The following is a 1,153,433-nucleotide window of genomic DNA, read 5'->3' as shown; positions in this document are numbered from 1 at the left end:
ACAAAGGCATGCAGCTGGTGGTTTTTAAAAGTTTCAAGAGGAATGGCAGTTTTGGAGGAAGTTAAACAAGGAGTACTAAAATCTTCAGTGGCTGTGCCTGTAATTGCTATGCAAGACAAAACACGCACCTTCCCAGTAGCACGAAATCCAATTAATACAGTTCTGGGAAGACTCAGCGCTCTAGTTCTGATGAAGATTTAAAGGTGCAATGACAGATTGTAAGAGCTAGCTTGGCCTAACACCCCTAAAAGCCTTGTTAATACCAGCAAGATTTACTTAGCATGTGTCCAGCCGGTCAAGTTAAAGAGATAGTTCATCATCCCTAGTAACAGGAGCCCCTGGGCTTTGCATTGTATCACCAGATCAGTAGGAAGGAGGAAGGCACAGATACCTGGCAGGATAGCCCCATTCCAGTGAAGTTTAACATCCTAGCGTTATACGCTGAATAATCTCAGAAAAGCATCTCGCCACCATGCATCTATGAGCTGTTAGGGGATTGATGCATCACTGTCACCAGACTGCCCTGCTCAAAAACAGATCCAGCTGCTCCATTCTGTGGTGCCCTTTGCACTACGTTGCATTTACAAAAAAACAGTCACACCTGCCCCAGTATCCAAGCTTTCTGTCACCACCACAAAACACATTGTTCCACAACACACACGTATTTATTAAAAGGCACTCTGAGTTATCCTTAGCAATGATTACCATTAGTGAAATGCCCCCTGTTCACAATCAGCACTTTTCAAGGCCTTGTTATTTCTTACGAAACGTATTATCACACCAAAATCACCCTCTAATACTTTACAGTCCGAACTGTTGTGCAGTTTGGAAAGACAAGTACTCTAATGCTATTTAATTAATTTTTATAATATTCAACCTCTTGGAATCAAACATCCTATGGGGTTGTTGCACCAGCATCCCAACAGACTGTACAACAGAGAAGGGTGAGGAACATGGTGCAAAGCCAATCATACACATGCTACTTCCTTCTGAACAGAACCTATTGCTTTTTTCTCCACTGTGCAAGGTAAAAGTCCTGTGTTTGATGCGCAGCTGCTTAATCCAGAGGGAAAGGGGATAAGACACTGTTTGAAAGAACATGTAGCTCCAAAAACTAAAAATCTAGCTGAAGTTTGGCAAGTAAAGGAAGGTGTATATGTGTTGGGGAAACTTCGACCCCAGAAGGTGGTGGCAGATAATACGCTAACACAAAAGTTCAAGTTTTGCAGGATCATTTATCACCTGTGACAGTAGCTTGCATTAAGAAACGTTCAAACTGTGTAAAGCATCAGCACTACTTTCCTTCTGCAGAGGACGATGATACCTCTCTCTCTAGGAGTTTTATCAGTGGGTTTTCAATGTCCTACCTATCAAACTGTTGAACACAAACACATCTGAGAGAGGCTTAAAATAGTAATCCACAAAAGATACAGAGGAAGATACTGATTTGAATAAGCCAAGCATCTTCCTCCCCCTTCCTACTATCCATAGGTTTCCTCTTATTCAAATCTACTATGCCTGCAGACATTTCAGTTGAGAAATATCCTAAATTCACTGTGTGCCTGTAGAAACAGTCTAACAATTTTAAGAGAAATACTGAGGTAACCAGTCCCACTGCATGAATTTCAAAAGCCATCAATGTGGGAGGAAAGATGGCTTCTCATGGAAAGGGGAAGGAAGAGATGATGATCATAACTTAGACAATTTTGATTTTCTTGTTCACCACCAAAGCAGACCACAAACTTTCTGTCTTAGAACACTTAACAGAGGAAAGGAGACGGGCAATAGCACCTGTGAATAGGAAGCAAGAGAATTTCAGGGATATTGAACAGAGAGTAAACAGAGTTTAAGTAAAATGGTAGATCTGTTAGAAGAAAGGCAGTGATATAAGGTTTTGGAGAAAAACAAGCACAACCGTAATACATCTCTATTTTCAAGTGAAAATTTTTGCTTCCAATTCTAGTTTGGAAGCTGAAGTATTGTAGCTGAAAGCAGAAAAGCTGTTGTTTGGAAGTGCTGCTGCCTCGCCGAGGGAAACTGCAGTTTGGCTGCTCTGTATTTTCACTTCCTCCTGCAGACCAGAACTCAGGTGGACACCACCATCGATGACACCTCACAATTTCTCCTTATGCACAACCAAGAGAACAAAGGCATTCTTATGAGAGTCACCCAGCTCAGGAGCTCCAGCCATAACAGAGAAGAGAAAAATGAGTCCACTAAATGGAAATGCCTACAAAATATTACCAAACCTATTTTGTAAAGAGCAGTGATTAGTCAAGTCCCTTTAACTCACACAGAGACGTTTCTGCTGAAAGACATTCAGCTAGGCTCCCTGCTGAGCAACACGGGTCTCCCTGCACGCTCTCTCCTCCATGCTGTTCCACTCACTGCTTCATCAACTATATCCAGAGCAAAGGGAAACTGCATCCATTTGGCAAGATGCTGTCTCTGGGTCTGACAGATATAAGCCTTCCAGCAGAGGTCTTACCATCACAGAGACATATCTGCCAGCTCCAGCCATCTTGCAGAAGACACTAGTAGAGTACAGAATTATTTAATGAATCTCACTCCCAAACTTCAGCTTCGTGTGCGTCCTTTTCAAATCAACTAAATGGTTGTCTCTACAGCTACGCCATTTAGATGACATTGGAGCAACGACACAATCAACAGCTCAAGGGAGGTTTGAACAGTCTGAAAATGTAATTACTCCAAAACTGGGCAACAAACTGTACAAATTTCTTCCCCATCAGATCAGAAACAGCACTGCTTTCAGATTCAAGTGCAAAAGTAATTTTCTCAGCCTATCTTTCCCCCAGCAGCACACTAATGAAACTTCACAACTCCTAAGGGAACGACTGCAGCGCTGCTGGAAGATGCAGCTATAGGATGCATATACACGTGTCACAGCTTTAATTTGGCTAGCGCAGGCTGGGGGCTGTGAAGCTTCAACATAGCACTTTTTAAAACAGACCACTGGAGTCCAACTGGAGCCACAGATACTTATTCAGCACCTTGGAGACGGGACCATCACAACTGCCCTCAAGATCTAAGATGTTTAGAATAGAGCCAGTTGCAGGTATACTGCATATCTTCGATCTCACCTCTAAATACCACATTAAACATTGAAGAGGAATGACAGGCTAGCACTGCTCGGACACTAAGACATTTCAGCTTTGTAATGCACTTTGCCTTGACAGTTTTAGCCAGGGAAGGCTGCAGATAGGGAAACGATACTGCATACAAAGTGGTATTCATCTGTTGTAGAATTAGGGTCTATATAACTTCAAGTCATGCATTCTTAACACTGTCTGGCATTTGTTGTTATACTTTCCAAGGGCTTTTTAAATGGCTCCAAGAAACATTTATAGGGTGAAAAATAACCCAAGACCTGGACTCCCCAAGATATTTCAGCATTAATGGATTACAGAATTATCAAGGGAGGGCTAGAAATCATTCCTTAAATAGTCTCAAAGGTAATGAAATAAAACCCACTGAAAGACAAATAGGAACATGAAGGCCTGAATATTACTATTTCTGCTTTAATCGGGTTCCTGAGAGACCTAGATCCACTAATGCTAATTAGCAATAAACAATAATAACACTTACATGGATCTATTCAACTCTGGGATGTTATAGGCATTCATTTATGAGTGCATAGGAGACCAATGAGATAGGTACCACCAATATTGGCTAAAATTGGAACTTCTGTTCCGGGAGAAATGCTCACGGAGTGTAGTTTCTGTTCCAAACTGTAATAATTCTTCTAAAAATTTCATTTCACAGGCATTTTTAAACACACTTTGCTTCATTTTAATTGACAAATCATGAAAATAATTGATGTCAATATCAGGTCTGTTCCACAACTTTGCAGCTCTAAAAGCTGATCTTTTTCAAATATTTAAACTCCATTTTTCTTTCAAAATCTAGTTTCATCTAACTGACACATACCGCAAACTTGAATCCTGACAAAGCTGCTTTTTCTAGAAGAGAAATGTGTTGGTCCAAAAGAAACCGCTGCAGCAGGAAGGATCAGGATCCATGGACAGTTACTCATGTAGCGCCTCATTTTCCAAATAAAATACGTTCAGATATTATTCAGCTGCATTAATACCAAAAATGGAAAATTCAGACAGACTTCAGGAATTAGCAAGCATGAAAAAAGCCTTAGCTGTGTAGGGAACACAGGCAGCAGAGCGACATTCTAATTTTCAATAAACATAGCTGCCACAGGAGTTAAGTTTAATTTCAGCCATCCAGCTAAGCTAAAGGGCACTTCCATGTAACCCTTATCATGGGGAATTCTTTTTCTCCAAGCACTTGCCTAACATATGATTGTTTGGCAGTGATGAGCAGCAGGAACCATTCACTTCTCAGATGCTGATTCAAAAGTTATTAAACATACACACACACAAAAATTAGCCTGTCTTAATTATGTCTTTATCACATGCAATCACACAGGCTTGAACTTTCAGCTCAGCCACCTTGTGCATCAAAGTAAATGTAATCCTTCAGGCAAAATGTTTACCAAGTTGAATAACCCAGAGCAGTGGGAAACCAGTGTGACATGAAAAATTAAGAGCCTTGGTGTTTCTAAAAGCATTCCAAACAGTGGGGAAAAAGCAATCAAAATGCATTAGCAGAGGAGGGTATTCACACCTCCCCTCTACCCTTTTTCAAGCTATAAAAGCAAATGCCACATGAGTAAAGCAGATAAAGCTTGAATGGACAGGATTAATTAGAAAACAAAATAGCAATGGGGAAAAGCTGCTGTGCTTCCCCCCCCCCCTACAATTTTCAGTTCAATAAGTGGCCACTTATAAAACCCAAACAAAACACTCAAAAAATCCTAGCATGGGATGACATCTCCTTGTCTGTCTTTGAGTAATGAACCTATTTTCTTGTTCCTTGAAGATAAGGCAACTTTTGACTCTGAGAAATATAGGAGAAAGTTTTCTATTATAGGTATAGGTCAGCTAGAGAACAGAGGCAGAAAATTGCAATACAGCACCGATACAAAGTTGTGGAAGATAAGTTTTCCAGATGCGCTGCTATACTCTCTTCTTTTTTCAGTTTCTGGGATTTCAAGGGCAGGTACCAAGAGACAAGATGAGTCTCTGATGGGAGTTCATTCATCTCATAGATAAAGGGAATGGAACACTGTGGGGGGGGAGGTGGGAAGAAAGAAAAAAATTGAACTGAAACTTTTCTGTTCCAGTGCAGGGGTAAGTGAGGATGGGGAAGGAGCAGCCTGGCCAGGAGACACCAGGAGCTATTTGTTCAATCTAGTTAGTGTTAAACCTGGAACTTCAGATCATGGAGCTTGATGTTCCTCTGAAACCAATGGATACAGAGCAAATTTCTAAGCTTCCTCCCCCCCACCCCAAATTACTCTGATGTCAAAGCCAAAGAGGAACAATCTCTTTAGCTGGAATAAAGCCAACATTTCACCACTCTCTTCTCCCAGAAAGAAACAAGGAAACCTAAATCCCTCAAAGTGTTGGAAAGGAAATTGTCTTCATCTCCAGCTCCCCACATCCCCTCTTCGGAGTACTTTGTTGGGCTGCTGGAAATGTCTAGATCTGGGACACCAGTTCACAGGCATCTCCCACCTGGAGCAGGATGTAACAGGCCCTGATATAAGTCTGCTTACACAGAGAAGTGTCCCCTGCGGCACCATTAAAGCAGCAAACCCCCTCCCTTCAGAATACATCCAGCTCGACTGCCATGCAATATTTAAAATAAAGCACAGTAAACAAATACATATATACCTATAGAAAGGACATAAGTTCTTTTCCACATACGTGTGTGCATATACATACATAAACATACATGCAGAGAGATATTCTAAACTACCAGAACAAACTATGCCCTGTGTAATAATGCTGTCAACTGGAAGTGCTTTAAATCTTCTACAGGCAATCTCTCTTGCATCCTTACAGTTGTACTGGGGGGCGGGGGGGGGGGAATAAATCATCAAAATATGCAAGCACTGATGTGAAGAATTGAACTTTTTTTGCATTTTAAATATTAATGAAAAAAAAGCCACAACCCAAAAACTATTTCACCACATTTTCTGTGTTTTATAAAAACCTCTAGAACCAAATGATTGAGACAACCCTAATCAGAAAGAAAAATAAAACTTCCGAAATATTTGCAGCTCCCTTCTTTTTTAGATGGTTCAGATCACACATTGGGTTTCGGTTTGTTTGTTTTCTAAGACAGATGGTTGAGATGTTGTTTAGACACATTCTCCTGTCAATAATCATCCTCAGCCATACGCCATTGATGCAAGGACATGTAAACTTTCTGAAGTTAAACGACTTTAAATAATGACGATTGCTGTTTTGCCTCTTTCTATTCAGTTGGCTCTCGCATTTGACAATGACAGTATCATAGACGACTGGCTTCTTGTCATCTGAAGAGCCATACTAAGAAAATTCACCCTTTTCAGACTACATGGTACTTGTAGCTATGATGCAGGCTCATTTATATTCCTCCTGCTCCTTTCTTTGGATGTGGATGAAATACTGTTAGCCCTTAAGACCCATTTGTGAATCAAACAACAAAGGATTTAGTGATGCCCTTGATTTTCCTAAGCGATCAGACATAAGCACACACAACCCTCCCACCCATGTAAATTTAATTTTTTATATTCTTACTAGGACATGAGGTGCTGACATTTTCATAAAAGTTGTAAGATTAAATCCTCCCCTCCTCCTCAGAAACAAGGGAATAATTTACTGGTAGGGTAAGTGCTGCCCTCCATACTCATGTCAAGTACATTACTCCATGGTTGTTCCATTCAAGTATCTTATCAACGGTCAGGTTAGGAGTGACAAGATCTCACTATCACATACCTAAAGGTCTCTATCATCTCCAGTATTGTGCCCACGTTCTCCATCCTGCCAGGAGACTTTAAAACAATGTGTCAAATCACTAAGCTGTTTAAGCAACAGATGAATCAAGGATTTTATAACACAGAAAGCAAGACTGGGTGACACCAAACCAGAGTAAGAGAAGGCTTATTAGTACTGAGCTGAGGAGCCGTGCTACAGCATCTCTGTAGCACAAACATCATTCCAATGTGACAGGGTGACACGAGAGATGGGGAAGGATTCTTCAATGGTAGCAAAGAAAGGAAGAAAATTAAATTCCCTGTCACTCAGCTGTAAGTGGTCTAATGAAGTGACAAGCAGATTTCCCAAATTAAAAGAAATGCATGCCTCTGTCTAAATAAAGACCATTAGACTGAAACCTGAAAGAAGCTTGTGAGCACAAACTCTGAACTGGAATAATCACCTTTTCTAGCAAAAAACTTTTTCTAGCAAAAAACGTTGCCTTCCCCAGGTACCAAAAGGCCGTGTCTCAGCAGCAGAACTCTCCCAGCCCGAGGGCAAGAGCGGGTTCAGCAAAGGCTCATCCCGCAGCTGATACTGCGCTAGCTGGCTCAGCCCTGCTGGAGTGTCTCTGGGGAAAGAACACAGCTTCCTCGAGGACAATGCAAAACTACAGCTATAAACTCTCTCTCGTCTTGAATCAAGCTCCTCTTTTCCCAACAGAGAGCTTTTTCCTGGTGGAGAAACTCCAGTAGAACCTCTCTCAATTACTTCCTGAGTTATGGCAATTAGCACGAGTCCAGGACTGACAGCACTGGATCACTTCCAGCGTCCTCCAGTCAAGCAAATCCAGCCCTCTACACTTAATTAAACTGCAAGTAAAAGGCTAATAGTTTGTTTCATCACCAGAGTGCCCTAGCAGCCCAGAGTTTTGCTTCAAAATGACCTAGCCAGAAACCACAGGCATCCAACTGATCTGTTATTAGAAGTATTTATCACTAGCCAGATGTTTCAGGCACCAGTTCTCAGAAGTCTGCACGATGGGAAAATGAAATCTATAGCAACCTGCCAAGGGTTGGAGAGACCTTCAAAGCAGGACTGACTCCAGCTTGCAGAAATCTAATGCAATCACCATGCTTCTGTCCCTGCCCCTAAAAGGCACGCCTGGGTCCTTCCCCATCTGCACACACAGCAGTTATGCAGAGGACGTTCTCCACAACGCTACGGTTCATGGCTCGCTCACCCCTTTCTTTTTTGAACAGTATCATATGCTTAACCTCTAGCCTGACACGATCACTGGGGTACACTCTCAGTCTCCTTGACATGCTATTTATCCTTCACTTCTCCCCCGATGAAAATCAGGAAGGTCATATACAAATAGATAATATACATTATATCATGTAGAGCACGTAGCTAATTAGAAAATGTTTTAACTGACATGTTTGCAACATGCTTTTTCCCCTAAGAGTGGATGACACATCAGCCGTGCTTCTGAGCACATTCACTGACTGTTTTCCTATGGAGGCAGTTCTGAACTCAGAAACTGCCTGTGAAAGTTTCACTTCCTCCGGTTTGTCTTACTTTCCTTTCACTTAGGTACGCATCTGAATTTGCTCAGGAAGCCACGCGTGATTCTGGGAAGAGGCACCAAGGACAAGAGCGTTTGGGGAATTCATTTTAACATCAAGTGAGGGTGTCTTTTCATTAGTTATCTTCTTGGAACTAGTCACACATCAGCAGCTCATCCTCTGTATAAATGAAAACAAACTAAAGTCTCCGCTTGGATCGCTTTACAGTACGATTCCAGATAGGCAATGAATGCTCCAATTTTATTTACAGTGACAGATATTTCAAATGTTGATGGCTCTCAAAGGTACTTTGCATGGCAATTGCCCTTTTGTTTTTTAAGAAAAAAAAAGCAAAACTAACAAAGCAAGAAGTATCACTTTGGGCCACTTCTAATGCAGTGAATTACACAAGTCTGAATTAAGCTGGAACATATCCCATAAGGATGCATTAATTCCACACACTCCAAAACCACAATGTTGAACAGATTTATCAGGAACAGACGATTCAGATTGTAACAGAGTGATTTAAGATGGTGCACCAAAGGGGCACATATGCTGAGCCTCTCCTTAACTGGCCAATTTTTTTCAGCTGAGCTATCATTGACCCTATCATATTTCATTACTGCGGAAACCCTGCTTGGAAATAGCGTCTAAGGAGAATGCCCATTCCTGTGCCTCTGCTAAAGAATCTGTTACAAGTTTCCTTACAGCACAAGAGGATTTCAAGTATTGGGAATTTTTTTCTATAGTCCCCCCCACCATGATACACACAGAATTTAAGAAACACATTTTTTACATTTTGAGGTTGGGCAGGGAGCACCAACAAAAACCTTGGCACTATTTCCACAGAGTTAACCGTTTCCCTGATCTTCCTTCAGAGCTCAGGTAACACCCAAAAGGCTGAAGGCCTCCAGCAAATCCAGAAACCTTCAGAAAAATCTCAGTTTTCTCATCTACCTAGATAGCTCCAGGGCAACACTGTTAACAAGGCTAAATGGCTCTGAGTCATTTTAACCACAAGCCCTTGCACGTGGGCAGTTTCATCACGCCCATCATCAGGGTATTGTTTACATTTAACCTTAGCATTTGCCCTTTCTCAAAACTGAGATAGGTTAGAATGGACAGATTTGGCTTACTGTTCACAGCATTTATCGACCTGAAGAAGTTATTATGATAGACTGCAAGTCCACAAGGTCTCTTGCACTCCAGCTCTGATTTCCATAAAGCTATAGATTTTGTGATTACAGCAGCTCTGTCTAGGGGCACTTAGCTAACAGTTGCAACGAGCTGCCCAATTCAGCCCAGCTGAAAGCAGAGCCCCAGTGAGAAATCTTAGTCTACTGTCCGCTGTGAGCTATTGCTTATCATTTTGCCTTTGTAGAAACGCGGAGTATTTGACTATGCATACAGAGATGAGGTAACTTCATGTTGAAGACCTATAGCTTCAGCTACACAGCATCAACTAGCACCAAAGCTGGTATCTGGACTGTGCCACATAGATATAGCCCAAGTATTATAAGTATCAAGTATTTGCATCTCACAAGAGCACTCACAGGGTCCCCAGAGGACATCACTTTGCAGCTGATGTTACTGTTACTCCTCTGATCTAGACCAGATTGGCAGCCTACTGCAAAAGGAGCTTGAGCTATCCTCATGGCATTGCTGCTATTACCTCAGGAAAGCCCAGCCCTGTCGATAGTCATCATTCCTACACACCAGAGCAAGAAGGAAGCAGTCTCTTTTCTGCTTCCCATTGAGAAGGCCAGGTAAGAAAGCTCAGGTATAACAACAGGTCTTACAACCACGCTACAACCCATGTACACCCATTAAGCTTTGGTGGCAGAGCACCAAGCCATGCTTGGCATTCAAACCCCAAGCCCAGTACAGCATTCCCCAGGCCTAGAGCCTGGACGAGCCGTCCTTCATTTTGACACTCTTCCTTCAGCTTGCTTGAGATGAGCTCCTCAGTGCCATGCGGGCAGAACAACCCTGACATTGAGTTTTGCCTGAACACCTGTGTTGCTTAGTGGTGCTCAAGCCATTTTCATCAGTGCAGCTTCAAAGTACAGAAACACTTCAATCCAGGTGAAGTTGCAGCAAGGAAAATGATGATTAGTATCTATCAGTACTACAATAGTTCAAGTTAACAAAGAAAGAAGGCCCTGACACAATACTTCTGATAAGAGATTGTAGCTAGGTTGGTGACCAGGACTGTTGACCTTTAGCATTTCTACCTCTGTCAGCCAGCCTAAAATATAGCCACGCTGGGCATTCAGCGTCCACTTTCCTCTTCACATGGTGGCCCATAACTACAGAACTGGCTTATATTTCAGGACCAAGAATGGGCTTGAATGCCCCCAAACCATGTTTTTCTTTCTCTCTTTTAATGAGATCCATGGGTCTAGCAAGAGGTATTAGCCCCACCTAACACATTGATGAGATTTTCTCACACATAGTTACTTAGACAGATAAATCTCCATCCCCCCAAAAGGCTAAGGCACTGACGGGATGAAATGCTAGCCTATACCATGGTTGCCTTTCACAAGTATTTTAACTTGTGTCTGACATGGTATTTTTATTTGCTTGTGCAAAATACTATAAAACTAGATTGAATTTTCCTGAAAAAAAATCACAGAGACCAAAGTATTGCTGTGGAACATTTTTCCTGTGCCGATCAACCTGCACTGGAAGATTTTAAGGTTTCTGGTCACAAGGCTTTTTAAAAACCATCAACTATCCTCAGAGGAAAGACACAAATCTCTACTTTTATTTGCTAACTTGATTGGTGCTTTACTTTTCTTTCAAGATTCTGCTGAGTCTGCTTGGCTCCTGGCCAAGGGATGCATTTTGCCTCTCTATTTGCATCAAGTTAAGAATGACCATATTCAAGTTGATGGGGAACAGGCTGGTAGAGAAACAGAGACTATTAAGTAAGCCCATTTCCTTTGCAACAATCCCTTTTTCTCGAGCACTTTTAAAACTCTGGTTTTCAGTACCACTCCACGCTGACACAAACATTTTGCCTCTTGACCTTAAGCAGATCAGAGCTGTGTCAACACTAAGTGTCAAATTCAGATGGAGTAAATTGCTCTGAACCTCACCTTTCTTATAGCCTGCCCTTAAGCTGCCAATGCTTCGTATTCAGGAGAGATCACTACCCAGAGGGACCTGTGGCATTTAATGTGGATGAACTTTGCCCCAAAGGGCACCTGGACATTGCCAGTACCGTATTTGTTATCCACTCAGTGACATCCTTAATTAAGGCCAAGGGAAATCTTAATCCTGAACGAACGTGTCTGTTTTTTCAAAAAAAGACAATTATCTCCAAGCAGACAGTGTATCTGGGCAGGATACAAAAGTTTCTGTGCTTAACACAAAACCTTTGGTAGGAATGATGATAGTATTTCTCTGCTCCTAGGGCAACTAATTAGTGCTCAGAGCTGTTTTCAAACACCTTTCCCTAATGCTACAGGCCTCAGCTATTGCTTCAGGCTGAACTTCCCATAAGCCTAAAATCTGTAATGTCTGTTCCATAACTTAACAGAGCAAAATCTAAATCCCTTCTCAGAAGGAAAAAAAGCGGCCAAAACACAAAGGGACTTAATTAAGAAACAAGTCTTCCTTTATCAGTATTGCTATGAACATGTAAAACCCCACAGGGAGTTCCTAGTAGACAAAAGAGTCCCAGAAATTAGGGGATCTACCTTCTTACAAGGTTTGTGGTGGCTGCATTCTCATCAGAGCTGAACAGAAGCTGCTCTGAGCAACCAACACCCAGTCACATTGATGAAGACCAGGAGGAATCTTATGTGATCAGGCATGTCTTTAAAGAGAAAAATTCACATGCCTATCTTTTGATTTAAACCTTTTGTGGATCAGATCCAGTTTGGGGTCTGAGGTTTACTCACATTGGTCTTCAGAGCCAGATCTGCAGTTAATCCATTTACACAAGCTTGACCGACTGTCTTAATTACTCCAGTCTAAACAACTGGGAATAACATGTTCCAGATCCACAGTCACCGTCTTCACATTTGCTAGCCTAATACCTGGCCCGGCATTACGAGCCTAACAGAAGGCCATACTTCTTATGATTTCAGAGAAATTGGTCACAAACTCAAACTTGCGTACAAATGGTTGCAGGACAAGGCACAGAACTAGAAAAAAGAACAGCACTGCCCCAATACAGAAATCTTTCATTTGCATCCAGGAGCCACTCTAAAACAGGTGTTCTGCTGGGCTTCCCCACTGGATATGCAACTCACTAATTACCAGATTTGTCTCAGGACTACTGGCACTAATTAACACTGCAGTCTAATTAATCAGAAATTCAAATTCTACTGAAGAACTTTTACGCAGCTATTTCTGCTAGGCACAATGGAGGATTTTTTTGTTGTTGTTGGGTTTGGCTTTTTTGGTAGTTTATTTTGCTTTGAACTAGTAGCAAGATTAATAGTCTCGATATGAGTAGAACTGATCACTTCCTATTAAACAGCTTTTTGTCTTTTTGAATTTTTTTTTAAACTAACATTGTTCTTGCCAAACTCAAACACATAACCTTCCCCCTGCCTTGTATTTTATTCTCAAAACACAGTGTTTTTTTCACATGGCAGTAATCAATACCTTAACTGTTGTTTGCTATAGATCTTTCCATCTCTAGTCTATGAGCAGGTTGGGCTTAACCAAGGAATCATCGTGCCTCGAACTTTAAAGACTGAGATATCTACAATTCCCCCAGTGCCAGAACTAAACTCAGCCTGCCCACAAACGCACGTTAAACACAAATCACAATTGTATTCTCCAGTTTAGCTGAACTATAATTTCTTCAGGGACATGCATGTTTCTTTCACTACACTGATAGTGTTTCAAGGACAAACATGATGTTTGATCTGGCCTTGCAAGAGGCCAGGGCCAAGCACAGCCCCCAGATTTTTCAGGAGTCTGAAATACTCACAGCAAAGTGCAGATTCTTAGCGGCTCAGGCACCAGCTATGTATTATTGACACCAGACCACTGCTAACACTTTACATAAAATCCTTTCCCTCCCACACATTCTAAACAGATATTTAGCTTCCCAGTCACCATTTTCTCCCCCTTAAACATTTGAAACTCTGGTCTCCTGTGATGGTAAACAAGAGACAATCATGGGATACTGCATGGCCTCCTGCATCTCCCAGAACCTCTATTGAAACAATTAAGCAAAAGTGGAAACATCTATCCCCTCTAGAACATTCTCAAATTGCTCTCCAGACAATAATTATTTCAGCCACATGGGAGGGAAGCATCCAATTTTATTTTTACCAAAGCAATGATTTTTGGTAGATATGAATTAACATAAGTACTGGCTGCTCTAACTAAAAAAATAAACTAAACTGTGAAACACATAGCAGACCACAAACGCTACCTGCCTTTAAATAATCCTCTTTCCATACCATTATTCCTCTACATCTCTATGCAGGTTTGTCATAATCCTTAGCCCTACAATCTATTATTAAGGTGCTTCATTAGCTATTTGTACTCTGCATTGCTTAAATAATTCAAATGCAAGCAACTAGAACATTACACAAACCTACACTACAGAGGCTTACAGCAGACATGGCTTTAAGCAATTTCAGCACAGTTCGGTCACACAGTATTTCACCAGTCCAAGACAACCCTTCAGTCCCCATCCAGCAGGACTTCAAGCCTCTGGGAACATAGTACCCTACCTGATTTTATGAAACAGCAGGAGCAGGAGATCATGCCATCAGCGGCTAGTTTTGAAAAAGCGCATCGTATTCAGATCAGCTAAAATCCAGGTAAGCTCCAAGGTAAAAAGCAGTAAAAGAAACCCTCCCACTCTGGCTGTTCTGGAAGATCTGGTTCACTGAATGATTTAGCAGCTGAAGGCAATGAGAGCTACAGGTGCTCAGCACCTCTGAAATAGCACACCTGATGTGGCAAGCATGGTGGGGAGAGCAGAGCAGAGCTGCAAACTAGCACAAGCAGGGCTTAATCCTGATACTTTTCATGAGTCAAGATAAACAAAAGTTAACCCTTATCTTGCTGGCTTCTACGCGGGGTAACGTGGTAAGTCCTCACTAGCCGTACACTTAAGAAAACTTACCCTGACTTAAGAGATTAAAATCTAAATGCATCTAAACAGGCAAAAACTTCAGGAAGGAAGCTCTCTGTGCCTCGTGAGCATTGGGAGGCACAAACAGGAAACCTCACTGTGTTTGTGTCCCCCCCCACCTGCACTGAGAAATGCCAACCCCAGATAAGCTGCAGCAGTTGAACATCAGCAGTTCACCACATGCACATTAACCCAGATGCTTTTAAACTTGTCCAAGAGTAATTTAATGCAGGTCTTGTACCCCTCTGAAAGCCAAGGCATGTTTTCAGTCTCCCATTACACATCCATGCATCACTGCGTTTGTTTTCCAGAGTTTTTGTATGGAAGGAAGAGGGACTTTGCAATCATCCTGCTGATTATACCTACAGCTGGTGAAAATTAGGGAAAGCCAGATGGTGTCTCACCAATTGTTCTGCAGCTGGCCACAATGAAGGCAGCTGGGGAAGAACAAACACTCCCACCACACTCATCGCAGAGAACAGGACAAAAAAGAAAGGCATCTCCTCCTAGCAAAACTCTAATTAATTATTCAAAAAAATAGAGGGTTGAGGAAAATTGTTTCATGCAGCTGCCAGGGGAGAAAAAGGGAAAAAGGAAAAAACCCAAACCCAACCTAGAGGTTCAGCTGCATTGTCAAATCAGTGCAGCAAAACCTAAACTAATGTGGTTGATTCCCAAGGCATGGGAGCGAGGGACATCCTTTGCCTGCAGACGTGGTGGCCATGTGTGTTCCTTGTGATGGTTCACATTTACATCTGCAAGCTTGATTTCCTACCATCCTCTGAACTGCTAAGATTTTCCCCTCCCTAGGCAATGCACCATTAAGAACAGATGCAGCTCTAAGGCTCAGAGGCTGAACTATATATTTTTGAGCAAACACATGCTGGCTGGCAAAGAGAACCATTCATTAACACAAGAAGTGAGATGATATCATAGGCTACAATGGAACACTGCTCTTCTGAAGTGCTTACCTGAAACCCAAGCCTTTGATTTCATTTTACATGACGCATGCAGACCTGTCTTTGAATGTTACAGACACTGCAAGCTTCAGTCAGCCATCCTCCTTCCTGAACTAACCAAAAAAGGAATCTGTATCTAAAGCTTTCCATAATTCTCAAGCATCAGCTGACTATGAGGTAGGAACTGTCATTTTGATGATTTCACAGATGATTTGGAAAGGCAATTCCTTAAAGGGTCACTGACTTGTCTCTCTATGCCTTTAGCTTCATTGCATCCAAGGGCTCTTCAGTTGCTGAATCCATTCCCAGAGCACTTTCCATTACATCTCTCTAGCCAGTCTGTCTTTTAGCCTTGCAACCCTAAGCCGATAGTCCCATAGCCCTAGATAAATACTGCTTCCAGACTCTGAATCTACTTTTTCCAGAGCTGTGATAGCAGTGAGCACTCTAAAATGTCTACAACAGTTGTGCACATCTTATTATTCCACCTCCCCCACTTCAGCAGGTTCTCTTAAACTGCTCATGAACACTCAGGAGCATTTATACAGCTGCTGAACCTTCACTGTGCTCAGTGGGTCAAGTAATTGGTTGGGATCCATCACAAAAAGTGGGGAAAACCCCCCCAAGACATAATTTCAGTCTGCAGCAGGCTAAAAGCCACCAACATTCTGCCAGCATGACCATACAACACTGAATGACACCTCTTGTCTTTGTTAGAAATTGCAAAAGATTGCAAATGAAGCTGAAACGCTCATTTTCTCAAGAAGGAAAAACAGAGCAATCTCCAGAGATGTGGTGACAAACTATCACGGTTCATCCATCACTCCACATGATCAGGCTTTTGTTCTCTTCTGGCAGTCCATCTTTTCAATGTACTGATTTTTTTTTTGCAGCCAAGTACCATGCAGCACCGCTACAGAGCCTTGAAACAGCTTCTCCATTTCATCCCAGAGGCTTCACCGTTTAAATGACAAGGAAAGGGATTCTTACGCATGCAGTTTAGCCAGCTCTACCCTGTACAGCTAGCCAGCATGAGACTGAAGATATCATGATGACCAAAGTTCATGATGCTTCACAGATTGGCTTTTCAAGCAGGGGTAATCTCATTGCTTGTGCATCTGACCCCAGAAAGAGGGAACATACACAGTTTATTTAGGAAAGGCCAATGTGTTCACTGACACTGTAGCTACATAAGAGGCTTTTTAGTCCATAGCTTGGAGAATATTACCTCCCAACTCAGCCTAGCTTGACGTTAAAATCAGAGGTCCTGGTAGGCAAGTACCTAACAAGAATAGTACTTTGCCATTGAATAGTACATGATGAGGAAAATTTTCTACCAACAGCAGAAAAATTATTAGTTCCCCCCATGCTTGTCCACTATTAGGCACATCTGCTTTGAAGACAGATTTCTCCAGTATGTTAGGACAAGAGGACCATACATTAGTCTCCGTTTATTTAATAAGTTCAAACCTATAATGTGCTGAGTGTTTTCACTGAGTATCAAGTGTATAACTGTGTGGGCTTAGCTAGATGAGGAGAAAGAGAAATAGGTCAAACTTTTGTGCTTTAATAATATCATTTTTACTTTTTTTAATTGCTGAACTATATACCTCTGTAACGAACTTACAAGGACAAAAATATTGCCCCATGAACTTTTCCCTCTAAACTTACCATACTTGAATGTAGATGCCAGTAATGATCAAGAAAAAAATGGAGAGAGAGAGGTTTCATGCAAGAAACCTAAAACACTGTAAACTCATGTCTTTTTACAGATGATGATTCACTCATTAAATCTAGAAACATTTTCAGACACTAAAGTGGAATAACATATCTGTGTGGGTATGGGGTAACTGGAAGACTAAAGTGATGGATAATTTGAAATGTTAAGATACTATATTAAGAACACATATTTATGACCAGAGCTGAAAAGAGTTTCAAAATTTTCAAAAAATTTAATTACTATGTTTTGGCTGTATTTGATTTTCCTATAAATGCACTGTTTGGTAAGCTGAAGGGGGAATAAACCTACTTCCTAGCCAGCTCCCTTAGGACTGAAGTACAGTGCCCATACTCCTTCTCCCCAAGGGGATCCCCCCCAAGGCAGCCAGTATGCCTGTGTGCAGCTGATACCGTAACCACATGCTGCTGGCTCTTGCAGGCTTTAGCAACCCCTCATTACACACTGGAAAGGTAGGTATGTGCATCTATTGTGTACACGTAGAAAGATTTTTTTTTAAATATAGATATACATCTATCTAGCAATATATAAGTAAATAAATAAAGTACCAGAAAAGAAACCCAGACTAAACTGGGACTCCATTGCTGCTACTCTGGGCTCTGCTTTCAGCATATACCTACCACATCCCCAGGGCGCTCTCAGCCCACGCTATATCGTGCCATATCAACCAACTCCACATGGACCAGCTCCTCACCCGGTGCAAACAGGCACTGCTCCAATGACTTAATCAGAATTTTGCTAATTAACACCAGCACACGACTGATGGCTCTCTGCCTGAGGAGATGTGAACATTTTTCCTGCCTGCTGGCCTGTGAAAGCTTCTGCTAGCACGGGATGATCTTTTCTGATGTGGTAGAAAAACAGTTGTGTGTTGTGTTTCCATTTCTGGAAAGAACTTCAGTGACTGCTTGCTGCACCGACGAGACAGGCTGTAGCAGGCTGCGATCCTGTAAGACCCAGCGATGTCAAACAGGACACTGCGACCACACAGGTCAACTGGAAAAGTGTGCTTCTGACACACTGCCAGAGGAAACGAGCTCGCCTCATCAACGGCACATAGCTGTGCTGAGCCAAGCAGTCCCCCCATTGCAGTGAAAACCCAGCATATGTGCAAAGTAATTAACAGCTACCGTTTAACTCTGGAAACTAAATGAACAGGGACAGAGCTAGAGAACATTAGTGCCAAGAAACAATGGACCGGTTCTAATGAGGGACAAAGCGCAGCACTTCCCCGCTCACTCTGCACACTCAGGTCTCCGTACACACATGGCCACGCAGAATAAAATGTAACTCTCTCCTACCATCCTAGCAGTACTTCTTACTGATATTTGTGATAAAGAGCACCTATATTGTGCAACAGAGATGGAATCCAACCGCGCTACGCACAGACTGCCTCCAAAAGCATAACACACAAATACACCATAGCGACAGATGAAGCATTTGTTAGCGAGGCATGGCCAGGTTAAGTGATGTGACCAAGGTTATGCAGACAGCCAAAGGCCGCTGAGCATCTCTGTTACAGTCCCCTTTGTCTCCTACACTGGTAAACTCAGAATGCATTCCCAGATGGAGATAGACAATAAAAACAGAGTCAATACTGCCAGGGATCTTAGGCTTAACCAGAGTCACTCTTATTTGCATTGATACTAATGATAGCATGTAGAAAAGCTCATCCATTTTATTGAGTGAAAGTTTCATTAGCTATAAAGAAGCTGGACAATAATGGTCATGAAATTAATAGAATAAAAGCAGTACAGGATCATATAAAATTACAGACTGATTTCTCTCCAATAAAAGATGACATTCAGAGAATGGTAAAGGCACTTCCACTAATTAATTAAAGGTGTCTGGTCACATCTCTTTCAGATAGCCTCAAGTTTGTAGTTGCAACTATACTGGTGTTAAGAATTGAGGAAGTGGAAAACACAGCACAGTTCTTTTAGCTGACCTGGAAATACAGTGCTCCCATTCTCATCTTCAGTTGCTATTTCTTTCAATGCTGCCAAACGTTAAACAGACCCTAGAAGCAAAGAGCTCAGCAGTTAATGTGGTACAATTTATAGTAGGAGCTTCACCTATGTAAAATACAGCTCTGTGTCACAAACCTCAGTTGCATGGTTTCATACATAAGATGCAGAGGCTACGCCGACTCCCAAAGTTGTAACTCAGCAGAAGAGCTGGAGCAACAAGCATATTTTATTATGAGAGGCTGCAGGCTTATTTATTTATCCAGCTTGTGCACCAGGCAGATGCTAGAAAGAAGATGCAACCTTTCCCCCAGGCTCGCACACATGGGCAATTACGTGTCTGAACGCCTCCCTCCCAGAGCGAGCATGGAGTCTCGCTCTGAAGAACGGCAATTCAACGCTGCAGGAAGCCAGCACAAGCCAAGGAAGGATGCTGTGGGAATACAGGATAGCACGATGATTCTCAACCTTTTCCACTCATTCAACTGAGAACCAGTAGCAATCCAGCATTACATTTAATAACTTGATAAGGCTGGCAGCAAGAAGCCCTAAGCTAACAGGATATTAATCTTTCCATCTTTGGAGCACGCACAAAGTGCGAGAACAAATATGACCCAAAGGGGCATAAAAAGGACTCTGTTTTTTGCATTTGCTTTATGGGGAATCCCCTCAGAGCCTTTGATCCAGATGGAAACCAGCAGGGGCAACAGGGGATACAAAGGTATCTCTTAGCTACAGCTGCACACATACCTGACCTAAAGTCTTCAGGCACTGGGTTGGATGCTGTGATTTGTGCCAGGGACCACTTCAACTTACGCTGACTGCCATTACTCTCAAGGGGCCAGCCTGGAATCCAGGAGCGACTAGTGTTCGAGGGTATCAGCATGGGCAAGTATTAGGAGCTGCAGGTAGTTAGAGGGCACCTTAGGATTCCCTTATAGTGAACAAAAACTCAAATAATCATGCAAGCTGGTTTTATGGCAGCTCTGCAGAACAAACTGCACTTCAGGAAGACAGTTCGGGTACTTTCTTTCTGGAGCAAATGGTGGAGTTGCAGCAGGACCCTACAGAGACTATGAAGGGGACAGTAGGCAAGAGAGGTTGCCTTTTAAAGATCAGGCCACGCTCTGGCCACCTCCCCAACATGAATTGCAGAACTGCCTGCAGTGAGTTCTTCCTTGTTGCATGGCCATTTTCAAAATCATTAGCACGCATCATGACAATGTGACTTCAGCAAGGAGAAGGGCTGCCAATTAACGTGTCTTTACAGCAGTCTTTTCACCTCACTAGGACATTTTGCTTGTAGACTTAACTGTCCATTTGTGGCTTCCAGATGAAAGTTGTCAGCTGTGTAAATACTGTTGGCCCCACAGGAGTTGCGTCTCCAACACTTGTTCTAAATAGCACAGACGCTGGGAAATCTGACAGACAAACAAAATTCTTTGTAGGCTCCCTCTGAAGTGTTTCTGCAAATGATAGTCCAGAGCATCCTTCCAGGCTTTACATTTTTCTTCCTTCCTGCTCAGCAGCTGTGTCCCTACCTTCCTTCTAGTGCCAGCTCCTGGCATCAGGAAATGCCAGCCCCTGGAAATACACATCTTTGAACTCCACTACAGTTGGGGCAAAGTTTGATGTGATATGCAAAAATCTGAGTGCTTGGTTTTTGGTCTGGTTGCAGTTTAAATCTCATGAGCTGCAAGATCACCTGGGGGTTCTAAAACGACTTGCATACAGGTGAGAAAAAGGTTCGTTTAGTTTCTGGCAGTCTCTCATCGAGAGTTGGGTAGCTTCTGTGAAAGGCAGCCATTTGGTTTTGATTAATGAGAAAGGTTTGCTGAGCACAGATGGAACAAAACCAAAAACACTGCGAGGACAACTGCTGGGTTTACCCATATCCAACAGTCAAACACATAGCATACGAGGACAGGGAACTGGCCTCACAACAAGACATGGGCACATTTATGTATTCACATGAGACACGGTCCAAAAGGACTCGCCATCTGGAACCCAACTGCCATAGGCAAGCCCAATATCTAGAATGAAGTCACCATTATTATGGGAGGACTTTGTCTGTCATAGACCTGTTTTAATCAGGGTGGTGCTATGCCTGTGTCAGTTTATGCCGACTGTCATTAGTCCAAGCACACTACAATGGCACAGTCCGTTTGCAGAAATTCTTATTGGTGGTTCTGGAGCTACCTTGTCTTCGCTGTGCCCTACAGATGTGTGGTTACACTGGTTCCTCACCTTCCAGGTGTGCTGACACAGCAGGCCCTAATGAGCTCAGTGCTATTGGGGCCAGCTGGGCAAGGTAGCCCCTACTTACAGTTTTGGTTTATTAACTCAAGTGAGGCCCAGCTCTTCCCCCGCTGTTGGAGATATAGTCATGTATGGGCTTTAACTTCTGTATCAAGCACTGGCTTCCACTTAAGACAGAGATATACTGACAACAGCTAGACATATATTGAAATCAGGCTGGGTTTGAGGCTCTGAAGTGGCATCCTACCAATGCTTCCCCCCAGTCTCCCCACTTTCTCAGGTTTTCCAGTTCATTCTTCTTTTGCCTAAAAATTATTGTTTGCACATCCTTTTAAAAATCCACTCGATGTATTAGGTTTTCTATCTTCTTCCATCTCTGTTGCTTAGTTTCAGTTCATACACTCTTGTTTCTAACTTGCTCCCACACAGCTTCGGCTCCATCCACCTTCCCCATCCAGAATTTTACATATCAATCATGTCCTCTCTTAATCTCCTGTCTTCTAATAAATTCAAGCCTAATTTTCTTAACCTCTCCACATGGCTCTAAACCATCGAGACCTTTTATCCTACTAGTTACTCTCTCCTGCAACTTTTCTAATTCTTCAATATGCTTTTTGTAATAAGAACAAACCGCTAGAGGTAAAAGCCTCTTTTCTGGCAAGCGGAAAGAGATTTATTAGAAAGAACAGAAGAATGCTAATAGCAGCCCCATTTCGTCTCTGTGAGGACAGACACCCGTTTGCAGCCTGGGTAGATCCCTAAGAATCAATCCTGCAGCAGGGGTGAAATGGGAGCAGCTGATCTGTAGGGGATTCAGTCTGCTTCCTCATCTACTCACACTGCACTGACTGCAGCTGCTTCTCATCCAGGTAACAGAACAGTAAAAATCTGATGCCCACTTCAATGAGTTTAAAGGAATTTCAGCACTTTTGCACAGTGCAGGTACCTTATGGGCTGGGGCAGAACAAGTTCCTTTCAACAGTTTTACCAGTCTGCTTTGATCCTGACCTAGAGAGATGGGGTCAAGCATTTCATTTAAGAGCATGTCTATCGGCCTCCTCATCTATCTCCTGGCGGTACAATACCACTGCAAATTCACAAGGGAGCTCAATCTAAAGACAGAAAGGACCAGCATCTTTACATCCTGGCTGCCACCTGTAGAGCGGTCTAAAGGTTTACTCATCCCTAAAATAACTGCCCCGAGCAAAACCCCAGTGGACTCTCCTGGTGTAGTTACTGCAATGACACCATTAATGGGTGAAAAACAAAGCAGTTCACAGAAACTTCTTCGAGACTTGTTCAGACATCTTCAACCCACCAAGTTAAGAGAATGTGAAGGAGACGTAGAGCATTTTCCTCCTCATCTTCATTAACCCAGGGAACACATGCTGCAGTAACATGCTGCCAGTTGTCATCATATTCTGCCTGTGAATCCTCAAAGTAGGAGAAGCAGCAGTGTCTCTAGAGTAGAAACACCTCTAACCTCTAGAAACAAGTCTGCAACAAATCTCTGCATAACTTTGACTCTTCTGAATTACCAAAGCACTTAAGTTCAGCTCCCAATTCCCCATCTAATTCATAACTTGTAAAAGCCTGAAGTAGACCAGCAATGCTAAATTGTAACCAAACTCAGAATTCAAATCTGGATCTGAGCTTTGCCACTTTTGGTAGAAAAGTTTGGAGCAGTTTGAAGCTCTGTGAAAAACATTTGCAGCAACAGTAACCCATGCTGCAAAGCTATTTCTTTATTATTATATGGTGATGTTATAAACAGAGAAGATACAGTAATTACTTTAAGCCCTTAGAAGATTTTTTTTTTTTCTTTCATCCTTGCTTCCAACTGTTGCATGTTTGGTCTCAAAACTTCAGTCAGGCCTGCAAAAGATCATGAATTTTGCCTGGCACTTGTGCATTTGCCAAGTCAGCCACCGAATTCTGCCCCACTAGTAAAATGCCATTCAGTATAAGGGAAAATTGAGGTGAACGGAGCTCTGCCGAGAAAGACTCAAATTCATATTCCCACTTACAGAGAGCAGTATACAGTACACTACTAAAACTGGTGGGGCTCTAGGAATTGGAATGCTTGTTTTGTGGCTATCCAAAAGGTACTGATGGTTTATATGGAGTAAAGACAGTGCCCCAGTGGTGGGAGCTGCTTTCAGAGTCTTCCCCCTCTTCTGCTCACTAGCTCAGCAGGCCAGAGTGAGCAGACTACTGAGGCCAAGAGGAAAATTAACCCTGAAAATACAACCCTGCAGGAACATTTTGGGTTTTTTGGTTTGGTTTTTTTTTTTCCCATTTCGCCCACCCTTTTAAAAACCTTGGTGTTTCTTCTACCAAGCAATAAGCAGTCCCAACTGCATTTTCAGCAGCTTCCTTCAGTGAAGTACATTCCCTGGTAGAACACAAGGATGTGAAATGAAACATTAGGGATTCCTCCCAGAGTAATTGAACCCATTACATTTCATGAGATTTCTACATTTCATTTAGCCTGAAATAAAACAAAGATTGTGTGTCTTTCCTGAGTCTATCGAGTGAAAAACCAAATGTACCTTTAACAGAGCTGCAAAAATTAGTCTCTTCTTATGAAATCATACTTCACAAATTATAGCAGTGACACAAGTTAATTGCAGAGTTATCTGCAGGATGGTAGAGTTATCATGAGTCACTCTGTAATTAGGAACAGAGCATGATTTCTAACAGTTACCAAAGCTATCACATTGGAAGAAATTCTTACTGTGAAACGATGAGCAGTTGCCTGTTACACTCTAACGCGTTGCAGCCAGACCCCAATTACACTACTGCCATTAATATCTGCTCCAACAACACTAAGTAGAAGCCCCAGTTGCAGAGGCATTCACTGTGCTATGAAGATGGGCCCCGTTCAAAAACTTCATGGTGTGAAGAAGTATAGCCTGAAAGGTGACAGGCAGATATCGTCACTGACACAGCGAAGAGAGGAGTGAGCAGCACTTGGTAGCATAAACCCTGTTTACATTCAGGGTGAATAGCTAACCAGGGAGTACAGCACAAAATAACAGGATCCCATTGCCAAATACATCCCTCTCACACATCCTGATGATGCCCATGGTCGGCCATGTGGGAAAAATGAGAAAAGCAGCACAGATTTGAAGTCTGAGAAAGAACTTCAGCAGCAAGTTACTGGCTACAGGTAATGAGAGACCTGGTAAAGTTACAGCCATAGAAAAGGGGAGAACTGTGGCCTGGAAGATGATAAATGAAAAACAGAAAGCCACCAATGCCTTGAGAGCAAGAGGTGAAAAACTGGATAAGTAGGACGCAGATGCTGTGACAACTTTAGAGACAGGATAAGGAAGGAGAACAAAATAAGCACCGAGATTTTCTTTTCGCTAAAGGATTGGGACTCTGTGGAGGCTTCTCTGGACTTTCCTCCAGAGGAGGATCAGAAATTCACTGAAGCACCTATGCATTGAGAAGGGTTTGGATGATCGCTATTACTTCATGCTAGAAAAGAGGAATATGTATTGCCCAAGAATGCCAAGAAATTCACACTGCCCCACACATACCTCAAGTGCCAGGCTGCAACCATTATTATATAAACATGGAGAAAAGTAGAAATATTTAATCAGGTTTAATTGGGTGAACTTCTCTCAAGAAAAGTACCGGGGTATCTAACATCTGCTCAGTACAGTCCTACGATTTTTTCAGAACCTCTTAGTGCTTTCTGCCTGCAGTTTCTCTCGGGTAAGAGAGTAACTGCTGAGAAGAGGCCTGCATCAGTGTGGGGGTGCTAACAGTCCCTGGGAGATTTAATGCTGCATTTCAGTAACAGCCCACAAAGCATTCGATGAAACTTCCTCGTTAAGCTGCTTTACGATAAATCAGTGCTAAACTGTAATTGCAATTTGCTTTTCAAGAATACCCATTTCTCAGAAGTCTATAAAAGTTCAGTATGAACATCAGCTAAGCCAAATTTTGCACTTCAGCCCCTTTGTTTTTCGGATTTGAACTATCCCCAATTACCTTCCTTATATACCTCTGACATTCATGAGATCTATAGCCAATGTGTTCTGTGCCTGTTGGCAGGAGCACAGCATTATTCACACTACCAGATACCATTTTCTGTAATAACTCAGAGTGAGGGGAAGGTGCAAGCAAGGCAGCTCGACCTATCTGCAAAGAAAAATAATGTATTTTCCTCTTCTATGCTACAAAAAAAAAGTGTGCTTTTTCCCACTCACATCTAAAAAGGGAGCTTTGGGAGACAAAGGTCTCATTTTAAGCTCCGTACTCTCCAAGGGTACCGAGGACAATGTCAGAGGCATGAAGAGGAGAAGCGGGGGGGGGGAGAGAATAACGATAGCTGTTTCTGTCCAATTCTGTCATTTGCTATCACAGTCAGACATACCTCCCCCACGTTTCTGGGATCACATCTCATTAACCTGGGGTTCATGCATGCCTAAGGTAATCAGTGTTTTGCAGAGGGTCCACAGAGTACGCAGCACAGATTACCATTTTAAGAAAGGAGGCATTTGGAAGCCTGTTTCTGAAACAGACGCGAACAGTCTTTCCCAAGGCTCACAATGCGATGATGTCCTTGCATCTCCTTTTTCACCAAACTGATGCCCCCGGGAACAGTCTCCCAGTGGTACTGTCTGCAAAGCAGACCGGGCCAGATGCATCACTGATTCAGCCTCTTCTGCCAGGGAATCTACAAGACCCTGGTGGCAACGAGGGGTCATCAGCCCTTGGGACTAGTTTCATTAACGGCCAAATCTTGATATAGCTGCGCCAGTGCAAATCTCTGGGACGGACATCTGGGCCATCTACCCAGCATGCAAACAGGGAGTGCTGCCCTGGTGGAAACCTGCAGCTTACAAAAGGTAAGTGCAACTACACGGGTAGTTGAAAAATGAGAGCTGGATGGTAGATTCCCATTTTAGAAAAGACTCTCTGGGGAACACTTTAGTGGAAAAACCGTATGCCCTTCTTTCGTCAAATTCTTGCCACTCTTGAGTGTCAGAAAAGGGAGCTGCACAGGTTAGTACAATGTATAACTCTTGCACCAACAATATAGTATTTTAGAAATGTAAATATAGCTGCAGTGCATGTAAGGGATAAACAATGGGATAAAAAAGTGACCCTGAAAAAAAGGATGGTTAATTGGATCTGGATGGCATTTGCAGAGAGCAGCTGATCAACATGCCAGATAATCAACACAAGGTAAATTTCACCAGTCATTACTACACTCATTATCAGTAGCAATTTTCTCACTTTGGACAACGAAACTTTTGCCAGTGTCACCTTCCAATTCTACTGTACTTAGAGATTAGTTCTGTGAACTTCATGTTTTCAAAATACAAAACACATGCTTCATTCTTTTCCGTCCATTTTTTCCCTTCTCCATTTGTGCCTTAACAAACTTTGTAGGAAAAGAGCCTACTGATGCTTTAAGCTTATTCTCAGTGCACATCCAGTCAGTCCCTTTCTGCAGATATTTGTCATTTAAATAGGTATTCCTCATTTTCAAAGTTTAATTGTAAGAACTTTGCAGCAATAACAATTTTCAAGATACACGTATGCACAGAAAATGGACTGCTGCTATACTGCAAATACATTATAGTCAACCCAGTTAGCTGTTGCTAGAAAACCTTTATTTCTATCTTTATTAGCTCCACTATCTGCTTATAAAAGGAACAAACCAATTAATTCTACTTAGGAAAAAAAAAGGGGGGGAAGGTTTTCTCTTTTGGCACTGACTTTCTGATCACTAGAGAAGTAAGTGTTGCAGAAGTGATCCACGCTATGCTGAGTATTTTGATGTAATGGGCATCCTCTAATTTGTACTGCGGACAATTTCACCTCTAGGATGTTAAAAGCTAATGCAGAAGCTAGGATATCACAGAGGAGTTTAAGATCTGTTTAGGTTTTGTCTACCACAGCGGAGCAGCATTTTTCACTCATGCTCAATATTTGTCATCCATTAAACCCACTTAGGAGGTTAGTCCGGCAGTTCACAGAATGTCGCATCCCTGGGTGACTAGTAAAGCCAAGGAAATCGAACAGTGAATAGACTGCGTTGCCTCAAACAGCGCAGAAACACAAGTAATGATAAGTTACATCCATTTAAGTTTGCCCTCTGCAGTGCAATGTAAAATGGGAATGAGTGGTTTATGATGCAAGAATTGAAATGATGTATTTGTAGTTCCCCTGTAACAGCCCAAAGACGCTTTTACCTTTACTGAGGAATTATAATCCCCTCGCCTATCAATCTCAGGGCAGCTCATTGAGAATTCTCCCTTAGCATTTGGCCCTGTATTCAGCAAGACTGCATAAGCCAAACAGTGGGGAACATACTGCCAAGGGGGTAACAAATAGGCCATACTGTATTTTAATTATGGAGAAGAGAACAAGATATTCTGACCGATGATAGCAGTCTGCATTGATGGTTTCTTTGATGGAAGCCTGTCTTGCTGAATGAATTGTCTTTCAGTACAGCGAAAATAATGAGCTCCCTAGTGTAGGCTCAGCTATTTTTAAGAAACCATTTTCTTTCTGCTCCACAGTTACCAGCCAAACTACACCAATCCTTTCAAACATGGCTCAGGGTAAAAACGAAGAATAGCTGGAAATGCACGGCAGTCCAGCCTATCATTATGGATAACGAAACAAACTGTGCCGAGTAGCACTTAACCCTCTGATTTAGAAATCCCACAATTTGATCAACAAGGCCCTTTGCTGACTGTGTAGCCGCGCGGTCACAGGCAGCACAGATTCCAAATGCAGACAGGATTCACCCCCTGGCGTCATCTTCGTTAACAGTCAGATTCACCCAATCCTCTCCCCTGAATGTTGCCACCCTGAGCCGCTGCCATGGCACCTGGCTCTGTCAGGGCACCTTCAGCTGAGTCTTTATGCTTTAGATTTTTCTACTGGATTCCCAAATCCTGTCACCGCAGCTCAGCTCTCAGCCCCAGTTACAGCCTTCCCACAGCTTATTTAGGCCTGTCCTTCTCTCCAGGGACCATCAGACCCTTCTGGCTGCAACTCCTTTAGAAATACTTTACAAGGCGGCTCTCAACAGATCCTGTTTCCCCCAGTCTGTCTTAAACTGTGCAACAGGACATCAAGTATTTTATACGACACACAGCATCATGTATCCACAGCTACATTTCCCACAGATGCCAGTGTTAAGGAGATATAATTTCTGGTTACTTTTAGCTAGAGGATTGAGCATTTGTTGTCTTAAAAATCAGATTTCTCCATCGATAGGCCCAATATAACCCAGAGCAAAGGCAATTGTGTTGTACACTGGGGGAAAACAAACTAACGCCAATGCCAGGGCAAGTGTTTCTAAACAAGCAGCAAACTTATAAGCCGACAGGAGGAGAAATGATTAAGCACTGAAATGAATACTGACCATAATAAACCAGGCTAATAAAATGAACATCACATTCTAATTATGAGAAGGAAATAACTTCTAGTAAGTAATAGCATAGCCTTAATTAACCACTACAATGAAAATACAGTGGTAAATTAAAACAAAAGCAAAAATTGGAAATCAGAAGATAAGTAACATTTTCCTGGAGAAAATAGGAGGGTTTGCCCCCCATTCCACACCCTTAAATATAATGTACTCCCTAAAATTATTCCAAGTCTAATTCTCCTCTGGAATGAATCAGCATTGTTGCAGTAGCTTCAAAAGCAGAAGTACAAACCAGAGACCTGATGCTGAAACTTAAGGGGGGGCGGGGGGAGAAGGTCTTCTCTACTATCATTAATCTTTCATGAGCCATCTCCGATTCCTGCAAATTTATTCATTATTTGGAAGTATTTCCCAAACAGTCAGCATGAATCATTTCCAGACTTTGGGCAGTTCACTAAAACGTCCATTTCGGCAGCACGCAATTCAAGGTATGCAGTTTTGTAGCACATTTCTGCTTCACCACCGGAAATGTTTCAGCAGGGATATAATGTCAAGGAGACAGGCAGCGCACATCCAGCACAAGCTGCTGTATTTCAGGAAACGGAGAACATTCTTCGGGGAAACCAGACACAAAGATGAATTTCTTACACCCTGCAAGCATCCTCAAATATCATAAGCAAATTATTCATGAGCATAATTGAGAGGGATGTTGTGAATTCAGTTGCATCTTTCAGTCAAAGCTGGAACCCATTTTCAAAGTCCTGGCCTTAGTACATGAACGACTGAGTAAAGCTCATTAGCCTGAATTATAATAAAAGGTAAGATTAGGTTATAAAACTAATTCTTAATTAATTATAAATCTCTCTCACAATTCTCTATGTCTAATGTACACGAAGTCTAAAAAGAGATGGCCAAATAGCAGAGTAATCCTCTAAGAGTGACAGCCATGCTTGGACAACCAGTGTCCACCTGCGGGACAGCAGCTCCGCATCCCCCTGGGAGAGTAACTCCAGTTAAAGCCTGGAGGCAGAGCAGCAGTTCTCTCCTCCCCTGCACAGCTGCTCCGCTCCAGAAACCGGGAGGCCATAAAAGTTACCAGAATGAAACGTATTTCCCGTGAGTCAAAACTTAGTCATATATTTAAAAAAAACGGAAGGAGGAGACAGTGTACAAGCCTGCCTTCAACTGCCACTCACCAAAGATGTACGCATTTATTTATTTCAAGGAAAACCTCCTATAACCCTTGCCCTCTACAGATTATCCTATAGACCATATCTTTGAAATTGCTACTTGGCCTGAATCTTTCTAACCAAGTCAGCCTGAGGCACCTTTTACTGAAAATAATTAAAATTTGGACAAAGTACTAAATACCTCTAACAGAGGTATTAGGGAGCCTCAGCTCCATGTACTGGCATTCATAAACTACTGTAGCTTCAAGAGGAACATTGTTCCTTTAACCACAGCCAGTGCACCTCAGGAATCATGCTCATCCAGCTGCATTTTGGCACCAGAGCCTTCCCAAACAGTAGAGAAATCACCAGCATCTCTTTGCTGGTCAACATTTGGTCCAACCTCAGTTTGGATGGGAGGAAATTGGCATTTTACTGAGTAAACCTGTGAGGACACACTACATTACATGTGTCCTGTATTTCTTGTAAATAACCCTTCTCACTCACTTTGTGCAGGGGAAGAATTCCTTCACACACAAGAGAGACCGAAGCCCATGTGCAAACCCAGTGTTTACCTGAATTCTTTCACTCAGTTAAGACCATTCACCTTCCTGACAATCCAAGTCACTCAAGCTTGATGGATCGCAATCCCCACCATGGGCAGAATGGGATTTACCTCAAGTCCAACCACGACTCAAGCATGTCGAAGAACCGCCATAGGTCGCTGAGCGGTATTGACAGCTGAAGTCTCCGTGCCTGTCATTTCCGACACTTTGCGCAGACATCGGTCGGAGTTTGCAGCGTCTGACAGCTAGAGAATAACAACTGACCACACATGTCCCAGCACTGCAGGGGAGAGACTTTGACAAATCAGCCTGGACTGTCTCGAATTAGAGTGGACTGACTCTTTCTCTGTGATCCTGAGGACAACATAAGAAATCTGGGCTGTGCATCCTGAAATAGAATTGGAAGTAAATATGAAATGGGTTCCCAGGGGCCCAAGTAGTTTATGCACTCAGACTTAGCACTTTTTTCCAGCTGTCACTTCCAAACAGTGCCTGGCGCTGAGTGCAGATAAAAGTTGTTTCTTCAGTATCCAAAGATCCCTTGATTGCTGTTAAAGAGCCTGATCCAAAGCCTCCTCCCTGAAGGCCGGCGACTGCCATCCATTCGAGAACTTTACACCACTTCCAGAGCACCTGGGTGCCGGACTCCCCAGGGTCATTTCGGGGTCTGTCACAGAAAGGACTTAACAGAAAGGAGCTTCTCTTGGCACCAGTTAACTACTTCATGGGCACTCACGAGGCAGATCCCCCGTCTCCACCACAGCAGTGGATCGCAGTGCAGCAGCCCTGGGAGAAGGCCCTCCTCTTGCCCCTTCGCCTCCTTCACCACCTGCATGGACCCCATCCCTTCCCCTCACTAGCACCAGGGTCGCAGCGAGCCCTAGCTTCCCTTTAGAGAGCTGCCATGATTAGTGTGTTCAGAGGACAAAACTCCAACCCTAATTAATCACATGAATGCAAGTCTATAGAATTGCACTGGGTGCCCGTGCCCAGGCGCTGGTGGCAGGGGCTGCAGGGGCCTCTGTGAGGAGAGGCCGGGGCTGCCCCGCGCCAGACACAGCCGGTTCCAGCCGGTTCCTACAGCCCCACCGCAGGGCACAGCTGAGCCCCTCAGCGCGGCTGGTGGGGCCTCTGGGAAAGCACATTGAAGAAAGGGCAAAACCTGCACGGAGTGAGGAAAAAAGTGTGAGAAACAGCCCTGCGAGCACCCAGGTCAGGGCAGGGGGAGGAGGTGGAGGTGCTGCAGGCGCCGGGGCAGGGAGTCCCCTGCAGCCATGATGGGGAGACCACGGGGGAGCAGGGGAAGGGGGTGAGGATGAAGGAGCAGCGGAGAGGAGCTGTTAGGGGACGACCACAACCCCCTGTTCCCTGTCCCCCTGTGCTGCTGGGGGGCATAGAGGAGTTGGGAGGGGGAAGCAGAGGAGCTGGGAGTAAAGGAGTGAAGGTGAGCCTGGGAAAAGGGAGGGGTGGGGGGAAGGTGTTGTTTTAATTTATTTGTTTTCCACTATCCAAGCCTATTGTAATTGGCAATAAATTAATTTTCTCCAAGTCGAGTTTGTTTTGTCCATGATGGTAACTGTCTTTTGTCTCGACCCACGAGCTTTTTTTATCTTATTTTCTCCCCCTGCTGTCGTGCTGAGGGGGAGCGAGAGAACAGCTGAGTGGGCAGCTGGCAGCCAGCCGAGGTCAACCCACCACAAGAGTATATCAAAATCTACTGCTTATTCACATTTACTGCAGATACAGGATTTTAGATGATGAGGCTTTCTAAAATTGGGGAAAATAAGGGAGACAGTGGTAAAGCGCGCTGGAGAAATTTCCATCTTGAGAGCTCAAGATGCTTTACAGGGATCAAAGACCACATTATACCTCGCTTTGTGGGGGTCCTCAGGGCAAAAATGAGAACAAAATAACAGCATCCTTGACCCCATCCAGTCATCTTCGCAACATACACAGCTCTATTACTGGCCAAACATGAGGGTTGTGAACAATAAAATTTAACACATCTGGTATCTCCTTGACAGTCTTGCAGTGGGGAAATACAGTCCTAATATCTAGTTTCGGATCAGGCCTCCCTGGCATCCAGCTGTCAGGAAGCACAGTTAAAACACACTTGTTTGGAATGAAATTGTCCCCAGTTCAGTCTTCAGAAGCATTTCCAAACTTCCATTTTGTCAGAGTAAACCAGTTCTGTATGTGTTTGCAAAGCTTCAGCACTATGGAACGGAAAGTAGAGAGAAGAAAAATAAAAGCCGTACTATAAACCATATTAAAGAGGGAAAACTGCTTTGTGAAACAGAAGATTTTTTTTTTTTTAATGTTAGAACATCGTTTTAGGTGAAGAGCTACATTAATCTTACATAGAATGCATGATTAATGGAGGAGCTGATACTCCTGCTGGTCAGTGGGAACAGCAGAGGGACAAAGGTGTCTTTAGGCAACAGTGTTATCACCTGATATATGTACATTTTAGGTGCTGACAAATGAAGCTTAATGTTCCATAGGATATGAAAACGAATGAAGAAAGAGCTACACTAACTAAGGTCCAGCAACAAAGTGAGCGTGGAAGAAGCACAGACGTTGCTGGGCTAGAGAAAACAGCCTTTTAAAGGTAAATTGAAGTTTGGAGTAACAAAGTGTGGCTAGCACAGCTGTTGCTCAGTAAATTCATTGGCACAACTGACACCCAATGCATTATCATTAATAATGCGACCATGCCAATCTAGATGAAGAATCTGCTGAAATCAGATTGGGACCCTGAGCACTGAAGAGCTTGACACGGTGAAAGAGAGACCCAGGTAATGAGACACAGTTGCCTAGTGATCCTCTGCCAATGTCACGCTGGGAGACAGGAACATTGCTGCTATCAATAGAAAAACCTCACTTTAAGATATATACTGCCTGGCTCTGCCTGGGGATGTTCTGGTTTTGTTGTGCAGGATCCCATCCCTACTTTGATTTCTTCAGCCCTTGGCTGGGCTGAGACACAACACGATGAGAGAACTGCGGCCTGTAAGGGAGACAGGAGCACAAGGCCTTCAAAGTGCAGCTTCCACCCGGCTCTGCGGGAATGAGGTATTTCTGTTCAGGGTGATCAGGACTTCAGAAATATTTTCTTTCATTTTCCAAAAGGAAAAATTTTGCTTTTTAACTAAAGTGCTTTCAGTCTCCTCTATGGAGAGGAACAGCTGTGCTCAGACCTTTGCCTTTCTCTAGCCAAGGATTCCTATGACCCAGAGCTACAGCATCAAGGAAGCCACAGAAAGCTTTTGAAAGGTAATGCTGTACTTTCTGAGCCTTGCAACAGGCTGAGAAGGAGGCAGGTCACCTTTGCTATATCTATCACCAGTGAGAGCTATGTTCCTGGAAGGGAGGCAATTCTGCTGGCAATTGCAGACTCTTATGTCTGTGTATCTATTTCTAAAACAGCTACAATGCAGATGCCAGAACGACATTTGTTTGGAGCAGTCACCGTATTATAAAATTTGCTTTATTGATGGGAAAGCAACTCACACCCTAGCTGCATGCAATTTAGCTTGAAGACTTTCTCCTGTCACCGCTGGCCCCTGCATGCTGTTCTTTACCATCATATAACAGCAGCTGCCGACAGCGTTTGTTCCTACTGCTGCATGAGTTTAAAAGCAAAAGAGAACTGAGCCCATTAACTTGATTTTTTTCGTACTTACATCAATCTGATCCTGGCTCCCACCACACCTGTGGCACCATTCCCTTCAACCTCCAATCTGCAGGTGTAATTCCTATGGAGCTTTATCAATAGCTATTACCTTCCTTCTACAAGTTTCTAAGCCTCCAATTGACTTCTAGGCAACAGGATTCATCGCTATTTCTTGCCCTAATACAAAAAAATATTGCTCGTGTCACTTTGCAAATGCCTCAACTGGCCCTAGCTCCGCTCCTTCACTCTTCCTGAGCTGAATTGTTTAAAAGTTGTTGATTGTGACTATAGATCTCCTGGCACATGACCAAATTTGTTCTTTACAGTGTTAAAGCCTGTCCAGCTGCCAACCCCCCTTTCCACGTACACATAAATAAATGAGCTGTTATCACTGTATTGGGCGTTCCACACAGAGAAAACTGGAGCAGCTACAACTCACACTCCTTGATTTAATATGTATCAATGCCAACCAGTATCTAATGGACGTAATGATTGAGTACTGACAAGCATATTTTTCCAGCCCAGCTCTCCTTTGGCAATAATGCCTGACCAAGATTGATGACTCTAATACCAAAGCAGCAGTGTGTTTGTTTCTTCTATAGGCTTCATTTTTCAAATAGCCTCAGATTCCCCTTCCCTCCCCCAAAGAAAAAGGGAATGGAAAATGGTGATGATTACTGAGATACCTATATGGGTTCAGTTGCTGTTTCCTCAGGCCACCAAACCACAAAGGTCAGATTCACTAACGCACTAACTTGGTTTATTCTAGCATAACTCACGTGGGTTTATATCAGTATAAAACTGGTCTGTCACAGTGGCACATGCAGCTCCCTCGGTGAGAGATTCAGTTACCGGTGTGGACCGAAACCTGAGCGGGTCTGATCGGATCACAACAGGCACATTTCACTTATCAAGTGCCCACACAAGATTCAAGGCAGTTCTCAAGAATAAAAGAATTCAGCAGCACAAACAAAAAGAACAAGACTCCACATGCAAGGCATGGTTTCCCTTTTTACACTGTCTTTAGGAGTCAGCAGCAGATCCCAAGGACATCCGAGAACAGCAAGGAAGCACTGACATGCAAAGGTGAGCTAGGAGCCATTTTACCACAGGGAGCAAGACCACAGTGTATGTGACTCAAAAATAAGACAGTTAAAGTTTGTCTTGCCTAAGGAGAATCCACTGGGAGGCAAAGTACACTGCTGTGTGCTACAGATGCCAATTACCTAGAAAAAGAACAGAGGAAATGGGAGAAAGCTCTAAAATAGGAACCTGATGGTATATTTTGTTCTCCAAGGAGAAGCCTGGCAATGTTTGACAATGTTGATTTGTAGATCAACTCTCCTGTGTTTTTATGAAGAGCAGTACGGACCTGGCCTACTGCTTAGTTTTGTTGTTGTATCACTTAAATTTTTATATGCTTTTTACAAAGGAGTCGCCTGTATCTTGGGGTACATTTGAAAAATGAAGACACGGGTCTTGCTCCTTACTGGCATAGCAGACCCATACAAGAGCGATGTTCAAGGGTTGGACACAGGAATGTATCTGCTTTTCCTGAATCCTACCCGTGGCAGAAACTGCTTTCATGTCCCACTGGTGTAACAGAGTCACTGTGACCAATGTACACTGAACAAAAAACAACTACAAAAAAAAAGCAGGGGTCTGTCTTCCATGAGCCTCTGAACACTGCACAGCGAACGTGCACAGGCTCAGAAACCAGCTGCCTCTTTCTCAGCTCCAGTCAAGATGCAACACATACAGAGGCAGAATTTCTTGTGAGCCATAAGCAGAAATAGCCTCTCTTTAAAATTTCCTGAGTCCCATTTATACGAGATCTTGGAAAGCAGTAGTACTTGTACTTCAGAGCCAAAGACAAAAAGCAATTGTACAGATGAGTCCCCAGAGGGATCTTTGCTCATCCTTAGCCTAGAGAACTTCTTGCTAGTCTATTACACTGTTCCTAATTTGAAACAACGTGTGATATATAGGAAAGGTTAAATAGGACTGATCAGCAGTAGAAAGTGCATTTTACACTGAATTAGGTAAGGGTAAGCAGGAGCCAGAAGCTGTGTTATATAGTAGATCTATACTACAGTGATCCCATACTCTTCTTGCAAATCCTCTCCTGAATGAAGCATCGTCACACTTACACGCCTGAAAAAGCTCACAAAATATCACTACGGCACACATCTTCAAATAAAGATCCATTTTAGTTTTGAAGAGACAAGCAAGCGATTTCACTCATTCTTGATGACCTTGAGCCATGATTCTCAGCCATACATCCCTCATACCATTACCAACACTTTTCATTCAACCCACTGATTCTACCCTCTTTCTTTGCCTCGGTTTCCCCTCCAGTTCCACCAGTATTTGCTGAAAAGTCCTCGAACAGCTCACAATCCTGTAATCAAAGACTACAGATTAGACAAAGGCAAATTATAAAGTCTGGATTGAGTGCAAGGACATTTGGTAAATGCCATTTAGAAAACACAAAAGCCACAAAATAAACCCCAGACATTTATTGCTCTGAAGCACTCTTTGCTCTCAGCAATGCCTAAATCTAACTCATCTGCTTCTTATTTGCTTCTCACTTTATTGGGAGGTTTTTCTCAGAGCAGAGGTGCCTTTGAGCAAAGGTAGATCAACCAAGAACAAAGTCTTACTTGAGCAGAATCTGAGAGAGATTAAATGCTTGGGAAAGGGGGCAGCAAAGTAGGAGATGCACCATTAAAATGTAAATACACAGAGTACCTTGTACAGACTCTGGAAATAAAAACAGAGCAAGCTCTCACTGTGTTATTTAGTACTCTAGATGTCAGGGTACTCTAGTGAACGGTGACAGAAACAATACGATGGACATTATGTCCTCCACAGACACACATGCATACTTACATAACCACATTCGTACACGGATGAAACCTGAATTTTAAGGATTGAAACCAAATTAACAACTATATTAATAACGAGACTAAAGCGTCTTTGTAACTATGAATTTAAGTACTGGATCAAAAAACTCCTGTCCCAGAATCCACAGCATTTGCACCTAATGCTGAGGCTCAGGTACCTCTCCAAAAGTGTCATAAAAGTTAACATAGTTTTCTTTACTACGTTGCAGGATCGTTTTGAGTGGAATCAGTCTCATTTGCTGACATTTGTTTTAGGCCACTATTATTACTGTCAATACTCTCAGATGCTGTTCACAGCAAAGGATACAAGTAACTCCTGAAAACAGAAAGAGAGGGTAGTTTTCTTGTCTTTCAGCACAGCAAAGCAAAAGCTGGCCCAAGATTTCAAAAGAAGCAGACATTGATTTGAAGTTTTCTTTATTTCACCTTACTATCACAGGTACAAGTGTGCCCATGGCTCTGGTAAATCAGACTTTTGACTTTCTAGATTTCCGCTGCTTATTTTGACTCAATTCCCATGGCCTTTATAAGAAAAGAAAAGGAAAAAAAAGCAAGTTTTATTTTTTGCACACTAAAAATTGCATTGTCACTAGCTGCATTTTCTTTTTTGTTTTCTTGGGGTTTTTTGTTTACTCTCTTGAGTAGATAGATCACTTGTACCTGTAAGATTCTGGGTTTATTTCCAGCTTGGGACTGAAAAGGAGAAAAAAAAAAAAAAGCATTTCTTTCACATTGTCATAAAAGACATAGTCACAAAACACCACAGCTTCCAGAGTTTCATACACCATCAACTTCAGCTAATTCTTAATAATTCATGTGTCTAACATGCACCAAGGGCAGAAAAGGGATTAACCGCTTTAATAGGTCTACTTTTTAATTTGTAATCTGGATCAGACAAAACGTTGCCTGGAAGCGCTCCTTCTCCAGGTGCATCTAGAAATTTGTTGCTAGCAAAACATTACTGCCCACATTGTAAATAGCCCAACCCTGTAAGAATACAGATGCTTAGCATCTACAGTATTATTTGATAAAAATGTAATGGTACAAGAACATACAGAGACTCACAAGTCACTGAAGAGAGTGACTTGGATACAGTCCTGCAGTGCTCTGGTCAAAAGCAAGTGCATGAAAAGACTGGAGAAAGAACTGACATTTGTCAGCTTAGGTGGAAGCAAGGAATCAAAAGGACTAGAGAGCAGCACAATGCTCTCAGGGAGCAAACTGAAAACAGTTCTGGTATTCGAACAGTTTAATATTAAGCAGAGGCTGGACCACTACTGATATTTGCAATTCATTAGATACAAGTTTCCAAACAAACGTAGTCAAGAAATACAGTCAAAATAAAGAAAACTTGCTGCTTATCAAATGCATAAACATTCTTTACTTCAAGAATGCTTGACGCAAATTCAAGATGTGCTTTTCTCAGAGCAGTATGAAAGTCTCTAGTGTTTCTTGTCCTTCGACAATTTGGTTGGCACACACAACCCGATACATATCTGTATGGGTAATTCACAAGAGTAATTTTGCATCGTTACTGCTCCCATTTGCTTCTACAGCGGTAGCACTATGGTGGTGTTGAATGATAGAGACCCTGCACAGTCATACAGTGTGTAACACTTACCGAATCCCTCACAACCCAGTTATAACAGAAGAGGTTCAAAAGTTAGCATAAACAGAATCAAGGGTAAAGAGCCTCTACGAAAGACGTGCCAAGGGACATCACGCAGGTAGGTGGTAGTTATGGGGACATAGATCGCTGCCTCAAAATCAGTTGAACCCTCACTTTCTTTGAAAAATAAATATACATCAGCAAAACTCCAAACTCTGCTCAATCCAGTAAAATTATCAGTAATTGCCTTAAATCTTACAGATTTAAGTTACAGAAGTGGGTCTTGAAGATACAATTCTCATAAGATAAGACTTTTTCTCCTCAAAAAAATGTTTCATATTTAAAAATCATTTGCAAAATATGGGGGATAGAGTACAAATTCCAGGGTCCTAGACCTCCAGGTCCTGAGAGATGCCTTACTGTTAACTGGGTAAAACCACCTCTGCTATATCCTAATCCATCTCCAGTTTGGTTCAATAGACTTACTCTCTGTACAGTACGGCAGGTGGTGATATGTCATTGGGAACTGTAACTCACAGAATAACTGGCTGCTTTGAGGCCCTTTGAAGCGATGTTACTATTCTTGGGATATTTTCTAAAAGCCCTTGCTAAATGATCCACATCCTCTACTGCAGCTAAACAATAATTGATTTTTCTGTTCTTTCTAAGCACTGTCCCATTGCCAACACATATTTCTCATTTAAGTTCCTGGAGCATTTTGTTGCCTCTCCAGCTTAATCTCGCCTTTCCATAAACTTACGTTATGAGCCTCCCTCCCCATCTGTTTCCGTGAGATGTGTGTGCGTGTTCTGTATGTGTATCTCTATACATAGCTATTACCCAGACAGGTGTATGTTTGCCGACTGCACAGCATGTACGCGCAGCCTGTCAGGAGCTGCCGTGACAGTGCTGTAAAATGAGATTCTGAATCTGCTTCGCTGCTGATCCCGCTCCCCATTTAATATCAGTGACCATGATGAATCACGTTGGACATCCTGGCTTCTCCTTACTGAGTCATAGCCTGCAACGTAACAATTCTCCCTGGTGTTACACAGATTGTTTCGGGATTACGAGCTCTTTGTGTGCATTAAGACTCCATTTTTGGCCCATTACTATTCTGGATTTTATGCCCATAGTAAAGCAGATTGTTAGCATCACATCACTCTATCTGTTTGCCAATAACATGTAACAGCGAAATATTGAGTGAGGAATCTTATTGCACTGCCCAACCCTCCTGCTTAATATTAGTACCTCGGGGAGATACATCTTACACAATTAAATAAAGGTCAGTCCTAACTTGGTTTGGCCCTGAATAAAATGGATCCTCTACCTCTTCCAAGAAAAAAAAAAAATCATTAGTGTCCGTAACACTAATAAAGCGCCTCATATTGACGTGCCCCTGCGGCTGGCTGTGCCCTGGTTGTCAGCCTCTGAAACCAGCCCTACCACATCCTGCCATCCAGGCGTGGACATCAGCTCAGCAGCTGTATGAAGCCGCAGGAGCAAGATCTAGTTTCAAGGGCTGCTTCCTTATTGCAATAAGCACAGGATGCAAAACCACAGCTTATTTTAATGTTCTTGGGACGGCTTTGTGTACTTAGGTTAGCTGAAGAGAGTAGCAGCCAGATATCTTCTGCTCAAACCACTGGTCCCAGCAGGTGGTGTTGGCTGCTGGTAACCTGTCACATTATGTCTTCACAGCATTGTACTTGTCACTGTTTTGGCTAGGGTTTAAAGAGAACATACATAAGGCTCTTCTTTCACAGAAGCGTTGCGCATGATCACCCCAACACCACGAAGCAGGGTGCATGCACTGCATTCCCAGCTGCTTCGTTTTGCATGCATGCTAAGGGTTAAAACACAGCACCAGATTTTGTGTCTTTTTCTGCTGTTTGGTGATTTTTCATAACCGAGAACGTGTTTCTCTTCTTAGGTCCTCAGCTGGGAATTTCACCTCACTAAGCTCCCGCTATTGCAGGGACCCATGACCTTCAGCATGCCTTTGGGCCCCCCTGCTCTTTTCTTACAGCACAGCATAGCTGTAGCTTGTGATTTTTACTGCAGGTCTTAAATTTGTGCAGGGAAGTATTTTGTGTTTTATGACTACGTGAAGCCATGAAGGATGGATTCTTCCAGACACTGCATTTACCCCCACCCCAATCTCTTTCCAAACTTGTCTTTCCAGAAGTTGAAAGACTCTCAGTTGGAGTAAACAGCTGAAAAGCAAAAATACTCCTTCTGGGAGTTTGCAAACCAACATATTTTTCTAGGAAGCGAGCATTCCTCTCCCTGCAGATGAAACACTGCTCAGGATCACCCGCAAATAACACTTAATCATCAGAGAAACATGCATAGCAGCTCAAAAGAGTCCATGTCCTTTGAGGAGGGGTCAGGTTCCTACTTCACCAGCTCTAAGCACAGTAAGGTTAACCTGTCAGCGAACACACTACATCTTGACACTTTCCGACGAGTACTTGTAGAAAGGTCTCCTCCAGTACTGAGACCGGATCATTAAATACAGCATGGTGTTCAAGTGCTTGAGACCCTATTTAAGTTCAAGTATTCCATGCTTCGAAACACTGAATTTACCTGCCCTAGAAAGGGCAAGATCCAGTCTGCGCCTGGTACTCAAGGCAAGTGTTCTTAGGGAAGCATTTCTGGATCCACCTACACTCATCGATTTTTATTTATTTATTTTTAAGTCAACACTTACTGTAAAGAAAAGTAGAGAAAGAACTTGCAGCCAAAGTGCCTTTATTTTGCTATAAGACATGTTTTCCAGACACCTTGTGCTGTTGCTACAGCCAGCCACCTCAGGTGCCACCAGCCCGCGTGCCAGGCTGCCAGCCGGGCCACGTGTCCCCGAGAGGCAGGGGACGGCAGAAAGAAATGGGGGAACATCTCCTTTACTTACATCACCCAGACTGTAAAAACCAGGGCACAGATGGGAAAGGGAAGGAAGGCCACCAAACTAAAAGGTTTGCTTTGCTGTTGGTTTTTTTTCCTTCTTAAATTAAATAAAAAGTCTAAAGACTACAGCTTGCATAATTCAACATGTCTGTAAACATGGAACATGTATAATTGATGTTAAACAACATGCTAATCACCTCATAATGTGAATAGAGAGGCAACCTATCCTCAGTTTATGTCTAAGTAACAAGATGGAAGCCTGCTGAGCTCTTTATAATAGGTTTCCCCCCCGCCCTTACATTTGTGTCTCGGCATGATGGTAAGCCACAGCTTAGGCAGGAAACCTAATGTATTATTTATGCTAAGCTTTGAACTGAAATGTTTTTCTCTATTTTGTATAAATATATATATTACTCCTTCAAACACGGTGATTGATTCTGTGAGGTCACTGTAAGAATAAGTTCCCTACTACAGTTAAAAAGGGGACAGCCACGCAGCGAATGTCAGTAGCGGGTGAGACGCTTGTTTCTCAGTGCAGTGCAACAGACACAGTCCCAATCCTCTTCCCATTCCTGTAGCTGCTTTGGAAACTTCACAGAGGTCCAAAGAGTTATACAAGTGCCTACACCAGGGAGCACTGCAAGAGATGCCTGCATAGATGACCTGTGATCTTTTACCTCTGCCAATGTTAAGACATCACTGAATCCACTGGGGAGTAAAGTACTGCCAAGAGGATCCAGAGCTGTTACTACTTCTAAGACCAAAGTCCTGATTTACTGGTAACTGACATTGAGCTTTGCATGAAGCATGCCAAAGTAAACCATTTGGAAACAAACTCCAAAGTTATCCTCTGATGGAGACACAGATGTTCATGTGCAGAGGTCCTGATCCACAATCGATGCTGTTTGCAAATATAGATGCCATCAACAATGAGATAGAAGTACCTTTCCTCCAAGTATTCCCACTCAGAATGAAGGAAGTAGGCCTGTCTGCTCTCTCAGAAACTGAGGATTTCTATTCAGAGGAGAACAGAGGCATTATTAGGGAAATAAGAGAAAGCATGAAGGAAATAAAACCAACAGTAAAAATACATGGAGCAGGAATTGCAGAGGGAGAGCAACAGGCATGCCCTGCTCCAGGCAGCAAACAGCGGGCATTACAGGGAAGCCAGAAAACCATGAACACCAGGATGCTGAAAGCAGGGACAGAGCTCCTGTTGACTTCAGAAGGAATACGACTGAGCTTAGGAGCAAATTTAATATGAATTTTATCACATCATCTCCTCCCAAGATGATGTAGATGGGGGCTGAGTTGGACTAAGAGGTATTGCACAAAAACAAAGTAATGAATCCGCAAGTAGCTTCCATCTAGCTAACATAATACATATGACTTTTGCCTTGTCAGAGGTCTGGCTTTAATTAAAATCAATCTTAAATAATTTACATGACATTTCATTAAATGCATGCTGAGTTAGACCAGGGCACTACCAGTGCAATTTGATGTATCCAAGATATGAGCTGAGAAGCTAAGGTCGTAACAGTGCATTTCTGTTTCTTTCTCCTTTTTAGAATCTGCTGTTTTAAGATAAAACACCCAATAATTTTTAACCTTGCTCCAGGCAGACCAGCCCTCTCCCATGGAATATGTTAGCCAGATAATTAAAAGACCACAGATAGCCACAAACAGATGCGAGTCATTCTGTTTTAGTGCCAGAGCTGTTTCACCAGTGACACTTTAGAAATTTGACATGAGTTCCAGCATGCCCAAATTGTGCTCTCAGCTGAACAAGGGGTAAATATTTAATGCTGGAGGGGGAAAAAAAAAAAAAAAGACACAACAACATGGCAGAAAGAGAAACAAAGCTTGTATAAAATAAGAGAATTGAGTAAAAGGCCTAAAGGAGGCAGACAACATAGCTAGGACCAGCTGTACTGAAGAAAAAGTGGCTTTTCTGTCTCTGAAGGTATAGGCACCCCTTGAGGGTGATGGCCATACTGGCTGGAAGGGTTAATTGTGCAAACTAACTCCAGGCTCCTTCCCACTGCCTGCTCCACTCGTATCTGCTGGGGTGAATCCTCTTTAACTTGGTTCACTTGGACTTCAACATCTTAAGACCTTAAATATTGTGGGTTTACTAATTTGACTAATTTTGGTGGAGGTGGGCTCCAAAGCTCTTGCACAAGTCCTTGCACTGGCAGCTTGGAAGGATGTAACCACAACAGAAGGCGGGGAAAGAGCAGCAGAGGTAAGGGGAGAAGCGTCTGCGCTGAAGCATGAACTGTTCGCTGCCAGGGAAGAAAGAGCACACGGGACACTGAAACTCTGAGAGGCTGGGCCCTGGAGCTGCAAAGGGCTACAAAGCCAGCTTGGCTTGCTTAGGTACCTTTGTGCACAAAATGTCTCCCCAGAAGACGTGGGATAGATGCAGTAGCTCCAAATCACTTGGAGGAAAGGATATATCTCTGTCCACCATCAGTTTTCAGCTTCATACCTCAGCCCTTTCAAGGAGCAGAGCCATACTAGATACAAAGCCACCTTTGCATTCCCTTCCTATCTTATACCAAGGGCAGCCTTGAGAGACCAGTACCTCCAGCATGCCTAGATCAAAAACAGGTTTTGATCAGTTCAAGTTAATCCTCCTGTGGCAAAACATTAAATGATGAAGGAGGAAAAAAAAAAATCACAATCTTAAATAAGATTTGCAAAGTCAGGCTCCTATTAGAGAAATCTGCAAAACAAAAGGCTTTGAACTGCGGGGAATTCTCCTTGGCTCCTCCCTCAACCCTCTGGGAAGTAGGAAATGCTCCATTCCAGCACAAAACCCTGCCTTTACTCGCAGCCCACAGGGAAGCAGGGAAACTGTGATCAGGAAGAGCAGGGAAAGTATGGTGCTTTCTAGCTGCACAGCAAACCTTTTCTGTTTACAAGTCAATGACAGAGAGTGTGCACATGTGAGAAAGATGGATTACATAGAGGGAGATTGGTGTGACAATTACATTGCTGGGAATGAAATTCATCTCTAAGCCAGATGGAGTCGAGTTTGTTTACGAGTCTGAACTGTGATATCCACTCAGTCCATCTGGCTGACGCCGAAGGGAAGTCCTTTCAGCGGATACCCTGGAAATACTGTTTTGCTCGAGCTTGCATTTCATCAGTCCACGTTAATCAGTATGTTATCTAGACTAGTGGTGAGGATATCATGTAGAGAAAACACCAAGCTATGAAATTCAGCACTCTCTTCCTGATCAATACTAATAATTAAAAAAAAAAAAAATCTCTTGAGCAAACCCTGCCAAATTTCTGCAGCGGTATCCCTGCAAAGTCAAGCCCTGAATCTCATTTGTATAAAGGGTACTTTCCAGCCCTCTTACAACTTGCTGGTGCCTTATTGTGGCTGTAGGTTGTATTAACACACCAAAAGCCCTGTACCACTGCCAGGGGATTTAGAGATCTCAAGATCAACAGGAATGTTTTTCTGGACTACTATTTTTCCTGCAACAGTTGAGACATCCTGACTGTAACCACACTTATGTTCAAGAGGGAAGATACAGCATTGGACATTCTGCCACAAAGTGCTGAGAGCCTTTAGGAGACTGTTCTCATGGATACAGTTAACAAGTAGCCAAGTAGAAAAAAACCCAACAACTCCTTGCCATTGCAATGAGTTGCTGACATGCAATAATAAACCGGGGTGACGGAGGGCTCATAGTCACCGTGAAGAAAGAGCTATGTACTAAAAACCATCTACCTTTATCTTTAGTAAAAACATGCTGTGATACAAAGCACAAAGCTGAGACATCTGAGAAAATTCACTGCAATTTACATTCAACTCAGTTTGGCCACACAAACTTTTCAGCAGATTTCATATTTGGAAGGAAACACTTTAGCATGGTCAAACTCCTCAATCTGCTTACACAGTTTTGCCAGTGGAATAGAGTTTCACAAACTAGATCTAAGGAAGAAATTTTTTACGCTGAGGGTGGTGAGGCACTGGCACAGGTTGCCCAGAGAGGGATGCCCCATCCCTGGAAACATTCAAGGTGAGGTTGGACGGGGCTCTGAGCAACCTGATCTAGTTGAAGATGTCCCTGCCCACGGCAGGGGGGTTGGACTAGACAACCTTTAGAGGTCCCTTCCAATCCAAACTATTCTATGAATTCTATTAATTGTGCATAAGCCCACATACAACAGAGCTTGCTGAGACCCTACAAATGCTTCTGGGACAGCTGAACCTTTGCTGATGAATGGGGAAACAGGATCTTCCAGAATTAAAAGCCACACACTATACGACAGCTCGGTTGTATGGTCCAGACTCTGCCTGGGCTACCCCACTGCGTCCCTCTACAGATTCACTGGTGAGGGGCTTCATTTTGTCACAAACAACAAATAGGTTATACAACAAACAGGTTATATTGCTACTTGTTTTCCACTGGGAAACAGAGCATATCCCCAATTCTACAGTACCAAATAGGATTCTTGTTAGAGAACCTAAAAATCACAGTACAATTCCACAGAGATGCTTGAGAAATCCAAAAGGTTTTGATGCCGTTCACCAGGGAATGATAAGGAAACTCAAAGGAGACAGAGTTATGATTGTAGGCCCAACCTCTCAGTCTTCTGGGAAGCTCCGTTTGTTTGGGAGCTTTCAGAAAAGCACTCTTCTTTCAATGCAAATCTTCCTCCCACGACAAGTAAGTGAGCTTTGTTGCTACACTGGACAGCTGTGTGGAGAATTATTAAGGATTTTTGTTGCTTTTTTTTTTTTTTTTAAATCTAGGGAACCTAGAGGGTTACTAAAATTAGAATTCAAGCCAATAGTCCGTGAAGGCAGGGGAACAAGATCTTCCATAGTCACCTTTCTGATAACAGTCTGGAATGTGTCTCATACAAATCACAGTCTCTCCGCTGACTTCAAAGGAGCAACACAGAGGGAAGAGATAGCCCTCTGAATAAAGCAGCACCTTGTCAGCACAGTCTAGTTCTCCAATGGACCAGGTATAGTTTTTAGCTTTGTTCAGCAGGGAGCATTGCATGTTATTCCAAACAAGTTTTCATGGTTGAAACACCTGGTATAATTACTAATAATAAAACTCAGTGAAGGCACCCAAAATATATCCTCAGTGCTGGTGCCACAACTTTGTTAGCCTCATTTCTCTTAAGTGATGCAGGCTTAACATCCCAATTTAAATAGAATGAATGAACTGAAAACAAATACCCTTCTGTTTAATATTTGCTGTGAAGATTGCCTCTCATTTCAGAGGGGAAAATAAAAACAAAACAAGAAACTTAAGTAGGGTAAAAGTGACGATTATTGCTTTTAATTTAGCAGAGCCTGTTCTTCTCCACTGTGGGTGTAGCCAAGTTACTCCAGAGAACACCCAGTTTCGAGCAGAGCGAGTCTGTGGGACAGCACCGTCATCTAGTGGGCATCTGCAACTATAACATAGTTCTCCCCCCAAGCTCCTTCTGGTTTGGGCCCACACAAAGCGCTCCTCTGATTTGGTACCACACGCCTGGGAAACCAAGCTGAGAGTCCCCTCGGTGGAACCACATGAGAGCGCTACTCTTTGAGCTCCCTCATCACCTCCATCACCACCTAGGACAGAGCACGGTTCCCTCTGGACTTCCAGCCGTAAGTGGCCAGATTTTCAGGGACAGAGCTGCCCCTACAATACCCTCCTCTATTAAGTCTGAGATATTTCTGTTTGGCACTCAATAGAAAGACTCCTTTTCAGTAAGGAGTGAAGAGTTCAGGCTGGGAAACAATGGACATTCATACCTGGAGGCATTTCTCTGATTAAAGTTGGTGTACTGCACAAAGCTTTAGAGAACCCCAGTTAGTGCTACTGCCCTCTTCAAATTAAAGCTTCCTAATAAAGCCATAGCAAGAAACTTTTCTTAACGGTGACACTAATCCATCACTAAATTCTCTCTTGGGAGAAAACAGTAAAACCACCAAGCCTAGAAGGGTTGCAACCGCTCCTGAATCAGTGTTTAGGTTTGCATCAGATCTTATTCTGCACGTTCATCACTAAGTCCATCAGCTATTCTCCAACACGTATTCTTCCAAATCAACTCTCCTGCCTTCCTCCAATCCCCCTCCCTGTTCCTAGGACAATATTGTCACCTGTAAGCTGCTAAGCATTGGACCTTTCATCCAGAGGATGCTTAGCAGTGGGGCTGCCTCCCTTGTCTTTAGCTGAGGGAACCAAGAGCATCAAAGTAATGAATTTTTACTATAGTTTTACATTTTGTCCTTCTTCTGCAATCCCTCTGGGCAGCATTTGGAGCCTGGAAGAGGACAGAGCTAGGACTGGGAGTGTCGTATGGAAGTTACAACACTGATGAGTCTTTGATGCGCTGCATCAAGCTCCTGTTTAAAAGCTGAGTCTTTGCTGTCAAGACATCTGCCTTGTTTTGAGTTGTGGTGTTTTTCTTCTGTGTTCCCACTCATCTCATTTTTTTTAGCAGTCCCTCTTTCCTTTCAGTTTTATATCCTGATCAACAGAATATAACACAGTTTGCCCCTCCTCCAAAGATATTAACCCACTTCATTTGCTGCCTGCTGGGTAAAAAGATAAGGGCTCCGCTTGTATCAGTTTAAACTCTCCCTTAATAAAGAGAACCAGAGCACTTATGCCAGCAACTATTTACCTCATTATGTGGCATTATAGCCACATATGTGCTCCAAGTTTAAACCAAGTGACTAAAATCCATTTGCTGTTCTTTTCTCTAAGAGAGGGAGTACAATCAATTGCTAAGGAGATTCCAAATTCTTCATTCCCATCAGAGGAGGACAGAGCTATATTTACAAGCTCAACAGCATAAGAAAAAGTGGAATCTTAATTCCAAGGCAGACGTGTATAACACAAATTAAACAGCCAAGATTAACTGTGTCGCATTGGGATCATCAAGTTTGCTATAATGAATATATTATGTGATCCTCAGATCTTATGGGCCTTTAAGATGCAGGAAGGTCAAACACACTGTCACCGTCCTCAGAGCATTTGATGCTCCACTGTGCATAAAGAAGACTGGAACACTCTCAATCATCTTGAGCTGCATTTATAAACCCTGCCTTTTGAGGGCTACAGCGACTTATAAAATACCTCCAGGTCTGAATCAGCCAGATTTGTCAGCTGGCTGCCTCACTTTCGGATGACCCTGTGTATCAAATTGAGAGAAACTTCCCCACCCTCTCGAAGCAGGAAGATGCCATCACAAATACCAATTCTTACTTTATCCATCCTCTGAGTTCTACCTCTTGCCAAATAATTGATCCTCCTTACCCAAAGAGACGCACTGATGCCTTTAAAAAATGCTTTACCTAAACTTTCACCTTTCTAAGTTTCAAATGACTGAACACAGTCAGAGCAGGCTCGCTGTGAACCTGCAGAACGGGTGTTTTTCCACTCTTCCCACTGTGTAAGAGCTCTTCTGTCTCTTACTTTTTCTGCTCTCATCAGATAAATCTGGTGCTGGAAATCCCATAGACGTTGCCTTTAATTTTATTTTGACTTAAAGAAGCTAAAAGAAACACAAGTATTAGTTTAGCTTTGTGGTGTAGATGGCATTCATTTAGCCATAGAGCAAAAAGTATTTCTAAGCTTGTATGAGCTTTACTGAAACTAAAATTAAGTTGTGATCACTGAAACCAGCAACAGCAAAGCAAACCTGAAGAATAAGCATTCAGCTTGCAGTATTTTTTAAAAGGGTAGGTGGGAGGGACTCAAAATTAGGAGTTGGATCCCAAGCGTAAAAACAGCAGAGGAAAACCCTAATACTTTGCTTTAAAATAGTCTCACACAATATTATCCCACAAGTCTCCCTTGAAACCACTAGATGTCATTCTTGGACTTTCAGTCGAAGTAATTGTTTGGGTTTTTTTTTTCCCTCTAGCTGTTATGCCAGTTGCCACAAAGAATGAAAACCTTGCTGTCATTTTACATGTTAATTTAATATGATGGTGCCACAAGAATATATTGGGCTTAATGCTTATGGGAGAAGACACATGCCAAATTCCCCCCAGTATGAGATGGGAACTGGTCTGCTCATAATTCAGCTCAGTGCGTGATCTTCTTAAAAGGAACACCAGCTTCAAGAACTTCTTGTTTAAATATTGATCTTATCCTCAGCATATTTTAATCCCTCTAGAAACACTAGAAGAAAACAGTACCTTACTGTGTGATATTTTTTTTTTCATCTTCTGTTTGCCAAAGCTAGGGGTGTAAAATGAGAGGATGTTTCTGGAAGTCTTGTTATTTAAGGAAACTCTCTGATGGAGTCAGAGTGCACCACTAACCCTCACTGCAAAATCCTTAGAATTTCCCCTTGTGAAGAGGGAAGAGTACGAGGGGTGGAATCGAGAGGCATAAAGCAGCAGGGTGAAAGAGGAGCAGGAGCAAAGTGGGAACACAGCACAGCAAACGGACCAAGGCAGGACACCTCAAGGGAATTTGAGGAGAAAAAAAAGTTTTCAGATTGCCAGCACCAGGATATGACTCGTCAGGAAAGACATCTACATATGGCCATGGTGAACACAATGACAGAACTCGGGTGTATTCAAAAACAAAAAGCATTCTGGTGTCAGATCCAGACCTCGAGGATATAAAAGCTTAAAATACCAGACAGCATTATTCTGAATCCAGGGCTATAGGCAGCCCTTTCACACACACACGGGCTTATATGTTTTGCCATAAAGGTTACTTAGATGCTTGAGTAAATCCATCTGACCCTTTTTTCAAGGTTGATTAATCAACACACTGGATAAACATTCCCTTGCTAGCAGCAAGTGCACTTAGCCGCGGAGCGATGCGCCCTCTGAGCTGATCACAGCCAGGAAAGGTCACTGCTTCACAAGGCATGGCCTCACCTTGGTCCAGGCAGCGGCTTTGACATGACCAGATCTCAGCAAAGCACAGGTTTCAATCCTGGCAGGATTAACCCAGCTCCTCACCTTGCAATTTACCCGTGTTTAGGGAGGGGGCCAGGCAGAACTGCCCTTAAAACCAGCAGAAATATCTGCCAGCTCCTCAGGTTGGGGTCAGTTCCTCTGGGCCCCTTTTTCCTTTCTGCAGCCAAGCAGGAGTTCACTGATCACAGCCCTCACTGTTCCTCCGTGCATAACTTGGGGGGGGGCGGAATCAACGCGTGTTAAGACACACTGCCTTCCTCTCAAAGTGTGGAGGGAGGAAGATTCCCATTGCCAGAAGGACTTGAGGGTGCCTGTTCTCAGCAAAACAGCAGATGTGCTCCAGTCACCCGAAACCCATCACAACACCCCTTTCCTGTTCCACTTCCCACAAGATCTCTAGTGTTTAAGCACGTGGAAGTGATGATCTAAAGACCAATATTCACACTAAGAAAAAAAAAAAAGACTGAAAACATAAAAATTCTAATCTAGTCAGCAACCAAAAAAAAATAGCATCTCATACAACCAAAGCAACCTGATTGCAACAGACTCGCAAGAGAAAGCTGCACACAGTCTTTACACAGGGAGACAACTGGAGGGTAATAAACAGATCTAAAAAACGCAATCTGTTTGGAAAGAGTGTTTTGGGTTGTTGTTTTTTTTTTTTTTTTTTTTTTTTACGGAAGGAAAGATATGCGTAACATTGAATTGGAAATAATTCATCTAGCATCAGTGACAGGTCCCATGCTAGAAGCACCTTTTCTCCTGAGGCATCTTCAAAAGTGAAAAACTCTCTCATGCAGGGATTGTTTCATTTATTGCAAGCTACAACCATCAGGCACGGAGAGCCTGGTGACCACTGACCAGTAGCACCACACAAGAGTTCAAGATCCAGCTGAACAAAGATATTCTCCTGGACATGAAGGCACTGAACTTAAAAATAGCACATTCTGTAGCTGAAGAAGCTTCAGTGGTCCTTATGATGGACACATAGCTATAATTACAGCTAAGCAGCTGCTTGCTCTCAATTTTGACTCAGTCTTTTATATCATATGAAGTTGCTTCCTATATAAGCAATCAACTTGACAAACAACCCAGATGTTTTCTCCCTCTCCTGTATTGTAGCAGCTACATAAACTATGAAGTTCTTCAGCTTCAGCATTCCTTCTCCTGACCAAGAAATAGGACATCTGCAGTTGGAATTTGGGACGCAGTATTACATACCTCTCAGAGACTGGCAGCTTGTCCCAGTTCTGCTTTGGCGCTCTGAATACAAGGGGCAGAGCAGCCTCACCACCTGATTAAAGAAGCCTTGATTTACGCAGACAGTAGACTGGAGCTACAGTAAATAGATTTGTAACAACACAACCCGACCATGTTACAAGGGGTAACTGGGGATGAGTTCAGGGCAGGTGTTCTGCAGGATTTATAATCCACATCTGTATCATGCAGCAGCAGGCAGCTTATTTAAAAGGACAACAAGGCTGCGGACAGTGTCTGAACAGTCCTTCTTTCCTTTTTTTTTTTTTATTTATGTAGGGGGGAAGAAAATCCAGCCAGCATTTGCACTGAGCCAGTGGTCCCTCTGCACTTCTAACATGCTTAACATAGGGGAAAACATCTTAAGGGAGTTTGAAGTGGTAATGGGCCATGAAGCATACGGCAGTGTTGTGGCATCTCGAGAGCCATATGTACAGGCCTACAAACTGTCGGGATCTGATACACTACAGATAATATCCATGATAAATTATTCACTTAACCAAAAATTGTACATCAACCCTCAACAGCTGGTAAAAGCTGGATCCTTGCCCAGTACATTAAGGAAGTTTGCTTCCTCAAAGCTCTACTGTTCTTTAGGGGATTTGAATTATGCATGTTACCATGAAAGCTAATGCTGTACATATGCATTCAAAGTTATTATTAACCTCATCAGGCAGAGAAGGAGTAGAGAAGGCAGCTGTTTCTAGCTCATGTGCTTAGGATGTGGTGATGTTTTAAAGGACTTGCTGAGAGCAAGGATATAGGACAGTTTATTTTTCCCCCTCAGAGTAGCTTGACAGTAGCCAGTTCAGCCTGAAGGGTCTCCTTTGGGGTGGTCACTGACAGTGCTCAACCTCTTCTTCACTGTTTTTATACTAGAAGAACTAAAAGGTAACTTTTTTGTGACCTATGTTATAGCTGTACTGTGCCTTCCATTTAAGGATCTGAAAATGCTTCCAAAACGTAGTGGGGGGCAAGGCTGACCCAGCTCCCCAAGAGCAGAGCTGCTACATTTAGTGACAACAAACTCCACTGCAACTACTAGAGACCCTTGCTTGAAGGGTACGCCGCTGCAGGATTCGATCTGACATAAATCGACCTTACTGTCTTCGCTGGCAGCCACATTAGCGAGTAGGGAACTGGACCTCAAACCTTCAGTACGCAAAACCCGAGACGAAGCATTATAAAATTATGGTGCATCTTTGACAGCTGGAATGACTTGGGGGCAGATTTTGCACAACTGCAGAGCTCAACAGGTGTGAGGAAAGTGGAAGGGTATTCCACACACACCTAGTGACACCTAGGAGTGACAAAGTGAATGGGGCTGACGTAACAGTTCCTATGTCACCAGATCAGTACTACATTAGTGGCAGGAGACAGGAAAAAAATAGGAGAAATTAAAGCTGCTTAACCCCTCCCCTCCACCCCCAAAATTGTCCCTACTTCTCTCTTCCCCCCTCCTCTAAGACAGGTTGAAAGTTGAAATGGAACTGTTTTCTGTTCAGCGTCATACACAGCCAACACTCAGTCCAGGCAAGGTCAAGAATAAATAAAACTATAAGGCAGCTTTTTCTCCCCATTGCAATATCCAGTATTTTTCCCAGCCACTAGTCCACCAGCCCCCCCTTGCTCAGCCTCTCCCATCTGCTTTAGGGAATTGTCTCCTCATAACAATACCACAAATTTTCCCTCAAGAAATCAAATCCAGCAGGCTCCTACCTTTGACATTCACACTTGATATATCAATCCTGAGCTGAATTTATTATAGATGCAAAAACAATTTCAGTAGCTTCAAAAACCTCTCCTCGTCCACACCCTGAATTTCACTGGAGAAGCCTAACTTCCCATTAAAAAGGCTTTGATTTTACCTGCACAACTTTATGCTCTATCTTCAAATACTGCCTGCAGGACTGACATTTTTCTTCTTGATCCCAAACAGCAGGAGCATAGCTGTGGCACGCACTGCAGACGGAGTGCCTGGGACAGTAAAGGTAGCACCATTATTTCCTGCTTGGCATACACATGCTCTTGGCATTCATTTTCTGTAGCACCCCCAGTCGCTCATTTCTCTCCCTTTCAAATATTTTGCTCTGCCAAGAGATTCAAAGCTAGGCTATCTGGATGAATGACCAGCTGGTGCTATAGCACAGAGTATCACTGGCTAGAAATGGGTTTGGACAACAGTTCAGGGGCAGTTTACATCCCTCGGCCAAATTAGACAGGGGAGGCAGAGCAGACATCCTGCTGGGACCTGGAGTAAGGTTTTGCAGCATTAACTGGTCTATTCTAGCAGCTGCTAGATAGAGCAATAATCTTTGAACATGACTTGTTGGTCTCTTCTTCCAGAAGGACAAGCTAATTAAAAAGGGGTTACAGAGAGCTTATGTAGACTAAGGGGACACTTCTGAAAGGCATAAAGAACAGCTCAGCAGCCAGATCTCCCCAAAAGTCAGTGTGAATTAGGCAACTAACTCCCACTTGTCCTTTGAAAAGCTCTGCTTATAGCTTTTAAAGCTTGTCCCCTGGTTAAAAATAAATAAATAAACAAACCCCAATTTCTTCTAGCAAAGCTATGCATCACCTAATACAAATTTCTGATTGTTTAGAGGATGAGTGTGTAATCGCTGTACAGCAACTTTTGGTAGTGCTATTCCCTTATGCCATCCCTCAAACACACCCCAATGACCCCCACTCCATCTTTAGCAAAAGGCATTTAGTAAATAAGGCTAGCACGTGCTTGGGCCCTTGCTGCACACGCGAGCAGCGCTCACTGTCACTGTATGCGGAAACGCGACGATTAACTCAATGTGTCCCCAGGTTTCCTAGAGACACGAAAGGAAGCAAAGAGCACTGAAGCGAGAACAAGGCTCTGCTTGCTCACTCTCCTCCCCAAAGACCAAACGCCTTGGGAGGCCAAAACAGCACCTGTTGCAGAAGCAGCAGCTCGTTGCTGCAGGCTTTTCTCCTGGGAGACCCTGGGAGGAATTAGCAAGCCGCTGCAAAAGCCAACATCTCCTCTTGAATGTCAGTGTCATTTACACAGTAAATGTCACTTAAAGCTAACACTAGAAGGAGCTTGTTGGTATAATTCAGTAAGAAGTGGCAACAGCAGCTTAGCAGCTCTTTTCCCACATACATGTGTATACATAAAAATACATTTATCTAAAACCGGATTTAGACTCTGAAAGGTTTTCTAGTGATGGCATCAGAGTGCCAAGCTCGAGTTTACAGCAGTAAAATCTCCTACATGGTACAATCATGTGTCACAACCCAGACATTTTTTTAGACTCTGTTTCTAAAAACGCAAGCGGTTTACAGTCAGTATTGGCTAAATCTTCGGCAGCTCTGCTCAGATAAGGGGGCCAGCCCTGTCAGTGGTTCTTAGACTAGATAAACTTGTCCATCCATAACTGGACCGTGAATCGTTTGCACATTTTATACTAATCACTGAACAACAATTCAACTCAAATGACAACCAGTCACTGCTAGGCTGGATTTTAGCTGGGGGTTGGAAACAAGAGAACAGTTTCTCTCCAGCAGACTTCTGCTGTCTGGGCCAAGTGTCAGAGCTGCACCTCAGTATCTTAAACCAGCCGATAGCCTGATCCCAACACAGCAAATGTAGTTGATCTTGCAGAGATTCAGACAGACATTTGCGCTAGTGTTTCTGATAAAGGGAGGGAAGAGGAGGGAAACTCAGCATACAGATTTCATCCTTCCTGGCTCGCAAGCAGCGGAGGAGCTGCAGAGAGCACTGCTGCAGCTCATTTCCCCTCCAGATTAAGGTAAGGGAAGCTGGCACTGTGCCTGGGGAAGCCATTTCAGATGCTTACTGGGTTGACTCTGGCCACACACTTTCAGCCCTGAATAGACGATAAAGGTATTTGCAGCATTCCTTACAGAGAGACTCTGACATTTGTAATTAACGCATCCCGTGAGCCACTAAATCATGTACTGGCGTCTTTTAGGTACCCCCATCTCCTCTTAAACTCTTTCATGCAAGTTACCTGGGACCTGTAGAGCAAGCACAAGGGCAAGCTTGGGAAGCAAATACAGAAGAACTGTTCATCAGACAATAAGGTTTTGTAACCACACGTACATTTCATTGCTCTAACACAACCCACGTGCCTGACACATGCAAACAAAATGTCCACCTGTTGAATGGCATTACCAATGGTGATGTGCAGTATATTGTTATAATGTAAAACACAGATTGGAGTCTTCATTTTCTCCTTCCTTGACATAATGCAGCTGCACAGAATTGAGACATAGCATGAGAGCCTCATGAATCCAGAGCTAAGCTGTGGGAGACCAGAAGCAAATAAATATTTCAAAGTGTTAGCACTAATACGACAGCATAAATAAAACAAAAGTGTGAGGATAACAGCTCCAAATGCAATTTAGCTTTAGTCATCTGTGCCTTCAGAAATAGGAAGATGATTTATTTCAAGCCTGAATGACCTGAGAGGGAAGCAGTGGGGTTTTCTTGGGTTATTTATTTATTTTTAATCATTATCTTTGACCTTTTTGCAGGCAGCAAAGGGAGCAGAAGTGGTGGGTCACTGATACAGTATGTAGGTTAGCACTAGAAACATTTCTCAGTGGTCTGACAGATACCTGATGAAGTTAGCCAAGATGATCAGTTCAGTCCCCAAAGCCCCTTTTGCTAGAACTTGTTAACCATGTGCCGGTGCCGTGAGCCCACACCGTGGCCATAGCTGATGAAAGCTTTTACATTTAATAGCCTTCAATGGACATTTCTTCCTTAAATTCATCCAACTGCTTTTTGAGCCACAAAAATTCAACATCTACAACACCTTGTGGCAAGGCAGGCCACAGCTTGGCAGTGCACAGTGTGAGGGAGGATGTCCTGTTTGATTCAGATCTGCCATCTGATAGTTTCGTTTGATGCCCCTTAAGCCACATCCTGGAAGAGAAAATGCATGGTCGTTCACGATTCAGTTTTCCTGTTTCGCTCAGGATTTTACAGCCCTCGGTCATATCCTCTTCAGTTATCTCTTTCCCAGGAGGAGAGTCCTGGCCCTTTTCTAGATCTACTGAACCCTATTTGAGTCAGAGCAGGGCCCAAAACCAAACACACTTGTCCCGCAGCAGATGTCCCATGGATTCAAACAGTGGCGGAACAAGGCTAAGGCGTGTTGTAGACTAAAACGAACTGAACTGTTGGAGTGAGGAACACAACGCTTCAAGCAAAGACTTGCTAAAACAGTGCCCTAGATCTGACTCGCTCCAAGATCCAACCCCAGGTCAGAGGGCTTGGCAATTACAGGAGAGAAAAAGCCTCTTTAATGTATTCCTTATCTTGGGGCTTAGCTTAACCTGTTTTCTCATATTGCCCCAGTTCATACAGAATTAGGCAATATAAAGGTTATAAAGCCTTCATCAAGTATTAGTCCCTAATCTGAAGCACTGGAAAATAGTAATGAAACAAACATAAAACTCTGGAATTCACAAAATTTAAATTAGCACAAACTTAGACCTGCAAAACACTATAGAGTCAGCTCGTGAAGCAGAGCAGTTCAGGGTTTATTCACAGACGAGCATGCTGGGATTCCCAGTTACATACACAAATTCCCGTGCATCAGAGGAACGAGTGTGTGTTATATATAGCCTAGCCAAGTTTTCCACTAACTCTTTGGAGCCTAATGGTGCTTTCAGGCACCAGCAGCCCTCCCCAGCTGCAGAGGAACTGCTCCCATTTTCCACTGAGGTAGCTGGAATTTACCCACTCCGATTTCACACTGCAAGAGGCATGACCAGGGGCTGGCAAGTTGCCACCCTCTTTCAGACACAAATCTCACGGCACTGAGCCAAAGGCAAAGCTGCATTGGCACCTCCAGCTCTCCAAGGAGCAGAAGATAAGAGCATGGTGGGGGAAAAGGTAAAAGCCGCATAATGCTTCAGGTAGGAGGGAAGACAAGGGTTACGCACAGGCTGGCAAGTGAGTCATTTCCATTTAGCCAGCTGGAAAAATAGCGGCAAGTCAGTCAACACAAGCACCTTATCTCCGGCCTTAATTCCCATCATGGGCTCAAGCTTGCTCTGGGAGGAAGACCCCACTGGGGAATGCTGTACTTGGCACCGCAGCTGCTCTGGCAGCTACTTTTAGATGCTCTCTAATGTTAGAGTAGGAGGCAGATTTCAGGAAGAAGTGTGCTGATAATGATTTCCTCCTCCGAAATCTCTGCTTGACTTGGCAATCCTGCAGCAAACGCCTTAGTGAGAGCCAACCAGAAGGCCATCGCTTCTTCCACCTTCCTGCTTTGAGTGACTGGCAATACCACATCCAAACTCTAAATACCCCCTAGCCAAGAAAAGCAAAAAGAAATGGAACCAGTAACTGCCCTCCTAGAAGCGCAATATCTGGTTTGAGAGAGCGGCGCTCTCAGCCACAAAGGCAGCCTGCAGTTTTCCTTTGCACGAACACAAAGCGACAGCAGGTAGTTGACCATCTGCAGCAGGGCTGAAACACTAATTAAAGGAAACAAAGGGCCAAACGGCTGCCACGTGCACACAGATCAATCCATGCACGCCCAGCAGCTCCGATGGCACATGGCAAAGCCATGCTGACACCCGCCAGGTCATCAGGAAACCAGCCAGGAGGTAATGTTTTACTCCTTTAGCGCTGCTTCTCGAGAGCCATCCCAGAGGAAGCCAAACCGGAATGCAACATTTCCAGGTAGGGAAGGAAATGCCCTGTTGTGGTAAAGGCGGCGGCTTTTACTACCACTTTGCAACCTTCTTTTGTTAATACAACAACAAGCAGACTCAAGGCCTGATCCTCAGGCAGCTGTAAACCAGCCCAGCCCTGCTGATTTCACTGGACTGAAGCTGATACGCTTCAGTGGAGGACTAGATCCTCAGCATTACAGCGGCAGCCTAATTGAATCCAACCCATTTGACTCTGGGGCTGGATGCAGTAACACAACAAACATCCCTTGACTGCCGAGGGAGCGGAGTTAGGCCAAGGCTGGATGCTTCTGAAAATCCTACCCTGCAGCTATCGCAAGGGCTGGCTTCAGCGCAGGAATTTGAAAGCATAGCAAGGGTTAGAAATGTGACTCAGTAAAAATGATGGTCACATTCTCAGCTGGTATAATCTGGCATAACTCCACTGACTTCAAGTGGAGCAACAGCTATTTAGACCAGCTGACAATCTAATCAAATTACCCTGCTTTGGACTGAGAGAAGGTACACAGTTCTTAACCACAGAATGCAGCCACATTGATTAAGGCCATGTATGCACACGTAGGGGAAAAAAAAAGGAAACAGTCCAAAAGAAATTGTAAAATCTTTAGCAAGATTACTATCTAGTTCATATTGTCTTATTCAATTAAATGAAAAAGATGCTATAAAAGACTCATACTTGCCAAGGATTGTATTTTAAGCTCTTCCCCCTCCACCTCTGCTTGTGCCCCCTTCCCCAAAATACATCTTATCTCCTGTAAACATGTCCTACTTGCATATGCTTACATGGCACAAAGCAATGCCATAAAGAGAACTCAATTACACCCAGTTAAGGTTTAAATAGAGAAAGAGCTCCACCCAGGCAAACATACCAACCAAGACTAATTAGCCCTACCTGAACACTGTGCAAGTTCAGCTACGCTGCTTTTAGTATCCAAGCTGGATCATTTAAAACTAGCTAGAATTCCCCATGGCAATCTCTGCCTTATAGCCACGTCCTTAGCCCCCTTCATGAAGGTGCATAGAAAGTTACCTTTGATCTGAGAGTGGTCAACTTTTTTATAGTCTAGTGAGCTTTAGATTGCCTCACTTGCAACGTGTTTAGGTGGCCTGATTTTCAAAAGAGGGTCCCTATCACTTCTTGAATATGAGCCTTCTTCAAACTGTCTCAAACCCTCAGCAAACACTGAAAACGTAGACTTCCATTGTCCCAAAAGGCAGGGCTAAAAACTCTGCCTTCCAGCAGGAAGCTGGACAGCCCATCACTATGTTAACACGCTGCGTGACATTTCCTCATAGATTTTATGACCCTAAATGAGGTACTCCACAGTCCCACACTACCCAAGCAGTAGACTTTAACTGCCCTAGGCACAGAACAAATATACATAATAAACTTTGTCTTCACATATTTCCTTCAAAAGTACCAGTTATCTAGCTTCATCATAGTTTTATTTGCACACGCTCATTCCATCTCCAAAGCTGAAAAGTAACGAGGAATCAAAGGCAGATTCATTTCTTTAAGAGCTGTTCTTATACTTTACTTACACATGTTTTCTTGGTTGCTTCTTTAGGCCCAAGGCCTAAAAAGAGATGAGAAGGCTCCTTGGGAAAAGACTGCTGTTTGGTTCAATCTCTGTAAAGTGCCCATGGTTGGGATCATCACAACACAGAAGAATATTGAGTTTCCACTGAAAGCTGGCCATGCTCCCAGCAGAGGTTGGACCAGGTAAACTCCAAAGATCCCTTCCAACTTAAATTACTCTACAATTTCTTTACACCTGGGTGAAATTCAATCCACTGTAGTTAACAGTACAGAACTGCAGTAAGACTAAAAAAGTCTTTTTAAAGGGTACAACCTACCAATTTGGTTAACAGGACAATTAAAAAACCCAAAACCCACTAGATCAAATAACACTCAATAGCCAAAATTAGCTGCATTACAAATATTGTTTTATTCAGTGTCATGATTTATTGGTCTCCTCCCCCTCGAGAGCTTCTATTGACCTCAGGTTCACCTCAATGAATCTTGATTTTTGAATGAAAACAGCAGTCGATAATATTTACTTCCTATTGACTTCATCCTCAACAGCACAAGGAAAAGACTGAACTATTCTTGACCTCCCTGTCTCAGTTCTAATCACAGTAGTAAGATCCAAGGCACTGTCTCTGCAGATCAGAGAGAGAAGTAACACCCAACAACCACCCCACCATAAGGTGACGGACAACTCGCACATCCAGCAAGTTTATTTATGCAGGGAGGCAATGAGTTTCCTGAAATCTCATGGCCAGTTCTGTGTGACAAGAACTTCAGTTTAAAAGTTATCCTGCTCCTATTGCTAGTCATCTCTGAAATCTACCATCGGGGAGCAGCAGCTTCAAACCACGATATGAAGACTTGCTATGAGCATCTGGCAGTCAAATTTGCACTGCAGGAGTGATTCAATTGCATTCCAAGGTTACTGCTGTTTATTTACACCTTTCCTGATGATCCAGTGATTTTTAAATGGAAAAGCTTCCATTTGCTACTCCTCACCCACTAATCCTTCCATCATCAGTTTGACAGTCAGGTATCTTTCAGATGGCCAGTCACAGGTTAGCTTAACTGTGACTGGCAACAGGGAAACTCAAACTCTTCCCAGCACACCTAATGAAAAGCCCTTTCTGTTCTTTCAAGTGCTGAGTTTGTTTTCTGCCTGCAGGATCATCTGTAAACAGACTTCTTAGCCCCAGTTCAGACTTGACGGGTCCTAAAGAACACGTCAGAATCTCTTGCAAACTCACCCTTTGCATTTATCAGCAAGTTTCTTATCTACTAGTTGTGTTTTTATTCTTAAGTTTATTAGATTCCCTCCTTTAAATTCACCTTGTTCTTTCCCTGACAAATGCAATCATTGCATTGACTACAAGTCTTGCATTCAACACCCTCCTATATTCCCATAAACAGATGCCATATGTGTCCTGCCATGACATTTCAAGCAAGAGCTTGGTAAGGTAAGTCCAGGTGCATTCTCTACCCACCTCCTAATTCATGGCCTCTGTTCTCAGCCTCCCCAGCTCTCTTGCCATCTCATAAACCAGAGCTCCCAGACCACAGCACATCTTTGCTCAGCTTGCCTCTGGACCACCTGCTTGGGTTTCCTCTTCTGTCTCATCTGCCTCTGTAGAACTTTTTGTCTAAACATATTATTAGACTTTCTTCACAACCACACACACGAAACTAAGTTTATATCCCTCATTCTTGGTGCCTTTGCCTGCAGGCAAAGCAAATGTCGCTGTCAGGGAATGGGGGCAAGTCCCATGTGTCCAGCAAGGCATAGTTGTGACATCAGAAGTCAACCACTGGAGTCCAGCAGGCACTAGCTAAAATAGTCCAGTTGCCTACAGTTTTTTTCCCTTGGCACACTCAGGCTCAGGGAAGCAGTTCCAGGTTACCCCTCATTAGGCAGATGTTCTTAAATGATTTATGCTTCTATCAAGCTTGATATCCCCACAGAAGATTGTTAGTGAAAAGCTCTGGGTAATCATTTATAGTGGGATTTATGATGTTTAACTTAGTAACTCTCTGCAGGCCCTCCAACAGGAGGAAGGTGGGCTGTGGGCAGTAAAAGGTCAGTCCCAAAGGAAGCCAAATACGATGCTAAGAGGAAACGAGAATAGGGCTCTAAAGGGCTTTGTTCACATTAGAGGGGAAGCAGCAGAGACTTTAATCATCCCTGCCAAAGGCATGCACATGCAAGGAACAGAAGAACCAAGCAAATTTTTGCCTCAAATTGTCAAGGCTGGTGGTAAATGTGGTTTTAGACTGTTTTTTGGCTAAATCTTGCCCTCATTTCTTTCTCTGTTCATATTATTTAAGTTGCCTCAATTACAGTCCCGCATTAAGCAAGCGGCTAGTCACGCAAATGTTTTTTGTTGGTTGGGGTTTTTTTGTTTTGTTTTTTAAGTTGTTAATTTATTTTCAGGCCAAATAAAAACGTCCAAGCTAGAAAAACACCAAAATGCAGGGTAAATAGCGAGTAACAAATTGCACCAGACTTTGGCCCCCTCTTGCAGCACCAGCATACTCGGGGGGAAGAGCTGTTAAAGTCATTTGAGGTACATCTGCAAACCACCAGGACACTCTGGAATTAAATTTCAAGTTTTAGTCATCTTTGTACTTCCCTGTTTCTTCCAGGACTGGGAGGTAAAGTACTAGCATACACCCAAAAGGCCAGGAACATCACAAGAAAAGCTCGATAACTCCAGTAGCAGGAATTACTGACAGGCTCCTGGGAACGTTCTGAGTTTTCCTGCTCTGCGGTGCAGCCCCCACCTCAATGCTCAGATAATTCAGACGTTTGGATTTTACCTACCCAGGCTAATCTGAACGACCTGGAAGTGCCTGCTCCTGCAATCCAGGCATCTCACATTTATTATTCTGAGGCGTTTTAATCGTCTTTTCTCCATATTTCTGACCTAATGACTACCCAGTTCTGTCCCAGTGCACGATAAGACCAGCAGCTTACCATCATGGACAGCATCGCTGGACAGGCTGGGAACATGTACTAAAGAAAGCTGAATTATAGTTCATCTAAGGAAAGAGCATTATCCCGAAGTATCTCAGGGAAGGAAAAAGCAGCCCTGCATTCTCCTCCCCAATGTACCTGCAGAGATTCTGCGGTGCTCTGCTGAGCTCAGTTATCTGCATTCTGTCTCAGTTTCTTCACCTGTAAGAAGTGGTTTTATTTAAAAACCTGTTTCCAGAGCATGCTGTGAATGCCACTGGGGTAGTAGCTCTCACAAGACTAAGGAATTGACAAATCTCTTACTGGTTTTATGCAAAGTAGCCAAGAGATATGGGTCTTACGGTTCATCACACAGTAAGGGATGCTTTCCACCCCAGAGAGGCTGCACACAAAATAGCCTGGACAGTCCCACGACGGTGGGAGGAAACAGCAGATAAGCAAGCAGTGGCTCCAGAGAGCATGCACCCTGCTCAGCGCCTTCCCTCAGTGCAGACAGCACAGGCTCTGCGGTGAGGGCAGATCATTAACAGCGCTACAACTGGAAACCTGGCTTTTCCACAAAGTCTACAAATACCCTGAGAAAAACCTCGCTGCTTCCTTCCCACCCACTTCTCCCCCAGGCCAACTCCGCTGGAAAATCCCAGCCTCCCTCCTACACAGCAGAGAAGGGTTTTGACAGTTCCTGGAAGAAAATGTTTTAACCACACACTTGCACCTGCAGCGCCTGGCCCTGCATGTCACCGAGTTCAGAATTAAGTAGCACAGCTATTGTAAAAATGAGTTACAGCAAAAGCTCCTTCATCTCAGTCATCACAAGGGCTATATCCCCCTTCTGTTTTGGTACCAGATGGCTCAAGGTCTATTTTTCAACAAGTGCTGTCTGCTGTACTTGCTGACACAAAGCTCTTTGAGTTACAAGCCAAATCTCTTCCCTTAGTATCTTTTTCATCCTTCCCCCCCCCCTTTTGAGCTCACAAGTATGTCTTTTCTTAAGAAAAAGAAAAAAATCTATTATTCTTCAAAGGCCCAGTTGTGTCCTTCATTTACTGAAGTAGTCAAAGAATATTATGGGTCATTTTGTCACCATGGAAACCACAAATAGACCTTCAGGGTTTCGGAGAGGTGATATTATTTTGGAGAGGCCGTGTAGGGTTCTCTGACAGAAAATAATAGGGATGGCAAATCAAGGAGACCTTTTATATGGACTGTGTGAAATGCAAAGGGTATCAAACATCATTTCTCTGCCACCGAAAACTACTCCAGGCAGCAGTTTAATATGGTATCCTCTGACAGCTGAGCCCAAATGGAAAATTAATGAGGCAGCATGATATATGAGTCTTTTTAAATCTCATAACCAGCCTCCTTTATAGAATAAAAATGGCCAAATCAGTTTAATATTAGCAGAGAGGTTCTCTCTGTGTCTTTCTTCAGAGCCTTGTCAGTGCAGTGCTGAAGAGACAGTTTTGTTTTATTGACTGTGTAAGTCTAGCTGTTTTCAAGTTTGGATAGTCTAAATCAAAATAATTCTGAGCTTTATTGACTTATCAGAACACAGCAAAGATATGAAAGTCTAAGGAACACTTGGTGTCTCAGATGCGCCGTGTCCTGCCCTTTGGGACCAGCAGCACGGGAAGCAGCCCGAGGGGAGTCCTGGCTGCCACGCGCCAGCGGCCTGGGACAGCAGCCCCTTCTCTGCCTCCTGCCAGCATGGCTTTCCCAATCCCACCCACCAGAACACCGACACTTGTCATTTCTGTCATTTTAAGGTGTGCACGAAAAGAGGGACTTCTCCACAGCGACAGTGCTAGCTGCTATGAGAAAAAATAGCAATGCAGTCCAGGAAAATGCCCCAAATTGAATGTAACCCCCACTAGGTACAGTCCATGCCCATGCAGATGCCTCCTCTCTGAGATACTAGTGTGGAAAAGAGCCAACCTCATCCATTTAAAGCACAAACTCCCGGCCTGGGTACGTGATGCCTACCCCTACTGCTCCACCTTGGATGGAGTTCTTCATGCTACGGAAATCAAATAACTCCCTCCTCCACCAGCATTTCTGATTCTCACAGCCACGCAGGCCCTACCTGCACTGCAGGTCTGAGACCTCTTTAATCTTTTTTGTTAAGAACCAAACCACGCCATTCAGTATCAGACACATTTTAAAAGCTTAGCCTAGCACTGGCCTACCAAAATTCTTTGAGTGTTGCATTTGATAAGACTTGCTCTTTTGCAAGCAAAATTCTTAACTGCATAACTAACTAAAACCATACAATTCCCAGATGAGAAGACATTTCTATAGGCATGCTAGCAAACATACTCTCACAACCGAGGGCCAAGCTAAAGACCCACAGAAGTGAGAGCAATTACGAATGGAGCTTACACAAAAAGATGTCGTATCCTACCTGGTGTTGGATGAATTCTAAACCTACAGGGTATCCTGACGCTTCAAAGGTTGCTGCTACTCTGAGTCAGAACAAAAACTCAAAACCTCAAGTCATTCTGCAGAACTGAAATTTCAAAATGCTTCTGTTTAGAAACAAGCAGCCACTTTACTGAAACATTGAAAAAATAGCTCAAACAAAACAAAGGAGTCAAAACAAACATTCCTTTCCAAACTTTTCTGCCAAAACATCTTTGAAATAGACACCTTCCTGCAAAACACTTCAACTTCAGCAGAAAAAGAGCTTTCTTTGGAAAACTGCTTTATAAAAAATACTAACTCTGCTAACTTCCCCTGGGGAACGACTATAAGCAGATCCATAACATACAATCACCCACTGTGGTTCAAAAGTTGTGGCTTCCCTGTCAACCCCCAGCTGGAGCAGTATAATTATCTGGGCACCCTCAGCATCCAAGCCTCCAGTAAAACACAGTGCTCTAAAGACTGGAGCTTGGTAACATTCAAGCAGATGGATCAGCACAAGTTAGACAAACAGCACTTTGCTAAAATTAAACCCTCAAGAATAAAAGGAAAAAAAAGCATTCAACTTGCAGCAACAGAAGGAAATTGCTGTAGACTTCATTTTAGCTTCCCACCTTGTTAAGACACCCCCAACCCCTTTGAAATATGACATTGGCTAAGGTTCAAAACACACCGATGGCACTTTGCCTCTTACATTACACCTTACCCAGCTGTGGTAGCGCTGCGTATCTCTTACGAGGAACCACACTGCGAACAGACTTAGAGGAGCAGGAGGAACTTGGGCTCTCGCTGTCTCACCCGCACCCCTTCACCCCACTCAACTCCAACATGGACGTTTAGCTGTTTTCCTGATTTTTCGTGATTTCTACCCCACTGAACTCCATAACCAGAAGGGCCCAGGTAAGCACGTGCCAGAGCAGCAAGGCAGGGCAGCAGCACTAAGCAAGAACAAAAGGGTGGATCCCCTAAATAGCTGTTGGGCCACTGGAGGAGGAATTGGATGAAGCTGTGTGAAAAGGGGTGGGGAACAGAGCATCAGCCAAGCCTCAGTGGTTTCAAACGTGCCCCATTTGATATGTTTAAGAAGAATGATGAGGGGGAAACAGGGATATCAAATTAAAAAAAATAACTTTTCATTATTTCCCTCATTCTTCAGCCCTTTTTTAAACAGTGAATGTTTTATCTTTCAATAATGCTAAAAGCTTATACTGAAATTAGTGTTTGATACAAAACAGATTGAACCTAGCTCCTCCAGTGCTTTGTGGACCCTCCTGCGTGATTTCCACCTTTGCATATGCAGTTTCCTATCCTCGTTAAGGACGTGGCTGTGTGGCTGGGTGCTGTAAGGTTGCCAGAGTGGTGTGTGGAAATAGAAATACCCAGCAACGCAGCAGAGAGAGAGAAATGCTAATGGGAAGGTAAGACTGCTGCTGCACTAAAAATCAGAAACATTGGGATGCTTGGGAGATGAATTCCTGCATCTTTCCTGTGAGTTTAAATGAAGACCCTGATTGGTTTCATTTCTCTAATAAACAGCATGATAGTACCAATAAATGTATTTATTGGCTTAATAACATCTCCATTCCTATTTCTTCAAGAAGACTTGACTCAGTGGGTGGGAAGGAAGACAAGGAGGTCATTTAGTATTTCATGTGAAAATGAAGTTCATTGCCCAAAGCAAACAGTAAATGAGGAACAACGTGTACTTGTTTCCTTTATCACCTACTGGCGTGCTGGTTTTGCTCAAGCTGTAAATGCCAATGCTGCTTCAAGTCTTCCTGCTCCCTGCAATGTTGGCTGCGCTGCAGTGGCTGTAGATGGGCTGCACTAAGATTTTGCCTGCTTTAATCATCCCCCCATAAGCAGCACCGTATCCTAGGAGCAGGACGCTGCATGGCATGAAATACTGCTCAGCGTCAGCAAGAATATAGCAGCCCGGTATTTAAGTTCTTCCTCCACTAAGTACTTAGAGACCTTTTCTTCCCTAGGCTCCCTAAATGCTTTATAAACATTTATAACAGGCAGAGTGAAAAATCAATGCAGATACACTGCGGGGAGGAAGAGAGAGCGGGGAAAGAAAAGACAAACTCAATGAAAAATGAAATAGTGCCCATATGTTAGGTACCATCAGCCTTGCTGTTCCAGGGCTTTTTCCTTACTCCTCCCTATGCCAGGCTTTCTGTGCAGGAGGAAAAAAACAGACCTTTTGTAATGACCAACTGAAAGAAACAATGTGGTTTTAATAACGGGACTGTTTTTTCCCCCTCCCTTAAGCTAAGGTTAGGTTTGGAAACTCAAAGATGGTTTGAGAGTTCTGCAGATAACTTCATTCTGGAGCCCTGACCACCCTCACTGCAGTAATTAGTGCTTATGGCCGGGCCTGGAGCCCCAGGGCTGTCCCTCGGATCCACCACGATGTTTCGGTACATCCTGCGAGATTAACGTGAGCAGAGGTCTGTGAGAAAGCAGCGGATGAACGCCGGACCCTGAAAGCCCAGCTCACCGGCTCGATGGGACACGGTGCACGTGTGGCGCGGCTCAGCGCCGTCTCGTCTGTGGGCAGGCTCGTTTTCCCTGCCTGCATTTATCTGCCTGTGCAGGCAGGAGAAGGCAGCGCTGTGCGGCGCGGTGACGGACGGCGGCAGTGCGCCCCCGAGCATCGCCACCGGCGGGACCCTCCGGCTGGAAAGGGTGACAGAGCAACGGGAGAAGCAACTGTTTGGTGCAAACCATTTGCCCTTTCTGTTACATTTGTAAATCAGTACCATGCCCTTGGAAGGACTTAGGTTAAGGGGGAGAAGTCTACTGCCGGGTCACTGAAGAATTCAATTGCCTTGGTCAATCTTAAGTAGTAAGAATTAATGATCAAGCAGTGACAATTAATTTCACTGCTTAAGAAAGGCTTCCATATGTGGGGGTGCTTTCCCCGACCTCTAATCGGAAGCTCCAGTTACCGGTATTAGTGACTCCTCGTCAGACACCCACTTTACTTACTCCAGTTATTTCCCGAGAAGGGGATCCCTGCACAGGGCAACCTTTTGGCTGAGAAGCAGCTTTTCAAGGACATTATTTGTCCACCACAGAGTATTTCTCAGTGCGAGTTGAGACTACTGTTCTGATGCTGCAGGTGGGAGCATGGAAACACAGAGAGGCAAAATGACCCCCGGCTTGCACTGGGGGTCGGCGACAGGCCTGAGAATAGACCCCAAAAGGGCCGTATCCCTGTATCATATAAGCCGCTGAAAAGCAGGTCTAAGACGTGATGAAATCAGTAGGATTGTACAGACGTACAACTGAGATGAGGTCAGTTAGATCCCACTGCAGCCCTGTTCTGCCGCCTACGTCTCTCAGGTGAATTCAGAGACTTTTTTAAAACATCGTAAATTTAATAACTCAGCTATACTAAGCGCAGAACCTCTGCACAACCTAGGCAAGACACGCTCTTGCCCTGACTTAAGCTGCTGGGAGTTTTACAGCAGGATCAGCAGCAGACCCTGAAACAGCAACAATTTCGAGGAAAGTGCTCGGTGCACCTTGCCCAGGTGCTGTATTTTACGTAGCCTAATGCAAACACTGTTATCTCCCTTACTCTGGCAGACTACTAATAACAAGTTTATACAGTTCATCTTAAACAAATATTGGGAAAGTCAGTCCATACAAGGTCTTCTAAATTGCAAAGACGTCTGTGCAATTGCAATTGATGACACAGTGTTGAATTATACAAAGGAAGAGGTCAATGCCAGTAAGGCTATTTCTCCGAGCAGATTGCATGGAGGTCTCATTTAACACTGCCAACTCCGAACATGTGCACTGTATAAAGCAGAGCTTTTATTGTTCTGTCACAGGTCCCTAATTTGGCTCTAGGAGCCATCTGCTGATTTAATGGGGGATCTGGACTGTTAGGGGTTTTTTTTTCATTCTTATAAACACCTAAAGCTTAGGCATTTAGTAGAGAAAAATATTGCAGTGAGATAATCCTCTGTGCAGTAAACAAGGGGAGAAATAAATGCGTTCGGCTTTGTTTAATTTTGTCTCCTAAGCAACCAACATATTGGATATTGTCGGTAGCAAACCTTAAGTGTGTGAAAGTCATTAAAGCAGCCCTTCCAAGACTGCTGCAACCGTATTATTAGGAAATTTTAGATAAATTACACTGTCAAGACTGTTAAGTATCACCTTGTGCTTTTATCAGCCACTAATTAAGACTGAAACAGAATGTTAATGCCCATCTTACTTCAGCTAAACAAACATAGATAATACACACAACGCTACCTGTACATAGATGAGGCACAACAGCCCCTATACACACGTTCTTCCTATATTTTCCCATGCATGTCTATGTGATCATTAAAAGCCCACTGTTGCCAGAATAAGGAACCTTGAAAGGGCGTTTCACCTACTAAGCACCGCAGCCAAGGCTGGTGACATTTTCATCTATCTTCCAAGGCAACAATCTTAAGACTGTGCTTCCAGATGAGCACGACAGGAGAAGTGGGTTCAGCTGTTCACCAAGCCCCAGAGCTGGATCTCTCCACGCAGATGATCTACTAGTGTGATTTTTTTAAAAAACCTGAGCTGACACAAAGGGACGCTGGACCCAATTTGAACAGGAGCGGCAGAGCAAAACCAAGGATTGCACAGGTCCGCTCCGACAGCTCAGGCTTTGCAAACGCCAGGGATAACCCCCGTAAGGCGCCCCCCAACCCTCTCCTCCCTTCCTCACTCAGGTACATGGGCACACACATGCACTGCGCGGTCTGCAGCCCCAGCAGTTCTGCTCTGCATTGTTCAGTGCAAGCGTTTCTGGTAAGACGAATGCCTGCAGTGCACGCTGCGTAGCAACTGCTCCTCGTGAACCCGGGCAGTAACTCATGAAACAAAAGGTCTCCTCCTGCCGCCCGTCCTGTGGTGTCCAGCTGTGCCCGAGAAAGGAGTCAGCCAAGGAGCCCTGACCAAGAGGTCTGAAGCAAAAGTCTTTCCTATTCCCTGTGAGCTCCCACCCATTATCACAATGTAATCACAGGAGACTGTCACACCCCCGCTCCCCTAAATAATATTGGTTGCCCCCAGCTCAGTCTTTGTCGGCAACGATTTGCTTCTTTCACAGCAGCCATCTGCTTTTGCTTCAGAAGTTGGGTTGTGTTTGCGTGCTGTCAGCCTGAACCACGTGTCCTGCCCTTCGCAGCTGGACTTGCAGTATTAACGCTTCCACGTGCGATCAGTGCAGCACGGGTCTTCCTCACTTGCACCCCAGCTAACCAGGAAAGGGCAGTAAAACCCGTGTGAGAGAGCCAGGATTCAACCTCCTTAACTGTCTCTCCCACGCAGAAATAATGTCTTCAGCCACCACCGTTTCTCCTCCTTGCCTGCATATCGTCTTTGTAGGAATGGCTAAGAGCCCCCGGTTGGTCCCTAACGAAGTTGAGATGGAGTCACTCATTCACCGTCTGTCTGTGCTGCAGGTGGACATTAGCTTTCCAGCAGCAGTGTGGAGTGAAGACTTCATCGGATGCAATATTAACGCAGTGCCACTGAAATCAGCCCACCTGCACCGCGGCTCCAATTCAATCACATTCCCTCATTTATAAAGAGTCTTGAACAAACATTTTATGCAAAGGTCTCGGATTTCTCATTTCAAGGGCTGTGAATCTCACAGGCAATTCAGAGAGTACAGAAACGGGTTAGAGGTAATTACCTTTAACTGGGTTGCACCTCAATTCCCTTCCAAATCCAGGGCAAGGAAATGAGCTGGCAGCTGAGCGCTTCCCCAAGATATTTTGCACAAAATCAAGGGCAGTTTCAGTAGTCACATGTGTTGAAGCAAGGTAGTATGAATGACCACTGGACGTGACAGTTCACCTCGCCACCAGGATCTCTCCAAGATTTACTTCAGTAAACAGGTTTTACCCTTTATTCATCCAGTTGTTTGCAGGTCAAACATGTTTATCTGGGTTATTTCCTTGATTCAAGCTAATAGGTAGGAGCACAAATAAGCAAACAAATCCAAAAAAATTGGAGACCTAAAGCTAACATGTTTTTGTTATAGCAGTAAAGATGAGAGAGAAAACAATTTACCAATCAATTTACTGAGAAGCTACGGTACATCTCCTGCTACTTGCATAATTGAAAGTGCTTTGAAAATGGGTTTCCAGATTTCTCATTTGTGGTGTGTTATGAGCACATGTGGATTTAATATCATGGGTAAAATTGTTAATTAGACAAGAAAAAGTGTGCCTTGAGTTCATAATATCTTGTGATCCAGTATGATTCCTTCTCACTCTCAGTCCATGGTTCAGACAGAGAGACCTGAAGCATTTCTGGGGCTCAGGTGGGAAGAGGATCCATCTTACCCAGCACCTGAACGCATCCTAGTTCAAGGAAAAGGGGTTAAATTAGTGATGAATTACACCCTGAATGAAAGCAAACCTTTTCAGGTTCACTCAAATTTAAATGCTTCTAAGAAAACCTGAATTTCTCAATCGGACAGGTGTCCCACAAGATGGCTTGAACCTCTTGGATGTGACTGGGAAGATAGGATTTTCCCGACAGCTCTGTCCTGATCTTGGCCCAGCAACAAATGGATATAGTAGAAAATTAGCAGGTGACTGAAGGATAAAAAAAGCCCAAAGTAATTGTGCTCATCCCTACTCTAGAATGGAAAGTGTGCTCTTAAGATGTCGCTCAGGCGATGGCACAACTTTGCTCAGGGTGTTGCAGTTGTAGCCTCAGTATATTGGCCCATATAACACAACACCTCAGCAGCTGCTCCACAAGGAGCTGAGCTACCCCAGGAGCAGGGGAGGCAAGCTCTGGGAGACGGATAAAGCAGAGCAGACATCTACAGCCAACTGTCCCACTTGTGAGCACCCCCATTAGAGCCCTCCCTGCTCTGGAAGCGTGTCCAGTTTTCGGGGGAGGACGGCTCTCCACATGCTGGACGCAGAAGGCCGTCAGCAGCCGGCTGCCTTGAGGTCAGAGAACACAGCCTCTCCGCCGCAGTCATCTGGGGCAGCCACAGCCTTAATAATCATTAATTATCCTATAAGCCATCATTCAACGGAGCCAGCAGACCAGCAGCAGATCCCTGACTCCCAGAATATGACTGAAATATTGAGGCCAAAGAGTCATTGCTGCTTCTTTGTGCGATGGGAAAAGTCACCCCCTTAGCTCTGAGATAGACACAGCTTCGAGACAGGTCCGCACAGAAAATCCTAAAGTGCTTTTCCTTGTGGTGGTGTGGATTGTGAAGAACATGACCCGGAACAAAAAGAAAAAAGGTGGGCGAGGGGGCAAGACACTAACACTTCACAGGGGTGTAATTCTTGCCATTAGGAGACCTTAAGAAGAAAGCCAGAAGGAGAGGTGGGAAATCAGAGGAGAATCAAGCCTTAGCCCGGGAGTTGGGTCTGTAGGTATGCAGGGATAGACCAGAGAAAGCCTGATGCAAAACCTGGCACTGCATTCTGGCACTCTGATTGACCTCTTACAGGAGATAACTTAAGAGTCTCTCTGGTTTTGTTCTTTTAAATACACGTACAGTCTGCTCCAGCTGCTTGGCTCCGGTGCTAGCTCATGGTACCACGCCAGGCATATTTGGCTTTGATACAAAGTTGGCTTAGCCTTCAAATAAGCCACTGCTGTATTGTTGTTACGAAACAGGAGCTCTTGAGTGATTTCGCTGGAGAGGTCTCGGAGCCGCAATACCAGTCCGTGCTGGGGTGCAGCCGTGCTCTCAGGCTGAACGTGGCGCAGGAGCAGCAGCAGGCCGGCTGGAGGCAACAGACTGTCGAAGAAAAATCCTCCATTTTCAACATCTGACATTTATTCCTCAGTCTCACATGATTTGTGACACACTGAAAGCAAGCAGTGTTTGGACAATCTGTGTATCAAACGTGACAATCCGTTAGAGTTCGGGTTCGTTCCAATTTATTTCAGGATTTTTAGGATAAAACTGCCCAAACCTATGGCCGGTAACACTAAAACTGAGGTCTTTGATGAGCTTTACGCAGGAGCTCTGCTAATTCATTCACTCAGTTAAACTTGTGTCATCCTTCAAGGCCAAGATAGCAGTCAGGCTGAACAGAGTGATGGGAAGGTCTATCCTATTGCTACGGTTAAAGTTAGGATAGCCCAAGCACAGGACTTAGGTATTTGCATTGTCTCCGTGGTCCTCTCCCACTCTTGGTAGGATCACACCTTATGCATTCGTAGCACATCATCTCATTTCTGTTTGGTGTACACTAGATGTGAAACACGCTGTGAGCGCCAGTCAGCTGCAAGAAATCATCGGGCTTGGGCTCCCGAGAAAGCAAAGTCCCTCCTGGCATCCCAGCGTGGCAGGTCTCTGCTCTCCATTGCACAACACACCCCGGGGCATGCCCGCCGTGGGAGATGGGAACCTTGTGAGGTCTGACTGCAGGAGCACTGCTGGGGCAGGATACACCGGGAAAGCAGCAGCAGAACGGGATCAGGTTAGAAATACTTGCCAGAAGCCAGCAGAGTGGTCTTGCTTTCATCTGCTGACAGAAACTCTGACAACTGTGTATAATCTGCCTGATTTTCTGTAGTCCAAATAGTCTTAAAAATAGGAGTAGTTTAGCTTTTATGGGAGCTGGCCCTAGAGGAGAGAAAGCTTGCTAGACAAAACAGTGACCATGGAGGAAGACTCCCCACTCTCATTCTTCCCATCTCTTCAGCATAACAGATCCAGAAAAACAAGCAGATCCATCAGACCGTTCCCCTGATGGTGGGAAATGCAAGAGGGAGGAGAGAGGGAAAGGGCGAGAGAGAGCGTTCTATTTTTAAACACTTGAGAATGGCTCCAGAACTACAGAGAATGGCATGGAAAGCACTTGATAGAAAAAATCACCCAAGTACACATCCAAACTCCGACTGACTCCATCACGGGCTCTGCACTCGACCGGACTAGGCAGGGATGTTTTCCTTCCTTCTCGCTGGGCTGGCTCACATCCCCTGCCAGCACACAACTGAGGAAGGGACCGAGACCCGAGAGGAGGCTGCTGCACTGCCCGGCCTGGCTTCTGCTCCTCCCCGCCGTCTCACCTCTCTGTGCCCCGTACAGCCACGCACCTCTGTTTACCCCGGGTGCTTTCCCCTTCTCTCTCATTTTGCCTATGAGCCCTATGAACGTTGCCATTCCTGCTGCGGATTCCCAGCAAACTGCAGGGCAGAGCGAAAGAGGAGAGGGCTAAGGGGAAAGAGGTGTGTGACCAGCAGAAGCCTAGAAAGGATGGAGTCACACTGTTCTTCCGAACTGCAGAGGACTTGCTTGCTGGAAATCAAGGGTAAAATCCTGAGTGATGCCAAGGGTTTCCGCATTTTTATTCACTTCCCTATATTCCCAACATTACCACAACAGTCTAACAAAATTTAGGAGAAACTTATTTAAGATCTGAGAGTAGGCTTTTCGAATCATATTCTGGGATTTATGCAGGGTTGGGAGCTAAAAATTACGACTGAGTTATGGATTTCATCAAACAATATTCTATTAAAAATGAAAAATGAAATAACTATCCAGATGCTAATACAAAACAGGTGTTAGCTTTAAACATGATAGCATTTACTGTTTTAGCCACATTAATATTATGGTTAAGACATACTGTACTGATTACAGCTTTAATTTAATAAATGTCAGTGGTGCAGAGCATCATATCCTTTATTTACACATGGCATCCTTCCTCCGCAGAAGAAAGAAACCAGAAAAATAAAGGGACTTTTACCAAGTGAAGTTCACCTCAGATTAAAGAAAGCTCTGCGAGATTCAAGGTTTTAACAAAAAACGTGATACGCTGCTGAACTAGCGGCAAGACTGTATTGGGTTCAGTGGGAGTGCTGTGGGGCAGGAGGGCTGCAGTGACTGTCAGCATCTACATTCCCTTTCTCCATTTTTTTTCTCCTATTTTGGGAGGAACAGGGCAAGAATCATGTTCAAAGAAGAACCTAGTGTTTGTGGAACACAGCGCACCACCCACTTAGGTCAGGGGGAAAAGGCAAAGACAAAAAAATTTAAACAAAAAGGAATATGCTTTCACAAAAGGTGTCACAAAACCCTGATGCAGCGGATTTAAAAAAGCAAAGCCTCAAGAATCCTTGGAAGCTCTGGCAAACCTTAAAATAAAAAATTACAAGATAGAGGGGAAAAGAAAGAAAAAGAGAACACACAAATATTTAAAAGAAAAGCAGCCAAGTACTGCCAAGGCGTTAAGTTTAGTCCTCAGTAACTTTCTCTGTGCGTAATGCCCCCCCAGATAAAGCTGCCATTTGCTGACAGGCGCTGGATCCCCGCAGCAGACCACAACAACGAAATCAAGCTCACGTTCACTCCGGAGCTGCTCTGCAGGGTCAGCCAGCCGGCTACATTAGGAAGAGAGGAAAGGTTGATAGCCAGCCCTAATAGCATTTCGAAAGCAATGTTTGCACGAACCGTAAGAACAATAGCAATAACATTCTATTGTCTCAAGGTTTTAGAGCTACTAAGACTAATGAGTTCATTTATAGCCCTGATGGAAGTAATTAAATCTGAAAATCAAAGCACAACATTCTTGTTTAGTGCTCTTTGAAACCAATATTCTAATGGAATGCTATCAACAGCTAATTGAAGCACTAATCTTGCCCAGGGTTGGGCCCATTGCCCAGATGGCTAATATATCATTTTCTAGTCTGGCAAGCAACATATTGCACTGGCTGGATAAAGCTGCGATTAGATGTATCTATATGATGCAATGGAAGCATAAGAACTTTTCCAATCAATATTTTGATAAAATTGGCATTTAGTGTCAATCATTCCGTAAACTTCTTGCTGAAGTACAAGGACACGTCCTTGGCTTTGTAAATAAAAAATCTGCTGCCTTATGCAAATAAAAGTTCCTACCAACTGCATAGGAATGGTGATACAGAAACATTAGCAAGATAAATGCCCAGTGACTGGTATGAGGACAACTGGGAAGCTAAACAGTTTTATTTTCCTCCTATAGTTGAATAACTTGACAAATAAAGGTCACAATTTTCTGCCAAAACATGTCCTTTCTGCAAGTTTTTGCATATGGTATATTCTGTCAGAGGGAGGGGTGCAGGAGAGTGCAGTCATGTGTAAGATATATCTGACAGGGATGTCTGATCAGTTGTACAGACAGGAGGATTCTCGTCACTTAATATTCATTATAAGGTGCCTTCACCCTCTGTGCTTAGGAAACGATATTCTGTTGTTCTCAGAATTGGAGGTTAGAAGTATCAGGGACCATGTTACATGCAAGCAACATGACTAATGTGATTTCAAAGCAGCATATCAAATTGTAAACAATTTCTTCCCGGCAGGTTGTTAATTCCTTTTTTTACCTTAATAACGGGACAGTTGTTGGCATCTGCTTTAGATGTTCAGCAGCTTTGGCCTCTATTATCCCTTTTCCCACTGTCTGCACATGCAGGTGTTTTCATTCAGTTGTACAGCGTTTATTCAGCCAGACCCTCAGCTGGTGTAAATCAGCACAATTCTGCAAACATCAGCGGAGCAGTGCCAGCTCACACCAGCTTCAAACAGGCTTCTGAGCATTTGGTGCCCTTGGAAGCAGGGAGTCAATGAAACAAGATAACGGGAAGAACATCCTTAAGGTGTCCAGTGATCTGTGTCTGCACTCTCTGAAAATGAGGTCTGAACTTCAACCTTGAACCATGAATTAAGAACTACTTGCAGCACATGTTTTTTCTTGTCAAGCACTGCATGAACCCTGGAGCTTGTGGGCAGCACGGATGCTGTTATGCTTCTGTACTTGTGCACGCTGCTCACACAAGCGTTTGACACTGTACAACTGTCTGTGTAAGCACCCAGTCCTCTCTAGAAGGCATAAATAATCTCAAGAATATCCTGGTTTATTGATATTTTTCCAGCAGGCTGGTCAGACAGAGTATTTTAAAAGTTACAAATATTTTTAAATACTAAATGGGCTATGGCTTAATACCAGTAGAAGTCCAAACGCAGCATTATCTGGAGCCCTGGCAGGAGGCAGCAATTGCTGCCTATCGTGATACAACACTATCTTGCTTGAGAAGAAAAGGATCTTCACTGAGAAGTGGCAGAAGTGAGAGAACTAAACATCTATGTTCATCTACAACTTTTTTTTTTATATGTACATCAAATACTTCGTGTTTCTGGCCCTCTACCCTTAATACACATTTTGTGGCTCTACTTTCTAGAATATAAGCTTAACGCTTACTGTTAAGCATTATTAAGTATTTTCCTGAGGTGTCTAAGTTAGAAGTGTAATCATCCAAGACTCCCTCAAGGACAAGGAAAGAGAGAGGCAGTTTCCAAGGACTGTTCAGCCCACCTGAGATCTGAATTGCCCCTCTCTCTGCCTCTCTCTTTCCCTCCCCTGAGTCTAGGAGCAGACCAGGACAAGAGTTTCCCAACTTACGCATCACTAAGTAATTGTCCAAATTCTAGGTGAACTGGAAAATAAAGGTTAAATATGATTCTTGACCCTTAAAAACTCAAGAGCGAGCAGGTGAAAGAGTGAAGGCATGCTCAATGCACCAAAGGAAGCTTTTTTCCCCCCAGCATATCTCTCAGAATCAAGTAAACATACAGAAACAGCAGCAAATTACAACTTTGGCATTTTCCAACACCCCAGGCCAGATGCCCTGTAAATCTGGCATAATAGACCCAAAACAACATTGTCGGATGGCCAAAGGACTACTGGCTCTGCTTGTTCACTCTGTACCTGGGTACTTTCCACCACATGAGGGATCATCCAAACTGAAACTGCAGGCAAGGAAGAGTAAAGCTGGCATTAAATCCCCATCATGTGCTCCACTTTTTAAAAAGGAAATGAAATCACATGCCCACACTTGACTGGGGCAAGATGATCTGGCAGGGCACAGATCTGATATTAACAACTGTGGAACCACATTTTTCAGTGTAAAGGAAACCTGAGAACTAAGTTACAGGTTTAGCAGTCAGGGATGTGATCCCGCTTCTTCAAGAGCCCTACTAAAAAGAAACAGAGAGATTAACATCTCTGGTGGATTCAAGTTGCTGGGAAGCCTGCTTTAACAGGCGTAAAAACAACCCCATGAAGAGTTGTTTAAAATGTTTGGTTTACAATCCATTCCTTTCTATAGATCTAAGAGTGGATGCAGATGCAACAGGTACCCAACGTTGGCATCGTTCCCCAGAGCCTTTTGAAGATGTCAGAGATCCACTGGCTTTTAATGGCAAAGCATGTAATCGTTTCCACTCTATTCTGAAATGCTGTGTTACCAGGATACATTTCCTATCACTTTCTTGTTACCGTCTCCATTTAAGTTCTTAATTGGGCAGAACCATTTCACTCAAGCATGCAGAAGAAAACCCACACGCGTCATTTTTTAAAACAATAATTAAAAGACATGGCGAGCGATCCTTCAGCACAAGCTCAATACAAAAACATACTAAAGCCTGTCTTGAAATCTACCCAATGGGTCAAACTGCCAGATGAGGTGTGAGCAGGTCCCACGTTAGGAGCCAGCACACAGGCGCGAGAGTGTAGGGGAAGGTAAGGGTAGGGAAGGTGTTGCACCGCCACGCTGGTGAGGTGGGGATGTTAAGGACCTCGGTGATAGCTGTTAAGAATAATAAACTTGATCTTGTCAAAGGCCGTCATTATTGATAATAACAAAGTTCAACAGCATTATTATAGGATTTCACAACTGTTAACCTTTATTGCTGGAGGGCTAATTGTGACCTTCCTTGTGTCTCCTACACACCTAATTAGGTTTCCATTGTAAAGAGACAAAAGAGTGTTTGTATCAGTGGGGCATCTTTTTCTGCAGCTGAATGAATTCATGAAAGAGTGAGATTGTTAAGAGAGAGACAGGGAGGGGGATACAGAAAAAGGCAGGAGGCATTAATAGACTTTAGAATAAAATCCTGACAGATTCAAATTGATTCTGCTGCCTGAGAAAATTGAGTGCAGAGGGAATTAGATTTATGCACTGTTAAATGTAACTGCCTGGCAGTATCCATACAGAAAGCTGTTAAAATGGTAATCTTTAGAGATGTATGAAAATTGTGTGTGAATAGACCAATGAACCATCACTCGGAGCATGCCTCTTCTAGCCGAATAACACAAGACAGTATTATTATTATTAATAATGTATTACAAACACTATGCATTATGTATGTAATTTAATCACAGTATCTAAATGTATAAACAACAGCACAGGCACCCAGTAACTTTTTTGTGCCTGTGGTTATATATTAAGTTCTTCTCTTTTAGGACCCCCTGAGGAAATGGAGAGTGCTGCTGGCAGCCCCGTGCAGCTTGCTACCAGCTGAGCCAGGGTCCCTTGCACCCCGCATGGGAGAGCCTGGCTGGGGGCAAGGGGCTGTGACGGGCTGCTCGTGATGGGTGTCAATGGGTGTTCGGTCCTGCAGCGTATACTCACGGCAAGAAAGCAGCAGATGGCCTGAGAAGGGGCTCCTTTCAGACAGGCAGACTGGGCAGATGGGGGCAGACAGCCAAAATATCTCTGCTGGGATTTTTTTTGTTGTTATTTTAACCTTCTCAGCTAAAAATACCTGGTTGATAAACCTTCTAAAGGCTAATTCCCAGCAAGGGGCGTGGACAGCACTTCAAGTCAATGGGAGTTTTGAGCTACCATCGAGGAAGCTGGGAACAAGTTTCTAATAAGCATATCCATAGCTCAGACTGAGGGGAAAAATCAAGCTGGAAATAACTTCCTGATTCCCCCATTTAAATTCAGATCTGTCGTTCTTATGTCAGGCTTATCTCTGGCATCAAAGCAACTCAGAGTGAGACAATGTTACCACTGATGATGGGGACAATCACTGATTGATCTTTCAAGATCTGATTTAGATTAGATGCTGTTGTATGCTCTTTTTATAACTCTAATGGTTGTAACTTCGCTCTACCCGTATTTGGCAGTGCACTCTCCGTAGTAATTGAGCTATTTCAGAACAGAGCAAGTTGCTCTTTGGTTCTTGCTTCATCCCATCAAGTTCAGGGGGCTGTGAAAAGTTGTAAACCCAGAAATACTTCCAAGTGAGCCAGATAGCTACTTCCTTTGGACCTCTCTGGTGCCAAGCTCGAGCTCCTCACGTACTTTCTTCTATTGAGAAAATGTAATTTCTACACAGAACAATTAATTCACTAAAGCTTTGCAAAGAAGCATAGCCATTTCCCAGGTCCTACCCAATAAACCATCAGCTAGTACCCAGTGCAAGGGCCTGAACAAAGCCTCTCGCCTTCCCAGCCAACTCTCCTGTTTGCCAGCTGTGTGGTTATCTTGAAAGGTGCGCTTCATCTTCATGTTTCATGAACACTATTCCAGTTTTGTTCCAGTGCGAATACCAACAGAGTTAGGCGTGTGGAACTTCTGTTTTGCAGCCACCCTGATGATGGCACTAATGCACTAGTCAAGAAGTAAGACAGTATTCAATGCTCCAGCCTGGATGCTGTGTCCCTAATCCCTGCCTTGCATGTAGTAGCATGTTGCACTTAGCATTGAGAAGGAGTTATACGGCCAAATGGCTTCTCCAGATGATCTGGTTGGAGTCAGCAGGAATTCTCCTTACATATATCTATAGTTCACACTGCCACAGCAAAACACAGTAAACTGGCATTTGACTGAGGCACTGAGGGGAATCCTGGCACTTATCCATAGGGCCATCACATCCCACGTGCACCACACGCTTCCTCTGTGTTTTCCACTCTGTTTGGTGTTGGAGTATCTAACGTTCACCTCTATCCTAACTGTGCACAGGTACCAAGAAGTGCAGTATAAACACACATAAACAGAGCATTTGTTAAAACAACATGGACCAGCGAAGGGTGGTTCACTTGCCATGACCTCCCAGACTGCCTACCACCAACAGCACAGCGAAGCCACAGACGTACCCACTGCTGAAAAACAGTAACGTGGACAAAGTTTCAGCTAACATGAGATCATTTTCCCTCCCCGGTTGATTTAATTTTCTCTAGTTCTTATCTTCATTCTCTATGAGGCAGCACTGAAAATAACTTGCTCCACTTGCGACTGAGTCACCTAGAGCAGTTTTCTTCTGTGCCTTTGAAAAATAGGTGTAGCCCTGTGCATTTAGCTAGGAACATAATTCATGGATATCTTTCCAGCTGAGCTAAAACGTGATTAATCTGTGTTCAGTTCACGCAAACTAGTAGAGGATTAAATCTCCAGCAGATGGGTTTTTCATTCTACTATGTTTTAGTAAAGGACAAGCCTCTCTGGTTGCAGAGCGGTTACGATATTGGGAATTCCTTTTATGAGAGTTTTTGGAAGCTCTGAATGTAAAAATATCATAAAATCCACACATTTGTTGGATATGAACCGAGACGTATTAACTTCAAAAGGATGTTCCTTGTTTTAAACTATTTAAAGAGCTGGAACTAGTTAAAGCACTCGCTGATTACCTGGGAGAGCAAAGCACCAAAGCTGTGCAACAGCCTTCTTTTCTTGGAGAGTATTATTCTCCTAGGCTGGCCCAGCTCCTCATAAGGGAGTTTAAAATGTAGGAAGAGCCCTTGATCCTCCCATATTTGAATCCCATATATAATATAGGACTTCAAGAAAATCTAGTCAACACAGGCACATGCACCTCTGCTTTCGAATTCCCTGAATTTAGGTATTAATCCCAGGAAAGTCAGTGGGATTATTATCTATGATAGTTGTAAGCAAGTTCATATTTAGTCTTAGACACAAGAGGAACCAAAGAATACCAATTCTGGAGTATTAGCATTGCCAAAATTGACAGTGTAGGAGGGGCCTGTGTAATTTCATGTCTCATCTCTGAAAACCGCTGGCGTAAGGAACTGGACAGATGGAAGTAACAAACATTTAAAAACTAGGCAACCTGCAGAGAAAAGCCATTCCTGCCCAGCTCCCACCCTAACCCGCGGCTGGATTATGCCCTGAAGTAAGGCTGTTTACATCCTCCTCTGGGAGATAAGATACGTTATCTACCACATCTGGTTCCATTCCAGTAACTCCAGAGTCAACATACTCCATCACGCTTCCTGAAACTGCTAAGCGAGAGAAACAGGAGTAGACTATCCACACTTTGTCAGATAAGGAAAGAGCTTAATAAGCAAACAGAGAAAGAATTTTGTTTTCAAACATCTTGCAGAGAGCTTCTAAATGCATATTATAAACATAGAAAAATACCAAAACCTCTTATCGGTTTCTTACTTCAAAAGTATCCAAAATGCTTTCCTGGTGTAAAAAGCTGGACAAGCTGATAAAAGTCTGTCTTTTATGGGCTACAGACTTGACTAAAGATATATTTTCACGCGTATTTGTGGAATAACTTTCAGAAGAGCACAGAGAATTAGGGTCACAAGTACTCACCATTACTGGGATTTTCTGCATAGGGATTTTTTTACTCTTGCTGTGGACAGCTGTACGGTGTTCCCCACAACTGTCCCAGTTACACCTTGGGGGAGCACTAACCAGGTGCAGTGCAGGTCTGGATGATGGGTCTAGATATGCAAGTTCATTCTCTCGTTTCATTTGCAAATAAAAGGGAAAAAGTCCCCAAACTAACTGCATTAACAGCTTTTCAAATAATCAATAGCAGCAACATTTTAAATGTATTTCAGATCAGCTAACAGAAGCAATGCAGTGACTGCTCCACCCAGGCTAGCAGAGCAGCGGAATTTTTAAGGATAAACAGACAGTTTGAAGGCACAGCTGATAAATATCCTGGCCACACAGTAGGATTCAGTTTTGAAACCTAAATGCTCACAGCCAAAAAAAAACCCCAAACCAGACAACGGGAGAAGAAACTCAGATACACAAACGTGAACGGGAAGTAGATCCCAGAACTGAGGTTAAGACCAACACACCCACTAAAAGAAAAACGACCTCCACAAACAGGGTGACTGACTGCTCGCTCAGAGGCCAGCGTGCACTCATTTTCAGGTGAAAATGCCACTGTTCAGAATGGCCTAGAAAAGGAAAAAGGAGTCGAAACCAAGGTCAAAACATGACTATAAAGTCACAGTGCTGTGAAAGCTACCCAGTCTCTGGCTTACACGGTCCTACGCCAGCGCACAGGGCTGAGCATGGTACGACGTGGCAAACCACAGCACAAGAGCATCAGCCCTGTACATACCACGCCGATGCTCTCACCGGCGGCAAGGGCAGCCTCCCCAGACCTTCCCGAAGGCGGGCACAGCCAGATGAAAACAAGCCACAGAGGGGGGCCATTTTGCTTAGTGTTTCATTTTTGTTGAGCAGATGTTTTCTGGGCACCACAGACTCCTGCTTTAATTTGCCTTGTTAATAATATGGAGCAGAAAACCCTGATTAACAAAACAATTAACAAGCATTTGAAGTCTTTTTTTTTTGTTTGGTAGCATATTTCATTGTAGCAGATACTGTAGGTTGACTCTGAACTGGAGAAAAAATTGGGGTATGGTTGAAGCAATAGTATAGCTTGCTCAGCAAAGCTGGTGAAGGGCAGAGATAACTTTAGTCTTTGAGGAGACTCCAAGTCGTACTTAGAGATGTACACCTAAAGTGATCTACCCCCTCCAAAATTTGCTTTCTGCTTCCTCTTCCCAGTCCAACCCAAAGGACCCATGCTTTTAATGCCAGCTCTGCATGGCCCACACATCCAAAATGAACCCCAAACCCGTGCTCTGGCCCCAACAGGTCTCCCATCCAGCTGCTCCACAGCAGAGCTCACCCAGCAGGGCCATGGCCAGGGCTGCCCTCCTCAATCACCTCTTACAACCTACCTGCATGACCCCACGGGCTCTGCTGCTGCCCCATCCTGCAGGAGCACTAAGCTCGGTGCTCGGTCCTCATGCAGCATCCAGAGGGGCGCACAGCAGGACGAGGCCAGAGCTGCAAGCGCTGCCTTATGCAGGAAGAAGATTCGGTGCCAGGGGATGGGACAGAAGCAGCCTCCGTCCTTGCATTGCCACCGAGGCACCCAGCCGAGCCTCTCCCGCGGGGTGGGAAGCACCTGTGCACCATCTCACACACACCATGGCCCGAACCAGCATGCAAATAGCTCCTCAAAGCACCTGCCGTGATGCAGTTCAAGGTCACGAGAACCCAAGCAGACACTTAAGCTGCCTAAGAATATATGGGGAATAAACTTCCCTTCTCCCCTGCATGTCCCTCCTGGACTTCGGGGTCAGGAATTACCCAGCGCCGCCTGCTCATGACTTCCATAATCCCCACCTCAAATCAACAGGAAAAGCAAGTGCTCTGGGAATGTACTCAAACTGGTTTACTGCTTAAATAGGCGTATGCAATAATGTGTTGACAAAAACATACAGGGAAAATATTCTTCAGTATATTGCTCTGTGGAGATAAGTATGCTAGCAAAAGCAAGCGTTATGTTTTATTTACCAGGTCGGCTCATTTTCAGACTAGCTTTCTATAACAAAAGAGTTTAATAATATTGTTGAAGGCAAGAAAGATACCTATAAATAGGACAAAGACCTGTCCATGAAACTTTTACATGAAACTTTTAAGTGCAAGAGAAATAGCCTTAATGTATCGCACTTGGCAAATTCTTTATTGCATTTCTGCCTACACTAACTTAGTGTGAAAGTACGTAGCAGAATCAAGAAAAGATTTCTTCATGAGTTCACGACTCAGTTTTCTTAAGGCTTCTCTACCCCAAGGCATGGGTACTAGCCCCTGTATTACCCCTCTTGCTCTGCCCTGGGATTGAGGGAACGGGACAGTAACAGCACTGCTTACTAACACTGGCAGTTACCTGTTGACTCAGTTCCCATCCTCATCCAAGCACCTCTGCCTTCCCCTAGATCAGGGACAGCTGGACGCTCCAGCCAAGCAAAAGGCAATATTTTCTTCAAAGGAAAAAAAAACCAAACAACCCAGCTCACAGTTTTCTCTAGAAACATTCACTCCCACCGCAGTGACCAGCTGTAGGGCTCACCAAAGGTCTACCTCTGGATGAGGTTCCCAGCGGGTGGGGTTCCTGAAGGATGCAGCTGCCCTGTAGAAGTATAAAAGTCTCAAGCCCAAGCCATCCACTATTTCTGTATTTAGTCAAACCTTGGCCACACACAGGGACTCTTGAAATGAATGACCCATTCATTTCCCTTCATCTGTTCAGATGGCCGTTGCTGTATCTATTAACTGTCGAATCTCCAGTCTGTTGAAAATGCAATCCATCTTCCAAGACTTTAAAGATTTTATCTACGTGCCCTCTAAAAATATACTGCTACATGAAAACAAAAGGGATTTACTTCTGGGCAGTTCAAACGTTACATAGAGCCCATTAGGAATTTCAGGTGAAAAAATATTTTTTAATAAGAAATGGTAATTTTTACTACTAATTTCCATTTTAATAATTTTATTTATGTATATTACATATCAATTACCAAATATTGATAACAAGTATCATTGTTTTAATTACTTATGAGTAATAATTACTTTAAGCACGATACTGTAGATTGTAAAGCCCTTTGTCTCTCCTTCCTCTTCAATTCCTCCCTCTTTAAATCTTTGCAGCGCATGTAATAAAAAAGCAACGTGCCTAGCCTGAGATTGCTCAGAAAGAATCCAGAACTGCATTTCTATTACTGGCTGCTGTGCATGTTTATATGGACGTCTGAGAAAGATTATAAATATCTCTACCTTTTAGTCACTCGGCTTCCTAGAACTACACAGGAATATTTCTGGTTGGTGCCACCGCTCATCTGTCAAGCACCTCAGTCAGTGTCTTTACGGTGTGTGTGTCTCTAGTTCCACAGCTCTCATCTTCCCAGAGGCTTTATTTTCCTTTAGACATGCCCCTGGAGAAGGCAGTAGAAAATGTCACATATCCCAAATTGCTTTTACTACTCCACAGTCCTGTAGAAGACTGGAATTTGCAAAGGGAGCCTAAGGGAGTTCGGCACCCAAATCCCATTGATTTCAAATGGGTTTGGGACACCAGAATTCACAGCCTAAAGGAAGACTGCAGTGCTGCTGAATTCCCAAATATTTCAGAGCAGAGCCAATATTATTATCGTGTCAATTAATAACTAGCAAGGGGAAGGGCTGGGCAAAGCATGTTCTCAGCTGGAATTTAAAATACACGGGAAAGCCCTTTGCAGAGGGGCTGGGAGGGCTGTTCCAGGCAGGAGCAGCAGTGGGGGCAAAGGCTGTTACACTGCCGGGGATTTGCATGGGAACAGAGCAATCAGGAAAAGGCCAGGGAGGGAGAGTACATCCACCCGACCTATGGAGAAAAGACTTGCAATAGCTAACGTAAATCTTTATGATGACAGCTCAGATGAGAATTTCTCCTACCTCTCCCTCATTCATGATCTTATTTCACGATCAGAATTACAGGCTGTCACTACGCCCACAGTGTTTAAAAACCAGCTCATGCTTCAAGGAAAATCACTTCTACAGCAAGTACACAAACAGATGCTTCGGATCTCACGCAGCTGAGAAGAAGCAGGTGATGGTGATGGCTTTCTTAGTTCAAGAGGTGTTTGAATCTTGCGGCCAGAGAAGCAAACCCCTCAGGTGTCTCTCTGCAGCATCTTCCATACAGTTTTTCCTCTCAAAGATGACTTCATTTCACAAGTGCAAAATCACCTGATAGTTTTGATATCCTCGGTGTCTGAGGACTAAGCCGCCAATAGCCATTTCCTTTTGCAAGAAAAAAAAATCCAGCACCGCCGCCCATTTTAGCAACACAGCTTATGCTAACACCCACCCAGTTTTGTTTCTCCAGCTGTTCAGTTAGAGCAAAACCTCATTTGCAGCCCTGCTACTCAAACTCTCTATCCTGAACTTCCAACTCATCGCTTCCCGCTGTCACGGTCGGTGGGTATCACCTAAACACGGGCTTGCAGCTATAACAGCCCTAAACCCGAGAGCATCCGCCGCCAGCCTGGGTAATCCAGCTGGCTGCTACCCCGACACCCTCCTGCTTTCGTGGCTTGACAGAAACGTCTGGCTGGAAATCATCAGCCGCTGCTACACACCAGGGCCAGGCGGTGTTTACCTAATCTGCAGACCAGGCACATCCACTCAGGGTGAAAAAAGAAAATCACAGGCAATTTGTCAGAGCATTAGCTGATAATTCAGACAGAAACGTTAGATCTTGAGGCGCAGCTCCAGGCTGCAGGGGAAACGTTACCGACTCTGGCAGATCCCTGATGACACAACCCCTCCCTCTCCCAGGGGAAAGGCTGCATTTAGATACACTTAAATTTTCATTCAAATTCTAGATTAACACAGCAAGTGGACAGAAGGGAAAGAAAGGGAGAGAAGGTTAGTGCAGGAAGAGGGAGCTTGCATGGCTGGGGGTTGGCTTTTCATCCCTTGCATGGCTGGGGGTTGGCTTTTCATCCCTTGCATGGCTGGGGGTTGGCTTTTCATCCCACCTCTGTAATTGTGGCCTAATTATTTCCTTTAAAACTCATTGACTTCACCATGGTAATTATTACTCAAGCTTAGAAATAAATACTCCTTCTGCTCCGAGACAGCCATTCCTGCCTACTTAATACTACTTATTCACTGTAATAGCTGAGAGTCCAGATTTAGACAACACTGAATTCTTTTGAGACTTGATCAAATGTTTCACCGCTATCTTCCCATCACCTCTGGCTTCCCAGCCAGTTGCATTTGTTCATTGTCTCTCAGGCAGAGATTTTAAGCGCCTTCAGGTTATTTTTCTTCTTCTTATATGTATTCATAGCATCCTGTCCTGAGCCTTCAATGACAGCTGTTAAGTAGCAAATAATAGTAATAATTGGAGCATATCTAATTGGGCTGCAGTTTTCAAATTTGGGTGCCTAAGGAGGTGCATTATCATCGAGCGTGACTCTGCTCCTAATTCACTGGAGTTGCCTTGAAAAGATCTTCATTTTTGGAGAGGCTGAATAGTAACTTCAATAAACCTTGGGTCTGACACCTCCGAGCATCAGCATAACTTCTACCCATCTTTACATGTATATCCTCAATTAGATGGCTTTTTTGGACATCTGCATATGAAAATAGTGACTGTTTCTATCTGGAAATGACGTTCATGTGTTTCATTTCCCTTTATCTCTGTTTCCACACCATTCAGCACTAAACCTCAGTTCTGTGAATGCATTTAGTATTTCTCAGCTTTTGCTTAATGATGTACTTCGGCCAACAATTCCGCTGTGGGTGGCAACGTGTGATCCCAGATTCAGCTGCTCACGCATCCAGACATACTCCTCCAGTGGGCGAGTGAAACACAGCCCACGAACGGCATTCGCACATGCGGCTGGTGACTCGTTTGCTGACCACCGGCAGCAGCAGCAATGCCCCAGAGATCAGCCTGAGGGCTGAATTCAAATTCACCTCCAGGGAAGGCTTTTCTCCTGCTTTACCTCAAGATAGGGAGATGACTGCATAACTTCTAAATGCCTTCTCGGCTCTTCCAGATTGTACTGAAACCATCAGCTACTGCGTTCACAGGGAGTATGGTTGTATTGGTAGTCCTCACGGTGGCTTTTTCATGTGGCTTCTTCCTCAGAAATTCAGGACACTGGCAAATTTTTGTTCAACCCTAGGAGAAATCTCCTTGTTTGATTGTGGTTTTCTTAACTGGACATGACTTATAATGGGTTCTGGGTTTACAAAAGGTACCTTTTTCCACCATATCTTTGTGGCAAAAAAGCACCTTTCATTTGATTTTTCATCAGAACTGGGCAAAACTTTGCATACAATTTGTTTTTTTTAAACACATGGTTTGCCCCCCCAGTTTGTCAAAATTGAGCCTGGTTAACATCAACACTTTGCAAACTTTAGCATAACCTTAATGAGACGTGCTGCACAGTGGTTCTGATATCACTGAAAGCACCTACCCTTGCCCCACCTAACATTTCATCCCTTCCATTAGGCTATACTACCTTTCAGGCTGTATATTCCTTTCATTCCTGCCCAGGTATTTCCACTGATTTTGGGAATGCTGTGCATGGATTCAGCTAGGAGCTGCTTGACTTTTGGCAGGTGACAGACCCAGCTGCTCCGGTGGCTATTAGCGTGTTCAAAATGGCATAAAGACTCTGCTGAAGCAAGCACAAGTGCTCCCGAAGCATCATGTACCCAATGAATCAGGGCCACAACGAGCACGAGGGAAACAGAATCCCATTTAATCCTGGACACGTGCAATAATTTAAAGAAGACCCTCTTACATCCCAGCTAGCATACAGGATGCAGCTGTTAACTTTCAACATGCTAAAGGCCAAAGACAATGAAAAATCCAGACACCGTGGAGGTTAAATCAGTGCATCATTTGACAGGGAACTGTGAGCTATTAACCTTTCCACTGGCACTCGGAACGAAGAGCTGGAAGATAAACACATTGGGTAGGAAACAAATTGGTTCATTCGAACGCTATTAACGTGCATGCCCTTGGAGGCCACGTTTATGCTTTTGGAAAATTACACATTCATACATAATGAAGTGAGATATAGCTCACCGATTACCAACAGGGTGCAAAGCCCACAATAAGGATTTATGGCAGGTGCCTAATTCTCTAAACATTTGCAAATTAAGTATTTACAAGCGTAATGCTAGCTATTTTATTGCCAGTTTAAGTTACCGTCATTTGAGCTTTTTACTTTGCACTGAAACTGAGCTGAGCATTTAATATCCATGACGTGTAATTTATTCAAGTATAATTTGGTGATGTTATAGTGGGAATTAGGGCAACACCCAGAGACCCTAATTATGGCACAACTACACATAAACATAGGAAGAAATTCTCTGTCCTAAAGAACTTGTTCTCAACTGGTAGAATCAGATAAAGATTGCAATACACACTGCAGAGTGGGGAAACGTTGTGAAGAGAAATTAAACGACTTGCACAATGCCACATGAAATGTCTGTCATAGCTAGAAAAAAATCCCGGCCTCCTGCCCTACACATCTGGGGCATAAAAGTAGATTCTTTTACCTGCTCACAGATGATGGGCGACTCTCCCAGCCTGAAGACCCTGGGCCTCGGTGTTACTGAAGACAACCAGAAAGTACACCCCAACTACTGAAATAACTTGTTCGCTTGGGAAGCTGCCACAGCTTACAAGTGAGCAAATATAAAGATTTCAAGGAATACTGAATAGAGAGAGCACACATAAGAGGTGAAAGTATGGCTAAAAGAGAATATGCCAACTAAATATTCCTTTTGCAGCTATTTCCCATGGAACATTCAAGGAAAATACAGGGATTCGCTCTGCGGTGAGTTCATAAGAGAGATTTTGCACAGCAGCAAAGGGACCAGATTTCATGACCCAGGAGATGCTTTTCAGGCTAATGTTACTGTGAAAACACACTTTACAGTCTGTGTAAATGAACATAAGCATTTCTATAAGTCACACAAGCAATTTACACAACTTTTTTCCATAGAAAGACTGTTTTTCATACTGCACCATTTTGCTAAGCCATTGTGATGAGGAAGAGCTCCCATGACTTCTGCTGAAAGCCCACCCCTAGGTCTGAGGTGAAGGATCAACCCCAGACAACTCATAGCCCCTCCCTGCAGGTGGAACTGGGAGACCGTTAGGAACAGCCCAAAGCTAGAGAGATGTCACAGCCACCCGGGTGACCTGGCCTGGATGATGTACGATGATATTTGTACCCAGTACCCTCATTCATTCCTCACTAGTTGGTGGGGTTTATCTGGTTTAACCATTTCCCACACACCACACCGTGCGCAGATCAATGGGCGTACCTGGAGGAGCATCAGTTCATCCCCAAAGAGGAGCTGCCTGTGCTCAACCAAAACCCAACTCGATGTCTTTAATATTCCCCCTCTCCCGCCTCCTGCCGCAGCTGCTGCAGCCTGGCTGGACCACGGGAACGGGCTGTTTGCTTTGGAAGGCCCCCAGTTCCCCCCGCAGCTCCGTCTGCAGCCAAAGGAGAGCATGGACAGGCGGTTGAGTTTCAGCTGTGGAATAGCTTTAAAACTCAGCATGACTGACTCCCAGGAGGAGGACGGGATGAAATGATTCACACTGGTATTCTCCTTGCAGGTGGAGGGAGCACGTCTGTTTTTCTCAAAGGGAAGGAGCAGGGTCTCTCTCCCTGCCCGAGCGGCTGGTGACATATTCAACCTGTCAACCTCCTACTCTGGGTCGGCTGGTCAGCCCTCCGGCTAGGAGGTAAATAATTTCCCTGCCTCTCCCCTTCGTGTTCTGAGGAGCTAACAGTTTAGAAAGAGAGGAAGAGAAAAGATTAGTCATTCATTAAAAATGTGGCTTTGAACCAGGCCTAACGTGTTATTCCAGGACTCTCATAATGGAATGCGTAAAGGCCGGTGCTTTTTTGCTCTGCTGAGCATCCCTGGCGTAAGGAGCTATTGCTCTTCAGGAGATGTCTGCGTGTGCGACAGACACCACTGCGCATCCAGAGAAATGTTCTCCACTGTGGCATCTAATTCAGCCCCTCTGGTATAGGTCTTAGCAGGAACTACACACCATTAGGTACACGGAGAATGAAACCGCGGTGCATTTCTTGGATACTTAATTCCCCAGTTACGTTTCTCTCCTTAGCGAGGTCTCCACGTGCGCACAGCAGTTTCCCTGAAAATGAACACAGGTGCTGGGCTGAAGTAGGCTGCGTGAAGCCACTTCCTCAGGCAACATTTGGAGTACCTTACCTGATGTAAGCGCTCCCCCCAACTCCCATGCCAGTACCCACTGCTGCTGGATGCCAGCAGTATCCTAAGCAAATTAATTTAAGGGTCGTGACTTAAAGAAGCAGATCTTGAGATATGAAATCTCTCTTGGCCAAGTCACCTCTTAGTCCAAACCAAAATAGTAATTGCCTTTTGACATTGCCCAGACACATGCGAATGGAGCAGACTAGTCTTTGCTGCACATAAATACAGGTCCCGTGAATCAAGATAGAAAAATCTGACACCTTGCCTACCACAGATTTTTTAAAGATGAGGATCAACTAATCCAGATGAATTCATGCCATACCCTGGGAGCCACTAAACATATTAAGTATTTCTGGTCTGCTGGAAAGTGGATAAAATGACATCACTATGGGAAAACTGTTAATGCACAGTGGTTCAGGAAAAAGGAGAGGAGGGGAAAAAAACAGCTAGGACTGGAACAACTACCAAGTACTTAAGCTGTTTTCCAGCCAACGCTTATTGAGAATGTATTTTCAAGTGTAGCAAGGGATACTGTAAATAATTGGTGAGTAAGCCCTGATGCTAAGTGCTGCATATAGGTTTAGAACAATTGACATTTGCAGAGGTTAAAATGGACATTCTTCATCCATAAGATGCTACTTCTTTTTCTTCCGGAGATGCTGAATGAAACACCCGTAGCTACAATGACAGATTTAGAAGAGCTGTTAACACCAGAGCAGCATTTGAAAGCACCTATTTTCCTGCAAGAAGCTAAGTGGGGAAGCACACATAGGTCTCTAATTGTTTTCCTTAAACCAATAGTGCTGCCTTTCCATTCACTCTCATGAATTCCCCTCTCCTGGGAAAGACAGAAATAGAAAGGCAGGCAGAATTTTCAACGTTTTAGTTGAATTTGGTGACAAAGCAAACAGGTCAAGGCTGTGTGACTTTGAAAATCCCATCCTTTGTCTGGGGCTGAAGCAATGGCAGAAAAACAAGTGGAGAGATGGAAGACACAAAGTGCTGTTCCACTCTTCTGAGATCAAAACATATCTCCATCCACTAGCAGAAAGCTCATGGACTATTCTGTAAGCTTGGGATGGTAAAGAGCTTGAGTTTTAACTACAGTGTGCTATAAAAACACAGGGAATTCTCTTCTCTCCTCATTTTTTCCATTATTAACCCAGATTTTCATGGAACTTCAGCATGAATTCATGAAATCATCTCACTAAACAACAAAACATTGACCTGGGGGAAAAACTTAAGGTTAGAACTGTTAAGTGAAGTATGGGCCATGCATCAATAGAAGAGTTCTCACAGCTTGGCCAGGTCAGGTACGACAAAAATGAAGGATCCATTCCAGAAGTGCTGGTGACGGTGTTTATCTTCACTTTCAAGATATCTCTTTCATCCTCGCAGTGTTTGAGGATCTTCACAAACTGAGAACACACTGAAGTCAAAGACTTGGGTTTGGCATTATTTCAAACCACTTTTACTTGTTTTACTTTCAGGATAGATACAAGCCCAGATATCCAGCAGTACCCAACAATTTTGCATATTTTCAGTTGTAAAAAGCCTTATTTGTCAGAGACAGGGTGCTCAACACTTGTGACATCCAACCCTGATGAGATGATCAAGTTGGGCCACTGAAATCACTATTCCCTAATCATTTTTGAAAAGGGAAGGAAGATCTTACAGCCAGCACCATGCCGGCAAGTGGAGGAGGAAACTTCCTTCACGTATACAGCAAATACTTAAAACTGTACAGCATATTGATGGCTACACTCAGACATTTTTATTAAAGCTCTCCTCCCTTCAACTACGTGAGTGTGCAGTCATGGCTTATCACCTGTACAAATATTATTTCTGAATGTAGTTAAGCCTATGCTGGGACTCTCTTGAGAAATAAGCCTAGAGGAGCCAGTGATTTGTCATGCATGTCCTGGATGTGTTTATAGGGAGTCTATATGTGAAGGAAAAGTCATGAATAAGCACATGATTTTGCATAGATATATGAGAAGTTGTGGCCAGATACCCATAAAAACTACACAAGACCGGTGCAGACAAGCTGTGTAAAACTTCTGAGGAGGTAAGGATGTGATCTTGGAAAGACTGACAGAAAACTGTCACAGAAAGAACCTTTTCTCCTAAAATATGACTTATTTGAAGCTTGTGATCATTCTAACCTTCCAGACTAAAAAGATGAGAGCTTTGAGGCTGGCAGAAAACTTGGTCTACCCTGTATTTATTTTTATTCTTCACAATCCAAACCTTTGCCCACTAGGAAAGATACCTTTCTCAGAAGCAGGACAGATACGCTTATTCCCAGTCATGCTGTACTTGGACTTTTCTTGTGAATTTGTTAAAGAAACCTGCTTTTATTTTAAATTACAAAAGCAACCTGACTGGAGGAGGGACACTCACATCAGAGTGAGCGTGCATTGAGGTGATCCGACAGAAAGCACCCTAGGCTGGAGATGAAACAAATGGCACGTGGTGATCCATCCCCATGCGGTTCTGGACCACGATTTGTCTGTGGGCAATCACGCGAGAGAGGTTATTCCTCCTGTCCGCAGAGGGAGACAAATGCCTGTGAATCTCAAAAGCTGAAAACAAGCTTCCCGTGAGAGCAGAGGGAGAACGGAAGAGTCTTTACCCAAACATACAGCCGGGGAACGCCAGCTCCTGCCACAGCCTCGTGGGATTTCTCCCTTAGGAAGCAGTGCCCCAGTTCAAACCTGCTGATGGGAACCCAGCGCCAAGCTAAAGGTAGAACTGCCCAGGGGCCAGGACAGCACGTGGAGCCTAAGTGCCTCCTCATCATCATCTGAGATGAGGGCCCCCCCCCCATCACAACCCTGTCTGCTGGGCCTGCTGGCCTCGTTATCATCAAAGAAAAGCATTTGCTGAGATTTTCTGTCAAACTGTCAAGAACCAAAATCAGGATTGGCTCACGTACCACCTACAATCACTTGGCACCCCCTCCTTTGGCTGCTTCGTGTTTGCCCCCAACCAGCACACTTCAGCTCGGGATAAGGCTGTTGTTTTTAGTTGCCGTTTTTATTCTTTAGTTTAAAAGCAGCCGAAGGAGGAAGCAAAGTGCTGGTGCGTGCTTCCTCCCGCGCGCGCAGGCCACCAGCCCGGCCCCAGCATACCCGCTGCCACTCATCTGAAATGCCCCAACCGCGCCGTCTACAGCGACACGCTGAATTCAAACATGGACCCGTCAGGGTACAAGACAGCACTTAGGAGCGATGAAAGGCACTACTGACAAGTGGGAGCCCCCCTCCTCTCCACCGTGCACACTCCTTCCCTTCCAGCTGAAAAACAATGGGGGAAACCTGTACGAGCCTGAATGCAAAACAACCCCGCGCCTCTGAAACAAAGCCAGATGTGTTCGTGTGAAACAGAGACAGTTGTTAGCCCAAGCGAGGCTCATGACGGCGGAATTACATCTCTTAATTATTACCATCCTGGCTCCCCGAATGTTCGCATTTTTTCACAGTTACTAAATAAGTTAATCGCTTCATGAACAAGGAAATCTGCAGATGCCTTTGAGGCTTTGTTAACATAGTGCCTAAGCCAGCTTTACACTCTCTTCTAATCCTCTTTAAGACAGTATGAGGCAGTGAAGTAGCCTATAATCAGTTTTTAAGGTTATAGACAATATCCCCACTCAAGCTGGTTGCCTAGAGCAACAGTGCAGGAACTGAATACTAGCAATGAGATTGGATTACTTGCCTTGTCTATTCATCCATATATATTTATCCTCTGCTCTGCCTACAGCAGAAGCAGGGATTTTTGTAGCCTGTGCCATACACGTCCGGATGCAGAATTTATGTAAAATAATGCAGACAGGCCTCAAAAATTAATCTCTTTCCATTTCTGATTCTCTCCTTTCCTTCTCCACCTCAATACCTGAAAGTTCAAAACACTCCCAGAATTGAGATGGCTTGCACTGTCTCAGCAGCAATAACAGTCTTCCCACTGCTTCGCATCTACATGGAGGTGGAAAGCCCTCTTTTGTGAGTGCTGGCATCACCAGCAACATTTAGGCACCCTGAACCGCCTCCTGAGCTGGTGCACACTCACCAGCAGGCAGCAGGAGCTGCTATTTCACCTTCACTGAGGATCTGTCCCAGCCTGACCTACGGAAACCCCCAGCTACCGTTTGCATAAAGCAAATCGCTCTGTAGTTGAAATCCACTGGCGAGAGAACTCAGCCCGTGTCCCTGTTTCTCAGTTACAAGCATTCCAACTTCATCTTCTTTCCTTGAAAAGCTGGATTTTCCCTCTGGCCAAAAACCACTTCTCTTTTGTACTTTAAGCTTAGGCATAGTTTTAACCAGAGTCAGAACAACTTGCCTATCCATTCTCGTCTGCAGTGGCTCTTCAGATTGACCTGGTGTAAGCGGTGTTAAATCCAGGCTCTTCCTTAGAAAACAAGGCGATACAAAAGCCCCGTTACAGATGGAAGACTGATAGCAATGATGCTAAGGCTGCAGTCAGCAACTGCCCAGTTGTTACTGACAAACTTCAGAGCTGGCAGATGGACGAAGAGTAATTCAAGCAGCACCCTGAATGGAAACAGCCTGTGGGCTTCCCCACACCCACAAAAGGTACGATGCAGAGGTTTAGAGCAACCTACAAGAAGGTCAAATCAAGCTGCTGTGGATGGGCTTTCAGGAAGACCTACTCCTACTGCATGAATAAATTTCAGCGGGGTTTTGTTACTCCATCAGCCTCTCTGAAAATCCCAAAGTGCACAGGGAAAGTATATCCTAAGGTTGCCACACTTCTTATCTGAGTCTGCTTGGAGTTCACACCTTCTGTACCAAACTTAACCAGTCTCTCTTATGCATAGGCAAAAACACCTTCTTAGAGCTTTCTCTAAACTCAGCCAATATAGAAGCCTCAAAATCTGTCATTAACGGTAAATCCAAAAGGATCTTCACCTCTCACATTCCAAGACTTCCCTGGAGCTCGGCTGTGTTCAGTGGCCAAACCGACCTACAGAGCTGACCTCTGCTGTGCAGTGGACTTCATTTATCAGAGTAGCCTCTCAAAGAAAAAATAATTCACCCAATTTCCTTCCACAATTGGAGCATCACATCCTCACGCAGCCCCGTTACATGACAGCTATGTTTTATTACACATCAGCTCGCTGAGGCACTGGCGTTTCCAGCTCTTAAGCGAAGAGGGGCTGCGGGAAGGTAGGATGGAGGACCAGGTCTCAGGGGAACCACCACACATTTTTTAACGTAATCTGGGACACGTCACTTTGTAACTCAGTTCTTTACCAGTAAAATGGTGTATTCATTCAAGAAAAGAGATTAGAGGTTTGACAGATAATAAATTTGCTGAGAAACTAAGTTTTAAAGAAATCTAACTGAACGGCGGATGAACTTGGCAAATGGTTGTCACTGAAGCAAACAGGGTGAGGGGCAGGAAGGTTGCTGCTAGGAGGGAAACCTAAAAAAAAAAGTTCAAGATATTGCATTTCAGGACACTGTTAAAATGAAAGGCCTCATTTTGGGAAGGATGAAGTGTATCCCTTCCATATTTTCAAAAAGAAACTTTCTGGCTTTTCAGTTTGAAGTGTTTTGTTTTTTCTCACGTTAAAAGTCACCTAAATTAAGAGGAAAGAGGAAAAGCAGGAGTTAAATAACCCCAAATCAAAACAGAACGTTTCATTTTGGATCTAATCAGACATTTCAGGTTGACCCAAAATGAAAGTTTTGTGGTTTTCATTTCACTGAAGAAAATGAAAACAAAAATATCGGTCTCAAACTGACACGAACCGTTTCCCCCCACACCTCCTGCCTTGAAACCCGTCTTCGGTTTCTCGGCTAGCAGAAAAAAACAGTAATTTTCACATGTTATTGCTTGATTTCTTGCACCGTTCATCCAGCTGGTGACGTACAGCCTAAGCTGGCTGGGACCCTCTACCACGTGTCTGTAAAGTGCCTCCCACAGGGGGATCCTATGCCACGTACCGTCTCTGCTTTTCCCAAATCCTCAGAAAATTAGCATCTAATGATGGGAGACCCCCTCCTGCCCCAGGCCCCCGTGCCCCCCGCGGGGCTCCCCTGCAGATGGCACTGCGGGAGCGTCCGAGCCCCCCTGCAGCCTAGAGGAGCCTCCACATCCTCCGCTCCCTGTGTTATCCCCTGCACTCAAATCACTTCCTTGGCCTACTTTCTACGTGTTTGGGGTTTTTTTTCTCCCAGAGAAATTATTTATCGTAGGGATTGCCAGCGCTTAATAAACATCCCTCCAAGAATAAATTTGTTTATCTAAGGTATTTTATTATGCTGCCTCAGATAAAAGAGACGGGGGGGAAAGAAAACCTCCCCAGAATATTTTTGACTGTGCAAACAGTGGAAGAGCAGTGTCCTTGAGCACAATTTTCAAAGGGAAGATTTGTCAGAAGCCATTTCAGCTGTTAAGGAATGAGTTATCTTCCAAATGAACAAAAAGAGGTGGCGGCGTAGGCCTTGGCAATTGATCCAGTGTGACAGAGACAGATTGAGGAACCTCAAAGCATTTTGTTCCAGGGGCTGCGCTGGTTGTCCTCCTGTTTCACCTTCTGTTGTCACCCAGACTCGGTGGAGGGGGGAGGAAGGTGGAAGCATTTTAAATTCAGGTTGCACAGTTCGAGTAGCAACACAAGACAGCAGGTCATGGAAAATCAGGACTTCTGTCACTCAATCCCATGGCGGTTTCTGCCTCTGCCTCATCCCCCTCCTTTCGCTGGTGTAGGAGCCTATGTCTCTGTGCTGATGAGCAACGCACGAGCTAGCAGATCTGCTACACCAGTCAGGCTCCCCACGCCACAAAGTCATCGAGCAACACCAGCTGGGTCCCTGGCAAGAGCAGCCCTGGGCTGTGCGAGGAGATAATGCAGTGAAAGGAATGCTTATTAGAAGCAAGAAGCCTGGCAGTAGGATTTCTCATCCTAAATACAAGGTTTGCAGCAGTATAAATAATGCATGTCAATTGCCAGCATCCTGAAAATTAGCTAAAGTAGGTTAGGGAAAAAAAAAAAAGAAAAAAAAAAATCACACTCCAGTGCTCTCCATTCAAAAGGAGTTAGCTGCTCGTAATGGGCCAGGATGGAAAGAGGGGACAGTAATTAAAACCTCATCTTTTGTTGCATGAGACTGTGCTAGCAAGAGAGAATATTTTCCAAGTTGTTGGACCCAATCCTTTGGGTTCTTGTCCAAACTGCATGGCGTTGCCCTGCCTGTCCCATGTATGGCAAATCCTGTACCTTGGGTCAGAGCAGGTCACCCAAATGTGTGACTGGCTCTCCCTCCAAGAAGACACCTGGAAAACTGCTGCCGACAGCTCCCAGGGCTCCAGCGCCTGCTCAGGGAGGGGGCAGCGCTGGCCCATTTCCCTGAGGATCCACATCACTCCCAGCGGGCAAAGCCCTGCCTTGGGTGCTCAAACCACTCACAAGTCCCAGTTAGGGAGCAGGAGGTGGTCTTCCAAAGCTCTGAAAAGTCTTCCCTGAACTGGTGCTTTCAGCCTCCAGAGTTTTGAAAATTTGCCAGAACTGGCCACTTTTCCCCTCGGTAACTGAAGGAGGGGAGAGTCCTCGGCTGCTGCTCTCACCCATAGCAGCCCCACCTGGGGACCCCCGGCCCAATCCAGCATTGCACACCAAAGCCCTACAAAGCCAAAACCCAGGGTGCCAGCAGACATGCAGGGAAACTGCCCTTGCTGGGCTGGAAGGCCCAGCTGAAGCAGGACCTGGTAGGAGCAGTCCTGTGGGCACAGAGGAACACAGCTGGCAGCAGCACACCCACCACGGAAATGCAAAGGACAGGCATGAAACGCACCAAACGCTCACCATCTTTAGCGTTTTCAATCAATTTCATCTTTGTTTTGGGTGACAGGATTTGCCAGTGAAGTGTTCCATGCCCCGAACGTCGCTGCTAGGAGCCTACTTCACTTTCTGCATGTTGTTGCTCAAGTATAACCAACTGACAGCCTAAGCAAAAACAATTAAGATGGAGGCTTTTGAATTCCCTATCTTCATCCAATAGCAACCTGAGCACTGTAGATATAATCAGCGTACTGGAGGCCAGAGGCTCCCTCTGACTAGTCAAAAGCAATTTCATTACCAGCAGCAATTCAAGCAATGAGTCGTCCCCTTCAGATCTATCCAAATTCCAGCTCCCATTGAACTCCCCCCTCTCTCAGCTGCAGTCTTCTCCCTAATGTAATAATAATTCCACCAGCAATAAAACACAGCCACGCCGGTAGAATGCTTCCTTGCTAAAATGCCTCTGTGCAAACCAACGATGATCTCTGTGAAACTGTTACAGTAAAAAGAACATCCTAAAAAAAAAATTCTGAAAAACCTGCATCTTTTTCCATTTAGTTTTGATCCCAATGGCTGACTTCCAGCTCCTCTGTCTAAGTACATGGGCCTTTAGAAAACACTAGATATCATGAAAAAATGGTCCCCAAGGAAAGCTAAGCACTAAGCCAGTGATTGTCTCAAATAATCACCGTATGCATGAAAACATACATCTTTCTGCATATGGCACCAAACCTTTCACTCCTGCTGGACCACACATATGTCTTCACAGAAGTTTTCCAGGAACGAACACCCATCCAAACATGCAGGATACCACTGTCTGCTCCACCAGGCAAGAACATGTCTTCAACACAGCGGCTGGTAGATCTGTCAGCATTACAGGAATTAAAAGCTCTGACTCCATCGCAGCTGGGGCCTCCAGAGAGTAAAACTCCTTACAGCATGGGAAGCAATTTGACTCAGAAAATACAGAAACATCCCCATCTGGCTTCCTGTCTATCCTGACCCAAACTTTGGATGCCATTCAAAAACACATCAGGGATCCAGAAAACTGCTGGAGCTGCCTCTTTCACATTGAAACAAAGCATCGATTCAAAACATGGCACTTCCAGTGCAGATCCTGGGAAATAAAACATTTTCCGTGTTACTTCTAGAGGATAAAGTTCCATGAAAAACAAATGGGACCCAGGGAGCTTCTTATTTAAATGAGAAAACTATGTTTTTCCTCTTCAAAAACTGAATGATTCCGCATAAGAAAGGAGAGAAGATGTGTCACACCTTGTAGGCAAGGCAGAGTATCTTTCTCCCAAACTGAGTTATAACCACTTTGGCTTTTTCCCTGGCTGTAGGTGTTCACTAGATCCCAATCCTTTTTGCAGCCAGATTAAAAGTATTATGGTTGGGAAGCTCTTGTCAACTGGGTCACATCCTCTGTGGAGTTAGCCCATTCAGGCTGTACTTCGCTTGAAGACCAAGAAGCTCTTAATGAAGACTGCATAAAAATGGGGCAAAGCCCCTCCAGGTTTTGCTGTATGTTTCCAGCCAGAAAGGAGTGAATAAGTCATGGAGTCAGAGGACACACTCGATGCCAGAGTCAGGCAAGGGTTACGAACCACCTTTTATACATTTTTGAAGGATAGCTGGACCCTGGCGTTAACATAAGATAAATGTTAATGAATATGATCAACAGAACTACCCAGTCCATCAGCCACACCGAGTGTGCCAATGTAAGACACCACAGGCGCTGGTACAAACCAGCAGCAAAAATACTAACTAGAATACCAAAACCCCCTATGTATACAGCTAAAGAGAAGCACCTGATTCAGCTCTTCGACTGAATCAAGCCCCTAGCAAGGCGAAGGCATGTTTTAGGATGTATTTACTAACTTCCCTAGATACTTAGATTAGTCCTGAACGTGCTGCACTTCATACCCTTCAAGTAAGGCTGCACTTCATTTTGCATGGCTTACATCACGAGGCAGAGCTCCTGAACTAAAATTAAATCCACACAGAGTGCTTTGCAGTCTTCTCTCCTGGGGGGTTTCTGTTGGGATGGGGGCTTTGCCTGTGTCTCATTTTTGGATGGCACTCAGCATAGTGAAGCCTTTTTCCAAACTGGAGCTTTTCCTGCAGAGGAAAGCACCTGGATTGCATCTCAGGAGGCTGCATTCAGTTCCTGGTTATGTCAAGCCTCCCAAGTGGCCGTGAGTAATTGTATGTCTATGTTACTTCTCTGTAAAATAGCAATAATAATTCCTCTCGTGTCCTTTGCCCACTTCTGTTAAGACTGAGCTGTGCATGGCAAAAAGCATCTCCTGCAATGGGTAGCTACAGCATCTGGAATAATTCGCCTTCCCCACTTCTGTTGAGATGCTTTTAAGATAAAACTGAATCACAATAGCGTAACTGAGTTCATTTTCCACTTAGAAGAGAAGTCTCTCATCACAATGCGGTAAAGCTTTGTAATGAATGTGCTTCCTGTGCTATTTTATAAAAACAGTGTTCAGAGAAATTCATATCATGATAAATACACGTGTTAAAATGCCATTTATACATTACTTTGTGACACGTTCAAAAGCAGAGATTCTAGCATTGGGATCAGACACATTTCATAGCGTAGACTATATTTAATGGAGTTGTAATCAGAAGATAATTTTGCGGGATATAGAACAGAATATGGCTTACCTCCTACAGGTGAAGAAGAAACAAACCCAGCTTCGTTTGACTGTGCTCACCATTGCCAAACAGCCACTGTGAGCTGAGCAGGCTCTTCTGAGTTTTTTCCCTTATTTGCTTAGGGAGCCTGGTTTGAATTTTGGATTTACAGTGGTCAAGTGCAGATTTTTTTGCTTAAGCAGAACAAATAAAACAGTAATAAGAAAATTGCTCAGTTAGTAGAGTCTCACAATCAGCAGAGGTGTAGGATTGCTCCTCGTTCACTGCAGACCAGTTGCCTCACATGCCCTTACAGTGCTCTGTATTGAGTACAGTAATTACACCACTTCCTTCCCATCTGGGACTCAGGCCAAAGCCATTTTACCGAGTAACAATGCTTCCTCTGTTCGCCCTCTTCAGAACAGAAGAGTATCGTTTAGTTTAAGTGGGCTTCCAGCCAGAAGAAGGTCAATCATAACAAAGCACTGACATTAAGATAAAGGCTAAAACTATGCTTCATGAAAAGTATCCAACTCTTGACAGTTGGCGCTTGAGTGACAAGTTTGCACTGGGGGCGTTTCATGTACTTAGCTTCTGTAATTTGGGTAGCATTCGATTCCACATTTGTGTTTGTTTATTGCAAACCACAGAATCACCCTCCAGGTTTTCTCAATTTTCTCTTAAGGAAAATAAAATGTTCTATTGCAATTAAGTAAACAAAGTTGGTTTTAACATACACTTTAAAAAAACATTGGTTTTTAAGCCTGCCAGTGGCTCAGCTTGTTTACAGTTTGTGGTCTCAGGCATTTTCCCTGTGGTTCTCTATATGGTAATTTTGCTGCAGAAAATAGCTGGCGTTGTCTAGTCTCCTTTTTTGGTGACGTTTGCAAGGAAAGCTACCTCTAATAAAGCTGTAAGGGTGAGAATATCTTCCCAGCTATCACACACCTACAGATTAATACTGCTGCTTTTATTTCTATTTTTCTTCCCTAAAACACTCCCCTTGACATTTGGTCTAAACTACCCCTCCTGTTTCCCCTCTGTGCTTTGATACACACTACTTTCCTATCAGTTCTCCAACAAGTCTCTGATATCCAGCTAGTATCCTCTAGGGTACCTGTTTGAAGTTTTGCTGTGTCTCATCCTTCAGTCTCTCCATAACTGAGCATTTTTTGCTCTTTCAGTGTAGGATTAGATAACCCTTCTTGGTTAATTTTCCATCCACTGTAATATAATGGGTTTCTAATAGAGATCCAAGAGGGGAGGAGAGTTATGTGTTTAAGACCCTAGACTGGAGCTGGGGAGATTCATAGTCTCTACTTTCTCGTTTAACCTTATGCGTGTCACTCGACGACACCATGCTTCCATTCCTGCCTATAAAAGAGGACAATCCTTTCTTTTGTTCCACCTTTTTTTTTTTTTCTTTCTTTCTTGGCTATTTAGAAGGTAGGGGGTTATACAAAGCCCAGCACAGTGGAGCCCCAGGGTGATCTGGGGTTTCCAGCTGCTACTGTAATGAAACTAACACAGTCCATTCGCCTCTTGCATTCTTCCACTGATGTTATGTAGCAGTTATGCTTTCTGATAAACACTCTTGCAGACAGACGGAGCCTGTGTCAAGTTAAAATGTTCACGAAGAACGCCTTCACTGGTTACCATGTTGTCACTACCATCCTACTGCCAAAAGGGCTTATATTAAGAATGAGCACATATTTTTGAAAGATGAGAAGAAGATTTTGTGATACACAACATACTGGCCAAATATTTAATATATACCTCTGTCAGAAATTCCTCCATTGCCTCTCACATAATCCACATTTAAGTACTCCCTATGCGCTACATCGTCTGACTCATTTTTTCCTCCACAGACAGTAAAGGAAGAACTAACACTTCAACATTACAGTCGAAGACACACTGAGACCCAGACTGCTAAAAAGTTTAGGGGCAAAGTCCTGCTGATATCAACTGTCTTGCCCAAGAGCTGCAGCTAAGCAAGAAAATGAGAACAGCTCCCAGGAGTCCCCTGGACTCTCACTGCACGGACATCTCTCCTGCCCCTCGGCAGTTCTCTCCTGAAATATTTCAGGGCTTACTACTCAAACCAAAGGCGTCAAGGAGAGAGAGATACTGCTTCTCACTATGACAAGACAGGAGGAAACAAACAAACTTCCAGGCACCGAGTCTGTTCAGACCTGTCAGATAAATACATTTTTGTGAGCTTGTCAGATTTTGGTAACTGCTGTCAGCTGATTTAAGGCAGGACGGTATGTTTCCCCACAAACCTTACCTCTCTTATATCCTTAAACCACTGTACTAGTAATTCATTTTTAATAATTTATTCCTCCCCCTTCCCAGAAATCTAGAAATATATTAAAATATTCATTTAAAGTATGTATGTTGAGGAAGGAGGATGAACATGTGTGCACTAGGGACATCAGACAACACCGGGAACCGCAGTCTTGGGAGAAGAACTGCACTTTTCTGCCTTGCATCCGTCTCTCACCAGCCACATCATTATCATTAACAGCCATTGCACAGCCTGCTGCGCTGCCAGCATTCACTAGTGTCTGCTCACTTTCAAGCAGACACAAATCCTCATCACAGAAGTCACCCTCGTACTAACCGAAAGCCCTATTGACAGCATGTGCTACATGCAATCTGGAGAAATTAAATCACCCTTCATCTCTGCGTACGGGTCCTTCCAAAGGCTGGGCAGGAGAGCGTTAATGAGGGTGTACGTGCTGCCTTGGATAACTGCAGCTTGTGGCACGCTGCGTCTCGTCTGCTGGCTTTAGTCTCTAAGCTAGTTAAACTGGTTTCACTTGTCAGAACTAAAATTAACTCACACACACTCTCAACGTTATCTTAATTTGCTAAATTCTACAGTTCAACCTAGATTATCCAAACTTCAATTATCCAAAACTCCCTGGTATTCAAAACAGGGTCAAGTCTCTTGACATCTATTAAGTACATTGAAAATTCCCTCAGCTATCAGAGACCTCATTTATATGAACATATTCCATGTCCCCAATGGTTTTTATATAATTGAGGCTGAATGTCAGTAAAGTTTTGATTTGAGGATATTTTGACTGATAATTGAAATTTCCAGAGATAGCAATTATTTCACTTATATTATTTTTTGCCTCTTTTTTTTTTTCCCTGTCCTGAGAAATCTATTTTATTAAACGTTCGAATTCTGACTGAAAACGCCTTTTGACACCAGGCACTTCCAGACCTTCAACATCACCTGATTGCAACACACTGCACTGCAGGAGCTCCTCGAGGCCCTAAGCGAGCTGGGAGTGAAGCACAGAGGCAGACGGTGCCTCGAGGGGCTCCTCAAGTGCTCCTCCACCAGGCAGCGAGATGAGAGTTAGAGGTGGGCTCCGATCAATCACAAAATTTACAGTCATACTCAAGCTCAGCCTTAACTAGCTGACTGCACCTTGAAGCACACCTAGCAACTTTAGCCAAGCACCAGGGACATAGTTAAGGGCTCAAACGTAGGTTTGATAATTGAACCCCAACCCCTGGAATATTAGGCCAGTGCCTTGCCAAAGACCACGCTTCTCTATGCTTAACTGAGATGCTACCCAGCACGAGCGGAGGGTAACGGCCAACTCCTGTGTCACATTCTCTGCAAGAAGAGATTCCACGGATGCCAAAACAATGTTTCTGCAGCTAAATGTGGACAGAGTCCACCTCTGTGTTTTCAACCAGTGAGACAAATTTCACTGGATATATATCAAAATGTGTCCAAAGCTAAAATCAACAGCAAAAACAAAAAAAAATCAATTAATATGAAATTCAAATATTTATGAAATATGAGGCTTATATAAATACTGCAAGTCAACTACTTTGTATTACAACTTCTTAAAATTTACATTCCATACTTACTTAATTAAAATAAGACACATTGCAATCAGTATAGGTAATGCAAAGTGTACATTTTGCACAAAATTCAAATGTTTTCAGCTGTTTTAGCATTTCACTGTTGCAAACAATTTGCATAATGTATGAACTGGAGATACTGATGTGGCAAGTATGTCCCTGGCAGGACTCCTCTGTGAATGTGAATTTTGGAGCCACTAGCAATGAGCAGAGCATGTCATTCACTGAACCATCCTTGCTCCTCACGTGGGATGCCGTCAGGCCTGGAACGGATCTGCAGAGCTGTGAGTGAGCATGATGACAATGCTGGGGAAGGGTAACGTGCAGGTTTGGGGAACACCAGCTCTTCACCATTTCCTCACCTACATCCCTAGGAAGGAACGGGTACTATATGGATCTACCAGAATTAGAAAGGGCACTCTCTCTCAAACTGGCTCATGATTATGCAGGCAGATGTCTGTCTTCATATCACACAGTGTTTTTAGGTTTCCAAAGTTCCAAACACACCAGCTGTATATCTCTGAGTGAACAGAAAGGCAGTTTGACTTGTAACACACAATAATTACAAAGATCTCACACGTGGTACGATGCTGGCCTGTAACCATTCAAGGGATTAGGCTGTATCTCCCGTCATCACGCACAGAGTTTGAGCAAGCCCACTAGGTACACACCGCATGCGAGGAGGCTGAGGAGGATCACAACATTGCACAGGAGCTATAATGAAACACTTGAATACACTTTATAAACTATTTATATAAGGAAGCACAATCTAAAGCGCTCACAGATAATTAATGGCTGCACTAATAAATTCTTAGTCAAAGTTCCTAGACAGGTCACAAGGCAGAAGATTCAAGAGGTTGCTCATGAATATTCCTTTCCCCCTACCTGCAACACCTGCTCCTGATGCTTAGAGCACACGCATTGCCTTATCTGTAAACGTCAATAATACTTAATTGGTTATTACTCCTTCCTCACCGGAACCTTTAGGAGCGAGCTTAAGCATTTGGTGAGTGAAAGATTGCCATAATTATTGGGACGGAACTGTGCTCTGGAAACTGCTTTTTTTATTGCATGCTGTGTGCATGAAAAATATGTTCCACAGCAAACTGAACTATAGCTCCAAATACTAATTCATACGCTTAAACATATGCATCTGTGTACTATTTAACTAACTGCTAGCTTTAGCAGAAGCAACACAATATTAAGATACAAGAGCTGGTAAGAGAAGGTACTGGTATCTCAGCGTGAAATGATTTGATGTGCAGAGCACAGATTGGAGCTGATTGCACAATGTGACGCAATATGTCACCACCCTCTCATCCTGATGCTTGTTATTTGTTTGCCCTACATCCAGGTTGAGAAGGGATGCAAAGAGCAGAGAAGCAATGCCGTGCAATCCATGAACAGTCTGGGCTATCTTTCAGCTCACAGCAATTCCAGTTGATACGAATGTTAGTACACAATGACAACCACAAAAATGTCCTCATTAGCAGTGTCCTGGAAGATGGGTATTCTTTTTGCTTACAAAATCTTTGGTTAAAAATGGCTGTCTTGTCTAAGCAAAGAGCCTTGGGATAATAAATTTGCTTGCACTGCGGGAGGACAGCTCATCCTTCAGTATAAAAAAAAGAGAAGAACAAAATGTAGGGACGAGAAAGGAAGCAATAAAAGTAGAATATTAACAGCAACAATAAAAAACAGACAAGGAAGGCTGAAAAAGGTCTCATGAGGGGGACAGGCCCAGGAAGTTTTGGGAAGGAGAAAAAAGGACTGACTGCTCTTGTAACGGTCGGATCCCTCTTGAATGTTGAATCAACCAACATCAGAAGAGACAAACCATAATGCATCCTGCTTCCGGGGCTTAAGATAGATGCCTTTGAGCGTCTTCTGTAGATTTGTCTAATGACTGTATTTCTTATGCTTTAAATAAAACTAAGATACATTCAGAAATTCTGGGAAGGCCCATGAAAAGGATCCCAGAGCTACACTTGCAAATTTACTTCTTCAGAAGTATTTCAGGAGAAGGTGTGCGTTTTGGTGTTATCCTGAGGAGTCAAACCTCCATCTCTGGGAGGAGGAAACACCAGAAATGGAGTTCTTGTGAAGTTCTAGCAGCTGAGAATCCAGACATCTGCCTGCATCATGTACCCAAAGTCACAAATTTCCAAAAAGCAAGTGATACAGAGAAGAGAATTTTCCTAAATTTGCACATTTCAGACAACACAAGACACTCATTACTAACAGGGAAAAAAAAAGCCTTCTGGATTGTTTTCAAGACATGGTGTCAGTAGGGGAATCCCAATCTGTCCCTTTGAATTGGAAAATGCCCTTGCACTGAATAGCACTTGACTAGAGAAAGAATCACAGTAACAGATCCTGGCAGACAGCAAATCTGGTCTGGATACAAATGACACGGCAGGGTGGCTGGGGAGGAAGCGATACTTTCCTCTACCTTAGGTCAGTCTTCAGCACGTTACCCTGATAAAGCTAAAATATATCTTGAATTGCCTGCTTTCATAGGCTTTATCAAGCAAAGTTATTTTCTGCCGACCGGCAGCTGCACCAGCAGGAAGTGAGCAGCGCTCCTCGCCGGCCCCATGTGCATGCCTACAGTAACCACATTAACCGCAAAGCATGTTTTTATCTTGTTAAGCCGCTAAGCTCTGAAGTGTTCCGTTTAGTATGGTAATAACAAGGCTGAGTGATAAAGCTTTTAGTGGGTAGAGAAATACCAGCCAAGATCTCCTGTGAAGGGGACATGCAGTTTGTTTTCCTTACACAGATCCTTCTGGACATGCCAGCACAGAAATAAATCAAATTCCCTATGCTAGATAACACCCTGGCTATGAGACAGACCAACAAAAGCCAGGAATTCAGCATTAAAGAGACACTGTTAAGTAATTTAGGCCAAGAAGTTGACCTGTCAAACCTGATAAGGAATATCATCTAGATATTAACCAACCAATAAAATAAACCACACTATTTAGGTACTCGGATATTTTTAAATAAAATAAATTTAAATAATATTGTCAGTATCTGCAGAAAGAAGTTATTTTTTTCCTGTTTTGGTTCTGCATGAGTAGTCCCCTAATGAAAATAGGAGCAGTGAACGCACCCACCCAATGTTCTGCCCCCACCCTGCTCTCTGCCACACACACAAAACAGTCATTCTATCCACCCAAAATGCTCTCATCGTTCAAATTAGGAGACTGGTCAAGACCCTCTCACTAATGGTTTAGACCTGGAATGAGGGTCACGTGAGAGCGTTCAGGGCTTGAGTAACCTCAGTGGTGTCGCTGCCCTTCCCTGCGCTTGGGCAATCCACGTCAGTTCTCTGACCCTCGGCTCCTCCTGGCTCCCGAAGATTCACCTCCACTTTTCTTTTGTCTCCAACAATGCCGGAGCAGGTTGTTCTTCAGGATTCAGATCTTTCTGCTGGTCTCATCAACATAAACTGCTTTTCATTTTTTGAGCTCAGGCCTGACTGATTGGAAAGCCCCATTATAGATCAAAGGTGATGTTCATTTGCAACCCAATTTAAACTAATGGAAAGTTATTCAAGTATCTACAGATGAAAGAAACCAGACTTTAACCACTTAAATCGCTATCGCACCCCTCCACTTCAACCAGCCTGCTTCATCCCAAGGCAACTACCCTCAGACAGCTGTAGATTAGCGGTTCATTTTTCACCACCACACATTTGTGCTCTCTCTCCGAAAGGTAATTTCAAGTCTAACAGCCTGTGACCATGTCCTGCACTCACAGAGCAGTTTCAAACAAAGTTAAAAAGGACGATTTTCGTAGTGTTTCTTTGTTTCGATCACTTGCAATAGAAAATAAAGTTAACAAGGAAAAAAAAGCCCTCACAGAAAAGGTAGGGCTCTGGTTGCCAGCTCCTAATCCTTACAAACTATGCGATCAGTGCTCCTCCAGGCTGCTGCAAAACAGGATCCAAACCAGCCACGTGCATGAAAAGACAAAGCCCACCACCAGCCTGCTGTTAGTGATGCGATAGTGTGCGCAGTGCCTGCACCACGCAACGATCTCACAAATATTCCCCTTGGCAAAGGCCCTTTTATTTTGCACAGTGGAGATCTGAGGACCGTGATGGTCCCAAGAGATGCACAACCTTGCTTCAAATTCCTGCTGCAGATTGAGTAAGGAATAAGATCTTTAAGAGTAGAGCTCTTAGCACCTGGAATCAGCTCCAGGTAGTCTGTGTTTTGGTTCATTATTTTAACATCTCGCTATCTTGCCACAAACAGCAGCATCAGTTGCTAATTTGCAGATAACTGTTCCGGACACAGAAGCCAATGCCTTCCATCTCCAATATCATTGGCTTCTGCCTTTTAAGATAAGAGAAACTATTTTTTTTGTTTGTTTGTTTAATCACTGTGAAACAGTCTTTTGGAGACATAAATAACACCACTTCTGACTCGCCAACTTTCTGTCAATGCAGTTTTGCAGCAATGCACGTTTCCTCTGTACCGCTACTCCTGCAGAAAACAGAAGTTCAAATAACAAAACAGTGGGAATATCTTCAGATTTAAATTAAACATGTTCTCCTGCAGACAGCAGAGCTCTCATCAAGTATATGGCCTACTGCTTGCATGAACTTGCTTCCCAGAAGTTGAAGCTCTGCAATACCGGAGAGTGAGGCTTATAAATTCACTATTTGCATTCTTAGAGGCCGGGAACAAAGGAACTGAGATCTGATGTCAGTAACTACCCCTGTCCCCACAGACAGCATACACATATCTGCAGAATATTATTCATACAAACAGTTTGAGGTGCTTGGTGGAAAACTGGAGTTCACGTAGTAGGGGACCTAAGTGAAGAAAAGTAAGTCTCCCAGTATAGGCTTACTCATATATGTGCTTCTGCCTGATGCTTTTCCAGACTTTATAAAAAAAGGAGGTTTTACAGTCCTCAGCAGTCTGCCTGCCAAGACAATTCTGCCCATGCCTAGTGCTGCCTCTGAATGGCAGGGACAGAACAGGAGGAACAAAAAGGGAAAACGGAAAAGCATCAAGTAGATCACCAAAGCTAGGCTCCTGCTGCAAACACATGCCTTAAAATTGTCATGACTCTTCAAAGACTAGCAAATCTGGGGCACGCTCCAAACCGAATGCTCCAATGGTGGAGCAAGGCTTGGGGATGTCACCACTCTCCACCATGCCGGACCAAGGCTTTGGCTGCTTTGCAAATCAACAGGATGAAAACACTCAGAAGGGTCAAGTGCCTTCATCTTGTTTGTCAAGTGCCATAGGATCTTTGGCTGAAAGCAAAGGGTGGGATGCAAAGAACAAAAATAACAGAGAACAAACTAGTATTTTTTAATTTTTTTTTTAAGGATAATTGGGGCCCACAACCCCCTTCAGAAACCCATCAATACTGCCGCCCCTCGGAACTGTAGGCACTTGTCTGGGAGAGCAGCAGCTGGTGTCAAACTCACTAAGCTTGAATTATCACAGTCTGATCGGCAGATTAGGCTGGATAACAGCTCAAAGCCGTATTTGACTATTAGTGCTCACAGGGGGCTGCATCTCTCTAAACAGCTCCGTATGGCACGGCTGGTACCTTAGCTGCAGACAGCCGTGGATTAAACCCTGCAGAGTCCACTCAGCTACCTAGGAGATACTTTAATCTCTAAGAAAACTGACTAAGCATTTGGAGCGACCTCAAGAGAAGCCTGCGAGCTTGGGCTCTGCAAGGGGAGCTTTCAAGCCACCATCCAGAAGCAGACATGTGTTTCCATGTAGAAGCAGGCAGGTTCCATCCTGCTACAAGCCAGCTGAGGGAGGAAACAAATCTCCTCCATCTTACACAAGCACAAAGAGTTAAAGTGATTTCCAGCCTCCCCTTCCCAATTCCCCCTGCAGAAATAAAGAAAACCACCGATCAAAACACTAGCAATCCCCTGCTGCAGCAGCACTAAGCCACTTCTTTTGCACACAAGGAGTTAAGCGCGAACATGGCAGCCCACTGCAAATCACCCCACTGCAACTTCTTCAGCTGCACCAACGTGTAGATTTGCAGGAGCCTCAGCCCCTTCTTCACACTCACTAGTGCTCTTTTCAAACACCATTTAGCAAACTGTGCTGGTCTCCAGCTGCTCACCCAATAGACCTTCCAGCACCCTGTCTGACACCACACTCATTAATCAAGGTTGGTGCAGAGGCAAACACGTGGTGACCAAGTTCTGGACCACAGTCTCTTCCCTGATTCCCAGTGCCTGACATTTCTGGTAGTTTTGTCAACCAGCTCTCTTTGCATGTGGCTTTTTAATTTCATTCCCCACAAATATTTTTGTTTCCATTTCCTTACTATTCTTCTCCATCCAGTCAACTCCACATCACATATTTACTCTTTCTGACCTTGCCACCTTGCACCCTTTCTTCTCTACATTCTTCTAAGCGTATGCTCTTCCTGAGGCTGTATTTTAAAGAGCTGTGAGTTATTAAAAGTAACCCATGCTGAAGTTGCAGAGGAGTTTATTGGCATCATCTGGTGAGTAGCTGACAGCAGATGACACTCTGCAGGTCTCCAGCACAGTTCCACTCCCACCCCTGTCCAGACCAATACCTACCCCACGTAGGCTGGGAGAGCTTACAGAGCAAGGGAACGCATTCATCAGCTTGCAGAAACAGCAGCAACAGACACTCCTGTCTCACATTCCCCCTTCATAAATGGTAACTTGAAGCTTTCTGCCCATTTCTGAGGCAGTGACCAGTAACAACCTCTCCATTACCTGCAGTGGGTTTGGATAAGGACTGCTCTGAAATAACAACCAAAAAGTGAGTAAAGCCCCTGGGTGTATTATAAATTCTTAGACAAACAGTAACTTTACAAACAAACTGTACAAGAACATTTCGGCACCTGCAACCCATGAGGCAGATATTCCAGTATTCTCTTTTCCATAATATTTTAACTCCCATTTAAGCTCACTACAATGCCTTTCCCGACAACACAAAGCACGGAAACAAAGTAAATAAGCAGTCGAGTCAGTCAAGTCCCAATTCCCATACAGTCACCAGTTCCCTATCGTAACCTCAACTACCTCCCTCTCACCACCCACAGCCTATACCTCCCCACCCTCACCCCGAGGAGCCGGCACGCACGCTTCATTCCCCTCGCAATCCCTGCTTGTTACAGCTGCTTCGATGCGAAGGGGTTGATGTGGCTTTCTTCAATTAGGCTGTAGAAAATTAGGGTTGTCTCGTACAAGGGCGACACAGAACTAGGGTTACTGCTCAGGGTTCCCCTGATGGGGATCGGATTGGGTTGGATGTGGATCACTCTAAGAGCTTCAGGAAAACCTCCAGGTGCAGTATGTGAATTCCACCAGAAACTCCAGCCTGAAAGTAATCTTAAGCCTGTGACTTTGGCTTGGTCTTTTTGCAATGACTGGGCTGCTGCAATCCAGCGGCAGTCTGTAGGAGTTCAGCTGCTAACTCTTTTAAAAATATGAGTGTCTGGTGGGCATTGCTCTCATGGTTGAAACCTTGCACAAATCAAGCACTCGGCTAAACCTCAGGGGACTTGCACACTGCAGGGCACTGTGGATTCAAGAATGAAGACAGCAACAGAGAGTGGAGAGAAGGGAAGAGAGGAGGAGAAATTAAGATCTTGGGCATTAAGATTTGACTAACTGGATGAGACAGGATTATTAAAAAAGGGGGAATGGGAAGGGGGGGAGGCAGACAATTTTCCCTAACCTGCCCCATCCTGCCATTAACATTTAAATTAAAATGATGAATTACCGAAATAGCCACGGTCAAGGCCTCCGTATCCTCCCCCGTAGTAAGTACCATGATGCATTGTCATGTGCAAACAGCTCCTTCATGAGACACCAAAAGGCTCTTAATAATGGATATTACACTTCTGCAATGATCGCAGTGGAAAGCACCCAAAATTACCAGCTTTCTTTGCAGAGTAATTTGTTATTTTAATGCTGTCAACCTGCAGAAATAGATTTATTGTTATTAATAATAGTGATTTGCCACATTTTGCTAGTTAAATTACAGTGCTGTATAGTTAGTTCCACAATAAAGGACTGGAAGTGTGCCAGGAGATTACTCATAGCTCAGTGTAACAGCAGTTGGCACTGTTCCCATTAAGGCATTAAAATTTGAGTCAGAAACATAACAGATGCAAAACAAAACATGAGGTCGCTCGCGGGGATTATATAAAAACAATTAAAACAAATTAATTACCAGTTACGTTAGTGTTGCTCGGTGTACACGTAGAATGATTACAAATCCATGCAGAGGTCTTTTAAAGACCATAAAAGTCAATAAGGACCCCTGAGGGACTACGAAGGAACTTTTGGTTTCCAGCATAGCAGTGGGTTTAGGGAGATGAAATACGGGGAGGCACAGGCTGTGGGACTGGCCCAGCTTCCCAGGAGCAGAAGCAGCTTCTGGAGGCTCCCCAAGGAAAACAGGTACAGGGTTACGAGTGGAGAACAAGTCACAGCCCCTTGGTGCTACAGATGGTAGAGGAGCCCAGGCGCACGAGGCTATGAGCTCTTTGGGGCAGCCCTGCCAAAGCACCTCGACCCCAGCTCAGAAAAGCTGAGCTGGAGCCAGTGAGATAAACCGGGATCGAGGGGATGCTCAAGAGCACGCAGCAGGATAGGCTTCATATAAATGAGCAGTCTGTGGAAAGAGGCTGCATTGATTTTCTCCCCATCTTCCCCTAAGCAAGCCTGAAGGTTTCTGGTCCTTGTAGAAGACTCACTGGGAAGTTCTCTATGGAGAATCCCTGTGGGGAGTCCGCCCATCACTGTACTTGTTTTCCAGCCATATGTGCCTCTCTTTGCAAAAAAGGGAAATTGTTTTTAGTATGTTAATACTCTTCATCATTACCCTGCAGTCAGGGGCAGAAGTTGCAGTTTTCCGTAGAAGCAGGGATCAACCACTACTAAATACTGCTGAAGACCTTCTCTAAAGCCCTCCCTGTCCTCCTGCTACTTGAGAAATAAAACAGTAAGGGAACCCTGAAGGCCTGAACTTCTTATACCTGTGCAGCCCCACCAACTTCAATATTGTCGCTCCCGACAGTCACTCTCACTTTACTCCCTCCATACTGTCTCCCCACACCCCACCTTACCAGCAGGCCAGCACAGCAAGTGTCGGAGCTGTTTGGCCGTCCTTTACATCCTAAGCCTGTGACGTGGTTGTTATAATCCTTGTCTCCCTGAAATAAATGGGAAAAAAATTGCCTTTGAGTTTTCCGTTAATTCTTTAGTCCTTGGACAGTATGATCTCAAATCATGTCACCCCTCTCCATCCCAGCGGCACAGGTAGAACATGTGTTTTCTCAAAATTAACAATTTATCTGGCACCACAGATTTATTTGATGCGGTCTGACCAGCAAAGACATAATCATTTTGCCAAATTCTAGCAGCTGAGTTTGAATAAACTGTCTCTTAAAACTGAAGAGTGTTGAACATGGTGTATACTGCTGGTTTCTCAATAGGATCCTCAAACCATATGTCCGTCCGTATGGATGTGTGCCATGGTTTTTACCTATGGGATATCTAGTCTCCCTCTTCTTGAGAACATGGGGATTACCTGCTTTTTAATACATCCAAACCTAAGCTTTTCCTTTGGAACATTAACTGGTATTTTGTGACGATGTAAAACACAGCGTCACATCAGAAACGCCAGGCACACACAAACCAGAGAAAGCAGTAGAGAGGTACAGATTTCCTGAAGAGAATCAGGGCTCTCTGGAAACAAACATGCAGCAGCTGCAGCTTTCAATTATACCAAAGTTTCCAGAACTGAAAGAAGAGTCCTTGGGCAGCATATGAGGTGTTACCTTTCTATTTGATTGTTGTTTCTAGTTTTATATTACCAGGGAAAAGAAAAAGTGCATTGGTATTTTAGCATCTGACTAATGGTGTGAAAACATCATCTCACTATTACTCTCCGAGGGGTGATTTAGTTCGTACTCCATCCTTTGGAAAGAAACAGGTATGGAATAATCACACTGACTCTGCTTATTGTGCATGCATAATATCTAATATTAAAGAAATCGAATTCAGCCTCACTACAGGCCTCTCCCTCTGTCCCCCACGTTTGCACATTCAAACCATCATTTTTCTTATTAGTTCTTTGTTAAGCATCATTTCTATGCTTGATGCAGTGCAGGAGAGTACCCAGTCCCTGCCCTCAGGAGCACAGCTATCTCTTTTTTTCAAGAGACATAACAGCAGGCACCAAGCGTTCACGTGAGCGCTGATCCTGGGAGGCGGTCTAGCTGCACTGCCAGGCTTTAGGCCTAAAGCCACTTATAATCTCTTGAAGGGGGAATAACCTGATTTCTTTCCAACGCTCCACGTATTTGAATTAACCCGTAGAAACCTCTTTTTCTGAATTGTTTTAATTTGCACGAGTACTGGGAAGGAGGGAGAAAAAGAGGCGACATGCAACTCTAGGGCACACAGACCTCCAGGCGACGACAGACAGGTCAGCAAACATCCTCCACCACTGCTTACTGGAAATGCGCCCTTTTTCCCCAGATCACACCCCCAGGTGCAAACTAAGCAGCGAGGCAGGGAGAGACTGTATTTAGTAAGGGAAGAGGAAAGGTACGTTGCCACCTCCTGCAGGACATTCAGGAAGGGAGAGGAAGGGAGACCGGGAGTGGTGATTCTTCTCCCTCGTCTCTCCTTCACTGCGAGGAGGCTGCAGTCAGCAGCCAGCCTGTCTGTGCCAATTCCCCTGGTGGTAGAAGGACCCACAGGGAATAAACTGTGGCTTTAGCTACAGACCTTCCACTAACGTTTCACTATTTGACTTCGGAGCATTGACAGAGAGATCGGCAAAATATTTCTCATCAATAGAGAGCACTTTCCATCTTATTTAAACAGTTTTCTCCTAATAATTAGAAAGGCTGAACCAGTGTGGATGAAAGTAAGGCCTAACCAAGCGACTTGAGGCCTGCAATGGGAATAACGCACTTCCAGCAGGGATTGCAGTCCCTGCCCGTCAGGATGCATTAACGGGTGATACGAGAGGGGCTCAGGAGGAGTCACGGAGATTTATGTCCCTTCTTCTCACCTGAGTAGCACAGGGCAGCTTGTCACCCAGCCCCACTCCACACACAGCAGCCCAGCACCCTTCCCGGCCGGTGACATCCCTCTGCATCCAGCCTTTGCCCACGAAACACCAGCACACTGTAGCACCGTCGTACCCAAACCAAACAGAGCAAGCTGGCTGCCAGGAGCAGCCCCGGCAGGTCTTGAGTCAAGCCCGAGTGCTTTGCTCTGACTTACTTCTCCAGTAATAAGTAATACGCAGACTCTAACTCCACCCTCTTAAAAAGCAGATAGAAACAGTAAATATTGATGGGTATCGCCAGATGTCACTGTTGTACAAAGTCATCCACGTCGCATTTCTTGGAGAGCACACGGTAGACTTGTAAAGGCACCTTAGGCTTTTCCCCTCACCTGCCCCCTTGGCCTCTCCTTGCCCTCAGCAGTCCAAGAAAAGGTTCTAACAAGAGGAGCAGCAGCAAAGTTTGCTGTCTGGCATGGATGGTTTTAAAGCCAGTTTCTTAAAGCAGAGGCATGCTAGGCTGTGGTTTGGGGAAGGAACCACAGTGCACCACAACAGCTTTTGTTTCAGGTCTGATATGTTTATGTCGAGCTTTATTTTCTAGTTTTGTTCCAATACCTTTCTTTCTGCTGGAAGGCTAAATTGCAGGGCTGCAACCACTGCCATCAGCTAGCAAAGAGATAACAATAATTAATACTTGGTAATATTGAGCCTAGAATGTCTTTTGCATGATGCTGCCTTATTAGTTTCAGCAGGGATTCTCTGATATAATCAAACCCACGATTTTAGAGTTCATTTGCTTACAGTCTGTTTCATACAGATTTTTATGTACTTCTAAGATGGCTTGGATATGAGCAGTTGCTTTCCAATAATAAAGTATTGTTCCCTATCTGCAAGATATCTATTGGAAGAGCAGAGCAGTAGCTAGATGAGCTTAGCGTCGAACAAGATATGTACAGAGCAGCATCCTTTCAAAAGCTAATCTGTTGAGGAAATAATTTCAGCTAAGAAAATAAACATAACTGGCACGCCATCAGAGGAGCAGCACAATAATGTTGATCCGCTAAAGGAACACACTTGATGTTTTAAAACAAAACAGATCTGTGCAAGGAAGTGCTTGCTTAAAATACGTGTGTATTTTTATTCTTCAAGACACATTGAAAAACAAAAAGACGACAAAACATACACGCACATGAAGCCCTTCAGCCTGAGCATGCTGCTGCTGGTTTGTTATGTATCATTAGCTATTCCCAAGGTGACAAGTGTTATCTAAATGCGGTTTGTGCAGTAATCCAGAACCAATTATGTATAATAGTTCTTCAGCGAAGTACATTGAAAAAATAAAGAAAACACGCTGATTGACAAATACACTTCTCCGCATTCAGGTCCCGTGGTGGCACAGGCTCATCAGTTCCCTGCTCTCCCCCAGCTCATGAGCCGCAGCAGCCCGCGGCTTGTGCTGGCAGCAGGGGCGAGGAGCGGTGGCACCAAGGGGACCCAGCCCCCGAGGAGTGGGGGGACAGCAAGGTGTCACCCCCCCAGCCTGGTGGCAATCCCTCCCCAGCCCACCGAGGAACATACATGCTGGTGTCTTGCTGACGAGGGGGTGATGTTAGGAGAGACGGGGATAGCTGGTCCCCACTGGTGCCACGGAGGCACTGGCCAGAGAGACTAGTCAAGTTATTCCTAGGGCAAGCATTAATGGCGACTAGCCAGGCCTCTGCTTTTCACTGTCAAGGCATTTAAAAGACGGCTCTTTCTGCCACAAGTCCTGCTGGGAAATCGTCTGCAAAGTTCAACTTTGGCACCTTGTAGACCATACAGTAAGTACATTTGTGGTTAAAGGCAACTGCTAATGAACCTTCAGTCATTGTCAGCCTTCACTCTGGTACATCGGCTGCGCCTGGGCATGTACACGCTCCACGCTTCTCAGTAACAACAATTTTTACCAGTGTGAGGCTCATCCTCCTCGCCGCAGCTGGGCGATCAGGGATGCACACACCTATTTGCTCAGGCCACACCGCAGGTACCCCGGCAGCGGCTGGGTCCCACACCTTGCTCTGGCACAGGTCTGGCACCCGCGGTGGCACTGCCGCTGCCTGCTGCTGGCTCTGCGCGACCACGTCGACATGCAGCCAGCGATCAAGAGACGGGATTCGCTTAATCTGAAGATCACAGCACCTGAGCTGTGCTGGATTGATACCTTCAGTACTTACCGACATTAACATGAGCCGTCCCCTCTCCTCACAGCTGCGTTTTCACAACATTAGGCTATTTTACCCCACTCCTCATTTCACAAATGTAGAGCAATTTTTTATTACTCATCAGCTTCCAATTTGGCTCAGCTACACACAACCTCCATCCCTGTTTCATGCTGCCTTAAGCATAATGAATAAAGGAAAAATAAGGACCAGAAATGCATCAGCCTGAAGGGAGATAATCGTGGGATACTACAAGGATTTGTCTGTAGCCTAGTACAATTTAAATTATTTTTATTAACGTGCTGAAAGTAAAGCACAGAGCAAAAGGTACAGGAATTAAGTTCAGCTCATTCCAGAATGAAAAGTGTTGCAAAGAGAAATAAAAGAAAAATAACGGGCCTGGGGAAGTTCACAAAATATGGGCATGAAGTAGCAAAATTATATTCCAGCCAGAAAAATGCAGAGCTAATACATACTGCGGAGGCTGGAAAAATAAATCTCATGTACAACAGTTTGAGGAGAAGGAAGATGCTCGTGAGGCACGATAAGGGGAATGCTCTCGGCTGACAGCAAGCCTGTTTTCTCCAAGAGGCCAGCACAACACCGCTGCTAAGCTCTCTCCCTCTTCCCACTATCCACCCTGCTTTTCCAAGGGTCATACTGAGGGACACGAAGGTAGTTCAGACTTTTAACAAGAAAGCATAAGGCAAAGAGCTTTGGGAGAAAGACTCCTTGTTTCAGGATATAAACCAAGAGCAAACTACCTGAGGTTAGGTGGTAAGTAGCCTGCCGTCGGGCTGTAATTGCCTGCTGCAGGATTTCTGACATTTTCGTCTTATACAGCCGGTAGCACAGTGGGAGACAAAATATTGTATTCTGATCCAGTCCATGAGTAGACTTAATCTCTCATGCTCTCTCACCCTGCCATCCTTCAGTAGTATTTTCTAATAAAATGGAAGCACTTGTGCTCCAAATAACAAAAAACAATGCCTAGTTTTGAAAGTCTCAAGCCAAAGATCAGTAATGCCGGAGGTCGGGGTCAGCTACAGGAACTATCCCAAGGTCACCCAGGCAAGCCGGGGCCGAGTCAGCAAACCAACCCAGACCTCCTAAATCCCAGCCCCACCTGCCTGAACTTTTTAAAACTCTGCCTCAGTCTGACTTTTTAACAGTTCTCAAGGGCTCCCTGCAGGGCAAGTTTTGCTGGAACATTGGGCATCTGCCCCCTTTCCCTCCCTGGAGACCAGAACCCATACGAACCCCGCTGGCATGCGGGATGCTCAGGGCTGGTGGCACTGCAGCTGGATGCTCTTTCTCCAGAAGCATGTCTGTCACGCTCGCCTTGCTGCGTCCCTCCTGTCCCCACCTCTGTCCCTCTGTCCCCACCTCCAATCTGCTTCTTCCTCATACATCCTGCGTCACCAGACCCACACAGCACCTTTCCAGCTGCTCTCCTGGGAAATTATCGTCACCACCATCGCTAAACACAGGGGTGACCTCAGAGCCATCCTGCAGAGGCACCGGCAGATTCGTAACTTCAGGAGGAACCTACCAAGCATATCTCAGCCCAGCTGCCTCCCACTCCCACTGATTCACTGCCGGGAAGAAAAAAAATCACAGTGGCGGAATGGAGGAGAGCCCAAACCTGAAGAAGAACAGCCCTTCGCGTTTTGTCTTGTGCACGTTGCAATGCATCAGTCTGCAAAGGGCTGGGCTCACAATAGCCTCCATGCAAAGGGAAAAAAAAAAAGTGTGATGAGGTGTCGTGCATTAATTTGTAAGCCCTTTGTGGCTACTTCTCTGACTAAAGCAGCATGAATGGGTCTTAAGACTATGAGGTCCCAAAATACAGCAAACACCAAGCAGTGAAAGAGAATGCTGCATTTTCACTCTTTACACAGGCAGGGGCTCTTTTGAAAGGGTTAAAGTTAACTGTAGGGCCCTAAAGACAGAGAACTGGGTTTGCTCCCTCGTATCCATATGTTCAGCTCCAGAATTGTTAGTGAAAAGTGAATTCTAAAAAGCTGAGCAGAAATATGGGACATCACGCACAAAAGCTTAGCCATAACATGAAAATCGGTCCTATAGGAATCAACAGAAAAACCCGTTGGCTTTGAGAGGATGAGAAAATATGCTAGACTGCAAAAAATCCCCCCTCCCAGTCATTACCAGTTCACAGGCAGGTACAGGACTGACAGGATGAAGGCACCACATCCAAAAAACGTGAGACACTTTGCAGAGACTTCAAATCACTTCAACTCTCAGTAGGTCACAGTAGGAGCCTGAAGAATACCCCCAGACTTTCCCCCGGCTCAAAGACACCTTCTTTAGGGCAGCCGCTCGCACGCAGGTGCCCACCGGTGCTCCCACCCCCTGCTGAAGGCTCTCTCCAGCATCTGCTCTCCAGCACCGAGCACCAACACACCAGCACTGGCAGCAGGTTTGGCTCTGCAAGAGCACGGGCCGTTCCTGGCCAGCGGGGTTGGGGCAGACGGGTACGAGGCTGTTAGCTTGGGAGACACGGCAGGGAAATGTGCATATGGGACAGGGGTAGGAAGGGGAAAGAGAGGGAGAGGAAATGCCTTTCCTAAACACTTGCACACATGAGAACCACGCTCACCCGAAGCTGATCTTTGAAGTAATTTCCCCCCTGCAACTGCGCAGATTTTCTTTTGCTCTCAAAAGAGGCCGCTCGATGCCAGCACAGATGAGCAGCACAAGTTAGAAAAACACTAAACCAAGAGAACACAGCAGCTATGCTGCAGACTCCAGCTACACTGGAGGGTTCCTAACAACAAATGAGTATTACAGAGCTGGAGCAGCTGCTTGTCTTTGCTCCTGTGGCCTTAACCCCTGCAGAAGGTTGGGAGAGCAACTACAGCCTTTCAGAGCTGGTGGTTGGACCCTCCACTGACTGCCTGCTCCTGGCCCCCCACTCCCAATTCCTCCCCTGACATTGCAACCAAAACAGCCCCTCCAAAGGAAACCCCAGCCTCGCTATTCTTACGAGGCCCTGGGGACAGCTTGGCCTCGGAGAGAATAGCCAAGTGCTGTTGAACGGCTGGAGCACCGACACTGGATAAACGCTGTCACCAAGCCAACAGCAGAGTCATCGGGGGCTAAAGAGAGCAAATGTTTGTAATCAGAGCTGCTGCAAACTTACTGGTTCCTTGCTAAGTCCTAAGAAAAACAAGGAGATGAAAAGTTGGCTTCTGCTCTTTTTAGTAGGCACTGGAAATGCCTTGGCTCGGTGCGAACCGATGGTGTTTACATAGCCTCCCCATTGCCTCCTGCCTGCATTCGCTCTGTAAGCGGCTTCTGTTTACAAGCAGCAGGGAATGGGATCTCTGTCCATGAAAATGGATGATGTCAGGGTTAATTAATCCGACCTGAGGTGACACGGCCGGGAGCAGCCACTACGTCTCCCGGTAGGGAGAAGCTATATATAGTTCCGTGACACGATGAGACGTATCAATCATGGAGCAAAGAAAATAAAAAAGCACTTTGATTTAACAGCAAATTCTGCTTTGTGATCCCAGGAAGGCTGGCCAGCTGAAACGGTGCATGACAGTCGACTACTGTGCAAAATGTATTTTCAGATGTGGCATTTACTGGTAGCAATTTGCACCTTGAAAGAAGGGACTGTTAGAAGATGTGTGCATCCTTAACAGGGAAATTTCCTTATTAGTCTGGAAATCACAGCTGTGCAAAACACCCAGCAGCTTTGCTTCCTGAGGGTATGTGAACATCGCGTCCAGTTCAAGCTGCAGACTTTGTCTCCACCTAATTTCTCTTGCAAATCTGTCTGAGCCCAGAATGCAAAGCAAAATTCAGTCAAATACCAAGGTAAAGCCACGCAAATCCATGAATTCCACGTGGTTCTTAATGGGAAGCTATAAATCCACCTAGGGCTGCCCCCAAATGTCTCCCAAACCTTCAGGGGACTTTTCAGCTATTTATTTCTGGGATTTCAAACATAGGTCACAGCTGAGCTAAGGTGACACTCTCAGGGTACTGGGCTTGTTCCTGAGCAATTTTCAGAGCCGATGGGGAAAACCAAAAATCCTCTTTACACCCTCTTCCTTCTCACCAATTACCTCACCATAAATCCAACTCACTGATCAGTGCCTTCAGGGGCCATTTCAGGAACCAGCTGATGTTGTACAAAACAACAACTAGCAGAGGCTGAAATTTCCCTTTAACACAACACAATGTGATCATATATTAAAAAAAAAAAAAAAAAGAAAGAAAGAGAGAGAAAGGGCTGGCGGCAGCAGAAAAATAAAGCCTGGAGCAGCAGTGGCCACAGTGTAACACGGGGTACGTGGACATTAGCTTACCCTGCGTGCAGATCCTCTACAGCACCAGCACGCTGGCAGCCATTTGGCTCAGCTCTTACTGCGCCGGACAAGAGAAGTGGGAGTTCGGACGCAGTCTTTAGCCCCAAAACTGAGCAGAGCGCCAATGCGAGGTGCAGGAACAGATCGAGGAAAGAATGGATACTCAAAACCGAGGGGGTCCTCACAAGGCAGCAGCTTTGCTTTGGCTGCAGGTTGTTGCTGCTCTCTGGGAAGAGAGTTAGCAGCTCAGAGCAGCGTTTTGACAAGCAGCCCGTTGTGCTGATGTGGGATGCTTCTGCAGGGAGGCAGCTTGCCTGCATCACATCCAGGGCTAGTAGACACCTTAAATTCAGACAAATCCCACCAAGGAAACGCCTGCCCTCGTTGCTGGTTCCCCCTCCAATCAAGAAACCAGTCCCTATACCCTGAATTGCAGTCAGGATCGACAGCAGGTATGATTTTGTTTGCAGTGCCTGCAGGTGCTGGCTGACGGGCCGGGCTGCAGATGGCTGATGCCTTCCTGCAGCCTACGGAGCGCAGAGTGGATAATGATAAATGCTCCCTCTTGGCCTTCAAACAGATTAATCTATAAATATTGATAGCCCTGAAGATTTAAGTGCTCTGTTTATCCACGAAACAGGTGAAATCTTGGCAACAGCCAAGTATCTTCCTGGAAATGGCTCAGTTTTATGTGCTTTCCCAGCCTGGGGGAGAAGAAATCTGCAGCGTGGTGCATTACCGGGCTACCCAGAGATTGCGACCTAGCACTAACGCCGCTGCTGGCTGCTACAGCAAATCCAAAATGAACAGCCAATTTGTGTTACAACAAAACCAGAGCTGTGGGATGGGGGATTTTCCTGCCTCAGCTGAGGGACAAGAAGGAAAACTATAAAAAAAAAAATTAAAAAAATTCAACAACCCTCTGTCTCTGAAGTAAGGCTCAAGTGACTGAACACGGTAATGACATAGTGCAGGTGCAGCAGGGATTTGTCAATGACAAACATGTGCGAGAAAAGTGTATGTTTATCCTGCACGTACACTGTGAAAAATATAGCCCCCCATTGGTACCACGCCCGAGCGCAGCCCTGCTCAGCACAGCCCGTGGATTAGGCCAGGCTGACAGCTGGGTATTATTTATGGCAGCTTTTCCAACTAGGTAGACATTTACAAATCACAATAACTGTCATCTGTGTTGTCTGAATGCAATTTTTGGTGTGTTTTATCCTCTGCTTTCCCCCGCCTACTGTATTATTAACAGCCCTCGGCCTCTCCCTGCCAATCTCCGTCTCCCTGCGGATGTTTTTCCGGCACGCCACAGCCCCCCAAGCAAAGCCCCTCGCCCGGCAGATGGCACTCAGCAGCTCACGGGAAACCCACATGCTTCCAGAACTCCCTGCCCACCAAGCAATGATGGGGTAATTGAGATTTTGTTCTTGCTGACACCATCTCAGGGATGCTAAGCCCGAGAGCCCCCCAGGGCTATCCAGGGAAACCTGGGGTGCAGCTCCCCCCTGCCAGGAGGGCTGCTGGACATGGGTGGGTGCTGTGCCGTCACCCCAGCCCTTCCATGGAGCCCAGCCTGGGCTAGGGGAAGGACACAGCACCCGCTTTTCCAAAGTACATCAGCCCACGGCGTACAGCTGCAAGGAAGGGAAAAGTGGGGTGAATTTTGTACTGTCCTTCAAAAGCTGCTAAGGCAGCCAAGAGGGTAGGTGTCACTGCAGCTTAATTACTAGGAGGTTTGTGGGAACGGTCCCGCTCACGGCTGCCTGAGACTGCTTCTTCCCTCTGGGATGTTTTCCCTGCAAAACCAAGCATGGGGCAGGTCACGCTACACACCTGGAAAATGCCTGCAGGGAATGTGCCCCGGGAAAGTTCTTCCCCTGGGTTTTCTGTGCAGCCACACAGGAGCGAGACCCGGTGATAATGAAGCAAACTCCGCCTGCAGTTCTGCTTTCCCCCATGGCAGTTTCATTATGGGAATAAAAATAAATAAATAGATAAATAAATAAAAAAACATCCTCACCTCCACTCTCCAGAATAATAATCACCAAAAGGCTGCACAGAAAATTTATTTTTATCCCTTCACTGCAACAGGAACACGCATTTGTTTCCTAAAAATTCCAACTCTCGCATCATGACCCATGACCTGCCTGTAAGTGGTACCTGCCTCGAGCGGTGTGTGGTACAGAGGTACGTACAGCTGAGAAGCTGGCGGGGGGTTGGATTAACGAGGGCTTAAGGAGGCTGCAGCCCTCCCCATTAGCTCTCTATCATGTGCAATGAGAGCAGCCATCCTACTGTGCAGCCCTTCCCATTCCCATGGAAACCATTGGTGCATCCAGCCAGGAGTATAAATAAACCTCTCGTATGAACTTCATTCTCTGTGTTATTTTACAACCGTGATGTCTAACACCCTTATTCGGGGACACGGGCGCCTCTGTGTTTGCAGTGCACCAGCACAGTGCTCTTCCCCTTTGTACCTAAATACCAGCCAAGGGAGGACCCGCAGGCAGAGGCACGGGAGCCCAAGGAAGTGAGGGACCGTATCAGGGAACGTAACAAGACATGGTCAAACACCTCATCTAACAACCATGTAGAAAATATAGTCCTACCATCAATTTTAATTTTCCTGTGTGGATTTTTAAAGTGACAACAGAGAACAGTGCCGAAGAGACACCTAAAATGCATATAATTAAGGAGCCATGCAAAAAATAGCCCAGCATCTTCCATTCCTACTGTGCTCCCCACACTTTTGGTAGGGGAGCACAGGCTCACCTTGAACATTACGACTCATGTTAGATACTCAAGATGATCGGGAATATCTGCTCTGAACCCACCCACAATGCAAGACAGGCAAGACAGGGACCTTCGGGCAGTGAGTCCAGCACTCACCCGTAAAGCTCTAGCGCTCAGCGAGCAGTCTTAGTTTCATTTTAAGGGAGACTGGGATAACTTGCAGATGATTTAAAAAGGTCAAGTCCTGTGGGACACACAATACCCTTAACTCTAGTTGTAGTGGTCCATCTTTTATCTACACACATTATCTGCGTGCACACACACACACACACACCCTCTCCTGTCTTTCCATAATCATTTTCTCCGGGGAAGAGGGTCTGTCCAAACAATTTCCATGTTTGCTTTACAGAAAGGATTAGACATTGCACAGTATAAGATCACCTGCTGCTGCACATCAGGATAAAAATGGTAAGTGCTATCAGCTGCCACGCGGTACTTCTCATCCCAGACTCCAGCCCTTACACACAGGCAGAATTAAACATTAGAAGGAATGGCAGCAAAGAAAATGTCCAATCTTTCCAGGCTTTTTTTGCCAGGTCCCCAAAGCCTGCTGCCACCTCCACTTTATCAATTATTATTATTATTATCGCTAATAATTATCAAATTAAACTCCATGCAGAGGAACTTCTCCAATTTATTACAGCCAGAAATAGTAACAGCAAAAGCGTTGCCAGACCTAGATCAAACTCCTCGATGACTCTGTGAACCTGTGTACCAGTGGTGAGCTTCTGACAGCAAGGGAAAAAAACCTGCTCGACTTTGTTGGAGTAATTTTATTAACTCTGGCTGGTTCTCTTAGTTGACAAAGTGACAGGATCCTGGGGAAAATTTCTCTGTGTGTTTAGTACATCTTTGGCAGGTGTCAAGGTATATTCTCTGGCTTGTCACTCACCGTGCTGCCCTTTAGATAGTTATTATTTCATGTAATTATGATTATTACATGCTGAGATGCCACCCTTATGAATAGCCTCTGGTTGCTGTCACTCACTGCAATGTGATGCGGGAGGATGAGTGTCAGGAAGGAACTGCAGGGTATGAAATTGCCACATTTCTCTGTTTTAAAACAAATAGCCCCACGCTTTTGCTGGTCATCCCATTCCACTTACCGGGTGGCATGCTCAGGACAGAAACACTTGGGCAGCATGAACAGAAAATCATCTGTTATGAAGCACCCATGCCAGAGTCACACAGTAACAGCAGCCATAGCCCACCCACGAAATAATTGTGACACGAAGCCGCCAGGAGAAGGAGAAAGGATAATAACCCTTGAGCTGCACACCAGTGCCGTACTGTGAATTCTCTGTGGCATTTCTCTTTCAGAGATGCTTTCTCCTTAGCTGCTCAATTCAGAATAACTTCTGCATTTGCCCTGTGCCTAACCTCCGGGTGAGATGCAGTAGAGCATCCCAACTTCATCCATCCCAACTTCACACTTACCTGACAGCTGAGCTGCCTTTTGGAGGTGACCCACACTCCATTTCCTACAGAGTGGGCAAATTACACGGGATTTCACACCGCCTCCTCAAAACTCGTGTTCAGATAAAATCCTCAATTTTGCAAAGGTGGGGTTTCTACAGCAGACATACCAATAATTCCAGCTCTGGGACTATTTCACGCAAACCAAAGCATTTCACTTGGACTAAGTCAACTTTGACTCTTTCCCAAACTCTGCTGCAGACACTAATGGACCTTGGGCAAGTCATTTTGTACTTCTGTGGCCCTGTTGTAAAATGGAAGTCACGGTATTTTCTGAAAACTCTTTGGACCAAGCATTCCTTCATACAGCATGTCTGAAAAGTGCAGTACAAGAAGGCTACAATCTTGACTAAAGCCTTTTGGAGTAACCGCAATATTTAAAAAAAAAAAAAAAAAAAGCACTTTTTCAGTCGATTTCAGATACCTAACGCTTCGTACAGTACACAACTTCCACAGGGAGATACTCACAATTACAAATGGATCGATATTCATAAATCATCTCCCTACAGCAGCTGAACAAATCATTTGTAATGATTCATTTCCTTGATGAATTTCGCCTCTTTTTCTGTTTGCAAATTACGTGTGAACAGAGCGGATTTTCCAAATTGATTTTTTTCAAGCTGTTTTGCACCCCTTGTAATTTCTGAGAACAGCTTTAAGCCTTAAAAGAACGCCAGACCCAGTGTCCTTGCCTGCCCAGAGCTCACAGTCAAACCACAGCCATCATTAGCAGCAACCAACTCATTACAATCACGATTACCCTACTTGGTTTAATGGCACACATGAGCTGCTCAGCTGCTCGTGTTTCTTGCCAGGATGAGTACAGCAGTCAGCATCAAGTTTCTAGTGCAAATACTTAGAATATCTAAGTTTGTAGTCCTCTTGGAGATGAATTTGAACAAATACTTCCCTTCCCCAAAAACACTCCTGCCTGTAAACATGCTCGCTAAAGTATTCACAGAAAGCTAACACAAAAAGCACAAAGCAAAGGTAATACTGAAGCCGGACCTGCTGAAGCATTTGCTCAACTTAATACCTGGTCCAGCTCAGACACAATTCTCCCTGCTCAGCTCTTTTCCCGTACCTGGAGCCATGGATGGTAAACGAAGCATCCCAACTCATGGATGCTCCCCTCGATGCTCTGAGTCATCTCTGCGCATCGCTCCCTCCTCCCCAGCATGCAAAGCCATCGCTAGCCACAGCAAACTCAGAAAGGACAAAGAGGCATCTCTCAACGGTGCAGTTAAACATTTGCATCTCGTCCAGATTTATCGCCTGAGCAAGGCCTGCAACCTAAGACCCAAGGAGCGATCAACTAACAATAACACCATCGGCTACAATTCCAGACCAAAGTAGCACAGATATGTCTGCAGCACAGATATATCTGCAAGCGCAGAGCAGGGCGAGCTCCCTTTTGCATGGACACTCCGTGGAGCCCTTTTGGCCCTGCCTGCCCAGCTGGGACTGCAGCACGGGGCACATCTCCGACACTGGCTCCTGCCAGCCACCGCAGGGAAGAACCCCCGCAAAGGGACGATGGCGGTGCAGACACGGGCAGTCTGTGAGAGTTGACACCACTAATAAAATGAAGAGCTGCAGCGTAGAATTGCAGGCGGTGAGCCCAGACGATAAGACTCCCATCTTCCTTTTAGTGCCAGGAGCCATTTCCCCCCCCACTTAGTGAGCCCACCTCCCTTCCTCCAGAGCATCCTCAGGTTTATTTTAAGCCCTCTCCACCCCAGCCGTGCTGCTGGGGTTAGACGGCTCCCTCCGGCTCCGGGACCCACTCTCTGGCCAGCTCTGCACCTCCGCACTCGCCTCCCACATCTGTCAGGGATCCTGGTTCCGCTTCACTGGCACAGAGATCCACTCTGCTCCACAGGGGCAAGGCGGATTGATAATTAAATCTGCTATTGAGATATTCACATTCTGGTCCCTTGCCATTTAAGCAGACATAAAACATTTTATTATTCTGCTGATTTAGGAACCTGAATTTAAATAGTAGAGTATTAAAGCGATACTTAATTAGTTGACTGAATGTTCTCCCTTTTATCAGTGTTGACAGATCTTAATTATAGCATGAGCTGTGAAAGCTGATAGAACAGCTGATGGCAGCAGCACCACCAGGAATACTAAAGTGTGTCAGAATTACTTGTCTGTTTTCCCTCTTCCCTCTTGCTCTGTTCTTCAGGCATGCTCTGAAGTCCTTGGCAAATAAAGCCAATGCCGCAGCCAAGCCTGAGCAGTTTGGCATTTACTCTCAAGGACATGAGAAACTGCTCACCCTTGAGAGAGCCAGGAAAATCCACAGGCCCAGACTTTCAAAAAAAACCCCAAATGATGGGAAATTATCTCCCGGTTAATCATTTTTCTGTCCACTAATGAAGCAGACATGGGGATTACCATGGAACAAGAGTGCTGAAGTTACTTATTCACTTAAGCCCCGCTTTAAAATGCAATTTAGACATGTGGGAACAGTTGTCCCATTGAAACCTGACCTTAAGGTTTTCCGTTGCCATCATCCATGGCAAGTCCCTGCTCCAGTGACAGCAGGGGTGGCTCTGAGGACCGGCCATGCCAGGTAGATCAAGGTACCGCCTGGCTCCTATCACCTCAGCCAAAGCCAGTCCTTACCGCTTACCAGCACGGAGCCACCACGTTGGCACTGCGCCTTTTCAACGCCACCCAGAAGAGACTGACGGTTCAGTCCGCTTATTCACAGCCATGGGGTGTGCTCCTTCCTCCGCCGTGCCGCAGGGATGGATGCCTCTGGCAGGAGGCCTCTGCCGGGGTGAAATTACATCTCACAGTAGCACATCCTTCACCTTCCTGGGATAATAACAAATGTCCCACCTCCAGGGAAGGTGGCTGGCAGCAAGCGCGTCTTGAAGAACATATATTTTACCTGCCCCCTGCAGAGGCCAAGCCATTCCCTCTGAAGCAGTAGTATTTAACACCACTTTGCAGCAGCAGCAGTGACAAAACACAGCCCAGGCAAGAGGAGTGAAGAAGTGGTAACTTGGTTTTGGGCTATGAGCCCCTGAAGCTGGGCTAGTCACTTGTCCTTGATTCCCAACTCACCAGCCCATTTGCCCGAAACCCACCATCAAGCCTGGCCTAGGGCAACACCACTATCTGACTTTGATTTTATTTTCCTATCTATTTCTTTTAACATGTATTAGGAGATCTGCAGCTTTGTTTAGATCTTGGTGTCCCACAAGGCACTAGCAGAAAAACTCCACATCACCCAGGAAAGACGTTCAGTCCCATTCAGTACCCAAACACCCCAACTACAGCAAATACCCTCCCTTAACTACTCAGGCAGGGATGGGGAAGGACCACCATACTCCAGTCTCATTTCTGCAAGTCTGCTCCTTAGCAACTAGCATAATAGAGTCTGCTTACATTATGTTGTTTGCAGAAAAAAATTGCTATGAAAAATGTGAAGTAAACGAGGTAGAAGCAACATGTTGGAGCCAACTGTCTAATCAACTAAAGTTACAATCCTAAAACAGTCCCTAGACACCAGAAATACGGCATAGTTCTCCAAAGTGCTGAACGCTGACTACATTTCAACTCTGCATCCCCGCCCAGAATACTTAAGGATTATTAAATTACCCAGATCCAATTTTATTCTGGGAAAAAAATGTGGTAAAAATAGTGAATAAAATCAGTAATTTTCATCAGTTTGTGTATCCTGCCTTTAGCTCCTTCCTTTTAAGGCTGCAGAGGAAGACAAGTTTAAATCCCTATGGTACATTGATGCTTTCTAAGTTATTCCAGCATGAATGATCTCAACCTCAAGAATGATATGTGCAAACACTGCCAGAGTGGAGAAGACGGGCGTGGAAGAAGAAACCCTACGTTGTCACAATTCAGGCACGTGATGGGTTGCGACACCTTTTCTCCAAGTACCATCCATCTCTTGCAGATGTTCAGCACAGAGCCACGCTACCTCCTCGCTGAAGGAGCGTTTGATTTCCACGGCCAGTCACAGCTGGAAACAAGCCCTTTTTCTTCCCATTATTGGCTGAGGTAAAAAATTACTTTGCACTTAGTATGTGCATCACACTGGGCAGGCAGAGGATCGCTGCACTGGCTAAAGGCTCCTCGCTGCTACCCTACGTTGTGGCTGCTGCTCCTGTAAGTGCAGCCATGTCCCCGTGAGGACAGCAGGACACTTGTCCTCTCCCCGGTGATGGCCAACAGTCTCCAGGAGCTCAGCGGGGGATGCTGCACGCACTCTGGGCTCCAGGGGATGCACCATCAGCAGGTTCCCATAAACACCCATGTCCTTTACCAAAGTAACAGGGGATTATTTTACTCAGGCTGGCAAAGAGCTGAGGCACTATTATTTTAAGCGGCTACAGCAATCCAGCCATTCCTAAACCAGCCACCCAGACCACATCCCGGAAAGCAGAGACTGGGAAATCTGGAAATTAGCATTAGAAGGAGAAAAATGGGTGCAGAGTCCTTTCCATAAGACTGTTTTCCATTTAGCATTCGGCCTGAATAGGAACGCTAGTTCTTCCATTACTTGTGCCACAAGCCTGACAAAGCAACAAACACTGATTGCTCTTTGGTAACAGCTTTATAGCAGCCTAGCCAGGTGGTCGGTTTTGCAAGAGTAGATGTTCCTCAGACATGGCTTCTTACTGCCTTCTGCCTCCGATGGTGCTGGAAACCCAACTTCTTACCTTGCAGTATTTTCAGCATTTCTGCTGCTGGCTGGTTCCCAAATAAACTAGAAAATAATGGCTTAGAGGGGAAGGGAGATGTTTACTCAGCTTCTACTAATAGTCCCCAAAAGTTCAAGTGGCAGCTTTGACTTGAAGCCAAATGGTTTTTCCAGACCGGGCCTTCCTCCATCGAGGAGTCAAAGCTGGCCTTTGTTGTTTTCCTCCCCTGTGCCCACAGCTAATTCCAACCTCAGCTGGGGCTGGGAGAACACCACAATACAGTGAAACATCATGTGGAGTGGCTGATGCAGGCACGTGCTTTTCTTTCAAAGGCTCCTTCCCACCCTCCCTAAAACCCTTGCCACTAGTCCCTTTAGAAAACCTAGGAGTAGGATAGTGGGGAAAGGTTTTGTTCTTGCCAAGGTTTTTTTTTTCTTCTCCAGCATCGTCACATCTCATCACTCTGGCCTTTGTCTGGGCCAAAGGAGCACTGAAACCAAAGCAAGTTCACGAACTCCTGACAGCAGGTGCTGGCTCCCTTCAAAGCTTTTCCATCCAGATGAGCTGCGCCAAGAGCCCATTGTGGAGCACATTGTTACTGTCAGCAGCAGCAGATGTCAACAGCGGCGTGACAACAGCCGGCAAACTGACCGCTGTGCCGCCGCTCTGTCCAGCTTCCCAGAGCATGTGCTGTGCAGAGCAGCCATACTCGGCTCCCCCAGGAGCCCCACGTGCTGCCACTCGCTGCCCACCCAAAAAGCCCGCGCCCAGGCACTGAGGCCGTCCTCGCAGCCTCTGGTGTGCTCTGGCCTCGGTCCGGCGGTGCAAAGTGATGAGTCTCTTGGAATTAATTTAGTGGACTTTTTAAAAAAAAAAAAAACCCAAACATCCCGGTAACAATTCAGTCTGCAGCACGGTCCATGCTAGAGGAAGGATTACTCTGCAATGGCTGCTCCTGCCAAAAACCCAGCACCTGCCTGTACCCTGCCCGCTGGGGCAGGCAGCTCCCTGCACCACTCTACACGTAGCTCTACATAGCTCTACATGTGAGCAGGCACCACCGGGGCCGTCCCTGACCCCAGACCCATCCCTCCACTGCAAAGCAAGCGGCAGCTCTGCCGCCCCAGGGCCATCGCAGGGACAAAGCACGTGGCCCCGGGGAGGGTACCACCATCCACAGAGCACAACGCTCCCGATCATCACCCTGCTGCGTTCAGCAAGGCACACAGCCAGTCCTTGGACCTGACTTGCATCAGGCTGTTTTAGTTTAAAAGTTAATCTAGCCAGGAGCAGAATTACCCACGCTGCATCCCCCTGCCGCTGGCTCAGCTACAGCAGCAGGACCGGATCAGTGGGGCCCTCCTGGCTCCTGGCCTTGCCTTTATAAACACACTTAATGATCAGCAATGATGTCTTGGCGGCTTCACCCGCTTACACTAATGCCCATGTGCTAGAAGGGCATTTTGCCTGCTCGCAAACAAGCCAACCCCGTTTAACTGGGCAGAGATTTAAGAGAGGCAGCCTGCACGGTGCAGCCAAGTGCCAGGCAATCCTCTCCCCACAGCAGCCCGGCTCCCTGCTGCCACAAAGCTTCTTCACTTAACGAACCTGCCTCCCCCGAGGAGAGAAAGGCATCGAGGGGAGGGAGCATTTCTGGAGGTCCACTGATGCTGCTTCACAGCAGCCCTCTTCAACAGGCAAGGAGACACCTCACTGCCTCCCCTGCTCCTCCATGCAGCGACTGGGACACCGACTGACAGGGACAGGCAATGAGTTAATTTATCTAGTAGAGGGTTGCAGGGCTAAATGCCACAGTAGCATCCTGCCCAGACGATAAATCCACCCACGCTTGGATTCAACCCACCATGCAAAGTATCCAAAGCAAGAGGCAACAGGCAGGCAGCGAGGGAAGGGGTCTGCCTGCCCTCCAGCCCCCCCTCCACCAAGGATACCCCAACACTTAGGTGCTATTCTCCATCAGTTCCTCAGTGACCCCCAGACCGGTAAAAAGGCAGCAGGAGGCAGTTACACCTGGGCTGAGTGTGTTGGGACTGAGCTGTCACCAGTTTGCATTGCTGGCGTGGGATTTCTGTTTCACATCAGCCACCCCTCCATGGAGCCCCCGGTTTCACTCGCATGAGAGCAGCCTCTGACCTCCTGCCTGGAGGATGCTCAGTGAGCTCAGCTGCTACTCAAGGACTTCCCTTGAGCAATCCAGCCTTGTGCGCTTCGAAGGATAATGTCATTTTTCTCCGAGGTAACCCGTTACGCAGTCATACAAAGCAAATTCGGCATGCTACAGAAGAGCACGTTTCAGAGGTCCACACACCTGGGCAGCTGCCCACAGAGGGAGGAGAAGGAATTGTCTCAAAATTGGACTAACTGTGTTTGACAAGCCATCTCTCATCACTGACCTCAGCAAGCTTTTCTCCCACCATCAACATTTTTCTGCTGCTACGATTGCACTGAATGAGTGGTAGCTTCTTCCTGGTGTATATTGCCTTTCTCTGGCCACCATCCAGTGTTTGCCCCACGAGTTCCCTTTCTGTCTCCAAGAAGCTGTCACAGATGGAACCACAATAAATGTAATACACAGACCACAGCTTTCCGAAGAGTTGGCAGGCACAGCCAGCAATGATAAAAGATCAACGAGAATTTCAAGTGTTGTTTTAAATGCCTGCTAGGCTGCGAGCTCCCTACCTTTGATCACCGGTCACGCACAGCTTTTTTTTTTTTTAATTATTATTTAATTTACATGCACATGGTGGCCAAGAGGTTTAGGGTGCCACAGTGATGAGGGCACCAGAAACAAAAAGTGCTGCCCATGGAGTCTTTCCCTCAATGATGTACAGGCTGAACTGGAAATACAGAGCAGGCAGATCAATGAACAGGCATGGACTAAACAGACCCCTCCATGAACCCTAGAAAGAGAACCTCTACTGAACAAAAACCTCCATGCTATTGCACAGAAGAAATACCAACACCTCTTCCTCCAGATTTCTTTGCATCTAAGACAATATTTTTCTTCAATATCCATCAACAAGAAGGAGCTGCACCCAATTTTCTCAGCACACAGCCTGCAAGTGTGTCTGTTAGCGCAAAGGACTTCTCACCGTGTGCAAAACGGGCCAGATCCTTCCACTGCAGCACACCAGGCCCAGGCGAATGCCGACTGGTGCGGTGCTAGCCTGCCTTACACCAGCTGAGGCTGTGACCCCTTCTTTTCAATTGCAGCTGGCATTTCTCAGCCTCTCACTGGCATTGCTCTCGGTGAGCAGCGATAGCTTCTGCAACACTGACGTTATGGGAGCTCACTGTCAGAGGATGTAAACCAGTTTGCAGCCGGCTGTAATATCATTTCAGCAAGCAGCACAATAAATCATTGGCTGTAAATTAAGCATTTTGTTTACGCTCCACACAGCAAGGCTCTTCCCTGGATGCGAAGCCAGCATCAAAGAGCGCTGCCCTTGGATTTCATCGTATCCAGCCGCAACTGTGCCCAGAGGAGCCGCAGGGCACGTTGAGCTGGTGAGTGAGCTGTGCCACACCGCGAGGTATTGCGACATGGAGACACCCATTCAGGGGACTGCTCCATCCTGCTCTGCTCCTGCTCCAGGCAATTAGCAGTTTGCTGATGGCTCATGCATGTTTCAGCACTGCCTGCGCAGGCTGGAAGGCTCCCAGGGACAGCGAAAGGTCTGCCGCTTCCCTGCCTCTCTCCAGCTGCCCTTGGGAGGTGATACGAAAGCACGCAGGATCCCCGTGCATGCAGCAGCAGGGCAGGTAGGAGGAAGGGGAGAAGCTTCTGCCATCGAGTCCCACGCTCACTTGCTGTCACTGCTGAGGCTGCCACAGATGAGGCTCTCTTGCCACCACCATGGGACTAGTGCCCCCCGGCCTTGGCCCGTTCCCCAAAGAAACTCTTTTAGCCTCAGTTCAACCCACAGCGTAATGATGCTTCCCCTCGCTCCCACCCTCCCGCTGTGTGAGTGACAAGCCTTTTATTGGCACTTTTTTACCATTTCCTGGTAACGTGTATATGTCTCCCTTTTGGCACTTTACTGCAGAGGTGAGACTTCAACTCCTATAAACCACCAACACCAAGAAGTCGAACAAGTCCCTCTCCCCACATAAACAGCGCAGAATAAGCACAGCAGTAATTCACCGGTGCTTTCAGGGATTTCCCCCCCCGCCTTTTCCTTTCATTTGAGCTGCCCCTTTCACCATGCCTCCCAGTGCCCAGCTCCCCTGTCCCACTTGTGCTATCCGTGGCATTCGCTGGCAGGCGCTGGATTAAGGAAAAAGCACGTCAGGAGCTTTGCTGCAATTGTCTGTCTAGCAGTCCATCTCTACACAGTTTAACCATTATAATCCCTGCTTCTGAGTCAGATGTGGCTCCGGTCACACAGGAGACAGGTTTGAAAGATCTTACACAACTGCTTTAAGCTAGAGCTTTAATAGCACTTGGGTATCAGGGACCTCAGAGGGCCACGGTACGAGATGCTGCATTGACACAAACAGTGGTAACCCCAAAGATGCACTGTACAGGCGCACACAGGGACAGGCTGGGAGAGAAAAGAGAGGGACAAAAATGAGGAGGGGAAGCAATTTACGCAGCAAGTCAGGGGAACGACACCCCAGACACAACTCCGACAGCCTGGCCAAAAATCGGCGGGTTTCTCAGGCCCGGCAGAGAAGTGCCACATCCCGCTCTTCTCGTTGGGTGCATGAACAAAAATATGCCAAGCCAAAGCACCAGCGATCCTGGCGGCTACAGGCAGCAGATGAAACACTCACGTGCGGGCATGGCTGTACCTTATTGCCACAACAGGTTGTTGCCAGGAACAACAAATGGCGGTGGAAGGTCCGTCAGAGGCAGATGCTTTCTGCCTTGCCAGAGGCAAGAGCAGCTGCGCAGCCTCCTAGCAGGGTGCTGCGGACAATGGGAGTTAGCGTGGTGAAAGACTAAGTAACAACACCGGCATGACTCTGCCTCCTTCCCCCTCTGCAAAGGATCTTTCGGACATCGGCCCCGCAGGCAAAAGCCCTTCTGCTCCGTGGTTAACACTCAATGCTCATGAAAATCAGGCTGCTGTAGTTTTCCCACTGAACTGTGGGCTTATCTCTGGACAAGCAACCCTGAAAATACCAAGGTATGCGATTTGTTTTCCTGCACGTTGGTCCAGGAAGCATTACTTGTATCCTTCCCCAAACGTGACTTGAAGGTGACTGGAGCAAAGATAAATGTTATTTCCTAAATCACAGGCTAATGCACAGGCACACGGGGCTAAGCCAGCCGTTTAGATCTGCCTGTTTGACTGCGCTGCCTTGGTCCCCAGGCCTGCCTTCTGCCCAGGAGAGTGAATGATGATCGATGGCCAATTAAAAAGGAGATGGAGGAAATGAGATTAAGAGGTTTACTGGGCTGTCTACCTTGCCCAGTCTCTCGGAGGGCCCTTCTATTGTGGGGTTGCTGAAGGTTGAAGACCAACAGGTGCCGATCGCTACCACCACGGTGCACCGGCGGCAATATCGCACCAACCGAGACTCCCTGATTCCCATCCATGAGCTGATTTGCCCGACTGGAGAGCCAAGGAGTGATCAGCAAGACTCGCTCACCCTTTAACAGTCCCATATGGCCAGTGCGGAAGTCTAATGGAGAGTGGAGACTAACAGTAGACTATCGTGGCCTGAACGAAGGCACGCCGCCGCAGAGTGCTGCTGTGCCAGACATGCTGGAACTTCAATACGAACTGGAGTCCAAGGCAGCCAAGTGGTATGCCACAACTGATAGCGCTAAAGTGTTTTTCTCAATCCCTTTGGCAGCAGAGCGCAGGCCACAGTTTGCTTTCACTTGGAGGGGCGTCCAGTACACCTGGAACCGACTGCCCCAGGGGTGGAAACACAGCCCTACCATTTGCCATGGACTGATCCAGACTGCACTGGAGCAGGGTGAGGCTCTGGAACACCTGCAATACGTTAATGACATCATCATATGGGGTAACACAGCAGAACTAGTTTTTTGAGAAAGGGAAGGAAATAGTCCAAATCCTTCTGAAGGCCAGTTTTGCCATAAAACAAAGTCAAGTCAAGGGACCTGCACAGGAGATCCAGTTTTTAGGAATAAAATGGCAAGATGGACGTCGTCAGATCCCAATGGATGTGATCAACAAAATAACAGCCATGTCTCCACCAACTAGCAAAAAGGAAACACAAGCTTTCTTAGGCTTTGTGGGGTTTTGAAGAATGCATATTCCAAATTAGTCTGATCGTAAACCCTCTCTATCAAGTGACCCAGAAGAAGAACTATTTCAAATGGGGCCCTGAGCAACGACAAGCCTTTGAACAAATTAAACAGGAGACAGTTCATGCAGTAGCCCTGGGGCCAGTCCGGGCAGGACAAGATGTACAAAATGTGCTCTATACCACAGCCGGGGAGAACGGCCCTACCTGGAGCCTCTGGCAGGAAGCACCAGGGGAGACTCAAGGTCGACCCCCGGGGTTTTGGAGTCGGGGATACAGAGGATCCAAGACCCACTATACTCCAACTGAAAAAGAGATATTAGCAGCATATGAAGGGGTTCATCATTTCTATGGTGGCTATATGCCATAGTAACAGTACTACAATAAGAATCACCCAAATTAATGAAGAATGAACTTTGATGAAACCGAGCAGAGCGCAGCGATGATAGAACCGGACAAGTGCAGCGGTGATGGGACCAAAACTGGCTTCAGCATGCAACAATGCAACACCACACACCACCTCTCCTGCCCTGAAGGACTGTTATGACAGATGGAGCCCAAAGTCATGGACTAAATGAACTCAACGAATATTTTAGAGGGATGGCCCATAGACTAAGGGAATGATATCTGTGTGTATATATCAAAAGACAGGAAAAGGGGTGGTGATTAAAGGGAATGTATTGGAAAGTGTGGGACCTGGGCATGACGTAGATGGTATAGAATAAGGGTGGATACTGTCCTGGTTTCAGCTGGGATAGAGTTAATTTTCTTCCTAGTAGCTGGTACAGTGCTGTGTTTTGGATTTAGGATGAGAACAATGTTGATAACACACCGATGTTTCGGTTGTTGCTGAGCAGTGCTTACACTGGTCAAGGACTTTTCAGCTTCCCATGCTCTACCGACTGAGCAGGCTGGAGGTGCACAAGAAGCTGGGAGGGGGCACAGCCAGGACAGCTGACCCCAACTGGCCAAAGGGACATTCCATACCGTGGGACATCATGCTCAGTACAGAAACTGGGGAAAGCTGGCCGGGGGGGCCGCTGCTCGGGGACTGGCTGGGCATCGGTCGGCAGGTGGTGAGCAATTGCATTGGGCTTCACTTGCTTTGTATATTCTTTTATCATTATTATTATTTCCCTTCCTTTTCTGTCCTATTAAACTGTCTTTATCTCAACCCACAAATTTTACTTTTTTTTTTTCCCCGATTCTCTCCCCCATCCCACTGTGGGGAGGGGGGGAATGAGCGAACGGCTGTGTGGTGTTTAGCTGCCTGCCAGGTTAAACCACAACAGAGGTCTGCACACACTTGTTTCTTCTGAATACCCAGCCCTGTATCTGCTTGCAGTGCGCATTAGGATGGAAAGCCTGTAGAAGGAGTTGTTCCTCCTGCCTCTGACCAAAAGCTGGTCATCTCCCTCAAGAAACGGGCAAAACGCTGTTTGCTGATAACTCAGCCATGCAGTTCCTTCCCTATACTCAGGAGACAGCTGCATTTTAACAGCAAAGCAATCCCTGCACTTATTTGTAGTTAGCACAGTGGTTGCAGATCCTTTGGGACTGGGGACATCACTTACGTGAATGACAGCAATATTTCAGAGGATGACAGTGATAGCCAATACAGACTGTTGAGTTCCCCGTGAGGAAGTATTACGAAGCCCATAAAAGCTGCAAAGGACTTTGCAATTGCCATCAATTTAATGGAGAAGATGCTGTGGTGATGGGCAACAGGTAAAAACCTGAAAAGAGATTACCCAGCTGAGACACGAGGGAAATGGAGCATCTCAGCTAAAGACCACAAGAGGAAGGAAGCTAGCTGAGAACTGAACACTGATTCCTGCATATTGAATCATGGCCATAGGCAATAACATGATAAGATTTCGAAGGGAATTCATTCAATAACTTACTGTGAGGGCTTTCTGGGGGTTTTGTGGTGTGGTTTTTTCAGAGGTTTTGTTCTGGGGTTTTTTTTCTGTGGACTGTTGAAAATTGACTACTATATAATTATTTGTGAACACATCTTTTCCACATTTTCAGCCAGCTCCAGCTCTGAGGAGGTGAGAAAGCTATGTTTACTCTAGTTCAAGTGCTTTGACTCTCAGCAGAGTGAGTGTGAAACAAGTCCCCAAGCCTCCCAAAGGGAGTGCATGGACCACTCTGAACTCCTCAACCCCTCTGCAATATTAGCCCTCGATTGCTCCTTGCATCCCAGCCACAGCAGTACAGCTACGCTGCTTCACGCAGGCTCAGAAAATAGCTGGGAGCCTCTAAGCCTTTGCTCATATCTCAGATAACACTTTCATTTCAGAGTGAGGTGGGTACAGGTACCCTGGGATGAATTCAACTGTAAATATTCAGAGTGATTCATTGTTTGGCTTTTCTCTCCAATCTAAATAGTTGGAGCTGTCAAAATTGATCTGAGTTTTTACGGTACAATACTTTAGAGAGAGAACAAACCATGGATTAAATTTGCTGTTGTGGCCCAAAATAGCTTTCAAATATCAACACAGGCAAGATACACATAAAAGAGACTATTTCCTTGTGAAGCAAGGCAAGTCCTCACATCTCCATTTAACTGTCTGTCTTTCTCCCTCAAGGTACACAGCAGAAAACTGAACATTTGAGCTGCCTCCCTCTCCCCTTCCCCATCACCGGATTAACTGGGAGCCATGGAAAAATCTCTCTTGCTCATGAAAAGTCTCTGCTTAGGCCCAGTAAGCTGTCCAGGGTGGGAGCAGAGCTGAAAATAATGGCCCTTGCTTTCTTATTACATCATTAATGTAGCGCTTATCAGAACAAAAGATTATTTTTATTCGGTGCGTATAAATGCTATGACTTCTATTCCTGTACACTACACCCTCCCTGCCCCCAGTAAAGAATAAAAAGGAGTATGGATCATCCAGCTCTCACGTCCAGGGATGTTCATGGGTTTGCACACCCCTTTGCAAGCACACAGGCCTCCTTACGGTGTCAAGGACCCTCTTTCCCCTCTTCCAGTAAAAGGGCCTGACTCTGCTTCCCCCTCCATTGCAGGGAAGCTGCAGACACAAGAGACCAATGGCAGAGCAGCGATGAATATCCATAAGAAGGAAAAAATTAGCTGCTTACAAAAATAAAGAACAGATAAAATCTTATCTGGTAATTCCCAGATCCCCAGGATCTGAAGTGGTGAGTAGCCTCTAAATGATTTTCTTCTGAGGTTGCCACAACACCTCCAGTAGATGTATAAGGATACATGTATATTGGCCTGTCATGTTCTGATGGGATGTGTCATTCATCTCGGGGTTTAATCCTGAGACACTGCAGATGACAAAATGCTGCCCCATTGAGTCTGTCAGGGTGGCACCGATAACTTGGTTTTCACCACCTTTCTTTGGGGTAACCCGTTCTCCACGGATACCCGCTCCCAACAGATACTCCTCTGGCTGCAATTCTGCTGCAGGCAGCAGGCAGACAGGACACGTTTTGTCACTTAACGGCATGAAAGGAGCACAACGATAAAGAAAAGCCCTGTCCAGAGGGAAAATGTTCTAAAGTTAACAAGACAGAAGAAAACAATTTTTTCCAGCTGGAAAAAATCCACGGGTGCTTGTCACTAAAGCTTTCTAAATGTGAGCTACTGCTTAGGTGAGAAGCAGTCAAACATACCGGTGGGTACTAGTTGTAATTCAAGGCAGTCCGCATCCCACTATGAGCACAGAAACATTCCAATTACACTAAGTGCTAGAGGAAAAGATAACATTTTCTTTTGTTGGTTTCACTTAAAAAAACAGAACAAGGCAGTTTCTTGAAAGAAGGCCAGCTTTCACAGGAGGCACCTTCCAGCGTTTCATGCAAAAATTATCAAGCAAGCCACTGTGAGGCGGTGTTATACTGAAAAAGAAAAAAAGAAAAAAGCAGCATCGGTAGGTAAAATTTTGTGGAAAGGAGATTAAGAATTCCTCACACAAATATACCAGCAGCAGCAGCTCAGGGGTTGTGGGAAAGCAAAAAAGGACACAAGAAAAGAAAAAGCCAAAGAACGCTCTCAGTTTTTACAACTATTTTTCATTGTTCTGTTTGGACATGTCCTAGTAAAGCTTTTTTGTTGGTTGAGGACACGATGTAAAAGCCACCAAATGTGCAATTCAAAGACTTAGCTCAGTGTTGGAGTCGCAGACTCCACTGTGTGACTTATGTACTTGGTCAAAACAACCGAGCTTTTAAATCAGGTGAGCACGCAGTGCTCCTGCAAAGGTTCGGGGCAGAGGCCAAGGCACACTCCTTGGTTGGAAGATCAGCAACGATTGTTTCAAGATAAACAGATAAAGCAATCAATGTTCATTACAGATTAGAGATTTGAAATAAATTGGCCTTCACCCAAGACACAACCATATTGCGGGTCAGACCAAGAATTATCTGTGCAGCCAATGCGATCTACTAAATATTGGGCATGGGAGCAAGAGATGGAGCAGAAAACCTAGGTGACAACAGGAAAAACACTGGCCAAAGAAAGAGCTCTTTAGGCCAACTGTTGGCTGAAAGAGGCCTGGACCCGTGAGCAAGGAAACACCTTCCAGTTTGAAACTGTGGTGAAAGAAATGGGATTTGGTGCATCTCTGCTAAAGAACAAGCTGTGACAGTGACCCACCTCCATCTTCAGACTTCCTCCCAATGACCAGGATAAGCTCTAACTGAAAGAAATGCTATGAGAAGATGCTTGTTGCACTTCCATGGCCTTTGTATCCATGTGACAGTAACCCTGTGCCTCAGTTTCCCCTGCACAGGATGAGGCTACAGCCTTTGCTTTGCCCAGTTGTTCTCCGAGGCAAAAAATGCCTTTTACTGTGGGTTTTTGCACCGTGATGCACCGAGCAGGATAGGTGCTACAGTGACACAGTAAATCAAGAATACTGAGCAAACTCCCTGCCTTGAGGCTACAGTGCTTGTGACCACAGCCACATGGACACCATACTATGAAGAGGCGTTTCCAAGGGAGACACATTTATAAAAGAAACCTGGAGGCAGGAGGAAGGGGCTGCTTCCCAAAGCACCAGGCTACTCTCCAGAAGCCACATTGCGTCCCGCTGGACTCGCAGCGGCAGACAATTAATAATGTAGTGGCTGTCTGCTCCTGCGAGGGACCCGGGGGAGGCAGGCCAGCAGCTGCCTACTGCTCCATTATTGAACAGATCTGAGAACAAACGTAATCTGTTTTTCCATTTACTTTCCAGGGACTACTGCATGTTGTCTTTGTCTAGAAACTGTCTCCACTTTGCAAGCCTTCTTCCATCCATTTGCATATCCCCTATCAGTCTCTTGCTTCTGAGGGGCTCCTGACTTTATGGCACATCTCTAGATCTGAGACCTTCTAGCCAAGCCATGCTGCAAAATTACACCATGAATGTCCAAGAACTTGGAGAGGAGGACCCAGTTTCACAGGGTTCCTCTGCAGAGCAGGTGAAGAGGAGAGGAGTTGTAGGTGTAAATAATTGGAGATATAGTCTTACGTTCTTTAAATTAAAAATCAAACAACCCAAAAGACACAGATTTGGATTTATCACTGGACCACAGCCACCTCTCCTCACTATCAGTATCAACTGACAGAAGGTGCTCCCACACCACAGGATGCAGGCATGGCTCCAGTCAAACGGGGGCAGATCTGCCACTTTACTCGCTCCTGCTCTGTTTGCCTTACAGTAGCAATACCTGAGTCACCAAGGAAAGAGGGACATTTGCCTTTTACCCAAGACTACATGCTGTAGCAGAGGTTCTCTAACAACTCTCAGATCACAACTGCAAAGTAAACCCCATCTCTACATGTATCCAAGAGGGGTGAGTGGAAGACGATAATCTAATAGGATTCCTCTGAAGTGGCTCAGACCGTATCTCTAGCACTGAGAAGAACAAACATTTTCCCAGCAGATCATCTTCAGCTGGATCCTTATGGCTGTACCGCTAGCAGATCCACAGGGCAGTGCCACTCCTGCAGTTTATAAACAAGGTTGGTCAGAGCAAGGCTCAGATTTGTTATTGCACTAAGGACAGATGGATGATAAGGGTGACTAATCCCTGATCGCCATCCAAGAGGCTTTTCTGCAAGATCTGGAGCAGAAACGTGAAATTACCATTCCCCAGGCTATTTCTACACAGTTCCCATTTGCAACTGTCAGCAGGTGGCACGGGAAAGAGAATCTCATCTCTGCTGCCGGAGGCAAGGAGACCATGGACGACTCTTATGGATACAAGATTTTCTGAAAGCAATCTGTAACTTCTAGGTTCACCGTTTTTGTCTCAGTCCCCCCAGCGCTCAGTATACCTCTTCTACATGAAGAAACAGCTTAAAGCGTTGTCATGAGCTAATAGACAAGTCTTAATGGGTCTGCACGTCACTGCCCAACCTGCAGGCAAACGTTCCTCTGCATTACAGCAGGGCTATTAGAGGAAGAGACACCCTTTGGAGCATCAGCTGGCACTTCCAGCACCAGATAATGCTTTCCCTGCAGAGACATGAAAACTTAAGAGGAGAGGAGGAAGAAAAACAAGATGAGAAGAAAGAGAAGAAAAATAGACGGAGTGTGCCAGTGCTGCAAGATGTGCTGGCAAGTGGGCAGTCAGCTTCGCTCGAGAAAGGACGTGTTATCACAGGTTCAGGCCTCAAGAACTTAGCTGTTGTATCTGGTAAGCACACATTCACTTTCCTAAAGTTACGCAGCTTCTCTGTAATCACTGCTGGCTGCCAGTATTTCACTACGGAGTTAAGTCTCCATCTAAGGACGTGCTGCCCCATAACAGGACCCAGGCATTACGGTAAGGTGCTGTTACTTTCAGGCCTAACCTCAGAGCTGAAGGAGTCAGAAGAGCTTGTTTGCCAATGACACACCAGAGACCATTTACGAGTTACTCAAAGAGGCTTCATAAAGGCCAGGGCTGAGAACAAAAGCCCTTTTAGTACAAATCCGTGACAACGCTAACGTATATTAACCCACAGCACACAAACCCTTTAAACAGCATGAAGAAACCATTAAGCAAAACCCATCAAAAACATATAAAAACCATGCTTGCAGAGCAGGAAAGGGATGGGGGGAAATGTACAGTGCTTTCTGAATGTCTGGCTGGGGAGGAAATGTTTGCAGAAAGAATGCAAAGACCCCAAGGAATCCATTAAATTCAGCATCACCACGATGCATTGCTAGTGTGGAAGGCCTAATTACACTCTAATCATAGCCTCTAACCCGAAGTGCAGACCTGCTTCGCTGAGATTTGTACCTGGAGAGGATCTCCAGTACTTCTTTTCAGACATATTTGCCTGCTACAACCTCTTGCTCTAACACAAGAGAATATTTGATGTCCACGTGCAATGCACTGAACCAGAATGCACTCCCATCTCAGCATCTTGAAATAATTGAGAATCCTTGGAGCCAAACGCAGAAGTGGCTCAGCAGCCGTAAGGCAGTAGCACTTTGCTCCCATGCTGTGTGTTCATCTGAAGACCTCAAAGCTCTTTAAAAACATCACAGTGTCACAAGGACCTTGCTGGGGCCATTATTAAACTCATTTAGCTGATGGGTAGGCGGAGGCCCAGACAGGATGAACAATCCTTCCACTCAAGATCCATCGGCTCTCTAATGGCAGCCCAAAACAATCAACTCTTATTTTCCTTACTTATCCCAAACACTTTTCCGTTCCACTGGTAAGGCGAGGGGACATTATTGCAAACTTTTCCCTCTCCATCCTAATTCACTCTTCATCCCCATCTGCTTTGAGACAGCAGTAGCAAGAGAGTTACCATGGCTGCTTTTACCTCTGTGCTACTCAAACAAATGCAGTCACAACTGGAATACTCTACTCTCAATCTATAATTGTCATGGACAGAAGACCAGCCCGTAGTATAACAACAGGTTTTGGTAAGCAAGAGTGCTTGCCACACACCGAAGTTCTTGGCTAGCAAGGCTGGATACATAGAAGCAATGAAAAATTTGAGCCATCATTCTGCCAGATTAAGGACATTGATCAATAAAAATGCTATATTGAACAGCGTAATAGAGTTGTTAAAGATCATTGCTGCTTCTTTATCTAACAAGTCAGCTTTTGAAAAAATCCGTTTTATATGGAGCCTAAGAAGATATATAAACATTGGCTGAGATCACCAGCGGGTGTAAATTGATGTAGTTCCACAGATGGCAGTGGAATTGCCTTGATTTAAAATCAGCTTAGGACTTGAGCATGTAGTATTATGCAGTGGTAAATAATACCCGTAAAAATTAGGCGGAGGGTGAGGGGTCAGACCAGACTGAAGCTATTTGCTGTCTTTAGTCTCCATGCCACTTCATGTCATGGAAGTCTGCTTTCAGTATTGCCAAGATACTCAGGGTCACCTCTAGGGAGAGGTGGTACCACTGATCTGTGAGATCGTATCTCATGAATCAGGCTGTTTCCTTCAGACTGAAAACCAAGGATGACAGTAATGCAATTCATCAGTTCAGAAAGGATCCCCCACTCCTGTCCTGCTGAGCCAACCTTTCCCACCCATCACTGATACCACACATTTGGTCTATCCCATCACAGTATGCAATTTCAGAAGAGACAAGCAAAGATGGATGTGCTCTGGAGTATTTTATGACCTGTATTCATAAGCAAACATGGGACTTACGGTGGTAATTTCCAGGTTTTTACCCCCCCCCAAAAAAAAATGGTTTGGGGTATTCAAATAAACTGAGAACTGCCACCCAACTGCAGAAGTCCTATCCCAGTAGAATGTGCGTGGAAGGAGAGGGCCTGAGCACTTGCTTATGCTCAGTTTCTCATTATGAAAAGCACTAGTAGCCTGCGCCCAGTCTCACTGTTCTCCCAGTCCGGCTCAGCCCCTTGCTTTAGGAGAACGTCAGCGTGTGGGTTGCGATGTGAGGCTGACCCTCTGTGTCAGCCCTTCTGGCAGCTGCTCTGTCAGCAGCCAGCGTGGGAATAAAGGGGTCTCATCTGATCTCAGGACCTAAGTAGGGCCAGGTCCAGTCAGTACTTGGATAGGACACTGGCTGGGAACAGCAGGTGCTGTAGGCTTGGGACCTGATGGGATGCATCCACGAGTGCTGAGGGACCTGGGCGCTGTCACCGTGAGGCCACTCCATACCCTCTGAAAGGTCATGGCAATCAGGGGCGGTTCCTGAGGACTGGAAGAGACCAAACACCACTTACATCTTCAAGAATGGCAAGAAAGAGGATCCAGGGAAACACCTTGATCTCTGGGGAGGTGATGGAGCAAATAATCCTGGAAACCCTTTCCAAACACATGAAGGATTTTCTCTCCCTGTATCAACCTGATAGAAACAGTGGGGGTGCAAAAAGGAGGAAAATGCAGGCTTCTTGCTCTTGCCATAGCTACTGGTATAACCCCAACTGATTTGAATCAGAAGCCCTGCTCCAAAAAGGGCTTTATTCAAACAAACGTGGCCTCTGTTAGCAAAGAGAAGTAGGGTCTGCTTTCATGACCCTTCGTGCTTCCAGAATTCTCCTCCCTGACCCCAGGAAGACACCCCGAAGGAGGAAAAACCTTCACCAAGATAGCAGACCCCTCAGGGACCATGTGCTGGGGTGGACATGGGCGCAGGTTCAAAAAATCAGGGGTAGTTTGCAAAGGAAGCGCCTGCTACGCACACAGCAGTAGCGATCTGCAGAAGCCCTAATCTGATCAGCTCAGATTAAGCCCAGTGAGATCATTAATATTAGCAGGATTCCAAGGCATAATATCAAGCTGACTTCCCATGGGAATTACGACAACTCTGTCTTTGATATCTTCCCCTTAGGCTCAGGCACTGTATTTCAGCCGCCGCAAACAAACAAAACTGGAGAGAATATGATCAACACAACAAAAACAAGTTTAAGAAAAAGGAACAATTTCCTGCAAAAGTCCCCCATATGCTTTGCTTGGAAGTGGATTCTGAGGACATGAGTAATACCAATCCCAGAAGAATAAAAGAAAAGGCAATGCGACTGCAGCACAGAGGACAAAAGCATCTCCCATGAAACGCTGCGGGGAGGGGACCAACATCCCACACCGGAGCGCCCTGCATTTGCCAGCACGCTGCACGAATGCCAGCAGCTCTGCCCATGGGTAGCCGAGTCGGCACCACCCATCCAAGGCAGGTACTTTGGTACCAGCCCAGAGGTGAGGGTTGGAGCTCAGATTCCTGCCCCCAACCCTGGCCAACTAAGCTGTGCGTGCATGGCTGGTCAGCAGGCTCAGGAGCTAAAACTGCCCTCGTTGCCCCTTCAGGCACCACTGGCTCTCAGGTATTGCCCTATTTTAACCCCATGAGCCCCAGAGCTCAAAATAGGCTTTTTCATCTTCCAAAGGAGGAAAACACTTCACCGCAGAGGGCAACGGATTAGAGGGGGTTTTATCAGGGCCTCATCCTTTATACCAAAAAACAGGTAAGTGGAGAGAAAGAGGTCTCCCATCTTTCCTATCTGTTTACTTCTCTAACCACAGCAGACATGTTTTCAGACTCCCCTGTGGCCGGTGCCACTGAGCACGGCAGAGCAGACAAGCCGCACGCAGCCCTTTGCTGGCATCGTTTGCTGTGCTGCCTTCCAGATGCTTGGCAATCAGCAACTTCCCCAGCCCGTAAATCGCACAGGACTCAAAATGAAGTCTCCCGCCTCACTCCTGGTTTATTAACCCCATGAGGCATTAGGGGACATTTCAGAAGCAAAATGACAGATAAAGGGAAAGGTAATAAAGCAGAAGTGGCTCCCAGACAAACAAGCTTTACTCCCCACAAAGGTGCTTTTGGTCATATCTTTGAAACATTAATTCTAGCTATGGCTCTGCAACCTGCCTGCCTCATCTTCACCAGCTCTGCAGTAGAAATGCACTTAAGTTACCAGCAGCTGATGATTTTCTAAAGACCCTGGCATAACCGTGAGGGAACAAGCAGCAATGCACCGTGTTGTCTTCAGCCAGACATTTCAGGAGCATCTGTGCCTTGCCCACAAAACTCAACTCGTGTCTCTATGATCCAACACCTTTGAACACCTCTCCAGGTGCTGGGCTGTCAAAGGCGGCCCCTCTCCCTGACATTTAGGAGGAAAACCTCCAACAACTTCAAAGGCAGCAACCTTTTCACCTTATGTGAGCCCAGGTGCAAAACAAAGATGCTCATATCAGCTCATATCACTTGGCATAAAGGACAGCACATGGGAGGATCTTGTGTCACTTCTGTCTCATTCCAGCTATGGTCTCCAAGCAGAGAAAAGCACCGCGACACCAGACCGGGGCTCATCCACCTCCTTAGCATCAGAAGCCCCATCAGCACGACAATGACAAGGGATGTTACGGTGACCTGTATCACTAATAAGCTGCAAGGTCTCGGCATTTCTTCGCCTTGCTGCCTCTGTCTAGTGAGCGGCATCGCACTAATCTGCTTATTTCACCTCGCCTCTGCCTGAAGTTTCCTGTCAACAACAACAAAACCCATTCTGTGTATTAGGTACGCCTCCGATCGCAATCACCCAGCCCCGTGTTACATCCCGCTCCCTGGAGAAGAGAGCCTGCCGTGTTTTCCAATTCCATGCCCCAATCTCTTTAGACAGATTTCACAGTAATTGTAAAGCTGAACCGCCCAGATTGCATGCAGCGCCTTCGCTTCAATGTTTATCCAAGGTGCTGCAGATTTCCAGCTGCGATCTGTCAGCGATTATTTCCATACCCTTCACTTCACCCTTGTATGCAAGCATGTACCGAGGAGCGAGCAGTAATTAAAAGAATTGCGGTCTATTTAATTACCTTCTGACACGATAGCACAACAGCTGCCTTCAAAGCAGCACAACTCCCAGCAAATCGAATCCAACGGCAGCCGAGCAGCAGCGTGGGACCCGCATCGCGTTAGCGCAGGTTGCCTCTGTTTGCAGGAGGGGAAAAAAGCAGCAAGCTTCTCATTTCCAGTTAGGAAGGGAACGTGCCGCTTTCAGACCAAAACGTATCGCAGAAGCCAATGACATTTTAAAAAGGAAACTTTGAGTGTGGCCCTTAGGCTGTGGCGGCTTTTGGCCCGGGCAGGTTCAGCAGGGAGCAGGCTGGGGTTATTGCAGAAAGGAGGCGGGGGCTGCCCAAATCCACCCACACGAGCCAGAAAGACTTGGTTTCGCACAGATTCACAGTACCTCATTCCTCAAGCAGAGGAAAGGTCTCATCCCACACAACTTTCCCCTCACTCCTTAGCAGCGGTGCCTGCTTTTAAGAAGTTAATAGCAGTCTGGGAAAGCAATGGGGAGAGGGGGTAAAACCCGCAACTCCTGCAGCCCAGAGACCCTCAGAGGGTCTGGGGAAGGATCCAGACTGTTCACCCACAGTCTCTTTCATGGGAGAGATGAATTGTGAATGTCTACGACCACGCAACATCAGGCAAGGCACCTCAAAGCCCCACGGCATGAGTGGTCCCTAAAGGAAACTCCAGTGGCCTGCAAGTCCCAGTGTGAACTCATGCACTGGGATACTGAGACTGAGCAATTCCACCTCTGCCTGCTCCCAGCTTGCCATTGTGTCAGGATGTAATTGCTTCTCCTCGTCACCCTTTCACCCTGGATCCCATGGGCTGAGTCTATGTCAGTTTGTACTCGTCAAGGTCATGGTCCTGCAAAAGGCATCTTATTTTTATCTCCAGTTCAGGCAGAGGGCACAGAGCCATGGGGAAAGATGCCCCACTGCCCAGCAGGTGACTGCAACCCTCCTGCTGAAGGAGATGGCTTTTAGCAGATCTTCTTCCCTAACAAGTCTCACCTCTGAGCTGTGCCCTTGATCCTTTCATGCACCTTCTGCCTTAGGAGAAGACATAATTAGCTTCAGAGATCTTTGGAAATGAAGGAAGCCTGAGTGATGGCTCAAACACCCCTGTGCCAGGACCACCACGGCAGCTTCAAGCTCTTTCAGTCCTGCCTTTGGGGATGCTGGCTCCCCACACCAATCCGTTACAAACCTGCGGTGAAGAGACAGGATGTAGAACCCACAAACAGTTCCTCTGCAGAAAGGAAATTAAAACCAAGTAGAAAAATCCAACCACACGCTCTCGAGCTCATCAGGAGACGACCAGAAAGAAAGCAAGGAAGGGAGATCCTTCAAGATGACAGCAGAGTCCATGCCACCAGCCTGATTCGCACCAGCTCCAGAAGGAGCTGCAGGTGCAGAGCACCTCTGAAGACAACATGCTTTTAATTTTGTAAGTCACCTAGGAACTCAAAAATACAGGCCAGATGTTCCTTGAGAAAGACATGCTACCGTTTCCTCCTTAAACAGAAAGCCCTTCCAGAAATTGTCAGGATATTAAGAGAGTTTTTTTCATGACAAAAATTGACTTAGGTGAAAATCTCCTCCCCATAAACCATTCAATAAATTCTGTCCCCACTTCTTTTTTGTTTTTACTGGTGCAAAACAAGGGAAGAAGATGCCTGTCTTCTCCTAAGCTGTTTGCTGGATGTATTCAAAATACAGCATGTTCTGGGTGATTTTGGATGTAAGAATCGATGTCACGTCTCTGTTTTGCACAGGGCAGTTTCTCTCAGAACCCAGTGAGAATATTCACATTCAAGACTTGAAATTCATTCTCTGGAAAAGTCCTCCACGCTTTGTTTAAAATTCATTGTTTCTTGTAAACTCATTCGCTAGAATATTAATAGAAGGAAAAACATATAAAAGGAAGAAATGCAGCTGACAGGAATTTGGTTAAAAATTCAAACCAATGTTCACAGGACTTTTCAATTTCCCAGCTCTGGGTTGCATAATTTTCGATGCACAGGCCCTGAAACGGGCCTGAATTCTAATGCTATTTTGAAAAGAAAAGACATGATGAATGTTTTGGCAGATTCTTGAATTTCTTTTTAGCTCACTGTGAAGATATGATTGAAAACGCAAAGAGACATCATGGAAAAAAAAGAAAGGAGACAAAGGACAGAATGTTATGCAGGAGGAAAGAGCCTGCATAGGCAAAGAGGCCAAAAATTGTGTTTTTCTCAATACAAGTTTGGGTCCAAAGCAACCACAGTCAAGACCGAGCGGTGCACAAACCCATTTGCCTTTGGTGGTGCTCCACAGGGGTGAGGAGACTGCTGAAGGAGACAACTGATAAGAGCAGTGGCTTGGAAAACACCTGTGGGCTCCTCTCACGTAGCTATGATTTTCATTTGACTCCACACTGCAGGGGTGAACGCTGACTGTCCCAGTGACCAACCCGTTAAAGCATTCGGGTCCTGTAACTAACTTGCAAACCATTGTATGTATTTCCATTAGACAAAATAAATACTTATGATCTAGAGTAATATCATTCTAAGTTGCAGAATCGGTGGGGGAGGCGGGAGGGATAAATGTCTGAAGTAGTGATTAATGAGGAACTACCCTGTAATTACACAGATTACCAATACCCCATCAAAAGGCAGCAAAGCCACACTGAAGTAGCACCCAAACACTTCCAAAGGCATGAACTGTTTCATAGCCGGAGCTCTCCTTACCACAGACTCTGCAAGTAGCAGAAGACTTGGCCTCACAGCTGGCATCTGCTCTCTATCCACCCCCCGTTTCTCTCCAGCCATAATTGAGAAAATCACCAGCAATCAGAGGAAGTCAACTGCTCCCAGCCCATAATGAGACAGGGCTGGAACAGCTGTGGCACATCTTTTTACAATTATCCGTCCTCCACCTCTCTAACTAATAACAGTTTCATGAAGAATAAACCTTGCTACACCTGAAATACTTCAAAATAAAGGGACACCCTGGCTCTGCTTCATCGGTAGCAATGAGGGGACAGCACCAGAGCAAGCTGCCTTACTGGATCCGTTCAGCCACTGCTACCGGTGATAAAATACCACCTGTAAGAGGAGCTGAGATGTGAGCTGGCAGCACTGGTGCAGGGGAAAACATCACACACCTAGGGAGAAAAAAAATAGCATTTGAAGATGCAAAGGCAGCAAGGTAGGAGCAAAACAAGAAAGTATCTCAGCAATGCACCCTACTCTATAGGAGACATCACATTATCCTCCAGGACCTCCCTGAATTATTGCTTGAATTAAAGGGGGGGAGACGGGACATCTAAAGATATTAATAAGGACTGAAGTAAAACAAGCAGTGTACTAAAGCTATCTCAAGGCAATTTCATATGTAAGGAAGACAAACTGAAGGAAACCGGTTGCCAAAGGGAACCAAATGACAGTAGATAAAGTACTAGAAGGACTAACGGTGACCAAAAAACATAATGTGAACTGCAAACAGAGGCTTTAAAATAGTAGTTTCTCCCTTCTGTACTTTGTAACATGAATGCAGAGGCTTGATGTGACTGTGTCACGCCAAGTAAAGGAAAGATGGTGAGGGAGAGTGTCATGCGTTCCCCACACACACACACCAAGACCATATAAGACAACCTGAAAAAAAATACAGTAAACAACAGTAACTAAGAAAATAAATAGCAGGGGATATTTCACTCGGTCTTTATCCAAGGACAAGCAGTTAACCAAGATCACCGCAACTGTTTTGGGGCTGGAACATGACCCACAGCAATTAAGCTCACCAGTACAGGCCAGAGGAGCCAATATCCCTCACAGAAACTGCAGCTGCAATTTCAAATGAGCAGAGCACAACCAGCTGCACTGGAGTCTGGCTGCGACAGCTGCGTTTCAAGATTTCTTCAGACTTCCAACATCCTTTTAGCCACCTTTCATCTGCCATGCAAACCCCCTCCCAGAACTCAGCCCCTTGTGAGAACGCCAGGAAAAATGAACTGTCGAGCGTCGACTTAATGCGGGTAAAGAGTGGAGCCAAATTCAAGACCATCCTCCACGCAGGGCACGACCAGAGAGGAGCAGGTCAAGGGCATTTGGTGAGCTAGTCCAGCAGTGCTTCCCCCACTATGTAACAGAGCAAAACTGAGGATCGCTGCAGCCCTCGTCCTTCCTAGCTGTGGTCCCTCCTTACACGTGGGCTATGGCATCTCATAGCATCCATGTCCTGGCACTCCCCTCCCTTTTGGCAGCATAAGACGAGCACAAAGCAGCAGCAAGGAGGAGTTCATCCATAAAGCACTGGGCCACTCTGGTGGGCAGACGAGGCTGGGACAGCAGTGCCCAAGCACTCCTAATCCTCGGTGTTTACCACCAGTGGCTCAAAGTGAGACCTGGCATCATACCACGCTAGCAACGTACGGGTCATAACTCCAAAAGGAGGTCACAGCAGTGTAAAATACCACCCAGAGCAATGTTTGGTGTTGTTACTAAATTAGCCTTTCAGTGCCATCGCCATGGTACATGCCTGCGATACCCAGAAGTCCTCCCTGCTAGGCTGACAGCAGCATCGCTGCGTGGATGCCAGTGAAATCCTCCCACCAGAAATGGGATCTGAATCCGATCCAGCTCATTCACTCCCCCACCCCGGCCACATGCACACACTTCTGCAGAAGGCAAAATGCTCTGCACAGAAAACCCCAAAATTGCTTTGGTTGTGTGCTTGAAGGGAATTCTTTGCTGGTGAGAAGCATTCGCAGAGACCCTTCCCAGGATAAAAATTTGCCAGCACAAACTGCATGCTCCCCAGCTGCTAAAATCCCCATTGCCAAGCATGGTGCACCTCCGAGCTGCGCACAGACAGGACGGGCCCCTAGGTACGTGTCTGCATCAGCAGAGTGAAGTCTGTGTAAACCACAGAGCCATTATCAGGGGTAAAATTAGCTCCTGTTACTGACAGCATCTATCACTCATTCCTACTCTAATCTCTACCAGGGGAAGGATTTACAAGCAACAATGATGAAAGAGAAAAGGGAAGAGGGGGGGTGGGGGGTGGGGGAAATCAAAGCAATACAGAGGGGAGAAAAAAAATCAAAGCAAAGATAACAAAAGCATTTGTGAGGCTGGAAGAAACAAACTATATTATATTACAGGGACCGAGGGATCCTTATCATGCCCAGATAAGATTTTCATTCAACGTGTTGGGATTTTTTTTTTTTTTTTTTAACTGCTTAAGAAGATTCAAATACATTGCCAGGTACCTCCAGCTCTATAAGGGTTTTCTTTTAGCCATGCATCATTGCAGCAGCTTGCGTCAATAAAAATCCTAGGGAAACACATACAATGAGAAGCACATTAAAGGGACACAGATGTTGTAAGAATCTTACTGAACAGGTACAAGAAGTAAAGGTGGGAAAAAGATAAAGCTCAGATTTTATGTGGAAGGTATTCTTTAAGAGATTTATTAACCCTTTAAAAAGGGTTTATTAAAAACCTATTTATCGCAGAATAATCAGTTGTGATGAACCTAACCCATAGATCAATGGATAGTACACTATTAGATAGCATGTATTAGTAAATGACTACGTAATGCAGAAATTAATGAGCCATTATGAAAATGATTCTTAAAATAAGATATAACCAGGAGAAGAAAGCAAACCACCAACAGTGCTGCTTGTTAGCTCCCAAATAATCTTTGCTTTGCCCTTAATAAACCTCTTCGTTTCTTGGCAGAATTAATCACTGCAAATAAATGAAACTTCTGGATGTACTATTCACTGAGCAGCCTATGGGACAGACCTCTTTATTCCCTGAAAGCACACAGCTAATGCTAACTCCACTGGAGTCAGAGGTACCTCAGTCACCCGTACAAACATCGTTCAGAAGAACAGCGTGATTAAAATGTGCCTTTTATGCACAGGTCTCAGAACACCCAATCAATAATTATTAATGGATCCGTACAGCAATCCATTCACACAGCTACTGCCGAAATCATGCTGCCCCTTTCGCCATCGCTGCGCCAGAGGGAGAGCTAGCCCTGAACTTCCAACCTGACTTCACTTCACGTAGCCAGCTGGAGGTGTCAGGGGCCTGTCTGAACCAAATTATAAAGGAGAAGAAAAAAAACTAGAGTGAAGAGCCTGCCCTATCTTCAGAGCTTCACCATAGGCAAGTCTCCCATGAGGTTTCTCTAGCATTATAGGAGACTTCTGCCCCTGAGCACCCATTTGGATGGGAATGCCTGTCGGATACAGGCTAATGGGAGCTGGGAGGCAGAGAGCCCAGTGCTCACAAAACATACCCGCTGGAGCTGCTGCCATGCAGGGTCTCACGAAGAAAAGCAAAGAGAGAACACGGGGCTGTCTTCCCACCCAATCGTGTTCCCTTCACTCCTCTTCCTCCCCTCCTGGCAAAGGGAAGGCATCAGCATCTCTCTTGAAACTACATTGAAATGAATGTGAGGAAACTACCCGTTTGCTAAGAGAGGCTATATGTATGCGTATGTGTTTGGGGAAGTCTAATTTGCATTTCTGGGCCTCAGAGTGCCCCAAATAGAATTTACAGTGGGTTGTGAAGATTGCCATCCCAGCTAATCAAATATAATAAATAGCTCTGACTGAGCAGATGACTCTCCTACAGCACTGTGGTTATCAGAGGGATCGGTCTTAATTTGAGACTCCATTCATCAGCCCTGCTAACAGGATTGTGCAGAGAGTGATATTTGACAGAAGTGTTTTCGAAATTCCTAAATGGAGAGTGTGCATTGAGGGAGACAAGATGGATGTTTCCATTACGGTGACTGTGCAGGATGTCTCGCCGCCCCCCACTTCCCACCCAGCAACAAACGACTGACGGACACATGCTATTACGGTGAATATGGTGGCCACAGATTCCTTCTTGTTTTGTTTATCGAAAGAAAAATAATGAATTTATTCTAGGGATGAAGGGTGGCAGGAACCTGGCAGTAGCTTGTGCTCCCGGCTGTACATCACACTGACACGCAGCTCTGAAGTTCTACCTGGAGAAGGCGGTGAGGGCAGGAGCGCCCTGAGGGACACGTACACACTTGTGCAGGGAGTCAGCCATGAACTGCTGCAGCACCTTCCTGCAGCCCCGGGCAAAGGGGTTATTAAGGATTAAAGGCCAGAAAGGACCTCCTGATTTAGTGATCCACGTACCCTGCAGGCAGAAACATCATACAATCCTCTTCTCCAAGTTATCACATATCTCCTTAAAACCAGTTTGGTTTTTAGACCCCACCACTCTCACTGGGCACCCTCACGACTCCATGTTTTGTCTTGATCTTAACCTGCAAGAATGGTTCTTCCCCATGGACGTTTATCCTTCACCATATGTTCAAGGAGCAGCAGTAACCCCTCTCAACCCTTGCTTTGCTAGGCCGAACGTCCCAGTCTCTTTAACCTCCACTCATAACAAAAACCAAGTGACTTCTTTTTGCAGCGATGCCAAACTGAACTCGTCTTCCTTGGTCACCTGGGGCAACACCTTTGTACAGCAGCATTAACACATCTCTGCTTCTACTAGAAACACCATAGTGGATATATTTCAGATTTGCATCGGCATAACCCCCCCTTTGGTAACTCTTCCCTACACCTTGATAATCCCCACTTTCACGAGCGGCTGTGGCGGTGAAGAGAGGGATGCCGGTCTGATTTACACTGCAACAGGACTCGGGTTGCGTGGCAGACCACAACCATGGCGCAGCATGGTTTTTGGCACAAGTCCTGTTGCAGGTGGGTTTATCCCTTGCAAATGCCTGCCCTTCCCCACCTTCTCAGGAACCTCTAGACCACTGAAGCGCTCTCCAGTTTCTCTCCAATTCATAGGGACACAGGGCGATTCACTCATGCTTGGAAGAGCTGCGATGAAACAAGCAGTTGAACAGCGAGAGGTGGAACTGGCCCGCATTAACGCGGGCAGGTCAGACCTGTTTGCTTTGCGAAACCTCTCCCAGTGTAGGTTAAGCCTGTGATGAGGGGTTAATGAAAGACGTGTTAATTATCACCACCACCACCCTAGACCTGCACAGTTTATGAGATGTGGCTGAGAACAACTTTCAGCACAAAAATATGTTCTTCCGTTTCCTGGGAGGAGGATAATGAAAAGCCATTTTCTCCTGTCCATAGCACGGGCTGAGGGGCTGATCAGATACAGCAGATTGCTGAAGGGCGGCATGAGAAGCCCTACTCCTGGCCCGGCCGTGCAGCAGGCAGGTCCCCAGGTCCCCAGGGCACATTGGGAGCAGCGAGCACTCCTCCCTGCCGCAGCCTCCCCTCTGCTGCCTTGGACCCGGGGGGGGGGGGGGCTGTGAAGGTTGGTGGCTCCTGGCAAAGAACAGGGCAGAGGGGCAGAAAGGAGCAAGACAAAAAAAAACAGAGGGAGGAAGAAACAGGAACGAACAAGTTCTCTCAGACCCATCCATCCAGGCAGAACATTTTGCCCCAGATTTTGTAAACAACACAGTAGAAAATGGTAAATCATAAAAGTTAAAGCGATCCCCTGTATTCTTCCCACCTTCCTTTTCGTTCTCTTCATCTGGAGCCATTCCCTTTGGCAGAAACAAAGGGGACACGAAACATGCCGGAAAAGGCTTCTCAGCTCATGCCTGCTTATTCCAGCAAAGATCTTGAACAACCACAGGGCTGAGAGTTGCTGTCCCAGTGTGAAAGGAGAATCACTGTGAATCCTCTCCAGAGACAACCCCGTGCTCATGGGACAGAGGGGAGCAGGGACAGGTCAGCAAGGAACAGGGGAAGGAAAAAAGTCCTTAAAAACATAAAAGGGAAGAGGGAAGCTTATTCTGCAAGTCAAAAACAGTTTGGCATTTCCAAGTTAAATACAAGTGAAGCCTTTGTCCGCATGCTCCATTGTAACACTGTTGCTCTAAATCCCCTTTTATCCCTTTAATTATGCATGAAAAAACCACACGACCTCCCTGCTCGTACACTCAGCCGAGCAGTGGCTCACAGTGCGGAAGGCTCATTATACAGCTTTAGCGGGGCTGAGTGCTCTGAATTATTTAAATCTCCATTAAGCCTCCACTATGGCATATCTATGTGATAAACGGATCAGGTGCCGCTGGATTTCTCCCCTGGCCAACCCGCTCTCCCTTCTCCTTCCCCCTCCCTCTCCTTCCTCCTGCAAAACTCAGTAGGGAGGGAGATAATTGCCAAGAGGGAAAGGAGTTTGCACTCTTGCTACCAAGTGTTTCGTTGTCATTTAAAAAAGGCCAACTGAGCCAAGTAATAAAGACACTTAATCAGGATTAGCGCTAGAGGGCATGGTAAGGTGGTCAATGCATAACTTGTTTAATGGCCATTTTATTGTTTAAATTAAATAAAACTTAAATCATTATGTTTTACTTAAGCAGTGTGAATGCCCTGCCCCTGTTCCCACAGCACCACTGCAGAAGCACATAGAAAAAATGGTGTATTACCAGAGCCGGGGGGAGTTGCGATGATGGGGCTCAGTGTACCCAGCGTGGGGGGCGATCTATATTGTCCTCCCCGTCCTCTTTTCACATGCCTGCTGTTCTAAAGGCCAGTATCATAAGGAGAGCAATGGTCCAAGGAGAAGCTAGGAAAGGTGGACTGAGGAATCTCGGAGCACAAAGTGTGAGGGATTTGTGGAACAGCCTTCTGGCTCCAAAAAAGGGGGAAGAAAAAAAAAAAATAATCACAGTAAAACACAGCTTCCCTAGGAGCAAGGGAGGTCAGCCCAGATCAAGGAGAGGCCCTTAATCCCTGTGAAGCGAAGGGCAAGATCGGTTCTCCTTAGTGAAAGTTTCCTGCTGCCACAGACCTCTTTGAGCGCAAAGGTATGGGGGAGAGGGAGGCAAAAACTCTTCAGACTGCTATTCAAAACACCTCTTCATGGCATGGGCAGACCCACCAAACAGCACCCCAGGAAAAGCTCAGGTTAACGCTTTTGTTTTCCTTGGTTTCTTGCTGCCAGGGACAAGCAGGCACAGGTGATATCAAGTCTGGGCACCTAGCAGCCACAAAGTTTGGAAAAGAAGTAACGTAAGTCTCAAGTAGAAACATTTTCAGAATACTTTTGGGTTGGGGGAAAAATCCTTTTTAATGGAAAACACTGACAGCCCCTAATATACCTCCTTGCCCATCTCAACACCGGGAAAGAGGAAGGATGCCATGGTCCTTCCATCACATCCCATCACTGGGGACCAGGGCAAGTTGACGATGAGCTTGGTAACCACTGGCCTCGGTACCCCTGAGAGTTCATCACCACGGCACATTCAGCTCACCAAGAGCTGTGTAGCACCTATGCACCACCACAAGCCACAGGCACCTGTCACCTGAGGTACAAACAGCCGCACAAACACACCCCAGTAAAACCAACCTTCAGAGCAAGTCAGTCCACAAAGGTCGGTAAGGGAAGCAACATCCCCAAAATACAGTTATTACGTCAAATCCACAATTCCCTACCCCCCCAAAAAAAGTGAACAGGATTTAGCTCCTGTTCAACCACAAGTTTCCTGAGTGAACGTGAATAAGTCCCAGATCTCCACAGGCTTTGGCTCCTTGACTGCAAGATGGAGATAAGAGTCCATCTGTTACCCTTCACGGCTGCGGCAAGGCCGGAGCATCGCGAGGGGCTTTTGGAGGCCGAGATAAATGGCTAGCTCTCCCCACGGTCTCAGGAAGCGCTTGCTGAATGGGGCAGGAAGCAGGTGGAGACAAGGAGGTGCATTAAGTTATTTATTTGTGAAAGCAACTGGAAAATGTGCTGAGGAGGAAAGAAAAAGTCTTTGGTGTTAAAAATAACCTCTGCCAGAAAAAAAAAAAATAATTTAAAGGCCTCTTATTTTAAAAGTTTCTCTCCACATTTACTTGAGATAAATGGAGGCAGCACAGTGGCAGCATTTTCTTAAGACTTGAGAAATAGATGGCAGGACTCTAGAGACAGGTTTCGCTCATATATCATTCCCTTCCCCTCCCAGTCTCTGGGGGACACGTGTTGCTGTGACATCTTTTACTAAGATTTACAGAGCAGTCATCCTGTCAGGGATGTGAAGGCAGCCTTGCTGCCACAAAGCTGCTGTCAAGCCTGCACCACGTTCAGGAGGCAGCAGTTAACCTTGTTTTCAAGCCACGGTTTCTACCTAGAGAGGCAACAGAGACAAAGAAAAAGCCCAGTCTGCCCCACTTCAAGCTGCTTCTGCAAGGGAACTATTTGCTCTCTACTTACACCACCCGTTTTTAAAACCGGTATTTATTTTGCTGCTCTGGCAGTGCTTATCTCTTCAAGATGCAGGAGAAGCGATTAGAGCTGGGCGTCCTGTTCCCGGCTCCGCTCCTAGTTCCCTCTGTGTTACCTTTGGGGATGGCGGCGGGGGAAAGCCTGACCTCGTCTGCCTCAGTGGCAGCGCTGGGGTTGCCCTCACCCTCCCTCCATGCCTCAGTTTATCTCACTCTTGCCGACTCCCATCTGTATTTTTAAAAACAGCATGAGTCAAAGTCCTAAAATGTAAGGAACTGGCTTTAAATTCAGGCTGCATTTTAAAGAGGAAGGTGCCAATTTTTTTTTGTATGTGAAATCTCCAGCAACGACCTCTAGGTGTTGAGACTTTCTTTTAAAAGTCTGAGATTGATAGTAAATATACAATATTTACAAGCATGAATCATCCAGGTTTACACAACAATTGTCCCTTTTGCTGACAACTCTCAAACTAACTTAGCTTATATCAAGACAACCTTCCGCAGGCAAAAAACATAAGGCACTGCCTTCCATTAATAATAAAGACAGGATAATAATAATTAGGCCACCTCAGCCCCGGTGGCTGTCCGGACCAAAGCTCAGGGGCTCTGCCAAGGAGAGGGGCCACCTCGGCAGCCTCCCACCGCCCCATCCATCCTCCTGGGTAGCCAGCGTGCCCGTGCGCTGCTCCTAACTTCCAGCGACTGATCACACGCAAGCGCCTTGAGACGGATAACCAGAGAAACTTCAGTATTAAAAGAAAACCACTATCAGTTTCTAATGCAATTAACAGCCCCCTGCCAAGAGAGCCAATAAGAGCACTTCATCAGACCATTATAAGCCTGGAGGGTATAGAGAGGCTGCCACGGTAACTCCTTTAATTGCCCTTAATGTTTCATTAAGCACAATTACATTTAAACCTAAACTGTGCCATTTGTTGTGGTTTTAATTAGACAAAGGGCAAGATAAAAGGATTGGATTAACCCTCCTTTTCCCTCCCTCCCTTCTACCAGGGGCTGGCCACAGTCTGAAACTGGACTGAAACAGGGAGAAAAGCAAAGAGGATCAAAGCACGAAGCACCCCCACAGACCCACACGCACGGTGGAGAGCAGACGACTTCAAGGAGGGGAGAAGATGACACTGGACTTGAACTCATCAGGCTCTCCCTGATGGGGAAGGCAAAGCAGTGGACGTGCCCCTCTGCAGACCGCGCAGCCCCCCTCCTCCCTCCTGCCACCCGCCTGCCTGCGAGGGTGCAAGCCACTCCTGAGACCCGAGATCCCTCCCGGCTCTGCCAAGTTTTGTGCTGAAGTTAGAGATCAGCAGGTAATTTGCTTCGGTTAGTGCAGCTCAGGCCGGGCGCAGGGGCTCCCCGCTACAGCCGAACCCGAGCTGGTGCTGGGGCAGGGTGGAGGAGAGTCTCGGCGTGGGCGAGAGCTCCAGGTGGACTCTGGCCTGAAGGAAAGGCATCCTCTACTTCCATGACCGCATTGCTAAGAGCGAACAACACGCCTTGAGCTCATGTAGATCATATTTCCCCATTTTATCCGTTTGAAATAACTTCAGAAATTTCCCTTGTACATACCCCGGTTTACACCTTTTACACCCACTGACTAAAGTCTCCCCAAGATTACCAGCTTGTTTCCAGGACCTGCTCTGGTAGCCTTTGCAAGGGGAGCTGGCAGCACTCCTCTGCTCTGGGCCTTTCTTCCAAGTCCAGCGCTCGTTGCTACAGTTCCAGACTTTTTTTTTTTTTTAATACAATTCTGCAGCTTCCTTGGCACAATCAGTAATTCCCATGGCCACATAGCCACACTTGTTACTGATGCCTCTCCTCTGTTAGGCAGATGTGTCAGCCGGACACTTCTAGAGAGGCTACTCTGCTGGATGTACACTCAGTCCCATATGCTTGTAAAACCATTCTTGAAACATACACGAAAAAGCATGCAAACACTTATTTTAGCCTAATAAAAAGGAAAACCATTTTTTCCTTTACAGAATTTATTCAGTACTTGCTTAAATATTGCTTCTAAATTAGGTCTAAGGCTTAAATGCTGAAACTCTGCACCCATCTGATGTTGCATACAGCTTTGGCAAACCAGACTGTCTTCTCCATCTTTTCTGAGCTTTTCAGTGACTTAGAGGAAAAAGAAAAGCAGATTTAGCTGCAGTGCCACACACCCAAATCAGAATAAACTGCTGAAATGCTGCTCTGTTCAGAGATTTATGATACAATTAACATTTTTGTTGGTTTCTAATGACTTCTTTCTTCCTTTTTGAAGCTGACAAGAGAGTAGGAATAGCCACGGGGTATAATCAGACTGTCTGCAAGGTGGAAGGGAAATGAAGCAGAGCAGAAAGGGACCCTCTGAAGCAGGCGGGTATCATTATTATCTCTTTATGGGAGCGTTAGCACCATTGGAGGGCACTCAGGCACCACTGGAACAAGAGCAGCATAAGAACTTGAATAGAACCGAGGAGAAGATGAAAAGAATGAAACAGGCACTCGGTGACAGGCCTGAATAGTCTCCTTTGTGCCACAAGACTTACTGAGATTTCGCTATCGCTTGACAAGTGCCAAAACTCCACAAGTCTGATCCAAAGACTACATGTGTCAACAGGAAGCCTCCCATTAACTTCAGGGAAACTTAGCCCAAGCCAAGGTGTAATAGATCATGTGCCACCGTTACAGGGAAATAAGTGAAATCCATCTTAGAATTCTTGCTGCTAATTTTCAGTGATTTTTCACAATGTATCTCAGTGCCTACTCACACAATAAATCAATGCTTTTGCAGCGCTGCAAGTAAAATGAGGGGATGGGGCGGATGAGAAAGGTGGTAGAGAAAATGTGTGCCATTGCTGAGAAGGAAGTAATTGCAGCAAGAACAAGCTCCCCGTTGGCCCATTAACACAGCTAACTGTGCTGCAATGGTACATAGTGGCCTCACCAGCCGTAGAGACAAAAGCCTTATCATCTCCACTTGAGAGGGAACTGAGGCACAGACTAGGAGGTTAACCAACACTGCAGCAGGGCAAGAGCCGTACACACAAACTGGGTCAGCTCATATACAAAGCAGAGGTGGGAGACTTGGGATGGGAATCTGGCTTTGTAGAAAAAGCTACCAGTCTTACTAACCACTAGAAGAAAGAGCATCATTGCTCAGCATGGGGAAGAAATGCCACCAGAAGCAAAAGAGTTCAGGGTAGCCCAGGGAGGAAAAAGCTAGACTTCCACTCTGAGGCTGTGGACAGAGCGGAGCACATCGGCCGGGGCACCAGAGAGCTACGGGGTAGAAACACAGGACTTTGAAGCAGTCAAAAATGGCAGAGGAGGTTGCAAGCTGGCAACTCCCTGTTACTAGATGTGCGCTTCAGAGCTATTAAAAAAAAAAAAAGATTCACAGGGGAAACATATCTTAATGCGTCATTTACAATTTACTCCATCATTCTTTTAATTTTCTCTTTGCCCAGAAATAAAGCTGTAAGTGGTCCAGTTAAAGCAATCCTGCCTTTTCACCTCTCTGCAATCCCCGTGGCAGCTCCTTTCCTCTCTGCTGAGGTACAGAGAAAGGAACATCTCTTCTGACCATCGCCATGGCCAAGACAACCCAACATTGGCATGATGCTGTTGCATCCTACAGAAAAAAATGTAGGAGCAGGGGACTCCTCCATCAGTGGAGGCTGCCTGCCTGCAGTAAAGCTCCACCCGTTGCTGGGAAGGCATGTGCACATTGCTGCTTCAACCTCCAGGATTAAGGGGTGACCCTTAGGTTTGAGCTTTGGGGAGCAAAAGGGAGTGAGGGGCAGGGGGGTACAAGGGAGTGGGGAGAACAGCTGTTAAGCTCTTAGAGATAATAAATTGAATAGCTCTGAAATTGGACCCACAAGGATAAAAGTGGTTTTAGTGCCTATAAGACCGACTATAAACTCAATCTGTCAGACAGCAGCAGCTGTTAAAGATAATGGTCCTGGTAAATTTAACTTCCGAACTGCCACAAAGGGACTAGTGTGATGTTAAGTTTCTCCCTTCTTTGAAAAGGGGTGGGGAGGGGGAAAAAAAAAAAAAGCAGCATCAAAAAATGCAAGATCTTAAACTTGCATCTCCAGTCAGCTAATCAAAAAACCTGCTTTGAAGAGCAAGGATGGGCTGTGCCCCCATGGGGGAGAAGAGATCCTCCGGAGGCTTTTAGGCAGATGAATACCTCTGGGCTGCTTTGATAGGATTCCACAAATGATACCAAATATTTGCTAATCAGCCAAGGTCAGCAGGGAAAGAAATGACTCTCTGCTCCGAAGCCAGGCATCTCCTAATTATTTAAGTCCACGCTGTGACTTTATCATAAGCTCTAGGCAAAGAAAAGCGTCTAGCTGGACTACCTCCGAGCAGATGGTGACTCAGAAGCGTTCCCTTTCCCTCGGTCCTCCCTTGCCCTGGAAGTCCTTCATCCGCACCAGGCCCCTTTGGGACCGACAATCCTTCCCCCAGGAGCTGCCCGGCACGGGGTGCAGCAGGGCAGTGTGAGACCAGCCCCACCGAGGGAAGCCCAGTGCTGGCACAGCACGGGCAGGCAGCGCACGCTCCGGCTGCTCCTTGCCACGGGTGCACTTGCCAGCTCACAGCAAAGTGTTGCTGGTACCAAGTGTCCCACCAAAAACTCAGGGAATTTTATCATTGAAGCCAGCGGCGTCAGGGTCTGGCCCACAGAGACTGGATAGAAATCTCTAGACTGGCAGTGTGACTCTTCAAAACCTGTTTTCCCTGCCAAGCAGGTAATACAGCATGATTGAGAACGTGTCTTATACATACCGCTGTTCCAAATAAACTATTTGCAGCAAGTGGTTTTTAATATGACAATTAGAACTACTTACGCAATTTTGAAAAGGCAGCAGGGTTTGGCTACAAGAACAGAGGACAGTCCAGTTAACTTCACCTGACAAAGCAACTACTGCAACCACGTAACCATCAACTTTCTACAGAATAAAGCAAACAAGACCTGAACGATCCCGGTGAGAGGCGAGGAGGATGCTGGCCTCTCTGCACTGCCTCCTCATCCCTGCTCAGCTCCATACAACCACACCTCCAGCATGGTTTGCAGCATGCCCACCTCCCCAGCCCTTCCCAGGGCACACTGCAGGGACATGAACCTTTCCTTAGCACATATTCCCAATATCCTGCTTGCTTCAGGATCAGAGGAGGGTTTCATCTTGAGAGGATTTCTTCACAGCTCATTTTTCAGCTACCTGAGCAGTAATCTTGGACTCTTGCCACTCTGAGGGAAACCTATAGGTGACCATTACTGAGGAGACAGGGAAGAAGTGGTTCCTTTGGAAGTGTTTTTACCCCGATGGGGATAAGATTTCTCATGTGCTTAGCATAACATCTGCACCTTGATGGATTTGGGTTTCACTGGAGTGAAGGATATGGTGTCGAACACAGCAAAGCTTCCAATCAAGTCCTTGGGAGAGGACCATGCAACTACTCTGGAGCAATATCCTAGAATTACTTCCCGAGACAGGGATATTTTTCAAGGGATTGGAGGACCGACTCCTTTTGGATGCATTTCAGCAGTACTTATCGTTTCTAACCAGCAGTTAAAGAGTGCTGAAGGTCTCAAGTCAGAAGCAGAGCAATGTAAACTAGCTTTAAGCTACTTTGAGATTAAAACTCCTGATTTTCTTCAACACTATGGATAATTTATCATTGTTGTTATTACCCAGGGATGTAAGAAGAGTCCAATCAAACTTAAATACACAGAATATCCGGGGGGCATTTACAGATACACTAATGAAAGAAGAGAGCAACCCCAAACCCCAGTGTTCACACATCTCATTGCCACTGGAAATCCCTGATTCAAAAGCAGCTCCTCCAGCCTTTCTCTCATCAGTGGTGTGTAAGGACAGTACAGAACGGATGTAGGATTAATCCCTGTGAAATGATTTATCACTGCAACCATGTACAATACAGCTTCTGTCACGATTGTCCATTGCTTCCCAGCAATGAACCCGGGAACTTTATTCCCAGGAACATCCAAGTTTGCAACTGGAGTTCCCCTAAAGCAATTCCCCAGCCATCAGCAGCCCCACGCACATGGCACACACTGGAGATCTTCTCCCTCCCTCCACATTTCTTTGTGCTCTCAGAGGGGAAAAAAAAAGAAAAAAGGGGGGTTGAAAAAAAAAAAAAAAGCAGCCTCTGCAAGCCTCCGGGTTAAACTGTGACCTACTTCAATCCACACTGCTGTCCATTATTACCAATCCAATTATTCCAGACAGGTTAACTCAGCTTTAATTTATGTCAATCCAATTACCTTTTTTTTATTATTATTAAATAAAAAGATCACTTCATGCTTCAAATGATTTATGAATAGTGGGTCAGCATCCCAGGGAAAGGACTTAGGAACGCTCAAGGTCAAGGTTGGCCTCATGCAGGAAATCCCTCCCAGAGTTTGTGGGGAGAGCTTTACTCACCTCATCTCTCTTTTTTTTTTGTATTTTAATTGGATCTCTCACAGAAGAGCCTATGGCTTCCAGGACTCTGCTCAGTGAGCAGGAATGGTATTCTGATTGCAAATACGTTTCAGCTGAAGTAAGAGGCACTTAAATTAACTAGATCTCCTTGTCTGCTGCAGTATAATGGGACAGCTGAGCACAAAGCCTTCCCCTTCAGGGAAAAAAGGAATCCAGGATGGAGATTTTTCAAAGGCACAAAGGGGAGTCAGGTATCTAATTCCCACAAACTTGCACTCAATTCCCCTCTGTCAGCCGTCTCCAGAAGTCAACAGCAGGGGTGTTTTAAACAACCCTGTCACTACCTTCACTCCTACCTTCAGTCATTGCCAGGATTCTGGCAAGCTTCTCTGAGCAATCAACTGGCTTGTATTAGGGTGGTGTTAAAACATGCTCAGCAGCTCCTCCTCAGCTGGGTGCAAAGCCTCAGCCTCTCTGCCACCAGTGCCAGGACTGAGGCATCATGAGATGCTTTGTCTGCTTTCTTACACCTTTAGACCTGAGAGATATTCCACCTGCCTCCAAACAAGGACTCCAGATGACTCAGTTCAGCTCCCGCTTCTGCCACTAACCCACCCTATGACCCTGGCAAACTCCTTTTGACTTACGTGCCCCGAGTTCCTCCCCCACAGAGCCACCCACCCGCTCTGCCTCCTACCCACACGCAACTCAGGCCGGTCACTACAGACCCTGCCAGGGAGCAAATGAATTTGAGGCCAAACAGCCTTTTGACTGAGTATCTCCCTGGCTCCTAGACAGGCCGTGAGCAGAGATGGTTAAGTCTTTAACATGTTTTTTCTCAATTATTTTTCCCCAGCGTTTCTAATTAGGACCAAAAAAGTTTTGCTTCATTTTTTTTTTTTCCTGTCCAGCTAAACTTTCCAGCGGAGATCAGCTGGAATGACAGAGTCAGTTCTGCAGATAACTTGGATCCCAGACCATTTCCAAGGCTTTGAGTTAAAACCTTGAGAGGTACCTTGAAGATAAGGGACAGTTGCTGAAGTCAGTGAGACCCAGTTTCCCAAGCCAAATTCCAGCAGCCGGGAAGACACACTCTATATGGGATGGTGCTTCCAAGGAAGCCCTGGAGCAGAGCCCCGGGGGTTAAGGCCGCAGAGTCACAGGGAAGAGGATGTAAAGCCTAACTGCATCCAGATGGGGAAATAAAGGGAAGACAGATTTCAAGGATGAGCACTAAAATCACTTCCAAAAAAAAAAAAAATCTTCCTTTTGAAAGAAGAAAAGGGAAAAAGCATCTCAAATCAAGAGTGCAATTTTAACAGTCTCCTCAAAGTGCTTCCTTCACCTCCTTACCTGAGTGAACCAAGGATTACCTACATCTCAGTCTTAGCCAGATAGTTGGACAACAGGGCTATCCAAAACCATCTCTGTCAAGGACAACACAACAAATCCTCTGCCTGAAACGATGTCCAGACATCCAAACACTGAGTCACTTCAATATCCCAGCCAATGTGTCCGTAAGGGAGAAAAGCCAGCCAGCTAGGACACCCTGCAATGCCAGACACCCTCCTCGGGGCAGAGTCACCAAAGCAATGCCATTCAGAGTGAGGATCCCTTGATAAGAGGTGGGATGTTACCTCACCCTTTCTCAGTCTCTCTCTCTTGCCTTTTGATCCTCACGCTACCCAGTAACTCCAACAGCCTGGGCAGCATCTGTTCCCCATCCCTCCCACATTACCTTGGGAATGGGAATGTCCCCTTTTCCAAATACAGCTTTTTATCTAGTATCCTAAGAATAACTATCTGCGTGCACACATTACTTGTCGTTGACTAGATATTGCCATCCTACCCCAATTTTAGATGAGGACACAAGAACAGGTCAGTAGGCTACTAACAGGGTACTCAGTTCCCAAAGACACCACATTAAGTGGTGAAGGACTTTAGAATTTATTTAGTACAAAGTTAAACGCTGGATAAGGAAAGCACCAACATGCACAAGCCTATTACATTATTCCTTTCCTTATCCTCAGGCTGTGCCATTAGGAAAATACATGAGAAACTGGAATTTTGCTGTACGGCTACAATAGATGTCCATGCGCTTCTCTTGAGGATTTTTTGGATGCTGCTTTGTGGAATGCACAGCCCAAATTCATTATGTTCTGAAGCAGTTGTTGAGTTGTCTGAAAACAGACAAATGAAAACACAACACCAACCAAAAATAATAGCTTTTGCAAAGAGGCATTTTTGAAATTCAGGAAATGCATTACTAAAGCCAGAGAACTTAAAGCTCCCCTTCTGCATGCCACCAAAGCAATGGGGATGAGCTTCCTTAGAGAGGAAAAAAAAAAAACCCAAAAAACAAACACTCCCCCCCCCTCCCCCCAAAAAAACCCAAAAACCACCCACTAAAAAGAAAAGTCCAGGCCCACCAAGTGGTTTTGAAATTTCCATCCCAAACACCAAGATGACCCCTTGGGCTGGGACAGCATTGTTTCAATTAGTGCTGCTCTGCCCAGCCTAATTGTAAGAGTTGGAAACAGCCAACATTCCCGAAGGGCCGTGAGCTCTTTCCCCTATTGTTTTAGGCTCAGCATGGAGAGAGCAAGTGAAGGAGGAGTAACAGTGACAAACATGAGGGAAGCAGCTGTATTCACTTTCCCTAGGGCTATTTCTGCCAAGTCTTAAAAATATTACTGAGATCCTCCACCCTCCTCCCTCCACCCTCCTATCACAGACACCAGGTTTCTCCCAAGTTGTCTGTGACCTGGTACTGTATCTCCTAAATAGGACCCCTCCTTTGAGGACAAAATCTGGTAAAGGCAGGTGAAAGAAAAAGCCTCATAGCTCCTGCTGTGAGAAGGCTGCCTTTGGGTGAATACAGGGAAGAGTTTGCTGTCTGCAAACAAGGACTGAAAAGATTTGCAGTTCCAGCCTGAGTATGCGCTGAGGGGAACCAGTCCTTCAGAATCCCCTCTCTGCCCTTCACTTCGAAACCAGTCCCAGGCTCCAGCTCAGCATGTATTTTCATTTCACTCATGACACGTGCCAGTATTGGTTTTCTGCCCACCCTCTTCAAAGGCAAGAAAGAGAAGAGGAGACAAAAAAGAAAAAAGTGCAGCAAAAAATGATGCCACTCTCAAGAAATGGCACTTTAGGCAGTCCCCACTACATCAGTAGTGACAGTCAATAGCACCTCCAAGGACTTGCTTTCTTCAAGTCAATACTACATTCTGACAGCCAGTTTATTCCTGGGATCCATGAGCCTCTCTTCCAGATTCAATCTTGCTCAGACAATCATTCCTCTGAGGCTTTTATCCAGCTTACAGATAGTACAGCGATACAAGAGCCAAACAGTGAAGAAATCTTACTGCTGCTCTGCAGAAATGCACTTCTTTACTAAGTGGCTTTTCTTACCCGCCAGGGTCACCCATGGCACTAAGGAAGTCAGAGGTCATTAGAAATAAAGCAGAGATGCTTAAACAAATACCTCATCCTGGATTCCACATGGCTTAGGCTTCAGGTGATCCTCTCCTACAGCTTTCCCTCTTAAGAGATTTACCACTATACTGGCTTGCGTATACATCCACAAGAGAAAAGCGAGGCAGAGAACGTGACCTTCTAAGTAGAAACCACGATTTAAAGTCTGCAAAGCTCATTTCACCAACTTGGCTGCCTGAGCCAGAGCTGGGAGGGTACCCACCAACACCTACCACCAGTTTGTGTTTCAGCAAGGAAGGCTCCATCTTTGTTAAAGAAATGCCCACCTGTATCACTAAAACATCTTTAGCGGACAGTCCTTTTCCTCAGGCACCAAGGAATAAAAACACGGTCATCTTTAAAGTAGGCTTAGAGAAAAGAAAGCATGTACTAAAATAATTAAGTTCCATGCAGCAAGCCCCTGGCCTTCACCTGCAAAGACACAAGCATAATTGCAATATTAAACAGACACATGAAAAGCCTCCAGGACATAAACAGCTTCTACAGAGATCACCAGCAAGGTCTGTGCCTTGGTGAGAGCTGCCTTAGCAGCTTCCATAGCAAGAGGTAGATGCTTTGTGTTCATCTCCATCGCTGTTCCAATTTTACTCGCATCCTTGTATTTCAGGAAAGCCCATCTCTGCTACAAACCCTGCATAGAGCCTTGTTTCTAAGGCACATTCTGAAAGGACTTGTTCCTGCTGCTGCAGAAGTCTGTTTTTAATGTGCCTGCCTGTTGTGGGTTGCCAGGAGGAGCAGAGGGATTCCTTGCCAGCTGGTGAACAGCATGGGCAAAGAGGGAGAGTCACAGTAAATTAACCTGCTGCTCCCAGCTTTGGAAGACCACAGTGGGAACGTCATGCCACAGAGTTGCAGTAGTGTCCTTGGGGTGCTACTCCTTTCCTTTCTTATATGCCAAAAGCCTTTGATGAAATGAAAGCTGTCTATCAAAGAGCATCTCTCTCATCAGCTAAACTTAGCTCTGCTTTGTGCGTCACCATAGCCTTTGCCCTCCTCCCTGCACATCTGATCCCCGGAGTGAAGGAGTTAACATGCAGCTCACTTGTGCTACAGCAAAGCCACACAGCTGAAGATGTTCAGTGAGTAAATGAGGGCAAGCCTGGGAAACCACGAGATTTTTTCCAGCACCTTACACTTTATGCCTACCTCTGCAGCACCAGTAACAGAGCATTACACTCCTGAGGGCAAAACTTTCCAGTGTCACAGAAAGTTCACCATCTCAACCTGAGAATGTTAGACATGGTTGGTGACTAATGAGGCCCAGGGAGTTATGGATTACTGCTGTTTGTACAGCTTTATGGAGGAAGCTGTAAGAGTGCTCTGTAGATGAAATCAGTACATATTTGCACATTAATGTAATTTAACCTGAACTCATTCTATCTTTTAAACCTCTGGAGTGGCAGGGAAGACCCATGAGCAAACAGGCAAAGAATATCTTTATTATAGAAAGGCTAAGGTGACAGTCTGTAACATGTCAGACAACTAAGGCTAGCAGGAGGCTGTAGATCCAGGCGAGAACAAAGAAGGTTGCAGCAAAGAAATACCTCGAAGATATTCTCCACTACACACACAGAAAAGGATAATTTTGCCTGGCAAATGCACTTAAACCTACACACTCACAAATAACTTGTTTGCATGGCTGTACTCTTAGAAGAAGCTGCTTTACTGAAAACAGATGTTCACACAAAATCCCCAGAGGCTTCTGAAAAGCCCCTGCAGTTAGGAGCTGTATTTTGTATAAAATAATGCCAAGGACTGCTCAGTTCCCCACAGGGCAAGGTAACTCTTTTAGAGATTTTGTTACCTCAGCCCTCTTCTGCTTGTTCTGCTGATCCAGGACAAACTCACCTTGCTGGCCCAAAGCAATGATGACAGGTTGACTGTACTGCTTGGCGTTGTACCAGCTCAGCCTGTCCTTCCACAGATGGTGCAGAAGCGTAACAAGTCACCTCTGGTGCTCCAGCTAATTCAGCAAATATGAGTATAGACTGGGTGAGCTTGTAGCACACAGAGCCTCAAATACCAACTGTGGACCCACGCCCTCTCACAAAACCTCCATGGAGATGGCCCTTCAAGCGCAGTCCATTTGAGGCAGACCTGTATCTCCAGCCCAGCCACGGCCACCACGTAGCATAGACACACTCTGAGCTGGCTCACACACCGGCAGCAAGATGGGGCTCGGTAAGGGCTATCCATGCAATCCAGGCAGATGTTCCCAACCATGCTGAGCTCCTCGCTGCCATTGCTGGGCAGATCCCAACATCTGGGATCTGCAGGTCCCCACCCTGCTGCAATCACAGCCCTGACAGCATGACTCCAAGCCTAAGCCTGCCAGCTTTGCCCGGCTGGAGTTAAAGAAGGTCTTTAACAGTAATAATGAACATGGCAGTCCTAGGAAGGGACTGAATCAGAACAGGCTAAGTAGTGGCTAGAACTCGGTCAGACTGGATAAACTCATAACATAACCCACTTAGAAGCAAGCTGCCTCCTCAGCACATCCTTCTCAGCAAGAAGATGAGAGGGGAAGGGAAAAAAAAAAAGTATCCTGGGAAGTGATTAAGGACATTTTAAGCACACTGCTAAGAAAAGTGTCATGAGTTGTAGGATTTCCCATCACACCTTCAGGGTGAAGCTGCACCAGGCAGAATATAGAGCTCTCTCCTACACCCCTTTATTCTGCACGGCAGCCTGCGTGCAGGGAAAGCACTCCTCCAGCTCTCATTAACCACAGGACTGCTGTTACCCAGCCTTTTGACCAGAGCTACCCAAGTCAGGGAATCCAGACGCTAACTGGACCGCAAGTACATTTTGCCTGGACCCCACCAGACTCTCAGATGTGCAGCACATCCCACGTGCTTGTCATCCTGCGCTGCTCCCCTTGTCTCAGCCACAGTTCCCACCAGCTGAAGTACAGGACGGTGGCCCGCTGATCCGCCAAAGCGAGGGAAGCGCACTGCTTCCTACTGGCTTGACTGCAATCAAGTTACACAAGGAGCTTCAGTGAATATAAGCAGCCTCTGGTAAATACTGCACAGGCTTGTTTAGCCTGTGGCTCTTTACACGCACCCACCAGACTCTTTATATGTTCCAACAGAGTGTTTCTTATGGAGGACAGCGTTATGCAAGGCTGAGCAATGAAAGCAGAGATTGTTACCAGCTTTAACAGGCTTTGGATCATGCCAAGAACAAGTCCCACTCTGTTTTAGTTGCTTCAGTATGATAACCCACATCTTTTCTATAATAATCAGATGCTCCTACACTGCAGTCGGGAGCAGAAGACAAACGACTAGTAAACAGACGAGCAACAATCTCTTTAAAGAGCTGAGAGTACTGCCAAGAATATTTGTAATCTGATTTCATCCCTGCCTCTTCGCCTTCCCTGACCTGTCACTGGACCTCAGTGTGATCTACCCGGTGGTTTTCAGGCTGCGGTACACAGATTACTTCTGAGTGGACCAAGAAAAGCAAACTGATTGGCAGGCTGAGTTTCATTGCAGGCCTGCATCACTGGCCTACACCAACCCATTAGCTCATTTATGAAGGAGTTTCACTTTGTTACAGGTCACTGAAAAAAATTTAGTCTAGACGGCTGATGTATTTATTTTAGGAAACAAATCCGCTTAGACTATGACCTGAACATAAGTTCCCCACTATCTACAATGCCAAAGACATACTTGAGATTGAAACAAACTTCTAATCATTTTCTTTGATATAAAGAGACTTCTGTTGTTCAACAGACTGGTGGTGCGGTCCCTCCTGGGGGGGGGGGGGGGTGTCTATTTACCATTTGCTGTCTGCCACAGCAGAGATGAACTGTAAGAGCACAGTGCGCTCTGCTCTGTGCAGGAGAGCGAGAACTGCAGCCACTTGTCACCTCCTTCCCTGCTAGCTGCAATTCCAAAGTGACGCATGCAGCAGACTTTTCTGAAGCACGTAACCTAACACACATAAAAAACCAAAAAGCAATCCGTCTAAGCAAAGGGCTTGAACAGCATACCCCACTGGGGAAGAGAAACCCTAGGGTATCAGCTTGGGGAACCAGAATAAGTGCTAGCACAAAAGACTGACCCAGACAACATAATAGGTGTCACGCTACTATCCCACATGTCCACGAATGGCCACCAGGAACCCAGCTGCTATCTACACTCCTCCACTATGTCCAGCTTCACCATCTAGGTTTACAGGTGTCCAGCTTTAAGGGACGTAAGTTTCCAGGGGCATTTCCACTACCCCCACTGAAGTGACTCTGGTTCTGCAGCTGAATAAGGTCACCCCCACCCTAATTCAGGGCTCCAGGCTGCTGCTCTTGGCAAACTCTGTGCCAAATCAACCATTTCCTTTGATTTTTTTCCTAGGCTGACTTAGCTCTCTTTCAGAAATGGCCAATGGAAAAGAAAAGAAAAAAGTCACTGTCCCCAGATGCAGCCCCAGCCTGAGCAAGTGCTGTAACAAAGTGAGTGGCATGGTACAGCAGGTTGCCTCCTGCTCAGGTACTGCTATTAAAATGGGTATGGTCAGGGTGGGGAGGGAGGTCAACAAAACAGCCCCTGTAGTCGCGCCGGTTAGCTCATACTACAGCTCTCACGTGCAGCCCTGCAGCTACTGCACACTTTGCACCTGCACCAAGAGCCCCAAGGGTGCACAGCACAAGAAGGCCTGTGAGTCACAGGAGCCAACGGGGAGGAAAAGTAGGAGGCAGAAGGCAAAGGGTTCATTCACACCTTTCTGTTGGAAAATAATCACTGGCTTTAACAGCTTCCTGCAAAAGATGGGGAGGAAAAGGGAAATAATGACTCCTACACCTCAAAGGCTCTTTCTAATATCACTCCAAATGCAGCCACATCCACACGTTGATAAATACAGCAGCAACACACAATTTAAATACAATTAGAGGCGACTGCTCTCTCCCTAAGCACTACTCAGGAGTCAGACTGGGTGGTGGTATGCGGCTGTGCATGAACAATCCCCAACACACACATAGCGAAGCTCTAGTTTGACTCCAGTAAATTCTGGCGATAAATTCCTCTCCTCCTACCTCTGAGGAAGGAGATCAGACCAGCTGGGAGGGAATGCAAAGATCTATGCATTGCTCCAGGCCGGGAGGGATTAATTAATTAGGCAGCACTTATTACAGTGAAGCAAAACTTACTTCAACTTGGCCCAACTGTTTTAGGAATAAAGGGACAAGAAGATTGTGGGCAGGTTGCCACGACCACACAAAACAGCCAGTTTCAGAGGGACTCAGCACTAAGCCAGCCATGCAGCCACAAAAAGACTAAGCAAGAGCAAAGTCCCTGTCTCTGTGGGGTTCTGCTGTGGGGTTCGAGGTCCACAGGGAGGGATGGGCATGGCGTTTCCATCAACTGCCCCCCTATGGTCTTCCAACAGGACATGAAGTTGGGCTTTCTGCTCCTTCCCTGGCATGCAACTTGGAAATAAGTTCAAAGCAAACTTGTTTGATTCCTCCAAGTTGTCCCTCATGGGGCTGGAGTGAACGTTTCCATGGGCCTGGACTGACACTGCTCTTCTGTTTCGGGATTTCCTCTTTGCACATGGCAGTGAACAGGGAAATTTATAGCTCCAGATGAGGCAAACCAAAATGAAAAGATAGATTTTTTTTTTTTTAGTTAAATTAGAAGAAAAAAAAAAAAGAACGAACGAACTACCATGATGTACTCAGTTTTGGTCTTACTGGGGTTCTATCTTCAATTTCAGGAGGGATAAACTCACAAATGAAAAGACATAAAATTATAAATAGAGTCTGTGATCTGTGGCTCGTCCCTGAGTAGAAAACGGGACATTTCTTTCATTCCTACAGACTGGTGGATACTTTTGTCCCTTCTCTCTCCAGAAATGAGCAATCGTCCCACCCCTTGAGCACACAGACCTTACTGTTAAGAGGAGACAGAAAATGGTATAATCTTCACAGAGATGCAAGGGAATTGCCATGTTCAAAGAGATGCAACCACTCCAGGAGGAACACCAGAGAACCTTTACAAGAGGGGAGAGCTCAAAAGAGCAGAGGGCTGGATATCCTGCAGCACACACATTGCAGAAAAATCCCAGCCTTCAAAGCCGCATGGAGCCCTGTGACTAAGCACAAGCCTGCGAGCAGGTCCCAGCAATCGCCTCTCCAGGCCCTTAGGCTGCTTCAAATGCAGAGCAAGCACAAGGCACTGACAACACGAGTCTTTCCTCAAGCTTTCAACCAAACCCCACCGTTTCTTCAAGTTTCTGCTCCTCTACTCTCTGCTGGGGAGTTGTCTGCAGCCTCCCGAGATGGACATTCATGGCAGAGTGCACCCAAATACATCCACATACAGGACAGCTTCCTCCACACAGGCAAGGCAGAGAGACAAAAGTCAAAATGTTCCTACGGGTAGATTCCACCCCGACCCCCCAGCAAAGCTACCGGATCTTTTCCATGATGGTTTAATCTTTAATTCTGCTCACCACACTTTGTCCCACAGGTTAAAAACCAAAGGTGTTTATTAGCAGCCAGATGGTCAGACTCCATCATCATCACCTTCCCCTAGGTTTACATCTGTGAGCTTATTCTGTATTGAACGTTGGTGTTTCTTTTTCTTTTTTTTTTTTAAATCTACTTGTAAGGAAGCAAGAGACCACAACAATGCCCAATGGTTTTATTAAAGTATTAGAAAAACATAAGCAAGCTACATAATGAATTCATACCACAACACAATTCCAAGCTAGCAGTCACAGTACTTTACATTTAAATTGTTATTTGGCAAAGAAATCATCCCTTAGTCAACATAGCTCATCAAGTCGATCAGGCACAAAATGCCCCATAAAAATTAGCAGTTCCTCCTTCCCAGGAGCTTAGGAAAAAACCATCATCACACACTAAAGCAGACATTTCAAAAATCTGTTATATGTCAGTACAACATGTCCCTCATAATGAGGACAAGGGCATGCAGGACAGAGAGAGTCCCTGAACTTGTTGCTATGGCACATCACACTCTGGAGAGTCAGGACATGATTTTGGAGCCAGGGATGCGCAGTAGAAAGCAACCACCTTGCGAAAGGAAGATCTGTGTCTTCAGGTTGTGGGGCAACATTTCACCTGAAGTGGTCTACGTTCACTTAGGACTAGCATGAGAAAGGGTGTGTAAACTTTGAGTGAGGTGCCCCAGTGAAATACGAAGGACAGGCTCTGCAACATCAAGCAGAGTAAGTGCATGCAAATTAATAAAGGAAAGAAAGCTTGCAATAACCTTACCAACTAGTAAGACTCAGTGAAGATTAAGGTTTATCTAGTGCTTACTGGCCCAACAAGACCTATAGAAGAGTGAAAAATCTGATTTACTGAAGACACACCATGATCTCAGTGGCAGCACCATGACTGTCTTGCCCTGCACAGGATTCCTCTGCTCAGCCAGGGACCTTCTCTACAGGATGCGCAGTAAAACAGCTGCAACAAGTGACTCGATGCCTTCAGAGGGATAATATTCCTGACAGTAAAAATATGAAACCAGCACAGCGATTCATGCTCATTTACAAACAAGACACTGCACTAACTTATGCTCATTTGCACATGAAAATTACTTAAGCATTTACTGTATATTGGGGTGACCAGAACAGCTTTGGAGCTGCTGTTCGGTGGCCATCATACCGTACAATTAAATACATTTCATTACTCATTTCAGGAAAAGCATCCACAGTTGCAAGGGAGAGGCTGAAGCTGATGACAGGAGTGTTACATAAATGTTATTGATTTTGTTTCTCCAAACGCTCATGAAATAAGCCAGATAAACACGCCAACTGGTTTTGCTCAACAATGTAATGCATCATTCAGCCTTTCAGCAGAACACATCAAACATCAGCTGTGCATAGCATGTACACTTGATGCTGCCACAAAGGACCGAGGAAGGGGGAAGTGGTGATCAGATAAAGGGTGCACATTCACTCCTCCGGCAGCGATGCGGCAGCAGCTAAACTTCCCAGAGGCGGCAGAAATGTAGCAGTATTTCTCACATAGACCTTACATTTTAAAAATATATCTTAAATCTGCCTGTTTCTTAGCAGCATCTGGAATGGCACAGGGGTCCTGTTCATCAACACAGCAAGAAAAATCTCCACCCTAGCACTATAATCAAAAGTAGTCATGACAAAGGATGAAGGAGCAGATATCTTGTTCCCCCCACTTTACGGATGGGAAGTGAAGTGAAAGATCCAAATGCTCAATGTGGTCACACACACACACAAAAAAAACCTTAGCATTTTTTTGTTAGAGGCAGGAAAAACAATGCTGGGGAGGAAATATCACCAAAAAGCGCAGCAGATACTTATGGGCAGATCATCTGCAAGAGAGGGTGTTCCAAAAAACAAACCAACCCATGTGGCCAAGTATAGGGATAATGTTATCCTCGTTTCACCCACACCTTCTTTCCCAATATGTCTCCTTCTTCATCAGCTAGAGATCTGATAAAAAATTTACATAAAAAAAAGTAAAAATGATGTAACTCGCAATTCTCCCATCTGCTCAGTGCCTGTTAGCTCACAAACCATGAAGTGTTTTAACAGGCATGTCAAGGGCTGGATGGACATGAGAAAAAGCAACTACAAGGCCCAGTTTTGGTATGTAGACCCTCTTGGTGATGATGAAACCTGTTGCTACATGTAATCAGCTTTTAAAGCCTAATAGTTTACTTTTCTTTTTTGGACAGGGGGAGAAGAAGAGGGTTCTGAAGACATGAAATACTAACCGCTTTAATCTTTCAAGGGTTTGGGAACAGAGTGTGCTCTTTGATACATCTAGTTTCATAAATCTCGAAACACAAGGACAGAAAAATCAATGGTTAAGAGAGATTGATCACTCATCTGAATGGAAAGAAATGAGTCAGCTTGTATCCGATTTGCTGATGATGCCTAGGAAATCTGTCAAAATGCATTTTTTGGGAGGAATAATCCCTTTAACCAGGAGGGAGAAGCCACAAGTACCAAGGGGGTTAAAACTTGTTGGGGGAAGGTAAGAATTCCCAAAACATTTTAGGTGATTTTTTATTTTAACTCCGAAGCATTGTTCGTATCTCCACTCTTTCACTCCATTCAAAAAGGACAGGACGGCACAGACATGTTACAGCTTCACTGCTGGATCAACACATGCCAAATGGACCCCCTGTGGTTAACCAAAAAGGACACCCCTACATTTCAGCTGTTACTCAAGGTAAAACTCAGCATCAATAAACAAAAGGTCAGAACCAGCATCACGCTTTCAGATCTTAATTACAAGAGCTTCCTATCCAAGCCTTAGGGTGGGACATTCAAAAGCATTTAATTTGCTCCCATTAAAGTCAGATGCAATTTCATTCATGTATTCAGAGCGTTTAACACGGGAACAGACTGAGCCCTTGTCCTGCTCTGCGTGTGCTTAGCAGTTTTTGAAAAAACGCACTGGAAGACGCATGAAGTTCCCCAGGTCAAGCCAAGGGACCCAGCAAAGGAAGAAGGAAAATGCCACACAGAAGCTGGCCAGCCGTCTGCAGCACCCATCTGCGTGGGCAAGGGCTGGATGGCACGTCCTACAGCGCTGCCATCCAGCTACACAGCCCCAGCTGTTACCAGCCCATAGAGAAAGGGAACAGCAAATGCTTTGGCAAGTCACACTGAAACCATTTACATTCAGTCTCCTTCATGAACCACACGTAGCTCAAGCTTCCCCTCTAGTGACTCAGCTGCCTCACCCTCATGTATTTTTAGCATGCTTAGTTAAGATATTTCTGCTATTTCCTCACACCAGAATTTCACCTGTCGCATCTTGCAATCAATCTGGGTGGGGGTTTTTTCTCTCTCATTTTCCTCTCAATGCATTTTGTGGGCAAGTACCTACATAGGTGTCGGATGGGGGGCCACAAGGAGGGAGGAGAAGCAGGTGGTAAAGAACTGGAGATGCTTTTCCTTCTGTTTCTTCTGTGCTGGCAACAATTACTGAAATGCCACACCAAAGCCACCCTCTCTGAAAGACTTCAGCGGGTACAAACGCAGCAGCCCATCTGCTTAGCAACACATGGTGCCAGCAAACACTGTTTCCAAGCCCCAGGCTGAGGTTTGCAGATATGGCGAAGTCACATTGGGTTCCCAATCCCAAAGACAGGCATTCAGATAGGGGGTAGGGCAAGAGTGGCCTTCCCACAGCAGGCAGGTGCTATCAGCAGGACACACCTATCCTTCCCTTTTGGCAGCATCACACACCAATAACAACCTGCTTTACGATCTCGTATCTTCTGTAATGATATTCAGATGCACCCTCTTCCTCTGCTCCTTCAGTACAAGGATCCTCTGTGCAAGCACACCTTTCCTAGAGCACAGGAGGAACATCTCTAATCAGACACTAGCTTCTCCCTCCTCTCCTTCTCACTGGCCATCCAAAACATGTCTTCAAATTTTCCCAAATGCATTTTGACGCCCAACATGCTCTCCAAAAACAGCTCCATAAGAAATAAGCCTCTATGGCGTGAGCCACACCTTGCAAATGCCGCGTTGCTGGGGTGCTACCTGATTTCATGTTCTCTTCCTTCCCATCATCCAACGAGCCCCTTCACCTTTCTTAGTGTCAAGCCGTCCCCAAATGCTCAGTTCACAGCAGCTTTACGTCTTTTTCCTGCAGCTTCTTTCTTGTTCCGGGCCAGGTATGAGGCTCACTTGCATTGGCCCACACCAGTGCTCTGCCGGCCTGACACGCGCAGGGGAGTGCTGGTCATGGTCATGCGTGGGAAGATGATGGCTCTGCCGTGTCAGACAGCTGGGCACGAGCATGGAGGCTGCGCGGGGGGAGGCACAGCACAGGCTGACAGCACTACAGGGAAAGACGCGTCCAGTGGCTTTATGGGACCTGACTGCAGGATTTCTGATGCTTGTCATCCTTGCTGCCAGCAGCTGCAAGAATTTGCCGCATTAGCAAAACACAATGAAAGCTGCCCTGTGGGTCACCCTGCAGGTCAGGATATTGTAGCTGTCTTGCATAATGTGAGTCCAAGCACTCCAGGGAAACCTAGTAGAAGATCAGCTTTGTCTGAAGACGTGCCTTAGATAAAATCTCACCCTAGGAACAGGGTCTGAACACTTTGCTCAAAAATCTCCCCCAGGACAGATATCTTAGGTGCAGCCCAAACATAGTATCCCATAGCCCTGCTTTGGCCTGGGAAAATGCAGAACAAGTGAAGCTCTTGACCAAGAGAAATCCTGGGTTTTTTGACATTTCAAGTGCAGACAGGGATCAGTCCAAAAATCAGTGTAAGTAGATGCAACTGAAGTCAAAGGAGCTATGGCTGCTCCTGCCAACCCCAGGTTGCTCGGCATGGTGACAGAGTTCTGGCACTTGAAATTCTCTGTGGGTCAAGTGGGACTTCAAAGAGGTTTCTAAAAAAGGAGAGGGAGACACTTGGTAGAAAGTTAACCAAAAACCTGCAGCAAGCATTAGAAACTGGCACGAAAGGCCAGAGGAAGTCAAGAACAGGCAGAAAAAAGACAAAAGAGACAGAAATGCTTGAGTGATCATAAGGAAATGATGTTTTGTTATGTGATCCAAAGCCCTCTGCCATGGGTGCCATATAAATAATTATTAATTACATTGTTGATTATCTGTGTGAGCAATAGAGCTAATGAGCTGGTTCTTACAGGAGATAAATACAGCTTCTAAAGAGCAGGGCAGCCATTCTGCCAAAGGCAAGTAATTAGAAGCATTTCTTCTCTGCTGAAAGTTTGCTTTTTTTTTTTTAACCTGAGGACAACCAATACACACTGTAGATATTTGCTATTAAAAAAATATTAAAAAACCCACTCCCTTCACAGTCCCAGTAGACATAAACTGAATTTCCTTTAATGACTGGGCCCAATTAACTGGAACCTGGAGCTCCACTTTGTAAGCAGCAGGGTTCCTCTTTGGAGGCTTGGCCCAGATGGGCAGGAGACATCGAAAGGTTGAGGATTAAAGTTGCTTTGTTTCACTAAGCGTGTACACCATATTGCAGGACGGTTGGCATGGGAACACAGCTATGGAGAAGCCTGTAGTGCATTATAAACAGTCTCCATAAAATACAGAAGCAAATAACTGGGGAGATGAAGGGTAGACCCTTCACCTATCACTGGGAGAGCTCAGCAGACGGAGGAAGAAGGAGCAGCCCTTCCAATTCACAGTTCTTCATCCATGAAACGCCTGCTTCCAGGATTTTTGTTTTAACATTACTGTTTTAAGCCTTCAGCACACATGTATACTCAACCCATTTCGCCAGCCGGTGTCCGAACCATGGGGATCCAAAAAGAAGTTCCACTTTAGCTGCTATCATCATTTATAGCCTTGAATTGCAGTGCCTCTCAAGGTGCGGGTTAATCCCAGGACAGAATTTGAGAAGAGGGCTGCCCTGAAGGGGCAGGATTAGACGGTCACTATTACATGGGTTTCTTTGTGAGAGCCATCAGCAAAATCCTAAAACTACTTTCTGGCAGTGGATGTTCAGGCCCTGATCCAGCTAATTAAACACAAATAATTCCATTCTAGTCAGCAGAAGTGCTTGTGCCGGTTAAGGGGGTACATAAATACCTGTTTGGCTCAAATACCGAACGAGCAAAGCAAGAAACAGTATCAGTTAAGCTGCCTGAGCGGTGAATGCCATGCGACAGGTATGTACCCGCAGGTGCATATATATCAACTCATCCACTGTGGGATTTTATCTGGCCGGCTGGGCAAATACCCCATCAGTTACAGCACCTCACGCAACACCATCTAGCCATATGTTCACGAGGCGACGCAAGATGGCCCATTCAGAGGTGACGGACGGGACAACCACTGCCAGCCACCACATCTGCAAGCAGGGGGAACAGAGCGCGCTGACCCACTGATCTCAGCCCAGGTGCCCCGTAAGCAGGCTGGCATGCCTCAGACAACATCAAGCCCTCATTGCAGTTACCTCACCTTACCTTGCAGACCCACCAGCTGGAGACACCAGCCGTTTCCTCGGGGACTGCCCCCTAGCACCCCTCCATACCCCGTACCGAGACACACTGGTGTGAGCAGGGAGCACCTTACAGGCAAAGCGAGCGGCTTCGGCTTAGCCAGCGTTGCAACCTCCCTGCGAGCAACCACCCAAAACCGGAAAACCTGGAGACATTCAAGTGTTCGTGTTACGAACTGGAATTTAGGTCTGGGAATGATCTACAAACACGTCTGGCTGAGCAGCCAGCCTCCTCCTCCTCCCTGGGGGCTGCGAGAAGCCTCCTGGAAGGCAGTCATGTTTGCGCGGCAGGAGAGCAGGCAGAGCCCGGGCAGCCAGCACACCACGCTCACCCCAGCGCTGGAGACCCACGGACCGACCGCTTAAATTTCCAGCCAAATTTCTGTCCAAGTTTGCACATGACCCTAACGGGGCATTTGACTTACAGCTAAGGATTAGTACCTTAGTACTAAGCAAAAAAAGCTCTCCCAACTGCGATCTTCACTGATAAGCGGTGTTAACCCCCTTCAGTTCAAACCAGGCTGCGATTCATTCCCCCACACAACCCAAAAACCTGACGCTCATCCAGCCCTCCTAGTACATCTTTAATATAGTTGCATAATGACAACATTTTCTTATTTCACATGGAAAAGAGTTTGGCTATTTTACACGTTTAAAATGATCACTACGCAGTAAATATTAAAAATGGTGTTGTCCCAATAACTAGGAAAGTCACCCAGGTGCCATTTCGCTGGTGCAGGACAAATTCTCCACCCTATCTACCTTTCTAGCACAAAGCTAGTTTTCCTTTACTTTCCGGACATCTCTGAACATCTATTAATAAAAGGGAAAGGGTAGGTTTCCTCTACAGAAAAACACTCCTTTTTCTCAAAGTCATAGATATAAATTAAAAGTAGTTGGACCCCAAAGTCACTGAAGTATCCCCTGCCAACAAGTGCAGTAGCAAATCAGGAATAAAACTTATAACCCTGCTTCTGCATAAGAGGGGAAATGGGGGGGAAAGGAAGAAGAGGAAGATGATCAACAAACTTTGGAAACCTGCAACTTCTCTTCTAACACTTCGTTTTGCCTCTTCTTTTACAGCAAGATGATTTGCAGATGAAACACCACAAGCATCTTCTGGAAGTTCCTTTTTTTCTGATCTCATCCAAGGCCATTGTTCCAGCACGCTGACCTTCAATCTGTAGAAATTTCCTGATCCCAACTGAAGCACTAGATAAAACAAAACACTGACCCTGGGGATTTGCTCAAGAGACAGGAACGCAGAGAGTCAAGTATGAAAAGCTGGAATTTATGGGCTTGCTGGCAGTCTGGCTGCAGGATGGACACTGGTCTTCTGCAAGGGCTGGGAAAAGTCATTCTTTGTTACAAGCAAGACAGACCAGAACAGACAGGATCGCCTGTAGACCCAAAGCTATGAACTCTAAATACCATCCCTTTCCCCCCCCCCCAGCAAAAGCAGAGAGACATCTTATGCCAACCTACCCCGAAGGCCTTCTGATGCAGCTTTGTCCATGGTTTTGAGTGTGCAGTAAGGAATTAGTACATTTTTAGGCCTTCAGGGAACCTTTTTTTCTTAGTTTAAAGAAGAAAGTCCATGGTGCACTAAAATGGGAACTTTAAAAATGTACCTTTAAAAATTAGCACCCTGGGCACTGACTTACACAAGCTGCTTCACTCAGCCAGGCCATCCGCTGCTTTATTAGACATGACCCGGCGTGCCTTATGTATTCCCCTACATTTTAAAGGGGTCAGACAAGAGCTCCCAAACAGGCTTAGAGCTGCCAAAGAGACCTCACTTTTTCCTCCCTCTTTTGTTCTTCGGTAGCCATGTGCCGAGAGCAGGGCTCTGCATCCTGAGGTGATTGCACATTTCTCTAATGGATCCCCATGAATAGTAACTTAGCCCATTAATGACTTGATTTGAAGGAGGAGTTCACTGCAGGGGCCAGGAACCCAAAGACACACGCCTACGACTGAACAAATACGTCACCTCTGCGAGACTGCATCGTGTGTCCTGCTGGTGAAGGTCCCATTAAATCACCTTGGACTTCTGCTGCATGTTCTCCATCCCCACCGTTATGAAAGATATATGGGAACTGCTTTTGCCTTCACAGCTCCTTATTTGTGGAGGTCTGGTCTCATTCCTTACAGGCCTTTTCCATTTGGGACCGTCACGTTTGTTGTTCACATTAAGGGAGTTTGCGATTCTAGCACTAACTTTCACAGCGTTTGCATTATTTTGCAGCTCATTTGGATTGCGACTAGGGACTGCGGGTCCACCCTAAGGGTTGTTACCAGTCTGCAAATTCCCAGGACTACGGTGCTTGCTTGCCACTGCTGTCCACAAAGAGGGAATCGAGTCTGCAAACAGCTGCCCTGAGCTGCTAACTGAATATTTCCAGATGAACCCAGGAACGTACCTCCATGCTCCAGCACTGAGCGCTACCTTGTAAACAAATGCCCTTATATAGGTCTGTGTGGGCAAAGTTAATTATCTCCAAATAGCTTCCAGAAGCCTCAAATCAATTTATGAAAACAAAAATTAACTTTCCATATAAACATAATTACAGTGAGACAACAGTATCCAGCCTGGTGCTAGTGCTGTTTTTGGAAGCTGGGCAGAAAGCCAAATGAGTTCATTAGGCAGTGTAATTAATAATGGTTTTCCCCTGCTTTACGAAGCCATTTAGGGTCCTAAGAGACAAAGGTACTGGGGAAAAAACCCACAGCTGACAAGTTTTAAAAGGTGCTTCTGCAACAATGATTTATTTTACAGCCTCCATGTGAATATGTATCATTTAATGAACATAAAAAGAGCAGGGGAAAAAAAAAAATACTGCAGCAAGATCCATTCACTCTGCTCAAAAAGGTGCCTAGGAAGACTTTTCTTGAGACAGAACCACCAAGTTTCTCCTCAAGAAATGAGCATCACCCACTTTACAACACAAGAAGAATGAACATGGGGGAGGATCAAGCTAGCACCGCATAACCAGCTTCCCCTGTTCAGTCCCCCACCTCCATTATGCCATGAGCCTAGAACGGCACGAGATCTTCAAAACGCGAGAGGAGCCCACAAGCAAACACCATTTCATGGTTCTGATTCCAGCAAAACACTGAGAAGAAGTTTCTTTGGTTTTTAGGCAAATCTGATTATTTCCTATCAGCTCTGAATGTCATTCTCTTATTCTCAGGCTACAGACGGACATGCACTTTGCAAGCACCGATCACTTTGTCTCTCTAAGTGCTTACTGGCAATGTGCAATCTGAAATGGAGGTCTTCAATGTGTGAGAAACCCGCATCCATCATCCTCCGTCCCGCTGAGCCCAGAAAGCTTGTGTTGATGCTACCAAGAAAGTGCCAGTCAGTGTTGACAGATGCTGCACTGGATGACAAAGATCCAAGAGTACAAGAGTTGAGCCACATTTCACTGTGCAGTCATTTCTGTGGAAGCAGGAGGTCAGCACTGCACAAGTCACCAAACATCTACTTAACAGGACAAGTTAAAAGCAGGTAAAGACAGCACCCATCTCATCATCAATATCTAAATATCTAGACCTCTAACAGCACACCCTAAACGCTATTACCTTTCTCTACATTTCTCTGTGACAAGGGCTCCCTGGGAGCCTTGCACAGCTTGCAAACCAACGTCATGCAGCAACAAAGAGGTGCTGACTCAGCAGTTGTCAGGTCACCGGCTGCTGTGCTGCCGCCCATCTAGCAGCAACAAAGCCACACTAACCCACTCATACAAAGCAGCCGCAGGATCGCCGAGTAACCACTGTCACTTCCCACCTTCCGGCTACCCCTGGCACTCCTTCATCCCCCCAAGTCTTGACTGACGCAGCATGCATTATGTGGCTCTGAGCCACATAAAGGGAATATTTGGGTACGCGTGCCCTAAAGCCCAGGAGGTTGGCAAGCCCTGCCCTCTAACACCCCAACTCAGCTTCTTGCTCGGTTGCTCCACTTCACTATAGCAGAGGGAAAAAAAAACCCACTATGTATTGCCTGGTGGAATACACAAACCCACCGCTCAATCAAGCAGCCTGCCTCATAGCACACCGCAGCAGAGCGGTGTAATCTATTTATGAATGGCAGCGGAACCGCTAGATTGAATTACAAGGCAGGTATTCAATCAGGCAGGATGTGTAGCTGCTTTCTAACAGACTGGAGGATTAAGAGAGCGATAGAATACATGCTTTCCTTCCACATGACAGCATCTCCCTCTTCTCCCCTCCCCAATCAAGAAACTAGCAGAGGCTGTACTTAAAGAGAAGAGGATTTGCAGTGCTCAGGACCCACAAGAAGGATTAGAGAAAGGTTACAGAGAACGTGCGTACAAAGACAACTCTCCCGTATCATCCCCAGCAGAAGGATTATAAAACAACAGTCTGCGCAAGACAGGGCAAACACACCTGAGCTACCAGGAGGAGAACAGGGTGCAGCTGGAAGAGCTGGCAGCTGCTTAACGCCACGCAGCCAACAATTTGCACAGTGTCTAGTGTAAGATGACTGCAGCACCTGTTTTTAGCAGAGCTCGAAGACAGGCTTCACAATTTTTAAAAGGCCTGTGCAGTGTAGAGAATTGCAAGCAAGAGAGGCTGCAGTCAGCTATTTTTTTCATTCCAGTAACTCCCAAGGTTTATTATCTCCAAACTGCACTAAGTCCTGCACAAGCTGAAGACAGGAGGAGCCCCTGCTCAAAAGATCACATCACATGCAATGTCGAGGTTCCCACTTCACCCATTGCTACCATTCCTAGGGGCGTACGTTGTAGCAGAGCATGACAAGGAAATAAGGGAGCTTATTGCTTCAAGCCTAGAGAACCACAGTGCATAGATGCGAAAGTCATCTGATGGAAAAAGACTGCAGTCTAGTACAAGAAGACAGAGGACAGTGTTTCACATGATGTAGGAAAGAAATTCTGTCTGATGCAGCAGGATTACATCATGTCTGACGGCAGAGGCCCATTGTGCTCTCACTTGTAAAGCAGGATTACTGTATATCTGATCTGCAAGAAGGATTATTGTGTTTGAAGCAGGTCGAGTACAATCAGGATAAACTGAAAGGCAGTAATACGCTGGTGGAAGGTTTCACTGGATTTGTGACGGGGCAGATGGAGAGCAGCGTATCACAGGCATTAGCAACGATGCATCCACACATTGAGAGAACGCCCTGGACCTCCTGGAGATGATTTCAGCATGTGACACAGATCCACTTCACCGCCAGCCCCCAGCTCAGTTGACGGGTTACTGAACAAAACTTATTTCCGAGTTTGTAACAAAGGTCCATGCAGTTCTTGTAAAAAAAAAAAAAAAGCCAACCTCTCAATTGTCCTCTTGATTTCAGCCCTTTTCAGTCCCATCTGACCCAGCGCTTATTTTCAGCCCTTCCCTTTGTCATGGTTTAACCTCAGCCAGCAACTGAGCCCCACCCAGCCGCTCGCTCACTGCCCCCGCCCCGGTGGGATGGGGGAGAGAATGAGAAGAGTAAAAGTGAGAAAACTCGTGGGTTGAGATAAGAACAGTTTAATAATTGAAATAAAGTAAAATAGTAGTAATAATAATAGAAGAATAATATACAAAGCAGGTGATGCCCAATGCAATTGCTCACCACCCGCCAACCGATGCCCAGCCAGTCCCCGACCAGCGGCCCCCCCGGCCAACTCCCCCCAGTTTCTGTACTGAGCATGACGTCCCATGGTATGGAATGTCCCTTTGGCCAGTTTGGGTCAGCTGTCCTGGCTGTGCCCCCTCCCAGCTTCTTGTGCACCTCCAGCCTGCTCAGTCGGTAGAGCATGGGAAGCTGAAGAGTCCTTGACCAGTGTAAGCACTGCTCAGCAACAACTAAACCATCGGTGTGTTATCACATTATTCTCATGCTAAATCCAAAACACAGCACTGTACCAGCTGCTAGGAAGGAAATTAACTCTGCCCCAGCCCAGACCAGGAAACCCTTGCACATGCTTTCCTGTGCTTGAATGACCACCTCTTTTTATTTATAATTAAAATCTTAATTGAATTTGACAGTGATAAACATGCAATGTATGCTTTAATGTCTTACAGTATATTAACTCTGGGACATGTATCTATTGCATTCTCTGTTATCAATACTCCAATAAACTTCCCATTAAACCTTGTTATAAGAAAATTGAGTTTTCATTGAAATCTACATGACTGGACTAATACTGCAGGAATCTTATCAGGGAAGACAGCATAGCCATCCCAACACAACACAAGCCAGACAGCACTTCACACACAAGATATTGACTATAAATCGTTGCAACCGAACAGCAAGAGAAGACAAAGCATAGCTGCCTGTTGGGATCATGCAGGCCTTATTTTACTTTATGCTGGGTCATGCCGAGATTTGTCTTATAGAATTTTTTTTTTTTTTTAAAATACCATCCCATCAGCGGGGGAAAGCCCTATGTCTCACCACCTGACCTAAAGGTTTTGCATTAGATACCACTTTCAGCTGAGGAGTAAAGGCCATGGGGATTTGGTGAGACTCGTGCCACCTACAGAGTATGCAGCCTATAGACTGCCGATAACCCTCACAGCTCCTCACCTGAGCTACTAGGAGATTCGTACTCAGGTTTGGCACAAAGAGATACCTCCTGATTAATATTCCCCCACAAACACACATTTCATTCTTTCCTCTTTCTCACCAACTCCTCCTGCTAGAATCCATCCTTCAGAAAATAAAAAAAACTCTGCAGCAAAGCAAGCAGTTTGCTGCACTCTCAGTATTTGACAGAAGGGAGAACAGATTGGGACTCCATGAAGAGTGACTCATTATCAGCAAATAGTTTTAAGTGATGATTGTTTCATCACCACCCACCCAGCTCTCCCCTCTGTCTGCAGGCTAGCGCAAAAACTCACTGCAAGAGGATGACAAAAAAGAAAAATTAGGCAGACGACCTTACCTCTTGCTTCCTCTCCCAGGATCAAGAGCAGAACTGTCTAAAAAGGGAATGTGCAACAGGCTCCGAAAACCTTGGGTTACAGACTGGGGGCTTAAGGGTTTTCTTTTCTTCCAAAAGCAGTATGTAACATTGTCTCCCTTCATAACCTATCCAAGAAACTGCTGAAAAACGCTTTCAGATATCTGCCCTTCCCCTGTGCAAACATATGCTGAGCCTAACCCTTAGGGACACTAACACCCTTGCAGTCATTTAGCAGATAAGCCCTTGCTGTAGGATCAAAGCTCAGTTGCAACGTGCCAACTGATGTTGCTGTAAACGAGCATTAGCACATTTGGGATCCAGCAGGACTGGTGCCTGAAGGTGAAGAATCCCATACTTCCAGTCAAACACATCAAAACTCCATCAATAGCAGGGTACGGAAGGTTACGGCAGCAAAAATGAAACCCTTGCCGTATCACGTTGCTCTCAGCAACTGCTTCCAGCAGTGAGCTGCGTTTAGGAGAATAGCTGCAGAGCGAATCGAGAGAGAGAGAGAGAGAGAGAAAGAGGACAATCATCACACACACTCTACCTAGAGAGGATTTTTGAATCGAGATGGCTTGGGGACAACCATATGAGTAAAATGGAGTTGTCTTGCTCCAGGCCTGATGGCCTGGCTCGTCTTGTCGCAAGCAGGAGAAAAGGGAGAAGGCTGGAGGGAGGGAGAGAAGGCAAGAGAACGGGGCAGCCCCCCATGGCGTTGTCCTCCCACCCACACAGCAGCCTCTGAGCAGAGGCAGCAGGTTCACAGACCGGGCTTTCCAGGACCGTGACTTCTCTTGTCCAGCTCCCAATACAACAAAAAGCTGCTTCAAGTTCCCAAACACTCAAAAGGATCCTCTGCAGGGAAACCTGCTCAGTGAAGAGCTATTTCCACCACCTCCCCAATCCTTGCCACACAGAGAGGCACATGGGGAGTTCTGTTATCAAGAGATAATCACACCCCCCCGGGGCACTACCAAGCATAAAATGCAGCTGTGCCTCTGATCCTCTGGGTGCAGTTACCTCCTCACAGACCATGCCCCCACCTGCCCTAAAGCTGCCTTTAGTGCTGTTATGAAATTGTTTGTACCTCTACATTTCTGTAAATTATTGAGCAGTATTTGAAGCCCTGGAAGGCATTACTTCGCACATCCACTTTCCAGCAGAACATCCACTTATACCTGGATGTTCCAAGAACAAAAAAAATTGCCACAAAGTCTTAGAAAATTCCTTGCAATATTAAATGCAAACCCACACAGTGAAAAATGGCTCACAACTCCTATCATTTTAATATCCAGATGAGCTTGCAGGCATTTTGCATCTCAGCTACCAGCTTTGGTTGTATTTTGCGGGTTTCACATGGCTCCAAAGCTGGAGACAGCCATCATTGACTAGTTTGCCAAGCAGTGATACAAACTTAAAATATTCAACTGCTTTTTTGTTCTGAGGGCTACCAGCCTCATCTAGTTTGACCAGTGAGACTCACATCTTTTGCTTTCTTCCACGACTGAGGAATATAAAACCAGGTACGGTGGAAAGGAAGGATTTTGCATATAGTTTCTCCTGCAGAGTTTAGTGGGTAGGAAGACTCTAAAGCCAGATGGGTTTTTGAGATGATCCAGCTGTCCACTGTCAGGCAGCAGCAGATCAGGTGGTCGGTTCCCCGTCCCTCCATGACCTTCTTCAGGATTTGACCAGAAAAAACACACTGCCATGCTGGCACTTGCCACCACTTTGTCCAAACGGATTTTAGAGGAGAACTGAAGATTTAATGACTTTGTTATTAGCTCTCTGCCACTATCCCTTAAAACATCTCTACAACATGGAGGTAGGAAGCGAGGAGAGAGAAAAACTGCGGTCAAAGTGACGTGGCTGACCTCCCTGTCTGAGAGGTAGAGTCTGAAAGTCTCCATTATCCAACAACGCAGCCCTACAGGGTCATGCAAATCACCACACATGCCAAGGTCACCCTTAATCTCCATTAGCATTAGCCCTTGTTTATTTTCCAACCTTTACTCCCAGGAAGTTGAAAGCCCAAAGCAGAGCAAGAGATACAATTCCTTTACCCTGGACACTTACTGCGTTATTAAACATGGATTTAAACAAGGTTTTCTATCTGTATGCTAAAATGCCTCTTTATCCCCCCCCCCCCCCCCCCAAAAGACAACTTTGCCTGAAGGAAACCACTCTTTGTTTTGGCTTAACTGAACACCCATTAATTTTATAAGAACGGGCAGGGGGAAGGGCTTGTGTTTCCACAGATTTATAGCCTTTTCATGCCAACTGGGAAGGAAATTCTCACATGCTTGTGTAGCATCAGGCTTCTCCCACAAAGCTCATATTTACAGAAGAATGCAAAGTTCCCCAAGGGAGTCTAGGAGCTGATGAGACTATGAGGATCTGTTATTTATATTATAACAGTGCCCAAGATTTTTGGACATTGCTCACATTCAGGGGAAGACGCAGCCCCTCCCCAACAGGGTTCACGCTCCCAGCAAATTATTCACTTTCATGGAAATCAGCAGGAGTTTCATGTGTTTGTCTGGAACAGAGCTATTAGTTCACACAACCCAGAGGCAACCTGATGCCTATGTCTGGCCACTCCAGCAAACAATGAGCTACTCATTCAGATCATAGTTGCTGTGCCCAAACTTGCCAAACAAGACTGTGGTGGAGCAACAGAAGAGCCGTGCTGTGCCAGATGCACCAATATACCCTGGAAGCAACTCCACTGAAGTCACTGGAGCCGATTGTGAAATAAATTTCTGTGTAATCTGACTGATTTTACGAACTTGTTGAATTCCTGAGAGTACGCTGAACCAACCAGCTGCCAACAGAGCTGGTGTCATCACTTTTCCCTCAAGCCACAACTGATTCATCATAGTTAACGTAACCTGTTTTCCACTCGCATATGCTGGGGGCACAGAGCGAAGGAAGGCTGCAGCATGGTTTGCTCGAGAGCCAGAGAAAGCTTTTTTCATAAGAAATCCTTTACTGAAGGGAAATAAGTTGTTTCACACACCTGAAGGCACCCACTGCGCCTACAGAGCCTTCCAGAATGAAAAAGGTTTATATAGACCTTAACTTTCCTTTAATTCACTTTGGATTTGCCCAAAAGTGTCTGGTGCAGGTACCATGAAGCTTTCCAAAATGTCTACCTACAAAGAAGAAGGGGCGGGAGCACACAGACCATTCAGTCTAAGGAAAGGACCAGGGTGGGTGAGGAAAGAAGAGAAAGGCCCAGTAAGGGTCAAATGCATAACAACCAACTGCAGGCTGGAAAGTCCTTCTCCTATCTGCAACGCGTGCGCAGAACAGAGAAGTGATGGATTTACTATTACAGAAAGGAAAATGTGGATTAGAATTAAGAAAACCCTTCTTCCAGAAAGAACAAAATTTGTGAATAGGAGAGACCATTGCACCTCAGCTTTGGGGGTCTGCAAAGCATTGCTCAAGGGCACACGGCCCCACACAGACTGGGAAGAAGGACTAGACGGCTTCATGGGGTCCCTTCCATTCCTACAATCAACAGGGAACTCCTGAAAAAAAAGTAGTAAAGAAATTCAAAACATTTCCTGACAGTAGAGCTCTGGGCTAGGCACATGGGGAACGTCACCACTATACCCAAATCCCCCAAGCACATACCAGACAGGCTCCATCCGAATGATGGAGCTCCAAGAGGCAGCTGAAGCCCACTCCGGGGACCGGCAGAGCCTTCCCATCCTATCACCAGATTTGAGTACGCCTGTGTCATGAACACAGACCAAAGGCAGCAGAAACAACTGTATTTCCCAAATCTTGCCCAGGGCAACTCCACACACAAGGTTTAGCTAGAAGTGCTCTCGCTCCCAGAACAAATCTTCACACAGCTCAGGTTCTCCTGGAGGTGATCTGAGCATCCCTGCCCAGAGGGCAGCAGACGAGTGCCTACCAACTCCCTCTCCACATCAGTTTTAACTTTTTCTTATTACTTTTAACTTCTGATAGGAAGCAAAGCATGTTGTCATACAGAGGTTTGTAAGTGATGAACATTTGTCTTTCTGCCTACGGAAAGCTGCCAAATCATAAAGCTCCATCCTGTTTGTAAAGCAAGCCCTGGGGTATTATTTTTCCTAACGTCAATGATGTCACAGAAATACTACTTGAAAACAGAATCTAAAATTACACTCCTGAGTGCAACACATTCTGGAGTTTTCGTTGGCGCTGCTAAAATTGTTCTGTTGTGTTTTTCTGGCACAGGCCGTAGTCAGATAATTGCTTGGGGCTAATCTTGAGAAGGCAAAATATACACAACCAGCACAATTCCACTTCTGCTCCATCTTCTATGAAGAAACAAATATTCTCCACAGCGTGAAGTCGTGTTATCTTTGCCAGCAAACTCTACTAAATGGAGCAAAGTGAATTTGGGGAGTGGGGATAGAGAGTGCAATTTTGGCAGGGCCAAAAGCTTTTGTGAATTATTGAGTAGTCAAATTGTTACTTTTTTTCTTCCTAAAAGGGGGACGAGAGGCTATATCAAGAGGTCAAAGAGTTTTGTTTAGTCTGAAAGATTTCCGAACTGGTTTCTGCCCCCAGAAATACACGTGAATGAGGGAGAAAAGGGGACACCTAGGCTATTTACTCTGCTCTGCCTCCAAGCAGAATTTCCTAACTGTTCAGACAAGTTCAATCAGCCATTTAAAGACCTTTCCACCTCCTAAATTTACTGGGTTATAAGAGATTTGCTGCCCAGCATTATTCCACCCTATTTCTAGTAGTAGAAACTCAGTGCCAAGAGCGAGAGCACACGAAGCCATCGTGGTAAGGTGAATAAGCAGTGCCAAGTCCTGCTTTCAAGAATATGCTTGCAACACCACCAGCGTAATTGGGCCAGATATTGTGTAATTCATCCAGATATTCACTTTACCGTGTCTGGCAGAAAAAACCATCATTCCCAGAAGACTGGTGTTTTCACCCTGACTTTGCTGTTGAGTGAGCTACAGCAACTTGCTGTACCACCTGCGTGCGCCCAGATATTCCTTCAGATGAGTACCTTAGGATGTGTGGATGAACAGCCTTGCTTAAGCAAAGCAACATATGCAATTTGGTTCAATGTACTGTTTTCAAAAGTCTTGCAGAAGTTAATAAACCTTTAAAGGCTGCATAGGTAGCCTCCATCTGTGAAGAGACATTGTATGGGAAGAACAAAAATGTACATATGACCACCAAACCAAGATCTTGCAAGGGTCAATGAATTTGAGAACCAAAGCACCTAACCTGGACCACAGAAAGTCATCTGTAGCATTTAATCTGTCAAAATAATACAAGCTGAGACTGCTATAAGAAAGGACAACCTCCTGGACTTGGAGTGAGAAAACCAAAGAGTTTGGCAAAACCTGGCAGCTTAGACTGAACCAGTATTTCTGGTTGTACCTGGCAAAGTTCACATTCCTTTTTGAACAGAAAAGCAAAAGCCTGCAGAGGAGAAAAGTTGGGGAGAAATACAGAGGATGCCACCTCCCTTTGTGCTCAATATCACAAGATATTTCTAAATCAGTGTATTTAATATCAACAGTCATTTCAAACGTAGGATGCTAACTTGCTCCAACTTCTGTAACTAGGAATGCTGAACTAGCCTGAGAGTCCCAAACCTGAGCAGCCCATTTTACAGATGGTAGGCCAGTCTTCAGCATCAACAGAGCTTCCCACCTCCGCAGCTGTAGCAAGACACTCTGTTCCTCCATCCCGTATATATTAGCACAATAACTAACAAAATTCTATAGGGGGGAAACAGCTGGATGTAAAATCTGCTTATTTAGGTGGATTGCCAATGCTTCCAGTGAAACCATCCCATCCTCCAGCCCGCTAAGATTTCTAATTAGAGTATGAGGAAATTCAGCTTCGGCTGACAGCAAAATGCTTGAAATAGCCACAAGCCATGGTAATTTTGGATTCTGGTTTCTGTCATCCCCTGCAAAGCTGACACTACAGTATGCAATTTCTGCAAAGGAGAAAAGTCGAGTTTGTTCAAGATAAGGCCCTGACACGGTTTATTTATTTGCAATCTTTAGGGACTGTTTAGCAAGCTGTAGAAACAGGCAGAATAGAGAGTTATATGGATTTCAATGATTTAGTCCATCAAGGAGAATTTGCACACAAACCCATCTTCCCAGTGCAGCACTCTTCAGATAACACTAGTCAAGGCACAGCCGGGGGGGGGGGGGGAAGAAGTCTGCTTAGGGCCCAGTCAGTGAAAAAGCTGAAAGCTCTTTTTAACTGTAAGCACTGAACTAAAACCAACCAACCACAAAAAAAAAAAAAACACCAAGACCCACCAAAAAAGTCAGCTTCCTACCCATCAAGGAATGCTGTTATAATTTAACTCTGAGAAACGTTGCTTTTCTTTTGAGGGCCTTATGGCATTTTGTTTGCAAATATTCTAGTAGTGCAGTGATATATATTTCTCAGATGCCAATAACTGTTATTTAGGTTTCTCCTGAGCAACATCTCCATAAGCTGGGATCTTCCTTGGGAGCCACGACAGGTGACATCTCCTTCAAAGCAGTACAACTCAGTGGCTATTTCAGTGTCTCTCCAGAAAGGAAGAAAAAAAGAAAAAAAAAACCAAAACCTTAATGTGTTCCTTCCTCAGCAATTTATCTAAGGGGCCCAATGCCTCCAAGGCAGAGATTAGTATTTCAAATAAAGCCCACTGATGATCCTCACAGAGCTTCCCGAAAAGGCTGGGAGGAAAAAGATGCTCTGCGCTGATCTCGACCGCTGGATTCCTTCAAGGCAGATTGTTACACCATGAGGTAAGAAAACTCCAGCTAACAACAGGCCCTCTTGCTTTCTTATTTTCTTTGTCAGGCTTGGAAAAGCCCAAAACCAGCCACTCCTGCTTTATTTTGGCACCTTTGCTATTGATCCCAGCTGCAGCCAGATACCGCAGAGCTGCAGAAACATTAGAGAGAACTGCACCACACTTCATCAAAACTCAAACCCCAAATCTTCACAGTTTGGGCAAGTATTCAAGTCAGTTTTGTTTCATCTAAAGGTTGATTCTGATTAGAATAAACAGATATCTAAAAGAAGAAATATATGCACAGCCTGAGTGTGCAGATACTGAGGGAAAACAGACGTCAGGCTTCAACCATACACACTCAATCCCTTGTTTATTTTTGCCCAGCTTACCCTTCTGATCTCAGGTTGGGATAGGAACGCGATGCTGAAAATAAAAGCGAATACCTGGAGATCAGCCTCAGCACAGGAGCAGAAGTTTTAGGAGCCTCCCAGGAAAGCCAGCACTCGCATGCTTCGGATTCCCATCCTCCAGGTTCAGATCAGCTTCTGAATTTGATGCCAAACCAGAATCCCAGGCCTCCAGGGCTAGTTCAAGTCTACCTTATTATAATATAGCGCTTATCAGCTATATTCATACATGTAGTCACCTAGGAGCTGCTCTGGTGGCACTTGGTCAATAGCACTCAGGGTTGATGTTATTTAGGTTATCCCTGGAGTGGTAAATGGCATCAAACCAAAAGAAGGAGCGCCCATGAGTATGGAGTACATGCCTCCTTCTCCCAGCCTGCTAAAGGGTACAACCTGATCCCTGGCTAGCACGTGTTACTGTTGTTCCCTTGAAGCCAGGGCCAAGTACTCTGTTCAGCGCTGAGAACATACTTCCAGCAGCACAAACTGATAAACCCCGGGATGCTGCAGGTCTCACTTCCCTGCTCAGCCATGCACTCCCATGCACTGTACAAGAAAGGTTTCCAAAGAGGGGGCTGCAAACCTCGAGAGGCCACACATCCCATGTAGCACAGGTTGCAGAAGAGGAGCACACAGCAGTTTCACGGACGTGAAGCACCTGGAGCACTCCCTGTCCTCACTGGAAGGGATTTAAAGATCCTCAAAGGACATAAAAAAAGGTGAAGGGAATACGGTAGTGTGGAATACCCTCCTAATACAATGAAACTGAGAAAGTGAGCTGGGTGTCCCTGCACCAGCAGCTCACTAATATCTAAAAAGGGCAATGAGTGCCAAAAGTTGGCTCCCAAATTCCCTCAGGCCAGGGCTTATTACACAGAAAGCAAAGAAATTTTTTATTTTCTTTTTACTCTCACAGACACATTAAACGGCCATGCCTTTTGCCTGTGGGCTACGCTGATGAAAGAGCTGTGCCTTGCAAAGTGAACAAGCTGCCCCGAGGCTGACAGATGCAGGGAACAAGGCAGCTCAGGTTCATCCCGAGGGGGCTGGAGGACTTGGTACCCCAGCCATGGAGCAACCGCAGCCGAGGTCTCCAACTGCATTTACCACCAAAGACTGGACCAGCACTGCTTACCAGGGCAAGACACAGCTACGCGGCAATGCTGAGAGCCCTGTATCTTCCTCCCTTCGCCTCCCTCGCTTCCAAAGCGTGCGGTCAGCGTGGGTGTCATCTTCAGCTGCGTTGGGGTTTGGGTGTTTCAAAGAAGAAGGGAGGGGAGTGGGAAGAAGCCAGGAGGAGCCTTTTAAGTGCAGAAAATCCGCTATGGATGAAGTTGACACCTTCGCAAGGCTGGTGTGCGAGAGTCCAGCTTCAAAGCCAGGAAAGCTGGAGGCAGGAGTTCTCAGAGCGTCTCAGCCTGTCACGGGAAGCTCCCGTTATCTGCACATCACTGTGCCGCAGTCTCACATTCACATTTCCTCCAGCATTACAAGGAATTTCACTGCAGATGAGTGATGCTTTCAGAAAGACGGATGTGTGGGAAGGCTGCATAAACAACATCATGGCTCCACTAGCTAAGCCGTTGCTGTTCCAGGGGCACAGATTAAAGCAGCTCACAACCTTTACTCGTCCCTCACTCCCACAGGTAGCCAGAAGATGACAGACAGCAGGAAGGTCAGTGCTTTTGCCTTGTAGTCATATAAGACAAGTAACGGCAACAACCTACATGCCCAGCTGCAGCTGGTCAGGAAGTCTGACCACTTGTTTTTTTTCATTGCAGTGTCATTTTATAACAATCAAAACTTTGCCGAACAGTTTGAACAGGTACTAGAGTTGGCAAAACCAGAAACAGCCTGTTATCCTCCCATAGGGCAGCCTGCTTGTCTCACTTCTGCCAAAACACGGACTTGAACCCAATTCTCCTAAATCACTGGCAACTGCTGTACACACTATGCTATTCACACTAATTTAAAGTTCACACGGTCATATGGCTCACAGCGCTATCCTTATTTTGCAGATGAAAGCCAATAGTTAGAAAAAAGTGAGTTGTGTGAAGACCCACAACGGGGTGAAAACAAGAACCACCTCAGCCTTTCCATAAGCATCCTACCCCCTTGTCTCCATCGAGCCTTAGCCAGTTTCTCCAAGATGAGCACTGTGCTACAGCCACCAAGTCCTAGCTGAGAAAGTGAGGTAGGAATCGGTGGTCTCCAGGGCTTGCACAGCTGGAGCAGGAGAACTAGAAGTCACCATGTGAGGGCTGTAGCAGCAACCACCATCCCCTGCTGATTCACGTGGGTTACAGTCGCTTAACACCGTTTTCTCACTTGCGTCCCAGGGGAGTTTGGTCACAGTCAAGCAACAGCCCTGCTGACAACACAGGCTTGCATTGCGCAGGGAAGGTAGGGCAAACAACAGTGTTTGAATCCAACAGCTGTGTTTTAGCACTGCCCCGAGGCCCCATGTCATAGACAAGAGCCCTGTTAAGCCTCAGGCTGTACAAATACAAGGCAGACAGGTAGCTCCAGGCCCAGGACGCAGGTTATTTCAGTTAAAGATGAGGCAGCAGGGGAACAAAGTATGAAATGAAAGCGGGTACCGTAAAAGGAGCAATCCTAGGATACCAGCCACTTATTTGCAGATTGCATCAGCTCAAGAATAGGTTTAAATCTGAACTTTCACTAGTGTCAGAGATGCTGGCCTCTCTACATCCCTTGGAACAGCTCTAAGGTTTATGCAGCCATTCACTGAGCAAAAATAAACTTGAACAAAACACCCACTCCCTGCTCTAGCACTAAAGTAGCTGCAAGAGAGGGACCAGAAGTGCAGAGGCATGCAGGAAAGCTTCTCTCCTGGTTTTGGTTTTAAGGTAATATTGTGGACAAGAGAGGTGGTCCTGCAAGCATTTGTTGGATGACAACCCTGTGCCTGAAAACTGTTGAAGAATTAAACATGGCAAACAGCAGTGAAAGCTGCAGCTCTGACCAACAACAGGGAACAGCAGCATGTAGAAAAGGGGCGAGAAGGCAAGCAGTTTATGATAGATTGGAAAAAGGTGAGGCAATCAAAGTGACTACCAACTTTTTGCAACATCTGGACACGCATTTGCTGAATGCACTGGTGACTAGCGTGGAAATCCCAGGGAGATACAGGGAGCTGGAGCTGCGATGGAGCCGTGACGTCTGATCTGGGGTGACACCTGCCTCTGGCTAGAGCAGCAAGATTGTTTTTGCCACTACTGGAAAGAAGATTGCTGGAACAGTCAGGAACAGATCTGCTCAGGGAAGGAAAACAAGCGGCAGTGTGGAGAGAAAGCAATCAGGAATTCAGTATTATACAGAAGGATGAGGTACAAAATTAGACATGGCCTGAAGAAAGAGTAAAGAAAACTCTAGACTATGATCTTGGTGGGTTATACATACTGACTAAGGAAGGAGGGAAATAATTTGGGAAGAAAGGCCAAGGGTCTTTTGTTTATTATGCCGATATTCAAGTTGTGGTAAGAGCCATTTGGCATAGATACCCTCCTGAAGTGGGAAGATACAGCTTCAAAAACTGGAGACCACTTCCAGTAACACAACCTGCAAGGTGTGAAATCAAGAGAGAAGAAAGATGGGCACAAGCAGAGGCACAGAATGAGCAGGTCAGCTCAATTTGGGCTTAAACCGAATGACACTTTAGAAAGTCAAAATGAAACGTGTCTGTTTATTGGTAGATCTTTGAGCTAAATTTAAAATCAAGAACACTTGAAAATGAAACATTCTGCAGAGACGTGGTTATTTGTACAGCTTTGGTTAACACCCTTCCTGGCAGTGAAAGGCACTTTAATGTGGTAAAGGCAGTGCGAGAAGAACGTTGCTGTCTTCTCACCGTGTCTCACCCAGGTTAATCTCTGCAGATTTTTGCTCCGTGTGTCTCTGTGCAACCCCCATCCCTACAATCAGAGACCCTGGAAGGTTACCCAAGTACCAGAAGGTCTAAATCATCAGTTGCCAGCACTACGTTACATCCCAACCACCACCCAAAACAGAGCAACCAGAACAGCCTGCAAAGCATGGAGACAGTCTCAGAGCTCCTTCAGCATCACCCAAGCCTGAAGGAAAGGATGCCCCTTTCCAATAAATCCCAAGTCTGTCATTGCAGAGGGTCAAGACAGACCCCTAAGAGAGTCACAGGCTTCATGCTGTCACTCATATTAATGATGCAATGCTGTATTAATTGGAGTTTTCCTGAACAGCATGTGTAGTATCAGTGACACTCATAATTAAATAGGCAGGCAGCTTTTTTTTTTTTTAATGAGCAGAGAGTTAATTGAATTCTGGAGTCCCTGTGATCAGCTGTGAAATTTATACCTGCAATTTGTGCAGGCAGCAAGAACTAGAGCCTTTGGGGCCTTGTTATTCATCAAAAATAGGCTGATTTATTTGTGCCAAGTATCTCTGTAGGAGGCTCTTGGGCCCGATGTACAGTCACTTTCCTCCAATTAACCTCCCTGGCCTAGAGGGAAAAGAGAATTAGACATCTGTTAAAAGCACAAACCTAGTCTTGAGTAAGTAGGCAGATTTCAGTGGAAGCCAGCTCTCATCTGAGTTAACCTCTGGCCACCAGGAGTTGAGGAGTTCCCAGCATGAAATATGTCGAGAACAGCCGAGACAAACTACAGAGCTGAAGTTACTGACAGGTGATAGGAGGTGGAAGGACCTGGCATGAGTCGGCTGGACCAGTCTGCTTCAAAGAGAGCAGGCTTCCCACTGATCTTTTCTGTGAACATCTCTCATGTCTGTTTGAAGGCTTCTACTGCCATTAGTACCTTAACAACTGCTATCCCTCCAAACATCCGATTTTCCTTTCTCTTGGCTGGCCCCACGTATAGCCTCCACAGGCATACAACTAGTTTGCAAAACTGGTTCATCTTTGAGTATATGTTGCTTCTCATTTTCGTTTTGGCACCAGTAGTGGTTCGCTCGCTGCTATACCCTGTGACATACAGCTTATGCAGCCCAGAGACCTGTGTGCCGCTCAGTATTTGGAAAGTCAGTTTTACCTCCCAAGTACCAAATTCTGGGTTAACAGGTCACTTTGGATCCCAGCAGGGAGGGATGGAGGTCATGGATATAAACAGAATCAAAGGCGCTAAACCCTGCAAGCTTATCAGCATTCAAAGAGCCCCAGTATCCCACACCTGACAGGGCAGGGGGGTCCCTGGCTTAGGGGCCAGCTCCCAAAACCCCTCCTTTGGTTCACAAGTCCTACAGTGCAGGACGGTAATTCCTCTCCTCCCGTTTTCTCTCTCGTCTGTGCAAAATTCAGTTCCCAGGAGACTGGGCTTTGGTCAGCCACTTTTCACGCCACCTTTCTTTCAATGACTGCTCGATCTGGGCAAGTCTTTGTACAAGGACTGGAATTGGTTCACTTTTTTAGGTTCCTTAGGTTGGGGCTGAGCACAAAGCTGCTCAATGTGGTGAAAGCAGGCGTTGCTTAGTATGAATAGTTTGTACGTGCTTTCAGGAAACTTCCCAGCCACAGGCCACTTCGTGTCAGCATCTCAAGGACCAGGCAGAAGCTGAGCAGAGGTCTTGAGGACTGGACTGGAGCTGTGTTTCCATGCTGCATAAGGCCTTTTTTGGACCTCCTCGTAGGACTAATCATCGCTCAAGACCACCCATAAAACCTTACGGTAGAGCCAGGAACCAATAATATCCTTGCTCAATGGAGTTTCCAGTCCAAGGCTAACCCTGCCAACAACATGACAACATTGTTCTTCATCACGGAAGCACTGCACCAATGTGCACTGGCTAATCCCCCTCAAGTATGTGGGAAATAGTTTGGAGTTCTGCAGTTGGCTTTTATAAAAAACTTCTCTCAGAAATGGCTCCAAGGCATAGACAGATCTGCCACATGAACATTCTGGAGAGCCCACAATGTAACTAGTTTTGCATGGTGGAAGTATAGGCCAGCATTTGTTTAATAATATTTGCTTTTACAGAGAAAGTCTGAGATCAAAATGGCACCTGCTAGTCTCAAAAGTACACCAGAACAGCACAGCCAAGTTTACCACCCTGCTCTTGTCCAGAGTAGATTGCAGCATCAAGTTTTTGTCTTCACCATGCTGTTTATAGCTATGGGACCTGTGACTTTTGGTTGGGGTTCTTTTGTTTGTTTTAATGCTTGATTTCCTTTAAAAGGTTGGACTTTGGTTTGCAATTTATTTTGGCTGTCTTGGATATAAAGTTTACTCTGTCCACCATTCAGGAAAGCCCATTACATATCTAAGTCTGCTGGAAATCGTGGGTGGCCAACATGAAACCTATCTAGAACAGTTCTTCCCCCCCATCCAGTATCACTGGTTGTTTTTGGTAACAGTCATTCAGGGGGAAAGCAAACAAAACCCAAACACACAAACCACAACACATGCACCATACTGACAGCCCAATTAGCTGTTAAAAAAAAAAAACCTCTCTTTCCTCATGGCTAAATGCAGCCATTTAAAATGAGCAGTTGAGACTTGTTAATGACTCTTGTAAAGATCTTCAGTGATGCCCTATGACACAACATGACAAGAATCTATGTAAAACTGTATAGAAACTGGTTTCACAGGCAACCTGTTTCATAAACAGTTAGAAATTCCTTTTTGTATTTCAAATGGTATTTCTTCATAAATTAGCTCAAAGTCAAATGCAACTCAACCACCAAGCAGCTTAGGTGGTTGCTTACAAAAGAAGGCAATGGCAGGTACCTTTGCTCATTAAAGTAGACAACAGCCCAGGTCATTTTTACTGATCCAGGAAACTTCCCGTTGGCCTACTGCCATGTACACGCCAATCCTCAGAAGCACACAGCTTCACGTCCAGCCACCACCTATAGTGCATAATTTCACCAAGCGACAGAAATGCCACAGTGTATTCTCAGGAAGAGACATAATGAAAGTATAACTGCAGAGAAATACATGACAGGAGTCAAATGCTTAAGAGCACGAGGTTCAGAGGTCCACAGTTCGGTAAAATGAAACCCCATAGACAGCAACCTGCTACTGCCCAGACAGGGCTGCTAACCAGGAGGTTGGAACTAGAGCTTATCAAATAGCTCCTGCTACTTGCAGTGTATGCAAAGCTGCATCTTCGACTGGAGGCACTTAAGCACTATTTAAATGCACCTGCTTCAGGCAAGCGCCATTAGTAAACATGAGCTTTTTGCACAGGAGAACTGGATACCAGTTACCAGACTCTGCCAGCCAGGGAGAGGAACATGCCACCCGTGAGTCACCCTCCCGCCCTGAGCCAGCCAGCCGGCTGGGACAGCAAGCATCACTGCTGGCACACAGGGCTCTCCTGGACCTCTGCGGACAATAGGCTGGAATCAGTTTGGTCTTTGGAGCTGCCTTCCAGAAAGTCTCAGACAGCTCACGGACCACAGGCTAAATTCACAGATATGTTAGCTAGAGTCACTGCAGAGAAATCAGGGCGCAGCTGCAAGAAGGAGAGGGTTTTCAAAGCAGTTCACGACAGAGGATCCTCAGGAAGATTTTCACAGTTTAAAAGAAAAAAAAAAAAAAAGGTGCATATACACACCTACCTGTAAACACACAATGAAATCAGAACATTTACTATTAAGTTATTTATGCAACCTCTGTAGGTTTAGTCATAAACAAAAACATTGCATCCATCTGTCATGCTGGATCAGATAACTGATCCATCAAACCTAATAACTACTTCTGGAAAGCAGGCGAAAAACACACTTGCTTAATTATGCCTCTTAAAGACACAGCCTCTCTTCTTACTCTGTGGGCAGAGAGGAGCAACCAAAGGAGCAACCAAGGTCCAAAAGGTCTGCAAGATATCAAAGGTTTGCTTCAGGTCTCTCAAAAAATCTCAAGCAGCAAGAATTACAGAAGGATAAAACTCCCAGAGGCTCTCCTAGTGAACCGTCCAAAAGTCAGCCATCAAGAACTGACCCTAAAAAAAGAGGGTCATCTCCAATACAGTTCTCCGTTCATCATCCCAGCGTAACGACAGCGTAGCAAACCTCCGGCTCTCCCCGGAGCGCTGGCAGCACCAGCCCTGGCACCGCGGCCGCCCCAGGGCTCATCTCTCGCCCCGGCAGAAGGGAACCGAGCAGCCCGGCCCCCCGACATACCTCACATCGGGCCTCTGCACATCTTCAGCCCGGACGAAACCCCCGGCAGCTTCTTCTCCCGACGCCCGCTCGGCAGCCAGGAGCGGGCGGCTGCGGCTCCGGCCCCCCCCCGCCCCGCAGCACCTCTGTCCTCCCCCGGCTGCACCGCCAGCCCCCCGCAAGGCAAAGCAAAGCCCTAAATCTGCTTCTTCTAGGTATATATGCGCCTGCCAGGGAGGCAAGCTCCGAACGGCGCCGCGCGGCCCGGCCCAGCCCCGCAGCCCGGGCAGGGAGGGCGCCTGCCACAGGTGCCCGCAATGGGCTCGTCAGCCAGCGCTAACGGGGCTCGGGAAGGCAGGCGGGGGGGGGCTACCTGCCGGGCCAGCCGTGTGGAGGGGGGCAGGGGCGTGTTTCGCAGCCGGATGGGGGTAGGGAGCACCCCCAACCCCCTTGCAGACGGGGCACCCGTGCTGCGGGCGAGCTGGGGGGCGGGGGGGCTGAGCACCCACCGCGGGGGGGGGGGGGCCTCCAGCTGCAGGAGCACACGCACCCCCGGCCTGGCCGTGCCGGTGTCTTGCCCAACCGCCCAGCCCTGCTCGCAGCCTGCAGCAGCACCTGGCCCAGCCTTGTTTGCTGCCTACAGCAGCACCCCATGCCTGCTCGCACCCTGCAGCAGCACCCCCAGCCTGCTCGCACCCTGCAGCAGCTCCTCAGCCCGCCGTACCCGGCTCGCTTGCCACAAGAGGGGGACAGAGCACTGCACTGCGTGGCCCGGCCCCGCCGTGCATGGCAGCCAGCACACCCCTCCCTCCCCCCCGAGACGGTCCCCGCCGCCCCTCACCCGCTGGGGTCACCCGTACCAGGCAGGATGCTCCCAGGTCCCACGTTAGTTCACCCCCCCCCTCGCCTTCCCACCTCGGCCGGCCTCTCCGCTGTGACCCTGAGCCAGGGGGAGGACGGCATGAAAGCCACTGAAAGGCAGAGAGGAGGTTCCCCGTGCTCCCCGCTGTTCCCCACATGCTCGGGGGTGTTGGGTTAGGGTCCCTCTCCCCTCTGTTGGCGAGCTGCCTGCCAGCTGCCTGGGCTGCAGCGGGGTGGAAAAGCATGGTGTGGTCCCCCACACCACCCACTGCTGCCCCCCAATCGCAGCTTCTCGCTGCTGCGCCATGGCACGCTGCGGTTCTGCATCGCCATCTGATCAAACACCACAAATAAAGTTGTTTATTTAAAAGATATTTGAGCAGCTCTTTACCATAAGTGACAAATCATTATTTAATTCCTTTGGTACTCATGGAAATAACATCAATCAAAATGAATGCATCTGCTAGCTGAATATGAATGTAATCATCCATTAAAATGTTAACATTTATGAAAACTGTTTATTAAAATAAAGTGATAAGCATCTCATTGTGATTTGACAATCAGCTAATGTCCCCTTAAGGCAGAATTTGAACACTTGATGTTTGGAACCAGACAACACTTTAAATGCCCCATCAGTTTATAACTCCAGTTATTCTGAGACATGATTAAGCCTTTGCATTGCAGCCCTGGAAACGGATGTCCTTTTTTTATCCCTGTGCACATACATTGCGACGCGGGCCTTCCCCTCCGGCTGCATGTACAAAACCCAAATTCAGATAAACAGCCGAAGAGGTGAGTACATGGAGATAAACTGAAGTCAAAACTGGGTGGTTTTACCCTACCTGGTCTAGTAGGGCTCACGTGACAGCAAGAAGCGCTGGAGAGCAGCTTTCCTTCGGGCATGGTGGTACTGGGAGAGGCTGACAAAGGAGCATCCTTGCTACCCAACGGTCTGTGCCCAGGGAGACGCTGGTGGGACCGAGAAGCCGTCCATCTACCCAAGTGTGCACACAATATATGGCCCTGCAGACAGCACTCTGTTCTTGTCCTCGTGTACATCCCAGCTGGTACATCCACTTGGACATGCACGTTGGCATCCTTTACCTCAAACCCAACCCTTTGTCCTTTTCTAAGAAGGGAGAAGTTATACGTGTAACTAGATAACATTTTGCTGTAAAACAGCTGACAACTATAGGCAGGTTTCATTTTGAGTCATACTTTCGATTAAGCACGTATCGGGTCTGCTTCCTTGTGCATCAGCCTTAGCTCCCCAGGCAGCTTGCCGTGTGCCCAGACTGGCATGCAGGAACCGCACAGTGCATTCATGTGCACTGAGATTTTTGACCTTCCCTGTTCTGGTAACTCTTCAATTTAGATTCAAATATGATTGCGACAAATTCAGTTGGCATCTGTTTGCTACATCTAGCATTTCACCAGACAGCTCTGAGAGGATCCAGGCTCTGAGTTCCTACTATGTTTTAATCTCCAGACTTGAGCTAGCTCAGGCATATCTCCACAGAAATCTCATATATGCCACTGTCCTTTGACAGGTGCAGTTTTACCCTAAAGTACTATTATTTCCACTGCAATTAATAATGAATCATATGCATATGAATATGAAGCATACATCTTGCAACAATTTACTCAGGAACTAAACTGTTTCAGACACCCCTGAAATGGTTAAGCTTAGTCATAAAGTCCCATGTTAAAAGATCAAACTTCCAATACTGTATGGGAAGAAGGGAAATTTGTATCCTCATCTGTTTTAGTGCGTACTCTTTAAAAATCTTGAGGATTCTTAATACGTAAATAAGGACCTTCTTTACAAATTTCTGTGTTTCAGCTATTTCAGTCGAATTTAGTAAACAGTGGCTTCATAATTCCCAGTCAATTCAGCTATGAACCCCCAATCACCAGCGATTCATTACATATTAGCTTTAACAGCATAGATCCAAATTCCTTTGATAACCATGAAGAAATTGTGAGAGCTGTCTTTGTCCTGGAGAATTTCCACTATCATTCAGCATTAGTCAATCACTAATGGACATTAAAAAATAAAGAATTGCTGGAGACTGTAAAAAATACATCATTTCAACTTTCCCATGTGACTGAGGCCTGGAGAAATTGACTGGCATAGCTATAACAAAATAATTATCCTGTTATAGCTGTGCCTGTATAACTTCTCCACATGGACATTCTAGTCTAAAATTTAAGTGACTTCATTATGGAATAATTACTCAAGGACTTTAGTCCAGAATGAGGTTCTGCACAGGAGAGTTCTGCCAGTGTGGCTCTGGTGATTTAAATTCACCATACTAAGCAGGTGAATTTTGCTGTGCGGACTCTCGGGAGAGTCTGCCAGCAGTATTAAATAAGACATCCCAATTCGGTATTATCTGAAAATTGAACTTCTGCACTGTACAGGGCACAGCATCCTATTTTGCATGCACTCTCAAACAGGCAGAGCATTTGCCTCCCACGGAAATGTCCTCTCTCAGCTCGGAAGGAAGGACAGGCAGACATCTCTCCGTTGGGGGAAAAAGAAGTGGGATTTGGCATACCTAGGGTTGCATTTTTCAAATGCACTATCAATCAGTTCCATTTGCAAATATGAACTCTGGATGCCCAGCCTTCCCACCCACTTGCCTACATTTTTCGCTAGAAAAATACACCTCTGATGCCAAATTCGCTTTCCTTACTGGTGTTCCACTAATGGGCTTTCAGAAATATGCAGACCTCGCACGGGTTACAGCTGGCCTTTAAAAAATGCTGTGCTCTTAGCAGACGCTATCTATATGTGCTGTCAAAGCCTCTGCCTTCAGCAGGCCTCCTCTGACCAGCTGCTGGCTGCCAGCCTGATCTGGCTGAGTCACCCCGGCCACAAATGATTCATTAAAGCCACCGAGGATCATCACAAACCGCATTCTTTTAACGAGACTTCACACGCCTCCATTAACAAATGCAGTCACGATTTGGGACGTGGAGACACAGGGAGAACCTCAAACCTGGAATGCACAAGGGACTCATAACCTCCTCATCCTCCTCTTTGCATCGACTAGCTTCCAGACGGCACGGCGGGTGCTGACTACGCCAGAACGAGGAGCTGCATCTTGCCTGATCTCAGCAGCAGAAACAGCCCCGGTCTCTGCACAGAGGCCACCCGGGAACCTCGGGTGCTTCACGCACAGAGTCATTTACCACGTGTTTGAAACTGAACTCGTGGAAAGATCCTGTTCAGTCCCAAAACACAGCTGAGCTAACACACAGAAATCAAAGGAAACAAGCAGTCCTATTAACAGCAGAATCAGTGAAGCCTGGTTTGCTGCACATTTGTCTTTCAAAGTTGAGCTCCTCTGTGGATTCCCTCATGCCTAAAAGACTGAGTTTGTTTCTTTTTTTGATGGGCAAGGGTTTAACAGGGTCTCCTTTGCCTACACAATGAGGTATACTTTCTTAATTGTAAAACCTCCCCCCCTCCCCCCCCCCCATCAAATTTGCCTGAAATTAAACAATAAGCTGTATCTCTGTTGGAAAAAGTAAGCATTACCCATCGGTGAAGGCAAGCAGACTCAGAGAACGACAGCACAAGAATGGGCTTATCTATACAAGTTCAAGGCTTTTGACTCATGCAATTCCCGGATCAAAGACTTTCTGGGTACATGGGCAGCTGAATTATTGCAGACTGTTCCGGTACTTCCCCATCTGTGAGACAGGGATAGTATCACCCCACTCCACACCGATACTGTGAAATTTGAGTATAATAATCATAAAGGCATCTGCAGACCAGGATAGGTAATTTATGTTCAAATCAATTTTCAATGGTAGTAGATCTTCTCATTTTAGCTCCATTGGGGAGTGAAAAAAATACTCAGGGAAATGTATGTCTCCTTAACAAATTAAAGAAGTAAATAGCTCCACCTGTTTAGTGAGCAAAAATTAGAAAATGCCCAATTGCCCAAATTGGAGCAGGTGACCGCTGGTTTTGTTTGCCCTTCAATAACACACTGACACCTCTGTTGCTCTACAGAACAACTTCAGCTGTGAATGCCCTTCTCCTTCAGAGCCAAACCACTGCCCCATGTTTTCTCTGAAAGCACGGACTCTGGTACTCCAGATGAAGTCTATTTGGTGGGAAGAGCATGGCTGTGTGCTCTCCCAGGCATCCCTGTATGAGAGGGATGGCTTTTCAGTGAGCTGTGAACCACTCCACAGGACAGCTGGGGAGAGGATTGGGCTGGACAGAAGGGATGCACTGTTTTTCTGTGCAACTCCCGCCTTAGTCTGAAATCGAGGGAGTAGCCATACATGGAGCTTCCAATTTCTAAAGGGCTTTCTTGAAATTACTCCTATTTTCCCCAGAAGTTTTGACATTGCCCATTCTGGACTCCTACTCACACCATAACTGGGTTTTATTGTCATGGAAAAAAAGGCTTCTGCAGCATTAGAAAGCAAGGAAATACCGAACAGTTCATGCCTTGCAGCTAAGTGTGATCCAGGCTCTATCGCACTCAGAGGCAGGAGCCCAGCCGACGTCAGTGGGGCAAGGATTTAACTCCTGGAGGCTTGGTTTTTGTTTTGTGTTGGCGTTAAAGAGCCTGGGAACCCGTGCTCGATAAGGACAAGCAAGCCTAGCAGGGGCGACACAATGCTCTTCTCCCCTTTCAAATCTCAGGCACAGCCCAGACCACTGTGTGTCTGCCTGCGTCTGAATTATTTAACTGTCCAGCTGGTTAAAAATAGCACACCAGCAACTCCCTTTCCAGCCTTTGACTGTTAAACGGGCCGTCAGAGCCCAGCCAAGCGCTGAGGTCACGGCCCGGGCTGCACATGTGGACAGGGCAAGCTGGATGCCAGAGGGGGAGAGAAGCATGTCGCTGCAAAACCTAGTTCCAGCACGATGATATCAGCCTGCAAAAGAAAAGCAAGGCAAACTCGGAACATTATGAAGCTGCCAAAGAAAACACTGTCTTCACAATGAACAAAAGTCTGATTAATTATTAATTGCCTGCCAGCTAATTAGCATTCCCTTGGGCAGCTGTCTACAGAATGCCTTATATTTCCAACCCACCCTGGGCCAACATCGTCTATGCAAATGGCTCTGGATCAGAGTTAGCAACTGATTTGTTGCCTGAAACAAGTTGTTCCCCTCCCCTCTCCCCATCTCCTCCTGTCACCCCTCTTTTCTCCACCCAGGGACTTGAGCTCATTACAGTGTCAGCTAAGCAGAAAACATCCCCTGCTGATGAATCTCCTTCCCGTTCTGGCGCAGCCGGCGCTTTTCCGAGGAAGCCAGACACCTCCCAGCAGCCACCCCTGTGCGCAGCCCTCAGCCTGCGTAATGGGAGGACGACTGCAGTGCCCCAGCCCTGACAAAAGCCTTGTTTGGCTGCAGCGTGGCCAGAGAGGAGGGGGAGCAGCTCCGGGCTGCGAGGAGCTGATTAGCTGCAGAGGCAGGACCAAATCTTGGCTTTAGAACTGAAGGCAGCATTTAGGGAATTCGGCGTCAGCTAATGCTTGCGTTCAGCTCCTATTAACGTTAATGGGACTTACGCACATGCATCAAGGGCAAGCAGACCCCTTACGAGAGCAGAAGCATAAATTACAGCTAAGTACAGGCAGAGCAAGCCTTCAACTTGCTGTTTTACCATGCGAAGAAAGATGCACTTTCCATTTTAAGAACTTAGCAGCTCTAATTTTTTTTTTTTTTTAAATGGAACAAGCCAATGCAGTTGGTGAAGTACTGCAACAGAACATGAAATTACCTCAGTTTCAGCAAAGGCTATCCACAAACCTATGCAAACTAGGATACTAGTTTAGGATTACTACTATCTCCAAGGTGCACCTCTCCGGGACTTAAGCATGTATCATGCTGTCCCTGCAGTACAGGACAAATCCTGAAGAGGGTTTGCCATTTTCCCTGAGAACTTTACCCAGCCTCTGTATTTTACACCTAACACCTGAATGTACCTGTCACTCATATTCATTAGACGAAATGTGCTTGAGAGCTTAACAGGAAACCAGGCAAAGTTTACAAGGAAAGATGGTGAAGGAAACAAAGATCAACTACAGAGTGGTCTCAGGTGTCAAGTCTGACCATCAGCAACCAGGTGTACCAGAGAAGATGAGCTGACCTGGAATCCAGCGGCGGTAACGGACATCTCTCCAACAACTTCACCAGAGCTTAGACTGCTGCTCCAGCTCCAGAGATTTGAGGAAAGATCACTTCCCTTGCAGACAAGGCCAGGTGACGAAGGCTGCCATGGCAATCAGAGGAGCGCTCATTAACGGGAGCACAGGATCGTCAGGCCAGAGAGCAGTTTCCTGGTCTGTTTACACATTTTCTAGCACAAGGAGTTCTGCATCTAAGACTATGTGTCCTGGCTGTTACTGCAATATAAACATCATAAACGGACTGTTTTCCTACCCCAAAGCCAGAAGATAAGTGCTGATGCAGCAAGACGATTGAGATAAGAACAGTTGTTTTCAGAGTGAAGGGACATAATCTGTGGGAAGTTCTTTGTTTTTAGGCAAGGAACTTGATCTGCCAAGTAAAAAATAAAAATGCCCCAATTACCACAGTCAAAATCTTATTCTCATCCTACAGGTTTACAGTGCCTGCTGCCTAGCTCTAACACTCCACCGTGCCAAGAAGGCAGCACGTTAGTCAAGTATAAGACTTGTATAAGTTACATCTCTATAGATACGGGATATAACCCCTTGAAATATATAGGCACTGCAGAGGAGCAGAACATGGTTTTGTAGTACCCCTGTTAACAGTTCTGCAAAGAACCTGCAGCCACGATGCACAGCCAGATATTTTATTAGACTACATTTTCCTCGCGTACATGAGTCATATAAAGTACATAAACTCATGAAGTCTGACTAAGACTAGCATAAATCAGGGGTAACACCACTGAAGCCAATAGAGTTGCACTGGGGTGAAAGTGGCATAAATCAAAGGCTGATCAGGTACACATTTTCTTTAAGGTAGACAGACCATTAAGTGGCTTACATAGACTCCTTATCACATTACAGTTCTGTAAGGTAAATAACAGTCACCATGCACTGCATATAATGAATCGCAGCCTGCAACATACAGCAAATGGCCATTTTTCTCAGGGAAACTCTCAGCTCAGAGATCTGGGACCAAAAATAATGGGCAATATTCTCCAGCATTCATGTGTGACATTCCTATTAGTATTAACAGGAGGTATGTGCCCAAAGTCAGGATGTATTCATCAGCAATCTGAATTGGATATTACTGAGGCTCCCGATGAACGTTCCGGTTTCATCCCCAGCAATGATCCTCCTAGGGAGCAGCCACAGCTCTTTACTCACCTTTGCACAGCACTTGCACAGGAAAATATTTACTCAGTGGCAGGTAGAGCTGGAAGCAGAGGAAGCAGGGCAGTCTTGTATCGCTTACCTCTGAGCATCAACCCCCAAAGCAGCCTTGCTCAGCCTCACACCGATGGCCCAGCTCCGACCAGGGCTCCCTGGTGCATGCACTGAGCACCCGTTACAGGAGACGGCATCAGGACTCGAAGGCTGGATTGTAGCTGAAGCCTGAAGAAGGTAAGAGGAGAGAAGTGAGGTGACCACAGAGTCACAGGGCAGATCAGCAACAGAGCTAGTGAAGCCAAGTCTCTGACCTTACAGTCAAATATTCTGTTATATGCTACCACCTTCCTTCATTTACCCTGGAAGGCTGTAGTCTCTCACATTCCCATAAAGCTGAATCTATTGACTTCAGAGAAGTTTGCGCCAAGCTTATGTTGGAGAAGGTAAAAAAAGAAATCTGATCTCCAAAGTGCAACAGAAATATAATTTAGTAAACTTACTGATGAATTTTACAAGATAAATGCCCAACCTGCCTGTTTTCCTCCCAATAAAGCCTGCTTTCTGCCTATATACACGTATGTGTTTTACCATTCTCTGCCTCATTTTTGAATTACTGTTCAAAACAACTTGAATACAGAGCTAAAGCCGGTTTAACAGGCAACCAAACTGTAGCTAACACAGGCAGAACGTGCATGTGTACACAGATTTGTTAACAAGAACAAATTGCTTCCTGCCCTGAATTGCACCTAAGAAGAGTCATAAGCTCGTTCAAAACTAAATATACGCCACAGCATATGTGCTTGCTAAGAAGGTCATTAGAACATAGAGCTTGGGAAGAGTGGTGTGGCAGGAGAAAATAAATACAAAAATAAGATGCAATGGAATCTGCACAAGATAAAAGAAGTGAAAGACACAGGCGGCCAGGGATCACAGCTGCTTGAGATAATTCTTTAAAAAACAAATGGTACAGCTGCACGCCTTATCCTAAACCCCTGCCTCTGAAAGTATGAACCTTGGCAATGCTATTCCTGCCCTACCCAAGCATAAGGATCTGGCACTATAGAGTACCTTATGGAGAGCCAAAGGTGAGACTGACCATCCAGCCTAAAGCATTATGTCTTAAGGTTTTGGAGGTATTGGCTGTGCAATTTAAAAAGCTGTTTTTAGCAAAGACTTCCTTCACTGCAGTAATACAGAGTGCTTGCACGTCTAAACGCGAGGGCTTAATCCCAGAGTTACTGGCCTGTAGACAAAAGTGTCCGAGTACACTGTCCATACCTTTGACAAGCTGTAATTAGTACGGTAGAACAATGTAAATAGGACTCTAACTTAAAGATGACTGACAGTGATACAACAGAGGGGTCAGGGGGAGGCTAATCCAGAAATTCAGCGTGCACCCCCTTAAGCAAGGAATTTGAGTGCAACTAAAAATAGAAGGTGAGACTATCTGACAGCTAAATTGCCAGTGGTAGCTTAGCATGGATTCGGTTACATTGCTCAGCGACCCTCAGTGAATTAAATAGATTGAAATGCTAATGATAGAGTGAATTCCCAGTACAGAGGTAGAATAAAGTAGTCAGATTAGGTTTCAGACAAGGTGAGTTCAATGGCAACGATATCAGAGTTTGTTTAGATCAAGGTACAAAGGTAATTTTTCTAGATCAGGGTAGAGAGATGCTTCTTTAAAGCTTAGGGGCTCCCCCATGCTAAGTAACACTCCAAAAACAGCGTAGACCTGACAAGCTGTTTCAGTGACTATTATTTTATACGATTTCTATCAACATTGGAACATTTTTCACTGGTCTCAATATACTCTTAATGGCATTGTCATTTATCTCCTAATTAGTTAAATGCTGCTCTGATGACAGATGTGTAATGGTTCACCTGGGCTGTCACTCAGACTGTACTTATTTCTTCTCATCGGGTATTCTAACCAGTGTACAGCTTTAGTGAAACCACAACTGTAGCATTTATTCTCTTTGGTGTTTACGGGCTCACTTACACCACAGCATCACAGCTTCAAAAGCACGCAGAGGTTCATCCTCGCTGCTCCTCCTAAAGATCAGGAAGCAACATTGCCACAGAAAGGAGACACAGGCCTGATCAAATGTCTTACCTGCCATTGCACAGACCGAGCCCAGGCCACCTGCTTAACAAAATTTAAACCCTAGGCTAATGATAATGCAAAGCGATACCCACAAAGCACACACAAAAAGTAAGAACTGAGCCTGAAACTCCATCCAGGGTTCACCCATTTAAAACAACCCTGGAGGCTCCCCAGAGTGGGTGTATTACTACATAAATTCCAAGATCAATTTAGCCTTAAACAACTGATCCGTCCCTTCTCATCCAAGGTCACACAGCGAGTCTATGCCATTAGATTAAAAAAATCCTTGAAATAAGATGCACTATCCTAGCAGTAAGGGCAATTAAAGACCTTACTTGACAAGACAGGGGGCTCACCATCACTTGGAGCTTTAAAAATGAGATTAGGCATCTTTCTATAGGATGTGTTTCAACTCACTACCCTTGTAATATGGAATAGTTATTCTCATAGGAAAGTGACATTGCAACTTGTCATTCGACTATCAATCAGTAGTGTCATAATACTTCAGTGTCGGTTGTCTGCTTCCGTTACAATAAATAAATAAGAATTATGTATTCTAGTGAAGAAAAAGCAATGTAAGCCTAAGTAAGGTCGGAGGAGGCGTAACATGTCATGCCCATGGGAGTTTCTTTTGCTGTAGTGCTTATGAAGCTGTGAGCAGGAAATCCGAGCTCTCTGCCACCCATGTTTTTGGTCTAAGCACCAGACCTCACCATCTGGTCATTGGGTTAATTACTATATAAGAAAAAATACAAGAAAATAAGATTTTCCGGAGTGATAATTTGATTTAGGTTGCTCTGTTCCAGTGCTGAGATACAAAAAGGACTGCTTTTCAGATGGCAGCTGACTCTGCAGGAATCAGTCCCTCAGCCAGACAGGCTGCATTTCGAGCAGTCAACTTCTCAGACGCCACATACGGGATGGGACTCACTTCTGCCTTCCTCTTCACCGAAGTCAGTTCTTGGTTTAGTCTCAGTATTACTACAGGAAAAAGACCACACGGCCAGTATTTGGGAACTGCGCGAGACTGCTTTGATGACTGCCCATGAACCACCATCCTCAGCTTCGAAGGGTAACAAGAGTCTGGGGCCAATTCTCCCCTGTTCTACCAGTGAAAATCTGAGTAGCTGCAGTCACTCAAGCAGAGAGAGGTTGACAGCAGAGTCTCATTCCTTGCGGTTCCAGGCCTAAATGAGGTTCAGCAAGTGGAAATAATTCTTGAGAAGCAGAGCCCTCATGTGCTCCCTCCGTTCATAGTAACAGTCCACTTTATGCCAAGTGACTCATTACCATGAGTGAAGAGAACATGATTCAACCAGAAAAGTACATGTAATTTGCATAGATTATTTTCCCACTTGGTTTCCATGCTGTGGAGTAACAGGGACTGCCTTCAAGACAAAAAAAAAAAGGATAGTCCCATGAGTAATTCTTTGCTTAAGTATTAAGCGATAATAGATTGAAGAGATTTGGATATGGCAGCCTAGGAAAAAAAAAAAACCATATTGTGAAGAAGGAAGCCTTGTGTTCTAGTTATTTCTAGTGTTGTGGAAGTGAAATGAAACTAGTGTTTGGAGGGTGCTTCAAACACCACTTGTGAGGTAAGGAATAAATATTTCTTTGCAGCCCATGGAAGTCAGTGCTGGAAGGAAGAAAGAGGAGGCAGCCTCAGGCATGACTTGGTTGGATTTCAAGATTTGCTTTTTTCCCCCAGCTGGGTGCGGCTTGTGTTTTTGTTCAGTGGTGACACCACCCTCATCAGCCTCTGTGGAAGGACACACCACTACAGAGCTGGTGGCCCACTTCTGCAAAGGAGGCAGTCTCCTTCAGGCTTACTCCTTACTCTGGACACTGCAGCATTTCACAAGATGAAGCTCAAAGAGAGCTTTCAGCATTCATGTATCAGACCATTAACCTAAAATGAGGATGTGATTTCACTTATAACTCTGCACTGAGATGTAGTAACTGCAGTGGGTAGTTTATCATTTCTTTCGCTGAAGCACTTGCTGGCAGATAAGAATAAGCAACTGGTTCCAGTAAAGTCACAAGGGCAAACCCAAACTGCTTACTTTGTGCATAAATGGTTTGACGTGACAGGGCATGAGGGAAGCAGAAGATCTGTCAGGAAAAATAAACAGGAAAGAAAATATTACTTCAGAGTAACTCACACCAAGTAAATTGAGCTTTCTGAAGAAAGCAGGATGCAAACTATTGGGTTTCAAGAGCTTCATCCTGACTCCAGGCAATGTATGATGCTTCACTTGACAAACAAGCCAAGCTCGAGAAAAACAACTTTGCTAGAGTAACACAGCAAGGAGAGATGAGGGAGAACTGAAGTGACACATGGCTCACCAGATACAGGGCTTATTTTACTGTAAGAGAGCAGTCAGGCTTCGGGCAAGGCGGATAAGCATACAGACTTGAAACCCACAAAACCTTTCCCCACACTTTGAACCAACTGCAAAGTCAACAATGCTGTATTTTAAGAAGTGTGCAGAAGCAAAGTTGCACCTCCTTACAGCAGCACAAGGCAGACACGCAAATCAGCATCCAACTACAAACCCGCGGTGTTACTCAGCTTTCCATCCAAAGGCTTATGGCTCATGAAGTCTGCTCCCTTTGCCTTGCATTTCTTATCCTTCTGACCCAGTGGCTCAGAGGTGGTTACCTACCTAAAATTGTGCTGCTGCTGGCAGAGGAGGTTCACCTCTGCTCTCCTGAAGGATGGGATGTATCACTGCAGGGGTGAGTGAAATTACACCCTCCACAAGGCACTCCCCCCTAATATTCCAAGTCATTTTTCTTGAACTGCATGTAAGAAACCGTCTGGAAACTAAAGAGGAGGCAGGTAACAGGAGGGCACTGCAAAAAAGAATAGAATTCAGCAGTAACAGAGCAAAAGTTAAATCCCTGTGAAGTGTCTGAAAATCAGCTTCACATTTTGATCTGGTTCAAAGTAAGGATGCATCGCATTCCTAGGACAACCAGGACTCAGGAGAGGATAGCAAATACCAAAGACTTCTCCCAGCACAGGAGTATTCCCAGTTCCAGCAGCCCAGACAGTCTCAGAAATCCTACTATATTACCCTTCCCATTCTCACCACATAGTTCAAACTCCTTTACTTTCCCACAGCACTTTGGCTGTGCTCCAGCCACACTGGATGCGTTTGTTTGTAGACAAGGCCCTGCGAATCCACTCTCAGCAAGAAACATCACCCAGGACCTGAGCACAGACAGAAAGGGCCACAGCTGCTCGAGAACTTCCTTTTCAATGGAAAAGCGACGCCCATTCTGGGAGACCCTGCCGCAGGAGAGACCACACAGGTGACGAGACCATTGCTTCCAGCTGACAAGCAAAAGGGTGTGGGCTCTCCTTAGGAGTCGGCGGAGGTTCAACAGCTGTTTGGGGATCTGCTTCATTCTTGTTGCAGGCAAATTTCAGCAGACCCACTTCCAGAGCGTGGTTAGTAGCATGCAGTAAAACATCAAATGATCCACATCAGACGAAACAAACTGGTGGACATGGGTTATTTTAATGTGAAATAAGCTAACCTGCAACTAATTCCTGGTACAGGTAATCTCTGCTGCTACCACCTCTCCAGGATTTTGGGGACAGCAGGTCTATACCTAGCAATCTCCCCCCATGTCTTGACCTCCTTCGGCTTGTTCCACCTCCCACCCCAGTGAGATGGCCGATGCTCAGGGTCCACGTAGATGTTCTTGCCCTGGGAGTCCTTTAGCAGAAGGGGGATGAGACAGCTCTGTCCCATCTCTGTTGCAGAGGGGCCCTATGGGGCACCGTCAAACAGGTACATGGCATTTCCCACCCTACCAGCTCCTTGGCTTTCCCTAAGGAAACGGTTTGCTAGCTAATTTCTTTTTTTTTGTCCCTTTCAGAAGAGGGGGGGGAGGAGGGGAGGGGGAACCAGCAACAAGCCCTTGTAAGCACTAATACAGCCCTAAGGGCTTCTCCACATAGAGCTGATACAGCACTGCAACTCCTACAGGCTGCTATTGTGGTTTGTGTTTGCACTCTCTACTCTTTAATTACAGCTGTTGCTGACAACAGTTTACAAGACCACTTGCAACTCTGTCTTGGAAATCAATTCAGATGTCAACAGTTACATGGTGAATGGGCTTAAAGCAAATGGGTAAAGGCCATAAACTTGACACCAGAAAGTGTAAATCTCCAAAAAAGGAAGAGTTGCACTTCTCCAGGCATGTGACAGGGAGGCCCTGTGACCAGAGAAGTCATCAGGGGACACCAGCCTCTGGTCACCAAAGGGGTGCATATACAGTGGCATGTGTGCACCCAGCGGGTCAGTAGCTTTGTTTTCTTCTGCAACGATGACATGAACGCATAACATTAATAATAATCTGCTTCATAAATAGGACTAAACCCTCCAAACGACCAAAACTTTGGCTTCTCAGCACTTCCCAGGGTCTTTTGCCAGTGGGCCATGGTTACAAGTGACAGCAGCTGGAGAGTTCATTTCCAACTGAGACCTCCTTGGGCAGAGCTCCATGAGGAAACGGGAGTCAAACTGTACTAGGTGAGAGTTTACAAATGGGGAACCGAGGCACAGGAAGATTAATAATAATGATACTTAGCATTTCTTTATTGCTTTAAATGGTCCACACCCTTTACAGACGTTGGCCCTCACAATACCCTGGGGAGAGGTGACTGGCTATTATTATCCTGTTTTTCACAGATGGGGACAAAGAGGCTGAAATGTGGCGCTCCCCAGGCCAAATAGTTGACAACTGGTGAACAAAATTCTGTGCTTCAAGTCCAACTCAAGCGCTGCACATCCCTCACAAAAGGAAATATCGTAGTAATTCTGCTTCTGACCAACCTTGTCTTATCGCTCCTTATAGTTGCAGACATGCAGAGCATCCTTAGCCCCTTTGCAGAAACAGTTGGTTTGAGGCTGTCCTGGTGGCTTCACCCAGCAGGACCAGACTACTCCTTTCCTTCGGACAACCCTCTCCCCCAGCCCTGCCTGCCACCAGTGCTCCAAGTGTGCCTCCTTGTTAGGCTCACTCCTCTTACACATCTTACCGCACCATCGCTTTTATTGCTCCAGTGCTTCCCATAACAATCCCCTCCATTTCCCCTGCTGTTCCAGCTGAAGGAGGACCACACAGGGCTGGGAATTGGGCTGAGCAATGATTTTTAGGAGGATAAATAGAAAGAAGGGAAACAGCTACCAGGCAATGTTGACATAAGACTGAGTGGAAATTAAACAGTTTCTCACCAGCAGAGTGAGCTTCTGGAGCAGACCTGGGAGAGCAGGAGTGGGGGGTAAAAATCAAGGACAAAAAAACCCTCAGCCAGACGATGTCGTTTTAAGATGAACCCCTATGATAAATCTATAGGGTTGGCTGCCTGGGACGCATGGGATCAGACCTGCTGATGGAGGAGGTCTCTCCAGCCTGGTGCTCCCTCCAACTTCCTTGAAAGCACTGAGCTGTTCAGCTCACAGCTGCCAAGGTTCATTTCTTTAAAACCTTGGCTGCCAAACAAACAAAGCTGGGACACCAAAGTGGTAACCAAGAAAACTGCCTTGCAACACTCAGCTCCAGCTCAGTTCCCGGCACTTTGGGAATTTGTGTCTTTATTTCCTGAAGGAGTACTCCCTTCCCTCCTGTGGCAGGGGCGGCATTAGGACAGTCCCACCTTAACGAGACCCTGGGATGCTTTGCCGTAGCGCTGGCAGTCCCTCGCTCCAGTGGCACTCAGCCTGCCTCCCTCTGTCACACCCAACTGCTCCAATTCATTTGGCTCTGCTACTGAAATAAATTAATAGCCAAGGTTTCCTGTGGTCGGCATGCTCTGTGGATACGGATCATAGCCTTGTTTTGTCAAGCTTGTGAAGAAGGTTGTAACGACAGCAATGGGAGTTGGTGCGATTGAGTAAAATGTTGGGAATTTAAGTTCAAGAAGGCAGAAAATCTGCTGCCCTCCTTGCTTCCCCAGGGTGCAGACACTCCTCGTTCCCCCCAAAATCGGTGATGCGGTGGGCACGCTTCCAGCCAGAGGGGATGAAAGGGACAGGTCAGAGGCCAGGTCCTCCCTCCTGACCCATGGGGTGTCAGAGGCGGCTAAAACCCATCCATCAAATGTAAGTGCGTGCTTGGTTATCGCAGAGGGAGTGCTTGGGGCTTTGTCTCCATGAGAAGATTGCGTTGGTATCGTTCAGGGTATGAACACAGATTGCTGCAATCCCTTGGGGCCCTTCTTCGTTAGAAAAAGGTGAGTCCTTAATGGCCATTAGTTAACTCAAAGTAGGCTTTGCGGGAAATGTGTAGTTTTCACATGAATCAGTAGGTTATATTAAAGACCAGCTCTGCATATTTTATTTGCTGTATGATTCAGCAAAACTCAAGCATGCACTTAAGTTTAAACATGTGCTTAGAGCTCAGTGAAGTCAGTGGAAGGCTGCTAAAATGCTTCAGTGAATTGGAGCTTATTTAGACCGCGTGTGATTTAGGGATAGGCATCAGCCATCAAAAATTTCCAATACATTACCTCGTACTGCAGTACCTGAACATGTCCTCCTTTCCTTTTGGCTGGAAAACTGCTAGCACTATGAGAATAAATAAGTAAGACTCAAGCCTGTAGAAGATTCAAGTTTGGCTTGCTTAAAACTCAGCAGAGTTCTGTGGTCACAGTGCAGAGATGTGTGTTGTTTTCTGCAGGTCTAAGTCAGCCCCTCTGCAATAAGGACCGATACCCTAGTTTTCTGCTTTCCTGAAAGCTGTTGCACTAGCAGGCTGAACTGCTTTGTGCCAACAGGCTACAAGGCACTGCCCAGATATGTTGGAGAGCTTGGGAAACCACTGTGTGCTTTTGAAAAGCACTAGCAGCCTTGGAATGACAAGTTACTGCTGTAACTTGAGAAGAGCATCTCCCAATCATCTGTGCTTTTCTGCCTGGAATGTAGCAGGCACGAAGCATGAACCACAAAGAAGGCCATTTCCCATAGCTCTTTTCTCCTGCCATAAGAAGACAACATAGGAGGGTCCCAGCAGCAGTAAACACACCATCCTTCAAGCTGGGGCTGCCCTGCAGCCGGGGCAGCAGATGCAAGACTAAGGCTGTTCCCCATTCTCTCCTGCCCCACTGAGCCTTTGAAAGGGCTCCCCTTCCTCCATGCATGCAGTGTCGGCCACCAATGCCTAATGATTGCTCTGTAACCTTAAAATATGACAGCACTGTGCTGCACTTATGTGATCCTGTAATCTTATCTTCCTACAGATGCCCTTTTCATGCAGCTTAAATATTTTACAAATACATGTCTAAGTACAAATCTACCGCATTAACTCTGGTATAGAGGGTACTTATTTTCAGCTAGGTGGCTGGGATTCCTATAAGTATAATTTACCATGCAGTATGACAGAGCTGGGCTAGAATGCACAGCTTTTACTAGCTAAAATACAATAAAATATGCTACACCGTGTTTCACAGATGAATCACTTCTAAACCATGCCTTTAAGTATTGTCTGTCACTGCAGTTCCTTATTGTAATACTTCGTGAGAGCTAAAGAAGAAGAGAGAGAAATTGCCCTTTAAATCTCCACAATCCTACCATCCAGAAGAAATTAGGGACATTTGTTCTTAGAGTCAGATGGGTTATGTAAGAGAAAGCTATACGCAACAGGTTTTATTGGGGTGGAGGTGAGGGGAATGTGTTTTCACTTATTTATTTATATTATGTTTTTATTTTTTTTAATGTTTATGTTTTATTCGAAGAATGTTCAAGGACCGGCTCATGAACAAAACAACACCCAAACTCTGTAAAAAGCAGCTGTAGTCCAAAGAGTGCAGACATCTCAGCCCAAGCTGCCAGGCCACCGGGGTAGAGACCCCAGTAGAGCAGAACGTCCTGATAACTGCTTTAAATTAGCTCCCAAGAGGAGAGTCAACAGCATGTGGACAAAGCAGAGGAGTAGGTCAGGCGAATCATCAGCAGACAGTAAGATTTTCCCACGTTCAGTAGGTGCCGAATGTTCTATGCAGTCCTTGCTTCAAACGAGGACAGTACTGGAAAGAACTGCCTAGAGCACAAGTCCACAGCCATCACAGACAACTGAGGAGCAGACAGTTATTTGGGAAACAACCATACAAGATCCGTGCCAAAGGCCTTTGAACACTTCCCAATATCTAAAATCAAACTTAAGTATGAAAGACCCAAAGTTATAGAAAGAGAGCAGGAATGATCTCCAATGGGATGTCTAGAGTCTGGCCAAAGGCTTTATATAACTTACGTGACTGGAAGGCACGCGCTTCATTTCTGCTACTAAATGCATCTCCACCCGCCAGATCCCCAAGTTTTCCAGCATTCCCTGGCTTGCCTGCGAGGGCCCTGGAGCCAAGTGTCAGGTTATCCCCTGGGCTGCTGAGCCCTCGGAGCAGGGCTGCTGAAGTCCTTCACAGACCCAAGAGTTTTTCTGCAGATTGCAGCAGGTTGTTTCTAAGCCAAACTCCCCATGGGGTCCTCTCTCTTCTTTAAAGCTACCACCGAAATAATGTAGTAAAGGCAAAGCTGGAACAACAGGGCTGTCACGGCTGGTGGCCACAGCTGCGAGTTTGGGCCAGAACACATTGTTCTTCCTTCTGCAGATGCTTTCTGTTAATAAGACACTTACTACTGAGATATTTTCTTCTTTGGGGATCTACAGCACGAACCAAAACCAAGGTCAAAGAGAAAGTCCATTTTTTCATTTACCATTTTGGCAGGATAAACAAGAAACCAGGAATGCTTCAGTCCCATCTGACATGAATAAATAATACCGCTGTTATTCGCTGCCTGTCAAAAGTTTCATCAACACACAAGCTCAGGTTTAGAAAGATATCCAAAGGCCATTAAAGTGCTGCATGATAGAAGAAAACTTGACCTTCGGGGCAGAGCAGCTTGGCACAAGCGCAGGATCTATGCACGCCTGGTGCAAGGGTGTGCATATACAAACGGCCTGATCCCTGCAGGGACCGTCATTAGAGCTGCAAGCGCCAGCTTGCGTGTTAGAGCTCCACAGTCCCTTGCCCACTGAAGATACAATCCAGCGTGAATGTAACTCCAGCAAGTTTCTCCCCCTCCAACACACTGCAGAGAAGCCTCCTCTCCTAATTATCTGAAAGCAAGCATTGCAACTATTTCATCCTGAACCACAGCGTTCGGTTCAGGAGAAAAGCCACCGGATTGTGTCTCGCTGCCTTTTGTTCACATATATCTGAAAATCATGTAATCAGAGGAAAACACTGAGTACCAGCTCAGTGCCAGTTTTTTCTGCCACCTTCAAGGAAAAGTGTGTTTCAGGATCACTGGAGAACTTCTTCACACCCAGCACTGGTTCCAAGCTTGCATGCAGCTCTGTGTAGCTTGGTGCAGCTTCCCACTTCGCTCCACCCACAGAGTTTTGGTTTTCTGTCTCGGACTGCACAGCTGAGTGTGTCTCAGTACCAAAAACATTATTAAGTTAGTTGGACTAATGCCTTCCTGCACATTTTGTAAACAGCTTGAGACCACGGGGTTTCACTATGTCTCATGACTTCTCCAGAAGGAAGGTGAGTCAGAACTGGTCAGTGAAGAAAGCTGTTGCGTCTGGGACCCCCACTTCATTGGTTTCAGAAGCTGGAAGGTGTACATTATGCTTTGCATGCATTTTTAGTTCACTTTCTTTAGTCACCCCAGTGATCTGGGAAGGGGAGGCATGGGGAGGTGAGAATTTTTTCTTTTCTCTTTTTGACAAAATCAGAAAGACTCCAAACTCAGAACTACCAAGTCTCAGTTTTATGCGAGAACCTTTACAAAGCTGCCCTGAGCATTTGCATCCAGAATAACTCTGCCTCCAGAAGGCTGTAACTCCCACTTGCATCACCAAGTACCACTTCACCGTGTGCCCTGTGGTCCCTGCAGCCGCACCACCCTCCAACGCACGGTGCTCACGCCAGCGCCGGACGAAGCTGCTGGATTTGCCTGCCCCTCACTACCTCTCTGCCTGCATAAGCCACGCAGGAAGGCTGCGTGCATCTGAAGGCATGCAAATCTCTGCCCTATAAACCTGACTCTGCCCAGCCTCTCTCTTAGCCCCAGAGATTTATGTATCCCCACTGTTTTAAGTAAACTCTCTTCCAAGAGCATGACTGTAAAGGTAAGTTCAGGCATAAACCTGTGTAAATTATACAGTTTGAGTTCCCCAGGGATTAGCGTGGTTTCTGCAGTCTCTCTGCTACTCAAGCTCCCCCGTATGCTCCATAATCATTTCCAGCTTCCTTCATGCTGCCTGACTCAGGGCTATAACTCAGACTGTTGTCACCCTCTGTGCTCGAGAGGCCTCTTCGGTAGCTCCTCAGCTTGCCTGGGGACCAGCCTTCACGCAGAGCTCCACGTCCCCGGGCAGGAGGGACGAGGTGCCGGTGCCACGCGGGGCGGCTTGGTGCAGCGGTGCCCTCCGAGGTGCCAGGACAAGAGCTCTGCATGCAAGACCCCCAGAAACAGAAACCAGGAGACAGAGGTCAACCTGCTGCGACCTGCCTGAGATGAGACCTCCAACATAGCCCTAACAAGCCCCTCGTTTGCCAAGGCTTGCAGCGGGAGCAGTGCTACAGAAAACCTCCCTGCCCACAGACAGCTTAAGGGCCATCACAGAGGAAGAAAAAAACCAAACTGTCCTGGGCTGTTATGTACCTTGTACTGGAAAATATGTGCTAGTTTATTTGGGGACAACAGGCTGATAGCTCAGGAGACTCGCATGTTTTTTAAGACCATCTATTTTACACCTACCTTGTGAGACTGAGTAGCACTTGCCCTTGCAGCAAATGACTTCTATAAAGATCAGAAATGGACATTGCTTATTGCCTATTGATTTCATAAATGAAGAATGTGCACATGGCACGAGAACTGAGCGTTTGCACTACAAACACTTGTATAATTATGGGAGAAGTACACATTAATGAGGGACCGACTGTGTTTTCCTTAAGTGCAAAGTGTATTTAAAAGGAGAAGGCGGCTCCTAGGGCTTTTGAAGTCAGAAGCTGTTGAACAGCCAGCGGCTGGAAATTTAAAATTCCTTCACATCAGGGCTCTCGGATCTGTGATCAATAGGGATTAAGTCAGACAGGACTTTTCAAAGCCTCTAGCTTTATTAACAAATAGGAAACTGAAATACTGAGGCACTGCTGGAGACACCTGTGAGATCTCGGTGCCAGGAGAGGGATGAGGGGAGAGAGCGTTGCCTCTCCAGTGTTAAGGCAGCAACATGAGCATCGTACCAGGATGACTCAACTACAGCCACAGAAATGAAACCTAGATGCTAATTTCCCTTCCTTTGATGCTTGCCTGACTATCTCTGATAGCATGCCAGTCTGCAGAGGAGGTTTCCTGCCAAATTTCTATACACCCTACTCCTAAGTGTGCTATTGTGGTATGCGTTTCCCGTCAGGAGCTCTCCATTGCAACAGCGTGGCACTCGGTACGTGAAGGGTTGCTTCCTTGTCGATGACAGTATTTTTCTTCTTTGCGAAGAAGAGGCCGGCCGGGCACCCGGAAGGATGATGATCTCTGCTGCCCTGGGGAGAAGTTTCTGCAGGACACCAGAGCGCCCCAGGCAAGGGAGGCAGAGGCTGCTGAGAGCAGGCAGCCCGGCCTTGCCCACGATGGAGGGAAGCTCCCTGGCAGTTTGCTGCAGCTCAGATAGTCACCGAGTTAAAACCAGTTCTGGAAGCAAAGACGCACCTGCAGGCAGACAGAGGGCAGGGAGGGCAGGGGCAGCTACTTTGCATTTTCTCCATTTGCAAAGTTCAATGTCCCTGGGTTTATTCTAATAAAACCTGGTCCAATTGGGTTTTGTTTGTTTGTTTGTCTGAAGCTTAAAGCCTTTCAAGTCTTCTTTGGGGACCTCAACTGAAGATGGAGCGGGTCCTCTTCAAAGCTCTGTCTGAGTCAGAGTGCCATCACAGGGGACTTCTGCAGGCTCTTCCAGAGCTTTTTGCAGAGCTTGTTTCTGCTGTTACTTAAAGCCTTGAGGCCTTTGAGTTATAAGTGAAGCAGGTTTCCCTCTGCTACTCGTTTGTATCACAAAGCAAGTGGACTGATTTGTAAAAGGAGCTCTACGTGTTACGTGAAGGTCAGCTGCTCAGATTTCTGAACACTTGGACCCATCTGAGTGCTTGCAGATCTGCTTTTTCATGTTGTCTGGTCTTTAGACCACTATGCAAAATGGTTCATGAGGCTGCACAAGACATGGGTTTGCTTATGCACGTCAGCTCAGAATTTGGGCACACCATCTGCACTCAGTATGCTGCATTTTTTGTAGCAGCACCGCGTAACTTGAATGCTATTGGTGATACTCTACAGGCTGACCTCAAGGTTAGATTTGCTGTTCATATGGTGAACCTCAGCCACCTGAGGCATACATGCATGCTAGCAATAGCTGGGCAAGCTGGGCAATTAGCAAGAATTTTTTAAGTGAGGTTGAAGAGCTAGGTGCATCATAGAGAAGGTCAAGGACTGCAACCTCCAGGACAGGAGTAAAAGATGGGATGTGTGTAAATCACCTAGAGCCTCCAGGACCAGCTTTAACCTCTCCTCCACCACATTGTCTTAAAATCTGCTCGATCTGGCCACGATTCACTCACTGCCACTCTGCTTAAAACTCCCAGGCACACAGAAGAGCAGTCGGAGGGTTGTGCTCATCTGTGCCCGCTGGCAACCATCTCCAAAACATCAGTCGACAGCTGGAGCCTGCTCAGGTCAATGCATCTATTCCCCCTCTGTGTAACCTCGTACCGCACCTTGCCCTGCCCTGGAGCAGCGACAGGATCAGGGATTCCATCTCCATGCTCCCTGAGGACTGCTGTTAAGAAATGCCTGGTTAAGGGGTTACAAGACAGTCTTCATTTGCTCCTGTCACCTGAGGAGCACAAAAAGCAAAAGAGAACAATTGAGCCGAATACCTCTTTTTCTTTTTTTTTTTAAACCGAGGAAAGAGAAAAGAAATTAAGATTTTTTCCCTTTCCTGGCAGTTTTCCATTTGAGTATGGACTGAATAAAGTGTTAGGTCCTGGGCCCATAGAGGCAGCAATTCTATAAAAGAGGAGCAAAGATTAAGAGCTTTGCTCTGATCAGATGCAGAAATCAATTTCTTCTTGTAAGGTTCTTTTTATTTACCAATTTTTGCAGTTTTACTAGAGTTATAAATATGCTGCCTTTTGAGGAAAAAAATAGACTCCTGCAAAATTAAGAAATCCAGTCCCTTTCTTTTTATATCTAGCAGGTGCAAGCTACCAAAAGAGATTTCCATCTCAGCAGACACTGTATCCAACCACTGTGGTTTCATTTACAATATTTCCTGCATGAATGAGCTAAGCCCTGTTGTTGCCACGTCTTTGGATTTACGATGTGGTCAACAGTTTGTTATTTTCTTCTCTGCCTTCCAATTGCCTTTGTCTCGCTCGGGTGACGAGAGAGGCTGAGGTGAGTCATCTGGCCAGTGGAAACTGCTATGCATCTTAACCAAGTGGCAGCTTGAACCTCCGGGAACCCCAGTAGCATGTCTCAGCCAGAGATGCATTTTAATGACAAATCGCTGAGACGAACACGGCTCAGAGCCCGAGTCTGTTGTCCTCAGCACAACATCATCGCATTGACTAGCGGAGCAAAATGTTTTATGTTGCTGTGAAAGGAACCGACACGGCTGGAGATTTAATCATTTTGGATTCATCTTGGCATGACGCCACTAGCGCGTATAAATGGAGCATTTAATGTTTAATGTGCTGTTCTGACTGAGCTGTGACCTTCTTGCGCAATTGCATGTTGGGGATTTCCGATGCCGTGTCACTACAAGCAGCATCGCCACTTACACCATTTGAAGTGGGTGAAAACCACGCAGCCTGACACAGCAGCCTGCCCGTCCGAGGGTGTTCAGCGAGGGCCTGGGACCGGCCTGAGACCAGCGGGCTGGCTAGAGTGCTCCACTGGTGGCTTCTTGACACGGCAGCACATGGTTGTGGTGCACAACGTCACACTCCAGGATGTGATTTCACTTACCGCGTCAGTCTGCCAATTAAATAACTGCAGAAGTTCAGAAAGGACATCCCTCTGATAACGTGTCACTTGGTTTGGGGAAATACAACCTGGAAAATAAGGTAGCACCAACTGCAGGAGCCTACTCTTCCCCCACTTCACTCCAGGTCAGCTTTCCACAGCTGGAGACCAGAGTAAGAGGAGACTGGAAGTCCTGCATCCCTGTCAAAGCATCAGGAGACCTGGGTGAGGAGACCCGGATCTCTGCCTCACATTGTACAAAAGTAGAATAAGTACTAAAATATTATGGAAATCGAATCAAAAGGGGAAATGCTTATTTTGTGCATATATTTTTCTTCCATTTCTCTCCCCAGCCCAGCAAAATGACAGATGCCTACAACATGCAAGCTTCCCGAGGACGCCTTTATCAGCCAAAACAGGGACTGTTTGCAGCGTTCCTCTCTTTCCCTTGGCCACATCATTTTTATTGGCTTGCTCCGTTTCCACTGCCTGTGCTTCTCACTTCTCCACCAGACAAAACGAGCAACACACAGGCTAGGCACGAGAACGATGTTAAAGAGAAAGAAGTGAAAAGCACTTAATGCAAATTAACCTAGGATCAGATTGAGACTAGCCACTGCTCCCTACCTAATAACATATTGTTTTTTAAGAAGTATCTAACTGCTAAGAGGAAATTCCAAGTGCTGTTTGTACGTTGTCCTGACATGGGTCGGACAGAACACAAAGCAAACCCCCATATGCTCTGCCCCAAGGAGACTGCACTCCGATTTCCTCCTCTCCTGAGAATTAGGTATAATCTGTTGCCTGAGCATTTCAAATGCCAAACGTGGCAGGATTTGCTCTAGTCAAACTCAGCACTACTGTTGAGAAATCAGCTCTGAATCTGAGATACGTTCTTTTCTTTGAACATTTCCTCTCCATTGCCAAACCTTACACCGCTTTCTGTATCTGTTGAGTTTCTTGGTCGGGTTTCCTGGGACTGGAATGGACCTCAGGAAACTGCGTAGTTCATCCCCTTCCCCAGGGGAGGGCTGGGTAATGAAGTCATCCCTGACAAATGTTCACTGTTCTTAAAGACCTTCCCAAGGTGGAGGTCTTGTAGCCTCCTCAGGTGAGCCATTCGAGTGCTTCATAATTGGGGAAAACACATGACACCTTGGGAAAATCTCCACAGTATTACTTCAAACCCACTCTACCATCTGCTTCAGTTTTAGTAATGACATCTCTTAGCATCAGTGAAAATGTCTAACAGTATTTGCAGGACGATAGCACACACAGGCATCATTGCAGTGAGAAAGCTTCCAGGAACAAATGGATTTCAAGAGATTTGCTGAGCTTTAGTTATAAGGTTAACTCTGGATATAAGAAGAAAATACAGAGGGCGTGTAAGTTATCAAGAGAAGAGCTGGGTTAGACGAAGAGGTGTGGAATGGCATAAGAGCAGAGAAGATCTGTCCTGACAAGCATCATTATCCAGTGGGAGGTATGACCTTATGCTGGGCAGCTAATGCAGGCAAATGTCAACCTTTCTGGTCAGAGTATCAGGACAGGTCTTTCTACAAAGTAGGTGTCAGCCTGCTAGGAACCGGACAGGAATTGGCAACTCATATCAGAGCACTAAACACCATCAAATGAACGATGAGGACGTTCACTCGTTACTAACATGGGCTGATCTTGAGCCTACGTGATGGAAGGGAAAACACCTCTGAGTCATCCTGACTCTGTTTACTGTTAGCAATGAGTGCTGAGAATGGAGCAGCCTCCTGGAGTGCCTCCTGCCACAGAGCCACATACGAATGGGTGATACTTTGCGGAGCAAACAGAAAGGCTGGCTGCTGTGGCGAGGAGTTTCCTAGCGGGAAACAGCTCAGAGCAGAGCGAGGCTCTCTGTGGTTTCAGTTTGCATGTTCCACCAGCTTTCATCTCCAGCAAGTGCGCACGCGTGCCCGGTTCTCAGGAACATACATATTATGCTACATAATTTACCTTCTCTGGTAGGAAGTCCATCTGGGTTCCTCACTCAAGCACTCAGCCGAACTGCTCAGACAGGTTGTTGCACCTCATTCAACGGCTTCCAGTCCCAGCTGTTTCCCATGCTGAGAAAGGCAGTTGCTGCGTAACAACCTTTCTTGTTGCTCAGGTCTCCAGGGGAGAGGACTGTTTCTTCTTTCCTCCCGAGCCACTCACACAGCCCATGATCTGGTCCCATGTCCCTCAGCCCTCATCAGCTCTGGGTGCAAGGAGCCGAGCCTCACAAAGGTCAGAGCTGGACACACGGATCCAGGGCTCGATCTGACCAACTAAAGTCAAAGTCAATACCACTGAGGGGCAAGAGACCATAGGCATACCCATGTCCTACACAAGGATGTGGCTCACCAGCATTTGAAAGTATTCCCAGGTTCCAACATATTTTTTTTTAAAAAACATGTTTTTAAAAAGTCCTCTCACACAGAGAGGATTTTTTAATAAAATATTGTTTGAGAAAAGAATAAAGTTGGGGTTCTGCTGAGGCCAGATAGCCTAGATAACACTACTGAGAAATGAAACGGTGCTCAGCTAACCTGACTAATGGGCTTATCTGATGGTCTGTGGGTTTTCCTTTGTCTCCTAGCCAAAACTTGAGAAAACACCTGCAGCAAAAATCTTATCTTCACTCTTCAGTTTTCTTTTCTTCCCTCCTTCATCTCCTGCACCATGTGTTATGAATAGTTTCTTTCCCTCCTCCCACTATCCCATTTATCAGCACAGCACTGGTTTTGTTAAAATAATGCTACATTTCTAGGACTAGACTCCAAGCCTTGTTGGAAGGATGTGGAAGTCTTATACATTCCTTTTGTCCAACAAACAGCAATAAGATGGGAGTAAATCAGTGAAGGAGGTTCAGGTTAATACCCCTGACCTCCCAGCTGAGACCGTGTATCAACATGAGTCAGTTATGGCAGTTCATCTGAGCAGCGGTGACACTAAGCTGCTGTAAGTCCCTCTCGCTCAGGTGCCAGTGCCCACCCTAGCAGACACAACAGAGATGGAAAAAGGCAATAACCAAAGCCCAGGTGGGGACTCTGGCTGCTTACCAGCAGCTTAAGGAAATTTTGAGTAAATCAGAGCAGGTTGTGTTGGCCTAGGGAACATGAGGACACTCAAAATGTTTGCAGATGGCTCATGTGGAAGGACAAAGCAGTGCATGTACCTGGCTGCAGGGAAATCAGATCCCCAGCAGCATTTCACTGGAGAGGGGAAAGGAGGGATGCACAAGAGGACAAAGCAGAGCCCCAGGCCCAGCCGTAGGTTTGGAATAAAGGTGACTCCAGTCTGATGACCCCAAGAAGAGGGGAAAAGCAGGTACTTTGGACTCGTCCTTGATGTAACTGCAGCAGAAGCTACAGGGACAAAACGGCAGCTCAGTCACAGGCTAATTTATAATGGGAAGAGCAAGAAGTGGACAGAAGATGTCAGAAAGGTGTGCAGACAGAAGAGCAGCTGACTATGTATGCCCAGAAACATATCTGACATGGGATGCATCTCACTGTCCTTTAGAGACATCTCTCTGTTTCCCCCCGTGACTTTATAGTCACAGGAGAAAAGGAGGCCCATTTACAGAATGATTCATCTGACCTATTTTAGACATTTACTCTAGCATACAATGACTCATGTCCTTGGGGGTGCCCATTTCTTTCCTATAAACAAGAGTCTAGACAAGTAACTCAGATGTAGACATCCACAATTAGATGTCTACATTTGGACAGATGAATTCTGCCTCTAACGTTCAACCAGAAATCAACCTACAAGCTATGCCAAAGACAGGTCTGGTTGATAGCCACAGTAGGGAAGAGAAACAGGGTCATTTATTCTTTTTGATGGTGCGTAGCTCCCTGCACAAAACGCTTAAAGCACTAGCTAAAAGATTAACCATCCTGCGAATGGCTGTGACAGTACCGCTGGAACAGCAGCAGGGACCAGTAAAAGGAGATTCATTATTGCAACTATTTTCTGAACCTGCACCTGTGTCTAATTGACTGGTGTTAGATCCCTGTTCAATCAAAAGCATTTGGCAAAAGGAAGCACAAATCAAACCAGTTTGTCACGCAGTCTCCTCTCGGGGTGGGTCAGTAGTGGCATGGACGGGCGTCTGGCCATGGGCTTCCACTCTCCCAGACTTGAGAGGCCACAAGAAAAGCTGGTGCCAAGTCTCCTGCTAATCCCAAGGGTCCCATGTACTGCCAGCACAGCTGATGCTGTGTTTTCCAACATGGGGCTCTCGGGAGCCCCTTAGGACTCGGGTAACTGGCAGGATCTCAGGAGGCTTTAGGAGCCAATAATCTGGACAAAAAGCCAGGTCAGACCACTGGGAAGGCTTTTTGTTTTGACAATTTTAAAGTGTTTCTCATTTCAGCCTGTCAGTCTGATTTCCTATGGCTCATACATTCACACTGTCTGTGTCTCCCTCAACAACTTTGAACTCATTGAGCAATTTCAGCCAAATTTGACAGAGAGATAACAGCCTCAGAGACGATTCAGTTCCTCAAAGGTTTGCAAAAATAGACATCCACGTAAAGGAGTGAGAAATTACGAGTAACCTCAACTGAACAAAAGGCTGCAGCATGTCCTCAGCCTTGATTAGACACTGGAGAACCCACAAGGGAAAGAGCCATTGCAGATCCCTCAGACCCCAGCCCTGGGGACAGTTTTCCTGAACTCCCCAGCAACCCAGACGCACAACCCCAGAGCAAACCAGGCTCAGTTTAATCCAGCAGCCATAGAGACCCTGGGTTATTCTCTAAGTACTTTTGGTAACAATTAACTGAAGTTTCAATGCACAAAGTCATCTCAAATAAAAAAAAAAAAACCAAAAAAACACAGTTCTGTTTTAATGCTGCAACTGCAGTTTCAAATATGAAAATTCAGGATATTTATCTCACTGAACTGAGTTTTGGAAGGGAAAGGTAAGCATTTTCTGGTGTAAAGTATTTGATGGGAAGGTTCCGCAGCTCCTGCCATCACACCCCTCCGGGCAGCAGCTGCTGGAGCAGCATTTCCCAGGGAAGCACTATCCCGGGCTGAGCCTGCGCAGGGAGCACACTACAGTCCTCGCTGCTGGCGCTGGCAAGTCAATGTCCCTGCCCTAGGTGGGGATCCAGGAGCTGCTGGCTGTCCTTCCCACACCCCACTGAGCAGGGAAAGTTGGGGAGCTGTCACCTGGCTCCCGGTGCCACTGAGCTTCAGCTGTGCTTTGGGTCCCTCAGAGCTCTCCGTGTGCTCTGCCAACAGTTTGCAGCGACTGGAGGAGATGCCTTGCAGCTTGGCAGAGGCCCCAGGGGAGCCCTCTTGCTTCCCACTGATAAGGGGTGAGCAGACGGGAGGCTGCCGGCACCACAGCCACAAACTCAGGCAGGGGTCAGGGAGTCTTGCAGAGAGGAGAAGCTGGAAGGGGGATGCAGCTCTCAGTCAGGTTGGCACCACGGGGGTCAAGCTAATCGGGCTTATAGGGATGCTGTGGTTGTGGACGAAAAGGAAAAGCTCCATGTCAGCAGGGAACTTTGCACACGCTGGGCCAAATTCTCCGTGGCTCGCTCCCCAGTGAGAGCCGGGTGTCTAGCTGTAAGAGCAGCGCTGCTCCGGGAGCCTAGGGATGGAGTGAGCTGATGCTGAGTTACAGCTGGATGCCTCTCTTGCAGGGTGGCTGGGTGCCATTCCCTCTGCATGCCAAAGGGACTTGCCTGCAAGAAAAGGGCAGCTGAAGAGTGAATAAAAATGAAACCCTTTCTCAGCATCAAACAGAGCCATGGGCACTCCCAAGCCAAGGCTGAGAGGCAGCAAAAAAAAATATCTTTGTGTCTTCCCCTCCTGGCCCAAGTGGTGGGATTGGCACCAAGTCTGTCAGGCCAGCATCAGGGTTTCATTGTGGGGAAACACAATTTTATCAGCCTGTACAAAACCTCGCAACATCTGGGCACAGGAGAGGCAAGAGCTGTGAGAACGAGGACTGAGAGGCAGGAAATCTGCAGCATCGTCTGATTTATGTTGTCACCTCTCAACCCTCCCCTTTCCCTTCCCACACCACCCTAAGCTGTAGCACCTGCAAAAGCCCCTGAACAGCTCTGCTGTCCCGGAGGAAGCAGGCGCTATAAAATGGCAGGCACGGGGCTCCGGCTTCCTCGGTTGCTGCCCCTCGCCAGAGCGCAGCGGTCCAGCCCTGCACAGCCAGTGCCTGGGAAACTCCTCCGGTCTGCCCCTCCAGTGACCCCCAAGTGATGCATTTTTATTCCCTGTCTGACCTTATCACTCCCACAAGTGGCAGAAGCCGGAAAAGGCCAGAAATATATGCTTGCAGTGGGCTGCCACAGTTTTAGCAAAAAACAACATGGCATCAGAAGTAGGGGGCTGACTCCAAGGAAAGCAGCACATAAAAAGCTCCAGACATCCTGAAGTGCTCAGACGACGTGAAGGCAGGCTGTCGACCACCCTGAGAAAACACAGATAAGCCAAAAACCCCACATATTCCGCTTGCCAGAGCTCTGCGAGCTGGAGGAGAGCTCAGCTACTCTGCAGCCAGAGCTGCCTGGTTGCCAGACAAGACACTCCTTAACCAGCAGCCGGGGGAACAGCGGGGGGAGGGGAGATGCTCTTTCTGGGCATCACCTATGTCATTTAGATACACACCAATCACATAGACACCAAATTATTTTCAATACATGTGTTCTCCCCCCAGCACAGCTCCTCCTGCAGTTCAAGTTGCATGAGTGGTGCATCTTGCTACCTCATTTATTTTATATGAGCTCTGTGCTGCTATTACAGAAACAAACGTCTCTCCCTTTTACAGCCATAATGCTACTGGACAGGACCAAAACCCCAAAGAATACCAGGCTCTCACATCAGCTCTACAGCAATGCTGTTCCATCCAAAGTGACGGGGTACCAAAGATCACACCGCATTCAACCAAGCTCCTTCAGATGGCCACCCTCGGGCTCAGTGCTCCCTGCTACCCTCTGTTCCCAGATGGCATCACCATCTCTGATGAGACATCAGGGCTACAAAGCGTCCTCTAAAAACCATATGAGAAGTGGGCTTTGCTCAACCAGGGGAGCAGCAATGGAAGAACCTGCTGGTGGGGCGCAGAGCTCGCACGCGTGCACGTGTGGGAGACTCTGCGTTTACAACAGTGGCTTTTAATGGTTTCTTACACACTGTTCTGCTGATTGATAGCTTACCACGGAGCGGTTAACGCAGCAATATCGCAGCCCTATTTACAGACATCTCTGCACATTTACTTTGTCACAAGTAAACCCTGCACATGGCAATAAAGCTTCAGGTAATGACTTCTTCAGCACAAAGCCAGCAATTTCCTGTCAGCTTGGTTTACAAATGGCTAACTCTGGGGTTAATTTTCAACTGTGGCCCCAAAGATGGCTATGCAAAGTGAGGATGAGGGGAAGGAGAAACTCCAGGCTGCACCACTCTGACCTGTGGCATCCCTGCTCTGAAGGATGAAGACGATGGGGCAAATCCACCCCATGCTCCTGTGTCCTTGCCCACAGGCACATCCTTTTGTTCCCTTTCCACCAGCAGGAAAGTAAGTGAATGTCAACCCCAAGCCTCAGGCTAACTCCACACATTAATGTTTTTATGCATCCTTCTGAAAGCCAACTTTGCTGCTACGCAGCTGAGAAGACAGTGCCACAACACAAGGGGAGACGACAGTGGGTTTCTCCTCCAGAGGTCTTTCTGAGGGAAAGGCATGGAGCCAGGCATCTCAGCACACTTCCTACAGCATCATGCGGCAGCACCGGTGTGACCTGGGTGGGCACTGTAACCTGCACTCCTGCCGCTACCGGAGGCACTCCAGCTAGCAGCAGCTCCGCCAGCCCTGATGGCCATGCACGGGGGGGTATGGCATTACCAGCAGCAGAGCAGACCATCAGCCTGAACAAGCCTGCATGGGCTTCAACGCCCTTCTCTGGAGCATACGGAAACAGGGCAGTGAAGCTGTAAACCAGCGAGCTGGGCCACAGATAACCTGCACACACTCACTCCAGCCATCTCGCTCCCTGCATCAAGGAAAGCGAAGCGGGTATTATTGCTCTCTCCTGCATGCATCAACCTTCACGTGCTGAAACTAGGAGCTTAACATCTCCAGCCTCCTTCTATAATTAGTGCAGAGAGAGGATGCCTGAGAACAGGAGTCTATTTTGGGTGTAGTGAGTCACCTTCCAGGGACGCATATCTTTTTTTGCACTGACCATATAGAAAGGTCTGAAAGTAGATACCTAAAATAGATGGTATAAATATGCATTGAAAGCTTGGAGTACACTGCCCTTTAACTGGGTTATGACGGTCTTCCTTAACAAGGGTGTGAAAACACTTTGTCACACTGAAATCTAAACCGCTGCACCTAGGAGGGCTGTCAGCAGCCAATGCAGACACAGAGGGGACAAGATGATGCTGGTGGAGTTTTTGCAAACCATCTCGGTCCAACATCTTAATCCCACTGGAAAACAGCAAACTGCTCTGCCCTTGCCTTGGCATGGGCCTGTCCTGCTTTCCAGCACAATGAACCATGAGAAAACGGCATTGGCATCATTGAAAAGGAGGGAAAAGTAAATATAATTCCATCCGTGAAAAAAGGGCCAAAGGATCAAGGATTCCTCTTGGCTCGGTCTCCAAAAGGTAGGTCTGTATGTAACGTTTTCATTTTTGGCCGTGGCTAAAATGAGAAGAAACTAAAGATGGGAAAAGGCATCTTCTTGATGCAGTCCTGCATGTTTGTGGAGGACACGGCGTTAAGGGAAGGGCTGCAGTGAAGCTTCAGAGGTTTTCCATACTGCAACCCAAGGTTTGGGGGCTTCTCCTTTTCCCCTTATTTTCCTAGTTTTTCTTAATTTTTTCCACTGAACGACCCTCTGCTCTTTCACAACAATTTCAGAAACAAAATTTGCATTGTTTAGAAGAATCCCTTCTGTTTGCAAAAGCCTAATCCTTGGTTATTCTAATTGAGACCTTGCTTCCCATTGTTTCACTTCTGTCTAGAAACCCCTCAGTCTCCTGTTTCCATTGTGAGCTGTTGTATTTGTTCCCTTTTCCCCCTCTCTCCCCATTTATTCTACAGCAAGATCCCCCTTTACCCTCCCCAGCTTCCATGAATGTTTCCTCGGTCCCTTCTATAAGTTCAAATATTTAGAGAACAAACCACACTTCAGCTCTGCGTCTTCTTAAACAGCTCGCTGAATATGCTTCTTGCTATTTTTAAGAATCTGTTAGAATTAAACCCCAGTAAGAAATCTGCCACCATTGTGCGGGATAGCACATTAATCAAAGACACAGGCTTCTCCCCAGCTGCCTGGGCAAGGCCCAGCCTGGGATTGATAAATTGCACCTGGAGGTAACTAATAAATCTGAGAAGTCATTTGCTTTTTATGAACAGGAGCAGTGGGGATCCAGCTGCCGAAGGAATTTGGGTGGAAGGAGAGCGGTGCCTGGAGCTCCTGACATGTTTCCCTTCCTATTCCCCCGCTCCCTGTTGCACCTGATGTCCGCCCGCAGACCCGCCGCCAAGCAGAGCAGGACCTGCCATACTTGGATGGGAAATACTTAAATTAGTCTCTGGGGTTTTTTTGGAAAAGCATGGCAGGAGCACAGCCAGCGCATCCTTCTGCTGGTACAGAGCCAGCGGTGGTGGTGGCACAGCTGAGCACAGCTTCAGCCGCCCAGGCTGGCAGCACGGACGGAAGGACGCACTGGAGTTAAAGCACTGCCCCGTGACACAGCATCACTGCGGTCCTGCCAGGGGCTTTGCGAACTGGAGACGCTTTCTCCATCCACACCTGCCTGTGCTGGAGGAAGAATTTCACCATTCTCAGTCTCTGTGCAGAGGGGAAGCTCCTTGCGAGGGACAAGACTGGACTCAGACGTGGTGTCCTGGGACTCCCCAACTCCTTTCACCCAAATATCACTGCCTTCCCCCCCACCGGGGCCCTGAGCAACTGTCCCCACTCCCCACTGAGCATGGGCTCCAGAAGACAGAGACATCCCTCGTGCTACAGCTTCAACACCCAGCACTGAGGACCCTGCTTTCTATCAACATTGCCGTGATGCACGTATCAAATAGCCATCCCATGGGAAACGTTCTCTAACTGCTATCAAAATCAGCGCTTGAGTATTATCTCAGAAGTCTGGGAAACATATTCCTTACCTTCCTTGGTTGTAAATGTTTTTATAATGCCCACATCATAAAAATCTGCAAAAATAGGATACATCATTAATTACGCCTGTGGTCCTAGATGGTGCTGCAACTGATTCTGTTCAAAAGCATGGGGTCAAGAAAAAAAAAAACCCACATCTGCTGTAGTACTGCCCAAAATGTCATATCCTGTTTTCTCCAGATCACAAGCTCCCCACGGTAAGCAGCCTTTCATACCTATGCGTTTCACAAAGCTGAACACATAGTTGCTAGCAAACACACACCAACCACCTACACTTCAGATATTTGGAAGGGAGGATCAGAGACAGGACATGGTCACAGGAGAGACCAGGCAAGACATGGGTTAAAAGGTTTCCTCCCTCCCCTTTCCTTTCCATGTGAACATCATTAGGGCAGCCTGGAAGAGCTTTCCTGACCCAAGCAGCAGTGTCTCCAGAAAACCAGGAACATGCATGGGCAGTGTGGCTCCGCTCCTGAGTGCAGAAGGAGCAGTCTGCCGGCATCCGCTTGACCCATCACGGGAAACAAATGTTTTTCCCTGATACGGGGTGTATTAGGCATTAGAGCACAATTTAGACATTGAACTTCAAATCACAAAGCTGCATTAAAGCCTGTATTTCCCCACCAACCTTGCTGCAACAGAGGATCGGGAAACTCATTTGGAAATTCAGAAGTGGTTGGGGTTAAGCGCTCCACACCAAGAAAGAGGCAATTGTTATTCTGCTCCCGGCTTTGCTGGCCTTTCCCGAGGGTCTGATTCGTTGGATCACAAATAGGATCTCTGCTATCTAAATGTCCCTTTTTCAAAGCCAATCTCTCTCTGGGCAGGGAGGATGAAAAAGCCTCTTCTGCACCTGTCAGTGCCACGCCTGGAGGATAAATCTGTCCCCTCCCCTGGGGCATCGAGTACAGAGCTGTTTTAGGTGGTGTGACCCTGCCGTGCCTACCATTAGGTGCAGAGCATCCGGGCTAAAGCACCCACAGGGGACAAGCGCTTACTGTGATGGTTACGCTGATAGACACCAGTGAGACGGAGCATTTTGATCCCACTCGGGCACGGCTCAGGGCAGTGGTGGCAGGAGGAGTCCCGGGAGAGTTGCTGAAGCAGGGCCTCTGCTCTGACCGATGCGGCAATGCACCCCTCAATGCCGGGCGAAGCACTGCATGGCCAGGACATCCCCGTCCTCTCCCCTGCACAAGAAACCCACAGCGGTGCTACGCTGCCGATCACCCCAGCCTCCTGCTCTGAGGACGGCCACGGCACCGAGCAATACATCCCGCTCATCCAGAGTCGCACAGAGACACAGCAGATTGGGATGCCACATCCAGCGAGAGGTCTCATAGCACTCCTGGTCTGCCTCTGGTGTCCACAGCACGTTCATCATCATGGAACATCAACCCAAAAATCCACCCCCTTGCCCATAACCAGCAGCTGTGACATTTTTTCCCCTTTCGTAAACAGGGCTGCTCTGATATTTGTTCACAACATGGGCTGTGTATAGCATCAGACCGGGATTACTTACTGCCAATTACTACGTTAAAGTTCAAGTGGAACAATGTACTAATTGCCTTGTTATAGCTATTAAAGCTATGTTACGCAAGCAAGGCACTCTTAAGAGTATCTGCATGCTGTGTGGTGATACATGAGGTATAACATGATCTGCTAAGAAATAATTGCTGATACAGTCATAGCCTCTTTAATAATGTATAAATTATTATATTTATATATAATATAAAAATATAATAGTTGGTTTTTATATATATATATATATATATATATAAAGAGTAGAAATTTTCAAACTCAAGGTTTGCCAAGGGGATCTGCAAGCTACTGAAAGCAACTGGTCACTCACTGCCTAGCCACCAAAGCCAAAGCGCTTACACTGTACTGAGCAAACTCTTAAAAAACACCAAATACAGCAAGAAGTACCACTCCTACAAAGAAGGGGAGAGGAGGAGACATCTCCTCTCTTCCCAACAACATTACAACCGAGGGCTGCCCTACTGGCTGGCAACAGGCCAGCCCAGGCATTTCAGCGATCCCTGCCTTCCCAGGGTCCGATCCCTCACCGGAGGGTTTCGGACATATGTGTGTAAGGGAAGCCTGGTGAGATTTCATGCAACTCTAAACTCTCTCTTGCATCTTTGCAGGGAGCTAATTCACTGCCTCTTAGAGGGCTTACAAGCAGACAAATGTGTGAGCTGCTGGGGGGATTTGCAGCTGTGGGGGAGCGAGGTGACGTGAATGGCGCCATGGCTTTCTGCAGCCAGGGGAAGAAAATAGCCTGCTGCCTCCCCGCTTCCCACCATCATGACCAGAACGACCTCCTGGATCACCGTTAGATGCTTAGCTGGAGTCACCTCTGCTGTTCAGACATTGCATGAAGGTGTCAAACTATTAATAGGAGGTAACAAACTATTCCCTCATGGCAATGTTTATGAAGGGCAGGATGGAAGGACAGAATGAGATTAAAATCAACTTTAAAAGGCAGCTGTAGGGTTTTATCCTCAATCAGGTTCACTTACAAGCTCTCTTATAACTGCTTATAACATTTTTCTGCAGCTCCAGCTATACTCCTTGCATAATTCTTGTAGACCATCTTTTGTGGTAAGGCCATTCCCTGGCCAGATACATACAGAAGTGTTTTACAGCTGACATGAGTCCAGCTTCCAAAAAACACAGTTCAAACCATCAGAGTGGGGTCTGTGTCTAGAAAATGCCTCCCCAGTCTGGAGACTGTTTTGACCCAGAAACCTAAAGACCTGGAGCAAGATGGAGATGAAGTGAAGAGCATGAAGTTCCCAGCCCGACGAGTGGGTACCTCCATCTCCCGCGCTGTTCACCAGGTACCTCTGTCCCTTGCACAGCTCCCAGCTGGCAGGAGGCAGCTCTGCCTCTCCCAGTCCTCCCGGCGGGTCCAGATGTGCTAAAATCACCACAAGCCGTGGGTGCTGCTGCCCCGCTGGTCTCCAGGGGATGCTACATGGCCAGGGACGTTTCAGCCCCCTCCATGTATCAGCAGATACCTCACTCGCTATTATAGGACCAGAGCAAGGACAAAGATCTCAGTCTCTACTTCGTGAAAGATTCATTTACTGGTTCAGGTCGAGGACACCAGTTGAGCAAATGCTGTGGCAGCACCTTGCATTGTGGCTGGCTGAAAGCTTTTAGAGATTAAGGGAAACAACATGGAGAAAGAATCTGCTTTCTGTGCCAAAAAAGCACACAGCCTGAAGCTTTTTTCACTGTGCAGAGGATGAGGATTTGGGGGGGCCTATTCTAACACCCAGTAAAGTCAGTGGAAATATTTCTGATTATTTCAGTGGGCCCAGCTGAGGAAAGACTAGTGTTTAGAGAGTCGTTTAACCCTAAACTCAACTCCCTGAGAGCCAGTCTGGTCAGATTTCTACTTCTGTGTTTTTCTGGGGGATTGCTCGGGAAGAGGAGGCAGATAAGAGCTGGGTTTCAAACAATAATCATTGTTTTCTTTCTGACTATTTGAAACTGTAGCTTAATTCTATCGGTAACTCAGGCTGGTACAGCAGTGGTACCAGCTAGCACTGTGCAGGCTGGCTGGTCTCACCACTGAAGTGCAACCCTTTCAGTTTTTATAACGTCACATCAAAGGGAGGGCAGAACAATGAACTCATTTTGGCATAATCTTTAATAGGACATCTGAGAAAAAGAATGAGAAGAAAGTAGCATTTTACAGAGATGGTAATGAGAGATTCAATAATATTCTGGTCTAAATATGAACTCCTCTAAACTATTCAAGTTAAGCTCTGGTCCGGATACATTTTACAGAGACTGCACATCGTGCTAGACATAAATCACAACTGTAAATAGGCAACTTTTAACAAGGAAATAACAGTGCAAGCTAACCAAACAAACGGCTTCCGCACAACTTCAACCCCAGCTTTGTCTCTTGTTAACCATGGCCCAAGCCCTTCCTGGGTCTCCCTATAGCACATGGAGACCTCTAATGGCAGTATGACTTAGTGCACAGAAGCCCACGCCGGTGTGGCTGTTTGTAGGGCTGAAGCTGACTCCCCCCAAGCCCCAGTAAATCCGAGCTGATCTGGAGCAGGTGTTCCTGTGCGCGCTCAGAAAGGCAACAAACCCGCCCAGAGTCAACAGGACTCACGCTGGTACTTCTGCAGTCCAAGAGATTAAAGCAATATGCCAGCAGGCCTTTTATAACGCATCAGCGTGTGCTTTAAAGCCCCACAGGGGCACACTAACTCAATTACCACACGATGTGGACTCCTCACCAACCCATCCCCTAATAATGAACAGACCTGCAGGTTCCAAATCTTTAAGGGGAAGGAAAACACCACCAAATAGATTAGCTCCACAGTTGTGCTGTTAATTATGGGTCATTTAGTTCAGTTAATCAATAGGCAGACTTCTTTAACCGGCTAATTATGCCAAACTGCTTCCACAATGAGCAGGTTTGCTGCTAGTTGTTAACCATGAAGGGATAATATTTCACCGTAAAGATAAGCAGGGTCCCCATCCTCAGACAACTGCTTTGCAGCGCCTTGCGTTTGCATTGTCACTAGCTGCAATTTAACCCATTCCACACCAAACAGAGACTTACAGCTGGGACAAAAAGGAACGAGCTTCATTAGCCTCTTGGTGCTAAACCACCAGGGTAAATATCTGGCCATCTCCTTGAGTGAATCATTCAGATCATTCACTCTCCAAATCCCTCCTTGCCCAGGCTAAACAGGAGCTAAATGCTCTCTATGAAAACCAACCAGCTGAACTTCTTGGTGGTAGGCCAGATAAAACCAACCAGCCTGTGCCGCCTTTCAAGGCTAGGGATATAGTTCCCTCCTTTGTTTTGCCAGGCAGTTGCATGAGACAACATGTCCCAGCCAAGGCAGGAGTTTGGAGAGCCAAGCCATATCCTCCATTCGGACCCTCAAAGAGCAGATCAGCATGCGGAGGAGGAGGTCTAGGCTCTCGGTTTGATAAAAGGTCAAGACAACCTCTTGTTACTTGTAATTGTTTAGAAAAAAGAATGGATTTTGTTGCACACTTGAACTGATTAGTGGATCCAAGGCCCCTGTTGAGGTCATCAAATAGTTATTGCAATAGAGCAAGATAAGAGCTGAGTGATAGCAAAAGTTTGTAGCTGAATTTCCTGGATATTTGTTTTAACAGAACAAAGCAATCCCTGCTTGGGCTTTGCTAGCAAATTGCTTTAGCTGAAGAATAACAGCTTGCTGAGCAAGCCTCCTCAACAGAGCACCCTCAGAGAAGCTTCCTCTGACAAGTCGGGGTCTCCACTCACACTGATGGGGTTTCAGACTTCCCTCACCTGAAGGGCTCCACTCCCAGTCCCAAAGGATAACAGCACCACTGGCACATCAGCTCAGGGGCTGTCCTCGGTGCTTCCACTGACTTCTGAATGACTGTAATGCAAGTCACAGTTCCTGTCCTACTTGTATCCCCTGTTTTTATTTCCCCATCTTATTTCCCTTTTTTAATCCCCATCTACTGGCAAACCAGACTTTGGCTTTTGCTGCTCAAGAAAGTCCATTAATGGAGCATTACTGTAATAAAGAAATGCAAATACAAGCCTTGGCAGTAAGCATTTGCTAAAAATTTATCTCTGCGGAAAAGTCATACTGCTGTAACTACACCAGGATGACTAATATAGTTTGATGCTGTCATAAAAACACAACTAAAGACAACAAATAAGCTACACCAGTAGTATTAGCCATCTTTAACTAGAGGAAAGTTCAATGTGTCGATATGACCACTCAGAACTTCTGATTAAATCACTGCATGGGTAATTCAGCCCATTACACCAGTGCAAAACTTGCATGTTCCCCAAATCTTAATAAGAGAGGAAGCTTGAAATGCACTGCCTCAGGTGACGCAACAGCAGACGGCCCACAAGCTGTCTCTGCCACCTCTGTTCACACCTCTGATGACCTTTTTGGGACCATTTCACTGTATTCTCAACCACAACAGACCTCAATAGCTACAAGCAGGAAGTTTGTTGCAGGTAGAAGTTTTATCTTTGCTCCCCATCACCTTTTTGGCACATGGAGCTGTATTGTCTTAAAAAGAAGCAAGGTTTAACTTCAACATTTGTCTGCAATCAGCTCTTTCTAAAATATATTGTTGGAGCACAAGCTTTATATAAGCTTTTCGGTTTTAGATGCTATTTTCTAACCCCCTCACAAGTTTACTAAAACATCAAAAGGATTGCAGTGTTGACTAGAAAAAATGGAACACAGACTTACAAAAAAAAAAAAAAAAAGGGCTTTGCTGAATCACAAAATCTTAAAGAGGTGATAAGGTTTGTATCCTGAGGTGGCTTGTTAAACCAGCTGCAGCATTTTCTTGTTGGAAAACAAGGTGCTATGAGAAAGGGCTGCAGTCAGACTCCAGGGGAGTTTGGGCAGAACTGCAGGATCAGATTCCAGGCTAATTCCAGGTTTACTCTGGAAAAAGCGCTATTGAGATTTAAAACCACTCCTTGGTAGTACTATAAAACATCACACATTCCCACATGCAACTGATTTACTAGATTTCAATGCATCTGCCAGGAGCTGGAATTTCAACCTAGAAATTGGTAAACAGAAGCTTAATAATTTGTGTAAAAAAAACCAGAAAGACTGTTTTTACCCAGATCACTAGAAACCAATGGGATAAGGAGTATTCCTTTGGGACACGTGGTGCTAGATTGCAGATGTGATTCATAGAGACATTCAATCAGATGGCACATCAAAAGCAATGGTAAATTACATATCTTCAATAAAAAAAAAATTAAGTCATAGATACTCGGCCATGGAGGAAGGCAATTATACTTCAGCATTATTTGTTAAACAACAGGCACAAGATAATACATAGTGAATTTTTTGCGATAATAGCCATTGCTGGTCATTCATTTTGAAGAGAATAAATCTGTCACTTGAGTGAAAACAATTGACAGCACCATTTATTACCTTGGATGCTTCAGAATAACAGCACAATTTACATGTTGCCCTTTGGCACCGGGACTCTCAGCTTGCTTAGAAACAAAGCAAAAATATCTACAGACCTGGTAGCAAGGATTTAAGCAGCAGCTGACCTTACGTGGTATATTTAAACTTCTGTAACGGTGCACTCTTGCTCAGCCCCTGGTTATAGGAGAAATAGGTTCTTCTGGAGAATCCACAGCCTCGAGACTCTGAAACACAAAGGGTCACGCAGAGGTCTCTGTATCTGATAGTTCAGAGAGTAACATTTTAGCTCTGATCCTCTGAGATGTCTCCTGGGAATTAAAGATATTTGGTTTCCTTTCAGAGGCTTTAAAGGGCTGGGTCCATCAGAAAGAAGGAAATTTTCCCCTAGCTCATGAAGATAAATCTTTGTGCTAAATCTTAGCTTTCTTTTTCATATGAAGAAGGCCAGATCCTTGGTACATCTAAGCCATTTAGCCCACTGAAAAAGAAGCCAACAAAACCTATGGGAAACACTGTGTTACTAGAATAGAAAATATTCAGCCAAAAAATACTCCAAAAGTCCTAAAATGCTGCCCTTTATAGTAATATCTTTGCAGTATTAGCTGTTGGCTGGTGTTTCTTTTTAAGAAGGTTAATAGGTTTCCTGTGGCACCTGTTACAAATGCACGAGACACACTCAAATTTGGGATCGATTATAACAGAGAATTCTGCAGACAATTTTGGAATGGCATTTTAAAGAGGTATTTGGCTTCTTGAATCCAACAGAAATATTTAGGTTGAGAGCTATTATAAACCTCTATCAAGCACTTCTGTATACTTCAGTGGCAAAAAGCTGTCCAGAATAGATCAATTGGAAAATATCTCACACTCACCCTTATGGGATTAAACTGGGATTTCAGGTCTATAAATGGAGGCTCATCTCAGCCAGGCACTGGCGAGGCTTTCTCTCTGTGCAGGGAGGTCTCCACAACTCCAGCACACTGATGCAAGAGCCAAAATACACAGCTTTTCCCACCACGAAACCACTCAATTTAGCGATGTCCATTCCAGCTCCCGAAGGTTCATGCTGCTCTTCCCTTAGGCGATGGTTCCCCGCGTCTGCAGAAAGGGCAGGCCAACACCTTGTAACTCTCTCTCTCTCATTATACTTAAAATTTAGAGTGGGCTGCTATGTTTATTTTAATTTTCCCCCCGTTTGATAGCACACAGCAAGGTCAAGAGACTGGCCATTTACTAAGAAGCTCTATTATTCCCAAGCACTATTCTACACATTGTAAAATCCTAGGGAGATTAATGCAGCTGGTGGTAGCACTTACATTCTTAACACATAACTTGTGCCTTTGTGCCTCCTCCCGCAGCACCCTGGTCTTTGTAGAGCTACAAAGAAACTGTCACTCTGAAGTGTCCTATTCTCAGTATTGGGACATAGTTATAAGAAAGAAAATGAGATCTTGGGTTTCAGGTATCTTAACGGAAGATTTTAGCCCTTTGCTGTTACAGAACATTTGCAAAAGATCCAGGTTATATCTGGTTTCTCAGCCTTTTTTTTTCCTTCTTATTTTAATTCCTGGAGATGCTAACATATAATCAAAATGTCTTTTTTTCCTTTTTCTTTCTTTTTTTTATAGTTGTCACCAATCTGTAGTTATGTTGTCAAATAAACTGCTGATACAGGTGTATCATTTACTGTAATTTCTAGCAATGCTGAGAGGGGAGTTTCATTTTTTTTTCCTTTAAACACTGCAGTATAAAATTCCACCTGACTCACATGTCAGTTCAGAGCTCAAACACACCCTAATCTAAAACCTCCATTTGAATGAACTGAATGACCAAGAAAAACATCAGTAGGACCTGGACAGCCCAGAGCCATGAAACCCTCTGTCCGTAGCAGCAGACCAGAAACCTCTGACGAACCACAACCCCTTATTACAAACAGCAAACACCTGGAGGTTTAAACATCTCCCTCTGCAGTAAAGTCAAGAAAGACAGACTTTAGGTAGGGGTTATTTAACCATTCGTTCCAGTATTCAGAGGATAACGCTTCTCTTCAGAAGAGCCAGGGTAAGATACTGTAGATGGTTCTCGTTTTTACACTGCTCTTTGCAGACCGAAATGTGCAAATGTTTGGGAACTCCATGCGATGGGATTTTTGGTTTTCTTCGTTCCTCCAGGCCAAGAGTGTTTGTTCTCTGCCTCAGATCTGACACAGGGGTTCTGAAGAGGAATTATGCCTAGTCTGGGCATAGCTTTATAAGGTGGAAGCTAGATCTCCTCACATTTAGAGTTCTCTCAGCCAGGCCTAAAATCCTTTATCCTGTTCCCTTCCTTGTCTCTTGCTCCACATCTGCCGCCTTCTTAAAACAAACAAAATTTGGCAATGGATGAAGCAGCACAATACCAGTCTCGTGGGGCAAACAGAGGTCACATACCGTATCTCTGTCTATGGAGTCTAAAAGCAGAGTACTTAGTGTTATTAGCTTTTCTGCATGAGTGATCAATCCCAAATTGGACATACGGGTGCCGCGGACGGACTGATAAAAGTAGCATTTATTTTTTCTGAATGGGCTATTTACTACTTACTTGTGACTGCAATAGCAGACTGCGAGCTATGCTTCAGTGATATGCTGCTATCATGCCTTGTGATAAGGCTGAACCATTAGGCAGACAAATAATACATAAATAAATAAATAAACGGAAAAGCGCTTCTGTAAATGCTAGGGGAATACTTTAAGGCAAGCTGGACGTCTGCTTAGGGAGTTGACACCCCTAAATCGTGTCCTTGTTCCCAGGGCTATTCCTAATACTTCCCTGCAGGGATATCTGAAGATATCAAATAGGCTCCCACCTATTTTAGGTAGGTATTGTAGGGTACAGCTCTACCCACAAAGACTTCATCTAGAAGGCTTTACAACAGAAGGACCAAATGCTGCTTCCCTTTCTCAAACTCACTCAGAAATAGCAAAATGTCCAGTTCTTACACAGCTTTCCTTCACAGCCCTCGGTGAAGGATGATATCCTTTATTTTACAAGTGAGGAAACCAAGTCACAGTCACGCTGTGCCCAGCAGCACAGCCTGCGTTTCCCTACGTACCGCTGTGGGGCTTTGCGCACCAGCAGAATTTAAAAAAAAAAAAAAAAAAAAAGCCCCTCCAGATGAATCATATTAAAGCTCAGATGACCTTCACTGCAGTCTAAGAAACTCACTCTGACACTATCACCCACGCAGCCTGTAAGGCGATGGGAAATTATTGCCTGGCTTTGACATACCATCTTCTCAGGGCCTTTTGCTGTTCAGATCACCTTTCTTTGAATTTGAAAAGTTTCTGCTTCCTGTGGAGCAGGGCAGGTGCATACAGCGGGGGGACTTCTTACCAGCCCGGGGCCAAGCAGTTGTTCCTGAAGGTGACTACGAGGCCCATTGCGGCCCTTATTCGGTCTTCCCTATTCTAAAGTGTCTAGAAGGAACCGAAAGAAGTCATGGCCTGGGATCAGGGACACCAGAGCAGGGCACTGCCTCGAGTCCAGTCATGGCCTCTTGCAGCATGAGAGCACCACCCATTTCTTTAAAATACTCCCCGAGCTTCTTTTTTTTTGTTTCACTTCCCTTCTCTGCGCTACTCTTTGACACTGCAGACCTCATGTCAGGACTTTAAAACCTAGGAGCCGGCAGCCAGACAAGCTCGGGTCACTTCTCCCACACTCAGCCCAGCAGTGCAGGCACACGCGGGCGGCTGCCTGGCCCGAGGGCTTTTGCAGGAGCATCTGCTCCACCACAGCAGGTGAAGCACAGAACATCCTAAGTGGTCTGAAATTCACTGCTTTGCTGCTCCTCAGATAACTCCCTTTATAAGCAGTGCCCTTTTCACGTGGCAAGCCTGCTGACCTACACTAACACGTCTAAGCTACTCTGCTCCAGAAAGGTCTTTCCTCCACTTCCACTAGGAAACCATCCCACGGAGGCTGAGGGTCAGTGTCCCATCTGAGCACAGTGGGCATCAAAGGAGCAGCACAAGAGCCAGACCCTGTACAAAACGGGGCACAGAATTTCCCTTCACCAGGAGCCTCCGCTTAGATCATTTTAAACCCACTGTGAAATCACAGCCCAAGCTGAATACACCCCCTTTTAACACCAGGAGAATTTTTTTTTTCATTTGCAGATTAACTTGAAAAAAATCACTACTCAAAATGAGGAAAAATATTTCCTTTTCAGATGGCTTTATAAGTTGCTCCAAGTTGTTTGCAGCCCAGCAATTTGAAATGTCTGCTCTTGCAAAGCTGTCTACATTTTTTGGCACAGCTTAGTTTTTCCGCTGCAAATCCCATGCGATTAATCTGTTCTTCAGAAAGTGAACGGCAAACAAGGAAGCCCAGTTGCAACAGAAACCTATGGGAACCTTTTCATGATTTTTAATGGGAACTGAACGGAACCCTGGGTTAACTCAAGACATTGAAACAATCCCCAGCTTGAGACAGACACGGTAAATGCTTGGGACGCCAGACGTCAGGAATGGACCATAATGATCGACCTTTCGTATCCCCAGATAACGATACTCCCGGCTCTGGCTGACTGGCACGGCCGTTTGTAGGGCACGTATAAATGAGAGCCGTATCCGACAGACCAGGGTCTCAGGGGTTTGTGACAGTTAATTATTGTGGCTGCCCCTCAAGGCTGATCGATAAATGAATACAAACAGGGCATGCACGCACCAACCATATGCGCGATGCATCTTTTATGGGAGCCACAACTAACAGTGTGCCGGGGTCTGGCAGTTTGCTTAACACACCCCACACGCAGACCACCCACGCGCTGCAGCCCATTAGACTTGCACATGCCAACGAGGGTCGGCTCTGCACCAGGGGAGATTAGGAAATCTCCTCATGACCGCTTGTTCCTCCCAGCTTCATCCCTGACTGCAGAGACGGCATAAACTATAGGAGACAATGTCAAGAGAGAGAGTCTACCCAGGTCCCGGATAAATCACAGGAACGAGACACCTCACGGGTCACCTTGCTCAGCTCCCTCGAGGTCTGCAGCCTCCGCTACCACAAGACTTTCGCCTCACCGGTGCGACTGCCTCCAGCAGCCATCCTGCAAGAGCTTGTTAACAAAACAAGCCCATGAGCACTGCCGTTCTCCAAGCCAGACACTTGAATCATGAGATCATAAATAGGGCTGATCAAATCATAACTAACATGCCTGACAGCTTTCGCTGCTCGCTCTCCCTTTGTCTCACACAACGGGGAGAAAAGGGGACTTGGAGCTGAAACAAGAAGCCCACAACACATCGTCGCAGCCTCAGAGGTGTTACTGGGATTTGCTGGGCAGCAAGCATGCTTCTCCTAGTGCAGTATAAAAGAAGCTGGCTGCATCATGTCCTGCGTGCCCGAGCACTGCAGCAAGGGACCTGGTGCAGGCAACCTCCAGGCAGAGCAGGCAGGGGCCCAGCAGGAGCCCACATGGGAAGCGTGTGATGGAGGGAGGGGGGTGGGATGGTGCAGCACAACCCATGCTGGGCTCTTCAGCTGGGGGGTATGTGAGAATCATGGTGAAAGCATACTTTTTGGCTATAACCAGAAAGTGACAACCATAAGAAGTCAGAAAAATGAAGGCAACTGGTAAAAATCAGCAAGAATTAGGAAAATATGCTTCCTTTCTTCATCCATAAAACAAGGATAACAATATTTCCTTACCTGACAGGTAAAGCATTTCTGTGGGTCTTCAGTTGTTGGGTCAGGAGCATCCTCTGGGACTCAAGCACCAAGTCAATAGCCAGGGAAACAAAGGCTCTTGCCCCAAGGGGTAACAGGCAGGGCAGCTGCAGGGGCAGCCCCAGCCGTGGCCATCAGGCACCTCTATAGAGATGGGCCAGGGCTGGGACAGACCATCAGCCCACAGGTGGTGCCTGTCTCAGCGGGGCCAGTGGCCAGGCAGGGCCATGGCAGAGCTGGAGACACCCTGCAGCATCACTGGGGCAGGAGGATGGCCCCAAGCTGACCTGAAATGGGCTCCTGGAGCCCCAGGTGGGGCCCATCAGGGCCATCAAGGCTTATTAGTGCCCATCAGTCAGGTGCAGGTGAAGCTCTTACACAGTTATCTAAAAGCAACTACAGTGAAGCCAACACAACAGTGTAAGAGCCACCCCAGCCACAGCAGTCCCCATGCAAGACATGAGCCACCATGCCATGGGGCCACTTCTCCCATTTAGCATGTCCTATTGCACCCAGCCCAGGCTTCGATTCAAGGGGCAATCCAAAAATGCAAGTGGGTTTGTAATGCCGTGAGCAGTCTAACCAAAAGGAGGAGATGAACAGCTCTACTGCATCAGGTTATAAGAAACCGGCCCAAAACTGCTCATGAGGTTATTTTTACGAATAGCAAATTAATGATAGGTTTTTGGAAGGAAAATTGGTATGGGAGGAGATGGATTTTCCAAAATGTCAGAACATTTTGTTTCAACATTTTTCAAAATGAAAATGTTGACATTTTGCAAGAACAAAAAAAACTAATTTAGATTTTAGCAGAATGTTAAATGTGGATTCATCAATAGGAAAACTCAAGAAAATAATCCATTGTATGTCAAGCATTTTAGAACTTAGCTCAAAATTAATTTGGGGCTGGGTTTTGTTTCATTAATTGAACCCTTCTGGAAAGTACAGGTTTCAGCTGGTCTGAAGTGATACAACCTAGTTTACACATTCAGGCATTGAGATAGAAATTCTACACTCAAATTAAAGGAAAGTGGGAGAAGATAAACCAGCTTGAAAGAGCAGCACTTACTGAGACACGAGGAACAGGTTGGGAGAGGGAGTGAGATGTACAGGGCTGAACTCCTGTGCAGATCACAGGGGAGAATATTCTAAGCGAAGAAAATTATGTAGAAGTGCATAGACCCCACTGGAAAGGGATAGAGGATTTAGCGTTATAGGGGGAAAAGTGGGATGCAGAAGACGACAAGAGGCTTTGCAAACATGTCTTAATCCCCATGCATCCTCAGGCTAAGCCCAGCTTCAGAAGATATAAATGTTTAAATAAACATGAGTCAATTTATTATTCCTCTGTGTTTCAGATCTTCCTTACCTTCTGCCTGGCTCATTTACTGCAATTAAATGCTTGTAAACAGATTATAACCTGAAAGCTACATTTTCCTGGTAAGTGGTCACCTTAACCTCCTCTGCTTTGACCGCAGCTAATATTCCCCAGGTCGCACTATAATCACTGAGTAACGCGACCAAAGTGAATTGCTAGGTCGCTTAGTTCAACAAAACTATCTCCAGCATCCAAACCACATATGCGACTGTGCTTTGCTGATTACTGTGACAAGCACTGCTTACGCAGTCAGGAAAAAATTGGTAATGTCATAATTCTTAAAAATCTTAACAAAACTTGCCCTGAACACAGGACACACATGCTGCTCTATTAAACTAGTAAGTGCAATAATGAACTCTACACTCATCTAGTTTTGATTTCTTGTTGGTTGTGGCATTGTACACATTGCGAAACCAGCAAAGCGGAGCCTACTGTGAAACGGTGTAATTTTCTGGAAACCTAGGTAAGCTTCTCCAAGACATTCTAAGAACTGGGGTTTGCTCACCTTGTTTTTAACTCAGTCCAAAATAAGCTTCATGACAACCTATACAGGCAGGGGGGACCTGCACGAGCATCTAGAGGAACCATTAACAAGACTGACTTTTTTAATGCTTTGTTTTTAGGGGCAAGGTCTGAGCTGAAATACTACTGACAGGAACAAAGTTTATTGCGGCTTCTCAAATGGGAAGCAGGTTTTGAGGTGGTGTGGATGAGTGTAACTCCACTGAATCAAGTGGGGTTACCGGTTTATAGTAATTGGTAGTCTTAGTCTGTATTTTCTGTCCTCTTTGACACTGACTCTGTCAAACTGCATCGATTGTTTCTACCAGGAAAAAAAAAAAAAAATTAGGGGAGAATAAATGTTCCTTCCACATTTACATTAGAAGATTTTGCTCTCTCCTGAACAGGACCAAGCAGGCCATTTCTCTCCTTATTTATGTACCCCTCCTCTCCCTCCCAAAACCCACAAAATATCTCTGCAGAAATGAGTAAGAAATGTGAAGTTGCCATGAAAAAGAAATACATTGCCTAAACTGAGCTTGCAGCATGAGTTTCACAGCTATGTAGTGTGCCCTCATGGGTTGATCTCTCTACATCCCTTTGGAGAAGCAATCTGAAAATAAAGACCTGTGCGCTCCTGCAGGCCAACATGCCGTGCTTTCCTCGACTGCCTAAACCCTAGCAGCAGAGAGGAAAAAGGAGGCTATTGCATGCAAGTCACTACAGGAAGCCAGCTCTTTGTTTTTACATAATCATCTCTATTCTGAGCTTTATGAAAAGTTCGTAAAAGGGAAGGAACAGAAAGTCACAGTGACAATGCAACCAAAACTCAGAGATGCAGTACGGTACTTAGCAGTGTTTACCTGCTCCAGTAATTCTGATCCCAGGGCAGAGCGCTGAAGATTAGCTCCAGACCTCATTAGGCAGGATAGAATTATGTGGGTTAACAAAGTAATACTCTTGGCTTTCTTTTGCATTTTAAAAGTGGCTTGAGACCTATAAAATCCCTTTGAATTTTATTAAAAGTCTTCCGCAATCATTTTTCATCCTGCAGCCCAGTTGAGCTGAACTAATAAATTAGTATGTTATCTGTGTGGATATCCATTAGAGCTTCAAATTAGGATTATTAGAGCCAAAAAACTAACAATACAGCTGGGGAGGAAGCAAGCTGGTCCACCAAGCAACGGGCACCAAGGATAATGAATGAGGGACACACCTACCCCATGAGCCCACAGGAGACGGGCAGCACGAAGAAGAACATCTCCAGCTGCCAAAAGGGCAGGCTTTGGACACCCTGAGCAGGCAGCCAGAGGCAGGGAAAGCCAGGCCGGAGCCCGCTAGGTTTGAGTATGTATGAAAGCCCCAGTGAAGGCTCATCAGGCTTATCCCTACTGCGCAGTCCAGGTGAGTTTTTGCTCGTACTGAACCGGTACTGGTTGCCCACGTGCAAGTCCTGGCCACAGATGAACTCTGCTTTTCAATTGAGTTGTCTGCCTCAGCTCAAACCCTGCTAAATACGAGACAGCCGCAACACGAACATAAGTCGCACAACTTTTTAGTTGCTACAGCTCCAGGCAGCGTAGTGGCACACATGGTTTGAAGTTGGAGTGATGTATTCATACTTGGCATCAGCTTCCCCCAAGTCTTTTGCTTTTCTTCCTCACACACTTTGGAATTTCTGACCAAAACGTCAGTACAAGTAGAGTGTAATACTTTTTTTGCTGTTTTGCAAAGCTCACAAACAGGCAAACTTAAAAAATGAAGCCAGGGTGTAAAAAACAGGTGTAAGATGGAAAGCAGATGCTGGGAGATTGTTGTTTTAATGAGCTTCATCAGCAGTGCTCTTGGCCCGAGTGCTGTTTGTTCAGTGAAAGCTGGTAGGATGCTGGCTACACGTCTCGCTGTCCTGATCGGCGAACGGAGGAGGGCAGTGGGTGGCTGGATCTGAAACTCATTGGGGTAACTGAAGCACATTGCAAGGGCAGAGCTGCTGCAGCCCCCGAGCTCCCCACGCCGGTCCCGAGCGGAGAGCCAGGACTGTGCACCCAGCTGGGAGGCTCTGGCCACTGGGGAGCCGCACGCTGCTTCCCACTCCCCAAGGGTTCTGCAACAAGCCAAAGGACCTGGAGAGGCCGTAATGAAGAGGGGGTTAAAAGAGCTTTACACAAACACACACTGAGCCTTCAACAGGCCTGGCCACCAAACAGGACCAAACACCTCCTTCGAAGGGAAACCCACCACGCAAACTTGCTTCTATCTTCTTGTCCATGCTCCTCTACCCTGCCCTATCCCTGCAGGACTCATCTTTCTCCCTGCTTTCCTGCCTTCCCAGCCTCCTCCTTTTTCCTTTTCCCTACTGATTTGTTTCTGTCCCCTCTTGAAGGGGTATTTGGGTCACCGGTCGCCTATGTGAGCAGGAGCCTGAGGGCTAAGGCACCAAAACGGTCCAAAAGTATGTGCAGGCAGGGGAGTGCAAAGGTAGGTTAATTTACTTTCTCTTCAAGGTATTTTCCAAGGATTATTTTCAACCTCTCAACTTCTCTGATTCCCACGACCCTGTCTCCGAAAGGGCAGGCAGCCGGGCAGCCCAGGTGCATCCCGCAGGGTGCTGCGCAGCCAGCCGCTGCTCCGCAGTGAGCCGCCGGCATTTCGGCTTCCCTCAGAGCAAACTAACCACAAGGCAGGGATTTAAGGGAAATGTCATCACACGCTGCCTGGTTCACTGAACCACAGCAGCTTGGTCATGCTTCCCTGGACTCTTTTTCTTCACCTTAAACAAGACCCAGCTCCCTCTTCCAGGGCTCCAGCCACACCTGCATCAACACCACCCCGCCATTAGTGCAGACAGGGGTTGTTCTTCCCCAAAAGAAAAAAAGCTCCTGCCTGAGCTGAGCCTCATGATGCGCTACCCAAAGTGAATTTCAAGATACATTTCCAAGCTGCTGCTCTTCCCCTGGGGTCATACAGACACCATTTTAGTATGTCTTTATTTCCAGCCTTCCTCCTCTTCATCTAATTCCCTTTCGCCTCACACTCCTATCCTTTATTACTCTTCTTCTATTCTTTTCTAAGAGAAAAAATGTTTCTTTTTAGTCTCAATGTCTGTTCCTTTCCTCCTGTCATTCCCTTCATGTCTTATCCACAATGATATTTTTGTTCATGCAATAACTAGTTTGCTCTTTCTCCTCTTCCCGCTGGGCTACTTTGATCTACTGTTCCTATGTCTGTTTTACACGTTCCTTCTCCTCCCTCCAAAGACACATCAGTCTATTTCCCATCCCCTCCTCCTTACTCATCTCTCTCTTCCTGCTCTGATCTATTCTTGCTGCACCAAACTTGTTTCATGTGTAGACGGTTTTAAAACCTGCTCTGCTGCCCCGATAAGCATTGCAGTAAGTGCTGGAGAATACGGTCTGTCAATCTGGTCACCCTAAACCAACACAGGATGTCACTTTAACACCCTGCCTTAGCCATGCTTTATTAAGAAGAAGAACACCTGACTCCCAAAGGAAAACCTAAGCCAGGGAACACTTAGGACGATAATCCCTTGGTCACTTCAAGTTCAGCAGATCACGTTGCAGCACAAACCTGGAAGAGCCCCTGGGGACCCGTCCCAGTCACTGCCCAGATCTTCAGCAGGAAGGGTGCCAACCAACAGGAATGGCCTTTTCACTGTCTGTAATCAAGAAAATCCCCTGAAAATGAATAAAATTCACTTGCAGCTTCATAGGACTGTGGAGAGAGGATCTTTTAGAGCTGCGTACTCTTAGTTACAATAAATCACAGCAAGATTCGGTGTCAAGCAGCAGGGAGCCTGCTGGCCTCCCACAACGGGAAACCTGAGGGTGAAAATTACTCTTCCCCTCCACATGACAGCCATTTACTAACCTGTCCCTTGCCCTGAGAATCTGTAAGCAGGGAGAAACAAGAAAAGTCTAAAAATCATGCTTTGCCACCCTGTGCCAAACAAGACATTAGCGCTTTCTGCAATGTCTCCTCCTGATGAAACCTCACTTCTACCCAACCTGGCCACTTTGGGGAGAAAGCAGGTAAACAGCAGGAACAAACGGCATGGGAAGTGCTGTAGCATCCCCTTCTGAGACTGAATAACGTTTCCTCGGGGGCAGAAGCTGTGAAACAGCCTTTTGCAGCCTGAGCGTTTGGACACAGAGCACAAATGCCACTTGGTGCCCAGCAAGTGCCCCCTGGGCATTTGGGCAGGCTGCCAGGCTGCTTGCCCAGCTGTCTTGCCTCCGGGGTTTGATGAGGAGCACTTAATCTGAAGGTTACAACAGAGCATTTTGGCCACTTCAATTCATAAAGCATCATCCGATGATTTCATTAGTGCTGCAGAGCTGTGGGACTGGCACAAATGTTGGCATTCAGGCCCGGAAAGGAGAAAAGAGGCTTACTTCATTTTTGTTTGTTCCAAAGTGGAGAATATGGGAACAAAGTGATGTGCTTGTTGTGATAGGACTGGTTTATCAGCAAAGTGATTCCAAGTTAAAAGACCCAGTTGATAGCAAATGAAACATACTGTTCATTTACCAGAGCATTTGCAATGTCAGTCCCAGAAACCTGGTGTTGTTTTCTTTTACCTTACACAGCCATGTAAATCAGTCATTCCCAAGGTGATAACTGCAATGAGAGCCATGATAAGGCCAAGTTTTCCTCCCTGATCTCCAGGCCCTGAATCCTCCAGGCTCGCTAATGACAGCAACCTGCAAGTGGGCTCTGTGTGCGCTCAAGCACCCATGAAATAATAAGGTGGCCACAGCAATCCTTATGTCATTGCAAAGGTTGGGTGCAGGCTGCCCTTGGCATACCCCACATCCAAACCTGGTTTGTGTCGGGAGGGGGGGGGATAAGAAAATGAAGATGAAGCAAGTCTCAGCAATTGCTTCACACGTACACACACACACGGTGCGTTGTTCAATAGTAATGGTCTGAAACATTATACTTCCACAATGCTATAACAGCATCACTTAGAGTCATTACATGAGCATAATGCAGTTCAATTTGGCAGCGTGCGGTTTGCCTTGTTTTTTTTTTTTAGTACAGAAAGGAAGAACTAGAAGCCTTGTGAACTTTTGGTGAGCTCATCCTAAATAATTTCACTGAAATATAAATTACTATGCCGAAAGTCAGCTCAATCTCTGGGAAATTAAATTAGCCCATTTATTAAATATAGTTATTTCTATATACAGGGGAACAGTTCGAGTACCTGACAAGCATCTGTTGCTACTTTGACATCCAACTGCGCCTGCTGCAAGTGGGCACGGGTCTCCTGTGTCCTAGATGCCAACTCTATGGCCATGTCTCAAATGCTCTAGGGAATCTAAAATGTCACAAGACACCTACATTTGGGCACCTGATTCAGTCCCACATCACCCTGCAATAGCAGGTGATGTAACATGATAAACCTCAGCATGGAAAAATCTCTCCTCTGCACGATTCCCAGCCTGCCTCTGACCAGGAGCTCATCAAGACCTCACAAAATTACCTGCTGGTACCAAGCCAGTTGATTTAACTAGAAAGGCTTAATAAATATTGAACAGCCTATATACATATGGTGTAAATATAGCATACATTTGTGCCTCCCCTTTGAGGTTCTACTTACCAATAGTGACCAAATTCTGTCCTTGGAGGTATAGTGAAAACCTGTGGACTCAGATCAGACTACAGTCAAGGGCAGCATTTGTTCATAAATTGAAGTGACACAGGTTAATGGAGAAGAAAGATAATTTCATTATCTGAATCTGAACTATCTCATCATGTAAGAAAAACCTTAATGCGGTTCTGATGGCAAATATAAGTAGATACCTTAATAGCTATCATCACTGACTGAACCATATGAATACCTAACACAATTGTTAGGTATTGTTGTGCTAGAAAACAGCTTTTGACCTGCTGGTAACATTTCATTTTGAACTCAGCACTAGCCACAAAACCCAAATCTTTCGAACGTGGAAAGATGTATACACTGCACACGCAGTGAACTCCTAGCCTTGAGGCTGAATGTTGCCTTATTTGGTGAAAACTGATTAGATTTGTCAGGTGAATAAAATTCTTTATTAAATTTGCCTGGTTGAAAGTATGCCTGTGTATTTTAGTTTTTCATTAGAGCGCTGCTGAATTTGTCTGAAGTAGTTAAGAATATCGTAAGTGATACATCAGTAACAATTGGACCAAGCCGCAGCAGAAACTCCCCCAGGAGGACATGCTTTGCCTATGAAACTGAAGTCTAAATGCTGCTGGTTTCAATTTCTCCCTGCCAGAGGGGAGCAAAAGAGAAATTAGGCTAGGAAAATGTTTTTGGGTTTTTTTTTTTTTAAAGAAGAGAAAAGACGACCTCAAAACCACCTCTCCTCACTCACGCACACACAAACACTGCCAGGAGGGACAGCACAAATATTTCAGAACTAGCTGTGAAGTTCAGCAACAAGCGTTGGACCAGGGTGCTCAGCAGAACTGGCTGTTCACCCTCCCCTCTCCTCCTTCCCACCATCCTCTCCACACAGAACGCGTCCGACATCCTACGCCTGGGGAATTCATTTCAGTTGCCCGGGTCTGATTTCTAATTATGATGCAAGATGCACAGTGATAAATTTCCTATGGGATACTCATTATATAGAGCATATGAATGTGCTGTAATCAAGCGTATTTGTTGCTATGGAAAAACACAGCAAGCACGCAGAGCCTTCTGTGTGGCATCTTTAGTGTCCCTGCACTCGGAGTACTTGGATTCCTTGGCAGCACGAGGCATAGCAACATGTTATCTGGCACAAAACCCAAGGACGTTACAAGTTTCCACTGAAAAACTTGCGGGGCTCATTAGCCCATTGCATCTTCAAGGGGTGTTAGACAATGATTTTGCATTATTCCCTTTTAAAGCAAAGGGATCAAGGAAAAGTATCACGGGCAGCACGAGTCTGACAGTGTGACCTTTCCCTCCTCCTTCCTAAAACCTGTTGTCTCCCTCTCGCATATATGGGCCACATCCATTTTAGAAGGGGAAACAGGATTGCTGGACCATGTATTCAAACCTTTGCATGCCATGGTTAAACAGGGCTTTCCCTGTGCTCAGGTAAGGGGGTATTAGCCTGAACGCCACATCGGGCAATGCCCAGGTAGGACACGCTGCACTAAAAAAAAAAAAAGGAAAAAAGGAAAGAAAGTCACTATGCTTATTAATTAAATCCCCTGCTAATCCCTTCTGTGAGGAACTGGTGGAGGTGGGGAGGGTGCCAAAGCGCAGTCCTCTCTACACTACTGAATTAATGGATCTTGGTGGTGCACGGAAATGCTCAGACCATTTGTTTTATGCCTCCCTTATTTTAAAACACTTAACCCGTGGCCCAGGCCCACAGCACATTCCTCGGGGGCTCACGCAGTCTCCATAGAGAGGCAGGAACGGCAGCAAAGCCACCTCACTCCGTAGCCTGCTCCACCTGCTCCTCCAAAAAGGAGAGATGAGGAGATAACACTCACTTCCATCATCTTTAAATAACACCCAGTTCGGTATTTCTGGAGGCTTTGACCCAGAGACAGCTTTTTCTGACACCGTGCTTGAGGTGAGAAGGGAGATGGCGTAGCTGCGAAGAACTGCCGATTGCGTATTGATGGCTGGAGTATCGGCCACGTGAAAAGCCATCCGGGTGCTGAGCATCGCAGCTGCCACAATCTCGGTGGCAAAGCAGGCATTGTTAGCGGTGCGCTCCTTGTTCCTGTGAGAAAATTAGGTGCAGCTCTGGGAAATTCCTATACCTCCATTTGGGGCAGGTAAATTAGAATATATCGTCTGGAAATAAAGAGGGCCAGGCAGGCTTAAGCTGCCATAATAACCACCTCTGCTTAAACACTTAAATGTTAAATGCAGATACAATGATGAGTGGAGTGTTTTTTAATCCAAAACCTGAGTTTACCCATATTGTATTACAGCAGCACCCACATTTCTCTTCACTTCAGGCTGGAGATCTGATTTGTACTTGTTGGCTTAGCCCTGCTGTCCCTATGCAAAAAAAAAAAAATAAAGCTAGAATGAATTAATCTATATTCTTTTTTTAAAGTGGGCACCAGTCCGTTGGATCGAGTGGCACTAAGCAGGGCTGCCACTAACTATTTCTGTGATTTCTATCAAGACTAACAACTCTTACTTCAGTAGGAAGATTTGGAAAAACAGAAGCGTGTGTGTGTGAGAGGAAAGGTATTGAAGCCATCAGGCTCAGAGAGATGCTCTGCCTTCTGCACTTTCCTCTGTTCCCATTTCCTCACCTGAACTCCCCAGCAATAACACCGTGATACGAAATCCAAGGATGAGGCTGCCCAAGCCACGACAGCCACTTCTGTAAACAGCTGGAGCCAGACCCCACCAGCCTGTTACAGATTTCCACTCGTTCTTCCTTGAGATGAATCTATCCTTGCCTGAGTCCCCTGTATATAGGGGCCAAAATGCCTTCAGAGGGATCAGCCATGTGAAGGTGGCACCAAGAGCTGCAGCAAGCCGGGAGATGAAGGAGACATGTTCCTACGCACACGCTGGAGATGCGCTGGCCATGCGGCTGTCAACCTCACTGCTGGATTTGGCTGACTGAGCTGAGAAACCCTGTAATGTAGGAAATCCAAGCAAGTGAGCAAGGAACAAATGGAGACCTCCACATCTGCATGGCCCACACACAAGTTAACAAAAAGGGACAGTCTTTCCAGCAGTCCTCTGCTGGCATGGCCAACAACCCACCAGAGGGATGTGGGTCCTCCCAGATCCAGCAGGGTCGGTCCAGACCAGTGCTGCTGGTCGACTTTTGCTAGCCTGTGTGCAGTAAGTTGGGAGCAGGCCAGGTGTTATGGATAATACCATACAAACAGGTTTCCTCACAGTGCAAACCTCTCCTAGCAGCCTGAGAGAGAGGCTTGGCTTTGCTCAAAGTCTGGCTGCCCAGAGAGGAACGCACAGCCGATGAGGGGGACAGCCATTCGGGGAACCCTGTGGCATCACTGTCTTTCTTGTGCTTATTCTTGTTCAAGCATCTTGGGCTAGTCCATAAAATCAGATTAATACCACTGGTCCTATTGCTTTTGAAGACTGGCAGCTGGGGAGGAAAGACTAACAGGGTTCTTCCAAGTCACAAATGAGGTAGTGAAAAAGACGGAGCTCAGTTCAGGCTTGCCACCCCGTTGGGAGAGGTGGTGTTTCCTCCAGCCCATACACTCCTAACCACAGCCTCCCAACCCATCTTCTCCAGCACATGGGCAGAACCACTGCAATACCGTGCACGCAGAGAGCAAACTGAAGGTAAACAAGAACTTGTACTTGATTGCCACTTCCCATTAATCCTGAAGAGATTTTCACTCACCCAGAGAAGTTGTGTTTTATTTACCTGCTAGCTCCTCCAGTCTACAGTGCATTTTGGGGAGGCACCATTACCCATATTATTCGTACAGCTCGCACAATGCCATCCCAACAGCCTAGATGCTATAAAACATAAACCTACTAGCTTCATAAACATTTACCAACATCTCAGGCTCATAACTCCCCAGAACAAATGCACTGATGAAAACTAATGTCTCTACAAAGAGGTTGTGATATAAAACCAAGGTGACAACAGACCAGCCACTGCCACACTCCCAAGCCCCTGGCAAGCGGGCAGGTTAATGGTAAAGTGTTATTCATTGAACTTGAAGGAAAACCGTTCAAAACATTCTTGGTTTTGTTAGTGTAGCTTTTCACAATTCTTATAAACAAGAAATTTGACAAGAAATACACAATTTCTCAAGCAAAAACACACACACAAGAGTGAAATTCCCCTCCTACTTCAAGGGAAAAGTGTCTCATTCACTGATGCCAAATACTGATTTAAAACAGTGACAGATACAGACCACTAAAACTTCCCGTAATGAACTGTGGTTTTCAGCATTGGTAAGAAACCTCAAAACACAACAGGAAATGAGGCAAAGGTTTTGTTTTGTTTCCCCTGCTGTTGCTTATATAAAGGCGAAATCGTTATCATTTATTGCTAAATCCATAACTCAAAAAATATCTGATCTTCCCATTGCTCCCACTCCAGCACAAGCCCCTCCGCACTCCCATGCACATGCGTGTCTGGAGGAGCAGCACCGAAAGCAGCGCAGGTCTAGGTTATGCCGGGTGTAAGGGAAAGCAGAAGCTTGATTGCTGATTTAAGGTCTTTCAACTGCTGCTTTATTGGGGGGGGGGAGCAAAAACATTTTTCCTCTGTTGTATCTTGCCTGCAGCTCTGCCATGGTTACCACCAAGGGCTTTGGTTTTAATAAGTTTGGGGGGGCTTTTTTTTTTTTTTTGCTTTTTGACTCTCTGCTGAATTTATTTTTTTATCTCCCTACTGAAATGTTTGATAATCCTCTCTGGCTTTTCTTTCCTCAAGCAGAGGAAACTTTCACTTAGAAAGTTTTGGAGAGGTGATTTTTGTCTTGCCTTTTTCTGCACGTGCAGCCTCCTCACACTTCTCATCGCCCCCTTCCCATCCCAACAGCTTGATAATGAAATTGGGGCATAAAACAAATGTGATAAAGTATAGAGAGGTAAGAGCTTCTTAAAGCCATGCAGTCACAGGAGGGAGAGCAGGAGAGTGCAGCAGGTTGCTGTATTACTGCACCCATTTCATATGCTGGATAACTGAGCATCAATTCATAGAAGTGAAAAGAGCTACTGTGAGTTCTCTTATTTCTTGTCTGAGTGTGTCCATGGTGGCAGCAATTGGGACAGTACCAGTAAATACATACTGAAAAAAATACCCAAAAAGATGACCCTCATTTCTGCTTTTAACTTCTGGACTGTGCATCAAAATTTCCCTGACTTCAGTGCTTAAAATTGGTGACAATTTCATGATTCTTATAGAGTTCTTCAACTCCAAATCAAGGGTAAATACAAATATTTGAGGTTGTACTCCCAGTCTTGGGGACTGATCACACTTCTGGGCTACCTAAGCTTGCAATTCATGAAGTATAAAATATACTTTCCACAACAATTTGTGCCTAGAAACTACAGGCAGATCTGTTTTACAACTCCATGGAAATATTGCAGACAATATTTCCCCAACTGCATTCAAATTAGCTATGAATCTTAGCTATTAACTAAGGCAACATTAGCATACACGTAGCAGAGCAGCTATTGGCAGTACCAGTCTGCCTGTGTCACGCTGCACCTATTCTCGAAGGACAGCAAACACACAGGACCGGCTCTCTGAAGCGAGTGGGAGCGTTGCTATCCCATGAACAGGATTAAGCATAAGCAGTTGTAGACAGGGAAGGAAAAAAAAAGTTACCTTGGTTTTGAGGACAGAGTCCAAAGAAAGAGCAGTAAAGATCCCAGGGCTGTTTCACTTTGGTAACTCAGCCAGAAGGTGCCATAAATAAGGTCTGCAGGCCAGGATACATTTTGGAGGCATAAAGACAGTTTTCCCAGGGATAGAGATGGTAATCTCTGCTCAGCTGCAAAGGGCTGCAGCTGCTGAATAATTGCTTCAATTCCAGTGGTTTCAGAGACAGCTTATCAGCCTGTCCTGCCCTGCCCTTGGAGTGGGAGGTTAAGGTCCAGGGACAGAGACAAATCTAGAGGGACAAAGAAGTGATAAGTAGAAGGAAGAGGAAGTCCCCTGTTTGCTTCCCATTACACTTCTAGTTTAGAGAGATAAGGATCCTTTTCTTTTTGTCGGAGCAATAAAAGGGAAGTGGATTAGCTGTGTTGGCCGGGATTTTCCTCATGGACCCAGAAGGAGCAGGAAGCAGCGAGCTTGGGTTGTCTGACTCCCTCCCGATGTCCGACTACTGCTGTGACTTAATGATACCGACTGTCCTAGAGGTGAGCAAAGCCTCTTCCACATGGGGATTCACCCCAATGTAGCTACTCCCTATTTAAGGTGAAAAAAAATCATTGGTTTCTACCACTTTTGCCAGATCAGATGGGAATTTTTTAGCAAGAAGTAGCATAGATTTATTAGCTGGGGCACAGCAGTGAGCTGATGCCACCCTACAGCTTCCAGATAACAATAAAGCAATGCCCAGCAGTTCAGCACACAGGAGTTCAACTGTGTCTGTTCCAGCCTGAAAAAAAGACATCTTAAGAGCATTAAAAATAAAAATGAACAAAAATACACCTTTTAAACCTGCACCCAGCAGCAGTGAGACAGAGGGCAGGTAGGTGGGAAGAGGGAACCAAAACACTCCAATGAAATTTAACCTCCTTTTGTTTTCAGGAGGAAAATATACAGCAGTGTATTGTGCTAACACAGCACTACTGTGCTTAGAAAGTACCTTTGCAGTGGATTCTCCTCTCTCAGCAGCAGGACTGCACCCTGCTTCTTGGCCAAAAAGTTTTAGAGTGATGGGAGCCTCTTGCCTGCAGGGCACAGGGAGCAGGCAGCAGTCCCAGGGAGCAGGCAGCCCCACTGCCCTCGCCCTGGGACCTCCCACTTAGCTTCACCCCTGGGAAAAGCCCCACGGAGGGGCACGGCAGATACCTTAGAACAACATTTTTTAGTGGTTATCCATGGTTACACTCAATTTTGTCAGTGAGAACAGCACATAATGATGTCACTTCTTAAACCAGTTTAGCATAATTCTTAGGTGCCTTGATAAGTCTCATTGAACTCACAGGAAATTAAGCAGATGATTATCTAATCAAGAGCACAAACAGCAATAACTTCCCCTTATCTCCCCATCGGCCTAGGATCTCAAAGCAATTTACAGAATGAGTAAGTCAAGACATGTAGCTAATCGCCAAGGGATGGTAATGTGCCCATTTTACAGGTAGGGAAACTGAGGCACACAGTTTCCAGGCAAAGATAAGCATGCTTTCCCATTACACTGTCAACAGACTCATTGAAACCAAGGGGATGACTGTTGAAATGGGAGGATTTGTCTCATGAATGGAGGAAATAGAGATGGCCCCAGAAGTCTGCATCAAGTTACAGATGAAAGCACGGATCAGACAGGAAAAGACCTAAACAGCACCAGCTTCTGGGTGCAACGATGGGTCTGTCTCTTACAGGCACATACAGAAGGTCTCTCTCTCGATGAATAGGTACATACATATGTTCCTCTTTGAAATTCATTCTTACATTGCACTGTTGACTTACCGGCCCTCCACGGCAAGGGAGGGGTGATGGATTCACATTAATGTGCGTCCCGGGAAGCAAGCACTTCCCCAGGGGAGCAGCATGATTCATTTTTAATGATACTTCCCCGAGTCCGTAGGCCCCATAAGCCAAGAATTACAAGCCTTGAAAGTCATCATCACTGACTGAGCTGTTGTTGGTGAAGGAGGGTTTCCAGCCCAAGTGGGAGTCGTTACAGCAGAGGGATCATTTTAAACTAAGTGACAAGAATATATTAGGGGAAGGAAAATTACACTTTTCAACAACTGAAGAAAATAAAAAACCACTTCCTGCCAGAAATTCTGATTCAGAAACAAGACAAGAAGGCAAATTGCTTCCCCCTGTCTACACTACATGGAGCAAACCTACACACACAGGTCAGAGGCCTAGCAAGAGCCTGAGGCTAAACTAATTATTGCGATTTGCTCGTCTTTTGTAATTAATCTAGGAAAGGCTTAAGGCTGTTAGCAGCTTTAAAGAAGTAAATCTGAAGGACCAATTAATTAAAAACAGCAGTGCTTAATGAGGACCTTTTGGTTCTCTCACGTTGATTGTTATATTTGTTGAAAGTTAAGTTTCCGCTGTCTGTCAGATCTTGTCTGGTCTTGTAAAATAGATCTTCTTACTTGGTGCTTAACCACTTGACACTGGAACAAAAGCTTTCGATTACAAAGCAATTTGTTGGGATTATAATGGAATGAGCTACACCCACGCTCCCTGATTTAACAATCAATTTGAAGCAATGTTCAGTTCAACCAAGAAGCCTTAAGGACCCTGAAACTACAGTTTGGATCTTCTGGTTCCTCTCCTCCAGGCTGGACCCTACAGGTGTTAATCATAGAGGTAGGTTGAAGCATGAACCTCAAATCTTCTTTTGAAAAAAATACAGATGCACTTTTCCTTACTCAGTCTTGCCTTAAATTGGCAATTAAGCACCCATCTCTCTCCACACTTTCTGTGTAAGTATAAATCTAGTGCAGACCAGGAGAATCATGGCTTGCTTTAACCCAGAAGTGAAATTCAGCTAAGCACCAGAAATACAGTCATGGCTTTATCTTCTTACACCCAACATCACATAGCCAACAGTCAAACCATGTCCTGAAAGTGAGCTTGCACCCCTAGGTCTGCTGTTACTAACAGAGTTCTTCCTCTGATGTAAATGCAGTTGGGTGCCAGAGAAACAAAGATGATGTTACAGAGGTCACAGTCAGCAGCTGAGAGAAAGGGGCCAATTTTGTTTCTGCTACACTCTTGGACCTGGTACGTTTAGGACATCTTATGCAATTTTCTTATACATGTGGAAAAATGTTGATGCTTTAGTTTATTCAATCATGGGAACAAGTAATTCACCCCAAGAACACCTATTTTTTGTTTCTGTTAAGCTGGATCTACGAACTCAAGTCTTAACAGCAGAGCTCTGCCACGCGGGGAAACCTGGACCAACATGTTACCTAAAGAGCATCTACCCTGAGCATCTTACAGAGAACAACAATATTATTCACCAAGTGAATGAGGCATCTGTCATTGGCAAAGACCAGGACCCGCTGCCTATTTGCTGTCCTTATATAAGATATGCAAAAGTGTTCTGTGCTGGAAAAGAAAGACTAGGAAAGGAGTAAACAAGTATGAAAGGAATAAAGATCAGGTTACCAACTTAGCCCCAGAAACAGCCCTTTGAAAAAAAATTGGACTATTTTGCTTGGCAAGATAGAGGAAACATATCCATGCTATTCTCTTTCAGACACCTTCTCTGTCATCTGTCCCCACAGCTAGCATTTTTCACATGCAGCAAATTAATTTTACATTCTCAGCAGGCATCCCTTTTAGAGACCAGCCAACTTCCTGATATTTTGTGTTCAGTTTTTATATCAGCAGATCTATTTTAAATAAAAAGCTATGTGTTTTGTAAAACATGAGTGCCAGTAACACAGAGGAAGAATGTGACATTTTTCTCCCCAGGATATTTTGACTGACACATGAAAAAGTCTATAATCTTACATAGGCTCAAGCTGCTCATGTTGACATCCAAACATTTGGTGAAAGAGAGCTTGATTGCCCTCAATGAAAGGTGTAGGCTTCTGATTTAGTCTTTCCATCCCAGAAAAAAAAAAAAACAAACTGACCTGACCTCAAGCTCTTTCTCAAGATAATTTTATTCACCTGTCACAAATGCAGCAGGTGAATTGTCTTTCCACTACTTAACCAAGTCTCCACACAATATCTTGTTTATTTTCATCACATTCTCACACTACCAGCTGCTCATCTGAGCTGAGCCTGTCCCAAAAGCCATCTCAACTCATTGCTCAGCTTGGTGGAAATGCTCCCTAGCTTTTACAATTACTTGATCCTTAGCTCAATAGCCTCCATAAGAGCTCCATAGCTGTGATCCCTCACCACGCCTGGAGATCTACTGTCCTCCTGGAGAATCGGTCACCCCCTGCAGAAAGGAAGCATCTGACTAGTCTGTGGAAGTGAGAAAGCCTTCCCCATCCCACACAACCACTGTGCTGCCTCATCTCAACATTATTCAGCTTCAAAATCCTCCCAGACAGCAGCATGCAGTCTCCTTGGAGCCTGCTGTAAAATTAGTCAAACTCCAAACAAGAGCCAGAAGCAAAGCTTTAATAAATTTCTGGTATCCTTATGGTTCTGTACTTAAGTGAAAGCACTCCAACACCAAGACAAGAAACATCCCCTAAGGGATTTTCCCCAAACACCACAGTGGAAAATCCATGAGCTTGAGTCATTGTTTCAGACTGATTGTTTCATCAGTGATTGGGAGAAACAGAGGCTGAATTCACCCCACAGCACCCGCAGGGCATGGAAAACCTGCTGGAACTGGGTCTCACTGAGCAGAGACCCCCCCAAGAATCAGCTCTGCCTCCCAGCAATGTGCAAGTAGACATGTTATCAGTGTGAACAAGTAGCTCATCTTTCCAGGATTATGAATGAACACAGATTTTAAACTGACCCTTGTGTATACGTGTCAGCATTTATGACAAGTTTATGGCTGAGCCATATCAGCTCATAAGACAGGAATTAACACATGGAAGTGAAAGGGCTTATTTTTCAGTGCAGAGAGAGGTCATCTGTCCATGCTTCAGGCTAGGTTCACGTGGATTTAACCTTTGGGGTTGGGAAAGCTGATAGTTCACTGCTGCATTCATGGACTCTAAAAGTTGAATGCGTATCTGTGTCAGCAGGTGTTAATAGGCTCATACTTCTAAGCCAGATAGAAATTTGGGAAACATGGTGGAAGAGGGAGATTTGTTTCTGGTTCTTCCAGATCCACAGAAGTTTACTGAGGGAGCTGGTATGAGGAAAATGCACCTCTTCTGATTGGGGTGCAGGTACCCATCACCAGCTGGGGCTTAGATCCTGGGTTTGGACATGGGTAAGGCAATTTTGAAAAATCGGAAAACTGCAGAGCTAGAAGAGATTGCTACAGAGTCACAGCAGGGCTAGTGCTTGAAAGGACCAGAGCCCTAGGATTAAACTCTGAGCCTCTCATGGTCATGTAGCAGTGGTTAACCCTGGATTTTGATTTAGTTTATTGTAAGGAAAAAAAAAAAGGGGGGGGGCGGACAGTTCACTGCTGAGCTGTTGAGAAACAGGGCTAGCCTGAAGGATGAGGCTGGCAAAACCATACTGCTTATATTTAATGTTATTACAAGCACAAGTGGGCATCGCTGGACCCAGCCAGCCTCAGAGCTGCAAGGGGCTGGTGCTGGGAGGGGCTGGATGTTTATATGTGCTCTGGGACCTGCTTCTTGCAGAGTTCCTGGTTTGGGAAAGAAGATATTTACACACGAGCCTTCCCCTGCTTAACTCCATGCCCCCCAGCCCAGCCGGGCACTGCAGGTCTCGGCCTTGACCCATCTGGGCACCCATGGAACCATCCCCATGCCACAACCAGGGTCAGGCAGGGCCCCCAGAGCCGCCTTGCTCCAGACCATGTCTTTGTCAGCCCTCCCAGACAACAAGAGCAAATACAACCTGCCACGGAGCAGATAAATGAGCAGAGGTGGAGCCAACAATTTTCATCTGTTGATATTAAATAACGAAGCAGACTGAATGCCTCCGCCACAACACAAACAGGAGTTCCGCCCTGCGTTTTTGCTTCACTTTCCAAGGGAGACCAGGGTTTTTTCAGCTCAGAGGCATGAGGGGGAGTATGAGTTATTTAGCTGAGCACTAAAAATTAAAGTCACTTTAAGATATTTTTCCTCTTGGCATAAGGTTTCCCAGATCCCAGTTTCCAGCAGATCTCAGCTTGACGCTGTCAGCAGCTTTGCATACACACACACCAGCCTCAAAAGCCTGGGGAGAAACATTTTAGGCACCCGTGCCTGCTGAAGCCTGTCATGAGAGTAAAAGGGACTGCCTACACAGTGTGCAGCATTGACCTTGGCATTACATCCCACATGGCTCCCCATGGCTGTGACCACCACCAGCCCAGACATGGCTGCAGACCTCCAAGGACAATTTCAAGAGGGATGGGCTGAAGAACCATCACAGCAGCCTCTCCCTCATTAAAACAAACATGAGATCAGGAAGATCTCTGAAGCCAACCAATGGCTAACCTATCTTCTCTCTTTCAACAGTTCAAGCTGAAGATCCCAAACAAAGAAGTTCAACCACCACAGCACTTCGTACCACTACCATGATTGTTTCGCCTTCCGTTTTCTTGCAGTATAGGGAAAAAAGCAACGTTTCTAGGCACACGTGGATCCACAAAAATGTTTGGACACCTTGTCCCCATTTATTTCACCTGTGTAACCAAGAGCATTTAGGACTACAGTCACATGAACTCCTGGTGATAGCCATAACAGCCCCAGTTAGTTCCTGAGAGATGGTCCCCCCCTTGCAAGCAGGACCTGGGGAACCTCCTTGCCAGCCAGGGTGAGCCTGTACTTGATGCTCTGGATTATGCCTTTATTTACCTTTATAGCACCACAGGGCATCACATTGCCCAGGAATAATATGGTATTTTCTCCATGTCAGAGGCCTGATGCTCAGATCATTACTTAATAGCAGGCAGAGGGAGGAGAGAAGATAGCCCTAAAGAGAAATCCCTCCTCCCCTCAAAACTCAGCCTGGCCACTACCAATTTGTCTCCCCAACAGCTGTGCCAATGTTTTGTGTGTCCATGCAGTAAACTGGGTTATCAAACTGATCCATTTTAAACTGCGTATAGACAATTTTGCAACTTCCCAGGCATCAACGCAAGACAGGCAGAAGGCTGGCAAGTTGCTAATCACTCTGGCTAGATGGCTTAACAGCCCCTGTCCACAGTGACTGGGTAGAGAACAAAAGATCCTGGTCCAGCCACATTAATTTCTTATTTGTTTAGTTCAACTTGATAAAGACCATGGCAGCATCTGGCTGCTTTTAAACAGAGGGGGCAGAAGGGTATGAATATCTGATTAGTTGAGTATTATCCCTCTAGATCTGGACCTCAGCAACTCTCTAGGATTGCTATTTTTGCACATTCACTGCAGAGTGGGACCCTACTGGGAATGAGGGAATCCAGTGGTCACTGGAAACATCGATCTCAGACCCCCTGCAAATCACAAAGCAGAGAAAAAAAAAATTTCTAATGTTTGTTCTTCCCATAATTCAAAGTATATAAAAATCTAGTAAGATATTCAGGAAAGGAATATCTAAATGCTGTCTGTCTTGCACAGGACAAGAACACTTGCTTGGAAGCAATCAGAAGATGCTTGATAACATATTTGCAGCTATGTCACTAGTGACCTATCAGTCTCCTTACATATGAAGATAGATGTCAAGGCTGAGCCATTGTGTATTCTTGAGACACAAAGGAGAATACTTTGAAAAGTAGTCCCAGAGCGCTCCAGTCATCACCATGAGATGAAGCACAATAAGACATCTGAAAAGCTGTGGCAGTTATTTTATGTCTGATATGTGTTTTTGTGAATAGTAGCTTCAGTAATTTATGTTCTAGTCAAAAAGCTTTTTGTAGCCTTAATACACACAGTGGTTAACCCTTCTACTCCTCAGCTCAGGAATCTGTACAAGTCACTGAAGACAAAGCACTATCCTTGGCTCCATCTCCAGCGTCCTCTTCAGATCTACACACTAACATCCCTTATTTTCCATGCATGTAGACTAGCTGTATCCCTGAAGCACAGAAGATACTTCAGGATACTTCTTTCAGAATATCAACACCTGACCTCCTCTACCCTTCTGCAGCCTACCCCTCCCTCAACATCCTTCATTTTGTTCCTTTGGGGCTCCCTCCTCTCCTTCCTGAGGAATCCATCTTTTACCTTTGCCGCCTGTACAAACAATGCCATCCAACCCTTCCTGCAAAAGTTTTGCAAGGGATCAATTCTCTAAAGATCAATTCAACACAATTTCCAGTCTTTTTTGGGAAATACAGGTTTTGCAGAATGACCTCTACAAATCATTCCCAGGCACAAATACACCTAAGTTGTACCCAGCAGCATCTAACACTTTTTAGCTGGTGGGATCTCAGAAATATTTGCAGTAGTTTTGCACGTGAGTGCACATGCATAAAATGCAGGAGATGATTAAGAGAACAATATCATACAAAAAAAAAAGAACAGAGTGGATAATTCCTTATCACAATACCACCAGTAGGACAAGAATATTTAGTCTTATATTCTGGAAAACAAGAAAAACATCCTTGCCTTGTAAAGGATACTATCTCTTCTGCCTACACGCCTCTCTCCACCCTGAGCCTGCATTGGCCTGTGCCCGACTCTGCAGCCTTGAGACAGTCAACGAAACCCTCACAGACAGCTAATGCAGGGACACAAGATGCACTGAGATCCTCTAAGGTGTTCACATGTCAGTGGAAAAAAGTGATATAGTAACAAGTTTGTGCGATGTCTGCAGCTGCCTCTGTTGCATCGTGCTGCCACTGCATGTCACTGTTAAGACAGAACGGCAATAAATGACAGGGATTTTCGGGAAGGCTATAAATCTCTGGTGGAGGTGGACCCCACAATCCTCAAGAGCTGCCCCTGGTTGTACCTTAGGTCAGCCCCACTCTCCTAACGCAAGTACTGATTGAAGACCTGAGGCCTCATTAGCATTTGGGCTAAGCTGAAAGCAGCAACAGAATAAAAACACATGCTTGGAAGAGAGAAAAGGTGGGAAAATAGATACGAGAAAAAGGATGCCAGAGGGAAGGGCAAAGAGCAATGGTTAAAGATCACTGGCAAGCAGAGTCGAAGCTAAATCATTACCTCTGCCAGTGTCTGTCAGCAATGAGGTCCTTATGAATTTCATAGCAACATAACTATCTATTTCTCCGCTAACAAAAAAAATCTCAGTCTGCTCAAAATTAATAGCAGCTAAATAGGGACCAGTTCTTGCTATACCTTCCTGGTGTGTTGGCAGCCCATCAGAAGAGCAACTCTCTCAACAGCACTGTAATAGCACAACCTAAAAAAAGGCATTATCAGAATCATCCCTCTCTGCTCCTGCCCCTACAGCCACAGGAGACCCTTTGCTCCAGGGCAGGTCCTAGACCATCTTGTGGTTGGCCTTCTGTGTTGTCCTCATTTCTAATTTATGAGATCTGGGAGACTCATTTGAGATTAAACAAGGGACTAAAGATTAGGTGTTCTATAATTTAGTACTTCCTTTGCCTGCTTTATGTTTAGGAGCTTTTGGCAGAGAAAGTGAACAGCAGCAGCCAAGATGGGCTCTTTCTGTGAATCCACATGACCTAACCCAAAACAAGAGCATGTCACTTGACTCTAGTTAGCAAGCCGAACTTTTATCCAGAGTCCCCTTCCAAACACTACACTTGCATTCATTTTGCCATCAAGCCATGTGGTTGTTTAACTAGACTCATGGAAAACACATTAAAAAATAAACCATAGAGCAGATCCAGATGTTTTGAAATGCTAAACTTAGTGCCTCACACTCTTCCCTCCTCATCCAGCTTTAAAAAATTCCTAAAAAACTCAAAAGCATTCCTGAGCTGGTTTGTAATGAGCCATTACTTCATACTAAAAAGTATACTCTAACACAGACTTAAATAATCAATCTTTTAGCCATAAACACAATTACCAAAACACTTTGAAGGTTTGGATCAACTTCATGAAAGGATAAAAATTCTTTGGTCTCTTTCTTATTTTAAATAAGACTCTTGTTTCCAATAAAAGTTAGTTTTCACATTGAAAATATACACACAGAGGCAAGATGATATCCCTGAGTACCAATCTCAAGATGATGCAGTAGGCAAGGAAGGCTTGCAGGAAAGAAGGCAAAGGCACTTTGCACCTGATTTTCAAGGTGTTATGCACAAGGCAGGAGAAACCCAGCCTAACAGCACTGCCTTGCTCAAACCATGCAGTAAGCACAAGCACACTTGTCCCTCGCCAACTTAATTAGCACTCCTCATCATCCATCTTACTTACAGGCACAGTTTGGAGCTAGAAGGCTGTAGGGTACCACTAACACTGCTCTTCTCTTATTTGAAATCCCTGAAGACCTTGACCTCCCATGTAAATCTGCATTTCTTGAAACGCTTCTCTTTTTGAGAGCCTCACAGTTTCAAAAAGTTAGTGCATCAGACAGCCCTCACTCATTTGAAATCAAACAAAATTCCATGGCCCAAAAAAGAAGAGCCAAGAAGCTGCTGATAGAGCCATCTGCCCTGCCAGGCAGCCGGGGAGCCTACATGCACCAAACACGTGCATGGTTTCCTCATGACTTCTGCAGAAATATTCACGTGCTTCAGTTCCTTGAAAGAGAAGATGCAAAGAGTTTAACTACTAGCAGGACCAAGCCCTGCCATAATACCATGAAAATGGGAAGGAAGAAAGCAAACCTTTGCTAGTTCTACTCGGTTCTGGAGTCAGCTGCCATTTGCACATTACTCCTTCCTCCCACTCCTATGTTTTATTTCCAACGCAAAGATTTTTAACCTGATCTTGTTCCCTTGGGCTGGCCAGGAACCTCATCAATTCTCTCCCCATACCACAAGTCAGACTCATCGTTAAATAACTGCCAGGCCAGAATCAGTTACATCACTTTTCCCCCTTCTTTTCCAGGTATTGTCTAATAGTTCCCAAGCTTTCCCTCTATAATATAGCTTCCTATAGCTTTCAGGCAGTCTGAGAAACAATGGAGATCATGATTTATTTTTTATAATCCTAGACGCAGTAATTGAAGCCTTACATCCCTGAAAAGCAGTTGAGGGTTATTCACTGGATAAATGTGTCAAGTGCATTAATATATCCAGCCTTACGTTCAGCCATGAGAAGCTTTACTGGGAAACACATTAAGACTAAGTCACCAGGATGAGACAGTTGAGGCGATGGCCATCCTCTGTGTCCCTCAGGCCCAGTTTTCAGGCTTATTTATGCACAAATACCAAGAACGAACTAGTGAGTCAGCATGCTCAAGTGCTTTTGAGAATTCCCTTAAGGTACTCATCACCAGCTATAAGCACTTCACTACCTTTGAAGCCTTGACCCACAAGCTCTTCTTTACATACGGAGCACAGAAACCCCGTAAGCCACCTAAACTTCCTAGACAAGAAGGTGTTTCTAAACAATAAAATGGCCTCGCTTCACAATCATCCACTGAGAGACATTAAGATCTAGACTGACAGTAGTTCTTATGCTTCAAAAAGAAAGCAAAAAATTTTATTTTTCTAATAAAGCTTGCATCAAATTTGTCATTAAAATATTCCTAATATCACAAGTTTGGCCATGTCTGTGTATCCTCTCCGCATCTCTTCTCCCTCTCTTCCCCCAACCCATTCAGAGGTGCCACTTTATCCAGGCCAGTTTGTGGCCGGTGTAAGTCTTATATGCATCAGTGAAGATTTCTCCAATAGGTTCTACTTAACAAAAAAAAAGTGTCCCAGCCCACCTGCCAAAGCATTTCTTCATGATCTGGGCCTTTCAGACTTAACTACATGTTGCAGATCAGCTTTAAAATCAGCTCCAAAACATTTGGAAATTATTATAGTCCACTAGCTCTGTAATTATAAAAAGCTGAAATTACTTTGAAGCTTCAGTTAGAGAAGACTAATGCTGCAATTACTCAACAGAGCCATTTGCAACCTGATTATCGATGAGGGTCGTGCATTCATATCTGCATATAAACCTGAACCACTGAAGGGCTGGACACTACGAACCACGTACCTCCAGGTATCTCTTGTTAATATGCTGCCCCATAAAACAATCTTCTATAAACTAAGAAAATAATATATTACATGCTGGTTTAAGTGTTAGTTACAGTTTCCTTGTAAAGCAGCATATATAAGAGGGCACTGTGAAAAGCTGGTATGTTTTATAGAGGCAGCCAGCAAATTATGGCTCAGCTGTATGGAAATGATTAGCACCTGCCTATTGGTACAAAGCAGCGAAGTTTAGAAACCATGAGCTCAGCTTTTGGCAGAACGAAGAACCTGAAAGGTCTTAAGTATTCCTGGGCAATAAATCCAGTGATTACTGAGATTATATTAACTTAAATTAACTTCCATCATTTTTTTCTAGCAGCATAAACAATCCTACTTAGATCTTGCCGAGTCAGGCACAAGTCTTAAAGGTATTGCTTCTTGTGGATGGGAAAGATGAGTCACATAGAAAGACCTGACCGTATGACCCATACTCACATGAGTAGACCTTAAGTCCAATATACATGCTGAGTAATCAAAAACTGTCAAGATTTTAGAAGTATTTGTGATGAGAATAATTTCTTTGGTAAAAATCTATTTTTCATTAAAAATGGCAACTTTTCTCTCCAAATGTTTTTTAATGTATATACACACACAAAAGTAAATCCTCTCTGCCAGTAGAGAACAGCCTTTCAGCAATTTACTGACAAGCAAATATTTTTGCCAGACTTTCTAGCAAAATGAAAATACAGTTCAAAATAATTCCTATGTAAAAACAGCAGTTTGTTTTCTGGGGGGTTGTTTTTACTCTGTTGGACTCATTTTGATTACTATTATTTGTGTGGTGGAATGTAAAAAACCTAACTATGAGAGTAAAGATTGCAGAATTAAGGTCCCTTGAGTTATTCAGTCCCTTTCAGCAAAACACTCTACAATCAAGGGGGTATTTTTCCCCAAGAAAAATACTTGTGCAAGGGCCACTGCGAGCCCTGTTCATGAGGGCTGGTGCACGGCCACCTGGGTTGCACCCAGCCTATGTGGCATGCAGGAAGACTATTTACTAGGAAACCTGCTAGGTCATAATATTCATTTATCCTCCATTCACATATGGTATAATTTAGAAAAAACAGTTGCTGCTGTGGTAAAAGTGCTGGCTAGAAGCAGACAGGACCTTGGGCTGTAAAACCAGGCAGAACCACCAGTCTTCTCCCACAAACACACACACGTAGTGAGGAAGATGAAGGCGACTTCCCCATCCAGTCACTTCTTGCAGATTTGATTCCAGTTCTTCTTACAGATGTGCAGCCCTTTTTCATCAGTGAGGCTGCATGGGCAGGTCCTAAACTCTTGTGTATTGTTAATATTGACCGTCTTGGAGAGTGAATAATGTCATTCTTGTGCCTATCAGTGCCAGGGAGATGATGAGCTTAGTAGGAAGCAGAAGAAAACAGCAGGATAACAGACATCTCCATCTCCCACCGCCTGCAGGGAGCTGGAGGAAGACCTGGCATCAGCCTTGGAGCTGCTCACTGGGGCCGTTGATGCTCTTTGCACAGCTGAGCCCTTCGCAGCAGCGGCTGTTTGACTCCAGCCCCAGCCTCACCGAGCTCACACAGCACACGCAGGGTTCAGCACCCAACCAGTCCCCCAAACCTAATGCACTTCTGCGGCATTAAGCAACGCATCATGGCCCCAACACCATCGCAAACATCCCTTAACTAACACCTACCAATTCCTTCAGCTCAGAGGAGAGCTCAGGCAGGCAGGGCATTACTGCATGCCTTCAACCAGACTGATAAGGCATCACAGCAAACGCAAACTCAGCCTGTCAGCACTAGGAGAACCACTCAGATGTGTCACTTAAAACAGACTACCAGATTAATACAGGCTTGAAAAATAAACATTTTTTAGAAGATCTTGTGTGTGGAAAACACAGAAAAGGATGGGAACAAGAGAGGGTATGAAAATAAGCCAAAACCAGACAAACCCTGTTTGCTTGCCTTTGAAAAAAAACCCACACACAAACAAAATACCAAAACAAACACAAATTTGGATAGGGTCTTTTTGTTTTCTAGTAAGCTTTCAGAGATGTTCCTGATTTGACCCCACCTTTTTATACTGTCTGTGCATTTCAACATCAGTTACAAAACAACTGCACACTAAGAAAGTTCATTTAGCCTCATTTTACACTTAAAGAGAGGACTCTATGGGCTTGATCCATTTTAAGTCCATCCTCATCAAAAGGTTAGTACCCGCAACCAGACCTTACCCTTGCCTGACTTAGAGGAACTTTACTATCAGGTTAAATCAGATCCCCACATCCATCTAATCACAGACCCTGTTCCTGTCCTCGCGTGGCAAGATGTGCCTCAGAGGAAGAGTCGAGGACTCTGTTGGGGCAGAGGGAGAGGCAGCTGCCCTTGCTGAGACTCCTCTGGCAGCAAGACTACAGATCCAAAATCATTCAAGCTGTTCCAAATCTGAATAGCCTAAACTGCAGAGCCAGAGCATGACATTGTAAGGAAGGGACACGGTCCAACGCCCCTGCTCAGAGCAGCTCCGATAAGATCAGGCTGCTCAGGACCATGTCCAGGTAAGTGCTGAGCATCCCCGAGGATGGAGATCCCACATCCTCTCCGGGCCCCAGTTCCAGTGTTTGACCACCCTCATGGGGAAAAAAATTAACAAAATAGCAGGAGTTCTAATATCGTAAGGTCAGTAAAGGGATTTAACTGTTAATTTTTTATCAAATATGCAATCTGAAGAAGCAATGGTGTGATTGCATTACTGCCTGAACCCCCTGACCTCTGGTGAGCAGGGCTGCCAAGAACATGTGCACAAGAGGGGAAGAGAAACTATTTGGAGAACATCTTTGCTTGCTGCCCATTTGGTTGCTGAGGGGTAGGTTGTTCCTCTCCCTTCCCGTAGAAGCAAGCTGTTGTTTCACTCCTCCAATAAAGCTGTTGGTATGGTAAATCCAGCATTGAGATACAGAGAGTTCAACAGTGCAACAGTTCACCGAGCGAGCTGTGAAGCACGCCCGTCAGTGAAGACAGCTCCCGCAGAAGTGACTGCTCAACCCGTTTCTATTAAAAATATTCACAAGAGCTGCTCCCTCCCCATGCGGGTATTTAGAGGCTGCTTTCCTCCCCAGACAGAAGTGTTTTCCTCCCCATAGGTCAGAGCAGAGGAAAAAACTTGTAAGGTGGGAACTGCAGTTATTCCTGTTAACAGGCTTCTTACTGTAAGTTGAACCACACTGTTCCTCTCCGAGTATTTTATCTAGTCCTAGCAGTGGGGGAAATTGTCTCCTTCCTTTTGTCCTCCCACTTTGACTAGAAAAATGAAGTAACAGGGGGAGGTACCTCCCCAGCAGCAGCACAGCCACATCAGCTTGAACCAAGCCCCCAGGTTTAAGCCCAGTTTTATTAGAGAAATCAGATTTATGGGCTCAACAGACACTTGCGTGCCCGTATCTGCCTCTCTCCACACCCATGTCTGAGCACCCAGACAGGATGCCCAAGCACATCAGACATCAACCCCCAGCTCCAACAGGCCCCCAACGCTGCAAGTCATCACCCACCGCTCCTCGCATCCACCACCTCCTGTGGTTTTCCTCGTCTCTCTGCAGAGCAGTGCCCCTCACCGGGGCCATGAAGCTGCACCTCTGCCACCACATTTTCTCATCTCTATATAAAGGCGTGATCTCTCCCTCCCAAAGGTAACCATAAGACTGCAGTAATGCTTGAAAATGAAAAAGCCTATAAAAGTTACAATAATTAAAATTCCATTTTAATTCCTCTGCGCAGGGGAGGGAGAAGTCTCCGGCACGTATTTTCCCACTGCCACCACAGTTCATGCATTGTGTTATAAAATTTTTCAGTGCCATTTATTTTTATTTGGCCTGTGAAATACTTTGGGGAAGGCCTCCTCGTAAATGGCCCATAAAGTTTGACGGGAACTAAACCTCCCACTGTTTTTGTGACTAATATAAAAAAGAACCAAACTTAGTTGGCACCCTTAATGCATGTTTTATGGGAAAAGGAAGACTGTCCCTCTGTACAAGCAGCCGATTCCTGCGCAGACCAAGTTCAGTCCCGTAAGCGTCTTTTGTGGAGTTTTACAAGGTAAGGCTTTCCTTATAAAGTTCTGGCCTCACCACAAATCCACTTCCCTCTGGTCTCATCCATTAATAAGCACTTTCATTAAAATTCCACCTTCTAGAGAACCAGCCAAGCTAATTTAACAGGAAATTGACTTCCTCCGTCACCCTCGCGTCTTTGACTGCGGCGACACAAGCCAGCGTTGGCCAGAGACATCCTGCCCATTAGCATTTCTCCTTCGTGCACCCATTTGCAAAAGCCACACGGTTCCTTGCACTGTTTGGGGGAAGAGGAAATGGGAACGTCTCAGGAGAGTCACTTCGAAGATGCAGTTGCTTTCAGAGAAACACCTAGAAGTGATTAACCCGTTGCATCTTCTGCTATCACCAGCCTCCAAGGAAGCATGACATGGCCCCAGAAAAGCACGGGAATAATGATGGACCTCAAAAGGGCTGGGAGCAAATAGCGATGGCACTGGTCTGAGGGTTACTGGTCCAGTCAAACACACAGAAGATGGACAGCAAGAGGAGATCATCTTAAGAGAGATTAAGTAAGGGACAGGGTCACACAGACTGTGGCAGAGATCTGGCGCTCAGTCCACCGCATGCAGTCAGGGCATCACCCTCCTGGAGGTGTTAATCTATCACTAGCAAAAGATCAATCCTATAGCAATAAAGAAAAACCCCAACCTGATGACACAGACTATACTCCAGAAAATAAATTTCATCAGCACGCCAATATTTTATCAGCAGAGAAGGAGGCCGAGTTCATCAAATACATTATCTGCATTCTGTATATTGGCAAACTTAGAAGAATTAAAGAACTTTTTTGGCTTTATTGTAAAAATCCATTTTATCCTCTTGTGGCTTCCAAGACAAGCTTTCAGGTGGAAGGCCGTACGTAACAGCACCGTATTTAGAAATGAGAAACCAGAAAAGACAGTGACTCCATCTGTCCATAAAAAAGCATAGCATAAAAAATTCCATATGAATTTATTTTGCATTCTAGTGACGTACCTCTCTGCATTTCACAAGAAAATGTCCAGGGAAAATGACAGTTTTATTTTTAGCCTTTCTTTAATCTTTGTAGAGTATGGCAGCAGATTGCAACCCATCATGAGTGTCCCAAACTAGGCTGAGATATGCTACTGAAAAAGAATGGGTTTGGATTGACTGTCATACTGCAAAGATATGGAGATGTTCTTAACAACCAGCCCCACTCCAGCTATAAGAAATTTGATCATATGCATTTCATTCTCAGTGTCACATATAAGTGGGAGATACATTTGTCACTGGATAATACATTCAGAATTAACAAGAAGAACTTGTCAGGTTTTGGCTGCAACCACTGAAGCTAAAGCCTAGAGCGAAATAAACTGTCAGATCAGAGCTTTGTTAAAAGGATTAAACCCATTCTTAAGGGTGGAGCTGTAGAAAAGCTTTTAAGCTTTATACTTATACCTGAAAGGTTTTAAACTGGGATTCTAACAAAGACTGACACAAAACAAATTTTAAAAAACAACAGCTAATCTGGCCTCGCGAGCAGGACCATCTCCAGAATCAGCTGCGTTGTGAACCGGGTGCTGAGCAAGCGCTGCTGAGAAACCCTGGATCCATCAGGCGGTCACTAATTATTGGCCACATTTTTTGGCATCTGCTCAAGTTGCTGTAGAATCAGTAACTGGTTTATAAGTTAGTCTCATTACAGACCTACTACAGTAATTGATTTGCACAGTGGCCATGTGGTAACTCATAAAACTTTGCACAGGGGTCCCAATTCTGCAAATATTTCCTCCCGCACTTATGGGGAACAAAGCACCCTCTGGAAGTCAATGAGTTCAGCCGCGCTCCCAGCCTGCAAGCAAGCATTAGGAGGATCAGACCATTGCATTGCAGCCTTTATACCACAGAAAAAATGTTTTCCTACGTTCAATTAATTATAAAACTGCACTGCATGATACCCTTGTGAATGAAGTAGGTGTTACTGTACCACTCATTTTGCAGTTAGGGAAGCAGAGCTATGACTCAGAGGTGCAGTGAGCTGCTCAAGGTCACACAGTAGCTCAGTCATAAATAGCACCCAGCTGCCCCGCTCTTGCCCAACTCTGAGCTTTCTCACACTGCTTCAACAGTATTTTGGGAGCTTGACTTCATTTGAACCTACTCAGTGTCTGGCCTGTCCCACATCTGCTTCACCCACCCTTTCACCTAGCCTGCTCTGAACCATGGTTCCCTGCGGTTCATCGCTCTCCTGCCACCTCTTGGTCCTCAGCTGGTCAAGCCAGGCACAGGCATCTCCTTACCGGCACTGGGGCAAGGAAACACAGAGTAACGGGCACTGGGCGAGACGCAACAAGCAGCATAGCAATGCAAACATGGCGATGCAGAGCAAATAACACAAACTCTGCAGCAGGGAGGCTGACAGACACCAAAGCAGCCTGCGCTCATGGGTGACTGCTGCTTGCTGGGAAGAGGCTGTCAGGATCCCCTCACATGGGTCCAAAAAAAGTGCATCAAGAGGGGCGTCTGGAAGCAAATGAGCTGAGGAGGTACCTGCAAGTCAAAACATCCTTCTACAGCTCTAACAAAAAAACTCCTACCAAATCCAGTTGTCAGATGGAAGACTCCACTATCACATGTAACCTGGAGGCAAAAGCTTCATAGCACTTTGGTAACCCACAATCCTTCTACATCTATATCATCCATCAATAAAATACAAAGCTGGGTCATTCAAATGCCTTGCGAAGCCCAGGCACTCAGGTAAAGATTTTCAGCTAGCTGAGGGTCAGCTTTTCCTCACCTATTTGGGCTCGAGGCAAGATTTCTGGGCTCTGCAGTTGTGGGAGTTGAGCTTTACAGGACTGGACCCCAAGGAAGAAGAAAGCACCAGCTGCAGACCCTCTGGCTTTGCACAGACTACAATCCAAGGACAAAGAGCTGGAACAAGTCTGCATCACACAAGTCAGATGTTTTTCCAGAAGTGCCACAAAATGAATCCCGATAAGATTAAAGTTTAGTGATTCTGAGAGACATCAGATAGTGCAGCATCAATGGTCTGGGATCACAAGAGCTGAAGTCTAATCTCATTATGATATTGTTATAGTCATCTAGGAATATGAGCAAGTCTCTTAAATTCTCTGTGTCTCTCTGCCACACAATAGAATATGTCTCTGTTGACTTCATCTGTCCAAGTTATCAAGTCATCAGAGCACAGCCTGTTCCTCAGCAGTGCAACACCCCCCACAGCTGTAAAGCCCGTAGTAGATAGCCTCTGACAACAATCTCATATTTAATGCCGGTCTTTACGTAGTGCAGACATTACTAAATCATCTTAAGGAATATGTTGGGGTTTTTTTTAAAGCAAGGCATCCTTGTTTCATATTTGAAGTCAATTTTGGTCCAAAGAGGCTCATTTGCCCCACCTGGGAGGAAAGGCACTGTGTCATCGCGCCTTTCCTAGTGACCAGACCAGGCTATGAAGCATCAAGCCTCCCAACAACTTTAATCATTATGTATTGCAACTGTGGAGTATCACTCCTCATGTAAAGCTGTGCTGCTACCCCTCCTGCTTTGTACACCAACCTACTTGAGGGCTGGGGTGCTTTTTTTAATATTTGAACTCAATTGTGATAAGTACTGCACACTCACTGAAATATCAATATACCCCTGGTGACCATCCCTGCCAGGTAATTAGGTTTGTTGCTTTCAAAAAATGAAAGCAACTAAAATAAAAAAGTGTAATTATGGTTTGGAGAGCACTGGTCTCAATTTTTCTATTCTCAAAAGTCCTCTAGGGAAACAAAGAATGAGAGCTACTTATTGATTTCATCCTCCTGACGCTCACACACAAGACTTGCTGGAAAACAGGACCCCTTGCTAGAAATCACCACTGTCCTCAGCTCCCCCAGGGAAACAGGGAGGGGGAAGCAGAAGTGAAGGCACTTGAGTTTAAAAGGGAAAAAATAGAGATGGAAAAAAAAAAAAAGAGGGCAACAGTTTCAGCTTTCATTATAAGCACTGTTATATCAACAATGGCTGGGGAACAAAGGAAGCCATTTCCACTAGTTCCTGCTTCAATTAGTTATTTGAACTAGTGAAGATTGTGCCACTTTATCTCCCCCTTGTAACATAATCATTGTATTTTACATCTCATGAGAAAAAAGGCCTGCCAGAGGACATTATCTGGCTCTGGGTCATACATCACAGGAGATAACATCGTTATTCATGTCAAAAGGGATGATCAAGGTCTTCCTGTTTTATCAGCGATTAGCCAGGAAAGAAAAGCTGCTGCTGTTGCTGCTCTTGGCAGGTAGCCAGGCGCTGTATGAGTATTACCATAGCAGTGCAGCCGGCATCACTCACGGTGCAACTGTGCTGGGCTTTAGAGCCGCACAGAAACGGCTCTTTCAAAACCATTAAAATCCTGGCTGATAGGGAAGGCGCTGAGCTTTCATTAGCCAGCAGCAGCAGGAGATGGCCTCCTCGAAGAGACGGTCTGATCCTGCTCCCACCTGCAATACTTGTGCTCTGGCACACGCCACCATCTACCTCACTGGAGTTAAGACAGAGGGAAGCCGGCAGCCAAGCCGGGCTTTTAGCAACTTAGGATAGTCTGGAAGGCACCTAAGACCCTTGGGCTTGAGCCAGACTGCTCTCTTCACCCCCAAATGCCCTCATCTTGGCTGTTGCTGTCTCCCTTTCCTTCCATCTGCTGTTTGTACCATTCTTTCTCATTCTCCCCCCAGATGGCATTGCGTTAAAGCTGAGGCAGAGCTCAGCCTCCGGCTTTGCCGCTCACTGAATTACTCCACTTCCCAAGCACCTTCCCTTGAGCTCAGAGCTCTTCACTCCTGAATGCTTAGCATATTCCCAATTTAAACATCTCGAGCAGTTTGCCTACTATTGAGAGCAACAGTAAAACCTACCCACCTTATCTCAGCTACAAGCCCAAAGGGAGTTGGAATTCAGTGCCTTATGCCTCAAACGCTAACAAAAAGAAGAAAAAAAGCTGCTATTTGAAAAATATACCATGTTGAACTACAGAGGTACATTCCACAGTGGCTTCCTCAAGTGACTTAGCTTTATGTGCCTAATGCAAAGTTTATTGAACCAAGAAAGTCTTTCCACTCACTCATTGAGCTCCAGCACCGTATCCTTTGGTAGTAACACAGCATCATGGAAATTCAGTGCCCCAGATCACCAGGCAAGACTCAACTGAACAGGCTTTTACTGTCTTCTCCCACCCAATTGACAATAGAGAAGTCCAATCACCATTAGTACTGTTGTAAATCAAAGCACATAGAAGATCCTGTGCATGAGCTGGATAATTCATTTAAGACCAAATCTGTACAAGTTTTGAATGTTGCTAAAATGCAAAAATCAGCAGCGTGATTAACAAGCACAAAAGCACGTAAGAGATACACAGCCTCCTACTTTGGGGAAAAAACTTCCTTTGAGTGCACATTTTGGATAGATCCATTGTGTGGGTTTTATACCTCTCCCCAGATCATCTACCATTGGCCAGAGATGAGGAAAGACGGACAGGAATTGTTACATCAAAACACTCCAATAGCTATTCCAACTATTTCAACAACAGTTACTCCAGCTCAGAGCCTAACACGCAATTATGTTGTTGCAGCAGCCAGCCTGAAACTGGAAGAGTGTTAATAGCAAAAATAAAGTGTGAACCAAAACTTATTAAACCTTGCGATACGTTAAAAATAATAACAAAAGAAAACTGAGACCAAATGCCATTTCCTTTCAAAGGGAGATAAAATTAAAAATGACTCAGCAACTGTGAGTCAGGACAGGAAACTTATCACAGAGCCAGTGATTGTAGCTCCAGTGGAAATGGGCACGAGGGCTCCAAATTGCTGTCGCTGGTGTGTTCATCACCACCAACGCTGCCAAACATGATGCGTGACCTGTCTGCAGAGCCACGTAGGACAAGCTCACCATGAAGAGCTTGAGAAAGTCAGATGTTCCTCTAGACGAGTTATGAAAAGGAAACATAACTGCTCAAACAGACCACAAAAATAAGCCAGGCTAAGCCAGCACATCTGGGGCTCTTGCAGGTCACACAGTTAAACAGAAAAACAGCAAGAGTTTGGGGGTAGAGCTTTTTCAGAAGGGGTTGCACTGAGAGGCTGGGCAATGACCTGTTCCTGTCTCAGATGCTGATCTCAGAGCAGCGCTTTCCTCCTGCCCACCCACAAGGCTAAGATAATGATATAAAGCAACTGTCCCCAAGCAGCAGGCAAAGGATACCCTGAGCCTTCCAGTCCTTTTGAGTCTGGACACAAAAGGACTGTAACTGCAGGACTTCTTGTCTGACCAGCTGACGGCTGAGTGATCCCAGCTCTCTTTCAGCAGAGCCATGGCTTGGGACTGCCACAAAGCTCATGAAACCAGGGCTGGGAGCAGCACCCTGGCACCCACTGGAGCTTGGGGTACCCAGTGCAGCCCAGACCCAGACCCTCCTCCAGTGCCCCCTCCTGCTCCCCACAGCACCGAGTGCAAGAGGTCCTTACTGCCTCTGCAGTCTGGGGGCACTCCATGCCCAGGACCAGGGCAAATTTCCCTGGAGTTTTGAGCAAAAAAGGAGTTTTGCTCAAGCCTCAGCTGATGTCCAAGCTGCTCATTAGGCAAATCATGGGAAGCTGAGCTGTACAGAGGGAAGCTACCTCCAATGTCAATCATCAGGACTAAGTCAAGCTGACAGTTGGGCTTCCACCCACAGACATCCTGGGCAAAATACTCAGTCCTCATGATCTCCATTTACTAGAAATCATGGGATCCACACTGGGAAAGGCTGACAAGTAAACTCATGAGTGGTTAGCAAAGCCTGCACTGCTCTTCTGGAGAGGGAGCCAGGAGATCACTGTCTAGATAGAAGAATTCATAAAGTTTTACTACAGAGATCATATAAGCCCTGCAACCTTTAATAAAGCAATTGTAATTACAGAGGATTTTTTTTTTTTTTTAAATCAAACATATCATGTACTAGGTATATAAAAACACAGTTGCACAAGCTGCCAAAAAGGAATCAAGCAAAATATGTAACTCTCCCAGTAATTAACATTCATTAGGGTTAATTTGCATGTGATCCCTCATCAGATCTAGAAATGCCAACCCTGAAGAACTGCCCAGTTTGTCCTTTGGGCATACTAGCCTTGCTCATATCCTATCAAACCTTATATCCAAAGACCTCAAAACACCAGCAGGAAGGCAAGGTACTTGCCACCACAGGAGGATTCTTATCAAGCACGTAGCAAACCCCTTACAGAGCACAGCAGCAGAAGCTACAAAGCAAAACCCATATCTGAGCTCTATTAGTTAGTTAATATATCATGAGTGTATTCTAGTCTTTCTTTTCTCTTCAAAGGTGGTCCAGATCATCCCTCTGCTAGAGTCCTCCCAGGAAGCAAAGCCCCTCTTGCAGGATTTCCCCGCCGCCCCTTGAGCAGTTTCCCACGGCCCTCAGCCCTGCACGTCCCATCAGGAGCACCACTGCCCACAGAGCTCCAGCCCTGCAGATGGGGCCCACAGCCCCCCGTTAACTGGTTCAGCATGACTGCCGGGGCCTCTCCGGGAGCGAAGCCAGAAGCACTGGGCTGGATCCAACCTGGCAGGGCCAACCTGAGCACAGACCAGCCTCCGATCTGAGCTGGAAAGGTCTGTCACAGATAACTACTTCTACAACTGCCCTAGAAAAGCTTTTTGGGGTTGTGTAATGGATATTCAAATACCAGGGAGATGAAATCCATCTGCAAGGGTTTCTTGTGGAAGAATTGTGCACTGTAGAAACTGTACATACTGCTCCTAGCCAAAAGTGTTATTTTGCATGGGCTGCACCACATGGATATTTTTATTACTACACTTCATAAAATATTTCTGAAGTTTCCTGGAAGATACTGTTTCACATGCCACCAACCAACACAAAGCTTGCTCCAAGCAACTTCTGACACATATGCAGGGGAGGAGGAAAAAAAAAATCACCTAGAGCCTTTTCAAAAGCCATACCCTTCCATGCATTGCAGAGATAAGAACCATGACTTGCAATGGATGGGGCCATCACTGGAGTCCCACTCATGCAGAGCTTTCCCAGAAAACCACACACTCACTCCATCAGGGGTTTTCTTGGATCTCACAAACAGCGTAGGACAGTTTCCCACATAAGCTTCCAGATACACCCTGTCAACAACACGGTCCCCTCTGCTACCCGATAGCTCCCACCTATAGTCATTCTGCAATTGTCGTAGCCAAAGGGGAACCAGAAAGGACTCTCCAGGTGGAAAAAACATACCTCAGTGTGCTGGTCAAAGTCTTCATGGGTAATCAGCCCCCTCTACTCACACTCCTCCTCACCCTGTGATTTTTCACTTCTAGTCCTGCAACAACTGTACATCAACAGCACAGAAGAGATCCCCATTAACTGAGCCCCACACGTTTGTTTCAGCCCAGCCTGCTTGCATGGACATTGCTCACCAACATGGTTTCATATCCTGGATCTGCTCCACAACATCTCCAGCAATTGGTGTTTGTGTCCCAACTCCAGACCTGGAGCACCACCCCTCCACACCACACCAGCGCTGCGCGGGTCAGCAGCAATAGCGTTCGACCAGCAGCCTCAGCTGGTAGCGGAGGAAATGCACTTAAAAAAAGCAGTATTTTAAATAAATGCAGAGCGATACCTCTGCTCAGAAGTGCTGCTATTAGGCAGCAGCTTGAAGAAAAACAATGTCTGGTGAAAAAGCATTTTAAGTGGTGCTTGTTTATTCACTGATTTCTTAGGTGATTATCAGCTTGGCATGGGTTAGCAAGGCATATCAGAGCTCTGAAAAATGACTTTTAAGTCTCATACTGTGACAAAATAATAGCTGGCTAATAATGCAATGACTTTTAAACCACACTTAACAAGGGGATATTAATGAAGATATTCCCCAACTTCTAAATTACTGATATTGATTATGTCTGTGTAACAAGGATGGATAGGATTTCAATTCAAGAGTTAACCCAATTGCCAAAATAATTGATTGGAGATGAAAACACTTCCCCAGTTCAGTTACTTTTTGGTTCTTTAGAAATGCTGACTTTGAAATACTTTAACAGATTACTGAGATCTTAAAAGAGAACATCCCAAATTCCTCCTTCATGTTTCAGTGTAGTGGGTATTTCCTCAATGATTTCTTTGTAAATTTATTACAAGTCTCTCACACATAAAAGTATGGATCCGATATCTAAGTCTGAGAAGTTGTTAATTTTGTGAACCTTAATTGAAATTTTTACCACTAAAAATCTGAGGGGCTTCAGACAGGATCTAACTATGGAAAAAAAAAATAATCTACAATTACTGTATTTCCTTAGGAGCCAAAGGAAGACTACAAGAGACCAGTGTGAAAAGAAATAATCCTCGTAAGCATAGACATGCAAAACTTCTTTAGTCTGTTAATATATTATTATTTCATTTGAATCCTTATAGTGTCACAGAACAAATTACTGGGAGGACAGGGTCATTGTCCCATCGTTGCAGGATAGTGCTGCCAGCACAGTTAACTCCCTCACGGATCTGATTGCAGATACTAGAAGAGACGAGACTCACCCTTGCAAGTGTACAAATGGGGGGAAAAGAAAAAAGTGCTTATCCATGTCTGAAATAGAAGCACAGATTTATCAATCCCTTCTTCTAAGAATGCATTTGCCAGAGAGCCATAATGCCTCGAGATTAATTATTCCTAATAAAAATTATGGAGTATTATTAAGCAGTATTGATTCCCTGCTCAGTTGCCGTCCTAGCCTTATTTGTAGCTCCTGCCTCAGATGCCCTTGCCTTTTCCTTTGCTCTACTTTCACCTGGAGTTCATCCACAAAATAAAAGAGCCTACAAATACTTAGTTTCTAACTTCCTATTTTATCCAAGTTCCCTATAATAAAGCACTTGAAAATAGCATGCTCCAAAAATTAAGATCGCTTCCTTCTCTCCCTTTCCTGGTCTGACATGGGTGGTACAAGCCTCCAAAACTTTAATGTTTGTGAAAGCAGGGCCAGGAGCGACGGGAGCCACAACGGTGGCCGCAGGCAGCCCCGAAGCCCACAGGGTCTCCTGTGGGCTGCACGGAGGAGCCATGCAAAGTGCTGCCCTGGCCCCACTTCCCACGGGACAGGGGCTGCACCACCCTGCCAGGGCAGCCCCCTCCTTGCCTCCTGGCTCGGAGAGAGCATCCCTCAGCCCACGAGAGGCCTGGGACAGAGGAGGAACAGGCAGCTTTCCCGCAGGAGGCATTACAGCCCCAAATGACCTCTTCAAGCAGCTGCTGGATGGAGCAATTCAATGGCCACAACCTCACGGCCCCATTCAAAACTGGCCATAGCTTTCCACAGTTACATTCCTGCAAACCACAGGTTTTAGGAAGACTACCAAGAGCAGAAGCTCCATGACTTTCCATTTAGCACTAACCAGTTTGGGTTATACAGATTTTTTTTTTTTTTTTTGCTTTTTTTTTTTTAAAGTAGCCCCCCCAAAAGCTCTGCCAATATTTGGGGGAGGAGAGGATGTATCTTGGGGCGGGAGGTGTTTAAGACAAAAAATTTGTGGGGCTTTTTTTCTCAAGACTTTGCATATGCGATCAGTAGCCAGGGAATAATTTATCGACAAAATTTGTGGCAGATCAGACAAGGTGTTTGTGAGATATGGGACTTTGAAAAATGAAGTGCAATTCAGCCTTTGAAATATTCCTCTAACAATTTATCGTAGAGCCATATCTCAAAACCTACTTGGCCTAGAAACTTCAAGTTTGTTTTATTCAAGAGTCCTTGGCTAGATTCAGTGCACAGAAATACTTCAGATAAGGTCAGAGTCTTATTTACTATAGGCTTCCTCCCCCCAGTCTTTATTTTTTTCCTTCTTTAAGCCATCAAACATTCCTTCAGTCTGGAAAGAGACTGAAAGACAGGCTTTGCCAGGGTTAGTTGCTGCGTGGGGACATGGACACAGCAACATTAAGCTCAATTAGCTCGACTTCCAGACGATTAGTACTTGCTCCCCAGCTAGCTGCTGGGATCTGCACACACTGGTACTTGATTCACTCTCGCTGGAACAACACAGACACCAGTACAGACTGATTTTGTAAACTACGTAAGCCAGAAATCCCTCATATTCAGAGATTGCATACATCAGCCCAAGCAGCAGCCTCCCCGCACACCAATAGTGGAGGGGCTCTCCAGGACCACAACACAAGATTTGCCTAGAAATCTCATGCCATTACAAGGGCAAGAAGGAAACCCTTAGCTACAACATTTGTTATCAAGCTTTTCTACATGCATCACAGCTCAAGCACTCAAATCCAGCTTCATCTTGGAAGTATCCCAGATCTACACAGCAATACGTCTGCTGGAGCCAGCGTTTAGATATCTTTGCTAACTCAGATACTCTGGTTACATTCAGGGTATGTCTAGGTAGGAAAATTTATCAGCATAAACAAAGAGCATCAGCTCATCTTTACGATTACACAGTGGGACAGGTTTCACCCAGAGCAGGAGAGGAAGCTGGGAGTAGAGTTTCTAGAGTTTCATTTCATTGCAGCTATTTTTAGAAGAACAAAAATACAAAGCCTGCCACTGCTGAAAGCGTAACTTCATCCCAGCTTTATGGAAGTTAATTTAATTCATTACAGTCTTTTAGAAAAAAAAATAGAGAACTCGGAAGTTCTACAAATTTTCCTCATGGCATGACATCTCCACTTAGTTTCTAACATTTAGACAGACACCTTCTCTCAACTCACCTTTCTGATATCAGCACTGGTTTCTGGCAGATAAAAGGCACTCAAGCTCCTGGAGTCAGTGTACCAAAAGGAGAGGGACAACAGCCAGCCCCTTCTTGGTGCATCAGGGGACATCACCCAGCTTCCCCAGCCAATGCTTTGGCTGAGAGCCAAGGCTCCAGGAGCCAGAGCCCCAGCCCCAGGGACAGGGACCAAAACCTCCTCCCTGACCCTCTTTATCACCCCCTGCTTTATCACTCCCATAAGTAGTCCTCTGCCTGCCTCACCTGCCCCTCATCTGTATTTGCCCTGGACCAGCATTGGCTGTAAATTGCCATCCGTGGCAGATGGATTCAATTTCTTTTGACCTTACAATTTCAATAATCAGGTAGGCTTTTCACCTGTCAGCTACCTTGACAAGCAAATTGATGTTGCAAATAGGAAAAAAATAGCAAGGAGGAGGGGAAGAGAGTGGAAGGGGTGAGGAATGACAAGCCTTTTCCTATCTTGCCCCAGGTGAGTGTTGCAAATTGGCAGCAGCAGTAAGGGACTCACCCAGGGTTACCATGCAATAATTTGAGTATTAACAAGCATCCTTGCATTGTTTTAATCCATAATGTATAATTAACCCCTTGGAGCCAACAAGTCTGGCAGTGTCATTGTTAGGGCTGATGTAAAAGGCGGCGTGGCATGTTGCACTGGGAATTCCTAGCAGCCCACCATCAAAGGTTTAATCATATGCAATTTATGCCTTGACAGTTTATTATATATTGGAGCTTGCTGGAACCTCTCCTGTTATCATGCACCAACATGCAACAAATCTGTGTAATCTCCAGTTGAGTGCATTGTCTCACAAGTGCCCTTTCCCCATAGAAAAAAAGCAGTAACCAGATATTTTTAAACAGTCTAGACTGTAAATTGAATAGGTGGAGGCGGAGGCTGAGAATGAAAGATATGAATGCAGCTCCTTTAATATAGGACAGCACATATACATGACTTACTTTAACTCTTGCGGCTGTTTTGGAGCACCCAGAGGGAAGCCTAAATGGAGAGGTTTAACTTTTCTGGGCTCTAAAATGCTTCTGTTAAATATGTATATACTACTTTTCCCAGATGCTGTTTCTTAATACCCAATCTATGCATTGTGCCAGCAGGCAAACAGATTAGGTAACAACAGAGAAATATTTATTAAGATACATACTCCACAGCAGCAGGCTGTCCAAAGGAAACTGCTGGGACTCAGTTTTTATACCGATAGTGTCAGCTCCAAGAAATCTGAGCTCTGAGTCCCTCGGTGCTGACTGCTGCACATCTGCCCTGAGCGCATCCCCCAGCGCTTCCTCCCAGACTTCGATGTTTGGTGCTTTTGGCAGGACTTTGCTTTTGCTGGTTGGTTCATTGATGACTTTTTTTGCCTCCGCTGTGTGTTGAATGGGTACATATAAATTTCAGCTGGTCTGCAGACAGCAAAAGTAGCTTCTCTCCTGGCTCCAGCACTGGTTCTGCACAGGTCCATCCCCATGCACAAGACTGATGAGTTGAGCCTGGGGAAAGTCATGAGATTAGCCCAAACTTCTTCGTATTTGATGAAATAACAGATTCCAGCCATCTGGGGACATCACCCTCTGGCTCTTTTTTGCACTGGTGCTAGTGGTGTACCTTTAAAAGACAAGACAAAAAACCCAAAAAACCCCCAGGAGCCAAGATTCTCACATAATCAGCTAAGTCAAGAAGTTGGGATTTAAATATTGCAGGAAATCTCACGAAACTCGCAGGCTGGTTAGCAGCGAACTGGGGGAAACTGAAATATCTTTAGTTCCAAATCCAAAAGTTAATCACCCAAAGTACTTTATTGGTTTACAACAGTCTGCTGAGACACCTGCACCCAAGACAGCCCTGCCTGGACCACCATCTGATCCACAGAAAGCAGGCAGATGACAGGGAGGAAAAATGCAGTGTTACGTTACAGATGAGGAACAAGACAATTAAGTGACTGGCTTTAAATCACAGGCAATATATATTACAGAAATGGGGACTGAATTTAGGCCTTGTAAACTGCCATCCAAGATTATTGGCATAAAGCTGGCACTCAGTGCCAGAGAAAAGCACAGAAAAGTCACCCAGAAGTCACAGTGTTAGAAACGACAGGATGGCTCCCAGATAACACATGTAAATAGATCTTCACTGCAAAATGTAGCAGGATGGTTTTCACATTATCACTTTTCAAAGGTAAGGTCTCAGTACAGACAGGGATGCTTCCAAATCGAGAGGATTTACTGACACTTGTTCTGCAGCAAACACTAAGCGGGAGTATATCTTTGCTGTAGCGATGCGACTGGAGGAATGGGACTGTGTTATCTTCATTCAGGCCTTGGCGTGACATAGTAGCTCCTCCAGCAACGACTGCAAGAGATAGCGGGATTGCATGGCGTAACATCTGCTATGGGAAATATCTTCCCGGGGGATGACTCAGCTCTTCTGCTTTCCAATCTGCAGAGGAAAAAGGAAGAAATTTCAGATTAGCCCTTTTAAGGTTAATATGTGGCGAAACCACCGATCCACCGTGGACTACTTCCTATGATGTGCCTGTCCTGGGCAGGTTAAGGGGAATGCTCCTCTCTGGGTGCCCTTTAGTGTGGGTTGGACAAATGCCCATCAGGAAATGTCTGGGTATAAAATTACTCCTGTCTCAGAAGAGGGGGACAGGCTAAAGGACCTCTCCAGGCTTCCTCCAACCTCACTGTTCAACAAAGGGACCTTAATACAAAGATGACAGAACAAGGCCATCACAACAATTACAAAAGACCATTCTGAAAAAGGCAGCGACTGGCAAGAGACCACCCTGGGGGGTTGGGTACCAACTCTGATGATGGTTCATTTGGAATGGATGCTTTCTTCTTGACTTCTGTTCCTATTTAAAAATAGAAGAAAAATTCAGAGCTGGGCTAAACATGAGCTTCCCAAAGGTGAAGGTTTGCAAAGTACTTCTCCAACCTCTGTCACATCCCATCTGCAGGGCTGAGAGCAACTACCCCAGTGTGGGGAGCACTGAAGGGATCGTCCCTCAGACAAATCCTGAGGAGAAAGGGCTGCTGTGCCCTGCAGCCCCGCTGGATTTTTGGCAGCCAGAGTAAAGGTGTCTTGAAATTACGGAAAACCGTCAATAGTGTTGAATGCTTGTGGTAAAAAAAAAAGTTGCAAAGAATCCAGCCAAACAGGCATATTGCTCCATTCCCACTCAAAATCCATCTCACATATCCTTCCTATAAGGCTGTGCATCGTATCTTTAAATCTTGTATAACCACCTCCTTTCTTCCTGCAATATTGTGCTGTGGATGTCTGCGCCGTGTTACCAGGGCATTTTCCCTGGTGGGTGGGAATGAATTATGTATTCATTGCTCCACAATGCAAACTCTCACGGCAGAGGAAGCAGAGGTCATGGAGACATCATTTGCTGCTGCTAACCCTCGGCTATGCTTTCACACTGGAAGGTGGGGTTCGAGCAAATATCCTCGCTTCCCACCCCAACGCGCCCTCCCAGATGGATTTACATCAAAAAGCAAATGCAAGAGGCTAAACCGCTTGGTGTAATCAGGCAACAGCTGTAAAAGGAGAAGCTGCAGTGGGCTGCTGGCGAGAGCTGGAATGCCATTCATCTCAGCTGGGGCTGTAAGCAAAGCCAGCTGCTGCTTAGAGGTGGTCTGGAGGGTTTTGTGGGGACCAGCCCACCTCTCCAGCATTTTGTCCACCACAAGTTGGATTCCAGCCTCAGCTCCCGTCTTCTGCTCCACAGCCAAGTGTAAAATCCTTCGTACCCCTCCTAGGATGGTCAGAAAATGGGGGGAGCTGCCAAGAGGTGGTGAGGAGCTTGGCAGTGCAGCCATGCCCACGTCTCCTGCACCCTCATCCGCAGAACACCAATGACCTGCTCGCTGCAGGGGTGTCCTTCCCACCCCACCGAGACCATGGTGGCTCATCCCCAGGGTGGTGGAAAACACCAGGGTCTAGAAAACTCAGGTTCAGTACCAGAAGGACTGTCAGGCAAGGAGTTTTTCAATGACGGGTGAGTTTTCACCATAGCATTGTTGGTGTGAATAAAGGCAATTTAAGAACATGGCAATTGGTTCAGGCAACAAGCAGTTATTTTTCAGCGGGGTGTTCACTTGCTTTCCCTGTGATGTTAGGAATGGTCTATTTTCTGGCCCAATGTCTCCCTCACACTTTGCACTTCAATTCTCTTTCTAAACCTGGCAATTTAGGCTATTCCAGCAAAAGAAGCAAAGAAGAAACCTCAGCTCATCCCTGTCCTAGACGTAGTTAATTGCCTCTGAGAAGAGACAACTCCACCAAGAGACAAAAAGGCAGAGTCTATAAGCTAAAAGCCCTTATTCTGATTTTTGCAGACTTCTCACACATCCTTTTTCCACTCCTTTGAACAGCTACTGTCACATCAAAGTTCATAACATCAAAGTTCGTAACAGAGCTATCCACCCAGGAGCTAATAATTCACATATCTCACAACCAGGAAGTAACCTGGGCTTTAACCTCTCCATTCCAGGATCCATGTTAACAAACCACTCTTCCTGGATCGTTCCTTGTGTATCCAAGCCGTCTCCCTTTACTGCGAGAAAGGCTGTGGATAGTCGAAGAGGCGCAAAGAGGAAATAAGTCATTAAACTCAAAACATTCAAAAAACCCCCATATTCAGTTTAGGATAAGCAGAACTGTTGTAATCTCAATTGCTCTGGTTTCTGTTGCCAACCCTGCAGACACACACACCCAGAAATCAAACATTCCTCTGCACTTCAGAGGAGGGATTGTGACAGAGCAAAAGCAGGTTTTGTGGCTGTGTTTCACTATCTCCCCTTAAGCCTATTCTGTTGGCATCTATTAAGAAATCGCTGCACATTATTAAGATATCTCTTAATTAGCATTAGCTACATTACACTCCCATTTTTTCATAGGCAAAACAGATTTCCTTACAGCTGCATAATGTCAATAAGTGCTCTATGAGATGAACCTCAACCTCACATATGTTCAGCTTAGAAAGAAGTGTAGCTTAAATTTAAAGTGTCCATCATGCAGAAGGAGACCTTATACAGCGACTGTACTTTTCTATCATGTTCTGGCTGCTCACTAAACGTGAATGCAATGTACAGACCTTCAGCTGGGCAGAGCACCTCCTAGGAAAGGGTATGGAAGCTATTAAAGTTTAAAATGCAATCATGTGCGTGGAAGAGAGGTCATTCCTTCACACCGCTTTGAGTTCAAGCAAAAGAAGAAAAAGGGAAAGTATCTCAGCTGATTAGAATAGGTCAATGGAAAAGGAATAGAAAACCAGAGAGGCGGGGGAGAGATCCCAAAATAACTTAGACTGCAGTGAACGTCACTTGGTGTCCACACGATGCCCAGCACAAGGAGCCAGGCAACCCAAACGACACAGTGACCACTGCCACATCACTTACCCTCTCCCAGCCTCAGCTTACCCAGAGAAGCTGGGTGAAGCCAGGGCAGGGTTACACACCAGCTTTGCACAGGAGTAAGGTTTTCTTCATGACGGTTAGCATTTCGAGGTGAAAAATGCAAGATGAGAAGCAGCTCACATGCAAATAACCATCCACCGGTCAGGGGCCGACCTCTGTCCTTCCCCTGTGCCGAGGTGCCGGCACAGGGCAGGGATGCACAGGGACACAGAGTGGGAAATGCCTCTCCCACCTCCCACCCTTCCCACAGCCCGTCCCTGCTGCACACCCACCCCGAGCACGCCTGTCCCGTGCATGGCCCAGCGGGAGGAAAGGCTAAAACATGAGAGGGGTAGAGGTTACACTTGCGGGATATATATATTTTTAATTCTACAGTGCACTCAGCTGAATTATGTGTGTCCCTCACCAAAGGAGATAAAAGACAGGGGAGTGAAAGGACGAAATCGAACTCCCAGCTATTCCACGTGTGCAGCTCAGATGGAGCGGATCAGAAGAGGCAACCTGCTATATTAATACAAGCAAGACAAACAGTGAGAGAGGTGAGGGATAGCCTCACCCATCTCCCATCGCTCCCTTCCCCACCCTCCACATCCACAAAACTTTTCCACAAGGATAGGCAGGTTATTTTTTAACAGCAAAATGCCAAAGAAATGGGGGGAAATGGTGAACTGTGACTCTCCAGCAGCATAAAGGTCTACATGTATTTTTCATAAAATAATTCATTCTTAACCTGGGTGTCTGTCAAGTTCCAGTGTTGGTTGAGACTTGTAGAAGCAATAATTTATAAATTATGAACAGTAGCAAACAAACAGCTTTTTCAGCATCTGCCATTGCTTGTGAAAGAAATACATGCAAAGCCCCAGGAACCTTGAGGTGTCAACTGAAGAAACTTGCTAGTACGAGTTTCCCCATCAATCAGAGTGACCAGCACGTCTAACCACAGCTCAGAGTAGCAGAAAACAAATGCTTCCAACAAGCTGCTCTGTATTTGCTCTGGTGACTAACAGCTCGGGGGAAAAAAAAATTGCAAGCAATTTATGAGTGGAAAAAAAAGGTAACACTTGAATATTATTCATTGCAAATTATTCATGCTCTTTTTCATGCAAGTAGTCTGTCCATTCATCAAAATTTTTGCTCTATCCAGGGCTGGGAAACAAGCTGTTACTCATTTTTATTTTCTTGTATTGCACTCAAGGTATAAGGAAAGTCATGTTCTGCTGGTACACAGGCAAGGGGCAGAATTACAGAGAAGCAAAGCTGCAGGCAGCTCTCCTGGGGAAAGAGACAGCACTGGTGGGGGGTAAATTCACCGAGGAAGGGCTGTTGCCAACACAATGGGGAAAAGTGAGCCTTCAGATTCCACCCCTCCTTCAAACACTGTGACTTCTGAAATGTGGTCAATGGAAAGCAGGGTGCAGCGGTGGAACTCTGCCATCACCCGCAGCCCTCCAGCACCCCACACCAGCACAGAGGGTCCCAGCACCCCGGGGAGCCTCCTTGTGCCCATGGCTCAAAGGTTAAGGGCACGATGCCTCCCCCCTGCAATCCCTGGGCACTCAGCCCTGTCTTTGGGGAGGCAAGGCAGTGACATGGTGGAAAGAACTGAATTTTCCACTGGGTGGTGAAAAGCACCTTGGCCCCACTGTGTAAGAGGAGCGGTCGGTGGCGTGCGCAGAAGGCAGACACATGCACCTGCACACAGATTGAGTCATTGCGTGTGGCAGGTACCAGATGGGTCTTCGCATGCATAATTATCCAATCTGCATTTGTGATAATTGCCTGGGTGAATCCGGCACGCAGGCGGGTGTTATCCCGGGCTTGTTAGACTGCTGATATAAAAAAAAAAGAAGTCAGACTTGCTGATACATTCCTGTTTTGTTGTTTTTCCATTTCATTGATTAAAATGTGAGAGTGAATTTAGCTGTAATGAATGTCAAGGACTCTCTTGCTGGAGGTAAAACTAGCTCTGGAAACTTTCCGCGCTGGGCTGTGCCAAGGCAGAGCGTCCTGACTTGCCGGGCTCCCTGCCCCAGCCAGCGTTGCCAGCGGGGCAGGGCCCACGGCGACGAGGATGCTGGCTCCCCAGCACCGCCGGCATCCCGGCCAGGTTCATCCCCGTGTGCTTGGGCTGCTCACCGCAGGGGTGAAGTCAGGCAGCCCAACGGGAAAACAAGCCAACCCAGGCTTGCACGGAGGCGTCACAGAGAAATGCTGTGACCGTCGGTCTGCTCCCGGAGCGCCGACCCAGCACAACCCCGGCCCAGCCAGAGGCAGGCAGCTCCCGCTCTGCTCTTGCAGAGTGAAATGTTTACCTATAGCCCTGCCTTTCTGCAGCAGCTGGAAAGTAGGCTGAAATACAGGAAACATGACATCATTTGCCTTCTCCCAGCACAAGATAGATTAGCTCCTTTGTAAGGGGAAGCAGTGGTGAGAAACACACACCCCCAGCAGTAAATTCCACTATTACAGAAACACATTTATCGGGAGATAACAAAAGAAAGCTGCTTCTGCAGTGACTTTTTGGATAGAAAAAAGGAGACTTCTGTTTTATTCTTTTGAAGTAGATACTGTGTAGGAAATGGCTAGCTTTTTACAGCTGGCTGTGTTTTCAGCTATAGCTTCCCCCAAACCTGCTCCTGAAGCTATGTGCTATATGAGTCACTCCATCAAATAAAGAGCAATAATAAGTTATTGTGAGCACCAGGCTTTTAGATTTCTCAGTCTTCTCATCTGAAGAATAAAAATTACCCCCCTCCTGACTTCTTAACTTTGTTGGCCAAACTTTAAATCTGTGGCTGAAAACCAAGCAAAAGTACCGAGCATGCTACTGTAGTGCAACTGGTTTCATGTAGTTCAAAGTCAATGTTCCTGGGTTCATTTCCCAGCTCTACCACGGCCTTTTCTTTTCCTTTTTTTTATTAAACCTTCAGCAAGTCATTTGATGAGTTTCTTCTCTGTAAAACAAGCCTGTCCTGAAGGATACCAGAAGGTGCAGAAATTCATACGAGCAAATTGCTTTAAATCGTTCTTTGCTTGTACACAAAGCCAAATAAATGAATAATGAAATTAGTCACTTCTTCCTGAAGAGATTAAAATTTAAGGTAAATGTAACCCCCCCATGGCCCTCACATCCAGCAATTTTTTTAGGACAGAGCAGGAAGCTGGTCAGAGCGGGGCCTTTGAAAGGTCGGGTTGGCCACACCAAGGTGTTTCTGGTCAGCCTGGGTTAATTGGGTTGAGTTCACCATAGGAAGACATAACAGATTTTCTTCATTCAGGCTCTTGCTACGCTGGTTTCTGCATTTTCCTGTTTCTGATACCAAAATCTCCCATGTATCACCCAGCTCCATTCCTGCACCTCCGCTCCTCACTGGCTTGGATGGCTGGGGACAGGATGAAATGTCCCATCGGTGCCTCTGCAGAGAGGACGGGTAATTTTGGCTCTACTTCGGGTGGCGAGGGTGACCTTGTTTAGAATCTTAGAATCGTAGAATCATAGAATAGTTTGGGTTGGAAGGGACCTCTAAAGGCCATCTAGTCCAACCCCCCTGCCGTGGGCAGGGACATCTTCAACTAGATCAGGTTGCTCAGAGCCCCGTCCAACCTGGCCTGGAATTTTTCCAGGGAAGGGGCATGTTTGTCTGCAGTGGCTGATGTAGCTCCAAGCCTTGTGCTTCACACCCATGAAGAGAAAGGAAACCACCTCTCCCGGTGCCTCTGCCCACACCGCTAATTCCCACAGAGCTGGGGAGCCTGCCAGGAAGGAGTTTTTTCAAGAGAGCAGATCCTAGCGAGGTCTGATTTCTAGCTGGGAAATGCATTATGCATCTGGTACCTTGGGGAATCTGTGGAGAAGGCTGAGAGGCTGGCAGTGGGTAGCTATTAAATATATTGCAGCTATTATTATTATTACTGTCGAGAAGGCAGGCACTAGGATATCATTGAGGGAGGCTGAAGAGAAGAAATATAAGCAAAATACAAGCAGCACATAGGAAATTAAACCATCTTCAGAAAGTAACCCAGGGAAACACAAAACCAAAGTAAATCTAGCTGGAACAGGCAATTTTTCTGCAAACGTTTCCACAGTCACCCCATCACCTGCTCCTCAGCCACAATCAGAGCCCCATTTTGCACTAGAGTGGAGTGTTTAAACCTAGCAGAAATCCAGCAAAAGTAAAGGTTTTGTGCTCAGTGTGAGATTTTGCAGCCAAAAGAGCTCGTTGACTCCAGGGTTCCCTGGGTCAGAGATGTGCTTGTACAGATTTGGTTGGAGTTATTCTGGGAAGGATGTTGGCTTGTTCTCAGTGGCTGTGCTTGTGCAGCCATGCGTGTTCGGGAATACGCAGGACCATGACACCCTGAACCATGAACGTTGGTTCAAGGAGATCAGAGTTGCTATATCCCTGGCAGGGGATCCTACAACTGCAGTTCAGCAGAGGGAGGAGGTGGTCTGGGGGCAGGAGCAAGCAAACTGCAGAGCAGGCATTCGTTCCCTGGTTTTGGAAGCAATACTTCCTTAAATGCAGTATTTCCTTAGAAATAAGAATTAAGGCTATTCTAATAATATCCGTTTTAGAGTCAAAGGCTCCATCCAAAGCCCACTGAGGAGGAGTGAGAGATCCCCGGCGTGCCTGAGACTCAGCCCACAGTGCATGTTGCTTTCCTGATTTATTGGAGACAAGCTCCCACTCCCAGGGGATCCCCAGTAAAGAACAAACCAAATTAAGGCTGCTACCTTTGGAAATCAGATTTCAAGACAATTAACTACTGCAAAAAGATTATTGTTTGCATCACAGTCCCTAAAACTGCAAAATTTTGCCTGTTATTATTCTTCAGAGATGCTGCAGAAGTGCACATTTCTTTTAATACAAATAACCCTTTCCACCCATGAATATCTTTCTAGCTTTCAGACACCCCTCAGCTTTTCCTGTTAGTGTCCTAGATCTGCTACTGCTCTAAGAAAAACACACACCAGAAGAGCGCCCTTATTATCCCTACTTGTAAAGATTGTCATAGGAAAGTAGCTACCACATGACCTAAACACTGTACTTGATGGAAGTAAATCACTACATTCTCACTTAAAATATGATGGCATTCAGGGGCTCCTATCAAAATCTGGATCTCTCTGTGCATGGGGTGATGCAGACTTCCAGCACATAACCCCTGTACAAAAAGCAGAAGGAAATGGAATAAAGGTGTGTTGAAAGCACACCTTCATTCCATTTTGTTGAAAGAAGAAGAACTTCAGACATGTTCCCTCTAAGGAAATCTATGGGACTATTGTCACCATTTTCAAAAGAAGCAAGATCAGGCCTTTCACTGAACACAGCAAAACAGAAAGAAATACACTTTCCCTTCCCTGGAATACTGCATGCTGCTCGGCCAGCCTAGCTGCTCTGCAAAAGGCAGGCAAAACAGCTGCCAGCTGCGGCACGTTGGGACCACACCACAAAGGCCAATTACGCTGAGAAAATTCAGTGTAGGTGACTTTACAGCAGCCAGGCCCAGCTCAGGTGGTCAAACCTTTCTGGATACTTGGCAAAGCCTTTCCACAGGCCGGGGGGGTTCTGCGCCCTTCCCCTCTTGCCACGGCAGAGCTGAGGACAGATGTTTGCCACCCACCTCCCTCCTGCACTCCTAGGGACAAGGAGGTATATGGAGGCAAAGCTCTTCCCAGTGCTTCTTTTCTTTTTCAAAACTCTATTTCCCAGGGAATTCCAAAACAAAGTTGCATTTATTCCAAGTTAGTCTGGAAGTTTCCAAATGGAAATGACATTTATGCTGAAACACACGCCAGGCTCCAGTGCAGACCGGCCCTCAGCAGCTGGAAGCCTGGTGCTTCCTTTGCTGGAGCAGAGTGCAGGGCATCTTTTATTTCAAACAGCACATCACACTGGCAATCTTATATCTGCCACCTGCTATTATTTTTATGAGCTTTTGATGAATAAACCATTGCCTACTTTATCAGGTGTTTGCTTCCACAGGACAGTAATGTGTGCTTCTGCTGAAGCTACTCAGGGAGGTTAATGCACCGCATCCTACTGCAGAGAAAGGCAAAGTCCCGAAGCGCTCCAGACACAGCTTCCAGCATGCAAGAGATGCAGTAGCTCTCCATCTCCAAACTGCAAATACGCCTGTCCAGTGAAGTGTGCAGTGAGCAGGCAGCTGTAGGCTCTCTTCCAAAGGTGGCACTGCTGAGTAGACTTTCTGTCCACAGCAGAAGGGTCCCACTGGAAGCCCTCACACAGCTCTCCTCCACCCTCCCCATCACAATATTCATGTGCGTTCGGTCATCGAGGTGTTATCAAAGCTGGTGGTGAAGGGGCCTGCGAGCTCCACCATGGAACAGCTCCATCCCCTGCTAATGGCCCAGGCTGGCAGCAGGGCCCGTCCCAGGGAGAGCACGGCTCAAACCAGCCCCGCACCGATGGCCAGCTCCATCCCGGCCACCCTGCAGTTCCTCAGTGCTCCCACCAGCAGCTTTCCCAGCCCATCCCTTCATCAGCACTCCACGTGCTCAGCAACACAAATTAAACTTTCTTCCATCAGGCTTGTCTGGCCCCAGGCTTCGTTTGTGGGCAAGTCAAGGCTTGCGAAAGACACGACCTAATTGGCTGCAGGGCATTTGGTGCTGCCGTGTGGCTTGTTAAACCAGGCGGGGATTTCATCTTCCCTCCAACTTCCTTTGAAAAACCCAGCCCCGAGGTTTCTCTTTCCCTAGCTCGCACAAAGGGAAATTCGGGAGAGGATCTGAGGCAGTCAGATTTGCCTGCATGGGGTTTTAGAGACCTACCTAGTCTGTACAGCATCCTTCTCCCTATGGCACGGGGTGGAGTGACGTTCCACTTGGTCAAATGCTATTCCCCTCTTATCTTTTAATTTCCAGCCCTGCAAACAAGTACATCTGCCAGGCTGCATGTAAACAGAATAATGGGTTCTCTGGCCAGCAGGAAGGTATGACTCATTAATTGCTTTACACCACAGTATAGAAAGCCATCAGTGTCTGCTATGGCCAGTCTCCTTGTAGAAAAGACGTATTTGGATTGTATTTTTCAAAAGAAGCTTCTGTGTGCTCTGCCACTGTTTGCTATGCAAATTTTGGTGTTAATTGCACCAAAATGAGAAACATATTACTTAAATCAGTGCACTCTTCAGATGGGCATCAGTGCGTGTGTGTGATATTCTGCCAGATGTTATTTTATTACTGCAGTTTAATACCTAACCATCTGCTTCCTTCTTATTTTGCCATGGTTTGTATTCTCCCTGGGACCTCTTTTCTGTTACACTGGCTTTTATCATCTGCATTATGTATTAGTATGGCCAAGGCTAAAGGCTGGCAGTATCCTGAGCACAGTATTTGCACAGCGAAGCAAATGAGCAGCAGATCATTAAAGTAAGACCATGGAACTGATACTCCAATTGGACCAAAGAATGAAGTTGATGATAACAAAAAAAAGATAAAATCAGAGTTGAATGCTTGGGGATTAGCTATAGCGATCCCAACTGAGATAGAGCATGCTACACTCTTGCAAACACCTTGCAAGTTGCACCACCCTGTAGCTTAAAAAAACATGTTTTAAAGCCTGTGAGGGATGGACTGGACAAAATATATTTTATTCATTTATTTGAAATTAGTTTTTTTGCTCCTTTCTCTTTTCAGACTGCCCAGTGCTGCAAATGCCCAGACACAGACAAAAAGAAGAGACAGGAACAGGGATTTTAGCTTGACTTCCCCATTGCTCAGCACCGTGTTATCGATTTGAGCCCGGGCAACCTGGGGGCTCTGAGGTGCATCACAGCAGCAGCACTGCTGCTAACATAAGGACAAGTGGGAACGCAAGGCACTGGAAAATGGAAGAGAATCTATGAAGATGAACACTTCCACATTTCAGGAGGACAGTACTGCTAACAACAACTAGGAGAATGCAAAACCCCTTTGAACATTAACGTTCACAATGAACAACAATTAGAATTAAAGGATATTTGCCTTGGATGTACTCACTTATATCTGAACTGCTTCGCTTCCACCTCATAAACTAAATTCTTCACTGATTGAAAATAATGTATACAACGTCACATAGCCACTCTGCAGAGGTCTTTATCAAATCTCATTTTTGTCAAATAGGGCCATATTTCACTGCTTATGACGTTGGTTCTGAATATCTTCTTGGTATACTTTAGAAGGAGCTTCAGTGATTCTCCCCCGTACGGCCAGGGAAGGGAAGATGTTGAGCCAAGTAGTCACAGGGACATAAAAGTGAAAGCAGCAGTCAGAAAGAAAGAGAATCTCTTTCCTATTTCTCTTTCATTTTTTTAAGACAACTAGAGAATGTTTTTAATTTTTTCAGATCAATTTCACAGGGACATTTTCAAGGGTTTAATGGCTTACCAAAAGCCAGGAGTCCTAATTAGCAGTACAGGGGCTGGCCACTTTTCCCAGGCTCAGTCTAGGTCTCAGAGGCACTTCAGCATTCCTGCTCCCATGACAGAGTGAGATTGTTCAGACAATTCATTTTACCAACACTTAAAGCAATATTTTCAATAATTCTGCCTAGTTTGTTGCCATTTTATTGTCTAGTAAGAGACGAGGGATAAAAATGACCCGACCTTTTGTTAGTAAACTTCCACTAGGCCACACATAATATTACCTAGCACTTCATATCCTCAAAGCATCACACAAATACTAAGTAATGGATCCACATGGTAATTGTCCGGTACAATAAAGAGCAAAGAGCACAGCGTTTACTGTAAGTATCGGAAGCACAAGGTTTAGGCTTATCCACAGTATAAATCTCACTGGTTTGGGGGATTGTGTTACACCAGGATCGTGTCCCTGCCATGCTATCCCAGTTTGCCCAGTGGTGTTATAACTGTGCTGCAAACACAGCCCTGTAAAGGCCATAGAAGAAAACCAGTTGCATAACAGTAACCCATTTCTGGCTCCCTTTTGGTTAAGAATGAAATTAACTTTCAATTGATTAGGAATTAGAAGCATGACAGGGAATATAACCCAAATGCACTGCTGAACGGGCAACGGACCTGAGCAGCAGAAGCTCCTGCCTCCAACCTTTAAAGCTATTAACCCTGGCATGAATTTTTATTTAGTGTTAATTAGGGTACTGGCAGCAAAAATCAATTAATTAATCACATCTCAGGTCCACTGGAAAGCATAATGGAAATCAAAGAGAGCTAGATTATCCTGTACCCATGGAGGAAAGGCTGCTGCAACAGCTCTGGATGATGGCACCGCCTTTTTCTTTAAGTGTAAGGAAATAAGTGTTTAGACAAAAAAAAAAAAAAAAGAAATCTGAACAAGATCATTTCTCCTAGTTGGAAACGCCAAACCCGTCCTTGACTTGGCCCATCCGTCAGGACAATATCTATCCCTGGCTTCTGCTTTCATTTTTGCCTCTGGAGCTCTCTAATCCTGGGGGCTTCTTGCACCAGTCCTGCAAAGTTCACCCTCCTCCCGCCTGCTTACAAAGCACCATCCACAAACTACCCCGCAAGTTCGGGTTACAAGACCTCCGGAGAAGGTCCCCAAGGGAGATGTTTCTGCAGGACTCAAAAGGAGATGCCAGCACACGTTGCCATCTCCCTGGCCATATCCCTCCGGAGAACACACACATTTTACTATTTCATCTCTTTCAACAAAATTATGTATTGGGTTTGGGTTTGCTTTGTTTTTCAATGCCCAAGGTACAATTAGCTAACTAACGTTACTGACAGTGATTAGTGGGTGCTAATTACAATAGAATTTCTGTCAAATTACATGGTGCATAAATATCGCCTGACAAACTAGTTCAATTTTTAGAAAAGAGGGAGTGAGCTGAAGGGCTGGTAGTGCCTGCGCTGCTGGCAGGTGTCTTGCAGGCAGAGGCAGGGCAAAACGCAGCCGTCAATTAACACATCGCCCATCTTGTGCCGTATTTCAGGCAAACAGCTTCCACAGAAGAATTTTTATTTGGGCCGGACAATAACATTTGGCCTTTCTGGTTTTGAGATACAAAAACTAAGACATGAGCAAGCTCATGTGTTTGTGGCGGATGTCAGGAGCCTCCCAGCTCGAAAACCTCCCGCTGCTACAGCTTTTGTGACATGGAAAATGTTGAATTTCATTCCCCAGGATGTTTGAGAACAGCTGGTTAACAAGGTCTTGCGTGTCCTAATTCAAAGTACTTTGATGGAGTTAATCAAGAGATACTGCCACCCTAATTGTGTTCCCAGCCTGCCCAGGAGCGTGCCGGTGCCAGACCCGCTCGCTCGGTGAGTTCAGCGAAGGGGAGCATTGCTGCAAGCCTCCACCAGTGGCCCTATTCCTCAGCCCATTTATCAGTGCCACCGCGCAGAATAAATATTTATAAATGGTGTGTCAACTCTAATGTGATAAATTATCTCCAGTCATCACATTGATGGTTCAAGTTGTGTTAAGCCGGTTCTAAACATTTGGTTAAGAAAATGTCTGAGAGGGGAGTCGAAGGGGGAGAGAGAAGAAAAAAACCCACATGTGTGCCAAAAAGAGAAGGACAAAACATTTACCGGTTTGACTTTGCAGCATACTTCTTGCCCCGGGTTTGTGAAGTGCAAGTAACCTGCTGAAGTACATTAAAACTCTCTTGACTAACCCCAGTTTATTGTAAATATTACAGCAAATCCATTGTAAACAGCAGCAAGAGGCTTTTGGGAACCCATTAATCAAAATAAACTGCTCTGGAAAATGCCTCTGCTCAGCTTGTTTAACTGGCGCTGCAGCTCCATGCTGCATAGCTGATTTCAAAATATACAATTTATTGCCTTGGATGTCTTTGCTCAGAGCTAGATCTAAATTCCTCTGGGTACTTTAACATACAGTTAATCAAAGCACAATGCCACCCCTATCATATTTACAATCTGGCAGGCAATTAGTCAATAATAAAAAAAATGCATTGGAAAGACAAATGATATTACCGTGTATGTATCAATGGGCTTATAGGCTCAAAAGATTTATCAGTACCACTGGAGAGAATAAATATTTATAAATGGATGTGTCACTCATAAAGTGATAAACTATTTCCAGTCATCACATGAAGAATGCATATTTTCAAGTTGACATACTTTATTATCTACCTAATCATTTTTCAAAAGGTGTTTTTCACTTTATTAGCCATACTTAACAACTGGAGGAACTTATTATCATCATCACTGAATTGAGGTTGTACAGCAAAGCCCCACTCAGGATTTCCACTGCAGGTTGCACAAAGAGAATACAAGATTTTCTTTCTCCTTTGTTATCCTTTTGCCACAAATGAGTACTTAAATCCTGCAAAGCCTATTTCTGTGAGTAGAACCACTTAAAAAAAAAAGTTAAAAACATAACCTTCCCCTGAATAAAAATTTCAACATTCAGAATGTTTAAATTTCAAATGCCATTGATATACAGATATTTGAAACCCATCGGGACTCAAAACATGTTGATTGGTTCTACAACGGTTCCATACTGGGAGGGAGCAGGATTTGAAACATTGGAACAAACACAAAAAAATAATTTTTCCCTATGATTTTTTTGTCACCATCTCCAAAAATAGGAGCCCTGCTCATACCTAGTCCTGCTCCTTTAAATGAGTGACTTACAGAGTCAGAACTAAGTATGTGTTCTAAAACCTACCAATGTTTTGTATAAATATTTAAATAGGAGTGCTTTTTAGAAAAGTGGCTTGTGTTAGCAAAAGTGTGAATGAAGTTATATTTGTATAAAATGGTTACACTATAACTGTATTTGTGGAGAAGATTTAAATCGATATAACTGCATCCACACCTAGAACTGTTCACAGCAATAGCACAGAAAGGAGTAATTCTTTTCTGCTTACACCCTCACAAACAGATCATTAGCTAATGATTAACTCAGCCATATTTATTTACAGAACTTTGATTTTCATTTTTTGTTATTATATTTTATTTTATCGACTGAAAAGCTAAAGCGATACATTCTAAGTATCTATACAACTGTTTCAAGACCATTAGTGACCCAATAAGTAAGCTTTAGCTTAGAAGAAAAAAAAAAAACCAGGAACTAGGTCCTTGAATTAGTCTAGCGAGGCACCACAACACCATGAGGACAGATGTTTCCATGTTTGCATGTGCGCTCGGATGCTGTACCTCTGGGTTTCCCTGCCTCAGGGGATGGAGCTGTGCTTGGCTTGCACATTGAAGCTTGTGAGTAAGCAATGGAAACTGGATATTCTCCACATTTGCAAATCTACCATGCCAGTTAGACCTGATAAAATTTTAAATGCTCCCTTGAATGAAGTTTTTTTAAATGCTGCTGTTGTTATCCCGCTCATTTTACATTTGAGTTTGGCAGCGGATGCCATTAGTGAACATTCAGTGTCAACAGTGTCATGATGTTGCTCTTAGAGATGTGTCAAGTACCGTAGCGTGATCTTGTTGCATTTAAAATTAACCACAGTAGTAAGACTGTGCCAATTTCTTGCATTAGATCCAGAATGAAGCCAGCAAATGTGTCAGGTGCACAGAGCGTGTTTCAAGAATAAACAAGCAACAAAGGAAACTCCTTTCTTCTGCTACTTGTTTCTTTGTGCCACATCTTGTCACACAAATTAATTGTTAGGTAGAAAGCCTTTCTTCTACTCTGCTGTACTGAACAGCCTGCCTCAGTGAGGAGAAAGCAGAGATGGTAGCTAGCTAAATGGCCCTAGACCCCTGGGAATCCTGTAAGACAGCCACTTACAACCTGGTTTTAACTTGTTTCTCATTCATTATCCTTCAAAGAATTTAACTTTGGAGGCAGAACAGGAATTTAGATAAACCACACAGATTTGTTTACCTAGGAAAAGAAAAACAAAGTGTATTTTAGAAGTGTGTTGCCCAGGCCGTTAACGGATCTCAGTTTAAATGTGCTTTTTTTCCTGATGTAGTCACAGAGTTTTTATCTGCAAATCATTTCTCAGTCTAAATCTTCAGTTTCTTGGAAACCACATGACTGATGGTCCTCAATGCTTGAGCTCGAGATAATCTATTGCACTTTAGCTGCAGAGTTGCCCACTCAGCATTATGCATGGCTCCAGCTTGCACCACTTGTTTTACGAGGTATAATACCATCTTTACATCCTTCGTAGCTGAAGCTCTGACAATTTTTTTCCTCTATGATTCAGACCAGGGGAAAGTAATGCATTTGTTGAATTGAGAAACGCTCATGTTCAACTATTTTCATCTTGCTTATTCACATGAAAAGATTTAGGATAGAAACCCTGAAGTGCGTGTGCAGAACCAGGGTTGTGGCAGAGACCAGACGCATCAAAAACCAAGAGCAGTTTGCCCAGGGTCCCCCCCGGGGCCAGCGGCAGGACCAGTATGAAACCCAGAGCCACACCAGCCTTCACCCATGGCACCACCCAGGTTTTGATGGAGCGCTGGTTAGCTGCAGTTTCCATTGCAGCAGTTAAAAGGTCCCAAGCAAACATAACATTCGTCACAGACTTTTTTTTCAGTTTGCCTGTGTGTTTCTATCAAAACACTTTTATCAAAATCTGGGTCATGTGAATGTTCCTACACCCCGCTTGCTTCTCAGCAAGCAAACGATCTGCAAGCACCACGCTTTCCAGCTGCATGGCAGGTAGGAAGGTCCTCCACAGGGCCTTGTACGTGCATTGTGCCGGGGGGGACATGCCGCTGCCTCGCTTCTCGTCCAGCTTCAGTTCTCCACTGCTGCTGGTGCACCCATGTGTGCCTGCCCCAAGCAACTGTCCTGGGAATTGCTCTTCAGCAATGGCCATGCCAAACACCAGACCTGGCTCTTCTCCTCCCATACCATTCCATACACACTCTTCCTTGCATCACTGCTGGCTGAGACAACCAGCTGTGTGTCTGGGGGCACAGCTGACCCTGTGGATAACTGCTCAACCCCACCCTCACCATTGTCTGCCAAGCCTTCCTAAGCCCTCACACCCACAGTGACAAATGTCCCTGTGATCCTCAAAGACCAAGTGCTTTGATATCCTCTTACGAGCAGCAGCCCGAGCTCACAGCGGTGCTCCTCAAGCCAGCCAAGGTTTTTAACAGGATGAACACTGCTAAAACACCATCACACCAGACAAAACTCCTCGGGTCGGCGGGCTGGTGAAGCAACCCAGCAAAAAGAAGGGTCTCCACCAGCAGCATCGCTGCCCACAGCGCGGTCTTTCCCAAAAGACTTCAGTTTGTAACAAGGATGGTTTGGCAAGTCCAGCCACCTTAAAAACTTTTGGAAAAAACCCTCTGCTCTTGTTTCATAACAGAGTGCCAGAGACCAATGTCTTACGCAACCGGGGTGTCATTACATCATCGACTGGAAAAACTACCGGAGCGGGGTCAGCCCAGCCCTAGGGCCCTGCCCAAAGCCCTGCCCAGTTCCTGCAGTACCTGTCTGGGTGCGATGAAGGAGCTCACCCCGAGTTAAACCCCACTGCCTTCACCTGCGGCACACAGCTCTGACGGGCTCCCCACGTAGGACAGGCACCGCCGCGCGTGCCAGGGCCTGCCGGAGTGGGGCGGGGGGTGCCCGGGGCCAGGTCGGCCGTGCTCCACCTGTGCGAACAAGCCTTGTTTTATACAGCTGGGATGAGGCGCGGTCACTGTCTAACCCAACGGAGGTGTTTCCTAGGGATGAGAATTTTTTCAAGGGCTTGCAATAAAACAAACTGCTGGAGGCAAAATAACAAAACGGGGAGTCTGAGCTCTTCCAGTGGGTCATCTGAAATTAATTATTTGAAAATAGCAACCTTTCATCCAACTGCATCTCACCAAAACATTTCCAAGACAGATATCAAGCAACCTGCAACAATTCACCCAGGAACTTAGGTTAGAGCCAAAATTCCAGGAAAATCTGAGCACAGGGAATAGTGCCTGAGCTCATCCGTGGGAGAGGAGACAACTTACGCTGTGAAAGGTTATTCAGGATTTTAGTAACAGACAGGGAAATGATCTTTCAGGTTAAATATTTCTCGGCTGAAGATGGCTGTTGAATAAGCCAACGTCAAGACTCAGACGGACATTTGAAGGAGCTAATTCCTTACAGCAGTGTACTATGTAACCGTCATTTTACTTCTAGTAGTTGAGCAAAATTGCAAACAGCTAGTGGATTGTTGGAACATTTTAAAACATTTCTTTCAAGGTACTTTATTACTTTCTTAGAAATGAATACACATGCCACACATTCCCCCTTTTGCAGACACAGTGAACGTATATCCCAAGGACCATTTTTTAGTTGGCAAGTTTCTTATTCATCAAAGCAAAATCTCTGTTCTGATTTCTCTACAGCAGTGGGACTCAGTTTTATTTCTTTTTTTTTTTCCCTGCAGCCTGGTAGTCCCTCTTTGCCAGGTGAACAAGTGCCTTCGTATATCATAAAGGAGGAGAGGGTGATCACAGCACAGTTGTGTTATCATTGTGCTCACACTCCCTCCTGGGGCACAGCCCCTTGGTGGAGCATCCCGGCTCAGTGGGGAACTGACAGGCGTTTTCTAAAAGGTGAGTGGAAAAACCTGATTACTGTACGCATGAGGGATTTGTTTCAAACGCTGCTGTGAGGACGCCCCAGAGGTCCTAAAAGCTAAGGATAGATTTTGAAAACCGCGTTCTTGCATGTGGAGGGATGAACTGATGACTGCACCGTTCAATTCCCTATAGCAAAGGTCAGGAATAGAAAGGCAAAAATAAAAATCTCAGCTCACAAATTGTCTCCCCTTGTGAATGTCTTGCCATCAGTTAGCTCTTACTGCAACCAAATCTTCTGTCTGCCCTCAAATCCTTCCTGTCCCGCCCTTCATTTGTCTTTTCTGAGAACATAAACATCCTCTCCATCACACAAGGTCATCTCCATCCTCCAAACAGGCCTGGATCCATGCTCTGCTCAGCCTCCCCTAGAGCTGCACTGGTGCCAGGTAGCATCTTTTACCTCTCAGTCTGCAACACCTTAACTGCGGCAAACCGACAGTGAGCACCAGATGGAGACAACCAAAGAGAAGGTGAAGCAACTCTCCAAGGCGAAGGGCATGGAGTTAACTGCACACAGCTGCTGGAAACACTGCGACCAGTGGGAGATACGGTGCTGCACACCGTGCATTTTAACACACGGTTTAACTGAATTCATTATGAGAACGTTATGAACACCATACAATATTTTGCAGCTGTGGTTGTAACTGAGCTTCATCAAAAACCTGCAGTGGCTAGGAACAAGCAATAGCAATGGCACGTAACTTTTTCAAAGAATATAGTACAGTATATGGCTACAGGCAAGTACATGCAAAGTTAAGAATAAAGTCAGGGGCTTCGATTTTCTTAATTTAAAGGCAGTTTTGATCTATCAGAAGCAGAGACTCTTTTGACTATGGATAAAATAAAAAATATATATATAATAATTAGCAAATACAAGCACTGAAAGTGCTATTAAAGGTCAATGCTATTAATGTACCTATGGGTGCGTGTTACATCAGTGACAGTTCCCAGATTGAACACTTCCAGGATTTGATGTCTCCGCAGGGCCATACCACACTCAGTCCTTCTTGTCTTGTCTTCTCTCTTCTCCATCCTTTCCTCTGTTCTCAGAAAACGATTATATGCAGCATCAGAGATGTTGGAAACAAGGAGCGAGTCCTCACTGCCCAAGTGCTTTAGCGCAGGGGCGGCCGTTACCCTGGGATAACGGGGTCAATCCTTTATAAAGTGAACTTCATAAAATCATCATTCTGTCTGGAGTGACACAAAGACATTGCGACAGACCTGGTGCAGACTTGGTACAACATGTGACATATTTCCATAGATTTCGGTTAACTAAGGCCTTACTGAGTTCTGCATGCGTGTGCCCAGGCAGGGACCTTCTGGGGACTTGGGGGTCTGTCCCCCCGCTCGCAGGGACGAACACGTGGCAACTCCGGCTGAGTGCTAGAAGGGGCAGGTAGGTGAATGTGACAAGGTCCTTTACAGGGCAATGGCAATGCTTTCTCTTTTCAATCATACAGCAACTGTTTGTATTAACTTGATAATTAATATCTTGTATTTCCCCTCTTTTCTATGACATCAGTCTCTAGAGTCCTCCCCTACTTTATGCACATGGGCACACATGCACACACTCATCTACTTAAAAAAACCTCCTGTTTGATCCCCACCAGTTAAAAGGCATTACAGGCAGTGCCCAGAAGTCCTTTCTCTCTCTTTGTCCTACGATAAAACTTTGTTCAGCAAGCCAAAGGACACAAACCCTGAAATTTCAACTCAGCTGATTATCCCTCTTCCTTTACAGCCTTTTTCTTTTCCCTGTTTCAGAAGTGCAGTTGCTTGCAGCAGCTCTCTGCTGCCTCGCGTTAGGTGAGGGTCTCTTTAGGAGGTAACCATGGTCCCTTTAAACTGAGATCGGCCAGAACCTGAAAAAAAATCGGAGGTTTGGCAGGACTTAGATCTGAAGCTTTAGTATGAGACTCTCTGAAGACTGAGAAAAGGAAATTTCACAGAATGGGTGTTACAAAAAAGAAAAAAATCTGTAATCAGTCTAATTTGATGACCAATTTGTCGCAGCCATGCTCTCACCCTTGCTTTTGAAATGAATGTTCTTTGGAGACAAATGTCAGAGAGCCGGGCTGGAGTGTGAAATCCATCACAAGCACAGCCACCAGATGTGTTTGCTTTATGAACTTCGGATTTCCTGAACCTCGTGGTTAAAAAGCGTGTGTCTCTATTACTCAAGATCAGAAGCAGCAAATTCAGCGGCTAATGATCAAGCCATAGTTATTTCTTGAGAAGTTTCATCAGATGAGGTTATTCATCGTGGATTACATGCTCAATTCAAGCAGTTTGAAATTTTCCAACAATTATTTGGTTCACAGACTCACTACCTGGATGCAAAATAATCTAATATGGTTATCATTTTCAGGTGTAAATGTTCAGTAATGAACCCAAACTTGTCTTCTGTTAAAGTCTCACAGCCAAGCCTATAAGATGCATTAATCTCTAGAAACACAGACTTCCAATGCAAACTATGAAATTATCTGTTTGAGGCAAATCCTAAATCCCTAAGCCACACATGTGCATCAGAAAAGGCTTGATTTATATGGTTGTAAAACTCTTGCAGGAAGGATAGACTCTTTGACTTATAAAGAAAGCTGGAAAGAGGAAGCCTGCTTCATTTGCAAATTCAGTGTGCAAGATCGCGAGTGATGTTCTTAAATTCTGACTTCCCTGCGAAAAGATTTTTATCATCATCACACCAAGCGACATTACGTATGCGCCCTTATTTATAGAACTTGCTGGTATTTCCATCATACCAGAGTTTAAAATTAGTATTTTAGCTCATGCCACCTCTTGCTCGCACAGCATGCATGGGAGATGCCCGCTCTCCTGGGGGCTCACAGCCCCAAACAAAAAACAGGGGGTGAGCAGTGCCCCACAAAGAAACACTGACAAAGCTCGAGGTGACCACAGATGCCCTAAATCCCAGTTCAGTACCATGTTTGCAAACTTCATCTATCTAGTTATTTGTCTCAAGCACCCATTTTTACAGAAAGCAGGTTGGATCTGTGTAGGATAGGAATCTATAATTTTTTTTTTTACACACTTCACTCTAAAATCTCTCTGCTGGGGTCCAGACAAATGTGCTGAACCGCTCACCCACGCCTCCCTAATTTAGTTCCTTATGTCTGGGCGCGAGGCTCATGCAATGCATTTGTTTCACGTCCCCACATTTTGGGGCTGGGTACAGTTCTCCTGGCGGAGGACACGCTCTGGGGAGGAACCCGCTCAGCAGCACAAACACCACTGAACCAGACCTAGGCTGGGCACTGTGACCGGTGCCACGATGGTGCCCCCGGCCAGCTCCCCCTGGACAAGCCCCTGTGCCTTTCCACTTATCTCTTACCTCCTTTCCATCCTTGATAACCATTCCCGCTCCAAAAGGCAAGAAAAGCACGAGGGATGCTGCTCCTTTTACAGCTTATCTGAGAGCACAGCACAAAGGCAGGCCACGAATTTCCAAAGCAACCTCAGCGTAAATTGATGACCAGGCAATAAACCTGTCTTTAGATAAGTAGAACAGTTTGCATATGCTTTTGTGCGTGCACCTGCCTGTTCAGCTAGTCATCACTCATTTCACAGCTCATTTCGCTGACTGTGGTCTACAGGTTTTATCTTTTTAATTGGGCAAACAATACACACCTTGTCTTTGCACATAAAGTCCAGTGCTAACGTGCATGACTCCTGCGAGTTGGTGGTTTGCTTTTTTTCAGTCAGCTCTTAGTGAGGCTGTACACATTTAAGGTGGACCTGTGCTCTTTTTTGCCAGTTCCCTATCTGCAATGCAAATACACAAATTTCTGCATAGATTTTGATTCTGCCTAAGGTGAATCTTCAAGAGCCTACGTCAGTGTCCATTAAAGCCCAGGGGGAGAGTCCTTTTGATTTCAAATGGCTTTGGGACGGGGCCCAACAGCGCTAAAAAGAAAAGACAAGAAGCATGAGTCCCCCCTCACTCCCAAGCAAGGAGTCTAAAACAGATGAAGAGCAGCAGAAATTTAGCAGTTGCCCTACTTCATGTGGTTTCTCTGGGAAATGATTGGGGTTTTTTAAATACACAAGCAGTGCATTACACAGAGACAGGGTTTAGCATCTCCCAGCAGAGTTAATGTAGTTTATACCAGCCACAGTCTTAGCCTGAGGGAGAAGCTAATGCAAAGAGCAGATGAAACTGGCCCAGCAAAGCATGGTCCTCCAGCGGTTGTGTTCTCCCGTCTTCTTCTACACTTCGCATTGCTCACTGCTCTTAGGGTTTTAAATCCCATCCCACAGGGTCGGGCAGCAGGGCCCTGGCACGGGGACGCACACCGGCCCCACTCGCTCAGCCCGTGGCTGCAGGGGGATGCCAACGGCTGCACCACTGCCTGCCAACCGGCTCTGCAAAACCAAACTCTGATCTGGGGGTCCTGCTTGAGCTACCGAGACTCTGGCATCAGCACAAACCCAACCAGACCTCAACCGAGGCCACCGCGGAGAGGATGAGCACCTGTCCCTGCTGCAGCTCAGGCCAACACGGCAGGAGAGAACTGCTTGAAAAAGCATACCCACACACACTTTGCAGCATGATTAGTTTTTGGCGAAGACACACTGAATGTAGGGGGGGAAAAGTGCTGTCTTTGTTCTAGGATGCAAATGAGCATCTTTTTTAGAAGCTGAGAAAGAGCCCCAACTAACAAAAATTGCACATTGACTGAAATAAGCCAGGCTGCCTTTCAGATGTAGACTTCAGACAGAAAATGAAACATATCAAAGTGTCTGATTTGACGTGGCTTGCAGCTGCAAGGCAAAGCGACTGTCCCATTTTTTTCCCCCGAGGCAAACACTCAAGATTTTCTTGATCTTATCTTTGTCTTTCTATAAGTCTTTGAAAACCATCTGTAGAGATTCATAAAGGGTATTTGTGTTTTAAGTAAACTGCAGAAGTGATCTATACCGAACAGATGGAAACAAATCAAAAAGCTTAACGGGATGCAGAAAAACAGCAACACTTAGAAAAATACTAGATATGAATGAGTAGGCAGGTTGTCTCCCATTTGTATTACATTTGGTGTGGCATCTCTTTCCCCTAGCTCTCTCTGCAGCCCGCATGGTCCGCTCTCACTCACTGCTCTTCTCCTGTCCTCGTTCACGGGCTGCAAAATACTTCCCGGCTGCGTTTGCTCTTCTGGACGAGCATCCTTTCAATGGGAATTGTTCAGCTCCTTGGCAGAGCCCAAACACCCACCCGGAGCCCTTAACACAGCTCCCTCGGAAATAGATTGCATTTGACAGTGAAGGGCTCTGATTTTTCACAGCTTGCCAAAACATTTCTGAACAGATAAGGTGGGGGAGAAAAGTGCTACAAATCAATCTCCAGCGTGCTCCGGGATTGTGCGCTTGTTTGTTGTTCAGGGTGGTGTTTTTTTCTGACAGACGATTTCAAAGAAGCGCAAGGCTGCTTCCTCAGCACCAGCTTTTCATAGAAGACACAATAAGGTGCAAAATGATGTGTGTTACTGGAGTGAGTGGGCGTTAATGGGACTTCCTGAGTGTACTAACAAAACCAACAGAGAAAAGAGAAAAAAAACTTTACAAATTTTCCCCGGTGTTTCAGCTGCGGCCCTGCATGTTTTCCCCTCTCCCCATTAGTCAGAGCCCTGTGTGCCCATTTTGAGGAGGCTGCCATGGTACCGCTGGAGAGCATCTGCCCTAGTTCAGCCCAGTCATTGTAACCCTGAGCAAAAACCATGCTTGGCCACATCTTCACCGCAAAGACTGTATATCAGTGTAGCTCTTGCTCTGCAAAATTCCCAGCAGTGGGTCTGCAGAGGCTGGTCCCTGCTAACACGAAGTCTGGGCCGTATAATCCCCTCCATAAATTTATCAGCCTCCATCATAAAACCGCACAGGCTCCACAGATACACTCAGACACACTGTTGCTGCACAGCTTTTCATAACCTCACCCCTCCGATGGTTGCAATACCTGTTTTATTTCCAGCTTACATTTATTAATGGCCAGTTCCTACCTTTCTTTCCCCTCCTCTTTTTCTTTTCCTTTCTTTTCTCACCAGTCCCTAACAGGCCCAAGGCAAAGGTTAAGGTAAATCCCAGATGGGAGACCTGGGGACGGAGAGGACTGTTGGAGTGACATCAAAGCACTCCTCCTGCTTTGTTTCTGTAGGATGTTACATGACAGAAATGCAAGATAAATGTGTGTTTCTATTGAGCTACTTAATTTATTATGAAGTCAATACACAGGTTCTGCCTTATGCATCTCGGGAGGAGGGTGATCTTATCCTGCAGTCCCACCTCGTCCCCAGGACGGATGCTAAGGACAGTCCTGTCCCTTTAGACTCCAGGACCACACTTTGGTTGGGGTCCCCAGACACACAGAAAGGGCACAAGAAAGGACGTCTTCAAATGAAGAAATGACAGGGTATGCTCTGACCCCACATTGTCCTTCCCCCACCGAGATGAAACTCCAGCACTTATAAACTATGGGCTGAGCTCAGTGCAGACCCAGATGCGTTCCCGCTGCTGTCAAAGGGAATTCACCTTTGACCTTGCAAGAGCTGAGCAGGACAATGCCAAAAGCATCTGAAAACTCAGTTCCCCTCTCAATGCCAAGAGGCAGAGCCAGAGCAAATCCTTGACATCCTTCCTCTCCCTTGGCGTGGGGCTGGGGCCACAGGGCTCCAGCACGAGCAGACGTGGGGACGGAGTGATGCATGGGCAGCTGTGGTGGGAAAGGCCCTTCAGCTGACCATGTCTACCCACCAGCCTTCAGGGAAATCACCGTAGTGTGTTACACACTGTTTCTCACCAGCTCTCTTAGCCATCACCCAAGGAAATGAAACATTCCCACATATTTCTCTGCTCTTCCCAGAGGGGCTGGCTGCCCCCCGCTCGGCCGCACTGCCTTCTCCAGAAGGGAACAGGCAAAGACCAACATCCACCCTTGTCCATCAGGCCACACTCATGAGACCATGCGTGGATGACATCTGGGGCATTGTCAGGATGAATATATCCTTTTTCCCCCCGACCTGGAGCTTAGCCACCTCCAACCTCTGCCTCCTGAGCAAAGCATGAGCATCCCATGCTGCGGCCTCGATGGACCTTTGGTATTTGGATCCGTGTAAGTGCAGATTCCCCATTCTATCCACCTACCAGCCTAGAGAGAGTTGCACGCAAAAATAGAGGCAATACTGTGACTGATATTTTTAGAAAGGGAATGCATATGTAAATTATTCCCCTGAAAATGTCTCTGTGCGTCAGACTCTCCCCTGATTCAGAGAACGTCCCTTCTATCTTTTCCTCAAGTACATGCTGCGTACAGCGAAGCTTAACATCTCAGGGAATCTGGTGGCGGAGAAGGTTGCCGCAAAAGTGATTCATCTATCACATCTTTCACAGCTTCGGTAAACTGGAACAGTGCGAATTTCTCTGCCCCCAGTCTTGGCTGCTCAAGAGCTCCCCGACTTCTCTCCCATTCACAGCTTCATGCGCGCGCAGCGAAAAGCGAGGAGCGTTGCTGGTTTCCTCACCTCCATGTCCCCAGCCTCCTGCCGTATGCTTCCTGCTGAGGATGCCGTCAGAATCGAGACGGGCCCATCTGGTGGGAACGCTTCCCCGGTCGGCGGCTCAGAGGCTGCAGAACAATGTGGTTCTTCGCTGGCATGGTGGCAGGGTGGTGAGGAGCACTAGCAGCCCTCTGCACGCACAAGCCAGAGCAGCTCACGGGCAATTCCTGCATCGAGACCATCCCACCAGTAAGAGCTGAGCTTGCACCAGGGCTGCTCAGCCCCAGGCAGACCAGACATCCCACCCGTGCTCAGCACTGGGGAAACGGAGCCTCCCAAGAGGAGGCGGCACTCACAGCCACCCAAACACGCAGCCGTGTTCTTCCACCCCCCCACATTCACACCCTCCATCCATGTAACCTGCCCAAAACTCCTCAGGTCCTGGAGGCCACTCAGCAGCTAAGGCAGGGCAGGAATGCAGACACCAGCAGGCATCTCGCCAGTGCCCTGTGCTTTGGGAAGTAAACAGTACAGTCCCCGACATTATGTTCGATCACTGTCCAGAAGCTATTAGGAAGCTAATTAAAATGAATAGATCACTTAAGTATTCAGAGTTCATATCCTATTAATTCAACAGCGCAAGATACAGAGAGAAAGACAAAGGCTGAAGAAAAGGCCAAGGACGGTACAGCAATGTTCCTTGGTGTGGATTTTTCCCCCCCTTTCTTGTAATACAAAAGATAAGTCTGTCTCCTGGCTTATCTAGATACATTTGTAAAGATTAAAAACACACTTCTCTGCCTTTGCATTCTGCTGTAAATGATTAGCCCATGGTATCGTTCAGCAGGGCGCTCTGCCAGCCTTAAGGTTCTGATTTAAGCCACAAAGACAGGGCAATTCAGAGCGAAACCTGCTGGTGCCTGCACAGGACCAGCCAGGCAGGCAGGACCCTGCCGTTTCCCTGCCCTCGCAGGCAGATGGGGAGATGGTGTCGCGCATGAGCAGCGATACAGCCTCAGCTCTACAGGAAAGGTTGGCCCCAATTCCTGCACCAGGAGGGGGGAAAAAAGAACATTTTCCTGCTTACTGGCAATATTTGGGAATAGGGACAGCAGTAGCCAGGCAAGGGGGTAGCTCCCAGCTGGGCCAGCCCAGTGACCTTACCTCCAAGAGCCCGCTCGTGCAAGGCTGGCTACGAGATGGGAGCAGCAGTCTCCAAAGCCTTGGGCAGGACTCAAGGAGGTGCCCCCATGGAGAAACCCCTGTCCCCAAGCACATCCCGAAAACCCAGCTCGGCAGGAATGAGCAGGCTGCAAGAGAGGAGTCAGGTAGCTCAAAGGGTGGGAAATGGGATCACAACACCTTAAAAAACACACTGAAAAATAGTTGTTGGGTATCCTCGGGGACAGTCCTGCAGCCTGTAAGACTTGGATATTCCTCTGTTGCAAAGATCTGTTTGCAGTGGTTCAACACGAGGCCCAAAAGAAAAAAAATTCAAGAGCAGCTATGGTCCAGATCCCCACCTCTCGCTGAAGCGTTTATGCTGCTGTATCACTCAAGTCCCACGCGCCATATCTCTTTTTAAACCTGTCTCTCCCTGAAAATATTCCTGGGCCAGAGAAACTCAGCTATAGGTAACCTGCTGAAGAACATGTGTGCTTGTACCCCGAAAGCCTGTGGTCATAGTCCTATGTTTTGGAGCTCTTCAGCTTAAGAAAACCTAACCCAAGGAAATGCATTTCTTTGTCACATTCCAGACCAACACAAATTAATGTATCGGCATTAAAAGACCATGAAAAATGGGGTTAATTACAGAAACGATGACCTTTATATGCAGCAGCTCAGCCATGGGCCGCTATCATACATCATAATGTTAGGAAGAGCCACTTGCTGACACACAACAGCAAATAATAAATAATAAATAATAAATCCATCAACCTAAATTGAATCTTGTGTAATGTACGCCTGACAAACCATAGATTAATTTGCCTAATCCATCATTTGTTAATCCTTCATCCCCAAGAAATGCATGGAAGTGCTACAACCGCGACATCTGAGCCTATTCATACAGGCACGGTGACTCAGGTACAGTCATCCAGAAGTCCATCAACTGAGTGTCCCACCTTTAACAAATACTGCCAAAGAACACAGATTCCACATTTCAAAGGTGGATAACTGGAACATCAAAAGTTCTGGATTTATGAAGCCACAAAAATAACAATCGGGTCTTTATATCATCAGTAACTAAGACAACTATACTAAACTTAGTACATTGTTTGCACTATATAAATAATAAATGCTAATATTCAATGTTAAAGGAAACTGGAGCTGTAATCCATACTAGTAGGTTTATACAATGAAGCTCATTGTATAAAAGCTTGCACATTAGGGTGAGGCCCTTGATAAAAGGAGGAAATTAAGAGGATTTTTAGGTTTTAAATATATTTTACCCTGAGGCTCTTTAGGGTTTTACAGCTGAAGGAGAGGTAACACCGCAGACCTGGGGAGCTGTAGGTGGAGAAGATACAGCGGAGGTGCATGTGCCCACCTTACTAGAAGTACTGGAAATTGGCAACGTATTTATGTAGCCACTAAGTGCAAAATGGTCCCAGAAAAGAATAACCGCTGGAGATTAAGAACAATGAAAATCTCCAAAACTTTATGTGGTAACAGAAGCTGCTGCATCAAACTCAGTCATGTCCGATTCTGCCCCGAGACCTGGGAGGTGAAGGTGCAGACCAGCAACTGGTACCAAGGTCTTCAGCGGGAGAGCACCGGGGGAGCGGGCAGGAAGGAAAGCGCTCCCCAGGCACCCTTGTGACTCAGATCCACCCAACTTCCCAGGCTAGGGGGAAAATTTTGCACAGGATTTTTCAATATTAGAGAAACCCAGCAACTTTTCCCCAGTTCATACTGAGTGACAGGTTCCACAGTGGCAGCACCTAAAATACACACTTATTAAAACCATTATTAGACACAAGAAGTATGTCTACTCCTACACGAGAGCTGGAAATCTGTGTCTAGTTTTAAAGAGAAAGCCAAGAAGCAAACAATGGAAGTAATATTTTCCCTCCCCAAACAGATTACTGTAATGTTAAGATGTTTCCCGGTGCTATTGTCAAATCTAATTAATCTGTTCTTTGCAACAGCGCTTGTATTTGCTTTAATTGTCGAGTGACACCTTGAAGTGACAGTGCCAAACCTGCCCAAGAGCTGCAGTGGGACCCGCACAGCTCTTCTCCACTCAAAATTAAGCCCCCTCATGTTCACACTCAGCCGGTGCATCGCTGCTACTCGATCCTCACTGAGCAGATCGGTGCGAGTGTGCAGGGCTGCAGGGGCTGGTCCATCCTTTCCAGACACAGGGACAAAGGGCGTTGCACCACGAGGACGCCTGTTCTGGCATCAGCCCAACAAAAAAACCCTTGAAAAACGTTCCAGAGATGGCAGGAGCAGTGAGGACAGCAGGAGGGTCATGTTTTGCTGCTGTTCTTGGCAGCCGAGAACAGCAACTTGCATTGATCCTGCCCCATCCCAGAAGTCTCCGTCCCCAAGTACTGAATACAGTTTGAAGGAAAAGCTTTCAAATAAGCAAGGCAGGAGGGCTGGCTGGAGGACGGACACCACAGGCAATGTAAATCCAACCAAGATGGAACCTTTGCTACGTCTCAGCGAGAGGGCAATGCACTCCTAACAAAGTCTCTAGGGTAGAATTACAAAGTATTAACATGTTTGTGCATAATACATGCAGTAATGGCTAAAAGCTGGAAACCATGGGTTAATGGAAGAAACCACCACAGTCACCTGTGTCAAATACATATTTAATGCTCTCAGAGGACAACTGTGCCAACTGCTCAGCAGCCAGGAACTCTTTCTTAAGAGCTGCTGTCATAAGCTTGTGATCTAGTTCATAAATAATCATCAAATGAAGAGATATATGGATTTGCTGAACTAAAGCTTTCCTATCTCTCTTCTTCCTCCAGCTCCTCCTGGATGGGAGAGGGGGGCAGCGGGGATGGGGATGCATCAGAGCTGCAAGAGTTGGGCTGAGGTCACTGTGTGCAAGTTTAAGGGTACATCTCACTTTGTGAAGGGCAGTGTGGACAGCTGAACCTGACACATGGGTGCCCAGGGGACTGGGCTTGTGGGGGAGCCCAGGACCCTCCTTGGCACCCAGTGGCCATGCCCACATCTGGCACCCACCGCAGGCTGGGCTGCTCCCACCCCACACAGCTTCCTTCAGGTCCTGGCTTGTGCCAGGCTGGGAAAACAGGTCCTGAGGTGGTGATGGTTAAGTTATTATCTAGATACTAATCTCAAAAATCCCAGACCATTTTTTCCAGTTATCCCTTTACTCAGAAGAGTCAGACTGAATATGAACTGACACACTCAAGTGTTATATGATTATTGCTATATAAATAAATGTCATCACATTTAAATCACAATTTGATCTAACTTTGAGGTCAGCCCTGCTTTGAGCAGCAGGTTGGACTGTGTGAGCTCCAGAGGTCCCTTGCAACCTGAATTATTCTGTGATCCGGTGATTTTTCCTTGACAGAAATTTTGCACCTCTTTTAAACAGAAATAACTTACTGCAAGCCACAAGAAAAAAAAAGTTTAATAACAGGTACCTCCTGCTTTGAAGCTGCTTTGGATTCAAAGCTTTAGGGGAAGTAAATAAATTTAAAAGGGATTGCAGCCCTTAAAGGAGGGCACAGGATGCAATCCTGCAGCACTCTGCACAAGGCAGGCACCCGGTTCCAGTGCTGGCACAACTGCTTTCATACACATTGCTATTTGATTTTATAATGGCACCCAATTATCTTTCATAGCATGGAAGACACAGACTTAAAAAATGTGCTATGATACATTTTTTTCTTGTTGCTAAAGCCCAAATTTGCTTGTAGTGATTTGCAGGTTGCCCTCCTCTTCCTGGGAGCACCAGTCAGCTCCCAGCAGTGTATTTATATTATATTTATAAAAACCTGGGGCCAGATCATTATTGTGGTGCAGAGAGCCCCTTGCTAAGAGACCCCAAGAACTGTCCTTCTCTTGCCAAAATCAGGGGTGTCCCCGCACCCTGCCCAGCACCGGGTCCCCACAGCCCCATCTGCACCATGGCACGAAGCAACCCCAGCTGCTGCGAGGATCAAGTTGTTCTTGTGTCGGGCTTTGATGTTCCCAGGTGGAAGGAGCTTTAACGGTGCAGTGGAGTGTTGTTTTTACACAAGATTTATCAGTACAGTTAACATACCGCCACAGATCTGCTATTTGAGCATGCCCTGAATGTTAATAAGTGCACACAAGACAGGCTGCTACTGCAGGTACACGCTAACATTCACCTTCAAAGAGCTTTATAAACATTAGCTCGGTGGGTCTCACCTCTGTCTCCCGAAGGAGAGCTCAGCTCCGTTTCGCAGGGAAGGGAGGGAGGTGCAGAGGTCACAGACGAGCTTTGCAATGGGCTTGGGAGAGCAAGGATTCAAAAGAGATTTAAGTACCTTATTTTCATACAGACATTTATATAGGGCTTATACATTGTACTGCCTGGAGGAACCTCGTACTTCAGCATACGAGACTTTTGGTGGGTTAGGATATATTTTATCCCGAGCTGTGTAATTTCTCAATATCCAACAGGATGAGCTGCTCTGTAAAACAGAGTTCTCAAACAGAACCTTTGTTGAATTTTAACAGAGACACATCAATGAATCCGCACTGATATCCTAGGGAGATCAAACAGGAGACTAGAAAAAATACAGGAGAAAGCATCTGGGATCCTTTGGGGGAAAACTATCGAAGTATCAAAGGAAAATATAAAGCTTGATTGGGTATCAAGAGGTCATCCAGTCCAGTGTTTCTCAACCTTTAAAAATCACTTAACCCTTTCATTTAGAAGTCATAGACTACCTTGTGCACTGTTGGCACAACTGTCTTACTTGCAAACCTAACCAATATTTGGATCAATGCTGAAACATGTTTTTCTTCTCCTCCCATTTTCTTTTTTCAGTTCCTTCATGATTTATTTTTTCCTGGTTGTCTTACAAGCTGCCCTGTGGACACTCCTGGACCAGTTTCCCTGGCTCCTTAGCGAGGCCTCACCTTGCAAGATCACGGGTCCCATCAAAGCCATCCACAGCAGCCCAAGACAAAGCGCCGTTCCCTTCAGCGACCTCCCTGTCGCCTCCCTCCCTCCATCTGACAGCTCACCCAGCCGCCCGAGCTCAGGGCTCCTGTGGTTTTCCTGCCTCACCTTTGTGGTCGTTGCACATAGACATCCTCTGATGTTGCCTCATTATATGCTTTTAAAAATAGAGCATCCCTTAATATACCTCGTCAAAATATTCCCAGTTTCTTTCGAGCAAAGCTGGGATAAGTAAGTCTAACAAAAGCAAATGGGTCTTACTAGGTTTGCAAAGAAAGATTGCTCTGAGATACCAGAGTCATCCTCAAACCTCTGTGGACAGCATGTTTTACAGATCCAGCCGTGCTGTCGAACAGAAAAGCCCAGCAATTCAAATAAATACTATGCCTCTAATCCTTGTAGCTTGCTATCCTGCCCAAATTTGACTGTCTCCTGAGCTACCCTTTGCTGTAGGAAAGACTTATTACCAGGCATGGAGACAAGATAATTTGTGCAGCCTCTGTACAAGATCCTCCTGACCTCACCCAGAGCCAACCCCACCTGTCCTAAATCTCGGTCCGGGACTACGGGCACAAAGCCATCCACCCATCAGGATGCAGGTCTTCTGGGATAACACTAAGCGGATGTTTTTTCATATTCAGGCAGATGGAAGCGAGCATTTCCCACACCTTTCCCACACCTCCTCCCCAGAGCAAACCCAGCCCATCCAACTTCTTAACCACAGGAACAGTGAATCTGTGTGGCTTGTGTATGTTACTAATGCACCGAGGTCTGTTTTTTGTTTAAATAGCTGTGAAAAGCACTGTGTGTGTTTTACCCAGAGATATATTACACTTGATTAGGCGGTGCGCTGGAGCGCGAATGGTACAACAGGAGACGGACGTGCTTAACTAGCGGTTTCAGCCTGCGCTCCAGCATCGGGAGGTCAAGGGAAAGATTAACTATATCTGACTGCCGTGTCAAAACACTCAATTGGAGCATTTATAAACCCACAGAACTAGTTGCCTGAGTCGGCAGAGCAGATTTATTTCCCTCCACGTAGCTCCTGCAAAGCAAACCACGGCAGTTGCCAGGGCCAGGTTTGCTTTTGGCTCCTTCCAAAGGGCAGAGAGATCTGAAAGGTTCAGATAGAGGTGTGCAGGTTTCAAAGTCTGGCTCTTATCCTCAGCCAAAAAGTAAATCTGGGGGGAAAGATGGCGATTTTCAGTCGCCTCTGCTTATGGGTGACCCACAGCCAGGTAGACTTCAGTTCTGGAAGTAGCCTGTCTAAACGTTATTTTAATAGAGAAACAAAAATTCCTATTTCCCTGCTTTTCAACAGGTGTAACATACACATAGTAACTTCTGTTTCACACTCAAAACCCTTGTGAAAAAAAGTCCTACTTTTCACATTAGGGACATTTGATTTTTATTGTTCTATAGAATTTTAGAAACGTCATTCTGTATAAAACAAGTTGAAGGCAACCCCTGAAGAGAGGTCCCCAAAGGAGCCCTCCCATTATCAAAATCAGCATCCTTTCACGACACAATGTCTTAAATTCACAGTTAGATTTGGAACTGTACATACAGCTCTTGGGGTGCAAGTCTAGTCCTTTTCATCTCAGTATACATCTTGGACATGAGGAAAAATCTCTTTACTGAAAGAGTGGTGAAACATTGGAACAGGCTGCCCGGGGAAGTGGTGGAGTCACCATCCCTGGGGGTATTTAAAAGACGTGTAGATGAGGCGCTTAGGGACATGGTTTAGCGGGCATGGTGGTGTTGGGTCGACGGTTGGACTCGATCTTAGAGGTCTCTTCCAACCTTTATGATTCTATGATTCTGTGATTCCACTGAAACAGACTGAGCAATGCACGGTGTGAGCGTACGACTGCAGCGTGCAGCCACTGCTAATCAGAGTTCGGACAATTGGGACCACCTTTTTTTTAAAAAAAAAAAAACCACAACTTAGCTTCAGCTTTACAACATACATATGACTAAGGAAAAAGGCTTTGCTTCCCTTCTGCTTCCAAATTCAAGAATACTTTCTCAGCATCCAGACTCAATTCTATCCAACTTGTTGTCACCTCAGATTGCCCCCTTCTTCCATGTCAAACTCAGTGGCCACCATGTGATGTGCATTGACAGCTTATTCCTCCCTATTTCATCTATGGTTTCAGCATCAAGGTCAAGACCAGAGATGCCACTAGCATTTGAAGAAAAAGGTGCCAAACATCCAGGGTCAGCTTCCCGAGAACACGCATGTTCTGCACCAAACACATTGCAGGTACTTTAAGGAGCCACCGCTCCCCACACTCTGCAAAAGCAGCAACTTTTATGTATTTCAAGCCTGTAAAGAGCAACTTTGGGTCTAGGGGTAGGACCAGCGCATCCAAGAGGTACCAAACCTAGAAGAACTCATCCTGCAGACCCTCCTATGTGTTTCTTAGCCTACTCCAGGCCACGTGGACTCCTCAACTCAAACCAGCCGTTGTTCAAGGGTTCCTGATATACATCCTGCTACACAACGCAGATGTGCCCGTGTTGCCCTGGCAGAAGATGGCAGACAGGACTTCTCCACTCAAGTCACAGGAATGTTTCTGGGTTGAGACCGTCTGGATAAACCAGATGTTTCAGCACCCTGAGCTATGCTACGGGGGTGCAATTTTGTTTTTAAAACTGCATTTAGCAGCGTTCTGACTTGCAGGTTTCACTTTTTAATAGTAAACATATTTTGTAGGTGCCAGAGAATATTTCAAAGCATTTCAGTGGAGTCCTTTTACCTTCACAGCCTGGGGGCACATACGCTGAAACAACAGCTGAAATCCAATTACTGAGGAATATTCTCAAGTGCATTTCCATAGGTAATTTGTTAGTCTGTTGGAACATGCAAGGTGATTTTTCTCCACTTCTTGATGCTGTACCTCGGGCTCCTTGGTTGAAGATTTCTATCCAAACTGCATAGTAACTACCACTGAAAAGGAATCCACATGACTGCCGCCTTCTCTGGGGGAGCAACCTGCCAGCATCTTCCAAGACCCTGCCCTTACCTATGATTTGACAAAAAATTCATCAGCCAGCCACACTGCAATGCCTGCTGCCATCCAAGCTTCTCATTGCCCAATCAGTTTGATGCATAAAGACATAAAAAGCCTAAAAGTATTTTTCCTTCAGCATTCTATTTATTGATTTAGCAGAGAGCTGACATAGATGTACAGTTCTAGAGACAAGCCGTAAAGCAATCACTTCATCTGCTGTCACTCAAAATCGCACAAGCCGGCTGCTGCCATAAGGGGAGGAGTGGCCAACCCTGCTCATTTTGGGACTGTCAAACAACCCAGCCATGAGCTTTGTCCTCATTAGGGAGGTACCCCCAGACTGGCACCACATCCGTGCTGTATGTCATCACGGTACATCTAACGCTGTGCCCAGGAATCCCCCATGTGCTGGATACACACAGAGCCAGCGTGACGTCCTTCCCTCCCCCTTGCAGCTGAAGAGGAACCATGGCATGAACCAACCCAGGTGCCACCACCGCGATGCCCCCGCTTGGGTTGGCCTCGCTCCCCGTTGGTGGATACCTGCACCTTCAACCCAAGGTTACCTCCCAACCAAGTCAGTAATATATGACAGGTTCAAAGCATGGGCTGGCCTCCAAGGGAGGCAGCTTGAGAGCGCATCATCCACTCCATTCACAAGTCAGAATCATTACCACTGGTGAAATATCATTGGAAATGGGTCTATTTTCAGAAACAGGAGACAAAAATTAAATAGACAAAGTTTGGGTCAGAGCAACAAGGAACATAATCAGAAAAAAGCATAGATGAACTGCCTGTGAGTTCTACAGATAATTCAGGGCAAATTAAAGCATCTGAAATCCTACTGAGAGCCACTGATTTAGAATTATGAAGTTAACTTACAGCAATCATTTCCTATATGAAAGCAATTACGGGTGGGTTAAAAGCTTCTGTTATTATGGATTGTGTATGGCTGCCACAGAGGGTTCAATCTCCCAGGATGAAATTTTAGCCTTTGAGAAAAGCTACTACATCCTGTACGCCAGATCTTGTTCACCCCTCAGAAAGTCATTGAACATTATCCATTTTATTAACCAATGCAAATGCAGACAGCCAGGGAGAGGTAGATAGGGAACATCCTGCTCGCCAATAAAACACATGCACACAAATCACCATGGTTCACTTCCCAAAATAATCACCACAGGCTCAAACGCACAGCTGTGATGAATGGCAAATTTCCAAGTCTTAATGCATCAGAAAGCAGAACCGTTGTTTGAAGTGGTCATCTCTTGAAAGGAAGGGAAGAGTCAAGGGAAAGCTTGTGAGAAACCTGCAAGCGTGGGGCCATCCCCAGGAATAGCCTGGCGGTGCCTGCAGGAAGGCCACCAGCCATGGTGACAATGGCCTCCTCCATCTGCTGCCTTGCTGCTGCCGGGGCAGAGCCTCAAAAGCACATCCAACTGCAGCTCGCAGCGGGGTTGCCCCTGTGAAACAAGGTGATGGCAGAGAACAACAACCTGGCTCCTGGCTCATCCCCACCGGCGGGAGGAAAGGGGTCGCTTGGGGTCTGGTGGCACAGCCCCTACCAGGAGAGACAATCCACATCTTCTCCATTGCCCCTAGAGCTAGGAGCCAGCAGGTGCTGCCTGCCCTGCCTGCACCTAAGCCAGCCCCCGTCCTGCAGCAGGTTTGCATAGCAACAGCTTGCAAATGGAGCTGACGAAACCACTTACCAAAACAATCTATTATACTGAGCCTCTTCCTTCTCTTTATTCTTAATTGGGCTTTATTTCTTGTTTGGTGTTTTCTGTGCAGTTAAACGAGTTGACAGACCTTTTGTTTCTGGAATGAAAATGAGATTTTGACTGCGACGTGCATGGCAATGAGCTGAGCGCGCGAGGGTACCTCCATCATGCATCTTTCAGGCATGAGATTTGGAAGAGGGCAAAAAGGGAAACCTGCCCGAGACCTGGTGGAATCCAAACGTTCACACACAGGTGATCTGTCAGTAGGTGCAATAGCGTAGATTTTTGGATTTATCCTGCTGCAAAGGCTATGAGAGCAGGAGGGGTGTGAAGTGACAGCCAGCCTGGCCCCCATGCCAGCCCCTCTGGAGGCAGGGAGCAGCCTTGGGGCACCGCAGGCATCATTAGGCTAACGGGGCAGGGAGGCACTTGCTCCACAGGGGCCAGAAGGGACTCAATACAAGGCTCTGATGGCCAGCATGGATCCGTAATTGATGTTAGCTGTTATAATAAATGAAATTTAGTAGCTGAGCTCAGAGGGTTATAATAACGGCACTGAACTCAGCAGCATTGGAAAGGCAATGAGAAAGCAAGGCTTGCTGCATAATGCATGAGGGGGGAAACCCACGGTATTGACAGTAGGAGCTAAATGCTGGTTACAGAGAGGTTGAAGGCAAAGATCCTCATTGGATTCAGTGGAGCCTGAGTCCTAATGAGGAGACAGGGCAGCTCGTTCTCGTTACAGCAATCCTCCACTCCATCTTTCCTAATGGGACCCCGGATCCTGCTCCTCTTGCTCACCCTGAGGGCGAATGCAGAGATCTTTTGGCAGGAGGGCTATAAGCCTGCACACAAGGATCCCTCAAAGGTATTTCTGTGCCCTCCCCCTAATTTCATTAGTGCAAGAAAATCTCTAAACATGCTACGCACAGCCAGCAGCACTCCTGGCTAAATGAGGCTGATAGTCCTCGTGATTTCCCCAGGGCTGTGCAGAAAGTCTATGGCAAAGCACAGCTCCGGACACTGCCCGAACAACGTAACATCCTTCCTGCAGCCTTTGGACAACTTTAGGTGCTGGTTCCCTGCATGGGTTCCTGGCTCAAAGGTAAAGGTGGTAAGCAAGTGAAACACAAAGCTTTGCATTCCTAGAAATCCCCTGTTAAGCTAGATTTGGATTAAGGATTTCTCTATTCCCACCTCAGAAGCTCCATTCAAAGAGATATCTTTTTGGGGGGGAAAAAAAAAAATTGCAAAGCTGGCCATAAAAATTGATAAATGATCACTGGGAAGCAACAGGACAACAAACTCAATCCTTTTCCCTTTCTGCTCATCTTTTCTATGAAAGTTTTCCATGACATAGTCAACACAAGAAATTGCACCTATTTATCACTGTTGATCCAGCTTACTTCAGTAACAAACCACATTAAGTTAAAATCAATACCAGCCACTCTTAAACTGATTTAGGAGTGTCCACACAAAGGGGCTTGCACCAATTTAGACATATCTTGTTTGTAACCAATTTAGTTAAAACGTGATCTAGGGGCTGAGCTGCGCTCTGAACAGCCCAGACGCATTAATTCCCAGAGTTCAAAGGCATTAATTCCCAAGTCTCATCAATGGCTCTCAAGGGACAGGACACAAAAGGTTAAGTGTCACTGACCAACGTCCATCTTTCTTGGCAAAGCATACAGGTCTCCCTGGCTCCAAAAGCCAAAGAGCTGGGGAGAAAACCAAAAACCTTGGGGTTAATTTATTTCTGCAGCTCAAACTTTGCATAAAAAAAAAAAAAAAGACCAAACTGAAGATGCTGGAGACAACAGATCAGAAAGCTACGTTTTATTTCTCCCCCTGGAATATTTACTGCATGAGATACATGCATTGCAGGTAGCTTTGTCCACTATAAATCCACCAGTGCTGTGCTTTGCAGTTCATTTTGCAGCAACATCCAAGTGACCAAGGTTAGGAAACATAACACAAGAAAGAGTTTGAGAGTGCTGTATATCACAGTAGCTCGGCTGTGTTTGACACCTTTTGCCGGTTTAATATCTAAGGGTCTGTACATGTGCAGAAGAGGCTTGAGGTGAACACTGGAGAGGGGAGCACAAATTTCATCATACACCATGACATCATAGCATCACAGGCAACTCTTTGAGCCAGGCTATAAGTCTCCTTAACAAGGAAGGAAAAAGGATTCTTGCTTCAAAGGAGATGAGGTTTTAATGTTTAATCAAGTGCAAGCTCAGGGGTCTCCATCAGACATAAGCCCTGGCTGCCAGGGAAAGGCCACAAGAAAACATTTGGTGTTACTCTTCCTGGCCAAGGGGAGGGAGCCTGGGCCCTGTGAGGTCCTTCTGCTCTTGTGCCTCAGCCCCCAAAAAGTTGACACACCACAGGGAAATCAGTAAAGATTAGCTTAGGCTTGAGCTTCAGAGGGAAACTTTAACAAAAGTTTGCTCAGGACTTGAGGATTTTTGGAGCAAACAATGTTGGGCTGGAGCAATGCTGGTTCATCTCTGGCAAAGGAGAGAAGAGGAAAGCAGGTTCCCCCTCCCATGCTTATTTGCCATGATATGAGAAAAGTAAGAGGCCTGTTTGGAAAGGTCCAATGGTGACCAAGAAGTTAGTGATTTTAAGACACCATGAGGAAACAAAAAAAAAAAAAATTGAAAAAAGGACTCCCTTGAACTTTTAGCAAAAACACCTCACAATTTGCCTCTTCCAAGAGGCAGCAGGTAAAGCTCAGAGCTCATGTGCTGCTCTTCCCATGCCAGCTGATAGCGCAAGGCCCCTCTGTCTCCAAAGAGAGGGGAGGGATGAGCTGAGCACGTGAGGTCCCAGCACGCAAGGATTTCAAGAAATCCTTCAGGAAATAAAGACCAAGTCCCAACTTTATCTTCTTGCAATGAAGATGAACAAGAGACCTAGTTAAAAAAAACATAAAGCCCAAAAATATTGCCTTCAGGGTTCTTTTATACCTTGGAGAAAAATGTGAAATAGTACAGGGCCAGTATTGTTTGTTTTGTTTAAAAACAGACCTTTAAGTTTTAGTTGTCCCTGGGTTCATGGCGGTAACAGACATGGGGTGGTCTGCACAATGCTGTCGGTCCAGCAGAGGTAACCTGCTACCAAGTCCTTTGACCACGGGAGCCACACACCTCTAGTCTCTAATGCCTGTTAATTTATTTCTCCTCCTGCCTCCTTTCTCCTCACTCCTTCCCTGGAGCCACAGGCATCGTTTCCCAGCCTTATTCATTAGCTTGGGAGATCAGGATCAGCCAACCCACTAAAAACCCTCCGAAAGGCAGGAAACGCCACACTTCATTGCTGCTCATCCACCTACAAAATATGCATGTTCAGGCATATCTCACCTAAGCTGCTTTTAATCCTGCCATTCAGAAGTGGTTTGGGGTTTAAGTTTCAGGCTGTCATTCTGCTTTGTGATGTTCTGGATACCTGGAAATGATTTTGAAATCATTTTCCCTGCTGTTACCAGGTAATAATTTGTTTCACAGAAAGATTCAAGAGTCCTACTTACATTGCTGAATTAAACACAGGAATGTTGTGGAAACAGAATTAAACCTTTTTCCTTTTTTTTTTTCCTAAAGTTTATTTATTTATTTTACTTTAAAGCCTCAGGCACTTAGACTTAGCCTCCGTTGTTCTATGAAAATAGAAGGAATGGGTCTTTTCGCACAGTAAATAAATAAGGTAAAGAAAACATCACCTTCCACTCTTTGCTGCTGGGTACAGAGCACCCCTAAAGAGGGGCGAATCCTGCTGAGGTATCCTGCCCAGGGTCTCCAAGGGCAACAAGTGCTCTGGTCCCAGGAGCCAAGCAGGGTTTGGTACTTGCATCCCAAGCCCCAGGGCAAAGGAGTCCCCTCCTGCACGCTGTCTTATCTCCACATTAACTGCTTCAACCACCACTACTAAGTGCCGAAGCCCATCCTCACACTGGAAGCAAACACATTTGGGCAGAGTAGCCATCGCCTTTCCCCAGTGCTACACTGAAGCCCTTATTTAGCCGGCAAAACACGATCCCGCTCACTCCAGAGACTACAATGGAGCTGGAAGAGCTGGCATCTGTCATCAGGTTTAATACTCCAGTTGAAAGACCGAGCCAAGGCTTTGTGAGCCGTAACACGCGATGACAAATTTTGGATCAAGGACACTGACCACGTGGCTGTGATTACCATCAGGGGTTTATTGGCAGAGAAAGCCAGCACACAGCTCACACGGCCATTTAAGGCCTTCTCTGATGCAGAGAAGGAAAGAAAATCCCATCTGGTAGGTGCTCTGATGCAGGGAAACACAGATTAAGAGGCTTCCTCTAGTGAGCAACTCCTTTCCAAATCACCAAATCTAAACAAAAAAAAACCCCACACCCTTGTCAACACAAAGCCCGCATTTGTAGAAGCTTCCGCCACTCTGAAGAGCACCCTCACTACCAAATGCTAACGCCAACTGCACTGATGGTGGCAAGAGGGTGACATTTAGTCCAGTCTTTTCCATTTGAGCACATAAGTACATTTTTGCAGTGCCAAGCATACTTGCAACAGGAAGACTTAAAACCCAATTGCAAAATATGCTGCGTGCAGTCATAAGAAATTCACCTATTTTCACTGTCTAATCTAACACATGTGACAAGTCTCCTGCCGCCCCGCTGGACCCGCTCTGCGCTAATCTGGAAGAGCCCGGTACACTCTGCACAGGTCACTCTGTTTCTGCTTTCCTCAGAAGAGCAGCTGGAATGGGAAAAACCTGCAGCACTCCAAAACGCCTCCAAGTCCAGCATCTGACCCCCCCACCAGCCTTTGTGGTATTTACAGCCAGCCCTTAATTCAGTTTGGTTCTCAGAAAACGCCACAATCCAAGTCATTTTTGCATTATCCCAGCAAAAGTAATGACCAAAAAGAAGAGAGATTGGCGTTTGTGGTTTCAAAAGAAGTGCTTAAAGGCCTATCGACCACATCCTCACAATCCTTTCTGCTCCCCGTTTCTGATAGGAGTTAATATATTTAAACCTTCCTGCAGTCCCCTTACAGCAAAGTCTCACCCAAGGGCTCAGGCTGTGAAGGCCTGATATTATCAACGCTCTCCCAAGGCATCTCTTACACACAGCCCATGAAACTGCACTTACCTCTGGTCAGCCAGCCAGGAAGAATTTTAAGTCAAAGACTAAGAGAAGGCACACTGTCAGGTTAAGGCAGAAGGAGGGAAGAATACCCCCTTCTGCCGTGATTTTGCTGTGAGATTCAGGCTGACGGTGCAGAAGAGGCCACAAGAGAGGCGGAGGCTGTGCTTGTGGTCACAAGTCCCCCTGCCCACCATCCCCACTCTGCCCTGCACTCAATGCCTCACCTTGCTGAGCATCCTTGAAGACCATAACTGTCTACATCTGCCTTTAAATTCACGCTACACAAGGAGCCAGCAGCCTCGATCCCTCTCCCCACGTGTGCGTACCATCCAACAGGGCACCCAGGAGGAGCCTCCGTTAGCATGAGCTGCCAGCATCCACGGGATTGAACCCAAGAGGGCTGCGGTGGCAGACACCCCCATGCCAGACCTCCCGCCTCTCTCCTGCGCCGTGGTCATTTGCCAGCCCGGAGCACGGGGACGAGCCCAGACCACCGCTCTTCCACGTCAGCACCCCACCACGGGCAGCTCAGGCCGAGCCTTGGGACGGAAACCTCCCCAGACCTCGTGCTGCATCCATCCGTGGCCGTGAGTCAGCAGCAGAGGAAGGCAGCGATCAGCTGGAGGGCGCCTGCTGCTATTTGCAGCGCTGCCATTGATTCAGCATGAGAGATTAAGAAAGTGGCTTTACCACATCCTGGCAATACAGGGATTTAAAAAAAAAATTAAGAAAGAAAAGCGCCATTAACCAAGGTTTGTTTAATCAGGATTTGCAAAGCACAGAGACTCAGGCACCGTTAAGTGCAGACTAACATCATCACACGCTAATCACCAAGTGTCAAGATCTACAGAGCTGCCTATAGATACAAAGAGGTGCTTAGCCATACAAAAGCCCCCCAGCAGGCTAAGCACCTCATTTACACCTCCCCAAGCCGTTTCATTGCTCCTGAAGGTTCCTCTGTGCCCCTGGAGCTGAGCATGGGGGTTGGATTTACAACATGCGATGCCTCCAGATGAAAGGCCCGGGGGTTTGAACACACACGCAGGATGGGGGCTTCAGCTGAGCGATAGCCGACAGGATCAGGCCTCCATGGTCCAGGGGCATCTTTGGTTTCTCAAGCTGCTTCAGCTGCTGAAACGAAGCACCTTGCATTTGCACACCACGGGAAGTGGAGTTTCTCCAGCTGTCCTACCTCAAGACTAAATCCTATCTTCTCTTTTCCTTACCTTCGAAGCAATAAATGCAAGAGAGGATTTACTGCTTTTTAACAAGTGCCACAGAACATCCATTTCATTAATTTACATGGGGGGTGGGGGGGAGAAGATGCCAGTTCAATAAATTCTCCCAGACTATTGCTTTGAAACAAACAACTCTGCGGATTCAGGCTGTGGATGTCACAGCAGAGGCTTTTATCCAAATGAGCTATGCGTTCTCAACGGAATGACTAGAATGCTTCAAGAAAATAAGAAAAAAAAAAAGAGGGTGGAGACAAAGAAGCCGCTCTGTACAAAAGGCAGCGTATCACTGACACGTTGTTTGAACTCCCAGTGGTGTATTAAAAAAATAAAAATAAAACCCCTCTGAACCACAGCTGCATCCTTAGCTTGCGCTGCTCTGTTATTTTAGCTCGGAGGGAAAAATGACATTTGCTAATGCCTTTTTCTTCTCTCTCCCACCCTACCCAGAGAGGAAAAAGTGTTTGTTTTTCTTAGGCCCAGTGTTTACCGTGCGGATGGTGCAGCTCCACTCCCTTGGGACTGGAGAGAGAGGGGAGTGTTTGAAGAGGGGTGGCTTCAGGGCAGGATCCTTCCCATCTGATTTACTGGCGAGGCTGGAGCAAAGAAAAGGGATAGTCTTTCCCCCACCCCGAGCACAGCAGGGCTGCAGATGTGAACAGTGAATGCAAAATCCCGCCTGAGCCCACAGCATTTCTATGACAATAGAAAATAAATAGCTCCATATTTGTTTATTTAGTTAACTTAACTTCTGAGGGATTCATTTTGTGCTACTGAAGAAGAGGAAACGAGGATGAGATGAGGGCGACCAGGTGGCCCCACAGACCCCGCTGCTGCTGACACTGATCCTTGCCGCAAAGCTCAATGCTCTCCTGACTGCGTCACCCCGGGGAAACCTGCAGGGATGTGGTGCTGGCCCTTTGCAGAGCCACCTTGAGAGGACCAAACATGTCCCAGGTGTGATATCTCACAGGTGAAGTGCCCCAAGCCAAGGGGCAGGCAGTGCTCCTTGGCCCCCCACGTGCTCACAGGGGACCTGAGGTCCAGGGGTTGCTCCCAGCTCTGCCCTGTTTCATGACCGAAGACCGCCACACCAGTTATCACGCCTGCACAGCTATATGAGGTTGCATTGCTCAACAACTTGTCAGTGCACAGGGTGGTTGGGGGGTACCTAACACCGGTTACTCGGTACCCAGGGGCACCCCAACACTCATGCTGCTCCCTGCACGTCGCCACTGTAGCAAGGGTATCAGGGAAGGGTGGGCTGGGGATGGGATGCAGCCAGGATGGGAATGCAGGGTGGGATGGGGTATGCGACAGGTGCCCCTCGACATCGTGATGGGAACCCCTCTTCCCCACACAAACAGCTGCACAACGTCAGAAACTGTGGCACAAAGACACTAAAGGAGCAGAGGCAGAAGGATGGAGCAGTGAAACGTCAATCAAGGTTACCCAGTCAGTCTGTAGCAGAGCCAGGACAAGAAGTTTTATCTACTGGCACCTACTGTAATGCTGGTTTCCATTAGATTATGGCATAATGACTCGCCCTTTAATTACAGAAGCTTCGAGCTTCCCGGTTTCCATTTTGCCTTTCCATGTCATATCACTTCTCTTACAGAAAGCAAACCAGAGGCAGACAAATACCAACATGTGCAAACACATCCTCACCCTTGCCATCCTGAAGAACATATCAAACAAATCTGACATCAGTAGCTCAAGCACATATTGTTCTCTCTCCATGCTATTTTCAATGCATTTTATCAGGAGCAAACCTTTCATTTGCACACCTATCTGAGATACAAATCAAAGACTTCATCTTTCCTTCTGCTAAAAACAAACCAAGAACCACAGGGAAGGCAGCTGCCCCTAAGCTGGAGACGAGCAGACAGACTCACCTATGATCCAGGCCCATCTGGGGCTCGTTTCAGGATTACAACTCAAGTGGCAGAAAATCAATATCAGATTTCTTGAAGCTATCTAAACATCAGCAGCAGCAGGGCACAGTCCACACCCGAGGGATTCTGCGTTCCCATTCAGGCCCCGTGCCTCTTCCCACAGTTCTGCATGGCTTGTGGGCACAGGCAGCCACTGTCCTCAGCAACCTCTAAAGGCAAATATTGAAGGTAGAGCTTGCAGGCGTTTGTTTAAACAGTTGGCAAATACACAACTCATATCAGAAAGGGTTCAGTTTGATCTGTTTTGCCATCAGATAAGAGGGTTTTGCTAAAAAGTGGACAACATTTCCCCCCCCCCCAATAATTACTTTTTAAATTTTCCAGTTATAAGAAGAGAGAGGAACTATTCTTTTTATTTTTGAAGATATATTTTCTGATGATTTCCAGACTTGTTTTTAAAAATCTTCCCACAAATACCAACATTTCTGCTGCCTCCAATTTCTACTGTGCTCATCTCACAAATCTCAATTAGCCTCGGTCATCCTGGGAGGTAAAAACATATTAATAATCCTGCCTCAGATATGGATAGACAAAGCAGCGAGAGAACGAGGCCAACATCTCACACCGAGTGCCGAGGCACAGTTCCTCGTCAGCACAGCCTCATTTGGGGAGCGGGGAGCAGGGCTCCGCACCATCCCGGCGGCACGTCAGGAGCACACGGGAGCTGGTGGCAAAGCCAGTTCAACTGGAATATGGAGGCTAATTACACTGTAGTATCCTCACTGAAATATTTCTGCTCAACGAGATGCAACACCTAAACCACCAGATCAGTTTTTCCAGAAGTATTACAAGTTCTGAACACAAAATTGCTACACTTCAACCTTAAATTCAATCCTATTGATTTCTTTTCCCCCCCAACTTTTCCTATGCTCCGATATGGATCCCATCATCACTCCCTCATAACTTTTACTGGGCTGATCTACATGGGATCTGTAAGATAACAAACTGCTGTTATTCTGATTTCACAAGCAAGGACTGGAGCACAGACAAATTAATTTGGTTAGCTGCTATCACGCACATCTATGGCACGGCAAGGAGAGGGACACCCCAAGTCAGAGGCTCAACTTAACATCCGTTCAGCTGTTCTACAATTCCTCTGAGATATCAGCTGGGATTTGACCTTGTAGCTACTTGAGCAAAGATAGGGAGCTATAATACAACCTTCAGAGACAGTATTACATGGCTGCTTCCTATATCATGCAAAGATAATACTAACACATTTTTAAATTGTGCATTATTAAAGAAGGCAATGCAAGATTAAGGCTACTCATAGTTTCCCCGACAGAAATTTTCAGTCTTTTTACAGCAGCTTTGTCACAGAGTTTAAGGCTCACAGAATTACAGTTACTCGGCTTTATTCCCCCTCTGACCCTCTCAAAAGGCAATTTCCTAGGTTATAAAGCCACGTAAAATGTAATGCTTGTTACCTTACTCCTGTCTTCCTAGGAGCGTTAGCCCATGAAACACAACAGCAGATGATCTCCAAAGCCTCGTCCACAAGCAAGAGAGCTTGACTGTGACGGCTTACAGGCAACATCCTCCACGTCTCAGGGACTCACACCTGGGTAAGACATCACCACACAGCAGCACAGAAAGTCCACCCATCTACCTCCTACAGACCAGGCTGACAACTTCTTCTGCCACCTTAAATAGGAGATTACCGGCTTCTCTTCCACCCACCACAGCCTCCCATCCTTCCTCTCCTCCTTTGTTACAAATGAGAGACATCCCAGCCAATTAGCTAATAATTAAACCTAACTTCCAGGGCTCAGAAGCTTTTAGGGCACAAGTTCCCAAGCTAAGACTAAACCTCCTTCCAGCTAGTTTCCCACATGTTTCAGCATAGCATTTATTTTTGTCTCCAAGTGGCTCCGCCGCCCTTCTCACAGCTCCGGGGCGATGCGTGACGCAGGGGCTGCGATTTCCCCAGCCCAGTGCCCACCTCAGTTGCTGCTCTCCCTTTATCTCTCCCTGCTGCAATAGATAAACACCAACGCAAGGAACCAGAGTTCTTGGTCCCCTGCCAAAGTCCCTTCCTCTCTGCAAATTGCCGGAAGAAGGTTTGTGACACCAGCCTTTGCACTGCCTTTTTTTTTTCCTCCTTTTTTTTTCTTTCTTTTTTCCCTTTCTTTTTTCTTTCTTTTTTTTCTTTTTTCTTTTTTCCTTTCTTTTTTTTCTTTCTTTTTTTCCTTTCTTTTTTATTACTTTCTCTTTTTTTCCTTCCTTTTTTTTTTTCCTTTCTTTTTTTTTCCTTTCTTTTTTTCCTTTCTTTTTTTTGCAATCCTGTCCTGACTCCTGGAGTCCTCCCCTCATCCCCAGCTCAACCTTTTTGCAGCTCCCTGAGCCGTACTCCATCGCATCTGCTGCCTTTGCAGGCGCTCCCCTCTCACGGGGTGTGCGGTTTCCCTCACCTGCTTGTTTGACACGCTGTAAGCCTTCTGTTTGCTAAGCTTAGAGATTATTCTGCCAGCCAGGAAACCATGTGAGACTGGTGGCGAGACCCAAACTGAAAACAAAACTCGAGACAAAAGCATTCAAAGAGACTGCAAAACTGCTCAGATTAACAGCAGGCGACAAAGAGGCTTTTACAGGCAGGCCGGTAGCACACACTCTGCCTTCCCTTAGCTGTCACTGCAAAATTAATTTGCTGATCTCGGGTACCTAGGGAAAAAAAAAGAGCTTTATCCAAAGAGAAAATCCTACCAAAACTGGCCCTCGGCCGGGGCAGGACAGGGTGGGCTGGCAAAGCCAGAGCTGCTCTCCCCGCCAGCAGCTGCAGTGAGAAGCTGAGCCCCTGCTCCCCATCCTCCCCCTGCCCCAGGGATGCTCATTTTTATTTCTCCCTCTGGAGCAACACGTGGACTCATCATGACTTATATTAATTGCCTATGGAAGAAAATAAGTATTTCCCTTCTCTTTTTCCTCCAGCGCTCGGGTGGGATGGCGGCAAAGGCCACGGGGCTGATGTCCCCTTGGCAGCAGCAGGCGCCTGGGGAGGCGGTGGGAGCTCAGCCCAGCACATGCTGCGTGGGGTGGGACGGGTAATTCACTGTGGACGTCGGTCAGCAAGATGTGACCGCCTTGAGTTAAAAGCAGAAACATTTTAATAAGAAATGTGCCTCTGAGTCACGATGCTCCAGGGACCGGTGGTGTACTGCCTTATCCACCAGCCTTGCTCAGGGACTTTCTTAAAGTCAGGATCTGAGCTTAAAATTGCCCAGCTGTGAACAGAATAAACACTTGGTCATGTTTGCTCACTCGAGCTAAAGGTGAGTCACTCGTAATAACTTCCAGAGGGAAAATTATATGAGTAATACTTTGAGAAAAAAGGTATGAAAAATACAGAGAGGGAGATTTGCAATGTATTTAATAATCACGAGCCCTCACAGAATCATGATCCTCTCTGAGAGCCGTTCCTAACGCTCACCATCATTTGGTTGCACTGCTCGGGAGCGTGATAACCCTAAAATGGTCTGCAAATACATTTGTGTCGCTCAGCCCTATCTGTGTTTAGAGAGCGTCTTGGAGAACACATTAAACACTTCAGCTGCTAAAGCGAGTGTCAGCGCCGTCCCAAGAGCCTCTGAAGTAAATTATGTCGTTAACCACATCATGGGAATACTTGTATTAATCTCCCGGCTCTGTGCAAACCTGCTTTGCTACACCAGAGCCACAGGTGTCAAAGTCAGTGTGTTGGCACATTTTCAGCGGCTCACAGCAGCCAGTGCCAGCAGCGGGGAGAGCTGCGAGGCCGGACCCTGCTGCCGGCTCCCGCTGAGCTGCAAATGGAGGAGCAGGCGGGAGATCCTGGCCAGGGCTCCCCGCAGCCAGCGCTTGCCTCTCCGCCCACCAGCGTTTCCCCGGCCCCAGCAGGCTCTTGCGGCCACCACGCTTCCAGCCCGGCAAAGCAAAGCCAGTCCGGCACATCAGCCTGCGGCTGAGCCCCTGCCCTGTGTGATAACCTCAGACCAGGCAATCGGAGGGGGAGAAACGCCTGCTGCCAGGTTATTCCCCTGAGGCTTCACACAGGGGGAGTGCATGGAAACCCTCGGTCTTTTTTAAGGGAAAGACCCCCAAAAAGCTGTTTTTTTGCAGAGAAAGCAATGCCTCTGCTTGAGACACAAGCTTGCCGAGAGCCTAGCTTAGGGCACGGGCAGCATCTCCCCGCACAGCACCAGGCACCACTCACCCGCTCCCCACAGCAGCGCTGCCTTCGCCTCCCTGGCATCCAGGTTCACCAGTCTGCCTTTGCTGTTGCTGCCTGTACGTGCATCCAGACAGTACCAAGACCTGACTCTGCCAGGAGGGTTTGCATCGCTGGTGGCAGCAGAGATGTGCACAGGTGAAGTGGTGACATGCCCACAGCTATGCCTGGCAGCTCAGGGTCACGTCCGCACCGCACAGCTCCCCAGGTGCTAAGCTCAGCCCTGTGGGAGGCAACGCCTCAGCGCTAACAACTATTTTGACACACAGCACTAAACTAAGCCCAGTGAGGCAACGCTATCGCTGCCAAGAAGAAAAAAAAAAGGTTTCCATGGCTATCGTATCCCATCAGCTCTTCTAACCTCTTCAAATGTAAACGTTCCTTAGAAGGTTTATTGTCATTACTAATGTGTATAAAATGCAACCTTCTGTCCTATTCCTTGTTTCATACACCAGCCCACATTTTGTGCATTTTCTGCACAGATATGGAGGGATGTGCTGTACTTCCAGCAGGCACTCTGGGAAGTTTGACAAGGGCAGCAAGCTCTTGGTTTCCCTGGCCACCATCCCCAGGTTAATGTGTTTGCAAGACAAACTGTTGTCAGAAACGTGAGGGGCAGTCCCTAGGGATAACACTTTGGAAGTGAAGGAATTCACTCCTGGATGGATGAATAGAAAACAGGCTATAGATAACCTTGAGAGTGAACGGAGATCTGCAACATCTCTGAGAGCAAAACTGGGAGTTGGAGCCATGAGAAGACTGAGGGCAGGTGGAGTCATTTGTCTTGGTGAGCGGTGAAGCCTGGCTGCTGAGGCTGGGAGTCCTGGCTGCTCCTCTCGTGCAGTTCTCGCAGTATGCCATGACCTGGTCTTGAACATTGGCCAAATCTCTGGAGAAGCTCAAGCATCAGCTCTGCACATCAAGCCTTGAGCTTGCTGGCATGTTAAAGCATCGGGGGGGGGCTGAGAGAAGGCTGAGCTGCGGGCGCACATGTAGCAGAGCATCTCTCCAGCCCCATGGACAGAGATGCAGGTGCCCCAGCTGCGGTGCAGGCAGATCCCGGCGCACAGCCCTGTCCTGCTGCTGTGGGTATGGGCTGTGCATGGCAGAGCTAGGTGCTCCGCGCCGAGCCATCAGCTTTTCCTTGCTGCCCATGTTACTTTGCACCAGGAGCCCTGGGCAGCAGGACTCCTGACATGGCTGTAATGTAATTTTGCATGTGTTAATTTCATTTCTTGGCTTTGCTTAATATCAGTTATTATTCTGCTGAGATCGTAACCAGGAACGGGTGAAGCTGGTTCAGAGAAAATAGCCCAGCCCATGCCTTTCATTTCCCCTCTCCTCCCAGCTGCCGTGACCTTTGCCCATTATTAGAAACAAAATTGAAATAAGCCTTTTCTTTCTGAGGCTCTGAAATACTCAGCTCTGAGTCAAATTCATGGAACAAGGGAACTGATTCAGACGGCCACAAGCTATTGTTTCAGTTCCACCTTAAAGCAGTTCCAGCTCCGTCAGCTCTTTTCTTTCCTCCTTTTAAACACAGCTGGGAGCAGCCCAGTAAGAGCCCAGTTGACACTGGGGATGGAGGCTCTGGGCCGCCCCTGGCTCCTTCCAAAGCCCCCGCACCCCCAGGGAGCATCGTGGCAAGCAGCAGCACACATCTCCCACATCGTCCTGCCCAGGCAGGGGCTGCCTGTCATGCAGGGGACAGATCCTGTCCATCGCCACCTTGCTAGGAAACCAGCACCGCGCTATGGCAAATATTGGGTGGGTGGCTGCTGAGGCATGAGCTGGTCCTTTGGAGCAGAGGGAGATCACTTCATGGTTTTACTGGCTCACAAAAAAGCCAGCAGCTGGTACTTTATCCTTTGGAGAAGTGAGTAAGTCCCACTCGAAGGACTGCTCTGTACAGTCTTGCTCCACTGTAGCACACCTACTATTAGCCACCACCACGACACTCTGCTTGGACATCAGTGCAACCTGCGCAGCTCCCGGATGAAGTCTAATTGCATCAGCACAAGCATTTTTTCCAATCTTGCCATGTTTCTGAACCGCAGGTTTGTACTGGTACAGCGACCTCGGTGTAGCTACACCCATGCTCAATTCTCCAGAGTAGGTAAGCCAAGCCCCTAGGAAAAAGGCTATTATGGGTTCTCTGAGTCACCGTGTGCCTTCTCCAGTTGTACTTAAACCTGATACTGATCCATACTTTTGTTGAAAGCAGAAATTAAGCAGATGAACAAGTAGCTGGGAGGGCACTTTAAAGACTTTTTCATCAAAGGTGATTTCAAAATATTTTCCAACTCAGCATTCTTTACCATAAATACACCACCCAGGTTTCCAGGGGCCTTTCGGGTAAGAAGATCAGTGTTGTAAGGAAGCATCTCCTCTGCCAAAGTCCGACATTTGAGGAGCTCCTACTTGCAAAATAACACAGGCACCTGTTGTTTGTTTTGGCAATTCTGAAATCGCAATGTTCCCACAGACTCCACACACATGTACCAGCTCTGGGAGAGCTCTCGCTCTCAGTACTGGAAGAGATAGCGTTATTTAAATAAAAAAATCCTCAAGGTTTCTGAGTGGTTTAGCAAAGATTGCATGGAAAAATTACTGTGCAACTGTTAAATAGTTGAGATTCAGGCCCAAAGGCCAAGAAAGTTGTCTGTTCTTGTCTTCATTGGAAGGAAAGCGTGCTAACCACGACCGCAGCTGAGTACAGCTGCTGGTAACAGAAGCACTTCTTGACAAGGAAAGGTGGGATTTGCCTTTGGAGCACCCTTTGCCACCCAGTCCCATGGAATTCTCCCAACTAACCTGGGACCTATCCATCCCTTAGGTGTTTGTCAAGTTCTGACTTGAATGAGATGCAATTCATCTCCAGGCCATGATGGGCTCAAGTCTGAATGACAATCCAGATTTGGACATCCAAGGGTGAATTCAGAAAGCTGAGCAGTCCTGCCCGGCTCCGGCAATCCTGTCGGAGTGCCGGCAGGTACAGGGGCTCGGGGAGGCAGAGAAGCCTGCAAAGCCGAGCAGAAAACCCTAATGCAGACAAAGCTCACCCTGACTCTGGAGCACAGGCATACGATTTCTCTTCTTAGCATCTCCCGTGGGTCATAGTCTGAAGCCAGTAGGAGATGCACCCACACAACCTGCCGGCGAAACAGGTAAAATCCGGACGATACAAAGCAAGCTTTAAAACCACTAAGAGCTAGTGCTGGCACGCATGCAGGCAGGCTCGAAGGTGCGTTGGTGCAGGACCCCGGATTAGGGGCAGGCACAGGGACTCTCAGCACTGCACTAGGGAGGACGGGACAATGTCTGCAATGAGGCGTTCTATCCTCTTCCAGAAAAAAAACAAACCCACAGATGTTAACTGCAGAGTCGTGTGTGAAATAACAACAACCTGTTACCTTAACGCCCAGCTTCTTGCCTGAAACACATTTGTTTTGTACAGTGTTTATGCAGAAAATTTTTTCAGACACCCAAGACAGTTGTGATTACTCGCCTTAACGTTCAGCATTTATCCATATCTATCTCACGGTAGTTAACAGACGCAAGTCAGCCAGGCTTAGCAAATCTTTGCCCTTTTCTACATTATTGATCTGACATTTCCTCTGGAGTATTTCAACTGAGAATTAAATTAACGCCGTATCTATGGACATTACCTAGTTAAAACAGACCAGCTGCATAGACTGGCACACCCTTTGTTTAGTCAATCACAATCTTCCTTTTATTAATTCATGAAACCTTGTTGTTATTTCTTAAAAGTGGAAGATGCCATTAGTAATGCTAATGAAAACTACCAGACTCATTACGCCCAGCGCTCTCCAGACAACCCCGAAAGAGCGCTCTCCGTCCTACGGAGGCCTCGCTCTGCGATTCCCAGGCAATAATAACGTGTTGTTTGCTTTTCGTCAGACATGTTCTCGGGAGAAGATATGCCTAGCCATTAACTGTGTCGTGACCAGACGTACCAGCCTACTGCTGAATTTGGGGCATCTCCAGGGGTCCCCTGGAACAGCCCCTCGTTAGCGCTGGCACCAAGGAGAAGACAGCATGGGTGTGAAAGGCATCGTCTCAGCGCTTTCCCTCACTTCCCACGTTCTCTTTTCAAGCTTAAACTATCCAGTTATTTCCATGGTTAAATATTCATTTTCCCTTTTGCTTTTATGTCACAGAAATGCCATCGAAGGATCAGCAGGAAAAACAAATTACTTAGAAAAGACTGTTTGGCCTGAGGAAGGGGTGTCCTCAGCATAGACTCAACCGCCTTCACGGATTTACAGGGCTTTCTTTGGTATTTAATAAAGATTGCTGTTCTGACAATAAAGAGAAACATCTGCTGCCTTGTAAGTGTCTGGCCTGCTTTAACAGCCTTTATTTTTCCTTCTTAAGAGAACAGTTTGGATTGATTAAGACTCAAGCAAGTATTTTATACTTTGATACATCCCCAGCTTGTTGAAATCTTACCTGAAATCTTAAAAAAAAAAAACACCCTACCAAAAACAAAATACTACATTAAATGAAAGTCTGCACGACACGTGAAGGTCCAGAGACTTCAAAGAAGCACTTTCAAGACTGAAGACTGGATCTAAAGATCCTTATATTGCTCCAGCCACAAAGGAGGCCTTCAGATGGGGTCTGCACAACGTGCTGTGCTCAGCCTGGCGTTGCACTCACACAAAGCTCTGCTGCAGCCGAGGGGAGTCCCAGTTTGTACCCACACAAGCCTCATGAAGACTAAACTGGGGTGAGATCTCCAGGCTTTGACTCTGGCTGATCTTCTACCCAGCTGAAGAGCAAAGCATCCAAGAGCTACGTGCTGCCGGATGACTTAGAGATGTCATGGGAGAAACTGGGGATGCTCTAACCCCTGCAGAAATGGGTCTTCAGAGTGAAACAAGATGAGTTTTCAGTTTGAGAAATTATAGTAAATATAGAATAAAGAAAACAAATCTAAGCTGATGCTTTTTATCACATATAAATCTCTGAAAAGGAATCAGTGCAGACTTGTTGGCTCCAAGCATAAAATACCTGTAGGTAAATAAAAATCCTTATGCCACATGTATTGCCCTGGGTTATTCCTCCATGGAATACCTAAAAAAGGGTTTTGCTGTAAGATTTCACTTGCTTCTTTTAAACTCTTTCACTTTTCATTTGCAAAAAGGAAAGCTGCAATTGAAGATCATAAATGTTAATGTTGGTAAATGCACTGTGCTGGGCAAAGTCATGTAGTATTCAAGCAGATGATGGCTCTCTGTAAAAGTGTTTCAGTGGTGCAGATGAATCCCAGCGGAGGAGATCAGGCTTAGGGCAGGTTTGATGCTGGTACACGGTCCAGGTTGCTGCTCTGCGCCCCACCGGGACTAGTCATGGGGCAAGGGATTAAGCACACGCAGCAAGTGTGTGCAGCCTCTGAGCTGTAGTGAGAGACAGTCCTCATGTTAAAAACTCACCACCTGAATAGCCCTGCTCAGCAAAAAAATCTCCATTTCAGAGATAGGGAAATGATGTGCTACACTTCCTCGCACAGCTTAGCTGATGCAGTTTAGGAATAATCCGCCTTGCTTCTGCTATCAAACAAAAAAAAACCTTGCTTCTACTCACCCAAAGCTTCCAGCTGTGTCAAAGCAGGTGGTACATTTCGCAAATAGGCACTGGGGATTAGGCTGGGACCACTAAACTCCTTTCACTTGTAAGATAAGAGATAGTTAAAGCTCAGGTCTCCAGAGGTACGAGGCAGACGCATTCCCCCCACGCTGCCCAGCTACAGCCCCTCCAGCCCTCCATGTTGTGAAACCCCCGGGCAGACCCACTGCCTGGCACATCGCTCCCACCCACCACGGGCACCACCCTCACCCAAGCCCTCTACATTTTGCTTCCCCTGATGACTGTCCCCTGTGTTAGCACAGACATTTAATTCATTCTCATCCTATAGTTTAATTGCTGAAATCATGCTATAGCACTGGAAAAGGACACAAAACATACAAACCAAACCTCTGGAAATGTCACAACACCCAACCACAATCTACTTCTCTTTGCAAAGAAGAAATCACTCCAGGTCAGCTTCTGCACAGCCAGTTTATTCAGCCAAGAGAGTTGTTGGAGCAAGTAATTGAGGAATAATATGATAAAACTCAATATTAGCAATAACTGCCTTTACTGATGGGCCTTTGAATGAGACGTGCTCGGTGTGCTGCACGTGCCCCACTTGCTGTCATTTCTTGCTCTGAACAGATTTGCGGAAGATTTGAGCACTAATCTGTGCAATGTAACATTATCTACAGCATTTGTATTTGTATGCTGATCTTCTGGGGTTAGATGTAGGCTTTGGCTCCCAGGGGGACTCCCTAACACAATTTGATTGTGTCTGTTCCAAATAACTGCACGCTAGTTTTTACATGGAGAAAAGGTGTCGTTTTTCTTTTTAAAAATAATAATTAAAAAACCCAACTGATTTTTGGTGCCTGACACTGATGCTCACCCTGGATTTCAGAACTGCAAAGCAGCAAAGGCATCCACTGACTTTGCCAAAGGGCCTCATCCAGGTGCCCAAAACAAAGCACACAAAATCTCTGGTCACTGCTGTGAAAGCTGCTCGAGGGTGTCCATCCCGCAGCCCTTCTCCGGCGCAGCCAGGCTCCAGGCTGGGGGAAGCTGGCACGGCGCCACGTGAACTGCGAGCCACGCTCTGCGACCTGGCAGGCGGCACCTGCTCACATGAGCAGACTTCGTGATCAGGCCATAATTCACACACGGTTACGGAGACAGTCGAATTATGCTGAGCACAGAGCAGATCCTCAGCTGATGTAAATCAGTGAGGGTCCACAGAGCCCATTCATACACCAGCCCAAGATGAGATGTCTCTGAATCACCTTGCACTGAAAATGCAAGAAGCCAAGTGCAGACCTTAAACTGTTACCAATTAATGTTGTTTTTTTAATAGGCTCACAATGAAACGGTCCGTGTCAGGAGCGTTATCCTGAAAGGGAAGAGCACCTGCTACTCCTATGGTCACAGTCTCCCTTTTTCTTTATCTTGGGCTTCTGACTCCTTAATCTGTTGTGGAATGTCATTTAATTAAGCATTTTCAGGGTTCACTCTAGGCCGTGGGATTATGCTGTAAGCAGGCAACGCTGGCCTGAAGTTGCGATAATTAAGGCCACAAAGGACAGCTTGGCACATTGCCTAATCAGGGAGCCAACATAAATATGCCAGAGCTGGTACTAAATATTTCCATGGTAGAAGCATTCAGACTTACTAGATTGGGTTTCCCTTAATCATACAGGGAATAGAGAAATCAAAAAAAGTGTTAAAAAAAAACTTAAAAAGGAAATAAAAGAAAGATGTTAGAAACTTTCTTGACACTACAGCACCTGCCCAGGTTTATAACCTTTTAATAAGGGATTACTGAACACTAGAAGTAGGAAGAGCCGGCCAGCGTGCGGCACTGCTCTCTTCTGCGCCCCTACTCCAAACCCGACCTCAACCCTTGGACTTGTGACCTCTGCAAGGTCAAACCCTCTCACTAACAGGAATTAGTGCAGTTGTGCTGGCCCAACAGAGCTGCCATGATGCCCGTCGGCAGAGCTGCCAGCGTGCCACCAGGGCCAGCTGTGCCCGTCCCCACGTGCTCCGCGGCAGCTCGCCTTGACGTCCGCTCAGCTGAAGCGGAGTGTGGGCCAGGGCTGCAGCTGGTGAGCACTGGCGCCTTTCCACCAGCTCCACAAAGCAGTCGCTTCCTTCCAGCGCAGGGCGTCACGGCGAGCGGGGCAGCAGGCAGCTGGGTCCGTATAGCACACATTGGGCAACCTGGAGGAAGTAAAAGAAGAAACTGCCTCCCCAGGGTCCAGCTATGTTCACTTGTCACGTACCTCTGTGCAGTCATTTACTGCCCATCGATGTCTCTAGGAGGCCCAAGTGCACTCGTGGTTCACACGAAGCAAAACAACCTCCTCCTCCTCCCACACTGCAGATGCAGAGGTGTTTCTTGTATTCCTGCCTTTACTTCTTACCTTCAGCTCCAGCTGAGTTGCCCAGTCTGTTCCCTGGGCATCACCTCTTCTCCTAACTGTTCTCCATCCTCTCCTTCCCACTCCAGTCCTGCACTCCACACCATTAGATTGTGCAGATTCAGACAAATGCCTGTGGAAAAAGACAGAAAACCTCAGCACGAGACCACTGCCCGCCTGGCAAGTTTCCACGCTGGTGCTACCCAGTGGCCACCCACCACCCAGCGGTGATACCCATCCACTCCCAGCCTAGAGTTCATACATGGGCACCACCTTCAGGCATTTTCCCCTGCTCCCTACTCCTCCCATGGGATGGGAATTTACACAACGTGATGTTTCTCTTACCAATAATCCTGTCTGCTTTCCCAGTTTGCTTGGGCTTCTTACATGTTGACAGAAGTTTGCTGTATCCTTCAACATGCTTAAACAGATGGGTACAACCAGCTCAGCTACCTGCTTGAAAGTCTATATTGTGGTTATATTATGAATGCTTACAGAAATTTCTTTGAAAATTAACATCAGTGGGACACTGCAGTTTTGGTTTCAAGGTTTTCTATTGTTTCCAGTATTGCCAGACACAAGAAGATCATACAATACAACAACAGAGTTCAGGGCATTACAAAGGAAAAGAGGGAATGATGCATTCAATTAAACCAACGTGAACATGAAAGGAAGACAAAAAGGCTGGTTAAAAAAAAGAAGAGATACAAATAGGAAAGAGTTGTATATGCTAGGCATAATTTCAGGTAATAGTCTGCCCTGGTTGCTAAACTGCAAGTTTTATGGGACAGGGAGAAACTTGTGTGTCCCCTGATTGTACAGCACCGAGCACAAATAGGGCTCTGGTCTCTGTGATCAGATGCATCAGCAGATCGCACAGCTGCAATTCAAATGAAGACTTGCAGGAGCCAGGTCATTCTCCTCCTTTTATGTGCACCTGAGCAAAACGCAAAACAGACCTGAAATAAGCAATATTCTTCCTTTTTGTTTTCTGCCGAGCAGGCCACGGAGCCGATAGCTTCAGGGCAGCAAAAGCAGCGTTACTTCCCCCAGCGCCTCCTCATTAGAAACATCTCCTGAAACACGCTCGGTGTCATATCCATTTAGTGTCAGGTGACAGGCATTTTCTTCTGTAACATTCACTTTAACGGTGGTATTATTACTTTTACTTGAGTGCTTTGATTTAAGCCACAGGAGATGTCACAAAAATTAGTGTTTACAAAACTTAACACGAGGGGGCTGTCAGTACTTGCTTGAAGACAAGGATTTAGACGGTTGAGACCCCATTGCGGAGGTAGCAGACTAATTACAGGAGCCAGGGTACAGAAGGATTCCAGACCTAAGTGCCACCTCGAGCAGAAGTGAAATTAATGATGCTCAGAGTGCGTCTCAGAGGCACAGTGGACTGAACCCCCCCTTTTGGTTTTTTCCTTTGTTTTTTTTACACACAGTGCAAAAAGGAATTAAAAGAACAGAGCGAAAGAGTCCAGCTCAGCTTGGTAACTGCTCCATCTGCTTACAGCAACGTGCATCCTGACACTGCCTGTTAGATACATGAACACACTTAAACCGTAAGCATCTCTCAGCTAACCTTACTCATAAAATGGCACTAGAGTTACATGTTGCAAGGGAACAGATTCCAAGAGGGCTTGAATAAATAAATTGCCTGGCGATTCAAGGAGAAGATACAAATTCTTCTATGATCCAAGAATTCACTGATAGTACCTGTTAGTTGGGAGATTTTGTTTTCTAGCAGTTAGCTATCAGAGTGGAAGAAATCTGTTTTGCATTTGGGAAAGTGTGAAAAATAGATGTAATTGCTATGACTAATAGACAGCCAGGAGAAATACAAATTTTATAAGCATATAATATTCAAAATCCTTCAAAGTAGAAGTACAGAAGACATCAGTGTGCAGAGGAATGCAGAGTATCCCTTAGAAACGCGGCTCTCCTAAAAGGCCCTTCAGCAAAGCAAGGTATTCCCGTGTTCGCCATTAATGAACAAAAACGTGCCACTAAAACCACGCTAGCGTTAATTCCCCAGCAATAAGATGTTTTATAAAAGTGCAGACTTCTTTGTGAAATGAACACACCATCTCAGAGCCACCAGTGCAGCGGAAGGTCCCGTCAGAAATCTCCTCTCCAGCCTTTCATCATGATTCATTGCGCCATTCAGTGTAAATCACAAGCTACAAAATTGCATTATCAGTACAGTTCTTTTTAATCAATTCAAGGTACTGATGTTCAAATATCTCCTGCACTAAAAAGCAGACTTTTTTTTTTTTTTAAAGAAATCATTATAACGTTCTCATAATTGCTTATCTCTCAGAGGAAGATAACGCAGACACAGCTGCTATTTCAAAGGACATTTTGTACATGTAGCTCAGTCACATCTGAAATACAGCAGAGATTCTCCCTAATTCAGGAACGTATTTATCGCTGACTGTGTGGTGTGACAGCGCCGTGGCCTTAGTTACACTCACAGCAGAGGTATTTATACACTGTGATTTGCCTAAGGACTTCTTCCTCTGCTGGGCCCCGTTCAGCAAAACATTGCAATAGATGCTCGAGATCACGCTCAAGTGATTTATTGAAGAGGGCTGAGCGTCTCTATGCTGGCTTTGGGGAGCTGTTTTCCTCTAGATGTTCCTCCCCTTATTTCTCCCAGCCAGCCACGCAGAGCACCTCGTACCTGCCCCTCCAGCCACCTCTGCTCAGCGTGGGTGGGTTCAAACCTCGGCATGGCCCCCACGCTCGCCCTTCGAGCAGCAGGCCCGCCTAATAGAAAACCTCAGGAAAGTATCTGTGTGGTAGATAAGGTCACATAATGCTGCTGGGGTCAACAGCAATCTCTATCTGGATTTTAAAGAGGAAATATGACTTTGCCTTGAAATTGAATATCTCCCTTGTCCGCAGGTAAGTCAGCGCTTCCTTCTGCCTATAAAAGGGGATGTTGCTTCCCCACCCAACAAAGCCGTACCAGCAAGGCTACTTCTCTGGTGGTGCTCAAATACAAGTGGCCAGGACCAGGACAGCACCCACAAATAAATACACTAAGTCTTCTTATCAGTGGGATATTGACTCCCACAGGGTCCCCTAAGAGCATCTCTCCCATATTTACATCCCCTTTTTTTTCTGGGTGCCTGGCCCTGTCCTGCCTCTCAGCCCAGCAGGGAGGGGATGCTCTTCCAGGGGGCTGCACCCCTGCACACAGCAGCATCCCCAGAGAGGGTCCCCAGAGCATCTTCCTTCTCCCATCTCCCCAGGGAGCAGGCTAACTCCATATCAGTGCCCTTTGATGCAGCATCTGCTCTAGCGAGTACAGTCGGAGGCTCTATAAGATTGCAAAGCACGTTTCAATCAGCAATTAGAGACCCCGGGAGCCTTCCAGAAGCCAAGATTACCCACCACTTTGCAAGTAATTCATTGCCCTTAGTCTGATGTGACCTGAGATACAGATCTCCAGCTCCGCAGTACATGGGCACTGCCCGTGTGACCAAACCCTTCCTCCTGTCCTTTCCTGCCAGCAGGAACAGAGCTAAACACAGCCCAAGCACTAGGTTTGGGAATTCCCAAGACATGATGGACCATCAAGATCACCCGTCTTCCGTGTCGTACAGGCCATAGGGCTTCCAAACATTAACACCAGTGGAAAAGAGAGACATGTCTTAGGAAAACATACCTCCTGACATTACTATTGCTAGTACTGGAGTACCACTAGTGCTTGTGTTGTTCCAATGGTTAATTATCTTCACTTTTAAAAACGTGCACCCTTTTTCCCCTGACAGAAAGCTATGCCAACAAATTAGTCAAGCTAATCAGTGCCCTGACACACTACCTAACATCTAAGAACAGGAGAAAGAGATGAGATAAAATACATGGGTAATAATACAGGTTCTAGAAAGCTACAGATAAAAATACCCTGAAAACTAGGTTAAATTACCAGGAAGATAAAGCACATTAGAAAACAGGAGGGTATGAATCAATAATTTACATTTCAGAACAGTTACTCAGACATTTACAAGAGCTTTCAAACACCTGTCTCCCTCATCCCTCTCCAAAACGTGACCCTGACGATGATCCCCAGCAATTTCCTCAGAACTGAAGTAATTCTTACAACCGCTTGAAATTTTGCTATACGGGAACATGGCAAGTGAATGGAAAGAGAAAATATTGGGCGGAGGAGGGGATCTGGGATCTCACCTGATTGCAATTGTTCCCATCAACACAGCATAGTGATTTCCCACCACTTATAATTTAAATAAACACCTAATGCAGTTCTACTGCTAAACATTGTACTTAATAACACAAAGGCTCCCTGATGCCGTTAACACAGCTGGACTGCCAGCTCTGAAATGTCAGCCTTCTTCCCTACATTGCGAAAGCTCTACTGTTAATTTTGACATCTGGGTTTTAGTGAGATGTATTTCTTGCAGAGCAAATGTGCACTGACAAATCTGGGGCCCTCTGTGTATTTTGGTAAATTGCAATCCATTATGAATATATATCTTCCTATAATGAAATGTTAGCTTTCCAGTTGTAATGCAAGCTGTCCAAGTATCTGGTGGGAACATTTAATAACAATAATATTTTGCTGAGGATAACACAGCTACCTCATTTAGGTATTCCTAATACACTCTCCTGGATGAGTTTTCCCTCCCGATATATTAACAGTTTAATAGTAGACAGGTGAAAACTAGGTGATATTGAGACAAAAAACTGACCTGGCAGCTTAGAGTCTCTTTACAGAGGAAGCAGAATATTGACGTGCCTGCAGTGGTTCCCACTGGGATCTTGCTGACAGCAAACATCATGGATCAAGACAGTCCTAAGAGGATGCACAGCTCAATTACTGCACACTGCTCACCTCCGAGTGTGGTTTGAGGGCCTGGCCACATCTCCTGAGGATCTGGGGGCTGTGATGGGTGCATTGAGCATGTCCTTCCCACGGGGAAGTAAGCAAGCTGATGGAAAGCATTCACTGCACCTGCTTTCCAGCACTGCAAAGAGAAAGAATCCTCACTCTTTTAGAGGATAAACTTTTTTTTTCTCTGTTTAGCCCAAAAGATTCTGAACACAAAATTAGCAGATCCTGATGCAAAGGAACACGTCTGTCCCAGAGGAGATTTACTGAGCATGTGGGGTATGCTTGAGACAGGGATGCCACAGAACCACTGCACGCCCAATGCAGCACTGGCGAGCCTGGGTGCTCGCTGTGGCTCGGGACTGTGCCTTCACATGCTGCTGCCAAGCAATTCTGCACCAGCAGCTGAAGCACTGCTTGCAGTCAATGCAGGCAAAATACTCTGGGCTGCATTTAGGCTTGACCTAAACAGAGATCTACTTGCATCAGTTGGCTCAGTTTGACTTGGCCCTGGATATGTATCCCAGTAAATCATCCTCTGTCAACAGGACAATCTTCCAAAGGACTTAATGGCAGTCTGGTGGCACCCTCACTCCCTCCTGTTTCAGTGGGACTGGCTGCATTTTGCTGACCTAGATGAATATCTGGTGACAGGAATGATCAGCAATGCTTTGTTAAGACCGCATTGCTAAAGCACAAGTCTCCAACAAACAGCAAGTCGGCACAGAGCTGCCCTCCCCAGCTGGAAACGCTGCTCCAGTCCTTGCCCGCAGGTAGCCCGCAAAGGCAGTGCTTCCAGGCAGCAGGTGCCGAAAGTCCGGAGCGAGCATCTGACCTCTGCCTGCAGCCAGCACACCGGCAGGAGTTAGTCAAGAGCATGAGGTTGCAGTGGTACACTTCAGACCCGGATGAGAGATGATAAAAAACAGAATCGAGATCTATATAGTGCACAGACCCAGATACTTAAAATACTACGTTCAGGCAACGCTGGTCTCAGATGCGTACACACACCAGCCTGGGGCCAGGGAGAGGAGAGTGGACCTGGAGAGCACCCCGGAAAGTCCAGCTGACTCAGCTGTTCAACAAAGTTAGTCAGAAGCTTTCTGAGCACAAGCAAGTTTGCAAAGCAAAAAGCAAGCACCAGCACAGCAGATCCGGCTCTCAGCAGCAGGCTGGAAACCTGGCTGCCCCCTCTATTTAGCACCATGTTCTTGTGCTGTATTGCGAAGTTATTTAACTTAGCCCAAACCTTCAGGAATATCTGACTCTACCTGATATCAAGGATTCTGTCAGAAAGAAATAAAAAGGAGACAGCAGTTGAGTAAATCATGGCAAGTTATGACCAAAAAAATCCACAGTGAGGCCTAGACACCAGATAAACAGACCAGAGAGATATTTAGACACAAGCATAATTTGTAATCCCATTCATTTCACAAGAATTACTCTCTATTTGAAATTATATAAAATAAAAACAAATTACAGCATCTAGAAAGAGAACCTCAAAAAGTCATTATAACTTTTGATGCTGTTTATAACCAAGAAAAACGCACATACGTAGCAGGGAGAAGGCAACTCAGCAACGTGGGTGCTACAGTTACCTGGGATTTATGAGCAGGCTTGGTGTGGGGCAGAGGGGAGTTTCCCCCAAAGCTCTGCATGCAGACTGTATACAGCAGCTATGCAGAGTTTTACATGACAGGCTCAATGCAAATAAAATCACAGGTTCTCATTTCTTCCAAATTGCTCACCATGGTTTGCTCTAGCACATAAAATTCGGAGAGCTATCCAACATGTATCAAGACTCCGGATATTTAAATCTAGAAGGAATTAGGAGCTGGGCTTTTTCATCTCATATCGGTACCTCATCCAGCTACTGGAACAGTCCTGATCCTAGTTAAAAAGCAGTTTGCACCACCTGTTATTACCGTCAAATTTATTATTATACTATTTGGTCCTATTGTATTTTAAAGGGCTACTTCATAGGAGAGATGCAAAGCTCACAGTGGAAAGACTTAGCTGACATTAGGGATCTGTATCAGGCCCCTAGCAAGTGGAAGAGAATTAATATTAATTCTCAGCTTTCCTATTTGAGCATGATGTGCCCCCAGGCTTGCTGCTTGTCTTAGCAGAAGCACTATCTCCTGTTTAGGCATGACAATATTTGTCAAGTGTAATGCTCATTACCCTGCTGTGTGGTCAGGCTAGCAGTGTATAAACACTCGGAAAGATCAGGTAGGGACTAAAGGTCTGCTCTTTGTGGTCAATTACAGCCATCAACATTAATGATGCCACCATGGAGAGCTATGCAGGGAGAAGAGAGAGAAGTGCTTTTCCAAGGTTAGTCTTGACAACGTACCTTGGCTACAAGGAGCTGGCAATGAAAAATCTAGTGTGCACCTCCAGCCCTCGTCTAACCCTCTCAGTGATTTATTTCAAGAATAGTCTAGTGGCTTCTATTTTTTTTTTTTTTTTTAACACCTGAATAAAAGACAAGCTTTCTAACCTGAAGTGCATTCTCTTGTATTCTTCAGAATTCACGTTGTTGATGATACTTAAACCTGATGTTTAATCAAAGAGAGAAAAAGCAGCACAGGGGCTGATGAAAGTTTCCATTTCTGCCTTTGTTTTTGACTCTCTACATTTTCTCCCAAACCTTAGGATTTCCCAGCAAAACTGAGATTTTGACTCAATTTGCTTGGACAGAGTTCTTGCCCCACTTATGTGAACTGGGAAAAACAGTAAGGTTTATTTTCCCCCTTGAAAAATTTCATGGGGTTTGTGTGGCGCTTTTTTTTTAATTATTATTAAAATTGGGCTATAGGTTTGCAGATCTCTCAAAAAGAGAAGGATAAAAATTCACTTTAATTCTTACAAAAGCAGAAAGACTTGGCAATATTTAAAAATATTCACCAAAGGGGAAAAAAAAAATCACTATTGCAAAACTAACGATATGGATAATCATCCTCAACTGGCAACATCCCACTTACTACCAAAGGATGAGGACCACTTGTCAGCCCTCTGCTGCCAACCCATTGCAGGGTAGAGCTTCAGTGAAAGCATCATCAATGAAAGCAAAAATAGCATGAGCTTTTGAAATCCTTATATAGTTCCCCAAGCGTGCTGGAGCACTATAAATACAAACAAGCACGAGACAGCAATAGCATGTCCTGAAACCCCAGTGAAATTTGGCATATGCATAACTGTCTCGATGAAACCTGTCCATCGGCAACTAGGTAAGCATGATACTCCCAGTTAAAAAAATAAACCCGAAAATGCATGGTCCAGCCCTTCCCTAAGCAGGAAATTACTTAAGCACATGCTCAATTTTAAGCAGGACTTAAAAACATGTATTTAAGTTTAGGACAGGTTTAATGCTTTGCTGAAGGAGGAGTGCTTTGATCAGAAACATCATTTGTTTAACCTATGACCACTGATTTCAATTTAATTGACATCCATCATCTTCGCTAATGCAGTGTAATAGAGCGCTAATTTTGGGGTCCTGGCCATATTCCATTCATTTAATTGCATTTGTCGGCCTAAACAGAACCCTACATGTAAGGTTATTTATGTACCTGTCTTCAGAGCAGACTGCACAGCAAACAGTAGCATTCAATATTTGATGCGTTCTCTAAAAAAGAAAACCACATTTTCTGTAAGTGAGGTGTAGCTCAGTCAGTAATTCAAACTCTCAGCATCCATGAAATCCTGCAATCCATTTATGCCTGCTTTGTAGAACTGACGTTTGCTTGGTGGTCTAAAGCCTTTTATTTTTCTCTTTTCCTTTCCAGCGTGTGCTCTTGTACTTACCAGGGCACTTACAGTATTATTTAGGTTGCTGCCTGCAATATTTTCAAGCTACTAGAAGACAGTTTCTTAGACATTTTCATAATGTTTTGAAATGCTGATGAGGATTTAGCATTAAAATTAATGGCAGCCAGCCGTGGTCTTTCAGATGTGAAAGACTGTGCAGTATTTTCTGGGAAAAAAAGGGGGGGCGGGGGGAGAAGAATGGAGATATAAATAGCCAGTCTTGCTTTTCTCCAGGCAGGATCCTTTTAATCATGTAAAATAGATTTTAAAGATTAAAGACTCTAGGCTCTGTTCTGCCTTTGCTCATGTCTTGTATCACCAATTTTTTGTATATAATTTGAATGAAAAAGGACACACATGGTGTTTTCATTTGCATTACCCCAAACTGGAATTTCCCTTGAAGAACATAGCCCCTACCTCCTCTGCAGTGAGGAGAAAACTACCACACCTGGATGGAACAACACAAAACAGGAGAAAAACCAATTCCAAATCATTACCCTACTTCTTGGACCTGGAACCTCGTTTTTCTGAGATTCAATTTAGAGCTATGTCTTATAAGCTGAAAAGGAGACAGAAGAATTACTGGTCCAGCAGCTATATCTGTATATGTATGAGCTGCAGTCCCAGATTTCATTCAGACATCATACTGCACATGGAAAAACCTGCACTAATTGAAACAGGAGCATCAGCACTGGGAAAACTGGCTGCACCGGAGGGCGAGAGATCTCTCTGTCCTGGTCAGAAAGTTCAGTGATACCAGGGGTGTTCTGCAAGAACTGCCAAAGGTGGAGGGCAGAGAGGAAAGGCCCAGCTCCACAGAGAAAAGGTGAATCAAAGTTCTCCTGCAGGAACAACGTGGCCTGACAAAAAGCCAGAGGAGATGCTGGGAGGACAGAGTAGGCCAAAGAACTAAAAATCTCGGGCAGAATAGACTGCCCATGCCCATCAACAGTCCACTGACAGAGCTGGAACCAAGAGGTTTTCTTCTGCCACTGGCATGATAAACCCTGTTTTGCCACATCACTCCCTTTCACCAAGGCACACAACGCAATAGGAGTTGCATCTCAGCGCAGCTCAGTCTTCATTCTTAAATGTACCTTCCTAATGCAAGTTGTAATCAATTCCTCTTACACATTGACTAAAGCATCCCTTCTCCACCTTACACTCCTCAGACTTGCAGCTATAGTCCCACCTGGTTTCCAGTCGTGACTCTCTCCTGGAGCAGGAAGTCCCTCATCTCCTCCAAGATTCTGAGGCCAACAAAAATCAGTGCTGGAATGTATTGATTTTATTATTTGTACTTAGTTGTACTTCTCAAATGAAGTACAGGATATCTGGATAATTCTCCTTGATTACATTTATAAATACCCAGAGCATCCTAACTTTGTTCCATATGCTACAATATCAATGGCCTCATCAGCAAAGAGCATGCAGCCTTCCTTAAGGGACCACCAAAAGTCATCTGCTGTGAACAAGTATTCTTTCCATTAGATATTCTTTCATATTCATAAGCCAAAGAATAGAAAGAAAACAAAGGACACTGTTCATCAGATACAAACCAATAAATCTTTCTAATGACATCTGGAATTCACTTTGAAATCCTGGCCAAACCTGAGAGTTTTCTGGTGGGCTTCATCTCCATGGATTTGACGAGTAGAGTCCTGTATCCCACACAATTACTCTGCCATGCATGTGGCCTATGGGAAGAGAGAGAGAGACGTAAGAGCAGAAAAGCAGCATTTGAATGTGAGAAGCTGTCATCATTCTAAGCAGCGCCTTCTTGTTGGGACAGTATGGTTAGAGTGAAAATAAATGCGTGCAACTCTATTACAAGAAAATAAAACATGTCTGTAATTGCAGCAAAAGACTTTGATTAGACAGCCCTGGAAATGAAAGTTCACAAAGCACATACAGTGTGGGAAGTGTCAGCATAAACCTCCCACACGTGCCTCCACCAGTGTAACCGGGGGATAAGGGCAGCGTGTTCCCAGTCTCTCAGCCTGCTTCTGCCTCTCTGCTGAAAATGGCCACCAGTGTTTTCAATTAATTCCAGGTGGTTTTGTACCGCAGGCACTGATCCACTTGGAGGTGAACCAAAACCGCTCCCCTTGCTGCACAGATAGCACACACACTCCGCTCACTCCCAGCCTGCAGATCTGTTTCAAGGTCCTGACCCCAGTTTTTAAAGCTCTTAATAGGCGAGGGCCTAATGAACCTTGGAGACTGCTTCTTATTCCACAATCCAAAGCAACAGCTGTGATTGCTCTGGGTAAGGGGGGCTGAGCGAGCTCAGGGTGAAACCCTCCTTGCTTTCTGCATCCAAGCCTCCTGCCACCAAAGTCTCAGCCCTGCCTTCTAACAAAAGTAACATCCTCAGACCCTTACCTGCAGTCCTGCCACAGCCGCCTTCACTATTGCTGCTGCAGTATTCATTAAAAATTAGCACAAGATAAAGAAAAGCTGCATTTTAGAAAAAGTAAGACGTTTCTTCAGGTCTTTGCAGAAAACAGTCACGGTGAGACCATGTCCCCAAGAGCAAAGGGAGAGGGACACTTTTTCTTAAGTTACAGAAAAGTAGAGTTGGGAGAGAACTTGAGAGGTCAATAGCTCATCCCTGTTGGGCTATAGCAAGGGGAGCTCAGGTACCAGAGCCCTGACAGAGCAGCTCTGCAGTTAGTAGGACCCGTCCACTTTGCGTCCGGAGCAGCACAGCCAGAGTCCTCACAACATGACCCTTCCTAGCAAGTTTTGGGTGAGGCCATGGCAGATGAAAGCAAAGGCAGCACTGTTTGTGGAGAATCTTTATGCTTGGTTAGGACCAACACAACATGCAGCTGAAAGAAGAAATTCCCCATTACTGATGTATTAATGTTCCCTGGTTTGCTTATCAGCCTTTTCTCACTCTTCCACATGCAGCCTGTGCTTTTTCTGCTACACAACCATGAATAGAAATGCAGAATTAGCCTGCACCTCAACGCCAGTTTGAAAGCTTGTCTGTATCTCTCCATCCTCCTTGCCACACGCTACTTCATACTTTAATACCAACTTTAAAATAGATTAGAGGCTGATGAGCTGAAACAAATCCAGCTCATTACTCCTACAGCACTAGCACCACTCTCCCCATAGCCTTCCTTCTCCTTCACATCCATCCTCCCTTTGCCTCTGTCCTCATCACCTGCACTGTCTCTTCAGCATCAGTGTAAAGCACTTGCTCTGCCAGTGTGCTAAGCCACAGAAGGGTGCTTCGAGCAGGGACCTACACCTTCCAGTAACCCACCAAGCACAGCATATGCTGAAGCCCTTGTCTTGCCAAGCAACTCATCCCGCTGTTCCTAACCTTTGAACTTCAGCTGGTCACATTGGGTCCTTTTAGACAGCATGTTCATCTGCTTTCATATCCTGCTCTGTTTTGTAAGTGCAGGTTCCTTCAAAAGAATAAGCAGTAATTACTGCAGCCACACCTATACTGGAAATGCCTGTGCAATGATCTGTAGTTCATGCTCACAAAGAAAACAAAAGCTGTAAAAAAACAAGCATCCATTCACTTTGAACTTTGGTATCTGGTCCTTTTCTGCAGCAGGGACCTGATTCTTTGAAGCACTGAACTGCCATAGCCCCTGAGGGACCTGAGTTTCTTCTCACACATGCAAATATAAATCAGAAGTCGCTCTATTGAAGCCAAGTGAATTATGCAGGTGTAACCTCAATGTGACAGAGAGGGCTCATGGATATCAGAGACTGGAACAGGTGCCCTTTCATTTTTCACATGGTGATTTTTCATTTTCAGCCACTTGGTTTTGCACAGCTACGATAGCACATATACAGCTGTGATGCAATAGAACAGGATGGCTGATATTTAGGAGAAATCACACACTCAGATCAATGCACACTGCAGGTATTCAGCTGGAACCAAATGTGTTGGAAGCAATGTAAACCCCAGGGGGCTTGTTCGCTAATCAATAAACACAAGGAATATATGCCACTGAGTTGTTGCTGCAGTGTTAATTGTAGCTATACAGGATTTTTTTTTTTTGCATTGCTAAAGAAACAGACATCTTCAAGAACTATGGCTTTTACAAAACAGATATGATATGAAAAATACAATTCTATTCACATGTTTTCAACTTTAGGAAAACATATACGCTCATTAGAAGCTCTCAGTGATGCCTCATGGAGGAGAAAGGGAAGTTCGTAGTGCTTCCAGTTCCCTGGTTTACCACAAGTGACATTTAAGCAGTCACCTGGGGGAAAATCCCAATGGGACCACTGACAAAGCTTACCATTTGAAAAAGGTCAGACCTTCTATTCTTGCTCTGAATAGATGGTGCTGACCTTAAAAACCTCCCAGTCTCAGTCCCACTCCTCATAAGCATATGATGGAGCAGCCAGCTAGGGCAATTCTACCCAGGAGGAGATGCAGGGCATCATTGCTCTGCAGAATTTTCTTATTCCTTGTTTTCCTCTTGACAAATCACAGATAAATCAACTCATCTGCAAGCAGGTGCTCAGGAGTATCAGCAGCACAGGCACCAGCGTAGGAGCACCAGGCAGGGCACAGGCTGCAGTGGGCAAGAGAGTTGCCTCTCTCCAAGGTGACTCACTTGAAGACAGATGGCAAAAATGCAATAGCATTCAAAACCCTGGTGGACAGGGCATTCTGCATAAGTGTGATAGAAAAAAGGTGATTTGCAAAGACTAGCTTTAACCAAGGCAATTCAGAGCAGGAATTGCCATTTAGCAGCTCTGATTCAGCCTCTGGAAGAGCCTATTAGATACCAACACAACAGAAACTAGTCTTATTCAGCTGAAGTTAGCTTTGTGAGACCCCTCTCTTGTTCCATTGATTGAAGACCCCTCCTCACCCATCATTTATGTAGAGAAGCAAAGGGCAGGCAGATGGAGGAATAATTTTTCCACCCTGCAGATGGAAACTAAACCTCTGGTATCACCTTGAGCACAAGGTCAGGCAAGGATCTGATCACAGAAGTCAAACCCAGATTCATGAGGTTCTAGCTCAGGACCTTAATTGTGAGTTCATCCTTCTTCCTGATGTGATCCTCTTAGTCTGAACCTGTAAGTATTCAGTGCTACACATGCTAACTCCTCAACTTTACTGAGGACTGTCATCCTAGCACCAGGTTGTCAAAGTAAAACTAGCACCACGCCAGGTAGCTGGATGCAAGTATAGCTCCCTCCCCCTCATCAGTACAACTATCAGAGGCTGATCCTCCACACGGGCTTCAGAAGAGTAGACTTCCGACTGAGTCATCCCGTGGGATGAAACAGGACAGCCCACAGTGGTAATCCCAAATGCTGCAGTATGCTAGAAAATCAGTCCCTAACTGCTGCAGTCACGAAAATACAATAAACATGCCCTATGATTCCATTTTTAGTCGCTTTTCAATGCAGCACTGCAGTTTGTCAGTCTTTCTTGTCCCAGCTGGAATAGATGAATTGCTGATGCTTTTTAGGACCATTGGCAGATGAGCACAATAGAAACATTGCTCAGATATTGATGACTAATGCACACAGAACGTTTCCAAAAACTGCGTTGCCATCGTAGCTAAACAAAGTGTACTAAATGAACATTCACATGGAAGGAGAGGAGCTCATTTCCACATATTCAGCATTTAAATGAACCTATGGCACGACTGCAAAACTCAGCTGAAACCAAAAACTGGCCATGGTTCTCTTGAAAGTTTCATGGACCTCCATAACCCTAACTCAGGTTTCAGGTTGGCAGCAAAACCTGGAATATCTCACAGGGTTTGGGATTTCATTACAGAAATTTCTAGCAGCTACTAGGAGAGCTTCTCTTAGGTCACAGGCCTACAGGCCTCTAGATATCGTCCTCACTTTAAATTATCATTGCCTTGCTATAAAAGTAACATGTATTACTTGTAAGGCACAGTCCAGCATATTTCAAAGCTCACGGAAGTCTTTTACCAGCTCAAATGGATTAGATCACCTTCTTCATGGGAAACCTCCTAGACAGTTTTCCCTTTAGGACTGGGAGTAATCTGCTTGAGTACAGCACAAGCCAGGGCTAACCTGCAGAGGTAGAAAATGCTTGCAATGGCTGAAAATGCCCCTGCCAAAAGAATTGAAAGCACAGAAAAAAGAACCTCATTTAGATTGGAAAAAAAAAACAACAACAACCAACACATCTAACAGCAAGACAACGGAGCTAACAGACTAATAAAGCAAAAGGAAGAGCCCTCTGTCTGGACCAGAATTAAGTAGATGACTCATGAAGGAGTTCTGTTGCTGTCATCTCTGACTAAACCTTATACTGAAGTCCAGATACAAAATGATCTGACTCAATGGGGAGTTAGAGCAGTCGGAGGGAGTCAGCGCTCCCAACTCCAGTTCACAGCTCTCACAGTCATTTGAGCACTCCTACGCACGTGATCCATCCACTTGTAAAAATATAAGCAAAAATCAAAATTCTTTCCTGCTCTTAAACTTCCTATTATGACAATAACAAAACTTATAAATGCAAAAGCAGCACATGGACCATTTCAAGTCTGAGATACAGCGCTGCTTGTTTTGTAGCTGAAGTAAGTGTCTAAACGTCTGCTACTTCTTAGACACTTTGTGAGGATTGATGTTTTAATGCACTTAGAAATTGTCTTGAATACTTTTTCTAAACCCCTATTCAGGTTATAGTTTGTTCTTCAGATACAAATAGACAAACAGAGATCTGCATATCTCTGGCTGTGTATTTAATGGTATTAAATATCATCACCCTTAGAGCACCTTTTTGTTAGGATTTCAATCATCTTTACTCAGGTAAAACTTTTATTGACTCGCAGTGTGCTTTTTGCAATGCCATCAAACAATTAAGAACCCTAGATACTGACTCGTACTTCATAGATAAATACCTACCGTTCTTCTTCAAACAGGAATATCACCTCCGTGCTCCTGGTTATCGCAACTGCCAAAATCCAAACAGGGTGGATATATTTTAACAACCTAGCCTGACACACACTGTTTGAAAGCTCCCTTCCAACAGACTGAGCCCATATTCATGAAATTAGTGAGGGGGGGAGAGAGGAGAACAGGAAATGTTCTTGAAAATAGGAGAATAATAGAATGGTTTTGTACATCTCATGGATTTCTGTTTCATTAGATTAGGGAGCAGTGCCTTTAATGTAACTAACATGTGGCAACCACAGGGTAACCACAGTGAGTAAATCTGCCCTGCAGAAGGAAGTTAAAATGCAGCAGGTTTGCTTCAACTGCTAGGAAAGAATCAAAAAACCTTTTTAGTACTGGTTGCAACTGGGGGTGGAGGGGAGGAGAACTGAGAATACACTAATAGCGACAGCTGAAAACAGAAATATCTCCGCATTTGCGGGTGGGGGAATCAAACAGGTCCCAGTGTCCTGTCAATGCTCCTGCTCATGCTCCAGATTTGTTTTTGCTGAAAAAAAACCCAAAGCAATAGATCTGATTGTCTTCGCTCTTCAGGGAAAGGCTTGAGGTGGTCTTGAACAAGATAAATATATTTAATAACAGCAGTTAATCATAACATTTTCAGAGATGCACACATTTATGTGCAAAAACCATGCAAGCTAGAGGAATTGCAGTAAGGCTGTGTGGCTCAAATTACCCTATTGTTGGGAGATCACAGTCGGTTTCACTGTTCTCCTTCAATATTCCCATCAGGACTGCAGCTCCCTTGCTTTGTTCCCCAGACAGCCCAGCATTTAACAGATGTCCAAAGTAAATCATGATCATTTGGTAGGTTTGGGAAATAGCAGTTAGATGGAAAAATCAGTCTAATAAAACAATCAAAAAAGTACCAGCACATTACAGGCCATTTCAAAATAAATTAGGGTATCTTTTAAATCTCTACACAACAGTTCGTATTTTAAATCAAAAGACCATATGTCATTGACTTTCCCCTGAGTAATCTAAATGACAGGGCTCTCTGAGGTGCAGTAATAGGATGTAAGTGAAGAAGTGGGTATTATTTTAGCCGTGCTGTGATAATCTGAATGCATCACTGCCCAGCACCATAAACAGTGAAGTGAGAAGTATGAACAGCACTTTCAAAACCCCCATGCATTTGGGGATTGTAGGAGGGGGCAGGAGACCAGCTCTCCAGTGAGAGGGAATGTAAACATTTAAAGCAGAAACAACATCATATTGTTTAAAAACTAAAGAAGAGGAAAACTATAAAAGCTTGCTTTTCACCTCTCCAAGAAGGAAAAAAAGCAAGGCAGAAGTAATGTCAATAAATAACATTGCAAGCAGAGAGTGCAGTTCTTAATAATCAGCAGTATTTTAAAGATCTTCTTGAAGTTTTGCACTGAGACACTATAATTAAGGAAAGAAATCAGGGCTTACCAGTTACCGTCTGTCTGGAGCAGGGAGGGAGCCTGCTATAGGATCTCTTCCATGGAGTCATGCACACTGCAGAAGTATCAGGAAAAGAAAAAAGTAAAAAAGCCGTTACAGACAACAACAGCCACCCCTTAGGTCACACACTGTTTTCCTTCTCTTTTCCAGCCAGCCAGAAGGGTTTCCTTCATCTCCTTCTCCCCCAGAAGCGAGCCCTGGGGCACAGCCCCCTTCCTGCAGCGGGCTGCCTCGGAGAACGGCCACCCCTGGGATGGAGCCCGGCCACCTCTGCCCGGCATCCCACCACCCCACGTGGGGAGAGGGCTGCTCAAGACAACGCACAGAAGAGGCTTCATATTTAAATTATATCAGGAAGAGGAAACCAAGCCTTTAAACTGCTGCTCACACAGACTGGGGTGAACAATGCAACCAGCTGAGAGCAGGATTATTTAAAGGAAGACTCAGCTCAGTTCTGCGTTGTGCCTGAACTAATAAGGACAAATAAATTATTTTTAAAGCATGAAGACAGAGAAAAGGATCGTTGTATGTAATTATTTTTAAGGACTGTTTTAACATCCTTTTCAATGTGAACTGTGCAAGTCAATGCTACACAAACTGAGGAACCCACAGAGGTTCCTCCTTCTGGAAAAGGATTCTCGCACAGAGATTTGTTTCCCAGGAGATAGCTGTATCTGCTTACCTACCTGCATCCTCCACAGCCCACCTAGAACTGTGCAGGTACTGCCCAAATAGGGCACACAGCTCCCTCCTCCTCTTCTTGGTTTGCAAAAATATTCTGTGTGTTGGCCCACAGACAACTGGGATCAAGGAGCAGAAGAATCGCTGAACACGATGCAGAGGGAAGATATGTCTGTTCCTCTGCGCCAAACCTGGGAAAAAAAAAAAGGTGGCAATTGATAATCACATGCAACATAGTTTTTTCATTTTTAATTTACCCACCATGACAACTGGAAGTGCTTTCACAAAAACTGCACCAACAGCATGTTGTCTTATGCAAACTCCCTGTTTTTCTCCAAAATACCCCTTTTCTCCTCCTCACTTTAATCACAGTACAATGATCCAGTGTTGCAGCTTACATTTATTTGCAGGTCATTCCCATTTAGTTTCTTTTGTCTGTCATTTTTCTTATGCCTTCCACAGAGAAGGCAGACAACACTACATAGAACTTATATGCCAGCAGGACCCAAAGAAAAATTCAGGTACAGCTTCAGTGGGATTTATACCTGAACTGAAAAAAAAAAACCCCTTATAGACTGATTTGTGAGTTGCTCCCAAATTACTAAGGGTGATTGGATCTGAGAAACATAATAGCTTTGTACACCAAGCCAGTCCTCCTTTGACTCCAGATGCAAAATTACCATTTTTCTGCTGAAAGGGTGATTTCATGCCATAACTTGCATGACTAAGGTTTTCAGAGAAGACTTTTGTTTAGATAAGGACAAGAGATGCCCTGAGGCTTGTATTGTAATGTTATATGGATATATAGATAGAGAAAGAAATTTTTTGTTGAGCTGAGGGAGTGGTGTGATTTTTATCTGCATGATTACTTACTGACAGACACTGGGAACAGCGAGAGTCTTCTTGACCTTTTTTCACCCCTGCCTGGTTGCAAACTTAACAGCCAGCCTGCCTTTGCAGCACCTGGGTACCACGGGCAGCCCGAGCTGCAGCTGGTTTCTCTGTGTGCCCACCCTCATTCAGCTGGATACTGTGCTATCTTTAAAATAGAGCTGTTGTCCACTTGAAATCCAATCTACAGCTCTAGGAAAAAAAAAAATAATCTGGGACTGACAATGGTCCCAAAGGAAAATGGTCAACAGAAAAGCTTCTTCTGTGATGGTATTTTTAACAGCTCCTGGGATTTGCCCTCCACTTGCATTATTAAATAAGCTTGCCCTTGCATTGCTTTTGACATACTTTCAACCTCCAGCTAGAGTAATCTGCATTACAAAGCAACCTGCACAGCTCTGGGTACAACAGTGGTTGGATGGCCACCAGGAAAGCACTGTGCATGCTGATGCTCTCCCCTGTTTACCACTTCTACGGTGGGTACAGTCCCTTCATTAATGCACGACAAATAGTGGTTTGATAGCAAGCGGTGCTGCAGGGATATGATTAACTCTCCCAAGGCACTTCAGGAACGTTGCTGGAAACTTCATTGTGTGTCTTGTCTGAGGCTATTCACTATTATTCTTCTTGTCTTCTACTTGAGACAGTAGACAATCTTAGTTCAGATGACTAGATAGCTGTAAAACTCCGCATCTCAGCCTAAAAATTAAATTCTCAGCAATTTCTGAACTCAAGAGCAAGAAAGAAATTGGGTGGTTTTCATTCAGTACTGTCTAAAATAGACTCACTAAAAGGATAACTAATCACGATACCTATGCTAATCACGATAACTATGCTGCCTTTTCATCCACAGATCTCAAACCAATTCAGAAAATGAAAAGTTGTTCCCATTTTACAGACAAGAAAGGACAAATTAAGTAATTGACTTTCAAGGTACGACATATAACCTTCAATTTCTGGCTGAGGAAACCTGCAATAAGGCAACAGAGAAGGACCGTTGTGTAAAGGCCCTGACCTGCCTCCTCTTCTATAACCCACTCCCATCACCGCTGGAGCCAGCGTACTGACCCAGGACTGCAGTAGTTTGGTTACACAGATAAGCAGCAAATGGCTGGTCTCCAAGTTTGCAGCTCCACACATTTTCCGCCCCCTCCTTTAATTGATATGCCAAATCAGAAGCCTTGAGCTTGTCCTTAAACATAAGCATAATCTCAGGCTCAACCAACTGATTCTCCAAGCAGGAATATAAAGACAGACAAGTCAGCTACTTCAGTGAACCTGAGCCATGAACAAGTCGTGTAAATGGTACGATATTTCTCAATATTGACTGTCATACTTTGGTGATATATAATTTCATGGAATACTTTGTTTTGCCCATCCATCTAAGCTTCAAAAGACAAATTTAAGATTTCTTCTAGCCAGAAAAATATCAGTGAGTGCACATAAGTGCAATGACTGTAGTTGAAGTGACATAATTCAACGGTACCATTAAAACAAACAGCTGGTAGCTGGCAAAAAAAAAAATACCCTATTAATTCAAGTAAATCCTTATTCAGCTACAGGAAGGGAAATTATCTGCCTTGGATTTTACTCCACATTTCAAGATACCAAAACCATCCAAACAAGAACTGCTTGTGTACAGGGCAAAGTCTTTGTTTTGACTGGCACCCAGGAGGAATTATGACATACTATCATCAAAGCAAACTCTGCAGATTATGGGGTAAGCAAAACAAGTTTTCTCGGTTTTCCAAGTTTTCTCATCAAACAAATATCTTTGTAATTAAACAGGTAAAATATATAGGAGTTATAACTTTGGAACCAATATAGTAAATTGGTTAAAAAAAATTAACTATCATCCACACAGAAGATGTTTCCTGAGCATATGAAAAGCATATGCAATTTTATTATGTATATACTTTTAAATAAAAATAAAATATAAAATTAAATTTAAAAAATCTCATTTTGTGGACATGTATACACATAATAGAAGCACGTAACACATCCACATCACAGTCACATATGTGCACAAATGCACTGTTCTGTAGTGGAAGAACGCATTTCCTTTGCACATGTCTGTATAGGAAATATTAATCTGTCATAAGTCTCATTTTACCATTAACTCTCATATTTGTGCTTTGGAAGGAGGTGCAGGTCTGAACCTTCAAAAAGTTTGAGAACCAAGTTAAGACTATTAAAGGTTCATTTAGCCCTAACATTGCGTGGAAAACTTTGGGCTGATTTTTGGAGAGATGTTTCTTCAGGGGAAAAAAAGATGTCATGGCTATGTAGTTATTAAACACAGATATTAAAAGAATATCAATTTGAAATATTCCTCTAAGTGTCCTTAAAAACTTATAAAAACTTGGAAGATGCAACAAACCAATCTGAATCAGATACCACAAAATATATACTGGGCACACACACTGAAACTGAGGTCTTTGTGAAACTCACCATCTCTTTCCACAGCATAATATCATCCTGACAACATGACTAGGGCAGCCAGATACTGTCACTACCTCCAAATGAATAACGTTACAGGTAAGGACAAAGAGTTAAGATTTTTAGCCAAAATGCAAATAAGAAATTCCATATTTTCAAAAGTCTGGGTTTCATCAACTTTGACCTCAATTGGTTTCTTCCCTCTCAAACATTTGCTTTTCATAATCCCATTGTTCTAACAAAGCTCTTTTAAAGTCCTCTAATCGATGTGTATTTGTAAAGCCATACAGGTCCTTTGTCGAAGCTTCTATTCTAATCTGGGAACTTTAATTTTCGGAGAAGCTGATTCCTTAGTGGTGCGGAAGCATCAAGATGAAGGTTCAGTGAACTCAAGGTCAATAAGTCATGCATTTCTTTTGACTAGTATTTGTTCTTGACAAGCAAGCTGCTCACAAATCCCTTTTGCAATTTTAAGGCTCTGTGTAGCCTGCAGAGACAAAATTAGAATATAAACATCTACTCACTAGAGAAAACAAGGGAGTTATTGTCACTGTAAAGAAGGAGACATCTAAACCATACCCCCTCTGCATTAATGCCATTATTGTGCGCAGGCAAGCTGACAGTTATACCACTGAGTAAACTGCAGTTATCTAGTCAAATGATCATTTAATGTTCTTTATTTTACTTTTTCTAAACAAAATTGATTTCTTGCTATTTATGTTCAGGGTATTTCATTGTGCTGTGATTATAAACTAGACGGAATGCATTTCCACTGACTCCCTGCAAAGTATGTTTTACAATCCTTCCTGTTTGTACAATGCAAGATGCCTTTTTTAATTGCCAGCCTTTTTTTTTTTTTTAAGTCGGATGCATGCTTGTTTGTTTACTCAGAAGCTCTGAAAGAGCTAGGCTGGACTCCAGTCTTTAGACAAGCTACTATGAGATATGGAAGGAAATATGCCCAATAATGATGTTTGCTATGTAAATGACAAAACTGCCTACAGCCCATTAAACTTCATCAAGGCTTTGCAGACATTTGAAATTTAACTTGTAAGGACAATTCCTAGGGTGGGTTCTGGGTCATAATTGTCACTCGTGTCACATCAAGTGTCTTTTCTATGCTGTTGCATGATACAGCACCTGGAGGCCAGCAGCCAAGCCTGGAACACAAAGGCAGCCGGGATGGTTTCCAGCCTAAGTGGACAGTGAAGAACAGCACCGCTGGAGTCGACTGAGGTTGCACAGCAGGAGCACGAGGACTGAAACCCACATTTCCAGATCCTTTCTGCCACACGCCCAATTATCCCAGTATCTCTGCACTACTCTTCTAGTGCACAGAAATAACATGAGATGACAAGAGAGTGTGTGCTACAGCAAACGGAGTTTGAGCTGATAAAAAAGCAAGGCCAAACTCTGCAACCAGACAGCACTGCCGTGCGTGCGGCATAGGCATCGCGCTGAGTGAGGTCCTGGCCACCGCAGCCCCACCACAGACACCAGGACCAGCTCCTGCTGCTGTTAAGCAGCACCAGGAGAAACATCCATATTGCAGGAGTCAGCATGCAGCTTAGCAGGGGATTTTCAGGGGGTTTTGTGCAAATTACATCACCTTTGAGGAAAAGAAGTGATCCCTTACTTGAGAAAGTGCAAACTTTCCAGCTCTCCTCAAGTAGTGCTAATGTAATTAGTTTAACCACCCCCACACTGAGAGCCTTTTAAGGACAGACATTTAGGCACAGGTTTTGAAACACGTTCAACATCCTGTGATTTTTTTTTTTTTTCCTTTCTTCCCACATCTCAGTATGTAAAATCTTATTGCTGTGGAAATAAATGTGCGAAAAATCAATCAGGGACCTTTGCAAGCTATTAAAAACCTAACATAGCATTACAGGTTTACCACCAGCAGTTAAAAAGAGGCTCTCTATGAAACTGTGTGGGAAATATTCCACATGACACAAGGATTTTGACAGACATACAGAGAATTTTGAATAAACCAGCAACTATTTACCTAGAACACCACAGTCACTTTCACAAATACATAGTTCTATAAATATTATTTTACTGCTGATGTTTTACTATCCTTTCTTCGTAAAACCATGTCATATAGAAACATTTGTTTGGAGGGAGGGGTTGGACTTCATCATAAATATCAATTGTTAAAAGACAAAGGAAAATGTAGGGGTTTTGTTCCCACCCACTCTTAACTGCCTGTTTGCCTTGTCTGTGATACCATTCATTGCTTCTCAGATATAAAGAAATACCTTTCTCCTGCTGCCTGCTTTTATTCCACGTGTGCAGTGGGGGAACAGGTGAGGAGCCCTGGGTGCTGCGTGGTGCAGGCAGGAGGATACCCCTGTCCCAGCAGCTTCGCCACCCAACACAGCACTGCAAGCAGTGAGTAGCACGGCACGCAGGGGGTAAGAACAAGGTTCAGTGGAAGCTTTCAGTGGAAGCTTGGATTTCTGACTCTTCCTTATGCACCTGAACACCTTCACCCAGCTGTGGTCCCTGCCCTCCAAACGCTGTCCTGACCACCATACCCTGCTGTCTCTTCTCCATGCTTTCTGCAGGTATGTAGACTGAAAATACAACAAAGATGAGCCTTCGTGTTGCCCCCCTCCCTTGTGTGCAAGGGTTTGTCATCTGTTCCCCGAGAGACATATTTCAGGTTATGTTATGAAATGCTCAGGATCAACAGCACCAGCCATTCCCTTCTGATATCAACCCCTGAATTCTTAATGGCTCGCAAGGTTAAAATAACCCTCTTCCACTGGTGCTACGGTAGGCATTTGCAGATCTAGATACTGTTTAAGACTGTGGTGCTCGAATTAGATGCTAACCTTTGGTTAGGATTCATGTTTGAGGAGCCGTGGGTATTCTGGAGGCTATACTCCAGCATCGCTGTGTCTAACTTCCCACTCAAACGTAAGAGACTGCTGCACAATTGAGAGCAATTCAAGACCTCCTGAAAAAATGCTGCTGTCCAAACACCAAGGGACATTTGACAAAGAGCAATTCCTATGCCAGCATCTTACCCTGCCTTCAAAGCGCACAGGGATAAGTTTGGATTCCAATATTACCCTGTAGTACCATGAAGACTTAAAGACCTTTCCTACTTGACTCCACTGTGAAGACCTGCAGAAGGCATCCTTTTGTCCATCGTGGAGCTGGATGCACAGCAGATCCTGTATCAGAGATGTCCTGACCACCTCTAGCATCCCCCAGACCCTGAGACTCAGAGAAACACTCAGGAAAAGAGGGATCTTGGCAGCTAAAAACTTGACAAAGCCCCCCCTGCCCCCAGCTACAAGAAATTGTTTTCTTGGCTGCCATCTTAAAAGTCTTTTCCAACCTAAATGATTCCATGATTCTAAAAGTCATGAAATCTGCAGTGAATAGCATGGAACAGAGGTCACCAAAAATACAAGTCACTTCATCAGCACGAGTGTCAGCCCTTGCCTACAGTAAAAAGTAAGTAAGTTCATCACAGCTTAACTCAACAGGGACAAATCTACATTTGAAAGAATGAAAAGGGAATAAACTCACCTTAATGCGGTCTTGCAAAACCCTACTCTCATACTTCCCAGCTGCCCAGACCGGAGAGTGTTATGACACCTTTGCAGGACGCATTTAATCAGCAGCATGACCTGACCTGTTCTACAGGGAGAGCCCTTTATGTACACTTTCCAGCTCTGACCTGTGCTGCAGCATTGCAAGAGCTTACTCTGCCGTTACAGCACACTTTTCCGTCACAGAAGTGTATCCTGTGTGGCATGGGCCATTAGCTCTCTCCGAGCTCAGAGCAGCACTAGCTAACTCCAATCACCTCGGCCACGTTCCTCTTTTGGTTAGACAGAAGCGCACTAGCACTCTAAATAATGCCTTTCAAATTCCCAGCTATGCCTTTTTAATGGATCCTCCCTAAAACAACAACAGCTTCTAGAAACAGACTCTTTGCTGGTTAGATGCATTTCCCAGAATTCTCAAAGGCAAATAGCTGAAGAGGGGGTACGCCAGACGAGCACATTAAGCCCTGCGTGAATCTGTGCGTGCACTTTATTTTGCAGACAAGTCATTAGCAGAGCTATTTTCCAGTCGGATTAAGAGGAAAATCCAAGAGTTGTAAAGTTGAACTTGCAGGGCCTGATTCTCTGCTGGTTTGGAGAATTCTAGTGAAAATTTAAGGTAGAGCAAGCGTAAGACAATACTACATGAGAACCAACCTCACCAAAATCACCAGGACCTTGTCCATCAGCTTCAAAAGACCTAAAGGACATACTATACCATCTCATTTAGTGACCACGATAGTAGAGCTATTCCCAGGACAGGTCCAATTGCAAGTGACAACTATGGAGTTGTGAGAAAATGATTCGCCCAGGCTCTGGTTTGTTTTAAGGAGAAACCCTCACATCTCTCTTGGCCATAGCTCCACTTCTTCCAGGTTTGTGAGGAAGCTCACATCGCTGATGGCACCGAGCTCATGTAAGTGTCAGTTATTTTGGAGTCTCTCCAGAGGGAAATATTTTGACAGTCACATTCTGTTCATTATTCTTCCAAGAGAGGAAATACGCATGTCGTTATCTAAAGGAATACAGTCAGCCCACCATGCTCTTGCCTGACTGGCTTACTTATCTTGATAAATGCCAGCTAAGATCAGGACTTAGTGCCATTAGACGCGTCTAAAACATGAAGCTGTCATTACCGTGTCAGCACCAAGGATTGTTTCCAACCGTGATAATGGTGGGGCCACATTTTGAACAAAGACAGATTTTAGTCTGAAATGGCCTACCACACCAGCTGGTTCCCATTACAGCACAGAGACCTTTCGCTCATGATTATGAGGTTCGCCATTACTTTTTTTAATTGGAAACCAGAAATATCCTCCCCATCTATGACTCACATTGGACCTAGCAAACGCTTACCTCGTGGTTGGGGGCTGGCAGAGTTGAAGTCTGCAACAGTTCAAAGACCTATTTGATCCAAAGCCTGAAGAACACTTGGTTAAGCAAAGAGCTCCAGACTGCAACCAGCCCTGCCGCCCAGATCCCACGTCCTGGTCCTCCCACACTGCCAAAGCCCCGTCAGCAGCAGCATGTGCACCACGTAGGTAGAGTTAATGAAACACAATGTTGATGCAAGAACACATCTCCTCTGTACCACCTTTTTGACACTGGTCTTCAAAGCACAGGTTAGCTCTAAGGCAAGTCATTTCATACTAACAGGGAGACAAGAAGAACTCGAATTCATTCTGACCTGACTCAGCCCAACACTTAAGTAAAATCTTAAGTACTTCCCTATCCAGCAAAGCACTTAAGTATGTGGTTTAATTTATAAAAGGTAAGCAAATGTTTATGTGCTTTGGACTGTTGAACTGGCAACTACTATACCAACTGCTATATATGTATATATAATTATATATAGACAACTGTTAAAAATATATCTATAGCTGGTTTTAATCTCAGGTTTTAAGGATTCTCAGTGGGTTTATAGAAATTACATAGCCCTGCAAACAAGCATAATTACATACATCATTCAAGTTGCTTTCCATTTTTCCTAGTAGAGATCTGTCCACACAAGGCAGCAACCTGTGCTTCATTCCCCTAAGCCAGCACCTGAAGCCGCGTTGTGTTTCTGTTCCCATCAGACTGAGTGCAGATGTTTTCACATGAATACAGATTTATGACTTGCTACTTGAAAATGTGCAATGATGTCAAGTGTCCCACTGAGTTTTATTGAATTAGCTGTGGCAGTATCTACTACCCAGTGCTGTATGACCATTTCAGACTTTAATCCTGCCTAATCCTGTTCTACAGGGTTTATTTTTCCCCGCCATCCTCTTTGCCTGACAATTTTGGCATCTAAACCACACGCATTATCTTACTTATATAGAAATTTAAGATCAACTGGGCATCTTAAAGTTAGGATTTTGCTGACCACAGGGCTTGTCCAAGACCAAACAGTGCCTTGTATTCTCACCTCTGAGTTCTGTCCAATCTTGCCTCAAACCACTTAAGATTTGGTTGCACTGAAAGCTCCCCACATTTTGCTCAGTTTACACTTCAGTTGGTGGCATCTCTTATTTATGCTACATTGTAATGCAAATTGTTTGCAGCTATTCAGCATAACAATACAAAGATTTCAGAAGAAGCAGAAATCATGTGCCTTTTCATTTGATTTTTTTTTCCCCTATAGCAAAGCAACAAGAGTTAACTTACTGTCCCTAAAATAAAACCGGTTAGAAAAAAAATAATGTAAATCATTTCCTAGTAAATACATGCAGCATTAGAGGTAATTTGTTGAACCGTCTCATTGGCTCTACAGGGTTAACATCAGGTGGAAGCTTGCCTTTTGCTTGAATAGGAACCACCAGTTTTGGAGCAGGCAGCTGGGCATCCTCCTCGCCCCGTGGAAGGGAAGTGCTTTTTAGGTGCCCGGCCCCCACAGAGGCCACAAGCTTGTTGCAATTCTCTAATTGCCAAGTTTAACGTTTTTAAATGTTTTCCTCCCATAAAGAAGGCAATTATGCCTGTATTTCTCCTAAAATGGGGAGAGATGAACCCACAAAGAGCACAAGAGTTAAAGAGGAGACAGTAACACAGTCTTGTAAACAATTTCCAGTGGAGACACTGTGTTGCACACTACTAATACTCCAATCCCTAGAAAAACGACAGGGTTCTGAAAACAGTTTTGGGCACTGCAAGGTGATAATGAACTTCAGAGACAGCAAGGGCATCATTTGAAAAGCTAGACATATATCTTAAAGCTGTCTTCAGAGCAAGTAGAATTAAGCAAACCAAAGAGAAAGACAAATAACCACAGAGAACCAGCTCCTTGTTCGGAATATGGCAACTTACATTCCCAAGTGGACAGCAGTAAGAAAGGAAATTGTTAGTTACTATCCCAACAATGCCTGACAGTCCCTCGTCTAAGGAAAACGTGCAAAGGTATCTTAAGGACCAACCAGAAAGTTTCAAATGGAAAGTACCTGTGTCTGCATTTGGTAAGGGCTTCCTAAGCCACAAGGCTATCAGTCCAAGATTTTAGGCTAAAGCTTTCAAGGAGCCTGTAAGACAACTTGAATCCAACCTCCCCAGTGAAGGACAATAAGATCTGGTACTTCTCTTCTTTTGGCTCTGAAAACCATAGTGCTTCAGAGCCTTTCCATTAAGCTCAAAGGGTTCAAGAGATTCACTGAGAGTGGGTTTGGAGCACCCAGATAAGACTCTAGTCGCTAGGTAACCGCAAAGTTGTTCTCACACCTTCCAAGAAGTATTTGGAGCGAACCACAGGAGAGAGGAAGGATGGCCCACCGCCTTCGCTGCCAGCTGCAACAGGGGAAGTCAGAGTTCATTTCCCCGATCTGCTACCAGCTACAGGTCACGCTTCCTCCTTCTGCTTTGATATCTCATCTGTGCAGTTAGAGAGATTGTGCTTATAGTAATCCTTTACCTTCCAGACTACTTGTAATTAGCTACTGCGAGCTTCCCAGGCCCATAGAGGCTTTGAACTAGAAGTGATACAGGACATGATAGATCAGAACAGAATGGATTTTACCATTAAAGCAGCCGTGGATATCTTAGACAGGGGTTGAGTGCAGTTAACACACTTCAAAATCATTCCACTATCATGTGTTGTCACTATTCAACAACTAAAAAATATAGATACGTATTTTTATGCCTTGAACTTTCTTCTTTTGACAAAGCACTTTTGCTGAGAATTTTTGAAGGTTGCTACACTACTCTTACTTTGTTCAAGTGTCCCCTGTGACAACCATATCCTGGAGTGTATTAGAGTTTAAAAATAAAGCAGCAAGATAACCAGTGGCAGGATGACAGAGGAATTCAGAACTTTGAGACTCAAAAGAAAAAATATTTCTAATCTCTGCTGAAAATATAAGACAAAGTGGATAAAGCAGACAAGCACAAGGAGGCTGTTACAAACAGGAGAGGCTTTCCCGCTGGAAAGCGGGAAAGGAGGAAGGGGGGGAGAGCTTCTCACACTAGCAAGTGAGCTTGATAGCAAGAGGAGAGAGGGGTCACAGCAAGACAAGTATAGCAAGCAAGTAGAGCTCCAGAGGGATACAGTCTAGAAGACAGGTCAGGGCAAGTCTATGTCTATGCTTTGCTTTGTTCTTATTTTTGGCTTTCCACATACCTTCAAAAGGAGAGATTATCAGATAAGAATTGATGGGACACCATTAAGACAGAAGGTTTTTCCAGCTCTATTGTGTGCATGACATTCCTTCCCCTCTGGTCTCCAGAGATCTCATACATCTGGGGATGTAATTTGGAAAGCACGCACACAGAACTACACAGCGATGCTGCCTTTGGTTAGGAATTTGATCAAAGGTGCAATTTAAAGTGGGTGTTTAATGGCCTCGTAGTGTTTCTTTACCGTGGGATTGTACAGCCCAGCCTGGAACATAGCACATTTGTGCTATCAACAGGTGCTGGGAAGCATGCCAATGGCCAACGTCCCTCGTCTCACAAAAAGCTTCTGCCTTTCCTGATGGTGTCCATGCACACCAGGGTAAAGGAATTCTAGACCTTCACTGCTGTAAGGCAGGAGATTCAGCCACCTCAACTAAAGAACAATAATTGGTACCAGATGCTGATTTCCTGAGGGCTAATTCTACAAGAAGATAATATATTGGAAGCAAAAAAAGAGTCTGTATCATAGCAATGCCCTGGGAATTGAGGAGAGATGTAAATGGAAAGGCTGGTTTCCACTGCAGCAGTCAGAAGCACCATATTTCTAAAGGTCAGAAGAACCTGCATAATCAACATGGGGAAAAAAATGTTGGTGTGTAACGGTTGGAAAAAAGAATCAGCAACCATAGAGCTGTATAATAGTATCACCAGTAGTGCTGCCAAGGTGAAAGAGGACCTGATGTCGTTAGCTTGCTGAATGCGTATTAAGATACCAGCAGAAGAGATAGGTGGTGAAATAGGAGGGAACTATGGTTCCAAGACTTCAACTGCTCTTTTGCAGGAACCTACCAATTTCTCCCTTCTCTTTACTTTCTTTCCATTCACCTTCACACCAAATGATCTCCAACAGGTCCATTACGAAAGTATTTTCCAAGTTGCCCACCATATTCACTAAATTTTGACCATTTGTGCCTTGCATCAAAATTACTTTAGGCTGCTCAATTGTAAAGAAACTCAAGCCCTTACATTGCCACGTGGACTCAGGCAGACAGTACTGAAAAATTGCTCAGCACCCACTTTCTTGCAGAACTTCTCCAATTGACACACACATGATACCCAACTGCTCAGTACACATACTGCTTCCAACAACCCACACCAAGAGCCGCTTCCCTCTCAGCAGTAGGCCAAACAGAGGACACGGAAGAAAGCAGAAGCTATGACATGGCTAAACCTAGGGGGCATGGGAAGAAGCCTGGAACATGGCAGAGATATGCATAAAGGTGTCAGAAGTAGAGAGAAGTGACAGCAGGGATGTAGGGAAGATGGGAGAGCTGAGGATGCTGCAAAGGAAAAATCATAGGGAATACAAAAAGGCTGCCAAGATTGCTGCAGTGGAGGAGCACACGAGAGATTGGTCAAAACCCCATTGCTCGTGCAACAGCTCCTCTCTTATCGTTTAATATTCAGTGCTATTTTATAGCAGCAGGATATCCCTGACTCTTCCTCTGCTTTGGAATGTAAATAGCAGCTGTCTCTGTATTTTGTTGGTGCACAGGCATGCTGTAGGCATGCTCTGCCTGTGCTATCAGCAGGGCCTCTCAGGAGGCAGTCAGGAGAAAGCCTGGTTTGTTAATCTTGACAGGGCTTAGGAGAGAGATCAGATTTGAACAGTTCAGCATCAACAAGACTTGGATAATTCTAGACATACAGAGAAGAGCTTTAAGTACCTAAGGAACCCTCTTGGTGGTGATACTCAGCCGCTTACGGAGGTAGGCAGGAGCAGTGAGGATTATCCTTTTGGATTTAGGTGCCTAAATTCTTCCTCAAGTTCCTCCTTAGGCACCTATTCCTTTCTGTAAATCCAGCACTCAGAAAAATCACTGCCCCTTCTTTTCCCTATTCATGGAGCAATGCTTAAAAATACCTGACTATGCGAATAAATGCAGGCATCCTGGAGTCTCATTTGCTCTCCGTAGTCTCACAGCTGACTTCAGCGTTGTAGGGCAATATCCTAGAGAAACAGGTAACAGTGCAAGGAACCAACAGCTACAGCAGGAGAACTCAAAGCAAAAATAAAAAACAAACAAACAAACAAGGACTGATCTACTTCTGTCCTAGTGAAGTAAATCACATCATTGCTGCTGACCCTGGGATTACCTCTGGGTTCCCATCAAATTGACCACAAGCACACAATTGAGGTTCAGAGGGCTACTCATCATTTCTCCCTTTTTACTGTAATTTGGCCCCAAGAATCCCTCACAGCAACCTTTTCTAATATCTTCTCTCCTTTACTAATTATAAAGGAGTAGAAATATTAAGATCCCCTTGCTAGGAACCTGAGGATTCCTGCAGAGCTTGTTTCAATGTAAATCTCCTTAGTAACAAAGGAAACAGAGGGGGGAAAGAGAAAGAGAGGAGTCTGCACAGAATTTGCAGTCTGCCTTTCTAGGGGTGTTTGCTGCCATGCTGTTCCAGAGACGATTCAGCCTCTCCCCTGTCAGCACCCCTCACAGCTCCTAACTTCTGGTAAGGATCATCCAAGAGGAATGGTTTTTTTTCAAAGTTCTCAATGAGGTATCAGCTGTTCTTTAAAGAGATTATAGTAGGAGCATTCCTAGCGCATTGACTCCACTGTGCAGCCAGCCTTGCGATTAAATAGCTCAGCAAAGGTGGTTTCCAAGGATAAACTGTGCCAGGGATGACAACATTTCCTCACCAAAGAGGGGAGAATCTAATAAAAAATAAGGATAGAAGAAAACTGCTCTAGCTCTACAGCTATTATTAGTGTCTCAGAGCATTGTCACTGCTTTGCCTGTGCTGTCAGATGTCACTTTGCATCAGTTCTGGGCAATGCTCAGAAGAAAAATGGTGGAACTCATTTAATTCTGCAATGCATGACTGGGCTCCGGAGCAGGGCCACACAGAGGGTTAAGTGACCTCTAAATGCTGGTGGGAGCACTGCTCAAAAAGTTCAAGTGGGCTCTCCAATAATTTATGCAAACACCTTTTTGCATAGACTGGCAATTTATAGTAATTTATACCTTCTATCCAGCTGTTCTTGCAAAGCTTAAAACAAGTACTTACAAACGAGTTCCAGCACTCAGTTCTACTGTCCCCTAAAGCAGCTCCCTACTGAACTGGCAATCCAAATGGCGGGGGGGAAAGACAACTGAGGCAAGTAAATGACAGACAAATAATGGACACTGGTACTTTTGGGCACAAGCTGTGCAGTGCTTGGAACCCAAATCTGGGCCCATGAGCACTGTGCGTAACGCAGCAGCAAACCCAGTCAGCAACAGCACAGCTAAATCCCTACGCATACCTTCTCTGGCAATATGCTTTTCCATATTCCTTCTGCTTATTAGAGGATCACTCTTTCATCTGCACTTTTTTCCCCCGTTTGTTTTTCAGAGACAGTTTCTTAGGATAAAACTGAGCAACTTTGCCTCTTAATAAAGAATTCTGTACCCAACAGATGCTGACTATATTTTTTCCTGCTTTGAGGAGACACGTTATCAACATCCTTTGCACAAGGAATCCAGATCACTATATGCTCTTTTTTTACTGCTCAGGATGACTGAAGGGTTAAGTTCATTTTGCTGACCATGTGGCAGTTTACTTTGAACTATATGTATAAGCAAAGTTAATCAGAGCTGACGCGAGACCAACACTCATCCTATAGCATTCTCATTACACACTTTTAAAGGCCTGCCTTCACTCTGAACTGAAAGCCACATCCACACACAAAAAAACCCCCATAACTAGTTTTTCTTCTGATCTTAGTCACCTGCCAGCACACTTTGTTTGCTATAGAAGAACACAGTATTCTTTAACGGCTAGCTAAATGCAAGTTAAAATGGCAGCTTCAGGAAAAAGAAACAAAAAACCCCAGGTGTTAGTGATTTACCAAAGTGGACTGAAATCACACCTTAACATCCAAGCTGTAGACAGATCCTGTATTTCTGAGGTGAATTTTGGGAAGCCAGTTTAACTCCTCCTTTCAAAACATCTATTAGCTATTCAACACACTTGATGTGACTGGGAATAATGTCATGCTGATGGCTGCAAGATTTCAGCCAACTTGTAGATCAGAGTACCTGATGGATTACACTTCTAAGTACCTGCATAGCTCTGAAGCTCAAATTGACTGTCTGATAGTATTCTTTCTGTCCTACTGCATTGGAAAGCTTGGGTTTAAGGAAAACCTTTCATTATTTCGACCACAGTGTCCAAATCTCAGAACATAAAGAGCTCTTCATTGAGGAAAAAGGGATTTTTTTTTTTTTGGAAGACAACGAAAAACAGCTGTGTATACACACGTGCAGTGACATAACATCAGGAAAATCAGAGACAGACTAAAGTTATCTCTGTATACAGACACCCACCTGATTCGCTGGGAGAAGTTAATGCACTGGCATGAATTCTCTATGGTCACCCTAGAGGAGGAAGACAGCTGTGACAGTTGCTGGATGAAACAGAACCCACAGATCCCATTTCATCAAGGGCCCTGTCCTCTCCATCTGCAGGGCACTGCTCCATTACAAGTTTATTACTGGCCTTGTCCTGCTATTTTGAGAGTCAAAAGCTCCACTAAGCATCCTTTTTCTGCTAGACCAAGTCAGGAACAACCGCAGAACTACAGGAGGAAGAAAGAAAAATATTCTTAGGCACAAGTCTTTGAGCTGGTAAGTACCACTGGGGAACTCTTAGGTTAGAAAGCACAAACAAAATTGAATGATCATCCAAAGATTCAAGTGTGGAAGCATCTGAAGTCCAACGTTAGGACTAAATTCTTTGAGAGTCAGGCTCCTTTGTTTCCAAGGTCTGAATTTCTCCTATCTTTTTTAGCAGGGATGTTACTGGTAATGCTTTCCCCTTCCCCCAAGAAAAAGTAGTAATGCTTTCTTAATTTGTTTTCTCTTAGCTGTTGCCTTTGAGCTTTTCAGAGATACAGAACTGTAAGCAAAGTTTCACTGACTTCAAATCCTCTTCCTTTGGCTTAATCACAGCCAAGGCAGCTTGAGCCACAAGCACCCAAAAGCTACCTCAATCCCAAGTGTAAAAAAAAAAAAAAAGGTGAAGAAGTACATCAAGTGTATCAGAAGTCTGCCAGGCAGAAAGCAAATGGTTAAATTCATAGAGGTGGTTCCTGCTTACAGAATAGCTGCTCAGCCCCAGCTATTTCATTAGCATCACTCTAAAGGGTCCTAGGGACTTTCTTTTTGAGGTGTAGGCAATTCAGAGAGCTGAAAGATCACTGTAATTTGGCCTATGAAAAATGAGTAGGTGTTCACAGTTCATTTCCCAATAGGGAAAGTCATGCTCATCACAGAAACCATCACCATGCACAGAACTAATAGCCGCCCTGCTTGGCAGGCACACCCATGCACATTAAGGAAGCCTTGCCAGTGCACTAGCTTTTACCACGTATGAACAAGAGACTTTGGTTAGCAAAGCTGTCAATAAGGCATTTTTTTTTTTCCAGCACTACAATCAGGTGAAAAACTATAATGGTGTTATAAGCAAGTAAATACAAACAATGAAAAGTAGACTCCTGGAACCACAAAACAAATTAAAATCTATGAAGTATTCCAAAAGAAACCCCCTGCTCCCAGATGAACTGGAATGAAAACACACTGGAACCGCCATAAACACAGAGAGAAAAAATCAAGGATATGGGGAGAGGATGCAAGCAGCTAACAAAATGTTGACTAAACGGAATAAAACACGCTGCTGCTTATCTGAATGAGTAACATCAGCTGCGGTCAAAGGACAATGGCTGGATAGGACTTGATATTTTCCCATTCCTGCTGTAAGCAAAGGAGAGTGTGAACTTGGGAACAACAGAGCTCCAGCTCCTGGGATTCCAACAGTCAGCTATGAGCCTATGCAGAGACTCTGCCTTAAACCCGTGCAAAGTCTTAGAAAACCTCAGGGCCCCTCTAGAAGACCATTTAGCAACTGACCTCTGCTTGGATATTGCCAAAATAAACTGAAGTCAAAATTAGACATGGCTGAGTCCAATTTCACCTTGATTAGTATTTACATAACACACAGGGAAACGTGAGAAGAGCACATAAATAATGTACTGTTTGTTGCAGACCTCTCAGGAGGAGAGTTCTCAGCTATGGTATTGATCCTCATGCACACACCAGCTCACTGTGCAGAAAGCCCAAACCTTCTTTTCTTTATGCATGGAAGTAAACTTCCAGAAGCTGAGCCACAGGTTGGGTTGCAGAGTGCTGCTTTACTACACCAGTGGGTCTAGCAATCACAGAGTGGCATTCTGGATAAAAGCCTCATATGGAAAAAAACTAATGATGGGGAGTTTCCAGATCTGGTTAATTTAGAAGACATCCTTCATTTCCTTAACTTCTTTCCTTCTAGTGGACTGACATTTCGGACAAGACTCCCAGGAAATGTAAGCTTGGGAGAAGCTGGTTGTTGGATTTTGTTGGATTTTTCCTCCTGTTACAGTACCACCACTTATCCACCCAGTCTTAATACACGATGGGGGGACTCCAAAACAAAACTGTTACCTAGGAATGACTCAGTACCATGACTTGCTGAGGTGGCCTCACAATACAATATTACTCAACAGCCACAAGGAGTTTGTGCCACCTGTGAGAACGAAGTGAGAATAGTTTCTCTTCCCCATTCTCATTCTTTTCTTCTTGGAGGAAGGATTTAACTTCATGCCCAGTCCATGTGGGTGAAGGTGGAGGGCATCTGGACATTTCTTCTTTTCTACCTCTTTTGGTGAACATTGTTAGGAAAATAATTCCAAGACTTTCTTTGATTTGAAGAGACATTTCCACTTCTACTTAGCCTACTCTGGCCTTACTGGACTTTTTTTTTTTAAACAACCCACAACCCCCTACCACACTGCTCCCAAAAGCACCTCAGTCAAGCAATGGCTATATCTGATCCTAGTTTGCAACCTGCTAGGTCCTGGTAAGCCATCTGCAGACCTGCAACCCACTTGATGGAAAATGGTCAAGTGGCAGAACTAACGGGTGGTTGAACCTACAGTGTACTTCTGCTGGTTGACAGCCATAAAGCAAAGTAGCTGAGGATATTACAATTGGTAAGAGGCAAATCAAGCTTCAGATCTAAAGCACCCAACACAGCAAATATCCTCTGATAAGAGACTCGTACTGAGCTAGGAAGAGAGGTGCCTCAAAGATTCAGCATTACTATTTTCCTGATGCATCGATGTCTCATAAGTTTGCAGCAAATGAATGTAGTTCTCAAGCACACTGTTAGGAAAGATTGCTTAAAATTAATTAGCTTAGTAACAATGGCCTGTCATTATGCTACTAAGTCACCAGCATGAGCACATAAGTTACAGTGACAGCTCAGGGTATAAAATAAGTGCCTTTATATTGAAATTTGCAAAGTGCCTAGCAGTCAAATGCCAATCTATTCACTTCTGGTAATATTGCATAGTTTCTTCTTAATAGACTGTTCCAAACTCCCACACAAAGATATGACTTATTTTACTACAGAGAAGTCTTTCTACTCCATACACTGACCGTGCCCAAATTTAGGAAGCTTTTTAAAGTGTACAATTTGTACAGCGTTGATTCATTCAACGTCGAGTTGAATGTGAGATTTAGAACATGACATTAGAAAAAGCTGTAGGTAATGGAAAACAAAAAGTCTCTCTTGGGTGACTTACCTAGGGACGCATGATAAACCAAAGGTAAGGACTGAATTCTGAGGGGTAAGAACATCAGCAGTTCCCACATTCAGCACTTTACAAGATTTCCCCAGTAGAGAAGGAAATAGTTATTGCTATAATTATTTCATAGTTCCAGTCAACTGCATTCAGTTGTACTGTTATATTCCAATGGCAGGAAAATGGAATACAGTAAACTATAAATATCTGCCAGAATTCCTTTGAAAGGACAACAGTTAATTGCATAGCTTGATCTCCTGCCGTGCAGAGCTTGCATTTCAGGTTAGAAAGGTACAGATTGTTATTGATTTAATTCTCTTGAAACATGTGTGGTATAAAACTGTTCAAAAGACTTATGAGGGAGAAATATATGCTTCCAAAGGAAGTCCTATAGCACAAGATTGTGGCGGGCTACCTTCTTGTAAAATGCTTTCTGAAATTCAGTACGCCCCCTTCCAAAGGCCCTCACAGTCCCCTCACAAATCGAGGCTCCTTGCTTCCTTTGCAGAAGTGAAATTAAATCAGTGAATCAGATGAATAACAACAAAAGATTAGCAATAGTATGAGGCGCATGCAAAAAATAGTCCTCTGTGTTAAGAATAATTCAGTCCTTATTACACACTCGCTCTAACAGCAAGTGATCCATTTCAATCCTTCCTGTTTTCCTTCTATTTAGCTTCCAGTTCTACCTCTCTCTTTGCAAAATGATTCCAGGCAGTCAAGCCAACATTTTAACTATTATATTCTCCCAAATATCTTTGAACACACTTCTGATTTAACTCGTGTAAAGTTGGTCTGACCACCCAAAGACATCAGGACATACAACTGTGCAGTAATTTGTCAAGCCTTGTCCATTCTGGGAATAAATTCCACATTATAGCCATCGACAGCAGTGAGGGTGAAGCCCTGTTTAACACTTGTCCAGCTCACCTACTTTCCACGAAGGGTAACTTGACCCAGTATAAATTATGCATCATTGTGATTTTTCCAGTCTGCATTTGTGTTTAGCCTGCTGCTGGTACACAGAGTGCTAAAATCCCCAGCACAGAGAAGCCTTTATTAGCAAGTTATGTAGATACTAGTAAACTCCTTGCTCCCAGATACTGTAATTAAGACGACACATCTTCCTGATGGTTGCTTTAAAGAGACAAAATATTAATCGAGGAAATACTGCAGAAATGTTTTAGCACCTGTTTATCATAAGCAGCTGACCACATGTTAAGTTACATTTGCATGCCCTGCTGGCCTTTATTAGGAGAGCTCTGGAAGTTGTGGGTTGCCAGATATATCTTCTCCGAGTTAGTTTTTACTAGCTTTCACCCCAGTTTCCGGGCTTAGAACAGAAAAACGTATTTACAGCCTTGATTTTCAGGTTTCCCAGGGTGGGTGGTTTTTTTTGTTTGGTGTTTTTTTAAGGGAAGTTTTTTCTTTCAACTATTGATAATAGCTGATTGATAATATACACTGAGAGAATAAAATTAAAAACTGTATTACTTTAACAAACTTGAGAGTAAAATAAGCCCAACCTACAATGCACTTGGAAACAGAAGCAACTTCTATCCAAGGAAAATTACCAACACTTGCAATGGTTGCACTTAATAAAGCCGATTGAGAAGATTTCCACTTTTATTTACCCCTAAATACAATGTACCGCACGACACATTGAGCACTGAAGGTGGTGGCTATACACTAGCAACGTTCTAAAAGCAAGTAAAAGAATCATTAAATAGATCACTGAGCCCAACAGGATTTAGGCATACCTAGTCAAGCAAGACATAATATTAGCTACTGATCATTATGCTGCAGGGCCTGACAACAGACACGGCAGTTTTCAGACTTTACACATATGAAGCAAGAGGCAGCGCATACCCTGCAAGGCTTACAGCCTCCTGAAATCTGACCCATGCGTATGCAAATCCCCGGGTAGAGAGCATCAAACTTCATAAGGCTGCAGGCAGGAGTCAGAGCCTGCCCACATGGAACAAGTTCGACAGCTAGAATCGGAGGGAGATCAGACAGGCAACAATGCCGGCAACAACCTAGGTAGGAGAAGGGTGGGGAAAGTTTTACTGAGATGAAGTAGGCAAGAAAGAATCTCTGGAGGAGAAAAAAAAAGCTAAGAGAGAGATTTAAGATAACAGACAGTAACAGCAGACAGGATGCAAATGGGGAATTCTTCCGACAGATTTTTACCACACAGGAACTCAGGAAGCATTTGTGCTCACCATCACATAGGTGAGCAAGACAGCCTACTGAAGAAGTTACGGGAGAGGAACACTGGGTTTCTCTCTCTGTATCTCCATTTCCCCAGTTTAAAATAAGGATAAAGATAATAACTTCCTTTCCTAAAGCAAGAGCTAAACAGAGTACATGCAGTCAAATAAAATTAAGCTACTGTTATTAACTATCACCTTCTCTCATCCATGGTATCAGATGAAAAAGACACTTTTTCTGAAGAAAAAAAAGAGCATCATAAGAACTACCATTCACACTACTATTACCCATAAAAACATCAATATCTGACTATCACAGATAGACTTGAACTCTTTCTTTTTCTTACTAGAATTCCCTCCCCTCTCTTTTGCCCGCTCGGAACAGAGGCAGACAAATCCTTTCCTACACACTGGCTGCGCCATAGCTGAGGCTGTGAGCCGAGACCGGCTAAAACCCCAACCGTGCCGTGCTCCCCACACACCTGCCTGGCAGGAAGGCTGAACGCCCCAGAACTGCCACCGCTGGGCTGGGGGGGCTGCCCCCCCTGCCCCCTCCTTTATGCTGCTTTCTGAGGCCAGCAGAATCACCCTGATATCGGCATACGGAAGCGGTTAGTAAACGAGGGGAGGGTCAGATCTAGCCATCTACGCATCAATTGCAAGCGCACGCTTTCTCCCAAAGGCAAAAGAAAAAGCGTACTTGAACCCTTAAAGCAGATAGGCTGAAGCTGATTTATTGGGGTGATTTAGATCTGTTAAAACAAATTTAATTTTGAATACAATTTTATACCAATTAACAGAGTCTCACAAGTGTAGCCATTAAGGAATCTCTTTCCAAAACCAAAGCCAAATATTCAAGATTTATGAGACTGACTTGCCATATTGGAAGTAACTAATTATTCGTAATGATTCTTTGTACTCTGACAGTGATTATGTATTTTCAGTGCAAATGACCATGATGAAGAAAGTGACAAAGGCAGCCCATGTTTGTGGAAGCAGTTAAGGCTTGCTCGTTTCAGCAGAGTATTGGGGTAGCAGGGGGAGAAACAACAGAAAACAGCTAAGCCCAGTGATGCAAAAACCAGCTTATTTAACATCTTGTATGTTCTGGTGCATGTCAGAACTGCAATGAAAGCCTGTGGTCTCTGTTTATTCCTTAAGCAATTTTGTATTCAGTTTATTTATTCTGACCTTTTGGTTGTCCTTCTACCTTGGACATGACAGTCTTTAACAGAGCAAGGCCTCACAGATTCAGCTTGCACTGCTTGCAACAGATTGTGGAGTATGTTTAGGGTGAGAGGAACAACACAGATTTGGGGCCTGATTCTCATTTGCACTGAAGTTTCTTCAGCTTGCTCTGACGGCACAAGGCAGGGAAAGTATAATAGCAGCCCTGCTTCCAGGTCCACAGGACGAAGGAAAAGTCTCTGGATTGCTCTGCTCTGATTAAAGTCCCTGGGAATCTGAAAATGATAGTTAGCCAGGGACTGGGTGGATTTTCACTTTGCCTCAGGCTACAGAGAATACAAAAGCACTGCCTTTCTCCTCTTTTCATAACTTCCAGTCCTGCCCCAGACACAGGAATAGAGTAATTGAGAACAAAGTCCCCGTTCCAGTGAGGTGTTCCAGTGCCACCAAGGTTAATGTCCAGGGGCAGGCTCGTGGCGAGAGCAATGCCACGTTTACTGCTATGGTAGCTGCTGTTCTGATGCTGTGCTCACTCAAGCTACGAACAAGGGTCTAATTTCTGATCCTCAAAAAGCAAAGGCATAGCAAGTTGGTCATTAAAATCTGCAGCAGCATGCGTATGATTAAAATGTTAATGTCAATATTGTAATCAAGGTCTGACTCACGGGACAGCTGGTGAGAGACTTGATCTGTATTGCTTAGCCCCAGTCACCTGATGCAGACCAGGGTTACAAAAAGGTTGTGCCCCATCACATGGCAGGGATTGGCATTCACTGGCTCATGTGGCTAGCTGTAGGCTGGCTGCTGAAAAGGGAAAATCAGATCAAACACAGGCGCAACATTGGCAAGTTCAGCTACGCCTGCACTCCAGCAAGAGGAAAGCTTTTCTATACATTTTCCTGGTATGGTCTGAGCTGCAGCTCTGTTGCAAAGGTACTCGGGTGTCTCCCGTCCACCCACAGTGCCGCTGCCAGGTTGTCCTCCTTCCTCATCTCACTGGCCCATCTCTCTTGCTTCTCTGGGAATTTTCTGTGCTAGTTCCTGTCTAGTGGAGTTTTATCCATTTAAGCCTGTGGTAAATTTTGCCTGGTGTTGCCTTAGCGCCGAAAGAGCTATAGTCTGCAAAGCTTCTTTTCAGTAAATTCAGGATTAATGAAGGAGGCCTCTCTATTGTTGGAATGCCTAATACAATTATGAACCGAGTGAACGGACTAGGCAGCAGTGGAGGGCTCCCAGGTTCGTGACGGGAATTGTCTGTTTTAACATCCATCTGTTTTCATTCCCTCTGATCCATTATCATTCACCTAGAGTTGTAACATGATGAATATCATTGTGTGGAAAGCCATTTGATGCTGGGGGGAAAAAAAAACCACTGTAGGGCTGCCTTCTATTGAAAATGTGAAATTGCCTTGGTGGAAGGAAAGGCACGATTGATTCAGAGATGCTGTTTCAAACAGAGGCATCCTTTCACATGTGGACTGTTTGATTTTGTTAATTCCTTTGGATGACCCTTCTGCTGTGTCTTTCAACAAAAATATACATATATACAAAATCAGGGATAACTATGGATAATTATAGTGCTGCTGAATTTGTGGCGTTAATTGAAAAAAAATTGTATTCACAACTTTCCCCAGAAGGCACCTTCGGTTTACGTTCGCAGTGACATTAAACTCCTGTATGTAAACATGTAAGCGGGATGAGAATCTTGATGACCCTGCTGACAGGAAATAAAGAAAGGAACTTTACAGGCAATTTCCACTGTCCTTGTTGGTCAGCAAATTTGGAAGTGAATGAAAAAAAGAGAACCAGAAATGCATATTAATGATGGAGGACCTAAAGCACAATGGGTCTGAAATGAGCGCTACTGAGAGAAACTGTTATAAATTCCCCGGTTTATCTTTTTTTAACGGCTTACCCTTATGATGTACTTATAAGCAATATAAAATTTACCTTGTAAATTAAAGGACAGGCTCACAAATGTAAAAATAGCTTATTGAACTCAGTGTAAATGCTTTTTTCTAGAAAGTGACTCTTAAAATATTGGTAAAGCAAATACAGTTGTTAAGCTCAATCCATTTGTTTAACTGGGTGTATCTAAACTCCAAATCTTTCATTAATAACCATCCCCTGGATCTTGGTTATAGCTTTAAAATACCATACATCTAAAAAATTATAGTACTGTCCCTTAAAGAAACAGGAGGGGAGAAAACACCGCATTGGAAATCCACAGTCCAGCAAAACCCATGGCAGATAACTGCCTGACTCCTCACTAGCCTGTAATTACCCAAGGAAGCGGCTAGACTTAGCTATCTTCCTTGTTTAATTGGCACGCAAAAGATTATAGGATTTTATTAGGACACAAATGACACCGATACAAGTGTGACTGAGGCATGCAATGCATGAATGACTATTTGCATTAAGAGGCTTTGTACTACACATGGGATTTCTACCTTTGGTTTTAAATTGCTTAAATTTAAATGATGTTTCTATGCTCCATTTTAAAAGGGTGATATTTATTTTAGCTCCTGTTTAAGTAAGGTAGGGGAAAGCTGTTGCCAGACACCAGAAACCCTTCTAAAAGAGCCTGTCGGGGCCAGGTGGAAGGAGGCTAATTTTCAACTGCTCTGTTATTAGATCAGGAATATGAGAAAATCGAGGAAAGGTGGGCATTGCAGTCCCCATGTCAAAGCCTTTTGACGCGTGCATTAGATACCCAGCTACCAGCCTGCCACTGCTGGGGGCACCGGCCTGAGGAAGCCACCATCCCTGGGGACGACTGAACGGGAACGCAAGTTGGAGCAGGTGGGGGGAGACCTTTTTGGCTTCCCTTACTTCCGCGGCTCCTGCTAACACCGAATCTCTTTCATGCATTTTTTCCCCTGGTTATTTATGAAGCTCAGTGGACTTCTTTAGGTTTTATTTCACAACTTCCTTCTAACTTCTCTCACATCCAGAACCGGAGGCTACCCCCCAGGGAAAGTGAAAGCAGCCGAAGATGTAAGGAACGGAGCCAAGTCAGTCAAATGGAGCAAAGCCAGCCACACACAAGGAAGGGAGTACCCAGGGGTGATGGTAACGTGCGGTAATATCTGACTGCGTGCAATAAAAGATGATAACAGGAGGATTAGGTCCTGCTACCACTGCGATACGTGAGACAGCTGGTGTTCTGCGCGGGGCCCTGATCCAGGCACACCTCCCTCAGCGCTGTCCCTGGGGCTGGGCTGCGCACAGCTGCTTGGTTGGCCACCAAGCCGGTTCCCTTTCCAGGGAAGTGCCCAGGGACCAAGCCTTGGCCGAGGCGATCCTGGAGAGAGGAGAGGGCCCGAAACAGCAGGGAAACAAGAAGGGAACTGCAGCCTCCTCCTGCGTTGCAGAGCCCGAATGAAACTTCAGCAAGATGGACGGATGGGGAGCAGGGGGTAACGAACAGGAAGGGTCTCCTGCCTCCATCTCCATGACCCTTGGTCCCCTTGTGCTGCTCCATGTCCCACCTACAGCTCTGGCTGCCCAGCTCCTTTGCCCCTGGCCCCTCATCACCAGCTTGTCCCCTAACTTGTCCCTTGACCCCCAGATAGTTCCCTGGCTTATCCCTCGGCTCTTCCCACCTCCCTCAGCTCCTCCTGTGTCCCTCAGGTTGTCCTCAATCCCCAACTCATCCCTCAGCTTGTCCCTCGTCCCTCAGCTCATCGTTTAATCCCCAACTCATCCCTCGGGTCGTCCCTTGTCCCTGGCTCATCCTTTGACCCCCAGCCCGCCCCTCGGCTCATCCCTCGTCCCATCATTAACCCCCAACCCATCCCGCAGCTCGTCCCCAGCTCGTCCCTTGTCCCCAGCTCGCCCCCCGGCCAGCCCCTCTCGCCGCCCCGCGGGTCTGCCGGCGGTGCCACCCTCCATTTCCCGGGGGCTCAACCGGCCCGGTGAGGCGCGATCGGGGGAGGGGGGGGTCGCCGGGCCGCGGCAGGGAGAAGGTGCGGCAGCCGGGCCGGGGGGGAAACTTTTCCCGGCGGCGGGGGCGAGGGCGGGCCGCGGCGCCCTCCCCGCTCCCCGCTGAGGCGAGGCGAGGCGAAGCGCGGGGGGGGGGCGGTCGCGCGGCGGGGCGGGAAGGAGGAGGAGGAGGAGGAGGAGGAGGAGGAGGAGGAAGGGGGGGAGCCGGGGGCACGGCCGGGCCTGCGCCGGGGAATGACGCGCAGCTGGCAGCCCTGCTCATGCGCGGCCGGCCGGGCGGTGCTAGCGCCGCGTCCCAGCTCGGGGAGAATGGGGCGGCATCCGGGCAGCGCCGACTGAGCGGCTTCTGGGGGCCGGGGCTGCGCCGCGCCGCGGGCGGCCGGGCTGGGGCGGGCGGGCGAGCGCCATCCGGCAGCGGGCGGCGGCGGCGGGGGCGCCGCGCCGCGCCGGCGGGGGGCTGCGAGCCGCCGGCGGCGCCCGGCGAGGAGGGGTCGGCGGCGGCGGCGGCGGCGGGCGGCGGCGGCGGGCGGCGGCGGGGGCTGCCCAGGGATTGTCTCGCTCGCTCCGCGGCAAGAAAGTTGGGCGGCGAGCGCGGCGGCGGCGGCGGCCCCCCCGCCGCGGTGCGCGGCGGCCGGAGCGGGGCCCCGGAGCGGCGCTGCCCCCGGGGAGGGGGCGCCGCGCCTGGATTATCCCGAGCTGGGTCGAGCCTCCTGGATCTGCCTCTCTCTTCCGCGCCGAGTGAATCCGAGGTGTCCTCGTCCTGATCCAGATATATTCCCCCCCCCCTCTCTTTTTTTTTTCTCCCCTCCTCTTCCCGTCTCTGCTTTTTTTGGGGGGTGGGGGGGGCGGGGGGTGGAAATTTGTCAAGGTCATTCCGTGGATTTAATATTTTTTGTGTGTGTGTGCCGCTCGCCCCACCGCCACCGCCACCCAGCCTTGCTCTGTGGATTATCATCGCCCTGGATCCGAGGGTCTGAACAGCAGGATTTTTTTTGTTGTTGTTGATTTTTTTTTAATTATTATTCTTTTTTTTTTTTTTAAGGGCTCCGGGGTTTGGAGAGGGGAAGCCGTGAGTTGGAGGGGGGCGACTTTTATCCCCCCCCGCGCCCGGCCTTCTCCCTTTTTTTTTTTTATTTTTAATTATTTTTTATTATTATTATTTTTAAATTTTTTTGATTTGCTGCTTCTTCGGCAATGGATGGGAAAATCCGGCAGAGCCGGAGGTCGAGGTCGCAGCGGGACCGCGTGCGGCGGCGGGAGGCGGCGGCCCGCGACCCGCGGAACCAGAGCCCTTCCTCGGGCTCCGAGAAGGAGCCGAGCCCCGGCAAGGAGAACGGCGGCCAGAACTGCACCGCCCCGCGGGGCCCGCCGCCCGCCGCCCGCGCCGCCCGGCCCCCGCGCCGCCGCCGCCGCGAGTCCAGCTCCCAGGAGGAGGACCTGATCGATGGCTTCGCCATAGCCAGCTTCAACACCCTGGAAGCGCTGGAGGTAAGAGCGGAGGGGGCCGGGGGGGCTCTTCGCTCCTGCGGAGCGGGGGGGGGGGGGGCGGGGGAAGTGGAAGGTGGGGGGGGGGGGGGGGGAATTGAAAAAAAAAAAAATTGAAAAAGGAAGCGCGGCGCTTTCAGGCTGCTGAATTTTGCAAATAGCAATTAATGTGCATTAATCCTGGTGTCAGCCCGCAGGGATCTCGGGGCTGCGGTCAGGAGGGTGGCGAGCCAGCCCGGGTGCTCGCAGCCCCGCTGGCAACTTGCTGCACCACTCCCCCCCCCCCCATGCCCTTCCCCAGGCCTTCCCCAGCCCCCCTTCTCCCTCCGGCTCCGGCTGGTGTTAACTATCACTTAGGGCAAGTCAAATGTTTGTTTGGGGTTTTAATTGGCTGGCGGAGGGCTGCAAAATATTCCTGCCGTGTTGGGATGGTCCGGTATTGTTGTGAATGGTGGAGCTTCCCCCTCCCACCCTCCTTCCTTCCCCCCCCCCCCCCCGGGCTCGAGGAGTTTGTGTTTGCGTTGCCAAAATGTTACTTTATCTGTCTCCGGAGATTGTTAGCAAATGGCTAGTGTTTGACATTTTGTGGAAAAGAGATGTTTAAATGGATAATAATCCCTTGGTTGTAATTCCCATTTTTGAAGTAATTGAACAAATTCTTCATCTCTTGTTGACTGTACATATTTTTCTGGTGTTAATAGGCTGGCAAAAAATATTGCTTGTCTAACTTATTACAAACAATATTTGCTGAGCAAATACTGCCTGCCTTGTCTGAGCTAAGCTAAGCAGAACAGGAAATTTAATATTTTCAGAGGGGCATTGACAAACTAAGACTTTGGCTTTTGATTTTTGTTTTGTTTGTGTATGAGGGGAAGAAGTGAGTTGTCACGAGAAAGCACCTAACGAGTCGCTTGACGGGCGTAATAACTTGAATTCCCAGTAAATATGAGCCATCCTGGTGCCTTTGCCCACTTTCTTTGACACGCCGTGGTAAAAATGTGGGCAAAGTTTTGGGTGCTCTCCCAACTTCAGATTTCCTGTCACTTGTGTATCTATTAGCCCGTGTTAGAGTGACAAAGGGTTCTGTGCAGGCTAATGAATAATCTCAGATTTGCCCTGGGATCTCTAACATCTTTGGCTCAGACTTTGAGATCCCATTTTGTTTGTGGGCTTTGCTTCTCCCCAGCCCACCCCTCCTGCCACGCCGGCGTCTGGGCTCTGGTGGCATCGTGGCTATAGGGAGTTTTTTGCTCATAGAACCAACTTCTCAAAGTCCTAGAGATGGTCCTTGTGCTCCCACGGAGGTGTCAGCGGTGGCCTTGGCCATCTACCCTGGTGTCGGGGCGATGAAACCTTTGCTTGGGGAGCCTGGGCTTCTGCTCGGGAGGGATGTTTAGCCTAGCAGTCCCTGAGCAGCACCAGGTGTGTAGGTACCGGAGTGGGAAGATGATTTGTGTTAGCTTGGTGATGGCTATTCTTTGGTGGCACCATTTGAGGGGTGTTGTCCTAACAGGAAAGTCAACTACTTTGTCTACGCAGAACTGATAATGAGTGAGTGATCTGCTTTCGTGTGCCTCTGAAACAAGCCATAGACCTGTCTGTCTTCTCTTTTTTTTTTTTTTTTTTTTTTTTCCTTGGGCATGCTCTTAGTCAAATATGCATCAGCAGATAGGTCCAATTAAACCCCTGAGTCTCTACTGAGCTGTCAGCAAAGAAAGTAAAATTCATCTTCCTGCAGAAATTTTCTACCATGATGAGCATGTTATCAGGAATAGAATTCAAATGATAGTGCAGTCCCTCCAGGGCTGACGGGGAAAACTCCGGGCTTTTCAAACGGGATAAGCCTTATTATCAAATCAACCAAACCGTAACCTTGATAATAGGGCGCATGAGGATGGAAGGTGACCTTAAACTTCTGCCACTCCAAAGTACATCTGTCTGTGGAAGCACTTCTGTTTTTTCTTTAAAAAAAAAAAAAGTTATATACAAGTCTACAAAACTGCCCCCTCTCAAACTCTTGCAAAACACTCTAGTACCATCTGAAATTAATTGGTTTCTGCTGTACTTACCAGCACGTGAGAGAATGCGTGCACCTCAGCATCTCGGATGGTAGTTGGCACCTCGGAGGGAATAGCACGAGCAGAATTCACCTGTTTCTTTCAGGTGCTGAGCTAGGAGGTATGTTGTATTCGAGGTTCTCGGAGAGCCCTAATGATCGTATGCATTTCGTAAATCCCAGTAACACTAAAAAGGAGAAAATACTCTGCATTGTGTGGATTTTTCCATGCAGCACTGTCTTTGACCATGAGTGATGTCTGGTGGATTTGATGCAGCAGCAAGGGAAGGGGATTATTAAGGCAAAACTACTTTAAAGCAACATATGCCCATGTAAATGACTGAAACGGCAAGGTCATTTTGCATGGTGTGGAGCTGTGTTCTCTAGTGAACTGGACCGCAACAGGTGGTTTTCTTCTGCTTTGGAGGAGATTCGCTTTTCAGTGTGTTTTTGTTTTTTAAGAGTACTCAAAATCTGCTGTGATGATATTTTGAAAATAAATAAGAATTGAAGCCTTCCATGTTCCTGAGGGAGGAGAAAGAATAAAAGTCAGTATGCAGCCTAGAAACAATACTGAACTAAGAAAGTCTGTTTTATTTAGTTTCTAATCCTAAAAGGAGCTTTTGTTGCATATGTGGTAGTTTGTTGTGATCCTTTCTTGTGTTCTTCGAGGTTTGTTTGTCACTTGATGTTACAGTGAGCTGTGATTGTGTTTAATAGGCTAGCTGAGCTTTGGGCTTCCCCCTGGAAATTAAATTTCTCAATGGTTAGGCAGAACTTAGTGGTAGAAACATTTGGGAGAGGTAAGGTGGTTTTTTGTTTGTTTTTCTTTTTATCTCAAAATATTGTGAATTCCCCTTCCCCGCTGAAGCAAATTCTCACCACTGGTGTTCCTGTAAATAAAGGGTGCTTTATAGAATAAATATATTCTTCCTTCATGTTGACCTGGGGGTATGAGCAGTTAAGATTAATACTGAGGGATGGCTTTATGAAGTCTCCTTTAGCTCTTTGGTGTGAATTTTAAGCATTCTGGATTTTGATTTAACTTACGTGGCAATGTTTCCTTTGGCACCTGTCATCTGAAAATACTGCATCTTGTTTCTGTGATACTTACTTGTGACTTGACTTACGGATCCCCTATCCTACCATCTTTCAGATAGACAGAGTTGATTTTTTTATATATATATTTTTTAAATTAAGGAAAAAAGAAGAAAAAAGCCCACGGACAAACCAGCAGCAGCCTTTTTCTGTACATCAGAAGTTAAAACTTCCCCTTTCCCTTCCTTCCTCTGAATTTTCTTGTATAAATCCACCTCCAACTTGGGTTACGTGCAGCTGATGGGTGCGTAGTGGTGTTGGGTTTTGGGTTTTTTGTTTTTGTTTTTTTTTCTAATACCCAGCCACGGAACATGACTTTGGAGTTAACAACCTGGAAACTTAGTTTGCCCTGACCTGCTGGCTTGAGGTGGTCAGCGAGACGGGCGGCTACTGGAAAACCATCAGATGATGGTGCTGCCCAGGAGGTGGTTCCCGTGCCGGGGATCAGAAAAAGCTGGCGGGCTGAGAAGCGGGGGATTTCTCGCCGCCTTCCGAAATGAATGGTATGTATGTGAGCATGTGTGTATATTCATTATGTTCAGACGAAGCTGCTAATTATTCTTGAAGGTGATTGGTGAATCAGAGCGAGAGAATCTAAATGAGTGAGTCGGTAGTTGAGGGCTCTCTCTGATCATAGCTGTTCCTTTCAAGTATGAAAAACAGCGCTAAAAGGGAACTTCATCAGAATGTTAATGAATGCGATCTTTGAGAGCAATTGTTCTCCCAAAGTAGTTGTAAAGACAAGGGGTTGTGTTTTCTTTTTGGCTGTTGTTTATCATTTTTACAGATTCCAGCAAAGCTTTGGAACGCCGTATGGAAATTTTAACTTTCCTGGTGTGTGCACGCGTATGGGTTTTTTAGGAACGTTTAACCGATTTATAGAATCTTGTGGAGAATCCGCTCGCAAATGTGCGTGGAGCGACGCGTTGTGCAGAAGTAGATCCCCGAGCTGAAAAGAGGCAGACCTTGACTTCGTGCACGTCGTGTTGAAGTGGTGATGCTGCCCTTACAAGCGGAATTGGGGCCCAGCTGCATCTGGTCGCAGACCCGAGGGAGATTAATGCTTTGCCCACTCTTACTTTTGTTCGTATCCAGAGGTCTGGCAGTGCTAAATTGCAGTCCCTTCTCTGCTGTTTGCACTTGAGTGTAGCAGAGTTTAGAAAGCCTAATGGTGATAGTAGACTTCTGGACAGAATCCATAAGTTCTTCAGCTGTTATCTTGATAAGGCTGTTTTCACATGTGTGTTGTACACTGTGCTGTTACTGTTGCTCTGATCTCTCATTGATAAGAAAACCAGTGTATTTAACTGCAGCTTCCTGTTCCAAAGGTTTTGTGCTAGTTCCGCCGACATAGCTATGTAACTTCCCATTTATCGTCATATCACTGTATATGTACTTTGCAGCTTAGTTTTTTCCATAGTCTTATGTTTTAAAACAAGTTTCTAGATTTTAAAGTATTTTTCCCTTCTACTTAGTTGTCAAGTGATGGTGTATCAAGTTGGCATTTCTGATGGCTGGTTATTCCTTAAAAAAAGTGCTTTTAACCTCAGGAAAGCTAATGATTTTCTGGATGGTGCTCTAAAGGCTCTAAATGCCTTTTGGTTTTCCTGAAGGCTTGTTAGTCTCCATTGGTTTGTTCTCCTAGCTGTTGATTTTTTGCATCTTGTCCGAAGAGGGTACTTAAGGTAGTTTTGTTGTTGTTAAGGAATAAGAGGTGGTTAACGCAGAGCTCAAACAGAAGGTCGAGCTCTGGAAAGCCTGAAGTATCTGCTCAGTCAGGCCAGGAACCGAGGGGAGCTAGGCTTCCTGCAAACCACGGTCGGGTGGCGGATGGTGATGAGGAAGGATCCAGCTCTTTGTTGGAGATGGAGTTCTTTACCTTATCAGTAAAACCTGCCAGGATCGATGGGCGTATTGTGCACAGGAGAGCGAGCTGCACAGCGGGAGTGACTGTGTGCATGGCACGTACGGCCCCCGACCGGGACGATGCCTGCAGCCTAGGTCAGGGCACCCTTAGTGCATTTAACGTGGCTGCGATGGCATCGGAGAAGGGAAACGGCTTGCTTGCCTGAGGCGTGGCTGTGAAAATCCCAGGCGAGTTCAGGGGTCACCCTCCTCTCTACCTGAGATCCCATTTTTAGCTCAAACTGCACTCGACCCTGTCTGTGTTTTTTGAAAGACCTCTTCATATCTTACCAATTTTTCCAAAATAGTTTCCTGTAGCATAACTGCTCAGCCTTTCTTCAGGGGTCTGAAACCTGGGGTAGAACATGAGATATGAAGCTTGCTGAAATGTCAGGGGGACCAACCACCACAGAGAAATTCAGAAGATATATATTCAATTTTTTTTAATTATAATTTCATATTTAAGAAATATAAGGTACTCGATATTGCACAGGTAAGATTTTTTTGATAAAAGGGATATAATAATATTCATCCAAATAATAGATGATATAGGATCCAAATTAATGTTTGCTTGCAGTAGTGCATTTGACTTCTTGTCTAGTAAGTACTGAAAACTTTACTGTCCTCTCAGTATGCTAACGAGATGCACTTTTTATCGTTTATCTCAATTATTTCACAGAAGGAGACTGACTATCACAATGTTACTTTCTGGGAAAATAACAGTGAACGAGGGAGCCCGGCAGGATGAGATCAGCCTGGCGTATTTCACTTTGTTTCTTTGATAGATTCCTGCTTGCTCTGCAGAAGGGCTGATGTATCGCACAACTGTACCTCTTTAAAAATTCATATAGGTACAGAGATACAATACCCGGGCTGGAGACAGTTACACTGATAGAAAGGTTTTTGGGTGGTTTTTTCCTCCTGGTATCCTCCTGTTCTCCTGCTTTCTGTTTCTTGGCGTGAGGTGTTGAATTCTCCAGGCACAGCCCCTGCAGGCTGCTCCCACCTGCATCAGGCTTAACTAGACCTGGTGGGCTTTGCATGCGTGTAGATCCTAAACCGGCTGCACCTTGGCTGGGGAAAGTGCTACCCAGAGGTGGGTATTGCGGCTGGTCTCTGTCCTGGTGATACAGGTCATGGGGAGCATCGTGTAGTTTGTGGTGCTGCGGCAAGTACTTGAGAGCGAACGGTATCAGCAAAACTGAAACACTGTCCCCTGCTTGATGCAGTATTTTTTTAAAAATAAAGATTTGAAATACAGTGCGGAGGATGTGCATCTTGGTATCAGTTGTATGTGAACATCCAGCTGTAAGTGAGAACCATTTCCAATTCACTGCACTTTAATGCCTCCAGTTTATCACGGTAAAGGTATAAAAGAGTTTTATGTAGGTGAAGTGGCTCTTGCTGTTTAAATATCTTCTGGCTCTGCTGTGTTCAGCACAACGGGGACTGTGACCGCTCCAGCCGTGCTCCTCGCATAGACAAGAGAGTTGGAGCACTATTTTACCAGTCCTGTTCCATCTCCTTGAAAAATAGTCTCTTTTCCGAAACTAATGAACTATTAAGAATACTGTTCAGATGCTGAAAGGAGAATCAGTCTTCATGTTATTAATCCGAAATGTTTAAAATGGAGCAGAGGGTTAAACAGCTCCTGAGCCGCCTAGGCAAAACGTGACCTGCGTTTGGTTGTTGGTCCAGTTCCTCCAGTGCGAGGGATTGTGAAAGCTGGGCAGGTAAGAACTGCAGCGGCTGCAGGGCTCTCCCACCCTGTGCCCAGGCAGGCCAGCAGATGTGTCGAGCCCTAATGACAGGTGAATAGGTGCATGTTGATTTTTGTAGCTTAATTATTTGGCACTGAGTGACTGGATCCGAAGTTCAGAAATAGCAGGTGAAAAGGAGCACAGGGCACCTATGTACATAGCGCTTGCGTGGTCCAAGATGAATGGAGAGCGTTTCCTTTGTAGCTCTGTCAAGACAAAAAGGGACTAAACTTGAACAGAAGTTGCATCTGCAAGGTCAGTGGTTGGCATGGGTAAGGGGATTGAAGGGATCAAAATGATTTCCCTGCACTACTGGCTGCAAAACGTGGGCTTATGGCACTGTTCCTGTCTCTGCCTTTGCTCAGAGCAAAGCTTTTTTAATCTTATACTGGCTATGTATAGTTGTGCCACACAGACGTGGCAATTTGAAGTCAAATGTTCTATTTTGGGGACTGCCAGGCACTGTCGGCAGGGCAAGGGAGCTGCACTTGGGCTTCTCTCCCCTATCCAAAGCCTGCCTTGCTCTCTTCTAACCAGGTTGTGATAGAGAGGCATTCAGAAAAAAAAAAAATATATATGGTGCACTTGTGCCTGTAGTCTAAATGTGAAGTTTCTAGTGTTTGCAGTTGGCTATCGTCGCGTTATCTTGCCCTCCAACAGATGTTCTTTCTAGCTTTGTAAAAATATGACTGTCATTGTTTGGTGGGTTTTTTTTCCAATTTTAAATATAGATTGATTTACTCTGATGCTAGCGTATCCCTGATCTAGCCTGTACTTAGTGAGGAGATGCTTAGGTTAGGAGGAAGTGTGCAGCCCAAGTTGGGAAACAAATGATAATTTAGGGCTTCTGGCTATTCAGCGGGCTGTGGCGTGCTGACGGACACCAAGGTCATTTCTTTAACCCCTCCTGTGGGTTAGTGAGGCTGTAGTTTCTTTCCTGGTAGCTGTTATTTGTACAGAGGAGCTAAAACCCCAAAGAATTTTAAGGGAAGAAATGTCTCGAACCTTACAATGACTTCAAGTGCATCAGCTAATAAATGTATTATTGCTGTTGATTTTTTTGGTGGCTCATAAATGTCTCTTGCACTGCTGTCGAAGAGGATGTGCAGCCTCTTTATTCCACTTAGCCTGAGCACATACTTGCACTCAGGGGGAGCGGGACTCAAGATAGTATGCAGCTAAGAGATGTTTATGGAATCGGTCAAACTTGATATAAAATAATTATGGTGTTTTGACAGCTTGTTAATAACTTGCAACCATTGGAAGAAATGGAATTATGGTGTTCTTGGTCCTTGATGGAACCTTGGCATTTCTTTCAGATTGTAAAATTAAAGAAAAAATGTGAAAGCCATTAAAATAGTTGGACGTGGTGCTTGGGAAAAATGATGGGCCGCTTAATTGAAAAAATGCTTCATTCTGGTTGAAGTTCATTGCAGTTCAGTTCCGCCTGCTTCCCTGTATCCTGTATGGAGAAGGAAGAGGGCTGATGCCCCCAAACTCTGTCTGGGAGAGGGTTTTGGGTGTCACTTGGTTCTTCATCTTATCTGTGAATGAAGTGGAAGGAAATCCTAGCGAGCATTAGACATGAGAGAAAAGTCTTGTCACCTGTAATGACTAAAATCCCCTGAAGTGTTGCCAGCGTGTACTTTAGGAATCATATAATTATATGATTATTGAAAGAGACATGAAAGACCTCATGGCAAAAACCTTAGAAAGGGGGAGGGAGGGAATCCATATGCAAATGAAGATACACAGAATTTGCTGTCTCTTTTTTTTTTTTCTAGCTACTTTTCAGTCCAAAGCTCACTAATTGCTTTTATGGGGATTACTTAATAAAACTGGGGCATGCAAAGGAGGGAGAAATTGTTTATGCTGCGTCACAAGGCTGGCTTGCAGTCCTACGGAGTTGGAGTAAGAATGGATTTTTAAAAGTAAAACTGCAAAGTGGGTTTTCTGCTAACAGAAAATAGCTATTTGTTGTAATGTTATCCTACAATAAAAGTGTTTTGTGGTCTGGCGGTTAGCAGAGGGGTCCGGAAGTTGAGATAACGGGGTTTTCTTTCTGACTCTGCCACAAATTTCCTCTCTGAGCTCTGGGCAAGTCCTTTCGTCGCTGCCTGTGTCACCTCGGCAGCCGGTGCCATTGCTTGGGAGGCTGGATGGGAGGCTGGATTTGCCACTCAGGGAAACTCATGTCACCCCTCTGACTCGAGGGAACCGTCTCTCAACCCTGGTATGTGTAACTTGAAATGCACGCTGTGTTTGTGCAGGAGGTGATGGGAGAGCCTCATATGAAAGAGTTGCTCACACCATCGGTGCTTAGGAGCCACGGCAGTGTTCCCTGTTTTGCTGTGTGACGGGGTGGGGATGTGCTTGTCCATGGTCGGGTGCTTCCAGGGACAGGTTTTGCGTGGGTGTGAGCACAGCACGCTGCGATGCTCCTCATGGCTGCGTGCTGGATGTTATAATGGGGAGCAAGTACGTGCATCGGTGTCTTCTGGCCTCATTTGTCACTTCGGTAGCTTGCAGCCAAAGTCGAAATCTTCCTGTGTGAACCGCTAGTGAAATGTTTCCCCTCTGCCCCACCTCAGGTTCATGTATGATGTGTAAGCGTCTTCCACGTGGGGTGTACTGACCAGTGCAGTGCCCCACTGAGCGTGCTACGCTCTGGGTACCGCTGCAAGTGCAAATCTAGTATGAGGTTTTCCTGAGCTTTAGGTCTCTATCTCCTCTTAGAGTTAAAATACAGGCCTTGACTTAGGGCTTCTTAAGTTCTCCTAGGCTTCATTAGCCCTTACTGATGCTCTGGATTTATAATCTTGCTTCTCATGGAAGCTCTTGTTCATGCATTTACTAGGAAACTCTCCTGATGCAGAACAGACCCGTATCTCAAGAGAGGTTTTGTTGCAAGATAGGCAAAAACCTCCTTCCTTTTTTTTTCTCAGACTTATCTAAAGCACTAGGTGCATTAAAAAAAAAAAAACCACAGCTACCTGCCATACTGCTCTTAATGTTTAGTTACTGAATATTTTGCAAGATCTCTCCAGGAAAAAGGAATACCACTTACTCTGGTATTCTAGGTTGAAGCTAAACAGTACCAAGTTGTGATATGAGTTTGCTAATGTGATTTTTAGCTGAAAATGACAATGGTTTTCCAACCAGATGGATTCTATAACTCGCCTGCTATCAGCTCATCCATCAAACTCCGCAGATGTCTGTACGTTCATTATAATGTGCACATGGTAATGTTGTTGATGATATCAAACAAACTGATAACCCTATACAAGCCCTATTAACGCTCTCTGGGCAGCCCCCTGGTGTGTGTTTGGCGGTGAGGGGAGTGGTGGGGGGTTTTTTGTTTGCAGGCTGTCCCTGCAGGTACTAGGCGGGAGTTTGGAGTTGAGCTACTTTCTCAGACCCTTTCCATTGCTATGGAGATGGCTGCATCTGCAGGGTCGACATAACTTGTGTAGAGAGAACCATTTTGAGATGACTTTGATACAGGCGCTGACGTTTCTGATGCTGTTTGTATCAGGAAGAGGGTTAATGAAACAGAAATGAGAGCCTCTGGGCTGCACATGGTCTGTAACTTGATTTCGTACAGCTCATGGCTTTTCTTCCACATCATTGGATGACACTAAGTCACATAGGGTATGTGACTTAGAAATCAAAATTTTATCTGCATCTAGGCAAAAGTGCTTGCAGGGCTCGATCAGAAAAAGGTTCCCATGCTCGTTACGAAGTCGTCTGTACAAGTTTTAGGCTTTTTGCAAGAAAAGATGATCTTTTTAGCAGCTGTTGGATAGGAGGTTGTCTAGAGCCTCGTGTTGACACCAAACCCTATTGCCTCAGTTAGGAAATGAGCTTGTGTTTTGGCAGGTGTAGGAGATGCTATTTCCAAAACAGAGGTTATGAACTGCTGTAATGGGGGCCTGTGTAAACTAATGTAAACTCCCAGGTGATACCTCAGATAAACTATGTGTAGTTTGTTTTCTTGATAGGTTCCCAAGAATTATTTCTGAAGTTGGTCTTTTTTAAAAAAAACAAACTGTTTACACAAACTGTTTCCAGCCAGAGCATCTTTGGTTTCTTAGCTTCAGCCGTGTTGTGTCCTGAGAAATACATTAACGGGTTGTGAAGTCTCTGAGCGTATTGCCTGGTTTTCCTCCACCCAGGAGGAGCTCAGGGTTGTCATCGCTGGGCTTATGAAGTTCCTGGTCTCTAGGCACATATTGTTCTTGTGCTGCAGCCTCAAAGAAATAATCCAGAGAAAATTATTTCTCTTGATTATTGAAATCTGTTGCGTTGCTCGGATGAAGCAGGCACGTGTGGGTTTCCAGGGGAGGGTGTTCAAGCCTGCCTGTTGGACGGGAGAGAGGTCTTTGGTTTCCTGATCAGTGCTTCCTGGTCAAAATATATCAGTGGATTTTCTTTACCGCTGCCAAAATAAATGCTGCAGACAATCCAGGGCCGGGAATGTCATCATCATCGGGTTACTGAGTTTCTGCCTGAAGGTCAGCTAGCTGTGACTGTTACTACTGTTACAGCTGTTTGCTGATATGTTTGTGGTCTGCACTCATACACCAAGCCTGGTTGCATGTCTTCAGTGTAGTGCTTGGCATAAAGACAGTGGCTCAAACAGGGGCATGTTTTATGATACGTCTCTGTAACTTTGTTTGTAAGGTCGGTACAACCTGTAAGGATATATTAATTTGACCTCAAAAAGGACAGGATGTGAATTGCAGGTGTTTATATCTGTGTTAAGTACAATGTGCTATTCATCTAAAATCAGATTATTTGGTTTATTTAGTGGTTCATGTGTATTGCCAGAGAGATTGGTCCTTTCTTTTAACACTTATATAGCAATGGGCAGATTTTACTTCCACCGCTTACTGTGGTCGCTTGGAGATGAGATTTGTGCACTGTACCAGCAGGACCGAAAGACAACCCATTTGTGCATGGTGGTGTTGGGAAGCAAGCAAGTAACATCGAGTTACAATGAAATGGGTAAACCCAAACGTCTGTCTTGAACTTCAGCCCAGCTGAGTCCAGCTTTCAGGAAGTGTCAGATCCGGGTGGAATGGAAACAGGCAGCAAAAACTATCAGGAGGCTGCTGGTGGGCTGTGCTGCCGTGGGGCCGGGAGCCAGAGAGGTCTGGCTGTCCCCGCCGGCCATGCCACCTCGGGCTGGGTGAGCATCTGCTTCCCCGGTGTGCCCGTCCTCCGCAGCGGTGACAACGTGGCCAGCACCTGGGGACGGTCTTGTGAAGCGTGGCGAGATGCTGTAATGCGGGGCCTGCTCCAGCGTTAGGGCTAGTAAATGGGCAGCTTCTGGTGGTGTGTTTCCTGCAAGCAAATAAAGCTTGCCTTTATTTGGGGTATTTCTTGGTTTGATTTTTATGTCATTTTGATTTTCTGCTAATTACCGGTAGGTGAATTTTCAATGTTTCAGTGTGCTTACTTGAACAAAAAGGAGCAAGTACCAAGGAGGGGGAACAGATTTTTGTCTCAAGCAATAGATGAATTCTTTTTGTTCTTTTACATCTCTCTCCTTTTGTGCATGTGTGTGTTAGAATTCCCATTCCCTGTTTGTAAATGTTTAGCAGATGAAGTCACTGGTGTTTTTCCTACTGTTACCTTTGTGAGGTTCAGAACATAAGCAAAATGTGATTCTTCACTCGGTCTCTGCTGAATACTGTAGGAATAATGAGTCTGTGCCTAAAGCGTAAACCAGACACAAAAAGCATGCCAATAAGAATGCAGACCTGGGGGAAAAAAAATGCAAAGTGTAGCTTATTTTACCAATTTTACTGGAGCATCCTTGTACGTATTTTGGGGTTGGGAAGGGGTTAATCATGCTGTAAGACTGGCCTTTCTGATGCATGGAGCAGAATGTGAGTGTGGGGGTCTCCCTTCCCCGGTGGCAGAGAGATGCTCTGGGGAGAGTGGCGGCTTGTGGCGGTGCAGTTTAACCAGTGTGCTTCTGGAAGCAGGGCTGGAAGTGAAAAAGCATGGGGGGGGGGGGGGGGGGGGGGAACAGCTGGCTTTGTGTCTTCATGGTGATCAAGCCTTTTCGAAAAGAGTAAATGCTGGTGTCTTGCAACGTATTCCTGATGCTGGTGAAAGGAACAGAAATAGGCGGGAGGTTTTCCCCACGAGTGTATCGACATCCCGTTGCTTGTGCTTCCCAGGTAGCTGCCAAACTAGAAACATGCAAATGTCTTTTTCTGGGGGATGCAGATACCTTTCAAGAAAGCCAGAATTTGGGTCGCAGCTGAATTATAAGGTAAAACCTTTGCAGTGATGTACAGAATATTTTTTTTTTAGACTTTCTAGTTCTTCTAATACTACGTTGTCAAGCTTTAAGGCTGAATGAACTTTAAATTCTGTGTTTAACAGCATTTAATCTTTCTGTTTCCTATTTTGTTCAGCCTGAACAAAGAAATAGTGTTGTGTTCTCTTTAGACTATGGTCATTGAAATAGTTTGTTTCTATTTTTAAATAAAAAATGAGAATTTGGGTGCCTAGTTACTTAGTGCTACTCCTTTTAACGTTGAAAGTTTGTCCTTTGTCCCCACTCTTCTTAATGTAGATTTTCTAAACAGCATCTAAAAATGTGTGTCTAAAAGACCTAATTAGTGTTGATATTTCAGTATCTGGACTTTTTTTAATAGGGCACCTGGATATCAGCACTAAATGTGAAGAAAATTGAACCTATACCCAAAGTGAATGCATGTAATTTTAATTGGGGGTGGGGGAAGAAACAACCCTAAAACTTCAGACTGAATTATTGGTTGGTGCGGTGTTTGTCCTATGTTCCGTGCGCCCCATGGAGGGAAGGGGGAAAATGGTATTTAATTAGTGCTTAAGTAATAACTTACTCACTTAGCTTTATGGTTTTAGAAAAATCTGCCTAGGCAAACACATCCTGGCCGGGGCGGATATCTGTTTGGTCGATATTATTTTAAGTCCGATAAAGCATTGTTCACACCTTCTTGGAATGTAATACGGGAATAAACGGGAAACCCAATCTCCTTAGCACCGCGTGTCGCACAGACAGGCCGTGCTCTGATACAGGGATTTATTTCATGCATGGTAGCCTAGACACGAAACAAATGTGTAGAAAAGGGAATTATGTAAAATTGAAAGTGACAATTATGCAAACATTCCAGTTGAGGAAGAAGTACATTCTTCTCTCTTTCCATGTGCTCGGCTTCAGAGCTAACGAGCAGCCTGTTGGGGTTTTTGGTCTGTGTGTTTGTATCTGTCATATCTCTCTCATCTCATCTGCTTCTTGTTTCTTTTACTTTTTTTTTTCGGTTTGACCTTATTTTCCCTTTTGTTCCATGGAGTCATTCAATCTTTGTACTGCTCCGTTTGTTTACCTTGCCAGTTAGCACCCTTCCATTTAGGAGCCCAGGGCTGTGGTCCTCAGCCCCTTGCAGCGCAGCACCGTGTCCTTCGCTCTGCACCTGGGTACGGGAACACACTGACTGACGGGGTCCAAATCCCTTTATTCAAATTTTTTTTTTTTTTTTTTTTAAAAGGAGGGGAAGCTGGTGAGAGAAGGAACAAGCTGTGAAAATAGCTCTGTATTTAGACAGACACCCTTCCGCAAAGCTAAACGACTTGATCTTCCATGCTGCTGGGTAATTCCCACGCTTGCAGAAATAGGGAGGGGGAGCAGGGAGGTGGGTCTGTGACCACTTTAATCTGACATAAGTAAGTGTTTTTGCTGAAGGAGATGGTCCTTTCCTGCCCTGGCTGCTTGTCCCGATTACCTCCCTTGTGCCAGCGTTAGCTTTTATGCTGCCAGGAAAACTAATTCCCTGGTTCCCTGATCTGGCTCACTGCACGGTCACGCACATGCCCTTCTGGCACAGGGGAGGCAGGACGCGGGGGAGAGGGGGATGCAGAGCAGATGTGTATTGATTAAAGAAACCCTGCAAATATGGCCTGAGCCTTTGGAGCAGGATTATAGCTACATGTTCTTTCTGTGTTTTAGGCCATCTTCTAAGTTGGGGGTCCACTGAAATGGATGGTCTATAATGATGATGGTGCTGGAATGACTCTGGTCTCAGTTAAGCTTGTGAAGTTGGGATGATGTGGTCATATATGGGGTAGTGGGGAGTGGCTGAGGGTAGAAGGGATTACTTGGAAAGATAAAACCTCACTTGCAATTTAATTGCTCTGAAAACCCAGATTCTACCTTGTTTTCACTGATTAGTTTCCATGTGACAGGGAGAAAGAAGAGACGAGCTGTTGTTTGTGCTTGGTTGGGTGCTTGGAGTGGATGAGGTATCTAACCCGCTTGATGGCAGAAGGTTAAAAGTAGTGCAGTCTGTAAATGGTATTTGTAGCTCAGTTCACACATGAATTCCTTCTTTCAGCCTTCTGTTTTCTTTTTCTCCTATCTTTCTTTCTATACTGTATCCTGTGCACGTGTTGTATAAAGGAGAAGCCTGTATTGGATATTAAATCTAAGGAGTGGGGGAAGAAGCAGCTCTTCTCATCAGTGTCATTTTCCCTGCTGTAATCCCACAGAGGGATTGAAGAAAGTGTCGGGAGAATAAGATCAGTGTTTGAGCCCAGCTAAACGCTGGCTCTGCTGCAGAAAATGGTTTTAATGGAAGCTGGTTGTGTGGGGAGGGTGAGAAAATTGCATGTAAATTGTGCAAATTTCTAAATAAAAAAACATTTAATTGCATTAAAAGAGCGGGAGGGACCCTCTTGTGTGCACATTGAAGACTTCAGTGAGCATAAGTAACCTCTGTGGCACAGTAGTCATTGACCTTGTCAAATCATGCCATTGGAGGTCATGTGTGGTGAAGTGGGTTGCCACAGGGGCTTAGCACATCTGGGCAGAGGATTTTTACATCTGAGCGTGCGTGCCAAATCCCATCTCCAGCAGCGCATACGGATTCATCAGGAAACACAAGGAGAGAGAAGATGGGAAAGCACCTGCCAGAAATGCATGGGAGAAACCTGTCTGGAGCCAGGGGCTTTCTTGACCCCAGTTGCAGGAGAAGGGGCAGTTGGTTACGCCCTGGACTCCCAGCTCCAACGAGAAGATGGACTTAAATTTAACTGTAAGAAACCTGCAAGCTTCCCTTGGTAATCTCATAATTAGGTAGTTTTTGACACAGGACTGTCTTTTTTGCCTTGGTTTCCCCTTTAGTTTCATGTGTACAAACGTTCTTTTACATCCTGCCTATGGCTGTTGGTTTGGTATGAGCAGGTACAGCTTTGTGCCGGTGGGAGGCTGATTTGCTTATGCACTTTCTAAGTATTTTAGGCTGAAAATATGAATAGGGGATGACGTTTTGTTAAATCTTAGAAGATAAGAAATGAGATGACAGTGGTATATCAACTCCTGTGTAGGACCTAACACTTACTGTCTAGATTAATGAAGATATTAGGCCCATTTCACAGATGGGAATGCCTGAAGCAGAGGGAGAGCGAATAATTACTAGCAACTGATCCATTTACTCTGTGCCTAGAAGGGAGAATATTCAAGACTTTAACTTTGCTGCTTTATTGAAGTGTTTAACAGAAAGCTTGCTGGCAAGGTATCATTGAAGTTTAAGCATTTGAGTGTGAGGTTTTACACAGACCTGTTCTGCTTTGCCTCCTATATTCTTCTACAATTCTGCCTTAGTTGATTTAATTTCATATCCCATGAAGAAGGCATTAAAAGAAAATTATCAACACTTCCAGCAGAAAAATAGTTGGTATCTTAGTAGGTAAAAGTGGCGTTAAAGTTGAAGCTAGCTAGTCTTTGTGTTTGCCAATAAGGGAGATAATTTGTCACTGATTTCCATTGCCTCCTGGATGAGCGGAGAAATGACTAATGCTTTGCTCCTGCCTTAGTTGTGAGGACCTGGAATGAAGCTGGTTGTAGTTACTAAAAGACTAAATGATGATGAGTTTTTATACTTGTGCTAAATTTTTGCTAGGCAGGAAAACGTGAGAGTTCTGCAAAGTTAGGATTTTTAGAAAGTAGTGTGTGGGTAACACCAGGAAAATGATGCTGAAGGTCAGTTGTTGAAGGTACTCTGTTTAGGAGAGAGTACCTGTCCTGACGGACAGTCGGGCTCACAAGTGACACACACAGCAGAGATGCAACCCACGCTGGGATTTTCAGCACTGGTGGCTTCTAAGGCTTCGTCAGAGGATACACAGTTCTCTACAAAGTTGTGTTTAAGACTGCTGGTAATGGGTGCGTTTTTCGTAGTCACCTTTAGAAGTTGTCTCTTGACTTCCCACTGGGGACTGCGGGGCACAGATGAAAGTCTGGACTTGTGTCGCAGCAGTGGTGGAGCTCTGGATGGAGCCTGGGTTCTCCTGCTTCCCGCTTCGTTACAGTACTTACTGTACCATATTGCATCCGAAATACTAGGTTGGACTTGGAGAATTAAGTGGCGCAATTATGAAGTGGAGAAAAAAAACACTTATGTGGTGGCTGTGATAGATTAGTCATTTTGTACCTCTAAATAGCCAATTATTCCTCTGACTGGCTTTTACCTGACCAATTTGCATGTGCAGTCATGGTAACTGGTTTGCAGATTAGGCACAGAATTTCACGTGGATCTGATGTCGCATTTTGGTCTCGTACGTGTGGTGCTCCCTGGAAGCAAAATGCACGGATGAGCGTTTCTGTGTAACCGATTACCATTAGCTGCTTTGTATTTTTTCACTCTCAAAGCCTTTTCACACTCAAAGGAAACAAGATGGCTCACTCTTATTGTAGTCTTTTTTCTTTCTTTCTTTCTTCCTTTCTTTCTTTAATATCTGACAGGACGATGTAAAGTGCTCCGTCAAAGCTGCAGCACAGATTTCATTTGTATTGGCGTTCTCGGCTCTGTAGTTTGAGAACACATTGTTCGAGGGCTGGGAACTTGCTGGAGCTGCAGTGTATTTCAGACGAGATATGAAAGGGGAAAAAAAAAAGAGCTGGAGGAAAGAAGGAAAAATAAACTGAAGCAGCATGGAGTGACCAAGGGTGAAATCCTGCCTCGCTGAAGCCGGTGTCAAAACTCTCAGTCTTCCCTGGTGCCAAGTTTCCATGTCTGCTCTCTGATTTTGATCTTAACTCCACTGGTGTGCTGAAAATTAACAAATGGTAATAGATTTAACATTGTACACCTAGAGAGCTAAGTGAAATCTTAATTTGAAGAATATTAATTATCCAGGTAGCTGAATTTTGCTGGTAGGTTAAATATAAGCTCTGTTTTTGTCGGGGATTTGTGTCAATTTAGCGTGCTGTGGACTTCATAGAATCTCTGATATGAACAGTCTTTGAAGTGGAGAAATGGTCTAAAATATTTGCCAACAGCCAGCTAGCTTTTTAAAAGCTTCATGTGCTTCAAATAAGCAAGACCTTTTAAAAAACAAACAAAAACCAGTTTGCAAGTGCAAGAATAACAAGATACTTTTGAAAAAGTATTTTTTTTTTTTCATATGGGCTCCAGCAACTCAGCTGTAGTTACCTTGGTCTCCAGTGCTGCTAAAGACAAATTAAGTTAATAAAACAGTATCTCACAACATCATAGCAAATAAATTAGCTAATCTGTATGCAAGTTTCTTGCTACGCCAAACTTGAACTGCTTAAGCGTTTCCTCTTTTGATGAGAGGTAGAAGTTTTATAAATGTAACCTTTTCAAGGGTCTGTGAAACAACGCCTTGTCAAGCATTCAGCAGTCTTCTGCTGGATTCACGGAATAAAGATTGTAGGTTGAAGTATTTTAAGGAAATTATATATTTATTTTCTCATGACAACTTCATCTTAAACTGATAATAAATTTGTACATTAGAAGGTGGGTTCCAGGGAGGCGGTTGTATCCACCTGCCTTCGCATGGTGTTACCCAACTTCATTGGTAGCTGAAGGAGTTTCTTGTTTTGCATCATATACTAACAATATACTAGCTATAATAAAGTGTATGTGCATGCACATCCATGCACGAGCATATGTGTGTTCTCTCCTCCATGTACTTAAAATAGTTGGACCTGTCTTAGATATCTTGTAAACTCCTGTTTGTTCCTTTGCCTGTTCTTCTGGGACTGACCTCTGATGGCACTGTACATTTTTTTTTAACAGAGGAGCACCTGTGAAGTCTTCTGGTCTTGCATAAAACCTACTGTTCAAATAATTACAGGCGTACAAGCACCTAGTTTAAGTTGTCTGAGCTGTTTAAACTTGTGAGGCTTTTCATGTCCTGCTTATTGAACATCAGTGTGTAAGTTTAATAAAACTGGGTGTGAAATTTAATTTTTGCAAATATTTTCTCTGAAGTAGCTGCTTGAGAGCCCCTCCAAAGTACTTTCAGTGCGGGGGGGGGGGAGCCTGGAAAAATCAGAGTTGAAAATTGGGGCACACGTCACTTTTCCCCCTGTCTAGATAAGTTATTTAATCTCTGTCCCTCTGTTTCTTCTGTAAAACAAGGATAACTTATCTCACGGTACTTCTACTGCTTAGCAGTTGTAAACCCCGCATGCAGGATCTTTTTGATAGGAAGTACAGTAAGATTAAAGTACAGTGTTTTGTTCTGAAGAGTTTGAGGATGAAGTTTATAGGCAACCGTAAGCTGTGTGTTTGTTTATGATAAAATTGGGAGATGAAGTATAAAGGAACAGGCACTGGTACTGGCCGTGTAACTTGCAGCTTTACATTACAAACAGGCTCTTGTTTGTGGTGATAAAGGCAAGAAATCCAGTGTATTCTACTAGCTACAAATAGCTACATGGGGTAGAGCTTTTCACTCTGTAAAAATGAGCTTTTTCTCATTCTCAAATCAATCTCTCAGCTGCTCCTGTTAAAAGGGTCTTCTCTCCACCTGTTTAGTAGCAGTGAATTTTTGTTACTCTAAGGGTAAAAAGCATCTTTGCTGCTGAACATCCGTCGGCTGTTGCTGTTCTCTCCTCCCCCACCTTTTTCTATATTCTCAGGATTTAGTTTGTGAAATTCCCCCCCCCGCCCCGCAATCCTTTGGCTTAATCAGTTGGAAAGTGCAGACAGCAGCATAGCAAGGCAATAGGTTGCTCTTGATGGTCGTATTTTCCCCACTAACTGTTCCCTGCCTCTCCTTGGTTCTGTAAAATGCTTGTGAATTCATCCTTTCTCCCAAGCGTACATAGCTCTGGCGTGACTCGCTGATGCGGCCGGGATTGCTGAAGCATGTGAGAGCGCCTTGCAGAGCTGCCCAGAGCAGATTCCTTCCCGTGCATGCTGCCCTTGGGATTTCGGTGTCTCATCTTCCAGAGGTCTGCCAAGTGCAGTAGAAACCCTGCTGTACGTGCACAGGGGTTTACGTTTTTCCCCCACCCCCAGCTTTCCTGGATATTGTGTAAATATTGGGGGTGGTGGTGGTGAGGTTTGTGTGGATGCTGAAGAATTTTGGAGGGGGAAGTCAGCTTGGTAGCCTCAGGGTATGATTTTTATAACCGATAGCTGGAGATGTCTCTTCACTTATCTCTAATGGATCCACTGTCTTAAAGCTTTTTGGCGACAAGATTCAAAATTGATTTTTAATCTTCCATGAGGGGAAAGATATAAAACGAAAAGTTTCTCCTCCAGACTGTACACCTGGATATTTCTGGATGTGTATCTGTGGGTTGTTCTTCATTCCTAGACCCTTCCACAAACACAGCTCATCATCTGCTTGTGCCATGGATTGTTCCCTCGTGTGTTTGAGCCAGAAAATCTTAAAGGCTTTTCGTACCTGCTTAGGGGACTTGTTAATAATAGTGGGCTGCTGGGGACAGATGTCCTGGAAAGCTTTTCAATGGTGGATCAAAATTTTAAAAAACCCAACAAAACAAACAAACAAAACCCCAAACCCACCCAAGTTGCATAAGGCACATAATTAAGATTGTGAGCAGTTTGCTTCCCCAGAATTCAAACTGGTGCACCGTTTAACCCATGATGTGGGTTAAATGTGCATAGGAGAGATTGTGCTAATACAAGCCGTAGATCCTGGGAAACGAGCAAATTATAGTTTAGGCAGCCATGTGAAAGGCTACTTCAAAAAGAGCAGAGGGCCATATTACTAGGGCCGTAGCCGGAATGATCCGGAGAGTTATGCATGGAGGTACTACAATAACTGCTGTCAGGATTGGTCTGAGTCCCTCGAAATTCCTTGTATTAAAAAAAAAAAAAAAAAAAATTTACACACATAGCATGGTATTAACATGTTTGCGTCAAACCAGTGTGAGTCTGGGCTGGGGCACCGTCTCTAGACCCTGCTAGAGCACTCGATCGCTGCCTAAAGAGGGACTCTTGCAACAGCAGAGGAGCAGCAGGCAAAAATATTCCTTTGGGACTTCATTCCTATTATTTCACTGATACCTTTTTAATAAATCCCAACAAAGAGTGGCTGAGTGCCCAGCTATAGAGAAGCAGGCAGTGGTAAGCTGGTATGCAGGTCAGTCTGTGTGGGATGTATACGTGCTGTGTGTTGTTACTGGTCATTTTGTTCATCCTCTGCATGTTGTCGAATTCTCCGTCTCTGCTTTCCATGTACATCATAGATGGGGAAATTGCAGAGAGAGTTGCACAAAGCCGCCTTTCTTCTTCATTTCTGCTTAAATCTCACGTGACAGTTGGACAGAAGCTGTTTTCACTGCTTGAAGTGAGGGGGAGGTGAAATGGGTGGTGGATTTTTAAAGAAAACTTTATATACTTATTTTTCTGCATGCAGGCGGCTTGTGTTTGTGGTGGTGTGGGCAAGGAAGCACCTCATTATGCAATCTGTATCGGATCTATAGTGGAGAGAACTCCATTTCCTCCTGAGTACGGGTTTGTCCCCCTTGTCAAATGAGTTTGGATGCCCCTGTGAGTTTAAGCCTCTTCTGACGAAGGGGATTGATTCTGCCTTTCCTTCCCAACTGGTGGCTGCTGGGGGAGCTGGCTGCAACAGCAGCGCAGGGTGTATTTTGCCTTTTTATTTCTTACTTTTTTTTTTTTCCCTTTTCTTCCTCCCTGTGCCGCCCCCCCCCCCCTTAGTGGGACACAGGGCGGAGGGGTTTCTAAATCACATTAATTGCTTGTGACACCACTCTGGGCTCTCTCCAGAGCCGACGAGCCAGGGCCAGTCATCACCCCTCCAGCATGGCCAGACTGATCTGGGCTTGCGTTGCAGCCTGAACCATTTGCTTTCACGAGAATTAGAAAAAACCACAATTTAACTGACTGGGATTTCCTGGCTTGAATGCAGGGGGCTGCAGTCCTGCCTCCCCTGCACCGTCACCCCTCCTCAGCCGGGCGCAGGCATGGGGCGGCCAGGCAGAGCCTTGCCGCCGCAGCAGGTGGGTAACGCCGTCGAGCCGTGCCCCGGCCCGGGGTTTGCAGCTGCACGGTGCAGATTAGCGAACTGCAGGAAATGGCAGGGCTGCGCTTCCTCCATCTGCTGCTGCCTCCCCCCATCGCCCTCCCCATGGCGGGAGGCGCGTGCGGTGCTGCCGGGGGGGTCGGGGTGGGTGTGCCGGTGTACATGTGGACCCGCCACAGCTGAAACCAAAGGGCAGTGAGATGAATTACAGTAATTATTGGAAGACTAGAGAACTAGCCGTGCTTGTCCCCCCTACCCCATCACCTCCTTCACCCTGAGGTTGGTGGCTTGCGGGAGGAGGGCTGGCTCACGTCTGGTTCCCATCGGGCATCGCTCCCGCTGCCAGGGAGCAGGATGGAGATGAAGGAGCCTGAATAAAACATTCAGGCCGCAGGCTAAAAGCAGAAGTGGAGCTCATCCCCATGTGCTCGAGCTCCGAGGAAGCTCCTGGCCAGCCCTCCCGGCGGTAGCATGGCGCCTGCCATGCGCTGGGCCAGAGTCGTGCGAGGTGCGGCGAGGCAAGGAAAGGGCCGGTCGCCCGGCAGTCCTCCAGCCGCTGTCCCTCGGGCCAGGCTGTAGACAGCAGGTCTGTTTTCAACATGTTGTTTAGTGCTGGGTTTAAGTTGATCAACCCTCTGGCTGCGCGTCCCGATTTCTTGGTGTTGTGGCCACAAAGAAGTTTGAGCGCGAGAGGTTGGGGGCAGACGAGCACAGCGAGGGTGAGCTGGGGGCGCGCGGTTCTGGCCCTCCTGTTGCTGTTGCAGTGGCTGTAAAGGAATTAAACCTCAGGTTTGAGGTTTTGTTTTAAAATTACGTACTCTTCAGAACAGCAGTTAGGAGTGGGATACTGTACCATGTGGGGGAAGGAGAGGAGCAGTTGACACAGGTGTTTCACATCAGGTTGTCTTCAGTGTCATAGTCCTAGAGCTGCATGGTCTCTAACTGTAAATAATTTAAAAAAATAAAAATTTACTTCCTTGTTGATTTAGATCTCCATGTCCTGGGACTGTTGGGCACGTTCAGGTCTGAAACTGAGGTTTTAGTCTGTTGCAGAACCTTATTTTCTCTGTTGTTTCTGGCACTTCTTGCTTGTTGCCACCCCTGCCTCAGCTCTTTCCCTGGCTGCTGAACTCGTTCCACTGCTTTGCTCCCTCCGAAGGGTGTGGAGATGCACGGGCCGGGCTGCAGCTCGCTTAACGGGCTTTGGCTGAGCAGTGAGCCCAGCTTTGTGCGAAGGCTGTGAGCGGGTAATGTTACACCAGGCTGGCATTTGTGTCTGCTGGGTTCAACAGGACACACGGTGTACTGCTGGCTGTGGGGAACAGGCGGGAGAATGAGAGCCATTGTTTGCCAGGGGATAATGTCTGCACAGTGTGAAAGTCAGCTGGAGACTTGACACAACAGAATTGCAGTGTGCACATGCACGCGGTGCATGAAGCCCTCGGGACAGCCAGCGCTTCTGTTTGTGTGCCTGTCTTCTGGTGTGGTCCTCTTCCTTCAGGGTGGGGGTCAGACATGCTTCAGCAAGTCCAGGTCTATTCAGTTGAGTCGGCAAGTCTGACTACGTATGCAGAATCTAATACGATATTTAATAGGAAGGATGGATGATCAATTTTAGTTTGGTTTATTTTTAAGTTGCTTTCATGCATGCAGAGTAAACAACTTAAAAGAGGAGAAGGAACAAAGGTCATCTTGTACAGACACCAAAAAAGCATGGCAAAAATACAAATTGCACCGACTTTCTTTACCGTCTATGGCTTTATTGGACTAGAGAGGAAACGGGGACCTGAGGGAGGTATATTGGAGAGATGACCTCGTGGAGTCCAAGGGAAAAATAATTTGTCCAAAAGCTTACCGTTACTTATGAAAAGTTGTCACCTTCTTACCCCTCTCTTCATATCTTTCTCCTGTTGTTTTTTGCATCAATCGTGTAGATTTTTTTTTTCCCCTTTTCTTATTTTGCTGGCTGTAGGTACGTGGTGCTTTCTCGTCCATTCTCTCTCAATCCCGTTCTCTCTGGTCATTTAAAACCTCCTTTGGCAGGAAGGAGCATCGAGCAGTAGAGACACAGGCACATGTGAGTGAACAGCAGAACGGGATTTGTACGTTGTTACATGTTTTGAAAAATGGTGATCTATCCCCCGAAGAATTGAGCTCTCCAACCTGAATCTGGCAATCCCCCTAAATTGGACTCGGCTTTCTCTGGGAACTATAAAACCTGCAAATTTTCAAAACCTTTTGCTAATGGCTTACTGAGTGAAGATCAATAGAGATGCCGAGAGGAGCCAGGCCTGGAGAAAGAACATATAACGCAAGCTGCCTGATGAATTTGCTCTAGAGAATAAAAGCCTTCAGAGATGAGAACAGGGTATAAAATAAGGAGTTACAGACTTCCTATCCACTGAGTAGAAAATGTTAACTTCTTCAGTCTGGTAAAGGGTTTCCAGCATTAGTTTTGTAACAACATAGTATATTTAGTGTAAGAGGGAATAGTCAGAGTATGGACGAGGCCCTTGCCTGTTTCTCTGTCGCCCAAAGCCACCTTTATTTCTAATCTGTGTGTCAAGCAAGCGCTGGAAGGGAGATGTGTTGGTGTCAAAACTGGAGTATGTATCTGTTTCTAATCCTCAGATTAGGTTAATGATTTCCATTGTCAGTGCAGGAGTTCAAACAGTCCTGACTGTAAACAACAATAAGAAGCTGTTTTCTTCCCTTTTTGGCAGTTTCAGTCTGTATTTAAAAATACTATTTCTTCAGTAGAACTAGAGTCATCTGTTCTCTGAGTCATGTTTAACCATCTTTGCTGGGCAGCCGCATCTGGGATGGAACATGTCATGGGTGAACGGCTGGGTCCTGAAGCTGAAGATGGGTGGTGAACAAAGAAGCCATTAGAAGTGCGTGCTTGCTTCTCAGATGCTCCTAATTCAGAGGACTGCATCCTTCCCAAGCCAAGTGACTTATGTGCTCATGGCGTTATTTCAGTTTTGTTGCATTTTTCTTCTTGATGGCTCAGGTTAGAGAAAAGTCAGTTTTCCAAAAGAAAAGGACTTCACAGAGGCTGTTTTCTTGTACACTCTTCTCTTGCCACTATGCCCATGCCCAGATCATTGCTGGTGAAGAAGAAAAAACACGAGTTTTCCCAAATGGATTTTGGCTGAGAGACTGGAATTAATGTCTTCCCTCTGCTTAGAAAGATTTCTTAATCACAGGTGTCCAGAACTTCCAATTTATGTCCTGGTGGTACTTCTCCAGCAGCAAAGGTGTATGGTGGTGGCTGAGTAGATCCTGGAGTGATTACCTGGGCTTCCTGGAGGACTGTGTTTCCACTGAGAAGAAAAATGTTATCCTAAAATCTTGTTTTCATGTTTGTTCTCAAGCTACTTAACATGCATGGTTTATTTTTGGAGAAAACAATGTCAGCCAGATTTGTGCTAATTGTTGGCAACAGTACGTTAGCCCCTCAAATGCTGACAGGGAGACAATGTTTGGTGATTGCAGCCATGCAAAGCTAAAAATGACTTTAATTAAACAATCATGAAGTATACTTCGCAATGTAGGAGTTGAGCAGTGGGGTTTTTGCTTTGGAGTTTTATTTATGTAGTTTTTTCACTCAGCTGATTGCAGGTGTTGTGTGACAAATTGGATCTCGTTTGTGTTCTGCCTTTAATTATTATTCCTGAATATAAGAAAAAACCCAAAAATTATCATCTCTGAATTGGTGACAAGTTCCTCTCCTCATTCCTCCTCCCACTTTGCTAGCATTGTAGTTACTCTATACTTTAATTGCATTTATTTGTGGTTTTTGTTTTTTAATTTGCTGTAGTAGGGTTTTCTGGTGGCGTTTCTTTGGTTGCATTGTGACAGATCTTTTTTTTTTTTTTTTTTTTTTTTTTCTTCTTTGAATGTTTGAAGACCGCAGCTCACTTCATAGCGCTGAGCCTCAGCTGAGTGACAAACACTGATTTCCCCCCCCGCCCCTTGCTTTGTGTGTGAAAGCAGAGCGGGTTGGGTCGCAGCTTTCCTGCGGGCCAGCTTGTGGGGTGCAGCACAGATGGGTCCCTCACCTTCCTCATAAGCTGCCCTTCCTCTGTTGGGTCTGGGGGGGCCCTACAGGTACGTGGCCCCCAGCTGCAGGGACTTCAGTGAGTCCTGAGAGTGCACTTAACTTTTTTTTTTTTTTGATTGTGGGAAGGAGGAAGCAAAACCCATCGTTTGGACTCGTCCCTTGCTCATGGCAGAAGCTTTAGGGACGAAGATGTGGTTGATGCCCCACTGCTTTTTGTGTGTCACTAGTACCCTGGTGAGGTGCATGGGTCACTTTTCAAAGCCATCAGTAATAGTTTTCCTCCACAAACCTGAGCGAGACGACAAGCCAGCTGCGCAAGTCATTAGGGTGCTTTGAAGATGCTACGCTGTGTGGTAGCAGTACGAGTGGTAACTGTGCTGCGAACCAGCAAACCCATGAAATCAGCCTCTCTTCAGGCTGTGCTTGTAATGGCCTCGGGCTCCAGCTCCTTTCAAGATAGAAATCAGCCTCTTCTATCTTCTGCTACAACTGCAGAGATGTTAGTGGTGTGTCAGACATGCTGCAAAGAAAAAAGGTTTCTGGCTGCTGCCAGCCTGCCTGTAGCTCTGAGTGCCACCAGCTATTTGCTCTTTTTGTCCAGAATTGAACAGCATCGTGCATTTCTTGCCCCCAAAGTGTTTATTTTCCTGTATTTGCTTTGCCAGCAAAGGGTGACGAAGATGGCCAAACCCTTTAAGATGGGGAAACAGGAACAGAGAGGAGAAATGATGGATGGAGCAGGCTGGAAGGCTGTTTCTGGCTATTGCATCTATTTGCTGTAGTCTTTCGCTTCTGGACAAGTCGCCTGTAATTCACTGTACCATCACCCAGCTTTGACTTCCCTGTAGTGGTTTGTGGTCTTGGCTTTTCAGCTGCTGTGCGATGTCGTATGCAGTATGGCTCTCTTGCTGATTTCCTCTGCTCTTTTTACAAGTGAGATGGCTGCTCAGGTATATAGTAGCGTATATATCCTACATATAAATTGAGTAGCAGCCCCTCAGAAAAAGATATTCAGTGAGCACTGAATGGATGGATGTTTTGGCAAAGAAGGGGGGTTAAAACTGCCGTGGGATGCCTAGCTTCAGCAAAGGGGGTGCGTGTGTGATAGGTGGCCTTTTGATGGAGAAAATTAGAGCAGCTTGTCCTTTTTGGGCTGCAAAATCAGGAGCAGTGCAGCCTTGGTCGCCCTCACTTAAAGTGTTTAAGGTGATGTTAACACTCCTGGCTGAAAATTCAGTTTAACGTAGCTCTGAAAGGGTAAATCTGTGTGGAGGGCTGGGCTCTGTGGCTGTGGAAGTGTTAGGTGATATGTGTAAGACTGTCTTACAAAACTTGAAGGAGAATAAATTGGTATAACTGGAGGCCGATGAAGTGGAGGGTAATCATGATATTACTGATCATCGTGTCTGGCTAGTCTTGCATATGTACAATGGATTTATACCTTCTGAAATTTATTTTCTGTGTCTACATCTTTTTTCCTCCAATCAAAATATTTTCAGTGCTGCTTTTTTTTTCATCTTTTTTATTTATTTTTTACCTAATGTGTGACCCAATGAGCATCTTAAATATTGTTTCCCTGGCTCACAAGGAGTGTGGAGAATGCTCCGCTGAGCTGTGGGGTGGTGCGGAGGAGCTCCACAGTGTTTCGCACTGTCTCTATCTCGTGGATGTTCTGAAACCCCGAGAGCCTGGCTTGGCCTTTGGAGGAAGAGGAGCATTTGCTGTCTGAGGGGACACAAATAGTTGCTGTGCAGCCGCTGGAATTACCAACTGACTAATTTGGAAGTGTGCTTAGGCACCATGTGGTTTATTGTCAAGTTTCATTATAATTGTGCAAAATCTTAATAAGGAAGTTTGGAAAGGAAAAAAAAAACAAACACTCAAGAATTATAAATGTTCTCCAAAGTAATATTATTAAATTTATTTTTAATTTAATTTTTCTTTAAATCTGTATATGCTTGTAGAAGTTGATGCTTTTGGCTCTAGGGAGGTTCTTGTTAACAGCCCTGCGGTCCTGTTGATGGCAATTGTAGTAAATGAATTTTAATAAATACAAAATTATGATTCTGTTGCACTTCCCCATCCCTATTGAAATACAGCTGTGATTTGGCCTGAAACACACCTTTTTACTTTTGTTCTGTGTAATAACGAGGCTTATGGGGCTGTTTTTTTCTCTTTTTGTTTTCCTTGAGAAATCAGTTATATATTTTATGTGATGCCAGAGTAAACAGTGCATTCCAGAGCAAAGAACACAGCAGCTTGACTCTGATTCCAGTGTTGCATCTTGTCTACCTTAAATCTCTAGCCATTTGAAAACCACTTAGAATTAATTATCTAGGCTTTAAAGCTCCCCTTCTCTGGCTCCTGCCTACAGTAGCCAGCCACAGAAAAGAGGACTTGGATATAAATAAATGGTGTTGCATTGCATTCTTTGCTTTGAAGACATCTTTTTTCCCTTCATTTATAGCCTTTCAAGTGGAATTGCCTATTGAAATGTGACTATTGGTGTTGAATCAAGTGGCAGGGCTCCACGAGGCTTCAGAGTGCTGTGCAGCGACAGTGCAGAGGAAATTAGGTGTTTCAAAGAACGGAACAAATTAGAAGCCAGAGAGCGCTTCTTACGGCATATTAAAATAGCACAGTTTTAAAGGGCCTTTGAACTTACTTTTCAGTGGCTGGGTCAGAAACACGCTGTTTAGCTTGACAAACCGACTCTTTCCCCTTTTGTTTCTTTGCGTTGCTGGATTGAGGGGAAGCAAGAAAGGAGACTTTATATAAAAGCAAGCTGACCCAAAACCTTAACTCAGTTGGGTTTGCTGGGGTTTCTTAAATATTCTTTCGACGCTGTTAGCATTGGTCATATATTTGTTAATTATTGCTTTGCTGTGGTGGTTATTAAACCCTTTTGCCGGCCACAACTCAAAACACTTTGGTGCGTCCTGTTGGTTGCTGGAGTTTCTCCAGAAGGTAACTGTATTTGCGTAACACCTTTAGAGCATCTTCATCACATTTAACAGTTTGCAGTTCACATTATTGGTATAAGCTGTTTTTATTCATGAATGACGGCTAAGTTACCCCATTCTACCTCTGTCCACCGGTATCTATTTTTAATTTGAAAAGTGTAGAACAAGTGCTGTGTGAGGGGGAGGAGGAGTTAGTTCTCTGTCTTGCTTGTGCATGAAAATGTGCTAGAGAAAAAACAGCCCGGGAGAAGGGCTTGTTTGTAGCTGGAGGAGCTGGATGCGCTGGCTCCTCGTGCGGTGGATTGTGTAATAAATAAAAAGCCAACACCCCAAAAAAACCCATCAGTGCCTAATGAAGATGGGCAGCATGAATATTTTGGCCCATATTAAAATCAGCTGGCACCGATATTGCTTGTAAATAGATGATTCCGCAGTAAAAAGGCAAGAGCATCGAAGGGAGAGTAACAGTGCCAATGGCAGGGGAAATGCTTACAGCGGGATGTTGTTGTGTACCTGTTTTAACCCTTCTTATCCCTCCTCCCATCTTTCCACTGAAATGCCAAGAAGCCTGCTGTGGCCATCTTTCATCAAACAGCTTTTATTTTCATTCTTTACTGTGAGAAACTGCTCCAATTTTAGTAAGGCAGCGGGTAGAAACAAACTAAGGAACTACTTGGTTGGAGGAAACATAGCATATCCCGGTTAGCCAGAAGAGGCAAGAAGAAAAACATTGAGAGCGAACCCAAGCAAGCAGCCAGGAAAGCCGGCACTGTTTATTTTTGGCAGGAGCTGCTGAATGGAAGCTGCTTGTAGTTAATGCTGTCGGTGGCAAGACGCAGCCAGGGTCAGGTTACAGCTCTGATTCAGTGACCAGTAAATGGTTTTCCTCTTTCTCTCTCCTTGTTTTCTGCCCTTCTCCTCCTTTTGCGTAGACCTTTGGAGGACTTCTCTGTTCCTCCCTGGCCCTGGGTGCCCTAGGAGGAAGATGCTGGGGTGGTGAAATCGTTTCCAGCAAACCCAGCAGCTTAGTAGCTATTGCACGTTGCAGAGGGGTCCAGGTATGCTGTTGTACTGATCCTGACATGGAGAGAGCTGCTTGTACTTCAAAGCATTGCAGCAGCAAGCTTTACTGGGAGAGCCAGACTGGGCCAGTACAGCGAACTGGGCTGGTGCTGCTTTGGCAAAGGGGGCAGGAGCTGCTGAAATGGCTTCTAGCAGCAGCTTTATGGTGTTGGATGGCCACTGAGATCCAGAGTCTGTACATAGATCCAGGCCGGGCAGGTACGAAATCAGCATGCGTACAGTGTATTAAATAGATCATGTCTTGTAATGCCAGAGTTTGATCACAGCAATGTGTAGAAATGAAGGCTTTTGATATGACTTAAATACCCTGTTGAAAGATAAATAGAGGAATTCCTTAGAAAACAGTTGGGAGATGTGCTGGAAGATAGAAAATGCATTTGCAGGTGGGTGGAAAAAGAGCCTTTTCCTTTCCCTATGTGTGTCCTCCACCGCCAGTGTCTCTCACCCCTCTGCTCTCTGTGGCAGCTTGGTGGTCATTGCTTTCCATGGGGCAAAATTAAGCCAGGAAAGATGAAAGAGCTTTCGTTGCACGCCGGAGCTGGTGAGAGGGGTCTGGGAAGCTCCGACTTCCTTCTTTGCATCAGAAAGTGAGGGTTGGGATACCTTTACTGCACCAGGTATGATTTTTTTCCTATTTCTGCAGCTGGCCTGAATGCACTGTTTTCAGGCTGTGGTATTAAGCTCTTTTCCACCCAAGTTTGCAGTTGTCTTTCCATTTTTAAAGTGTGCCAGTGCAGAAGGAAGGGTATCCTGGGGTGTTTAGGGCACCATTACACCAGGAAAGGCTCTCAATGCTTTTACTGTAGTTGTTACAATTGGCCAAATCTTGAGTAGCCTTTTAAGAAGTGCAGCCAGAAGCATGTGCAAGTATAAATCCTAAAATAAGTAGTGAAGCTGTTGCATCTCATCACGTTGGGAGAACAGCTATTTTCTTGTGCAGCCGCCTGAAGATGGCTTTATTCTCGGTGGCAAAGGTTCACTTTCCAGGATGCTGAGTTTGGGGTTGCATGGGGGTCCCTTACCCCAGTTGCATGGAGGGGCATGTGTGGCTGGCCTGGCTGTGCGAGGGGGCCAGGTGAGCTTGTGGACCTTGCGAGCCTGGCCGGGTGAGGACTTGACACCGCGGTGTGTTGCTGTCACGCCAGAAGGACTTGACCTCCAGGACAAGGTCTCTAAACTTGCCACAGGATGCAGCAATTTCAAAGTCGCTTTTTGTTTGCTCTTCTCTGGAATCTTAAACGGAGAGAAAAGTCAAACTAAAAAAACAACTCAACCACAAAAAACAACCAATCCCCCTCCCAAACCCAAGCAAACAAAAAACCCCAGCCACACACAAACAGCAAAAAAAAACCCAAACATTTTTAAAACTAAGTTTTGTTATTGTCTCCCTCCCTCCAATTGCTCTGTTGCTTGTCTTCTTTCAAGGAGGAAAAAACCAAAACATAATTTGTCTACATTTGTAGATTATGGGAGGCTTACTCCTCTCAAAACAGAATATGGAGTAGAAGTTTAAATATAATTTTGCAAGGTAAATAGTTTCCCTTAGTCTTCCAGTGCAACCACTTTAAATACGTGTATTCCCCGTTTTGCGGTTCCTGGATTGAAGCAGCAGAGAAAAATCCCCCACCAGCTTCCACTGAAATGTGAGCAGAGATCTATTATCTAGCCCACAGTCTGGTGTTTTTATTAATACCTTTTGCTACAGTGTTACAGTTCATTAACACCAAGTTGGGAAGTTTTAAATCCAGCCAACAAATACTTGCTAATTAGAGTTAATGGATAGCTTGTTGCAGCTGTAATCTTCTGTTTTGCTTTAATGGCTTTAAAAAAAACCCCACATCTTAAGAAGTCGCTTTTTGTGTGGCAGAACTATTGGAAAATTGGTCATCTCCTGGCAGGGAATGTCCGTGTTATTTTTCTTTCTCCTCCCTACAAATCAATGATTATAACTAGTTTTCTCCTTATGGTTCCCTTTTTGGCAACTGCGCAAGAGTTCAGATATGAAATACAGCATTTACATTTCTGTATGAAAGTGCAAAATTGAGATGCATTGGCTGTAGGGCTGGAGAGCCCTGCTGCATTTTTCATATTCCCATTTAGTGAGAAGCAAAGATTAGCTGCAGCTCAGTCATCCTGCAACATTTCTGGAAGTAACTGAAAATCCATCTAATTGCTAAGCCAAAAACTAATAAAAAGCACATATGTATAACTCTCACAAAGGAAAGCAGCTGAAGATTGGAAGGCTATTGTAATCTTATCTCAGTGGGGAAAAAATTAAGGATTTATTTGGCTCAAGTTATTCTCTTTGTCTCCTTAGCTGTGTCTGATGAAAATCAATAATGACCATCTTCGTACAAAACCGGCGTTTGATTAAATTCTCTCCTTTTTCTCTTTGGGCGCTCACTTGCGTTGCTGGGACGGACTCTCGGTAGCTGGGATGGGTGAACTCCATCCGCCCGGCCGGCTGACAAGACCCTGGCATGTGGCGCTGAAGCTGAAATTTGAGAAGCGCTGCTCTTGGGGTTTTAGCAACCTGAAGGAAGCCGAGGTTTGCGTGGAGGGTGGCTGTGTGCTCGCCCCATACGGCGCTGCCAGAGGCGCTCCTTGTATGCCTGCCGGCTCACACCGGCAGAGCTGGGCTTTTGCTGCTATGGGTTACGCTCAACCCACCTTTTGTTATGGCTACTGAAAGGCTTAAGTTTTCCATAAAGGGACTGAGTTTTCCAAAATGCTTATATAGTGTCCACCTCGTATTAGTGCTGGGATAATAATGTGCCTTTTTCCTAAGATTAGGAACTCCGGCCTTTTGAATGATACCCTTTAAATACTGGAGGCTCTTGCATTTTGAGATCAACCTGAATTGACTACGGTCACACAGATGTTGATAGTTACACCTGTTTAACGCATACATTGCTGACTTAAACTGCTTTGGTTGTAAGCTAAGGGAAGGAAGGGTAGAGAGTAAATAAATATATTGGTATGTTTCCTTCCACACACATACCTGAGCCAGAGATGAGTTTCCAATAGCGGCAGCTCATTGAGTTGATTCACTTCATTCAAACGCATTGGCAGTGCCCCCCATAAACGGTGGGACTAAACACTAACTTGAGAATTTAAATATTGAAACAGTTGCTCTTTACTACTGGAAAAAATCTTGAATTATTTCCTTTTTAAAAGAAACATGTTGAAGCTCTGGATGGAAATGGTTGGTGTCTGTTTCTGGAAAAACCAACGTGCTGAGCAGTAACCAGCAGCTACATTTGTTCCTTTCAAAGCGTCTGCTGAAGAGCTGACCGGGAAGGAGTGTGCCGGAGACGCTTGTGCAAGGGAATCTGATGCTCCTAACTGGGCACACGAATATTCACGTACTTAAGAACTGAGTTTAAAGTTTAATAGGCAAGTGTAACTGTTGAGAAAGCAGATGTACTACTTCTAGTTCAGTCGTGCAGAGACTTCTCGCATGTTTACAGTTAAGGAAATGGGAAGTCCCATGGGAAGTTGGGGGAAGTACTTGGAAACGTGCTGTGGCTCTCTGCTGGATCAAGGCTAATGCCGTATTACTTTTTTTTTTTCCTTCTACTAATATTTTTGTTAGCCAAAAACCTAAAAATTGGATGAAAACTGTACAGCGGTGCTTCTGGTTGATTTCTTATTCACAAAGTCCTGGAGCGATTCCTAGCTTTTCTGGTAAGCTGTTGAAATGACTCTCATTTCACTGCTGCTAATAGAAACCTTGCTAGTGAGACAAAACAAGAATTTGCTTTACCCGGAGCTTGGATGGACCACCATGGTGTCCCTGCAACACCTGACCCCAAACCCTCATGGTGTAGCCCAGTTGCCTGTTCTCCCCACGCACGTGTTGTACTGGGTCTCATCTCTGCTTGTCTGCAGCTTCCATCTGAGCCGAGTCAGGAGTTACCCCCTCCTACTGCTTAAAGCCCATAGTGCAGGGCTCAGGAGGTGCCAGCTTTGAATGTGGGTTGCCTTTCTTTTTTAAAAAAATAAGTTGTTGATTTGCCATATATTGCATTTATTCTGTGAAGAGGAATAAACTGTGCTGCAATGTTATGTCCAGTAAATGAGCCTGTGTAATCTTTTTGTTCCCTTTAGTGAGCTTCACCCACTCTTTAGAGCAGATTGGAGATTGCCTAGCAAGGCTCGGAGAGGGTTTGTGCTGGCTGCTGCTCAAAGCACTTTTGGGCCTTTTGAAAGTGGAATTAAGACCTTAAGAAATGGTGTAGTTTGTTGGCAGAAAACACAGTGACGTACTGCCTTTTCTGCGAGCATCTTACCTCATTTCTTTAGCAGAGATTCCAGTTCTAGAGCAGTGGACCCTAATGAACTTGAGCTTTCTCCAGTTTCTTGGTTTTAGGGTTGCATGCTTGTAACTGTAGAGATGGAGATGTCTGACAGCTACTCTAGGAGCAAAACACTAACTTCATCATTGGGTGTTAATTCAAAACAGCGTGTATTGCACTGAAATATTGCTTTGTCTGAGTATTGCTTGGAGTCAAAAGTAGATTGAAAGTGAGCTATTAGAGCTGAAGTAAGTAGGAGCAGTTATTTTTCATTTGCAGCAGGTAAAATAGAGCTTCAACAACTCTTACTTAGTTTCTTGGGTTTTTGTTTTGGTTTTTGTGTGGGTTTTCTTTTGGTGGCAGTGGCACACGTTCTGGAGAAGCAATAGGGAGCATTAATAATTGAGGAACTTCCCCCGCTTTGCTTTCAACTAAGCTGTTTATGAAAGGCATTGTACTACACACGGATGATACAACGTGTTTGGGAAAACAGAGGCTGTTGAACTAAGGCAGAAAAGTGCAGCTATTATTTGAACTACTCGAGCACTGCCTCGCAGCTGTGACCAAGTCCAGGGCCTTGCTGTGCTTGCTTTGCTGTTGAAGACAGGGGACAACTTCTTCCCCAAGGAGCTTGCAGTCCACATGGGTAAGCTGGCGTTCCTGCCCTTGCTTCCAGAAGGAGAACAAAGGCATGGACTCGTTGAAGTAACTTGTCTGCCATTGCAGGTTCAACTTGGTGTAGTGATTTCCCTGCCCACCAACTCCATGGAGACTTCCCTGCACTAGAGGCGGCTCAGACTTTTGAATGTATTTTTTACCAATTGTGTTATTTTTGCAGCAAAATATTTTGGCGGAGGCTTAGTGGATGAGGATTGCCATGTACGTGACTCTCAGACTTGCTTTTGGAAGTGTGTCTGAGGTGGAAGGCAGTGAAACGTTTCTCGCAGCGAGGATTATTTCCCTCCCACCTGCCTTTGAATAGGTTGGGTTTGATGGCTGAGGAAATGACAGTCTGACTTGTCTGTAAGGTCAGTGGGATCCAAGCGCTTTCTGTTAAATCTCTGTTTCTAATATTTTCTGAAGTTCTTGAATTTAGTCCAACGCTCATTTCCTAGTTTGTCAGGAAATTGTTTTGCTGCTTTATTGAATGAACTGCAAAATAATCCCGAGGAGAGGAAAATGTCTTAAGGAGAGTCTCAGCAATGCTTTAGCTGCTGGTTCCCGGTAAAACTGCGTAGATCAAAGGTATCTATCCAGCTTTTTTACCCTTATTGCTTTCAGCAATGATATTAAATTGATTCTCAGGCAACTGGAAAATGCTGGGTTGAAGTTAATCGATAGATGCACAGCAATATCTCTCCATCCATACCAACAGGACCCTGGTTGGTGGAGGAGCTGCTTTAGGTCTGTCGAACTCTTGAGTGCAGCAGGGGAAAAACTGCTGTGAAGTTGTTCTTCCTCAGAGATTTGGCAGAAGGTTTATGAGCTGGGTTGATGATCTTTTCCTTCAGACTCCTGGGCTGTTGTTTTGATGTTGGGTTATGGCTGGTTTTGGTGTTGGCCTTTTGGAGCGTGCTTTCTTTTGGATGTGAGTCTGGCCTTCCACCTCTACGGCCAAAGAATGAAAAACAGCCCATAAGGAATTTCACATTTTACATCAGTGTAAATGACTTTTCATTTACACTATTGTGGAAACAAGATCTCTTAGTTTTCCTCTCCTTTCATGGGTCATACTTGGTATTTACTTTATTATGTGTTCTCTGATAGTGTCCCGCCCTCTTGCTGCATAACTTGTTTTCCTGGAGGCTGGACCTGCCTCTAGTTGAAAATATTGCCAAGCCAGAACTAAATAGCTGGCTCAGATGAACTGCTAGAAAATGTTTCTACTAAATCTGTGTAGGAGGATAGAAAGGGAGAGGCTGTATCCTGGCTGCAGAATAATGCAGAAATCATAAGATAAGTAACTTCCAGTAAGTAGTAAACTTTTTCACTAAGTTGATATTAAGAAATGTGAAAAAATGACAAAATAATAGTGCACTTTCAGTATTGTCCTCCTTCTCTGCACTGGCCAGGCTTCTGCTGTGCCTGCCAAAGCCCAAGCTTCATATAATAGATGCTTTCTTAAAATAAAGCTGTATTGAAAACCAGTGAGAGGCTTTAGTGATACTAAACCCCCCACCCAGATATGAAACGCTCAAAGGGGTTTTTGTTTTTTTTCCTGTTGTGGTAAAACTGTTAATGTGATTGGGGAAATTAGGGAAGGGGTTGGAACTTGAAAATTTGTTTTGGAAACAGCCAGACTTTTGATGTTTTATTGCTGAGGTGAAAGTGGTACTTGTGAAGTGCTGCTGAGGAGCCGGGTCCCGGTCCATCCCCTCCTGGGCTGTGTATGAGTCCAGAACAATACACGAGGCTGGTGCCAGCAGCCTTTGCCAGCAGCCTTTTAAGGGAAACCCTGGCTGAGGACAGCCCAGCCGTCCTGCACCAAAGCCCTTCCAAAGGGTTAAGTAGTGCCAATGTCTGATCCCAGCCACAAGCGGCTGTGTAAAAACCCAGCGTAATTTACCCAATTCCTGCTGCAGGGAGGCTTTTGTTTTTGATGTACGACTTGGTGGACGCATTGGGGAGGGTGTGAAATTCCCTCCTAGTTTTGGAGCGTGAGGGAATGAACTTTGCATCGAGGCTCGTGCAATAAAGCAAAGCCACCTTACTTCCCTGGAGCCAGAGGCAGTGGAAACAATCCTGAAATAGAAGCTCTAGGTGATTAGATAATATATTGTAAGAATTTTTGCCATAAACATAGCTCATCCTGGGCTTGTTGGTGCTTAGCATCCCCCTCCTCTCTGCGCCTCCCGCTTTCCCCTCTTGACTTGCAGCTCGTTGCAGGTCCGGATGGGAGCTGATACAGCGTGCCGGCATGGAGAGTCAGCAAAGCTGAACTCCCATCATCAGTGCGCTACCACGGGTGACGTTTGGAAGGAACACCTATGTGACAGTAAGGCGGCCCCTGATTCCATCCTGCTGTCAGCCTGAACGATGCAGGTCTCTGGGCAAATACATGGGGAGCGAGGTGTGGCTCAGCAGGAGAGCCCTGCTGCGTGTCCATACCAGACAGTCCTGCTTATGTTAAATGTTCCCGTTTCTAAAGCGCTACAGCAATCCAAAAGTGTGTGCGGTAGCTTTGCCTGTTGGTATTGCTCTAGGTAAGAGTTCTCTCTAGGCTTATCTCTATCCCCTCTAAGCAGGGACATGTCACTTCGGTCTGTGTCATTGAACCGCAGCATCTCATTTTATCCTGTTATACAGAGACTTAAGAAAGATACAGCCATCTGAGTGCTGCAGGAGTGCTGGGGCTGGACTTGAGTGGTGCTCCGGGAGGATCTGCCTGAGTCTCTGATGCGGATTTCTGGCATTTCTTTTCAGGCAAATCGGTTCCTGCTCCATCTGCTCACAGGCTTCTCTCTGAGCTGAGCCCCGGTGCTCACGCTCCATGAATAAAGAGCTGCTGTGTTGCTTCTGCGATCCTTAATGCAATGCTAGGAGCTGTCTGATTTGTCTTTTGCTCTTCAAATAATTCCTCAAACTTTAAGAAGTCTGAGTGCAAATTTCATGATGAAGGGACCTCATATGTTATGCAGAGCCCAGGCTGTTTTGCAGGAAGAGTTCATGCTTTAGCTTCTGCAAGATGTTGCAAAACAGAGGAAAGGGGGTGTGTGTACGTGTGTGTGTATATGTATATTTTTACGTATATATAGCTGTGTGTCTGGTGGAATGTGGATGTCCCAGGTGTCTCCCAGGTGCCTTGGGATGCTGCAGAATTCGCCACGGTCCGGTGCTGGCAAAGGTGCAGAAAGAGGTTTGTTAAGCTATGGCCTGAGCCGGTGTGCAGAGTGTCTCAGATTAGTGGGTCTGTGGGCCATGATCAAAAGAAACATTTTCTTTTCTCACCTTTTTTAACTCAGGTGAGCTGGGTTTCACGGAGACCTCTGGATTTTGGAGCTGACTTAGACATCTCTTTAATTGTGCAGGGCTTTGTATTCCCCTTGCTGCAAGGGGAAGGAAACCGCCATTATAAGGGTTAATTGTTTGATAGGGTTAATGGCTCTAACTATCTGCTCACTTGACCTGGTGGTCCGGGCAGCTGCCAGTCACAGTGTAAATGGACTTCTCACCTGCAAAGAGTCATCACATTAATTCTCACAGAAAATAAATGGATCCTGCCTCATTCTGCCCGGAATACGTGCTATTAGTTGATGAGGAAGGAGTTGTGCTGTTTCAACATTGGGCCCTTTCATCAGCCCAGGCATCACAAATTTTAATTCAACCTCCAAGGAATGTTGGAGGAATTTTGAAATCTTTTGTTACTGATACAAAGGCCAGAAAAATTTCAGTGAGAAGGCATGCTTGGTTGTCCTCCAACAACGAGACGTGCATTAGGTCCCGCTGTTGCTGCTTGCGGTCTGTAAACATCTATAGAAGGCAAGTTGAACTGTAATAAGAAGGAGCTAGGCTTTTCTACACATTCAATAAATACAAAATATGACTTCCTTCTCCTTTTTCTGTTCAGTGGCTTGGATATCCAGCTCATACATATTTGATGAAATTAAGTATATTTATTCTGAATAAGTATATCAGATTTTTTTTCTTTGCTTGAACTCTGTGGTAGGAAAGATGGGCACATATCCTAGTCACCTTTCTCTTCTTCCTGATGGGGAAAACAGTATGCTAACTAACCAAAGACAAAAATACTTTTTTCTCAGACTGACAAGCTAGATCAGCGCAGATAAAAATAATAATAAAAAAAAGTCCTACCGTTAGAATTACAGTGGAAGATCTGGCACAGTCCGAATTACAGCTTGCTTAGTAAAGGGCATTGCAGTGGGAGAGGCTTTAAAGATCAACTCCAGTTCCAGGTGAGAGATTTACCTTCTGGGTTTCCTTTGACCCGTGGAGCAGTTTATAATAGCGGATTTCCTTCATCTGACTTGCCCTCACTGTCCATGTGCTGTACAGTACGCTGCCGGATTGTAATTCTCTCGGTAATAAAATACTTTGTCATAGAAATCTTCACACAAGCACCGGTGCAACGCTGCTGTGGAGCTGGCAGATGTGGGCTATCATGACTGTTGACTTTTTTTTATTAGTGTTATCAGAAGGCTGAAAGGGAAAAGAACCACTAATACCTCTTGAAGCAATGGCCAAAACCCAAGGGAGCGAGACTAGAGGCACACACAAATGTCATAGTTAAATACTTAATAGGATTTGGGAGATTTTTTTTTTTTTTTCCTCCATATTGATTCTCTTAATTTTTCTGGGGTCTCTACAGAGCCGTGCCATTCTTCAGTGAAGTTAAAACCAATTAGGGCAGAAGTTCTGACTTAGACTTTGAATTTTCAAGTTTAAACTAAGTTACAGATAGCTTTCAAGGTCAATATGTGGTTGCATGCTATGAAATTTAATTGCTATTTTTCTTCCCTAAAGCATCGACATATTAGCAGGCAGCTCATCACTTGCATAGAATTCCCCTGGACATCATTAGATTTAACCTGGGATGCTTTATCTCTGAAGGACTTGTATTCAAATTTTAAAACGTTTTCTTTTTCTAGAATCCTACTTAATGTTTCCAAAGTAAAGTATGCACAATGAGAAGTAGAGGAGGAAGAGGGATTCAAGTGTGGGAGTGCATACACGTAATACTAAGCAGAAATGTTTTAGAAGGAAGGAGATTGGGGAGCTGAAATTAAAGCTTTTAAGAGAAAAACAAAGCAGAGAGTTTAAATGCATAAATATCGCCAAGTTAGAAGTAATTGTATGTTAAAATATTTTAATGTAAAATAACAGCATTGTCATTATTGTGCTTTATAGATGGACAAAATGTTTCGAGATCAGTCCCAAGCATATTAACAAATGTATAGAGAACAAGCAGCGTTTGTCCTCAAAAAAGCACGTTTTGGGGGATTCACCTAAAGGTAACATATGCAAAAAGCACTTGCCCTCTTCACAGATTGGGACTCTTTTTCAAGAGCATCATTTTTTGCACTGAGCATCTAAGCAAGACATTCCGGATTATTACTCACCTTATACTTAAGTCCAAGTTTTTCATAGCTAATGAGATTTTTCCAGAGTGGACAGTACCTGAGCAGTGCATTTAGTATAATAACATACAATAACAGAAGAATGATGTGTGAGCCAAATGTTATGTGATTCCTGTGCTGGACTCTGTCCTATTTATTCCTGGCAGGAGACCACATACCATAAGGGAGCAGTGATGCTTCCAGAAATCTGTGGCACGTGATGTGTTTTTCTTCGCTGAGGCACGAGGCGATGTGCCATGAAATGTCAGCTCTCTCCGTTTCATAAGCGAGTTTGTTCGTTCAAGGGAGACAGCAGCATTTGTAATTAGGCAGGTGAAATTGCTAGGAGGAGCATCCTGTGCCCCGTTCCAAATGCAGGTCAAGGTCTTGTGTGTGTAATCAAATACGTAACGTAATTTGTATTTACGTTATAAGTTAGACTGAGCAAAACCCTGGCCTCTAAGAAGCCAGAGAGCAGAGAGTTTTTATTTTCTTACATAGTCGAGCGAAAGGAACAATATCTCCTTTATGTTGATAGCCAGGATTAAATTATTCTTGGACTTATTATTAAATGAAGCATATGATTAAATATTGAAATGAAGACTTATTTTTCATATCTGCATTGTAATGAGGAAAAGAAAAAAAACAAAACCATACGGATGAGTCAGTTCCTGTATCCGAAGCAGTGGGGGAGAAGGGAGCTGTTTCCATACAGACGTTGAATCCGAGGTTTGGAGCCTGGTGTGGGGGAGATGGTTTACATGTGATGGCGGGGGGGGGGGTAGGTGCATTAGTTACTCCACATCACAGCTGTGTAGGTGGAACGATGCACCTTTTGTAGGTGCATCACGAAGACCATCGGTGCTTGGCATTATGCTCTAGAAACTGGTGCTTTTCTCAAAGGGATCCTGTCCTTGCAAGCGCCGAGAGATAATGATCTCCCAGAAGACCCAATTTCCTCCTGCTGACTTACGTACATGTATACCTCTTAAAGCAGATGCTGGCTCAAAACGTACCCCTAAGTGGATAAATAAATACAGTAATATTTTGTTGCTGTTGTGGTAGGTTGTAGAGATCCCAGTGAGGTTAGTGCTCTGCTAAATCCTGCTCGACAGGGTTGTGTTTTACTCGGCTGCCCCAACAGCTGTGTCCCAAGGGTCTGCAGAGCAAAGGCGATGGACAGAAAGGAAAGAAAGATTATTAACCCCGAACTGCAGGAGCTGTGCTTCAGTTTGCAGGTACAGTTTTCTAAAGCCATGTGAAAGGCTTCCCAGAGGTTTGAACCCATTCTCGTGTTTATGGCATGGTTCCGTGTGTGTGCACATAAACCAAGCAAAAACCCCCCCCACCAAATCTTGCAGCATATTTCTGCTTTTGGGTGGGAGTGAATGTACTTCTTTGCTTGCAGTTTATGGCGAGGAAGCTAAATTGGTAGAAGTATGCCTGAGAGAGAGACGTGATATTTCTAGAAAATTAAGAATATCATAAGGGATAGAGATTGGGAGGGCAAGTGAAATCGTCAGGCATGATTCTCGGTCTGTCTACATTTACTGTATGTAAATCAGTCTGATGGGGGAACTTGGAACCCAGGCTGACATACACACAAAAAAAATTTCTTATGGACACAAAGTGATGTTCTGGCAATTTGTGTACTACCAAACCTCTTTATAAAATTTGTTTGTTTCTGAGATAGTAGTTATACAAGAAAATAAAATGCAGTGAGGAGTGCTTTGGATGGCAGCTGTATTACGTTATCAGCGCTTCCTAATGGCAGTGGTCTGTCTTGCTTGGTTTAGTTTGGTTTCTGCATTTGCTTCTGTGATAAGGTGTTAAAGCAGAATGACCCTCTTTCCCTAAATGAAACTAGAAATTTTTAATTGATTTCCCTGACATGCCCACAGTTCTTGAGGAGTTTCCCTTGTGCAATTACTGGCCTTTTTCACATGACTGAAAAATAAGAATTTGAAGTGGCAGAAGAAATCTGCGGATCAGAAATTGTCTGATTTGAAATTCATGCTGTGTTACGTTAGGCGTGACAGCTTGCAGTGTAAGCTGAGTGAACAGAAAAACTTCGTATTGTTGCAATGTACCATTACCAACCTCCATCTCCGAAGGTGCGTCTCTCTTTGCCTTGCATCGCTCCCCGTTCCCAACAGCTGCGGTTAGAGGGGAGAGCGTGACAGAAACTTGGCCTTTTTTCCAAAGGTTAGAAAAGTCAAGCTCTCTTGACTCCAACCATAGCAAAGTGCATGAAAGTTTGCTTCTTACGAACAACATCCTCAGTGTTTCTATTTCTGCCAGATCTCAGAGGTGTGATTTTGGCTGCTGCAACCCCGTGATGGCCTGGTGGCTCAGAGCTTTTGATTTCACTCAGCCCATCGCTGTTGCCTCACATGCCTTAGTCCGCTCAGTCCTTCTGCAGTCTTCATACTTGTGCTCTTCCCTGAAACGGGGAGAAGGAACTTCCCAAATCATCGCAAGGATGATTTCAGTAATGAATGAAGCTGTATTAATGGCAAGAAAAACACAAGAGTTAGTAGCGCAGCAATACGTGTGTTTTATAAAGCTTCTTTTTGCAGCTATGAGGTATTAAAGCGTGCTGCTGCTCTTGCACAGTTTGCTTGTTTGGTAAACTTTCTAGCAGAGCTATTAGAAGTATTTAGTTTATTGCTGCATTGATGGTGCTATTAATAGTCTAACTTGGTAGGAATGAGTGGAAGTTGATGCAGAAGTACAGATAGGCCTTACCCAGGCTCCATTTTGTTATTTTTATTAGTGACAGATGTATTTTGTTGGCATGCTGTCCCACACAGCTGAATTGCATCAAACTCCTCATGCTCTTGGAACTATACTTTAAAAGAGGAAAAAAAAACTTTTAAGTAATCACACAAACAACCCAGTAGACTCAATCTAAAACGCAGCTCTACAGTCCGAACAATTTTTATCTCCAACTTGCTGAGCAGTGTTTATAAATCAGATTTCAATAAAGTTTGCAGTGTCAATAAACCTTACGAATGACTTGGCAGTCGGCTTTTGAACTGTCGGTGGGCAAAGTACGGACGCAGCCGTTCTTGCGTCACGAGCATTACCGAAATGTTCTATTAGACGGGTGTGTAGAGTTGCAGTTTTCTCTCTGTTTTCCTGTGCCTGGGACCTCTGAGTTTTTGTAGCTATCCGAGGACCATCGGCTGCTGTGTTGATTCACATCTTTAAATAAGGAGACTTGCCATGGGCTGATAGCGTCGATTCCAAACTGGCAACTAATGGAGCAGATCAAATACACCAGGGATGCTCCGGTCTTCCAGAAATTGAAGCTTTCGTTATAGAAATGTGGAAATGGGAGACTATTAATTTTGTTCTCTTGACAGTTGTTATTAAATCCTAGTTATTTCATGTGGTCTCAATTCTTTTCAATTTTGACATTTCAGTGCACAGGGGATCCATGCAAAAAAAGCCCAGTCACTCTAGAAGTTACTGACAGATCTGAAAACGTTTTAAGGGGGGAGACTTGGGTTTGTTTCTGCTGCATCTGATGCTAAAATGTCCATAATAAAACTACCATTAACAGCGCTGAAACATAGTCCTTTGCAGCTTGCCTGCAGACTCAGGCAGGCAGCATTGTGTTGTTTATACCTGAGCTTCCCCTTCTGAGGTTTTCATAACTGTAAGTAGAAGCAGAATGTTTTTGCTTGCGTGCTAGCAGCATTTCTAGGTGGAAAACAGCGTGAAAAGGAGACCTTTTATCCAAGTCCACAGTGGGGATTTCCTAAGCACGTGTAAGCCTGAGTTAGGAAACCATAAAGGGGAAGGTCTGGAAGATAAGATCATTTTGCTCCTATTAATGTTTAGAGGAGGCTTCCCAAGATGCTTGCAGCGAAGAGCATTATCGATTTTATTTTAAAGCTATGTCACATGTAACTTCATTGCTCAACTGAAAATCTCCCAGAGCTGAATCAAACTAAACTCAATTTTTTTTCTTCCTGTTTCTGCATTGCTGGTTTGATCCCTAGATATAGAAGATCAGCAGAAATCCCCCACCATTTAAAAGGATTAGAACTGGCTGGTGAGATTTTGGCTGTAGAATTAACTGGTGGGAGCGGTTTTACAGTAATAATGCACAGGTCAAACGCGTGGATGAGTTGCGTGTCTCTGTATCAAGCAGAAAGCAAGGTGCAGTAGTCCTTCAGCATGTTTCTGTAGCCTTGCCTGCTCAAAAAATGCTTTTATACTTTTTGTTGGGCTCCGCGTTTTTGTTTTTGTTTTTGTTAAACTTTCCTTCTCAAGTGACACTTGCATTTCAATTGCTCATATTGCCTTATACCTCCTTACTTACCTTTCTCAGTCCGAGCAGTCCCTTTCTTTCCAAGCGTAATTCCCCATCTGCTTTGCTGGTCGTCCCTCTGGTGTAGAACCTGTTCAGCTGGTGATAGTGATTAATGACTGCACCAAGCAGTCATTTTTTTTGTCACTCTTATTTTTTCTGGTACACGTGCACAAATTGAAAGGCTGAGGGGTCTGGCAGGCCTCACAACGGCAGCTTTTCACTTTGCTACATCGCCTGCCACGACTCTCATACTTGCAAAACTTCCCTGTATTTGTTGGAGCAATAACACGGTGCTTATCTGAAACGGTACGGTAACGCGGGAGGGAAGAGTTAGAGCTGTTCGGGTTGTGGGTGGCTCTGGTTAGCCAGGAAAGCAGAGGTGCTCAGTGCAGGGAGAAGGATCCCCACTGCTTATTCGTTCTTCTGAAAGTCTGTTTTCTGTGTGGCATTGCAGCTTTCCCCTTTCCCAGACAGTCAGCGGAAGGAGAGGTTCAAAATCTTGTGCTACTAGTTCCTGCTTTCAAAACTGGCTGAATCTGATTCCTTAGTCTTCGCCAGTAGGTTTGGGAAGTCAATGGGACTTCACCTGAGTACTCCTTATCCTGTTAAGTCTGGGACTTAAATTATTTTGTTAGAAATGGAAATGAACCTTCTGGGTTTGATTTATTTCCTAGAAGTTTATCTTTTTATTCTCAGCTAGTGTTCCCAGTGACTCTTTTGGTACCATCAGTAGACCTGACCTAACAGTTCCATTATATTAATCCAAGCTATTTTCGACATCGGTATTAAGCCAGGATTTTTAAGGAGAACATCAGTCAAACTGACTTTGGACAACCTTTGTCCTCCTATGACCGACTGACTCTAATCTTTGCTGTGAAGAAGCTTGTGACCACTTCAGTGGCTGATCTGTGAGTCTGTCCTGTGGTGGCATTATCTGCATCCATGTGTTGGCTGCTCACGACAGTAATTAACGTGTGTGCAGCATCTTTAATTTTGAAGGGCTACAAGGATACGTCTTCTGTAACACAGTTCTGGATGTCAGAGAAACCGCTGGGAACTGTCTAAGGGAAGCAAGAGAAAACTGAACTGGAATGAGTTTACCAAATTAAGTGTAGGCTTATGTCTCTGTGCAAGGGGTTAGAGACCTTCTTCTACAAGGGTGAGGGCACCTGTCTTTCTGTCCCTGCAGTTAGCATGGGAGCTCTTTGGAAAAAATTCACGTTGGGAACCCATCCAAATTTCTACCTTTCAGAAAGTATCTTGCAAAATTGGCTCCCGTTACTGTGTTCTGGGGTTGGCTTCTTGTTACTGTTGGAGAAGGGGGGGTTGGTTTGGTTTTTGGTTTGGGTTTTAATTGCTAGTCATCCGAAATAGGGCTCCAAACCTTCTCTGGCTTGGGTTAAAAAAGACCTGTCCTCAAAAGTGAATAATTTTCTGGCTTACTATATGTGTGAACCAGAAAGAGCTCTTCGCTCTCAGAAATCCAACAAGCCATCTGAAGAGTGAAGTTTCTGGTGAGTGGAGTGTCTGTCTCTTGATGTGTATATTGAGCCGAACCTAGAAGTGCAGCTTCTTCTGTGTAACGGCAGATCGATGTACACTGGTTTTGTCATAGGTGCTGCTGGATTTAGGGATTGGGGAGGGTACACGCATTTCATATGCAATACTAAATATCACTTCTGAAATAAGATACTGTGTAATTTGGGTTAATGTGTCCAGTTTCATAATTAATTTTAGGGAGAAAATCTTTCTAACAAAACACTGTTTTACACTTCAAGAATTATCCTGAAGTGACTGGATCAGCAGATTTTCATATCCAAAAATAAGAATAACTATGTGTCTTACCTGACTGCAACATTATTTTTCATTTTTAGAAATTGAGTGTATTGGCTAAGGCATGGAGCTTGGGAGCTCTGAATGCAGTTAGTGTTATCAGATTGTACAGATGTGAAACTGAGGCAAAAATTAAACAATTTGCCTGAGGTCAAATAAGAAATATGTGATAGTTACTGGTGTCTCCTTATTCTTTGCTTGCCTTGTCTGCTTAGAACTTGTCAGAAGCTATTTTTTTTTTCCTAACCTTTTTACAGCACCTAGCATTCTGATTTTGATTTAAGCCTTTAGCCTTTGATTTAAGAGTATAGGAGCTACTGTAACATGGTAATGCTGAGCCCTTGGAGTCTCTTGGCATATAATGATCATCATTTAGACAGAAGTAGCAAAAGGGTTGCAAATACTCTAATTCCTTTTCTCATGCTGTCTGCTGTCTTGCTAATAAATTCACAAAGCTTGTATGATTAAAAACTTGAGAACCTGGTGCACTCTATGCGCTTTAAGTAGAAGTGGTAGAAAACTTGGAAGCTTTCTTTGAAGGGCCATAAAAACCTGACAGTGGCTTTGAAAGCTGGTTGCCAGCAGCAGAGGACAAGCCCACGGTGCCGTTGTGGGGTTTGCTGCAGGGGCAGGATGTGGTTCTGTGCTGATCGTACCTGGCTGCTGCCTCTGCAACTCCAACCGTCGCGTTCAGATTTCTCAGTACAGTAAATGTCTTACTGAGTCAGAAGCATCTCCGTTTGACTGTGTATTTTTGCACAGTACTGCAGTGGGTCAATGACTGTGATGTGGTTGAGTTACTGAAGTGAACAAAAGAAGTGCTAGTAAAAATAAAGTGCTTTTCACCAGCGTCTAGTCCATGAAAGTGGTACGCTTGCATGGTGAGAGTCTGTGGTTAGTGGTTCCAGATTTAAAAACAGTTAATCCTTTGCCTCCGGATCCAAGGATGGCAATTCCATCTTCCCTCTGTAAACTGATGTGCTGCAGGAGTTGCACTCCTCCTCTGTTTGCTCTAACCACCAGCTGGTGGCTCAGGGCTCTCCATGCTGCAGTGCGGACTCAGTGTCGCTGAGGGATTGGGGGGGGGGGGGGGGGAATCTACATATTAAGTTTTAATGAAATGGGACCAGTGTTTCATTAGGAGCAATGGGTAGATGAAATCTTTGCTGTGGCTGGGCAGCCTGATCTCTGTCCAGAAGCTGGATGATGCAGTAGCCATGGGTGAGGTGATGGGGAAGGCTGGAGGCCACTGTAGTGTTCAGCGTTGGCCATCACCACTCAGTCAGTGAAAGCCATCACTGCCCTCCTCATTGAAGGAAATAGAAGTAAACCAGTGTCAGGCTGTCCCCAGCCCTCCAAATTTCACTGCATGGCTTTAACCACAGCGCTGTTGTCTCTGTTAATTGGGTCTACTCTTGATTTACTAAAAGAAATAAACGTAATTTTGGCTCCGAGTTGGTGCACAGCCTCCTGGCTGGGAAGAACTGTGCTGAGGAAATCCCCCGATAAACTCTGGCTTCTTGGCCGTTAACCTGAGCTGACTAATGCTGAATGAATCATCTCTGTACAGCAGCAGCCTGGGGAAAGGCTGCTCTTCCAGGGTTGATCCTTCAGTTTGTTTAGTAGCACAAAGTGCAGTGGCTGTGGCACGTACCTGGCTCGGGGTATGGTAGGGTGACTCTCCGTTAGGATGCGACACACTGTACTTAAAGGAACACGAGAGTCCAACTGTGAGTGCTGGTGCTTAGTCCTGCCCTGGATCTCAGGGAACCAGAAGACAAGTACCGTGATCTGCTGGAAGCTTGATTTTATTAAAGAGTAATCAGCAGCGGATATGTGAGCATAATTTACTGGGTATCAGAAGGTCTCTTTAACATTGCACTGAATTAGAAAAGAAAAACTGCTATGCATGGTTTTATTGTTTCTTTATGAAATACAGCTGTTGAATTTGTATTTTCCCTTATTATTCACTGTCCCCCAGCCATTCATCAGTGCAGCTCTCTGGAGTCATGATTGCTCCCCAGTCTCCAGTATTAAAAACCCATCAGAAGAGTCCAGTTGGAATTTTCCAAGCACGCATGGCATCTCAGCATCACAGTTCTCATTAATTTTTGTGACATTAAGGGTTGGGATCCCACAGGCAGTCTTTTGGAAATACTTAGTTTCCATGAAGAAAAAAGCAGTGAGGGAATTTTTGCCTCCAAACTCTTTTTTTTTTTCTTTTTTATTTCTTTTTTAAGTGAATGGAGGCAAGCACTTCTGTTCTGTTAGACCATTTGTGGAAGCTCCCCTCCAGCAGTAAATGGGACCTGGTGTTATGGTTGGGAGCCCGTAGCTGGCACACTGAATGCTCGAATTAAAGCAGCATCTCTGCAGGTACATATTTAAAACTAAAATATTACAGCAAGTTAAAACAACTTTGGCAGCATGTGCAAATTACTTGGCAAAAGTGTTAATTTCCTTGTTAAACGTCGTAGCAGAAAGGGCCTTTGATCCCAGCAGCCTGTTGGGAGCCCTTCCTAATTGTTATCAAACTATCCTGTAGCTTTAAACAGATAAGACCTAATTAGCTAAAGTGGTGTTGCATTTTTCAAAATAAAGAGTGCCCTCTCAATGTTAGGCACCTGTGTTTCTGCTCTTTCAGCTAGAATTACATATTTGGCGCTCTGCCCGACATATGATTTCAAGCGAGGGCTGGTATCCTGTGGCAGTCGGTGGCTTCCAGCAGCAGCGGAGAGGGGACTGTGGCTTGCATTTCCCCGGTGGCCCAAGCACAACGTACAAATGACCCCCTTCAGATGGGAGGCAGAATTTTAAACGTTTTTAATGACAGGAATATGAAGGGCTGATGTAAAATTTTCTCTCTCCCCCTTTTTTTTTTTTTTTTTTTTTTAATCCTTTGCACTGTGAAGAGGAAAAGGGGAAAATTGCATTGGAGTAAGGTCTGACTTCCTTGCCTCAGTGTAAAGAGTCTTCTCCACATCAAAAGACCACTTTAATGATTAATCTGAAATCTCCTTTACTACTCTTAACCTCAGGCTATTCGTGAGGCCACCACAGAGGAGGAGGAAGGAGAGAGATGTTGGAAATGTAATATTCTTCTGCCTCCTTCACCCATCTGCTTCCAATGGGAAAACTGAAGCAGTAAGGATTTGGTTCAACACCTGTTAGGTTACTCAAGGAAATACAAATACTTTACCAGATGTTTAAGAAGAAACATATGGCAGGCAGGGAAGGAGAAACTGTGCCAATTTGTCTGTTTAATCAATCAAACTTGTAACAATCAATGCTATTGTCCATGCCCTTAATAAATAATTGTTCCCATGAAATACCGTTTAATGCAATGTAGAACTGCACTAATTGCCCATTGCAGTGGGCAGGATGAAGGATGCAGCAGGTTCTCCCTCCTTCCCTTGCTGATGGTACAGAGCTTTTGAATTTTTCTCCCCCCGTGTTTTTAAGCCCCAAACAAAAAATCAGTTCTGGGAATAGATCGAAACAGGATTCATAACCACCTGCACAGTTTTCAGAGGTCACTTGAAATTTAGTTACAGTGGGTAGCAGGGAAAGTAAAGAGTATAGGTTTAGTTTTGCAAGGTATTTTGTGAAGGTGGATGTTGATTCCTTGAAGTTTTGAAGCTTAGGATCCTTCCTGATTTTTATATATAAAGCAAATAAAAAATACCAGTTTTGTTTTCACCACAGGCTACCACCATTTGCAATTTAACTAGAAAAAGAGTGTTGCTGTAAATCCAGAGGAGCTCCTCTAGTGGTGTGATTTGGGTGTAAAAGAGGATGGTTTTAAGTGGTTTCCTGGAGAAACACTTTACACCATCTCCCATCAAAGATGCTTTTAGTCCAAGCACCTTCAAGGATCGACCCCTGAGTGTTTCACCTGCCCACCGGTACACCAGCTGCATCCTTTGGACTTTGGCCATCAGTTAGAAGCAAATAAGCAAGTTGAGGATGCTTTCTTAGTCATACAAATGTGGAGCATGTTAGGATAAGCAACTTGTCATTAGAGGCAGGGCACAGTTCAGTTCCTGACGTTATCTCACAGTAGTACGCCTTCTGTCGCATCGTAATGATTAATCACAGCCTTGCACCATGTGTTACCAGGCAGCCTGCATTTGCTTAACAGTCAGTAACTACTATACATACTCTGCTGGCTTAATCCCTAGTGACTGTTTTCTAATGCTAACAGTGCTGAACAATGGGATATCATGACAGCTTGTGATTGATTTTTTTTTTTTTTTTTTTTTTCCCTCCTTTGCAAAGAATTGCGATTTTCCCTGTTCCAGATGCTTACTTAGCTACCTTTTACTATCGGTGGTTAAGCACTGCACTGGTTGCTGCCATTATCGAGTAACTTCTAACTCTTCTCTAATTCAGTGTTTGGCCAAGTTGAAAATAAGGGTATTTCCTTTCTGTAATTTCACTGTGTGCTTGTGAATTGGTCGGTAACTAAGTACTAGGTCAAGCAGGAGGGAGCACTTGGAGCTCAGGCTGCTCAGGTTTGCTTCAACTTCCCTGTACAGCTCATCCCTCTTCAGGCACTGGAAAGGGTGAGGGAGGCTGAAGGACCTTGTATCTTTAAAAAGCCTCCATTAACATCCTTGGATAACAGCTCTGCAGTCTTTTCTTCATTAAAATGCAGATGGAACTAGTTTTATTCTGTTTAGGAAACAAAAAAACAGTTGTCACAGTGAATATAGAGATTGTAAAAGGGGATTCAGGGTTTGTCTTGGTCTCCACCATGTGAGTTGGATAGGAGAGCTCTTCTCCATAGGATGTAGGAACAAAATTATTTTAAAAGGCACTAAAGTCAGCTAAAGACAATATTTTTCTTAATTCATACCTTTTTGCTGATGTTGTGCAAAGCATTACAGAAAAAGACTTGTTTAGACCCGGGTCAGTGTATACTTTAGCTGTCAAGCTCTTTGTGAACACAGCGATTATTGTTAAGTGAAGCATACGCTGATCCGGGTCTAAATGTTTTTCCTCTATTGCCTGACATTGCGTTAATTAAAACATCCCTTTGCTGTAGGAGCTGATGGTGGCAAGTGCCATCTTGTTTCCTTAGCGAAGCTCCGCTCAGGTTGGGCGCCGCTGCCAGCAAAGGGATGCGGAGGGTGTGCGGAGCCTGGGTCTCCCTTCCGCTGAACTGTCTTAACACTTCATGCCTTTGAGCGGAACTGAATTGTTAGTGGAGAAATTGGTTAAAAAACAGCTTTTGAGAAAAGGTGAAGTTTTTGGTGGAGTGCTCCAGTCTGAATGATTTAGGGCCATTTCTTCCCTACTCTCTGCAGCCACTGCTGTGGCTTGATTTTCTGGGATCAAAAGAAGCCAGGAGGTGAACGGAGAAAGGACTGTGTGGCCTCTCCTTTTTCCCCAGCGTCATATAATCTCCTTAATTTTCTTTGGATAAACCGATTCTCATTTCCTGGTATTTCCAGCCATCTCTTTTCGAACTACTGGAGGCATTATGTCCACTGAATTCCATTCTGGAATAATGAAATTTTGTTTTGCACTATGGGCTGAATTATGCCCCTGTAGAATTTTTAATTGTTCTTTTTTTTCCGACTTTCTGGGTGTCTGAAGTAGGCTTTCCTGCTTTAATCCAGATCACTGGGATTTGCTTATATATCAGATGCAAATCTCTTTGCATCCATAATCCTTCTTTATAAAATGTTGTTGACTTTTCTGTTGATTTTTTTTTTTTAAATTTTATGCCCTATCTCAATGGGTACACGTGTTCTGAGGTTTGAATTTTTGAAAAGTGCATCCCGAGTGAGTTATGAGACAGATCTGTGCTAATATGGCTTCACGGTTTGCTGCGAGGCTTGGAGGAGGATTGTGCTAAAATACGGTATCTACCCTGTCTAGGCTCCTGCATTTTCTCAGAGAAATAAGGATGAAAAGTTTGTCCCTGCTCTAAAGACCTTTTTGTTTGTTCACCAGACTTTATTTGAGACCTAGAAAGTGCTGTGATCTGAGATCATAAATACTTGCTTCTTTATTCACTTGTTGAAGAGAGTATAAGGTGTCTACGGTGCTCGAAAAGATGTTGAGGATGGGGGTAAGGAGGGGCTCAGCGCTGGAGCTGGCAGCTGAATCGTGGTTACTGCGGTAGCTTGCGCATCCCTTCCCTTGCTGGGTGGTCCCTTGTGTTTACGAGGCTTGACTGCAGATCCAGGGGGAGGAAGCAAAGTCGAGGCTGTGGCTTATTGGGCATAAATGGGATCCAAGGGTGTTGCATCTCAGCGTTTGCAAGGAGAGTACAATATGCCTCAAATCTATAAGGGTCGTAATGGAGAAAAGAGGAATTCTGTAATTGAAGTTATTCTGAAGACGGCTGGATTTAGAATAAGTGTATTAAGTAATGTGCAAGGCAGTGAAAAACATCACTTCCATAGTTGAAAGAAGAAGAGCAAAGATGAAGATGTCTCGGAGTCTGATTAATTTGTGATCTGATGCCTTGCTGCCCTTTGCTGCGGAGGGAAAAAAATCCCTGGGATGACTTATTAAATGATTAGTTTTATCTTTGTGTAGCTGGCTGATTGCAGTACAATAAGTAATTTTGTTGCTATTGCCGTTTAAAATTACGGTATGATCTAGAGTAGAACAGAAGTATAACAGAAATAGAGTAAAACTTGGTATTGGGTTTGCATGGCAAGGTTTTGGTACCACAGGGGCTATAGGGGTGGCTTTCTGTGAGAAGCTGCTAGAAGCTTCCCCTACGTCCGATAGAGCCAATGCCAGCCGGCTCCAAGACGGACCCGCCGCTGGCCAAGGCCGAGCCCATCAGTGACAGTGGTAGCGCTGCTGGGGTAACATATTTAAGAAGAGGGGGGCGAAAAAAAGAACAGCAGCAGCAGAGAGATGAGTGAGAATATGTGAGAGAAACATCTCTGCAGACACCAAGGTCAGCGAAGAAGGAGGGGGAGGAGGAGCTCCAGGCGCCGGAGCAGAGACTCCCCTGCAGCCCAATGTGAAGACCGTGGTGAGGCAGGCTGTCCCCCTGCAGCCCGTGGAGGTTAATGGTGGAGCAGATATCCACCTGCAGCCCGTGGAGGACCCCACACTGGAGCAGGTGGATGCCCGAAGGAGGCTGTGACCCCGTGGGAAGCCCACGCTGGAGCAGGCTCCTGGCAGGACCTGTGGCCCCGTGGAGAGAGGAGCCCACGCCAGAGCAGGTTTGCTGGCAGGACTTGTGACCCCGCAGGGGACCCACGCTGGAGCAGTCTGCACCCCGTGGGAAGGACCCACGCTGGAGCGGTCTGTTCCTGAAGGACTGCACCCCATGGAAGGGCCCACGCTGGAGCGGTCTGTTCCTGAAGGACTGCACCCCGTGGAAGGGCCCACGCTGGAGCGGTCTGTTCCTGAAGGACTGCACCCCGTGGAAGGGCCCACGCTGGAGCAGTCTGTTCCTGAAGGACTGCACCCCGTGGAAGGGCCCACGCTGGAGCAGTTTGTGAAGAACTGCAGCCTGTGGGAAGGACCCACGCTGGAGCAGTTCGTGGAGGACTGTCTCCTGTGGGAGGGACCCCATGCTGGAGCAGGGGAAGAGTGTGAGGCGTCCTCCCCTTGAGGAGGAAGGATCGGCAGAGGCAACGTGTGATGGACTGACCGCAACCCCCATTCTCTGTCCCCCTGCGCCGCTGGGACGAAACAGTAGAGAAAATCAGGAGTGAAGTTGAGCCCGGGAAAAGGGAGGGGTGGCGGGAAGGTGTTTTAAGATTTGGCTTTATTTCTCATTATCCTACTCTGGTTTGATTGGTAATAAATTAAACTAATTTCCCCAAGTCCAGTCTGTTTTGCCCATGACTGTAATTGGTGAGTGATCTCCCTGTCCTTATCTCGACCCACGAGCCTTTCGTTATATTTTTTTCTCTCCCCTGTCTGGAGTGATAGAGCGGCTTTGGTGGGACCCTGGCGTCCAGCCAGGGTCAACCCACCCCAAACTTAATAACAGCAAATGCCATGATTAGAGACTGAAAACAAAAAGAAACTGTGGGGAATTATTATACATGGGGAGACAAAAATGATGATTGTGGTAATTGATCAGGGGTGGCTAGTCCTCTGGGATGGCATGGGTATGGAAAAGACAGCAAATACTGCCAGGCAATGTCTCCACTGTGGCTGGGAGATCTCAGCTGGAACATTGTGCTCATCTTTGTCGTAAGTGTCAAAAAAAGTGACTATAGGAGTAGCCCCCCTGAAATGTGTGCAGGTAACAGGTGGTGGAGGTGGTACAGCAGCCTACCATGGTAATTCCGGAGTGCGGGGCAGAGAGGAGACACCATTGAGGGAGTAGATTTCCTGGGGCCAGAGATGAGCCTGAAGAACAGGCTACAGTCCATGAGTTAAGTTTTGGTTGGAAATTGGATGTTTTCATCTGAAGAGGAAAGTTGGGCAACAGCAACGTGATAGGAGCGATGGCAGCAATAAGCAGCTGGTTGAGCTGTGGAGGTGGATGTGGGTAAGGTGGTGTTGGGAGCCAGCTGGACCTGCTGGGAAGTGTGGTCTGGTATGTGCTCTGAGGGCAGGTGAGTGCCCTCCCTGCCTCATGGGTAAGGTGACACTGCGGCGGCGTGTTTGGCTCTTGGTGCAGGAGTGTGCTAGGTGGCAAGAGGAGGGCTCTCCCAGTTCTTTAAAGTTCAGTGAAATGCTTATTGCCGTCAGGTACCTTCTAGTGCTGCCTCCTGTCCTTCCTTGAAAGGTTTCCTTTAGGGTCCTTCAATCCTTTTCGCTGCCTTTTCATTAGGGTGTGTCAAAAATTATATTTTTTATTATTAAAGCATTTCTGGGGGCTGGGAGTGGCCCCCGATAAAAAAAAATCTTCCTGCTGCTATAGGAGAGTTTTGCTTTCTGCTTCAGTGCATCTCCACCTTTTGCTGGCCATTCCCTTGTGTTCTGGTGCAAATAGTGTAGTTCCTCTCAGTCTTTTAGAAGAGGTGACTTAATACCTTTGGTTTAAGAAAGCAAATCATGGGTTTCATGTCTTCCATGTGTAAAAATCCGTGTTGCAGACTGATTTGTTAGGACTAAGGAGGGACATCACTAGCATTTGTCGTAAGACATGCAGGCAGAAGTGGCTTGAAGCCGTTGTTCTTGCTTTGGTAACTGTCTGTGATTGTGTAGATGATACAGCACTAAATAATCCCTGGATTTGGGAAACTGAAGAGTCCCAGTTTCCCTAGCAACTGATCTTGAAAAGGTGGTGGAAAACAAATCTGCCCCCAAACCCCTATAGTTCCCTGGCCTGCCCGGAGCTGTGGATTAGGGGCAGAGGCACGTAGCCTGGCGGAGATGAAGCCTGTGGAGGTCGGTGGTTTCCCAGCTCGTGCTGCCGGAGACCTGCTGCAGCCTGGCAGAGGTGACGGGAGAGAAGTCACCCCTCTTTCTCTGTGTCCGGTGGCCTCCAAGTCAGGGTTTGGGGCGTAAGCAGACCCTTCTGCCAAAGGCAGCTGTCTCTGTGCAAAGAGGTTCCCTTCGCATCCAGGGTGAGCTGCAAGATGACCTTCTGTTAATCAAACAGTACTTGGGATTGGGTTCAGCATGGGACAGTCCCTCCCGTTCCGCTGTGATTATGAAGGTGCAGTTTGATTACTTTGTCTAATAATCTGCATTTAGTTACTCCTAAGGAAAAAAAGCTCTTCTAACCCCCAAGTATCAGTGATCCTCGTGACTGATTCTGTTTCTTGAAGTAGGTATAGCAATATGGAACAGATCTATCAACAACTGTGCTTAACAGCATCTTCTGTGTTTGGTGCTTTAATAATAGGAAAAGAAAGAAAAAAAAATTAATGTATTTTTGTCTTAACTAGAACGCACCTAATTAAAAACAAAAAAAAGACATCCAGATTGTAATAGCAAAATATGCTTTAATCACAGTGTGACCCTTTTATAATGGTTTTCCTGTTGTAAGTGTAATTGCTGATGCTTTGATACTTCCACCACTGTGGCTTACAAAAGTTGCAACATGCATATAGAAAGGATGTGTACTAAGTTTTGCAGTTTTAAAAACATCAAAGCAAACCTATGACATTGATTTTTATTTTTTTTGTTGTTCACCTGCATGTTCTTGCATCTGTAGGGAAAGCAGGTAGTGACTAACAGCTTGTGAATGCTTACGAGAGTGGTTTGGGGTTAGTCCAAGGTGAAAACACTAAGCAGTTACCCGAGATCTGTTATGTATTTACATGCAGCTGCTTAACTTTTAAGGCAGTCATTATAATATTTAAAAGCTAACTTTTGCTGTCACGTTGTTGTAGGACAATTTCCTTGTGTTGTGACAACAGCGGAAATGCTGACGTGGATTTCCATTGCTCGAGATCCTTCAACAGAGTTAGGGACTCCTGTGCCATTTCCCTCTGACAGGTAGTTTTATCTCCTTGAACCTTGTGGCGGTCCAGCCTTCCTTCCTTTACGTATGTCTTGCAAGATGCTGTGTGAATTGAAGGAGGTTTGGTGGTAATAAGCTGGCTAGGATTTTTTTTGCCCGGATGGTAGGGATTTCTCATAAATGTAATGAAAAGCTGCTCCTTGATGGCACTGCCCAAAAGCAACCCCAAACATAAAGCTTTGTAGCCCAGTAATGTGCTTGGGACAAGACAGCAGTATTTATCCCATCTCCTTGGTGAAGAGCTTAGATGATGCTGTTACTAATTCCTTTTCTAGAAAGTGCGACTCTTCCCGCATATTTATCCCTGTTTGCGTGAGGGAGCAGCTTCCCACCACCGGGGAGTTGCAGCGAGCCGGCTGTCAGTTTGCGAGGCAGACAATTGAATCAAGGCACTAAAACATGCCACTCCAAAGCTGTTTAAATCATTGTAATGCGAATTATGAATTTATTACAATACATATTACCTTAGAGGACAGAGAGGGAAGGGAGATCTGAAGGGGCTGTTTGTAAACATGTAAAACAATAAGCGTTTCCTGTGTCGCCACCGTGACAGGGAGCTCGCCTGCCGAAATAAAACCTAAATAAATGTGTACACAGGCAGCAGCTCACCTGGGGCCAGATGGCTCTCGGTGGGTCAGGTAACAGACTGCTTAACAAAAAAAAAAAAAACCCCAACAAACAACAACGGAAAACCCTCAGTAGATTTGAAGGTCATAGATTTTTATTTTTACATCCCATCCCCAATTTGTTCCTCAACGTTGGCCATCTCCCCCCCCCCCCCCCTGCATTTCTTCTCCCTTACAAACAGCCCGAGAACTGCTCATCTCTGGGTATGCCTGAGTTCCCACGGAGCTTTTGCAGCCAGGTATTGCAAAGTGAGTGGCAGGAGCGTGCCCGGGAAAGTGCTAAAACAGAGGGACGCCGAAGCCATGAGGCTGCGGGGTACACGCACGCAAGAGCGGCACTTGCTCAGTGCCTGCAAACCAAGCAGCGCTGAATTCAAAGTCCTGGCTCACTTTCTCCCCAGCTGTGTGTAGATGGTCTAAGCTTATCGGGATGCTGGCAGCCCCTGGCACCGTACATCTGCTTCTGCCGCATGAGCTGGTGCGCCGTCATTTTAGTGCTGGTTTGGGTAAGGTTTGGAAACCTTGGTGAGCTCAAGCCCCTCGCTGTGCCTCCAGGCTTAGCTGCAAGCGTGCGAGCGGCAGCTCACACTGCAGGTCTCTGTGAGTGCCCAGTTAGCCTGAACAGTGAATCTTTCTTCTGTGTTTTGGCTCTCCTCCTGCTGAGGGTAGCATGTCATGTAGCCCATGCAGCAGTGGGCATATAAAGTGGAGTGAGTTTTGCTAAGAGATTTCATGAAAAACATTGATAGGGCTTTCACTGGCCCAAATTGCTTCCCTATGAAAGGGATTTTTGGTGCCAGGAGAGACGATTACAACTGTGCACTCTGATGTTCTCCACCACGGGGCTGGTGGAGCTCAAATCCTAGTTCCTGCAGTGAGCCCTGTGTCCTGCCAAGGGAGCCAGATCTCTGAATGTCACAGTATGCTGTTTGTGGAGCAGAAGTACTGTGCTGTTGGAAGGCGTAACGTGTCCTGTGCTTTGGACAAGCTGCCACAAACAGAAGAGGCAGCTGAGGTTGGAAAACCACAAATTCACCAGGGCTTCCCAAGCGGGGAGAAGAGAAGCGCGCACCTCTCGGGGAGCATCACAAAAAGCGTGTGGATGCTCAGCATTTCCCTAAACAATGTTTTTGAGTGTATGTTGTGATTATTTTGGGTTTTTTCTTCGGTTTTTAGAAGCAATGCTGATCCTTGGTGTCTGACAGTGGTAGCCTCCACTGTGACTTCTCAGATCCTTTGAAAGGTGAAAAGTTAAACAGCTGCCTTCCCCACCTTCAGGTCTTCGCTCCAGCAGTGGGCTATCAGCTCAAAAGAAGATGGGCATCCCCCAGTGGTGCAGAGTCCTACTAGCCGCTCCATACAATTTATTGAAGAGCAGTGGTGGGATAATGAATTTTAGTCATTAACTGACCAGGAGAACATAACAAAGGAACCAGCAGCTTACGGAGGGATGGCTCCGTATCCCATAACGTTTGCAGTTTGAGAAGCAGCATGCTTCAAGTGAGCTCTGAAGGGGATGGCGCTGATTGATGCAGAGGTAATGATTTATAAAGTGGAGAACCTAAACTTAGTGCAGGCTCCACTGCCAGCATGCTGGCTGTCCTTAAAGGACTCCTGAATATGCTGCATTGCAAGACTGCAGCGATTTGGCTGCAAGCTATATTTAACCTATTTATTCTTTGTTGGTGTATAATGTGCAGTTCAGTGGAAAACTTGGTCTTTCCAAAAAGGAGATTTGAACTGGAGTCAAGACAGGGAAAACACCATCTGTCTAGAAAACATTTTTCTTAAGTGATTTGAAGGGGAAGACTGTATATGTAAGATATATGTGCATGTTGCTTGGTTTGCTGCTTGGGTCTTTTTGTTTAATTTTTTTTTTCTTCAGTGATCTTTCATCCTTTAGTTATTAAATTCTTTTAAAAATATGGACAGAAAAATGCACTTTGTAGTTCAGCTTTTTAGACCAACTGTTTAGTAAGAAAATGTAATTTTTTTCTACTTACAGTGAACAAATCCAGTGTTAGGGTAAAAATCAACTGTCTTTTGAGGAGGAGATTATTCATATTGGAAGCACCCTTAAATGTTGAACAAGGATTAGCCCTATTGTGTTAAGGAACAGAAAAGAGCAACAAATACTGTCTCTGTTTTAAAGTGCTTACAGTCTGGATTAAAGGTTTGCAAATTTAATTGGTCATCATGAGCAGTAACAGGCTCTCCCGTGACTCCCAGCAGTTCATGCATGCAAGAAATATTTGTGCTCTGCCTTGCCAAGGAATGTGTGCCATCACTTCGAAATTAGTTCAGGAATTACCTCTGGGAAGTGTCTGTAGCCCGGGATGTACTTCCCTGGGATTTCCTGCTTTTAAGAGACATAATCTGGCCGAATTGATCAGCCCCCAGCCTGTGGACTTGCTTCCCCCTCTTAGTCTGAGCGGGGCTCTGCGCTGACCTTTAGGGCACAATGAGAGGCTTTGTTGTGGAAGTTTTGATCCGGAAAGGGCTAAGTCCATGATTTTTCAGGTGAAGAAAGTTGGGGGGGAGGGCTTTCCTTGAAGGGCTTTTGGTTGATGAACTGTTGATATCAGTTGGGGAAAATGGATTCAAAAAGCGACACTGTGTGAATGAAGTAGGGATAGAGAGAAGGTGGCATCTTTTCATGCATTAGCTCTAGAAATAAAAAGATTTTAAATGCCACTTGATCTTAGAAATCAAATCTCAGTTATTGTCAGATTCTTGAGCGTTATTTGACTAATTGGGAGGCGCAATTGTGTGTAACTTTAATGACCCGTCGTGTTAACCCGACTGGACATGGTCCTGAGCAGCCTGCTCTGGCTGACCCTGCTTTGAGCGGGGTTTGGACTAGATGGTCTCCAGAGGTCCCATCCAACCTCTGCTCTTTGGTGATTAAAGCAGATACTCAGTGTTGGAAATGAAAGCCTGGTCACCTTTTCAAACAGGTAATACAGAAGATGTTCTGATGTTGGCTAGTGGGGAAAAGATAAATTCTGGTAGCTTTATTGCATATTGTATTTTCTAAGTTCATACAGTGTGCCTACATAATGATACAGGTATCTTAAAATACTGCTGTAAAAGGACTGTACAAATAAATTCTGTGTAGACCATACACGGAACAAAATTCCACCTATTCCTTATGAGTTTAAATAGGCAGAGAGTCTTTATGCAGATAACAATTTCTTAGATAACATTTTTTTTAGTTTTAATAATGTTTTATATGAAATATTGCTTTTTATGGCTATGCAGTATCTTTTTATTCTGTTTCTTGGGTGTCTGTTCATCTGTCTCCATAATTATATTTTACTTCCTGGAATTATGCAATCCATCAATGTCAGGAAGGGCAGGGGGGGTAGGGGTTGCTCTGAGACTCATCAGGCAAATGCAATGCATTTCTGGCAGTTAAAAATTCTGTCCTTACTAGAATTGAGAAATTTCTTCTCCCTACCCCTCCCCAACTTACATGTTTGTAAAAAACCCTCATAAAATGGAAATCTGAATTTCTTATCATGGTTTTATAAATTTAAAATTTAATTTAAAATAGCCTGTGGTGAATATTTTTAAATGAATTGTTCTTTGGCTTTGATACAGCATGCAGATGTCAAAGAGTCTGGCTGTAATGGTGTTTGATCGCTGCCTGGCTTTTCTTGCTCTGGAGGGTTTCTGTGGGAGAACTTGGGTCGTGCTTGGGGAACGTTACAGCAGCGCCGGCTGCAATGTGCTCGGGAAGCAATCGGCCCCTGAAATGCATGTGTGGATAAGTGCTGCAGGAAATGCCTCTCCGCTTGAAGAGGTGAAAAGCAGAAACCAGAGCATGGTACACTTTTTAAACAGCCCAAGTTGTACATGGTGGCTGTTAATGAGCAGCCAAAAAAAAAAAAAAAAAAAAAAAAAATCCAGAAAGATTTCTGAAGTTTCTTAAAAAAAAAAAAAAGTACCTTACTTAACATATACTAGGAAAGACTGAAGTAAACATTTTGGGGATTTAAAATGGAAAATGCAAGGGGCTGGAGTTTTGGGACGCACTTTGACATTTCATGGCTTGTATTCACCTCTGTTTTCTACTACAGTGAATCCGTATCCATATTGGCCTGGCAGGTGTTGGGAAAAGATGATGTAATTCGGTTTTGATGCAAAAGATGCTTTTTGGAAGTCAGTCTCAATGTAATGCTGCTATAGAACCACAATTCATTCAGGCAGTCTTACAAATATGTTATTGTGAGTATTAATCCACTACTGGAGAGCCAGGTGCCTGGCTTACCATGGAGCAGGCTAAGTCTTAGGAAGAACTATAAAAAGTCTTGTGGGGAAAAAAAAAAAGAAGCAAGGTCTTGACCTCACTTGGCACTTTGAGAAAGTCGTGGTGGTAAAGATGAGGAGCAGGAATGCTACGATGCTGGTTTTGGTATAAATCTGCTCTGATGAGCTGTAGTGCTTTTGAAGCCTATTTCAAGATCTGTAATCTAGATGAGGCAGTGTTTTACCCCGAAGAGTTCAGTGTTTTGGGAGTCTGATGCCTTTTTTTCTACTGAGGGGGGAAAAAACCCTGAATTTTTCATTTGTGGTGCAATGGTGGCTTTTTTCCCCACCTCTTTTTTTCACAGGGTGGTGAATATTGGGTAAGCAGGTGTTCTTCTCTGACTCTCCTTCAGCCTTTGCCACACACAGATATTCACACGTCAGATTGGATATCAGCATGAAGTGCAAATCTATGAATTATAGAGGCACGGTGATAAATGGGAGAGGCTGCAGGTGCGCTTCAGCGCTGAAGTCTATTAAATCCTTGTAGCTGAGGGTTTTCTCCTCTTCCCTTTTCTTCCTCAGCAGTTACACATAAAGGCCTTGGGCTTTGCTTCCACCTCCTTGAATTCTTCAGAGTGCACATCACAGTGTCTTTAAACAGTGTGAGACGAGTTGGGGAACTGAAGGCATTAGCGGAGCTCTGGGATTTATTGGCAGATTGACAACCTGATAGGCACGCTCCCTTTCTTCTGTTTGTCACTCTTTGATGCTTTCCTTTTCACTCTCCAAGGGGAGGGAGCGAGTCCCACTGTAACACTAAATGTCTTCAGCATTTGTACTCTGCAAAATGCTTTATCTTGGTTTAAGATTTTTTTTTTTAAACTCTGAAGTTCACCTTATCCTTAAAGGTGCATAATTTACCAGGCCTCTTGTGATAGCTTTGTGTCTTGCAGAGAAACTGAAATGGGAACTGAGCTCATTAAAACTAAATTAGTTTAAAAAAGAAAAAAAAGTTTCTCCTTCGTGGGAATGCTTGCAACTAATACGAAAGCCTAAAATGATGCTGCTTTGTTGGTGTGAGGATAGAAAATGAGGTGATATCTTGGGAAACTGAATCTCTCACCGTCTGTGTTGAGCGGTGCCTAGTTTCAGGCTGGATAGACTAGAGAGAGGTTGGTTATATGTGTAAGATTGAGACTTAAATCCAGTTTTCAGCTCTGATGTTTCACAGGTTATCGAAATCTCCCTGTGCGTCCCTTCCCAAGGTTTTCAACAGGAGTAACAAAAACTTTCTCTGCCACTTGCATCTGTTCTGCCTTTTTCATTTAAAAGATATTTAAATCCAGGAGTGCTATGCATATGTCTACATGTATGTTTTTACTGATTGCATCTACTCACTACTGCTGTGCAATTAGCCTCATAGCTGTGTCAAAGTTTTCATCCCTAAAATTGGGGCACGTACCAATCAGAGCAATTTATTTTAACCTATAAGACGACACAAAATGTTGACCCTGAGTATTAGTTTACTTTTTCTCCAGCTGTTGCCAGCCTTGACCTACCCCCACGCTGCAACAGAAAGCTGAGCAGCGCCAGGCAATATTGCTTACCCTGGATCCTCTGTGCGCAGCAGATAATGCCTCAAAGCTCCTTCCTCCTGTGCATTTAAAGTACACAGCTGTATTAGAAGATTAAGTTACTTTGAATGCGAACAGCTCCCCGTATTGTAACTCAGGCTGTTTTTCACTTTGTTCCACTTAAGATATTGCCAAGACTCGCTGTGACTTTTTTTCCCTATGAAGTAGTTTAAGAGCATGAAATTGTTCGGTGCTGGATAACAGCAATAGCCCCATGGTTACTGTATTATCTTTAACGTATTAGGCAATGCAATTTTTCTTGACATTTTGGAGTTCAGGTGAGTTGGTTTCTGTGGGTTTGTTTGTTGGGTTTTTGGGGGGGGGGTGGGTGTTGGAGGGTGTGTTATTTCTGCTGCTTATTTCTTTTTTTGTAGACCTTCCTTCCTGCCTAGCTTTGTACCTCACCAAACTGTCAGATGAGGAATGAATACATTTGGTAGAGAAATTAGACCATTAATTCCGCAAGATGTTTTTAGCGATATTTCAAGATCTCAATTTGATAGGAAGGACTGGTTAGAGAAGGAAACCATCTGATCGCTTCAGATTGAGCAATTAACTACTTAACAGCTGGAAAAAAGGTTGCAAGTGATGTGATTCTTCACACCAGCAGCACTTAGCTATTCCATCCACAGTTTTAAAATGCTTTGAACAGGAGATTAGTATCTTGCTCATTTTGCAGATGAGCAAACAGAAGTACAGAGGGGAGATGAATAGGCTCAAGCAGCAGGTCAACAGCAGAGCCGAAAGAATGAATCCTGGCTGTCTAAATCCGATCCGTTAAAGCCAAGGCAATAATGTTTCCCCTAGGATTATTTCATCTGCCAGTACTGACACGGCCAAAATTTTCAAGGGGGGGGTGGGGTGTGTCTGGTTTTTTAATCCCCCCCTCTTGATGTGTGGGTGTCTGTCAATGAGATCCTTGGAGAGAGAGAGTGTGTCCAACGCTTTCCAAAAACATGAGGCCTCCTGGTTCAGGCTAGAATGCAGCACGTGTCATCTTTGCAATACCTATTGCATTGTTTACAATAATAAATAGCAAAACCAAAATGCTTCCTTGCACGCTTTTTTTAAGAGAACTATTTCATTGAGCCTTGGACTTGGTGTGCCGATTGCCTTTTCCATACCCTTGATGATATTTTGCCGCAGGTCTAGAAAGGGGAGTAATGGGAGCGGGGCTCTATTGCTTTACAGATCGCGGAGGCAGCCAGTTGTGCATCCTGCACGGTGGTGAGAGCCAGGAAACTTCCCGTTCTCCTCCTGGCTCTCATGCTGCCTGTCCTTGGGCAGATCAGTTCGGTTTCCCCTGCCTCTGTACTCCCGGGGCTCTGATCTGATGTAGCTATTCCACGGCACTGACTCACTGTTAATCATGAACCTGCAGCTAATTTGGGGTTTGAGTTTGGCTATGGGAGTTCATCCAGGCTCTGCTTCTCACTCGAGAAGTCTTGCTGTTCCCCTTGCGCTGTTGTTCTTTAGCTGGGTTTAAAATATATATTGTTGCTGGCATTTGAATCCATATCTCCTCCCAACATATGCTATTGGCACAATACCAACAGATGCTGTTAAGCGGTATCAAATCTTAAAGTGCAGCTATATTCTGAAGTGCGACTCTGAAAATGGCACCGTAGGGTTCCTCCTGTGTGTCTCGGTGATTTACATATTAAGCTCTCTCTTAAAAAGTAAAAGATGTTGATTGTTTTTAACAGTCATCTTGACAAACTAAACCTGTAATTGGATTTCGTTTTAAGGGAAATGTCGGCAGGGCTGGAGTGCGTTTCTTGCTCCTATCCGTGCTCACAGCTCCTGTCCTCCCACCCTCTCGCTGTCTCAGCTATGCCGTATGGGAGCTCTCGGGGCTGGGAAGGGGGGCGTTTGTCAGTGCCATAGGATTCAGGCTTCTCTTGCAGGTTATAAATATTTCCATTTTGCTGTTTAATAACAAGTTGGTCATGCTCCATTTGAAACTCTTAAAAATGCGAAATCCATTTGGGGGGATAGAAATTTCAGAAATGTCAACAAACAATTAGCATTGTCAAGAGTGGGTTTTTTATTTAAAAAAAAAAAGTGAATGAACGCTGAGTTAATATTCTTCTTTCCCTCTTTCCATCCTTATTCTCCTTTTGTTTGTTTGAGATTAAATGATTATAAGCAAACTTACTGCACAACTGACTCTTTGCTTATTGTTCCTCCTCCTATGAAGTGTGGTGCCATCTGGCACATGGACAAGTGGGGAAGATCGATGGCTAACAAAGAGCACCATTCATTTTCTCTTACCAGATCTGGACAGAAAGCAAACATTTTTAATCAAATCTATATGTTTCTAAGGAATATTGGCTGCTGAAAATTTGCCAACAGCTGAATTTCTCCCCTTCCCTGCCCTGTGAGAATTATATCCTGCCAGGCTGATTCACAGACAGGACAGCATGGATGCTTTTCCTCTTGTGCATCATTTTCTTTTGTATTATTGAGAAAGCAGTAAGGTAAAGAGCTGTTGGTGCTGAGGAGAAGGAAAAGTGGGAATCGCTATGTGCTGTAGTGCAAATAATCTTAAAATGTAAGAGTATAGTTCTTTTAATGGCCTCGCAATGAATCATGCAAGACAGCTGTCTGAACAAAACACACAGTTGCTTTCAATGAAGCAACCAAAACATCAGTGGAAAGTTTGCCTGCAGTGGGTTTTCATTTTTCAGAGAAAAATGAATAATTTATGGATTGCCTCTACCATCCCATCTTCTCTCAGTAATTATGCAGTCACAGGATAATACAGGAATTTAGGATCCGTGGGTCAGAGCGGGAATTCAGCCGTGGTGCTGGGAGAGGGAGATTCAGCTTTTCCTGGGAGGGAGGGAGGGAAGGAGGAAGGGCTGACTCATGGTACGGAGCAGCTGAGCCACAGTGTGCCGTGGAAATCCAGACCTCTGGGGTTAGGGAGCCTGGGGGAGGTTCTGGGAAGTGGTTTGGCTTACCTGGAAGGGCAGGTCATCAACTGCACAGCTCAAGAAAGGAGGAGGTTAAGGAAGAAATGATGTACACTTTTAGAGTTCAAGGAATATTGTTTCTGATGTTTAAATATTACTGCAGGTGCTAGGTGGATGCTGGCCTTGCTTAGCTGTGTTTCTTCACTAGGCACACACAATGAGAGGAGCTTTTGCTTTATGCGAAGATTAAAAAAAAAAAAAAAAGACTTTGCTATTTGAATATTAAATTCAGATGCCTTTTATAATACCTATAAATTAATAGGATTTCATGCACAGCATTCAAAAGCATTGTAAAGAGGGTAGGGGATATGTAAAGATAAAATGGATTTTGTAGTGCTTTATAGCATGGAAAGAAAATGATTTTCGTTTTGATTTTTTTAATATATTTTTTCCCTTTGAAGTCTAATAAGGGAGTTAATTAGCTCTAAGCACCTGGATTTGAAGCTTTGAAAACGATCCTTTCATTGCAGTGTTACTGAATTTTCTGGAAAGTTGCATCCACAGGTACACAGCCTCGCCGTGGCGTACGCGGTCTTGTACAACGTACATGTGCGTGCATGTGGAGACAGAGGCTGTAGCTCAGACAGCGGGACTTGAAGAAGGACCTCTCTTTTATTTTAATATTGGAAGGTTCCTGCTGTAATAACACATAATGTCTCAGATAGGTCTCTCATGTCCTAGTTTCCAGGTTGGGAAGTCTTGGCAGTGCTTTCCCCTGCTAGTTCTCATCTGTGACTTGAGTAAATAGGTGATGATGCAATGTGGAAGTGCTGGCCCTGAAACTGCTGAATCAATGATCAGATCCTCTGGGTAGCAGGAATGTTTTCCTGGTGTTCACCCTGCAGCGAGAGCCCTGCTGCCTCCCCGCCAGAGGAGGATACCGATGTGACAATGCTTCGGATGGTGCTGATTTTAGTAAGAGTTTACTCCGTTTTGCGTGGTTATATTTTTCTTAAATGTCATCACTGCTTCGCTCCTCTGGATTGAACACAGAGTTATGGATACCTGGCTGTAGTGTGCCTAAGGGTTGATCACAGCTTTTTGAAGACGGTGCTAAAATTGCCCCGTCCCTTCTGCTTTGCTGCGGTGCTGGTAGGAGGCACAGCTCAAACCGTGCTGCAGGTCTGAGCCTGGGGTGGCCTGGGCCAGTGCTGGGGCTTGGAGCCGGGGTCCCCCGGCTGGGCGAGAGCATCTGCAGGGGCTCGGGTGGCTGTGCCGGAGGGGAGGAGAGACGGCTCTGCTGCATGGCGTTTGAAGGAGAAACAAAACCAACTGAGAGAAGGGAGTGACTGTGTTGACAGAGAAAGTTTCCAACTGTTATATTTATATAACAGTTCAGAGCCTAAATTGCTCTTGAAGCAGGCAGATTTATATCCCTTCCAAGCCTTGCTGTGTACTGTTCCCCTCTTCTTTTCTTCCTGCCACTATAAATCTGGATGCTCTTGTAAATCTGGATGCTCTTGTTGATATAAATAGTCTGTCTTTTAAAGAATTTTACTAACTTTGTGGGCACTGAATCAAGTCTCATGGGCTTTGCTTTGCATTGGGTGATTAAGTTTTTCCTTTATCAGTCTTTAATTTGCTGCCTTTTAAATATTTCCTTGTTCCTTTTTACATAATAGGAAAATGTCAAAAGAAAGTGTATTTCAGATATAGGGACATCTGGCATTTGTGTTTGGAAGAGAAAGCTTGTGTTTCTCTGCTTTTAAGATGGTTGGTAGAATGAAAGTGCCTCTGAAGAGAGCAGCATGGCCAGGAAAGGGTTTGTGGTGGAAATGTGCATATTCCCTTCTCACTTAAAACATGCTGATGCGGCCTCTTACCAGGACAAAAGCGAGAAGCAGTGGCAAAACTTGGAAGGCTTTATTTTTGCTCTTCTATGAATCTCCACGAAGGCTTTAATAAAGGAATCCAGTGATGCTGCTGAATGCCCCTAGTGCCCCTCTGGGGACGCCCCGAGCCATTCGGTCCCTCGGAGGGCGTAGAGTCCCCGCTCCCTGGGTCCGACAGTGCTGTGCCGGGCTGGGGACAGCCCCGACAAGTGCTCCTTGGGGCAACCCGCAGGACATTAGTTTGTTGAGGGGCTTGGTTTGATGTGTGGGAGCTGAAAACATTCGAGTATTAGTGCTGTGAAGAGAGGGCTCTTGTAATCTTCGTGCCCGACAGAAACCCGTGGGTGGGCTGGGGAACCGACACGAAGCTGCGCTTGGGGCTGGCTGCTGGGGTGTCCGTCCACCCTCTCCTGACTGGTGTTGGTGATGGTCTTCATGTCCTAAATGTGTACTTAATCGGCAGCGTGGCTAAGTGAGCTGATGTGCAGCCCGTAGAAGTGAAGGGGTGGCTTTCTATTGTCCTTGGTGGGTTGTGGATTGAGTCTCGGGAGAATAATAATATCATGGTTTACTTGGCAGTAACAATGCTAGCGGTGCTGTCTGACTGCAGACAATAAACTGAGCAAGTTATGGAAAACATGATAGCCCTCTCCTGAACAGGAGGAGAGTCACTCAGACGTGAAAGCAATCCATTTTGCATACTGTTTCTGTGGGAACTTTCAACAGGGTATTTTGACATATGGCTTCTATGTAGATGAAGTGCCAGACCTTAACTAGATGAAGATATAATGAAATTTTCAGCGAAATCACTCAGGGTGAAGTATGGAACCTTTTTTGAAAGTTCCCAGATACGTACCTGTCTGCACCTTTGAGGTGCAGAGATCTGGCACCAAGATGCTTGTTGCATGTGAGATGCATTAGCCAGGAATCATGAGTTTGCTGAAGTACATGGGGCTGGGCACCAGAAACCTCCTTGCTGCAAGATTCCCCCTTTAACAGTCTTGCTCTGAAGCTGGCGGTGTGGTTTGTCAGGTCTGGGGAGGGATGTTCTTTGTTTTTTAAGTTGTTTTATACAAACGACTGCACCTTTTCACTGTTATGGGTGCGCACTTGCTGATTAGACCTGCTGTCATCAGAAATCTCTGAGGATGGGTTGAGGAAATGCTCTGGCTTTGGTGCTGAGTTAATGAAGTGGACTCTGGAGCATCAGCATGCTTCCTGCAGAGGGATGGAAGCAGAGCAGCGTTTGAATATTCATACAGGTTTAGCTTCCAGCATAGCCCCTCCTTCCCCATACGATGGGGGAAGTCTCCTTCCTCTGTTCGCTGAATCTGCTTTTCCCTTGTAAATCTGGGGTAGCTTCGTGCAGGAATCAGAAAAGTGAGGGTCGTAGGGGAGAGAAGCAGCACTTAAATAATACAGATCTTGCTTAACCAGGACTGCTACATGTGAATAGCACGGATAACAACTGCTTTTATTGCACACCACAACATAGTCACCCTGGCATCTTGTTTTAATATCACTGATCAAATCTATTTGATATAGGAGAGGTTGAGTTTGTGACTGCTGACCTTTCCAGCACAGGCCAGCTGGCAGGGGAGACCTTAGACTCCCAGCACAGATATGCCAGGGTTGCTGAAGGAGTCAGGCACAGCGGAGAGGTTTCGGGGGCATGGAGGAGAAGGCAGGGAGTCAAGCCTTGTTTGCTTCATATCCTTTGACAGAATTGCATATTGATTCTTTAAAAGAAAAAGGAGGGGGGGACCAGAAGAAAATATTACTTGTTGCAGTGGGTTACAGCTAACCTGTGTTTTCCTGGATATTAGTGCAGCTCCCGAGGCAAATGACTGGGGAAGAGCAAGCACGGCTGAGCAAAAGACTGATTCTGTGCCACGGATGCAGGTCTTAACGTCGCCTCTTGTTCACTGTAATTCGATGTTAGTTAAACAGTTTGGAGTAGGACCAAAAATTCCCAAGTTGTCTGTCCTCTAATGGTCCATTGAACACCAGCCTTCAGAGGAGCCCCTCAAGAGCAGGCTGGGCTTGGTCTCTACTTGTAGCAAAGCGTGTGCAGTCAATGATTGCATGGAGCAGACGCCTGCAGCGTGGGAATGGGAGCTGCCTGAGCAGCCGTTTCCTGCAACTCAGGAGGCAACTGGTGGCAGGAGGATGAATGCAAATCCCCATCACCCAAGCCCTCGGATCACCCATTCTTCCTTCATGGGAGCAAGCCCCATGCCCAGTAACACAAAATTTTTAGGGGGAGCTCAAAACAGCGGATGAATCTCACTAAGCCTATAAAATTGTGGAAAGGGCATAATTTTCTTTATTTGAGCAGAAGTGCTTGATGTATTCAGCAAGAAGAGTTCTTGTGAGGCAGCAATCTTGGGACTTCGACGTAACTTAATGTTGGTCTCTGCACGAGACGTCGGCATGCAGGTGGTTGTTGCTGACTTACTGACTTGGTGTTTGTCCAACTAGCGTGAGCATTTGTAGTCCTGTTCATTTCATTCTTTTGTGGATGGCAATCTGAAATACATAGCTACTTTAAAAAAGGGGGGGGGGGGCAAAAAAAAGACCATTATGTTGCATGCTTATTTAAAATAAGGTGAGGAAGACTGAACAGAGATTAAGCCAGTGTTTTTAAACTGGAGGAGTGCAAATCCTCAAGGAACCCAGTGGTCTGATCCTCAGAGGTAATTAGTAGGTAGCCCTATTAATTTTAATGGCAGCTCTGAGCTGTTAAAGCCTGGCTATTGCCTCTATATTTTAAATATTATTAAATGCTACATACTTTAAGTACTTCATTGCTCTCATTTAAGAAAAAAGTCAGCTTGTTCATTGGGTGCCTCATTTAAAATTATTTTTATTTTTAGTGCCTGTTGGAAAATGGGTACGCTCTTCTGGGAGGAAAGTTGCTGTTAGGATAATTGCACTCCTGCGCTGCTCAGTGCTTCAGGGAAATCCCCTCAGTCTGTACTTGGTAAGAGGCACCAGGTGATGAAGATGTATGTTGATAATCCTTGGCTTTGAATGTTTCTCCAAAAACAAAGCTGTACCACAGCATAGCATTTGAGTGACGGATGCTGGAAGTGTCATGTGGTGCCACAAGAAGTCATTTGACACTGGAGCAGGGATAAGTGGTCCTGCCAAGTTTTAACAGCCTTTTATTTCTCTGGCTGGTAGGTCCAATTCTTGGGTGGCAGAGGGTGCTTTGAAAGAATCCCCCTCGGCATTTCTAAAAGCTCTCACGTGCTTGCGTGTCTTGTGTCTCATCTTACTCCCTTGCTCCCCCCAAGCAGGAGCCTGGGATCTAAATTAAGCTTGTGACACATGTTTAAAAAAAACCCTGGAAAATACGGTTGTTTTGAAGACCTGATTCTGTGTGGGGTTGTACCAGCAGCTGAAGAGGTCTGCATGCGGGGGTGACGATGACCTGTTGCAAGCGGTCATCGCAAGATGGTGTGGCTGACTGCCCTTGGGCTGCTGATGCACTGCACGGGGATGTAACCTCCATCTGAGTTTGGGAGTGGAAGTGAGGAGCATTTAACCTTTCCCTGGCACTCTGTGGCTTGCGAGGTGAGATGAGTTAGAAACCCCAAGTCATTCCTTAGTGATTTCTTTGAGGAGGCCCTGGCAGCCTGTCAGATCCCAAGGCTATTTGACATCCATGGTGCAACATTAATTGCTTTTCAAGTGGAGGAGATTAGAGTGTTTCCTAGGCTTTTATTTATTTTACTTCTTGTTTATTCTGGGTCGTGTTGTGAATGGAGCTACGTGGGGCCATGCCCTAGAAATGCCCGGCTGCTTTCCAGCTCGCCCCTGCATGCAGCCGGGTTGGCTTTGCCATGGGACCCTACGTGAGGAGCCGGTCAGTATTTGTAGGCATTTTTAGGGCGTGGGGTAGTCCCGAGCACTCCTGGTGTGATGCGGGTGAGAGATGTTTGAGAGCATTGCTGTGTTAAAGGCAGACGGGCATGGCATGAGTGAACGTCCTCACGGGAGGGAGGAAGAATGAATTGCAGTGGCAGCCTGCGTGGTGCCTGAAAATCTCTTGCGGAGGGAAGCAGCTCCGTTGCTGATCCTTTTGTACCCGCTTTGGATGTAAAATATGTTGGGCAACTTCTCCCTCTAGTACCAATGTCCTTCCACATCTCATTGTACCTGAATCTGTGTAAAGTGTTTCAAAACTTGCCTGTTGTTTCTGTATTGAAGGGTTGGAAGAGAAGGTAGTAAACCCAAGCCACTGCCATTTACCAAGCAACCTTATTCATCTGGCACTGAAACTTACTGCTGCTTGCAGTTGGCTGCCTTTACAAATGGCTGTTAAAACAAAAATTGAGCCATCTCGTATGTAGCTCTGGATATATATCTTCCTTTGCCTCCCACCCTTAGGAAGCAGGCTCCCAATGTAGTTTACATGTATTATGCCAGAAGGTTTTGTATTAACGTAAAACCCCACCCATGCTGTTATCTCTGAGGGATGCATTTTGAAGGTAGCTAATATTGGAACATCTTCACAGGCTCACAATGGGATGCAGAGTTACTCCAAGATGCTGCGCTCGGCATTTAGCTGGCATTCCACCGAACACGTTGATTTTAGTCCTGCAGATGTCTGTTGAGCTTTGTGAGAAGCTACCTTGCCATTGTATCAAGCACAGTGTAGAGGACAGATGTTTGATGAACGCGCTGAAATATTTAACTAGGATATTTTTCCCCCTGCAGCTGAGATTGCTTGTTGTGCCTATTAATCTTCTACAAGACTTGCATCTGCTCAGAGGTGGGTTGTTTCAGGCTTTGGATGAACTTTGTGCGTATGTGCATGGTTTGAAAGAGTGGTATAATGAACAAACATGATGTGTATATGTATAAATTGAATGCATAAAGCAGATGAATTAACCTCTCAGTTGCTGAAAGTATCTTCCAATAATAATAATAATAATAATAATAAAAAATAAAATACTATAATGCTCCTTCTCCTATGGGTGTTTACTCCTCTCTTTCAGAAGTGTCTTTACCCTCCAGTTTGTATTATTAAGATTTCAATTGGCATGTCCTTAAAGAGAGCTTGTCCTTTCATATGCACGGTTTTGTAAAGCCTGGATGCAGTATTGCTATTTAATGCAGAGCTTGTCTGTCCTGCTGTCCCTTTCCTCCTTGTCTCGCTATTAGCACATTTGATTAGATCTTACGGTGGGTGAAGCCCTTACTGGGTTAGTAGAAGGGAAGAGGAAAGGCTGAGAGGTAGTTAACCACTCCTCCCAAGTTAGCAGCTCTCTCAGTTATGAAGAATTTATTTTCAGCAAAGACAGTACCTTTCCGTAATGCTTAATTCTTCTGCATAAGCTTCTAATCAGAGCCATTTGTGTTTTCACTTCCTCTTGTTATAACAGTTACACTTTCACCATAGCTGGTGATTGAAACACCATAAAAGTCTTGGATAACACGGCAGATTGAAAAAGCAAAGAAACCGCATGCATGCAAAACTTTTTTTCCCCCAAAGGAGTAGCCTTGTTGGACAGTCTTTTACACACTGTGTTGCACTTGAGAAAAAAACACCCTCCCTAATACTTAATAAGGATTAATACTTGTAAAGTAATTAAAAAGCTCTCTGAAACACATTTTTTCCTTTGCTGTTGCTGACTTAATGGCCCATAGTTGTTTGGTTTTTTTCTAGTCTGTTCTAGCCTGCTTTTCTTTGAATGTTAGAATTCTGAGCTTAAAATCCAGTATTGTCTTTTAAATATCTCATGGATGTAATCCAGTTTTTGTTTTCTTTAAAATTAGTTGGCTTATGAATTCCTCTTTCCTTTTCTCCATGTGTTAACTGAATCGAAGTAAAATGGGAAATTGTCATATAGACCCATCTAACTTCCCCCTTCTCCAAATAGATGATAAGTTATTCACTCTCTATTTTTAGAAGTAAGAGTAACACCAGTTTGAAAATAATTTAGCACAGCCAGAGTTTTACTAACCACTTTGAGAACATTTCAGGGCAATCCCGTGAGGCGATGGTGTATGCTGATAATTATGCTTTAGCAGAACAGGCCTATTCTGTGAGCAACTCAGGCTCAGACACTTACATGCAGTCTGTGCTTAAGGTCTGGAATTAATTCAGTTTTAAGAATTAAGTTTTCTTCTTTGCGTATTCATATTTTATGTGCAAGGTTAACTTGCTTAGTCTGTAAAATTTGCTAGATATTTTCTGTTTGCGTGAACCTGCCTAGTTTGAATGATCTTGCTCATGTCAGAAAAAGTGACTACAAAGTCCCAGTGATGTCTTTTCTGAATAAATGTTCTCAGAAAATGTTCTCACTTAATTGTAATCAAAAATTAATTGTTCAGCTGTCTGTCTTTTTTTTTCATGCCTCACGTATTCTGCCCAGTAACATTCTTCTTACACATGATTCATTAGTCTTCAGATTGCTTAAAAATATCCTGGACAAGGAAGACGTATTAGCAAAGACGTAACTATATTCGCGGATGAAAATAATCTCTTCTCAAGTGTCTACATACGTGCCAAGATCACATCATGCATACAGAGAATAAATGAGTGGGCTTGTGAATGAACAGGCTTTTGAAGGGCTTCTCTTGTTAATCACTAGCAAAACTGGTCAGAGAGCTTACGGACTTTAAAGAAAAATCCATTAGATGTTGTTCAGAACTTTTATCGCCTTTCACTCATCGTCACGATGCTTTTTTAATATAAGAACTCCTTGGCATCCACCTGTTCCTCCTGTGAATTCTCTTTTTCTGGACCTCAAATCAGCTGCCTCAATGCACGTAATAGCTTGATAGTCTTAAATCTTGAAGGCTGCTCAAGTTAAGTAAAATATAGTAAACTCTTTGGGAGTATTTATAGAATTGCTACATTAATCTCGCCAGATAATTACAAATTTATTGTGGCCTGCTTACCTGACATACGCATCTCGCTCATGGCAGTGGTGTGGCTTGCTGTGTAAAAAAAAAAAAAAAAAAAAAAAAATCCACAGTAGGGAAATCGTGATTCTTATTTGAAGCATAATTGTTTCATTGTGATTTGCTGTGATTTTCTTGTTTTGCAAATCAGGCCCAGTTGAGGGAAACCATCCCGTGGAAAAGGGATGGGAAGGGAATCCCAGCAGAGATCCCGTGTGCGTGCTCCCAGCTGCTGCTGGGAGCTGGAGGGTTGGGGAGGCTGACTTAACAGCTCTCTTAATCTGCTTGGAATGACTTCTCTGCTAATGGTGTTTTGCTGTTTTTATGATGGATGAGCAAAATGTGGGGTCTTGAGTTGAGCTTAGGGATAGAAGAAGTGACAGAATTGACAGAATTTGTCTCAAATGGTGAGTGCGGTTGTGTGTACTCTTCATGCAGAATACCATGCAGCTTTAAATACAATCGTTCTGCTGTATCAAGGAAGGAGAAGAGGTGGAAAAAATCTTGGGGACCTGCAGTGTGACCTATTTATATGCGTTAGGTCTCCATCTGTTCTGCAAACGTTTAGGAGTGGGCGTGAGTCATGGCATTGCAGTCAGGAGGACCGGCTGTGCCTCAGGTGCGTGTGTGTCTGTGTGTGCAGGATTAGTCTTCAGTTGATGTGACTGGTCAATGGATCTCACTTTGGCAAAATAATAGTGCGTGTCAGGCTTTCCTTTTGGTTACCTTCATAGGTTATTATGTAGGACATCCAAACTGTCTTTCTAAATATGGTGAGATTTAGTACAGGAGTACTAAAGGAGTACAAGGAAATTAAAATGGAAAGCATAAGCAAGGCAGGCATTTATAAATGATTGAACTAAATTATACTCACTAGAATGAGCTGCAGCTGTGACAGCGATGTTTCTTTCTTTAGGTAAATAACATTACCCATCATTATTGCTAAAAGGCCATAATTCCATGTTAACATGCCTTATTGCAGCCTGATAAGTCATAGCCTAATCTCCATTACCAGACTGCCCATAAATATTAGAGATATGTGGTACAGGGAGGGTAAGGAATGAAATCTGGTTTTGATGCAGCAGTATTGGTGTTGGCTGGCCTCTGAGGGGACAGAGCTGAGTCACTTTAGATAAAGCAATTCCTGTAATGCGTATGATGACTTTTCATTTTTATTTAAGTATAAAGCTGTATTGTCACTTAATCACTTTTTTTAAAGAAAAAAAAAAAAAGTTGTTTGTTCCAAAAAGCCTTGATGACTTTTGCACGTGAGGAAATACAAACAAGTTTCAGCTTTAAGGTTGTGAGTGTGTTGTGGTGTTGTACCACAAATGCAATACCACTGTTGTTTTCACTTCAATAAGTTACTGCTTTTTGTGGACAATAAAACCACAGGCTGTTGAAATTATATGGTATAACAATGGAGTCAAATCCACATGCTCAAGTGATCCTGTGTGTTTTTGACATGTTATTAAATTGATGAGTAGGTAAAAGGTTGGATTTGGTTTTTTTTCCTTGCTGCTAGAGATTGAGAGAAAACAGAGAAATGCAAATCTTTCCAGTTAACTATTTCTGGAAGACATAATTGGCAATTTTATTTCTTCTTACCAAAGCAGTCAAGAATGTATTGCATCCTTTTGGATGGCGTGGAAGTAAATGACACTGTAGTTTCTTCAATTTGAACTTCCTAACTTTTGAATTCATGGTGAATTTCAACCACTGTTTGTTTTTTACAGAAACATTTAGACTGAAGTTGAAATCAATGGATTAGCTTTGTTTTGTGACCCTTTCAAAAACATCGCATGCCAAATCCGCTGAAATAATTTCCATTGAAAAGCTCGATGCATTTTTTTCCTCCCTATTCTACATGGCAGAATGTGCAAGAGCAGCGGTTTTAATATTTTAAAGTAACAGGAGTGGCAAAGGGAAGTTTGATACTGTTACGTGACTAACCACAGGTGACCGTCTTCCTAACTCTGCTGTCTGTTCCTTAAAATTGTAATAGAAAGAATTATAATAGAAGGAGCAGCACATAGATACCTGTCTTGGACAACCTCTTCCCTGCAAGCTGGAGGTGGAAAAGGGAGTGCTCTGGGATGTATCTAAAAGGTAGATAATTTTGGGCTCTAATGGAGCAAAAGCTGACCAATCGGAAAAATCCTGTCTGGGAGAAGGGGAAAGAAGAAACTTTAGACACAGGCGTGTGAGTAAATCAACGTGGAGCAAGTTAGGGCATGAACCTGTGATGACTAGCTGTGTACAGTGAACACAGGGAAGCCTGTCTGTCCATCTTCCTCAGCTGCGGAGATTGGTCAGTCTGGATTTGGGGAGGACATTCCCAGCAATGTAAGGATAGATATACTTGTGGTATTTTCCCTGGGAAAGCAGAAGTGTGCACAGCATTGTTCTGAAGACAACCATGGTTTTGCAGAGATAAAAGTAAAATTTATTTCCATCTCTGTTGTGTGTTTTCCTCTGATTCAGGTACAAATTTTGCTGTTTTTTCATTGTTCTCTGTTACCATTCTGTGCTTTCAAAGCTTGCTTTCCCTGCCTTGGATTTATTGAGGGAGCATGAGGGAAAAATGAAATGAAGCAATATATTTTGCTTGTCGTCATCTTGCTGTCAATTGAATCTTAGTGGTACCATTAGTCATTTTATGACACATTACCTTTCCTGGGTGAGTTTTGCTCCCCTCTCAGTGTGTTCGGCTGAATTTTCAAATGTGTTTTTGTGGGTTACCATACATCCTGAGACTGGAAAGTGTGCTTTTTATAAATTCAGTTACTTTTGGAGCTTTCAAACCTTTCCTCCCCCTGCCTCCATTCTATCAGCCTGTGTTTGTGAGAGCTCTCCAGGGCTGAAAGTGAGCTTTATCTTTGTTGACACAGTTGGTGTGCAGTGTGAGTGTGACAGCAACTGTGCACAGGTCTGGTGGAATGCAATTACAGAGCAACCACAGATCCCCAAAGAAAACCGTAATAGTGACAACGACCAAGGAATCTTTATTTCTGCAGAGCTCTGCACTGTAGGAGTGCATGTGACAATCCCAAAGCTTATTTTACTTACATGAACGTTCAGAACAGTTGGCTTTGTACATTTATCTTGGTAGCATCCAGTTCTGTTCCTAACCAAGATGATTACTGTCATAGATGCTTGGTAAAGCTACTGGTGAAGTCCAGGAGACTTCACGCCAGGCGGTTAGAGATAGAGATGGAGCTGAGCACAGTACAGTATGTGCTTTCCTACTCCTTCCTTGCAAACTCCAAGTGCAGTAGAATTTTATTCCCGAACTTTGTATCGTTTCTTAAGAGAAACTGAAGTTCCTCTTCTGTGTGTGGAAGCCGTGGAGTCCTTTGTGTGTGTGCATGAAGCTTATGATTCCTATTAATAACAATTGGTTTATAAAATGTGGTTACTGGAATTGGCAGGCACGTATTGGCGGCAAGGCAACGCAATAGTCAAGGAGATGAACGCAAGCAGCAGGCTGTTAATGCACCCCTACGGTATCCTTGTTTGTGCACTTTTAAATGGTTATCTTTGGACTATACTTGCATTAATTGCCTCTTGGGTTCAACTGCTAGAAATGTGAAGATCTTGATAGCAAATAACTGGCTGACTTGGTAGTTGTATTGGTTAAGTGTTAAAAATATTTTCAGTGAGAAAACTTTTAGCTGAAGACTACAATTACAGATCACAAACAGGTTCTAAAAGCTGACTCTGCTGGTTAGGGGACTGTTAAATATGTCCCTAATCATAACAGTTTGACTTTGAGCATTTCTTGTAGCGATCATTCATCTGCAGCTGAAGACTGAGAAATATCTGTGTAAAGCCTTTAGTAAATCACAACTAAAGGGCAGGCAGTGAAGAATTCAAGAGCAGAAAAAGAGAGCGTATGGGTCAAATGAACCGTATTTTTGCCCAAAGTGAAGCTGCAGGCCAGATTTGGGTTTTGGGGATTTTTTTTTGGGGGGTGGGGGGTGGGGGGGGTGTGTTTTTTGGTCCCCTCCACACATATATCCCACAGGCTTCTCTAGATCCTACCTTTCTTCAAAGTAAAACTTTGTTTCCCCCCACTACCCCCTGACTGTGAATCATACTGCTGTCTCCCTTGGCATAAACGCACAAACTGTCTCCACAAAGTGCAAGATCAGGCCAGTCCAGAAACTTAGGCTGTCAAGTCCAATTTAAAGGAAGAGGATTTTTATTTAGTTTGGTTTCTTCAAATGTGAACATCAGGAAGACAAGCCAATGGCATCTACCACATTATTGCTATGTTGTGTTTAGGGTTATAAAGCTTACTGTAACACTGACACAGACTGGCATCTGTTTTGTTTCAGCTTTAGTGATTGAAAATTACCAAAAAGCCTCGTACTACTGAGACTGAGTCAGATAATACAGGGGGGAAGGGTTAGCCAACAAGCCCACTCAACATGGGACTGTTACCCCTACTAAAATGTCTCTGTGGGTGACTTGGATGTTGGTAAGGAACTTGCATGTTGGTTTGGAGGAAAATTCTTTTGAATGTAGACAGTAATTTCATAATTAGCCCTTAAAATTACATGGTAGTGAAAACTCGAGAAACATTGAAGAACACAAACATTAAAGCATCTGTTTTATATTTTAGCTATTCTCGTCTTGATCCCTCTTGCTGCCCTCGAAAAAGGAAGTGAAGAAGATAGTGTGCTTTGAGTTAGTGTGAGGACTAGTTAGAAGGGTAAAGATGGTTAAAAACAGCTACTGAACTCGCCATAAGCACTGGCCGTGGGGATGCTCTGAAAGGACAGTGAATTATTTTTGCACAGTCAGAAGCATGTGTGCACTGAACTGGCAGATTTCATCCTCACTATGTTTAATATTCACTGATGTAAAGTTTAGTCCAGGTAACATCATTTTCAAACATCCCTTGACAGAAAGTGGTACTTGTACGGAGTACAGAACTTTCTATCTCTTAATCTCTTAGCATGAGCTTCCTGAGTTCAGGTAAGACTTCCAGTGAACAAATAATCACAGAATTCAAAATTTAAAAAAAAAAAAAGTCGTCTGAAGATTTGCTAAAAGGGATGTAAAACTGTTTCCACTGTTGATCTCCACTTAGATTTTTCATTTTCCTTGCAGTGAAAGCCTGTTGCTCAAAAAGAGACAGAAAGTGATGACACTGGAATAAACTGTTGTACCAAATTCCTAAAATTTAATCTTGGTTCCCCCTACCACCACCACCTTGTTTTACTTACTTAGAAGCTGATAGTTGTTTAAGGGTAAATCCATCTTTTGGCATTCCAGTTGCCTGAGTTGCACGTACACAGCTAGTTTAGGAACATGCGGAAATCCTTTTTTTCAAACATGGGCATTCTAAACCAGCTCAGTTCCTAATTATAAGGCCACTTAGGCTCAAACCATTTGAAGTGTTTTTTAGAGCTTGTCCACAGGAGACTGCACCTATTTACTATGTTACTCTAAAATCACACCTTTCTGTTTAAGTAGGTGGAACCACATGGCTGGATCAAGCCTTATAATTATCCTCCAGCTGTCAAGAATGTCTGTGTCTAGACTGAGTTACAGCCTGAAGCTCTGTAGACTGGAGCTGTTTGTGGCTTCGTTTCTGTCTCTGGTACTTTGGAAAAGGCTTCTCGTCATATAGACATATGAAGCATTTTCAGCATCCCCGTTGATAATTAACTAGGCTGACGAGTCACGGATCAACAAAATTCAGGAAAATCAATTTAGCAGTCTTTAACTTTGTATTGTAGAGAAGGAAGATATAACTTAAGTGCTTTTCTATAATAGTAGAGGTGTTTTTCAAGTTGTGTTGAAAAACATTTGCATTAATGTTTAGTCTAAACAGTGTTTAAGATATTTTCTATCTAGTTTCTTCTGCCTGTGTAGACTTTATTTTTAAATGTCAGTTCACTTTTCTGTAAAATTAAGTGTAAGGTGATGACTAACATCACAGCTTTACCCAACAACTCCTAGGGCCTTCATTCAAACAAAAAAAAAAGACTAGGTAGGAAAAAATCCTTTTGGGGAATGCATTTGTGAAAGACTTGTAGGATCAGCAAACGTGTTGTCTTCTGAATTGTAATTCTTCCATCAAATCCACGTGGGTTTCTTTTGTTTGTTTTTTTGCCTCTTGGGAGTGTCTGCGTAAGACTTGGAAGCCCAGATCTGCCCCAGCTCTAAAGGAAAGAATGGAGTCGCTTCCTTCCTTCCCGAATAGATACTACTTGCAGAGAACCCAGGGCCATTAAGTCCTCGTTCTGGAATACCTAATGAAGTAGGCAGTTTCTGGCACTGAAGAGAAAAATGCAAAATAGTACTTTTCCTTGGGTCTGTAGTGGCATGCACATGGTGATTATTCACGAGAGAGACAGAAGTGTTGAAAGTTAGCAGTGGAAGTTGAACCTCTGGCATGCAGATCCCACCTGGGGTTCGTGGTGCCAGCGATGGGCATGTCCTGAGCCCAGTAACACAGCAGAAAGCTGTTTGCTTGGTTTTGTATCCATTTTCTTTCTGCCTTTGACACGGGCTGTGTTACTTGCTGAATGTGCACTGAGGTGCTCTGGGTTTTGCTGTTTTGCTGCAAAGCTGGTCAGTATTGCGGAGGTGCAGCCAAAACAGCAGAAACTTGATGCAAGGTGCGCCAAGGCGCTGAGACTTACTGTGTTTAACACCTCGTCGAAAGAGCAGTGAGATCTTACAATTACGGATCTTGTCATCGTGGTACTTTCCTGTCTCTTGTCACCTTTATGTCTGTTCTACATACAGGAGTATTTTAAAGCTCTGAAACATTAACACTTATATAAGTATCTCTTGAAAACATAACAGCAAAATCATGCATTTGTGTATGACAGTTGAGCAAAACTAGGCTAGTGACATCTCCAGCCTAAATTTTTGTTCTTACAGACTTACTGTATTCTCTCAGTTCAGACAGCAGTTAAAATCCCCATGCTTTGCAGGAAGCTCTTTTATTTACTGGACTCTGCACCGTGCTACCTGCTGAACCGGTCGCTGGCTGCTGGGATGTTAACCCGTTGAATTTAGATAAAGTGGGGTATTTTCTGACTGCTGACGCTGTTCAAACCTCTCAAATCCACAAACTCCTCTAATGCTGCTTTCAGGGAAGAGAGTGTGGAGCAGACGTACCTCATCTTTTGCAGGGTGGTCTAGACTGTCATGGTGGTGTAGAAATAAAATGTATTAATAATAAATGTTCATAACACCACCATTATTATTAGTGTTATTTATTCACAGCTGCTTTGATCCTCCTCTCTTCAGTCTCAGCTGCAGTGCAAGGGGCACCATAAAACTTGTGATTTGAAGCCCTGGTGGGGAGGGGTGAGCAGGGGCAAGCAGGGGCAGAGGGAAGTTCCTCCATGCGGAACAAACACAGCACGTGAGGGTGATTTCTGCTGGGAAAAGGGCAAGGGAAGGGAATGGGAAAAAAAGATAAAATATCTCTGAGGCCAAGAGTGCCTCTTTGTTTAAACAAACTTTTGTAGTTTTTAAAAAAAAAAAAAAAAGTTGAAAGAGGGGAGGGTACGGTGAAGGGAGTTGGAGGGTGAAAGCGTGTATTCAGCAGCACAGGCATGAAGATCTGGCAGTCTAAGATGGGGTGGAATTGCTGTGCGTCCAGCCCAGGCAGCAAGGTGGAGGCTTCAAACTTAACCGGAGCCATTTAGCTGCTGTGGCAATACCTGATGCCTGCCTGGGAGAAAGCCTGGGTTTTCTGGTGCATCCCCTGTCTCCTGAGGGCTGCAAAGATCCCAGCTTGCATGTATGCCAGGGGGGTAAGCTCTTAAATGAGCTTGCAAATAGAAACTGTACCCCAGTTTCAGAGAGGCAGCAAGTGGGGAAAAAAACCTCTGCCTGAACTGCTGGTATGAGAGAGCTTTATTCCGGGCAGACTTTTTAAAATACATCTTTCCAATACATATTCCTAGCATTTATCACAGAGCATGCCCTGAGCCAAGTTATGATGTTTCTCAGGTTTTTGTTCCCAGGGCCAACCCACCCTCAATGTTCATTAGCAAATAAAAGCACCGCATGACCCACAGACTTGGCTAGCAGTACCCCAGCCATCTTGTTAGCATTTGAAGTAACAGTACAACTTGCATAGATTTCCCAAGCAAGCTCAGTAATTTTATGTTTGGAGAGTTTGAGCCAACTGGTCCTACTTCCAAGAGAAACACTGCATGTTCACCCACTTTACCTTTAAAACAAGAAAGAGGAAAAGGGTTCATAGGGCTTGTGTTTCGTAGTCTCTCCCATGGGGCTGCATAACTGCCCTCCTGAAATTTCTTTTACTATAGAATAGTGGCTTTCAACTTTTTTCTTCTTGAGTTCCCTTAAAAAAATAAAGTAAAAGGAAATTGCTGAGGTGCTAGTCCCAGTGGAGGGGATTTAACCTTGCTTGGTGATTGGCTTGTGTTGCTTGTAGTTACCTTTTGCAGACTCTTTTCAAAGTACTCAAAATACTACAAACTGAAAATCGGTGCTGTAGAAACTTAGATGACTGCTGCAATGACACAGCTTTCATACCCCCAGAAAGGGGTAGGCTGTCTCTACCATCTTTTCATCTGTCCCATCTTTGGATTTGTGGAAAGGCTGGGAGGGATCAGAGGGCTGCTGGTAGACTTTACCAGTTTGAAAAGGCTAAGGGGAAAGTGAAATGTGCTTGAAGCAACCTCTGGGGATATTGATGAATGAACATCTGGTAAAAATTAAGTATTACTTACTGCAATAAAAAAGCAAAATGCAAGGTGGCTAATAGCCAGGAGATGGCTCATGATACAGAGTGGATTACATTCTGCAAACTGCACAGAGGTGTCTCCTGCTGCCTCTACCTCGAGTCTTACAAGCCTATATACAGCACAGATAGTACCTACTGGCATTTCTCAGGCTTTCCCCAGCCCTATTTAAATAGCTCTTCTCTAGACCGTCAGGCATCTGCTTTCTAAAATCCTAACCAGTACTGTGAAGTGACTTGTGACTATGACAGATGATTCATAAACACATGTATTTTATTTAGGTGGTCAAATTGTGGTGCCTTTTAGGAAGCTGATCTTCATAGGAGGAATTTTCAGAGAATTGGGTCCCTGATTGTAAAAAGGGCCAAAGATAAGTTTTAAAACTGATGAAAATAGCCATCTGGTATTAAAATAGCTTTCTTCTTAAATGCTGCATCCTCACCTGATGGGTCCATTCAGTTTCTGGCTTTCAGTTTGTATGTATGAACTTTCTTGATGCTTTCTTTTGTATCTTGGCCAAATTTCTTTCAAATCATGATGAGTCTGTCTCTATTTTACTGGATTAAGGTAACAATTCTGTTTACAATGCAGTGAAGTTAATTGTTAAGGAACCAGAAGGTCTGGGTTTCTAAGGAACTTCAGAATTTTCTAAAGAGCTTAATAAAATAATTTTGGTAAATTGACAGTATTCTCTATTAAAACAAATTAGACAAATCATGTGTTCACTGCTGTCAAGTGTCAACAGTGGCTTGATTAATGCAAAGTAATGTTGTCTGGCAGATTGTTTGTAGCTGTCCATAAAATCTTGAATTTGAATGTGGGGTTGTACATTAATGAGCTAGGGAGCATTTTTCACTCTTGACGATGGTCCAGCTCCAGATTTTGACCGCTATTCAGAATTTGGAAAAGTGAAGGCTAAATGATTTGATTTGGATGTGCTGTCTTTGCAAGGGAGCAAACACTCTCTTCTTGCAAGTGCTTTTCAGCAAGGGGTTTTGCTTTGCCTGGTGTCTTTGGAGATGGCATATCATGCTTCAGCCCAGGGCTGATACACCACCACTGCCCTTTTGCCTAGCCAGTGCCCCACACTTCCAGCTCTGTCCCACCAGCCCTGTCCCACCACCAGTCCAGCAGACTGGTGTCTCAAAAAAGGTTATAAAAGTTCATACAAGCCTCTATTTCGTGATTATTCTTTTAAACTATAATGGTGCAACGCTGTTTTGATGGCAAAAACAAGCCACAAAAATGTGGCTTATGGGCATACTTTGAGCATTTAGCAACAACTTTTCATGTCTTTCATATACTTTTCTGTTTTCATTAAACTGCAGAGAATTATGCTTACTTTTAAGCAAGTGTAGAGTACCACAGAACATGATAAAATGTCTTCTTTGCATATAGTTATACAGTTGCATGACTGTGGTCAGATTTTGCACATATAGGTGCATTTTTTGTAGTTGATGAGAATTACTTCGCTGGGAGCTATTTCTACTGAACAATGGCCTTGGATATTTGGTATGTCATTCTGTGCTTATCAGAAGGACGTTCTGGTTCCTGTACAAGATGAGAGTTCTGCTTTATGTGAGCAATTTTATACGCTGTCACAGAGCAAGCAAGGTTCATTTGCAGTACTTGGTCACTGATGTACTTGAGCTGACTTCTACACACCTACCTGGGTAATTATTTGAAATAGTATTTAGTGCCCCAAGCATACGATGTGCTTGCCAAAACCAGGAAAAAGTATTTTCTCTGAAAAGCATCTTTCAGGTGCACTGTGTGTCAATCCCTATTTATTTCTAGTCTTTCTCACTTTCCAGCTGATCTTTGACCAATTTAAATAAATTGACCTTTGGGGTTTTAGAGTTAGGAAGGAATAAAGATGTGACTAAAATGTCATGAAAACTGCTGGGTTGACTCTAGGGATCTCTGCACCATGTTATCTTCCCTTTTATCTAAAACTCTGTTCTGATGTGCTTTGATCTTCGAGGATTTTTAAAACACGCTTTTTTTAATGTGCAAATGGCCACTAAAAAGTTGACAGATTCACAGCATGTGTGCTGTGTAAGGCTCTCTCAAAACTGCTTTTGATATGTGACTATATCCACAAAAAAAATCCTTGAGCCCCTAAGCAAGCTTACTTTGTATGATAATACCTGGGTCTTACACAGTGTGTTTTGTCTCTGGGTATTGAGGCTTTTTAAGGATTTGGTTTCATTTTCCTCATTTTACAGACAGGGGGAGGGAATGGGAACTGGGAAATAGTTGTTTGGGTGTGGGAGTGGGGAGAGAGAAAGAAGGAATAATTTTCATTTCCAGAAGGGCTGGGGAATGGAGGCACAAATAGTAACTGCCTTGCCTGAAAACCCAGTCTTGTACTCTATAGTATTGCATATGTTTTTTCTCCTGGGTATGCAGGCCTAGAGCTGATGGGTGTATGATGTCTGGTGTTTGGTTTACATGAACATTTATTTTTATTTTGCAAAGGTTTTTAGTATCTCACGAAGACATGTTTATTGTGCCTTAAAATCCAATTTTCCCTTGCGTGATTTTCAGCCTCTGGAGGACTTTTAATATCTCAGTCAAAACCAAAGCCTGGTCTTTCTGTTTGGCTCTGGCAGATGTTACAGAGGCTAAACAAAGGAAGAAAAAAAAAATCTGTGGAGCTTTTCTATTTATTTTTACTGCAGCCTTACTTGGGTTCTGGTGGAACAGGAGTATGGGGTAAGACTGCAGTGAATGCAGTACAAGTGGTGTTGGAGGAGAAACAGGAGAAGGGTGTTATCTCTTTCTGATTGCACATTTAGACTATGCATCCTAGTAGCTGAACATTTTTTTGTGCTTAACTAATATGTTGTAAAACAAGGCTAGCTGACATCAATATTCTAAGGAATCTTAACTGGAAATGGTCATGCAAATTACTTGGCACCTTTCAGTGACCAACAAAGCCGTTAGTTTCCTTGGAGAATATTGAGAGGAGCGTTAATTAAATCAACAAGAATGGAGAGGGAAATGAGTGGTAGATAAGCAGCTGTTCAGAGAGGAGAAGAAAAAAATTTCATCAAGCGGGAGACACAATTTGTGGGGAAGAGGGAGATCCTTTAACTACTTGGATGGTGGCATCCAGTAGTGAGAACGCCCTCCTCCCAGATCTTTCCAGCAGTCTCTGGAAAACCAGCCGAGGTCAAGGAAGCAAGCGCTGATCTTGGTGACCCTTCTCTGCTAATGCCTTCCCTCCCTGCCACCTCCTGAGAACTGGCACAGCTTTCCTGCACCAGCAGGAGCGTCTATCCTGCCATCTGTACTGCATGCAAAGAGGCAAAGGTGCCAAATTTCAGCCAGGGCCTGGTGAGAGACTTGTTCTGTTTGGGGTGGGAGACGGAGCAGAAATGGAGCTCCTTCCCACACACCTTCCAGCATGCTTTTCTGTACGTGGTGCTGCCTGCTCTTCTGGAGTGTGTCTGGGTGACGTGGAGTGAGGATAGCGCATGTAGCCTGGAGCCACTGCATGATTAGTGTGTGGGTCCCTTGGTTAATTTATCGAGTCAGGCAGAGCAGGGAACACAGCGAGGAGGCAGAGAAGAATCGTGATATAGTGAGGAGATCTACAGTCCTGATACGTTCTTCTTTTGCTCCCCTTCACCTGCTAGCGGTTGGCTCTGGTTTTTCCCAGTGCACTGCTCAGAGCTGCTATAAACTGCAATCAAACTTGATCTTGCCAAATGCAAGTTAAAATGTCAGAACTTTTCTCAAATGCTTTTTTTAAAACTACAAACTTCTAAGGCACTTTCCCCCCAGTATTTTCTCCTCTGTTCTTTCTTCTCCTGTGATTCATGAAGTGACCCTGTGCTCCTGTGCATGAAAAAAATGCAAGCATTATGTTCATAATGCGTAAGATCACACAGAGCTACTTTTTGCTGGCACATTTGTACAAGCTCCTATTCTGCATATTGGAATATTTTCATGCTGGCTTCCAAAATTCATGAGCAAGGGCAAGCTAGGTTTTTGTGTTGGACAGAAATCAAAGGATCTGGAAATGTAGCCAGTGACTGCAGAATAAAAGCAATTATCACATGCAACAGTATGTAAATGTGTTTATTAGGAATGTGCATGTCCCTTATTAGTGTGTATCTTAGTGCCACAGTATCTTTGATTCTGACAGTGGTCTTGTGAAACATAATAGTGCTGTTTTTCCCATTTTGCAAAGCTTCACCCTAAATAACTTCCCGTTCAAATTAATTCGCTTGGCCCCCCTTCAGACATACTATTATTTTCTTTTCTTACCAGCCATTAGTGATGTGGTTGACCTTGGTTTTCATATCCTGCAGGCCAGATCAACTACTTCCTGAAAAATATTTGACCAAGGGGAAATGCAAGGCAGACAGAGATTTCTGACATGTTCTGCTTTCTGCGCACAAGCTAGATGGTGATGAGGCAGGAGAAGCTTGTTGGAATAGCCTCAGAGGCAGCTGCAGCAGTGGGGATGATCAGGAAATTCTCTTTCAGTGCTGCCTCTATGTTTAAAAAACAAACACCTCCCACCCCACAAAAAAACCAAACAGAAACAAGATGGTGTGTATGTAGTGGGCAAGGGAGGTTTGCTAAACCTAGGTAAGAAACAAAATATAACTGGCAGTTGGTTAAAGACAGAGGTGGCGCGGTGCAGGGGTGCTCCATAGGAACATTTTCTGAAGCACTGGGAGAGCTTTTTGTTGTCATCTTTACCTTGAACCACATCTGTGCAACATCTGTTGTTTTAAAAGCACATACCTGTCATTAAGTATACATAATTAAACTTAATCTCATCTGAAACTCTTGTTTAATTTCTTATAATGACTGCACAGGCCAGTTTTCTCTTCTGTGGGGAAACTTTGTTTAGAAGTATGCTTACAGCAAGTGAGTCTGTCCTAAAATGTAAGAGCAGCAAAGCTTTTGGCCTTGAAAATAGGGTGAAGATTTCTGAAGAAACACCTTCCACTTGATATAACATGTTTCTGGCAGGAAAAATTTCTTCATGTCACGAAGTTTGTCTGATCCCATTCATGTAGCAGTACTTTAAAGTGAATTAAATGGAGCATCTCTCTTGCGTATTTGCTGCCAGAGCCCGTGCAAGGCGAGGGGTGCAGGTCAGCCTCTCTGTGCCTGTCTCCTGTGGCCACCGGACCGCTGCTGCTGAAATGCAGACGTAGCACAGCGTCTGCGAATTCGTCTCCTTTCCAACTTGTGAAAGCCGTCCTTAAGGCTGGAAACAGGAGTGCAAGTGAGCTCGAGCCAGGGTGGCTTTGGGAGAATGGGGAAAGTAAATAAAAAGTGCAGACCGCAGCTCAGGATATAAAAAACCCTTCCTTCCTGTAAGCAGCGGCACAGGGACGGGGATCGGTGCGGCGACCGGTGTTCACCCACTGGTGACTTTCCCAGCAGCTGTCATAATGTTATTCTTTTCAGCAGCCTCTTTTGTTTTTGTTAAGAAATTATTTCAAACATTTCAGCCCTGATCCTGTGAGAAGGAATTAAAAGTTTTGGCAGCTGGGCTTCATCCGCCCCTCCCTTCCCTCCCCCCGAAAATGCTCCTTGTGGAGCTTTGGCCTTAATTACTGTCCATAGCATCCCTGGGCGCGGGGCGGCTGGGGGCCTGAGCGACGCCTGGGTGAGTGGAAATGGCAATGCCCTGTGGTGAAGCAGCTGTAATAGACTTTCCTGCTGCGAGTGAGGGAGCCCTTAATGAGAACTGAAGACTTTTATTCTTGCTGTGGGATACGGTTCAAAAGCCGGCACGGGTTGTCGTGGAGTCTTGTGCTGGAGATGCGCCGGCACCGTGGTGGGTGCTGGGGAAGGGGAGGGAGGAGGGGGTACCCTGTCCCCTTGTCATTGCCCCTTTAGCTGTTTGTTGAAATGAGGAAAGGGTTAGTAGAAGGGCCCTGAAGACTTGGCTCACTGCGTGTTTTCTTCAGCGTTTGTGTCTGGCAGTGGTAGAAAGCCGTGCTGGTGCCCCGGTTAGCTCGGCCATGACAACCAGCTGTGCCAGCATGTTGAATGTGGTTGGAAAAGCCTGGGCTGAGCCCTCCTAGCCGGGCCTAGCCTGGTGGGTGCCGCTCACCAGAGAGGAGCTGAGGGCCAGCAGCCCCTCAGCCTGAGGAAACCTATCCCTGATGGGGTCCCTACAGCTCTGCATCATGTTCAGGCCAGGGAAAGAGGCCGAGGGCCCAGCCCGCCCTTCATTTCTCCCTGTTGGCAGCGGTGCCCTAGCTCAGCTCTGGAGGACGGCTCGCAGGTCCCCAACCCCAGCAAACAGGGCTTTGCTTCTGTGGCATTCCCTCCCTTCAGAGGTCCCGCTGCCAGCCTGCGTCTCTGGGCTGCTTTGTCCTGGAAATGCCATGAGTATGGGGTCCTCATATGCCGGGGGGCTGTGGCAAGCACGTGGGGAGAAGACCAGCGAGAGGTGAGTCGGAGCAGCGGCTGGGGTGAAATATGAAGTTTGTGAGGAAAAACTGTCAGGGTTGTGTTTGAGGATGAAACATGGAGCATGGATGTGCCTGCAGGAGGGGAGAAGAAGGAGCAGTGCTGAGAAATGAAGGCCTAAAAAAGTGGTGGGGTGCACATGGAAATGGGCAGGTGGAGGCAGGAGCATGAGGTAAAGCCCTTGAGCCAGCCAGGCAGGGTGCATCCCGGTGGCAGGCAAGCGCTGCCACAGAGCTGCCAAAACCACAGAGCTTCGCTGCCCCTTGCAGGGGCTCGGCAGGGCAATTTGTCTTAGAGTTGGTAGAGTCCCGTGTGGGTCTGGGGGAGGCCATGCTGCTCTGCAAAATGGAGTAGGTTTTGAACCATCTCTGTCGTACCTGCAGCAGCCGTCTGCGAGATGTCAGCTGCAGACCAAGGGTGCTAAGAAATTGTTGGTGAAAACGAAAGCACAATAAGGACACTCAAGTCAGCTGGTACAAAGTGGAAAAAATAAGAAAAGAGGGAAAAGAAACACAACCAAGAGAGGGAAGGTGTGTTGGTTCTGTTGTAGTGGTGCTGCTTCCACAGCATGTACGGGGAATGGATGCACTTCTGTGGCACTTGGGGATCCTCAGTCTCTGGAGATCTTTTTTCCTTTTATTTTTTCCCTCCAGTTAATTTCACACAAAAGGTCATGGCCTGATGTGGTCATGGCTGATTTGCAAATCCCTGCCCAGCCTTTCCCTGGTCAGGAGGGCTGTGGATCGTTCTGCTTTCAGGACTGTTTGCTCAGGGCCTCGGTTTGACTCCAGTCCACCTGTTTGTTATTCATACTGGCAAAAACTGTTCTCTGCACTTTTGCTTGAGTGATTTTTCTCGTTTTCTGAGTGATTTGCCTCTTTCCTGATATAATTTAGGCAAGGAAATGTAATCAATCAATCAATCAATCAGCATAGTAATTGCCTGTTTAACATGGCATTTAACAAGTCCTCTCTGGTGGAGGCAAAGATCAGAGGTCAGCACCCCCTGACTCCAGGGATCCACTCCCTGGGGGACACGTGGCTTTTTTTGGGGGGATACAGAGGGGAGAGCTGTGCGGTTTAACTTGTATTGCTTGTTGTACTGGTGTGGTGTCCTTGAGAACAATGGCAGTGATGTGACTTTGTGGGATCGTGGCTGGCTGCCTGGCTAGCACATCATCATAGGAAATATTTCCAGGAAAAATCATAGTGGGATCATGGTCAAATGATCTTTCAGGTTACTCAGAGATTTAAAGGTGATATTGCTCATCTTTGGCAATGTAGCATGGGGGATGTCATCCAGAACTTCAGCTGATAGAGAACAAGTTTCATAAACTCTTGAATATCTTACTGAAGAGGAGAACTAGTGCACTGAAATAAAGGGAAAGGATAGCTTGCCTGTAGGACACCTAGAAGTCAAGTAGTAACATCAGTTGGTAAGCAGACTGAATAGAAAGATTATTATTCCAGGTACAGTTATGCCTCTTGATACTATTTTCAAAGTCATTGACTTTACTTTGTCAGGTAGCAAGATCCTAGAGGGTTTTGATCAACCTACTTTTCTTGTCTATCTGCATAAGATCTGGCTGTCTGGCAGGTGTTTACAGCACTGTCCCAAAGTCTGTTTTCAAAAAGCAGTAGTCCAGATAAATGGCAGTTCCTGTGGAGAAGCCATTTCAAACCATTGGTCAGTGAACCACATAGTTCTGCTTCTGTAAAACCACTACTTCTGCTAGTTGCAATACTAGAAACATGTTAAAAATGTACGGCTTTGTCCCTTCCCCGCTTTTCCCTTGACAGCTGTTATGTGGTGATCCCAGACAGTTAACTTACACTGCCATTATCAGCAGGAGCTGGCTGGTTGTGTTCAGCAACCACCAAAACCTCATATGTTTTCCCAACAATTTGATTTCAGAAGTTCTCCCAACAACAAAGTAATAATAAAATATGAAATCAACAAACACTGCTTGAGGTCATGATAAAAAAATAAAATAATGAAAAGGTCAGTAAGTGGCATTAAAACATAAAATCTGAGAGCACATAAAAACAAACAAGTTTTTGGACAGAAAACATCAGTGGATTTGAGCACACCAGAAATCTGAGCTCCAGTCCAGATGCCTGCAGTTGACTGTGTCCAATTAAACAGGGGGCATGTCTCCTTGGTAAGCAGTTCTCAGTAATACCGGTATGAGCGGTTTTGTGTTTCTCATTCCCACACACGTGATGTGCTGTACCAGCATAAGGTTTCTAAGATGGCTGAGCTCTTCCACACCAGTGGAAGCTGTCTGGTTACCCTCCCCTTCACCAGTTCAGGCAATTGGTTGATCTTTGGGTGGCAGTGAGCTGTTTTGCGAAACCTCAGTGTCGGTTGTGCCAGCACAAGATAGCTTCCTCCCCCTCGATTTTTTTTTTTTTTTTTTTTTTTTTAAAATGTGAAATAAGGGTGTTAATTCCTTCTGCCATTCTCCATTTCCTGATCTGAATGGATGTTGAAATCGTTGTGCTGCCACAACTTGCAGCAGGGAGCATGCAGTGGCATGAGGCCGGGCATGGGGTGGGCAGTAGAGGAAAGAGAGAGCATGACAGGAACTGCTGTAAGCCACTGTTACTGCCAAACACATCACATCACCGAACCACAGCCTAAGTGCTACTGAAAGAGTCAATAAATATTCAACAGCAGAAATATGTCCATTGTGAATTAAATCAACAAGAAAATAGTTAATGCAGGTTTGGACATCCGGTAGGAAGGTGTCTGTAGCTTGCTGCAGAATTGCTTTTAACAATTGAATGTTTTTCTGCTTATTGTTCAGACTTCCAGTGGAAGTTTGATATTTTGTTTCTGAAACCTGTTTAAAGACAGTCTTTTGACTATTTAACACCTTAAAAAAAAAAAATATATATTTCCATTGCAGTCTAAACAGAGGAGATAAGCACATCTTAAACTATTGAGTGTCATTAAAAAGCAGCTGATGAGGATTTTACTGTGGGTCTTTGCATGTTGTTGTGGTCATTGTAGACTCTCTTTATTGGGTATAGGGGTATACATCATTAGGTAGTGTACAGAAACTAAGACAAGATATGGCTCTAGAAATTAGACTGAAATGCTGCATCTAAACCAGCCAAGAAGAAAAGGATAAACCTTGTCGGGTCCCTTTTTTGACGACCCTTTAGAGCCCTGGGTTACATAAGAAACGAGTTGCCAGGTTTCCTATCTTGCTGGCTCCTGGTCTGATCGAATAGGGCACTTGCTCTCTCCTGCCCATCTCCAAAGGCTCTCCATGAACACCAGATTGCAGAGCAGGTGCTATGTGATCCCTGCTCACACTCTCTAGCGAGGCAATGGAGTGCATTTGCTTGCGTTTTGCAGCGTTAGTTCATCTGTGTTATAATTTAAGTAGGTTGCTTCTTCTCTGAGGTTAAAAAAACTCCAAAAAATCAAAACCCCCACCCTGTGTCTTTATCTCTGCGATTTTCACTACTGTGAAGTAGTTGGCACCACGCTGCGTGGCAGTATGAAGCCATGCATTGCCAGAAGGCTGGCAGGTATTTTTAGCATAGCCTGTTTGGCAAGGAAAGAGAAAAGTGTCCCTCTTTCCTCCCTGAAAGGAACAAGGACTGCAGGCTATGGTGTGGTTGGATGGTGCTCAACTGTCGCTTTTTAAAGTCTTATTGGGATAACTGGTTGCCTTCACCTATTGTTTGTAAAGAAATTTTTAATGCATGGGTGCTCCAGTTGCCACAGCTGTCTTAGCTTTTGCCTTTCCCTGTCTGTCTCTCCCTATTTTTTCCTCTCTTTGTCTCAAATTAGTGCCACAATTAAAGTGTGAAGCCTGCTGGCAGCTAACTAGTAATTACTGTACAATGAAAGAGAGGAACATCTGTCAAAGCTAGGACAAGATAACAGCTGTAATTGATTGCCACATCATGGAGCTTGACCACCAGCAGATGGCTGGGGCCAGTTTTTAATAACCGATCACAGCAGTGGTCCCAGGGATTCAGTGTGACTCTTCTGAGGTGACTGTCTGTGAATTACACCTGTTCAGAAGCAGCCATGCAAAGCTCCATCCTTTTGCTTCCTTTATTTGATTTTACTTATTTATTTTTAAATCTACGCTCACCTCTGAAGCCGTACCACAGAGCAGCATATGCTGCTGCTCTTGCTAGGCAGGGAGTAGCAGGGAAGAGCGAGTGAGGCACTGGAGCTGCAAGCGATGGCTCAATGGGAATTGGCAACACTTGGTGCTCTGCGGTACAGGAAGCGCCTCCAGTCACTGAAGCACTTGCGAAGAAGCACAGGAGCAAGTTCAAATTCATTGCAAAACAGAGGGATCCCTTCAGAGGCAAGCTTTTAAAAAGCAAATGAAGGGGGAAGCCATTTACTGTAGAATATGGGGCTCCTGCATCAGAATTAAATCGCTCTGAGTACTTGCCCTGTGATTGTAGGGTTTGGTGTGTCATGTCCGCCCCCCCCCCCAGTTCACAGCTCCTGCTCTCAGCTCCTGTATTGTGTCTCGATGGCAGAATTGACAGGAAAAGGTCTGAGTTTATTACAGCATTGCAATTCATAAAACCTGCAGACTAAGACAAACTGAGGAACCGTCATTGTTTCCACTACAATGTGGGCCCTCTATTTGACTGCATTGTTAGAGTATGTTTGTGGCACATTCTCTCCTACACCAGAAATGTTGCTGAAGAGGTAGAGAATGAATAATCTGGAGAGAAGGTTATACCTTTTACCACACATAATAGCACTTGCTTTGTGGTAGCAATGAGATAAGGCCTGGGGAATCAGATCTGCCCTTATTCTGCAGTTTTCCTTTTCTAGTCACATGCAAATATACAGAAAGCACATGGGATTTTTCTTTTCCAGTGTCTCCAAACCCAAAGGAGTAAGTGTGTGTGGCAGGGGGGCTGGGGGAAATCTGTTGTTTTCCATAAGAAAGCAGAATGTCTCAATGTAAATGAATTGCAGAGACTGGATGTGAATCCCAAACTCTGCAGAGAGCCTGAATAGCTGCTGCCATTCAGCTCTCCTGGTGTTCAGTCATAGGGTTAATTGTTAAACAATTAGTGCTGCATTTCAAAGGCAATAAGACAAATTAGCTCAGGTATCTTGAGCAGTTTCACCTTGCGCACTACCCTCCTCCCATCCTTGCAGTGACTCAGTTGGACAGAGCTTCCTGGGTTATTGTGTAAAACAGCAGCTTGTTTTAAACAGTGCAATCTGTCATTAATTCAGTTAATAAATCACAGCATAAGAACAAGAGTCTTGCCAGATTAACATCTACAATCAATTGGGAATGACAACATTGGCTTTCATAGGCGAAGCTGATCGTTAAGTCCTGGAAAATTTATTACCTTACAAATCTCCTTATAAAAAGCATTGACTTGAAGCCTGTGTAGATTGTACTTATTATTATCAGATAGTCACAGTTTTTTGATGAAAGGTTAAATAACTACAGTTGTGCTCTGCATTTTCACTGAATTACAAAAAGCGATGGGCAATTTTCTAGGGTAGACTTGAAATTTTTGTGGAATGATCCTATTCAAGTATGCAGTTCTTGTGAATCACAATCCTCTTAGCATGACAATACCTATGTTAAATGTCAGAGGAGGCCAAAAACATCCTGCTAAGTGTTCAAACAAATCTTCATTTTTTGCTGGTGCAAACTGAAGTGAGATGTGTTATTTTTTTCCTTTGTCTGCAATGGGAGAATTCTGTTAGAGCTGTAACACCACCATTGTTGATGCTTTCATATCCTGTAATAAGAAAAGAAAGTCTGTGGAAGTTTCCTCTTAAGAAAAACATGTTATCTATGCAAAATAAAGCACAGTCCAAAGAACATACGGTACAGTGAGCCCTGGATCTGTTGTGTTAGTTTGGAGCTTTCTCCCTCTCTAAAATTGAGCAGCTGCTTAAGTGAGAACAGGGATTCTGCACCTTAAAGTATCAGTGTAATTTCTGTTCAAAATAACCAGAAGGTAACAGGACAGAGCGTACGTGATACTAGATTTTTGTGATGTGGAGAACATGTAGTCTTAAATTTAATTGAAAGTGTTACTGGATATTCCAGTGGCAGCTTACCCTGAATGAGACTGAACAGCTGAATCCTGGCGATAACTAGCAAAGTTTGTTGTTGATCTTTTTTTTTCTTTTTTTTTTTAGCTGGACTTTTAATAGTTGCAGCTTTTTTTAAAAATGTGCTGATGTACACATATGATCCTGGTAACTGGTCACTTAGCACCTGTTTAGGTATGTAGGAGTCATTTCCTACCTTGTGGACAGGGTGCTTCTCTGGGCTGGAGCGTTCGTGAAACGCAGGAGAACAGTTATCTAAAGGATCCTAACCTAAGTGTTGGTGTCTGTCTTAACCTGATTTGGGAAGACCCTTCTTTTTTTGGGGTTTGTTTTTTTTATATAGGTTGTCTCTTGCTGTATAACCACCCTATTTTTTAATAACAGAAGAGCTACAGACTAAGCTGGAAGCTTTGGTGCAAAGGCAGCAGACAGTGAATTAGACGCTCAGCGTTTTAGGTGCAGGATCTGGAGCCCAGCTTGGTGGAGGCTGAGGGCAGGAGAGGAGGTGATGTCAGCATCTGGGGCGCGTGCCAGTTTGGTGCCATTCATGCTGCACGCCGGTCTCCCAGACGTGCTGGCAGCGGTCTCCAGAGAGAGTGCAAGGAAGTGAAATGGAGGGGGAGGGCAGAGGATGTGGGGAAAATAGCTTTGAAAAAAGAGAAGAAGAGAGAGCAAATGCAGGAATCAATAAATGAAGAAGAGCCTTTATGTTGTGTGGACAGGGTACAGTACCAGCTGGGACTACCTGAAGCCCTTATGCAGCTTCAGAAATCAATTCCCCATCCCTTCACCCCTGTGCCTTGTTGGTGGCACCTCCGGGGTTAGTGTCCTTTGCATTTATATGCATTCCAGAGTGGTGGAGACAGCGGCAGCCAGCACACTTGACATGGAGAGCCCCCCTTTGTGCTCCTGACTCCCGCATGAGCAGCAGGTCAGCGAGTGAGCAGAGTTTGAATAAGCAGCCCTTGTGTCTTCACATGTCTCTCTGATCCCTTGAACAAAACCAGCATACGAAAGGCAGTAAGGCAATGTGAAGGCCTCCTAAATGTCACCGTAATGTCAGCAGCACTGGGAGCAGAGCAGCCTCCAAAGAGCAGAAAGCTTTGTAATATTTATAGAAACAGAATTTGTTAAAAATACATTTGCCTGTTACAGTTCAACCTTTTGGAGTCCTCACTCCTTTCAACTCTGGGAGTGGGTGGTGAGCTGAGAGTCTCTGCATGTGTTTCAGGTTGGGTTTAAGTTGTTGCAGTCAGTCTGGGATCCTAGCAAATGCTAGAAATCTGAGACTTTGGTAATTTTGTAGACCAGGGAGCAGGCATGGTCCTTCTACCGAAAGACCTGACAGTCTTTTGAAACGAGCCTTTGCTATCTTTCTCCATGTAAACATGAAGGGCCTCAGGACGCGTTTTGCATTTGCAAAACAAGGGTAAATGTGGTGCAAAGCAGATAGTGACTTGTCTCCTACCGTGTAACGAGCCAGCGGCAATACATGGGATACCTGGCACCCGGGCCTCTGTCCCTGGAAAACCCTGTTTTGTCTCTTGGTAGCTTGGACTCTGGAACTGACTGCTGAGAACAAAGCAGACCTGTCTGCTTGTTTTTGCAGAGCCTGCTGCCTTTAGCTGCACTATCATCATGGTATGTCTTGTCACCGTGATCACAGGCACGTAATGCTTTTACAGCATAACAAAATGGACCTGGAAAACAACCGGGAAATGGAGCGAGAGAATGCTGTGAAATTATTGTAGGTAAACCTGTCTCTTGCCCCATGTTGCGCAGGAATCCCCACGATGGCTCTGCTCTTCCACGCTACCCGTTAAACAGCAGTGGCGGCTGGCAGCAGACAGGCAGCGTCCCTGACCTAAACCGTCTGCAGTGTTTCCTGGCACAGCCCCAGCCCATTTGAACAACTGGGAGATCTGGTCCGTGTGTTGCGGGGAGCAACTTCTGCTGTTAGCACTGTTGAAAGCACTGCCACTTGAGGGCATCAGACCAGATCCTCACCCAGATCGGTCACCTGAAGTCACGGGCACCTATGCAACAAAAAAATTACTTCCTTTAGCAAGGAAGAATTGCTGTTTCTCTTCTTGGTTGTTTATTTTTTCCTTGCTCTTGATTTCTTGCCCTGTTCCTAAGGGTCAGTGCTTCTCCAGCTTAGGGGAGCACCCTTTTAACACGGTCAGTCAGCACCACATCCAGGACTGCTAAAAGACGAATTACTGCCTAACAAATGCTGTGAATCCCTCTCCTTTCCCTCCCCCTTCCCTGATTCCAGCTCTTAGTAGTTTAAATTCCTGATGCTTCTGGCGAGCCGGAGGCTGTAAGATACATTGATTTCTGATTTCCAGCTTGGTGCTACAGAAACCTGGGCTAGCTGTTCCCATTTACCTGAGCTTTGTTTCAGTGAGGTGGAAAAAATATCTCCAATCCTACCAAGTCTATGTTTGGGTTGATCAGGCAGCCGTTGTGTTTTAGAAAGTAATGTAAGGCTAGATATGACATACTCCATTGGGGGAGTAGGAAATCATTCTTTTGTTCTGTGTGTTTGACATTACACAACATTTCCTGGTACCAGATATGCTACTGTGCTGCCCACCTCTCACTGATGTCTTCTTGTGTGTAGCAGCATGCTGGTAGAGCAAAGCACTTATTGCCCCTACTTGCTCAAACCATATGTTTTGCAAAGGCGTTTTCTCCCTGCCTCCCCACTGTTCTGAGCAGGAAAGGTCCAACAGAACATGTAACAGCTCCTGCTTGTCTTCCTTCCCTGCATATTAAAGTCATTGAAAGAGACACCACTTTAATATAGTGGACTGAAAACTGCCAGAACTCAGACCTGAACCCTGTTCGTGCATTGCTATCGCAGCAGGCAAGCCCAAAATCTGGGGCAAGGCAGCTGGCCAAAGGTGGTAACCATGTGAGCTGTCCTGGGTCCCGGTTAAATCTGTTGTTATTTGTGGTTTAACACAGTAACATCTTTACATTCCTTGCCTCCTCTCACCATCACTGCTCACACAGGAGCTGAAAATCCAGCCGAATGAGCCTGGCTTTGTTTTAGTTGCTTGGGATGGCTGCAGAGTGAATGGATGGAGCAGTGCTGCTTAGTGGATTAATAGTGTTTCTCAGCAATTAGTGGGCACTTTGATTACAGTGCTTTTTTTTATAATGACCACTTGACTGCAGGTGGTGAAGGATGGCTTTAAAATGTCCTTTTAAAATTACTTTCAGACTCCACAGAGAAATATCAAATTGTACTTTTCTCCCTTCCAACAGAGCTCTAGCAGTGCTGTGTTACCTGCTTGTGGCATATAGAAATACGTGCACCTTTTTGATATGTCTCCTTCATCAGCTGCCTCTTGTACGTTTTTTCCCTGTGGGCAACTAAATTACTCTGGAGGGAGGAGGAGGAGGAAGATTAGTGAAATGAGTGTTTATCTGTCTTAATTAGTGCTCTGTTGACAGAAATTATTTTGAGTATTTGCTGCACAGTAGTTACTGTTCATGTAAATCTTCTTTTTTACTTGAATTGACATGTTTATTTCTTGCACTAAGTTATTGGTGTGACTTAGCACAGCTGGCTACTGACTCCTCTTTGCAACCAGACACTTGGTGATTTTTTTGGCCAATTGCTTGCCCTCCATTTGCCCGCAGGGTTCCCATAGGCAGTACTTATGGTGCAGACTGTGGCAGTTTGAAGCAGGGGAGCTGAGTTCACCTGTTTTTGGAGCACCACTGACCACTGAGAGGTTTGGAGCTGCGATGCAGCCCTTGATCATGAAGATAGTGTGACTGTACCCAGGGTGGCTGTAGGAGGCTTCAAACAAAGAAGGTGGCAGGACATGCTGTCTGCAGAACTAAACAAGGACACATTTTGTGTCAGGGCCTCAACCGTGTGTGTTATCAGAAGGTAGGAAAAAAATAGTGGGCAGAAGGGCTTGAATGCTGAGCGAAGGCAGTCCTTGTTCACTGGGGTTTTTTTGGAAGATTGCACTAGCTTGGTTCATTAATCCTCTGATACATGTGAGTTTTTTTAGCAAAAGCACAGCTATTCTGCAGCTTGGAGAGGAAGTAAAATATCTCATGGGGTTTGAAGGGATTTGTGGATTTGTTTGGATCTTGTACTGTGTAGAAACAATCCAGCTCTTCTAGCCCATAACTTTCTGGAACAGGTGCTCAAAAACTGCTGTGGAGTTAGGCAGGGTACTGACAATATGCTTCTCCAAAAGCAGTATGCATTAAGGTATGGTATGTATTGATGTCCAATGCTGAGCATGCTAGTGCTCATAAATATCTCCCCGTCACAAGCTAGAGAGAGCGTTCAGTGTAAAATCCTCTGCAAAAGCCCTTTTGTAGCATTGTGGTGGTATACAATTGTGCACTGAAGAAAATGGAAATTCATAACATGATGTGATGTTAATGTGTGAAGAGGTAATTTTTACCATACACTTAGGAGAAAAGGTGTCCACGTAGTGTCATCCTGGGTTTAAGTTGTCCTGGTCACTAGTGGCTGGTTTAATTTCAGGGCTTTATTTATCTGACTCTAAAGTGAAAATAACACGTGGCTATGGAGGTGGAAGGTTGCTGTCACTAATGCTTGCAGAGTGCCTTGAAATCCTTAAGTGGAGGATATTATAGTAGATGGTCTTCTAGGCTTTGTGGTATTGCACTAACAGCTTCTGATGACAATCCCTGTCTGTCCTGTTCCCTCCCATCTCCCCACTCTCTGCCTTGGGTTTTTAAAGAAATGTGGCAGGACCATTTCAATTTTGAACAGAACTTTTCAAATCCAGTGTGAAAAAATGCCTGCCTCTGTGGTTTACTGACTCCTTGGGTAATGTCCCTTTAAAGCAGCAGCTGCTGCCAAGGTCTGGACGCCGTGGTCACTAAATCATTTAGAGCTGTGCTGTAGCTGAGGGCTTCCAGCTTCTCCTTTTGTTACTGTCACACAGTGGGACCTGGAAGAGAGCCAGGGCTGCAGGCGCCTATTGTGCAGGAAAGCCTCACATCTGCAGTAGAAGACGAAAACTGGATGTCAGCTGCCTGAGCAAAACTTCTCAAAAGTGGTGTCGTAAGGCCCTGAAAAGGGGACTGGCAGATTTTTTTTGTTTTTCTTCTTGGTGCAGCCGGGCTGTTCCAGTGTGTTTTGAATCCTGATCTGTTTCTGTGTTTTTAAGCTCTACCTTTCATTTTGGTGGAGGGGATGGTGGTGGTAAGGGAAGCGTGGCCAGAATCTTTATAACTGTAATAGACTGCAACAAAAGGTCTATTCACTTCTTGATGAACCAGGGATTTACGTGCATTAGTCCCCACTCTGTACGGAGAGGGGAAGACTGTCCGATGAATGGAGAAAATTCCTCTATTCTCTGCACCCCTTGCGTCACCCCCCCTGCACCAGGTCAATCCATCGTATCTGACAGGGCTGTTTAGTAATTGGGAATCAGCAAACTCTGTGCTTGGGTTATGGGGGAATGAAGTGTTTGTGCTCTTGGCTTTCTTGAATGTTCACATGGAGCAGCAGGAGCTCTTTTATTTATTTTAGCTTTCTATTAATTTTAATTTTCAGTCCAAATGTGTGCAAACATAAATTAAGTAGGGATGGGTTTACATCACAGCCAAGATACTTGTTAAATGAAATTTGTGTATAATGTATATATAGAGTACAGAAATGGCATGCTTGTCTCATTAGTGCAATCAGATGTAATTGCTCTGAGTCCGAACATTTATGTTGTAGCAATGCCCGCAAGATTTTAAAAAAGGTCCACGCTGAATATGTGCAGCCTGTGTCAAGGACAATATTTGCAGTGGTAAAACAGTGCATGATAGCAGGGTGGAATAAGCAAAAGTGAATGAGTTTAAGAGCTCATTGAAACTCAGAAGTTTCAAACAGAGCTGTATTTTTTTCCTTGAGTCAAGAGAATATTTCCTACAATGTATTTCTCTACCCATCCCACCTCCCAGTACTTCCTCAAAGACACTGTTCCTGAGAGATCCTGAGGTCACATGTAATCCACTGAGTCAGTCTTCTCCGTGTAGTGAGTTGGCTGAACCCGTGCTCTGCGTTTCAGGGGGAGGATTGGACTGGAGCTCCCGCCAGTGGCTGCTTATCCAAAGCCATCGCAGGGCAGCATGGTTATGGTGGAGACTGAGCATGGGGGTTGGCCCGTTGTGGAGCTGCTTGTGGATCTCTGTGCCTTGAGCTCCTGATCAACATTTGAAATAGCTGAAGCTACTGAGGCAAAACATCTCGTGAATAGTGTGGAGGCCAAATTTGCTGTATTGCAGAGACTTTCTGACAGCATGTGTTGACTGGGGAGGATTATTCAGAATAGCAACGTATCTGCATTATATGTGGTGTAATACAGAGGAAAACACCAATTCTTGTGGCATCCAGCCCTTTCCTGTCAACTAGTGCTGAAGAGGTCTGACCCTTGGCATGTGCTGCAGTCCTTTTGTACTTGTAGAAGTCTGGTGGGGGAGGATAGGAAGGAGAAGTGCGGCTTTCCTTTAAAAACAAAGCAGAGGACAGGAAGGAACAGCTGGTCGGTAAGCAGCCTTCTACTGATGCAAATATATTTTCCATTAAGACACAATTGGGAACCATGTGCCCACACTGAGGGAAGAGCCAATGCTGTAGTGTACATGCTTTGCGGCTGGAAAAGTGTCTTTGTCCTGTTTCCATAGCACTCCACTTTGGGAGCTCCTTCATTCAGGCTCCTGCAAGCTTCCAAAATACAAATATATTTCTAGGGACATGGGAAAGGCTCAAGTTCTTCATTCCTACCAAAAGCAAGTTCTCTGAACCGTCTCCTTGGGCAGGCATAGAAAGAACCACATTTTTGTTTCTTCTTTTAACGTTTAAGCATGACCCTGTGCTACAGTTCATGAAGTCAAAGCTGTGAATCCCCACTCCCCTGAGGTTTTGTACTAGCTGTCTTCATCGCTGGGATAATATGCCAAGAAAACTCTCTGGATTTATGAAACCACAGCCTGACTGGATTATGCTAGCAGTATATTTGGAAATGCAATTGGTCTCTTGAAATTAAAAATAACAGTGCGCTATCTTTCATATGGCTCTCATACTGCTGATACAGCTAATGATTAGAGAAGATTTGGAAAGAGTTATAGCAAATCATAAAAATAAATCTGAACTGAGATAATAATTCAAGAGGAACCTTTGGTAAGTCTGGGCACATCATGTTTTCTTGATTAGAGGTCACTCAGCCTTCATACTTTCTTGCTATAGTCAGTTAATTCTGTACAGCCTGCATGTTAGTGTCCTGTATCCGGTCTAACCAAACTGAAGCTTTGTTTTTGAAGGGATTATGTTTAGCAGCACTCTGACAGTCTACTTTTATAGTTACTGACAGCTGTAGTTGAATTTTGGAAGGTGGATTAGTCCTCTTCCCTTCTTTATACCTTGCCTCAGGATAGCTCACCTGCAGTACAGATGGATATAGCTGTGTTAGGTATTGGCAGAGGCATCACAGAGGCACCACGGAATCCAGCACAACAGGCTGATTGCTTGGGCTCTAGTTAGTGTGATGGTATTTTGGTTGCAGACATGCTGCCATAGTGCCTAAAACACTAGACAGAAATCTGTTAGGGGAATGAGAAGATTGATGCTAAAATTTGGGATAGTCTACAGTGGGGTTTGATTTCTGAAAGAAACAGCCAAGTTTTGATCTTAAGGATCATCCTACTACTAACAATGCTTAAATGGGTCTTAATAGGCAGGAGCTTGAAACAGGAGCCCCCATGAATTACTGACGTGTTCGTCTTTGTAATCGCTGGCCACAGAAGGGCATGCGGGATGTGCGTGTTGGTGGTTAACAATGTGACGGTCCATAGCCAATACTGGCAGCCAGGGTCTTTAGATTATGCAAATGACCAATGCATTATTAGTGAGGCACTCTTCAATTTTTAATGTAGTACATGGAAGCATAGTGATATTACTGCCATTATTTAATTAGAAAGTTGTCTGGGTAACTATTGCAATCCTACTTTGAATTTTTGCATGTTAATAACTGCTTTATATGAAGTTGGGAGTGCCCGGTTTTAATAACATCAAATGTGTAAATACTGTTGTCTTCAGATTGCTAAGACCTCTTAGCAATAGTGAGGGGAGTGAAGCAGTCTGTATACAAATGTTTAAACTTCATTCTGACCTTGTAAATCCTGTTTTCTCCCCAAGTGCAAATCTGGTGCAATGCAAACAGCAGTGCTTCAAAAATAACCCTAATTAGCAATTAGCTGCAATAAATCAAGCTTGGATGGTGTGCTCAGTGCTGTTGAATTTGATACTGTATTATGGCACAAGTTGTGTAATAGACATTTAACTGTTTTAGCTTGTAGCGCTGCTTTTCTCACATTAAGTAAAATATCTAAATGTCATGTGAGTTTCAGGAGCAATTTAGTTGATCATATACACGCTTCTCGTTTAGTGGAGACATGCTTTCTGCATAAAGATAACAGATAGATAACTATGTGCTTCTTGAGGTACTGATGTCTTTATTCAGTATTAATAAATACAAAAATTCAGCCATTCTGGTTTCCTTCTGAAATGCATCAAGTTTAAATATAATGATTTCTGACACCGACCAGAAAAAGCGAGAGTCATTAGAGGGATCTGGGGGCTAATTGGGCTTATAAAAAGGCAAATGGAATTTTGATGATGTTCTAACCAGAATGATGAGAAGTGCATTTTTATGGCCCTGGATACATGAATTTTCTAAGGTCCTTTAGAAAGAACTGGAAAGCTATTCAGCATTTTATAACATGCCCCATGCTGTTCGTAAGTATTGGAGATGCGATTCTTTTCTGAAAACAGGAATCTGTGGTTTTGAAGCAAACCTTTAGTGGTTCTGGGTCTGCTGGTGGTCTCAAGTGTGGAAAGATGACAATGGTCACCACAGCAGCAGTGAAATGCCTCCTTAGCATGAGATTAAAAAAATGCTTTTAAATTTAACTTTTTTGTAAATTGCTTTTACTTTGCCATAGCAATGAAGGTTTAACGCACCTTTTTGTACAGCTGTAGGGCTCTGGCTGTGTGACTCCAGTGGTGCATGGGGTCTGTAAGGAACGGCAAAACTACTCCTGTCCCCCGAGCCCCTTGGGTAGGGGATTGCCCTACAGCTGTTGACTTCAAGAAGGCGACTGTGAGTCAGTCCACAATGGTACCGTGGAAGCTGAGTGACTAATGGATACTACACCAGCAGATTTTCATTCCTGTGATAGTAATTTAAGAGTGGAGCTCTTCTGCTTTCAGTGGTTTTTCTTTTGTTTTTGTTTTCTTCTGGCTAGTTTGGACGTTTATTGCACAAGTGAGTTATTATTTACTCACTTTGAATATGTCTTTGAAACTTTGTATCACTGTTAGATTGATGTTTTGATAATGCAAATTTGGATTTTTGGGGAGTTTGTCGTAGGTTTTGCCAAATTTAAAATGTCAGTATAATATCTAAAAAGTAAATACTGATGAATCAATGTCTTTTAAAGCCGTGATATTAATAAAACTTTATATTTGAGGTACATAGTATTTTACATAATGTTTTTGTTTTGTTCAGCGCCTCTTTAAGCGAGATAAATATTGCTATTAGGCATCTGGGTCAGGTGCTGAGAGTGGGACCCTTTTCCATTGATTCCCAATCTCATACCTCAGTTAAAAGATTACATTGACTGGATTTATCTTTATTTAAATTTGCTACAATGTGAGCAGTGTGGCCCGATGTTACATTCAGGGCCTCTAAAATGGCCATAATTCATCTTCTGACTTGGTCAGTGTGCTTTCTTTTGTTTTAAAAAAATCAATATTATATTATTGTGCAGGAAAAGATGACATTAGTCTCTCTTACACCTCAGTTTCTTTGAAAGAGAATGTAATTATTGGTACTAATTAAGATGGTGGATCCCTAATTTATCACTAGCTAAGTTCTCAGTGTAGTTTACCTAATTCCTTTCTTGATTTTTATCTATGCCTACAGAATAATAATGCTATTCTTATAGGTCACTCTTCAATTTATGGATGGCTTGTGCATTGCTGAAGTTGTATTGAGGCAAGAATTGTACTGTTGTGTAATGAAGGGGCAGAGAAAAGCAGGTGACCTGAGGTCTGATTTTGTTTGTAGTTGCAAGAACTCTTGGTGACTCTGTGTTCTAGTGGGTAAGGAAAAGCATTGAGTGTTGCATGATCAAGTAGCAAAACTGACGGTTTCTTTTTGTGACTTAATGAGCTTTGGGGGGTAGGAAAAAAATCAAGGTGCACTTGCAAGGAAGTCCAATAAAAGCTCTTAATTCTAGATGTACAGGTGGGAAGGTTCTTTTATGGGGTGAAATCCGTGAACTGGAAAAGCAGAACAACTTATAGGTGATGATTTAATCCATGTGCCAGAGAGACCGTGCATGGCTTTTAATTTGAAGTAAGTGCTTCCTCTGGGACTGTTTTTAAAGGTTGTTCTTATCATTCCTTATTGTTTCTGCTGAGCTTTCCTGTATGTCATCGCTCTGCTGAGGCCTGTTGCGACTTTGAGGGCAGGCAGCGGCTTTTAGTTCAAGCTGCTGTTGTGCTGGTTCAGGAGGTGTCTGTGGTACTGACTCCAACAGGGCTGCCTGCTTGGCAGGGCACCAAGGTTGCCTATGTGGGTTCCTACCCTCTGTTGTACTCTTCCATGTATTATAAGGTAGGTTCGACTGAATGCGTTAGTCAAATTATATTCTCTGGAATAACTGAGTTTTAGGATTTACACCAAACAAAGAGGGGTGTTGTCTTTCTCTGCATGTTTTAGGTGTTCTGTTAGCATGCTTTGAATTTGTATGCAAAGACCTTCTGAGTCTATTTTGAAGACAGGTAGTTTCACTTTGAACACTACTTTAAAGGATGCTGGCTCTTATTCAAGTAGTAAGTGAAATCCCTTAACAACTCGAAGCTTAACCTGGAATTTGTGTTGTCTTCTTCATAATCTTATTCCACTCATAACTGACTGCTACTTGTAGTAGCAAAGATGCTGATAGCGTTGTCAGCACCAGCTGTCCCTCTTTGCAGCCGTTTCTTGTACTGAATTATTTACTACTGGGATTTATGCTATGTATATAGTGTAAAAGTTTTATCACAGCAATTGTGCATGTAAACTAGTACTGGATACAGAGATGGTCTCCAAAGTGTTAGAAGAATGCTAAGGGGAAGGACTTTCAAGGCTCCAGATTTATTCATTCTTCCCTTTATCTGTAGTTTAACAAATAATCATTCTCCATAATTTGACACATTATATGGCTGAGTAATTATGTTCTAATTATGGAATCCCTTAATTGCAAAGTATAGTTTCACAAAAGGTTTGGGTCTTTTATTAACTGTAGGCACATTTCCATGGGATCTTTTTTCCAAATGAATATAAGGGTTCCCAGTACTGGAAAACTTTAGATTCATAATGTGTTTCTTATTGTTCAGACAGTGAAACAGGAATGAGAAATGAAGAGAAGAATGAAAGGATTGAAGGGCAGCTGTTAGCCAAAAATCTTAGGTTAGTGCTTTCACTGCAGCCAGCAAGGATCACACTACTTAAACTTTAGCTGAACTGAAAGGGAGGAGGGTATCTGACTCATAAAATTACAGTGTGATATACTGAAATGTAAGTAGGAGATTTAAGTAGTTTAATGTACCTGTGACTAGCATCTTTTTTGATGACTCTTTTCTGGATATCTTTCTTTAATTCAAGAAAGCACTAAAGTGCATCCATTAGGTGGCTGTTATAATAGTTTAGTACTTCTCCAAAGTGAAAGTCAGCAGATGACATTTTAAAAATAAAAAAATCCAATTTATCAAAGGCTTAAAATGCAGTGAGCGCAAACCCTAGCTAGGAGCGTCACTGAAAGCATGGTCACCGTGCCTCTTGGGTGGAGCTTCTGAAGTGCTTTTGTTGTAGGTTTAGGGCCCATTGTTCACTGATGCTTTCCTGGGTAAAGGCCTCATATTGTCTTACTGAATGTGCTCAATTACAGTTGCCTCCCTTATATTTGTACAGATTATTTCCAGTAATAATCTTGTTTGAATGTTCATTTAGGTGGCAATCTCGTTGTCTTTCCACTAGGCAGTTACTGGCTAGACTAAGAGTGCTTGAAGAAAACACTGATGTGCTAGTAAAGCCAAAGGTGCCTGGTGTGTTAGGTTATTTTTAAGGAGTTTGAAAATATTTGCAAATACACAAACCAGCAGTGTTATATGCTTTGCCAAAGCAAGCATTTGTTAGTTGCCAGCTATTCCCTGCTATATTAGAAATCTTCAGGGGAGAAATGCCTGCTCCTCTGTCGTCCTCAAAAAGGCTGGTCTAAGGGCTGTGTTACCTGATATTATCACAGATAATTTTCTTCTAAAATGGATTTCCTAAAGATGATGTGCCCCGATTTTATTGTAATGTTAACATCTTGCATCTATTAAGACCTGGACATGTTATGAGATGCTGGACACATTCCCAGCCATGTAATTTGATGCTGTTTTGTTTGACAAACAAGGGTACGTAGTTCGCAGTTGCCACAGTGCGAGTGGTAAGTGATAAATCACAGGTGTGGTGCTTAGCTGGGGACTGCTGAATTGTTGCCAGTAATCTTCAGAGTATGTGGAGGTGGTGGTGGAAGGCAGACTTTCAAACCTGTTTTGGGGGGCTATGGGATTTGGTGGGGGCAGGAAGGAAACAACAGAGGAAAAACCTTAGTGCCATTCCTGTGTGTGCATGTAGGGGGTGGAAAGCCAGTTGCATATTTTCACCTTTATGGGAGTTAGACTTTTTTGTTACGTAGGATAATACCACCTTTCATTTAGCTGTCTGGATAAATTTCTAAGAATTGCAGTGCCTTCAATTTTAGAGAGGGATGAAGGAGATTTGTTTTCTTGCACTTGAGCCATGCTAAATGGACATAAAAAATACAGCTTCTGTTGGTGCTTGGGACAAGGTGAGGGCAGGTATGTACACAGCCTTGCATGTGTACCTGCACAAACTCAGGATTTTTTCTAAGTATATTTGCCAGGGTAGTCTTTTAAAAAGAAGTGTGTAAGGATTTATTTATGCACTAGTCTTCAGGCAGAGGTACTCAGAGATTGGTGTGTCATCCTCCTACAGAGTCCATAAAGAAATAGCAGATCGTGGGTAATAAATATTCTTCTCTGCCGGAGGAGTTCAGAGGGGGAAAATGCATGATCTGATCCAGAGGCGGACTGTCCTTTAGTTATCAAAATTGATGTAGAGAGCTCTTTATGTAATGAAGTTGTCCAGTCTGGGTTTGGATGGTAGATATTATTTCTGTTTAAAGTTCTGTGGGAGGGGTGTCCTGAGGAAGAGTCTGTTACTGCCTTGGTTGTTAATGGGAATCGTGCTTCACTACCAGTGGGTAGAATTGGGCTCTTTGGAGACATCCTATTAAATGCTTTGGGGAATAGGTTGTACATGATGTGTTCATATCCTTAGTACAATTCCCTATCACCAATGCCATTAAGTGCACCATTACCAGCCATCTTACGTAAATGATTTTTCCAGTCTTTTCTCTTAGTTCAAAATACCCTTTTGGAGGGCTCTTGATTAGTTGAACTCAATTTGCTCAAAGGTTAGCATGTTAAATTGGTATTTGGTTTTCATTAACCTGTGCAGTAATATCTTGTCATTAGGAAAGGTGTTTTGCAGGGGCTCCAGCATCATTCATTTCTTGTAGCTAGGTGCTTTGCTTTTTCTTCTTTTCTATCCAATTCATGCTGTCAAGGATGCTGCCTTAAAAAACAACTTGTGCTTTGTATCACGTAAGAAAAAAAAAAAAAACTATGGCAGCATGTTAACCCAGAAGTGTACTGTGTAGCGGGTTCAGTTAGCAAGAGAATCTGTTTCATTCTGGAATTTTTTTAGTTAGTATTTAATTAGGTTTTGGCAAGGTGTTATCATTGTTACAGTTCCTTAAGAGAAGAGTATTTATTGTTTTGCTGACCAAGGCACAGTTGAGTGATCAAAAAGTAACACTATAAAGAAAGAAATCTGGGGAAACCAGTCATCTTTGCTGCTGTGGCAGACTTTCAAGAGACATAGACTAGAAAATCCAAAATACATATTTTTTTTCTCTTCTTAAATAATGACAGCTTGCACGTATATCTGCAGGAAGGAACGTAAAGGCACAGTTCTAAACGTATGGTTGCAGTAGACTTCCGAGTAATGCTTGGACTATCTATTACCCTGTAATTGCTACCTATCAAAAACGCATTGTATTAGTATAACTGATCATCTTAGGTGGTTCAGGCATCTCCTGCTCCTGTTCTGCCCAGTGCCTCATTTTGAAGTACAATCATGTTTCTTCCTCCTGATGCATCTCTCTCCTCCATACCAAATTGATAAAAGCAACATATTTGAACATAAATAAAATTAATGGAGCAATAAAACAAAAGAAATTGTATTCTACTAAATCCTCTGTTTGCTTTGCTTAAAAAACCAATACGTTACTCTAGGGATAAAGAAAAGCAGCACAAGACAAGCTTTGAATCAAGTGAATTTCTTATGTGCTTTCCATCTCAAAAGAGGGAAGCATTCATTGAAACGCTTGCTGTAAGAAAGCAAAACCAGCAAGTTAATTTTTAGTACCCAAGACTGACAGTAGGATATGGAGTGAGACTTTTTCCAATGCTGAATAGAAGTCAAAATTGTTGGAGAGGAAAGGTGGCAAATTCCTGTCTTCGTGGAAAATGTGAATAATACATTTTTTCTCTTGTAGGCTGGAAATTCAGCCTATTCATGATTTATTAATTTTATCAACTCACCAGTTCTGGCTGCAGAAACTGTCTTGAGTTTTGCATAATAAAAGTATGTAATATTTAAAGTATGATTTTTTTAAAATTATTTTTTAAATAATACTGCTTGTAGAAAGATGTGTGACAGTGGGCAACTTCCCTTCCCCCCTCCCCACCCCAGTAATTTCACAATTGCAATATGTACACATATCTAGAGTTGCAGCAGGAATCACATTTTAGCTGAAGTGCTGCAGGTTAGCATCATCTCTTAATGAAAACTGGTGACCAAACTGATTTCAGGGGTGGCCGTATGGCATTCTCTAAGGTCTTTTAGGTATGAGACTGTTCTTCCCTCTTACAGAATTTTTCTTATATGCTTGATGTCTTCAGATAACTCTTTCCTTCTGATCTGCCTGCAAAGACATTAATTGGAGGACTGTACTAAGATAGAGGGAGGGAATAAGGATTTTTCAGGGCTGAGAGAGGGCTCAGAGGGGTCATCCTGCTGTTCTCACCCACCTCTTGGGAGGCTACAGGCCAGGCAGACCCAGGTGTGTCCTGGAGGTGCGCAGTGAGAGGAAGTGAGGCCCATGCACTTCAAGTTTTAATCAGGGTAAGTTCTAATTTAATGCTGTAGGAGTCTGAATTTTCTGTGCAAAGCTTTGCTGTATTAAAAATTATAGAAACAATAGAAAAACTATAAAAAGCAAAACTCATTCTTACCTTACAAAAAAAACCCCCAGAAACAACCCAATCTATTATGCTTCATTAAACAGGGATTTAGAAATCCCTTTAATAATTTTTTTCAGTTCATTTACCAAATTTTTGTTGGGTTTTTTTTTTTTTAGGTTAAATTACACAAGTTTGTTATTACACTTGAATAATAGCAAAAGAAAGAAAAGAGAACCTGATTAAAATGTGAATTTCCTGGGGAATGTCACTTTAGCAAAAGAATCAACTTTTGTATTTTGAGGTGTCACAGTATTAGATGCACATGTGTTAGTGTCTAGGATATGAATGATGTATATTAGAATTTTGTTTATAAATAAAGTTAGGTTGGTTTGAAATGGAAAAAATATTGCTGAAGCTTGTGACATAACGTAGGTGAAGGTTTATGGCGTCTGTTTTTCCTTTTACTTTTTAACCTCATTTGTAATTGTTTGTTCTGCATTTGCCCTTTTCACTCCTAAGAGAGGTTTCACTTTTTCCATGCTAGTACTGGCACTGACAGTTCAAAATTTGTCTTCTGTGTTGCAGAGGCCTTGTGCTGTCTTCATTCAGCAGTTTTAGCCTTTCTGCTTAGGCTAGGTAAGCAGCTTGTTCCAGAAACACCAGCAGAAACACCAAAGATGAAGAGGATGCTCTTCCTCCCCCCCCCCCCCCCCCCCCCCGATGTGTGCTAATGAAGAACTTGGCAAATGCATCTAAACCAAAGCCCAGAAAAATATTGTCTTCACAAGCTGACTGTTGCTCTCTGGAATGAGCCCTAAGTGAAGCTCTGAGTTTCCTCAACCTTAATCAGTTTGAAGCAATATGTCATAAGTAATCGGGCTCAGCTTAGAAGAATTGCCTGGGATTGTTTCAGGCCAAACTATCAAGAGCGAAGAGTGGAGCAATAGCTTATTGAATCCAAAATCCGAGCTCACCTTTGATACATCTACATTCCAGTTTAAAGAGCTCTTAAAATCGCTTTCTTGTGTGCCTCTCAGCAGCACTGTGTGGGCAAATATATTCTTTTAAAGAGTTTGCTTAGGGATGTAAATATGTGCTTTTTATGAAAAAAGTATTTTTCAAAGTTGCGTGGCTCTGTCCCCTGTGTCGGAGGGCTGGTTGCAGAAGCCCAGACGGCTGCGTCATCCTGGCCACTTGGCAGAGAGCACGGCGGGGACCATCCTTGAATGGGGCTCCTGGCTTCTCCAGTAACCCAAATAGCAGCCGACTGAATGGGAGTCTTCAGGGAGGGGTGAGGGGAAATGTCATGTGGAAAACAATTTGCAGAGCAGACGCTATGCATCAGTTTTTCCTATTGTCACGCTCCAAATTCACTGGGTCTTTGGGTGTGTTTTTTGTTGTTTTTTTTCTTTTTAGCATTGCCTTTTGAGAACACAGGGCTTCCTCTGGCTGAGGACTGAAGCTAGGTCAACTTTAAAAAAAAAAATCAATTGCTAAATATTAGGCCAAATGATATTAATATGTGGTTTAGATGAATCTGTCTCGCCTGTGCAGCATGCAAGGCATCCTTGGTTAGCCATGTAAATAAGGCCTTTATTAGTGGGCTGGGTTCTGCTGTCTGCCCACCCAGCTCTCGGGTGCTGGAGCCTTTCGGGGAGCACTTGGCAGCTAATGCTGACTCTGGGTCGGGTGCGGCTCCCCTGCTTCCCCCCTAAACCGATGGGAAATGGGAGTAACTTCTGGGAGAGTAAAGGAGGGAGTGGGACATGCGGGTGTTGACAGCAAGCGGAGGGTGCAGGGCATAGGCTGGAGTTACACTGCATAAGCAAGACTTGACATGTATCTTAAAAATTTTAAAGTGCAGATTGTGATAGGGACTGCTTAGAATAAAGGGTTTGTGCCTTCACTCTTTAGCTTCACTTGGAGGAAGGTATACTAGCTCTTGTGTGCTTTCATTGGTTTTATTCTCCTTTAAACCACTTTTGGAAAGGCAGAATCAAAAACTAACGAGAGCAGCCAGGAAAATGAAGCAAAACAGTTGCAGGCGTAAGCTTTCAGCAGGAACAGCTGGCACAGACATGTGTCCAGGCAAGTGACATCTTGACTTGGAAAAGCACATGCGACTTCTGGTTGGGGTTGTGTCGGGATCCTGGGGCCAGTCCTGAAGTTTTGAACCCTGCAGAAGTTCCTCTAATGCAGAGAGCTGAGCTGGGCAGGATCATGTTCAAACAGCTCCGTCTACTTCTTTCCCCCAGGGCACTGTTTTCGTCCATCTCTTGTCCCTGAAAGGGAGAAACCTGATTTTTTTTCTTGCCTATTTGGAAGAAGAGGGAAGGACTGGGCTGTGTGGGAGAAGGCCAGGTCAGGAGAGAAGGGCTTGCTATGTGTCATGATAGAAAACAACAAAAGGAAACATATTCCCATTTCAGTGGCACTAGAGCTGTGTATCTGTAACTGAGCTCCTATGTCTGTCACCCCTAGTGATCGAAATTATTTCAGCCACTTGCTGCAGAGTGAATGAAAGTGGATTTTCCCTTTCCTGCATGTATTCAGTGCAGAGCTATGATTTTGTCATATTGGTGTACTTGATGGCATATCATTGTGCTGAATATGTGTGTAGGAATTAGCATATGAAGGTATGCCTTCAAATGTAAATGTGCTAGGGATACTTAACAGCATGTTTGCTTTTCGGCAATGAAATGTGATAAGAAAGAATTTAGATCTAGGGTTTTCAGAACAGTACCTACAAATGAGGCATATGAATATTTCTGAAAAGGAAGTTAGGTGCCTGATTCCTTTGGGCCTTGGCTGTAGATTAGTTATACGGCTTTAAGTATATTGGTGAATTTAGTGGTGTAAACTCCATGGGATCCATGTGTGAATTCGGTTGTGTATGTTGCAGTATCACTATAAAGCACCTTGTTACTCAGTGCTCAGTAATGTAAGTTTTACTAGAAAATTCTAGTATATTATTTACATATGTATATAATAGTATATCTATATATTATTAGACTTGCCAAAAGTGTGTACGCCAAACAGACTTCATTGAAAATTGGAGTTTAAAAAGTTGTAAAACCTGATCATTCATGTTTAAGACTTTCCAGTTTTGCATAGCTGTTTCATCCTCCTAAAACTGGTCTCTCAACCATCGCACCTTCCCAAGCCTTCTTGATCAAAGCTTGCTTCCTCCAAAGCACTGGTTTGTGTTTTTACCAGGCAGTGATGGGGATTCTTCTATGCAGCGCTGTCTAACGTCTGGAAGGAAGGTTCTAGCCTTTTTGGTCTAGAATCTGTGGATAATTATCAAGGGTCCATGAAAGTTGATTAAGAAAAGCAAGGTTGTGTGTGCTGTAGAGCAGTGGATGTATATGAAAATTCTTAAGGTGTCCACTGGAAAATTGGCAAGAGGTTGCAATTTGCAAAGACTGTAAATCATCACTTTATTAATCCATCGGGACCTTTATTTTTTGCAAGATTTCTGGGCAAAAGTAAAGGAATATGAAATAGGCTGTGTTAGGAACGAAACAATTCCCTCCCCTCACATGTGCGCTCTTATGAATTTAAACTGAACCCATAATGCCATTTGTATTTTATATATGTGTTCGTTTCTTTTATTCTTTTTATGTTGACCAAAAAAGAACCTTTCATGGGAGTTCAGAGAATTTATTTTAAATGATGTATTATTTACACAGTGGTAATGGCTCCTTTGTAAAGATGTCTTTTGAAACTTTTTAGCATGCATATTATCATTTAAATTCACATACAGAGACTATTTAAAACATGTATTACAGTGTACATATGTATTTAGGGGCTTGTGTATATTATTTCATCCTAATGGGTAATCCATTTTTTTCACTGTGTATTTAGGGACACTTGAATCCATGGGTTATTCAGCAGTTGAGCATGCACATTAGCTTTGCAGGCTGAAATTCAGATGAAAAGTTACTGTGTTTAAAAAGAAAAACACACCCAAAAAATGAGGAGTAAATTAGCTTGCCTTGCACTGGTCTTGGGCAGGTGGACCCTCTAAGAATCAGTCCATATATATTTTGTACCTACAGCTATTTCCTTGATGTCAGGAAAAAAAATGAAAGAAAAAACCAGTAAAAAGTAGCGCTCTTACTCCTCGCCCATGTTCTCTTTGCATTCCCTTCAGGTTCCAGACAAACAGCGAGGAACCTAGACGGGTTTAGTTTAAGAAAGAAGGTTTCTTTTAATTCTTGGCAGTAGCTCTGCCTACTAGGAAAGCAGAATAGCATTTTCTTTGTCAAAGCTGCTGTCATTTGAAGTAGTGGGAATTGGCAGGTTTGGAAAATGCTACTTTATGAAGACGTAATTTTCAGGCTTCAATCTGGTCAGCTTTTGGATGGAGGAATACCAATGACAGGCTTAGTTCTGATCTCATTTTGCATGTGTGTTTTCACTTAGACCAAGAAGAAACATGTTAAGGCTTGCTTGCCTTTTTTTTTTTTTTTTTTTTTTAAAAACAGCCTACAAAAACAGAACTGCTGTCTAGAAATAATAAAAATTCTGCATTTCTTTCCGTTTGCTTGTTTACTTCCACGAGTGCTAACATGAAAACAGAATCTTTCTCTCTGGAGAATTTGTCTGCTTCTGGGGCAGTCTTGAAACATAGATAACGATCAATGCTGCTTGTTCATCAAGGAACACAAAGCAGCAGCTTCCAGGTAATAGTGGGCTGATACCTTGTTCGTATTTAACAAAGAATATCTTCGTATTTGAGGTGGGTCAGGCTTCTAAAATAGAAACATACAGGCAGGGAAGCAGACTCCCGGCAGCTTGCAAGGCAGCTCTTTCCCTTGCTAAAACATCCTTTGCACAGAGGAGCAGTGTGTTCTCCTTGGGATACTGCCTCCCACCTGAGTAGCTGCTTGTTCTAGGCTTTCACTGGTTTTTTTTAAGGGTGCTAATCCATGACAGCTGCATCTGAATTCAGGACTGGAGTGGTGGCTGTAATCCACTCATTTTTCTTAAAAGAACTGTGACTATTTTTGCTCTGAAGTCCCTTCAAATATTGGGTGAGTGCGGGAATGGTACAAAAGCTGGTGAGCAGCTAAAAGAACTGGAATATAGAAATTATTTCTGCTCAGTTCTGGTAGTGGAACTGAAGTTTATAAGCTGTGTGCAGGTGCAAAGGAGCACCTTACAAGCATTGGACAGCAGCCTCTGTGCATCGCCTGCAATCCTCCTAAAAATCAACTCTTTGATATGCAAAAGGGAAACGGATTGGATTCAACCATCCCAGACAAGGCAGTTCAGGCAATGAAAGCTCAAGCAGAGAAAGCAAGCATGTCCTGAAGAATGAACCACTTGTACCAACTGAAGTCAAGCAAGCAGATGTCTTTCTGCTCACTTGTACTCCACAAATATGGTATTTGTTGCTGTATAAACAGCTATGCAAGCCAGTTTCTAGAGTATCTTTTCATCAAATAGCACAAAACTGTTAATCAGCACAATCTATTTCAAGGAGGAAGAGGACATGCAGCAGAAAAAAAGCAAACCAGTAGCTTTTACTAAGTCTGCAGACTTGGGACATGGCCTCAGCCAAAGTTTGTGTTGGCCCTCTGTAGATGGGGAATTGCAGTTGCTGCCACCTGAAACATTGGAACTTGCATCTGTGTCTTTTTTCTGGGGTTTTTGGGGTTGTTTTTTGCCTGGGATATTTTTTTGTTATCTTTCTGACTATGCAGTTTTCTAGTACTCAGGTGCACCCAGAATTTCTGCTGGTGGCAACAGAGGGACTGCTGTCACAGCAATATTTTTCAGCTCTAGGCTGATACTATTAATCCACTGTGAACCGTGGCTAGAACAGAACAGACCATCAGTCCTGCTGATAAGAGCAAATGCTATTCCCTTGGAGTCTCTCTTGCTGGAAGTAGCTGAGCTTAGTGAAGGGAAAACCCAAACTAAATGTCACTGTTCTGCTCTTTTGATTTTTGACATAAACACTCTAATTAACTTTTGATCACCATCAATTTTCATATGCCCGATTCCATGGAAATGTTAATGTAGGATAGCAAAGGCATAGACACTTATCAGCTCTCAACCAAGTAATGTATGGGTTTATGTCCTACAAAGTGCTTTAGGTTTTTGACACTGGTGTGTTATTTACCGTTTTCCCAAATATCTCATAAAGCAGCGGTGAGTGAAGAGGCAGTGCTATCAAAGCATAAAGTGTCAAGCATTTGACTGTTTTTAATGGGTCATTTTGATGGCTTTCTCCAAACCCCAGCTGTTCGGAATTAAATACTGTTAGGTAGATGTTTCAGAATTTGCCTTCTGCATGAGCAGAGGGAATTTTTCCACCCCCACTTTTCAGCCTACTATTACCACTACAAAAGGCTTGTCATCCTACACTTCTTAAGGAAGCCAGATTTTTGGCTTGGGTTCAAACATATGTTTCTCTGCTGCTGCCTGTGTGCTCTCTGGTCTGCCATTGGAAACCAGTTTCAACTGATGCTTTTCCCCAAATTTCCTTCCCCCACTCCTGAAATGTTGCAAGCATTTATGAAGTGTGACCGGTGGATTGACAAGAAAATTCGTATCTCCTCAGACCACTGAGCTCTTGTATTTTATGGCCACTTAATAGATTTGTCAATCTGTTTAAAAAAAAAAAAAAATCTATAGCAAAGTTATCCTAGACATCGGGAACCTGTACTAAAAAAGAAAGGCACTGGATTTATTAATAGCAGTATTATTATTATTATTTAAAGATTTAATGGAGAAATGATAGACTGTCCATTGGCTGCAGTGCATGAGTTTCAAGGACCTGAATTCCCGTGTTAGCAATTTGTTCGTGTTTGTGATGCTTTCTAGCCTGTGTGAATGTGACCTGCATCTAAACGAAAGCAGCTGGTGGAGGCATGAAGTGGAAAGCATGGTGTTTAAATGCATAAAGACTGGCTGCTCCAGTGGGCAGACAGGGTCCTGGGACCTTTGTGTTCTCAGCTTTTGGAAGTTTTAATAACCAATTTGGGGGAGTAGTTAAAGCAGCACACGCTTTGTCCTGTGAATTTGTAACTGTGCCGTGCTCAGATTCTTTCAGCCTGTAATGAAGTGTCAGTGAGAGGATGCTCAGTGGGGTTATTGGAGATGTGTTTTTAAAAAGTACCTCTATCTGGAGGAAAAAAAAAAGGAAAAAAAACCCCAAACTTTAACCACGGTCATGTGAGAGGAGGCTTAAACTTGGCAAACTCCCAAGTCAGCTAGCTGAGGCATGAGGGGCAGAGAGTAGTTAGTGCTTTGTATTTATCCAGTAAGGAAATATTAGAGGATTTAGCAGCTGCTTAGTTGTGTGAAGTCAAGGTTTATTATAAGGTTTGGGTAGTCCTCCTTTTTTTTTGATTTTGTTATAGGTAACTTTAAATGTTGCATTAAAGAAGAAAAAAGGCCACTCCAAAGTCCCAGTGCTCTATGGGTATTTTTCTTTCCCAAACTATCAACTTTTAGAATCTCTCTCCATGCAGGTCCTGCCTCTATAAATAAACCTGCTGCTTTTCCCTAGTAATCAATTATTGCAACTTGCGGTTGGTGCTGCTGGGGTTCTCACGCTGCCCATCAATCTCAAATTTGAGGTAGGGCTTTGCCCTGGCACTTCGCTGCCAGCCCTGTGAACCCGGCCCTTCAGGGCCACTGCAGGAAGGCTTTGTTGCTCTTGTTCCTTAGTGGTGATAAACTCCTCCACTGTGGATGCTGCGTTACAGTAATTGCAGAGGACTTGATCCATTGACTAAGCTCACAGTGACTTTACTGAGCCATTTCTCACCCTAATTTCTCTAGTCCTGAATCTGCACCTTTAAGTAAGAAGCAGCTATCAAACAAAAACATAAGTTCAAGAAAGAGTAAGTTATAACTTAGCAGTTTTAAATCTAGGTTGTCTCCCAAACTTGGAGAGTACAGACAGGTGTTTGGGTCACCCCTAGCAGTTTTTAGTGGATTTGTTCCAGCAATCGGAAGAACGTACCCCCTCCTGCTGTAGCACATACTTGCCAGACTGCAGAGTTCCCTGGAGCCTTCACCTTACCTGTTCTGGGCATCATCTCCAGGTGGATCACAGCTTAATCTTCCTGTAACAGCTGAAACAGCAGGAAGCATTTGTACCAAAATGAGGCATTTTGAAGTAGTTATTTATTCAGGGCTAAGGTTTCCACTATATACAATAGTGGATGTAGGTACATTGATACATTTCCGTAAGGCTTTAAAAAGGTTTTTGTAAGTAGATGTTGAACAAGAGTTGTGTGCTTTGTCAAAAGTATTTGAGAAATGTTGGAAGAAAACAATTAGATCAGGTTTGGTTTTCTGGTGGTTTTGGTTTTTTTGTTTTTGGGGTTTTTTTGGTTTTTTTTTTTTTTTTAAATTAGGGGATATGCTTTGTGTTGATTAGCAAGGTTTGTTCATAAACTGATACACTTCCGCAGTATCTGAAATTTTCGCAACAGAAAAAAGCTTCAGTTAGCTCTTTAGCTTTTCATTTAAGTAAACAATAGTGTGCATAGCCAAAAATTTTGCTAGCAGGCAAAAGTCTGTTTTTACTGATGCTGAGACAAACATTGTTAATTATATCAAAGAATCAACAGTGTACGTTTACTCCAAATCTCTGAGAGCTCTCAGACTGACTGGGGGGGCATTGTTTGCAAATATGGCACTGTTGTCCAGGGGCTCCTGCAGTTTAAGGGGTTTCACTTACTCTCTTTTGATCACCACTTTTCCCCCTTTTTTTCTTGTTTTTGTTGCTGTTGGTGTTCTCTGTGGCCGAAGGGAGCGGGGGGATTGATTTAAGGGAGGATTTTTGAAAGAAATAAGGATAAATATTTTCCAAATTATGTCAAAATCTGATACATTTTTTGTCAATCTGACATTTCAGGTTAGAAGCAGGGTGGAAACATTGCTTCAACAAGCTCATCACAGTGATTTATGTAATGTTATCCTTGCAGTTAAATGCCTAATCTGCCAGATGATGCAGTTGCACGCTTAGATACATATTCCAAAACCTTAAATTTTTCTGTTCTGAAGGAACAGTAATAATAAGTTGATTGGAAAGAACAACAGAGAGAAACACCCATCAAAAAAATCCATGCTCTCTAAGTCCCAGGAGTGAGTGTGAGCAGGGCCTTGGCAACTTTTTTTTGGCAGCATTATCCCACGGAGTTGCCTTGGGCAGTGGTCTATCAGATTTCCAGACAGCAGCAGCAGCTCTAGCTGGCGGACTTCACAGCTAGTGCATTGCTTAAAGTGAAGGGAAGGCTTTTCAGGCAGTGAAGGAGGTGGATATTCTTGAAGTCCTCAGCAGTAATGAGAGATGTTTATTACTGAAGAAAACTGTGTTAGGATTTCATTTGTACCTTTGGTCTAAAATTGAGGACTAATTTAAGGGTAACTCCAAAAAAGTGGAAGGCTTTATGGTTGGAAATGCGGGTCAGGAGGAAAATGGAAAGGACTTGTTCAGGAACCAAAGCTCTTGACAAACCCTTGTCTTTTTGTTCCACTGACCATCTCCAAGCCTAAATACTAATGTTTCTTTCTTCCAAGTGCTCCTCCTGACTTGACCTTTCTGCCTGTACTGATAAAACACTGTCCAGGTCCTTCTCATCTCTTGGTGGCTTCAAGCCTCTCATTGCTGACCTCTTTGACATAGTTATTATAACTTTCCTTTCACTGCTCTGCTTGCACGGTTGTTCAAGATGCAATTTAGACATAATCTCTCTGGCTCATCTCTAGCTGTGCCATCCCTGGAGTTGCTGCATTTGATTAAAAAGAGGAAGGGGACCACCTTCAGAATTAGTGAGTGTGAGTAGCAGGCAAGAGGTTTGTCCTAGAAAAGTCCGTGTATTTGCTGAGTGGGGAGATCTCAGCCGAATCACTTACTCATTCGTTCTTCCATTACCTGGCCTGCCTTGGCTGCAGGTGTTCTGATATCAAAAAGGCTGGTTACTCTACTGGTGGCAGTACATGTTTGCTTTATCTTTAACCTGACAAGCCATTTGTGCTCCGGGGCATATGTAAGAAGAATTAAATGCAAACAGTCAGAGTCTTCTGCAGGTTAGAGACAAGAAAGATAGTGCAAAGGGATTAAGGATTAAAGGGAGAACAGCCATAAGCGGGATGGAAGGTTCATCTATGCACTTGGCTCCAACTAGATAAATATTTATGAGCAAAGGGAATGGATGGTTGTAAGAATGTCTGGGGTTTGTATAAGCAGAGCAAATACAAAATTCTCGAAGATTTTGGCACTATTGACGTTCAGAGATTTTTTTTTTTTAGCAGTTTGAAGGACTTAGGAGCACAGATCCTATTAAAGCCCTCATTAGCTAGATATTTATGGCCACTCCAGTTATCTTCTAAAGTTTGAAAAGATTGTATTTCTTGGTTGAGCTGTACTTGATCTGCTTTTGATATTCTTTTCACTTGCTTCTCTTCAGAATAAGTTTTCTATTCATGGATTTTTGCCTATGGTATGTATATAATGTGCTACCCTCACTGCACAGTATATTTTCAATTTATTGTGTAGATACTAATAGAGTAAGTCGCACAAGGTGAGAAGGCTCTTTGACCTGGGATTTTTTTTTTTTTTTTGAACAAATTAAAAAAAGTCGTTGAGGGGAGCAGGAAATCTGTTGGCGATGGAGGTGAAAGGAAGATTCTTTGAAAATAAGATGGTGACACTAGTCCAAATTCCAGCAAAGTTTCAGAGAGATACTTGGGTAAAGGCTGCAGGGAAGTAAGGCACGTTTATTGTTTGCCTTGAAGTATTAAATGATTATGAGAAAGCGTGCCTGCACTTAGAGTGATTTGATGCTTTGGCTTCTTGACTGGCAGGAGTCATTTGTGCAGTCTCGAGTGTCTAGGTTGGATTTAACCTGCCAACTTTTGCTAGACAAGATAAAGGCTTTACACTGACGTGGCTAAAAACATTGGCAAGCATCAAGAAAGCTCATTTATATAATTTTTGTGATAAGCTTCTTATGAATATATTCAAAACCTCATTTGGCAGAGATGAGTCGAATCATCATTGCAGGAGTGTTTAAACAAAAACTTTGCATGGGGCAGACATGCCATTGTAGCGCTTTCAGAGCTATTACTGGAGCTAAAAGGAAAATGAGGAGCTTTGCCTGGCCTGTATCGCAGACTTGCTTCAAGAAGTCCTCGTGGCTGTTCCTGTCAGGCAGGATAAGGGGCTTGTCAGTTCCTGTGACACAAAAGCCACTGAAAAATGACACAGCCAAATTTGCCAAGTACTTTCCTTGGTCTTCCAACAGTAGTGGTGGAGAAAATGTAAGGAAGAAAAACCCCCAGTGAGCACGCAAACTCCTTGCAGAGTTGTGTGGGACTGACATGAGAGAGCTGTCAGCTTCTCCTGGGTTGGATGTTGTAGTAAAGCTCCCAGTCTCTGCTGCCGGGACCTGCTGGCCCAGCCTCGCTGCCTGCTTGCTGGCTTACTCCAGGCTATTCCTGCCAAGTACAAAGAAAAGCAGCACCCTCCTTTGACCTTGGGATGTGCTCAGTGGTGGGGGTAAGGTGCCATTCAGGCTCTGGCTACTGTGTAATAGGCAATGTTGCCCATGAAACTGCCATTTTATATTGATTTCCTACACCCCTGCATGAATTTATCATTAACAGCTTTATCATGCTGTTCTCATGAGAAATTCCAGATTGTTGCCCTGGGAAGTTTAGCCAGGGCTATCTTTATAAAGCTTCGGGAAGTGGGAAGGGGAATCTAAGCAGGGATTTAATTTCTCTAGATATGGGGGAATTAGAGACACCTGTTCCACAGCTAATCTTAGATTTTCTTTGTGCTTAAATTGAATTGTATGCCTTTTTATTTCCATCCTTAGTACAGAATCTCAGCACTGACACAGACCGGTCAGTCACACCATCACTGTTCTATAGGTGAAGTTACTTTTGTTTTCATTGGTGTCATTGATCCATTAATGTTATTTTAATGTTACGTGGATGCTGCAATACTTCAGACTTCAAAGGCACAACACTTCTTCAGCTGGATTCTGTATCAGATGGGTTTTTGTGTTGTGGTGTAAACTTGTTGAAGAATTGGGTTGTTAACCATAAGCATCCAGGGACCGCAGTTTGGGTCATCAGTCATCACAAGGAAGAAACCCCCCCCTAAGACAAAGAAGGACGTGCCTCGCTCCTGAGTCATCCCTGTCTTTGTGTGCAGGTGAGACTTCACAGCAGACCAGAAATCCTTTTAAAAATGTCTCACTAGTGCAGAAAATAGGCATCTTTCTTTGTAGTACGCAGAGGCAGCAAAAATACATTTCACTTTTTTCCTTGCGCTGGCTGTTTAGACCCCTGACTAGCATTTAAAGTATGTGGTTTCCAGATCTTAGGTTTGAAGTGGCTCAAGATCAAAGTTATTTTAAAGGTTAAGCTACATGTGATTTTATGCCATCAGGAACACTTCTTAAAGAATAAAATTTGCTTTGATTGAGAACTAGCAGCAATCTAAGAGACAAATGGTAGACATTTTCATTGACTTCTGCGCTGTGCAAGCGTGGTGGTGCTGCTGGGAGGAAGAGCAGTGCAGTGGCAGGCACTGGTCTCACAAGGATAAATTCTGAGATACAGACTCAGAGGATTCAACTATGCATGTTTAGATATTGTGCTGTTTCTTCAGAGCATTCCTTGCATCCCTTTTCTCATGTTTGCTTGTCCATCAGGGACTTATCTCTAACAGGGCTTGTGGAAACACGATGTTGGCTGTGGTTGTGGCTTTTCTAAGAGGTTATGGAGCAGCAGGAAGAGTTGGCAATTATGATATTTTGATATAGAGAAATGTAATTTAAGCACAAAATGGGGAGTGTGAGGTCTAGTTGGTGGCAAGTGGAGGTACTGGCTGGTTTCCTGATCCATCATTTTGTGGAGATGTAGGAGGGGTGCATTTCATCACTGCCCCTCACCATCTTGTCTGGACGACCTCCTGCCCCTTCTCCACCAGAGCGGCAAGCCCTCATTTATAGTGTACAGTTTTCTAGGATTTGGAAGAAACTATGGAATAACCCCAGAAAATAACTTGTAATGTTACAGATCAGCAAGTATACTCTTAAAACACCTTATTTTCTTCAAGTAGGTCTGCAAAGCGTGGTTGTCCTGTGCAGCTGCATGCTGTGGGTGGGGTGAGGCTTGTAGCTGCGTGGTGGAGCTGACTGAGCTTGATGCTGTGTAAGCAATAGGGCACGTCTGGCATGGTCTTCTAACTCTGCTGTCGTATTCATTTGGAGAGCGTTGTTCTCATTGCACTTAAATCTCCTTGCATTACAGATACACTAATTCTATCATGTTAGGATTAGGGGACCCCACTGATAAGAGTTAAGAGGACCTGCTGCTCTGTGCTTCAAAGGCACAACCCTGGTTTGTCTAATCTGGAGAAGGCCACCCTACATAGCCCTGAGGAATTTCTTCTGGGAGCAGGAGCTTTCCCTTCCCCTGCTGAATGTGCTGCCAGTGCTCCCCCCAGGCACGCTAATGTGGCAGGTTTGTGACACCACCTCCAGCACCAACTGCAAAACATGCGGCTCTGCTCTCTAGAGGGACAGTGACAAAGCAGGCGGCTGGATGTGGACCCTTGGACACTTAAAATAAGCTTTAAGCTATCTACATGGTAGTTGGTAGCTCTGTTTTTCTCTGAGATCTGTTGCAATCAGCTGTGAAAGCCCCAGATATTTGATTCAATATATTTTGAAGTTGAGTGGTTTTGTCCCAGCTTTATTATTTTGTTAATGCAGATATTTAATAGAAGCGGTATGAGAACTGGATTCAAAAGTGTCTAACTGGACGGTTTCAAAATAGGGCAGGCAAAAAAGAAGCAGCTTCCAGAAGGTATGTTTGTAGTAGGTCCTTAGCATAGCACTATTTAACTTCTTTTAATCAGTGACCTGGGGGAAGAAAAATAAAACCATTACTCATAAAGTCCTCAGATAACATGCAGATTAGGTAGAGTGCAAGATAAGGAACAGGACCTGAGTGACTGGGATTGCTTTGTGAACAGTGTGTTCTGATGCAATAAAATGCTGTACTCTAGAATCACAGAATCATAGAATCACTGAGGTTGGAAAAGACCTCTAAGATCATCGAGTCCAACCATTGACCCAACACCACCACCCACTAAACCATGTCCCTAAGTGCCTCATCTACTCGTCTTCTAAATACCTCCAGGGATGGGGACTCAACCGCTTCCCTGGGCAGCCTGTTCCAATGTTTAACCACTCTTGCAGTAAAGAAAGTTTTCCTCACATCCAATCTAAACCTCCCCTGGTGCAACTTGAGGCGATTTCCTCTCGTCCTATCGCTTGTTACTTGGGAGAAGAGACCAACACCCCCCTCGCTACAGCCTCCTTTCAGGTAGTTGTAGAGAGCGATGAGGTCTCCCCTCAGCCTCCTTTTCTCCAGGCTAAACAACCCCAGTTCTCTCAGCCGCTCCTCATAAGACTTGTTCTCCAGACCCCTCACCAGCCTCGTTGCCCTTCTCTGGACACGCTCCAGCACCTCAACGTCCTTCTTGTAGGGAGGGGCCCAAAACTGAACACAGTATTCGAGGTGCGGCCTCACCAGTGCTGAGTCCAGGGGCACAATCACATCCCTACTCCTGCTGGCCACACTATTTCTGATACAGGCCAGGATGCCGTTGGCCTTCTTGGCCGCCTGGGCACACTGCCGGCTCATGTTCAGCCGGCTGTCGACCAGCACCCCCAGGTCCTTTTCCGACAGGCAGCTTTCCAGCCACTCTTCCCCAAGCCTGTAGTGCTGCATGGGGTTGTTGTGGCCGAAGTGCAGGACCCGGCACTTGGCCTTGCTGAACCTCATACAGTTGGCCTGGGCCCATCCATCCAGCCTGTCCAGGTCCCTCTGCAGAGCCTTCCTACCCTCAAGCAGATCAACGCTCCCGCCCAACTTGGTGTTGTCTGCAAACTTACTGAGGGTGCACTCAATCCTGTCATCCAGATCATTGATAAAGATATTGAACAAGACCGGCCCCAGTACTGAGCCCTGGGGAACACCACTTGTGACCGGCCGCCAACTGGATGTAACTCCATTCACCACAACTCTCTGGGCCCGGCCGTCCAGCCAGTTTTTTACCCAGCGAAGAGTACACCTGTCTAAGCCATAAGCAGCCAGTTTCTCCAGGAGAATGTTGTGGGAAACGGTGTCAAAGGCTTTACTAAAGTCCAGGTAGACCACATCCACAGCCTTTCCCTCATCCACTAAGCCAGTCACCTTGTCATAGAAGGAGATCACGTTAGTCAAGCAGGACCTGCCTTTCATAAACCCATGCTGACTGGGCCTAATCACCTGGTTGTCCCGCTCATGCCTTGTGAGCGCCGTCAAGATGAACCGCTCCATAACCTTCCCCGGCACCGAGGTCAGGCTGACAGGCCTGTAGTTCCCCAGATCCTCCTTCCGGCCCTTCTTGTGGATGGGCGTCACATTGGCAAGCCTCCAGTTGTCCGGGACCTCCCCCGTTAACCAGGACTGCTGATAAATGATTGAAGGTGGCTTGGCGAGCACCTCCGCCAGCTCCCTCAGCACTCTCGGGTGGATCCCATCTGGCCCCATAGACTTGTGAGCGTCCAGGTGGCGTAGCAGGTCATTGACTGCTTCCTCTTGGATTACGGGGGGTTCATCCTGCTCACCGTCCCCGTCTTCCAGCTCGGGGGGCCGAGTACCCTGAGGATAACTGGTCTGCCTGTTAAAGACTGAGGCAAAGAAGGCATTGAGTACCTCAGCCTTTTCCTCATCCTCGGTGACAGTGTTCCCCCCCACATCCAATAAAGGATGGAGATTCTCCTTGGCTCTCTTCTTGTCATTAATATATTTGTAAAAGCTTTTTTTGTTGTCTTTAACGACAGCGGCCAGATTGCGTTCTAGCTGGGCTTTTGCCTTTCTCATTTCTTCTCTGAAAGAAGAGAGAGACAAAATGAGGGCCCTTCTTGTATAATGAGGAGATGGAGGAGGGATAGCTGTCTCCTGAGAAATGGCTATCCAGAAAGAGGCTTGGGTGTCAAGATAGATAACCGTCTGAACTTGAGTTTTCACAGCCTAGCTGTGCCCAAGATTGAAATCCTTGAATGTATAGACAGGGAAATACTGAGCTGAGTAGGTCTAAGGTGGTTATATAGCCCTATATTTGGCATTAGCACAAGTGTAACCTGAACACTGTATCCCATCCTGGTGCTTGCAGTTCAAGAAGGATGTTTAAAAATTGGAGAGACTTCAGAAAAGTGTCATGAGAACTGTTAAAGAATCAGAAAATCTGTCTCGCGGGGAAGGGCTCCAAGAGCTCTGTCTGTTTTATTGTAGGAGGGTAAGGGGTGACATGATTACAATTTATAACAGCCTGTATAGGGAAGAGAAATTTTATAATAGAGAGCTCTTCTGTCTGGCAGTCAAAACCGTAACGAGATCCAGTGGCTGGAAGGCTATAACATTGATACATTCAGACTAGAGATAAGCTGCAAAATTTTACCAGGATGAATAATTAACAACTGTAGCAGTTTATCCAGGGTTGTGATGACTCCTTCATCTCTGGATATCTCTGAACTGAACCTTTTTAACAAGAGGCTGTTTATCAGTCTGGGATTAATTCAGACAAGTCCATTGGCCTGTGTTGTGGTAGTGTACCTGCAATGAGGAGTTTTGAGGCAATAGATTTTTCTGTTAAAACAGTCTTGGGATGAATTCTGTCCTTATTTACACCTGAAGAGTCAATGGTGCTGCCAGGGTATATGAATTTTAAGAGTGCTTTGTCCCCTTGCCGTTTTTCTACGTTGTTCTCAAAGGTCTTGAACGGTTACAGCTTGCAGGTGCTGCTACAGCTCTCACTAGGAGAAATGCATTTTTGTGGTTAGTTGTATACCAAAGGGAAGTGGATGTCTTTCCCTGTCATGCTGCTACTTCTCAAGATTCAAAACCATTGGGGAAGCAGTGTTTGCTATTTTTTCCAGGATATTGCAGTTATATTTTGTAAGCTGATGGATGCTTAGTAGGAACTTTTGAAATGGGAGAGATGGGGACACTTGGCACCTTTGATGCATTGGTCCCTTTTGTTTGCAGTGGGGAGGGTTTGTATTGCATTACACTGATGTATGTTTGTGCTGAAGAATTATCTGAGCCTTCACTTTTTACCTAGCTGTAGAGGATCCTGCCTGCCTGCCTCCCTATCCAGCATTTCAGGGGAATATATTAGCAATTGACATTAATGTTGTTGAGAAAACATTGTAGTATAGGTGCATTAAAGTTGCTAGGGCTCTAAGCACTGTAATCTCTTACTTCTTTATGAGGTTTGTGCTTGTTTTGCTTATATGTCACCAAGTGGGTCATGACTGAAATTTAGCCAGCACTGTTATTAATGCTGGAACAAGTCTTCAGTGAGCTATTTTTAGCAATCAGGGCTGTTGTTGAGAGCTTGCGATTGCTAAAAATGCCTTGGAATGATTTCACAAGCGATACTGTCTGTGGTGGAATTTGCGCACCAGCTGTCTGTCTTCAGGCCAGTTGATTGTGTTGACACGTATTCCCTGTGATTTGTCATCTCTGACTCCTGCTTTGCGATGGCTGTGACAGGCGTGCTATCAGTGTCTGATGGGAGAGAGTGAATGAGGGGGTAAGTGACAGCAGCAGCCTCATTACTGACAGCTTGGGAAAAACTGAGATCGCAGAGAGGACTTTGGCCTTTGCCGATATTTGATTTTTCCTTTACCACCCTGTCTCATGAAGCGCACCTCGTTGCTGCCATCTTCCCCGGGAAGTACCCGTTCCACGGCTGAGGCCTTTTCTTGGATCCCCTCAACAGTATGTTAAACATTTTCCTGACTTAAGTGGCTTCCTCCAGGCAGAACAGTTGCTGAGCTTTATTTTGTTGCTGACGTGGACTTCTATCCTAAGGTAGTGGTTCCTCATGTAAGCCAAATTTTTTGAGAGAGAATGCCCCAAGGAAGAAGGCTTCCTTCACTGAAAACTGTGGTTCTGAGGTTGGCTTGGCTACTAGCTTCTTGTGTAGTCTGACCATGTTTGATTCGGTTTTCCCATCAGAAATGACAGGATAAAGGAAAGGTATGAGATTTGTACATGAAGTGATTAAATTATTAAAACTGATTACCTACTGTGTATCCTGGGTAGCTTCTAACCTCCAAAATAAAAAAGACTTGCTAATAGTGGTAAGTGCCCTCACTCCCATAAACATAATACATATAGATGTGAAACTACACCTGTGACTATATTCTTAGTGAAATTACAAGTTCAGTTAGTGAGATAAAAAGGTGTTAACTCTTATCCAGGGATTTCAAGGTGTTTAAGTCCTGGAAATACAGAATCATGGCATGCCTTTGTGTTTTGTAGCTGAGAGGTGAATCAAGGCTGCTGTGATTAAATGACTATGAATTAATTTCAGTTTTTCTGTTTTATAACAAATCCACTGGTGAATGCAAACAGTACAAAAGTTTCAATTCACAGACCTTCAAAGCAACCATTTGCTATTGTCTCTTGAATTATAATCTGAAATAGCCCACCAATCTTTTTTAATGTTATACATGTGTGGATTTCAAATAAGTGTAAAAATATGCAGGGAACGCAAATAGGCAGCCAGTAATGATTTATAATGCTGTAGTCTTTTTGCCTCCAGAGACCTTGATTCAAATCTTGGCCCAAGCCTGAAGAGGAAATGAGTTTGGTTTTAGACTAATTCTTAGTGGATTTTTGTCCACATTACAAATGATGTGTGGCTTATCTGGCAGTCAGAAACCTTCCTTGAGTAAAGACTGAATTAGAGAATGTGTTTTAATAAGGCTTAATGGGGAAATGTGTCTGGATGAAGCTCTGACCAATTTTGCATCGCTTGTCTTTATAAGCACTAAGTTTGGCAGAAATTAAAAAAAAAAAAAAAAAAAGAGGGGGGAAACACAAACTGTTAGTAAAGGGTATACTTATAATTTGCTATAGAAGAAAGCACAGTCTCTCATCACGAGTCTGTAATGGTGTTTGTACCATCTTGTTTTGTATTTATAGTATTGTATTTCTGTTCTTTAGCTCATGAGTTTTGCCACATGAGAGAGCCTCTGTTCTAGCACAAAGGGATCTTTTTCTTTCTATGTCAATCTGAGCCAGACACTGAGTTGTCTGTCTTGAAGGTGGAGGGACTACAGCAGCAGCAATAAGTAATGCTTGAAAGTACTGTGCACATGGCTCCTAAATAATTCAGTTGGCAGGTAGCTTGCACTTCCGCTCGCTCTTTAAAATGAATGCGTTATCTGAGAGCCTGCTTTTTGGTTCTGAATTCTTGGAAGTGATTTCAGAGGAAGGTATTTGAATTGTGCCTAAAATAATTTATGCCAGAAAGAGCTTTTGGGACAAGAAAAGTTTGAGACCTTAAGCCATGGGGTGCTGCTGCCTCACATTGCAAAGGTGACGTGGAGGGCTCTCAGCCCCAGTCCCTGCACAGGGGCCGCTGGGGACCTGCACAGGGTCTTTGTTTCTGGCAGCTCGACAGCTGGATTTCTTTGTGGGCAAACTTGCTGGAGAGCCCAGATCTGTTTTCTTTCATGTGCATGAAAACTGGGGGTGGTGGGGAGGGAATACATCAAATTCCTGCACTACCCTCAAAAGAAAGACATCCTTCTTAACCGAGCTGTTTGAAAAATGATCTTTATTTCCTTTACTATTCCCTTCCCAATGTCTATATTCTTTTGTTCTCAGCACTTCCCTTCCAATGACTGACTTACCCATTTTTACCTTGGCTGAAGGCTGAGATTAACTCTGTGTGTGTGGACTGTGCAGGCAGCCTCAAATTACGTATTTCAATATTAGGGAAAGGTCCCAAATGAAATATTCTGGGGAGCAAGCAGCAAGGGGAGAGAAGGCAGGCAGGGAAGGTACGTTGGACTGACTGACTGAGCAACTTGTCAAAAATTCTGTGATACAACTACCCCTGCTGCCAGGGAGGTGAGCACGGAGCTATTTTCGGGATTCCCCTGACTCTCTTTTTGTCACTTGGTAAATGAACCTTGTGGTATGAATCCAGACACTCAGTGCTGGGGAATGAAGAAAAGCAGATTTAGGAAGTTGCTTGTTGGTAACTTCACATTGCAGTTTTGCAACTGGTTGACCCTGTGCTCTGCATGGGGGTCAGAGTGGTCTGAAGCTGTTCAGGTGGTTGGTCATGTCTCATTTTTAAACTGTTAATATGACTAATTTATGAACTAGTCATTTGTGCGTGCTGCCTTTAGTTTTTGCAAGTCTTTGTGGCCCAAAGGTTCACTTCAGATGTGTGTTGGTGATCTCCAGGAACTGACCTGCCTAGATTTTTCCTTGTAGCTGTTGGACAGAACAAATTTGAGTCCTGTGTTTCTTGAAGTCAGATAAATACTGGTTCATTTATTTAACAGATTATTTATACTCTGTGTGTTTGTCTGTTAGGAGTGGTGTCTGTGATGAAAAAAGAAAATGCAGTAGTATATCTTAACTGATTAATGTGAAGGCAAGTGCATCAGGCGTTCTAAAGCGAGTGCATCAGCTGCTTCTAAAACAGTGTTTGCTGTTTAGTTATCACTATGAATCTCTGAGTTTGTGCTAATTTATTAGTTAATCCATTTAATCTGTTATAAAGAGATTCAAACCTGGAGTTTTGTGTATTGTTCTTTTATCCCCCCTTAAAATTAACATCTTTCCATTTACTCAAATCATAAGTCACTGTGGCATACTCAGGGCATCAGGAATGTTTGGTTCCTTTTGATAGAAGGAACTTATAAAAAGGTGCAGTGATAGGAGTTTCTTATTCAGATTTCTAGCCACTTAATACAAGCTCTGACTGATAAGAGTGACTGGAAATAAGTATATACATTTTACTGCAGTGTCCTTAAATATCCTTAACACTTGAGCAAACGCCTAAGAGTTTATTTAAATAATATGAGCACGTTTGGATTTGGTGACCTTTTTCAGTCAAACTCTGGTGGAGCTTCATCATCTCTTCTGAATGAGATGATTTGACCTTTACCAGGAATTTAAAACCTCTGGACCCAAAAGAAGAATCCAAAAAATCTTCTTTTCTCAGAGTAATTATAAGTGTGTAGATACATATAGCAGTACCATTTCTTTTTTAATTGAAGTAATTTGCTCTACCCAAATATGTGCAGATCCTCAGCATCATTAAAGTAGGCTCAAGTGAAAGAAAATTCCTGGGGTGGTTCTTGTTGAAAGTAGTTGCAGAAAATGCATTTTTCACAATATACCAGTTTTTGTCTTTATTTTTTTCACAGTTAAAATGCTTCCCTATGGAAACCAGGTGGGGGTAATGAGCATGGTTATTTACACAGATAACTTCAAACTTGCATCAGAAGAAAAGACAGTCTGTGGCACATGCATTACTGTGCAGGGCCAAGCTTTGCAGGCAAAGATCCATTTTTTTTCCCCTTGAGGAGGTTACAGGGGTCTTAACACAATGAAATCCTGTTTCCTCACTGTTTTCTAGACCCAAACACAAGGTAAATCAGCTACTTCTGCAAAAGTAGTATTCTGGGGGGAGAATGAAGTCCACACTGCTGTGGGAGTAAATTCAGCTGGAGTAGAAGATTTCCTCTGCTGCACCCAAGTACTTTGCTTGCTTGTTTTATGTCTACAGCCCTTAATAAACCCCTTAATTTTTGTGTGGTTAGCTTTAATTCACAGTTATCCTTTTTCAATTTTTTTAATTTCCTTCATCTCTGTAACCAACAAGCTGCATTAATCCTTTCTGTATACACAGATTCATAATCTGTTGTTGAAAGTATTATCCTTTTCTTTTAGTGATCAGATGTCAAAAGCGTAGTTTGGGATTCTCCCTTTTTCTTCAGATTGCTGTAGTGCTGGTTGATACTGTGTTTTTTTTCTTCATTGGATGTAGGATAAATCACGCTTTTCCTTAAGTACTTATATAGCCTGTCTGAAAACTCTGTAGCCCAACGTAATGGTTTTACCTTTGTAATGAAGGGTTACTCTTCTTTTAACAGAAACAAAGGCAGAGAGACTAGGGGTGCAGATTCATTATCCCTGTGGGATTTTGCTGCAGCAGCTGAAGGTGATTTAACTGTGATCAATTTATAGTTTACAGTAATCCATCAGGTTATGAACTGCAAGGGCTGTGGGCTGGATAAGCTCTCTTCTGTCAGCTGTACTTGCGGAGTTGTAAATTCCAGCAGAAGGGCAGGGAGGAGTCAGGTAATAGCTCTTTCGGCCACTGTAATTAAATCTAGCAGAGATCACAGATCCAGAGTGCTGAGACTCGCATAGCTAAAGGGATAACCCAGCTAGCTCAGCACAGTGATGAGTAGCTTACCTGTGGGAGTAGCACACAGTTCAGGACACCTGCATTGCTGCTGCAGTGCCACAGAAGTGTGAATTTTCTGTGTGAATTTTGCACCTTCTGTTAACACAGGCTGTTGTGGTGGGGTCCTATGGCTGTGGATGGGGTGGCCAGCTCGAAAGGAGGCCAGTGCACATTGCAGTTGCAGTCCTGTGGTGCCTGTCAGCATAACCAGCATTGCTCAAGCCAGTCACGAAGTTGTCCCGACCAAGCCCCAAACTTTGTGCCTTTCAAATGTTGGTACTCCAGAAACATTGTACCTGCCTTTCTGCTAGGTGCTTGTTCTGCCTGGAGCCTTGGGAGGAGCTTTGGTAATGGTTTTCCTGCGATGGTCCTGAAATTTCAATCTCAATTACTTTCAGCTGCACTTTTCTGAGAACTGTGCTTCTACAGTACATGCTAAATTGTTTGGAAGGACTACATATGCCTCAGGATCAAAATGCAACAGGAAATGTCAGCAGCATGTCTAAATAAACATCTCTGTCTCTTACAAGAGTGTTTAGCAGCTCTGTTCGCAGATGTTTCTATAAAATGTTAAATACTGTGCTTTCCAAACCTCCAAAATGTTTGTAATCCAGTAAATAGAAAAGGACAGGGAAACCAGCTGAGGAAGGTATGTTAAAGAACAGGAGAACCCTAAAGAATTAGTGGCTCTTCAGAAACAAAAAGTGAAATTGGGTCCTGGGAATTAGTATTTCATTGATAACACTGGGTTTTAAGATTATTTATTTCTGAGGTGTGTTGTTTTAGTGTGTAAAAGTACAGAAGGCAATAGGGGTTAGCTTAATGCAAGTAAGGGGCTTTGTGATTGTTGTGTGAGTTTAATGTATCAGGAGTTTCTACATGCATTTTTGTATCAGTAGCCTGATGTGTTTATCTACCAAGTTTTAGAAGTGCAAAACCTGAATAGAACTTAGTGGTTTGTTTGTTTTTCTTCGTGGATCCTTTGCATCCTCTTAACATGCTAATTCATTTTTTCTAATTATTTTTACTTTGGTATGCTATGGGGAGAAGGGGCTTACTCTTTCTTTTACAGTTCCCCTTTGTGTTTTCTGTCTCTTCATTCTTTCATCACACAGTATGTTTCAACTCAAGCTCAGGGTATTGTTTGTTTAAAAACTCTTCAGTGACTTTGCTAACTGAGGCAGTCATGGACACCTTGTCCTCTGCTTCTCAAGTTCTGCGGTCCGCTGCATGGCGTCAGTACTGCTGTCTCTGGCTACCTGGTGAACTGGGTCAGCAAACTGGTCCAGTTCACTGTGCTGCTGCCCAAATGTTTGTGCTGGTGCTGCGTCAGGGACTGCTAAAGCCATTTTGAGTTGTCTCACAGGTGACTGCATCGCCCCTTTGGCCGGGAAGGAAAGAGAAGGGCTTTCCCAAGGTCATTCTCAGCAGGTCAAGGCACAGTTGGGATGGGTAGCAGGGATGGGGACCCGACATACCGCTGCGGAGTGCTGGCCCTTGCACCAACACCTCCTTACTGGCCAGCAAAGACAATTAGCGCCTTAATTCTAATCTCCCTGGGTGCTTCAGCAGTCTGTTTTTCTTTCAAATGCTTTAAATGCCAGACCTGTGATACTGTGAAGTACCATAAAGTGAGATTAGATAAGGGGAAGTAGCAAGTGGGTGCTGAGGGCAAAGCTAGTGGAAGTTGCCTAAATGAAACCGTTGCGTGGGGACAGTGGTGCAGTGCAGGCTTGGTGCTGTGCGAGGAGCAGTGGGGCTGTTTCTCCATGCATCTGTCCCCATGTTTCTTGGCTCTGGAAGGAAGCACCGCACCATGTGTCATGGTTTGTGCTTGAGGCAGGTGCTGGGATGCTGAAACCTGAGATATGGAGTTAGGGGATGGAGCTGGGAGAAGGCCCTTCACTGGGAGTTTTATCACCTGCAAAGTTGAGGATGGGATAATTGGCTCATCTGTAAAGCCAGCTGATCTCTGTGAATGAAAGGCAGATCAGGCTGAGAACAAGGTTTGACTACTTTGTGTAAAATACTGGGTTTTCAGAAGTGTTTAAATATTTCTTTTCCCATCTGTTTTACAGTTGCCAAACAGATTTGCTAATGGCTTAAAATATCAAGACAAGAGCAAGGGGTTAACTCCAAAACTCATGACTCCTGTTAAGTTTGGCCGGTAAACCTTAAGGCCCTTTTTACAAGAGCTTATTATTTGTTTGGTGCCAAATGTACTTATTTATTTATTTGTTCACCTGAATTGTTGGAATAATAAGAAAAAAAATCAAGGTTAGTTCTTTGTTGTTTGTAATAGATGTAATTGGGATTGATAGCTAATGAACTTCCAGTATTTTAATACATACATGAAACTTTCACAATGAGTTAATGAGGGAATTTAAAACAAGGATAAAAGATTTTCCCCGTGGCATCTTTGGAGAAGGCATAATAAAAGTGCAATCTATCAGGATAGTGGAGGATAGTTAACACTAAAGAAAAATGACATTTTTACCTTCAGAGTTCCCCAAGACTGTTCTTATTCAGAGTTTCTCATTCACTTGAAACTTATCTGTCAAATGCCCTTTTTGTGCAGAGGAAGTGACTTTCTGCTGTGCTTGGTTAAAAACTTAAGGACTGAAAACCACACGTGTTTTATCTGCAGTGTTTTTGTGCTGGTTTTGGCTGGGACAGAGTTAATTTTCTTCCCAGTAGCTAGCATGGGGCTGTGTTTTGGATTTGTGCTCGAAACAGTGTTGATAACACAGGGGTGTTTCAGTTATTGCTGAGCAGGGCTGACACAGAGTCAAGGCCTTTTCTGCTCTTCACCCCACCCCACCAGCGAGCAGGCTGGGGGGGCACAAGAAGTTGGGAGGGGACACGGCCAGGACAGCTGACCCCAACTGACCGAAGGGATATCCCCCACCATATGGCATCATGCTCAGCATATAAAGCTGGGGGAAGAAGAAGGAAGGGGGAACATTCAGAGTGATGGCGTTTGTCTTCCCAAGTCACTGTTAGGCGTGATGGAGCCCTGCTTTCCTGGAGATGGCTGAACGCCTGCCTGCCGACGGGGAGGAGTGAATGAATTCCTTGTTTTGCTTTGCTTGCGTATGTGGCTTTTGCTTTGCCTGTTAAACTGCCTTTATCTCAACCCATGAGTTTTCTCACTTTTACCCTTCTGATTCTCTCCCCCATCCCACCCGGGGGAGTGAGCAAGCAGCTGGGTGGGGCTTAGTTGCTGACTGGGGTTAAACCACAACAGTTTTGCACTGTAATGTCAGATAGGAAACAGTCAGGACTTGTGTGATGCTGTCAAGTATTGCAGCAAAGAGGAAAGATGCAAAACCAACTCTTAGATGCCTTCACTCTTTAAATGAAAGGATTGAGAATGGTACGTGAGCCTGGTGGGCTTCAGTATTTAAAAGTGACTACGTTGCTTTGGACCATCACTCTGAGTCACCCCTACTTGGCATGTTCGCATTTGTTAAAAGATACGTTGCGGTCTCTGTGGCTTTGAAATTTTGGCTATCCAGGGAGGAGGAGTTGTGTCTCTCTTAATTTGTGTTTGTGACAGTGCTTTCTCTTTCCCTCAGCTTTCTGAAGCAATGCTTTAATGCACTCCAAGGAAAAAAGCATTCACTGTGTGGGAAAAAATATCTCTGAAGCCCAAATCAATGGGAGGACCCAGGGACAGTTAAGAAATCCCTTTAAACTCATTTAATAAGGGAATTGTTTAGATTTCAAGCTTTATGTCTTTTAGATCTGAAACAGGATGATTTGGGAACCTTTGATTACATTTTTGGGGATAGTTTCCTCCTAAATGACAGCTACAATTTTTAAGTTCCTTTTAATCCCCCAACCTTGGCACAGCTGGGCTTTTGGTGTATCAGAGGATTGCTCATTTGAATGGACTCTCCCGTTGGATCCACAGTGTGATCATATCAGGCTAGCCTATGTTCACTTGTGTCTCCTGCTTTTGGGACGCTAACCTTCAGGAAGAAGACAAGGTGGATAGGTGGGTCTGTGTTTTCTTAAACTGTAATAGCCATTTTGTCGGATTCCTCAGTGATTCCTGGTTTTTTGAGTTGGCATAAACTGAGTTAATGATTGTTCTCTCTTTTCCACCACTGTGAGTCTCCTTATCTCAGTGGAGTTAACAGCTGCATAAAACCATGTAGGTGAATGCAGAATTGGATGTTAGATGTTACATGAGACATCACACTTGTTCTCTTGGACACATTGCTATTCATGCCTAAGTATTCTCATTTCCTTGCTGCCAAATCATCACTTAAATGCTAGAAACTGAATCTAGAAGAATCTGTGCATTGTGTTCTGGTAGCAGGAGAGAAGGACGGAGTGGCCTGTGCTGTAGCTGAGAGGCCAAGCTTTAAGAAGCTCTAAGCCGTGGAATAACATGTTGGTTTTGACTGCTCTGTGATGCCAGGAGAGCGTCATGCAAGAGTGAATGTAAAAACAGAGGTGGAAAAATCAGGCTTTTGAATTTAGGGATTAGCTTTGGGCTGGGGGGGAAATGTGATACCCACTGCTTCAAATCTACGCCAGGAAAAGCATTTTGTGTTTTGGGTTTTTTTTGTACCATTGGCAATGGTTTCTACAAACAAAACAAATGTTTACCTGGGTCTCGTGTATGAGAAATTCTTAGCCCCCATATTGCCCTGAAGTCACTTAACTGGCCTCGTGTTTCCAGTGTGCTTATCTGGCTTTGCAAACTCTGAAGAGATTTAAAGTCCGTGTTGCTGCTCTGATATGTCACTTTATCTGTCAGCCAGGACTCTCTTCTGTGCTCTTTGTATACATGTGCCCATGCTAGCCAGGTGGTGCTGGATTTGGGTGCCATCCAAAGTAGCGCATTAGAAAGGCCAGGTTGTGTGTCATATTTCAGAAGCCAAGAAGAGCTGCCAGTTCTACTCTTTTGGTTACAAACGGCTTGACTTAATGTATTGATCATGTTGTCCTCGCTGTTCTCAAGCTGATTTTATCTAAGACACTCAAAAGGATAGAAGGTTGAAGCTGTATAAATCCCACTTGTTGCCTCCTTTGTAGCTAATATCTGTGTTTGCATTTGCTGTGTGTCCTAGAAAAACCTGCTCTCTACCACCAACATGAAATCCTTTCTTGTGTCAGAAGGAGATTTCTATGTTGTTTGTCGCTTTTCCTGGAGCACAGTATGATCTAGGAGCTGTGAGTTGTAGATTCTCCTCCTAGATTTGCCAGAGGACTGATGGTTGATTTGGGGCAAGTTGCTTCGTATTTGTTCATTTCTCATTCTGTAAAATAGAGGTCAAAATGCTGATTCCCTTTGTGTTGTGCTTTAAGAATTGCTAATGAAAAAGGCCTGATAAAAGCCAAATGGTGATGTTATTTATAAATTATGAAAGAACTTTCCCTCACCTTCTCAGCATGCTTTTTTGATTTCTTTTGCTAGAGAAAGTCTTTCCCTAGTGGGATTTGAAAGCCACAAACCTCATCTGTATCAATAACAGAGTAATGTGCGGATGGGAAGTGTACTCAGTGTGGAAAGAGAGATGGGGGATGAATTGCCGTTAAGCACACGTTAATTAACATGGCCCTGCACTCCCCAGGTTGCTGCCTTCTGTGGGATGGGTAGGTGTTTAAGCTGGTCTTTCTGGTTTTTAAAGCCTTTATATTGTCAGTCTGTATCTGTATGGTTTGAGAAGATATTTGCTTCTGGCATCATTGCAAAAAGGGTGCTGGTCTCTTGGTCACCTATTTCTACAGAACTTGCTGAAACCTGAGAACTAATGCTTATAATTTTGCTTGGTCACAGTGGGGACCTTGGGAAATCCATATCCTTCACTGAAAACAAATACTTGGAAGCACTGGTGTTTTAAACCCCTTTCTGCTTTAGTGAGTGCTTCTGGTCTGATGTGTGAAATTTCCCCTTCTGTCCTTCTGTCTGCTTTTTGAAATTTAGTATTCTTGATATTATCTTTTTATCTGCAGTTTTTACTGTCATAGGGCTCCCTGAATTCCTTGACAAGAGCTGCTTTACACATGAAAGCAAGATTATCAAGGGCTACAAGAGAGACGCTGTGGCCCGTTGGGTACCATGTTTGGGAATAGGGCCGAGGCGCTCAGGGCGGGCAGAGCTGGAGGATTTTGCAGATATCGGCGGCACTTTGTCGCTTAGCAACAGCCTCCTGAGATGGAGGTGGTGGCAGAGAGGATGTCTGCCCTGCCGCTGCCTGAGCATCTCCTCACTCTGCCTGGCCAGGGGCTTCGCACTCGTGCGTGGGGTCACGCTGCTTGGGTGCGATGTGCCATGGGAATAGGTGGGCACCAAGAGTCTCCTGGATTACAACTGTGATGGGGATTAGAGCTTTATTAATAAACAGTAGCTGTGAAATGCTTTTATAGCTCTTTTTCATCTTGAAAGTTCCTTGTATCGTAACACTACTGAGAGAGATGTGCTGCAACTTCTACCTGATTTTATGAGTGCTTTTTAAAACAATTTTTAAACTAGGTATCTTGCATACGTGAGAATTGGTGTCAGAGTCTGGATGAGATTTCAGGATGTGCTTGTTCTTCATTGCTCGTGCTGTTGTAGCAGTGAGACTTGTTAGGTAGCGTGTGTGTGTGTTTATAATATAATTGCCGTGTCAGCTTTTCTGTTTTTGGTTATCTACATAAGGAAGCAGATAGCTGGTGGAGATGTCAGCTGTGATGTGGCTTATTAAGAGCTACAAGACAGAAGTAATCACAAGAAACCCTGCTTCCATACAGGCTGTTCTCCAGAGTCTCTGGTCGCATCTGTTCTGTCTTAACCCTTCTTACGTTGACTGGATTTTTTGGTTCTTGCCAAAGGGTTATGCCAATTTGAACAAATAAATGCTGTGTGCTATATCTGTATTTCTCACTCTGTGATGTTTACCATTGACAAGGTGCTGTGAACAGTAAATGAGAAGCAAAGTTAAGCCCTCAGAGACATGAATTGTGCGATGTACAAGGACTCTTAACTAATCTGAATGGGTTGCAGTGATGAAAGTTGCTGCTCTGTATCATGTTTGAATTCCCTATTGCATTTCAAAATTGAGGGCTAGCAGCAAATGGAAAACTTTGCATGAATGCCCCTTTCTCTAGTCTGTGACTGGTAAAGCCTTGTTCCAGACAGGAAGAAAACAGGTCCTACAAACCAGCCAGCCTTCAGTTTCAGGTCTGCGAAGTGCAGATAGAGGTTTCTGGATCTGAAAACTAAGCATTAAGAGAAACTCGTCATTTACCATGGGTTGGGGAAGCAGTTGCAAAGAGGCCCAGCTTGGGTGGGGGAAAACCCAAATCCTCTAAACATAATGGAAAGAGAGTGGCAAAGCCGATGAAAACTTGCACCACTTGCTCTGGATTTGGTGAGACAGCAAGGAGGAGTGATTGATGGCACCTGCTCTGCTGAGGTCTTTGTCTGCAGTGGGTTATTGTCCTGTCAGCTCTGCCTGCCCGAGGCCTTATTTGACATGCTTGGATAAGTGGATCGCATCATTTTGATTCTGCACATGTTCTCCTCTCTACAGCTTGCTGGTTTTGCTCCCTCTTGAGCTTTAATTGTCTACTGTCCTGGTGGAGTGTTTGGTTCCTTCTTCCTTAGTGGCAAGTGAGACTAATCAGACAAAAGTACAAATCCTCCTTTCTCTCAGGAACAGTAACGAATGTGCTGATTTATCTGTTCCTTCTTGTATCGCATGTTGCAAACTGATGTACCCAAGAATTGGTGTTGTCATTTGTCAGTCTCATAAAAGTCTGTCTTCCCATTAGCACTGCTCTTGCCCTCTGTTTCTTGCTTTCAATTTCATCTCCCAGAGGAAACCAGGATGGAAATGAGAATGAAATATGGGTTTCCTTTTTAAAAAGAAAATAAACCAAACCTTAAGGGCTTCCTATTGGAATGTGATGGGATTGGACTCCTATCTCTCATCCTTTGAAAATCCCAGCTGGAATTATTTAATGTCAAAGCATGGAATTTCCTAGTGTGAAATTCATTGCTGGCTAAGGATGCACTGGGGATTAGAGAGACATCATTTTGCCAGGGTAGCGTTGCTGTCACTGCAGGAGACCTCGCACAAAGGGACGTTGCTGGTCTGTCCTGCTTCAAAGCTGAATCTTGGGGATGAGATTTTTCAATTCCCATTGAGGTTACATGCTGTGTGACTGACAGCTGGATTTGGGCGGAATAAACCAGAGTGGGTAACACTTTGCACTGCCTGGGAATAGAGTGAAAAAAATGAGAGGCAAGAGCAAAACATAATTTGCTGATTTTCTTATTTGGTAATGAGGTAGTTTGCTAGTGCACTTCCAAAATTTCCCTAAGACCACTTCACAGTTGGGTGATTTTGCTCATTTGGGTGCATGATAAAAGGGTCAGATTGGATGATTACAATGATTTCTTCTGGTCCAAAATTAAAAAAAAAAAAAAAAAATAAAAAATTATGGTATGGAAGCCTGATGTCTTGCAAAGCTTTAGCTTAAATAACAACACCCTCCTTAGGAGAAATCTCTAAGTTTTGGAGGGTGTCCTCTCAGTTTCAAAGTAGTTGTATAAAGGAAAAACAGCAGCATGTTCAGACAGTACACTGAGTAACCACTAAACGCTTTTTTTTCCCTCTGATCAAAGATGATTATTTTAAGTAGGCATCAATGTCTATATGTTAGGGATCTATAAAGCACTTAAGCAAAATATGGGCTGATAGCTGTATGTGCAGCAACTGGTGTGGTGTTAACAAGGTCCAGCTTTGTTTCTGAGACTCATAAATCAGCAGTGGTTTAGGTGATGGAGGGAGAGAGAGGAGCAACTCTCTGTCACATTAAAAGAATAACCTTTCTGGCCTCTTTTTCTAAACTGTTGATCTCTTTATAAAAGAGGACTTGTCCTGCTGTTCTAATAAGAGTTGTAAAATAATATATGTGTAATTAGAATTTAATAATGATTTGTGTGGCTGGATCTACAGTATAAGCTGGTTCAAGTGACTGTGTAACCTTTGCATTGTGTTCATTATCTAATGTTGAAATAACAGCTGGAAGTTGAGATTGACACACAGTTCTAAAATTACAGAGCTTGAAATTACTGCTGTCTGTAAACATATGAAAATCTGTTAATGACCTTTGAGCTCTCTGACTGAAAATGTTTTGTAACATAGAATACATCAAAATTGCCTGCTTCTATAGTGTATGTTTCCCCTTTCTCAGCGATTGCCTAGGATATAAATGAATGTTTTGTTCCTGACACAGATATCAGAATATTTGGAACTATTCTAGGAAGCCCTAAGGATATATGGAAACATTTGGTTGCTTGTTGTTTGTTCTAGCGAACCAGTTATAGATGAGCTGCTCACGAGCACGTGGTGTGCTAAGCCACTCGATGTGGGAGAACATAGCTGCTGGCGAGACTGACAGCTGCAGACCTCTGTTGTACAATACATTTCTCCAGCAGCATGTCTGAGGAGGAGCGAGGGTGGCACAGATGCACTGTCCTGGACTTTTCATTAGCGTATGTGACATTTAGGCATTTAGAAAGGCGTTTCTCTCCTGCTAGAAGTCATCTCGCTCAGAGTTTTCCCCTTAGGTTGAAGTAATATGCTATGGGCAGCTGTTTCTGGAGATGGCTGCCTTCTACATATTTCTTGTTGTTGGATCATTTATATTTTTTCTCATTTGTTTCCTAGCCAAAAGAAGCTACCAGAGGACTAATTATTTAATACACATTCTAGACCTCATGACAGCTGAACTGAAACTGCCTACCACTGAGGGCAACTGCAGAGTTTGGTAAAAAATGCCTCTAGTGTCATAGTGTTTAAACATGAATTAATTTATCATGCAGCACCAGGGATCAGGATATGGCTGTTTTTTCTTCTGGAGACTCTCACCCCTACAGTAGAGTTGGCAGAAGTGAATTTGCGAGCGTTCATCTCCTTCAGCGCAGTGGTCATTGGCTTTGTGTAAGCTGTGTCAAACTGCAGTTTAAGCTAAGCTTGCAAACCGCTCTGCTGTTGCTGAAAAACATTCATACCTCTGTTCTGCAGCATCTTTGGGAATGGCACCCTTCCTAGGAGAGTGGTAATAAAGAGTGTAGGCTGGAGGCAGAGTCTCAAAACGTCCGCAGCTACTTGCAGAGTGAATGTGTTTGAGGCTGTCACCATGTGGGAGATTCGTCTGGAGCTTTCATTCTGTAGGTGCTACTGCCTTAAGAGCAGTATATTTTTCATGGCTATGTTTTAAAAGTATGTACCAAAAAATAAGTGGAGACAACATGTGTGGCTGAATCAGGAATCCTAGAAAATAAATTAAAATTTTGCATTTGTGTTTAGTGGGTGGAAGCTTTGAATTGCTTAAGAAATCAGGCTGGATATTCTTGAATTCATGACCAAGCTACCTAAGGGTATAGCTGTATCTTTTAAGTCTCAAGTATGAAGCTATTCACATGGTAGTCAGCGCAATCATAATGTGGATGTTAAATAATTTGCACTATGAAGATCAAAACTTTAAATGTAGAAGTATAGATGGAGGAGACCAATTTAGGCCCCTGCCTTTGGTAAATGAGCCATATGCCCAGTCCATCTGCCCAGCCTCAGGTTGGTTCAACTCCGTTTCCAGAGTCCAACTCATGGAAGCAAGACATCCCCTTCTCAGCAGAGGTTGAAACAGTTGTGTCTTCTCCTTTTGTTATTAATTTTAAAGAGAGAGACAGTATTTCTAAGCATTCCTGTCCATAGTGACAAATAGACTGGAGGCATCTTTTACTCAGCAGTGCTTTCCTGTTTTTTCTGACTAGTTTAGCTGAAAATTGGTAATGGTGAAAGCATCCAGCTGCCATACCAGTTTGTGCTGGTAGGACCCTCATGCCTTTACCTTTGGCAGCTTGGGGCCAGCTGGTGCAGCTGGAGACTCAGGGTTGTGTTACCTTCCTGGCAAGGTTGGAAATGAGTGATGAAATGGCCACATCTGGCTTCAAGCAAGGAGCTGCTTCTTCAGGTCCTAATTCTGTCACTCAGTGGGAGCTGTTTGAATTCAGTATGAGTGCCTGTTTAAATAATCTGGGGAGAAGGGGAATTAGTTCAGATTAAGTGTTTAAAGGCTGCTCTGTAAACAAGCGTGTGATTGCTGCCTATCAGCAGTGTCATTGAGTATCAACACACTTGAGGAATGTCTTCCCAAAACACTGGACCTGGAGTGCCTGCCTGACCGTGCCGCTTACTTGCCGGATGCCTCTGGAAGTTATTTGAAATTGCTGTCCCCCAGATCACATTCTTTAAAATGGAGGTGTTATGCATAGTCTGTCACTTGTGAAACGTTGGGCAGTTCAAGGGCAGCGTGCGGTGCTGCTGCCATCCTGATTGTTCCCTCTTGGGAGGGTACTCACCGAGACGACGGGAGTTTGCAGGAGTGCTGCTTCTTGTGTGATCAGTCTGCAGGAGGCACGCGCTCTGCACTCAGCATTCGTACCCAGCAGTGTGGCGATGCAGCTGAAATAAGCTGAAGTAGGTGCTGTCAGATAAGCACAAGCTCTCTCCCAAATCCATCATACACTACATAAACTGGGCAGGCTGAGCTCCCAGTCCTGGCTGAAAGCAGCTTCAGCCGAAATGTACTTTTATCTGCTGTGAAAAGCTGGGCAGGTTGGCCTTGCAGTGCATGAACAGCAGCGCCTTTCAGCACTCCTGCAGCCTATGAAAGCTGGGCAGGCTGGGCTTGCAATATGCCTCATTTCATCTACCTGAAAATGGTGCCCTAGCTTCCCTTCAATCATTTAAGCTCCCTTGCTCTCTGACACACTTTCCGCTGACAGTAATTCTGTGAGCACTCGTTGGGCATTTACTGCCATCACTAGAGGAAATACTGATGGCTTAAAATGGGATCATTTCCTTTCTGATGGACAGCAAGCACCTGTGGGAGTTTTAATAGCTGTACAGTATGTCTCTTAGTAGGTAGAGAGGAAGACGGGTGCAGTTCTCTGCAGCGAGGCGCCCGCAGGCTCTGAAGAGGAAATTGGAGGAGAGGGAGAAGGCCACGGCTGGCTTCCTGTTGAGCTTGTGGAGTGCGGCTTAAAACAGTAGAATTTGTGTATCCATCTCCCCAGTGGGTGATGGTGGAGAAGGGTTTATACCAAAATCATGGACAACCATATGTTCACATTCATGCAGATTTCCTTGATCTCTTACTGAAGAGAAGGTATTTGCTATATATATTCTTACTTTTATCGTCCCCTAAATTACTGTTAAACACTGTTTCCAGGTACTTGGTACTACCATGGAGGGAGAGGACTGTTCTTTTTTCCTCAAGTAATTGAGAAGGAAGAGAACAGTACCAGCCCCTTTCTCAACTTTTTAAAGCAATTACTGCTCAGCACTTTATAGTTACTTATTCAGGTCTCATGCAAGCAAAACAAGCAATCAAAGCCTTGTAAAATTATTGTGGATTGAAATGCATTTAAAAGTAGAGTGATACTGACCCTCCCTTTTGTAATTTTGGCTACATTGTGTTGAGGTAACATTTGTCCAAGGTGTGTCTAATTGGTACAGTGTCTTCAAGGTCCTAGCAGCAAAGGTCTTAATCCTTGGGAGACATAACAAGTGGGCATTTAGCAGAGTACCGGCAGCTTGCTCTTCAGCTCTTCACAGGTGATAGGAATGCAGCCTCTGGTAATAAATTTGACTCTTTCAATTACAGTGAGTTTCTTGGTTCATCCACTTTTATTTTTAAGTTAAATCATGTATCATAAACCTGCAAACCACTGGCAGCTTCAAATGTCTTAACATTTCCAAAGCTGTCTTGTCAAAAAGTCATCTTATTCTTGAGCTAAACATGTGACAGGGTCAGAGCAAACGTGATGCATTTTAAAAAGCAAGACCCAAACTCATCTGGAATATGTCAGCTACGAAAGGAGAATTACAGTCTAAGGTTAAACAAGCAAGGATTTCATTTGCAATCATTTTAATTGGTATCGATTGCATTGCTTGAATATAGGGTCAAAGCAAGAGAGTCACTTCAAAACTAGACGCCTTTTTTTGCCTTTTAAAAAAGCTTTAGTGGCTTTGGCTGTGAAAGGCATGGGGCTTGAGTTACATTTTTAGTGAAGTTCGCAATGGGGGAGAAGAGAGGGCGGGAAAGTAAAACAAACAAGTGTGTGTTGTATTACAGGAAAAGTGAGAGCTTCCCCATCCATGAAAATTGCAGCCTCCCAGCTGGAGATGCCAGCAGACTGCCTCCCAAAGTGCCCTGAGCTCTAGGGAGAGCGAAGCCAGGCTGGCCCGCTGCCAGGCGGGGCTTCCAGCGAGGAGCCGCTGTGCCAAGCTGCGGGCCAGTCCTACCTCTGCGGCTCCTTCCCCTTTGCTGCCCTCACTGCATACTCTTTCTACCGCGTAGCTTTCCAGAGCAGAGCTCTCAGACGTCTCCTCTCCCACCACTGAAGTGCGCTCCTGCTCATTTTTAAGATCTCTGCTTGCATTTGCTGCCTGTTCACCATGTTGAGTTCAAATTCAATCACCTTGGTGTGGTCCTACCTAATACCCTCCAGGAGAGTTACCTCTTATCCCATTCCTTTTTTCTCCTTTTTTTCCTCTCCTCATTGTTTACCTCATTTCATTTGCCTGTTGGCTACTCATCTTTTCTTGTGCTGGCTCCTGTTCTTGCAGTGGTTTCTCTCTTTACGGACCCATCTTCAAATCCGTGCTTTAAAGTTAATTTCTTTCATGTACATTACTCATGTATAACTCCAATATTATCTTTCCATTTGAATTACTGTCTCCTGCGTCACCTTTATGCCACTAAATGGACAGTAGATTTCCCTTAGTAGAGGTCCTGCCTATATTTGTAACGTGCTTTGTCCATTTAGCATGAGAATATTGTCAGCATTTGTTTCTATGTTGCTGTTCTATAAACTGGGTATCAGGTCAATAGGAAGATTTTAAAAGTAGCCTAATTAAAAGTAAATCTGTTTCAGTTCCTCTCTAAGCCAGGATCTCTTCCCTGAACTATTAAACAAACACGTTTGACAACCCTACTGCTAATTGCATTATAAAGTTGATATAAGGATAGTGCTTGGATCCTCGGGGGCTTTTCCATTGCAATTTTGCTGAGAGAAGCTGGAGGCAGAAACAGGGACAAGCAGGGTCAGTTTTAGAGGCAACAGTGGGTTTTTTTTATATCCTTTGCGTGGATCCTTCTCCTGTTTGATGTTCAGTGGGATATTTCACGTTCCCCAACTTAAGAAATAACTGCTGCAGTGAAGAGTTGTGGAGAGAGAAGCTGGAGGCTGTTTCCCTTCTGGGAAATCAGCCCATACAATCTTTTAAAGTCGGCAGAGGCAGCCTGGCAGGAGTGGAGTGTAACCAGTCCTTGGCTGCATGTCTGAGCCTTGCAGTGTCCAATGGGCCCTGGGGATGGGGGATTGTAATGGACTTGATTTCGCACCAGGCCTGCATTTTGAACTGATGCTTGAGGGCTGAGGGTAGTTATTTTATTAACTGTAGGTTTTATTTTTGTCCTCTGCACCCCAGCAGCACGCTCAAGGTTCTTCATCTAGCTGTGTGGTTTTTGCACTTTTTTTCAGGTTCTTTAAGTGTTCCCTGTGTATGAAAGGTATTTACAACCCCAACCTCCCCCTACATGCTTTCTGAGATCTCAAAGAGCTGTGTAAACTCAGAGGATTAAGGCAGAGTTTGAGCTGGGCTGAGCAAACACGCAGTGGTAACTCCAGCCAGCGGATGGCTGTGGATGTGAGCTTGCGCCAGGGTCCTCTAGGACTGATCAAACAGGCAGCATGGAGTCCACTGTGCAGAAGTCTCTTGCTGTGGCATTTTAGGGGTAAGAATGGTCTCATTCCAGAGCTGAGGGCCGTGCACCCGCATTATTCACAGCTTTATTTATAAACTGAGCGGTGTGCACCTTGAGTGACTTTGGAGATTGCAGCTGTGCCTTGGTGACAGAAGAAAAATGGCTTTTCGGGAAGGAGTGTTCCAAGTGATTAAGGATGTTGCCAGCTCTGCTGCAAGCAGAGGTGCAATTGCATAACTTTAGCTTGGGCCAAATAGCGATGAAAAAACATTCACAGAGATTTTTATTATGGACTCTCAAAATCTGTTGCAGAGTCTAGGTTACATACTTGGGTTGCAAGCCTGTGCTGAGGTCTTTGCCAGTGGATCTTCACAGCTACTGGTGTACAAGGTAGAGCTGGAGGCGGTACCACAATTACGTTTTCAGCTGAACTGTTCTTTGATATCTGTACATCCAAATAAGCAAATGGGGAGATAGTATCTGTATGCTTCATGGAGTAACTGCCAGGAAAGAGGCTCTAAAGAAAGGCCTAATTCTTCCTTATCTGTAACCATGCAGCCAATTAGAACCATCTGCTCTCTGTCTGCAGCCCAGACAGACAAGGGCCTGCAGATGGAGAGGCTGTAGCCTGCCCTGGAGGGTGTGAGTGCGATTCCTAAGTGAGGACAGGTAGGAGAGGGCCCTGGAAGCAGTGAGTAGTAAGGAACAAAATAGTTTTGTATATTCTGGAACAAGATTTGGCAATCTCCTTCCTGGAACCAAGAAGACAGAATGGGCCTGGATCCACCAGCCTTCCCTGCAGAAGGGGATTTACTGGCCCTGACAGCAAAGGTAGCCAGGTCTGCTGACTCCTGCTTTGGGCAAAAACCCCAAGGCTGGATATGAAGACCTTTTAACTTCAGGGCCTGACTTCAGACACTGTCACTGTGTGAACCCCTAGGCTTTACATGACGTGCAAATACCTGCTGGTCTGGGCTTGTCTGGGGGAAAGGCTCCAGTGGAGCAGTTTGTCGGAAGGCCAGTCTCACCTGCTGGCTGGGATTTCTGGATTGAAGTCAAGGTGCATCAATAAACGTTGTTCACTGCAGTGATGTACTATATATTCTGTACATGCTTAAATTTTCCAGCAATTGCCCGTGCACAAGCACAGATGCACATCCAAAAATGGTAAACTCTTCTGCTAAGTGAGGTCCCCAACTTGGAGGTCATAAACTTTAGTAAAAGAGCAATCACTGGAAAGCTCTTTTAGTAGAGTAAATAGGAAACAAAGGAGGCAAGAACAGAAACCCCATTAGCCCCCTCCTGCTCTCTGCCTGAGGCTGCAAAGAGGTCTGCATTTAGCAGCATAGAAAACAGCCCCACTGTCACCCTATGTCAGTAAGGAGAAGCTGAGTTCCATGTCCTACGTTCCCAGAAAAAGCAAAGTCCTGTGAGCTGCATCCTCTGCTGAAGTGAGGAGGAACAGGACCATGGAATAGGCTTTCTTGTCATGGGGCCGAGAAACTTGGCATCTTCCCCACGGCTGTCCCAGACGTGCTGCGGAGCTGAGTATGCCTCCCTCCGCCTTCCTCCTGCTGGAGGCAAGCAGCAGCCTCGGCTACCAGGGCTTGGGTCTTAATTCACGGCTGTTTGGAAAGTGCTTGAGATTCTTGGACGCAAGTGGCACTACAAGTGAATGCATTATTTCCTTGGCTTTGATCCAGCTATGACTGTATTCCCTGAATTAATTTTGCTAGTAGCTCAGTGATGAGACAAACCTTAAATCTCCAAACAAAATGGGGATAAAAAGCTAAATTTCTAAGTAGGGAATTTTGTAGGATTCAGTAAGGGGAAAAACATAGATTTCCAGACTAGTTATGTGGTGAAGTGAATAGTCTAAAACCTGCAGTGAATGTGCTGTGGGTACTGAGGGAAGACTTTCCCTAAGGCATTAACAGAAGCCCAATCCCCACGTGAAGCCAGCTAGAATTTAAACCGAAATGGCCATTTACTGCCTTTGAAAGCATCCTTAAAAGTGAATATTACAGGCTGAGCCAGGAGTGCATTATTTGCTGCTGCTTTCAGGTGGTGGCATTCTCCTGCCACAGCCTCCTTTTTCCCTTATCAGGGGCCCATGTCACTTCATGCAGCATCTTGCATGCGTCTGCTGTCATGTTGCAGCTGCATCTGGCTTTATGAAGAAGTGCACATTTTTGGTGATTTCTGTTTCTGATGTTTTGCTGAGTATCAGTTAACAGATGTCATTTCCATTGCACTAGTTTCTGATTAGTTACTAAAGCTTAGCATTTTGGTTTCTATCTCAGCAACTTCCCAGTAAATAGGACAATGTGACCTTCTTTAAGTGGCATTTTGAACTGCTGCTTTAGAGTGTTATCTTAAAACTAAAACCCAAACTGAGCAACTAAACACTAATTTGCATTCCTTGTTTTATCATTCATGGAGAATAATGCCAGACAATCATTTTCCTTGCTCTTTCGCTAGTTATGGACTTGGCAAGCTGAGCTGTATTCTGGTGTGTTCTGCGCCTCTGAGACAGTGCTACTTATTTTAGTTTGGGGTGGGTGTTGTTTCTTTGCGGGTTTTGCAACTTGCTGTATATATGCGTGCTTTAAGAGGAGCTTGCCAGCCATGCAGGACCCCTGTGCAAGGTGTGTAGAGATTGGGTGCTGGCTAATTGTCTTTGAGCCTGGGTTGGAATAGGAAACAGCTATATGTATTTTATTGTTGTGATTCAAATTTCAGTGTCTCTGTGACCCTAAAGTGTCGGTGCATCATCTCGCTTCACAGGGAAGGGTAACTTTAAGCAGTGAGTGATTTGGAGTGGAATCAGCATATTGCACACTCAGGCAGTCAATTCACTAATTAAACGAGAGGGGGAGGAAGTAATCTAGAGCAATCAGCAGGGCATTTCATCCCAATTCCTAATTTTCTTTATTGTTGGGCTTTAGTTTTGAGAGACTAGAGCGCTAATGATTTTCATGAGCTCTTTTGGAGTACTGAAGGTGTGTGTGTGTGTGTTGACGTGAACGAGTTGTATTGAGAGCTCCATTCACGTAAGATACAAATATCCATGATGTAATTGCTTGAGCCAGAAGCGAGGCATTTAGAAAAGGGGGGTGAAGCATTTAGAAAAATTTCTTTGGCTGAAGTTGACAAATTTAGCATGGTAAACAGTGCTTTTAAGGTATCTCCTAATCTGATATATTTACCTTGCATAAAAAATTAATGGGGATAGAGATTCTGCAAAACATTCCAAAAACAGTTTAGTTTTTACCCTTGAGCAGTTAATAAAAGGCATTGGGGAAAAATTTACCTAGCTATAGTGAACTAATGTCATAGTGATTTGGCACATTACTACTTAAACTCTTTTTCTGTGTGGTATGCAGGGGGAGAGGTTGATCCATTGTCACCAAGAGTTCAGCTTTCAGTCCTCAGAGATGCCAGGGATGGTAGTAATTCCCCTCTCTGATCTCACTTCCTATGTTAATCATTATGACATGACATACCCGCTTTTAAACTGTGCTTAGATTGTATGTTATAGTCCTGATTCAGGGCAGACACTTAACACTTAGAAGTGTTCAACCTCTGTTATGTGTTTAGATCCCATTGATCTCGGCTTGCTTATTGAATGCATGGTAGGCTTTAGAAGTGCATTTCTCCATATGAATGCTACTGTGAATCAGAGACTGTCAGGCCCAAGGGGGGTCTGATATGTTGCTTTCTGAGATCAGAAACAAAATAAAAACCACCTCTGTTTCAGTTGAACAGTTTAAGGCTTTCCTTCAGGATGCTGATTTGTTCGTGTGCTGTTGACTTATGGTTCCTGAATTAATCTGAAGCAAACTCATTTTCATAACCAGTTCCAGCATCTCTGAAATTATCAAACACATAGCCTGGAGAGTATTCATCCTAATCTAACCTAAAATTACTGTTTGCATTGTGCGTGTGTAATTATTCATCTTAAGTCATCTCTGAAAAGAACATGCTGTCTTGTTTGTGTTTTTATTCAATATTTATAGCGCTTAATGCTTAAAAGTAGTCTCAGAGAACTTAAAGAACTTACTATTATTTTTTCCTCCTTTCCAGAAGGACATGTCGCTAAAGCCTCAGGAGCGGAAGGAGAAATGGGAGAGGCATCCAGGAAAGAAACCTAGAGAATCTGAAAACTGTGTGTCTGCTGAGCCGAGTGAAAATGGCCATAATAACGATGCTGGGAGCTCAGAGAGAGAGGCGGAAAGAGGCAAAGAACGGATGAAGAAGAAACTCCCCTTGAAGCTATCCAAACAGGTAGGGAAATTATTTCTCATCTGAAGTGACTTTATCATGTCATTGGCCACTGTGAAATGTCCTGCTGGTAGGTTGGAGTTGTTAATGTAACTGGCTTCTCTGGTAACTTGTGCTGGTGAAAACAATGTCTCTTACAAGACTTCTGGCCAAGTGCGCAAAGCCTGTGTTGCGGGCAAGTTTCATAAGCTAAAATGGAAGACCAGGTGTGCTGGGTAATGTAGGAAGGAAGGAACAGACCTCCCTTGTATCCTGCAACTTTGAAACAGTGCAGTAATTCGCACCATAGGTTTGTGGCTCTTAACAGTCTGACACACAAGTAGAAATCATCAATCGGATCATAGCCTTCTTTGGGGAAGATGTGCTTGTTAATGTGCACCTGGAAGTTGCAAACGTGAATGTGTACATCTCATGAATCGAGTTCATGTGCCCCCAAAACAGTCTGTTGAGAAGGAGAGGATATTCCAGTCTCTTAGAAGTTGGAGGAAGTTGTGCTCTGGGGAATCTTTTGTCTGTGCCCTTCTAAAATGTGGTAGAACATTAATGAATTGAGAGTGGTGATGCTGGAGGGGACGATTGCGAAGACTCCCATCTGAACCACGGTGTGTACAGAGCCGGGGAGGTGACAAAGGAGAGGCACTGTGGCTGGCAGGTTATTTATCACTTAACTGCTGCTCAGCAGGGAGATTTGTTGGAGACTCAGTGCTCATTCATCAGTTTGAAATCCACATGGCACAGCAGCCTATATCTATGAACACACACTTTCCCAGTTGTCCATTAACATGGTGCCAAATGCCAGCCAGTGGGAAGGCCAGTGTACTTGACCCTCCAGCATTTGTTCTGAGCTAAGAAGTACACTATGATGAAAAACTATCTTTTATTCTTCGTGATGCAGAGAAAAAGAGCTCTTTAACCCAAGCACACCTTCTGTTCTGTGAAACTAGTTCTGTATGTGTGCCAGACAACGAAAGATTGAATAGTCCCATTATTGGAAGTGTTTTTTCAGACTTCCAATATTTTAGGATTTGAAAGGATTATTAAGGTTATCTAATGTAACCCCCTGTATAACTTCTCCACCACACACAATCTTTTGTGATTGTGTTGTAGCATATTCATTCAGAAGGGCTCATCACATTTTACGTTAGAAATTCTAATGGTCTGCTCATGGCCCCACTCTTCTGGTAGCTAATTGTTCTCATTAACAAATTAGCAGACTTTTGTTTTCTTCCTTTTGATAAAAAAAATAGTTGGAATAATTCAGTACAAATAACTTATGTAAAGATGTTAGTACTTTTCTGCTTGCAAACATTTAGGTAGCAAATCATGTAACCATGCCCTCCTAGTAAAATATTTGCCAGGTTTGTTTTCTTTTAACTCCCCAAAGTGTTACCAAATGTTTTGTTTTTAGACTGTCAGTGTATATGTAGTTAAAATACATCAAGTTTCTTATTTTCTTTTGCTAGTAGCTGAGTGATAGGGTTTCAGTTCCCCCTCTGGTTACAGGTGCAGTGAGTTTGTGCACAAATATTCACTCTGTGCAAATTAAAATGCACAGAGTGCAAATTAAAATGACTTTTTATTATGCGTGAGTAGATGCACATTTTAGTTTCGATGAAAGTTTGAGCAACTAGGATCCTTTTCTTGGCATTCAAACCCACAAAATGCTAAGCATGTATTTCACCAGAAGTCCCTGGCTTTGATAGAAAATGTTTAGAAGCAATAGTGCTGGATGGTATTCCTGCCTGCTGCTTACACCAGGATTGTGGCACTGTGCTTCATCAGCTCCTCTGCCTTTGTAAAGCTGCTGTTGTGTCAGGTTTTTTTATTTACGTGAAAAGGCCCCAAACACCAATCCAGAGACCCTTGCAAAGTATACGTAAAGCTGGCTCACTTTCTGCTCTAGTCTCCGGAGTAACCTTACAAATGCTCATGTTGATGCAACTGAGAGTGGTGCAGTGCGAGTGTGGAAACAAGGAGCACCGCAGGAGGTCATTAGGTCTCGATTGCCACCAAAATCTCTCTAACATGAAAGCCTGGCTTCAGTAAATACTGCCTTTCTACAGGTTAGAGAGTTGTTCCTTCAGGTCTAAAATTACGCTGCAGCGAGTTCAGTGCATTTCAGGTATTTGCACCATTGTGGATGTGTGAGGCCACGCTCTGCCAGGCAGCGGGGAGGTCCCCTCTTGCTGGAGCTGGGGGTGAGCCAGTTCCTCACCCACTGCAGAGGAGGAAAGGGGTTGTTAATAGTGGCATCTTCTACGTGAAAATTAAAACTAAGTTTCAAGTGGTTGTGGCCACTAGGGATTTCATGACACTTCCTTAGAAGTCTTTGGGGTAAGAGGTTTTGTTACGCTGGCCGAACTCCGGTTTCTGTAATTATATGCTGCTGCCTTAGTTTACCAAACATTTAGATTATTTGTATTTCAGCTCTGAAAAATGAGGACGCTGTTACCTGTCTCTTCTGGCTAGTATTTGGCTGGTATCAGTCATTAAATAGGGTATTTGCTGCCACATTCATGAAAACGTGAATTCATCTTTCATTGTTTGATTTATTTCCTTCCCCCCCCCGTAAGTATAAGTAACAAACTCCAAAAAGAGCGAGGAGCTTGCACAAAGAGTATAAAATAAAACCTGTGATGAATGACTCATTAATACACTGTGCCTCTTTAAACAAGTCACGCTTAGAATTCATCTTTTATTGAAAAGGGAGGTTTTTTTAAATACCTTTTATTATCCTAGCTGATATAGTTGTGAAAACCAGACAAGTTTTCAGGTCTGTAAGGTTGATGAAAGTAGCAGCAAAATCTAAGCTAGATAAACTAGGCTATTCTTAGTTCAAACTAATTATGCAAATGGTATAGACAAGTTCAATAATTTTTCCTTTTTTTTAATAACCATAAAGTTCACACCTAGAATTTTGGCATTTCCTGCCAAGCTGTCTAGACAAATTGGCTGTAATATTAAGTTTCATGGAATTTGGGGGTGCTTTTTGCATCTCAGGGTTATTAAACATAAGTTTATACTTAATTTGGAAAGCTTACTGTAATTAATGCTAATTACATTGAGATGTTGCTTAGAAATTACTGTTCAGTGTGAAGCTTTCCTTATACTCTTATCCCTTCTCTTCACAATGCTACTGAATTGTCATCTTTTCTGCACAGCCTCCTCTAATAAATCAAATTGGGCATTATAATTATGGCATTCTGCTAATCCTTGTAGAGAGGTGCAAAGTGGTAAGCTGATTTGAGTGCCAGGTTGTCTGCTTTGTTTAGAAAATTAGATTAATACTTCACTCCTTTTGACAAAGTATCCAGATTCCTATTTGCTCCTGAATATTTGGTTCTTCTTTACCTTGGGGTATGGGGACGGGGTTGCAGGAGCCAATCTGTCCTTTCCAACCTATTACTCCAACTGTGTATAAAATCAAACAAATCGTTCAAACACGTTTATCTATCTCCTGCTGTAACGAAGCAGAGGAGGAAAAAAGGGCATTTCAAATAGATAGAGGTCCTTTGGCCAAAGATTTGTCGGAATTTGGGGCTGTTCTCAACGCATGTGCGCAGGGAAAGGTGCTGACTTGAAACTGCTGCTCTCTGACGGGAATCAACAAAATCTCTCACAGTCATCAGGGGTATGTCTAGGAATGAGAAAGTGTTTAAAGCTGTGACGTATTTTAGTGTAGCCAGAGTGGCCTGCAGTAAAGCTTGCCCCTTTGAAAGTGTGTAGTTGCCTCCATCATGGGAGCATTTGTTGGAAATTGAGTTATTGCCTTTTTTTAAAAGCCACGTCCAAGACTAACCCAGTGATTTGTGGAAGGGAATCCCCACCGCAGCTGCAGACAGTGCCGGTGGGGCAGAGGAGCCCATCACCTCTTTAAAGGATTTCCTCTATGATTGGGTGTATAATTCACTTAGATGAAGTAAGAGGTAGATATAAGATGAAAGTTCCAGTTACGCTTCCTTGTGTTGTCCTAAGTCATTCTTCTAGTTTTCGGAGAGTCACCCTTTGAACTTAGAGTCTGTCTTTCATTAGCCTTAGCTGAACTGTTTCGCTTTCTTCTGGGCTCATTTTTGGAGTTGCTTATTCCTCTGAACGTCTGAGCAGCCTGGGATCACCCTGGATGTAGAACAGTGGGTTTTTTCTGAGCTTCAGGACCCATTGCCATTTCTGTACGTAGACTAAAAATGGGCTGACCTCCTTCTGAAAAGAGTTGGGGCTAATAGGAAAGAGTTGCTGATATTTCAAGTTAGCTTAACCTCAGGCTCTGTGGTTAGTCAGCTCAGCAGCATCACAGTGTATTGAATATGTTTAGATGTTAAATGTGCCTGTAATAACACTCTGTTCTGCAAATAGTCATTTGTCATGAAGATGAGTGTCTTACACCTCCTCCTTACTTTTCTCACCCACTGTTTAAATCACCCAAGATGAGGCAGAGTCTCAAAGAAGCTGAGGGTAACAGAGTGGTGTAGCACGTATTTAGTGCTCATAAATAGCACGCTGGGTTTGAAGACTGGGAGGAAAGGGCAAGAAAGCTAATGCTGTCATGTTGCTCTGGAGGTGTGACATCTCGGTGACTTCAGCAGAGCTTCCTGGAGGGTGGGAGAGCAGAGTTAATTCCTGTGTCTCATTCACTCCCCAGCCTTAGTCAAACTGCTGAGCATTATTGATGATTAATGTATATTGTTGCTGTGGCTCTTGCTGGACTGGAACTGCTAAATTACATTAACATGTTTGATTACCTATTCATGTGATTTTTCTGTGATGCTCACCAGCTCGTTATCCAACATTCATTGATGAATGCAACATCCTTCCCTACCCCCCAGGAGAACACCACTCTGGGTTACTGCTGATCTGAGCTAAAGGTGATACGCTAAGTCCTTTTCCATCCAGGATACACATTGTTTCTTCTGATGTCTAGGTGAAAATTGATAGCTTGTCTTCAAACCAGTTACATACCCTTGGCCCCATTTTGTGTGTGGTGGTGGTACTGAAAGGCTATGGGGATTTTCCCAAGGTGGAGAGAAACAGTCTAGAAACTCATCTGGCTAATGAAGTACCTTGTGTGGAAAATTTCCTTTGGCATCATACTGCTTGTGCTGACGGTTGGGCAATAGGATAGGAGCACATAGCTGCTTGATTTTTATTTGTGTTTTTCTAGGTAATGATAAATTGTAAATCGAAAACTTGGATGTGCTTTTGAAGCCACTGGGCTGGAGGCAGAGAGTTTGCTTAGTGATGCAAAGTTCAGAGACTGAAATGTACCTTTCTTAGCTGAGGTTCAGCAGCCGCGTAGGAGAGTGAGTCCAAAAAATAACTAACCTTTGGGTCTTTGTCTATAGGCCAGAGGACAGGTACGGATATGCCTGTCCTTCCATGCCTTAATAATGTAGCATTTGGAAGCTGAATGTGTCTAAGAGTGTCTAAATATAATAGTAACTTATTCTGTTACCTTCAGTATCTCAGGCTATTAAAAGCAAATGAATTCTAGGCAGCCAACTTACAAAAAAAAAAAAAAGAAAGGTTGCCTTTAATGTGGGTTTTGGGGATTGGTTTGGTTTGGTGTGTGCTGCTTTGGTGTTTGCATTTCAGTGCTTTTGAACACTGAAATTATAGAAACCGGTTTCTTTTTGTTTCTAATTGATGTTACCCTTTTTGTTAGCAGATATTGTTATTTAAATGTTCTTTGAAACTAAACAACAAAGCAAAAGGAAAAAAAAAGTCCATTTTCTTTTAAACAGGAAAATGTTGCTTCATGTATTGCTTAAAACCAGGATCCATTTCTATCTTTGTAAGTACAAGAATTTACAATTTGGACATGAAAGCTCTGTACCAATTAGTTTTAAGTACGCATTTATGATTGCTAGGAGAGTTGGGCTGTTAACACAGCGCGTGTTACCTGGGTGAAGTCTCTCTACCACTGACTCCAGCCAGGCTGTCTGGAAACCCCGGGGAGGTGGCTTCGGTTGGTGCTTTGATTCCCTTCAGCTTGAGCCAAGGACAGCAGTGGAGGCCTGGTCCTGCGAGGCGTGGTGCTCTGATTCAGCAAAGCCTTTCCAAACACGTGCTCGCTTTTAAACATGTGAACAGTCTCACTGGCTTCAAAGCTCTTAATGAGGTTGTAGTGCTGGGGGCCCTGTCCCCGGGGGGATTTCGGAGGAGGTCCTTATTTCCAGCTGAGTAGGGCTGCACGGCACAGACACAGATGGCCTTGCCTTGCTCTCTCACGCTAATCTGCAAGTGCAGAGACTTCACAGCTGCCTGGGAAACCACTGGGGAGTAACGGTGCAAAGTACTGAAATGGGCAATACAGTATTTAGTCATTAGGTTTGCTAATCCAAGGCCTAAAATCAGCCTCGTTTCAATCAATAGCAATCTGTTTGCACTGTCAGGAACTAATTTAAAAATCTGCTTTAAGTCCTGGTTAGGCACTTGGTATTCTGTTTTCTGCATCAAAGTAGAGGGGAAGCAGTGGGCGTAGCACAGCAGTGGCAGGAGGAGGAAAAATCCTTTGTAAATAAATACTGGATGTTTATTTCCTAAATGAAACCCTGCTATTACAAAGAAGTGCTGTTGTTTTTGCTAAATTTATCCAAGAATTCATTGAGATTCTTGAAGTGGCTGCAGAGCCCACTGTGCAACAGAGGACAAACTTCACAGTGTGTTTAGTTTCTTCAGTGTTTCTTTAAAGTGCTGTACAAACCTTAGACAAGTAAGGTTTGTGTTACAGATGTGGCACAGGTAACTTCATCACAGGATTGCAGCCACCTTTTGAGAGCTTCAGCACAGCTTCCGTAACAGGTCTCTGTAACATACCGTGCTTCAGGAGGAGTAGTGCAAAATAGTGCCATAAAACCACTGGGAACTACAGCAGGAGAAGGCCTTTGCTTAAGCTGGAAAATGTATTTCAAAACTCTCTGCAGTTCTGGTAGGGAAACATAAATTGAGGAGACAATGTTTATTAGAATTGGGGGGGGGGGAATCCAACTGTTTTTAGACTAACACTGAAACATGAAACAGAAGCATATGCTGGATTTTACTGCACTGCAAATATTATTTTCTGAACGGAGTGATGTAAAGCATGTTTTGGCTGCTGAAAGTGTTATATGTAGGAGAATGTGGCTTTGTGTTTTTCACTGATGTAGTGAAATACTTACTCACTTGTCTGGGCCAGTGGGTTCCCCTTTTGTAGCTGATCCTCACTTGCTAATATTGCTACTCCATGTGCCCCACTTCTCCCTGCTCTTGTAGGAATTGCCTGATCCTCCCAGAGAGGCTCAGCTGCCTCTGAGCACAGCTCCTTGGTGTGCCCCAGCCCAGGAGCACAGCTGGGGGACACTGGCTCCGTGCTGGGTTGGGCAGGGCTTGCTCACCTGGACCAGCACCTTACTGCCATGGGCTTTGCTCCTGCTTGGGTGGAGACTGCTCGCGGGTGGCAGAGCAAGCAGAGGTTGGGTGGCCATGGGGACAGGGATGCAGTGTCTTGCCGTGTGCATGCTGCTTCCTGCTTTGTATTTAAGGATCGTAACGCTGTTACGATGGTATCGACCCTGCTGTGTTCAGAACTGGACCCTGAGGCTTTGCCTGTGGCATTGACTTCTACCTTCTTTGTCCCTGCTTTTCCTCCTCTCCAAAATTCCCATCTGTCCTCATTCACCTCTCCCACTTAACAGCATTTGGGCAACAGCAATGTGTTCAGGCCTCCAGATGGCTGCTGGCATTTTTAACATGTGTTAAAGCAGGTCTGGAGAGCACGGTGATTAAAGCACTAGATGCTACCAGTGGTTTCTCTGCATTGGGACTTCTTATGCTACCTCTAGTGGAGCTGAACCACAGCATCTTTGGGGGCCTCATGTCTCCTTCTCAGTTCCTCATCTGAGAAGATGCGATAGCTGCAGACGCAGTGAAGCGTGGCCGAACAGACCTCGCTGACTCGAGATGCGCACAGACATTCCATAAATGGAGCAATCTGGAGGAAGCCGCTCAGAGCAGCTCTCATCTCACAAGACTTGTCCCTAGCAAACAGGGAAGACTTGACCTGACATTCCTGGTGTTTTCAAAGTTAAAAAAGGTCAAAAATTTGAAATGATAGGAAGATAGCTAAGTCACAATGCTACAGTGTAAGAAAGTTATGTTGTATGTATGTGAAGAATCAAACCAGTTATAAGCTCCATCTTTTAAAACTCCATCGGGTCACCTTTAAATTCTCTGCCTGCAGTTAGATGACTGATAAGGACCTTAGGTCACATTTGCCTAAATATAGCCTCAGACAAGAGTGGAAAAAAGAGAAACAAAGCAATCCTCTCTTCTCGCTGATGTTCTGTAAGTAGCTGTGAATGAATCTCATTACAATGGCTTCTTTTGAAAGGGAGAAATAAAAAGGAAATTTCCTTGCTAACAACTTATGTGGCATCAGATGCTATTAAAAAGGTGGTTGTTGGTCATTGGTTACATTGTTATAAAAGAAGAGCTAAATGGTTTCTAATTTAGAGAAGGGGATTTAATTACATTAAGTAATTTACAGGAAGCTATAACCACTTGTATCTTTTTTTCTGTTGAATGTAATTGGTTGACACAATGCACAAAGTCTTCTTTCTTTCCCTTCTTCCCTCCTCTTTTTTTTTTTTGTTTTGTTTTTGTTTTATTTGTATATTTGCTTTTGGAGAAGAGAAGCACCAAGATAGAGCACTTCTGTTGTGTCTCGTGATTTTAGCAAATTGAAGAATGGAGAAACACAGTACTGTTTGAATGGTGCTCTGTCTCTGGCTAGTCCTGGTAGCGTGTGCTGTTTGAAGAGATTCAGAGCCTTGGCTGGAGGCTGGAGGTTTTTCTTGTACATCTCTTCATGATGGTGAGACAGGGCACGTTCTGGGTGTCCTATGAGCTGTGCAGAGCCCCTTTTCCTGGGTGTAATGCAGATGCCGTGGAAGAGGCTAGGACCTAGAAGCAACTGAAGCAGCCATGGCCTTTTTGCATGTTGTTTTTCTGGTTTGGACAAGAAGTGTCTAAAGGGTTATTCCATCTTGATTTAAGCACTAGCTGCCTAATACTTTAGCTAGCTTTGCACAAGGGTTTGGGATCTGTTACGTACTTGTAGCCCCCATTCTCAGGCTTGCACCAAGTGTCTGCAGTAAAATACAAAGCCTCTGAATGGCAGCAGGTAGAGTATGGTTCCTTATGATCATCCCTGTAATTTTTGGGATGATCACAGGTATTTTTTTGTGTGTGTGAAACAAGCATAATAGATGTAGACGGACCATATTCTTCCTCTAGCATGCTTATCACTATAATAACTAAACCATCTGTGCAGCTCCAGTCTAAATCTGAGCTGATTTAAAACAAACATAAAAATGACATCCCAATGTCACTTGTGGTTGAGGCAGAATAAATATCTTTTTCATGAGATACTGTTACTTTCAACATGCAGAACTTGTCTTTGCTTACTGCTGGCCATGGATCTCCATTTCTGCAAGAGACTGCTGGGATAGGTGCACCAGGAGCTCTAGCAGAATTGCTTTGGCAGTTGCCAGTCTTTGCCTGAAGTCATTTAATGGCACTGCTCCAGCTCACTTGGCTTTCCTCGTGGAAGCGTATCAAAGATGATGCTATTTTCCACCTCTCAGTTGCTCTCGCCTCACAAACTGCAGCCTCGGGCAGTGTTACCCGCATCCCTCGACCTCTTTTCCGTGTGGATTCTTAAGGGAGCTAATTTTCATACTTCTGCCTGATGGATGGTTTACATGAGCTGTTGAGAATATACACAGCTTGAGTAAGCATGTCTTTGGTTTGAAGACATCTCTTAGGTAAAATAAGCAGTTATTTTTTTCCATTTAGTCCTTCAAGCAAGATTACTAGTAGTTCTTCAGGTGGATGCCATTGCATTATTTATTTGGCAAAGTCAGTCCATGAAACCCATGCTATTTTCTCTAACGTTTTGTCCAAAAGAAACTGAAGAGTTAAATAAAGCCAGCAGGGGTTTGTGATAGATTTGAAGCTCTTCCAAGCTTACTGGTTGAGGGAGTCCTAAGGCGTAGTCGCGTATGTATGTATCTTTTAACTGAAGAGTTGAAATATGCCCTGTCTGTATGTAGTTTTTTCCAGCTGTTAGCACTGTAAATTGATTCTAAAATTTTTCTGAAGTTGGGCCTTGAAATTAATTTTTTTTTTTTTTAAATCCTAGCAAGGAGGATATTTTGAATGTTAAGTTTAGAATTATACATATAAACTCTTATTATCATTATATGCAAATGGGGTTTTTCTTTTTTTTTTTTTTTTTTTCTGGTAGCTTCCTCTCAATTTTGTTTCTTTGCAGTTGGAGTTGTTGAGATTACAAAGCAAAGTATTATTTGGGTAGCTGCTGGATTCTGAAAGTTAGTGTCTAAAGTCAATGATGTAAATATGTGCAGGTTTTTTAATTTAAAAACAAATCTTTCGTCTTCACCCTTCCTTCCACATTCCACTTTCTTCTGGTTAAAGGCTTTGATTTTGGCACCAGGGAAAGGAGCACAGGCTCGATTCTTCCTTCAGCTGCAGATCCAATGCAAGTTAAAGTTGAAGACTAGTAATAGGTTTCATTTGGCACTCTCTAATGTTTCCTCTTACAGCCCTGCTTGACTCATTGACACTGAATAGCAAAAACAAGGAAAAAAACCTTTTCCAGGGGAAACCTTATCCACTGGAATAATATTACAGAAAGAATCCAAGGACGAGGTAATGGATGAAGTAGTGAATGCTGTCCAGGGCAGCTAGAATAACAGTGCCGTGATGAGTAGCCCTCTGATGCTGTAATATTGCAGTCTCCTGGAAGGTGGTGCTGGATCTCATAAAGTTGTCTTTCTTTTGGTTCTCAAAACTTTCGAGTGGCTGTAGGACAACATTTTGTAATTTAACATCGTAATTATTGGCTGTAGTGTCAGTCATAGGTATCTTTTTGGAGTTAGTGTCTCAGTCCTTTAGGACTGAAGATGGAGATAGTTCAGCTGGTCAGATAGGTCTGCTGTGGAGTACATCTGCAGCTTTAACATGAAAAAAATAAATGTGCTATCCAGTTATTTTTCAGCTCGTATGGAGCAATTTCAGTATATAAAGGTGTAAATGGGGATGACGCGAAGGAAGAGAGTCATATTACACGTGTTGCCTGAGTTGAGGCTTTTTTAACTTGCTCCTCATTTGTACGTGTGCTCTTTTTCTTCCGGGTGCATACTGCCAAAACCAGTAATATAAAAATAAAAAAGTTATTCTTTGCTTACCACATAGGGAATAATCCCTACAGCAGGGAACAAAGTCTAGATCCGCAAAACCTGAACCCTGTTCTGAAAAGCTGAATTCAGTGTTTTCCCAGCAAGCGTCTGTGCTCTCCTGTAAGAGGGGCTGGCAGTACAGCCCTGAGCGTTACCGAGGGACCTGGTGGCGTAATGGCTGCATGCCATTTTAGATTGCTTCCCCATTTTCGTCTCTTGCTTTCCTTGCTACTGGCTCATTTTGTTCATAAAGCAGGTTGTAATTGAGTGTTTGACAAAGAAGTGTTTACAAGCAGTGCTTCTTGTGCATAACTGCCTAGCTGAGGGGAATAACAATTTGGGTCTGAATTTCAGCCCTCCTTTGTCACTGTCGTATCATCGTCGGTGGTGGTGCTGTCTCTGCTTAAAGAGAAAGATGGATTAAAATCGTTTCAGGGTATGGCACCGGAGTGGGGAATGCATGCTCTTTGAAGAAGCTTGTGACTGTTCCTTGTGGCCCGTGCTCGTTCTTTGTTTGTGTCTTGGTTTTGACCATACCAAGGTGTGTGCCAATTACCATGTGTGGTGACTTCTGGGTTTTCAGAGATGGAGTCTGCTAATTTAGGGGGAATTTTATTCCGGTCATATGAAATGTAAAGGTTGGAGTTTTGCCAGGTTTTAAGCCTTCTCTAGCCATCGTGTGGGGTGAGATGCTGTAGACTGTAGCTGTTCTAATCTGGGAACATGGTTGGAGTTCAGTCTTCATGGGTTGAAACCTACAGTGCAGACGGGACCTGTGTTACCAAAATAAAAGTCTTGTTTAGCTATCGCTCAGAAAGAAAAGGATTGTAGGATCAAGCTTTTTAGTTCAGGCAGCATGTGGGTGTTTCAATTGTCCATGCCAAAACCCTTCTGCAAATTATGCCAACTGGGCAGGGTGTGGAGGGAACAGAAGCAATGAAGTTATGCGTGAGTAAGGAACAGCTCAGGCTTTATTTAGACCCATTATAGGTCATTTGCAAAGGGTACTCTTTTTTTTTGGGGGGGGGGGGGCCGCGGGGGGGTGTCTTTTAAAGGGGCTGCTCATTCCGTGGTTGCAGGAATTACCATGTTTAATCAGAAGGGATGGGAATTGGCGCATAGTGAATAAGCAAAGACAATCCCAGGAATTGTCTACTAATAGCTGGAGGCACCTGGAGCTCCGGTCCAACTCCAAGTTGCGGGGCTGAATAGGGCAGTTCCTATTAACATCAGTGCCAGTCTGTGACTAAAACCCGCATGTAGAGATGAAAATAAATCACAACATATGAAACAAGAGTCATGCAATCAGGCATGAGTAAGAGTGATACTCAACCATTTTGGCCAATGAGATTAACTCCTTCCCTGCTGCTTGGGTGCAAGCAGGAAGCGATTTCTGTAGCAAGTCTACTAGTATCAGGTCTGCTTTTCTGGGTATAGTGATTACTTAATGGTTGTCCTGCTCTGGTCTGGGATAGAGTTAATTTTCTTCCTAGCAGCTGGTACAGTGCTGTGTTTTGGATTTAGCATGAGAATAACGTGATAACACACTGATGTTTTAGTTGTTGCTAAGCAGTGTTTATACTAAGTCAAGGACTTTTCAGCTTCCTGTACTCTGCCAGCGAGGAGGTGCACAAGAAGCTGGGAGGGGGCACAGCCAGGACAGCTGACCCAAACTGGCCAAAGGGATATTCCATACCATGGGACGTCATGCTCAGTACAGAAACTGGGGGGAGTTGGCCGGGGGTAGCGATTGCTGCTTGGGGACTGACTGGGCATCGGTCGGTGGGCGGTGAGCAGTTGCATCACTTGTTTCTCCCCCCCCCAGGTTTTGTGTTCCCCCCATTGTTTTACTTTTCATTACAATATATGATTAGGATTATGATTATTATTATTTCAAGTATTCAGATGTTCTTATCTCAACCCACAAGTTTTCTCACTTTTACCCTTCCGATGCTCTCCCCCATTCCACCAAGGGAGAGTGAGCGAGCGGCTGTGTGGGGCTTAGTTGCCGACTGGGGTTAAACCACGACAATGGTCAATCCTGATCTGTTGAGCAAAAATAGATAAACAGTCACAGCTTTACTGACAAACTGGGAGTGGGGTAATGCGATGGCTACACTGCTGGGAGCATCTCTGAATTAGTGTTATTGCTTGCTACGGTCAAAGCACTCTGACAATGTACTGAATTGTTAAATTCTTGTATAAAGATGACCACACAACACTCACATCCAGAGTGCCTTTTATTTGTCCTCATGCAAAATAGCTTTGCAGGTGTTTTGCTAAGACATCTTCTCAATCCCCTTAGCCTTGTTCTGAATCATCCTCAGGCATTGAGTAGCTGGGTAAATAAACAATATGTTTTTATATGCCTGTACAAATGCTGTTCTCTTACAGTCCTTTGCAGCTAGATATTCCCTCCCTGTTTACCTGACTTGTCAAGAGCAGAGGGAGAAGAAAAATGTCTTTGTGACAGCTTTTTTTTTTCCTTACAGTGAAGCAAAGGAATAAAGGGATTATTTTTTCCCCAGACAGTCTACCCACAGCAGCAGCACCAGGGACCTCTAGTAAATTGATCAAGGGACACATTTGACCTTAGGGCTGCTTGTTAGAGAACAGTGTTATAGGCACGTTGTAATAGCAGATGTAATAAAGTCTACATTGTCCCAGAGAAAAAAAAAGTATGTTTTGTGGTTTGGTTTTTTTTTGGTTTGGGTTTTTTTTTTTGTGTGTGTGCATGTTATTTAGTAGGAACTGAATTGTCGTCTGGCAACCTTGGGTCACGTCAAATAGGCATAAGCCTAAGGCAAAGCCAAAGGCAGACGAGTTACAGAATAAGTTGTATGGGAACTTGACAAGTACCTGGTTGTTACTGTTTATTGAAACTGAGAGCACAGGGCAGAATTTGGTTTATGAAAAATTACTTCAATTGGAAAATGAAAAAGAAAGTGTGAGTTGTGTCAAGAAATTAGCAGTGATTTTCACTACAATTCAGTAGGCCCTGAAGGCTTGCACTTCGGTAGCTCTGCCCTTAACTGGAAGAGGAGCATTCATGCATACTAGGCTTTTGGTCCTGAAGAGCTTGGAACAGCAGCTGTTGGATGCTCCTCAGAACCATCCTGCTGATGAGGGCTCGATTAGGAGGGTGCCGAAGTGGCAGCTCTTACAGACTTGTGAAGTCTTTTGGTAAGAGCCAGCTTTGTTTAAAAAAAGAGAGTAAGCTCTCTGCTACTCAAGTCTTGTAAACACAAATAAAAAAAGATGCTCTTACAAGAAATTACCACCACAAAGATTCAGTTAGTTGAGAGCCTAAATCCCAGTGACTTGTTGATACAATGTACTCGTCACTCACTTAAGCGTTTACATAAATCCCACTTACCAGTTTACTCTTATTTACATTTTTGTATTCTGATATCTCTTACAAGAATAAATGTGTTTCTTCTATTTTGATAGATCCAGGCAAATAAAATGTGAAGCCGTTGCAAGATGTATGTTGTGCTGCATTAATGGGACTCAAAATAAGATTTCTGATCAATTCAGAGGCTTCCTTCTGTGGCATCATGTGCTTATTTTCCTAATGGTTATTTTTTATTTATTTTGGCAGAATGTCTTTAACTTACATTGGTAATGACAGGAATTTCTACTGCTTCAGCTGTATTCATTTGCAGAATGTAGAAAACTGGGACTTTTTTGCAGTATTCAGCACCATGTGACTTATATTGATAAGGTATATCCTGCCATTCGAAGACCTATTGAGATGTACTGTAATTGCTTAAGCAGTATCTGCTAAAACAGCTTAGTCTGAAAGGCCTTTTTAGTTGTTCTATGCAACAAAGGCTGTTAATACAACTACACAAATGAGAGCCCTTAGTTAATTCCTGGTTAAGTATTGACGTGCTTGTTGACTTGAAGCTTGTTCTGACAGAATTAGGATTTAATCAGTAAAAGTCAATCTTTTCCTTCTACCTATCAAAAAAATTAGCTGTTTCCAATGCTGAACTATGTGTGTTAAAATAAATGTTAAACAAGTGATATGATCTTTTTCACTATCAGATACTGGCTTTCACTTGGTAGTCACTCCATAAGGAATTAACTTCTGTGTGATATTTTTATTTCTGAGTTGAGTAGGAATCTTGATCTCTAGCACCATGTTAGTTAGTATCTGAGTTGGATTTTTTTCTGTTTCCAGACACGTAATTTTAAAACCCTTTTCCTCCTCCTCCTCAAAAAATAACTCTTGTCTGGGAGAGGAGGAGAGGCTGTATTCTTGCCAAGAGTGCTAACTGGTGGAGTTGTTGAGCTTAAAGGATTTATGCTACCAAGTTCTGCCACTAGATTGCTGGGCAATGGGGTAAGTTACTTGGCCATCCTTTGTGTGGGTGCTTATCTGTAGCATGGAGATAATAGTTTTTACTTCCTTTTTAAAATGCTTGCAATATACAGAAGAAAAGCAGTAGGGGACATGATGATTATTTTATTACCATACAGGAAAATACAAGGCTGTTTTTTTTCAACCTAAAGAAGGAAGGGAGGAGGTCATTGCTGTAGGAGTCTTGGTCTTGCTAGCAAGATTTAAGGGACTGGTCTTAAGTTGTGGAACATCATACAGAGACTTGGCTAGATTTGGAAACAGCGCTGCCACATCAGCTCAGAGCTGACTCAAAGCACGACAAACCGGTTTAGATGGAGGACATCAGACAAGTCACTCCATCCAAGCTAGTATTTCTGCATCATGCCATATGAATGTGCCACATCAGGTGGCATGCCAGCTTCAGTTTCCAAGAGCTTGCTTAGAGGTGCTGAGCAATGTTCAATAATTCAATCCACCAAGAACCTTGCAGAAAGCTCTGGCAATTGCTGAGGATGATCTAATGCTGTTACTAATCATCGTCTCATGATTGAGAACTAGGTGTGAATACTGAGGGTGTTTCCACAGTACAAACCCAGGGAAGGATCTTGATAGCAAACTCGCTGGGCCAGTTTTCTAGCCTAAACATTTTCTTTTTCTTAATTATAAACCCTCCAAAGGTCTTCTAGGGTGAAGAGCGGGTTAGAAATACTGAGTGTATAATTTTGTGGTTTTCTGTCTTTAGTAACTGGCTTCTCGGGAAGCTTTACGAAGGAATAGATCCACTTATGTAAGCTTGAGAAAGGGCTCAGCTATCTGTTACTCTGAAATAGCCCCACTTGATTATGCAGCTTAGAGTATGAGATGTACCTAAAGCTGATTGCAATGGGCTAAAAAGGGCTGTCAAAGCCCTGGCTTGCCAAGAAAAACACTTTCTGCAATTCAGTATGAATTCATCCCTTTCATTCTTCCCAGCAGTGGGATTTGTTTACGTACTGCCCTTAGCTCAGAGACCCAGACCTTCACCTCCAGTGTGGTCTTCTGATCCTCCCTGGAGTGACTGCCTAGGAGACCTTTGCTTTTCCCTCACTGATCTCAGGTGGGAAGAGGCAAAAGGACTTGTTAAGGTCCAGCTAGGTGTGAGGGTGGTAGATCTGTGCTTCAGGGGGTTTGGCATCCAAAAGATTTTCCCTAACAGGAGACGGGAGGGGAAGAGCAGCTGCCAGTGAGTTGTGTTGGCACCTCCAGTGTTGGTGGGTTACATTCTGTTTTCTGAAACTAACTGGAGAATATTCCAAATTCCTAAAATCCTGCCTGCCCAGCAAAATCGGGGGGGGAGTGTGGCATTACTAGTCATGTGAATGATTGCTTAATTTAGCAAAAAGTCATGAATATTCAGTGGCATAGGCTTCAGCAGAGAGGAGGAACAGGAATGTAAGCCCCCAGGGATCCAAGGTTGTTAACCTCTGCTGCCTTGGGCTCTACTGCTCTGTCTGTGTGCTACCTGGAAGGAAATCATTGCAGGTGCATTCATCCACACCACAACTGAACCTTCATTTTGTTTTATAGATGTTCCCTTGGAGCTGCTCATGTGGAAGTGGGACAGTTGGGCTTTGTGTGAATGCGAATGCATGTGCATGTCTGTCAAGTTTACTCTCGCAGCTTAACCATAATTCATTACATAAAGCCTGTTTGTCACGCATGACTTTAAATATCCACAGGCCAGTCTCATGTAATAATTCCAATGTCGATTTCAAATACAGCGAGGTAGGGACTGCGGTTTACCGAAGATCTAAGTACAGAGGGCGAATGTGGCTTATGATGGGAATCTTGCTTCTAACCCAGCGCTGTAGCTGCCTTGATTGAAGCACCAGGAGGTCAAGTGACTTGTCAAAGGTTGCACAGTGAGGGAGCAACTCCACTGACATTTGATACCGGGAGCCTTCTGTTTCCCAGTCTGCTGCTGATTTACACTTTCATCCTCCAGTACACATAACTGCTGCTTGAATTAAGCTGTGACACATCTTCGCATCAGTGTAAAATTATTTCAAGTTAGACCTTGCAAAGGGAATGTCATTCCTTACACAAACTCTGCATAGGTTTAGTCCATTCCCACCTGGTTTGTATGCTAGTTCAGCACCACTGACTAATAAATTACAATTATTGAGGTATCAATTCATCATGTCTTGGCGATGGTATTGCCTGTTCCACTGCATTGACCGAAGCCCTTTGCTAGCCGGCTAATGTACTGCGGTTTTACTCTTTCTTGTCCCGTAATGATGGGATCCCTTGTACCAATTTGAATCCTATTAGACGGCAATTAATTTCTCCCTACTCCAAACGGAGGCCGAGTCAAGTGCTGCTCAGTGTTGAGCTTACTGCAGGGATATATCAAAAGGGTGAAGTGCTAAGAAAGAACCCAGCCTGAGCAATTTTTTAATCTGTGCCTCATGTTCCCCATCTCCCCTGATTGCAGTAATTAGCAAACCAAATTCATTACTTTGGGAGCACCAATGTGAGCAAGTGAGGAGAAGAATATAAGTGGATGATTTAAGAATGAATATCAGAAAGGGGAACAGTTGCAGAAAGTCGGACTTGTGGGGAGGGCTATGCCTTTAGATAGAAAAGGTTTTTATTTGCGCTGCAGTGGGACGTTCTACTGTAAGACTCAGTGAGCTGGCTTTGTTTCACAGTGAGTCATTTAATGCGTGGAAAGTCCTGCTACAGGATCTGGTTCAAGCTTTGCTTTGATGTTCTTGGTATAAGAGCACCTGGGCAAGGTTAGTGCTATGTTATGATGGTTCTTTAACCAGCAGCGCAGGTGCAGGCGTAGCCTAATGGGCACAGTCATCGTTAGACCAGATGCATTGCAAACTCCTTTCCGATAGGGAAATACTCAGGGCCTTGGGAGTTAGTGTAAATGTTCTTCCTAAGCTCTGACTCTATAAACATCCTGAGAATGCCAACGCACAGTGCAGTCACCTAGAGTATAGTAAAAAGTAAAGTTGCTCCACTGAGGAAAACTGAAAAAACCAGCTTGGGGCGAGAGCCCACATCTGCCCTTCTTGCTTGTCAGTGCAGTGCTTGAGCTGTGCTTTCAATGCTAGAAAAGTATTTAAATGTCAGCGTGCAGCCATAAAACAATAGTTTTGTTTTATGATTTAAGCTCAGATTTCAGAGAAGAAGGAACTTGACTGCACCATCACAATGCGGTTTCTACTGGATAAATCGATCCTTGGAGGCAAACAAGATTAATACTAGGAGGAGACAGATTTAGAATTTGCCCTTCTCTGTGGTTTCTATAAACTGAGGAATACTTCTGGGCTCTTTGTTGCTCTAGCAATTTTCTCTCTGTTGGATGATGACCCTTTCAATAAGTGGTCATCCACATTGAATTTTTCTGACTCAGAGCTTAAAAACCAGGGTTTTTTATTGACTATAGAATTCCCATACTGTAGCTTGACCTCGCTGTCGGCTTTCTTCGGCGACTATACAGAGATTTCAGCTAATGCCAAAAGAAACCATTCACCTTTTAAGCTTGCTTTCCCTGGCTCATAATCTACATCTGAGTGAAATATAAAGTATTGGTTATCTCTTATCTGCAAAGCTTCAGTAAGCTCTGGGCTACGTGTGCTCTACCTGACAGCTGTAATGCTGCTCTGCCAGGCACTCGGGAGCTGCCACGACGCTTCCCTGAGAGAGGCAGTTTTTGGGGTGGGCAGTTTTTAAGACAAAGTGGGCATATTGCTTTACTTTTTCTTTACTTACCTTTATTTTTACTTCTAGCCTATTATGGCCTATAGGGATCTATTTCTTGCAGTAGGTAGTGCAAGAGATTTAATCAGATTTGCTGCTTGTTATACATTTGGATACACGATCACATGTATGATTAAAAAAATAAATAATCAGTTACAGTCCTTCTGCTCACGCAGACTTCTGAAGTAGCTGAGACTATTTCAAGATGAAGGTGATACTAGCTGTCCGTACATGCCAGGCACATACATTTAGAAGTTGCATTTTGTATTAGCAAGAAGCTAATCAGTGTTTGTAGGGTGTTTGGGGGTGTATTTTTTTTGCTTACCCTTACATATTGCTTCTCGTGAGCTATACTTGAGTATTAAAGTGAGTTCAAGCCACTAAAACGAGCACATGGTGGGTTCTTGAGAGCCAAGCTGGGGCATACTTTCAGACCCTGTTTTGAAAGAGCATTCTCCTTGAGGAGAGAAGCCCATGTTAGTTACACTTGCAGAATATTTTGTATTTGCGTGTATGCTTTGAAAAGTTACTGCCTTTCCTTAACTTATGCTTGCTGTCACATATTACAATATGAGCCTCCTCAGTGCAGTAAAACCTTCAGAAAAAAGAATGGATAGAAACTCAATGTAAATCCAAACAAGGAAAAAAAACCTGTTACATATTATTTAGAATTTGCATTTGAAATCTCATGTTATATTTGTTCCAATTTTTTGTTGGGCTTTCACTGAGAATTTACGGCTCTCTGGGGATATTAGCACAGAAAAGTTACTTGAGGTTATGTATAAAGGAGAAGGAATGAAGGAGGGGAGAGAAAATTTTGGCTGATGCAAACAAATTTAGAAAGATTCTACTAAACTATAATTCTAGCATTTAGTCTGCTAAGTTGAAATGGTTTTATCTCTAATTTTGAGGCAGGTGCTCTGAACGCCGTGTGCTGATTTTCTCCTTAATAAATTAAAGTCACTTTGTTCTACTGCATAGATTTAATGTGTCTTACTACTGTAAGTAAATGGCTAAAATAATACCTCTAAACAAGGCTTTTTGAAATGACTGAAAGTTGATGTTTGTGTAGTTGTGGTTTTGGGGTCTTTCCACTGGAAAGAAATGTTTCATCCCTAATTTATACTACATAAAAATCCCCTTTAGGTACTAACAGAATCATAAAAGGAAGAAGGACAGTTTCTTGATTACACTGCTCGAGTGGGGTACAAAAGGCATAGGTCATCTATAGATCCACGTATGACCTTCAGCAGGTTATTTAAGGTACTTTGCTCCTTACTATTTTGTGTCTGAAACCAGGTGTAATGTCTTCCTATTACACACAGAAGTTGCAAGAGTGACATTTTGTGACCATTAGGTACTCTAGTATTGATGAGGGGCTTGGATAGCTTATAATGGAAACCATTCTAACCTTTCATGTGCTAGTAGCAGTAATTTGACTTTCAAAGACTCCATCAGAACAGATCTAATATAAAGCTATTAAATTTACATCTCAAATTATAAAAAAGTAAGTGCTCTTGATTTTGGGTCAAGGGTACAAATGGCAGTCTCTGGACCCCATCAAAACATTATAAAGTCAAGCTTGAAAAAAACAAAGGTTTTGAGAGTATCTTGCTAGAAATGTTTGTGTGGGGATTTCACACTGGGCTTCTGCTTTGAATTACTCAGCGCTGGAACAGTACTGGTTAGCAAAGGAGAGGTTGTGACTTTACAGCTGTGTACATGGGCTGAATGCAGCCTGCAAGAAGTGTAGGGATTTTTGTCTGTACTTGAAAGATATCTCTGGATGATGGATCCCCTGATTTACTCTTTAAAAAAAAAAAAAAAAAATATGCAGGGGAATTAGGTCCGTCAGCCTAACGTGCACTGAACTGTGCCCTCTTCGTCAAGCAGTACTTCTTGGGAAGGAAGAGCAGCGTGGCACAGATAAGCACATTGAGATGAAGCTCCAGGGAAGCAGTGCACGGCCAGGTCTCTGTCACGGTTCTGGGCTTTGCATGACATATTTCCCCCCCTTGGCTCCATATCTGCCACCTTCTCCCCCTTCTGAGAATTGCTTTGCCTTACAAGCTGCCCCAGTGACTTCAGTGAGTATGTGAGTCCGACTCCGTGAGCCAGCTTGCAGTCAGAGGAGTTATTTTTACAGTTTACGTTACTGGAGGATCTGGCCTCTGTTCCCCTCTTTGCAGCTATGCCTTCCCATGCTTTGCCAGGGATGTGAAACGTAGAACGCTTCCTAATGTGTACTTGACAGTTTCTGCCTGTATCTCTCTGGTTGGACAGGGTGCGGGGGTTGTGTGCAGTGATTGCTGACCCTTTGAAACGTTTGGCTCTTCCAATTGCTTGATTTTTTTATAAATATTAAAACTCTACATAAATGATCTTGTACAGCTTCTACAAAGCATAGAAGAGGAGCGGTTAAATTGAAAATGAGGTATATTGGACTTCAGAGCACAAAGATAAATACATATTTAAGTTGAAGTTTAAATGAATAGTTCCTGTGGATGTGTACTAGTGGGTTCAGAGGGTAATTTTTTTTTTTTAACCTTAATGTATTCCATTCTAGCTGTGCAGATCTAGTTAGTGTTAGCAGCAGTGAAAGGACTGTGGCTCTATTGGTTGTGTAGGCAAACTGTGGAAGGCAGAAGGAAACCAGATTCAGTGTTGTTCTGGTCTTTTTCCCCATTTGTCGTTAAGTTGCATTCATCTAAGTCCTGTCAGCTTGCTGATGTTTTCCGTCAGTGGCCTGGCCAAGGAGGCTGTTCTGAATGCTGTGTAAAATTGGGACATCAGTGTGAAGGGTGGGCTTTCCAAATACACTGTAAGGAAGTAAAACTTAATTTTTTTTATTTGTGTGGTGTGGTTTGTTTGTTTTGTTTTTTTTTTTAACTTCTCCTGAGCTACTGGATCTTGGATAAGCGATGCATGAAGAACATAAGTGATAGCCCAACTTGTTTTGTCTTCGGGTTTTTTTGCTAATGCATCTTCAAAGGATGTGACCATCTCCTTTTGTTCCTCTGCAACTTGACATATCCAATTTGGTTTCTTACAGAAGTAATAGACTTTGCGTAGATCCATTTGTGCTCTTCTAAGGGGCCCTGTTTGGAAATTTTTCAAGAATACTGCTGGGTACTTTTACAGTAACACACACCTTGTGAATATCCTCAAAGTGCAGAGGTATTTTCAGGTCAAAGACAGCTTCAAAAAGTAAAAAGACCATTATATCATGTAAGAATCAATTGATTATGATTGCTGCATTACTGTAACATCAATCACAACCACTTGCAAGTCAGCACAATTGTGTAGCTATAACAAAAATGGAAGTTAGGCCCATGGCTTTTGAGAATTCCAGTGTCTTTGTTTTGTAAGCAGTCATAAACTGTCTTAAAAAGACAAACCAATGAATAATTTAGGTTTTGATATACAGATAAGGAACAGAAGTCCTGTATGCTGGTTGTTCAGAGTTACCAAACCTGACGTTCAGAATCATAATATTGCCCTGAAAATAGATGATACTTCAACATAAAATTTTTAAATCTTTATACTTGCCCTTTAGGTCAGTATCTTTCAACTCCTGCAGTTATGAGGGCTGCTAAAAATGCTTTATTAAAGGAAGAAAATTTAGATTTTCAGATCACATGACTCCAGGGGATTGAATTTGAGAAAAATCTACTAAATATCAGAAGACTGCCAACTCTCTTGAGTTAATGAATGTGTTCTCCCATCACAATGGTTGTGCTTCATTTTGCATTATAATGTTGTCTAACAGCAAGTGGCACTTCTGATTCTTTTGTAATTTCCAAGCAAAATGCTGTTTGCAAAATAAACATGCTGAGAGTTTCCTATAGCTAATGTCATCAGCAAAAGTGAACTGCATAGCTAGGTCAGTCCTTTGGTGGAATAGAGATGGGTAGGTTCTCTTAGTTGCTGCACAGATGTGAGCCCCAAATTGTTTTCTTCCTTCCTTAAGCTTGAGCACGCTGCAGCTGTGCTGTGTCAATTTATCGCTGTGCGGTGGAGAATGAAGCAAAACCTCTTCCTACTTTTGCTGCTTTTCAACAGAGTTGACAGTAAGACAAAGCAGAATTGCTGTGCTGCTGTTGCTAGAGCACTTCTCTGGTGGAATGGCCTGAGGACTGCTACCACATGACGTGGTTTGAGCACCGGCTCGGGACAGATCCTGTAAATGGAATTGAACATTCCTCCTTTATATCAAGTCTCTGTAGGGAAGGATGGGCGAAAAAAAAGAAAGGTTTACTTAACCCCTAATGCTGTGTGGACTAATATATTCTATAATTAGAATAATAATATAATTAATAATATAATATTAATGTATCTTACTATAAAATATAATAAATGGGGGGCAGTGATGCAGAGACGTGGAGAAGACATGCCAGGTCACTTAATGCTAGACCAACTCAGGCCAGAAATTCATGTAGCTGTAGCAGTGAAGCTTATATAGCTGTGGGCCAACTTAATTGGGATGTGATCACAGTTTTATTTGGCCAAGATTGAGTTTCTTGTTCAGAGAAGCCTTCAACATTTAAGGGAAAGTGTCATTAATGAGCATGCTTGCTCTCACCCCTTCACACATGCTGTGAAGTTTGTCTGCCTTGTGTTCATGAAATACTTCCCTGCATTAGATGAAAAGCTTGGAGCTTGAGTGCAGTACACAATTGTTGGTAATAACCAACTAGCTGCAAAATTTACCTTTTGTTATTGATTTCTTAGAATTATTATTGTAGTGCTGCAGATGGGAAAACTGAAGGCAGGCTTGTGATGAGTGCTGGATTAGTTGTGGGCATCCAGCAAGGAAACAGGAGGATTAGAAACAGAGTCTAGGTCCCCTATATTCTGTTACTCCATTTCCTCACTGTTATTAAGCCTGCATTACAAGTGGAGATAACTTTCAAGAGGGAAACCACGGGAGAGCGGTCAGCCACATAGTGGTATTTGAGTTTGTTCCTACACATGGGTGATAACTGCTGGTAGTTAGATAGCACTGTAGGAAAACTGCGGGTAAACGTTGATTCATGTTTTTAAGGGCATCCCCCGTGTGAGCGGGGGAGGTACTGAAGTTGTCTCTGTGCATGTGTGTAGGAAGGATATTAAAGATCCAACTTGTCAGGGTGTAAATTCATGACAGAATGAAGAAAAGGGAACACCCAAAGTAGAGACTTGCGTTATGGTTAAATTCCCGTGGTGCATCGGTGAGACAACGAAGATGATGCAAACCTAATAGTGAGGTTGTGTGATGCAGAGGCACTAGAAAGGAAACCACAAAACCCTGCTCTCAGTGCAAATGAGAGCAGTAGCGGCAGTGAAGATTCATGTATTTTGAGAAAGCTTCAGTCGCAGGCAGTGTGGAGGGAATCTTGCCTACGGGTCAGGATGCTGGACCTGGCGGGCTGTCGGTAAAATTGATCTAAAACACAGTAACGAACTGTCTTAAAAATTTGCATGTAATCTGCTGAACTTTCTTGGAACAGAAGTTGTAGAAAGAAAAGGGAACTAGGACAAAAAACTAGTTAGCAGCTGTCAGCAAACCCTGACAGAGTGGTGCTTATATTTTAGGCTTCTGTTGTTCCTGTAGAGCACATGCCCATGCACATCACCAGCACATCCCACTTGGAAAGAGCAAATGGCCCAGGCACTCCTGTATGCAGCATCTGCCATTGGCATGCAACCGCTCCACGGTATCTTCTGGTGACTTAACTAAATATTTATGGCACAAACCACAAGCCATCCAAGCCAGTCAGACCCAGTCTGGAAGAGCTGAAAATATGACAGCATGAGTAAGTACCATTTGAGAGTATCAAAGAGCTATAATAATGTGGATAGCATTACATTAGAAAACCAAGGTGGGAGGATTACATGAAAGCAAAACACACAGACAGGCCCCAAGGGGAGACCATCCACCACAAAGGATAATTTCCTACAGGATTCAGACCCAAGAGCACATTCCTCTGAGGCTGCTTTAAAGCATCCAGGCAAGACATCTAAAGAGAGAGAAAAATTCATAATGCTTTTTTTAAACAACTGTGTGTAGCTGGAGCAGATGCAGTGGTGCCTGGTCTACAGCCCTAGCCTTTCGTCTGGACTCCTACATGTTTTCCTCCCTGTGATCTCCTTCTCAACCTAAGAAGGATGGTTTTCTTTTTTTTTTTCCTTCAGGGAGAGAAGAGGGGAAACATCTTTCATCTGTGTTTTGGTTTTGCTTTTGCTATGTAGGCAGTGCTGCAGTCAGATCCAGGGTGCTCCCTGGGAATTGCTTTGACTTTGCAGGACAGCATGGTAGTGTTATCGTGGCTTTTGCCGCAAAACTGGAAGGCTTTTCAAAGTGTGTTCAGCACTTAATCCTGGTGGTTGACAGACCCAAATTCAATAACTAGTATTTTTTTATCTTCTCCCTGCCCCCCAGGTTAGCTGTCTTGAATAGATGCTGTTTACAGCCCTTTCCCCCAGACGTCATTTGGAGTAACTGAATCCCACACAAACTTGTATATGTGTCTATACATGTAGCATATATATACATTAACACAAAGGATAATATATAGTCTTGGACATGGCAGGTTTAGACTCTTTGCAAAGCTGTTACGCTGCTTTGCCCTTTAGGGTTTGTGTGAAGGGCCAGGAGGGGAATGCTAGCTGGATTTTCTCAATTTTTTCCCCCTAGTCCATGATGGAAAGGCAGCAGGACTGTGACATTCAGAGGTGCTGCTGTTACAGACACAGTGCCGTGGCAGGAGTGGAAGGAGGGTTGGGGGGGGGGTGTGTGTGGCAGGGGTTTCTCGCATGTCAGCAGAAGACAGCAGGATCTGTGTGCGTGGGTTTCTGTGCAGAGAAAAGCTGTAGTGCAGTTTGTCATTTCAGCTTCAGGCCTCTGGGAACAGAGAGACTTTTATTACAGGGAATGTGCTGGGGAAGGAGCAACAGCATTTAAAAAAAAAAAAAAGTCTAGTCCCTCTGTGTGACAGTAAAATATTCAGAGAAATATGTGCTCTTTATGCAGTAGGCATCCTGAAACAAGGCATTGGCACCTCTATAATACAGAAACAAGCAAGATGTTTGGAAAAGACAGATAGACAGCTGGTTTGTGCCCAACTTGTGGTTGTACGTAATCCATCACTGCCAGGCCTGAAAACAAGCAGGAGCTCACAGGCACTGACTTCCTGGCACCGTGTCTGTTCAGCAAAAGCTCAGTGGTGGCACGAAGCTTTTCAGGGCTGTAGAGAGATGCAAACAATCCCTTCAGTCTCCCTTTGCTGGGGAAGCTGTTGGTAGGTGGGAGCAGCTGAAGTCTTTGGGCTGCTGCAATCCTGCAAGAGCTGGAAGTCAGATACATTTTTCCTTGTGATAAATCAGCACCCGCACACTGGCCGGCTGGTTGGATAATCAATGTTTTAAGGGAAAAGGCGAATGAAGCAGGAGGATTGGGCTTAGGGGAGGAGGTTGTATTAAATGGTTTGCCCAAAAGTGTTTTGCCATTCTTGCACAGTTTCTTTGCTAGCTTTTTTTTGTTATTATTATTATTCCAGAAGCCTATAATGTGATAAAAATTCCTTCTGGCCAATATTGATAGTTCCTGCTGTGCCCTCAGTGGTGATGACGGAGCAGTTTATGGGACCATGCAGTCAAGAGCTGTGTCTGCATAAAAATATCCATCTTTTTGCCATGAGTCTTCAGACCAGTTTGCTTCTTGTTACCTCATTTGTCTGAATTACAGAATTCAGGTACGGCCACCAAGCTTTCTCGTAGCTTATGTGGAGGCCATAGCTGAAAAATGATAGTTTAGATAGTCATAGTCACGGGGGGTGTGTGTGTGTGTACTAGAATTGGTGGCTGTGAGGATTTTCTGGGTTGTTTTTTGTTTTTATAAGGACTATAATACAGCCCATAGTGCCGCGTGGTTCAGAGCATGCTGAAGGCAGTAGAAAGGTGCCTGTGGACTATGGAGGATTTGGAATCCAGCCAAATGTCATTTTATTGCAGATTTCATGTATTTTTCTTAAAATCATTGCTACTGAATATATGTCCAGGACTGCTAGTGATTAACAGCCAACAGGGAAATATCCTCTTTTCCCAATATTGTTAATGATTTACAAGCTGGTACTGATGTGGGGAGGCATTTCGGTGCCGGGCTTTACACAGAATAGGATTGGCATGTGATGTTAACTTCAAGTATCTGGTATCAACAGTTACAGCTTTTGTACAATAATAGCAAAGAGGTTACAAAATAATGTAATTAAATATCCTATTACAAGCCCTAAAGACAAAGTATAGAACCATAGAAAGGGCCTAATTCCACATTTTTTCGCTTTTGAGTCCAAACTTCAACTTTTAACACTGTACTTGTGATGCCTCTTGCTGCCTTGCATAGGCTGAATAATGTGCTCCCTCCCTGCAATAGATGAATAAAATACTTGGGGAATTATTGTGTAAACTGGCTTAATTCTGCTGACTTCAGTATATAACTATTGACGTATTTGGGGTTCGCTCTTTGTTGTTTTGAAAAGCAACAGTCTCTGGGATTTGGGGTTTGATTTTCCCATAACCTTCCTCCCCAACGTACTATTACACAAATATTACACAATCCCAGTGATCTTCAGTGACTTTCTTGCATTTTATTTAAGCATGTTTATGATAGCTTCTCCTGGTTTGGAAACCTGGTTGGTAATAACATACGTTCCAGTAAAACTTGACACAAACAAACAAGTGATTCTGCAAGAAGTCCTACTCAAAAAAACATGGTAAAAATACAAAGCCTATGATACAGAGTCTTTTCCTTTGGCAGTAATTGTTCTGCTCTTTGTATTATCTTACACAACGTGACCACACCACCCGCTGCTCTGACTTTTGAAAAAACAAAACTGTTCATCCATGAGCCAAGAGGAACCAGAGTGATTCTAAATTACATAATTTGTAGAGGAAATGACTTGTTCAGTAGGTCTACTTACTACCGAATGAGCTTCTTTTCATCTGCAGTGTGACACTGATCAACCTCTAGGAAATTTCTATTACCTACAGGTGTCCTTAGGGCTGTTGGTAGAAGCCGAAATGCCAGATGTGGATGCTGGTGGGTCCAAGTGCATGCTGGTGGACTCTTCTGAGTTCTTAGTCTCCAGGACGGTGCCCTGGTAGGCACAGGATTTCATAGCAGGAAACCTGGGGACAGGACTCCTGGCATCTTTACTGCTCTAAAATAGGCTGCCTGGCCTTCAGTCGGCTACATGGTGCTGCCAACCTAAAAACCACATCCCAGCTGTATGCAAACGAAGCAGAATTATGGCAAAACTGCAGTGCTTGGTCTTCCCAGTGTTTTAACTTAGGACAGATGTGTGCATTATTTGACTAAGACATCCTTTTTTTTTATTATTGCTTTTTATTTTAGAAGTTAAAAACATCTCAATTCCCAGGGCTTTTGCTGGAAAATTCTCCTACACACACTGTCTTATCACATGGCCTCCCTCATTCTCACTTTGCATGCACCGTGAAATGACAGTTTCCCGAAGGGGAATTCACCTTAACGGTTGCTAAGTTGTTTATTTCGCTGGGTCCCTAACAGCCCGCAATTTCCCTGCAGACGACTGGAGGGTTTAATTTGTGATGTCTCTGGTGGGCTGTGTCCTGCCTTTGTAGGGGACGGAGCATGTAATCTAATAGGTGGTTTGTTTGCTTTTCTCTCAAAGTGCTATAGTCATGTTTCTGTTGGAATACGTTTTCAGTTTTTGAGGATAATGAATGTTAACAAATCACTGGAAGTGAAAATAAAAATAGAGAAGACAAATAGGTGAGGTACCACTGCAAGCTTGGCTTGTGCTTTGTGGATCTTTTTTTAATAGCAAAAAAAAGTGACATCAGCTCTGCTGCAGGCATGAATTAAAGATGAGAACTTAATAAAACTTGTTGGAGGGGAGAGGGAGGAAGGAAAGTAGAGCTAAAGCAACGATGTCTTTATTTTTAAGCAGACAGCACCACCTCTGCTTCAGCTCTTTGAGGTGGTGATGGAGAATAACAAAAAGCAGCATCCGAAGTGGTCTGTGAATCAAAAGTGCCCTCTGCTGGGAAAATCCTGCATGAAGGAGCATTTCCAGACAGCATTTCCAGTTGATATCCAAAAGCTTAATTACCCTCTTTTGCTGGGGAAGAGGCTGGATATAATCCAGGATGCTCTCAGCAGTTGCCTTTGCCATTACATGCCCAGTAGGGACTGCAGTCTGAACATGTCACTGGGTATTGGTGGAGTCTGTGATTTCATTAGGGTTTGACATCACGTGTGTGTGGTTGCTCAGTCACTGGTCTGTTCGTTATGAACAGAAAACACGAATTTGCATTTGCAATATTGCCACATGAAAGATAAGAATCTGGGTGCGAATACTCTGCAGATAACATCACTCTTGGCAAAGAAACAAGTGATAAAAAAGGGATGGAGCTAGGAAGGAACCTTCAGTAGCCCTGATTTAACTCTTCTTTGTTTGAATTTTCTTTTGATGAAACATGCAGTGTCAGTGCCAAGCTACATGTTCCTCCAGCGAGCCCTTGTTCTTCCAAGGCTCCAGACCTCGAGCACAGGCACCACGTGAGTCTGAACCTGCAGGCGATTTGGTTGCCACAGCAGGAATATTCACGTGACCTCTGCTGGTCAGTCCCGTGGTTCTTGCTTATACATCTTCCTTCATCTCTTGCAAGGGACTATATAGAGCAGGCTTCAAGAGTGGAGAATGAAGGGCTATGGGGAATATATTGGTGTGAGTGACCATAAAACGTGTCAGGAGGTAAGTGCTCAGGTGTTTCCCTACTGTAGATATTGTGGGTTTCTGCAGGTTTCCAGCCTTCTTGCCAGCATGGCTCTTGCAAGGTTAGTTGCAACCTGGGCCTCCTTCAAATTCAGGGAGAGTCCAGGCTCTGTCTGCATGCAGGTCCCACGGCACAAACCCATTACTCTGCGAAATGAACTATTTGCATGCAAAAATATGGCTTTCGCCAGTTAGATCCTTGCTGTAAGTTCAACTGCTGGCCTCCTGCAGCTAGATTTTGCTGTTCTGATCCCTCAGCCCAGTGCCTCTGAGGAGTACATAGAAGCACAAGCGAGAAAATTCAACAAAGAACAATAAAAATCCACCTAAAAACATCGAGTTAAGTGTATAAGGTGTCAGCTGTTTGGTTCTCTGTTCTGAGCATTTTAGCAATTTCAGTGAAAAGGACTGTTTCTTATCTAATTAAAATAATTTATCTTTACATCTGGAACAAAAAGGAATTGATCTATCTTGTTATTTGTCATCACAAAAGACTTTTGAAAGACAAATAGAGATATAAAAATAGCAGAAATCAGAGCAAATATATAAATTGATCTTAAAAATACAGTTAGTACTAGTGTGCTATTCATGCCCCTTGGGAAGAGAAGCTGCTGTATGATGCATCATGTTGATGTTATCTAGCAGCAAGGAGTGATATTGATGAATTCTGAAGGAAGAGCTGGCCCGGAAAGGAGGGAAATAATCCTTGTGGCTATGAAACAAGCTTGAAATCCTCAGGGATTTGTAACGGAAGCCTTTTTCCTCAAAGGAGCTGTAGAGCTAGTGTCCCAGGTTTCACTGTGCTGGCAATGGTTGACTTTGGCAGGCAGGAGTTTTTCCTCTAATTGTCCTTGAGAAGCCTTTGATTGTTCTGCCTGCGCTCGTGGGTGGGAAGGCAGCTTTATTTAAGGAGGAATAAATATTTATTCTCTTAGAGCGCTTGCCACAGCTGCTGCTTTGCAAAAAGATGGTGGTTTCAGTTAGAAGCGAGTCATGCAAACTCTGTGCTTTTATGAATTTGCACCTGCTGAGCTGTGGTTTGGGTTTGAATGAATCTAAAATCTCAGAGGTAAAGTTCACCAAAAGTGGTAAGTTTTGACTGTCTAAACCCAGTGATTTATTCATTCCTTTCTCCCAATACCGTGAAATTACCACCTAAAGCTCCTGCCTGCACTCTGAGTGGATTTCTTAGTAAATCTGGCGACGTTTCAGGTGTGCAGCAATCATTTGACCTGTTTTCAGATTTATTTCAGAAGAATTGCAGAGCTAAGTCTTGTGATCCATAATATCTGTGAATTCAGACACAGGGGTTTTTGGTGCCTAATTCAAATAATTTATTGAATTGACAGGGTGATTTTTATCTGTTTCTATTTACAGCTGGAAATGATCATTTTGAACTATGTGAAATGCCTCTGTTCTGTGTAGAAAGCTGTTATCTCTGAAACCTACTGACAGTTAAACGTCGTATTAACTGTTAGAGTGCATGGTGTGCTTGGTAAGATGGTGGACTTGAGTGAAATGAGGATTATGTAGGAAGTATTTACATTATACAGAAACTCTTAATGGCTTTTGGTTTCTTAGTTACTGGATGTCTGTTGGCTGTGATTGCTGCCCGTATGGACACGTAATGCTGTCAACAACTTTTGGATCCAGAAGTTCATGAAGTATCCTTTTAGGAGTTGTAGGAATAGAAAAATGTACTGCAGACAAAACCTGAGTCCAAATGCCATCAGTGCAGGATTTCTGTAATTGGTTTCCTTCAGAAGTGGGGAATTTAAGTGACTTTTTCATAGTTACCCTTTAATCCACTCCAGTTTCTTTCTGCCTCTCCATGCACGCTTCCCTGAGGGTTTTTTACTTCTAACATAGGATTTACAGATTCAAGTCACCCCTTCCAGGCAGTGAACATGAATCAGAAAAGTGAGATTTAAAAAAAAAAAAAAAAAAGCTGTGTATCATAATAATGCTTATTTCTAAGTAATATTTGGTGCATTCAGAAGGAAGAGTGACAATAATGTTTTCAGAGGGATTTGGTACTCAGTTCAGAGCCAGGATACAATAATCTTGTAATGAAGAGGCTTATGCTGGACTGCTGAAAAAAGGCACCTGCTGCTGAAAGCCTCTCCGGCATGGTGTCCTGGGACCACACGTGCTCTTCCTCTTCCCTTGTGGAAACTTTCTGGATAGTTCCTGTTGGTGCATGCAAGATAGATGAGTCATGTCCGCCTTGCAAAGGGAAAAACACAGCAGCTGGCAGTGCCCAAGGGGCAATTTCTTCAGTGTCGTCGCCCCCCCCCCCCCCCCCCCCCCCCCCCCCCCCGGCAAAAAGCAGAGCTTTAGCAGCTTAGCGCTCTCAATTGTAGGTTAATTGGGTGTGTGCTCGGGTGGGTGGCCTTGCATCAGGAGAGAGCAAAGGGGAGGTGATGGAGAGGAATGGCTTCATACAAACCGTGTCAGAGGCTGCCGATGTTTCTGTACTGTAACAGAATTTGGTTTCTTAATGCACACCGGAGTTTCCTGAAGAGGTACAGGGAGTGCTTTTAATCACAGCACAGGCATCAAAGGGGAGATCTGCACCCGGTGATGGGAACATGCACAATTGAAAGTTTTTTTTATAAAACAGATTTGTTTCCTGCAGCCTTCTCATCTGGAAAAGAAGCACATTGCTTTCTTAACACCTTAGTGAAAGGGGATACATTTCAAGGGATTGATCCATTCGTTCGGAGTACGTGTTTAGTTGACAAATCAAAGGAAACCCAGCTGAGAGAACTGCCTTGCAATCTCAGCATGGGTCTGATGTGTGAAGCCAGATCTGTAAAATGACTCCTTTTGTTAATTTGTCTCATTAGCAAGATGGGGGGTGGCCTGTAGGTGATGCAGAGTGTTCCCTTTCTGTTGTTCCCCATGTTGGTGATCTTTAAACATAAGAAACAAAATAACTTCCACATAAACAGTCCCCAAAGGCAGTTGTTCCACTTGTATTGCTCATCTTTGCACCTTACTCCCGTATTTCTGCATGGAAAAACAACTGCTTGTCTCTTTGTGTAGAAAGTAACAGAACGCAAAGCAACACTTTGTTGCTCTTTTGTCAGCATTTCAGCATGGGATTCCTCCACAGAGTAAGTTTAATGTTTTCTTAAAAATCCTAAAATCTAAAGCAAGATGCGGTGCTGTCTCTGCCCCTCACCAGGGAAGCGAGGGCAGCCTGCAGCTTCGGGGTGTGCGCTTGCTGAGGTCAGACTTTCTTGTCTCTTCCTTCCAATGCTTTTCCTCTTTCCAGTTTCTGATTAAATGAGGCCATCCTGATAGAAAGGAATGCCATGTACTCTTGGTGTGTCTGGTTTGTTTTTTTTTTTAAAAAAAAAAAAAACAACTATTGAACTTTTTTCATATTTCACTAGTACTTTTACAAGGAAAATAAAAATTCATACAGCATTCTTCATTATTTTGATCATGATTCTTTTCAAAGAGTTTTTTCTGATAAGACGTCCTGCTGTGTACATGGAGTTTAATAGTGTTTGGTCATTAAAGATAAACTTTAAGAGGAAGTTAAATTTTAGGAATTTCCTCTTATGGTGAAATAATAGGTTTTGCTTGTGATAGAGCGTTGCAAATACCAGTGCTTTCCAGCGCCTCCTCAGGAGTTATCACCCCAGGACATGTACATTGGTCTGCGGCAAAACATGCAGATGGGTAGGCAGAGGGAAGGGAGACTGAAATGTTTGGTTGCTTTGTTTGACATTGAGACGGTGAGATAGCATCCTGAAGTCTATGATGAAGATCTTTTTGGTTTGGACATGCAAAAAAGAGCAGAACAGAGGTCTTGCAAAACACACCGTAGGTCTCCTACTAAGTTGCACTTCTGTTTGCAGATACACTGCTCTGTCTCTGTCCGCGCCCCTGACCCTCTCTCTCCCTTGTGTCCTCCCATTGCCCTAAGTTCATGCCTGCTGGGTCCTAGCTCTGCTCCCCGGCTTCTTCTTTCTCAAGCATACTGCTCTTTGAGAAATGAAGTGTCTGATGAACATCAGAGATGTGCCATCAACTAATCTGGATGAAGCCCCATCATCCAAACAATGTCAGTGGAACGGGAGTTTGTGAGAGTGTCCTGGAGCTGTCGTGCATAGAAAGCCTCATGTTTGGAGGAATGGTGATCATTTACCGGAAGAATCCTGGAAAGTGAAATGAAGAAAGCAGTAAATGTAACACTAAGTTTAAGCATGTTTGAGTGTGAAACCAATTAAGAAACTTACCTCAAGTTGGTTTCTAAGCATAACCTGAGCCACAGTGTTTCTGGAGTACTGTTGTATGTATTGATATCTATATTGGTGAATATCTCCTGCTTATTGACCTTGCCTGGCTGTAGGGCCTTGTTTGCTGTTGAACATGAAGTGCTGGTGAGAACCAGTCCAGCTGGTGATCTGCGTCTCCTGCTGGTTGAACTGGTATTTGCAAATGTTCAAGGATTAGTAGCGTTTTGATTTCTCCAGAGGGGAAAGCTGCTGCCTTGGACCTATAGCACATTGGTGAAGTGCTTAAGCACACCTTCTCGGGCAGGATCCTCGCTGTCAGGGCATATTTAAAACAAGACACTTAAAACCTTCTAAAGCTGTTGATTATACAGAAACCTGAGCTCCAGAAAGCTATTAATATGCTAAACTAGACATTCTCTCACTTAATTTTAATGTGAATAACTTTATTTTAAATTGATGCTGGTAAGAACTGGGAAAAGCTTTCCGAGGGAAGTTTTTTCCTTGCTGTTAGAATAACCTCGTTTCAAGCTCCGCAATGAGATTTTGTGTGGCAGCTCCTCTTTGTTGGCAGGTTGCCCCAGGTGACTTACAGTTTGCACACTCGTGTAAGCGCTGTTAATTTATGAGGTTTCAGCGGTCAGACTGAGCTGCTCAGTGGGCTCTGAGCAGATAATGAGGTCAAGCAGGGAAGAGAGGGAAGAGTCCTGCAGGTTCCCACTTGGCATTTGTACCCAGGTTGCACGTTTTATGGAGATTTTGTCCTAAAAGCAAAGTTACTGTAAATTCATCATTTTGCAGAGGTGATTTGTGATACTTGTCCAAACCTGAAAACAAACCTAGTTGTTCATGCTCAGTGCAGTGCCACTGTTGAGATCACTGCTGTCATGCTGAAATGCAAATTTGCTGGTGTTTGTTTTGGGTCATTTTGTGCTGCATTAGAATGAAGAAACTACTCAAACGCTGATCTGTCTTCTCTGAGGGGTTTTACAAGGTAAGTTGCACCATTATAAGGTGAAATAGCATTGTGGAATAGCACTGCTTAGAACATTTTATGAAGAAAGTGGATTAACGAAGCATAGGAGGGTGCAAAACTAGATGTAGAAGGAACATTATTGTCATGTATTCAGTAGTTGGAAAGCCTCAAAGACAATAGTTGGAGCAGTTTGCAAACAATTGTCTTCCATATTTTACCCTAACCAGCTCCCTGACTTTGATCTTAATAATCTTCACATTATAATTATCACAGAGGTCCCAGGTTACACAAGGAATTTTATATCATTTCTGGGATTTGATATATCCATTACATTCACTCTGAAAGTTTCAAATACAGTCATTCAGCATATGCAAGAAGGAAGGTAGCTATGAGTATCTCATGAGAGGCCCTCTTTTTGCATCTTGATACGGGTGCATGACCCTACACTCTTCAGAGTTGACAGGAGCGGAGCCTTTGGTGGATGTTAAGTCAAATCAAGAGTTTAAGGAAAGTCCCTCTCTTTCTGGCAGCGTACCAGCACTCCTATCGATTGAAGCTTTTCATGTAATGCTGAACTCTTGCAGAAGTTACTTTACTGTTTAGCTTTCAGGTGGTAATTTCAGTGGGACAACTAAGTGTATAAATTTAAGCGCTAATGTAGGATCAAGATCATCTTTAAATCTGCTCCCTGCGGGTCCAGATGCAAACAGAGTATCCTGCAAAAGGGAACTGGCAGCACTGGCTCTGGTCTACGGGCAGCTGCTCATTCATAGATGAATCAGAAGTTACTTGAAGAAGCTAGGTCTTGAAAGAATCTCTTTTTATTTCTGAAAGCATGGTATGATTTTAAACAGCTATCTTATTGACCCAAGCGAGTAAAACTTCTGTCTTTTTTAACAGACTGATGAGAACATGCCTATTCAGTAATACTGCAGATGGCAAATGTTTCTGTACTATGCAAAGTCTGTTGGGCGAAGGTGACCATGGTAGTCATAAGATGTTTTCTGTAATAGCATACCATGGTTTCAAAATACGCTTTTACACTCCCTTGACGCTTATTTTTTCAGTGCTTAGGGTTTCATTAACATTGTAGTGATATCTTCGGTTGGATTTAATTTGCATACAGCATACTCGCTTAAAAAGGGGTACGTGGCTGAGTCTTTTGTTGCTTTTTGGCTCATGGGTCTTTCTTCCCGAGTTGCACAGAACAACGCTACTTTCAGCTGTAGCTCAGTGCACACGAAAGAAATTCAACTTTGCGCTATTTCACTTTCCATTAACTTCTTTCAGAGGGGGGGATTTGCATTGTGGCAACCTCCTGTTCTGTAAGTGCAAATACACCTGTAATAAATGGATCACATTGTGACTGTGGGTCTTCCTGAAGAAATATGCTGGATGATGCTATAATTTGTTTTTTTAAAACATGAATGAGTCCACACTGGGAGACGGGGCCATGGAAGTCGGCATGCCTGCATGTGAGAGTTGAGTGGGGTACGGGGAGGCCGTGGAGGTCTTGAAAGTGAAAAGAAGCTGCTCAGGTTTGGTGTGATTAAGAACAGTTAACCTGGAGCAATTGAAGGGAAGGATGCTCAACTCAGAGTGGGGAGGTAGCAGGGAGCTTTGCAGCAGCCCTGCAACAACAGGGGAGGTAAATGGCACTAACGTGGCTGTAGCGAAGGATGTGCAGCGCAGTCCTGGGCAAGCGCTTCACCTGTGTGGAAAGAAAAGAGATGTTAGTACAGTGAAGCAGAAACTGTTTTAAAAACACTGTGGTTATGGGAACACAATGTGGGCCTTAAGCTGAAAACAATACTCTGCTTGTGGACAGGCTGGTGCTGGAGTTCAGTGGCAAGGAGGGATGCAGAAGAGGAATAAACATTATTTTAGCCATGGTGAACTCAAGACAGTTGCAAGGGACAGAGATTGAGGCATCCATCTGTGCATTAGTTTCAGTGTCTCCACTGAAACATTAGCTGAATTTTGCTTGCAGGTGAAGTTACTCAGAGGTTGAAGTGGAGAAAAATAGAGGAGTTAGAGAACAGCTTTGGGATGTTAGCACCATGTTAGCAGTGCGCGGTACTCTGAGCCAGCTTTTGAGTCGTCCTTTTGGGTTTACAGGGGACACAGGTCTGCAGAAGCACAATTCAGCACTCTTGCTTACCTACCCAAGGCACGAATGTGTCTCTTGCCTTCTACCACAAGTGGTGGTTCAAGTGCCCCATTGAGCTCGGTGAGGAATGCAGCTCTCTCCTCTTCACCCACTCTGGGAAGAGCTTGGAGAACGGCTAATCGTGTGAATCACTTATTCCTGCAAGCCTGTCCTTAGGTCTGGGCAGCTGGGCATGTAAGAAAGTCTGTACTCTGTTTTGCCCAGGAACCTGCTTAAATAGAGTGGGAAAGGTTGTTTAAAAAATTATAAATTAAAATATAAATAAATATATATCTCTCTCTATAAAAATAATTCACCCACCCTGCAAAACCCTTTGCTGTCAGTGTTATTTATAGGTAGCATTTCAGAACCCCCCTTAAGAGGTGGGAGCTGATGACACTAAGCAAATTGCAGCCTATTGCAGTTTTTTTTCTTGTTTACATTGAACTACTGATGCCTAGACAATAGAGGAGGAAGGTTAGCTATCGCCAGCTGAAGTCAGTGCTTGTTAATACCAGGTTTTGGATATTAAAGCATGTATCACCAAAGTAAAAATGTGGCAACCTTGTTCTGTTTGCCTCGTTTGTTGGCAGTTGCTAAATGTTAGTCATAGGCTACTACAGCAGTAAACTCAGAAGAGAGTTCCTTCTTTCTGAAAGTATAACCACTTTCTACAACCTTCATAAGTTTTAATTAAAAAGAGCATGTAATGATTTTGGGATTGAATCCAATTTCATATGCTGTTTAAATCGAGAAATAAAATTATTTCCATCAGGCTTTTAGTTCAAGGTTTGTAACTGCTGGATCATTTCCTTTTTCATCAGTTTCTGAGTTTTAAAATGGCTTATGAACTTTAGTGAAATCATTTAGAAATGGATTTCATGTGGAATAGTTAATAAATGAATAGCATAGCCATGTAGTGATGAGAGTCTTGTTTGCATCTCAAGCAGCACAAATTTAAATAAAACACGGGGCTTTGCATAACAGCATTTGTTTTTAATGTCAGCAGTGTTTTTCAAGCCACCTCCAATATCCTTCATTTTTCACAGGGATATCTTTGGCAGCAAGGAGGCTTTTCAGGGGCTGATTTGAGGTACATAATTGGAGCAGTAAGACTACACACAAAGTGTCACTTAATGGATGAGGCTCGTTTAATTGTAGGCTGCTCAGAAATAACCCGAGAAACACTTCACTGGTAGCTAATGCAGAGGTGTAATTAGACTTCTACATAAGTGTAATTAGGCTGATTGCATAGAAAGGAAGAGAGTTCATAAGGTTTTTTAAATGTGTGCAGAGTCATTTTGTCTCAACTGTCTTGTCCGTAAGCTTCTGCCGTATTTGTGTTGGACTTAAATAAGTACATTGCTCTTTAGCTAGCAGTTACCTGTAATCTTCTGTCCTTCCATGGCGGGTTTTTTTGTTGGTTGGTTGTTTTTAAGTAGAGCTCGATCACAGCCTTGCCCAAGCCAGGGTGAGGCTGTGCCCTGCATTCAGCTGTCGGCCTTTATAAATAGGGTGGGTGTAGAGAGTCCTAAGAAGAAAAAAAAAAAAAAAGCTGCGTATCTTTTAGGCAATGTCCTAATGAGTCAGTGGTATTTCTGAGAGTAGATGGCACCCTGCTTATTTTCTAGCTTGATTTTTCTATGGGAATTTGCCTCGTGCAATCATGTGTATGTGATTTCTGTGCCCCGTGCCCGCCCCCCCCCCCCCCCCCCCCCCGCAACTTTTAAGTTGGCTGACTTAAACCAGGTGGGGAAAGTCTGATAGACCTCTTAAAAATGACATGTAAATAAGTGTCTGAGAGATAGAGAGAGATGCTATATTTGATCCCCATAAGAAACCCCGTGCATAGGAAAGTCTGCAGCATAGGTTCACTGGCATTTTCAAAGGGAGAGACACATCTGAGCCGATGCTTCAGCTTTCCCAATGAAAAGCAGCTTCAGCTGGAGCTCGTGCCACTCTGCAACAAATGGTTAAGGAGCAGAACACTGGTCCATATGATAGTAGGCTTCGTTGCATCTGGGGCTCAGCGTGAGCACTAGGAAACCTGAATATGGGTGAAGGAGGAGTTCCTGTCGGCTTCTCTTATCCCCATGTATGTTGCAAATTCCGGCTCAGTTTACCATGTAGTTATTTCCTAACCTGAAACCAGTCACTGCGGGCACTGAAACTGCAGCTGAATGTGGTTCAGCTCAGGCCTACACACAAACCAGGGGGACTTCTTAGATCAGAATAAAGGTATGTGTGATGCCACCAAGCTCCCCGGGCACGGCTGCCTCACTGAGGACAAATCATTTGCTTCAATGCACTGCCACTGGTCTTTGATGATTTTGCTTTTGTGGGGGATATGAGTAAAATGAGTGAAAAATCAGTACTTCCAGCTCTTTTTCTGAAAATTTTTCATAGTGCTATTTTGCCTTCCTTTTACACTTATTGAGGAACGTGCTGTCCAGCTGAATTGAGTAGATGTCAGTCATTCCCTTACTAGTTATTTATCCAGTATACCTCATGGAAGCCTAAACTAATACAATCCCTAGCTGGATAATGGTATAGATTCAGAGAGTGTAAATTTGTTCCTTATTTTCTTCTAGTAACACTTAAATACATTTTTTAACAATATTTTATTCTAATGTCCTACAAATAGCAAATAGAGGATGTAGAAAAAAATATCTATTTCCATATTTGTTTCTTCTTTCAAATTGTTGAAATAACCATAAATATTGCTTGTGTGTGTATATATATGTATGGTTTATGTGTATATGTATATATATGTATATATGACTTAAAATATCTATTTAAATGTTCTTGGAACTATTCATGTATTTTTATCTTGTACGGACCTGGTATAAAAGTGCATCAATACAGGGAGGCAAATGTGAAATACCAACCCGGTTCCCCATGCAATGCTGACACTTCATTCTTTGCTGCCAGAAAATCACCTTTTGGCAAACTGTACAATGGGAGGGAGGTTATTTAAAAGCTTAGCACTTGTATGGAAACCTCTTTATTTGCTTTGAAATGCTTCCCGCATTAATAATTTTCTTGCAGTTATCATCTTTAGATGGAGTTGTTCCCTGGGAGTAGATTGCTGTACATACTCCATACAGCACTGAGATAAGATAGCTTCTGGTTTTACCAGCCTATTTTTTGAGAAATGCTGTCTAGGATTTTTCTACATTTGTTTAAGTAGTGGTAACAAAAAGGAGAATGTTTGCAGTAATCGATAGTTGTTGCCAGTTGTGAGCATATAAAAACCAGAGGAAATGTAGCTGTGAATTAGGAGCATAAAACACAGTACTATTTCAAGCGGTATCTAACAAGGGAAACGATATCTACTATAACAAGCAAATGTGCTGCACAGGTGAGAGACACTGAGGGGATGCTATGGATTTCTTGATATCAGTATGAATCAAAAAGTGAAAAGCCTTCCAAATGTATTGCATGTTCTCTGGATTCAGCATAACTGATGAATGGAGACAAACTGGCAACGTAGAGTGCTTATGAGCTGACGTTTTAAAGCAAGAAACCCACATTCCCACATTTTAATCAAACATGCAGGTTGTGTCCTTGTTTCTGCTCCCAGCATCCCAGTGCATGGTTGGCCTATACCCACTCTTTGGACTAAAGGTCAGAACTGTTCTTAATCTTAGCTTTGGAGAGGATTAATTAGACACAAATGAATTAGTAGCTAAGACAATTGTGGATAAACAAGTGTTCATCCATACTTCCAGGTTATTTACTTTACTATTGTCAACAAGGTTAGGGGAAGGTCCAGCATCATTTTGCTGGGTATATTCTTATGTAGGTAAATAACGTGTGCGAAAAATGAGTCTCGCAAAGAAGTATCTTAAGTTCACTAATTTCTATTTTCACACTAGAGTATCTCTGAATGCTTTTGTGGAGTAAAATCCAACCTATGGCTCAGAAAGTTGATTATAAAATATAGATACTTTTGTGTACATCTCCGGCTCCATTCTTTCCCTGCTTGGTAATGACCGTAACTGTTCTGTCCGACAGCTGTGGAGTGACTGTACAAAATGAGGTGGTGGATCCAGTCCAGCTCCCAAAGTGCCAGCATCTGCACTCATTGGCTTCATTTTTCATTTGGCAGTCCTAACCGAGAACCCAGTGATTAATTGGGAAAAGAGAATGAAACCGAAGTCTGACCCTTAGAAGAGCTACTGCTAGGTCAGTGGAGAAGCTGTTCAGGAAAGTTCACACCTTCAGGTCTCATGCTGGATTCTCCTCTGTGTAAATATGACTTCAGCATCCTAGAACATCTATGCAAGAGCAGGGTCAGTTCCTCTGAAACGTCTGGATGCAGTGGTGCCCTGTATCACATTGGAATGGCCCATGGGCTTGGGGAGGGACCTGAAGAAGCAACTGGGGAAAGGACGGAAGAGGAGAAGGAAATCCCCTATACCCTCATATTCTTTGTGTTGGATTATGTGCCTGTTGCTTTTCCCCTCTCCACTTCCATTTTTATTTCCCTTCCCAGTTACCATGGGTTGTACTGAGTGATGAAAAAGCAGGACATCATACCTGCTTTGATACTGGATAGTATTCATGCCACGTGGGCTCAAAAGACTGAGCTAGGGGCTTTACAGGCATTTGGTAAATATTTATTTCCTCTCCTGAACTGGTCACATTTCTTAAGCAGAAGAGTCCTGACCAAATTCTTAACTTTGGTGGTTTTCAGAGGACTTTCAGCTCCCAATTGTTTCCTCATCAAAGATAATGGGAAAGAATATAGAAAAGCACTGTCCTGAGCTGCTGTTACAGGCTGGTACTCATAGCTGTTCAGCTACCTTTAGCTTGAGGGTCTTGAGCCAAATGTAGCTTATTCTATAGGTTTCTTAAGTGGTAGTATTTATTATCTGCCAGGTGGTAGTAACTTGTGTGATTACAACTGCTTGTTTGTCTTTGCCCTCTAGCTCAGATGGCTCTTCTAGGCCTTGGTAAGTGAAGAAACACCATCTGGCTCCTGTTGCTGCAGGATGCTGGGAGATTTCCATCTTTCAAATCTTTAGAGCTGGAGTCTTTTTTTACATTTTAGAAAGCCTAGGGACTCTTCCAGCTCTGTTTTCCCCTTGTTTCTTTTTGAGCTGGAGAATGTCTCTTACCCTCTTATTTACAGCTGCTTGCTCCAGACATGCGTTTTCAGAGTGTTAAGTGTTCAGAGCTGACAAAGCTTTTCAGGGTTACTGCCTGCCCAGTCTCCTGGTAATTCGGAGGAGAGTATCCTGGTGGTAGCTCATTGAAATATCTGACAGAGAATTGTTTTTCTGAAACAGATGCAGATGTTACATAGCTGATCAAAAGTGGGGGGGTTCAGTATTTCCCCAACACACAGAGCACATAGGTCTGTTTTCAAGAGGAAAAACCTCTCTTCGATGAGGTGTGTGTGTCAAATGAAAAGTTATGTAATAGCAACTGAAATCTGACCAGGCTTTTGGGTTTAAGTTAATATTTATACCAAGAGGGAGAGAGAGAAATAGATATAATTGCTATTACCATGCAGAGCTAAAGGTAGCAGTGAGTCAGCTGGGGGAGCAGCAATATTTGAGCAGGTCGATTCTCATCTCTCTACCTGCTCTGCAGCTGCATTAAAAATGTTTTTTATAAAATATCTATTCTCAACCTAATGAGGTAATGTATCCACCCCTCTGTATATCTATAGCTGCCATAATAATAGGCAATGTAACTTCACGAAGCAGATGCAGTAAGATAAATGGGAAGATTGCTCAGGACATAAAGGTTAAGGGTGACCTCTGTGGGTAGGAAATGTTTGTGCTCTTCACTGTGCCTTTGTGTATGTATGTAATGGTGGCTGCAAACCGCCTTCACGGGTTGTTTTTCCCCATCCACCCTCCAGTGGGGAAAAACAGGAATCATTTTCCCTTGAGAAATATCAAGTGTTTGAGGCCTCACCCATCTCCTTGTGTTAGAGGCTTTTGGTGGCACACTCTGTGGAGGAACTGGATGATGAGCTTCCAAGAACATGCTTGAAATACAGCTCATGCAGTCCTAAGCGGAAAGTATCTCTGGCTCTGCTTTCAGGCTCCTGTGGCGTGAGGATTAAAGCTGGCTTGGAGAATGACAAATCTGTTTTGTTGCAGCTTCTGAGATTTCAAACTTTGTTTTGGTTCAATGTTGCAACAAAAGGAAAAGCTTTTGAATGTTGTTTGCAACATAAGCATGTGTTGAAACACCTCATTTTGGACAGCATCAGTGAGGATCAGCCAAGTAGCTATCAGTACATAAAATGGCTGAAGACAGCTCTGTGTTAGAAGGGAAGAGAATGTGAAAGCATGGATTGTATTTTATTTGCCTGGCCTTTTTCTTTAACGTAGCACTCTTGTCATCAGAGAAAATAACATTCTTGCTTTGTTGGCCAAAAATAGCCGCCTAACAGCCACCTCCAGAGTTTCCGCCTTAGTGCTATATGGCGTGCATTTATCGCGTATACATTTGGAGCAAGGTTTCATACAGGCTCTGAGCTGGCACTGCTGCAAAGAAGCACTCCTGCCCCTTTCCAGCTGGCTTTCTTCCTAATGCCTGCTGCTCCCCTGTGGCAGGACAGCTGTGGGTTAGGATCTGGGTTGGTTTGTTTTTTGGGTTTTTTTGGGCAGTTTGTTTCTAGCCACACGAGTTTCCTGATGTGCACCATCACTTTTGCTGGGGTGAAGGAGCAGCAGTGACTTGGGGGAGGAAGGGTCCTCACTTCTAGCCGCTGTGTTGGCTTGTGTCGCATTGAAGTATATGTGAAACTATGTCCCTAAGGTTGCAGCACACACCAATATTTTATACTCATTAACCTCTTGAAGTGAGAGATTATTGATATGAATAAATCTTGGCAGGATAGAGGATTTAGAGGAGAGGAGGATAAATTAAATTTAATAAAATAAAATGTATGTATATCCAACCAGCAAGCCCCAGTATTCTGCTTGGAGCTATCTTACCCAACCGCAACAGTTTACAAGAGCTAAAACGATCATAGGCTGCGGTGTGTGATTGCAGGTTTGTGATATGAGGATTTAGTTGAGCAATACTCTTCCACTGTTTGTGGACAAAACCGCCTGCAATTTTAACAACACATTAAAGAGTTTTTAGTTTTCAGGCAGTACAAGCTATGACAAATCATGACTTCTTCAATTAAAATCAATAATGATGCAAGCTAAATAAAAGATTTAACAGTGGGTGGGTGGTCTAGCTGGTAAATTGATTTTCTTTGGGTACAGGTAAATGTGCATGACAGTACCTCCATCATTAAATAATTTCTGTGATGAGAGACACAATCAGCTTTATTAATGTGACTATTCTTGTAGACTTCTAACATAAATCAATGCCTGCTGGAAAACGTCGCATAATTGGTTAGAGAGATGTCAGAGCAATATATTAGAAAGCAGTTTACTAATCTTTGCCAAGTGGATTAAAAATTGTGTTGACTGTAGAGGAGTAGTAAGTGTTCATACTCTCCTTTTCAGAGTAAAATCAAAATAAAGTTTACACAGGTTTAACAAAAAAAAAAATCTACAGGATTAACATCTTCCCTACGTTGGTGCGTAGCTTGAATGCATGATCAAAACCAAGATTGTATTGTTTTAGTGGCACAACTGAACAAAGTTCTGGATACTTCAAATTTGGTAATTGTTTTCAACTGTGGAAAGATCACAAAGTGACTGGGATAGTGTGAATCAAGCTGGTTAATATTACACCAGAAGTGATAAGCTATGAGACTGAAAAGTCCCTGAGTCTTTACCTTCCTTATCTCTTATCACTCTCCTTAATATAGTTATAGTTTTAGATTAAATAACCTCTCATATCATAAAATAATTTAGTGTATTGGTGCGTGATACAATTTTGCTTCCTATTGTCATTTATTGAGCTTTCAAAAATGTCAAAGGTCAGTCTTTTTTTTTTTTTTTGGTCCCTTGTGGCAAGTGCTTTTCAGTTTACAAATAAGAATGTTGCTACTTAAAAGATACTGATTTCCACTTTCCTGAACAAGGTTTATAAGAGAATAAGCCAGAGGAGAGGACTTTAAATCTAACAGTTGGGATTAGAAGCCAGACACATTTTATTCAGGTTGCTGTGCCTTTCTCTGTGGCTTTAAGAGCTTGTTCCTCACCTCAGTTTCCTCCTCCGCAAAATGGAAAGAAGACTCAACCATGTACTTTCCTTACTGTGGCTCTAACTGCTAGTTAAACATTTTTAAAGATTTAGGGGATGGTAAGTCCTCAGTGTTAATAATTAACCTGTCTCTATAACTGTCCCGTACCGTAGCTTTCACTTCTCTGAATTTTATATTTTTCTTTTGTTGTTAATCTTTGTGGCTTTGATCATTTCTTGTTCTCAATGTAGTGAAGAACGAACTTTCGCTGTCTAGTGGCCAGTGCAGTGTTGTGTTAGCCCAAATAAATCATGGACTCTGGTGTTGTGGGAACTTCAGCCAGAGTATGTCTGGGGAAGATGGGCTTTCCGTGGCAGTCAGTGAAAACAAGCTTGGTGAATTGTGGCTGTGTGTAGCTGAAGATGGGAGATATGAGGGAAATGGTTCTGGTCCTGCCTTCCTCTTTAGTTTCTCTGTTGTGTGGGTGCAGCCAGCATGTTTTGACTGCTTGATTTCGGTGTGGTGGGGACGTGGAAGGTAGAAGTACTTTGATTTTTTTAACTTTTATTTTATTTTTTTCTTATTCTTTTCCTTATTTTCCAACTTTCTTTGTTTTTGGTGGGGGTGGTTGTGGTTGTTTACAACACTGTGCTGTACTCAGTCGAGATCCCAATTCTGTTTCAATCCTTGTGTTACTGAGAAACCACTCCAGTTATCTTACTGGAAAATGAAAATACTCTGTAAACTCCTCTAAATGCTTAGAGCCTGATTCTTGTGTACAGCAGATCTCAATCTGAAGGAGAAGCCTGAAGTGCTCAATGACAATAGACTCATCCTCCGATGGGAGATTCTGCACTGTAATGCTATACATAGAAGAATGGTGCTTCATTTTTTAACCACATTGATTAAGTCTATCTTTCTCATCTGGCATCTACTGAGTGCAAACATCAGCCCTGTTTTTCCTTCACAAGTGTCCTAGCCATTACTAAGCACCAAACGAGTGTTGTATCTCATGTTTTATCTGACTGCTTCTTAATGCACAGAGAGGCCTTCCTCCTAAAATCGAAACAGATGTTGCTTTAGTTTCCTTCGCAGTCTTTCCAAATTCCCTCTCTGCCTGTGGAAGCCATGCCACCAGCTCAGTTGGGATTATTCTGCCTTTCCTTTTCCCCTCCTTCTGTACCTTCAACTAAAACACAAGAAAAGCCAAGTCCGAAGAAGTAAACAAAATTACACAATTCTTTACTGCACAGATTTGCCAGTGTTATGTTGCATCTTTAAACTGTAGATGTAGGTCTTTTAGGGAAGGATGTTCCCTGCTGAGATGTGTATACCATCTGGTGAGCTCTGTCCCGATACTGGCCTTTGTACGCTGCCATGCTGCACACATTAATAATGGTAACAAATGAGGCCGTTCCTCCCTCTCCCTGTGCTTGTGGGCTCTTGATGGGTTATTCTCTGCCTGACCTCCTGATGCAACCGTCGGGCAGTACTGATGGTGATGGTAGGGCTTTTGACATCGGACATCTGTGTGCTACGAACTGGAAAGCAACTCACTTCAGGTAAACCGCTCCACAGCTGTGCAATACCCGCCTGAAGTGGAAAGGTTTTAGGTTGCGTTGGCTGTAGCTCACGAGCTGCTTCATCTGTATTCCAGTCTCCTATTAAAGCATAGTAAACCTGCGTTATTGAAATATCAGTTATATTAGATTGACTAGTGAATAGAAATGAACTAGTTAACGTTCTCCTCTTTGAAAAAAAAGATTAGCCTCCCTATAATTAAGGTCTTGGAGACTTCCAAAGGAATAAAATACAAACCGTATTTCCAAATCCTCTACCAATTTGTGAATCGTATTAGTATTGATCAAGAAATGTCGTGTGGTACAAAGCATTGCGTGGGGGTTTAGGATGATGATAGTGGTGTGTGATTCTCTGAATACAAAATTTGTGTTAATGAAAACATTTCTGGAGCCTGCGGTGTTAAGATCACGAATGGGAACAAGAGCTCTGATTCTCAGCTGTTCCAACATACAGCAGATGGTTAACTTGCCTTCTAAATCTTCGCACAAATAGGGTAAATTCTCAGGACTACCCGTGATCTTTCAACCCATTCCCAATTTTTTTGAGCGCTGGTAAAAGAATAATTTGCAAATCAGTTCCAGGCTGTGGAAAGGGAAGCGTTTTGCAATAGTGAGAAAGCATGACTCAGAAATAAGACCCCAGATTCTGACTTGCAGCATTTTGCCTACTGCAGGTTTGTTTGCTAGAAACTGGGAATCCTGTCCTTGAGGCGGCTGTGAAGTGAGCTGTTTAATGCTTATTCTCTGATAGTCTTGGATGAAGTGAAGTATAGAAATGTTTAGTCTTGACAATCTTCAAATTATCGCAGCAACACTATGAGAAATAATGTTATTCTAAGCTATCCTTTCTTGTAATATCAGTACTAATTTCAGTTTCTCTGAAATTTTTTGTTCTCTGGTCTCTCACAGAATCTGAGTTTTGCTTCAGCATTTCTCACACATTTTCTTTTTTTTTATTTCCTTCATGAGGAATTCAGTTTGCTGCAGTAAAATAATCTTAGTACTGAAATAATAGATATATTAAAGTATGAATTACCTTGGCAATAAAGGACAGGTTTTTATTGCTTGCTTATCAAGGAGGGTTTGTGTTTATGAGTTCACTGAGTTGTAAGTGCATTACATTAGAACTAAATTTAACCTGGCTTGGTAACAACAGTATACATGCGTAATCTGTGAAGACAGTACAGATTTATATGGCAATGATTCAAAAAATAATAATAAAAAATTGGAACTGCTTTCATGTTTTTCTCGGCAAAGAAGCTGTCAGTAGTATTGAAAGAATAGATGAGTAGCTATTTTTAAAGATTTTAATGAAAAAAGACAGCTAATCAATAGGAAAGTTCTAGATTGAGACCATTCCTAGTCATCCGAGGAGGACCTCAGGCTGCAGCACCGGCAGGAGGTGTGGAACCAGGAGCCGAGGTGGCAGCTCTGCCCTGAGGAGCATCCTGATATCCCTTGCAGTGTTTCCAGCAGCCCCCATGTTCTTAGGGATTGTTTACAAGGAGAAATGACCCAAAAGAGCGCACCATGTGGGTCTCTTAGCAGTTTACCTTAATTCAGTGTAGTAAAGTGAACTGGAAAAGGCTCCTTATCTGAAAGGAATATTGCTCTTTAAATTCATGTCCTGCCTCAATTTGGAGTCATTTCCATCTGCAGTCGAGCTGTAAGGATTGTGAGCAGCACTGGCCAAGTTGCACTTGGGCTTAGCAAAGCTCTGAAGAAGACTGTGTGCTTGGCTGTGTGGCAGCAGAACAGTGGGAAGATGCCTTTTCAGCTTGTAAGAAAAATATTACGTTGATTACCTTTGGTGATGACACAGAGAGAAGCAAGTTTTATGTTCTCAAAACCTAGCAAATATCACTGCAGCAGTTTGGATAATACTGATTAAAATCAATCTCTGTCTGTAAGTACAAATGAATGTTTCTTGTTCCAGATCATACAGCTCAGCAAAATAAAGTGTTGTCAACAAGAGATTATAGACCCCAAATGTTTTATTAGATCATATCAAAAGTAGAGAGAAATAACAGACCACTTTACAGCGTAATTCCATTTTTCAGGTGAATTTATAATATCTGATGAGATAGATGTGTTAGAAGGAACTTTCACATGTCGAGATTAGGAGCATGGATTGACCAGGACTGTGTAGTTTAAAGTGGTGAGTGAGTAGTTTGGCTGCCTCTATTGAATTTTTAAAAAGTCATTATTCGTCTGGTCCTGTGATAGTACTGACAGATGCTTTGTAATCTGAAAAACCTGATCTGAATAAAAAAATCAAGAGGGTCTCTTGCTCGTGTTGAGTAACTCTTCACTGGTCTGTTCCCTGGAAGCAGAGGAGACTTCAGGTAGTGTAAAGTGCAGCTTGCCAACTGTCAGCAGCTCAGCACCTGAAATTCTTCTGATCCTTTTTTAATTCAGGAATTTACTTTTATGAATGTAAATACAAACAGTTGCATTTAATTTAATAGCAATTGTTTCAGAAAACAGCGTGAATAATCACACAAGAAACCTGCTTCTCGGTATCTGTCTGGCTGCCGTTTACGTGGTTACTTTCCAGTGCCACTGCTGTAAACTTACGAATGGAAGGTGATCTAATAATGGTATCAGCTGTTAAGCAACAGTTAATTAGATGATTGTTAATTAAGTTCATTTCAGTTACAGGCAGTAAGTGGGATCCAACCTATTCTGTTTGAAGGGGCTTTTGTTCCTTTGCCAGTAAGAGAGCTGGGCTGCAGTGTGGTACGTAACGATCGCAGAAGGAGGAGTAACTCATTTTGTGTGGACAAATGTGCCTTTTGAAGGGAGCTTTAATAATTGTATTGGTCAAACAAAAATACTCGCTTCTGTATGCTTCAGAAATGCCCTTGTTCACGCAACCCTTTATACAAGCAACGTGAGCTAATATTTTTAGACAAATCCTGATAAAAGGAAGACATAAGGGAATCTGAGTTCTTTCCTAATTTACTACTCTTTTTTTGTTTTCATTTATTAATTTGGTTAACCAGATCATCGTCTGGCACTAACAGTGGAAATGGTCTCTGTTGATAGAATTTAAATGTGATTCCAGTGACTGTGCAAATATCCCCGGCCGGCCCCTATGCAGAAGCGCAACGTGGTCGCTTGCGATGCCTCTTGACCTTCATTTTGTTGCTGAAGTGCAGGAAGCTGCGCGTGAGCAGATGCACAGCGGGGCTCACGCAAGGTAAACACTGCCATGCTGGGCTATTGATTCGTGCAGGTGGGCGTGAGTGAGGGCCTCTGATGGGAAAAGCTGGGTCGATGGGATATTTGTCAAGTTCAGCAGGGTTTTGTAGGGGATTGTTTCCATGGGCCTTGCTCTAAAGGTAGGATTTTGCTTTCAAGGGCAGACAAGGAGGAAGCAAGTCTACAAAGCCTGAGCAATGTAGCTTTAATTGAAGTCATACGTCTCGATGGAGCAGAGGTAAAAAGGAGGAGACCATATGGTGTAACCTTTATTTTTGTTAGGTTCCCTGATAAGCCGTTGATTTGATAAGAAATGCTGCTCCATTGGCTGAGCTCACAGGGTGCAGTTGTTCTCTGATAAGCATGTGTTTACTGTCTGCCATAAATGCCTGAAGTGACAGTTTATGGCAGGTTGGATTGGATGTTTTAAATGCTGAGTGGATGTATCATAACTGTGCTTTCACAGGCGAGTTTGCTGTGCACTCAAGGGTTGGTTGAAGAAACAGGTTGAACTGTAACGTTCATTTGTTCTTGAAGTAGACCAATTGGACCCAGGGGCATTGCATAGTCCTTGCAAAAATTATATAATAGAGACCCATTTGAATACAGTATTCAGCCCCAATAAACCCCCAAAAAAGCTATGGAGGAGGAACACAAAGATAATGTGTATTTTGGTACAAACTGCACGTCTTTCTAGAGCTAGATGATTGTTTTCTTCCTTTGTGTTAGATACTCAAGCTTTCTGGATCTTGATGTAGTCTCCTTTAGAGCAATATTCAAACACATCAAGATTTTCAAACCCAGTAAATCAGTTAACTTCTGGTGGGTTTCCCTCATGCCAGAGACGCAGTACTGTCCCAATTGGAGGTATTCAGGAATGAAAAAATGATCAGTCTTCGCACTGTAAGAGAAAGGAAATAATCTATCGCTCTTTGGGTTAGCGAAGGGTACCATGTTATATTTATATGTTCTGTTCCTACTTGAGCTGGGTAATTTTTCTGAAACTCAAGATATATTTTTTCTGATTAAAATCTGAAGACACTCTATTATTTCTATAACCACATTTAAGTCTTGTAATTTAAACAAATTAGCTTGCATTTCACATGTCAGCCACAATGATTTATAGAGGGAAATGGGTTTTTGCATCTGTTTTGTCTCTTGATTCATTAAGTTTTGATTGAAGAAAGTTTTTGAAATAGGGTGTAAAGGAATTTTCCATCCTTAGTGAAGGGATTTCGTGGTTTTTGCAGCATCTGCTTGGTTTTTTTTTCCCTGTGTGCATATGTCAAGAAATCTTGAATTCCCTTTCCTGATTTTGAAAGTTCAACCTGAGGGAATTGAACAATTTCTCTAGTTTACACCGTTCACTTTCTGTTCATGTGAAGACAACAGCTCTGACAAAGTCAGTTATGGCACCACAGAAGGGACCTGGTTGCAGTTTACTCCAGGAACTTTCCTCTGGTTACTCAAGTAACTTTAGTAGCTCTGGCTGCTGTTTCTGATGCACTCGCAGATGCTGGGTGTGCCCAGGGTGATTGCACAAGAGCCGTGCTCTGCTCCCCCGTCTCGCGGGAGCTGTGGAAAACTGAGGGTAAAACTCGTGTGGTTCTAATGCTGCTGTGCCCTGTCTTATGTACGTAAATGTTACGCGATATAGGCAAGTTGCTGCTTAGCTTTGGAGACACAGGAATGTGTTAGTAGCTTAATATCGTTTCTCTGCTCCAATATAAGGAGAGAAATAATTAGGAATTGTGTCAAGGCAGTGTCTAGTGTCCAGAAGAAATTGCGTCAGATCGACTGATGCTTCTGCCCAGTTGAGGTAGCTGGTTTTGGTTTGGTTTCGGGTGTCACTTGCCAGCTACATTTAGCATGCATAAGTGTTTTCAGATGTCCTGTAAATCAAAGTCTGGCCTGATGTAAAAAGCCTGTTACAAGCAAAAATGGAGAAAAAGATACTGGATTTTCTGGCCGATGAATGATGTTTGGAAGAGGAGACATTGAGCTAAAAGGCTCCTGAGCTAATCCTGCCTTGCGACGTGTGGGTGAGGTGTTCTAGGTGAAAATCCTACAGGGCTACAAATAAAATATTTCCATTGTCTTACACCAAATTACACCAGGGCCGAGGCTGATCCCGTGTCATGTTTGCTGCCTTTGATTTCCCTCTCCACACAGCAGCTTCTGGCAGATGTTGCCACCACTTTTAATGATGGACCTTTGTCAAGCCAGGGAAAACGGCCACTTGAATTCAGAGAGAAAATAATGATCCTTTTGATTAAGCAAGCCGGCATTGGTGGATGGGCTGCACACGCCGAAGGGGAGAGCTCAAAGGGCACCTGCCCGTAACACAAGCGATGGCAGGAAGTGTGTAAGAGAGAAAAATTGGCCCTGTGTTTGGAAAGAACAGAGGAAGAGAGATTAGAGGTTAAACTGGAAAGAGCATTAAAATATTCTCCGTGTATGATGGCTGGAGCTGTGGATTTAAATTGCTGAAATTACCTTGTCAGGATGCCTTATCAGCTGCTGTTCTAGTGATTGTTTGGTTTAGATAAGAACTAAGTGCGATAAAACCTTGATAACAGTTTAGAGATTACAGCTCTTTTGAAACTGCTGGCACTTGCTAGGGGCTTGCTGAGCTGCCGAGAAGCTACAGTTGGATTTATTCCACTGCATTTTTTTTGTTTTTTTCCTCCACCCCCCTTCTCTTCTTTTGTTTCACGTTTGTGTTTAAGTGCTTAAGCTCTTATTTTGGATCATTGTTATTTTGAGACACGCAGCCTCTTCTGAGCGCTTTCTGGGAAGGGTGTATGTGCGTAGAGGAGGTGACTCGTTCTGAGGAGTGGAAGTGGATGCTGACAGGAAGAAGAAAAACAAGGTACTCCCGCGCCTCTTGCCATCTGATCCGATTTAGGTGCACTGAGCTGCACGCAGAGTTTCAGAAGCTACGAGGATACAAAAGGCTGGTGGCCCAGCGTGCTTGGTAGCACTCTCCATGTACTTCCCAAAATACAAAGTTCCTGTAAAAATCTATAAATTTTACGACAGTTCATTTAACGGAGATGTAAAATACCAGTCCCTAAAAATCTACCCAATGTTTGTGGCAGTACATTTGTGTTGCTTATACTAGTTTTGACTGTTATGTTTTGGGTTTTGTGATTTTTTTTAGGTAGAGGCTAGTAACAAACCTCCAGCTGAACTCATCCCATACGTATGTACTGAATGGGACAGAAGCAGGGTTACTGAAACCAATGTGGGTATCTTTGTCTAATTCTTATTTAAGGTGATTTATATGGTATGGCAATATGGCCTTATTTTGGTTCTGCCTTTCTTCTAATAAATTATGCACTCAGCAGCTCTTGCAAATCTGAAAGTTTGTGCTTCTTAGTTTCTCAAAATAATTTAAATTTGTTTTTCATGTAAATATAATTTGAAATGAGGAAGCAGAGAAACTACGGAACTCAGATGAACAATAGGGAAGATACTGCAGTTGTAGGGCTATGGTTAGAAAATGGAAATTCAGGATGAATTTTCATGGTGAAAACCCTTTTTAGTGTTCTTTGCTTTTAGATTTCTGCTCGTGCTCATTAGGCTTAACAGTAAAGCAGTGCATCCAGGCATTCCTTGTCTACAGATGTGTTTTTAGCCTGTCCAGCCAAAGGATAAACTTAAGTATTATGAAATAATCATGGGGAAGAAGTGTCTGCTGAGATAATTACACATCTTGTATATTAATTGTATTTAAAAAATTCTGAAATAATCTGTGACTGGTCACAGTTAAACTTTTCTTGCTTTGGTAGGCAGTAGAGATGTTTGCGTTACAGCACTTGGGTTCTCCTACCTAAAAGCATTACCTTTTTAAACAATGTACAGATGAGTACATGGTATTGCTGGCACAACAGGACAGTTGTAATTCTCATACTGAGCAGCATTTGTAACATACCGATGTGTAACAAATACTACTGTTATTATACAAGTATTAAGAGGAGTGTCCTGTTGGTAAGACTGCATCTCCACCTTGCCTTTTACAACGCTGTGCTGCTGCATTTACCAGACGACGTATTTTTGTCCTGTGGTTATAAGGGTGCGGCTCCGCCGGGAGCTGTGGCAGGCAGGGCATGAGGATTGCAGGTGCTGAGCCTGGCGGCGATCAAACTGGTGAGTATTTACAAGTTGTATGTTTTTATCTTGCATCTGCAAGAGTGGAGAAAAGATTATTTGGGACAATATGTGAGGAAGCCTTAACTGCAGCTTTCAAGTACATTTCTTTATGTTCTGGGCTAAATTATGTGATAATGTATTCACCGTTGAGCCCCCACGTTGAAGTTGTTGAGAAGCTGGATGGCGCAGAGCTGGAAGGTGTTGGTTACTAGTGCTGTTCATCAGACCAAAGAGCATCGAGACGTCAAGGTGGTTGCAACTCGTACCTACTTCCTGTAGCGTGCTTGAATTTGTTTTTGCATTTTGTTGTGGTTTTTTGACTTGGTGTGTGTGATGAGCTGATTTCATGTAGCTTACTGATTTTTTTTTTTTCTTTAGTAGCAAGTGTAGTGTATCCTCTGTTCCACTGTTCAGCCTGATAACATGCTAAGTGTGCTCCATTTGGCACAGGCATGACATGTTCTACAAAGTCCACAACAAAACTTTGGACCACATCAGTTTGACTATCTGGGGATATGTAAATAATTGCAACACAAAGTACCAGGGGAAACTGTATTCTGGAATAACCAGACTTTGTTGTTGGTTTTGTTTTTGGTTTTTTCCCTTGTTTTTAACCTGAAATGCTTCATTTTTTTCCTGTAATATGGGAGGAACCTTTTTGGCAGTTGACTTACTGAATGTATGCCTATGTATGCTTGCACCTGCTGAAACACATCATCTAACAGCACTGGTAAGAGAAATTAGCAGTTAAGACAGGCCAATCGTTCTGTATATTGGTTATATCTCAAACCATCAGTTTTATGAGATCACTGAGCTAAAACTTCTTGTTTATATGTGGATGATAGCATATACATGGCAAGTTTTTAATGGGGCAGCATTTGTGTTGGAGCTCTGGTTCCTGTCCAGGAACAGATTAATTTTTGAGATTGTGAAGATTAGGTTTCTGATGTGATGATAGTTTGTTGTTTTTTGCATTACTTAGGTACTCATATTGGAGACATTCTGAGAGGCATGGTGTAAACCATCTCTAGCCCTAGAAGAGATGACACTAGGTAAATAGGGCAGTCACATTTGGAAGGAAAAAAAAATGATCAGACTCTAGTTTTAGAAATACTGGACTGAGGTATAGGGTGACTATGTGATTTCCTTAGGGTTGTACAGAAGGCCTGTGAAAGAGTGATTAAGCAAAAGATGAACCATAGCAGAAGTACAACTCCAAACTATTTGAGTTATCAAATCTAATCAAATAATAAGAATGAACAAATAAGCTACCCAGCAACCAAGATACTTAATGAGTACTGGGTTAGATTCTTCTTAATTGTGTTCAGGCACTCATGGGCTATATTTTCAAGTCTGTGTTTATGACTTGAGACTGTACACTTTGTTTTTTCCTCTTAACGAAAGTTCAACATTTCTTTTGTTCCAGCAAATTTCAGAACTTAGAGGATGATGGCCAAATTATCACAGGCCTCACAACAAAACAAAGAGCTCGCAGCATTGCCTTTCTCGGGGAAACTGTGGAAATATCCCAGGCTCACTTCAGCCATACTCTAATTTGACGTTTAACGCTCTGTTAAGATCAGCCCACACGTGCATCACTTGAGTAGATGTGGGCTGGGACTGGTAAGAGCGAGCAGTTGCTGGCCACTGCATGGTGTGGGGGTGGTCAGAGCCTGGAGCTTGCAAGAGAACTTGCAAAGAGAGAGTTGGGTGGCTTTTACTGCCTGGGTCAAACTGTGCGTGAGAATTGCAAATGAAGCCTAACATGAGCTGCCATGGCAGTTTGGTCTGTTGTGGAGTGATTGACAGCTGGTTAATCTTCCATCAGAAGATTGCAGTCTGTGGCTTGGGTGAAAGTAGTCCTTGCGGGTGTCCTCCCTTCAAGATGCACAGTTTCACAGAGCTCCTGTGGATACAGTCTCACTGATGCCTGTGCAAGAAGAAGTTATCAAAGCTCTGGCCAGGCATTTCAAAGAATTCTTTGCAAAACTCAGCGGTTTTGCTTTTTACCCTAAAGTTTCATTTTGAGTCTCAGCTCCATTTCAGGTGATGCTAAAAGTGAAACTCAGCTAGCTCTTCTGGGCTGGAACAGTTACCAAAGATGATCTCACAAATCGCATATAGCTTATGTGCAAAGACGTAGGATGAGGAAGACAGATGATTGATCATTCTTCTGGTTCTTGAGAACCATCTTATGGAGCGTGACAGTTCTGCAGCCGCAAGACCTAGATGTCCCTGCTATATCCTGCTGTTGCTAGCTGGCTCTTTCAATTCAGGACTGTTACAGAAGGGGACATGATCTTACTGTTTCCTTCATGACATTCTGCTTTGGCAATTAGGAGGTAAACTCTGCATTACCTCCTGTGATTTGGTGCTGATAGTGACAGGACAGTGCCATCCCTTCCTCTAGAGCCTGACTTCGAGTTACTATTATACTATTCTTGAAAACACTTACATCTTCTACATACAAGTAATTCTGTTATTGTTCTCTGCCACCACAAATGCAGTAATTTAAATTACACAGAGGAAGCAAACATAAAGGTTTTAATGCCAACCTGTGTTGTTACTCTGGACCCTAGTACCACATCTGTCTGAAGGAAAGGGTGATGACAGAACTGCATCCCCTCGGTTTGCTCATGTTCCTTTGTGTGTGTGTGAAAACAGATCATATCTACGAAGACGGTCTTACTGGTGAAACCACAGTGATTTTCCTAAATGCATAGAAGTTGTGGCTCTAATGATCTGGTTTGTGACCTGCTGGTCACCTTTCTCATGTCTCTTAAGATGTGAACAGTCTTACAGTAAAAATTAAACGCAATTACATTCTCAGAACAGCTTCAAAGTGGCAGAGCTATTTTTGGGCTTGAGTTTGACCCCAGAAGCAGTTTGGGATGTCAGGTTTACATCTTGAAGATCATGACTAAACCACACCAATTTATTTAGCTACAGTGAAGAATTTGAATTATTCTGTTGGTTGGGGTTTTTTTTCCCCTTATAACCTCTCAAGAAAGGCAAACTTCAAGCTACCACACACAGCTGGTGTTTCTAATAAGACACAGATGTGTTTTGGGATCTCTCCCATCTCCTGCAACATTTAAATGTAGATAAATAGAACTTAATCAGCTATAAATAACAGCATGTCATGCCTGTGGATCACTAACCTTCTCTGGGACTCCCACAGGACTAGGGTTAAGCTTAATTACTTCAGTCTACTACAAACAACAGAATAATCAGCTGTTGGATATTGCATGGGGGAAGGTGGAGAGAGCATAAAGAAGCAAGTCAACATCCACAGCCAGTGACATGATGCGCCGGTGTTCAGTGTAGGATATTTGTAATGTTTTGAGACCAATGGGATTCTTTTATTCCCTGTTTTGGATTCAGTGCACTGGAGGTTTAATGTCAGTACTACATCTGTGAGTGTTGTTTTAAGAACAAACAAACTCAGGAGGCACCTATGAACTCTTTTTTTCCTCCCCTTAGGGATATTTTCCTCCCCTTAGGGATAAGTGCTCAGATTTGCTGGAATAAAAAGGTGGTGATTGTGGCTCTTTAACTCTGTTGTAGATGAAGGGAAGTTATTCCTCTGTGGCCCTTGCATATTGCTAATTTAGGAGGGCAGATTGGTATGTCTGGTCTGGAGTATGGTGACCATCAGCCACAGGCAGTTCTCCTAGGCTGGGAGGGGTCAATGTCTGTCAGCTTCCACCACCAGGATCTGGGTGTCTGGCCAGGCTGGCCTGCATGGGAATGTGTTATGGGGCTGCTCTCTTCCAGCAGCCTTCTGGGGAAGCAAATGTGAGACAGATGCTGGTGAAACCACTGAGACCCATCTTCCATCGCTGCCAGGTTCTGCTCTTCCTGTCCGGGCATTGCTCAGCACAGCACTCTGGTATCACCTGTGCATTCAGCAGCTGCTGTACCTCCCGTGGTATATAAATACCATAGGTTACCATGGATCAATAGTGAAAACAGCTGCTGTAGAGGCAGTGCCACGTTTATATATGGAGTTGTTTTTTCTCCTCTAGTACTCAGTGCAGACTACTATCATCTTTTGATCCTTCTCGAAACGTAGGCTTTCAGTCTCTTGTCTGTCTCTGTGTGATTGTCACACCTCTTGATGTTGCATTTGAGCTGAAATATCTACAGTATGCAATCACTAATAAGTTGTCTTGAAGTATTTCATATGTTAATACGGAGGTGACGTGCCAGTTTGAACAAGATGTCCTTTGACCTTTGCTCAGCACACAGCCTGGTTTCCCTAGTCAGCAGTGACCATTGCCATCGCTCTTCCAAATGGCAAGCCATGACAAGGGAAACTGTAATGTCCCAAACTGCTCAGTTGTTCCCATTTGTAATGGTATGAATGAAGTATATTTTTGCTTAGTAATTTATTTGTTCTTTGATACGTTTTTGGTTAATTGTCACTTCTCTCAAAGAGCACTGGGGAGAAGATACTTCCTAGACGTTTTTCCCTGTTAGCTTCTGCTCTTGCATGGTGGTTAACATAAATGCGTTTTGTGATTTGCATAACCTTTTCCTAGCTACAGTAAGTTTGAGCTATAGATTTGGGTTTTTTACAGTAGATTTGATTTACAGCAGAGTTGTCCCTGCCCCATGCATCTGCTCTACTGTACGGCAAGTGTCTGGCAGGTAAAGCTGGGTGAAGCCTCGGTGGTTCAGCCAGGAACTGAGGGCGGTCTTTACAGCTCTCCTCAACAAAAGGGCCTCGCAAGGGCTGTCTGAAAGAAAAACGGCAGTGCTTTGGCGTTCACAGTTTGATTTGTGGTGTAGATTACATGCAGTTCAACTGCATGGAGTCTGGGTTGGGCTTGGCTCAATGCTGCATGGGTTTTGATGTTTGTGCTGTCCCTGCACCCCTTTCCTTTTCAAAGCGAGAGGTATTGGGGTGTACAATTAACAGAAGATTGCCTGTTTGCCTTTTTCTCTTTTCTTGTGTCCCTGTAAGCTGCATTTACTTCATGGAAATGTAATTAAAACGTTTATGAGGGAGGAGAGCCAGCCGTGAATGGCACGGAGGCCGCCTCGCTGGGGGAGAGCTGGCCTGCGGCAGCGCCCACAGCCCCTTCCTGCACGCAGTCCTGTGCTTGTTTGATTTCCCCTGCTGCGGGCCAGGCTCAGGAAGACAGGGGAATATTTATTTATAAGCTGTCTGTACAGATGTTTTCATTGTGGTTTGCGGTGCATTGGTGCCACTTAGTGGGGGGAGAATTGAATTGACAGCTTTAACAGTGCAGGGGAAAACAAGGAGAGCCGGGTTTCATATTCCAGCCCCCACCTCTACACCCCCAGCAGTACTTCTGCAGTTTAGATAAAAATTCAAGTCTTCTGCTAGCCACAGAGCTGCTATGGGTACTGGAGGTGGCTGTCGGCAGAGTAGTGCTGGCAGGCTGGACATGCACTGACCCTAGTCCCAACAGAGGAAAGCTGCACTGAAAGTACTGCTGAATATTAGGCTAAATAGTCTGGCTTTGCTGATAGAAAAAACTAATCCAGCCATGCCTTGTGTTATGCAAGGTTTTAGCAGGCTTAAAAATAATTCTCTCTGTGTTGTGATTTCCACTATTTTAGGTGTAATGGGAAGGATGATGGAATGGGATGGTGTTAGCTCTGATTCCAGTTTTGGAGGAGCCAATCTATACAAAAATGTTAACAGTGTTTATTCAAAATCATTTAACTAGATTTTCTACTGATTTCCCCACAGAAAGGCCTGGGGGGAAAAAAAGAAAATCCTGTGCTGTGATATTTGTAAGCAAGCTATTCTGCTCCCCCAAATAAATGCTTATGGTTAACTAATGGTACTTGGAGAGAGGCATGGATGTCTGCTGTTTGCAGATATAGAAATGGCCATCAGCCACAGACTTCCACATGAGCCTGGAGTTTCATTGCGAGGTTGCAATGGAGCATGTTGCACTCAAAATGCTTTGCAGCATCCTCTGTTTTGTATGGGGGGTGTGCAATTGTGGAAGAAGTTCTCTCTTGTCAAAGTGCTTAAGAACATCTTGTGGTTGATTGATATCTATGTATTTTTGTCTCATGTAGGAAAGGGCACTTTAGGGTGGTTTTACATTGAGTTGAACTGAATTGCTTTTTTGGTTTTTTGCACATGGGCTCCTTCCCTTGTTGAGTTGTTTCTCTGTGTTCCTCTGCGGGGTGTGTGGCGTGTGGTGCCCCAGGGCTCCAGGGAATCTGAGCCTGGTTTTGCAACTCTTCCATGTGGGGAACTGCTTCTAATTTTAGTGAAATTTCTGGGCATGGAACAGTTACACTTTCAGTCCTTGAGAAAACACACCGTGACCAAGGATTGTGCTTACTGGCCTTAATTATACCTACTCTAGCTTTCATCTAGCTAGTCCTATTACCCTCAGCAGGAAAAGCAGTACTTTGCAGAGGTTGGCAGGTCCCACCTACTGAAATGTTTCCCGGAGCCCTTGGTAACTTCGTTTGTGCGCTACAGTGCTCTTGGCTCCTACAGGAAGGAGATTAAAGCTGGCGTGGGTGCATGTCCTGGCGTCACCTCTCCATAGCTCTGCACACAGCCATACCTTCTGCACACTGCCTGCGGCGTGCTCCAGTTCCTTCCAATTTATGCAACTGCCAAGCTGACAGCTCCCGGGTGATATGCGCGGGGCACGAATACTTGCATCTTCTACCTCAGTTTTGAACCCGTTTGTGTCTCTCTTGCGCTCTCACCAGAGGGCACTGCACAACATGTTGCAGCCTAATAAATAACCTCTTAACCTGCTTAGCTGCTTTATGCTCAGTGGCATGTTTTACAACGTTACCTGGAGTCCTTGAATGCTGGTTCCCATGGCAACCTGATATAGCATTTTTATTCTTTATTACTATCACTATTTTATTGCTGCCTTGTTCAAATGTGCTGTCATCTTTATTTTGCCTTAGTGTGTGTGTGTGCGCATGTGTGTGCGAGCCACAAATGTGTTTTTAAAAATTATATTATTAAACAATTTAGTGAATTTGGAAAAAAAGTGATGATCTGTCACTGTCGATTTAATATTAAATGGAGAAGCACACCATAAATGGAAACAAACTAGAAAGAAAAAATAAACCAGCAACCCAAATATTAATACAGACAGCTTAGGATGTTTGATGGAGGTGCAAATAGTTGGGTAAAAGCAAATTAGTAGGAGAAATACTGCTTCTGTAGGGGAACATTATAGTCTTAATTTCCGTGAGAGGGCATACTGACAATGTCCAGATGTTCTTAGGAGTGGGTTTTGGCCAAAGATGGTCATGGGAGCAAGGACCTAAATTATTTTAAGGTGACGCTTGAAACATTTACGGAAGGAACTCTACAGCCCAATAGAATACAGCCAGAAATTAAGCTGGTAATATGAATCCTTAATATGGATCAGGTTGTGGATAACTCATCGTTTGCACCATGTTTATGTTATGTTAATCCTGTGGCTGACATGTTCTGCTTCTCTGCAAGGGCCAAGAAAGATTTCTTCTTCTGGCCTTGGTGATAACCGGGCTTCAGGATTTGGGGCAGGAGAATCACCTTTGCTGAAGGACTGGAGGTGTGCTGGTCCTCCCAGTGATGCTACAAGCTTCCCCATGCCTAATATCAACTGTTGACAGATGTGGCGTTGGGAAGGAAGGTGGGATTCGTGCAGGTGGGATTAACAGGGACCCTGGGGAGAGGGTTTGCCTTCCTTCCTAGTGCAGGGCACAGTCCATTCCCTAGGATCATTTGGGGGTTCTACCTAAAAAAAATTTTTTTTTTTCTTATTTGCTGTTGCAGGAGATAGCTGATAGCGGTAGAGGTGATGGGGATTTGGAGGAGCTGAAATGCGTTCCTTACAGGCTTCCTCAGGAGAGCTGCCAGGACTTAGCCAGGGTGCTAGCAGCTCCCTTAGGGCAGGAAGGAGCAGTGGGGCAGCCTGGCTCCCCGTGGGACATGCCCCACTGAAGCCTGGGTGGTGGGGGCTGTTTGGGGCCAGCTAATCACAGCTGACAGCGGGATGGGATTTTTCTTCAGGGCAAAGACTGCATTTCTGGGAACGGCAAAGCAAACAGAGTTAAAGGCGGTGTGATCTTGTGCATACAGGAGCCAGCTGGCAAACCCCAGATAACAGATATCTTTCTAAGCACATGTTAGGAGCGGTGCTGTTTTCAATGGCTTCCTTGTACACGCTGCCGTCTTCCTTCCCTACTCTAAGTATTAGGGGGCTGCTATAAAAATATTTGTTCTTTCTTAGCTCCTCTGTCTAAGTCACTCTTTCCTATTGACTGCTACTGTGCAGCTAAGCATGGCAGTAGGATAAAAGTATCCCCTGTGCAGAGGGAGGATGTTGAAAGGACTGAGGTCAGGGCTGCCTCCTCGAGGGTGATCTCCCATATTTAAGGAATGGAGAGGCATCATTTGGAAAGGTATAAATTATCTAGGACAGCACACAGAATTTTACAACCTGCACTTAAATCCTTCATTATATCTTGTGCCAGCAGCAAGGCGGATTCTGCAGCCTTTTCTAAGGACACTAACCTAGAGATTCAGATGCTTTAGAGGATGTGTGTCCTTCCAGAAAAGTCTGAAATTTTTTTTTCCCTTTCAGTCTTTGCAAATTCCTCTCTTTTGGGGTGATGCTTTGTAGCAGGACAGGTTTGACTGTGAGACTTTGGCAGGGAAATTTCTTCAAAGTGCTTGAAGTACACCCTTGTTCACCTCCAGGACACAAAGCTCCCAAAACAGATATAAACTGATCTGTAACTGGAACTCAGTCCTTGGTTGGGAAATTTAGGGAATGACTCTACCTGGGCAGAATAGCTTTTCTAAAATTAAAACATTTCTAGGTTGCCAGACTGCTGATTAAGAAGAAAAGTAGGGAGAGCAGCATGGGGAAGATAATGGGTTTCAAGGAAGCGGATTTCGGTCAGCTCAGAGCTATGGTCTTGGCAAGCTGCTCGGAGTGAAAAGGAAGTTTAGGAGAGTTGAAAGTTTCTTAGAGAAGCAAATTTAATGGCGCAAGTATGAACTCCCTTAATGGAGAGGGCAGATGGGAAACATAGTAAGAGATTACTTTAGCTAAATCACGAGCTCTTTAATGACCTGAAACTCAAAAGCAACATAAAAAAGTTGGAGAGTAGGTCAAACTATTGAGAATAATTTTAGCGTGAACATGCAAAGAAAAATGAGAGGGCCAAAGTCCAAATGAGCTACAATTGGCAAAAGACATAAAGAGCAGCCAGAGGGGTTTCTATAAACGTATTTGTAGCAAGAGCTGGGCCAGGGAATGAGAGTCCACTGCTCAGTGGAAAGGAAAAGCTCTCAAAATATGGAAGTGAGAAAGCAGAAGTGGCGAATGACTTTTTTTATCCTTTCTGTTCTTCCTGAGAGGGTCAGCTGCAGCCGTGCAGCCAGCACGCTATCAGGAAGGAGGGAAAGAATAGGTTTGAATACTTAAGTTAGCAGAGCCTGGAGAAATTCAGCTCCGGGTAGTTAGAAAACTGGCTGAAGCGATTTCAGTGCCATTAGTGATAATCTCTGAAAATCTGTGGAGGACAAATGAGGCTTGAGAAGACTGGAGAAAAGAAATCGTAATGGGATAGCTTTCAAAAGGGGAGAGAGGGAGGAGGAGCTGTAGGCTGGGAAGCCTGTAATGAATGCCGAGAGAATTTTTTTCAGAAAAGTATGATAAAGGTGATCAAGTTGTTTCTAAGCACGTAGAAGGCAGCAGTCCCTGGAAGAGCTAGAGACCTGCAGCTCCCACAGTAGTCACTATTTCCATTAATACTTGGATGACATGCTAGAGAGCATGGTTATTCACTTTGCAGATCATGCTAAGCTGAGACAGGTACAAGCACAGCTGAGTTCAGGACTAGGATTCAGGGGGATCTGAAATAATAGAAATGGTCTGAAAAAAACAGGTTACAGCTTAGCAGTGCTAAGCAAAGAAGGAATGAACAACTGTAAAAGACCAGAAGTGGTCAGGTACCTGTTCTGCCAGAAATGATAAAAGAAAGTGTGTGTGGAGAGTTTCGGGATTACAGCAGATCACTAAATATCCCTGGATCTGCAATGCCATCTTGTTATACGGCAAAAACAAAAAAATCATCAGGACATAGAAATATGGTTTACTATAAAATATGAAAGGCATTCTGTTCATTTAATTCGGTTCTGGTGGTGGGTGCAATATGTTTAGTTCTGAATGTCACTGTTCAAGGAGGATACTGGCTGTCAGAAGAGACATTAAGAAAAATTTGCAACAACAAGGCTAGTTAAGCATGGGGACCAGTGTCCCTGGGGAGGCTGCAGCTGAAATGAAGCAAGAGTACCCTCAGGTGATTTTTCAGCCCAAGATAAGATTTTTTTTTTTTTTTTTTAAACCATCCTTTTACCTCATAGCAGAAAAGCTGAGAGATTTATTCATGCCCAGGGAGTAGTGGTGGAAAGTAAATGAAAATACAAAATTCCCACTTAATTGGAAGAAAGAGAAGCTTTTTTTGACATGCAGTTGACCAGATGAGACGTGAGCTTTTGGGCATCTCATGGAAAGACTGTGTACCTGGAAGTTGCTTTTCTTTTTTCTGCCCCCAGTTAGCCCAGCTGGATAAAGTAATAAAGGTCCAACTTCTCCTGTTACTTTCATTTGCCTGGTATTGTTGTGGTTGAAGCATCAGCAAAACTGTAAAATATTCTTGTGTTCTTTGTGTACTTGAAAGTTAAATTTTCTAATTTTATACTGTGGTTTGAATGTTAGTGAGACAGATCCCCAATTTAAATACTGCTGTTTTGCATGAAATGCTAAAGTACAGTGCCTGGAAATTCCTTGGTCTGTTGTTGATTTTTCATATCTCCTGTCAAGCTCTAAGGGTGCCTGAAGACCTATAAAAACATAAAAACCCGAATAGACAGAAATTAATACCAAGTTCTTCAAAAGGGAAATGGAGAATATAAGTGGTGTCTGGGGTGACATCAACATTTGGATCCCCCTCTTTCAGTCTGAAATCAGGCTTAGGATGGAGATGAAATAGCATCCAAGAGTTTTCATGACAGGAAGAGTCTTCAGACATCAGAAGACTTTAATTATGGCCAGAGTGATTCATTCAGTGGTTGGCATCTGTATCTCATTAAAATATGAAATCCTTCACTGTTTCTCCTTTAAATATGGAGGTATCCCTGTTTTATCTTTTTTGGCTTAGCAGGGCTATATTTTATGTCAGATCGTTGCAGCGTACCTTTCGAGTGAGCCTGAGTTATGTGCAGATTATTTAATGCTGAAAATGTTGAGCAAATGTAATTCACCTGTCGCTTTCTCCAGAATCTTTTCTCCTTCAGCAACCAAGTGCAGCAGAGAAGCAGCTTGAAATGAAATTGGAGTATTAATTTCAAATTACTGGGGGAATAGGCGTAATCAATAAAAATAAGTTACTCTTTGTATTTTTTCCTGCTGAGCCCTAATCAACAAGTGAGGGTTTTCCTGAAGCAAACTATCTCAGCGGGCCCAACCCAACTCCCGCTAAAAATGATAGGGGAAAAAAAAATCTCCCATGGACTTCAATGGGAGCAGCCTGCTTTGAACTGACTTTTATTGTTATGGGGAAATATGCATTTTGTCTGCAAGAGATTGACCATAAATACCTGTGCAGATGAATGCATGTGCAGCTTGGTACAGCAGTATGAAGCTATGTGAGGGTCAGGCAAGATAATCATAGGTGAAAGCCTTTTGTTACACCTTTCTTGCCCCCACCCCACCAGAAATAAACTGCCAGGTATATTTTGAATCAATAACTTGGCAGAATTTCCTCATTTTTTCCACTGTCTTGCTGTGACTTTTTAGATTTTGGAAAGAGATGGTGTGTACACACACAGAATTTTACAACAAATTAGAAGCAATTAAGTGTTTTCAGTTTTCTTACATCAGTTGTGATTAGTGCAGGGGCTTTCTACTCTACTGCCTCTTTCCAAAACGCATTAAGGCTGTCAGATGTAAATTGGGGGCATCAAAGCACTTTCTGCATAGGGTTATGAGCTGGTCTGTAGTGCAGATTGCTCTGAATTCTCCCAATGTGTTCAATGCCAAGCACAAATTGCGTTTTAAAAGCAATATTTTGTTTGGCCAGCGTGTATTAATCTAACTGTATTCAGCAGCTGTGAGGTTAAATTCTGGTTTGCCAGTTGGCTTTAGGGTTTGAAACAGAAACAGCAGCAACAGGTTTCTCAGCCTCGCCTGTGATAAAGTGACGCTGGAAAGAGTGGGAGAGGAGAGAGTGTGGAGATGCCTTAATTTATCAAGGGCAAGCACTTAGCCACTCAGGCATTTGCCGCTCTTTGGTGGGTATTATGATCTGCCCAGAAATACTGAAAAGAGGGAGAACTAGGTGGAAAGTTGGGACAAAAATATATAAGGAGCTGGAAAGAGGGCTGACTGCCAAAATCTGTGGTGTTACAGTTGGCCCCCAGCTTTGCTCCTTGCTTGTCTTGGCGCTCTAGTTGCAAGACAAATATATTTGTTTTACTGTTGTTCGTGAAATCTGGCTGGCTGCATAGCAAATGGCGCTAAGCAGTAGGGAGACTTCATCTCATGAGTCATCTATGAACGGTGAGTGGGACGGGAGGGTGATGATTTAGGTCATGCAGGCTGGGCCACGAGGTTTTTGATGCTCTCTTTCATAAGCACTTCATCAGTAAGAAACGGCCACAGGATGAAGCCTTCTCTTCTGCAGATTGGGGCAGCAATAGTCTGCTGGTGTGGGGCTGGCTGATAAGCAGACAATTTGGGATGAACCATGAGTAGTTTCCTGCTGTCCCAAGGGGAAGCAGGTGTGGGGAGTAGGAGGAAGAATGGTCTGGTGGTTACAGCAACCTGATTCAGGAGATTAAGTCTCCTCGAAGCAGCAAAGAGCTGAATTCAGTCTCCAAGCCTTGTTCTTTATCTGTGTAACAGAAATCATGCCAATGCCCAGCTCGCCAGAGCACTGTGTGGATAAATCCACTGAGGACTCTGAAGTGCTCAGATAAATACCTGCGAGAGCACAAGGAGGCATTTGTGCTTGTATGAGGCATAAGTACTTTATTAGTAGTGACCCGGAAAGGACAGAGCTACTTGCAGGTATAGTAAGCACAAGCAAGTACCTCCTGTAGTTGACAGGCTCTTGGTATAAATCATTTGTGGAATAAATGACACAAGAGAATTCATGCTTCCTAGAGGAGAAGGAAAGAAGTCTCTGCTGAGCTTAATAAAAATGAAAATTTGGTAACGGATAATATGAGTCTAGAGGGGGTCACAGTCTGCTTGACAGGAGCTGTAAGGTCACAGATTAAGTAGGTGCCCACGTCGGTTGCAGCAATATACAGGAGATTATTGAAGGAAGATGCATCCTGGGAATCTCTCCCAGAACAGAAAGATCTGGGATAGCTGTAACTGTGGTTTTGCACAGCAGAATTCAAAGAAATTATTGCAGAAAAAAACTGTGTATTTGACATCATGCCTTTAAAACAGCCAGGGTGGCTTCCAAGATCCTCCTCTTTTGAACTTTTGAAGGTCCCTGTAAAATAGGGCAGGAGGAGCTTGCCCTGTGCTGTGCCAGTCCCGCAGGATCTTGTGAGCCTGAGGCTGTGCTTCCAGCATGGTCCCAGCTTACAGGGAGAGGGTCTCCAGCTCCCTCCCTCGTGTTTCTAGCCACATGTTCCCTTCCCTCCCAGCCACTAGCATATGTGCTCGGAACTGCTGCAGAGAGCTCAACCAGCCAAAAGCTAACATGAAAAAAAAAAAAGAAAAAAATTAGTTTCTTTTGGGCTAATTTCCTGAATCGTCTCACCACTTAGTCATAAAGGTACTGGTGCAAGAGAGAAGGTGGGAACATACAGCTGGGGGCAAAGGGAAGAGTGGGAATTGGTTAGCTTATAACTTCCATCAGCTAAAGCTGCCGTGGGGTTGTCACGTCTGGGCTGTTACGGCTCTGTCTCCTTGAAATGGAAGAAATGCATCAAGCCGAGGTCAGGAGTTCCTTTTGCGTGTGGCAGCACATGGTCTGCTGCTGCTGCTCCGTGGTGCCGCTCTGTCTAATCTTTCCCCATGCGTCAGCGCTATCAGCATGCTTTTTGTATGGCGTGTTTCAACAAAGGAGCATTGGAGGCAGCATCCTTCCCACGTTCTTCCAAAAACTGGGTCAGCTGGGGAGCAACAGGCAACTGCTTCTGCATTGCAGTGGCCGCAACCTAGAAGAGATACAGTAACGTACCTGGACAAGTTCTGTTTGTGAAAAAGCATGAATTTTAGCTCATTAAACCACCAAGCCTCCAAACATTGTAACGTTGAGGTCAGGAAGTAGCTGTAAATTGAGTGACTGGAAAGGAAACCAAATTAGCTGCTTGCCGTTTTTCCGGAGTTCCTGCATGGAGGTCGTGCAGATGTTCGTCATAGCAAAAGGCCTCCAAGTTGGTGCAGTTCATCTCAATCGATACAGACTTTCACTCTCCTGCAGTGATGTTCCTGGCACTTACCTTTAGCTGTAGAAAGAAATTATTTGAGAAAAGGCCTCTCTTCTATATAGCTATTTTTTTCCCATTATAATAGTTCAGCCTTCTTCTGCTAGTCTAATTCCTCCTACTCTCCAGAATTCACATTCTTCAGGCGTATAACAACTGCTACCAGTTATTTTTCCCCACTGTGATCACTGCAGAGCCAAGTTACACATCTCATGTTTTAGAAGTTTTCTTTTAAAAATACATTACTTCAACTCCAATAATAAGGGTTTTTTTTTTCCTTCCAGCAACTTTATTAGTGTCTAAAGGACAGAACTAAGATGCACTCATACTGGAGAGGTACTGTTCTCTCCCTCCTCCATGCAATGATGGCTTGTCTGTATCCAGCCAAAATTTTGCTCGTCCGGGCACCCCACCTTGTCATGCTGTGTACCCCTGCCTAGATTGCTCTGTTTCTCCTCACCACCCCAGAGGACTGTATGTGCAAGATGTGCTCATAGCTCTTGAGACACAAAGCCACGACCGGCTACATCTTGCATTACTTTGCTGTGTTACTGTGTTGATAAGATGCTTGCTGGCCTGGTAATCTCACAGCTAAGCCCAGGGGTTTGCAATTCAAGAAGGAAACTTTCACTATTACCCTGAAAACAGAAGCATAGAAGGAATTAATTTGGAAAGAGCTTCATGTAAAATTTTTATATGCCACCCTGCTGCCAAGATATCTTGCCAATTGGGTGGTAGTAGCATGGTTTTTAATTTCTCTCTCTGTATACAGACAGGATGACTTAACCTCTTCCTCTTTATCCCTGAACAAAAGAAAAAGCTAATGATTTGAACAGATGTTTTGCAAATTGGTAGCTGCCTTGTGGTGCAGTAGGGAAGCAGTGTGGTCTTTGAACAAAGCTTTATGTCATTTGCCCTTGGTGCTTCTTTTCTGTTTGCTACCTCATATTGTGCCTGGACGGGTCCCTTTTCCAAAGGACAGAGATCACAGTAAGAATCCAAAACAAGATATGTTTACAACAGGAAAAGCTGGTAGATTGTGCCTGCTTGTGAACAGCCTTGTTGAGCCCTCAGGAGGACAGGAGAAACAGCATCCCAAGCCAAGATCTTGGGAATGGCAGCGGGAGAAGATGACTTGGGTACTAATGGTGGGAAGGCAGCAACAGAGAGGAGGAAGGGATGGAGATACAGGGACCTGGAAGTGCCCTGGCCACACAGTGTTGCCTGGACAGAGGGGCAATATGGAAACGTCTTGGATCTGCACCAACGAGTGAGAATCGAAGCCTCTGCCAAGTCAGTTACAGTGGCTTGAATGGCTCCTTCTTCGTGCGGCGCGAGGAGGAAGCTGGGGCTCTCCTAGGCCTCCTTAATCCAAAGAAATTGCAGCAATTTAGCTACATCATTTTCTGCGTACACATAGTTAAACTGGTGTAGTCCTTTAGCATGAACACTCAAATTGGTTTAAGAGTGGCTGATATAGATCAAATGTATTGGAACTAGCTAATTTGAGAGTGTCCGTGCAAGGAGGTTACGCCAATTTAACATCATCAATTTAGACGCCAGTAGTTGCATTAGTGTGGTGTTTGAATGCAAACTAACAGGGAGAGCAACTAGGAAATGGCTTGAGGAGGCATTTTTCACTGAAGCAGTGTGTAAAGCTACTAAAATTAATAAAATCTTTGAGTTTTTATTTATAGCAGAAAATTGTGGTATCGTCTCACAGGGACTTGATCTTTCTGGGGAAAGAAAGGATTTTATTTTTCGTGTTTGGGTTTTTTTTTTTTTTTTTTTTAAGGAAAGAATAGGGGAACTGCATAATTTATGTATGTTATGCTTGTATCTCCTAAAATTGTCCAGAAACATTCTCCCAAAAATGTAAACCTTAAGACTCTGATAGATTTGGGTCTGGATGAGTCAGGTGTTCCAGCATGTGAGATTATAGTCTAAAATGAAGAATTAAGTATAATATTTCTGCACACACGAGTGGTTGACATCCCTCAAGGTTGCTGTCATGCCCAACTAAAGTTGTTTTTTTATGCAATGTATTTCTTTCTTCCTACACTTGAGATATCTCCTCCCTTCCTCCCCCTGCTCCATGGTGTTACTGTGCTTTCCTAACTACAATTAAAATGTTGACACCTGGCTTGGCTCTGCAGATTAGGATTTGATTTTCTGTAATTATATGTTATCGCTCACATTCAGTAGCAATTTTACCTTCTGTACAATATGATAACACTTATTAATTCAATAAAAGAAATCAATTCACAGGCAATTTCAAAATGTAACACCTTGGTAACTGAGTACTAACCAATCAGATTATGCATCTGACATTGTGCCTTGTCATTTAATCAGTAATGGGTGATTGCAAAAGCAGATATATGTCAGATGTTAATTAAGAATAACACAGTTTGGGACCATAATGTTAGCAGTGCCTGTTTTGTTATGATGTTGTGCTGAATATAGCTAATATTTGACTTGCACTTAAGTATTATTTACAGTAAATGGAATGATAAGGATATTTATTCTGTCTCTGTGTTCCAACAGATGCATTAAGTTTTCTTTTTAATCAGTGGAACATACTGAGCGTTAATGGACCGCCGCACAGTACGTGTCTGTGTAGTGGGATGTGGAGGTGGTTTTGTTTGTAGTGAACACGCTCCATCTTATCTTCTAGAAAGTTATATAGTCTTGCTTTCCCATGGCTTTTATCATCTTCTCGAAGTGTTTTACTTGGCATCTGCCAATCAACTCTTTCCATAGGGTTATTGTTATAGTGTTGAAAAATAAATGTGGAAGCCCTGGGAATGTACCACCTCCAAATCTGCTGAAACCTTCCCCACCTCTCTGCCCTTGTCCCTTGCAACAGATAGCAGGTGAAATGCGTTCTCCTTCACCAGTGACCCTGCCTGGAGACTACTTAACTGTGGGCAGGTAACTGGTATTGTCTTTCACTCCATTTACACCTGCTATTTACTCCCCTTCAGGATGTCTTCGAGCTTTAACCTCATGGTTGTTCACAAGGCTTAAACCGGGGCTTGTTCCCCTCCTTGCTTTGGGCCTTCCTGGGGTCTGTTTGATCAGGATTGACCATGTTGTTTATCCTGATCTTCAGCTGCAGTTCAGGGCTGCTTGGATGGGCGCTCAGTGCCACCAACTTCCAGCACTTTCAGTGGCAATGAAGGACATGCAGGACCTGGCCTTTAATTTCATATCTTCACTTTAAAGACCCATTTGTTCTGTGTGATTAGGACCTATTAGTCCAGTTAAATTAAGATGAGAACAGGTGAAATATGCCTGAAACCGACATTTCAGCTTAGCCAAACCTTATCATGCTGACACAACCTTCCTTTCTGATTTGTAATTAAGTTAGAGCCAAGGCTACCAGCTATTAAACTCTACAAAGCAAATGTATAAGATGCAAGGAATCTCCAATAAAGTTGTAAACTTCAATTAGACGGCACCAGCCCAGGGTCCTGAGCTTTCATTGGACACTTACCTAATTTTATTATAACAGCCGCATCCTAAATGAGCAGCTCTGGGGCATAGTCTATTCATTTAACAGTCCATATATTCATTAAATCTTACAAATTGGCATCAGAGTTTTGTTTTTAGCAACTTACTCATTGAAAGTGGGAGGCACAGTCAGCTTTAGATCACTTATATTTTCTGTTTGGTAAACTATTTTCATTCAGAGATTGCCTAAAATGTGGTAATTCCTACGAGCTGGGGTAAATTTTCCTATTAAAGTGATTCACTAATGGCTGATAAAGCTACACGGAGCTTGTAAAACCATTTGCTGTGAAATTTCAGCAAGGAAAGAGCTGTCTCTCTTGCCCCAAGATATCATTGATTTCAGGGAAGTGGAAGGATTGCAGGTGGAGATGGCAACAGTGGAGGCTTCTTAGTTTTTTAACAGTAGTTTCTTTTCCCCTCCCTCCATTTTACCTATAGACAAATGCAACGTTAGTTTCTCTAATTTTTTTTTTTTTTTTTTTAAACTCATACTTAAGTATTACCATCTTTTCTTCTGCTGTGGTTTCCCAGAAGAAAGACGTGCTTCAAAATAATGTTTTGTGTAATTGTCTATATCATGATTTCATACTGAGTATTCCAGGGTGGGTACTTGTTTTGGCTTCTCCTTTCATTATTGTCCCTTTATATAATTGAACCAGTCGGAACTTCAGTGATTTAAGCAGCACTCTGACAACTCATGTCCTCATGTGTGAGTCTTGGCTTATTACTTGAGTTTGGTTTTTTTGAACTTCTAAGGAAGCAGAGTGTTTATTTTCAAACGTGTGTGCCAGTAATGAAGCAGTCCTATATTTTGCAATAACTAATGAGTATATCTGGAGAGACCCCAAACCTTGGAAACTGTCAGTTTTCAGACTGCCTTGTTACGCTGAAGTTTAGGAAATACCTTGTCCCTTCAGGAGGTCTTACTGTGCTGTATTATGTATTTCTGTAATGAAGATATAATTATGACCTTAATTCTAGCTAGAAAAAGGATAACTTAAACTTTTCGTCATGAGAATTTTCACCTCTAATTTGGATCTTACTGCAAGTTTTCCCAGTGTCCTTAAGAGGGTGAAAAAAGATTTCTCTTGAATAGCCATTTTCATTAGTTTACATTCTGCTGCTTATCCTGTCTGTGCAGGGAAATCTAAGATGCCTAGTGAAGGTTACCAAACTGTCTTTCCACAGAAGGAAATTGATGCTTACAAAATTCTGATGGATCGATCCCTTTATCAAAATACCCACAGACTCCACACCCAGAATGGTGAAATGATAATAAATATTGGGTGTTGAGCTAAGAATGTAAAATTATACCCCAGTAAATGCTTTTAATAAGTTACTATATCTTAAGAGCTTTGGTTTTTCTGTGTGAATTTTCTTAAGGGGAAGAAAAAGATCGCAAATATTGAGTTCGTTCAAGCTGGATTCTTTGACATAGAATCAGATCATAATTTCTTTCTTCATTAGCTTTTTATTTCACAAGGTAAAGAGCAGCTACACATTTCCTAGTCCATAGCATGGCAACTTTTAACAGTGCTTGGTTTTAACAGGGTCTGCTGCTTGTGATGTACTTTGTAATCTGTACTGTCTTCAAAGGCAACTGACAAAAAGAAGGGACCTGTTACAATAATGGAAAACAAACTCATTCTTAACCCTTTCCTTAGTGTTGAATTACTGCTTCTACTGAATAGGAAAAAGATCTGTAACTTGAGGGGATCAGGACTGAACAACCAGTAAATACGTGTAAAATAAAGCATCCTGCCGATTTAGTGGGCTGGGTAAATGACTGACCCAACACCCGCACTGGTGGTGCGCCAGAAGTGATAGGGCTTTGCTTCCCATAGCTCCTCCTCTGAAACAGGGCCTGGGTGCAAAGCATGACCCTGGTGTTTTCGTGGCAGGGTGTAATTGATAGATAAGTTGATACTGGAAATAATATGGAACTACTGAAATTAGGTCAAGCTGCTGGTGTGCCTGTGATACGGGAGACTTCTATTTATCCTTTAAAAAGGGATTTATAATGGGATTCTCTGCATGTTTGTGCATATTGAAGGTGAAGCGAATCATGGGCTGCAGGGTTTGATCAAGCTGGGACAGAACAGTGATTTTTAAAAGGCAGTGCTGGCAGAAGTGGTGAAAATTTTATGAATGTACAAGTAACCTCATGTCATACAGGGATTATTCCTTTAATGTGTTTATGCCTTTATCAAGGGTGGAATGGCTTTGTTGCCTAGCTATATAGCATTAACTTGCTTCTATCTGAGAAATAATACCCATTAGTAAGTTCTGACTTATGTATTTATTTCCCATGTTCCTTATCTGGCGTAAGTTGATATAAATCCTTCTCCTGCCAAGTCAGAACATGGATGAGTTTCCTCTGGCAAAAACTGATACTGCAGCTTGTCCTTTAGCTCTCAGGCCTCACGGGTTTAACATCAGTGGTTTGACCTCTTCCCGTTCAAAGGATAACGTGAGCATTGCTATCTGTAGAGATGCATGATGACAGAGTAATCATACTTCGTACTGAAGATTACCATGCTTTTGGCAGTCACAGATAAACTCAGCTTCACAAACTGAGCATAATGACATTATGTATAACTGGTTTCTATTTAAGAAAAAAAAAAAGGGGGGGGGCAATAGTAGAGATAAATGTGCCTAAGGTCAGAGCTAGAGGTAGAACTTGACTCTGTGTCATGTATGCTAACCCCAGTGCTGTCCTGTCTGCTGGATGACTGTCTTGTGTTTTGCTGGGTAAGCAGATGTCCTGGAGAATTAGGGATCGCAGTGATGGGCCTGATGGCAAGAGTCCAATCTGCTCTTTGACATGGAGGCTTTGCTTCTATTGTGTCTCCATATGTGTATTTTCCTGCCCAAGGATTTAATGGAAATGACTGCTCGACTTCGAGATAAGTGAACCTCCTCAAGGTCAATTTCTTCCGTGTGTAGGTAGTGTTATATTGCCACCCTTGCAGCTGGTCACTTACCAAGTCTTCATAAAAATACATGGTGAAAAACGTAAGGATTACAGAGCTGAGAGTCTTCACCCAGCAGGACCTATACATGCCAGTGAAACTGGAACTCAGCATAAAGACATTTGGAAAACACATTTAAGTACATATATTCCTTTGTTATATTTAAATTTGACTACCACATATCACAAGTTTTACCTCAGTAGTTTCATGGCCCCTAAGAAGGTTCACTAAGTTTGGGGAGCTGTCTGTCCTGCATCGGTTGTACTGACTTAAGTAACACGCATAATCAGCTAGAAGGCAAGTAAAATTTTGACCTGTAATAAGCTCTGCACTTCAACAAATAACATTTCAAGACTTCAGCATTTTCAAATAGATTTGGAAGGATGCAATATAGATCTTAAAATGCACGGTTGATTTAGTTTAAGCTGTGATATTAAAGATGGATAAAACCAGAAATAAGCTTTCACTTTCAAGGTCATTATTTCGGAGTTCTAGGTCATTTGATACATTTGCCAGCGTGCTGCAGGCTCTCAGAGCTGAGTAGCTGCTTATCCATGGTAACAGTTTTACTTTACCCCACCCAGTATTGCTGCTGATTGGTAGAGTAAAACCTGGCTTTCAACCACGATGTAGGGGCACAGAGACACTTAATGGCAAAACTGGAATCTCTCCTTTCTGTTGAAGCATGAGATTTGTCAAAGAATACCGTAAATTTTTACCACACTAGTTCAAACTGGCTTTTTATCACCTGGTTTCCCTATGGGAAGTCAGAAATCCATCATAGCACCAAAGCACTCCATTTTAAGGCAGTCAGTAGGTCTCTTGAGCAGATGGGAGAAACTTGGATTGAATTAAAACCATATTGTGAAAGGTGTTCATTGTCCTACTCTCTGTGAGTTTCCTGAATTTACCTGGGAGGATGTTCAGGAGAAGAGGCAAAGGACTTGATATTGTAAGTTGTCATCCTGGGAACATAATCACTGGGGTGCTTCTTTCTTTAAGGGAGCCATACTCCAGAGTTCATGAAATAATTAAAGTTAGTCCTCAAAATGCTGACCATCGCATAACTATTCCTGTCTCAGCCATGCAAGGAATCTGTCTCCTGCCTTTCTGCCAGCACTTCTTCTCCCCTTTCACTTACCCTTCCTGCCATGCTCTGCAGCAGTGCGAGATCTCAGTATGTTGCTGAGAAGTTACAGGGATTCTGGAAGACTTGGGGAAAAATGTCCAGGGATGAGAAACGGTATGGCACTTGATAGGTTACAGCAGTAAGTAGATTACATGATGGGTCATTTGCTGTGAAGTACCTACTGCAGAATCTGTCCCCTACTTAGGTCCCACTTAAGTCTTTACAGTGAGGCTTTCGGAGGTCTTAGCCAGTGTTTTACGCAGGTTTACCCTTGTGCTGGTCCTCTGCACGCAGCTGTAGTTAATCCCAAAAGTGTGTTCCAGGTTGTTGTTCTCATCAGAAATGTGGGGAGAAAGCAATTTTGTGGGAAGATCGGAGAAGGATCTGCATTCCCACATGTGACAGCAGCCCTGTGGTTTCTGGGCTGTGTGGGGAAGGAAGAAGGGTGGTGGCTGGTGGGAGGTTTAGGAGAGCAGCAGCGAAGTTAAATCACTTCAGCTCTGCGTAGGGCTGTAGCTAAAACTTTCAGAGATTTTAAGTTCGTATGACCAATCTGAGAGACTCCCCTGCCAAATTATGTGATGAAAACCAGAGCAGATGATGTCAAGGCTCTCTTACAGATGTCCCCTGCACAACCACCACTGCTCTTGGATTGATCGTAAGGAATTAAAGAGCCTTCGCAGTGGCTAAGCAGGCGTGTGCATCTTTCATAGTAGCACGAGCTGCTTACGTGGTTTATGTTTCCATGGTATATCAGGAACAAAGAAGACTGGGTACAAAGCCTGTTTGAAAATTGATCCTCAGTGAAATGGGAATTTACAAATGTGGCATGATCTTCTCAAAAATAAAACTGAGCTTTACCCATATTACTATTAAAGTATAAAGCTTTAATTATGCCCTAAATCCACTCCTTTAGCTGGGGGGCTCACATGATTAGCAGCAAGAAAAAAAAAAAGGCATCTGGAGAGGCTATGTGGTGCCGTGTTTTCCCATATGTGAAATTTTATACAGTACAAATTATTAAACACCAAACCTCTGGAGAAAGATTGTAATGAAAAATTTAGCACTCCCCCATCAGGCTGTGACTAATTTGCCTTCTGACTAGATCTGAAAGAATGGAGGGCTGTGCTGGGGGTAATCCTTGATGAGTAGCTGGCAAGAGGAAACAAGTAGTAGTATAATATAGTGCAACAGGAGCAGCAGTGTCACACTTCTGTGGATAGCCTCACTGAGAGACAGTTAAGGTAAAAATAAAGAAAAAATAAATCACCATGTTTAATCAAGGTTTGTGGGAGCGTGTCCCATTCTTTCTATTTTGATTTTGGCCTCAAGCTCCCAATTTTCATCTTGCAACACTTCTTTATAATAAAGATGTACAGTAGAGGGGAGAGAGGAGACTTGGAACGGATGCTGTCTAGCTCATACATTGGGTGGTCCTGTCTTGTTCGTGCACGTAGGCATACACACATCTTCTCTCTCACATGGTTTTGTACCTTCCCCCTACCCTTCTGCCGCTCACACCTATTCCCCTGCTCAGGGGATGCTGCCCACAGCAGACTGTGCTCAGACCCTGAAACATTCAACCATGCACGCTCTGGAGCTTCAGATGTGAGAGCACAAGCAGCTGCTCAGGAACCTGTTTTGCACCAAACGCTGGCACGGCTGGGCCGCAGGATCCCCCCCTTCTCAGCCTCCTGCGCTCTGAGCGCAGAAACGCGGGAGATGGGGCGTTTTCTGGCATGTGAGAGCTGCATTTTAAGTATCTGCACAGATGGGGTGTTCTTCTGAAATACACCATCAAGCCATGACTGAGAGGCCTGTCAAATCCATGCTAATGCTCAAATCCATGCCACTGCTTGTCCTGACTACAGTGGTCCACTCAGTAAGTGGCAGGGACTGTTCCCCAGGAGATTGTGTCGGTGTTCATAAGAAATATGCAGCAAATGGTGGAATGTGCTTCTACCTGGTTTATGTTTTTGTTTGTAGATGAACATCAGTTAGCATTTTCTTTAAAACTGTTTATAAAGAATTTCCCTTTCCTCCCCCGCCTTTTTTTTTTTTTCTTCTTCTTTAAGTTTGTCCCTGCAGAATTTTGCAGGCATGTATCAGCTTGATAGGTCAAGCAAAAGGATGCTAAAGCTACCCTGATGTGACTGGAGGCACCCACTGTGTGATTCTCTGTGATTAAGCGTTACATCGTGCTAGGTGCTTATTACAATTAAATTCTTCCTTGCCAGAGCAGCCTGCGTCACCGCGATTGTCACTGTGGGAGAACTGATGCTGTTGCAGTAAGGCTGAGTAGTCTGAGGGTACCTGCCTTTTTCTGGCCTCTTTTCTCCCATGTTTCTTGCTAACAAAAGAAAGGCCCCATGTGACCCCATGTGCAGATTATAATGTCTTGTCATAGATGGAACATGATTTAACAACAGAGAAGCAACCTTGTCACATGCTTCGTGTCCACTGGCTCAGGAAGCCCCTGAATCCTCAATTTCCTGGAGGAAGAACTTCCCCCACCATCCATAAGTTCATATTTGCCCCTAAAAGCCAGGAATCGGTTTTGCCTGGATGCTTCAGAAGTAAAGGGCTGTAGGCACAAAAACCCATCTCCCCAGCGAATCAATCTAAAATCCAGATTTTACAGTCTAAGTCCAAGAAAACTCAGCACCAGCAGATTGCTCTTGGCCCCTGCCTGGCAGGGTGTTGATTAATAATTTGAACGTGCAAATCCTCTTTCAACTTCTGTGAAGTCTAAATTGTCCATCTGAGGCTTGCTTCTTTCAAAACAATTCTACTGTGATTTTCACTGCTAGCATAATTCTTTGTAAAATAGATAACCCTGTCAGTGGCAAAGCTGCGCCGCACACCTGGAAGGCAGCGCAGCTGCCTGAGTGCTGGCGTAGAAATATGGAGAGCAGGCGATAACTGGAGAAGATCAGAATTTAAACTGAGTTCAATTCAGATATATCCAGCTATATTCTGCTTCCTTTGCACTATACCATACATATTTGTCTTTTTCAGGAGATTTTTTTTTTTTTTTAAGGCTGAAATTTTGAGGGTAGAACATGAGAGATTGGAATCTCGATGCCTTTAGGAGTCAAGGTACCTGAGGCACTTAAGAAAATCTCAGCTTTAGGACTCGGCAGAAGATAATGGTGCAGCCACTTATTCAAGCAAGTCACTGATGGTGCTCCTGCTGCTGTATTCTCCCTGTGGGCAGAAGGAGATGTTTTTGGGGATAAAACAACAGAGGTTTCTGTGAGATGAATTATGGGCTTTTCCACAGGTGGGCTGTGAGGTGGGAGCGTGCTGGTCCTGCTAGGTGGATGGTTTTTAGGAAGGACAATACCAAGCGTTGACAAATGTGTCATAGCTCGTGAACTTACCTTGTTATGAGACGCTTTCATGTTTTATGCTTAGCTATTCTGTTTCCATTTTGGCTCCTTTTTTATGGTTTCAGGAAAAGGATATAATTTTACTCTTGCATCACTGCAAATCCATAGTAATTCTATTAATGAAAGAAAAAAACCCCTACCACCTGGTTTTAGAAACCGTGAGAAAAAGAATCACCTCTGGTGTTTTTGAAAAAGGACCTTGTTTGCCCAGTAATTCAATATTGCTCTATCATCTCAATAATGAGAGTTAAGCTCCTAATGGCAGCATGTTACAAAAAAGGCTGTACAACTTAAACATGTTGTAAATCCAACTATTAAGTATAAATTGATTTTTAAGGGGAAAAAATATGCACAAAACTAGTCTTTTACCATATGTTTCAACTCTACCAGAAACCTTACTTGAATGGTATTTCGATGTGCTTTACCTATTGTGTTGCAAACTTTTTCAGACTCTGTCAAGTTGTACTAAAGCTTTTAAAATACAGATGGTGGTAAAATCCCTGGTGGAAAACAGACTTCTATTTCAAACTTCAGTTCTGTTTTTTTCTCTTCTAGTTCATAGCAGATTTTGACAGATCAGAAGAAATATTCACAGCTTGATGCAGCTGGATTCTTCTTTGGCATGAGCAGAAACATCTGGCCCCAAAACAGTGCATTTTACCAAAGGGCCAAAATAAATGTACATGCATCTGTTGTGCTAATATATTTTCCTGTGAACTCAGATGTTAATTGTTTTCTTTTGCTGAGACAACAGTGTTGGTTCAGTGAATAAGATTGTTTCCTTTAGCCCTCTGTTAATTGTTTCCTTTAGCGGTAATACCGTTTTAAATAGGAAACTGTCAGGTACATTGTGAATAGCAGTAAGGTAAAGTGTTTTGAGCAAGGATATAGTGCAATGGTATCTAGACATGTACTGTTATATAGAATTTGCATATCGACTGAGGCAATTATTAGCACAAAACTCCACGTGAGACCAGTTTTACATCTCTAGGAGACACGTTCAGTTTTTGCATCATAATTTCAGAGGCTTTTGCCATTCCCACTTGCTACTTCTAGTGTCCTCTTGTCATCCACAGGCAGCAACAAGGGAACATTAAAGATCTGAGTAATTACCTAGTTATCTAGCTCTACCCGTAGTTATGCCTTGGTGAATTTTGTTATTTTGGGCTTTGTTCCTTCTCCCACACTTGCTCTTACAGAAAGAGCTACAGTTCAGAGAAGTCATTTTGCTGACTTTTAGTCTCCGGATTGAGCTTTCAGTTTTGTTCCCCCCTGGTTATAGCAGTTCTGGGCCCCGCTGCTGCTTGTAAAGATCCCATGGTGTGACAGACCTTGGTCATTTCCCAAATCTGTATCCAAGGTACTTCGAAGCCTCCTGCCTTCGGGCAGCACTCAGACACAGGTCTTTCTGCCCAAAGTAAAACCTCACTGTCCCATGTATCAAGAGCAGTCCTGAATCCCATCGTATCTTCCCAGTAGCGAAGGCATTGCTCCCTTACCCCTCTTCCACAAAGCCTTCCTATCTGGTGGCTTCATTTTTTCATGCTGTTATCTCTGTGCCTCTTTGTACTAAAATATTTCCTGTGGAGGTGTGGGGTTTCCATGCAGTATCCAAAAAAGCAGCAGTTCCTTTTTTTGCTTTTTCAGCAAGCTCTACTCTGTTAACTTTATACTTTCTTTCTAAGAAATATTTACTTACACATTATCCAGGGAGAATAATCTCGTGGTTAAGATGCAGGATGGTTGCTATTAAAAGCTGCAATGCTTTTAGCCATCCATTTTTCTCTATAGTTGCAGTCCTAGCCTTATCTCAGGTCCATTGCTTGATGTTCCCAAAGTCATTTGATCCTTTCATTCCTTCTGAGAAACCGGGACAATCATAGTACCCACTGCACATCCTTGCTGTTTAAACTTCATGGGTATTTGCAGAGTATTTGGAGATGCTCCCAGGAAATATTAGTAGGATCATTAATAAACGCTTCTTGCTATTGCTGTGTTATCCTCTAAGGTGCTATTTGTATAACTCTAGACTTTCCCACTGAACAAGCAGAGAAAACAGACGCTTATTACTGTTTAAAATACCTTTCTGCACCAAATGTGACAAGGAAGATAAGCATTTCCTGCAGCTAAGACCATTCTTAAGGGAAGGACTGCAGCAGTCTAACTGTTACTTTAATTTTGCTTTAAAAGCTGCTTGTTCCAGTTCAAGTTAGACTGATTCATAACTTATTTAACCTGAACAAAACTAAGGTTTGGCTTAAAGCTTGATAAGCGTGCTATACACCATTTACAACAGTTTAAATCAGCTTCAAATCAGGCTTTTAGTTAAACTAGTGGACTTGTTTATTTTGGTGCTTGACAAGCCTTTGTGCCCTCTGTGAAACGATGCAGGCTCAGTGGTTTGCGTGTCTCTGGGCCTGCCTTGGGCAGGCTCAATGGCTTGTGTTTCGCTGGGCCTTAGGCAGGTTTCCCCTTCTCTGAACCTGGCTCATCCCCAAGCACAGCCTTTCTGAAAGGCACCAGTGCAGCTTTGCTCTCCAGAATCAGTGAGGAGATGATGTCTCGCCTCACAGGGAGCAATTCAGACCAGCTGGGTAACCTTCAGTAGATGGTGTATCTGCCTTGTGGTTACTTCTGCAGTTTGCCCTTTCAGCCATATCAGGATGCAGTTTATGTGTTTGGAGGATCATGGCCTTCCAGCTGCAGGGAGAGGATTACTCTTCAGCAGGGCATGCTAGTGTGGTGGGTTTTTTTCTTCTTTTGTTTTCTGTAACCATCACAAGAAGAATAATCTGAGCCAGTTTGGAGTTGGATTTTGGAGGCAAACAAGTCAGGAAGAGCACTCAGAACAAGGACACTTGAGTTAGCTTTTCTGTCATGACAGAAAACACAGTATGAAATCCAGATCCTGTTTTTTGCTCAAAGCTGCAGTGTTTCAGCGAGTCCTTTTGTGTCTGAGAAATTTTAAAGACTACGGTTGTAGGGAAAATATAGTTAGTGCCAAGCCACTCTTGTGCTGCACATCATGAGAGCACAGTATAGGCCAACAAGAAGCATTTTCCTTCACCATAAATTGATGCAGTCTGTGTTATGCAGGAAGAAGGTAGGGTAGGCTCCCAGTCCATCTTTACTGAGCTTTCTGTGCTTTCTTTTACTTCCTTGCATCTTTGGGTAATGCACTGTGTCCCTTGATGATAGTAAGTGTCAACCAGCTATTTCACAGAGCTCTGGGCTTAGCCTAACAGCAATGCTGCCTTCTGAAGAGCTGCTTCCCGTTCCTCAGCTGCGAATATTAATCTCAAAGTTCAGTGATCATTAGCTAAAATAATTGTCACCCGTTTTTAGTTATTCAGGGCTGAAAATTACCAAAGGGCTTCACCTTAGTTGCTTCGGCTGTAATTATGCTTAGATTTTTGTTTTCTTCAGGATGTCGAACAGCAAACAGGATGTCCCCTGGGCATTTAGAGGAAATTGCTTCTGTGTTTCTTTGTGGAGCTGCCTGTGCTTGCTCTGGTAGTTATAACGCTGTTTTCTCAAATCAAAAAACTTGCAGTGGTGGTGTAGGATCTCATGGCCTTACTGAAAGTTTCCTTGACAACACTAATGTCTTGGCTGATCGCAACGGGTGATCACAACCAGACAGCAATGATGTTTCAGATTGCCTCTGCTTCAAGTGCAGAGCCAGGGACCTGCTTTCCAGACCTGTAGAGGTGTAAGGTTTGCTCTGATTTTTGCCAGAGTGGCTTGGTTCATCTGCTAGTGTGGGGAGCCTGAAGAAAATGGCTCTGGTTCCTGTTGGGACTTAACTGAAGCAGCTGTGGTTAGCTTTCCATTGCCTGTGGGTGACGAGGGACAGTTGGCTGGGGGACGAAGACCTCTGCCAGGGAAAGGACAGGTCCCGGGGGTCTAGAGAGAGTGTAAGTAGGGGCTTGGTAGAGTTTGAATTAGCAATAAAAGCAAATCATAGGTCTGACTAGAACAAGGTAGAAGTTGGAATAAAAATATTCGTGGTGGTGTGCATGGGGGTTGTCTCTGCTTTGCTAAATTCACATCATACTGCAGTTCATGCCAACCATCCATCAGTTCCCTCTGCATTGAAGTGGTGGTTCTCTTGCCTTTAATGCCAGCTTTTCCCCCAGCTGCTGCTATGCTGGAGCCTTGCTGCTAGGTTTTACAGGGTCTTCAGATATAACAGGGACATGATTGTGGGCTGGTTTGCGGAACGGCTGAAAACATGCGGTATTAGGCCTGATCCTGTGTATGTGAAAGACTGTCTGCTATCTCCTGTGATTTAAACTATGCCACTGTAGCTTAACCTTACACCAGTGCTGGGCAAAAAAACCTGGTTGGGTCTCTGGTTGGTGTCTGTTTCTGCTGCATGCGAGTTCTCTGTTCAGATGAACTGAGGCCAGGGTGTGACCGTACTGCTGAGGGTAGGGTACGAGCTTGTGGCTGTGGCTCTGTCTGCTCAGCGCTGTGATCTTTGACAGCAGTTTCTGCAAAATTCATCATTCCCTGGGCAGCCTTTGTATTTATTTATTTAGTTTGTTTCTTTTCTTTTTTCACTTTAGTTTATTAATTGCATGTGTGGCTTTATCTGGAAAAAATTGCATGCAATTTATGCATGCCTACAGTAGCATATGTTTTATATATTGGGTTTATAGGGATGGTACTGATTCCTGAATTAATTTGAACAGCAAATTGTTGTTGTATCTGCACACAGTATGTCTTTTCTTTTTTTAACATGTATTATATGACACACATCTGGTGGTGTTTTAATTGTGTTATTGTGGTGCCTCAGAGTCCTAGTAATGAATTTGAAACCCTACTGTATTAAGCGTGGGTTTTTCACATGGGACACTTGGAGGGTTTGAGTGAATTGTTGAGTGAGAATGTGGATGCTTTTGTCCCTGCCTTGAACTATGGAAAAGAACCCACAGGGTTTGCAGGCTGCCGTTACAAAATCCTCCTTCACCGTCGATCAGCATCAGGACGGTAACTTTTGTTCCCAGCTCTAAGTAAGGAGAGATCTGCAGTGCATCATACCTGGATAGTTGCTGGCATTTTTTGCTTTTTCTAATGGCAGTTTGATTGATCTCTGTGGTCCGTGTAAGGAGGACTTGGAGTGATTCAGGGCAACTATCCAAGTTTGTACTACAGGTTAGACTGTAGCTGCCGCGGGTTGTCAGTTCAGAAGAGCTTTGCCTTGCTGTCTTACTGGGGAGGCTGTAGACCGAGCCAGCCTTCCAAAATCATTCCTGTCAATGCTGTATCCAAGAGAAAGTGGCCTCTCTTCACTTGCTCAGGGGTTGGATTAGTTCCCTTTGATTGTAGCATTATGCTGGAAGATCATATGGAGGTGCTTGTCCATTGTGACCCTCCCAGCTTTACCTGAGTGACTGGCAGCGTAGTCTCTTTTCTATAGTAGCTGCAGGCAGCCGCCTTCGTTCCTCATAATCATAGTGCAGCTCTGGTTTGGGATATGTTTTTTCTAATGAGGTGTGTTTTTCAAGGAATCCAAGCTGCTGCCTAATGCCTTCCCTTCCTCTTCCTTATTTATTTCTAAACAGGTATTGTTGGCATCTATAAATTTTATCTGCAGTGGCTTTGATGATAATTTTCTCAGATATTGATGGAACTATTGAATAACTGCAAGCCTTGTTTAAATCCTTTTACCTTCTGTAGCAAACATTAACGATTATTTATTGACACTACTTTTTGAGAACTTAGCCAATATGTCCCTGCTTAAAATATGCTTTATTGATATTTATATAGCACTAATTTTTATCAGAATGTCTTGCAGTATGAGTGCATCAAGAATCCTAAATGTGTTACATTTATCCAGTTCCCTGTTCAACCAAACTTATCAAAGAAATGAAACCAGTCTTATTCAAGAAGGTTAATTTTCCAGAAAACCTTGTTGACTGAAATAGTTTAGTTCAGACAATTGAATCCAGTACGGGGTTTTTTTCTTCTTCTGTTCAAGCCTGGTATCACAGCAATGTGCCTATAGCTGCCCAGCCAGTCCTGGTTGCTCCTTTGAAATATTTCTCCAATACTTGTCTTTTTTCAGTTTTCTCGGTGGCTATTCCAAGCTCTATTAAAACATCTGTGTGCACATGATCTCCCATTCTAGGGCTTGTGCAACAGGTCTGGACTTTGTTCTTAGCAAATGTTGTCTAATATCTTCCTTTTGTTATCAGAAGACTGAGGAATGAGTCTGTTTTCCTCCCAAGGTCAAAGCAGAACTGCATTGAATGTTTTGCCTGTCTGACATCATTAGTAATGTGTTTACCTTGCTTTTTGGGATCTTCTGTTACTAAAATCACTTTTGAAGGTTATCATCACCTTTTGAATTTGATTCAAAAACTTGCTTTTGGTGGGTAATATTACTAGAAGAGAAATACCATAGTATATAAAGAGATTTTTCTTGGTTGAATTTCCTAATATATTTTGAAACATCTCCTGCAGCTTTGGACAATTTAATATGTATATTAGATCTACTTTTGCTTTGAACATCACAGCTGTTGATACTAGCCTTTAATAGACGGTATCTGTATGCATAGATGGCAGCAATGTTAAAGCTGTCAATTCTGATTGCCTCCTACATGGTGTTTAAAAGCATTGTGTAAACTCAGCCTAATTTAGTCTATTGGCTCCAGCTGAACACAGCTCTCTCCTTGCTAAAGGGATGCTTGGTCAATCATACCTCCGTCCTGCTCAGAGTTACTTTCCTGACAGTGATCCTTTCGATATGGTCAGCTGCATGGGTGTTGGTAACACTTGATGCATCTGTTGTAAGAGTCCTGAGCTGATCTTTAGCGTATCCATTTCTTTCCTATTACCAAAAAAATGTGCAAAATCAACTTCTCATTTGATGCATATTCGATGGCATTTTATAACCGAGAATCGCAGGTCCAAATCACCTTAATGTGAAACTTGAAGCTACAAATACTGTTTAGTAACTTGCTCAGAGGCTTTCAGCTCTCTCATGGAGTATTTATTGGATGCTATTCCTTTAGACTTGTCGATAAATTAAAGTGTAGTTAGGGCATCTGATTCTGGATGAGCTTTTACAGCTGGTGCAGTAATTATTAGGTGCTGCTTTTTCGTTGATGGTGATTATGTCTGTCCCTTGTCCCTCTATGGTTTCATTGTCATCTCCCAGCTTTACAGGCTGCTCCTCTTCAGTCACCAAGTAGTGTGTGTCTTTTTTTTGTGCTTACAGGTGCTGTCATTTATTTATAAACACAGACTAAGGTGCCCCAGTAAGTTCATTTGACTTCTCAGGGTTTTCTTCACTAAGGGAGTGCGGGGAGTCCTGACTTTTTTTCTCTGGCAATTGCTTATAGTTTGCTTTCGCAACAGGACCTGATAAATCATCACTGGTGGTGGGCACTGTTTGGTTATGTGTTGTGCTGGTTTTGTGCTGTAGCCCACGGATCTCAAAATTCCATGTTACCCCTTTCTCACCTTGCCTGCCTCCCCAGACAGCCCCAAGGGCCCGTAGGTGCCGTCTGTGTACCCTGTTGTGGAAGGCAGGTTTTAGCTAAATTGGTTAGGAATGCTATTTACCCTTCACCAGTCAAAGTCTCACTCCTGCACACACGCTAGCTAGCTGTAACCTAAGCAGGTCTACACTGACACAGTTTATCATTGACGTATGTCAAACCCAGATTTTCCCAGCTGTCTACTACCATCTGCCAAGTACGGCTGGGGGCATGCAGAGTGCAGTTTGCTATGCAGGCCTGATGGCAGCTGTAAAATCGAGCAGTTTTGCCTGCTTAAGCACCAGCTCTTTTCCAAAATAAGCAGTGAGCCTCCTGATCCTGAGAGCGCAGGCCGTCGCAGGGAAGCAGTGCCGGCTCTGCTCCGCAGCCGAAGCCACCTGCCAGCCGAGAAGCTGTGAAAAATCCTTGCGACGGTTCCAGTGCATCAGTTGACCTGCAGAAATGCCAACGCCGATGCTCCTTATGGCCTCTCTGCGCTGGGCGCTAATGAAAAAGGCTTCTCCAGTCTCCAGAGGGCACTGGCCCACTCTTTTGGCCACACCACTCAAAAATTGTGAGATCAAATGTAGTTTCTCTCTAGTTAGGTATTTAGAAAGGCAAACTGAGTCAACCAGTATTCAGCAGAGTCTGCATGGGCACTGCAGAAAGCTTGGGGCTGCCATGCACCTCTGCGATGGTAGCGTGAGAAGTGCTTTGCATCACTAGTGGTACGTACGGCAGGGTAGACAGAGGTATGAGACCAGACCTGGAGAAGTGTCTTTCCGAGAGCTAAAGCTGAGCTTGTCGTAGGATGTTACCCTGGCTAATCGGAGTGCCATATAGGAAGTCTTCCAAAAGCTGCAAAGGCAATGGACCACACTGAGTGAGCTGTTTTCATTTGTTTTTAAAAATGTAAGATGACCCTCATGAGTAGTTGCAAGCTTTAAGATAAAAAGTTAGGTTATTAATGAGTAGTTAACATTGCTCAAGTAGCTGAGAAAGTAACAATAGCTTTTAAGTATTTTGATTTTTCACTAATATTACTTTTTCTTACAGTAAGTTGTTGTGCTTGCTTTTCTGTAGCAGCGGACTCTGACAGCTTCTAAGCACAGATATCCTTTGCTAACTTTAATTCAACTTCTCTGCATCCCAGAGAGAGGTAAAAATGAACCAACATGTTACAGACTGCTAAACTGCAATACAGGTTATTTAAGTAACTTATCCAGAAGAAACAGGTAAGCCAGGATTAGAAACCAGAAGTCTGCATACCAGTCAAATGTATAAACGCTAAGCTTCTAAAAACCTTACAGCTTTCTGAACGAATGTGGTTTGGTTTGGGTTTTTTTTTAAACAAAAGGACTAATTTCCTTCTGTATCATAACTTAACGCTGCTGCTGTTTTCCTCTTCATCACAGTAAGTAAAAATGGACATGTCATATTTAAAATGAGTTATAGCTAAGATAGCTGATCACAACATCCAGAGCAGCACCACCCAATTAGAAAAACTACTCTAATCTAACCTGATGTTACTGTCATTTTTTAAAATGAGTCCTCCTTCAATCATAAAATCTTCAGACCATAACATTGCTTTCTATGCCATATGTCCTTATTTAGAGGAAAAAAAATGATTGCACCCTTAATTCAAAGGGAACATTTCCCTCTGAGCCAGAACTCAATAAAATGTATCAAAAAATTGTGGAAAAGGGCAAGCAAAGAAAATCAAATTGCAGCGTGTGAAACGATTTAAGGAGGGACCTGGGGAATACATAATCTCCAAACTGCCAAGTTAGAGCAAGTATAAAATATACAAACAAGCCTGATATTTTTCCCAGTTGATCTCGTTATGAGGTATGCTTGGGATAGATAAATTTTGTTAGCATGCATTAAGGCTGGATTTTCAAGGAAACAAGTCAGAAGTAATGTGTTTAGCTGATTCCACCTTGTTTTGATACATGGGTCTTTTCAGGTTTAAAAAAGTACGTTTTTAAAGCCAAATGGTTTGTTTTGTTTTAAGCATTAAAACCAGAGGCAACTGGGTGACTTCTTTTTTCCCCCCCTTCTGGAAAACAGACATTGATAATTTCAGCGTGCTCTTTAATCATTAGGGTAGAGCTCTGTGCAGTATGTTTCACTGCCACTTATTGTTGCCTGCCTAAAATACACTGAACTAGCCTTGAGTGCAATCCCTTAACAGACTGCTTTGTCCACAAATAGTACTTTTTCCAAGTCTCCAATATATTTTAATTAAATTGTCCATTTGTATTTATTAAGGCAGTTTACTGTCTCCTGCTGCAGAAAGCTGCTACTGCTGATAGTCTACCAAGAGAAACACAAGCTTATCTGGGAGCTGATAATAAAATGCAAGCGTATGTTAGCAAAGAAGTCTTCCCAAAATATTGCTTAAGCATCATTTTCATGTTTGTTGGGAAGGGGACAGGCCATACAATTAGTTTTGATAAGTTTTTGGAACAGTTGCTCTTAACAATTCTTGTAGCTGTGGGGAATCATAATCTTTGTTAGCATGAAATGTTATCTGCAGAAAATTTTCCTTCCTTAGATTGACCCCATAGAAACAGTTGAAAAAGGGTTCTTTGGCAGAGCAGATGATAAAGTCATTACACACTAATGAGATGTAAAGTGGCGTTCAGCAGCATTAGTTTAGATAGATGAGCATGATAAGGTGGATTCATCCCTATCTCTGGTGATCTGAAAGCTTGGACCTAAACTCTGGGACTTGGACACCTCTCAGCTGTACCTACTTACCTCCAAGTAGCTGCTGCCAAAATAGATTTGTCTCAAAGTCAATAAAACCCTAAATCTGAAGGTTGTGTTTGGTCAGTCCTTTCTCTCAAGACAAATGAAAGTTGATCTTCCAGAGCTCTAAAAAGGAATCAGACATTTTTCTCGAGAGGTTAACGTGTTCCTGAAAGGAGGCAACTTGGCTCAGTGCTGCATGGAGCTCTTTGCCCCTTCAGATCTGGAAGGGCGTCTTTGTTTTTGTGGGACCATTCCCTGCTCCCAAGTGTAGCACAAAGTAGGCAGGTGCCGTTCCTGCCAGTGCCTGTCCACTGGCGGAGGTGAGAGAATTAATAGACCCATCTGAGCCACCAGAACAGGCATCTCTGAGATGAATATTTTAATTATGTTTCTCCCCAAGGGCGCTGCTTTCTGTCTTGCCTTCAGAACAGCACAGAGAGAGGTTGTTGGGAATTTCTTTTTGCACCATGTATGTCTGCAAGACTGGTTTTGTAAAAAGCAGACACAAACCCAAGCAGTGGCGAAAGGTTTAAAATCAGACTGCTGTGACTTTAAGAGCGAGGAAAAAAAACTGTTAAGGAAGGAAAATAAAAATCCCACAGCCTGTTGTAGCAGCTGTAGCTTCAGATCGTGTGGAAAATGAAGGCAGATGATTCAATTTGGCCTGTGCCCCGAGTACATTTCCAAATGCTTCTGTGTGTGCGCAAGATAATGAACAAATATATTGAGATGGCACAAGATCAGTCCGAGTTTGCCGCTGCACAAGCCGTGGAGCTCCCAGTAGGAGCGCACTAGCTGTGCTGGGTTAATGGGGGTGAGGGTCGGGAAGCCCAGCACCTTTCAGAACAACTTAAGAAAAGAATTTGTCTCCTTTTGCCCCAGGCTCCCTGTGGCACTCAAACGGAGCTTGTGATAAATCGAAGTGTATTTATTAATAATGAGCGGGGGCAGCGTGCCCGTGATTTGAAAATAGGTGTGCCAAATAAAAATGTGCTTTCCTCTGACATCGGAAAAGCTTAAGTAAATGGAGAGCAGGCTGATCTATTATGATTAAAAAGCGGGGGCTGAGAGCCAGTGTAGTGGTAATGAAAAAGCCCTTTTAGGGAAGCAAGACCCTGTTCTGCCCATTCATATATTCCTCCACCCCGCCCCATAAGAAACAGGGAGGGGGGAAGTTGGATGGGAGAGATGAAAAGGCAGCAGCAGTCCAGGATAGCAGAGCTGGACTTTAATGAGAGCTGGAGTTATTACCGGAATGAGTTATGATATTTAATCATGCTACATGATGTCCAACAGCGCAAGGTTCATAATTCTTGGCTCTGAATGTGGCTTGGGACTGTCTGCGACCACCTGCAGTATGCAAATTGATCGTGGCCTTACAAACCCTCTGTACCTTGGCCCCGGTCGTTCCCTGCCAAGCCAGCCTGGTCTGCAGCTCTGGCCCGCTCCCGCAGAACTGGAAACAGTGTCTTTCATGTTCTAAAACGCAAATCTGTAGTTTCTGGTAAAAACTGAACCGTAGCTGTTGCAGATAGCTGGAATTGCCTACTGCCAGCTTTTCTCTGCGGTGTGTGGTGTTGTCAGGTGTGTTATTTATCTTGAGGAAGGCTGCATTGGTCTGTTTTTTCAGCAGCCTTCGGTTTAATTGGTGCTTTTGGAGAATCCTGTTAACTTCAGTGATGAAATAAGCTCTGCTTGAGTACAACTTCGGCACATACTTAAACGTTTTAGTGCATACATACTGACATGAATGTCTTGCTGACTTAGGATTTGGATGAGGACAGGATTTGGCCTTTGGAAGAGATAAATTACCGAGTAACTTCAGTCTTCTCCTTGTGCCTTTTAATTTTGTTCCGGCTTAGCTGTCCTGAAGTGACACAGTAGTCAACCTACGTTTAAGAAAAGATTCCTTCCCACCACCACCCCGAACCTTAGGAGATGAGCACCTTTCCAAGACACTCTCTCACTGAGCTTTGGGTGTTGGGGTTATTTTGAGACTTTTTGCTTCTCGGATGACTCCTAAAATATTTTGAGCAGACCTCAAGGCAATGCAATCAAACATACTCGAATTTGGCCCACATATGCTTCTACCTGCTGTTTCCTGAGCTTCTGTTTCAGCTGTGTTACGCTGACTGGAAAACACCGTCTGGCAGGGCCTGGAGAGGGGCCTTCGCTGCCGTCAAAGCAGAAAATAGCAGTGGGCTGTGTGGGTACTTCCAGACAGGCAAAGTCAACAAGCTGGAGGGGGGGTTCTTACCTAAATGCTGCTTGTTAGTGATTTTAATGCTTTCCTGTAACAGTAGTAGGGCAGCTTTACCCACGTGGAAAGGCAGCTTCTCTCAGACGGCCCTTCCCTTCTCAACCCTACATTTAGACAGGTTATTTAGCTCCTCTACCTGAGGTATTTAATAATGGTGGCTGGTGTTGCTCTAATGTCTGTGTAAGTCTCTGGCAATGTGTTGTACAAGAGGATGTAGTGCATTTTGCGTATAAATTTGGGGAGTTGCTTGTTTGGGTCTGTGCCGTGCTGAGGCGGCCATGACGTTCCCGGGCTGGGGCTGGGACCTCACCTTGCCTCTGGCCCACAAAGCCTTTGCCGACTCTAAAAAAGTAATAACCTTTTCAAAGGGAGAGGAATATTAAGTTTTATAGTAAAGCTCAATCAGGGAACGTGGTCAGGAGGAATTTCTGCAGCTCGAACAAAAACACCCAGAGAAAATCACTAGAAATCAAACAGCCAAGCCAGAAGCAACTTTGGGAAAGAAGCTTTTGACCAGTTTGCTAATACCCAGGTCTGCAGAGAGTGCTCGTGAAACCAATGCATCCATTTAGCAGAACAACTTGTCCTCCTAGCTGGGTCCTGCATGTGGCTCATTAGGGTAATTACTGATGAATTAAGGCAGCTTGGCTCAGCACTCCGGCTGCGGGTGTGCGGGCTCCCCTGCTGGCAGGCAGCAGGTGTAAATGAACAAGATCTGTCAAAAAGGCTGATGACCCTCTTAATTCACAGCAGCAAACTGGGGACAGAGGTAGTGCAGCAAGTTTAATAATTGATATTTACTTGGAAAGGTTAATGGCAGCAGTGATGCTTCTAATTTGCTTGCCCGTGCAAGACCTCGTCAGGTCAAATTGTCTCAATTTGTTACCATGGGTGTAGGTGTAGTTTTCCTTTAATGAAATTTGGAGAAAAGAAACAGGTGGTGTTGGGAGCCAACTGCAACTCAAGAAAAACAGCAAAAGGTTGGAGTCTGGTAACAGGTTGGGTGAGTCTGTGCTAACTTTAAACAGCTGGCAGTTTAGTCCTTTTGAATAATTCTGGTGAACATTTGCGCTTAGGAAGGTGAAAGGATTTGGAACGATGTAATTTATTTTTCCTTCAATTGCAGCTGTCTAGGAGTTGTTTAGGTCAAAAGTGTGATACTTTTGACAGGCTTTGATGTGTTCCTAGGTGGGAGCGGTAAGGTTATGGATCAGAAATCAGAAAGCCGCAGCATTCAATGGGTATTTCTGTACTGTATTTAGGGAAATTGTAATTCTGTCCTGTAATAGTTAAGTGGTTCCTATTTCAGGGAGAAACAAAGCACCTGCTGTGTCTGGAAGCTCTGAAATTGGCAGGTCAGATACTTCACATCCAAGAGTTTCAGAAGAGCTGGCTGATGACTGGGAACCAGTGGAGTTTGGTTTTGAGTAAGCGTAGGAAGATCCAGATGATGGAAGAAAGCTGGTGTGCCAGTGTTTGTGAAAGGCTGTAATTAATGGGGTATTTCCATTTGTCCTATTGGCTTGGCATCAATCCTAGGCAAGATAAGGGATGGCTGAAATCATAATTGTTTAATAAAGACCTAAAAAAGAACCAAATAAGCGAATGGCAATCATTTGATGTATTTAGAAAAAAAAAATCTTATCAAATTTACTTAATTATTTGTAGGATTAAAAATTTGATTGATAATGGCCACTGTATTGGTGTAGTATAGTTAGATTTGTGTGCTTGATGCTGTTGGCCTTTTTATTAAGGAAAAGGACGATGTGGATTCAACCTGATGAATTTCAAGTGGATTATTTCCTGCCTTTATACCTGATGCTGGTGGTTGCGAATGCAGGCTCACTGTTCGTTGGAAGTGCTTCTAGCAGATCCCAGCAGGGATCACCTCTCGTTGCTGTGGTGTTTGAACATTTTGACGTAGGAGCAAAGATGAAAAATCAGTCTTAATAAAAGTTTGCAGCTGGGCAACATATTGGAAAGGTGGTTTACAATGAATGAGACAGGACACGGATGCTGAGAGCGGTGGTTGTGTGACGAGGTGGCCATGAGTAAATTTGTATGTCTAACGCTTTGATGTGGCTGAGTCTACAGGTCTTATCCTGAGGAAGAAAGTATATTGCTGAGGTGTAAGGTGGCAGAAAGGCATGCAGAGTAAGGACTTTAATCAGAAATGTACCATTCTGATTGAACATGAGCATGATATTCCTCTGTATTCTTCTATACAAGCCTATACAGGGCTGTATACTCCAGATTGGATGAGTACTGGAGCTCGTTCTGCATATAGTATCTTGAATATTGTATTAAAATATTAATAGACTGTGGGGCACTTAGCTGGGAGCGATATCAAACATCCATGGGAGTGTAGTGATCAGCGTGCTCCTGGGGCTCAGGTTTCAGTGCCCGCATTTGTGGCAGCGTGCCCACCGAACGCGGTTCCTCGTGCCGCAGTGGCAGGGCTGCTTGAACGTGCTGGGGTTATATCAGAGCACCATGAGCAAACCCTGTTAGCTACTGAGACCGCAATGAAATAGGACAGAAAGAAACAAGGGGATTTTATTGCCATTAAAAGTACCAATTTGTACAAGCCGACATTTTAAATAGTGTAATTTAAATGGAACCAAACTGATATGAATAGAACCTATTAATAAATTAAACACTTCTTTCCACCCAATATTTCACAAGGGAATTAGCAGAATAATTTGTTAGTAAATGAGCCCAGGAATGAAGCTGTGAATGACATATCTATCCTATCCTTCTCCTCCCCCTGTAACACTCTTTGCAGACGTAAGCGGAAAGTTGCTGTGATTTCAAACATTGGCACCTCTCGCTTACGTACAAACACAAGCACAACTTCAAGTGAAGGAAGAAGGATGATTTAGTGGTTAGAGAACCAGCCTTGGCTGTAAGAGTTAATCATGCTCCATTTCAAATTTTGTTTCAGGCCAGTATCTCTCACAGTATTTAGGCACCTGGCCGTCATGCTGGTACTGACCTCTCAGTGCAGTCGCTGGGGGTGGCCCCGAGGCGTGTCTCCGGACTAGGAACCAGAGACCTGGCTGTTGGGTCAGTAGTGGCCCGGCAGCAAGTGGCAGTACTTAAACACCAGTGTCACAGCTGAGATTTGCTGGGAGCGAAGAGTGAAGGGGGTTTGTCTGTCCGCTTCCCTCTCGTGTCGGGCCCTAGGACTTTGGCACAGCCTTGCCTGCTTCCAGGAGTGCTAAAAGTACCCCTTCCCTCGCATGTTAGCGAAAGGGAATATTGGACACGTGGTCAAGCACAACTTCAAAGAAGCCCCATGCATTCAAAAGCATTCTCTCCACGGTGTCATGGGCTTAGGAGTGAAACATTGACTACACCACTGTCGGCAACCTCGGGAACAGGTGGCAGAGCAGTGCTTGAAAAATCTCCTTTTTCCCCCTTCCTTCTTCTCCCTCTAGATGAAGGTCCCTACAAGCAGAAGTGGCAGAAATAGCGAGGAAGACAGCATCAGGGAGGCCACAAGCTCTCAGCGGAGCAGCTCAAGGGACCGTCTCAGTGATGTAAGTACCATTCAGGAGAAAGCATCGCTTCATTGCAGCAATTCCCGCTGCTGACATGGCTTTTCATAAATCTTGCTGAACAAATGTTGGCATCCAGAGGTCACTGTGTAATAACTTTTTTTTATGTCATGATTGAGTGTTATGGCATAAGTGGTTGAGCTGCCTTGCAAACACTATAATCATGGTGCAAATAATATGATAAGCGAAAGATCAGAGATGGGAAAACAAAATGGAATTGTTATTCCTCGGGGAAAAATGGCTTGATGTTTTCTTTTGTTTTCTCAAAGAAGTTGTGTTAAAAAGCTTTTTACAGTATCTTTGGGTTTAGCTACTGCACATAATCACGTAGTTTGGGTGCAAAGTCAGTTTATCTAATTTTATGCTTCCTGCCTCCAAGATATGAAAGGTTTTTGGGGGAAAGCTGTCTTTCTCTCAGGAAATTTGATGGTACGTTGAGTGAAATGTTATGATAAAACAAAAGCAAATGGTGCCTTAGTGTGTAAACACACAAATGGGCTTTTGAGTCACCAAGAAATCAATGGCAGTGCTGGGATAATTTTATATGAAGGCTTTTTGTGTTAGCAATTAGCATTTCGCCTTCATTAAAACATGATTTTTTACTAATTAGGACCTTTCCCGTTAGGAGAGATTTAAATGAAGAACAATAATCAAACGCTGGCACGAGCATGTCTGAAATATTAAATTTGCCATTTCAATGGCAAGCCACAGAAATCCCAGAGCGAGTGGTTTTCATGTTGAGTTCTATTAATGTAAAATATGCTTCATAACTAAAACCTGTCACAGAAAACGGCTCACACCAGCTAAATTCAATTGGACAGTTAATTTAGCTTTAAAATTGAAAACACTACCTCTGCTTCAGGATGCAAAAGGAAGGGGGGGGAAGCCTTTGATAAGTGTGATGTATTTGCTATTAGGGCTTTCAGAGCCCATTCTGCAGGAGGAGAAGGAAGAAAAAGGGGAAAAAATGGCTCCCACAAATGTGTTTAAAAGCTGAAAGTATTTATTAAAAATGTCAGCAGAAAAGTGCTTTTGGCAGATTAAAGCGGGATTCAGCTTGACAGCTCTGACAGGGAAATGTGACGGGGGAAAATTCTCTCTACATGTTTGGAGTGTGCATGGGGCGCTGTAAACAGCCGACGCAGTGGGAGGAAGAGAAAAATAACGTGTCCTGTGATCTGCTTCCAGGATTGCAAACCCACGCGCTGTGGTGGGGAAAGTCGGTGAGGGGGGGGGCCCTTTGGACAAATCCCCTTGCTGCGGGGCTTCTTTGACTGTGTTATTAGTCAATAATGATCATAATTTTATGTATACGTATATTTATGCAATTCTGTCCTTCCCCTCCCCTTGGCCACTCTTGACAGGTATGTGAGCAGGGGCGCCTGGCAGCATTGCTGTACCATAACGTGGGGCCGCGGGAGAGGAATAACATATTCAGACTTAGTGATTAGCTTAGGTCAAAGCGTTAAGTGGTCTTGGAGACTTTTCTTGTTAAGCCGATGCACTTCCAGTTTTTTCTCCTCCTTTCCCTTTGCCCACAAAGTTGCAGGCTGAGCCTGCAGGAATTGAGTCTGAGTGCCTAATTCCTGCAAAATCTTCAAAGCTAGTTCAGCAGCCAGTGAAATTCAGTGGGAAATACGCACTCCGTTCTTTTTTACTCAACGGGGACATTTGGGCAGTGCCTGAAGGCCGGGGCACACTTCAGAGCTTTGCTGAAGCTGCTCTCGTGACCTGGTGACCCATTGCAAATGAGAATTTTTCAAATTAGTAATTAAACAGTTTGAAAAGTAAGGTTCATGAATCACAGAATGCTCTTCGTTCATTATTTGATGAGTGCAATTTAGCTTTAATTACGTATAACGCTTCCTCGCCTACTAGTAAATGTTCTGCAGTCTATTTAGTGACTGTCAGAAAGTCTTAGAAAGTCCCGCGAGTGCAATCGGATGGTTTTCCCTATTTGCGTGCAAAGGAATAAGGTGGCAGACTTTTTCTTTTTGTAGAGAAGGAGCAGGGAAGGGGAGAGAAGAAGACGACATGCTATGGAGTGTCGATTCCTGCAGGATTTTCTGTCTAGCCGTGCCTGGTCCCTGTATGGCTCTGAAGCTGTACTTCCCAGCATGCTGCTTAAATAGATGGTGTGCAGCTGAACTGATGCAACCCCTTACATGTGGCACTGAGGATTAAAAAGCCACAGGGCAGTAAGGACATAAAGGGAAGGCAGGGACGGTTTTTCCTTGTGGTTAGCGGTTACAAATAGAGGCTCTAGCACACGGCTGTGCTGAGGTGGCTGCCTGTCCTTGCAGACGGGTGCTCTGCGGCAGGATGCACCTGGGCTGTTTCTCGCTCTCCCCTGAGTAGCTCTCCTGCTGTTTCTCGGTGCATTTGGCCTTCAGGACTGTTTTTCATGCTGTCTTTCCCTCCCATCTCTTTCCCCATTAACTTGGGTGAACAATGGAGTAAATGAGGCGGGAGGTGGTAGGTTTGGCTGCTGTACGGCAGCACACAGCAGGTGTGGTGGGAAATATGTGTATGAAAGTGTCGGCTATAGCGTTCAGCGTTGCCACCTTAGGAGCACTGGAGTCCTCCCTCCGGCTTTGTTGTCGGTCTCCATTTAGAAGGTGCTATTACGAATCGCTTAGCTCCTCTGTGTGATTTGTTTCTTGGGGTGACTTGTTCAATGGGATGCCAGCAAGTTGTTCTTTATTTACATTAAGGCATGTCATTAGTCTCTAATGGACCATGAAGTCAAGAGGTGGCCTGGTCTGTCGTGAAATAATTGCACTCTGAAGAAAACTGCAGCAAATGATTGATTATGTCTTGCACACACACACACAAATAACAAAACCCAGAGCATTTTGCTGCTTCTTTACCACAATGAAACTTCCATGGGGAGAGAGTGCTACAACTTCATACTAAGACAGCAATTGTCTGTCTTGTATAGTACATCTTTCCAGACATTACAGTGAGTGCCATTTATTATGGGTCATTGGGGAAAAAATGCTTATTATGATCTAGTGAAATCATCTCTGGCTGCAGAGGTTTGATTTGTTGAGGCTGGTCTCTTCTTTGGGATGAGGAAACTTCAGAGCAGAAAAACAGGGACATTTTAGCCCAGGTTTACACAGCAGATGGTGTGGTGTGGGGGAGAAGGGATGGGAATTTGCTACTTGTTTATGTTCCCAGTGTTGATGTAAAATTCCCTTAAAATCTACTACAAAGCTGACATCCCTGTTACACATGTACTCCCAGGTCTTCTACAACCAACACAGAGTCAACAGCCTTTTTCCAAAATGGGATTTTCCTCTGCTGTCTTTCATAGTGAGGTAATTGGAAGTTGCCAGAGTATTAAGAGCCAGATAAGCCATATTGCTATTTTGTTGTGTTGACCCAAGTAAAAGCAGAAGGCTTGGGCATTTTGTTTTGGATTTTCCCCATGTTCCATAATTGTCCTAATCTTTTCTGATGTCCTGAACAGTCCAAAAATCCACACAGAGCCTTGTATAATGGCTTTAAAAAAAGGTTTTTATCTTTTTCTTGACCCATCAGCTTAAGAACTGCCTGCTTTTTAATGGATTTTCTCCCTCAATAAATTGAATGGATCGTCCCTCATTATCATTTAAATAGAAGCCTCACTCCCTGTGAACATGGAAAATTTGAATGTGGTAGTAGAGCTGTGATAATTTGAAATATTCGGAAGGTGGGGGCAAGGAGGGTGAGCAGGCGGCAGAGTGCAGAATTGCTGAATGTAATTGTCATGGATTCTCAATTTTGTTGCCACAAGATGGGAAAATAGACTAATAATTGTCTTCCAACCCTAGTAGAATAGTTGCCCTAGTTAGCTGAAGCTAACACTCTAATTGTCATGGGGGCACAGAGATGAATGAGGATGTATGCAGGGCACAGCCGGGGCTAAATTGAGTGATATACTAAGGCAAAGAGCAAATTGGCAATTATTGGCCCAGCTGAAAAGGTTGGCAGGTGTGCTGCTTTCTCACGAGCCCTTAGGGGGAAATTGGAAATATAAAATATCGACCATAAATACTCACTGATTAGGAAATATGTTGCAAGAGGTGCTGGCCACTTAAGAGTCAAAACTCTCCTTTTCAAGGGATTGGCTTCAGCTGTGCATAGAACCAGCAAGTGCTGCTACTAAGTTGTTCAGAGCTTTTTCCTCTCATCCCCCATCCCCCAGGCTACCTTTTCTAATTTTCCATCATCCTGCCCTCATATGTTTGTTTGTTTTTCTTTAAACATAATAAACGAAAAGCAGTCTTTCAGGAAATGCAGAGATTTTCCGCTCTCTAAATGTTCTTTGATAAGTGTTTAGCATATTGTATAGACTAGATATAAAATTCTCTCTCTGGTAGATGAATACAAAATAACTTCTGTGATTTCTAATTCAAACAGTTCACTGTGATCTGCTTTTCTTTGTGTGCCATCACAGGCACTCTGTCCCCCTTCCCTCCTACTTTCTGTACCATGCTTCCCCTCCTGGGGCAAAGGAATTAAAGCAGTAGCAGGGTACAAAGCTGCAGGTCTGTTACGTGTGCCTCAGGCTGAAGTACCTTGCCAGAAGCATGATCAAATGAGCCTCTGAATTGAGAACTGGATGACAGTCGCACCACAGGTCCATATTTATCCACTTTGCAAACTTTGGCACATGTGGGATGCCTGGTCTTGGCTCTGGGCAGGGTGGCGGTGGGACAGCAGAGCTTGGCATATCTCAGGCCAGGAACACCCCAGTGCGATAGTCAGGGATGTTACTGAGTGTGTTGAAGGAGTTTTTTGGAAGGCCTGGGATGGCAAGATGTGGACTGCAAATTCTTTGTCGCATGCTGTCTGTTGTTCTGTATGTATAACAGACTAGAATCTGATCCCCAGTTTGAAGAGTGGAATAAGAGCATCATAGAGCTTAGTGAAATAAAGGTAGCAACAGGGTAGTTTTAAGACCCCTTCCTCAAACCATGTGTCTTGGGAAACTGGTTTGAATATACATGCAAGGATTGTGAAACCTTTCAAGTCACATTCTTCTGGAGGCAAAAATTCATGTCCCTTCAGCATTCTATCTACTATTATCTTTGTGTCCCTCAAAATACCAAATTCTTGCATGAAAACTGCTGCAGCAGAAATTATGAGCAAAATTGTAATGACTTGCATGAAGCATCAGGTAGTGAAGCATAGCTAGGAAGAAAGAAAGTCTGGAGAAGGTTTTGTGAAGTTGGCCGAGGGGTCACCACCCTCCCTTGAATGGGAGCAGCACTTGCGCTTGTTCCGTGCGTTTCAGAAATGTGAGGTCTTTTCATATTGTTCCTGGCTTACCGTATGCAGTTTGTTCCTGGTCAGCAGCTGTCTTTCCTTCTGCTGTCTATGGCCATCAACTGTAGGAATCTAAGTGTCTTTGTTGGAAGCTGTTCCATAGCTTATCAAGCCAGTTCAGATGTTTAGACCTTGTGTAGTTTGATATCTTACTGAACTGGTTTTGCAGTATTTCCAAGCATAATCCCCTTTGTTTATCCAACATAATAAAATAAGTGAATTGAAGAAGGAACACATTCAAGTTTTGTATGACATCCAAAATCATTCATCATGTATTGTGGTTATCTTGTCAGGTCCTGGTTTCTAATCTAAGTGAACATCAGATGCACTCTGTGACCTTTGCCAAGTCAATTGAACTCATTGTATTAACAGACAGGAGTGTGACTATGGAAATTAATTGTGTTAAGAGACTCCGTGTTAAGGTCTGGGTTATCTCCTGCCCTTGGCCCTTTTTGCCCTCCTCCCCACTTACTCCTCTCATTCCAAGACATTTGAGTTTTACAGGGGACTTGCTTGGAAAGGAGGTACTAGATTTCTTCAGTATTCAAAGCTGAACCAATATTCTGTTGTTGAATGTTCTATAAATGACCAAGTGGACGGGTAAACATGCATGCTTCCTTGTGCCTCAGTCCTATCTTACTTCAGAATTGGGGTAACCGAGAAAATAGTGGAAGACAGGTACAGCTGAGGTGAGTTTTCATCCTGAACAAATGCTATAAAACATAATTAAAAATCAGTTCTCTCCGTATTATTGATTAATTCTTCTGAATGCTACTCAACCAAATCAGGCTTGCGGCATTGGGCCGTATGATAAGTTTGGGCCTGTGGTTCATCAAGGCAAGATTAGGCACTAAATAGGAGCTGGGAAGTCTGCCTCAGTTCCCTCCTCTGCTGGAGACTCCTCGGGTGACACTGGGCATGTCTACATTTTTCTCTGTCTCAGTTTCCACACTAACGTGGGGGTGGCGTTAATAATAGTGCTAGGAGGCTTTTTTTGGGGACCATCCTGTGCCCACATAGGAATAGCTATTTGCCCAAAACGGCTATTTCAACAGCTGACTTGGAGGTATTTGATACACTTTTGGTTCCAGCCAACAAAAGTGGCACATTTCAGAAAAGCTGGAATGAACTCTTGACGTTTCTGGAATATGTTAAGTCTTTTAGCCAAAGAGGAGGGAAGTGAATACTAAAAACAAGAGCTATTTTTGTGGTCATGCTGCCATCACCGGCTTTTATCTAATCCCCTTACAGTTAGTTCATGTATCAAGGATACGAAAGATCCCAGTTGAAACCTGCCTGACCCATTGAGAGTGGGGAATTGGCTTGAGGTGCCCTCTTACCTTGATTATTACTGGATTTTAGCACTCTTCCTACTGTCTTTCTAGTTCAATAAATAACCCAATGGCTTTAAGAAACTGAACAGAGTGTCTTGATTTCTTTTGCATCGTGAGAACAGTGGAAGGACATGCTTTTATTTATACAAGGGAAATAACTTTTCCTGTCAATTTAATAGACTATCTCGGAAAACCTGCTGAAGGTTATTGGTGAGATTTTGTCATGATTTTCTTTTCTAAATTGCAATCACAGTGTTTATCAGGAATAAAGGAAGAAATCTTTTAAATACAATTGCAGATTGCAGTGTATCCTGGTTTCAGCTGGGATAGAGTTAATTTCCTTCCTAATAGCTGGTACAGTGCTGTGTTTTGGATTTAGCATGAGAATAATATTGATAACACACCGATGTTTTAGTTGTTGCTAGGTAGTGTTTGCACTAGTCAAGGACTTTTCAGCTTCCCATGCCCTGCCAGCGAGAAGCTGCGGGGGGGCACAGCCAGGACAGCTGACCCAAACTGGCCAAAGGGATATTCCATACCATGTGATGTCATGCTCAGTACAGAAACTGGGGGGAGTTGGCCTGGGGAGGGGTGACCACTGCTCGGGAACTGGCTGGGCATCGGTTGGTGGGTGGTGAGCAATTGCATTATGCATCACGTGCTTTGTATATTCTTTTATCATCATTATTATTATTTTCCCTTCCTTTTCTGTCCTATTAAACTGTCTTTATCTCAACCCACGAATTTTACTTTTTTTTCCCCAATTCTCTCCGCCATCCCACTGGGGGGGGGAGTGAGCGAACGGCTGTGTGGTATTTAGCTGCCTGCCGGGTTAAACCACAACACAGTGTAACTTAAACTCTCAAGGACATATTGGTGGGGGGATAGTAGAGTCTGTCGACAGTAAGATTTTGTCTTTGCTGCCAGAAAAGTGTATTTTTTTTATATCCAGTGTAATTAACACAAGAGTTATCCCAGGGTAGAAATAATTCACTCTGTGACATAACTGAAATGTCTTGTCTGTGCTGTCTGGTTTTGTTTTTAACCTTGGGCTTAAAAGGAACCAAAAATCTTTAGTTGTAAAAGAGCACATCATCTGCAAAATATTATAAGCCATTTATCTTTATGCACAAATGCCATCTAGCACTGCAGTTCCACTTATGCATCATTAAATGCAGAGACCACACTCATTTTGCCCCTAACTAGTAACAGTCTCCCTTAGAAACCCAGGGTATTCCAGACAGTGCTGAAAGAGGCATGAGAGGCACAAAAGCCGGTGCTCAAGCCAGGCAGAGAGGGCCTCTGCCCTCCCTGAGGGTCTGCTCAGGATTGCTTCACGTGGCAGCTGCAGCCAACGGGAGCAGTGTCAGCGCGCTCGGCACGGATGCGTCCGCTGCAGTGGCTTTGCCAGAGGGCTGGCAGACCATGCCTGCTGGCCCCTGCCTGCTCTGAGCAGGCAGCACTTGGGTTGTGTGGGCACATCGCTCTCCCCATCTCCCAATTCTTCTGCAGTGTTGGGTTTTGCAGATGTGAAGGCTTTTGGAAAGGCATGACGTGGCAGCTGTTCCTGTGCCTGGTTGCAGAGGGTTGGCCGGGGGTGTCACGATCCTTTGTCTTTGAATTGCGTGTTTGGATGCATCTTTCCTGCCTGCGATGCTTTCTTCAGACAGTGTTTGAAGGCCAGAACTGAGCCTGCTTGGGTGGCTGGGTTGAAGCAGTAAGAGCTGGTTTGGGTTTTGGTCTCGGGTGAACCAAAACTACAGGCAGGTGCTGTGCTGGTCGGTGCAGCACTGGTATGAATGTGGCTAGCTGTGTACCGTGGTGAACATCGTACCCTGCTGCTTGAGGTACCTTCAGACAGGGAGAAAATTGACCAAAATAGCAAATAGACTATTTTGAGACTAAGAATTTTATGACAGCCCTCCATGTAAGTGCTCCTATCCTGTAGGTAAGAGCCTCTGTAAGTCATTCCAGCTGAAGATTTGCCCCAGTAACTGCTCTTGCCAGACAAGCACTCATTCATAGTCAAAGGAGGTTTCTTCAACTTTGGGTAGATGCCAAGTTAAACTTCCACTAAGATTTCTTATATTTGCAGCCATGATTGATTACTTTTCTCATTATTTGATCTTGATATAGAGACATATGGATTGAGCTATGTTTATATCAACCCCCAAAGATTTTTTTCTTTAGGAACATCCATCACAGTTGCACGCAAACTGTTCTGCTCTGGCACTCGTAGCTGATACTAGCTGGGGCTTTCAAAGTTTCTACATGTGGCAGTTGGTATGGATCCTCCTAAAGAGCCCGCAGTGTTCCGAGCTAACCAAGAAAGCAATAGCAGTTTGTTAGATGTGCAGAAAAATACATGCAAACAGCTCTGGAGAGTGTGGGCGGTGGCTGTGCATAAACCTAGTTGTTGGGAAGGATTTTACAAGTTGAATCCAAAGCATTCACCGGTTACTAACTTTATACATGCAATAAAAATTCTGAGGGGTGGAAAAAGAAACCCTTCCCCCCCCCCCCCCCGATTTCCAGGAAATTTAATGTTAAAACTTGTAAGGGAGGAAGAAGTTCTTAGATGTGAAAAATGCCACAGTAAATTGCCGTTCAATTTTAATTATTTCTGATGTAACACTTCATTCAGCAACTGTTTTTATTGTTCTCTACTCAGTGGTTTTAAATCAGTGGTCTGCAGATTCCTGGGGTTCTTGGACAGCTTGGGATGTCTGAAAGTTATCTAAGAAAAGCAGGTCTGTTGTTAGCGCGTTTGAGTTTGTTGTCCAAGGGTCTCCTCTATCCCGGGAAAATATTTTGGGCATGCACAAGACTCAAAGATTGAAAATAACTGTTAAAGTGAAAATGCTCTGAGAGGCTGTTTCCCTAGAGAGAAGCTTCTAATGAAACCTCTTGTTTCTGTTTTTGGTTATTATTTCCAATTTATTACACCTTGTCAATCTTTGTTAAAACTGAGTTGACTGGGGGTGGGGAGGGGAGACTGAGAACTGTCACCCTTTTTCCTTTCCTCCTCTTGCCTCTCCAGGCAGGTAGTTTACCTTATTTCTGTGTGTACTTCAGGTGAGCTGCCTGATCAAGCTATCCAAAGTGTCAGAACAGATAATTGTGTTCAGCTGCTCAACATATTTATGTAGATAGCAGGATATTGTTATTAACCTTTTTTTATACAAGGCTGAATTCCATGAGTTGTTTGGGGTTTTTTTTAAAAGTATTTAGAGGGAGGGATAGGTTTGTCTTATTTTCTCAAAAACAGAGATAAATGCTACTGCCCTTCATTTCACCAGTCTGTAGCTTTATTTCTGGGCAGTTTACATTGAAGAGGTTTATAAATAACTCTACTTTTTTGTAGTGTTTGAAGGCAGAGGCCAAATCAATGTGCAATATGCAAAAGGAGGAGAGTTAAACACTGTTCATGGTTTGTTATTGCTATCTCAGACTTCCCTGTAAAAGCTGTCCTTTTCCTGCAGAACAGAGGTCTCCTGAGCTATAGCAGGACAGAGGTGCAGGCGTTGCATGCCAGGGATGGGGACTGGCACCCAGTCACACATTGGCTGCAGACCTGTGTGTAAGACCTGGGAAAAGCTGTGCTACAGCCTTCCTTCCGTCTGGCACCCTGGTTCCTGTGCCAGCTGGTGAGAGGGTTAGTGGGGAGCCCTCCTTCCTCCAGCAGCACGCTCACTTAATTGTAGGGCTTTGCTGTTGTCTCTTCTTCACTTTGGAAACTTTCCTCCATGGGCACTTGTCTGGCAAATTGCTTCTCTGGTGTCTAGGGCAGTTGCAAGACAGTGGCAGTGTGCATGGGCAGACCGACAAGACAACTGAGTCTTCCATGGAGTGCAGGAGTCTGGAAAGGTTTCTGCATGTATCTAGGTATCTTCTGATCAAAAGGTTTGCAAACTGGTAGTACAAAGGAACTGTTATCTTACTGGTGGAAAATTACAAGTATTTGCAGTAGCCTGCAATCAGTTTACATCAGTCTCTTTGGGGGTGTTGTGCTGTTGTGGTGATTTAGTAACACGATGGCTGCTGCAAAAAGACAAACAATCCTCAAGATCAGCCTGCAACAATTCAGTATTTTTGTTCAGGCTTTGGTACCCACTAGAACATCAGTCTTGGAAACGGGACTGCTAAGACTCCCTGAATCTTGTTTAATAAAATCATGTAGCGAGGGCATCATGATTATAAATCACACTTGGAAATTGGCCTGCAGAGTACTTGCTGGGTCATGTGGTGTCATATGCCACCACTGTTCCCGGCTTCTTTTTAATTTCTGAAAAGAAGGCATATAACAGCAGCTGGAGATAGAGGTGGAATTCATTTAGCTGCTTCGAGAAAGCTACTGCCAGCAAAAAACAGCAGCTCGACAGTCTTGGGTTGGGGAAAGGGAAAGGGATCCAAGTGACTGGAGATGGTGTAATGAAAAGGAAAAGAACCAAATGATTTGGCAGCATGTGAAAGAGGTAAGGATGTGGTAGAGAAAGGAGCAGGAAGAGCTGAAATGAGGAACAGAAGTAAACAATGTAATTTAACTTATTCAAAAGGGACAGAATGCTTATTAAAGCTCTGAGAGATGATAAATTAGTGCTTTGCTGCTATTGTTGTTTCAGATAGAGTTGTCATACGGTAATACTGCAGCAACGAAGGCTGGAGGCTTACGAATTCATAGAGGGGAATGGAAGGTGGGATATATGGTTACATGATTGAAAGTTGGAGATGATGAGCCAAAATGCGCAGCCCTGATTCAGGAGAGCATCCTTACACATGCGTGCTGTTCCTTGGAAGCTGCTGTTACATGCGGAAGAGGGGTCGTTCAAAATGCGTACTCTGCTGCTATGAAGACGTATCCCATGCTGAGAGCTTTTACCTTAGTTGGGAGGTGCCGTCGAAGCCCTGCTCTAGCTTATGAAACCCTTGTCTGAAATAGCCCTGGAGCCCTCACCTGCAAATGCTCTTTTGCTGTTACTCCTGTGACAGCACTCAGAATGTCAGAAGATCATTTGAGGCGCTCTGGTTGTGAAGTTTTCCCCTAAGGAATACTGGGCTGGGGGAGGGAATCGCAAAATGATTCTTTTCTTACATTACATAGAATCTCTTGCATTACTTACTGTGGCATATTGTTTCCTCCCACAGAGTTCTGCTCAATCGCTTTCAGGAAGAGGCTACTCCGTAAGTCATTTTACAGCTAATTCTTTCACTTCTGTTGATGTTGACTGCAGAGGTTTACACTACCTATTGCATATCCACTGACATGAAAGAAACGCAGAACATAAAAAATAGGGTTAGAGTACAGGACTGTCATGCACCTGGCAGGGGACAGCCCTGACACGCGAGAGCGCATTAAGAGTCTGGGGGCTTCTTCAATTTAATTTTATACTTATAGGGAGGGGGTTTTTTGCTGTTTTACAGTGGATTTCAGCTAGATGGTCACCTCCTGAGAATTAAAAGACATGAGTGGGGAGACTTTTCAACACTGGTGGGAGATGCTTCCCTCCTCTCCTCCCTCCCCCATACAGGTTTTCATTTGTGCGTTAAATACAAGAATCAAAGACAAAATTACTCCATTTTGAGAAGAATTGTGACCCTCACCAGTGTGAACAAAAAAAGTCAATACTCTCTTATTTACAAGCTCTGAGTTATAAAACAAGCTCCCTTGTTTTCAGAGGAGGGTGTTGCTGGTGTTTTCTTCGCAGGAGTGCCATAGATACCAGTGTTTTAGGGCTGGTGTTAGAGGGCCAGGACACGTCTGCATGTGTATGCAATGTAACAGTGATGTTTAATTGACCATTTCTGTTCACATGTACCTTATCTGTATGTGCAATAATGACATTTCTTCATGTAGAGGTGGTATAATTATTTGTTTATTTTGGGTACCTTTGCTGCTCAGCTGTCCAAAAAGGCAAGCACATAGACCTTATTGTATATATTAACAAGGAAATAGGAGAAGGTGTAAGTGGCTTAGCAATGTCAACATGAAAATTCCTGGAATTGCATTATATCTGACTCTCATAACAAATGTATGGTGTGTAGATATCTGTTGTGATACCCTGGTTGTTCAGCCAATAACTCATGTATACTCTCATTGCTAGTGCAAAGGCTGTAGATGAAGGCATATGCTAATCTTGTATGCAAATCTGAATGAGAATGTCTCAGTCCAGCTAACAGTTCCTGCCTACGCTTATTGACAATAATTGCTGTTTTCATGACCTCTGCCATGATAAAGTTTTGCCTTCTAGGTCAATGGTCCCAAACTCTGTTTCTTACCTACAGCTATAACTGCTCACTTTTGATAGACCAGAGCGAGGGTGGATTTTGTATACTTCAGGAAGTTGATGTGGAGAGCTGGTACACATTTTTTTTGCGATGATCACATGAATTATTTTCTTTCAATAGTTTATGTTGTATGTTTAGAGTTGTATGATGGAGCCTGTGAGCTCCTACCCAGTGCTGTGTGCACAGAGAAAAACTTTCTAGGCAGTGCAGAATTTATGGTCTGATTTCACAGCAACACTGTTGCGTGCTATCATACATATTATCAGAAATTCATAACACAAGACTAAGTACATTTTAATCATAAAGCCATTACAAAATAACGTATGACTTGAAAAGTCTTACGGTTTTAATGACATAATGTCACAAATTTTTAGACAGTAATGACACATGTCTCCTTAGTATCCTCCTGTCTAAATCTTTCCAGCATCCCAGGTGAGTATCGTTACTTATTTCATTGAGTGATGAGGAATGTTTGCTCTAGGACCAGTTGAGCGCTGCTTCCCATACACATGAACAGTTGGATTCACCTAAGCTGCTAAAGGCAGATACTGTATCTTCTATTTGTCTGTAAAATGCCATGCATGCCCGTGGCACCACATAAATAATAATGAATCATCTTCACAGATTTTATGACTGAGGGCATGGTTTGGGAATTAAACAATTTCCCACTGGCTATAACATAGGTTGCAAAATCTTAATGGAAAAAGGCCAAAGAATTCTTTTTAGAGTCTCAAGGCCAATAAATCATAGGACTGTTTTCCTCCATTGCTGGCTGTTAAGAAATTTACTTTTGTCTCTCAGAGAAATGATTTTGAGAAAATTTCTAGCTCCTTCTCTGTGTGTGTGTGGGGACAAGGTTCTTTTATTTAGCCAGCCCATAACTTCTCAAGGGAGGTAAGAGCTTTCTGCGTGCCAAGGCAGTAGTTTGAGATCATGAGTAGTGTGAGCTGGGGTTGCTTTTCCTTATGGGTTGTCATTTTCCCTATTAAACTGCCTTCTGCCTCACCGTGTACCAGCTGTTGAGGCTGACCGTTTCCCTTAAGACTCTGATGCTGCTCTAAATTGATTTAGCATAAGGCAGAGACTATCACTTCCAGCACTGCCAGACCTCGCTGGCCCAAACCTGCATTGGAAGCTGATTCTCCCAGGTGGCAGAGAGATGTTCAAACCACCGGTTCAAGACAACTGGCCCCAAACCAGGGGTTGTCCATAATATCTTGTAACAGTTTTCATTTTCTCATGAAAGCAGCTGTGTATGAAACACTAAGTCAGTATTTTGGCTCTGCCCCTGTTTACATCAAATAGGTTGTTGCCAGACGTGGTGAATGCATGATAAAATATAGTGCTAGCAGGAGGCACGGTGGAGACACCATTCTTGTATTGAGTGCCCCTCCTGATATCTGTGCACGGCTTGTGTTGTGGAAGACTCTCACTTGTGGAATGATGATATATATCACTACTCGGTGAAGTTCTTGTACTGGGTTTCATAAGCAGCTGTTTAAATACCACAAACTATTTTGTGCATGTTCATTTTTAATTAGCTCGTTTCGAATCTGCACACTTTACCATTCACTTGCTTTAGCCGTCCTTGCAGAGATGTTTGCTTTCAGAAACATTTGTAGAAAATGCACATTTTAAGGAAATGTGCATTTGCAAAAAGAGGACTTAAAACCTGTAGTAGTAATCGTGGATGAAAAATCTCAATCCAAGGTTCAGCTCATCCAGCTGGGCCGCAGAGAGAAGGCAAGCAAGGCCTGTCTGTGTAGTCAGAGCAGGCTAATGTTGAAAACCTCAGCAAACGGCTCATATATAAGGTACAGACTCTGGAGCTAGAGTTAAGAAGAAAACTAAATGCAAGTGTCTAAAGAATAACTCCTGAGTGTTGAACAGTCCAACAACTTCATTGACTTCAGGCTTCCCATGGAACGTTAAGTGCCTAAATAAGGACCGTGCTTGAAATAACTCCATGAAATTCTGGTGTCATTGAAGTTACCACATAACCTCTGGTTAACTTCAGCTGCACCTAGATTTAAATTATAGCCTCAAAAATAGCATTAACAGTGACTTGGCACATAGTTTCACAGTCTATCTGTAGATATCATGGACAAAATTTCTTATAAATCTACTTCCCAAAATAAAGTTTTGAATGGCATTTACTTTTATTTGGATAACATGAGACATATCTGTGTCTGTACTGTTTCTGCAAGCTCCTTATCTCATCAGTAGCATGTGTTTCATATCCTTATCTTATTAAATGTATACTTCCGCTGTGCTGAGAAATGGAATGCTAGTTTGTTTATGGAGGTTAATATCTTACTCCCTTTATGACTTGATGGTTACATACGTGTGATAAACTACTCCAGCCATTTGTCACACTTCCTGCACACACAAATGAGATTAGTGATTTTAGTCAGAAAGGTCTGTCTGTCCTCTGAGCAGACAAAACGGATTTTCTTTTTGGTAACAGGATGAGAGGCCTGTCTACCTGAAAATGCACTGATTTGTTAAAAAATATGCAGAGAATTGGAAGTTAGCTGTATGCTGAGCTTTCTATATATCACTGATACATATCCACCCTGTGGACCATTTTTCAAATTTATTTCTGATAGTTAAGTCAATTTAGGACCTAACATAGTTAGAAAGTAGTTACAATGAACACAAAATCAGTACATACAGTTTGTTATTAATGGCTAAAAAGTTGCAATTGCTTTTAAGGTTGAGCACATCGTATAGACAAACCCAAGCTGCAGTTGAATTTGACTCAGTTTTGTAGAGAGCACGGAAAAGAATGGAACTGGGAATATGTGGTAGCTTAAAAAAATAAACAGAAAACCTCTTCCAATACATTATGTAGTTTATTTATAGAGCATCTGTGCAGCTGTTTCTCTTCTGAAATGGAAGGGGCTAAAATGTGGGAGCGAATAAAAGAATAAACTTGAAAGCATATGGCAAATGGGTAGCCAGTGAACCAACCTGTCTGAGTGTACCTTGGAACAAAAGTCCAGGAGGATGAGACGTCTTTGTTTGGTTTTATTTGTTCTTGGAAGATTTTTTTTTTTTTAATAAAAACAGTAACGTACACTTGGCAACAGCAGCAGCTGATTTTTATTCTGAGCCTCTGTAAAATATCAAAGTCTTTGCAGCCTAGTCAAATCCCTGGCAGCTCATCAAATTCTGTTGATTTTACATCTTCCTTGTTGAGCGCCGGAAACCAGTGTCTCAGATAACTTAGACTGCAGCTCGTGGATAGAAAGAAATGTGCAAAACACCATAAGGCTTGCAGAGACACTTGGGTCATCCAGAGTCAACTCAGTGCTATCTGCAACCTTCTTTCCTTCTGCTTGGTGACATGGTGAGAATGATTATCTCGTTACCCAGATGAAGCTGGAACCTGAGGTGCTACAGGCAAGCACTGGGTAGGCTTTGAGCACCCTGAGCCCTGCTGCACCGTCTGCCTGTATCCCAGTCTGTTCCTTCCTGACTGTTTCTCTCAAATTACGTTGTTGATTTTTGGAACTGGCTTTCCAGTTGCTAGTGATCTTTACAGCCTTCCAGGACTCCCCTCCTGTGCTCTGCCCTTGATGTTGCTGTACAGTGGGCTGTCGCCCAACACAGCTGCCCATGACCACCTTACCCCACACAGATCTTTTTAGCTCACACCCGTGAGCACGCTTGCCGGGACAGCAAGTACTGAGCTGTACTTCACCTGATTTACAGCATGGAGGTAGTGTCCAGCACAACGAGCTCAGTGGGAAGGAGGACAGATACGAATGACTGTGAAGTGCTAGGCAATCATAAGCCTAGAAACTCTTCACTCTTCGCAGGTTTATATACCCTCGTATACCCTGTAAAGCTCTTTTCATGGCCTGTTTTAGTTTTGTGCCAGCTCAATGCAGTTCTGTGAAACCCTGAAACAGATGGTCCCCACTAAGGAGGCTGTTCCCATGCCAGAAATTCTTGGTGCGTGCACAGGCAGGTTCACTGTTTCACTGTAATGGTTACAGAAGCTTGCTGAAGATCACGCCAGTAGCATTCCCCTGATCCACTCTGTGCTTCAAGGATGCTCTTGTGCTCTTAGGCTGGGGACCAAATTGTCAGACTTGGAAAAGCACCTTCAACAGCATCTTTTCTGTACAGAGCTTAAGTCAGTACCACTTCCTACATGGAGCATGGTCCAAGACCCTGGGTGATGATTATATACCTTGCCATCTTTGAGATTGCTATGGAGAAACTGGTGTCCTGAGAAGGATGGATTTCTACATAAAGATCAACAAAATTATTGCTATGAAGCATATAATACTTCTGGTTGGGAATTCTTGAGTGTGCTTCAGCTCATGGGTGTGGAAGCATGCTCAGTGCCCAGAGGCAAACTTGAATTGTAACTAATGGGGTTTCTCCACCTGTCGATCTGTCATACACTAATGAAAAATCTCTCCTCTGTAGGTAGGTAACATTTCTTAGCTGGGCTGGAAAATTCATTGTGTTTTAGGACCTCTGATAAATTAGCATTTTTCCTTGCCAAAAATCAATATTGGAAACAGGGCTCTTGTTATGAATCTAAAACTCCTTGAGCTGGAGCCAAAGTTAAATGATAAAAGTGAATTTAATATGTATTTCCTACAGTAGTGTGCCTGTGGGCTGGCAACACGAGCAAGACTTTCTGGACAAGACTTATGAATAGGGGAGTAATAATTCCAAAATAAGTATCAATCTCATTTTGCCGTGATGCCAAGTATAAAAGAGGGACTATAATTGTCTTTTTCTTCTGGACAAGAAAAAGAATGGCGGATAGGTCCCCTTTAGGTGGAGCAATACTCTGTTGTCTTTGAAGACAGATACTCAGTTAGAGAGAGAAAAGAAAAAGGGACTATAATAAAGTGATGTGGCTGGTAAGAGCAATGACAGCACAAAGGATTTTAAAAAATAGAAAAATAATAATATGTAATAGAAACAAAAAGAATTTTGAAAGGAGTTCTCCTTCTAAGATAGCAGGAATTTTAGAGAGCCAGGAATATAATGGTGGATGTCAATCCAAAGCATTTAACTTCTGCTGGTTTTCTTCTCATGGGTTCCTAAATAGCCTCACTTTACAAGAACTATCCCCATGTTTGAATTCACCTGGACAAGCTGAGTTCACTGAATAAATAGTTTGTTTGCTCTGAGTGCCATGTGGGATGGAGCCAGGTTGCTGTAAGCCAGCTGAGGAGCTGGCCCCTTGACTCCGGAGGCTGTCCCATAACCCATGAGCTCAAATGCTGCTGAGTAATTAGTGCATATATTATTCCAGATTCGTGGGAGCTCTTAAGGGTTTTTGAAATGTCCCATGAAAAGCGTAAGCAGAAGTACAAACATAAATAAACTACATACTTCAGCTTTACAAATACTGAAGTCCATGAACTTCCTTACAACACATTTTCCTTTAGAAGTTCCCTCTTCTGAAAGTCTGTTTCTTCTTAGATGACCTCTGCTTTTAATTAGGATGAAAAGTCCCATAAATTTTCACTCATCTCCGCAGCCATAAGTAAGCACAAAGGGTCCTCTCTGGCTGAATATCAGTCTGCCTGAACCGGTGGCCTTGGCAGAGGGGCTGCTTAGGAGGCTCCCGACACAGCCGTACCAGCAGCAGTGCCCCTTTGTCCCTGCGGCCGGAGCGGGATGGAATGATGCTGATTTCCATAAACCCTGCAGCTGCAAGGGAAGTGCAGCCAGCTGACACCGCAAGCCCTTGCGAGCCCCTTGAGGGACGGGGCATATGACTTCTGTGTGATTTTTGCCCACATTTTTAATCTCTCCTGCCATTGCCCTCGGCTCAGGGCAGTGGGGGGGAACAGATCTCTAATCTGACTAGAAAGACGCTATTGTTATACAGACGCATCCCCTGAAATTCCCAGTGCTCCTTGGCTTTTGGGGTAGGATAACCTCGCTGTCACTGGCCTTGCACGCTAAAATGAAGAGTTGTCCTAAATCCATCTTGAATTCACCAGCCTGGAAAGGATTACATCCTGCTGAAGAGGAAAGGCAAAGGATTTTGAGAATATCTGGTCTTTATTTCTGGGCCTTTTTGATTAAGACTGTCCTGAGGCAGTTGTGTCATATATATGCTGTAGCTTTCTTTGTGTAATAGGGCAAGGTATTTGCTTGCCTGTCTCAGCTGTTTTCACATTGTTATTTGCTCTCATGGCTCTTTTTCCTTACAATCCATTGCCTTGTTTTAACTTTCTTTCCTTTCCCTTTAACAAAACCAACAAAAAGATGATCAAAACAGACAGTTGATTAGAATCAGGGCTACTTACCTGATGAGCACAGTGAACAGGGGTTAAGTGTGGGGCCTCTTGGTGGACTTGCTTTTGATTTTTCTTTAATTCTCTAATAGTCTTGTGCAGTGAGAATTGGCAGTGCTAGGGCTTTATACCTAGAGAAGGGGTTAGAATAGCCCATTTCTGAGGGCTGCCAGAGCATGCTAGTGTTTATTGTGCTGGGTGCTGCGGTAGGTTCCTCAGAGGAAATTCGCGGGGCGGGGAATGGGGGTTCACACCCTCTTGTTTTATCTCATATCTCAATATGCCCTTGCAGAAACCTGTACCCAAAACCACGGAGTGTAAGGTGAGCAGCAGAGGAAATAACAGCGCCGCTAACTCAAAATGCTGTTGCAGAGTAAAAGACGAACAATGTGTTTTGTTGGCCTTAATAGTAGGTGAACAAGAGAGAACAAGGAAAAGGAATTGAGTGCATCAACTTTGTGGGTGCTATTGGCATTAGAGAACACCATCCATCATTTTAAAGCATTATAAGATTTAAAATACTTAATTGTGCAGCTCAGTGGAATGCTCTGTTGTACTTACAACTGGTAAGCAGTCAGTCCCAAAATGGTTTTCCCTGTGTTAAACTGCAATGAAATAAACTAGTCTAGAGAGGGTAAGTTATTTGGGTTGGTGATAAAACTAGGTTTAGGGTTCCTGTAGGTTGCTGGTCTTTACTCAGTTTCATCACTTGCATTTTTTCCTTGTCTCCTTTTTTTTTTTTTTTTTTTAACTGGGATATGTTATTAAAGGCTAGAGGAAGATCTTCAATTTCTTCCCTGTCCTAACAAAAGACAAAGATGCAACTTTAGTTTAACAAAACAACAGATGCAATCCTAAGTCAGATCTCACACCAAAGAAAGATTTGGTAACATGCTGAAGGTGTGGTGGCTCTGCTGTGAAAACTGCAAATGGGGGGGAAATCTGCTGTAGGCTGAGGTTTCTCTCGTTCTCGCTTCATGTTTCAGCCTGGCTGCAATGTAGCTGGCTGCTAAACTGTAAATACACTGGGGCACGTAGTTGCGCCTGCAGTGGAAAGGCAGCACTCCTCCATTCCTGAGGGGTGAGAGAACAGAGAAGCAGCACCATGCTTACTTCTGTAAGAAGGTGGTTCAGGGAGGAGCCCAGGGTTCCTGGGCTGCCTTTCTAGGAATGGTTAAGCTCCTGCTGCAAGAGTAAAATCATGCTGAAGAGACTGGGTTTCTCATCTGCAGCGCTTGCTTTGCTGGAAGAGGAGCATTCAGATGGAAACCCTGGTCATGTGAAATGTTTTCATGGTCAGTGTTTTCACTTCCTGCCACCTTAGCGTTTCAGTGTCACAGTTCCTTGTGGTCGACTCCAGCCCCAGTCACCATGAGTTGCTGGTAATGTTTTAGAAAGGTGTCCTTTCTCCTTTTTATAGCAAATAAATAAATGAAACTGTAAGATACTCCTCCTTACGTGATGCAAAAGGACCGACTGCAATTCTAGAAAGCCAGGGAATGCAGGGCAAGGGCAGAAATGTAAATGAATCCGTTGTGCATAACTTGTGCATGAGATATGAATCACGCAGGGGTGGGAGACCTTTGCAATAGCATTTGGCAACTGGTAAGGCCAAGGACACTCTGCTTTTTCCTTGTTTAATTAAATGGCTTTAGGGAGGCAGTGGTGTAATTCTGAAATTCAGGTATTGCCATACCCAGAAGTTGGTCATTATAAGTCTTGTTTTAAAACCCGTTGTTCAATGAAACTAATTTCATGGAGAAATTTTTAATTTCCGGTTCAGAATACCCAGTGTTTCAACTTAGTTTTCAAGTGATTGTAGCTGTTCTCTCATTTTTCATCTCATCGCAGGTCAGGAACTCAAAGGCATTGAGGTTGAGTAAAACAACTGTTCATCACTCTGAGCTCTGCTTTGTTTTTGTGGGAGTTGTCTGCTTCTGTGGCACCTTCGGTTTCATTACTTTTTTTAAAGTTTGGTTTACTAACCTGCTCTTGGAACAGATACAACCACCAAAGCTGCTTTTTAATTAGCCCTGTGGTCCATCCGGTGTGTGTGTGCTAACGTCTTGGCTGTACAATGTACTTCCAGAGAAAGGGAACAGTCTGCCATAAAGTCTTGTAACCTTGAGGTCAGTTTTGAGCTCAAAATTGCTTTTGATTATGGCATTGGTATGTGTCTCAAAAAAATAATAAAAAACCCAGCAAGCGCTAGTGGTCCTTACATGGTGCTGCTCAGTTACACGCTCAAATGGTGTCACATCTAGATTTTAACGGAATTAACTGCTTTATTTATAGATTCTTTCTTTTTACTGTGCTACTGGTTGTGAATATTCAGAGTTTTGCAACCAGAATGATGGAAAATTGGCATATGGTTACATCATTGTGGACACGTCTGCAGTGGTTTCTACAGGAATGTAGCCTGATTCATAATTTACTGCCTGCATTTCATCTCTGTGCTATATGATGGATAAGACTTTTGTGTGACCGAACACTTGCGGCCTAGGTCTGTAGTATCCTGAGGAATTTTCTTGTCTGATTAATTCACCACATATGTTCTCCAGAAAGCCTCATGACATTGGCAGTCTTTGAGAAACATGTTAGAACTGTGTAGATGCTAGGTGTTTGCAAACCTCCGTTCAATTTTTTATACTGGTACTTGCTATCTGTAAGCAAAAAGAAGTTTTGGGTTTGATTCAGAAGCTGTCAGGTATGGTTCTCAGGTTTTCTGGACGTGGTCATACTAGATGTTGGAATGGTTCATGCTACCCTTGAAATCAGCTAATCAAAGCAGGACAATTTTTGGACATATTGTAGCAATTAGAGTGCTCTAGATGAAAGATGGTATAGACTGCATAGTGTGTACTTTTAACTCATGCAGCGTCATACTCAGACCAGTTGGTAATTACCAAAGGAAAAAATCGTTACATTGAGGTGGGTAAAACATATACCTGTTTTAACAGATTGATGAAATTCTGCTGTCAACTGCAGTGGTTAAGGGCTTTATTTTGCCTGGTATCACATACACTCTACAAATAGCTAGAGCTGAGCAAGTAAAAACATAACTGTTGTCTGGGGGGTTTCACCCTACCTTCAGTTGCAGACTATGGTTTAATATTATTTTTCTTCAAAATTATTCTTGGTGAACTGATTTTCATATATCATCAAATCATTGTGACAACTATTAGAACTCCAAAAGTGACGTCCCATTGTGTGACCAAAGCCACGTGCCCTTCTTTCTGCCACCTAGTTAAGGACACCAAATGGTGTCAGTGGGAGAAATTTCTTACTGACTTCACTAGGTGAGGACTAGGAGCTTCAGGCTCTGGGCAGCAGCAGCATGAACAGCTGAGAAGCTAAACTTAATGGGATACTGTAATGAACCAAAGATTCAAAACTTGTTCTCAAAATCACTTGTTTAAAAGGCTTTTTCTCTGTAAGCATTCTTTGTAGCAAAATACAAGCAGGTGTTGACACAAGCATGATTGTAAGGCTCGTGATCAAAGCTAGATCAAACCTCCTCTTCCAGTTCACAGAACACATATTCCCCACTGTATTCATGTTGCTCTTCCAAAGCTGCTTAATAGCATCTAGGCCAAGTAGCACACTGGTTTAAGAGAAAAAGAGCTTGAAGCATGAAGATTAGGATATCACAGTGACGATGCCCGAGGCCACTAAGCGCTGTGTAACTGGCAGGCATCGAGTTGTAATGGGTGGAGGGTGGTCACAGATTTCTTCTAAGCATCTTTCCCTTCCTCTAAGGACTTGCTGTTCTCTGAAGAGCCCTAATTTTGTTCATTTCTAGAGAGCCGGGGAAGAGGGCGGGAGAGAGTAATAAATGGTCCCTTGAAAACAAGAGTCAGTAATACACACCACATGACGACCTAGACAGCTTATTTAACTGCAGCCAGTTTCCTGCTGAAGATTCATTTCTAAGAGATTGTGAGAGCACTCAAACAGGAAGCTGCAACTTCACCAAACGGTTTCGGTATCAGCGTATTATCTGTGGTCATTCCCCTCTACAGCTTGCGGCTAGCTTCTGGTTAGCAGAGAAAGACACTTTGAGCTGAGCTGGCTTCAGTTCCCACCTACTTAATCAGTTAAGTTGTGAGCCGTGTGGTTAGCTCGAATCCCCTGGTTGTCTTGTGGATTGCCAGTGACAGGAAGGTGGAGATGCATTGAGTGGTTCAGACAGGAATAGCTTGGTTATCTGATGGTCACCCCAGAGACTGATAAAATCATGTAAGCTCTTTTCTGAGAAGACATCAAAAAAAGCAGAAACTGTTGTCTCTAACCACCTGAAGAGTTTACAACGTCAAGGGAAATTTTGCTTATCTTAAAAGCCTCAAAACTGTTAACTCGCCTTCACCACTGCACACCACAGCAGTGCCTTAGACTCTCGGTGCACGGAATGAAGCTAACAGGCCGTCACGTGCAAAGCTGTAAAATCTTATTGAGGAAACATAGTTCAGATCTTCCAAAATTACTTTGGCACTTCAAATTTGGAGATGAACAACTTGAAACATATGAGAGGAACCGGTCTTTTCCGAGGGAGCATGCTCCGTATTTTTAGAAAACTCGGCTTCTTTGAGGCTGTCACATTGTCAGGAGTTTGGGCATGCAAAGTGATGAGTCACTTTTCAAAGCATAGCCTGTTTGATGAGCCTGGACTAATCTGAAGCCAAAACGATTGTGGCTGTGACATGAGCTTGCAAAGGTTAAAACAGAGAAGGTGGTCATATCCTTGGGACCACTTAGGGCACTTGGTTTGTTTCTGTCATATATTTGCTGAGCAAACCTCCGGATTAGAACAGCCAAGCTTCAGAGAGAGACCTTGAGCAAATGAGGTGTTAAATTAGTACTTTCAAAGAGGCCTTGGGCAGGTTGCTCTGAGCCTCGGTGCCTGAGTTTCTCCAGCCTTAAAATGGGGTAGTGGTACTCGTCTCCTTTGTACGTTGAGGTGTACAGATGGAGAGCATTTTACTGAGTATTTACTAAAATAGGTAAGGTAGTTCTGAACAGAAGGTCCACCTAATTTTTGTGTCTTGTGCCTAGAGTACAAGGACCTCTGTGCTGCTTGTCCCGTGTCCCTGTCTGACCATCCCTCTCCTCAAACCAGGCCCCTCAGCTTCTGTCCCCTGGCCGCAGCTTGCAGCCCAGCTCCCCATGCTGCAGGTGCCCGTCCTGGCAGTGGCTGACGTCCTGCGGACGCTGCCAAGCAAGCGTGGGGAAGGCAGTGCCTCCAGCTGCAGCAAGGGGCTGGGATGTCTTACACCCATGGGGGAGAGGCTCCCATGGCCAGTCCAGAGCCCTCGCACCCATCGGGGCCATCGTGCTAGCACTGGGGGCTCTAGCCCCTTCCTCGCTGCCAGCCTTGGCATAAAAGCAAAGGTGGGCTCAGCAGCAGGGCTCCGGCAGCGCAGCCTCGCCCTGTACCTGCACGTCGTCAAAACTTCATACTGAATTCACACAATCTGATGTGTGATTTGTAGCTGTAACGATCACTGTAATGAAATCCTGCTTGTCTGTTGGTTTTGTTCAGGTTTTGAAATAAAGCCTACGTGTTTGTAAGAGCATGTGTCTGTACAGGAGGCATGTAAGATGCTTTTGTCTGCTTACATTGCTTGGCTCAGCCTCTGTCAATGACAACCATAACAATCAGTGCATTTTTGACTCAAAGCCATTTCCTTTCCTGGTGCAGATTATGTCTGGTATGCATAACGTGTTAATTTAACAAAGCAGTTCTTTTGATACAGCTTTAATTTTTTAACAACAGCTCGGAGGCAATGATGTACAGATTATATAGTGTCAGTTTCCCAATTAAAGTTTTACAGGAAAGTACTTTGGTTTTGCTTTAAGCCTGTGTTGAATTCTTCCTTCTGGCACTTGTGCAAATGGAAACTGTGCTATTGCAAAGCATCCATTTGAAACCTTGAAATATTTATTGAGGCTGCATTGAATACTGAAGCAGGAATCTTCCTGTAGGCTTGTTGATGTCTGTCATAGGCATATATTTTGTAATTAAATGTCTGGCAGCTTGTGTGTGTGCATGTGTGGTTGGTTTCTTGTGTTTTATTTTTTTGCAGGTTTTGTTGTTGTTGTTACGCTGTTTTTCCTGAGAAATGTATTTAACACATCCCTTTTAAGAGTTCCTATGAAATCTTATCCAAGGCAAGACCACATCTTTGATGTATAGCAATGAAGCTCCTACTAATTGTTGTGCAGAACACTGAGGAGGTGGCTAAACTGCTGCCCTTCCTAGAATGTTAGACCTTGTGAAGATCATTCCTGCGGCATAACGTGCCTGTTTGGATGGAGATGGGATGGAGAGCACCTGAAGGCACTAGAAGAAAATATTTCACTACCCACAACTGAATAATTTTAGATAAATAATTTTTCTTTCCCTCTCTTTCCCCTTCTTCCTCCCAGCCCTTTGTCTTGGATAATATCAGGTCAGTGACTTTTGCTGTTTGTATCACGTGGAAGCAACAGGGACTGACCGTAACCAAAATTGTCTGCTGGTCTAGGAAAGCCTGCAACCCAGAGTATGCTCCAAGGGATGTGATTGTGTGGAGCGTAAGCTGAAACTCAAAGGGCAAAGCAATGTAGCACTGGCATTAGACAGGGCTAGGAGTCATCAGCTCCAGTGACAGCAGAGCATGCCACTGTGAAGCTGCAGAACCAAATGCCTGATGGCATCTCCCTTGTGCCCTGGTCTCTGGTGTCCTGGTGACACTCTCAAAGTGCTAGCCACTGCTCAGTCTGACCAGAGGCATGTCCTGGCTCGGAAGAGTCTCACCCACCCCCAAGTTGTGTGATGACTAGAAGAACTGGAGTATCAGATACCTAATTTAAGATTAACCTGCAGCCTGCAGTAGCATTAGTTATTGCTCAGATTTGCAAAGAAGCATGGTCATATGAAGATCTCTGCAATTGCATCTAAATCTAGCCATTACTGGGGAAAGTACAGCTGCTTTTACTGGATGGCGAGCGTGATCTCCGAACCTGCGACGACCCAGCAGGCTGTGGCTGGGGCAGGCAGCTTCTCTGCCTTCAGAATGTGCTGAGACTCTGAAATATTCTCTGCTGCCAAAGTGCCAAGGAAGCCACCTGGCCCACTTTGAAACCAAATGCTGCAGTCTCATGTGTTTATCACTTTCCTTGTTTTCTTTCTTTTTCTATTTCCAACCAATCTCTTTGGATTAGTCCTCCTGCTAGATAATTATGATTTTCATATCTACATCTTTTTCTCAAGCTTGGCTGCATTATTTTTGGGCAGCTATTTAAGACTTTTATTATTTTTTAAAACATATTGTGTCCTTATTTGCATATTTGCATTTCAGAACAAACAAACAATGATATTTCTCACAGTACGTGATTCTTCAAATATTTTTCTTAACAAGCAGAACTTTTTCAGGCATGCCAGAATCAGCTTCATTATATGCATCCTATTTATGTATCCTATTTAGAGTATTGGAAGGAAGGAAATTAAAGGGGCTGATTCCACAAACACTGTATCTGGTGCCATGTGAGAAGGTACGGTAAAAATTGGTTACTATTTCAAGAAAATTACTACAGTTCCCTAGAAGAAAGGCCTGCCTGCCTTCCTTCCGTCTGTCCTTCCTTCCGTCTGTCCTTCTTCCTTCCATCCGTCCTTCCTTCTGTCCTTCCTTCTCAGTGTTTCTTCTCAATGTTTCTTCTTAAATTGTGTTATTTCCTTCATCAGACACTGGAACAGAGACTGAGGACCTAAGCAGAAGGGCAGAAGGCCTGGGGAGCTGGGCTAGGTGTGCAGGATGAGGGGCGTCATATAGAAATCCTTAGTAGACACTAAACAAGATGAACACACAAACTTCTTATGTTGCTGCGGTATGATGGGCTCTTGATACATATATGGAAAAAAAATAGGCGTTTATGTGGGAAATAAAAGCCAAGGCATTCATTATCAAAACCAAAAGAAATTGATTCTGCAGCAGTGTTTTATTTCAGTGACTTTATTTGTATAATGGCCGATGATCGATGTAAAGTTAATCGTTTTATCTGAAGGATGTTAGCATAAGCTGACAATTAGTCTCTGCATCGCTGATGGGCTTCGCTGTGGTGGGCACAGAGAGCACAAGTATTGTGGGCTGCATAGCCTGTCAGACCCTACTTCATCCCTAAACTCGGTAGGTTTTAAAGCATCTTGGGGGAAGAGCAAACCAACCCAGGGATTTTGGAAAGTGTTTCTGTTGAGTTCCTCAGTTGAATGATGGCCACTGAGCTGTTGGGTTGGCAGGATTGATGTGATAGTTGCCTTTTGGAACTGAATGCTAAAATTTGAATAGTCTTGCAAATATAAAGGAAATCAGTTCCTCAAAAGCTTCCAGTACTACTGTAGCACTGAATGAGAAAAATAGTGGAAGTTGTTTTAGGGCATGTGGGTTAAATGAAGTGTACGTGTTCAAACATGCATGAACAGCAATGCAAATGAACTTTAGATTAATCTGGTGTTTAGGAAGAAGGGGTTTGGCATGTTTTTAAATAAAGTGTCCGCACGCTACCCATCTTGTTGGCCCAAAGTGTTATGACACACTGTGCATCAGCGACTCACTCTTTAAAAGTTTCTGTTCAGGTGGCTGGGTCAGCAATCAAAACAGGCTCGTTGGGAAGATCAAAGAGGAGGGCAGGTTCTCAAAAGAGAAAGAAAAATTAGAAGGGCAGTTTGCAGTTTCACATTAATTTTCTTCATTGCTATACTGGACAGCCGGGGAAAGTGAGTAGAAGATGATTGCGTGAAGGGATTGAGTAATGTTGAAATGTGCAGAAACAAAGCTGCTGCAGGGGCTGCCTGCCAGCTCTTGGGTGCGGGGCCAGCGGGACAGATCATAATCTCCGAGGTGTGCAAATGGTTCAGTGTCTGAACAGCACATTTGGCACCTACTGGTTTTATCTAGAGTTTTTTGGGGGCAAGGAAGGGGGCTTTCGAGTTTGTTGCTTTGTTTTACTTGAGGAACGGAGTGTGAATGAAAGATCCTCAATAGGACTAGTTTCTGCTTCACGTCAGGGATGTTTTACACCTGATCTGATCAAAACCTTATCTCTGATCTGTCTTCGCCTTGGGCAAACATTCTTGTGCGTATTCTGTTCAGGTAACTCTTTACCTCGCTGGCCTTAGACAATGGGTGGGAGAACAGCAGGATTTTTTTCATCTCTGTCAATGACAGCAGTAGGAAATTGCAGGAATCCCAAGAAAGCCCAATATATAGAGAGAGTGGTTTTTTGCCAGCTAAGCAGGACCACAGCATGGCTGTGACTTGTGGCTTTACTGAGCGTGGTGTTTTTCACTCACTGGTACCTTCTCAAGTTGATTGATTTTGTCAGAATTTGCTTTAAAAGAAATGAATTCTTATCAGTGGTTGTGAAACCTAAGGCAAACATGTAATTGAAAATAAGCGTACAATGGTTTGATCAAGATCTCATGAATTGGGGTTTTCAGACATTTAAATGTGTTCAATCGCTGTAAAGCTGGAAGCACAGGTAGGAAGGATGTGTAATTAAAGTTGCATTGTGGGGAGCCAGATTTGGAACTTCATGGAGCCTTGCTGTTGGCATTTTCTGATTTCAGACTTGTAGTAATGTGCTTTTAATATTTTTCGGGTTTCAATTTAGTCAAAGTCTGTTGCCCTTTTACCCAAACCTCCTTTATAATGGTAGGTTTCTCTCATACCTCACTCAGAGTCTCGCTAGTGCTTTTCAACCTCTTCCAATTTGCAAACACCCTAAGAGAAATGCCACCATAGTTGCAGAGCCCAATATTTTGAACTTAAGGCCATCTTGACCACAGGCTTGTTTTTTCTTAGCTACCTTTTTACAGCTCATTTAAGAAGTACTCAACAAAGCTGGAGGACTGGTGTCCCAGGGATGAAAACCAGTAGCTTGATGCAGTGGGGCCCTGTTTCTGGCTCCTGCCTCTGAGCACTGCTGTAGCATGAATACTGACTGTGCAAACCAAGCTTTACAGAAATTTTGTTTGATAAAAGTGTACCTTCAGAATTGGTGCAGACTCAGTGCGTCTATCCCAGTGGGCTTTCTTCCTTCTGACTGGAGTTGGGGTCAGATTCGTTTGGATATTGTGGTGGTCTCTGATAGCTATTTAATTCTGCTGGAGTGGTGTTTTTGTGACACTATGGTGCCGTGAGAATTCTGAATGGTCCCGTTACTCAAGTAGACTTTATAATTTGGTTGGAAAAATTGCTTTCCAGTGAAACTCAGCCTAAAAGTTAACGTGTTCGTTAGTCACTGAAGTGGTCCACAGTAGCACGACTTGCAGATTATTTTACAATATGTACTTTTCTGGTTGTTTGCACAAATGTAATACAAAAGTTGCTTTTATATTAATCTTTAAAGTTGCGGCCTTGAATGCTTATAATTTCAGCATCCTGAATGTTAACCAACAGAGGAAGCATGGTTTTGTGTTCAAAGCCAGGAGGAGGAGACAGAAGGTCTGTGTTGTATTCCCAGCACTCCTATAATCTTGCTCTGCGATCTCGGGCATGCTGTGCCTTGGTTAACTCATGAGTGGGGCGGGGAGACCTTCAGGGTGCGTTGACAGGCCCAGTTGTGTGAAGGCTTTAATGGTCTATGGGATCTGCTGGTGGAAAAATGTAATGCTGTTCAGAGTGCAGGGATCCATAGATTTAAGAAGTTGCCCCAACAGTTAAAATGGCATTTCTTCCACTTCTGTCCAGGGCTAGCATCTGCTGTGAAAATAATATCTTCAATATTATTTTCCCCCGTTATATTTTTATATTTTGCACACAGGGGCTCGAGGAGACGGAGAATTTCGGAATTGGTACAAGCAGACGTGATGGTTTATCCTTAAATCCCACCTGTTCCTCTTGGGTATCCCAATGTGTAAGGTTACCTCTCCCCAAAAAGTTCCTGCAGAAGCCTGGCACATTGTGTTACAGATGGCCCCTTATTAACTCTGAATTTCCCCAGTTTCTTTGCTTTTCCAGGTTTGAGTTAGACGGCTTGATGTTACTCCAGAGCCATCCTTTTGATGGCTGGAAACGATAATAGCCTGTGTCATCTGCCCTTTAGATGGAAGGGTTATGCCTCGTCCTTTATTCCTCGGCTCTCCGTACAAAACCCATCCCACAATGCACCCGAGCCGCTCGCAGGTGTTCCCGTGGATCTGCCCTCTCACATGCACCGCAAATTAGTAACAGAAGCTAATGGCCCAGCATGCGGCCATCAAAGGGCTGACAATTCCAGCCTTTCCAAAGGGCCCTTTATGTCAAAGCCCCCCACGAGACCTGTCCGGCTGAAAAGACTATTTGTCTGTCCCTGTGTGCGGGCCTGCTGCAGCGCCGCGGCCGGCTGCTGGCCTCACGCTGCGCCCCTGACTGTTGCTGCTAGCAACAGATAAAAATCACTGTTAACCACAGCGGGGCCCACAGCACATCAATCATCTGGCCCAGATAAAGGCCTCGGGCCTTTGGCCCTATCCTTCGGTTGTTTCTAAATAATTTCCAGTGGCTGAGCATGCTATGGTGTAGGCTGGGTAATTCAGTCCAGAAAACTTCATTTCACTAAAAATGCTTTGATTCTTTTTTTTTTTTTTTAAAGACTGTTTTTGTTCAAATAGATGTTTGTTTCAAAAGGGGGAATTTAACTGATGAAAGGGATGCCCTGAAAGTTCAGAGTGAGAATAATAAATAAAACTGTGTGGTTAAATGTAAAGTACAACCAAACGGGCAGCAAAAAGAATTAGCATTTACCAAGAGCAACAAAGCAACTTTGCACTTTAGAAGAAGCCTCTCTCGGCTTCAGCATCATTCAGCTTCCTGAATTTATATATATTTAAATAGAGATTAATCTTTATATATGGATAACATCATTTCCACCACACCTTTATTAAAGAGATTTATAGCCGGGTATCAAATTACACTTTTAATACAGCCTAGTTGATTTTTTGGTAGCAGCAAATCATATTTGTAACTCTGAATAACTAAACAAATTTGACAGTAGCAAATTTTCTCCTCGACACAGCTAATTCTTCATCCTGTCTTAATGTTCTGCTGTGAAGCCATAAGAAATTGTGATGCTTAGAGCCTGATAGTCATAGGTTTTGTTCTTGCCACTTAGCAATCCTTCAAAGAAGAAACCATTGCAATTTAAATTGAGGGACATCACAGACTCGATAGCAGGGAAACGCTCTCTGTAGATAAGCCCTGTTTTGCAATCTTGCTGGCTTGTGCTGTAAGAGTAGGGTAGGTAGGATATAGTGGAATACTGAAGGTAAAACCAAGTGTTAGGTCGCAAACAAAATCTCTGTGGAAACCCTAAAAATTAAATCTCAGTCAGCCTGCCTTCTGCACAAGCATCTTTGCATACTAATTGCATGGGCCTTTGTATTATTGTAGATACTAATTACCACTAGTTCTCAGTGGGAATTGGACACCTAATTCTCTAATGTTGCTTTTAACCTCTCAGCTTATAAGCCTTGCATTTCAAGGCACCTTGATCCTGCTGGTATCTTCCAAGTACAGGCTTGATCCAGCACATGTGCACTGCTGCTATTTAGTTGATGAAGAATCTTGCAAAATTTTGCAGCGTAGGCAACATTTCTTGGTTGGATATGATCATGGACTTCAACAACAGCTGGCAAGGTTGGCTGAACAGTGCTTCCTCTCTGAGCCTGCTGGAGTCATAACATAGAAGCTGATTTACTTTACCCTCTTATTGCTCTTACGGCTGTGTTTAAGCTGAAAAGGACAATTAAAAAGAGTTAAATTCTCACCTGACTGGTATTAATGGAGCTGAGCCTTTCCTTTCAGTTGGACAGGACTTCATCCAGAGTGCCCTAACAAAGTGCTGAGCTTCTGAAATACGACTTGTTGCTTGGTGGAACCTGATATTTATTTCATACTTCACTGGATGAGTATGAAGAATTTGAAAAGTTTTCTGTAAAAACAGGAGACATTAGCCTGACAAAACATACCTGTGCAATATGTCCTTCAGTATCTTCTCTGAAAACAAAACAAATTTTAAGATTGATCCTGATGGATTTTGAAATAGGTAACAATAAAATATTTTTCAGCCAGCAAGGTCACTGTAAATGCTGGCATTGGATCTGGATGATGTGCCACTACCTTGTTTCCCCTTCTGTTTTTTTGGGGTTTTTTAATTCCTATATAATGCTGTCTAAGAAATAACACAGGGAATGACAGAGAAGGGTAGGCTTAAATAACCCTGAGGGTGCTTATCTTCCTTGGCATTAACTTCATATCCACATTCATTATGTGAATGGGCCAGGGAAACTGTTTCTGTGACAAATTGGAGTGCAGGGTAGGTTGAACAGACTCAGTTCAATTTTAGGTAATGGTATACAGTCATCTATACGGCGATGCGCAATGCATGGTGTAGTCCCTCATTTAGAGAAGTTTGAATGCATAAAGCCCTATAAGAAACACTGTGATAACTCAGTTTCTTACTTTTAGGAAGAGTTGCAGTGCATACAATTAGCTCCTCCATTCTCTCCCCTCCCTTCTTTTAATAACATCAGTAGAGCTTCCCTCCACCTCCAATACTGCCTTGTCAGGGTTGAACTTTCAATGTAGCTGCAGTTGCAAGGAGGATGGGGAGTGTGAGAGAGATCCTCAGGTAGGAGATCGACAGGCACATTGACATAGCCATTATTATTCCATGGCAGACAGGATGGGTTACTCTTCCATCGCACCGCTGTGTGCATATATCAGACAAAAGACAGTTTCAATTTGAATGGGAAGATGAGTGGAGTCGGTACTTTGCTGCAAGCTGCGTGATACTTGGGCAGAGGGGCCTCCAGAATCTTAACTAACACGTCTGATCCTTGCTATACAGCATGGCTAGTATTTTGCTGAAAGGTTGTTTGTGGAAAATGTAACTTGTTGATAAATGTTCTTCATGCTAATTGACCACCGTGTTTGCAGACAGATGTGCTGACCTAGAGCTTCCCACATGCTCGTGCAAATCCCTAAGATGGGCTAATTAACTTCTCCATCTTCATTTCCATGGCAAAACCCTCTAAACAGAGTTATGCAAAACAAGTGAAAGAAGACATTGGGCCTCAAGGAGGAGAAGACCCAGGTTGCATATAATTTGTGTGTTAAGAAACAGCCGATACTGGATATCTTCCTTCACTGGGAAGACACAAAATTTCTTCTTTAATAGAATCATAGAATAGTTTGGGTTGGAAGGGACCTCTAAAGGTCATCTAGTCCAACCCCTCTGCCATGGGTGGGGACATCTTCAACTAGATCAGGTTGCTCAGAGCCCCGTCCAGCCTGACCTTGAATGTTTCCGGGGATGGGGCATCCACCACCTCTCTGGGCAACCTGTGCCAGTGCTTCACCACCCTCAGCGTAAAAAATTTCTTCCTTATATCTAGTCTAAATCTACCCCCCTTTAGTTTAAAGCCATTCCCCCTTGTCCTGTCACAACAGGCCCTGCTAAAAAGTCTGCTGCCATCTTTTTTATAAGCCCCCTTTAAGTACTGACAGGCTGCAAGAAGGTCTCCCCGAAGCCTTCTCTTCTCCAGGCTGAACAACCCCAACTCTCTCAGCCTTTCTTCATAGGAGAGGTGTTCCATCCCCCTGATCATTTTTGTGTCCCTCTTCCGGACCCACGCCAACAGGTCTGTGTCTTTCTTATGCTGAGGGCTCCAGAGCTGGATGCAGTGCTCCAGGTGGGGTCTCACCAGAGCAGAGCAGAGGGGCAGAATCCCCTCCCTCGACCTGCTGGCCACGCTGCTTTGGATGCAGCCCAGGATACGGTTGGCCTTCTGGGCTGCGAGTGCACATTGCTGGCTCATGTCCAGCTTTTCACCCACCAGTACCCCCAAGTCCTTCTCGGCAGGGCTGCTCTCAATCCCTTCATCCCCCAGCCTGTATTGATACTGGGGTTGCCCTGTAGATGAGAGTGCAATAAACAGCGAGGAATGATCAGAAAGTCAAGACATTGTTTCCCCTACCAATTTTTAGATGATGTCATTTTATGGAATCGAGGCGCTCAATTCTTTAGTAGTAATGGCATTTTTTAAATTTTATTTGCCCTCAGTAAGCTGATAGCAGTAGTTTTAACCTAGACTTAGCATGGGGTCTTGTTTGGGCCAAATCTAGCAGATGTTAATCTTGGAAATAGCTCCTCTGAAGCTGAACAAATCACTCAGGTGAGCAAATGGAGTAAACGTTCACCCGAATTCAGGAAGCTGTCATGCCTTGCTATCTAAAGGCATCCTCCAGTTGCTCATTGCAGCCCATGCAGGCTCTTCACTTCATGGGGTTTTGGATCACATCTGAGGTCTGCAACTGTAAACAGTCGCGAGGTGTTGAACAAATGGCATTTCCGTTCAAGTCTAAGCTAATATGTAAGACAAATTCTCTGTGATACTGGAAAAAAACATGTTATCCTTGTGCCTTAATAGGATGCCATTCCTTGGGATGGAAGAAATGCTCTTTTTGTAGAACTTGGAAAATATTAGAGAGTTTCTTGGTTTTCTGTGCAAACTAGACTGTGACTTTTGAACAGCATTGTGAGTTATAAACGGCAGCTAGTATGTGTTGACATAATCTATTACTCACAGACCTGTTGTAGGTGTCGCTCAAAAGTGTGCTCTGACACCCACCCCATATTGGTTCTATTTATTTTTCATATAAGGTGTACTGTTGAAAGGGAGTCCAGAGCCAGTCCCCTTCGGGGATCCCTCTGAAAGCTGTTTCTAGATGTCAGCAAACCCAGGTCCTGCTTTTTAAGGCTTGTCTGATAGGTACACTATGAGAATAATTTTAATCACAGTGACCGCTGCTAGGCAAGGGGGAGGTTTACTTTAATTTTTTTAATTAGATACAGATCTGCTGGCAACATTTTCTTCCATTTGTGTTAGATTGATGCCTGACTTGACCTAAACAGTTCATAACTGTCATAACTTTCCAGTGTTACTGCTTTAGTTTAATGGTGTCCACTGGTTATTGTACGCCGTGCATTACCCTATCGATTGCCATCCTGCCCAGTGTTTCTAATTACATGAGAGGATGAGACGACGTTGTTGTAATGGGCATCTTTCCAATATGGGTGTGCTAACGTTGCAGCCTGTCTTGCCATTTCTCTGAACGTGGTGTTGATCCCACCACCTTGTGTGTTTAAATTGTTGCTAAATTGCAGTGTTTTGAAGCCACAGGAATATTGCTTAAAGAACTCTTCTCATAAAACAGCTCATTATTATGTGTGCTGTTCAGGGTTTGCCAAAAGTTTTGTGGTCTGTCTTGCCTCCTCCACTCTTCACTCCTCTCTGCCATGAAAATGTCTGCAAGAAAGTGTGGGCAAAATTGATTCCCCTGTGGCTGTTTCAAACTACACAGTTCGGGCTCATCCTTTGATCCCTCCTCATGACTTTATTTCATTATCCCTTAAGTATAAGGAGGAAAGTTAATGACATCATAAAAACTAGAACTCTATAAAAGATGTTTCTGCTGATTTACTGCCAATGTACTAGCAGCATGTCATATAACTGCCCATTAAAGATGGTGAGTTGCTCTCCTGCCTGCAGCTTTCCTTATCACCAGCCCTTTTATTTATGACCAGATTATAGGGATTGGGTGTGCACAGTAAAACATAAAACTTATTTTTATCAGGCATATAATTAACCCTTTAATTATGGAATTAAGTTGCATCCATCCTCCTTTTTTATTTAAAAAATTATTATTAAATATTCCTGTTTGTCTTCAAAGAGCCTAATGTGTTGCTGAGAGAATGCAGTTCATGGTTTCTGGTTATACCATACCTGTCTTTCCCTTTCCAAGCACTACCTAAACAATTCTGATCAGTGAAGAGGCCGAGAGAGAAAATAGAAGCTTCCTTACTTAGATACACAAAATCAAATTTTTCCTGTTCAAGGAAGTTGAATTTGGTCTATGGAAACCCTGATCTTCTTGCTTGCCTATCTCTTAAACTTCTAGCTCTTTATACATCCGTCCTCTAGCCCCTTAGGATACATAATCAGGTTGGTAAGTAATTATTTGAGACCACATTTCCCATCACAGAATCCATCACCACTCTCACTGTAATGGCCGATTTGTCTGGTTGTGCAACTTTAGGCTCTTGCTTTGTGCAGCGTAACGTATGTACTTTTGTAATACCCTTCCCATTGGACTCAGTGCCTGCTGTTTTCAAACAAAGCTTGTCATTTTGGCTACCAGTAACGATTTTGAATGCCAAACACCCCCTCCCTCCCACCTACAACTCTAGATACTTCAAGATAAGCTTCATATTCTGAAAGCAAGGCTTTTCTTAAAGTATCTTGAGTTGTAGAGGGGGGTGGGGGAAAGGTTGGGTGTTCGAAGTGATTCATTGCTCCTGAGAACCTTGGCCAGTGAAGTTACTTGTTTAAAATTAATCGTGTTCCTTGTGCATCAGGCATCTTCTATTAATGCAATCATAATGGTTTGTTTGCTAGATACTGGCATGGGATCTCAGTCTTGGGAATGCACTGTAATCAACTTTATACATTATTAAAAGCTGTTTGCCTTTTTGTCTTTTACCCAGTTAGTTGTTCTGATTTCATTTTGCTGATCATGAATTGCTGACAAAGAATAGGCAGTCCTCAAGTGAAAAGCAAGAACAAAGCTTTCTGTTCACACCATTTCTATTACCCAGGCTTTATATTAATACCTGCATAGTTCGTGAGAATGTCTAAGAACAAATGTTCTTTAATAGCTGTTTTTCTGGGGTTTTCCTTGGCTGTAGTATGAATTTAGGATTTCCATGTGCAGTGCTGATAGGCTGTCCTAGGGAGACGATAGTGAGAGGGACGCTGTGCCGGCTACACGTTTGTCACTTGTCACAACTGGGAAAATCTCTCTGATGGTTTCAATTGTTTTGAGCTGGTTTCCTCCCTTTCCTTCCAGGAGAGAGAGGGAAATGTGATGTATGATTGCATAAGCTTGTTTTTACTTGTGTGAGTGATGGAATAGGAGAAGTTCCAAATGAGGAAGTCATAAAGAAAAATAATAAAGGAAGGAAGCAATGAATTAAACTCCTAGTGCTTTGTTGTATGGCTGTGATTTATAGAGAGGTATTTATTTATTTCTTACAGAAGGAATTCCATCTCTGCATAAAGACAGACAAATAATAATGTTTAAAAATAAAGTATTACTGTGTCCATACTGGACCCTGGCTGCCTGTGATCAACCCGCGTTCATTTTATTTAAGATATGGTAGATCTCTCTACACTGACAATAGCACTGATGCTGAAAGTCTAGGCAGTAGACAATGGTTTTATTTTTGGTATATCCCCATTTTATGAGGAGTAAAGAATAGCAAGTACCACACTGTTCTGAGGAAAAGGTATTGAGCGTGAAACACATTCTTAATTACAAAACTGTTTTAGTTGATCTGATGGCTTTAAATGCTGCAGTACAACCCTATTGCCTTCGAGGCAAACCTTGGTACTTGTGTAACTCCATAATAGGTGGGTGTTCAAATTGAATGGAGACTTCCCAGGTCCCTGGATGTCTAAGCCTGAGATTCAGAACCCGTTGAACAGGCGTGGGAAGCCTTTTGCATGAACCTGTCTTTACATACTGGTTTTAAGGGGGATGGTATCTCAGTATGTTGGCTTAATGAGAAAAGGCCTTCTAAATCATGAAGTTTAGATATTCCATGTATGCGTTGGACCAGGTATTCCAGGAGCTCCCCTCCACCTTGTCTGGGCTTCCAAAGATCCTGTGCTTATTGAATGCTTAATTAATTAAAAAGTAATCAGTTCTCAACTCTAGGGTATCAATTTGAAGGAAAAATTGATTTTCAAACCCAAATGTCTTATACTTAGACTATTTATATTCTGAAACTACTGTGCATGTCATAGTCCTATTTAGAAAAGTGTCCAACTCCCCTCAAGGGCAGGCAGCCTGAGGAACAAATTAATTCTTACCCATCAGAGGATGAGTGTTACAGGGAAGCTTTGAAAATCAGTGTGCTAGTGAGAAGGAAGCTTGTGATTCTCATACCTGAATCGAAATTCGTGAAGTATTTAAAATGCACATTTCATTGCTGCCAGACATTTACCTAGCATGAACATTAATAGGATGAGAGGGAAAAAAATTAGAGGTTCAACAATAATTCGAAGTTCTCTGTTTATAATGTGAGAAATCATCAATTAATTCCATACCTGGAATAAAACATGCCCTAAGGCCTACCATCTGCCCACATTTAAACTTGAAGATAATAGATTTGGAAGAGAAGTTTGTAATTATTTGCTAGGTGGTTCTGATTAATTTGCAAGGAAAATTGCTAATACCGGTAGTGTATTACCCTGGGGCCAAGTGGAAATCACAATATTGCAGAAAGGGATAACATGTAAATGATGGCTTGTGCGTTATCTGTTAGGCTGATTGGACAATCTGATTATTTTTCTTAAGCCACTAATGGATGCATATAAGATTAGAGTGTGCTTTGGACAACATGACTATAATTCTCACCTAACAGGCTGTAGAAAATAGGAAGTAAATATACCCCAGTGGCATTCTTAGAAATTAAAAATGCTAAAGGCTAGATCATGAAATTATAATAGATTTACACCAGCATGACTGAGATCAGAATCTTGCCTTGTAGCACTGAAAAATACATTTATGGAGTGATATATACTAGAAGCCTTGGAAATTAGCATATAGGGAATGCATGCGAGCAGTCTTCTCTGGCAAATACCCGTGTGCTTTAAAGACGTGCTGAAAAAGCCAGTGTAGAGCCTTGCATTAAATTGAAGTTGAAACAGACTTTGCTGGACTATAGCCCAGTGGGTATGGAAGAAGATAATTTATCTGGAACTCTGAAATATTTAGTTTTGGCTGCTATTTACTTGCATTGGAGAACACTCTGGACCTTCTGTGCAACCTTACAGTTAATGGCTGTACAGCTGCATGATTGAAGACTGACCTTTAGAAAGAGTGTGAGTTCTGTGCTGCCAAGGTACAACTGGTGGAGCGAAAGGCATGTGTAATGTATGTAGTCCTACGATAACAGAAGAAAATGGTAAGGTGAACCAGAAAACCCCTTTCTCCACGGCTGCTGGCCAGTCGCTCCCATTGGCTTTGTTGCTTCTCCAGTTCTCTTCTGCTCCTTTGTGGTTCACTCAGTGGTAGCAAAAGCCAAGTGGAAAAGGATCCCTAAAGGATCATAGGTGGGTCTTTAAATTTGGGTAAAACTGCGTCATCCATTTAAAACAGCAACAACCACCCAAACAGCACCTCCTTCCCTGTGATAGAGCTCTCTGCCCGTGTGGATTTACCAAGAACGTGTCTCCCTGCAACTCTCCATGCCCTCTTGTCTGTGTGTCCTCCACGCCTTGCCCCAAATAAAATCTCAGCACAGCTCTCCATGTAAAAAAATGAAGAAACATAAGCAAATAATTACCAGTAAGGTGTCCGTTGCTTGGGGGCGGAGGTTGCAAGCAGTAGTCTTGCTATTTCTTTTCTGTGATCTTTGTGCTGGCTCGTACTTAAATGCTGTAGGGATCATTAGCCCTAGATGTTATCAGTTGATGCCTAACAACTGTATCTCATATATCGTTCCAGAGACTGTAAATTTTCACTTAATGGAAAAAAAATGTTGCATGTATGTATAACAGAAGGTTTGAGGCTTTATGCTGTTATCAGGTAAATAGGTCTGAGGTTCACCTTCATGTGATAGTTAAACCGTTCCTCTCCCTCTCTGAAGCATGATGTAATTTGATGCAGTCAGTGAGACACCCACATTCAGACCGCGGGATAGCTGGGCATCGATCACAACAATGGTTGCAAGCAGATTCCAGTCTTCTCCGAATCTCCCTTTAAATGCGGTAATGAGACCTCTGCACCATGATAGGGTGAAATCACAGCTGCCAGATGAGGTGTGCATTAGATTTTGAAATTCCCCTGTTAAAAACCTAACGCTTTTTGTTTTCATTTACACAGAATGTTCTTGTATTCTGAAGTGCAATACCTTCGTGACCTGCTTTCAGTAAATAACAGCTCTTGTGCAGCAGCTCTTGGCATAGTCAAGAGAAATAATATTACCGTGAGCAACATTTTTGCTGGATATAGAAATTATCAGCTTTGAAGGAACACAGTAAAAATTTAAGGCCTTGGTGCTCATTCTCAAATGGACATCTTGTCCCGTATCATCAAGATCATATGACATTCAAATAAAATAATAAACACACCCAGTGTGTTTAGTTAAAATACAAAATAAATATTTCCTTCAGCAGTGCACCACCTTGCTAATTTTTTATTGTAAGTAATAATTGAAATTCTTATGTTATCCTGGAGGATTCAAGTGATCGTTGTCTTAATATAAAATACAGGTCCTTGTACGTCACTGAAACAGTCTTATGTAGCAGGGACCAAGCCGGGAAGCAGAGCGTGTTGGATCCATATGCTCAGCAGCTCGTATGCATACCCTTGTGGCTGGCGACTTATACAGCATCTCCCTCAATTTCATCAGACCAAATAAGTTATGAGTCTTAAGCCTCTGACAGCCTGCTGCATTTTTAGAGGGGAGAGGTATCAGTCGTAACACAGGAAACAACAGCTTGGAATAGGTTCTTGTTTTCCTTTTCTGTTTCCCCATCTTGTGTTTTCTCTCTCATTGTCGAACTTTCCTTTACCTCATCCCTTCTGCTGTGAGCTCTCCTAGCTGCCACTCATCTTTAAATAGTCTTGATAACTTGCAGTATCAGTTTTGTGCTGGTGGATTGTTGCCATATGCCAATGTAAGTTGTCAGTGAGCATCTGAAGCCGTCAGTCGATCCACTCTTCCCAAGTCCTGCTGCTGTGTGAGCCAGAAAGCCTGCCCGGATGCCCCTGCCTTCCCCCGGGACAAGGCTTTGCCCAGGCTGAGTGTGCTCTTGGGATGTAGCTGGTGGGCAGGGACAACCGTGCTGGTATCAGACCTTGCAGTGATGCTGGCAGGGATATGGGCAAGAATTTATCTCCATGGTCAAGTGTCTAATTTAGAGAAGAGCTGGTGGACCAGCAAGAGGAGAGGCCTTGGCAGTGGGCAGAGACAGGCTCCAGGGTGCAGGGTTGTCCCCATGCTGTGGGTAGGTCTGTCAGCTCTCCAGGCTCCTCCTTGCTCTGCTCTCCATCACAGCTGCAGTGCAGGGCAATTGCATCCACCTGGCAAAATGCTTGGGAGATGAGTGCTGTGAGAGGGCATCACGTCTGTCTCATACTGCATAAACTTTGGCAGCGGGTTCAGTAATGATTTCCCCTGATTTAATTGTTCAGACAACTGTCTATTTACCATCAGTATTTACAGAGCTTTCATTGAAGCTAAACAGACATACGCTCTTTGTCACTGTCACGGTGTCAGGAAAGTTGCAGACACTTCATTTCCAACACTTCCTTTTATTGTCCAAAAACTGTTCTGGAGAAACTGGAAAAGGCTACCTGCCAGTTGCATTGTCTTGCCTGGATCCACTTAGTTATGCTTCAACCCTTCATTTTCAGAGAGTTTTATCTGAGCATGATGTAAATTTTTTTTTCCTCTGGTTACTTTTTAATTAATATCCTGTAACTGCTTCAAACTTGGGAGGAAAATGTTTTTTGATTTCTCTTTTATCGGGTAATTTTAATTATTCACACCATTGACTTCATTAAGTTAAAACACCATAATATTATGTGTGAAACAATGATCTTTGGAACAAGAGAAAAATTATTCCTATTTTTTTGGAAGCAAAATGGCTAAAGTGCCACCAAAGTCAAGCATCCCTGCTGCGGACAGACAGATGCTAGGTTACCTGTGCGCTGCTGTGTCCTGTCAGGTGACGCCCACAGTCTTCCCTCCTCTGCACTGACCTGGAGGATTAAATACAAATTGACATTACATTAGTTCCTGCTTCTGTTTGTACTTTTTCATTTCTTTCCCATAGCTATGAGACTAAAACAAGGTGTTTATAGACACAAAAGGAGACACTGGAAGCTGTGTGGCGAGTTTGCTGGGTCATTATTGATATTCATCAATAATAATCATCCTATGGCATCCTGAAATGCCGATCACTGAAAGATCTTTGCTTTAGCAAAACACTTTCAGCTTTCAAACCCAGGCATCTTTTTCTTAATACAGAAAGCTCGTGTCTCGGTTATGTCTCACAGTGTCAAAAATGAAAATCTTCTAGCTAGCGGAATCATAACCTCCCACCTATTGTTGTGAAATTCATATTGTTGGCAATATTGCAAATGAAAACAGGAAAATATGGTATGAAGGAGCATTGTTCCAGCAACTTCAGTGCTCCTTCAGTTGGATTTATTTAGAAGGTGCCTGTGGATTTGGTTATTTTTAAGATCCTGTTTTTAGTAATTATGTTTATTGTGGCAATGTGTACTTGGAGTAAATGCTGAGTCCTGTGTTGTTCTGGACTGTGTTGTCCTATTCAGTTCTGCTTAACTTCAGCCACTGCTCGTCCTGTCATTTTTCAAACTGGCTGCCAAAGTCATTAGCACCTTTTAATAATTGTTTGTATAGGTGCTTATCGTTATAGAAGTACCAGCGTCTACTTTTTTTGTGCCAGTGCAGATGGGGCACAGATGAGACGTTAAAATTAGTGTCATCCAGGAACCAAATAACCTCTGGTCCACACCAAATCCAGTTCAGCAGCGATGGCCCAGAGCAGTTCTTACAACCCTCCCAGGTGGATGTGCACCGAGTGGACAGCTTCATTTCTGTCAGCGGAGGAAGAGCTGAAGCCAATGGTTGTGGTCCCAGCCGGCTGCGGGCGAGGTGCGTGGTGGTGGCAGGCCTCTCCTGCTAACACAGCCATGCACTCGCAGGTGGGAGAGCACAGCGTTACGGTCCCATGTCTGCCAGGCGAGCTGCCCTTCTCCCTCGGTCACGCAGGGGCCCTCTCCAAGAGCCACGTGCACTATTTTGAAACGGGCATCTTAGTTTAACTGCAGCACTGTATCAGTAGATAATCATCCTGTAGTACAGCTATATACTCTCACAGTTATCTGTTCCAACGAAGTAGATTAAAATTTTTTTTAAAAAATGATGGTGGGAGCTCCTGTCTTTAGTAGATGGGTTTTGTCTTTTGAAGTAAAATAAAACTGAGATCTGCAAATTGCCTGTTAGTCGTATAACAGGTCTGGTCTGAAGAGCTGCTGGGTCCTGTGCCCTGAAATGCTTTATCAACCAGAACAAGAAAATTAGACTTCCAAGCTAATTTGACATTAAAAAATATATATAAACAGGCAAGTAAGTATGTCCAAATCAATCCTTGAAAAGTGTGTTTTGAACTACAGAACATTTCTATCCTCACAGAATGACAGTTAAAACATTGCTGTTAAAGCAGTAAACGGAAATTTCAGTCACTTGTCAAAACAAGCAGCACTTTCCTTCTGCGGAGTGTAAGATGCCGAACAATAGGCAGCACCTTTCAAAACGGCTTCTTCATTATACAGTCAAGTTTCTCATGTAATCTTTTCATCCATGAATAGTGTATTATTTCTCCATAACACTTTATAATAAGTGGACATTAAATTAATGCTACATGACAATGGAATTCCTGCGGAGTTATGTACTACCCCGAGACGAGTGCCAAAGGAATTTGGTATGATTAAAAGGAGACAGTGGAAGTGGAAGGAGGGGTGTACTGATGGCTTATTGTGGGCGCCTGAACTGAGCTAAGAATAACAGGACTGTTCGAGGGTTGCAAGCCTGAGGGAGGGCTAAGAAAATCCACAAGCCCAAACCTGAACTCAAACCATAAATGTTAGGACTTGTTTTCTGGCTCAGGTTGTTGGGAAAATGATTAATATTCTTTGTTACATTCTTGCAACTTTAATCATTAAAATACCTTTGTCTTAATTGTGAGCAGGATGCTCGTGTGAATTTGGCTCCATGGATCAGAGCTGTGGGAATCTGTAGCCGAGGGGAGAATTTGGTCCCGTGTGCCATGTCATCTGGGCACAGTTGACATGACAGGTGACTTCAGTGCCCACTCCAGCCTGATAGTGCTGGGCTTTGTTCCACCACATTTGCTTCCCATGTTATCCCGGTGTGCCCCGTCCCTTCCAGCAATCCCACCCAGGGCCCAGCATGGGCAGTGCACGGCCTTGGCTATGTGTTATGGAAATGCTACCTTGGTAGGCTGTAACGCAGCTCTCTTGATTTTCATGCATTTCAAAGTGAAAAGGACAGGAGAAAATCATAGTTGTCCGATGTCCATAGGGAGATCATAACAATTCCTTAGGACATCTGTGATGGGGCTATTGCCACATGCATAAAACCTTCACTGTCAAGAGGTCTGCTTTCGTTCCCTTCCTCCTATGCAGGGTACTGAGTTGCAGGATCCTGATGAAACGTATTTTTAAGAGGAAATAAGAATCAGGCATGAAGAAGAAAGAGCAGCAGCATTTGCACAGCTTCTTGAATGTGAGAGAGTCCCTTAGGCTTTATGGCTGGAGAGGACAGGAGGAAAAACTTGTGTTCATCTCTTCCACACAAAGCTGAATTACAAGTAATGGAGAGTCCTGTCTCTCTCCATTCCCATTGCCCATCCCATTGTGCTGCCTCTGAAAGCACCAATTTTAATCCAAGTGAGGACTCAAGAGCAGCATATTCATGAAAAAAGTAATAGATGTCTTTCTCATGAGTATTATTAACAGTCAGTGGCAGTCAGTAGATGTTTTTTTGTATGCTACAAAGCAGTAGCAGATAGTTAGCAGAGCAAGCATGCTGTATCATCATCCCTGCAGAGAACAGAAGTAGCAGACAGTTTCCTTCCTTCATGGCAAACAGCCTGTAAATGAAATCTTCTCTCTGAAGACGTAGCGGAGGCCAGATGGGAGAGGAAACCTAACCTGGAGTGTAAAAGCGGCATCCTGCTGCTGACTTCTTGGAAGACAACAAACAGTCAGAGGCAGCGTTTGACCAGCTCAGTCGGTGGTAGGTGCTGGTGAATAACTGGGCAAAAGGCAGTGACTGCTGCTGTTTCATGCCACCAAGACATATTTCAGTCTGAAGCAGGAGCCATTTTCTCGTTGGTGCAGCAAGAGCTGTGTATTCCAGTGAGCATCCTTTTCTCTCCTGGGGCTGCAGTGACACTGGCCCTAGGGGAAGCTGCAAGGCTCATACTTTTCACTAAAGAAAGCAAGAGTTGAATAGCTCAGCCCAGGGAACTGCAGCCCTATTTGTCTAAAGAGGTGGTGATTTCTGTTCCCACATCTGATTTATCCCCAAGCCTTACAAGAAGAAACTGGCATCGTTCTTCTGTGTAGCCTGAGTGCAAGCAGTGGGAGCAGGTGTATAACTGGTTCCCCGTTTTGCTGAGCTGTGACCTTCCAGAAAGAGTCCCTGCATTTGTGCAGCACTTGATAATAGTTCTCAAACTGAATCCCAAAATCTCACTTTGGTTTGGAGTAATCACAATAATGAGTTTCTTTAAAAATAAATAAATAAAGCTCATCCTTGTTAGCAAGTGCTATCTGAGGCTGTCAAATAGCCGCGCTGACAGGATGTTCTGTTTCCACAAAGCTGTCTGTATTCAGGAGGGTATAATGTGCAATTCACAGGCTTGGCTGCTGCTTTCCACCTTTTCCTAAAAGAGCTGATGTCTCCTTGTGAGCAGATGTTACTAAATCAGTCTACCCCAAACCCTTTATACAGTCTTTTCAGGTAACTCATCCTTCTCTCTCCTGTTTGATGCTCTGAAATACATTTTTTTTAAACACCCACATTCAGCCAAGAAATGCTACAAATCATTTAGATAGCATAGATCTCTCTCTTCTTGATGCCTTAAAGTTAACAATGCCTGCCAATGGTGTACTCATGGCAAATAAATATCAAAAATAGGATAGTCTAAAAGGATGTCTCGGAAAAGGAAATAGAGATAGACAGAGATACAAAGATAAGTAGGTACAAAGAAACATCATGAGCTAATTATTCTCAGTGCATTATCAGAGATGAATTGCACATACGTCACGTACAGTTACCTTCCTGTGAACCAGAAAGTATAGATTAGTTGCAGACGTATCTGGTGAGTCTTGATGGTCCGTTGGGCTGATCAGTAACATCAAGTCCTATCTTCCTTTTCTCTAGATTAAAATAAAAATGTCTTGCAGTTTGGCAGGCACCTGAACTGGTGTGAGAGCAGAGGCAGGGTTCTGGACCAGCCTCCATGGGGACTGTTAAACACTTTCCGTGACAAGGTTGCCTAACTTCTGTAGCAAAGTATTACTGGACAAATAGTAACAGCAGGAAACATAACAAACATTACTTGAAAGGGTTTGGATCAGCAGGGTTTTTTTAACCGCATGGTAGTAAATGCAACATATTGTGAAGGAAAAACTAGCAGTAGTTAATACATACCTGCTAGCAGATATTTGCTGTATAATCTCATAAAAGGACAGTATGCTTCTGTTTAGGGTTGCAAGAAAATAAAAGTTCCTTCTTCCCAATGTTTTCCTCAGGAAGTACCTTTGCCTTTCATGCTAAATTATAATATTTTTGTTCCATGCTGAAGTCTGAGCTCTGTCCGTGGAATTTTCCAAGCCTTCCTCCCTCCCCATGCGGCTCAGCCCCGAGCCCGGGTTGACATTAGGGCTGCGTGTGAAGCAAAGCCTGGGGCAGTCTCTGAGCCGTGTGCTTGGCCTGTCCCTTCTCTGCCTGCGGTCCACGTTACCATCAGTGAAGAAGGTGCCGTTCACAGCTTACATTGTCTTTTCCATCAAAATGCAGGTGCTTCTCATGCTGGTAGTTGATTTTCTTTCCCTGTACCCATTCTTTCATTTTCTGACATTCCCACATCCTGGCTTCCATCTTTCCAACCGAGGCTTTCTAGAAGGATGCTTTTATAACTTATGATGCTGAATCAGGGCTGACGATGCAGGGGTTCAGTTTCTGGCTGTTCAGTGAAATCTTTTGTTTAATTGTAGACAAGTCAATTAACTTTTCTGGTCTAGATCCACAAGACACTGAGCTGATAAATCCCCATTGGTTATACTTACTTGTCCGCCCATAAAATGGGTTAAACTTCTCTACTTGAACAGGTGACGTTGAGCTAAATTCTTTGTAGATGCTAAAGACTTTTGAGGAAGAGAACTGTGAAAGGGTAGGGATAAGTGAGCTAGGAAATAGGCTGGAACCTGGGGTATATGTTGTGTTTCTAGCTCCGCTGCTACTTTGCTAAGATGACGTGATGACCAGGTTTTGTAAAACTGAGATTCTGAGCTTTATAAAGTGAGTCTTTGAATTAGACTGGGTGATGAACTTTGTCAGTTGCCAGCATCATTAACGCTGAAGTGATACAGGACATTGTACCTATATAGCTCCTAATTTGTTGCAGAAGCTGCATTCCTACATAGCAAATCTGATCCTGGTTTGCTAATTCTTCTTCCACCCCTATTAGGAAATAGAAGTAAACTAAATGAAGAGCACAGCTTCTTCCCCATTGCCTTATTCTGGGCTGTGCTCTCTGGTCTGTGACTTGGGAAGTGAAGGTCAGGATGGTTCATTGCCTCTCTCAGTCTTTTTTGCTTATAAATTTATGCTTTCTTCCTCCAATTCTGCTTGAATTTCAAAAACCAATGGGCCAGACCTTTAGCTGGAGTAAATCGTCGTAGCTCCATTGATTTCAACTGAGTATGTCAGCTTTCACCAGTGAAAAATCTGTCCTGTAAGCTGAAATGATTAACTTACAAAAACATTTGATTATCACATTTGTAGTTTTCTATTGTTTTAATGTACTGTGACAAAGTCTTTAGAAGGATGATAGCTCATGATTGAATGATCTTTTTGTCCTTTTTTTATTTTATTATTTTTTGTTCTCTTAAGGAGAGAGATCTCTTTCTCTGTGTTCAAGAGTATTTGTTCGTAGTGATGATGCTTTGCAAATGCTGGTGAAATCCTAGCTCCGTGGGAGTCGAACAGGACCTTCTCCTTTATAGTTATCACTTTAAACCTCTACCCATAAATGACTGGGTTGTGATTTGTACTGCACCTGTGCATTATCTGCAAGTAATGCACAGTGATGTGGGAATGCTTGTGAGTTTTGGTTTTTTGTACAGTAGACCAGGTCAGCAGCTGGGATAAATGGGCTACGCTGTCTTTTTTTCACACCAGTTAAGAATCTGGACCAACCTATAAAAATGATTGTGGAAAAATTTCGATGTAACATGATCCTACCTCCGTGTCAAAAGCAATTGGGCTGATTTGATGAAGACTATTATAAAGCACTGTGTAATGGCAGTGAGTGTGTTGTTAAAGGAGGCTCTGTCTCCTGTCGTACTGTGCCATGTGCAGCTCCAGCCATTTCCCTCCAGAGATGCATTTGAGTCAGGAATGACAAAGAAAAACTTGGTAATGTTATGCTTGGTTTTCCTGTACACAAGGGAAAAAAAAGAATTTTGCCTGTGCTTAGTACTTGGAGGAAGTAATTATTCTGGTTTTATGCAATACCTTTCCCCACACCGAGTGACACAGGGCATTCGTCATTTGCCGTTTGACCTGGTTTTTATAGAACATACTTAAATGCAGTTTAATTTCATCAAGATTTATTCACAGTAAATTTCCAATTATTACTCATGTCTTAACGGCTTCATCCAGAAAGCTTGAAGCTTTTCCCCAGCATATCATCAGATGTTCTTTAGCACTATAAAATTAGTTAGAAAGTAATTTTCTTAATTTGGTTTCTTGCAACCAAATAAATGAAAATCCATCTCCAGCTGAAGCTGCGGGATTTAGGGTTTTCCTTTATTAAAGAGAAATGATAATCTATAAAGTAGGGATGTGGCTGGGGACGAATATTAACTACTAAAAGGCTTATCTGCCATAATATCTTAGAGATGCTTCGGCAACTAGCGATTCCCCATTGACATTTTTTTATATATTTTGTTTGCAGCAGGAAATAGGACAGCTCTTATGTATCCTGAGGAAAAAATGGAAGATTTGGTTAAACATAGCTCTTCTGCATGACTTATGACATGCTGGAATAAAAACAGCAAGGACCCTGATTTTATATAAGTTTGACACCAATTCAGGGAAGCATTTAAGCATTTGCTTAAGTACATTCTTGTTCAACAAAGCACTTAAAACATGCTTAGCTCCAGGCACTTTCTTTAAATCCCGTTAATTTTAATGAAATTTAAGCATGTGCCTAACTTTAAATAGATGCTTAACAGCTTGGCTGAGTGGAGTGCTACATTTTAGATATGTGACATTGGTGTTCTTCTTTTTCTGGTGAAAAGAGAAACAATAATTCCCCATGGATACGATGACTGAAAGACATTGAAACGTGCCATGATTGACTGCAGATAGAGGGAGCAAAATGACATACCGCAGGTGTTGCTGACAGAAGTTGAAGTGAAATTAGACTCCACCTTTCAATCTGCTTATGAAGATTGCTTGCCGTTTCCATCCTAAGGCAGATAAAATAGTGATAGGTAGATATGATACTAAACATAGAGCAAACGTAGAGCTGTGCTGGAAGTATTTTATCTAAAAATCAGTCACTGGTCCATCCTTTGTTGGCTAGTCCAAGCCAAGACTTCGGGAAGCCTTTAGCCATGACAGTAAACAGTCTAAGCTTCTAGACAAGAAACTAGAGAAACCCCTAGGGTTCCTCCTTATTTGAGACATGTGACTTCTGTTTTTACTGGAGGATGCTCGCTGGTCACTAGATTACTGCAGCGACAAATGAATGAGCTCGTTGAAGCCTGACCCCAGATCTGAAATCCCAACCTCCTCCGAAGCCTTGGGCCATCCTGTCTGAGCAAGGCTCAATTTTGAATTGTCAGGCTCTCTCCCAATGTCAGTATTCACAGTGTGAACCCTATGCCTATGGAATAAGGTCCTGTCACTTTGCTCCATCATCTGTTTGTCAAATTTTCCATGTTTTGTTGATTGACAACATTGTGTAAGCTGACCTCAAGCCATTTCCATAAACACAGACGATAATCGGGGCACCCAGCAGCCAACATTAACCGTGCCAGCTCCCTGTCTTCTGCAAAGAAATACATAAAATGTGATAATGAGTAAATGAAGTGTGAAGGCTTTCCTTCCTCTGATTTATGTGCAGAAGTGTTTCTAATTTTCCTGATGTTATCTCCCTTTACAGGATATAATTACCTGATTTACTTGATTGCCTTCTGGGAATATTTTTTATAAATTGACTTAAAATTGTTTATACTGTTGCAAACTGATAATTTCATAAAGTGCCTGCTAATCTGCTTGAATTATTTGTTGTATTTTATTTCGTATTTTTCCTCTTTGCCCTTCATTACTTCCATTTGTAGTTATTATGGGAAGTTGATATCATGCTTTGGACTAAGCTGAAAGTAGAATAGCTTGTCAAGATTTCCATGTCGTTGTCTCAACATGTTACTAAGAATAGACTCCCTTACTTCACTTTACCAAACAAAACCAGGGCTTTAACTTTAATATACATGACAGCACCTCAGGAGGTCTTAATATCCCTTGTGTCATTAGTTTAGTTATGTTCAAACAGGTGTTGGTGACAAGTCCTCTGGCTTCACCTGTCTTCGATTCCTAAAATCTGAAGGCTGGGACTGAGCAAGAAAACATGTTTCCACTGTCCTCGAAGACATTGAGGAAGGGAACTTCAGGAGCAACTCTTGGGCTTCCTTGAAGTTCATGACTAGACAATAATCCTGGGCTTTTTTATCTCCAGTCATTACGTGGACATAGGGTAGCAGTTTATGCTTTGAAATACATTAAGCCATATTCGGGAACAAAGAAAGAAGCATGTTGAAAAGCATCAAGTATTGGGTTTGTATTTTACATTTCTAAATGGCTTGTAGATGTAATCCTTGTGGATGCCTCAAAGATCTTTGTATTTTCAGAGAGGAAAGCAATTCCTAGAGATATTTGGTGTGCACTTATTCCGCTGCCAAGAACTCTGTGTTTCTCCTCAGTGGTAGTGATGCCTCCCTGGTACCGTGGCAAATTGGTTGTTTGGCTCAGTATTTCATCATGTCCTGGCTGGCATCTGTTCTGGGTGGTTTCACCTCTTCACCTCTCACACTAAAACTCTGGCTCACATTTTAATATTTCATCCTGTTCAGCACTGTGCCTGTTACCCTGGCGTGAAAGCACCTGCGCTAAGGAGGTGCCAGAAATAGAGATGCTTTCAGCTATCTCCGAGCCAGGCTTGTGTGAAGATCCCGGTGGCGAACGGGCAAATGGACACACCACAAATCAAACGTCGTTGGTTGTGGTGGTGTTTTAGTAGCTTTTAGTGCTTTTATTTTGGGTTTGCGACTTGATGTGTTACAGTTAGGGAAGAGCTAACAACTGCTTGGTGTTGTTGAAGAGAGGGATAATTATGACACTATTTAATAGCTCCTCTAACATGCTGCTCTATCTTATTAGCATAAACTGAGCACTAAACGAAGTGAAGAAGCCTCTTCCTTATTCCACTCACTGTGTTTATTGTTATTGTGCACATACCCCCCTGCCGGAGATGCCTTTCGGTTGATAGCTTGCATTTGTTCAATGGTACTTTACCTCCAGCACTCCCAAAATGGCATCTGTTGCCTGGAGGCCACATGCTCCTCCCGTATAGGCAATTGTATGATCTGTAAATAGCTATTAGACTGGCATGGCCTAAATTAACTGCAAATTGACAACTCAATTGTAAAACAAAAAATGACCTAGTAATTAACAGGATATTTCCATAAAGGCATAATTACCATTTAGCAGGGCGCTGTTTGTACTTCCCTTTATTCTAATAAACCCTTGCTCCTTTTTTTCACTCTTCTGCTACAGAAAATATTATTGTTCCAATCTTCATCAATTTTTCAAGCCGACTTTAGAAAAATAAATGAGGATGAGTGCGTAGTCGGTCTCTGTCCTCCCCTTCCCTCTCCTGTAGGGAAGAGACAAGTTTGTTTGTACTGAACAACCTTTCCTTAGCAGGGGTTTGGTTTCTTTGTTTTAACTTGGCGATAGCATCTTAACTCTGCTCGTCAAAGTTAGAGGCCTTCCTCCTTTTGTCACTTACAATCAATGGCGTGTTTGGCTCTCCCGGCAGCTCTTCCCCACCCCCTCGTCCCTCCTCCTCCTCCAGCTCAGGGAAATAATGGCACTGATGAGCTCTTATCTTTTTGTCACACTCCTGCCAGCAGAGGAGACAAATTGATTTATGTATGTGGCATCCTACTCCTGATAGTGCCATAATTTACCACTAAATATTGCTTTGACACAATAGTTTTGTAACAAATACATAATGCATATTGCTCTACTTTCCCTCCACCTCAATCGGTTTTTGAATTAATGGAGTGAGACTCCCTCAATTCAGAGAAATCTCATGTCCAACGTCTGTGTGGAGCCTCGCAGAATACCAATCTGCCGCCTCTCCTCTTTCGCTGCTTAGTGTCACCTTGAAATGAAGCTGGCTCCCCCATTAGGTTTTTTTCCCCTTCCTTGCACTGTCAAATGAGGCGGTTCTTCACTCCTTCACAAGGAGCGATGCTTTACTCAAAAAGGCCTGACTTGATTTATTAGATAAAGAAATAAATTGTGTAAAAGGCTGGAAGGCTTTGCATGTCCTTGCACAGAGCTGAAGTGTTACATGGGAGCTTGCAGTCGCTGGTTTCATTAAACTGGAGCAACACACTTGGAAATGCAAAATCCTTTTTGAATAAAAAGGACAGGCTCTTTCTGTCTGGCTTGATTGATACACTGTTTCTGCCTCCCATCCTCGCTGCCACAGAAGAACATATCCCACGAAGGAGATTCTGCATCCTCAGTAATTATTCGGCCAAGTGAACAGTTCAGCACTGATTTATTTTTTTTTTTCCTAACAATGCCAACCATAATGACGATATCACTAAAACCATCCTTGTGTTTTCTCATGACTTGATTTAAGAACAAAGCAACAGAAGCAAAGGTGAAACTGGGAAGTGGAAGGGTTGGAGGCTTTTCAGAATATGTGGTATAAAATGCAGGCTTAAGCTGGAAATGAGACAAACTGAGCCTGGTTGACAGGCAGGAGGGGTATGATGACTTTGTCTTTTTTTTTTACTCCTTTTGCTGCTGTACATCAGACTTAAATACAGTTTTCCTCAGCCTTATGGGTACTTTGGGGGGGGGGGGGAAGGGGAGAGGGAGAGATTCGTTTTTCTGTATTATTCTGTAAATATTTTGAAGTGCAAGGGAGACTGTGCCCCCATGACAACATTTGAAATTATTCTGTATTTGTATGATGAGCAGTCTGCTCAGGCTAAAAGAAACCACGTAGCTTTGCCCTCCAGAGCGGTCTGTAAGTTGCCGTGATTCCCAAAGCCTGCAGACATGACAAAAGCCCTGGCATTTTAATGTTTGCCTGTTTTCTGTGTTGCCCCTTTTCTCTCTTTCTTACCTGCCGTTTCTTCTTTACTAGCCAGGGGCTAGACAACATTGAGGTGTGGAGAAGTGTGAGGAGCAGCTGCTTACCAAATCCATTGGTAACACAGGGCAAGCCTGGCAAGGGCTCAGATGTTGTATTTAAAGCTAAGCATTTTTGCATTGGTTACTGGATTCAGGTGTCCTAGCCCACCTCTCTCATCCCTTCTTGCAGTTCAAAGCAACCAAAGCACCTGCTTTGTGGCAATTACCCTACACTTACGTGCTACTAATAATGGATGTTTGCTCCCTGCAGGTCTCATATTAATTTTCAGTCAAGCTACACTATTGAAAGAGAGGAACTTCTGAAATGATTATGGGTTGTAAACTCTATCTGGCAAATTACTACATATTTCTAGCACAGTTTCAGTTGTCAGAGATACTTCTCAGCCTGTATGCTTCCAAACAGTCCTATCAATTATGTTTCTTTTGACATTTGAGTGGAGCTACTGTCGGCTTGCTTTGCAGCGGTTTCTCTTTGCTTTTGCAGCTTGCTTGTGTAACCAAGTATGAGAATCCCAGGGGAGTCTGAATCCTAAAACAGTCATAAATGAAAAGTTCTGTTTTGTATGATATTTTATTTTCTAGCTCTGAGAGAGGTTATTTACAGGCAGATCAGATTTGAATTTCAAATGATCGTGGAAAACAGAGATGGAGAAGACAGTTTGTCTAAGTTCATCCCCTTGCAGATAATCGGACTGTGCCCCACAGTGCATGTGCAGCCTGGCTGCTGATGGCCAAAGCAGCAGCAGCCATTCTGTGTGTCCCTGGGAAGGCTGCTGAACTGTTGCAGTCACTCTAAATTGTCCTTTATTTAATGAACCTCCTTACTTGTCCATTACACACAGGCCAAAATAACAGCCTTAACGTTTCCCCTTTTTAGGTGTCTACATTATTCAGTGTATTGCTAGTTGTAGTTTTTCTCGGCATTGTTTTAACGACAACATACTTCCACTCCAGAGTTTCATTCTTGTGTGGCTATTGCTGTCAAGGCCCTCTTGTTCAATCCTTTCTGTCATAAGTCATGAGCAGATTACTTCAGTTCCCTAATTATTTTTCCTGTTTGATTCTCTCCAGTTGAGTAACATCATTGTAATTCAGGAAGGTCTGTTGCTGGCTGTGGTCTTCAAGCAGTATCAAAGCTGTTAGATACAGAATGATGGATTCTTCTTTTCTCTGTCATGTAGTGCCTGATCATACGTCACAGTGATATATCATTACTGTAAGTTTTTTAAATCAGTGTATTGGACTGAAAATGTATGACCCAACCAGCTAGTCTTAACTAAGACTGATACCAATGCTTGTGATTTGGAAACAGAAGACAGCAATATTGCAGTTACATGTATATGTCAAACAAGTTATTTGTTCTGGATGAGCGAAGGAACAGAATTTGGTGAGGCTACTGTAGGTGTATGCTGAGAATGTGGTACTGAACAGAAACCCTTTGATGTTTTAACCAGCATTTACTGCTGCCCATTTCAAGGTTTTATTGTCTTTTTTCTTTTGGGGGTAGGTCTATTGCAGCATCTTTGGTTTGTACCATTTTATTATTTGACCCCAGGAATTGTCATGTTGTCAGATGCTCGCGCATTTTGGGAGGGATGCTATTAGATATGATTCCTTCAACAAACTCAAGAGCTGGTAATCTGTCATTACATATGCCGAGAAAACTGCTTACCTGAGCCCAATAGCATTTATAGATGTGGGATATTAATATTTCTTTCAACTTCCTCATTTATGAAATGCAGAAAGCAGTGCTGATGAGAATTACGTGCAGTATTTAACAAAGACAAGACTGTCAAGTACTGGATTACTGCAGTTTTCTTAAATCTCTTTTCTCCTTGAAAATCATAGCATCAATTTACTGTAAACATTGCCTAAGTAACCAACACTGAGCCAACTCCTTCCATTCCTCTCGTCTGAGAAATCCCTTCTTAAATTGCTCACTAAAATTATAGCATTTAGGGAGAGGGAAATAGCTCACAGTCATCAACATTATCTCGTCAATCTTAAGAATGCCAGTGTCTTATCACTCAGGCAGTTGTTGAGCAATTCATTTCTCTGCCTCTATGCAAGAGGAAACAAAACAGCTGGGTGCCTATGAGAAACATTCATTATAATGCCAGAGTAATTAAGAGGATCTCTTAAATGATAACTTTGCTGAGCTTTCAGATGGTCCTAAAGTAGGATGCCTGCTAAGGTTGCAAGGTACAGGCTACGTTATTGTCAGAGTTGGTTAATTACTGTCCTACAAATCATTGAAGTTTAGAAGAGAAGCAGTGCTGGTTGGTACTAGGTTTGTGTGTGTTTAGAAGTACAACATCGTGGAAGAGAGCAACAATGAAGGCAGCGAGCATGTTGTACATTTGGGAGGTTTGTCAGACAATGATAAGCCGGTTGCTTTAAACCTTGTATTGTCTGTATCTCCTCCTCCAGTTACATTTCACGTCCAGGAACTATGATTGAGATTTGATTTTGCCACAAAGAAAAGAGGCAAAGTTGTAAACCATTGTTTATTAAGCAGCGGTTCTAACTCACAGGATTGCTGCATGTGACTGCAGGTAATCCCCAGTGAAGCTTTTAGTTGAGCTTGTCAGCTAGATCCTTCGTTGCCCCCAGAAGAGGAATATGGATGACATTTACTTTTGTGTTTAGAGTTAAGGATACATACATATGCTAGTCTCTCTACTTTCTTCAGTTTTATCACTTTTTGCTGCTGAAGGGAAGCCTAGAAGATGTTTTCCTACCCACATGGTTGTGTGAAATTGTAATCCACATCACAAGAATCTGAATTCTAATCAGCATCTTTTAAAATGAATAGCTTTCTGAAACCAGCCTTCCCCGTTTCTCCCAGTAAAGGTCTCCCTCCTTTGGTATGGGTAAGGTGAACCAGCTTGTTCCTCACAAAATTATCCAGAATTTGGCACACGTCAGGAAACTACCGTGCCTTCAAAGTATGGACAAACAACTACTAAGGTATTTGTGCTGTGGTTCATGGCCACCTTAATATTTCCAATCAGGGGTACTGACAGTTCAAGTACAATGCAGCCAAGTGCACTGTCTAATAAGGTTGTATAATTTTGATATAACAGCCTAGCTCTGTTGTACTATTAAAGCTTTAAAATATTAATGCTCGTTAATGGTGTCACTCAGCCATTTTATATGATTAGTTTTAAGTCTCTCTTGGGTAGGCAAGAAGGGGAATTTTTAATGAAATGTTCCCTGCTCATCTGACCTGCTGTATTACTGCATGAATGCCATTTTTATGAGGCAGGTTTATGACGTTCATTACTCTGCTCCTTGAGCCACTTCATGGCTGCTGTAATTTTTAAAGAAGAGATAAAAATAAGTCAGTTCTTTCTTTGCAGTCAAGAAGCTCTGCATTCTAGCTTTGACCTTTAAGCTGTCATGCATGGATTAATCACATTTCAGCTGGAGATTGTTTTAGACTTAATACTAGCAGTGGACTGATTAGCTTACTTGCCTTACTGCTACTTCTTAAGGAGGTTTGTCAGTGATTTTGACAAAAAAGGCATATTCCAAATAGTTCTCTGTTTCCAACCTGCCAGCTTTATGTATGTATGTGCGTTCACATAGGTATACTTGCACATGTTAAATCTACGTGATAATGCATATAATTTGTATGTAGATATCCTTAGTACCACAACCACAGGTTGTTAGCACAGAAAACAGTGAGTTGAGCAGCACTGGAACAGGAACCAAAAGTCCTGACTCCCACTTCTCTCCTTTGGGAAAGAGAAAGAAACTAAAAAAAAAAAAGCTACCCAAAACATCAGCACTTGCACAGCCGTTTCCAGGTGAAATGGTATCATGTTGTTATCTACCCTAAATGGGATCAGAAGTTTAACTGCAGCCAGCAGCTGCCTACAGAAATTTGGCAGAACAATAGCACGGAGCCGCTGCTGTTATTAGCAGCAGCGTAAGGTTTATGACCTTTGATAAGCAAATCTGGTGGGAACATTACAGTGAAGTACCCAGGACTGGCAAAAACAGGGTATTTCATGATTCAGTGATCATTTAAAGAAAGTTCTTGAAGCAGAAAAAGAAAGAAGTGATGCCTCTTTCAGAATCACAGGGTGGAAGAGGGAACTCTGCTGTTGGAAGGTGCAAAGACATAAGGAAAGCCTTGAACATGCTAAGTGAAAAATTTAAAAATCTGAGGAGTCCTTAACTTTTATAATGGAACAGTTGTTTTCCTTTTGGTGTCAGAACATTCCTGTAAGCACTGGAAAGTACACTTGCTTCCTAAACCAGATGTTTTGAGGACGTAGGTGAGAAATCACATTATAAAATCTTCACTTACATAGTGAGAGCTGTGGTGTTACACAGTAAGTAAAGTTTTTAGCTAATATGTAAGGTTTGCATGTGTTTTCTTGTTGAAAAGATCCTACACCTCAGTGTAACGTAGCTCTTTATTAGCCGACTGGGTAAAGACCATGACTTGGGTCAGCAGCAGCCGTTGGGAAAAGAGAAGGGTGAAGTCAATTGGTGACCCTCCTGCTGCCACTGTGCAGAGCATCAAAGAGCAGCTAGTAGGACCATGGCAAGTGTCCAGATGGAGAAATACAGAAATGAGAATGACAGAAGAGACTAGAGAGTCACAAAGCTCAGTCTGGGTCTCCTGCACAGAGGAGCAACACACCACCCTTGTGATGTGCTGTAGTGTGAAATAAATAGACACCATAGCTTGTCAAACTGCAGATAAAAGGCTCCCCTTTACCGGGGGTTTCGGGGCGATAAAATAAATCATGACAGCAGAGTCAAAGTGGTTTGTGCATTCAGCTAGAAGAATGCTGTGATAAAAATAAAGCTGCATAATACATATTATGTAGATGTACTTTACTGTTTGATACTTGCATATCAATGAAAGGTGAAGATATTTTATTCCAGCTTCTAAAATTTCTAGTTGCAAGTAGCTGGATGTGCTTTCTCCGTGATGCCATTGCATTCATGTGACCTTCTGTAAGCTGCTTTCTCTCCCCCAGTGCCCTGCTGCCTCCCTCATATCATAGTGATTTGGGGTGGGGGGTTGAAGAAATACTACTGCAATATAGTAGCTGAATTTTTCTTAAATATTTAAGAACCCTAGTTTTCATTTGTGACAGCAATTTGAGTAACGTTACAGTGCATTATTGCAGTACGTGGTATTACTTAGTGAAATATAAGGCTCTAAAATACACTATTTTAAAGTCCTGGTTGAGAAACAAATGTATTACGCGTGCATACCTCTGCTTTTACTAAAGTGACAGGTACTAACTGTGCTGCTCTCCTCTTCCAGTCACCTTTTTAATATGATTATCTGACTGTTTCAACAGAGCATAATTTGAAGAATGGATTATATACTGAACATTCTTAATAAGACATGATAAAAGAGCAATTCATTTACTCCTCCCCTAAGTTTCACATGAGCCGAGTGAAATTTCTGCTGGTACTGCTTTTGTGGAAAAATCAAAAATCATTGGTGCTGGGAATTGGTCTCAAGCATCCTCCTTTCTTACTTACCTTTATAGGTAATGAGACAAAGCATGTTACAAAAATTATCACATCAATTAGATTCAAAGGAGGGAAGGTAAGGTTAATCCTGTTTTATGGACAAATTGAGTTGTTCGTACATGTGGCCCATTATTATGAAAGACAGAGTTAAAATAAGAAACCTGAAATTCCCTTACATTGGCCCCTTTCCCCTAAGGAAGATGTTCAGTGCAACAGGGACGGCCTTGGTGCAGCTGAGGATGAGGTCAGGAATATGATACTTCTCCACTCAGAGCACAGACCATCCTACCTGTCATCGTCCCTTGATGATAATGTTTAACCACATCAACTCTTGCATTTGAAGCCCTGATGGCTTAATCCTGACCCTTTTTTTTTTGCTGAAAATGATGGTGCAATGATTTCCTCTAAAAGTCAGCAGCTGTAGCTTCATCCTTTTCTCACTTTACCTGCCATTGAGATCTCAGTAAAAAGCTTTCTCAGGAAAGGTTATGGAAGAGGTGAGGTACCTAGACAATCTTTTATTGGACAAACTGCTGTAGCTGGAGAAAACAGACGAACCCTTCTTTAGGTCTGGAGCTGAAGTGTCAGACTTCACACTGAGTGCAGCTTGGGAACAGGTAAATGGGATGAGCTTACTGTGTTCTTCAAGCACCTCTAGTCTTACTTAAAAAAAAAAAAAAAGTATGGGGAAGCAAAAGCAAATCCACCTTAATTCATCATGTGGAGGCTCACGATACGGCATGTTTTTCTCTTGCTAGGTTGTTACATGTTCTCAGAAGCCATTAGGTATTTCAGGCAAACACTAGGCAAAACGTGTGCCACATTGTTCAAAGCTCTCTCTCAACTCAGCCTCAATCTGTGAGGGATCAGCTCTTCATGAAAACAGAATAATTATCTTAGCATGGACAGAGAAGTGGCTTAGTGTTAAGTGACACAGAAAGTACCTGCTTTGCATGCTGAAATACCTATTTTCCCACAAAAATGCCTTTTGACCACACTCCTCCCTGGCCATGATAGCTGCTTATTCCCCTTATTAGTGGTGTGGGATCTGTACTGGAGTACTAAACATGATGCAGGTAGCACTGCATTACAGTGCACTTAAAGGTACATCGTTAGATACATAACAGAGTATCAATTTAATGGAATTATGAAATCAATAAAGTAAAGTCGGATATGCAAACTAGTCAAACACCCAGTCCTGCATACGTAGTCTTTATCTACACATTCACCGCTGTGTTTCCCCTGTTGCAAACATTGTAAAGTCTTCATGGTGTGACCTCAGACAGGGTACTTACCGGCTGTGCCTGGTTACCTCCTATACAAATGCAAATACTGCCAGTATTTGCAAAATGCTTTTTGATTCTTGTTGGGAGCTTTACAAGGGCAACTTTCTAACAATTAATTATTTTTATATGATCTACATGCTTTTATTTGTACATTGTGCTCTTATCATGGTATGAAGGCTCCTAAATACCTTGCGGCACATTGTATTCCCTCTGCAGGCACCAGAAAAGAAATGTGTGTCTGTTCTGTGGTGTGTATGACCCTCCCAAGAGAGTGGGGCAGTGCGGGTTTTTGCAATATCATGGACAACACAAGAAAAGAGCGGTAATCCTGCAGCAGCAAAATACGTTTTCAGAAAGACAAGTGCTGTATTGCAGTCCCTCCCTTGTCTGGATCCTGGAGTCACGTTTCCCAAGGGACCCTCCCTCCACAAATGAGTTGCCTGTATGTGTACCTTACACTTACGTATACTCATAAAATGATTCTAAAGACAGACTTGGTTCTCTGTTACTTCCCACTTTCTAAACAGTGCCTATCGCCCCCTTCCTCCAATAAAATAATCCTGGAAGCCAGGCTAATTGTGGTGGCCTTCTCGTTGAACTGTATATCATGCAGCTGTCTCTGAGACAGCTATAAATTCCAGCATTTATGTACCCTGAGCTTCCAAGTATCTTTATCTTTTATTGAAAAAGGCAACATTAAATTACTGAGTCTGAGTAGATCTCCTCCTCTCCTCCCATCTGGCAAGAGGATGCCCTGCATTTCCACGTCGTACGCTATGGGCAAAGCTTGCACGGAGCTTTGATGAATTCACAGTCGGTCTCCTGAGGTTACATTTTCTTCCATGATACCCAGCGTTTATCAACATGGGGGACCTTCATTTAGTCTGTTGTTGCTCTCATAAATACACCCCATATCAGTACCTTACTTTGAAGGACCGGTAGGAAGCATAGTGCTCTGTTGCAGTAGATGAGCTCTTATGCTAAGGCACAAAATGCAGAAGTGTTGTCTTTGTGGTGCCGGCACCTATCAGCACACTGCTAATTAACTCGACGTTATTTATACCTCACTTCTTGAAGTCTGGAACACAACCCTTCCATTTTAATTTGAAGCCTAATCTTGAAGCTGAAAGATAAAACCAAAACATTACATTTGCATGTCGATATCTGTTAGGAAACAATTTGGGCAACAATTAAGATACAGTAAGGGGGGGGGGGGGGAATTCCTCATGCGGTGTGTCTTTAAGGAAGCACCAGAAGATAACTTTTTTCAAACTTACAGTAATTTTCTGGGCACTCTGTAGCTGAAACAGCAAAGAGATGTGGCAAGCAGCTGGGGCTTATTTCATCAGTGTTTTACTGAAGTCTCTACCGCTGTTGTCTTTCATGGCTTTCCTGCTCTGGCCAAGCATTGTATATTTTGGATTAAAAAGGACCTCAATGTCTGTTTGGCAGTGTCTAGAAAGAAATTAGCCTCTATAGACCAAATGGCTGGAAAATTGTGCTCGTGCTGCCACCAGTTAGCATTCACTGAAGGCTCCTCATAGCCAGGGCCTCCATGTACTGGTAATCTTTACACCAGTTTTTGCCCGCGGGACGTTCTCTACTGTATGAATGTCAAGAGAGACCTTGGAGACATCTGTATGTGCCTCATAGGCCTGTACCTTGTGTAGCACAATGTTTGGGGACTCTCTCTGTGTCTTTTGCCCAGTGACCACCCTTGGTGGAGAAAACCTGCACGTAGTGGCGGGGGAAATGGACTTGACCAGTCCTGGGTTGGTGATGGTTTTTCTGCCTGTGATGGTTTTTGTACCCGTTACTCTGTGTCACTGGAGTTTTAATTTGCATTTTATTTGGAGTTTTAAATTGTAGACATTTTGAAATATGCAAAGTGCTGTAGAAGAGAGTTCTCCTTGTCTACTTTTTTTCCTGAGTTTTGTTAACATTCTTCTTAGGATTAGTCTTGAGTATAATTAACTAAAATTTAAATCAGATTGTTTTTACAAGAAAGTAGCATTAATTTGCTTAACTAGCTACTGAGCAATATTGTTTGTTATGCAAGGTGAGCTTTTTTAGTTACTAAAGAGGAAGAGTTTGTGCATAATGGCAGCTTAATAAAAGGTGCACTTGGACAAATGGTTTTTGGGAGGACAGGCAGTTCAAGTCGCTTGTGTTGTAAGAGCTGAGAATATGTGCAAATCTGTAATGTAAAAAAGGATTAAGGTGTTGCGTTGAGTAAGGCAATGAACTATGCCAACACACTTGGATTGTAGAGGTGTTTTAATATATAGAAAAAAGTTTTGCCTGCACTGGTATCAATGTATGTGACCTCTCAGGAGAAGGAAGAAGGTCGAAACAAAGGGACATACCTAGTTTGTATTAATGATAAGATTCTTAATAGTACAATGAGGAAAATGTTATTGAACATTGTCCTCACAAAAGTGATTACCTGCTTGGGATTTCTGTCCTGTCAGGGTCAGCTGAGTCTGTCTGCAAATGCCAATTTATACACCCAAAGAGGGATGCGGTGTGATCTTGCTTGGTTTCTGTAAGTTATGATCATCGTCCATGACGTGAGCATTAATCAGGCATGTTACAGATGCCCCTTAGCTGGAGTCTGCAAAGGGCGTGCTGCTTTCCATCCCAACCTACAGAGCCTTGGCTTTGCTCATGCTGCAATGGTCCATGCTGTTGGTTGTAAAGGTTTCTGCTTTCATTCCTGGAATATTGGCAAAAAGGGCAGCAGGACATTCACGAACAAGACGTTAAACTAAAATGGAGATGGACATCAGTCCTGCCTGGGGATCTAGCCTGGTGTGTGCCTGTAGACTGACTTCTTCTGTCCACAGCCGTGGGGTCCCAATATTTCAGGAACTGTCTGCTGGAGCCACTTATGTTCCCACAATGTTAAATTGTTCTGTATTTCAATTGTATTGCTAAATCATGTAAAGCTTAATATTTAGCATCCTTGTTGAGCTAGATGTTTGTAGGTCAGCTGTACGTATTAGTAGAGAGTACCAGTCATAAATGTGTCTTATTTTGTAGTGAAATTCTGCACTCCACATGCAAATAAAGAATTTGCTGTAGCTGCTTATTAGTAATTATCATCACTCCATATCCTGTGTTCTCTCTAAGCGTTATATCGTTGCTTCATAATTATATTTCACCACTCAGAAAAGTGGATGGGCAGAGGAGTCAGAAAATCCTCCTTATCTTCTTTACCAAATGATATTTTAAAACTAAAAATCGTAAGTTAAACTGCATCTGTAGCTTATGTTGCTGTTCTCCTATCATGTATGCCGAAGATGGATCTTTTATTTAAAGGGGTTATAGACAGGTTAACTGACTTCGGACTTAGTAAAAACGCATATTTCTCTTGGAAGTCCTAGATTCTAAAACTGATTCAATTGTTCTAAATTTGGAGGAAGCTGTGCTCTGTTTTCCCTTTAGAGCTCTCCCATATGCTAATGCTTATTTTATATCATAAATATGCAGCGACAGCACTCGTGGGTTTTCTCTTTTTTCACACCATACATTATGTTACATGTTTGAGAGCAGAATTTATCATTTACACTCTGAGTGACTGGAAGGATGCTCAGTGCCATGCACAAGTTGTTTAGGTTGTCTCTGTCAGATACTGGTAGCAAATGCCTGTGCAGGTTGGAAGCAAAGGCTGTCTGTGCGGCTCTTGGAGGATCTTCTTTATTTCTAGTTTATGTTTTCTGACTAGATGTTAAATGTATTTCAATGATTACATATTCTACATTAAAAAGGCAGGGGAAAAAACCAAACAAAACAGTAAACCCAGCAGTGTGAAATGAGAGCTTGGTCTAGAAAGTCACACCAGGAGGCAGGGAGAAGGAGAAGGAGAAGTGGGAATGGCCAATCTGAGCAGTTTGCTGTAGCTTCCCTTTGATTTCCAGTACAACAAGCCGTAGGTCTTCCTTCCAAAGCACTTGTTTAATTACAGCTTCAGGAACATAAAGCCTGTTATTATTTTAATGGAAGGAGCTGAGACTGAAATAAAACTGAGCTGGGCCCATGTCTTTTCCTGGCAACTTGTAATTTCATGGATGGAAAAAACACCTGTTCAGTGGGGAATCCTTATCATTATGTTTTAGATTTCCCCATTAATTTATTTTACAGTCTTTAAGCACATATACAGATGGAAAGCAATCACGTTTAAGGCCTCTCATCACTCTCTCCCTAGGAATTATGGTAGGCATGTCACTTTTTCATTAATTTACCGCAGGCAGGCTCAGGATTTACCTGTGCAGTGAGCACTCGCTCGGGAGCGGGGGGACGCGGGAGCATGCTCTGGGAGGGCGCCGGGCACAAGTGATCTCCATCCATGGGAGGAGGTCACCTGCAGCTCAGGCACTGATAGTGCCCTGGGGCTCTGCACCCTCGTCAAGATTAAAATCCTAATCTTCAGCTAGAGCCACCTACCCAGAAGTTACAAAACCTGGGCTTCTCGCTGAAATAGTTCAAAAAGGGACCTTTGTGTCCTTGTAGGCTGAACTAAGCAGCGTTTGGTTTTTTAGGTGGCTGCCTTTAGATCCAAACCCTAGGGCAGAGTTTGAGGACACGATGTTCCCCCGTTGCTGGCGGTAGCAGGCAGGCAGGCAGCGTCAGCCACAGCACGAAGGTGAGCTATGCCCCTGCAGCTGCACAAAGTGTGAGACTTGGAGCGTAAACAAGAGAATTTCCTGGAGCCAGTGGTTGGAGTTGCAGCCATTAGGCTGGATTTGAACGAAAGCAGCAAATCTATGAAGTGCTGAAAATGGGGGTTTGGTTCTTTGGTCTTTTTTCTATAGAGGAATATATGGTTATATTTTTTATGCTGTAGAAGTAGGATAAGGCATGAACATTGAACTGGAGTGACCCTTTGCTGGACCAAAGACAGCATCTGGAGATGAAGGCTGAACCCCATTTGGCTTGGAGTGATTAGGTTGTATTACAAATCACAAAATGAGATAAGATGATCATGGGGTCTCCCCAGCTTGGGGAACCGCTAATGGGATACAGAGATTTCCACTTTCACTGGCCAGCTCAGATCAGTATCAGTTAAAAATTGTAGCTACCTGAAGGCTGTTGAACATGCAAAATGAAATGCACTGGGTGATAGCACACTGCGTCCCAGCAGTTGGGTGGTTGTCATTACCCAGAAACCTTGCAGTGGGGCTGGCCCTGTGGCGGCTAGGCTCTGCTTTTGCTCTGAAGCGTGCATCTTTGCTTCGGCCAGAGCAGGGAGAACATCAGCAAGGAGCAGCTACGGTAGTCCTGAGCTAGCTTGCATGGACATGACGGCATGGCAGCAAGGGCTGTGCGAGCGTGGCACAAGCCCCCGTGGTGTGAAATGAATGTTGTGCCATTTCTCTAAGTTTTGGCGCTAGCAATATTAAAGGTACCGTGTGGGCAATAGGTTGTGGTGCAGTCGCACTGGTGGTACCCTTCTCCAAGCAGGGTTTGGTAAGGCAGAGGATGGGGCTTGTTGTAAGATAAACCAAAGTGCTGCTGTTCCAGCAATTTGCTGTTTAATAAATATGCATAAAAATTGAAACAAAAGAGTATCAATGCTACCTGATGATCATTTGACTGCGCATAAAATCTCTGACAAGGAGGAAAGTAATCTGTTGTGGGGGAGAGCAGGGAGGCTTCTCTTATTTCACCCTCCCCTCCTTCATTCCTCTTTTAATAAAGAAAATCACTTTTCTTTGTCACCATTTTAATGATTCTCAGGGCACTTCACAGCACAGACATAAATCTGGAAATCAGCTCTCAGAAAGAATGAGAGATTTCTCTAAATCACAAAAGTATGCTGAGCTCTTTGTAAATCCCCACAACAATGTAATTGCGGTTCTCCCATCATTATGTGGAATGTTTTTGGTGGCTTGTTTACAAGCTAAATAAATAGCTGCACAAAACATCTGGAACCACAGTATGTCTTAAAAGGCTGCTTTTAGCAAAGCTTAGAATCTCAGTTATTACTGGCCTTGAGTCTTTCTGATCTGATTGGGATATATTAATAGACTGTATGGAAATATTTGCCTGAAATATGATTAATGCTCTTAGTTATTCATAGTGAGAGTTAGAATGATTAGTGCTTTATGGAAAAACTGCATGGATCTTTCTGTATATTAAAAAAACCCACACACAAAACCAAGGCATAACTTCCTTGTGCCTGGATGGTTCCACTGTCCAGTTGATGTCAACTACCTACAAGTAACGGGGGTTGGGGGTTGGGGCGGAACCAGGAGTATGAGATGTATAGGAACATTTGTCAAAATCTTAGGAGGTGCCTGCAACCAGTAAACTCTTGGGGTCCCAGTGGTTTTCCCTGATAGGCTTTGTATTGTGGAGCAGTGTTTGGTTTTTTTAACCCTGCAAATACATTTGTAAAGAAGAGAAGCTCAAATTTTAAAAATTCAAGCTAATCCATTGAAGCTTAGCAGATCAGGTTTTGTAATAGTAAATAATAATAATAATAGGCTACGGCAGGCAGCTTAGTCTCTCCTGAAGTCTTGGCTGAAGCATCATGACTAACCCTCAGCTGCATCCATCAGCTCACAGTAATTGCACGTTTTTCAGCTACAGAATCTTCTGTACTGATTTCGAACTTTGCACATTTATGGTTTTGAACCCAGTGTATCACATCTCCTTACGTTTCTGCAAGCCTAGCAGAGCAATCCCATTTCAGCAAACTTTTTAAGCTGGGTGGGAAAGCATGTAACTAGGTAAACAGTTTCCTTTGTTCCAGGAGGAACATGCTAATTTTTCTCAGTCTGTGATTCACTCAGTTACCTTTGTATGGTCCTATGTGTTGCATGCTGTTGGGTGGGCATTTTGGATCGGTAGGAGATAGGGTCTGGAGTGGAGTGGCTTCTATGGCCAAGCCTGTGGTCCAGCCCAGCTGGAGGCCTGGCCCTGCCCTGGGGTTGCCTCTGTGCTCTGGGTAGATCAAAACAATTATCATTTGAGTTCTGCAACATCCAATGTAAGCTTTAGTTCCAGCACTCATGTAAGGACTTAGTAAATCAACATGAAATGTATGGTAGTTACTGTACTGGTAAATCATGTTGCCTGGGTCATTGCCCACATTAGCGTAACACAGTAGTTCTTGTGATTTGTATGGGGTTGTCAGTGCAGTGCTGTGTCTGGTACAGGTCTGCGCGTTGTTTTCAGACCCAAAAAGAAATGGTGAATAGGCTGTCCCAGAGCAAAAATTCTCCCCTGTGTGTTGGGAATGGTTGTATTCATCGAAAATGAATGTTTGAACCCAGAGGCAAACCAGAGCACGAAACTACATGAGGACACTATGGAAAACTTTCCAAAGGTAAGGGCAGAGAGGTGCTGGGTTAGATCACCGTTCTTCCAGCAAAGAGCAGATGGTAGTTGAACCTGCTAAGAGGAAGGAAGGACTAGATGGCCCGTCCAGAGCTGTGATGCTGTGAACACTGCGGAGTGATGAAGTTCTTCCCAAAAATCCTAGTTTAACTAGTCAAAAGCCAAAGCTGGGTAGCAGGGCCTGGAGGCTGCTACTTCTCACTGAGTGCCTCATTTTACTAATTTCCTGGGGCTTCAGGAAATATCTGGGATTCTCATCAAAGGTTGGACATTTCTCTACTGTACTCCTCTTTTTAAAAAAAAAAAATTTAGTTTTTTGTCATTGCAGCTGTTTGGGGGTTTCTTTTTCCCCTAATACACAAGGGGATGATGGCTTCTGAGAGCAAGTGCTGCAACAGCCAGGAATCTTTGAGATGATAGACCAATCTTCAGAAGACTTTGTATAACTGTGGGCTATTTGCTGGGGTTACCAAAATGTTGAGAGAGGGGGAAAATTGGCAGATTCCTGTCCTTGTCACATGCAGTGAAAAAGGATTGACCCAGAAACCTTAAGTACTTTTTCCTATCAGGTATTTGGGAACCGTTGCAGCCTGCTTGTGGCCCTGTGAAAAAAATTGATAAACTCAATAAAAACAAAACAACTGAGATTAATATGTGATTAAAACAAGGCTTTTCTAGGCTTAGCGCTAGTTCTTGTGCTGGTTATTGAATACAATGGAAATTGCACTATAAATTTTACATGCAACATTGAGAAAATAATACTAACAGTATGTTTGATGGTCTTTTACACTGCAATTAACAGGGAAGGATTGCTTTGGGGAAGGGTTTTCCCTTTTAAATACAACATTTCAGGATGGAATAAGACTTTGTTTACTAGTCTGGTATTGAAGTGATTACTTTTAAAGCGTGACTTGAGCAATCATGATTGCTTCCTGCGATGAAGGGGGAGAGAATGAAATTCCCATTTCTAGCAGAGGAAAGTCTCTTTCCTTGTGTCGCTTGAAGGATCTGTTGTGCTCGGCCGCATTAATTGAGTCCTACTGATTTCAAAAGTTTTGCTTTTCAAACTTGAGAAGAGCTGCACCAGTTGTAAGTTTTATGAGGAAAAATCTGTTACAGAATAGGCCTAAAAGGGAAAAGAAAACATGTCTGTCTGGGCTGGCCAACTGGCACGGGCCTTTGTAGTAGTAAAACGGGTAATTTTCAGCCACATGGGCCAGGGAAGATCCAGAGCTGGCTGTTTTTCCTTCCTTCTTTCAGAAGACTTTGGAGACTTCTAAAATAAGCCACGGTTCAGTCCAAAAAAATAGCCACTCAAAAATCATTTCCATCCGTGGCCGGGGGTATGTCATACTCGGGTTTACTGGAGCTCTGTGGAAAGCCTATGCACTTGTCAAAAAAAAAACAAAAAAAAAGGGAGGGGGGATCTACCTCATCTCCTCTTTCTTCAAACCACCTCTTCTTTCATGCGCCTTCCCAAATCTGTCATAAAAGGTATCCCAAGGTGGTGGTTAGTGAGCTCCCCTCATGAGAGATGATTAAAGCCAGATGAGACGGAGCCCCAAAACACAGTCCCTTTGTTAGAGAAAACAAAGGCCTTGGTAATTGGATTCACATTGAGTGAGGCACTTAAAACAGCAAAGTAACAAGAAAAATCTGCCGGGTTATGTCATAACTGCCAGGGTGGGTGTTTTGTTATTTTAAAAGAGCATGACCGTCTCATTTTTTTACTAGCTTAGTCTGGTATATTGAAGTGGAAGATTAAAAAAAAATAATATTCCCAATTGTAACATATTTTATACAACCGACACAGTTTGGGACACAGAAAGCAATGGGATACGAAGCAGGTCACCGCGCCGGTGCAATAGCTATGAAGCAAGGAGCTATTTTTATCTGTTTGCCAATGTTGCAACGCGTTGCATAGGATATACCCTCCACGAGCCTTCGGCGGGGGCAAAGAGTCAATCCCAGCCTATCAGTCATCCTTAAACCTCATTTGTTTGGCTCATGTATAAACTATTCAGCTTCCAGTTGGCCTGTAGAGTCATTTTCCATAGCTCGGGAGCAGGCATGTACAGATGGGAACTAGTTGTCACCATCTTCTGCTGTGTTTGGGGGAAAAACTAATAAATACCAAATTGAAGGGAGACCTGAGCTGTCTCACGGATTTACTGCAGAAGTGCGTGTCTTCAAGACCTTTTATCATCGATTTTGCTCTGAGCACTAACGGTACAAGGAGCAGCTGAATGTGCCAGGTTATCGGGTCTCCAAAAAAACAGGTTGGTGTTACTTATGGAGGTGCTAGTGAGATCTTGCAGGAAGGATGTGAAGTGGCTTTCAAGAATTGCTTTTCACTGTGTCATGGCAAACAATTTTAGATTTAATATGCAAATGTCTGCCAAAGAAAAGTATCTGGTTTGGCAAAGACTGATTTATTCCATCATAGGCTCCAGAGTAAAAATAAAAACAACTACAGAAAAAAAATCTGCTCTGAAGATCCCAGTGCCTATAAAAGATTAGTCTTAAGAAGAGTTAGCAGAGTGTTGAAAAATGTTGTGTCTTGTTTTCCATTGAAACTTGGCTGGCAATCTTGGACGGAAAACGCAGAATCACATAGTCTAACACCCGCAAAGCTCAGCACTTTTCAGCTCAGATTAAAACTCTTGTAGTCATCTGCTTTCTTGTAGCAAAGGTGTGATACACACAGCTCCTGGGAGGAGTGAACATTTGATTACCAGGTCAGTCATTAGGTAAGGGGTAATACTCATTCCTCACTTCGGAGATGGTGGAGATCTTTTTTATTAAAATTTTTCAAAGCCCTCTGGGGATTAAGGCACCCAGTTTCCATTAATTTGAATTAAGCATCCAGATCCCGCTGGTAGCTTTGTAAAAACACAGCTTTCCTGCCTCACAGTTAATGTACCTGTAGTTCAGAGGTTTTGAGCTGGATCCCAACATCCCCAGCAGGAATTGTAGCTCCCAAGCCGGGGAGGAGAGGTTCAGCGTGAGGCCACAACAGGTTTTGCAAATGTAGTCAAACTCATTCCCTGATAAGGCCACCGAGATGATGTATAGCTGAATGATAGGGTTTTTTCTTTTTTCCCCTTTTTTCTTCGGGTAGGATTACTCTCCCTTGAAGTAGCTGAATGAGCTGCAGCTTTTGTGCTTCACAGGGTGTGTGTCTTTCTCTCCTCAGCAGCATGGTCACTTGTCTGAGCTCTTGGTGCTTCTCCATCATCTCTGTTCAGACCTGAGTTCTTCTGGAGGTCTAGCAGCAGCAGCAGCCTTTCCCTGTGCTGGGCTCTCTTGGTTCTCATTCAACCTCTGGGTTTAAGCTCCCAGGAAAATAAAGAGAAGATATCTTTGTAAGACTAAAGAGTTCCCACTTCATCTTCACTTAGATGGGAAAGGACCAAAGGGATTTAATTCTTCTCTCCTTGCCCTTGCTGACTCTGAGAACGGAGGGAGAAAACTACCAAAGCTGCTGTTCGGCTGAGTTGTTCCAGGATTTAGAGCCTAAAGCCATGTCTCATTTCTATAAGGCCCTTATGCTCTGTTGATAATCTCTGAACTGTTTCTTCAGGGATGAACAAACCTCAGTCACTGAGTGTGAACTGAAGAAAAAAAAAAAGTACTAGGCTGGTGCTGATTTTGCTGGAGCTGTGAAAGGAGGCTGGTGTATTCCACCAGGGTATAGAGGTATTTCCCTCCTATGCATGTGCTGTTAACGTCTCTGCTCTTGGTCCAGCGTAATTTCCCAAGACTCTTCTGGAGGGAACAGTTGTGAATACAACCCTTAAGTCCTAACTGAGCCCTTGTATCTTAGGTCTTGATAGGGTTAGTATGATACAAATTAAGCCTAACCTGTTAATCAGTTTGACAATTGCTCAAAATTGGCTGGGGATAGCAGTTGAAACCCACTTCCACAACGGCTGCAAATGACGGAGCTGCAAAAGCTCATGCATTTGGGGAGCATCCAGGGGCAAGCAGGGAGATCGATGGACTTCATCTGACAGAGACAGATGGAAGAGCAGAACCAAGTGCCAGAGCCTTTGGACAGTCTTTCCAGCCTCATCCCCTGTGATTCAGGTGTATCAGGCAACCCCTCAGTATCTTGAAAGCAGAGAAGGCATAACACATTTCCATACCAGCCCCAATTAGAAATACCAATAGCAGGATAATAAGCAGTTCAGCATCTAGAATCATTCTGGGGAGGAAGGAGCCACAGCGCTTCTCATTGCTGCAAACCCATTCCACATTTGTCTCCAGCCGGGCTTATTGCTCACAGAAACCTGAACTGCCTGCAATGCACCAGATGTGCAAAAAGAGCAGCCGTTCCTCTTGCTATCATAGGCAGCCACACTTACAACAACAGCGACTTGTGCTTTGATTGCTTGTCTAAAACTAAAATTCAATTACGCAGTGCAGGCAGGCTTTGCTGTGACACAGAGGGTTAGAAATTAATGTTAACACTGTTTCTGGTTAAGACTTTTTGTGTTGATAAATAATTCATAAGGCAGTTAGCTCTTTGAGTCTGACAACACAAGAATATATTAATACAGTAGACTCAGCTAAAGGTCAGCCCTGAACAGTGAAGCATCTGAGCCATCTTTTATTCATTTTCTGACACAGACTCATTAATTATTACCGCATTTGAAGGTCTGCACGGGAAAAGTGCTAATGAGAAAAAGGATATTGGGTTTGATATCTGACGCTCACTCTTTGAAATTACTTTAGATTAAAAAAAAAGAGAGCGGAGAGAACAATACAAAACACGCCAGGTAAGACCTTTTCTTTAATAAAAACTAAAATTAAAAAATGAAAGACTAGAGTTGGGAGACATTATTCAATCAGAAACAGTTGCTGTTGGGTTGCAAGTTTGAGTGGCTGATGGGTGATGAAGTTTCTAAGAAAGCACTAATATAGACATGATTAAAAGATGTCCCTTTTTAGGTGAGATGTAGTTGCTTTGAATCTTGTTTGTTGCCTTCAGGTTTGTTATCCACATTTTTCATCTTGGTTGACCATTTATCTTCCTACACTGTTTACGATCTCCACACGAGGATTGCTCTGGCTTTGTGCTATTGTCACCTGATGTTTTTCCAGACCTTTTCCATGCCATGCTGGTTTTAAATACCTTACAAAACCTACCTTGATACACTCATCCATGCAGCCATCGACCCCAAAAGGAGATTGTTACTTTTCTCCTTTAGCCTGGTTTCCTAAGAAAACTAGATTTATGCAATCACGTGTCCTTGTGTGTCTGTCTGCGCTTCCCCCATTCTAATCATTTTTTAAGCCCATCAGTGAGTTGGTCCATCAAATTTGATGGAACAATAAACATCTCAAACCCAGTAAATTCTTGCAGTGTTTGTGGGGAAAAAAAGAAAAGAACTCATCTTCAATATTCCCACTAGGGAAAACGTTGAAGCTTAAGCTTATGCCTTATTAGATATCAGAGAATTTGCACAAGAAGAAGCTCTAAGCACAGGCCAAAGGCAGCAAGGCCTCATTAGCAGTTCTGCTTGGGGAGGTGTCCGTAAGGTACGGGGTGTGAGCAGAACTCTGCTTATCTGTAAGACAAATGAGATAGCCTCATGCTTTCGAATTCATTAACACAGGTGTGTCTTTATATTTATTAACGAATGTGCAGGAACCAGATCTTTAGTGACTGCTATAAATCAGTGCAGCTCATGGAATTCAGTGGGACTGTGATGCCAGCTTGAAGGTTTGAAGTGTATGCAACTTGAAAAAATACATACTTCCAGCTCCTGGACTTCCAAATAACGGCTTATCTTTGACATCAGGTTAAAGTCAGGCCACCAATATACCCAATAATCTTTACTGCTCACTGCGCGTTTCCGTGGAGTTACTCGGGAAATAGAGCAGGCTTGCAGAACTGCACTGCTTACATTATTTTGGTCTATGGAACATTTCTTATTTACATAGTGCAGCCTGTGTTGAAGTGATAGCATGCCTGTGAAAGAGGTGATCTAAGGTTTTATGTGTGCTAGTAGATCAATGGAAACCTGTCTTGTATGGGCAGAAATAAATGATCTATCTATTTTGAGTTTCAGTTAGTCTTGCTCAGAAAAAATACATTTTCTTTAACTAAGATGAAATAGATGCTTTAAAAATAAAGCTTTTCTCCATGCAATCAAAATTGCACTAAAAGATACACCCATCATTGATGTGAAAATTATAATACTGTGGGTTTGACGTAATCATTGAAGAGAAGAGAGCACAGGAGTTGGGACCAAAAGTCTGCCTTTAAGCTTTCATGCCACTGTGTCTTGGTACTGCTCAGTGTGTAGGAGGGGAGAGCCCACTTCTAATACTGGACCATAATTCAGGGATGTCATGCTTTGTCACAGGTAATCCCGTCTGCCTAGAGGAGTTTACAAAAACATCTTGTCTCTTCACACAGTAAAAACGTCCTCACCTTCACGACCTGATTGCAAACCTAAAACTTCCAGTACAATGTCACCTGCTGCAGAGAGTGTCTTAGACTCCTGCAAATAAGTACATTTATTTCTGAAAATGACTGGACTGTGATTTCTTCCTAAATTAAGGCAAAATTAAAAAGTTTTAAGGTAAATGTTACTCACCTTGGTTAAAAGTCACCTGATTTTTCAAGAAGGCTTTGAAATACAGAGTCCCACTTCTCTTCTACCCATGGGTAACAGCTGCTGGTAAAATGTGAGAGACCTTCCCTTTGTCAGACCTCGGCTGAGTAAACTGGCAAACTCTATTCACTAAGCCAGTGAATGATGTTTCAAGGCTGTGAAAATATTAGCATGTAATGTAACATCTCTGGAAATGTAATGTTTGCTACAGCTGTGTATAAATTTGTTTAATGGGTCTCTAACTCACCATCAGACTCATAAAGGCAGCCACTGTACAGGCTATTAGGCTGCAGTAACTTAATTGCTCGTTAATTGGGTAATTAGTGCTTTGTTTTGCTTTAAAGCCTAAACACTCATAAAAAGTGAATTAGCTGAGTAAACAAGAATGGAATTTTCATGATATGCTGTCCCAGTTATTGCACATAATTAATCAACCTTTTATTATCATTCCTTTTTCTTTTTTTTTCCCTCTTAGTGACTGCCTCAGGTAGGTTGGGTAAACATCCCAGTTCAAACCCCAAGGAAAGCACCCCAAGTATATCTCATTAGCTGAGGCTGGTACCTGTGTTCCACGGTAAAGGGTGGCTTGTGTACAGCCCCAGCCTGAGCTGGTGTGCTGACCCCAGCACCGCTCTCGCCTCTCTCCCCCTAGAAGTAGAGAGGTTCATGGGCAAGTGGCTGGGACCTGGTGGAGCCAGGTGGCTCTTCGGTAGGAAGTTGTACAAGAAAGGACTAATTTACCTCTTCCCATTTCCCAGCATACGTGGTGTTCAGTTCCATAGCTCAGGCTAATCTAGCAGAAATGTAAATGAAAACCTAGCAGCCTGGAAAACTGGTTTATTTAACCAAGATGTGCATTAACATAAAACTATTGCTGTACTACTTTAGGTATTTGGGCAAGAGATGGGCCTGCAAATGAATACACTTAGCAGAAAATGTTCCTCCCAGCTTTAACACAGGTACTTAAACTAAATATTGGAAGAGGAAAAAGTAAATGGAAAGCCTATTTGCACCCACCTGTTGGAGGCTTAATGTGCACTCCCAAACAGGATCGCAGCCCCCTCATCCCTGCCAGGGGCACACAGAGTCTTGAATGCCGGAAGGATTGCAATTGGTTGCACTGCTTAAAACATGAGCGTCCTTAATTGGGATTACGGCCTTTGCTCTAACGAGCGGTTGCAGTAGTGCTGTAGGTGCTCCATGGTGCTCTTTCTTATATTGCTGGGCCTGACTGTTTAACGATGTCTTAATTGGCTTTGAGAACTCCTCAAGAGGAGGAGAGCAGGAGAGAAAGGAATTGGTGCATATTTTTTTTATATTTATTCTTGCTTTAGAGAAAATTTTAAAAGGAGGACAACTGATGTAGAATATTACTCTTGTAGTGCAATATTACATGTAGAATTTTGCATGTGAAGGACATTTTGGTTCCAATCTAAAGCGATGGAAGTTAATGCTGGATTTCCACATTGAAGGGAGGTTAAGTGTTTACTGGTAGAAGCTAATGTCATAGTTGCCTGAGCATGCATGGAGTAAGGCTAAAGGATTTGGCTCACAAAGAGAGCACAAAACGCAATTAAAGTGAGTCCCAGTAACTTTTATATTTGGCACTTGTGGTCAGATGTTGATACTAAATATAAGCAGAACTTTACTGTAAAAATTATACCTCTTTTTATTGCAGAGCAATTGAGGTTTTACAAAGAATGGCACCAATCCATGGAGACTGTTTCCTAGTGAGCTGATAAAGGGAACAGCTGCAAAGTTCGACGTGTAGAAAGTTTAAGTTAGAAATCTTTGATCTGGTTGAATATATGAAGTTAACTGCTTCTTTCATGCAGCACGTTTTCTAGATTCAGCACTGACTATGGCTGTTTTCTTGGCTGTGCTCTGTACGGCGGTCAGTTAATGAAGGGCTAAATGGTCTGTGAACGAGAGCACCAGGCTGTTTCCTCCAACGTCGTAGGTCGGCTGTGGATGGCCTCCTGGGAGCAGAGTTTCTTAGAGATCTGGTTTGGTGTGTGCTTTCATTTAAAACCCATCTGTCAATAATGTGCAGAAGTTTGCCACACAGATATCGCTGTGTTATAAGAGATTAGAGCATGGTAGTGGTTAGCTGGTGGTGTGACTGTGGTTTTCTAGCATTCAAAATGCCAGTTGAATATGGTGTAGTCATTTCATTGATCGTGAGTATGGCTGAAGCAAAAGGAAGGACTGGCCAGATTTAGGAACAGGGCACCTGGAGTTATGATAGCCAGATGAATCCTGTGTTGATTGTCTCTTACAGACCTGGCATTTCTTGAAGTCACTAATTAAGGAATAAATAGTCCTTTTTTGTTGATTGCAGTAAGTCTGCTAGACCATCACTTATTGTTTTTACTTCTTGAGACATTTGACCATACAAAACCTATAAAAGTTCAGGAAAGAGACTGGCTGCTGTTATGAAAAGAATTAGAGGAAAACTGAGTGAGTGATCTTAATGAAAAAATTGAGGCTATTGGAAATACCTTGTCTCTCTGCTGCACTTTTATTATGTACACTGCAAAATCCCCTACAAAAATGCTGACTTTAAAAGAACATGTGTGAAAAGTGTGTAATTTTTTCCATGTAATCTTTTACCCTTACCTTTTTTTTTAAGTAGCATTCCAGGTAAGTTTTGGAGAACTGCAGAAAATGTATTCTATAATTTGTGCTATTCATGTACTTTGAGGGTTATTTTTCCCTTTTGCAGAGATTTTTCCAATCTACAATGAAATATTGGCTCCTCCAAAACTGTACTGGAATTTTTGAAATTGGATGAAGGTATAAATGCCTGGGATTAACAAGTTTCAGCCTTTTTTTATGAACATATATTAAGCTATGTGTAAAATACATATTTCTACCAAATAGCAATTTATCATCTATTAATATGCAGGCTGCAGTGTCTGGCACATGCTGCAATGAGTAGACGGCAGGTTTCCCGTTAACCACTGCTTGCCTCTGCGCATGAAATACATAGATCCACATTCATCCCAAACGGGGTGCAAATTTGTAAAGCAGACTACTGCCGAAGTGAGGCAAAGTTGATTTATTGTTTCACAGTTGCATAAGTTGTGCTTGTGTTTTGGAAACTTCACTTGCTCGGTAGCTATTGAGAAGGAGATGGGGAAAGGAGGAGACAACCTGGTAAGCACCAGTGCTCAGTGAGCTGTGCGCTTTCTGCCTCTCTTGATGTGATAGTCTATTAGTAGCAGTCAACATCCAAATTGGAACCCCTCCAATGAAGTCAGTCTTTGAAACTGAAGCTGCTTGTGTGTTTTGCCTTTGATGAAGCATGCAAATACGCACGCTCGCACACATATCTAACCAAGTGAAAGATAGGTTTCAGGTTTAACCTGTAATCCATTGGCCAAATGAAAAATCCTCTCGCTTTTGCTCAGGAGCTTTGTTGCTACTCCATTTTCTCTGTTTTTCAGGATTATATTTTCCCTTTTTCATTTGTGAATCACCTTCCTTGAAAGCACAGTTCATATCGGAAAAACTTTCTAGCTGGATGCCATGTATTCCTTACCAAAACTGAGCTTGAGAAAAAAAGTGAGCATTGTTAGAGCTGGGGGGTTTTTTGTTACCTGGAAGCTGGCAGTAACTTTTTGTTGACTAACTGCTCTAACGGGGATCAGTGAAGTTCCTGGCAGGCTTGTTATTAGATGTGGCCACCTAGTAACAAAACCAGAGAGATCACAATGGGGCGCAGCATTACCATGGAAGAGTTGTTGTCAGTGAATCACCCAGATGTCACGCAAATGATGGGGCGGGATTCTTGTTTTTCAAGCATCCTCCCCTCAACCCTTTGGACCAAACCGAGGAAGCCAAAAAAGACAAGCATGCAGACATTTCCTTTCCTTCCCAGCTCTTCTGGTGTGATAGAGTGGTTCCGCTTGATGTTATCATCTTTATTATTGCTAGTATAATAATAAGGGTGGCAATCTTGGCATGGTGGGGATGCAGGCCTCTGCAGAGAGTCCCACCCTTGGAAGGCTGTGACATTGTTTGGCAGCTGCCTCGATCTCTCTGTTTCAGGGAGTTTTCAGAAGGACTGTAAGGGATGATAAAGGCTGATGGAGAAGACCAATCTGATAAATAGTTGGAAAATTTTCACATACAAAACCCAGCAAATCTGAAAACAGAGCCACGGCAACAGAGAGATTTATGTATTATGTATTGAAAAATAAAAGCATGGCATGCTTTGTAAATGCTGGATCGCCAGCTCTTCTGAGCTGGGGTTTACAGTCTATTAAATTACTCTGGGCTGCAATATGTTATAATAAATCGTTTGCATAGCACCTTTGGAGCACGCTGCCAAGCAGAAAAAAAGAGATGACTTTTCCTCTGAAAAGCTTGCGGCCTGACCGGTGAAGAGTCACAAATGGGGCAGTAGTTCAGGAGAGAGGAGGTGGAAAAATTATTAGGAAGGGGGGCAGCAAAGGAAGCTTTCCTGGGGGGATTGTTTTTTATAGTGGCTGTGGTAAAAGGCAAGAGTTGGGGCTGTTGGGGTAACTGAAAGATGAGGAGGGAAGAAGATGCTGGAAGTTATTAAGAAAAAAAAAGAAGAGAACAGGAGGGGATTTCTATCTTTTAGACTACATGGGATCAAATGCATTACTACTCTGAATAATGCCCTCGTTTAGCTCAGTTGTGTGATGGATTGAAGCTTCAAAACATAAATGAAACTAAGGGCCTAGATAGCCTAATGCTGTTATAAATTTTGAAGACCTGGTTTCAAATATGATTCAGGGGCCTTACTGAAATGCGTTTGGGGATCTCAGCTCCCTCCCTGTTGGGTAATTGCACACATCACAGAAACATCACATCTTGGCATGATGCTGGTGCTCTGCCAAATGGAGGCTCCAAGGCTGCAACAGCAAGGGCAGCTGCAAGTTGTGATTTTGGAATGTTGGCTGGGAGATGTGGAGGCAGAGTCTACAAAGTTTCTGCCTAGAAAGCGTTTAAAAAGAGGAAAGAAAAAAAATCTCCAAGTTAATTCTCTCTTATGGAAAAAAACATGTTGGAAGAGAGGCGAGTACTTTGTGAAATTGCCAATGCCCCATTTTCCTGGGTTATAAAAATTCTGGCAAATACATCAGTTGTATTCCCCTCCCCTTTCAGATCACATGTAGTGTGTTTGAAATATTTTTTTAATGTTCTCCAAATCGCAACATTAAAAAGGAGGAAGAAAGTCTGAATAAAATCTGCTAGGTCAAAGATGAAATGCTGGCCTAATGCATAGCAAAAGTAGCTGCGTCCATTAATGTTGCTATTCTAAAACTCATGGGCACTGTCTGATTGTGTCCACCACTTGGGATTACTGACATTTTTCTCTGTCATCCAAAAATATAGAAAAACTTAGGCTGCAAACATTCTCAACTCTGTTTGAGTAGCTCTAATTTACATGACTTAGGTAGGCGTAAAAGATGAGAAATGACCTTTTCAACATGACTTCAGATATTAAAACGATCTTACAATCTTATTATCATGAGAACATTTCGCAGAGTATTAAGCTCAATAAATTACCTTTTCCCCAAGCTGCTAACCCTCGATCCCTCAGGGGCAGCTGCAGCAACGATGTTGGTTCACGGCCTTCTTATTTTAGCTGAATTGCTTAATTGGTATGTGTTCTACATCCCCGATTGAGTATTTGGAGCACAAATGAAGGTTAGAACCTTTGCGCTAGTTATCGACTGGAAGAAAATTGATTCACGTTCAGGAGTGCAGTTGGGAGACGATTCACAATCCTCCCTAGGAAGGAAAGATCCTGCTCTTTTCTTTTTCCCTAGATTTCTTGCAAAGGTCGCTCCAGCTGAACATTGTCATATTTTTGGTTTGGTGGTTGCTTTTTTTTGACACAGCAAATCACTGTTCGAGAACCTGAGTTTTAGTTTCCCAGACATGTTTGTAGCTGAACTTGAAATTGTGATACTGTGGATGCTGTCCTTCCTTCTTTGCCTCCCCCTGGTCTTTGCACCTGCATTTGTCATCCTCCAGGAGACCCTGCTGTGTTTCCATCCTATGGAAAAACAAGTTATAACTCCCCAAGTGTTCTCCACCTTTGTTGGATCCAAGAGAGGGGAGGAAAGGGCTATTGAAGAACATCACTGTTTCAGCTCCCAACCTCAAGATACATCCCATAAGGTGGCTTTCCAAGGACGTGTTTCCATTGTGCTGAACATCTTTAGTTCAGTGAGTGGAAATAAATCCTTAAGTAAAGGTCATTCAAGAGGAAGTTCAGGAATGCCAGAAAGTGACAGCAAAATTTACGAAATTGCCGTGCTGAACAAATTTAAACTACATGCATGTGCCTTGTATTGCCTAATAATTGCCCTTTTCTTTGCAATATGATCAAGCCCTTCTGTGCATCAACTGCTACACATGCCTTTGTTTTTCTGTGATCTTTGTAGGAAGAACCTGAGCTTTCTTGTGGCCTGTATTAATAGAAACATCAAAATGGCATAGACTCTGCTTTCTTTTTAATGTTCATTAAAGGGCAAACATATGACTTAGCTAGCCTTAGCAAGATTCCCTCCGGCTCCGTGAGCATGCCAAAAAGAGAAACAAGGCAGCCAAAGCAAGAGGCATTCCTGGACTACAGTGCATGTTACACATAATCCAGAAGGGAAACGGAAAGAAAAAGCTTAAAAGTCAGACAGACATGGAGGGGGCAGCAGGATGTCAGCTCAGCATGTTGACATGCCACAATCTGTTAGCTCACTCTCATTAATATGGAGGCCAATGAGAAAGGAGATAGACAGGATTGGAGGAGGAAATTTGGCAGCGTCAAATAAACCCAGATACAGGCACTGAGATACCACGAGATGCTTCGTCTGAGGAATGTTGTAAAATCGGAATAGAGCTCAACTGTTGAATTCATCCATGAGGAGTGTGCAACCTTGAGTGTTTTGTTCAGTGGGTGGTATCTAATCTGAGAATTGGTAGGTTTTCCCCATTGGACCAAGGGACAAAAATACAGTTGAAACTGTGATTTTTGTGTAATACATGGCCAGGTACTATGGGAGAGCACATCTGCTGTGACAGGTCTTGCCTTCGTAATCCGTTCAACCCATGGGCTCTGCAGAGTTTGGATGGGGTTTTGGATACCATCCAAGAGTCGGTAGCTTTCCCAGGCACTGCATAGGTTGAATGTTTGTAGAGGCTTGAGCGAGTGAGACTGCTGATAGCTTAAAGGTGATTTCAGTGTTGGCCGTTGTCTGAAGATATGCAATTGCCATAGTCTGAAGGAGCATATGGAAAGGCTGGAATTTTTTTTCTTTGGCCGCTTGCCTTTATTTCTTGTATTTCGTAGCACCCTATGCTTTGATTGAAAGCCTTTTGATGTCATTGAGAGTCTTAAAACTTGTGATAAGCATCACGATAGTTTAAATATATAAATTCAGATTTCTTCTTCTGGTAAAAGAATAAGTGGTTTAGGTACTTGCATACAAAGTCCTGTGGAAATCTAACAGAAAATGATCTGCTACGTGGAATGTAATACAGAAAGATATCACTGTCCTAGAAATCTGTAAGGTAAAAATATAAAAAAAGAAATACAAATTTCTGTCAGCATTTATAGATGGCAACAGTCTGTAGTTCTCTTCAAGTACTGTGGACTTCTCAGTTTGTCTGTGGATTTACTCTGCGCGAGTTGTGTATTATCTTTATTCTAACACAGCTAAGATTTCAGAGCCAAAGTCAAATATCAGCATGATCAGTGACTGACCGTAAAAATAAGTAAATGGAGCACTCCCCTGATTTTTGGCACTTCTGAAATGTTTTTTCTTGCTATTGTTTGGAAGAGTCTCTTGGGAGCTTCAAAAGGAAAATGTTTCCGTATGTTTTCTCTTCCATTAAGTCTGGCGCTGAACTGGAGGGTTACTCTTGATTGTCAAACCGTTAGTGTTTGGGTTTTTTGTTTTGGGGTTTTTTTGAGAGAAGAAAAAAGCTTTAAATCATTTAAATTCTCTTGCATCCCACACACATACAGTTAAAACAAGATTGCAGGCAGATCATGGCTTAAGCAGAAAAAGCAGTATTTGCTTCATATGTTGCAATACTTATCCAACCTTGGCTTGTAGTACCACGCTGAGCTGATAGAAACAGCACATAGCTAAGCAAATGCTTTCTTTCTAGTATGACCACGTGTGGGGACATGAAGTGCCCACATGTCTGTGTTGTAGGTTGGTCCAGATCTCCTGTGCTTGCAGGAGGTGAAAATTTCACCTTTCTCAATGGAGGAGACACCCCTCCCAGGGAGCAGTAGGCACAAGGGCCAGCCATGCCCTTGGAAAACCCCAGGGTTTTCCCCAAGGAAATCCTTCAAATGTGAGTATGTTAGGAAGTGCAGGAGAATTGCAGTTGTCTCATGCTGGAAGCGCACATGGTGAACTGCCCTGTCCCCATGCAAGTGTCCCCAGTGCATGACCCTCCTGATGGACCATGCGCTTTCCTGTGTTGGCTTGGTGACAGGAAAGAAAATTCAGCTCTGATCTTGGGCCTTGGAAACTTATTGTCAGATTTCTCTCCTTCCAAAAGAAAAAATACACACACACATGGATTTTCTGTGGTCTAAACGTATTTATAACTCTTCTAATAACCCGTAGGGTTATCCTGACTGGGTCTGTGCTACGACATGGCTGTGGTTCATTTTGCCATTCTGATAAAAGCAGCATAGTCCTTAAACCACTTGAGATCTCTCTTCCCAGAAAAGAAATATGTTTGTTATTAGGCTGTGTAGGGGAACATAAATAATTGTATTGGGAGTGAGATAATATTTGTAGCTTTTATTTATATTGTGAATGCTTGCAGCAAAAGGTCTAAGGAGCAAACGAACAAATACCTTCTTTTTCCAGTGTCTGTATCATGCACATTGTCTGCAGATACCAGACATCGATTCTGTAACTTACAAGTTATAGACAAGCTAACTGTAAATATGTCAACATTTTCTTTGTCATCCCAGAACACTCAATAATCTCTGAGATAACTTGGATGTAAGCTGGGGAGTGCTGTAGCAATAAGGTCCAAGGCTTTGAACTTGATTCAAAATTATATGGAAACTTAGTGTCAAACACGAAGATTTTGATGTTCTTACAGTAAGTTCTCTTGCCAAAGGGACAAATTCCAATATTTAATATTACTTAGGGGTTTTTGAGTGCTGTACTTTTCATGCCTAATGTGCCATCAGTTCTGTGACCTACACAACAGTGTTGCAACTGCAATCCACATTACCTTCCCTCCTGACTGTCCTTTGGCACTGCCTCAGTTTCACCCCAGATTTTTACCTTTTGTGCGTAGATCTTTCATATCAAGAGAAAGTCATTCATGTATGAAGTTTCCAAGCTTTCTGTGTCAGCGAAAACACCAAAGTTTTGGCGGTGGTGGCAACTTGAAGGTCAGGTGATGGAGGCATGTGAGACTTTGGGGACCTTTTGGGTTTATTTCCACCTTCTTGATACTTAGCTCATTCAGTGGTGGTGAGTCTTCAACTGCCTCTTCAGGGCAAGAGCCATCGTCGTTAACTTAAGTGTATTAGTGCAGGGATGAGAACGTGCCCTGTCTTTCTTGAACATGTTTTTCCCTTGTGCCTCATGGTTTGTGTGCCACTGTCATTGAAAGGAATAGCCAAGTTCCTAAAAGACAGGAGTCCCAGTTGCTCTCCGAGGGGAAGCGGGGAAGCAGAGGCACCACAGTTTCTCAATGCCTTTGCAGCAGTGCCCAGGCCGAGCCGGGGACACAAGTTCCACAGGGAGATGGGAGCGGACGTGTCCAATTCTCACCCTACCAGCTTCAGGCTGGCAAACCTCCCTGCTGGCAGCCAAGCTGCTGGGGGCAGCCTCCGATTGAATTTCCCAGCCTGGAAAACCTTCTAAGAAAGGAAAAAAGAGGTAAAACAAAAATAGTGAAAAACATGCCAAATGGCAGCCAGGAAGCAGAGTGCAGCTTCTAGGCCAGAGGCCAGCCAAGTCTGAGCAGAGTCTGACACGCAGTAATTAGTCGTTACAGGGAAAGAGCCCGCTACCTTGCAAAGGAGCAGCAGAAGTCAGCCAGTGACAGTGGGGTTTTTCAAAAGGAAAGAGCCCTCCAAGTCTCCTTCTAGGAAAAACATGCTCGCAGGGCAGAAGGGGTGACTTTTTAGGAAAAACAAGGCAAGTCAACACAGAATTGGCAAGTGCAAAACTCTGGTTCCTTAAGCCATTTTGTCCTTTTTAATGATTTCTTTTTATCATTCTTTCATGTCCTGATTTCTCAAAAAAAAGTTTAAATTTCAGGTTGAAAGTGGTCCTTGTGACGCAGAGAGCAGCTGTGGAGGTGTGAAACGGGAGGTGCGTGGGCGCGAGAGCAGGCTGAGCACAGGGAGGGCGTTTGGATGAGCGATGCCGAGCAGCCACCTTGCAGTCAGACTGCAGGTGATCAAGTACACATTGCTAAAAGCTTTAGGGAGTTTGAAGCCAACATAGCAAAGTACAGAATATTCTTTCAAAAAAAGTCATTTTTAAGGCTAGGTGGAACCAGTTCCTTCAGCCACACCTTATGTATAACACAAGCCAGGTAATTTTATTCTTTCAGTCTTGTAGTGAGCCCAGTAGCTTGTGTTTGGCCAGTTCACATCATCCATCAGGTCACCTAGTCTGGATCAGAAGACTTTGAGCAGTGATGTACCGTAGCAGCTAGGCCAGCGGCTGGGGCAGGGAGTGCTCTGAGTGACACCCTTGGGGGAACAGCTGGACAGCTATCTCTTGGCCTCCTTTCCCACACAAACTGCACATCACAGCTGCATCCAGCCTTTCTTCAGGACAGTGCAAGTCCACCGTTTCTCTTTGTCCTTTTTTCATATTTCGTCCTCAGCGTTGACTCAACAGCATCTTGCGCCAGATTTCTGAATTTGTCCAGCTTTACCATCCTGCCGTTTCTTCTTGTTAAGTTCTCTGTTCATGACTAGGAATAAAAACAATTACATTACCAATAAATCCCTTCAAACCCAGTGAAGGAAATTTTGAAACAGCAGAGACTAGCTTATAATTGTGGCCCTAGCTTTGGCTTAAAGCAAAGAAGCCCTAGGGTCCAGCATATGAAGATACGTAATTCTAGTTTCTATCTTCTGAAGCTCCTGAATCATCAGTAAGGATTCTACCCAAATTTGGAGGGCAAGTATGAACTCAAAAGCTGTGGGATTCTTGGATCTCTTTTTTTTCCTGGGAAGGGTGGGAGCAAAAAGAAGGCACATAATGTTCTCGTAAGCTTTCCCAGGCAAAATGATATAGTAACATTGAGAAAATACACATGTGGAAAGAATATACTCTTAAGATCAAGGCACTAGAGCAGGAACTCTTGCGTACAAGATGCATTTTCCCGGTGCATTTGTGACAGAGGGAAAAAGGGGAATGAGTATGAGCAAAGTGTGCTTGCGTCTTCTCTGCTGTTCTCTCCTGGTGCACCTTTTTTGTTGGGTTCCTCAGCTCAGACCTTCACTCCAGCATTAGAAGGAGTGTTGTGCTTTGGAACTGCCTGGTTTACATCATCAGCCAGGCTTCTGCGGCGTGGTTGTGTCACCGTTTTTCTCATGAAGTTACAGTTATGCAAAAGCTATTTCTTTTCAGTGAGTTAAGCAAGTTTCCTCCTCCTGTTTCTTAGAAGGATAACAAGAAGCAGACAATCAGGTTGAAGCAGGAACCGAGAAATGTTATTAACACTTGCTTTGAATGTGTTTTACTGCAAAGAAGCTAAAGAATCAATATATATTTTAATTGCTACTAAGGAGGAAAGGGTGACTCACTGACAAAACTCCACTGCCTGTGTTGAGTGGAGTTTTGGGGGTTTCCATTTGTTGTCATTAATATCTTTTAAATTGTCGGTTTTAATTAAACAATCTAACGCTAGTCAGAAATTTTGTTTCTTTAATGCAAAAGAAGACAAACTGTCTTACCCGTTAAGATCAGGATGCAAGTTTATCAGATTAAAAGAAAAACAGACTTTTCTTTGTTCTTAAATGGAGGGTTGGTTGTTTTGAGCACGTAGCCATCCCAGGTCACTCAACCGCAGAAGTCTGTTCAAAGGTATTTAATTTGACAGCACAGTCCAATGCAAAGAACTTGCTTTTGTCTCTGGTTTCATGACAAAGAATTACATTAAATGGGGGAAGTTATCGGGCTGAATCTTTGTTATTCTAAACTTCTGTTTGGAATAGAATAAATTACAGGATCAGGTTCTTCTCTAGTCATTGCTGGATTTGGTGATTGTGTAACTGAATATGAAATTATGACCTAGTTTTTTGGAAGTGGTAGAATACACAAATACAACCAAAGATTTCTTTGATGTGGTCCTTTATTGCAGTCATAGTTTTTAAACACACAACCAAGCTTTTTCTAAAAACTTGTGAGACAAAGGTGAGGATTAGGAACCAAAATACTTGCCCTTGAAAGAATATTTGAGACCCAGATTTGCTTGTGTTGAGGAGATTTGGAAAAGGGGGAATATTTGGTGATAGCTTTTGCTTCTTGTGAAGTACATACCTGAATGGCAAAGGATGCCACATTCACATAGTGTAAATTAGATTTAAAGAGGGGGCTGTAGTCTCCATTACAGCTGTGGTCTCATTCCTCTCTCGGACTCCATGTTTTTTAAATAGTTGCATTGATTTCTCGTGTTTGGGATGTTATTTGATACCTGGACGATAAGATTTTTCGGGTGTGTGGGCTGTGTTTACTCTAAATGAGCTTAAAGTGGCCAAGAAAGAGAAGAAGAGAGTAAACAGTTAACACATTCAGGAAACAGACTTCAAAGTTTGTTGTGAGAGTAAAATTCTTTCTCCCTGAAAGTTCAAAATGCCAGAGTCTAAAAGCCACTCAGTACTTCAAAAGCAAATGTATCACAGTAATGCGTAACCTTCTAGATAAGGTGTCTCCTGCCAGCAGGAAAAAAGAAAGTAAAAGCGAGTGTGTGTGAGAGAGACGGACAGAGAGATGCAGGGTGCGGTGGGCAGGATCTGGGTTACGGCTGCAGAGATGGTTTTCCTCAGTGAAATCCTGAAGCAGGGCTGGAGAGGGAGCCAAGAGCTCCCGGGGGGCACTTGGCTTCATCCCATCTCTCCGTATACCTCGTGGCAGGAGGTGTGATGGAGTGGGAAGCTGTTACACCCCGCTATATGGCTGCTCCTGATCAGTCCAGCAGCGTGAAAGTTGTTCTTAGCTGCATCAGAGACCGTATGTGCTCTGTGTCTGCCACATTTCTCAGTGTTTCCCGTCCTGTTTAACAAAACTGTGTCTGCAGCAGTTTAAGGATGCTCACCAAGAGCACACAAGGAGCATTTGGCAAGTGTATTGCTGCATGCAGATTTTTTTGGAAAGCAAGTCAAAGTGGGAGTAATCACTTTCATGAATCATTGTGGTAATGGAGAAATTCTCTTCTTTATTGACCTGTGCAGCATGGCACTGATATCAATCAGTACCCTCTGCGGCTATGGGAAGCCTTATGAACATCATTCATTCAAGCAATAAACACAAAAAAAGCATCTAGGCTGCATTTTGTTCTAGTTGCAGCCTTCTTGGCAAAGGACTGTCTGTAATCCATTGCGACTGTTTAAAGTTTCATACATATATTCATCATTATTATTCCCCAATCGCTGCAAAGACATTTTAACTGTTATTTTCCCTATTAAAAGCATCATTCCCCTCCTACAAAGAGAGTAAAGCGTGTTACCAACAACTGGCTGATGGTCAAGCAGTAGCTGTGCAACAGCAAACCCTGTACATAGGCTCTACGGTGGGAGAGTAATTTCAGAGAGACCTTTGCTGTGAGGTTGAAGGCAGTTTTGCCCTCTGATGCTGCTTTATATCCAGATGCTCAGTACACCAGAGGATTAAGCTTCCTTTCACCCCTCTGTAGCTGGTTGCATCGTCCCATAGAGAATAGCCTCCAAAGCTAGAGACATAGAGAATGTCTCCAAAGCGCCAAGCATGAGCCTTAGGCACGATGTGGCAGCAGTGATGGCCGACGTGGTGTCTGTTAGAAGAGCAGAACTTTGCCTTCAGCTCCACATCCAAAGCTGCTGCAGCCCTGGCTAGGGCACTTCCTTGCTGCTTCTTTAGCTTTGGAGCAGCAAAAGTCTTTTATGAAATGTTGGTATGGCACCTAGCCAAAGCTTGGGGAAGGGCAAATGATGGAGAACTTTTTTTTCCTGCTGTATCACCAGATAGAAAGATAGGTGGGTAGGTAGATAGATGGATAAGGATGCAACTAAAAATATTTCCTCTGTTTCAAGCTGTAGCAATTAGACTACACTTCCCCACTGATGCGTATCAGATGGATGCATAAAACCATACAGCTTCTTTTTTCCTCAAAGGCCCATGTATGCTTGAATATTTTGTACTGTTTTCAACAGCAGTACAGCTGCACCAGGGCTAGCAAAAATCAAATGCTCATGTAGACAAGACCTATTTTATCAGTGCACTCGCAGGTTTTTTTCATGACATTGTAATAAAAACACCTGAGCCCTGTCTATTTTCAGATACACGGCTGTTGAAAAATGAGTATGTTTTGTAGTGTACCAGAGCCTGCAGAGACCAAGCTTCTTGGTCTATAACAAATACTGCTGGAGAACATTAAGCAGCAATTCGCTGTTTCATCAGCAAGAAATAGGATGTTTTTGAAGTGTGACAATGTGTCTGTTTAAATTTTGATGAGACACAGGTTCACAAAAGGTAATAAGGGTTTGTTAACAGTCCTGGAGTGCTTGCTGCAAAGGTAGGTGTCTGTTTTCGGTGTCAGCTGATGGGAAAGGTCAACCAGTGCCGCGACGTGTTGCTCTTTCATTGTATCTGTTCCCCACGTATTAAGTGGAGGGACAGAAAAGTGTCACTGGCCACTGAGCATTTCTTATGGCTGACCGCTACGTCAAAAATAAGCTATTCAAACCTGCTTAAGGTATGCACTGGAAAGAGCCCTTAATTAAAACTCAGTTGGAATTAAAGCCTAATATGGGCCAGGTAGCTGAACAGCACTGCAGGGAGGGGAGACTTCTGGTATTTTATATGTTAATTTGTTATAAATGCTATAGGGCAAGCCCTGTCCTTTCCCAGTTGCCAGGGCCGATGCTGTTACAATCTGGCATGGGCTTTCTGTGCACTGATTTCCACCTCCCTTTGTAAGGCTGCTGTCCTGGTGTTCGAATGGTCCCTTTGGAGTAGATCTGTGCTTCAAGAGCGCAGTGGGATTGTTGGAGTCTTGCTGGGTCATTTCGTGCTCTTATTTTTCCAAGGCAGAAAGTGAGTTAATAAGGTAGCTCCATTTCAAAGCCTAGGTGTCTTTATCTGCTTCTTGTCTTCTGCTGGGAACTGTTAGCAACATTTACCTTCTTCTTTCTCCAATGTCTGAGATGTACTTTGGACTGTTCCACATTTTTTGTTTGTGTAAAATACAGTAAAAACTGCAAACAGGAAGGATGTATGTGATTGCCTGCTGGTCATGAAAGCTCCCGTAAGCGCCAGCTTGGAACAAAGGAAGCACTGAAAAAGGCAACTGTAAAGAAGCAAAGGATTAATTTTAATGCAGTTTAGAAATTCCAGCAACTTTTTTCTGAGTGTAGAATAAACATTTTAGTGAATCGAGTGAAACAATCTGGAGGAAACAGGGATTTGTGTTCTTCTTGATGGAGTTGATCCAATTTTTAGTGGAAATTATCCTTCAAAGCCTTACTGAGGCCCAGATTCAAAAAAAGCAGCCCTTCATATCAAGCCTGTTCAGATGAATCATTGTTCATTATTTGTGTTATACATTAATGCCTAGTTGCTTCAGTCGAGATAGATGTTCTGCCATATGCAAGCACATATTAGAGAGAGTCTTTGCCAAGAGCCTTCTAGATAGCTGAAGTGGGGAAGGCGTGTGGGAGAGGAGGAGGAAGGGAGGTTGGATGATGAACCAAGCACCAACAGAGAATGTGATTTCTAAAAAAAACCTCCACTGAAAGCCTGCGGCAGAGCCAATGTAAAACCAAGGTTGCCTCCCCACACATCTTCCTCTAATAGCCCATCATCCATGGACTCCCAAGACATTTGATTGCACCTACCTCTTCCTTGTCTGCATTTCCTTAGCTGGGAAATCACACTGTCTCTGAGCGTGATTTATTAAGGCTCAAATTGAAATGTCATAAATAATGGGATCTGACTTGGTGGAGCTGTGCTGCTGTCCAAAGTGCCAGCATAAAGAAGGTCACAGCACATGCAGAAGAGTGTCACCTTCACAGCTCCGTTTCTTAGCCATTATTCCTGGACTTAGCAGTAGGCTTAGGAGGAGAACTAATAAAAACATCACGGCAGCAGTGGATATTCAGCAGCCCGAATGCACCACGTCTTCATTTGATTCAGCATAAAATACAGTCTACAATTTTTATCTACATCTCCTCAGAACAAAAATAAATAAATAAAATACAGCTTTTCCCACCTGTTATGCATTACTATACTTATCCTGTGCAATTCAATCAAAAAGAGATGAAAAGAGGGTTAATTACCATATGTCAGTGTTTCAGATTCCACAGATTCTGGGAATTATGACACTATTCAAAAATTGCTGAAGATTCAGAGATAAATATTTTGCTTCTCATCAACAAGAAAGTTCGCCGTCTGGAAACGTCCCATCCCTCCAGCACATGAGATCCTGTAGCAAAGCAGTGGCTGTGCGTTGCACCATACTCTTGGGTGGGAAAGACAGCATTTGAGAACAGAGTCATTCCTGTAGGCGTATTCCATTTCATAGATTCAATGGGCCAAGCTCGTCACTGGATGTTTTGCAATTAAGGAATTAAGACAGCAGAGGTTTTGACCCATCTCTTCAGAAGTAAGAATCATGTATCGTGACTCCATTGCCTGGTTCCTAACGTGCCCCGGGGAAGGTCTGCACTCAGCCAAACGTGAAGGTGTGTTGGAGCACTAGAGATAGTTTATCTTTCACTAAAACATCCGATCTTGATTTTCAAGTGTTTCGAGGTATTATGGTGTTAGTGATGGACTACCGCATTCAGACGCTTGCCTTCTGAGTTTGGCAAGAGATACCTCTGCCACATCATCTACTCTTTACTCCTTTTTACTCATATTAATAATTTCATTTATTCCCTAATTTCTGTAGGTAGTTATAAATAACTTCGTAGTTTTTCTCTCCATTTTTGCTACTTATAGTTAGATGTTACAGTGACTTTGTGTTATTGTTCTTATAACTTTAGGAAGACAAAACCCACTGAAATAATAGCTTTCATTTCTGTAACACTTTCATTCCAATTTCAGAAAACACAACAGTGGTGAATGAACTGAAACTCCCTCATTCCACCAACAGGGAAACTGAGGCAGAGCTGAACTAGGTGATTTGCTCAAGACCTGAGTGGTCTGTGGCTCGGTTAGGAGCAGAGGTCTCACCTCAGGATCTCTCAGACAAGCTGGGAAGCTGTTAGGTACTGTGGGCCCCCTCAGAGGTTTTCAAATCTTCTTTTCACCTTTCTTTCCTCTGAAGAAAGGTATAAAATAGGATTGCTTTCACAAGATGTGCATAAAGAAGGCAGCTGTTACTAAGCTCTGAATAGACCTGATTAATCAGATGTATCCACACCGGGATGTTGTGTGCCTTGTGTGTAATTTGGAGTTGTATGTTTTTAACTCTAGCACACCTTAAAAACCTCTCTGGATAATTCTCCATAAGTCTTCTCCATCGATCATATGGAATTTTTCAGCTGAAATCTGCTTTCCATTTACTTTTCACCTTCAAATTGCGGTTCCCCAAGGTCCTTTATAGAGAACTATAAATTGTAGATAGACGTTTTTGATTCTTTTTATTCAAGCTTAATATCTTGCTCAGTTAGTGAACCCTTAGGAATTGCCGTGTGGCCCCTTATAACCGGGGTGGTAATAAAGTGGCGGATTTGCAGAAACCCTATAAAAATGTGTGCAACGGTAAATTGTATTTAGGCTACTACTGGGGAGAGAGGCATGAATGTACAATTATGAGAAGGATGTCCCTGAAGAGAGATTTCAATCCGTTGCCATAGTCTAAATCCTCTATCTTGTGGTGCACAAGGTAATTCAGGCACAGAGCAGAGGATTTTTTTTTTCTAAAGAGATTATATTACCCATCTCCTCTGTTGATGGATTTTATTGCACAGGTTCACTGAGAGTTTTATTATTGCATTATTTAATCTGTTTTTGAGGTTCCTGAAACATTTTAAATATAATAATGGGTTCAGCTGTATGCCTGCGCTTGGCTCCTCTCAATCTGTCACCAAGGCAGAGCCTGCGACCCTGGGTGAGCCGGCCAGCCTGGGACCCTGCGACCGGCAGCGCTGAGCAAAGCCAACTGCTGTGGCGGATCCCTTAGCGCTGATTCCCTGGAGAATGGACGGCATGAATGTTAAACAGACTTGTCGGATACCGTCTAAATAACAGAATCCAGTCCTTTGCCTTCTTCCAAAATAGGGCAAGGGCGAGTTATGACAAAGATGGAGAGATGGCTGCGGGATGTACCCGTGATTGGCAGCCTGTTTCTGCCTCTGAAGTTTCTTGTGCCACATCTCGTTTTAAAAGCCAGCTGCTCAGATAACGAAGTGTCATTAAGAGGCATGATACTTGTCATACCAGTTTAAAGAAGTGTTGTGGTGTTATTAAAAAAAAAAAGCATTCCCGTGTGGAAACCATGGCATAACATCCTTCTTAATAGTGTGATAACGTGGGACAGTCTTATTTCTTTTCAAATGTAGAAGAACTTTTTCCTAATTGACAAGAGTTTTTATAGTGTGTTGATAGGCCTGATTTTTAAATGGGACTTAATCCAGACCCTTTAAAAATAAATGTTTTTTCATGACAGGTTTTTTTCATATAGAAAACATAGGATTTTGCCTGCCCGACTGCATAATTTTTTTGTTGCTGTTCTCAGAAGAGCAGGAGTGGTAGATGTATCTGTTGTAATAGTTCAGCGTTCATACATTCTGTTTGCTAAACCAGTCTGAAAGCAGCGTGGGAATGGAGATCACTAGCACAGTGAATTCCCGGGCTGCTAGCGTCAGAAATGATAGAATGTTTTAGTCAAAGAGCTACTTTCACTGCTCGCAGTTGCGGGTTTGTGACGCCAATTGTAACGCAAGAGAAAACTGTGCCTTTATATGGGACAGGGCCGGAGCGGCCCCCAGCTGGTGCAGCTGCTTGTGGTGTCACTGGTGGCTCTGTTAGGGCAGGGGCAAGCTCCTGGCTTGCGCTGTGCTTGTGATGTCACATGTACCTGCGTAGGTGATAGGGCTAGAGCAGGAACGTTCCTTGTGCGGCTCATCATGATGTCACTGGTGCCTCAGTAGTTGATAGAGCAGGAGCAGGCACCTGGCTTGTACAGCTGCTCCTGATGTCACTGGTGGCCAAGGAGCTGATTGGGATTGAATGGACAGCTGGCCGGTGCAGGTGTTTCTGATGTCACATGTACATGAGTACACAGGTCTCTCCACCTGGGACGGGGTAATCCTGGTTATATGTACAAACTGGGGAGGAGAGGCTGGGGAGCAGTACCGCGGAAAGAGATCTGGGGGTCTGGGTTGATGGCAGGTTCAACATGAGTCAACTATTAGAGTGTGTCCAGAGGAGGCTGACCAAGGTGGTGAAAGGCCTTGAGGGCAAGACTTATGAGGAGCAGCTGAGCTCACTTGTTTTGTTCAGCTTGGAGAAGAGAAGGCTGAGGGGGAACCTCATCACAGTCTACACCTTCCTCGAGGGGGGGCAGCACAGGGGGAGGTGCTGATCTCCTCTCTCTGGTGACCAGCGATAGGACACGAGGAGATGGAATGAAGCTGCATCAGGGGAAGTTCAGAGTGGACATTAGGAAAAGCTTCTTCACTGAAAGGGTCGTCGGTCACTGGAACAGGCTCCCCAGAGCACCAAGCCTGTCAGAGTTCAAGGAGCATCTGGAGGATGCTCTTAGTCATATGATTTAGTGTTAGGTCCTCCGAGGAGCAGGGAGTTGGACTCAATGATCCTTACAGGTCTCTTCCAACTCGAGATATTCTATGATTCTATGGTAAAAAAGCCCTTCATTTTGAATCATAGAATCATTAAGGTTGGAAAAGACCTCTAAGATCATTGAGTCCAACCATCGACCCAACAGCACCATGTCCACTAAACCATGTCCCTAAGCGTCTCATCTAAACGTCTTTTACGTACTTCCAGGGATGGTGACTCAACCAATTGAATTTCAGTTCATAGTTCAGACACGGCTAAAAGTGCTTTTTCCAGCAGACTTTCTCTCCTCTTCACAAGGTCAAGGCAGATTGCATTTATCTGATAGAGATATATGTGTGTGTATATATGTATTTAATAGAACCTTAATAGAAAGATTTTGGTTTTGAAATATGCCAGAAAGTTTGAAAATTGCATGAGTTCAGTGGGCTCCTGAGGCTCTGTTGCGTGGCAGCATTAGGTGGTTACAGAGACTTCTGCAGAGGCAGAGAACCTGGGATGAGGCACCAAGCCTCAAGCTTTGGAGAGCTCTTTGTTGCTGCTGGGCTCTGCTGGTGCTTTAGATTCATGCCTTGTGATGGCACCCAGTGTCGATGCTTTTGGTCATCCACCGACAATACCCATTTCTCTCCTTGGGGAATGTCCCTCTAACTGCAACCTCTGAACTGCACCTCGCTTGGATGCTTACACTGCCAGTGCGATGTCTACTTTGATAGGAGCACAGTGATGTGCTGGTCTTCATCAGGTCTCTGCTTGTCACTGTTATCTGCTGGAAACAGTAAATATCTCGGTGTGAGAACAGCTGCAGACGAGTGTGAGGAGGAAGAGGATGTTACAAGAGTGAGAGGAGGCAATTGTAGCCTGGTGTCCTCTCCTGGGGATACTACTTCAGTATGGTGGTTTGAGAATTTCCCTGAAATGCCTACAGAGAAGCCCAGATGAGTACATTTTTACTTTGAGCTCCAGAAGATACTTTTTAATCAAGAACTTGTGAAAGTTACCACACTAAAGCCCTGATGGCTGTTGTGGTTTAACCAGCACAATGGCAAAGACCCGTCCAAGGCAGCACAGGCAGAGGTCAACCCCAGTGCTTTACCAGTGGGTCTCAGTTAATCTGACTGTCTCTAGAAAAGAGGTGATAACTCCTCAGCCTTTTACCTACTTATTTTTCACTGAAACTGATATTCAACACACCAGTTATGAAGATGTTTATTAAACTCCTAGCTTCTGTGCATTAGGAAGCAACTGAGACCCTCAACTCATTGCAGGTAGGCAGGTTGCCCATCAAACTATAAAAACATCCTTGATGCTTGGACCACTGCAGTAGGAGTGATTGAACCATCCCAGGTGTGCTCTCACAGGGTTTTCCTTGGGCAGTGCCAGGCTGTGGACTGCAGGACAGATCCTGCAGAGTACTGCCGTGGCCGAGTCAAGCATCTGAGCAATCGTGTTTGATTTCTTCTTTGGCTTAATTTTGTTACCTGCAGCAGCACCAAGTTCTCTCAACAAGAAGAGTTTTCTGCACACTACAGGGCTTAATGAATCCAATTTGCAGCCATTTTTTCATTAATGGAAGCCTGTAGTAATTAAATAGAATGCACGCAAGTACAGACTTTTAACAGCTTGCTTTATTTTGAAGTAAACCCTCAAATGAGTTTGCTTGAAAGTTTGTATTCATGGCTTACAAAGTAATGCTTAACATGAGTAAGGCAGTAACACTGGATAGTGTCTCCAATTTAAGTCTTTCTTTTCTGTCTTTTGCTGTGTTCTTAACGCAGTGAATGACCCGGGTCTGGGGTTTAGGATCTAGCATCTGAATGTGGGGATGAACTGAAACCATTTATCCCACTATGAAGATGATCTAGCAGCTGAATTTTAAATGAACTGTGTCTCTAAACTCTCTAAAGTTGCTTTATTTTGCAGTACATTGAAAACAAATCTACTTTGTTCTTAATCTTTCTTCTTTTCTCTTATCACCAAGATACAGCTTCCTTTTTGTGTTACCTGTGCCTTGCAATGTTTCTGATGCTGGTGAAATAGCAAGTATCAGATTTATATGTTCAAAAATTCCTTAGAGTTTACATTCAGTACAACCAAGGCAGCCCGCCTGTGTCTAGTAATCTCTGTGCTATAAGCCACGTCCATGAATGAAAAAACCCCTGGATAGCCAGCTGGAGACAAGGAAAATGTTCTACTGTTGCATGGCTGAGGACAGTTAATCTGGCAGCCTTCGTTAGTTGATGCTTAGCTGATAATGAGTCTCAGCAAATGGCCTGCATTCAATATAAACTCCTCTGTGTTTTTGAATGTTTCACCAGTCCACAATATAGTTTAAACTTTATGCTTCTAATTTTATTCAATGGAAACCAGATGAAATGAAAACAGGAATAGTCAAAAGAAAACACTGTGTTTGAAATATAGGGCTGTGAGCAAGGAAAAACCCTGAATTTTTTCTAAACCCAGATGAGTCACTAACCCACTGTAAGACATGCCTAAATCACTTGAGTACTCTCCATCTTTTATTAAGCTCAGCAGGAAAAGAGCTTAAGCCATGATAAAACTGACCCTGCAGCTGCATTATTTTCTTGGGTAAATAAGCATCAGATGGAGGATGCCGTGATTTCAAGATCAAAATGGTGGAGATTTGCCACGGGACTGTCTCGCACAGCGGGTAAGTCACTGATCTGGTGGCTTTGCCTGGGTTATATTCCCCTCCGCTTAACCATCAGCCGCGATCAATTTGGCTGTATCTATAGAGAGTTTCCTCTTTGTGGTGGATGTGTAGGAGGCTGAATTTTGGTTCTCATGAAAGCGAGAGAGTGAACGGTAGCCAAGCATGGTGCGTGCAGGTGCTGCGCGAGCCGTCCAGTCATAACTCTGCTCTGCGCCTCAATTCGGACCTGAAACTGCCCCTGCTATTTAAGGTCTAACTGCACCCACCGCAGCTTCAGCAGTACCGAGTTGTCTCGTGTTTTGGGGATATTGACACGCTTCCTCAGAGATGAGTCTGTGATTATGAATATTATTTGCATTACAAGTGGAGACGGATCATTTTTTAAACCTAGATCTTTAAAATGTCAGGATTAGGTATTAGCACAGTTTAAACATATTAGCAATTAATAAACAGAAATAAACCTCCTAAGTGAGTGAATTCTGGGAACAGACACGCTTTAGTTCTCTTCTTTGGTGAAGGATTTTTCCTTCCTAAGTTCTAGCTCTTCATTCAGACTTTATTTTGTAGATTGGACACAAACCTGAAAAATAAATACACTGGCTAATAATTAAAAAATATACAAGCAAAGAGAGATGTCTCAAGGTATAAGGGAGTCTCTGCAGTTTGGTACCATGTAAGTTTTCCCCTTATACGTAAGGGAAATGTACCTTTTAAGTGGCAAATGATATACCAGCTTTAAGTTCCCTGTTTACTTTTTGATGCTGGGACATTTTCTTTTTTTGCAAAGCCATTTCTAGCACTGTTTCAGCCCAAACTCTCCAATTCCATGAGTATTTGGGAAAAACAGGAGAGACGCTGTCTGAATATGTAAGTTATGCACAGCCATTAGGCCTATCTTCTCCCTTGGAGGTTTAGTTACAAGATTTCTGGTAAAGTGGAAACCAAATTGGTCATGCTGGTAGTACTGGTGACTCACATATAGACGCTTTCATACTTAAAACTGGAGCAAAGTGGTGCAGTTTGCTGTGTCTGCAGCTCCAGTGTGATAAATGTTTTGGGCCAGGAACAATGGACAAAACCTGCCCTGATTTACTCCATAATGTTCTCAGTGAGGAGCTCCAGGGCGCAAACCAAGCTACAAATTGGTCAACGTGAGATACTGATATGAAAATCTACAGGGCACTTTTCTTTAGTCAAAACTTCTCCTTTGTTGCATTAGCTGCTCTGTGGTCTAACAGATTTCACCTGCAACTTTGCAGTAATCTGAAATGAAAGACAGTGCTTCCTACCATGGCAGGAACAAAAAGGATTGCAAGGGAAGAGCAGGCAGGGGAAGAGACAGCTTGCTTTGATTTAAAACAAACAAAAAAAGGCAGAACTTGGCAGGAGCGAAAACTTTGAAAAACACGGTTTGCGAAGGATTCACTCTGGCTGATACTGAAAGCGAGTGGTGGAGCCCAGACGCTCGTTTCAGAAGGAAGCTGGTCAGGATCTCAGTAACCCCAGTGGGAGTCTGTACCAGCGGGAGGAAACTCAACATCACTGTAGGATTGACTCTTGAACCCTGCTCTGCTGTTCCCAAATGCAGTCAGAAAGTATTACAGAGGTATATTTATTTTTTCTTTTTCATATTGGGGTCACCGCAGTGTTGCATGATGAAGAGGTGCAAGGAGTCACAGGAGCAGCAAATGGCTTTTGAATTCTTCTGGTTTTTTATCAGGTCGGGTGTTTTCTTACGAATCACAAAGTATTGTTCTGCTTGGGTCATGCTGGAATCAGGCTCAGACTGGGACCAGAAATCGGACTTCCAAAATGCTCTACGCCCAGCGCTGAATTCTCTGACAGGTCCACCAAGCACTGAAACAGCCATATGTGGATGGGGCTTGCCAGTGTAGTCTGTCCAAAAGATACGGTGAGCACAGTGTCGGCCTTAGGAAAGTAAAAATAGTAATTTTACATCAGCTATCTATCCCCCCTCACTGGTCCCAGCAGATTTAGAGTGCAGCTGGGAATCCATCCTCACAACTTTGCTGGTAAGGCAACTCTCTGAAAGATATGTCCTGCAACAAAAGTATGTGTCCCAAGTAGGAGAAGGTTGTTTGCTCAGAGAAGTGCAGCCAGGGAGTGAAGCATGGAGAAGAACAGTTGGGAAGAGCAATATTGTGCCTTGTTGCATCCAGAAGAGCTGAGAGGGTCTGGCTGAGGCAGCGGTGTTGGAAGGCTGCGTGCCTCGGCGCTGTGATGTGAGAGCTGAGTGTGGTTAGCTGAGAGCATACAGCGGTCACAAGCACACAGCGTAGCGTGTGTGCTTAAGAGAAGCATGTTGAGGTTAAATGCACTACATCTTTCTTTATCACCAGTCTAAGATACAGAGTTGATGAAACCAGTGTGCTTATTTACTTCTACTTTGACTTTTCGTCTCTTGTTTATCATGTTGCCTCTAAACATCAGCAGATATCTCTCAAAGACCAGGATGGCATTCATCAGCAACAGCGTATAAAAGAAGAGAAAGAAGCTGCTAGCATTCTTTCCCATCACTTGATTGTAAAACAAAGACAATATTCTTAATAACTTTTTGCTTTTAGAGTAGAAGTTGAATCCCATTGCTCTTCTAGGCAGGGAAGTGGTGGCAACAGTTGAGTGAAATCTCAGCAGATGTGAAGAAAGTATTTTGACTGGAGGTTTTGCTGCTTGTAAGGGTTTGTAGTTGTTGGGAACTTAGTTGTTCTTGATTTTGGTGGCAAACACTTTGGGGAAAAAGAGCCCTAGTTCCAAATTTGTCTACATCACTCACCTGAGAGCGATGTGAGTATTCAGAGTCTCCTGCTTTAACTGATGGGCTGCATCTTTACTCCTAAAGGCTTAGTACTGGGAAACGTAATCAAATGTTGCCTTCCAGTTCCTTATTAGAAAATACTGTGACTGCCAAAGCCCTTTTGGGTTTAGTGGTACCAACACTAGCAAGAGACATACCTCCCAGGTTCTTGAGTCACAAGCAGCAATGTGGTGTTACATGTGAAACTAAGCTATATGAGCCAAACACAGGTATAGGAAACACCATTCAGACTAGGAAATTTTCATTCTAAAGAAGAGTCTAATTTCAAAACAGTACTTTAGGAGCGAATCAGTGTACCAGTGTGAACTTTTGGCTCCACTGAGGTCTTAAACACTGACATGATTATGAGAGGTTTTTCCTTGTTTGTTAATATTTTTAGCTGAAGGTTCTTGCCTAACTTCAGAGACTTAAGCATATGTTAAATCTGCCTACTTGCCAAAAAGGCTTTCTGAGAGGGGAGATTAATTAAAAAATTGCCTCAAATTCACAATTCAGGCTTCTGATTTTGCAGCACATTCTGTGCTACTGAGTTGTCATGTTTGTGTGAAGATCGATGCAGACAGAGCACACAGACTCTGCATGCGACTATTATCTTGTCTTTGTCCAATAGTCTATTCTAGAAGAGGTGGTATGCTGAGAATTTTGATGCAGAATAATTTTCAAAAGCATGGGGCCACAGATTAGGGAAGTTTTTGATTTGAAGAATGATTCTTAGTGACTCACCTGAGGGATTTCTCTGTATCAAACTAACAAGGAAAGAAAACATTGAGCAGTTCAGACTTCGAAGACCTCATCAAATTCCTGCTTCTGCTATGGTGAATTTGATTAGGTAAGGGAAGGAGTTTCACATGATCCCAGAAGCTTTTGTGTTACACTTGTTTCTTGTTAGTCCACTAAATGGCCTTATTCTCCTCACACTTGATCTATGCCTGACCTACATGTCAGCAAACAGCAGCTCCTTTTTGTAACCTTTAAAAAAAAACCTCAGCTGAGTTTTAATAAAGGTTCAGCTAACTTGCAAAACATCCGCATGTCTAAAGCCAGTTACTTGAAAAGAGATTTTAGATCTTCTTAGAAGCCATGCCAAACATAGTGGGATCTTTCTTCCCAGTTAAAGGGTGACATTTTGGACTGCACAGAGTCCTGATAAAATTTCTGTGACTGGCAAAGTTTCCCTGGAGCCCAGTGTCTGATTGTCAGCACAAAGGTACATTTGGAACGTTTTTGGAGTGCTGTGCACACATCAGCATTTCTTGACATCAGATGAACCATCTTAGTTCCTATGTTACGGACAGATTGGTGTTACGAGTGCACTGTCCTTAGGAGGACAGGCATTTTAGTGTTCCATTTTTATTGTAAACTTGGTGAATGATGCTGGAAGACACTGTTGGCCAGTGAAAATACGTTGACAAGGTCACATGTAGCCTATAAAATTCCTGTTGCTTTTAGATCCAGCTGACAGGCATCCTTTAGACTTGAATATTGCTGTGTAACCTTCCCAAGGACCTCCAGAGCTGAAATATTTGACAAGAAAACTGAAGCTCAACACCAAGGTCTTCCCTGCTCATGAATTTTTCATGTCTTTGTTTGAAAAATGCTAGGCAGTAAAACCCTCTCGTTATCTCTGCTGTAAGGCACAGTAATTAACATTCACACTGGAAAAAAAAACCCAAACCAAAACAAAACAAAAAGAACTGTCTTGTTTCTGTTGAAGCTTAATTGCTTTGTTGATTTTATCTTTTGGGTTTGTGTGTGTTAGTGAATTGCCCCCACTCCTGCTCTCTTCTTTCTCTTCCTCCTTCCTCGCTCACCCTTTCTATTACAGATCCCAACATCAGTCTCATGGAAGTCAACAAAATGTAGACCATTGGCTATGATCAGGTCAGGATTCAGCCTTAAATCCTGCATCTTCCCATGAAAGAGGATCGGTTAACTAACCCAGCAGATAGCTGGCATTATTAATGCTCTCCTTTGCATTTAGGTGCTGATAAACTATTTTGTCATGATTGGTTTAATAAAAGCGATGATACCTTACACTTGGCAGCTACGGCTGAAACAATCCTGTGCAGCAATGACTCCATCCTGCTGTGCTCTTCCATCCTGAGCTTGTATCAAATTGATACCGTGTGTCACAGTCCTGTTAAAATCTTCATATTTGATGTTACCGTCAGAACAAATCTTGTGGCAGAGAAGGGTAGAATAGATTGATACACACTGGCACGTATCCAGACATGCCTAGATCTCACACTGGTATCCCAATAAAATATTGCCAGCCTGAAAATATATCTTGGGGAATTGTCTAAAGTTTATCTAAAAGCTCGTAAAATATGCAAGAGTATTCCCTGTCCTTAAAGGGAATCACCCTCATCCGATGCGAGCCTTGGTGTGTTCCAGGTGTCGCTTTTCTTAGGAAATGAGACCTGATGCTTCCCAGGGCTGCGCTTTCCAGTTCCTTCTCTGATCTCCTTCTCATTGATAAACCTGACCAGAGGGAAGGCACGCAAGATCTGTATTCCTCAGTCTTTCTACAGTAGCTGAAATGAACTTTTCATCTTCTTAACGTTCCTCATAGCCTGTGACAGTGACTTTGAGTCACTATTACAAATTTTGGTAGAGGATTATGAAGATCAAAACCTCTGTGCAACTGTTGTCCACTCCGGCCAAGCCCACCGTCTCTTCATATTGAGCAAGAGAGAGATCACAGTCTGAAACCAAATAACAGATGAATAAGCTTCTTTGCAGTATTTATTATTATATAGTTACTATGACTCTTATTGAAGAGAGGGATGTGCATCAGCACAGAACAGTAGTTCTAGACTATTACCCAAAAGTCAAGCACAGTTTCCCTGCTCGCTGATGGGACTTCATTGGCTTAGGGGGTGAGGAAAGGCACACAAAGCAGCTCTTCAAAGTCCTAAAGCTGGCAGAGACCAGGAACCCACCCTGCCATCCTCCTCCCCACTGACCCAGAACCATTCTCATCCCACACTCTAACTTCATTCCCCACACTAGACTTCAGTTTCCCAACAAGTTTTTAAACTTCTCTGTGCTGGGAGTTGCTTTTCAAATGCACCATAAAAATTGCAGTGACTCGGGTGAATTGGAGCCTGAGACACCATCTCTCCCCTGATGAATTGAGGTGGTGCATGCTGCATAGATACGCTCATGCTGATCTCCAAGTGGCGGTACCCATTTTATGCACCGTGGGCAAATGTGCGATTGCAAGTGTTAATGGAAAGATAACTGTATAGCTTGACTTGGCTTTTTTGGTGCAAAAAGCTATGTATTGTGCACAAATGACAAATTATTGTGCATTGTGAAGTAACACAATGGCTTTAACGCACTCATCGATATGATAGCAGGAGTGTAGGAACAGGTTAACCGCTATTCAGCTCTCCGGCAAACTTTCGTAACCCCTAATTATTAGCTGCTTTATCAATGAATATCTGAGCAATCCTTTTTTTTTTTTTTTCAAATGGAAAATCCTGAATCTAGTCCTTATTGCTGCTGAAAGGAAAATGAGTATGCTGATTACCTACATGCCAGTTGCTCCATCAGTTCAGTGTACGAAAACAATTATGGTTTGGAAAATTTGCGGTTCATTTGCATTAAGAGAAAAAAAATCTTTATTCAAAGATAATTATTGCTTAAGAACTTGCTACAAAAATACCAATGGATTTTTCTTTTAAAATATTGTTTAATATTCATAATATGTTACACCGAAGAAAAGTACATATACCTGCCTATCTGTCAAAGGTAGGACTCGTGAACAATAGATACTCTTCTACATGGGAAGTGCAAAAAGCTTTAGCAAGGATAAGGGTCATTATCATCATTAGTATTATCATTTTACTCCTCCTTAAACCCTGAAATAAATTGAACTAAGGCTTTTCAACAGTTAAGAAGCTGAGGGAGTTTAATTAACCCGTTAAAGAAAATTCCCCTACTGAGTTTAAGACTGATGAGGAAAAATTTAACTTAATGTATTTTAGTTGATGAAAGCACAATCCATGGAACAAAAGCTTCTGAACATAATTTTTTTAGCCTCCCCGAGATGTTGAAGAGCAGTTTCATTTTCTAGTGACTTTGAGCAGATGTAGTTCACATTTATAACCAGCATGATCTTCACCATCTGAACATTCATGATTTTATGAAATAAGACCTTTGCGACATAATGTTTTATTCCTTCAGGGTGAGATGTACCCATGAAGTGACTCAGACGGAAAGCTTCTCTCTCTTACACTGACTAAACTTTCTCTCTGTGGTGGCACCAAGACTGTCAAATCGGTGGGCGGCGTGGTTTGATTGGCAGTACCGTTTTGAAGGTCGTTTTGCTCAATGTATTCAAAGTGAGACAGATGTGGGTTTTTTTCAGTTCTTACTCTGATTAATTGCCTCATTCAATTTCAACTCTATTGCAGTTAAACATTAATTCAGTAGGACATAATAATGTATTCATTTATGATCTTGCTTGTGCATTAATGACAATGATTTGCTGTTTTTTTAATTATAGGGATCCATGCAATGCGTATTTTACATCCACTTACAGGAAAATGCTATACACTCTTGTTCTTTTATGTCAGATAAATTAAACACTCAAAGAAGTGCTGAAGTACTTTATGAAATATTTCATTCTAAATATTTGCTGCAAAATATGTATTGCTACAGACGCTAGCTTTAAAAACCCTTGGAAAAGATTTGTATATACCTAGGGATTACATCTTTTCATACATTATGTGAGTGATAGTCCTAGACCTCTACAAGAGCACAGTACAGAAAAATGTGCATCCTGCTTAATAAGAAAGTGCCTTTGTTTCATTTTAACACTAATTAGGAGGTTTGCTTTGTTTTGGCTTTCTTCTGTTTCAGTTCTTTCCAGTAATTCAGGCGTTGGAGGATGAGTGATTTAATGTGGTTTCTGCATCATGACAATATGCCTTCTAACCCCTGGGCATCTCCAGCGGACCCCGCTTTTCCTGTCCCCCAAATACTGATTTTGAAGTCAGCTCACAAAGAATTTGCTGAGCTCGAAGTGCAACTGCATTGCATCTGTAGTGGCTTTAAGTCTCCGTGTTTTTTGTATTACTGGGACTTTCCTTGGTCACGTTTCTTGTTCCATAAAACATACCACAGTACAAAACCAATTTTTGTTCTCTAGGCCTCCACGTCCATTTCTGCATCATAATGGAGATCAAAAGTAAATATTCACGCACAGGGTATTTCATTGTTTTGTGCCTACTCTTTTGGTACTTTTCATCTTTATTGTTATTTCAAACCAAAGGGTAAATAACCGTTACGTGCAGTTTCTGCTCCCACAGATGTGGTTATCCAATCTTACTTAGTACTTACATAGAATTAGAGCCACACGTCTTCTCTGCTCTGGGCACGGCTACCTACCGGAACTTTTGTCTCAATTCAGACATGGCTGGAGCTGAAACTACTAGTTTGCCTGGTAATCCTTAGCTGGTTACCAGATTGTGCATTAACGGTGTTCCTGACTACACATATGTGGCTTTCCTATGGTCGCATTAATACTACACATGGTTCCTGCTAGCATAATTACTTAGTATAGCTTGAAAGGTCTGATCGCCTACTGCTAAAATGACACTTTAATGGGGATTACAGTTTTCCAGCTCAAGTGTTCGGTAGCTTTAATTAAGCAGGAAAAGGCCAGATCAGTGGCAGAGTCAACATCTCTCTGTTGGATGGCATTCTGTTTTGATCCCGAGCTGTAGTTGTATATTGGTCTCATGCGAGTGATGTATTGGGACGGTCTTTTTGCTGTAAATCATTTTACATATTCTACTCTCTAATAAAAAAAAATTTGGATGCTGTGAGCTGCATACTGTTCATCTGCTGCAGGTTTCATTCTTTCCCCCCATCCCAAAGTCCAGTTTCAAAATTTCTCATGAAAGCTAGAAAGGAATTTCCTATTTTTCTCTCTTTTTCCACGCTCCAGTCTGAGGCTACATCTTTTTTTTCCCTTGCCCATGTCAAACTAAATATTTTTTTCATTCTCATTACTGCAGAACCACTCTTGGGAAGATACTTGTTTATGTTCCACTAAGGTCTTTAGATTTTAAGGTTTTGGTTCAGCAAATATTTATGGGTTCCTGAGCTGAGCTATCTCTATATCTCATGAGTCAACGGGAGTTTTTCTGGTGATGGTAGAGGGAGGTGAACTGGTGTTTTTCAAATAATTACCAGCTATATCTTTATGTCTTAAAGGTCTTCATCTATCTGTGTTAAATATCTTCACTGGGGCATTGAATTCTCCTTCTCTCTCTCTTTTATACATTTGTTTATCCACTTGAAATTTAAAGCATTTCTTAGTGTCTCATGGGTTCTTCAATCTTTGGGCAGTTAGTTTAAACTTCTGCACAGTTTTTTATTTACTGATCTGGATTGCACTGGGGCATCAGCCAGCCTAATCCAGAAATTCTAATTAGCACTTCACATCTTCAAAGCATTGTACAAACGTGAACTAATCATATATTAATCATGCTGAATTTTATGTCGGCTTATGTATTCTCTCTCATGTGCTGTGCATTACAACCTGTCATATTGTGAGCCATAGTATTTGAGAGATGAATCCAAGCTCTTTAGCTTTGTGTTCTTCAGAAGAAAGGCAGTTGTCTAAAAATAACTCCTACTCCTTTTCTTCATTGTCTTTAACATTTGGTACTATCATTAGTCATTTGAAAAATGACTATCCTTATTTTTATGGATTGTCCAATGATGATTGCCCTAATCTGTTTACTCTGATTTCTGCTTATTCTGGTTGTTGATTCACTTAGCTGTTTTCTGTCATTATGTGGGTTCTGGAGTTGCTAAATAGCATGCAGTATTGCTTTAATTTAAAAAAAAAAGTGTAGTGTTCATGCCAAAATTGATGATTCTTCTTCACTAAGCCCATTTAATTAATTTGGAACCTCCCTCTCTCTCCTTGCTATTTGTTTCTAAATAAAATAGTAAGAAGTTGTTAGGATACCGATAGTGAGTCATTTAATGAGCGCATTAGTGCTACGCTAGGGCTGTCTGTTATAAACGCGACCCTGTTGCTAGTGCGGTGGTTCTGATCCACATCTTGTCAGGCGTGACCTAACTACAGGACCTACTAAAAATAAAACCACAGTAGGTTTATTTTTAATAGTCACTCCTTGAGGAAAGTAAGCAAATACAATCGTGAGGAAAATTAGCAAGAGAGCTTCTAACAAAGTGTCCTGCTCTCACACCGTGGGTAAAGATTTAGAACGCGGTCCTATGGGATGTGAGCGCCATCATTTCCCACCATCTACAGCCCATTGCAAAAGCTGTGCCCAGGTGATTTCCAAACTTCAGACAGATCCTCGTGGAGCAATGTCAAACAGCATAGGTCAGTAATGAGCAGTAGAGCATCTGAGGTGCTGGGGTATTTGGTAGGTGCTTCAGGATCCTGTACATTTTCAGGTTGCTGAGCATTATAGAAACTTGTAATTCACGCTGGCCGTGCTCAGAGGATTGTTTCTGATCTGAACCTCTATTAACTCTAGCATGATGTAATTTGCTTAGACATTACCATGCTAATTGCATGTTAACTTTCCATACTTACCATGTACTATACCTCCCAGAGGAAAATACCGTATCCAGAACAAGAAAGATGTAGAGTTCGTACACTTAAAAGAATGCATAAAACTTCAGCAGGAACAGAATATTGAAGTGATATATCTTCCTAATAACCAAAATAAGCAGTATTGTGTTGTTGCTGTAGGAATTTTTCAGTCAACCTCGGTTAGATATTTGAAATATGTTAGGTTGATGGTTCCCACTCAGGTATTTCATTTGTTTGTTTTTTAGAATGGAAAACTTCTAAAACAGATTGTGCTGAAAACTTTTGTGAACGAATTCCAGAAAGTACAAAAACTTGTGTGTGGACTAAAGTTACAAATACACTTACACTTTAGAGCAAAATATACTTTTTGTTGGTATTTAATGGCTTAGTACTGCATTTCTTGACATTACATTAAATCAGATCAATACAGTAAATGAGGAAATGCATCACACTGTGCATTTATTATGCACGTCATTGTCCTTAGAGGTCATCAGTTAAGCAAATAAGAAAGTGATTTCTCATTTTGTATTTTCAATGAGCAATTACTAGTAATGTTGGAGTATATTACGCATCATTACTTGTTCAGTGTCCTTTATTAGAAAAGGAGAAGCGTAGAGGTTTAATGAAAGGGTTTTAGCTAACCAGAAAGTTGTAGAAACAGAGGGAACTCACTTCAAGCAATTTTTTAATGAAAAGTGAGTATTATTACACATTGTCTTCATCAGTTCTTAGCAGTGTGTTCTCAAAACCGGACTGTGTGATAAAAGATGCATCATTACTATCGTTCAAGAGTCAGGAAAATCGAAGCACAGAATCACACAGCAAACTGTTGTTCAAGTTAGGACGTAAACTCAGTCCTTGCTTGCACTCTTGTCTTCTAACCACTTCACTTCTTTCAAAACCTCCAGTGTATGAGTAGCAGAGGGAAAGAAAAACTGAATGTTACCAGTAACATTTGTAATAAAATTAATGGGAACTATCCTATTAACTTCTGGTGCAGTACAGGAGTACCTTCATACTGTTGCTGGTGGAGGAACAGCCAGGGTGAAGAAGCAAACATCTAGCAAAGGTGGCTTATGTGCAGAGCAATGTCTCTTGTTCTGCTTCACTAATGGTAGCTATGGCAACCTCAGGACATTAACTTATGCAGTGATTGCAAGCCGTGAGCATCAAAGCAAGTAATTAGGGAGACAAATGGGAAGTCTTGATGGATTCTTCCATCAAGATCAAAGCTTTATGTAAGTTTTTCATTAATTTGGTAGCAAGCACTGAGATGATTTGTATGTTCTGTTAGGCTATCAATGAAAATTGGGACCAAAGCTAGATTGTTTTGTGATTTTTCAAGGAAGGGCCACTCAACCAAGTCAAAAACCTTTTTAATAGCAGTGATAGTAAATTAGGAGTGCACTAGTTGAATTGGGCCATTGGAGAATTCAGCACGCTCCTAGATGTTTTCAGCAGAAATATAATTGTACTAAACTTAGATTGTCCTCATCATTACCAGGAACATGAACTGTAACGCAAAAGTTTTGAGAATGCAATATTTAATCCATGACGTGTGCTTCTGAGGATTCATAGGATTAGGGGATTCGGTCTCAATGTCTTCAAATCCAGAATGGAGAGTTGCTGGTTGAAATTTAATGACCTGTGATATATAGATGCTCTGAACTGATGGTCTGTGGTCCCTTCTGGGGTTTATACTCTAACCTGTCTTTGGTAATGAAAAAGGCTGGGCAGCAAAAACCCTGTGGACAGCATGAAGTCCTCAAATATTAGGGGAGATGATAAATTGTCTGAAGCAACAATGAGTAATTGTAATGTAGATCTTTACTCAAACCTTTGGATGGGCAAGTTCTCTCTATATAGGGAGTTTAGAGTGAATTTGCAAATATCATTTTTCATATTTTCCCCCAACTGCAAGCATTTCAATAACCATAGGCTATATTTCCCTATTTCCAAGATTTGCTTTTCTGAAAGGTACCTTATCTAAATTGGGCAGGAGTTTTCCAAATCAGTGAAACTTCCACAGCACTTCATTGAGTATAGAGCTTCATGTAGGATGCAGCAATAGTCCCTAGAGCATCAATAACTTCATTTTTTGGGGATTTTGAGGCAGGCATTAATATTTGGGTTGGGCTTTCATTTTTAATTGATGAGGGAAAAGAGTATCTGCCTTTCTTCCCTTCTTGATAACGCAAGCTTCTCTTTAGTAACTTCAAACACCCCAATTCTTCAGTTAAAGGCGAATTAAGTTTTCCTGTATTTCAAATTAGCTCTCTGAGGGTGGCATCAGCTCTGATTCTTTCATGTTTAAGTCCCAGTTCTTTAATCTGTTTCTAATACATTCTGTTCAGCAATTTTGCATTTCTGTTTTAGTGGAAGCAATGCTGATTAATTCCTTCTTATGACATCTGTGGCTGCATCCTAGATTAAACCTACTCTAATACAGAGCCTATCATTAAGTGTTAAATATTCTTGCAAGGCTACTTAAATTAGATTCAACATCAGTGGATCATTTAGTAGAGAGTCGTTAATTCTCCATCTTACGGCAAGGCCACATTCTGGTGATGCTTTTAATCACAAGATTATTGAGGTACGATTTGAAAGGGATATGCTGCCCATATTTTGCCTTTGGGCAAATTATGAAAGGTCAAGTTGCCAAGGAAACAAAACTAAGATAACATTACTAATTCCTGAGTCCAAGAGTTGTCTTTCCTGATTATATCATTTGCTCAACATACATGCTTAGAAAAGATACCAGCTAACAATATCTCTGCCATTTAGTTCCACAGAAAATGGCTTTATAATTCTTGCTCTTCTAGATAGCATTCATAATGATGACAAGGCTCACCAGAATACTTTGCCTCTATAGAACTCACAGATTGGTTGGTTTGATGGTTTACAGATATGGTAAACATTATTCCTAATTTATACAAGGGAAAAGAAGGAAGGGAAGGGTTAGGATTTACATATTCAAAGGTAGCTGCAAACTTCAGATTTTACCAGTTTTGACAGTCTAATTTACAGCACTTTAGAGAATCCTGATGTTCATAAAGTGAAGAGCACTTGATAACACAACTTCATTAAGGCACCTCAAGTTAAACACTCAGAATCACAAAGCCCTGAAATTTTTCTTCTGGTCACAAGTCAGGCCAGTGGCAGAGCCAGAAAGAGCTCTCCAATATTTGCTGCTATCCAGACTGTCGTGCTGTTATTTTCTTTTTTCATTTCCTATTCCAGGTGGGAAGCAGTAGTATAGGATTGGCTCCAGTGCAGGAAAACCTATATGGAGTAGTAACATGCCATGATGAGTCCCTTCCTGCCTCTTTCTCCCTTCCATCCGTATATATGTGTGTGTATAATATGTGTGTGTGTGTGTCTTTGTGTCCAATTCCTTGTCCTTCCTTTAGACAAGTCATGAAAAAGGAATGATTTTAGTCCCTGAAGTATCAGCATCTGAGATTGTGGTAGATTCTGTCCTTAAATTTCCATTCTGAACTATGCTGTGTCGTAGGGCACTGCATAATGAATACGACCCTGCCAATCAAGACACTCTGTTTTATATCACTTATTACTAAATTGAAAATGGTGTTTTACTACAGCAATAAAGGGCTGGTACAGCATGAGGTACATTTTTATACAACTCTATGAACTTTGTCATTGAAAACATTATAGCCTTGAATTTGAGAGCACAGTGGAAGGCAATATAATTTGATTACCTATATTAATCAAGTAGAGTACAACATATAAAACCAGTAATGCATAAGTCTGACTGGAGCCAGATAACCCTCTTGTGCATCTTAGAAAGATTTATTTTCAGTAATATAATTCATTTGACATGAAAGTATCATAATTGCAGTTGCTAGGAAGGATTTCTTTCTTTCCTTTTTTAGGGAAAAAAAAAATCATGCTTTCAAGAGCAGCTTGTTCTTTTAAAGCTCTGCTTACTGAAAATTGAAAACAAACATTTGTTTTTGTAATTGTGGCAATTTTTCATTAGCCAGCTGAGCTAACAAAGTGGCTTGTTTTGAATGCTATTTCTGCTTCATAAACAAGTGTGTTAGGTGTGAATTTAAAAGGAATTTTTTTTAATGTACATTGATTAGCATGAGACCCTGTCATTCTCGGCCTGTGCTGCTAAAAGCTGGCCAGAAGCTCTTGAGCTTTCAGTTATCTGTGCGAGTACTTTGCATAAATGCTGAGGAGAACCTGCCCACACTCTAGCTCCATGGAAAGGCTTTAAAGCGTATTTAAAGACACCTAATTACTCTGCAGTCCATGGAAACCCCTCTTGTTATTATATGTGCAGTAGAGACACATGCTAGTAATAGCATTATCAGGAGTTGCTATTTATGCATTTTATTGCTACATGTGGCTGCAAACCACACGTGAGTTGGTTGGTGTATCACAGCTGATACAGCAAAAATCACAAGTGAAAAAAGAACTACTGGCTGTGCCGCACCTCCCGTCGGAGCAGGAAGACCTGTCTACTTCATAGTGCCAGTGCAGGCAAACTGAGAGGGGTTAAAACATCGTGGTCCAGGTATTTTCCAGTTTTCCAAACAGATTTCACATTCACCTTTGCTCATAATAATCTACTGGAAAATGAAAAGTGTCTTTAATTCAATGTACTCTCACTTCGTGACAAATACGTAATAGTTTGTTCCATCTAATTATTAGCCATTTTATCATCATGCTAATAATAACGGTTACTGATTAAAGGTGACAGAGTTCATTCCCAAACAGACAATGTTTGTAGTCCCATCTCATTATTGGTCCACAGCGCAGTAAGTTGTTTTTTCCATTCTTGCTCTTCAGTCTTCTATTCTTTTTCTCTTATTTCCCCTCCTGTTGAGATGTTTCCTCTTTCTTTTATTCTCTAATTGCTCCAGTCTGGATTAGCCATACGGGGGGCTGTCACTACTGAGGAAAGTCTTTGACGTGTTGGAGCTTCTATTCATAAATGACATCTATCCACACAACTGAGCATTTCCACATCAGCCCTGGAAGAAAAATACAAATTAAAAAAATCTGTAGTGAAAACAGAAAGGTTAAATGTCCTCGAGCCTGTTCAGAAAGTTTCAGGATAGTTTAGCTAAGGATACTTGCATTCCCGTCTTTCAACATGTACTACCAGCCCTTGTCTTGATCTTTGAGGTCAGTGCTGGTCAAACTACCTTTGCAGTCTGAAAGCAGAACAGCGAGGTAGGAGGCTCCATCTTGTAAACCATTACATTTACATCAATCATTGACATTTTGGGGGCTGACAAGAACAAATGAGTATCTAGGGGGGTCAGAAGAGAGTAGCAGATGTACTAAGGTAGTGGGGAGCCTTTACAATTTCACCTGAAATAGCAAATATATTTTTTAAAAATTGCTTAATGTTTAAAGGTTTGTCATTTAGTGGTCCAAAGAAGTATTTTCCAGGTAATGGCATAGGCCTTGAAGCTTTTATATTTAGCTTTATCAAGGCATAATTCTGTAAGAGTGAATAACCAACTATGTTATTTTCTTATTGAATTAGCTTGCAGCCTCTGCTATATTCCTTAGATTATATTGAAGACACCCAAATGTATGCCCTAGGCAATGCTTGTTCTTCACTTCCAAGACTTACCTACTTCAATATTTTTAAGATCTAAATGGAATGAAAGGAAAAAAAAGATTTAATTTGCATTGTATTAATGTTAATGACTACTGCTGGAGATTTTCGAGGGGGGAGAGGTGTGTGTTTACTTTTCGTATTTTAAATCTTTTTTGTTTCTATCTTGGTGAATTTCTTTGTTCCAGGGTAGCTTGCCTCTGGCAAATGGCACATCCATCCCTCAAAGTTTATTTTAAAAGCAGTGGTTGAAATCTGCAAGCACGTGCTCTGAGAGTTTTCTTCGAGGAATAGGTCTTCTGTAGATGTCTCAATTCTTGTGCTAAATCCTTTACCAGATTTGAATTTTAACGTTCAATAATGCTGCAAACGTTAATGGTAGCTATTATAAGCTTTATATTTTTTAGCCACAACAACATAAACCTTGCTATGAGTTTAAATAGCAGTGGAATTAAATAATATTAATTATTATATTAGTTATATATAAGTATTGTAAATCTTGTCCCTGACAGCAACAGGGACTTCCCTTCTAGGTGGCTAAAGGCATCAACAAAACAAAGCAGCTGATTCACATAACCTTCCTGTATTTGTTAAGTTAAAAATGAACTGTACTTCATTTTACTGAATCAATGTATGTTGAGAACATAGTAGGTGCTTTAGATTGTTTTCCAAGTCCAAAGTTCCTAATTGAATGGTGTGCTAAAATATTACATATAGCATCATAGTGGTATGTTTCAAGGTGTGTAGCCTGTCACCCCAGCTTCCAGAAGGAAGTTGGCAGCATGAGAAAAAGTGTGTGTGTGTATAAAAAAATGAAATAAAATAAACACTCATGCAAATCAGCTGTAACAAACCACAGCAAGTTTCATAACCAGAAATCATCACCCTCATTCTGGAGGGTGACTGTTATTAAGCAGGATACTAAGGTATTAAGAAATGCCTTTCCTCCCGAGTCCCATGCTGAAATCCCCTTTAACAGCTTCCTGCGGCTAATAATGGTTCTGCACCGAGGGAAGACAGCCATGCGTGTTCTCCACTAAATAAATATGTAAATGAAACTTCCAAACAGAGTCACATACCATGGAGTAAGAGAGCTGGGAGTAACTAAATGCTTTCCATTAGAGCGGGGGTACTTTAACAAATCCTGTTATTTTGCAGTGGTCGAGTACTTTTTGGTGACTCCATAATGATGTGGACATGGCATAGTAATGGACTAGATTTGCAGCCCAAATAGAAGAAGAAAACTGATGTTTATAGTAAGTGAGGAATTACTAGACAGATCATTATGGTTAAAGTGGCTTTTGGCTATATCCATATTAAGTCCTAAACTCCTCCTTAAAATTAAGGAAAGCTTATAACCCCCCCCCTCCAAACTGCAGCAGCCTCTAATTGTTGCAAATAATGGCTTTAAGCTACTTTTCTTCTGTTAGACATAGCCTGTCTAGGCATCCTTGCATTAAGCAAAATTAGAGTTGCTCTGCGCTGTGAGTCACTGCAAATGCTCTCTTGGTTTCTGCGCCTGCCTGGAGAGCGTGAGGGACCAAAGCAGCTGGGGCAGGGGGGTCCAGGTGACTCCAAGCCAGGAGGCTCATGGTAAAGGGGAGGCAGCAAGGCAAGATGTCTCTTGCAAGCAAATGGCATTAGTCATAGCTGCAAACTGTAGAATAAGAAAGTAATGGATGTTTCTCTGGTTCTTTAGCGAAAGCCCATATACAGCACTGAAGCTGTAATATCTCCAAGAGTGTCTGTGTAATGAAAAGAAAATGAGTCACGGGTGACACAATGCCCAAGCAAGGGGAATATCAAAAGAACTTGTGAGCACTTCAGAAGAGAAGCAAACTGCATCTCTTTTCTTGTCAGAGTCTCCTCCATTTCGTAAATTGGTGAAATACAGTGTCAGCCATTCAACTTTGCGTGCACTGTCCTTTCAATTACCCAAGCATGGCTATAGGATCGCACCACCGGAGCTGTGTGGAAATGAGTTGAAATAGGAAAGAGCTGAAAAAGCTTCAGTTCATAATTTGTGTGTTCCTTGCAAATGCTGGGCTAAATTTGGCCCGTAATTCACATTTCCCCTTTGTCGTGGTTTAACCTCAGTCGGCAACTGAGCACCACACAGCCGCTTGCTCACTCCCCACCCCCCCACCCCCAGGTTGGGATGGGGGAGAGAATTGGAAGAGTAAAAGTGAGAAAACTCGTGGGTTGAGATAAAAACAGTTTAATAATTGAAATAAAATCCTAATAATAACAGTAATAAGAAAAAGAAGAATATACAAAGCAAGTGATGCATAGTGCAATTGCTCACCACCCGCCGACCGATGCCCAGCCAGTCCCCGAGCAGCGGCCCCCCCGGCCAGCTTTCCCCAGTTTCTGTGCTGAGCATGACGTCCCATGGTATGGAATGTCCCTTTGGCCAGTTGGGGTCAGCTGTCCTGGCTGTGCCCCCTGACAGCTTCTTGTGCACCTCCAGCCTGCTCAGTCGGTAGAGCATGGGAAGCTGGAAAGTCCTTGACCAGTGTAAGCACTGCTCAGCAACAACTAAACCATCGGTGTGTTATCAACATGATTCTCATCCTAAATCCAACACACAGCACTGTACCAGCTGCTAGGAACGAAATTATCTCTATCCCAGCCAAAAGCAGGACACCCTTGGTATAATCATAGGCGTTACAAGTGAAAATGATGTCCTGCATTGTCTGATCTCTCTCTTTCTTGGCAAATACGGGCTGAAATTAAGGATAAGATTGTATGTATGCAGCTGGCTGTCCTTGGGTTTCCCAAAGCATCCGTCCCAAGGGTACCAAAATTCTGCAACTGTGGATATAATGAGTCAATCACGATCAGTAAATTGACTTCAAGGCAGCTATATCAACCTATCATTAAATACTTAGAATGAGTCCAAATAGTGAGAGAGAGGGAGAGAGAGAGATTATGTATTGAAAGAGATATATATTATGTGGAGATAGATAGATAGATCTACTTTTTTCTAACCATAGAATAGAATAGATAGATTCTTGAAAAGACATCATTAAATCATCCAAAAATTATGGAAAAGCATTATACTGGTATATTAAGGCCTAAAGTAGGAGGTGTAATATGGTAAACCAGCGAGAAAGCCTCTCTTGAATGTGGTACAAACATTGCTGTGTAGATGGCATTGGATGCTGACTTTTCTGTTTTTAATCAAGGTGCCTTTATTAAACGCTTATGGAGCAACGTTCATCTGTGTAGGCTCCAGTAAAAGACTGCAGGATGGAAAGGTATTTCTACCTTTCCTACAGGGGGGAAGGGCAGGGATCTGGGAAACCAAGAGAAATCTGGTGGCTCTTACAGCTTTTTCAAGATGGGTCGGTCACTCTCTCCCGTGAACTAGGTCATTTTTAGACTCGTCTTGAAAGTAGGCAGCTGTAGATCTTACTTTGTAGATCTCAAGGAATAATTTGTGATTACCCCTTTTTCCCTAAAAGTGCTTTCCTGTATATAGGTGTAATAATAAAGAAACCATTTTCAGCATAAAAGATGTGCTTGTCAAACCACAGCAATGATTTTCCAGTTGCTGGCTTTTTTAGTTGTGCAGCCTTCTAATATTTCTGCTTGAATTCTTTCACGACAGAAGCAAATGAAAATTACACCGTGGTTTTTAGGTCTCTGTTCCCTGTTTTTTGCTTGTCATGTCATGAACTTCTTCGAAGCAGTGAAATGGCAGCCCATCTCCCTGAGAGCTCCAGACAGATTTCTAAAGTTGTCTTGTTAACAGCTTGTCAGAAACCTACATTTCAGTCTCGCTGAGTTTATATCATGCAAAAAAAAAAAAAAAAAAAAGTTGCTGGAAATTATGATTTTTACAGGTTCTGACATTTTTCTAAAGAACTGAAATGCTCAAGGCTGCTGTCTCCCTTAACAGGCTGTGCTGTTTTGGGTAATATTCTGCGTTGCATCAACTGAACATCAGAGCAACATTCAGTTTCTTCCCTTTAACGTGTTCTTTGAATTATTTAAGGTGTTTTGATGTTGGCTAGAATTTGTAACAAAGTCCTCCAGCTTTTATCCTAAAATATCAAAAAGGTTGAGATTTTTTCTCTTCCACACCCCCCCTCCCTTCCTCCCTCTTCCCTAACCCTTCCCCCCCCCCCCCCCCGCTTTTAATAGATCCTTGCATGGATCATCAGGGGACTTTCTTTTATGTTGTACAGCATGAAATGACTTAGTCAGGGTCTTCCTGATTAATTTATGAGTGCTAAGGAAAAGGGAAGGGGGGAAAAAACAGTCCTTGAGGGATTGACCCTAAGCTGCAGCAGATCAACTCAATTTTATGGAATGAAAAGAGACTTAAACAGTATTTTTAGCGTCAGTTCCTCGACCCGCAGAGGTAGGGAAGCTCCCTGCGTCTGGCAGGCTGAAGCAAGACGGGAGGTACCCATCTCTGGGCGTCTGATGGAGTGGAGTTCGGCTCTTCAGAGGCACCGAGCACTTTTAGAGTTAAAGCTGTGGCAGATTGGTGGATTAATGTGCTCTGCCTCCAAGGGACAAATGCTCTTTTTTTTTTCTTTTTCCCTCCCCCTTGCTCCCTCCTTCCCTACTCTGGGCTTGCAGATGACAGCTGTTGGTCACTTAACAAAATGTCCTCTTGATTGCTGCTTCACAACAGGGGCCCCCTCAGACCAAACAGCACATAGCCCGTTCAATGCATCACTGCCCCTCAAAATTAGTTATAGTGCTCAGGGCTATTCTTGGCTGCCATAGCTAATACTCTCTTGCTGTTCTTCTCTCTCCCCCTCGCCCTCCCCCTCCGCAGACAAAGGCTCAGCCTATACATCTGTAGTGCTCATAACCTCCCCCTTCCCCCAGCCAAATGCTGAGGAGAGAAAGGGAAAGGGAAAAAAAAAAAATTGCTGCCCTGAGGCTCAATCTGTTTCTTACAGCTCTACCCCGGCACTTGGAAGCCTGAGCTGGTCTAGCCATAGGGAGGCCCTGACTCATTTCATCAAACTGTCAGGGAGGCAGTGGAGCTAAGAGGACTCTGCTGCCTGGGGCAAGTTCAAGTCAACATTCGATTTCCGTCCTCCCCCCCGGCCCCCGCCTTTCGGTTGGACACTTTCTGTGCTCTGGATCTAAACTTCTCCCCGAGCTGCAGCAGCTCACAGCTTCTTGCCAGGAGGAAGGACTTGTGGGACCTTATAAAGGACACAGTGGCAAAATTGCTGCAATAAATCAGTGGCCCTCTGACACTTGGCGGTAGCTTAATGTTTTGGCACTTTCTTTCCTGTGTATGCCTCAAGTCCCATTAGCAGGCTTTTCTGTCAGTCTGGCTCATGATAAAACTCTCTCTTCCTATCATCTTAAGCAAGCCCCTGCAGACATGAATCCGATGCCAGACTTAATAGGAAACAACACCCTCCCCCTGCACACACAAGCGCGCATCCATAGGCGCTGCTGCTGCTGTGAGCTGCTCCCGGGAAGTTAGCTCAGAGGACAGGGAGAGGGGGAGGGCTCTTAAAAATAGGCTTGATTTTACTTCTTCCTTTAAAAGAAACATTAACGAACTGGGATTTAAGCCTAATGCTTCCCCGAGCCTCTCTATTAAAAGAAAACTCAGTAACTAAATATGGTTGGAAATAATAAGATAGCAGTAACGCGGCCCTCCTGGGACTGTGTCAGTGGGTGTGCAAGCTCTGTAGGTATCTACGCTGTTCATATATTCTATGCAACTTTTTACATATATATCCTACCCTGCCAGTTTGCATTGTAATATTATAGACTATATTTATTATTTTTACCTCCTCTTCTCTCAGCCATAAACTTCCCCAGACAATTTTAGTTGCAGGTAGACTGGTTAGATTACTTGTCCCTCTGGGCTGGGATCTGTTTTTTCACACGGCTAGCTTAGATGCCTATCACCCTTTGCTTAATCATAGTACCAATAATATCTGTAGGTATGTGTGTTTGTGTGCAAAGAAAAAACAAGCCGTTCTGTCAGCTGTTTGGGCAGAAACCTGTAATTTCTGTGCTGTATAGTGTCTGGCACAATGGGGCCCTATACCCTTGAGGCTGTGTAGGCACGACCTAGATCATAAACCTCTGGGTTTGGGTGGAATAGGAGATACCACGTTCATGTGAATAAGCTGAGGTGACTTCTGTGCAGTTCTCAAAAGCTTGGAGGATGTGGCCCCATTTCAGATAACAGTGTTTCTCTGCACCTAACCGATGACGTAACACCCAAGCGTTGCCAATCTTATTGCAGTCTTGCGAGACATGGGTTGATTTTGTTTTCATTTCTTGGAGCTCTCGTTCCTGGCATGAGGCAGTTTATGTGAGTATCTGATTTCATGTTAATCAATGTAGCACTTTTATTATGTGAAGAAAAACTGGGTGATCTGGAAGTTAAAACATTGGGGGTAAGAAAAGAGTCAAAGGATGTTTTCATGGTTCTTAAACTCACTGGAAAACATCCAGAATCACAGTACAAACAATTTTAATACAGATTGCAAGGAGCCCGGTGCCAGTGGAGGTGTCCCAGAGCACAGAGCCTACATGCTGCTTCTGCGGCTGCTGCTTTTTTGAAAAAATCTATGCATAGCTCATTCCAGGCCTGCTCCCCTTCTGCACTCAAAAAACTTAAACTTACGTGGCTAAAACACTGTGCAGCTGCGCTAATTGCCTGAATGCTGTGGTAGAGCCAGCAATGACATTACTGAACACCTCTGACTCTAGGTCCACCAGAAAACCTTTGTAGTGGAGATCTAGCTTTATTTGCAGTGACACAAACCTCTGCACTATACACTGCTGTTACGTGGAGTGATCTGATTTATGCTTGTATGTCATGTGAACCACAGTGGGTAATGTTCCTATTTCCCGTTTCAACCTTAGCTTGTTTGAGATGAGGGAGGGGTTAGAGGTTTATTTTATTTAGTTCAGTGCAGGCAGGTGTGCTACTGGTGGCATCTATGTCTCTGCAGTAAGAGAAGGCCCTTCTCCAAATACGCCGTTGCCTGTGTTTTACAGTAGCCACAAGTCCATCTTTCTCCCCTGTTGAGGTGATTTGTACAAGCAAGTGCTGGAACGCATCGTAACTCTTTGCCTGGTGGGAAAGGCATGATGGAGGGGGGTCTTGAAATGTGAATTTCCACCTCAGCCGTCAAAAAAAAAAAAGAAGCCACAGAGCCTGGTCTACACATAATGGGAGCTCGGTTTCTGATTCCTCCGGTCTTTTGGGTGCAACAGGGGAACAGATGGGACAGAGGGAATGGTGGAGTTGCTGCAGTTGCTTAGATGGAGATTAGGAAAGCACCAGCTTCTCTTACTGTTTCACTCCCCACTTCATCTGGAGCCTGAACCTTCATCCAGAGCACAGTCCGTTGGCAGCAGCCGCCAGATTGTGCCCCGTCCTGGTGAACCCACGCCAGGTTTGGCAGAGTCTTTTTGGCGCTGGGTCTTCACGGGTGGAGGGCCCACGTCTGCAAAACTCGCATCCTCCTCTGTGGGGCAGAAGGGAGAAGAAGGAGGGAGGGGCAAGGCCTTTTTACGGCGCACTGAGCCGATTCTACCTGAATTATGTGGTGTTTCTGCTTCACTTTACCTCACGGGAGGCTTTTTCTGACTGGAATCTGTCACTGCAAGAAATTGTTTCCAAAAAGCGGCACAATTAGGGGTCGGCTTTGCAAACATTCTTGGTGGAATTGAGAGGCAATTGGCACAACCCAGTGAATAATCCTTTTAGCAGCCTTTATGAACCCAGCACAATGGCTGTTTACAGTTTCCCTTATAGACCAGGAGTGTTAACAGACCTTTAGAAAAATCCAGGTAATTGAAGCTTTTGTCTTTCAATGAGCCCCCGTAGCTGTCAACAGTTGCCATTCTCCACGTTTTCTTTAACTTTTTTGTTTTGACAAGGGCTTTTGTCCCTCCGACAACAGCTGCGTGGGAGGTGAGCACCGGCGGGGTGGCGGAGGAGCCGGCGCAGCCTTGGCCTGCTCCGCCTTGGTAGGGGAGCGCCACCGGCCTCCTCCTTGCCAGGCCAGAGTAAGTTGTCTTTTAAGACACAGAAAATCTTCTGGGTCAAACCAGAGTTTCTCCTATGACTTCATTATTCATTTAAACGTCCCGGCGGTGCAACGCGCCAGCCTCAGTCTCTCTTTGTCGACCCAGGGCTTTGCAGGGGCGGGCAGCGGAGGCGAGGAGGCTGGGGGAGAGCAGGTGCATGGAGACTGGAGGCTGTTACCACAGAAACTGAACCAGCCCATTGAAATCGTGTTTTTTAACACACACACCCCCCCCCGAAGGGAAGGGGTCAACAGCGGTTCTGTTTTTCACAGATCTCTCCGGGTGGGTTTAGTTTTGCTGTCGTTGGTTTTTTCGGTGCTGTTGCGTGTTCAGCAGCCTGTGGGTTCCTGTTTCTCGATGTGAATGTGGGAGCCTGTTTCTTTAAAATAAAAAGAAGAAAACCTACGTGAGTTCTGAAGCTTGGGGGTTTTTTCCACCAAAGCTGGCTGTATTTTCTTCAGGAGTCAGTGGGAGATTAACATGGGTTGGTAGCCATGAGTCTCAAGCTCTCCATTTTCCAGGAATGCTGTATGTTAAGCAGAAGTCCAAATTTTATAAATAATGGTGTGTTAATTCTTCTCCCACGATATGTCATCATGTAGACTGCTTAGTAGCTTTGGGTCAGTTTGGGACTTCATTCTCACGTGGATTAAGACATGGTATTTTGGTGGTTTAAAAGCCACGCGGTGGGAATCGCTACGGGGACAGTTTGTGTGCATGAGTGAGTCCTACGTGGCTGGGAGAGGTGGGAGAGGACAGCTATTTCATAAGGCAAACAAGAAATTACACAACTTGCTGTCAGAAATACAGTTTTTAAAGCACCCGTCTTGCAGTCGCAGCTGCACGGTGGGCTCTGTGTCCGCACAGAGCCGCATTCGCGTGTGGATCTGCATCCACAGCCCCGCTGGCTTCTTCAGTTGCAAGGCTGATGCGGTCATGATTAAAGTAAGGAAGATGTAAGCTAAAATGAAACAAAATTCTTCGCTGTCCTTTCCATTTTAAAAACAATTAATTATGGAGTATTTACAGATCCTGAATGGGGAAAAATGTATCCTCAGAGAGCAGATGTTTGCTTCATTCATATGTCTGTTTATAAAATTTAGCATGTGGATTTGATGGTTCACTGGCTTTTTGCAACTTTCACTTATCCACATGAGACAAAGTTGCATATTGGTACAAAGCAAAATTAGGCATCTAAATAAAGCAATTCTGCACCTTTTAGTAATGCAAACCATCTGTAATAGGTTTTTATACTCATTATAGGCATACAAATTTTTGAGGTCAAATCTGTTTTCAACAAGAAAAAGCCTGTCCTCTTTTTTTAAAATATCATAATGCAGTAAGAAATAGGAAGACAAGTTTTGTTACAAAAACAGAGAGCAAGACTAAAATACTACATTGTATTTGAATAATAATGGTTACTAAAGTTCCCCAAAATTGTTTACATCTGCTCTCAAATATTTTTAAGCTAAATTTATTAAGGTTTACAATACTGCAGTTTTATTAAACCAGGGCTCATAGGCAACAGCGTCTGACTTTTAATGATCATTTTGAATGTTTTCTAGTCAATATATTTCTGAGTTTAATTTATTTGATTTTTTTATTACTTCAGTGTATCATTCTTTAAGTCCCTGTAAGAATTAAAATTTGTATTGGTGTTGCCTAAGCATACAATTTTAAGCAACACAGGGCTGAGTGTACTAACTAATTTTTATGCCACTTCTGTAATGGGTGTAATTCCATTGTAACATGCTTTAGTCTGAACTGTGCAGGTTGAATCACATCATCAAAATATTCTGCCTCTAAAATGTGAGTGTGCAGGTTGAATGAGCACAATGATTAAAACGGTAACTTAGGATACTTCAGCGTAGACCAGGTTTAAAAGGTAAAATAATGTGGTCTTCGTGACCCACTCAGTTATGCTAGTAGTCTGGGGGAATGCACACTCCCTGTAGCATTGTGACTTGATTTCAGCCCCCGGGTGGAGGTGAAAGGCTTCCCTCGAGTCAGCCGGTGTTTCTCAAGAGCATGTAAATAATAACAAGTGTACTGCTGTGACTGCATCTTCCCCCATCCCCACCTTGTTTTTGATGAATGTGTTGCTTTGTCAGCATGAATTAGCACTGTCTTGAGCAAGCACGAATGCAGCAGGTACTGGGGCAGCCTTTGCCCAGCAAACCTGTTTCAGCCTGTCTCAGTGGTGATGGACAATTAGTCCCGTTCCAGGCCCAGAGCAGAGACTTCTAATTGTTCGTGGTTACATGGCATGGGTTTGGGAGAGTCGGCAAATGGCTGCTGCTGCTGATTTATCAGGACTGATTTTACTTTTGATCTGAATGTCTGGTTTGTGAAAAGCCAGAAACTCTGTTTCCTATAATAATTTCCATAAAGCTCAGTGATGGAATAAAAGTCCCCCAAAAAGGCACAAACAGCTTACGGGAAGGTATTTGCTAAAGGCATGGCTATCATGTTCTTACCTTCCATGCACAAAGTAATTGGCTAGGGCTTAATGCAGTCTGCTGGCATTAACACTGGTTATTCCCACAGAACTTGCCCACCCACTGCTCCGCGGCCCCTGCAGAGCAGTGTCCTGCCTTCCTGTAATTTCTTCCATTTTTGCTTCAGGTTCTTTTTTTCCCAGAGTGGTTACAGATACAATTAGATCTGCGCGCATCCTTCTAAACAGTTGGATTTCTCTGTGAAAAACGTGCTGTGGATCAGGTGGGGCAGCGTAAAATGGTTTCATTTTGAAAGGAAAAGAGTTCTGCTTAGTCAAGACTATAGAAAAACAGGTTCCTTAAACCAAGCGTTTCCACTGCAGTTAAATGGAGACAAGGAGTCAGTTGGGAAGCTGAGCAGTCTTCACTGCAGAATCACTGTGGGAGAGCCCTCCGCTGTATCGTGGTTCTTCGTGTGCTCGGTGTGTTTCAGAGAATTTAAGAGTAAAAGGTTCCTCAAGTGTTTGGGGTCAACTATTTCGTGTGACAAATAGAAGAAAAAGAGATTAAATAGTCTCCAAAAAATCTGCAGAAAACTAAGAATGTAACAGCTGAAATTTCTGCTTTGTAACTTTAGGATAAAAGGGTGTCACAGGAAAGATCCCCCTTCCCCGCTCTGTGAGGAGCAGGAGGAGCTGGACAAAATGACCAAACAGATCTATTCCTCCTCCTACATTCATGACACCGAAGCATGTGCATTCTTATGGGCCATTTCCACATTTGTAGCTTGTCATTGCTGGCCTGCAGAGTCCCCTCTTGTTGAAGCAGTGAACTCAATAGGGTGCTGCCAGTTATGGAAACCCACCCGGACCATCCCCATCAGTGGCTGGCTGAAGGAGAAAATTCCCCTTGGGCACAAAAGCTATGAAACGCACTGGCCACTTTCTGTCAGTGTAACAGACACCAAGAGATTTATTTTTGTTCCCGATTGTAAATCTTTCTCAGTTGCAGCCAACAAGATGTGCATGTCCTGAAATGTTCAGTGCTCAACTTATCTTTCCATCATTTGTGCTGTGAAAATAGAGCATTTCATTTTCAGAGGCTGTAAGAGATTACACTCTAAAACTCTTTAAGTAAACACTTCCTCCTGGGATCATGATCTCATTCAAACTAAAAAATGTACCAGAATTTATGATGTATTTTAATTACTATTCTTGGTACCACTCATTAAATTAGAAATTGATTGCCAGTTTCACAGTTTCCTTGTTAGATGACAAAGTGCTTATCAAGGTGAAGCAATGCAAAACTGTTACTATATATTCCACAATTTGGGATGATAAAAAGGCATGCTTTTTGTTGTGGTATTCATGTTACAGTTGTTATTATAATGCTTCGCCGATTGTCTTATTTGTTTAAAGTTCCCTTTCCCCCATCCAAGTAAGAGTATACCATATTTTTGTATAAGAAGAGAGAAATTGGCTTTGTCTGGTTTATGCTAGCAATCTAAAAGGCATTACTGCAAACATCAAAATTGTGTTTCATTGAACTGAGAACATCATAAACAGCTATCCTAAAGATTTAAGAGGATGATGCAAAAGATCCCTGTATGTAAAGGTGTTTCTCAAAATCTTTTTTTCTCTCTCTAATCCACAGTGTGACAGCGAGAGCGATATTGACGATAAGGTAAGACTGAATTTTCTTCTTTCATGTGCCTTACTAGCTTGGCAATTCCCTCATAGTCAAAATAAGAATGATTTTGAAAATAATATTTTTCCTCCAGTCTTCATGTTAAATTTAAAAATATCTATAATTGACTGAAAGAATATTGGAGCAGGTACTCTGTGATCCTCACTAGTTTTTGTTTACAGAAAAGAAACTTCCATTAACATAATAGCCCTTCTTGATTATTATGTGAGCATTTGGTGAGACCTGAGTCAGAGTGTTAGTGCTGTTTCAGAGGAAGTCACCTCTGATAACTTGTCAGGAGCCCATATTTTATTTATAGTAACCTTTGAAGATGTCAATTTTGTAATCAGTTTAGAAGATGGGACAACTGGTACCTACCCTCAAAGGCAGTGTGGTAACTGTCAAGGAGTGTTTTGTCATGTTGCATGCATATTTATCACAGAGCAATGATTTTTCTGACCTTCTTTTGGATACAGAGGTTGGTCATTGAAGGGTTGTAGTTGTGTGTTTTTGTATAGGGATTTCTTGTTTCACCTTTGCAAGGAAAACAGAGAAGTCCCACTACACAGCAACAGTTGCACCATGCTTTTAAGCATCAAATGTATAAAAGACTTGAGCATCCCTTGCTGACTTCTCTTCTGGCAGAGCAAACTTGGCAGTCTCAGGTTAGATCTTCATCAAACTTTTATTACATTTTGGCTGTCCAGTCTCTTGCATTCATTCATGAGAAGCTGTGGCACGGAGGTTTCTGCTGGATCAGCATTACCAAAGTAAAGGCTGACTTCAGATAGCCCTGTCTCCTTGGCAGCACACCTGGCTGCAGCCATACATCGGAGGTTACCATGAGTTCAGGAGACTACACTAAAAGCTTCTTCTGGTTAAGTCTTTTTCTTTTTTTTAATATTGTTAGAGCTTGGGAAGCATTAAGGTTTCTTCAACTTCTTCTTTTAAAAATCCCATCAGATACCAAATATCCCTGGACTATGGCAAAAGCTGTGTTTTGGGATGAAGGCTTGACTGAAGAGAAACATTGAAATCACAAATGTTGAATGAAAGATACTGTACATTTTATTTTATTTTATTTTATTTTATTTTATTTTCTATATGTGTATATATGTATAAAGTCACTCCCTGAAACCACCACCCCCCCCCAAGTTGTGTTTCTTATGAGGTTACTCAGCAGCAGAGCTGATGGCAGGGGTGGTGAGGGTGAAAAATTATTCCCTAAAAGCTTAGTTACCATGGGGTTAAAACATTTCTTAGACTGCCCAATCAAAGAAAGTAAAAGCAATCACTTAGAAAACTGTTTAAAGATCTGCCAGTCAAACCTCAGATGAAGTTGTAAGTGACATGTAGTTTTATTATACAGCTATGCTATTAATGATTATCTAAATTACACTGGTAGACCCAGCGAGCGGCATTACATCTGAGACTGACGTTTGTTAGATTAGGTTTGACTTCACCTTGTAGAGAAGAAATTGAAATCTGAACAACATTGATTAGCTTTCAGAATGTGGGATCTGAGGTTACCTTCAGAGGAAGCTGCATTGTGTTTGGCTGGTAACTTACTGTCCTTTACAGCAAATGAAAGGCTATTATAGTGCTCCTTACCATTAATATGGCATTTCTTTACATATCTATAACTGTAATTTGACCTTCTAGGCTCACATATTTCCCAGCTACCTTCTCCTTAAGGTGACTCCACCTTAATAATAACATTTCTTTTCTTCATAAGGAGAGCAGCACAAGATCATCATCTTTCTATCTCTTGCCTGATCTATAGAGACATGAGACATGACATCGGTTCTATTAAATAGGTCTCTGAAATAAAGTAGGGTTGCTTTTCTTGTCAGCAAAGATGTGTGCACATGCATGTAAACTCACCAAGGTTGAAGTGAAGAGGCTTCAAACCTTTCCTGGGGATAATGTAAATGCAACATTGCCTTCCAGTTGGGGAATGCAAGGGCAGCCTGGTGCTCTCTGTTGATACCTGACATACTATACTCCCCTGGAAACACGTTCAGTATTTGTCTAAAACTTAACCTGGCTGATGCAACAAGGAACTATAAAAATATTGGCATGAATGTCCTGAGGGATTACACTGAAGAGTGTTTTTCCCCCTTCCATGTGTTGGAAAAATGTATCTTCTAATAATGCTCTCTGGCTATTGCAGCCAGATGGAGTATTCGACATACTGTCTAGCCCAGCATCAGGCTTCCCAAACTACATGATGGGTCGGCTTCATTTCACAGCGCTACAGAACAATCCTGCTTTCCTGCTTGGTCAGCAAGAAGCAGCTTTGTCTAGGTACACCTACGCGCGCTGGCACTAATGAAGGGCAGGGCAGGAATTACTAATGTACTTTTGATTTGCATAACACTTTTTGTTAGTCATAAACAGCGGATCACTGTCGTCTGTATATAACTCATGAGGAAAGCAGACAAAAAAAGAAGTTCATGTACAAGTACCAACTGAGTCAGTGATAGAGCTAGAAGCAAAACTGAAATTTTCCACCTCCTACTTCTCTCTCTGTACCATGCTACTAATTATCCACTATTTGTTTAGTTCATAGGTATATGGACTATTGAGCTCTTAATGTTTTAAAACATAGACGTTAGAGTAAAATTAAGGCTTTACCCTCACGGCATTGATAAATATAAACACACTCCTGATGGTTTTGGTTTTTTCCTTGTGCAGTGTTGTGCAGGACTCCAGGGGAGAAAAGTAATTGAGCATAGTCAGTCATACATACAGTATATCAGAATCGAGGAGCCATTACTTTAGTGCAAGGTACAGTTTCAAAGCAGATTGTGAGAGTGTTTCCAAACAGCGCGCTGCTGTTTTTAATAATCGGAGAACAGGAGCTCAAGGCTGGGGACTTGTCCATCCCATCTACTTTCTGAGAACTGTCTCTGGCCAAGTATAGCCTTTCACTTCTGCATCACTGCTGAAATCTCAAAGGAAGTAAGTGGGATGATACTTTCTCACACCTATCATTCTGTCATCACACGCTTCTTGAACTGTTCAAAATACCCAAACTAATAAAGTGAGCTGTCCAGCCATTTAACCAAGCGAGAAACTTAGCAAATCATGCGTTCCCAGAGATGGAAATGCAAATCCTGTTTCTGTTACTGTATGTTCATTGAAGGACATCGGTTTGGACTCTGCAACTGTTAGGAGAATTGCAGGGTTGTTTGCTGAAGCTGTGGAAATGATACTGTGCTTTTTGTGAGGGAGGAGGGAGAGAAAGGGAGTTAGTCTGATAATCGTATTACACTATCTCCACACTGTGCAATAGCTGCGATGTGAGGCTCACGGTCCATAAACATTGTTACTGAAAATATATACTTCCTTTAATAGCAACAACAGCATTAACAGATAGCAATTACCCTTCATTTTCAGGAACTATAAAGTCTCCATTAATTCAAGATTTATGTAGTTATAGCATTTAGCACAGGAATAACACCACAGAGAATTGGTTTATACACATGTAATGAGAGAGCTTATGGCATACTTTAGTGAACATTAACATAATAGAGTAATATAAACCATCAACAGTTCCACTTATTGTCTCTTACCTGCTTTAGCATCACTGTGAAAAGTGGCTAGCAGCTTGGTAATGTGCTCTGTTAAATGGTGTTCTGCAGAAAGCCAAAAGTCAACTTGTGTAAAATAAGGGAATGAGTAATCTTTGCTCGTTACTCCAAAATGTTGCTCTCATTTTTTTAATAACAATGTTCAAGATTGCATTAAAAAAAACCCGTTTCTTTCTTTTCAAAGTAATTCAGTGTTCATGTTCTTTCAGTCTTGGACTTCTGTCTGCTGTGTGCTAAATTGTGGGTTGTCAGCTTAATTACATGGCCCCGCAGTGTAAGCGAGCTCTCCAAATCAGGGGTTAGGTATCAGGCATTCCTTCATTTAATGTGGTGCTAAGTAAGATGTACAAAAAAATGACACTGTATTTCTAAGCTGAATCAGTATTTACCGTATATTTATTCTGTAGTTTGTGTTTTCGCTATATCAAGCAACTTTTGAGACTGGTAAAGCTATATCCAAGGTGGAAGCAAAAAGTTTTGAAGTCAGGTTTCTAAAATGGTGTTTTCACACTACTTTCTGCAACAGCACACTGAGTTTATTAGGCCTGGCTTGCGGCGATGTGAATTCGGCCTTGCCATGCTGTTGTTTGCTGTGCTAATTTCTGAGTCCCAGTAGGTGCCTGGAAGCGTGCAGCAGCACATGAGCAGGTGCAATTTAGCACTTGATACATGGGAGAAGAGCAGTAGTGGTTTGATCGCTCCACCACGGGCTGGGTTCCCATCCTGCTATGTGCCGTGTAGATGCAGAACAGCTCGTGGCTTAAGGATGAGATTAGAGACAGTGAAGAGACTCAGATAAATGGGGGGACACAGTGTTAACAGCAGCACTGTTTCAGTACATCAGCAGCCTCGTTGTTGTCCAGCTTTGGGTTTGTAGGTATTAAGGTAAAGGGGAAGGTTTTAGGAGGCATTTGAGAAGGAAAATCAGGTAGCTTTATGGCCGTGAATGGGAAGTTATTCTCTGTAGCAAAAGGCACAGTGGTAAGTAGTAGGGAGGTGCTTATTTGAAAGTTTAACGGAGGGGTGATCAAGTCAGACCAGTGAGAGATGAGAGTTTACATCGATACTGAGTGTCAGTGTTGGGAAGAAGAGGTAAGCTGTGAAAGAGTCAAAATGTGAAGAGTGGTAGTTTGCAATTCGGGAAGTGGGAAGCTGTGTAGGGCGCACAGCCAAGGAATAGGAAAGTGATCTTGTGGCAGCTTTTTCCTTGGCACAAGGACACAGTTACATCTGCCATCACCAGAGGAAAGGATAAAATGGTGAGTGAAAGGTGAGGTAGTGAGAGCTTGACCAGAAACTTAGTTGTGTGGATGAACAGAGGATGCTCGTTATGTTATAGAGAAAAAGGATATACAGGACTTAAACATAGGTTGGATGTCAAGATGTAGGGAGTGGTGTGAGTCAAAGACAGCACTGAGAACTATGGGCTTGAGTGAGAGGTGGAAGTGATAAGAGTGGAAGCAATGAGGAGAGTAAACTGTGTGAAAGATCTGGGGGATGAAATTATCACTTCTGTTTCAGCTGTGTTGACCTTGAAAGGATGTCTGCAAGCCCACAGGAAAAATCATAGTTTAGGCAGCAGGAGAAAGTGATGTAGTAATGAAGAGAGATCTAGGAGCCACTCTAGTAGAAGTGATCACTCTGTGTATGTGTGTTTGCGTATGAGATTACCCAGAAATAAGATAAAGCCCCGTGACACCAGATGAAAAAGTTCAGGGAAGATGGTCTTAATGCTCAGAATTACAGCAGCAGTTACAGAGGCAGGAGCAGAGTGGACAGGAGCTGCTGAAGCCCAGGGAGGGAAGAGCTGTGTCAGGTAGCTGGTGTCCAAGGAAGGTGAGATCTAGGGAAGGGGATTGTGAAAGACTTTGGAAGTTGAGGTGCAGTTCAGTGGGGGAGAGGAAGCCAAACTGCACAGTGTCTGTTCCCAAAGATCCTACATCGATCCAAATTTCTGTTCTGTTTCTTTCCCCCTGCTCCTCACATTTTATCTAGCAATGGAAAAAGTGGGTTCCATCTGATAAGTCTGTTGTTTCCATGAGGCTGGAAGTTTAGTTCCCACTTCAGGTAATCTGTTATTTGCTATTTTTTAAGCCTACCCAGGCCAAGGTCCCCAAGTCGGTTTTGTCCATCATTAGATTGTCCTATTCTCTGAGAAATGAAATTTGGTACTTTTCCAGCAATCCCAATTCTTACTGGTTGCAGCAGAAGGGAGAGATCAAACATGGAATTGAACGGAGGGCTTTCACATGGCAGTATTTGCACTTCTGTTAGCATTACACTTCAATCTTTGACAGTTCTCAGCTGTGACTAGTAACGAGAAGTCTCCATTTGCCAGTTACTTCCCAGTTGGGTTTTCAGACAGTATTTAAGTGGTCCTTTTACCCATAGTATGCTCTTGCTTACGGACAGCAACGCTGAATGTAGTTGCAGAAGCGTGTGCCTGGGCTGTGTTGCGGGCTTAGCAGCATGCAGTAGTATAACATACACACCTGTGCATGCACATATGTGCACAGAATCAGTATTTCTTCTAAGGTTCAATTCTTACAGACTGAAAACCCAGTGACGCGGAGTGAAAACCAGCAAGAAACCTGACTCCTGTATAATAATAGCTGGGTAAAGGTGTTTAGTTCTCTTAATGGAAGAAAGTCTCTGTTTGACAGATGAGCTGCATGCTGTTATTAAAAACAGATCTGCTTTTTAAACAGTATGAAAATAGTGAATTTAAAATAACCTTGTAGCCCTTGAAAGATTCGGGTGCTATAAACAGGCAAACAGAATGTTGTTGCCAGTACAGGAAGACAAAAATTCACCACTCAGTGAATTTCTTTTATTTCATTGTTCTCCATGAACAAATTTACCAGCAAAATAGCATCCTGCAAGGCCACTGCATACCCATTTCACTCAGTCGCTCCTTGGGAAATGCCAGATGGGGGAGAGACTTGGCATGCCCTCGGCTTCCATCATTCTATCCACCATGTGTACAGAGCAGACACAAAGGTTCCCACTGAGACTTGGGGGAATTGAGTTAGGCCCTGTAAGCCCTTCCAGAGGGAAGGGAGACCTCCAAGTTGTCCTTCCCAACAAGAGGGTCTGCAACTCCAGTAAAAAGTATTAGAAATAATGGCCCTTCTTGACCTTTGTATCTAAGTAAAGCAAGAATGCAATTGAAAAAATTAAACAGACTCAAAGCTTCAGCACCAATGTTCTCCCCTCCTACTGAGATTTTGTGTTTTTCTTTTATCCAGGCAAAACCTCAGATTTTAAGTACATTAGTCTGTATATAACAAGCTGAGTCATCACAGTCTGTGGTGTCCATATTCATTCTTGAAAATGTAGGAAAAAAGTTTTCAGAGCAAACAATGGGAAGAGCCTTCTAGTTTTCTGACAAAAATCCATCATTAACTCACATAAAAAGACTGAAGAGATCTTACGGAGAGCTCTTGGGCAAGACAGAATAACACCAGTTCTGTCGCTGGCAGTCGGCATGTCCCTAGCTCTTTGCTTTCTCTATTGTTTAACGTCTCCCTGTTCCAGTTGCCCATCCATGAGCATTTTCTTATCTTACCAGGGACCTTGCAAAGAAACTTTTAAGACCTGAGGCAACAGGGAAGAGCGCAATCTTGTACAGCTGTCTGCCCACATCAAGAAACACTATTATAATGTAGCCATAAATCCAAAGGGCTATCTGTGCAATGGCAGTAACTCCTTGGAAGGTGATCAGATAGAACATAACATAGCAGGCAGGCGATAGGAATTGGCAATTGAGTTAGGCAATTCAATTAATTAAATTGAATGATTTAATTAACCATAAAGATGCCAAGAAGGTGAGAATTTTAGAGGATGCAAACTCCAATAGCTGCAAGTGCAGGCCCTCATTTGGCTTGCAAAGTTTCTCATTACTGTATTCCACAATTGGTTTACTAGGTTAAGTAATACAGAAGAACATAGCATGCAGCACTGTGTGTCCTACGCAGGCGTAAAGGATACCACTCAAGGATGGCCAAGAGTCAGCTTTGGGTTTTGTAGCTTTCCAACGGTTCTTGCTTTTGGGTCCAGTTTGCAATAAAATCCAAACTAGGTTTCCCTACAAGAGTTTTCCAGATATGTAAGAGGCAGCAACAACATTTGGATCAGTAGTAAAGACTAGAAGTAATGTCTGCCTGACCTTGCTTGGGAATTCACCCTTACCTAAAGCATCATGATTGAAATGGGTATTCTTTTGCCTGGGTGAATCTCCTAACACTTATCAGCTGCTGTTTTCACTTATCAGCTACTTATCAACTGCTGCTTTTGTCTGCAAAATCAGTAAGGGGTTTGCCATGGCACCCTGAGTCAGGGGAGATGTTTCAGCTGGTGCTGCCCAGCCTTTGCTGTACACCCTCAGGGGCAGAAGTCCCTAAGAGCTAGAGTCCTGGCTTTCCACAAACGCAAACCAAAGTGAGGTACTTTTCAAACAGAGAAAACTCAAAGCGAGAGAGATTAAAATAAGTGTTTGTAAATAAGCCTCCCTCTGCTCCCTGCAGGGTCACCCCTTAGTTCTCGTGCTGGCTGCAGTACAGACATAGCGGCTCCACACAGTTCTTCCCAGGTAGCAAGGAAAAGTCTTTGTCTTTCATACACCTGTGAGCCTTCAACTCTGGGTCTACCCAGGGGTGAGCCAGTCATTTTTCATGTTGTAGGCTGGCTTCCTCCCAGTTCTCCCACTCCCTCCTAATCCCTGCAGCGCTGCAGAAGCCTCTGCCAGCAGAGCAGGCTCTGTTCCTCCCCTTGCTGCAGCTGGGATGGGAAAATGAACCTTCCTCTGCTCTGCCCACCCTTGATGCTCAAAGCAGTACATAGCACACGTTACCTGCAAACACAGTAGTTCTCCCTCATCATGAAGCTCCAGCTAGAATATCACTCCTGATTCCATATTAGTGATTATTAATTTCTCTGTATGTACCATAAAGATTGTATAATTCCAGTTAGGATTTTATACTTTTTAACATTTCTTGATGATCTTTAATACCAAGTTCTACCCAGCTGCATTTTTCTTGAGAAGTAAGATGTTCTCCTTAGCAAATGGCTTACATTTGATTTCGTAGTGCCTGAAAATTTAATCTGAAAGCTTCACTTGATTTCTTTCTTGGCTTTTAAATAGTCTTCCATAGTTTCTGCATTTTTATGTGTTTCCTCTAATTTTGTATGACATCTGTATGATTATCTGAGGAATGTGATTTTACGTTTTAGTCAAAGCTGTGCATAAGTTCAGAACAGAGCAGTGGCTTGAATGAAGCTTTTATGAGTTCTTGTCTGCGTAAGACAAGATGGTAAGTTCCGGCAGGATGAGTGCAGGTTAAAGCAAAGGTAAACTCTGCGGTTTGGGCTCTGCGGTGCATGCCGTTGCACGGCTCCTGTCAACTCTGTGTCCAGAGTGTCAGAAGCATCAGCAGTTCTGCTTGATCGTATCCACTGATGCCCAGTCTTCCACTCTTCGATGGGTCAGATTGAAATATCTCAAACACACACAAAAGGCTTGGTTTCCAAAGCGTACAGACCAACTTACAGCCTCTATTTCCTTGGCCTTTCCCCTACCTGTGTCAAAATTAGTTGGAGATCTTTGCCTAAATCTTTGGCAGCAGCTGACTTAATTTCTAGTTTACTACTCCTGACAGTTTATTGGGGAAGCAAAGCGCGCCTTCATCTCCAATAATAAACAGCCCACCCGCCGACACTTTGACAGACTTAATGGTTTTTTATTCAAAAATGGACAGACTTAATGTTTCGACTGTAGCGATCATCTGTCCTGATCTCCTTAATGAAATTAGATTAAGTGCACCTGGGAAAATGCTGAGACGGCACATTGCCTTCATCACCTTCCTTAATTTAAAACCAATTTGCGGGGAAAATATCCTCTGAAGCTGAGGGAGGCAGAGAGAAGGGGGAGGGAAGGGGATTTTAAAATCTATCTGGATAGCTACTGGCAGTTTTAATTCCTTTCCCTGCTGGCAATGTGAAATATTAACAGCCTTAAGAACTGAGAGTTTAAAGACTTACTAACCTTTTTGCCTTTCTTGGGGGAAAAAGAAACAAAACAAAATCTTTACCATCAAGATCACATATAGGGACAAAGTCCAGTACATGCTGGGGCTTGGAGGTGGGGCTGGCCAGGGAAGAGAGATCTGGCTGAAATATGAAAGTTTCTTCTTCCAAGAGCTAGACTGTGTTTTCCTAAAATACACTGTAACCGCTAGATGTTGGTGATGCTTATTGTCTGCTGTTACCTTGATAATGATGTAGTTGTGCAGAAAAACAGTAATTTGCCCACAGAGCTGTGAAATCAGCTGCAATATGTACAATATAACGTGACCTGAAAATGATTACAAATGTTCCTTGGGCTCATTCTAAAGAGAGCAAGAAACATGTCTTTTTAATTAAAAATAAAATGTTGCAAAGAATAACCATAACTTTTTTATCCATGAAGAACGATTCGTATTCTCTCGCTCTGACTCCACTGATTGAAAACACGCTAGCAGTTAGCTCAAGGTCTTCCACCGCTGAGGTGGTCGGAGAGCAGAGTAGTCTGTGATAGGCTGGAAAGTCTCTTTAAGCAGAGTTTTAAATGTTTACAGCCTTTGTCATTTGGACTATTACAGTCCAAGCTCAACAGTGCAGTTGATTTATCCATCTCCTGTCTCAGATTTCAGTGTTGCTGAAACGGTAGTATTCATACTAGAGATGGGCAGTTTCTGCTCTTGGAAATGCTTTTCTTCATTTGCTTAGAGTCAGCTTTGTTCTTCATGAAAGCCTTCATAGCCCAGGTTCTGCAGAGATGTCCACCTTGTGTCTGGCCACTGTCAGGAACACCCTGAACCCACACTGAAAAGGAAAGTCCCATGTAACTCAGTGCTCTAGAAATGTCTTGCAGCAGGCTTGGATTTTGTTATGGTAATGGGTGCACAATCACTCATATTCCTTCAGCTACTAGTGATCAGCACTCAGAACCTCAGTCATGGTAACCTGTGAAGAAAACGTCATTCAGAATAACCATGTTGAAAGTCCCAGTTAAATTATATTTATTAGTGAAGATGGGGCCCAATTTTCAAAAGTACTCCTCACCCTAATCAAAGTTAGCAGTATCTGTGGATGCTCAGTGCATCCCAAAATCTGTTCAGCCATCTTCATCCACTTGACTGGTCCTATCACTGGGACTCCTTATGTAAGTGGGAGTTTGCATGAGTAGCCCAATTGCTGTCAATGAATAATTTAAATGATTTAAGCCTCAGACATGCTGCTTAATAATGAGAGAAATCAGCCCCATATGTCCTTGTCCATAAATACTAGAAGATGGGGACAAGTCACTTTTAAATGGGATTCATTTATTTTTAAATGGAATCATGATAAGTGTTTTAAAGGTAATCAAGCATGTGTAGCTATCCTGAATGTTATAAATATAAAAGAACATTAGCCTAAAATTGAAAGGGATCCCATTCATATATAAACGAGGGTATCATATGAGGATAAAAGTGCAGAGTAACCTTTGATAACCAACAAAGATTTTAAAGTGTCTGTCCTTTTTATTAATTGCCACAAAGATGGCTGAAGTGACCAATGTGTCACTATATATTATGGACACTCAGATCCTGGTTACCGAGTGACTGCAGTCACTTTTCCCCTCTTTAAATCTTTAGATAACCTCACCCTACCTGCAGAAGGTGAAGTTGAAGAAAGTAGAATTTCTTGTATTGTGGTTATTGAGCTTGTCCCCATAAAAAGACATTGTATATCCCACAAAAAAGGTCTCCCTCCCATCCTTGTATTTTTAGTCCCCCTTTTTTGTGAAATGTGAGTTTCTTGTCCTACTTTTCAAGATCCTGCACCACTCTACCTTTTCCCATCTCTCTGTTTTTGTCTGACATCACTTGCACCTCCTGTGCTTTGCCCGTGTTGCTGGCCTCTGGGCTGTAAGCCGGCAATCTCTCATTGGTGGTTTTCTCGATGAGATAGGCTGCCTGCAAGGGCTAATCTGTGGTTCTTCCCCACAAAACCTACCAAATGTTGTACATAGGATGGTGTGCATTTAGTGGTAGTTTGTATTTACTTTTAGGATCCATAAGACAGAGAGTGTGTCCTCCCATGGAGGAGATGACCTAGCATTCCATGGTCACTCTTAGAGTACAAATAACACACAGAAATTATCTGTGATCACATTTTATCCAAAATCTGTTAGGAAATCGAATAAACATAATTATTAGCATTTTCCACTGAAGAAACTGAGACGCAGAGAAAATGCAACTTACCTGTGGTCCCCCAGTGAATCAATCAGAAGTGTTGTGGGACACAAATTCCTGGTCTTGTTGTTCAGCTCTGTGCTCTAATCCCCTCTCCATGCGAGTCTGGATGGCAGACTTTGCTGTCTCAGCCAAAACTAACCCTTGGATGTTTGCCTTCTACACCCTAACTGTCTCTGCTGGTGATAGACGATTCCTGAAAAAATAATTACCTTTAGCTGAACTGGAATATGTTTTGGTTTTGCATTGTTAAGAAGTCATAAAGCTTTACGTATTACGTTGAAAGTCTTACCCTTTCTGAGGCATTAGAACCTGTTTTCATAACTTCATCAGAGGAGTGTCTTTTAAGGTGGTGGAGTATCAAGATGTTTTTTAGATGGCTGTTTCCTTTGAACTCTTAATACACAGAGATCATTTGTGCAACTGCAACATATTAAAAGGTGACTTCGGAGAGGGGGAGCAAGGCTGGAAGAAGTGACAGCTTCTTGGTGTATGTGTCTGTGTTTAGTCAAAATGATCATAGAATCATTTAGGTTGGAAAAGACCTTTAAGATCATCGAGTCCAACCGTTAACCTAGCACTGCCAAGTCCACCACTACACCATGTCCCTGAGCACCACATCTACAGGTCTTTTAAATACCTCCAGGGGGTGACTCCACCACTTCCCTGGGCAGCCTCTTCCAGTGCTTGACAACCCTTTCAGTGAAGAAATTTTTCCTAATATCCAACCTAAACCTCCCCTGGTGCAACTTGAGGCTGTTTCCTCTTGTCCTATCGCTTGTTACTTGGGAGAAGAGACCGACCCCACCTCACTACAACCTCCTTTCAGGTAGTTGTAGAGAGCGATGAGGTCTCCCCTGAGCCTCCTCTTCTCCAGGCTAAACAGTCCCAGTTCCCTCAGCCGCTCCTCATAAGACTTGTTCTCCAGACCCTTCACCAGCTTCGTTGCTCTTCTTTGGACACGCTCCAGCACCTCAATGTCTGTATTGTAGTGAGGGGCCCAAAACTGAACACAGTATTCGAGGTGCGGCCTCACCAGTGCTGAGTCCAGGGGCACGATCACTTCCCTCCTCCTGCTGGCCACACTCTTTCTGATACAGGCCAGGATGCCATTGGCCTTCTTGGCCGCCTGGGCACACTGCCGGCTCATATTCAGCCGGCTGTTGACCAACACCCCCAGGTCCTTTTCCGCCAGGCAGCTTTCCAGCCACTCTTCCCCAAGCCTGTAGTGTGGCATGGGGTTGTTGTGACCCAAGTGCAGGACCCGGCACTTGGCCTTGCTGAACCTCATACAGTTGGCCTCGGCCCATCAATCCAGCCTGTCCAGGTCCCTCTGCAGAGCCTTCCTACCCTCAAGCAGATCAACGCTCCCGCCCAACTTGGTGTCGTCTGCAAACTGACTGAGGGTGCACTCAATCCCCTCGTCCAGATCATTGATAAAGATATTAAACAGAACTGGCCCCAGTACTGAGCCCTGGGGAACACCACTTGTGACCAGCCGCCGACTGGATTTAACTCCATTCACCACAACTCTTTGGGCCTGGCCGTCCAGCCAGTTTTTACCCAGTGAAGAGTACACCCATCTAAGCCATAAGCAGCCAGTTTCTCCAGGAGAATGTTGTGGGAAACGGTGTCAAAGGCTTTACTAAAGTCCAGGTAGACCACATCCACAGCCTTTCCCTCATCCACTAAGCCAGTCACCTTGTCATAGAAGGAGATCACGTTAGTCAAGCAGGACCTGCCTTTCATAAACCCATGCTGACTGGGCCTAATCACCTGGTTATCCTGTACATGCCGCATGATGGCACTCAGGATGATCTGCTCCATAACCTTCCCCGGCACCGAGATCAGGCTGACAGGCCTGTAGTTCCCCGGATCCTCCTTCCAGCCCTTCTTGTAGATGGGCATCACATTTGCTAACCTCCAGTCAACTGATGATTGAAAAAGTGGCTTGGTGAGCACTTTCGCCAGCTCCCTCAGTACCCTTGTTCTTAGTTATCCTCAGCCTTTTGAAGTCTTTGCAACTCTGGCTTTGTTTCTGCTTCATACATCATCGCCAACAGCCATCAACAGCTCAAACATTCAGAAATTGGCTCATGGCAGGACAATAGGTGATGATGTACAGTATAAACCAGATGGAAGGGCAAGTTTCCTCAAACAGATGAGTAAAAATTTGTTTCCACTTAAAAATCAAAATAAATCTAACATAGAGAACGAAGGAAGTGGGAAAGAGGCTGCATATGAGAGAAGGATAGCAGTTGCCCTTCACAGTGCCTGCCCACAGAGCGGGGCACAGGCACATGCTCGTCCCAGCACGGATAGTAGCAGCGGGGACCTGCACCAGCGCAGGTTGAAGGAGAAGGCTTCCTGCATCCCACCTATGTGCCACGGGGGGGCTACCACTGGTATTTGTACAGGCTACCCTGTGCCTACCGCAGCCCTCCACCTCATGGAGGTCAGCCCCAGTCATGTACTGGGATGAGAAATGAGGAGCACTTTCAGCCTCCCCTCTCCAAGCCAGACGCTCCCCCGAGGAGTGGGTTACATGGTGCTTGCGGCAGTGTAGGAGCAGGCATGCAGGCTGCTGTTGGGGAGCAGTTGAATTTACTTTGTGGCAGCGTGTTCGTTTCATACACGCGTGTGGGAATGGCAACATAGGCTACAGCTAGCTAAATTTATGGGGGTGGGTTTTGCACCAAATAAATTACTTTTAGGAGACAAATCCCAGTGATCAGCAGTCTGCTACTGGCTGTGGACAGTTGTTCACTATTGGCCCCATGGAGTAGAAAACCATTAGTACAGGGAGTAGAAAACTGCTCTGGGTGAGAAAAAGGATGATGCCACTTGCACCGAGGTGCTTGTAGTGTTCCCTGTCCATATTGAGACATGGGGAAGGGAAGAAGCATGCCTGCCAGCTAGATGAATAGTTATTTTTAGTAGCACTGTAAAGTCAATTAGAACTAAAGCAGATCTGTATTAAAAGTTAATTCATATTAAGAATAGCACTGCACTAGCTACCACTTTCATCTGGTAGCAGGTGCAAGTCTATCTGCGCTGCTTGCTTTTAATGTGGTCCAGTGCAAAAAAGGGATGTTTTTAAGCCATCTTATTAGCTTCAGAAGTTATTATATCCCATCTTTTTAGCAAGTCTGTAACATCACTGGTGGTGAATTGATTTGTCAGTGCTGCCAGTTTGCATTGCCGTGGATGTAAAGGAGGCAGAAGTAAGTACAGTTCTTGCCTGGGCAGTCTTAAGTTTCCAACTACAGTTCTTGACTGTTCAGCTGATGAATATATTCTGTATAAGAGCTGTGCCTGAAAACATTTCAACCAGGACTGTAAGCCCCGGTGTTCATTAGACCCATTCTGGATGATAATTTCAAACTTTCCTCCTCCCTCCCTGCCCAATTTCCTTTTTGCCTTCCCTCTGCCCTGTGGTTGCCTTTCAAATCAATACTGTTTGATGCAGATAAACAACACAAAATGGATTGAATGGAGGTGCAAAAGGTGATGTTGTTACTTACCTCTCAACGCAGCACTCTTCTTCCCTCTATTCAGCAGAATGACTGAGTAATGCTAAAGTCTAATTATGTACCTAAGTCTCCTTTGCATCAGTTTAAATACACGCTGAAGTGCTGTGGGACAGCAGATTAAATGTGCCCCAGTGCCCTGCTAAAATGAGACCTCAATTTTCACTCATTCCCAAACATACAAAGCCTACCAGTGTTAGGAGTATGTTTGGAGTCTGGGGTGTAGCGGCACAAGCAACTATTTCTTATGGCTGGTTGCTGAAACTCGCTATTCTCTGACCTTCAGTTGTGGCCATGTCTCAGGCTTGTACCTTAGGCAAAATTCCCATTCATCGTGCCACTGTAAAGAGCAAACATTTTGGGGGCAAAATAACTCTGCGGCGAGGATCGGATAATGTAGTTCAAGTCTGTGGCCCACTCTGATGATGTTGTTTAAAACATTATTTTCTCATTACCCTTTGTGAGCTGAGCTTCAGAGCTCTCCATTAAAAATAACAGCAGTGACTTGAATTAATTGGTTAGAAAACATTTCTTCTCTCAGCCATGTTCCACAACAAAACCTGGGAAAGCCAAGAAAAATGCTGGCCCAAATTTGGAAGAAGTTTTGTTTAGAGGCCTGAAACCTACACGTTGCTCTGCAGACAAACACACATACGTGGGTCTGTTGTAACTGCCTTGGTCTTACAGGAAAAGAAGCCAGCCAGGCTGCAGGGCTCAGAAACAGTTGCTCGCCAGATTCTGATTTATTTGACAGCCTCCATAATAAAGTAACTATTTGTCTAACTCTTCCTGATTAGTCTGAAGAGGTCTGCCAATCTGAAGAGGATTGACTAGTCAGGAAACCACTGGTATTTTGGCTTTTTTTTTTTTTTTTCCTTAAGGGTTGTGATATTATTTGGAATAATTTCGCCTTTATTAAGTTTGGCATTTCAAAATAATTCACTGCTGCAATGTGAACATTTTCCACATCAACAATAAGTCTATTACAGAGAAATTTACAAAAACAAAATGACTTCATATTGCTTGCAGATGTATTCTGTAAAAATAATTGTTTTTCACTCGATTTTAATGTTTCTAGGCCTTTGTAAACATAATGCCTAAATACTTTTATTCAATAAACGAGACCCATTCAGTAATTGCTTGCACATTTGAAGTCCAGTAAATAAGGAGCAGATTTCAACCAAAATCTGTGTATCATTTAAGCTGCTTAGGTCACAGCCCTAGGGCAGAAAAGAACTGGTGAGAAACTTGTGTTTTCAGAAGTGGAGAACTGTGACTTCAGAAACCAAGACAAATAAGCCCCATTTCTCTTTAATTAGTGGATTCCTGCTTATGGGCCAGGCTTTTTTTATTCTTGGTTCAGTAAGGCTGAGAATTCAGAGGAGGCTGGAGATGTTAAGCATTCTGTTCCCTGGACTTTCTTTATAGTCCCTGGGGATACCGAAGTCCTTCAGGCTCCATTGGAAATCCCATCACACAAACCCGTATTTTTTCCTTGAATGCATTGTTTTCAGGTTGGAAACACCATTGTGCATAGATAGAGAAAATGCACACACGCATGTGGAGGGGAAATGGTGGCTCATGTCACTAACTGTGTGTCTTGGGTTTATGTGTATTAGGTTTAGTATGTACTAGTTTTTAAAAGCCAGCAGTACGGGAGACCTTGTTGAAACTAGGAGGACCGCTCTAGTAAGCATCTTGTGGTCTTAAAGCTTGGGCAAAATGTCAACTTAAAACAAAAAAGGCAGTGCATGGATAATTGGATATTGCTTGTCATGCAAGAAAAATAACTTACAAAGCAAAGTAGAATCCAGAAATAAAATTGAAATAAAAACAAAAACAAACAAATACCACATGTATTGTAATTCCTGTGTGAGACATGTTTGGTGGAGTCCTTAAATCAGCCAGCTTACAGACTGCATTGATGAGCTCTCATCATGCCTTACGAAAGTTAATACCAAGTGAAGTAGTCTCTGTGGTGATTTCTTTTCCTCTACAGATATTTTGCAAGGCATGGAGACCTTTTAATGGAATCAAGGAGGGCAAAATATCTCAGACAAGGTGGTTTAAAAGATAATGTGGAGTTTTTCTTTGGGCTTTGCTACCTTCTGTTCTCCAGACACTGTTTTCTCATGGGTGTTTGAAGGCAGTAACAAAACTCTCTTTAATTTAAATATGACCAAGATTTCAACTGGTATCACCAAGAATACACCTCGCTTCCCCTGAGGCCACCATGGTCTCTAAACACGGAAGTATAGGTAAACAGTGGCAAAGTAGCCTTTTCGCTTGATAAAGAGGTGGGTGCAGGAAATGAGCGGGCATCTCTCATGGCACTAAGAGTGTGAGAGACACAGCGGGTCACACTGACCCTGTTCCAGATGACAAGTCATGAAAAGCTAACCCTTTGAGAAAAACCGGCTTTGTATATATCAGTCCTTAATTTTTTGCTCGTGTGTATGACAGTGTGCTTCCCTGCCATTACAGGTCATCCCCGGCCAGCTCGCTCTGTGTCTAATTCCTTCTCCTTTCCCCCCTCCTATCCAAAGAACAACAACCCTAAAACCCCATAAAGCTTTGCAGCTGTTTTCACACATAATTGAATCATCCTAGGTAATCCTTGCCCGGTGGCCTTTCGTATACTGGTGGGGGAATAGCATTGAAGCCACCGCTATGATTTGATTACTGGGATTCCTGTGCAGATCAGCTGCTCCATGAAGACAGCTGTGATGTTTCCAGGGCTCAGTAAAGCTCCACATAGGGAAGAGCCGTTCCTCAGAGCAGCTGCCTCTGCCTGCACAGGGTGAAGGAGACACAGCAGGGAGAATGGCTTTGGACTCTGTACCTGGCTGGTGCCTACGGCTTGGATGATGTCCGGCTTGTAGCAGACCCTGCATCCAGTGACACTACCAGGCACAGAGGAGATAGACAGTAGTTTCTGCTTCTGTAGAAGCTACCTGGGATCGGCTTTCTCATGGGCAGAGGTTTATACGCATCTTTGACCTGGGCAAAGGTTGGAAACGAGACCTTAAGACGCAGCAAGGTGAAAGATGTAGTTATACAACTAGAAATAATCCCAAGCCCAAAGGTGTAATCTTATTTGTGTTCAGTTAGAAGAAAGGAGTGTAAAACCGGGCAGCTTTGGTCAGAAGCATGACAAAAACCCTGTGTGAGTATTACAAGCACTATGGCGTTTCCTCTACCTGTAGCTGATCAAAAGCTTTAGCTAATGAAGCAAGCCTCTTACATTTTGCACAGCTTTGTATTTTGCATAGGGAATTGTGTCTATTTGAAGTGAACCCTGCCTTGGATACCTATTTCTCACTAATATAGCACAATTTCCTGGTTTGCAAACTTCACTGGGGTATTAAGCAGCGGTGATTACCGAGTTACTTACATTGCACCAGAAAGGCCCAAAGTGTTTTGGGAAGCACAGGCTGACAAAGTGTCTGTCCCTCAAAATTTTGGCTCCTACACAAATCTTATGGGCCGTGTCACATAACAGTGCCAAAAAAATTATAAAAGCCGATTGTTTTAATGAGAAATCTTGCCTGTGAACCCTTGCCTGATGAAACTCTAGACAGGCTACTGTGATCCTTTGCATTTAGAAACTTCCTTACTGCTTTTGATTTTATTTATAATTTTCACATGCCCATAGACGTGCCCGCTCTTACACCTGCATGTCTTCCTCTCCTGTGCCCCAGCTTTTGGGTCTTATTTTATCAGACGCTCCGTGTCAAAGCAGAGTGTGAAAAGCATTGATGAGAAGAAAATAAGGGGTGTTTGGAAGTGACCCTTGAGCATCAGGAACTGCAGGTTTCTTCGTGAGTCTGCAGAGGCTGTAGCATTTTTCAGATCAGGAGAGCGCTGGAGAGTATTCTTTGCTCCAGGAAAGTCAGGAAAATCAGTGTAACAAACCAGGGTACACCAAAGTGGTTTTTTTTCTCACTGGGTAATCTCTCTATGTAATTTTATATGCTGAGTATTGCCGTGATACATGCTTTTTATTATGTCTCTCAGCACACAATACAACTGCTGAAGCACTTCCATTCACTTGTTATCATAATCTCTGTCATCGGAGGTCAATGGATACAGGCCAGGGTCCTCCCTCGGCATATCTCCAAGCAAAAGCCCTGCACCCCTTGAAAGAGCCTGTTTCAAATGGAGTGTAAGCTGGGATTTGCCTCACACATTGGCTAGGAATCCAAGTTCTTCAAAGTTTCTTTCATGGGTCTATTTGCAAGAGATTTATGAACCCTTGTTGCAGAAGAGGCTGTGGCTTAGATGCTTTGATAGTCAGTCTTGCAACTTTGCATTGGTTTCCAAAGAAAGCTCTGTTGGGTGATGCTGGAAATCACCCTTGTATTATTTGCTGTATCAAAGCCCCCAGGAGCTCCGTCCAAGGACCTTATCCACACCAGGCTACGTACTTCACGAAAAGGCTGTCCCTGCTCCAGGGAGCTCATGTTCCAGAGAAAAAGCAAGAGAGAGGATGTGTGTGCTCTAAGGAGGTCCCATAAGCCAACATGGTAAGCAGTGGCCTCGGCATACCCGAGAGGCCTAACTGGTGTCAACAGCATTGCTGTAAAGGAAATTTTGAGGAGACTAATGAGGCAGCTCTGTAGATGTTAATGGGGAGCTCCTCCCAGGTGTGAGGGGAGACTTGGAAGAAAGCACGGCGCAAGAAGTGGGTGCGGGAGGCTTGCCTCAACCTGTTCTCCTTTGTGGCTGGGCATGTAATTGCTCTCCAAACAACTGGAAAACGATGAGAGAAGGGGAGATGCAAAGAAGATGCAATGTTTTGTGCAGTAGCTGTGTTTTGTAATAACCTCTGGTATTAGAGGAACAGAGGTTTGCATCATAAGGAAAACACTCAGGTTGATAGGCTATCCCTGTAGTCTGACTAGACATAAATGCATGGAGTAAGGACACATCAGAGTAATAGGATTCCCTAATAAATAGCTGGATGTGCGTCTGTTACAGACAGGGAAAGCCTGCAGAGCACTCCTGCTTCTTTAATTGCAGCTTTAGCTTTAGAATGGGGAGATGTTGGGAAATGACATTTACAATAGCGGGTTCAGAGGTATTGCTCCTGAATCAGTGTTTCAGTGCATCCTCTGCTCCAGCCAGTGTCATGCAGCGAGGGTTTTGTATGAGTATTTTGTTTGTTCCTATGATGTATTCCTAGCGTTCTTCTGAAGCTGCCAAGGCAAGGTAAAAGATGCTTGTCTCTCAGTGCATTTTTATAAGTGTAAAGTTCAGGGTTATTTTCTAAAGGCGAGATGAGTATGGAAAATCTTGTCCAATCTCAGCACAGTTTTTTTCCTTGAAACGGCATTTGTCTCTGTCATGTGCAGCTGACTTCACTCTCTGCTAGAAGCTTCTCACTGACAGACTTTACTGCCATCCTGGATACACAAATTATCCTTGTTTATTTTGGGGGAGCTTGAGAGACATGTTCTCTTCATTCTTCTCAAAGTCACAAAACATAGAGGTCTTTCCCACCCTCCTGTAAACAGGACAGGAAGGAAAGCCAGATGTTAAGGTTGTCTTACAATATATACCATGAGGCTCTGCTTTCATGTGCTTACAATCTGGCCAGACTTCGTCATTGTGAATTTCTTTGTTGAGACTCTTCTTCAGACTGAATTATTTGGGTGAATTTCAGCTGAAACACGTCAGCACAGGGTGCTCTTCCACTTACTTCTCTCCTTGCTGCCAGCAAAGTTCTGGAGCAGAGAAGATGGTAGATGGCAAAAGCACATCCCATTTACGCTTACAGCTTTTCCTGTTGGCATCCAGCAGTGTGGAGGCAGACGGTAGATGCTGCAGAGTGGAGGTGTGGGCCTGATGTGGTGATAGGGGAACCAGAGCCTGTGATGGGATTGCTGTAGGGGACTAGGAAACAAGGGATCCAGATTTTGAAAGCAAAAAGGGTTTTACTACACAACTAAAGCATGCATGCAAAAGGAAAGCTAAATTAAGGTTGTGTGGACAACCCTAGGTATTTTTTCCCCAAATTTTTTTAGATGCTTTACTTTGCATCCTTAAGCGTTTATTTTTTCATGCCTGGCTGTATGGCACTTGAAATGGGTGAGACTATATAAAAAGTAGTGTTAAATTTTGTGTGAGCCAAAGAACCATCCTAAAGTGAGAAGAAAGAAAGTGTTTATCAAATGCCTGTGTATGTTTTAGGGTGCAAACAGATGTTCTCTATGTGAAACTTGGATAGAAACACGGTTTAGCAAAGCCTTCCCTCCCCTTTTGCTGCTGCTTTTAGGGATGCATCAGCCTTTCAGAGATCAGGTTCTGCAGATCGTACAAACCATTGTTTTTTGTTAACAAGGTCTGCCAAGCTCGTCCCTGGTTGTAAACCTTTATTTCCTGTAATTTAAACAAATGATGCATTTCAGAAGTGACTCAGTTCCTTAAAATAAAGATGTATTTCTGCTAGCTGACTAAATGGAAGCCTGGCTTATCTATACTGCTTACTTTCCCAAAGCCTACTGTATAGCCCATAGTGCTGCATTCAGTTCTTCTCTCAACTTTTCTCTGAATACTTCCACAATCTCTTTTAAGCAGAACTTGAATCTGAAGAAAGTGTTTAGATAAGTTCTCAAACCACTGATACTTGAGTGGGTCGGAGAAAAGGAAAGCAGTGTTTTCTAGGACTGATGGTGCTTTCCAGAAGAGCGGGCATGTGTTTAAGATGTTCTCTGGGTTTCTGTCTATACCAGGGTACTTAGAAAAATTAAAGAGCGTCAACTAAAATGGTAAAGCCAAAAGCCAAGTGAAACCATATCCACATGGAGGTTGCCTTTTGAGCATAAGTGGCATTTCATTACTGAACTGGACTATAAAGATCTAAACTGTCGTAGAACTATTTTAATTAATCTGCCTTGTCTTTGAACTTTTACTTGCCTTCTCTTACCTTTCTTCACTGTTCCTGTATTTTGGGTATCATAATACTAGTCTGAAGCTCAGAAAGCTCTGACTGTTGCCTCTAGTTAACGTTCATTCTTCTGTCTAACCTGTCTAACTTGCTGTTTGATGACCCATTAAGCAATTGTTTTTAATTAGCAAGCTAACTACTAGTTTGCAATGCAAGGATTAAAAAAAACAAAACAAAACACTTCAGCTTCTGGAAAGTGTAGGTTAAATTATTTACGAAACTACTTGTAAACTTCTTGAGTATATTTATTAAAAGCGGCAAAGTTTTGTAACTGGCAGCCTCCTTGTCTTGTACTGTAGTGTCTTTGGTAAGCAGTGAGAAGGAAGATGATGTTTGCTTTTGTTTGAAAAATCCCAGGTTGGGCAAGTTATTGGCTAGAACAGAGAGTTCATCAGATTCTTGTGGTCAGCCAGAGAGATTTGCACAGGCCTCAGACACCTGCGTAAGAAGAGTTGCAAAACCTGTTGTTGGAATGAATGACATGCAGGGACTCTACCAAAACTCTCCTTAGATTTCAGCATAAGTGAAAACAAATGTTCTGCTGTAAATATCCCCCAGGTGAATACATTTATTCTCTTCACAGCTTTGAAACATGCTTCAGGCTAGAGAGGCTCCCTGGAGAGGGAATTTAGCACTCTGAGCCAAAGGTCAGGGTCAGGTCACTCTGCTCCATTTGAAATTTGGCACCTAGGTACATATGGCAACTGCATCATCCCAGGGGCTAATTTGCCAAATCAGATTGCATCCTCTTTCATTGCTGTGCGCCAAGATCTTATGTCAGTCTTCTCCCTGCAAAGCTGAATGCCGAACATCCAAGACCTGCTTCTAATACCAGCCACTTTCAGCAGCTGAGCTCTCCTGGAAGAAAACCAGAGCACACCTACCTGATAATAAGAACAACATTTACATAGTGCTTTTGATTTCAAAACTTTATTAAGCATCAAAGGCAAAGTTGTGCTTGACCCTTGGAGGCATTTACAAGGAACTCTCTTCCTTGCTAATACACAAGAGCAGTGGAATGAGCGGATGGAAATCGTAGCCTCCGTAGAGGCTAGTGCAGACCCTGACTCGCAGCCTCTGCAGGGAAGCCAGCACCTTCCAGGAGTTCGCTGAGAGCTTATAATCAAAGCACAGATGCGTGAGAGAAGGAAGCAGAGATGCTGGAGAAGGTAAATGGTAAGAAAAGAGGTATCCAAGTACGCTTGTTTAGCTGAGTGCAGAATCCACGATGCTCTCAGCGTTATCGCGCTTGAGTCAGTCAGTTTATTACAAAGCCTCACGTGGGATGCCATGGTTATCTTTACACTACAGGTTCTAGCAGCTTAATTAGGTTGGTCTGGGGTAGGAGGAGATTGGCAAAAACCCCTGCTGCACATACAGTTATGCTGAGAAACTAGTTTTTCCCAGTACAGCTTTGCTTTGATAGGTTTTGTTACTGGGATGAGTTGCATGCATTGTTTCACTGATACTGGTATTGATACACATACATTGTTAACGGCTCCTAAATCTCAATGTTCTTTGATGTCCTTTCTTAAAGACGGAAAAAATGAGGCACAGAAATTAAACAATGCAGGAACTGCAGTGAGTTTCTGCCAGAGATTTTACTGAGATTTGGGATGTTTTTATTCCTGCTCCTGTACCCAGGCAGCTATAAAAGGCATCTCTGTTGTGTCAGTCATCTGGATGCACTCGCTTTTGCAAAGGCTGGGGCAGGGAGGCCACAGGGGAGGGCAGAGGAAATGCTGAGAGAGAGAGGGAAACTTTGGAGAACCCAGAAGGTGCTGGAGGCTTCAGCTTGCTTCAATTAGTGGAAGTCAGTGTGTACCTCCTTCCCTCGCTGCCTACCTTTGATCTTTCTTAAAGGTGTAATGCTAGAAACAGATTTAATCATGATACAAAATACCTGGGAAATGCAGTCTGTAGCTTTTATGATTCTTCTCCGAAAAGGGCCTTGGAGATTTTAGCTTTTTTTTTTTGTCTGGCCTTGAAGATAGATATGTTCTTATAACCCTGCTGTTTTATCATTATTATCAGTAACGTGCTTGCTGCCAAGATCCAGCATTTCCTGATACAGAATCAGTGCCTAAAAATTGTTAGCTCTGAGGGTTTTTCGATTATGACGATTGTTTTCTCTGCAGACACCGGGTGTAAACAATGGTTCTGGATAGTGTGTTCCCTGCTGGATAATGGTGCTCCCACCCTTTGTCCTCCGTTTCTGCTAAGCAGTCAGTTGGTCTGATTTGTAGTGCTCTCCTCTGCCTGTGCTCTTTTTTCCTCCCATTTTTCCCATTTTTTAATGTGACAAAAGGTTCATGTGTTTAACCTTTAGAGGCATTCCTGTTGGTCTCTGTTCTCCTTGCCAAGAGGATGGGGATTTTTCTGAGTAATGAAGTCTGGGAGCAGGGTGGGACTTTAGACCAGAAGGTTGTGTTTATCTGCTATGGCATCCTCACCGCATCATGCAGTTGGGAGGAAAGATAATCTTGTATTTCGAGTGACTGGAGCCTCCTAACAGGAGATGGAAATACCTCTCAAAAGAATAGCTGACTAAATACCCATTGGTATTATGCTATGTCCAAAAGTCAGTGAAGAATTTTTAGCCCATCAAGCTACTGAGAGCAAATGTGGGCTGTGTTTTACCCTAATTCAGTAAAATAAAAACCAAGCCAAAATGTTTTGTAAAAATTAGTCTTTGATCTTTCCTAATGTGCAGCCTGTGTTAGTGGTCACAGCTGTCCAATTCTCTCAGCCTGTTTCTGTTCTCCCTGATGCCATTTTTACATTGGTGCAGTTTCAGTGACGTCAGTGGAGCAGTTCCAGATTTATACCAGCAGTTTGGCAAACCCTGAATGTTTAAAAATCATGAGTCAGGCTCCAGCAAATAATGTGATTTTTCTTAAAAATCATTATCCAGAACAACGCATTGAATTAGGGGTATGTTTTTTAATCTGCCTTTTAATGTTTCTGCTGACGGGTTCTTTTCAGGCTTTTTTTAACGTATATGTGAGGTCTGGAAGATTAGTTTGCAGTTGCCAGTGAAAGCTGTGACTCCTGCTCAAGCACAGGACTCCTTTAAAACTTTTAAACTTGGAACTTTTAAAGCAGAACTTCTGTTAGATATTCTTCTTGCTGTCTGTCTGGGCAGCACTTGGAGGGAAGTCTCTTTTCTGGCCCAGGCTCTGAACACCTACATGTATATAAAATGCGGTAATTATCAACACAATCAATAACCACAATTCTAATCAACATAATCATTAATACAAGTCATCAATATTTCATATTAAAACCCTGAGTGTTGTCAGCATTGCATCTCGGTAAGAACAGAGTACCATTGATTCACCTCTTTGTTGACTTATTTTTATCAAGTCTATACGCAGAACACAAAACTTCCTACCCTAAGTGAGTTTCGGTTTTAGCTTGAAACCGCGATACCAAGGAGGTAGCCAAGTGTTCAAGCTCACAGTGAGCTAATATTTTATACTCCTGGTTGGATTAGTTAAACTGCTCAGCAGGAAAGCCTGTGTATGTATGCACTTGCACAGATCTAAACAATGGTTCCTCACATACATATGGGAAGCCAACCAGCTACTCCAGTGATTACGGTTTTGTCTTTCTGTTGCCCATGCCTGTGCCTTTTATCATTTATTTGGAAAGTTAATGAAAACAAGCTTAGTACAAGGAAAAGCACCCAGCAGAGCAGCCATCAATGCTGCAGAAGTTTCTTCTTGCCTGCTTATAATTAATGCCTCTTCCAGCAGAGAGAGACTTCATGCAGCAAAGCCAGCCAGCATATGCATCAGACTGCTGGAACAGTGATTATTGATAATGGCTGGGAGGCAAGGCTGCCTTAGGTGGAGAAAAGCCAGCATGTCTTACCTTGTATCAAGGAAAGTGTGAAAGCCATCATTTTTTTGAAAATCATTTCAAAAAATGAGTCTTTCGACATCACCTTCCTCTGCCGCATCTACGCCAGCAGCTCTGAGTGGTGTTGGCTATGCTGTACGGCTGTTTTGAAAGACTTCATATGTGGTAGAAGTCCAGTCTGGCGTGCTTGTGCACAAAGGCCACCTGTGTTGCTTAAAAACAGTGAGCAAATGTATTTTGGAAGTGAAAGATGAACTGAGTATGGTGTTACTGCTCAGTGTAAAGCATCGGCTGTGTGAACTGGAATTAAATATGCATTGAGCTTAAGGAGGAAAGTTGTAAGCAAAGCAGAGGTGACCTCCACTGAGGTGGCCATGCAGATCTCCTGGAGTAAGCGTGGTACGATTCATACTGGTTCATGGCACCAGACTCACTGCGAACTCCTGCAGGCCTTGGCCTTGGGCTTTCGAGACACTGCCCCACACATAAGTGCCTTCAGCCGAACTCAGAACAGGGTTTTTCTGCTATGGGATTTTTAGAATTTCTGTGTAGATGGTGAGTTAATGACCCAGCAAAATAATTGCTTCATGAGGCTGCATTAATAATAGACATTCTCGTACCCTATTTCATATTATATACAAACTCCCCACTCAGCATCTGCAACTAAAATGGGTAAAATTACAAAATTGCGCACATTCCCTCACTGAGCATGCTGCTCTAACATTATGGGACGAGTGCTCAGTTATTATTTTTAGTGCTGTACTGACGACACAAATTGTATCAACAGCAACTGAAGCCGCTGGAAAACTTTTTGCCCAATGACTGAGAGCACTAGTTGATAATGGTGAAGCCAAGAGGTAATGAGAGGTCACTTTTTCAGATTAGGGGTTATGCTTTTCTTGCAGAAAGCCGCATTTTAGTTGATACCTCGTGTCTGGAGCAAAGAGCATTAAAAGCTCTGACTTAAATCCACATCAGCAAGAGGAGAATACATTTGACTGAGCGGCCTTATCTACACAGAGTATTCTTGGTTGTGTGACTTTGTCTTCTCAATACACATTTCTTATTCTTGCAGCTCTACCTTTGGGACCCCCTGATAACAAATTACTATGTCACTTAATTATCTGGGACTTCTTCCTTTTTGCAGGTTATTAAATGAGGTGGTTTAAACATTAAGTGCAGGATACCACTGATGGGCCTCTGTTAAGTGACTGCACTACTGAGAGACATACCTAGAGATACAGATGTATCTGCTTTCAAGAAAAAACATTTCTAGGAGGAGTTAGATTTAATAGTGACTGGTGTTCAACGTGGTGTGAGGTTTGATGGCAACTGAGGCTGATGTAAGCTGGTGCTGCTGTGGCCCTCAGTCTCAGCCATGCGTTCCCCCTGGCACCACCACCACTCTGTGTTTGTGCAGTCACCTGGTCCAGTGAACTCATCTAGCTGAAAAGTTGGGGGTACTTTTGTATGGCTTCTCTTCAGCTGGGTTAGCTCTGGATTTCTGTGTTATTTCATGAATACTAGTGCTGGCACTGAGGAGGAGATGGGAACATGCAACCAGGGAGCCCACACTGTTTTAAGCTCCTGTGGCAGAGCACCTAGGTATCAAAGATGGAGGAATTTTATTCCTAATCAACCAGTCTTACATTTCAATCAAACAGTTTAAATTTATACACATAAATAATTCATGCACTTACTATGCTGCACATTCAGAATGCGGAACGCACATTAATTTGTCCTTGTCCCACTCTAACAGATCTGCAAGTGTGATCATCCCTGTTTTATTAGGGGAAGATGATACCAAAGGTGAGATCCTGGTGCATTAAAATTGACAGCAAAATTCTTACAGACCCCAATGCAACTAGATTTTCACTTGAAATAACTGGGATCGCTGGCTGTAGTGGCACTCTTTCTAGCTCCAGTGCAATGATTGTGTCACGGAAAGGACATTAAGGTAGCTGTGGAGCAGAAATGAGTGAGTGTGGCATTGCCTCAGCGCTCCCAGGAATTAGTAACCCCACGGGGATTTGAATGCAGCATACCTGCAATGCCATTTTTAGTCCACAGGGCAATGCCACCTCTCATCCAAAAAACAGAGATCAGTGTGATCACTAATGCTTTATGCTAACAAATATATCCTTGCCACTTACAGAAGGATAAAATCTAATAATAAGCTTGATTGTGTTCAATTTAAAAAAAAAAAAAATCTTTGGCTAGTTCCTGAAAGAATATTTTATACAATATACATGAGTTAAGGCTTTGGCTTGGAGGAGAGTGTTGTGCCTTTCCAGTTGCTGTTCAGTTTTGTGCTGTTCCAGTTCATTTTCTTGGTTTGATTTTTATCTTGGCGAGGTCTTGACTTGTTATTTTGCAGTTTGAGGAATTTCCATTTCCTTTTGATTGAAGATATAATTTAACATTATATGTAAAAATTGTATCGTAGCAAGTGTCACCTGAAATGTCTAAAGCAGACTGCAAATCTATATGAATAATGGGTAAGTCTTTCAAGTCTTACAGAGCAGCCATGGTTGATCCATCTTCCCCTATTATAAAGCTCCCTGGTTGTATGGCTGTGCCTTCTTACACTTCAGCCTCCGCGTTGTTAGCAAGCCACTCACAATAGACACCACAAATCACTCCTCCTGACTCCTTGAAAATAGCTGCCTGGGAGAGGGCATGGACCTGACACAATGTCCATGCGTTCCTGGCCAGGCTGCAGGTGAGCTGGAAGCCCTGCAATGCTGGGATTGTCTGGTACTTACCCTTACAGGGCTGTTGTCAATTGCTTGTAGCTTTGCCAAACTTAAGCTGTTGGAGCTGAAATTTTCCATGTCGTGTGTCTGCCTGCAGCTGATTTCCTTTTCTTTGGAAGTTCAAATAAAAAGATTTGGCTCCCTCAAAAAATAAGATGCAGGGGGACTAAATCGTTTTGGTCATGTTACAAGCACTTGCAAGTAATTTGCTAAGAAACTTGCACACTTCCATACTTTGGAGCAAGGATGTGAAATTTGGCAGGGGCTTAGCCTCGTGTAAGACAGATGCCTTTTGCTATCTCTACAAAAGTTGCATCAGATCCAGCCAAGTCGGAATATTCCTAGAAGTATCAGTTTGCACATTCTAAGGGTCTCAGAAGAACAGAGTCCTCATGGTTGCACAGGTAGGCTTTTGAAAGGAGAATACTATTTCTTAAGTAGTTTGCTGGATATTCTATATGAGGAATTTCCCAAAATGTAACCCCATAAAGACATGTCTTCCGTCAGAAAAAAAAAATGAATGCTCAGAATTGCTTAGCAGTCAAGATCACAAGAAACCCCAAGTGTACTTAAAGGGCACCTGATAAGATCAGTGAAAAAATACCCATTGCCGCTGCTTGCCTCTGGAATGTCATGTAAATCTGTCTGCACTTGCCTTTCACACTTTTAATTGAAAACATAAAGGGGTGGGGGGAGCATTTGAGCAGATTAGCTAATTGATTGATTGATTATTTACAAGGAATCAAAATTAGAGGGACAATGATGTCTTTTTAGAGAGGCGTCAAGGCAAATTATATGATTATCAGGTTACTCGTATGCACAGTTTGACATGTGCAACACCACTGCACCCATTTGTACGCAAATCATTCATCAGGGTTTTTCCTAACACATTTCAAGAGAATTTGACGTGCCTTTCTCAAAACCACAAAAGCAAAGCCATAGTGCATTAAGAATGAAATATTTAACTCTGGCAGCAAGCATTTGTCTACCTCGTGGATGCCAGTAGAGGTTTCAGTACAGTATGACCGTGGTTTTGCTGAATGTACTAGGGGCCAAATACCTCTCCTGCTTATTTCTGGGCCAAAGACAGGCACATGAAGAATGTGTGTTAATGTGCACCATATTCTCAGCCATCTGTTGACCCCATCTGACTTGCTCTTGCCTGTGCCTGTGGGGCTGCTCTCTGGGGAGAGCCAGCAAAGGTCAGGAGGGCGCCAAAGCCTTGTTGTAAGCTGCCAAGTGGCAGTACCATCTGTAAGACTTTCTTCCTCTGCTTCTGTTCCAAATCTGCCTTACTTAGGGCGGTGGGCAAGGGTGTTGATATAATTAGTTTATCCTGAAAAAGCCAGCCCCCGCCCCCAACAGTCAGCAGTCCCATCCCGGCTGGAGCAGACCCGCCAAAGGGAGGGACCTGCAAGTTCATTCCGGTTGTGTTGTTTGCTGACAGCCCTCTAAGCCCATGGGGATAGGTTGGCCAGAAGTGATTTGTGCCAAGTGTTACGAGACCGTCTCTTTCTTTGTGTTTTGTTTTGGTTTTTTTGGTTTTAAATATTCACATATGTAAGTCCTGCAAGTACAATTGCCAGTACTCTTGTCTGGGGATGGGTAGCTTACTTTTTGGGTATTTTGAAATTTAAGCACCTTTCCTAGTTGCAAAGGCAAGTTCTCAAATGCTTCCCCTGGTAACATTCACACTTGGATGACTGTTATAATCTTGGCAAGCAAAGATGAAGGATCAAGCACAGAATCTAGCCTCCTCTTCAAGTTGCCTTGATTTCTTATCTCTGAAGCAGAATTATTTTGCACAGATATTGCTGTTTCATATGTTTCCTTTTGCTTTCATGGTACTATTTCAATCAATGCCATCCTGGGGACACATGAGCCTGGTGTAAAACGTCATCACAATGTTTGAGAGTGGTTTTGAGAGTCTGTTCTGCGCATATAAAAAAAACTCTGTCGATACATAGTCAGGCTTTTAAAAGTGGTGTTTATAGCACCATAATGACCCTGTATCTAGGTCTTGAATCAGAACAGGGTGTGGGCCCTTTACAATGTGAATACAATAACGTGTATTAAATAACAGTAAGAAGTTACTGCCAGTACACAGTAGCCAATTTTCCAATGTTAATACCTGAGAACAACAAATAGCGAGTGAGGCTGGCCGGGCTGGTGGCCTCGGGCCAGCTTTTCCCGAAGCAGGTCTCTGAAGTGAGCCTGGCTCAAGGTGAGCTTGCTGCTCGGTGGGGCTGAGCCTTTGCAGCAACCAGCACCCGTTTCCTCCCCCTTTAAAAGCAGGAACAGTGGCTGGGCTGTCTCTGTGCAGCACCCAGGGGAGCCTGACCTGCTTCCCCACGGCTGCCCTTGGGTGGCTGGATGGGCAGTCAGAGTTTAGAGGCCTTGATGTGAAAGTGTTGATCTAGATCCCCAGGAAATCCTGTTAAGCAACAACGGAAGTGCCTGGGGCAGGGGAAAAAAAATCTGTCTGCTCTAAGCCGTGGCCCTCGCATTTGCATGCAACATATGTCCTCTTCATTTGCATGTCAAAATAACCCTGCACCAATTGCCTCAAGCAAAAAGATTAGATCTGGGGAGGAAGCTTACACCAGGACAACTTCTAGCACAACAAGGAAATTCTAAAAGAGTAAAGATAATTAAAAACAAGAGATGAAAGCTAGCACAGTCAGCTTGCTTGACATAGCCAAGTATCTCCCAATAATTCAAGAAACCACTCGGTATCCAGAACTGTCCATCATCCACCCTGTTTTCCCCTGCCAGCACAATTTGGCATTTTAAAATTAAAATTGTTGTGCTTGTCCTGCTGACTCATACGTTGTGCATCTCTCTTCTGTCCAGATTTGGGATGAAATCTTGGCCCTGTGCTGTAAGCCTGTGTTATGCAGGAGGTCAGAGCAGTTAATCAAAATGGATCATTCTAGCTTTATAGCATAAAAGTCAGTTAAGTCGTTGGCAAAATTCCTGCTGATGCCTATAAATGCAGAATTCGAACTATATAACCCCAAGACATCCAAATGGCTGGCTGTATGATTCTCTCTCTGAGTCCAGCTCTTCTGTTTAGAACTCCAGAGCCGCTCAGCTTATTTACTTTCCTTTTTTCTGCGTGCATCCCATGGATTTGAAGTGCTGAGCTTTTTTTAATGACAAGAGCAAAGCCTTATTCCTTAGGAAGAAAATGTGGTTTAAATTTATTATTTTTTGAGTGAAAATGAATGACTTGAAAATACCTCTAATCCATTTGTTACCTTTTTTGCTGTGAATTTTCTTTTACCTTTGCAATAAAGGGAATTTATTTTTAATAGGATCGAGGGGAAAAAATCTAGGATCAGTTTGCACCGTATTTCTGCCTACAGCTAAAATCTCAAATCTAAACCATAAACCCTTAAAAATAGTGAGGAGGGAAGGATCATTAATAACCCTAAAACTAGTTTTGAGACTCACCATAAGAACATTATCTGTAAAGGCAACATGATGGTTGCACTGACTTCACAGTAACAAGCAGTAAAAATAAAACACACTGCAGGGCTGAAACAAGCATGAAAGCCTAAAATGTGAATTTTAGGATGTTCTGTAGTGACGCGGCTGTCCAGGGCACGAAAGGCTGCTGTATTCAGGGTTTCTGCATGAAGATACACCTGCTGCTTAGTACCTCACCCCAGTACTTTGTTCAGAAGCTCTTGCTCCTGCTCTCATTAGCCCCATCGCTAGAAAATGCAGTCGGGCTGCAGAGCTCATTGCAGCACTGAGAACATAGCTGTCGATGGATCTGTAAAACAAAGGGTGGTTTGCCGTACGCAGGTAACCTACCGGACCTTCAATTTAGATGAGTCCTAAATAAAATGAAAACTAGCCTTGGATCAAATGCCCAGTTACCTTTGTGTCTTCTCTGTGGGCTGGGAACTCTCCATGGGACAGACGGAGAGAGCTCAAGTTATGCAAACGCTATTGTGTTAGACTTGTGTAACAGCTAAATCATTTTAGCCTCTGGGCTAAATCATTTGATTGGATGGAAACCATTTAAGATGAGACTTTTTTTTTTCTTGAAATAGTTTATTCCCTGACCACATTTAAGTAGCTAGAGTGTTTTCTTTGGTGGAGTGTGTGACTGTGGGGGGTGGAGAGCAAGGGAAAGGGAATTGGGACTCATTTTTGTGGATATCCCAAAATAACCCAAATGAAGACAACCCAACCTGAAATGTAAGAATTCCCAGAGGCTGCTTGATCACAGGATATATTTCCACATTGTATTAGAGCAATTCCCTGAACTGGAGAAGACAGAGGCAGTACTGGCTGACTTGTAGTTTTACTGCCTGGTTGTTTATTAGCAATCCTGCTGTGCAAAAGCATTGAAGAAATGGAAGTTATTCAGAGGCGACTCTGAGCCAGACTTGATTGTTAGCAGCTTTAGGGATTTGGCTATTAGCTGGTGCATTCTGTGGTAATGGAATATTGTAAAAATGTTTATATAAAAAAGTGCAAATGTCAAGGCCGTGTGTGTGTATGCGGATACCTCTTCATACAGTAATGGTTCTTAGAAGCAAAATTTACCAGAAGTGTAATAGGACAAAAAGTTGCTCTGGCAGATTTGCTTGGTTTCTAATTTACTTTGCTATAAAACAAGGTCCTTTACCCTACACTGCACACCAGGCCCAAATTATAGAGTTTGGAACCCCAGAACTGTCCGACCTGACTACTGATGCTCAAGTCAATTCTTTTTATTATTGGCATGAGGTTTGCAGTGGGCTGCAGGATTGCGCATTGAAAGTACATCAGTGCTTTTAGGGTGAACTGGTGTTTTAGGTCAATCGGTAGGAGATAAATTGGAGCTTTCAGCACCCACTGAAGAGATGGGAGGTAATTTTTTTTTCTCTTTTTCATCAGCAATTTGCACAGCCATTTCCAGTAATGAGGATAGGACACATCACAGTTTGGGGGCCATGGGTGACTTCAACAGCAGAGCGTGAACGTGGAACCCTTTATCTCCATCACACCAACTCTCAGCTTCACCTGACTGCTCTGCTGCTCCCATCCCCCAAAACTGCCACTCTTTTTGGACAGTCATAGAAGCATACGTTAATTAAAGCTATCATTACACAGTCAGCCAGTTGTATTCATCTCCAGCCTGTGCTTGGTGGGTCTCTGAATAAATGCCCACTCGTGCTGTCTCAGGGTCACTGTTTCTGCCTGTTTCCAGGCTTGGATAGCTGTGGTTGCGTCAGCTTGCACTCTACCCAACCAGTAGGATTAAAAGGGCAATATATTTCTTAATGAAAATGTTGGTTCTGGAGTACAGTTATAGGGTCATTTACATTATTATGCACATAATCTCCACCATAATCTCTTTCAGAGTAGGGGGTCTAGAATGACCTTTTAAGGTCCCTTCTGTACTGCATTTCTATGATTCTATGAAGTCCTTGCTGAAAACAAATAAATGTTATCAACATTCCTATAAATTATTCATTTTTTAAATCCACTGGTCATTATAAGATGATTGGCATAAGTAATAATCTGTGTTAGGGATGCAAAGGAAAGCGAAATGATAAAAAGCCTCCTTGATGTTCTGCTGGTGTTTGTCATCTTTTTGGAGAGAAAGAGGGGTCTGACAGACCTCCAGCTTTGCCCTCGGAGGACCTGGGCTCCAGTCCCTGCACTTCCACTGCTTCTTTTGTGTCTTGACAAGTCATTAGGGAGAGACTGAAACATTGTTTTCGGAGCATCGTAATTGCACTTCAGCTGGCTGCCCTCCTGCTCCCATCCCCCAAACTGCCCGGACTTGCAGACTACGTTAATCAAAACTATCCGTAGGCATTCAGCCAATTGTATCCATCTCCAGCCTATCCTGCTTCTGTTTGGCCCATAAATAGTTTTTAAATGTGCTTCTTAGCTGTATTTTGATGTTTCCAGGTTTCTAAAGGACCTTTGCTTTGCATTTCTGGTTTCAAAAATTGATTGTAAAAAAATAGTTATTCTGTGCTCCAAAATCAGCTTTCTTCTCCCTCTGCTCACTGTCATCTTCCAGTGACAAAGAGGCAAGTTGAGCTGCTTTCAAGTAAGCTGCCCCATGGCTCGAGCATGTCTAACCAGATACTCAGGGCTGCAGTTCCATTCTGCTGTGCTTGGGTCAGCGGAGTAACCGCAAATGCGGGGCTCTGTTACTCCCCAGCTAACCAAACTGCTGCATGGGGACAACAGTAAAAGCAAAGAATAAGAAATAAAGCTGCCCATATTCATTTAGCTGCAATAAATGGGTTTAAACTATAATTCTTTGGTTTCCTCTGTAGACACTTTCAAACGCTATCCTTATAGTTATTATTTTTAATCCCTGTGAGCTCACAGCATGGGCCAGACGTTGGTGACCGTGGTGGCGTGGGTTACACAGCTCTTCAAAATGTTGATTTTGAATCTCACTTTAACTTAACCAAATGTTGCTGGTGGGCTCAGATACGTACAATTAGCTCACTTAAAGTGATGCCTCCAGTGTGCTAAGACACTTAAAATTAGGACCAGAAGTTAGGCAGTTAATCTGTAAAGCTCAATAAAGCCCCCTGTTTCATCCAAGGGTTGTCAGAAAATTCGTTCCACATCTGTACAGAAAAAAGCGAGGTGTAAACTGCCAAGAACCATTTTAATGATGGCTGGAGAAAAAAGCAGCCAGATGGCAGGCTCTGCTGTGGCTGCGGTTGGTATTTAACTGCTTTTTTATTGGAAAAATATGGGGTGAAAAATTGTGTGGGACTCATTAGGCAGCCTGCTGCGATTCTGATCAGCTTGCCAATCTGTTCAGTGTGGCAAAGATCCAAACAGCCATAAATTTTTAGCAGCGGCTTATAATCTATGACTTGGAGCTTGTTAAACCTTCTCTACTCCCCCCACTTTGGTACACTGCTTGGTTTGGGGTTTTTTTTCCCTTTTTTATTTTTTTTAATAAAAGCTTCAGGGCTCAAGCTGTGCTGAAAAAAAAAAAGGGGGGGGGGGGATATAAAGTCTCTCACAAAAAGCTCCAGTGCATAGCACGTCTCTTTGCTCCTTTTCAAAGCAAGACTCCATAACACAAGTTTAATTTTCCTGATCCTGCATATTAACTAAGAAATTGGGTGTGCAGCAACATCTAAAGCAAGAGAGTGAGTGGTGTTATCTTTTCATTGGCGTAGAGGAGCAGTGGAAATCCTCCTCCTCTTTTGTCATCTTCAGAGGGAGGAAGGTTGTCCGAGGAGAGGGTTATTTTTGTGGGCAGGCAGCTCTGCAGTATTTTACCTTTTTGCCGAAACAATCCCAAAGTGAAGAATATGCAAATTTCAGAATTTCATAGCTTGGAGCAAAGCGTTAGGATCACAGCACGACTGGTGCTCAGGGGAGACGGTAAACTGCTGGCAGGGTTTTAATTTTCCGTCGTAGCAGTGTCTGGATTCTGAAGGATTCACAAAGGATCCTAAGAGGAAACTTAAAGCTTCCTTTTTCTTAATATTTGCATATTACAGAAATTGATTTTAGACAAAGAAAAAAGAGGTTTTAGAGGCTACTGTGTCATGTTTCCAAGTAACATACACAGAACTATTGATCTGACCACTTTTACAGAGATGGAAAATAAGCAGCCAGCACTCCTTCATGGGAGTATAAATATTGGTTTTGAAAGATTTATGGAAACCAGCGGCCAGCAGCAGTATATATGGTCCCTCGTATATGTGCTGTTAAAAATACGACAGTATTTCTCAGAAATTGCCCCAAGTAGTGAAGTAAAACTATAAGCTATGGAGTTTTGATGCTTAACTGAAGCATTACTATACTGTAATATTTTTATAATGGTAACACTGAACTGGCGCATGCATTTATATCTGTGCATGTACACTGCATATGTGCTGTAGGTTCAAGGTTATTTCAAGGAGATGTTTTAAACAGAGCAGTGAGCCAGTTACAGAAGTGTGTATGCAAATAGATTGGTGTGCACAATTGCTGTAGAGCTGTATGCGAGTCAGATTGCTGTCACAAACGGCTAAACCAAAATGTTTCTTGCTTGGCCAAGGCAAAGGTGTTAACTTGACTCCTGCAGAAAGTGAGTGGGACTCCAGCTGATTAACTCTGATTTTATGTGCAATTTTGAATATGGCAGGTACATTAAAAAGAGCATCTGTATAACCCAAGTGTCAATGATGTAGGTTTCTTTTTATTTGAATTAGCATTTCCAATAGCATGTCCCTTCTCATTATATTTTGGGACAACAGTGCAACAGAAATACAGAGAGAAGAGTTAGCAGACCTCCTTGCAAATGCCATTCAGTTTGTCTTAATGCTGGCCAAGCCTTCTTTAGCTAATGGTCTGCACCAAAATCAGAGCCCACATGGATGGATGCTTCTCTGGTTATGTCCAAGCCTTCTCTCTGTACGTGTACCTATTTCCCTCACCTTCTACTAAGTACTACAGCATTTCTAGCTACTAGCTGATTTCTTCTAGCTGTTTTCTTTGTGTAGAGCACACATGTAAACAGGGAAGATAAAAGGTTACTTCTTTCCTTTCACAGAATTTTATCGTAAAGAACAGAAAAGAACAGTATGAAAAAGCCTAGGGAGGTTGTCTTATATTTTCTATAAATATAATACAATCAGGAAGCCCTTATGTTGTGAGAAGAGGATAAATGAGCAGATAGTGGTAACAAAATCCAAGGGTGCAGTGATCTGCTTGAAGTCTTCCTCCCCTTTTTTGTTCTGCCAGTGGGAATATTTGTATATTACTGTTCAAAGAAAAACTGCCTGTTTTCTTCCGAAAGTAATAATTTATGATATATGAAGGACACTTTATTCACATTGACTCGTCTGTGTTTAGAGAAAGTTGGGTTTTTCCTTCTTCTAGTACAGGACTTAGTGGTTTGGGGCTGGTTGTGGGTTTTTTTGGACGTTTCTGCCACTTGGAGTGGGTTTTCTTTAAACATAAAGTTGAATCACACCTCTGTCTTCCCAGCTGGCCTCAGACTTTGTAAAGACAGCTAATTTTTCTTCACTTCCAGGAAACTGGTTTATTCCTTCCCCTCCCAACCTCCAAATATATACATTCATAACACAGCTCCTCCCCATGGAAAAGCTCTTCTTGCCCTCCAGCACACAGCATCTCCTTAAAGGTGTTGAGAGGACTCTACTCTCCATTGCCGCCGCTTTTCTTGTTTCTCTTTCTGCCTGTCTGTGGGGTGTATAGCCATGAAAACAGCCTTATCACAGCCTGTCTAGCAATAAGATCCATGGATACTTTGGCTGTTCCCCAGGATGGTGTGAGCACGGTGTGCCTGTCACTCACAGCGGAGCTGGGAGGAGAGCGGCAGGGTGGCAGCCGAGTTGCTGAATTTTATTTGATGTGGGAGGAGGAGGCTGAAGAGGGAGTGCTGTAGTGTCACCAAATCTTGTAATTTTACCGCAAAATGTTTCCTTAAAGGCGCAGCTCCTGGAATTCTGCAATAAGATAAGAAATTTTGACTTTCACGTGAAAGACAAGTTAACCCATGCAGTTACTTAGGAGACTTGGCAATAGGAGCCACCCCACCACAAAGTCAGCAAGCAAATTAAAGGAATGCACACTGTATTTATTTAATTAGTTTTTCGCCTTACTATTTTGAAGCCAATCTTCTGGTTTGGTGGGGAGAGAGGGAGGAAGACAAATGGGCAAAGATTGATTTGGGTTTTTCTACCCTGTGGCAGTTTGTTGGAAACAAGAATTGCCAACATGTATGACTCCAGTAGTTTCTACTGGGAAGAGCTTTTCCTCCTTGTTTTGAAAAAGTAAAAAAATGGGGTGGAATAGGATCTTCCCAGACACCACTAATCTTGCCTCTGTCTCCAGAGGCTTCCAGAAGAGGCCAGCTGTGATTTTGTGAAGTGAATTGCTATGTTTGGGCAGATTCATCCTCCTCTTCTCTTGACCACCAAGTAAGCATCAAATAGGAAGTAGAGGCTGAACTCAATTTGGGTCAGTAAGCTGGAAAGGAGGGACCAAGTCCACTAGTAGTTCTCCAAAAGGTGAATTTTCTTACTGCACTGTATAAAGCAAAGCATCCTCTTAACCAGCCTCTTCAGTGCAGGATGGTGTCTGGACGGTGATGCCCCTCAGAGCTGTGCCCATTGCTGCCGATCAGGGTGGTAGGCTGCCAAGCCCCATGTTGGGAAGGGGAGCCCATGCCAGCTCAAGAGAGGGTCCCAGCTTGGCACAGCCATGCTCCATCCAGGTGCGCACCAGAATCATCAGCTGCTGCATGGGCTGTGGGTGAGCAGTGCTGCTCTCGAGCAGCGTCTCCAGAACTAAGTCTTTGGGTTAGCAGATGGACAGGAAAGAATTGTCTGTAGTTGCTATTATTTAAAGTGTAGTGTGCATACCAGCTGGCTGTATTTAGTCGGTACCATTTTTTTCTGTGCATGATCAATGTACAGAAAATGTTTGCCTTATTTTAAATGCCTTGTTTCTATACACAGCAGCTTTGCGGGGATTACAGTGCCCTCACCAATGCTGGGGTCGGCAGCCCCTTCCCCGTACCACCTGCATGAACAGACTGCTGTAACAGCCTCGCTTTATAAGATGCTCTTTTAAATAAATAAAGACAACTCCCAGCTGATACTAGCCCTTTACTTGCTAATAACACTCAAGTCCTTTTGGCTCTCCAGAACATCCCTTAAGAGAGGGGATTCTGCATTAAGCAACTTGTTCTGTCAGGAGCGATTCGCTCTGCGACAGGTCTGGCCCGCGGAAGAGACAGTCGTCATCTGTGCAGTCTCTGCCTGGGGAGGCGGAGACACGATAAATGAAACAGATTAGTCATCTATAGGAGGACTTGATCATCTGTCTTCCCAGATCTCTAAGCTTCCAATGGAAGATCTCATTTTTCAATAAAGATAATTCAATTAGGAGGTTTTAATTAGGGAGTTGAAGCTGATTCCCCCCACCCCTTCCTGTAGCTGTCAGCCTCTGCACAGAAGCACGCGTGCCCCTCCATTCCCGCTTCTCTTTTATTTATTTTTTTTTAATTCCTAATCATCCTGGTGGAAGAAAGCAGGGAAGGGGGAAAGATGATGAAGGGACAACAGGGACATAAAAAAATAAAATAAAAAAACCCACAGCATGTTGTGTCATTAAAAAGTGCCTTGTATTACCCAGGAGCTTCTCCATCTGCTTTCGGTGGGCATCCCAGGAGGGCTTGGCGATTATGAAGGAATTCTCGGAGGCCATTACTGGGAAGAGGAAAAAAGGCTTGCTGTAGACAGCTTAATGGACTAATTTGTAACTGTGAGAGCAGGAGAAATGAGTTGTTGGCCACGTTTTAATTTGACAGCGAGTGGCAGAACGAATGCGAAATGTGATGAGTGAGCAGGCGCGTTCATTTTCGCGGTGCACTTCGCAAGGGCCTCTTGGCTTTCCCATGGGGGCTGTCACTATTATTTTTTGCCTTCCCCACCCGAGCAAGGATGGTGGGGGCAAAGCAGTGGGGAGGTGCAGGGGGTGAGGACAGGTTGGAGGAGGGGAAACGTGATCAAGCAAACAAGGCTCAGGATCCAATTTTATGCCAGCACTAGGAAGACAGGAGAGGACAGGCTAAAGAAATTAGCAGTGTGTCTTAACTCTTTGTGTGATGAATGGGAGGAAGACACTTTATGAAGAGCATCTTTTCTGTACATAGCAACTTTGTCGTCATCTGATGTACATACAGCCCAACCTTTTGTGATCCACTTGACCAAAGGTCATAGGTGATAGATCACCAGCCAAAGCAAAATTTGGCAGTCTTTCCAGGAGAAACTGGAGCTCCTAAATAGGCTCAGAAAGCTGATGTGCAGTTGTTGACCTTTATCCAAAATCCAGTTTCTCGCTACAGCTGCTCAGAGGCTGTTGCCCTCCAGTGCCAGTGCTTCTACAGATGCGCCACATCCCAGAGACCTCCTCGCTGCTCTGATGCTGCCCGGTCCTACCAGTGCTCACTGGGCCATGACACTAGGTCAGGTGGTATCCAGCATGGAGCTAGGCAAGTGTAGAAATTGCCACCCCCGTTTGCTGCCCCCTCATTTAAACCCTGCTAGTGATCTGGTGGGGGGGCTTCAGTACCTGGCAGCCTCCCCTTGCCCTCAGGTGCCTCTGGGCACATCTCTCACCCTTTGGACTGAGGCTCCTGCCCGAGGGCAAGGGCAGTGCGTTGCCTTCCCTGCATCAGGAGGGCTCATTCCACACTGACATTTTGTCAGATCGGTTGTTCTTTAGCTTGTGATGTTTAAAAATCAATGCTTCCCCACCCAGAGGCTATAGTAGAGCAGCTTGTATGAACTGAAAGATAGAAAAATAAGTGTGGTTCTGTAGATGCTACCTTCTTGGCAGCCAGTGCTCACCATAGTTCCCCATCATACACTGTATTTTCTTCCATTACATGTTCTTTACTGAAGCTCACATAAGGGGAAGAAAATCCAATTGGCTGCTGTGTTTTCCAGCGGGTTCTCTTCAGCGGCCTGTTGTTAAGTTGTATGAGTAAAAAAAGACTAATTCTGCCAGAAAACACACATGGATTGGTAATAGAATAAATTGATATATATGAGCTGAGGTGATTATTTATGGCTCTCTTCCCAGGCTGCAGTACCAAGGTATGATCGTGCCATAAATTGCATGACAGTTTCTTGCAAGACAGCAGACGAGATATCATCTCACACCCTTGATCAGTTACAGGGGTGGTCTCAGGGAGTCTGCTTAAAAATTAGACAAAATTCCAGTTCCCTCACTTGGACTGTTGTTTCTTATAGCTCCACACTGTACCGACGGCTCCTGTATGGGGTCGAGGATCCACTGCACGGCTCCTCTGGGTCGTGTTCTGGCAGAGGGACCACCCTTTCAGTGTCTGTGAAACCTAACGGTTACAGTTCAGAGGAGCCATAAACCTTCCATGTAGGTTTTACAAAGCATCTAGAAGGAAAATGTTTTGTTTTCTGGATTATGGGAATAGCAGATGAGGAGGAGGAAGGTGGAAGGACCTTTCCTGTTTTCTGCAAGTACGTTAGCAGGGACGAGAACATGGGGTTTGAAGAGGTGCGTGTAGGCAGTGGTTTTGCTGTGCAAACGCTTGAGTGTTTTGGTCTGTCAAGGGGTGGTTTGTCTTCTTGGAGAGCATTGGCTGGAGCAAACTGCTGTCAGCACTGTGTCTCCCAACACTGTGCCTGAGGACAAGGGATCCTGCTGGATCCCAGCTCCAAGCATTGCGGCGTCAGGCTGGGAGCAGCTGCCCGTTGTTATTTCAGTCTAGGGGAGGATATGCTGAGTCTAGTCCAGACCCAATATGTCAGCAGAAAGAGTCCTACTGGCTTCGGTAGGTTTTCCTTCAAAATTTCTATTAAATCTGGAGCTTTCAGTGAAAAGCAGCATGGATAAGGCACTGCACTAGGACGTAGAAGACTGATTCTCTTGTGCTGTTGACTTGCATGGGAATCCTTGTGCAAGTTTCTCTTCATTTTTTGCTAGTCTTCATTCTTAGATTTGTTTGGGTTTTGTCCTTCTGAAACCTACATTCTACCACTTGCGGGAGGGGAGAACGGGGAACAACATTGCCATGTGTCTTGTTTGCATTAGTGTTCCCGGTTATCTCGTTCAGGCACTGCCATATTGTTATCAGCAAGTGACCTGAGCACAAGGAAGGAGGAAGAGCTCTGAGTTTCCACCTCCTTTCCTCCTATTGACTCCGTCTGTAGCTTCAGACAGACTACTCCTGTGCCCTTCTTATCTTTCTCATCAGTAAAATAGGACTGAGATTTAGTGTGAACGGGTGTTATGCAGTAAGTGGCAAGTAACATCCTTTCAAAATATGAAGTACTGCACTTATGCTGGCTATGACAAGCACAGCTTTCATTCGAGTATGGGCATCACGTACAGGCTCTGCCATCCCCAGTGCGTGGTGGAGCTGCATTCATACCACAGGCTCTGCCGTATGGGCTCTGGGTATTGCAAATGGGTGATGGCTGGTAGCTGAGAGATGCTACTTTGACCAATTTTATCTATGTACTGAAATATCGTATTTTCATTTAAGTGTATGTAGATACAATATGTGTTTAGTGTACATACTTCCCAAATTAGGTAGGTATATATGAGCATGCACATGCCCAGTGTGAATTCTGATTTCATGGATGCTGATTTTGTACTGATGTAACTCTATGAGACTTGAAGAGAAGGGTGAAGTTGAATTTCATTGTGATCATTGTATATCATTTCTGAAAGTGAATACCCAGCAATTAACTCATGAGCATGCAACTGTGGCTAATATTTGTTTTCTTTTTCTTTTTTAACAAAAACACAAGATGCATTGAAACTCTTCTGCTTATGGCTTTCTCTTTTCCCCTTTGACCTTTCTAACTATAAGAAATATTCTTTGAAAAAGCTTTCTGCTTTTTTTTTTAAATGTAAAATATTGCATGTGACTTCAGAAATGTATACCTACAGTACTGGACTGTTTCTCTGTTTGTTAGTTGTGGGTTTTTTTAAAGGACGTCTGCAACTGATACATACAGTTCTCATGTATAGAAATCTTACCAGCAGGTTTAATAGTATTGGTTTATCCTGCAAGATGCAAAGGTTCGTCGTCCTCCAATGTGGGCATCTGCCCTGAGAGACCCTTGAATGAATTTGACACTACCTGAGTTGGATTACAAGAATGTATTTTTATTATTGCTGATGACAGGTACACAACATCCAACTCCCCTTGACTTTCTAAATGTTTCTTTAAAGATAGATTAACATGGTTTTAAAGCTTTTCATCATTCACCTTAATTGTATGTAACACTGTGCTTCTAAGATGGGGTGGGAGAAGACCCAAGAAGACAGAAGCATACACTTGGTCATGGCTTGGAGAGAGGATGACAAAGAGGAGGGAGACGGTTTTCCCAATCAGAACAAAACGTTGGCCTTGTGCCTCCTTAACTCGTTAAGCCTCGGCTTTTGCTTTGGTGTTTTGATAGAGGGTGACGGGCAAAGGACCGTTTCAGTGCTTATGTTCATCTCACCTACTTGCCTGTTTCATCTCTATCTCTGAACACTGATCTCCAGAAGAGAAAGCCCTGGGATTTCTCTAAGCTGTCACCCAGTCCCAGGATGTGATCAGTCTAGGGCAGTAAGGAAACTAAATATAAGGAAGACAGAGTGTGTATGTCTGTATTTATCAAGAAGACTTAAGTGAATGAAATCCATGCTGCCTCCAGGACTTCTGTTCACACCTCAACCTGTCCCTTTTGAATTTAGAAACACAGCCCTCTGATTTCAATCCTGAATGCACAGACGTATGAATGGAAACTGAAATTCCTAGATAGCAGCAGGCAAGACTGTTCATTTACCCAAGATGTGATCTTATGTTGGGGAGTCCCACTCGCTCTAGGCTGCCAAGTCCACTGTAAGCAGGTTTGCAGGGCTGGAGAGTTGGGATTAGGGAAGCTTCGGGCTGTTTCATTCCCAGGTAAAATCTTTCTTTTAAGGCTCATGTAGACCTTTGGGGGTCCTGTGCCCTGGGTCTGTGGTACCTCAAAAAGCAGAGCCAGAGTTTGGTGGTTGTCTAAATTCCTGCCTTAATGCAGTTCCCTTTTCAAGACAGCAAGGCTCCCGCTGCTGCCACTGCCGCTCGCCCCTCCTTTTACCTTCCAGCTCACTGCGTCTGTTCCTGGAGGCCCCGGGAGGCTTTAACAACCACTAGATTGTTAGTGACAGTCAGACACTTTAACACTTAAAGTAGAAGGTTTGATTTAATCGCAAGGCTGTCATTTATTATTTGTCTGCTGTGTTCCGCTGGGGCGCCCGCTGATCAACTGCCTGCTCCCAGGAGGGCATTTTTTTTTTTTTGTTATGTCTAAATCCTCAATACAAATTGCAGCGCTCCTAGATCTCCCAGCGGGACCCATTACCGCCTGTGGGGCATTAAGGATCATTAATAGTGCTGTCAGCAAGCTAGCCAGTTGGTTAGCTTCTCATAAATAGGAAATTAATCCATCTACTTCATTAATAATGCCGAGTGTAGCTATTTTGTTGCACTTGATGTAAGGGGCCTTCTGTTTGTCTGTAATGTGATAAGACAGGACTCCAAATTAGCATTGAATGTCTCATACAAGAGTGCAGACTCAATTACTTAGTGGAAAGGTTTTTGTTTTGGTTGGGGTTTTTTGTTGTTTTTTCCCCAAACCTCTTTAAAGTTGTTGAGCAGCAAGAAAAAAAAACAACACTGATTTGCTTCATTATTTGTATTTTGCAGGTTCTGTTTCCATCACTTGCTTCTGCTTTTGAAGAATAAATGGTTGGGGAGGGAAACCAGTGAGTGAGAAATGGGGACCACACCTGGCAGGAAAAGCAAAATGCATTAATTAGAGACAGGGCTAACTAGCTGTGCTCATCTTGCCTTCTGTGCTGAGGGTTTGGGGGGGTTGTTTGGCTTTTTACTTGCATCTATAGTGAAGGAATCATTGCAACACTGTCGGGTGTTATATTTCACTTTGTAGGAGGAGGAGCAGTAATAGTATAGGTTAAAGGAGAAAATGAGCCATGATAAGAGCCGTCCAGCTTTTTATGAGAAAATCGTTTGCCTACCCAGCAAACACAGAGTCCCTGATGGGTGGTATTGGAACCACTCAGAGGATATGAAGAATTCTGAGTACATTTATCTATTGCATTTCTAATTAGTTTTACTCAATAATATCTAGGCACCAGAAACAAAATAGAGAGTTATATGGCAATTATCCATAAAAGTACTTCATCCTATGCTTCTGTGCTGTTCGGATCTTCCTGTGTTTCCTTCCTTCCTATAACTTTCTCATCAGCGTGTGGGAAAATACAAGTAATTTTTCAACCTTAATTATTAAAGAAAAGCTTTTCAAGAAAGGAGTGGTTTCCCTCTTGCCCTTGAAACGCTGTACATTTGCCTTTTTGTACTTCAGCCTTGTGAGTTTGTTTTCAGCCTAACAAACAAAAAATCCAACTAGGATGGCCGACTCTTGCTAGAGCTAGAATTTGCAGTATGGGGAACCACTCTGCTTCTTGGGATTTTTATCCAAAGCTTTGGGGAGACTTTGCTGGCAGTCTCCTTTGTGATACTTTAACAATTTGCTTTTACTGACTTTCTAGCAATACGCTATTAAGTAGCATGTAGAGGAGGGATTATAAACATATAACCATATCAGGTCCCAGCCTATGTCTGGGGCTCCAAGGCACTGCCACAACATAAATAATAATCATTATAACTAATTACTGTTTGGGCATTGGGGAGGGAGAGCACTTGTATTTATTTTTATAATGGGAGGCAAATAAATTTCTGAAATACCAAGAGGAGGGAGGAAAGAGCTTCTACAAAGTGATGAGATAAATAGATTTGGAAACATTCCAGTTCTCAGAAGCCAGTAGTTTGGAATGGATATTTTCTGTTGACAAACTCTTCAAACCATGTGAGCTGTGCTGTATTTATTTACATCATTCCTGCAGTAGAAATGCGTTTTCCGAAAGTGGTGTGTGACCAAAAAAGTACAGTGCAGCAGCAGGGATGATCCCAATATTCAGAGGAGCTGCAGGAAAGGATTTTGGGGATTTCCATCCCAGGCAGTGGAGATGCTTGCATTGTTTGTGTTAGATGCATGTTGCACTACAGTACCATCTGGGAAATGGCCCTGAAGGGCAAAATATACAAAGAAACACAGGAGGCATAGACCCTATCTCTAAAAATGTCACTATGGGTGCCCTCAAACTTTGCAAATATTCATTGTCCGAATTCTAGTGATGGTTCTGAATTTCACAATTGCCCTCTAGGATAAGCAAGAACAAAAGGATAAAACCAAACTACTTTGAATGTAGAATTGCACTGGAGGGGGAAGGAGGGTTCAGCATTGGAAATTCATATATGAATTGTGCATATTGGCTTGGTTTCCAGAGTATTTTTTTTTAACTGCTGCCTTCTCCTGTTTGGAACTGTTTTGCAGCATACGGTGAGTAGCAATCACAGCAAACTGTCTGTCTCCATGTCCCCTCACCTATGCATTATTAGAGGCAGTGGTGCCGAGAATCCAGTGGCCGTAAAAAGCTCAGCTGCAGCCGAAATCCTAATGCACTTCCAATTCCCAGTGCATTAAGCTTGGAGAAGTCTGCTGTGTATTATCCCAGGCTCTGTCCAGTTTCTCTAGAGGTTTTCTGGCGCTAAAATCTTTGCAAGCATTTTTGTCAAATGCTTAATGCTTTAAAACTTAACCTCATTACACTCCAGCCTATTTCTGTATTGAAGAAGAAGGGAGCATGGGAAGGATCTTTTCCCTGAAAATGAAAAGTCCAGCCAACATAAGTTACATGCTTTGGAGGTTCTTTTATTGTAAACTACAGGAAAGGACTTTGGCAATGTGTTGAAATTGTTAGATTAAAGCTTTCCCCTCCATCACCCCCCATTCTGCCATTAAAGACCAATGCTGCTGTAAACAATTTATGGCTTTCTTAAAGGAAGTCAGATAATCCTGGCTGATTTGTGGCCATTCCTTTATTGCCTTGCCAAACTGTGCTTTGTCATTTCTGGTTGGAGGAGAAAGCACACACAGCCACATATGTTCAAGTTTCTGACCTCATTTTGACTGAGAGAGTGAGCACATGTGTCTTTGGGAAAAAGAAAAAAAAAAAAGAAAAAGAAAAAATCCTGGAGTAAAAGAAGAATAATTTCCCTAGTAATTATGTTTTTTAAGAAATATGGGGTGTAAAATATACCACTAATGATTTTACAGTCACTTGGCCAGTCAGGCAGGAGAGCTGGCTGACCCAACCCAGTAGAGAGCACCACTCCGCATTAGTGTCAAAATGGATGTTTAGTCGTGTGCAGCCATGGTGAAATTGGAAGTGGAAAGGAGCCAATGCCTCTTTCAGAGAGAGGGGAATAAAAAACCCTCTCTCTTGTTTTACAAATTCTCCAGGGATGATGAAAATGGCTCTCTTCAGCATCCATCTCCTGCTTAGTTCTAGATCAACACATATGGTAGGAAAATGTGTTCTGCATAGATATGTCATGGCTTCAGCGAAACTGTGAAAATAAAAGGGGCACGTTTCTCCCCTCTGCAGCCCTCCTCCTCTTGGCATTTTGAGTAATCATGTTTCCGATCAGTGAATATTTATTGTTATAAGCAGAGCTTGTAGTTGTGCATATAATGACAGTGACCTGGCACATTTCATGATTAGATCTGGTTTTCAGTAGCGTGTGTGCATTGCCCATGTCTATTTGGTCTGATGTGTAGATACAACCTAGTTGGAGATTAAATTACTCAAGTTTTAGGATGACATATTTGTGTCAACAAAGAATGTAGGGAAAGACAGGGACTTAAAACAAATAAAAATGAAAGGCCAAACAACAGCATAGATACAATTTTATCAACAAAAAATCCTGTCATTGGTTCAACTGGTTCGTTTTTTAGGAAACTAGTATTCTCTGGTCAGCAGAAGCTGGGTCTCCATCTTCACCAAAAGCTTTCTTGGTAGACCCTTTCCAGCATACACAAGGTCTAAGCTGCAGGTCTTCATAGAAATTAGAGTTGGAGAACATGTGTTGGGTTACTTCATCCATCCTGCTGACAAGATAGTATTTTCTATTAAATACGTTTTCCAGTTCTTGTCCAATTCAGCCTTAAGTGTACTGAACGACAGCTTCTTCAGCCCCCCTTAGGAAATCGTTCCAGAGCCTAATAGCTCTCGTGGTCAAACAGACAGCTCTTTTGCATGCAAAGCCTGGTTCTCACTTAAACTAAAGGTCATTTCATACCTACTATGGCCCTGTGAGATAAAATATAACAGAAACTATATTTGTACTCATGTTACATTCTCTTGTGCAGCCAGAACAGCATTGGGTGGCCTGAACATAAATACAGTCAAGACCAACAGAGCCTAAACTGTCCTGTTCTTCATTTCGTTGCCTTACTCCCATCATCTGTGCACTTCAAATAAACATCCCACCTTAGCTGTCACTCCACCAAACTGTACTTACAGCCACAGGTTATAGAGAGGGATTTATGACTGTAGAGTAGATCATCATCTGTGGGGTTGGTTTTGCTTCTGCTGGAAACAGTGGAAACATGACATTATTTAGCAGTTGAAGATTTTTGAAGCATAGAGCTTCTTCCAACCTGCAATTGCAAAGTGTTTCTTAGGTATTAATGATGTAGTAAATCTCGTATCTCTGATGTGACCTATATGAGCATTGCCATGAAACATATGATGCAAGTGAGGTACAGAGATTGATTTTTCAAGAACTATCCTCTGAAATACCCAGTGCAAAAGCTGTTGAGTGCTCAATACTGCTGCGACCGTAGGAGGGTTTGGAAATGCTCAGCTCCTCTGAAAGTTGGACCAGAGAGGTTTCAAGAAGCATAACCAGAAATTCAGGGACACAGAATTACTTTGCCTTTTTTTTTTTTCTTAGAAACTGTGATTCTGAGATTTGTGTCCAGAGCCATATGGCAAGTCTTTGATGAAACCAGACTTTCCATTTCCAAGGATCTGCATTCTTGCTTTCTAAAAAGCAAGAATATTGATTCTTGTACCATAATGGTGAATTCCTTCAGGAAAAGAAACTCAATTTCGAATCTGGAGGGATTTTGAAAAGCTAGTAGTGAGGAGGTTCTGATTTCTATTGTTCAGAAATGGCTGCAATGGAGAAGGCATGCACTGTTTTAGTGCCACTGTGCTACTACATACTGTTTACGTACCAGCTTCATTTTTCTTCCTTTCTCTTTCGTCCTGTCCAACCCAACAGTGCATGAAACAGCAGACTGGACTGGAGGTAACTCAGTTGTAAGACATCATTTGACAAACTGTTAAAAGCTCTCCTGAATGGAGCATCATCCATGTTTGTGGTGGGGTTGAGATGATTATGTTATGAAATGGCATTCGACGCAGAACAAAGTGTTGCCACAGCAATAAACACAGCAATAATTTCCAACATCCAGCTCTAACAATAAGTCATCCCCAGATCCTTACCACAGAGGGCTGGGCTCTTTGTTTACAGTCAAAATGAGAATTGTGAGACTGCAACCCCACTTGGCTTAAGCAAGAGCTGTGGCACCTCGGCACAGCTGAGTCATGTCTCCAGCGTGCCACGAGCCCTCTCCCAAAAAACATTGTCTGAGAGGGGCTTCTCCTCGGACGGTGTCAGCAATTCTCAGCAGTCAGCCAGAAGGGGATCTGCCCCCGGGGGAGCAAGACCTGGGGAGGGAGGGCTGTGCTGAGCTCTGCCACATGGCAGCACTCACTATAAACACCTCAAATTGTTTCCATGAACGCACACTTAGAGGTGGCTCCTTTCTCCAATTTCTCCATTGAATTGGAGCTGCATAAGCCCGGGGTAAGACACTGTATTACCCTCCATTTTTTCAGAAAGTCATTGGTACATGAACTAATCCTTTCAAAACACCTGTAACATCTGTAGATTCTTACTAGTTTCCTTATTAATACAATGCTGGTGAATAAGCAGGATTTGTTACCATGCACTCTGCCAGGTGAAGAATGCAGCCACGTGAACGTGAGGCTTGCACCTCAGAATTCCCTGGTTCCAGGTTCAGTGATCAGCCCCCTGGACATCACCTACACTCCCATGAGACATCTTTCCCCTATGGCAAAAGAATTTTCTTTTCTTTTTTATTAATATTGCATAATAAAAGGACTATGTTGTTATAGATTATTAGTAATAAACGTCACCCCTTGAAGTATATATACTTTATTAGCCGCTTCCTAGCACAGCTTATTTTTTCAGCTAGCTGTAATTTCTCCCACTTATTCTTTCCTTCATAAATTTTAGAAGACTTAATACGTGCATGCCTACAATTGTGAAAATAGCCTTTGAAGATATGTGTGTACCTTTTTTCAGCCCATTTTTGAACAATGTTTTATTTTGTGTTTAGAAGAACTGATTTTTTTTTTATTGTTAGTGAGGAGGACTTTTTTGGTTTTAAAGTCATAATCAATAGCGATTGCAGAAGAGCCCAGAGGACTTTCTGGATTTGTAATGCCAGGGAAGCCTAGATAGGCTTTTGAGATATGATTCATTGATATCTGATTGATGGTTTAACGTAAATGATAAAGGGATTTTCCCTATCACTCTATGTTTTGGTGATGAAGTTCCACTTCTTCACTGGCTTATATCTGCCAATTTCCACTACCCACAGAAAAGAGAAACAGTAAACGAAACACCAACAAATAGGGGTTTTTTCAACAATTTCTGTCAACTGCCAGCTTCAGCAGTGGTTGTTATATCTCTTTAAACTGGGCAATCTCAAGCGGGAGCATGTAGAAATAAGCGTTTGGCACCTTCTCCAACCTCTTGGAGCAAAGCTGTTGCACCACTGCTTGCTCTCTACTGGTGTCTGTATCCAGAGGTTGTTACTGAACCCATTTCCCCTCATTTTGCCTTGAAATCATTGAACAATCCCACACTGCCACTTCTTTATTGACACTCTAGATTCATCAAGCTCGTAAAATTCAACTGGATGTGAAATGCTGCAATTAGGCTTCAGTAATATGTGTGGATTTAATATGAAATCATCTCTGGTTTTAATCCTGTCCTTTCCTACTTTTTCATACCACAGTGCTCCTAATCTTTGAAAATGTAGTTAGTTCCCTCTGCACGGGGTGGGAGCCCTGGGTTCCCCTCCAGACCCAACCCGCTGCAGCTCGGTCAAGGCAAACCCCATCTGGCTAATTTATGAGCGGCACTAATGGGTCCTCAAGGGACCTCATCAGCGGTCTCATCCAGGACGCGATGGCCGTGACACAAACCTCCAAGGGAGACAGAGGCGGGTTCTAAGAAGCAGCTCAGGATGAGTGGGGGCACAGGGAACAGGAAGGCACGGGGTATCTCCGGGGGACGGAAAAATTGTAATCACCACAGCTACCGTTGTTCTGTCTCTCATGAACTCCGAACAAATGTCCCTGCATCGTCAGGTCAGAAATCTGCACAAATAAATTTGTGTGACATGTTTTTCCTCTCCCGTGTTTAATGTCTACCCAGTCGATAAATAATTATTAAGCAATGATATAAGAGCTGCACTCTCAGAAAATTCAAACTTTAGTTTCAGGAAAATGAATTCATCCAGGAAAAACACCTTTGTGCAATAAAGACTTGAGAAAGTAAAATGAGATTGTGGGCTTTCTTTCCCCAGGCTTGGATATTGCTTTATCAATACAGTTCTGTCACTAAGCTGTGAACAAACGCAGGCCTTGTCAGATTTACTAACTAATCACAGAAAAGTGTTGGCAGGGCTTAAAGGATTGAGTGACCAGACATAGTAACTCATTTTAAGTGTTCCTGCTTGCTGCATTTTTTTTCTTCTTTTTTTTCCTTTCCCGCTCCCTACTTTTGCTCTCTTAAGTGGATAGGACAGCAAATACCTTCATCTGGCACCTTCTGTCATGCAGAAAGGAAAGATGTGTAAATTCCACAGATTTTGCTTGTCTTCAGCCTAGTTCTTGAGCCACAGCCACAAAAATATGTATGTGCATAAATAATGTCTCTCATTTAGTGCACCCAAATCTTCGCAAGCAAATATGCATAATATGCGTGTGTGTAGTGTCTGTGTAAGCATGCCGCGTGGCAGATTTTTAATTGAAGGAGCTCCACTGGCTCTGATGGCCCTACAGTGATTTCCACCCTCGGCTTTAGTGGAGCTGTTCATTTGGCCACTTGATAACAGGTTTTCCTTTAACTGAAAAGATGAAACGAGTACATTGGAAATGCTTTTTTCTCTTTCTCTCCATAATTTCTGTCATGAATTCCTCTGTTTTTGCTGTTCGTTCCCTGCTGGCAGTTGCCATCTGTAGCAATTTTTCTTCTGCCAGAAAGATTGGCAAGCAACTCCCTCCAGTGCCCACATCAGTGATGCCTGGGCGACAGCCCGGGTGCCAGAGAGCTGCACTACCTCCACCTCTCCCCCATCCTCCCCCACCCACACATTCATAAGCACACAGGCTCAATATGTCGCTTTTTGAACAAAGCTTTGCTGCCGGTGGCCTGAAATATCCATCAGCCTGTCTTGGGACTCCTCGGGTCCAGCCGTGGCATGCATCTCCTGCGGCCTGAGCACACCCCAAAGAGGTAGGGCTGCATTTTTCCTCCACCTATTTGCAGGCGTGGGAGGATTATACTTCAGTATCGCTTGCTTGAAAGACACTGCTTGGCTGAAGCAGTACGTAGCTACAGCTCGAATTTGCTTTCCCTTGGGAGATTCAGACCTAAAGTTATAGTTAATTAAGTCGATAGCCCCTGATAGAAATGCCGCAAAGCAATGATCGTGTGAGAAGAATCTTCCTTCTGAAAGACTGTTTTTTAGGTTCAAGGCATTAATCTTTGCAAGAGTGAGGTAAAGAAAGAAAGAAAACGTGATTCAAGTATGAAAATTTTTTAGATCACAAATACAAGACAGCGTGTTGTCATGAGAGGGAGCAGACCCTCCATTTTCTGAAAAAAGCAAAAAAAAGGTCTTTATTGCAAATTAAAAATATTTCCCTATGTGTGAAGGTTGTAATGGTTATTAACCTGCTGTTTTGCTGACATGATTTGAAGGATGGAGACGGTGTTCTTTGTTTATAGGCAAACTTTAGATTGTTGTAAAGGAATGGATATATCTGTGTACATGTATATGCACAAGATACGTGTTTGCACGTAGACTTTTGCTTCATTTAAAGCACCCATTCTGTATTCCTAATGTCTGAGACTGCATCATCTTGAAAGGAGTTCAAACAAAGACAACTCGTAACTCAGTGCAGCAGTGGAAGTGATCTGGCAGCTAGAAGATGTGTTGGGGTTATCACAGCTGCCATAAATATCGCTGAGCCCTGCGAGGAGCTTGGTGCAGTGGCTCGGCGTACGCAGGGGCAGGAGGGGCAGGCAGGAGCCATCTCTTGTTGTATTTGTCTGTCTGAGTCAGGGTGAGCAGGAGGGATATGAAATGTCCTACTGCGAGGTACAGCCCTGCAGCTGGAGGCAGCGCAGGACCCTCTCGGTGCTTAGCCTGGCTTTCCCCGCAGGTCGCACCGGTAGAGGGTGGCTGCTACGATGCTGTTTTGGCGATGGGCAGTGGCCAGGGCTGGTATTAATTTCTCTGCCTGTAAGCACATGCATACCTACCTTAGTGCAATGACAGTGAAGACAAAGTGGTCTGTTATTTCCGAAGTTGAAAGAGTAACAGAGACTGGGGTCTCTGGTAAGCCAGGGCTTGTTATTTGTGGCTCTGTACGAATTTGGCCTTGGCACAAGTGGTTGCGGATCTCACAGGACCTGTGTGTGTCAGGCTGGATGTGGTCCTCTGCGCTCGGTTAAGCCCCGTGCCTGTGTGTGACTTGAAGGGAGGATGCGGCATCGCTAACCCCATCTCTCCCTCAGCACTTTTCTTCCTTTCCAGAAACTCCTGAGCCCTGGCTCTGGCCATGTTTCACGGTCAGGCTTTTCCCCTTGTTTCCCTCGTGGCAGCCCAGGAGGACCTGAACTCGGCTACCTAACAGCACCTAATGGAGAGAGCGTGGCTCGTATTTCACCCAGCAGCCAGAGCTGAGTGGCTTTCCCCCAAAGCCTCTGCTGGTGCGAGAGCAGTTTCGGTGGCTGGGGCTCTGGTGGAAAGACTAAGAGCCTCTCTCTCCCCCAGCTGTCAAGGAAACTCGAGGAGGCATTCAAATGAGAGACACATGGATGTTTATAATTCACAGTTTTGCCATTGTTGTCACCAGAGATTTGTTCTTCCTGCTTGGTGAGGGGAAAAAAGGAAGGATAAAATTGGTACCATAACATGGCCAGACATAACTTGTTTGAAAGATGGGCCTCCAATTATTTACTTAAGGAAATAGTGGGAGATTTATTAATAACCTCTGGCGACTTAAATAGCTCTAGTGATTTCCATGTGTGACCTGAGGCCTCCGCCTTCCTGGCTGATTAGACACGAAACTCAACTAAAGAGCTGACCTGGTTGGTTTCAAGTGCTCTGCTGGTTAACTCCCAGATGTGAGGCCGAGGAAAAACAACGTCTGTCAGAGCCATTACGGAGCACTCCGCTACAACAGATTTAATCTTGCCCCTGATTTCAGAGGAAACAGTGCAGTAGGAGGGCTGAAGCTGTAATGAACTCTTAACACAAAAAACTATTCTCTTCCATGCATCTGAGAGTGAGCAAAAGTCCTCATCTATCACTGCCTGCGCCGGCAAGTCTCCACTGCTGTTTGTGGATATGTCACTTTTTTCTTATTGACAAAAAAGGACTTTTTTAAAAAATAAAACCCAGAATACTGTATTTTCTTCTGATCATGTGTACCAGTATTTCCTAGGGCTGGGATCCATATTGCTGCTGGATGGTTTTGCCAGATGTTGTCTATGTAAGATAGCTGGTGACCCTGAAATATCTCTTAGGCTTTACGTCACCACAACAGGATCTGCTCATTCTCTTTGTTTTCCTCCTAATAGAAGCTGCCATAGGTTGGAAACAAAACCTTTCCTAAAAAATCATCGAGAATGATTTTTTTTCTTCCTGCCTTCCCATCGCCTCCAAATAAATAGGAGAAAAGTATGCCGCGAGGGGATAAAAAAAGTAGACCAAAGGGGAAAGTTTGCAAGTGGGAACCACTGCTTGGATTTTGCTGGGGTCACTACACTGATTTCAGATGCTTTAGAGCTCAGGGTGGGTAACTTACCACAGTTTCCAATCTGTTGCCAACTGACCGGGATCAGAAGAAATGTTAATGCCATCACTTACGGAGTTTTCATGGGACTAAAGACAAAAAGCAAATTAGGGAAAGGCAACAGAAACTAAAAGGGCTAGAATTGCATTAGCATAGCATAGCTCTGATTGAAATTGAGGAGGTGTTCAATTACCAAATGGCTGCTGGTATCTAACCTGAAACCAACTAAGTCTGATGCAACAAATTGAATAAAACAGCACTGAAAAATAATTTAGATCTGCTTAAAGAATATGCTGATGGCGTGGAACTTGATGCTGTGTTAGCATTCATCTTGATGCTTGTCTTCAAAATGGCTTCAATACTCAGGTCCTGCTCACGCCTTTTCTTTAATTTTGCAAAGTTTATGACTAATAGAAACTGAAAGAAACAAATGTTTGTGTTGTCTATAGGTGGTAGCTTTAAAAAGGAAAAAAGAGGCTTACGTATTTTTGTGTGATTTATAAAGAAATCTAAAGGCTGACTGGGGAAGTTAGGGGGTTTGTTTGTTCTGTAAATCTTGGTGATTTTCTGCTAGACATCTAGTCGTGCGTTGTCCAGCAGACTCTTAGGGACTTACGGAATCCGTGAAATCATGTGTCCACAAAGGATCGTCAGATGGAAAGCTTGAAAGAAGAAAATATTTTTACTCCAGCTGTTTAGGCTTTCTACTGCTGAAGTTTCTTACGTTAGAAATACAGTGGATAAAATCTCAGTAGGTATATACACATATCGTTAAAAATATATTTTGGAAGGTCTTTGTACAGCACAAGGTAACAAGAAAGGCACAAATGAACATTTTTTTAAAAAAAGTCTTTTTTAAGAATTAATTTTACAAGCGCTGAGAAGTAAAAAACCTCCTGACCGAGGCATTGTTTGTATTCACAGTTGTACTAGTCAGTAACTAAGGACGTGATTTAAATCATTGAGCTTAAACTATGCAAAACCCAGCATGGACATTCTTCTTTCTTTTTAAACCAGGATTAAATAGATTTATCTTGATCTTAATTTAAATTTGACTAGGCTTAAATCAAATTGAATTTGAAACAACTGATGTCAGTTTTGCCACGTGTTAGCAAAATTGTTTTTTAAACCAGTGGAAATTTGTACGTAGATGGGATTTTACTGTGAATTAGGCTATTTAATTAATTAGATGTCTCTGGCTAATGGTTAACCAAGGATTTTTGTTCATGACATTTCGTAATTCCAAATCTGTGTCATGCTCTATAATTGAGACAGGAGACTAAAGAACGTAATGAAGAACTTGTGCTATTTTGGGGCTCACAGAAATTTCATAAATTTAAGCTACATCTGGGTGCTTGCGATTTGGGTCTCGGTTGTGTCTAATTTGACCCACATCATCGAATATCATGGGTCTCAGAAAACGTTTTTAAGGGGGAGGGGGAGGTCTTGTTTTTTAAATGAGATTTTAAAAAAAGATTTTTTAAAAAAGATTAAAATCTTTAAAAAGATTTTAAAATCTTTTTCTCTGCCTTACCCCTGCCTTTGGGGGATGAGGGAATGCATTTAGATCACATTTTTAAGCTTCACAGTGCTAGAAATTTATCATTTTCTGTTTCATCAAACACCAAGATTCTCACAGAATTACACTTAGAGATGGGCTTCAAGAAATGCACCAACAATCATAAGACTTAAGAATTGCACTGTAAATAAGTCTGAGAAGGAGCTCTAAACCTCAGTTATGTCCCTGTACGTCTGCACCCCACTGAAGCAAACTCCTCCTGCATAAAATGCTGTAATAATTCTACTTTTGCAAGACATTTGGACACAGCGTTGTTTAAATTACTTAGAGGAATATGAGTCGAGTAACTCTGCTGAGTATGTTCAGCTGTTTCACCAGAATTTGATCGAAAGAATAAAACAATAATAGTACAGCTGCATGATACCAATAGGAATAAACAATTTATTCTGTTATGTTTAATATCTTCTTTGGATCTCCTTTTTAAATGGAGGTGGCAAGAAGTGCAAGATACTTTGTCACTGAAATGATTAGTAAAGCTTGATTTTTATTGAGAATCATGGAAAACTTTTCAAGATGTGAAAAAAATAGCAGCAGAATGCATGTTACCAAATTCCCTGCTTTGCAACAAATTTTAGAGCTTTGTTCAGATCCAAATGTGGTGAAGATCAGAGGAATTACCATATGGGGACAGTTTGTCTAGCACAGAAATCCCTGCTCCATCAGCAGTCAACAGGAGATGCTCAGGAAGGAATATAAGAAACAGGATTGTACGGGGTGAACCTTTCCCCGGTCTTATCCTCCTCGCGTCTGGCAATCGGCACTTTAGGAACTTCCTGAGCCAGAGGTCGTATCCAGACCATTGTGTTTAATTGCCACTGGTGGACTTATCCCCCGTGAATTTGTCTAATCTTTTTTTGAACTCATTTATATTTTTGGCCTCTGCAACATCCTGTGGTAGTGAATTCCACAATTTAATGACATGTCATGTGGAAAAACTGCTTCCTTGTGTTTGCTGTAAAAAAAAGTTTACAGGTTTCATTCAGCAAAACTGATTTCAGCTCAAGTTAAACATCAAAATTAAGCACTTTTCTGAAGGGAGGTCTTGATTCAAAGCTCTCTGAAGTCAAGAAGAAGCTCTGCATTATTTTTTTGCAGAATTAAAAGCATTTTAAGTCTCCAGACTTGTTTTACACTAGCAACATATTTTTCTGTCACTCAGGCAAATTATGTGAAAGAATTTGGTCATACCACTCAGAGGATGGATTTGTGACTCTTACAGCTAATTCAGTTGCTGTTATTGATGGTGTTAGTAGTAAAAACCCACTAATACCCAGCCTAGGAGTAGAGTGATAGCCAACATATGGCGCTAACTGAAGTCCCTGAGTTTCCTCAAAATTTCATTGATAGCAAAACGCATTTGTGCTGGAAGTAGCCAAGCGTTATTTGCACTGGAGTATGTTTTACTTAATTTTGACCACTTCAAACAAGCACGTTGGATTGGCTTGCGCCAGTTCTTGGTGACATTTCAAGATTTCAGTCAACCAAGAATTGGCCCAAGAAGTACTTTGGGGCTGGAGAGGGAGCAGATTTGGAGCCTTTCAAGAGAAAGGAGCACACTTCTGTTTCCTACTGTGTCATCCTCCTAGCTCAGCCTCCCTCCCCTCCTGCGAAAACAGAAAGGAAGCACGCCTGGGAGTCCTCAGTGAGCTGCTGGCTGCATCCAGAAGCCTGGAGCTGGCAGGCTGAGCACTCACTTGGAAGTGGTGGGTCCCTGACAGCAGGCGTCCTTTCAGAAAGGAAAAGACAGGGAAAACACAATGAATAACCAAAATAACACAGTGATCCCAAGTGTGAAATGGAACACCAGCCTCCTCCTTCATTGATGGGATGCAGCAAGGCGGGATGCGGAGGGAGGGAGGGAGAGGGTGCCTGGTGTTTGGCCAGCAGATGGAACTGGGGCAAAACGACAAGCTTTCTGGCAGACAGCCCTTACAAAAAGTCCACTGCAGAGGCTTCTTCAGGAAGGATTGGTGCACTTGGCATTTGTGTGTTTTATCCAACTATTTAGTGTAATAAAAAAATTACCTCTGCCTATAAACCTCACCCTGTTCTTATGGTGCTACAGAGGGGTTAACTGGGCAACCCTTGTAAAAGTGATAAGGAATTGTTGTTCATCCAGCAGTTCTCCCTTCGTATTGCCAGGTATCTGGTATCTCCACACGGGGCTCTTTTGGCTTTTTCTATAATGGAAGTGTGAAAACCCATGCATCTTTCCATATTTTTTCCCCAAATATTCCATCTCCTAGTCTCTTATTCTTAATGGTGGAAGTTTTTTCTGCAGCTTCAGGGGCTACTTGAAGATGAGTGGAGTTGTAGAGGGCAGAGCTCTCCTGCAGCTGGTCATCTCACTGCCCCCGTGTCCCAGGAGAGCCAGAAAAAGAGCAGGTGTTTCCAAAGCAGGGATTTCATTTTAGGTGTGTTAATATCAAGAGGTTTAGTTAAATCTTTGCCTATACTGTAAATTCGTTAACGTAGGGGCCAAAAGCTAAGCACCAAAATCCATTTTTGAGTTTTCAATTTGTCTCGATTTCCAGAGCTCCTTATCTCGTTTTGACTTAGGTATCTAATGACTCAATTCATCAAGTAGTTTAAGCATGTCACTAATTTTAATCAAGTGCGTAATCCCACGTTTAGTTAGGCACACGTATAAGTATCTTGCTGAATGAAAAATGGGCATAAAGCCTAATTTAAGGCAAATCCCTGCTTGAATATGTTGCTTTTGTTCTTCGTGAGGAAAACGAAAAAAGGAGTATTTTTGTAAGAAGACGTTTTCAGGGCAGCCAGCAGATCTTCAGTGTGGAGCCAGAAATCTGCAGGCAAGCTCTTCCCCTCCAAGTGCCGTCCGTAACGTACGGTAGCTGAGTCTCCTCTGAGCTCCTCCTCACCTGCTGACCCTCGCCTCCCTGACATCCATTCCCCTCGCCTAACAATGACAAATGGAGTTATAATATTGGTTGTTGAACCATAAGCTGTAGATAAATGTGCTTCTGAGAACCACCATTAAGTCCCTAAATGGATTATATATATTTGGTTTAGAAACCTAATATTTAATATTAGTGTACTCTCCAGCGGTTGGCTTTATTTCTCTTGATAATCTATTCCCACTCCATTTCCTTTTAAATTTCTAACCTCATTAAACCTTTCATATCGCAGTTATTTTCTGTTCTAAACAAAATTAAAGACACACCATCCCCAGGTTTTAAGAGTCTAATTTTACTCCTGAACTGGAGAAAACACAGAGATAGACGTTCTTTTCAGTGATGAATTTTAAAACCGCTTTACGAGTCAGCTGGAATTGCTAACCATATTGAGGATTGTAAAAGTCTGTGAAAGGCAGCATAATAAATGATGCTTGAAATGGCATTTGTTGTATGGGAGTTCAGATGCTTACATGGTATCTTTCCCTTCTCAGTTTTGTATAAAATGTGAGGATGTATCTCACGTCGTACAGTACCTTAAGAATTTATAACATTTTGCTTCTGGTCTGATTGTCTGCAAAGAATCTCCGTTACCAGCAGGGGTTCCTTAAATTCACATGGCCAGGAGAAAGCGGTATCTGTGTAATACTCTGCTCCCAGTGTGCGCATTAAACTGTTTTTTCTTGATCGAGGACACATTTCTTCCTTATCATCAGGCACTTTGGCACATTGCTTGTTCTGATATATATAAGTATTGCACTCTGCCTTACTAGACACATTGAAATTGTGTTTGACCATTCTTCTTGTTATACAATGCCCTGGCCCCTACAGTGGCTGCTTTAAGAAAAAATGCAATATATGTGGTGTTGAAAAGAAATCTGCAGGCTGGAGGAAGCTCTAAAATATATCCTATATTTGCCTAAATCCATTTATCTTTCCCTTTTTTTCCTGTAAGGCCTATAACACCCCTGCTAATTATCAAGTAGCATTAATGACATTAAATCAGGGTTACACACTTCATAGTCCATCCGCTCCTTCTCTTTCCATTTTCACCAGAGTCATATGGCTGAATGATGACATCACACCAATGTGTGACATTTCCGTCGCAGCTGATGGTGATCTCATAAGTACAGGATCATGGCTTCACTGCAGGGTCAAACAGGGCTGCAGGCAGAGTAGGCTTCCATTCAAGGAGAAAACTTGTTGGTAGTGCCACAGTTTCGTTTTGCAGGTGAAGTGAAACCTTTCTACGAAACAGCTGAATAAAATCCCACCCCCCTTTGTTTTAACGGTGAAGTCTCTGTTGCAGACCTGTTATATTTGGTGACTGCAACAGTAGCTTGCATAGTTTTGCTGCTTCTAATTCCAGTGCCAAGACCTGCAGTTTGAATACTAGCAATTAGCACTTTTCATCTTAAAAAAAACTTAGGTTCCCTTTGCCTCATGGCAGGGGAGATACTGTTATTTTCCATCCCTATTCTGCAGGCAGGGAAGGTTGAGGCAGGGGCAGGGTACCCAGGATACTTATGCTGCACATCAATAGCCGGAATTACCACCAACGGCTCCTGACTCCCTGTCCTTTGCTCATCTGTTAGTCTATAAGGTGAGAGCTAACATTTTAGGGATTTAAAATCAGAGACAGTGGTCTCTGCAATTTGCAGAAGCTCTCAACATGCCACAGGAGCAGGCCCGGTGACAACAGGCATTTGTTTGACATAGAAAAAATGATAGTGAAAATTGGCTGAGCAGTTTCTGATCACTGAAGTCCCTGCTGATAGCTTTGTGCTACTCTTGTTCAAATTCACAGTAAGAAACAGCATGGTGCTAATCGCTGAGAAGTTCTGGGAGAAGGCTGGTCAGCAGGGTGCTTGTATGAAGAGTGATGTGATGAAATGATAGGGAAATAGGTCTTTATCCTGACCCTTTTCCTCTCCCTTCCAATTGTGCAGAGCAGTTAACGATGACCAGAAGCTTTCCTGGCAAACTCTGACTAGCAGTTTTGCTAATTTACATTTGTTTTCAAAGGTTCAGCATCATTGTCTTTAATAGGATGCTCTCATCCAGGACTTGGTCGTGGCTGTTTATGAGGTCCCTCCATTTATGCTCTCCTTCTGTTTTCTTCCACTATACATAATGTCATTTTGATGAGGACGATGTCCTGGAGTGCGCTGTGTTGCAAGAGGATGCATTATTACCACAAGTCTATTTTCAGCCAGTTTCCACCAGGTTTATTACACCCTGTGAATTCATTATGCTCCTGCTCACCTGTGTTAGATGCACGTGACGGTGTTATCATCCTCCTTTCAGAGGGCAGGAGCGGGCAGCTAAGCTGCTCAGTTTTAAGTTCTAATGGCTGCTTATTTAATACAGTTTTCTCTTCACCCACCCATAGCAATCATCACCTTAAAAATCACCTCCATTATATCCACTCTGTTCTCCGCTGCCGAACAAATCAATGCACCTCTGACAGTCTGAGATTGCGTGAGTGTGCGGGAATCCTGAGGAATCAATCGCATCCAGGTGCATCGGAGGGGATTAGTGGTTTTCCCCAGGGAGAAACAGCTGGCGATACTGGCCCCTGTTCTCATGACTCAGCAGCTCCACTCCAATTTCCCATTTCAAATACAGAGCAGCAAGCTCTAAATCTTCCATGCCTGAGTGCAGAGTGGAGAGCCCAATACAAAGTTACATTTCACTTTGTACTGACAGATGGAAAGCCATAATAATGTCCCTTTCTTCATGATGAGTGATGGGTTCCCACAACTCAGGATAGATTTGGAGTGCTGCTGCAGAGGCACAGGCGGTGCCAGGAGCTGAATGCTCGTGTGAGAATCCAACGGATGTTGTTTGGTGTCTCGCCCTAGGTGGGATAGTTGCCATCTGTTCTGTAGTGGTGGTGCCTCAGACTGTTTGCAAATCCTCTCCGGTACCCCAAAAATGCTGGGGATTGAAGCAGGCAAGGGGAGTGAAAGCCTTTAAGGTAATCAGTCTAGGATAGATTTCAGGTTAATAGGAGGTCAGGGTGAGAAAGCATGCTTCTACTCCATTGCACAAGTGAAGGAGACAAAGGATTTTAGATGCGGGGTTGGTACTTCTCACCAATATTAAATTTACTCTTAGGTGTTAATATGGGGCACCTGAATCAACCGACACCAAGCAGCCATCAGGATGAGACAGATCCTTATGACCGTAAAATAGTGATAATCCTATGCCATAATGTTAATGAGCCTCAGTTTTTCAGGCTTGCCATATGCAGCCCCCCTGTTGGCTTTAGTAGACACTACCATATGTGTCAGAGGTCCAGGATCAGGCTTTTTTTTCCATTTCCCACGTTGGAAGAGACTACTTTCTGCAGAGAAAATCTGCAAGTTTGCCTGTAGGTCAAAATAAAAAAGTTTTTCCATCAAAGGAGCAAGTTTCCTTCCCTTTGAGCTCACTGGTGCTTTCAGAAGCTCTTCTCATTTATGTCCAACGTGCCAAGTCAACTCCTGGTGTTCCTGTGTCTGAGTGTGTAGTAGACGCTCAGTGTGCCTCGGACTGACTCTACGAGTTGGGAGCAGATGTTGGCTCCGTGACAGGTCTGTGTCAGCAACGTGTTTTGATAAGAACAGACTATTCCCAGCTGGTTTCTGAAGAGTTTTTCTCTTTTTCTCTGCTTTCCTCCTTTCTTGCTTTGAGCCCTTCTTCATCAGGCTCAGAGCACGCATTCTGAAAAGATGCGCTCAGCTCTTTTCTTGATGTTGTTTTATTTTCTGCATCATTCGTGTTTTGAGGCTTTTTTAAAATGTTGTCCTTCACATGGTTGAGAATCCCCGAAATTCAGCTTTTCCCTCACTAATTTCCCCGGAAGAAAAGGTTGCATTTCTTTCAGTCTGGCAAGAGCATGGAGAGATGCAATCCCTGCTTAATGTAGCTCTGCCACCAGAAACCCAATAAAAACCCAGATTTAACACAGTTAGCTACATCCATTCTGGGAGATCTTGGTCTGCAGCCCAGGGCTGAGCTTTGGTATCACTAATCTGGGCGTGCTGTGGGAGATGGGCACAGCTGAGCCCAGGGAGTGTCAGCGGTGGAGAATCACGTCCAAACGGAAATGCGTTCCCTGCCTGAAGCCCAGCAGTGCTGTCAGCCAAACCATGGTTTTCTGTCAATGTGTTACTGGCCTCCAAATAAAGACTTGAAGAGGCGGAAGCTTGTGATGTCTCTCTAGATTAAATGTGGGAACCAAAGTTCACCCACTGCTCTTCTTATCTTCGATCAGATTCAGTGTTAGATTAATGTTAGAAGACTGTTGAATGGGTTGGGATAGTTCTTTATTCCACCTCCACCTTCATACATCTGCTTACCTGGTTAGTTGTGGTTGAAAAATCCTGCAATCCCTTATTTTAAATATATATGACATTTCTGCTGCCTCGGCAAGGCAGGAGCTCTTTGCTGGGCCCACGCTCAGAGAGGATGCTTCAGAAATAGATCGATTCGGAGGGGTGCTAGCCAACTTCCAGGCACATTATTGAAGCAGCGTGTGATTGTGAACTAGTTACTTGACCTCTTCGTACTGTAAATCTGTAAAACCAGGAGAAAAGCAGAACCTCTCAGAGCTCCAGACAATTCACGTCTGCTGTATTCTCTTGGGTTACAGTGAAACTGTACGAGCCATACTGGCCCGAGTGAATAACACCCCTTCTTTACCAGGAGTCTGTAACACCTGGTTGGTTGTTCACCTACTTTCTCCTCACGTCTCGAACTCCCCGCAGCAGTTTCTAGGCAAACAGCAGGTCAGGGGACTGTGTGGTAATGGGAAACCTCCGTTTCCCTTTTAAGCAGGACTTCAGCCCTGCAAAACAATCAGCTCTTCCCTTTCCATTGAGAGGCAGCAGTATCTAATCAGGTTTCACTCCTTTGTTGTATCTATTGATCCTCAGCACTGTAAGATGCAAATTGCCATGCCTGACAGGATTCAGGGTGTTTTATCATCAATGGAGAGTAATTATCCTTGGCTGCACCAATATTGGATTGTTAAGCCCCAGGATAATGCACAAGGTAAAGACATTTAGAAGGCAGTCCACCTTGGGGATTTGTGTAAATGTGATGGATAGAGTGAGAGCAGGATAGCTGAATTACAGCCCGCAGGGACTGACAGCTGCATGGGGGTGTAGCCTTGATAATCCTTACCGAGAAGATAGTGCTGCAGTTGGTATTGAGACACAACGTGTGTCTAAAGCTGTAAATTTCCCTTTCTGTTTAATCCTTGTAATGTGTATATGCTGAAGAAGAAAACACATGCAAGATTTTGAATGGATTCTGTGCGCTTGCGAGACTGGCCAAGTAACCTCTTCTGTTCATTTATCTAACCATAATTCAAGCTTTTCCTGTGAGCGTATTTTAGAGGCACGAGGGTTTTGTGTGCTTATTTCTTTGTCTGTGGATTCCAATCCAATACTAAAAGCAGAATTATAAATGAATAAGTAGGAGATACTTTTCTTTTTTTAAAGTATCTGGTTAACCATTGCATATTCTGGTGTATAAGGTAGTTAAGCTGTCTTAGCTGTGGGGAGAAAATGTATGTCAACAGAGATGCCATGTTAGCTGAGTAATCCTCGACTGGTAGCGGCAAACCTGAAAGTAGACTCAGAGAAGAAAATCTCTTTTTCCAGAGTTACCTATATGAGCTGAGTCTTATACCTGTCACTTTTTTTTTTAAACCAGACCATTTCCGTAGTTGCAAAATAAGTAAGAACAGAGATATAAAGAGGAAAAGGAGTGTTGGTGCCCGAGAACTGCCGAGATGAATGTTGAGGGTGGTTCCCAAAGACCATCAGGCTTCAGATACAACACTAAACTTGCAAGCTGCGAGTTCTGTTAACATTTTTTCATGTTTTTAGTTGCAGTTCTTTCTTGTCAAGCAACTCCTTGTGTTTGACCAAGACTGTGACTAAGATCAGCCAACTTGCTTGGCATGCAAAGCATGCTTTATTCTTGTTGAAGCTGCTAAGGACGCTGAGGAGTAAATGCCAGAAACTTCAGCAAATAGTCCATGCTTTACCAGAACTGCACCAGATTTTGCAGCTATGTGCAGCTTTGTGCTGGCAGCATGTGCCCTGTGCTGCCACAGAGGCATTGAGGTTGCTGTACTCCAGGGGGATTTTTCTGACATCCTTCACAAGCGCCCCTGGCTGCTTCATTTCACACGTTATCATCGAAGTGTGCAACAAGCTCCTTACATTGCTCCATACCTTCAAACAAGCAGGAAAGGGGTTTGCTCCACAGTCAATTTTAACTGCAGTTTTGAAATAGGAGAAAATTGAGAAAGATTAAGAAAATTGTCTCGCGTACCTACACTGTTTGTCATGTTTTCAAAAAGGAGGGAGTCTCGCAGATGCTTTGATTGCCAAGTCACAAACACCACCACTCGGGAGGGTGGAGTCCAGGGGAAGTCATGTTGGGGGGAATTGGCACCACTGTTTCCTTTCTTCTGCCTGTCAAAATAGCCCCCCCAAGCCAGGAGGGGGTTCTGTGAATGAAAGAAAACGATGCAATAGGAGCTGATGCTGGTTTGGGCTTCTCCCCCTTGCCGGGGCAGCCCAGAGCATTAGGGATGCCCTCCAGGGCCGTGCATGCTGCTGGGGGAAAGTGGCTCATGCAGCTGTGAGCCCCATCTGCCCTGTGCCCCGGCACGCTGCTGAGCTCCACTGGCGTCATCCACTGCCCTGCAGGTAATCTTGCTGCTGGCTGCGAGCGCAGGAGCCCCACAGCCGCTCGGGCAGATGCTGCGAGCGAGCAGCCTGGAGCCTCAAATCCGTAATTGGCTCCCTGCAGCGCCGCAATTCCCACTTCACCCTGTGTTTTCCCTGGGAGACTGCAGCACCTTTCCTCCCATGGTGCCCTGCCAGCCCACGGGCAGCCTGGGCACGGGACAGGCGTGCGTTAAATCACCTGAATGTGTTAGACACAGACAGCCTCGAGTAGAAGCATTTGCAGATTTCAATATGCATCTGCTGCTTTTCTGCCCGTGCTCCTCCCGCACTGCAAGGGAATGGTGGGGCTGCTCCAAGCTGTCAAATTTGTGGCCGATTTCTGGAAATGTCAGTGTATGTAGGGCATTATCTTTGGGGAAGTATTGTTGCATGTTCCCTCTTCCCCACAGTCCCTCCTTTTTTCCTAGAAGCGACTCAAAACTGTGCGGTTCTGCAACTGAAATTTGCCATGGCTCTTAGAATTCCTTGGGATGCAGAGAAGCAGGTTTCTGACCAGCTGACAGGCTTTCTCCGCAGTGCTAACCATTGCTCTCGGCAGGTGACACAAAAGAAGATCCATATTGTAGCTTCTAAAGATGAACAAATGACAAAATTCCAAACACAACAATCCTGGAATTTGGGGAACTCGAGATCTAAACCCCCATTTTGTTGCAGGGCCTGAATCTTAATTAGACCAAGCCAAAAAACACATGAGCTGAGAGGTTCGGCCCTCAGATGGGGGGAGACGTCAGTTCAGAACCAGAGTTCACGGTTGAGACCTCTCACGCCCCATGGCATTCTACCGTAATGCAAAGCTTGCAGGATCCCATTGTCGGTACAGATATTTTAGGTGATGTATGTATGAGTGGAGGATCAATACCATATGGCATGCGTGTTAAAATAAAAACAAGCATGCACTCATGGCTGTATTTGCTATATTCCACACGAAAGTAGTTATTTTTTTTTTATTGGGAAAATTGTTAGATTTGATGGCGGTATGTAATTAGTAGTTTGCCAGCAATAATTACAGGGCTGTGCTCCAGAATAAATGATGTAGCATTCCTGTGCATATAATATGATATACCACAAAATAGGAGTTGGAAAATTGCAACATTGCTGGATCATCATATATCTGACATGTTGAAGGGGTTTTTTCTCTCTGATAGTTTATGAAAAGTAGTAAGTACAGTGCACTGTGAACCAAAAGGCTTTCTTTGTTAAATTAACCACAATTGCAACCACAAATTATGGCTTCACAGACTATAGATTTAAGACTGGCTTTTCATAAATAGAGCTTCTTTGTGTTTTAACAAAACATACATAAAAGAATGGAGCTGTACAATGATGCCAAAGTAGCACTTTCAAAATCATCAGCCCATTCAAGCCTTTGGAATACAATCATAATGTTTGTTTAAAGTTTAATATCCAGAAAGGGAATTCACAGAAATCCCATAAGCTTAACACAGTTCTGATACAATTTCTATATGCCTTAATGAAATAATACCAGGATAGCGACCTTAAAAAGATAGGTTTGTATACATTTTGAAAGTTTGTATACATTTGAAAGTTTCACTAATGTAAGTGAATAATTAGTCACTAAGTGACTAAGCGAAGGTTCTGCAAAATGAAACATGACAGAAAATCCTTATGTGGATTTTTTTGATACATAACACGTCCATATATGCAAAGGACCCGAATCTTTCAAAGTAGAAGGAGTTGTGCCAGTTTCTACTAAAGGTAAATTTGCCCAGAAAGAGTTTTCCCCAATACTGGATGACTGGTGTAGATTTCTCCAAGTCATAAAATATCCTACAGATTATTGGCACGCTCATCCCGATTTTGAAAGGCATACTTTTGGCAGCAGCAAACTGAGGAGGGCCATGTGTTAACATCCTGGTTTAGCAATATGTATTCCCACATGCTAAGCTCTCGTACAAATGCAGTTTTTATTGCTGTTGACTTCAAACAAAGATGCTTTGACATCTAAAGTTGTATATGTTACAGATGCAATGCCTAACCATACTCATGCTGTATATTTTAGGATGAGCTGGCTGTGGTCCCGATTATACAGTCAAGTATAAACACTCCTAGGATACAGGGCCCCATACGGAGAGTCACTTATCTTTGTTGTGCTGTGTAGTACTGCACTGTAACATCTTGCCGTGTCTGATATTTTGTACTCCAGCTCATTTGCACATTGTTGCTTAACACAATGTATAAATAACATATAGGAGCAGGCAGCATCTCTTGTCTTCTGACTTTGAATCTGGAACAAGTATCATTAACGTATTGCTTAGTCGCTCCCAAATCCACAGCCCGAGTGTCGCCTGTCCAGGATAGTAGCCTCTCCGTTACCTTCCCGTTCCGTATTTTCTCATCCTTACTCCAGCAGTGAGAAGGAGGGTAATAATCCAGTTAGGAAGCATTTCTAAGAACAAAAGTGTATTTATTGGCCAAAATCTTTTGTGCTAAGCAGAGAAACTGCAGTTTAAGGCTTGGTATTTTGAAATGGTGGTTGGTGCTCGGCTGTTCAGCTTTGCAGCAATAGGTTGGTTTTCTGGGAAAAATCCTTAGAAAGTTGAGTAAATCATTCTTCTCCTTCCATCGCTCTCCTCAGAAGGAAACCAGAGTTCTGCTTTACTTCTGCATCCATCTTTACAAGAAACCTGAGCCTGTAAGGGCCAGCTGGGGCTATCTTCTTCTGTCTTCATAAAAGCTCCAAGTTTTGTTCTGGCTGCTGTAACAGCGGGGTGCTTGGGGTGGAAGGAAGTTACGCACCCACTTTCGCTTGGATTCATCCACTGCCTAGTCCGTTTAGACTTTCCCCAACAACAGAAATCTTGCCACTCCTTTCATTTGCATCCAGGAGATGGTTGAGCAGGCGCTTTTGACATGTAGAAGCAACCCCCTCATCTCTCAGCAGCATCCCTTTGGGGCCCCATTTGCAGGCTGACTGTGGGAGGGCTTGCCGGGAGGGAGGTCCAGGGGGTCTGACAGGGCCATGGGGAGATGGGGAGCCCCCGGGGGCTGCACCACACCGGTGACCACACTTGGCAGGGGTCCTAAATACAAGTCTCACCCATCTCCTTGTGTTTGCGTTCTTCAAAGATAACTGGATTTGTGCTTAAGGTTTTTCACTCCTGTAGCTGGCAGTGTGTACAGGAGTTCTTGTAATAATAATTAGCTGTAAATATTTTGCATCTAATTCTGAAAGGTTACTTCAAAGAAACATTTCTTCATATCGCTTGGGATCTTTTCTTCTGTTGAAATACACATTCATGAGTGAAGTACTGCAATTACAAGGATGTTTAGAGAATCACAAAGGTATTTATTCTTGTCCTGGCTAGTTTATAGTAGCAAAAATTGCAAGTGGAAAGGCTAAGAAAATGTATTCTAAAAACAAATGTGTAATTGTTTTGTTGAGAGTTAGAGTCAACAGTGTTTATTCATGAGGCTTAGCTGCCCCAGGCGAGAGCAATCAGGCTGGAGGTACCACCTCCTGTATCCTTGTTCTCTTTAATTGGAGCCATAGCCTTGGATGCCCCGAGGCAAAGGGCCGTCTCTAACTGTATTCTGTTCAGTTTATGAACATTTGAAAGTGCAGTGGAAAAAAACATTCTTTTGTTTAGACAGTTTCAGGCTTCCCCTCCCTTTTCTGTTCAGCAAGTGAAAATTGTATGTCAAAATTAAGCTCTGGAGCAGCTATAGATTTTGCATGTAATGTGATACTCCAATGGCTAAATAGTTTTGCAGCGCGTTTGTTGTTAGGCCTAGGAGCGGAGCTGTGCGTCACCAGCAAACACGGGGATGGAGAGCTGCAGTCGAGCTCCTGCGCTGTCTGCAGCCGGGGCCCGCCGGGGCTTTCGGCAGCAGCACTGGCAGCTTCAGGTGCCCGGCAGGCAGCCTGGCGCGCCACGCTGTCCCCCGCTGTGCTCCCTCTCCCAGCACACGCGTTCTTTTAAAGCAAATCAGAGCGTATTTTAACAGGTTCACTGCAAATTCCTGTGTCACTTCATTTCTATTTTTAGGCCCTGGTGAGGGTACCTAGCGCAGCTACCAGCTAGAGACACATTCAATAAAAGATTCAATAAAACTTCTCTCCGGCTGCCTCCCAGCAGCAGCCCAGGTGCGGGCACGCAGTGCAGGAGGTGGCTGGCGTCTCTTGTTGAATCTAGCCCTGAGTTTATCCAAGCTCTTCCTGAGTGTTTTTCTACTCTCTCTACTGTAAAATCCTGATTTCCTCATGACATCTTAATGCAACGCTATGGTTAAGTGCTTTCTCCTTCTATTGTCAGCGCTGCCAGTCTCAAACTGCTTGAAGCTTTTAGCTCCAAAATAAGAAGCGTGGTCTGGCTTGGGGTGTGAGGAGAGTCCTCTGTGCTCTCTTCAAGGACCAGTCTAGGCTGATAGAGTCCTGTCTTGAGGGAAGGCTCTCCACTTGGGACAGATATCGCTGGTAGAGCGGATAGCTGTGATCCTGCAGCCTTGAGTCAGACCTGAGTAAAAATGATAGCCACAGCCTATCTCATCTCATCTCATCTCATCTCATCTCATCTCATCTCATCTCATCTCATTTCTCTGCGAGCGCTTGTCCCCACACTCTGGCATCCCAGCATCTCTGAGAGATTAGCGCAAGCTCGGTATGGAGTCCCTCGTGTGGTCTGCTCACGCTGCACGTAAGGTCTTGGTGGTCAGACAGCATCTTGAAAAGATGAGAAAACAAGAATACACCCCATCTAAGCTTCGCTTTCACATTGCACCAGCCCGATGCCTGGCCGCGCTGGTTCAAGCAAGTAATGCCCACTGTTGTCATCCTGGTTTGCACATTCGAGGGCTGAACCAAGAACACTAAATAAACGTCTGAGATTGCACCCTGCGTGCACCACTTAACCATCAATCCCCCGCCTTTATGGAAAGGTGTTAAGTGGTTTCCGCTGCCTTTGATACTACTTTAGGTTTCTTCTGTCCTGCTTCAAGCCAGCTTTGTCCCCCGTTGTGTCCGGCAGTTGGTAGGAAGGGAAAGGGACAGTGTGTCGGGTGACAGATGGGATGAGTCCGTCGCTCCAGGAACACTCGTCCTTCACTCACGGTGACTCGCTGCTGGTTCCTCCTCCTCTGTAGGTCCATGCGAGTGGAGATTTTGAGCTCTTCAGAGCCCTTCCGGGGGAATGGCCTTTCATTTGCCACATCTTCTTAAAACAAAGTTACTGAGTGGTTTACCAGATATCCCAAATTTTCTAGGATATCACTCCAGTTGTATCTTCACTGTGGCAAATACCAAGGCTTTAAAAGGCACCTATTTGTTTAGTTATTTCATGCAACTGGCAAGGCTTAAGAGCCGTCCCTGAATGATATCGATTCTGGTAAGAAGTATGTCATAGCTCTGGAGACTCTATCTAAATAATCACATACTTTCCGGAGTGCAGTTTTCAGATTTGAGTTATTAGATTTAAACTTCTGGTCTTCTTAGGAAAACACCTCCCCTTCCATCCCGTTTCATTGCCCCTGATCCAAGGTTGGACCGTCTAGAGGATGGCATAATATTTGCTGCGTATTTGCCTTGACGAATGGCTGATTCCCACTCGGCTCCGTGGGGGTTTGCTGTGCACCGGGGACAGCAGGCTCCTTGGCTTCCTTGCCGAGAGTATTTGTTTAAATGCAGCAAGTCCTTTCTCCAATGTTGTCTTTGCAAAATGTGGAGGGGTGAGCCTTTTGATGTTTGTATTTACAGTGTTTTCACATCTGGATGTCATTTGTGACACAGGTTCTCCTCCTTTTTCCATCCCTGTGTCTTCCTGTAAAATTCATTTTGAACATATAAGCTCATGTGGCTTTAATGTGTAGTAGTCGGCCAATGTATTTAGCAGGCCTGTAGTAGGCCAATAAAGAGGTACCTTGGGTCACGCAGTGCGCTCTTGTAAATTTATCCCGAATTAACCCTGATTGGCATCCAGCTCCCCTGCTGTAAAGATACAGATGTGCGCGCTCTCCAACATCTGCTGTTTCATGAGGAGCCGTGCCATAAATCCACAAACCCCGGTGACCTGGAGTCTGGGCTGAGGGTTTGGGGATGCTTTCGCTGCTGTGCTCCCCAGTCAGGAGAGCTCGCCGGGATGGGTACCTGCAGGACGCAGGTGGCAGCGCTGCTGGCGGAAGGGCAGCTCCATCCTCGCGTTTTCACACGAAAATCCTGTTGGTGTTGCAAGAGGGTGGTGTTCTCCCTGAGCAACACCAAGGTACGGCCTGTGGTGTAAATCCTTCTTGTGGCTCCCCGTTTCATGCAAGTGGTTTGAATATCCTCGTCCAACAGGTTTCTTCGGGGCTTGTATTAATTCAGCTTCATCTTTTAAAATGCAAACTTGGGCATGGCGGAGCAGGCTCTTTCAGCTGCCTTTACTTGCAAAGGAAAGCAGGGGAAGGAGATCAGTCAGAGCAGGCAGAGCGTCGCTGCAGTCCTGCAGTCAGCCAGGATGCAAAAGGAAAAACATACCCATCAATTTCTGAATGTCAGCAGAGATCCCCTGGAAATTATTTATTCTGTCTGCTGTCATATTTAATGATTTAACAATATACTAATAATCATAATATATTAACTTTGTGTAGTGATATACCAATCAATATAAAATAATGAACACATCTAATGGATTTAATAGTATACAGATGTTTGCTGCCTTTCTCCCTGAAGATTTTCAGATAATTTCTCAAGGCCAGCTGAAAACCACGCTCAGGCGGTTCCGTTCCCCTACCCGAGAGGCGGTCGCAGTGCTGGGGCCACGTGCGGACACCCCGAACGCTGCAGAGCAGCCGTGCGAGGGCAGGCGGTGCAGAACGGGGCGTTATGGGTGCACGGCGAGCGCGCGGGGGGCCGCGGGCTGGGGAGGGGGCCGCGCGTGGATGCTGCGCGTGGGAGCGCCGGCCCCGCTCCAGCAAGGGGAGAGGGAGGGCAGGGGCTCACCCCGTCCCTATGAATCATGTTCGCTGCGGCAGGCACTAACCAGGCGTATCGGGCAGCGTGGATCGTTGGCCCCTGTGGCCATTGATTAACCATTTATTAAAGCGCCTATGAATCACCGCAATGGTGATTATATTTTAAATATACCTACTAACAACTGTTTTGCAACGTGAAGGTTAATCACGATTAAACATTTCCTTTGCTTTTCTCTTCTCCCTCCGCCCGGATCCGGATCCCCTGGGGGTCTGAATGCATCTCAGGGACTCAGAAGGCCGCAACTAACATGGAAAATGGAGGGAAAGGAGTCCAGCCTCGGCCCGTCAAAAGAACGGGGTGGGGAAGGAGGCGTGCACACACACGCACACACATGCACACCATGCAGGCACACGCCCGTGCGTGCAGAGAGCATTAACACACGCTCCATGCCCTCTCCGGCCGTGTGCGCGCACACGCAGACTGTGCACACGGAGACCACACACGCCGTGCACACCCTGCCACTGTGAACACCCCGACACCGGCCGTGTGCATGCACACACAGACCACGTACCCGCGCAGGCAAACTGCACACACCGTGTACGCACGCTGCGCGTGCACCCAGGCCACACAGGCCAATACGGACTGTGCACACACGTAGGTGCCGTGCGCACAGATGCAGATCACGCGCGGACGGCACAAAGCACCCACACACAAAGACCGTGCACGCGCACACACCGCGCGCCGTGCACCCACGGGCCGTGCACACACACGCAGATCGCACGCGGGGCTCATGCACACCTGCGCGCACCGTGGACACGCGGGCCACGCGCCGACGCACCCCGCGCACGTGGATCTGGGCCGCGTACCCGCAGCTCGTGCACACCTGCGCACGCCCAGACAACGCAGGGGGACACGGGCTGCGCACCCGCGGACCGCGCGCGCCCACGGAGCGCGCGCCTCCCCGCCCCCGCTGCGGGACCGCGCGCGCGCGCGCGCCCGCCGCCCCGACGGCGGGTCCCGCGCGTGCCCCGCGGCGGGGCGGGGCGGGCGCGCGCGAGCCGAGCCGAGCGGCGCGGGGCGGCGGGGATCCGCGTCTCGTGGCTGGATTGGTCTCGCCTGGCGGCGGGCGGGCGGGCGCGGGGCGGGGGGCGCTCGCCGCGGCCGCGCGGAGCAGTCGCGCCGCGGAGCGCCCGAGGAGCGGGGCCGCCGCCGCCGAGCCGAGCCGAGCGGAGCGGAGCGGAGCGGAGCGGGCTTCGGCGCGGTTCCTCCTCGTCGATGTTTGGGAATAATGGCTACCGAGGCGTGAATCACAAAAAGAAAGAAAGAAAGAAATCCGCCGCCGGGGGAAGCCCCTAGATGGGGCCGGGCTGGGGCTGCCTGCGGGGCTGATCGTTCCCCCTTCTCCCCCTCCTCGGATGCCGGCCGGACCGCCTGCGTCGCTGTTTTGCTGGGGGTTTTTTGCCTTTTTTTCGGCGCGTCTGCGGGCTTTTCGCCCCCTCGCGTGCTTTTCGCCCCGCCGCGGCCCCGCGGGTGATGGACCCGTAGCGCCGTCTGCGCGGCGGCTCCGGGGCTGAGCGGGCGGCGGGGGCGCAGCCCGCCGGGGCGAGGCGGAGGGGGCGCAAACTTTGAGCCCCGGGTTCGGCCGGGGGGGGAAGGGGGAAAAAAAACCCACCCCAAACAAGGGGGGGGGGGAGCGGGAGCAAAAAGAAAGGAAAAGAGACGCGCTGCCTGCACCCCCCGAAAGAGCGAAGGAAAAGGAGCGAGCGGCGGAGGACTGCGGCGGGAGGAGGCGGAGGCGCCGCGGCGGGGGCCGGCGGGACCCCCGGGGCACCGCCGGGCCGGGCGCCGCGTTGTGCCGCTGCGGGGGGGCCCCGAGCGGCTCCGCTCCGCGCCGCGCCCGCGGGGGCCGCCCGGCCTCGCCTTGTGGATTATCCCGCGGGGGCCCGGCTCGCCGGCGGGGCTCGCCATGGTCTGCGCGCCGCGGGGTAAGTAGCGGCGGGGCGGGTGGGCGCCCTGCGGGCCGGGGACCCCCCGCGGGGGCTCCTCTTCCCCTCCCCGGCCCCCGTTTCTCGGCGGGGGGGGTGTTTTCCAGCCGGGCGGCGGGAGCCGCGGGGTTCGGCGGCTTTGCGGTCAGATGGGGGGAGGAAATCGCCGCGTTTTCCGCACGGTGCGATGGTTGTGTGCGTGCGGTTTTTTGTGTGTTTCTTTTTCTTCTTCCTTTTTTTTTTTGTGTGTGTGTCTCTTTCGGTGCAGTCGACGAGGTGGTTTGATTTTTCCGGCCGCGCCGTTTGGTCGCTGCCGCCCCCCCCCCCTCCCTCCCCCCCAGCCCCGTTCTCTTTTCGGGGGGCGGGTCGCGTCCCTTGCTCCGAGTGGGTGTCGAGGTGCAGCGGGGCGAAGCGCGGAGAGGCAGAAACCGGTCGCTACCCGTCCCCGCAGGCGAGCCGAGGAGCTCTCCGTACGGATTTACGGAGAAGGGTTTTTTGGGGGAGGCTGGGCGTGTTTAAATAAAATTACAAAAAGAGACGGAGCAGCGAGGAGCTGCCGGGATGCGATGCGCGCCCGAGCTGCCTTTTTTCACCCCGTTTCGCACATTCCTCCAGTGCCACCGCATCCCTCTTCCCTCCCCCTCGCCCCCACTTCCAGGAGGGGGGGGGGGGTGAATCGCTGCCTTCATCGGGGAGCGGGGCCGGGGCGACACCCCCCTCGCAGCACCCGAGCCGGGGGGGGGGGCTGCGCTGGCGAGCCCGGGCGGAGCCGGGCTGCTCCCACCCACGGGTGACCGCGGCGGCGCGACCCGGCAGCCGTCCGCAGACCGGCTGCGTGGGCGCGTCAGTGGTCCCCTTCAGCGGAGTACCGCGAATGGGCTCCTTCGGGGTGCCCCCTTGGCGGGCTGGGTGCTGCAGCAGGCAGCCGGATGAGGACGGCATTTGTCTGGGATTGCTGGCTATTAAAAACGGTAACAAACTTAAAAATCTGTAGCCGGCGGTTAACCCCTTCGGTGCAGGCCAGAGCCCCTCTAGTCACAAAGAATAACAAGTTTTAAAATGGTCTTCGTGGATTCCCCCCACCTCCCCGCCCCCGTGTGTCTTCTGGCCTGAGAAATAACCCGGCCGCCCCCCCGAGCCTGGCAGATTGGGGTGGCCATGCTGAAACACGGGGCGCGGGTTGGCTGCCCAGGCGTTGTTCTTGTCCCTGCGCCTGCTTCTGTGCCCCCTCTGCTTACCTCGAAAGAAAAATTGAATCCGGTTAAGAAATTAAACCTTGTGTGTTTAAAAGTGGCAAATTTGAAAGGGGGGGGGGGGGGCGAAGTAAGATTTCCAGGTCACTGGTTAACTAAAGATGGTTTGGAAAAAGAGCTCAGGAATAAGGCGAGGACAGAGGGAAGGAAAGAGGGACCTTTCTAAATGGCGAAGGCTTGTGCGTCTCTCTGGAATTTAAACTGTTTTTTAGGCTTGTAAAATCTTCTTGAAGTTGCGCGTTTATCTCAGGAGGCTGCTTGCTGGCTAATCTTCTCAAGGCATGTCCTGATTTTTTGTAACGTTACAGTATCTGAGGTCCTTTTAACCTAATTTTGTAACAAAGATAATTTCTTGTTATGTAAGTTACTGTTCTGAATGATTGCTTTGGGTCTTGGAGATCGTCCTTAACCGGTCTCCCTCGTGCCGCAGAAACTGGAATTATTTACTTCGTTATCAATCCTTGAAAGAAAGCCTCGCTCAGCTGGAAAAGGCTGCTGAGGTATTACAGGAAAATAGGGTCTTCCCACTCTTCTTTCTAGAGAGTTAAATCTCTGGTCATCCCTGATCGGAATTTACTTCAGAGGTTTATGTTTATGTATAAATCCGATTTTCCCCACATACAGACTTACAAGGGTGAGCTGCTTGATTTATACACACAGCATTAACTTCCTACAAGTGGCAGACTTGCAGTGCTCTCTTGAAGAATTTTCTTTGCTGACAACAGTTCCCTAGAACTGCCCTGTGCTAAAGCCAAAAGGCACCAGCTTGGGCTGCCTGATTCTCTTTTCCAGAGGAGACTAAAGCTATAAAACAAGGAAGGCAGTATTTTATTTAGTTGGAAACCAAGTTTTTGCTGGTACAGAGTGATTTTTTTATTATTTTATTTGGAAGGTGGGTTATTCTGAGCGAAACCTTAAGCCTTGTTTATCAGAGAGGGGCAGTCTGTTCTCATAAACGAAGGAGCAAAATATATCCCGGTGTTACTCTATCGGGACATGCAGTCATCTGTTGGAGCTTGTGGCCTGTGCTGGCTAAACCGAATAGCAGTGTCACGAGTAGCTCTGGTATTTTTAAGTTAAAAAAGGGATTGGAGTATGCTTCGAATTCCAGTGATAAACTACAGACATTGAGCAGTAGTTGATATTTATTTTGCTCTGGTTTTGCAAGAATGTTGCGATTTGAAGTGTTAACTTCCAGTAAGGGCTGCAAGTGTTAGTGTTTGCTGCTGTTGCTTTTTAAACTAAAAACTGCTAAGACGTTTTATGGTGATATGTTGACGAAAGTGGCGATGGAAAGGGCTGCGTTCTCCAGTGAGCCAGTCTGTGCTGTACGGTACTTTTGGAAAGCACAGATGTGTATGTCATTTTCTGCCTGAAATCTTTCCTTTTTTTTTTTTTTCCCCCCCCCTTGACTCCCAGTGTCCTTGTGTTGAGTGACCCATAATAGCTAGGGATTGTGGTGTCTGGATATATTTGAGTATGAAGCAGCCTTTTTAAAGCCATTACAGAAGATTCAGCCAAGTAAAATTATTTCTATCATCGGAATAGGAAATGTAAGCTGGTTAATTTTAATGACTTTATGAATTTACAAGATCTGAAGTCAGGCAGGTACAAGAATGTGTTGCTCTTTGCTTAATAGCACGTTTGAACAAAGATTGGCATTCTGCATCAGAAATGGAAATTTTAGGGTTTCTTGCAGTCTTTTATCCTTCCGAATAAAGATGGAAATTCTGAACTAGGTAAAGAAACATATGGTTTTACCAGAAATTATTTCCTAGACTGATCAATTACTAGGAGATGTAATGAGAAATGTACTCCTCAGGGAGAGGAAGGAGGGATTGCCATTACATAATATCCCTTGGGAGAATTTCTGTGTCGCATAATGAGGTTGGTGATGGAGCATTTGGGGAAAATGCCTATGGATAGGAATTCGTTCTTCAGATTTCCATGAGCAAAACATATTACTGAAAAATAGGCTTGTTAAAAGTAGTACTGATGCGTTAGTTCTCATTTTGTTTTGTTCTTTTGTTCTCATAACTACTATGTAAGAGATTAGGTAACCATAAGATTAAAACTTCCACAAAATGAGAGATGCTAGTGAATAATTTCCTTATTTATTTGATGCCAAGGGTAAACCATTAAGGGCTTATGTTCTGTTCTAGGCTTCATTAAATTATTTCTGTTTATCTATTGAAAATAGGTCCTAAGGAAGAGAAAATATCTAGGCTTGATGGTGTAAACACGAATTACCTTCTCCTCACACTGGTGAAAGTGAAGTGTATAGAAATGCGTATACGTGATGTTGGGGATTCAGTAAAGCTTGGTAGCTGGATACACATTTTCAGAGTCCTCGTAATATCCCACGGATTGCCTAGGAGCTGACTCTCAGATGGAGAAGAAGGCGCTTGTTAAAAATGACTTAAATGCAGCCTTACATTTTTAGTACCGGTTGCCTTAAACAGGAAAATAATTCATTTCCACACACCTGCCCTTCAGCATTTTTCATGCTCGCAGTCCAGAGCGAGCAGTTAGCCTCCAGGAACCGAACGCCGAGCTGGCCGGCAGTGCCTGCCCGCGCACGGGCTCAGAGGTGTTAAAACCAACAGAGGAAAAAGGTGAACAATCTTAACACCTCTGTCACTGCTGGGGAATTTGCCTCATTTGAGTTGCTCATTTAAAATCCGAGCGCTGGCGATTCTAGTAATTTTTCACATGGCTTGCCCAGCTTTTGTCCCTCGAGTTACAAATGCGTTCCAGCTTTGCGGGTTCCTCCGAGGATCGCCTTTACGCGCCTTCCAGCAGCCGAGGAGGCGCAGTGACCCCTGATGGTGGCTCTGGCAGCCGAGGCAGGTTCGCACAGCTATCACTGTTTTTAGGAAGTTAAAGGTGCAATGGCCGTTTCGAAGTCCCGGCCCCGGTTTCAGCGTTTCATTGATAATATTTCGTAGTATTCTGTGTGCCACCCTGTGGCTGCCGGCGCACACTGCACTTGTTGAGGTGTGGCTGGGTTTCGTAGGACAGTCGCAATTTTAGTGTCTTCTTGATGGTTTTATTTTGTGTCTCGCTTTAGTGTCGGTTATCTGTTCTGATTCACCTAACATTGACTCAGTTGTGGGATCCTGATCATTGGAAATGCAAACCAGAGTGGTGGCCGCTCACTGCTGTCCAGCATGTTGCTTTCAAAGTTTGAGGCAGGGCTTGGCTTTCCAAAAAGGTGGAAAATGGTGCTGGATTTAAGCACTGAGAGTTTGCGTAAAGGAATTAGTGACGTTTCTGCACCCTGTGGAAAAGGTCACCATCAAGGAAACTGGAAATATATGTGTCTGATAGTGGTGGAAGGACGTGATTGCAGATGGTGACCCTGGGGTGGTAGTCTTCCTCACTGCCCTGTCCCGTTATCCTGCCAGAGTTTTACAGATAGTGGCCCCTGCATTAGCCATCTCACAGGCACGGTTTAGCATGAGAGCATCTCTCAAGGTAGCTAATGTCATTTTAAATGGTAAGAATGACAACCTGTGATCATTGGTTCTTGTAAACTTAAACTAGGATGGTGCTGTTGACGTGGATATAGAAAACATCCATTTGTACCTCATATGGCTGCATTGAAAGGGTTAAAGATAAATAAAACGTGTATTCTTTAGTACTATAAAAATAAACCTTACTTTCTGGTGGGTGGTAGGAGAAGAGTCAGAGTTTACATGAAGACAGCATTTCAAGATGGCTGTTTATGTTGTTACCAAAGATATTTCTAGCTTGCTTACAAAATGAGATTTTTTTCTTTAAATATTTTTAATTTTGAAAGTACTCAGCCTAGCTTATGTTCTTGTGGAAAAAATGTTACAGTTAAATTGCCATGGAAGGTAGCTACAAGATCTTTAATACTGAGTTAAAGCAAGCTGGGTACGTTGTTTGCCATAAGGTTTCTGTGGGGGGTAAAAAACGTCTGAACGAGGATGCTGTTTCTGCAGTAACTGCTATACCAAAGGAGAATCAGGGACATAATGGGTATAAGTCCTGGGGTTTGTTTTTTCCATGGAATAATCAACAGTAAAAAGCGTTTAGGCTATTAAGATACCTGCAAGTAGATCCTTACTCCAAAGCTGTAGGTTCTAAAGTTATAGTACAGTCTGCCTTCAAAATGGTTGGAAATCCTTCATAAATATCTCCTTACCACATACCTTCTATCTCCCTGGATGATTGGCTCTCCAGCAAAGCCTTCCGTAGAGGGTGTGCTGTAATCCTTTTATGTTACTTCTTCAGTGCAGATTACGCAGCAAGAAATAATTAGGAGATTAATTTTCACCTGTCACTGCCAATAATAGATAACCTTGATACAGTGACAGGGCTAGGAATTGGGGGAGCGGAAAAGCGTTTAACCCTGTAGTGATTGCTGCAGGGACCAGGCAGAAAATGGTTGCCAGAACATGACCTCCCTGCTCGCTGTCACGAAAAGGGAGAGACGTGTTAGTCTTTCAGCTTCCTTGTCTCCCGCGAACGCTTTGCCTTTATCCGTGAATGTGCGCTGTAAAATTCGTTCTGTGCCGCAACGGTGCCACACGCGCCTCGTGCTAATCAGCCCGGAGCAGACGTTGGAGACCTTTGTAGCCTAGTCTTTTAATTCAAATGCAGTTCTGTTGCTTTTCATGATTTCAATTCCCAGTCTGACTGGTATTCCTAGTCTGCTAGGGAGAGTAGCAAACTAATGAAGATGGCTTCATTAGGCAGAGTGCTATTTAGCCCTCGCTTCTGTCCAACAAATGCAGCTGAAAAAACATCCCAGAGATAACTGTGCTTTTGGTCTTCAGAGGAAGCAGAGCTGAGGTGTTTCTGCTCCCTTTCAAAATTAATTACTAGCTCGCATCAGGTGAGCTTAAAAACGTAGCCTATGCTCTAAGACAGTGAAGGTAAATGGGAAGAAAAAAAACCAACACCTTTCCCCCTCCGCTTCTTTTTTATTTTTTTTCTTTTGTGCTGAAGTTTAAATCTACAATCTGTTGAAAACGTAATGGGAAACCAGCCTAAAGAAAATACCATTATTCATATCATCCTGAGCTCATTTATTTTATCTGCAATAGTAATGATAAGACAGGCTGCTTGGCAATGCTGATAAGCTGAGAAATATCTTGGAGCTATTTGTAAAAGTTAAAGCAGATCTTGGTACTGAGAGATAGGGAAACTGATGAGCCTTTGGGCAATCTGCAGAGCAGAAAGCTAATAAAGATTTTAATAGGAAGGCCTCATTAGGATTAGGGAGAAGATCTATTATCTGGGATTTACACAACACAAACGGTGGGGCAACTTTAATTTCTGTTTCTTTGTGCATTAAATACTGTTGCTGAATGTGAAGCCTTTTAACTCTGATCTGGATCTCTTCGTACGTTCAAGGAGCCATCACCAGCTGTTGGCTGAGCAAAGATGGAAGGGCAGTTTGCGTGGGAATGCGTTTGCCACACGTGAGAAATGCCAGAGAGCCGTCATACTCAGGGGCCGGTCAACTTTTGGAGGTGCAGAAATAAAGTTGTTTGCAGGTGCCTGGGCGGGAGGTGTTCTTGGTAGTGTCTCTTTTCTGTTGTGAACAGTATTTCTAATCTTTTGGCCCTGAAGAGCATCTTTAGAAAGAAATTAACCCGTTGCTGTTGTGCTGGTTCTCTTGGTGGTGAGACTGAAATACGATTATTGGAGTGGGTAGCCCAGTTCAGCCTAATGGGGTGCTAACTCCAAGTCCCACAGCGGTGGCTTTTTTATTAGTTGTGATCACCGTACGGATAAAACTATTCTAGTAGAGGGGCTGTCTTCAGTGCAGCTGGAGTTGGTATGGTAGGAGCACTGTGCCATGCGTGACCTGATCAAGTGGTTTGGTAGTTACACGACAGGACTGATTTTAGCACCGCGTGCATTCTTGTGTGTGTGACGTACAAAACACACACTTTTTGAGGACACTTAGTGTGTGCAAACACCTATCGCATGGGCTCAGCTGTGTTATTCCTCATACTTAGCATGATATGTAAGGTGCATGTAAGTTGCTGAAAGAGCATTAGTTTATCCAGGGTTTACAGATGTATTTAATATTTTTTTCTCAAAGACCATCCAGACTTTTTTTGTGGTTGAACTGGATTGTAAAGCAGGAGGAGAAGCCACGCTGGAACATTCTTTGGTTTGCTTTTGAGGTCTAAGCCATGTTGTAACCTGATTCTGCTAACCTACAGTTTAAACCATTTTTACACACAGCCAGTGAGATCTAGCTGAACCTCTAATGCAGATGAAGGGTTTTGTTAGGTGATATCCATGCTGGCTGTGAAACGCCACTTGTGTGACCGCACCTGTGTTTGGGAGCTGTCTGGTTTCTTCCTTGTGTGGAGCACACAGGAGTACGGGAGTCTCAGCTTCTCCCTTGTTTTCACGGCACAGACCAACTCCTCTCCTGTTGCTGGATCAAATAACCCTAGTGGTAACTACAGTAACATTGCTTCCGTGGAAGAGTAGTATTTGGAAAGTATGTTCCTGCATTTTCAGTTGTCTTTAATACAACATAGTAGCCAAAACCAAAAAGGGAGCGCAGCACCATGAGCCACAGAGAAGTCTATTCCAGACCATAGTTCAGGATCTGCTCGTTTAAACTGGTGGTTTCATAGGGCCTACGGTGGACGGCGTAATGATAGATGTAACTCCAAGTATTCCATCTTCCATGTGCTTAAGGAACTTATTCAGAGCAGGTGCAGCTGTAATCCCCTCCCCTGTGCCCCCACCAGCGTGGAGACAGATGGGCAGGGCTGGGAGGAAAGCCCCCTGCTCCTATTGCCCAGGACAAAAATAAATTTCTCATAGCGGGTTGGTGTCAGTTTATTGCAGCTTGTTCGTAACAAGTCACAGTTTATGTCAGCGAACCAGCGTGGCCTCCTAAAGAACTAGCACTGTTTGCACGTAACATGTTGCTCCAGCAAGGCTGCCATTTGAGAAGTTTCTAATATTTATGTTTGATATGAATGAAACTTTTTGTTTTGTCTATAGACCGCAACGGAACTGGAGCTGACTCGTATCAGGAGTGCCTTGATAACAAGCAAGGTATGAGATAAAGTCTCTCCAACATGGGCACTTGGGACTGATGTAGCTTGATTTCTTGCAGCTGAATTGGTTGCTGTCTCTGTCTCTCTCACTCTTTCTGTCTCCCTTTTTTTCCTCTTTTTTTTTTTTCCCCCCCTCCACTGTCTCCACGCCAATTCACTGTTAACAGTTCCATGTCAGCTAACCTGTTAGCTCAGGGCCTCATTACACATTTGTGATAAGGCTTCTCGTTTCTAGCACCCCAAACCCTCTGTTATTAAGGGAGGAAGTGGGAAGGTTGTAGAACAAAAGTAGCATGTGCACTTGCTTGGAGTTATCTTCCTCCTTGAGGTTTAGTTGCACAGCCAAGCAGAAAAATGTTAAAGTTGAGTTAAGGGAAGGCACGTGCTAGGCTGGGTTACCTTAATGCCAGACATCCTGTGATAATTTGTGTGCTGACATGCTGACTCAGACTTGTCCAGCCTGCTGTCTTCTCCCGTGGCAAAGTTGATAAGAGCTGGAAAAGTCTCTTGTGACTTACAAGGGAGTGATGATGGTGAGGGAGGAACCCGTTATCCTTTTACTGTAATCATGGAAAGAAGAGTCACATCAGTAGAAATGACAATTGTAAAAGTATCTCAGAAACAGGACCCAAAGGCAAGGTTATTGATTTTGTATTTAGAAAAAGGGTTGGTGTGTTACATTCTCTTCAGATGTCCTCTCTGAGAACTGCAGTGAGAAGTGCTGCTCCATCGCCATAGCCATGCAGTGAGTGTTGAACCTTCTGGTAATCAGGGAGAGCGAGCACCGTTCAGTCCAGAATTTCATTCATTATGAGCTACAGCAAAGAGATAAGAGGAAATGCTTATCCTAACCAGGTTATAGGCATCAGTTACACATCAGCTGTTTACCCTGCTGTTGACCCAGATCTGTGACAGTAGCTAAAATGATCATTTGCTGAAATTCTGACCCTTCCTGCATAATTTTCTATAGTACCAAGAAACACAAAAAAAAAGTTCCAATTTTGGTGCTTGGTTGGGTTTAATTTTCCACTGGTGTCTTCACTTTCAGTGTCCATCAATCAATGTTATATGTGCTTCAAGTCAAAGCTGCTGTGAAGTGCATTCCCCTTGCTGTTGCTGGGTGTGGGGTGGGGTTATTTGGGGGGTTTGGGGATTTTTTTGTTTTGTTTCCCTCCTCTCAAAAAAAAAAAAAATTACGTTGTCTCTGTGGTGACCTTTATACTCATCTTTTTTCACTATTTTTCTCTGCTGATTGTAGTAAATACCTAATCATTGCTAAGCTTTCATTTCAGAAGTTACAACTGGAAGACTAATGTGGAAGAACTGTAATCAATAATGGCTTTTTTATTGGATTAAGTTTAAAAGTCTTCCAGACCAATGTAATTCAAGATGCTCCTTTGATAGATAGACAGTTTGTTCTTTGGGAGAACAGTTTTTTCCAGTAACATTTTTCTAGTTGGCTTGGGGGGGATTTGTTTCATCTGACATTTTGTAGAAAGTAACTGAGTTTCAGGTTTTTAAAAAAAAAAAAAAAAAAAGACTATTCTCATTTTTGGAAACCGATTGCAGCCCCTTTGATGTGCCCGTTACCCTGGCTTCTCTGACAGGTGGTATTAAATGGCGTTCTATCCATCGCTTTCATTTGTCTCTCAGTACCCTAGATTTTTCTTGTAGTGTGGGTTTTGGTGGGTTTCTTTGACTGTGTTGTTAACAAGCTGTAAGCGCTTTCAGTCCAGTATGAATTGGATCTGGTTTGGGTAATGTACCATGTCCATGCTACGTCATCATGTTTAAAGCAACAACCTTTAAGAATGCAGACGTTTAAAGGTAAAAGTATACACAGTAACTTGTAGTCAGTCTCTTACTGTCCAATCCACATTACATTTTGTGAGCATGCAGTAGAGTTGAATCCACCATTTGCAACAATTTACGGAATATAAAATATATGGCTGACAGTGGACCCATAATTCTGGTTGCTTTCTGTTATGTTCAAAACAAAACACCACCAATGGCTAAAAGTAGCAGTGGCTCTTTAAAAGTATTAAATCTTCAAGCCATGTGAAATGCAATTGCCATGGCTTCTTTTTATAACAGCATGCTTGTCTCCTAGAAATTATACTATAATGAGGTTTGGTTTATATATTTTACCCCTTTCCTCATTAAAGTGCTATCTCTTGGAAGAAGCGCTTTGTGTCTTGAAATACTGCGCGGTTAAAATGAAGGCAGGTTTATAAGGATTTAATGTACTTGGGAGCCAAGGTTTTGCAGCTTTATGGCAAAGATGTTTTAACAAAGGGCTTTATGGTAAGGGTGTGCTATATTTTAGTCAGGCAGGTGCTCAAGGGAGAATTTTCAGTGTGAGCACGTCACGTCAGCAAGGAGAAATGCAGAGGGAAACAAGCCTCTGAGATCCCGTCACCGTCTTGGCTGATATTAAGTCTTAATTCTTCTCAATTGCAAGCCCTGAATTTTTTTTACCTCTTGGCTCAAGCAAGAGAAAGTCTTGCGCCATGTCATGCAACAACACGAGCGGGTCATTTAGGTTTGTCATTTTAGTGCTCAAAGGCAGGGTGCAGGAGAGTGTGCCTGGGACAGCCACAGATGGGATTATTCACACCTTCTCAGGACAGAGCTTGTTTTATGAGCCTTTTATCTCCAATATTCATTATTAAAATCATACCCTAAAAGCAAGACTTTCTGAGTGTTTGGGGTTTGGAAGTGAAGAGGGCAGCAGTTCAGAGCAGTTGCCTATCCACCGCAGCAGAAGATGTGTCCTGGATCTGCCTGTTTCTCTGGGATACAGTTAATACCCCATGGTTTCCTGAGAGCAAGGGGGCTCTGCCATGGAAAACAGGTATAAAATGACAACCAGACACAGTTGTTGCTGGAGCTTCTCAATAGGAACTCGCTGTTATTATAAATAAAACAATTCTGTTTTAAAGGTTAGGCAGTGAAAAGCACTTAGCTAGCGCCTTGGTGGCAGCCAGGAGACGAAACCTCACATCGTTGAAACAGTGCATAGAGAGATCGTCTTGGAAACTGTTTCCGAGTATTACATGTTATCATTTGCAGTGTCTTCTCTTACCCATAGAAAAATGTGTTTTACTTTGCTTCAGCAGTCTCCTCTCCATCCCCATGCCCTCTGGTAACAGGTATTTCACCCTGCTGGGCTCTAGCTTTCCAAGCAGAGTTACAGGTTCCTGCTAGGGGAACCCAATACCTTTCACTTTTCCGACTTATTCTTTCTTGCATGGTATCATGGTTCTGTGTTATTTATGAATTAGTTGATATTTTTCCAAGATGAATGTGGTTTCACCTTCCTGATGGCACTATTGACTTCCTAGGACTCTTTATATTTCTTTTCTGGTATTATACACCACCTTCTAAATTCAGTACTGCTTATTAGTTTTGTTAGCTTTTTGTTAGAGGGAGGACAAATGTAATTTGGAGCAATGTTTGGGAGCAAGGACGGAGGGTAGTAATCGTGACAGCAATCAAAATTTGGCTACAGTCAGAGGTGATAGCAGTGCCTCTGTCCTGAGGTTATGGAGGACCGGGTGCTCCTGCCCCGGGTTTGTGCTGTGAGTGGATCTCAGGCGGGTTGCTGAGCAGTCCTTACAGGGGTAGGGTGTCTGTAGGATCAGGCTTGATTTTAAAATAGTGGCTGTAAACTGAAGACTTTTCACCCTGTTACCAGTCCCCTGGGCCATGCAGTCCCAGTGTGTGTCATCTCCTATTAGTCTTGGTGCAACCAATGACCCTGTTTGTGTGAGCGCATTAAGCACAACATTAATGTCTAATTTGACTGCTTTGAATTCAGGCAGGCTGTAATCAATCACCTGAGCTCTCTTGACAGTGGATGTGGCTGGATGGGATAAGGAGAACAGATAAAATGTGTGCTTGGGCCAAAACTCTAGGAAATTGGAAGACTACTTGTGAGCCTGGGTAGCTGATGTAACTCTAGCTGTTGGTGGAAACGAGTCCTTCACTGGAAAGCAAAGGCTGCAAAAGCAAGAAATTTGTGGTCTTTGTAGAGGTCTGTTCAGCTGCCTTCCTGCCTGTTAAATACCGGCGTGGTAAATGAGACCGCCAAGATACAGAGGCACCTTTTAGAAGATGTTACTGGGAGAAGTTCTAACCTATTCCAGTTTTTGGATCCCTTTTGAACCCCGGCAAGATTAGTTTCAGGATGGCAAAGATGAATTGAGGCAGATAAATAAAAATGGCAGACTGGCGTGGCTGGATTGAAAAGTGTGGTCAAAACAGTTCTGTCACTGAAGATGTTATTTCCATTAAATTTTTTGAGATTTAATATTGATTTCAGTGAAATTACCCTTGAAAACAGATTTCCTCCGAACCTTTATTTTTATATATTTGTTTTGGAACTACTTTAGGAGGTGGAAAAATGAAACTTTTGCTTCAGACAGTTTTTATGTTTTGAAATTGGCTTTTTTTACTGTATGAACAGTTTTAAAAATATTATTTATTATTTGTATTCCAGTCATGCCTATGCACTCTAGTTACGGGCTAAATGTCATTTTGCTAACCACAATGCAGATGGGGCGGGGGGGATCAGTTTCTGCCTGAAAAAGCTTTGGGTTTGTATTTCTGACTGAGGCTGCATTGATTGCCAGTGCCTATTTAAAAAAAAAAAAAAACACCAAAAAACAAAACCTTCTCATTTTACAATATGTTGGCTGCCTTTTTGTTTAAAGAATTATAAATACATCAGCAGATTTTCCTCAAAAACACATATGCTTTCTTCCTGATGAGCGTGATGACGCCCTGAGAATCCTTGCAAGAGGCCTTGAATCTCCTTCAAGTAGAGGATAGTGCTGAGGTTGAAATGGAAATTTTAAATAACTCTCTTCATTAAAAAAGATGCTGGTGGGGCCTTGTTAGCAGAAGAATTGCCATTTTCTGACTAATTTTTTTTGCCAGCATGGGAACAAAGAAAGAAAGGAGGAGACAGAATAAAAGCCTGTGTGAGTGTACGTACAGAGGCTGCAGCTCTCTAAACTGGTAATGGTATCTGGAAAGAGTCCAGGCTGTTGTAAATATGAACTTTTGTCAATATTCCCCAAGCTTCTTTGGACTCTAGGGTGGGCTTTATTAGCTGAAGGTCACACCATTGTGCTGTGTCCCTCTCCTGAGACCTCTGATACCTTCCTGAAAGGACAGCCCATTATCCCTGGGCTTAGAAGCCAGCTTTCTCTTCAGTGGCGCTGAAGCTGATAAGCTTAAGAGGCATATTTCATCCCCCCACTGCTGCTTTCAGGAGACAAACAGTGTTTATCGTTCCTGATTAATTCCAGTTGAACAAAAAAATAAAATAGGAGGCATGTGTGTGTGCACACGTGCGCGCACACACAGAGGCAGAGAGTTGACTTTTTTTTAGGCTGGTCTTGCATAACGTCAGCTCATCGCGCTGGCCGCAGCAAGCAGCGTCTGGTGCTGCCTCTTTGTTTTTCCTACGTGGTGTGTCCAAAGATTGATTTAGTAACACGAGAGGATCCTGGGCTGCGATCAGTGTGAGGAGAAAGGAGTGGAAAAGGGAACAGGGTAGCAGCAGCCTGAGCATCGAGGTTGGAATTGATTTGTGGCAATTAAGCATTAAGGTCTGCGAGAGCAGGACCACCCGCTGGGAGAGCGGCTTTCCATCACCTGCGAAAGATGAATGGCCCGGGGGGAGAGAAGGGCAGGGATTTCGTACTCGGCTACCTGAAAAGAATCATAAAAACACCGTATCTCGCTTCTGTGTCTTGCAGCCCCGTTCATCACAGCTAAATCCCTTTCCTGGGAATTGTATGCAAGAAAGTTGGAAGAGATAAATGCTGGTTGCTTCTACTGCTTTGGTTTCTCCGTTTCTCTCTTTGGATCTGGCTTGAAATTTGTCAGGAGGTGTCTTGCTGATTTTCTTCTTACTACTATTTCAGTAGAACTGTCTTCCATACGTGGCTCCCAGTTTCTTAGGGTCACTTTTTTCCTTGTACTGAGATTCAGAGTATAGAATGAATAACAATGAATAACACGTGCAATGAGTAACACAGTGTCCCTCTTAACACTCCTGCAGCTCTGTAAAATGCCCGGGTAGCATGCCCCAGTGGCTGGGGCATCCAGGGCAGGAGACCTGTGCTGTGTGCTCCTCTCTGGCACGGCCTTGCTGTGCAAGACACCTCGCCTGCCTGTGCCTGAGGTTTTTGAGTGGAAAATGAGAATATTGGCACTGTACACAGTCCTGTTTGTTTGGATGACCATGTAGCTGCAGCCCAAGTTAGGTCTTTTGCAAAGGGCTCTATTTCCTTCAGTTTTGTTGTGTTGTGCTTGCCATGGTTGAGGAGTTAAAAAAGAGATCGCCCATGGCTGAAAGGAGCCTGTTGATATCTGGACCAGAGGAGATGATATTTCACTCTGTAAAACTCTAAATTTTTCAGCTTTTTTAAAAAAAGCAAAAATATTAGAGAGCTGTGGCATGTGAACTGCTTTTTCTCATTTTGTTTTTTGTTCATATTGAACAAATGGGCCCCGACAGCAGGTAAGGGGCTTCACCGCTCTGCCCCCGCCTCTGTTGCAGGGCTGCTGCTCGTGCAGAGGTGCATCGAATGCCGCAGCGGACAAAAGCAAATAGGCTACTTAGTGTATGTTGCATCAAATCTTTGTTTCGCTTGCCACGTGGGCCGTGTTTAAACCAGATTCTTGGTACTCGGGTTACAACTAACTTCATTTCCTTTGCCAGAACAGAGATGGAGCAATATTAAAAATAATTTTACAAATCTATGTTTACTTCTTGCCAGTGAGGACCATGCTTCAAGATGGATTTTGCTATTATGGGTCCAGCGCTAGTGTAAACAGGGTCTGATGGGAAAGGCTGTAAAATAATAGAGCTATTGGTCATCTTTGGGGGAAAGGGAATTTCCATAACGCATTTCAAACTGGAATAGATCTGAAGCTTCGGTTGACCAAACACAACTAGCATTTCCATTTTAAAATTTATATAGTAGCATGAAATGGGAGTGGTGGGCCTCTAGTATAATTTTTTATCAAAGGTAGACTGCACAAGCCTGTGTGAATTCGGGGCACTTATTTACTTTTGTTTTGTGGATTGGGTTAAACTTGTTATTCTTCACATAAAATAGAACACGGTTAAGTTTTAGATGAGAACCTCCTTAAATATACCACAGACTCCTTTTTAAGGGCAAAGTAGATTTGAGGGAGAAAATTACTTTGAAATCTTAGCAAAAGGTTCTCAAGCTACATATATGGCTCTTTCTCCAGATCGGTTGACACAGTGGAAAGATTTTTATTAGGCCAGTGATGCACCATAGACTGCAGTAGGATACGTACTTGCTTGGACCCTGAGTTTGGTCATAAGTGAAACGTTAATATGTGCTTGGCAGAGCAAGCTCTTAATTTCCCTTAAAATGGAGGGGGCAGAAATTACCTCATTGGACAAGATGCCTTTGGGCTACTGCCCACTGTTAGGTATGTCCTAGACAAGATTTATTTACTTGATGTGGACGGATTATTTCCCTTTCCCTCCCTGAATCTGGTCTGCGGTAGCTGTTAGCAAATGAGCTTTCTACCGCCTGTATTGCAGGAAGCATTTTAGCTCTTGTTGAAATATGAAGCTCCCTTCCTTTATTAAAATTAAGAACCACTTTCTCACACGGCAAAGTGATAATAAAGACTGAAATTGGATCTATAACTTCATGAAAAGAAAGAGAATTTTTTTAAAGACAAATCATGCATGGTAATACCTCCATTGTTCTCTCGCTGTGTTCTTTGTATTGCTTAACTCGCTGCGAACAAAGAACCTATAACTGGAATTGTAAAAATAATCCAGGCATTTAAGTCAAAACTCAAAAGGCCCTTGGGAATCTCGTGCAAAGGTGTGCCCTTGAAATGGTGGTTTATGAATTGTCTGAACAGGTTTGAACATCCTGGCCCTGAGGAAATCTATGGGAATTTTGCCGCTGACTGCAGTGGGGTCAGGATTTCACACTTGGTGCTTTGTACGTACTGCCGGGCATTGAGCAGAGCCGTCTTTCAGTCTTTGAGAAAGTCTCACTCCCTCCTCACAAGCAGGCGGGAGATTTTCTAGTTGGTTGCACTTGTGAATTCTAGTTAAGGGAAATGCTTTTGGTCCCTCCATCTTTGTCACTTACTTAAACAAACATGCAAACTGGAAACATGCACTTGCTCGAGCTTCAGCAGTGAGTGCCTCCTCAAGATCTCTTGTTACCGATCTAGAACTTAAAACTGATTGGGAAAGTGGTTTTAAGCTAAGGTTCAACCCTGCTTAAATGAGCCCATTTGGGCAGAGAGATGGGAAATTTTATTCCCGGTTGCCGTTCTGAACCCACCTAGTTTGAAGTATGAAGGTTCGTTCTTTGAGCTTGAACACAGATCAGTACGGAGGTTGTACTGTAAATTCAAGCAATGAGTACTTCTTCACCAGTTTATTGCAAAATAATGTTTTTAAAAGTACAGGTCTATCCAGGGTCAAAGTCGTTGGGGAAAAAAAGGTACTTAAATGAACAGTGAGGGAATTAGTCCAAAACTTGCGTGCAGATTCAGCTAACCGAGGCCCTTCAAAACCCGCTTGAACATAGAAGTTAGCCCCGTTTGAGCAGGAGGTTGAGCCGGGTGACCTCGCGAAGTCCCACCACTTACGTGACTCTGTGGTTCTCTGCTTAGATGTCTCATGCCTGCCAGGGTATTTGAGCAAACCACTGGATTGCCTGACCCTCATCGTTGTCAACACAGTCATCTTCCTCTATTGTGTCACAGTCCAGGGAGAAGAGAGGAGAGTCACCAGAGTTGTAGCAAATTCCCCTTTGTCCTCAGTCTTCCAAATTCATGGTGCATTGGCCAGTGACATCATCTGTTGTTTAAGAACTGCTGTTGACGGACTAAGCTCTGTATATAATGAAAAACAAAACCCAGAGAAACCATAATCCCAAAAAACGTGATCCAGGGCTCCAAGAAAATTGGAACATTTAAGTTACCTAATCATAGTTCTCCATCGAGAGAAAAAGCTTGGGAAGAATTATTAGGAAAAAACCTTCTAAGCTTTCAGCAACAATATCCCACATTTGTCAATCCAAAGTAATCCCACAAAGCTCAACAAACTGATTTCTAGTGAACTTGGTTGTAATTAATACTAGTAGAACTTATGTCAAAAAAGTGGGCTGTGTGCCCCTTGTGTTACTATCAGTAGTTGGAAGGGGGAGTTGGAAAGCTACAGCCTGTGTACAACACGAAAGTTTATTTAGGCTTCTTTGCCGCTCAGGGGATTGCAGAAATGTTGCAGTGGCTGAAAGATTGGCTTTAACTTTTCTGTGTGTAGCTGTAATGGAATGTGCAAAAACTTAGAAATTCCTTGAAGGTGCCTGGAGGGACCCAACCATGGTGTCAGCAGGAATGTGTGTTGAAAGCTGCTCAAGAGAGGGACGTTTCTCAGAATAGTTTGCAAAAAGTAACGATCACAACTCAGTATGGACAATTAGAAAATGTTAGAAGTAAATGGTTAATTTTTCCCAACTTTTTCTTACCCAAACACAGCTAGCAGACACTTTTTTTTTTTTTAAAAAAAAAGGGGGGCAAAAAAAAAGCTTGGTTGTAGCTGTACACTGTAGCTGTGTCTTGAGGGCTTTCCTTAATGAGCTGTCTCCTTCTGTCCAGTATGGAGAGAAAAACAAAAGAGTTAGAGACCTTCCTTTGTCCCCATGTGATTTTAATCTGATTCATTCATTCCTAATCATCTTGAAGGATTATAAAAACAAAACCTGTTAAATCTTGGTTCTTACTTCTTTTCTTTCTCTCCCAAACATCATCATTTGTTCTTTTCTCATGTTGCATTTCTTTACCCGTGAATCAGCTGCCTTTTTATTTTTTTTCTATATAACAAAAGTCGGGCGGGAAGGGAGGGGGGCGACGGGAGCGCTGCTTTCTTTGATTCGTTCGACACACAAGTGTTCTTTGGCCTTTCATACCGAGGAGTGGATGCAGCTCTTGAACAAATTGGACCTACTTGTTTGCTGGCCTAGGCGATCTTGTTATCCAGCCAGCTGTGTTTTGATCTTGGAGGGCCGTTTGAAGATTAAATTGAGACATCTTTTGTTACTATTAAGTGCAGTAATTAAATCAGCTCAGTGTTATTTAAGTGTGGAAAACGTCGCTTCGCTGGCCCATGGGTGCCTGAAGTTGCCATTAGACAGCTGTGTTGCTTCCAGAACTAATGATGAAGAGGTAGGAGAAAAGAGCCAAGTGCTCTCTAAATAATTTTCAACTCTTTCTGGGTTATGCCGGATCCCCTCCACCTTTTTGTGTGACGTTTCTCCCCCATCTCTTCTCAATTCACGAAGAAGAAGGTTTTTGAGAAGGAACTCAAGCTTTTGCGGGTGGAGAGCTGGAAGCGAGTGCCGTGTCCTGAGCGGAGGGCTGGTGTGGAACGGCATGGGTGAAAGGTGTGGCGGCGCGGCTGAGGTCCACAGATCGGCAGCCGCTACTCCATCTCTGAGTTTGTAAGTTGTTGGCTCTGTGAATGACAAGGGAGGCTGAGCTAGCAGGATGGATGCAATAAATGAGCAAAGTTGGCTGCTTTCCCCCCCTCTTCCTCCATAGGGGGGAGTCTGCCAGTCAAGTCCAGCACGGCGAGTACATTTGTTCCCATGAGGGTCATTGTAATACAATTTGCTGGTGAAGACTGGCCTGACTGTGAAGTGGTGGCACCTGGGAGATGTGAACTCTGGCTTAGGCCAGGGCTGGTATCATTCAGAGGTCACCTGGGGCTTAACAGGGTGAAAGTCAGTTGCCCTTACCCGGCCCCCTTTGCCTTCTGCTTGCTGAGCAGATTGCTTTGAGAGAAGTGGCTGGAGGTGATGATTGGCAGCAGGGAGCGGGGCAGAGAGACACTGGAAGAGAAAGCGAGATCCTCAGTGGGAGAAGCAGTTCTTCGGAGGTCGCGTATGTTTTAATGCCGGGTTAAGTTGCGCAGCAGTATTGGTTCATTGCTACTGGCAGCACTGATCACTTGAGCGTTCCCTTGCTCTTTCCCATCGTGCCCTTGAGAAACCCTGTCTTACCCTCCTGCATGCAGCTGAACATACAACTGCTGCTCTTGTGGTTCCCACAATGAAATTCAACAGCTCTCACTTCTTGATAGGGGAGCAGCAGACAGGATCGCCCACAGCCTGTTTGGGCTGCCATGCTGCCTGCTGAGGCAGAGCGGCGCGCTCCCTCCCCAAGCCCGCGCTCCAGCCTTGCTTCTGAGCCGTCTTGTTAGTCTCTCCTCCCGGATGCACCCGACTCTCCAGCTTCCATCTCCAGTAATTGCCCAGCAACATCTATTTGCATTGCTTTGTACGCTTCTGTGTTTTATAGAGGGGGAAGTGTATTTGCACTTTGCGAGTGTTTTTGAGCTGTGGCAAGGGCAGAAGTATGGCAGATGGGTGGGGATGAAAGAATCAGGAGCATGATGAATCTGTTTTTCTTACCTTGTTTAAAATTGCCTGTTAAAATTCAGCAGCCGCACCTCCGATCAGCCTAATGGTGTCTGCCATGTTGCGAATACACAGTCATTAGTTGGTCCAATTCATGCATGCTGAGGTAGGAGGGTGATGTGAATGCAAAGGAGATGGAGAGAATAGGAGTTGGGGGGGGCAGAGGAAGGAGGGGGAGAAGCTTGGTAATACAGTGACAATGAAACATACGGTAGTCACACTGGAAAACTTTCTCCTTCATTAGCAGGGATCTGTTGAGTTTCTGCTCACATTAGGGTAATTAACACAAGTACAGATTGTTGAACATCTGTGCAGTTTAACTATATGGCCGGTTCCCAGGCTTTAAACAGGGCTGTGAGGAGCCAAATGCAAAGCAGTATGAAAAGCCCACACACTATTCATTTTACTGGAATTAGCATTTCTGGATGAAAGCTGATGTTGCACATCGGCTATAAATTTTCTCTGGTCTGTTGCCAGGTTGGCTAATGATCTGAGGTTAGTGTTTGTTAATAATTTTTTAAAATTTGTTACTTTTAAAATTCTGGAGGGGAAGTTTCTATCTCGCTCTTCTTTTCTTAAAAAGCGAAACAAAAAGCAAGCAAAACAAAGCATATGGGTATATTATATCTAATGTGCTTCTAATCTTTTTCCAGTGGCAACCCAGGAAGGAATTGCTGGTTCAGCCTCCATCGGGGGCTGTTGGCTTCATGGAACCACCAAGGCTTTTTAATATTTCTGACCAAAGTGCAGTTTTAATTTTCTAGCCTTGTAAATGCCTGGGAGGCTCCGCTCACAATGTGTTGTAGATACGAGCCGTGTAAATAAAATGCAGAGTTTTGTCTGCAGGATGGTGGTTACACAGGTATTGTTTCTCTGCACATCACCATCCCAAAACTCTGTGTGTGTACATAGGGTTACCAGTATAGAGGTATAGCTGTATTTATGGAGACCCTTCTGCGTTGATTATCCCAGAGGACTGTTGTTTTGCTGCGGCATCTTGAAGCTTCCTCCTTGCTCATTTTTTACCTTGCCAATTGAGAGCATCTGGGCCACGAGGCTTGACAGACTCTTGAGCGTAGTGGCTAGCAGCAGCGAGTTCTCCACAGAGGGCCCTTCACGCCACAATTACCTCTTAAGCCTTGGTCCATCAGAGCCAATGCTTGTTGGCCTTCAGGCTATGTAGCAAGACCACTTAATACTTTAGCCTTTTTCGTTCTTTTCCCCTGTGTGGATAGGGACAGGCCAATTTCTCCTTTAATGGATGATTTGTGAAGCCTTCTTCACATGGGTTTCCTGACACTGATAATTCATGGTCGTGTTTTTGACAGCGGATTTTAAGCAGCTTTCCACTTTGCACCTAGAAATTTTCACTGGGAAGTTCAGACCAATGGTTTTGACACATGACCGTCCACAATTTTCTCTTCTTGATGGGATTCCCCTTGTGACTTTCTTCTAACCATCTTCTGGTGTTTTGCAGTGTTCCCAGTTGTGTATTGACTTGGGTGACTGGCTGTACCTATACTTAAGCCTATGAGCAATATAACTGCATACCTGAATACACAAACACACCTGGTTCTGTATACAATTAAACTAAACTAATTTGTACCATGCTAGAAACTTTTTGTGAAAGTGGCCATGCATTTGAACCAAAGTGCGAAGGGTGTGCCAGGAACCATAACACCTTATGATTCAAAAGTGCACTGCACAGAGATCCTGTATCATGAAGACATTGGCATTTTTTTATTAGTCGTGTTTTCTCTTTCGGATACAGGTTTTAACATATGCTGAAATAGAAATTAAAAAAAAAAAAAAAAGGCACAAAAAACCTGACCAGGTTTTTTCCACAAATGGAATTGCTGTAAGGCGGATAGCCCTTATAGCTGGGACAACAGTTAATGCACCGTGTGTGTCAGGGAATTTTATTTTAATGGAGAAGACATTCATGTGTGAAGATAAAAAGCCTACCAATGTGCATAAAAATAATAATGCTCATTAGCACTATTTCGTCCCTGCTGTTTTCACTAAGCAAAAAAATTTTGTTCGTGGTGGGGTTTTTTAATGTAATCCCTGTGGGCTGATGGGAACAGAGCTGACCTTTGAAACCCTACTTAAATTTTAAAAGGTTTGTATATTTTTTTGTTTAATTGGGAAAGGAAGGGACTTGGTGGCTTAGAGGAAATTTAGTTCTTGCCAAGAGTGCAGTGATTTGGTCCTTTAGTTCACCTTCAGCCCCTGCTCTGTAATGGCTTACACTCCAGCCCAGAATTTAGCTTGGCATCACTTGAAGTTGTTGGTGAAATTGTTGCCCTCGCACCCACCAGCTCCTCCACAGTCTACTGACAAACGTCAGAGCTTCATATTCTTTGTGACCAAAAAACCTTCTGGGACCAAAATGCAGACTTCAAATTCAGTCCTGCAAACGTCTGGGCTTCAGGAGCACCGTCACCCACGTGCCTGTAAATACTGTGCTCAGTGTTTTGTCATTGCATGATCACTTCCAGGGTGAAGGTGTCCCCACAAGACAGACTTGCTGAATCATATAAAACTGTGCAAGTTTAGTTAAATATGTGGTTTATTTTGGAAGCACTAATTTAGTTAAACTAGTCCAAAGGGAAATTTGGGCTGGCCTACTTACTCTTGTAACAGTTTTGCAGATAATTATTTGTGTGTGTGCCCATGGGTGCACGCCAGCTTAGTTAGGAAAAGAAAAATTGTTCGAGTGAAATGTTTATCTACATTTGATTTCTTACCCTCTCCATAAAGGATGTCAGAATGTGGCATGTTGTATGGTAACAACGAGGGACACATACAGCTCAGAGAGCATCTGTTCCAAGAAGATGACAGAGGGCATTTGCCTGTTCAGAGAAGGGTATGCCGTGAATGGAGCATTGAGATTTCCTCTGCGGTAGTCTTGCCAAAAGGGTCCTGACCCTTTGGTTAAGAAATACTTGTTTAAGCCTAAATTGGGAAAAAAAAAAATTTTTTTTTTTTTTTTAAAGAAAGTAAGGCATTTTACACAATCATATCTTAAATCAATGAGTTAGCCCCATGTAGACACCTCCCTCTTGGTGAGCATGGGTTGTAATATTCCGGAAGCTGTAAAACTGAAGAATGCAATGTATGGTTGGGGTAGGGGGGTGTTGACATTTTTTGTTAAGAAGATTGCTCCAGCAGTTTAGGTATTTGATGTATGTAAATGCAAGTATCAAAATATTCTCATGCATTGTTTGTTGTTCTCTGTGCTGATGGCGAGAGGGTGGAAGAGGGCCGTGCTTACAGGATTTTGAGACATGTTAGTGCTGCTTAGTACAGGAAAGTGCAACATGAGAAATTGTTTAAATGCATCAGTGTTACTGTGTTAAACAGTTCGGTTTTTTCCTGGGCTTGATAGTCAGTGTTACTTTGAGTATTGGCAGAATTGTGTCACTTAAAGTTGATGAGGATGTTCAGTCTTACCAAGGTTAACATCTGTGCTCTCTAGATTGGTACCCCATGTGTATCTGGATTTTGTTCGGTCTCATTCTAGGAAAACCCAGCTCTATACAGGAGAGTCATGCTCATGAAAAAAAAATAGTATTTCTATTAAAACAAACAGACAAACCTGGATTATTTTCACTGACTATTAGGCAGAAACCAAAGTCACCTATTTGGGTATGTGGAGCTGACCATGAAATTAAAGGGCTGCTATATCTGCAGATACACTGCCAACATGAAACAAAATTTTCCTTTGTTAATACCCCCACTCCACCTCAGCCCTACTTAAGAATATTTCCCACAGACTGGACTTAAAATGCCTATTCTGTTCCTGAAGAGCAGAAAATGGCAACGCGTCCGGAGAAGTGGTTTCAGAATTTTGTAAGATAGCAAAACTGCAGCTGGTGAAACAGAGCTATCAGCCTTCAGTTATATGGCTGTATCTGAGACCGCAAATACTAATTTCGCTTGCAGTGAGACTACTTGTAATGATTTTTCTAGCAGATTTTTCCACCATGTACAGTGTGTATCCCTCCCTGGCTGGAGGCTGTAGGGCAAGTGCTGAGAAACTTGAGGGACATCATTTTGAAGGACTCCCAAAGTTTCCTTCGAGGAGTCATTTCATTCATCACTAAGCTAACTTCTGCGAAGCAGCGAGTTCTCTTGTTCTCCTACATGATCACTTTGAACAGGTAGTTGCAGTTATTTAAATAACTAAAATAAGCTCAGAGAACTCGAGGCTGTTGCTTTAGCTAGACGGCATATCCTCAGCCACCTCTCAGACCTTTATCAGATCCCAAACTGAGTGTGTCTTACTAACTTTGCAGTTGCATGGTTGGAATTATCTCCATTGTGTAGATGGGAACACTGAGGCAGATTTGAAATTACTTGCCCCAGGCCACCTAATGCTGACAATAGACCACACAGTCCCTCAGCCTCTTTCTATGCCAAAACCATTCTCTTGTGTCTGCGTATGGAAAAAACAGAGTAGAGCGAGCGGAGAGTGGTATTTGTTGTGATAACAATGTGCGTTCAGTCCCAAAAGGCCATCGGACAGTGATGGATACATTGCTGTGAAATTAAAATTGACGAGAGATGCACAGAAGGAGAGGCTAAAATGGTCGTTGCCATGCACGTAGGTGGACATGGGAGCACGCAGGCGGTGAGATGAAGCCAGCAGCGTTAGCAGGGTCCGTCAGCCCCTGCGCCAGGCAGCCCATTTGCATTCTTCTGTTAGGGAGTTGGAAGCTGCCACGGAGCAGTTTATACTCCAGCCTGCTCTGGCCTTGAATTATGCATGACCAATTTATCATGCCCCCAGCTGAAAAACTAATTGTGTCCCTGGGATATATTTACTAGAAATTGTAGTTTGCTGTGCTGGGGTCCCCAGAGTGTCCGGCAGAGCAAATGACTGGGAAGTCAGAGCGTGTTCAGAACAGGACTCCTGGCTCCAACGGAGCCACCGGTGCCGTTGATAGATTTTTCACTTCGATTGCCTTTCTGAGGGTTTTCCCCCCTCTTTCCTATTTTTCTTACACTGCATTACACTTAATCAGGCTGCAGGAGTCCTTCCAGTAGTCTTCAGCATTAAAAAGCACACTGTGCTTGAAAAAAAGGTAATTTATTCAGGAAATGCCAACCAGGTTTGGGGGAAGGGGGCTGGTTTCTTCTGTGTGTGGTTTTTCTTTTTTTTTTATAAGCGCAGTGTGGTTTCATGTAATGTCTCCAATTACCGTGAATGTCCCCTCCCTCTCCAGGTCTAGAGTGATGAGATTCCCTAATTACTGTCATTCGAATGAGAGGTTGGGGAGGATAGGATTTCTTTTCCTCATACAGAGCTCATGAGTGGGCTTAAGCTTCCAAATGGTATTACCAGCGGGTCTGGTGAAGGAGCATGGGATGCCCCAAACCGAATTTCTCAGTGATGAAATGCCAGCTGTCAAACCTGTATCTGACTAAACCCTCTCATAAGGTAGAGCTGAGCCATAAAGATCATAGGTGGGGGCAAGGTTTGAAAGGGAAGGAGGTAATTCACTGATAAATTAATCACGAAGTTCTGTCTGTCCTCCCCCACTTGTCACGGGAGGAGGATGTCAAGGAGTTAATCACAATAAAGGAGTCAACAGTAACATGACTTCAGAGGCAGAAGAGCCCTCTGGAATCTTGTGCTCCCTTTTTATTATCCTCCTCGTCCGATCTCGTACAGCTCTGCCTAACGCAGTTTGCAGCGAGGAGCCCGCATCTCCACGGATGACAGGAGCCATGCCAGCTACTGTCCACATGGCTTCACTGCTGGCAGCACAGGAAGATAAATTGGGAGGCCTGCTTTTCCGAGAGGCTGGGGGACTGCAAGCTGGGACTTCGGAGAGAGGGATCGCTCCTCTTCCGCGATGGGCAGGAGCCTTTCTTACAGCCGTGCTGAAACAGGCTGTACGCTCGATAGCCGGGCTGTGCTCTCCCACCGCTTTAATGGGATTCAGTGCATGTCCTCTTGAGGGGAGAGCTGTAGGAAGTTAATTGGGCTGGAACAAAGGTGCTGGCAGAGGTGCTTTCTTAAGTAAATTCAAGATGTATGAAGTAGTTTGTGGAAACTATTTGCAGCAAGTGTGTGCATGTGAAGTTGACAGAAGTGAAGGTGGTTTTATTTTACGTTGTTTCTGAATGTCACAGATCGGGATCAGCTTTTAAACATTCAAAAGCTCTCTACAGCTTCCTTCATTCTACTTCCCCAAATTTGTATTCATCATCGGTTCCCCAAAAAGATCTGGTGAAAAGATTTTGTTCAGGTGACTACACGTCTTGCTGCAGAAAAAGTAGAGCAGATCTGCTGTGTGACGAAACCATGCTCCTTTTTGCTGAAGTATGTGATACAACCAGCATAAATGTAGATCTGAAGCTTGTAAAATCGTATCAGAGAGAAAGCATAAACAGGTTTTTCCCTGAATGCAGCTAGCCAGAGCAAAACCAAGACTACAGAGTTCAAGGTAGGTATGGACTACCAAATCAGGACTATCCATACTGCATCTCCTCAAACCCTGGTGAACTGGAAATAGGCACGAGTCTGGAGGTCATGTCCTTGTAGGATCCAACCCTGTAAGGTTGCTTTGCTCCCTTTAAGCTATTGCATCTACTGATTTCCAAAGGACAGCGGACTTGTCATGGAGCCCAGCAGTTCAGTGGGTCTCTGTGCAGAGAGGCAAAGGAAATTTTTAAGCAGAGTTGTACAGAGTATGTTACAGTCTGTTTTTTCTGGAGGGTGTTGTAGCACTTACAAAATTACTGTGCTTTTGAGCAGTGGGGAGAACGCAAGAAAGACAGACTGGGAGATAGGATGGAGAACACTTTCATGTAGCAGCAGTGGTACCATTAAGGAAAGGGTGGGGTAGGAGACAATATGAATCGCAGCATCTTTTGTTAGTGTTTTTAGCTGCAGCAGCTCAGTGTCTGGATGCTTCTGCCCTTTCATTATTCAGAACGAAACACATTAGCGAGTCCAGGTTATGCTCCTTTTGCTTGTGGTTCTTACTAGCTTGTTAATGATCTTCCTAGGTTTTAAGTGCCTACAAATGTGAGTTCTCAGATAACTTGAGTTCAGGGCAGCTGTCTTTGGCAGGGTGTCCTGATTTCTCCTATGAAAATCTTCCGTGTTTTGTTCTCTTCTAGCCCCGGTTAACTTGTCACTATAAACTGAGGAAAAAAACACTGGCACTGCGTTGCCTTACGGATATTGTTCTTCCCTGAACCTGCCTCCTATGCTCTTTCCAAGGGAGCTTGTCTGTCTGGCAATTGACAGCTTCTGAGTGGCTCTACTGGTTTTTCTTCCTCCGTTTTATTATTCAAGCCCATTTGGCTTTGCTGCTTTTTTTCAGTCTGTTGTGCTTGCTCGAGTTGCCTGCGCTGTTTGGTTTTCTCCTGTTTGCTTTGCTGCTGCTGTGGCTAAGGTGGGACGAGAAGCTGCGGCGCTGTGTGGGAAGGGTCGGGTGCAGAGGAACCCGCAAACAAGCCATGGTGGCAGCCCAAAAGATGAAAATAAGGTGGTGGAATTGGGATAAAAGAGAAGTCAGCATTTGTTTTGTAAGAGGCTACGTGACACGAACTGACCCTCCCCTCACTCTCTTAATTTTTTCTCAATGGAATATTCTGTCTTCCATCCTTTTCTTCTTCCTCCTCTCTCCCTCCTGTAGCTGGGATACACTTTAATGTCAATTGTCATTTACTCCTGTACTTAAAGTTATGTAAATAGTTAGAGAAAAACAAGTTGTGATCAGCAAAGAGAGAAGGGGTTTACGTGCCTTTTTAAGAAGGGGAATTTTTTTTATTCATGCTTAAGGGTTATGGGAAATTACGCTAACATCAGCTACAACTTAAACATAGTACTTGCTACCACAGTTTCAAATCGTTGTGAATGTCGTCAGTTAAAACACCATTCTGGCTTGGGAATTTAGGGGGGAGGGGGTGAGCGAGCCCCATGTCCTCGGCATGATGTGTTTCTAAGTGTCAACACGTTCCTCCCAGTCAGAAACGAGAACTAACAAAAATAGATGGGGGAAAGGGGGCAACACATTTTTCTCAGGATAAAACCGTGGAAGCATCTCTGGAGACGTGTGCCCGTACAGTGGCACATCCATATCCCTGGCGTAGGGAGCTGTGGAGGAATTCTGAGGGGGATGCGGGAGAATAAACCTTGCCGCTCTAAGAAATCCTGAAAATGTCCATCAGAAATGCTGCAAGTATTCGGAGGCTGCTGGAAGCGTTCCAGTATCGGAGTCTTTGTCTCCATCCATCACAGGCACTGCAATCTTTGTGCCCCCAGCTTCAAACAAGGGCTTCACGCTGTCCTTGCAATCTGCCTTTATGCAGCAGAGTGTGGAGGCTTCTAATTACGAGGCCGAGATGCGCGGCGGGTGGGGAGGCGTGCTGTGCCCCACAGCCGCGTACCTGATTATCCGTTGCTGAGGTCGTTAGAAGGGTTACTCCTGAGTTTAAGCCTGCTCCGCAAGACCCCTAATTATATGCTGCTCTGCAAGTTGCATTAAAAAGAAATTGTTGAAAAGACAAAGGACAGAATAACATTTCCTCCCTCGTCTTCCCCTCTCTCCCCCCCGCAACACACACAGACACACACTCCCCCACCTCTCCCTGCTGGGCCCAGAGCTACTTTTCACGCTTGAGTTGGTGCAAGCTCTGATAAAGCCATTGAAAGATGCAGCAGGGAGACAGAGCGCTCCCAGGGACAGAAGGAAGCAGAAGAGGAAGCCGAAGTAAAATGACCCCCTCCCAGGTAGATACAGCCAGGCGCTGCTTGCTGAAGGAGTTGTCCCACAGAGCAGAATTAGAGAAGAGATTAACCATCCTTTATTGTTTTGTTTCACTTCCTAGGGAGCAATGTAATGTGGTTTCTTCCATCGTGAAAAACCTGCTTCAGCTGGAGCTCCGGGAAGCCTGAATCACTATAGATAACACATTCAAAGTGCAGTATCCCTTGCACATGCTGCCAGTTCTCATTTTAATCTCCCCAGACATCAAAAAAATTAAAATGTAAAATTCTAAGCTATGCGGTTGAGTGACGTGAAGGCTGCACTCGCTGCAATGCAATTTCCAAATCTGGGACATGCACACATGTGTCCATCCCTGTCAGAGATAACGGTTTTATGTGTGCTTTCCATGAGCCCATGAAGTGTACCACTAACAGAGATAGAGAATTGAATGGGTTCTTCATTACCGCATGTCTGGACTACTAATGAAACTAAACCCAGGTTGATAACAGTAACACTAAATATTTCCAGTGCTTGTTGGTGTGATGGTAACGTTTTCAATTTACGGTGGAAATTATGATAGGAGTATCTGTGGTACCAAGGGTAACGTTTTTTCAAGATTGCTATTTCAAAGGGTGGTTTTTTTATTACTATTTGCTTTATAGTGGTACCTGAAAGTCTGAGTGACAGACCAGGATTTCACTGCACTAGGTGCTGTACAAACAATTGGGGGGGGGGGGAGGATTCTCTGCTGCAGATTGGGTTTTTTGGGGGGCTTTTTCATTGCTTTTGTAGCTGTAAAGAAACTCATATTTGAACAGGAATTTCAAAGTCAAAATGTCAAAGTTTGAGTCACTTCTGTACTGGAGAAGCTTGCAGACTCTGTCATATTATACTTTGCTGTAATCTGTGAGCTTTAAACCTTGCTCAGTCTCTTGAATATCTCAGTTGTAGTGCTCTATTGTATGCTCCTTATTTCTTACTAGTTTGCCTTCATTTTATTCTGGTGTGCAACACTGGATTTGCTGCCCACCTAAGGCACTAACAGCAGGGAAACTTCTGCTCCTCCTGTCTGATGTGATTCCCCCCCCCCCATGTTTTCCTGTATTCAGTTTGTCTCTTTATGTAGTGAGGAAGGTCCCTGCAGCAATCTTTGTTGGGGCTCTGGTTAGCATGGCTGAAGAGAGGCAGTGATGCAGCCGTGCTGGCAGCACAACACATTATTCCTGTGCATTTGTTGGCGCTCCCTCCAAAGCATTGGGTCGGGCACCGGGTATGAGGTTGAATGCACTTCTCTCTTGGTCACCTTGCACTCACCCACGTTGCTCCCTCCAAGGCAAGATCTGAAACCACCAATTGATCACTCTCTCCCCTTGTTTTGTGCATTTAATGTGAACTCATAAGCCTCTTCCTGTGTATAATGTGAAATAACCCCAAACCTTGAACCTGATAACCCAAAACCACCTCTGCCCATCGGCTTGATGTACCCCTTTGCTTTCTCATGTCCTGCTTTTCACTGCTGCCTGTTGAAAGATGTCTTAGGGGTGATTACTGTGGGGCATCGTTCCTGGCTACCTACCCTAGAGCAGGTTGAAGATGGCCCTTATCCCACTTGCAATTTTATGTGGCTTTTATGTTTTGGCAAGATGACGCGACAAAGATATCAGCTGCCTTGAAATTACTCCAGAGAGCAAAATCTTTGTTTCAGATGGTATTTGGAGACCTTCCAGTCATGCCTCATATTTCCATGGCATCTGTGTCTAAGATAGTTCAAAATCTCTTTGATTTAAAAATGTCATATCGCTTGATCTGGGACTGTAATCATGTCTTCAAGCTGGGTGCAGCAGTGCTGGTACCTGTTTAGTCAGTGGTGGTACTTTCCTTGTCTTGCACGCTGTTCACTTAGCGAGAGTCTCTTGTTGGCTTTTCGGTTTTTGTTCTATGATGTATCTCCCTGCTTTAAAAGGTGCAAAGAGCCATCACATTTTTTTGCATGCATGGTTTGCCAGTTTCTTCAACCCCAAAGTCCCCAGGGTCTGCAAGTTGAGTCATTTTTCTGCTGGCACAGACTTGTGCAGGAGGCATTACTCAGAGATGGCAGATAGTCTTGAGGCTTCGGCCGTGTGTTGTGGAACAGACTCCAGAGTGTCTGTCTTGCTCGTTTTGTCAGTTTGGAAATAAAAGAACTTGAAATCTAGAAGTAGTGAAGACAAAAGTGAATTCCATTATAGTGCTTTTTGAACCCCTGGACACATGCAAGACAATGAAGCAGGCAGCATGTTCAGCCATAGCTCGCTTAGCAGAAGTTTGACATCATAACCCATTTCATTGAGCGGATAAACACTGGGCATGAGCAGCTGCTGCTTTTGAAAGACAGTACTGTGACTTCCATCTGCCAAGGCGGGTAGAAGGGACGTGATGCTAACATCTCGCTTGAGCCACGACACCTTTAATGTGATCATTTTCCCTGTCTCGGAATCAAAACTGTCTAAATTCTTACCTCTCAGAAGTCTGGCTCTGGTTCGGAGGCCAACTAGATACCAACTCAGACAAACCAGATGTGGCTCACAAGCCTCTAAACTGGGGAAGGATGGCTTAGTATTTGTTGTTTTATTACCATGCATGTCTTTCCACTGTGCGTTGGAGATGGTTTTTAGGTTTCTAAACAAATAAGCACTGGCTGAGATCAGGTACATGGCCTGTACTAATCGAGGTGAACCAAAAGTGCTTTAATGGAGCCGTATTTCTTTATTAAGAAGTAATAAGGGTCAGTGGCTCGGAGTCGAAAGGTTATGGGGTGAAAAAAAAGGGAAAAAAATAGAGTTCCTTATTTGTGCCTTCTAGGTAGTTGAGCTTTCTGGCTGTTCAGCTGCCACAGCCTTAGGACTGTGACCAGACCTGTGTAAGGAAGGTTTCCTTTTCTAACATTTCATCCAGTTGCCCCCCCCAGCCTATCCCTTCCACTCTTTAGGATTGATAATAGGCAAGTATGTTTTAAAAATATTGTCAGTGGCCGGTGCTCTGCTCCTTGTCTTCACCAGCACTTGTGCCGTGGCTGCGACTGGTGGAGCTGGACCAGCGGAAAGCCTGTATAGATTGGTTCAGCACAGATTAATGCCAAACGCAATTGTCTGCCGCTAGCATGCTACGAGAGCCCCCTGCAAACGGAGCAGTATTAAATCTGAACATTGCAAAGATGTTTGAAAACCAGCAGAGCGGGTGGCTGGGAGATTAACTCTGCACGAGGACACTTTGGAAAGCAGAGAGCCACAATAGCAGTTTCAGTGCCAGCTTTGTCCCAGCTGCCAGAAGGGACTTGTCAGGGGAGTCCTTTACCGTGGTACTGGTCCCCCAGCTGCTGGAACAATTGCTTGAGACCACTGGCAGTCAGCATGATTAAAGCAGCCTTCAGGCTGCTTTATTTTACATGGGCAGTTATCCAGGTCCAAGGATTGGCTCAGCCTGGAAAGATGTAGAAGGAAGTTTGCCATATTGTACCCTTCCACACTACATCTCCTCTTCGTCTGCGTTTAAGATCAGGCCTGGCTTTGTGGTTGATCTGTAGTCACCCCAGGTTGCAGTCCATGAAACGCTCCCAGTACCTGTGGGTATTGATTGATGTGACAAGATACATCATTTTTTTTTTCTTTCTACATAAAGGAGACATTTAATTGAATTAATTATCTAATTTATTGCCTGCTGAACTGGGATTTTAGGTGTATGAATTAATAATACAAACCAAGAGCACCCTTAAAACTTTAACCCCTTTCCTTTTTCTTAAACTGTGTTGCAGCTGTTAAATCACATTTACAAACCCAAAGTAATGCGACTGCTGATAACAGGGTTACTAATTTCGTGTCAGGATGGAACTGCAGGAACCAAACAAGGCTGCTTTCTTGTTCTTTAGTTTCTTCCTTAGGCTAGGTAGAGCCTTCCCTTTGCCTTTGCATTTTTAAAAAGGGGAGTTAGGAGGTATGTTTACCAAAATGGATTTTTGTCCCAATGGGAATGGCCCTCTTTTGCTTTCCTCTGCTTTCTTTTTGTGAGTATGTAAATATATGTAAATGTATACAGGGGCTTGGATTTACCCTCTTCATCTCCCCCTCCCATGTATAATGTATGTGTTAAACACGTAATCATTAATCAACTTTGTGGGGAGTGCAGACAAGAAGGGCTCTTTGATGATAGATGTATACTTGTGACTGTGCTTGTATGCGTGTTTATTAGGCAGCACGGTGCTATCAAAAGAAACTCCAGGTCCCCAAGGATAAGAAACAGCATAGGGAACAAATGAAGAGGGGAAAAAAATCCAACCCCTCTTACTGTAAGACCCTCTGTCTTCTACCATCTGTCTCCTTTTCTGCAGTGAAATAAATTGGGGAGAGATCTTTGAATGAGGTGCTTATTTGTAATGCACAGAAACATTAATGTAGAGCAGAAGCAAAGTTATGGTTAACGTTGCCTCTGATGGCTGGGAGTGTTGGAGGCAGGATAACATTATTTCTTTTGTCTGTACGTGCTGGAAGTGGTTTAGAGCAAAAAAAACCTTCAGGTTGTCATGCGCAAGCACAACTATTTCTTACATTTTAATATCATGTTTGATGTTATGGAAGGCCCAAATTAAAGGTGGTCATTGCCCTGAAGCGTTCACAATAAAGACAACAAAACCCACAGCACTTCTTTGTGAGGACCCAGCTCAGAACGTCCGTCAGGCTGCTCTGGGTTGCTGGAGGAGGACTTGGGGCGCTGGAATTACTTGTCTGGAGATTAAGGTAGAGGTGGAGGGATTGACTTATTTGCATTTCTCTTCCCGTGAGATACAGCAGTAAGTCTTGGGACCTGAAAGCTTGAACTGGATGTAGGAAACCAAACATTTCCTTGGTTGTGTTAAAAGGGAGCTTAGTCAATCTTGTAGAGTTGTGCATATGCTCTTGCACAACATTGTGTTGGCCAAAATGATAAAGTTGGAATACACATGTTTGGGGGAAAAATTAAAAATACAAATTATTTAAGTGCCTTAGATTATTTGTCGCTGCTCTTACTTAGCTTGTGCACTTGCAAGTGCCTATTTTGAGAAATACCTAGTAAAATATGTATTTTAAATGAGCTTAAAAAGTGGCTTTGGCTCATTGGGTATAGAACTGCTGCACCTTTTGCTTTGCGTTCTTGCAGAGCTAGGCAGGAGACGCCGAGCTCTGATTGGAACTGCTGAAGTGCGTAGGAAACAGCAGTCCCGGCTCCATCAGCCATCTGCCAGCCAGGGAAGTGGGGGAAGGAGTTGCGAGTGTGTTAGTGGGGAGCAGCAGCAACGAGTCTGGGAGGCAAATGGGAAGGAAAAATTCCATTTTCTGCAGTCTGTCCGATGCAGAGAAGCAGATGGATTGGCTGCAGCGTGCCGGATTTGTCAAGGTGTATCTGGTATTGTTTTAGGAAAGGAAAAAAAACAGTAAAGTCTCAGGAAGGGTATACCCAACAAAAGGTATTTGCTTTGGACTAACCTACGCTATCTTAATGATAAGATAGCAGCTTCATCCACTGTGGCTATTTTTCTTTATTTTCTATATTTGCCTCCTCTCATTTGCCAAAGTCAGCACTTCCAGATTGTTTTACAGATGAGCTGAAAGCCACAGAAATTCAGAGCCTCATCAGAATTTTCCTAAACTGTTGACTATTCAAGTCTACATTTTTAGTTTTGGAGGCCTTTCCATCATTTTATTTTTCGCAGAAGAAATAAACAAGGCATTGGTTTAGGAAAGTGCTTCAGCTACAGTGAGATTAAGTACATACATGGAACTAAGCATTTGATCGAGTGCTTTTCTGAATGCACTTTCTAGAAAATTGATGTCCCTTTTACTGCTCTTGCTAAGCTAATCGGAAGATGCTAGGGTCTGATCAGAGCCTTTTGTGCATTTTCAAGATAGTGTCTCTGGAGGATCATTACACACATCCCTCTGCAGTGAGTACAAGGAGATTGTCACCAGGAAGGTGTTAGTCACTGTGTATTAACATGCAGGATTATTCTGCCTCTCTTTTCACTGTAGGCTTTTCATCTCCTTACTAAGCAGGCACAGTCATGTCTAAGCTAAGATCGCAAAGGATTCTTATAACACGACATTTGCGCCTCCAGTTCAAGAAATAAGCTCCAGTGAAATGAGCTGTTAGCTGTTGTGTGACTTTTGAAGAGAGGTATGGAAAGGGCTCTGGTTTCAGCCCTTACCACTAAGAGGCCAAGGGGAGATCAGCCAGGACCAAGCCACGGGAGCTCAGCACGCGGCTCCTGAAGGCACAGTTGTCTGGGAGGGGTTAACAACCTGACAGCTGAATAGAGATGTTGCTGTCTCGGCAAATGAGCACATAGTTAGCCAAAGAGAGGTCAAGTACAGCTTGCTGTCCTGTTCCTTCCAAAAGCATCTCCTGTGCAAAGCTGGTGGTTGAACACACACACAGCAGTGATGTTCCCCCTCCTCCGGCTGGGCCAGCTTGCTTCCACCCAGAGCTGACCTCGCCCTTTGGCAAGCCGTGTGTGTGAGTGTCCTGGAAACTCTCCAGTTGGTGGCTGAGCGTGGCAAGCATTAGCCAATGACTCAAAAAACGCCCCCCTCAGATATCACCATGAAGGGAGGAGAGGAAAGCCGGGTCAGTGGTGCTCTGCTTATTCACAGGTTCACGAGCAAACACAATAGAAGGTTTTAGAACACAAAACCTCTGGCAGACATCTACCATTCACCGCAGGCAAATGAAATTTTATGGGCGAAATCATATCAGCACATATGGAAAATAAACCTAGTAATTGCCCTGCAGTTATGCCTTATCATAACAACTGGTGTTAGATGGACTGTCCTGCTAGAGTACACCACCTCCCCGGTACGAGGCATGTGTCCAGAGTTCAGCCTTCCATCCTTCCTGAGACTCGCCGGGCTCCCAAATCTAGTAGCTTTTAGTACGTGGAACCATGTTTTTGTTGAAAATAGTTGATTACTGATACAAGCCAATAACTGGGAGAAGTTTCTTATGGTTTGTGCATGAGGAAATGGCCTGGTTTTGTGGTCAGCAGTTGGCATGGTATATATTTGACTGCTTTCATGGTTTTTGCAACCCCACCCAGATAGTTGCTGTAGTACAAAAGAAATACATTTGGAAGAGCTGCATGGGTGTAGTTGATCACATATTCACCCTATTAGCTTCAGCTGGCTTGTAGAGTTCCTGTACCCAGAACATTGAGAACGCAGCTTTTTGAAATAACACTAGCTGTTTCCTATGTCAGATCAGTTCATGTCTGTGCAGATGGTTTCTCAACTGGAATTGCCAGTAACATCATCGGCAAAGGCTCTGAATGACATTTTTTGTTCATTTGGGTTTGGGGGATTTTTTGTTTTGTCTCTCCGATTATATTCTTAAAGGGAAAATTGCAAAGAAAAGAGCCAAAGGAAAGTCAAGAGGCATTGTACAAGAAGGAAAAGATTATAGCAGGGAGGCATAATGTATTGGAAGTGAAAGACCATTCCCATCTATTGGGGATTTTCTCAAGAATGTGAATGTACATGTCTACCAGAAGAATGGGAAAAGAAGGGCTGACACTTTGTGGGGTTCAGACAAAAGAATATAGATCCTTTACCCTTTGCATCAAGTGGTCCATGGAAATTAAATTGTCCTTTCAATGCAGGGGGGAGTTCCTGTCCAGAATAGATCACAGCATGATGGTGACTGTAAAGAGGTTTTCTCTTCCACTCCCTTGCTCCACGGGGCATTTACTTGAAGAGCATAATTAGGATTTGCATCTGGAAAAACACACCACCAGGCACAGATACAGTAACACACTAGAACCCAAGTGTATTTTAGTCTACTGCAGACGATAGAAAAGAACCGAGACGAGCAGCGTCAAAACTTACTTCCCATGAATTTTCTCTCCCCATTTTTTCACGTACTTTGGCTTATGCACGTACAAACCTTCTTCTGTAAGGGAGAAAGTTAGGCTATTTAAATGCCATGAAAGAAGTTTGATTTAAGAGGAAACTTGAAAAAGAGAATGAAGACCTGGCTGGTGAGGACAGGAAAGATTTCCGTGCTTTGGACAGAGGGCACAAAGAGGCTAGGCAAATCCGTTGGCCCAGGGTTTATAGCGTGGCTGTCGGTGCCGCAGCTGATTTCTCAAAGAGCTGGGAGGTGGTGAAGGAAGTTTGTTGTTGGCCGAGTTAGTCTTAGATTGGGGAGGGCGGTGAGATGCAGGAACTGAGAGTCTTTTAGGTTTTTTGGAGACAAGGATGAGAAGATTGTTTGTGAAAGCAACTGGAATGGGGCATGGAAAAATCCAGGAAGGCTGTTTTACCCACGGGGTGAAACTCTCTCTTTGGTTTGGACTGTAGCCAGTGGCACGGAGTAACAGAAACTTTCGAATTCATGCATCTGCTGCTTGGCCAGTCCTCGCTGGAGACTGTCAGAGCAAATGGAGCTGCCTGTTCTGGAACCATTTTAGCTAGAATCAGCTCCCAGAAGACGGTTGTTAATAACTCATGTCTCACCAGCCCTCTCTTCCTTCACTCCACTCCCTAAAAACTGGGCTGAGAGACTGTGCAGGAATTCGGGCTCTCTCGGGTAGGCCAGCAACAAGGCGATGGGCTCTTGCTGAGGTAATCTGCTAAAGCCATTGCCATTTTGCAAAGCAGCCACAATTCAAAGCGCAGTCGTGTTTGAACACTGGACTGACTTTTCTGTCTATTTTAATGCTTTAAACAGGGCTATGCATTCAGCAGTTATTTGTATAAGCGCTCTCCAGGCATTTGAAAAAGACTTCTGTTTTCCAGAAAAGAGGAGGAAAGAGGCCGGAAGGGATGACGTCGGGCAGAGTAGGAGCAAGCGATAGGGGAGCAGCCAAAAAAGAGGGTTTTGGCTGAGCTGGTGTGTGGGTGACTGTGGGCAGACACGGTGCTGCATGTAGGCTTGCTAGGGCTCCCCCACACCTGGTATTAAATCAGAAAAAAGCCTTCCACCTTCTGTTGCTGGGAGTTATGCTCTTTAGAGCCGAGTTCGACAGTTGTTATTGCAATTTTGTGGTGCTCTTTTGATTTACAGCTGTTTTTACGACCATTGAGACAGCCACAAATCGAGGAAATCTCATAAAACAGAGAGTAAACGTCTCCTTCACAACACAGGCAGAGTTTTGGCATCCGTGCTTATTCCATGGAGCAGGATGTGTAAACAATATTGTGTCCCCTGAGTGGCTGATATCAGTACAGTTAAGTGGTAACAGCTTGAAAAATGCATTTCTCGTATATTAGCGGTAAAACTCGAAATGGGCCCCCAGGCTAAAGTAAATTGGTGACATTTTGCAGCAGAAAGGGAAAAAAAAATAAGGGCAAGGATTGGAAATGTGGAGCCCCAGCTTTGAAAGCAGTGGGACTGGAGCCAAAGTTGGATTTATCTGCATTATTGCAGTACAGGAATAAATGGATCTACCACACTTGTTGCAAAGCATATCTAATTGGAGAAGACAGATTATATGTCGGCTGCAAACAGTGGACTGCCCCCTTCACCGCCTTCTTACACAGAAGATGAGGTCAGTTAATGCCATATTTAATCAAAGTATAATGATGAGAGCTTCTTTCTTGACTTACTGTATCGCACAGGAGAAATGCTTGGTGGCCCTTTTCTGTAACAAGTAGGTGAGTGCACTTCACTGCCCTTGAGTGAGCGAGGGGTAGGAAGGCAAATGCTTTGCAGATGTGAACCATAGTCTTTCTTCCATACTTTTTCCTTCACAGCCTCCGTTTGTAGGGAAGTTTATATGCTGTCCTGGTTCCCTCTTTTTCAGGTGTTCCTAATCCCGTCTGTTGGGTCTTTAAATACTACTGCACCCTGCAGTTGCGGGTGAGAGTGTCCACGTGCGGGAACGGAGCTGTGGGGAACAGCTAGTCCAACAGCGACATTTTTTCCCTAAAACGTAGAAACACAAGATGTGAGAGAGAGAAGGGTTAATGGGCAGGCTTGATAATGAAGTTAAAAGAGTCAATCTGATAAACATCAGAGAGACAACTTCTAAAATTTCAGCATGTTTCGGGATTACCACATTCGTATTGTTTACCTAATGAATATTTGATGTTTCCTTCATGTATAGAGTTGCTGTTACCTGATTGGGGTGATGGGAGGTATCATCGCCTTGTAGCTTCTTCCTTTGATTACCCGTGGGCCTGCTGAATATAACGCGTGGTGGTCCAGCCCAGCTCAAATTAATCTGGTGTCTGTTGGCGGAGGAGAGCTATGACAAGACCTTCCGCAGCTGTCTACTTCAGAGCCTGGCAGGGAGTTTGCAAATAAAAAAAGCTGTCATTCCTTTCCTGGACTAATATTCAGAATCTACTTGCCCGTTTCTAATTAACGTAATGGATATTGTTAAAACTTGGGCATCTGCAAGGATTCATAGACCCATCGTCTGGGTGGTTCAGGAAATAGTTTTCTCAATGGATCAAGAGAGGAGGAAAAGGCAGATGATCATTCATTTTTGTTTGATTTTGCTTTCCGGTGCTGTCTGAAAAGAGCTAGCCTGAAGGTGTTCAGTAAGGCTGTGGCAGTCCTCTTCTGTATTTCTCCAGTTCCCATGGGCAAAATGGGGATGGACATTCCCCAAGATCACACACAAGCCCGGCGGTGTTGGTGATAAAGCTGCAGTGAATGACATTTTTATCCAGAGCTTATTTGTTGAATTGTTTACCAGTGTGTTAATAGAAAGGACTGGGCAGGAGGTGATTGCAGTGTCTGCTTATGAATGTCTTCATAAGCATTTAACATTTTTCTTAAAGATTTACCTTCTGGAGTCATGTTGCTGCATGGGAATCTCAGCTTACATATATATTATACTTTAAAGGAAAAATCCAGCTGTGTCTTGGTCACAAGAATTAAACTTGAAAACTGAAAAATACAAATGAATGTTGACAAATGTAGAGAGATGCCCAATTTGGTTTCCTTTAAAGATGTATTAGTTTTTAAATCTCTTCAGTGTGAGTCCCCTTGGTCTTTATAATTATTTTGCATTGTCCTGGCACAGGCACGAAGCTGGAGGGCTGCAGCAGGTACTAGCACTGAAATAAAGGAAGAGCAGTGCCTGAACCATAGTCCACTAGAACAGGCAAATCTCCTACGTGGCTGTGCTGTTACAATGGATGAAGTGCTTGGAATGGGCAGTCCAGCGCTGTTCCAGTACCGTTCACGTGACTGTAGTATTCATCTTGTAATAAGAACCTCTCCTACTCATAATTCTGGTGGGATTGAAAATTTCCCAGTAAACCTCTTAGCGAGGCTCCTGAATTAAAAAGAGGAGATACTTCTTAGGTGGCAAAGCCTGCCTGAGCCACACGATCTCTGCAGTTGCAGCAGGAGCTGCTCCAGACTGCTAATGCTCCCGCACCCAGGCGCATCCTTATGCTGGGTATCATAGAATCATAGAATTATTGAGGTTGGAAAAGACCTCTAAGATCATCGAGTCCAACCGTCGACCCAACACCACCACCCACTAAGCCATGTCCCTAAGTGCTTCATCTGCTCGTCTTTTAAATACCCCCAGGGATGGGGACTCCACCACTTCCCTGGGCAGCCTGGTCCAATGTTTAACCACTCTTTCAGTAAAGACATTTTTCCTCATGTCCAATCTAAACCTCCCCTGGCACAACTTGAGGCCATTTCCTCTCGTCCTATCGCTTGTTACTTGGGAGAAGAGACCAACACCCCCCTCGCTACAACCTCCTCTCAGGTAGTTGTAGAGAGCGATCAGATGCTGGCGGGCCGGCGGACCAGTCTAAGAGCTCTCGGTCTCTTGGGATTTGCCTGGGATTTGCCTTCACGTTCAGGATGAATGCACCCAGCACGCTGCAACTTTGGGTGAAGCCAGGGATGCGTTTTGTGTCCAAACTGAGTCGTTTTCTGCATAAAAGGGGAGCCTACTTCAGAAGCCCCATCCTCCTCCTGGATTGCACAGCTGTGAAAGGAGTGGACCTGGGAAACAACGGTGCTTTTGTGCCGCACAGTTATGTGTTTAACATAATAAATGTTTATTGTCCTCTGGAGCAAAGGAGCAATAGGCTAAATTATAGCCCGGGGAGGGAAAGCTAGAATCATGAGATATAGGCTGTTAATTATCTTTTTTTTTAGCTGTCATAATGTACTGGCGTTTGCCTGCAGCACACCCCCTCCCACTGCTCCATTACCTCCACCACTACTATCTCTAAAATATCTGCTTCCCGTACCACTGTGCCGCCCTCCTCTCCGGCCTCCTGCTCTTTCATTTGTAAGGCATCTCCGGCCTCCTGAGAGATTTGTGACTTCTCTCCCAGCAGCCGCTTACGGTGATAAAGGCCCTCAGACTACCTCTCTCTGATTAATCAGCCCTCGTGCAGCCTCGATAGGGTGTTAATTTGTAAACTCAGTGGACAGGCAGCCGTGATAAGCCTCCGCAGCTGCTGTGTGTCTGCTGGGGGGGGGGAGGGTGGGGGGGGGGGGGAACAGATAAGGCTTCAGCCCTGGGATGCAGCCAAGAAATATTTTGGAGCAGTGAATTAGAAACAACAACAACAAAAGAGCCTTCTGCAGAGGCACTCCTTTGAGGTTGCTGCTGGTAATACAGCAAGTTTCAATAGCAGCAGACAAGAGCCGCCTTCCTGATAAGCTCCCTGACCCCGCAGCCCAGGAAAGGGCCACATCAGGATTGCATCCGTAACTGGGAACTTCTGTCGGAGGGATGTTTGTGTGTCACACATCATGGTCCGGGCTAGGAGGACGATGCAATCTTCTCTGTATCTCATGTATTTATTGCAGTTAGCTTGATCCTTTTCAGAGAATTTGACGCTGGTTTGTCAGAGGGCTGTCTGGCAGGACATGTCACCTGGAAAAAAGGGACGGACACAAAAGGCATCCAGAACAGCATCCATGTCAAATGATTTTTGAGCATCCCCGAATGTTTGCTGTGTGATGTGGTTCACATAAAGTGCTATACAGGGTCCACTACGTATCAAGCATATGGATTAAAAATGAGAAGATAGCATTTCCCCTAAACAGCAGACCATCCTGAGTGGTCTGAGACCACAGAGTATTGCAGTGGTCTGAGAAATAGCAAAGCATGGTGTTAAGCTCTGAAATACCTAGGCAGATTGGAGCAGGCTGCAGTGATGACAGGCATGTATTCTGCTTACCTGTTCAAGGTGGTTATGTCGAATGTTTCTAGTGTGCTTATGCAACTTTCCCTTTTTTATTGAATCAATTATGTTTTCTTCAGAAATCGAAAGGAGGAGATATTTCACTGAATTTGTATCAGCTCTTTGGTTCAGCTGAATCCTAATGATTCTGCCATTGTTGGCCTCCCTAATTGTTCTAATATTATCTGACAACACGCAACAGACCGTGGAAGCAGTTCCTTCCCTGTCTGCCAACGCAGGTTGTTATTCAGTACGTTTTTGAACTGCAGCAATTCTCAGACAGACAGTGACCTTTTTATGAAATCAAATGTCTTGCAAAACCCTCTTGGTCTCTGAACTGTGATTTATAGCCATTTGTGTTGGAGAAGGCTGCAGGTGGGATTTGGGTGACATAATTGTTAAAAGATAAAATAAAATGAAGGTTGCCCTGCTGGTGCAGTGATGGCAGGAGCTACGGGAATGAATTGCTTGGCAGTGCAGAGCCTGGCCCTCCTCCTCCCGCCCTCCTTCGTCGGTTGCCAAGTCCTGTCTGGCAGGCCATTACAATGATAAATGCAGGTAGCTGGCAAAGACCACAGCTGAGAGTTTGTTCTAGCGTGCCAAGCCCTGCTTGGCATTCCCAGTTGGTGCCAGCATTTGCACTCTTACTCAGTTTGACGGAAACCAGGACATGAGGTGTGAATTTATGTCCGCATCCTTCCAAGAGAGAGTTGGGATAATGAAATGCCAAGGCAGCCCTGGGAGCAGCAGAGTAATTTGGTAGGTACCAAACAACAGTCTGCCACCTGTCATTTGCAGAACAGTCCCTGCTCTCCCCCATCACTCTTCCTACAATGCAGCCTTTGAATTGTAAGAAGTTTTAGGTAGTTCTGCAAAGAGCACTCTCCATTCCGTTTGATTTAGTGCAAATAAAAACCCGTATCCCAGCCAAACAGGTAGCCTGGCTAGATAGTTTCAAGCTGTAATGACAATAATACAAACTACTATACTAATATGTTACACAGCATTCCCAACTTTTCGTATTTGTAGGCAGGTTTTCCCCTACATCGGCAGCAAAAGCTAAATTGGTAATCAAGTCGGTGGTTGCCTAAGTCAATGTCTGGGTAATGGAAAAATGTTACATGTAGAAGTCCAGGCTGAAAAGCCTGCCTGTTCAGGAGGGGGATCAGCTCTCAGGAAAAGGTGCGAGATCTCTGTTGTTTGAGATGTTTAAAAACAGATCGCACAAAGCCCTTTTATAAGCGTGTCATGGAGAATTGTTTTTCACTGGCTGGGGCATGTATCAGTTGCCCTTAACAGGAACACGTTGCTGCCTCTGACCTACGGTGAGAGGTGCAGCCTGATGCAGTGACACCTGGAGAGGACTATCCTCTGGATGCCATTCATAGACCAGCCTACCTGGAAGCTAAGTCGATAGTGTTGTCTATGAGCACAGAAGTAAAAACAACCCAGTGTGAGAAAAAGAAGAGCAACATCTACTTCTTATTCTGCTTTTTCTTTTTTTCCTGCTAACCATAACTGGCACTCGCTTGGTGGGAATAAGCCAGGATGTGGGGCATGCAAACGTAGTCATGGGGAAGTCAGTGCTGCTTAGAACGGAAAATAGCCAGGAGTGTAAAATCAAGGTAGGTTTTGATGGCAGTTTGGGAGCTGAGGTTTGAGAGAGGAGGATGCTGAGATAAGGACCAAATGCACCTTAATTTAAATTAGGACATGCAGGCACAATAACATTAAGAAAGTATTTTGGCTGGTTTTAATGAGTGATAGCTGGAAATTTTCTTTTCTGGTCAGTGTCTCTGCAAACAGCTGAGGGACCTTTTGCAGCTGTACGACCAGCGTTGGTGAGGCTCAGGAACTCCCCAGCTTCCTCCCTTCTCCTTTACTAAAATTTTTTTCAGTGCATGTATTTATTTATTTATTGGAGCTGAGCTGCAAAGGAGAAGGAGTTTGATCTTTTCCTTTGGGAGACAGCAACTGCTCAGAGGAAGATGAATCATAAAGCATGGCTAATGGAGGGAATAGGAAAGGAAAAACTCTGGGCTATAGCCATTCTCCAGGGGCTGGAGGGATGGTTTGAGAAGAGAGGGAAGAGGAGTTAGCAAGCCTGTGCCCCGAGGCTCTGATAGCAGACATGCTGTAGGTCAGGTATCCCGCTGCTTGCGGAGCATTAGGTCACCCTTTGTCACGGTAAGAGGCACATCTGTGCAATAAGCCGACAGACCGCAGCAGCATATGTTTAAGAATTACAGTCGCTGCCTAATCTAAACTAGTTTGATCTATCCCAAATAGATTGTAAAGCGATGAGGAACATGCTCTGGATTCAAAACGGTGTTATTTTAAGCTTATCACTGTGTTGCCAAAAGGGAAGGTCCAAAGCAAAACCGTAACGTCGAACTTGCGGAGAAGCAATGGGCTTGGCTCCTCGTTGCCCTGCGCTAACTGAATCAAACTGTCTATACAGCATTTCCTTCGGTGCCTTCCAGTCATCATCCATTTTGCCTTGCTTTCCGTTTGCCATCATGCAAAATCAGTGTAATTCAATGGTGAATTGGGACCACTGATCTCTGCTTCTAGGCTCTCTATGGCCTAATTTAATTCTCTGTTCCCAGACTTGTGCTAGCTTCTCAAAGGGGCTGTTGCAAAAAATAGTCATGGTTATATAAACTGCTGAGAGAAATAAGCATTCTTGGAAGAAAAAGTGACGAAGAGAGGAGTGCATTGTGAAAGGCCCTTTCCAGGACTATAGCAGTACTGAATATGCATGTGCTAAATGAATGCGAGGTGGGAACCTAAACAAATATGTTGCTGTATGAAAGTACAGTTCAAGAAGCTTTTTGTTTCTAGTGGACCTTCGGCAGAGTGAACTTTCATGCAAGATATGGAAGACCCATCGGTACCTCTCAGAGGAGACCTTGAATCAAAATTGAACTAGAAGTATCTGGGGTATTTAAGGCAATGCCATTTCAATAAGTAGTTGCCTGTTGAGGGTGTTTGTGCTGCATGTTTCACTGTGACATGTTAAGGTGTAGCTAAAGGCACGACTGAAGTTTTAGGATTGGAGATATGTCTGGCACTCATTCTTGCTTAGGGAATATTATTTATTATTAGTCCTTGTTTGCATTGGACATGAACAGCCGGAATTTCATAAGTGATCCTGACCATCAGCTGGTACTAGATTTTTCAGAACAACCTGGTCACCGTTCAAGTATCTAAATGGATTTTCAGAAATGCTCCATACCCGGTAGCTCCGGTCAGGTTGGTGCCCCACGGGCAGCTGCTGAGTGCTGAGTGCCCTTGAAAGCCCAGGCTATAAATTCTGTGTGGAGGTCTCAGGAGGGAAGGGGACAGGTGAACCTCTTTGCTGTTGGGAGATAATCACAAAACACAATGTGGATTTGTAGCAGTCCAGTGTGTAGCCCGTTCCCCTTTGCTTAATCCCTTACACAGCTGGGTTGTGCTCTGTCCCAGCCAGCCGTGTGCCACAATGCTGGATTTTCCTAGAAGGTGTCACAAAAAGGTAGCTCATGTACTTCTTACTCCAGCTTTTTTTCCTGTGATGGTGTGTGAAATGACTGACTTGTAGGTCTAACTTTTCTTTTGTCTTCTTAATCAAGCTGTGATTTCCCTCCAAAAATAATCCTGGTTTTGAAAAGACCGTATGTTCCCTTGAAACATCCCCTCACAATGCAGGCAGTGTTACCCGTGGGTTGCTTCTATATCCTGGTATGTGTTGAATACTTTCTTGGTCTTAAGGGTGAATTTTAGTTTGTTTTTTTTGTGTGTGTATGTGATTTCTGGGCTCCTCTTGCACCTTTCCATATGCATCAATTTCCATTTCCTATAGAAGAATCACAACCCAAACAATACCTTCCTGTTTTAGTTATTGTTCTCATATTACTGAATGAAGGGGTCTGGTATGAATGACTTACGGAATCAACTGGAAGCTAGTAAAGCAATACTGACATGCTGAAATTCTCTGCTAGACAAGCGATCAAGTGGCATCGGAGTGGTAGGTAAAAGCAGGGGAAACAGATCAAAGGGAAGAATGAAAATTGATCCAAAATTTTCAGGTTGTGTCCATGCTTTATGCTGAAAGTTTCTCTAAGCGTATCCAACACTTCTAGTTTGAAAATCTCCTGGAGAATGATTTTCTTGAGAGCTTTTTAGTGCTTGCTAAGTTCAGTAACTGTGTGAAAACAGCCTCTCTTGAGACCGGCTCTTGGCTGTCTAGAAGATAGGCAGCCATCCAGAAATAAAATGTAAACTGTATTTTACTGCCTCCTTTTCCTTCTGCCTACCATACTGGACTCAGATTTGGAGGGAATGCTTGGCTTTTGCCCTCTACAAAACATCCATACCAGGTCCCTAACGGCACGTGCTCTTGCTCCTTGTGAACCAGAACTGCAGCCTTATTAGCAACTTCCCAATGTCTTGTGATCAGGCGCCTCAACTATCAGGCTTGGATCTGGCGTTCTGTGCTCCAGGAGACTGCATGAAGATCTGCAGAGCTTCTGTTGTTGGTGATAAGGAGCGTTTTTATTCCCTGTTACCCATTTTATAGGCTACAGAGAAAGGGGGGGGGGGGGGGGAAGTAATTATTGTGAGGCCTGACATAGCTTATAATGCTGTCTCTGTCAGATGATGTTGTTCTGTTATATATAATCATTAAATTATTAATCTGTAAGAGCTCTTACACCTTTCAGCTGCCCTGGGTTAGTGGGAGCCAGGATGAACGAGGCATGGACTTCATTATGCCTCACTGTTCACCTTCAGAGTAGAGGGTGTGCTGCATCCTTTGTGGTTACCACCTTACATTTTGACGAAAAAGCTGTCTTTGCTAAGCTTTTAGCGCTGAAAATTGAATCAGTGTTTATATGTGCTAGCTTCAAGGGAAGGAAGGATGAGGGACTGGAGCACCACTCCTCTGCTTGCTCTTGGATCTGTTTTGAGACTGTGGCAAACTTTAAACCTATCTTAAAATAAGGAACAGCAGTGAGGGTTGAAGATAGTTTGAAAAATACACTGGAAAGAGAAAACATATGCCACAGAGTGTGGTGCAAAAGTCATATTTCATGCATGACTTTAAGAGAATGTTAATAAGGATTAGAACCATACTTCAGCAGAATAACAATCAAAGAAGTGTAATTAATTTTTCTTTAGAAGAAGAAAAAAGCAAAAGCAGAAGAGGGTAGAAATGTTGTTTTTCTCTGCAGTGTATTCAGCCTGGTTTCAAACTGTCACAGAACTGGCTGGAGACATTTTCCCCTTTAGATCTGGTGTAGAAAAGAAAATCAAAATAGGACAGAGAATTGCTGACTGTTGAATAAACCACAAAGGGGGACCTGCAAGGCTTGGTGCAGATCTTAGCATGTCATCGAAAGGGTGCTGGGTATTACAAGTTTCAGCAATGTGAGGCTACCTCAGAAACTCTGCCGCTCTCCAGAATCATTTGTGTGTGTTTCACTGTTGGGACAGATGTTAGATATGCTTAAAATGCAAAGGTCGTTATTGGGGGTGAGGGTGGGACTTTGCAAGCAGCAGCTTTTATGAAAACGTGCCGGTCTTAGGCTCTGCTGTGGTGCTCCATGGGGGAGGGAGATGAGCAGCAAATGTACAAGGAAGGCTAGAGGTGTCTTTTGTCTGAGAGCTTCAGGCCGGGGATGTCTCTCTGCCTTATGCAGCAACAAAAAGGAATTTGGGGGGCAGTGAAAGACTTGAGGGGTGCACGGAGCTGCTCCAGCTGCCCTCGTCCCTGAGGTGGTCCTTCAGATGGAGACACGCAGAAGGCAATGAGAGGGGAAAAAAAGGAAATTTCTAGTTTCATTTTGTAATCCAAAAAAAGTGTGATTTCTTGGGATGGCTTGAACCCTTCCGCATAAAGGACTCCAAACGCCCGATTTTGCTCACAAGGGAAGAATTCCACTTTTTTTTTTTTTTTTTTAAATCCCTTCTTAAACATATGCAAATGATTTGCTTGAAACAGCAGAAAATTTGGGAGGGGACTTGTTTTAGCAGATGCGTTGGTTTACTGGATTTTTTTCACTCATTAGTGGGCTCCCTCAGACACATAGGTTTTATTGTATGCTTCCTTTAAAGGGTGACTGATGGAATTGAATGATGTATTCAGGCTCTTCCTCCCCCAGCTTCCCTCCTGCCTTTACAGCAGCTCACAGAATATCCTATAGCACAGGCATTCACTGTTTCAGAATGGTGCTCATGCCAAAAACTGCTCAGATCTGGAGCTAGAAATCACCAGAAGTGAGAGCAAAAGTTACTGTAAACTCCAGGTGTGAAGGTTTGTGTCTGTAAACTGTGGCTGTGATGTTGAAAACTCTGCTCTGTAAATGTTGACTGATTGTTGAAGGCGGTGCCACATACTGATATCAGAAGACTGAGCAATAATCCGTGTGGTTTACTTTCTCTTAAAACTGAATTTTCTTGCTTGACTTCCTTAAACGTTGTTTTTATATAGTCTGGACCTGTAGCACTGAGATCTTTAGCTCACAGCACCAGTCTATATTAAATCCTCGATACTGAATTACGCAGAAGGGAGTGAGCTGGTGGTTGCCATAAAGTGGTGTCGGCAGGACCCAACTTTCCAGACCAGGCGAAGCATAAACCTTCTCCCAGCTGGGGTGGCTGCTGCTGCCGGAGCGGGTCCTGCAGCCAGCGGCTTGCTCTGGACGGCACCCCGGGGAAGGGCAGCTCTCCCGAGCAGGCTGCCGGCAAAAGGGCTCCTCTCGTGGGCTGCACACTCCGCACCCCGGCGTCAGAAACCGGCACTTAGGATTTGTGGCTCAGCTGCCTATTTACTGCTTGGGCTTTAGTGCAAGCCACGCCGAAGTTTCATTGCCTGTAAAATGGGGGAATCTTATTTATCCACCTGCCACGTGTCCTAGTGCTTATTGGAGTGCTTTGAGGCTAGGTCCTGGCTTTGTGTAAGCTGTTAGTATGGGTGAGTTCCCAGAGCCTGCAGATGTGTTCTGCATCCGTGGTGACTTTATGTTGATTATAAGTGAAAAATCTCTTAACGATGGGTTGTAAATTCAGAGTTGGCTGTCAAACGTTTTATGCACCACTGTTGTTGCTGCTGTGTGACGCTGTTACACTTTCTTTGCAAACCAGCCGAGGCAAAACCTTGTTTAATCCTGGTTCTTCCTCTCTTTAATCCATGCAGTGAAGGGATCGTGCAGGTAACTGATTTTCCCTAAGATTTTAGGATCCTTTTGCTGAGCTGTGTAACGATCATACATGCCACAGCTACACGTGCAGCTTTGTCGTGGACATGATTCAGAATTTTTTTCTTATGTGTCTCAGCCTCAACCTATTTTTCATGTTATTTTCCCTCTCTTTTTTATGCATTTGCATTAAGTAAGACATTCAGTGCTTGCAGTGCCACTTTCCTTAGAAATAACATTAATAGATCACTCTCTTGCTTCTTACTATAGCTCATGCAGATATTCTTGCATTTTACTATTTATTTTTTTCCTTCTGAGTCGTCATTTTAAATATATAACAATGTAATACAATTCATAGTGCTCTTTATCATGCAAATCTCCCAAGGCACCTTAGAATAAAATCAATAAAATAAAAAAGAAAATCAACTTAGTTCAGCTATGTGTTGAATTAATTTATTGTTTTTAAAGCAGAGCCAGGGAAGAAAGGTTTTTTTCACTTTCAATATCTTTTGCTCTTCAGCTTTGTACTTCACCCTATTTTATTCATGCAGCAGTCAGTGCCAAAACGTTGATGATATTTTCAGCTATCTTACAGATAGTAGTAATGTTGATCGTGCTCCCTGCTCCCAGACCAGCTTTGATTCTGTAGAGGCTACCTGCTATTTTATCAGATAGCGAGAAGGAAAAGCTTATGCTGAAATAGGTTGACTGTTTGATATCAGTGGGGGGAGGGAAGGAAGCCATCAAATTAACTCATAAAAGCTTTATTTACGATGAATGGACTTTTTTTCCCTGTCTGTCATTATCATCTTGTCTGTAACCCAGTGACCCTGATTATCATGAAGCTGTTTACAAGGTTTAGGTTAATTGGATTTCTTTAACTATTTCCCAGAGCTGTGAGGAGCACAAATACACTGCCATGGAGTTCAAACAGCATAGTGCAACCCAGTTTGCAAGGAGACGGGCTTCTTCCAAGAGGAAGTCGTTTTATTTCATACTCAACTAAGTGCATAGCAGCATGTACCTATCATTTGGCATAATATTAAGTAACACCCTCTTTCATACGGATGTGTTCGGTTGCAACTTGTGTTTCCAATACACAAATTACATTTTGCATGTTCAGCAAGAAATGAGCTTATTTTCAATGAGAGAGGCTTTGAAATTTATTTTTTCCTTCAGCTTGATAGCAGTTTCACTGGTTTTGTTTTTATATGAGGAATCATGGATAAAATAGCTGTGCATTGCATGGCTGCCTAAATAAACGAGACAGGAGGATATAGTTGGGTGAGATCAGGACAGTACTTGTATATGCTTTGCTTTCATCTTAGGATGCATGCTTTTTCTTTAATGGCACAACATTGCACCCTCCAGGTGCAATGTGTAATTGCAGGTCTACAGATAACCGACTTGTTTTATGAGCTGTGTTTTTTGTGAGCAAGCCTTCCTAAATTCTCCTTTAGTATTACTCACCCTCTTTTTCTCTTTCTTTTTCAGGCTTCTGTAGGCTCTGAGAAGCTGTTCTCCCCTGCAGCAAATAAAGGTAAGTGATCTGGAGAAATGCTTTCCTTATCCTAGAGAAAGAGTTTTGAGTTGTGAATCTATATCGCGCAAATAGCAGGACATCAGTTTTGCCAGAGCCTTTAATTTTGCCACACACATTGTCATAAAGATCAGCTTTACAGGCTTGTGATGATTAAGTTAAAATTTAGAGCTGCATTGTCTCAGTGTGGGGTGGGACTTCTTCCCTACCAGTCAGATTTGTAACAAATGTCTTAGGGAGAGGGATTACTGACAAAGGAGAAGTCAGCCTTTACTGCAGGGGATATGCTTTTCCCTCTAATACAATCAAATCCTCATTTCTTTTAAACAAATCAATATTTCAATGTTATCTGTATTATCCTTACAAGGGCTTGCACATCCCTCTCCTGCCAGTGCCCACAGAGCATTTGTGTCTGTACGTCTTGGTTCTCCAAAACGAGGTGGAAGGTGCTCAGCGTGTTGCAGGGTTTCAGCTCACAGCTCCCACTATTACTATTAATTAAGAGTTACCTGTGATACGCGCTGGGTGTTGCTAAGAGACTGCGCCGGTTCAGATTCCCCTTGGGAGGTACAGTGACATACCTCTAAAGACGCCAAGCCCTCCTTTGAAGGCTCGGTACAGCCATAAAACAGGGCTACTCTAGTTTCATGTGTTCCCAGGGATAATCTCACTGGGATGGATACTGGGCAAAAATACTGAAGAAACAGCCTTGGAGAGGGCAAAGTGTGGTACATGGTGGAAAGCACTGAGCTGGGAATGGTTCCATTTTATCATGTGAGGAGGTTGGTGGTGTGGCTCTGAATGAATTGTCAGGTCGCGTGGCTGTTCTGCAGCGTTCCCAGTGTTGAGCTGCAGAATAAAATCAGTTCAGAGCAATAATGAATACTAGGGACATGCAAATACCCCAAAGAGGGGAGATGAGGCCCATTAATAAGAAGTGATGAAATAACCTTCTTGCATTATTTCAAGAGGGCCAAGAAAGGAATAATTTGCAGTTGTGTAGGAGTAGGTGCTGGCCATGGAAAGGCGTTTTGGTGGTTGTGTGCTCCATCACCTGGATCCAGGCCCGGTTTATCGCTGGGCTCTTTAGCAGCGGTAAGTATTAGGAATTCTCTTTCTTTCCAAGCTTTGCAGATTTTCAATGCCAAATGTGGAAACCGATGACAAGCCCATTATGTTATTACATTTGCAGATATTTTTATGAAATTATGCAGCTTTATCTGGGGGAAGGAGGGAAATTTAAACAAATGGTGGGGAAGAGCATTTCTCTTCTTTCAGCCTTGGCTCGTTGATAAGGCAAACCAGATTGCCCATACGGCACTGCCTCAGCAAAACAAAAATCTTGCCATCCTGCATAAATGCATGGCACAGAGATCTGCTGGAGAGGCTTATGTTGAAGCGTTAGCAGCTTTGTTGGCTCCTCCTCGTGCTGAAGCCTGAGATCCCCCACCCCTTCATATCACGGAGCAGCTCAGCAACATGAGTTTTCAAAATACCTCCCTATCAGGAAGTTAAATGTGTGAATGGCTGTGAATTTGCTGTCTTGAAGTCTGTGTTCGCGGCTGTTTATATCCCTGTAACTGTTCCTGTTTGATTTAATGTGGGTGTAGACGTTGCCAGTTTTGGGAAGATTTTGGTTCGGATCATGGTTTTTGTCTCAGACTTCTCTTTTACCCTGGCCCTGTACTGGTGGAGCTTTGCTGATCGGCATGGGCTGCGATCGCGGGCGAGCTCTGCTGGGGGCTACCTCAGCATTTGGCACTTGTGTTGAGAGGTGAGAGAAATTTGCCTCGGCGAGATTTTGCACAGAAACCCAAACAGCGCTAAATTCTACCCTCGCCCTGTTATCAGTCCCGCAACGCAAGAGCCAGATTTGTCTCTCGCACATGCAAATGAACGCCGCTCCAACGCGACCAGGCTCGGTGATGCCATATGGCCAGGAGAAAGTGACTTTCAAAGCGTTGTGCTTAAATTCCTTTTGTGAGATAAGAGCGTTGATTTAAGGCCGGTGTTCTCCAGGGCTGGAGCCATGGTGGCTGCGCGGGGAGGGGATTAGCTCAACACGGTTTCCTGATGGGCACACGTGTGGCACGGCACGTGCTCGTCCTCTCCCGTGGGCATTTGCACTATGCCCTTCTTTTGTAAACACTTGCAGCCTTTTTGGAGAGATATTAACTAGCAAATCTGCAGCATCCATGCTACAGCTTTTGTTGAAGGTAACCAGGTTTTTAAAACACAATAAAGTGGATTCATTGTCTGGTGCAACTCTCCCTGTTCCCACAAACTTTCCCTGGGGATGTGTTTGGCCCAGCATATTTGTTTTATACCGTCCTAGTTTATCAGCAGCTTAGCAATGCAATTAAGTATTAAGATAGACAGGTTTCGCTTATTTGAGGCTGGAACAGCTGTAAAACGTAACCTTTGACCATATTTCACAGCTACATAAAAGGCCTGAGGAGCAGCATCTTTTGTCTGGGACTCTCTGGGTAACGTTTGTCTTCGCCCCCTCCCTGCCAGGGCTGCGGCGGCAGCGGCGGTGCTCCTCCTTTTGACACCAGTTCATCTGCAACAACAGATGCACGGCGTAGATGTCCACTTTGGGGACTGGTCGCTATTATGCGGCGGAGGGAGGTGTCCTGACCCGGGGTGACCTCGGTAGTCACAGCTGTGAAATAGGCTGAATGAGGCACTTTGAGCTTCCAGGAGGAGAGGAGATTAAATCCTCTGTGTAAGGAAATAATAATTAAAAGTAAAAGCAGAGAATCCCTGATCTGCTGTGCTGACAGGTCTTTGTTTTCTGACGCAGAAAAACGTTTGTTTAGCCAACTTGTCACTGCAGCACAGAGTTACAAGGGCATTTGCTGCCGAGAGCCGGTTGTTACATCCTCCTGGTGAATAAATCGATAAACAAATAATAAAGGTCTGTTTGCTCTCTCATGCAGCTCCTTTCTCACAGGAATCTCCTAGCCAGTCCTTTGCTTTTTCTGAAGGGCAAGTGCCATGCAGGGCAGGGGAGGCGTAGGCGAAAGCCGGATCCGTCCCTCTGTGTCGGAGTGGATGGATGAGGCAGAGGGAGTGATGGTGATCGATAGGAGGGCAGATGGGTTGTCGGTCTGGGGAGGCGAGAGGGACATTCACCCCTGAGTCACTGGAAGGACCTCTGCCTGCCTGCTGTGATGATATTTGGGGGCGGGGGGGGGGGGGGGTAGGGTAGTTTGTATTTGAAGGACTTGAGCGTTGCATTCCTGCTGCTGGCTCCCTCCTGCAGTGGGCTTCCCTGATGGGTCTGGCTGGAGGCAGTTGAGCCTTCTCCCGCCTCTCCTTGCTCCAGACCTGCTGTATGCCAGGGAGGGCGGGAGAGGGTGGTGCCTTTTCTACCACAATAACCTTGCAGCTGCAGCCCGGGAGACCTGCTGAGTCCCCAGCGTTTGAACCCAGGGCGGTTCAACTGTTGCGGTTAGGGTGAAATAGGCATCTTAAAGTAGATGTTTCCCAAATAGCTTTGGCCAAGGGTCCTGATGAGGAAGATCTCCATCGCAGAGTAAGTGCAGGCGGGGCAGCAGCTAAGGTGTCTCCGTTCATAACCCCGGGCAGGCTGTGGGTGTGGAGGTGCTGCCTGCGAGATGAAAGGGGTGTCCAGGAGCGCCCAGGGCATCAGCCAAGATGCCCATGGAGGAGCCAGACCTGCACAGCCACCTCTGCCCTGCAGTCCCAGGGGGCACTGGGCAGCAGCAAGGGGACAAGGGCTTTGAAGTTTGTTGAAGCTGGGTACATTGCTACTATCTTTGGATCAAAATCAAGCTGGACACAGAGGGAGCAGTGTAATCCATCTGTCTGGTGGCACGGAGCGACTGGCTGGGACCCAGCTCTGCCCCAGGCTGGTTGGGGGCTCACTGAGCGCCATGCCTCAATTTCCCCCTCCTGCAAAATGAAGACTAATGCTTGTCAGCCAAGTGCACTGAGAGACTTAATGAATGTTTATCAAGCAATTTATCAAGAGATCCTTTTAATGAGCAATTCCATAAACAGTGCAAGGCTTCATTTTCATAGCAATAATAAATGGCAGTGAAAATAAGTCTTATCCTTCCCCCGCATATGCACCCCCCAGGAAAAAAAGATTGCTTACCCTCCACTCTCACTTCTCCCTGGGTTTCTAGGCGGAGGGCTTTGAAGTGCTATCTTTCATCAAGAACTGTACACATCCTCAAAGCTCTAAAGCTCACAGCCTGTGTCTTATCCCTCTGACAAGAGGGAGGCAAGCTTTCTCGGTGTGCAGGTCGTAATTGTCAGCCATGGGATGCACCGCAGCCACCCGCCCCAGCAGACTAATGCAGCTTATGGTTCTTTGAAGTTCCCTCCCTTTATTTTCTGTCCTCTTGACCACAAAACTGTGCCTTGGGCCAGCAAGAGACATTTCTTGTTCAGAGATGACACTGAGCCCTGACAAGCACATCTGAACTGGAGAAGAACCCTTGTTCCTCTGAGATCACTGCTCCATAATGTTGTTGCCTTAAGGGGACTCTCTCTCCTTTTTCTCTCTGCTTCTTCTCTTCCTTTTTTTTTTTTTTTTTAATTCAGCACTAAACTGTCACACTAAATCATTTTAAAAGCTGGAAATACAAAACCTCCAGTGTAGGACATGCTGTTAAAAACTGATGATTATTACTGCGAGATGGGGTGAGAGGGGAAAGGAGGGGTAGGGGCAGGATGGGAGGGCAGCAAGTCAGCTCTCCAGGAGGAACCTGTGAGTGCCCGGTGAAGCAGAAAACAACCTGAACACAGCTGAGCTCAAAATAACGTGCCTGGCACAGGTTTGCAGCAGCACAGCTTAATGGTTGCTCAGCGCCGACAGGGGAATCGAGAGCCCAGTGTGTCTTGTGCTCGCTGTGCTGCTTGCGTGCTTTGGTCTGCCTCTGGTCCTGTCCTCCTGGCCCTCTCTCCCCAGTTGTCAGGGTCAGAGGCTTCCTGTCTGGGCTGGGACAGCATCTCCTGTAATCAAGTTCACCTCTTCTTCAGGGCCTCTACCTTACTGTGCCGGGATGTAGAGCTTTCCATCGCGAGGAGGTCCGCATAGACACAGAGCAAACAAGTCTCGCAGCACCCGGTCAGGCAGTTAGCTGTGTTTTACATGAATGGAGGTCAGGAGAGATACCATAAATTTTCCCAGTTTTCTTGCGTGGGGTCCACAGCGGGGTCTGAGATGCAGGAAAAGGAGAGATGCATCCCGTCTCTTGATCTCAGTTTCATCCCAAGATTCTGGTTATGTTTTGATGAGGTCACCATCTTGTGTGTGATTACCTGCACAGTCAGTGAACTTGAGGGGGGTAATAATTTACAGCTGAATCTTTGGACAAGAGTCCACCATAATTACAGGCATGCAAAAACTTCCACAGCAGCATTTGTAATAATAAATAAAATAAGTAATGCATTTAGTTAGTTAGCAACCACATTGCTATGATTTGTACAGTGCTCAGGATGCTCTGCAGCTGCTCTACTCCCCGTGTTGCATCTCTTGTGATTTTATCACAACCTTACAATATTCTGTGTTTTTCATGAAACCCAGGCCCTCAGAGGACTGTACAAAAATCTAAGCTTTAATTTCATTTTTTTAAGCTAGATTTTAGTCTTCCTGGCTACATAGAAGAGCCTGGAACTCTGATTCTTCTGTGCTTCAAAGCCAGCAGGTCGAAAAGAAGCCCAAATACTTCGTTTTTAACTTCATTTTAAAGATGGTTTGTGATTCGTAAATGCTTGGGGGGTTGGCAATACTGCATACCCTGAACTACTGCTAAAGCCAGCGTGTGAGCCCATCCCAGCATCCTCTTTTTGAACAGTTCTATCTAATTTTGTCACTGCCTGCATGAGTACATTAGCTTTCTTGCATATGCATATATATAATTATACAGTGGCCTGAGAAGGAGGAGGACTTTGATTTTCAAACAGTGTGGGTAACCGAGATAATCGCCCAAGTCACAGCCAGTTAGACACATTTCAAAACAAAACCAAACACAGAAACCAGTGTAGTAAGTGCAGTCTTCCAGTCTTCTTGCAGTTTTCTGATTTTGCAGGCTCTGGAAAGCTCTCAGCCTTCTCTTTGGGAATGGGAACGTACTCTCTGTCTCCCCTGTCAGCTATGTTATACGTATGTATTAGTAGCTCAGGATATAACCATCCCTATCCATAGTAGCTGTCTGTGAAAATATGATGGACAAGTAGGAGAGACCATTCACCTTAACCACACTGTCCGTTTAACTTCGTAAAACTCAGTGAGACTGCAAAAGTGGATAATTTATTAACTTCAACACAAATTGAGTGCTGTATGCCTCCCAAACTTAGAGCTGCCTCGTGCAAGCGGGCAGGTTTTGCTTGCACCGTTTGCCATGCGGTTTGCACAGCTATCTCCGGGTTTGTCTCCCTCAAGTGAGCCAGCATAGAGCTTTCTTTGTAGCTTCAGGCTGCAGCCAAGAGAGTTGAAAAGTTGAATTATAAACATTTCCAGGCCTTCTGGTTGGTGTCTTGTGTTTTGTTTTGTTATTTTAAGGATGTGGGGATATGTTGCTGCATTCCTGTCAGTGGGATTAGAATGAATAGAAGCAATACTGTAGGAGATAAAACGTGTTTAATTATTTATTTGAGTGTTACAGACTGAAATTGCTTTTTGATTTAAAGCATCCAAGTCATGGATATGTTTTTGGAGTAGAGAGAGGCACGCAGAAACATATATATGCACAATTACCTAGGGTAATGTAAGAAGTCTCTTTGCTCAACTGCCCTTCCTCCGCAGAATTTGTTCATTTCCTTAAAGATTTTAAATTTCAAATGCGGCTTTGTTAAGTATCATGGAAAGCTAACTGCATGCTGTGCCTTGCCCACCAAAACGTAAATAAAATAAATAAAGTCTTCATTGTATAAATGTTATGAAGTGGGTGGTTTATTTTCTTTAATCATACTTTTTATTTAAAATAAACTATAAAAGCAAAATAATATATATCCTGAATGCACCAGCACAAACTCATATTGATTGAGTAGGCACATTCTAGCTTTTCTCGGTTCATGTGAAAGTAGATAAAAGGACCATCAAACTGTAAATCAGAAAAAAAGAATGAAGAAAGAATTCCTTCCAAATGCATGTAGTAGTTTACATTGCCCAGACTTTTAAAGAATGGTTGAAAGATACCATCTTTTTACTCCTTGTTTATAGCTTGCTTATCTGTTTTCTTGAGTCACGGAAGCCAAGCTGGTACGTCTTAGTGCTGTTTCCAGCTGCTGTCCCTGATTGCAGGATGCTGGTACAGGTTGTATCTCAGCACCAGAAGGATGCTGTAGGGCAGTGATGTTAAGAGCAGCATTGCAACCCCCACAAAGCTATCGGGTCTTCTCGACTCTGCTTTTAAAATACCTCAGAGGCATGTTTTATTCATGTAAGATTCTGTAAAGCTTCAGTTTCTTAGGAAATTAAACGCTGGGTATAAACCTGATTCGTACGGACTAGCACTGCGGTGCGGGGCGAGGGGAGGTGTCTGGACCTCTAGTACAGGTCTGAGTACACCGTGGCCACCACGTCCCCATTTAGATCAGGCTTGCTCCTCACAAAGGAGAGTCCCCCTTCTCTTCAGCCCCCCTTGACCTGTGCCGGAGGTGCATGCCACGCTGTGCAAAGCCTAGGCTTGTGCTATATTTTTTTAAGCTCTCTGATGCTCCTTTCCGTGCCGCTTTCCACCCCGTGTGCTGTGTTTCTGTTTCGGTGGAGCGCTTTGACAGGTTACCGATGGGCAGCTATCCTGTGCTGTGTAATAGCCCATTAGGGACTCCCGCAGACACGGTAACCCTGTGCTCGGTGCAGGTCACCGGCATAAAACAGGGCAGCCTGAGGATCGACAAGCAATTTGACAAGGCAGTGGGGGGTAAGGAGGCTGGTGCAGGGGGAGAGCTGGATCTGACCCCAGGTCGGCTTGTGTTTCCTTCTGGGCAATCAATGGGAGTGATCAATGAGACCAGGGCGTGCTGTTTAATTGCAAATGGATCTGGTTACTCTTTTGTGTGCGAGGCTGGCGGGGTCTGTAAGTCCCAGCGAGGCCCCAGCCTCCAGCAGCGGAGACTTCAGGAAAAGAGGATGCTGTCAGCATCTCACTGCTTCTCCCTCTCCTCTCACCACCCCCCCAGAGACCGAGGCCTTCCTCCTGGGACAGGGACGTGGCTGATGAGCAGGACCCTGCTGTCCCAATCAGCCTGTGTGGCGAGCAGTAGTAGTTCATGCTATGTTTCTGTATTTTTTTTTTATTTTTTCTTTATATTAGCTTCATTTGAAATCACTGCTGTAAGTGATGTAGCTCTCCAGTCCTGTCCCATGGGAGGGGAGGAGGGAGGCCAGGTTCGGGGCTTGCTTTCAGCCCACAGGGTTCCTGCCGTTTTCTTCTTTAATAACTGTGCTCACCACTTCTCTCACCTCCGTGCTTCGCTGACCATCCTTCCTGCTAACAAGGGCTGAACACAGTTCCCTGTGGAGCCTGTTAATGTTGCTGCTGAGCTGCCCGGGGACTCGCAGCGTGAGGCTTTCCTTCCATCTCCGCTGCTCTGTGCGCTCGGCCCCGGCTCCTGGGCTTGGTTCAGCCAGGTAAAGCCATACTGACTCCATTGACTTCACTGGATTTATTTGGGTTTACACCAATGTGTAAGAGAGCAGGACTTGGCATAGTGTTTGTGTTTGCGTGTCTGTGTTTCTGAAAAGGATACTTGTTCTAGTTTGTTGGGTTTTTCTCCAAACAGTAAATATTTTCTTATAAATCGCTGGGACAGAAAAGTGACTGCAGTGCTTTTAGTTCATTTATTTGCTTTAAATTGATGGCAAAGTCTTACAGGAGGTACTAGGAAATTAAAAGCTTTCTATATTTTTTTTTTAACCGTCCTGCAAAATTTATTGCAGAATTATATCCCCGCTATGGGATTCTGTCGGACAGTTCAAAAAGCCTGTGGAAAGGTTCTCGTTCACCATTAAATTTTAAAAGTTATTGAAGTAATTTTTATGGAACCCTATTAAGTTTCTGAAGAAACATATTGATTTCATCACTAATAAATTCTTTAAGGCTTATCCGTAAGGGAATAGTCAGAGTTCCAGATCTCTCTCCAATGAAATGGACATTAACTTTTTGCCTGTTGGAGATATATTCTTAAAAGGTATCAGCAGGGTGAGCGGCAAAGCCAGGAAAGCCTGATTGTGCCCAAGTACATCTTCTAGCACTGTGAGAGGGTGGGTTCTTCGCCAGTCAAGCCACTAGAGTTTGGGTGGAGATTTTAGAAAAAAGTTGTTTGGTTTTTTTTTTAAAGGTGAGGAAGAAGAAGATTGCAGATGGATCCCTACAGATAAATCCCGGTGCAGGGGTTAAACTGAGACCCCGGTGCCTGCTTCTGAGCGCCATCGTGCTCGGGAGAGGCGCAGCCGTGCAGCCTTGGAAAGGAGGGATGGTGCAGCCTGGAAGTCCCTGTTTCCCAGGCACCCCTGATGCTTTCAAAATAATGTAATACAATGTGTTCACTGTGCTTTTCCACTGCATCCATAAAAGCACACGGAGACTTCCTCCCAGTGAAAGGAAAGTATCAAGCTGGCTTTGTGCTTAACTTAGCGCTCACAAGCGCCTTTCGTATGCGAGCGCAGAGCCACCTGATGAAAAGCGAATGGGCTAGGAGGGAAATAAAATTGTGTAATTGCCAGTTTCCTTCAATTCCGCTCCCTCTCCCATTTTGCATAAAGGAGGCTATTTAAGTCTCAGCTGGAGTGAGGTTTGGTAATAAGCAGACGTCTATGAACCTGCATCTGCTGCTGGTGTCTGCTTAGTTTGTTCTGTATTTCCATATTTATTGATGATCCGGTTCGGAGAGAGATCTGTCTCCTGAACGCTCCCTGTCTCGTGGTGTGAAACCCGTGGAAGAAGAGTTTGTCCCTTCAGGCCCATGAGTCCTTCTCCTTCTGACATCTTGGGAAGTGTAGGACAAGGCAGCGTCGCCAAAGATCACATGAGAGTTTGCAAACCCACCTCAAACTACATTGACTTGTGAATGGTAAACTGCAAAAGCAAAGCCAGAGCCTGCTCCCTGGGAAGCTATCCACAAAGCAGGGTGGCAGAAAAGGGCCAGCCTTGTTGGATGAAGTAGCTAACATTTTAATTTTCTCAGTACTATGTGATTTGGCTTCCAAACAGCTAAGCTGTCCCCAGCCAGTTGCTTTCCTACGTGGCTGGCCTTCTCTGGGCACAGTGAGAGGCACTCATAGTGCAAGCTCTGCAGAGACAACCTGATTTAATACAGGCTTAACGGCTGGAGGAAGAAATTTACAGTGTGAGCACTGAATGTTTATACAATAATGAACATTGTCATTAATTTTATTATTGAACCAGTCTTTAAAACTGAGCTAGAAACCTGAAACCAACAACTAGAATATGTCCGTTACATTCTGTACTGATAAATTTAATAACCAAAGTGGAGCAGATTATTTTATACCTTTCATTGGATCAACAAACAAATTCTCTGAGCATAATGTACCTTTTGGCCTGAAATATTTTTACATTACAGGCCAGTCTCTGGACCCTTTATGTCATTCCAGCAGTACATGCTGTAAAAGCAGCCTTAAGCAGACGTCTGAGGCCTCCCCACTGACAGTGGCAGCGTAGTCAGCCAAGCTCAGTCCTGAGGCCAGGGCAGAAAAGGGCCTGACTCCAGCGGCTGTGAGCAGCAGAGCACCCTTTTGCAAGCCGTGGAGGCAGGAGTAATTCAGAGACACTCTAAAGATACTCCAAATGGTGGTGTGAGCTGTACCAGGAGCTTAGATGCCCCTGAGAGCCTGTGTCAGTCATCTCAAGACTGGTCCAGTGAGAAATGCTGCCTGGGCTACACCACTGGCTGTCTCTCCCAAGAATACCATTGTTTTAAACGAAGAATAGGCCAGCACGGCTACATCCAGACCCGAATTTGAAAATATTGCCGCAGAAGCTCTCCTTTCCTCCCATCCCTTCCCCTCTCCTCCTGACAGTTGAAGAGGACTGGGTCCAGGTTTTTGGCTCAGACCCGTGCCTGCTGCATACATTTCCTCCACCAAATGGACACAACTGTAAACCTCTTTCTGCATCATTTCCTGCAGGCCTGTACTAAACATGCCACCCAGGTGTCCCCGTGTAAAGCCACTTCTTGCTGAGTCTGCTTCTGTTGCTGCTGGCGGGCTTGCCTTCGCATGCTCACGGCAGGACTCCCATCACAGTGTGTTAATTTTAAACAAACAAAGAGTGCGTTGTGATTTGGGAGGGTCTTTCCCATCAGGTCCTATCAGAGTTTCTCTTAAAAGGGAAGGCTGGTTTTTGTTTTGTTTTATTTTCCCTTTTCCCCTCTTTTAATATGATCCCTGCAATTTTGTTTTCACTGAAATATTGACTGGCAGCATTGCAAATTGCCTGCATGCAGACGGGAGCTTGCCAGCACTTTCTTACTCAGCTAGCCGTCAAGGTTGTGGATTCCACCACAAGCAGTGCCAGGAAAGCTGTTGATCAAAAATATTCCTAACATCTGTGAGTCCTCTCCATCCAAATGAGATGTAGTTACATTCTCCTTTTCCCCACGCTCCTTCCAAAGTGTTGCTTCAGACACCTAGAAAGCCCTGGTTGCAAATCATAAGCCGATCTCTGTTTGATTTGCAGCTCTGTTTCCAACTCTGTTGAAATCCAATATAAACTCCAAAGTGCCCTTCCCCCAGTCATAATACGTGAAAAATATCAGCCTCCAAACGGAGAGCGGACAGGGTGCGTTTCTTTGCCCCATAACGCATCTGACCCAGATGCCGTCCCCTGCTGTCCACAGCCGCAGTGATCACAAGCCAACAAGGAGGGTCTTGTGAGAGCGGTGGAAGGAGGACGCAGCTCAGAGCAGGCTCCCAGGCGTGCCTGAAGCCTCGCACACACACACGCGCGCGTGTGTGCACACACACACTATCCTGCCAGCGCAAGGAGGGGACTGGGGGCGGGGGGGAAAAGCCTGATTTCCCTTCCACCCTGTTCCTACCACCACCACCAATTCATAAGCCAACTATTAAATAATTAACGTGCCCAGTGGGGCAGGAGGAATCAAAAGCTGTTGTGTTCCCAAGTTTTCTCTGGCTCCAAAAGGCACGGCTCGCTGTGTATTCTGGCACCTCAGAGCGGGTTTTCCTCCCTCCTTCGCCTCCCCCTTATTATCCCGTATGTGTGCTGGAGAGGGAAGTGGCGTTCCCAGCCCAGCGGGGGATGACTGTTATTTCAGACTAGCAACAGGGGAAAAGGAACAGCCTGTTGCCTGATTGATGTTTGTTTTTTGTGGACAGACACCAAAGGTTCATTAGAGAGGGAAGGTTTGGGAGGAGGGGGGCGGCGGCGGGGGAGACGCTTGCTCTTAAGGAACTATTGTACCCCTGTGCGCTAACCTGGCTCTGCACTTTCTTTGACTTCTGTGAATGTCTCAGCTGTACCGTTTTGGCCCCGGCGACTTTAGGAAAATATACACGCCACAGAGGTTTCAGTGAAAGCTCTGCGTTGAGGGGGTCGGGGGAAAAAGGAAGGGGAGGAGAGAACAATGCAGTAGGTTTTGCTGTAATTAATTTCAAATGTGCTGCTCATCTGTTCTCCTCGGGTTTCAAAGGGAACGAGGGGAGTTTGCAGGGCTTTTCCTACCACATCTGTGTCTGTCTTTCCAGCGGTGGGGATGGAAAGGCGTCTTTCCTTCCACCTGTGGGTTTGACCAGTCTGGCAACGTGGAGCGCTGAGTGCAGCACAAACCGATGCTGAAAATGATGTACTGTCCGGAGGTGGAGGAGAGGGAGAGGAGGGAAGGGTGTGGTGGAGCTTCTCTTCTTACCACGTTGGGTAGATGAAGCTAGAGAGACTGAGGAGGTTGGTATTGGGTAAAGCAGATTTCTCTGCAAAGAGTTATTAGAGCACATTTATTTAAATAACAAGTGGTGTTATGTGCTACTGTTGTTGGTCCTGAAAAGCTTCCAGGTTATGGTGCAAGTGAACTGTGTGGTTACAAGGCTTTTAAAGGTTTGGGTCAAACCCTCACTTAACCTCTTGCTGACTTTGCGCCTTTGAAAAATCTCCTTTTGTATAATTGTGTCGGGAACCAATAAGTTAATATTACATGGTATTATGGCATCTTGAGTAGAAACAGTTCCTTCTGACGGCTGTTTCTCAAATCAGGAGTGGACTGTGCTGTATGACACACGAATCAGGGGCTTGGCATCTGCCGTAGGGCATTGTCCTTGTGTCCTTTGCCTTCAGGTCTGAGTATCGATGAAGTCACACGATTGCGGCAGTAAAGAGAAACGAAATGGGCCTGTTAGATTATTGACTTTACTCCCCTGAACAAGACATCCAGATGCTAATTTGATAGCCCTATGAATCTTAGCCAGAAAAATCAGTAAAACAGAAACTTAAACTACTCTAAATTACTGTTAGTGCTTTAACAGCTCTATTTTCAAATTGCTCTTTGCTTAGAAGCTTGCACTGAACCCTGGAGCTGGTGGATAATGACCTCTTGTTTAAACACGTGGCTACTTTATGATCCTTAGCTCTTAGAAAAACCAACCTCAATACCGGGTGGTGAATATTTCTGAAGTTTGGCCGTAAGGAAAACATTTCTACAGCATGATTGAAGAAAGTGTTCTCTTTTCTGGTCAGAAACTAATTCAGTGCAGCCACAACATGCTGAATACCCCAAAGGTACTTGAGGTGGGCGCCTGTTTGTGATACAGTCCTTCTCCAGGACGCCAGTGCTGGTATGTGACTAGTAGAGCTTGACCATATAGTGATAAATGTTTCTGTGGTTCTTTGGAAGGGATGTAAGTACTGCAGTGGTGTTTCAGACTGTGTGAAGGCGTATGCCAGGTTTTGTAGATTTACAAACTAAATAGACTTTCTGGCACTGCTGAGGGACTGGCTGCTGAAAAAGTGTTCAGTGATAGCTGCTGTGCGTGGGGAGGGGTGGGCACGTGCATCCTGAACCGACTTCAGTGCAGGCTGTGAACAGGCAAAATTGATACGGAGAAACAAAGAAACTGAGAGAAGCCCAGAGCTCCAGAACGTGGCATATCTGTAGAAGACTGCCGGGACTTCAGACCTTTTTCTTTATAAATTACTTGTGCAGGAAAGGGAAGTCACATTTGGAGAATATTCAAGCCCACCGCCACCCCCTCTTTGTGGAGAGAAACCCATATGAGAAAGGAGGGAGATCTGAGTCAAGTCCAGGTTTAATTTCCTGGTCCTCCTCCATAGGAAGAAATATCCCTTCCTTTTAACTCTTGAACAAACAACTGCATTGGCCACATCATAGCGAAGCATCCCTTAGATCACATCCAGATAAACCTGGCTTCCAGCATTTGCTTTTAGCCATGGATGTTTCTGTACCTTGTGCTTGCCAACTAAAACAGAAAAGGAGAAGTACCTGAGGTCTCTGCAGAAGGCACATCTATTCCTCTGCCTCCTTTGCTCATAGCTGGGTTGGGGACTGTATCCTAATTCCCTGCACACAGGGAGCAGCCATAACAGCACTTTGGAGCGTGGCAGGGGTGCTTTGCATTCTCGCTCTCGAGTCTTGGCCACCAGCTTGTCACCTCTCCCTTCTTCAGTTTTGACAATAAGGGAAGAAGTAAGGCAGACAGCACAGCTGGAGAGGGGAGGTGTGGAGTGAGCTGCTGTCCCGGGGCTGCAGTTCTTTCCCTAGGTTCTAGGAGAGCTGCTGTCTCAAAGTGCCACGCAGCAAACCCAGCTTTTGCCAACCGTGCCCTGAGGGTCCTCTCCTAGTTAGACTTCTTTACGTGTCAATTATAAGGCAAGAGATTAAGGTATATTGTTAGCCTCAGTATATTGTGATGTTTCTCTCTGAGGCTAAGGATCAGAAAGTTATTGTAGGGGAGGGTTTTGTTAAAGAATAAAAGCAAAACGCCAAGGACGGTTTTGCAGGTCCAGCTTTTTGATCTAGCACAAAACTTTGGATGGTTTCTGTATGTTGGAGAAGATAGAGGTTTCTGCTGGTTTTGTAAAGCTAGATCTCAAAATCCAGGGCAGAAGACAGCCTCAGCCCCTAGCCTGGCCCATCAGGCTCTGGGACTGATACAGCATTCATAAAATCCCCCATAAAGCAGGCAGAGCCACCCCTCTCCTTGGCATCCCAGGAGATGGAGGGTGCAGGTACACAGAGGCCGTTTATTCTCTCCGTCCCGCAGCTCCGGTGCTGGGGTGCCGAGGGAGCCACCGAAGCACACAGAAGCGGCAGATGTGCCCGCGGTCCGAATGACTCCCACAGGTGCTTGATAAAACCACGGGAATCAGAATTTTCTTCTCTTTTTATTAGTTACAAATTTTCTCTCCTTTAAAGGTTTCCCAGCACCTGTTCTAGTCAGCCAGTGAGGTTTGCTTTAAAAGCCCGTCTTGCTCTTAAAAAGGGAGAGGGGAGGGCTGGGGTATTGCAGGAGCCTTGAACCTCTGAGAGTTTGCCTTTGGAGATTCACAAGGGAAGAGCAGGAACAGGGAGTGCTGTAGGGAGGTATTCAATGAGGCCCTTTTGTTTTTCGCCTTGTAGAGCATAAAAATGCCCAAGGCATGAATACTCTGTTCAGATTACTCTTGAACATTTAAATGTCTGTTCTGGTAATTTATAAAATGAAGGGGTGGGAAATGCCTTACACGAAGAAGAAAAGGGAGACCTTTACCGGCATCCAGCGCTGGTAACGGGGGAGTTGTTCTGTGCTGCTGTGGGAAGAGGGGGAGAAGGTGGATTTATCTTGTGGATGCAGCAAAGCTTTAGTCCCTGGAGATGTGGTGTGGCATTGGAGAGGCTGACTGCTCCTTCGGTGCCTTTTTCCTCCTTTCATGATGGGGAATATCCTTGCTTCCTTCCTGCCACTCTTGGTTCTGTTTGGTCTTAGAAGAGTCCAGGATTGTTCAGAAACGTGCAGCACCTAGCGTAAGGGAAATCTGGCCTTGGTTTTAATGAATTAATGGGAAGAAACGTACTCATTCAGAGCAGCTACTCCGAGCCTCCGGCAGCCTGACAGCCCTGGGGAGTGCAGAGTCTGTGGGAACAGCCCAGCTCTCAGCCAGCCTGCCTGCGAAACAAAGGGCTGGGGAGAAGTTTTTTAAAAACACAGGAACACCTACTGTCTGCAAGGGGTTATTCCATAATTTTCCTTGCTTCCCGTGTCTATATATGAAATAATGGGTGCTCTGTCCCTCCTGGCCTAATTTCTGTTTGTGGAGTGATCATAAGGTAGGGTGTGATAGTCCAGTCATTTCCATTAGCCATGAGCATAGCCTGTAACAAAAACACTATTGCTTGCGTTTTTCATGTGACAATTATCCCACTGTGAGGTCCGCAACCCTGGCATGGACCAGTGGTAGTTTCCCATCTTCTGGGAACAAGCACATGCCTCTGTGTAAGAGGAAGAGATGCTGTTGCAATTTGGTTAGATACCCAAGAAAACCAAAACCACATGGCCGGGAAAGTAAGAAGGCAGGGCAGAGGGATGAGGACGCTGTGCGGTGTTACGTGCACTGCAGCCCAGCCAGACAGGTTTGTTCTCTTCTGCAGTGCAGTGTCCCAGTCCTGCGTTGCTCCAGCGTAAGGGCCCTTGGTCCTCCAGCTTCACCTGTGGTCCTTGTTACAGTTGCATCTGAGCTGAACAGGGCTTTACCATTTCCCTTCTTGTTACAGCAGAAAATTAGTGGAAAGGCAAAATAGAATAGAATCACAGAATCATAGAATCATTAAGGTTGGAAAAGACCTCTAAGATCATCGAGTCCAACCGTCGACCCAACACCACCATGCCCACTAAACCATGTCCCTAAGCGCCTCATCTACACGTCTTTTAAATACCTCCAGGGATGGGGACTCAACCACTTCCCTGGGCAGCCTGTTCCAATGTTTAACCACTCAATGCTAGATTTAGGATTAGTATACTTACTTCAAGGGAAGAGGAAGCTAAAATGGAGACATGTTAGAAAGTGATACCCCTTCCGTTTTGTCTGTAATTGCGGTTACATATCTGTGTAGGTTCCCCACTACTGATAGTGCAAAGTAAATATAGGTCAATTCACTGTTAGCGTGAGGAGTCAGGAGGATGGTGTGGATTTTATTACTTTCAGATATTTGGGCTAGAGGCTCTCATGCTGTCAGAGCTGAATCAAACGCTCAGCCAGTTTGCACGCAACATATGTGATAGATTTTGCAAAATGAATATGTTAATGTGGGAGGAGGTGGTTCCCTGAAACTAACCGCTGGCAGTTTGGAGTGTTGTCCTCAGAAACAAAACCATATTGTGTCCTCAGAAACAAAACCAGTGGCACCAGAACTTGGAGCCTGCCCTTTGAGAGATGAGGCATTTCATTTGTAATCATTGGATTGATGAACCATTTTGGGTCCATTAGAACAAATGCATTTCTTAAAAGAAGGAATCCCCTCCCTGCAAGGATCTAGTGTGTAACTTCCAGATAGTTTAGTATGAGCAAAGGTGCCTCAAGCCATTGCTGAAAGGCTGAGTTGAGGACCTGCATCATCACTACCACTTCTTTGTGAGCCTCTTTGGTGCAGAAGCTATAAATTGCTTCTAACTGTGCTGAGATTTCCTATCAGTCGCAAATACTTACTATTTATGAGCCTTGCCTCATGTAGAGGGCAGCACTCTTCCAGCCTGTGTGATCTGGAGTTGATGGGGAGCAGGTGGCTTTGGGTAGAGATATGAAAGCTCGATTCTGACTTCACAGGGAACTGCTTGCAGATACAATGAGTGAAAGATGTTGTCTGCTGTGCTAATGTGGAGTGGAAACTCTCAAGAATTAGCTTGGACCGCACTTTCCCCTCCTAATGTGCAAGAATCTGGGATTACAGGAATTTGCCAAACCCGAGTTGCTGCTTAGCGCTGGGCTTCTGCTTGTTTGTGTTTCTGCTGTTTGGAAAAACTGTGACATGGAGAGGACTCAAAGGAAAAGCTTACAGTGAATTCAGTAGGATTGTTGGTACACATGGCAAACATGTGAAAACCAGAATATGAATTATGCAGCAATTACTGTCTTGGAAAAGCATCTGTAGGCTAAGCCCAGATACCTGTCTCTTTCTTTCACCCAATGCTGAAATAAAAATGTGCAGCAGTTTTGTATGAAACAATTCCTGTGATTATCCTTACAGATGTCTGAGTCTGTACTTGTTTGCTGCCTGAGATGGATGTTAGTACTGTGGCAGTGCCTGCCCGGTTGCAGCTCAGAGGGTAACATGGGGATTGTGAGAGTGGTGGCTCTGCCTGGGAAGTGAGAGAGGACAGAGCTGTGTGCTGCCAGGGCTCCCAGCAAACCCCTGTCACCCAGAATCACAAGTGTCTTCCACGGCCTTGACAACCTGCAGCTGAAGGTACCGCTTCCATCCAGCAGCCTTGTAGAAATTGTTGTGCTTATGCCTAACAGTCACTGCAGGGCCACTACAGTGCATGTAAAGGGACTCCAAGGAGTCAGTGGGAAGAGGAGTGTAGAGCAAGCATTTGGGTTTACAAGTCTTGAGTTATTGTTTCAGGCTTTTTGCACATTCAGGCTGACATCGCAGCGGTCCATGCAGCTTTGCACCATCCAGCACCCTCCAGCCTTGTAAGATTTCTTTCCACAGCCATAAACCCTCATGCAAGAAGAGATTCAAGAGTACCTTTTCATTAATAGGGTGTGATTCCATTGCAATGCACAACACAATGTTCCTCTGGTAGATCTTACTAGATGCCAGATCTTAGATTATCCTCAAGCATATCTGGCACCAAAGTATTTCCAAAATTTCTACTGCCCACTGAAGAATTCACACTTCATCAAAGGAGAAAGCTGGAAGGATCTTCGCAGCTGCATTTCACACACTCTTGAGATCATGCTGGAGGAGTTTGCCTTCTGCAGTGCAGTGAAGTAGTATTTTCTTTTCCTTACTGCATACCAAGCCACTCTTCCTGTTTTGAAGAAAAAGCCGATGGTCCCACACATTTTCCTTCTTGAGCATGCTGCGAAACTGTCCTTCGCATGCTGTTGCATTCTCAAAGTTTGTCTCCTGTTGAGCCAGGTGAGACGGAAAAGATTTTTCTGAAGATTTTGATGCAACATCTTCCAGTATGGGGAGTGGAAACACAATCACAATTTCTCAAGGATTGAGAAGTTAGAAACTGAAGAAAAGCTCCTCTATTGTAAAACTTTTATTATCAGTAGCTAATACATGTGATTCAGCACCCCATGTGCAACACAGTCCAGTTTTCTTGATCTTTACAGTGGGTGTGTTTAAAGGAAGAGTGGACTTTTTCAATCTTAAAAAGTAAAAGGCCATCTGTGGCTTCCTGATGCTGTTTACAAACCCTTTCTGCCTGTGCTGTGCTTGTCAGTAGCTGTATTTATTCATTGCTTACTCTGTGAATTAAAACGTTGAGGCAGCTCCTGACATGCTTCTTCCAGCGCATCCTTTTGGAGTGAATATTTAGTTGCCATAGGGACCAAATCCAAAGGGCACACACCATTCAAGTAAATGTTCCCTGATTAACAACTTGCAGCTTGTCCCTTAAATATTTTAATTATCCATGATGCAACTTGAAATGTTGTCGAATGTATTCAGTCTGTTAATTTCAATATCTCAGTTTTTCTTAAGATGCCATTCAAGCAGCTCTAGAGCTGGATTTTGACCATGCAAATAGGAGTGAGGTGAGAGACTTTATTGCTCCTGAGCTTGTAGGAAAATTCTTCCAATTTTTCTTCATCTTGACCCTAGATGCTCAACAAAGTTAATGGAAAGAGGTGCTACTGCATAACTGCCAGCAAAATGGAGGCAATTTGGTAAGAGCTAAACGTGTTGGTTTAGAGTAATAATGTGCTGCTACTAAATCTAAGTGAGGGATCTGCCTGGAAGGTGCCTCCTTGTGCCTGGGAATGGAGAGGGAGGGCAGTGGGAGGCTGCAGGGGATGGGGAGCTGCTGGTTGGAAAGCGCTGGCCCCGCTTGACAAGCACTGAATCTCAAGCATTGTTTTCCCAAATTATAAGCATATTAGCACTAACGTGACAGCAGTTACTGAACTGTGAGGGCTGGCCTTAACAAATAAATAAGAAAGGATTTTGCTAATTTGTGCATGGACAGTCACTCCTTTCAGTTCCTGTTTAGCAGAGACTAAGTCACCTTGCAGCAGAACTTTCCATTCTCTCAACTCCAGCCATAACATCAGGTATGGAAGTTAGTCAAGTTACTGAGACGGTTTCTTAACAGTTCTGTTTGCCACCCTTTTATATCTTGCAGTTCTGACTTTCCTGGGCCAGAAAAGGAGCTTTGGCACTTCAACTGCTGATTGCACACAGGCACAATAGGTCTTTTTCTGCCGTCTTCTGACAGCTAGCAATGACTGCAGCAGACTTAAATCCATTAGAAATTATTACTGCTGTCTTTTTTATCCCTGAAAATTTAAATGGCAGAGTTTATCACAGAGCCTCCTAAACAAAGTATGACGTGCTGAAACAGTGGGTCTGGTAGGCACAAAGCATGCGGGGAATGGGCAGGTTTTGTGGCTCCTTAGCTTTAGCACAACTCTACAGGTGAGCTTCCTCCCGTGGCATCTTCAGTCCTCTACACCAGAGCCACGAGTTCACTCTGCAGCCGTGTTTCCTGCACGTCCCTCTCTCTCGGTCCTGTAGAAGGTGTTCACTGGCTTCCTGGGCTGCATAACCGGCTTGATGCCACCATTATTTCCATGAAACGGGTTCTGCCTCTATCAGAACCTGCAGTAGCCTTCAGCTGAAACACTCTTCACTCTTGCTGGCGTGAGCTGAAGTTTGACGGCCTTTCCTGCTTTATGCTTGGAACTGAGGAGGCCAGGTCCATCACAACTGGTTTCAAGCAAGTCTGGATCCCCTTGCTGTTCTACACTGAGGCTCAGTGGCTTTGAATGGTGTCAGGAGCCTAATAGAACATGTGCAGCTTGGCCTTTGAGTTCTGGGGAAAGGGGATCCCACACACTGTTAGAAGCAATTCTCTGGTCTAAGTAATGCTCACTCGTTGATTTAAGTGGAGAGACGTGATTCTTTGTATCCTTATCTATAGACTCAGGAAGGGGTGAAAATGAAAGAGGATTCCTTCCCTTTAAAATTTTGGTTGATAGAGGGCTCTCCTCTGCCCTGAAAAGCCAGTTTGAAGCCATATGTGTCTGTCCAGGGGCTGAATTTGGATGTGTGTGTTAAAGGATCTGTTGTGTGCCTCTGTGTTTCCGGTAAAAATGTTTGGAAAGCCAACCAGGAGCACAGAATTTGATGCATGTGGTCATCTAGAGACCAGAGATGAGTTCTTTTTGAGGAGATGGGTGTAGGATGTTGGATTTTGAGCTGATGTGGTTCACATGAGTAGTGCATACCACAATCCAGGAAAGAGGTCACAAAACGATTTGATCTTTCTAACTCTAGTTGCAATCTCTGACCTTTAGGAAGGAAGAAAACTGTTGTGTGGGCTCTTTCTGCCTCTGCTGCATTGGGAATAGGTAATCTCTCTCCCTCCCTTTTGTAAAAGCTGTTTATGTGTCTGGTGGTGGAAAGCCATGGTGAGATCCCAGCAGTAGCGCTGCCCCACTACCTGCTTGTTTTCTTGCATTGCCTGCTTTGGCGTTATTTTTCCATGCGTATGCTGAGCCTTTGAAGGCTGTTTCAACGTACCCAACAGTGAGGCGGTGAGGGGAAGAAGCAGGAACGTGACACCCCTCGTAGACAGGAGCCAGTGCCTGCAACCTGAAGGGTATGGTATGAACTCATCTTGATTAGCTTCAATGGCGTGGGTCCATCACCACTTAACTGGCTGCCAATAGCTTCCCTAATGAAGGATGATGGATGGCGCTCAGGGGCCTGCTTGAAGGGGCCGGCCGATCAGAAGCAAGGATGCGTGCAGAAATATGGCTCTCACCTGGAAAGGACGTGGGAACTAAGCGGCACGGTGGCACTCAGAGAGCCTGAGCGCGGACGGTTCCTCTTTTTCTTGCATCAGGACAAGCATCAGTTATCTTCCAAGGCAGAGATGGGAATTTCTGTGACCCTGCGTATGCTTGGCCGGTTAGGGTAATCATCTCCTGTTCCCAGCAGAGATGATCTGGTGTTTGAGAATGTTCTTTCTTGCCTTTTTCTGGTTTTGGTTAGCGAGTGTGCTTTCTCAGCCAGCCATTGACTTAACTTCTCCAGGCTGGAAGGTCTGAAAGGTCATTCGCACTCCTCCGGAACAGTCTCACTTTCTGATTTTACTTTAAATGATTCTTTGGGAGTTTGGAGTTCTCTGATGTCATTTAAAAAAAAAATAGCAAAACCTTCATAAGACTGTGCAGATGAAACAAAATTGTTGTCTTAGTCCACACAGGGTATTATGCAGCCTGGCAGATCCCTTCCTTGTAGCAATAAGAAAAGGATTTGGCATTTAACCTCTTGAAATTAAACCAGAGTGTGAACTTCAATAGTTCAATCTTATCAGGGCTTTGCTAGAATAACAAATTGTGAAAAAATGTAATCATGTCTCCAATGTGACCTTGGCAGATCTGCCTCTGTGATGTGAGAGAGATTAGGTAACTCTAAGCAGATGTCTGTTTATTTTGAAAATAATAGTTATAAAATCTTTTTTTTCCCAGTTTGTTTGCACTGCCTGTGAAAGATACGACAGAGAGAATTGTGGTCTGCATGGAGCTCTCTGTAACAAGCTGCTCTATTATGCTGAGCAGTAATTGCTCTTGGAGGTTTGAGTTATTGATCTATTGGTGGGGGTTCAATTTCAGCGTAAAGACCTGTGTTCATGATTTAATTGGAGTGATTAATAACTCACTCGCAGGCTAGATGGGAATCGATACAGATTTCAAACAGCAAACGTAGAACATTTTCTCCTGTAACGTAGTAGTTAATGGTTTATTATTTGCCCTTGTTTGACTAATTAAAATCGTAAGATTCCTTGGTATATAGCAGGTTTGTCTGTTTAAAAGCTTACGTCTGGAGCTGAGTATTTGTGCTTGCTTGCTTTCGTATGTTTGAGGGGGAGATTGTCTTTCTAATAGCTTATTTACCTTGTTGCTTGTCTGTCACTCAGATTAGGTGTACAATATGCCATCGCACATAACAAAAACAGAACAAAACAAGACAAAAACACCTTCAGTAAGTAACTACAAGAAGCTTTAGTAACATTTTGTGGCCAGGGCCATAGAGTGGCTCCTACGTCACTGGTTTTTAGGCATCCGGCATCTGTTTAGGAGCAGCGCTGAAGAGATTTAACCCTGCAGTGTTTGATCCACCATTATAGCCCTAGATTAAAAGCCTGTATGAAACTTTCAATCTCATTACAACGCCAGCATCCACAGTAGGTGCTTTAGCTGCAAATCCAGTTTCAGCTTTGCATTGAAATGTTGCCAGAAGCAACATTGCTAGGAAAATGCAGTGTGACTTACTTTGGGGGGATTTGAATGGTGATCCTTCTTCTTTAGGCTCTGGCCCCAATCCTTGTGTTTGGCACCCATTTTCATTCAGCTCCTGCAGCTTTGGAGTGTCGTCATGCATGCTTACAGCTAACGTGCCTGGATAGAGCATGGAAAGCTCCCAAATCTCTAGGAATAAAACATCCCATTGAAGAACCATAAAGCAGCAAATCGGTGTCAAATCCGTAGGTCTTAATGCTTTTGCTCTCAGTTTCTAGGGGAGGGGGTGAAATCTCTCTGTGCTGCAGGCTTTCACAACAGAGGCTCTTATCTACGTAGCTGGCTAAGGAAAACATTTAGCATAGTGGTTTTGAATCTTCTTTTTGATTTGCAGAGTCCAATAAGCTTTCTAGTGGAAGTGCAGATTCCTATATGGCAAATTAATCCTGATGACAATAGATCTTTTCTTTCTGATTAACATTCACAGACATCTTGATATATACATGAGCCGCAAACTGAAAACACTGATCTGGATGGAAGTGTTCTAATTTTAAATAAATGTTTCTTTAGGAAATCTCTCCTACAGCCCTGAAAGTACCAGAGTAAATGTAAATTTGCCACGCTTGAGTTTTCAATTGGGTAAGGAACTGTAACTGTACAGAGAGTGTAAGGACCGGGCTAGAGTGGTGGGTGCAGAGCCCTGGAGGTGGTCAGGGCATCCTGAAGCCCTCGGCTGCATCAGCATCACTGGGGTGGTGGTGACCGACACAGGGACAGAGCCGGCACTGGGGAGTGCCCATGGGACACATCCATGCGGGCCTAAGAGGAGAGAGGAGCCCTCTCTGCTCAGGTGCGCTCCTAACATGGAAATCGTGGGGCATGTCAGCCCTTCACTCTCAGGAGTCGTTGGCTTTGTGTTAAAAATGTGAGATGCTTTCCTTGTCGTGACATTATGAAAATGACTTGAAGATATTTTACTTTTAAACTTGGGTGCTTCAGAAAGGAGGGGGGGGAAGACACCCTTGGAAGTTAATTCTGAGGACCAAGCTGACAGCTTTTTGCCACTGTTGCTTTCTTCTCGGTTGAAAAGCTGAAGGCTTGTTACAGCCCCAGCATACAGCAATCTAGCAGGTTAAATGACTTGGGCAACACAGTTTATTAAAACTGGCAAGTGCTCGCTCCAGTTCTCTTCCTGATAGTCAAGGCTGTCTGGGAGAGTAATTGATAGTGGCAGCTGTTCGGAGGGTGTTTCAGATTGCGACAAGACGATTTGACTTGACAGACAGCTCTGTACAAATGAACTGAGTGATAGGGGCCAAATCCAGACCAGGCTGCGGAAGGAGCTTCCCGCTGAAAGCCGCAGCGGCGCTCGGTCTCGGGGACGGGCTGGGGGAGCAGCGCCGTGAACAAAGACCTGCTCCCCCCACGCAGGCAGCTGCGCTGGGCAGCGCGGGTTCAAAGCTAGGCGTGAGGGTTCGTGCTTACACTTGGCTTACTTTCCTCTGTGAGAAAACTCTGCAATTATTTGTGGAAAATCCACCAGAGGCCTATGATGTTCTGAAGAGCCCGTGTCACAGAAGAACGTTTTTTGACATGACCTAATGTGTGCAGTACACCGCTGTCATGATAGAAATTTGGCCTTTGCTTCGCAATCATGTTAAAAATGGTTCACACCACAGAGCCTTCCAGACAGTGGTTTTATGTGCAAGTCCCAAGTCTTTATTCCTTATCTTAAGCTGATTTGCATTAAAATGGGTGGAGGAACTTGGTGCCCCATATGTTGGATAGCTTCTGTGTTGTAGCTCTGCTTGCCTTACCTTTGCAGACCAACCTAATCGTCTAATGTCTTAAATAGTGCTACCTTCCTAAAACGCAATGAAAAAGCCATCCATATAAAAGCAAAAGCCAGCTAAGGATAAAGAATTAGCACGTAAATATTCATTTTCACTCGTAAGCACTCTGCCAGCGTTGGTGCTATCATTGCCAGTGCAAAATGCTTTATTCTCTTGTGCTTATATATGTTGCATATCCACAATACATTATGCAGCACTCTAAAAGCTCAATTTAAAAAAAAAAAAAAGGTTTGTGAAGTTCATTGAATACTCTCCTTTAGTTATTTCTTTGTTTTGACCTACTGCTGTAAAATCATGCTCTTCTGTACTCATTCCCCGTGCTGATGGTTCAAAACTCGTCTCTGGGACTCATCAGCCAACTCTGAAATACTTAGCTTCTTGCCACATATGTCCCTGTAATTCCTGTGGTGATGCTTTTGCAGCGTTTCTTGCTGGAATTATAATATGGAGCAGGGTTCATCACAGCCAGCCTGGCTTATGTCTGTTTTCAAGGATGTGTACAGGGTGGATAGATAGGCTGCAGATGGTGGTTGTTGTGTTTCTTGGGAAATTGCCATTGGTAAAGATGTCATTGATGGATGTAGGAGAGGAATTTCTTTTTCACATCACCCCATCACCCTTGCTGTTTGAATACAACAAGGGAGACTGCAGAAAGACGTCTGAATGACTCCACTTTTCTTTTTTTCAAGAGACAAAGGAAAGGCGTGCAAGCAAGATTAGATTATTTCCAATCACATTGTACGTGTGTTGACAGTCCCCTTTCAGCAGCAACCAGCAGCTTGCAAAGAGCAAGAGGCAGGCCTGGAACTGCTGTTGCCCTAAGTACTGTTTGTATAACACAGTAACTGCTTATTGGAGTTCTCAAAGCAGCCCTTACATGTTTAATCCCTTGCACTTGAGCTACTCTTAATCAGCTTGAAAGCAAATTCCTGTAACAGAAAGGTTTAATTTGTGTCTGGGACTTTCTGTATTGTATTTAGCCTGCAATGCTGTGTAGTTACACGCTGGCAAGCATGTCACCCTCTGCAGCCATGAGGATGGGCAGATCACAGATTTTGAATTCACTGAAGTTTCATATCGGATCCATGCTGATGGTCTTTCAGGTTCAGGTAACTCCTTCTGAAACACACTTCTTGCAGCAAATTCAACTGTAGTTGACTTTGGTCAACTTCGGTTTAAGGTTTAAGGTTTCCCTTAAACTTCAACTCTTGTTTCTACAGATTTCCAGCAGCAGTAGCTAAAGCTCTCTGTGCTTTTAAAAGTTGTTAAAAGTTTTCATCTTTACCAGGTTTAATTGGAATGGGATGTAGCCCAAGACACAGGGAGGTTAAAATTTTGCAACACTCCAAATGACAAGTTAATTGATCAAGGAGGCAAGAATTACTAATCCCAGGTTGTTGTTATTTTTCTTGTTAGAGTAGTTTCAGTCCTTTCTTCGCTGTCTCTCGCATTCAGTCATCATTCATCCCCATGAGATCAAGACATGTTTCACTGTCTGTTCTTTTAAGAAAACCTCTCAATGGAAGAAGTCCAAAGTGTTGGTTAGAAAATAAACAAAGTTGGCATGCTGAAAAGGGGTAGCGCTCTGCATGGTGGAGAATGGCAGATGTGATCCAGCCTTCCCATAGCATGGCTGAAACATGAATCATTGCAAATGTCAGATTTCCTGTGAAGGGACGAGCTGAACTGACATGCGCTCAGGTTTAATTAAGGTTGAATTATTGGAGCTGACTGTCAAGTCTTAGGCAAATTGGCTCAGCCTGTTATCATTAAGCATGGAAATTACTCTAGGACTTGGTAAAAATAAACACATTTTTGCCTCTAGAACGTTGTGGTGTGGTCTGGTGGGTCTGTGCTTTTGTTGGGGCAGTTGTGCTCAGCTTCGTGGGTCCATCTGCTCAGAAGGGCTAGATTAGGAGCCGAAGTACAGACGTTTCTGAAAGGATCTTGATGAAACCTGATCCAGCTTACACAAAAGGGAATATTCGGTTTCTTTCCTTGGGATATTTCCATATGTGACCACTAGTCAGCCTGGTCGATTGGAAGGAACTTGGGCATACAAGAGTGTAGTTCCCCTAGGAGGGACATTCAAGCATCCTACAGAGAAACTGCGGAGTTTGAGATCCTGATCAGAATGGGCAACATCTCTCATTAAAATCATTAAAATTAACTTTCTGAGGTATTTCAAGGAAGGTAGCTCAAAGACTTTTGTGTGAATGGAGAGATTCCATTCTCCAATGTGAATTGGAGATTTTTGTGATAGGTATCATGATAAGAATCTTGTTAAGTACCTAAGAAACCAGGTATTTATAGGCTTCAAAATTCATTGTTTCTTTGATTGCACAGGGGAAAATGGCCTTGAAATTGTCAGGTTTCTGGAGACCTCTGGAGTATGGTTAGCTAGTGACTGGGTATTGGAAACAGGCGCTGAAAAGGTAGAAGTAAGTATTGGTAGAAGAGTGTGAAAGGAAAGAGAGAAACCAGGACATGTGTATGTTCTTCAGTGTCAGAGTGCGAGTAAGTCATGGGATGGCACTCCATGGAGTTAGCTGAAGTGAAGGGTCTTAAGTCTTTGCTTAGAAGTGCCTTTTGTGTCTTCTAGAGTAGCGAGACGTATGGATGAGATGTATTTCCATCTGGGCATCTGCTTTCCATTTTGTCCAAATATATTGTACCAGAGCGAAACACCTAGATGTGAGAAAAGTTTCCTTTTCAGAAGGTTTGACTTTCAAACATCAGGCGGGTCCCAGTGCCTGGCGTCGCTGTCTTCCTGTCGTTTCTCTCCATGGTTTGTCCTGCCTTTGTTCACGTGTGGTTCCCTTCCCTTCACCCATTGCAGTTCACCCTCAAGTCAGCCACATGAAGCAGCTTCTCTCTCTTGTACTGCATCGCAGCCATCAGAAGGGGAAACGGCAAAGTCACCAAAACACCAGGATTCGCCCACCGTCCTTCCCGTGTGGTGGCTGGGAAGGCTTGGGGATTTTGCTGTCTCCCACATGTTTCTCCACGCTCACCCATGAATTCACACCATATCTTTCCCTTCTCAGTGCTTCTGCTTTTGCTCAGCACGGCTACAGAAGGAGAGAAGATACTCACACTCATGCCTGTAGCTTTTCCAGCAGGGGGAAAAAAAAAAGCATCTGGGTATTTTCATTGTTGTCGAGAATGAAACACAAAAACATTTCACTACTGCAGCCTGAGAGATGCAAGTTGGCAGCAGAAATTAGTCATGTACCTCTAGTATTAACTAATACAACCAGGCTGGCTGGTCAATTCCGTCAGCAAGGGAGCATGAGCTTTTGCTTTGAGAAAATTGCAAATGAGAACTAATGCTGAAACCACAGGGAATCAATAGTTGTACATAAAACTGGTCAAACAGCTGCTTTTAATGTGGGACTTTATTGATTTGTTTTGGATCTAATTGACTTTTTACTCAACTAACTTTTGTGGTGCCAGTGTGTTTTGAATATACACCATTAGTCTACATTGCCTATAATTACACAATATGAAGTTTAGCTCTGTAGGAGGAGGTCTGCTGGATAGAAAGAGCTAATAGGCTCTCAGGAAACCTATGGTCAGGAATGAAACCCAATTGCTTTTAATGGGTAGCTCCTGAAAAACAGTGGGATCTACAGCTGTGAATACACTTCCTCCAAAATGCACAGCGTGGGGACCCCTGGCTTGACTAGTCAATGACAATTTTTCAATTGTTAGTAATAAAATCTGAGGAAAATTTACAAACATAGGTGGCATTATAAAAAATAATGGTGCACAGGAGCGATGAGAATTTGATTTTAGAAATAAATTCTTTGTCACTCTAAATAACATTGGAACCAAGTCTAGTGACATCTCAAAACCAGGGTACCTGTGGGGCATGAACTCATATTTGAGAAAGAAATTGACTGAAACGAGAGTTAGCCTTATATTTGTTGTAGGGAATAATTTAGGACCGCCAGACATTGTGTCAAACCTGTAAAGATGTATAAGGTGCTGGAAGGCACAGGGTTGATTGTACTTGCTGCCAGCCAAAGCACTGGTGTTTGGAAAGGCTTCTGTCCTGTTATTTGTGGATTTGAGGCCACAAGTCCTCGGACATCTTCAACTGATAAATATAGTTCATACGTTTCCATTTGTTCTCTTTTCACATTCTGAATTTATATATATGTAGTGATTGATCGATTGATTGATGAAGGAAATGGTGCAATGGTGAGAGTGCAAGCAGAGCCAGAAGCGGTGTGGGAAACTGCCTTTTATCTCAAGGAAGGAGATGCCATCAGCATGTGGGCATTTTCTGTACAGAAAGTGAGCTGGTGTGCTACAGGCTCCAATTCATCACTGTCCTTCCGTCATCTAATGCCGGCATGGTGGTGCTCAAGTCGCCGAAGCAGCAGCAGTGAGGACTCTGGCCTTGCATAGGCTGCGTTTGCAAACGCCTGGTTAGAGCATCTGCAGGGCCAGAATTAGCTCACGGTGTGTGTTGTGTGTTATTTCCACACCTCCTACATCAGGAACTGGCTCAGTCCTTTGATGAGAAGGGAAAATTTCAAAGGTGGAATTTGTTCGTGAGGGTGTTGGGAGCATGTTAATGAGTGTAGGTAGCATCTCTTGCATGTCTGCAAGTCAGCTGAATGCAAACAGCCCCCAACACGTTCTGGTGGATAATAAAAGCATGTATCCTAGAAGTCAGTTAGAAGTGCTGTGTGTGCACGGTGGGGTGTATGCAGGTGAAACACATGGACAACACTAGTTCTCATAACCCATGAACAGCTTTTCTTGTAATTGTGGGTATATGTGCACTCAAGGATACACAGATTATGTCAAAAAGGGAGTTACAGTGGGAGTTGAATCATGTTCATGTTGGTCCTTTTGGTTGTCTTCGACCTTTTGGATACTGCTTGATCCGAAATATCTCTCCTTTCCTCCCTTTTTCCTTTCCAGCCTTTTAACCCTTTGGGCTGCTTTGTTTAGCCTAATTTGCAGAACAGGAAATACTTGGCATTACAGGAGTAATTCCATATGGAATTCTCACCGTAGGTACATTTTGCAAGGTCGCAGCATTCCTGATAGTTTTGACATGCCGTGTATACGGGTGTGTGCAGTACTTAGGGTGAGCAGGACTACGCCTGGGTGCTCACTGCACTTCTGACTGGATTTTTCCAGCCTTCTCTGTTCTGTTCTTCCACACAAGTGTGTGGCCAGGGAATGGCAAAGTCACAGCTTCACTGCAGAACTGTCCCATCCTTTGTTACACGAAGATCCCAGGTAGCATCCCTCCTAGAAGCCAGGTGGGGTTATCATTAATGATTAGTGCTTCGGTCACGGTGCGTTGTAGCTGGAGTTGAGCCTAAACACAATGTAGATTACCTTGAAAGAGCGTTGAGAAAATGAAATGTCTTAATGATCAGGCTTGTGTTCGTGAGTTCATTATCAGCCTTAAAACTTACATTGAGCAGGAAATACTGTAGCAGTAACTTGAGACACATTCACACTCCTACTGTACGTAACCTTGGGGCTCTGTAGAAGTCACAAAGCTATATATTCTTTGTAGTATGCATTCATTTAATGACAGCTAAGTCTCTTACACACGTGCTAGCAAGTACTGTAGACTGGCCAGTCAAGGACAGCGGAAGGACAGACACACAAACACACATCCATCTTGTAGCAGCAGTGCTCCCACGATGCTCCCACGGGCTGAAACATGACTTGTTTTTTCTCAGTCATATGTTCTACCAAGCAGAGAAACAAACGCGGACCTTTCAGCACGCGCTTTGTTCTTTTTCTCGTTGCTCCATAAGGTCCCACCTTGAATGACAAGCCAGAAGCGAAAGCAGCCAATGTCCCAAAGGTGTCTGGGCTAGAGCGGAGCCGGGAACTGAGCACCGACGTGCCCTTCGCCCTGCCTATCCCCAGCCCCCAGCCAGTAGCCGCCGTTGTGACTTCTACTTCCTCAGCGCCCACGTCAAGCGCCAGAGCAAGCCCACTGTTGAAGAAGGAGCCAGTGATTTCAGCACCAGCACCACCAAGGCTCACGCCTCAGCCGCAGCCTCGGCCACAGTCACAACCTCAACCTCGGCCGCAGTCGCAGCCTCAGTTAATACCCGAGCTTCGGACCCAGCCTCCGAGTCACATCCCTCCACCTCTCAATTACCAAGTGCATCACCAGGTGGCCCACAACGGACTCAATAATATCAGGTAGGGGAAAGGGATACTCATGTCACCTTTACGCTACTGCTGGGCTAAAGCTTGTTTCAAATGGGATAGAAATTGCTGGGAGGTGAGACGAGCACTCTTACTGTCTGTGTAAGATGCTCCATGTTTTGGATATTGGACTTTCTGTGCTGACTCCACAGGCTGGATTTTTCAGCAACGGCGGATAACTGCATTTGAAACCTGGTGATAAATGCTCCCTTTCTGGGAGAAAGGCATGTGTAAATGTGGGGTAAATTTCCTTTAGGTCCAGTTTCTAGTGGAGTTTTGCACTGTCTTGTCTGAGCTGGCTAGTTCTTGCCTTAGAAATTTAAGGTGGTCTGAGTTTGAGCAACTCCTTTGTTTCATACTCAGAAAGACTTCCATTGTAGTACGTTTGTTCATGGTTATCACAGGTTTTTTGGATCACCAGCATCAAAAGAGGGATATCTATGTCGGAAAATGCTGTGTCGCTTAGAGCAGGGCTCCCGTGTAGGCTGAGAAATCTGCTTCAATATGACACATTCAGATCTAGCAGGAGGCTTAGCTTCGCTGTTTAAATTGCCTCCATCCAGTAAGTAGGATGGGTGAAAATGGTATGGAGAGAGAAAATGGTATCTAGAGAAAAGAGTTTAGCCAGTCAACTGGAACCTGTATAGTCTTTTTGCTGGTACAGAAAACATGCCTTGCCTCCCAAACCAGAACTAGGCCAGTTTAAACAAGGTGAGAAAACTGATTTAAAACGTAATATTTGGCTGCATAAGGGTCAAAATATGAATATAGAGAGCTGCCATTAATATGTATTTCATAGTATCCTGCATGCTTAAGCTCTGTTGTGGTTTTACCCTGTAAATGACACCATTGTGTAAATGATTAATAGTATTTCAAACTATTCAAGATATCTCAGAGGTTAGATTGCAACAAATGATTGGTATTGTGGGAATTACACTAAATAGTAACTGCAGTGATAGTGCCTTTCACCCCGCAAAACTTAGATCACTTGCAGTGGAGTAATAATAATAGAAGAAGAAGATGTAAAATACAGAATTATTATGAGAAAAATTTATTAACATGGTCTGTGTTTGCATCCTTGTGTGAATATAACTACGCAGCATGCACAGCAGGTACAACTTGGTCCCAAAGTCACTCACACTATGCAACTCTGTGCACCCAGAGCAACAGAAAAAGGAATTAGAGTAATTGCATCGTATGATCACAAGGACGCACATGGCCACTGCAAGGTCATCAGAAGCTAAATAAAGGTGCAAAATCCAGCTGCCTCAGTGGCCTTCCTCAGTATCTCATAGATAGCTCTGAGGACTGTAACTTGCTCAAGCACCAGAGGAAATGTCACTCTCCAGAGAGCCCAAGCCCTGTCCTGCCCTGTTGGAGAAGTTCATTAAGATTCATTACTGTCTCCATTGCCGTTAAGAAAAACAAAAACATAAGCCTGGGGTGATCAGTGTTACATAGTTGTGTTGTTTCTGGTAGTGTATTTCTTGCACTGTTTCAGTCTTGTAACACACTCTCTCTTTCTCTCTCTGTCTCTCTCCCCCCTCTTCCCCCCATCTTTTTCTCTCTGCAGCCGGAGCAGCAGTGCTAGTAGTGCAACAAGCATCAGCCTCCCGAAACACCTTCCCCTCTCTCCCCAGATTCCTCCGCACCATTCCTCCGGCCCGGCTCTGCCCCTCTCCATCTCTAATCTTGCTACCTCGCACTTCTCTCTCAGATCACAGACCCAACACCAGCACCATCCGGCCATGTTCGCCACCCCACCCACGCTGCCACCTCCACCAGCGTTACCTACCAACAGCCTCGTGATACCAGGTCACCCTGCGGGTAGGTTCCCTTCTTCTTCCAGGGCTGATCTGCCGTGCATGCAGTGGAGGGTGTTGAGAGATGGGCTGGCTGGTGGGCAGGTAAAATAAAGTGATGCAGACCCCTCTGCAGGCAGTGTGTGCTGGAACTGTGAGAGTGCTCGCAAAGCAGGTAGGAGACCTGGACGTGCTTTACCAGATGAGAGATAGTAGAGACAGCACCGTAGCTTCCTGTAAGAAGTCTTCGAAACAAATTTTTCCCCAAAAAAATCTCCTTTTCAGGGCATGAGTTGTCCAGTGTGGCATTCCACAGTCATCAGATATTTTTTAGATTAACAAAGGACTGATGTACAGTTTGCCATTCTCCCCTTCTTTCTCCCCACTCTAATGAAAGCTGCTGCTGTTAGAACTGATTTGAAAAAACTGTTTACAGTCGTCCCAGAAAGTTGTTCTAACTGAACACCTATCCCCCGCTCTGATCCTTCGACAAGCAGCACATCCTGCTGGCAGAGCAGGATCCTCTGCCGGCGGCAGCACAAGCTCTGTGTGCCCGTGGCTCCTTGGCCTTTCTGTCTGAGGCAGAGACAGCTCAGCTGACAAGCTCTGCTGTTCAGCTCTCACTATCTTTGCGTCCTTTTAAAACGTTTCCTTTGTTCACCCTGGCCCCCATTCTATTGTCACTTCTGCCCTAAATACCCTGTTTATAGCTTATCCATTAGCCTACAGCTGTCCCTGGAAGAGACCCTGGCAGCTGGAGACTTCCCTGCAACTTTCACTTGCTGGGGCCTCCTTTTGATCTGGCATTTGACTCCACAACTAACTCAGCAGGGATTAAACAGGACAAGCATTTTGCAAAAAACGCGCCCTCTGTTTCCTATGAAGCCAGTTAAAGGAATAAGGAGAGGGCAGATTTGCTGTGGAAAAATCTGATGGCCTTGCATCCCCTTTTTTTCTCCCAGGAGCTAAATAATATCCCATTATTTATAACTGCTTCTTAAAGAAAAATGTGAATTGGTCCAAAGTGAGCTCTCAGAACGATGATAGACAAAAGTGCCTTGGGTTCCTAGCCAGAAGCAGGACCACATAGGCCAAAGCTGCCGGCTTTCACAGGCCCTGGCACCATCTAGAATTTCAACCACATGGCTGGGAAGATGTTGGCAGCACTGTGGGAGACCTATTCATTGCTTCCCCTGTTTAAGGCAAAGGACTACTGTGATGGAGACTTTGAAAGTATTGCAAAAGGAAATAGCAATGTGCTCACTAAAAGCATGATATTGCAGTCACTGAAAGCAAGTATGTTTTCACCATTAACTTCAGGAGGTGCAAGATCAAGTGACCTATTCACATTCGGCAGCTTGCCAGGAAACGGTAACAGTCTTGCTCCTACTAAAAGGATTTCTCCTGCAATTTAAGCAGGAGAAGCCTAAGTTAGCAGAGGGAAAGGTCTGGGCATCTAACCCTGCAGACAGTGAAATGCTTCTTGTCTGCATTATGTGAAATGCCTGCAAACTGGCACATCATAAAATCAATACAGAGCGCCGCAGAGGCAGGAGCTTCTGTTGTTATTCACATAAAAGTTTCTTAAAGGCAAACAATATTGCTGAGCAGCCCTGAAGAGCTAGGATCCAACTGCCGCTAGCAGCATAGTCCTTGCTGTGCTGTTCGAGTGCATGTGTGCTCTCAGTAAAAGCACCAGCTTAGAAAAGCCGTCAGAGAGGGTATGGCCCTTTGAAGTCTCCTTTTTGTCATCTTTTTCTCCCCCCACTTTGGAGAAAAATGTGCTCTTCCTTTAAATTTACTTTGGCACACTTGTCAGCATTACCAAGAAGAGAAGCAGAGCTCCTGCATTCACTGACGGTACAAATTCAGGTCTCTGAATAACAAGAATGCACTTCTGGTGGCATTTCTTCCCTTTGAAACCTAAAGCTTATACAAGTGACCTAGGAGCAACCCTTGTGTGGGCTGCTGCCCTCTACTCAAGGGCACCAAGGCTGGCCCTGATGTCGGATACGCAGAGGACATGGCAGTCTTTATGTCTTCTCTTCTGAACATGAGGGTGCCTAGCAACATTAGCAGGATCGACCTTTTTCTGCCATGCCCACCTCGTGTGTGCACAAAGAGCAGTAGTGTTTGGGCATTCAAAGGGCTGCTCAGTCACGCTGCTCCTCGTTGTGTTATTACATGGCCAGGCCCGTGGGACAAGGTATCACTGGCAGGCACAATAACTTAGTTCTGATCCTAACATTGCCCAGAGCCCCTCACAGAGCTGGGTTACTACTCGGCAGTCCCATCCTTACTACGAAGCAGCCACTCCTCCGAGTGCCACACCGCTTCTCCAAACATCTCCGGGCCTTTTCTTTTCCTGACAAAGGCCCAAGTTGTGGTACAGGGCTATGGGCTGGAGCCAGCTGCAAATCTATCAGTCTGACTTCAAGTCTCTTAAAGAAATTGGATATCAGAGCACTTACAGCTGCCAACTCGCTTTTATCTCTCCCTCCAGAAAAGTGGATTATCTTGATGCTAACAGAAGGATTCAGTTTCTTTAAGTCATGCCAGATTTAAATGTGTAAACACACACACACACATATGAAATCATACTCATATTCTCTGAAGAGGTTAGGCTTTGGACCTAAGTGCTTTCAGCCTAGTTTTTTTTTCTTGTTTGCCTGCTCCAAGGAGAACCCATTATAGACTCTCTTGCTCCAGTGCCTTAGGCTTCAGTATCACAAATATATATACTTTCTGCTTTTTTGTATTAATTATTATAAAGATTGTAGCAGTACATGGTACCTGCTCTTAGCAGTACTTTTATTACTGAAAAGCAAATGACTTAGGCACCCAAAATTTGCTTTCAAAAGTGACTTTCAGTAGGATGTAGACTTCTAAGTGGTAGTAGAGACCTTGAAATTCCCCATCAGAGTGCCTGTTTTTAAAGATCTTAACCGTGTCACTTCAGAAAGTGATTGATTTAGACATTTCTAATGTTACTTCAGAAAATTTAAATAAAAGAAATGCCTGCAGAACATGAAAGCACATGTATTCTTTTTCCCCTTTATATTCAGTGCTGTAGTTTAAAAGGGGTGTTACACTGGAAGAAGTGGATTCATGTAAATTCAGAAGCCAGTAGGTCAGTCAGGACTGGGTGTATGTCATCCACAGCTGGTGACACAGGGTGCTCTCAGCTTGGAAAATATCTAACATGTTGGGTGCTGATTCCTGTTTGAAGTTCTAAGGCAAAATCACAGGTGGATTTAATTGATACCCGCAAACATTTTGGGGAAGTGGACATTTGTCCTTATTGTCTCCAGTCACATCATTTCTAAAGTGCTGGTGTCTTCCACCGCGCTAAACCACATTCAAATGCAGTGCAAGTTGTTCTTCCAGAGGAAGATGCTGAGAAGAGGCCACATGTCATATGGTGGAACATTTTGTTTCTGCAGTTGTTGCAACCTTCATGAGATCTTGAGCGAGTTCAATGTTTCTCCTCTTCCCACTGATTCCCCCTCCATATTTTCTCACAGGAGAAAAGCCTGGAGGCAAGGACAAAAAATGGCAGTTACAGCCTGTTAGAAATTGAGGAAAGGACTGCTTAGTATTTAAAATCTCAAAAAAAAACTTACTGCAAAGGCGGCCTCAATTTGTAGGATGGATGTTCCTGGTCTCTGCGTGCATGTCCTGGGGCTGAGAAGGGGGGGGGATGGCACAGGGATCTGTTGAGAAATGGCCGTCCGAGCAGGTAGTTTCCAGCCACCCAAATCCATGGTTATCTTATTACATTGTAGATCTTGTCAAAATTTTACCTCTTAAGTACATATATGTTATAGTTTAACACACGCGTTAGGCCCACCGTCCATTTTCAGTGTAAGCGTATGCTTCTGAATTTCAAACCTCCAAAGGAAACAGGTCAGTATTACTCATTTCAAAGCGAGCCGTTGTCCTCCAGGGTACTCCCCAGCATCTTGCTGGTGCGGGAAGGTCCGGCCACCGTGCCGCGAGACCAGCCCTCCGAGGTCCGTTGCCGGAGACACCTCGGCGCCGTGGCCGTCAGGTGCCGGGGAGGAGGAGTGGCCCGTCGGAGCTGCGCGGGGGAAGCGGGGCTGCGGGCGGGGGGCCGGGGGCGGATGCTTGCTGACGCCCCCGATGATGTTTTCTGCTGTGATGACTCATGGTGTTCTCTCTTGTCTTTAGATACCAGCCTGTTGATATCATTCAACCAACCAATCATGTATTGCCAGCCTCATTCGGGGATTCTGATTGGTACTTTGTCACAGGCATCTCTCTTACCTCCACCAATGAGTCCTCACGTAGAAAACCACCACAGCATGACCTGCAGAAACAGGGAATGCCAGGTGAATATTGACTCTTTCTCCTCCGTCTTTGTGGTACTCACAGGCCCACGGGCCTCTGTGTCTTTTTTTTTTCTCTCTCTCTCTCCTCTAGATCACGAACTGCTCAGGCAAGAGCTGAACAACCGGTTTTTGGTTCAGAGTTCGGACCGGGCCGCTGCCTCACTTGGCCCGGTGCCGCTGCTGAGAGCGGAGTTTCACCAGCACCAACACACGCATCAGCACCAACACACCCACCAGCACACATTCACTCCTTTTCCATCCAGCTTGCCCCAGACGCCGCTCATGCCGCCCTCTGCACCTCCCATGGTGCGTACCCCAGCCCAAAATGTGAGGATAAGTAGAGCATCTCTGGTCAAAAAGCCTAACCCACTCTTGTCAAACAAAACCCAGTCCTCTTCATTTCAGCCAGGCGTGCTGTCCCTGCCCTTCTGACCTGGAGGCCTGGAGAGACAGGCCCAGCACTCCCGAAGGGACCCCCTTTCCATCCAGAACCTCCACACCGAGCCTCCAGGTCCCCCACGCTGCTACCCATGAGCAGATACCGCACCCATGAGACAAGTCCAGAGTCCCTTTAGTTTCCCTTCTCATGTGTCCTGCTGTGTATTTCTATTTCCCCCTTTCCCAGAGCCAGGTGCTGTGACACACCAAAACACACCAACGAGGACGCCACAAGATCGGTGGCCTCCAGTACCAAACGCAGTCCCCACAGCTGTTCGTTGCGGGGCAGACCGTACTTGCTTACCCGGAGCTCTCACCATAGTGCAGCATCTCATCTGATAGGAGTTTTGTCCCTCTTTGTCCTAATTCCCTGATCTGTATCGATTTTGGCATTTATTACTTGATTACATCAACAAGCACTAATTTGTGTGTGGCTGGTTCTTCTTGTGGGAGAGATCCTCCTGGCCATGTGATAAGCATTAGCGTTTTGCCATTGAATTTGCTTGGAACACAATGGGACTTCACTGCAGCTGTTAGAAAATTGTTAGAGATCTGCAACAAATGGATTTTGTCAGTACTTTAAAACGCACTCTCTCCCCATTTCTGGCAATTACTTTGTGAGATTGAAAGAACAAGATTCAGCTTTTTTCCCCCTCTCAGTTTCACACTGTGTCCAAAATGTAGAAACAACCCTCTTCTGCTAAGGCTAGCAAAAGCCAGGAGTAACAGCAAAAGCAGCATTTGGGAAGAACTACCAAGAGCTCAAGGAGCATAATGTTTCTCGCTTTTCTTTCCCACTGCTGACTGCCCGATGACATTCTTGGGTTGTAATCTGCTTAGCAGTGAGACAATTAGAAGTAATATAATCCACCCAAAATCCAGCCCCAGGTGTTTGCTCAATGTACTCGTGTGTAAACACCTTCCCTTCTTTTCTTGGTCTGTGTAAAACAATCTTGAAACTTTTCTCAGAAACCTCCTGTGTTATTTAAGAATCCTGATACCCGATCCAGCGAACAGCTCCCTCCCCTCCCACCCGTGCCCGTTGATGTCAGCTTTCATAGCAAAAACAGCTTGCAAGGCTCTTTTGTTATATTTCACTCACATCTTCTTATATTCCACTAGATCAGGTCTGCTAATCCCAACGCCAGAGAAGAGTGTTGAAATTTGCAGCTGCATGTGTTTGGTAATTTATGGTATTTACACTGGAGGGGACATGGCTCCAGTAATAACTGTAATTAATGAAATTACAAATCTACTCTCCTGCACTTAGAGGAGTGTGAAACAGCAGCTGACTTGCCAAATAAGCAGCTTTTCATGGGGTCCTACAGCTCCCTTCCCTGCCTTCTTCCCCGCTCCCTCCTCCCCAGCAGAATGTACATACTGTTCAAAAATGCAATGTATATGTGCTTTGGTTTTGCTTCCAAGGTGGTACAGGACAAATGGTCATAAAAATAAATATGGGGCACAGACTGCACACATGGAGGTGTTAAAACCCCATGCTGGAACGGAAAAGGTTAACAATCACCTTTTTTCTGGGGCGCGCTCTCTTTTGCAGGGGAGGGGATATATAGATTTGTGCATCTAAAGCAATTGAGCCCTTTTCCAAACAATTTTGGCACTTGCAGGAACCCAGAAAACGGGGAATTGGTATTGGCTGCCCCACAGTAGACGTGGGGGTCTAATGGAAAACGTTCCCTACCTTCTGGTCTGTGATCTAGTTCAGTGCTCCAGGGGCAGATCCCAGATCTAGACCTGGAGCTGAACTTCCCTGCGTTTCGCTGCACTGCAGCTATCAGGACTGCTCTCTTCATAGTGAAGGAACCTCTTCACGTAGTGCCTGCAGACAGGGTTCTGCAGCGAGACTCGGCAGCACCCAGCGCAACCCAGGGACTAGCGCCTTTCCATCTCTGTTAGCTTTGGGAAGTCAGTCAGCTCCCTGATGAGCGAGTATGGAATAACCAGTCAGTTCTGCTCTGTTAAATGCTGTACAAACGGGCCATGATTATTTGTCTGTGTTGAAATCCTGATGTGTCCGCTACTGCCGAAACCCAACTCACCTGTTTCCTTTTTTTTTCTCTTTTCTTTCCAGTTTGACAAGTACGCTCCCAAATTAGACAACCCTTACTTTCGACATTCCAACGTGAGTGCTTACCTTTCTAGGTGGTGTCTTTGTTAATGGTTCTGCTTGCACTTCTTTTGCTTGTTTTCGATTGATCGGTAGTGTTTTGATTCATTCATTCCTAAAGCTCTTTTTCCGTCTTGATTTTTTTTTTTTTAAGGTACAAAATTTTCTTTGGGCTTTTTTTTTTCTGAATCTTTGTCTACTGCATTTTTGCTGCTGCAGCTCTATATTGCTGTGCCTGGGATGGCAGGGAATGCGCAGAAATGGCTAAATCAGTCGTCATTGCAGTATCTTTGCAGCTGGTGCTTCTCACAGTGCAGCAGCCCGGAGTGCATGGCTCTTTCACAAGATTTTGCTCAGGTCACAGGAGTAAGTCAGACTGGTGGTTTCTTCCTGGTGCTCCCCACTGCTCCAAAGCACAAAAACGACATGTTTTGGGACTTGTAAAACTGCTGTATGTGCTCAGGAGAGGCCTAAGCAAAACTTACCCAGCCTACACAACTACAAGGTGGTGTGCATGTTGCCTGTGGTTAGTGTGCAATGCAGCATCTTGTGGTTCTTTTTTGCTTTGAAAATTAAAGCAGGTCACATTTCAAAACAGGATCAATTTGTTTGCTACTGCAGAAAAATGCAAAGTTAGCCAAAAGTGAACGTAAAACCCAAATTACTCCGATTCCTCTAAAAACGGTGAATGCTCTGTGCTTCCTGCAATAGTCTACAAATTTTAAAGGCACACTTGTTCAGCACTATCTAGAAAATTCATCAGATGAGCGCATTTTCCAAGTTTTGGCTTTGCTCTTAAAAATTTTGAAAGCAAATTTAGTGCGTATTTTCACTGTGGCACTCGTTCAACACAGTACTATTTTTGTATGTGCCAGGCTTGGCACCTACCTCCATTATTGTTCAAGTTGTCCTGTGACATAAGCATCTCTTTTTCTTTTGTAGTTCTTTCCAACCTATCCTCCAGCAATGCCTGGAATGCCACCCATGCTTCCACATTCAGGTCCCTTTGGGTCACTTCAGGGAGCATTTCAACCGAAGGTACAAACTTCTTCTTATGAAGGCTTTGTTCTTTTGCTGGGAGAGAAACTGTATTCAGAGTCATGTCTCTGGTGATTTTATAGCACATGATTTAACTAGCAGAAGTGCAGCACGGGGTTGGAAGCAATCACCCCGCAGATCTGTGAGCATCCTCTGCACAAAGCAGCCAACACTTCAGCAGAAGTTTTCTCTTGGCACTACAGACCATTCCTTGGAAAAGGATGTAGTGGTTCACTTGGGAGGTCAGCTGAAACTGGAGGAGAGGCATACAGTCAAATGCATTATTTGATTGAAATATTTACAGCTGATAATAGACCAATGAGTCTCAAATAATTTTATAAATTTAACGGTCTGAGATTGGAAAAGACAAACTGTGTTTATTCCCAGAAAAAAATGACAAACTGACTGTGCAAGTGTGGGAACAATAGGGAGAGACTGCTGTAAATGGGTAGGATAATTTGAAAGAGCTGAATCTTTATTCCCAGCCCCGACACTGTCTGACCTTGGGCAAGTCGCTTAAATCTTCTGTTCCTCAGCTTCCTCATCTATAAAGTTATCTTGCAGTGGGTTTTAGAAGGGTTGATTAATGCCTGCAAGCTTCTTTGAGATAGCGTGTTTGAAAGGTGCACTGCAACTGTAACATATCATTACAACTAGCGCTGATTGGCATTTGGAAATGTTGCCATGATAACCACCATTTTTGACGAATTCTGTGGTGTGCACTGCTTTTTTTTCCCTCCCAGACTTGTTCTTTTTATTAACTATTTTTAAATGTACAGAAACTGTTCAATCCCTCCAAACAAAAAAGATGCACTGTATCTGTGTAGCATTTGTTTGAAAATGGAGCGTTTACTCCATTTGTAAGGTGACGTGTTTAGATTCCTTACATACTGTGATTTTAGAGATTTCTTATCTTGAATTGCGTTTCCACAGAGCTCTGCTGCTGTGTCAGAAGACTTGACGGACCAGCACTGTAGCCAGCCCATTTCTGTTTGCGTTTGGAAGGTCATTTCCGTAACCATAACAAGCAGGGCTGTGGGGTGTGCTTCCCTCAGCACAGCAGCCTCACTGACGTCAGTGGAAGTCAGTAATGAGCAACTGCTGCAAATAAGGCCTCTTACAACCTTCCCACTTAACTTAATTTTTTTAATGGAAGCTGAAGTATTTCCTCAGTGCCCATGTTACATTATTTTATTTTCCGGATACATTACAAATAGCAAAGTCTCTAAAATGGCTTTTTTCAACAAGAGTTCTGTGTGTAGTGGCTACAGGCATAGGAGAGGAGCTGTTGCCTCTAAGCGGAGGGAGCAAGACAGACAGAACATAGCTATCCCGTGATGGAGTTTGTCCGCCGGTGTTAATTGTTGCTATTCTTGCAAGGGATGCCAGGGGGTGTCTGTCCCTACAGACCCCAAGTTGTCAGGGTGTGAACTTGACTCTCCAAGAAAAGGAGCTGCACAAATAAGGTGGAATTGGCAAAATTTTGCTAATGTGGAGATAGGGTTCAGTTTTGCCATAAGGCTACTGTTAATGAGGAGCTTCTGATACACTGATAGCATGCTCTTCTGGTTTCCGTCTTCATTACAGAGCTTTATAGATACCATCTCACTGTAAAATACCATTAGACCAAAGAGAAGCAGTTACAAAGCGAGAAAGAAAAAGTGAGCACAGACCCTTTACATTTTTAAACAGTTCTTAGTGCTGTATTATAACTAGCTTTTAATTCATTTTAATGATAGATACATAGAACATTTGCAAGCTTGAGTTTAAGCAGCGCAAGGTCACACTCTGGTGCCATGGTTAATCACCAACATCACTTGACCTCTGGACGGTGCTGTATTTACATGCAATCTAACATCTGAAAAAAAGAGGATTTGAAAAATGGATCTGCCGCTTTGGCACATTATTTTCCAGTTTCCTAGAGGAGACAGAGCTGAACTGCTGGGCAAATCCACTCTAGTCGTCATTACTGCATCATTTTTCCGTGCTCTCTCCCTCCCAAGCTGTTTGACTAAAGCCTTCATAATCACTACAGACCTGATTTGGTTTTGGCACACTGAATCCTGCACTTCTTGCTTTCCAAAGCGGAGGCCTTGGTTTTGTTTTTCCCCTTCCCATGTCAGTTGCCTACAGCTGTGCGTGTAAATCCACTGCACATAAATCCAGGCTGACGGTAAACTTCTCAGTGAGTTTTCCGAAGGCCATTTCTCACAAGCTAAGAACTTGAAAAGGTCAGAAGTATTCGGTTTACTTTGCTGGAGGAAGCATGCACATCTTTCTCCAGGGGACAAAGGGACAGGATGACACCATGCTATTAACATGTTGTGATCTTAAAGCTCTTGCCTGTATGATAGCTGTAACTTATTTGCCACCTTATATATACCTCAGCTGTCAGACAAGCCCTGAGAGCACAGATCTGCCTGGGGAGTTCGTTGACTTACCTACAGACACACACGAGAATTCTCTTTTTAATGAGTCTGGAAGTTACATAGCCTTAGACAAATTAAAACCTATCTTTCCTCCCACACCCATGATTTTACTCATTCCTTGTACAGTTTGACTGTTCGAAATCTACTGTAATTTGACCTAAAATGTGAGTGAAATAATCTCTTGGGGAATGAGGTTTAACCCCTCTGCACTCAGCTGCGCGGAGGCACCAGGTGCAGTTGCTCTGGGGGTGGGAGATGGATGAATGCCAGAGTGAGAAGACGAACGAGTTCTTGGGGATCGTCTAGGACAGGGCAACAGGTGGGATCCGGAGGAGGAGGAACAGGGATTCGTTCAATGAGGTGTTTAATTCTTGCTGGAAAATGATGGGATAAACAATGCAAAGCTATAAAAGACCCACAAGCACCTTCTAAGGTTTCTCGTTTTGCCTTGTCAAAGCAAATAGATGGGCTGTTGCCGTTTTAGCCATTGTGGTATCTAGCCCCAGTCGGAGAGGGGCCATGGTCCAATAGGTGGAATACGGGACTAGGATGCTTGAGTTGTTCTGTTCCTGACTGCTATACTGGTTGCTGCCTGAAACATGGAGGGAGTCAGTCCACCTCTCTCATTCTCTCTCCTACTGCCTGCCTGTTTTGTCTAAAGAATAAGCTTGGGGGCCAGGGACTGTCTCTTCCCATCCACTTGCATACTGCATAGCACAATGGGGTTGTGATTTCAGCGGGGCTTAGGGGTGCTGCTGTAATACTGTTACTGCTGCTAAATAGATGACATGGTGGTTAAATGCTGTTGGCTGTCAGTAAGAGATAACATTTAGCACTAATGTAGCAATATGCGTGTTCAAAGCACAGTACAAACATGGACTAATTAATGCTGTTAACATCAGATAGAGATGTTAAATATACTGCTGGTATGATACAGTATTATTCACGCTCTATTCTTGTCTTTCAGACTTCAAACCCTATTGATGTAGCAGGTAGACCAGGCACAGTCCACCATACGCTGCTGCAGAAGACTCCAGGGGTAAGCAACAATATATAACCTTCCTTTCAGCTTATCTGGATTTACAGTAAACACAGTGATTGCTCATGAAAAAAAGAGAGCAGCTGGTGAGCAAATTGGCCTTCTAGACTCGGAACGTGCAGTCAGGACCGAAGTTTCTTTTTCTGGTGAGACAACAGCCTCCACCAGTCGTGAATGCAAAGGGATATATTGACTTCTTTAAGCAAAGTCAGAGGGAAATGGGGCAGGAAGCCCCTTCAAGGTCTTTCCCCTAAGCATTGCTTGGAGAGTAGTTTTATGTGCTCCATTTCAGAACGATTATAATGTTCAGAAAAGCACTGAACTGTTCAGTTGCTGGCATGAAGCTGCTTTGTTTATCATAAAATTCTGCTGAGTTTGGTGCAAGGAATGAAAGAGAAGTTTTAAGCCTTCTTTAAGCCTTTTAAGTTTCCCGTGTCACAAGGGACTTCTCTGGAACATTGCTTTCTAAATGCTTTTACTTGTTCAGAGGAAGGAAGTTCCCCACCTTTCTGTATATTGGCTAGTTTTAGAAAGACTGATTGTTTTATTTCTGCTTTTTCCATAGGTGTCAGACCCTTATAGGCCTCCAGTAAGAGTAAGTAAGGTTTGTGGGGGATTTTATATACATATATATATTCATGCTTCAAATATTGTGCATGTGTTTTTGAAATGTAACATGTCCAGTAGAAAATTTCACACTCATCCTTTATTTAAAGCAAAATGTCATAGTTAGCTCTTAGCTGCTTCTGTTTAATAACGTTTAGGTTGAATCCCAACCTTATTTTGCATCCATTTATGTGCATTAATAGTTCACAGTGTGAAATAAGGGTCACAGAAATAAATGACTGCGAGCATGGACAGACATTCAGCAGTGATCAGATTCATGGTAGCTTAGGTCAGTGTGTTCTATCTGTGCTTCTGATGTTCCACAAAAACACCCTACAGTGAGTACCGCAGCTCAGCTGAAAAACAGTAACTCATTCACTACTCATCCCTGGTGATTGTTTGTCCGTACCCTTTTCCTCCCCAAATGCAAGTAGCCATAATAACCACGCATGACTTAGCCTGCAGTGCAGCAGGGATGAATGAACAGGGCTCTTTTCAGAAACAGAACTGTTAACTATTAGTTGCTTTCTCTTAAGCATGGCATACTGTTCTTTGCTGCCATTTATTTCGGTTTATGAAGGGGGGAGTGCAAGTAGGAAAGAACAAGGCAGGGGTCTCAGGTCTCCATGAGATGAGGAAGATATCCCACATTCTTCCTGTTTGTTTCCTTCTTAATTTAAACATCATCTGCTGCAGTACAGAAAAAAATGTTGATCACCTATTGTTCCGTTGTAGTAATCAGCCTTTCTCATTGCTTAGCTGCCTGTTTGACAGTAAGGGAAATGAAACGTTCTATCTGATGTAGATTGCTAACGTATAAATTAATCTAAATTCTTGTGCTTTCCATTGCAGAAACCCGGGAAGTGGTGTGCGGTTCATGTACAGATCGCCTGGCAGATCTACCATCACCAGCAAAAGATAAAGGTAATTCAGACAGTTTCTGGAACAAAGCCAAGTCTTTTGGCTTACAGATTATATTTTAGTGAGTAATGAGCAGGAAGCAGTTACTGTTGTTGATTCTCAAGCTTGCCTGTATTGATTAACTAACACTTTCAATCTTTTAACATTTATTGTAGCAATCGTAAAGTTTATCTGAGGGCAAAGGAGTCGGGTAGCAAAGTGAGCAGGAGATACTAAGTGCACAGCCAGAAAGAGAAGAAGAAAGGGAGGGGGAGGATAATTTTGCCCCAAATCTGTCTTTTTTACAAAGCATACGTGTTTCATGTCATTTCCCTTCTGTACTGGTACCTCCTGCGGAATATGGAGTATTTTCCCATTCATAATGAAATGACCGATACGGTGAAGAACATGTTGCAAAACATAGAGCGGGCGAGTAGGTTGGTAGTTACTGTGTTAGAGGTTGTTGGGCTTTCTGCACTGCCGTGATGATGGGCAGAGGGAGGGGGTTTAAAACTCGAGGTAACAAGACGTAGGTACACTGGGGTGCTGTTACAGGCTCAAAGCTCCCTGTGGCAGGCGGAATAGCTGGTCACGGGACTTCTGTAGCATTTTATTTTTCATAGCTCCTGCTGTAGTTTTTTTGTCCCATTAATGAAGACTATTCAGTGCTTAATTAGGTGAACTGTAATTAGTGCCTCTACAAATGGTGTATGTCCATTTTTTTTTATAAGCAAATATATCATCTTTAAGCTATTGAGAGACTTACATGACTTAGGTGCAGTTCTGACCATGCTCACTTCTATGGGGAAGGATGAAAATAGCCTCTGGAGGAGCCTCATAGTTTTCTTTATCCTTCGCCCCCTGTCTGCGTACTGAGCTATACTAGCTGCAGGAAGGGCACAGTCTAGGAACATCTCTCTCTTTCCAAACTGGAGAAGCAAAACAGAGGAGTCCGTCAGCCAGCTCTCAAGACTTCTGTCGGCAGCTTTCCGCCTGCAGAGTATTTTTTTGTCAGGCTGAGAGCGCCGACTGATCCTGGGGTGTAGCGCGCTCAGTGTATCATGTTGCATGCTCCACTGTGTGTGCTGAGGGGCTGAGAGCTCACTTCAGACCTTATTCATGTGGATGAGGCAGGCAGCTGAGAGGCTGTGGAGCGAAATGGCCTTACACATGCTGTCGGAGCATGACTGCGGTACGTGACCAGAGACGCTGCTGTCACTCTCGCTAACTCTCCCTGGCAGGGCTAAGCAGGAGTGAGCCTGAACTCCTTCTCTTTTTCTCCCATAAAAAAAGGAAGTGTATAATGAGATTGTTTTTATATCATTTGACAGCAGATGCAGCTGGATCCTCACAAGCTAGAGATAGGTGGTAAACTTGACCTGTTCAGCAGACCTCCCGCCCCTGGAGTGTTTCCAGGCTTCCATTATCCACAGGATCTTGCCAGGCCTCTGTTTTCTACCACAGGTAAGGGAAGATCATCATTTGTTGAAAAAAAAAAAAGAAAAAACAAAGTCAGTATATGTAATGTGTGTCTCTACAGCTACATATGCCTCAAAAATGGAAGCAGGCAAGACTGGTGCAGAGGGGTGTGGAGGCACTGGCGGCTGTTGTGACCGGGGCGCTCGGAGCCACTGGGCTGGGCTCTGCCACCGCCTCCAGTGCAGGATCCTCTGCACGTCACTGAGCTGCAGCACTTGGCTCTTACATTCGTGTCTGTGCAGCTGGTTCTTATGTGCCTGATTAATAGGCTATGGAGTGATTTTTAAAAGCGATTTTGACAAAACACTTGAAAATGTTTCCATTGCACAGGATTGGAAGTGGCCCCAGTCTCTTTCTTGCTTTTGTATTTGCCATGTTGTTCTTCTCAGCTCCTCCACTCACCAAGTTTCTGTTTGTTTTCTGAAAACAACGTTTTTTTGTAAAAGGAAAACATCAATAACAGCATTGAAAATATCACAGAAGGTGTATTTGTGAAGTGTTTGGTTTTTAAATATAAAATCCCCGTATGTGTTATAAAGTCCAGCAATCTCTAAGGCTTAAAATGGCATATTGAATTTAAAAAAAACAGAGACTTAAATACAGGTTACATGGATCAATTGCTTTCCAATCTGTTGGAGAAGTAATTACAATTAATGCAATTACCAGAGTGCAGTAAGCTTCACCGCGCTGTTCTCAATGGCTCTGACCACAGGAGACTGCAACTCTGACATTCTGGTTTTGGAGGTCACTGTGGATTCACGTGGATGTCCGTCTACCAAATGTTGGTTTTGTTCTGTTCCCAGCCTTAACTTTCCCCCTAGAGTTTTTCAGATTTTCTTCCTGTGTTTGAGATGCTAAAGTCTGCCTTCTGAATGAGCTATATCAATTGATGAGATGTAACTTAGCTCTTTATGTATGCAATTAGTTGGCAAATAATGTAATTTTCTTTCCTAACTTTACTCTAGTTTTATGATGCAATATTGCGCTCTCATTCTAATTCAGTGCAGACATGGTCATATTCAGCCTTGGTTCAACCCTGTTGAAATGAATGAGGTTAGAAATGTTTTGAATTCTCACCCCAACATGACAGAAAAGCAACAGGTGAGGATCAAGCTGAAACCTCTGTGAGAACTGAGTTTCAAACGCAGATGTTGGATAGCCTTCAGGAACTCCACCAGTGGTTCAGTCTTCCTGCCCTTATCTGTGGATGGAAATTCCTAAGCATCAAACGCACGTTTCCACCACATATAATCAGTGCTGATACTAGCTGTACATTGTAGGGTGCTACCCTTTATTTTGGTCTCTTGGTACTTTGATAGTACGGGGCCAAGATATTTATTGCATCTGCTTGGATGCATAAGCACAGCTTATTTACAAACCTCTGACTGTTTTCCTATGGTAGCTGTTTCCTTATCACTGTCCTCAGTTTGTCCTGTGTTGTCATTACAAGAATCTTGTTTCGTGTATGGTTTTGCTACTGAAGGATATATTGGGCAGAGTTTACCCTAACGGGCAGAAAAGCAACACTTCAGTTGGTATCTTGAGCTTTTTCTCTTAACGATGCAAGCATGGCTTGCTTTTCCATTCATAAAAGCAAGAGGGGAAATAGTATGGAATACAAACGTTAAAGAAGGCAAATTAATAGAAAACTTTCACTAGAGATAAACAACCTCACAGCAACTTGTCTGTGAGTATATTAATCACAAGAGCCATCACACGGTAAATCTAGGTAAAGAGCGCCATCAAAGTGAACAAACATTGCAGCAGTAATATATAGATGAATAAATCTTTTACTCTGCAATATCCGAGGCATTCTTTTCACCTTATCGAACAAGCGTGCAGTTGATGTGAATCATTGGTTCTGCTGCATTGCCTAGTTACTGTGGGAGACATAAGTTATCTTAGGGCCACCTGTCTTCAGGACGGATGTTCGGCTGCCTGGCAGACACTATATTTAATAACTACCTGACAGCCTGCAATGCCGCTCCTGGCTTTCTCTGGAGGATTTTTTATTATCAGCCCATGTAGTTGAGTTTGTAAGCCGTCTCCTCTGAAGAAATCTCCCATCCATTATACACCTTCTGAAATCTTAAAGGATTAGAAAGATGACAGTCTCCATCCATCTTGAAGCATTGGAGCAGTCAGAATGTTTATAGATAACTCCAGGTCTCGTTGCTGTGGTCTCTCTTAAGTTTCCTCAACTGATTTTCTGGCTGCTTAGGTTTGTGGTGCCCAAGCTGGTGAGGGACACGCAGCGCTGTCTCCCTCTACGGTTTTATAGTCTGCTCATGTTCTGGACACGAGTGTGTTTTACAACGGCCATCTGTTATTGGGCTCTGTCACCAAGGAAGACCAGGTCGGGGACTGACCACCTCCGTAAAACGCTGTTTGGTCTTTGTTTGGGATGCACTTTCTCCTGTGCATATTAGTTTCTTCCCTCCATTTCCCCCCACTTTTGCTGTGACCTTCCATAGTGTTACCAGCACTGGTGATACATGGTGGAAATGTGCATTTGATGTGGCTTGGAGATGAGGGGCAGGAACTTACCAGAGCAGGTCTGCCACTGGTGGGAACAATTCATATGGGCCACAGACAAGACAGAAGTCTTTGTGGTGAAGATGACAGGAGGAGTGCCAGGTGGGAGGAGAAGGATCATAATCCTCTTTTCTATAATAGAAAGTTATCACTTGAGAAAGCAGTGACTGGGTAAGTGAGCTGTTAGTGAAGAGCCCACGTTCATGCCTAGTATGGCTGCTGATGTTTGCTAGAGCCGACCTGTTACTCTTCCCAGGGAAGTTAACTTTTTACCAACAAAATATACGAGACAAGAGCACTGAAAAGCTTTATTTAGCTCTATTTTGCGTATGACTTAACATGTCCTCGGGAAAGTGCTGCTTCTGTCATTCTGTGGAATTACTAGTTTCTGACAAAATGAGACAGCTAATGCACAGGTATGGCAGGTCTTGCTTTCTGCAAGGGAGGCAGAAGTTGTCTTTGCATCCAGGCAGCATCTGAAAGTTATGATAGTTGCTAATTCTGCTTTGTCTGCAGTAGTGGAAGTACTGGCAGGGAGGAGGCACCAAAAGGACGTTCACAGTCTAAACAGTTGGAGAAGGCAGGTCTTCTCAGTGTAATACTGGAGCCACAGAAATTGTGCCATTTTGTCACACGCATCTGAAACATAAATATTCAAAAGTTGATTTCAGGTGCATCCTGAAAATCATCTGTACTAATCTTAGGGGGCGAAAGCCAGGCCCATGAGATTGCTCAAGCATCCTGTCATTTGCAGGATACATGGGAGTTAATCTTCCTCCAAAAACCATGTACCCCAGTGGCAGGTAACACCAGTGCTTTTCACACTGCGGTTGCAAGCCCGTTCAGGTTCGCATGCGTCTGCTTGCGAAGGAGGCAAATCTCTCATTTTCTGCTCTGAAATGAGAGCAGAATTTTCTGCGTGAGCCTTGTCTACCTTGAAATACAGGGCAGACCAGCTTGTTTCAGCCCATTCTTGCCCCTTACCTCAACCTAATGTAATCCAGCGTGCTCAGCAGTGGTGTTCCTTTCCCACAAGGTTGCGTGGCGCCCTGGCAATGAGCAGTGTCTAGGAAAGGGAAAAAAACACAAGGGGAGCCTGTGGATGCATAGACAGATGTGAGAGTGTAGATGGAGCTCTCATGGGAGAGGCGTTATTGATGTGCCCTGCATGCTTGTCATTAACTGGTGTTTCATATAGATTCTAAGCAGTCACTTCCGAGCACCTTCTGTCTGGGCCCATAACCTGGGCTGACCCTTTTTAATGTAAACACAGAGTAATGACTGAAAATGCCAGAGATTCACTTCCTCATTACTACAGGTGAGCAGGCAGCGCTCAGTGCAAGGTCTCCTCCTGCCTGCTAGTGCCCACAGACTCCTCTAAAGGGCACTCGGAGAAATCTGGCCTCTGCCTTCGCATCTGGTTCTTGAATGTTATGGCCAGGACCTCTGTGTATGCAAGCAGTCACTTGCCACTGAACTAAAAAGGGACCTTGTTCTCACAGGTGCGACACATCCAGCCACCACCCCTTTTGGTCCTTCACCTCATCACAGCAGTTTCCTGCCTACTAACCACTTGGCAGGTAAGTGTAAGTAAACCCTGCCTTCACCTTTATACCTCTGACCCATTCCTGGCTCTCCTGTGTGGTCCTGCCTTGAGGCACTGTAGCACTAGGGGAGGGGAGAGGCTTAAACTGTCTCAGGAACCAGAAGCTAGCCAGGAGGTCCTCCCACCCATGCCAGCCTCTGCTCTCCTCCAAAGGAGAGGGGCAGGATTAGCAGACCCTCTTCTGCAAGAGAAGAGGGCATTGCAGAGCAGGCAAGTCTGTTGCCACTGGGACACTGCACAGGAGCTGAAATGTGACCTGTAGAGCCCTTCTGTGCTGCTGAATGTGCCCGAGGAAACGGGGGAAATTTATGCAAAGGTACCTCAAACAAGCCACAGCTTAAAATGGGCTCCTCCCGTACTGTTTCCCACCTATGAAACTTCTTGGCTAGGTTCTTGAATAAAGTTCAGTGAACAGTTCCTGGCAAATAGCTGTTCTGCACATTTTGCCAGCCTTTCAGTTTCCTAATTGGCAGTAAGCAGAGCCTGATTTTCTGAAATTTCCTCATTTTAGAAGCTCACAAGCAGTTCATTGCCAATTAAGGTTCAAGCTCTGTTGATTAATGTTTTAGTAACACTCATCCAATCAGTAAATGTGGCATGCCACATGACCTAGTAGACTTTTTTTCTGTTGCAAATACCCAGATTTACATCAATTCCTGAACATTCTGTCAAAATTAACTGTATATCTACAGAGTCACTCAACTACTTAATATCAAAGGGGAAGAGCAAGAACAGCTATTTAAAAATAAGTAAATAAGCAAATAGCTGTTTGCTTAAAGATCCAAGCTATTTGTGCTATTTGCCTTCATATTTTAAATATAAGGATATCCATGAGGAAGTGGAGAGCAACACACCTCCTGTTACATGGCAAGTTAAAGACTTCAAAGGGACAGTCAAAAAGCCAGTGGGCAGAAGGAGGGGTTGTTTAGAGATGACCAGTAGGAAAGAAAACAAGTACACTGGTACAATTTAACCCATAGCCATCTCTGGAGTGCAGAAACCTGAGTTGGGCTGTCCACTCAGAGAGGAAGCTCTTCTGATGATGGGTGCCTTTAATGAGAAAAAAAAGGCAGGACTTTTTATAAAGACAAGTGCCAGTAGCCAAATAGTCAGATACTTGGCTGGGAAAGGCACAATTCATCTTTTGCCTCAAAGGATACAAACCTCCATCCCTTTGTCATAGTAGCTCCCAAGACTACACTATCATTTCCACCACCACTGGGATCAAGGAAGCTATTATGGGAGAGGATTTTGGCACAAACAGGCCAAAGTTAGTTGGTGTAAGGATGGATGTCCATAGCAATTAGCTTAGGACTGTCTCAAAGTAGGGTAGAAAGTTGTATACAGAAACAAGAGTGAAACGATGCATCCCCTCAATATGCTGACCGAGGAGCCTGCTGAGGTTCTTTCAAGGCAATTGAAACGCTTCTACTCTTAGTACTGGTAAGGAAGGAGAGTTATAGCTCAGCAGCAGCCACCCTAATTTCAGGTATTAGACCTTAATTTCTAGCTCCCCTCTGACTGGCATACAAAAGTTTATTACAGCACCTGTTTGCAGAGTGAGCACTGAATCCCTTCTCCATTTTAACATGATGGGAATTTTCTGTGCAAAGAACCTTGCAATGAGAAGGATCAGCTTAAAGTCTGGCCTAATCCTACTTGGATTCAGACCATTAAGAAGGGGAGGGGTGCGTTTCATTCTCCAACATTCTTGGCTAAATGCCTGCTAAATCCCTGTTTGCCTTTCCAGATCCATTTAGCAGGTCAAGCACCTTCAGCGGCCTTGGGAACTTAGGCAGCAATGCCTTTGGAGGATTAGGCAGTCATGCTCTGAGTAAGTACTGGCTGGGTTACTGCAGACAAACATCCCTTCCAGAAAAGCCACATGCTAATATTTACAGCAGCTGGTGGTAGTTTTTAAAGAAGTTTAATTCCTAACCTCCATTCTCCTATCTGAAAACACTGCACCTAAGATTTCCAGGTCTCTGCGGTGGGAGCTTTTCTGCATGTGACAGACATCACTAGCTGTGCTCTGTGTCTCCTCACTGCTGAAGGTTGGTACCTTGTGTGCTCCTAGAGGTGCTAGAGCTGCAAGACCCCACTGAGCTCTGGGTCCCTATGGGCATCTAAAGTAACACCCTTCAACAGCGAAGATGTGCAGTGGAACAGCTATTGATAATTCTCCTAATTCAGCGTGTAGACTCCCTCTGTAAACATCGTCTGAAGTTTAAATTACCTGTATAAAATTATTTTACTTCAAAAACATGTTACCTGTAGGCAAGACATGCTTGAGAGCCACACATAAGAGAGCATGCTTTTGCATCTCATGGTGCAACAGGAATCAGTTGAAGATTGATGGAGGAAAATCAAGTGACTGTTCTGAAAAGCCTACAGCCAAGCTCTGTTTTTATACACACACATACATACCACCAAATAGTCTGGTTTCTTTAACAAAAAAGTCCCTGAATCCTCAGCTGCAGGCAGCTGATTGCTTGTAGCTACCCACAAATTAAAGTTTCTGCCAGTGAGGGGAGCTGAGGAAGAATATTGCTTTTATGCTGGAACCCTTGCCGGGGTGGGGGGAGAAGAGGAGCTGGGCATTTTCAGTCATCTCTGAGTTACACAAATGTGTAGTTAAAGCTTCCTCCGCCGATAGCCTTAAAAGAGCTGGTGGATCTTTCACCCAGTGTTGGAGGTATCTGTGTCCACCTGCTAGTAGCTCCCCCTCACCATTAGCTCCATATTAAAAACTCTTGAAAGGACAGTTCTGGTTGTGATTAGCATTGTGCAAAATGTGTATGTAATTATTTGGTTTGAATTACGTTTAACTCTTCCTCCCCCTGCCATTATTCTAGCTCACAACAACATTTTTACTCACAAAGATGGCCCAAACCTACAGAATTTCAATAATCCCCACGAGCCATGGAATAGACTCCATCGGACCCCACCGTCCTTCCCAACACCTCCACAGTGGCCCAAGCCCACCGATTCCGAGCGAAGCTCCTCAGTGACAAACCATGACAGAGACAGAGAGCGGGAGCGAGAGCCCGAGAAGAGGGATCTTTCTCTGAGTAAAGACGACAGAGACAAAGAGAGGTAAGCAGCGCGTGCTTTTGAGCACTTTCTTCTGGGCCTCTTTTTCCTCTATATTTTTCCTAATTTTTCTGATCTTAAAATCATCTTTAGAGCAAAACATTGTTTGTCTTTGAAGCAGCTGATAGGCCTCTCCCTCAGATAAGCACAAGTACTAGCAACACAAAAAAAATCTCTTTGCCTTTTAGGATTTGTCCTCTGTGGAAAAATGGTAAGCCAGTCTCCGCTAGAGGTTAATAAAAAGCACCAGGCTGAGGAAATGAGCGTGTCACTGTGTTTTCAGGGTATACTTGGCTGTTTTCAATGCAACTGCTTTAGGATTGCTGTATATTCTGAAATCATGAAGGTACTATTGTGCTGAGTCCTTTGGAGACAGTCACAGTTCTCATTAATGTACAGATATGCTGATGAATTCGAATGTTAGCTGGACATTAACGAGATAAAAATGCAAATGTCTGTATCTGGAGCAGTGTGCATGAATCCATTAGCAAAATTGATTTTAAAAAATGGCATTGTAGACAAACCCTTATTAACAATGACAAAACTGTATCACCTGGGCTATAGATACTTCATTAGCTTCCAGTTGTATGATTTCGAAGCTGTAAAGCCCTTTATATTCAGAGCCCGGTTGTTTCCAACAGGCTACTTCTTTGTAGGCAATAACAGCCTGCAAGCCTTAATGTGTGTGTTTGACTAGTGATAGGGGGTTCATAGTTTGCCTGGAGTGCTTTTAATGAGCTCTTCAGGCAGTGTCTGTGAACAAGATTATATGGAAGCAATAGGCTGAAAATCATCTTGCTTTAAATGTTAAATTGTCTGACACCCTTGCATGGATAGTCATTCAGGTGGAAGCTCCCTTCTTGGCTTTAGTGTAATTCATTTGCAAACCAAGGTTACTTTACTCTCAAGAGTGTTCACACAGGGGTTAACATCTCTATTACATTTCTATTAATTCAGCTTAAGCTGTCCCCAGCATCCCTGTTTGGACACGATTTTAATAAACCACATCCTTGACCAGCAATCAGGACTACTGCAGAGGAAGAAATCTGGGTTAGCAAATGTAATCATGAGGGATAAATACTTACAGAACTCCCCAAAACACCTCCAGCTTTCAGCATTCAGGTCTTACGGCTCTTGAAAGCAAACCCAGCAGAAAACTTAGGCATCAGTGAGCCTCTCAGCTGCATAATGCAGTTCTCTCAATCACACCATCATACTTTGCATTTAAAGTGCCTCTCATTCAGAGCAAAGTGCTTTTAAAAGGTGAGCATTATTTATTCCCCTCTTAAAGAGGTGGAAGTAACGTTGATTAATTGACTTGCTCAGAGATAGAGGTGCAGTTAGAAGTGTAAACCCCGTTCTCATGCCGCTCTTTCTAAACCATGGACATTGTCATCAAACCCCTTGTTCCTCATAGCAGGTCCTCTTGAAACAGAGGGCAACCACTCAGTTCCATGGCCTAGTTGGGGATTTTTTTCCTTCAGCACCTAGCTTACCTGCCAAAACTGCCAACAACAAAAACTCTCCTGCAGCTCCATAGGAAAAAAAGCATCATGTTAATGGCTGCTTTCAGTTGACGCTGTCTCCTGAAGGAGCTGCATGCATTTCTGTAGGCTTCTGTTTTGTGTGCCTGGATCCATGTTTTAGGAAAGGAACCTGAATTAAGAGTGTTACAGCCAAGAAGATCATTGTCTGGCAGCAAGATGTATATATAAACACACAATAAGCATCTTTTTTTAAAAAATAAGCTGTCTAGAATTCTTCTTTCCCTACATTTCTCAGTGAAGTGGTCTTTCTCTTAAGGTGAATATACTGTTCTTTGAAATGCATCCCCAATTTAGTCCCCAAATTTGTGCACATTTAACATTTTTTTCCTACGTAGTATGTAAAGGCAGGTAGTGCATATCTTTTAGCGTAGCACCACAGCTATAGCTGATGCTAGCAGAGCTTTTCAAATCATTTTCTGAGCAAGCTCGAATTACGCAACTAGACACAGCACTATGCATGTCCAGCATCACATGCATGTTTGTTCACACAAAACCAAGGATGTATTTTCTCTCTTTTTACAGAGACCTGATGGATAAAAACAGACATTCAAACAGATCCTCACCGGCATCGGCTCCGGTGACCCATCAGATAAGCAATCTCATCCGCAGCAACAGCCAAACCTCCAGTGATCCCATCAGGCAGGTTAGCCTCGGTGAAAGGGAAAGGTCCAAAGAACCCGAGCGAGAGCACCCTGACCGGCTGAGAGAGCCGCCCATAGCAGAACACAAAATTAAAGAGAGCCGTTCCCCAGTGAAGGAAACTCCAAGCCATGATAAGAGACCCTCTGAGGACAACACAAAGCCAGTAATCCAGTCTGTATCCCCATACAGCAAACCTGCACTAAGTGAGAGCTTGAAGCTTACCAATCTAATGAGCAAGGACATGGAGAGAAAGACAGAGCTTCCCAGCGACCTCCAGAAGATTAAGAATGACATCAAAGTCAAAGAGGAGAGGAAGGAAGACAGTGACGTGCTGGTGGTAGGGTCTGAGCCTTCACAGCACTCGCGATCAGTGGAGCATCCCCCACCGCCTACTTTGCATGGATTATCATTGCCTCACTCGATGGCTGCCTCTATGCCCATCTCCATGGGCAGCGTGCACCAGATGAACAACATGAATGTTCTGGACCGCAGCAGAATGATGACCCCGCTCATAGGCATGAATCCTTTGTCAGGAAGAGAGAGGCTGCCACATCCCGGATTTTCTTGGGACCCAATGAGGGACCCATTGCGAGATGCCTACCGGAGCTTAGACCTGCACCGTCGAATGGACTTTCAGCTCCGGGCGGATCCTATCCATAGGTTCCCTACCACCTCTGGATTTTACGACCATGAGCGTTCTTATAGAGACAGGGAGCCACACGACTATAACCATGAAAACCTTCTTGAAGCCCGCCGAGAGCAGGAGCGGTTGCGGCAAGTGGAGGAAAGAGAGCGCTTGCACTTACGGGAAGAACTTGAGCGTGCCAGAATGCACCACTTGCACTCGTCCCCCATCGAAAGTCACCTGGCACACGTGCCATCCTTCATGCCTCATTTAAGCGGGATGCATTACCCCAGACTGAGTCCATCCACTGCCATGCACAACGGGATTTTAAACAGGAACCCACCAACTGCAGCGCTGAGCGCCCCGCCGCCTCTTGTACCAGCGAGCAGCACCAGACCTGCCTCCCCACGCAGGACTACTCCACTCACAAACTCAGAGTCCAGGGACTATTCCCCCTCTAGGAACCCCAAAGAAGTAGAGGCACGATAGTCCCCAACATTGAATTTTAAACTCGCCTGTATATAAAACAAACCAACAAAAAAAAAACAAACAGAAAAAAAAAACAAAAAACAAACCTTTTACAAAATGCACTGCTGTAAACTTTTTTTTTTAATGTAAAATTTGTAGAAGTTAAGCACATTTCCATAAATAACGGGGTCGGGGGTGCAGACTTTCCAACAAGAAGGTTGCTGAGAATGGGAATTTAATATATAGGTATTGATTTTTGTTTTTGTTTTTTGTTTCTGTGCTAAAAAAAAAATGAGTTAAAAATATCAAGTTTGTACATTTTTTCCCAAATGTGAGAAACATTTTTAATGGATTTGTATTTTTTTTAATTTTGTGCTCTTTATTCACTTAAAAAAAGAAGAAATTTTGCTTTTGTTTTTAGTTAAATTTGCATTTTAAAGGCCTCAGATCCTTAAGAAAAAAAACCCAGGGTTTCTTAAAAGTATTATTTATGGAAATACTGTAGTTCTACAGTCCACTGTGAGGTTCCCTTCTGAGGCCAATTGATCACTTACCTTGGTACTTTGGAACCGAAGTTACAGATATATATTAAAATATTAATAATAATAATAATAATAATGTACAAAACTGTTTGTTTTTTGCCTTATTATATTATGCAGAAATTTAAGAGGAATTTTTTTTGACTTCTTGTTTTAAACAAAAAAAAAACAAAGAAAACAAACTGTAAATATTCTGTTAATATAAATGTACACCAATATTAAATTCTTAACATAGGTAGACTTTATAAAAATGGTTTCTAGAACCACTCTGGTTATTTGTTAACATGGTTACAACTCATACTCGTCACAGTCAGAAATTCACACTCAGAAAGCTAAGTACGGCATATATACTTCAACTATGCAAGAACTCGGAGGCAGGTCTTAGTGGATGTTGGGGGGAGGAAGGTTTAAAAAAAAAACAAAACAACCCAAAAACAACCAACTCGCAACTATGGAGACAGAATGGAAATGGCATGTGAACAGGAAGAAGGATGCTTGTGTTTAACAAAAAAAAATAAAGAGAGACTGAGTTTTTTTGTACAAACACAAGGGACAGTTCGTCAAGGAAAGAGAGAGACACACGCTCCTGGAAGGGAATTTTGGTTTCCTACTTTTCAAGCTGGCAAAAGCAGATGGAACTGGCACAGTACCATGCGGCAGACCCTTTCCTTATTTTTTTTTTCCTTTTTTTTTCTCTTTTTTTGTGTTGTGGGCAGGATCGCTGGCAAGCAAGGACAATTTTCCGTGGACCCCTTGTGCTAATTGTGCAGTGTTCTTATTGGAATCTGTATACAAGACAAAGTAGAATTTTAGGAGTGCAAAAAAAAAGTCTAATGGTTGATTAAAAAAAAAGAAATTCTGATATATTATCTATAGTACATGAAGACCATAAGCAAATGTTTGTTTCAGTGTGGTTCTGCCTTGAACTGCTTTTTGGCATGATTTATTTTTTATTTCCAATTTTACTTTTCATCCATATGTAAATTTTGCCATGTTTTACTTGCTGTACCATCCCCCCTCCCTTATTTTATTTTTCAGTGTCCATGTTTTATATATCCTGGGCTTTTTCTCTCTAGTTAATTCAGCCATCCGCTACTATTTTCTTGGCTCTGTAACTCTTGTTTCCCCCCCCTCCCCATCCTCCCCCCTGCACCCCCTGTAATTTTAAACATTCAGTTTCCTTGTAGATCAATGAAGATAAATACAACATTGATTTTGGATGAAAAAGGCAGTTGAGTGTTTGTGTGTAGCCAGCGCTGCTGACTCGGAGGCTCATGGTTTATTGACGGTGCTTGGGCGGCTGGGGGGAGGCAGCCGGCAGCTGGCGGAAGGGGTTGGTGCTGGGCGAGGGATTTGATTTTGTTTGTGGCTCTTTCCCGGCAGAAGGAGCGTGGCCCATAAAACGCTTCGGAGGCAATAGCTGTGGCGGTCAGGACTTGGGGAGGAGAGCGGTGCTCCCCGGCTCTGCGGCAGCTCTCCCGCCCGTGGCCCTGGCACAGGGGGCCCCGCAGGCTCTGCGCCTCCTGCGCCGATCTGACAGTCTTTGACGGGAAAGGAAGCACAGCCTCTGTGCAACAGCTTGCTCGAAGGGATCGTGCTGCCGGCATTGCTACGGGAAGGTTATCGCCTCAGGCGCTGTTCGCCACGTGCATTTTCATTTGCTTCCCCAGCTTTTCCCGTAGGCTGAGGGCAGACATCTGCAGGGGGATGGAAAAGTGCTCCAAGCCCCCTCGCTCTCAGTAACTGATTTAACAGTGGGCGACTGTGCTTTAACAGCATGTTACAGCTTCTGTTTTTAAGTTTGCATGTGACTAAATTACCGAGCATAAAAAAATAAAATGAAATAAAATAGCAGGGTCCTTAATCTGATGAAAGGAGGCTTAAAACAAAATAGGCATTAAAAATCAGCACCTGCTCTCCCAGCTGAAATCAGAGGAACATATAACACATGGTGGAAGTGAAAAGTGTGTTGGACTCAGCATAAAGATATTCGTAACGCTGGTTCAGGGGGATTGTAATTCTCTCCCGGTGCCATTGTCCAACATGGCACCTTGCTTGACGCCGCCTCTAACAGACCTGCATAAATGGCCCTCCCTAACCTCTGTTAGAAGGAGTCCATAGCTGCATCTTCCCGATGCAGATAAGTGCGAGCAAGGGGGGGGTTTAGTGTACACGTCAAAAAAAATACAAAAATGGACCGTACCCTTTGGAAGCATTTGGTCCGTGTACGATTTGAAAAGTGAGCATTAAATCAATGCCATGCTCCCCTGGCATTCCTGAAGGATTGCTTATTGCAGCCACACCGGTGCCAAAAGAATTCGTCATGACTGATGTTGTGGCAGTCTGAATATTACAAGAAAATCAGTGGTTTGCCATTTACTGTATTAGGAGGCATTGCTCTTACGCTTTCGGAGGATGACCCATCAATAATGCTGCACTACAGTGGGATTCCTGCAGAATTACGCAGTGCCGAATACCAGCCTTCTCACAAAACGGTTCATCATGATTAATGGTATTATTACCTAAACAGAGCAACTAATTAATTCAGCCCTATTCCTTTAAGCCACCCCAGCTGAGCCTTCTTCTGCTAAAAAGAACTGTTACAGAAGGACTTCCTGGGTTTTATGCATTTCTACCGCTGTTGAGCTTTCATTTTGTGCAGTTTTTACCATTTTTATTCTCCTCTTGTCCATCTCCCTAGAGACTTCCCTCAGTCACCGACAAAGGGTGGGATTTAGCAAACGACAGTGGGAGGAAGAGGATGGGATGTGTAAGGTTCATTGCTTGCCTCAGGCAGCCTATTTTTAAAAAGATGCCCAGGAAAGCATCAGGAGGGAGACCAGCTCTTGCACTTGCGTTACCTTTTGTCCAGAATGTGATGCCACGTGGCACCGTGGCTTGGACTGGTCAATGAAATAGATAAATAACCAGGAGAGTGCAGAGTGCAGGAAAAAGCCAATCTGTAAAGCTGTAATGAATCCTCAGACTGTCAAAAATACTGTTTTTTGACAAAAGGTTCTAGTACTTCCCTAAAAAGCAAGCTTTATTGCCTAAAATAAGCATATGGGAATTGTCCATTCCAGCCTTTATAGATACCATAAATATTTAGAGTTAGTTATTGGTGACCCCAAGTCAGACGAACGAAGGGTTGATGCGGGGGAACCCAAGGACTCTGCAGCAGCCTGAGCCGTCACTGTCAGATCCGCAGCACCAACATCACCCGGGTCCAGAAGGCACAAGAAGCCAGCTAGAGAGAAATGCAATATCCTGAGAGCTTAGGCAAAAGCGAGACGCATCAGCTTTGCTTCAGGCAGGCTAGCAGTTGCCAGAGCGAGAAGAGGTAAGTCACTGGTGCGCAGCTCGGGCTTGAGCCGAGGAGCCTTTCGTGATGGGGAAAATGGAGTTTGTGTTTTCTTTGGAGAAAGGAAACCTTTACCTCCTTCAGGAAATTCCTTGTTGCCAAAGCCTTAGGAAAATAGTTGCGTAGCAGTTTTGGGGGGGGATTTTGGTAATGCTCTTGTGACAGACCAAAATGGCACTGCCCGTCACTGAAACCTGGGCTTCCCTGCGCCAGGGGCTGCTGGGTCTTTCCCTGCGCACCCCCTTACAGAGCTTTCCCCAGTGCTTCTTGGTGTCCCTTTGCACGAGCAGTTTGCTTTGGGAAGAGTCTAACCAAGGAAATAAATGGGGCTTTGGCAAACAAATATAGCACTTTGACTCAAATCCTCGGGAGCCAGTAGCCCAGGGCTTAGCTCGAAACATGGTGCTTTGGGGGAAGAGCGCGGCGGGTCGTGGACTCGGCCCTAAACAGGGCGTCACTGCGGGTGCAGCAGCGGCATCTGGGGGACCCCCCTCATGTCCACCCACGTCCGGCACAACAGCATCCCCCCGCTGAGGCCGCAGCTCTTTCATACCATCGAGATCGATATTTTGTCAGGAAAATGCCTTTCCCCGTAGCACACTGTATTATGTGAAACCGAATAAAGAGCAGGGAGCAGGGGAGGGCTGCAATGGGTCTAAATTACAGGCTACCATTTCTGAACATAATGGGGGAAAAAGAAAAATCAAATGGTGTTTTGAAGTTTAACTTGGAAAATATTTTTTCAAGGCCTTTGAGGGATGTGCGCGTGAAGGAAAAGGGTCGTCTCCCCTCACCCCAGCCCCTGCTGCTGCGGCACAGCTGGAGGTCTCCCTACGGCAGCGGCTGGGACCTCCTTGCAGGTGTCAGCATGGCAATTTCTTTGTCTTCTCACAAAAAACCTTCTGCTCCATTACGCTTCCCTAATTGCTGCATTTATCATCAGCCATTTTCTGCTTGTTCTCTTCCTCATTCAGCGAGGACGTGTCAAAATAGAGATACACCCGGCCGTCCCTCCCGCCATGAAGCTGTTCGGCAGGCACCGGCTGCTCAATTGGCCGTTTAGCAGAAGGTCCCTCATTACCGGCTCGACGGCGGCTTGTGTGTCACACAGATCTCAGCAGCCGGGCCACGCTGGCCGCGTGTCGGGCCCTTTGCACTGAGCCCTGATAAATAGCTGAAAGGAGAAAAATAGAGGGCTTATTTTTTGACTCAAAACCCAACCAGTTTCATCCTCCTCATCCAACTCCTGATAGGAATTCACGCAGCAAACTGCAGCTGCCCGCAGCAGGGTGAAGCCCTTCGTCTCCCCCCCAAAAGCAGTTTGAGGAGCGGAGGATGCATTAGACACCCAAAGGAGACCGGGGCCCAGCTCACACCCGCATCGGCCTCGGCCACACAGCGCGCATCCTTGCCAGCGGCAGGAGGAACCGTGCAAGAAAACAGCTGCAGCTCAGCCGGGGCAGGCAGGTTTCTGCTGCGGTTTTGCAGAAGAGCTGTTGCAATATAAGAAGTCGTAATTAGCTCTTCTGCAGCATTTGCTCACTGTTTTATCAAAACACTTTTGTTAATAAATATTACCATTTCAGGAAACGGAAAACCCAGTTAGGCACTGAAGGAAATAACCAGCTTTTCATCAATGCTCCGCTCCCTACTGCAGCCTCTCCTTCTCTCCAGCGCTTCCAGTCGATGGAGAGCCAGTGCCCGGCGACGCTCCCCGGCCGCGCCGGCAGTGGTGGGATCGCTCAGAGGAAATTGCAAAACAGGAGAACTCTATGCAAATCCAAATTCGAAGTGCTGGCCAGTGAGAAACGCAGTGGTGTGGAACTAGTTCGGGGAAGCTTTTAGGTTTCATTATTCAAAAAATCTTTCTGTTCATTTTGAGTGCTATAAAATAGCACTCCAAAAAAATTTGACTCCAAAAACCCCGAGAGTGATTTCTGAGAGAAAGGCAGTTTGTTGAAAGAAGAAAGGAATGAATAATTTTAACTTGAGAGGGAATGAGCCCAGGTGAGCACCACATCGGAGCCTTCTGCTGGGTGGAGACCAAGCCTCCGGGGATCGGGATCTCTTCCACATTGGCTTAATGGTACCAGGAGAGTGGAGATGCTGGAAATCCCTTATTTTAATTGTACCATGAGGCAAAGATCCTCTTCTGTCCCATGTCCCTCTATGGCTTGGAAAGTCCTTTCATCCAGGTCAATGGCTCTTAAACCGAAATGCAGGAACCACCATCACCTGTAAAATCCTTCCTGGGGGCTTGCTGAATTACTGTCACAGACACAGGGCCAATGCAATGCTTTGGAAGGAGGATGAAAGGATTTAGGAGTGTCTCCTTAATGGCTCGTTGAATGAAAAAGCTGGAAGAAGACTGACCTAAAGCATTTTAGGTTCCCCTCTGGAATCTGTATTATTCTTTGCGTTTCACCAATATGAGCTGCAAGCTGAAAACCTCCTGCTTGCTTTTAAGGATGCATTCAGCCACTTGTGTGTAGATTCCCACAAAACCCATTAGGATGCAGGCAGCCATACCTCATCTATCAGCCAACAAAGGACTAGCAGAAAGAGAGAAAATAAGTGAGCATATTTCCTGCCCTATCTCAGTAACAAATAGCAATACACACCGCCATCAAGGCCACTGTGAAGATCAGCTGCCTTTCCACCTGCCTGATAATGTTGATGGGTACTTGGTCACATGCACCGAGGGCTTCTACACCTACTGTGGAGTGAACAAAGGAAAAGGGAGGGATTTTATGGGGTTTTTTTCAAAGCTAAGATGGCTCAGGATTTTTAGTTTGTTAATGGACATGTAAGAAACTACAGCGTGTGAAGAATGTCTGAGGAGTGTACCTCATCTGATCGGTGGTTTGCACTAAGCCCCTTTGGACAGGGGAGGTGATAGTGCCGTAAAATATACTGTTATGGCTTCCATTTAAAAAAGCACACCTTAACTCTCAGCACACATGACTGGTAGCCCTGAAAAGGCTAAAAGCCATGCACTGCTGTCATGGGGCTGTACAGGCTGACCAAGTGTCTGCAGCTGAGAAAGCAGGGATCGAAAGCAGCCCAGCTATTCAAGGAATTAATTCAGCTGGTGGGGATGGCTCTGGAGGTCACACACAGCCAGATGAGCCTTTCCAAGAGCTCAGCGTTTTCTACCATGTCCTATGGAGTTTCACTGATCAACCTCTGCAGAATTTAAAGGTTAAGCCTCAGGCACGACCCAGCTACCTTCTGGTCAGACACAGGATCGATACCACATCTCTGGTCAACAAGTCAGGACACCGGGCTGCCGGCGGCACCTGCCCGGGGCACGGCAGAGCAACAGAAGGAACCAGACCCCCTCCCACCCGGGTCCGCAAAATCCACGCCGGCCTATTTGGACCATTACTGACAGATCCTGTGGCAAAGACACTGTACGGTTTTTCTGCACCCTGCCTCCAATGCGTTCATTGGATGACTTCATGCAGCCAGACATGGCCAAAAATGTGCCTCCGTGAACTAATGAATTGGTTTAATTGTCTGCCAAACCTGAGAGCAGCCAAAAGTAACAAATTAAAGTTTACAATCCTGTGGTCTCATTTACAAGGGGATAATACAGCAACTGTTTATTTTGTGAGATGTTGGAGTGAGTCGGGAGAAAATTACAGCCCCTATATAATATTAATAATAATAATCATCATAAAAATACTTTTAATAGGAAACACCGATGGTTGTTTTGCTCCATCAACTTGCACTATTGTTTCAGCCCGTCTGGCTGCCGACTCAGCAGGACAGGGGGTGTTGATTCCCTGGAGGCAAAACTGGCTTCACAGCCACAACAGCTCACAGCAGCCTCATGCTGTGGCGTGAGAGTTTAATAATCGCCATGGCTGTAGCATGGCAGCATCCGTGGGAGGGTCTGCGGGGCCAGATGATGTTTTACGCGGATGTAGAAAGAGTCCAGGGAAGGAAGGAGATGCCAGGGTGCCTGGAAGCTGCTGGGAGACTTTATGGCCGACGTCCCCAGCCCGGAGGGGAGCAGCAGCTCTGCAGTTTTTGGAAGACATGCAAGCTGCACCCTCTGTGAAGCCAGCACGGTGCCAAGGGATGGAGGCGCAGGATCAGCCCAGCATGAGCCACAGCACTCACCAGCGGCCGTGCCCCCGAGGAGGAGGGAGAGCCCGGCAGGTCCAGGGATGCGCAGGGCCGCGCCGCTGCTGCACTGGCACATGCCCCAGGAAGACCCTGCTGACAACTCGTGTCAGCTCACAGTGCGGCGGGCAGGCGGCTCCGTTTCTGCACCGCGCCTGGAGAGGGGTCCCCGTGTCGTGATGCTGCCAGGGCAGGAGAAGGAGCCTCCTGGGCTGGGGACGCCTGCGAGCCCAGCGCTGCAGGTGCTGGCACGGGCTCAAACGCCACAAGCCAGTGACCAAGCAAAGCGGGTGGCGACGTCTGTGCCAAGCGCGGATAATTTCAGGCTTTCAGCCTATTTCAAGCCACTGCATCAGAAGCCCCGGCTGCATCTTCCCTCATGCACAGGCTGCCCAGCGCTGGGGCTCCCTTGGGCTCTGGCACCCCGTTCCCTCCAGTCATGGGCTCCAGAGAGGTGGGGGCTTGCAAGAGGGGCTTTGGGATGAGGGAGGGACCTAAATATGGGAAAACTGCCGTAACTGACTATTTCTGCAAAATAGATGAGGCCCGTAGGAAGCTCAGCAGCTGGGCGAACGGCTGTGTCGCCAAAGGCAGCTGAACAGGAATGCGAGAGGGGGAAAAAATAAATAAATACGTCCGTACATCCCCATGAAATGAATCCCTCCCCATTCAGCCATTTCCCTTTATTTCTTCCTTTTAGAAGCAAGGTTATCGGGTCTAACATCACATCCAAACATTTCAGCACTAGCATTATACGGGATGCTCCAAGGTCAGCGCCTGCAGCTGTAAACTCATTAGTCTTGTCTTTTGTGAGAGAAGAAAGGCTCTTCATTCCTCTCTCGCCCCCTTCCCCCTAATTAAAATTAAAGTATTTCCTGGCCAAAAGTCATTTCTGCATTCATTCATCTCAATTCTTTTCTGTTTGGATAAACCACCCTCTGGTACTCCGAGGGTGTTATGTATACAAACTATAAACTCTTAATGGTCCTGCAGTGTGTTATGACTGGCCTAAAGAGCTAAAGCAGGCTCTGAAAAAAGTGGTTCTTGGCAACGCCGTGTATGGAGTTCAGGCTCATCAGTCATATGCAATTAGAGATTAAAAGTGCTTGATGGACTATAGGGGAGACCAGCACGGAGGGAGATTAGGAATGTAGGAGAGAAAAGGCAAACAAAAGCTTTTATCTCGACGCAGCAGTTGCTACTACAAAAGCAGCGACAGGAGGACAGTCCTCGTTTTCCGGAGGCGCCCACAGCCTTTCCGGGCTCGAGGGCCCAGGCCTGCTGATCGCAGTGCCCCGTCTCCGTCCTGACGACCACCCACATCTCGAGTGGGGCGATGCGAGTCCTCGGGGACCACCAGAGCCAGTGGCTGTTGCTCAGGGAGGGCACAGGCAGGACGGGCTCAGGAGAAGGCTCGTGCTGCAGCCCAGGCTTTCAGGATCCCTTTGCCAGCTGCCCACGGACACAGTGCCTGGGCAAACCCCCCCAGCTGCTGGCAAGGGCCAATCTGCCCAAAACAGAGGCACCTGGGAGGCATCAGGAGCCTGAAGGGTTTATAGGGATGGGGAGGGAACAGTGCCCCTTCTTTCTAGAGCAAAGGGGTGTTTCCCGGTTGGGGTCCTGCTGCTTTGAAAGGGTGGTGGGTGGTTGGCATGTAAGTGCTTTTTGAAGGTTTGTGGCCATTTATTTCCTACGCTTTGCTGAGTGTGGGGGCCTGCCACATGCTGAAACAGGCTGTTGGGGCAAGGTATCTCCCTGCTGACCACATCACTGCCTGGATGCGCCCAAGGACAGGCAGGAGCAGGACACAAGAAAAGGTGAGATAAGCGGGTGGGATTGGCAGGGACTGTCTTCCCCTTTCCTTCCATACCTTCAGCCTATGCAGCCTTTCCAGTTTTGGGCAGGCTTAAAACAGTGGGCTAATGTGGGCTATGGGTGGACACAGAAATGCTTTTTTTGCCAGTAGACGACTATTTGGGTTTGCAGTCTGGAGAAGGTTAACTTTTTTAGGCTATCCAGAGAGACCTCAGCCAGAAAGGCCAGCTGATCTAATGTTGAATGCACCTTGGATGGGCCCATGAGATGGTGCATTTTTCCTTGCAGTGGAACGTAGTTGTTTTGTTAACAAAATTTGTTTTGAGCTAAGAAAATGCTTGGCCCTCACTGAAAGGGAAAAGCGTATGAGCTGGGTAGGGCAGCCTTGACCCCAAGGTGAAATGTAGACCAGTCACCAAGGATTAAGCGCCCTCCATGCCACCACAGTAACTGTGTGCTGGAGGCTTTTCTGCTCATCATCAGGGCTCAGAGCACCCTCAGGGGTTCAGTGCCCTTTGCTGGGTCACTGACTCAGTGGCAAGTTAGGGGAAGGGCTCCATCAGCTGAGCTGCCAATGCGGCCTGGCTGGTCTCCTACAGAAACAAGGACACAGCTTAGCCTGCAAAATTGCACGAGACTTCAGCCTTTCTTCTCTGCGTCTTCAAACACCTTTGTGCTTTGTGTAGGAGGAAGGTGTGAGACAGCTCTTCTGTGCACGGTGGTCGCTGCAGTCCAATAAACTGTTTCCTATAGTATCAGGAGAAACAGGTGAGATCTAGCACTTTGTGACCTTCTTGGTGAGGCTATCTGAGAGTGTCAGCCCTTGAAAAACCAGGAGGCTTCCCTCCTTTCTCCCCACAGCACAGTTGTCCTTCTGTCCATTTGCTTTTCCTACCCACAGCTAGCAAGAGAGCCAGGGAGGCACTTGGCCTGCCCAGCCTGAAGGAAGGAGCTGACTCTTTATGGAGTTTCATTATAGAAGTCTCAATCAGCCATTAGAGGTTCATTTAAATGGGTTTTCTTGAGCATTAATAGGCTATGGTAGTGCATTCATAGTCAGCTTTCCTCAGGTTTTGCAGAAAGTGGTATAAGTGGGTTTCTTCAAGTATATGTGATTGCTCATAGCTGCTGAAGTTGATTTGAATCACTTGCTACCAGGCTCACCAATTTAGCCTGATAAATTGTGCATTATTAAATGGGGGAAGGGAACAAAGCTGTGTTCTCCCAAAGAAGAAAATGCAGGATTTCTCATCAGTGAAGAATGATTCCTCTCATCAGCACAGTCTGAGAAAGGCCATAATGAACCGTTTGCACCTGAGAGCAAAAGCCTTCAGTCTACTACATTCCTGATCAGTCCTTATGCTCTGAGATTCAGATATGACGGGTTCTGCCCAGAGCCAGCCATGAGGGCAGGTAAATCCGACCAGCAGTGTGTAGCTAAGAGTATGCTTATATCGGTGCTCCTTGGCCACTCTCATTAGACATCAATCCTATCCTCTGTACAGCTGATGGTGGCTCTGCCTTTCTATTCAGGAGCACTTACTGACTGCAAACTGTGCGTGGAAGAGGGATTCAACCCCTTGCCCCAAGCATTAGTACTTGCTAAAGAAACAAACATATTTGGAAGGCTTTTCTCCTTGTGTTAGATAGAAAGCATCTGCCATGCAGGAAGCGACCGTCTGACTCGTGGGAAAGCTGGTCTTGCTCTCACCTACACAAGCTGCTCGCCAGTCAACAGGCTCACTGGTGGTCATGCATGAGGTCATGGAGTTGGTGCTTGGAAAGGGCCTGGTCTCCATTACTGCAGTAATGAGAGTATTGTTTTGGATTGATATTCTGAAATGCATTTTAGGCGATTTCAATCCAGACACCCCAGCCTCTGACCCCAGCTGCAACAGTGACTGGGTATGCAAATAACCCACTCTGTTTGGATGACACTGAAGTATAATTAGTGTTTTTAATATACTGCATAAGTACAAGCCTTGCTGGATCCCACTGCTCCATCAAGACTGGCATCCTGCTTAAGTGTCCCAGCATGCACGGGGCTGTATAATCAGGTACCACACTGAGTTTTCACGTAAGCACCACGGTTATTAATGCATTGCTATGCGACAGCCAAGCCCTGTGCACAGGCTGCGTGCTCAGTCCTGGGGGACTGTGGGCGCCGTGCATCTTGCGCTCAGCCTCGTGGCCTGATGGATGGACCTGTGTTAATGAGCTCCAAAGGGAACCACATGGAGCCCTCCTTGCTGGAGGCACAAGCCTCTAAGGGAGGGAGTTAAAAGAGGGCAAAAAAGAACAGTAGAGAAAAGGGATAGACTCCAGATAGCTCCTTTGGGGATGTGAAGGTTGTGCTTGATTAAAAGCAGTGCTTTATGAAAACGTTATTTGCTATGCTTGGAAGATGACATTCAGTGCAATAAGAGTGTACACCAAACCTAATATGCTCCCTATGGAAAGGGCTGGGGTGTGAAGTGCCTGTGAATACATCCTATCCTCTTATCTTTGATCCCTTCTCTTTAGTAGCTGGGTTTTTCCTCCCTGTGCTGGGAGATTCCACTTTCTCCCAAATACGTAGGCATCCTTCCTCCGTGGCAGTGTGCAAGCAATGATGCAGAAAAGGTCTTTGATCAGAAGAGTCACAAGAGCAGAGAACTGCAGCTGCCTCTCTGAGACACACGGATGACTGGTATCAAAATCTCAATGCTCAGATCCCATCCTGAACTCTCAGGGTGTATTTGTTTTGGATGCCGTCAGCTTGGCTACACCAGCACAACTGGAATGAGCCTTTCAGAGGGTGATGCACAGATCTATTTCCAAGTAGTTTACACTAGACTTTGTCTGGACGTGTTTGGTTTTTAATGCTTTCCCAGAACACTTGTAAATTTTTATTTCTGCCGAGAGCAGGAGAAACTAGCTGCTGTGCACAGAATAAAGTTGATTGTCTACGAAGCTTAATGCTGTTTTCTTGCTCTATTATTTGGCCATTCTGTGTTTGTGCAAAACTCTGTTTTAAAGCTCACTCAGAGCTCCTGGGCTGTGCAAGGAAGAGAAGGGGGAAAAGCTATTTCTCTGCTCTGCCAAAATATACAGAAGTTTTATGTACCATGATGGAAAGTTAAGGTGAAAAGGGCTGGATCTGAGACAAGAAACATTTCTTTAATTTTCTCTACTTTTTTTTAACAGGATTTGCTGTTGCTTTGAAAGCCTCCTGCTATTTTACAGGCAATAAAAAAGAGAGACTGAAAACACTTATTTCCTGAGACTTGCTCATTTCTTGAGCTCTGTTAAACTGAACATGCCTAGCAAAGGGAAGGGACGGCATGAGCCCAGCTGGGGAGACCAAAATTTGCCTGCCTGGCCCTAACAACGGAAAGCTTCGTTCTGCTTTGCAGCCCTTGTCCTGTGCCCTGTCCCCTGCGTCCCGTGTAGCCCTGGGATCCCCCGAGGATGGGACCTGCCTCCCCGAAGCCACACGAGCTCCTGGGTGTTAAGACGGCCGTGCAGGTGAGCAGGCTGTCGCCTCATTTTCTACATTGGTGACTGCTCTTGGCTCACAGGTAAGCCAAAAGATTTTACACAGCCAGGTGCTGGCTGGCTGCAATAACGTCCCCCTGCTTGGCCAGTAACGTTGTCTAGTGCCCTTCCCGTGGGCTGACAGGGGTTACAGGTACAGGTAGCAAAAGATCCTCAGGTCTGGCCCATCTCCCCAGCCCAGGAAGGCACATGGGTTTCCTCCTGTGGCACAGTCTGCGTCCAGGGCTCCAGTGGGATGGTGACCCTGCGCTTGGCTTCTCCCAGTGAGTCTCGACTGGTGGCAAATCCAGGTCATGGATGTGGAGGCCAAACCTGCAGCTGCACGTTAGGGTTCACAGACCATTTCAGAAGCATGTGCTGTAAATGAGAGGATGTGTGAAATCAAAAATATTTTCACATGATTCTCATAGTTTAGCCTTCGTTTGACCTACAGCTTTACTTTTACTTACTGCCATTGTTTTTGGCTGAAAATTACAAAGCTGAAAGAGCATCTGTTCCAAATAATGCTGGTCAGGCTTCTGGATAACAGCTCAGCAGCTTCCTGCCAGGAGCAGTTGCTGTGGCTTCTCAATTACTCTTAAGATGTATTCAATGTTTTGGGGAGGATAAGGGAATATCGTGAGGAAGATAGGCTTTCTACAAACAAATATTTCCTAGGAACCAAAGGCCCACGCATCTTAACTAGGGTATGTTTAAAAACTACATAGTTCAGGTGAAATTCTTCAAGGGGAAAGAATATAATACAGCCTTTAAAAAGCATTAAACAAAGATGATTTTTTTTAAAACTGGCTATCAAATAATAAATGAGTACAAAATAGGATCAACTGGGAGGCATGTATACTTAAGGAACCCAGATCTTTTAATATCTAAAGATACCCTCTTTATTTAAGTTGCTGGTTTTTAGACGTGAGCCACCTTCTTTATTTGGTTTTGATAGGGAGATGTCCAAAAATGTGTTTTCTTCAGCTCACACCAGGGCAGATATTAAAAATTTCTGAGTTGTCTCTTCAGGTAGGAAGGTAATCCTGCTTGCCTGCGCACCCGAACCTCAGAGGGTTTTTTTTAAATATCCTGCAAAGCCTGGGGAAAATGCTCTCACTGCAGCAGATCCTTTCAAGCCTGCCTGCCGGGCGGCGGAGCGGCTGACCTCAGTCAGCAGAGCTGGCCAGCAGGTTTGGCTCTTCCAAGACAGGTCTGGCTTTCGTTGCTTTGGTCCGTTTGCCTCCTGCGCAGCCCTTCCCGCAGCACAGGTGGGCAGGGTTTGTCAGGCAGCGGGAGGAGTGCTAGCTGCCACAAGCAGACCGGCTGCTTGTCCTGGTCTCTCTGGCTTGCTCACGAGGTCACTTTAACAGCAATACACTTCTAACTTCTCCCTGTTTGGACTAGGCGGCAGCGGGTTCGCTGGTGGCTTCGTTCTCCTCGCGGCAGTGCCGCAGGACAGCTGCAGGGCTCCTGCCAGCCCCTGCCTGCTCCCTCTGCAGCCCTCCGGTGCTAAACGCCCCTTCCTGGCCGGGCTCCAGCAGCATGTCTCATGTTCAGCCAACCTGAATCCCCTCCAAATGCTTTGATACGATGTCTTTCTTCACTTCTCCTCCTTCAAAATGGTTGAAGGCTCTACCTCGTTTGTACCATTCCTCATGAATCCATCGGTGTTGTGGACCTGTGCCCATCAGAGGCACACAGCTCCATTTAGACCTCATGTACCATCTGCCTTTCCTTTTAATGAAGTTTTTTTTGGGCAGAAGACAGGGAGGCAATCCCAATGGCTGGGCAACTCCACCACTTCATGCAAGTGGAGGAGGCAAGTTCTGCTCCTGGAGGGTGGCTCGGACTGGCACGTGCCTGCTGTCCCCACGTCAACGCACATCTTGTCCCCCTAAGCTGCACCTCAGTTTTACTAGGGACAAAACCAAAGCTCCCCATCTCCTCACCTTCATATTCTTTTGACCAAACTCTACATTGTAGCAACTCAGAGCTTTAGAAATGCATGAGGGAAATTTTCTGTTTCAAATATCAGGCTTTAACTGGCATCTTCATTTGTGGCTTTGATTTTAACAGGAGCAAAAGCATGGCTTTGAGTGTGCATGTGAGCGGGTGCCCTATCACACAAGCAGGGCAGTGATGAGATGCACACTACCATGTACACCTGAACCTATTTTATTTCAGCCCTGAGTTTCAACAATTTTAGCTTCTTGAAATTTCTAAAAATACAGAACAAAGCCACAACCTGACTGGGGGGGTGGGGAGAGGAATTAAACCTCAGCTGCCTTCTCCCCACCCCCCCATCCACTCCAAGATATTTATCAGCAAAGATGACAGGTAAGTACAGCCACAAGGTGTACAAAAGTTAAAATACTAACTTTTTAACAGAATAAATGGGATGTCAAAGTCTGACCCTGCTCCTGCTAAGATTCTTGGCTTCAGTGACACAAAATCCCAAACTGAAGTTTCCTCTTAAATAAGAAGGGGCAGTAGCAAGAGCCGCACCTTTGTCACGGTCCAATGTCTCATTGCTGAGTTTGTGACTTGAACTCTCCAGCAGCAATGGCTGGAGACTGGAGGTTACCGAGTCTGCAAGCCCAGGGGGTTATTGATGGGATCTTGTGCACACAGACCCTCTGCTGGTCTGCATTGCTGCCAGATGGAAATGCACAGCGGGTTCCTCGTGTTTCCTGGGATAGGGTAGGAAGATCTGGTTTTGTCCTGATTTACTTTGCCTCCTGGTTTCTCTGGTATCTTGGATGACTTGCTTGTGAACATGCCTGCATGTTTCTGAGCATTATTTCTCTCCTTTACTTCAGTTCTGATTATTCCCTATCTCACAGTACTTTTCTATTATCTGTTCAGATGGTTAAACTGGAGATTAAATGGAGTAAAAAGTTATTACACGGAAAAAATGAAACTTCTAATTTTTTTTTGGCTGAATTCCCTTGACTAAATTATGTGGGTTTTTTATTTGCTACAGCAGGTCCCCAGGCTGCTGACTGATGTTGCAAAATGTTAATGGTTTCTCTCACTTCCCCGCACTCTCCCTCCCGCCCCCCAACCAGTATCATGGTCTGTCCATCCTGAGTGGGGTTGTTTTTGGTTTTTTTTCCTAAAGGTTCTGCTTCCCCACTGTAATAGTATTACTGCTCCATTAGAGCTAGCACACATGGGCCCTGTGGTTACCCCTGGGCTGTCTAAATCTGTACCCTAACCTTCACAGTACGCAGATCATCAAATTATAAAATGGAGGTCAGCCAGATTGCCACACTTGTGTGAGAGGGGGTCACTAATTTACACCTATGTGTAAAGAATAAATATTTTCTTGCAATCATGTTGCTAAGCCTGGAGGTAGACAGCTGAGTCTTTCAAGGATAAAACTGATATTGCAATGTTGGGCTACAGAACAGTACTACAAGAAGTGGATTCTTGGGATTTTATGGGGGAGCGGGCTGAGGCATGCCAAGAGGTTTTGTCCAAGGTGGATGCCCAAAGGTTACATCCTCATCTGGAGTGTTTGGAGTATGGGAATAACCAAAGCTTCCTCGGCAGAGATCAGCCCTGAGTTAGGGACAGACACAGGGTGGGAGAAATGCTTCAGGAGTCACTTGCCCAAAGCACAATCCCCCATTAATTAACAGGAAGGTTTCCATGTGCTACACATTCCAAGAGGTTTTGCTTGGCAGCCCTGTCGATCATTCCCAATGCACTCTAAGAAGGGAAGTTTGGGCAGTTTATAATTCTTTCTTGCCTGCTGCGTACTGAGCACAGACTTTTGCAGCTGCCCTGCTGCTAGTGTACCAGGTGAATGCTTTAGTGGGGCTGTTTTGCTTTGTGATGTGGGCATGTGAACAGCTGGCAAAGCTAAGCCATATCCCTCGTACTCCCATGTGCTGTAAAGGCTGAAACCTTGCTGAAATGTTCATTTTTCTAACCTCCTGCAAGATATGACACAGCCCTGTGTTCTGGGGCCCATCATGCACAAGCCAGCTGCAGGTGGCGAGAGGGCAGATGGCAACAGCATCAGTTCAAATCTTTGTTTTTATTCCCATACCAAAAAGCCTACAAACAGTTGTCCCCTGGGTTTTCCATGAAATGAAGCTCAATATTCACAAGGCAGTGAAAAGCAAAAACTGGGGAAAAAAAAAATGTAAGGGACTTGTTATTTTCCAAACCATGCGTTACAAATGTAGGAAACCCATTATTAGAGTTGCACTTTCAAGACGCTGCTCAGAAAAGCCTAAGCAGAGCACACAAAAAAAAGGTGATTGTAAGGGTATGACATCCAAAGCAACCTCAGCCTGACCCTGTAGTGACCTACATAATGACCACAAATTTGCGATTTAGGCCTGATTACTTCAAACTGAGCTTTAAAGAGCTAATGGGGGTGGTGGTGTTTTGTTTCCTTGCCCCTTTGCAGCACTGCTGTGGGCAGTTTTGGTGTGAAGTGGCTGGACAAAGCGGCCTGGAGGTGCCTTGCAGCCGCAGAACATTTCCACAGGGACACAGAGATGGTCGGAGCTAAAAGCAAGAGTTCACTACCACCGTCACAGGGTCACCTTCTGCGTGCTGCGCAGCTCCTGCGGTGCATCTGGTACTGGGGTAAAGGGGTGTCTGACGTAACTGGGATGCCTTGGCAAACATGGAGCTAAATTTGCAGTTAATTCAGTGATTTATAGGCTGTGCCAGACCCTGCACCAAAGGTTTCTGTGCTTTACAGGAGCTGCATTCCTGCCTCAGTTTCTCCCCCACTAGTGCTATGTTGAAGCAAAGGGTGCAATGGCAGCCTTTAATGTTCAGGTTTGGGGCACAACCATGAACTTCAAGACAGGGCCAGCTGAGCCAGCTCAGTTACCAAAGCATCTCCTGCTGCTGTAGCACTGCCTCATCCCAGAGAACAGCCTTGCCCCGTGCAGACCGTCAGTCACAGGAAGGTGATGGGTGGCTGAGTTCTTGTGTCACTGTAACTCCATTTTCGTTACCTGAGCTTGTTTGTAGCCTATATAATTGTAGCAATTAAATACAACCACTCTTAGCTGCATAGCTTAATTACAACTAATGCACATCATTTCAATTAATTTTAATTATACCGAAAATGTGAAGAGTCTGTTACTCCATTGTTAAAATCATTTGGGACAAGCAAGACCAAAGTGCTAAATTTCGTAAAGGACCTAGTTATTAATTTTAACTCACTAATGAATAGATATGTCTCTCAATTCGCCAAAGATATAGTCTCTACTTGAAAAGTCAGTGCTGTAGATATATGGATATATTGGCTTGTACAGAAAGATTCAGTCCCAGCTTTAAATGCAAAATGGAAATGCCCCATACTGCTGTCTCAAGCAATACTTCTACAAAAGTTATTTCATGTTAATTAAAAGTAACCACCTTAAAATTAACATCCACTGCTGCTGAAACATCACCGTGTGGACACTATTCTGACAAAATAAATGTAGGCATGACCACTTACTTGGAATAATTTTAGCTTCTAATTAATCCAACGATTTTCTAAGACATTGAAATCTACCTCCTACTAGTTCATTTCTATTTAGTCTTTGAAAGAAAATGTTTAATGCTTCTTAGGCAAGTTTGGAAAGTCTTATTTATGATATGTACTACTTTTATCTGCTCTTATAAATACCACTCCCTTAGAAATAAAATGTTTCTGGAGTTTGCTACATTAAAAGGAAAAGAAAACATAGCAGAAACTTTGAGTCCTGTTTTAAAGCATAAAAGGGCTTATCTTATCTAGAGCAACCGGTACAGGATAACCAGTGTTATCTTATCACCACATATTGATGTCAGGGTTTAAAAGGACTTGAGGCTGTTATGCTACACGGAGCAGAACTCCTACACTGATAAACACTGATAAAGCCGCAGCGCTCTAATCTAAACTACACCTTCTTTCTGCCCCAAATACACATGAGAAGAGCCAGAAGCATTTTTCCTAGCACAGCACAATCCTCCAAGTGAGGGTGGGCTCCTTGGCCGGCTGGTGCTGCTGGGGAAGGTCCCTGAGTGTAGCTAAGGCTGACAGCAGCCTCAAGGAAAAGAAACGAAACCCGTCTCCAGGCCGAGCTTTGCCCATGGCCATGGCTAAACTCCAGCCTTACAGGAATAACCTGAACCAAAGGCATGGGGGTTTGTCAAAGGGCAATGTTCCTGCGAGAAGGTAATGAATGGGCTTAAAGCCGATTACCTTCTTTAAGTGGTAGCAGCCCACACTTGCAGTGCTGACTGTACCAGCTTCAACCCTTCAGCATCCTGGCTGGAATAATGAATAATTTCTTCAGGAAGGGATGTGTAGCCCTAAGGCTTTTGCTTGGAGAAAAAGAGACACCCACAAAGTGAATCAGGTCCTGCGAAGTGAGAGCTTGTCAGGCGTGGGATGCAGGATGAGAATCCAGGTTGCATACATGGTTTCTTCTTGCATGAATAATGCGGATGCCAGTGACTGATGTTAACGTAATCTTCCTGTGTTAAGCCATTGAATCAGCCTTCTGGAGGAACAATGTGGATCCCAATTAACAACTGACTGACGTAAGAGTGCCCATGCTTGTTAGAAGCATGCTAACGACCTCAGGGGTCCCACTTTGCCCTGCACGGCCAGCTGCTGTGCTCCAGCATTGCTCACCCGCAAAAACACCAGGCTTTGGACATGGCCTGCAGTTGGCCTAAGTTTGCTTCAGGGTTTGCTTCAGGGAAGGGGCTTCTCTCCAGGGTGTGGTAAGGGTACAGGTGTGACACTGATAATGTTGAGTATGTTGGAGCCGAGGGGAAACCAAGTCATGGACAAGGTCCCTGCATCACTTCTGTCTGCACACGGCCTTTCAATGGGAGTGGTGCAGTGCAATGAGGCAAAGGGCAGAAGGATGTACAATAGAAATAAGGATGTACAATACCGGTAACCAACATGAAAGCTCATAGGAAGGACCAAAGTACAAGGCTGAGATAGTCACGCTGCAGATGTTCGAAATGTAGTATATAGGGCACCCACATAATCTATGCATGAACTCAGAGCTTGACACCTCTTGCCTGCTTGTGCAATTCCAATTAAATTTGGGTGCATTAATCTCTCTACTCTTAGTAGAAACTCACTTGCTTGCTCTCTCTCACCTCCATTTTCTGCCAACTGCAGATAAAACACCCAGTCAGTCCTCTGCTTATTTGATCCTAAGGTGAAGCGATCAAACAAGCTTGCAACCTTACTGAAGGATCACACAGAATGAGAAAGTGGGCTGCAAGGCAGATTAGTGAAATTGCTTCCATTACAGCTCCGAGCACAGACATATGCTGTCTTGGCAAGTTTCTTTTGCAACAAGCCTAACTTTCCTCCCTTTTCCTTCAGTTTTGCTGTGGTGTCGATGTCCCTTTCTCTAGGCGATCAGGATAAAATCCCACACTTCGGAAGCATGGCAGCCTTGAAAGGCCTGATGTTGCACTCTACCACGAGCTGCACCAGCTTCTTTTATTTCAGTAGAGCTGCTCCATCCAGATGTAGATGTCACAACACATATTGTACAACACGCATCCTTCTGTGTTGCCTTGAGCTGACAGAGTGTGATTCCCAGCCGTGTGGCAGCAGAGCCACTGCTCTACAGTCCTGGGGACCAAGATTCTGCTCACTCTTTCCATGCTTTTTTATAAACAATAGGTGGCAATTTTACCAATTAAGTGTCTGTGGAAGCAGTGAGTTTGGATCAGATGCACACAGCAGCTGCCACAGCATGACTACGCAGCACAGAGAGGCTGCAAGCACTTAAGCAAGACAGAATTATCATAGCACAAGATTAGTTCAGATATCATAAAGCACTGTTCCACTTCCAACAGCTCCCCACCAGGAAATCTCCACCCATCCCTGCAGTTAAGATGTGTATCTGTCTTGCAGTGTTAATTGTGCTGGCCTGCCACTTTGCCGTGGTTTATGTAGGCGGCCCAACTTAACAAACCTGGACAGTAAGGGCATTCCAGTGCTGGGGCGGATAGTCCAAAAATGAATAAATGTAAGTCATGTAGTTCTGCTGAACCTGTGGTTTAAAGCTTCTAATTGTTAACTTTCATCTTTTACCAGCATAAATAATAAATGTGGCATGTTCCCCATTTTCCATCACCACCACATTATTAAAGCAATAAAACAATTTCAAAGGTGTGGTTATCATAAGCTAATGGCACCTCTAGGGGATTAGTAACACCCCAGGAGACTTCTTAGTCTTAAAAAACCCGATACCCCCTGTCAGTCTCTATTAGCTCAGTTGTGTGAGAGTGTGTGCACAGAGCTCCCTGCTCATGCTATGCCACTTGGCGCACAGGACAAGTTAAGTGACACAACTGCAGGCATAATTAGGTCAGGAGATGCTTCCAGGCAGACAATTAAATAAAAGAGAGGAACCCTGCCATCACACACAGCTCAGATTATGTATACACGCAGGTAACCCAGCTGCCTACAAGCCAGCTGCAGCTTTTTTCAGTCCAATTCAGAGCAAAGGGAGAGTCTCCCCTCTTACGGGAAGAAGTGGTGAGCAAGTGCTGCCATGCAGAGCACTGTATTGTGAATGCAAAGAGCACTCCTTGCTGCACACCTGAGAGCCTCTCCTCGAGATCAGGCTGGTGGGGAGGGAGTAGGTGACTTTGAGAGAGCCATTCGCCTGCCTGGAAGCATCACTTCATGGGGATTTGCAAACCTGTGCCGGCAGCGGAGCTGCCTGTGAAGATGAGGCTGCCGCCTGCCACACCAGGTGATTTGGGAGCACTCCCTACGCACAACTGCTTTGTGGATATTCCTCTCCTGCCTCCCCACAGTCTCTGTAATCTTGGTGTGACAGGAATTACGTTAGTTTTACTATCTGCTGAGGCATTAAGACCAAGCTATTTAGCACATCAGAACAACAGTATTAGCAAACAGACCTTCATTTAAGGTAATTACGCACCAAGGAGACTGCCTTATCTTTCATCTCCTGTTTATTTTGCTAACAGTCACCCAGATTCTTTAAGTATCTCCCCTGCTATCAGTTATCAAAGCAATGATGAAGGTGGAAGACAGCTGAATGCACTAAGCTTTAACACAGTAAAAGCCTCACAGGTGGGAGGAGGAGGAGGAGGGACAGCTGAATAAGGGTGAGAGAGGAGGGCTGTCTATCTCTGCCTTTGTCTGCCTATCAGCAATGCTAAGCTGGGAGCCCTGATCCTACAGGACTTTGCACAGCCTGGAGCAGGGATGGGATCTGAAGGACATGTGCTGCACTCTGTCATGCCACAGAGGCTTCAGGTGAGCACAGGCATTTGCTAATTGCTATTGCAAATTATCACAGTGAATCTTCAACTCCCACCGTGCCCACACTTCGCTATCATCCTCAGTAAAGATAAAGGGGGCAAGGGTGGGAGGATCTATAGAATGGGTGTAAGCCAAAGCACCATGACTTCAAAGATTAGTATCAGGCTAAGCAAGGTCTTTAGATACACGTTTCCATCCTCCCCAAAATGAAGGGTGTATTCAAAGTCTGTTGCAGTCAGCAGAAGGCACTAGTGTGACCACAGGCCTTAGCCACATCATCCAAAAAGCACACTGGGAACTGAGCCGCTTGATCCCATGCTCAGCTTTAAAATAATAATGGACAAAGGAATCTTAGGAACATTTAAATGTCTCTTTCCACCACAGAATGGCTGGGGGGGAAAAAAAGAAGTGAGTCATGTCACAGTGATGGTGAAGCAATGGAGTGCTTGAGTTTGGGGAGAAAGAAGTACTGCAAACTGGATAGTCTTTGTTGTGATTGCTGTGAGGACTTAATCAGTCAATAGGCTAGCTGTAGAGGTAAAAATCCTCTTACTGTGATTCATCAGAAGGATACGCTACCTGGGTCCTGGTTCTCAAGTGCATTCAAAAGAAAAGGGCAATGAAATGCCTTGAGAGAACAAGACCTTGGAGTAAATCATACTACAGTGCTCAAATTGCAAACCTACTGGGAATAAGAGTGAACATAAGATGTAGGATCTGGGTCCCTATTAAGAAAAGAGAAGAGCAGCGGGAAATGGAAGTAGCTCTCACTGAAAGCAATGCTGGGACATGAAGTAGAAAATAATGCAAGTGTGCTGTGTAGCTATCATTGCTTTACCACATGATTATTATGGGAGCACAGCAAGTTAGCACTAAGCCTCCTTCCTCTCCTTATTTCTTGGCCAAGTGAGGCTGTAGAGACCAGAAACATGGTTTCTCCAGCAGTCACTGGGATGCACTGGCTAGGCACTCTGGGCAGTTTTGCCATCTGTATGTCCTTCAGTGTAAGCTTTCTCATATGCTTTAAAGAAGGTGAGCTTTGGGACTGTGCCAGCTGCTGCCACAGCCTCCAGCTCCACTATTTTTTCAAGACAGGTTGCATAGTATTTGACCTCAGAGCATCAGGGTCCAAAAAAAAAAGCATATCTGGATAAAATACAGGAATGCTGACAAGGGGATGTGTGTTTTGGGGATGCAGTCTACATATGCTGTCACCCTGACTGCAATACATGGGTAAAACAAAGGGCAGAAAACTAAACTCTAAATTCATTCACCATCTCATTTCATTCTGTTGTCAGACACAACTGTTGCCATTCAAAATTTTTTACTCCTTTTATGGGCATATTTATAGTGTTATGTCCATGAATTAAAGGACAAGAAACATCTTCCACCAGTTACAACTAGGCAATGGAAAACTGATATTATACAGGCAGAAAATAGGGTGAAAAATAAATATCCAAACATTTTTCAAACAGGAATCAATAGTGGTCTGGAAGTTACTGTAAGCTTATATTTAGTAAAATAAAACAGATACTAAGAGGAAAGTCTCGTAACATTCAGAAGTTAATGTAACTATGACTGATAAGCAGAACAATTGGTGGAGTTATTTTGGTTTTTATAGCTTTTTCATATGTGTCTGATGGAAACAGTAATTTAAATCCTTTTGGATATTGGCACAATCATGCAGATGACAAAAGCATGAACTGTAAACAAAGGACTGCAAGAAGTGAATGCACTGCGTTACAGAAGGACATCCAGGAATGTGTAATTCATGCATGGTCTAATACAAAGAGCAAATTGGGATACCAGAGCACTTTGCTGATTCCACTAAATGGGGAGATTTTGAATGCACCTGGAGGAATAATACCAAAAAAGGACCTAGATAGACTAGAAAGCAACAAAATATGGAGATTTAATGTGGAAAAAACGTAAGTAAATCTGTCTAGGGAAAACTAATCCAAAACACAGATGTTCTGGAGAGAGAAATCTTGAAAGCAATCATGTTAGAGCAGACAAGGAATGACAACAGAGTTAATGGTAAGTCCCTGGTGCAACAGGCAGCACAAATCAGGATGGGGAGTTTGCTTGCGTGCACTGACAGCCCACTGTTAGCCACCGCTCACTCCTGCGGAGCGCTGCTGTAATCTCTTGCTCGTGAAATGCTAATTCTAGCAGTGTGATCGGCAGAGAGATAACACAAAGTGGAGGCAACTCTAAGAAGTACAACAGAATTATGACAAGCTTGGAGGAAACAACTCATGTAACACATACCACCACTGGGGTAAGGTGTAAGATAGGTGATAAGCCCATTAAGACTGAAACTGAAATATTAAATGTTCCATCGCATAGCAGATTTAAAAACTAAACGCAAAATTAGAAATCTAGCGGCAGATCACCTCTGTATTGCAAAGTTCAGGGTGTCCTTTACCATTCATCTTAAAATTTCCTCTTAAAAACCTGCCCATGGCTGACAGACAAAACTCCATCCAAAGGCAACAACAGAAAAGGCTGTCTGTGACTTTTTCTATAAGAAAAACGCTCTCTTCCTAAGAAAAAGTCACTGGATTAGGGGTAATTAATAAAATGTCCAGATACAAGCTCTCAGATATTATTCTATACTCAGAAAAGGAAATGTTAACCTTTTCTGGGCAGAAAGGCTGCAGAAGACAAACAACGTTGGCAGTTCCTGGTGGTGACAAGGCTGGTGCTTTCCTACCAGTACTGCGTGCAGAACTGCAGGGGTGTGTGGCCTGACAACAGCTTGGGCACAAATGCAACGCTGGCACATTTTTCTGCCTGCAGATGAGGTTTCCTGTCCCATATTGTCTCCCATGGATACTGTGGGTCCCAGCAACGAGCAGGTTAGGCTGGGCAGTGATGTGCTGCTCCCCGTCCACAGGAATACGTGTTGCGGCCAGCACTAACCAGCCCTGCTGCTCACTGCAGCTTTTATTTCCAGAGATGCATAAAATCCAGTTTGGGAAGAGAGGCAATTGTTGGAGGTACAGGGCAATGACAGCCACCGAGGAGCATTTCTTTCCACGTTTTGTCTAAGGAGACCGCGTGAGGTCTTATGGGTGTTACAGGGAGGGATGCAGAGGGGCGTGCAGGGATGCGGAGTGATGCTCAAGGGTGCCCAGGGGTACCCACCTCCCCCGGGCTCCCCCAAGGCTGCCTTCCCACAGCTGCTGAAGACCCACATTGCCATCTAGTGCCAGAGGAGCACAAGGACAGCCGGGAGGCATCGCCTCCCCGCCGCGGCCGCCCTGCTCCGGCGCCGCTTGCCCGGGCAGCGCCGGGCCCGGTGGCTGAGCCGGGGTCGCCCCCCTGCAGGTCGCGGGACCCCTGCTCGCTCTGGAACCGGTAACTCCTTTCACTGCCGAAGCTTAAGGAGGGGAAGTAAATCTTATGCTGTTCTGCCAAAACCCAGCAAGTCACGCCCAACCCTGCCATAGATCCTCCTTTGCCCCACGGGTGCTAAAGGGCTTAAGAAACATGCAAATAGCTTTGCTTAAGCTCAAAACATTATAGCTACTAATGATCTCATCCTAAAATCGGTGCAACTAAAGTAAGGTTCAGCAGTGATTGGAAATATATAAATATTAAATACTTCATAGAGGTTTACATGCTGATATACCTCCTACCTACTTAACCTTCAGCCTGGCTGCCGTGGCCCTGCTCTGCCCCAGATGCTAAGCAGGGCTGGGTGGGGTGCAGGCTTAGTGCTCGCTGGAGCATCGAGATGCTGCAGAGGGTTTTGGTTAGATATTAATAAACTGTGACAGTTCTGGTGAGAATCGGGGTGTTAACCTTATTGCCCTGGCCAGGATCCAGCTGGGACAGCTCCGCTCTGCCAGCTGTGGTTTGCCTGCAAGGAGAGGGCAAGGGGAAGGAGCAAGGCTGAGCAGGTTGGGTCCTGCCCATGTTCCCGCTGCAGACGCTGCATGTGGGTCCTGGCGGCGTGCTGCTGTTCCTGTGCGGTCTGGAACAGCTGTTGCTTTCCACCCAGAGGTGATCACATTACAGTAGTAAATGTCTACCTCCAAAAGAATAGATTGCAATTACAGTATTTTCTGTGGCATCTTATCATGCCAAGCACTTCTATATACACAAAAGCACATACTAAATATTTTTCATGGGACTTCCCACCATAAGAGATTGAACTGTTCAGTGTTATTATTATGTGTGCTACAAGGATACCTAGAAGCCTCAGGTGAGACAAGGGCTTCACTGTGCTCAATAGAATATACATGTTTAATAAAACTCAGTCTTGTCTGTGCAGAGCTGGCAATCTGATTGGGACGGGACAGAGGAGTGAGCAAGCAAAGTGATTTGCTCCACGTCATAAAGCAGTTCAGTAGCTGACCCAGGTCTCCCAAGTTTCAGCTTGCCAGCCAGTCTTTTCAATTAAATGTTGTACGTGGTGGAGTTTGTTTATTTTTCAGACTGTGGTTATGCCCTTGTAACAAAGGACTTCCAGAAAAAACAGCCCCTTCATGGTTTCATGGGCTCATTGATAGAAGAGAGACCCTGCTCATTCGCCTTGCCTTCTCATGCTGTAAGTGGGAACTTTGAGCACCACTTGGCCAAGACGCAGAAAGCTGACACACTCAGCTGGAAGGATTCATTAGTGGATCCTGAAAACTATGCCAAGCAACTTGATGACAGAGTGCAGTTATTAAACTTCGACAGTGAAGTGGCAATCTATGACCAGCAAGAGCTCGTGGCTTTCCAGCAGTGTAGGTACAACCGAGTTTTGCCATGGCAAAGATGAGGTGCAGAGCAAGGTCAGCCTGCCCTTGCCACAGGAAGGGTGGCTGGAAGCGGTAAAGCTTGAGGACAAGTGTCCTTGCATATCTTGGTCTTCTGTCAAAAGGCCGCATAAAGAAAAAGCCACGCAGAAGCACCAACCGATTGCAATCAGCTCCTCAGCCCTCTCTCAAGTGTACCTGCTCTGAAGGTCACTCATCAGGCAATGGGGAGCAAACGTGCTGCTTTGGTAGCTGAAAGTTTGCTTGTGTTCAGACAACTGGAAGAGCATTTCACCTGCAGCCCCTTAAATTGCTGCTGCCTGGCAAGACAACATCCACTGGATGAAACTGAGGCCCTGTAAGCAGAACATCCTTTTATGGACGCAAGCAAAATTTGAGAGACCCAGTCACTGCAAGATCTTTTCCCCCCTAATACCAGAATCTCAGTGAAATCTATTTAATTTAGGCCTGCTGTGTCATAACAGATCCAAGAGCTGCGTTTTCTCTTGGAAAAAGGCAAGGTTTTGTTTAAAGATATTAACTTTTCATGACATTTAGTCTCAATTTCTGTTCAAGCTTTTAAACTCTGGCTCTCTGGTGCAGATGAAGGACCAGCTTCTTCCTCAGTGTAATTCTTCCTTAGCCCATGCATTTACACTGGGGGTGAATTTTGTCCATAAGGTTTGTGATTCTCAGGCAGGGGCTTACTGACAAGCACTGTGCTGAAGATGCATTCAGCAAGGCTCATAAGCCACTGAACATCTGTTCTCTCGTTAGCAGCCTCCTCAGCATTTGCCCTGTAGGCAATAATCTACAGGACAAGTTTCCCAGCGCCTAAACTACTGTAGGATAATTCTTTAACTAAATGGAAAGCAAAGCCCAAGGCCCTGGGAATTCGCTTTTGTACAATAATCTTTTGTGTGCATACAGTGGAAACCAGAGGATTATGGAGTCAAATCATGAGAATTCAGGTCAAGTGAGATTTGGGGGGGGGGGGGGGGGGGGAGGAGAAGATGACAGAAGCACCAGTGGGAAGGTAGTGGTCCCAGAGGAAGTAACGTGACGCTTGCAGATAAGCCTGTTCTACTGTCATGGTTTAATTTTACACATCAGTATTAAAATTTCTGAGCATTGCCGAACATCAACTCTCCCTTTACTGCATGAGGTTGTTTTGTGTTGGGTTTGTTTTTTTTTCCTCCTCCAGCAGCTGCGTTATTTTGGAGTATCCCCGTGTCTCAGTTATTTTCTTGTGCCATGCCTCCATTTTCTAGCTCTTTATTATTTCTTTGCAGTCGGAGAGTTTGTGTGTTTAAATCTCCTTCCTCCACTCAGCTCCTTGTTATTTTTCTCATTCTTGCACACTTAGCCTGGATCAAGGATTTCAAAGATCCTCTAGATATACAAAGCAATTCATTTATCTCCCCTGGACGTTTGCGTAATGGAAGGAAATGTCATTAAAGAAAAGCACTATGAAAAATGTGATGCTGCTTTTTCTCTTTTTGGCAAGGGATTGATCTGGATATCCAGACCGACACCCAGAAACTGTATTCAAATGCCTGCCTGCTCTTCCTACAATGCAGAAAGACCCAGCTGAATCCAATCAACTGTTCAGCATGATCTTGGCTGGTGTAGGCTGCTAAACTGATGGGAGGATGGGCTGTTGGGCAGTGACTGCCGAGGAAAGAGTGCAGTAGAAGGTGTTAAATAAGACATAGTTGTAAGCAAAGGAGAAAACAGCATCAAGGAAAAGTCACAAGTCTTCTACAAAACTGAGCAGCTGTACAGCTCATCTGAACATGAGGATTTTCCTTATCCTTTTAAGAAGATAGGCAATATGGCAGAAAGGTTATGTTCTAGCTGCGGCATAAAATCCTGCCTCAATTACCATGTATGAGACCTGGAACAAAATACCTTCTCTACTGCCTTTGTGAAATCTAACACGCTAAGCAAGACAGGAGTAAGCCACTGCACAAAGCAGCTCCGCTTTCTGCTCTGCAGTGGTGGTGGGAGCAAGAGTTTGAGTCTGTAGGTATTTGGACCATGAAAGTGCTGCAGGCTGGGAAATGCAGATTTTATTTTTTTTTTTTTTTTGTCACAGCATTTTACCACTTTCAGGAAAAGAGTATATGAATCTGCCTGGATAGGAAATCTTCATTTTATGAGTCACATGTGATTTTAATTATGAATTTATCCTACTTGGTGTACCATGCATTTACTCACTGTCATGTTATTTGCATAGGTGCTATGTCCTGTCTAAGTTAGCTCTACACACAGGCTGTGTCACTTAAGAAGAAGAGATAAGCGCTTTGCTTCCCAGTCATCCTCTGCAAGAGAATATAAACTTAAAGCCTCTCACAGGCAAAAGCAGAAAATACTTTGTTAGTGCTTGTTTTGGTTGAGAGAATGATCAACTTGTAGTCTAATAAATAATGTATATTATTGCCCTAAGGAATGACACAACCTTGATTGTTGCAAAGTCATATACGTGTCAGGAGAGTCCAGAACTAAGGTTGTCCAAGGAGTCGTAATTCAGTCTTCCTGTGTGCGTGTTATGAAAGTCCTGCGCTGTGAAAAACATACTGGTTTTCCCAATACCTTTGAGAGATTCTGTGTTCTTGCTCTTTTTCCTTTGCGTCCCATTTTTAGTTGGTTAGTTCATACGTTCCAGATGAGCACAGACTGCACGATGGCCAGGGAGGGAGGCAGGAGGGATAATGTAAGTCTTTGTGGGGAGTAACCTACAGTTTGGACGTCATATTTAAAAAGTGCAGTACAGAGTACAGATGTTATGGGTTGTATTAGCTTGGTCTGCAGGGAACTACATCCTGTATTGGATGAAATGGTTTGACCTCTTCTATTGAAATGCTAATGTTTGACCATTTCCTCCAGCAAAGTGAGTCTCATTATTTCTCATTGTAGCCTACATTTACCCTTCCTCCGGTCTACGCCACCCTGACCCCAGAGTTTCTGCTTTTCAAATATGCGCTTAAAATTTGTCTGCTATGTGATTGTTTTATGAGGTGATATCATGAAGTATAAGTATGTGTTCCAGCTGTGTTAGTGACCCTGCCTATAAACCAAGGAGGTTGGCTAAGCACACTCCTGCCCTCCCGCTTAATGTGACTCAAGACAAGAAGATGCAGTGATCCAGCGTGCAACAGTGAAAGAGAGTAAAAAATCCAGATTAGACCCTGGAAAAAGGAAACTCTAAGTGAAACTGACTTTTTATCTCTTTGTGTCTTCATGTTGACACTACATTAGGAAGGCTGACATCAGACATCCCCAGAGGCCCAAATCCAATTCTGAATCAAACGTAAAAGACCAGCTTGTAAAGGCCAAGAATGAATTGGTTCTGCCAGAGGAAAAATTAGCACAGAAACAAGCTTATTTCCAGAGAATCTACTGAAATAACTACATGATGCCTTAATAGGGATTGTCCTTGTCTGATTTTTTTTTTTTAAACTTAGTGAAAGTTCAGGCTTTGAAATGACCAATCTGTATAAGGAACACATCCATCTCCAGATTTGTTGCATGCGGTAGTCTGTAGTCAAGATTACTTTAATTAGCATTGAGATGGGCTCCCCTTTTTATTCTCTGAGTCTGTTTTAACACTAAACCCTGAACAAATACTTACAAAAGCTAAACAGATATGTGTCTGGCCTACTTGCTTCCATTTACATCTGTGAGAAGCTGCAGAGATTTTGTGCCTCTTTCTTAGCTGTCATGCTATTTCTTAGTGCCAAGTTCTCGTATTGCTGCAGTTCTAGGCCACTTGCTGTTGCAGGAGAAGATTTAGGTCAGTGGTTTTTTTCAACCTTTTTTGATTTGTGGACCCCTAAAAAATTTTCCAGCCGTAGTGCAGACTCCTTTAGGAATTTCACATACGTAGGTTGCTGTCTGGCACATACGAATTTGCTTTTTCTCAATCACTTTTTGCAGACTCTTTAGAAGTTTTCCATGGGCTTGCCAGGCTCTGCCGACCATAAGCTGGAAACCAATGATTTAGGTGAGCTCTTGAACCATTACTCCGCCACGTATACACTGCTGTAAAAGATGAGAATGCCATAAAATGAGTAACACGAAGGCCAATGTTTTGGGGATATTGTGACTTTCAGTACTTTACAGTCTGTCAAACCTGAGTGCAGGGTGTTTAAGCAACCACTGTTCACATATGAAAAAATACATGCTGATGGTGTACCGACACCCACGTTGTCCCACTGTCTCGGTGGCTTTGGATGCTGAGCTGTGTGTTCCAACACCCCCGTAAATCATAACCAGTTGCCTCCAGAGCTTTAGCTATCAGATGATATATGCTTTTTGGCTCCTCTAAGCCCGGCCCAAATAAGGGTCTACAATATGACTTCTTTAGATTGAGATCAGGCTTAGGAGGAAATGTGGGATAAAGTCAATGCATAAATCAACTTTCTCCCTGCATTGCTTTATGCATCATACCATGAGAACTGGTACTTTTTTAGAACCCATCAAACCCTCTCTCCTGGCTGAGAGAGAGAGACTGCTATTAGTAAGCAACACCACCCTTACCACAGTAGGCTGAGCTCCTGAGCCTTTCTAGCCTTACTATTTATTCAACAGCAGAGTACTGCATCTTCTCCCACTCATCACTTTGCTGTTGGTGAACTGGAAGAGAACAACATCCATCAGCTTAGAAGTGAGGAAAAACTGGTGTTAATTATTTGCACTGTTATAGTCCCTGCATGCTGTAAGTATCGACCAGGTCTCTACTATATGAGGTTCAGCACATGTGTGAAACAGGAAGAGGGTCTACATGCCAAAGATCACCCAAGCCAAGCATGTGACAGGAGATAACAAGTGGGTATCAGGGATAGGCAGGTGGAACAGTACAAGGGAACAATAAGATAAGATAAAGTTACTGTATTAGCCTATGGCCTTGGCATGCCATCTAGTCACCTGGTGATAGGTGCTTTTGTAGGTATCACAGGAAAAAAAAAGCTTTGAAGGATGATGATTGACTTCTTTCTGTAGCTGTTACAGAACATTCCTGTAATGGAGGAATGGCAGTTTGGGGAGAAAAAAGCATATGGTAGTTGTCACAAAATGATACAGACTGGCAATGTGGCTAATCAGGGGTGAGCTCTGGCTCGTAAAAGTGAATTTAAGATGATAGGCTGGATGGACATAGGTCAAAACAGGTCTTGGAAATGAATCAAATAGCTTTTTCCTTGCTGCAATAGAGAATGGTGAATCAAAGGAGGGATGTAAATAGAAAGTGATCTGGTCAAAGCAGGGCACTGGCTAGGAAAAAGAATGGGGGACGACATCAAATGACAAAAACAGAGGAGAGAATAATGCAGCAGTGGACATGCAAAGTGAAGAGAACCTAGTTAAGAGTTCCAGCTGCATGGACGGAGAGAAAAGATTATATATCTGTTTTGTTATAGAAGAAACCATAAATGTGGACATTTTTTTGACCAGGAGGGCCCAGAACTAGGTCCAAGTTGAAGATGACATCTGACTTGCATTTCCTCTTCCTCTCCTTTACCTGGCATCTGTTGTAAACCTACTGTTCCCTAGCCTGAGACTGATCTCAGGGTCATTGTTTTGATTCTACTCTTATCCCTCCCACCAAGAGGTTTATAGAGCTTGGTGTTCTTTATAATGAAACTATAGTACCCATCAGCCGATACTTCCAGATTCTCAATTTTCTTCTTGGCCTCCTAAGGCTTTAATATGAAACCTCACTGTCCATCAGAACTACTGCTCCTGAATTATGGCCGATTTCCTCTTAATATCCACAGCAGGGATTTTTAATAAATCAAATAAAAAGTAAAAAAATGCTGCCCCATCCCCCAGGGTTGATGGATCTGACTCCCTGCCAAAAATAAGCCAGACAAGATGTTGTGGGACCTTTTGTTTTTGTACAGGATGTAGAAGACAGACTCTTCCCTTTCTCAGGAGGCAATTCAGTGTAAACTAGGTTAGCGTGCAAGCCTGCATCTCCAAAGGTAATGCAAAATAAAAATAACAATGTGTCTCTAAAATACGGCATTGAGAGAAAGCAAGGAACAAGATAAAATGTTCCATTAATCCCAGTGTCTAGTCTGAAGATGATGCAATTTAGGCCATGCTATCATTTACAAAAACAATGACTAAACTTCCAGGTATGTACTGCAGGTGATAGCTAATTCTTATCTACTTGTCTCTGGTTCAGTGCCTACACCAGTCAATTTACAGATCATTACACTGTACAATATGTAAAATAAAAATAAATCTCATTAAACATTTTGACTCTATGTTGCTTAGCCTGCTGCTCTATCAGACTGATTTAAAGACCTACCTCAACAGCTTGGGAGGAGCAACTGTACTCAGCCCGTTGTTCCCATTTTCTTCGGTTACCTTTTCTGCCTCTACGTTCCCTTTCTCCATATCCAGCTTGAAAAGGGATTTGTCCCCCTTGTACCAGGGACAGTATTTCCTGGGGTGGTTCTATAGCACAAAGATGTTCAGCTGAGAGGGGATCTGCAAGGCAGAGTACCTGGATGGGTGAGCTGCTTCCCCCTGAACTCCACCAAAGCGTGCTCTCCTTCCCCCAAAAGAGAGGGAAAACTTTCAGCACCTGCTCTCCAGGAGGAAGACTAGGAAAGCCTTCCCTCTGGAGCCCATTGCTACAGCTCCCTACGTGGTCACAGAAATCACTCCCAGCATTCAAGGTTTCGGTCCATGAATTCATTGGGCTTCCACAGCAATTCAAAGTTTCACCTGGTCTAGACATGTGATCATATTTTCAGCTGATGCAAAGTTGCTTATCAGTGACTGCAGTGGTACTCCACTGGTATATGCAGCTGAGAATGTAGTGAGGTGATTTTTTGGAATAACGAGCATCTCTTCTGCATCTCAGTACAGTGTTAAGTGACAGGGCTGGATCTGAGATCGCCCTAATAATGGATTAATATAGTATTTATGGGTTTTTTTCATTCTGACAATGTCCACACTTATATGATGTTGCAGATTAATTATGTTGGTTTTCACTGCTAGCATTGGCTTTTGTTGCTAATCTCAAAATAAGAAAAGTAAACTTGCATTTTGAAATGAGAGGACAAAGTAGGTATATATTAGGGATTTTGTCTTTTACTATTGGAGTCTTACAGAAGTTTTCTACTTAAATAATTATCCAGCAGAGATTTTACTGTCAAGTAGAAGATAACCAGGCACTCTTTCGGTAATATTTCTAATGCAGTGGTTGAAGGATCCAGAATAGCTACACTGCTGTGTAGATAAAAGAAAAATGTGAGCAGTGAAATGTGGAAAAGGTGTATATATATTATTATATTACTTCTCAACAATTTTCTCTTTCTCTTGCTCCTTTGTCTGGAAACAGCGATTAGATCAATTTTTCTCATGTAGTAAATAGACTTCCCTAAGAGTAAAGTGGTCGCTTGTTCAAAGCAAGGTTTCTGTTTTAAGTGATAGATCTCCCTTTTCTGAGCCGGTGAAACTTCTCCACGGCTATAATGACATTTACAGACATCCTACTTGGGGCTGACATTCCCTGCAGACCTGTAGAAAACCTGATGACACTCCTGACTGCCTTTTCTTCAGCTTTTCTGCGTCATTTTAGTTCTTGTGTCCAAGTTTCTGCCCTTATTCATAAGCTGGTTGAAGCTACATACAGCTGTCACTGCATTTGTAACTTCTTCCCTCCCCAAGGTCTCTTTCTTTCAAAGGCTGAGATGGATGTATTTCTTCACTCAGCCGGTCTTAAAGCTCTTTTCCGAGGGATGTGTCCTATCTGAACTTGGCAGAGAATGTGCACGACATTAATTGTAGGACCAGTCAGCACTGTTTCTGACTTCAAGAGAGACTCACAGCTGAGAAATTTCACTCTAAACACTGGTGCCTTTGGCTCAGGCTGGAGGGGTGCATCACTCACAAGGTACAGTGAAATGTACAGTATGGACAGTTGTTATGTCCTTGGTGTGGATAATTTATATATTTTTACTTTCCAGTGGTGTTAATTTGGCACCCCCTGGAGGAAATATGTTTGAAAACACTTAAAGGAAGGAAATATTTTAAAAATCCTCTTTGATGTAATCGATTCTTTAACTAGACTGTAAATTTTTCCAATTATCTATGGAGAGAGAGTCTTTGCAGAAATATTAATGTAATTTTTCTGTAGGCAGTTTTTCATCCTGAGATAATACATGCAATTTTTCTTCTTCCTCAGACTAAACATGTCAATCTAAGACGGTGACTGGGGAAGTGCTGGAGAATGTCTCTAACACCATGAATTAAGCGATCAGAAAGAAAACCTGGAATGTCACCTATAAATGACAGGAAAACCATTGAAGGCGTCCGTTTGAGTCTGGTCCGAGATACGTAAGAATCAGTGTACATCCTTAGTCTCATGGCCAGGGTGGGCTCATGCCAGGTAAAATGGGAGAAGACCTTACGGTAGGGCTGTGCCTGGATTTACAAAACAAACCAAACCCATGTCTTAGAAAACCTAAGGCTATTAGAAATACTTCCATTCTGCTAATCAAGTGGAATTGCTTTCTTTGTTAGACAAAAATGACCATGTGCTGGACTTGCAAACCAGCTACAGAGTTTGATGCTCAGAAACTAAAAAATGCCAAAGGCAAAAATTTAAACTGCTTTGCCCCTCCAGGCTGCAAGAAAAGAAGGATGTAAATAATGCCAAAATGTGTATTTACACAGCTTTAAAATTCTATTTGAATGTAACAAAATAATTGGATGTTAGTGATTTCTAAAAAGAAATGTCAACAAGGTTTTTTAATTATTATTGTTTGTTAGGTCTCTTCGGGAAATACCTGGCTGCATTTACAAAGGGGTTTCAAAGAGACCTGGGAATGTTGTCTATCAGTGCTGCGTCCAGGGAAGCTAACATGTGAAGTGGGTACCATAACTGCATTATTTTTGATCTATGTTTGTCAGCTGGGCACAGAGCAGTCTCTTCATTGCTCCTTCTGCCCCAGCAACAAAGCTCAGTCGTGGTCCCTGCTGAAAGGAACATCTTCCTGGGAACTACATTGTTTCATTAGCGCCTGCGTGCATGATTTCGGTGTGTTGGTTTTGTTTGTTTTCCTGGAAGGTCCTCTGAATTTCCCGGGGAGTCCTTCCTTTTGACATACATGTGCTGGTTTTGGCTGGGACAGAGTTGATTTTCTTCACAGTAGCTAGTGTGGGGCTGTGTTTTGGATTTGTGCTGGAAACAGTGTTGATAACACAGGGATGTTTTCGTTACTGCTGAGCAGTGCTGACACAGAGTCAAGGCCTTTTCTGCTCCTCACCCCACCCCACCAGCGAGCAGGCTGGGGGGGCACAAGAAGTTGGGAGGGGACACGGCCGGGACAGCTGACCCCAACTGACCCAAGGGATATCCCACACCATATGGCGTCATGCTCAGCATATGAAGCTGGGGGAAGAAGAAGGAAGGGGGGACGTTCAGAGTGATGGCGTTTGTCTTCCCACGTCACCGTTAGGCGTGATGGAGCCCTGCTTTCCTGGAGATGGCTGAACACCTGCCTGCCGACGGGGAGGAGCGAATGAATTCCTTGTTTTGCTTTGCTTGCGTGCGCGGCTTTTGCTTTACCTGTTAAACTGTCTTTATCTCAACCCATGGGTTTTCTCACTTTTACCCTTCCAATTCTCTCCCCCATCCCACAGGGTGGAGTGAGCGAGCGGCTGGGTGGGGCTTAGTTGCTGGCTGGGGTTAGACCACCACAATACTTAAACTCATTGCTGCTTAACCTTGTAACTCATGGGTAATTCAAAGGCTTTGCAGTGGACTAATACGGAGAGAGAGTCACAACACAGGAGCTGCCATGCTAGTTTCCCCTGGATTAAAAGTTTCCCAAACACTAGCAGTGGTCAGTAATGGATGTCTGGATAAGCAGCATAAGAAAAAGGATATAAATGATCCTTTTCCTGTCCCCTTCTCATATGACGTCTCTGGCTGTCTTCCTTTCTCTACCACACAATAAGGAAGAGATCTGGGGCTGGCTGCCTGACTTGGAAAACCCTTCATGTTAATAGTGCATTCTCATTTACAGCATGGCAGGAACATAGAGTATCTGCAGGACTGGGCTATCGGTATTTAGAAAAATGCTTGACTAAAAGGCTGTCCTTGGTATGTTTTCTTTTGCTCTACAAAGTTGTTTTTCCTTACCCACAAACAAGCAGCCAGCCGTAGGAAACAACTGAAGATGGCTGTATGATAACATTACTCTTGCTGGCTTAGGATGATCTTTAAATACTTTATTTTCCATGCCGAACACATAATTGTTAGTTTAATCATGAAACATGTTTTCCATGTCGCATTTGCCAGATCTGATGTTAAGAATTTAATATTACTTTCACCAGAGGTGAAAAAAATTGCAGAGAAAATTAAACAGCATCAGTCTTTCTGAATGTTACTATCACAGAGTGATAGAGAGCTCGAGACATTAATGCAATACAAATACATTTTAAATTTTACAGTAGGATTTGAGTAGCTGCCTTCAGGTCCTTTTCAATTGGACTGATTTCTATGTTGTTCTTTATCAGGAACTCCTAAATTTCTTTTGCTAGAACCAGTATCAGAGGTGGCAGTTTCTGGCTTGCATCCATCTATGCATTGTGGAGTATTTTGAAACTGCCGGTATGTGTACCGCTATTGGTAGGGGAAAAAAGAAATAATGTTTGTAGCTTCTTTTTCTTCTGAATCTAATATATGTATACCTACACAATTCAGAGCCTGAAAACTAATTCCATCTAGAATGACCTGGATTCTAGAAAGAAAGAAGAGGGGAGGTACATTGCTAAAGAAACATTAGCTGATGGAACAGATGGGAAAGACGGACTCTAGAAAAAGATCCTGTTCGTTCTGCCCAGCTCAGGAGGGTGACAAGTACAAAACGGGCCTGTTGAGGGATGGTTTACTTGGAATGTCATATAAAACTACCCTGAGCTGGGAGGGAAGTGTCGTCAGCGTACATTGAAAGCAGTTACAGCAGTCTGCTCTTCAACTGCACATAGCAGCAGATCAGAACATCTCTAATTATTATTTGTCTGGCTGGCTAAGCAGCGCAGCATTTAAAACCTAATTTGTTGTATAATTTAATTTTAATTGAGTCTCCTATCCACACAGGACTCGTTAAGCTAGCTGTATGTTTCACTTGCTGTCTTTTTACATGGATACTATGGGAGAGCTGCAAGAGCCGAACCAATCGTTTGCTTGCGCTGTGCTATCACCGAGGTGCAGTAATTCCTTGGTGTGATTGCAGAGGGATCTCTTGGCAGGAATATTTGGAAAATATGTTTTCTCAATGCCACAATATAACAAACCAACTTCCTCCCTCAGCTAATGCTACGGTTTACACAAAAGATTTGTTTGTTGGGCTTTTAGTTGCATCTCCCATGTGCTGGTATTTTCCTCTGCCACTCAGAGATAACAATTACTAGTCACTGTGAGCAGTAATAAAAACGAAGCATCATGACAATGCTTTTGAGTGATTGTAACTTCCACTGATGTGCCTCTCCAAATGTATAAAAGGCACTAGTCCTCAGTGAGGACAAAGTTGAAAGTAAGCAGGGTATTTGAGAGAAGACAAATCCTTTTGGAGGAATGCAGACAGTCAGGCCTCAAAGAACCATTTTTTGGTAGTATTATTACTAAGGGAAGAGTTATAGACTAAGGTCAATAATGCAAAGCTCTTAAGTACGTGCATCAATTTCGACTTACATGTGTGCTTACATTTTCTCCTGAACTGGGGCCCATGCGATTGAGAACTGTGAAGCAATACTGTGCATTAGGTATCAGTTAAAACTGCAGATCCAAAACACTTTTGTGTTTGAATAATTTTGCTTGTATCAGCAGTCCCATGCAGCTCTCTTGCACAGGCTGCTATTGCTGTGAGATTCATGTGGCCAAGGGAATCTACAGGGTTTCCAGGAAAGGTTAAGATGAATGCAAAATCTAAGAGCTCAAGCCTGTGAACCAAGTAGGAGTATCAAAGCAAAGAATTGCAAATGGCTTTCAGTGTTTTGTTTATGTTTTCATGCCTTCTGATTTAATCCAAACTTCAAAATCGTTTGAGTGAAGGGAAAAAAAAGAGGTTCACTGCCTCTGTACGTGTTATATGACTAATTTAAGAAGCTAACCAGGAACCAGCAGGGAGATCCAGGATAGCTCAGCTTTTTCCTCCTCTGTTTTGATGAACATAAAACAGTTCGAGTCCTTCAGATGAATGTGATGAAGGAATTCACAACTAGAAGGTTGCTACTGATGTTGTGCAAAAGGACGACAATTCATTTGCCTAAGAAGCCACTTTTGGAGGTGCCACATATGGGGTGCTAATTGGCATAAAAAGATTATGGCACAAGTGGTACAAATGTCCCAGGAAAAAAAACGAAACCAATATAGAGAAACGAGCAGATCAACAAGTGGGTAGTAGTGATAATATTTTACGCAAAGCGGGGAAGGACCGCCAAATTTCAGGTACTGGCTTTCTTGATAGCCTTTGGGGGGCCCGGTTATGTTAGCTGATTTGGGTTAGGCTGTGGAATCCTTCAAGGGTCAGATCAAGGGAAGAAAGGCTGATGCGTAAGAAGTCTCTCAGCAGACCATGAGGAAGAAGCTCCAACTATTTGGACGCGTCTGGCAGAGGGGAGGCAGCCGCCGGCTGGAAACCCGCCGGGCCCAGCCAAGCGGGCGGGCGCGAGGGGCGACTGCCTGAGGTAACCCGGCTGTGAGGCCGGCGGGTGAAGGCAGCATGGAGCGCGTGATGGGGAGAGATGGTGCCGCTCCGCGGGACTTCAGACCGGCCTAAGGCGGGAGCAGGATGTAAGCGAGCGAGGGGGTGATTTGTTTTAGGTCATTTTAGCTCTCTGAGGTGGCTCCCAGTGGGATGGAGAAGGTGGGAAAACGAAGCAGGGACTCGGGGAAACGAGGATGAGCGTGATGGCCCCACAGAGGCTGGGTTAGGGCAGCGGGGCAGGGAGCACGGGCCCTGCAGGCCCTGCCAGTGCAGGCCCTGCCAGTGCAGGCCCACAGGAGATGGGGCTGCCACTGGGGAGTTGATGAGATCTTCCGCTTGCTGTTTTGGGTCTTTTTTTAGCTAGTTTCCAATTACTGTAGAAGAGGACATTGAAATGAGGTGGTTGGTGGGGCAACAAAGTGACAGTTCTTAAGCTGCAGAAAGCTCCGCTGCTTGCTCTTGTCCCCGGTAACTGCAGGTTTGGTTTGTAAGAGCCTCCTGATCAGAACTGGGGCTGCGCCCTCCGGCTGTGAACCCCCTTCAGCGGGCGCTGATCCTGCCTCAGCGTGAACTTTCTTTCTAAAGCGTGTCCCTGGAACAGCAAGCATGTTTTGTCATTTAGCCGCTGCTGTCAAACTAGTACTCTTCAACATCGAAGAGTTAAACTACAATTATTTTTCACTGTACGTGACCGATTAAACGAGCTCAGCCGGCTGCCGGCACACACAGCTCGCTGCGAGGCGCTCGATCCGCCCTCAACAAAGATGGCGGCGAGCGCCTTGTCCCGCTGGCGGGCCGGCCCACACCCAAGATGTCCGCCGAGGCGTCTCCGGTGCCCAAGCCTCGGTATCGCCTTTCTTTTCCCTACGTACGGCGGCGCGCCGCGGCCTCAACGGAAAATGCGACGCTCTAGCTCGCCTGGCTCGGTGGCGGGCGCCGGAAGGCCCGCCTCTCCCCCCGGTGCGTTCCGTATGGCCGCCGTGCGCCGCCTCCAATGGCAGGCCTGGCCCTGCCCAGCCCTGATCAGCTGATGGTGGCAATGTCTGTTGACAGGAGCCGCCTCGGCCGCGGGACTGGGTGTAAGGGCTGGCGCCGAGGGGAGGGGGCGCCGGGCCGGAGGGGGCGGGCGGAGGCGGCCGGGGGGAGCGGGGGGCGCGGCGCCCCCTGCCCTCCCCTCGCCGCCCCTCTCCGCCGCGGGAGCGGGGCCCACTGCGGGCGGAAAGTTGGGGAGAGAAGTGAGCGGAGGGAGGGAGGCCGCCCCAGCCCGCTCCCCCTCAGGCGGGGAGCGGCCCCGTGGGGTGGGGGCGAAGGGAAGGGGGTGGGCTGGCAGTGGGGGGCCGAGTGGCCGAGGGGGAGGGCTTTCCAACTCCACACAAAAGAAAGCGGGCAGGGCAGGGGCCGGGGGAGCCCCCGGGGGCGTGCGGGGCGGCGGTGCGCGGGGCCCGGCCCCCGGGAGGGGGCTGCTGGCGCGGCTGCCGGCCCCGAGCGAGCCCTCTCCCCCTCCCCGGGTGCCGTGTGATGGTGGGGTTTGGGTTCGCTTTGTTTGTTTTTGTCAGATGTGAATCCAAATGGAGCGCTCGGAAGGAGGCGAGCAGAGCCAGCAGCAGCAGCAGCCCTGGGGGAAGCTGATCCGGCTGGGTGCTGATGAGGCAGAGCCGCACGTCTTGCTGCTGAAAAGAGAATGGACAATTGGTCGGAAGAAAGGTGGGACGGGGACAGGCTGCGCTGGCGTAGGGCGGTGTTCGGGGGACAGCAGCGATCCCCCCTCCTGGCCTTTAAAACATTGGAAGGTGGACTGAAGCTAGTTGGGTTTGGTGCTTTCAACTGTTGGAGGTGCTTGCCAGGCGGTCCCTTATTCCTGATTTACCTCTTGGCTCTGTGTGAAGAGGAAGTTTACACTGACCTTTTTTACCAGCTTGTGACATGTGCACGTTTAAAAGTGAATATGCCTTTTAGGTTGCCTGTGACAGTTTGTACAAATAAGAAAAAACGATTGTTGATTCAGAAGGGTTTCTGTGTATCAGTCCTGTTTACGTTCTCATTTAATTTCTGCGGTTAAAATAAGCTGGCACTGCAATGCAAAATGCTTGTGCTTCACAGAAAAGAAAACGCCTACATAAAAGCCCTTAATTCTTCTGGCCATATAAAGATTGCCGACAAGTACTGAAAGTTTCTCTGAGGGTGGATTTGAAAGCTTTATTCCCAGAGTCTGGGGCTTTTTCTACTTGCCTTTATTTTAAAGGATTTCATGCTTACTGTATTTAAAACAATCATCGCACTGTTTTAATTTTTTTTTACTCTGCCCTGACAGCACTAATTTTCAGTTTCCTGTTAATCAGTTCAAGCTATTTGACTGACCAGTCACATTCTGTAAATAGTCTTGAACAAACACCAGATGCTATAGCTCTGAGAAATTCAGATAATGTACTGTAGGAAAAATGTTTTGCCTATTTGGTAATATGCATTTAGATTGCTTATCATTGTCTAAGCTGCAGGTAAATTCTTCAAATTGAGGTCTAGTTGAGGGTTATCTTGCAGAAAAAAAGGTGAATTTTTGCACATTCTATTGCTTCCATGACTGAGTGCTAATGGATTAATGAGTGGTTACAAGAATACCAAGCTTTGGGTCATAAGTATTACTTAGAAAATCTTCAGGAGCATTAGAAATGCTTGTTTAGAGCATTTTGTCTTTCCTGATTCCATATGAATGTCTAACTCCACAGAATAGAATGGAAATGTTGGCATGCTCCTGAATAAAATTTAGTCTACTGACTTTCAGTGGGCTTCCTAGCATCACAAGTTGTGTGGCAACAGTTAACTCCTGTAGCTGTTGATTGTTCCTTGAATATTAGGAGTAGACTAGTGATAAACTGTCACCAGCATGTGTAGTGGCTACTACGTTCCTTCTGGATATGTTGTTTTTGCAGGCTGAGGTACAGTGCACCCACAGTGTGAATAGGCAGAAGTGAATCACGTTTGTTAATGATAACTTTTGTGTGAGCAAGTACTTGGAGTCATTTGTGAGAGACACTAGTGGGGAACCTTGAGCATTGCCTCGAACATTCAATGTTAAAGTGAAGTAAAAATACTGTATTTGCTCAGAGCCCTGGAGTCGTAGGTAGGAAGGTTTCTATCACGTCAACATTGTCATTACAATTCTCCTGCATATCCCTAAATCTTAGTCTTGGATTTTTAATCTCCCTTCAGCTTTATTAACATAATAGTGCTGTCAACAGAGATGAGGAAAATTTTCCTATTTAAAAACAAACAAAAGAGAAAGACTTCAACAAAGAACAGTGATACTCTTTTATTTATCAGCTGTTGCTTCCTACTACTTCCTCCCAATATACCAGAATGAAGCAGAAGTTAAATCCAGTGAAACAGCGTTACAATGATGTGGAAAAAGAGTGGGGTGCTCTGTGACATATGCCTCTAGAACTTAGATTGAACACTTCAAATATGTGTGAATTTATCTCTGTACCACTCTAGAACAGAGTAATTGTGATTTGATTTCCATTTGCAAGAGCTAGGACTGGGGGGAAAAAAGGGAACTAAAACATCTTGAAATGGTTGAAATAAGCTTATATCAGCACATGGGGCTATCTCACCACTTGTATTTATGTATCGCGTACTAGACTGTTGCTGCCTATATGCCAGTAGAAGTTTTGAACTATTGCAGATGTACATGAGTCAGTTTGTTGTGCATTTATAGCCATGTAGAATGCTGATCTGTCTGTGTAATGTGTATTTTTAAGCACACTGGAAAATCTGCTTTCTTTTTAAGGTTGTGACTTATCTTTCCCTGGCAACAAGTTGGTGTCTGGAGATCACTGTAAAATCATAGTGGATGAAGAATCTGGTCAAGTGTCATTGGAAGATACAAGGTTGGTTCTTCTGTGAACTTCTGCTCTTATCTTCTTTTTAGTCTGTGAAGTAAAATCTTGTGCATTGCTCGAGGCATCCTTCTCTTTTTTGTTTCTTTTTTTTCCCCGCTTTTACATCTAGGTTTGGGGGTTTTTTGGCTCTTTCTAAGTATTTTTTTCTCTACAAAGGAATTCATAGTCTACTGGATGAAAAGTACTGTTGATGTAATAGTTCTGTAGCATATTTCTTTAGACTTGTGAAAAAAGTGATGCCAGCATGCTAAGCACGAGTGTGCCTCATTTCAGGCACTTGTGTAGGGAAGAAAATACCTGCAGTGATGATCTCAAAGCATAAAATAGATGTGGAATAAAAATCTGTACTTGTTATACATCTTTCTGGTACTCAAAATATCTGTAGTCTATATAGCATAAGTACTGTAGTAATCTAGCAGTTGTGGTGGGCATGTCAGATAGAGATGAGAGCTGATTCAGTCTAATTTAATAATAGACGTTTGCTAGATTTCTACTATTGATATTTCAGTTTTGTTGCTTTTGTTTAACCAGAATGATTGTTTTCTTTTCTGGGTGTTTCTGTGTTAAGTTAGGGGTGTGAGAACTAAAGCCCTTAATGTAGAAAGATATAAGCACATACTTAACTGGAACTACTGCTAAAAAGCTAAGCTAATCTAGTGGAAGTACTTTTAGTATATAAAGTTAATTACATACTTCGTCACATACTGCGGGCCAGTGAACTTGCTATACTGGTGAGGCTATTTCCTGTAGAGTTCTAAGGCTACTGTGGGAGTACAAATAGCACTGCAGGGGTTGTGGGTGGTTTCCCATGGATTTTAGTTTGTTTTCCAGTTTCCTTTATAAAATTTGAGATAGGAATTTGAATGGAAGGCTATTTCTTAGGAGGAGATTGTAACCTCTTCAATTTTTCATCCGCTTAATTTTTGACAGGATTTTTTTGTCTAAGATTGCTGAAAGCTTCTGGTTTATTATATTTCAAGAACTCCGTGACATTTTAAAATGCTTCTGTAAACCACATTCTTTTTCTGCCAGGTTATTGCAGTCAGTAAAGAAACACATAATACTTTTCTGCCAGCTCCCCCCATTTTTCATGTCTGGAAGGCATTTTACCCAAAGACGAAGAAGACACTTCAAAATATATTGATGTACATACATAAAAAGGAAATTTCACATTTGAGGTTTTGAAGGGTATCTTGCCAAATCCCTGTTCCAACATACCAGAATGCAATTAAATATATTGTTCTGGTAGCTCAGGGTTAGTATCAAATACCTGCTGAGCTTTTGATAAAAATCCCTCCAAGAATATTCTGAAAAACATTTGAACTGTCTAATTGAATGGCATGCACATTTTTGGGGGGCACTGGCAGAATGTATGAGCTTTAGTTGGCGTTTTTCTTTCAGCAGAATTTTTGCGCCTCTGCTCCTTTTCTGTCTCTTGATGAATTAGTAGCTATGTTGATATTAAAAGGAATCTTTTTCAGGGTGAGGAACTCACTTCCAGATATTTACATTTCTTTTTATTTTATTTTCTCAAGTAAAACAGAACATTTAGAATTATTCAGGTTGGAAGAGACCTCAGGAGTTTACTTAGTTCAAACTCTGTCAAAGATAGGCCACCACTGGATTTGGACTAGGTTGTTTAGGCTTTCTCTAGTCAGGTCTTGAAAACCTCCAAGGACAGAGATTCTGTAGCCTCTCGGGGCCCTTATTCCATACCTTAATTATTCTCACAGTGATTTTTTTTTTTTTTCCTTGCATCCATTTGATTCTTCCTTGTTTCAATTTATGACCTTTGTCACCTCAGTAAAGAACCTGTCTCTGTCATCTTGGTAACTTCCTGATAGGTATTGGAAGGCTGCTGTGAGGTCCCCTGCTCACCAAGCTGCCTCCTCCCAGGCAAAAGAAGCCCAGTTCTCCTAGCCCCTTAGCTCATAGGTCTTGTGTTCCAGCCCTCTGGCCATGCCGGTGGCTATCTGCTGGACTTGCTCGAGTTTATCAAGACCTTCTTTGTACTAGGTGACCCAAAACTAGATGTAATATTTTAGATGTGGACTAAAGAGTTCCAAGTAAAGGGAAATAATAATCACTTCACTTGAGTTTCTGACTACACCCTTGTTAACACAGCCAAGTGTGCTGTAGGCCTTCGTCACTGCCAGGGCATGCTGCTGACTTAAGCCTAGGCATAAGTCCAAGGTGTATGATCTTATGCTTAGTCATAAGATCCATCAAGAACTCTCGCTGGTTGGTCTCTAGCCTGTACTGCTGCAGGTGGTTATTCCATCTCAGGTGCAGGACTTAGGGTTTGTCCTTGTTGAATGACATGATGTTCCCATCAGCCCATTCTTCCAGCCTGCCTTAGTACCTCTGAACGGCAGCCCAGCTCTGCCCCTGCTTTGGTGTCATCCGTAAACTTGATGAAGGCGTATTTCCTCTCCACTTCTAGGTTGTAGTTAGAGAAAATAACCAGGATAGGTCCCTGGATAGATCCCTGGAGGGCTTATACTCCCAGAAGCTGTGGGATGGAATGTTAAATTTCAGGAAAAAATATCAGGCCTAGAATGTCTAGGAAATGGCTTATAATTGTCATTCTCCAATGTTACCCCAAATTTCAAGACATTTCAAACAACAAATTAGGCCATGTTTGCCTATCGTGGCAGTCTCAGAGCATAGCTGTAAATCTAAGCTTGAGAAACTGTCCCTAGTTTCAGTTGCATGTAGTTGGTAGAATTGGTTTAGACCATGGTCATGATAATATAAGCTAAAGAAATTGTGAATGATGCAGAAACGTTCCTGCCTGCCTTTCCACCCCGCCCCCTCCACCACACACATGCACACCCCGAGGCAGAAGGTGCAGCCAGCAGAAAACCAGCAAAGCCAAATTAAAGTTAATTTTCTATATGATACATTCATTAAAAGGTGGGGCTTGTTACAATGGTAGTGTAATAGAAAGGCTGGACCTATGGAGTACTGCCAATTAACTGCTTATGCATGTTACACTTCTGTGTATCTAACAAAAAAGAGTAAGATCCTTTATGTGTTCTGCTTGCCTGTGAGTTGGTGTGAAGTGTGGCTACCATTTGCTGAATCAAGAGACTAAACGGGTTGATATGACTACTTGCAGAAGACTGTCTGTTCTTCTGGGTCTTCCAATGTTTGTGCCAAATATCAGATGAGCTCCAAAAAATCAAGCAGGCTGAAAGAAGAAGATTTCTGAATGTTTGAGTTGGCAATACAGATGCCTGGCGTCCTAGAAAAACACTACAATGTCAGCTTTTTCTTCGCTGAAGTGGAAAACAATTTGGAAACATTGCTGTGGTCAAGCTCAGATTTTTCTGGTGAAGAGGAATGCGTTGAAGGAGGCAGCTAGTGTGGGACAGTTGATCTGAGTGGACTTTGTTTCTGTATTGTAGCTAAACCAAAGAATATCATCAAATATATGTAGACAGCAACATTGTTTTTTATCTCCCTGGTAGCATAATGAGTTCTTGGATCTACTTTGGAAAGAATTACCATAAATTTGCAGGTGAAAGAAAATGTGTAGAGAATTCAGAATTATTGAGTAAATAGAAGTTTGGAAGTAACAAAAGCCAAGAGTTAGCAAATAGTACAATAAAACATTCACAGATTACCCCTTTTGGGGGTACGTTTCTGCTTTATTTTCCAAACCATGCACTAGTTGCTTTATACTGCTTGAAAGAAAACAAGTTATACAAGCTGACCTAACACAGTGGAGGCAGTAGTTGGCTTGCCCTAAGTAAAAGCAATAGTAAGATTCTCCTTTTGAAAAAGAAATTTTAAGGGCAACTAAGGTAATTTTTTTAAAGACCTCCTCTTGTTGTCTTCAAGGAAATTTTTTTTTTTTAAGGATTCTAAGTAATAAGTGATGTTTCAGAGCAGGAAACTATGTACACAAGGCTGATACTCATGTGACAGGCAAGCAGATACTCCCTTTCTGTGGGTAAATCGGAGGCTGATCTTCAGTTGGTGCTGGTGTCCTTTCTGCTACTAAATTCTCCTCACCCTGCCAGTCAAAACTATTTCTGTGAACATTAAAAGAATGGAGAATGACACAGTACAGAAGGGATTCTGTAACTTAATAGAATTCAAAACTCATTTCAGTTTACAGTGTGTTCAGGATAATATGTATTTAAGTAGCAGATAACTATTAAAAATATTAACCCAGAAGCTTTACCAAAAATTACATTCTTTTCCTGGACGGACGCTAGTAATTACTAAAAAGTAACAGACTGGCATTTTTCTCACAAGGATACCAAAGTATCTTACAACACATAGATCATTCACCTACTTCAAAAGTAAGCCTGTTCTGAGTGAAATACAGCTGTTCACATCAATTCTGCACAACAGTTGGGATTGGGAAGTAAAGGTAATGTATGGTTCATTAATCAAACTGTAGAGTCATCAGCCACACTGGAATTGAGTCAAGGCCTGACTTTTTTTTCTTCCACTCTTTAGAAAAGTGACGTTGGGACCTTTTGTGACATTGTTTCACAACGCAGACAATTTATATCTGATAGTACCGTTTTTCTTCTCCACCTCAAAACTTACACAGCCAGTTGGTATCAATTCAGTATTAAGTCCTAATGAATGTCCTTCATATTTGGGATTCTCATTGTACTTTCTACTTGTTTTATGGGGACCTTACTTTAATTTGAAACATCAGAGGAATGTACAAATGTCATAATTTATCATGTGTGTCTGGTTAAAAAATACCCACAACATTAATCTGGTACGTCACCATATCTGTTAAATGCCTCAAGCTAAAGCCCAAAACTGGAAATGAAAGACTAATACAATTATTTGGGGTAGCTGGATATTTTTTTTACCTTTGATTAGTAGCTGAGATATAAATACAACTGCTTCAGTTGGCTAATGTATTTAAGAAAAGCTTATGGTTTTCTGTGTTAAGTGGTATCAGTTTATTCCTACTTCATTTGGGTCCATGGATGCCAAATAATTTATTAGTCAGCTCTCATTGAAGTCTGTATATCTGTGCAGAACTGAAAAGATTTGGTTATTTGTAATCAGTTTGACAATTAGGGTCTTGCGTAGCTATTTTTGCAGCTTGCCTTGTGAGACCAAGCACGAGTGGTTACTAGATGTGCGATGATTTTTTTTTTTCTTTTTTTCCTTTTTCCAAGAATACTTCACACGTTATTGTCCCTCATAACCATCTTGGAACTTTGCAGTTATGACAAAGCAACTTCATAAAATACATTTTTGTGACATTTTTCCCCCCTATGTTTAGTGGAATATTGGGACTAGGAATTGCCTGTAGAAGCTAAAACTCAGTAAGAGACAATTCTTCTTACTTGAGTTTAGCTGTTTTATTACAAAAGAAGGTCTAAAACACCTATGGCAGATGGGAGATGCATGCTTTGTTTTACCTTCTGCAAAACTAAGGAGGTCAAATTTGATGTTTCCTAGTTCTGTTAAAGGACCTCTGACAGGTTTCAGGGATTGTTGTAAGCTTTACTGTTTCTTTGACAATTGAAGGAGGTGCAATTTTTGCTTCGTCATAATCTTTTTAATATATTATCACTAGCATCACTGTTAAGTTAAAAATTAGTATAGTTTCTAACAGACTGACTGAAATTCTTTTTTCCTCTTAATTGCTAAACTTTGGCATTCTTTTAGTGATGTCTCTGTTCTGCTGGTTCTTTGGTGCTTATGTCTTTCAGGCTAGCCAACATCTGTATGCCTGAGGTAAAAAGGCAAGCTTAAAACAGTTTTCATGCTTATAGGAGAAGCTTGAAAACAGAGCAAATATCAATGTGACACAAAGACTTTCATTTGTTTCTGGATGTTTAAAGTAGCATTTTTATGGGTTTTTTGTCTTGTTATTTATGTTGAATTGGTTGATTCAACCGTGTAGATAGCAAAAGCAGTTGCAGAGGTAAGAGCAAGAACTGATACCTTGACCAAGACTTGCTGTAGTGATTCAAAAGGGCTTGCTTTTTCTTTTGTCTTTTTAATGTAATGCTTTTGACTTCGTCCAAAAAGGTCAACAGTACGAAGTTCTAGTTTTCTTCCTCTGTTCATGTTACTAAATGGCAAGAGATTTTTCCAGGTTGCTTTTTAAAAGAAAAATAATGAGAAGGGAAGGTACTTATTTCTAAATAACCATCCCTCTCCTCTAGAGAGAAAGTGGTCTGTTTGAGGAAGGCTGTGTTGTGTCCTGGGCACAAGTGGTGGCCTCCAGGAGGTGGCAGCAGAGTTATTTCATGCAGCAGCTTGCTCTGCTGAGGGGGAAAAAGAAGATTTTCTGTTCACTTATATTTCGTACTAATTGCTGAGATTTTGAATGGCAGAAGTCTGAAGTTCTAGAATGCTGCAGCCCTGAAAGAGGCTTATTGCAACTGAGCTGGAACTATTCAGTACTTGAATAGCTTGACTTGGTTATAAAACACTAATAGCTTGCGTATAAAACGTCACCCATAGCGAAGGAAATACCTCCATTAATCAGCAATGCTCTGCATTTTCCTCTTCCCCAATTTAATTTCTTCCATGAGCCTTGGAGTTTTTATCAATATCAAAATAATTCATTCCAACTCATCTTTTAATTATGTATAACTGTTTTTCCACCTTACTAACTTCTCTCTTTTGAGTTGCAGTCTAAGTAACCTTGGAATTCTAGGTTTTTTACTATTTGAAGCAAGAGGGGAGAAAAATTAATGCCGCGTGGCATCCCTGACCGTACAGGAGAAGTTCCTTTGTCACAGAATGTCTTAGGAGATTCCCAGTGTTAATTGGAAAACATAATCTAGAACTTTTTGACTAGAACTCCTATTGTCCTTTCCTGTTTTATACTTAAAGGGTGGACATTATTGTACCGAAACAATCATCTTAATTATTTTGAGACATTGGCCAAATGTCAGGGACCTTTGGTCTGTTTGTCAGCTACCGTCTCTTTACCAGTAGCTGCAAATGAGCTTTGAAGTCCTAGTAGCTCTGCACATCTGCCTTTGGGAGAAATTTTTTATTTGTTTCTGGACTTTTTTTTCTTTTTTTATCCTGGCTTACTTTTTTTTTTTGAGAGCCAATAGTTTTTCTTCATTAAAAGTATCTTGTGTTTTCCCTTCCCTCTCCTATGTAATTTTGAAAACATTTATGCTAAGTTATCTTTTCTTTCTCTTTACAGTACTAATGGAACAGTAATTAATAAACTGAAAGTGGTTAAGAAGCAGACATACCCTTTACAGACTGGGGATGTGATCTATGTTGTTTACAGAAAAAATGAGCCAGAGAACAGTAAGTAAATTATATTTTTTAAATGGCATGCTTAGTCATTTTTTTGAGTCATGAGAGAAAAGAAATAGCAGTACAATTAAAACAGAATTACTCAATTTTAAGACAAATAATTTGTTAATGTTTAAAAACAAGTCTCTGTAGAAGAGGTCATGGATGTGCCAATTTTTACAGGGACAAGTCTGAGCAACTGTCTGAAATTGAAATGTGCCTAGAAGTAGTTTTGGAAGAACTAATGCATGGAATGGTAACTAATGAGGTTTTGATCACATGCCCAATGCTTCTTTTAGAAGTCAATTTGCTGGGGTAGTTAGTGATACTTTATATATCACATTGAAGCAATTTTTGGCACCAGAAGGAAAGGCTGCAAAAGCTTTTTGTTTTGTTTTGTGTTAGGGTTTTTTTGTTTGTTTTAAAGAGGAAAGAGACAAAATGGGGGGGAGGTGGGGAAAACCCCATAGTGAAAGTAGAATTAGTAAACCTGGAAAAATATTTGTGTTGTCTTAAAGAAGAATCATGCCCCACATGCTTGTAATTCTTTTCAGGATGATGCAATTGAAATAACATAATCAGGTTTAAAAAAAAAAAAAAAAAAAAGGAGGTCCTTCCTCAAAGGTTTTTAAATAAGCCAAGCTATCGTTGGGCGGGAAGTAATGTGCTTTCATGTGTTAACTGGGTAGAAGTCAGGGACCAAGGTTGAGGTGTAAACGCTCAGTTTTTGCAGTGGAACAAAATTAATAAAAGATTTCATGAATGATCTGTGTTGTCATCTGTCTTAAAGATGTTCATAAATGATTTGGGAAATGATAACTATTGAGGCAGCAGAATTTTCATTTCATACATTTTCATTTCATACCATTTCATTTCATTCAGTTATACAGGATCATTAAATCCAAAGCTGACTTAAAAGATTTACAGAAATAATTTAGTTGCTCATTATTACGAAATAATAGATGGAGTTCAACTTTGATAAACAGGGGGGAGAGAGGGAATGGGCAAGCTCTGTTTTTACATATGTATTGTTGTGCCCCAGCCCACCGCTCTGTCTGTTAGCATGCAATTCTTTTAAGTGTGAAGTGTTTAATATTGAAATTTTAGTAGAGAGCATTCACTTTCTGGAAGAAACTTTAAATGAAAGAGGCATTTTAAATGTTAATTCTCATTGCTGTATTTGATGGCTCTGGAGTGGAACTTTAAGGTGAACAGACAGACTTTGTATGGTCATAAGCTCCGCTATTATTGTGAAGATAATTGGATGTACTGGGAGATGGGAGGGTGTAGTATTAGGTACATTTACAGCATGATATTTAATGTAAAACACAAGACTGTATTTACAATTTTCATAGAGTAATATGAACTGTAACATATGAACTGTTAATCTAAAAAATTCTAGATGTATACATACTCACTACTGAAATACTTCCTTTATGAAGTTGCTGTTAATTTAATATACAGACAGATCAGACAGATTTATGCTGTCTGATGTAAATGTTACAAGAAGCAGTGATAAGCTGTATTTGTCTGGCTGGCTGGCTTGTTTATCTCAAATCCTTTCTAAGATGGCACTATTGCAGTTGATGCTGCTTGGAAGAACTCACGTGAATTTTCCAGGTACTTTGTAATGAACTGAATCACTGATTTCTGTTTGGGTTAACAAGTATTTGAATTACCAAGCCTCCAGTTTTGCTTTTTCAGCTTCTCCATCTTCGAAGACAGAGAGAGAATTTAGGTTTGACATGCCTATTTGGCTATTCTGAGTAGTTCTGAAGGAGACAATACTCTAACTTTTGATCAGAAAAAGGGTTGCTACAAACTAAGAGAGTCTTATTTGCTTCTAGGTGGCTGGAGATGAAAAAAAGTAGCAAGTTAGGGGAATCTTTGGAACTGTGTTAGCTTGAAGTAAGATGGAGAAGAAAGGGATATTATCCAGTTCGTTTTATTAATAGATACTAAATTAGTTTCTGGATGAAACTTATGGCATGTCTTAATCTGTATTTTTTGAGAGTTCATATATCTCACAGAGAAATGAAATAAAATTGATTTAAGTTGTTGATAAGTGAGCTTAGAAATAATAAGCTGCTTCGAAGAACTTTCATTCAAGTATCAGTAAAAATACAGTTTGTTCTGACACAGAGCAGATTTTAGGTTTAAGAAATGATTAAGCCTCTGGTTCCATGGCTGGCACAAGTTAAACGTCACACAAAAGCAGCTCTGCCTGGTTTCCTGAGAAGAAAAGATCTTGCTATGCTGTTCCTAATTGCCTCCTAAGTAGAAGTATTAACATTGTACCATAAAGGTGACCCCTCATTTGTCTCTTCCATTGTCAGACACTTTGGGGAAGCAGCCACTTGTGAATAGAAGTTGTTTATGTGAGATTAAGGTTAGTGAATTTTTATTTAAAGATTCTGATCAATATTTTTTAATCTCTTTCAGATGTTGCTTATCTTTATGAATCCTTAAACACAAAACATGATGCAACTCAAGAACTAGTAGGTAAGGAAGTAATTCAAGATCCATGAAGAGGAGCTAAGCTCCAATGACTAATGTAACCCTCTTGAGAGAGTTTGATTCCTTGGAATTTTGAAGCCATGATGTGGTGACTGTCACGCAGATTTTTTTCTTTCCTTTCCCCCCTTCCAACTGTAGAAGTTAATGTAGAAAACCAATGCCATGTGACCAAAGATACCTCAAGTACAGGAAGAAGTAATGATGAGACCCAAATTACCTCATCACCGTCAGCTACTCAGTCTTGCTATGAGGAACCACAGCCATCTACTTCTACATCTAACCTCTTTAATGCTTCTTCTACCTCTCTTATTGAGTCTGCATCTGTTCAGCAGGATAATCCTTCTACATCTGGTAAGAATTGTGTCAAGTATTTAAAGTTTGATATCCCATCAACTGTTACTCCAGTTTTGAATTTTAACAGATTAATCTCTTACCCCTACCTGGGTCTTTAGCATTTGCTTTGTAAAGTTCTAGTGAAAATAGCAGGTGGATATGTGCATTTTAACTTCCTCTCTATGAGTAGGCGGGGTAAATCCTGGTGGATGAGTAAGGCTATTGTGTGAATTGCTTATGCTCAGAGGGGCGGAAAATGCACATAAATCCCAAACTGTTCTATCTTTACAGTATGGTTTTGTAGTGGAGCACTGGTGAAAACTTAGCAAATCTATGTGGTTCGTATAACAAAGTGAGTAGATACGAGTGCTTGTGCTCATGCAGTCGCTCCAAGAAACTATTCTAATTGTCACTGTTACTGCTGCCAATCGCCAGTCCCCTTTCCTTTGCTTAGAGCTCTAAGGCCAAAAATATACCACATGGATCCCTAGCCTAATATCTTGCATTATGTTGGCAAGTGTAATACCACAATGCTGCGTAACTCTTAAAATAGAACTGGAGCAAGAATGGCTATCTAGAAAACGGCATTTGTCAACAGTTCATTGGGACTTTTTAAACATGCTCCTATGAAAACAAAGCTTTGCCCTCCACTGTGATCCTGACCTCTTACGTATGATCAATATTGCATAAATCCTCTGCCTGGCATCTTTGTCAGGAATACCTGGTGTGGATAATAGTCTTATGAATAAATACTCCACAATTTAAAGAGCAATGGGGATTTTAAGTAGGGTTACACAACTAATAGCTTGTTTCCCCCCCAGGTCTTCCAATTAGTCAGATTGGCTGAGAATGCATTTAGTATAGTTATGCAGACGTTGCTTTTTTGCTCCACTTTTTCCTATTCAAATGTTTGGATTGATGTGTATGCATCATCGGTGTTTGAGTACCTTTTGTTTTCACATGTCCCATATCTGTATGCAGCTATGCTCATGTTTCTGTTTTTATTTTGCAGGGTCACAATCCTCAGTTTTCACTCCTGTGCCTGTTTTCCCCATCTTAGAATCTGTGTGTCTAAGAGCACTGCATGACAAACATGAAAAGCTGGATATGAATACTGAAACTTCTGCAGTCACTTCAGAAATCACTGACAAAGAAAAAGCAGAATCAGATTCTCAAAGGACAGGGGAGGAGGAAGGTTTGGAACCTGCTAAGAAGAAACTAAAAGGAGGCTAGTATACTACAGTATTGCGCAACCTATCCTGCACTCTTTTATTTTAATGTTATTGTTGACAGTTAGTTTAAAAACCTTAATTAGAAACTGAAAGCTATGTCCCATTTTTCATAGAAGCCCAGTGAGATTAACAGAAACATAAGGATCTGTGCTTATTTTTCTTTATTAATATGCGTGCATTTTGAATTTATTTCATATCAAACCTAGAAGGTCCTAAAAGGTTATGTTAGTAGGGGATAGGTAACTTTTTTCTTCCTCACAATGTTATTTTATGTTTTAGTATTGTATGAAATAAGAAAAGCAAAACTCCCTTCTCATTCCGCTCTCCCCACCCCAATTGAGTCAGGTCAGCTGTCATCAGTCCTTCTTCAATTTGTTTCTTGCTTCTTATTACTTGATTTCTGGTCCAGTGAAAATAATGGCTTCAGTAGCAGAAGCTGTTATGTGTAAAGCAAGAACCTTTAGTGGGACCATTGCCAGTGAACGGTGAATCAGTGTATATCTTTCAGGTCTTTTTTTTTTTTTTTAAAAAACACTTAAATAGAAATAAATTTTAAAAAGCTGCAAAAACTACATACTGTGGAATCTTCTGTCTTTGTAGATGAAGATGCTTGTCCAAATCTTTCACCAGCAGCTCCAAGTGAATGTATAATTAAAATTGGCTCTGAAGATGCAAAAGCATCAAATGTGAAACCGGATAAGATGGAAGAAACATTAACTTGCATTATCTGCCAAGAACTGCTGCATGACTGTGTAAGGTATGTATGATTGACAAAAGCTGTAATCATGTGGTAATAATATAAGAAGTTCAGTAACAACTGTTTGAGGAGGCCAGGATATTTAGGGTTTTCACAAGCCCTTCTGAGTCCCCCTTCCACCCCCCACCCCCCACAATGTATATAGTCAAATCAATGCGAAACAGTTTTTTGAGTGTTATGAATGTATCTGAAAAATGAAAGACTTGTGTTTTGACTCCATTTCTTTCATTGTTTTCATGTTTGTGTTTTCCAGCTTGCAGCCTTGTATGCATACTTTTTGTGCTGCCTGCTACTCAGGATGGATGGAAAGATCTTCTCTATGTCCAACTTGTCGTTGTCCGGTAGAACGTATTTGTAAAAATCACATATTGAACAACTTGGTTGAAGCTTACCTGATCCAGCATCCAGGCAAGTTGAACAGTGTGTGTAACAGAATCTGATGTATTTCACACATTAGCTGTGTAACTGATGTATGCACAAGCTGCTGTCTGTTAAATTTCTATTTATGTTTTATTACTCTGCTCTTTTCTTTGACATGGCTGTAAGAAAACAAGTGCATTTAATATGACATAATAACTTATTGTAGCATTTCAAATACTGGCTGAGAATTGAAGGTGATTTAATACTATAACTGAGTATGCTAAGAATTCTTAATTTTATTTTGCTACTTAATCATGAGAAGGATATCAGTTTTATCAAATACGGTACGCTGACTGATTAGGCCACCTAAACTCAGATACTTTTGAAAAATATAATTGAATATGGGTTTAATTAACTTTGATCATGGCCTCTTGAAAACAAAACTTAGGTTGCCTGATACTACACTTCCATTAACAGAGAGAGGAATTTAACTAAGATCTTCTAGAACTCTGTTATCCAAAAATAAGTTTTATGGAAATGAAAACAAAATAATCATAACTGTGTTAATAAAGTAGGGCGGGGATAAGGGATGCGAGGTGTTCTTTTCTCTTGAAATTTGAATTTGGTTCTCATGCCAGATAAATGTCGTAATGAAGATGATGTACGTAGCATGGATGCTAGAAACAAAATTACTCAAGACATGTTGCAACCTAAGGTGCGGAGATCTTTTTCAGACGAGGAAGGAAGTTCTGAAGATTTATTGGAATTGTCAGATGTAGATAGTGAATCTTCAGATATCAGGTATGTCTATTTAAGTTGTGCGCTGAATTAGATTTACTTATGTTTGAATGCCCAAACCCACAAACTGAGCTAGTTTCACAAACGCTGTTACTGCTGATAGTGTTTCCATGATCATTGCCAGAATGAATCTTATTTTTGTTTTCAGGTAAGTTCATTCTTACCAGTAATTATCTTGGCAATTCTACTGGCCATCCTACTGAACCTTGAGCAGTCAACAAAATATTAAAATTAGAACTTCCTAGAAGTCCAACAAGATTCAGTTTATGACCAACAGTTCTATCCTGAATTGTGCAACAGCTTCATGTGTGATATGTGAAATTACCTTTTCCAATTACGAATTGGCTGTTACTTTAGAGAAAACAGGTTTCTGGCTAAGATCTTGTCAGGAGATAAAGCAGTCCATGACCCTATGAGTGCAGCTGCAATGATGGTGCTTTCTTATGTGTCTGGAATGCTGCTTTCACCAGGTGTATGGTACTGAAGCAGGTGATGCTTGACCTAGGGATTCCCAAGCACCAAAATATTGCCTCTTTATTTCCAACGGCAAATATTTTTTGCTGTATGTCTAGAGGGGAGCAGAAGAACTCTTCATGTAGATAATTATTCCAGCTTTGTTCTTCTCTTTCTTGTTCATCTCACTTCCAGTCACACTGCTCTTCTTTTTTTTTTTTTTTTTTTTTTTTTTAACTACTTGAGGAATACTACAAAATACAAAGTTTTTATCTGTACAACTACAGCAGTCTTCACAGGTGTGAGGTACTGAGTTATGTAAACCTCCATATGCTACTGGATGAAGAAATTCCAAATTTAAACTTTGAAAGTATGACCAACCCTGTCTAGCATAGCGATATGAGTTATATTTGCATTTGTTGGGTGTGATTTCCTATGACCTTATTTTATTCTTTCAGTCAACCATATATAGTATGCAGACAGTGCCCAGGGTATCGAAGACACTCTGTTCCAACTCTGCCTGGCACAGGCCAAGAGACAGAAGCAGGAGGAGTGCAAGCACTGGGAGATGCTCCATCTACATCTGCCAACTTCCCTGCAGGTCAGTGTCATGAAACCTTCTCAGTAGTGTGATACTAAAATACTATGACTCATACACCCATTATGAACTAAGCAAGCTCACTGTCGTAGTACTGTGAGACTAACACTACTTCACATGGGTGTCTTTGCAAATACCGTGAGATTTGACCATGGTTTTTCTGTGGTTGTCCAAAATAGATTGCTGGTGGCTGATAGTTCTTAAACTGTTCTACATATTGAAATATTTTACACACCTACATAATTTAGAAGTCTGAATGCCATTTTTCTGCTCTCTTATAGAATCTTTGTAAAAATGATACTGCTTGCTTGTTACTTTCAAATTTTTATGCTGCTAATATTCACTGAGATTCCTAGTCCAGATTGCAATTGTGTACATTGTTCAGTCTATCCTTCTTTTCTTCTGTTTTTAACTCATCTAGCTGTCCAGGAATATGTGTGTCCTGCTCAAGGAAGTCACGTAATATGCACCTGCTGCTTTCAGCCAATGCCTGACCGAAGAGCAGAGCGTGAACAGAATCCTCATGTTGCTCCTCAGCAATGTGTGTACATTTTTCTTTTTTTATTTTTTTTAAATCTCGGCTACAGAACTAAATCTCTCCTTATTTTTAATAAAACTTGTTTACTTTGAAGAGTGTTCTTTATTTGAATATTCTTTATCGTGACTCCTGTAGTGACAGCATGGAAGAATCTTCCTTTATAAAATTTATTATTCCTCTATAGAATGTATTTTAAATGAGAAAGTTGTACTATTTTAACCAAGTTTATCAGGGCTCTACTGTTATTGATTTATAAGAACAATAACTGTTGAGTTTTGTTGTGTGCAAGTCCTTACAGGGGTTTTCTTTGTTATTTTACAGGTACGGTTTGTCTGCAACCCTTCTGTCATTTATACTGGGGCTGCACTCGGATGGCATGTTTTGGCTGTTTGGCACCATTCTGTGGTATTGTGGAATAATCTGTTTCTTATGAGCCTGCTCACTTTGCAATAATGTCTGTCTGTCTTGAACTTTAGGTAATTTAAGAAATATAATAGATTAGTTTGTAGCAGAGTCATGCAAAAGGAAACGAAGGCTGTGTCCTCATATCACAAACATGAAAAATTCTTGAGTGGTGTGTGTCTTAACTTTGAGAGGATTTAACTTCTTGTCTTCATACCATATTGGGCTTGAAAACTACACTTGTTGAGCACAATGCTTTCCCATGTGAAAGGAGTTATGGTGTATTTCAGCCTAGTAAGAGAATCATACAAATCAAGGCAAGAGCACTGAACATCTATGTTAACCGATTAGAAAAGAACCTTACCCTCTTAAACATGCAGACTTCTGAAACTCAAGGTTTTAGACACTTTTAAAAAATAAATTAGAACAGTTGAAATGACTTGGCTGCAGTTTGAAGCTAATGGAACATGCTTTAATAGCACTGTAAATTTGTTTGTGCAGATTAGTAGTAGTGTTTGTGGACTAAAGGTGAAATTGTAAAATCTCAGTGTCTTTGCCACTGGAATTTATCTATCACATGCTTTAGCATATGTTGAATGCAGTCATTTACTTGGTGCTCACATAAGTCTGTGCACGTTATTTCAGGAAACAGAAGAACCTTCAGAAAATGTGGGGGTGCCGTGGGGTTGGGGGTAGAAATAGTAACTTCTCTTCTTCTTGTTCTGATTAGAAATAAATCTTGGTGATAAGTGTTTAGATGGAGTCCTAAATAACAACCACTATGAGTCAGATATCCTAAAGGTATGTTTAAAAATCATTATGTATGGTGCATAATAATAAATGTACAAAGTTTAAGATGTACTCATCATGAAGTGATAGTGATGTGCTGCCTAACAGTTACAGTGGCAGCATTGTGTCACTTGCAGCACCTGATTCTAAAAGGCAAATTTAATGAGCCCTGAACGTTCAGCTGGATCAAAGTTACAGTTACTGTGTCTGGAAGTATTTTGGGGTGATAATTTGTCTCTTTCAGTCTCTCTGTAAGAGGGCATCGTATTCTAGAGATGCATTCCATTTAGCATCAGCTCTTCCCATACCACCCAAATTAACAACAACAACAACAACAAAATCACTTTCATGCAATCCTGACGTTTAATTTCTCCAATGTGTATGTCTGACAGGTGCCAAGAAGGCCAAAATTCTAGACATAACTTCTGAATTTGAGTTTAAATGAGTAATAGACACACTGTAGAATTCAGATGTGTTTGGTTGTTAAATCATAAAAAAATTTTACTTGTATGAAGTATTTGTTAGGGAAGCTGGTTTCTACAGTCTAAAGTGTAACATCCAAAATATTAATTAAGAGAAAAATAATTCCCTAAAAATATACCAGGAAAACAAAGCTTGTTAAATATTTTTTTTTCCAGACAAGTTACATTGCACGCTAGGTTGCATGGAAAAGATTTTGCCTGCAAAAAGAGAGTGTGACTGAAAGAAACGTATTTGCATTCCTTTGGCAAAAGTGGGGATCTTCTGAAAAAAAAAAAAAAATGAGTGGAAGGTTTTATTGGTGATCTGAAAGTATCATGCTAATTAAGTTAAAGATGTTTAATTTTTACTTGTAATCAGCATCAACCCATTTTGAAAACCTAGTTAGATGTACATTTGGAAATATTTCAGGGTAAATGGCTTGGTCACTCTTTAATGTTGGAGATTTTTCTAGATTAAACGCTTAAATTGCTCTTTTCAGGATTACCTGGCATCCAGGGGTTTGACATGGAAAAATATGTTAAATGAAAGTCTCTTAGCTCTTCAAAGAGGAGTTTTTATGTTGTCAGGTATGTGTTATGTTCATTTTTGTACGTGTATAACTCTTTGTCTATATATAGAACTCGGTAATATTATAAAGAGGTTTGAAGTTCTGTGTACATAACCAGTGCCATCATGACATTTTTGTTAAATCTGATTTCTCAAGCCTTACACTGACATTATGTACAAACTGGTTTTCTCCCCAGATTACAGAATTACTGGGAACACGGTGCTTTGCTACTGTTGTGGCCTTCGCAGCTTTCGAGAACTTGCCTACCAGTACAGGCAGAATATTCCTGTTGCTGAATTGCCAGGTGGGGATTGCTTCGCACAGTAGGGGGGAAGAGTCATTTAAAGCGTTAAAGTCGGTTTTATCCTTGTATCCTTGGTTTTTTAGCACCTTCATGTAGCCCAGTGCAAATCTCTTTGCAGGGCTAATATCTTATGCTGATTGCTTTACTCGTCAGCTGCTAAGTTTGCATATAGTTATTGTCAGACTCCCTAATGGAATCTTTTCGTTCAGTATGATTTCTTATCTGTAGAATAAATATATCTGCATAGTGGATATGAGGAATTCAGTAAAATCCAGAATATAGTCAACAGGAACTAGTTGCTGTAATTTAATTTATTTTCCCATTTAAATACATAAAATGTATTTCACATTTTACCAGCTCTCAACTAGGAACAAGAATGGTTTCATAAATTAATTCTAAGTCTGTTTGCATTTACAGTTTTAGTATAAAATAGCATGCAAGCAACTGTGCCTCCTTCAATTCTAAATCTGTTGGTAACAGAAGCTCTTTCGACAGTCTGCTTTTAAATGTTACTTTTGTCCATCTAGTTCCTGTTGTTAGCAACAGCTTCCCTGTCTTTAACTGTTGAGAACTCTGCTTCTGCTGCTGTGCATAATGAGAGACGGTCAGTCTACCTTGTTTCTCCTTAGTATTGCTTTTCATTTTAGTGTAACGGCCTGCTGGACAGCTGAGTTATAATGTATGTAAAAGTGAGGGAAAAACAACAAACTCTACCCAAATTAATAAATTTTTCTTTCGTATGGAAATGTATCTAGACATATGGCCAGTGTCTTAAAATGTAAAGTCCATCTCTATTAAACTAAATGGTAAAATTTCAGTTGACAGCACTGAGAACCAAATCCTTTCATCTTAAGTCTGTGTGAGCCTAATACTCAAAATGAATTTTTTTGTCCTTCACTAAGTGTTTGTTTCTAGAAAGGTGAACCAATATAGTTTACAGTTGTTTCTTGCCAGTCATGTCTTGTTTCTCTACAAAGCCTGCTCTGATGAGTAACCACCATTAGCAGTGGCTTAATGATCTACATCACCTTGTTTAATGACTTCTGTAATAAATGTAGCATTTCATTTGCTCTTTTTGTAGTGACTGTCACATCACGTCCTGATTGCTACTGGGGGCGCAACTGTCGAACTCAGGTCAAAGCACATCATGCCATGTAAGTTGCACAATTTAGAAAGTGGTTGTGGGTTTTTTTGTTTCTTTTAAAAAAAAACAAAAAAACAACAAAAAAAAAAACCCAACCTTTGAAGTGCCAGAAGTTGCATGAGTAACACTGTTGCAGCATAAGCAAAATTAGGTGAGCTTTGGGGGTTTTTTGTCATTTTTGTTTTTAACGCGACTTTGAAATGAGCCCTTCATGCACGTCAGAAGGGCACTGCTAGCACTTCTAAGTTGATGTAACCCATTGCTGACACTTCTTTAGTCTTGTTTTCCACCCACAACTCCCCCTTCATTCCTATTCTTCTCCCACTGAAGCAGCTTCTCATTTTCTCATGTCTGGGTGCTTCTTAAAAACACTGCATATACAATAATTAGCCCTGTGCGATTTCCATTTGAAACTATGAGAGACTCTTCTAGTGAAGTGCAACATACTTTGAAGGGATAAATTGGTGGGAATAATTTGCAACAAGAGAAGCAAGGGAAGTTTGGAACATGTAGCATTAGGAACATGGTGTGGCTTAGCAGTTCCTGGTTTTGGAGGAGTTTCTAGGTCTTACGCCTCTGACCCAACCAATCTGGCATATGGTGAAAATGAAATACTGAGCCTGAAAAGAGATTAACCCTCTACTTCTCAAGTGCTTTAATACACCCAGGGGACACGGACCCCCGGTATCTAGTCATTCATGAGAAATGTCTATCCAAAATAAATCAAGGTCCTTGATGAAAAAAAATCAAGGCCACTGATAACCAATGCAATTTCATTCTTACGAAAAGATGCACATGTGGTAAGACAAATATTTAAGACTTGAAAACAAAAATTATCTACCTAAGAGCTAACTGGTTCCAGGGAGGGTAGAAAAATCCTTCTTGCTTTATGAATAATTCTCTAAATTCTCAGTGCAATTTAAGATAGAGGAGGTGTTACCTCTTATTGAGAAATTGCTTTAATGAATAGTAGATTCTGCAGTGTCTTTCTAATGCTGCTATGAACATACATACTCAGCATAATTCCTTTAATATTTCAGGTACTATGGGTTGAAAATAACTAGTCTGTACAGCTCAGGCAAGCAGATAATAAGAAAGACATGTAAAATATTCATCCCCAGTCTCTTACAAATTCAGAGGGTTTTACCAAATAACTTTCAAAAATAATTTGGGGAATTTAAGTTGCAGCTGTAATTCAAAGTACCACTGCTATCTGTAACTTCACATTACAGGACTGTCTGTTCCTAGAGGAGATTTTGTTTTGAAATGTGAGAGTTAATTCAGTATCAAAGTACTTACCAGTCGTCTTTGTTCATATTGTGGTGGATACTTCCATCTAAAATAGAAATGACTCAAGGGTTTCTTTCCTTTCTTCTTCTTCTTTTTTTTTCTTTTTTCTTTCAAGCATTAGCTGTTTCCAGAACTTTACTGGCTGCTGCTCTTAGTTCCTAAAATCCATAAAAGCAAACAATCCTGTCATACCACTCCTAGATATCCAGTTACGTTTTGTTTGTTTTTTTTTTTTTATTGAGCTAAACTGTTTTGCTAAGTAGTTTAGTTATGTAAGGAAGGTTTCTTTCTAGTCTTTGATCTAATTCAGCAAAAGGGAGAAAATTCATGGTCTCTTTTGCATCATCTCTTCCACATGTATACATATATACACACCCAACACCCCAACTCCTGTTTCAGTTATGTATCGGGGGACACATAACCCAAGTAAGAGAAAAACAAAGAATGCATAGTGAGATGTTTTTGGGAATTGGAAAGAAAGTGCCTCATACAAAATTGGGTTATCTATTTAATTCATAAAGACAGGCTTGTCATTCCCATAAAACCTATATAATACAGAATGAGAAAAACTTTTTCTTTCCAGAAGAAGATTCTACGCCAGTGAAAGAACATGTTTGTGTTGAAATGTATTATTAGCCTGGTTAATTCTAGTTCCTAGTGACTTGTGTAATGCTGTCTACTAAAAATTATTAATGTCTCACAGGGCAAAATTAATTAGCTGATTCCTGTTTTAATTGCCTTCTGGGTTTGAAGTATGCAGGAATATAGAGGAATGCTTTTAATAACAGGGTTTCTGTGTGCATAATAAAACTTAACAAAGGCTAGGCAGGAGAGATGTTGAAAATCCTGTTAAAGATAACATGGTGGTAGGGTACGATCTAAACAGGTTCTGAAAAACAGATATGTTAGCATGTAAATGTTCTGCTTTAAACTGTTTAACATTTAAAATACCCTGTGAAAGATGCTGACTCTTTTTTGTTGCCTGACTTCTGAGAACTTTGTTACATTTTAATACTCTTTGGTTTTTTTTATTTCAGGAAATTCAATCACATTTGTGAACAAACACGATTCAAGAACTGAATACTTGTAGTCTGTAGAGAGGGGACAAAAATCTGTTACACTGCTTGTACAGTTTAAGGTTTCAGGGGATCATCTCAGTTCCCCCATAGCAGGGAATCAATAACTTTTGCATCAGGTAATCTGGTGTGAACTTTTTAATTTGTAGAATTTTACAGCTGTACATGAATAAGGTAGATTTTTTTTTTTCCAAGAAAGTCCAGCAAGCATTGCATTCCATCCTCATGACTACAGTGTCCCTGTATCACTTCAGTGAAGAACACAAACAGAAATCACACACACAAAAACCAGCCATATCTTGGGAAGACCTAAGAATAAGGAGTGTATTTGCACTACTTGTGAAGAAACTAAGAAAAATCCTTAGACTTAAAATAGAAATGTTTTGTAAAAGTATCTGATGGATATTTCAAGAGCCATTAATATTTAAGAAGGAAATTGTCAGTGTATATTTGTAACTGCATTTTGCGGTAGTCTGATATTTTGTTGCTACCCATTGCATTTGGGCTAGAAACCACGTTAATATTCACTTTAAAAAAAAAAAAATTCCGTCCATTAAACAGCTGTTTCAACTTAACGCTTCTACCATATGTGCAGTGTTATAGTGGAAGTAGTACAGTTTCTTTTCTTAGTTTAGTCATGTTGATGTTTTTATTCACATTAAATTACAAAAATAATTGCACAAAAATTTGAAAATCACATTTAAAGTTGGGGTAATACTTGAAGCAGAACAGACTTCTGCTAATATTACTTCTGTAGTGTTTTGTATCAGAAGACCAAACAGTGCTTTTGACATAGAGCAGCCAGTAGGACACACTGGTTCATTTTTTGTATTTCTTTTTCGGTTTGATACCGTATGCTAAATACGTACCTCTGCCATGCAGCTGTTCTCTAGCATGCATACACTGGTGAAAATGTAGAAGAAGCTATAATTTAAAACAGAATATAGCAGCTTTACTGGAAGGAACAATCTTACAGAAAATAATTCAGTTTGGACAAATTGTAGCAATATGGAGGCATTTCTGGGTAGGGATAGGGGTGATGAAGGGGAACATGGGTGTCACTGACATTAAAAAAATGTAGATTTTATTTTCATGCCCTCTGCAGAGCTCATTCAGGAAATGTCCCAAGCATCATTTGGGAAAAAAACAAACAAAAACAAACAAACAAAAGAAACAACACCCCCCCACCCCCCCCAAATTGATCTGATCTGTTTCATCATAATCTGGTAGCTTATGTTGACAAACCTCAACTGGGACCAATTTTTCTTTTTCATCATACCTAGAAGAGTGAAACAGAATGAGAAGAAAGCATACAAAATTACCTCTGTAGATACCATGTTGTTTTTAAGTATGCCTTATTTTATGAGCAGGATTTATACTTTGATGTTAAAAAGCGTACACACAATATCTTGTGATATAATGGAGCACAAATGATGCAGCACATTGTGTCTACTGGTGCCAGTGAATTAAACAACTATTTCCAGTAATGCACATCTTAATATGAATGCTAATTAGAATGATGCATTTCTGTTTAGATTTTTATTTTTTAAAATAGCTATTGCAAGGATGGGTCTGTTGACCATGCCCGTATGCTATTAAAAATACACTTTGGTGTGGACTTCTCTTCCTAATCTCTGGGCATTTTCTCCTGTGAGTAGGATTGAAATTGGATCTGGAATAATACTTGAAACTTCTTTTAACAACAACAGTGTGTTTCTGTCTCTTAGTATTATTAACAATGTTCTGTTGCTTCTGTATTTGTATTTTATGTTTAGATTTTTTTTTTTAATGGTTATTATATCTTCTCAGGACAACCATTCCCAGCTGTTTTTGATCTCATTTTCATCTCTGGCTGTGCATGTAGCAAATTGAGTGCAGTTGTGGAGATCAAGCCTTTGCACATTATATGCAGAAATGTGCTTTGCATTCTCATTCACCACTTCCCACACCCCAGATGGGCTTTCAGCGTAGACTTGTCACTGTGCTGGTGTTCAAGCCTCTTGTGCTGAATTTTTTTTGTTGGTCAAGAATAATGTGTCTACAGTTCTATGTACAACCTCGCTTGCACTTACTCCAGTTATGTTTGTATAGGGATGTATTATGTGACTTTAAGAAAAAAAAATTGGGGGGAAAAAAACCAAACGACAAAACTCATGTACTTAACATCTAAACTACCTGTGCAGTAGAGGTTCTTCAGATTCCTTTTATAAACCCCTCTTCCTTTTCCCTGTTACAGATAATTCATCTGCCTTTCTATGCATATAGGGTTGCGGTAGTGCAATGGAATGAAGGGATTTTTTTTTTGTCATTTATATTGTACCAGGAAGAGATGAGAAATTAACTTGCAGATGGGGAGGGTGAATAAATCCTGATCTTTATATGCTCTTAAGTAAGTAAGAGTATCTGTCATGGGTATTACATACTCTATACATTAGACCTTTTTAAATGTATGGTTACCAGGTGATAGTTAATGTGATAAATGTATGAACTATGCTTGGTGTAATTGTTTAAATACTGTAAAGGTGCAGCATATTTTTAACCTGTCTAAAGCACATCCCCACCTCCTTTATAAGAGATATTTGGAAGCTGAGCATGAAATGTGGTAGAATAGATGTTGTGAAAACCGAGGTGATTATGATAGGGTTTGACATAGTGGTGAACAAGGTATACAGTATCTCTCCTTGAGAAAGTTCTTTTATAAAGAAGGTGGAGAGTAGTTCTTCCAGTTCTCTCTTGTGATTTATTTTTTTCCTGAACTAAGAAGTTATTAATTAAAAAAAAAAAAAAGATATTCACTGAAGTTGTCTGTTTCTGTTTCTTCTGTGGCATGTTCTCTCGCCACAGAAATCGATGTATGCAACACTTGCTAATGCGTGGTTGAGCTATTAGTTATTTGAATGTTGAGGTTTTACAACTAAATATCATCCCTGAACTTGCAGTAACTGAAAATGGCATGAGGTTTTGTGTCATTCCAAGAAATTCTCTCAAACTTTAAAGTGTCAGATGATACCACAAAGGATCATCAGTATCTACAGGATTTATACAAATTATTTAAGTGAAAAACTATTAAATAGAATTCATTTTTTGTCAACAAGATGACTTCAAGATGCTAGTAAACAAAAAAGTTTACTACTTTTTTAAAAGTGAGTACTATTTTAATTTCTTGCAACACCGTAAACGCTGAAGTGACAAGCATTATACCACTACTGATTTAACAGCAGGCTGTTAAAAAAAGATTGTCATATTGTGTTCATCTTCACAATGATCTAATTCATATAAATGGTGAGATTTCAGATGGCTACTCTTAATAGAACTTTTTCTGAATAGAACTTTTCCCTTGCTGAGTAAATAGGAGGGACTTGTCTGCACCCAGTTCTATCTGAGGTGGAAGACGGTGATGCCAGAGTTGTTAAGCTTCAAGTTGCAGCTTAGCATCCCAGGATTTTTGCGCTGCCGCCATTCCCACACTTGAAGCTGGATATCCTTTAATGTTGTAGTTAATCTATACTGCTGTTCTTAAACCAGCTTTCATTTGTTCTTCAGACTAAATTTAAGAGGAATTCAAACTCAGGTGAAGTGATGTAAAAGTGAAAATGCTGTGTTGTTCTGTACGCCATAAAGACAAGCTGATAGACCTGAAAACTTGTAATGGTTTTGGCTTGCCCTGCACTTGCATTGGTGGATTTACACTCCGTTATGTCAACAAATGACTTGTAACTAGTTTAGTTTGAGGAAGCTGCTGATTTTGGATTTATGCTCTATCAAGTGATCAGTTCTGGCACAGCATAAGCTCTTCCGAGCACTTCCTCCGCAAAGAATAAAGAAGGGTGGTAGCATGATTGTGAGAGAGAGAATATAATACACGGTCTTTTGCAGCTGGAATAGCTGACAACATGCTAATCTCAACAGTCAGTGTTAATCTGAGAGCCCTCAGTGTGTCTCAAGTATTTGAATTGGCAACTGTGTAGGATGATTTGTGTTTAAGCTCTGATAGTGTTTTCCTTGAATTTAATAGAAAAATCTTGGTATTTGACGCTCAAAGATCAATCATTAGCTCATTCATTCTGCAAAAAAAATACATCCATTTTGTATCAATTTCTAGTCTTCAGCAGAACTGTGTAGTGCAGATGGCTTAGCCTGCTTTCCCTAAGCAAGAGTTTAGGGAAATGAGTTGATTCAAGTAAAAGGAGTTAGGCGTTTGAGAAGAGAATGCTCAATTCTAAATTATGCTCTGAAAATCTGGTTTCTTATGGCCTCTTAGAAATTTCTGCTGGAAGGGGGCCTTATTTTGTACAATCTGCCCTCTAAAAATAAACCAACAGTCACTGTGTTACTGGAAGTTAGGAAAAGGATCTCTTGATTTTAAAAAGAATGTGTGGGGATTTTGCATTTTTTCCACCTATTTTATCTAACATTCTTTCTGCATGATGTTTGGGAGCTGAAATACCACTTACACAATTCCAAGGAATAACTTCTGAAGGAAACTAATTATACTATTTCCCACAGCAATGCTTAATATGCAAAGATTGCTTCTAAATCTGCTTTTCAGGTCATCCTTCTTTTCTTCACACTTCACCATTTTGACTTTCAATGAGGTAATTTCACCCTTAAGCTCATTAGTTACCATAGGAAATGAAATATAAAAAATGCTGTGTGCCGTATGAGGTTTAACATCAAAGACATTTCTAGACAGACCATGAATATACGTCGAAGCTATGTTTGGTCTCTGTTGGGTATTCTTTTCAGTGCTGCTGAGTTTCAGTTGCTTGCTTTCATTAGGTAAGTGTTGGCTTAGGACTTGTCCTTTTTTCCTTACAATCCAAATTAATCTTTAATTGTTTAGAATAAAATCTAGTATCTGACTGGACTATGTGAGTTAAATGTGTTTTGTTATGGCTCATGTGCCCTTCTCATGGGGGGAAAAAAACCCAAAAACAAAAAACCCCAAACAGTTACGAGTAGGATGCTTTGTAACCAACTGCTCTTAAAGAAAAGTTAGATTTCTGAAAGGAAACCTCAGTTCATGTTTCTGCTAAAAAGTTATAAATGGATTTTTCTTCCTGAATGCTACTCTGAATCCTCAAAGTTAGGATGCATTAGCTGCATGTTAAATCTTCTGGGTTGTTTTGCCATTGAGCCTCCATTCTCCACCATTTTAACTACCTGACAGTAAGAAACATAGCACGCAGGATTCTTGTCAGCTTGCGTAGCTTCAAGCTTTTATTTTGAAGCTCTGTTTCAACAATGAAAAAATAGGGAATGCCCACGTATTTTTTTTTTTTGTCCTATTCAATCTACCTAACACATTGGCTAGAGGGATTGCCTAGTATATTCCAGAAAAATTAATTTAAAAAAAAAAAAGGGGTGAACATTATTCAAATCCAGTTTTTCTGAAAATAATACTTCTGTTTGTTACCTCCATAACATTTTTGGACATTTTTCCCGTGCAATTGTGATTGAAATTATTTTCCTCCTCTTCAGCAAGTGTTTAGCATGCTTATCCCATTTGCTGCTTAGTTACAGTATGCAAAATAGCACAGTAAACTGACTGCATTACCACGAAGGTAAAACTGAATCCCAAGCCCATGCATGAGCTGTGAGGTCTTCTGTCGTTAAGAAGTGGCAGCATAGCTCTCGGAAGTAATATAGCTGTTAGGAACAAAATAAATGCCGTAAGTAATACTATTTAAAAACTAATCCTAGTCAATATTTACAGCTGAGAGTATTAGAGCACTTTATTCCACCCGGAGCTTTCAGAATTTCTTAAATTTGCACTGATTTTTTTTGAAGAGTGTGGGTGGAAGCTGTTTCTGTTCCTGGGGGGGGAGGGAAGAAGAGAATTTCAAAACAGTACCTTTAGCTGTAAGAGGAAGAAAATATTTTATAAATTCTTTGAAAGTACAAAATAAAACACAAATACCTCTTCAGCAGTTAATTTTAGTGATCTGTGGGGGGAAAAAAGAAAAAAAATAGGAACTTCAAAAGGCAAGCCAGGAACTTGAGCTTAAGTCTCCCGTGTGTTGTACTCCCGGCTCTTCAGGGCTGGCCAAGAGCGAGGGGATGGTCTTTGTACCTGCAGCATGCACCAGTTCGGCTTCAGTATCTTCTAGGGGCAGAAGACATCACCTTTGAATAGTTCGGTCTGTCAGCCACATCTGTTCTGAGAATAAGCGGCATTGTTCAATATTGCATATTTGTGAAGAGGAGGGCCTCGCTCAACGTGTGTATGTATATAGTCCGTGCTGAACATAGGACATCTGATTTAGTGTCTCGTGTATGATTGGCTCTATGGTGCTACAGCAGGCACTGATGGAAGAGGTACGCAGCCTTAAGATAGGCAGTGTATGAAAGGAAATCCAAACTCCCACAGAAACCAAAAAAGCAGTCTTCACAGGTTTAGAAAAATCTGTTCTTTGGTCACACAGATAGGTAGGTAGCAGAGGAAGTCAGTGTAGACAACCCCCTCGTTATCTCGCTAGGGTGCCGAGGAGAAACCGGACGGGATCTAATCCTCGGGTGTTCGCTGACTGAATGATGCAGCAGCTTTTGTGCGCTTTCCATCGCAGCATCTGCTAGGGAGGTTGCTGTACTGGTGTACGCCACGCGATGCGCTGGTGCTCTGAGGCAGTGCCCGTACAACTTAGTCTTTCAGCAAAATAAACAAAATAAGTGTCGCTACATTCTAGAAATGAATAGTTAAACACGCTTTTATTGAAAAAGCCACTTTTTCCAGCCCTTCAAATGTAGCTATTGTCAATAACTGAACACAAGTACTTTTCAAAAGTAGATTTTAGTACTTCAATCTTTAGAAATGTAATAAGTAAAAGAACATTGACTCTGAATTACAATGTGTATGAATTTAATGCAGTGGAAGTTATTATTAGAGTACTGAAGACTTCTAAATATTTTCTTAAATCATAAATATATTAACTCTTCCCTTTGAATCATGTAGCATTAATTTAAAAAAAAAAACACCAACAACAAAACCAACAACAACAGAAAAAAACCAACTTGGAGCCAGACTTTTGTGCTACAAAACTACTCAACACAGTCTGGTAATAACAAATGCAGAGACTTGATTGCTGTTCACGTTTGAGTCAACTGCTAAAGGGCATAGATGTTCTTGCTTCCGCTGCTACCAGATGCAAAGCTTCTATGTCTACATAGACACACAAACACACACACAAAATATAAGGAAAAAACCTACTATCTTGTGTTGCCTATCTCAGACATTAATAGGTGGCAAATGGAAGCTGTAATAGCAGGTGAAATCATAAATAATTCAGTTAAATATTTCAGGAATCAGACTTAAATGCCTTCACATAGAAGGATTAAGATAACTCGATGCACACTGGAGCTAATATAGGAGAAGACTTGTACGGAAGATTTCTTTCTGACACCTGTTTTATGACATACTATTGCTTTAAAACAATGTGCTGTGTCAGCTGCAAAATACAGCTTCGTAGGGAATTTCTTTCATTTAAGAAAGCAAAATAATTCTAAGTTGTGGGGTGAACATGCAGGAGTCTCTTGCAAAGATAGGAAAATATCACCAGGAGGCAATTAAAATACTGATGGGGTTATTAAAGGCAATAGGACTAGCAGGCTTCCCTTTGGTTCAGTGTTCCTTTGAATGCCCTGGATTTGTAATCAGGGAGGCACAGACGCTTAGTAGCTCGTTTCTAAAGAAAGTGAGCACTCAAAGTTTGTCCCACTTAATTTTGTCTTTTAAGTCTTGCCTGCTAAAGGAAGGGAAATAGTTCTCTAGTCAATGTGCGTTACCAGCAATAAATAGCTGGTGGATATAGGATCAGAGCAGCTGCAAATAGCCAAGTGTGGGATGCTGGAGACTATTCCTAGTATTTCAGTGTTTTTGTACACATGCTCCTGTTGCCATGAGGAGTCACTTAAAACTGTAGTGGACTAAGGTGTTTTAAGCCTATGTAGATCTAACAAAGATAAAGCTACATCAGACTTTTATAGAACTAGCGTCCAGTATTGGGTTGCTCAGCTTGTCCGTACGCTTCTCTAAAGAGTTAGGATATGAGATAAACATGGTCTTTAATATGAGAGATGCTAATGCTTGGTAAACTTTGTGCTAGAGTGCAGAAGTTATGAAATGCTTAAAATTAAGTTTACAAAACTGTACGCAAACATGCATGATTGAATTCTTACCCCTGGCTTGGCAAGGCTTGATTGTACAGGCATAGCTATAAACAGAATTTAACTCATAACTCCCAACAGAAAGACTCAAGTGATACCATGGTGACAGAGGACTGATTTACATTTCAGATATAAACCACGATGTAACCATCTCAGGTGACTTTAATTTCTCATTCCAGAAAAGGTTTTCTGCAGTCTGAAGTACCTTTTCAGAGGACGCTTTCTCATATAAACCACATCAAAATTTCATGCAGAAGAACAGAGATGAGGTTAGTGAGCGTAAGGGAAGATGGCATTTGTGCTGTGCTATGGTATGTATCCTCATAATCTCAGTCCCAACGGGTGGGAAGCAAAGACTGCTCTTAACAAAGTTGCATCTACCTATGATTGCCACGCTCAACTAGTCGGCACAGCTTCCACTCTGATCACGTCCCTCTTGCCTCTGTTTTTGTCAACTGATGTTTCAATCTTTCTGAGGGCGTCACTGGACTGAAGCTTGGCATAGCGTAGGAGCAGCTAGGGTATCACAGTTCTGTGAGGTCTCAGTAGTATTAGCGTCTACAACTGACGAGCTCTGCTGGTCCCTGGAAGAGCTAGGGGCCTTCCCGTGACCTTTGCATAAACCAGGGGATTTTGCCCAAAGGGGAAGATTTGACGTGAAGCTGGCAGAACTGCTCCCCTCAACAGTCAGAACGACCGGCTGTTTATCTGGCACAGCTGGAGCATACACCTCATTTTGCTCTGACAGATGATCTCCACATTGACTAAGATGTTCTGCTAGGACCAGAGGCTGCTGATCATCCCCTTCTTCAGAAATAACAAAAACCGGTTTGTTTTTATCTGTTTCTACCATAAGCTCCTTTGTTTTTGAACCGTTGACCAAGTTGATTTTCAGTGGCTTGGAGCTCTCTAGAAGATTTTTGGGGCTTTGGCTGTTAACTGGAGATGCTGCCCCTAGATGTCTTGAGGGATCCAGGGATCTCACATGTTTGCTGTCAGGGGAACTGGCTAAAAATCCAAAATAAGGGTTCCCAAACCTGGATTTCTTCAAATTGCAAGAACTTAGCTTCCGCTGCCTTTGTGCGGACAGCGTGAGGGGGTATGAGGCGTTACTGGCAGATGAATCAGAGTAAACGGTCTCTGATGCTCCCTCTATCTCTGTGGCTGAGATTACCTTTCTGGTTGGGACACCTTGGGATCTTGCAGCTGTAGGAAAACCCTGCACAAAGTAATAATAAATTAGTAGACATGCCATGAAAAGCAGCTATCTTGAGAAACTTCAATCCCAAGGGAACTAAAAGTTAAAATTCCTGGTTATGTTAGAGGTGAGATGCATTCTTTAGCAAAAACCTATGTTGTTACTTTAAAAAAAGAAGAAACATCCTCTATATAAAGCTAATAGCTTTATAACAAGCTGTTGGTTTGATGATTACAGTCAGGGATACCTAGATATCCCTCCCACACCTACGGATTCCTCACAAAGCAACAGTAATATGTCAAAATAAATTTAAGGCATTACCAGGGGAAAAAAGGTACATGTCAGAACATTCAATGAGATAATCTCATCTGAAGGCATTTTTTTTCACGCTTTTCTGGACCGGGAATAATTTCTTAACCAAGTGCTAACTGCTAGGAAATACAGCTTCTTAGCACTTCAGGAAAGCCTCAATAAATTACAATCTAGTTAGGCAAAAGAGTTTCCCATACACCAAACAAGATGGACTGAAATATGTCTCGCATTGCAGGTTGGAGAGGCAAAGCAGCAGGCCAAGGGGAAAACGTCCCATCAGCGAGCAGCTGGGGTTACTGGGGCACAGACCCCGACCACCAAGTCCTCCCCTCCTTGCAAGACTTACACTGTTGTCAACCAGCTTTGTGAAGGGACTGTTGGTGGTCCAGCTACACCATTTTTTCTGTAGCTGTGGTATTGGAGCCAGGAAGTCATGGAAAGTGCGGGCACTCCACGTGCGTTGCCTGGGACAGTGATTTTCCAGCTGGACGTTCCCCTTCTCAACGCCGTCTGCTCCTGCAACCGTGTGATTAGAAGTCAGCCACTCAGACACAGAGGCTGGGCTTGTGACACTTCTTTTTAGGTTTTTGTCCTGAAAAGAGTAAGTAAAGATCGTTTACAGCATCTTTCATCAAAAGTTTTTTAAAACACTTTAAAAATACGCTGTTAGTACAAGAGACTGATTTCTTCAGTGGTTCTCTTCTCAGGACAAGACACAGGAATGCAACTTCTCCGCGTTGCTCTTCCAGCGTGCTGCCTGGAGTTCGCTGGCTTCCCTAGACGAACGTTTTACCTTGCTTCCCCAGTTTCAGGTTTAACACTGAATTGGGAAATTTCAGTTACATAAGAAATAAAGTCCTACCACTCTCACTAACCAAACACATCAAATATCTACAGCTTTATTTTATTGGAGATATCTGACAGATCAAAGTAATAAACTTCACTGTGTAAAACATAATTCGTCCACTCTGCTTGGCTCTTGGAAGGCTCCAGTTGCGTCTGTCTGGGGAAACAAAACTTCAAGGGGGATGGAGCCCGCTGAAAGAAATCCAGAAGCAAGCAATGAGAGAATCAGAAGTCTCAAAAATGCATGATTCAGGAGGGAAGACTGAAGTAAGTGGTGCTCTTTATCCCATGTTACGGAAGAATTAAGAAAATAAAAAGAATTAAAAACAAAGAGAAAGGGAATAATCTGTTCTCGGTGTCTGTGGTGAATAGAACGAGAAGCATGAGAACCAGACTGGAGCCAAGGAGATTTTCATTTCACATAAATGCTTTTCAGGTGGAAAACATGCTTTAGCAGTAGAACAAGACGTCCAGACAGGTGTAAAATTGGCGTCATTGGAAGGTGAGACCACATTAAACCATTGTCACCAGCTCTGTGCATAAGCAGAGTTGCTCTGACGTGGGAATGAACTATAGTCGACTTCTAAAGATCTCTTCCATACTTACTTTACATGTTCTGATGTTGCATTTAAAAATCACAATTTTTGTCCTTAATATTGATGTGGGTTTAGAGCCAGAAAAGTTAAAGAATCCCTGACTGTCCTATGAATCTCCTTTCATTCTTACTAATACTTCACCTGTTATTTATATAAGCCTGCTGTCCCACAACTCTATATGTATTTTTAATTTTCAGCTGTGCGAATATGATTGTCACGAGAAGAATGTAAAATCCACATTCCCAAAGTTTACATAGTCCTTAAAGAGGGTCTGCAATAAATCCCACAGTGTCCTGGATTTAAAAGTCCTGAGAAACCAGAAACTTGTCATTTGTTATTGCTGAGAAACTGAATCTCTCAAGTTTCTGCAAATCAAAGAAACTATTTAGTTAAAATGGCATATTGGAAATGGATGGGCAGAGAGGCAAGAAATTAGCTACTACAGCAGAAAAAAAAAAATCTCAGTAGGAAGCTGGGAGAGGCTTCAGGCTCTGGATAAGTTTGTTGAAATATTAAGCTCTTAGTCTCAGATTTGATTAAAGTAACAATCTTTATTTATAAATTTGTAAGCCAGCTGTCTTCTCCTCAGAAGCCTCTTCAGGCTGTCTAGGCATTTCTTATTCTAGTATTATTAGAAGTACCTCCAAACTGGTGTAAAAGCTAGCCACTGGTTTTGAGAGATATACTGGAAGTAACTACAAACAATAATAATGTATTTTCTAGATTTTTGAAAATGTTTTAGCAAAAAATGTTTCTTAAACCTCCATGATAATACTCTTTACTCAAAGCTTTGCATCTGAAACTTGTACTGTCTGAATAGAAGTCAGAGGTCATAGTTATAAGTTAGCCAAAGGCTGAATGATGACTTAAACCAAACGGGACTTGGAAAGCCATGACCTTCCTGGAGGACACCTCAGAAGCCATCTGAAAGCCATCCTGCCCTCCATTTCCCCATGCTAGTCCACGTACAGAGATGTGTGTTTGCTCTCCCAGCTCTTGCCTCCTGACAGGGGATTGATTTCTTCAAATGGGTTTTAAAAGCTAAAAAGCAAAAGCCTGGCTCCTGCCCAGCAGAGCTGAGGCTCACACTTACTGGGGGGCACAAGACCAAGTGGCCAGCCACCACGTCTCAGTAAAAAGATCTGGATAATTTTTTTAATGAAAGCTCTTTATAGCTTGCTTTGTCTGGTCAAGCATTTTGGGTGAGGTGAGTCTGATGGTGTGATTTACTGTACCATAAAGGCTCAGGACTTCACACGTCTTTTCACACGAGGATAACTTCTTAGCTCCTGCCAAGAAAGTGGCTACACTCCAGTGGATAACTCATCCTACTTGCCTAGTGCTCGCCCACAAAAGCCATGCACCATACCCTCTGTGGGGCTCAGAGGCTAAAGTCAGGAGCTGGCTGGCCAGCCGCATTTTACACCCTAAAAATACACATTTAGAAATTAAACTGTAAACATGTTTATTTCTAACATCCAGTAACCCTGAGTAACTCAAGTGGCCTGAAGAGATCTGGCTTGAGTGCAGGTTTGTAATTAGCCTGCTGTGCTCAATTTCCACCCGCCTTGGAGAGGGTAGTCTTCAGCTGTGGGGAAAGACCCAGTGCTTTTAAAGAGGCCCTTTCACCCTTCCTGGGTAGGTTTTCTGCTCCTGAAGGGATTTGGCTGAAGGCATTGACTTGCTTGTGTGCAGCGTGGACGTCACTGAGAAGGAGATGCCTCCTGAGTTAATAATGTGGTAGATCACTTTAATTCTTTGGGTTAACTTCACTTAGAACTGTTTTAATGCTAAGTGTCTTATTTATATATATATATATATATATATATATAAATCTCCTCTGATTGCTTGCAGAAGGGCTGGCAGAATAGAAATGTTTTTCTTTAAGTGTATTTGTTCATTCTGACTAGAGTGGGGGAAAGAGGAAGGAAAATGGGTTTCCCTCCTGTCTAGAAGCTGTATTTGTATGTGACTGCCACCAGGTGAAGCTCTCTCCACTAGAAAGAAAGACCAAGGAGCGCAGGTGTTCAAGGGTGCCCAGTTTGGGCACCGATACAGCTCACAGTGCCCTGCTCCGCAGAAGGTAATGTGTTTGGGCAAGGGAAGGCACCAGAGCTGTTTTCCCTTCTTCCCCTCTTTCTGTTAATCAGTACGGCCGACTGGAGGAAAAGCTTAGTATGTGTCTTACACGAGCGGAGGAAAATCCTGGCCAGCCTGGCCTCCTGGCTAATTTCCTAATCAAGTGCAGGGATACAGAATGCTTTTGTTTTGTAAACTGTGACACAAGTATTACACAGACTGTCCTGGGGCATGTGAGTTCCTTGTGCTGGTTGTTTCTCCTCCTGGGAAAAAGAGAGAGGGCACCAGAGAGGAGAGTATTGACCTGAGAAAGGCTTTAATACAGGCTTGTGATGAATGTGCTCTGTCAGGCACTACGCTCAAGGTTGAAGAGGTGGCAGCCCGACCTGAGACTTCTGAGCTATCATCTCTTTCTAAACAAAGAATTGACCAGGAGTGCAGGGGAAAGAGCTAAAATAAGAGAGAACTTACTGAACTCATTCAGGTTTCTGTGTGTGTATTTGAAAGGACCCTAGTGCTTTCACTTGAAGCGCTTGATTTTCTGGAGTGTACACTGTTAATTTTTCACATCAGCCTGGTGAGGCAGTTAAATAGCTTTCTGAGGAGCTGAGTAACTTCCCTGACCACTTGGCAGTGGTGGGCAGGAGCAGGTCTGACTCCCAGGTCCTTCAGTTGCTACAAGTTAACTGGCAAAGATGATGTTCCATTTCAAAACATCACATTTTTGAGGACTGGTCATGCTGCCTGCTGGCAGACCTCTGCATTATCACCTATCAGATCCAAGGTAGACTTCTGCGCTTGCTGTTCTCAAAGCTGGGAAGATACTGGCTCAGGGGATCACAGCCCACATCATTTGATGGCAGCACAGCTCGAGGGTTAGGAGAACTGCCTGGCTCAGTCACTACCTTTCTTGCAAAGTGGGCGGTAAGTGTAAATGGACAGATATGACAAGTGCTGTCCAAGAGGGACATCCCATGGCTTGCTAGAGATGCCAAAGAGCATTCCTACCTGTATTCTGTAGGTGGTAAAGCTCAGCCCACTGGCCCCAGGTCCCGCAGAAATAATAAACACTTCATCGCTCCCAGTCTCAGTGGTCACTGCGGATGTGGAGGAGGGCACATCTGGGTCGGTGTCCTGAGGAGACCGTTCTGTGCTGCCTCCGCAGGAAGTGACTGAGAAAAAAAGAAAATCAATAAAGACTGCTTGCGAGAGTCCAAAACATCTGTTCCCAACTCCTCCATGACAAACCCTCCTCCCTCTCTCCCCAGGCAACCTAGAGCAGGCTTTGGCTGGCTGTCGTACCAGCCAGAACAAAATTCAAGCCAACGGGTTGCTCTCCTGAAACTGCAAGCTTTTAAAAACAAAAGGGGAGGAACACCCTTGGGTCTGCTTTCTAATAAAGACAGACCCAAACTGAAACCCCTCATCCTAAACACACAAGGTTGTGCTGAAGATGAGAAAGTTGCAGATTTGCTCAACTCATTCTTTACCTGTATTTACTCATCCCTGTTAATATTGTGAGCTGTGCTTTTTGCTTAAACCCTAGCGATGCTGCTCCTACAGGCAGCCTTATGCTCCAGGGACTGCCACAGGAGTGTGTGCGTGCGTGTGTCCCCAAGGCCTGTCCGTCCGGTCCAGGCCAGGAGAGCTCTGGCCACAACCTCCTCGATGACTTTTCCAAAGAAGGAGATGGGAAACTGTCATGGTTGGGAGCACAGAATTAGCTTTTTAGGAAGGTATGCTTGTGAGAGCTGTGTGTAATGGCTGATGGTTTAGTGGGAAACTGATGGTGTGTAGCAACACAACATGAAGTAGCTCCCTGTTGACCTTCACCAAGCAAAAGAGGCACTGATACAATTCATGTGTTGTGACTCAAAATTGCAGCAAGTGACATTATCTGCAGCTCGGCTGGGGGTCTCTTGTTCTCAAAACACACTGTGAAGTAAATGTCATCTAAAGCAGTCTCATCCATAAAGCTCTTCAGAAAAAGTTAGCTCCAGGAGTCAATGTTGTCCAAAGCCAATGTAAGCATTGTAAACCCCATCCTTTCCAGACAAGGTTAGGCACAGGGCAGGTGAAACTCCTCCACAATTTAGGGATCTTTAAGTTGTTTGTAGCAGCCTGAACCCAACACATTTGCTCTGCTAACCCAGTGCCTCTGCAATGTCATGGGCTATGACAGCTTTTGTTGGCAGCATCCTGGAGCTGTGCTTGTGCATGCTCCTTGCCAGGGAAATTACCCTACCAGCGACGGGGGAGAGCAGCAAGGAATAGCTCCTACAACAAAGGCTTTCTGCTGTGGAGTGGCTCTCCAGCTGTGCATGGGCAAGACAGCAAGGAGGACTGCAAGGAAGAAACGATCTGATTAACTGGCCGTGGGCTACGGGGTGCCCTGACATGCTCCCGCCACTGCCCCGTGCTTACCCGCCTGCTCCCGGCTGACAGAGTGGTTGTTGTTTTCATTCTCCCGACTTGGCACCACCAGCTGGAGCTCATTGATATCAACAGCGGAGTTCTGGATCCCGTTCTACAACTCAGAACATGCCCCAGTAAACATCGTCAGATAAACAGTGCAACAGCCAATATGAAAGAGAGAAACAGAAATTGCTGAAGCCATTAGCACTAACCTCCTGGTCACTGCATGCGTTGGATGAGCTCATTTTGGGGCACGTTCTCTGCCTGAAAAGGAGAGACAACAACAACAACAACAAGCCCACAAGTGAGTTAAAGATCCACAGAAGGGAAGGTCTCAGCTGTGCTCATGCTGCGAGGGGGACCCAGCAAGTTATGAGCTCTCCTGCCTACAGGAGCATCCAAAATACTTGCCAAGGCTCAGGGCAACAAGGCCTGTAGGCCAGGGGAGAAAATGATATGCTTATGTAGTGGAAAGTCAGCTGAAGAAGAGAAGGACCTGTCATCTTCTTCCCATGATCACTGCAAAAGCGGGAACAGAGTTCAGACCTCTGCCAAGTCCCACCAGGCTCCCCCCCGCCGGCTGCTCTTTCACGTCAGTAACTAAATAGCGGGACTGAAATCCTGCCTTTGGTCTGGGCAGTGACACCGTTCTTATCCTGTTAGACAGAATATTTCATCTGCATAGCCAATATTGCGTGCTGGATTATATTTAGCAAGCAGTGAGCGTCAGATGTTATTCATTTGTATGAACGTTTTATTAAAAGACAGCGCTATGGCAGATGATTACTGGGTAAGCGTGCCTCTTGGCTGAAGGGAGACAAAAGCACGTTCTTAACTATTTTTTCATGTTTTTACTAAAACTGAGATTATGAAACAACTAGCGTTATTTACTTTTGGATGAATAAGACATGAAGATGTCACAGAGAAAGGCTGGCAGCAATGAACGTGATCATGACTGAAGCAAGTGTATTTTGTCTTTGCGTACAGCAGTTCTCCATGGGACAGTGCAGAGACACACAGGAGCATTAAGGTACTGACCAGACAGGATGGGACCCATGTTACTGTTTTCCCTACTATCTGTGCTGTTGGCTGGCATTCTTCCTTTTCTTATTGGAGGGGTTGGTTTGTTTTAAGGCATTTAATCTCCTCCATACAAGGTTTTTTTGGTAGTGATGTGTTGAAGCCAAGATTTCAAGTTTTCTGTCACCATTTCATTACTGCTTGTTTTTAAGAATGGGGACTCAGAGGCCACCTGATGAGGCTGGCCGGGAGCCGGCGTCTGCTCCATCTCGGGCACGGTGGGTTTCATTCCTTCACCGTATCATTGGATCTCTTAAAAAATGCTTATTGACTGACAGGTGAATTGAGGGAGGAAAAAACCCATGACGCGCTCCCAGCGCTATTCCTAGTGAATACAGAGAAGGCTACAGAAAAAGAAGAGAGCGAGTTGGCACTTGAGAATTTAATCCAGAAGAGGTACAGATGGACAGCTGTTACTCCAGGAGGCACAATGGCATCGGCCACCGCTTGGGCTTCTCGGGGGAAGTTGGGGCTGAAGCAGGGAAGGCTCTTCCGTAATGCGCTGATTCAGGAAGGGGGAGCAGGGAAAGGCTTCCAAGTAGGAGTGGTGTTGCCTTATCAAGCAAGATCAAACCAAGTAGGAAATACTTCAGAGTGGAAAATGTGTTTGTAAATATTCCCCACACACACCCCAGAAGCCCTTGTTGGGCACCAGAACCATTTCAGCAGGAGTGAGCTGGCAAAACATGCCCCAAAAAAACGAATTAGCATGGTGGTCAAGGCATTCAGGTAGATGGTGGGAGAACTATGTGTTATTCCCTGCTTTCTCCACATTGCATTCATTTTTCTAATCTCTTCCCCTCCTCCCAGCTCTTTCCTGCCAAAACCCATGACAAAAGTTTAATCAAATCTGATATATTCCTATGAAATATTCTTGTTTCAAATAACTGGCATGTTACAAGCAAATTTGTTAAAATATTCCCACCCAGGGATTAAAGAGCACAAAGAAAATGTTCTCCTCTAAGAAAACACAACTTAGCACATATTTCTTCCACACTGAACATCAGGCATTGGCAACTCAGACTTGTTAGTTATCTGGATGGTCTCACTTTTGGGTTTGTTATTTGAACTTTTAGCATGACTTAACAAACAAAATGTTCAAGTTCTCAGAAACACAAATAAAAATGTGTTCCTTGGATTCTTGTATACAGCTGTCCCGATTATAAGATATTCATATTCTCTGGGACAAAGCTGAAAAGATGAAATATCCATTTTAAAAGTCTCAGCAACTGACAGCTATGATACACTAGGATAGACAGAGCAAGTTCTGCATTAAGAAACTGAAATACCTTACATCCATTTCGCTCCTTTCCTCGCCATTCTTTATAAATGTGCTCTACAATATTTACCAGGCACCGTAACTACCTTGAAATCCACGCTGCAGTTTGGCAGAATGAACCAAAGGGAGAGTAAGGTGCCCCCGGCAAAGACAAGTTTTCTGTGCAAGTATGGTAGAGTAAGGGAGAATAAGAGAAGGAAACGTCCTGTTTTTCCCAAAGTTTAAATTAGGATTAAAAAATGGTAACTGGCTGAAATGTCCCCATTTTAACTTTTTCTTCCCTCATCACACTTTGAGTATTGAGTGTCTGATTTTCACTGAACAATTTGATTTACTGTTAATAACCAACACACACAAAGGGTAAGAATTTCTAGATTTGGCCAACAATTTTGGTGGAAACTTGAGATTTTTTTTTTTTCTTCTATTCAGAGCTGCTGCCACAGTGCCTGGAGAGATGCGCTCGTTTGCAGGACTGGGGATCTTAGTCTTTCTTTAGCTCGTTCTCCAGTTGGACTACACGTCCTGTGGCACGCTGCAGTACCTCACCGTCAAGGAGACCAGCAATTTAGATTGGTTCGCAGCTCATGGGTATAAAACAGCCAACGTGCAAATACAGCAGTTTCCATCATTTAAAAGTAATTTTTTTTAAAAAAAGTTGCTTCAAATTTCTCAAGTAAACCAAAAAAATTCAAGTCTGTCGGAAGCTTTGTGAAAATTGTCCTGTGCTCCCCAGCAGGCAGCTCCAGCTAGGTCTAGCTGTCTTAGGTCTCTAACTAAACCAGCCTGATGTGTAGAGGGACAGAAATGGAGGACACGGCTACAACAGGCAGGGAGGGATTTCTGGATTGTGCCTAGCACAAGGATGGCAGAGGAAAGGTCTGTTTTTAGCCCAGAAGTGACTAGGATTCTCCAGGAAGGCATTATATGACGAAGGAAAAGTTTCACCCCCAGGTGACGATCAGGCTGCAGGCAGTGACTGGCAGGGCAGCTTGCATGGAGAGAGATGGCAGCACACGATGACTTGATGAAATAGCTGTACACATTAGGGGGTTGTAATTGGAAACAGGTCATTGGCAGGCTATGCAGATGTAAAATGCAGTTGCAATCCATGGGTTGCAACCATCGAGCAAAAGTCTGACTGCATTGGACAGGATTAAAATTAAGTAAGGTGGACATGTCTGTTGTTCTTGGGGCTTGGGAAAGAAAATAAAAAATACCCCATTACTCGAGCCAGGCCTCATGGCCAAAAGTAATTAGAATTATTGGCCAACTAACAACTGAAGCTTTCATTCCCTCGCCAAACAGCAAACAAAAGCTGCAGTGTGGCAGAGACTTGGAGTTTCCCCAGAGAGCTTTGCCCTGGCTGAATGCAATGAGCCCAAGCAGACACTGCTGACTACTTGGTGCATTGGAGTGGCAGTAGGTGCCAAGCCCATCCCGGGCCATTTCTACCCCTGGCAAGGCAGAGCCTGCTACTTTTAGCTGAGCAAGAGCAGCAGATAGAAATGGGGGGAAAAAAATACAGCTAAACCTGGTACCAGAGGAACAAGTAAAGAACGAAGAGAAAAGAAAGTGGAAGGCAAGTTTACGAGGCCAAGAGCTTGAAGGTTACTGTTAACATCCTTTGCAATGGCACGCTCCAGCCAGGGCGAGTATTACCATGTCTCAGAGAGCTGGTCCCATTTCTGAGCATGCTGTGTTATTAAAGCATCTTCATTTCTCCCCTCAGCCCACCCCTTGCAGTCCTGACATTTTCTGCAGTGAGGACAGGCTATGGCTAATACATATTTGACACCTGATTTCAAGCCCTTATTTAGGGCAAAAAGCATAAAATAGAGTTTTGTGGGCTCAGACTAAAAGGAGTTTAGAGGTGCTTAATGGCCTCTGCAGTCTTATTCTGAGCTGCATTAAAAACCCCACAGCTGGGACGTGTAGGCGAGCTGCAAGCAGCGCCAGCGGTTCTGAGGCGAGACCGATATCCTCGAAGCAGTTAGCGCAATAAAGAGGCGAAAAAAGACTCTTCCAGTGCAATACAAGTGAGGTTACTCAGCACAGGTCATGGCATCGCTTCCTCATGTGTCAGATCTCACTTAAATGCTTTAAGTCTGACAAGAAATAAAGTATTGTAATCAAGGCCTCCCTGGAATAGCATGTGGGGAATATAGGCAGCTGGGATAGTAAATGGCCTTTCAAGGGGCTAAAGGACTAGGGATAGTCTCTATTTATATAAGTCAATAGCTGACTGAGGTATATCTTCTCTTAAAAAAAGAGTTGTAGAGCACTGAAAAGGCATAAGTGTTAAAAGAAGTGAGACTAATCCTGGTCCTGCACCATAAGACTCCCTGGTAGGATGTATTTGCAGTGACCAGAAGATACAAACATTTGTGTGTGGGGAAAAAAAAAATGCGTTTGTTTTTTCTCTGTTGGTCAGCAACAGCAGAATATTACTTTATTTTGTAAACGTATGACAAGCAAAAAGCCGAACTGTGCATGTGAGCAGCATGGCCTGACTTTCTAAACAGGCTACGCAGAGTAAACTTCAGCCAGTGAAATCTCAGATTGCCGGTGTACTTTTTGGTTTGAATAATACTCTGCTTCATGGATAGTTACAGTGAAATTAAATAGGGGTAATGGAGCAAGAACAGCCTACTCAACATGTGTATCCGCCCAGACTGCTGCCGTAGCGAAGGGAGCATGTTTCTGTCTCTTTTGAAGATTGGCAAGGGTATAAAAATAAAGTATTTGGTATCTGGAAGACATTTTCCACCAGACGTTTTCCTTTAGAGCTAGCAAAAAATTGTGGTCTAAATTAGTGTTCTGCAAGCTCTCTAAAAAGGAAAAAGGTTAGTTAGATGTAACACATGTAAGTTTAACTCTTACAACTATGAAAAGCCCAGACCCTGAAAGCAGGAATTTCTATATACAGCAAGAGAAATTATATTTAAGCTTCACCACCTTGCCCACGTTCTCTTATACCCAGTATGATGGCCTATATTTTGTATTTATTCAGCAAGAGCTAGAAATGCAGCCTCCAAAAGGACAAGGAAAACAAAGTTCCTCTATCGATTGGGTTGGAGGATGCACAATAGATGAGGCCGGGGATGCAGGAAGAGAGAGGACAGCCCAGTTGCATGCTGCCACTGGGAGATGAATGCTATTACTAATACCCAGTCACCACAGCGGAGCCCTGCAAGTGACAGTTTGTTTCAGTTTACCTGATGTATTCATTGAAGTCAAAACATTTGAAAAATACTGTTTGTTTTGACAAAAACCTGGGGAGCTTGGGCTCTGTTTTGAATTTGTTGGAAGGAAAAAAAATAAATCAATGTTTCTACAAAAATGTTTTCACTAGGGAGTTAGTAAGAAAAATGCAAACATATGCTGGGGGGTTGGAGAAGCTTTCTCCTGATAGACACAGAGAAAAGAAATATATAAAATAAAAGCAATTGGCTGGAGAGGTATGCTTTTGTCACTGGCTGGTTTTAGCCATTTAACTAGTTAGCATCAGGACCTGGAAATCAGCAACCCAGCCTGACCATCAGCTCACTTGACCGTGTCATTTCGGATGACATTTGGGGACAATCACAGGTACTGCAGCATGGCTCTCGGCTCTTCCCTAGCCGTCAAAGGGATGTGCAGATGACTGCTTAACACATGAAGTGCATTGGAATTAAAATGTCTGCACAACCTCTTGGATAAAACATGCAACAGACTGGAAAATATGATTTAATCTTAATTCTACTTGGTAATACTTTTGTTATTATTTACTTTTCTGCAGAGCGTTAGTGATGGTTAGAGTCAAACTGTGGAATCGCTGTGAAAAGACGCAGTGGCTGTCAGCTCAGCCTGCTCGGGAGACTCGGGGAAGGATGATCTTTCTGTTCTGCATTTGTCCATTGGCCAGTTAGTGTCCCAAAACCAAGGTTCAAAGGCACCACTGCCATTGAAACAAAATAATGCCCAAGAAAGTCCCCACCCTTCAGGTATTTCTGCAGGAAAGAGAAATTAAATTGGAGGCACAGGAGCTGTAGAACTAGGAAAGAAAACTGAGGAGCCTAGGGCAGGAGTACTGACTGCATTGATCTCCTCTGTACCCACACACTTTACTACCTTTAAAGGACAGCAAGCATTAGCAGAGGAAAGGAAACGTAACTTTTTCTGGTCTTTTTTCTGTATGGGTAATATCACGTGCTTCAAAGGCTCAGCTACGCATCATCTTACCTGCAAGCTATGCAGAGGGCAGAGAGCAAAGCAAGTGCAAAGAAGACGATCCCTGTTACAATTGCCAGCATCATCACATTTTCCTTTCTCTCCTGCCTCACGGCATCTACAGCGCTAGATTCGGTGATGTTCTTGTATTCGAAGAGCATTGCAAAGCCTCGGCCCCGGTCTGTGGTAGTGATCAGTTCCATGATAACCTCAACCATTTCCAGAGATGAACCAAAGACCATGGTCTTGTTTAAAGGTGAATTTGGTCCACAGAAGCGAGAGGAAAATGTGATGAGATCGGAAACGTATAGTACATCATGGGGACAGACATCCACTGCTGACTGTGGGCTGGAGGAGATTTCCATGGGCAATACTGTTGTGGGAAGAGTCCAGCTCTCTACCGTAACTTCATCTCTCTCACTAGCAGATAGGTGGGCAAGCAAGATTTTCCCTTTCAAATCTTCTTCTGTTTCCAGGCCACTGGTATTTTGCCTCTGCATTGTGGCACTACCAGCCACAGGGAATGGCAGTTCTTCTGGTTGAGCCTTGGTAATCGCTTTGGGTTCCTTCATCTGTTTCGACTGGTTTTCTTCAGATGCTTGTTTGGCTTCATCTTTTTTTGAGGCGGTTCCTGGAAGTTCATCCAGGCGACTAGCAAGGTCCTTTGACTGATCTCCTGTGCTGCTCAGATTCTGAGCCACCTTCGACATCCAGGTCTGGAGAGAGGGTTTTGTAGTACGGAGAGCAAAGTCCAGGTTTTCCTCAAGAGAAGGCATGTCCTTATTTCCTCCCTTAGCTGGGGCTGAAAAGCCATCCCAGGGGGTTGGAGTTTCACTAGAGCTCTCAAAAATGTCAAAGTCAAAAATTTCCAAGATAAGATGGGTTCTCATGGGAATGAAAAATTGCCAAACACAGTGTGTCCCTGGGTAGTAGTTGTTTGGAAAACCTGGTGACAAAATCAGGCCTCTTTCCATCGATTCCACCACTGCACCACAGGAATAATACACCTGGGAAATAAAACAAATAAGCTTACATCTTGCCAGAGATGATATACAGGATGCAGTCTGCTAGACCTACTGAAGGTCCTACTGTTTTCTCTCCCTTCAGGGCCTGGTATAAGATAGCCTCAAGAAAGGGGAATTCGTTAAGCTTGTACAAACCTACCTTCTACTTTCCCATTTGGAGCATTAATCTGTCTAATATGGACAGCCACTCTTAGAGACTGTGGAAGTGTATACTGAATGATCAACCTCCACAGAAATATAACCCAGATGAGTAATTCACATAATTCTCTCTTTCTACTACTGGTCATAGTAGCATCCATTTCTGCTGTTGGCTAACATACAACTTTTTGACCGCACAAATGTGTTGTCCTAAAGAGCTGGTTGTGTGATAAAAATCGTAAGAAGCTAAAGAAAAACTATGTCACCACAGCATCTTGAACTCTGTGTTATTTTCATTACAAAAACATTTTTTTTTAATGTAAAAAAACCCCTTGCATTGATGATTACCCATGATTCATCCATCCATCTCATCTTCTGTTTCAAAGACATTCAGCCTTATTTAATTCAATAAGCAGTAAAATCTAGGTAGTTTTGATTGGGTAAATTGTCTCTTCTTCAAATGCAAAGCCTCTCAAAATAGTAATAGCAGATACCAGCTCTCACTAGTAAACTAGCAATCAACATGCATTTTACATAACACAGCAATAGTCCATGCGAAATTTGCTATTTCTTCTTTCTCCGTAAACAGCCTTCAGACTCCAAAGAGGAAGGAAGTCCGCAAATGGTGGCACTAACTACCATGCTGCTGCTTCTCTAAAGGTACATGAGGCTGCTTTCACGCACCATATTTACAACTGCCTTCTCCCAAAGACACTCTCGAAGCCTTTTTTCAAGATTCTTTCATAAATTTGGAGAGCACAGAGCCCTGTCTGCACCTTGGGCAATTGTTTTTGAAAAGGGGAAAAAATAAGTCAGAAGTACTTAGGTCACAAGCCGTGTCTAGGACCATGGGTTTACAAGCATTAATTGGAAAAGAAAGGGAATGCTTTGGGTTTGGCGGGGGTTTTTTATTGGAAATGATTAGTCGTCTTGGTCTGTTATCTATATAAACACAAAGGAAGCTTGGCAGTAGAACAAACAAAGCTTATGAAGTCCATATAAAACCACAAAGATCAAAATACTCCAGATTTTTTTTCTCTTAGTCCTTCCCCTTGACTCATATTGAAATGGAAAGGAAAAAAAAATGCACTGCCAAATGTTAAAAGCCCTTAAATAAAAACAAAAAGCCAGACCTGTTCTGCAAGGCATGACCTTTGTTTTCCAGCAGGTGCTGTTCATATTCTGAGTGATTTCAGGGCGGATGGCAGGATGGCAATAGAAAAGGACCAAAACAGCAACGTGGGTGGAAATTGTATTCTGTGTTCAACTTGAAATCCAATCTTTGACTTTTAAAAGTGTCATTTAAATCAAAGCTTATGTTAATTATAGTGGAATAAACTACAGGCTTCTCATTTAAGGCACCTGGGCTGGACTATGGCTTGAAGTCTCAAGTGGGAAAGAAACCACATTCATGGGCCAAATATATATTATTCTCTGTCTAATGCCTTAGGAGTCCCACAGCATGTAATACCAAAATAAATTAGTAGAAATTTACTGATCTTTTCTCTAAGAGGTAAAATTTTGGGGTTTAGTCTGAATTAGCTAATTCATGGTAAAAATCCAGGTGAAAATAGAAAAACTTTGTCAATTTAAGAGGCTACAGATCCTAACATTTAGGTCCATTTACTAATACACATGAGAATTACAGATACATTTGTTGTCACTTGGATTTTACTGAAAACTAGCTGGTTCCCAGTGAATATGCTCCTCTTCCCTCAGGGAGAGGATTGCTTCTACACTTGGAAGAAGGAAAGAGGGCATTTCTGTGACTTCTCTCGTATTCCTTCCCTCCGTCCTGGAATATCGGTGCAGACTTGCCTTCGTCCCATGCTAGCCTTTTGAGCTCACTTTTAAATAAGATATTTGCATAGCAAGAAACGGTAAATAATGCCTAAATTTTCAACTAAAATATGTACCCAGTTCTGGAGCCAGAATGTGCACCAGAACTGCTGCTATTGCAGGGTACTCCTCCTGGATGTGGGAGGATTACAGATTGGCCCAAACCTCCTTAAATTAGCAATGATTGCGGGTTGAGATTTTATTTTGAGAAATATGTGAACTGATCTAGTTGCCTTTTTTCAGACACTGAGAAGGCGCGTGGAGGCGTTCACAGCCCCACCTCTACTACCAGAAGACTTTGTTAACACTCAAAAGCAGCAGCCATCAGTTCAGTGGATCTTCTGGGATTAATCACCAAGGTGCTAAATGGGTGAGTGCATCCCCCCATAAATCCCTCGCCCCCGGTCTCAGGATAGGCTCCCTTTCCTGCCTGCATTTTCACTTGAATCTGGCATCATTTGGAGAGAAATATCTCGCAGACACTGTGCACATCCGAGGAATCTCAGATTCAAACTCAAATGCCTCTTGTTCCCCTACGAGCCATGTGGCCACCAGTTGGCTGCAATATCTAGCTGAATCCCAACAGGCACCCTGCATCCCCCAACCCAGGCAGGGGGGATTTGTGCAATGTGTGCATTCCAGAAATATGGCTGAAAGGTCATGGCAGTGGGGGAATTGTTCATTTATTATGGCTTGCGAGACAAAAAAGATTCAAGGCTTGCTCTGAGACCAGGGAAAAAAACTCACAAGGGACAGGAAATGCAAGACAGATCCGAGGGGGGGGAAGGATTTCTGATTAATTTATAATCCACAACTGAACGAGTGAAAAAACTGTTTAGCTCATTTGAATCATCCATTTTGAAGGCTGAGTTTCATCAATTAGACACAGATGTTCCCTTCTGCAGCAAGTTATAGACTCATGGGCTTTTGGCAGGGGCATGCAAAAAATTTGGCACATTTTTAATCTTTGTAAATGATAGGTTGTTGTTTTTTTAAAAACAACACTTGATATATGCCCGCACCAATTAGGTCAATTATGAGCAGGGAGAACCAGATTCAGTCCTGTTTATCTGCTTTTCAGTACTTCCCACTCTGGCTCGGAGTCCCAAATGTTTAAAACAGTTGTGTTGAACTGAACCTCCAGCCCGCTGTGGTCAGACATACCCTACCTGCCTTCTGAATTAGGATAACTGGGCAACAGCGTTTAGTAGGTTGCAGAGAAGGAGTAACTCAAATCTCAGCTATTGCTTCTTGGGCAGAAATACGATGGTGAATATTTCAGAACATGCCAAGATGTTGCATTTCCCCTTTTCACATTACACAACCCACTCAGAAGCTTAAATCTATGCCCATTACTAAAACTGCCCCATTGTCACGCACTTGCTTACCTCCTCCTGTGCTGACATTTGGACTCTCTAGAAATGAGTAGTTAATACCGGCATCAGCTTCAAGCTACTTAAGATACACATATGCAAAGAGTTATAAGGCCTCTGCACCAGGAAACACAGGAGTAAGGAGTACAAGGCAGGACCTCGTGCTAGTCCCTCGTAGGTGATTCTGGCAGTGGTGCCCCGATGGTGGGACGAATGCTTTGCTGCCCTCTGAAGTGCAGGTTTGCAACAAACCCATGTGCGATGCAGTTGTAGAGACCCTGAGAGTTTTTCTTAAGCAGACGGCTATGCTGTGTCAGAACAGATGCGGCCACAAGCGACTGCAAGCCATTGTTCAGAAACCTCACCGCAGACACCAGTGGCTGCTTCCTGAGGAGCACCATCTCTCTCAAATGAAGAGCAAACCCTTGATATGCAGGGGTGCAGCACAAAGCCAGTACATGATTTCTTCAAACTGGACACTATACAGCAAATTGCTCTTGAGAAGCAGGTGGCACTGACAAAAAGCAGAATTCCCATGCAGGAAAAGGGGAAAATAATTGGTTTGGCCAGATGGGAGTTTATTATAAGGCCCAACCAAGTATATGCACAGGAAAGCGTAGTTATCATCATCTGAGTAATACAACCCTCAACTCTCCCTCCACTTGTACAACTCCTACAAATGTAGACCTGGAACCTCTGCATTATTCCAGTAGGAACATTGTCAGGGAATCAACATATTCTAAGGGAATCCTGCTATGAGAAAAATTTAATTAGCACCCTTTCTTTAATCACAGTTACTGCCAATGAAGTCACCAGACTAGAGCTAGAGCAGAAGCACGCACAGAAGCAAGCTCTTCATTTTGCCGGGAGAGGACAAGTTCTTGTGGCATTTTACATCAAAGCCAGGAGACCCTCCTGGCTGCTTCCACTGGAGTGAAGCCGTGCTCAAAACCTGCAGGAGGGTCTTGCAAAAAGCCATGAATGGCAAGTTGTGGCAGCCTCTAGCTGGCCCATGAGAGGTCTTCGGTGATGGGTACCAGCCTCTGCCTGAATCACTAGAAGCAGGCAGGGCTCAGTTTCTCAAGCTTCTCTGCCCTGCCTCCAAGAGAGAAATGCTTCTGGCATGAGGTGATGCTGGGTGCCCAGAGGGAATGTGGGCAGGATGCTGTGACGTGTAGCTGGTAAGAGAAGGTGACATGGCCACGTGGTTTAGCTTGTAAAGACATAAGCCGTGCTGAAGAGAAGTGGAAACAAAGTGATGCAGGGTCCTGGCTAGGGACACCCTCAGCCCATTTGTGCTCATAGTTTCTGCTGAAGCCCAAAAAGGTGAAGTCGTGATAAATTTTCTTCATTCATGTTAATGCTGGTTGCAAGTAGCTGCTGTTTGCAGCATCCTGGAGGACGCTGTCCTGCTTGCATCCCATGCACAATCCCAAAGGCTGTTTATTTTCATTTATTTCAAAGAAGAGGAAGGAGGACATCCTGTCTTGATGTTTGTCATTCCTCTGTGAGCACAATCTCAGATCCTCTGGCTTGGGACCTGTCCAATGTAGTTTGTTTTCTTTTCTAATACTCACCCAAGAAATATCAAGTTCTCTTAGTGCCTACCCAGAGTCAGAGTGAAAGCCTCAGCAGAGGAAACGAGACACACAGTGGAGCCACTAAATTTCCAAGACATCCTCAGGGGCCAAGCCACACACTTAACAGAGAATACCCAGTTGCAGGCTTGCAAGGAAATGATGTGCAAAGATCATAACCCACTTTGCCCTCATTAATGCCTTATGCATACGTCAGCATCTGTACATTTCTCACATGTATTTCCAGTTTCAGGCAGACTTAAAAAGGTCACTTCCACTTCTTTTTAGAAATGACAGAGAAGGAATAATCCACTGTATTTCAAACTGAATGAACATTTAAGAGGTGCTGCATTTATTAGTCTTTTCAGGAACAGACGTGTATTATCTCCTTATCCAAGTTAAAGGCCTTTTTGGTCCTTGCTTGAAGACTGTACTAGAAGATTTATTACTAGAGTACTGAGTGGAGGTGAGGATAGAAGCTATTTATGCAGACCTTAGGCCCTTAAAAAAAAACCAACAAAACCACTCTGAAGTCAAAATACTTGGTTATGATCCTGTGCTTTTGACCGCAAGATTCTTTTATGTTTTGTCCCTTCCTGTAAAATAGCCCCGCTACATAAATGATCCTTTACTGATTTTTTTTTTTTTTTTTAGAGTAGGAAAGAGACCCCCTCCCCAGGTAGATTTTTTGCTTAATTTAAAAAACAAAATCCACTGCAGCTGCCTGGTGCCAGAACAGGACTGCAGGCAGTAATATGGCAGTTCTATAGTAGCCTTAATGTGTCAGCTTAGAGCTGATTCAACAGCAACCATAGACATATGCAATTAGTTTCTGGGCAGAGATGGATGCAGTCTTAGAATCCAAGATTGTTCAGTCTGGATGACTAAATTTAGCGATCTGAGCTCACCATAGTATCAGTGGGGTGAAAATCCTGCAAGCTTTATTTAGGATCACTCACCCCTCCAAAATGAAAAACATCTTATGTGCACACATGCACGCACATGTGTGTTTCTTTCAAAGAGTTGGCAACGTTTTGAGACTACCTCACCAGCTCCTTCACATTTTATTCTGCCCCAGGGACCTCTTTAAAACTCGGGCTCCACCAACATCTTTGCAATTGCTCAAAACATGCAGGGTGAGGTATGGTATCTCGGTTACTTCTCCCTTCTCCCCTCCAAACATAGGAGGTTCATTCTGAGTTAAAGATCACTCGGACTCACTAGGACATTTGAACAGAGCCAACCACCTGGGATGAAATATGAAGTGGCCCAAACTTTCAGCCAGAGCAGAAAGAAAATGCTAAACTTAGGGTTTTAAAAAGAAAAGGAGAAGGAAAAAAAAGGAAAGTGGTCATTCCACAATCCCAGCTTAAGGGGGAAAAACAAAATATAGACAAGTCTTTACTTGCTGACGTGGCTGGAACTAGCTGCAAAGCTACCAGAAATACAATTCTTGCGGTTCCCAGTGAAAGCCCCAAGTTCTCCTCTCACAGTATTTCCAAGTTAGGGAAGTCTGAGCTTTTTGGATGCTCGTCAAATACTGAATCTGAGGAAAGACTATCCCAAGAGTAAGATATAAAACTCCAGTCTGTTAGTTTAAGAAGTGACCACATTTACTTCACTAGCTGACTGATCTAGAGATCAAAGCCGGTAGGACTTTTTCCAAGTGGAGGACAAAGTTAATCAGAGGCTTTATAAAATTAGCGCTCTACTTAATTTTGCATTTTCAGCTCATCTTTGCATGCAAGGTCTATTTTCTTTCATTAGCATGAACTAGATACGGCAGCAGCACGTCTAACCTATTTTTCCACCTGGCAGTACAAGATTTCCTGGAAGTGCCTTGGAATCACCATTTCCCCCTCTGCCAAATTGCCTTTGCTGTTTAAAGTGTGAGACAACAGCAAAAGGAGACTCTCTTGTCCCGTATTAGGACAACTCCTCAACTATCTCTGGATGCTTGAAAGTAGCAGACCTGGCAGAAGTAGATCAGGACATGGGATTGACAGAACATAACAAAAATTGCTGACATGTTGCTTAGTTATTAGGAGGGAGTTTTCCCTGTCTCCTTTTTCCAGTCCTTAACTGTGATTTGTTTTTCAGATTGCCCTCCAAAAGAGTTCTCATCAATTATGAGAGTATCCTGCTTGCTAAGGGGTCTCCCTTGCCCTCCCAATAACCCTGTCCCAATACAAACCCGTACACCTGCACACACACTTCGTATTCTCTCCTTGCTCCCTGAGCAAATTCACATAAACAAGCACTGAACAGGGTTCAGTTGTGGGAATCTCAAACTGAGCCGAGCATACATCTGCTTTTAATACATTTATGGTATCAGAGCAGTTGCACTCATGTTTTTAAACAAGGGTCTAATATTTCTTGAAGTGAGTGCAACCTGCCAGATTTAAGCAAAACCCAAACTGCATTTTTTAACAGATGCTCTGTTATTTCAGCGGTGGGTAGCAGCAATTCCACCACATGAAAGTGATTATGGATGTGACATTTCCACTCTGCAAATCCCATTTTCAGGAAAGAACCTGACTCGTCTTATATTCCTTCTTGGCACACATCGGACAGCTTCACAGGGCCCTGTTTTCACACCTATCACCAAGTTTTCTACCATTGTTTTTAATGGTTTACAGGACATTTGAACAAATACACAGGTAGGAAGGGAAGAGGACTATGAAAGCCTGTTGCTGCAGGAGACAAGGAAAATAAAAATATTGTTAGAAGAGTAGAGGAGGGAAGCAGGAATGCAGTGCAGCAATTAGAGCAAAGAATGCAAAGTCTGAACGAGGCTTCGGGACTTGGAGGCCCAAATATGCCTCAGACTGTAGGCATGCTATTTTCTCTTATTCTTCCCATATGTGACTTTGCTGCAGCTGAGCCCTGAGCTCAAGCGTCACAACAAGATTGCTTGGAAGGCATTGCTTTATTTCACAGGAGAACAGATAACCTTCTCCTTACTCCTTAGGAAAAAAAAAAAATTCAGGGAGGATGGTAATGTTTGCATACCCTTGGACAAAGGCAAGCAGGCTCTGTCAGGATGGAACGAGGCTGGTGGGGCTCAGGATCTCCTCACCTGCTCTGGGTCTCCGAGGCCAGCTCCTAGCGCCTGCCTGGAGATGCAGCATTTCCTACGGCAGCTTGCCAAACCGTTAGGCAGGCCATTGCCACAACAAATCCCTGTGAATCAAAGCAGCTGCAGTAGAAGTGGCAGGAGAAGGTCAGCGATCTCATTAGAGGCAGGAGGCCCGGACCCCCCAGCCACGGTGAGGCCCCAGCTTCACAGCTGCAGTGTATTTTGATACCTGGCCTCAAGCAGATTGCATAATTGCACCATGAGGTCACCATCCCTCCTCCTTGATCCTCTCTGAGAACAGGAGGTGGAGAAAAGGAAAATCACAAAAAACCAAACATGGGCACTCTGACAACCACCAGGCACAGCGACGCACTCCAGTTTCTGTGGAGAACAACAGACCTCCCCATTTAACTCCAGAGATGCAATGCCTTTTTCTCCTTACAAAAAAATGCCTGTTCCCAGAGACACAAACGGGCTGTTTTCCAATCAGTCACCCATGGAACAGCGCAGCTTTCCATAGCATGATCAGGAGTATATGCAGCCTGTGCATACATTGTAACTTGACATTTTGTACTTGCCTTCCGAGGAACCAGAGGAAAGGCAGCCTAATGCTCTGCTGCTTTGGGGAGGTTCAGGTGAGAAGCAAAACCGGTTTATCCTTATTAGGCCAGAGATGCCAACCTACACTACAGTTATGAGCAATGGGCAGAATTTTCTGCTATAGCCACAGATATTTTAAGTACCTGATGCAAGATTCCTATGTAAGGCCATGAATAAAGATTACCAGCCTTGGGTGTGGGGCTTTGCTGGCTAATTTGGCTTGCCTCCCTCTGGAGACAAAAGCCAGAGTTGTTTCCTGCAGAGGGAAATTCAGAGCAGGAGTTAGAGATGGTCTTAACAGCCCTCTGAAAGAATACCTCCCCCTCTCAGCAAAGGTGAGACTTTAGGAAGCTTACTGGCTAACTCAGCTACCTAAAGCATCATAGGTGAAATCTCAGGATACTGAAAAGATCATAAAACCCATTCTTGCTCTTTTTCCCCATATCATAAATAGGCAGAAGTTTTAGTTCTCTCCTTTCAGTTCTGTAATTAAGATTGAGCTGGATTCACCTACAAGAAGACTTGCAAGTTACAGCTGTATAAGTCTGGCTAAGCAGAGTTCTCTCTCCTTATCCAGTTCTTTCTTTGATTTACACTTCTAAGGTTAGAAATTCTTTGGAAGAATAGTTTTTCTCTGGGCTTGGCAGGATCCTGGCAGTTTATGGGTACTTTTGCTACCTGACAGTTTCCCAGGTTGAAGTTACCACCACAGCGGTAACCCTGGCATTCACTGATTACTCAGTAATTGTTGTATGCCAAGGTGTAGATATGCTCATGAAGTGGATAAAATGTCGGTAGGAGTGTGAAATGCAGATGGAAGTGCTCTGGAAGAGACCTAGGCCAAGGCATAGGACATTTCATTGATACTCTTACATCCAGGTGCTTTTACTAGAAACTAAGTGCCAGGTCTTATTCTGAACTCTTCTTCATCCCTCACTGCAGCCCCACATTGCAATATTAATTTCCTCCTTCTCATCTCGGTCTGAAAGGGACAAAAGCCAGAGTGTTTTTCTATTAAATTATTTGAAAAATCTGTTTAAAATATGCAAATCTAGTGCTTGGAAAGACCCACTTGACTAGGCAGTGTTCCCTTGGGGACTGTAACTATTACACTCGTAAAATAGAACTATTTTGAGCAGAAACCTGTCATTAGTATGTCATAAATTTATCGTTCTATGCTCACGCAACAAATGCAAGTGAGACATATCATTATGAGAGCAGTCTGAACCTTGTTTTTCCCCTTTCATCCCAACGTTAGGTTTTATGGCTAAGCATACAACATATCTAAGATAGCATCCACCAGGGAGTGCTAGAATTCACATCAACAACCAGGTTTTTCTTGTGGACTTTTCAGGCTAATCCTTGGGAGGGATGAAAAAAAGAGCTAACTCTTGTGACTGCACACTCAACAGACAAATAGAGATTCTCCAATACAGATGCAAGATGCCATATCAAATAAGATCCTACATCTATACAAAGCTGCCATCCCTGTTCTAGGGTTTTTTTGCAGAAAATACCCTCATTCAAACATACAAAAAAATGTAAAGCTTTAGAAAGAAAAACAAAGGCATCATTTAGAGTGTCTCCTCAGGCAAATAATCATGAATATGATGGGACCATCGTAAATAAAAGTAAGGCAGTGTAATCAAGAGTTCCAGATGCCATGGTCATTTGCTTCAGGGTTTTAATAGGTCAGCACAGGTCTTTTTTCTACTAGAGCAAGTTCTCACAAACAAAGTGTACACAACACACCATAGAAAAAATTAACACTAAATGATAGGGTTGGTGGGAACTGACAGGGGTGATGAGGGACTTTCCAGAAGATCAATCTGGTTTTCATTTTCTATAAATTGAACAGGCCAAAGCAGCTCAAGTTAAAGAGCAGAAAACATGGTCAGATTGTTTGAACTTTTTGGTAACCAGACGAAATATATAACAAAACAAAAGCTATAGTGCTGCAGTAAAGGTTTGCTTGTAGAGTTCAGTATAAAAGTCCATTGAGCAAGTTATGTATGTTCATAGGAATCTGTAAAACTAGTGTTCCCAAATTAACTTTTTATATATATAACCTCCCAAATACGTGGGGGAGATTTAAATAATGAAATCCATATGTAGCTTAGGTGCCCAAAAATTCTTTGTTTTGTTTTGAAAGTACCAGAAACAGAAGAAAGAGGGGCTGAAATGCAATCCCATGCAAATTTTGCTGGCCACTTCGCAGGAAATAAATTTAGATCTTTAAAAGCAAAAAACCCACAAACATATACGTGTAAATTGGCCTTGCAAAAAAGAGAGCTGTTTGTGCTTGGATTTCCAGCTGCATGACCCTATTGTTTCATCCAGACACTTCAGATGTTTCACATGTTGGAAGTCTATTGTACAACCACATGGAGAAGGAAGCATTCCACATGTGAAAGCCAAAACCTGCAAATATTCTGCATCGCCACTAGCATGCTGTAGAGTTGTTACTGCAACTCTTTGGGAACCGGGTCGTTGTTTCACTAAATGTCACTGGCAGGTGAGAGGGCTTATGCAGAAGACATGGATAGTGATCCTTAAAAAGCAAACAAAGAAAAACCCTCTCCCTTTCATGCAATGTTTTTAACTAGGCTTCTAAATGAGCCATTGCTACGGCTGAGGCTGGCCATTCAGAGGTCTGTTACGGTCTGAACGCACATCCTCACTTTTGGATGGTATACAAACAGCAGCGCTTTTCCCCACCTCGTTGTTCCAGGATTAGTCTCCTCTTGTGCACTCTGCAAAGGGAAATTTCCAAGACTCCGCCTTTGCCAGGATTTCAGAGAGCAGGATGCTTGTAAATTTTACTTTACTGCCTATACATAAGGAGAGACCATGAGGGCACAGCAGGGAGGGTGTGGGAGAAAGCAGAAAAAAGTATCACAGATACTGCAGCCAGAGGAAAAACTAAGCACTGGGTTTGTTGTTGCAGGGTCCCAACCAGTGAGCAGTTTATTTTTCCAAATAAATCTGCTTTGCAGACATCCTTTCTTCTTCCCCATTCAAGTTTCAACCAGGAAACCTGGAATAAGTTACTGTTGATTTTAGAGGCAAATCAAAGTGTTCAGCCTGCTAAGCTTGCATTTAAGGTTAGTCTTGATGAGCAACTCCTTGGGGCCCTTGTATTCAAATAGTGAGGTCTTGGACTCACCTGAACTGCCCACCCATGCAGATCTATAATACAGGCAGGAAGACAAGGGAACGGGCAGCCTGGGCTTCAAGCCTCAGTTCTAACGGTAAAGGCTCCACATTTTAAGTCAAAACCAGAAAAAAAATCACTTCAATAAAAACTTAAACAGTCATTCAGAACAGTGGAATATTTACTAACCAAGACCAGGAGAGGGCTGGATTTAGGTAGAACAAGTGGATTAGATCTCCCGTTGCTAATCTCAGATTAACTACGGTACAGAGCAGGCACACCCTCCTTGGGAAGGCTGAGCAACCAACTTTCTGGGATTTGGATCAGGCTGGACTTTCAGAGACATTTCATCCCACATCTCCCGTATTTAGGAAGCTGTCCTTATCGGCATCCTTGGCACCCGACCTTTGCTACAGTCCTGCTACTCCTTAACAGAATAATGAAACACTAACACTACGGAAATGGATCAGTAAGAGATCAGTGAACTTCCAAAAGTCCCTTCTTCAGAGCTGATGGTAGTTCTGAATGGAGGCTTGTACCAGCCCATTTTGTTTAGGTGGTTTGATGTTGCAACCTGGCTGCTAATATAAAGAAATGAGAAGAATAAAACACTGGATGAAAATGAGATAGCGCAGCAGGTTATGGCTTGCATGTGGCAAATTTGCTTTTGTTTTGCCACTTTGAACACCACCCACCCCTGCTTTATATTGAAGCGTAATGGTGCTGCCTGTACTCCCCCAGGACCAAGGATTTCACATAATTTAATAGTTTCTGTAATTAGATATTTGTGAAACTCTGAAATCCTCTGATGAAAGGTGCTGTAAAAGTATTACCAGCTCTTCTACCATGAAAGGACTCCACCCAAACGCAAATACAGATGTTGTCCTCAATGTACATCATTACTAATCCAAGCCAGCAGTACTTATGGCCTGATTTAAATCCTCCTGAAGTCCCAGATGACTTCTGTGAGCTCCAGTAGGGCCCCAAGAATTCTAGAAAGGAAATATAGGCAAATTAGCCTTTTCTCCTCTCAAAATTGGAACCTCCTTTTCATCGGCAATAACATGAGTAAAGATATTCAAAATGAACCATAAGGCCATTTGCTGCTGAGAGCTTGTAAGAGGAATTATAATGTCCTTACATTGAGTTTGAGAACTAAGGCTGCCAGTAAGTCTTTTCCCTACTGCTGTATAATTGTTCCACATATTAATGCAAGACCCTATAGTGCCCTGTCCCTACTCCACCCTCCTCCTGCCACGGATTTGTGAAAGTAGAAGAGGATTATTTTTCTATTTAGTACTTCCCATACTCAGGGAAGTATCTAACCACCAAGTTGAACGTTTATTATTTATTATTTATTATTTATAGACCTGAGATATCAGTGCATAGGCTGACCTTGTAATAATAATAGTGGGAAGAGTTGCTATACCAGACCAGGTCTAGCTACTCTACTGCTGGGTAGCCACTCTCTGGTACCAAACATGCCACGAGTTCTTTTTTTAAGAAAGGGAGGCAGGAAGAAAGAGACTTGAAGATTTTACCACCATTCCTGGTCTGTCATGCAAAGAAGCAGATGGGGAGAATAGTAATTGTTTGTTGGTTACCACAGGAAAGTTTGTTTGCTGGGTCTTTTTAAACCAGTGCAACAGGATTGTTTGCTTCAACCTAGTTAGATAGTAAAGAAACAAAAATGACTTCAGCGTTTTCATCCCAAGGATGGTTGGCATCTCTAGCGGTACTGCACTCTTTTAGCTCCTTCCACATAAAGATTACCCACATCGTTCCAGAAATCTTCTGCCACTGGCTTACTTCTCTTACCTTGGCTGCTGCTTCCATCGCTGGCCTTGGCAAACGAGAGAATTACGGTTCAGCTCTACAAAGACAGAGTCCCATGTGCTGTGCAGGACTTGAGGCCAGCCTCATCCATCTTCTCAGCTTTCAGCTTCTTCAGTGCTTCAGTAATTAGAATTATCAGGACTAAAACACTGTGGACATTATTGCTGCTTAGCGTGAAGCTAACGAGAGCGCCAGATTTACAACATTCTGGCCAGACAGAGAATTAAAAAAAAGTTACAAATCATTGCCCAGTTCCAGGGATATGTACTCCAGGATCTTATTTCGCCAGAGACTCCACGTGAACTTTAGCCTCTAGGAGAAATCCGCCTGCATTTTTCTAATTGAAATACCAGTCAGACCAGTGGCGGGATGCAAACTAACATGCATGAAAAATAAAGGTTCAATGACCCAAATCAATTATGTTTTAAGGGCACTGCTCTGGACTCAGTAGGAAATATTTTAAACAGGAAAAAGAAGTAAATAGGATCATTCATTGAACTGACCTGGAAACGAGACAGAAATTTGGTAAATAAGAAGTTCAATGCAAGCCAGTTTTATGTACCAACTGTAGTAGACTGAAAAAAAAACAAAACAAGCCCAGATATTTCTTAGACTCAAATAATGCTTCAGACTTCTGGGTACTAAAGTGAACAGTGCAATAAAACAAAGCAATTCTCATGCCTTCCTTGAGCACAGGCAGTTTTACACAGTTTACTTTCAGACAAAAAAAAAGCAGTTTATAGAAATCATGAAACTGCATCTTTATTAAAATAGGACAACCTGCAGGTCTTCTGTATAAAGCAAAAATAATAATTTAAAGCAAAAACAACTTCTGAAGATCAGAACCAGCTACTGTGGCTGGATTTTTAAAGCACATATGCACAAGCTAGGGAGAAACAGCTCTACTGCTTCAGGATATATGAATATAGCTGCTCCCCAAACTGGCCAAACATCCAAACTCTCCACGCTGTAAATATCTGCCAAGGTACATTGTAAACACAATAGGAAGCAGCTATAGCAATTAATCAAGATATAAAGAAAATAGGAAAGACCTATCATTTTTCTACTCCTAAAGCACAGAGTACTTTCATAAACAGTGAAGAGATTAGTAGATACTAAGCTCATTGCCAACAGAACTTTCAGATTCTTTGAAGGTGCCTTATTTGTCTTGATTGGCTTAGTTTCTTGAGACAGAAAGACAGCCTGGTGTGCATACACAGTGCTTTACAGTGACCTATAAAGCAAAAGCTACCTGGACCTAACAATCCCATTATAGTGTTACTAAAATAACCCCCACACCTGGCAGCAGCTGGGATTGGAACCAGATGTGCAGTACATCTGGTAAGGAACGGGGCTGCTGCTAGCAGACACTGAGCTGTTTGAGGGACGTACTTTTCCAGTCCGGCATTTGTCTGGAGAGACTTGATAAAAGTTACATATTTTGCCTCTACTTTTCTTAAGGCAGAGGTTGACCAGTAACAGACCTGTTGTGTGTCAATTTAAAACGTTTGAGAATTTCCATATCCTTCCCCCCCAATCAGAAGTGCATATTTTGCTGCTCCAGTTGCATAATTTACTGATTCAGCTGCATGCTTGGTTGATCTGGCAGGAGACTAGTACGGTAGTTGAGATTCTGGATACATTGCCAATTGTGCAGCGTGCTTTGTTGATCAGGGCCGTAGAATTTAATAGCTGAAATTTCATACACTTTACTAATCAGGCCACATTCTTTGCTAATTGAGGTGCATATTTTAGTAGTTGATTTTTTTTTTTTTATTCCTTCACTGATCTTGGGAAGGATCCTGCTCCGTCTGAAACCAGCGGGAATTTTGCCATAGTCCTCACTGGGAGCGGGACTAAGACTTTCACTAGAGGGTCTACGATCGCTAAGATTTCTTCTCTTAAAAGGAACAAGAAAGGCTTGATTTTTTCTTTAAGCCAGCAAGCGAACAGAAGAATACCAGATGAAGGATGGCACTGGCACAGAGACCTCCTCCATAGGGATTTGATTAAACAGATAATATTTTATGGACATACAGAGACATAATTTTGACTATGTTATTCTTTCATCAGGCTTACATTCTTCCTTAAGGATAAACAAGCCGCTTATCTGCACATCTTGTTCCATCTGATACAGACACGCAGGAGGAAACATCATACACCTTATCTTCAAATTTTCTTTCATTTGATCTAACTCCTATTTTTATATTGCTGTAGTACTCAGTGAAGGATTCCAGAGAAAGCTCTACTTTGCCACAAAACATGTTTCAAACATCCACGCTACCCCACAGCATCCCAAAGTTCCTCAACTCTGACTGGCAGAGACCACCTTCCTGGATGAAAAGAACAGTTCAGTTTCCTATACCTCATGCAGATTTGCCCTTTCCAAGGGAGTTTCTGTTGTGTTTTTATATTGTTAACTCTAAGCCAGAAGACACTTCATTTCCCATAAATCTTTGAATACCTTTTTTCAACTGCTAAATTGAACTACATTTGAACCACCAACTTAGAGTGGGATGTGTATTTTTTTACTAGCATAGCAACACTATCAGAATGTAGCCAAAAAAGATAAAAATAATGAAGCCTACGCAGCATAGTGGAGTCCTTGAAGAGCCAAGAGCAAGTGCAACTTACTCGAAAAAATAACAAAAACAGGGAGCAAGAGATGTATACACGCATCTGCACACACAGATTTCACTGTCACGTTTAGGAAGATAAGCAATAGAAAATGCCTAATTCTGCAAAAGAAATTGTCCAGTATGTTAAGAGACTACAGACAGCATGTGATCAAAAGAATAATTGACACAGCAAGAAGTCAAGTCTGGGAAAGTATGCGGGAGGCTGCTGCTTCTTCATTAAGGAGGCAGTTTCTTTTCTGTAGTGCTGTTGGTCAATACTTTAGTTCAGATACTGCCTGATGGGAAATCAAACAGTCCTGATTTCAGAGTTAGAGAACAACAGAAGTTGGCTAGGAAACACAGAAAAAAGAAAAATCAAGCAAAAATTATACAGCCTGTTGATGCATTCAGTGTCCCACCATTGCCACTCACACCCAAAGGCGCACCACACGGGTAATACTTGGTCCACCTCATGACTGTACAGGCAAAGTTAGAACAGAACTAGCACAGGAAGGATGTAGTAACTTAGGGCAGCAAGCAAGTTATGTAGTTTAATAAGAGAAGTATGCAGCTGGATGAGAGTTGTTCGTCACTAGTAACAAACCCAACAGGAGAGGGTAAGCTTGCAGGTTACATGATACAATTGTGAGTTAGAAGAGAAACAAAAGACAAAACTCCACAACCATACAATTCAACAGATTTAAGTGTGCACCTTTGTAAAGTTAATACTTAGTACTTCAGTGCCAGAAATGTGGCTTAATTAAGAAGTTCTCACTGTAGCTATCTTCACTAGGATACCAGAGTGAGATAAAACATCTTCCTTTCAACCACAAAGTCATTGCTGTGTTCATATGTGCTGTGGCAGGGAGTTGGTGTATCAGGCAGAATTACAATGTTGTTTTCCACCAGGGAAAGCAAACCCCCCCACCTTTTTTCTTTATAAATATATATACGTAACAAAAGACATAAATGTATGGAATATTATTTTCTTATAGTGTAGTGGCTCATGTTTTATAGATCTGAGAAACTCTATGAGAAGTGTCAAATCTTGCTCCTATCAGGATCCACAGGAAAAGTCCTACTCACTTCAGCGGGGCCAGGACTGCTTACCCTTCCCAAAGCACAGAGCGACTGTTTGCTCTGCAGCTGCTCCTCATCGCCGGGCACTCTGCGCTTCCTCGTCTGCCTTTCCATCACCGCTCTAGGTCCCCCAGTGCTCACCCAGTGGCTCCCAACCTATGCCAAGATCCCTGCCCTGAGAGCTGTAGCTGTCATTTGCAACTGCTTACCTGCTCTCCGTACTACAGACAAGGTGCACAAGACCGGAGAGCATGGGGACAGTAATACAGCACAAGGTGGTTTATTTGGGCTCCTTATGCCAGGCTACCCCTTGTTAGGGATGCCTTTGGGCGAGTGCTCTGAGTTCTGCTGGAAATGCTGTTCTATCGGTTTCCACGGGGCTTGCACCGGATTTCGGGTCTGGCTGTATCGAAGCAGAGAGGGTGATCCAGAAACAGACTCCCGCAGCATCGTGTCTCCCGGTGCCTTTCGGACTCCGAGGCGAGGCACCAGCCAGCCCTAAAGAGGCGCACCCAAACCCCGCCGCCGAGTGGGCAGGGGCCGAGGGGAGCCCGCGGCCCCGGGCAAAGGGGCAGCGCAGCCGCCCCCGCCCCGGCAGCCCCGCCGCATCCCTCCTCCCGGGAGCCGCGGCGCATCCTTCGTCCCGGGAGCGCCACTGCACCCCTCTTCCCGGGACGCCCGGCGGCTCTGCTGCATCCCTCGTCCCGGGACTCCCGGTACCTCCCCTCGTCCCGGCGGATCTCCCTCCCCGATGCACGCCGAGCCCCCGGGCACCCCCTCCCCGTCGGGTTTGCCGCTGTCCGCGCCGCGCCGGGAGCCCGCTGCCGCCCTGCCCGCCGCCGGGCGCCGGCGGGGCGGGCGGGGGGCCGCCCGGTGCCGCAGGGGGGTTACCTTGCCTCCCGCCCCGCCGAGGCAGAGCGCCGCGGCCGCCGCCAGGACGAGCCCCGCGCCGGGGAAGCTCCGGACCATGGCGCGGGGCGCTGCGCCGTGCCGAGCCGTGCCGCGCCGAGCCGAGCGGAGCTTTGCGCCGTCGAGCCGAGCCGTGCCGTGCCGAGCCGTGCCCCGAGCGGGCGCCGCTGACAGCGACCCCCCGAGCCCGGCCTCCCCGCCCCTCGCCCCCTCCCCCGGCCGCTCCCGGCCCCTGCCCTCCCCCGGGGGGTCACCTGCGGCGCGGAGCTCGGCGGGGAGCGGCCGAGGCGCCGCGGGAGCGGAGGGGGTCGGGCGGCCGCGGGGCAACCCGGTCTGGAGGGGAGCGGAGGTGCCCGGTCCGAGCCCCCCCGCCGCAAGCGGGGTCAGAGCCGGGTGCCCGGGGCTGTACCGTCTCCGGGCTTGGGAACCGCCGGGGATGGAGGCAGCCCAACCCCTCCGAGCAGCCTGCTTGAGGCGGCTCCTGCGGAAGAAGTTTCTCCTGCTGTGCGGTGGGGAGATGGCGGGGTTGGTGCCCTGGCACTAGCGAGGGCAGCTGCCCCGGGGCAGCGTACCCGGCCGGTGCTCCGGTCTCCTGCCAGGCCTTGGAGCCCGGTCAGGGGAGTGAATTATCAGAGGAAGGGGAAATAGGAAAAGGGCTCAGGTCTTTCCAAGGAGGAAAAGTCACCCCAGCTTCATCTGAGCGCAAAGGAAAGGACAGGGAAGGAGCACCGCTGGGCATCCTGGGGAGCCCAAAGAGAAGGAGTTGCACAAAAACTAGCGGTCAGGGTACAGCAGCCACTTAACCTTTCCGGAGATCGTGGGAGGGCAGGGGACACTCCTCGTTTCTGAGGCAGTTTTCTGGTTTTCCAAAGTAGACCCTCTCCTGTACCCCATCCAGTCACGCCACATGCTGCGAGGAGTGTCGGGCAGCCCCACAGTCCCCAGCAACCAAAAATTATTCTGTCCTTGCAGGTGGCAGTGAACATACATTGCTAGCTGCAGTTAATTCCTCTGCTCTGTGGGAAGAGTTGCAATAATCTATTTTAAAAGTATTTGACAAAATACTGCGGTTTTACACTAAAGCTGCTTTTTTGTAGCTCGGTTACCCCCTCACAGTAAGCAGCACAAGGAGCCCTCACAGATCCAGCTCTAACTGTCTGGCATGGGAGGGGAATCTGCCAAGAGGCAGGTTGTTACGGGGTTTCTTACACCTTTCCCAAAAAATTCTTGTGCTGGCCACTACTGGAAAAGGGACAATGGACTAGCCAGGCTGTTGGGTTGCACTGGCATCCCAGTTCCTGAATCCCTCTTTCCCAAAGAGCAGAGATTAACCTGGTTTTCAGAGCACAATGTAATCAATGGGAAAAAACGGGATAATACCTTCAGTTGGTGTCTAAGTGGGTGCATATAATAAGCATGAAGTTGGAGGACTGGTGTGGAAGAAAACCATTTTTTTTCCATAAATGCATGAATGTACTTTGTATTTGGCTTTCCATACTGTCATTTCATTGTGTAAATCGGAAGTAATGTCTTGAATTTATACTTTGTAATGGAAGCGGGCGAGGCTGGGCACAGGCAGCGAGGCAGCAGTCTCGTGTTGAATGCGCGCTGACCCCAGCTCGTGTGTAATCCAGGGCTGTTCACCCACTCCATGGGTTTGATGTCCTGTCTATAGAAAATAATGCTTGACTCCCAAAAAGAGATATCCGCGTAATCCTTGCAGTGCTTGTGAGATGAAGCTGCCTGTTACCCTTTATTGTACAGACCGGGGACACCTAGGAAAAATAACAACATGATTAGCCCAAGGCTGAGAGGGAATCGGGGGCAGGACTCCGACTGCTCGCTGCCCTCTTAGACCACGCTGCCTCCCTGGGAAATTTGCATTTGCTAATGTAGAAATAGCCCTTCGATGGAAAGGCACATAAGGAACATCTCGATAGCTTAATTGGGTTGTTTATCCTTCTTGCACTGAAGGCAGAAGATGCAAATAATTCTTTGTGTGGCCAATTCTTATTTCACCCTTTTCTTTTCAGGGCAAATTCTGTGTAAATGGTGTTCCTAGGCTATGACCTTGTCAGTTATTTACTGTGATTGCTCATGTTCAAATTTACATTTTGCTCCTCCTGGGTAATATTTCTTTGAGTTACCTGTCAACTGAAAAAGCATATATAACTACATTATATCTATTCTGAATAAACACATAACCCAGGACACTTGGCATCTCTGGCAGGAGGGTTTTTTGAGAGGAAAGGGATTTTTCCACGCAGAACACTTCTGCCTGAAGGGCAGTCTGCTCTCTGTAGCATAGCGCTGTGGTGCATTGCTTTTCTTAACACTCACAGTTAAATCTCAGGGCGATGTCACCAAAAATGTATGTTAAGCTTCGAAAAATCCCTGAAACAAGAAATCTACTTTTTTTCCACATGAGGCTCAGTGTGACAGAAGTAAATACAGAGATTCCGTCTGCTGTTTCCTTACGTTAATGCACAGTTGTTGAGGACGTAAGTCAAGGACTAGCTGGCAGAAAAGGGTATTCAAAGAGTGATTTTTTTTCTTCACTTGGACAGGGCTGGAATAATAATATAAAAATATCTAAATGAAAGAGAGAGAACATGCCCAAGTCTAGCAATGCAGCTCTCTTTTTAAGGATCTTACATCCCTGTTATTTGGATTCCTTTCCAGGGGTCATCTGAGTGCAGGCACCCGTAATCCTTTCGAGGCAAAGAGGCTGCTGTGTGGGCTATGCTGCTGTTCCAAGCTGTAGACCTTGAGCGTGTAGCACAGACACAAATGTATGCTGATTTCTCATGTTTGCATTTGCTCTGTTCTTGGCCTAGCAAATTCTGTCAATATGTCTTTGTTCCCTGATCTCAGCATCCCTCTGCTAGCAGGACCTGTCCACACAACACTTCATCACTATGGCTTGGCAATGACTTAGCATCTAGAATTAAGGATCCAACTTACAGCAGTCTGCTCGTAAGTATTTTCAGCTCAGATTGGTGACCCTTTCAAGCCGTAGTTTTGATGAAGATTATGTTTTATATTTATGAGCTCCCTCTGTGAGCAGGCAGTGGGACTTTGTACAGGCATGGACAACTTCCCACTCCAGGCAGCATGGAAGACTAGGTCCAAAAGGTGTCTAACCGCCCACTGAAGGTAACAGCCATGAAGCCAGGCTTGCAGGTGGTGCACTGAGCCTGCAAGCAGGGCTTCTAATGCCCCTTCCAGGGAACATCTAGCTGGTGAGCTGGCTTCCCACGGTGTCTGGCCCAGCTGCCCATTAGACAGCCATGCAAGGCAGCTGGAGGTAGACCAGCGATAGATTTACTGGAAGGATCAAGAAAGGACAGAAGGGTAAAAGGGACTTTGCTTCCTGCCTGCTCTTTATTTCCTATCTTACACTCTCTACAGCTCCACTTCTCACACGGTTGCCACACAGCCCAGACCAGAGTTGTACCCCATTCCCACCATGCGTCGGGAAGGGGAGATGCAGGTGCAATTGTGCACATCCCCGAACAGACACGGCCAAGCCTCTTCCACAGCCGTTGAGACATCTTTAGGAAAGGAAATGTCCTGTTCTCTGTGTTGGGCTCCCTGTTGAAAAATTCAAGGTTTCCATGCTCTTTTAGCAAGTCCTTCCGAGGACTGGCCAATGTTACCTACTGTACTGTGCCATTTTGAGGGCTCTTGAAATGCTGGAGCAAGCACTATATTTCAGTGGGACAGTGACATTTATGAAGTTACTGGATAGGACTTGTGTGTGTAATGGCAGCACTTTCTTAACCAGTAGCCCCAGGCTGGGAAGTAATTTCCAGGAAAAAAAAAAGAAGTAGAAACTTACTGCTTCCAGGCTGGCAGCAAAAATCACTTATTGTGGGAAATCTAAGCTTAAACGCACTAAAACCCAGTAATTTCCATCCAGTCTTTCACACACACACACTGATACATGGAAAGAGAATTTTCTGAATTCATTTCCTTAAATATGTGAAGCATCCTGATACCAAAAGTAACCCTCCTCACCCAGGGAGACTAGAGTGGAATGTCCCACAGAAATGAATGCAGCTCATAGCAGTTTCTCTTTTTCAAAACAGCTGGTGTGACCAAACTGAATCCAGCTTTAAACAGGAGGAGGGCATTGGCAAGGTACCTTCAGTAACAAGGCCTTAAATCTCAGTTTATTCTCTGTACACAAGAGTTCTCATCTGCAAACCTTCTCGTTACACAATGCGGCTTTTTATGCTTTCCCAGCCTTCTCTTACGTAGAGTAGAGGTTGATTAAATCCATTCTGTAGTTATATCAGACGTGCCACAGTTACATCTGAGTGTCTCCCCTGTTTATAGAAATGAGTCAGGAAAGTAACACGTTAAATACTTATCCATGCTAGAACAGACACGCTAAAAATTGCTTAGGTAGAATGCTGTATAAATGTTTCACATATATAAATAAAATCTATGAGTAAATAAAATATATAAATAAAATATTAAGGCAGTCTTTAATAAAGCACATTTCTGAAGACCCAAATTCTAGTTCAATAGTCTGTATTTAATACAAAATTATTTTTTTCCTCAGTGGCTGTGAGAGGAGAGCTGGATGCCTGAGACTGATTGCAGACTGCCAGTAATAGAGCTATTTATATGTGGTTAGCACAGGTTTCTTTTTTAATGAAGTTTTTGCAGACTGAGTGACACCAAATAATAGAAATATGTAAGCAGAAAAAGATGCAATAAGCACAGGGAATTGGAACATGGTGTTGTCAGTGGTTAGAGAACAAGATCTCTGCTAGGGAAATATTTAGAAAAACACGTTTGTAGCTATAATAGCTGCAACTGGAAAGCACCACGCATGCACGGGCTTTGTGCTGTGCAGAGAGTGCCACCCTCTGCTTCTGCAGAGTATGGAGCTTTTCTCTCCTACCTGACTCCTTCTTTTGCTAGTGCAATTCTCACACACAGAGAGCAAGTTACAAAAATACCCTGCTGGATGGGTAACTCTCCAAATGGTTTGTCATTCCCTGTTAATTTTAATTGTTAGCTCAGCTCTTTAATTTGGCATTATATGCCTTTTTATTTTGGCCAGAGCAAAGATGAATAAATTTGCCTTCCCATTTTAGGGGCAAGGGCCTGTGGGTTCCCGCAAAAGACAATTCCTATTAAGGTCTGAGAGAGCTTACTTGGAGAGAAGGCAGCATGACAGCTCCTGCACGCAGCTTAGTTGCAGGGCGAAAGAATGCTGCAGCTGGCTGTGGTTAAAGGACTCGTTGCGGTACCTTCTGATTTTTATGTTTGAAGAATTTTAAAGAGTGCTCCGTGAGAGGAACTTGAATAGACTTTGGGATAAGCCGTGGGCTCTTTCTCTGCTGGAGACAAGAGGCTGCGGTTTACACAAACAAAATTTGTATAATTCCTGCAAATTTACAGGAATCCCTGCACTTAAAGGCCTCATTTGTGTCAGTGCTTGACAATTTTTCTGGCTTTTTAAACAACTACCATGACACCTCCCTGTCGTGCTAAAACTTATGTTACTGATGATAGATATCTTTCAGTATGAGGCATTCTCTTTCTCATTCAGGCAGCTACAGCCTGCTGTAGCTTTGTGCCATGCTTGGGCAGTAGTCTCTAAAACAAGTGGTTATTCCTGTAGCTGGGGGGCTTGGTGCCATGTGGCAGACTAACAAGTAAAAAGAGATACTATGGAGCTTTACCCAGGCAATAAATTGTCCTAGAGAGATGGGATCAAGGTCAAGAAGCAAACATAGACAAATGCTCCAACTGTACAGCTACCTTAGTGACTCAACGGTTCTCAGAGTTCTCTGTGGGAGGCAAAACTCCCAACTTTTTACACTCCTAAAAGAAAGTCAAAGCAACAGATTGAACTAAGATTAGGCATTCAAGTCTTCCTCACCATATTGTCCTTGACATCTTCTGTGGAAGAGTATCCAGTGAAGGTCACTACTAAAGAATTTGAAACACGCATTCATACACGTGAGTTCTTGGGGATTCCTCTCAAATCTCAGCAGAGGCTTATTCTGTTAACATCCCTTTCGCTCAGCTCTCCTTCACCCATACAAATCCCGCATATGCTTTACAAGCTCAAAGCCGAACATGTGCATCCAGCCAAGAAGGTCAGACTTCAGCTCGCATTGGTACTGAGCCACAGCCTGGGATTGCCCACTTGTAGAGGCATCTGGCTCAGGCAGCAGAACAGCGGGAGGCTGTTCTCTGAGTCCAAACACACTTTCTCCAGGTACTCGTGCAGATCCCTTACTGAGGCTGTGTGTGTGAATTTGTGAACAGTAAAAGGTGTTTCATTCAGTAGAGTCACTAAGAAGATTGTGCTGAGGCGCACGCTACGCAGTCCTTCTTGATCAAGCTCATTTAGTCCCTATCTCTGATCATCGGGCTTGCTAGCCTGTCTCAGATCCACGCATTTGCACTTGAAAATAGTCCTCTTCCTGAATTAGTTTGTAAAGTCATGTTCTCTTCCAAATCATGCCTCGAGGGCTACCTCTTCATAATGCGCACAGGAAAACACCCAGTTACTGTCATTAGCAATGTGCCAGGAGCTCGGTTAACAGGTTTGCAATTTAAACAATTTAGACTCGCTGATGGTTTGGGTTTAACTATCTTCCTGACTTGTCAAACAGCCTCACGTCTTCCTAGAAAAGCAGCTCATGGGTTCGTGTTCATATTAAGGATAATTTGGGCAGGTTGATAAAAGAAAAGGGGAATATCTGGAAAAGCGGACCAAGTATGTTTACCTGGCAATTATATTTAGGGTGACAATATGATGTTAGAAGGCATTTTCATTATGAAAATAAAAATGGTCAGTTTTCTGGAAGGGGGGGGGGGGTGGCAAGGCAGCAATGTGACCTTTCACAGAGACGTCTGGTTTTCTATACCCATTTACTGAACAACATTCTGGTCCATACGGAGACTCCAGCAAGGTTAGGAGTAAAATCTACCCAACCAATAAACTCTCCAGCAACCCCCAAATAATCGCAGCGTAACGAGATAAGCTGCTATACTAATGTAAAAAATCTAGAAAAGCAAAAAATGCCAACATTAAGTGTAGGAGGAAACAGTTGTGCGAAATAGCACTCCAACACGCCAGTTCCCAGTACCCCGGAGGACTTCTGGGGTGCCCAATGCCAGAGAGATGCTGAAAACTTTTAAGGATCGATGTATGAGGAAAGGGCCACCAGGAATGCTGGAAACACGACATTAACAGGACGTTCCATTGAACTCCCCTGACTCTAATCCAGTAAACGCTAACACTAATGCAGGAACGTGAATGATCCAGATAATGAAGGCTGCGAGGGGCGCATCGCTTTAACACACTGATTTAATTTTTAATTTATGCACAAGTTAATTTCAATTTATGCCAGTCGGTTGCCGGCCTCGGGGTCCAGCACGGAGGCCGGAGGGAACCGGTAAGTCCCCCTCGGCCGGTCTGGCCCTGCCCCCCGCGGCGGGCTCCCCTGAGGGGAGACAAGGCCTCGCCGCTCCTGCCGGCCCCGCGGCAGGGCTCCAGGCCGGCACTGAGGGAAGCCCGGCCCGGGCGGCGGGGGCCCCGGCGGGGAAAGCCGCTCCCCCTCCCTCCCTCCGCCCCCGGAAGAGTCCGTCTGGAAAAGCCGCCGCCTCTCCAGCGGGCCCGGCGGCATCGGCTGCCTCCCCGGCTGCGCCAGGCCGCCGCGGCTCCCCGCCGAGGGGCGCGGGGCCCGGCTGTGCGGGGTCGGCGCGGCCGCGGGGCGGAGGGGGCTGCGCCGGGTCCAGCCCGGCCCTCAGCGGCGGCGGCGGCCGACTGGCGGGGGAGGGAGAACCGCGTTGCACCGCCGCGCCCTCCCCTTCCCGCCGGAGGCAGCGCCACGTCTCGGGCAGGAGCCGGGCGCCAGGCGGGCGGCCCCAGGTCTGCGGGGGGTCTCGCCGGGGAGGGGGGCGGCTGAGGCGCTGGGGCGGCTGGGGGCGGCCGGGCACTGCTTCAGGCCGGGGAGTCGCGCTCGGGGCCGCTCTCCCTCCCCGCGGCCTGCCGGGGTGCGGGGAGCCGCCCGTCCCGGCTTGGTTCCGTCGACTGCGGCTCCGGGCCTCCGGGTGCCTCTGCCGGCGCCGCAGAGGGGTGCCCCGGCCCCTGCCCAGAGACCCCTCGGGCGCGTCTCGCCGGGCGGCGCCCCCAGTCTGGGACAGGGCTCCGTTGTCCTCCTGGTCACTGGTGTTTTAAACAAAATGGGTGGTTTTCGTACAGCTCCTTTCCCTGTGAGGTTACTGCTGGGTTCCTGTGGCGTGCGTGCATCTCTGTGTGTGTGCGTGCGCGTCTGCCTGTGCTCAACACAGAGGTACAAAAGGACTTTGAAGCCAAAATGCTCTAACCTTTAATATTTGGGAATCGGTTGTACGGGAGAAAGCCGTTCTTCATGACCTTGGTTATTAAAAGATGTTTCATGGCAAGGATAAGAAACCATCTAATGTTGGCTGGATTTTGCCAAGGTGTAAGCAGCCTAAATTGTGCTTGCCTTTTGTCTGTAATTCCTCTTTGTGACCTGTCACGTAGTATCAAGTGGAGGTTTCTCTTTTAGAAATGTGCTCTGGGTTTCTGGCTCCTTCGCAGCTGACCTACATAAGGGTCACCTACATAATCGTCTAGTCCTGTGTATCCTGAGCTGTTAGCAGCTTCAGTAACGTTTTGGGAATGACCTGTGGTGTTGCTGGGTGACCAGGGCAGTTTGGTACAGTAGCAGTTACACAAGTACTCTCTGGAGATATAGAAGGAATGTTGCTCAAAATGTTTGTGTTCGTGTAAAAATGCAATTAAAATATTCCTGACTTGACATTCTCCCCACACGCCCCCCCTTTTTTTTTAACTGGGTATTTCTTATGTTTCTTCAGTAAATAGGAACCATAACATTTTGGAATCTGAATTCAGCTGTTAGTTACTATTTGAACAAAATTTAAATACTTGAAGTGACTATGTATCGCAGCTTCTGTCAGATTATATTAGTTGGCTGGGTCTATACCCAAAGATAAGATCTGAATGCCTGGAGAATCATTTGCAAATTGTATAAACTGTGTTTGGAAATCCTCCTCTTGACTCGCCATAGGAGAAGGCAGCATTGAACTGCTGCCCAGGCCATGTTCTGACTGCCAACACGTGCCGTAATTAGTAGTTCGGGCTCTGTACAGTGATACATACTCATTGCTCTGCAGACAAGTAAACAGTAGTGATGTAATTTAATTAAAAAAAAATTAAATCTGGATTCCATACTGCATTCTAACTAAAGTTATTGAAACTTAAATGGGAGTAGGTCCTTGAAATGAAATATATGGTATGAAAGTCCAGACTGTAATTTACAGAGCAAAATGCTACTCTGAGTACTGGCTTGCTTATTAAAGCAGAGGCCAAAGAGGTGTTTCCATTAAAAGGGACAATGATCTTAAATCAGTTGTCTCGCTGAATATTACCTTGTATCATGACGCTGGTGTATCAATGCTACTAAAAAAAACCCTGATAATAAAAAAGCTGTTAAACAGATCACTTCTTATTCACAAAAGCTGGATACTTGGTTGCATTTCATTGTCTCTGTTATTATGCCATGTCCTGGTTCTGTGTGTTGAAGTTGGGCTGGTGGGTAATCTGTGAGCACTACTTTCATTTTAACTCATATTTCCAAAGCTCTAAGAAATGTTTGTAAACTTATTACATTTTGTTTCTAGAGGATGCAGCTCCTTGGTGATTACAACTTTGGCTGCAAGCTGTTTTCATGATCTGCTGAATTTATCAGCTGCCTGCTGCACACCAACAGCTGTAAAGCTTAGAACTGTGTAACATCCTGATGCTGTTGTTGCTGATGGAGAGAAACAGGACTTGGTAGTTCACTTGGCGGCAAATTATTCAGAAGAAAACCTTTCCAGGGATCTGGATTGTTTTTACCATGGACTCCCCATCTGTCCAGCCAGACGTTCACTTGGAGAACAGCAGCAGCAGTAATGGCCCCCCCAGCAGCTCTGAAGAACTTTTGGATTGTAAAGCCGAGTCAGATTTACCAGTTACAACAGATGAAATTAACAGTAAGTTACTTCATATGCACCAAATCATTTCCTGGTCTTACCCAGGCTTCTCTACAACTATCTATTTTGTTCAGGTGATGCTGAAGGACTTTGTTCCTTGAGGACAGGAATTTCTTGTACAGCAGTTTTAAGCAAGTTTGGTGAAGGCTAGGGCTCTGTGTATGGGAAAACTGTCTTCTGTTTTAAAATTTATTCTTTCAAAACAAAACCAAACTATTAACTTAAGTACTATTGGCTGTCAGTTGAGTATGTGTTGGTCAGGGTGTTACTCTTGTCTTCTGATAGTGTTTCCAAGAGTGTATAACCTGAAATTCTCTAGAACTAACAGTTCTGAAATGATTGTTATGGAGTAAACTCATGACTGGAGTACTTTATTTTGGCAAAAGAAATTTTCCTAATAAACTAAATTGATTAGGCAAAAACGAAAATGTACTCAAGTCTCTCTAAACTTCCACTTACGGAAGAGAGATACTGGCACGTACTCCCTAAATTATCTCAAAATAACTTTTCTATGTAGACAAGCTCTGTAATAAAATAATCATGCAGCTGTTTACAAGAAACTTAAGAGAGTGCTGATCTGAGTAGATTATAGAATCAAACTTAGGTTGGAAGGGACCTCTGTGGGTCGTCTAGTCCAACCTCATGCACAGAGCAGACCTAGTTTTGAAGCTAGATCAGGTTGCTCGGGGCCTTGTCCTGTTGAATTCTGAAAATCACCAGAGAGGGAGGTTCAACAGCCTCTCTACCCTTTCCAGTATTTAGCTGCTTTCATTGTGAAAATCTTCTCCTTGTATTGAGTTGAAATCTCCATGTTTCCACTACAGGTATCTGAGGATATGTTAGTATATAAGGATGTGGTGGTAGATGGGTGGAGGGGGTGTATATGTTGCGGCTGCGTAGATACACAAAAGTACAGAGGTTCCTTACGTAAAAAGAGGTGATCATGTGATGAAGTTGTTAGCCTTCCGCCCTCCTGTCATACCACAGATTTGTCATCTTGTCGCAAGCAAGAAAGAGGAGGCCTGAGACTTTATTTGCATTTCTTACGCTGCCCTTTATCAGACTGGCAGAGTGTAGTTATATGATGATTCATTCATCTTTTACGAAGTTGGAGATCACACATTCCTGTCTTCTCCTGTGTTGGACATCGTCCAAACAATTGAATTGTGGCTTACAAATAGGTAGTGTGTCTTTTGACTGTTTTCAATCTAATTGCATCTCCTCCCCCACTGTTCTAAAAAGACCACAGTTGTATTGACACTACGGCAATTAAATTACTTTAGTTCAAGGCAGCGTTTAGATTCCAAGTGTCTCATGGCCTCAGGAAGTTGCCAGGAAACCATTCCTGCAGAATTTTGCTCCAGCATCTCTTTTGTATACCACTCACAGTTGTGAAGATAAAAATGTAAATAAAATATAAACCTGATGCAGTAATTGCTGCAGTTTCTGAAAGGTGGGCAGAAACAGTATTTCTGAATGTGCGAGGCATCTTCTTATTTTTGGCTTCTTGTGGCTATTCTTAGCACTGACATCTATTTTAAATTTGGTTTTGACAATCTTTTCGTTTTAAAATGCCTTAAACTCTGACTTTGGTTAGTCATTAAAAAGGCAGTCCTGTCCTCTGTCCTCCTTTGCATCCTTGTTGCACCCATCCCTTCCATCGTGCCTGCAAGTGTTTTTCTGATCACATGGTGAACTAAATCAGAGAACTGTTCAGGCTAAAATGGCCTGAAAATGTTCTCTGCATGACAAATAAGATACTCAAAAGTGTTTTAATTCACATCTTGGAGAGCAGATGGGTTTTGGCAACCTAAGGCTGAAAACTTTATTTTTACCCACATTCAGTTTCCTCATTCAGTTTCCTCTGATCTGGTTCACTGTACAAACATCTGTGCTGGCTTAAGGGAGGATGCACCACAGAGGTGGGAACAAATGGTTAGGGGTGGAAATTTATCTTTTCCTCTTTAAATTACTCTGAAGTGAAATTTGACTGCACTTAAAAGGAAACCTTTTGCTGTCTTCAATAACAAAAACGAAAACAATTAAAAAGTCCTACCTTCCTACCTGTAACTTTTTTCCATATGGCTTATTTAATTTCAGGGTGCACTTTTAATGTTCTCCACATACATGAAGGATAATAGCTTTATTTTTGAATCGTTTTGCTTTCGGAAGTTTGTAGTGATTCATTATATGGGGGGGGGAGTTTAATAGCAATATGTTAATGGGCTGGTCTAAATCAATAATTAAAGTTTTATTGTATCGTTGTAATCAACTTCCTGGCTACAGAATATTTCTGCATATGAATCTTAGAAACACTTAGTTTTGGGAGGATCTGTTTCTCAGTTCTGGTTGGTTGGTTTGTTTCTTTCCCTCCACATCTCCTTTGAGCAGACTTTAAAAAAACCAAACTGCTTATTCAAGTCTGTAGCTCTGAGAGGAGGAAAAACTAGAAGAAAGAGAAAACTTGATTTTTCCACTTGCAAATACTTTGTGATCATAAATGTTAAATATTTTCAAACATCTTTATGAAAATATAATAAAATCTTCCATATTATTCCAATGAGTTCCAGTTACCCCAGTGATACATGGTGTGGGAATGAACAGAATGACTGGCTATTTCAGTACCCTGCTCATTTGAGACCTATAATAACACATTTAAAGTTAGATATACAGTTTTGTTGCAACAGCTGTTTCATAAATGTAAGTAGTCCCCAGCCAAATGAAGTAGAAATGTGTGAGAAATCCAAAATATAAACCTGTGAAGTGTTGAACTGGTTTTGAAGATGCATTTTTCCTGATGGAAAAGAAAAATCCAATATTAGTAAGCGGGGATAAAATTGGTATTAAAGTGGTTCTTGAATTGCCTTTTAATTGGTAGGTTTATTATTTTGATACATGTGAGCTTTGCGACTGTACTTTTGATGAAGACATCTTATTTGAAAAAATTTAAAGTCCGTTTAAAATGGAGAAACTCTGCTTGGCCCAGGCTGGACGTCAGGGTGGTGGATGCTTCCTCCCCAGTGCCCAGCAGCATACCAAATAGCTGAATCATTCAGCACAGGCCCGCAGTTGCTGAGTCTTATTTGTAGTAGGTTGCCACTCAGTGTGACGCAGATCACGTTATTTACACTCGGTGTTTCATGCTTCTAAACCTAACAAGATTTAAAAACCCGTGTGAGGTTTTGAAGATATTTTATGAGCACTTTTGAGGTCCTGCTTGAAGGCAACGTAGTAAAGCAAATGAAAGGAAGTTGTTCCGGTCTTTTTAAATGAAGAATCAAAAGTCCTTTATAAAATTCCTCCTGCCAGTTGCTGTCATTAGCAATTTCCATATTCTTACAGTCTAAAGGCAATAGTGGTAGCATTGTATTTGGGTGGAGGTGTGAAGATAAATGGGGTGGCTTACAGTGTAGCTCAGTGAAACTTTCTTTTCCAGCTACCAGTATTAACATCAACGAAGTGCCAAATGAAGAGGGAAGTCTGGAGATAAACAGCAAAGTGGACGCCTGCCAGAATGGGCCAGAGTCGCTCTTCCCCAACTCTCCTGTATCTTTTGACCCTGCCAGCAGTGCGCAGGGTCAAGAGTCATCCCCAGGTGTGACTGGTTTCCATGACAGCCTAAGGAAGTCTCAGGGAACTAGTGCTGAGGGCATAGTTCTTAGAAAAGAAGCTTTGCAGTCTCTCAAACTAAGTCTTCCCATGCAAGAAACTGAATTGTGTAAGCATCTGTTTACGGTGGCGCCCCTGCTTTCTCTTGCTGCATAAAGCTTCTTACTCTGAGCCTGGCTCTAGAATCCTATAACATCATTTAAGCTTGGACTAAACTTTGGTTTTGCAGTAAGCTTTTACTTTGAACTACAATTCATTTTCTTTCAGTAAACTACCCTCTGCTGCAGCTAAGGCACGTGCCTTACTGTTTAAAAATCGTTCTTGTGCTGGAGGGGAATTTATGCTTTCTGGGGCTGAAACTATTCTAATCTTCTTGATTCTTAGGAGTAACAGGTGACATTAAAAAAAAAAAAAAAAGACAGAACAGCAGAACCAGGTGATTTTAAGCTAAGTAATAAAGGGGGGAAGAGAAGAGCAATAAAGGGGAGAGAAAGGGGAAGCCTTTATATTAAGGTGTCTAATGCTGCAGGAGTTTTCTGAAATAATGTTTTTAAAAAGCCTTACTATGGCAAAGATTTAATGTGAGTTAACAAAAAGAAAGAAAATGTGTCTAGGGAACGTCTTTCTCTAACCTGTAGGGAATGAGTGGACTGCGTAGGTCTTGCTTAGTTTTATAATTTTAGTACTGTCAGAAGTGTAGGACCGGTGAGATTAAATGACAGCAATAGTTTTGTTCTTGCTGTATAATCTCTTGTCACATATACGTGGAGGAACTACAGCATTTGCAAACTGAGCGACAGAAATACACAGGCTTTATCAATGCTTACACAAGGATATGTCAGAAGAGGGTATTTTGAGGTGCATGTCAATAGGCTTTCCTTGCGTTCCTTGCTTAAGCATGAAGCATGTTGCTGATGGTAGAAGGGGCTTTTTTCCTTTTGCATCTAATTTGCCTGTGTTGGAGTTTTCTGTTTGACTGTAAAGATACCTTTCATTTACAGGCTCAGCAGAGTCTTCACTCCCATTGGAGAAAGAAGAACAAATAAGACTTCAAGCAAGAAGACGGCTAGAAGAACAGCTCAAACAATACAGAGTGAAGAGACATCAAGAAAGAGTGAGTACTACGCAAAAGATCTTCTAGATTCAGTGTGTTGTTGAGACGCTTGAAAACTTTATCATTTCTGTGCTCCAAATTACTGTTTTCTCTGCTTTAAATGTTCAGTAGCTTTCTCAAATGTGAGAAAGCATTTTTTTCTTCTGGACATGCAAAATTTGGTTCTCCATTACCTCATTGGTAACGTATCATTTTATGCTACTTAAAGTAGGGGAGAAAAACCCAAAACTTCAGTAAGTTCAATTTTTTCTGTATTTTTCAGTTAGCTGTTGGAGTCTACCTTGATCATTTTCAACATGCATATATTGAGCCTTGATAGGGTTGATTGTTGATGTAATTTACCTTGTTCATGAAATGATGCATATATTTAAATATTAGTGTAAAAATGTAGAGCTTTACATATTAAGTTCTACAGCAAAATAAGTCTTTGATGCTAGTTCAAATGTAACATTCTGGAATTCATCATTGACTCTTTGCTTCTTTCAGTCAAATCAGTCTACATCCAAAAACCGACCCTCCAGCACCCTGGATCCTGAGCTGATGTTAAATCCAGAAATCTTGCCTAGAGCTAGCACTGTAGCAATGACAAAAGAATACTCCTTTTTGCGGACCAGTGTCCCCAGGGGGCCAAAGCTGGGTAGCTTGGGACTTCCAGCATCCCCAAAAGAGAGAAGAAGTTCAAAATCTAAGCCCAGTAAGATCCGGTCCTTGGCTGACTACAGAACTGAAGATTCAGGCTCTGGAAACACTACTGGGAATTTTGTGGCTACTGATTTATCTGGTGGGACTCTGAAGCAAAGCAGAAGCGGTCCAACATCAGTTGTTTCTGAGATTAGTCTACCCTCTGACACGGATGATCAAATAGAGAATTCCTCCTTGGCAGGAGATAGCGTTTCAGAGATTGATGGGAGTGAAGTGGGAATGAGGCTGGACGGAAATGAGAGTGACAGCTCTACCTACAGCAGCGTGTCAGGAAAAGGGCTGTGTAACAGTTTACAGAATGCAGAAGGCAAACGGGGTATTCTGTATACAATAAACGGTCAGAAGATACATCCTGATGCAATAGGGCAATTTCCTTCCATCAGTGAGGTGCTACAGGCTGCAGCAGTAGAGTATCGAGCCCAAGAGCAAGAAGTTAATGGGGAAGTACGGAGTAGGAGAGACAGTATTTCTAGCAGGTAAGAAAGATCACCGTACAGTGAGGCCATTATTAGGCATTATACTTTCTTGGAATAGGCAACCTATTACTCTTACCTTCTAACAACTTTGGATCCAGTTTTAACTTACATTCGTTGTGATCAAATCTGTTGTTAATTTACAGATTCTAAAAGAAACTGAAAGGTCACTTCACTTGAGTACCTATTTACTAAGTATATCTTTAGAGAAAGATATTTTTGCCACTGACAGTGTGTTTTAAACGTACTGCTAGCAGTTGCTTCTGTCTGTATTTACTTGTGAAGCGGGCATTCATTCACTGAATCACTGATGTGGCATTAGTCTTTAAAGTCTGAAAGCGTCAACTTAACTGACTCAGTGATATTTATTATTGTCCTTTTCCTGATCTAGGCATTTCGTAACTATTTGAGGTCTGAAAGGCACATGCCAAGAGTCTTGTCCTAGATACTCTTACCCTCTTCAGCCCTTTAGAATGAGATTTACTTAGTCTCACAAGCTTATGTGTGTATGTAGGTATTAAACTGTGATTCAGCAAGCAAGTGGATGACTGGTGAAGTCCTTAACAATGCAGTTGTGGGGTTTTTTATCAGTTGTCTGCAGATGCATTTTTTTATACACGCTAATTTTGAAATTACCTTTTTTTCCCTTCATTGGAATAAAGTGTAATGCCCTGAGAAGTTAAGGTAAAATCAGTTGTCAACAATTATTCCAGCTCAGACTTAATTCTTACAGTGATGAGAGAGAGAAGATCTTTTTCCCTAGACTCCTTGGCTGTACATCAGGGAAGGAGCATAAGGAATCCCTTATACCAAATACCTATTCTTTCTTCTTTTGCAGCAGCTGTTGGTATTTCTCAGGCACTTTCACATTAAAGCAGACAATTGCAGACAATAGTTGTGGAGGTTTTGTGCTCCCGTTACGTCTGTTTGCTTATAATGGGATATGCAGATACAGAATAAAACGAAGTCAACCATTGCACTTCTGTAAAATAACAAATATATGGGTGCCACACTAGATTCTAGCTGCTGCAAATATAGGAAACTAATGTATAAAACCTTAGCATGAATATAATTTCTTTATCTCTTTGGATGGTAACAAAGGTTGTTTCACTGTGTCCTGGATCCATCATAAAGCCAGAAAAAATGTCCTAAATTCTAGGTCACGCATGGAGTCTGAGTACCTCTTAATTTCAGCTTAACTTTTCTTCAACTACGTGAGTGTTGTATTCTAACCCTTTAACTGTATGTGCTGTCTCTGTCTCCAGTGTTTCTATGGAAAGCTCTATCGCAGGAACTCATGATGAAATGTTGCAGGTTCTGAAGGAGAAGATGAGACTTGAAGGGCAACTAGAAGCACTCTCACTAGAAGCTAATCAGGTAGAAAATGAATTTGAATTTCTGTATTTAGCAAATTATATTAATTAATTTTCAAGAGCCTCCTACTCATTACTTGTGGAAATTGTGTTTTGTAAAAACATTGTTGAATAAGGTACTTTACAAGGATGCTGAGGTGGGTTGACCCTGGCTGGATGCCAGGGTCCCACCAAAGCCGCTCTATCACTCCAGACAGGGGAGAGAAAAAATATAACGAAAGGCTCGTGGGTCGAGATAAGGACAGGGAGATCACTCACCAATTACAGTCATGGGCCAAACAGACTGGACTTGGGGAAATTAGTTTAATTATTACCAATCAAACCAGAGTAGGATAATGAGAAATAAAGCCAAATCTTAAAACACCTTCCCGCCACCCCTCCCTTTTCCCGGGCTCAACTTCACTCCTGATTTTCTCTACTGTTTCGTCCCAGCGGCGCAGGGGGACAGAGAATGGGGGTTGCGGTCAGTCCATCACACGTTGTCTCTGCCGATCCTTCCTCCTCAAGGGGAGGACACCTCACACTCTTCCCCTGCTCCAGCGTGGGGTCCCTCCCACAGGAGACAGTCCTCCACGAACTGCTCCAGCGTGGGTCCTTCCCACAGGCTGCAGTTCTTCACAAACTGCTCCAGTGTGGGTCCTTCCACGGGGTGCAGTCCTTCAGGAACAGACCGCTCCAGCGTGGGCCCTTCCACGGGGTGCAGTCCTTCAGGAACAGACCGCTCCAGCGTGGGTCCTTCCCACGGGGTGCAGACTGCTCCAGCGTGGGTCCCCTGCGGGGTCACAAGTCCTGCCAGCAAACCTGCTCTGGCGTGGGCTCCTCTCTCCACGGGGCCACAGGTCCTTCCAGGAGCCTGCTCCAGCGTGGGCTTCCCATGGGGTCACAGCCTCCTTCGGGCATCCACCTGCTCCAGTGTGGGGTCCTCCACGGGCTGCAGGTGGATATCTGCTCCACCATTAACCTCCATGGGCTGCAGGGGGACAGCCTGCCTCACCACGGTCTTCACATTGGGCTGCAGGGGAGTCTCTGCTCCGGCGCCTGGAGCTCCTCCTCCCCCTCCTTCTTCGCTGACCTTGGTGTCTGCAGAGATGTTTCTCTCACATATTCTCACTCATCTCTCTGCTGCTGCTGTTCTTTTTTTCGCCCCCCTCTTCTTAAATATGTTACCCCAGCAGCGCTACCGCTGTCACTGATGGGCTCGGCCTTGGCCAGCGGCGGGTCCGTCTTGGAGCCGGCTGGCATTGGCTCTATCGGACGTAGGGGAAGCTTCTAGCAGCTTCTCACAGAAAGCCACCCCTGTAGCCCCTGTGGTACCAAAACCTTGCCATGCAAACCCAGTACAGATGCTTAAGAGGATAAATACAAAGTTAGTGAAGTCTTCAAAGGCTTTAAAAAAGAAGTAGTTTAGTTTTTTGTTTTTTTTTTAAAAACAAATTAAATGAGAGATGATAAATCCAGAGTAATACTAGCGATGTCTATATAGCTGTATTTTCTCTTTGTTTTGATTGATGGTGTACAACATCTAATAGAAAGCATTCTTCCTTAAAGTGTGGAAACACGTCATATTAAAAATCCGGACATGGTTACTGACAGATAAGAAAGCACAGAGAAGATGTATAGCATTATGTGTTTTCTTTGACTATTTGAAATACCTGCTAGGTGAGATGTCACTTTAAAAAAGAATTTTTTACAAGAAAGTGGTTTTTGCCTTAGCAAAGCCATTTTGCTGGGCATCTTCTTTAGTCAGCCATTAATGTGTTTTGTCTTAAGACTTCTGCATTTTGATTTTCTGGACACATTCAGGCTCTCAAAGAGAAGACTGAGCTACAAGCCCAACTTGCAGCTTTGAACATGAAGCTTCAGGCGCAGATGGAGCACAGCCAAAACAGCCAGCAGAAGCAGGAATCTCTGAGCTCAGAAGTGGCCACATTAAAGCAGTCTTGCTGGGATCTGGAACGAGCAATGGCTGACCTGCAAAATACCTTGGAAGAAAAGAATGCTAGTTTGGCTTCTTCAAATAATGATTTGCAGTTAGCAGAGGAGCAGTACCAAAGACTCCTGCTGAAGGTTGAAGATATGCAAAAAAATGTTCTCACCAGAGATAGGACAGGTGGGATGATGTAAATGTCAATCTTTAAAATTTGTTATTCCATAAATCATTTTATACCAAAGTCCAGGAAGAAGAAGGAATTTTAATTTGTGTTTCATTGATGTCATACTAATAAAATGGTCTGAATTTTAAGGTGATTGGGTTTTATTTCGTGTCACAGAAGCACCACAATTTGCGAGCTGCCACTGCCAGCTTAGGGAGGGAGGCATAAATATTTACTCTAGTAACTGTTTGACAGTGGACTAATGGTTTTTAGAAAATTGTACAAATACTCGTTTGTAATGATGATTCTACGTGTCAGGATACCTGCTTCCTGATTTTTAATAAGTTCGTATTCTCTGGCTCTAAGTAACTATGAATGCTTATAGAAGTGATTCATTTATTTTAATTTTATTCTGCTTATGACCTGATACTTTGGATTCTAGCACTTCCCCTCACTTTTGCAGGAAAAGCCAATCTTTATGTAATTAGGCATATATGTTTTTGTTCAAAAAGAAAGAGAAAAAAAAAGCTATGAATACAGGAATAATTCTTGAAAATGTGTGCATAAAAATAGAACAATGGAGTGCGCTAGTCCAAGTTCTTTATTTTTCTTGTTCTAGTTCATGATCTGCGACAGCAGTTGGCTTCCTTACAGAACCAGCTTCAGAAGGTGCAGTTGGAACGGACCACACTGACCAATAAGCTAAAGGCATCTGAAACAGAAATCACATCGCTCCAAAATGTGCGGCAGTGGTACCAGCAGCAGCTTGTACTGGCACAGGAGGCCCGTGTCAGGCTGCAGAGTGAGATGGCCAATATACAGGTATTATGATTTACCTCCATATAGGAGGACTGACAATCTGTCTTTTTATATTAGTTTTATCCAGAGGACATTGTTTATGAACTCATACAAGGGAGCCCGTCTCACTTGTGTATTCTTCAGGTGGAGAGCAGGAGGGGATGGTGTTTTGTTTATCATCATGAGGTATTAGTTCACGTTAATGCTGAGGCATAAATTTAACCAAGGCACTTGCCTTCTGTGGATGAAGATCTGCAGTGCCATGAAAGTAGTAGCTGAGATAAGGCACAGAGAGATTCAATGTGATTTTTTTTTTTTTTTTCTGAAACTCTTAAATTTGTTGGCCAAATTTTGACTGTTGGTATTAATCTGTGATTTATTTTTTTTCCTTCCTTTAGGCTGGGCAAATGACTCAAGCAGGTATGTTGGAACATCTCAAACTAGAGAATGTGGCACTGTCTCAGCAGCTGACTGAAACCCAGCACAGATCCATTAAAGAAAAGGAACGTATTGCAGCACAGCTGCAAAATATTGAGGTATGGTTATAGGTGGTCTTCATGAATTATGTTCTGCCTAGGTTGTGTGTTTAGGTTTTGCAAACTCAAGAGTATTCCGGCAAAGTAACATAGAATTCTTATGAATTGATTCAAATGCTGTACTGTAAAAACGGTAAATATTTCAAAGCAAATAAATTTGCATGACATTACAAACAGTAAGAGGGAGCAAGGCCATATGTTTCCCATTCCAAGGTGATACTTGCATTTTCAGCTCTGGTATTTGTTTTTAATTGAATTTTAAAGGTGGATGTAAATGTTCTCCTTTGCCCATTCATGAACTTTTTTCAAGAGAAAACTTAATTGGAAGTTAAACTAAGTTACTGACTTATTAAGTCAGTAAAGTGCTGCTTAAGTGTGTGAAATTGCTCAGTACTCAGGTTTGTCCTTCCTGCCCTCCAGTAAGAAAAGATGGGTAAAATCTGAAGTGCAGTATGGTCGCTTTCAAAGCACTTAGAACCTTAAATCCCATTGAATTTCAGTGACGTTCCTGCTTCTGAGTCTCAAAGGGCAGTAAAGCAGCAGGTCAGTGGAAGCACCTGTCGTGGTTTAACCTCAGCCAGCAACTGAGCACCACACAGCCGCTCGCTCACTACCCCCCTCCCCCCCCCCCGCGGTGGGATGGGGAGAGAATCGGAAGAGTAAAAGTGAGAAAACTCATGGGTTGAGATAAGAACAGTTTTAATAATTGAAATAAAATAGTAATAATAAAAGAATATACAAAGCAAGTGATGCACAGTGCAGTTGCTCACCACCCACCGACCGATGCCCAGCCAGTCCCCGAGCAGCGGCCCCCCCCGGCCAGCTTTCCCCGGTTTCTGTGCTGCGCATGACGTCACAAGGTATGGAATGTCCCTCTGGCCAGTTGGGGTCAGGTGTCCTGGCTGTGCCCCCTCCCAGCTTCTTGTGCACCTCCAGCCTGCGCAGTTGGTAGAGCGTCGGAAGCTGGAAAGTCCTTGACCAGGGTAAGCACTGCTCAGCAACAACTAAAACATCGGTGTGTTATCAACATTATTCTCATACTAAATCCAAAACACAGCACTGTACCAGTTGCTAGGAAGGAAATTAACGCTATCCCAGCCGAAACCAGGACACACTCCATCTCTGGTGTTACTAATAGTGGTTGCGTAAATGACAGGAATTGCTGTTTCATGGAGTAGCTACAGCATCCAAGGAATCTCTTTTGTTTCAGAGTTTTTTCCAAATAGCTTAATTTTAATAAAGATTCTTTTTCTTTACATCTTGTTTCATCAATTCAGAAAGGACATGGTGTTATTTAAGAGGAATTCAGATTGTCACAACTATACAAGACATTCACTGTTACTCTAGTGTCTTAAGTATATGAATGGGTGACTTCAGTAAAGACATACAGGTGTGTAAGGCAGACATCAGAATTATTTTTGCTTGTGTCTTTTCTCTAGAAATTTTCTTGATAATTTACCTTTTTCTAGTCATCTTTTTTTTTCCTTTTTCCTGCCCCTCCCCCTCCCTTGAAATTGTAAAAGTTGATTCCTTGCTTTTTCTGTGCAGGCTGACATGTTAGATCAAGAAGCTGCCTTCATGCAGATCCAGGAGGCTAAAACCATGGTGGAAGAAGACTTGCAGAGAAAACTAGAGGAGTTTGAGGATGAGAAAGAACAGCTTCAGAAAATGGCTGATTCTGCAGCAACATTGGCACAAGAATTGGAACAGGTAGACTGTTGTTAGGTAACTTCCCAAGGGTTTCAAGGGAAATACTTATTTGGCTGAAAAGGCAATAGTAAATAGATCCTGAGCTCTAAACTTCTTTGAAAACCTGAAAGATTGCTGCAATAATGAAGTCCATATCAAAGTCACTCTGTCCCAGGTGAAAAGGCGCCCTTTTTTTAACCATCTCAGTAACAGTACTTTTTTGAAATGTTAGAACTACTGTCTTGTAAATGTTGGGTTTTTTGGGGTTTTGGTTTTTTTTTAGTGAATACAGTATGTGATTATTCTAAGGATAGAGAAGAAGCATAGATCCATGTTCAAAATTGTTAGGCAGTCAGGATATCATATACACTTACAGCGTAATAAATCTGCACTTTGCTACAGAGTCATGCTTTAACCTTGTAACATTACAAAGGCAGCATGTTAAGGGCTGGAATGAGATGAAGTATGTGATAGCTCAGTATTATATTCCATGTAATTATATGGCATTATCATTAATAACACTGAATTTACCCGGTATGTCTACTGTGGACACATTTTTCAAATAAAAATTTAGAATACTGTGAATGTTACTTAAGAATATTTTAGGTTTGTCATTCTGGTCGTTGCTTAGCGTGTGAGTTACAGATGCTGCAGAAGGCAATCAATGCAATTAATAGATCAAATAGAAGAAGTGGCCTAGGAAAGTTAAAAAATATTTTCACCTTCTGCTATTTTCTCCTAGAAGCTAAAATATTAGTTAAAATATTTTATTTTGATTGGAGCGCATTTGCAAAGATAACATTCATTTTGTATGAATTTAATCTTAAAATACTTCTTCTCAGGTCAAATTGATTTTGCATCAGCGGGATCTGCAGCTTGAGTCTTTACAGCAAGAACACCTAGACCTAATGAAGCAATTCACTCTGACCCAAGAGACATTACGCACCAAAGAGCAGTCCCTGGATGACCTGCAAACACAGTATGATGAACTGAAGGCCAGACTTGAAGAGTTCCAGAGTGACACTACTTCTAAAGATGACATGATCCAGTATTTGCAGAATGAGAAGATTGTCTTGGAAGTAGCTCTGCAGGCAGCAAAAGCCAGCAAAGAACAACTTGACAAAGGAGCAGTGCGCCTTGGAGAAGATACAGAAGTAGCATCACAAATCTTGGAACAACTGAGGCAAGAAATGGCAATCAAGACAAGCCAGGTAATGAATCCCTACAAGTATCTTATTTAAAGTAACTGTTGCAGGGAAGTATTGCCACAGACACAGGATAGAGCCAATTACATGAGAAGAGATTGGTACACGTGAGTTTGTGTACGTGTGTAGTTGCAAGATTCAGCTAGTGGGAATATTTTAATCAGTTCTGTCATTTTTCCCTGTTGGTAGACTGTCTGACACTTTACATCCTGTTACATCATTGGTGAGCTTACAGTTTAATATCCCTTGGTATCTATATGTGTTTATGCATTTGTGTGGCATGGGATGGGAAGCTGAGGTTAATTGACCTTGTTCTGTCTGTTTCCAAGAGCCACCATCTTTCTAAAATCTACCAGTTTTAAAATGCAATAATTTTGAGTACAGATCACGGTTTTGGAAGTAACTTTTTAGTGTGCTGCTTTTCTGTGGCACTGAGGGCCAAACATCATTTTTATGCAGTAATTTGGTCATGTTTAATTGTGCCTTTTCTCTTGAAACAATATACCAGGGTTTGCTTTTGCTTATCGCTGTATACCAACTGAGGCTTTTTTCTAGTCACTGAACTATTTTACAAGATCAAGCCTAATGCATATTCTTATTCTTTTTGTGGCTGCTTTAAATTATGGTGACTCTTCCTTTCACACCTTAGTTTGATAGTCATATATGCTCTGTATCTTTCAAAGCATTGAAGCTCCATCGAAGAGCTTTCTTATTGAATACTGGCAATTATGAGTTCCTGGTAATCTTTAGAGATTTCTTTTGAAGATAATAATGGGACTTGATAGTATTTCCAATAGAAGTATTGAAGAACTATGGAAATATATTTGACATAAAGACTGGGGGGGGGGGTCCTGCAAAGAACCAGCTGGTGTCTTCATTTGATCATGTATGTGTGAATGGGCACCATCCGGATACAACATATGTACGCTAATGATGCATACTAAAACTTTAATGGCAGGATAAGGGGACTTCATGCATTCCTGAGGGTTGTCAAGGCTCACTATGTGGTGACCTGTGTGAATGTATTTCTGTATAAAACGTTGTGTTATCTAACAGTGCCATTGAGATGCCTAGTGAGAAACAAGATCCGTATTAATTAGGCAATTGGTACAAGCGTAGCAAAAGATACTGTCACTGCTTGAAATAATGTAGAATATGACATTTGGCATGTAAAGCAATGTGTTTGCCTCTTTTTTTCCTCTGGCAGATAGAAAATCTGCAACAAGAAAATGCCAGCCTAAAAAAACAGGTTCAAAAAGTGAAGGAACAGTTCCTGCAGCAGAAGGTAAGCAAAAGCAAACTATTTCAAAGAAATAAAACCAAGGAATATACCTTTTTTCTTTTTTTCTTTTTTTTTTTTTTTTTTTACAGTGAAGTCATGTACTTCTGAGGGGTTTGTGAGGAAACTTGAATCAATTTTCTGTATCAAAGAATTTTGTGACATAATTACACAGTTTCTGTTTTTCATACAGTTGAATTTTTATCTGTAACTAACGTAAAAGCAGATCCACCAACCAATTCATGCTTTCGTTGGACTTCAGGGCATTTGCCAAATGATCCACCATATAAAATCTCTCTCTGGTTTGTTCATACTAGGTTTGCTTTTGCAAAAGCACTCGTGAAGATCTTCAAGTGTCGTCATTTTCCTGCCGCTTTGAAAAACGATAGTTGCTTCAGTAATTAGATGGAAAATAAGTGCTTTATTGCAAATTTTAGTCTGAATCGACACAGCTTTGAAACATTAATTTGAAATTGATATGCCATTAGTGTTCCACATGTATTTGTCTTATGTATAGGGTGGCACCATTAATTTACTGCTTGATTGCTTATTAACCTAATGCCAACGGTTGTTTTAGCTTCTTAGGTTTAAGTTTGGGAAGGCTGTTTAAACTGTCAGTTGCAGTTAAGCCCTCTTGTCATGGAAAAGTTATTAATTGTGTGCATGGGATGGTGAATTTTTTACAGTTAGTTTAGTTTTAAAAAAAAAAGGCACGTAATTAGTGCAGTTCCATAAAGAATGTGAAGAAGAGTATCCCATGCTGCTATAAACACTCTTACTCAGAGGGTTTTTTATGAACTGCTGATACATAGTGGTATTTGATATCTGAGCTTACATAAAAGTCTTTGAACCAGAGTAAATATGTTACAGAAGATGATGCTGGTTTGTATTCTTTGACGCCCCCCTCCCCCCAAACTAAAAGAATATCAGTAAATACTTTATAGTAAATTACTTTTAAATTTGTAAAGCTGTAGCAGAGGTGACATTACCCTCTTGAAACTTTTGTGTCCAAGGTAATGGTGGAAGCTTATCGAAGAGATGCAAGTTCTAAGGACCAGCTGATTAGCGAACTGAAAGCTACAAAGAAGCGGCTGGACTCAGAAGTGAAAGAGTTAAAACGAGAGCTACTGAAAATTCAAGTTGAAAAACAGTCACTTGAATCTGAACGTTCAAAACTACAGAAGGAAGTATCTCAGGTTCACCAGCAGATGGTGGAAATAGAAAATCATCTGCAGTCAGTGCAGAAAGAACGAGACGATATGGAAATGCGCCTACAGGTATGGAAGGTGTTAAACTTTGGACTTTGAGAGTGTCACATCCAGGATGCATTGCTATTTCTATTAACTTTAGAAATAAACAGAATGACCACCTGCAAGTTAAGGTTCTTGGTTACATATTTAATATTGTCTATACATTTGAGCATATACCTACCAACATTCTGTAAATACATTATGCTTGTTAACATCTCATGTAAGTAAGTGGGGAGAAGCACGCTACAGGAGTGGCAGAGGTGTGATGTGGAAGCAGTTTCCTTGGTCCCAAAGTGAACTCCATCTGAGAACAAAGACCAAACTAGAACTCTGTTTATACATGTTACGGTGATGGCCACAGAGGGAAGGATTAAAGAAGAAATAAAAGGGAAAGAGAAAGGAGGTGAAGAACCTTGGAGCAGTTTATATTTAGAGATGGAAGCAATTTTGAAATTTCATGCTTAGTCTTTTATAATCCAACGTACAGCAAACATGGTTTTGTTCTTGCTCTCATGGGTACTTTTTTCCTTCCTATTAAGTCTTTGCAGTTCGATAAGGAACAAATGGCATCTCTTGCTGAGGCAAATCAGGCACTAAAACAACAAGTAGAACAAATGCAAGAAGAAGCAAAAAAGTAAGTGTTCTTTTAGCAGAGGCAAAAGAACTACAGCATTTGTTATTCACCTTTTTAGCAATCACTTTTCCTATTCCCTAGTCTTTCCTTTGGGAACTTTAAATAGTCAGAGAGTCACAGAGTGTGACAAAGATGGCAAAGTGTTGGCTGCATGCTACACAGTAGTTGCAGCTTCTCCTCTGATTCACTTATGCTTTTAACCAACAGTCTCTGCCGTACAACATACTTATTGGAGCTAATCCTAATTACCAGTCACTGAATTTTAGCCTTGACTGGCTAGAATGTTGGCATTAATGAGAACCACTTTTTTTTTCGACTGGTGATCACAGGGTTTTTATAATAGCTGACATATCCACCAAGGATCTCAGATTAGATTGGATTCTTACTCTAAATTCTGTTATTTTTGGAGAGAGTAGTATATATTCCTTCATACTGGACTTTTAATAATTCTGACAAAGACCTCTTAATTACCATAAGTATTTTCTTAGAATGTTATCAAGAGTCTTCAAGGTATTGTCTTGCAGAGGGCCAGATTGTACCTTACCAACCTGATGGCTTTCTCTGATGAGATGGGTGACTCTGGGACAAGGGGGAGAAGTGGATGTTGTTTTTTGTTGTGCCATGTGAAAAATGAATCTTTTAGTACTGTTTTCAGGCAGTTTTTGTTTTTACCTGACGTTTTGTTTTTCCTTTCACTCCAGGGCCATTACTGAGCAGAAACAGAAAATGAAGCATCTAGGGTCAGATCTGATGAGTGCTCAGAAAGAGATGAAAGCAAAACATAAAGCCTATGAGAATGCAGTTGGCATTCTTAGTCGTCGGCTACAGGAATCTCTCGCTGCAAAGGAATCTGCTGAAGGAGAGTTGAGCAAACTAAAAGCACAAATCACTGATGGTGGAAACAACCAGATTGCTCAAGTATGCAGGTGTCTTTTAACATTGTTAGTACAAAGACAGAGCTATCTTGTTATTAAATATAAGTCTTGAAATACTATTTCACACTGAAGTGGTGAAAATATTTGGAATATAAAGCTAGATAAGAACATAGTATCAGTGTTCTGAGCGCTGAGAATTTCCTTAACTACATTTGGGAGAGGTGATTTGGCAGGGTTTGGTTTGGTTGGTGGTTTTGGGGGTTTTTTGTTTGTGTTTTTGTTGGGTTTGGGTTTTTTTTAATGTTACTTGTATCTTTCAGGTTACCAATTGTAATCCAAGCTCAAGAGGATGATCAGTTTTAGTGCTAAATTTCCTGATTAATTTTTCTTGTTGGTTTGGTTTTTTTGGTTCGATATTTTTTTTTTAAAGGCTCAGAATCTGAAGATTTTCCAGAATTCTAACTCTTACTGCTTTTTTTCTCATTGACAGTTAAAAGTTCTTCAGGGTAGCCATAACTTACTTGTATACGTTATGCCTGTGATAAGAAAATTAATTTACTGGGAGAAGCTCCAATTCCTTGGACCAATGGAGCAAGATATCAAGTACACTAACAGCAGGTTGTAGCTGGATGCACGGGACGAAAGCTCTGAGCAAGACCTTTACATTAAGCACTAGCACCTCATTTAATATTTGCTAGAGAAGTAGGCTTTTTAACAAAAACAAAATTACTCCTGTAGATGGGCGATATACTAATCATGCTTGTGATCCCTTTGTCTTTAGGAAAGGATTCAAGCTCTGGAGACAGAATTGCAAGCTGTTAGCAGCAGTAAGTTGATGCTGGAAAAAGAGTTGCAAGAAGTGATTTCACTTACCAGCCAGGAGCTTGAAGAATACAGAGAGAAAGTGCTGGAACTCGAGGATGAGGTGATTGCTTGAATTTGCATGGTAGATGGGAAAGTGAAAGTAAAAAGTGCCTGAGAGGCAGGGAGACATTTTAGTACCATAATTTTATTCCAACAGTGCAGGAAATCAGAATCTTAGATAGGAAGCACCATGTCAGTGACACTTGCTAATTTTGCTGCCCTGTGCTGGTTCTTTGTGGTTTCATGAATCTGTCGTATAGGGGGAAGGAAGATGAGAGAGAAAAGTAGTTCCTGTATTAGATGCTAGCTGTGTCTGGTCATGAGACAGTGAGGATGCATGAATCATTACCTTTTGAAACTATTTGGAGTCATGGATGCTCAGTGATTTTGAGGGCACGGTGGTGGTGTTCAGTTGTAGAGTTGCACAAAAAAAATATGTATCAACTACTCTTGATCTGCACCTGAACAGTACTCCTGGATTCTGCTTTCTAACAAGCATTTTAGCCAAAAGGAAAAAATACCTAGCTGAATTTATTTTGAAGTGTTCATTTAAAAAAGAAAAAAAACAAAAAGAAATCCCGCTCTGAGAAAGCAAGACATTTAATGAGTTTAGCTCACAACTTTTTTGTGGTAGTAATCTGGAGTTGTTTGGTGGTGTTTGTTTGATTTGTTTTTTTCTTTGGCTACAGCTTCAGGAATCTAGAGGCTTCAGGAGGAAGATAAAACGTTTAGAAGAAATTAATAAGAAATTGGCCCTTGAACTGGAGCATGAACGTGGAAAACTTGCAGGCCTTAGTCAGTCCAGCGCTGCTTTGCGGGAGCACAACAATATCCTCGAAACAGCATTAGCAAAAAGAGAGACAGACTTGGTACAACTGAATCTACAGGTATTTGACCTCTTGATATAATATCTTCAGAAAGGAATTAGCTCATGTTTCTGATAACAGGATGTAGACATCTTCACTCATATGAAACAAAGTTGGTGCATTTTCTCCAGATCTGGGTCTTCCCGTGTGTTGCTTAATAGCAGTAATACAGGGGGCTAAACAAGAGATCAGAAATAAGACTTTGCACTAAACAGAGCTGTTTCTTTTGGAAAAAACCAAATCACACTAAAATACTGGCAATAGTCAAAGTGTGGCTCACTTAAGTTAGTTGGAACATATGAACTGTTACATTACGGATTCATTGAGATGAATGATTTTTATGCCAACAGTAATATATTCGTGGGGTATAAGCAAATGGGAATATAGGCAATGAGCTACTCTTTAACCATCGCTACTTTTAAGGTTGAAGGGTACCATGAGGGAAGAGTTATCAGTGAACAGCAGAGAGAAGTTTTGCAATCCCTGCATTGGCTCGTGTTTCTATTTCCTCTGCTGGCATTTCTGGCCTTCCAGTGAGCCCGCACAAAATATGCGTTTGTTTTTGTGGTGTAATACAGGTTCAGGCAGTCCTAAAGCAGAAAGAGGAAGAGGATCAGCAAGTGCAACAACTTATTCAAGCTTTACAGGCTTCCTTAGAGAAAGAAAAGTCAAAAGTTAAAGACCTTAAGAAGCAGGTAATGGCTCATCTTTTGTTTTATTTACTTAAAAGGTGATTTAAATGTGAAGTATTTGAAAAGTAGCTTGAAACAAAATCTATGCTTTGTAACATACTGCTTCCTGCAGGGTCTCTGTCATGATGGCCAGTGACTGAAAGATCAGTTGATATCTTTTCTGTTGTGCCCTGTGTTAAGCATACTCATTGACTACCTGGAAAGTTCCATTATGACTTGTAATGCATGGGACACTTCCTGAAGTGATGATACTTCATCCAAAATTCACAGCGAAGAAGCAGTCTGGCAAACATGCTTCTTCCATTATATATCGTTATTAACAGCCATTAGCATTAATAAAGATAACAGCACTAATAATAGTTTTTTTAGACAAAAAGAGAAGTGTTAACAGCTGCACAACTTCCTTCTTGATTTGTTTTGTACCCTTTTAGTCTAGCTCCCTTTATGATTCACCTACAGTGATAAAACAAAGAAAAATTGCATCTTTTTTTTTCTTGTAGGAAGCAGCAGCCAAAACAGATGCAGCACATAACCGCCGTCATTACAGAGCTGCTGCGCTTGAGCTCAGTGAAATCAAGAAAGAGCTACATGCCAAAGAACTGCTTGTCCAAGCCCTTCAGGTTGAAGTGGACAAACTGCAGTAAGTAAATGTCCAAGTTCTTAGAGAGTAGTAAATAAAACAAATCCTCTGAAAAAGCCATACATTAGTGAATTTTTGGTTTTGCCACTCTGGAGTGGATTATGTTGAAATGTACCCCAGCTGAGCCTGACCGAAGATGCATGTTTGGAGTCTAGGCGAATACTTGCATTTTTCCGTCTCTTTGTAATTCAGTTAGACCTGAAGTGCGCTTTATTTAGGCTTCACCATCTGCTTTTTTTACAGTTTCAACACAGATTTCTACTATTTCATGTTACTAGTAAGGATTAACACTTCATATACATCCTATTATTATTCTCTCTTTCACATCCCTGAGGAACTACATAGAGGATGAATTTGATTGTTTGAATATGTTCCACAATATATTCAAATTCAATTTGTTTTCTTGTATAGAAGATAATTTCTTATAATCTAAGAAAATATCAGACCTACATGAGAATGGATATAAGGTTAACCCTATTCCTCCTCAAACAAAAGCAAAATTGCTGACAGGTTTTTTGGTTTTTGTTTTGGGGTTTTGGGGGTTTTTTTACTGCATAATCTATTGTTTGTAACTGGACTATTACCAGTGCTCAAGGAATTTTTTTTTTTTCAATATTTAATGATATATTCATGCATCTGTCTCGTATAAAATCTTTTTGTGATTTAACTCTTGCTGTGAACGTGTTGGCAAAGCCTTCAGTCAAAGCTATAATTAACCAGGTTCCATGCACTGTCATGTCATTTATGGTTACATAGCTAACCCAGTGAACTACTTGTTTTAAAGGATAGATTGAATAACTGCTGTGTCTGTTAATCCTGCTGTGCAGGGTAGAGGGTGAAAAACATTCCCAGGAGGTATCACAGTTTCAGCAAGAGCTGGCAGAAGCTAGGTCTCAGCTCCAACTTCTGCAGAAAAACCTGGATGACAAGCTTAGTGAACAGCCTGTAGTAAGCCAAGAGGTAAAAACTGCACATTTACTGTGTTTATCCTTATTTATGATGGATTGTATGACTTCATTTGTCTTTTAATTCAGCATTTTTAATAAAGTTTTGCTAGGTTTTCTTAGAACCACGAAGGGTTCATGAGACATAATAATATATTTCAGATTTTGTGGTTGATTGCACCTATAAATAATTCTAAAGATACTTCCCCTCCTCCGCCCCCCCCATAGGTGGAAAACTTCAAGTGGGAAGTAGAACGAAAAGAAAGAGAAATTGAAACACTTAAGCAGCAGTTGGATATGAGTGAACAGCGCAGCCACAAGGAGTTAGAAGGGATACAAGTTGTCTTGCAGGTATTTAATCTAGCCGATGGAGATTCTGATGGATAACTGGTATTGTTGGAGGGGGATAATTAAAACAATATTTTTATTGTTTAAAAGCATACTTATACTGATACTTTTCTGATACTTTTCTGATACTTTTTTTTATAAATTTTTATTCATTAAAATTTATTCACTATATGTTTGCAGCATCTTTACTTTTCTCAATTTTACTTTGACTGTGCTGTTAGCTTCTTATTTCCTTGACCTTATGCCATTAAAATAGGCTACTGACTTTTTTTAATCTAATTTCTGGTTTTCTGCCAGGGCAAATTGGTTTCAAATAGCAGTGTTATGTGTTGTTTCTTTTTTTAGTTTCTCCTGGAAACTAAAAAAAATGATAAAAACATTAGTTGGATGGAATTTTTATACTGTTTCCCTGTATCACGTTGATTCTCTTCTCTTCCCATTTAGAATATCAAGACCGAGTTGGAAACGGTGAGGGAAGACCTGTCAGTGACTCAGAAGGATAAGTTTATGCTGCAGGCTAAAGTGACTGAACTGAAGAACAGCATGAAGTCGCTGCTGCAGCAGAACCAGCAACTGAAGTTGGACCTGAAGCATGGCAAGATGAAGAAGGTATTTAAATAGGAAGAATATATGTTTTAGGGTACCAGAAAATACTCCGCTAATGCTCTTAAAGTACCAGAAAATACTCCACTGCAGGAAACCTGGTGAGAACTCTGAACTGAAATGCCTGCCTGTGATACAGACTTAACTGATATTCTGATATTTAAATGATAAATACAAGAAGACTTGCAGGCAAAAGTAACTACTGATCTTGACTTCCCACGTTTTACTTCAGAGATCTTTGTGTTTAGCTATTGTCATACTTTTACATTTTGATTTATAATAATAAAGCAAAAAGGTAGCACTTAAATAATGAATCATGAGCAAATATGGAGTTAATACCTTCTTATAGTTAATACCTTCTTAATGTTCATGTGGCTGTCGTCTCCATACTGTCTAGTTTTTCATCATTCCACAATTTCAAAAGGTAACTATTAGTGGTTTCTTTGAGTTTTCTGATTTGCTACTAGTACACAGAAAATGCGGTAATAGTAGGTCTTTTGCTCTTTCCCTCCCTGAAGTAATTCTCTCACTTAGTGAGACAGGATTTCGTATGGAAGTGTCCATTTCATTCTTTTAGACATTGGTCCTGATACCTCATCCTGCAGGTTCCAGAATTTCCAAAAGGATTTCTTTGATTGTACTTAACTGATTTATTTTTTTTTCTGAATTGTTCTCTTAACTATACTGAAAGAAAGTTATTAAAATTTGTTGTGAAGATCCAAGTCATCTGCTTTAAATCCTTCCTGTTTGATTTCTTTAGTAGGGCGAGTTCTTGAGTAGGTCCTTCTAGATGCTGTTTGTTTACTTATGAGCATGGCTAGCAGATGACATTAGGTTAGGAACTTTTGCTTGTGACCCATGAGACTTACGAATGTGCTTCTGATTCCTGCTTTATAATGCAGATATGTACAAGTAGTGTGATGTGAGACTTTCTGTGTGGTAAAAATGACATTGATGAAATAACTTAATTGTATTTCTGGCTCTTTTTTTTTTCCTTTAACCAGAGGAAGGAACTGAAAGGAGAGAATAACTCTTCAAATCCTGTGACTCCAGTCAAGATTCCTGATTGTCCAGTGCCTGCTGCCTTGCTGGAAGAACTGTTGAAACCATCAACAGCTGTGAGCAAGGAGCCTTTAAAAAATCTGAACAGCTGTCTCCGGCAATTAAAGTATGACCTGTTATTTTCAACTGTATTAAATAATGTTAAAAATGTTTCCAAGAAAACAGCTGCCAGCCTAAGAAAAAAAGGATTTGTACAATGAATTCTCTTCCTCTTATTGGGACTATATTTAGGACAGTAGGATGTTCTGTCATTGTAAGTGCTTGCTTATATGGTAATGAAAGAGGGAAAGAAGCCTTTACAATAAACTAGACAAAATGTCCATCCTAAATCATACACAGCAGAACAAACCAGAAACAGCTATTTCTAGTTGTTCTTGCTGGTGGAAAAGCTGGTGTTCTGTCTCTTCACAGCATAAAAAAGGCTGCTCGTGATAGGAGCCCAAGCAGTGTGTTAGTAAGAAACCTCTACAGAGGAAGTTCATTCTGCCAAAAACATGTTTTCAGATCTTCTCTTACAAGGTTGCACATGAGATTCTGAGCAGGAAAGCTACAACTTCAGGAAGACAGGGAGTTCAGGTTATTAGGAGAACTGAGCTGCTATTATCACCTCAGTTGATGTTTGAGGGGAGTAAGCTTGTGATAATGTTCTGTGATCCTGTACTACCAGACTAGTTGCTTTGCTAAGCTGGTGTCTCACTAAAGTCATAATGTGTTTATCTAGTTATTTCTCTGTGCTGCTTTCCTCACTACCTCCCGTGTTGTCTTTTATACCTGCAAGAGTAGCACGGTCATCAGGTTGCAAGTCACCAAGTGCCTTTACTGAGGAAACAGTGTTGCATCATCCCTGGTAATGAGTATGTGCAGCAAAGGAGCTGCTGCATTGTTGGCCCTTATTTTTTAATTAAGCATATTCTATTTGTTTTGCTCTTAAACTAAAGAAAGACAATTCCTAAGCTTCCTGTAGACTCCTTTCTCTTGTATACAGCTATAGCTTAGATAGTCTTGGAGTAGGTATCGAGAATCAGAAAAGTAATTTTCTGATCTTGCATTTAGCAGTTAGCTTTCTGCTTGTTAATTTTTGCTTTTTTGTTCTCAATACTTTCAAAAGGCAAGAAATGGACAGCCTTCAGCGTCAGATGGAGGAACACACCGTTACAGTACATGAATCAATGTCTTCGTGGACTCAGACTGAAGGGCAGCTAATGGACCTTACCTCTACCAGTCCTGCAACTGCATCGGACCAGCAGGAGATTCCTACTGTAGATGAAAAGAAACAGAATTGTAGTGTTAGTGACAAGGAAGCTTTGACACTATAACCTCCTTATCAGTTGTCTTTCTTCCTATTGCTTTAAGTATGTAAACAAATCTTTACCAAAATTATTTATTTATTTCGTTTTTAAAAATGGTGTTGAGTTGTGCTTTTGCCTGTAGAAGCAAAGGGCATGGTTTTGAGAAACTGGCGTAATATTAAATGCAGAACATGCTATTCCAAGGGTTTGTTTGAAACTTTACCATAATAATTCTGTCATGTTGAGGACTGCCAAGTGGTAAATCTAGCTCATTTTGGGGTTTAGTAAGAGATTCAGATGAAAGTTTAAAATGAGGTCAAGAGGAGCATCTGGTTCCAGGTCTGTATTTGTTCAGTCTGGGTGAGTTTGTCAAGGAATGACTGTTAATTACGTAACATCTGGGTTTTGGTGTTTTGTTGTTGTGGTTTTTTTAATTGGGGGGGGGGGGGACAGGGGATGTTGTTTTCCCCATCTTGGGTTGTATCCAAATCACAGGGTAAAATAAATTCTGCTCATGTCCAGCCATTTAGCAGTGGTTGAGAACTGGATATTCTGAGCATCTTCTCTCCTCCCTCCTATAATCTCTTATTCTTGAAATACAGATATTTGTAATCTGAATTTAAAGAAAAAAAATCATTTGAAGCCATTTCTAGTTATGAAGATGACCTCTGACCTATAGCAAAAGAAACAAGACTGTAAAGACAAGCAATGCAGACCAGTATGTATCTTTGGCAGATTTGCCTGGGATGTTTTCTGAAGTATCAGTTTTTTTCTTATAGTCACAGGCCAGTAGGGAGTTTTGCTTCACTGCACAAACACTTCTTGCACCTTTTTAGTTCAACTTTTGAAGTAGACACCCTTGAAAAAGGTATGCGTGTAATATATATATAAAAGAAAAAAATCATAATTTTCTGACTTTGAATATCTGTTTTAATATCCTTATATACTGTTAAGTTAAGGCTGACACAAAGGTTTTCTGTTACTGTCATTGTTTTAATGTTACATTGTTCGCTGTTTTTTGACATATTGTACCAATGGCTTAGGGAAATTAGCCCTAAAGCCAGAGCTTTTAGAAATGTAATTATTTTTACTTTAAAAGAAAAAATTATAATGCCTATAAAACTACTATTTTTATTAGCTTTATTTTCTCCCACACACTTTCCCTACTTTTTGCACCCTTTATTACAAGGTGTCCACCATGAATGGAAATGTTGGTACTGTGGCAGCCCCTCTGCAGAGCACCTTGACTAGATTATTATTAAAGCAGCCCGCTTTAGATTCCTTCACCTTTGGTCCCGTTGCTCCGTGTGGCTTGTAGTGCAGTGATAAGCCCACCCCCTCCTCATTCAAAAATTCAGTGTGGAGGTACTGCTTCGCCTAATGTGCTAAAGCACAAATCAAAATATACGTGACATTATTTGGAAGATTTAGTGGCAACTCATGTACTAGCATGTTTTTGTCTTTAAAACATAAACAGGTCAATTATATCCACTATAGTTTGGTGTTTAAAAAAAAAAAAATCTAACGAGTACAAGTAGATTAAGTGGCTGGGGAAAAAACCAAAAATCCTATTCATGTATTTTTCCGAAGAGACCGTTGCTGCTTTTGGATGGGGTTGGTTGGTTGGGGGAGGAAATGATTGCAGTTTGCTTGGCAGTAAGGCAAAAAATAAGCAAGCAAATGAACAAAAAACCCAAACCCACCCATATTTATCCGAAGTCTGGTTTCTCATAATTACCAATTCAAGTTCTAGTCCAGTTGAACACTTAGCACTTAAAGTGTCGATACTGACTGATTTCATGACCTTCAGCTACTGGATTTTAACTTACATTTTACTGGGATCAAAGTCAAGCGATGCTAAAAGTCAAGGTTTTGAAATTGGTGAAGGAAGAAATGCATTAGTGTGGCATTAGGTGCCCATCATACAGAATTACCAAACAATTCAAAGAAAAGTCAAAAGCTTTACAGACTAGCCTAGACGTGTTAATGTCTGCGTACTGCTGCAGTGTACTTGGCAGAGTCAATGGTACTGATTATCTTGCTGCTGCCACGTTCTTGAAGTTGCCTGTGCATTAAGCTCAAAGAAAAAAAATATGCAGTATTGTTGAAGAACAAAATTAAAACTATGTAATGAATAATATATTCAGTACAATAAAGTTATCAAACATTCAGGATTTTAGATAAAATAACACTTGTGCAGTATTAATGTTGCTGTTTATTTTAGTAAATACATTGCCTACAGTTAAGAATCCATTGTTTTAATCTCTTAAGTTTGGCAACAGTTGTATGGATAAAGGTTTTATCTGGTATCAAAGAAGCCAGAATTGTTAGAAACAGAATGTCTGCTCTTCTCTTCTTTTTGTATCAATAATCATACCGCATTCTTGTTTTCAGTGCAGTGCTGCATTTTCTCACAAGCTCCTTCTAAAGACATCTGAGCTTATACAATCAAGTAGTCTTACATGCGTGTTTTTCCTTTTAAAGATGAGGGAGCTGTTGTGCTCAGATTAGATTTCCACATTGACCCACCTGTGTCTCTCTGAAAGTACCTGGACACCAGGTATTTTCATTTTATATTCACCATGTTTTTTCTATAAACAGAAGCACTGTGCCATTTACTTAAATGAAGGACAGACGGTGAGACTTGAGGGTCTAAATCTGGTGAGGTACTAAGTCAATTAAGTTATGGAAGTCACTAGGAAGCCTTCTAGAAGGACCACGCAGCATGTGATAAAAGCAAGGCCTTTTCTTTGAAGCTCACCAGCTATGTTCCTTGATTATCCAGAGAAATAGTTGCTGTTTTATTAAAAAGCCTCACCCTGGGGCTGAGCATGCTCACTCTACAAAGCTTCAGGTCTGCTGTCAGGCAATAAAACAAACGAGTTGTAGGAATGAAAACTGCCTCCCCTCTGCCTGTCACAGCACTGCCATATACATCAGAGGAAAATCTGAAGAATAATCTCTTTAAGAGTTGTTTCTTTTCCTTTTTCAAGCACTGCAGTAGAATGTATTTTCCATGTCTGTTTCTTCGGTGGTTGCTACCTACTAAACCAAGTCTTGTCGGTGAAGGAGAAACGTCACTGTCATGTGAGAATGTTTCCCAAGTGATGAAAGTTGGTAAATGCTGCAGCATTACTTTTTCAGATGCCGTTGGGTTTTTGAGGACTCTTGAACAATTGTGGATTTAAAAAAAAAAAACAAAAAAAAAAACCACAAACCAACCAACCAGCAAACCCTACAATGGAAAAAAATGTTAGTTACCGAGTCTCCGGTGTTGCTGAACATTGCATAATGCTCCATTCTATTGTCTTCCAGATTTCTTGGAAATATTTGTGCACTGTATTGGGATCAGCTGAGCCCCTTATCCACTCATGCAATGGGAGGATCTGATCCCATACTGTTTATTCAGGCAATATCCTAGCTGAAATCTATGAGAATTTCACGTATGTCAAGAGTAGAGTAATATCCAGAATATAAGTTCTAGTGCTCCTATTTTTGTGGATTACTTATTCCTCCTTAGGGGAGTGAACTGCAGTGGCATGAGTGTTTTAATGTTAGCTATGACAACAATAAAGGTGCACTGGGGACAGATAGTATTATCAATACAAATTTAACTTAAAGATGACAAATTCACTACTGGTGATGCAAAAGCTTGTGATGTTTTATTAACTTTGCCGGGGAAGTGTGAATAGTTGCATGTGACTTGCTGTGACCAGAGCCTTTAAGTATTTTCATGTGAAAGCAATTACAGTCCAAAGTAATTACTAATGCTCCTCAGCTGTCATCTGATCACTCTTGTCTCCTACTAACCTGTAACACTTCAGTCTTGGGCAGTAGGGCAGCCTAATTTCCAATGCAGATGCACAGATTTCTAGGGGAGGGAAAGATGTTCCGGATATTGTAAATGAAATATTGTTATGTTTTATACATGACATTCAGTAATGTCTGCTTAGGATGTGTTTATAAAGACAGAAATTAATCATTTCATGTTCTTGAGTGGATAACCCAGGGGATGGAGGAGTTACGCTATGTACAATTAATGTTTATGATCATACAAAGCATGTTGATTATAAGAATAATGTGCATAGGAATTCCTTTAAAAGTTTTGTGCAATAAACTATTTTTGGTAAAGGGCTCCACGTTGTTTCTACTTTTAAAGAGAAACTAGCATTATCTTCTCTTTGGTTTTGGACAGTAATTTTTACGTTTAGGATTCTGAACATGCTGTATAGCCACCTTTAAGGAAGAAAAAACCAACTTATTTTGAAAGACTACGTTATTGTGTATTGGTTTTTCACTGATTTTTAACACATCTACAACACATTGATTGTCCTTGTATTTCCATTACATTTCCTTTTTTCAGTTTGCTGAACATGTCAGGGAAGAAATGTAATGAGTGTATCTCCCTTGGCCTGAATTTGCCAACATCCGAAGTTTTGAGTGTACAAAATGTACACAATGCAGAAATGTCATCTTGATTCTAAATTAGCCAATTGCAGTGATGAGGAAATAAATGACTGTACCTTGCTTGTCACATAAAACAGTGCGAGTTAAAGGGATGTCGTCAACTGCTTCTCGAAGGCCTGCCATTTTGTCTCATCATTTAAACCAGCAACTGACCGGCTTGCGTATAGTACAAGTAGCTGTACCCGTAAGGTAGTGATGTCATTACACCTGATGGGATGACTAGTTTAGATCTGTGAACGGACTTGTTTCCTTCTACTGCGCTAGAGGCTTCCTTCTTCATGGTCTTCCATCTCTGCAGGCTTATCCGAGACTACTGCAGTGTTTTGAGATTAATGCTTAAGACTGACCCTTCCTTTTTAAAGAGTACTTTCTTTCAAATCGCTTGCGCGTCGTGTCTTTGCAAGCACCGAGGCTGCTGCTTGGAGGACAACCGAGTGTAGTTCCAGCTCCCGCCTGCCTGGTCCCGGTGCCCGCTTCTGAAGCAGGACGGGGCAAGACCCACGCTGCTGACAGGCGAAGCTCCATCTTGCGTCCTCTCGAAGCAGCTCACGGCCCGGTGACCTCGGGTTTCTGAGGCCTCTTCCGCCCTGCCCTGGCAGCCGCTCAGCGCCGGCCTGACGGCAGCCCTTCCCCCCCGCCCCGCACGTTACCTGACCACTGACATCCGGGAACCATAACCCAGAATAAAACGCGGCCGCTGTAACGGTAAGTCGTTAGGAGGCGGCGGCCGCCAGCAGGGCGGCGGGGCCCCTCGGCAGCCCGCGGGTGGCCTGTCTCTTGTGGGAGCGGAGACCCCCTTCTCCGCGGCGGGGAGGGGACGGGCGCGGAGCGGCCCTTCACCCGCTGCCCCGCCATCGTTCTCCGCCCGGGCCGCGGGCTCGGGCAGCGGCTTCGCCTTCCCGTCAGGCACCGCGAAACGCCCGCTGGCGCCGGGCGGGGGTAAAGCGCTCCCCGGCGGGCGCCGTCCGGCGGGAGTGGGGGGCGGGCAGCTCAGCCGTCCCGGCGGGCACCGGCGAGCGGCGGCGTTGCCGTGTTTTCCTGTCAGGCGGCGGGTCGGGCAGGCCCGGCGTCTGGCGGGGAGGGGGCCTGGCGGGGCGGGGCGGGGGGAGGAGGCGGACAGACGGAAGCCGGGAGGCCGCTGAGGTACCGTCCCCGAAGGGCGTGCGGGGAGTGTCTGCGTGCGGCGGGCGGGACGCGGGACGCGGCATGGAGCGGTGGGTCGGGGCCGCCGGGGGCTGGGGCTCCCTGTGGGGAGCCGGCTGGGGCCGCTGGCCGGGCTGGGAGCTCTTGGCCGCCTGCGCGGTCATCGGCGCCGTGGGCTGGCTGCTGCGGCTGCTGGAGAGGAGGCCGGGCGGCCGCGGGGCGCCGGCGGCGGCCCTCTCCTCCCCGGCGCCCCTCTCCTCCCCGGCGCCGCTCTCCGCGGGGAGCCGGCGCTGCAGCGGGAGCCGCCCAGGTGAGAGACTCGGGGGAGGTGGGCGGGGGGTGGCGCTGCCGCTCGCTCTGCGGGAGAGCCGGCCGGGCGGCGGGCACCGCCCGGGGAGGCCCGCGGCCGCTCGGCCTCTCGCCCTTCCTGCCTCCGCGGCCCCAGGGGTGTTCTCCCACGGGCGGGGCTCGGGATCGCCCGCCCGCGGGCCCCGCCGGGCCCGGCCCCGCGTCGAGCGGCGGCCCGGCCCCGCCGCGCCCGCCACCCCGTTCCCTCTTCGTCACGGGCGGTCCCCGGCGCTGCCCTCCGCTCCCGTCGGGCGCCTCCGCCCTGCTGACGGCGGCAGGGTCGGCTGCTGCCTGCGCCACCCTTCCTTCTCACGCGTCCCCGCGCTTGCTCTCCGCTATCCAAACCCTCTCCCGCGCCGAGCCTGCCTTCCCCTACTCGGTCTAGAAATGTGTGTTCGTTTCTCGTTCCTGAGAAGTCGTCCCTTCCCCCCCACCCCTTTTCTTTTAATCTGGCTTTCCCGTAGCTTATTCCAAGTTTGTTTTGCAGTTCTCTTTCTGCCACGTTGTTCCTAACTGTTGGCTAATTTGGCAGCAGGCAGCATAGACTAAATACCCATTGCATAGCCACAATTACCCTGCCATGTGCAAATCCTAGCAGTCAAAATATAGCCAAAGACAGGATATGTCTCTCATTTAATTCCTGCCTCAAAGAAAAAAAGAAAGTCTATTTTCTTACATTGCTAATTTACTGAAGGATTTAATGAGTAGTGGAATAAAGTAATAGTGCCATCCTTAAAAGTCAGTCATTTGTTCTCTCTGGGTACTAGTCTTGATTTTTTTGGAAGCAGATTCTGCTGTTTCATACTGATGCAGTAAGACAAGGGAAAATACAACTCCTACTCATTCTTCCAGATTTTAGTTGATTTGGAAGAAGCCTCGGACACGCGTTTGTTGTTAAAGCGGTTATTCGTATTTGTAAAGCCACTAAAGGTAACTTGCAAGACCTTGTGTGCTAAACTAGAAAATGTAGCTGCATCAGTGCTGGCTGTACTCTGGATCATCTGAAGCTGCATAAAATGCATTTTAATGTTCAAATAATAACCTTTTGCACCTGCTTGTAGCAAATGATCAAAGGATTATCTTAAAACAGGCAGTTGCTATTTCCCAGGTTTGCAAGTCACACCTTTTGTTTTGGACAGATCAAAATAGGTGATGCGGTTAAAAATGAATAAATGCTTATCTATGTTAGCTGGAAGCTTGATGTCAGATTACAAACGTATTTCATGAAAGTTTTGTGTTGTCATTCCAACGTTTTTCCTGTTTCCACAGCAAGCTTATTGTAGAAAACTCTTCGTGCTAACAGTAGATTAAACCAAAGATTAATTTCTTCACTGTTAGTCTGCTTTGTCGTTTCACTCTCTGATTTAGTTCTGCCTGAGTTGTAATGGACGCATGAAATAAGTATTTTTTCTTACATAGTTGAGGAAGAAAACTTTAGGCGCCAAGTTCTATCAAAACATGAGATCCCAGAGAAATCGCTCCTTCCTGACATTTTTTACTTAACCACAAGCCAAGAAGAAAGACTTTTGCGTGTGCCTGCATACTCCGCATACATGAATTATATGTATGTGAGGGTCTGCTCTTCTGCAGAATGATTGTGCTGGTTCTGAACCCTAAAAATAGGAGCATTTCCTGAGTTAATTCTTTAGGGCGTTATATTATGGTGACTCTTTAAAGTGTTTTCATTGAGTTGTTTCTGCAATAAACTTTCTTGCCTCTGAGTTTTCATCTTTATTGTGTTTTTTCAGTTATACAATCTCAAAAAGAAAATCCTTAGAATAGCAAGGTTTGATATTCTTATAATTGACCTCAGGGCCACGTTTATTTAAAACATAATGGCATCAAATTTAAAGTAGGTGATTAAGAATCAAAAATAAGTGAGAAGATCTTTCACATCTGTCTTGGCAGTCTTGTGGGCAAATCAGGTAACCGTAACAATGAGGTTGCTTGGAGGTTCAGGAATCATAAGGGAACTAGAATACTTTGGGGAGGTAGCTCGGCAGCATCAACTGTGGCTTTGTCACCATTTGGGGCTTTTTTTTTTTTTTTTTTTAAAGCTGAAATACTCTCATTTCCCATAGTTTCAGTGAGGTTCTAGTTAATATTTGTGAAATATTCTGGGACTGAGGTATGTTCTTTAACCACAAGATGTTTAAACTTGGACATTCAAGAAAAAGAAACAACTCTCAAAGAAAATGGCCCTCAAAAGAAAACAACCCTCAAACTCACGTAACTGTCAAGTTGTGATAATATTTGAAAACCTACTTAAAGTTTGGCATTAGCATCTTTTTCCATAGTATTTCCTATTATTAGAAATGTAATAGTTTTGAAGTCAGATTCAGTGAAAATTTTACTTGGCTATATTGACTATTACTAAAAGTTATGAAAACAGCTGTGTGTGTTTGGTTTTTTTTAAATACATGAAAAGTTTGTTTCTTTACCAGCTTAATTCTAGGGTAATTTAAAAAGCAAAATTGTCATGTCTATTTTGTTGGTGTATTTTATGATACTACTCTTGGCAATACACGTGGAAAAATAAGGGAGTTTGACTATACTGTGAGTCTATGATGAAGACGCAATTTTGGAATTACGTCTGAGTTTGTATACTCTGACAAAATGAATCATTAACTTCTTAGGATCCAGTATTTAGAGCACTGCATCCCTGCTATGTTAGGGTGCAGCCATTCACCATTCAAGCCTCACATTAGTTTCCCAAACAAAGGTTCTTGCCCATCAGACTGGATGCTCTGACTCTGACAAGGACTGCTTGTGCACCTGTTCATAAAGCAGGAGAACTCATAAATTGTGGACATTTCTCATACTGCCATATGCATCCACAAATGCTCTTTTGAGGAGATTTAACTTAAAATTACAATTGATACTGGCTTCATACCTGGGAGATTGCTTTGTCTCTAAGGGAGTAAGATTAGGAGTTGTGTTATTCCAAAAAACAGCATGATTAAAAAAATAGAAATCAATTCATGTGAAAAAGCTGCAAATGTGTGTTCCGGTAGTCTTAAGTTTCATAAACTGAGGATGAAACCTGGAATTGAAAATAAAGTACTAAAAATGCCATACATGCCTGTCCAAACCAGTATAACCCATAAAATGGCTAGGTGGTGAAGGAAGGGTCAATTTAAGGAGGGAGTGAAAGCAAGCTGAAGGAATACGACAGCCCAATCACGTCTATCCTAAAGCTGTCCTTTCTAACTGGTGTACAGCAGAAAAAGTCACAGCCTTTGTGGCGATACATGGATCCAGTATCTGATGAAATAACTTTAAAGCTTCTTATGTTCTTGAGCTGCCCAAATCGTGTATTTTTCACTTGTGTTTTTCACAGCAAGAAGTTTGTATTGGCATCACGTTGGTTTTAGCATCTTCTTGCTGACTGTGCAGAAGCTGTAAGTGTGTGGATTACATAGAGGGAAGTGAGCTGGGGGACTTGTAGTATCATACCAGAGAGAAGGATTTTCCTTTGGAAATTGAGAAATTCTTCCAGCTCCCGCTCTTCGTCAGAGAGGGAAATCTGAAAAGATCAGCTGTTCTTGTCTTCTGGCTGTTTGCTCTCAAAATGGGGGCTGGGAAACAACATGTTGTGTAAATAGTTCCAGCCTTGCATCATGGCCAGAGATAGACTCCCCTGGTTGCTGCATCATACTCGTGCCTTAGACTTGTGTCAGCTAGAAATTCTTACGGAAATAATAGAAGTAGTGCTGTGCTTTTAGCTGTAGGTGCTGCCTAACCAGAATCTCTTACTGGGGCTAACTAGTCATCATGTTCTTGTATTCCATTACATACACAGATTGTGCATTTCTTGGCAGGAATCAAATCAGCCTGTCATAAATTTTCATGCATAAATATTCTGGATTGAATTTCCACTCCAAAAGAAATTTGAAAAGGACAAACGAGAATAAAATGTAAGCTGTAAGTACTCTTTCAAGTAGTTGTGAGAGGAGGAAATAAACTCTAGGTGTAAGTCTGATCACATTAAAAACATTTTTAAGCTTTGAGTTGAAAAATATTTTGTCTTCTCTGCAACTGCGATAATCTCTTCAGAATCTGAAAAATTGTTATGAGACACTTGTTGGGTTGTTCTTCGCAGTTTATCTCCTCTCTCTTTTGGCTTTCCTGTAGGTGAAATAACAATGGATGCAATATTATCCCGATTGAAGCAGCTCACCCCTGATGAGCTTAGAGAAGAAATTGTAAGAGCAGGACTGAAATGTGGGCCCATTACCTCGACTACTAGGTTTATTTTTGAAAAAAAATTGGCTCGGGAGTTGTTGGAGCAGCAAGGAGCATTGAAGGAAGAAGGATCTGCTCTGTCAGAGGAGGCTGCTGGAAATGTCCCATCTGTTAGCAGCCGGGCAGAAGCACAAAAGGCTTGGAAAACTACGGCAGTGAATCACAATGGTCATGGAAGTGTTTCTGAAGAGGTAGACTTTGGGTACTGTGTAGGTCTGAACCCTCCAGAAGAAGATGCTGTGATGCACGTGAACTGTTCAGCTCCAGTCTGTGGAGCGGGATGTGTTGATTCACAAATTAGTACTCAGACACCATCCAGAGATCCTCCGCTATTCTATGGTGTTTGTCCAGTTTATGATGACATATTGGCAAGGAATGGTAAATATTTATTTCCTTTATTTCCAATGATAAGCATTTTACAATCATATCTAAATAGACCTTTTTCTGTATAGCAGGCGATATGAACACCACTGTATTAGTATTTTAAGCATTGCTTGAAGTATTTTTTTGTTTCTGTAAATAGTATTTATTGGATCTTCTGAGGCATAGGAACACAGTTGTAAGACACACCAGGTGTTCTGCCACAATAGTTGATACACATGAGGATTCTCTACTCGATGTAGCTCAGATGAAGAAAATGATTACCTACTGCTACTCTCATACCCATCCTGTGCCTTTAATCCCTCTCAAGAATAAAAAGTAGTCCTACAAATAAGCAATCAAAAAACTTTAAACTGTCATTAAATGATCTCTTCTAACAGATTTCGTATTTTCCTTTCTATCTTAATGCCAAATGGTATTTAGAAGCATCAGTCCTTCTTCACATTTTATTGATGAATACTGCAATAAGGAATTATTAAATTACCTAGTGGCAGGATTACAGTAGTGCATAAAGAATCGTTTACTCTGAGACAGTAGCAAGTATTCTTTCTCATAAAAAGGATATTCAGATATCTTAATTTGAAAAAATTAACGTTAATGCAAAATGAGAGGAAGGAGAAGGATTTGATTCTTATCTAAGGTTCTATGTAGATGTCTTAAAGTTGTGACGGTGGATCACTTACATAGTTGATCTTCCTGAAGAAGAGAACATGGAAAGTAATGCAGGGTGACTAAGCTCTGAGTTTGCTTTTCAGTCTGGATGTGAAATACTCACTTGTTGAAGCTGGCCTGTCTATTAACAAAGATGTTCAGATATTGATGGATATGAATGGCCAGACACTGTACACATATCACCTGGTGTTAGCTGGAGTGTGTAAAATTCTTCTACTCGGTTTCCGAGAGAGAAAATTTAAAAGAACTTGTGATTCTTATGCCATGTTTGGTAGAGAAACAGTTTGAGACCAAAGCTGGAAGGATAGTCTGACAATTTTGTGATCTGTTTCTAGGAACAAATCTGAGATTATTGAAATAACTTAACTTTGATTGTACTTTGGTGCAGAGAGAATACATGTTTATGAAGATAAAAAGGAAGCTCTCCAAGCTGTTAAGATGATTAAGGGTTCCCGTTTTAAAGCTTTTTCAAACAGAGAGGATGCTGAGAAATTTGCTAAAGGAATCTGTGATTATTTCCCATCTCCAAGCAAGTCCTCTTTATGTTTGTCTCCAGTGAAAATGGGATCGTTTAACAGAGGTAAGTGAGGGTGTTCATCTGTGCACAGTAGAAGCAATATACAATCTGTTAGTTTTTTATGAGAGAAGAAGCAACAACTTCATAACCAATATACTAATAACAGAAAAAATTTCAAAGGGTGAAGCATCTTAATAAATTGAAGTCCCTTTAGAGTGGTGGTGTTTAAGATAAGCTATAAACAAATGTTAGATCACAGCTCCAGAGCTTATTCACCAACTTAAATCACTGTATAAATAGATAGGACAACCAGTATTTAATTACATTTTTTTCTGTTAAATAAATCAGAAACGCGCAATAAAAAGCACATTTTAATTTTTTAATTCAAATCTGGTTTTACTTCTGTATAAAATGATACTGTCACTGGAGGAGTCATCCTTAAAGTTAATTGATGCTTTTCCAAGAGAGGAGCACCAAAGTTTATATACAGAAATAAAAAAAGTAGGGTATGTTGGAATCCTGCCATTTCTTTTATAAAGAACTACCACAGAAGTAGAGTCGAGTCCCAGGAATCTATGTAAAGACTGCTTTTTGTGTTTTAAAGCATAAGGTTCGGCCTTCAATGTATGGTTTCTATGGTCTATGTTATGATAAAGTAAACTGGTTACTTTTAAAAGCAATTGTCGTTGTTCTGGTTTGCATGAATTTTACACTAAAAAATGTTGCTATTCTTCTAAAGCTGAAATGTTGGTAATGGCCCGCATAGATACGTTGCTTAGTAGTCTATGGTTATATTTGGTAGGATTTTATTTTACTCATGGACTTCAGGATTTTCAGGTTTAATAAGACGCTGATAAAATTGCACAGTATATTAAAACTGTACTTAATTGTTAAGTAAGTTCAGAAATAAAATAGTAAACACTGATCATATTTCAGTGTTCCTAGTTGCTAGATTAAAGGGACTCAGTAGTCACAGAACTGCAAAAGCAATCTTAATATTCAGAAAATTCTTACTTCTTGTTGAATTTTGCTTTTAAGTTTGGATGGAAGCAGATTGGTAACTATAAAATTTACCAGTGCCTATTAAGTCTGAAAGAGTTTTACAAGACGATTAAGTCATATTCTCCTCCCTCCCTATTACTAACTACTAGTATTTTTAAATGTCTTGTCATTGACCTCAACTTTTTTACTCCTCTACATTAAAGATGCAAAGTTAATACATATTTTAGATTAAAAGCTTATTTTTATGGTCTGGGTATGAAAATAGTGATCACTGAAAAGCTTGTATCTAGAAACATGTTACTTGTGTTTCGATAGATGGCTTATGCTCCCCTGAGACCGAAACTGCTAATAAGGAGAGAGCCAACAGTTACAAAAGTCCACGTACTCAAGATCTTACTGCTAAACTTCGGAAAGCTGTCGAGAAAGGAGATACAGCAACGTTTTCAGAACTTATTTGGAGTAACCCTCGCTATCTGATTGGGTCAGGAGACAATCCAACAGTTGTACAGGTAAAAAAAAAAAAAGAAAAATCCAAGTTCTGGTTTAGTGATTTAGCTTTGAGGCCTGATAAGCGGAACTGGAAGGAATGTTGTTTCCTACTCTTCCTTCAAGATATCTTGTTTCACCAGTGCAAAGTTTCTCAGTGTTTATTGATACTAGCTGAAAGCCAAGAGAAACGTGGCAGTTGTCTGTCTTGCGTAAGTAACCCATCATAACTGAGAGTTCCCTTTGCTCCAGAAGAGCTAAAGTAAAGAAACTGAGTATGCAGTTCTTCAGGGGAAGAATAGTTTTATCCAGTAGTGAAAGAATAGTCTTGTCTTCATGTAGTATTGATCTCCTCCAAATGATTCCAGTCCTTTTTAAATAGAATGATTTTAAGGAACGGGGTGGCGCCTAGGCTTGTAGCTTTCTGTTCCTACAGTGCTGCTTACCTCGGCACCAGCATTAAATTTCAAAATGTGCTCTGCATCTAAAATCCATGTATAAGATACCATTTAGCAGATGCTGACAATCTTCCTTTAACAAATGACTTCTATCAGACCAGCTTTGTGAAGTTGTTGAAATTTTGTATGTAATATATTACAGCAAACTGAATTTTTTTTATATATATATACACACACACCCATTTTCCTGCTCTTTTTATACACTGAACTTCCCATCTCCTTGTATTATGTGATGTCTTAATATACCTTCTTTGCCACATTTTTGCCCTAGATGTCAAAAAATACCATAGCTGAGTATAAGAATAATTTCGTTAATTGTAAGAATAATGTGGGTATAAAGATGCATGTCTTTACAGTATCATATAATTTACTGCAGTTCTGAATGTTTATGTACTGTTTTGTAAACATCTTTTCCTAATAAAATATTAAGAAACAAAAATCTAAATATAATCCTCAGTGTGGGAACCTTTGTGTTTTCACAGTTAAATCAGCTAAGCGTATGGCCGTAAGAAAGCTGTTTAGATTTCAGTTCATTCTAATGTTCGTCTTTTTTTTTCTCCAGGAAGGCTGTAGGTACAATGTCATGCATGTTGCTGCCAAGGAGAATCAACCTGGTATCTGCCAATTATTACTGGACACCTTGGAAAACCCTGAATTTATGCGGCTTATGTATCCAGATGATAATGATGTAATGTTGAAGAATCGCATCCAATATATTGTTGACCTTTACCTTAATACACCAGATAAAATGGTGAGATCTGAATGTTTGCCAGTTTCTTACTATGGAAACAACTGGAAGGTGTTAAGGATGTGTAAAGGAGAAGGAAAGAGAATAGAAGGGGACACTTCCAGCACAATGAGCTATTCATGAGTTTTGTGGGTTTTGATAACTTTTCTACAGTATGGTGGGAAAAGTTCTATTAAGAGCCCTGATAATTAGTCATTACATTTATTTACTTTTCCCAGTCTCAAAATGAAGTACGTGGGATTGACTTTATCACGTTTCCAAATGCATGTGAATTTTCCCTTTTTCCCACTGCAGGGATTTGATACTCCATTGCATTTTGCCTGCAAATTTGGGAATTTGGACGTTGTTAACGTACTTACCTCACACCCAGCTATTGTAAAAAATCCAAGAAACAAATATGATCAAACTCCAGCAGAAGTAAGTCTCGCCATGTCCACAACAAAACCAAAAATGTTATGTCTAATCAATATTTTTCAAGTTCAAATGTTTATTAACAACTGTAGATAGAAGGCTTGTCATAAGATACTAGTGTCACGATTAGAGTGTAAATCTTTGATAACATTAAAAATATTTTATGTTGATTGTATCTGGGCAAAATTTCTAGATTTTATGATTCACTGCCTTTTCCTTACAGTATCCCTTTTATGGACGTGGATGTATTTTAGTGGTTTGTTCGACTATGAAAAGTACTGGATGAGATGGGTAGAGGCCAATAATGTGACTATTCAAAAAGAACACACATTGCAATTGATTCGAGATTGATGTCTTGTGCTTTACTGACAAACAACTAAAATTATATTAACAGGTAGTTTGTGAAAGAAGCAAGAGTAAATCTGCAGAACTGAAAGAAAAACTAAGAGAGTACCTGAAAGGTCTGTATTCAGAGTTTTATACTATATCAGGCATGTATTTCGGCTCTTTGCTGTCTTCTATTCTGTTTGCTTTCTGTAGCATTCCTGTTCATAAATGATGCTACTGTACAGTGCTGTGAAAACCAAAGAGAAACTCTAAAACTGACGAGGAACAGAAAACTTCTAAATTACATGGTCAGAACTCTTACTGTATGGATCACGAGGTTATCCTCATAGATCTGAAATGTAGGCATGGCCCTTATTTTATTCAGCGAGCCTGAAGCAGAAAGCTTAATCTAAAAAGCAAACAAAAGACCTTTACAGAGCAAGAGATTTGTCACACTGGGGAGTCGTGTAATTTCTTTGACATAGAACTTTTCACTGTTTTGTCACGTGTGGGTTTAGGCATTTGCAAAAGGAGGTTTTGAAATTTGTTGAAGATCCTTAGGGAAGGGATATATGTATCAATGCAGGTATTTTTGTATTTGAGAGAGAAGGGAGCCTGTACTAAAATACAATCTATAAGCAGGCAATAAATACTGAAACAGTGAGTTTGAATTACAAGTAGTTTTACTAATGAAATAAAGTCAGATGGTTAAGTATACGGGTGTATTGACATTCTAGGAAGAAGCAGCAGGATAATGTAACATAAGCTTCTTAAGAAAGCTTTGTATTATTTATTTTAGGTCGATACTATGTACCACTCTTGAGAGCAGAAGACAATTCCTCAGCTCCTGTAATCGGTGCACCATGGTCACCCGATCAGACAGACGATAGCCCCCAAAGAACTTTATCTAAATACCCTGGCAGCCCCAAAGATCCGGTGTTGTCGATAAGAGCTTTTGCAGGCCCCATGAGCCCCTCAAAGGTAAGGAGAGAACTTCTTATGACTCTAATGCCTATGTTTTTCTTTTCTTTTTTTTTTTTAAATAAAAAAACATTGAAGATCCACCCATGGTTCGTTGTGTGGTGTAGCTTGCTCCTGTTACAGATTGTGGCGCTCTTTTTCTTGAAGAGATGGATCTTCCTCCGTAGAGAAGGATAAGCACAGAAACTTCTAAATATTTTTTATTGCTGAAAACATAGAAAGGTGTAGCGTAAATAAGAAGAGTGGAAGTTCAGTCAGAAGAAAGTTGTTCTTTTCTTTTTCCTGCTGGAATCTATTCGAAGAGCACTCTTTGACAAACTCTTTCGTTGTCTTACAGATAATTGCTCTAACTTTCTAATCTGAAACAAAGCCTTTCAATGTGGCTATGAATCACTTCAAAAAAATCTTAACTATATCTTTATCTCACTTCTAGAAATTGACACTGGATGTTAAAAGCAGTTTATCACCTCTGCTCATTCAATTAACATTAATATTTTTTTCTAAATGGAAAAACTGACAACCAAGTAGTAGGTGTTGGGATAGTTTTGGAGAAGTATTGCTTGTGTTAGTAGAAAAGCAGTCTTTAGTTTTCAGGAGGAATACTTAGATGCCAGTTAAATATATTATAAATATACAGGCATTTCTTTGACTCATCTGTTTAATATGAACATGCTGGAAGCGTGACAGCTTTAGAAATAGTGAATACGTACAATTGAGGACTTTCTGTCATCTAATGCTTGAATTCTTCCAGGACTGAGTTTAACCAAAATGCCTAATGCTTTTTCTTCTGAATATGCTCATTGGTCAATTTTCTGTTCACCTGACAGAAATGTAAATATATTTTATACTCTGAAAAATTTTACCTAGGGTGTAAACAATGCCTTATTGTGATTGTTGACAGATACTTTTAATGTCTGAATGTAATTCTTAGCCATTGTTGCTGATTTTTGTCATATAAAGGCATAAAGTTTGGGATTTTACAAAAACCCATTAGTTTATTCCCTTTAGCAGTTCAAATTCAAACTTCAGAATAAACAGCAAGAGTATATTCTAATAATTGTAGCAAGTCTGTGGAACTAAATACACACGTATAAAAATATGACCTTTGCATCCTAGAAACCAGTGACCAAGAGAGCATTTATCATTAAATAAAATTATAATGGCATGGGAAAATTATAAGACATAGCTGTTTCCTGCTGCACACAAATTAAAATCAGGCAAATTTAGTATCTATACAGTTTACTTCAAGGTGGTTATACATTATGGTCCTTACTCTTTTAATAAGCAGTTATGAGATCAAAGTAACCAGTAATACTGGGAGGAGTAACTTCAGCTCCAATATGAGATTCTTCATAGCTAGAGTTGAGCAATACTTGTGGCAGAACTTGAGTTGTTTACATGTAGACAGCAAACAGCTGAATGTCTTCTAGACCTATAGGTGGACATTGAGCCAGCACTGAGTTAGCTTCATATTGTGGGGGGTAGGGTTTTTTAAAATTATTTCTGTTTTTTAAAGGCCGAAGAATTTCGCAGGCTTTGGAAGACTCCACCTCGAGAGAGAGCTGGCTTCTTTCACAATGTCAGGAAATCTGATCTGGAGAGAGGTGTTGAAAGAGTTGGAAGGTATCTAAAAGAGTATCAGTATAAAAAATTAGCAATAGAGCAATTAAAAGCAAAAGACTTGTGCTGAGCGTACAGTTATTACTTACTGAACAATCTTAGAGCAAAAGTTACTGGCAGAAATATTTATGAAGTATATTGTAGTTGGATTTTTACTGTATTTTTGTGTAAACAAAATAGCTAAAAATGTGAGAGCTAGCTTTCTTAGCTTTGGAAATAAAGAAAAAGGTATTTTAACTATTATTGATGGTATGTATAGAATGCTTTTCTCAAACGTTTACTTGCCTAATTTGTCAGAGGATCTGAAATTATGTATAGCCTACTTTTTCTGGAAAATTGAGGGATTGTTAAAAAGAGAGCAGAATGAAAACGTCCTAATACAAATGTTCTGCTTTACAAAAGCTGTGTGTTGTGGAATGTGTCCTTGCTATTAAAATACCTTGTATCAGCAATATGTGGAAAAAACATACTTTGTTAAAAGCTGATTAGATTTCTTTCTTTAAAATAACCCCTCACTTCCTCCTACCTTCTCCCATTCCCGAATAGAAAAAACTGTTGAATCGAGTATCATTCAAATTATGCCTACGTCAGTGGGGATTCATCTCTGTCTGATGTCAGCTTAAAAATAGCAGTACTTATGGTGCTAACTTTAAGAATAGTAGATTCAATTTGAAAAACAGTCTAGAAAAAAACCAGATGATACTGTGTTTGCTAAGGATGTGTATATCTCGCTTTTGCAGACTGTTGATTGTTGCGGAATTGTGTTGCCTAGTTGCAAGTTTATACTCCTATTAATAGCTGATAAAATGTGTTCAGAAAAGTTATTGTCAAACTAATATTTATGTCTTCACAAATGATTCGTTTTATTTTATTTATTGCAGGGAGTTAGCTCATGAACTGGGGTTCCCGTGGGTTGAATACTGGGAATTTCTGGGCTGTTTTGTTGATCTGTCTTCCCAGGAGGGGTTGCGAAAATTAGAAGAGTACCTGAGTCATCGGGAAATGAGCGAAAAGGCTCAGCAAGAAACAGGGGAAAATGAAACCTGCAATAGATACAAAACTCCACATCCTTCTGGTAAGAGAAAGGCAAATGCTACGAACAACAGGTTGTACCTGGGGAGAAGAGGGAGAGCAAAAGCTTGGTGCCCAGGGGAAGTAGTATTCACCTGTTGTGGTTGCTATTATTAATCTGTTATCCAAACAGTCTGATTATAGTATTGAAAAAGCAGCTAACAACACTGTGAATGTAGGAGAATTAGAACAGACCTCGTTAGTTGTTCGTTATCTTTCATATGAAGTACTTTATTTGATTGTAGCCCCCAGGTGAAATTCCCATAAGAAAACCTCTATCTTCAGTATGTTTTTACTCAGAGCATTTGGGAATTTGTCTTAGAGCATAGAATTTTGTAATCCACAGATACGGAATAACTAACTTCTTTAAAATAAAGGAATCATTCTTTACAGTTGAGGGTGAAAGACACACTGAACAAAACCCAGGAAAGGTTTTACACCTTCTTAGACCACTGCTTGCCATGTGTTTATGGAAGGCACACACTAGTCCCAAATCTTTGTGCTCCTTCCTCCTTCTTTCCTGTGGTTATAGATCTGAAGGAGCTTTGGTACTGGGATAAACCTGGACTGACAAGACCCTGAAGGATAGTCATAAGCCTCTGTGCTTTGGAAGAGATGAAAACTTAAGCTATTTGATATTAGCGACATTTTTTCCTACCCTATTCTGCTTTATCCTGACTTCGTTCTTTGTTGCTGGTTAATGATTGAAGTGAGGAGTGTAGGAAATACAGGTCTCAAATGGCTAGGATATAAAAGGTTATGTGCAAAAAAAAATACAGCCGTAATGTCACCATTTTGCATTTGTAGCTTTAGTTAGGTTAGTTCATGCTGTTGCATAAATAAAATTAGAGAGGGCTTCAATAAATAGAATAAGGCATAAAGATTGTGTATTTGCTCCTAGTTTATTTGATTGGCATCTTATGTGTTGCTCTTATTAAAATTGTTTACAGGCAAGAGTAAAAAGTGCTGCAATTCTATTTCTGTTGGAGCATTTTTGGATGAGGATGATGATGACATGAGCTTAGAAGAAATTAAAAACAGACAAAATGCAGCACGGAATGTCAGCCAACCTACTGTGTCCAAAGAACCTAGCATTGATGCTATTGGAGACGCCGAGTGCGATATCTTGTCAATGGAGCGTGCCGTAAACATTATACAAACATCAGATCACCCCAGGCACTATGAAAAGGCGGTTTCTTCCAGCAAAAATGGATTTTGTAATCCTGTGTCTAGTGAAAAGAAAATTAGTGACAGAAAGCATTTGCATGATGGAGAAGAATGCCTTGTATCGCCCGTTTCCAATTTAATGTCAGAATTTGAAAGCCTGTCATTCCAAGAACAAGAGGTGGCAGGAGAATCAAGTAAAATCACTGACAAAACTGAGAATGAGAGAATTCTGGCTGAAGGAACAAGTCACATGAGAATATCCAAGGACCATCTGGATAAGACCTGCTATGCAGTTTCACTGGCAAGTTCTTCTGAGCCAAGTGTTACAGGTAAACCTGGAGAGACCAAGTTAAGGACAGAACACACAATACCATCAGAAAAGGAGAGACTGTCCATGGAATCTGGAATTCAGACCAATGAGGCACAACAACGTCAAGAACTTTCTTCCCAGAAATTTATTTTGAAGGTTTCACCCGCAAATGACAGTTCTAAGAAGTTATTCCTGCTTGGGTAAGAATTGTCTTTTTTTAACACTTACTTGTCCTTTGGTTTATGTATGCAAAACAAGATGCTTTTTGTAATGTCACTGACAGCAAGGTTGAGATTATGTGATACTAAGCAACGCGAGTTGCAGTCAGCCTTGAGTGGTCATCTTAAAGCGCTTCAATGCTTGTACAGTAGCCATACAGTTCTCTTGTGACTAATTACCTGAATACCAGATCTAAAACGGAAGGAAGAAGGAGAGAAGTCTGTTTCCAAATCAGTTTCAGTTAACTTCGCTATTTACCATTCATCTGACAGGCTTGTGACTTCATGACAAGCCTGACTTAGATTAACAAAGTGTTGACTACCCTCTTGGGATGTCCTCAGGTTAAATTTTCAAAACTCTTATTTTATGAGACTACTGAGTGGTAATGGACAGTCACTTACATGTGGGCCTGCTGGAAAAAGTCATAGAGAAACTATGTTTATAGAGGAGCATGGGCAATTTGTGTGCTTATATCAAAAATAAATGTTTTGGAACTGGGATGTTTTATTGCCTGAACAAATACATAGTTCTCTTTTCATCTAGTTCTGTTTATATTCTAGGGAGCAGCCCTCGAAGCTGGATAGTGATGTCTTAGCAGCTATAGAAGCAGTAGAGATTGATCCACAGAAATACCCGATTATTTACAAATGGAAACACATGGTGCAGTCATACTCTTCATCTGACAGGCAAAGGTATTTCTGCAAATTCAATGAAACGAGTTAAATAAAATTTTTAGCAGGTCAGCTGCAGAACAGCTTGAATAGCTAGAATTTCAGGCCTTGTTGCTCACAAAAGCCTTGTTTTAAAAATTCAACTGTATTAACTATTAGTGTGTTTCTGAAATTAATCACCAAGCCTTTTTGGCTGGTGTCTATTAATAAGGAAAGTTTACTGGTGCTGCAGTCAAATTCCTTCCATGACGCTGCAGTTCCAAATAACTTCAGCACATCTATGCAGACAAATCAGACAGAAAATGAAGGTCTCGAGACCGTAAGTGTTTTCCAGTTGGCAAACGTCTCAGTTTGCTGATTCATTACTTAGTACTTGGATCCTTCATTGGTCTTAATGGTAGTTGTGAGGTCAGTTGGGAATTCATCCCTGTTGCGGATGCAGTGCAAGAATGTTGTATTGCTTTGAGGTACTTCGGTTGCGCAGAGTGATGTTAAAGTGAATTTAATATCTTCAGGCATCTTTTTACTACTATTTTTATTTTTACCCTCTATTACCCCAGTCCAAAGGAATTGTTAGTGTGAACGATGGTGCGTGTTAAGTTTTTAGAGAGAATGTCATGTTTTGTTACACAAATAATGGAAGCGGACTGCATCTGTTGGGACGCCTGAACATGTTACGCCATTTATACGTTTTATTTTGAATGCTGTTGCTTTTGGGGACTCAAAGCAACAGTTTTCATACAAGTGGCGGCTTCTGGTAATTGTATTAACATGAAGATTTATTTCCATTGTGACAGCCGTTGGTCAGAACACTGAAGAGTCCCTTGCTTAGGCAGCCTACAATTTATATATAGCCACGATACAGTTCTCAGAAAAGAAACATGACCCAGTGCCACACAACAGATGGGAAAGGGGGCAGGAACAGAAAGCCATCAAATGACCTGTACTGACTTCTGTTTTTTTCTCGTTTCTTCTAGCTTTCTTAAATGCATGAAATTCCACTTATAAATTATGAGAACTATTTCCACTAAGAAGTTCTCAATATAATATTAAACATTAATTTTTCAAAACATGCGTTAAAGACAGAACCTTTAAAGCTCTGTCAGAGCTTGTGAGAATTTTAAAAATATAATGGACTGGCTTTATTGGCCACAAAATTCAGAGTAGGAGTTGGGAACCAGCAGCTGAGAAGCACAACTGTGTTAAGTTAGCAGAGATTGGAGCAGGAGGAATGTTGTGGAAAGAGTTGAAACAACATGTGACAGGGCTGAAAGAAGTGCAGATGGTAAGTGGAAGGAGAGCTGCTGCCCAGTGCTAAGCACTGGGAAAGAAAGCAGCTTTCTTTTGTCTCGGTATTTCAAATAGAGCACTGAAGTAGGGCCATCAAGTATAGTTCTAGAAGAAACGCAAAGCTCACCAAGAGTTTTCTGTGATTTAAAGTGGAGTCGAAACAGGGAAATACTTTCATAGACCTGCTTGATACGGTGTTCTTGTACCACTTCACTTTTCAAAGTCCAATTCTCTTGTCCCCTGATTTTTGTGATTAATTTTTTGAAAGAAATAGGCTAATTATTAGGCTTTTTTCATTCTTATTCCACTGTCTGAAAGGTCTAAAGTGCTAAAATTTAACACAAGATTTTTAGGTGTAGTCCCTGTTCTATCACATAAGTAAAAGCGATGGCTGTAATTATTTGATAATGCCAAGGCTTGCGCTGCCAGCCCTCTTAATTTTGCAGTGCCACCTCTGCCAAAAGCGAAGAAATGACACACTAGATCACTTTGTGTTTAGGTATGTAGGATTTTGACTGCAAAAATCAGACCTAATGATACGGATAGCAGTACGTCTGTCAGAAGAAAGTTATTTTCAAAAGGTTTTAAATAAGCTGTGTGCATGCGTAGCTTTCACCGTTGGGGGGGTGTTATTTATTTATTTATTAAAACCTTATAAAATATCTTTAGCTTATAGCATGTTTTCTGTAGTGGCTCATCTCAAGAAATTGCCTCACGTGTAAAAGAAAGAACGGGAATGATTCACATATGCTAGAATCAACCTTTGGTCATTCTGCCTAGCTTAAGATAGACTTTAGAGAAAAAGGAAAGGTTTTTACAGAAAAGGTTTTTTTAATTTAACAAAGGAAATATTTTGCTCTGCTTTCAAAGAAATTTTAGATCCTAGTTCTCATTGATTTAAGAAAAAAATTTGACACTTACTGTGCAGAAAAATGGTATTACTTCTGTGGCATCCAAACACCGAGATTATTTTTAAAGAGGGGGGAAATCGTGCCCAGCAGTAGCTGCGGCACTAACCAAGACCAGGTCAGCTTTGATCTTGATGCCCTTTTCTAATGGGGGCGTTGGACTAAAATTAAATTGTCCGGGTCACAAGCACCCGTTTCTTTTCTTTATGGCCATTTTGCAGCAACTGACGTTGTACTGATGAGGCAACGTGTCTGCATGTAATATATTGTGCTGTCACGGTTTCTTCTCAGACCTGTCGCGCACCAGTTATGATTCTTCTCTGCGGGTGCATTATTTCTAAGACCTACAAGTGATACTGAGTGAAAGTACTGCTCTCCTTATTGCAGTTTTCTTAACAACATGCAAAATGACTTTGTTTCTTTCAGTTGGCCAAGTCCAGCACTGAAGGCAAGATTCAAGTCCCAAACCATCGCTGCTGGCCTTCCAAATGCTTCAGTGTATTCTAATTCAGGAAGAAATAGTCCCGTAACAGGAAGTCCAGGAAAACACGGCAATGCCGCCTCGTTCTCTCCAGACCCCGGCAGTCCTGGGCGCTACAGTCCAGCTTGTGTCAACCAGGCTCTGTTAAAACTGCGTTATTTTTCAGAGCCTCCGGCCCACTAAAATAGGATTCATCCTCCTGGGACTTCAATTGTATTTTCATTGTTAGAGTGGAGGAAAAAAACTACAATGTTACTGAAGTGACATGAGGTTTGTACTTGGCTATTTATTTTTCCTCAACTGAGGACAACTGTATGTTAAAAAAAAATGGAATATATGTCTTTATGCCATATACAAGATAGATTACTGGTGATACACAAGAAGTTAGTGACAGTCAGTGCAGTTGTCCAGTAGCTCTGAATTAACCCTTGTTGCCAGTAAAGCAGCGAGCTGAAGCTTTACTTAGAAATGGTGGTATTTTACTATCACCAGTTGTCATTATTGTGATGAACCCGTTAGCCCTCAACTGCATTTCTTTTGCTTGGGTAGTCTGGAGGAAGCACATCATCAGTAAACAGAAATCTTACTGAGAGTAAATTGATGGCAAGAAACAAAACGTTCTTCCCGTTGCAGGGGGAATGCTCAAAGTGAAAAGCCTAAAACAAAGCCTGGGTAACAACAACAGCTCTCCAGTACTGGGCATGAATGTGAAACCCTGTGCATGAACAGAAAGTGAGTGTTCATAGCCACAGTTTGGTCTAGACAGTGGAATACACAGACACACACACTCTCTCTTAGATGTATGTGTGTACGTATGCACGTATTTACACAGAAAACCTTGAGTCTTTGCTTGTTCTGAGGCTGTTAAAAACACCGTGATACACTGAGTGTTCTAGTAAAAGGGCACTATAGAAATTACTGGTATTCCTTTAAATGTTAGTTTGAAGATTAAAAAAAAAAATATAAAAATCAGCAGGTTTTTTTCCCGCAGAAGCTTTTAACGTTAGCAGATTTAATAGTTATTACACAAAAGCACATCAGCAATAATTTCAGCAAATTTACCAGCAAGATACCTTAAGGGTCTCGTTTGTAATATATTAGAGTGGTAGCCAGTGACTCATGATGTGGCTCCTTATTTCCCAACTGTAAAGAGAGAGGAATAAGGACTAAAAATATTTTTATTGGAATCTAAGCTTTTACTATGTCTCTAGTCTTGATGTGGTAATGAGGTTTTGTTACAGCAGTCAGTAGTTTTATTCTTTAGCCTTCTGTAAGAATGACTTGTTTTGATGGTACGATGCCGAGATTGAAGAAAGCTCAAAACTCCAAGGCGGTTTTTCATATCAAGCTTAATGATGTTGCTTGAAAGAAGGCTTCCAGAAACAGAGTTCTCCAGTGTTGCTAGCTTGCTAGTTAAAAAAAACCAAACAAAACCACCTCTCTATTGTTACAAGGTAAATCTGATCAGAAAATTAAATCGGCCAGGGCTGTGCTGGTAAAAAGGGGTGGATTTGGATTCACTGGTGCCACACAGTGCGTGAGAAAGCATGGAACCTCCTTGGACGCCCGTAAGCTCAGCCTGCGTCTCGAGAAGCTCTAGTCCAGGCAGGAGGGTGCAGTGCCAGCGGGGTCGGTCCATTTACCACCTGCGGGTCTCACCACTACAGAGGCTGGATTTCAGAATCCAGAGCTTGATCCGGTTGATGGCTGTTGCGTGCTGCGGAGTGACTGTTTCGTACACAAACTGTACACCCTTCAAGAGGTTGATGATTTGGTACAAACCTAAAAAAAACTGCACTTAATGCTTTTGCAAGCTTAATAGTGCCTTTTGTAACATATTTTTTTAATTAAATTTTTGTTCTTTTAGAAGTTTAAAAAAAAAAGTGGCATCCACTTACTATGGGCACATAAAACACAGTTTTTCTTCTGGGCTGTCTGAATGGAACGTATTTTAATGTCTCTCTCTCTAAGTTTGATTATTTGGTGTGATAGCTCTCTGCTGTTGGAGAATATTCCTCTTTTAGGAATTATTTTTAAAAAAGGCTTATTTACTCTTCCTTTATAATAAATTGAGCCTATTTCCAATGAGCTGGACACTAAAAGAGCTACTTCACACAATGACTGTCATCAGGTGATAATCCAGACAACCAGCTGGGGAGAGGAGGGGGGTCATTCTTTAAAACAAACCCCAAGCATAACCTGCTGTGTTACTGAGTATAATTAACTGACTTTTTCCTACATTTTTTTTGGTCTGCAGCAGTCTCTGTGGTCTCAAACAACTTTTTTAGGTCCCAAATTCCTACAGCTTTACTTTAAAGGGTTTTGGGGGTTTTGTTTGGGGTGGGGGTTGTCTGGTTTTGGTTTTTTTAATAATTCAATGTAAATGATGTCTTTGTCATTCTGGAGAAATGCTTCAGATGATGAGTAATGGCCTAATACCACGTTAAAGCCAAATTCCTGTGGTGAGTTTCTGTGCGTGTAGCTGCTGTTCTCCACCCTGGTCCTTCTTGAGCTGTCACAGGGCGACGTTGCCCTTTTGATAAGAGTTTGTTACAGAGCCAGGAGACTGATACTAACGCTCCAGCTCTTCTTCCTTTTTGTCCTTTTTACCTTTGTTATGCTTCGCTTTCTTTTTTTAATATTTAAATGTATATTACTGGTATGTACATGTAGACAGAGACACACCCCACCCACGGCCACCACCATACCCTTGCCTTTCACGTTGTAATTTTGTTCGGTCAAGAGAATATTTTTTTTAACTGTTATATATAATGTGCATTAGTCCAGTTGTACTGCATCCTAAGAGGTAATTTTTCTAACAATATATTTACTTCAGCTATTAAAAAAAAGTAGCAATTTATGTAGCGATTTGATTATTCATGATTGTGAAGAAAGCTCTTCCCCACTGAGCCTGTGGAGACACTTTAAATCAGATTGCTATTGCTTGAATTGTGTTTTCTTGGCCAAAAGTTCACTTTTAAAGGTGCAAAAGATTAGTTGTGGGGTTTTTTTTTTTAATTAGCCAAGTGTCATGTTACAAATAGAGTTAACCCACTTTCTATTCAAAAATAAATGAGTAGCTAAAAGTGTCACACTGTGTTTAGTGTATGGGGCAGGGTGGCAAGTAGCTGGGTTGATAACTGATGTGGCCAATTACTAATGCGTCCAGACCTTACTAACGCAACTGCGCCCACCGTTTGTGGGTGCGTGCACAATGACGTTGGATTACGCCACTGAAGACTTGAAGAACAGTCTCAAAATGTTGAAGAGAGAAGAACTCTGAATACTGTGAAAATTATGTACTTACTTAATTTTAAATTTCGAAAACCCCCCCCTTAAGTGCCACTGAAAATGTTCATTTCTGTACACGTGCGAAGAGGTGGTGTGTGTCCTCTGGATGCCCACCAGGAACCTATTTATTGGGGGGGGGGGGGGGGTAGAAGGGTGAGGGTATGTGAGAGGGTATGTGTATGCACACACAGAGATAAAAACACACAATTTTCATCTTGGCCTGGAGCCAAAGGGCTATGACTAGAGTACGCAGTCCCCTCGTGTATGCGACTGTAGATGGTGACAGCTAACTCTGAGCTAGCTGTTCTCTCGCGTTTACATTTCAGATATTTGGAGTTAAAAGGACAAAGCAGGTAAATGAAGTGTTGCCCCAGGCAATGTGGGATACAAAGGCTGCTCCTCAGCTGGCAGAGACAGAGTCACTGCACCGCACTTCAGCCGTAGGTTCTGTAGCAGCTGGTCACACAAGTATTCAACTGAAGAGGCAAGAACAAAAGACAGACCAGTTGTTTTATTCAAAACTTTTAAAAAGTTAATAGACAAAAACTGATAAATTATTCTCATTGCATCAATGAGAGAGAACATCATGATGGTTTCCTCTTGCCCCCCACAACTTGCACTACACAATGATCGTGTTTTGTTCCCTACTAGCCCCATTTTCCTTGGAATCATCCTGATGTAGCAGTCCTGTACCAAACAAGCCACTAAACCTTGTCTCGCTAGTTGTGTGCTGTGATTATGCTTCATACAGCACTGACAGGAATGAGTTTAGGGTCTCGCCACCATTCTTGGTGATAAGAGAACCTGTCAAACAAGTTTTTATGTTTGCTGTCCTAGAGTACATGCTCTACCACCAAGGCAGACTATGAATACGGTGACATTTTTCAACGTTCCAGGTGTTAAGTGAGCTAAGTTACTACACCGGTTTGGGTGCCGAGCAAACATCCTTAAGCTGAAATGCTTCTGAGCCCTCCCCACAAAAATGTAACCTAGTTCTTGGCCACTCGCATTTTTTTCCCAGACCAAGTCCAGCAGTGTCAGAGCTGCACAAAGGAGCCACTTAGAGCAGTCTGTACTACCCACTTGGCCTAGAAAAGCCATCCCACAGATACTACTGCTGCCTGAGTGGTGAAAAAGTTTTAAGCAGGAGTTTGCTCCAATACTGCAGAACCTCTGACCTGAAGTATCACCACCTTGGACTCAGTGGTGTTAATTTCTGTGCTCTGAAAGCAAGGTATCAACATACACAAATCAGTGGGAGAAAGCAGAAATGAAAGACTACACCTCAAAAACGTCAGAGTAACTGGAAGCACTTGCAGAAGATTGCTTTCGTTTCCTTCCATCTTACTGCTACAAACTCATCCCTACATCCTTCTACAGGCCAAGTTTTAATTAAAGGCTTTACGAGACTGAAAAACATTATTCAGAATAGCTTAAAGAACTTCCTGAGGGTGGAGGAACACTTACTTACTTAATATAAGCAGCAGTTAATTCCAGCACCAAGCTCTGAGGCAAATGGTTTTTTTACCCTCTTTGCTTTATGCTTACAACCTCCAGGCACAGTTTACGTGAGCTTTTTGGGGGTAGAGGGGAACAGTGACGCAACATAAACATACATCTTCAACAGCTTACAAAAACTGAAGCCTTATCCCTTTGTCCTTTGAACAGCAGAATACCCTGTTTGTCACTTCTGCGAGAGCTGAAACAAGCTGGCTCATCTTCAGTTTTAGCTGCAGCGTGATACAAGGCCGTTCCTTCCAGTTCCCCACCAATTGCTTTCCTGCACAAGAAAAATATCCACAGGAGCAAGCTTTGGTGTTAGAAATTCACGGGGCCGGGGAGGGGGGGAAGTCAGTGCTCTTGCAACTGCTGAGCACACAGACATTCAATCTCTTTGTATTCCACAGCTCAGCTTTGAGTTTTGGGGAATACTTGAGGATTGGGCAGCTTCAGGCTTACAAAGATTCCTTCTTTTCTGGACTGAAAGGCAGATACAAATATGTATGAAGGAGGCAAGGGGCTAAAGGACATTTTTAAGACAGCATCACACCCCAACATAACAGATAAAAACCTAGTGGTACTGTAGCTGAATGTACTAGTGCAAAGAGACTAGAGGCAGCTCCTGGACAGCCACCAGTTTTGCTCATTCAGGTGCGTGTGATTTTATCTGGAGGCATGAAACCTGTGTCACCCAGTGTTCGAAGTGCCACTCTTCCATTCGGACGTATCACCAAGTGAGTTATACTGCCATTGTTAAGAGACATTCGCAGCCAGCCTTCTGGGGGGAACTGCAATGCTCTATTAAAAAAAAATAAAAATTATTCATTCATAAACAGTTATAATAACATGCCGCTCACAGCATCACCTGTTCCAGATAAGGAAAAAAAAAAAGAAAATTGTTGGTCATTCTGTAGCTTGCATGCAAATGCTCCCACAGTCAGCCTTGGAAAAAATATTTCTATTGCGCAATTGATAGGAAAATGCAGCATTGATAACTGGACCAGTGCCAACAATGCACCTGCATAAGCAGAGTCCAGCAGATGGGTACGATTATTGTAGACAGAATTAATTCAAATCGACAGAAGGTAGAAGCTCTAACGTAGTCAGGTTGCTGGGAACGCTCTGAGCAACCTCATAACAAACAGGACAATAGATGGCATAGGTTCAAGCTGGTCACTGCGCCAACTGCAGTAGTACCACAAAACCCTGGGCAGTTCAGGAGAGGTAGAGAAGATGGCTCACCACCCCAATGGGCCCCCTCCGCAGACCAAAGGCGTAGGTGGCAAACAGCACACTTTTATGCACTATTTCAGCCTTATCAAGATAGGTAGGTACGTTAACAGCAGTGAAGAGGCAATGAGATAGGATTCATTCCACATGCCTGTATGTGCCTATGGAAGAAATTCACCAGAACTACTTTCCATCAGCTATACTGATCCCCAGAAGCGGCAAGAAAAAGTACCTTGTGCTTTTTGTAGAAACAGTATCACAGCTAGTCTCCAGCTATTCTAAAATTCCTGACTGAATAGCCTCAGAAGTTCAATCAATCGTAGTAAACAGCTGGAGAAAATATGAAGTTGTCTCAAACATCTTTTGCCTCAGTTACCGAGGAATAACTTGGTTTTGGTTCTATGACTATCTTTTAGAAAGGCTAAGAAATTAATCAAGCTAGATTCAAAGGGAACGCTACATGGATTGTGTTCAACTGTGGTATCACATAGCCTGGAATGGAAAGCACAGAAGAGAAGTTAAAAAGAAGAGGGAAGAAACAGCAAAGAGAAAAAGTATACGGCTATTTCAGAAAAAGCCTAGGTAGCAGCAAGATGATCTCTTTTGGCACAGGAAAGAACATTCTGTTTACCTGATCAATGATATTAAATATAGCAATTTTGAAGAGCTCTAAAGCAGTCCACAGAGCAGACAGGCTAGCATTTAACTAGCTCAGCTAAATAAAGCTAACTGAAATTGTTGTAGGTATCGATCAGATTAAAGTTTAATCACATCTGTCCTGCTCGAGACAAATTATCTTACAGACAGTGCTTTGTTGATAGGGAAAAGGAATAAAACAGACTTAGCTGACTGGATACAGGGAAGGCAAAGATCCAGAACTGTTTTCTCCTTCATGAACAACCTTGATGTTAGCGGGAAGATCCACTCTCCCCTCTAATCCAATACTGGATGTTACTGCAAAACCACACTAATACAACTTGAACATAATACAAAAATTTCCATGAGTAAAGAATTCCCAAAACTAAATAAATCTTTCATTATGTAAGATCAAATTCACATCACCTCAAAAAAGTCACATCCAGTCAGACGCTCTATTTGTTGTCTTTTCCACCAGTCCACACAGGCATTGTCCTCAGGTTTATGGGAAGCAGAAGCATACGGTATTAAAGAGACTGTTCAGATGTACAAAAAGGTTTCGAGTCTCACCGATTTCACCATTTTCACTTTAGAATTAGAATGAAAATGTTCTAATTTTCAAATTTGTCCTCTATCTGCAAATTAATCCTGCGATGAAATTGCAGAAGCAGCTGCTCACAACGCAGGCACTGACCTCCAACCACTTCAAAGAAGCCAAATCAACACATCTCCTCGCTCAGTGGTGCCATACACCAACACTATTTCAGTGAAACTATGACCTTTTAAAGAACACAGATGAACATGCAAGCCAACACGTACCTGCACACAATATAGCGGATCACGTTGGCATGGCAGACGAAGATCTCGTAGCTGTCTTCTTCCTGCTTTGCGTCAGCTCTATGAATGAAGTTTCGAAAAGCAGCCTCAATTCGAGCTCCATCTTCATAATACTGCTAATGGCACAGAGTTCAGAATTAAACACAGCTCAGAGCAGCATGTGCCATTGTCTGCATTTGCAGATGGGCTGCGTCTTCTAGAGTTCTTCTTTACAGGGATGCACACTTGAGGCTGAACTAATACTTAAGGATTTTAAGTTATTTTAATTGTTCTGTACGCTTATTGGGGGTGGGGGGAGAAAAGAATGCAATTATCTAAGGTCTGTGATGAAAAGCATCAGCTCAGACACTGCAAGTTATCACTACAGTCAATATAAAGTACATTAAAAAAACCCAAAACAAATACAGAAAGAAAAAAAAAAAAACAACTTTAAGTTACCACAGCTTCCGGTTTCCAGTGAGAGACTGGAGGGTCTGGTTCTATAGGTGCTCCCTCTCTCAGCAGATCAGTACTAATTTTTTTGACTCCTGAAATATTAAATACACATTCAGAAAGGAGTTGTTACTTCACCTGCCACTGCAAACAGACCCACAACTCTACAATCAATACATTTTTCATATTCTTTCTTCAAGGAGGTCTTCCTCTCCTTCCTAAAGGCCATTTTAGTTTACACAATTCCTATCAAGGGGGGTGAATCTCTCCAACACACCTGTTTTGTCATCAGCAAGTTTATTCCAGGTGAGAACAGCCAGACCAGCTTGGCACAGCAAGTCGAGTCCTCCCAGTCTGCTGCGCTTTGAAGAAACGCCCTTGCAAGGGTGTTACTCTAAAGCTGTATGTCAGTTAATGCTTACCGCTAATTAACGTTAATGCTACACTTTTGATATTTAATATTTATATTAGTATTTTAATCTCTTACTCTGAAGAAGGGAAGATGGTTTGGGGGGGGGGGGTTGTTCGGTTTTGGGGGGGTGGTTTGAGGTTTTTTGTTCTGTTGGGTTTGGGGTTTTTTTTGAAGCAGCACATTTAAGAAAACAGACACAGAATGGTTAAGAGAACTGACATTCAGCTAGTCATACCTGAATATCTGCTAAAATACCAGACAGAATAATGTATAGTCAAGTATCTTTAGCTTAGATTCTGGTATGTCTGAACAGCAGGAGAAAAAAAAAAAAAAAAAAAAAAACCAATAAAACAAAACAAACACACCAAAAAACACAACAACCCAAAATACCATATAAACACAGTACCCACATTAAGAAATCCCTACACCTTTGTGAGTGTGCCACATCCTCCCCTGCACATAGGATAGCACAGCACACAAGAAGGGCCTGTTAACTAACCCAGCAAGCATCCCCTGCAAGAACTGGGGTTTGCGATCCTCTTCTCTCCTGCGCTATTGCCCCCCAAGACTGAGGACTGAGCCAATCCTGATGACCTGTGACAGTCTTTGCTTTACAAAACACGTAAGCGAAAAGCAACCAGCAGAGTTCTCCCACACAGCAGTACATACAGGTAGCAGCTAGTCACTCAGAGGGGCAGATCCCTCTTGTATTTTTAAAGATGAACTAGAAACAAGCAGAATTAGGATTGTTAGTTTCTTTATAAATATAGACATATTCACACAGGGCTGGAACTTGGCTAAATAACATCTCAACCTTAAGGACAAGCTTAGAATTCTACTGGAAGCAGTTTTAAGGATCAGAAGACAATGAAAAATTACAGGAAGTCACTTACCTGGGAGATGTTTGCTTATAATTTCAGTTGTTTCAGTTGCTCTAGTCATGGAGGAGTGGATAATCTGATCAAATTTTATTCCCAAACTTGCCAGCCTGTGTCCAGTCAGTTCAGCCTGCTCTCGACCTTAAAAATGATATTCACTATATAAATTGGTGACACTCATGTAAGCGCCTCACACAAACTACCAAATAAGTTGTCCGGTAGACATAAAGGGTCTCCATCGATGTCAAGTTTTTTCCTTTCAAAAGTAATTGGAAAACTTTTTTACCAGAGTCACTACTTATTCAGATCAAGCTTATTGGCTGGACAATTTCAAGTCGTATTTCCATTGGCAGGAAAAATTAGTTGGGTTTTTTTTTTATTAAAAAAAAATATCTCTCTCAAAACTTATTCAGACACTTTCACTAAAGTATTTAATATCCCTGCTAGCCCCATCCCAAGGGAGCCACTTCCAATAAAAGACAGTGCTGACCCGAGCCATCTGCCATCTCTGTGTTCTGGGAGCATAGAAGAGGAGACTGTGTCAAACAGATCCACCCAGACCTGACTGCATTTTTCATAAAGGCAACATCATCTTGGAACAGTTAAGAACCACAGAACTTGGATATCGTAGGGAAGGCTTTATTCCATCTTTCAGGTAGGTAGGTGAAACGACAACAGACAGTTTAAGTAACTTACCCAAGGCACAGGATGAGACAGGATTAAGATTATGCTTTGTTACCACTTTAAGATAGCACCTTAGTCCTGAAATTAGCATTTCACTCCTGTTTGCACACTGGTGATTAAGACTTGGGGGGAAGGGGGGAAAGGTGTTTTATACTGAACAGTTGGCACCAGACTTCCAAAACCTCAAGCAGCACTGCACAACAATTCTTCCCCCCTCAAAACAGTGTTGGCATACATATAATCAAGAAAGTGTCCACTGCTTTTTAAGTACACTATTAAAATAATACTAATTAACATTTGAGACCTAGTCACAGGATCAATGAATTAAGATTAACACAGACAGAAGTTATCCTCATTTCATGTAACTGATTAGCAGTATTCCCAGAAACAGTGCTTAGTAGCAAAAGTGAAATGTATTTAATTATAAACATTCCAGCTGAAAGTCAGGTTTTTTATAAATCAGCAAATTAACTAACAGAAACACAAGCCACCTTTTAAGAGAAATCTATCTCAAAGTTAGTCATGGGAGCTAAGTTTAAAAGCTTAGCCTTGGGGAATTGTCTCAGCTAGCATGAAAATTTTCTCAAGCAACCTTAATATAATTGGAAATTTCCTTTGTGAAGTTTCTTTACAACTGTGTTTAGCACTCTGTAAAGCACGTTTTCATGTTTCAATTTAGAGGATCAAAATCAGAAAAAAAACAAACTTATTCATGACATCTTTCTGCCACAAAGGATCCAGAAAGTGGATTAAGGTTGGCAGTGAGACCCAGAACAGAGCTGAGTTACTGACCTGTACTCATCAGGACAACAGCACGTAAAAAACAATCTTCTCAAAATGCAAAGTACGATGGTTCTAGTAATACATACCAAGTGGGGTCAGAGTTCTGTCTTTATCAGCCCGGCCATCCAAATTATATTGAGAATGACGGATAAGGAATATGTGCCTAGTGGCTTTTGCTTTGCAGTGATCTAAGCGTGAGGCAAGTTCTTCTTCCCCAGTTTCTTCATTTTTCTTTTTGAGGTTGATAAGAGACAGTGGTTCACGTCTAAACAAACACATTTAAAATGTCATTTTTAGATAGGGGAGATTAAAAGGCAGAGGAATTTTACAGATGGGTAGTCTTGTCTTAGTTCTAGATATAGCTGAAGTACTAAAATTGACTATTTAGCCATTTATATCGCAAGACTGATTCAAACCGTTGTGCAAGAGCTATAAATAAAAGCCTGCATTAAAAAACCAAAAGTTAATGCCGTAAGTTAAAAGCTGTAACTCACACAGATAAATTTGCTGTTTAGCAACAGCCACCTTGCAATTAATTCTTTGGGGGGAAAAAAAGCAACAAATGCAAAGAAAAAGTTAAATCCTAATGCAAACAGATGGTGTACACTAAAACATACAAAAGCTACAGTCTGTCTGGACAATAAGATCATAATCACTAGCAGAGACTTTGTATTTGAATTCCTGTCGATTCAATAGTTGTTCTTGGGATTTTCACTGATTTTCAGTCACAGGTACAATGCTAGGTTTTTTGACAAGAAAAACTAACCATGAAGGATACTCAGGAAAAGAGGAAGAGGTGTTGACTGATCATAAAGGAAAGAAAATGTTCCATATCTAAAAGGCCCTGTGATAACACCTACAAAATTTGCACTTTATCAATCACATTTACTTCAAATAACTAAAAGAAACCCCCCAACAATATCCTAGAAAGACTCCAACTTCCTGCAGTGCACATTGAGAATTATTTTGTGCTTTAAACTAGGTCCCATCAGGTCTCTCCAGTAAGACTTTTTTATTTTTCAGCCTGGAGCATGTGTTTATCCTTTCATCTTTTTCATCACTCTCTCTCCCCTCATGCCACTTTAACCTTCCATTTTGTCACACTGTACACTAGTCTCCCTTTCTGCATACCATAACCCTCTTGCACATCACCCAGACAGTTGATCCGGTTCCTCAAGAGGACACCAGGCACGGAGGATCTTCCCCTCCCTCGCCCAGTATCACAGATTAGTGCCACAGATTTCTCGCTGCTGACACCAACACTGCACTGTCATCATCGACCCTGTCCAAATCTGCCACAGATTAGTCTTCTGGTCCCCTTTCTGCACTGATCCTCTACCCCATTAATACAAATCCTTTTGCTATGTCTCTCCACCTCGGAGCGTAAATCCTTTCCCTTGATCTCATACCTAAAGAACAGTTAATTTATTTAATTCATAGCAGATCTCACATCTTCCATTATTATAATTAAACTTGTTTATTTGTTTATAGATTTTTAATCATTAATATAATTTTTATCTAGTTTGAGACAAAGTAACTTGGTCATAGAAAACAGCTGCTTCACATACCTATTTTTACAGTTCACAGCAAGGCTGGCTTTAAAAAGCCCTGCATTCACTTTGCTTTAGTAAAGACATGATTAAACAATGAGGCTCAACACACTCCTTAAACTGTTAACAAAGTTCAGCAAGGCATTAAAAATGAAACAATAGTCCAATAACAAGAAGTTCCATTGCTATTTCATAGGATACTTCTTTTGATTCAGTAGAAACTGTATTGCTGGAAAGATACATTAGGAAAATAGAAAAATGTCTGAAAAATTCAAGCACATTTGTACAGTAACGTAGGGGTTAATTCATCCTATGGCAGAAACACATAACAAGAAACACCTGAGTGCCCTCTCCCCCCCAGCACCTCTGAAGTTACTCGAAGGTTAACATGTGCTTTGAAAAAGCAACAGATGCTTTAACAAGTCATGAGAAGATAACCAAACTTAATATTTTTAAGATAAGCTAGTTTTAGAAAGTTTATGAGCAGGAAAACTTTTAATGCTGCTAAGACTTAACTTATGTAGGTTCTTTTAGGCCGCTGACACTCAGAAGCTGACAAATGCAGTTTTCTGCATTCCTTTATAAAAAAAATCACCCAAGATCACAGCTGGACAGAACTTTGCTAAAAAGCAATGGCAATGTTAGGGACCATCTTTAAATCTAACTAAAACAAAAGTATCACTTAATCCATGACAGTGCCCTTCTCACCTTTCGTCCAGGAAGCCCTGCATGTCACTGGAACGTATCATCAGTCAGCCTGACAAATGTTTTCATTCTTGTAACATACTTCGAAATCCAGACATTTCTAGTTTTATTTCTAATAAAACTATTTGCAAGAACCACTCAGAAAATATAGGAAGGTACCTGAAGCCCAGAAATTTAGACAATAATTCAAAACTTTTTTCCTCCCCCTCCCCACACCAAGCTTTCCAGTTAACAGAAGCTTAATAAGAACAAGTATTTTACATGAATGAAACTACATCTAGTCTTCTCCAAGAACTGAGCTGTACAATTCCTGTGCAAGCGGCATAGACCAAGGCAACATCCTAGGTTTGAAAACAAAATACTTGCATTTTTTTGTTTCAAACCTGAAAAGCCATCAGTTGTTAAGCATATTGTAATATCTGTTATTTGCTCACGACTGACTTCCCTGCCCCCAAAGAGAAGTGGTCAGATGCTCTGTGTATTTATAATCCATTAAAAAACTTTACATGTTAAGTGTTTCTGCCAATGTCGTCCAAAAATAAAAATGAAGACTTCAACCAGGTACAGCCAAAGCCATAGCACACCAATTGGCAGACACCAAGCAGCAGAAAACTAAAATTGATCTGTGACAATATATTTACATAATACACTTCCACTGTTTGCACACTATGATGAATGGTGATATAGTACAACATCCTTAACTGCTATTAAGTGTTATCTAGCTATATTTGTTCAGGCAATTGTGACAGCTACATCAGTTATAGCACAATCTCTACCTCCTGAATTTACAAAAAAAAAAAAAAAAAGTTACACGAGTCTGAAAGTACTTTAGAATCCCTGAAGAAAATCAACCATTCAGCGGAACCAGAAAGGCCTGGATCTGCAGTTAAACAAGTAGCTTTAGTACCCCACTCCATGCAACTGTGTAACCAAGTATAACCTTATTTAATGAAAGTTTTATTTTTATAATTAGAGTGTATAGAGCCCTATTTATGAGCATTTGACTTTGCAGCATCTCAAAAATCAAAATGGGATGCGTTATACAATAAAAATCTGTTAGTGCTTAAGTTTGGATTTACTACGATTAAGCTGGAGCCTGACATAAGTCTCCCTGGGGAGATAATTCTACCAGACGGAAGCTAAATGAGCCAGAGCTCAATACAGATATTTGTACGTTCTAATTAAAGAATCAGAAAAAATGCAGTTAACCCTTGGGTGAATGTATCTCAACACTATGAAGAACACAACTAAGTTAAGTTCAAAGCAACATCACCTTTACAAGGATTTAAGAACACTAACTTGCAGTTTCATGGCCAACATAAGCAGCAGGCCTAATACATGCCTAGCACGTGCAAACGTTCTTCATCCACAAGGGCGCTGTTATTAAACAGAAAAATCCTGGCGTAGACGTAAAGCAATATTGAGATATGGTTAACACCGTGCGAAAAAGCACAGGCACGTCTTCTACGCAGCGCTCACATTTATCACAAACGTAAGGCTTTGCAATCTCACTGGATGGAAGCATTAGAACAAAGGGATCTGCACATCCCTGCAGAGGGAAAAGTCTCTGAACTGTCTAAAACAGAGGGAAGGCATCCCTTCACAGCACGTAGGGGCTCCGCAGCTGCAAGAATTTTCAAGAACATTCAGCTACCTTCTGCTCCGAACAGCTTACCACCCGAGGTTTCATCTGGCAGCGAGTCCCGCGGACTCCTGACGCGACCCCGGGGCACTGGGGCTGCTCTCTCGCCCAGGGCTGCGCGCCCGCCACGGCGCGTTTCAGCCGCGGGCGACGGGGGGCCGGGTCAGCGAGAGGCGGGCCGGCCCGGGGGCTCCCCCGGCCGCGCTGAGGCAGCTCCCGCCGGGGAGCCCGGGGCCTCCCCTTGCCCCCTTCCCGCCAGAGGGGCGCTCACCCCCAACCCTGAGCCCGCAGACACCGGTTCCTCCACGCACGGCTCCGACGGGGGGGGGATTTAAGGGCAGCTACCGCCGCCTCCCCCGCGGCGCGGGGGTCCCTCCGGGCCCCCCACCACAGCCGCCGCCCGGGAGCGGGGTCCCCACCCCCCGCCGCACCTACCTGTCCCAGTTGCTGTCCCAGTAGCCGCCGGTACCGGCGGGTCTCTCGATCCAGCCGGGAGCCGGCGGGCAGGAGGCGGCGGCGGCGGGCGGCAGCAGCAGCAAACCCGGCGGCGCCGCGGACGCGGGGGGAACGGCGGCGGCGGCGGAGCCCCCTGGCCGCGGCTCGGCCTCGCCGCCGCGGGCCGGCTGCTTGCCCACGGCAACGGCAGAGAAGAGGACGGAGCCGCCAGCCAGCCCGCAGGCGGCCAGCGCCAAGGCGCGGCGGAACGACATGGCGCGGGCGGCGGGCCGCGTGCCCCTTCAGCCCCGCCGAGCGCGCCGCGCCGCGCCGCCCCGCCCCGGACGGAGCGCGGCGTGGGGCAAGATTCCTCCGCGAAGGCTCCTGGAGCGGGGCGGGAGGGACCGGGCGCCCGGCGCTGCACAAGCCCTTCCTTGTCGCGGGGAGGGCGATCCCCTCTCGCTCAGCCGCGGGGTCTGAGGCGCTCGGGCGGTGCCGGGGGACTTGAGCCCGCCTCGCGGCGGGGGGCCTCGGCCTTGGCCTTGTCCTCTGGGCAGCCCGAGCTCAGCCTCCCTCAGCCGGGCTGCGCAGGGGTCAAGCCGGAGGCCTGGGCAGCAGGCTGAAGGGGCTGATCCTGCCTGGCCAGTCCAAAACCGGTTTCTGGCCCAGCCGGCTCACTGGGAGCCCGGTGGGGGCTGGGCAGGGAGATCACCTCCAGCCCTGCCTGGTTTTCACCACCCAGTGCAGGTGCCAGTGTGAGCGCTCCCCGGCACGAACAGGAGGCTGCAACTTTCACGGGTAGAGCGTGCATCATGTTTAGTTACAAGCCCTGAGCTGACTTACGTAGGAATCAGTCTCGTACAGTCAGCATTGGGTTCCTGCCATTGGAAACCCGGAACCTGGGTTTTGGGAAACGCAAGCGGTCACCAGCCAGCTGGTCTGAGCGGAGCTGAGCTGGCTTACGCTGGGGCTGGGCATTCCCGTCCCCACCTCGTACAAGGAGCAGCGTTGTGTCCCCTTGAACACTGCTCCGCGCTTCACAAGGAGACTTCTTTCAGAAGGAAGATCTCAGTTTAGCTCCACCAGCATTGCGTTGTGCAGAAGAAACTATGTGGTCGAACTGGAACGTTAATTATCCGTAGATCAGCAATGGTACTGTCTTAATAACTTCACAACAGAAGCCTTGGGGAAAGAGCAGCAGAACAGGGCAGAGCCCCTTTTTTCTGAGCTGACATCCAAAATTCAGCACTGATTTCTACCTGTTAAATTCAGCAGTTTGCATATGGTGACAAAAGTGCTACTGAATGTGGATCTCGGGATGCTGGCAGATTTTACAGATCCCATTATTCAGCCTTTGCATATTTATTTATGCATTCTTATCATTCCTGTCCACCTGTTCAAGCCTTGCCTCCATATCCACATTCCCCACACTACAAATTGCACTATTCGTGTTACTCCACTAATAAGCCAGCTACCAACAGCCAGATTTCGATCAGTGTGAGTGACCCCAGACCAACTGAAAATACGGTCTGTTCCCTCCCCCAAGCACACAGGGACCTGTTCTGCTTAGTCACGGTGCTAACAGGCTCCTCCGTTCTGCGGGACTTACAGCAGAACAACGAGGACGCTGTGCCTGCCCAAAAGAAAATGGTCTTTCTGCTGAAGAAGTTAAACCACTTTCCAGCTTTCCCAGCTGCGTGTCTTTCCCCTGTCCACCACTTTGTGTCTCTGTCTCACACGTACATGGTGCAGACGGAGGAGCAGACCTGACTGTGTGACAGGTCCTTCGGCTCCAGGACATTTTACAGATCAAGAGTGGCCCCCAGGGGTCAAACAAGTGAATCGGAGACCCTGATGAAAATTTGCTGCAGGCTAGATGGCTTTTTCCCCTCCTTTATCCTTCTTGCCTGCCTCATTCTCTATATTTAAGGTACTCAGCTTTCTGTTTCTTCTCATATAGCTTTACAATTTTAATTTGATTCTTTATCTTGGAAGTATTAGCCCTTATCATAGAGGCAGGTGTGTGTATTTATACTGTATTTATACTATGTTCTTTCTTTTTAAGAGCCCAGAAGGAAAAAGTTTCTTTTCAAAACTTCACATCCAATTCCTCATAAATAGCACAGTTCTTTTTCCCCAGTTCTCAGTCTCCTAGCTTCCTGCAAATGACTTCTAAATCTTTTCCCCCCGTAATGCCTTTTCTCTTTTATCCCTCGTAACACTCATTCTCCATTAACTGTCCCACTTGCCCACAATCCCAGTTGCCATATTTGACCTCCAACAACTCACAAAAGAAGGAAAAAACTGCACCAGATACCATCACTCACTTGGGGACAGCTGAAGCTGGATGGGACAAATAGTGCAATTCCTGATAAATCTCTCAATTGCTTGAACTGAATTCCAAAATCATATGGTTCGCTTTGAAATTTCAGTGCTTAAAGGTGCATCGATTGCACACATAATCTGACACTTGAGGTCAAAATCCCAGCATAAACACAGGCAAGTTTCCCAAGTGCACGACAGTGGCACCAACTTACACCAGGGCTGAACTCAGCTCTCTGCCAGAAAAGTTTGAGACTGTTGTTAAGCAATAATCAAAACTGTTTCCTCAGCAAAAATGTATTGCTGAACATCTGGGCAAACTCACTGTGCTAGAAAATGAAAATGGGTAATACTGATTGTTCGCCTCAGTGCTGCATTTTGGATGTCATTCTTCTGTGGTAACACTTCACCATCAGAAATCTCCTGTGCACGTGCTCACATTCTGCAGTTTATTTTTGCTTGGTTTAGGTACTAATGGACTTACACAATTTATGTGCACAAGTCTTTTGAGATTATCTTAGATTTTACTCAGTAAATCCAAAAATGTTATTGTTAATTAAATTATGTTTACTGTTTTGTAAAATTTGCAATTCAATTAGGTTAAAAAAAAATCTCTAAAAATAATTTGTTGAAAGATGCCACTAGCTTGAATATACAGTCCTGCGTTACATTAATAGCTGCTTAACTTCTTGATCTTTGCTTTTTATATATATCCATATTGCTACTATTCTAATCCGGTTTTATTGTACTGTATTTCATCTGCGAGCAGAAAATCCATCTAAGAGGATAACAACCTACTGGTGGTACCCACTAATGGAATTAATCTGTTAGCTAAAACAGTGCTACTGATGCCATAGGACCAACACTCGGGGATGATTCCCAGGGGGTTATCCCATTTCTGTGGCTAGATGCAGAGATAACTTCAAGCAAGGTGCCCAAGGTTAGGGTGGCCTCTTAACTACGTTGTGACCAGAACAAAGCAAAACAGAAGTCAGAAAGCCAGTACGGCTGGCAGAAAAGTCAGCGCAGATGTGGCCTGACAAACGGTGTTGCTTTCCCGTGGCAGGCAGAAAAACCTTGTGGCAACAGGAGGAGCAACGGCAGCCCTCCGGGTTAACTTCGCTACACGAGGAATACGAAGAACTTCTGTTTTCTGTACGGGACCTGGATCACTACAGCCATGAGTCAGTGTTTGGATGTTTTATCATTAGCTACAGGGAGAGCAAAGGCAGGTCTCCAGCCTACAATTGGCAAGCAAAATTTATGAACTTTCAGGCTTTTTTTTTTAACAAAACAATTAGAGTAATAAAAGGACATTTGAAATGAGGAAAATGTGGTTTTGAAAAGCCTTTTCCCAAGCGCATTTACTCACCATGCATCACTTTCCCAATGTAAAAAAAATCTGTAAATTTATTCTCAAAAGAGACAGAGAGAGAGGAAAAAAGGAAACATTATGTCATTTGATCCAAATGTATTCAGACATATACTGTGGACTTACTGCTGGCCTTCTTAAATGAAATATTGATGTCATCCTGGCATGCTTCAGACGCAGCAAAATTTAAATGATACACTAGTTTAACCTTTTGGGTTATAAAATGATGCTACTTAAGCTCACTTAATACATTTTTTTTATAGAGCAAGAGAGAATACTGCTTTTAAGCAACTTTGGTTTGTATGACTTGACCAGTTAAAAAAATAAAAGATTTTGAAGCAGATACTGGCTTCCTGACCATATCTGACCGCATCACTGAAGGGTAAGCACAACCACGCAAGTACTGTGTTGGTTAAATACAGCATAAAATTTAGGGAGATTTTGGCATGAAAGAAAGTCTACATATATATATGTTAGCAGTGATTCAGATCTTGAATTTAATCTAGGTGTTGTGAATCACCCACTACAGGATCCTTCAGATCTCTTTTGACCAGAAAAAAATGAGAGAGAAGCTTATTTAGGATGAAAGACTTGTCCTCTTCCTCAGACACACTCTCTATAAGCATATTTAAAACTAGGCTTCACCTTATCTAGAGCACAGAAGGTCTTTATATCACGAAAGATTAATCCATTTCTTAATTTTACACTCACAGTCACTGTCTTTCTAACAGAAGTAGATTGAAAGAAATATTTTTAGTAACGCTGGGTATCACTGGTAAACTCAAGTATCTCAAATACAGCTGTAAGGAACTGCTTCTTTCCTGTGACTGAATCTCTTGCCTTACTCCTTTAGAAAGGAATAAGCCTCTTTAGTACACTGTGACTAACGTCTCATTAACACTGAGAATTTAAAAAAAATCTTCTTGCAAGCTCTTGTACTTCTTAAATTGTCCCAAAATGGTTAAGACTGCAATGACAGGATAGCTCTAGGATAAAAGTCTGTCTTCCGCGTATCGGTGTTATGAAGCCTTGCCTCTGACAGAAAGCATGCGAAAAGAGTTGCTACAGGGGGCAAGAATAGAAACTTTTAGAGAACTTCTTCAGGGGTGGGGGGTGTTACCTGCCAGATCTTCAGTTGCTCTCAAATCACATGGGTGTGTGCCTTGAATGCTACAGGGCATTGCAGATTTATGAAAACGGATGTTACCCCATCATGTACAGGGTATTGTGTTTTCAGCTTTAGGTGTCTAACAGTTTATTACCAACGAGTCCTTCTCAGCATCTTAGCTTTCAGTCATTTAAAACCAGAAGGTTTCACTCTGCCAAACACAAACATTCAGAGTTACAAATCAAAAGACACACCAAAAATATATTTGTGAAAGGAAAGACCTAAAAAAAAAAAGTAATTTCTGAACTGGTAAACTAGTTTTATTAACACAGTCTCTAGCCCTTTCATTAAGTAAACACATCCAGTTCTGCCCCTGAAGTCATACTCATGAAACTAAGGGTTTTTAACAGCAATACTAACACTGCATTATCTAATGTAACGCTCTAATAAATAATGATGTGTCACGCCAGAAGGGTTTAATTTGAAACAGATGGTCTAAGGAATGGAAACATAAGCAAAGTATTTTACTGTAATCACTATCCAGGAAACAAAAGGGGATTTCATATTATTGCCTCAAGGACTGTCTTCCCCCCCTCAACGTTTTTGTCTTAGATAACAGTAAACTTTTATTTTGCTACCAAAGCACAGGTGCTGCTGATAGCTCACAACAATGAAACAGAACTCAGGCATTTTTCCTAATCCTGATTAGCAAGTGAGAATTTGCTTTTGCAACACCATTTGCTGCTTTTGCAAAGTTCACCTGATCTCTCTTTACACCATTTTCTTTATCTTTTTTCTGTTTTAGAAAAGAGATTTGTAGTTGTTATGGACTTGACAGTGTTGGCTTCTGTAGCAACAGATAGTTATTAAATATTAGTTGATAGTTATTAAATATTAATTTAGGCACCAGAGTCTAGGGCCTAAACCCAGCTCTGCTTTTGGCAAACCTTTAAAAGACATGATCTGCAAAATTCACTTAGCAGGAAAGAGAGCACTCTGCTTGTAAAATCATTTGAGGTACTGTGATGTACATATTTACACAATTTAGGAGACTTCTAGTCTTAACAATCCATTTAATTATTTACAAGAAATATAAAGGCAAAATTCTAACTCCCTCAAAATGCATATTCTTTCCTACCTCTCTGTCAGGAGCTGTTTCAGATATTCCCTGCTTTACTTCAGAAAAATCACCCTAGGGATGGGCTTGGCACATGCTGTCTAAACCCCGCCGTTCCTTTTTTTGGAAACAAGCATTTAAATGCAGTGTTTTCACATACAAGCTTGCATTGAGGCTGTGTAGGCAAAACCCTGGGATGAAATAGTTTTTGGGGCGCTAACGACAGGTCTGGAGAACCCACAAGATAGTCAGCCACATATGTGACATTCTCTGCTGTTGACACAGCAGGAATAGCAGCAGCTCAGACTTAACTAGATGGGTTTTCAGAACACCACCTGTTTCAGAGAGACTAAGGCCCAGACCAAGCAAAGCACTTGCTTTGACTCCACCTACCTTTAAGTACATGAATAATCCTTCTGAAGTCAGTGGACCTTGTCAGTAGTGTGCCAGTGTTTAAAAACCCCACACTTTTCAGGAGAAATAATGAGCTTGACACTTATTTTTCTCAGGTTTGGGGAGTTTTGGAGAGGTAGAATTTTCGTATTTCAAGCTTTTCTCTGCAATGCCAAAGACTTTTTTTTCCTCACCTCTAGTGAAAACTCAGAAACCCCCATAAGCAAGTGTTTACTTGAGACTTCAGGAGCTTGGCACCTTAAAAACCCCAAGCACTGTGACATCAGTCCAAATAGCTTGAGAAGTAAGAAAAGTTAATGGGATATTCAACTGTTTAAACACAGATGTCTGCTTAAGTGTCTTATTACACATTAGTCGCACTATCTACTAAGCACGGTATAAAGCCAGGAGCTAAGAATTCTTGAATATTAATTGCTATTCTCTTGACTTACTGTGTGACAAACACTTCAGTAAGAAATGGCCTGAGAGCATTGTCCTGGGTGCTCTACAGAGACTCTGTGAGCACAAGCTCCTTTCAGACCCTGTGTGGATGAATTTCACACTGCGTTTGCTGGGTTTATACCTCTAGGGAGAATACCAGTGGAAAGATGAATTTGTCCCAGTGACGGTATTTCTCAAGAAAAAAGGGATGTAAATTATCTACATGACTGATGAGACACAGAAATGGCCTTGCCTCTGCTGACAGAAATGATGAGCACAGCATCAGACTGAGCAGCGCTCTCTCCTGACAGCGTGGTCGAGAGCTGTTGCTTCCAAATAAGAGGAGTTAGTACAGTTTCTATGTCTGTTCAGTGTTTATTTTTGCCTGAACACAAAAAGTTCAGGACTGAGGAAACAGAGTCTAATCTCAGTTACAACAATCAGCACCTGGATCCTGTGGAAGTATTCCAAACTTGCATTAGTATAATTGAGACCTGTCCTACAGCGTAACACCCCCCCTCCCCCCAGTCTGAATCTCCTACCTGGGAGCAGCACATAATGATGTTATTTTACCTGGGATTTTTTTTTTTTTTTTGATCAACAAGTAGAAAATCATGGAGAGCATCTTCTCATTACAATACTCATTACTAGACATGTCGTCTTTCTGTCTCATTCCCAACACTAATAAGCATAGCACCTAATTATCCCCATTTATAAATAACTTTCTTCATCCTATCTCTGTCCAACAACGTTTTGGCAGGCATCCTCAGCAGAAGATTTGAAATTATGTCCCTGCCAAAAACTATTGCTGCTGATGAATCACAGCACACACAACTGAAAGGCTGTGGTTGCTTTTATAAATATCTGCACACATACATATATATGTAAATGTATGTGTCTGTATATATGTATGTGTGTGTGTATAGCAACTTGGAAATTGCTGTACATATAGATCAGGCAAAATGGCATGGTGGCTTCTTCTGTCTTCCAAATGATGTTACTGAGCTCATTCAATCAAATTTCTGCTAATGTATTCATGCATTTCCTAGGGAACTTTTAAGGACCCTCAGGTGAAAATCATCCCGCTGCATTGAGCTAGTCTGACCACCACATTAGTTTAAGTTATCAAAGTCACCAGTTGTAGGACTCAAGTGATGAATTTCTTCTTGAGCATAGAATTAGGCAGTCATGGAGCATCCAAGGAACTAGGCTTCAAAAATCAACTAATGTCAACCCGGAGTAAAGAGGGCATTGCTTTCACATCCCCATGCAGGGGGTTGCTAATAACAGTAGCAGAGTTAATGCTGTGCTAAAGGATACCTTTGTCGCTTTTCTCCTGGTCCAGTGATAGGTTTTCACAACATCCTGTGGCAATTTAATCCGCTTTCTTGAAAAAGTTCTGCCTTGTGTTTCAGTACGCTTTTTGGTAATTTCATTTAGTGCTCACTACTTCTTGTACTGTGGGAAACAGAGGTCCTCATGCCTTGTTTGCTTCCTCCGTGGCATTAATTATGTCATTTATCAGCTTTAAACCAACTGGGTTCAAGAGAGAGTTCTTGATGGGAGATGCTCCAGAGAGAAACTCTTTGAAGAGCATTGTTTTTCTATCCTAAGTGATTTGCCGCTAGCATTTTATTGTTATAACCTGGTGCGATTTACCAGTGACTTTGCTTCAAAAAGCAGGAATGTATGAAAATTACTTAGCTGAAATGAACTACAGGTTCATTAGCTAAAATAATTGTTGCTATTAGTAGGAATTTATGCAGAACTCTTTTTAAAATATTAGCAAAATCCACATTCAGCAGCCGTGGCTGTAGCAATAGCTGAAATACACAGTATACATTTTATGCAAGTTTTTTGAATCTGCGTTTCAGATCTTCTATAACATTTTATATCTGCAAAATGAAGAGTAATAAGCAATTTACTGTTGCTCCAGATTGAATTTATGTTTTGTAATGAATTTAATATGTCATATAAAACATAACTTTGAACTGTAAGCTGGCCTGGAAAAAAAAATAACAAATGTTTTCTTCTTGCCAACTTCAACAACTTGGGGAGGGGAATGAATTCTATAGTGCTTCACTCCGGCTTTTTTACAGTGCATTCGACAGACACATGGCATTGAAAGACTGGTTGCTGCTTAAAATGAAAAAAATACATTTTATACTAAAAGTGTCCCTCAAAGATAAGTGCAGAGGAATGTGGAATTGCCAAAAACTAATGGCTATCCTGTGAGGACAGAGCTCCATTTGAACTTTCCCCTGCTAGCCTGCTTTCAGTCCCCAGCCAAACCTGTCATAAGGCTCTAAAGATTTATGTTATTACTCTGCCTTATACCCCTGCCCTCGCCAAGGCCCTGCCTACATTATAACCTTCTGTCTTTCTGCAAAATAAGGATGGAAATCCATCTGGAGCAGGAAGAAGAGATCTTCTATGTACTTAACAGCGTGCTGCCTGACCCAGCCAATCAATCCTTCATGCTGACAGAAACCTGAGGAAATTTTTCTTGCCAGCAATAAACCCAGCTGCCCTTTGCTCTCTTTTGATGCTGTCTATTCCCCTTCATGTCAGCTGAAGTTATTTCTTTTCCCTTTTTCATTACCTCTGTTTTCTCTTTGACCTGAGCTAGGGACTGTAAGAACACCCTCTGAACTCCCACACCCCTGCCACAAGGCATAATGTCCACATCGTCATCATATAGCCTCTACCAACCAATGCCCTATTGCCAACAGATTTCAGATCTGGCCCCAAGGAATGGCCACATGACCCAACACTGCAAGTCACTTAGCAATTTAAATCCAGAGGATCTCAGATTCTGTGTCACACTGGAATAACAGCTGCCGAGTGTGACGTGACTTTCCCAAGGTCACTGAGTAAGTCAATGACACAGCTGCAAACACAGACCGTGTCACCGTTTCCCAGGTCTGTGCCTCACCCCCACGGGGTGGCAGGTAACACATCCTGATCGCCAAAGAGAAAGACCACAGAAGAGCTCACTGCTAAAAACTGCCCAGTGTTTGAGCTAGCAGGGAGCACAGACACACTGTACCTAGAAAGACACTTCACAGGTCTCTGCTTCAGGCAGGCAAAGCATTTCTGGGTGCATGGGTTGTGTAATGACTCCATCCATTGTATATATGTAAGTAAACCAAAACCAAGGATAGCACACCCCAAGTCTCTCGTACCCAAAAAGGACTCTCTCCATCATTTGTGACACAGTGCTGAAATGCAATTCTGCAGCATCCAGGGCTTTAGATATCTATGCAGAGAGTTTGTATAGATATCTCTACAATTTGTGTAGATATAATTCAAGAAGAAAATTATTTTCAAAAATAAATGAAAATACTCATAAAGAATATTATAAATTCTGTAAAAAAATGAGGGAGAAATACAGTAAATTACTATGGTATATTTTCTTATGAAGGTTTTACAGGTTTTGAAAAATGTAGCTATTCTGTGCTTCAATTTAAATGGAAATAAATATATTTATTTTGCCTTTACAGTTAAATAAACTCATGCAACTTCTGTTTACACATGCACACACCTAATCTTCCTATCCCTTAAAGCAGGATGTGCCTTCCTGTGTTAAAAATCCCAGTGATTAGTAATTTCTAACTCTTTCCTGCCCCTTTATTAGAAAGGGAGTATTGAGTAAAAGACCATACTAGCAAAGGAATTATTTTGTGCACTAATAGCCAACGTTACTCCTTCTTTGATAATCTTCATATGCTATGAATACGGTATTGTAGATAAATAGATATGTATTTCTGTACAACATTAAAACAGACACAAAAAAGACAGGAATTAATAACAGTTTTCTCATGGCAATATAGCAGCTTAGTCCTTGCTCTCAAGAAAAAAAGTAAAAGGCTGTATTTCCTCAGCAGCCCACAACACGTCAATGGCTGCGAAACTCAGCTGTCACTGTGTTCTGTGCCGTAACAGCACATTGTAGTGTCCCCCCTTTTTGAGGTCACTCCCAACCTACAGCTATTTCTTTTACTGTATTTCTGCTCAGTAATTTTAGTTATTATTATGTATATGTACAACTATTCCAATAAGCAGGCAAGGAAGAGTGGAATTGCTTAAGGCAATGAAGCATATGGTCTCTTGGAATGAGGATTGTGCTGTGTGGGTATTATGCAGAGGGTTTGGATTATAAGGAAATATGCAGGAGTTCAAGGGAAGGATCAAGGCAGAAATGTCTTTCATATATATACTAAAACAGCTTTCCAAAGTCGGTGTGAAAGACCAAGACTACTGTCAGCAACACCCATCACACAAACACCCAAAAACTTCCTCCCCAAGAACATGACCTGAAGCGATGCTTTCATTTGAGGTTAAATATGCCCCAAATCTGCTCGATTGCTCCTGGATACCTATGGGATGTATCTGCTTGGCTCCAGCTACACAGCTGATTGCAGAATGATAGGGTTTGAGTCTCTCACAACGCATTTGTGAGGTCAGGAAGTCGCATCCCCATCTGACATGGAGTGAAGAGGCACGGAAAGACGTAAGAGTCAGCAGTAATTTGTAGTGGAGCCAGGAACTGGTGCCAGAATGCCTGAAGCCCATTCCTATGCCTTAAGTGCAGACCATGTTTCCAGCTGAACATCTAACTGTACATCTTTTACTGCGAATCATAGCTTAACACTGGGAAACTGCCAACAAGATAGCAGTGCAAAGCATGTGCATTTTGATATAGAAGATTGCGGCCAACAACAGAGCAGTTTGTCTGCATTATGTCATAGTGTCTGAAAAATTAGTCATAACCAAGTACCACCTATTTATAACTACTTACTTCTCTGTTTTTAAGTCTGTTATTTTAGATATCTGTCAATGAGACAGTAAGGGCTGATCCCAAGGCCAGATGGATTCATAATATTCAGGCTGCAAAAATAGGATCATGCTGTTACTCACTGAATTTACTCAGACACTGCAGTTTCTACAAGGTGAGTTTTTCCTAAGAAAAAGTAGCATTGGTTTGTATTTATAAAAAAAAAAACAACAAAAACCCTTTCACCATCTGTTTAAATGACTGTACAAGAGAAAAAGCTGACAGTAAAGCTGTATTCCGCTAAACCATCTGTGCCCAGGACTAGAACCAGATTATAATGCCATTTTATGAGCTTCCACAGTCATCTTTGATCCAAAGACCCCTATGTGCTCTGCACCTACACAACTGAAAGAGGCTTTCAAGATGTATGCTCCGTGGCAGGGAGCTGTGCTTTGCAGCTGGCACACACAGGAGCTGTCCACCTCATATCCATTGAAGCAGTGAATGCAGGAAGAAACCACTGCCCAGGAACCACTTATCTGGACACCGCATGAAAGGACAAGCCAGAAGGCAGAAGAGCACCACGTTGCTGCTTCACTAGTAAACCCAAATTCCCCCTTGCTGCCTGCCACTCAAAAACACCTACATGAAGACTATTTATCTAAGTTCTCTGTAGTAGGGACAGAAGCTCCATTAAAAATAGTTGGCCCAAAAATGGGATGTGTTTATGAAATTCCACTTTTCCCTTTGTCCCCTGTTGTGGGAAAAAAAGATGACAATATTTGATTTGCTCCAAGTTAGAGGCTTGAAGAAGTCCTCATGTCAATGAACTATCGCAGTGAGCTAATTCCTGTGGGTGTCACTCCCAATGGCATGTTGAGTATAATGAGGCGCCATTAATATTAAAGGAAAAACTACCATTGATTTCAGGGGAGCTAAGATTTCAGTGTGAGCTAGGCATGGCATTCATGAGCTTAATGTGTTATTGTGCCACTTTAAAAACAGGAATTCTCATTT

General features: G+C 43.8%; 6 protein-coding genes across 32 annotated transcripts; 4 read left to right on the top strand and 2 right to left on the bottom strand.

The window, feature by feature from the left end:
* The first annotated feature begins 400,735 nt into the window (after window positions 1-400,735).
* Window positions 400,736-962,285, top strand: FBRSL1 (fibrosin like 1). 20 transcript variants are annotated; one of them, XM_076353190.1, is made up of 20 exons: window positions 400,736-401,360; window positions 554,697-554,894; window positions 650,879-650,980; window positions 662,794-662,829; window positions 776,202-776,231; window positions 860,260-860,313; window positions 902,399-902,444; window positions 933,522-933,918; window positions 935,498-935,751; window positions 940,170-940,405; window positions 942,606-942,656; window positions 943,584-943,679; window positions 947,076-947,147; window positions 947,713-947,751; window positions 948,606-948,677; window positions 949,985-950,117; window positions 954,170-954,253; window positions 956,024-956,107; window positions 957,129-957,369; window positions 959,436-962,285. In XM_076353190.1, the coding sequence occupies exons 1-20, from the start codon at window positions 401,067-401,069 to the stop codon at window positions 960,667-960,669; spliced, it is 3,753 nt and encodes a 1,250-aa protein (XP_076209305.1). In that variant the 5' UTR covers window positions 400,736-401,066; the 3' UTR covers window positions 960,670-962,285. The 20 variants fall into 20 exon arrangements, with proteins under 20 accessions (XP_076209305.1, XP_076209310.1, XP_076209309.1 ...); XM_076353195.1 differs by having other exon boundaries at window positions 554,694-554,894; window positions 940,170-940,384; XM_076353194.1 differs by having other exon boundaries at window positions 554,694-554,894; window positions 947,713-947,742; window positions 954,170-954,247.
* A 39,500-nt stretch (window positions 962,286-1,001,785) lies between these two features.
* CHFR (checkpoint with forkhead and ring finger domains) lies at window positions 1,001,786-1,034,037 on the top strand. Of its 2 annotated transcripts, none has more exons than XM_076352500.1 (18): window positions 1,001,786-1,001,851; window positions 1,002,329-1,002,476; window positions 1,004,557-1,004,656; window positions 1,011,828-1,011,937; window positions 1,014,368-1,014,427; window positions 1,014,581-1,014,793; window positions 1,015,788-1,016,003; window positions 1,016,608-1,016,764; window positions 1,017,018-1,017,172; window positions 1,017,763-1,017,925; window positions 1,018,834-1,018,976; window positions 1,019,395-1,019,514; window positions 1,019,833-1,019,916; window positions 1,020,644-1,020,714; window positions 1,021,664-1,021,751; window positions 1,021,929-1,022,036; window positions 1,023,118-1,023,190; window positions 1,033,889-1,034,037. In XM_076352500.1, the coding sequence occupies exons 2-18, from the start codon at window positions 1,002,341-1,002,343 to the stop codon at window positions 1,034,034-1,034,036; spliced, it is 2,145 nt and encodes a 714-aa protein (XP_076208615.1). In that variant the 5' UTR covers window positions 1,001,786-1,001,851; window positions 1,002,329-1,002,340; the 3' UTR covers window position 1,034,037. The 2 variants fall into 2 exon arrangements, with proteins under 2 accessions (XP_076208615.1, XP_076208616.1); XM_076352501.1 differs by lacking the exon at window positions 1,033,889-1,034,037 and adding an exon at window positions 1,025,508-1,028,326.
* LOC143167566 (uncharacterized) lies at window positions 1,034,037-1,067,011 on the bottom strand. The gene is made up of 7 exons (XM_076353150.1): window positions 1,066,934-1,067,011; window positions 1,047,736-1,048,730; window positions 1,041,368-1,041,419; window positions 1,041,165-1,041,267; window positions 1,039,749-1,039,912; window positions 1,035,566-1,035,811; window positions 1,034,037-1,034,928 (listed from the first exon to the last, which is right to left on the bottom strand). Exons 1-7 carry the CDS (start codon window positions 1,067,009-1,067,011, stop codon window positions 1,034,191-1,034,193), a joined length of 2,376 nt encoding a protein of 791 aa, XP_076209265.1. The 3' UTR covers window positions 1,034,037-1,034,190.
* Window positions 1,067,012-1,074,799: 7,788 nt separating this feature from the next.
* Window positions 1,074,800-1,106,083, top strand: GOLGA3 (golgin A3). Of its 3 annotated transcripts, none has more exons than XM_076353214.1 (24): window positions 1,074,800-1,074,857; window positions 1,076,657-1,077,010; window positions 1,080,447-1,080,605; window positions 1,081,621-1,081,733; window positions 1,082,220-1,082,911; window positions 1,084,174-1,084,285; window positions 1,086,085-1,086,391; window positions 1,086,994-1,087,196; window positions 1,087,571-1,087,708; window positions 1,089,257-1,089,418; window positions 1,090,240-1,090,608; window positions 1,091,810-1,091,887; window positions 1,092,895-1,093,158; window positions 1,093,671-1,093,765; window positions 1,094,467-1,094,683; window positions 1,095,422-1,095,565; window positions 1,096,194-1,096,391; window positions 1,096,949-1,097,065; window positions 1,097,563-1,097,702; window positions 1,098,530-1,098,662; window positions 1,098,875-1,098,997; window positions 1,099,439-1,099,603; window positions 1,100,602-1,100,765; window positions 1,101,768-1,106,083. In XM_076353214.1, the coding sequence occupies exons 2-24, from the start codon at window positions 1,076,875-1,076,877 to the stop codon at window positions 1,101,973-1,101,975; spliced, it is 4,437 nt and encodes a 1,478-aa protein (XP_076209329.1). In that variant the 5' UTR covers window positions 1,074,800-1,074,857; window positions 1,076,657-1,076,874; the 3' UTR covers window positions 1,101,976-1,106,083. The 3 variants fall into 3 exon arrangements, with proteins under 3 accessions (XP_076209329.1, XP_076209327.1, XP_076209330.1); XM_076353212.1 differs by having other exon boundaries at window positions 1,080,447-1,080,728; XM_076353215.1 differs by lacking the exon at window positions 1,080,447-1,080,605.
* A 1,006-nt stretch (window positions 1,106,084-1,107,089) lies between these two features.
* Window positions 1,107,090-1,128,960, top strand: ANKLE2 (ankyrin repeat and LEM domain containing 2). 3 transcript variants are annotated; one of them, XM_076353217.1, is made up of 13 exons: window positions 1,107,090-1,107,120; window positions 1,112,041-1,112,529; window positions 1,113,593-1,113,784; window positions 1,115,039-1,115,232; window positions 1,116,230-1,116,418; window positions 1,116,710-1,116,832; window positions 1,117,221-1,117,287; window positions 1,117,953-1,118,134; window positions 1,119,651-1,119,757; window positions 1,120,636-1,120,829; window positions 1,121,776-1,122,502; window positions 1,123,082-1,123,213; window positions 1,125,817-1,128,960. In XM_076353217.1, exons 2-13 carry the CDS (start codon window positions 1,112,052-1,112,054, stop codon window positions 1,126,052-1,126,054), a joined length of 2,823 nt encoding a protein of 940 aa, XP_076209332.1. In that variant the 5' UTR covers window positions 1,107,090-1,107,120; window positions 1,112,041-1,112,051; the 3' UTR covers window positions 1,126,055-1,128,960. The 3 variants fall into 3 exon arrangements, with proteins under 3 accessions (XP_076209332.1, XP_076209331.1, XP_076209333.1); XM_076353216.1 differs by lacking the exon at window positions 1,107,090-1,107,120 and adding an exon at window positions 1,107,517-1,107,558; XM_076353218.1 differs by lacking the exon at window positions 1,107,090-1,107,120 and adding an exon at window positions 1,107,607-1,107,868.
* On the bottom strand, window positions 1,126,867-1,141,186 carry PGAM5 (PGAM family member 5, mitochondrial serine/threonine protein phosphatase). Of its 3 annotated transcripts, none has more exons than XR_012996566.1 (7): window positions 1,140,887-1,141,186; window positions 1,136,641-1,136,819; window positions 1,135,103-1,135,228; window positions 1,133,804-1,133,892; window positions 1,133,348-1,133,481; window positions 1,130,779-1,131,460; window positions 1,126,867-1,129,638 (listed from the first exon to the last, which is right to left on the bottom strand). XR_012996566.1 is itself a non-coding variant. In XM_076353219.1 (6 exons), exons 1-6 carry the CDS (start codon window positions 1,141,159-1,141,161, stop codon window positions 1,131,310-1,131,312), a joined length of 954 nt encoding a protein of 317 aa, XP_076209334.1. In that variant the 5' UTR covers window positions 1,141,162-1,141,186; the 3' UTR covers window positions 1,130,304-1,131,309. The 3 variants fall into 3 exon arrangements, 1 of the variants encoding a protein (XP_076209334.1); XR_012996567.1 differs by having other exon boundaries at window positions 1,130,795-1,131,460; XM_076353219.1 differs by lacking the exon at window positions 1,126,867-1,129,638 and having other exon boundaries at window positions 1,130,304-1,131,460.
* Between the last annotated feature and the right edge of the window lie 12,247 nt (window positions 1,141,187-1,153,433).

Source organism: Aptenodytes patagonicus, chromosome 15 (assembly GCF_965638725.1).
Source record: "Aptenodytes patagonicus chromosome 15, bAptPat1.pri.cur, whole genome shotgun sequence".
Classification (NCBI taxonomy): Eukaryota; Metazoa; Chordata; class Aves; order Sphenisciformes; family Spheniscidae; genus Aptenodytes; species Aptenodytes patagonicus.
Note: the sequence above shows the minus strand (reverse complement) of the source record. Positions and strands in the feature narration are given on the sequence as shown.

Bases quoted from the DNA above. Each gene is read 5' to 3' on its own strand.
- FBRSL1 (XM_076353188.1), top strand. From the start codon at position 401,067: ATGGATGGGAAAATCCGGCAGAGCCGGAGGTCGAGGTCGCAGCGGGAC. The intron at 947,752-948,605 runs GTTTGTGGGGGA...TTTCCATTGCAG, and splicing joins CTCCAGTAAGAGTAAGTAAG to AAACCCGGGAAGTGGTGTGC. The intron at 957,370-959,435 runs GTAAGCAGCGCG...CTCTTTTTACAG, and splicing joins GACGACAGAGACAAAGAGAG to AGACCTGATGGATAAAAACA.
- CHFR (XM_076352500.1), top strand. From the start codon at position 1,002,341: ATGGAGCGCTCGGAAGGAGGCGAGCAGAGCCAGCAGCAGCAGCAGCCC. The intron at 1,002,477-1,004,556 runs GTGGGACGGGGA...TTTCTTTTTAAG, and splicing joins GACAATTGGTCGGAAGAAAG to GTTGTGACTTATCTTTCCCT. The intron at 1,020,715-1,021,663 runs GTATGTTTAAAA...TGCTCTTTTCAG, and splicing joins ATGAGTCAGATATCCTAAAG to GATTACCTGGCATCCAGGGG.
- LOC143167566 (XM_076353150.1), bottom strand. From the start codon at position 1,067,011: ATGGTCCGGAGCTTCCCCGGCGCGGGGCTCGTCCTGGCGGCGGCCGCG. The intron at 1,041,420-1,047,735 runs GTAAGATGATGC...TCTCCTTTTCAG, and splicing joins GCCCTCTGCATAGCTTGCAG to GCAGAGAACGTGCCCCAAAA. The intron at 1,041,268-1,041,367 runs GTTAGTGCTAAT...TCTGAGTTGTAG, and splicing joins ACGCATGCAGTGACCAGGAG to AACGGGATCCAGAACTCCGC.
- GOLGA3 (XM_076353212.1), top strand. From the start codon at position 1,076,875: ATGGACTCCCCATCTGTCCAGCCAGACGTTCACTTGGAGAACAGCAGC. The intron at 1,082,912-1,084,173 runs GTAAGAAAGATC...CTCTGTCTCCAG, and splicing joins AGAGACAGTATTTCTAGCAG to TGTTTCTATGGAAAGCTCTA. The intron at 1,093,159-1,093,670 runs GTATGGAAGGTG...CTTCCTATTAAG, and splicing joins ATATGGAAATGCGCCTACAG to TCTTTGCAGTTCGATAAGGA.
- ANKLE2 (XM_076353218.1), top strand. From the start codon at position 1,107,622: ATGGAGCGGTGGGTCGGGGCCGCCGGGGGCTGGGGCTCCCTGTGGGGA. The intron at 1,107,869-1,112,040 runs GTGAGAGACTCG...GCTTTCCTGTAG, and splicing joins CTGCAGCGGGAGCCGCCCAG to GTGAAATAACAATGGATGCA. The intron at 1,118,135-1,119,650 runs GTAAGGAGAGAA...TGTTTTTTAAAG, and splicing joins GCCCCATGAGCCCCTCAAAG to GCCGAAGAATTTCGCAGGCT.
- PGAM5 (XM_076353219.1), bottom strand. From the start codon at position 1,141,161: ATGTCGTTCCGCCGCGCCTTGGCGCTGGCCGCCTGCGGGCTGGCTGGC. The intron at 1,135,229-1,136,640 runs GTATGTATTACT...ATCATTTTTAAG, and splicing joins CAGAACTCTGACCCCACTTG to GTCGAGAGCAGGCTGAACTG. The intron at 1,133,893-1,135,102 runs GTAAGTGACTTC...TTAATATTTCAG, and splicing joins TATAAGCAAACATCTCCCAG to GAGTCAAAAAAATTAGTACT.